Source organism: Solenopsis invicta, chromosome 3 (assembly GCF_016802725.1).
Source record: "Solenopsis invicta isolate M01_SB chromosome 3, UNIL_Sinv_3.0, whole genome shotgun sequence".
Classification (NCBI taxonomy): domain Eukaryota; kingdom Metazoa; phylum Arthropoda; class Insecta; order Hymenoptera; family Formicidae; genus Solenopsis; species Solenopsis invicta.
The window spans coordinates 31,246,819-32,208,455 of record NC_052666.1 but is presented as its reverse complement, the minus strand read 5'-3'; the positions used below and the strand labels follow the sequence as shown (position 1 = coordinate 32,208,455).

The 961,637-nt window shown below is 35.1% G+C and overlaps 40 protein-coding genes, 2 non-coding genes and 1 pseudogene across 90 annotated transcripts; 16 read left to right on the top strand and 27 right to left on the bottom strand.

Moving 5' to 3' along the window:
* Window positions 1-20,055: 20,055 nt before the first annotated feature.
* On the bottom strand, window positions 20,056-28,142 carry LOC105204613. Its single transcript, XM_026132110.2, has 6 exons — window positions 26,692-28,142; window positions 26,074-26,180; window positions 25,908-26,000; window positions 25,448-25,591; window positions 24,319-24,442; window positions 20,056-24,151 (listed from the first exon to the last, which is right to left on the bottom strand). The coding sequence occupies exons 1-6, from the start codon at window positions 26,803-26,805 to the stop codon at window positions 23,684-23,686; spliced, it is 1,050 nt and encodes a 349-aa protein (XP_025987895.2). The 5' UTR covers window positions 26,806-28,142; the 3' UTR covers window positions 20,056-23,683.
* A 9,930-nt stretch (window positions 28,143-38,072) lies between these two features.
* LOC120357434 lies at window positions 38,073-46,790 on the bottom strand (annotated as a pseudogene).
* Window positions 46,791-73,994: 27,204 nt separating this feature from the next.
* On the top strand, window positions 73,995-140,277 carry LOC105204612 (LHFPL tetraspan subfamily member 6 protein). Of its 5 annotated transcripts, XM_039446789.1 has the most exons (6): window positions 73,999-75,580; window positions 79,997-80,115; window positions 84,488-84,663; window positions 85,419-85,517; window positions 86,516-86,532; window positions 87,317-95,496. In XM_039446789.1, exons 1-6 carry the CDS (start codon window positions 75,491-75,493, stop codon window positions 87,371-87,373), a joined length of 558 nt encoding a protein of 185 aa, XP_039302723.1. In that variant the 5' UTR covers window positions 73,999-75,490; the 3' UTR covers window positions 87,374-95,496. The 5 variants fall into 5 exon arrangements, with proteins under 5 accessions (XP_025987898.1, XP_025987897.1, XP_025987899.1 ...); XM_026132113.2 differs by lacking the exons at window positions 86,516-86,532; window positions 87,317-95,496 and adding an exon at window positions 140,052-140,277 and having other exon boundaries at window positions 73,995-75,580; XM_026132112.2 differs by lacking the exon at window positions 86,516-86,532 and having other exon boundaries at window positions 73,995-75,580; window positions 85,422-85,517.
* A 69,649-nt stretch (window positions 140,278-209,926) lies between these two features.
* Window positions 209,927-212,164, top strand: LOC105204610. The gene is made up of 2 exons (XM_011173755.2): window positions 209,927-211,095; window positions 211,284-212,164. The coding sequence occupies exons 1-2, from the start codon at window positions 210,921-210,923 to the stop codon at window positions 211,574-211,576; spliced, it is 468 nt and encodes a 155-aa protein (XP_011172057.1). The 5' UTR covers window positions 209,927-210,920; the 3' UTR covers window positions 211,577-212,164.
* A 2,705-nt stretch (window positions 212,165-214,869) lies between these two features.
* On the bottom strand, window positions 214,870-224,080 carry LOC105204611. Of its 2 annotated transcripts, none has more exons than XM_039446788.1 (4): window positions 223,613-224,080; window positions 222,491-222,582; window positions 222,263-222,354; window positions 214,870-216,623 (listed from the first exon to the last, which is right to left on the bottom strand). In XM_039446788.1, the coding sequence occupies exons 1-4, from the start codon at window positions 224,039-224,041 to the stop codon at window positions 216,562-216,564; spliced, it is 675 nt and encodes a 224-aa protein (XP_039302722.1). In that variant the 5' UTR covers window positions 224,042-224,080; the 3' UTR covers window positions 214,870-216,561. The 2 variants fall into 2 exon arrangements, with proteins under 2 accessions (XP_039302722.1, XP_025987896.1); XM_026132111.2 differs by lacking the exon at window positions 214,870-216,623 and adding an exon at window positions 219,645-221,041.
* LOC105204609 (GTPase HRas) lies at window positions 223,791-228,299 on the top strand. Its single transcript, XM_011173754.3, has 5 exons — window positions 223,791-224,113; window positions 225,925-226,114; window positions 226,296-226,439; window positions 226,506-226,712; window positions 226,884-228,299. Exons 2-5 carry the CDS (start codon window positions 225,986-225,988, stop codon window positions 226,968-226,970), a joined length of 567 nt encoding a protein of 188 aa, XP_011172056.1. The 5' UTR covers window positions 223,791-224,113; window positions 225,925-225,985; the 3' UTR covers window positions 226,971-228,299.
* A 773-nt stretch (window positions 228,300-229,072) lies between these two features.
* LOC105193626 (ras GTPase-activating protein 1) lies at window positions 229,073-235,828 on the bottom strand. Its single transcript, XM_026132108.2, has 15 exons — window positions 235,555-235,828; window positions 234,204-234,385; window positions 233,884-234,065; window positions 233,120-233,517; window positions 232,808-232,953; window positions 232,408-232,741; window positions 231,874-232,217; window positions 231,608-231,799; window positions 231,320-231,469; window positions 231,201-231,249; window positions 230,902-231,120; window positions 230,589-230,821; window positions 230,243-230,384; window positions 229,968-230,108; window positions 229,073-229,893 (listed from the first exon to the last, which is right to left on the bottom strand). Exons 1-15 carry the CDS (start codon window positions 235,600-235,602, stop codon window positions 229,816-229,818), a joined length of 2,838 nt encoding a protein of 945 aa, XP_025987893.1. The 5' UTR covers window positions 235,603-235,828; the 3' UTR covers window positions 229,073-229,815.
* A 1,809-nt stretch (window positions 235,829-237,637) lies between these two features.
* LOC105204608 (serine hydrolase-like protein) lies at window positions 237,638-239,835 on the top strand. 3 transcript variants are annotated; one of them, XM_039446439.1, is made up of 4 exons: window positions 237,673-237,796; window positions 238,042-238,068; window positions 238,162-238,298; window positions 238,579-239,835. In XM_039446439.1, the coding sequence occupies exon 4, from the start codon at window positions 238,611-238,613 to the stop codon at window positions 239,523-239,525; it is 915 nt and encodes a 304-aa protein (XP_039302373.1). In that variant the 5' UTR covers window positions 237,673-237,796; window positions 238,042-238,068; window positions 238,162-238,298; window positions 238,579-238,610; the 3' UTR covers window positions 239,526-239,835. The 3 variants fall into 3 exon arrangements, with proteins under 3 accessions (XP_011172055.1, XP_039302374.1, XP_039302373.1); XM_011173753.3 differs by lacking the exon at window positions 238,042-238,068 and having other exon boundaries at window positions 237,638-237,796; XM_039446440.1 differs by lacking the exon at window positions 238,042-238,068 and having other exon boundaries at window positions 237,638-237,796; window positions 238,552-239,835.
* A 120-nt stretch (window positions 239,836-239,955) lies between these two features.
* On the top strand, window positions 239,956-243,289 carry LOC105206026 (serine hydrolase-like protein). Its single transcript, XM_039446441.1, has 2 exons — window positions 239,956-241,969; window positions 242,234-243,289. The coding sequence occupies exon 2, from the start codon at window positions 242,266-242,268 to the stop codon at window positions 243,169-243,171; it is 906 nt and encodes a 301-aa protein (XP_039302375.1). The 5' UTR covers window positions 239,956-241,969; window positions 242,234-242,265; the 3' UTR covers window positions 243,172-243,289.
* A 467-nt stretch (window positions 243,290-243,756) lies between these two features.
* Window positions 243,757-246,645, top strand: LOC105206497 (serine hydrolase-like protein). The gene is made up of 2 exons (XM_011175990.3): window positions 243,757-245,047; window positions 245,312-246,645. The coding sequence occupies exon 2, from the start codon at window positions 245,344-245,346 to the stop codon at window positions 246,244-246,246; it is 903 nt and encodes a 300-aa protein (XP_011174292.2). The 5' UTR covers window positions 243,757-245,047; window positions 245,312-245,343; the 3' UTR covers window positions 246,247-246,645.
* A 22-nt stretch (window positions 246,646-246,667) lies between these two features.
* On the bottom strand, window positions 246,668-250,057 carry LOC105204607 (protein arginine N-methyltransferase 9). 4 transcript variants are annotated; one of them, XM_011173748.3, is made up of 7 exons: window positions 249,639-250,057; window positions 249,445-249,571; window positions 248,931-249,332; window positions 247,815-248,810; window positions 247,545-247,692; window positions 247,179-247,283; window positions 246,668-247,101 (listed from the first exon to the last, which is right to left on the bottom strand). In XM_011173748.3, the coding sequence occupies exons 1-7, from the start codon at window positions 249,796-249,798 to the stop codon at window positions 246,754-246,756; spliced, it is 2,286 nt and encodes a 761-aa protein (XP_011172050.1). In that variant the 5' UTR covers window positions 249,799-250,057; the 3' UTR covers window positions 246,668-246,753. The 4 variants fall into 4 exon arrangements, with proteins under 4 accessions (XP_011172050.1, XP_011172051.1, XP_011172052.1 ...); XM_011173749.3 differs by having other exon boundaries at window positions 248,931-249,363; window positions 249,639-249,747; XM_011173750.3 differs by lacking the exon at window positions 249,639-250,057 and having other exon boundaries at window positions 248,931-249,258.
* A 1,927-nt stretch (window positions 250,058-251,984) lies between these two features.
* Window positions 251,985-254,320, top strand: LOC105204606 (tubulin alpha-1 chain). The gene is made up of 3 exons (XM_011173747.3): window positions 251,985-252,188; window positions 252,786-253,008; window positions 253,099-254,320. Exons 1-3 carry the CDS (start codon window positions 252,186-252,188, stop codon window positions 254,226-254,228), a joined length of 1,356 nt encoding a protein of 451 aa, XP_011172049.1. The 5' UTR covers window positions 251,985-252,185; the 3' UTR covers window positions 254,229-254,320.
* A 335-nt stretch (window positions 254,321-254,655) lies between these two features.
* On the bottom strand, window positions 254,656-257,478 carry LOC105204604 (E3 ubiquitin-protein ligase RNF14). The gene is made up of 5 exons (XM_011173746.3): window positions 257,082-257,478; window positions 256,150-257,001; window positions 255,834-256,062; window positions 255,508-255,680; window positions 254,656-255,427 (listed from the first exon to the last, which is right to left on the bottom strand). The coding sequence occupies exons 2-5, from the start codon at window positions 256,996-256,998 to the stop codon at window positions 255,161-255,163; spliced, it is 1,518 nt and encodes a 505-aa protein (XP_011172048.1). The 5' UTR covers window positions 256,999-257,001; window positions 257,082-257,478; the 3' UTR covers window positions 254,656-255,160.
* Window positions 257,479-257,875: 397 nt separating this feature from the next.
* LOC105204602 (UDP-N-acetylglucosamine--dolichyl-phosphate N-acetylglucosaminephosphotransferase) lies at window positions 257,876-263,413 on the top strand. Its single transcript, XM_011173743.3, has 7 exons — window positions 257,876-258,336; window positions 258,591-258,705; window positions 258,911-259,356; window positions 262,656-262,844; window positions 262,935-263,005; window positions 263,078-263,241; window positions 263,307-263,413. The coding sequence occupies exons 1-7, from the start codon at window positions 258,167-258,169 to the stop codon at window positions 263,370-263,372; spliced, it is 1,221 nt and encodes a 406-aa protein (XP_011172045.1). The 5' UTR covers window positions 257,876-258,166; the 3' UTR covers window positions 263,373-263,413.
* Window positions 259,492-262,459, bottom strand: LOC105204601 (beta-1,4-mannosyl-glycoprotein 4-beta-N-acetylglucosaminyltransferase). Of its 2 annotated transcripts, XM_011173741.3 has the most exons (3): window positions 261,655-262,459; window positions 260,840-261,111; window positions 259,492-260,760 (listed from the first exon to the last, which is right to left on the bottom strand). In XM_011173741.3, the coding sequence occupies exons 2-3, from the start codon at window positions 260,996-260,998 to the stop codon at window positions 259,630-259,632; spliced, it is 1,290 nt and encodes a 429-aa protein (XP_011172043.1). In that variant the 5' UTR covers window positions 260,999-261,111; window positions 261,655-262,459; the 3' UTR covers window positions 259,492-259,629. The 2 variants fall into 2 exon arrangements, with proteins under 2 accessions (XP_011172043.1, XP_039302372.1); XM_039446438.1 differs by lacking the exon at window positions 261,655-262,459 and having other exon boundaries at window positions 260,840-261,129.
* LOC105204603 (mitochondrial import receptor subunit TOM70) lies at window positions 262,690-267,419 on the bottom strand. 2 transcript variants are annotated; one of them, XM_011173745.3, is made up of 9 exons: window positions 266,809-267,419; window positions 266,181-266,354; window positions 265,872-266,079; window positions 265,615-265,750; window positions 265,185-265,539; window positions 264,842-265,075; window positions 264,497-264,717; window positions 264,227-264,357; window positions 262,690-262,825 (listed from the first exon to the last, which is right to left on the bottom strand). In XM_011173745.3, the coding sequence occupies exons 1-9, from the start codon at window positions 267,055-267,057 to the stop codon at window positions 262,809-262,811; spliced, it is 1,725 nt and encodes a 574-aa protein (XP_011172047.1). In that variant the 5' UTR covers window positions 267,058-267,419; the 3' UTR covers window positions 262,690-262,808. The 2 variants fall into 2 exon arrangements, with proteins under 2 accessions (XP_011172047.1, XP_011172046.1); XM_011173744.3 differs by lacking the exon at window positions 262,690-262,825 and having other exon boundaries at window positions 263,533-264,357; window positions 266,809-267,418.
* A 571-nt stretch (window positions 267,420-267,990) lies between these two features.
* On the bottom strand, window positions 267,991-287,269 carry LOC105204600. 4 transcript variants are annotated; one of them, XM_039446824.1, is made up of 9 exons: window positions 286,606-287,269; window positions 273,717-273,847; window positions 272,878-273,035; window positions 272,190-272,421; window positions 270,637-270,850; window positions 269,699-269,934; window positions 269,404-269,500; window positions 268,609-268,842; window positions 267,991-268,182 (listed from the first exon to the last, which is right to left on the bottom strand). In XM_039446824.1, the coding sequence occupies exons 2-9, from the start codon at window positions 273,825-273,827 to the stop codon at window positions 268,124-268,126; spliced, it is 1,341 nt and encodes a 446-aa protein (XP_039302758.1). In that variant the 5' UTR covers window positions 273,828-273,847; window positions 286,606-287,269; the 3' UTR covers window positions 267,991-268,123. The 4 variants fall into 4 exon arrangements, with proteins under 4 accessions (XP_039302758.1, XP_039302756.1, XP_011172041.1 ...); XM_039446822.1 differs by having other exon boundaries at window positions 267,991-268,195; window positions 286,606-287,266; XM_011173739.3 differs by having other exon boundaries at window positions 267,991-268,195; window positions 270,652-270,850; window positions 286,606-287,264.
* A 2,693-nt stretch (window positions 287,270-289,962) lies between these two features.
* On the bottom strand, window positions 289,963-292,557 carry LOC105204599 (40S ribosomal protein S13). The gene is made up of 3 exons (XM_011173737.3): window positions 292,395-292,557; window positions 291,345-291,472; window positions 289,963-290,316 (listed from the first exon to the last, which is right to left on the bottom strand). Exons 1-3 carry the CDS (start codon window positions 292,415-292,417, stop codon window positions 290,012-290,014), a joined length of 456 nt encoding a protein of 151 aa, XP_011172039.1. The 5' UTR covers window positions 292,418-292,557; the 3' UTR covers window positions 289,963-290,011.
* An 887-nt stretch (window positions 292,558-293,444) lies between these two features.
* LOC105204697 (serine/arginine repetitive matrix protein 2) lies at window positions 293,445-309,665 on the top strand. The gene is made up of 14 exons (XM_039447366.1): window positions 293,445-294,133; window positions 294,374-294,551; window positions 294,851-294,925; window positions 295,009-295,075; window positions 295,151-295,515; window positions 295,682-295,909; window positions 296,434-296,943; window positions 298,142-298,386; window positions 298,791-304,302; window positions 304,950-305,400; window positions 306,198-306,295; window positions 306,375-306,503; window positions 306,633-306,754; window positions 306,923-309,665. The coding sequence occupies exons 2-14, from the start codon at window positions 294,420-294,422 to the stop codon at window positions 306,939-306,941; spliced, it is 7,953 nt and encodes a 2,650-aa protein (XP_039303300.1). The 5' UTR covers window positions 293,445-294,133; window positions 294,374-294,419; the 3' UTR covers window positions 306,942-309,665.
* A 2,090-nt stretch (window positions 309,666-311,755) lies between these two features.
* Window positions 311,756-316,827, top strand: LOC105204598 (CCA tRNA nucleotidyltransferase 1, mitochondrial). Its single transcript, XM_011173736.3, has 3 exons — window positions 311,756-312,001; window positions 312,151-312,764; window positions 314,156-316,827. Exons 1-3 carry the CDS (start codon window positions 311,945-311,947, stop codon window positions 314,928-314,930), a joined length of 1,446 nt encoding a protein of 481 aa, XP_011172038.2. The 5' UTR covers window positions 311,756-311,944; the 3' UTR covers window positions 314,931-316,827.
* A 1,766-nt stretch (window positions 316,828-318,593) lies between these two features.
* On the bottom strand, window positions 318,594-326,675 carry LOC105204596 (synaptogyrin). The gene is given in 8 exon segments (XM_039447365.1): window positions 318,594-319,838; window positions 320,122-320,464; window positions 320,595-320,742; window positions 321,295-321,521; window positions 323,155-323,283; window positions 324,997-325,225; window positions 325,298-325,394; window positions 326,414-326,675. Coding segments are annotated over 7 exon segments (1,194 nt in total). The 5' UTR covers window positions 326,568-326,675; the 3' UTR covers window positions 318,594-319,838; window positions 320,122-320,254.
* A 1,580-nt stretch (window positions 326,676-328,255) lies between these two features.
* On the top strand, window positions 328,256-330,200 carry LOC105204595 (thioredoxin, mitochondrial). Its single transcript, XM_011173732.3, has 2 exons — window positions 328,256-328,401; window positions 328,545-330,200. The coding sequence occupies exon 2, from the start codon at window positions 328,694-328,696 to the stop codon at window positions 329,120-329,122; it is 429 nt and encodes a 142-aa protein (XP_011172034.1). The 5' UTR covers window positions 328,256-328,401; window positions 328,545-328,693; the 3' UTR covers window positions 329,123-330,200.
* On the bottom strand, window positions 330,111-346,525 carry LOC105204594 (pecanex-like protein 1). 4 transcript variants are annotated; one of them, XM_026132099.2, is made up of 16 exons: window positions 345,899-346,525; window positions 345,263-345,512; window positions 344,310-344,588; window positions 343,867-344,219; window positions 341,252-341,395; window positions 340,905-341,152; window positions 340,545-340,810; window positions 340,355-340,423; window positions 336,774-340,087; window positions 336,239-336,700; window positions 335,026-335,170; window positions 334,666-334,924; window positions 334,239-334,592; window positions 334,007-334,119; window positions 333,271-333,545; window positions 330,111-332,714 (listed from the first exon to the last, which is right to left on the bottom strand). In XM_026132099.2, exons 1-16 carry the CDS (start codon window positions 346,049-346,051, stop codon window positions 332,433-332,435), a joined length of 6,966 nt encoding a protein of 2,321 aa, XP_025987884.1. In that variant the 5' UTR covers window positions 346,052-346,525; the 3' UTR covers window positions 330,111-332,432. The 4 variants fall into 4 exon arrangements, with proteins under 4 accessions (XP_025987884.1, XP_025987885.1, XP_025987886.1 ...); XM_026132100.2 differs by having other exon boundaries at window positions 340,551-340,810; XM_026132101.2 differs by lacking the exon at window positions 340,355-340,423 and having other exon boundaries at window positions 340,551-340,810; window positions 345,899-346,524.
* Window positions 346,526-353,481: 6,956 nt separating this feature from the next.
* On the bottom strand, window positions 353,482-363,002 carry LOC120357047 (TAR DNA-binding protein 43-like). The gene is made up of 2 exons (XM_039446396.1): window positions 362,782-363,002; window positions 353,482-360,319 (listed from the first exon to the last, which is right to left on the bottom strand). Exon 2 carries the CDS (start codon window positions 360,311-360,313, stop codon window positions 359,459-359,461), a length of 855 nt encoding a protein of 284 aa, XP_039302330.1. The 5' UTR covers window positions 360,314-360,319; window positions 362,782-363,002; the 3' UTR covers window positions 353,482-359,458.
* Window positions 362,369-372,339, bottom strand: LOC105204593 (TAR DNA-binding protein 43). Its single transcript, XM_011173728.3, has 4 exons — window positions 371,614-372,339; window positions 367,528-367,697; window positions 366,914-367,054; window positions 362,369-363,737 (listed from the first exon to the last, which is right to left on the bottom strand). Exons 1-4 carry the CDS (start codon window positions 371,849-371,851, stop codon window positions 362,793-362,795), a joined length of 1,494 nt encoding a protein of 497 aa, XP_011172030.1. The 5' UTR covers window positions 371,852-372,339; the 3' UTR covers window positions 362,369-362,792.
* Window positions 372,340-378,642: 6,303 nt separating this feature from the next.
* Window positions 378,643-406,151, top strand: LOC105204592. Its single transcript, XM_011173727.3, has 5 exons — window positions 378,643-378,848; window positions 398,599-398,699; window positions 399,590-399,784; window positions 403,851-404,056; window positions 405,673-406,151. The coding sequence occupies exons 2-5, from the start codon at window positions 398,609-398,611 to the stop codon at window positions 405,829-405,831; spliced, it is 651 nt and encodes a 216-aa protein (XP_011172029.1). The 5' UTR covers window positions 378,643-378,848; window positions 398,599-398,608; the 3' UTR covers window positions 405,832-406,151.
* Window positions 406,152-406,460: 309 nt separating this feature from the next.
* On the top strand, window positions 406,461-419,863 carry LOC105204591 (putative ATP-dependent RNA helicase TDRD12). 8 transcript variants are annotated; one of them, XM_026132077.2, is made up of 20 exons: window positions 406,461-407,143; window positions 409,625-409,785; window positions 409,885-410,586; window positions 410,674-410,870; window positions 411,371-411,642; window positions 411,719-411,921; window positions 412,007-412,151; window positions 412,628-412,712; window positions 413,120-413,284; window positions 413,436-413,591; window positions 414,244-414,396; window positions 414,603-414,846; window positions 414,962-415,105; window positions 415,200-415,381; window positions 416,909-417,034; window positions 417,121-417,269; window positions 417,549-417,722; window positions 417,812-417,983; window positions 418,144-418,323; window positions 418,393-419,863. In XM_026132077.2, the coding sequence occupies exons 3-20, from the start codon at window positions 410,565-410,567 to the stop codon at window positions 418,615-418,617; spliced, it is 2,994 nt and encodes a 997-aa protein (XP_025987862.2). In that variant the 5' UTR covers window positions 406,461-407,143; window positions 409,625-409,785; window positions 409,885-410,564; the 3' UTR covers window positions 418,618-419,863. The 8 variants fall into 8 exon arrangements, with proteins under 8 accessions (XP_025987862.2, XP_039303145.1, XP_039303146.1 ...); XM_026132075.2 differs by lacking the exon at window positions 406,461-407,143 and adding an exon at window positions 408,865-409,041; XM_026132076.2 differs by lacking the exon at window positions 406,461-407,143 and adding an exon at window positions 408,865-409,323.
* LOC105204589 (transcription termination factor, mitochondrial) lies at window positions 419,704-423,606 on the bottom strand. Its single transcript, XM_011173721.3, has 5 exons — window positions 422,157-423,606; window positions 421,462-421,558; window positions 421,241-421,394; window positions 420,628-420,957; window positions 419,704-420,530 (listed from the first exon to the last, which is right to left on the bottom strand). The coding sequence occupies exons 1-5, from the start codon at window positions 422,805-422,807 to the stop codon at window positions 420,161-420,163; spliced, it is 1,602 nt and encodes a 533-aa protein (XP_011172023.2). The 5' UTR covers window positions 422,808-423,606; the 3' UTR covers window positions 419,704-420,160.
* Window positions 423,607-428,890: 5,284 nt separating this feature from the next.
* Window positions 428,891-957,414, top strand: LOC120356820 (dipeptidyl aminopeptidase-like protein 6). Of its 15 annotated transcripts, none has more exons than XM_039447189.1 (11): window positions 428,891-429,200; window positions 429,912-430,292; window positions 601,005-601,061; window positions 728,994-729,213; window positions 757,577-757,671; window positions 762,734-762,808; window positions 804,704-804,756; window positions 814,243-814,442; window positions 943,270-943,439; window positions 948,318-948,557; window positions 950,058-957,414. In XM_039447189.1, the coding sequence occupies exons 2-11, from the start codon at window positions 430,071-430,073 to the stop codon at window positions 950,295-950,297; spliced, it is 1,572 nt and encodes a 523-aa protein (XP_039303123.1). In that variant the 5' UTR covers window positions 428,891-429,200; window positions 429,912-430,070; the 3' UTR covers window positions 950,298-957,414. The 15 variants fall into 15 exon arrangements, with proteins under 15 accessions (XP_039303123.1, XP_039303124.1, XP_039303131.1 ...); XM_039447197.1 differs by lacking the exons at window positions 428,891-429,200; window positions 429,912-430,292 and adding exons at window positions 465,302-465,549; window positions 479,794-480,063; XM_039447195.1 differs by lacking the exons at window positions 428,891-429,200; window positions 429,912-430,292 and adding exons at window positions 465,302-465,549; window positions 479,794-480,069.
* On the top strand, window positions 488,442-488,562 carry LOC113003288. The gene has a single exon (XR_003268379.1). It is a non-coding gene; the product is annotated as a U5 spliceosomal RNA (small nuclear RNA).
* LOC113003287 lies at window positions 498,656-498,776 on the top strand. The gene has a single exon (XR_003268378.1). It is a non-coding gene; the product is annotated as a U5 spliceosomal RNA (small nuclear RNA).
* On the bottom strand, window positions 819,485-823,244 carry LOC105204584 (transient receptor potential channel pyrexia). Its single transcript, XM_026132093.2, is given in 11 exon segments — window positions 819,485-819,825; window positions 819,918-820,204; window positions 820,294-820,574; window positions 821,024-821,289; window positions 821,367-821,408; window positions 821,410-821,687; window positions 821,802-822,029; window positions 822,123-822,174; window positions 822,176-822,323; window positions 822,501-822,753; window positions 822,849-823,244. Coding segments are annotated over 11 exon segments (2,307 nt in total). The 3' UTR covers window positions 819,485-819,749.
* On the bottom strand, window positions 823,402-837,450 carry LOC105204585 (transient receptor potential channel pyrexia-like). 5 transcript variants are annotated; one of them, XM_039447175.1, is made up of 10 exons: window positions 836,969-837,450; window positions 834,152-834,652; window positions 827,651-827,936; window positions 827,254-827,456; window positions 826,933-827,160; window positions 826,490-826,818; window positions 826,157-826,412; window positions 825,403-825,684; window positions 825,048-825,313; window positions 823,402-824,950 (listed from the first exon to the last, which is right to left on the bottom strand). In XM_039447175.1, exons 1-10 carry the CDS (start codon window positions 837,362-837,364, stop codon window positions 824,791-824,793), a joined length of 2,907 nt encoding a protein of 968 aa, XP_039303109.1. In that variant the 5' UTR covers window positions 837,365-837,450; the 3' UTR covers window positions 823,402-824,790. The 5 variants fall into 5 exon arrangements, with proteins under 5 accessions (XP_039303109.1, XP_039303110.1, XP_025987876.2 ...); XM_039447176.1 differs by having other exon boundaries at window positions 824,644-824,950; window positions 827,684-827,936; XM_039447177.1 differs by lacking the exons at window positions 823,402-824,950; window positions 825,048-825,313; window positions 825,403-825,684; ... (3 more) ...; window positions 827,254-827,456; window positions 827,651-827,936 and adding exons at window positions 829,484-830,212; window positions 830,310-830,554; window positions 830,645-830,935; ... (3 more) ...; window positions 833,424-833,617; window positions 833,813-834,065.
* LOC120356795 (transient receptor potential channel pyrexia-like) lies at window positions 841,512-847,454 on the bottom strand. Its single transcript, XM_039447184.1, has 12 exons — window positions 846,549-847,454; window positions 845,835-846,294; window positions 845,496-845,751; window positions 845,120-845,313; window positions 844,457-844,712; window positions 844,063-844,259; window positions 843,739-843,966; window positions 843,300-843,631; window positions 842,967-843,222; window positions 842,162-842,440; window positions 841,754-842,019; window positions 841,512-841,656 (listed from the first exon to the last, which is right to left on the bottom strand). The coding sequence occupies exons 2-12, from the start codon at window positions 846,228-846,230 to the stop codon at window positions 841,596-841,598; spliced, it is 2,721 nt and encodes a 906-aa protein (XP_039303118.1). The 5' UTR covers window positions 846,231-846,294; window positions 846,549-847,454; the 3' UTR covers window positions 841,512-841,595.
* LOC120357211 (transient receptor potential channel pyrexia-like) lies at window positions 851,733-857,235 on the bottom strand. Of its 2 annotated transcripts, XM_039447186.1 has the most exons (10): window positions 856,774-857,235; window positions 856,429-856,681; window positions 856,046-856,233; window positions 855,776-855,976; window positions 855,332-855,660; window positions 854,999-855,254; window positions 854,018-854,236; window positions 852,552-852,851; window positions 852,206-852,462; window positions 851,734-852,108 (listed from the first exon to the last, which is right to left on the bottom strand). In XM_039447186.1, exons 1-10 carry the CDS (start codon window positions 857,170-857,172, stop codon window positions 852,075-852,077), a joined length of 2,436 nt encoding a protein of 811 aa, XP_039303120.1. In that variant the 5' UTR covers window positions 857,173-857,235; the 3' UTR covers window positions 851,734-852,074. The 2 variants fall into 2 exon arrangements, with proteins under 2 accessions (XP_039303119.1, XP_039303120.1); XM_039447185.1 differs by having other exon boundaries at window positions 851,733-852,462.
* Window positions 861,291-885,836, bottom strand: LOC113006086 (transient receptor potential channel pyrexia-like). 2 transcript variants are annotated; one of them, XM_039447182.1, is made up of 12 exons: window positions 885,706-885,836; window positions 865,635-866,993; window positions 865,296-865,551; window positions 864,920-865,113; window positions 864,257-864,512; window positions 863,863-864,059; window positions 863,539-863,766; window positions 863,100-863,431; window positions 862,767-863,022; window positions 861,962-862,240; window positions 861,553-861,818; window positions 861,291-861,455 (listed from the first exon to the last, which is right to left on the bottom strand). In XM_039447182.1, exons 2-12 carry the CDS (start codon window positions 866,028-866,030, stop codon window positions 861,395-861,397), a joined length of 2,721 nt encoding a protein of 906 aa, XP_039303116.1. In that variant the 5' UTR covers window positions 866,031-866,993; window positions 885,706-885,836; the 3' UTR covers window positions 861,291-861,394. The 2 variants fall into 2 exon arrangements, with proteins under 2 accessions (XP_039303116.1, XP_039303117.1); XM_039447183.1 differs by lacking the exons at window positions 861,291-861,455; window positions 885,706-885,836 and having other exon boundaries at window positions 861,553-861,738; window positions 865,635-866,320.
* Window positions 871,519-877,021, bottom strand: LOC105204211 (transient receptor potential channel pyrexia-like). Of its 2 annotated transcripts, XM_039447188.1 has the most exons (10): window positions 876,560-877,021; window positions 876,215-876,467; window positions 875,832-876,019; window positions 875,562-875,762; window positions 875,118-875,446; window positions 874,785-875,040; window positions 873,804-874,022; window positions 872,338-872,637; window positions 871,992-872,248; window positions 871,520-871,894 (listed from the first exon to the last, which is right to left on the bottom strand). In XM_039447188.1, exons 1-10 carry the CDS (start codon window positions 876,956-876,958, stop codon window positions 871,861-871,863), a joined length of 2,436 nt encoding a protein of 811 aa, XP_039303122.1. In that variant the 5' UTR covers window positions 876,959-877,021; the 3' UTR covers window positions 871,520-871,860. The 2 variants fall into 2 exon arrangements, with proteins under 2 accessions (XP_039303121.1, XP_039303122.1); XM_039447187.1 differs by having other exon boundaries at window positions 871,519-872,248.
* LOC120357209 (serine/threonine-protein phosphatase 6 regulatory ankyrin repeat subunit B-like) lies at window positions 881,045-885,856 on the bottom strand. Of its 2 annotated transcripts, XM_039447178.1 has the most exons (11): window positions 885,428-885,856; window positions 885,089-885,344; window positions 884,716-884,906; window positions 884,051-884,306; window positions 883,653-883,849; window positions 883,329-883,556; window positions 882,893-883,221; window positions 882,551-882,815; window positions 881,743-882,021; window positions 881,335-881,600; window positions 881,045-881,237 (listed from the first exon to the last, which is right to left on the bottom strand). In XM_039447178.1, the coding sequence occupies exons 1-11, from the start codon at window positions 885,821-885,823 to the stop codon at window positions 881,171-881,173; spliced, it is 2,730 nt and encodes a 909-aa protein (XP_039303112.1). In that variant the 5' UTR covers window positions 885,824-885,856; the 3' UTR covers window positions 881,045-881,170. The 2 variants fall into 2 exon arrangements, with proteins under 2 accessions (XP_039303112.1, XP_039303113.1); XM_039447179.1 differs by lacking the exon at window positions 881,045-881,237 and having other exon boundaries at window positions 881,335-881,520.
* On the bottom strand, window positions 891,831-893,019 carry LOC120357214 (transient receptor potential channel pyrexia-like). Its single transcript, XM_039447206.1, has 2 exons — window positions 892,732-893,019; window positions 891,831-892,643 (listed from the first exon to the last, which is right to left on the bottom strand). The coding sequence occupies exons 1-2, from the start codon at window positions 892,889-892,891 to the stop codon at window positions 892,483-892,485; spliced, it is 321 nt and encodes a 106-aa protein (XP_039303140.1). The 5' UTR covers window positions 892,892-893,019; the 3' UTR covers window positions 891,831-892,482.
* LOC120357215 (serine/threonine-protein phosphatase 6 regulatory ankyrin repeat subunit C-like) lies at window positions 893,572-896,001 on the bottom strand. The gene is made up of 6 exons (XM_039447207.1): window positions 895,540-896,001; window positions 895,195-895,447; window positions 894,812-894,999; window positions 894,542-894,742; window positions 894,098-894,426; window positions 893,572-894,020 (listed from the first exon to the last, which is right to left on the bottom strand). Exons 1-6 carry the CDS (start codon window positions 895,936-895,938, stop codon window positions 893,747-893,749), a joined length of 1,644 nt encoding a protein of 547 aa, XP_039303141.1. The 5' UTR covers window positions 895,939-896,001; the 3' UTR covers window positions 893,572-893,746.
* On the bottom strand, window positions 900,158-905,953 carry LOC120357210 (transient receptor potential channel pyrexia-like). 2 transcript variants are annotated; one of them, XM_039447180.1, is made up of 12 exons: window positions 905,147-905,953; window positions 904,456-904,915; window positions 904,117-904,372; window positions 903,743-903,936; window positions 903,079-903,334; window positions 902,681-902,877; window positions 902,357-902,584; window positions 901,918-902,249; window positions 901,579-901,840; window positions 900,773-901,051; window positions 900,364-900,629; window positions 900,158-900,266 (listed from the first exon to the last, which is right to left on the bottom strand). In XM_039447180.1, the coding sequence occupies exons 2-12, from the start codon at window positions 904,849-904,851 to the stop codon at window positions 900,206-900,208; spliced, it is 2,727 nt and encodes a 908-aa protein (XP_039303114.1). In that variant the 5' UTR covers window positions 904,852-904,915; window positions 905,147-905,953; the 3' UTR covers window positions 900,158-900,205. The 2 variants fall into 2 exon arrangements, with proteins under 2 accessions (XP_039303114.1, XP_039303115.1); XM_039447181.1 differs by lacking the exon at window positions 905,147-905,953 and having other exon boundaries at window positions 904,456-904,961.
* LOC120357213 (putative ankyrin repeat protein RF_0381) lies at window positions 921,730-923,338 on the bottom strand. Its single transcript, XM_039447205.1, has one exon. The coding sequence runs from the start codon at window positions 922,785-922,787 to the stop codon at window positions 922,272-922,274; it is 516 nt and encodes a 171-aa protein (XP_039303139.1). The 5' UTR covers window positions 922,788-923,338; the 3' UTR covers window positions 921,730-922,271.
* LOC105204587 (transient receptor potential channel pyrexia) lies at window positions 923,996-929,992 on the bottom strand. The gene is made up of 9 exons (XM_011173715.3): window positions 929,324-929,992; window positions 928,981-929,233; window positions 928,597-928,796; window positions 928,271-928,501; window positions 927,821-928,149; window positions 927,485-927,743; window positions 925,070-925,360; window positions 924,750-924,991; window positions 923,996-924,652 (listed from the first exon to the last, which is right to left on the bottom strand). The coding sequence occupies exons 1-9, from the start codon at window positions 929,783-929,785 to the stop codon at window positions 924,532-924,534; spliced, it is 2,388 nt and encodes a 795-aa protein (XP_011172017.2). The 5' UTR covers window positions 929,786-929,992; the 3' UTR covers window positions 923,996-924,531.
* Window positions 957,415-961,637: the final 4,223 nt, after the last annotated feature.

Sequence of the window (961,637 nt, the reverse complement as noted above, 5' to 3'; positions counted from 1 at the left end):
AACAATATTATCCGGATGTAAAATAAAAATTTACGATTTCCAAAATTGCAGCACGTTTACGTCGATACCACCATAAAAATAAAAACAAAATAACCGCAGCGGCGAGTTTTCGTGTTCTCTCGCTGCACTGTTAACGACGCTGTGTCAACTCATCATTTAACAATGCATTTAGCGTTTCCCTTCGGCGAGAATCAAAATAATAAAATTATTCGACCGGAGATACCGGAGATACCGGTACACGCGCGTGTACGCCTCGCGGGCATGGAGGCTTGCGGGACGCAAGCTCGCTCGTGTTCTCTGCCAATGCCCGGTTGGAAATTACAGGGAAAATGTGTGGCGATTCTCCCTCTCTTTCGCTGCCCCGTTAAATTAATGGCGCAATTTCGATGTTCTGCCACGTGACACCGCGGTGTTGCGCGCAAAGTATGTTGCCGTCGGCGAATCGAAGACCGAAACAGGAACCGAAAACATTTGCGAGACTCGCCTTCTCGTAAAACAGTTTATGACCAAAATTCTGCGGTGTCCGCCTTACTTGCATTTTCCGGACTAACGCTCTGTAACCCGTATTTGCCATTGCGCTATTCATCCGATTAGCTACAACCTCGACCGAGGTAATGAAATGGGGGATTTCAAAGGCGCACTCACTCGGAAAAAATACACGATTTCTTTGATTTTACGTTAAAAAAAATTCAAGATGATTACAGCGAAATGAACAAAAACAGATATCGATAGCTCTCGGCAAATTGTGACATTTTTTTTAACATCCCAACTTGTAATTTTTTACATACCTCTAGAAAACTTGTGGACAGCTGCTTCTCGTAGCTTTCTTACGCCAGAAAGAAATTGAGAAATTAGTGAGTACGAGACAGTGGGCACAAGTGCTCTTCTCAAACAGTGCGAGCGACGTTGGTAATAGATACTCATTTAGCAGCAAACCCCGAAATGGACGAGACATGTTTTTCCTCGGACTCGTCTGTTACAAGTATAGCGTTAATGTAATCCGCACTGTTTAAAGAGATTATGCGTGTTCCCTCTGGGATTTGTAAAATTACACTTTATAGAACGACTATGTACATGACTGTGTGTACGCGCGATAGCGGATACTTTGTTCATTTTAACAAGCTATGCTGAGAGATCTCGCCTTCGAAGTTATAATTAAATTTTCCTCGTTAAAAGCAATCCGCGGATAGCGAAGGAGGGAGTCGTGGATCGAATATTGTTTTTGACGATTCGTTTATTTTATTCAACTTTTAACGAACCGAATTTTAAATGTCATCGTCTAATGTGATAGAATACTCCGCGGTGATTTTCGAATATCCTCGATATCGAGAATAATACAGATCCATAGCTTGGCGGCTCTCGTAGAAAATTCAATTATGTTATATTGCCTTTACCGGGAGATGCTTCTTGCCCACGCTCGCAGCCATTGTTCAAATGTAACAATTACTTGATTGCGAATTAATGCGAGTTATTCATTTAAGTAATTGAATCTCTTTAACTTTTTAAGTGTACTTAAAATTTAGTTCTTGCGACGTAAACATTTATAATTTTTAAGACGTCTCTTTCAATTTCCATGTCGTCCGCGATCTCTGACACTTTTCAAGTTAACGTGTAAAAAATTGTAAAATAACTTTTTAGCCTGTAGATTATAATCTTTCGATCGCAACGTTTACATTTATCGTTTACATTTTGTTTCGGCGATTTGAGAATTACAGAGTATGTATTTTATAATGCAATTGGTTACTTTGAAAAGCACGAAAAATCCCTTGGAATTTGCAATAGTTAATCCTCATGTTACGCGTCCACTCACTCGTCCGCATACTCGTCCACACACTCACACAGAAGCACGAATGCATTTTATGTACAGATTCTACATGAAACGCACTAGTCACAGGAAATTCCGCAGAGCAATAAACTATGCATGACTGCACACGAGGAGCGGAGTTCAAGATATTGCGTTCAGATATTGTCGATTTACGGATTTGTACAATGGTAATGATTATTCTCCGTATAAATCCTACGCTTTCTTTACCTTTCTCTTCCTTCTTACCGTATTCGTTTCTTTCTTCATTTTTTTTCTTAATTCTTATTACCATACCGAGAAACTCTTTCTCTTGTGCTTGATCATTTATCACTTCTTTGAAAAACTGCACGGCAGATGTGAGAGAGGCAAATGTAAAAGCTCGTTAAATATCCATTTTCTGTCATATTTGACCGTTTATTACTCCCTTTGTTGCTCAGTCTTCCCTTAATCCTTGTAAAGCCTATTACTATTTCAAGAAGTATTCTCTTTCCATCGAACATTCTATTTGATTATTTATTATCTTTTTGAAAAATGTTACAACAAATAAAAGAGGAGTTATACACATTTTTCTAGGATTTATGTTGTATATCAATTTATAACTTATTATTTATTTTCGTATATTTTTTTTCGTAAGAATTTATTTATTTTAGTAAAATGTATTTTTTTATACATTCGTTTATAAATTTCTCATATTTATTTTTGTATAAAAAGTAATAAAATTACGTTAGTTTCAGTATATCTTTCTAATGTATGCGGTGCATATATACATATGTAAGTGCGCGCGCAAGCTCAGTATAAAATTTAAATAATATTTCAAAAAATATTTTCAAGTAGTGTATTTTACGAAAAAAAAAAGTATAACATACTATAGTATGACACTAAAATAGGTGTATACAAAGAAAAATAAAGTACGAATAATAATTTTACTGAAAACGCCCAACGTTTACACTGTGTTGATCTTTTTTACTCGCAATATGTTTTTAAACGTACGACGCTTACTATATACGATGGGACGCTATCGTTGACACATATCACATATCCGTATATTTGAATGTTAAACTTTAAACAGTTTCTTCAGTCTACTCTGAGATCACATTTTGGGCGCGTGTATCAGACATATCGAGATATATCGTCAGTGGCTCCGGTCCTATCGAAAGTTATGCGACAGTAGAATGAATAAATGATGAAGTGCATGCTCTCTGACTTAAACAAGCTGAAAAGTATTTGTAAAATAATTCAATTTTCAACTTTAAACAGTTTCTCGAGTCTCCAATCATATTTTAAGTGTACCAGACACATCTCGAGAAATATATATATATATATATATATATATATAATTTATATGTTTTAATATATATAAATATATACTTTTATTATACACTTTTTTAAAAGATATTTACGATATACCTTGTTACATTTTCATTCGAAGAAATTTGCAGAAGTATAATAGCTCATGCTACAACGGAAATAGTATCCATTCTCCATTCTGGGATGCTGCAGACAAAAATAGTTTTATATCTATACGTATATCGGCAGAATTTTCTTATTAGTTTCTTATTCTAGTTTAATTAACGTCTTCGAAACTGTAATTATTTTTATCTTATACCGTAAAATCAGGAATAAATTTTGCTTCGTTGCAAGAGATTGTTTTAATATTTAATCGCAAAATATAATTTTAGCTACGAACATTCCAAATGCAAAATCACGTTAGCAATTCACGATTTAACTGATCTACGGGACTACGAGATACGGAAGATGGCGCGTAGCTTCGTGCAAGAGCGACAGACGTAACTGATGGGTTTCGAGTTCGATTCTACTATGCGACATGATTTTAATTCGTAAAATTCACGATCCTCCAAAATATGACCGTAATGTATATTCAGTAAATGCGGAAGATTTCATCCAGCCGTTTACATACCCTCAGCTTCTTCCTCGACAAAAGTCATTAACATGTGCCTTGTTTGAGTTAATGATTCCGCATGCATTGACAGAGTCTCGTATGGCACGTATTCTTCCTCGTAGTATTCTATCACGAGCAAAAGTAAATCCACTATGTTTTCGTATTGATTCAAGAGATCCTTCATTTTTCCGTAGTTTTTAATCAAATGCAATTTGGAGTTAATATTTCGTTGGAATGCTTCTATGACCATTTTCGATTCTCTGGCGTGTTCTCAGTGATTGCTGATTGTAAGTGAACTTGAGTAAATTTTGTGTAGTTTAAGACTGACTGATTAACTGACTAACTAACGGACCGACCCCAAGAAACTCAACTTATATAGTTCATCTTTTACAAAAATGTATGTTTTCATCCTTGTGAATGGCTAGAAATACAATTGGTCACTAAAGGCCCTGTAGGGTCTAGAAAATTTAAAGATGGTGGGGATACAATGGACGAAAGACAGATGGATTCTAGACAGAAGACATTTGATTTACACCGAGCTCGAAGATATTTCATGTTTCTTTATAAAGAGGACAATTTTATTATTCGTAAAATATTGAGAAGTGCGCAAAGACTTCGATAAAGAAATCGTTCAAGTTGCGCAAAGAGAATAATTATGTTACTGCACGTTTGTCAGACGTCGATTTGACTATTATTATATTTTTGAATAAATTGTCAGCTAAATCTCGAAGATTTTAATTCATATTGGAACCTATAAAATTGTGAGATTGCACAAACAAGCAATAATTTGTCTTCTCGGCGAATCTTTCTCTCGCATTTATACTGAAATATTAGTTTACACGATACCAATGCCGTATAATCGTAATATATGTGTGTTGTATCGTATTCCGTTCCATCGGCTCGATTTTCCGCGACACGTCTCGCGACATACATGCCTGTTATACACGTGGGACAACTTGGTCGCAACGTAACGCGGAAGTATTCGTTACAAGCACCTGGCACGTCGCTTGACGAGTATCAAGAACGCGTCGCCTTCATGTCGCCACGGGCTGACGGAACGTACGCTGCATTATCATGTCAAGTACGCGATGGGGAAACGAGTTACACCTTTTGAACGTTGACTCTGTCGCGATATAATTACGATATAACTCTGATGCGCCTCTCGCGAGCGGCGAGATTAAGGGTGAATTTTCTACACGTGACGCTGACACCCGCGTTATATCGAGAGATATTTTTGCTTATCAGGATGCGCGTTGCACGTGCGAGAGACACACGGAAGTTGCATAAGCGATATACGCGAATCGATACGGTTTCGCTAAAATTACGTAATAACAGATTTCAATTTTTCCACGTAAAAATAAAATTAAAGAAACTTGAAGCTTGATTTTGTCGGACATGTCACCGTGACATGTTTTTTGTACTGTTATCAGCACAGAGACTGAATTAATCTTTGCATTTAGATTATCCATCCGTTATATCCGGATTCACGAATATTATCTCGGTTATTTCAGAGATTAACGAATGGAACTTGAAATTTCTGTCTCTTTCTCTCTCCCTTTCTCTTTCTCTAATGTTATTCTTATAATAAAATCTAGATAAATTCGGTCTCCACAGAGGTATAAACTGCGACTTCGCCGTTCGGTCATTTATCTTTTTGCATTATCGTACGAATAACATGTAATAGATACTTGTATATATGAAATTACGTATCGCGTATTAAATTACCAGATATTTACTCGTACAATCGATATCCATCATTTAAAATGTAACGTATGTATATGTACATACGTAAAAGAAAATTGCGTATCGGTCACCTAAATCGTACCTCATCAATATTTTATTGATGATTTTTTTGTTTTTATTTAATGTAAGCAACATTCAGTGACAAAAATATAAAATAAATAATGTAGATCAAAATTTAACAAATTTGACAGATTTCTCTTGTTTTCTGCGTGCTAATACTTAAAAAATCCGAAAACAACTAATTAATTTTTGATTAATTTATGTAGCTAATAATAATGTAATCGTGAAATTTTATACTGAATTTGTGTATATGTGTGTATATTTACATAAAAGAAGGTTTATTATGTGGAACATTTACATTTACCGTATACATATTTGCAATTATTATGAAAATTAAATTAATATTTTTTATAAAATCTATAATAAACAAAGGATTTAAAAAGATATTTGGGAATATAAATTTATTTCACTAAAAGTCTATATCTATATTTAAATATGGAAAAATAGAAATTTTATTTTTTAACAAATAAAGCAATCAATAAGGAAAATAAGATATCAAACACAAAGTTAGCAAGCCTATGTCAGTCATGGCGATACTTAGTAAATAATAATTTTTACAATTTTCAACTTATTCGAATTGCTACACATTCGGGCTTGAAACATAATCATAAAGCAAGAATTTATAATATTAATGCTTAGAAGCATCTCTAAGATTCTTTTCCGGAAAAGTTGTATTAAAAACGAGATATATATATATAACAAGAAATGTATTTATATTTCGTCATTATAATCAAATTATTTTATAACTAAAAATATCAAAGAAAACATCACAAATGACGTTTGATTGCTAATATTTTGACCGTTTTCTCAGTTTGTCGCAAAAATAACTTAAACGATACGCATATAGCCACTCTCTCCTACCATAACGTGAATAAAGAGGATTCTTTTCATTCCGTTACTTTTATTACCAATTTCCTGCTTCGACTAGATGATATAAGAGTGTAAATTTACTTTAGTACAAAATGAAAAAGAAGAACGGAGAAGAATATAATTACTTTTGTTACTGATTTTCCGCTTCGATCCGTAGATATAAAAGCGAAGGTTTATCTTAGGTGCAAAACGTGGAACAAAAACAGAGAAGAATATTGGGCAATATTGGATATTGTACTACGGTCACTAAAAAGTTCGAATAGATTAACCATAACGCAAAACTTACGATCGATGTAAGTTTTATTGCGAACCCATTAAGCTGGTCAATATATAAAAGGTATTAAATAAATCGCTTGTAAATTGATAAAAATTAAAAGAAAAATTAATTATAGAACGTAATAGCCGTAGCAATGGGAAATATTATAAAATAATAATTTTAATAAATTAAATAAATCAAATAAAGATATCAAAACTAGATAATTAAACATCAAACACAAACATTATTTCAAATAATTAAATATTTTTAAATATAATGTAATTCTCGCAATTCAATTATAACTATATAATTGTTTTTTAAATTTAATAATTCATTAATTTTATAGTTACATAAAACAATCAGGTATTTCACGTGGACTATAAGAATTGATTAGAAAGATGTAAATACAAGTATATTTTCGTTAATCCGTATTTTTCGAGTAAAAAATAGATGAGACGAAATTCATCTTACATTCCCTGAAATCACAGGGACATCCACGATCTTGTTCCCGTCAGTATCAGAGTCGGTTCGCATGAGGTGCGCTCGCGCTTTATCGGTTTCGCGTTTACGTCCGCCCCCATCTGTAGCTTGATTTATAGCGCGAGGAAAGGTCCTCTCGCGTTCTGTTTCGCGTATACGCTACTTACGCAGTTCATAAACTCCCGTCCCCGGTAAGTCGTCGGGGGTGAGTTAGACCTGGGGACGAGGAGGAGGGTGCGGGGGCGAGGCAGAAGGAGCATTATCGTCGTATCACGTGCGCGCGCGTACGCTGACATATTGCTTCGCGTAACGTAATGGGGGTCGTGCTCCGGCGCCGCGATCTTGTACCCCATACGGTGCCCCATATGGACCGGAAGGAACGCGCGCTATTGTCGCGTCGTGCGCCACCACGGCGGCTGTTAAGTCACGTCCCGGGCACACACGCACGCGATCCACCGCTTTCCGCGACGTCTCACTCGCAAAATCTACCTATGTGAAGCACGCGCGCCGTCGAGAGAAATTGGGGGAGATTTCTCTCCTCGCCCTCTCTGGAGAGACGTGCACCTTGACGCGTATACCCTCCGCGCGTACACGTGGCGAGACGTTTGACGGATGTGCGTGGAATCACATTTCAGACACCCTCAAATCGCTCGCATAATTTTCCACGGGATTAGCTTCGTGTTTTCGCGCTGGGCAAAAATGCTTGGAATGCTCTTATAGGATCGACGTATATCTAAAGACTGTGGAATTAAAAAGAAAAGAAAAAAGAAAGCGGAGTACAAACAAGCAGAGTAAAAGAATATCGGAAGAAATGTTCCGGTATTTTTATATGGAACGCGCGCGCACGCAATTTAACATCGGGTCGCGGAGAATTTATCACAATTTACCACTCGTAAACTCGCAACTGATATGGCAATTTTCCCGTTGCAACTGCAATATCCAGATATTTCCCACTCGCCAGAACGTTACTGGCGGATCCGAGGAGAGGGAATGTCCCGAATTTTTACCGTCGGCTGCACCTTGGCGCCGGCAAATCCGTCCGCTTCTCCGCGTGAAAGACTCATAAATTCGTGCTGCATCCGTAAATGAGCGTTTCTCGCGCGTCGACGCTGTCGAGGAGGGCAGTGAGGTAAGGGGGAGGTTTTTACGTGAAACTCTAAAACGACGCGACGCGACGCGACGCGACGCGACGCGCGACAAATTGTTTTCGTAGCCGCGGGATGAAAATTATCGGAGCTCCGAAATGCGACAAGGAACGAATTCGGTTTTGCGAGAAAATAACGCGAATTTCAGAGATACGATACATTTCAGTCGACGACGATCGTTCACGCTTACGGGGTGGGCGGTGGCGTTCCACCGCGTGCCGACCATTCGTCTTTGTCAGATTTCGGACTTGCACCGTCGCGTTTCTTCTCGCGTATTTATGATGACGGGACGACAGTTTCGGCACCACGGCATAGACGTTGTCGGAGCAAAGGTAAATAAGCGGACAAAATCGGAAATTCATATGTGCGAAACAAACTCGACAGACAGTGCATTTAGTCGTATTGTGCGGCACGTAGCTTGTTGCAGATGCCGCGCGGACATTAATCATTCCCTTTGTCAGCTAGTAGAAAATTATGCGACAACGAACGGCAACGGTAGGCGCATTAGCGAGTGATTAGTTAATACACCTTGATTTCTTTGAAATTAATTTTAGTAAATCAGCTTACATTTCCCGAATGCCGTGATTTTGAGAGAGAAAGTGACAAATGTTTAATATTAAAAATTAAAAAGAGGACGGAGCAGAATTGTTTACGGTATAATGCGCATAATTACATGTGGAATCAATGTGTACGCAGTATAATTATATAAAATTAAAATATAACTGTCGCAATGCACAACATCGTTAGTCTGAACTCATCAAATAACCGCTTTAAATAATATAATTTAATGATTCATTTATAATCGTTTATTAAATATCATATTATTTATAAATTCAATTATTGATTTATAATTAATAATTCAAAACCAATCTTTTACGCGTCTTTTTACAATGTTTAATTACATTTTACGTTCGTGATTGCAGAGATAAGCGATAACAATAAATTCAGTAATCGTTGACGCTGCCACGCGGTCGCTTTTGTGATACAGATGTACCTGAAATATATCCCATGTGGAAAAATAGTTCAGAGATACATGTATGATCAAAAATATCACTGCGCGTGTTGCCCGTACTCATGGCGAACCAACCGTTTTTACTTCTAAATAAAGGTTAATAAATTCTCTTTGAAACAAAATGCCATTGTCGCATTTTTGCGCTGTGTCGCTCGCGCGTACGAAGATTAAAAGGAAATCCTTCCAGCGGAGCAGTGTCGACGGCGGTGTTTAATCCGCGCAACCGGTCGACCGGCCGAACGGAAAAAACTTTGACAAAAAGAACTGAGGGAGAAAGAGAGAAATACGAAATAATTAACATCCCATTTTATCGTGAATCCATAGCAGGGGGAAAAAAAAGCGGCGCGCGCAAATCGTTAACACTCGCGAGCGTTTAGCGCCGGGATAAAAATCCCCGACCGAGTCGAGAGGGGAAGAGGAGAAGAGGGGGTGTGAAGAGGCAAATACTCTGGGATTTCAAGCGTTGTCCGGCTGCTCGAAAGAGTACTCGAAAGTTCTGGGGAAAGGGAGGGGGGGGACTGCAACGATTGCACGCGCGTGAAACTTGGAGCCTGGGCTGCTATATTAGATTATTATCCATTATCCCCTTTTACGTACCGCCCGCGCGCGCTTGTTGCAATTTCCTCGTTTCGCACGACACGGATCCGGGAATGCAAGCAACTTTTTCTCTTCTTTCTTTCTCATTCCCCTCTATTTCTTCCTTTTGCTCTTTATAATCGCGCCAGTTTTACACCCCCTTGACCGACACGCCGATCAATTCCGCACGGCTTCACGGCGCAGCGCAGCGCGGCGGCGTGTATGAATAACCGCGCGGATAGGGGCGATAAGTCACGGCGAGAATTATTCGCGAGGCGTTACGCGTGCGCGCCCGCCCTCTCTGCTCCCCTTTTTTTTTTCTAAACCTATTGAGAATTATTTGCCCGATTCGTACACGTTCCCCTCCCCCCCCCCTGAGCGATCGATCGTCTCTCGTTCGTACAAGCAGGCTCGTTAATTTTGATATTATTCGTTTAGTTAGCGTATTGTTTATTCGTAAAGTTGTACACCGCGGCATCGCGGAGGGCTCAGCGAATGAATAGTTGTCGGGGAAATTTTCGGGAAAGCAACAACAATAGCCGTGACGAGAACAATTGCGAAACGCGCTATTACGTTGTTGCTGTTATTATTATTCTTGCTATTGTTAATATATATTGTCCTGTAATTTCCTTTTTTGTAACAATTGAACAACTATGGAGAAAAAACCAAGTAACGCGGAAATGTAAATTCCTCGGGAATGGCGAGAGAAAAACAAAATATCGTACTCCTCGTTACTACGTATTCGTCATTCATTGCGGTATAAATCAGCTGAAACGAGATACAGACGGATCCCGTGCGATGGATTTTCTCTCCTTTTAAAGAACCGCAAATGTGAGACCGCGATAAAGTAGAGGCGTTACAATTTTACGTTAATGAGTTTGGCTAAAATTTCCTTTTGTCTCACAAAATAAGGTGAAATCTGTGAGTTAGCGCGCGTTGTTCTATTCGCACGGGTCATATGTCCCGGTTATGCAAATTGTTAAAATCCAACGTATACCGTATACGCTCGTATTCAAAGCGCGTCGTCCATTATCAGCCACGGTGCACGATTTCCCATTGTAGCCGTCCTCGAGTGGAGTTTCGAGCACAATGGGATGTCGAAATAAGAGATACACCTAATAAATCACACTATTGCCCGATGCCAACAAGGTGAGCTTAAGTCTTTCTGCTCGTAAAATTTCACTTCGATTATAATATAGCTACCTGGAAGGCAGGTTCTTTGTCAAACGATCAACACTTTCTCTATTTTACTTGGAGAAAATTGAAAACTTCTGTCCGTTTTTGTTTCTAATCGTTTCTTTTCGACCCTTATTTCTTTTGGAAACAACTTCTGAAAGACGAGTCTTGCAGTCAAAGTCTTAATGAAGCAGCAACTTAGTAATTTCAAGACAATATCTTAAACTCAATAGCCGTATAGTAAAGTACCGCTGTCTTTTTTTGTGTACATATTACAAAAGGCATCGCGTAAAAATAAATAATATTGTCTTGAAATTATATACAAGCCAGCGGTCCTTTAGAACATATAGTCCGAGTGAAATTTAAAGAACAATACGTAGATTGATTGTGTGACACAGAAGATGTTGACTGATGATTTCTTTTGACGTATTTGACTTATTTTGAATTCATTAAGCTATTCATTAGAATTCAATAGATTTATTTACTGCATTTCTTTTAGTAAATTTAAACTTATTTGATGTAATTCATAGTATTTCAAGAGAGTTTAGAAAGCTAGTGTTAAAAGCGCCGGAAGCGACTGTTCAACAGCGGAGGCCGAGAATCGCCTTGGGCTTGACAACCGTGAAACGCCAAAAGTGTGTTTCCCGTCTTTCGCGAATGATCGCGAGGGATAGCATTAGAAGTGGATAGAGCTCAGAACTCAGAGCTCAAGCGGGGGGTCAGGGAGATCGTTTCGTGAGATTGAATCCACGCGGAACGGCGGGCGGGTAACGCTCTCCTCGGAGGAAACCGGCCTCGCGTGCCGCGGCCGATAACGATAAGTCCGTGGCTTAGCTTAAGGAAAATAAAGATAAATGGCGGTATTTCGTGAGGGACAAATTGAAAACGGGTGAACGGGCGGGCGGGCGGGCGGTCTCGTCGACGCGGCCGCACCATATATATTGGTATTAGTGCTTAGCGCATCGCCAGTAAACCGATCGTCCTCCTTCCCTCCCCCTCCCTCCCTCCCTTCGACAAGCCTTCGAGGATTTCTCCTGCTTAATTGCAACAGGCACGGCTCTCAATCAGAGCAGAGTAACGGAACCGGGAGACTGCCAATATCTCGGCGGATTGGCACTGCGGCGGCACATTGTAGATTCGCAGCAAGCGATTATGGCAAGCGGGTTATGACTATGCAACGGCATCGTTCCATTAAATAGGAAATACTTATTAGTATGCGAGATAGATATCATTGACAAGATTATTCTCTCTATATATACAGGTATACATATATATTTAACGGATACGTGTTATTAATTTAAATTACTCGATATAAAATATACGATGAAAATATCGCTATACATTTGTTATTCCGGAACAATCTGACATTATGACAAAAATTGTGATATTTTTCTTTAAAAATGTGAATATTTTATATTTTGTAAAATATACTGCAGAGTTGTAGAATAATTATTCGAATATTTTAAATGGTACAGATTTTACGTAATTTAAATTACTCGATCTGAAGTGCACTTGAAGGAAAATATCGTAGTAAATTTGTTATCTTGAAATATACTGACGTGATAGAAGGAAATTACAACATTTTTAGCGAAAAATGTTATGTACATTTTACAAAAGAATTACTGTAATCACTCGAATATTTGAATGTACAATTAAAAACAACCACATTTCACTAAAGTGAAAAAAATCCGGCGACTGAAATCCTGCAAATACATTCTGTTAGGTTTTATTGTAAAAACTATAATATTAACTATAATATAGAATTGACCAATTACAACGTATAAGCATTGCTAAAAATGCACTGTAGATTAAGAATACTCTATAAATTTTTATATGAATATATAATATTTAGTAGGTAATTACAATGCTCTCATGTGATTTCTTACAATTTATAATTTTTACTAATAAAGGTATGCATTATGAATTTAATTAACAAATATTATGTTATCCTAGCCTTATATTAAAACCTTTTGTTGAAAAGAATATATTATTTTATGTAATTCATCCTACAATGTTTTTTTCACGCAACTGTTGAAAACGTATAAAACGTTTCTTTTGTACATTTCTGATGTAATCTCGCACTTTTTAGAATGGTGAAAATTGCATAAAGAAGCAATATCCCCACCTCTGGCTTTCTCTCTCGCTCTCTCTCATCTTTGTTTTATCATTATTATACTTTTATCGTATAATCCTTGTGTACTGTATCTAGTATAGTTTGACGATGTCCACGTATGATCGACGGAGTGTTATCGGCAAATGTGGAGGCTTGTCTCGCTCTTGGGAAACAGAGTGAGAGATATGATTGAATGGATAATTGGTGCGTGATGATTAACGTTTTAGTCGAATCTCCGGTATTCCCCTAATGCATTACGCAGATATCGGACGGCTGCCATAGCTCGCCATGCTTTCTCCCTCTCTGTTTTCCTTTCCCCCTTCTCTCTCTCTCTCTCTCTCTCTCCCTCTCAATCTCTGGCGGTAATGAGCGGGACGTGTGCGAGAAAATTCTGGAATTAAAAATCGCATACATGATAACACGAGACCGCGAGGTAAAATCAAGTGAATCACGCACGAATTAACAGAATCCTCTCGACTCGATAAGTTTAATCGGTAACACGCGGCTATTTAATCCGCGCTTCTGTATCCGCGTACAGAGACAATTTTTCCGCCGCGCCGCGCCGCCGCGTAATCGGATTTTCTTCGGCTTGCGACCTTAATTAAAACTTTTGCCGTAACGTATGAAATTTCGCATTAAAGTCATTAGAGTTGATCGGGCAATTACGCGAAGCTGTCAACGAACGTGCGACAGTGGAGCACGTTCACTCCGGCCCGGCGCGCGACGCGGCGACAGGCAGGTAACGTGTAATATTTTCGGCGCGAAATGGCGTGCCGTTAATCCCCCATCTCGCGATTCTCTCTTACGCGATCTCATTGCAGGCGATTAAAGCGTAACAAGCGCGCATGATATTATTGAGCGCTTCTAATGAAGTATGGAAACAATTAATGACGCATCATCGCTTCTATCATATTAATTGCGATCGTGTGACGAGAAATTCGGCTCTCTCTCTCTCTCGGACATCAGCAATCTCATCAATTCGTGAAATACGAGGCTGCGGTTGAACAAATATCTTCTACTTAATTGCAAAAATATTAAAATACTTTTTCTCAAAAAATCAAACAAGAGAAAAGTTTCAAACTCTTGTAAGAATCAATTTAAAAAGATTTAAAGAGTTACAATTTTTTTTTCCAAACTGCCAGAAACAATTACTTATGCGTCATTTCTTAAATCTAATTTTCTTAGATCTGATTATCTTGGAGGCTCTGGGAACTTCTTAAATTAAAAATCTGATTTATATTTCTGTCTCGTTGAGATGATACTTGAAACGTTGCTTGACCGCGCAAGAAAGAGGATGTAATCGAGTAAATTTCCTCGACTTACAGGAAAACTGACGAGTTTCTTCTCTATAAAAAACATGCAGAATTTAAAGTTTTTAATTTTACTTGAGGGCCGTATTAAAAAAAAAATTTTAAACGTTATTACTACTATGTTCTTTTCAGAATCCAATCGCAGCGTATGTATGTATACATGTGTGTTTTTAATTTTCCAAATTGAAAATCACTTATTTTAATTACACGATATCCAAAATGTCATTTGATTGTGTAGCAAGGTGGATGCAATCGGGTAAATATCTCACGGTTCAATAGGAAAAGTATCGAGTTTCTTCCCTTAAAAAAAAGAAAAAAAGAGAAAGGAAAGCTACGAAACTTTTAAACGGAAAGATTTTGCGAGGTTTTCTAATAAAATTCTTCGTAGAAACGAGTACATTATTGTCGGGACGCTTAAAAAAAAAAATCTCACCTTTTCGACTGCGTTGTGTTAATTCCTCAAATTATCTTCCGTATTTCAGTCGCGTTGCGACCGAGACACTCCGGCTTACTCAATCGCGCAAAAAAGAGAGGCTGCAATCGAGTAAATATCCTCCGGCTTAACCGGAAAACTAGCGGGTGTCACGAGCAGCGCACTTACGTTCACCATCCCGGAGGTAAGTTATGTAATTACCCGGCTCGCTCTCTCGCCTCCTTCCCACTCTCTCTCTCTCTCTCTCTCTCTCTCTCTCGCTCTCTCTCTTTCAAACCGTTCGCCCTCTCACCCAGTTTTCGCGCGGAGCATTAACAGCTCCGAGATCGAAATTTGTGCGGGTCTCAACCGCAATTCGCGTGATCGTACGTTCCCTGGGCACGAGTTTATCGTGGAAGCGCGTCAACCGCGTTTTAGCGAGCGTCGTTCAAGTAGCGATCGAGAGCGAATGACATGAACTCGTCGAACGAGCTCGACCGACCGACGCGGCCTCGCGATAATTATACACCGGGCTCTTAACTTTGAAACGTGTTAATTCGACTCGGGATTAATTTCGGCTATGGCAAATGACACAAACGTATTTATATAATACACACGTAACATACATTAATCAAATTGGAGCATACTCGGATTAGGACTCGTAATAACAGTATCTGTAGGATTTCCTCACTCAATCGAATGGAATTAATCGTTACCATAGAGACTAGGATGAAGCGCAAAATGAACGATAATAAGTTTATTCATCGAAATTAATATTTGATATTCAAAGAAGTATGCATCGTTTTTATATTCCGCGGAGAATATTAAATATTACATCGCGCCATCGCCACGTACGTATCGTCGTTAATATCTTTCGAAAGTCAGTTATTCCCTATAATTGCTACAATTAGCACTACGTGATTAATTAACTCTCGAGTTTAATGATTCGTAAACGTATCGAGGCGATTGTTAGATTTCACATGATTTATTCATTTCAAGTACTTAGGAATCAAAACGATAATGGTAGATTCGGAATTATAAATTATTTTATCACGATTTACAAAGGATAATTGTTTCTTTAACAACGCGTAACATATATTCTATAATACTCTTTAAAATTATTGCCGATTTGAGTGTAATTTAAGCTTATCATTTTCAGTTTAAATCTCCGAATCGAATTCGTTATACTGATTAATATAATATTATATTTGCAGAATTGCAGAGTATTTATTTGTAAATACGTGGTACATACGTATCATGCTAAATTTCGATTATTTTCTTTCAATCAGTTGTCTTAATTATTAATTAATTAATTAACGAAATGTCGCTTATGGATCGACCAATTCCAAGTTGGTCAGCGTCGCGATGCGTTTAATTAATGAGTATCGTAATAATTAATCTCGTATTTTAATATTTATCAATCGCGTAGCGTAATTTCGGTGTTTATGTGTCAATATATGTTTACAGGTTTATATGATTTATTAAAAAGATAAATTTCGATAGATATTTATTTATTCAATATAGAGAATATAATTTATTCCGCGATTAATTGACAAAGCAACATGTTATTGTGTTCCAGATATTATAATCCACGGATATCAAATTCTAATTTTAACTCGTATGTTTAGTTACGTATCACGTTACGGTATCATAATGCGCGAAATAAGTCTCTTAAAAATACGCGAGTGCACATTACCCGTTATTCAATATGTATAGGGTTCGTTAAAAGTGTCATTTCCGTGAGAATATTCATTTTTAAGACCTCTCGCAGATACTCGAGTACATTCTATTACTTTTTCCAACGAAAACTTGGTCTTTTCCATTTACGAAATCATACAGACATCTCATTTTCTCGCTTTGGAGAAAATTTAACGTTCATAAAAATGTCACAACTTGAAAATCATATTTATTATGTTTCATCGTATTAGCTTACATCATAATTTACATCTCGTGAGCTAAAATTTATAGTTTAGGCGCATCCCTTTAGAGCCAATCATACATAATTTCAAAGTTAAGTTCGCGTACGTACCTACGTAAAAGTTTCTCACAGTTGAGTAAATTTATCGAGAGTCGTTTTCAGAGAGGAGAACTCTCAACTCTCAGTTACCTCTTACACATTTATCATACGCTACATCATAATGATTCACTGGATGGAATAAGAGATTTAGAAGACTGGGTAGATGAAACAAACGAAACGTATAATCCCAGTTATAAAAATATTCGGAGAGTACATAAATTCCGACCTCAACGTGCATCGTATTTGTCATTCGAGCGATTTACGTCAGTGTTGCTCAAACTTTGCGAGAATGCCATTGTTTATTCTTCTCTCCGAGCATCAATAATAAAAGTTAATCGCGTCGAGTCAGTTAATTAAAGTCGACTGCAAATGCAGCAATGAAAAGAGATTACACGTGACGGCGATAAAATTAAAAGAATTAATATCCCGCTCCGAGAGACAATGGCGCGAGGGCAAATAAAATGAATTGTGTCAGTGGGTCCTTGATATCAAAATTCTGCAACTTCTGCGAGCGTTTAAATCTATCGACTGTGGGAAAATTAATGGACTCTGAATTTATTCTGGCGCAACCCAATTTGAGAAGCACTGAATTAGGTGACCGCGAGTAGCTGCCGCGCATAGTTTCGGCTTGCCGAACGCACACTCGCCGACCGATAAGGGGGATGCAGATTCGAGGGGTAGGGCGGGAGGGATCAAACGCGGAGGGGTCGCCGCGCGATTCCGGTCGTACACGGTGACAGCCGGGGCGTAGGAGTGTCGGGACGTGAATGGAATTGCGAGCGGATCGGCCGCATATTCCCGCCGTTTACATTTATATTCCGCACGAGCCCCGTGCGGCGACCGTGGGGTCGATCCGTCGTAAGCCGACCGCGGAGTGTATTTGCGAAGCTTCTTCCGTGTCCGTCCTTCGTCTCTCCCCAGCCGCCAGCCGCTACCCGCCAGCTCCCCAGCTCCCCAGCTCCCAGCCCCTTTACCGACACTGAATGCTCCTGTCTCCCGTGTGTCTTGTCGCAAATCGGCCACCGACAAAATCGTCGCGTCTGACGCGCCGCTCGAATCGCTTTAACTCCACTCGGATCCATTTTTCATACTCCCGTTTCGCTGTCTCTATTGACTGACGCGGTCCGGATTTTGCCGGATCAAACGGCGCGGCGGCGGCGGCGGCGGCGGCGGCGGCGACGGCGGAGAAGGGAGGGTGGGAGGCGGAGGCGGGAGCGAGAGGTGGCGAAGGGAGGTGGTGGAGGAGGATATCGGTTGCCCTTTGAAACAAAATTTGCTTCCGGACAAAGTTAGAATTTTTAGTGCGAGGTCTATACCCGTGCATTAAAGCTGGCCTTTCGATCCTTTGATTCCCTTTTCCCGCGATAGGGTTTGTTATCAATCGCTTTTCGCGTGATGAAAGGGACTGTCAAGAAAGTATATGTGTGTGCGCGTGTGAGAGCGCGCCTGTGTACTTTTTCGGGATATAACGAATTTGCCAGACTAGTCAATTTATATTAGAATCTATAGACCGGTGTCTCTTTTCACCGCAGTAAATTTCAATGCTGGATTCTCTGATAGATTCGATGAAATTTATAGTCTCGATTTAACGAGAATTTCGCGCTGCGTCGTTATCCGTTGCAGCTTTCTAATTTTCGTCATTAAATATATCCGTGACTCGATTGTGCAAACGAATTTGTCGACCGATTGAAGAACGTAACGTGAAAACTTAATGCCTCGATATACAATAACAATAGCGAGCCCGTGTATATGTATTAACAATTAGGTAAATGTCAATGGCGTTCAATTAATCATCTTTGCTAGATGGGTGCATGATCGTTCGCTATTAAAGCATGCTCGATTGTACTCGCACGATATGCGATATCGTGCAGTTTCCTATAAACTGGGATATAAATGCTGGATGGGAAAGGGTCGGAGGGCGGGGAGGGAGGGGGTTGGAGAAAACAACGTGCGTGTGCAATAACGGTATGCAAAACCGGCTGGTTTTAGCGTAGCTTATCATGAACGAGTGCTTGTATTTGTATATCGGCGATCAAAATTCGCTTATCGTTGCGTTCATGCGAATTCGCGTGAAATACACGACGAGGAGAGAGAGAGAGAGAGAGTATCGATCATCGGCGGGCGGGCAGAGGTCGACTCGAGTGCGTTCTTTACTTACGTACCGTGACCATTCGCTTCTTACACCGACATTAGCTGGAAAACGAGACCTTAATTAGGAAAGTGTCGGGCGTAACGGTGAAGAAAAATGTTCGCGACTAGGAATTCAAAGACCATCCGTACCCCTTTAACTTCTCGACGAAGGTAAAAGCGCGTACGACGTGCCTTTAATTAAGCAATTTCGCAACGTCGAATGTTAATGTCTCTATCATTTAGGGCGGTGAAAGAGCGCGGGTATCGCTGGGCAAAACGGGAATGACGGCGAGTGAAATAAAGTAAAATGCTGAATCGAAAGAGGGAGGGAGGGAGGGAGGGAGGAAGAGGGAGGTACGAAGCTCGAGCTCTCGGGCGAATTACGAATAATTCGATGCCATTAATTAGGCAGGTTTATAATTACGTGGGTTGCTACTATTTTTGTTTGAATAACTGATCAAGAATCAGTAGGAACCACACGGCAATAAACCATGCGTACATATCGTCCAAATAATTCAACGTCAATTTGAATACAACTAATTATTACGGATCATTAAATGGATATTACGGATTACGTCATGGTCGATTTATTATTCATCTTTTTTAGTCATCATTTAATGCGCCGGTCGGGAGAATCGCGAGCATCTCTCCGGATACGCTTTATCGCCATATAAACGTCCCTTTAATATCCCCGGGCGTTAAGGGCGCGTGTGTCGTATTTCTCGCGCATTCCTTCCGCGAAATAAGAAAATACCGAGATGCGAGTTGAAAGTCCATGGCGCGGCGCGCGCGTTACTCCGTTCTCGTCTTTCCTTGTACGAAGGCTCTCTCTCTCTCTTTTCTTATTGCGCACAGAGCGCGGAATGTCTTTACCAAGTTATACGCGACAGCGCAAAACGGTCGTTACAATATTACGAAACGCTAATCCGTAGCGAGCGCGAGCAGATTGCGAGCGGCTGGCCTAATTTACGATACCGACGGACGCGGTTGCGCCTCGCATCTCGCGTCTCGCGTCTCGCGTCTCGCGTCTCGCGGCTCGCGCGCCCTTTTACCGCCAACGCTCGCATAATGCAACGCGACAGGCCCGCATCTGCTTTTTGATATATTGCATCGTGCGCGCTGAATCGTACGATGAATCGTAGCGTACGCTACGAAATAACACGCGTGTTATACCTCGCGTATCCCGCGAATACATCGAACCGAGCAAAAGCGTGCTAATAACGAGGCGCGTACTCCGATTATCTCGCGCCCAGGATTATCATTCTGGTAATATTCGACACGACCTCACAACACGACCATACAACCGGAATTCCATTAAACGAAAACGCACAGGTATTCAGGTTACCCCGGTATTCAAGTTATTAGATTTCTCTACTATACGAATGATCGTCGTGCTTTTTGTTTTCTAAACGCTGCCATTTATTACAGTTAACGGTATATACAATTTAACAATGGACAATTACGAATTCGCGTCGTCACTCGCTGTCACTTGCAAATTTAAGTACGGAAAGTGCGACAAATAGCGTGAATTTTTAATGAGCGCACTATGTACACGGGCGACACAAGTCCCGCGAGGATTAAGGCTGATGCACACGTACACACACCCAGCTCTCTCTCTCTCTCTCTCTCTCTCTCACACACACTTTTGGCCGTTTCAACGTTTGAGGGCGGTTCTCAATCTCTTGAACTTGGGCATCGGATAGGTCTTCGGCTTGGCGAGACTTTTGAGACGTTTGGTGCATCTCGCCTTTAACGCCGCCGGCGACACGGTGAAAGCATCCTCTCGGAGATCCGTTTCTCTGCCCGCCGGACGCTGGGCTGGCTTCGCCAGAGCGATTATTCTCTTGGAAGCTACGGCATTAAACGTTATACCCTACTACCGTCTCCAATCCTATCCATTAACATCGGTTTTCCGCCGGCTTATTCTTATCAACGGGCTTAAGTGCGCGAGAGGCAAGACTAACTGCGCCGCGTTATGAAACAAATTATTTCGCGCGCTCCTCTCTCGCGGCAACCATAATCTCGCTCGAATTTCATTTTGTACACAAACCACAGCCGTATGATATTTGTTTGATTAGTTGGTTGCGCTAGCTTTATTACACGGCTGTGTGCGTAACGGCAATATGGATTAAATTTCTAAACATACATCATGTTTATGCCAGCGTCAATTAACTCAATCGCGATTATGGTCATTCGTAAATAAATAAAATTCAAATGAAGCAAAGGCTGTGAGGAGAGACAAAGAGAAAGAAGAGAGAAAACTCATTAATTCACGCGTAAATTATCTCTGAAAATATTTTACAAAATGCTTTACAACATTTCATAATATATTCCACTTTTTTTTTTTCAAAAAAAGTCATCTCTTTCAAAATGGCGACAAACATGAGCGCGCGTGAAAAATTCTTTCAAAAATATTAACCGCGGCTAAAAATTTGTTTATTTAATATTTTAATCTTCTTTCGCCTCTCAACGCGAAAAGTAAAATGTATATTTTGATTTACGTCTTTTACTTCATAAAACGGCGCACAGCGCGTGTGAGATATATCGTGAAAGTTGCGCGCGATCGTTCCGCTACGCTCTCCCATATCTCGTATTTTATTACAGACGGATTTCAATGGGGAAACGTTGTGCGCCGGCTGACTCGTCGTCGTCGCGCGCGCGATTATACGCGAAAATTAAAACCGGCCGTCTCTTCGGAAGAGGCTTGTATACCGCGCACCTTTCCATTATCACCGAAGGACTCGATGCACTTGCACGTTTTGTATCAAGCAACGTCTCGCGCGCGAAATTAAATTCCACGTCGGCGACGAGGGACGTTGGTTACGCTCGACGACAGCCCAAAGAGAAACTGAGAAGGCACCACCTCCTTAGGAATATGTCGCAGAGAAAGTTGGATGCGACGGAGGCACGCCAAGCGATGGTCGAGTAATTCAAACTTAAGTTAAAGAGAGAGAGAGAGAGAGAGAGAGAGAGAGAGAGAGATCTTCAATTGCCCTTGATACACATTCACTCGACTTTTGAATCACTTAAGACTTAAGACTGGGTTTGTTTACATTTCTGCCGCGTCCCTTTGCCGTGACGACGGTTCAAAGGAAAATTAATCTACTGTCGCACGGCCGACCGTCGATCGATAGGGTGGAAGAAGACGTCGTTTAATCAGAAGCGGTCGAGTAACCGTGCGGCAGCAGGACGCGATATATGTAGAAGGCAAAGTGAAAACTAAAATGGCTGAATTGTGCGAAAGATTGACGGATAAATGTAATTTATTTCGTGCCTTGGGATTCGAGTGCTCTCTTATGCTCTTGGGACACGATACGACTGGAGTAGCAAAAGATGAACGTGAACGAAAGAAAATGAATAAAACGGTAATAAAACGTAACGAATATCTAATGTAAAAAAAAAAAGGAAAAAATTGCAAGTGGAAGGTCCAATCGGAAAACGATTAATAAAACAAAATATTAATAAAAATAAAAGCTGTAAAGAAAATATGTAATAAAATACACTCGTGTATCTCTACACGGAAACAGGTTGCGTCGAGATAAAAAATGCGTGAGGGAACGTAACCGTAAGGAGAACGATCGAGTGAGAAATAGCATCGGAATACAAACGGCGATGTCACGGTGAGCGACGTCCTCATTAAATAATTACAATAGCGGGGAGAGAGTGACCCGCTAACATTACGGTTCGAAATAGCGCTGCGGGCTGGATAGTCTGCATCGAGCAGCACAGTAAGCATAGCGCGGCATTGCTGGCAGATCGGCAACAAAACACGTTTCGTGTGCCGCGGGCTTAATGTGTAGATCGTGTCCCGTTTATCTCTCCTGTGTCCATATCAAACGCTACAAAATCGTTACCTCGCAGTTATGGTTGAACGGAAAGATAACGCGAATTCTGCATTATATCACGAGTGATATCCGAAACTAATAGCGGAATATTCGATGTCGATCGATTACCGGAGGTACACACCGTACGTGAGAAATTCTATTAATTCCGTGCATTTTTTTTGCCGAATCTCTGTCCAATTAACGTGCCCGTATAAAATAACATTTTCGCCCCATCGACGTTACCGAAATCGTAATTTGGCCGCGATTTATTTTTCATCGATGCTCGATGGTTGCTGAAACTGCTGAAAGGCGCGCACGCGAGCGAGCGAGCTTGTTACGATTGTTAAAAAATATAGAGCAATTTTATTTTTATTCCGCAACATGTGAAATATTCTTTGCGGAATCCCGATGTTACACAAGCTATTGAACAGTCGCAACCACCGACGAGCAAATCCGTCGTCTTTCTTGGCGTAGCGGCGGGAGGGGGTGTGGGGGGTCGACGGAAATCACGGATCTGCTACGTAGGGTGTCCCAGAATCACCGCGAGATACGATACGCAATCTTCCATTGTATAACATAGGGATCACACGTAAAGGAAAATAACAGCTATTTTAATAATGAAATTTTCTACCCTATAGATGATATTAAGAAATGCGATCGTTTTTTCACATCATAAATGCAAACTGCTCTCCTCGCAGTTAATCTCAACGGGACATAAATATAACGGTATTTTAATTCAACGCTCGATTCTCGGCACAAGTATTCCGGTTAAAATTTATATTTAAAAATTCCTAACGAGATATAAAACGTGACTTCTCTCACGAAACGTTCGTCAAGGAAAAATCCAGCGAGAGTTCACGTTGAATCTCGACGGGAAGATGTCCGCTGGGACACCCCGCGTATGAGCTTACTTACGACATCCAATAGTATTGGTAACAGTATTGGTGCGGGGAGCCGATATACGAGTATAGGCGACGAGGAAAATGTTGCTGCCTCCGCCGGCGATCGATGACGACGATTCCTTCGCGCATCGAGCGGAGAAATCGAAGCGGAAGGATCGCGATGATAACGTTCGTAATGCGTGTGCTCTATACTACCGATGGCTTTCGTCGCGGCCGGCGAAACGGCGCCTGGTATTCGCAACGGCATCTCCGGAAGTTTCCTTCGAACCGCGAGGCTCTCTATTCGCTTGGTGATGCGATAGGTGAGCGCGCGCGACATCATCTCTAACGGGTCCTTTGCCTTGGGCGCATGCCGGATCTGTGGTAACGCTAGGAAGTACAGTCGTTCCCAGTCGAGCGGTCTCTTCTTCCTTCTCTTAGTCTGAAAATATCGGAGCGGACGATCGATCGATCGATCGAATGAACGAACGAACGAGCGGCGAGCAAAAGCGGCCTCGTCGCCGCTCGCCGGAATCCGCGACGCGTCCAACACTTTTATCTACATCGATTAATATTGATTTATGAGAGAGCGAGAGCGACGTCGCTTACGGGCTTCCTCCTTTTGGGTTTCGCGGCGACTTTGGGCGCAGCCAGTCTTTCCAGAACCCGCATGTGCCTTTGCCAGTCTTCCGGTTTTGTGAAAGCTCTGCGCAGTTTCGCCATTCGTTTTCTCCTGGATACAAAAGTACGACATTTTATCACGAAAATTTGGATGACGCTTCACCGAAGAAAAATCAACCGGAGATTGATTAACGTTCCGCCAGTGGCTTGAAAAGACTTACGCTATCAATTCGTGTCAATTACACGAATTATGGAAATGGAAATGATAGAAATGTTAATCGCAAACACATGACACCTACTGCTTGCAATCGTAAAAAAGAAAAATTTTCTCTTACATTTTCTCTTGCAGTTGAATACTTTCAGAGGCTTTGAAAGTAATAGAGATGTTTCTGATAAAATTTTAGAGAGAGAGGGAGGGAAAGGGAGAAATTGTTAGCCACTGACGGAAAATTAAAAAAACTAGTAATGATGAAAAGTGTGGTGGTAATTGCGGCACATTGTGACGGAATGGCCCATGTGTGTCACGGTCCATTTTGGGCAACTATTAAATTGATGTTTCCGATTGTGGCCTGATGAATGATTGTAACCATCGGAATAAATGCCCAGGGTAAACGCAACCTCTCGAAATTCATTGTGCACTATTAATAATTACTTCCGGTGCAATATCAGATGACCTTTCGTTAATTAAACGTGGAATTTACATCCAGTTGCAGCACGATCAATACAAAAGGGTTTATAAGCTTACGTTTTGTTCTTGCTCACCTGCATTGTTGCGGCTTTATAAAATTAAGCTAATTATTTAATAGATAATTAATAGCTATTTGTCAACAGTTCACGTACAGGTTTCATTTCCCTAAGGTTTACTACTGAACGAGTAATAGAAAAAAAGGGGGAAAAAATAAAAAATGAAAAAACTACTATATCACAATTCGGCTGTTTAATCCCGCAATTTTTACGGCAATTAAAATAGTAATGATTTTTCTTCCCGTGTTCCTTTCGTTCACCGTTGGAGATGGATTATTTGGGCGAATATGGTGAAGATATTGTATGCCTAGAGGATGCGCGTGTCGTTCGGAGGAAAAAAGTGACACGACGGTGGGAAATGTATCGGCCTTACTTTTTCCTGGCTTCTCGTTCCTGACGAGCGTTGCAGAATACGCGATACCGCTGGTACCGCGACCTTCGAACCTTCAGCAGCAGATCACTCACGGTTGCCTTCATGTTTTTGGTAGCTGCCAATTTCATCGTCTCCAGCAGAAGTCTAACGTTTAAGGGTATCGCTTTTAAGTCACCATACATATATCATCGATCAAGCGTTAGCTATCAATTTTCCAAGGCTAAAAGTGCGAATAACGTTAAAATGACGATGATAAAAATAATGCATTGACTTTTAAATGAACCTCCAACTTTACTTGAAAATGAAAATAATATCCAAGTAAGATAAAATTGATGAGATAAAAAATATTTGGTAACCTTTTTGGCTCTCCGCAACATCAATCTAATTGTAAGATATATATTTTTAAGTAAAGTTTCTTATCGAAAGAGCGTCGTTCAGCATCGAGGAAATAGATGTGCACCTTCTCTTGGGCAATGCCAGATCGACGATACGCTTGGTGCTCCTCGCTGCGAGCGTCTTGGGGTGGATGCGCGGGTAAGGGGGCGGCGCCGCTCTGCGCGATAATAAATTTTCTAGAGGACTCGCGATAACCTGACGAGTACAAGAGCGGACGACTGTGCACTTACGCGGGATCGTATTTCTTGGTTACGAATTTCGGTTGCGCCATAACCCGGATGCGCTTCGAGGCGCGGCCCCTGCGAATCGCCGCGCGCCGAACTGCAAAAGGACGCGCCTGAAAATACATATATACGTCGATATAAGTACCCGAGAGTACGAGAAAAGAGAAAAGACACAAAGGCGCCCTTTTAGTGCGCGCGAACGCTACTCGAGCATCTGCTCCATCGATCGTTTTCAACTGAACGTTTTTCCGCGGCGGAACGTTCTGTCTCTCATAACGACTGTTTGATTTCGCGGAGGATATCTCAACTTGTACTTAACGTCCTTAAATATTCGGAGCAGATGACGTCTCATTCGATTTTCTTATTTCGTGCAATCTCAATTGCGAAATTCCAAGTTTGCTTGGAAGGAAGGATCGAGTCCTGGCATTAAAGACGCGATCTCGGTTTCGTTAATCAAATCCTAGGACTGCGCGCGCGACGGATACAAATACTATTGGAAAACGTATTCCAATCTCTTCCGATAAGTATTACAGCGAAATAATAAAATTTCCCCTTTATTTTCTTTATTTCGAATAAATATGAATAAAGAAATATTATCATGTAATGAAAATAGAATGCGTATACCAGGACATTTGGATCGGTTCTGCGAAGTCTTCTCCAGTTAGGACGCGCCAGCAGCGCGATGTGTTCCTTGCGCGATAAATGAGCCAAAGCGTATTTAATTCTTTGCAAAGGCATCTTATCACCGCCGCTATTTTTTGCTCCCCGTTTCCGTCAGACTTTCCCGGCGCTCGGCACAATGATGAGCAAGCGTTTCCGGTATGCTTAATTATTAAATTATACTAGCTTTAACGATCCTCGAGCGGAAAAACAGTGCGTTTAAGAGAAACCCGCGGGAGAAATGTACCGAAAATTAGCTCGACACACTTTCGCGGCTAACGCCGTAATTTTTTTCGCCACCGTTGAGGCGCGCGAACGTTTTACGTGGAAATTTTGTGAGATTTGGACAGCGCGTGTGACAGAAAGATTGAGGATGAACAAAATACGAGCGGGTCGAACGAGCTCGAATTGAATTTCACATCGCTGACGATGTTTTAAGGACATTGCACAGTTGCACACAGAAAAACTCAATGCAGTAAGGATATTATGATCTTGTATTCTCGACCCTCTGTCATTGGCTAATTCTCTTCCTGCCCAAGTTTCTTCGTGTGCCATGGACCTTAATGCGAATTCCGCGTGGGATGTGGGTACGCGTATTCTTCTATAAGCGCTCTACGACGAATATTCCACCATTTGAAGTCAAAGACTGCGGGGGGTCGCATCATCGCGGATAACGTGTATAACTACGTGACAATGTTCTAACTCTGCATGACAACGCAGTAAAATTCGCCGCGCACAAACACGCCCGCGCATTTGCATTCGCCGAATACCTGACAAACTCCAAATCACCCGAGAAATCTGCCGTAATAAAGTTCCGCCGGTGTGTATGACAAATTAACTGACACGTCAGTGATTTCGCGCGTGAAATATAGAGAGTTTACGTGAAAATATACGCGCTTTCCCGGCGCGCAATTGAATGAAAAACCCATTCCCCTCGGTCACCGCTTAAAAATGCATACGAGAAGATTGAGGGAACAGAGATGGGAAAACAAGGCCAGCTAGGCGAATACTATTACGCACTCTCTTAATGCACGACGGAAAGAGTTGAGAGACTCGTAATTCACGTAGCGGACGGCCGAAGGAGGACGAAGGGAAGATGTGTAATTCTCCGACCCGTGCGAATCGAGGTCTCGACTCGTAATGCGAATAAAAGTTTATCCAATGGAGATCTTTTAGGGGTCTTATTGCTTTTATTCGTATCGAATCGTCCATGAGAACGCACGGGCCATTCAAGGACCTCTGCTGTCCTTTTCTTCCCTATCCTACCTCTCTCTCTCTCTTTCTCTGCTTCCTGCTTTTCGGTTGCACTTTCGCCTCTGGCATCTTCCCTTATAGCTATCCTCCTCGAGTTTCGACTCGTTCCACCGTTTCCGTTTCCCTCCGGCTTCGAAACTGACCTCTCTCTCTCTCTCTCTCTCTCTCTCTCTCTCTCTCTCTCTCTCTCTCTTCCTGCCGCCCCCTTCCCCTCTCTCTCTCTGTCAACCCCGCATGGGAAATCTCAAATACGAGTCTGTTTACCTGGCACTTGAAATCCCGGTGGATATCGATGATAAGATTTCACCCCCGTTGCCCTCGCCCCGTACTACTCCGCCGCATCACGTTTCCTGCGACCCTTCCCCTTTCCATACCCTTCTGGCACAATTCTCCGTTTAGATTATGCAATTTGTATCGCGCGTGTTAACTACCTTTGCGGTCCGACCATTGCGAGCGCAATAATAGCTCTCGTCGTTATATCAGGTCGCTGGAACTTCCCCCGAGAACACAACGAATTCATTCTGGAAACGTATGACGCGCATGATTGCGGCATGATTGATCTCACGATGCATACATTATGCGTTATGCAAAATTATTGGGAACAATTAAGGTTTTGAGCATGCGGAATCTTGGATCCCCTTCATCTGTGTTAGACAGTAATGAATCGAGTCAGACCTATCTACGTTGTTCTCTGTTTCAACGAATTCCGTCAGTCATGGTTTCAATCGTTACTACAAGCGCCAAATGAAATATCCAAGTTACGTCTTTAATTCGTCTCGCGAGCGTTATTTATTTATTCTATTAATAATCACGTATTCTTATCACTTACTTTCAAGTCCCATGTAATTAAAAATAAATTTTTCAGAATTATATGGGACAATGTAAAATTTAAAATGAAAATGATAAATAAATAATAAAACACAAATCATCCAGAAACTTTTAAACAAATGCTCGTATCACTCATTTTCGATTGTATTTTAAAATAAATCATATAAAACGCAGATTTTTCTCTGAATAAATCAAGTCTCTGTGGACTAAAGCGATACACAATTCTTTTAGGAATAAATCGTAATGTTTTATGGCTGATGCGTTTTAACCATGGTTTGCGCACAAATTAATTTAACGGAGTGCAAGCAAAGTGAAAAACCCAGGATCAGAGACTACCTTGCAACTGTTTTTATCGCAACGTCCGCGTACGAAATGCAATAAGTACATGTGTGTGTTATTCTCTTTAGTAGTTAATTTCTCTTATACTATTTTTTTCATATATTTTTTTTTTTTACAAAGGCGCCAGATGTAATGAATTCTTCTCTTTCTCTATCTTTTTCAAAGTTAGCCCGATTAGATGTTACAGGCGATGCGATAAGCGGGCTGCGTCAATCCTAGGCGGAAATGTTGTTTTACAAAATCCAGTAGAGCTGAAATTTCGACTCCGGGAATATTCTCGTCCATGATGCGGATGAAATTGGGATTTGTCGGATTTGCGGATGCCTCGCATTGCGCTACGGCGTTACGGATATCCGGATTTTTCAATATAACAGGTAATCTCAATCACGTTCTCCCTCTCTCTCTTTTTCTCTCCCCATCTTTCTCTCTCTCTTTCCCTCTTTTTTTGTAACATATTGCGACGCGCACGTCGCAAACAGTATTAATTTGCTCTGGAATATTTGCCATCACTGCCGTTCGAAATTTTATAATGGAACGTGTACCAATCTGGATACACGCAATGCTTTATTTTTCTTGATTTGCCAGTCCGCGATTTTTTCTCTTTACTTTGTTCGCACTAATACAGAGATAATGTGTTCAATGGAAATTCTGCAATTAACGCTAATAAGAATCTCATTTGTTTGATTGGCGAAAAATATATTAAAACAGTCAAAGCGAGAAATCACTACGATAATTCGTGCAACATCGATTCGTTCGCGATATCCTCTCATAATCCAGGTAAAAGATGAACGATTTACTAGAAGAAATTATTCGGAGGGAGAAAGAGTAAATCTTTGTTGACGCGACGATTAATTTTCCTATCTATTGAGATTATCCATTCATCTCGACGGGGACAATTATCGAGTTGCTGTATACATTGAAAGAAGGACGTAATACCGATTCGTACGGAATACCGTGAAATTCTCTCTCTCTCTCTCTCTCTCTCTCTCTCTCTCTTACTGTGCAAGCTCGATGGTCGAACTCGAAAAACTTAGAGGATGACCCCATTCGTCGTTGGGATCAGCGTGGAAGATACGACCGAGCGGAGAAAAGTTATCTCGCATCTGCGATCGCGGGAATGGAGCGCAGAACGCGCGTTTTTCTTCCTCCTTCATTCCGGGATGTCGAATGGCATAATTTAGTCGCAATTGCCGTAGTTCATAGGATGGCTGAAATCGTCCGACTCCGTTCGCGCGAAATCATATCTGCGCCCGGCGCGCTACGAGAGTAGAGCTATTTTTATACGTACGTATTCAACGAGCGTAGCGCAAACCTGCCCTCCCTCCCTCCCTCCCCCTCCTCAACCCCGCTCTAAGCAAAGTCATTTGTGTTTCCGGTTTCGTTAGTGATGAATAATTCCCTCGCATTCAATCAATTTAACAAAAATTCTATTCTTTTGACGGCTACGTACTTTTTCTGCACTTTTTTTCATAATTTGCAGACTAAAGAAATTGATGTATGTATTATACTGTTTCCCTAAATCACATTTTTTCAAGCATATTGCAAAAAAAAATTTCTAAAAAGTTAATTTGTTATTGGCAAAAGTTTGCAGTAACCAGTACGTAAAAGCATTTTCAGCGCGTTTATTTGCGTATAAATCAGTATCAAATGGGAAATTTAATAAAAGATAACTTGAGTAATACGAGTTTAGCAACTCTTCCCTATAAATTGCCACATATACGAGCATGTAATATTTAAAACTTGAAACACTGCGGATTTAAGTAAACAAATTTCCAATGCAAGATATTAATTAATTTCTTGTTTGAAACAAAACTGTTGATCGAATAATGCATTTTCCCGTATTTTTCTAACCGATAGCACGAGAAGAGGAAGCCATAAATTTATCTACGGATTAGTTACAACGCTTAGCGGTTGTATGGTATCTGTAAGAGTACTCCATAAACATTTCAGTTTAGCTCATCGTTTTAAAAATTCTGTTACCGAAAGGCATCAAATTTTTACGTTCATTCCGGCAAATCAAATATTTTAGCCAAGCGCATCCCGCGATACAAAGTTACGCATTTAAAATGAATAAATTTTCCCCTGATAAGCAGATAAAATTTTTTACTCGTTTATATTGATTAAATTTTTAAATAATTCGCTACGTTTAATTTAATATTGTAATATTGTAATAAAATGTGATTCACGATATTGTGATTCATAAATCTCTGTATTATCCTGAAAAATTAATGAATGCATTTATCTTTTACATGGTACCTTTACATCGTACCTTATACGCTACGCCCTTGCACGTGCTCCACGGCTACCATGCCGTAAATCGCGAAAACGTTCCACAGTTGTCGACTTGCGTTTCGCAGGTCACTTTCGTTAATTAACGTCGATAGATACAGAAAGTATCGATAATACCCTGTAGGCTAGCGCGGCGTGGCGTGGCGCGGCGCGGCGCGGCGCGGTGCGGCGGGCCAGCAATTCTCAGGATAGTTCACGTAGAACTTTAACGGTTATTGTCTCGAGCGTACCTTCTTACGGTACTCTGGATTGTCCTGAAACCCTCTACGGTACCGTCGATGCGCCTAACGACCATCGAGTTTGAAGCGACGTGAAAGCTTGTTGCCCCGTAATACGATTTGATATCGCGTTCTTTTTACTCCAGCGCGCGTTCTTCGCTCGGCGCTCGATAAAAATGGATGCAACGGGGACATGTAATTCGAAGGCAGCTGTGCAGAAATTTGCCAGTTTAATGCCAGCCCGTTGACATAATAATAAAAAACAGTATCAGGCACAGACCGGCTAGCCAACTAATAGCTTTGCGATCGCGTCACGCGATACGCGATACGAGACGCGATTCGCAGTTAACATCGATCGTAGGGAATATGCAAATTTTCTTCGTTTTAACGATCGGAACATCCGTTTCGTCGTTAACGCGAGCGATATCAAACTCGCTGCCGCGCCGGCAAGTAGCATTTTACGTCTACGTCTACGTGCGATGCAACGTGCGATGCAACGTGCCGCGGCGCGGGCGCGGGCGCGAGCGTAACTGGCGTAAGGCAACGTGCATCGTATCGCGATTATTCCACGCATTAGTTTCTACCGTACGCTCTATTCACAGCTGCTACGTGATGCTCCCTCATCGCGTAATATATTAAACTCGCGTGACGTCGGGCGATTATCATTGTCAGACGCGGACGTTATCCGACAATGAACAAAACTCGGCGAAACCGCGGCTGCATTAAAGTCAGGGACGTTACAGATCGCGGAAGCGAAATGATGGAGAGGATAAAGAAGAGAGAGAGAGAGAGAGAGAAATATAGATAGATAGAGGCGTGAATGGTTTCGCAACAAACTCACTTAGGATTTGCGGAAACGCGAGGAAACGAACGGAGATAGTTGCGCCGCTGTCTCTCGCAAAAGTTGTCGCGAAAATTTTCAGGCGTTCCGTTTGCGTTGTTGTTTCTCGTTGTCACACGGATTTCGAAAAGATAACGCTGCGGGCGCGCGCGTATGTGTGTGTGTGTGCGTGTGTGTGCGTGCGGAAACAGCGGTGCTACACGATACGGGACGCTGGGACGTACCAATGCATCGCGATAGTGTGACATCGTATACGTATACACGCGTGTATGTATACGTATATTACACGGGGTGCAACGTGACGCATTGTGAGGGGTCGAGATGGACTTCGCGCCGGCGAAGTTTGTTTTAATCCCACGGTCGCTTTCCTGAGCTCTCGTCTCGGGGGTCTCATCGTAACGGACACCTGCCGTTTCCCTTCGGCGTGGCAGCCGACGGGAAATGCCCGTGGCCACGGGCAACGCGGAACGGGGAACAAAATCCGTAAGAAAATTATCGTACCGTGAATAAAGAAAAAAGATGGCACGATAAACAATGCGCATCGCGGTGTAATGGATCGATCCGGGCGGTGTTATCGCGCAAAAATACGCTCGCATTGTGTTAGCCGTGGAAAATGAGTTCGCCGCGCGGCGAACCCGCCGGCCAATAATTCCGATTCATGAGGCATTACGGTATTGCACGGAAGTTAATCGTCCTGTCGCGCGAGGCTTTATGGCTTATATCACGTATGTGCGTTCATTGTCGAGGCGTATCATACGAGAGGGCGAGCGCGTGCTCATGATTTTTTAAGGATTTATGGACGGACGTGCTCATTCTCTTCCACTAATTAAAAGCCTCTCGCGTAGGGCTTGGCAAACAAAAAAAGAAAAAAAAAAAATAAAATAAAGAATTGAAGAATCGCCGTCCGATCGATACCAGAAATAGAGTGTTCGCCACACGCGATAATCCGGCGTTTAATGCGAATTATCGGCGACACTAATGGTACGACGGTAATAAATGAATTACGTATTTATAATTGTTCGGTAACACGATATAACGCCACTGGTTTCGGCCAGCCAGTTTCATCCGGCTCTTTCTCTCCCTTTCTCGCATATTGCGCCGCGCAAAATTTCGATGCCGTCGTTATTGTTACCGTACGGAAATCGACATAGGCTTTCCGGAAAGCGAAAAAGCGCATTTCTGCGACGCCGATGAATAGTATTGTAACTGTAAAACTGTAGTTTTTCACGGTGCGCAGCCTTGTACTCTAGATTTCTTTGTTTCTTCGGTTACAATGGAAATAAAATATTAAATATAACAATGTAACGATATTAAATAACATAAACTATCGAGGTTGCGGTATTGTTTTTGAACATACTATTGATGAAAAAAAAAACAATTATTACAAAAACAATTATTACTCTATAATTGAGACATTTGATAGAGAACTGATGTACATTGTATGCATTTTATGTAATAAATAATCGTCTCGTGGAAGAGAAACAAAACAGTATTTTTTAATATTCTTTTTTGAAGAAAGAAATAAAAAAAGATCGTCTCGTTCGCCGTTAATCGCACGTGCAGTCGTTAATTATACTTGATAGGTAATCTGAGATTCTTTTGTAAATCACAGTGATGAAGGGCGATTACATCCGCTCTAGGTAGAAAATTTGGTGGAGATTGCCGGCTTTTGTTGCACGTTCATAGACGGTACATAAACGGTAAGTCTTTCGCCGCATTAAATGGAGAGAGTTATAACCCTGTCGGGCAATAAATAATGCATCGTGGATGCGTACGCGGCATACTCAGCGCATTGTGCTACGGGTAACACGCTCCGGACTGAGCATGTTTAACGACCGAATAAAATTTTGATTTCGCGGCATTTTGCTGCACCAACATTCATTAAAGCTTTATAATCTAACCGCTTTGTCGTGATTTTTAGTTCGTTAAGCCGTGCACGATGCATAGCAAAAATCAGTCGCGTCACGGAAAAGCACGTTCGCAAACAACTTCTATAATGTAAATATAAAAATATTATTCATACAGGTCGCAATAGTAAATTTCGCTCCGCTCATAAATTTTTAAAAGGAACGTTTCGAGAATTGCGTTGCTCGTGTCGCGATTCGATAAAGCAGTATTTATTTCAATCGAATCCTTCATTTACTGGCGATCATTATTAATGCAACGTGTAATGACGACCGTATGGTAAATCAATTATTAATTTAGCTATTTTTAAAAGCAAAAATAAAACTTCAATATACCTAATAAATAATGCTGACATTAATTATATAATTGCAACTTTGTATCAATAGTTACAAAAATAATTAAAAAGTAATAATGTAGAGTGTCAATTAAGACAGCTCGTTGGTTCTAAATATAGCTTCTAATGCCATCCTTCGGTACAAATAATAATCAAATCGATATTGCTCTCCTCTCGAAAATGTAGTTCTCGGATTGCAACATTTCACACATTATCTAACAATTGGCAAATTTTCTAGTGACCATGATGAGGCAACGAAAACTTACCAGCTGCTGCATGCCGAGGTAACATTGGAAGGTAATACCTTCTCAATAAAATGGTTCCTATCCTATGAGTAATATTATAATTTTTGGATTGATAAAATTTAATAAAGATTTAAAAAATTTTAATTAGTATTTATCAATTTGTACATTGTAATGTTTAAAAAATATTAATTTAAGAAAATAATATTCTTAAATTCAGTTAAATTTTGCGACAAAATGCGATATGCTTTGACAGATACGCTCGGAATAGAAAAATAAATATCAATATATATTAATTGATATTTGATAATTAAATTATACTTTAAGGATTGCTAGAATCCTTTTTAAAATATCGCGTTCAGGTGCTGGAAACATAGTTCTCTTCATCCCGACAAGCGGTACAAAACCAGTTCTGTTCGTGCAGTGTTTCCGAGTTATCGATTTTACATTATCATTCTTGAACTATCGACATAACAAGAAAATAATTTACGAATATTCATTATCAAAAAGATACAATAAATTTAACGAGATTTAAGATAGCTTTCAAGATTAAAACTTTTTTGTTTTTCTACGTAACGCAGGTATATAAAAGAAATTGAAAATAATAATTCTGAACAAAGTTCCGAACAAAGCAGAATTTCTTGTTGAAGATCCAAAACTTCAGAGTTCTGTCCCGTATCGATCCGTGCCCGAACCAAAGCGTGATCAGTAATTATTCCTGCATTGTACAAACTTCACACTATTCTCCGTTATAAACAGATTAATTATTTACATCCCCAGCTTCGCGAAACGCCCCCGCGCCAAGAACTTCCCGCACGATCTCAGTCGCGACTAACACTATTCGAAAGCGGCATTAACGGTCGCTAACGATCACAATGGGAACCGAAGCAAGCCCCTTTTGTAAATTAGATAGCTCCGTCCCTTCGGTGTTTCCGTCACAACCGAATGATTTCAAGCTCAATCGCGACGAACGTCCCGAAACTTTCGTCCGAGTGTCGGGGGAGTTGGAGGAAAACGTAAAACAGGACACACGTCAGGCGGTCGGCTATTTTCATTCATTGGACTCTCTCCTGCGAGCTGCGAAATAAATTACAGTCTACTGGAGAGTCATATGTAGATATAGTAAGGTGCGCCAAGCTATTTCGGACAGTCGTAACTCATATTTACGACCAATGGGAGTTACGCCAACTTTAAGAGGCTGCATAATGAAATCCAGTAGCGGTAGGTTCTCTCGTACCCGTCCCTCATCCGCTTTTCCTGTAGCTTTGCCTCCTTCATGCGCTTTTCCACCTCTAGCCTCATTTTTACTCCTGTTACGTCCGCTCTGCTTTGACGCCTGCGAGCCTCCATCCGCCTAATATTCGCACTCTCGCTTCGCCAGAGAAAGCAGGGGTAAGGCGAATATATCATTCGTACCCTCACCAATGGCCGGCGTCTGAAGCTCCGTGGAAAGCTCAGGCTCGAGAGAGATATGGCCTATGGAGATACCTGAGACGGCGTCGTTGTCCTCGAGAATACCCTTGGCGGTCGCAAATTTTTATTCCGAGTGCATGATATCCACTTTCTTGTCTATCCACTTCCTCGTTATTCAAACGTCAAATAGATAAATTGGCAGATTAGCAAGTTATCGTGTCGAATAACTAATACATTCGTCGAATAAAAATATTGCTTTTTGTCGCGCCATTATCTCACGCAGATGTCAATCATTTTTTGCAAAAAATATATAGTTTAAAATTAATGACGAAAAAGATCGTAGCGATCAATGAGATAAACGATTGGCGCACTTTCCACAATATATATCAGAAAAGTTGTGATCAGAAAGTTAGATTTCTTTATATTAATTGAGTGCCGCTAAGGTTAAACATTACAACTACTCATTGTCTACGCGTACAGGCAGTCCATCCATTTTATTCCAATGTAGTTTCGTAGCTTTAACTGGTACGGTGTCGGTTCACTCTGTAATTGCTTCCTGCTCTTTAAAGCCGTGTGCACATCGGCAAGCGATAAAACTGATGGAAAAGTTTATTTATTAAATGCAATCGAGACGCTCGTGGTTCAATTTTGAATTTATGTTCCAGCCATAATTCACAAATGCCAATTTTTATGTCGACAGCAAACTCGTTTGTCGGTCATATCTCAAAAGACTGGACGATTAAAAAATTAATCTTTTAATAGATAACTTTGCAAAAGAGATAGCCAACTCTGTACTCTGGTGGAAAAGTTTTGTTCTGCTCGTCTGCTTCGTCCCTCCGCAGATCTCGCCGATGTGCACGCGGTCTAACGATCGCAACGACCCAACGTCGCGGAACGAGATCCATCTTCCGGGAGAGACGCTTTGGTTCCCGTAAACAAATAACGAACGCTCGATTATGGTCAGACCGTGAAGTTCCCCTCGTCCTCGTCCTCGTCCTCGTCCTCGTCCTCGTCCTCGTCCTCGTCCTCGTCCTCGTCCTCGTCCTCGTCGTCGTCGTCGTCGTCGTCGCAGAAGGTATATCGTCGTGTATTTGCTCTCGGTGACGGGTGCAGCACGTGGGTGCTGCCAGGCAGCAGGATGGCCGGCGTCTCGAGGTCGGTCACGACGCCGTCGTTTGTTCGCGTTCCATACGAAGCCCCGGTCACGTTTCTTCCGCGCTTTATGCCGCCCAAGAAGTTCGAAACCGTGGGCCCGGACGGCGGAAACATAAAACTCCAGACAACATAACTCACCCATTTCCAGACTATCCCTTCGAGAAATTATTTTGCAGGTGGGTGGCTCTTTGTCTCTCTCTCTCTTTCTCTCTCTCCTTTTATCTCTTTCTTATATCCCCCGCGCCGTAGAGAAGCGTTTTCTCTACACGTAAGAAGGATACGCCAAGAGAAAGATTGTTGCGCGATTCTCGGCGCGCGAGAAGCCGGAAAGCTCCTTTCTTCCCATCTCTCTCTCTCTCAATCCTCTGAAACATTTATCATATCCTCTCTCTCTCTCTCTCTCTCTCTCTCTCTCTCTTTCTCTCAGCGCACCCCACAGACGCATCGACGATTTATCCAAAGTGTCTGCGGTTAATTAGGCGATTAGGCAGCCACCGTGCCGCTCCGCGCCGCTCCGCGCCTTCGCTAGCGAAATTCCGGTTCCGCATTCTTACGTCCGATTGTAACATTGTAATAGTCGGCGTGATCGATCGATCCGTTAGCTATATGTTTGCGAATACAGAGAGAAGCAGGATGAGACTAATAGTGTTACACGTGGAAGGCGCTACTTTATGATGGTTCCCGAAGAGAATTATAGCACGGAATTAATCTGGGATAAAACTGCGTATTTTTAGTCGACATTAATTTGAGAATCGCGAGTGTTCTGATAAAAAAGGAGCTCTTTATCTTATATAAATTCTCTCCTCTTTCTTTCACGTTCTCGGGTTTGAGTTAACGAAAGATGTAACTCGGTACGAGGTAATTACGGATCCGAGCAGTGATTAGTGATCTAATGATGGCGAGGTTACTGAATATTGCGTCACGGTAATCGCGCATTATTTCACTGGTCACGTTTCCAGGGAGATTTTAAACTGTGACGGTTGAACCGGAGAGGATGAACGTGATCATCCCTTAATTATAACAACTCACGTATCTTAGCTATCGCGCGCGAGATTATTCTCGGGCTTGCGTTAATTCAATTTTCGCGTATACGTATTGACACAGACTCCGCTCGGAATCCCGCGACGCTGGGTTACGGGAGGAACGTAATAACGTGTTACACGAGATGCGTTTAATCATTTCGCAGGCAGGACGATAATCCACGAAGGCGCTACGCAGCCCCAAGTTTTCATGCCCGCGTGTAATCGGATGTAACGCAAATCGTATAATTCGTTTAAAGTCGCGTAAACTTGTGCAACTTTACTTGGGGTCGTACCTGAAGTACAATGTATCGACTTAACGGTACTTACTTGACGAAGTATCGCGACGCTCGACGCGGCGTACTGGAAACTCGAAACGGCCTTACGAAAACTGAATGAAATTTAATGCTCGCGTTAAGACGCGCGAGAGAGAGATTAGGATTGCGAGATCCAAAATGCATTTTCGCCGCCTCCGATTTCAGAGATGGACTATTATCACGAAAGTTATCCGCCCGGCAAGCGCGTTCTACATTCTTGCGAAGTGCATGCTCTTAGCTATCCGAGCTACCGTCGTCGCCTCGCCTCGCCTCGCCCGGCTTGGCAAGCAGCGGCGGCGCGTCGAGAAACATCGCTGTGTCTGTAATGCGCCCGCTATTGCGCCACTCGACTATTCGCTATTCCACTTCTTCCCCTTTCTCATCGTTTTCGATCCACTTCTCGGTAATCTCTATCCTCCCATCCGCGAGAACCCATTCCCGCTTCTGCCGTTTAAACACACGCGAAATCTGATGTATGGAGAGTCGCGCTGTTCTCGATCGTTAGATTCGCAGATACATAAACGTGAAGAATACTATTTGCGTCACGACGTTAATAATGACATTCATATTACAATTAATTCAAAAATTGGAGAATAAATCCTTACAAATCCGCAGGAATGCAAGTTTGTGATGAAACTTTGTTTTTTAATTTCATGTAAATTTTCATTTAATTTTGTTAGTTAATAGAATCAAAGGTTATACATTTAAATCGTACAAAAAAGAATAATTTAATAAGATCTCTAATAAACGAGTTTGATTCAAGTCTATCAACGTATATTCTTTATATTTTTTAGATGATATGTAAAAGGATCATAATTATGCACAAAAATTCTCACGAGCACAAAAGTTTCTAAAATCTCGTAAAGGAAAGAAAGGAGCAGAGAACAACGACTTCATCCCTTTAATTATCTCGATCCTTACGAACCTACATTAATAATAATAACGGGAGAGGCGGTATCTCTAGAACGTCGGCGTGGGAAATGAGATCTGCTTCTGGGGTGATAATCATTTTAAGAAAAAGGAATAAACTGAGACTTACACAAAAAAGCGTGCTTTACGAGTACATTCGGCGTAGATGCGCGTGTACGACAATGGTATTTGCAGGTTTCATTGTTCTTTTAATTGGTTGGTATTCCTCATAGGTCCGGGAGAGCTAGCCGGGTAAAAGGGCCTCGGCCGGTCGGCATGTCGTTGTGTAAGGCAGGTCGGCTAGGAACAAAGTTATCGCGTTTGTTGAATACTCGTCTCCCCATTGAACGTAACTCGGGAGGGAAGAGCGGAATTCGCCGCCGTTCTCCTTAGGATGAATATGCCCGAATGGTCGAACGCAAGGGCGAAGGAGAGAATAAGAGAGAAAGGGGGGGGGAAGGCTTTTCTTTATACGACACTATTGCCTTTTTGCATGGGCGAGCCATTCGTTTTGCCAAACACTTATCGTTAGCATAATGCAAAGCTCCCTTTTCTCATCTCTTTCGCGTGATTATAGGAGATTCTCGCCTGCGGCTGCGACTCGCGCGAATTCGGAGCACACGCGACCGCGCACGTGGAATCGAATCTATCCGAACGCATTGTTCTATCGCGATTAAATGGAAATGCATCGAAACGTTTCGGAAATTACGGTACGCGCGGGAATTTATGAAGTAGGCCACGTTCGCAGCTCGCACGCACCAATGGACCGCAATTAATCTATATCTGGTTTTGGCGTATTCACGAAACGATTATGGCAATGTGACATCTCTGTCTTTCTCCTTCTCTCTTTAATGCTTTACAATTAAGAATAAATTAAAAATAAAAATGTTAATTACGATAATTAATTGAACTAGAAAAGAGAAAGAGAGAAAAAGAGAGAGAGAAGTGAAGAATGGTATCTGTGCAAAGTGAAAAAAACGAAGAATATTTCTCTCCACTTTTAAGCGCTTCGCTTCTTGCAATCGAATTTTGTGCGTTTGGCGAATAATGGCATTCCCCTTTACGAGCATAATCGAATGCATGTCGGACAAAACCGCGCTCGCTGAGAGCTTCCTCCTACTGCGTTACTGCGCGTAAAAAGATCCGCGGCGCTCGTCGATTTTGTGCACCGTCATATCCTTCGAATTTATACGCTCTGCTGTAACTTGAAAAAAAAAGACAAAGAGAAAAAGAGAGACGAAGGTTTGACATCACGCGGTTTTCCCCGGGAAATAAACGTCGGTGAATCGCGTCACGAAGGATCTTGAAAAAGTTCGCGCACTCGGGCGAATAAAAACCACTGTGCCCCGAATATCCGGAACGAAATGGGATAATAAAACTATGACCAACTAATACGTTCAACCTTTGGTATGCTGTGTACCGTGGATGATGCATTGCGTTTCCAGGTTTTGACAGACCGAGGGGACAATTTATCTTGGAGACTTCGATTATACAACAAAGTTCGTGTGCCTGGTGTCATCGATGAATTCGAGTCTGGCTTTTGATCAGCGGAGACACAATATTTACATGTTATTAAATTTATATTTAGAAATTATAGCTATTAAAAAATTCAATCAAATCTAAACTCACTGAGAACTCTTTTAATGAAATATTAATATTTACATTGCAACGTAACTTTACGTTGTTACTTGATTTAATTAAAATGTAAAAGCTTTTTCCAAGTTTTAACTGGTTCTTTTTAATCAGAGATTCAGAGCCTCGGAGAAAATGCAATAATCTTAAAAAAAAAACCTGCGCAGACAAGCAGAAAAGCACAGACTGTTCAGAGTGTCCATTGGCAAAACGAAAGATAATAAAATAGCGATCGACAAATGTAAAAGAGTTGAAGCGAACACTCCGTGGCATTTAGTAACGCTAAATGTGAAAGGAGGGACGCGATAGTAGACGAACCGTATGCAAATCACGATGGCGGCGATCGTAAACTCCCTCGCCGGTCGGCCGACCGGCCAACCAGACTATTTCCCCAATGTGGGAAAATACGTATACGATATCTGATGCGGAATCGTTTGCACGAGCCAGGATTTGGATTTAGTTAAACGAAGGCATACTTCGGAAGCGATCTTATCGGAGCACGTGTTTATCGAATCTCCATCTGACTCGACCATCTCCGGCGAATTGGATCAGTGGCTTTACGTAATTAATTTACTTTAGCTGGTAAATCGTCAGACGCAAACAGTATTATTCGATTCCGGAAAAACGATCGTATTGACAGGACATAACGGACGCCTGATTACTTAATCGATTTTCAATCTTACGCCATATTTGTTCTGTAAGATGTCCAAGTTATTTTATTCAAGATTGAAGATAAATATATTATAATAAGATAATATAGAAAATTATAATCTCTATATAATTCTTTGTTTATGTATTCTATTATCTTTCTCTCTTGCTATTTCTCTCTGTATATTTTTTTAGATTATTTTCTTCAAGTTACTTTCAACCAACATCGTATTTTTTCCCGTTGCAATAATAACTGTCGTGTAAATTACTGGAAGAAAGGATCATTATTTTTAATATTTATCCTCCACCTTATGCGAGAATCCTCTACCTGTGCAGTTTTCTGATGAACACTAAGGGTGAATAAAGACTCTAGGAATTCAACCGGCAGCGGAAATATGACCGTCGAATTTCTCTCGCCACATACGTTGTTCACGGTCCGCGGGTATCGCAGCTGCCAGCAAAGCAGAAAGAGTAGAAAATATGATGAATTTTTTCCTCCCTCGTATTATCTCTAATTATGACACCCGATCCACGGGTGAGGAATTTTGTTTAATTGCATCATGTGCGCCGTGTTGCAAAATAAGAAACGAATAGTAAAATAAATCCTCTCATTTCATTCAATCCGTAAAAATTACATAAAAAAATTGTAATATCTTTAAGAAAGAAACGTACGCGTGTGAGAAATCAGTGAGATAATTAAACTCACTCCTCTTGTCCCATTTTATATCGCATTCGCATATATTCCTTTCAATAATTAAAAATGTATTATTTCTTTTTGCTGCTCAAGTTACTTAGCGCTGTCTTTTGTTCGAATAATTTTCAATGTATGTATAGTAACGCGTTAAGTTATTTATAGTATAAAGTGTTACAAATGGAACAAGATTCAGCAGAAATAAAGTAATGTACGATAGTAGATAATTAGCGGCATTTAATAATTAGCGTCGGCGTCTGGTCGCGAGAGACAAAATACCAACGAGTATATGTATATGCTTACCTGCAGTGCGGCGGGACTCGTGGAAATGACGTCGCTGGCCTCTTTCAGGGAATGGGAAGCTCGCATTTATCCTTCCGCCGCAATCACTTTGGTCCTCGCCTCCCTCGTAGCTTCCGCCTCCGTGGCTATGGCTCGTTGGAGCTGTACCGGAAGTCGGACGTCCTTTCTGAAGCAGAGGTATCCGTTAGGTATCCGTTTCAGGCAGCCGCGGGAAAATTCATGGACGAACATGCGATCGTAAACGACGTTAAATTGTTATCGCGAATTTTACACTAAACATTGTAACCGGATTGATGTTATCTCTTTACGTTGTAAAATCATTTTCGGAAATCCTCGATATTCGGCATTTCATTGATTAAATAAAATAACATTTTTTCCTAAAAAATTTTTATACCGTCGCAATTGCATTTTCCTGGTGCAATCACAGACTTTTCTTACGCGTATTATTTTATCAAGAATCGATACATATTATTTACAGATTGCATAATAATTATTTTTCAATGAGTGGAGAAATATAGTATGTGAAAACATTGTTTACAACGAGAGCATCTTGATTACGAGCGTAAAGAGTTAATATCGAAACGGTAATATCGCTGTGCTGTTACGCGCGGTGCAATATGCAGCTGTAATCTAATTACTCCTTAATAACAATTCGTCGATGTAAATATAAGCGTATCGATTCATTCCGTCCGCCTGCGAAATTTTATCGGTCGCGTGGTGACCAAATAAACGACCATCGACTTGTTTTACGTGAACGCGGATTCAACGAACACATTTAAATTTTAAATCACGCCTCGTTCTCTACCCCTTTTTTTTTTATCTCCGCCGGCCGAAATACATTTTCGTTAGCGCATTATTTTTATCGGCTCACCCTCGCGCAGCTGCGCGACGTCGGCATTATTTGCCGATCAAGCGATTTCGCATTGATTTGCATTGGTCGCTCGTTCGCGACAATCTCTTTTTTTTCGCTCTCCCTCGTATGACCGCTGTCAGTGCGAGCGAAGCAGAGGTTTCAGAGAAAACCAAGCGCATTTAGTTCTAATTATTTGTTATCGCTGAATTGTTTCAAGTGATAATTGACACCGAGACTTAAAATCGCGCGTATAAAAATCTCGTTGAGGTCAGAAGATCGCGAGAGAGATTATTAGATTAATTTGCAAAATAACGAAAATCTCTCAATCTCCTTGTTGCTATTCTAAGTAATGAACAAATTAATTACGCAAATGAGTAAGCTGGACAAAACAACGTTCCTCGATCGTGCGCGGCCGCGATTCATTAAAATATCGAGATAAAATGTTCACATCTTCCCGATGTATCACCCTCTCGACTTGAACTCCCCAGGGAACTTCATGGAACTTCATCCTTGCCTCGTTCACAAGAGTACGACGCGAGAGCGCGCGAGGTGAGGGATGGTTAGGTCTCTCAGCAAGACTCTCGCAGCGTGCTCGCGGTCAGTAAGCGCGTCGAATGGTTGGAAAAGTAAGTGAAAGGGATGACGACTCGTCGCCACGGCCGTCGCCGTCGAAAGCGGCAAACCGTGAACGAGTCCCGCTGTTGGTAGTCGTTAAACCCCCATGGAACGCCGTCGGAATGTCGACACGCTGCGTCGACCGTTCCTCGTAATTTTTAACGGACCAGAAACCAAGCTACATGCTACTCTTTGGACGTGACTCTAAAAGCATTATCGGGACAACGTGGTGATACGCGGTCGCGTCGCACTGACACGCGTCGCACTGACACCTTTATAGCGGTTTACAACGGCACGTAAAGTGTTGTAAAAGAATAAAGCGAAATTGAATTCTGCAGATTGTGGAAAAATTAAATAAGATATTGTTTCTGTTTACACTTCATCTTGCACGCGTTACTTGCACGTACCGCTCTAATTATTAATTTAACAAATGCTATGCATCCACGGAAAATAAACCAAAAATTATCGCACAACAAACTCTATGAGCGGCGCAAACCTCGTTAAGCAGTTCATCACTGTTAACCCGGAAAAGCTTTTAACATGCGCAATTAGCTTATTTTCATTATATCGCCGCGCACGTCCCGTCTCTGATTCTCGCAATGACCAAAAATAAAGATAGAGATTACAGCGAGTATCGTGAGCGCGAAGGAGTAGGAAGGAAGGGAGGGAGGCCAGGAAAAAGGCGCACGCAATCAAGTATTTAAATGCCGTGCCAGCAGCACGGAGGAGACGTGTAACCAAAGGAAAAACTGTACGGAGCGCTTTCATTTGGCTGGTAGAAATAAACTCGGGAGTAAAACTGTCAGGATAAAGTGAAAACTGTCGGCCAGAAATGTAGAATAATAGCACCATCCACAATGATAAGATAATATCGTAAACCAGTTCTGGCCTTACGCACCGCCAACTAAATTAAAAATTTTATGTTCTATTATCTTTTGTTCGGACGCTTCTCTTTGCGTTTGGTTTCAGGCCAAGGATAAATAATGTTTGGTATTGCCTTCCGTACCTATAGCTCGCGATTTTTATAATGGCACTCGAGAGCTCCTTTATGCGGTAGTAGACGACTGCGGCGACGCTCACGGTGACGAAGTCTGTCTCTGGTGAGTACCTCCCGCGGCGGTACGTCACAAAAGGACACTGCCTTCAGATCCACGCGTACGCAATAGTCAATAGCGTGACAAAGAAGTTTATGAGTAAGGGAATAAAAAGAGATATCCACGAAACATCGTAATATCGTAAAAAAGTTTATACCGAATTTATCAGGGCCTCGAGCTCCACCATTCGAATGACCTATTTTGAAAACAACGACTCTCTCGATGGATGACTCTAAATAAACAGTAGAACGAAAATGACAATGTGATTGTTACCAAAAGTGGCTGTACTATCATTACTAGAAATTCGACAATATTTGCCTCAATCGTACGATGGCTAGTGCTCATAATTCTGGTCACTCGGTAAAAAAAAAAAAATTTTAAAGTGTGTTTCTATAAAATGTCGATTTTTTTTATCACTAGTGATAATTTTTTATTTATCTTGCATCGCTCGGAATTGATTATATGTACGTCGATTTGACGATTATAATTGATTGCAAAGGCGCTTAAGAATATTCCCCGCGCGGATTCTCAATTTCTTGCAAAGACGACGCAGTTGGTTCCAACATTTTCGATTTAAGCAACAGTTCAGATTTCCTCGGAAAGATTAATCGAGCCATCACAAAAGTGATTAGGTAAAAGCGGGGTGATGCGCTTGCCTGATCCCGTTCCCTGCTGTTGATCGTTTTCTTTTCAACTATATTGCAAGCAAAGCAATCATGCAAACGCCTTTTACGAAGATCGCGCGGTTAAATTGTGCGTGAAATGGAACGTCTGCCAGAAAAGTAATTTGTCCCTTTCCGTCCATACCCTCTCTCATTAATTTCATTGCGCAGTTCCGTTTTCCGTCAGTCTTTTTTTTTCGTGAATTTCGCTTTTTACGAGAGAGAATTTAAAACCAGGGAAAGAAAATATTTGATGCGCAGAAACTCTCCGCTGGTTATGATACTACGTTTAAATATTAGCACAATTTTAGTTTTATCATTGATATAATTTCCGTAATTTACGCGTTAGCGGAGAAGCAAGGGAAGTGAATTATTTTTCGTTTCACTGAGAAAGGCGGGCGATTTATTTCCTCATTGCAAGCTCTTGTACATAATGTACCGTACCGTGTACCGTAGCGGATTTTCCTTCCGTTAGTCTCTGCTTGGTTTGATCACCCTCCATGTGGTTTCACCAAAACGACGTCCTCCACTTAAGCAGGACACGCAGGATCGATCAGCGCGGAACACCTGCCTGTTTGTCAGATTTCTATCGCTCGTAATTCTCAATCCGTTGATACGTTACGTTATTGTAAAAATATATACGATTAGTCTGATAAATTTTATTTTACAAAAAAAAACTCGGCGATTGAATAAAAAGAAAGAGTACTCTAAAAAAAAACTTCAATACCTTTGTTATGCTATTGTTAAACCATATTGTTTTTCTTGATTAATGTAATGCTTTTGAAAAAATAAAATACTGAATGTTTTCGCGATATAAGTACCAAGTGAAAAATCGTTTATTTACGAATCATCGTATTTCTAGTACAACCTTTATAACCAGAAAAATAACTTTTTAAAACACATTTTTATATATAATTTATATACCGTCGTTTTTCAACGTTCATTTTATGCTAAACTCTGATTCTAATTCTAATTGAAACGATGACAATGTTGACGATTGGCTCGTCGATCGTTTCCCGGATAGAGTTTCCGGGGAGTTTAGCTTCTGTGAACGCGGCACAAACGGCACTAAAAATTCAAGCGCTGAAATAACGTGGAACACGATCGGCCGTAGTCGATCCTACGCACGTATTCACGCACGCATGCACGCACGCACGCACGCACGTACCTATGCACGTACTCACGGAACGTCGCATCGTGAACCTGTCCTAAATTAACAGCCACGTGTGCACCAGCTCCGTTCCCCTGTTTACGAGCTGTGAAATTCTGTGTGAAAAGGCAGTATAACTAGCTTGGACGCGACATACGCGAAGCTGTTGAAAAAGTAAATTATTCCCCTTGGCGCGCGTTATAACAGCAACGGGTGAGCAAAATCTACATTTCAGATTTCGTTTTATTCGCCGAGCTTGCGTGCGCGCGCGCACAGAGCTTAATTAACGAAAACGGTAAAATATGTAAAAGGCGATTGCGGTTGACGTTAGCGTCACCGGTACGCAATTAAATTCTAAATTATGTGGTTAATAAAAACCAATATACAATATATGTGCATACATACATTCATATGTGCGAGGTGCCAACGTAAATAAAAACGTTGAGGGCATTCATATGAATTTTTATGTAATATTCATCAGGCAATATGTTTAAAGTCGCACATTCACTTAATTTACAATACGCGTCGTATGGATTGGACATTTCGAGAGAGCGTTCGACAGTTCCAATATTCTCAGACGATTAATTGAAAGATAAAAGAATCAAAACGTCCTCTTTTCTCCTTCGAACTCGCGAGTTTGCTCGCTCGTACAAGACGCCGTGCCAAGAGAACTCGTCGTAGTCCGCGGGTCTATTGTGATAGAGTAATTGCGTTGTTCCTGAATTGTCCGGATTCCGTCGTTGTTTCCGCCATTCGCGGTGCTCTTCCTTTCCCCCGCCCCTTTTTTTCTTCTTGTTTTTCTCCGCGTTCACGCGGAGTCCGAGTCGATTTTTAAAGTTGTCGGATCGTCCCGCGAGCGCGAGTCTTCTCCCGCACGTTAAATTCCCTTTCATTACTTCAAAGCCATAAATTATCCAATTTTCCGTGCCGCGGCACGCAAAAAATAGCGGATTACAGTCTCGAGCATCGAAATCCATTAGACTAATGAGATTGCATTCGCGAGATCGAGTGCAGGGTACTTCCAAAGTACCGATGAGAAAATCTCGCTTGTACTTTCGGATTGACGCGGCGAAAACGCGTTGGCCCGCTGCGAACGCGGAACGGGGCGGTTCTTAATGCCCGACGGTGGTAATGATGAAGTCAATTAACATGCACACTCCGGCAAACTCCGCTACTAGGCTGTAAAACAATCGAGAAATTTCATTATAAATGACTTATGCGGCCGTTTACGCCGATGACGAAAATCGCGGTGCACCGTTGTTACTTCATTATGTTTACGCATAAATGCCGACCAAACATGCACGCCCCCGCTGCGCAAACGTATTATACGCGCTACAAATACTTGTACGTTCTATAAATGATATTGACGTCAATGTTGCATTATGTTGCGTGCAGAGCGGGTAATCACTTTCGAATTTTGCGAGAATAAAAATTTAGAGAGAATGAGAGGCATGCGAGAGAGAGAGAGAGAGAGAGAGAACACAAAGTGGATAATTGATATATTGTAGTACGTTGATGGACACTAAATACGATGCCTAACGCTAAAGCGGACGAATCGTTTACGCAATCAAGCTTTCAGAAATAATAATCGTAGACTTGATGCACGGAGTGGCAGCTGACAAGATTTAACAGTTAACGGCTCATAATGTCAATATACGCGTGATTTAATAATGTCAGAAAATTGCGAGATAATCCTCGTGCGAAATATCGCACAGCAGAAGCGAATATATATTTCCATCTCCCCGGACAAACGATTCGTTAATCTCCTATCAAATACTGCGATATCTTAATTAAGGCGCGCGATTAACGCGATCAGATGGTCGCGTCGGCCATTCATCGTGACGGGACGATCGTTATTACGCGTAGCGGAAATCGAAGCAAGAATAGCGATATTTCGAGTGAAAAAAAATGACAGGGCGTAAAGTGGAGAGAAAAAATGAAATAGGAAAAAAAGGAACATCACGCGAAAAATACGATTCGCGAAACAGGTAGAGAGCCGTCATTTTTCCAAACGCGCGCGTTTCCGCGAGATGTTTCGCCTGTGTGTTGCGCGAGGCTGTTAATCGACGACCGGCGATCTGCACATGGCAGGTTCGCACGTGCATATAAGCGCGTCGCGCATGCATCGATGAAAACGATCGCGGGGAAAGAGGGAGGTCTATCTTGACAGACCACGACGAGAGAGTGTATCCCGAAAAGCGCCTGACGCAGCCGACAGGGGGAGAGAGAGAGAGAGAAAGAGAAAGATAGCGCACAAGGGTTGTTCCGTGGCGAAGGGGATGAGGGACGACAAAATACCGGATGGAGAAGAGGCTGGATGGAGGATGGTGAGAAAGGGTGGGTCGGCCAGCTGATGTGGCGATCCTGCGGGAGTGCTTGAACCGTGATCACGTTGTTAACCCATCCCATACCTCATCCCGTCCTTTCCTCTATCGTCCTCCTTCATCCCCTACACGGTGCTGTGCTCTTTCCGGACAAGTCGTGTGCACATTCGCAGGTGTACGTGTGCACTTATTTACATGGTCCGCCATCGCTTTCCGGGTGCATCACTTTTCACCGAGGACAGTTTATCGTCGATCGGCGTTATGACACCGCTTATGCGTAGAATCAACCAAAGTTTAAAAGAAGAAAAAAAAGAGTGCAGAACTCGTGACCGATCGTTCTGCATTCTTATACCCCATCGTCGTCGCGTCGGGGTATAAGAAGATATCCCTACGCAGTGGGCGAACGTATGTATCATCGACAGTGATATATTCATTAGATGTATATGACCTCGCGCAAACGCGAGGCAAGGATTATCATGTTGGGATCTTCCGATGCGAACAACGATATTACGATTTCAGCGCGAGCTTCCTTGTCGGAGGCCGCAGCCGAATCCGAGCGTTCACGTCATCTTCCATCTACGAATAGCACACGTATCAAGAGTGATACGGTACCAGAGATGTTAATTAGTTACATTTCAACGTTAGCGTGACGTGTACGAACCGTTATGCGATTCCGCCGCCGATGGTGGCACAGTGTCAATAGATAGATATCTGCTCGTAGGCAGGAAATGATATAATCAAGTTTACGTTATGCAAATTGCGGAGCATACGAGTCAATAAGTCACGGAGTAACCTATTTATAAAATATTATCCACGGCCGTTTTACTGGGCTAAAAATAATTTTATAATTTTTAACAAAAAATTTCCGAAATAATTATGCGTTACAACACGTAATGGCGTAGGAAATGATTTATTGAAATTTATTATGATTCGTGGTTTACCGCAGTTTACCTTTATATGCAAATGAACGGCGCAACATTTTCGCCGGTCTAGTAGGCGAAAATTTTGAATGCGCAAATGAATTAATTATAAGCTACATTAAGATAAATTTGTATGTTGTTCATAATACACATACAAATTGCGAACTGTAATTGCTTGCAAACTCGAATATGATTCGCCATTTAGTACGTTAACCTGTAATATGCTAAAGGCTTGTAAACGATCGCAATCCTGCTTACGGCGTGTACTACTATATTGCCGGTGTATCGTGTTCTGGTTTGGCTATATTACGGCGTTGTTACGCGATAAAGACAATGTCAAGTGTTAATTTCGTCTTGATATTATCGAAACGATTACGCGATAATCACGAAATATTTTTAATATTAGATCCCCCATTAATACATGTGGTAGAAAATGGTCATTAATTTTCCTTGAATAATCAACATGTACAATAGTTAAAAATATTATTGTATTGATTAATTTTAATATTTGAAAATCTATTGCGAATTGATCGGAATATTGTTAAAAGTTGAACATACGGAATAAGATATTTTACAGAGTAATTAGTATATTATTACAAAAAGTATATTATTACAAAAATTATTTCGTAATTTCAGTACGTAGGTAGTCGCACCACATTCGTCATTTTTTTATTAGTGAGGAGGTAACAATAAAATGCGTTAAGACTAGAGAATGCAATTTCTCAATTTCTTCGCAATGAGAAATCCCAAATCCTTGGCTGTGCATAATCTTATACGTGACGTTGTGCAACGATGGAATTTACACACCAACCGTTATCGCGAACGAGGTCCACCAGCTCGTTAAGGTTGACTCACGATAATATCAGCGTCGTTGACCATTTTGGCAAACGTTTACACGTAGCGAACATCGAAGGTCTCAGCTCGCTCTCGTGTCTGCTTCTCTTAACGGCAGGATGCACGTTTCTCCATGTTCCTGCTGTGCATATTTGTGCGCAGATACGGGGATTGCGACGGGAGAGAATAGGGAGAGGGCGTCGAGAGTGAGACGTACGGTTTGGCACCATCCTAATGCGTATTATCATGTTAACGGAGAGCCGGGTGATGATAATGGGGAGTCAATCAGTGCTATTCAAATCGCCAGGCTATGGCGCCGTTCCGCCGAAACGAGATCGAGGAGAATAAGGGAGAACGAAAGAGAGAGAGAGAGAGAGAGAGACAGAGAAAGGGGGGCAACTTTTCTCTCGCGACCATAATAGAGCGTGACGAGAAGCTCATCTCAAAGCGCGATTTAATATTGATAACTAGTAGGGTGATAGCCATCGCCGCCGAATCGCTGGGGCATCATGAAAACTTTATTCGAGAAAACATTCATCCGTTATTCGGGAACAACTGACACGTAACAGAATAAACGGTGCAGAGTAAACGGGGTGCATCGGGTTCCGCTTTCCGTCACCGAGCGGAACTGTCGGATGGAATTTGTGCAGCTGCGAAAAAAATATGCATGCGCGTATATGCGTGTGCGAACGCGGTTATCGAGGCTTTTTAGCGGAAACACAACGAATCGCGAGCGGTTTTACGTGGCAGACGGACCGCGCGCCTGCAGGACGCATTAGAGCATTAGAGCGATATTTAGGCAGCCGTCCTATCGCCATCTGATTTTAATCTCGAACATTTCTACGCATTTTTCGCGGCACAATCGGCAGCGAGGGCAATTCCGATTTATATTTCGGTGATATTGCTCGACATAGCGTTTAATAAAACGCGCACGTAGAGAGCGATGGTTCAGCGGCGTTAGCACAGGGGCCGTTCACGCAGGGCGAATTTTACGTGAGCGCGACGTCTGCAATCTGCGCGTACAATTTGTACTCGTTGGCCGTTTGCAGGGCCCGAATCGTTTAATAATACTAACCTGACGATGCGGTCGCGTCGACGTTGTCAGTCGTCGGCCGCAGGATGGCGAATCGACGGTGCGTGCTGCACGCAAACGCGACTGGAATGCGATTTATGCACGTCCGTAAGCAGAGGGTTTATAGATATCTCTGATCGATCCGCACAGAGCCGAATGGAGCAATAGACAACTGCGCAATACGGGACTTGATGCGACGTCATGCAGATAGTACGCACAAAGTACCTGCAAGTTTGGAATCGACGTGATTTCGCATTATTATTCTAGTCGGCGCCGCGCGCGTCATTGTCGACCGTTGAATGACGCGGAATAAACGAATACGCCTGTTTGGATCATAGTAGCACGTTTACGATACGCATCGCGGCACGACGGATCGGGAAGGACGCGAATAATCCGCTTAATTTGACATAATTTAATTATATAATTACAAATTAATAACAACCTCGTACAGTTTCATTACTTTATCTACATTTTCTAAAAAAAAAAGTACAGAGAAACGTGTTACTATTCGATATTATCATCTGCGTGTCTAGGAAACTCTGTTGGATATTGAAAGGCTCTTTTTTGGATGCTTCGTTCTAGATCTTTAACTCTCGAGGATACCGGATCCTCGCAGCACAACGCACCTAACGCAAGATATAGAATAAATTATGTTTTGACACTCTGACAATAGTTTTGAACGCGTAGGGCGAATGTCGATGTATCTCGCGCACGTGCGCTCCCGTCATCCGTGCGACTGCACGACCGTGGTTGCGCGCGTTACGTATGAGTAAGATAAATTAAGGAAAAGTAGATTATCCGGTGCATGCCTGAATATATGGTGCGTTCGTGCATCGTATATCTATCATTCGCAAGCGTTTCCCAACGACTTGGCGTCGTGATATTTCAGAGGTCGACGCTACAGAGGACGTATCGCACGCGGAATAGCCAACTAGTCGTCCAACCTAGTCAGAGGCGCATTAAGTGGACGAGACAAGTATGCCCGTCTTAATCGGATTACAAAGTTAGGCTTTGAACGTATCCGTTTCAAAGACGCTTCCAATTTATGTGGATAATTTATTATTGACAAAAAAAAACGACACTTTGAGACATCGCGCTGGCGGGTTTCTCTCACATGGAATAGACCGTGCGCGAATAATAATTACCTCAGATTTATCGGCAATATATATACTCAAAAATTTAATGCTCCGCTTATTACACTTCTGCGTACGATATGTCGAACCCACTGATTATATTAATCCCTGGGGAATCCGAATGACGCGCAGCCGTCATAATGTCGAGTCTACATCGTAATTAATGTCAATGCTATATAAAAGCTATGTCAATCGCGCTACATAAAACGCTAAAGTCTACTGGGAAAATTAAGGTTTGCAGACTGAATAAATCAGGTGGAGAGTATTTAGTGATTTATGGAACTCAATTACGAGTAAAATGGGAAGGGGAAAGGCCGCAAAAATGTAAATGTTTATCCTCTTAATCATGGAAATTGTTCCTCCTTCTCTCCAGGACCGTTTACTGTCGCGTTTCCACCGCGAGCTGAAATTACCGGTGGCCGTATTTAAAACCGTTAATGAAATCAGGACGCGCGCCCGGATAGTTCTCCTACGCGATCGTTAAAGCTGACGGCTCGTCGCGGGCAAAAACCGCGACCACCCCTTCCGTGTCTCCTTTCGCGTTGCGTTTATTTTAGCGACGCGGTTATATATAACAGTAGCCGTGAGCGTTAGCGGCGACTAGATCATATCGTAGATATATACAGATGTAAGAGATTTATCCGTACGATAGCGAGCGCAAAGGATAGCTTTTATCCCGGCAATAGCGAACATTCCGTTACGCGTGTCAGTAATCATTTCTCTGACGATATACCGCTTGCGCAAGCCGTGGATCGTATCGCGTGCGGAATATAGAAACTTATTCTCTCGTGAGAAAGCAACTCCTCCTATGCTCTATACGTAATGGTATTTATACAAAGCGACGAAAGCGTATTTGATATCGTATCGGATAAAAGCACCGTTGTGCTGCTGCGCGAGTTCTTCTTTGCTTCTGCGCGACCGACAGCGAACAATAACGCGTTACTATTGGATTAAAAATTTCAAGATTCTATTGAGAATATATTGGAGTGATCGGAACGTAACATCGTTTTATAGATATAATGTAAATAGTATATGTAATTCTGTTAATATTATTTATTCAATAATAGCCATTATTTTCTCCATTACATGGTCATCCATTTATTTATTGATTTTTTTTAATCCCTCTCTCGAAGAAACTAACTAGTTTTGATTGGAAAAATGTGGATAAGGCAATTCGAACATTACTTGCTCTTCAAAGTTTTTTCATCGTGAGAAGTACATCGATGTGATATCGGAAAATAATTCGACGAGATAAATACGGATGAGGAAGCACTTCCCATCCTAATTCGCCAATTTTGTGTTACGTCTGTTTTGTTGTATCGCTGTTTTGCGGTCGAGCATTGTTATAATTCACAATCAAAATTGATTAACTAATTGTAAATTAACTTCTCCGCAATTAAAACAATTATAAAGTCATTAAACAAATAAATCATAAAAAATGATGACAACTATATTATTGAATAAATAATAAATTATAATAACAAAACTACATATTGTTTATATTATATTTATTTATAAAAAAAACGACATTACTTGTCAGTACCCCCAATACTAATAACTTTCTTATAATTTATAATATTGCTACTCGTTCTTACGAAAGGCGGATAATTAAAAATTAAAAAATAACGATTACTAATTTTTTTCTCTTCTCCTTTCTCTCTCACTCGTTGCATCTAGTTTATTGCAAGTGACATACTAATTTTCCCAAAGTATTAACTTTTAGACGTGACGCTTTCGTGCCTTCCTCACCCCTCTCTCCAGTTGTAATTCTCCTCTTCGTGTCGACTGCGTTTCTTTTCGTTCCAGCTGTCTCGTCTCTCCGCGCGATTCCGGACTCCTCTATTAAGCCGAGAAATTAAATTACCGAAATTACACCCTAGGGACGCGCGGGGGCTGCCAGGTGGAAAATCTGCGAGATGGCCATCTGCTGTCCCTGTCAAGTCTTCGTCGGGCAAGCTGCCTCTCGCTTCTTCTTTTTATCGGCAAAGAGAGAGCGCGGTGGGACCAACGAGATTAAGATTCCGTTACCTTGCGTTAGCCAGTGTAATTTTCCTGGCTTCTCCCGCGCACCGGCTGCTCTCGATATCTTCTCTCGAGGCGGGATTAATACTTCTCAAGTTTCGCTCTGACGCTCGGCACGTTAAGAACCACCTGGACGATGTTTGGATATGCCTAGTTATATCGAGAAATCGATCCTTGAAAAGATTCCCAAGCCACGATAGCTATAATTGGCTCGCCTTCGGATTGCACGAAACGAGAAAGGATAATTACCGTAACTAATGTGAAAACGATACAAACGGCCTTTCATAACGCGAAATTGTTATTGCAGATGCTCTTCAAGGTAGAAAGCTCCGGGCGAATGTTTATTTCGGCGTAACGCAAACTATTCCAAGTGTATAGAGTGTAACACATATAGATACGTGGATAGACATTGCGTCGTAGACAGTAAAACTGAATCTTTTATGACAAGTGTTAAATATTTGATACTGTTCTTCCTTTAGATCCCGAGCTTCGAAAAGAATAGAAACGCGGTCAAATCAATTGAACGATAGTTCGATATCGCACATTGATATTTGATCCTCCTTTTATTCACTCTTGACGTTATTTCTAACTTTAGTTATTACTTTTGACTGCGTTTTGCATATCTCATTCATTCTCGAATTCAACTATCGTGACTAACGTAATTAGAAGAATCTCACTGAGAAAATGGTGTCTTTTCGGTAGGAGTGTATAGTGAAAGTATATGAGAGTCGAGAAACGTGCATTTGCATTAAAATGCTCGTAGCCGTTGAGCCACGTAGCTGTTCTCCACGTCGGTTGGATTTTCACACGTACGCTTTCAAAGGACTTGACACAATTGTAAGAGACCGACCCACTGTTTTAAAATAGCTAAGTCCACTGCGACGTTGGCGGCATTCAGAGTTTCTGTCGTGGCCAAAAATACGTATTATGATAGGTATATCTTTGATAAATTATGCATGCTAAGTTACGATCATAATAGATAGAAGCTATTGTAATATAAGTCGAAGAGAAATCTGAAAATACTAAATGGTCATATAAAATATTCCATATAAAATTATACGAATCGATTTCATGTATGAGCAAATTATATAAAATTTTACACAATTCCTTTATCACGTTTCTAAAAGAACTGTCAATCAAATTGATTTTTAATTTGCTAATTTTATATTGTCATAAACTATTGATAAAATCGAGAATATAAAATTATTCAATAATTTTAATTTAGAAATGATCATTATTGTTGGTTGCAGTGAACAACTCTGTGGAATCGTTTTTTTTTTTTTGTACGTAATGTTCGCCATTTGTTCGTCATTCATGTGTATCTATCGAATTTTATTTGTACAGACTGCAGGAACGTCAAACGTTTCTTTCGCGATTGTGGAACTTTAGTTGGTAATTTTATCGGACCGTCGAATTTCAATTAAACGTTACCAAAAGGCGAATGCACGTACGTCGCGTAACGGCGCGGCGCCTTTCAGTTTTTCACTCGATCGAAACTCGAATCTCATTGAAGCGCAAGGAGGAAACATGGCGTTTATTCGTGGGCGTTCCTTATCAAGGACGGGATACACGAGTGACTTCATTTTTCAGCGCCGGCGCCCGACCTCGGTTTCGTTGTAACGCGGAAGATGCTGGGCGAGGCGCCGCGCCGTTATCAAAAGCCACCGGATAGGAAATCCACGTTAAAACGACAGCGGCGAGAACGTCGGGCCGGATAGAACGAGGGACCGAGAGGGTTCGTCGTACGGATGGCAGCGAGTGAGGGAGGTGGAAAAGGCAAAAGACGTTTAATGCCCGCCATCGATAATGTCGTCTGAGCCCGGGCACCAGGGAGTACGCAGTTAAGGAGCGAACGAGGTAGGAAGAGCCCGACCGGCGAAGCGAGAGAGAAAAGATGGGTCGCGGAAGAAGCGACAAGTGAGTGACAAAGAGGCAACAGTGGGGAACAAGAGGGTGGATCGAATCGAGGGAGAAAATGGGAGGTCGGTAAGAGGAAGCGAGGAGGGAGAGGGGGGGGGCAGGGGTAGAATGACACGAACTAATAGCAGTCGAACGATTAAAACTAACGATCCCGTTGCGTCGACTAGTTCATCCCCGAGCTTGTCCCTCGACCAGGATTAACTGCCGGTTGACGAGCGATCCGGCCAAATGAAAATACGGAGCTCTGCCTTCCGGCCACCGCCTTCTATCTTCGTTCGCCACTCTAATTGGCGTCTTGACCTCATCGTTTCTTCACAAATCGATTATAGAATCTATCTCCTGTGTGAAGTTGACGCCCCGTTTCTAGAATATCGATATAATCGTTAAAGCCGCGATCCTTTCCGAGAGTTCTCGATACGTTTCAAAAATAAACCTGACTATTAAACGTAGAAAATACAAGTATAGGTCGTCGTATTTTATGTCTTCGTCAGGAGAAAACTGCTACAAAATTTGTATATCAATAATGATCGATTTGTATCGCAGTATTTCTAATAAAGCTCTTGAGTTATTCGATACTTTCAAGGAAACGTTAAATTTCGGAATAAAAAAGTTTTAACAAACTGAAACTTAGAGACTTTTTCCGGAAAATTGCCGGAACTCTTTCACTTTTATCGCCCGGTGATTGTAGATTCTCGGAGTTTTTACGCGCACATTGCTTACTTTTACTACTTGCGACAGTCGTGCACGTCCTTGGTTATACTACTGGCTGACTTGAGAATGCTACTACTACTTTAACACAAGACTGAATCGTCATTTGTGGCGCGCACGTAATCGTTTATAAATTATTGCGCAAATCAAACTTGTGACAATGACTATCGTAAGTGATTTTTTTCTATTTACAATATTAATTTTTTGCAAGACTAGCGACGAGATTGTGTCTGTACCCAAGATGCAGTAAAGAAAATTTTAAGATAAATATAATCTGATTTCTGAAATTCGCACGAACATCCTTTCAATACTTGTAAGATTTCAGCTCACGAAAATTCTTTCCGCTTCAAGTGGTGCACGTGTTTGACCTGTGGCTACTTTTCAGAACGATAAAGATAGCGAACGGATCATCTATCGAGATGAGATTGCGCACTATATTATCCCCGTACTAACTTTTCAAATCATACACTCTCTTTTGATCTTTCCTTTTTCCTCCTTTCATATCGAGAATGCTTTTGTTGCTGAAATCGAGCGTGAGTTCGACGTACTTTACGAAAATCGCGATACGGTACAGTCGGCTTTTGTAATGTTTCCGATACCTTCTTTCTACTTACTAAAAATAGAAATTTTCAGTGAAAACAAGAGAATAGATTGGTTAAGTGACATTAAACGTCAAGTTTTTTGTTTCAACTTTTTTTCGACAGATCTATGTGGGGCTTTTTTACGCGAAGGATTCTTAGGTAAAGGGATCCGTCAATATAAAGATTTATGGAACGTTTGTGAGGATAGATGCTGGTAATTCAAGGCGGAAGCGTATTTCGTCCGTCGGCAGCGCTATGAATGCACGTTTCCGGGACCAATTCCGTACGGCGATAGAAGTGCGCGAAATAGGTAATCCATCAGGAAACGACGTCTCGTAAGATTCCTACGCAGTGCACATGTTGTATATCGCGCGCGTTTCTTGCGCTTTTCCTTTCGTCCTCTTTTCAGAGGGGGAAAAAAGGGACGGGAAGAAAGGGAAAACAGAAACGCGAGACGAGGAAAGGGAGCGGGAGGATGCCAGGACAATACCTCCGAGTTCCATCGTGACCAGCATTTTCGATTTCTCGCATAATTCATTTTTTCCTTTCCAGCGTCACGGCCGCCACCACGCTACCATCCCTGTCGACTTTTTCGTTATCGGTACTACTTTTTTTCCTGTCACGGCCTTCGAGGACACGCTTCTACTGGTTTTCAAAGTATTGATCGATCGTGCGTTTTGCGAACGAGACAGGGGCGCCTGTTCACCCCGGCTAAAATGGGACAGATAGTCGGTTAGCAATTTAAAGGAGGTCGCCCGTGAAAGGGCACCGCTATGAAAATAGAAACTATAACACGTGTGTCAATCATATTCTTGGAACCGTGAAATTTGATCAAAAGTACTTGCGTGGAAACAAAAGCTTCCAAAATAACGCGATGAATTATCACCTCGTAATAAATGCATATTTATTTTTCTAATAATTTAATAATAGTTTCTTCGTATTCATTACTATTTTTATCGCTTTCATAAAGTGAATTGACATTTAATGTAAAAGAGAACACGTGATGTTTCACACGTATCCTTTTAATAAATTAAGAGTTCAAAATGATGTGTTATAATACAACGATATTACAGCACCATGTTATTCAACTAAGTGCATTACTTGCTAATTCATTACGTTGTTCGCGAAAAGCTCGTACGGCTAATAAAATCTCTCTCGGAAATTACGGCGAGCACCTTCCACAACGGGCATTCCCCTATTGCGCGTTCCTACTTCAAAGTTGATCTGGCGATGTGTGTAGGTGTATAGTGTGGTATGTATGGCGCGTGCGCGCGTGTGTGTGTCTATGGCAAATTCCAGGCCTCTGCCTCTGTAAAGTTGCCTGGAGAAGCACTTGAAGACGAAGAACGATCTCGACGAGACCCCGCGCATGCCATTTGCCATCCTGCGCGTTATCCACGTAATAGGGTTCGCACATGCGATCTTGTGTCACGAGATTCCACAGAGTTCGCAAGTTATGATGAAAATTGGAGAACCGCGCACGTCGTATCTTGATCGTAACAGTTATTCCAGTCTCGCCCGTGACGCAAAGTCACCATGGGAATAAACAATTCGATATTATCCCAAGTAGAATTTAATTCTACTTCCCCCCTTCGATATCCACGCATTCTCTACAAATTGAAATCGTACGCAAGTTATAGGCCCAATGTTCACACGTAGTGTATCATGATTTATAGAAATAAAATAACTTTATAATACATGTAATGAAAGATTTAAACTCATTTCATTTCCTTTTCCTATTTTGTTCCCGATGTGACCTTAATTTGTCATTCTAACGCGGGGAATAGACATTTCGGGATAATACACTCCGTTAATTTCATCGCGCATGGCCATTCTACGTAGTTATCGAATATGTCTCTATCGCGAATTACTGCGAGAAACTCGATTTGAGTTTGCCGGATAAGGGAATGATTAAATACTACGGTAGCGCAGCGTTGTAGAGCCGTTTACGCATATCTGCTCGTTTATGTAATCGTATCGTTTGCGCATACATCCGTATCCGTGAATTACTACGCGGAACTCGATTCGCGTTTACCGAATTAAGGGGTTATTAAATAGTATTACATCGATACACGACACGCTTTGTTTATTAACAATATTGTGAGACCGCCTCTATGCAGCCTCGCCAAGATAATCACGTGATACATGATCGTTACTGTTATCGGATGTTTTGGATGTGACGGATCCTCCATTTTGAATAATAATGGCACGTATGTGCTTGGGCGAAATCGATTGATGCGCAATTTGTATGCCAATAAACCACCAAATATTATCGCCAACTCCAATTCCATTCTCAGCCGTAATAACTGAGAAAGAACGCACGTTTAATAACATACGATGCAAAATTTTCAAAATGGTAATGTTATTACGATCGCTTTCCTTTTCAAGAGAGCAGCACATTTACGAAATTACACGCGGACACGGAACTTGACGGAACAACCGACTATTGTACGAAACGTTAATCGATTTGCCAATTAAGCATACGTATAGGCTTTCCGTTCAAAGTCCAGTTCCAGTTTCTAACGCAAAAGTTTTCAATTAACTCTCTCATTCTCGCGGAACGCATTGTTCTTCGAAACTTTCTAAGGCCCATAATTTATGGCATCCGACAGAGGAGGATCTTTAGAAAACTCGCGTATTCTATTTCCAAAGTGCCTAGAAGGAACTCGACTGTCTGCCAGGGACACCGATGGGTGACGAGTGATGGTGGAACAGGCGGGCGGTGGAGAGCGGACGATAGCGAAATGCCATTAATAATTATCGCGCTTAAACAAAGGATCGTGAAGTGGTTCGGTCGAACGACTTGCATAAAAGACTTGACAGGATCGGCCGCTCTCGTTGCCTCATGAATATTCCGTCCTTCATTGCGGAAGCTAAGAGCGCGAGTGGTGCGCGAAATCATTTCAGGGTTGATAATTGGACGTTAAAAGCGGCGAGGTCGCGTTCCGGTGACACGCGCGAGACAATATTATGACGCTGATCACGATCTCTCTCTTTCTCTCTTTCTAGTGGCCGGCGGCGACGACGACGACGACGACGACGACGATGGGATTTTATCCAAGATTCTACAGCGGATAAAGGGCGCTGTGCTGACGCGAATCGAAATCTCTCCAAAGAAAAAAAATTCGGATGTTTTAGTATATTCGAATGTGGCATACAAATGCCATGTATAAAATAATTTTCAAAAATATAACACCAACGTGAAATTAAAAATACTATTATACAATTGTCAGAACGTTGCGTCGAGCTCGTATGGTGCAGATATTTTATTACATTTATTTACGCGCTCTCTATCTGCTTTTGTCGCGCGATAGCTCGCGCAAAGTCCCCGCACTATATTTTTGTAAATATTTGATATAGATTTCGATACGTTGTATAATAAAATTTATGCGTTGCATAATAAAATATGCATGCGTGTGCACGCGTTTAGATGTATGGGCCCCTTTTTTCGACAAATTTGGGATTATTGATTTAACGTACGTTTGCGCAAAATATTGGGTAAGCTGAATAAACATGCAGCGTAATATTTATCAGCATAACGTTAAGTATTACGTGACGTTAAGTATTCGGGATGCACGAGTGCACGATATTGTCAATCGCCGACGACTTTGTCGCATTATACTATCTAATCTCAAAGAACAATAAAATTAGAAGTTCATGTCGGAGTTACAAAGAAATTCCAATAGCCTGGCATATTCGATAGCGAGATGCGATACTTCGATCCCGATAGCGTTAGCTGAATAGCAAAAGTTCGCCTCACAAAGTCCAGCTCGTACACGTAAAAATCGCTACTTACGGTTTTGTCGACGCGTAGAACTAGATTTTAACTTTGTTTCTTTAAAGCGATAGGGAAGCACAAAAATGATATTAGCAATGATCGTTCACATTTGACGTCACGCGCTTCGATATTACCCAATTATTATTTTGACGGAAATAATGCCAATTTCACGATTTTATCTCCATTATTTTATTTTGTTTAATTATCAATTATCAGGGAGTAACCTTAGCTCCTCATATACTCATATTTCTGACTCGTAAAAGTTCGTTATATAGACGTGTAATAAATTTTTTCTTCTTTACGACGCGAGTTCAGTCTTTACGCGTCTTATTCCATTTATCTTTCTCGACAAATTTTATTGGTGTTAAAAATGAGTCATACCGACCGCGAACTTTCACACAGGAAATTCTTTCTCGGTTAATTTTTATGACTTATCGATTATCAAAGATCGCGATGCAACGCTATCAACTGTACTTGTGTGAAATATCGATGAAATGTAACCAATAAAAAGTAAATGTGTACACATGGAGGGTTAACGCCACTTAAGAAACAATTGAATTTTTCGATTTATTAGAATTAATATATTTTGTATAATATACCTATCGACTAAGTCTCATTTGTTATATTATCAAATGTAAAAACCTATTAAAGTGATGATAACAAAAAAATATGTTAAAACTTTCACGAGATTATTAATAAATTCTCACTCTAATTTTTAATACAAGCACGCAATAATTCTGAAAAGAAATAATAATACGCCCTGACTATCAAAAAAAAAAAATAATTTTAGTGTACATGTACGCAAAGAAAAATACAAGCATTTGACGTTTACGTTTCATTTTTCAAGCATGGAAATTCCTACGCGCAACGATATAATAATATTAAAGCGTTCCCGCGTCGGGTGTTTCGATGAAATTTCACGACACCGAATGGGGTGACTGGAGGACGGATTTGCGACGGATTTTCGTATATCTACTGGAACAGCGTTGGTCGCCGTTGCAGTAAAAACGGCACACCGCGAGACGCAGCCGACCATTCGGTCGTATATTTGACTGAGGCGTGAAATTAATGCTCCTCGAAAGTTGGACGCAGCCAAGAGCGCGGGTTGTGACGTGGAGCGAAGTTTTATCGCGAAATAGGTAATGTGGAAATCCCGGCGCGGTCCAGCGCGGTGGCAGCGCCCGTGAATATTCTAATGTCATTAAACATTCATAAAGCGCTCGCGTAATGCCGCGTCCCCTCGCGCGAACTTTATATACCTTCACACATTTCCGATCTAATTTAACATCAAATATTTTCGCGATGAATTCGAGGAGAACCGTGTGTGGTATTGGTCGCTCGCAGGTAGGCTAATCGATTCACACCGTCGTGAAGAAAATTGCCGAAAGAACAGTTGCGAAAAGTGATTTAATTGTTAATGAAGCGCTAGTGTTGGTGTTGCTCGAGATAGAATCGCGTTGTAAGCGCACTAAGAAAGAGCTCCGCTACACTTGATACTCTTCTCTCTCTCTCTGTCTCTTATACCATTGTGCCCAAATTTATGAGGAATTCAAGAGAATGGTATATATCTCTATAATCTTTGGCGTGCTGCATGGTGCGCATGACATTTGCGCGGAATCCGCAATTTTACTGCCAATTCCGTCGATTCGACCTCATAACGCATTTTATACGTATAAATTCAGAATCCACAGGCGACATTTCCATTAGAATCCTTAAAATAATGCATAAACGCGCACTTATGTCATTAATGTTACTAATGCATAATCCGGTGTATGATTCTTTTATGAGTAAAGGACACCACGCGTTTTCACATTTTCTCAACGGTACGTTACGCGTACGCGGAGCGGACGGCGCATGCAAATTATTTACTGCAAACGCATCCCTCGTTATTTTCAGTACCAGACGGCCGCGCAATATCTTTTAACTCCCCGGCGAACTTTGCAGGAAAAAGTCGACGAGCAAGGCGTGGCAGCGAGTACGCGGCGTGGCGCATCGCGATCATGCCGGGGTAGACAAGAGGAAATCGTACATATATCCGGTGTTATATATTCACGCCGTCGTGCGATTGCATTTCGTCGAAATTTTTCGTTTTCTCTCACCGCGGAACTGCCAGCGCAAAAACAGCGATCCGGGCTACCGGCACCGTTCGCGTACTCTGACACGCGGGTGTAAAATTAACGCGCCTCGAAAGTCGATAGTTTTATCGCAGAATAAGCAATAGTCGAAACTCCCGCTCTCTTCCTCTTCCTCCTACTCCGCCTCCAAATATTATCGGTGTTTCGTTAAACATTCATGACCTTTTAGTGTTCCGAGTTATTGCCACGTTATCAATAATTCCTATTCGTATCCTTCTGTATCGTGTTTCCACGTGGATCGCGTTATCCACTCGCGTATATCCGTATATCTAGTCCAGAAACTTCCAATCTGAACTAATGGCACTTTCAATAGTCTACTCTGGATCTAATCTGGGTCGATAGTACCCTCGCATGTATTTTCAACTCGAAATTCCAATGAAGAACCATATGAAGTTGTGTAATTGATCTCAATATTCTTTTGACGCATTGATGATTTGTTAATACTCTCCTAATACAGTGAAGTCTCCCATATCCGAAGTTCCACTATCCGAGCACTCTAATATCCAAACATCCTACTATTCAAATGTTCCATTATCCGAACAGCGTTTTGTATTAATATTTACAAACTGTTGAAATGTACAATACAAAATTTAAATTTCTGTTCGAATACTTACATGGAATTTAATATAAAAATGTGTTTAGTCTATTATCCAAAAATTCCCTTATCCGAACAATTTGTCTCCCTATTATTTCGGATATAGGAAGCTCCACTGTACTTTCTTTATCTAATACTTACGTAAGTACGCAAAAAGAACGGCGTGAAAGACTTTAAGAAAAACTTGGGAGATCGGATATATTCATAAATTTCATCCGAATTAACAGCAATATATTTTTGACGTGACGAGTAAACGTGATCGTCGCTCCCAGCGCGCATTATGAGAGCATGCATTGCCGCGTGTCGTATCACCGTCCCACAAATTTCGCCCACGTTTCATCTCATCTCGTTCGCCCCGCTAACTTCGTCGCTCCCGTTTCATTTCGTTTCATTTCATCTCGTTTCGTTCTATCTCATCTCCGTCTCATCTCATTTCATTTCATTTCATTCTATACCGCGCGCGCGGCCGTCCGCGTTACGATGCGCGAAAACGCGCACGGTAAGCGACGTTTTCTCGTACCTATGTATTTTTTTCCTCCTAGTTGGCGTTTTTTATTCGGCGCGGTTCGCTCGGTGGAGTGCGGAGCGGCGACGGGAAGAAGAGGAAAGCGAGGTGTTAGGTTTTATTCCTGTCGTAAACAATATTTTTATTGCCGCCTCATCTGAAGAGAAGCACGGGGTGCGAAGTGCAATTCCGGGGGATGTTTGCCGTTCCCGTGCGCGTCGTCGGCACGGCACGATCGAGCTGCTTCGAGGCATAACTCGTTCATCTCCGAGACGTCCCGATCTTCGCGAGACGAAACAAGCCTATGATTTACATTGTTTGCTACAAATTTGCATTTCAATTTTTCACATTTTTTGCAGAAAATGTACAATTGAGATAAGCTACAATTTAGTAACTAAAAGTACACGAGAAAAAAAAGTCACGTTGTCTTTCATAAACTTTCTAAATACACGTCGCTTAACTGGGACGAAGTAATCGTTTAACAAGACGCTTTACGAGAACGTAAAATGACGATAATAAAAATGCGGATAATGAGGAGTAATTTCCACAACAAAATACGCTTATAGCGAGAAGAGATGTAATAAAACTCCGTGGAAGTTCTCTCGATAGTGTGTGAATGTGTGTGTGTGTGTGTGTGGGCTAAAATTTAGCTCAAAACTCTCAACCTACGCAAACCTAATCCGCGAGAAAATAGATGTCTCAAAAGCGACCAAGTTTAAAGTTGATCTTCTATATGTATCTTCACGACCATCTTAATGCGATATTACATCAATTTCTAGATGTATTCAAAATTATTACATCGTTAAATTGATTTAGTCAACCAAGTAGTATCAAAGTGTCTAACACAATTTGACAATTTTACATTCAGCTGTTAATAAGATTGAACAAGCAATAAATATTGATTGTATAATTAATAACAAGTAAATAAGTTACTCACTTCCCGCCGCTCCCCATGGTCGCTCGACACTACCCAGACCGGCTCCTCTTTTCAGAATCCTATGTGGCTGCTTGAACTACTTCCACACGTGACATCCACACACATGCGCGAGAATGCGATACGAACGCGCGCGCGCGCGCGCGCTAATTGCCGAAACGCAACGAATACAAGACTAATTACGCGGACCGATGTTTCCAGATTAAATGTATTGCGATTCAGGTCTACGCATCGCTCTCGACGTGTCTGCGTGACGTTTCGTTGTTCATCGTCGAAAATTTAGATGGGGACAACATTCCGGTTCACCGCGCGCCGCACGCTAAGGTTAGGAACGCCGAATCGAGGAATGCCGGTCGACCCTTGCTCTCCGTGCATGTGCTATTTAGCATAAACGCGCGTCTTTATGGATTATTCCAATTAAATGCGTGTTTTGTTAAAACGCGCCCTTGTAAACAGATCAGAGATTAAGATTCGCGCGCGTTAAACGCGTGGCAACGCGTGCGTGAAAAGCAGGGTTAGGTGTACGACGCGACGCGACGTGACGCGACGATTTGTTCGGATAAACAGAGGCGGAGAAAAGTGCTTCACGATTCAGTATTCAGCACAATAATAGCACAATTTCCCATCGCACGAATTCTGGGGAAACACATTTTTACTAACAAAAAATAGCTCGCGACTTGCCGTTACCCGAGTACGCGACTCGCAACTCCCGACTTGCTCCGTGCGCTTTTCAACGATCTGAAGTTGGCTAACGACGAACTGCGAGCACTTCAATCGGTACGCGTCGTGCGCGGTAAAAAATTCAAATCGTTCAACGCAAAGTATTTTACGTACGTACAAAACACATAATAATTATCTGCTTTACAATAAAATTCGGTTACATTTATAATTGCCTAAATTTATAAAATCTTTAAGAGACTTGAAATAACAATGTTTTATGAGGCAGAGAAAATATATATCATTTTTAATTGTTATATGGGAGTGGAATGCCCGTGTATCCATATAAATCCCAAATGCACGAGAGAGAGTAAAAACCTTACAAAGGGTAATAAAACTGGACAGAGTAATTGTGACATATTAATAGAAGCGCAGCATTACGTTAAAACGAGAACCGGGAAATTTGCTTTAATTGCGGCAAATATATGTAGAACGTATATTTGAAAAGTAACATAAAGTTATGAAATATTCGTTTGCTGCATATTACTTTAAATCATATACTATTACATTACTTTAATTTTATATTTTACTCAACATAGGTACTTTAAATTAATTTTCGATAAAAGAATACCGATCATTGATATGGCCAATATTATAATCGATAATCGATTTCCAACGTCGCAAATTTAAACAAGTGCGTTTAAATAAATGATATTCATCCGATATGGCACTCGTGCAGGTACGTAAACTTTAATTCGGATTTGACCAACGAATAGAAAATCAGTTTACGGCATGGATACGAGAGTTAACGGCGGCGACTTCACGCACCGGGGCTAAAACGCGTCAATCTCGAGAAAGTTTCGGGTCGTTACAGCTCGAAATTTCGCTCACGTATTCGCCAACTTCGTCTGGCCATCGAGAATCGAACACAATCAAACCGCGACGCGTATAAATACGCGCGCGTATAAACGTACATGTATGCGATGTGTCCCTCCATTGCTGTACGGCGATTAGTTTGATATATTCAAATTGTCACGCAAGTTTCATGCAGCTTTGCGTTTATCTCTATGCCTCGTCCGTCCTCCCACGTTCCATCTTCCTCTTTGTTGTTCATATAATCAATAACGCCGAGATGAAGACACAATCGCTAATCATGTCACAACCAACTCGTTTTAATTTTAATCGTGTTAAACGTCACCCTGCGAATCCAATCATTCAGCGACATAAAGATAAAAGAAGGCAGCAAATCTTGCGATATAATATGGCTGCTAACAAGTAAATATGCAAGATTTGAACACAAACTTTATGATTTTATAAAGAGAAAAATCGCAAGTTTTGTCTCGTCGAACTTTATGATTGTATTACAAATATCGGCGTACATACGTCGTGATTCTATTTTCGCTACTACATACCATTTTGTTCCGCCTAACAAAATATTCTGTGACCCATCATTCGATATCAACAAATATTTTCTTAGAAATTCACGTGAATATTCGTTTGATGAATATTTATTTTCTTTCGACTGTAATCTTTTTACGCTAAAAGCGAATCGAGGTAAGAAGACCAGATGAGAGATGCCAGGAATGATTGTAATTGCCCGTTGCTCTTTGATTAAAGTGCCCTTAGCAAACTGCTATAAGTTCCGCGCTAGTAAGCGAGTTCATTAGCATGCTACCCGCCTAACGTCTACGTCGTCTACGTCGGTACTGACGGCGAAGCCGACGTCGACGCCGGCGCCGACGTCGAGTCTGACCCCGACGTCAGCTCACCTTGGATTCCCGTCACTTAAGTACTCAATATAGTAGTGCTATAGACTCCACCCAACTATCTGCTACTCTTATTAACTGGCAAACATTCTATCTTTGTTACAGTCTGTAAGAGACTAAACTGTCAAACTTCTCGACACCTGGATGTACACGCGAACAGTTATTTAATTAAGATATTCGCATGGTTCTAAATACAATTTGATCATAGTTTCGTTATGACTTGTATCTGAAGAATTTCCTGAACAGCTTATTCTGGATTCAGTAAAGCTTTAGAAACTGTAGAAAAAAAAAGAAAGATTTTATCCTAAAACAAGCGCGTCATGCCGGGGCCATGTGGCGACCATTATTTCGAGGCTACGTTAGAAAAACTCGTCGACATATCTAAGCACTACCAAGCTGTACTCGACAGTGATGAAGATTGGACAGGCAACAACATGCGGTAACACTGATTCGCAGGGATATTTATTCCGGCTTTTCTCAATTTTTCGATTAAAAAATTAAGATACATCTACTTAAAGATAGTAATTTTTTTAGCTATCGCTCTCGATCAGAGATGCTTTTCAGCAAGTTGTTTTTTTTCCCGTGCAACGTTACGTTCGCTTCGCCAGTGAGTAGCGATGTCAATTGGTCCTCATCGAGAGACGCGTCTCTTTCTTCCTTGTCAGATGGCGATAGATAAATCGGACGATGCGTAAAATGATAGAGAAAAAAGTACGTAATTAGACGCCTACGGGGGAATAAATTCCTTCTGGTGGAACGATTAATTCGACCAAATGAGAAGGGAGTGATTCGCTCGTTTTCTCATGTGTGTGCAAGAGGACGATGTGGGTTTTCCATGTAATGTACGCGATTCCGTAAACCGCTGCTGCCTTTTTGCGGAGCCCTCGCTATTACACCAATCCGTCACATAAAATGCGAACTATTTGTATAATACTATGTGAAATATGAGCGCGAGTTTGCCGTCATATCGTATGAATGTTATGTAACAAGAGCGACGAGTTCTTGCTGGCATACGCTGCAATATTCGTAAATTTGAAATGTATATTCCTGAGTCGCATTGCTTTTCTACAAATACTTTTACATTGAATTTAATACCGCAGAACTGGTCATTTCTCGCGATATTTTCACGCTCCTTCTCACCTTTTCTTCTTTCATCGTTCTCCAATCCGTGTCTTCATATTTTACGAGTCTTTCAAGTCCAAGCCGAACGAATCGCAAAGTTCATCGATGGCAGATCGAATCAACCGTATTTATATTCAGCAGTCAGCATCGCGGTCGCGCGCGCACCAAGATAAGGCTCCTTTCTCGATCCAGCGAAGACCGGGAAGACCGGTGCGGCGCGGCGGCGGCGAGGCTATATATTCTCAATTCGATCTTTCCTTTTGTAAAATCTCTCTCATCGAAGAAGATAGAGAAAGAAAGGGGAAAGAAAGATTCTCGTGCGCAATTTGCCTGCAGCACTTCGTTTGACGCATCGTAACAGCCGGAAGCGAGGTCGCTATCCGATAAATCATCTTTATTAAGCCTGTCTTTGATCCCAGCGATACATAATTTACCTGGAACGTAATGTATTCAGTCCCGTGATAGTGCGGGCCGCCGATAACCGCCGTTATTTTTCATGTACACGAAATTTCCACGGACAGAGAAATATCCGTGGAGTTGGCACACTCGACGGTAACGTTAGCGGTGACGATACAGCGGCGGGAAGCTCATTACCCCGGCAAATAGAGGGAGAGATAAGAACGCGGATGGAGGAAGGAAGAGAACGGTCTCGCGCGTCTCACGTTACCGTCTGTATCTCAATTTCCTAGGTAATCAACCGCGGTTTACGATACACGCGAAAACATGCATTAAACCAATTCCCGCGTCATGCATCGGACGAAGCCGGTGCAGCGACGCACCGGTCTTGCCTGTGAAGAAAAGGGTCCTTCTTCCCCTCCACGATCGTTGGACGTTCGACGATGATTATTTTCGCTCGAGTTGCTTTCTATAAAAAGCACTGCTATATATTTTACGGTGTCGTGATCCGAAGCAGCGCCATCGAATCAAGCGGCAGCCGGTATCAGTTCCTCGCCTTCTGCTGTTCCTTCTCCTCCTCCTTCTTCATCTCGATGTAGAGGAGACGAGTGCGCTGGGATCTGGCCGGTCGTAAAAATAAATCCGAGACTCATAATCTGTTTGAGGAAATAGCGCTTTTCTCCTCCGGCGATGGGGGATCCGCGCGATGATGTCGCAGGGAAGGAGTGTGCTTTCCGTTATCAAAGAATTTCGTTTCATTCTCTGCTCCTTTCCCTCCTTTTTTTTTGTTTTTTTCCTTCGGCCATCTCCCTCACGAATGCTCGTCGATTTCAGTTTCGAAATGTACGAAGGTGTTACTGAATCTCAACCATCATTGGATAGTGGATTAAAATTATTGTTGCGACGGTATTATAGCCGGCGTAATGCGGTGTAACCGGACGGATGAAGCAGCGCATAAAACTGTGCTTACGCAAACGATATTTCGCGGCAGCGCGCGCGTTAAACCGTCGACCATAAAACTCGATGAAATTTACACCGAAATGAGACTTTACCGTACTCGAACCCATCTACTTGTTCCAGTAGCGTGTCGGATCGTCTAATTTAAACACATGCGCACACGTGCATGCAGAGGCGATGGGCGAAGGGATTGCTCTCTAGAGTTTGCGCTATAATAAGATATGGATCTACTAATTTCCGTTTTTCTTTTGTTTTTTTTTTAAATCATGTTTTGTCCTCAGCCCACCTTTTGTTCTTATTTTCTAATTTTGTCGTCTTTTTTTTTTGTATTTGTCGCTGTGCCGCGCTCATAAAGAAAAATCGATGGTTTATTTTCCTAATGCGACTGATAACCGATGCCAAACGGGACCGTCCGCGTTCGATGGTCGGTGGGAACGACCGAGAGCATCTCTATGTCGATGATGGATGATGGAAATGTTAGCGAGGTTCCCCACAATGGACGTGAAGCAGATCTGGTCGAAATAACAATGCGGTGGTGGATTTAAAACGAGCGATCTATACATAAGACAAATATAAATACATAATGAAAATATAAATACATAATGAAAATATGTCAAAGAGACATATTTTCATTGTTATCTCGCGTGCAGATTGATTTACATTACATGGGAAAATAATTAAATAATCTCATGCGAGGTGAAACACGTTTTTTTAATTTCAAATGATGCTTTTATTGATCGGGGTATTATGACTTTACCAACCACACGCCAACCCGTCACCGCTGAACCAATGTGATTTCTCGAATTTCTAAAGGCTCGATGCATGGAGCAGATCACACGCATTGTCGATTCCGACCCAGGAGGCTTTGTGGCGGAAGGGGTGCATTAACGCCTCATATCAATACACATAGAATTTCATTAGCAATTATCAACTAATTCCATGTTTCAAGCACAGAGGATTTTTGTGATAAAAGCAAGTGTTTCAGATTTGCCAACAAACCATTTCGTTTAGAACTATAATTTCTGGATCCATGCCAAGTTTGCATTATCAAGAATTGTCTTATTGTCCCGTCCATTCATTTTCGTGTGCTATACTATTGTTTCTACCTAAGCTAATAGGACTGATGATAAATTGTGGTAATAAATTGGCATAACATGTATAGGACGTTTGAAAATCATCGATTGTAGTGTTGTAACAAATGTTTTGATTTTATCTTTTTAGAAAAAAATAGTATCGTATACTATTTTTAATTATTTTCACAATCATTGCAAATAAAAGTAAAGAGCACTCAAAATTAAATAGAATAATTATTCCCAATATATTTGGCTCTCCAAAATTTTATTGATAAAAAAAATTTTTTCTCAGTCACTTATAATAATTCTTGATAATTAATGATGTCTCAATACGCGTTTAAATTGATTAGAAAAGAACATATCATTAAAAAAATTGTTTGGTAACTTTGACAAACTATATACAATATTATACCAACCTACAATAATTGAAGAGTCTGTTACATTAAACAATACGTCGCAATATGAATAATGGTAGTGTATATGGACATTATAAGCCCTGAATTATTTTGGCCTAGCCATGACAATCGAAGCGTCGAGTCCTTCATCCCTAAACCGATACATCAGGGACACCGTTAAAGTCCGTCCGTCATTGTATCGATCGTGTCGATTCATGTTGAAAAAAAAGAGAAAGATTAATGTTGAAATATTAGTGGAAGGGTGAACAATGAGGTTTTCCAATTGTCGCTATCAACGTGTAAAAAACAGGTGACGAGATGATCTCTAACCATAACCTACATCGTTCTTCACACCGTTATATCACCTATCATCGCCGGGAACTTTAGACAACGACGATTAACGGGTGACGACGGAGGGTGGAGAATGAGGTAAGAACGTGTACCGCGATTATTTGATATCCTATTAACATAGGGGGTACGCGGGCAGCGAGAATCGTACACGTGTTACGTTGCGCACGCATTGCACACGTCCGTCGCGCCGTGTAACGCTTGTATCCGCGGTCGCCGTCCTCCTCCACGCGTGCACGGCGTGTGCTCGCCAGATGTCCAAGAGCGGGATGCTGGTGCGTCGCTGGGCGCCTCGGTCCTCCCACACGGTACGGTCGCGGCACGGCGCGGCGCGGCACGAACAGGCGCGGATGGGTAGGAGAGAAGTGAGAAGAGAGGAGGAGGTACGCCGCCGAGTGTGGAGAACGGTACCGTTCAGTCGCAGCCACGAAGCGGCGCCGCGCGCGGCGACGACGACGACGGAAGACGGCTAACATTCGCGCACGTTATATTCTTTCGTCGTCGGTCGTCTAGTCTCTCTAGTTCGTTCGAGAAAGAGCTGTCATCGAGATCCAGGCTAAAATTTCATTTTAACCGGAGGAACGTCATTGACCTGGACATCAGCTACCCGCCTCGTCATTTCCTCGACATCTTTCGTACCGCGGATGTGAGAGTGGCGCCCGGTTTCGAAATGAAACGTCTCGGATGATAAGAATACTTCACTCTAAGCGAGTGCTTCGCTTATCGGGAGCGTGGTGGAGAACGAGCACCGCAGTGAAGCTGCGACAGTGGTCGGATCTATAATTAACTGTGGAGGAAGCGTCTGGCAGCGGGACAAAGTATCATCTCTGCAAGAACCTAAGTCTATGGATTCTTGCTGGAAAATTCTCTGGTGGACTCTCAATAAATTAGCAACGCAATATTGGAAAAACGAAGGATGCGACTTGCACATCACGAATCTCTTCTGTCAGGCGTTTTCTAATAAGCGTTGCGTCTTAAATAATTTAAGAGATTCAATGATCGTAAATATAATGTAGTAACTTTGAAAAAAAAATCTTTGAAACTTGGGAAAGGGTATCATCAACAAGCGGTGTTGATAAGTCCAATGGAATAAACTTCTTGAAGGTGAATAGCAGTTGTGACGTGAAAACGAAGTGGATTGGCCACGAAACTCAAAGCAGTGAATGAACTGTGCGATCGTTTGAAACTTTTTTTTTATTGGTTTCCCCGCGCGTTAATAAGAAATCGCGTTCCCGCTTCATCGTCACTCGGCGTGAATTTTGCGGCGTGAGGCACGTTGCAGAGCGGGAATCGGAATTACTCGCGTGATTCATTTCGGAGAAGTGATATTCTGAGCGACACCTCGGTCACGTTTTACAAGCGCAGTAATTCCTCGCGGAAGCTGAGTTAACGACTCCGCGTGCGGCGAGACTACATCGAAAAACGACGACGACGACGGCGACCGGATGATCAAGAGGGGATGATTAAAGCACTCGAATGCTCAAACCTGAGAGAGAGCGCGTCGCTGGGCACGTCCTGATCCGCGAGGAGGTCGATCGATCCCAAAATTAACGCGCCGCGAGTGTCAAACGAGCCGCGACAGGAACATCAATACCCTAATAAATGTCACTCGCACGATCGATCGGCGCCTTTTGCCAGCCATGACGTAAAGAGAGAGCGATTTAACAGCGACGAGGGTCAACGCTGTCGAGAGCGAGCTGCTGTCGGGATCGGCTGTCCACGATCGTATGCAGGTACGGGATCTCCTGTGCGGGTGCGCCCAAGTTCGTGATCCTGACACCGCTTAGGGGGAGGTGGTGGTCCCCGGCAGTTATGCACGGATGGTGGATGAACTGCGATGCGTGAGGGAGAGAGGCGGACGCTCCTAAACCGATGAGATGACAGTGCTGTGCGTGTTGTGGGCTACTCTGTCCACTGTGGCCTCGATCTTGGCGTGCTCTGGTTTTTACCTGCCTTATTGGATTCAGGTGAGCGCTACGTGCTTTTAATTGAGTTATATCGTTACAAAGACGCCGGAATCTTTTTTAAAAGTTCTTCAATTTCTTAGTGTTGAAGCACTTTTTCAAGATTATAGCAATAATTCGTGAATCACGAGAGTTCCGTTCTTTCTTCTTCCCATCTTTTTAGATTTGCACAAATCAGCTGAATATATTTTCTTTAAAATTAAATCAATGTCGCTTTCTCTCTTCCTTCCTCGCAATACATTAGCATTTCGATGTTTGACGGTCGTTAGCGGGTGACGTTAATGTTGCGATAAAGCAGCACATCGATAAATACAAAAGCAACACGTTCAATCGGATACGATAAAATAGCATTATTACCGATCACAACTGAATTAGTTCTGCGATGATATAGGGGTTGATAGCCCGATACGCTGTGCACCGCACGACCGGCGTACGGGCGTATAAAATGATCGATAACTTTTAGCTGATGACTGGCAACTTTTAGAATTATGCTTATCGAGTGCGTGGAAGTTCGCCGTAACTACGCTACTTCTCGTTCCATCACTGTAAAACTGTACGACATCGTTTTTCACGTGTTTGCGACATCGCTGAGGAGTCATTCGGAATTTCGTACGATCTTAGTTCGCGCATTTTCAGGACTTTCATTCGTATCTCCGCGTATACGAGTATATACGAGGAACTCGCATTTCCGTGAACATGATGACGTGTAGATATGGGAGAAAATCGTTTTCGCCTTTTCGCTTATCGTCGAAGGGTCTCGTATCAACGATTTTGATGACTGCGACAATTTCTCTAGCACGATCATAAAGCGATTTAATAGGCGTCGTGATAAAACCAACGAAATTTGCGTGTTGCAGTAAACTACGTTAATAATTTCGTGAGCTAATAAAAACGTGTATCATATTTCAAAACATTACAAAGGATATAAAAATATCATAGATTGTTTTATTTATTACGTTTGAACATCTGTATAAAATTTGAGCTCAATTTTCCAGCTTTTTTAAAAGTTATTTAATTTTTTTCTTTGTTCTTATACAAGTAACGTTTTGTAATGCTTATTTAGAAATTTGATAAAAAAGTAATATTACAAAATAAATTAAATTTTTTGACACATATTAATAAAACTCTATTAAATATTTGTGCAAAAGTTTATTTGGATCCATTTGTTCGTTTAAATATTATTTAGCTAAAACTGCGACAAAGCACTGTTATTTTACACTGCACAAGCTATTATAAATCAATTTATTCGTTGTTTTATTCTTTGCAATTAATTCGGAGCCAAAATTCGAGCTTTCAGGACTAAAATTTTTTGTCAATGATCAAGGAAAGAAAAGAATAAGCTTATAAAGCAATTTTCCATATTCAATAACTTTTAGCTAGTATTATTTAACCGAAACATTCTTAAATGATGTGAACATTTCACGATTTCAATAAAGCAAGTGTGTCGAATAATGAAGGATCGCAGCAGGTTACGCAGCGAGATACTTTTTTATACGCGTTGAAGTTATAATTCACGAGAGAACGGAATTTGTATGTTTTTCTTACGTTGCTTCTTACGTGTACGAGTATTCAAGTGGCAGTCCATTTATCACTCTCGAACTATTCACTGGGTGATCAAACGGTTAAAACTCGCGAATTCGAATTTCAGGACTCGCCGAGATCGAATTGCGAGCCACGAGAGCGGCGAGCGGCGAGCAGCGCGCGGCGCGGTGCAACGACTGCTCTCCAATTCGCCCGTTCCCATTAATTCTTGATTCCTGCCGCGTAGTTAAGTGTAATCCGATTATACGTGTATCGATTATACGTGTATCGATGTATTTCTCAATAAATTAGCTGGGAGCCGGGAATGTGAGCGAGGGGCCTGCGTCAGAACGCGGATTAAAGGATATTAAAAGAGTATTAAAGCGCCTTTGCACCTTCGCGAGTTTTAATGTTAAGATAGGATTGCAGCATTTCATTTTCGCATCCGTCCATTCGGACGATGCGAAAAATTAGACGAGACGAATAGTGGCGAAGTTTGCGACAAAGAAGCGAAATACAGAAGCAAAGAATGGTGAGGAAAGAGCAACTTGGAAATAAGAAAAGCAGTGAAGCTAGAGAAATAAGAGGTGGAAGGAGGGCAAAGAAAACGTGAGAAATCGAACGAGCTCGAGTCGTCCGACAAGATGGATCGTAGAGCGGCGATAGTAATCGGATTCTTCGTTCTAAACCACGAGAGCGAACCAACGAAACTGAAACATTAATTCTACTGTGCAAACGTCTTAATACACGGATATTCGTTACGTATTATTACGAAATTGCTATAGTTTGGAAAAGTTAAGAAAGTAAATTGAAGAAAAATTTATATCGCGATAAAAAAGCCACGCAGGCAGAAGTTTATGCTAACGAAAATAAGGATTCAAACTTACATTCTTCCTCAAAATATCATTCTAGAACTAGAGTTCTCGATAAAAGAAAGGCCTTTAACAAAAATGATTGTTAAAAAGTATATTATAATTACGTAATAAAATAGCAATGTGGTATATTGTAGCGCGTAGCTTAATTCAATTGAATGATTTCATTCCAACTGCTCTCCGGCATTGTCAACAAGTGCAATAAAGTCCTGGCTGTGACGCGAGGCAAAATTTCGGTCCTTGAAACTCACCGAGACGTTCGTTACGCGTACAAGATTCTTGAGCGAGACAAGAACGCTCTGGGTACCGGCAACTTGGTAGAGAGAGGTTGATGAGGCGAATATCGTCGAGTAGGATAACTTTGTACTTCGTGTGACTACTATTTGCCTTTACCTGACCTGGCCGATGTTATCGCAGATTCAGGGTAGTTTGCAAACCAAGTCCCACTCGTGGTCAAATTGTTCGTATTCTACGTGTCGCGTCGCAAACCAAGTCGTCAAAAGATAGAGTCCGGCTTATCAATTTTATGGTCAGACAACCACGACTTTTTTCTACCCCGAATCTATTTTGTATTTTCCGGAGAAACCCGGAGGTTGACTTTGTACACAGACTTTGCAACAAACTCTTTTACTTTAGGTACGTGGATAGTGAGAGAAGTTACAGTTTGCTTCTCCGAGATCTCGTTGATCGTAGCCGTTTCGTTTCGCGGAACTTGTTTTGCACTGTTTAAGATTAATGACGTATCGGTTCGCGGTACTGCGAATCACCGGAAGAATCTCGAGTTATAAGGAAAGGCTTGTTGATTCCTCTCTCGGAGAATCTTCTTATCCAAGGCGTTTCATCAGTTTAATTAACGAATGACGCTTCTCTTTAAAACCCATTAATTTCTTTATCTGATTTTTATTCCTTTTCATTTTCTTTATACTTGTATAGATTTATGAGCGCAAATTATGTGCAGCATTTTATGAAATCACTTTTATGCAAATAAATAAATATTATTAATAAATTTAATTTAAATAAATATTTCATATATTGCATAAACATAATTTTTTTATAAATGATGTATCGTTTGTCTGTGTTTAACACATGATCTTTTTCAGATCTTTGTTTAATAGTTAAAATTAAATTGCTCTTTAAATTTAATTGTGTTCAAATCTATTTTTTTATATTGGAAAATAAACTTTTGAAAAATTCAATTTCAAATAAAAAATGTAATAATTCTTTTTTAAATTAATTAGATATATGTTTAAAATCATATATATTCATTTATAGACATAAAGTAAAAAGTTTTAAATAAGAAAGAAGAAGTTGTAAAATCACGCAATTTCAAGTTTAGTCGAAGACTTTTATTACAATTTATTAATGGAAACAAACGCGAAAAAAGAAACGTGCTCTAAGGAAACGGCATTTGGCAAACGACAAGCGAGCTTATTACGACCACCTCCTCCGGCAGAGTCGCGCTATATTTTTTCCATATTAAGAGAAGCAATCAAAAGCATTCAAACAGAACGGCGAGACATTTTCCGTTTCTTTGGCGCCGTGTAAAATCTGTTGGAAAGGGGAGAAAATTTTCCTTGCTATGCCATCGCCTTCGCATATAAATGAATAGAATGCGTAAGTCTCTTGCCTCGGATGCTGTTGCATGTTCGTGCGACGGCGACACGAAGATTTTCGTGTCACGAATCAGCAGGCCCCAAATGACGTTAAATTGACGTCAACGTTTCTACTTTACGCTTATTCAAATATTCTTCATCTTATTCCTGCAATTACTTTCCATTCTACAAACAACTTGGGGAAAATTACGTTAGAAGGGGGATGAAATTAAGTCTAGAAATTTCTTCAATATTTATGAGCTCTACTGTATCTTCATTGACTTTTTTTATCAGAGCGTAATTTTAAGTTCGCTGTCTAGATTTCACCAAAGTTAGCGAGCTTTGGCGACTCTGTACAGTTTCATTATAGAATCCGACGTTAAAGAAGGCAATATAGCGTAACCGCTGCATTTCTGTACTTTTGTATTTTTCAGGGACGATTGCTGGGTAAGGCGGACGCGTACTTCAGTTCCTTTCGACGTTGCAACTATCCGCGAATCAGGGCGCCCAACGCCACGCCTGAGATAGTTTACGAGTGTGCGAGGTACTCCAGGTACGTATTCTCACATCACTATATTCCCATATCAAAGCGAGCGGGCGCGAGCACGTAGCGACGATTACGATCCTCGAAGGAGCAAGAGGAAATGAAGCTCGCACAGAGTTCAAGATTCTGTAGAACAGTTGAATCGTGAATCTGCTCGAATCGCGCTCTCGTGAATTACCGCGTCGATTGCGTAAAAGAAGAATTCCGATTTCGTCATCGGACGCCGCTTTCGATCGAGTTTAATTATCTCGATTTGATTCAGGAAAGAGATCTCTCGTAATTCAAGAAAATATAATTCTGATGATCAAGACTGCAGCACACGGAATTATTATATTACCAGAATAAAGTTATATATTCGTAGCTGTGACAGCGGCATGGAGGAAAATTTATGAATGAATGTTTTATATATCTTTTATTAATTTATGTATACATATATATGTAACTTGTATAACGTAATTAATATAAATGAGAATTAAAAGCTTGCTGAAAATGAACATTAATTGTAAATTGCGTGGAATTTGAATTATACAAATTATGATATGCTCGAGGTGAAAAAAAAGATTGCACGCATTTGTGAGCCGCACGCGAGGGGGTAATATTCCAAGTTTCGACGAGAGAGACGGACGGGTTAATTTGAGTTCGGGACGCGAATCTGAATAAATTCAGCCGGGCTCAAGTGGCCCGTGCAATTCGTCGAATAATTCCTCGCGGAATACTTGGCGCGAATGTCGCGTTCGCGCGAGAAAAAACATCGCGCTATAAAAACTTTCTTCGCGAACTAGCGTCATTTCTGCCGCGCGCGCGGTCGTAAAAATCGCGGTCGCCCCGCGGCATTGAAACTGAAGCATTGTTATTAACAAAGGGAATTATAAAGAGCTGGGAGGCACAAGTAAAAGAAACGGACACGGTCTTTTCTCTTTTATGCGCACAAAATTCAGAATTTACCTGGCGTATCATAAGTTCACTTCAAAAAATGAATATTTCCTGTTTGTTTTATTAAATAATCATTTTCACCTGCTAATACGGGAATTAATTTGCGGTCAATCCTCTTGAGCTTCTGAGCGTGTAAAAATAATTAAGTTAAATGTTAAGTAATGCGTGATCGTTCGATTTCGTATTTTCGAAATTTATATTGGAAACGATAAACAACAAGAACTCTAAACAATACTGTATAATTGAAAATGTATGTAAATTACGCGTAACTTGCATTAAAACAAATTTTCGCGCATTAAATATGCATGTGAAAATAAATTTTCATAATATTATTAATTTTAATTATCAATATCAAAGTAGCAAATTAATCGGTATACATATGTTAGCGAAATAGCACCGATAATAATCATAATAATCGACATAGAGCAATAGTTGCGATAACAATGTGCAAACACGTGATTAATCAGATTTGATTGCGTTTCAACCGCAAAATATAATAAAGGTGTTTGCGCGAATCATATGTGCTTTTTTTCACCGAGTATCAAGTTATCCCGTTCACGACTAAACGACCGAATCCACGTATTTGTTTCGTAGGCTTGATTGAAAACGCCGAAAACAGAAATTGGGCTCTATTCCACGAATCCGAATTACGGTCCACGGTCGGCGTTTCCGACTATACGGTGAGGACTCGCAATCAAAAATACGCACAGGGTTTACAAGCGTATGCGGTAAAAGAGACGCAACAACCCGTGACAAATTATGAAAGTTTCGCTTGTACTTTTTTTATCCGCGTACTCGTTAATCGATCTAACACTCCGCACTCGCGCATCGCTGATGGACTCATGCACGTACAATCTGCAATGTATTTCGCAGATGGTCGCGGAAATAGTAATTCATCTCAAGTTTAATTTGACGCCGCTTGAATCGAGTTTTGCCTGTCAGCTATCTTTCGCGAACGCACCCAAAGAGAATTACAATTTTGCTCCATACGTGAGTTGTAACGGACAATATGATCGATTTAGCCATACATATTGATGACGTCAACAGTCATATGGAATTGTATGGAGATTGTTTTGACGATTGTTCTTACTTTACGGGAGTACGTACAATAGTGGAAAAGACAGAAAATAAAGTTGACACGCGTGTGTGTCACTATTATGTTTTTTTTTTCCTCTTTTTTCAAAATGCTCGTCAACAGACAGAACTTTATTCTCTAACATGCTTTATTCTCGAATCAGTTTTAAAACGAGTGGATTTCAACGTTAATATCGTGTTAATTAAGGTATATGACTATTACCATAATGTAGTGGAAATGAGATTATAGCATTGCCTTAATACTTCTGTCTGCAGAAGGTTTCTCTGTAAAAAAGCGTGTACTCCTCATCGAGAATACCGTGTGGCAAATACAAGCGACGACAATGAGTCATTCGCAGATTTAATTCCGCTTATATTCTTTCCAACGAGGTCTCGCTACGGAAGAGAATATAAAAATGTGTATCTCGCGTATGTACCTCTGATTTAATTTCCGTAAATTCGTATGTAGGTCGGATGGTGTCAGTACCATCCGACGAAGCTGCTCTACGTTTTCATTCCTTTTTCATTTGCGATACATGCTCGGCTGAATAAAGTTTCTCATTCATTCGTCGAATCTTTATTGTCAATTAGAAACTTTTTCAGGCATATTTTCAAACGAAACAATTTTAATCTTAACGACAAATTTTTACGAAACTCGCTGACCACATTTTTAACGTTACAAAATGCACTTTGCGTCAACTGCTGCGTATTAACGCCTATGTTTTTTTTTCTATCCACTGCATCACAATTTGGATTCACCCAGTTTGCATTATAGATATTTCAATATCTGATTTTCGAAAGTGTCGATTGTCCCATATGCAATTTCTCGATTGGCCAAACATTCCCAATAATCGTACGCGCAAATATGTTTCTCTCTTCTCGCCCTCTAATGCACAGGCACGATAAGTGCTAATAATCGGTCTCTAAATCGGGACAACTCGATAGTTCCATAAACGTTACCTATCATGAAATTAATTCAGCAATTTATCGATACAAACGATTCATTCTGTGGTAAACTTTATAAAATAATTTCTTAAACTGTTTATAAATTTAATTTGTATTATTATTAAATTATTACATATTTTTCATTGTTCCAATTACTGCAATGGTATTTCAACAGTGCATTATATGTGTAGAAAATATGTCGAGAATTGGATTTATTTAAAGTTAGCTGACACAGAAAAGCTATATCAGTTAGCACCGCCCGAAATAAATAGTAGGTCGAAAGGATAGCTGCGAAAATGTACGAGAAACGAAAGATTTGCTTCACTGCGCTCACTAGAATTATTAATAATATATTTTTTTTGCGTAACAAAAGAACAAATAATATTTACGTCAGAATTCATACCACGAAAAATATTGTGTTTAGTCGTGGTTAACGAATCAAAACTTTGGAAAGCTAAAAACAGATAATACGATATTATAAGCGACGATCTCTCGCAAATAATATTTGCATAGAGTAAAAAATATTCCACAGTTCCGGTCGCTTTCACAGTCTCTCGCATCACCCTTTCGTTTTTGAACATGCAGTTTCACCGAAAAACCGATTTTTTATTTGGAATATATATTCATGATGTTATATTTTTTTTTTAATTTTTATTGAGTGCAACGTAATTGTTTGCAAGAACTGCATTATTTTATATTTTCCATCGGTGAATTATAGAATACAGTTTTCTGCGTTTAAGACATTCAAGACGCGATGTTCACACAGATAGCAACTGAGAAATCGTGTTACAAATTTCATTGATAGCACTGAATTACTAATTTTTATTCAAAATAGAAAAAATTTTTGCAAAACAATAATTTAACTTAGCTCTTTGTTTAATTTTACCGTGAAAATTTTAATCGTACATTGAAATCCAATAAGTGATTTCACGTTTGAGTTAGTTCCCGTAATATTATTGCATCAGTATATAATTACATGAAAATATATTTGCTCCCTCGTTTTGCTTGAGGCACTGGCTCGATAAATCCGCGCTAATTTTGTCATGTAAACTGCGTACGTTATTATTGATTAATATAGCAAGACAAATATAAATAATGAATGAAGTTTATTTCGTCAAATTCATGATGAACATGTCCGTTAATCGAGGCCTCGATGTTACTCGAATCGTCCCATTACAATTAATAAATAAAACGTTATTTTTGCATCAATAAACATTTAATATAAATCTCTTAATTGCTATATAATGTTGAATCCATACAAGGAAATATATAGAATCGCGAGATATCGCGAGAAATATTCAAGAACCTTTTGATTAATCTACATTAACATTATTTGATGAATGAAATCATATATTCTTCAAATGAGGCACGAAATAGATTCTCAATTTCTCGTAAAACTGTTTATCATGGATTGCAATTTTCGTTGCAGTTTTTGGGATATACCGAGTGCTTGGTGGCAAGCGAGCACAGTCACGATGGGAATTGGCGTCGCAATCGCAGTAATCGGTGCTCTGACGCTTCTGGCAGCGGCGTCGTCATTCCTCCCGCATATTCTCAGGACGCCAAAGCACACGAGAATCCTTGGCTCCTTACAATTGCTCGCTGGTGAGTCTATTATAAATATATTTCTCGATAATCGTAACTAAATATTGCGATACAATGACATGCCATTGCCATCAATACGCAATCACCATTTGCGGAAGAAAAATATTTTTCGCATTCAGTTAGATAAAATGGGCTTCAAACTCATTTTTTATCGAGCGCGTGAGAGAGAAAAAATTAATACACCTTAAAAAATGACAGCCCGTCCGCTTGTCAAATTGATGCGAAAGCCAACGGAGCTGCGAGAGACATTTTGCAGCGAAATAATCAACTGTCCCCAAATAAACTAGATATCATAGCGACGTCATTCTTCTTCCAGCATTGACGTATTCCATTTACGCGCTTCAAGTTCGTTGTTCCTCATTTGTTCCTTTTCTGCGTTTAAAGTCCGCTTTCGAAAAATAGCATAGTCCCCAGACTCTGTGCGACATGATTGATACGGGGTAAAGTCGGGGGAATGTTGTAATATCGATTTCTCAAGAGAAAAATGCATTTAAAATTACGAAATTCGCGTCAACAGTCATCTATTTTGTTAAACTGTATTCGTGTTTTCCAAGCAAAATAGTTTTGCAATCCAAATTAGTTTTCATTTTTATAAGTAATAGTTTCAAGGGGGAGGATGTCTATTATTCCTCAACAATATTATCACTGCCACTGGAGAGTGAACAAATAGAATTAACCGATGCTTTTTAACGGCAGTTGAAATTCAGTGAGGCGATTAAAAATTGATAGGCCACTTTCTCATTTGCCTGTTACAGCAGCGATGATATGCGGCGGTCTGGTCATGTATCCGATAGGCTGGGATAATGGGGAGGTACGCGAATCCTGCGGGAAAGGGGCCAACGTTTACAATCTCGGTGAGTACCCTCGGTCTCGGAATATCATTTTCGAAGCTGCGGGAAGCTGCGCGCTATGCAGACGGTACTGCGAGATGCGAGCCGAATGGAATAGTGCCGGAACTTAATTCCGGCGGAATGCGGCGCGCGAGTTATCGATTTAATTTGATAACTAATTAACGTGCTCGATGGACTCGCACGCGCGTGAAGAGAGTTGCGCCTTGGTTGCTCGTTTCCTAGTTTAACGACGTCTTCAATGAAATTGCCGTTCCGATGCGGCACGGAGAAAGCTGTGGACGTGTGCGTCTGTACGTAGTTACTCTTTAAGACGTAATTACCACGACGGCGACAACGACGATAACGACGACGATGGACTAGAATCGGTAATGGAACTTTCCGCATTTCCGTCGATGAGTTCCCGGAACGTTTTCGTCGACCATTCAACGATCTACACTCATTCCTTGGAACTTTACGTAAACCGATCGAGACTTATGGCTTTTGTAACTTTGCTACGTACAAATTTATGTCTCGCTGTCCTCGGGCGTAGTTTCTGATTTTCCCATAATTTTCCGACACGTAACGATGCGATTCGACATCGATTCGACATCGACGATCCGATGATTTGCCTTTCAATACCCGGAGGATAATTCGTTATTGATTCGCCGTAACTGCAGATGCATACGTTGTATCTCGCATGCAGGATTATCTCCGATAAATCCGCATTCGGTTTAACCACGCGATAGAATCCAAAGAAAATATCCGATGCCGCGTTGAAATAGAAATCGCGTTAGAATAATCTTAAATTAGATTTTGCACTTGGAAACTATTGAGATGTCTCAACATTTTTTTGAGTTGCGCGAGAAGGTGACTTTGCATAAACAATGAAATTGCCAATAAAATAAACAGCAGAAAGACGTTTTGGACGCGAGCGCGATTGTAGACGATCATTTTTCGACAGGATTTTAGAGGGTTATCGAATATCCAGCCAAAACGCATAATCCGTGTCATTCGGTGCACAGGTGACAAGCAATCCCAGGTGAGTGCTACAGGAATAGACCAGAGGCTGGTGGGTCAAACCGACGTCAAAACCAACATAACAGCGATGACGGCCGAATCGCATGTATTTCAATAGGGTGTACCGGTAGTTAAGCGATATCTCTTGCGGCTTGAAAATTAAACTTATTCATAAATTCTGACAGAAGCAGGAACGTGCTTCGGTGGAATTGCCGCGTGGCTCGAATTATCTAAAGTTGTTCGAACCGATCACTGCCATTTCGATACCATATTAATTATTGCGTAATCGAAATTAACATTTCCATTATTTTAACGCTAAATTAGATCTAAAGGTACGTTCCATTTGTATCATGACAATATCGCTTACGTATTATTACATTAATTTGTAGCATTATCATTCAGTTTATGAACACTTCTCTCCGTTTCTCTCTGCCTAGTTCTATTATTGCAAAAATATTGATAGCAACAAGCAAAATTATTATCCAAGTTATTAGGTGTATTGTTTTGAAAAAACAGCTCCTAATAATTGTCCTTTCCGCGGCACATAGCGACGCGCGGAATGTAGCGCGGGACAAATCTGGCCGTGTAAATTTATTAGCCTAGTTGGGTGCACTGATTAAGCCATTACAAGCGACGATTATATTCAAGCTCGGCACGACGATTAGGCCGACCGAGCTATTCCCCAGGGGAGAATTCCCGTGGGTAGTTACGGATCGCTGACGCCGCACGCCGCCGTCGAGGTTTCGCCAAGGGGGATGATCTCGCGTCTGGTCGAGTCGATGACGGACGGATGCCATCTGTTTCAGGGAAATGCTCGGTGTCCTGGTCGAGTCACTTGCTGGTCGGCTCGGTGGCCTTACTGATGCTGTGCTTCGGCCTGAGCTTCTGCGCGGCGCGACACAAGCCCGACGCGAACCCGCATACGGATCCCCTGCGCATTTGACAATCGAGGTACTCCCAGTCGATACATGCCTACGCCTCGCCGAAGACGACCACGCTCTCCATCGTCACGGTCTGTTGATCACGCGCGCCTGTTGCGTGCACGCGCCATGCGTACGTGAGTACGCGACACACGCGGTCCGCGAAACCGGACCTGGCATACATGTGTCATCGCGTCCCCGAATTCCGCGCATTGTGGAATCTCGCGCGCGTTACGGCATGCACGAATCGTCCTGTCATCGCGCGTGCACCACGACGTATGTTACGTGCAGTATTTTTTCAAGTTGGCGAGCGAGCATGTTTGCGACGCAATTTTTAACGTACCACGAATCTTCGTGTAATATTTTATAATATGAGCATTGCGACTTAAAATAGCATTCGACACACGAAACGATCGACGATTGAAATTAACGGGATAGGTACGAAAGGATATTAATCTTTGGCTCGTCCTCCTCGTCGTAACGACTACTATCTAAACTCTATGAACAGGCGTGTCCCTCCGGAGATGCGTAAAGTTTAAGATACTCTCCGCTATCTCTCGAGCAACACACTTGATACATCGAGATTTCGGAATCACGTCCAAGAGATCTGCGGATCTCGGGGAGATTGATTAAACTTTTGACAGGTTAACGCGCGCGTACCTACCACCCTTTTTATCCTCGAAAGTAAATCCCGCGTATCTGTACATAGCCCGCAACCTGCATATGTACGTATGTATATACACGCTAGAATGAATCCTATAGTCCTGTCTCGCGTGGCAGACGGTTCGAGAGAGCCGCGCCACGGTATTTCCAATTCCGTGCCGTAGTAAGCCCCTGGCTGGGAGCGACGAAGCAATTGGCAATTCGCCTCGACGGGACTTTCAGCACTTTCAATTCGCACAGGGAGCTCGCTTGCCGGGCGAATACACAGGGTGACTGCTGGAAAGGAGCGGGAGAGACGGACATACCTTTCCTCATCCTCCTCCCGGTATCGAGAGGGTCCGCATTCAGATGCGCCGTAACGATCACGACGTGGCGCGGCGCGGCCCATCCAAAGCGGGCTGCTGCTGCTGCTGCTCCACGCTCCTCTCGAGGACCGGGGAATCACTGTGTTTCCCACGGTCCGAAAACCTTTCGGATATATCGATCGCGTGAAGGCGTGCAGAACGCTTCAGCTCTCCAGAGATTTGCACGTTCCTCTTATTTATCCTCGTCTCTCGGATTCTCCCCTCAAGACGCTATTTCCTTGGTCGAAGTAATGCGCTGGCTCAAGCGTGAGTGTCGGTTTAGCGTTTCTCTTAAAATTTATTTGGATCTACGATTCCAGATTTTATTTCTGGCTATTTTCCCTATGTTATTTTCCGTATTCTGCTTTTCCTCCTGTCGATCCCTTTACGAAAAATCTTCTCCTTGATAATTTTCTCTTAAATAACGAAAAACTTGTATTGCGCGCAAAAGAAAGACTATTCGTCGACACTATTTACACTTTATCGGACGGCGAGCGATTGTCCATATTGAATTGCGCGAGCGTTGAGAAAATTGGGTTTAAGTTGGGAAAGCGGGCGGAGAATTTAAGCGAGTGGCGAAATCCGCGTAATTAAAAGATAAAAGGATCAGAGAGAAAGTCCGAGTTCTGGGGTAGCTGCGGGTAGTAGTTTATTTGTATCGCGGCTCCTATCTAAACTGTCCACGAACCTTCCACTTTGTTCTCTTTTTCAAACCAAGAGATCAGAAAATTAAATTGACTAGTTGAATCGAGAGAAATATTTTCATTTAATATTTGATATTCTTGTTTATCTCGCGAGCGTAGCGTGACGTTTATGTGCAGAATAATAAGCGAGAAGCTGCTTTTATTCGTATTTCTCGTCACTTTGGAAAATTCGCGAGCAAATTAATCCGTAGTTTCATTAAGCAAAAACATCTGGCAATTCGGTCGCGAATCACGCTGCAACTCGCGTGCGCATACTTGCGTGAATATCGAGCCATTCTGTAGAGTTGCCAGGTAAAAAATAGCCCGCGGTTATACCTGTGCGATATAAAAAAACGTAATATTCGGAGAGCGTATGTAAGCAAGATGTGTATGTGTTAGCCCCGGTGAAATTCGCAATTGCGGGCGCGGTTGAATTTCACGTGCTGACGGAACGGCGCGCACAAACGATGGCCGCGCGTTATTCGGTGAAGGCACCGCTATTGGCCGGATAAAAATCCAAGCTGAACAAACACGCCGGAGCACGCTCCGCTCGCGCGAGTTCTCCACGCACCGCTTACTTCTTGCATCGGATTAATCGGGGCTTTTTTCGGGCCGCGCACCCACGCACACACACTTGCGTGCGTGCGTATTGTACCGCATGAAATAAACGGACTCACTCTGCTTCCTCCACTGTCGCGCCGCGTCTGATAAAAATCGTTTCATCGTGAATAAAAGAACCCGCAGTGATATGGTTACCATTCTCTCCTTCTCCCTCTCTCTCTCTCTTTCTCTCTTCCATTAGTGCGTTCGAAATATTCTGACCATGGAAATCGTAGAGAATTCCAAAAATACGTCGGTTACTCGTTATTGACGCGAAACCAAGCCACGCCACGGCTTTCCCCGATCACGAGAATTGCGCGACACTCCACCGAAGGTGTCAGAAAACTACTGAAAGCTTTTTGCGTTATCTACTTCGCGTACTTCAATCTGGATTTAGTACTCGTCGAAGCGCGCACATCCTCATAGCTTTACTGAAATCTACAAATTCTGATGGAAGCCGCCTTCTCAAAATACGAGTAAAAGCTTCCGATTCAAATATCATATCACGCATTATCAATGACAAATTTTAATTGTACGAGTATTAATATAATTGAAAGCTGGTTTAGTTAACCTCTTTTGAAACTTTTTTTTCGGCGCCCGTCTGACACGCGTCTTTATTCTCTTATTTTCCAAAAAGACTGTAAGACTTTCAGCAACTTCCGCATCTCTCGAGCCTCTAACTCAATTCACTCGTTAACTCGTGATTCGCTCACGGTACTCTACTAGATCCACTACACCGTGTTCTTCTCTCGAGCTGCAACTTTAGGCTTCCACCGAAGAGAAGTACAGTCCCCCGAGCGGAACTTAGCGGGAAAGAAGAGAGAGAGAGAGAGAGAGAGAGAGAGAGAAAGAAGGTGAAGGAAACGAACCACCGGTTCCGGATCTATCGATCGATGGGGTTGGTTTGCGCGCTAGTAGAGCGGACGTTCTGTTCGTTCCCTCGAGAAACTTTCGCGGTAAAACCTCTCCCGTTCGCGTGCGCGCATTCTCTAACATTCGTTCCGTTCTTTTTCCTCGCTCGTTCTCCTCCCCACACACGCGATCCTTCCCTCTTCCATCTTTCGCTTACGCGCTTCCACAACGCCGCTTTCCCGATTCCACTTTGCCTCTTATCGACTTCCGCCCTTCCTTCCTAAACCTAAGGACTCGCCCCGGCCATTTCTCTCGCGACCGGCCGACACCACCGACCGCCGAAGGTGGGGAAAAGAGATAGCCGGAAAAGCGAGTTCGTTCTCGTGACTAATTGAGCTATCGGTTCGCCAGCGAGAGAGATACGAGGGGTACGGAGGAAAACGATTCGGGAACACGAGGAACGTCTCGGCGAGCCAACTGTTGTTGCCCTCTCTCTCTCCTTATAGTCCTTATGTGTTTTCGTTCGCACGACTCCACGAGCACTTACCGTGCGGCCGAACAGAGCCATTTCGTTGTCTCTATAAACGTACCGTTTCTGCAACCAGTTACTTGGCTGTCCTTAGGGAGGGCACGAGGGCCGCGCGAGAGCAAATTCCTGCGCCAGTTTATTCTCTCTCCGATCTTCTGCTTAATCTTAATTTCACCGCGACTTTTACCACCCTCCATAATTCGGTTTCTTGGGCAAGAGGCAAGAAGTGAGAACGATAGACTACACTTCACTTAAGATATTAGCAAGAACTTTATGCCCAATATACATTTATTCGTTTTTACGACGGTGGAAATACAGACGATAACCAGATCAGATAAAGAGACATATCCGAGTCATTCCCTTCGTTTAATCTCGATGAGCCTCAGTTTTATTGTATGTGGACAATGGATAAAAATAAAAAAAATATTTTTTTATAAATACTCAATCGCACGTTAAGATGAAAAATCACTTTAAAACAAAATCGATTATCGTTGCGAGTAAATACTGTCAAATGATAAAAGATATGAAAATTATTTCAGATAATATTTCGAATGTTCGGCCTCAATTTTCACATTTTTTTTAAAACAATTTTTTAAATGATTAAATGTTTTCTAAAAATAGCTTAGAAAATAGTTTAGAAAAATAAATTAAAAACATACAAATCTTATACATATTTTATGTTGTTCGCTACACGATAATTTTCCTTTGTAATAAATCATATAATGCAAAATAGTATGAAAGCAAATATGACTGTTAAATGATTTCTGTGAAATAATAATCTGTTTGTTAAAATACTAAGGTAAATTATTTTTGATGAGATATAAAAAATTGCAAAAACAGATGCAGAAAGTTAAATAGATATACTGACGCAGTGGCAAAGTTATATTTGCAACTGCATGCATTGTACATAAGCATTGTAACGAGACCGTCGTATCAATTTTCCAATAAAATTTATTTTCAGAGTAAAATAACAAAGTTATATTTTAGTATAAAATATAATCACGTACAAAAGAGAGAGAGAAAGAAAACTGTAGAAGAAATAAAAGAAAAAAGTTAAGATTTGATTAATGCGATTACAAGTAATTCACAAGACAATATACCGGGAAATGTCAATTTTTGTCGTGAAAAAGAAACTTTGCCAACTTGAACGATTTCGATGTCTCTACTGTTCCCAAAGTTTCCGTTATGAGTCTCGTGGTTGCGAAACAACAGTTTAGAGCGGTTTCCTGGAGCAATCTAGACGTCTTTTATCGTGACGATTACGGGGTTTTCCGCGATTCCTTTTTCGTCGCGTTCTTTAGAAAAAGCCTTCTAACGTTATAAATCAAATCGAAAGATATTTGAAGATTATCAATTAAATTATAATACTAACTTTGGAAAACGTGTTCTTTTCAAAGAAACCTTATAAATTCATGTAATGTTAATTAATAAAATAAATACAATGTATTTATATATATATCTTAAAAATTTAAAGTTCTCGAAGCAACACTCAACGTTCGTAGTAAAAGAATCTATTTATATGTGTTTAAATATTTTATTTTGCGTTTCCGTTTCTATTTTAATCGAATCTACACTCGTATCCTATTACCTTTGGCATCTTACCAAAGCATCCGTCTCTTTAATTTTTTCTGTTCACATGATAAAATATATATAAAATAGTAATATAACAAAACTGAATGTCTATATAAATATATAACAAACAAAATTATACAAAATGTAACAAGATCTCCAAAATTTATAAAATGCAAAACAATGCAAATAAATAGAATTAATTAGATTGAAACTGCTACATATCTTGTAAAAAAATATAGCAAAGAGATTGCAAATATATTCATCTTTGGTTTATTTCTTAGGACTTATTAGGTTTTGAGAAAAAGTGCAAAATTGTAAAATTTACGTGTAGCAACATTATCTTGATTAAGCTGCTCATTTTAAAAAACAGACGGAAGTGGAGAAGAAGTTAGTTTCGAAGAATTAAAATTCCTACGATATACGATTGAGTACTTAAAAAAATATTTTGATTATTTTAGATCACGATTGCATGTTCCATTTAACGTTGCTTGCTAATCAGAATTCTATTCTTCAATTATAATGGTCACAACTCGAACTGTTTGGCTACAGGATCGCGAGAGTCGCATGTTAATTCATCTTTGTGAAGAGCAATGTGCCCTTTGATTAGCTCCTGCCTGTGATCGAACAGCGTAAAGCTTTCCCGTTAATTTGACACTTTCGATGCGCGATCCAATAATGAGGAATACTGTTTGACGGTATTTCCCAGGCATTGGGTAATCAGCACGAGATTGTGATTAATCCTGTTGAATTGCCGTCGGCTTCGTAAAACGATTATCATTGTCGGCAATAAGGCGACGATTAATCGATCGGTACTTATCCACCGTATCCTTAATCCTTTATTCATTTTCCTCGTGGTGGCCAGAAAGGCAATTGTCAGTCTGTGTTATATTACGGCCGTAATAATTTCGACAGCTCGGGAGCGGTGAAAAATATGAGATATTGGACGCGTCGGGGAGCTATTGAACGAGCGGAGAATATCCGAGGACGAGGATAAGATTTCTCTAGGGTCATTTTTCTCTGTTTCCCTCTGTCTACTAAATCTGCTAAGTGACGATCGATATATCTGGGCAACGGACGTACACGTGAAATCAATGGTTATGCAAATTATGACAGCATAATCTATCGTGCTTCCCAAATGTCGTTGTATATACATTTTTCATTCTCGACCATATTTTACCAGAATCGGTGTACCGAATATTAATTATATTGACGTATCATCATCTATCGCGCGCGCGACTTTGTATCGGAATTACCATAGGACCATACTAATCCACTCGGTACATCGTAAAAATGTTAATGTAAATACGAACTTTCTCGAGGAGACCATCGTTGTTACCATCCATCGTTTTGTATAAAAAAAAAAAAATGTACGTTAGGATGTAAACAAGCATTATAGCATCGTAAAGTGTTTTACGATATTCACGTAGAAGCACGTTGCACAAAATAATATGTGATGTCGATATCATCGTGCCATTCGATTAACCAGTAGTTTGGTAAACAAAGGGATTATATATGCATATATGTGGGTATATAAATTTTCCATTTAGAATAATAAACATCATGTTTACTTTAAGTTCAATATTAAATAATGAATATGGGATACGTAATGTTCGTGCATCAAATGTATATACATCTTTCTTCTAATATGACATGTATTAATTTCCTATACAAATCCATCATTATTTTGTATAGCGTGCTTCACACTTCGGGCTCCTATTGTTACAATCAATACGCGCCAGCGTCACAATGGTTAAAATAGTCATTTCCTTAATGTATATTAAATGCGCGTGTACTAGCTGCTGAAATGTAATAACATACGCTGTTAGCAGTGAATTAAATGAAAAGAGGATCTTCCGGTTAACGATATTCATTCAGAAAGATGCGTTTTCTGATATAATTATTAAATACTGATTAGAGTATCAAAACGTTTTATTTCTTTCAACTCCAGTTTTTCCCCCCTTAGAACGAAAAGAATGGAATCTATTCGTTCGAGCTTTAGAATGCATAATGCTTTCACTGGAGAGGACAGAAGGAACATGAGAAAATTCTCTTGGATTTATTGAATCTCACAAGAAAATCCACGAAAGTGTCCCCCTGCTATTTTGATGAGCTTTTAACAGTCTGAATCAAAATAAGGGACATGTATTTTTTTTATACGTGCCCTAACGCACTTTTAGGGGATGAAACACCCCTTTAAAGAAAAACAATTTTTTTTCTAGAAGAGATTTATACATCCCTAATGTTAGAGTTTTATAATTTAGACTTTATCAAATAAAGTTTGTGTGTAACTTTTGTAATATGTCGCAACATCAAACGCACAATTTATTCATTTAACAGAAATACATAATTGGACTTCATCGATTAAATCGCAGCGAATTGATTGTATAAAATATTTTAAAATCTGTGACTCGTATGTGTGTATGTGTTTCCGCGTGTCCACGTGTGTGTACATATGCGTGAAAGGCAAAGAAGCGTGACGAGCGTACATTTAGTTAAAGCTCGGCTAAAAAAAGTATGCACATATGTATTCAACGTAAAAATAAATAAATGATGTTTGATATGAAATATCCGACACACAATTAACGAAGTCATTCGAACGTTTTCATTTTCGTAACTAATTACGAAAACCTGCGTGAGGCTGCAGTATGTAATTTTACAATATAGAATATATTATCGCAGAACTGGCCCTCTCTCGTACTGTCATCCATGACCGTTTCCTCATGTAAACGACAATTGTGTACATACCATTATATGTATTCATCTAATGTAAATGTTACGTATATTAATATATTTTATAATAAAAAGGAAGTAAATAAAAAAAAACAAACTGTTTTTGATTTTTTCGCTCATTGTTTTCGCTCATTTCCCAAATTAATTACATATCCGTAATTATATTTGTTTGGCATCACAAAATTGCAATTATTTTAACACACTCATCATTTCGCATTTGTTCTGCCGCAACGTGTGTCTTTGTGAGCAATCGTCCAATTACAGCGTGCATAACGACCTAATTGCGGACTTACATAGTCCTCACTCGTTTGCATCATTTTCTCTCAAGGAGGATGGATAAGACGAGAGAGGATTTATGGGAAAGATCGCTTTCGAGGGCAAATGCTCTTACGTGGCACGAAGTAGTTTCCTATAAGCGGACTAGTGTAACGGAGAAGACAGGAGGTGGAGGAGGATAATGACATTGAGGTAGAGAGGTTATAGGAGAAGAGAGGAATGCGGTAACGCGGCGATGCGGCGAATCAGCGACACGATAAAAACAGATGACGAGATAAGCGAGGACGGAGTCGACGTTGCATGCCGCGCCGGTGAATGAATTGGATCAATACCGATCGCAGAGAGAAAAGCGCACTTCTACCTCATTAGTTCGATAATATATGACAAAAGGGACTCACGAATTGGGGAAAGAATAAACGTTTACGGCGATGAATAACATTACGATGTAAAGGGACGTGGATAAAATGCCCGAGAAAAAATCTCACGTTGTCTTTCATACACTTTCTAAATACACGTCGCTCGACTGGAACGAACCGTTTAACGAGACACTTTACGAGAACGTAAAACGACGATAATAAAAATGCGGATAATGAGGAGTAATTTCCACGTCGAATGCGCTTATAGCGAGAAGAGATGTAATAAAACCCCTTGGAAACTCTCGATAGTGTGGCATCAAATTTAGTTCAAAATTCTCAACCTACGAAACTAATCTGTGAGAAAATAGAGATCCCAAAAGCGACTAACTAAGGCATTTAAAGTTGATCTTCTATGTGTACCTTCACGACCGTCTTAATCGATGAAATTACGTCAATTTCTAGATGTAAATTGGTTTAGTTAAGTAAATAGTATCAAAGTATCTAACACAATTTGACAATTTGATATTCAGCTGTTCATATGATTGAACAATAAGTAATAAATACTGATTGTATAATTAATAACAAGTAAATGATTGGTTACTCACTTCCCGTCGTCTCCCATGATCACCCGACATCATCCAAGCCGGCTTCTCCTCTATGGAAATCCTACGTGGCTACTTGAGCTGCTTCCCCATGGTACTCACACATACGCGCGAGAATGCGATTTCACGAGCGCGCGCGCGCGCGCTAATTACCGAAACGAATACAGGAGTAATTACGCGGACGGATATTTCCTGATTAAAGTGTGGCGATTCAGAATCGCCATGTTCTCATCGCGTCTCCGTGGCGTTCCGTTGGCCATCGTCGAAAATTTCGATGGGGACAACACTCCGGTTTATCGCGCGCCGCACGCTAAGATTAGGAACGCCGAGTCGAGGAATGCCGGTAGACCCTTGTTTTCCGTGCATGCGTTATTTGGCACAAACGCGCGTCTTCATGGATTACTCCAATCAAATACGTCTTTAAAACAAAGATTGACACTTCGTTTCGCGAGCGTTAAACGCGTGGAAAGCAGAGTTAACTGTACAATGCGATGCGACGCGACGTGACGATTCGTCCGAAAATACAGAGAGGTGGAAGAAAATGATACAGGATTCAGTATTCACTGTAATAGCACACCTTTCGATCGCGTGAATTCCGCGAAACGCACGTTTTACTAAGAAAAAATAGCTTGCAACTTGCCGTTACCCGAGTACGACTCGCGACACTCGGCGCCTTTCAACGATCTGAAGTTAGCCGACGAACTGCGGGCGCTTCAATCGGTACGCGCCGTGCGAGGTAAAAAGTTCAAATCGTTTAATGCTATATATATTTTACGTACGTACGAAATTATACGCTTTAAACGAAATTTGATTAATAAGAGGTCTAGCAACAAATTGATGCCAACGTTTCTGCCAACCAAAGGTTGGCAGCAGTCGGTCGTAATAAAAAATGTATTATATAAATTTAATTTAATTTAACATTAAACACATTATATAATTCTAGATTTAAATTTAATTTAATGCCTTTATTTATGCACTGTGCAAATTACTTCATGTATAAAATCATATCGAGAGCAGTAATTGCATTTATTTTTCAGACTGTAAAAAATGAGGTAAAAGGGTAAATACAATTCGCTTCATCAACGGATCGTAGAAGTTACGCGATGAAACCTGATAGACGCGCATCAGGTTATCGATGGGATACGAGTATCCCACTTTATGCAAAACATCACTGGCTTCTGAATGCCGAAGGTTGCACTCCTAATTCTAACTCTATCATGGGCTCCACTTTCAATATCGGATCATGAATGTGGAAAATAATTCGACCAGCTTCAACTCATGTAGAGAAAACAGGAAAATTGTATGATTAAACTGTGATAATATTAATTCAACATATGTATAAATAAATATGAGAAAAACGGAACAAAAATATAAATGTGCGATAATATGCAAATACAGATTTTACAAGAATGAAAATGTTTAGAGTGAGATTAAAGATGTAAAACACAGTTTTTTTCTAACAGAAAAAAAAAAACATTGGAAAACAATTTTTTTTTATGATTGAAAAAATACAATTTGATTTTTTTATAAGAACGGTAGCACAATGGCACGAGTTACGAATAGATCGTAAACAACATTCAATTGTTTTGAATTGGGAACTGACGTCTACAGCCTACAGCATGAATAGAGCTATCTAATCTTCTATTTTTTTTTATACTTTTGAATTTGTTAAGAAGTGTATTTTAATTCAGTTTTTACATAAAATAACAACATTGCATTTGCATATACTGCGATTAATTTGTCGATAAATTAAAAACTTCGCTTTGTAAAAGCGTCGCACTCAAAATGTTGTAGATGTAAGCTCGCATAAATTATTTGTTTACTCAAAGATATTCAAAGTACTGCAAAAATATCTCGGATTAAATATATTTTTTTTAAATAAAGAACTTGCAAACAATAGTTCGCAGTATGATCATATAAAAATATATTTAATGCTAATAAAATTTATTCAAATACTTTTCTCAAAGAATTTACTTAATTAAAAATAGTAATTACATAATAATCCTCAAGAAAATCTACATTTAAATTAATGGTAGTTTAATGTGAGTAAAAGTTGAAGTAATTCTATAAAAAATCAATTTGAATCTAATCCTTAGTAATTTTGAAGGATTTAATAAATAATATAAAAGATACGAAGCACTTACTCGTTTCCACAAATAGTCACAACGTATTATCAAATGCGATGTCTAGACAGGAACGCTGCAAATACGTTGAAAATTGATGCAAATTTAAGCGTTAAAACATTCATGACGGCAAGTATACATACGATTTGATTCCTAATTTGGAAGAAAGCCGAGCCACTCACGAAAGTTGGTGCGCTGTAATAAGAAGACTTCTCGCGGTTGTAGACCGGTGTTAGGAGTCGGAGGTAAGGTAATCCGTGACTACGGCAAGATCCTGGCGGTTCGTGTTCAGAACTCCTCGGCAAGAACGCTAACGCTTATTAGAGTTTGCTCGTTAGAACAATCGCGGAGAGCATACGGCAGAATTAGCCGGCGTGCCATTTAGTGATAGCTACGCGCTTCTTGAGCAAATTGTAATTAACAACGGAAAACTGTCATTCACGCGAATACTATGCTATTAGATTGTCGGAATGTTTCACGTCAAATTGATTTATAGCTTGATAAATGGCGTTTCGATGAATACTCTTTCAATTTCCTGTTTCCTCTTTTCGAATTTCTTTCACTCGGAGAAAGATGAACAAGATTTTCATAATGATATATTACACTGTGTAATGGAAAAAGAAATCGATGTTTATAGCCGGCAAGAAAAATAACAAAAATTTAAAGAATGCGATTCACTCTTTAATAGACTCTGGATTCATTTACGGACATGATTGCATTCTAAACGTCTCAACGAACGGAGAGGTCAACCTTTTCAGCGCTTCTTATTCGTCTCAAGCGCTCGATAAACTCCATTTAGGAGGCAAGCGCGCAAAGGTGCGCCTTTGCGAAGTAATGCAAAGCATCAGCCTCGCAGCGTCGCGTCGCGTCGCGTCGGAACGCAAAGTCCTGATAATGCAAAGCGGAATAAGGCAGTCCGTCGGGGGCTCGCGAGCCGAGATACCGCATTGCTAAAAGGGGATTGGAAACTGGAATCTACGTGCGAAGTAGCACTTGTCGCCACATTCCCTCGCTCTGCGATCTACGTCGAAGATCCCTTCCCTTTAGACTTTTCTCGCTCGCACCTATGTCCTGCACGGAATCCTCTGCAGCCTGTAAGGGGGAGGGAAACCGCGAAAAATCGCGGTGCGCGCGGTATCGAATTACTTTAAGGAAGGTAAAACCTGAGAAACTAGATCGCTAACCTGAGAAACTAGATCGCTCTCGAATTTTATGGCCTCGGCTTTCGCCACGCTTAGCTTTCTTACAGTACTTTTCCAGCCATGGGAGATGTTGTAATCACTTAAAGCACTCGTTTCCTCGCTATAACTATATTGAATTATAATGTCGGAAGAATTATTATGCGAATTCTTTTCTCGCGCTACACGTCGGAATTAAATTTTTTATACGCTACCACTCACATTTTTTAAATATAGATTAATATAATATACTCTAAAAATTTTCGCTTTAATTGCTCCGCATTAAAGATGCGTGCAGAATTCAGTCTTCATGTGGTTCACAGTTATTTATTAATCCTTCAATCGAAAAAAGAAGAAATTTCCAGATGTACTCGTACTTTAGTAATCGATACTACATATGTATAAATTGCATGTTGCCGTATGAAATAAAATTATTCGTTTCAAAGTATATTCGCGAGAAAATAATGTATTTAGAGTACTAAAAAATAAAAGTAATATTTTAACATAAATAAAATAGCTGATCTTCGTACGAAGATGGAGAAAGTTACCATGAAAAAATTCGCTGTTACTCGTTTCGTGTTATTTGACAGAAATGCATATAGATCGTATCCTTTGTTCTTTGCACAATCTTCATAGCAGAGGATACAACGTAAAGGGACTATATATGTTGCAGTTATGAAGCTACCACGGTTATCTTGCCCCTGTCAACTTGCCCGAAACGGCTTAATGTAACGGCACGGCTTCTAGTTTGTAAGTTATGAATTCCTTCGGTAATCCGATATGCAAAATATGTATGTTATAGCTGAGTCTTCTCAAGCAAAATATCGCTTATTTTCTAGAATACATCTGAATCCGCAAATCTTCGTTTCCCAGAAATGGAAAATCCTGCCAGTCAAAAAGTCAGACGTTTGAAATTAGATTCCGTTTCATTTAAACGATTTAATCTGCGTCCACCTCGTATACCAGACGAAAGCTCTTTATCTAATAGCAATCAAGCCGTGTGTAGCAATCGGTTGCCGTTCGTAAAAAATGTCAAGGCATTCCAACGTATTCCAACGTATTTCAGGATCTATTGAATTATGCACGCGCCTCCTTAAATTTTCACACGCTGGGTCTCACGTAAAGTGTTACGTTCGTTTATTCGAAGATTTATTCTTAGTTCGCGAGAAAGTGGAAGAGAGTGCAGCTAGTGCTCCGTCCTGATGTGTGTATACAATACGTACATTCGCACGGCGCGTCACGTACAACGTGAAAAGTGCCGCTTAACTCGCAAAGTGATTCGAGTGGATGGAGAGGCTGGCTGGCCCATAGCCTCTCTCGAAAAACGAAAGTTCCTACCAATTCCTATCCTCTCCTTTCATGTCGAGTACCTCGTGCGACTCTCGAAATCAAAGAACGGAAAGGCAGCTTTAACCGCCGATACTGAAAGCTCCAGACTCGTTCCGCCGAGTACATATTATAAGAATAGAAAGACTCGCTTCTAATATGATAACAATGTCAAACGCGAGAAAGATTCGGAATCGTTGAAATCGATTTTAGGTAAAATTTCATCGTCCAATCTTCCTTAGAATTTTTAAACTTATGTAGAATAATTTAAATCGATTTTCCTTCGGCAAACAAGGATCGTTTACAAAAGTGAGATTAAACCTACACGAGAGATTAAAATTTATATGAGTCAATCGAGCGCGAGACCATTTCTATTCAGCTGTCTAATATTTACTCGCGTTCGTTAAGGTAACCGATTTTCAGGCGGTGCAATTTGCACTAGCACTCTCTCTCTGTCTCTCTCTCGCCCACTGACGAGACACTGCTCCGCGGCCGCAACCGCGGCCGCGCCGTGCATTTTTCGCAGAAAAGCCTCGGCTATCTCTCCGTCAGCGTCTCTCGCAGTCGCCTATGCACGTGGACTCTATGTGAACTTTTTAAGCTGTTTACGGAGTATCGTGTCTACTGCAAGCAGCTTTATCGCAGCTTATGAACTTGGTTCGAGTTCGATGATCGAACGAGCGTCGTGCGGGGGGAGGAAAGGCAAGTTATAAATTCGTTACAACTCGTATACGAAATATTGACGGGGGAGAGAGAGAGGGGGGGAGGGGTACGAAGACGATGGCATCTCTAAAGTAAACAGACGGAGGATCTACGCGCGTGTTTCCACGGCAGCGGCGACGGCGGCGGCGGCGCCTGCATCCATTACAACGACGGAAGCTCTTAAAGGCAACTGTTTTCGATGGCAACCGCAGAGATGGCTCCGCAGCGATCCCTAAACGCTCCCCCGACATTGCGAATCATTATTTTCGTCACGGCAACGAGGAGTACTCTCGGGAGACGCCTTTTATTACCCTCGGCGAGTATCGCTTTTGCCCGCCCTTCTCGCGTCTCGGACGACCGCGAGTAGCAAAACACTCGGTCCCGACGATTTAAATTCACCGCGCCTGCAGCCGTCTGCGACGTTTCTCTTTACTTCATTTGGCACGGAACTTTTGCCCGGCGCGGCGAGTAAAACTTGCTCGGGATCCAGCACGTAGCTAAATGAATTAAACGTTTTGAAGCGACGAACGATACCAGGCGGTGTTCCAGCGTCAGCGCCGCGCGAGACGACCGTTCGCGCGCTCGCTCTCCTGCTCTTCTTTCCTCGCGCTTCGGCTTTAAATCCGCCTTACCTGTCCGCCGATATTGTTTCGCCCACGCCCGTGGAAAGTTTGTTTTTAATTACTTTACTTTCGGCATAAATTGCTCGCAACGTTTACCGCCGGTCGCCGTGTGCAATAACCTCCCTTATACGCGCCAACGCAAATCTTCGAAAGTGCGCTACCGCCGCGCCATGTACGACCACATCCATGGCTTTACTACTTGCCGTGTAATGGCATTTACGCGGAAGTATATCGACGTACCACGCCATTATAAGCATCTTCCCATTTTCGCAAAGTAAATATTTTTCTTTTCCCTTTCTTTTTTTCGAAAACACAAGTACGGTGCATGCAGCCTCGTACTTTTCAATTATTTTAAAATTATAAATTAAAAAACTGCGCTGAGATGGCGCAGAAAGTGCTCGTGATGAATAATTTTAATCTTTCACTTCTTTTTCCTTAATAACGCAACTTCTGAGAGCGGTCGACGTTAAAAATCGAGATTTTGATCGACAGCTTGGAAATAAGGGGCGCGATGAAAGTAAAGTAATGTCGCAAGAGCTTCCGTCGGATAATCCTCTCCCGCTCTGCCACAGAATCCTCCAGCGGTGATCCCCGGGACGGTGCGTTATCGAAGATGCAGTCGCGAAGACGCAGTCTTCCGCTTGCGTAGCGACACTCGCGCGACACTTGGCCGGCGCAAGAGAAACGATTAATGTTTTGAGAGCTGAATGCATATTCGCTCGACTTCTCCCCTTCGGGATAGGTCGCGCACGAACGCTACCCGTTGTCCCGTTACGATGGCTATAAATACTGCTTTGTATGCATGCCGAGTGAGGCGGGTCCGCCAAGCACGGATAATAGGGAAGGAAGGAAGGACCCGGAGAAGCTACTTTGTCCCTTCGTCCTTAGCGCCAACGGTTTCCCGTCTTCCCATCTTCCCATCGCATCGGGTGCGCGCGTATGCTTCGATAACGTCGTAACGTAATAACGCAAAGCTGCTCTCGCGACAACGAAGACGACGAGGATGACGAGGACGACGGCGTCGCGCGTCGGCTTGTATCCGCCCACCACACCTCTAATTATAATTATCAAAGGATTCACGCTGGCGGCGTCTCCATCGGTCTCATACCTTGCGGACATTATTTTGATCCTTGCACTACGACGCTCGTTAATGGAGCGATTACCTAGCGAGTACGCGCGCTCGTTACTCGTTACTCATAGCTATTTTCAGAGAGTATCTATGACAGGCTTTCATTTAACGTCCGCGTTGAAAAAAGAATATTGTAGTAAAAATTATAAGAAAATTTCTCCTTTCTTCGGGTACACTGGCATTACGATATTTACAAAAGCATTACGAACGTTGTGTATTTTATAAAAGAATTATTCTAAATACACGAATATCGAATTGATAGAATCAAAAGCAATATTCATTATTACGCATAATTTAGGAAGCTTTACTAATCAATAATTAATATTTTTCCATCATAATTAAATCTTTCCCTACTTTTCACACTAATGTAATAAAATAATAATAATACTCTTTTTTATCCTCTCACTTTCATTCCATGTATTCAAAACTTTCTCGGAATTAATTTCCTGCAAATGATAATTGTATGTGTAAAAGAGAGAGACAGAGGGAGTGAGAGAGGGGGGAGGGGATAGGAATATAAAACAAAACTCTTCGCGCGTTAAAGCAATATTTTAACGCGGATGACGGTGCATTAACTTATCCAAGTAACGTCAATCACGGGATGCCCGAGTTTTCTCGACGATATGGTCCACATTAATTTCATTTTAACATCGTTCGCATTAAGCAGCACGTATCACGAATCGCGCGTACGTGACCGCGTGTGTGTAGCATATATCACAAACTGCCTACGTGACTAACAAATCCGTGAGCAAGGTATGCGAAGGCGTACACAATTTACACGGATAGATTTCGCCAAACTACGCGACTCTGTTCCGAAATTGGACATTTTGTGGGGGATAATAACCCGCCCGGAACGGAAATGGGTCCATTTCGAGGGGGTCCATTTCGAATCCGCTTCCTTTTTGGCGCAGCATCGAACTGAAACTTTTATCAGGCTGTATAACGAGGGTCCATCGCTAATTATTACTATCTTTATGCACCACCTAGATACATCCATTAAGCCGTAGGAATTACCATTCCCTTTTAGTCGGATCAAGTCTCCTTTTCACGGCAAGAATCCGATTTTGGACTATCCAATTCTCTTTTTAAACGCACATCCTCTTTCTCCTCGATAATGATAAAGAATTAGTAAATATAAGTCTCTTAAATACGTAAAAAATGTGAGCTTTTAACGTTATTTCAAACACTTAATTATGTTTGCATAAAATTCGTTATGGATCGATTTCGTTGAGAAAGACGTATAACATTGCTCAATATCGTGACGTGAATCTTGATAAAATCTCTTATATAGCGCGTTTAGAGATTTGCACAGCTTATCAGGTAATATATGTAGGTAAGAAAGCTTGAGATAGTAGAGTGCAGAAACACTGGACAAAAGTTTCTTGCGGTTTCTGTAAAAAGAATAAGGAAAGCCAAAGAGGATAAGTAAAATTTTTATAAAACGCATCAAAAATATTAATGTAAATAAAAGCTGCAAACAGCTGTTCATCAATGCTGTGACTAGCTCAAATATCATAAAAAAATATCGTTTTGTAATATCGCCCAACATTGCTTTTATCAAGTTTATATCCAATTTTATGCAATTAAAATGCCAAACAAAAGAGTGTTTGTATGTATCAGTGAAAGATATGACGGTCACACCTCCATTAAGATTTGCATGCCTTTTAGAAATTATAAAAGAAGGAGCAAAAGAAATCTTTGAAATAAATTTGCGAATTAAATTTGCAAATTTTGTCCCCCTAACTATAAAATAATTGTAAAACAGTTGCAAAATCGTGAGGTAAGATCTCATTCCGCTGAAATCATCAAACATTGCTTGCCACATTATTTACGACTCTCTGCAAATAGACGATGAATGCATGATGATTCGAGGTGGAACAATGTAAAAACGTAATATTTCCTATCCCACCGGTTGCGATATCGGAAGTGTAATGAATATCAACCATCGGAAGTACAAATGTAAAAAAAAAGAATAAATAAAATACTACGCGAAAACTTCGTATTTCATTCTGTGTCACGTCCCGTCCACACCGGGCGCGGCGTTTTAGTATAATAGAAACGTCGGCACAATGCCCGTTACTCGGCATGACGGTTTTTTTTCCTGTTTTTTTTATTCTTTCTTTTTTTTATTTCCTCGCCGACCTTTTCCGACAACCCGTCAAAGCAATCACCCATCGGCCGCGCGCACGTGTCCGGCGCGAGCAGCACGTAAATTCACCGAAAAATCCAATTAATCTTAATCAAGAACCGATTGCACAAAAGTCGCGTACGAATTCCGCGCGACTCGGAGGGGAGACGACAATCCTCGGATCACCGGCCGGTGCATCCCGATCGTACGAAATTGATATTACGCGCGATAGAAACGCGTGGTGAAGAACACCGACACACCTAAATGCCGTTATCCAGCGAGCGGGACACATCTCATCGGCGCGCCGCACCACTAAATACGCGGGACATAATAATAATAACATTATCGCTCGAACGAACGATGGTCCGGTGCATTATCGGAAAGCGCTTGCACTCTCGCGGAGAGATATGGGTCCGGTTGTTAAATAAACGCACAGATTGGATTTTTAATGAATGTTCCGCGCGTTATGAAAGTCTCCTGATATTTCGTAGAATTGCATGAAATTCGGCGGCTTTGTGCTGCAGCAGCAGCAGCGAGCGCTGCCGGCGAAAACATCGATGGAGCGACAGTCGCGAATATCTGCTCCCGACGCGATCGTATATCCCATAACGAAGCGATAAGAAAGAGAACAAAGGGGGAAAAGTGTAAGTGAAATACGATGTAAAGGGACCAGCGAAGACAGCGGAGATATAAGACGGCGGCGGCGGCGATGCCGGGGGCTCAGGTTGCCGGCACAGATGGAGTGGAAAGAAACGTAATTACAAATAGTTCTACCTTTCGTCCGCAGTCCACATCGTTTCCTGCCCACTAACTTTCGCCGACCATTCGTTCTTTCCGGACTTTTCGCTTGAGACCGGACCGAGAGGTACAGACTGAATTTGATAAATGGCGACGCCGATCGACGGAGTTTCCGGTACAACAGGTAATTTCTGGAAACGTTCGGTTCGCTATCCCACGTTTATTAGATCGAATCGTGTTCTTGACAACGAAGACTGATTTGCGTTACCGTGGAAACATATACTCGTCGTTCGTGTCCGTGACTCTAAAGAACTCGCTCAATTTTCCATTAGATGACTCAATTAGCTTTGAGAAAGAAACGTTGTTTCGCGTCTTCGCATGTTAAACTTGTTGGAAAAAATATATAACATATGTCTTGTAAAACCGCATTTCGAGAGAAAGCAGATTTATTGGCAATTCGACATTAAACTATATCGAATTTAAGCGAATACCTGTGTATGATTTGAGTAAGCGCGTTTTAATATAATAATGGCCCTCTATTTAATTAGTAAATAACGACTGATACAGTTCCGCTATCATAAATTAACATTACCCATTCTAGTTATTGCGTTAATTTAATGAGCGAGGAGTTTGATTATTCGAGCGGCAACAGTTTCGTTTTCAGCACAGTGCGTTTTAAGCAAATTACATTTTACGAAAATTCGATGTGTTTCAAAAGGCAGCGAATTAACGTAACGTGTTTACGGACCGTTATTTTAAATACAGGATCGTAATAAAAAGACAATAATCAACAAAAATATCTGACGCAGAAACGATGACGAGACATGGTCACGGCAGACATTACTTTTTTGTAAATTGATTTATCGACTACAACCGTTCGTTGCATATTTATTAAAACAGCTCTTAATTAGCAGATATGCGATTATCTTTCTGCGAAACATGATGAAATTGCAAACAATTGGACATTCTTTCGGGAAATTTGATTAACCTTAATATTTAATTAAGGAGTTAATACTACGAATGAAATATTCGACGTGTCTGCGAGTGAGCGTTCCTATCTGGTTACTCTGATTATTATTATTTTTTTTTTTTTCAATGGATATTATGCTAAATAACTAAATAACTTTGTTTATTTAACAAAACCAAATGCATTCTATGTGTAGCGATGAAACAAAGCGGAGAGGAAGCGTTGTGTTTTCAATTTTTACCAGTGTTTGCTTTAATTCATACTAAATGCGCGGTTGGCAGCGAAAAATGTTTAAGTATTTATATAATTATTTCGTAACTGTATAACACAAATTTGCAATTTGCATTCGCGCATTTTCACGTTTACTTGCGCTTGTGTCCGCTCTAATTCAATTATATTTTTCAAATTGGCTCATCGCTATCGTTCGTGATATATTCAAGCAATCAGCGAGAGATCAACAGAACGGAAAGTGTTTCATTCAGTTACGGTCATTAAATCTTCAACTAGCACGAAATCGCGTAATCATGATTTATCCGTGTTCCCGAGTTCGCTTAATCCCGCGATTGAAGTCAACGTCAAATCGTCATCTTTGAAAATGCGATATTTTGACAAGCGCGTCGGCGATATTTTCGGCGAAAATGTCGCAGTAATGGAAAAGCGGAAATGGTGTAATAATGCCGTCCTGCCGCCCGACTGTCCGACAATAATCACAGTTACCGAATTCACCATTTTGGATTTAAATCATCATCAAATAGCTTCATGGCATACGGTTGACGTCGCATTTCCGCTTCACGTCTGGACAATTGTGATTAAGCTTCAGATATATCTCAATGTCACATTTAGCAAATGGAAATTTTGTAAGAGCGCGCGACACTTGTCTAGATATGAGTGAGTTGAGTGCACCAAACGATATTTTTCTATATATTTTTCAAGTCTTAAAAAATATTTATTAAAAATTAAAAAATTAATTGGATTAATTTGATTAGATCGATAACAAACACGCGTTTCATCAATTTCTCTCGCCAAGATATCTTATCTCCGCAGCTTTCGTGTCACGAAAATTACGTAAACAGCGGTGAGAGTGCACTGACGCGCAAAGAGCTCTCGATCCACTCTCATGCCGACGCAAATGAAATCTCATTAAAGAGCGCGCCACTCTCCTAAACGGCCAGTCCAAACCCGACGAGGTCGACGTCCTGCGGGATTTTGGTCGCGCAAGACCAGTCTGGGAAGCTCGACATTCAGAGAAATTCGTCGCGTGGGATTTGTGTCGTTGACGACGGTGCAAGTATTTGCTGATTGCGCCGAGGGCGACTGATCGAGTTAGATGCAAACCGACCTTGCAAAATCGGACCACTCTATATCCACACGGAATCTTCTATTCCTATCACCAAGTTACTGCAATTTCGGTTCAGGCAGGCAGGAAGGCAGGCAAACAGGCAGGCAAGCCGACCACCAGCCTTGCCTACTCGGTATACGCAGAATTAACGGTAGCGGCATTCCTCTCTCTAGTCGGCCGAGAGAGTGCCGAGTGCTTCGTTAACTCGTGGAGATCCGCTGAAAGACGTGCCGAGGGTGCGAACAGAGAGGCGAGGTTCCGATCTGGAGCAGCTGCTCCACGAGAGACGGGGTACCTCACTACAACGGAAAGCCATTGCTCGACCACGAGTGTTCTTCTTCGGCGAGATGTAGCGTCGGCGCACTCGTGAAAAAGAAACGTGCGAACTGCATTCGTAAATAATAAATAAAATTTTACGTTGAAGCGCGTTCCTCGTTAAAAATAAAGTTACTGTAAAAAGAGACGAGAGTCAACAAACTTCTGAGAAAATCTATATTGGCAAGAAAGTGCTCTCGACCTTTGATGCATTCAAACCATAATTTTCTGACGAGTGTATTAGATTATATGTTATTCGTGCCGTATTTCAAATAAAAAAATATATTTTACGAAAAATATGTGTAGTTTTAAATTGTTCTCAAGTTGACCAACAATGCGTCCCCATTGCTCCATTATTATCCAGCAATATTGTAAAAAAGAGCTCAAAATAAATTGACATTATTAATGGTGTTCAAAACGTTTTTTTGCGACTGGTTAATTCTTCGATTGGTATTATAGTATTTATAAAATTCGCGAAATCAGATAGTTGGTAAGAAATAAAACTTTCCAGGCGAAGAACAACAAAGCGAAACACACAAACGAAGGAAGGTAAGAGAGTTGGTCGAGTCTCAAGGGGATGAGTAACGATTACTGAGTTTGAGTATCCACTTTGCCAGGTTGAGGAGAGAGAGCAAGAAGGGACGAGAGTTAGACGAAGACGCTCGTAGATTCCGTTAATTGTACTCGACCCTCGATCGAATCAAGTTTCTTCATTGCTTGATTCTTGCGCATCCGTGAAAATGAGTGTGACGAGCAATTAAACGACAACTGTCCTTTGTTCTCTAATTAACAAAATTAAAAAATTGGTAGTAGAGTAGCGAATAATTGAAAATTGCGGATTTTTAAGTGAAAATATGAATTTTACCGAGTATATACTTACACACCGCACAGTATTCCGCTATTAAAATTCCATTCCACTCTCGTTTACCTAAAAGAACCTAACCCGTCCGAGAACAGCGCGCTATTTCCGCTCGGCGCAATGTATCGTTGCCAACGTAATTAGCCGTCGAACGCGTCGCATACGAGAGTACGATGGTGAATGCAACCACGTATTTCGGGTATCGCGCAGCTTCGTTGCAATTCGATTGCCGTTAGAGCGTGGATGGGATGGGAACGAAGGAAAAGCGGCGGTTTCCTTCGCTCGCGGAAGGAAAACGGCGCGGCGGCGACTGCCCAAGATTTATCTCGTCGCGCCGTTGTTCTCCTCGGCGACAGAGTCACGAAGGCGTGTAGAGGGCGAGGGTATAAAATATCCCGGAATTCCTGGTGCATATCGAGCGGAAAATTACAAATAGTTCGCGACCAAAGCCGCGACCTCCACGCAGGTCGCGTCCAGTGGCGGAAATGTAACGGAATGTCGCGTAAAAGCGTCCGGAAGGAATGAAAAACACTCGTCATAAACCTGCGTGTGAGTGACATGAAACAGAGGACACATGTCGATGCCGTACGACACGTTCGCGGTTTCATTTCTCTTTTCGACAAACACCGATGTTGGATGTGTATCGAACGACTTGTTTGATATCACGTTACTTTAATCGAAAATATTTGCGACGGCATGCGGCATGCGGCATGCGGCATGCGGCATGCGGTACAGTGCGGTGCGCACCACGCGCGCCATGTAAAATTCAGAGGATCGGTAGACGAATTCGGTAGAGATAACGGTATAAAATATTCGATGGACATCGACGGCCACGCGGGAGCGCGGGACTTCTCTCTCTTGTTTCCGTACACTGCGAAAATGACGCGCGCTCATCCGCGAAGAAGCGTGCTTTGAACCAAACTTTTCGCAGAGCAATACTTGCTGTGAACAAAGGAAACTCGCGGCACGCGGCGTGGCGCGGCGGCAATTTCAATACATTGTACTAAACGCACACACGTCGCACATCCTTCCCTTCGCACCCCAACTTTCGTCTTTACAGCCGCAATTTTGTGCGTTCGTCGTGGAGCGTGTTGCATAAATATATAACATGGCAATAATGCAACGTTAAGCCGTAATCTTCGATCAAGCGCGGCAATATATGTTCGAGACTCGATCGTCGACAAAGATAGTTATGTAGCGAAGAGGATGAAAAGAAAACGGTAAATTTCTCTTTAATACTAAATATCTTTATAATTCTCTTAAATACGTACATTTAAATTCGAGTAAAAAATATTTCATTAAGCTGCTAGTTGGTACTCGTACAAGCTTTCTTCATTCTTAAATAATTTATATCGAATAAATTATTAATATCTTGATATTTTAGTTTAAGAGAGCTCGTTAAAGACATATTTAGCTTTCACCGTTATATAAACCATGTAAAACCACTACACTTTATAATGCTCATGCTTGAAATATTAAAAGCAATTAAGGGGAATTTAAATCAAAAGGAATCTGTCCTCAAAACTGTAATATTCTTTGAAAATTTTATAGAAATCATCTTAGCAGTCTTGCAATAGCCTTAACTGCTACTTTGCTCTACTTTTAATTTTTAATTCCGACTAGTAAAAAAATCAAAATTGTTAACGCAAATGTAATTCCCACGGAAAGTGCATATCCATTTGCCGTGAGCTTTTACAAAAAGTACGTAATCTTTCCCTAGAAAATCTCAAAAAATTCCAGACTTTTTTTACGATGGGCAAACTTCTAATTCCCGTCGTAAAACAAGAAAACGAACGTTGCGCTTGTTTGAGAGAGACGTATACGTACGCTACGTATCGACTAAACGAAAACGAACGTGTGTCGACTGGCAGCTGTTCGCGGGACGAGCGTATCGTAATGAGTTTCGACGGGACTCGTGCGTGTTTTTGGGCCGCAACTCGCTCAGTATTTCAATAAACCGACAATACTACACGTGTACGTATGGATGGGGAGCAACGGTTACACGTTTGAAAATGGGAACCGCAGCATTCCAGTTCGAGCGAGACACGCTTCCAACGTCGGGGGTGCTCCTCTCGCTTCCGGAAGGGGGAGGGGGATGGAACTTGGGTAGGAGGGAAAAGTTGTGCGAGAGAGCGCGTGCTTTCAATAAAGTTTTACGGTTCTTCACTCGCGGCAAGCTCGCGCACGGTTCGTCGGGAATGTCTAACGGCTGCCGCGAAATCGCATGCCGGTTTACACACCAAGCTAACTTTCCCGCCTACCGCGATGCAATCTTTCTACCCCTTCCTCGCCCTTCCGCTGGAAGAAGCAGCGCGCTGCTCTTATTTCATCCTTCGCGAATTCTTCATCCCGTTCGTTTCCCATCGCACCACCACCACCACCACCACCATCACCTTCTCTCGGCTGGATGAAAGCGCCCTTTCTTGCGCGCGGCTCTGCGCGAGTTCGGTTGTCTGATGTATAGTTACATGGTTATTGGTTTCCGCCGTAAGGCACGCTCCTCGACGCTCTTTTTACGCGCGTTTCGAATAAATTTTCAGGAATATTCCTCGTCGGAGACGCGCCAACATGTGAATTCTCGTAAAACGTCGCAATTTAGAATACTCATCAAGTATTCCCGTATATTTGCGGGAGGTCGTAATTAATTTCGTTTATATGTGCTTAGAGACGTGAAAAATGTGAGCGGTTGTACGGACGCGTTAGCTGTAGCGGAGAAAAGAAAAGATAATAAGGGTGAGAAATGTAGAGGAAGCGTATCCCGTGGGATTAAAGCAAAGCTCCGCGAAATTGCTCGAAAGCCACGGAGTTTCAATAAACCTAGACGCCATCGCTAAGTCCGCCCCGTGATGGATATCGATTTTAATTTAAAACAAATCCAGCCTCTTTCGCGCGATGTTTAACGCTAGAACTAGAGTCTCGTAAGTGACGACGATCGAGATGCGAAGGCGATAAAAACACGAGTAATTCCTTTAGAAGTAGAGATCGCAATGTAGCACTTGTGAATATCTGCGCGATAAAGTGAAAGATATTTTCAAAGAAATTGAAAAAAACTCGTTATGCGGCAGACGGGAAAAACAATTGAGACGATGCAATATGTATAATACGTAAGTAAAAATTGTTCCGAGCACACGAATATAAGAGAGCGCGCCATCTCTTTCCGTATTCCAGCAATTTGCGCGTCGAAGCTTGCTAAAAACGGCGGGAGCCTCGCCGCATTTGCACGTTGATTGGCTTTGTGCAGCCATCAACCAAACATAATGCAAATCCTACGCCGTATAGCCAGGCTCGAGCTGCAAAACCGGCTCGCAAGGGCCTGTGAAAACGATTTGAATAAAGGTCTCGTATGAATAGTAAAACGAGTACGGACAAGAGGATGCCATTAAAGATATTCCTATGAATCCGCGCGAGTGGAGAAAGATTATCAACATATTGCAGGGTAAAAATTGTTGTCGAGTGTGCCCTGCCCGATTAGTTAATTCTTTGTGTAAAATGAGATTTGCGACACGAATCGTTAGTTCGATCGTCAGAAATTTGAAATAACTTGACAATTTCCTACGATAAAATTACGCATGATTAAATGTCAATCCTTTAACTGCAATTGTATTTTGTGTGACTTGAACAATTTATCGGACCATCACTTGTAAATGATTATTCCCGTTAGGAGGAAGTTTAAACTCACGTGTCACATTAATCATCTCGCAAACAAATTATAGACACCCAATACCGTCAGGAATGCAGAGAATTGTCGAGTCAAAATACGACGCGACGCATTGCCAGAACCAATGTGTTCACTACTTTGAGGTCAATCCTATCCCCGTGCAGTTTCTGTTCTTGAACTTAGTTTTCAGCGTGTCCGTTGTTATAGCTACTAATTATTCTTGGAACGTCCACGCCAGAAAGCAGTAACTACAGACGGAACTAGTTTGAAACCAGTCCTGTAAAGTTACGTTAAGTCCTTTCTATGTACCGACCAACATGCTCGACATAAATCTACCGGCTATCGCTTTCAGGACGCAGCCGTTTAATTGAATATACAAGCGAAGTTGCAAAAAAGTAATTGGTCGTACCATGTACCGCGATACATTAATTGCTATTTCCAAAAAAGAGACGCACGTAATTTTAAGATATTTAAAAAAATCTGTATAAAAAAATAATATAAACTCGCAAAATTGGTGAACAAATTGTTTTGCTTGTCGCGAAAAGTTTTGCGTTCTAAAAGTTTTAATGAAGATCAAGCTGGACGCAAACGAGACGCGCAACGCTTAATAAACTGTTGAGAGTTGCTATATGGCAAAAATTCGATAGATGGGAAAACATTTTGAAATATCGTTGACGGATTTAAATTAACCGTACTTTGACTGCGAACTATAGCTGGCGCAATTCGAGTCTGAGTAAGTCGAACGGATTTACGCATAATTGAGCGACACGTGCGCACGTCCGAGGAAACAGCGCCGTTCGTCAACCACGCACCGTATAATTACTTCGATGCAAACTGCTGGGAGCTACTTTCTGAAACCGCGACGCGAAAGCTACGGGAAAGCCGCTTTCGAACGATCGGCTTTGTCATTACGGGCGAAAACTTAGCGCGCGAGTTATTACTCGGAAAGTTACGTTATTGTACCGGTTGCATTCGCGAGCTTCGCATCCGGGCCGTAAATGTTGCACACAAAGGGGGGTTTCCTCGTAATGCACGATGCAAACGATATTATGCACATTGCATCTATTATATCCGCCAGTGTACGCAGTTCACGTCCGCGCCAAAACACATAGCTATTCAATGAACATGACTGATCACATATATCTGCATAGAATATTCAAAAAGTTATTATGACAAGTAAGTAAAGTAACAAATCTAATATTGAGAGAGAGAGAGAGAGGCCGATGTAAATATCTTGTCCAAATTTTTTTAGACATACCAAATTATATTTATTTTGCATATCGTTTGTTACGATAATATTTGTTATGCGTAGTAAAATGGTGAAATTACGTATGCGGCAATTCGCAAAGTTTATTTGAAAAATAAAGTATCGGGAACGAAAGCTACAAAATCATTCTTGCATATAAAATCGTTTGTTCTGATAAGCTATCGCAATTGCACTTGTAAACGGAGAGATGAAATGGAATTTCACGTGATTGCAATTTACGTTTGATACTCGTGCAGAGGACAGATAGACGATAAAAAGAAGAGCGAAATATCGCGGCAATAAAAGGAACCTGAAATATGAAATGCCAAAGTTATATCGGTCGAGTTTGGCATCTAAAAAAAAAGAGAGAACGCTGCCTCACGTGTATCACAAAGGCAAAGATAAATAGAGATTAAAGTTATAAAGATTAAGATAATAAGGATTAAAATCTCCCACGCAAATCTGGCTGTTTAATGGAATTCCATTGTGCAAACTCCTACGAAACAAAGGATGGTACGCGACTTTAAGGAAGTTTAAACCGTATTAATTCGTCACTCGGCGAAGTAAGCAAAAGAGAACTTCGAAATTGCTGCATTTAATAAGCAGCACTTGAACCCAGCAGGCGAGTTCCATGTTTAATCTTTTGATCTTGACGAAGGCAGTAAAACTTCTTCTCCAGATAATTCTACGCGCCTCGAAGTTTCGCTGTACAAAAAAAGGAAATTGCAATGTTATGTATCGATGCAACCCTATATATATGCCGATACCAATAATCGAAAATAGCCGTGATAAACAAACACTTAAAAAAAATATATTATCGTATTATCAACGAATGACGTTCATTAATTTGAAATTCATTGAAACAATAAACTTTTAATTAAGTTAGTCTAAACAAGAGACTCTGCATTACGTGCACGCTGTCTCTGTTAAAGCCCTACTCGGATCGTTGACCGCACGCGGTACCACGTGAGACAGGCGCACGTGCTTGCCGTCTGGGCCGCCTCCCCACTCTCTTCAACCGATGGAGAATGGGGAGACGACCCAGACGGCAAGCACGTGCGCTTGTCTGACGCGAGACCGGTGTGCGGTCAATGACCCGAGTGGGGCCTTAATAGAGACCACGTGCACGCGCATCTTGGGTGAACCGAGTCTCTCTCGCTGCGAGAGACTACCGCAAAGACTTTTAGGAAGATTTTGCATTGCACCACGTTACAAACTCTTGTAATTCCTTATGTTAGTTAATTTTAAATAATTTAATTTTTAACTTTAACTAGTTATGTTCAAAACACGTCAACTTTAATTTATTAACTTTTTAACAAAGTTAAAAATTTATTTGTATAAAAAAAGATTATAAAAAGGTTACAAAATTTTAAAAGAAAAAACAAAGAAAAGAAAAAGTTTAAAATGAAGAATTAAAAAAAGCAAATAAGAGAGCGAATATACACAAAAAAATACACATTTATAAGAATATGTATACATTTTTAATAATCGCTGGATTAGGTGTAGTATTTTTAAATTTTGATAAAAAAAATAAAAATTTATTTAATAAAATATTATTTTCTTTTTTGTCTTTCAAGAAAAATCACATGTAATAAACGGATAGATATTATATAACGTTGGATACAAAAAAGAAAAAAAATAAAATAATGAAAAATTTATAGAAATGTAAACTTGATTTCTCTTTCTTTCTTTGTCCCTGCATGATTTGAATTTATTTATTCTTATAATTATCATATCAAAATAAAAAATGACACTTGTCTACGCATTTTATTTTAACATTTATAATTTTTATATAAATATCAATTTTCGTTATGAACTTGATCAATAACGATTACATCCGCTTCATTTATCAGGAGTGATTAGACATCATCGACGGCAGATTGTAAGACATCTCGAGACGCGGAAGGATGTAGAACGGAGATTTAATTTTCTCACTTGAAAAGCTTGAAAGGCTTAAATAGCATATTCCTCTTCTTCCTCGCGCGGAGACTTTCCTGAAAAGTATAGATAGCGTTTTGATGCGGCGGCAAAGGCGACTCACACCCGCAAGTTTCTCACAGAGGCGACAGCGGTTCTAATCGGCTTCGAAACGAGCTCGTCTTCTCAGGTTCAATTAAGCAATCGACGTCGGTACGCAAGTAAATTAGCACGGACGATCAAAGTTATCGTTCCCCACTGTGTAAAAGGCTCCAATTTGATCTTTACGTACTTTTCAATTTCTCTTCTTCTCTTTTCTTAGAAATTATAGACTTTTAAGTAGTAAAATTTCATTTTGTTTAAAGAAATGCAATTTATCGTAATTCTATTTTTATATTTTAAAGATAGAAAAAGAAGACATTTATAATTTGTAATTTAAAAACAGCGAATGTGTAAATACGTATTCGTACTTTATATCGAGAACAAAGATCGAAAGAGAACGTTCTGTATAGAATAGACAAACGTGTTCGAGAGAAATGAAGAAAGTTTGATAGCATGTGTCATGATTTAGATGGTAGAGTTGTTTCTGAATACCCCAGATGTATATCCACAAAAGTTCTTTCCAACAGGAAAGTCAAAAGTGCCTACCTTCAGCCATTGAATAAGTAAAACTTCTGTATAGTTAATATATGTTATTACTAGTTAAATGTATTTTACGTTACAAGGAGAGAGAGAGAGAGAGAGAGAGAAGAAAAGAGAAGAGAAAAGAAGAGAAGAGAGAAAGAAAGAGAGAGAGAGCTTTCTCATTTGATGTAAATCCCGATCGATGTTTACCAAGCTCTGAAAAATAGTCTTTCCTCTGAGATAAGGTTTGATTCTACCTCCATCCTATTTCGTCTACTCTCTTGAAAATAGGATTGTTGAAATAGAAAAACGGTTTTATCCTCCTTGCCGCTCGTCATCCTGTCGTGTCGGAGGCGATTGATACCGCTCGACAAGTGTCTCGAGTTCCGCCAACTTTGCCTTTATCCGTCTTAGCGTTTCCTCCTTCGAGTTCGAACAGCACGAGGATATTACCGAGGTATTATGGCAAAGTGGAGAGTCGCTATTCCATGTCGCTAGGATAAGACGATTCTGTTTATCCTGCCAGGGATACGTTTCTCTCTCCGATGAGAGAATCAGCCGTTTTCTCTTTCAGTCCGCTCGACGGCAACGCGGCGACAGCTCGCTTGCCGATTTTCGTACGCTCTCTCATTTCGTATTCCTTTCCTCGCCTCTCGCTTGTTTGCGTCGAAGCTCATTGTCACTACGAGACGCTTTTAATTAGATGCTACTTTGCGGTTTTCTTTGTGCTCGAATGATCGTCTTTCGACAGTGATATTGTATTTATTAAGGTAACTGTTCACGAGACGAGATCTCACAAAAGACGACGACGCGTGCTTCACAACTAACATAAGACGCGTTACGCGTATCGCTAAATAAATTATACTTTCAAAACACGACTGGATATCCCCCGGTATTTCAGAAACATTATGCATGCTATACTTGCACAGAGTATATAGTAAGACGTCAGCTAGTAGGCGAGCGTTTTCTTTGAACAACGTGGAGACAGTTTTGCCGCGACGAAAATTTGGTTGGACGCCATACTGTGTTTCACAAGTTCCAAACTCTCCGCATTAAAGAACTCGGTAACTTAGTTCTCAATTAACTTTAGTTAAACAGGACTTTTTAGTTCTGCTTAACTTAATGTTAAACTAAAGTCTACTTGACATCAACCGAAGACTAAGCTTTCGCTATTCATTTGTTTTCCCGGGAAGTTTAATTTGTCAAAGTTCTTCTCAAATCCTGAGAAAAGCAGCTCCCATAATTATGTCTTGGTATAAATTTTTTTAGAAAAGTTCACGGCTGTTGAAAGTAAAATAAGAAGAGCAAAAATGAGCAAGTTACACGTTTGTTATTAATATCACACATATTTTAATATGATAATTACTGGGGCATTAAACATGTTTAATTTGTTTAATTAACTCGCTTGATTAAATAAAATTTAGCAGATGTTTTGATTTAGATTAAAAAAAAATACAAGTACTGGTCCTCAATTTTCGCGTATCTAAAATTTATAGCCTACAACGTAATTTATCTCTTAAATCCTGCGCTCTTGACTTTCCACGAGCATGGCAGGATAACGAATTTCATCGAGCGCAGTCGGTTTTGCATGTAGCTGAGCGCGTGCGAGTTAATCGTTCTTCCAGCGCGATCGCGAGGAACACGCTCGGGAGAGACAATTCCGCTCTTCTCGGCCGAACAATTTTCCGCGGGAGGTGGCCGACAAGATTTTACAGCCGGTCGTTTCGCGAAAATCCTCCGAGGACGAATTTCATTAGAATCACCGAGGTTAATCCAGCTTTTCCGCCGATCGCGGGCGTGCTCGCTTCACGGGATTATATCGCCAGTGAGAACGATGAGCTGAGAGAGAGGGAGAGAGAAAGAGAGCTCTCTACCTCTCCCTCTCTCTGTCCCCAACCCCGGAGGGGGTTGCCGAAGGACGAGACAGAAGCGGCGGGTTAGGTTTGATTATATGCGGTTGATTATACCCGCTTAGAGGATCCGTGCCCTCCGGACTAGTCAGTCCCGACGCGATCTTTTGTGAGACCGTGGAATTGCCAATCAAATATTCAAGCGAGCTTGTTTAACTGCCGCAATAAAGAACAGACGGCTCGAGGTAGGCGCGCGAGCAAGCTACCATCGCCACCGCGGCACATTCGCACCCTCTCGTTGCTTCCACGGGAGCTTTTCAGCCGACGCGGGCGGGCGGTGCTCGAATGCCCGTAAGGCCGTAAGGTGGTGGCGCGCCGCTCTGTGTCGGGGCACGAGTGTTTACACGAAACCAACGCCGGATGTTCCATTGTTAATGCGAGAAGAGATGGAGGAGAGTGAGGTAGCCCGACCGTACCCTGTGTTGATTGAAGTCGGACTTTCCGCGACCTCGCGGAAACGAACAATTCGAGAGACAACTTCCGCAAAGGCTTCTGCTTCTACTTCTGCTTACGATTCTCCGTGAATTTTGTACGTGGTACTTTTTAACAACGAGTTTTACTCTACTTTTTAACAAAGGATTCTCAAGAAATTTTATAAAACAATACTAATTTCGTATAAAAGTATTTTCAAATTCAACTTATAATTTCATTTTCTATAGATAAGATGAATCGAAAATATCGTTAATTATCTTAACGAACGAATTACATTTTCTCTTAATTGTCTCATGAAATTGTAGAAAACGTTAAGGTCTTGTACTTATTGCACTGCGTAGTAAAATGCTTGCTAACGGAAACATTACATGAAGACGGGCAGGGTGAGAGACAAAATTAGGAGAGACAAAATTAGCAAAAAAAGAAAAAGAGAGAGAAATTCTTTAGTAAAACGGGTACAAAAATGTAGTAAGATAAAAAATAATTGAGGATGGGATTAAGTTCTTTTCGTAATCAGAATTACTTCTTTGCGCGCGCGGGACAGGTTTAAAGTCGTCTTCCTGCGTCGCACTGCGCACCATCGGATGATCTCATTTGATGAGGATTAACGAGCTACCTTGTTAGTATGAATTGCACTTGTATATATACGTTTGTACATCAAACTTTCTCGAGACAAGGAGGCATTCTCTCATTTGCGATTTGCGCTTGTATTAAGAAACAAGACAAGTAGCTTTCAACTCTCAGACAACGCTAATTTTCTGATTGCTGAGAGTCGGAAAATTAAACGTGAAAGCACAGATGAGCTTTTGTTTAGCTCTCATTAGAGAATGAGACAAAGGCGCTCCGTCTCTCGCTGTATTTTTCCACGTTGTGCAATGTCGTGGAACTAGGTATTTGTCCCGATATCGTTCAAAGTTAGATTAAATCTTACGAGATTGTATAATCCTATTCCGACGTAAATAATTTTATGCAATAAAATTTCATCCATCTTATTAATTAACAAAATACGTGTGTGAATTGCACGGAATAATAGTTTAACCATACTATATATCTAAACGTACAACAGTGCCGAGGAAAAATTGCTTTTGACGCACCTCCCTCATTCTTCGCGAGATCATTTAAAAAGCAATTAGCCCATTGAACGTAAACAATGAGGAAATGAAGTACCGGAATAATGGCGAGGCGCAGCACCGGGCAGTACTCTCATTATACATTGCTTTAATTGCCTTCGAGATAAGGACACACATATGTATTTAGACGAGAACGAATCACGGTACCAGACTCTTTCAAAGGTGCTTCTCGTCGTCCGATCTTTTTTGCCGCTTCGTAATTACCGACTCCTTATCATTTGCATGTCTTTGTGCGACGCGACATGGCGCGGCGCGCGGCGGAGCGAATCTCGCGAATCGTTGATTTCAATTCTCCGTCGTGAGTTAAATAACTCGATTCAAGTGTCGCGCGGACCAACCTGACCTGCGCTGTCTGTTTTAATTATAATTTTCGTACGTTGTCTGGCTCGTTCGAATACTGTGCTGAAATTACCGCTCGAAAATCGTCGCCGTTTGTCAGACTGTCTCATTTTGCAATCAGATCATATTTCAAACGGGCAATAACAGCGAGCATAATATCGAGACTGTTTTTAGTCTGCGCGCAGCGGTGAACGTTCACACTCGCTTTCTCGTCGGTGTCGTTAAAATTTCATAAAACTCATACGCCATGCCGTTCTCATCGCGTGGCACGTCGTTCGGTTCTGTAGAAACTTCTCTTACAACGCGATACGCCGTGTGTATTTCGCCCGTGCTGCGTTCCTACATTTCTTGTTTCCGTTTTAAAAAATTCCTCCTTTATACGCTCCAAGTGTCAGTTACTACAGGTGTGCAGTCGAGGACCGTTATCACGCGAGAAATAATAAACGCGGTTGGCGTTATGCGTTGCCCGTTAGCAAAAATGTAAATTTTTTTAAAAGCGTATAAGGACAGAATATTTTCAGTGTCTTGCATATTCACGTACGAATCCTTCAACTTGTTTATATTTGCCTTTTTTTAATGCATTTCTATATCGCGTCTCTCTAAGGTTACTTATTAATCATCTTAATAATGCAACGTCTGCAGTTAGGGTTAAGTTTAATTTGAAAAGCACGTGGCAGTTATCTCTCTCTCTCTCTCTCACTCTTTCTCTCCGTCCGTCCTAATCTCTTACTCCACTGTTAGATCGGCAATCTCTCTATTCATCGACAGCCAGCACGAACTGCACACTAACTACGTAGCTGCGGTGCCGAGGGTGGAACTTTCGCAATTTATACTTTTGGATTGACAAAGTAGCAGCGGAGAAGGAACGGAGGAAGGGAAACGATCGGAGCGAGACGGTCGCTCTCTCGAGCACTCGAATCGCTTCGTCGTCGAGGTCGCGCCGAGGTTTCGCGTTTCAATTTTCTGCCTTGATGAAATTCGGCGAAAATTAAAGTCACGTAAAACTCGAGTCGCTCGCCGAGTCGCCTCTTGACGAAACGTCGCGCGTCGGCCGTTCGCCAACTCGCGTATTCAACTGAACTATCCCCCTCCCCAACTTCCCACCCTCCAGAGTCCAGAGAGATCGCACGGCTAAACGCACGTCGTATTTTCCTTCCCTTCGTTCGAATAATCGCAATCAGCTCTGCAGAGAACCAACTCTAGGGACAACGTGACATTTGCGCGTTTGTTTGCCCATTACTCGGACTCGGCGACCCATTGATATCCAAAGTTAGATACGAAAATTAGATTCATTCAAAATGAAATGCACTCTATGGAAATTGTTGTCTTTTTCTGTCGCAATTAAATGCACGGCTTATAATAATGTACGTTTGAGCACATTTATCGTGCTAATTTTAATAGTTGCGCGCATACAGAAAATTTGATCCCTTGTTGAATTTACCTTTATCGCGTGTATCGTGGACACCATCATTATTATCGTATAATTGTAATGGTAATTATTGATTAGCGTGCTCGTTTTCGAAAAACAACAGACCGTAATTGGGAATTATACAGCGAACCGCGTGCGAAAACTGCGAGCCCGCGGCGATATCGGTCGGTATCGGACTGCGCATTACGATCGATACTTTGGATGTTACATCTGGACCTCCTCCCCGACGGAACGAGAGGATTCGCCGGATATTAAAATTTCAGAAGGCCGGATTTATAATTGGCATCGATTAATTGCCTCGGCAAGGCAAAACTTCTCGCGCAAAATGTCACTGTTCGCGGATCAGCGAATAAACGACCAAGATTTCCGCGGCAGACGGCGCGACGTGATCCGGCTGTCTGTTAATTATTCAACATCGCCGAACGCGAGATTGATCCATGATGGAAATTGTTCATTCATACAAACTCGCACATGCATACTTCTTCGACAGGTCGAAGCGATTATAATCTGTTCATCGTAATATAAGTTGAGGATTTTCACATCAAAATTTTCATCCGTTGTTATCTAGACAAATCTGATACTGATAGATAAGTCTCTTCCAATGGACATTTCCCAATGTCCCGATACATTTGCGTTACCTTTTGTCTCAATATACTCGCAATGATATTGTAGAAACAACGAATGTCTACATACCGACTATTATGAATGTGTTTACTCACTCTAGACATTTTAAATGGATATTTTGCAAACATATGCGTCAAACTCAATCAAACGAACATTACTCGTGTATCATGATTGTACGTAATTCTCAAAACATTACTGCGACAGCTCGTATAATAATGCAGCATCGATAAATAATAACTGTATGACGTAATTAATAATTTGTTTATGTCATAATTAAAACAGGAGTATTTCGTTTTGATCAGTTAATACGTCGAGATTAAAATGCAAATGTATTTTTACTGGTGCATGTAAAATGCCGAAACTGTCAATTTTGTTAAACAAAATGCTCCATAGTTATTTTCTTCAAAAATTGAAAATTATAATTAGTCGTAACTTGAGAATATTCAAATATATTTATTAAGAAGAATTTACTTAGAGACGGTAAAGACATTTATATAACGTCGTGTGTACCGCAAATTACACAAGCTTTTAAATAATAGTATATTGCAGGTGGCAGATGATAGATAGAGGCGCAAGCAGTTTAACTCATGCTGTAGGAACTGCTGTTTCGAATTTTAAGTCTATCATCATAATACGGCAACTTGCCCAGTGTGCATACCATCGCCTCGGGCTACGTGGCATCAAGCCCTGTGGATTACGAATTTTCCTTCATCGGGCTACATCCAATATCTCGTCACTTAAAGACCGATAACCGCGTTCAGCCGCCTGGATTATCATCCTCGGTTCTCTTACAATCAAACATAAACCTGTCTGTACACTGCAATGACACGTCGTACAAGCTTCGGTAAAGCATTTTCTAATACCTTATTCGTGTCTCCAATCATTAATGTAGCTCGATAGATTTTCAATCGATAGAAATTGTTTTCTAAGCATACAGATTCTCTCGATGCATTCTTTTATCTAAATAGCTTTCTAAATATTGAAAAAAAAGTAAAATATAGAAAATAAAATTTCGATGAAAATGACTCATGATCGTTCCAATTTATAGTCAATTTTTCAGAGAAAGAGTTCGCAATTACATTTCCATAAAATCCAGAGACGACGGAAGAAAAAATTAATAAATATTCCGAATTTTTCGAGAAAAATTGCTGGAATTTATCAAGCATCTCCGTCAAATTTGTTCGATTAATACCGCATCCCACGAATAAATCCACAACTTTGCCGGCAATGAAATAACGGAGAGACTAATTTTTTAGCAAGTTTACGATTTATCTCGCTTGTGCTCGTGTATGTGTATTCTCCTACGCGTTCGCCATGAAAAACAGCCGGCTATGATGGGGCATTACGTCAGTTATTTAATCGCTTAAGGTCCACGTGCACTCCTTTAACGAGCTATCATTAAATTGATGTTAACATGGCTCAACTGCGCCAGCATCGTCCCACGTGGCAATAGAGTTGTTTCAGAGGTAAAGGTAGAGAGAGAGAGAGAGAGAGAGAGAGAGCAGCAAAAGAGGATGGTCGGATCGTAAGAATCAGAAGGAAGAGAGAAAGGAAGTTAGATGTTCCGGAGGACAGTGCAACGGTCGACGAAGCGAATGGTAGCTTCATCGATCTCGTTAAAGCTTGCTTCCCTTTACTTTAGGCATTTTCTTTTCTTCGCTTCATCCAGATCTCTTTCTCTCCCCTTCTCTCTCCTTCTTCCATTTGCCTCGCTTCCTCACCTACGTACGAGGCCCATCTCCTCTCTCCACTAACTCTCTTTCCACTACTATCGCTCGGCTGACTCCTGACGCCTTTCCACCCCATCCATCGCCTTTGCCAACCTCGAAACCGACCGGCCGACCGGCCGACCGACCAGTCAGCCAACCAACCAACCAACCAACCGACCGACCAACCGCCCCATACCCAACCGTCGACTTTGCAGCCAGATTACACCCGCGGGGAAAATTTTACCTTCCCCATTCTGCTTCTCCGTTGCTCCGTTTAAGTGCCGCAGACGAGATCTTCCGCGAGATCCTATTCCGCGAGATGCACGTTCGAACTAATGCGTATGCCATTGCACGCTTGTTACACAGGTATACAGATCCTATTCGTAAACGAGCGTAAAGTGACCATTTAACAAAAGAATGACAAATGAACAAATATAATTGTGAAATATGTAATGAAACAATAATTAATTAGCGCGAGTATAATTAAAATAAATGTTTCACAAGTACCTTTCAAAAGAAATATAAAAAGAGTCTCACTCTCTCATATCATAAAATCTTCCTAAAAAAATTCTTGATATAATTTGTTATCTATGAAAATACATCTCAGAGATCTAATTATTTAGATATAAATCATGCTTAAATATAACTCTCTCAGTATTTAATTACGCGAAACATTTATAAAAAAATATTCCAGGTAAAAGTTTCTTCATAACGTTAAAAGTATCTAAAAAGCTACATAAAAATAGTTTTCAGCTCTTTTATAAAAATAATATATAAGCACAATATATAAATGTAATAACTTTTTAATTCAATTGAAATTTTATTAAATAACGTCGGTAACGATGGTGTAACAACTTTCTCTTTTTCTAGTCTAAAAGATAAGAAAAAATTAACTTTTATCTAGAATTTACAGCTGTTTTGTTTCGTTAATCAAATATTTATCCTTGACTGATAACTGTCGTGGAATGATCACGGAACGATGCACAGTATGCTACATCCACCGAATAAGGAAATTGATTTCCTTTGTTGTATTCACGAACTTCGGTCCGAAAGCGATTAGCAGTTACTCAAAGTTAAACACGGGGATCGGCGAAAGTAACTTTCCAACGTAAGCGAAGTAAAGTCAATACCCATGACAATAGCGAGAGCATTTCATTGATTTCCTCCATTTGATGCGAATAATAGAGCGGAAGAGGACACGGTATGTAGAGCGGACGAATGAGGAACAGAAGAGAAGGACAGAAGGACGAAATGAAGAGCAAGAAGGGAATCCTAATAGACCTGTAAAACGACGCTGCATCCTTCGCGAAATAAAGTTTCGGGTCGTGGCGTGGCGAACGGCTGTAAAAAACGTGGCATGAATATTCAGAGATGTCGAGGAAGTTTCAACTTTACGGCGATCTATTAATCTTTCTGCGCCATTCAACATCCACGTGATGACGTCCGCTCGTCCGCTCGTCCGCTCATCCGCTCGTCCGCTCGTCCGTCGATGGCATGACGTCAATGACATGGACGATGTGTATCGCGCTAACGGGTTGCTGCCAAGAGGACTCGCGACGCGGTATCCCCATCGCGAGAGAGAAAATAGGGACCGAGAATGAAAAGCGATATATTCGCCTCCGAACGAGAAAACCCTTTCCCCGCGCACTTCCGTCATCGATACTTTTTTTTTCCGCTTGACTTCACTCGTGCAAATCGACCCGTGTTAGTATTTCCACATTTTGTCCGCGGGATACCGGATGCCGCCGCGGCCGGGAAAAAAAGCGCCAATTTTTACGATACAAAAGCTCTAGGCCGGATTGAGCTGACAGCCGGAATTAACCGGGCCCGGGCTTACAAGTCCCGCGTTTTCACGATGCGCCTTTCTGTATTACAGTTCCACCTGTAACGTAAACGAGAGAAGACGTCGTGAATCGACGTTGCGATCACGCCTTTACGTCCGCGTGTATAATTCAATAAGCGGATCTCGCGACGAGCTAAGTGATTGCCTACCATAAAACGCAAGACGGCGATAAGCTAGTTTGACGACAGTTTAACCTAGTCGAACTACGAGCTGATAGCCAGAATATTTATCACGGTATAGCTGCGTCGCCGCGCGTAGAACGGAGAGGAAAATACAGGGGGTATATATCGTAACGTTTCGTGATGACTGAATTTTTTTTTACGTTCTCCTCGTATCGTAAAGTTTTGCCAACTTTGTGGAGTAAAGGCTTTCCGACGGGCGCTCCACGAAACTCCACTCCGAGGGATTTCACTCCGAGGGATTTGAACGTCATCCTCGAATCTCCCGGCGAACTCTGATTGTACCTCGGTGCGGGTCTATGAGCTTTAAGTCGTTCCCGACTACTTTCAAAAGGATGTTTCCTCCAAGTATAAAAATATACTTCACCGAGAACCGAGTAGGGAGGAACGTATTGTCGGCCTTAATGTCCTGTTAATTCTCTTTATATCCTCGCCGTTTATAACTTATCGTTCTTTCTTACGCTCTATTAGTTACTCACGTCACTTTATTATATTTACGACAGAGCAGAAATAAGCTCGCGATACGTGCAAACTTTTTATTTTGGGTGAGAAAAATATTTTGTATATAAATATCATTGAGTGATTCTTAAGCCCGTTAATTATTTCTCCTAATATCGAGCTAATTATTTTGTACGAGAATCTCGATTGATGACGAAATGCTTTTAACGAGACAGAGTTGATTTATTTTATTCGATATTATCTTCCAGCACTCTCTTAGAATTTGCACTTTGAAGCCATAGCGCGATAATGATAAATCAAATGTTACGAGTGCCGTAAAAATACCTCAGGAGTGGCCAAACACGTAAATAACAGTAAGCCCCCGCACATTATAACGCAACCGCCGGAAAGATATTCCTCTTAAAAGCGGATAATCGCGCGCCGGACGCGTATTCGGGATGGAAAACTGCCATCGTGGAGTCTGATGGCGGCCACGAAGAACACCCTCACGGTCCCCTAGGGGGTTGAAGACAATATATCACGTCGTAATTACTCGGGATGCCGAAGATACGTTGAAATATAACGCGAAGGTGAAGCAGGCGCCGTTTTCTCGCGGATGGAATATATAACGGGCGCCTTTATCACCCGATATTCCGACCCGCGACGATAATACGCACGTATAACGGACGAAATGCCGCAATAACGAAACGCCATAATCAGCCGGCGGTGGCGGCGTCGGCGGCATCGGTGGCGTCGGCGGCGTTGCGTATCCCTGGGAAGCAGGAGGTACCGAGAATAAGTGACGCGTATAGTATCGAGCTTCCTCCGCTCCACCATTTGTTTAACGCTTTTCCGCCGAATGTAAAAGCGGATAGTTAAACCTGGATTATCCGACTTTCATTTAATTGCTCTGTCGCGCCGTGGTTTAGCTCGTCGTGGTTTAGCTCGTATCCACTCACGCCTGACTTTAATCCCCGCTGTTTTTAATTAGCTCGTGCGCGAATAAAACTGCGAAGGATTGCTCGAACGTAAAGGAAGAGAGCGCCGCGCGGTTTTTGAAATCTTATTTCGGGAACGCAAGGTTCCCGACGATCGATTAATTAGAAGGAAACCTCAAATAAAGATTTACATGCCTATTTCTCGTGAATTTTTTACAAAAGCAATTGGCTGAAAGCTCTGAAAGGTACGTTGCTTAGATCCAAGTAGGATTGCATTCATCTTCACTTGGCGCGAAATGCATCGCGTCTAGACGAGATATACGGGGAAATAAATGGCGTACGCGGCGCGCGGCGCGCGGCGCTCGTAGGAAGAGGAACGGACAATACGGACGGGAAAAGTTTTATTCGCTCGTTATCCACGGTTGTCCGAGAATAACCGGCAGCCTCCTTTGCACCGATCCGGCCAAGTTCGGCCGAGAGAATGCACTGTGACGAGAAGAGAAAAGATCTTAGTTATAGGCGCGGTGAGTTTCCAAGTTTCGGGCGCTTTTCCTACCTCGCGGCATCTCAGGGTCCTTCCCTTCGCTCTTGCCTCCAAACAACCTTCCTACCCTTTCGCTTCCTTTTGTCCGCGCTGTCCGCCGCGCCGTTGTTTCCGATCCCTCCTCCTTCTCGCTTCCATGTCGCGTACACGACCAACTTTTGTTTGCGGGAGCAATGGCCGAACGAACCCGGAATTAACTCGCATCCCAAAGTTTTGCGTTACGTAGCAACGTGTACTAATGGTTATGTGCCGCGATCTCCCTTATCAGCCGCATTGCATCTCGAATGATGGAAATATGTCAATATTAATAAAAATATTATATAATGTACATTTATATAATATGAAAATATTAATGTAGGTACGTCATTTAGTTTTTTCCCGCGGGAAAAAGGCAATTTATAAAAGCAATTTAAAACATGTATCATTGTGAAAAATTCTCTTCTCTGTATCAATATGATATATCAATTTAATAATTTCTATTCTATTTAAAGAGAGGATTCAAAAGATTTAATCTTCTTACGCAAATCACTAGATTTTTATATGGTTATCGAGAGATCGAGACACGCAAAAGGTGTTAAGAGAGTAACAAGATTATTCTATGTTTGCGCAATCTGACAATTATTTTTCAGATTTAATTTTCAAGACAAACTGGAATTACAGTTCGAGTAAATCGCTAGTGATTTTGCTATTGTAATACCATCGTAAATCTTATACTCGTTGTGACTCCAACGTTTATCCGAGTTTCCAAGTTTTCTACATAGTTGCGCGCGCGCGCGCGCGCACGGGCGCACCGCGAGAGGAGGAGAAGGAGGAGGAGGAAGAAGAAGAAGAAGAAGAAGCCATTATTTACTGCGTCTTCTTTAAGGAGAACTTATCTGGCTGGTAGATTACATAACAGCGGGCGTTCCTCGCGAAGTTTACACCTGTTGCAAGTTCTACGGTGAAAAATGGTAGCGCCGCAGGCCGTACGCGAGACCTCAGCAAAAACGATGACGCCGTCGTCGTTGTCGACGTCGACGTTATCTACGACGGCATGTAATTCCGTTGTGCACGGAACGACAGTTCCCGAAGATTCGTCGCCCTTTTTGCCGATCGACATAAACTGCCGTGCCATGCCGTGCCCTGCCCTGCCCCGGCCTCTGCCCGACGAACGCAGATCCGATTGATTTACGGTCCAAGTTCTACGATATATCCGTTATATAGTTACACGACGCTTCCACGAGATGAGTTTCGCGATGGAATTAAGCTCCCATCCTTGCGATATAGACATTACCAACTTCCTGCTGGTCTTTATAGCTGATTTCCGGCGAACGCCGGAGATCGTAGACTTGTTCGCGTAAAGGGAGCGATATTCGATTTGAAAAGGGTCTAATATACGTCGGTGTACAAGAAAAATATTTCAGTCGTGAAACTTTAAGATCAATTCGGAAGTAATCAAGAAATAATATTAAAAAAAAAAAACTGACTAAAATGCAATTAATGTGTACGTAAAGAAAAGAGATTTATAATTTCTCTAAACGTCAATTTAAATGCAAAAGTATTCTCTTTGATAGTATTTCAGAGGACATGAAAATATATTTTCAGTAATAAACTGTTCTGTGGACACGTTATGCAAAATAAACTGTACTATTTTCTTATGTTGTTTAATGCACCGACAATGCATCCTATGTTTTTACACGAATTAAAATTTATAAATAATACTATAAAAATACCATTTCATATAAACCATAACTTGCATATCCATCGTATTCAGTACAAAAACATATGGACCTATTGCTTTCGTTATCATAGTGCACAAATAACAATCATATTTTTCAACGAGCACTCGGGTGCTCTTTTCAAGCCGGTAAAAAACAAAAGATCTTATATATTCGTTATCGACTGCTACCGTGACCACCGTTAAGGGCCATTTGAAATAAAATATGACGATATTATACATTGAAATATGAAAAATCGCTAGAGGGATTTGCACGAAGTGCAGAGAGAAAATGTAGTCTCTGCGATCGTCTTTTCATACGCGTCACTTATTTCTATTCGATCGTGGAAAGTAGCAAATTCTGTTCATTACCATATATTTATGCATTATGTATGTAAAACATTTGTATTATGTGTAAGAAATATTTTTACTTATTAAAATATTTACAAATAAAACAATTTTTATTACAAATATGTTATTGGACCGATAGTGTAACAACATAATGATAGTAAAAAAGCCTTCTTCGGTCGTAGCTAGGTCTTAGTGCTTATATTTATTTATGTGATTTTATATACTTCTCCGAATTCAACCAGAATGTGCGCCGAATTAATTTTCGGTCATAACACAGCATGTCGAATAAGAATTAGTAATATCACTATTTATATTTAATTAATTAATTTAATATAATAATTGATGCTGATTTGCATCTATATACCCATTCCCCCCTGAAAAAACTGTAAGAAATTTATTGCGAAAAATAACACCCCACCCAGGAGTAGAAAAACAATGTTTCTTCAAAGTTTTGAAAAATTTATTAATAATTTAATAATTTTTACTAAAAAAGCGAAATAACTTTTTATGCGAGCTTTAAAATGCTGAAAGAAAAATCCAACTTCTCACAAGTTTTACAATTATTATAAAAATACTGTGAAAATCAACAAAAGTACGTGATTCAACATATTTTCACATTCTACTGCATCGCTTGTAGTTTGAGAGTGTATAAGAGACGATTTATAATTTACATAGCACGACAGAATACTTTCTTTTCCTTTTTTTTTCTCCTCTCGCACAAAAAATCATAATAACACGCGATAGATAAGAAATCAGAGCTTTTACACTCGAGAAAGGCGCGCTTTCGTTTGAAAAATATTTCTTTGCGGGCTGCAGCGTGTTATCAGAATAGCGTGCTCCTCTTCTTTACCTCTCAAAAGTCGACGAGCTTTTTACGACGAATACAAACATGCATATGTGGCGCATACATGGAACAGTAAGCTGGTTCTTTCATCAAATCCCTTTATATTTTAAAAAGAATTTGCCGCACGTCTAAAACGCGCGATTGTCCCGTACTTTTTAAAATCTTTCGTAAAGTTTCGCAATAAAATTTATCAGATATAACTCTAATGAAATATTGGATTACAAAGAAACTTATTTCAAGAAAAAATTTATGTCAGTGAAATTTATTATTATATCATTATAACGTTTTTAATTACGTGCTAAATTAATTATAAGATATTTCTCAGTGAGTTTCACAGAGATATCCAATTTCATAATATAAAAGAACTCTCCTGACAGAATAACATTTATTTTTAAAAAGAAGAAAGATATCTTCTGTGTTATCAGAGTTATCAGATTTATACGGAGAGATTTCAAATTATTGAAATTGTTAAAAGTTAAAAAAAAATCATTAAAATTGGAGATAGTAAAAAGACGTTGAAAACATAAATCTCTTTTCCTTTTCTTTTTGCCCGACAATAGTCGTATTACGAGACTATTATTGTAGACAGTTGGTCGCGATCGCTACCGAATTATAGTCGTCGTTCTCGTAAAGATATGAAAAACATATTACAATCCGCCGACGGGGGTTGCAGACATCCAACCGGAGAGCATCCGACGTTCCGTTTCCGCGGAAACGAGTATTCCACGCATCGAATATGGAACCGATGGCGAACATCAAAGGCAATACGACCGCGGATATCCGTCGTCGTGGTTCGAAGCCGCCTCCGCCGCGGCGGAAATCGCAAAGATGACGCAGCCGGATAAGGAAAAGTATTATGCAAGATAGACGGCATAACGGGACATATCCGCTCTATGGATTCCGTATGTGACAGCGGACGGAGATACGCGTTCCGGAAACACCACCGCTTTCCGACGCGACGTCGCCGCGTGCAGAAGGAGAATCCGCCTATTCGCGACTTGTTCGAAAATACATAAAATAAGAATGACATTTCCTGCGTTGAAATAGCATTTTCTCGAAGCATCATTTAAATAATCAAGAGCCGCATGTAAAAGTTTCACGCGTTATTACATTTTGTATTTCGTCCGTCTCCCACGCTAAGAGAATAATAATTAAAATTATAAGAGACGCAAATCTACATTTTGGCCATACGTTTAACATTAATTGCATCTGATATCTACGTTATATTTATCACGTATATTTGTGACTGGTGACTATAAATTTTAACACACACAAAGATAACTGTACATTTTTAATTTTTAATTTTCTCTCTCTCTCTCTCTCTCTCTCTCTCCCTCTCTTCCAGAGCTAATATTTAGTTTTCTGCTACACCTTTCGTACCGCGATATTGCTCGTTGAATTATATATACTTGAACCTAGCAAAACGAAGATAAATTGCAATCGTTCTCTACATAAACAATAATTTTATTATTAGTTCAAAGTATAAAAGGTGCATCTTCCATTCTCTTTTGAATTTCGATACCCTCGCCCACGTATGTATGTATGTATGTATTTGTGCAAGGTATAACGTACACAACGTCTTCGGTAATCAAGTTTCTTTGGTACGAAAACCAGTAGGAATCGGACTCTGCGAACACACCGGGGACATTTCCCTGGAGGCTGGATTCAATTTCGCCGACTGAGACGCAGAATTTTGCAATGCCGGCACTAAGCTGCCTGTAAACTAGCATACGATCGAAACTTGCGCAATAAGTCCTTTGACTATCTGCCTCGTACGTAAAGTATAGGGAAACTAAAAAGTAACGGAGAAATCAGAAAGAGATTCAAACAGGCAAACAGATCGACGGAAATAGATGTTCTTCTGACTTTTGTAATGCCAGTATACGCCGCTGTGCTATACGAGAGGAAAAAACTCGATCTACGCTACTTCCAGCCAAAAAAAATAATTATAATTATTGTAATTATTGGATTACGAATTAGATAAAAACAAATATAATTCGAAAACAAATCAAATTTAAATTACAAATTCTTATTGTAATATTTGTTTATTCAATAAATATTGTTATAATATATTGATATGGAGCAAATATTAATTTACCAATAGGTCTGAATCCAATAAGCAAGAAATATTGATTAATATTTAGAAATGTTGATTTTATTCCGTATTTATTGAATGTTTAATAATATTGTATAAACATTTTAAAAAGATTACTAAAAACATGTTTGTAAAGACTGTTTCAAAATATTATCTCCAAAGCACGGTGACAATTTTTCATGTGATATTATATACAACGTGAAATATAACATTTATGAAAATGTTACCCATTATTGAATATCGTTGTAATAACATGGTAATGACTTTATGCTTGCCGGAAATATCGCATGCCGCATTTTGTTAGAGTTATTGCTTCGGAAATTGTCAAATTATCTTAGTGGAAATGTCGCACTATAAAACTATGCTTAAAATGCATAGAAATACCTCGATACATCGTGCTCGTGTATAGGTAGTGTAATCGACCTTCTTTTCTATCCCACGAGAGTTTCTTGGGTCACGTTCAAACCGGACAAAAACTTATTGGCACTGTACCGTAAGTCTCGTTGAAATGGATCTGCGATATAAATTAAATGGAGAGCAAAAAGAGATACTGCGAAATGAAAATGGCTTTGTATTGCCGTTCGATCTTTGTTAATTCTCACTTGAATTCTATCTGGGTTTTATCCGTTTGATCGTACGTCTCTTACACGAGAAAATCTTTATCAAGATTAATTAAACTCGAAAAATATTTTACTGAGGTTCTCAGTAAAATATTAAATACGCATAAATCCACGATAATATCTGTAATATTTAATTACTTCAAGTATGTATAATTAAATAAATAATATAATTATATTTAATTATATATTTATGTCATATGCAGTACTGCCTGCGACGCGTGCGAGTAAAGCTCCTTTTAGAGAATCACAATTTGAAACGCGGGCGTAAATTTCCGTCCGTATCAAAGAGACGAGTTGAAGCGCATCCCACGAGAATGATTTCATTGTCGCGTCAAGGATTATCACTTCAAGAACACAACGACATATTGTATACAATAAATAAATGTCTTTTCCAAAACGAATATTGGAAAACTCCGACAGAAGTAATCTTCATCAGAAATTTTGTACCAAGTCGTTTGTATATATTTGCGCAAAGGAAAACGAAAGAAGCTTTCGAAAGAAAAGTACAGGCTGTGGATATTTCACGCATCATTGAAAAAACGTCACGAAAATGCGACTTTAAACATTGGTCCAAAGAGCTCTGCACACAAGACTGACTTGATAGAAAGTACATATATTACTCTATGACCCAATCTCTAAGAAGTGCCCATCGAAACGTATTAGAGATAGAGAAAGCCATCGTAAATATAAAAAAAAGTTGTAAGCTATGGCAAAAATAATACGTACCAAAAAAAGAATTAAAAAATAAGTGTCTTGTTTTTATATCCTCCATTTTTAATTAAATATTAAAAAAGTATCTATGTTGCACCGTATGTATTTGAAACCTCTCTCTCAGTTTGATAGATAAAATATTTGTAGTTTTTATTGAGAAAAATTGGCAAAGGTTTCAAAGATTAGTTAGTAAATGTCGCAAATAATTGGCTAAAGCGGATTAGAATGCGCTGAGCGAGTAATTGGCAGGGCTTACAGAAAGACGAGAAATACGATCATCAAGCGACACGGGGTGAAAATGACAAACCAACACGTTAGTTTCGCAAATTTCTTGCACGCGTCCGACAACAACCATCGAACATTCCCAGCCGTTGGCGTTGCAGCAACTACAATGGTATGCAACGCTAGCAAACGCGCATTTGTATAATTTCTCGGTGATGTTAGCAAAGTTGAAACGAGCAAATACATTTGCTGATTGTAGCGCTTGTTGAATATTTAAATTTTAACATCCGAGGTATTTAGATAATTACAAGGAATGAACAGTTTGTCCGCACGCATTACTTATTAGATTAATTAACTCTCGCGATTAATTATAAAAGTATAAAATAATGTAACATTTTATAGAAAATTATATTACTTTTATATTAGATAGTTTTAGATAAATATAAAAATTGATATGACCTTTAATACTTTTTTTACTTGCTTGTGTGATTCGTTAATATCCGCTAATCTCGCAAATTAGCGCAATAAAAGCTATTATATTGCTCACGTATGAATGCCCACAATAAAGCAATAACCTACATAATTTCTATCTCCAATCGTTTCAATTTGAACTGAATAAATTGAGCGAAATATATCGATAAATAGACTGTATTATAATCGTTAATCATGGTAGTTAATTAATGTAATAATTAATACGTGCAGACTAATTGTTCATAGGAAATAATTGCGTCCGATATCTTCTAGTACTTGGCACAATTGCATTTTTAATGACTAATGTGCAATGACGTGCGAAATCGCGCGCATTGTATTGTTTTATACATGCTCGAGTTCTCGTTTTACGAATAACAATCTGACATACGGTGTTTTCGTATATCAAAATTATACCAAGATCATAGATAAGTTGATAAAGCCTTTAAAATATTTAATGGTATTATTATAAAATAACTGCACATTGAAAATTTCATTTCAAGATAAATTAATTCGTAATCGATATAACATGGCTTCTCAAAACCGAATATTAGCGCGATTATCATCTCGAAATAATTAAGGCCTTATAAAATAAAATCACACTAAATATATTCTGTTCTTTATATCTCAATAAATGAGCTATTATACATTTTGCATGTCGTTTTATAGATTGATTAGCGTCGCTTGAAATTACGATTAATTCCGTTCGAATGAGCGTTTTGAAATGGAAATATTGTTACTTAAATTCTAATGACGAAAGAATTTGTATTGATCTGATTCATATATATATTTAAATATATACTATTAATTGCAAACTATTTAACTATTACACGTAAATTATTTCCTTTAATGCTAATTTAAATAGTTGATTAATTTTACCATTTACAAAATTATTAAATCTATTATTAAAAAAAAAAGTTTATTTTCCTTTCATTTGAAAAACAATATTGAAGTTTTAACAATCTATTAGACTTTGAGTCAAATTTTCAGTAATTAATTTCGTCTCAAATTTCCAAAAAAAATATCCCGTATTTTAAACGTATTGAACTTTTGATTTAAATGTAATTTGCTTTTATACTTCTGTCGACTGATAAAGCGAAATAACATATGAATCAAGTAACGAGAAGCTGTGTTATATCAATGATAATTAATTTGCAACGTTTCAAATTATTTCACATATACATACATATATACATACATATACGAGCTTCTCGCAAAAATCAAATACAGCGAAAAATAAAATTGTAAAATTCGCAAACTTTATCCGAGTTCTTCAATTGCGTTTATAAATATAATGTAAAAAATATATTGACTCTCATTTAATTATTTATTAAACTATTATATCGTAAGATTAGTTTCAGCGGAGTTTTTTAGAAGAAACGTGACTATAAATGCAGGCTTCAGTATATATATAGTAACAATTTAAACCATTTTTTAAATTGTTTATCTTTTGATACAATAGTTTTATGTTTAAATTTACATATAAATTTAACTTTTAACATTATTCGATGTAACAGAAATCGAGAAGACATTTCGCAGCAAACATCCACTGAATCTTTTACTATCTATTATTCGGATAGTATGTGTAAAGAGAGAGGAGAAAAAAGTCTAATATTGCCTGACATCGCTGCAATATCTGCACGATGCAATGTCTGAAATAATGCATACGCTACTTTAAAGAAATAGACAGAAACTTTATCACCCTGCATTAAAAGTTCTTGAAGTACGAACTGAGATGCGTCTGCGAATAAAGTTTAAAACTTGCAAATAAAGTTGGCTTATAAAAATGTTGCTATTATCCTCTGTTCGCAACGCTGTCTCGCGATATTCCCGATGATTATTTCCTGTAGAATTCCGCACGAATAGCCGGAGCTTTGGGAATTCTTTAGATACAAAATAACGGTAAGCCTTACATTCGCCAAGATATACGGAACACAGCGGCTGTATTTCGAAACAAATATAGAAAATGTGAGTACATATATACATACATGCACACGCACACATGCATTTCGGATGTGTATTGCGTCGGACACATTGGGCACCGCCTCTTACCGGAAATCTCTCACTTCGTATACACTATATTTCGTGCACGTGGGGACACCTATGGAATCGTAAAATATTAAATAGCCCTCACGGCGAGCAAAATACTCATGTCGAGGTGTACGGAAAAATGTATGTGCGCTACTAAAAGCAGACGACTCGGAAGGAAAGGCCGTTCGTTGTTCCAAATTGACATATGAAAATATTTTGCTATTCGCGGTATCGTCCCTCCTTCTCGGAAATGTGTCGTAAAGTGTCGATAAACCATCGTGACCGATGCGAAGATCGAAATCCCTGTACGGTCTTTCAGCACAAAGTCCCAATCCCACCCTCAAAAGATTCAATTTGATTATTATCATCGTGAAATATTGCACGTAAACTAATTCATCGTCATCGCTCAGACATTTAATTATATTCATCTGCAATAAATTGAAAGTCTCTCTCTATATATTTTTACTGGAAAAAATATTCATATGGACCAACGCGTTTGCTAATAATTTTTCCAATCTACAGTATTCAATATATCGTGCAACACACGTTAATACATACATTTACACACGTATATACAAATTTTTTAATTATAAATCTATCGATATAAAATCTGCTATTGAAATTAATCGAGAATATAGTTGAAACTGTGCGTATGTTTTTTTTATAATCCAATTTTGGATAAAATAATCGAATGTTTCTTCCGAATCAATCTAGTTCGCCGCTATGTGTCTCTGAGAGAAAAATTTAGAAAAGAGAAAAAACAGAACGTGCATGAGAAACGTGGCAATAGTTTTCGGTTCGTATCGACCGCGATCGCGTACTAGATCCTGGTTCGAGGCGAACATTACGTCGCGAATGCTCGTAAAATGTCGAGCGTTTGCTTCTGTTACTGCCGCGGTAGGCAATAAAATAACGGTACTACAGGCTGGGACGTTGCGCGTTATTACGACGGGCGTTTCTCCGTGTATTTATTTCGAATTCGTGGTAGTCCCGCTCTCTCTGTACGTGTGCAGCCGAATCGAGAGGGAAATCAAGTCGCGACCGCAAATATGACCACGATTACAGTTCTATCGAGAGATGTGAACCAACACAATACTTTTTACTTAGATTAATCTACGTTACTAGTAACTTGAATACGAGATAGAAATACGAGAGAAAAATATCATTTAATAAAAAAAAAAAAAATTATTTAAAGGCAGAAAAAAATAACATTTTATAATTCCTGAGGGTGTAAACGCGAAACCTCTTTTATATCGGAAAATGTCGATAATGAGGTTGAAACAAATTTATAGGCAGAACAAATTTATACGATCGTGTTCGATTGAGCCGGTTCTTGATATCTCGAATATTTCGAACGCGGAGCGTAAAAAAAATCGCACATTCGTATCCCACCTGGAATAAATAAAACCCAACCGGCGAAATATGTGCACCGACGCGATGTAGCGGCTTTGTCCGTTCCGGTACGCCGTGCACGGATCTTGTTTATGTCATGTACGCTTTCGCTTCTGATATCACCTATATTTGTCAGGAGTGCCGGCCAGAATGGTGAAGCACGGCACGTACTTACATGGACGCGCCAAGGGCCACTTGGTGTGCCACGCCGGCCCTTCGCTTTAGCTCCCAAGATCAATCCGCTTCTTCCTCGTACATATTTATGCACGAGTGGCGGCGATGCAGAGATTTAATGTAGCAATGTGTGTTCGAATGGATACCCTCAAGATCCGCGATAAATCGACCACGCGCTCTTATCGATGAAAATCAGAACACGCTTCCGAGGAAGGGTCAGATGATTTTACCGAAGATTACGGGACTTGCAAAATTTAGATTTAAGCGAGAAGAAAAAGATTGCTCAACTTTTGACCTGAACCTTTTAGTTTAGATTAAAAAAGATTCATTTTTTATGTAAAACTCGTGCGTAAGATTTTTTAAGTCTTCCCCGGGGAGGCAACCACTCAGAAAATAGGTATACACCTGACTTTTCATTTCAAGATCTCATCGGATTCCATGGACCATTCATTGCACTACAGTGGAATTCATTGGACTACGCTAAACTTCACCGGACTTTGAGAAATTCAACGGACTTCTACACCAGAATTCAAGAGTGGTTACCTCATTTAGTCTAATTTCAATTCTCTATCCTTTCTCTCTCATAAAAAAACTGACTCACCATTACCGATGCGCAGCAGCGGAATTACAAACAGCATCGTAGACTGCGTTGATCTGTAAAATTCAAAAATATATCCATTATATCAAATATTACGTCTCATTACATATTTAAATGTACATGCATTCATCCTTTTACACGGAGTAATTTTTTCTACGCGGTTAAAAATTAAAGCTTGCCAGTATGAATAAGAATACGTAAGAGAAAAACCCACGTATGTTGTAAAAATAATTATTTCACATTATACTCGCACAAAAAATACAAATTAAAATTTTATTCGTTGTAGTAGTCAGTACTGTACTCAAATCGACCGAAAAAAAGTTGGAATATTGTAACAAGTACAATAGATTAAAAACATTTGATTCACTAATCGAATAGTTTCAATAAGTATCATAGAAATATATATATTTTCCAGCCACGTAAAATGAGACCGCGTACAAAAAATACCGTGTAAACGGAGGCATTATTTATCTGCGTACCAAAAAATGCCGCGTAAATCGTGGGATGAAATATTCTGAAGTAACGAATAACGAAAAGATTAGGTTAGGTTAGATTAAATCTACTTCTCACTTACCCCATGGTTGTTCCGCTGTCGCCTGATGCCTCCCAGGCCTCCTCCTCCTCTCAGATGCACTGGGGTCCTTCGTTGAACACTCGCACAACACTTCCGAACTCCGAATTAGTCTAAAAATAATTGACACGACCGACGATGCACCGCCATTTTCGATTACCCCGACGCCGCGCCGCCCCGCGTCTTAAGACTACCCCGACGCTCGCTCGTCGCACACGCACATCGCAAATCACACGCAAATCGACCCGAGGAACGCCAGTCATCACGCATCCCACGGATTGATCAACGTGATTATCATCGCGATTAACGCGAGAGACCAACGAATCGCCACCTGATTCGATCACTCTCGACACCTAAAAAACACGCTCCAAAGTTTTCAGTTGTCAATCACCGTAGACGCACACCGTAAATCACACGCAAAACGGCCCGAAAAACACTCACTCATCCCGCGGATTTATCAACGCGACGCGATCACACGAAGAGACACTCGAGGTCACGGCCACAATTTCCTTCGTCCAACACACTCGCGACTTTCGATTACGTAGAGCGATGCGTACGAAACGAAGCAGCAGCTTCACGCGTCGATCCACCCGACTCTGATTACGACGCACATCGCGATTAACGCGAGAGACCAACGGATCGCCACTTGATTCAATCACTTCCGACATCCGGAAGTAGGCTCCAAAGTTCCCAGTTGTCGAAGTGTAAACAGCGTAGACACGGCAAACACCCCCTCCACGTACACCCGCTGTCCCGCTGTCCGCCATTGTTCATGCCGGCCGGCCGGCCGTCTCTGACTAATGGCGACGGTCACGCCGTAGGCGAGTGTGGGGGAGATGCGCGCGCAGCGCCTTGGGCCCACGCAGCTCGGAGTGCGTGAGGGCGTGAGTATCCTTTCCTTTCGTCTCGCATTACTCGCATACGGTGGCATACGGTCCTCGTAGCTCGTAGACCACGTGTACAGCCCATTGATGGTGAGTGATTTACGCCGCCGCTGTTCGCCGAGTGACCTTGCGTAAACACGCACATTCCGTGCGTCGCAAACAACACGCAGCGAGCGCCGCATGCCAAACAACTTTCCGCCCTGTAAAATGTTTAACGCACAGTAAATTTACATTTAATTCTTTACGTTTCAAATTAATTATGTTAATTCATAATGGATATATGTGACTATTCGGTATACCATGTCGCCTCAGTCATTTGCATTACATTTTATACGAGTGATTGTATCCAAAGTGAACGATTTCACTTTGAAATTACGAATTACATTTTAAGCAAAGAAAACGTGCAAGAGATACGCGACATATTCGAGTATCAGTATTGTTAGAGAAGCGATTACGATTTCGACGAATGTGTGTATGCTATAAATATCGTGGATTTTATTTCTCGTGTTCTGTGGACTAAAAATATATTTCTTTCATTTAAAAAAAGATTTGCATTGCACAATCAAACTATTTCTTTATTTTTGATAAAAAAAATAAAAAAAAACTTTAACCGGATAGCAATATACAAATTTTTTTAAATTCAAATAAATATTTTTTTACCTGAAAAAACTTTTTTGGATATATAATAAACGATATACATGACAGCACAAAAAAATTCTAAACACTTCTAAATTTTGATACTGTAGCAACTTTGATTATTATTAATTCTAGAATTATTGTAACTCCCATATATCTATTTTTTCATTCTATAAATTAAATACTCGTTTTTAATTAATCATAAAATTTACTGTTAATTAATCATAAAACATACTGTTAAGAAATCAAGAATTATAAATATAAAAATTTTATGTTTTTAATAAATCTTCTTATCATGCTTTTAATAAAAACCGTAGAATATAAAAAGATTTGTGCTTAATATTTCGTAATAGTGCGTCGATACATTACATTATTATGGTTTCAATACCAAATCCCACAACGTACTATAATATTATACATACATATTATGCTATTATTTTATTTTATTTCTTAAAAATACAATTGGATGACAAATTCATAATTTATATCATATAATATCTGATTACAACAGATTAAAAGTTTTATATCATATTATATGAAGCAGAAGTAATTAACGCATTCAATAACAAGAGAGCATATTAAATTACCATTAATTAATATTTATAAAGTAACAATATACTATTGGATTTTGTATCACTAGGCCGATTAATTCTATACAATACAAGAGATAATATGAATAATAAAGAATTTATTTTCACGAGTTTTATTTTTCAAGATTCTGAAATATTTCGTTAATTTATACCTCTGCATACGTGTGTAGACTCTGCGATTATAAATTGGCCAAGTAAAATATGATTGTTACCACATATATATCCTACTCTTCAAACGAAAGAAATTTCACGCAATGGTGAATTTAAGCGCAGTTCATATCCGACGATAATGCAAACCAATAAAAGAGAGAAGTAGGGGAGAAAACGTTTGCGGAGGTTTGCCGCTGCCATCCATCGATTTCTTTATTGCCTTCTACATTTCCTTCCCGTTTCTGATCGTGGCATTGGAAATTGCAAGTTCGTCTATTGTCGCCGACGGCGCGTGTCTAGAAAAAAAGGGACAAGTCGGGGAAAGGATTGGAATCGCAATAAACCCGGAGGAGAGACACGAATGGTCGTCGCGCCGCGCCGCATTCTCTTTCGCGATCAAGTCGAGCGAAAGGAGTTTCTCGTTAGAGTTTTTCTCCGGGTTTTGTTTCTACGGCCGAAAGACAAGAAACTTTTACTACCGAGGTACGGGAGGATGATCTTTAATGAACTAAGAGAGTATTTGCTCCGATTTGAAGCTCCGACTTGCGCGCGAGACGTTTTTCGTCGAAAAAATACCATTTCCATGGCTTTAGAAATTGTCAGCGAATTGAAAACGCGACAGCGAGATGAGATGCAATCTTCAGTCGCTTTCGCGCCCTATTCGGTATTTCGATTTGATATTTTTCGTATGCACCATATACAACGGCGAATTTTGCTTTGTAAAAATCCTCAATGCGCACTATTTCGTGTACAATAGAGAATAATTTCGAAAATATAGTCCTTCGGAACAGCTGCGTAGTGGAAAGAAACACACAAAGAGTACTGCATGAATTGCATTTCTTCGCAAGTTTATATCGTAGATGAAACCGTGCTTTCATATTATTGTATCAAAAAAATTACTTCTCAAATCAAAATCCTTTATTCGATCTTTATATTTCTAAGCGATTTTGTTCTTTTTGAGAAATAGTCGCGTTGAAAAATAAATGTTGATAAATTCGGACGAGTAGTAACTCGTAAAACTTGCAGTTTTTCAAGGTGAATAATTGTGAAATTAAATAAGAAACAGGAGTCCGCGGAAGCTCAACGGTGCCATTGGGATTGCATGGTTTTGATAAAAATTTCAGGCTGCGCAGTTTCGGGGCAACCAAAACCTGCTTAGCTCGCATATACGTGTGTGATTTTTATTCGCTACAACGTATATCACAGCGCTACGCTTGGTTGTTCCAGTCTCTCGCGAGAAGGGCAATGTTTCGAGCCAGAGGCGCGGCAGGAAGGTTCGTGTTTCTACACATCCCTGGGGTGTGTTTCCGCCGTACGAGGGTGCAGATACGTTTAGACACGGATGGGAGGAAACGCCGCACCTCCCTCTCTCACTCTCTCTCTCTCTCTCTCTCTCTCTCTCTCTCTCTCTCCTTCTCTCTTGCGGAATGCACTGCCGCAGCATCCCGGTGGAAACTTTCTCGTATCCTTGATGCGCGTTATTGTAAAGATCCGTGCAGGTGCAGCCGAGTTCTCATTAATCATCTCTGAGCGACTTGATCCTCGCATCAGATTACTCGTTGTCATACAGTTTACTCGGCGCAAGGCAATAATAAGCGGAGAATTAATTTTATTTAGACTGAGACTAAAAGCGGCTGTGTTATCTCTGTTGCTCACGCAACCTAACTTATTGAATGAGCGAAAAGAGGTTGTAGTAAACTTGATTTAAAAATTTTAATAATTTAATTTACCAAAAATGAATGCTACTTCTGCCGATATGTGTACGTATGTGTACACACACGTACTATTTTTTACATGACAGTTGAAACGCATGTATAATGTGCGACACGGGAGAGATTATTTAGTACTTTGTATGCTGAATGTCGCGCAAAGTCCGCTTAAGCTACGTGAACTTTGTCATCAAACGAGCGTAGAGGAAAAGATTAAACTTGCAAAAGCACCTTTAATTATAATCGTTAGTTTGACGCGTTGTACGAGTGTCAGCGAGATACGCGGATAGGAAGAACCGGCTCAGAAAGAACACTCGTTACTAGAAGCGAGTTTATTTTCATACGTAGCGTTCAGATTCAGAGGTACAACCTTTCATTTCAATTTATCTTTAGAAGGTAGAAACGGTAAGATCTCTCGACTAAGTGACGGAAAACGGAGAAAAAAAGAAAGAACAGAACGAACTCTTGCGAACGAACTGAGATCTTGAAGCAAGGAAGGAAATGTACGTTTTATATATATATATATATATATATATATATATATATATATATATATATATATATGTATGTATATGTATATACAAGGCTGGCGTTCGTTCTTGATGCAGTTGAGAAAGGGCGCGAAGGGCGGCGAAGCGAATAGATAGAGGGACGGGGAAGAAGAGAAGGAAGAGAGGAGGATAGTGCTCGGTCGGGCGATGCACCGAGGTTAGAGTCGGCTATTATGTAAATTTTAATGCAATACTGCCTCGGCTGCTCTGCACTCCCTGTAACTGCCTTACATCCGCCACCATTCTGCGGGTCGCTCTTCGTGAAACACTTATAAAATTATACCAGCCGGCTTGTTTTCTCTCGGTCTTTTAGGGGCATCATTCGGGGCTACACGCAATTCACGCGTCGCGCGTCGTCGCTACAATTAGCCGCGAAAGATGATGACAATGATGGCGCTGTTAATGCCACGTTAACGCGCTGAAATACTCATATCTTTCTCCTATTAATTATTTTTAAGCGAAAGTATGTGAGAATGAGATTTAGCTCAATTGCAAGATTAATTTCGCAATCTGTATTATTTTAGGATTCGCGCAAAAGATACTTTCTGCTAACGCGGAGCAATGTAGCAGCATCGAATGAAAAGTATGGGCTGAAAGAAATGTCGTGTACCATTCACGAAAAACATTGGCGTGATAAAACTGCGAAACAGCGAAAACGTTCAAAGTTTACCAAAAATAGTTTGCTTTTTAACGACGCAGTTCTGACGTTGCACATCAATTTCGAGAATAGTAGCTTTCTGTTTGCAGATTCCTAACTTCGCAACCTCTCGCGAATTTACCGAAAATACAGTCCTACAGTCTCCATCGTTGCGTCAACGGCGCGATATATACAGATCATTTCTCCTTCCGATTCATCGGTTGTTCTAGCTCCAAGATGTTGAAATATTGGACATGATTCGCTTTACGATTGTGAATTACGAGCGCAGTGATGACAGCTTGATCGCGAGTACGAGCGAAACCCCAATTTAACAATTCCGCCAACACGTGGTAGATATCCTATGCGATACGTCAGTCGGTGATACGCGACGTGTATATGGCTATTGTATAAATGCATACGGGCGTACATTGACAAAATCGTTGATTGGAAATACGCTGTATTTCGAAAAATCGCGTTAAAATACCGAGTTGCGTCCATTAAAACTCTCTTTCTCGCTTTACGAATAACGTTCAAGATTATACGTTTCCTCTTTTTTTTATCTTTTTCGCCATCTATTGCGACCTAGTGATATAACCGCTCTCTGGGATATTAAAGAGAATCGACTTCCACTTCTCTGGAAAGTGCATCGCCGTTGAAGCGGTATAATCTTTCTTCTAACCGCAACTCATTGTTGCTGATCGATTGCCTCCGTGTGAGCTTCCTTAACCTTTTTCTCTCCGTTGTTTTTGGTATAGCAGTTAGCTACGTAAACTAAATTTAAAAGTCATATATTTAAAGCGTATTTCTTTCTTCGAGATGTAGGAAGTCGGTTGATATAATTAACATCGAATAAATAAAGAAATTAATTTTTTTGAAAATTATAAGATTACTCTTCGAGGATTCCTCAAATGAGTCAAAAGAAAGCCAAACACAGTTAAACAGTTAAACTCGACAAAGTTGATAATGAGGCTACCAATAAAATGACTAAACTTGTTACAAAGGCATTGGCGAAAAGAGCTACGCGTTGCAAAATTCATTTTCACGTGAGTCGAAGGGGTTTTTCCGTAATTATCATATTCTTACGAAGCCTGTATCCCTTCTCGTTTCGCGCGGGTCCGTAATACGGGTTGAAGTCGTTATGTTAAAAACTCGTTAAGCTAGTACAGTTGCGTTAAAAACCTCGTCGCAATACCTGTGAGAAAAGTTTCAACGATAAAAACTTCACTGGTACCCCTCTATCTTCCTTTCAGCTACGAAGTTGCGTTCCCCTCGCGGTCTCTTTTCCCGCAATTACACGCGATGCGCCAAGTCTCGAGACCCCATCTCGCTTTACTTTTCTGTCGACTTTAGATAAGATACCTTGCGGCTTTATTATCGTTACGGACTTGGTCGGCGTCTTAGAGGGTGTATCACTTAGGGCCACCGCGCGCAAGTTCGCAAGAATAGCAGTATGGCACGAAAGCATGTGTATTCACCATCAATGGCGATACATGCGGCTTTGTTTGCGGCGCATTGCGTTTATAAAGGAAAAAGCTCATTTCGAGTTTAAAACAAATGTATAATTATTCAGTATCATATTTTTATACTTTCCATTTAATTTTTTTGTAATTTTGAAATAATACTTCAATTAAATTAATTTTTTATATCATATACATATATATATATATATATATATATATATATATATATATATATATATTTCCAATCAAATAAAATGTAATTACTGAAGTAAATTTAGTTATGATATATAGATGTAAAATTAATTTTACTTGAATGGAAAAAAATACCACCAATTAAGTAAAACGCAACGCGACATTTTATGCCAAATTACATATAAATAAAGTTTGCCATGGAACGTTGTATATTATATTAACTAGAAATGACGGTTTTTTAAAGTGTCTACGTCACGCATATCATACTTCAACTCCTATTTAAATGTACATGTAATGCGATATAAAATATGCAATAAGTTTTACAGTCGTTTCACCATTCCAGACTCATCATTGATGAAATGAGAGCTACGTGTGACGATGATAATTTTAACAATTTCGTCGTTATGTTAGCAAAACCGTTCTAACTTAAAATTATTGGGAAAATACGATTCCATAAAATATCCATGTTTCTCGATATTTATTGGCGAAACATCAAACTTCCATCATTAAAACTTGCTTACTTGATGCAGTCACACAGGGTGACATGGAAAAGTAAGAATTTTTATCGGAAGTCGTTCTCTTTGATTAAAATGAAATAGAATAAAATCATAAGATATGTGAAATTATTATAATATATTAACTTGATGATCGAGACGTTTGTAAAGTAATATTATTCAATAATTATATAATGATAATAAATAAATAAAAATTTCCTAGATGACAATGTAAAATAAAACGACACGTAAATACTCCTTTTTGCAGCGATATTTCAGATGTAACAGTATCACACGAGAAAATAGTAACCACCCAATATAATCGTGCTTTCAATACCATGCTATGCGATGCCCGAATATTGATTGATTCTTCCGCGAGAGGCAACCCAATACACCAAATAGTTGACTCCTGATGCGAATTCCATTCGAGTGCCTTAACGTCATTGGTTTTGCGTGCGGGTATCCATTTCCATTTTGGTACGTTTGTTCAATGGAGTATCGAGCACAAGAATGGCAGCACGCAAAAACAAAACCGTTTTATTATTGCAAACGTACGTTTAGTGCGAATTTTAATGCAATCATGGAGAAACATCGTTTCACTGATGTTGTTACAACTCTTGTTAATTCCATTTTTATACCGCACACTTTTTGAGAACATAACTTTTCCTCGCCGAATATTTTAATCTTATTTATTTTTTAAACAATTTTACAGTATTATATTTTAACAGAAATGTAAATACGCGTAATCTTTCACGAAATTTTGAGCTTGAATCATTGAATTTCACGCATCTACGATTTTCACGGATGATGATAATCGTTAAGTACGGTGTAACGGATTATAGAATTATTATCTGACGGCGTGTTGTAAGCGAGGGAAATTAAATCAGTGTACGTGGCGTGTCTGGTTTTGAAGATAGCCATCGAGCATCGATGTCCAGCTCACGGCATAGGAAAATCGAAGATTATCGACGTTTAAATGAGGCGTTTTAATGCATACGTTATCGCAGTCAATTAATTTATAGCCGTTATGGTACAATATATAAAATAAATTGTAAGCAACATTCATGTCACGTCCAACAAAATTGTACTTGAGTGAACATAAAATACGCAAAACATATTTTTTTCTTGATAATTTTTTCGTTAATTTTAATTTACGTGTTTTTTTTTTTTTTTTATAAATTTCACGGCTCTAATTCCGCGCAGTTTCCACCGAGAAAATACCAATTGGAAAAGGCAGTCTAAAGTTAATTAAAAAACAATATTTCCGCAATTCTTTCTATATCGCAGATACACCGTGAGCCTGTCCCTCCGGCAAACAATCGCGACGTGACTAAGTACGATAATACTTAGGGCGCGTGTAATAATACTCGCTACCGCGTCGAACGATCCCGCAATTACGCGAGATAAGCTTGCAGATGGCAATGGGGATTTTAGAAGATATCTCCATTTGCTCTCGCGACTGATCTTGTCACGGAAATGCAAGCTTATTTTCTTTCACGGAAGTAGTCTCTGCCTTCCCTCCCGAGTCTATCCACGCACGTTGTGACCGTATACACAGGAACGGTTTCACCGTTCGATACGGTGAGGAGGGATGACGCAGGACGAAACTCAATTTATCAGAGATTGGTAAATAGGTTGGCCCATGTATCCGGTGACGGCCAAGGGTGCTCGAGGGTGAAGGGGAGTAATGCCGGGAGCGAGAGAGAAAGAGAAAGAGAGAGAGGTCGCAATGGCCATCGGGGACGTGACGTTGACGACCGCAAAACGAAAATCAGAAACTCCAATTTATCGCGGGAACAGCTAATTTCCCGGACTTCACCTCCCTCCGTCGTCTCCGCGACCGCGTTCCCCGCTACTCTCGGTTGGTGGAACACCCCTCAACCACCTCGCTGCTCCGAGATGGTGGCGCAAACCACCCTGTCGTCGTCGTCGTCGGCTACACACGAACGCCGCGCGTCTCACGTTCCTTCGTCCTGAGATTCCTACGGTAATTGGCAGGCAGACCGTACGTTTAACCGTCGCAACAGAATGGCGAAATTAGAACGCCGTCTTTCAGGAGAACGGCATCCCTTTCCTGCTCGTTCTCGGACTATGTTTCCTTCTTCCGAGACGCCTCTGCCAGCTGGCGGAAGTACGTAGCCTATTTAAATTACATAATAGACTCTTTCCCTCCCCCTTCCCGTTCCTCCTCAATTGACTCGACGCTAATCCAGGGTATATATACCACGAGGCATCGCGCCACAAAAAGGAAAGAAAAGTGCAAAATGAAAAGTGTGCGCCGTTTCACGGACCGCCGCCGTTCGTCTCTCTCTCTCGAAGCAAAAGTATTATATATAAAAATTTTCGCGAAACGCACTTGGCAAAATGTTCTCACCGTAAACTAATGGTAATTACAAATTGAAGAAACAGCTCGAATCCTAAGCTCTATATTGCAGCCGATTAATTATTACGTAATCCTAATTAAAGTAACTCTTACAATGCTATTACCATGCTTATTTCATATTCACGCAATGACAATGTCGATATTAGCCATATCAATCTTCATATCAAAGGCTTCTGTGATCATTGTATGCCACAGATACTATTGCAGTAGATTACTATTGTTGCGTTAATCCGTTTGATTATCTAAGATACGTAATTGATAGCGACACGCATCACGCTTAATGATTATTACACTGTATTCTCTGGACTTGAAATATTCCTAGTAGCAGGCACTAAAGGTTTTTCGAAAATAAAATAGATAGTCGACTGTAACTTTAAAACATATATAAATACGAAGAAATCACGAAATTTACAATTGTTTAACAGTATCGATAGTCTTCTGACCGCGATTTGCGATTTTTTACCGACCATTTGCAAGGGAAATATGCTTTCGCGGATAAACTAAAACGAAGCAGGTGGAAACGGGAGTTTATCGAAAATTAGCGATAGCGATTCACAATACGCGCGCTTACCTACATTTACCGGCATGGCCGCGGGCAAGGTAATGTGACCCACTAAATTAATTAAGCGCGGCAAGCGTGTGTTAGCTGTGCACATCCACACTCACATATAGTCCTCTCTCGCACCGAACGCGCGCGCTTTCGATGCTGCCTTTGTTTCCCTGCGTGCCGAGAAACACGATAGTACTACGGTCATTGGGAAAGCGATGGCCGCCGTTATTCACCCCGCTCCCCGACCTATAGGTGTATATTATCCATGTACGATGGCAAGTGAGCATGCATGCGCATCCACGTAGGATCGTGATCGAGAATTTCATTACCTGAAAAAACATTATTCTACGCTTGTTCCTAATTTTACAAGTTTTTAATCATTAGCATGGATATCGTCTGTATATTGTCCATTTTTGGGCCGCGTTATCTTCTCATATTTTATAAATCTTTCGCTATTAACAGTCATTTTTAAAAATCCTGTATTTTGGAGTACACTCTAATTTCAAAATTGCTGATACCTCGGTATTTTAATTATGGAAAAATCAATTTCAAATTTGTCGAAGACAGACTCTGTCCGCTGATCTTTTTGAAAGCACACACGTAAAGCGTTTCATCTAAAAGAATTTCTCCTTCGTTCGAAATAGTATTGTATAATACATCAAAGAAATTCTTCGCTACTCTTTTGTATTTTTCTCTTTTCTCTTTCACATTCTGCACATGGAATACGCGTTATTCAGAAATCCAAAGACACTCTTCTCGAAAATTAATTATAGTTAATAGATTCACATACCTAACTCGCATAAAAGTCTCTCGGGAAGCATTAAACTCGGCGGTTCTGAAGTCTCTCGTGTATAGACGATTTACTCGCTACTGAAATTCAATGAACCTAAAATTCACCATCTGATATCTAGTCGCGGCCCTAAGCTCGCATAATACCTATGTACGCATCCCGCAAAACGCTTCCTGGAGCGTCAGGGCCGACGTGAAAGCGCGAACGTCTGTTTTATGCATGATCGCGGCGCGAAATGCGGCCAGGAGCCGAGAAGACGAACCGGCGAAGATGAAGGGAGAGAGAGAGAGAGAGAGAGAGGATGTTCCGCGAGCAAGCAGTTGAGGAGAAGAGCAGCGTGTATGCGAAAATGGGTGGAAGCTATTTCGGTTGGGAGTACAAGACAGAGGGACGGCGGCAATGCATCGCGCACCGTAATACATACATGCGAGTGACAGAACTCTCCCTAGAGCTCGCAAACAAGGACGAAAGAGCCTTTCTGTCGTCGCTGCGCGACGCCGTTCTCTCCAGACTTTCCTTTGACCGTATCGACGTGGCGATACGACGGCGGCGTTTCCCTTCGTTTCCGGCCGACGAAGGCGACGACGAGGAGAAGCTCGACGAAAGCTCTGTACCGAAGCCCGGGGCCCAGAGTCCTGCACCTTGAGCATTGATTTCGTTACGAGAAAGACGCGATGCGTCCTCCTTCGTTCGCGCGCTCGAGCGAGAGAGCGACCTCGAACGCATCAAAGACGCTGCACTTAATGGATGGAATAATAATTTCAACATTGAGTGGTGGGCTGGTGTGTTTCCTCGCAAACTGGTACGTGTCACTTTGTGTAATAGAGAAATAGGTTTGTCGCGCAAAGGAGACACGACCCTCAATAGACAGAAAATTCAATTTTCGATCGTACAATGCATAATATGGTGTACGTGGTTGATACAAAATATAATTCATGTTTGAATTAATATTTATAATCAATTTTATTCAATATCGTAAGTCTCGATTCTTTCTCCTTGTTCGTTAATCTTTTTCAAATATTTAAGTATGGTTCGTTTTATGTTACAACAGATTTGTTGATTTTTATAAAACATCTTATATCCCATGTTTCACAGAACTTCTTTCAAGTTTTATCTGAGACATAACATGCTTAAAGGATCAAATTCGTTTTTTGTGTTAATGCTCTCGAGAAAGCGCACCACAATTTCATATTCCTCAGGGCGTAACATCCGATATTTGAATGTATTTGCGGATCAACGTATATGCGTTATAAGATCCACTTTAACGTATCCCGGTAAGTCCGTTTCACGACGGAAGTTCAAAGGGACGAGAGAAAGAGCGACTCGATCGATCGATATACCCCTCCGAAAGCGCGATTTCCATCAAACTTGCCTCGCGACGTGCTATAACTAAACCGATTTCTCGTTACTGTCCAGAGTTATCGCGCGATGAGATATCGCTAGCATTTCATGACACTTGGCATTGTCTCGTTATTTTCAACGTCGATCTTTCTCTTTGCTCTCTTTCTCTCTCTCTCTCTCTCTCTCTCGATCCATTCTACAAAGGATCTCGATGAAGCGTGGTCAGAAGTGGAAGGAGAGTATCCCTGATTTAGTCAGACGGCGTCTGCCAATTTACCACACTATTCCTGTCGTGCATTCATATTCGACAATCCAACAGTTCGCGAAATGATTCCTGTGCAGAATGCTCAATTTGCAAACGCTGCAATGCTACAATGCTACAATGCCCTAAATATGTTCGGTTGTTGTCTTGACAAAAAATGTGTAATGTTCACGAGATATATTTTTTAAGAGAAAATATTGAAGAGTTATATATTTTATATTCTATTCGCACGACACACCCCCATCGATAAAAAAGTTCACAATTATTACGTAACTGAATCTATGCGTTTTTGTTGTTGAATTCCTTCCGCACTTCTGTAACGCCCCAGGCGTCAGGAATGCAATCGACTCCGAAACGCTGGAACAACTGAAATCCGAGTGATGTATATTTGAAGTGATGGCAGTTATATGTATATGTACATATATGTATATGTTGTATGTGTACGCGCGGGTGCGTGAGCGTGTGTAAGAGTGCGTGAATGGCTACGTATGCAGGCGCGAATATTCGAAACACGTATTTGTTACACGAGCTAGTAACTTTGTTGAACACGCCAGCAGCGGTCCTGTACCGTTCGCCGAAGCCATAAACCTTTAAAAAGAGCATAGAGCACGCTACCGCGTACAAAGAATATACTTTGCAGTGCCAAATACCAGACGCGTTAATTTCGGGGGAAAAAAAAGCGTGCACATTCGAAATGTGTCTCGGCTGACCAGAATGCTTTTGTCACTAGTTAACTCACAGGATGTAATTAACGTTTCTATTGGGAGACCGGTAGTAAATTAGCTTCTTAACTCTCGCGAAGAATGTTGATTGATCTCGGCTTCCCTAATAATCACGGAAAAATCATTGATCAATGTGGGAACGCGATCGACATTTAATTAATATCCACATATAAAGAAGAAATTCAAAAGTAAAATCCCATGTAATTTATGCGTAATTCATTGCAGAGGGGAACTCAATTATATCCTTTAGAATTTCGTTATGGCATTTTACTTTGAATCTTTAATGTTTTCTTTTTATAGTAAATTTATCGAGTTCACGGTTGCATTAATTAGCTCATTGGAAAGTAGAATTTTCGCGATTTATTTACAGTGCATTTGATACGTCCAAGTAAACATAAACGTTTATTTCGATTTACTATTTACTCGGTGATGTATTCGATTAATGCCGAGATGTATCGCCGAGATCACGTTACAAATATTCGATCACGATCCATTAGCGCTAATAATATACAATAATAGCGATACGAGAACACGCGCATTTCGCGCAACCATCAATATTCATGCCCGGCGTATGCCGAAGAGATAAAGTAAAGTTTCCCCATCAATTTACTATAGCCCAACACGTGCGCGTAGTATGCCGCAACCGGTTCGCGGCTTAGATTAGCGTAGCGGCTGTCGAGCGCGACGCCAATCGGGCATTTCGCGAGCGAGGCTCAATTAACTTTTTCATTATCCCCAACGTGATTAGTACCGTGGCCGGGTTTCGTTCCGTCCCCGTGTTCCGCGTCGAACAGCATTCCAAATTAACGAGCCACGCCATTTGGCATTCTCCGGACTTTGCTGCGTTAGACGCGATCAATCGATTTAACGCGGCCATCGTATCGGCTCAGTGACGTATCTCGTGAGGATCGCTCGCATTTTAGCGAAATAGCCAGACGAGAACCGTGTCCTCTTTGCCAAATGTCGCGCAAACGGAGAGGATGAAAACGAACCCGAATACCAACATCGCCTTTAATTAAATCATTCTTAATAACATGTCTTTTAAATCAACTGACAATGATGTGTTATCAATACGGAATTAAAGTAAACTGCAAAAATAATTCTGTGATACTCTTCCTCTCTTTTATGCAGGTAAAGCAATTTAGTGAAATGATTGATAACAACATTGCTAGTCTTTGGATTTTTATTGATAGTAACTGTCGCGCTTTCGTTTATCTTGCGTTGATCTACAAATACAGATTTACAACGACGGATCTAAAGTCTGGAAATGTAGAAGTAACTCGCAGAGAGAAAATAAGAGAACTTTACAGAAACGAAGTGACAGAGTGAAACTAACGAAAAGAGAAAAGAGTGAGCAGTGGAGGCTGAAAAGTGACATGAAGAACTGGGAGAGTCCTGAGAAGAGAAGAACCGAGGAAAGTTTGAGTTTATGAGAGCTTGCTTACAGAGAAGGCAAAATAAGAGATCCCCGCTAACTACCCAAGTGCCATCTCGTATCTTTTTCATTTACGCGTTGTTTACAACAAGCCGAGCATTATTTTTATCGCCCCGTCTCCTCCTCGTGAATTATTCCAAGACGTTGTTCCGGATCGAAGAATGGAGAGACGCGAACATTCACATCAGCGTTTCCACTCTGCGAAAAATATCTTTAAATCGTACGCAATTTCCACTAAGTTCTGAAAGAGGAAAAACCCTAACAAATTTTATTCCTCCTCGTTTTGATTTGCTATTTCACGCGACCACCTATCCTTTCTCTTATAGGAAACTCGAAGCGTTTCCACAATTACAGCAGCAATAACCCGTGAACGGATTCCACGATGTCCCGACTACTATCTCCATTGGCAGACAATATCCCATTGTGAAATGGCAATATCAATTCAAGATCATTGATGGACCATTGGAGAAATGTCGAAATAATCTCCAACGAGTAGCAGAGCTTGTTGAAAATTTAAGTATACAATTTTGCAAAGTCATGTAAATACTTCAGTTACGTATTTGAAAATTCTCAATACCCGATTTTATTTTTGTAAAGAAAAAGTCTCATTTGATTTAACAAAAAAGAAAAAGAAAAAAAGAAACGCGCGTGGATAAGGAAAAGGAAAGAACAAAAAGAATCTGGGACAACCTGTATGTCGGAAGCGCATAAACGAGCGTTTCTCGCAAGCTGTTTCCCCTCTAACCGTGGAGACAGCGCGAATGTCGGCTCTTTCCCAATAACATGTTATCAGCACAATCTGTCCGGCACAAGAATACCTATAGTTCAATGGTATTCCTGTGTCGGCGCTTATTGGGTCGGTCGCATCGCGTTGTGTCAATTTACCGGAAGTTACGACAACGTCAGATATACGACGATCCACCGGCACCGTCGTCGTCTCTCGCGTTCCGTCAACGCGCAGAGGTATTGCCGTGAGCATAGAAGCAATGGGATTCGGAGGTAGTAGGTTGCGGCGCGGTACCGATACGTCTCGCGCCGGAGGATTCCCACTGATCCTCGAAGAGACCCTAACAACGTCTCCGACAAACGACCTTACCGTCCAGCCGCCCGCTTGATCAATTAATCGCCCCGACATCGAGCAGAGCGGATAAGGGATCGATTGAGGTGCTTGCGAGCTCTATTCAAGCGAGTTGACGGTCGCCATTTTCGGACATGTCCACGGAAAGGGAAGAGGACAATTATAGCTGAAACCCGGGCGAGATTTGCTCGGGAGCAGTCGGGCGATGCAATCGGAGGGATTGCTCTTCGACGGCGCGGCGATGCGACGACTATTATGTGTCGATGTAATTTATTTGCATGAATGAACAGTGAAATCTCTACTGTAACGAGCAGCTTTCGCGAATACGATGCCAAATGTCATCTTTGAAATTGTTCGCCATTAGGCGAACGTCATTCGATGGAAAATAAATTACTAGTAAAATATATATTATGTGAAATTCAAATCGAAAGATCGCCAACGTTGAATCACAATAAATTTGAAGAGAAAGGAAATTGCGAGTGAGCGCGGATACTTGGAATGGTAAACAGCGAGAACAGAAGTGAAGGCGAATAAAATTCCATTAGACCGTCATCCGATTTGCTCCGCCGCTCTCATTGAGAGTGGCATCACTCTTACATTCATACATTTTCATACCCGTCAGAGAAAAAGATTATCTCTTGAGAGAATGAAAAAGAATTCGGAAGAATACACTTTCGTGTATTGTTAATCTTTGTTACTTTTTTCAGATAAACGTTGGTTATTCGTAGTTGAAAATTGCTCGTTTTCCCGTATTTCTAGTCGTACTTTTTAATAAAAACTCTCTAAAAAGCTCGTTGTTAGAATTAAAAATCTGAGATACATCGTGTAAATAAAACTGTTTCAAATATCCTTGTGGTCCGATCAAACGTTCAATCAGAAGGTAAATTACGATGTATGTTTTTTATCAAAACAAGCCACCGTTGTTTCGTACAAACGTTCACTTCTGTATTCGCCGTTATATCCACCAGCTTCGCTAAACGGAACTGCTCACTGTTCTATAACTAGCATTTATCGATTCTCCGTGAAAAACGGGTCCGGCAAAGTAAAGAGCGGCGCTGCGAAGTGATTAACACGAAATGAAAATCGCTCCGGGCTAGGAAAACGATGTTTCGTCGATGTATAACCTCCGACACTCGTTTCGACTGGCCCAGTAATTAAATCGCGCAAATTACGTCGACGCAAACGCGACTAAGATAAAGCACATTTTTCGTTCCAGGGGAAGAGAAAATTATAAATGCGAGCAAATACACGCGCTGATGTATGTATATTATAATACGCGGCACTTTCGCTGCTACACTCTTTACTCTTTATGGCTCTTCATTTCCAGATAACGATTAAAATCGCAAACAGCTCTTTGTATTTTTTTAAGGTATAAAGGTTTTAAAAGGGAGCTCGCCACAGCTCGCCACCGCTATATGTTATTCTAGCTGTTCATTATCAGGTATATATTACTAACTGCCTTGCGAGCTCAATATCCATTAAAATTTCGTGTTTCTCTGCAAATTGGCTGTATCAAAATTCCGCAACTCTCCACGTGATAAATAAACTAATCCCAGGGGTTTTGCTGTAACCTGTTACAGCCCACAATATGTAGCGCGGGACCAGGCTAATATATTCCAGGAAAGTTCGTCGACGTCGAGCACGCGGTTTACCGGCGTGCTAAGTTAAGATATCAGTTTTGCGACGATTAGAGAGACTAAACACTTACCTCTTACGCGGATACAATTTCGAGGTGTACGTGACTGAATTTTAAGTGTGTTATTTACACATATATCCTCCATGGCACATTATCGCGGTAACACGATAAAATACACCTCGGCTTGAATTTAATTTAATGAACAATCTCGCAAGGGGCAAATATGAGAGTGCTCGCTGTGAATTATCGCCCGCGAGGAGGCACGAATCGATTGTAAAGGGAATAGATCGAATAGAGAGAATGGATAATCGAATAAAGGGAATTTCATAAATTTATGCCTGTCCCGCGAAGAAAATTCCTTCCGCGTGCGAGGAGCGCGCCGCCGCGCCGCTATTCTTATCGATACCCCCGTTTCTCTACGGTCGACGACGAGGAAATGCGGTAGCACGGGGTTAAGAAGCTAAAGGAAGACGCAGATTTACGGTGTTTGTAGATCCTTGTAGCCGCTTCCTCGAAAAATACGAGCGGTCAGACGTCGGTAACAGATTAGGCGATTTTACGTGGCGCGGCGATGCCAAGACTCCTCGCGCGTATTTTAGCGGGTCGTATTAATGGCACTTAATCTCTCCTACCTATCACCAAGCACAACGCTTTCATTGTGCAAGAGTGGAAAATACGGACTTTCTTATCCTTATCCTCGCTTATCTTCGCGAAACTTCCATTCGCCCTGGTATTTGTGTGTCGAAAAAGATGGAGGAAAAGAAAAAGTTAAAGAGAAAGAAAAGGAGAGACCGAGACCGTAAGATATTAAAGACAAAAATGCACCAACGAATAATTTTTCTATTTATTTCTGTGTTTACTTGTTTCTGTAATCTAAATATATAATTCTAATTGTAATCATAATCATATTATATAATTCAATCATTTGTACATATTTAAATATAATATATATAAAGAATAATTAATAGTAAGCATGCAGGAATAATTCGTTTAGCGCGAGCAAATAGAATTATCCAATAGTTATTATAAACTATAGTACAGCATAAATCTTGTAAATATACCGCAGCTTTTATCGAGTCGCGAAAGATACAAAGTAGAGATGAGCTTCATGCACGTGTGATGAATCGATTTGTTGCCGCGAGAAATCGCGGAACGGGATAATGGCTCGTCTCTGAATAGCGGCTTACATAAGCGAATTTGCGCGTCGATGATATTAACAGAAGAGATGTGCAGAACTCTTCTGTAAACTGTGCGAAGCACTCTCGCGCGCTCAGCGATGTACGATGCGAGCGAAACATTCGCTCCACCTGGTTAGATATTTTTCATTTGCCGTCGCACGTTTAATATATCGCGTCGGGGCACTCGCGTTTCACAGAATATTTTTCGCGATTGCGATAGCGACTTTAAACGGAGATCGATGTTCTGCGGTTTCGCAGCCCCGTCCTCGCCCAAAGGTTTAAACGAACGTTCCCACCGTTATTTAACATTCTCACGCTTATAAATCCCGTTTACTCTCTTTCTCCCCATCACCCCCGATATTCCGAAATCCATATTTCAAGCATGTCGTTTTGCGGTAACACACCTCTATAAATGATTGCGATAATTGAATCGAGCTCTAGCAACATCTGGGAGAAGAGATTGTTTTGAGAGCGCGTTGGAAGGGTCTTCGACTTGTCCAATTTTTCCTACCTCTCGCGCTTTCCCAAAACTTGTGGGTGGAAGATATTTTACATGCGCATTATACGCCCATATAATTCGGCTCTTTAAAACGGTGTGTCCTAAATCCCGATGTGTAAGCGCTTTTATACAACGGCGGAAAAGTGGATACGCGTGCCGACACCTGAAACGCTTCGTGTTCGCGCCGTAACCACGGTTGAGTGATGTTTTATGGGGTAATGAAATCGTGCACAACGAATAAACGAGCAACGGGTCTGCCGTTACATAGACTCATTATACGAAAGTTACACCGGTTCGTCGACACACAGTTACCGATCTACCATGTCGCTCACTGGCAAATTGCGGGTGTCAAGTACAATCCTACTAAAGTTGAAAATATCGAATAAACGATCAAGACCATCGCCGTTAAAATGCTAATCGAGAAGTCTAGAAGAAAAAGGATATCCGTGATATATTAATAATATTAATTCTGGTAGGGTGTCAAGATTTAAATAAAATGACTAATCATTAAATGCGCATACTTAATCTGCGTGAAAATAATAATAAAGACGATTATCGTAAAATTATAATAATGGTCTGCGGCAAGGAAGTATTTGTGCAGTCTCGTCGATGGCCGTGATTGAATTAACGTTAATAATACGCGCCGATGCGTGAGCTGAATAATTATTTATCGCTGAGCTGCGCGTAATTCCTTCTCGTCTATATTTCATGCAATTAAGCGAGGCTACGACGCGCGGGACTGTGAAACTATAATAGAGCTACGGGGTTAATTCCATTAAGATTATACTGAAGGAACGTTTGAGCTGATTTACGCCAATGTAGTTCCTTGCGCTCAAGCGATTATATACGGAAGGATTGCGACATTTGAAATTTCGCGATAGAATAATTGCATTAAGATGAAATGCACGACGAAATACGGTAAAATAGAAAAAGAGTTGAAAGCTGCCCAATATTGTACTAGAAAAACAATCGAGTATTATTTTGCAAAACTTTTAAACGAGTAGTACGAAATGTCACGAGAGTGAGGCTGGGAATTATTGTCCCAAAATATCATCCCAAAATGCATCATTTGTTAAATTTCACGAGTGAAAATCGAGCAAACGTGCGGTCAAATGCGGACAAATAACTTTAAATAGACGCAACGTCGATGCACGATATCCCGCTCCGAGATTACCTGTATATTGACCGGCTTGAATGCGATTGCACTTGGTAACAAATATGATTACCGGTAATAAACCACTGTGGCGACGATTCGGGTGCACACAATTCGACCAAGAATTAATGTCAGCCGAGAGTGCGCCGCAGTTAGTAATGATAACACGCACGTGTACGCACGTACGTATAGAAATACGCACGCACACCGTAATCCACGTCCCACGCAGATTTATTTTACCTCACGCGGTGCCCCGTACCCCCTTGGGATTTACAGGCCGTCCATCCATCAATTTATTTAATCCGATTATACGTATCCTGTGCGTTCGTCATCGATCGCGCATCGGTGACGGAGATCGAGAGCCGCAGCGACTCTCTGTGATGATCGACGCCGCAAACTTTGAGGAAGGTACACTTTGGGACCTGGCCGGATTGCAGAACCGCGTTCGCGTCAACCCCTCGATCACTTACGTCGAAGGGAACGTGACAAGGACGATTACGCAGGAATATGCATTATTTGGATAGCAAGAGAGAGAAAGAGAGAGAATAAAAGTTGAAAAAAAAAAACGGACGGAACCGGAATGGACTAAATTCTTCATTCGTAAGATCTGCTTGAAATAAGTTCTATCTGAAAGGACTTGGCAAATTATGGAAATGCTTTCCTTCTCCGAGTGCTTTATCCGTTAAATCATTTCAAACAAACTGTCTTTTTGAGTTACGTCTATCTCGGGGAGGGAGAAAAAAATTAAAAATTAGAGATTAGAGAAATAAATTGGCGTTACAAGACGCATTTATCGCGGTGTCGTGCCGAAGACGATCAAATGAAAGGGAAGATAGTAAGAGATAGATTCGTCTGTAAAATTCGTTATCTTCACGACGGCACTCGTGACTCTTGTTTCATATTTATGAGAGGAGTTTTAGCATATTCAAAACATAAATTACTTGCAGCGGGGTAAGTCACCCAGCCAATAAAATACTGTCCGGAGTTTATCTCCCGTTCCGCACGGTTTTTCAGACGGGAGCCGCGGAATCGGTAGCGGAAGAGCGAGTTCAAGGCGAGCGGGGATGGAAACCTGAATTATGCACGATTGGAAGCCCACTCTCGCAATCGTATGGGAGGTTTTCATGCAAAATCGCGCAACCGCTTTCCTTTTACAATGCAAATTCGATGGTAAACACCCGCCACGCTTTTCTATACCCGATATCGCTGCCATGCCGCTCTCGTGATACATCGATGGATCTAAATGAGTTTCGCGCACCATATCTCGACCAATGTGAAATTGCCAAGTCCAAAATATTCTATGGCGATCGCGCCGTAAAGCAGTCACGAGTCTGTTGAAAAATTCTCAAAATTCTTCGGAAACATCTGTACATCTCATGTGGAATTCAATTACAAAATCTCTAATATTTCTTTTCACAAGAGGACACTTCCACTTCTCCTGTATCAAAAGTTTGCTTCTTTCAATAATATATTGTTAAAAACAAACGTGATTTTTTTAGTATTATTTTAATAGTGAAACGGTCCTACCAGTTAACACGACATATTTGATTCTGGGCGAATCAAATATAAAAACTTGTAAAATATATATAAAAAAAGTTCCAATTTTAAAAATTTTATGACGAAAGTTTCATGCATTTTATAACTGTATATATAGATTTTAACTGTAATAATTGAAAATTCTAAAAACTAAAAAATTTTTTAAAAATTTAGATAAAACATTTATATGCTATCAATGATATTCACTCAGAGTGATGAATTAACTTGGAAAATTTGAATACAAAAATAGTATGTATGAAATAAGATATACCTCTTATTATTGGATTCGTTTCTCTTCGATTTCACAGAGATTGAATAAAGTTGTCTTTAGAGACTAGGCATGTTTTTCTTATTAGAAAACAGAAATATCGATATTTTAATAGCCAAATGTTCTTCCATTCTGTTATGTTATCATTGTAGTACGTAACATAGAAAGTAAGGATCCGCTGTGCTTTAACAAAGGGCGTACTATGCGGAGTATTACAAGTTTCTTGTCCGAGAATTCTTTGGTTCCTCCATACTGTTTTCGCTTCCGTCCGCGCGACGCTCCCCTTCTCCTTCACGACAAAATGAAATATCTTCTGCCGGGCTTCGGCAAATAGCTGAAAGTACTCTGAATCATGCCAGCAAGCTTATGCTACATCGAGCGGAAAATTACAAATGGTCGAACCGGACGCACTGCAACTGGCAACCCCTTCGTCGAACCACCTTGTGTAACTGAACTCTGAGGAGTAAACTTCTTAAGTTCACGATGATTGCGAACTAACACATGTCTTCTGCTAATTCTGTAAGACAAGTTCTTTAAGAAGTTTCAAAATAACATCCGCTCGAGGAACCGTTTTTCTCCGATACGCGAGCGCGTCGAGTTGTTGAGTGATCGATCGAGTGGAACGATTTCTTAAAAGAAATGCCTGGTGTATGAAGCGTACAACTGATAAATTATGTATTAGAATAAATGCGAAATAACGCGCGTTAAATTTTCTACATTACAAACATTCGAGATTATCTGTTTGAATTGTTAAATAAAAAAATATGTGGAGGAGAACAGTCGGAATAAATAAAGCACATGCCGTTGCGAAAAGAAAAAAAAATGCATGTGTTGATATATAAAATGCGTAAAATATGCGTTTAGAGGGTCTCGCCTATTCGATCAATGCGATCGTCGCCACGTATGCTCGTCATTTTATATCAATATTCTGAGAATAGTGTGAGATTTCAATGTAAACACTATCCACGTCAGATGCATAGCTCTTGAGGAATCTCGTTTCGTGCGGTAAACCGCGAGAGACCGCACGTCCGACACTTATATGCGAATTCTCGCCGAAGAATTTACATAGCCATCCACGGTCTGCAAGCCACTGGCAAAATGCTTTCGCGACGCTAGTCTGGAATTAAGGGAGCTTAAGATTTAACGCGTTTCGACCCCGAGGATCCTGTTTCGCGGCTCGATAATTCAACCCCACGCCTGACGACGACGACGACGACGACGACGACGGCGAAGGGTGGCGTCAGAGTTTCGCGCCGAATAACCCATCGTGCAAAAACAACTCCCGACGTCTGTCCCGTTCCTCCACCCAGTTTCCCTCTCGTTCACTCTCGCGCAATCTTGCGCCGTTTGCCCCCCACCCTTTGTTCAGCGACCAGTCGCGTCAAACCCTGCGAGTACTTTGCATAATTTCTCACTTTTGCATAACTGAGTTGCTTCTTTTTTCAGTCCCCGCTCGAAGAAGAAACTAAGGTCGTCGCCCAGAGACTTAACGAATCTACCTTGTCTTTCTTAGCAACGGACCTTGGTCTCTATCTCTGACAAATCAATAACACCTAACGATTTTTTTTTTAATATTACTTTATAACGCAAACAGCACGTCTTTATTAAAAAGAAATTAATAGCGAAAATAAAATGACAAAGGCGACACGTAATCTGTAATTCCAATGAGTCAATAAAGTACATAAAACTTGTAACTATTTCATGTACGTGTGTCTGTGTATATACGTTCACTGAATTATATTATATGTATACATTTGTCTTATACATGTATCGATAAATTTAGCTCCGAGATATGGCAAGTCCCAATGAACCATAGAGAATTTGCAAATTGAATTTAAAGTTTACACCGTGTTGGTATATGATACAAATGTTGACTGGGAATTCAATCAAATTTTGCTAGTTTCGGTATATTCGTTAACTAAGCGCTTCGCCATGTATTATATTTACATACGCGATCGCGTATGTGCAACTGTGGAATTTGTTTTCGGAGAGTATCAGATATATTCATGATTTTTTTCAGACGAAACCAAAAACTGCGCTAACGCAATAATATTTGTTGTACATTGGTGATTGATAGTTCACAAATTGTATAGATGTTTTATTTCACCGAACATTTTTACGCCGCATTTTCCGTTTAATAATATTTAAAAATTTGATGTTTTTTAACAAATTCAAAGTTTTAACTCAAATCGAATTTTGTCTCTGACTACATTATTTGGCTGAATGTATATTTTTCCAACAGATAAAATACTGACTGCGATATTATACCAAACGATGCATCGCAATAATGTTAGCATCGCGTAACATGTGGCGCATTTGATATTGAGCAAAGGATTGGGCAAAAATTCATCTGTCGAACAACCGCGTATTTGTAACTGTATCATACACGAGTGAAGTGACATTTATACGATCCCGATAAACCATTCGATTATCAAGGTTCACGATTCGCAAGTTAGCTGATCCTCACGCATCAATGATATCCGTGTGTCGACTAACAGCCTTTACCCATTCGATTTTTAAATGGAGTTTGTTACGGATTATCGCAATGCGTATCTCGTCAATTAAAAACTCGAAAGTTACAAACTGCTCTATAGACATAGATTACAGACAGGTAATTGAGTTAATTGACAGAGCATTCCATATATTTCTTTAGTTTATATATACATCCCTGTTTTATTCTTTATCATTTTATCATTTATAATTGATGATAGGTGGGGTCATCATAATTTATATATTAAGAATACATCGTGTTTTATTTTTTATACCATTTCTATTGTGCCAGTTCTTATTATACGAATATTTTATTGTAAAACAAACTAAACGTATTGAAATGGTGTTTTATAAAATTGCTATTAATAAAAAAAAAAAAAAAAACAAGTCGAGGAAAAAAAATGTTTTAATCGAGTCCGAAAAAGCATTTTCACGTTATACGTAAACGGTCAAACAATCTAGAAACACAATACACCTTTGTCTACGTTGGTTTATTGCCTGGCAATTTTGTTATGCTTTCCTCGAATACGATCGATTTGCAATACTATCGACAAATGAATAACAGTTTTAGGCGATATCCGATATTAATATCGTTCTGCGGCGCCTGCCGCCTGCCGCCTGCCGCTCTGGTCTCTGTTGAATTTAGCGGTCCCAGATGAGCCGCTGCAATTGCGGTTACCGGTTTACCTACACGCACGCTAGCAGTCCAGATTAATTTACAGGGGATAAAGCGCGCGCGTCCGACGAAACAAAGCGCCGCGGCGCCCGCGGGAAGGAAACTTCATTTTCTTACATCCGGGGCGCAGATTAACGGCCTCGTTTATCACCGGCTGACCTTTCGACCGCGATATCTAGCACCCGTGTAGCGACATAGTGCAAACGATTCGTCCGGCTGTCTGTGCCAGCCTTACGCGAATTACCGGCTTTTCCCTCTCGTCCACTACATCGCTACGCGGACGTGTTTCATGCTGTTCCATTTGTAGACGGAAGACATTCGTATATTATAACGGACGTCCCATGATTTATTAGAAAGTATCTCAAGAATATTAAACGAGTATAAGATGTTTCCTCAACGAAAGTCGTTATGTTTGCGAAAGAGATGCGAAATGTACGCATCAAATAAACGTAACAATTATCGTTAGATATAAAGACACTGAAAATTAAATAGTAAATTAAATCAGAGACGTAATAATCCAATATTTTGCACCGATTCTCGTATAACTTGTTACACAATTCAAATTTAAAGCATTTATTTTTGTCTGCTGTATCTGTTGTATTTAATTGCCATGCGTTCGCACGGAGAGCATCTTGTTTCACGAGGCACATGCCGCTTGCGAAACAAGATTAAATTTGAGGTCAGAAAATGCAACAATAGTCCTGGGCAATGGTCAAAAGAAAGAAAGAGAGAGAGAGAGAGAGAGAAAAACATGCGTATTTGCTGGCGACGATTCCTCTCGCGCCACTTTGCACCACCGACTTGGCACCATCCGTCCAGTGAGCCTTTGTACCGCCTTCCGGCGAAACCCGGTTGGAGAATCTCTTCCCGTTGGACTAACGCGGAGGAAACGAGAGAAAACCGTCACCACAATGCCTGACGCTGTGGAATCAGGATGTTCGCGCTCATGGGCGCACGAACCGCTCTTCCTTCACTGGCTACTCTCTCTCTCTCTCTCTCTCTCTATAAATGTACCTAGGGAATATATACAGGCCGCCTCCTCTCATACCACCTTTCGACGTCCAAGGAATTCCTCAGTTAATCTAGAACCGATTTTTCCTCAGTGAAAATCTGGATGGAGCGCAAACCTTGTCTCGCATAGTCCAAGTGTCTTTGTAATTCTTTAAGGTTTTGTGTCGTTTTTAACAAAATTTACATTTACGCACAATGTTTTATGAAAAAATATCTTCATGCATTTTATTTATGTGTGTACATACGTATAACTTTTTTTGCGCAGACTTTGTTGTAAAAATACTTCTTTTCTAGTATTCTCGTGCACGTTTAAAAAAAATTTAACTGGAGATTACGTATACTATTATATTTCTCGCTTGAAAACGCCATATAATACATGTATAATGTAATAATGATATAATAGAAATTGCGATATATTATTTGATTATACTTAAATTATACATAAATAATTTCGCTCTCTCGAATGGATTAGATGGACTTCATTTGCGGCGAGATAATACTCTCGGTAAATGAATAATTTTATAATGCAAATGAAATAATGGTACAAAAATGGCAACGTAAAAACATTTGTCGACGCGTTTTAATCCCGTCTGGGATATAAAGCGCATTTTATTTGGTCCGCTTTGCGCCGCTAAATAATCCAAAACGTCAATTTCCCGTAGCCAAGAGTACTTTTTCGCTCGGTTGCTCGGACGCTTTTGTGTCGACTTCAAGTTACTTCCGCACCGCGGAAACTGAGTTTTCCTGCGCGGCCTGTCGGATCCATACCTACCCGAAAGGGATAGAGAGAACAGCGACGATAATATCGCCGCGATGAAGTCTGGACGTACATCAGCCGTCGTAAACGACCTGCACACTGCAACGCGCTTTTAAGAAAATTGCGACATAAATACTTATAAATCACGATTGTTGCTAGCACAAAAAAGGCAATGCGCGTGTACTAAACGCTCAATAGTTAATTGACTAGTATTATTTAACGCGCGCAATGACAAAAAAATGTTGAGAAATAAAATAAATTTTAATTCCCTCGAGAAAAAATACATTACTTAAAAAGATGATAAAATGAACTTTTAACGTAGCAATTCGATTTATGTTCATAACACAGAGTTGAATCGATCGATATTTAAGAAACTCCGCTGAATCTATTTTTCGTTCAGAAACAATTGTGATTAACAGGTTTCTCTGGCAGAATGGCTGTCTAGTAACGAGAAGACATCTATGACAGCGAGCGCACATGTTTCGAATAACGTCCTTAACTATTTCGCCGGTCGTTCGCCCGGCAAGTACGCGCGCGCGTATCATTCAATTTGTACACGCACATCACGTACATCACGTACACGTGTTCCCACAATAGGCGCTTGTTACAACGTGTTAATATCCTTGCAACGCGCGCGACGTGTGAGGGAAGATCGCAGACGGGAAGATCGCAGACGGCGTTACGAATTTACGGTGGTAGACACTGTGATGCGTATGGAAGGTGCGTCTTTAGAGTGCATTATGCATGCGCGACTCCCCGCGCGTTCGCGCGTTTTCTGCTATGAGAGAAATATAATCTCGCTATTTGGGACGTTGCCACCATTTCTATCTCCATAATATTCCGAAGCGACATCCGCACCGTTCGCGACGTCGCGCCCCGCGCCCGCGCCCGCGCCCGTACAACGCGCGCGCGGTTCCATAACATTGCCGAAACGTTTGTTTTAAGAACGATATCTTTATATCTTTACGGTGACACGTGATATTTTAAGAGAAAAGTCGGAATTTTATATAATGCATTTCAACAAATCGATCACAATTACCAATGCGTACTTTCTGATGCATCTTTTTTCAGCTCTGTCTAAAATAATGTATAAGAACACGCGACGAAGAGTGGAGGTATGCTGCTTCTAAAAATGTATCATACAGATCCACAAATTATCCACCAAAATATTAAATAGTCTGTTGTCATTTAAAGAGCGAGATAAATGAAAACTTGTTTCATCCGCTCAAAAAAACCAAATGACTAAGAATCGTACGGTTCACTGAACTGACACGGCTCGTATTTACCGCTTGCAAAATGAGAGAATGACTACGGTCGACGTGCTTGACAGTAAAGTAGAAAAATAGCATCATTTAAAACACGGTAGCAGCGAAAACATAGGTAAAAACATAGAATCATTTCTCTGACTTAATTTACATCGCTATGAATTTGCATCGACACGAGCATGCATCGACTCTGGCATCGCATTTATCATGCTGACGTGTAGTTTGTTTATCCTTCAGCGGCTAGTTTGCGGCGAGGAACCTGACCGTAACACGCAAAAATTGAAATTATTTTCTCGCGGAATAGTGTGGATAACCTGTTTCACTTTCGCCTCTAACACTTTTTCATATTATGTCAAATGAAAATTCGTGCAGTTTTTTTTACAATTTTATTTCTGTTTCAACAATAAACATGTAGTGTCGCTATTATAATCGCCATAATTATTATTCGTCTGTTTGATACGACAAATTATAATGTCATGAGGACGAGAATATAATCATATAAAAGCACGTGATGTACATGCAAGTATGAACTGCATTATAAACAAAAAATTTTCCTGCGATCGTATTCAAATCCTACTTCAGCGATATGTAGCAACGTACTAAAATCTACATTTTTCTGCATGGTTTTTCACTTCGTATCGTTTCAGGCAAGCTAACGAGTTCAAGACCGGCCCGGCATATTAACCTCTCTCGCGTGGTTTTGCGTTTCTGATTTGGTTAAAATTTTGCGTGTTATCTCTACATCATGCGCTTCGTAATGACGTCGCTGTTTTCATTTTCATGAGAATATAATTCGTCGTATCAAACAAGACGATAACCATGGCGAGTATAATACATGTTTATTGTTGAAACAAAAATAAAACTGTAAAAAACATGCAAATATATATGATAGTATGCAGAAGAAGGTGTAGTAATTGAAACGTAACGCGAGACATTCCTGCAAAGAATGGCGTTATGCCCGCTCGCTCAAAGCGGATTACTACAATGCGAAAACGTACGCAATTACGGGAAATGTGAAGCGTCAACTTTGTCCGACTCCAAGCGCGATGCTCAGTGCATACGAGTCCCATGTTTAGCGAGTAATACGAACTCTCTTTCTCTCTTTCTCCGCATCGTTTCCATTCGAAAGAACGACCAGAGTTCTTGTATTCACCAACGTAATATAATATTCGCGCAGTGCTTTCGCGATAACAACGGTATTGCATATTACTCGCCCTATTTTACATGGACACCGGAACATAGTCATCGCCAGCCGCGTCCTTATCTCATGTGGATAATAGGGAATTATTAAGCCGTCGCCAATGGTGTCTTTGAGCAATGGCGAATTAATTAAACGGCAACTAATCGAATTGCGCTAATTCATGAAATTGCGGATGCAACGTGACGCGGAATGATTAAAAGTTATTTCTCTCCGTCGATCGGTGCGCGATTGGCGAATTCTCTTTGATGTACATTTATTCACTTTTGAATGCTATGCGTGGTTCATGAAAGTTTTCATAATTTTGCCAAGCTATTATCGTTCGATACACCTTTGAATAATATAATGCGATTAATACGCGCATGAATGAAAAACAGCTTCCTCTGCTAGGTGCATTGGATTGCGCGCAACCAGTTCCTCTTCCTCCTCCTCCCTTCCTTTCCCACTCGCACTTAAGCATCATCATTCATTGTATCGTGTAACTAGCACAATTATACCCCTTCTTGAACACGCGTTGAATGGTACACGCGGCGACCCTTTCGAGCGTAATTTCCAATGGTGGGATTACGCCAATTATGTGAATACCGCATGTTAATGCGGTTGATAAATCTCATTCTGCGGATGATATCTCTGTGATAACGGGTCTAACGGCGCTAATGTGTAGTGTGAAATTGAGTCAACGTGTTTTAATATGTACGAAAACACAAGTCAGAAAATAAGTAATTTAGGTGATCAAAATAAAAAATATTCATAATTATTTTAATCATGCCATGTAAAAATTTGGCAAACGACGTCGCTTATATGCATTTCACTGCTACACAGTTTTCAGCATTGATACAATGCGCCATCACCGTTGCATTTAATTACTTTACCTTCCTTACTCGATTCCGTAAAAACTGAAAGCGCCATTCATCAACATTAACGAGGAAAAGTCTGTCGTCGTTTTACGATCGCGTTGCATTCAAATCGGTACTCGAACAATATGCGAACATAAGCGATCGTTCACCATACTCATCCTCTGCCCCTCCAAACAACAACATCTTTAGAAAGAGATTTCATAAGAGGATCCTTGTAACCGGCAGTGAAATGTGATACGAGGGCAAATCTGTTTCGTATTCAAAAGCGTTTCCCTGTCTCGTCTGCGGTTGCCCGCTCCGATCCCACCGGGACACTTAAATTCGATTCAAGAGGCAGTGCAAAAATTGATTTACAAGGTGCTAGGAGGCACACGCTAATGTATAAAATATTAGCTAGAAGGACACGAGGGAAGAGGAAAAGAGGAAGAGAGAGAGAGAGAGAGAGAGAGAGCACAAACGGCGCAAACACGAAGACACGTGGATTCTTTATAGGATTTCGATAAAATCGTACTCGGAAGCAGCTCGAGGCGATTAGGCATCGAACGATCGAAGAGGAATTGGCTTCCAGGATCGATTTATTGCCTGGTAGCCTTGCCGCTGTCCACAATCGCGGACGCAAATAATAGGGAACGGTACGGGGCAAATCTGCTCGCACGAACGGCTCGTTGCGGGATCGCGATTGTGATCCATGTCTCCTTCGTATAGGCACCAGCCTCCAAATAGGCGAACAATCGTCGTTTAATGATCGATAGCTCCAAGTTTGCGTGTTTGAGATCGATTTATGTCCTACGAGGTGATTTGTATAATTATGCAATGATAGTTCGACCAAGGTTCATTTATCTTCTGGTTCTTTGATCAGTTCGGACTTGATTTTACCTCCGTGAACGGGAGATTTGTCAATACGATTTGTCCCGTTTATCGAGAAGCTCTACATGCATCCTTGTTGGCATTTCCACGAGTAATCCTCATAAAATCATCTCGGCTTCGCCTCTCGTCCGTTCAATCGTCCGACGCTACGCGCGTAGGAATAATGCGGCTTAATCTGGCTTACGCTAACCAGTAGCATAAACACTCGGTTTTTGTCGAGCACATTAAAATGCACATTATTTGCGCCCGCGGTATTTGCGCAACTAACGATAAACATGCATTAGCCTGGGTTTACCCGTAACTGGTTCGCAACTACGTGTAATCCGAATGCCAAATTGATCCTTAATCAGTATAAAATCACTACGAAATAACGATTGAAAAAAGCTTAGCAAAGTGAAATAACTCAATATACGTATCCATCTGTCTCCGTCCTTTTCCGTACACACGGTATACGAGTACGCATCAGTTTCACAATAAAAATTGCTGTTGATCAATCTTCGGGCATAAAAACTGCAATTTCTTTTGTTTCAATTACTCGCAATTATTCGCAATAACGCATTTCGATGAAAGCTACGATGCCCTAATTATAATGCTTCCATTAAATGCAGCTGATAAAGCGTGCTGATTAGTGCATATTACCGACGCAACAGCAATAATCCCTCTAATTGCTAATGCTCTGAAGAGATGACATTGTTACTCTAATGAAATTGATATGCCGGCAACCTACTAATGGGCCATAAAGCGTATCAAGCTGCAACGAGGCTCATGTCTCGTCCTTTGAACATTTTCGTGATGGAATTGTAAAGCTTAATTCCGAGAACGAACGAACACGTTCGCTCACCTCCTCGGACTTTTCCGAAAATCCGGCCGCATGCGTTTTTGGAGCAACGCTGACGCCGACGCCGACGTCGCGACGCGGCGACGAGACGACACGGTATCGATAATCGAGGGTTTTCGTATTGCGCGAGTGTACTTGTGTGTACGTTGAGACTTGAGCGGGTAAATAAAGAAAAAAGAAGAGAAAGAACGAAAGGCGAGAAAGAGAGTGAAAAGAAAATACCCTATTCTAAAGCATCTCCAATCGTATTTTCATTTCCTCCGCGGTCTCGTCTCACCCGCTTCTCTCTTCCATTAGCCGATTGTATCCCGAGGTAGATGAGTCTCGTCGAAAATCCTCGATTGTATTCTAAATAAGCGCGGCTACGAGCCGATAATCTCGTCGTTACGAGAATCTTAACACCCGAATGATCCGGAAACAATTGGAAGGAACGGGTTAAGAAACGTCAAGATAAACGGCTACTCCATTTTACTTAAATTTGCATAAGCACGATATAACATTGAATTCAAGTGCAATTCTTTCGAGGAAAAAAAATAAATGTAGCAAATGTCACGTATTGTAAAGTTTTACATAATCAAATGTATAATTTTTATTATATACGTGCATCGTATTATATATCTTGCTGTAATATATTTTTTAATAAAAGATTTTGGTTTGAATTCAGATCAGATAGAAAGTACTAAGGAATCATGTTTTTCTCTAACTAGCACAATTATCATACTATTCGAACTGATATGTCATTCCCAAAGACGTAATAAATAATCGCGTTCGAATTTTCTGGAATGTAACGTCAGCTTCGCGCTACTCGTGTAATACGTTTCGAAATTGAAATCGCATTCGAGAAAGAGACTGGCACGACCGTGAGCGCGTGTTTGCCGCTACCAACCCCATTGCAGAAACGAGCAACGAGCAAATAAACGGAGGTCAGCAGCAGGCGGGAGGGGGTGAGCTGCTGCCTCCCATTGCCTTCCGCTTGCCGAGAGAAGGACGGATGTATGCAAGTTCTATTTTGTTTAATTTCACCCAGGGCTCATCCCGCACGACGACGTTGGCAGCCGACTGTATCGACCGACTGTCTAGCAGAGTGAAGTCCCAAGTCCATCATCCTCGGAGGGGATTAGCCGCGAGCATTGACATAATAAGCTTCTTTTATCTCACGATATAACACTTGGTTAATTATTACGTGCACCAACTTTCATAATTACTAAATGACTACTTTACCTAAATTAGCTTCAGCAAAGTTCCGCTTTTCCCAGGAATAAGAAATTTTAGAAACGAGATTGAAGATAAAATTAATGGATTAAACGTCATTTCTTTCAAACGAGAAAACTTCATCATTTTTTTGCAAACTTTATCACTTATTTCATTTCCATCATATTATAAATTTCATGAATATTTCTATATTTTAAAATGTAAAATATGATCCGTCGAAAAAAATATTTTTCACTATTACTCGTGCAGAGATAGAGACGCGTCAAAGACACTATCAAAAAACCATAGCTGTCGATCAAATCTCCTCTCGCAGATAAAAAGTAAAACTTTTCTAACGAAAAAAAATTTTATTTAAATGCAGGAATAAAATACGCGATACGCCCTTTAATATCTCTAATTATCCATCACCAAAATGGAAATTACTATATTACGAAAGGACATCCATCGCAACGTCACTGCGTATTTCATTAATGGAGTAGACTATTTTGTTAATTAGACTGACCACAGCTGAGAGGGGGGAAAACCCGATACCCGGAAGGACAGATGGATTGTGCGAGAGAGAAAGAGAGAAGTGGACGGAAAGAGAGCGAAAAGGGTTAAAAGCAAAAGAGAAGAGTGTGGTAGTGACGTTTCTAGTTGCAGCCAGACGCTTCGCGGCTATGCAAAGGAGGGCGAGGGTTGCACAAGATTCCAATGCCCGATTAGGAGTTCGATTTAAAGCCAGCGGATGAAAGTTTGCGTTCGACGTCCGGGCGAAATGAAAGTTGGGACACGCCGCACCGTTGTGCCATATTTGATCACAAATCGGGATTTCCGCAATATATAATAGTTGGAGACTTGTGCGTTGGTGGTTGTACACGCATATACGTCTAGACCTATGTGTACGGAGCGGATTGCGACGGGATGGGCGAGGATTGGCATATTTAAATTGGCTCGATCTCGACGAGATCGACTCGTCGGGCTCGTGGCAGGTTCGAACCACTTCTGCCGAATTGCTGAATCGCCGTATAATACGCGCTTCGTGATTTCGTTCAACGTAACAGCCCGAGATCGGATATATATTCACGTGACAGATGTTATTCCAACTACTGAGAACTACTCCTCTTATCGTAACCAGTTAACTGTTTGTCAAATTATTTTTTAACCATTTCTACACACACTGAGAACAAAAATTAACTTTATTATGTATTTAAATTAAATATATAAATGTTTAAATTAAAGTTCAAATATTTTATGTATTTGAATTAAACACAAACATATTTAAAATTTAATCAAATCAAAACATTTATTCAAGTTAACAACTTTTGTTTCTCAACGAGAAAACAAACTCAGCGTTTTCTATTAATATTTCTCGATGTTGCGTACACGCACAATATAACAGCTAGAGATTAACAGAAAGCATTTCACGAATACAAGTTTCGAGGTCTGAATATCCGTTTAACTTGCGACGACACAATGCGACACATATAAAACGATATAGTTGTTTAAATCCGCGATAGGAGTCAAAGGATACGTACGGTTTGCGAAACTCGCTGCAAGCTCGCGGGATGTGGCACAGAATGGGCGGGATTAAATCCACAGCAGTTATAAACATCACCGACCAGCTTACGGTAATTCCGTGCCCCGTGTAATAGCATGAGCAGCGCGTCTCCCCGCAAACACGAGACCGCAAAGTCAAGAGGCATCTTACTGCGGTGCTTACGGTATGCGGTGTTTTAATGCCCGGCCTAGAATCTCTCAGTCGCGAAATCTCAGTTGTCTTTCCCACGAATTGGAAGTCAAAGGGCCGCCAGATTGCAATCTGTTCCTCGCGGAAAAATACACCGACTGCTGTCAGCGTAAAATAAAGCGCGCAATTTATCAACGCAATTTATCAACCATTAAATTTCACTTTGTGTTCGTATATCTTTTCTTTTTAATATGGAATTAAATATGAAAAAGATGAAACGCAATTTGGAAAATTAAAACTTAAAGTATAAATATTTAAATAATAATTATAAACTTTGACAAAGTTCTTTTAAAAAACAGTAAGATTTTTGAAAAAAATGTAATTTAGAAAATATAATCACGGATTTTTCATTAACCGCAAAAACTACAAGTCCACTTGAAATCGTTAAAAATTCATAACATAAAAATATCAGCATAACTTTTTTTTATGTATGCATTGTTATGATAATTAGCATATTTAGAAATCTCTGCATTTCCAAATGGAAATCCAGCAACTTTCGCAGAAATAAACGTACCTCGATCGAGGTATAAGGTCAAAGGAGTTCGCGTACCGTAATCCCGCAATTTCCTTCGCCGAGGCCAACTGACGCCCTTTGCGGGATTAGGAAATGTATACCTCACGAAGTAGAATAATTCCCGTACTCCCTTTGATCGTTCTCACGACTATTTACGCATCTTCTACCTCAAGAAACAACGAGCTTTACGACAACCACGAATAATATTGCATTACCATGACACTAACTCCCAACAATTTACAACGTGTACGTATGTGTGTGCGTTGAAAGTCTTTAAACAATTAAATTATCTTGTCTCTTATTTTAATTTTATGTTTATATATATATATATTATATATATATACTGCACTACAATCTCTAACGACTCTATAAATAAGAAATTAAACATTAATAAAAAAAATTTTTATGAAATTGTAAAACTGTAAGTTTCTAATCTAAAAAAAAAACCACAAAATTTCGTAAATGAATTACTCACGCAGTAAATTTTCTTCCATGTTTCGAACATCAATTGAAGCGTTTATAACAACGTGAGAATTTAGAACGGGAATGGATTGCTAAACCGACATTAATCCGTATCAACGAACGCCTACAAAGCAGCGTTCGCTGACCTTAGTTGGATCGCGTTTGCATTACGAACTCGAGCGGAATGTCACTGCCGAATGGTTACGCTGCCACAATTTACAGTTCACACATCGTGAGCTGCCGACGAATGACCGATTCGTGTGAATCCCATGACTTCCCTTGTACGCGGGGAACGCAAAGTGATTTTGTCATTGGCGAGAACTCTAAAGGGAAAAGAATCGCATTTGCGTATTAAACTAAATTTAGTTTTAATCGTTCGAAATATCGATCACGTTGAGAGTACGTGAGAAATTAACGAAAAATGCATGTGTAAGTACAAAAAAAAAAAAAAAAAAAAATTATTCTACGATTTCGTAGCGAACTAGAAATACAAGTGGGTTATTTTAAAAAGGCGTTTCTTCGTTAACTTTCGAAATATTCGGAGCGCATGGCCGTGTAAAATTTCTGGGATACTCTTTCTCTGCGCGAGTAATAACATGACGTATAATCACTTTATCGATCAATTACAATATATATCCCATAAATGACGTTGGCATTAATAGAAATGGAGCTGTGCGTGCCTTCCACGCGCAGCTCACACGTTGCTCTCGAGAGAAAAGCACTCGCGAGTGCTTCATCAGAAATAAATTATTTTTATCAACGCACGCATGCATCAATCACGGAAACATCAAGCTGCTTGACATTTCATCAACGTCGCGCGCGTAGAGAATCGCGGAAAGCATGCGGCAGGAGATAAAACAAGACGGATGGAGGTTGCGCGTACTTTTGAAGACACCCGAAGAGAAAAATGTTGGCCGACACCTCGCGCTCACTTGTATGAGAATTTGATTATGAAGATCGAGCGAGTCAGCCGATATATCGCGCGTCGAGACAAAACAAGATAGATCGCGCGCGCCAAGCAACGACCGACCGGTCGCCCGGTCGGCGCGGCGGATGGACGGATCGTATCTCGGACGTGCGCAAACTGCATTCTCCTCTTCTTATCTCTTCATTTCGCTCGACCGTCGTAGGATCACGTTTATCGGAAACTATCGTGGCAACGGATCCATTCGTTAGAAAGATTTGCTGAGATCCGCGGCGCAAGTTCGCCCGCTGGTGGCCGCGAGAGTTACAAGAAGGCCGGGTCGGACGTAACGAGGATTTATCGCGGCCTTGCCGGAAAGAAAATACATCACGACACGTTTGACCTCGACCAACTGAGGCAAAAACGATAGATTAACAACCGCGGTGGCAATTTGTCATCTCGCGGTGCTGCGCTGCCAACGCCACGTATCCCTAAAACGATGTTTTATGTCTCTCCTCTCTTTCTCTCTCCTCCGCCCCGCGCGCGTGTCGATCTTTCTCCCGCGGACGTATATTAGTTCGCGTTCAAACAGGGCTCCGCAAGTAAAATTATCAAGCGCAATATAGATGGCAGCTTAGAAGGTATGGTTATTACGTAGAAATACCTCCACGTATAGCGCTGGTATAGTGCTTGAAACCAGACGCGGTAATATCGTTTCACGGAATTCGCCTTTAGCCTCCTTTCCCGACCAAGAATTACGGCGCCGCGTTTACGACGGATATCAGAAGATATCCGCGAGCTCCTTCGACTACCGACTGCTCTATATCTCTCGAAAATGTACAGCGGATAGTTGTCGTAACGGGAACGTTATCGCACCGCGTTGTGATTTATGCTCACTTTCGATACCTGTGCCCCGCTATCGATCGCGTCCCCGCTATCGAGGCGTCGCGTCGAGGCGGCGCGCGGCGCGCGGCGCGGAAATGCGACAAGGAAACCCCCGATGGTCGTAATAATTTCACCTCGGTAGAATCAATCGAGCGAGCGCATTGACAATAAGCCGTGATCAATGTCGTGTCTATAATTTTAACCACGTATCAATTTGTTCGATAAACTGAAAACGTAGAAAACAAGCGTCGAGAACAAACGACTAATTTAAACGCGTTAAAAGCGCATTTTTATATAGATTCCTAAATAACGTTTATTACAACGTTACACCCCCCCCCCTCTCCACTCCCTTCCGCCTACTTCCTCTTCCGCCACTTGATTACAAATCCGCGAGTCAATTCAATTGCGTGAAAAAGATGTTGCCGCGAGTTAAATAATTAGAGCCGCTCGACGCAATATAATTATTTAAGTTACATGCAAATGTGCTCATTGTAGCCTATTGTAACTGAACACTTCATTGTCGAGTACACAAAATATTACGTCGGTACTGATAGGACAATCTGTGCAGTTAGCAAAATGCACGATACACGTCCCACCGTGTTAACTTGTTGACAATTGGACCGTAATTACCGCGGACTTGGCATTGCGCCGTCCGCAATTTCGCTAGCCGCACCCTGATATTGCGTGCGTCCACCACAGACGATCGGTTAGTTGCACTTTAAACGCGCGTAATATGCTGGGTATCGGGTGACAAATGACATCCCAACTGGTAATGAATATGAACAAGAATTAGCCGGGTGAATGAGCAATTTATCAATGTTTAAACCGACATTTTCATCGAGCGCCAATAATTATCGCAACAACGATATAATATATCACACTACGATCATACGCTTGTTTTCTACAGATAATACATTGCATTAACATTGATGTACGATACGTTACATTAGGCATTCTAGCGATTAATAATGCATCGATTTCTCAATTTGAAATTTTCATAGATTACCCAATAATTATCATAATAATGTAACCTTTATACGTAATGATCATCAATTTTATGTATTATCTCGAAGCTATCGAAACTGCAAAATCACACGTCAACAGAAATTGCTGCCGCATTCGATATACAGAGAGGCGGCAGCATCGTAAACTCGATTACACGACAAATATTTGCAATGACTAACAAGCTCGTAACGAGATAACCCAGAGCGAGACAGGTTCTTAACAAAAAAAAAAAAAAGAAAAAAATGTAACTCTGACGGCAGAGCCGAGGAAAGACGGTTTCGTTTACTTTAAGGTTGACCTATCTCGCGGTATAAGGAAAAGGACACGTCCGCGCCGTACGACGATACACCGCAAGCTGGGTACGTGCAATCCGACACGTAGTTTGCGATAGCGTGGCGCTGGATTTACCGTCAAAGAATAGTTTACAGTCACGCGCCCTGGCCAAAGATGGGCACGGCATACGTGGGCACGTAAGCGTCGCTGTACGGTTTTCACGGGCGTTGCAGTAGCAGCGGCACCAAAGGCGAGCGAAAGGGGCACGAAGAATTCCTTACACTCGGGGCATCCATGCAGGGAATTCCGGGCACGTAAATCTTGGCAAATCTTACGAACAGCGCTCTCTCTCTCTCTCTCTCTCTCTCTCTCTCTCTCTCTCTCTCTCTCTCTCTCTCTCTCTCTCTCTCTCTCAATCTAAACCACCCCCGTACCCCTTCTGCGTTCTCTACTCTTTCGGAACTGCTACATTCGTATCATCGCTTTGATTCACTCCGCTGTCTTTTATTCTGTATTTTTGACAAGGTCGGTAACAGAGGTCGGGAGGATGAGCGCGTTTTCACGGGTACCCTGTCCGAAAAACCAACGGGATATTTCCTTTTAACTACATTTCAAAGTCCCTTAGGCAAAATACAGACTCTGTGTATACAGATTCCTGACTGCATATATGCGTGGTCTGATCTCTCTTTCAATTTCAATCCTCGGGGTAAACACGAGAAAAAACCTCGTGAACTTTAATATCCGCGCCTGCTCCCCTATGTTAAATAAAATACAAATTTTCTGGACGCACGAATGCAGATATTGGCTGGTACTTTACGCAAACAGTTGTGTGTTTCAGTCGAGCAATTCTATTTTACTCGAATAAATCTTATGCATTTTGCAAGACACGTTTCGACGCTTTCTCTTTATCACGATCATCTTATAAAACTTGTATTAGCTAGTGCTTATACAAATTATTCTGCAACAGTCACTAAAAGCATTTAAAGTTAAAAACATAATCATTCAATCTTTAATCGATATACGGTTAATGAATCATTTTGTGTAATTCGAAATATAAAATTTCATTTTTTCATACAAGATGACAGTCACGATTTAAAATTGTTCTAAAACGAGGGCAAATTACGTTTCGATGGATCTTTTATGCCATGGATGGATGCGCGTACGTACACTAATGATGTTTGCAAGCAACTTTCTAGTTGGAACCAAAGTAAACACGTGAGATATTTTTCGTAAAACGACTATTAAAACGATAAACTTTTTGCGAGCATACGAGAGAGAGAGAGAAAGAGAGAGAAATCCGCATCGTTCGCATCGTTCGTTAAGATGTCGTAAGATATTAAAAGTAATATCTCAATGGAGGGGGAGGAGGGCAAGAGGAGCTCCCGCGGAGAGGCGATAAAGGGACGGCGGAACAATATTACGCGAATATTACGCGAATAATAGGGAAAGGGAGGAGAGGGGCGCGTTATTTAGCGAGATAAAGCACGACTAATACCTACTGTACGTCGATGATTTAACGCGTCCGTGCGGGCGCGAGGTAACACTCCCGTAATAGTCGACGGCCGCGTATTTAGCGAGACATAAACGACGAATTGCAGTGCGAAACACCGAAGGTTCAACGGCGAAGAGGCGAGCGAGCGAGTTTAGCGACGCGAGACACAAGATGCACGGAGCACAACTATCGATCTTGGTGTGTCTAGGCCGTAGGGATGCGGCACGTAAGGGATCCGTGACACCCGCCGGTGAGCAAGTTATTATTTGATAATGCTCGTTGCCACTAATGAAACTGCACCGTAAGGTGAATACGCTCGCTCGCGCGTGGACGTGCTCCCGTCTTCAGTGTGCACGGTGTATGTACTACACGGTGTTGTACGTCGCGTTATCGTGGCGTAACGTCGACGAGACAGAGTGCAAAGGGAGAGAGAGAGAGAGAGAGAAAGTCCTCGGTAAGTCATAAACTCAGCTAACTTTGGCACACGGTATCTTAGCCCGCAAATTGACCAAGAAGCTCCGACTAATTTTCATGCGGAACGGGAGCGGAAGCGGGAGCGGGAGCGAGAACGGGAGCGGAGCCGCGCGACGGCTCCTTCACATGGACGAACGGCCCGTGTAATCTCAGGCATAGTCCGGCGAGTAAGTTAACGAATCGAGTCACTATGCGCTATTAATATCCCAACGTAAACCGTAGAACTAATTGCTTTCGCCGAGGCGAAATGGAATAGCGCGGCTATATACCGCACTGCTCGGCCGCCGGCCGGTCGGCAGATTGGACATTGTGCCCTGTTAAATTTAGACGCGTAGAACCTACACGCCGGGCTAATTTTAATATAATATTCTCTATAGCGGGGGATTTTAGCAGCTTCCACCCGATTGTTCAATCGCCGATGGTTAATGGAGCGTCAACGCTCACCCGGGTTTTACCCTCTATACCGGGAACTCCGTTAATAGTTCATACTGCGTAATTTATGCGCATACTGCACGACCATAATTTATATAGCGCATCACACACATTTGCAAATGCCTATTATCAGCCAATAATCACCGTCTCTGCATTTTGTTGCGTTAACTGTTACGCGCCTGCGCCTGCGCCACACCGCGCCGCGTCGAGCGCGCGTTATCCATTTTCCCTTTTTTTCCATTCGTTATATTATTTTTTTATAAAAGAGGAATTCACTCGGAATAATATGCTGACACCGACGAATACGACTGATGAACACGTAACGCCAATGTAGCACGTTTTAGCCCTTTCCGCCGTCTACAAAGTTCGGTTAATAACTTTGAACTTTTGCTGTTTCACGCTAGCGTGATTTTCTATCTCGAGTGGCGCGACATAAAATTCAACGTATGAGCCTGCGTGCGTCCATCCAATTCGCGTGATATAGGTATATTGATATTATATCTTACGGATTTTATGTTTCATACGGACGATATAAATTTAATTTACTTTCTACTAAAATTTCAAATCTATCTCTCTTTTTATATATTATCATAGCAGAGGAGAATGATATGTAGCCGTATATCATATATATGATATATAGCTACATATCATTTCCCTCTGTTATGATTTTATCCATCTCCCTTCAGATCACCTTTTCATTACATTAAAGTTGGTAAATAGTGAATGCAATTTATTTAAGAAATTCTAACAGACTGCTTGTGGCTCACAGTAATTACACAGATGCATTTGTCAGACGCGGCTAGGCCACTCTTGTAGATCTAACTATTTCAACAGCTGCAATAGAGTATTCTTGGTAAACATCAGCTACAAAGTAATTACAATTGTAATCTATCAAGTCGTTATAAAGCGTTACAATCGATGAAAAAATTATATTAAAAAACTTATCTAACGAGGGAATACAACCCAAGCGTCCGCCTTCGATTTTAGCGAGCTTTGGATATGTTAAAATATAGACAAAAATAAGAGAGACACGTATTTCTGTCTATATTTTAACACATCTATTTGATCGTGTTCCCTTGTATAAATTCAGTATAAATTCATGCTTGCATAATTTGTACATATAGATAATTTTTATTAAACAATAAACGCAACTTGAAAATTTAACAAAAAAATTCTTGGACTAACAGCGCAAATAATACTGTTGTACGTAGTATTGCAAAGTGCAAATCGAGTGTAATTTGTTTGTGTTAAAAAAGCATTTCTCGATACGAGTTAACAAACGTTTACCGTAAAAGCGAGTTAATAGCTTTAATATGTTTGCGAAATAAATCGCGGCGAAAAGACACCGCCGCGAGGTAAAAGGCTGACGAAACTAAATACTCCCATTTAAAACAGTACTCGAGGGCCGCTTGCTCTCACGAATTACCGTAGCTAAAGAAACTCCGCGGAGAGAAAGATACAAGCATTATTCTCTCTGGAAACTGCATTTTCCGCGATTCAAGCATCATGAATGAAAAGCAGAAAGAATGGATCCGCTTCCATTCCAACGAAGGAAATGCGAGGGCGGCGGCACGTTACGGTCTTAAAGGGATAGAAGCGCGGTGAAGTAAGAGGGCCGCCGGGAGGAAAGAGGGCAGCGAAAACAGGCGAGAGGCCGACGCCGAGTGTAGAGGTGCACCGACGACGACGCCGCAAAAATGGGCAAAGTTCTGAAGGAAGGTCGGAAGCGAGAAAGCGGAAATGGCGACGCGCGACGATGCCGGTCGCGGCTCGTTTCGTCCTTTTTTCACTCTTTCTTTTTTCCTTTCTACGCTTGCTCCTTTTCTCTCGTTTCTCACCAACTCCACGATCGAAGATTAAAGTCTCGTCGCGCGATTCCGAACGTAATTACTTTGCTCCTCTTTCATCTTCGCTCCATCTGTCACTTGGAACAAACTCACGTTAACACCTCCCCGCACGCGGTCAGCCGATAGGTCAACCTGTTCACCAAAGGTGCCTAAGTGCGACGGTTTATTTGCCGAAGCTGCGGTTTCGCGTTGAAGGAGATTACGAGGGGGTCCTACCCTTCCAGGCTGAGGTAAACCGGCATGGCCAAGATCGCGTTTCACATGCCCATTCCTCCTTATGTATTCCTTAATGAAATCGGAATCTCTAACATGACTCTCGTGAATCGCCTATGTTAACGATGCTTGGGCGTTCTCATTATGAAACTTCGCTTGTTACGTGCGTGTTTCAAAAGCTCTCGTTGCGCTTCGTTATTCGCTTACGCGTACGCGGCGTACGCTTCGCGCGCCGGATAAAACAATGGTAACGATATGGCGGAGCTTTCTCATTAATTCGTCGGAGCTCGGTGCATAATGGACAAGTTAGCTCGAGGTGATTATGATACCGCACTATTTTTCTATATAGTTATAATATCGCTGTCAAATTTCAATTTTACATATGCGCACATATAATATTTTACATGTACACATAATTTTTATAATTATATATTTCACTACTTTATTTATCGAGGGTGAAAAATCTCATCGCATTTACGCCAACTCTGAGCATCCGCGTCCTTGCGAGTGAACCACCCAGTGCCTCCCACTAAAAGCACATTGATTTCATTCTGCAAACACCTTCTGAAAGTCTCGTATAAGGGCATCGTTATATTTCTTCGGCGCGGCGGCGGGGCTACGAATAAAAGACAGTTTGCGGTAGGTAGGGTGGCGGCGCGGCGGTGCGGTGTGCTGAACGAATATACCCGTTTCCTACCACGGGCACAGTCGTTACAGAAACGGGAGTGCCACTTAAATCGTGTCTTCCCTTTCTTACCTTACTCCAGCACGTCTATTTTCCACAGGCGCGGCGCGTCGCGGTGGTATCCTTTTCCCATTCGATGCACCGCTTTTCCCATTCGACGTGTTACATCGACGTTGCACACACGCTAGGGGAAAATCCCGAGGAACATAGAGAGGCACGCTCGCTTCTCAACTGCCGCGGAAAAATACAATGAGAAAATCCGCTTCCGATTTCGCGCGCGATATCGAGACGACGGCGCGGCGACGCAACAGCGGGAGACGGGAAAGACTTGAAATTGGCAATTGCTCTCGACGGTTCCCCTTTAAAGAAATGCCACCGGAATAGGTATCGTACCGATGCAGGACGGTATGCCGCTGCTAACCGCGAATCGAAAAAGATTTATCAATTGCCCCGAGTCCGCTTAGTATCATTGCAATCGACAGCGCAATCACGAGCACGTTTTCGCGGACGTTTATAGCGATTTCCATTAGACTGCATTCCGTATGCCGTTTCTCTGATGGAATTTTATCTGTATTTGACCATGGGGCAAAACGTAGGGAAACATCTAGCTCCCGAGGGAAATGTGGATAAAAAAAAGTGCATCGAAAGCGTATCGAATGTAGCGACTGTTGCGAACCGCGAAATTGTATCGCTCATGCTCACGCCTCTACGGAAATCGGTGTGCGAGATACGTCTCGCTTAAAATTTCATTTCGTGTAAATTAACCATTTATTTTTAATTAAAAATATTGTGACGCACGATTTCCCAGCAGCGACCTAATTCCGCCGCGGTGAGCTGCGGCAGCAAACAAATTTCATGCAAATTGTGCCGTAAGCTACGTCAGTGCCTAAATACATTGTAACGCTAAACGCATTGCGTTCAATTAACAATCTCTATTTTTGTCTGATTTTAATACGTAATTATGTAAAACAATCGTAGCGCCGTTATCGTTGCGGTAATGAGACGTAATCGTTTCAATGTCTAATAATGTTGTTAAACAAAACCGAAAAATGACGTAAAAAATAATTCGTTTTATTCGTATTAGACGAATTCTCTCCAAAATTGCGTTTTCTGATAAAAATAACAAAGTTTCCTTCGTAACGTTTTTTTCGTTGCAAGCGGACGATATGCAAAACGAATCTGAAATTCAACGCGGAATCGCGCATCGACGCCGCAAGGAACAGAGACGAATTTACGTAGTAGTGCCTCGTAACTTTCGTTCAGCGGCACTGCGTTTCGGGAGATATATATTCGAGAGATCATATCGTTTCAATTAGTGTAACAACGTGGAAGCAACCGGTTCAGTCGCGATACACTGAAACGACAGCCGGGCCCGTTCTCTCGATTAAATCCAGTATCAAACGACGCGATTCGACGCGTCGCGCCGTCGACACGCGCGGTTCGACAAGAGGAACAGAGAAAAACCGCAGAGGGCAATTGCGCCTCGTTGCGTCTAATGAAAACACCCTCCTCCCTTCCGACACGTGCGCGAGAGACGGGAAAACGCAAATGGAGCGGGACGAAGGACACGTGTCCGGAATGTATACGTGATACCGATATCGTCCCTCGTGTCGAGACCTGGGGAAAGAGAGAGCGAGTTCCATCCATCACACGAAACGCGACAACTCATACGAGATGGAGGAAAAGAGGGAAGAGGAAGGGGAAGGGGAAGGGAAAGGAAGAGCGATCTCCGCGGTGTCGTCGTCGTCGTCGTGGGGCAACCCCTTTTCGACGTTTTGCTCCAGATCCTCCGGAGCGAAGTTGGAGGTACGACGACGGCACGGCGACACGGAGAACGGAAACTGAGGGGGAAAGCGACCAACCCCAGCATCCCGGCTTTCGATGCATCCCATTATGGAAATGCGATCTCGCGCGCGTCTCTTGAAAATTATGTTGATGTTATGCCGCATCTTTTAGCGCCGTCACCACTGCCGTCGTACCGTCATCCTTATTCCTTATTTCCGCCTAACCTTCTGCCCCCTGACTCGTTGTGACGAAGGAACAAAAGTGATCGCCTAATAATTCTTCCTCTCTCTCTCTCTCTCTCTCTCTCTCTCTTTCTCTCTCTGCGATTTAGCCCGAATTCATAAAATACAATTATCTTTTTTATAGAGGTCACTCAATATTTCCATTTATTTTTCCATCTCTTTTCTGCAATTTTCCTTCCGGTTCTCCTTCTTATCAAAAACCACTCGACGGAAACCAAGACTCTCTAGTCGTGCTACCTGGACTAGTCGTCGTCTTTTCTCCACCATCCTCGCATCATTCCTCAAGCGTGATACTCGCGCCACTTGAAAGCATCTCTTAAACGGAATTATAACCAGAAACGTGGCATCACGACACGCGTTTGCACACACGCGAGTCCGAGGAATGAAATACGACGGCCGCCGCAGTCGCCGCCATCGAGGAAGCGGAGACAGGAAGGTCGAAGTGTAGCTCCACCTTCCATTCCACCTCGAGAATTCCCTGTCAGGGATAACCGGAGGAAGATCCACGAAGGAGCAATGGTGGCCGTGCATCATCCATACGAAAGGACCCGGGACGTTATTCGTCTGGCCGACATTCTCAAAGTGGTTTTGTCAAGGTACGTCGATGAGAACGAATGGCGCTTTTCGCCGGTTTCACTCAGTCTTCCGCGCGAGTGGGATTTTTCCATTTTTCAACGGCTAAGAATTCCCCACCGCTGCCAATTTCGAAATCTTAGCCGCGACAAATAGTCTCCTACTCTCAGAATTTAATATATCATGATTTCGGAAAGTTCCTGCGCGAAATATCCCGTGGTTGCTACACGCCGCTAACGAACATTGCTTTTATTTCGCTTACACGCCTCGACGGTTAAAAAGTTATTATAACGTAGAAATATCAGTTTGAAAAATAAAGTTCTTGTTTTCTTTTGTGCATACTTCCTTTAGGCGGATTTCTCATTCTCTTAAAGAATGTAATAAAATGTATTATAACTTGAACGCAACGTAAACGACGTAAATCTTCTTTGTGCAAGATTGTTCTACGTATATAAAAATGATAGCGACAAGCATGCAATATTTAATAACAGTTTCGAGTCTAGCAAAGAGGATGCAAGGAGATGCGTGCGGCGCGGGCGTGTGTGTTTTGCGTTCGTCCTTAAGTATGGTCTTACACAATCAGCTAAGATTCTATTCGGCCGTAACTCTTCTGCTTCAACGAATCATTGATAATATATAGCTCCATTTGTGAAAGAGGGTGTCTACCGCGGTTTATTAACGCTTCTTCGAGACCGTTAGCTATGTAATCGATAAGGTATATTACACGGAAACACCACACTCAAATTTATCGGCATTAACGTACATGGCGACGTTATATATTCATTTGCACCCGCGCAGATAAATAATATTTCTTTTTTGGCCCGACCCAGAAGAAAAATGTAGAAGATAAATTTTCAACTACGAACAAGAATATCGACGCGTCTCACGGATGCCGGAAAATATGTGTCCGAAAAATCGTCCGATTTTTACATTCATGATGGAAGATATATATTTCAATATGTAACTTTATAATATTAATTTGTTCGTATATTTCCACAGTATTTACTGGAACACATCATTTATTGAATGAAACACATTGATTACGAGTATAGACACAAATATTCTTCTAATATTTATATCCGTACTTTTGAAAGCACTTCTATTCAACAAAAATAATAAAAAACATTTTGTGCCACTTTTGTTTGTATGGCCCAATTCTATGTAGTTATTGAAACAAACGGGTAACGAGAACGCTGCATTCGCGTCGAGCGCATTCATATTTATTAATTGAAAGTCATTTCTACTCGCCAATAAAGCGCGGATAAATAACTGTACGCTATTAAAAAAAAAAATGGAAAGAGGTGGGACGTTTCGTTGCCAATAAACGCGCGCAATTGAGCTTCAAAAGCTGTTGTGAAAGCTGGACACTCTTCGTTTCGCTTATCGAGTGTCGCTTTTTATTATAAACGTGATGGATCTTCGCCCGGAGCTTATTCAAACGCGACGAAACACATGACGAATATAAACTAACGCCGTGATTATTGAAATATTAATCTGCATAACGCGGATCGTTTACGTAATCAATACACGTACTTAATAACGTGTATAGTGATGAACAAGCGCAGCAAAGTAAGATTTATCGGAGCGATTCGTCCGCCGAATGAATCATGTATAAATACTGGAGGTTCCATTGTACGTGCAATGAGGTCGGAAAGAGTTCAGGCCACGTTATATTTTAAGGAGAATTTACATGCAATTGCAAAATCTGCCGTACAGAACGAAACTTTCATACTCCTCCGGGATGAAAATCTTAACACATTTTAAAGGGAAAGATCGAGTACGTGTCTGAGAATTTATTCGGGGCTTAGATCGAGTTTTCCTTTTCTAGGCACATCGGATACTGTTTCGCACCCGGCGACGGCGGCGGCGGCTTCCCTAAGATTTCGCGGGGGAAAAATTTTCCCGCACGAGCGTATTTTTACGCGCTGAGCAAAAATACATGTGCAACGTCACGAGCATGGATAAACTTGCGTTTCTTGTAAACTGCGCCAGATACGAACGCGAATTTTCGTCGATCGACCAAGTCTACGATCGTGATATTCCAGTTATATGAGCTATAAAAATCGATATGATACAAGAAATTGCGATATTGTACGATATTCACGAAAAGGGTTACCACGCAGGTAGTATACTCCAACTGCGAAATAGTATCTCGACATAGCGTAGAGAGAAGAAAAAGAGACTCTGAATATTGTGGTGCATGTAACTCTAGTAAAACGATGCGTGAAAACAAAACGTGTGCAGAATAAGAATAAACATCTATATCGTGAAAAACTTTTTCATGCACGTTGAGGTAAATTATACCTCTAAAGAGAAAATTTATAAGAATCGCCATAAAACAAACACAATTCTTTTTAAATTAAAAATGTTCAATTAAGAAAAAATCAAATTATCTTTAAGAAATATAAATTAACAAAATTTTAAAAATATGAGATAAATTACGTTTAATCTGAAAAAAAAGAGTGACTAATGGCAAAGCTATGGCTAATTTTGAGTATAAAAATTTGACCAAGTCGTTCTTGTTGTTTACATGCCACAAACGTGAATAAACGTATCACGAGGCGACGACTACATGGTTTTCGAGCAAGGTTTACTACGCGAGACGAATCCTTGGCATGAAACGAGCGAAAAGTTGCTATGAGGCCTTCGTCGCCGCTTTCAGGGCAATGTAGAACCAGCAGCACGTAGCTGCGTCCAGTAGAGGGGGCAAGAGAAATGCAGCGGAGAGGTACATAATTTTTCCCTCGACGATGCTAAAATGAAATAGGGAAAGGGAACGAGCGGGAAGGTGGCGGTAACGGAACGCGCACGGAAACGGGAGAAACGACACGAAAGAAAATCGAGAGAAACGTAGCAAACGGCGAAAAATTTAGGAGAAAGGAAACAAAAGAGAGATAGTAGCAGGGGCAAAAGACCACGAGATGCGAGAGAAAAAAATAGGACGAGGCGACGGGAGGAGCGAGAAAAGAAACGTAATGAATAAAATTAAAATCAGTGCCAGCTGTGCTTCTTTCATGAAGTTGACGATATTGAAAATCAGTGAAAGCGCAGTTATTAAATCCGGTAGCATCTTCTGCCAGATGCGGAAATACACATCAAAAACTCGAAGCCGATTTAGTTACAGAGGCAAACAGAGAGGAAAGAGAGGAAATACGCGGTGGTGTGTGCGGGCGAGTCAAAAATCGTTGGACTCGTGTATGATGGCCATACTACAATGCGGTAGAACATTGATTGATATCCGGGCTTATCGCGCCGAATGTTCTGCTCATCATACAATTTGAAGCCGGAATACCGTAACAGGTAACAGACATTGCCCGGCGGCCCGTAAATATTTCAATATAGAATTCCGTGCAATTCGCAATATCAATCCACGAAGCCTTGTATCGTTCGCGTAATTAACATGTAAACTGAATAATTATGGAAAGTATAACTTTATATAAAATAAGATATAATGTAACGCGATATTTTCCGTAATAACGTAGTTTACGTTATTGGAGCGGAAATAATTTTCTCGACAAAATAATGCACGGAATGATATTCGCAAATTAGCGAGATGCGGCGGCTCTGGATGTTTTTCCAACGAACGCGAACGTTTCAATCTCCGGACAATGGTGCGGCACAGCATACAGAGAATGATAAATAAAACTTTAAGCGATTTAAACGTGACGTGAACGGATCGGGCTCGCGGCAACTGCTACTAACGAATGCACAGAAACGCCCGGGCCGACCTGGCTGCGCTTGCATATAATTAAAACATGCTTAGCCGCGGTTACATCTGCATGTGCGCCGAGCGAAACGGCCCGCTCGTCCTGACCGGAGAGTTTTCCTGACGCGGGCACAGCCGTGTCTCGCCTCTCTCCCGCCCCTCTGCCTCACTTGCGGGACATAAGGATGGAAGGAGAGAAGGGTGGATAAAAATAGACGAGAAAATTATGCTGTGGCGCGTACCGCGCACAGTGCATAAATAATAACATCGCGGGAGGAGAGGATGTCGGAAGCGAACGAAAGAAGGGGTGGGATGAAGTGGAGGCCGTTCGCCGCTACCGCCCCATCGTCGTCGTCGTCGTCGTCGTCGTCGTCGTCGTCGTCGTTGTCGTCGTCGTCGATTTATCCGTGGACCGCGAGTAAAAAAAGAAAAAAAAAGAAAAGAAACGCAAAGTTACGTCGCGGGGGAGGAGGGAGGGGGGCAAACGGGTTAGCCGGGACGTGAATCACGCGAGTAACGCTGAATAACGACTGGGGTTGGGCAACGTTAGGTGCATTTTTTAGCATTTGCATGCATTAAGCAGATACGAAGATTAAATGCCGAGGAATTCGCTTGTTTGTTTGTGGTGTATAATAATGCGAACGGTCTTGCTTCTCACAAGAGCGTGCAATCTGCTCTCTCTTTAATTATGAGGTATTGTTTATACATGTGTGTGTATAGCTTGGTTTTTATCCACTACATTACACTCTCTCTCTCTCTCTCTCTCTCTCTCTCTCTCTCTCTCTCTCTCTCTCTCTCTCTCTCTCTCTCTCTCTCTCTCTCTTCATTCTGTGTACCTGCTCTTAAACATTTTCGTGAATTACGTTTTGCAAAATTAATTGCGTGGTACTGTACAACCCACGGTATGAAATTAGAATTATTGGATTGTATTACTTAGCCCGTCGCTACTATACAGTACGAGTTTGCGTATTCATGTTTAAATACAACGTACGGTAGTTTCTCTACGACTAAGCACTCCAGTTTCTTTCGTTATCTACATAAGCTGAATCGCTTTAAAACTTAATGCAAGTTTTGTAACACGGGAGTAATTATGAAAAAAAAAAGATATCTCTTAACGGCAGAGATAACAACTGTATTTGAATCCTTCCGAGAACGTGATAACGTTAACAAAAAATATAATTACGCGGAAAATTGTAGAAATTTAATTATATACAATTACATATAACGACAAATGTAAATCATGTCAATGATTCTCTAGATCTTTTATCTTGATTAAATTCCAATAATAAATATCAACGGATAACAACTGCAAGAAAAGACCTTGGATTAAATTGCGGCGCGTTTTACGCATAAGAACCCGCAATGTCTATTTGAATAGCAGACTGCTTATATGCTCGGCAATCCTCGGCATATACCGCAGCATTTTATGATTCACTTGCGACAGGAGAAGTGCATTTAGGATGTTTGTGAATAAGAGAGGGACGCTGTGTTACTTGGCGCCGATAGATTCCGGCGGAATCGAGAGGAGGAAAAAGTATCGATATTTAAATTCGCCTTTGAACAGAAGAAATTTAATCGATGCGAGTATTAAGTAGATGCCAGATGGAAATCGTTTTATCGGATTCCTAATTACTTTCGGCCGGACACACTAAAAATCGAATACGCGTTACCGTTGGTTGCACGGCTAATAATCCGCTGCATACGATAGCGATGCAGGGAGAAACGTATGCATGTTTCGCGCAAGATCATAGCAGAAGTGCACTTGAACGTAGACTCCTGCAGAACGGGATTATCTTCCTCGTAAATACCGATAACAAGTTCGCCTCCGGAACACTCCAAGTCTCGTCTCGGATATCCGATTACACGTGCCATTAAACAACAAGTACCACGACTTAAGAAAGTTTAATTTTAACGACTCGGAAAGGAGTTTTTGAACTAATCCACGGGAGCCATAATTATAGTGACGCAACGACAGAACGCAGTTCTTTCCGATCCTCCTACCGCGACTACCGCGCTGCAGAATTGCGCAAAAAGCAGCTAGAGTCTCATCTCGCGGCTCGGCACGGCATAAATCGTAATTATAAACGGATAAATTCCGACCGCCGTGTTTGCTCACTAATTGCGGTCATGGAAGTTTAATCGTCCGATAAAATTTACATTTTTACGAGCGTCGCCGCAAAACCGGCTCCCAAATAAAAGGGCGAAACCCTGACGCTGCTCACGTTTACCGCAACCCCAGTCAGTTCGTTTGCTCCGCTGCCGCGACCGCGGCCGCTTTATCAAGCAAGTAACGAGTGAACAATTACGCGCGTGCTACTCATACAGTCCGGAAATCAGCCGCCGAAACGGACACGCGGAGATAAAATGAAGCACGGAATTACGTTATTTCCTCTCCGCCCACGGGATAAAGTACAAGGGCGGAGGAGACGGCAGACGACGGGGACAAAAAATGCCGGAGCTATATTGAAGCGCGCGCGCATTCCAGAATCAACCGAACTAACGCCGTAACGAAGTTAAGATCCGAATGCATCCTCGTCACAGAAATGAAATAGTGCGCAGTTGGATGTAAAGCGGGTTTACCGGATCAAACCGTGTAACTGGAAACTCGCCGTGTACCCGCGGCATTCATTATTTGTCCGACACACGATATTCCATCGCGTATCATCCTCCACGGACTAATCCTCGGAACAGCAACCAATATGAAATTCCGAAGAACTTACGGTACAACATGGCACAAATTGGATTTGGAGGAAAAACGAGAAACGGGCGTCTCCGCGATTTCCTCTACACGCGCGGTCGAGCGATCTATGGCGAAACTCCGTCATATTGGCCCGTTGTTCTAATCCTCGCGCTCTGTGTTGATCGTGAAATTAACGCAGGTCGCACTTAATCCGTTTACGTTCCGGTTTAGTTGACGCTCGTCGTAACTTGGCTACGCGTTCCGTATCGTACCTTTGCACGTAGCTTTACTACGTGTTTTTCAGAGATTGGTAAATCTTAAACGCGTGCACCAACGGTCGACGAATGCCACTGCCACTGCGGTGTCTCTTTCGGTCACGGTCGTCGATAGCGCGCGCGACATCCGCTTTAGGTCTTCAAGTAATTGGAACACGGTCTTAAGACGAATGTTTCTGTCTCATCAACCACAACCGGGTAACCCACAAAAACTAATCGCCCTTCCGTGGCGGTCCCGTGAAGACGACGTGCTCCCGCAAGAAACTCTCACCGCGACAATACCGTCATCACCACCTCCGCCATCGTAAAACGCCATCGTGGCTCCGGTGTAAGCGTCTCTCGCGACATCGAGATAGATAAACAGAGAACGAGAGGGGGATGGAAAGGGTTGAAGTAGACTCCCGTTATTGCGGGAGAGAGGTCACGAAGCACACCCTACGGCAATGAGGGAGCGAGAGAGAGAGAGAGAGAGAGAAAGAGAGAGAGAAACGACCGTCGCAAACGTGCTCGTAACTAAGCGCACTATTTCGAGCAATCCCGTTAGTTAGTAGGAGCATCACGTCGAGGGATTTATCTTGGACTGTGGACTGTGGACGGCTTAAGTGGGCGAGGCTTCGCGTCCTACTACCCCTACGTTCTCGATCTTCCTCGCCCCATCCCTCTCGGCCCGGTCTTAATCACACGTACCGAGGCATTCACCGCGAAGAAGATGTGGTCGAAAGACGGGCTTTCGTTCACAATGTTTGTACGCTCGTGACCGTATATGTGTTGAATAGTATATCTACAGTCACCAGCTTTCACCTAAACTCTCCGTTGCGCGCTCTCTCTCTCTCTCTCTCTCTCTCTCCCTCTTCCGCAGTACATATGTATTTTCGAGGGTTGGCAACGTCATTTCGAGAACACGTAGAGGATTCCGTCTTGTAAATCTGTTATTTTGACGGATGTAAAAGGAGATTTCAGCGACGATACTCGCGGCGCATAAATGGATATAGGCACGACCTTACGGGAGCTTTCCGCTATTGCGCCAAATGCCAGTGCGAGCAATTTTATTTCAATCGTTTGTTACGAATAATCGCGAGAAACGACGGCTATCCGATTTGAAATGTTAATATGATACCGCGCTTCGTGCAAGCACCGTAGAAATACGCGCATAGTTATTATGGAGAATATCTTGATGTAACTCCATAAATGGCTCGGAGAATGGGCGATGTAACTACGAATAAATCTGTCGCTTAACGCTATTCTCGCATGGTTTATGCAAAGAGTGGCTGAAGCTACGGTAACATTTCACGGGCTTACAGATGAACAAAGCGACTTGTTTCGCACCCCCGCGAAATATGCATATCGTCTACGTGTGAACGCCAAATGAGCATTAGAAATTTCAATTTACATCTAAATATTACACAATCAACGAGTTCGCCTATATTGATATACCGTTCTCTTTTTTAAAACTATTGAGCATTTCTAAACAATGTTTTTATAGAAACATATTCATCTTCTCTTTGCTATGCAATTGCAATATTAATGGAACTCTAGCGGGAGTTTTTAACGTACGGGAAATCAACAAAGATAAGAACTGATCGTCGCTGTCGATTCGCAAAAATAAACCCGATGCCCTCGTAATCGGTTCTTTTCCCACAGAGAGAAAGAGAGAGAGAGTGGATCGTGGTAAATTGCCGATGCGATACCGGGAGGGTAAGGGGGAGGCGGTTGAACGGTCCGAGGCTCTGCTTGGAAATAAATCTGTCTCTTCCCGTGGGACTAAACTGGATTTATTTCCGTAGCTGTAACTTTAGCTGCGAACCGCGAGGTTCATATAGATCAGGCTCGTAAGTCTCCATAGTTTGGACATCGTTTAAATCGTCGTGTCGCACAACTTCCGACACCAGTCAGTTTCATCGCACCGATAGAGCGACAATTACACGATGGATATTCGTACTCTACATCAATGTCGTAGCATGTCGTATTTCATACAAAAATAGAGAAAAATGAACAATAAAAAGGCATTGAAACGAATGAGCGTGATGTTACAGCAGAATGGATAATATTTTACAATATAATGTTATGAAAATCAACGATGTAATAAAAAAAAATCAATATTCTTTCGCATTTAATCTCATTTATTTGCAGAGATACGAGTTCCGCGATCTTTGAATCGCTCAATCGTGACATTTTCTACGTGTGTGCAAATGCAAGAACGCGTAGATCAAATTCCGTAAAAATGCTAGCAAGTTTCGCGATCGAACGATCAGCAAAAGCGAGCGCGGAAGCGCGAATGAAATGCGGAGGAAACTAGCAAAAGAGCAAAGAGAGAGAGAGAGAGAGAGAGAGAGACGAGTCGCGCAGGAGGGCGAAAGGAATGAAACCGCCGCTCGTCGGGGAGACATTCGTCTTAGAAAGCAAGGATTATGTTTGCGAGTGATCTCATGCAAGAATGCCATAAATTTTCTCAATCCTCCCCCGGTGGCGAAAGGGGTTGCCAACAAACGAGCGTATGAGGACGAGGGGGGAACCGTGACGCGCTAGGAAATGTCGGCAATTTGGGTAATGCGCCGCAGTAATGAGTCCGCGGACCACAAGTCTGACGAATAAATAAATGTAAGAGCCACCATGTCCGTCCGACGCGTTAATATTTCGTACCATGGCCAAGCTGTGTGCGCGTGACATATCGATACCGCATAACTCGCGGTTTAATTTGCAATAATGTCACCCGTGGGAAGTAAATGGCCGATAGTGTGGTCTGCCGAGACAGAATGTCATTAATTTTCCTGGTACGTCGACTTCAACACATACTTTCGTCTAATTCTCGAGTAGACTGACAATCGCACTAATGTATGAATACATTCTTTCAATGAGTTATTCTCAAACTTTCTCGTTAAATAGAAATTATTTAAATTATTATAACGTAATTATATAACGTTTCAGAAATATTGATAAAAAATTGAATTTTTTTTAAACTGCTGATTTAATTAGATTGATAAGCGCGCAAGTAAAATTTGTAACAATAAGATATTAATTATGAAAAATTATTTATTTTTTTAATAATTCCGTGCTAGAGATTATCATGTTGATAATATTATCGTTTAATCAACCAATCCAACTAAACTCAATTAAATTTAAGCTTCTGTCGTAGTTCGTCAGTCTTTGTTAACCCGGATTAGATTGTTAGTCTACATCAGTGATATTAAATCTGCTGATTTTCCTGCAAACTGCGATCGTTTAAACGTTTAATAGTACTTCGTTACGAGCTGTGGAAATGAGAAAACCAGAGCACGTTTACAACACACTAAAACTGCACTAATTAGATTGTGGAAACACCATTATACATGTATAAAGGGAAGGAAGCTTGGCAAACTAGGAATAAAAGCAAAAGATCTCCCGTAAGATAGTTATCTTGCATCGGGAAATGTCGTACCAATTTAAATATTTCCATTATATATGGCTACGCCGCCATTACAATAGGGGAAAAGACATTTCTATCACGAGCAATATTTCAGAGCATAATACAGAGTCAGTGCAGTACTAAGAACAACACGTCGAAATCTTGCCAGTTTATATATATATATATGAAAGATCGGAAGAGGGACAGCGCGTTGGTAAATACAATAAAGTATTCTCCATAAATAATGTCCAACTGTCAGCACTTGCTGTATCCAATATTATTTCGTTCCTCGGGGATTTATCGCGCGCGGAGCACAATGTGTTCTTACATGTGCAAAAGAATTTAATACTGTGGAATGCACCAAAGAAATATTACGTACAATAACGTTCTTCGTGTTACTTGGAGTGAAATTCTTCTTAACCGCGCGCGGGTTCTTTCATACATACCGCTGTACCTAATAGTTTAGCGCGTTTTTCGCGAAGAATACATTTGCGCGGCGCGCGCAATTTTTGCACGTCAAAGAAAATGAAATATCGCGCGCGCCGTGTCATCGTTATAGCTTGAAATATCGCGTCGTTACGTTTCGGCGAACGTTACAAATGTATTTTGCCGCGTATCTTTCGCGCGCAGATTAATTAAGGCGTATGCCAGAGAGATATATCAGAGTTCCCTTTAATTAAGACGACACGTTACGGAAATTATATTTTCCCTTTCTTCTTTCCAAGAGTGAATTTGCCGCTTTATTGTCGAGTATCTCGTTTCTGATCGCGAAATATCAAAGACATAGTAAAGATATATTTTTTTAAATAAGAGAAATGCAATTATTTCAATAGTACGCACAGTGTAGAGCAGCCAATAAAGACGCTTGTTTCGTACATTTTCATGACAAAGACGTTTTAATAACAGCAGTATTTGGAATCAGCGTTACGCTCGTTAAAAAGAACGTTACACAACGTCGACAATTTTTTTTTCTGCAGACGAAAGTATTCATAACATTTCTCTTTGCGGACAGCGGAAGCCATGCTTACGGTACGAGCGGTGATACAAACAACATTTTACAAAGATCCGTGGATCGTGCAAACTTTGGAGCAACTCCAAAAGCATGTCGATCAATGTATTTGACATGAAAGAGCAAACAATTAATATTTATCTTGCTGCGTGTATTACTGTCAAAGACCGGAGCCTCGCAATGCAAATAAGCGTATCGATAAACAACGTTTAGACGCGTTACGGTTGTACATCGCTGTGACGATGCTACCGCGAATGCATCAAAGTGAATCGTCATAATAGCACACATCAAAGTTATTGACGATAATTAAGGGCCTCTACTTAACAATCGATAATCGATTGGTCTCGGATACGCCTATGCCCGCGGGGTCAACGATCTCTTCCTTCTGTATCGGATATGATCGATGACGGATGTCATCAGGGAACGGACGGCGAATGATTTATCGAACTTTGATCATCCACCACGACGTGCGATTCTCTCCTGTGCGCTCTTTAAGTTAACTATTTCGAGCGCACCGTCCGTACAATTACTTTCGGTGCACCAACTGGCAAAATGTTTGACGGCGGAGGAACATCGGAAATAGCGACGATGCGAGATAATAGAATTATGCTGTATGATTAAATTAAACTCCTTGCTGACGCGACCTCGAATTACGCGACTCGGTGGTACATAGTTTCGTAGTACACTGCTATGCGCGGAACGTTTCATTAATTGCCACATGAAACGTTCGTCGAATAACCTCAATTAAGTGTTTGCTCACTTTATCACCGCGGTTATACTTTGTTAACTCATAATACTTCTCCTTTGTACCTACGTCCAATTTGTACCGATGCGATATTACAGTCGTTATATTTCATGGCGAACTACTGCATTGTCCGAGTAATTAATTTTATAACTGAGTAAATAATTTCTTTCTAACACATATTAGTTTTCGAGTATTATCTCAAGATGTGTGGTTGAAAAATACATGTTAGCACTCGGCAGTGATGGTTATCATTTTGTAGCAGAGTTGTGTTATTTTCAAGACTACGTCTACATGGATTATGTACATTATAAAATATATTATAATTATACGTATCTTTTTCATATAGATTAAATAAATAATATAATTTATTTTAACAAACATTTAATTATTTTTAAATTATAAAAGTAATCTAACGGTATTTTCTAGAACTGCAAAAAAATACTTGATTAAAATTATTTTTTTCATTTCATTTACAGAAATATTTCAATTAAAAAATTTTTAACTTAACTGCAAGTAAATAAGCTATCAGAACTGAGTAAATAATTTTTTTGTTCAATCAAATCTTTTGTTTTAATATATTCTTTCAGCGTATAAAGGAGCGCGATCGAAACCATAACATAAACGAAAAAAGATGATAATCTCATGTACGAAACAAAAAGAAAACAAGAAATTGTCTTTGCTCCCTTTTTCCGTGATCCTGATCGTATGTATTATAAACTCAAATTAAAGGTCTTAAATCTAAGAATAAAATAATAGTGATAGTCGAAAAGGTTAAATTATTTGAGAAAAAAGCAAAATAAAGAAAAACAATAATCGATTGAGTGAATGGACTAAAATGGTCGACTATCGTAACGTATGGCGCGATATCGCAATCGAAAGTATCTACAAATAAATCGAAAGAGGTACTTTGATTGTCTTTTTTTCGACCCCTTTGTCCAAAGCCTGAAACAGATAAGGAGATGGACTCCGATAACAACATCCGGAACTTTACAATACCTTAAGTAAGTGCTCCATTTCTATCCAATACGCTTTTTCGCTCATCTTTTGTCTTCGCTTTCAGCCTTTTCCGTTAAATCTTTTGTGATTCCTTCAACGTGATTTTTTTTTTATCAGTTGCATTTTATTATCTTGAAATCTAACACTAACTTCAAAAGTAATATATTTTGTATTTATAATCAACTGATTGTTTCAAATTTATAAAATAAATTAAAACTTAAAAAATTCACTAAAACTAAAATTACATTTATTATATTATTATCATAATGTAATTAATGCAAATCAAAATTAAATCTATTTAATAAAAAAAGTGAAATATTTGTCGCAATTGCGCATATTTGTGAGTCCAAATATAAAAATTGATCTTAACTAATCCTAAGAATATTGAGTTGTGAAAGTAATGCAATTTCGCGGGAAAGAATTTTTATCGCCGAAGACAGATTTCTACTTGATGTCGTGCACGTAATTTTGTGAGAATATTAAACTCTTGGCGCTGCTTTAAAAGATTAATGACATCTTCATCGATTAAATACGGTTCGTGAGAAATTGTACGATATCATAGTTAAATTCAAAGTATTTAATTACCATCACTGCCGAACACTGCATGTATTTTTCGCAACACAATCTCGAGATAATAATCGATAAAATCCTTTGGAAGCTCTCGATAGTGGGATCCAATTTCGCTCAAAACTCTCAACCTACGTGAAACTAATCTGTGAGAAAATAGAGATCCCAAAAGCAACTAAAACATTTAAAATTTATCTTTTATATGTGCCTTTACGACCGTTTTAGTATATAATATTACATCAATTACTAGATGTATTCAAAATTATTACATCATTAAATTAGTTTAGTTAACCAAATAATATCAAAGTGTCTAACACACATTTAACAATTTTGCATTCAGCTGTTAATAAAATTGAACAATAAGCAATAAATACTGATCGCATAATTAATAACAAGTAAATGATAGATTACTCACTCCCCACCATCCTCCATGGTCGTCCGGCACCACCCAAGCCAGCTCCTCCTCTCAGAATCATACGTGGCTGCTTGACCTGCTTTCGCATGGCACACACACACACACACACACACACACACACACACGCGAGAACGCAATTTGACGAGCGCGCGCGCGCGCTAATTACTGAAACGCAAAGAATACAGAATTAATTATGCGGATCGATATTTCTCGATTAAACGCGATTCAGGACCGCATCGCTATCGTCGCGTCTCCGTGGCGTTTCGCTGGCCATCGTCGAAAATTTCGATGGGGGGACTCCGGTTTACCGCCCGTTGGGGGGTTAGAAACACCGAATCGAGGAATGCCGGTCGACTCTTGCTCTTCGTGCACGCGCTATTTATACCTATAGCACGAACGCGCGTCTTTATGGATTACTCCAATCAAATCCGTGTTTCGTTCAAACGGGCCCAGGTAAACAGACCAGAGATTGAGATTCCTTTTCGCGCGCGTCAAACGCACAGCAACGCATGGAAAGCGGGGTTAACTGTACGACGCGACGCGACGCGACGATTCGTTCGGAAATACAAAGAGGCCGGAGGAGAGTGATGCAAGATTCATTATTCAGCACACTAGCACACTTTTCAATCGCGCGAATTCCGCGATCGATCTTTTGTTTTACTAACAAAAGATCGATCGCGACTCGCCGTTACTCGAGTATGCGACTCGCGACTTGCGACACGCTCCGCGCGCTTTTCAACGATCTGAAGTTGGCGGACGAACCGCGGGCGCTTCAATCGGTGCGCGCCGTGCGCGGTAAAAGTTGAAATCGTTCGATGCGATGCATCTTACGTATGTACAAGTACGTAATAATTATATGTTTTAAACCGAGCTTGGTTAATAGGAAGTCTGTAGGCAAAAGTTATGATAAGGATATATATCGTAGTTACGGAGATCTTTAGTCACACAAAAAAACCGATTCATTTCGGTGAAACGCATACTCCCTTCGGCAGCAGTCGGTCGTAAAAACTAATATGTCTTAGAAAAAATGTATTTACCCAGTTATTGAATGAATTATAAAAAAGAAGTTGTCTGTATAATTGATACAATTAGATAAAGCATGCATTGAGCAACGTGATTATTAAAAGAACGGGGTTCTAAGAAGCCCGTCGTTCTCGATATTGGTGACGATGGGATAACGTATAAATTATCGTCGTGTCAAGAGAAGCCCACGGCGGCAGAATTTATTCGCGGATTATCGCGCTGCCTCCCGCACGGCCGTCTCTCCTATACCTTCAAATCCTGCCGTTCTATCGCGAGAGCTGTCGCATCGGTACGTATATTAAAATTCACCGGACCACTAGAGAGTAGGGGACGATAAAAAAGATTCGAATTTAAAGGACGCTCGAATGTCAGGCCACCGTCCATGCGTCCATTCAATTTGCCGTCGATTACAGGGCCCTCCTCTCTTTCCCTCTCCTTCTCTCTCGATCTTTCTCTCTTTCTCTCATGATCCCGTATCCATCGTCCACATGATCGACGAGCATTAACCGCTTCCGTCACGTGGGCTCTTTGTGAAAAAATTTTGTACAAAAAAAATTGAATCTCGTTATTCTTTCCCGACCATGTGAACGAGTGACCCACAAAGAAAAAATTACTACAGATATTTCGTGAGTACCTTATTCGAATATAGTCTGAAAGCCGTCATTTAATTCTCTATCTCGTTTTAATAACGTAATATTTTGATTCGGAAATGTATAAAATAATATCAAGTGACAAAAGCGATATTACGGATTTAAATGAAAAATCTCACTTTTTATTTTATTTTTAAAGATATTCAGTTGTCATTAATCGAAATGTGATAATAAAATTTTATTATCAATTCAGTTTTAATAAATGAAATTTAAGAATGGGAAATAAAAACTTGACGTCCGTTACTCGACTAGTAATGAAAAGAGTGAGATATAGGAAGAACGTCCAACCCGATGTCTTTCTTGACACAGGAATGTCATATTCCTCGAAAGCACTTACATGCACGAAAGTAACGAGCATTCCATCCCACAAGTTGCGCGCGGTAAGTCAACCCTTCGCTAATCACCAAATAGACCGTCTTGTCGCTAATTACCGCGTCAATTAGACGCGCCGGCAGACTCGCGAATTAAGGGGCGGCGGCCGATGTATTTTAAGTACGCAATTTTCGTCGTCTATTTGAGAAGACGTACGAGCGTGTCGGGTAGAGTGAAAAGGGTAGAGCGAAAAGGGCGAGGCTCAACGAGGGACGAGAAAGAGCTGAGTACCCCCCATGGAAAGATTCGAAGCGGCTCGTTATCCATGTGTAGGAGGCTCAGACAAACAGCCTCGTTTGTCACGCGCGCTGACCTCCCCGGCAACCCTACCCCTACCTATTCATTCTCTCCTACTCTCTCATTCACCTTCGGCAACTCAGAATTCTGACATTCACGAAGAATGACGATCTCTCCCTCCCAACCGAATGCACCTATCGCTACTTTTCTACGAGTGAAAATAATTTCCATTGTAAAATCAATGTATCGCTTTGTTCTTGCCTATTATTCGGGTTAATCATTAATGGTAAAAGCCAATCTCTGGAAAATTTTCCTCTCACAATATTGAACTATAACGGAGATGTAATATTTATTTTTCAATATATTTTTTACTGTGTGCTTAAAACTATAAAACTTGTATAGGGCAATTTTTTTTAATCTCCAATGGCTCTCGATATGACCATGAGTGGTTACAGCTTTGAAAGGTTGTAAAACGCACGTTCGAATTATTTTCACCCTACTTTCATTCTAGTTTCAAACGGATTTTATAAAAATCGGGAAATTCACGAATACTCCTTGTGCTGGAGAAACGAGCTCGACTAACCTCATAAAACATCACGAACGAAATACTTGCACGTACCTCGAAAAACAGTCGATTCATGCTCCCTTTGTCGCCTTGCCAGCTTTAATAAGGAAAAACGGAAAAAAGGGGGAATGCCCCGAGATTAATTACGGGCGACCGACTTTTTACTTCCGTAATTGGCGCGGCCGCGCCCGCTGTTTTAACGGCGCCGCGTGCAAAATCACAAGTCTTCGAAATTAATTAAAGTAGAAGTAAACTGTTCGCATGAGCTGCAGTTGATAATAAATAAGGTTTTGCGATTCTCCTTCAGACTCTTTTTTTTTATACTAAAAACGATCAAGATGTCAATGTAATTTTATTGCTATTCATATTATAATATATAAAAGCTTAATTTTTTTATTTTAATTTTTAGCATTGTGATATACTTTTTAATACGTATACATCTTTTATTAATAGAATCAAGAGTAACTTTTACAATTCCCAGCGGGTAAAAAATTATAAAAAATTGTTTGGTATATGTAAAATTTGCATCACCTTTATTAAAGTGGAACACATTCTTTGCATTCCGGTGTTCTTTTATGTTCCATAATAATAGGACGTTAACGTTAAATGTGGCAGGGCGAGTAGAGTGACCTCGGCGACCACGAGTCTAGACGTTCATTATTGATGAACTCGCCAGGTGGAAAATGGCTACTAATGCAGTAACCTAAATTTACGCGGTATCTTTACTATGTTAATTGTATAAACCAGGAAATTATGAAATTGGATAATTATTATACGAATCACTGGCGCGGAATATAAGAATTATCTGCGCGAGGTAATTTAAGTTGATAACGAATGGAAATGCAGTTCGTTACTTCATTATTGGCGATGAATAATTTTTAATCCAATAAGTGGCTCGCTTCCATCGAATTGTCAATAAATTGTTCCCATTCTTCCGCAATAAACAGCGTCGAACGAGAAACGATTCCTACCTTCGTCATAATGAATAAGCCGTAACGAACAATTACGTGAAAGTAATTTCTTTAAACTACGAGGAAAATTCCAATTAGACGGAAGTCTCGCGGCAGTTCAATAAAGATACTGCGCATTAAGTGCAATAATTGATTAACACTGTCTTTGGATCCCTAAACTTTGTATTCATTGAGCTGAGAGGTAGCTTGTGAAAGCCACCCTCACATTGATTAAAACAGGAGCCAAATTTATTGGCGACATCATAAATCCAATAGTCGGCATTTCGGTACCGCGAATACGAATTCGCAATAGTTTTCGAAGCACGTATCAATTCATATCTAAACTACATTGATATGTTAATTATATCAGTGTTTAGTTATAAAGAGAACGCATCGCAATTTTCAAACTTTTTAAACGAAATATGATTTTGGGGTTTCTCTCTCTTTTTTTTCATCTCCCTTTTCATATCGCAGGTACTAACTATCCAATTTCATTTCAGTAATGCAAAAGCTCACACAATTACAGTTTTGAAACACTGGTTTGCTCCGTTTCCGCTTTTTTTTCTCTCCTTTTTCCCCTCCCCGCTTCTGTTTCGCCGGATCACATTTACATTGTAACTACGCCAACGTCGCGCGAAATCATGAGAGTACGGACTTGCGAACTATTTGCGGAAGTTATGATGCCCCAGATATACGGAAAACACGGGAGAAACATAACAAGCAGAGTAGTTTTGTCGACGCGGTGAAAAAAGGCTGCGAGACTGCAGTGGCGTGGGACTACTGAACTTTCCGAAGTAGCTACTGTCTACGTGCTGCAACGACGACAAATGTTACCTCGGGGCTACGCGAGTCCGGGACAAAAATGTATTTTTCACGGATCCCCTTTTCCTATGCAAAGCGATGAACCTATTATGTTGAGCGATAGTACGTTTTTCAGATATCGCGACGCGGCCCCTTCTATTTACTCGCAAAGTAACGTATCGATGGATTTTTGAGACAATTTTCCGATACAAATCTAACCGAACGATAAGTCACAGAGAGATAAAAACGTCACAGTTTAATTTCCCTTCATTCTTCATTTTCAGAAATATCCTTGCAATGAAATTGTAGAAAAACGAACGGCCGCATGCAATTAATATTCGTGTACGGATCGATATTCCGTTAGATATTTTTTACGCTATATGTATTTTTGAAAATTGTCTATGCGCGGAAGGCGTATTTCTACCGAAGAAGAAAACGTAAGAAGAAAGTGAAGGCTCTTCTCTCCGTATTCCAAGTTAAACATAGCATCATAAGATGTTCGGTGTTTATATAAAAGTTCCCGGGGACTTAATTCCGTGACGTTTTATTTCTTGAAATGGTCTCGAGCGTGCATCGGATACTCGGCAAGAGACACAAAGTTCCACGGACAAAAGTAGAAAGGAAGTGCCATCATCCGCACGAAATAGAAACCGTCGCTGGAAGTATATTAGATTCCCTCGAAAATAAACGATCGTTGATACGAGAGAGATATTGAGAAAGCGAGTATTACGAAATCGTGATTGAAATTGTCGCGACTGTCGCGAGACGTCAAAACGTAAATTGAAATTCGTTTTTAAATATTACATATCGCGTTGTGTCGATATCGAAAAGTCCGATAAATTTTGCAACGTTATTTATTCGATGCAGCAAACGGTGCGCGCGTAGCACATATATGTACAGCGTGTACACGTATCGCGGTAAGAACAGTCGATCATAATTTGTATCTCGCTGGTTTCGTTCGACCCACTTTAGAAGAATAAATTTTTCACACCTAAATTGACTCGCGGCGCTTGTCACTCGCGATTAACGATTACATTTGTAACAGGGCGCATTGACAATGCAATTTTATTGCAAACCAGGGACGATAATCTGTTTTATGTTTGTATTAATTCGTACAGAAAGCTCGGTTAGGTACTATAAATCGACGAATATATCGCGCCATAGCGCGCGCAACCCCCTCGTATTTTTCATATTTTCGATCAAACACATTATTTCGAAATTATACCTTTGTAACGTAATTGGTATGACGTTCGTTAATAAATCATGCGTGTAATGTTTGATCGAAATAAGTTAAACGAAGCATTAAGCCAGCAACACGGCTTGACGGTACAAGTAATTATTAATGTCCCATAATTATTAGCACACGATTATTCAAAAGAGTGAATCGGTGCTCGGCGCTCGGTGCTTCCCGGATTTGCATAGTCATGTTCAACATTACTCTCGTAAATGCCAGTATTTCCGATTGCTCGCTTCGCAGACGCGATTTTAGTATTATCTACAATCCACATAATTATTCACACAAGATTTTAATATTACTCTTGGCAATGGTCATGCACATTGTTTTAACAGACGTTAAGAGTATAAACATTGATAAAGCCAACAATCGGCAAGTCAACGATATGAACCATCGTACATGCAATGTACATTAGCCATCGAACCATGATGTATTTAGCCTGCAGCGGTAAGTTTGTAAACCTGGTCTGGCCTGACCTGCCCTTTCCTGCCCAACTACCAGCTACGCAACGTTAACTGCTTTCCCATAATTCAAAATTCAGAATTTACGTATTCAGATTCAGTGCTGGGTAGGTAGTAAACAACACGTAAAATTTTGATAGCATTTCTTCTTACGAAATATGACTGTGTAAAAAAATAAAAACTCATAAAGTATGCATAGAATTTATAAAGGTGTTAAAAATAAATAACACCATTACCGAGACTAGAAATTGCAAGCTTCTATCGAAAGAATTAAAACAGTATTACTCTCAATTTGCTATATGAACTGCGTCAACGCGCGAATTCGAGAAGCGCGGTATTTACGTCGAGCCGGTACTTAATGGCGAGAAGAAGTTCGGAAGTTAAAGGGCTAAACTTGCTGCTGCATTCCAACCTGTGTGCGAGAGACTTCCCGCCGGATTACCGATTAAAAGTTTAACAGCCCGAACTTTTCAGCAACTTTGCACAAAGCGACATGCCCGAGTCGACTCGGGGCACCAATCGCGCCGTCCTGAAGGGAGATGTTTTAAAAGCTGATTATGCTTCGGTAACAATCGTCGATTCATTTCAATGGATTCCCGAGGAGTTATTGGGCCGCGCGCGCGCCCGCGCAGTACGGTTAAAAAAAATTTTCCTCTACTTTCCTCCTGCCGAAAGTAACATTAACCGGACCAAGTACTTCATGAAAGTAAAACATGCGCTTGGCCCGACGCGCGTTATGAAAACGCCGCATAATATTAGCATACCCCTTCGGCCGCATGAAGCGTATCTCCATGATAGAGCACGTCGAATATCGCGCGACCGAGAATGAACGGGGAGATTGATGGAATTTTTGAGTTTGTCCAAATATTCGTCCCCCTCTTCCATTCTTTCTATCCATCGCGTAAACCGACGTGACAAACCATTCCTCCACACATACACATATAAATGTATGTACGCTTAAAGTATACGTGCAGTAGCGTACGCGTTTTTTTTTTTCATGAAAAATATTTTATTTCGCCAGATGTTTCCAGGAGTATATATAAACTATCTATTTAATAAATTTTCGTAAAAAAAGCCTTGTTTTGAGAAAAACAATCAACATCGCGTAAAAAGCGATTGTATTGCGAGAGAGAGAGAGAGAGAGAGAGAGAGAGAGAGAGAGAGAATATCATTGGGAAAAAAACTGAAATATTATCTTTTAAAAGCGCGGACATTAAGAGCGTTATGAAGTTACGTAACAAAGGAGAAGTTTAGGTGCCAAGAATATTAAGTTCTCCTAGCGGCGCGCGCTCGAAAAGAAAAAACCGAGTGAAAAAGGGAAGGAAAAAGAAAATGAAAGTGTCGGGGATATACCAAGGAGGGAAAAATTAAAGCGCTGTTGAGGCGGCAGAGAAGAAACGGTGCGTGATATATACGCGCGCGTGTGTGTGTGTGTGTGTGTGCGTGTGTGTGTGTATATGTATATATATATATGTATATGTATATGTATACATATATATATATATATATATATATATATATATATATATATATATGTATATGTATATGTATACATATATATATATATATATATATATACACATACATACATACATACAGAGTGATTATTAATGAATGTCCCCACTTTTTAATAGGAGCATAATTTACCAACAAATACGTATTTCTAACATATTATTATATGAGAAATTACAAATGCGTGCTCCTATGATAAAAAGTGTGGACATTCATTAATAATCACCCTGTGTATATATATATATATATATATATATATATATATATATACACACGTACATACAGAGTGTCCCAGACCACCCGTCTCACCCGATTTTTTTGTAAACGCGAATATTTTAAAGAAAAATGTTTCAGACAAAAGTTGCATGGTTTCGAGGGAAACATAAGATGGTGTCATTAATTGAACCTTGAATAGTTGTTTGAAGGTCACCTAAAGGACACCTTCAATTTTTTAAATGGGACTGCCAACTTTTTATTACATATTCTTGTAGCTTATCTCGAGACCTTTCCAAAACACTACAAGAAAGTTTATTTTTGTTAAGTACTTTTCGAGTTGTGTCGCTTGAAAGTTACAGTACACCATAGCTTTCAAGCCTCACAACTCGGAAAGTACTCAACAAAAATAAACTTTCTTGTAGTGTTTTGGAAAGGTCTCGAGATAAGCTACAAGAATATGTAATAAAAAGTTTGCAGTCCCATTTAAAAAATTGAAGGTGTCCTTCACGTGACCTTCAAGCAACTGTTCAAGGTTAAATTAATGACACCATCTTATGTTTCCCTCATAACCGTGCAACTTTTGTCTGAAACATTTTTCTTTAAAATGTCGCGTTTACAAAAAAATCGGGTGAGACGGGTGGTCTGAGATACCCTGTGTATAGGTATATATATATAGCCATCGGAGGTGCAGCGCGATGCCTAGCGAACCAAAGCGAGACAATATTTGCATATCTATTTGTGAAGTACGATTCCACGCACTCTGTGGAATGATGCACGGACTCCTTTCGCCACAATACCAGTAAAAGTCGGCGAGCGAACGAAACAATGAGAGCTCTCGAAACAGACGAGGAGGTTTCGTCGGAGCTTTCATCGGCATCGTCTCGTGTCCAGAAGAAATTTCCGAGTGAAAACAGTGAAGCTCGGCGACCAACCACCCTGCTGCTTCTTCCAGTCCCGCAGTTCTTCGGGGGAAAGAGGACTAGCGGAGTCGTCCCCGTTACAGCCTTTCCTCATCTGCATTTCGCTTTTATATACTTCGCTTTCTTTCTCCTTATTTCCGCGCCGCGCCACGCCGTCTTTATGTAGCGAGGCGAGGCAGAAGGAAGAAAAGCACTTCGCTCGCGCAGATATTTCACTTTATGTATACTTGACATATAAAAATTTCAACTCTGAGAATAATTCGTGCCGTTTGTTAAACACAGCTTCAGAGGGTAGCATTACTGTTATGTTTTCGAGTATAACCAACTTAAGGGCAGTGAGACCGAATTGTAAAATGATCTTCCGGAAACCATGAAAATCAATTCAAGTTCTCGTTGACAGATCAGGCTAACATGAGAGACGAGAAGTTCAACGTATAACATAAAAAAAAATAAAATAAAAGTCAAGATGAGATACGTGAATTTGTCTTAAACGCCTGAATTATTTTTAATAACCTTAAACGACAAAATTTCGAGATATATATCGTTAATATTTATAACGATAAAGCTAAACAATTTTTGATCGTATCATGAATCGTTATACTGTGTGTCCAACTAACGCACAATCTATATACGACGAAGTATCGCATGAGATTGACAAGAACATCTTAACCGTTAAATTGCCTAAAGATAAACATCGCGTTCAAGCTGTGAACGAAGCTGTTGCCGAACCTATCATTGACGTTAGCTGTTTGGATAAAGATGGTAAAATATTACTACAAATAGCAAAATTAATACAAAAATACTAAAGTAAAATCCACTCTTAATATTTATGAATATTATTTTTGCTATTATTATTATTATTTACAGTAAAAATTTTGACAATAATATTATTTGCAAAACCGAAATATGTTGAATTAAATTTATTACAAAATACGTATCTTTCTTGCAAGGTAAGAAATGCAAGAGAGGTTGTCCAAAAATCAACGTCATGCACAATCAGACACCTACTCCGAAAAAACCAGAGGAAGAAATGTTATTTCTAAAAACAACGAGACAAATCACTCTCACCAACGATATGAAGCACAGTCTTGAAGTGGAATTCAAGTCACCGCGAAATTATATCCCCTTACCGGAACCAGGATCTCCCCCGCCCATAATTATTCCGAAAGAACTTGTTATCGCGAAGAAACTTGAGAATAAAAGCAAAAAAAGAAGTAAAACAATAAAGCAAAAAAAGAAGTAAAACATCAAGCGAGACCTTTAAATACCATTTGTGAAAAATATCTTACTTTGTAAGTAAAGTCTGAAAAGAAACCCTAATTTACAATGTGCAAAGCCAACGACAGATACTTGGAAAAGTAAACTCGTGAATCCAATAAAACTTTTTTACAGAATAGATCTAGAATTTTTTGATAATACATTAAAAATTATTTAAATGAATATCATAAATGATAAAAATGGATCGCGTTGTCTAGAAATTGTCATCGTTACGAATTTTGTCTCGTACAGATAAAACGATAATCAAAGATACCGTGCAGCATAGATCGAACGATTTCGACGCTACGATCGAGCGTCTTACAGATTTACGAGTTGCGAAACTAAAGTGTTCGCCACTTTGTCGAAAACACGGAGGCATGCGCGAGATCGAATAACGGAGCGATAAATCACCGGTGTGGTATTATATTCTTGCCCGTCTTGGGAAACAATAGATCATATCGCGTATATACGGATACGCTGGTATTAAACCGTTTTTGGGCCCATTGTCGTCCACCGTCGCCGTGACGGCGGCGACCTTTTTAAGCCGCGCGCTTTAAGTTTCGCCCTCTCTCGCTCCCCTTTGCCGATAAATCACCACAATTTTACCTACTGGTAAGAGAAACGCGAACGCGAACGCGAGCGCGCTCAAAGGGATCTCCGATAAAGGGTTTGAAAAAGGAAGGATCTCCGCAAATATTCCATTAGGACGTGCTCGCTAAGAGCCGGTGTAAAGTATCACTCGAGGCTCTCGTATTGCCTCGAATGAGGGAAACCAGAAAGCCAAGGAACGTGTGGTAACTGAAAGAAATGCGAGATCAACGAAGAGATGCGGAAGAATCGATACGGATAAAGTGACAAAGAGATCTATTTTACCGGAAGCGTAAAATATTCATTGTCGAGTAGCAGTGCGAGAGCGATCTTTACTTCAATCTTCGATATAACGCGCTTCTAGAGTTTTTCACTTTTTATACGGTTTATCGAGCTTCTTTCTTTCTTTCTTCTTTCTTTGTCTTTCTTCCTTTTTCCCAAGCCTGCGCGCGAATATATAATTAATCGATATTCGAATGAGATTCTAATTAAAAAAGTTTTTGTGTCTCCTGTTTTAGATTTCTTTCCACACTCGCTTTTTCCGCTTAAACTTGGTTTACTTTTGTTACATCGTGTCTACAATCCCGTGGATCTTTGCGACTTAAGCTTAGAGTTTCGTCCCCTCTCTCATGAATCAGACGTACTTATACGAGTGCCATGATTTGCGGCGCATGATTTGCGAGCGAGGAAAAGTGAGGAGGAAAAGGGCCAGCGAGAGGTAACGCGACGTGAGCCGATAAAAGATCGTGCGCGTGACGTTTTTCGCGCGGTGATGTAACGAGTGACGGATCGTTGTCGGAAAAAGGTGCTGTAGTTACACTCGAAAATTGGAGAGGGATTACCACTACTACCACTACCACTTGGCACTTGGACGAGCGAAGGGTCGACGCGAAAGGTACATCCGGCAATCGAGAGGGGCGGGATGATGAAACGCGTCATTTGTCTCCGCGGACCCAAAATACTCACGGTACTCAACACGAAGAACATCGGGTGCGGTTACGAAGCTGTAAAAGCCTGGCAACGACAAATGCATCCGCTTGTTGCGAAGGCGCACGAGTGCATGCGCAAGTGTTGGCCCGTGCACTGGATGGCTGTAATTGGGCGCTGGTTACAGAATTCATTGCCGCGTTTAGGGCCTTAAACGGCCGGGAGATAAATCACGATTAAACGCGACCATCAATCTAAACTCCAACGTCGTGCAACGCCATGTAAAACTGAATGCTGCATTGAGGTTCAGAAAAAAAAGGGAGTAAACGTATATGATCCTCGAAAATTCGATACGTAATTTTACGAGTAATTAAACATTCAATTAAAGTTGCGTACATTCTCTCAATGTCTGTTGCACTCGTAACGTCGCTGAATATTTGACGCTTTTACGCTTTTAAATTGATTTTTACGATCAATTTCCCTTGCGAGATGAAACATTGTCATGTATCAAAGTATTTGCCGCATAAACGTGCGTTGTATCTGCGTAACATCGCTGCGTAATATCAGTAATCTGGCGCAACCAGGGGCAGAAATTTCGTTGCCACATTTAAGACCAGCCTAACCATAACACGAACCGGGCTGAGTATCGAATCCGACGTTGAGCAAAGCTGGTGGAACCGCAATTTACATGCGCAACGTACTGCCCTTAACGCAGCATGGGTATAGTCGGGCTAATGGAGGATCTTAGTACAAACAGAATTGATGATCGCATAACAAACGCCTAAATTTATTTCCAACAGTAATGTCGCGTATATTTCAGAAGACTGTCGCGCGTATTTTTTTCTTTTTTAATAAATTCTTTCGATATAAAATCCGTATACAGGAATCTGGAGAGTCATAAACTGTTGACGTCCTGATATTTTCGTCGATTAAAAATTGGCACGTAATTGATCAAAGGGTTTAATCATTAAAGTTTAATGCGGGAGCAAAATAGAGGGGAGTAAAATATTCTGCATAATAAACGCTATTATAGAGATATTTTAACGCGGCAGGTAAATATGCGAAATTTGCCGTAACCATCCGCGGCTGCCATTTTCACCGCGCAAAAAAATGCGCTAGTAATGATATTATTTAAAAGAATAGAAAATAACGAGTAATTTGAAAAATACCTTTGTTATGCAAAATAAAAAGCTTGTTGCATATAATCAAATTATACTTGACGAGCTCGTAAATATCAAAGTATCTTTATAATATCTCTGTACGGGAATGTTACATCCACGTATTCCGAGTAAGCCGCTTACGCGTTAACGAATGCCAAAGACAGCGCGCGTAGTCGAAAATCTGATAGTAACACCAATGCGAAATCGGCGCGCAAAATTATTCACACGATTCACTGGTCATATACGCTTGAATAATGAATGTGAATTCGTGCATGTATCTACGCCTGATAGAAATGCGCTGTATTCCCCACGTTCGTACATTACAGACAAATATAATGAGAAATTAATTGAAAGAATAATTAAATCTGAATAATTAAAACATTGCCGCAATTAAACTCGAGATAGATAATATCTGTTCAAATGCGTATCGCGTAAAAGGCTCTGTAAGAGCATTAAAATTATTTAAATTGATGTAGATAGAATAATTACTCGAAATAATATGCCTGACTTTTAAACAATTGAAATATAAATCTTACCTTTATAAACTTTGAAAAATTAGATGTAACTGTAGTCTCGATTGAAATTCAAAGATACACTTTTACGATATAAATATTCACACCTAATTGCAATAAATGAAAAATTTCTTATCAAGTTTGATTATTTTAAAATCGCAGCCCAAGAGTCCGTATATATAGAATCGACCGCCTAACAACACCGCGGAATTCAATGCTGCCCGATCGTGAAAGCGTTCGCGTGTAGTTTAAACGATCTTCCTGGCTCCTATTGTATAATTCAATAAAATTTGAATTTATTGCCATGCTCGCGATGCGAATGGCGATTGCTCAAAAACGATTCATTGGGGAATTCTCCGCGTACGGAAGTCTCACGTCACGTGTATATCTTTCTATTCTTTTCTGTTTATTTCTACTTAAGAACAAGTCCCGTTTTACGGTCATATACACATTAAATCATTGTTGATTTTTACATTTTCACTTGAAATCTCTACGGAGGAAGATTCGTTTCTTCGAATTGGAAGCAAACGTCACCGGTACGGCGCGGCGCGTATCCTATATCGCGTTTTCTTACATATCTTGTTGCCGGAGGCGGTGCCCGAAGCGCGCGAGCTTACCGTCGTATGCAACGAATGCACATTTATACAGTGTATATTCTCGACACGGGAGGCGAGAAGCGGGGCAGCTTCCGATCTTTCTCTCCGTACTCGAGGCATTGTATTCAGCGTGCCGCGCGATAACCGGCATTATCCGGACACGTTGTGATTTTCCGCGGAAAATAAACCCACCGCTGTTTCCGCGGCGTGCTGGGAATACGCGACACGGAGTCGACAAGAGCGAAAAGTCTCGACGGTTGACCGAGCCGCCGCCGCCGACGACGACGACGACGACGACGACGACGACGACAACGACGCGACGTGAGAAAGAGCGGCTCAGGTGTACATGATCAGTGAACGCACAACGAAATTGATCTTATTTTCCGCTCTCACGCATCCTTCCGCCATTTTCCTTTCACCTTCAACGCGTCTCGATGGTATTTGCGCACCGAGTGTATCGCCGATAAGGCTGGAATAATCGCTTCGCGACTATCGCATTATACAGTCGAGAGATCTCGAAATGATTCTTCATCATGCTATAGATTCAATTGAAGACGGTATAACTGTGATTTAGAGTTAGACATTTATCATGTAACAGACAGAATTAAAGTCCTTGAATATCACTCAACTGTGTGCACGTAAAAAAAAAAAAACACCATAAATATATCACAGAAAAAAATATTAATATTTCATAAATTTAAAAAAATAACAAAAAAATACGGAATCGTTGCTCGTTCACCGTTCTAGCAAACGGTGCACGTTCTCGACGGCGCGGCGCGCAGCGCGACGCATCGTGGAAAATGAAGAGTTCGCTTTGCGATATCCGTTGTTTTATCTCCTCATGTATGTACGTTATCGCGCAGCAAACGCGTTATCATCGGCTTTGCGACGAGTCGGACACAATTCGGCGAAATCGAGCGAATTAAGCGTGCAAACGTCGATGTGCTATGCCGAATGTGCGCACGGCCGTTCGCACTCTCGCGCGCACGCGATAACACCGTCGGCGAGCAATCGGTAAACAGATTAAAGCGCATTCGGCGAGTCACGCAGGTGAGCGCCAATTGCGTTCATTATTAACGTAATCAGGTGCAGCTGAGCCACGCATGAATACTCTTCGCAACGCGAGCGGTTAACGTTAACGATCGCGCTCGTTGGCGACGCGACGGTTGCGCTACCAGTCCGTGGTTGTTACACGTTGCCCGATCGGATGGTTTCCGATTGCCGCATCCGATAATGAGCCCCAAATCCGTCTAAAAAAAAAATGAATTATGCAGATTGGTATCGTGTTGCGCGAACAAATTCGGAAATTTCAAACGGCGGGATAACTCGTGATTTTTTTGTAGAAAAAAACGCAAACATCTTCCGATAATGAGAATAGTGAACGAAGTGTAAGTGAACGAATACGGAATTGTAGAATATCCATAAATATAAAATATAGGATATTTTCTAAAACGGATTAATTATATCAAACACACTGACAGTGAGAGAAAAATATCTTAAAATAAAAAATTTTACTTAATACAAAACAATTGTTTACTCTGTGAGTACTAATAGCTTATTTACTTGTAGTCAAGTTAAAAACTTTTAAATTAAAATATTTATGTAAATACAACGAAGAAATAATTTTTAATCAAGTAGTTTTTTTTGCAGTTCTAGAAAATATTTACTGTTACTTTAATTCAAGATAATCAGATTTTTTGAATCTAAAAAAACAATTTAATATTATTAGCTTATATATAAAATCATTATTTAAATGTAAAAAGTGTAAAAGTACAAAATTATATATACAAAGTAATACGTCTATTTACTTAAATAGTAAATATTTTTACTTAAACGGAACAAACAAATGTTTGCATCAAAATACGGTAAATGTACTTTAAGAAAATGTACTTTCTTCATTTAAAAACATTTTTCTCTCAGTGCACAAATGCTAGAAATGATTTAAATTTATATTTATCAAAATAAATGATATATTACACATTCGTAATTATTATAACATCTCTAAAGAAGAAGTAAATTATTTAACTTATAATATCTACAAAGTATATAATTTTGTCTTTGCGTGCAATTATTCATGTACCATCCCTTCGCGTTCACTTACATTTATGCAGCAAAACAAAACGACTACGAGCGACGAGTAATTCCGCGGTAGAACATTTCAAAATTCCTGTAGCTCGCTCTCAACACGCATCGAGTGGTCGGATGTTGCGAGTAGAAGCGACGACACTTCCAATAGCGAACGTATAAGCGAAGGGGAGCTGCAGGGTTCTCTAAATGGAGGATTCTCTTTGCTTTTGAGGCTGAGGATGTTAGCAGGATTTTGGTTCCGTTTGGCGGAGACGAGATGGGCGAAAAGGAGACAGTTTCTCGTGTCTTATGCTGGTATAGCGAGATATAACCACTAAACTTGTATGCCGTGCTCCTTCTGACACGCGCAGCAAGAGAGAAAGAAGATAGAAAAGCAGAGAGAGAGAGAGAGAGAGAGCCCTAAAGACGAAGCTACATTTGCATTTCTCGACACTTAGATGCGGGCGGCAGGGTCGGCGCGTTATGCAAATCTTAATTTGCCTCACTGGAAAACTCGTAAAATATCCATGCTTTCCCGCAATAAACCCTCAAATTACTTACAAGCTCTCCTTCGTTTTAGCCTCTCCCCTCCTCCTTTCCTTCCTATCCATACGTTTTGCGTAGAGAGATTCACGTGATCCGGGAGCTTTTCTCGCTGCGTGAGATTAACGACGACCACGTCGAGAGAAAAGGGGGGGAAAAAAAACCATCGAAATAATGCTATCGCGCGCATCGCCGACCTGGGATCGGGAGGACGTAAACACCCCCGCGGGTACTATTCGCGACACGCCTCGAGGGAGTTGGATCTTGATTTTCCCACGCGCCACTATATCATTAGCGCGTTATCGTCCGGCGAGTACAGAGAGAACGATCAATTAGCAGCGGCCGTGCTATGAACGTGCGCGTTTCGGCAACGGTCGTAGTCGATGGTTATTAGATACATGTACACGTAATTCGATTCGCTCAATTATCGTAACAGCGCGGTCACCGTGGTCGATTAAAAAAAAATCGTCTGGTAGACCGGTATGCATTCGCGCGCTCCATTTCCTCGCGCGTTTAACAACCCCCCTGCGTCCCGAAAACGTGAATGCGTCGCTATTTATAGCGATGATTACTCATTCACTCGATAAATCATAATTTGCCCGTCAGCCTGCGATACACCGCGATGCACGGCGCGAATGACAGCCCGGGGTGCCCCGAAACCCCCTGCGCCGCACTTCTCTCACGGACAGGGAGAATACCCGCTATATAATTTAGGTGATTTAAAGCGAGCGATAATACGGCATCACATACCCGAATTGATTCAATGGCGATACCCCCGTAATTGCACGGAGAGCAACCGCGATTCCGACAGGGGGGACAGAGACGAGAGAAAGAGAGAGAGGGGGGTGCCTGTCCTCGTTATTTAGCTAAACCATCTTCAGAAAGCCACATATGCAAATGATCACACGGCTGTTCCCACCACAGCTGGCTTAAAAAATGTGTTTATTTTTAAATTTACATATAAACTATGTAATTAACAGCTATAGTAAAATTTGTAGATATATATTAAATATATTAAATATATTAAATATAAATAGACATGTAAAAGGGTAGAAAAATATTTTTTTTAATTCCTAAAAATAAACAAATTTTTTGCACTCTTAACTAGCATACCCACTTAATTATTTTATTGTTATCAATGTAAATACATGCATACAAAAATATTGAAAGTGTCACAGGAGGAGCTGTCTCTCGATGACATAACAGGCAGTATTTGAGTGCAAATTAAAATTATTGTGTGAGATAAATGCATGGTTTTATTACGTTATACAGTGATTTTATTTTACACTGTTATCAAAAGAAAATAAATGCAAAAAAAACTGATATATTACTAATTGCATATCATAGAGAAATATTAAAATAAATTATTGCATTCTTTTCACATACATATACAGATTAATAACAACTTACAATGTTGCAGTGAAATTTGTGATCTCGGAATTTTTGTATGTTATTCGCTGTAACATATATATGTATAATAGTGCGCGCCTGTTTTGTCTAGTAACGAATAAATTATTCGTTATTCGCCTTGTTCAAATAACGAATAAATAAATTTATTCGAAAGTTATTTTATTAGTAATTTTTTATTCGTTTTTCAGAATAAATTTTGCCCCACTGTCCTACAATAAAATTCCGCAAATTCCAATAATAAAACGGTTCAATCGATATACTAAATAATAAATTTATTTCTGTCTTTCTCTCTAACTTAAGTGTAATCTTATGTTAATTTTTCACTCTAAAAATTACTTTGAAATAATTCCATTATTTTTCCCAATAACTAAAAAATTCACAAAAACTTATTATTTGCAAGCTTTCAATTTTAAATACCAATTATTAAAAACCTGATAGACAAAGTGTTTTTTATTCGGTGGTACTTTGAAAATCTCTCTCTCTTTCTCTGTTCATAAAAAAGTGAAAGACACTAATATGTCTTACTAAATTAATCAAACTAGATTAAGTCTTTTTAAAACTTGTACTAAAATCATAATTAAAAAGAGACTTTATCACTGAAGTTTGAACGAGTGTGAAACGCCCTGTACATAAATATATAAAAAAATATCTTGCAAATTTATAAACACATTTAAAATTACTAAAATCGCAGCGTTACAAAATCATTGTCCATAATCTAATAAAATTTCTAAAATTAATTAATTTATTATCACGGATAGTCGAAAAAAATGCGCAATAGCCTTATCGGTTTTTATTGCGTAGATAAGGGAAATTTGTACGAGCGTCGTCCCACCGAAACGAAATGCGAGATATCTCGGACAAAAATCAGCTCCGCTTGTTGCAGATAACGTCGCGACTTTACATCGCGCTTCAGAAAACGAGGGGCGATGTGTTTCTCCGAAATAGGAACGAACGCATCGACGATCGCGATCTGATAATGCATGTCGCGATACATGATTCGTCTGTCCGCCAAACTTCAGTCAGAAAGAGAGAGAAAGAGAAAGAGATTCCAAAAAACATCGCCAAGTCAATAAAACGCGTGTTTACAAAAACAGATGAATCTCTGAAAATCAATATTTTCAAGCGAAACGCAGTCTTTAGCGAGTGAACATCACATCAAAAACTGATAAATATCGAATAATTAAACAACAAAAATGGATATAATAAGAGCAAACTGCGATTATTTTATTTTCCTTTAGTAATATTAAATTATTGCACATTTGTTAAGCAAAAAATGAAAAAGAGGAAAGGGTAGAACTAAATCTATGTAACTTCAATTCAGGCTGCAGTCTAAAATTCGCACTATTTGCAATGTGCAAATATTAATTTAGAAAAAAATTCTCTTAAAGAAACTAAAGTTTGGAAAGTGTTAGACAAAATAAAATATGAAAAACCTTTACATAGTAAATTTAAAATTAAATAATGCAAGCGTCATAAGTATATCGTAGGAAGAAGAATAGCGACACGCGCTAGTCGTCATAAGAACGTCGCCCAAACACCATCTCGACTACACATATTTAAATTACCTATATATGTAATTAAAGTGAAATATGTAACCAAAGCACCATCGCGCCTATAATTTATGAACGTTGCCCAAGCACCATCTTTCCTACAACAAAATGGAAAATATAAAGCCAAACTTGTTATAAAAGGATGTGAACAGAAAAAAAGATATCGAGATTACCAAGAAATGTACAGTCTTGTGATAGGACAAAGTACATTAAGAAGCAGCTTTGCAATAGCTACTACAAAATATTTTAAAATAGTGACATTTCATATCAAGACAGCTTTTCTGTATAAAGACTCGACTGAAGAAATTTATATGTATCCATCCAAAGGATATAATTATAAAAATAAAATTTTGAAACTAAAGAAAGCTCTATATGGACTTAAACAGGCGCTTTTGAGATAATGGAAAATTGTTGGATTTTCAAATTTTCTGACAAAGATGGGTTTTAAGTCTTTATGCAGTGAGCAATGATTGTTCAAGAAATAAAAGCTATATAATATTTGGAATTTATGTCGACAATTGATTGCTGATTGGAAGTAATAAAAAGAAATTAACAAGATTTTGAAAGAATTGGCAAAGAAATTCAAAATTAAAATTTCAAAAAATACAAAAACTTATGTAGGACATGAAATTGAAATTAATGAAGATTATTTGATTTTAACTTAAAGAGATTATATCAAGAGAATTTTGCTACAAAGTAAAACAAAAAATACAAAGACTGTAAAAGTGCCTCTATTACAAGAAGATAAAAGTAAAATACCATAGAAGACAAAGAATTATCCATATAAAGAAATGATAGGTAACTTACTCTACACTTTATCTAAAACAAGACCAGATATCGCTTATGGAATGAATTTTATAGATTTGTAGAAGAGCCAACTCAAGAATGAATAAACAACCTCAAACATATATTAAAATATGTAGATGGAAAGAAACACCAGAATAAAATACAAGAAGAATGAAAATATATACTTTTTGGAAGCATATTGTGATGCTGACCATGCTGATGATACAGAAACAAAAAGTACAAGAAGGATTACAGGTTACATCATTTTCTATGAAGGTAGCTGAGTTAAATGGATGCTTGTTACTATTGAAAGATAATTTTGCTAATTAAATGTTCAAAGATTTATTATATTGATACAAGATCTTTAAATTTGCTTTATAATTTGTAACGGTAAGTTAAATAAATCAGCTGTTAAAATTTTATCAGAAAATAAGATCTTAATCTGTATCATAACTGTTACTGCACATGTATACAATAAGTTTCCTCACATTAAAAACTCCATGTTCATGTAAGCAATAAATGAATCTACTCACCATTCGCGACCGATGTGTCTGCGTCCCCGTCGTAATCGTCTACGCGCTGCTTTATTATGACTGTTACAACATTTGCATTCCACGATGTACCACTGGAAAAATGCGACTAATTAGAATCACGCGCACGCACTCCGCGACGCACTTTATATTCCCGACGCATATATACAATAAGTTTCCACACATTGAAAACTCTCCATGTTCATGTAACCAAAAAATGAGTTTACTCACCATTCGCGGCCGATGTGCGTGTGTCCCCGCCGTAATCGTCTACGCGCTGCTTTATTATGACTGATACAACACCTGGATTCCACGAAGTACCACTAGAAAAATGCGACTAATTAGAATCACTCGCACGCACTCCGCGACGCATTTTATATTCCCGACGCGTGTTATACGCAGCACGCACTACACACGCATATATGTATGTGCGACACACGACGCAGGACAAACAAGACGAAAAGTAACGCGCGCCATTATTCCTCACTCACCCCCGCGGTAAAGTGAATTGGATAAAAAAAAAATCAAGATGGCGCGTCTATTGGCGCTAATCGCAAGAACGTATGCACGTTCCGTCTCTCGCGTGCAACTCGCACGCTATTTTGACTTTGCGGTGCGAATTATCACCGCGGGGTGACTTCCACCGTTTATCCCGACATTAATTCCACCTTGCCACACGACTGCGTCTATCGATAGCTCCATTACGCCCTCACGCGTATCCTCAATTGAAGATAGAGAAACCATAATCGCCCGAATCCATTTCGACGCTACCGATATATTAAATGGGCCGAGACAGCGCGTACGAAGTCGGAACGTATAAGACGTGTCTGAAAGATTACTTCCATCCCCATCTCAAATGTCTTACCTTTTCCAAGTGATCTAATTGTAAATCAATCTAACAAGTGTGCGCCGAAAAAGGTCGACGCAGCTAATCACAGCTAATCACGAATCAAACAGATCGACCGCAATGCCCTCTCCACGACCGCGGCCGAGCGAATAAAAATCCAATATGGCGATTTTACAATACGCTATTCGCACGGATTCACACGTCACACGCCGTTCACGTGGCCGTGATTTAAGAACACAAGCGCGCCAACCGTCGATACGGTATTTCGCGATGCGAATTAACACAGCGCATCACTTGCGTTATTCAGCCCCCGATATTAACCCTCGCCGTCGATACGATAAGTCTATCGATAAATTATTACGCACGCGTGCACATCCTCCTAATTAAGGATAGCGAAACGACGATCATCCCGGTCCATTCGACATTAATTAACTGATTATTCGCGGAACGTGCGCTTGAGTAATCCAACAACACACTCGGGTACAGCAAATATAAATGACACGAACATCATTGCGGTTTCCTCTCATTGAATGATAGTGATATCGGGTGAAATGTACTTCCATTTTTCCCGCGTATTGCACGATAATCGTGATACTTGCGTCATCTCTCGGAACATTTCGGAACGACCGTACGTTCTGCGAGCGATAATTGTGGCACTCGCGCGATCTGTGGGTACAATCCGCTATCGGCGTAAGGATCGCGAGACGGCGCGGCGGCGTGGCGTTCAACCACGTCCAACATCCTTTCCGACGCTCTCGCGATAGTCGCGATTCCTGGCATTCCGGGTGCGTCGTGGTACTTGTGCTCGTCGTCGTCGTCGTCGTTGTTGTCGAGGCTGTTCGGGGCAGAGGCCGTGGAGGAGGGACATTGGCAGCACTGACGATGCTCCTTTCCAGATGGTATCTCCGGTGACTAATCGCGACTAGCGTGTGCATACCACGAAGAGGAGTAGTGTTTTAAACGGCCCGTTTCGTGGAACGTGTGAAATGAGCATTCCTTGAGTCGCGGTAAGTAAGGCGAAATGCACGAACGCATCTTCGTTCCTTTCTCATTTTCTCGCGCTCTCTTTCCGTCTCAATTTGCCCCTGGCGTCGTCGTCTCTCGTCGATTGTTTACCGCGACGGGCAACGCCGATTCTCGTCGTCGATCACCCTCTTTCTCTCGACTCGAGCATACCCTCGTCCTCGAGGAGAACACCTTCCGAACCGACGATCTAGTCGGAGCCGCCGCGCGATCGATCACCGTGTGTCTCGCCGTCCACACGCGTTTCTTGCCACGGCCACGCGATCGTTAGAACGACTCGCCCCTTATTTATATCGCTTCCTTTTTTTTCTCTCTTATCCAAAACTCGTCCAGGAGACGAAACTCCTAACTGGAGAATGATCCAAGAGTAAGATGAACATGACGCGCGCGCCTGACTCCGTTAAGTACATGCGGTAATTGAGAGTGACTAATACCCAGCGATTATATGATTGCGTTGAGCAGGAGACGACACTAGGCTATCGCTTAATAAGCTAAACAACTTGAAGACTATTATTGCTGAATGCTCTTCTCTCATTAAGTCGTGTTGGCTCGTACGTTTCACGATGTGTTTTTGCTTGTTAAATTTGCCTTAATGTGTGCGTTAAACACTGGAATTTTCTAGAACACAAAAGGAAGTTTGACAAGAAATCGCACAATGACTAAAAAGTTGCTTTCTTTGCAGAATACAAATTGTCAATTAAAACTTTTTTCAAACTTTCACTATCTATTTGATAAGATATGTTTTGAAAATAAGTGGAGTTAATAATAATAATAAAGATAAATAATAAAGGACTTGTATACAAAAGATAAGATAAAGTAAGATAAAAGGGCTTGTACATTAAAATCTATCTGAATAAATTTTAATTGCTTACTCCATCTATCTTTGTACTTATAATTTTTTCATCTTTTAATTAAATTTTATATTTCATACTTATACTACAATATATATCCAAACAAGTTTAGTTTTTGTTTTTTCAAAGTACCTAAAATTTGATAAAATAAATCATTTAATCTGTATGAGGAATGTAAACCTTTTTTTATCATCTTTCATGTCATGCGACATGGAATTTGTGGCATTCATGGGAATAAGAGAAAAATATACCTGCGAGTGAGAGAGAGGATAAAGATTCTCTAATCAGAGATTGGCTACAAAATAGCCTCTCTCATTCACATTTGATGAAATCTCATGGTCAATCTCTGATTCTTTCAGATAATACGTATATTTTTGTTTTTATTATAAATAATTTCTATTTAATTATAAAATTGTTATAAATTATAAGATAATTTCTAATTTTGTGAGTATATAATTCTGATGTATGATGCAACATTGGCACAGGATTTCTTTATTAGGCCTTTTTTAATAATAATTTTTATCATTTTTAATCATAATGAATACATTTTAATTTAACAATAATACAAGATAATAAATACAAAAAATGCTATTGATTCACGTAGATCCATATGATGTAAATAACAAGTTATCTAAAATTGGATGTAATACATATTAATGATTGAATATAAATGAAAGAATTGAAAGAATTGGTTATAGATTAAACATATCTTTATTTTAACATGAATCATACATGTGACAAACATTAATATAATTTCTTACATACATTTATAATTTACACTACTTTATCTTATCTTCCTGATAAGATTTTCTACGAAAACATTAATTTTTTGGATAAGATTTCTTAATATTAATTTTTGATAAATTTTTTTCAAAGAAATTTAATTAATATGAAAAAAATATGAATGAATAATTATATCACAGTCCTGCATTTATTATTGACAGACAATCCAAGAAGTGATCAGAAAGAAATAATACGAAGTAGAACTTGTCTTAAGAAACTACTATGACAGAATACAAGCTCGTGGTAGTTGGAGCTGGAGGTGTTGGAAAATCAGCGCTCACCATCCAGCTAATACAGAATCATTTTGTCGACGAATATGACCCTACCATCGAGGACTCATATCGAAAACAAGTAAATATACACAAGCTTAATTTCTCTCGTAATTTTGTAATAATTTTCAACAAATCGTTGTTGAAAACATTGAATTATTAGATTCAATCATATATTTTAATAATATAGAAGTGTAGAAGATTTAAAGAATTATATGGTTTTGTGTTTTTTTTATTTTATTAACTTTCAATGTGTTAAATAGGTGGTGATCGATGGTGAAACGTGCCTTCTAGATATATTAGACACAGCTGGACAAGAGGAATATAGTGCAATGAGAGATCAGTATATGAGAACAGGAGAAGGTTTCTTATTAGTGTTTGCCGTGAACTCTGCTAAAAGTTTTGAGGTGAGCACATCAAATAGACAATTCGTTTGATTTACAGTTCTAAAATGATTGTATATTATGCTACAGGATATTGGAACGTATAGGGAACAAATAAAACGAGTAAAAGATGCGGAAGAAGTGCCAATGGTGTTAGTGGGAAATAAGTGTGATCTTCAGCAGGCTTGGGCAGTAAATATGACTCAAGCGAGAGAAGTCGCGCGACAATATGGAGTGCCATTTGTAGAAACATCTGCGAAAACGAGAATGGGTGTAGACGATGCATTTTATACCTTGGTGAGCAAACACCTCTACTTTTTTGTAGCTTTAAAATTTTGTAAATTTTAATTAGTCATAATATTCACAATATCCCTTATATTGACAATTGTAATATTAAGCTTTCTCAACTACGTTTGAAATAATTTCGCGAAAACTTGCAAGTATTTAAAGTTTTGACGCGCATTTCAGGTCAGAGAAATACGGAAAGATAAAGAACGTACAGGTAAACCACCTGGAAGTAGTGGGCACAAGAAACGTCGATGCTGTGTTTTATAAGTCTTTGGATAACACCAATATACTTTTACTTGACTACTACAACGCTGAAATAGGATATGAAAAGCCTTACATTATGTTCACAGTGCACAAACATTTACAGCTTATTCTGTAGAATATTGTAATGAATTGCAAGCACAATTTTTTCTATACATTGAGAGAGAACAAATTACCTAATAGTACATTTTTACTAATGGGCTTATGTTGCATATGAGAAACGTTTACTTGGCAGCTTGCCATGCAATTCCATTACTGAAGCGTCTAACCCTTGATTGAATGAAAAAAATGATGCTGCTTTTTTTAATTACATATATTTAATGTTGGCACAAAAAGACATTGAATTTTATATATGTATATGCTTTTATAATTGCCAAATTACAATTAATTTGCAATGTTGCATATAATTTTACTCTTATTTTTGCATTGACATTAGGTCCTGTCGTCTCTATAATGCAAAAAAATAATTACAAAATAAACTAAATAACACAATTTATATAACATGTGGCATAAAATGTGACATGTATATATTGCAAGTGTTTTTATTTTATAGATATTTAATTGACATATATCAATCACGTGTCGCACTAATGGATTTTAGTTAAACAGCAATATTTTAATATATTAATAAAATAAAATCTAATCGATGTACGAATTATTTTATACTTGAATTAAGTTTTGTATTATTGCCATTTTATATATAAAATACTTGCCAAATAACTAAAATTATCATTCTAAAGGAAAAACTTTGAATCACAGAAATGATATCACAAACTTAATTCATTATGTGCTGTGATTAGATATTCTTAAGTGCATCAAGTTAATTAAGTGTACTGTGATTAAGTCTGCAATTTAAAAAAAAATAGGACTTTATTTGATAATTATATATAGGGTTTGGCACAGGAGGGGAGGAAGGAGAGTACGGCATAACTGTATTCTCTAGCTAAGCAATTAAATTTTTTTTGTACAATTTGGAAATAGACATGAATCAAATAATGAGTATTGTAATTATACCAAAATAAACTTGCATGCCGACTAAATTTGGATAGGAAAAACATCGTTTTCCTGTATTAACTACACTTTTCATGCTACTAACAGATTATTAACCAAAGGCTTAATATTTAACTATACATTTATTATATAAGAATAGTGAATTTATTACAAGAAAGCTATATTTCTGCTAATATATGTTTATAAATTTATCTTTCTCTACAGTTTGTATAAGGATTTATGAAGTATACTTAAAACTGTTATCTCTTCTCTCCTAAACTTTAAGAAGAAGCGTAAACTAGATACTGTTATTATAAGCATTATAAAGAATTAAAATAGTAACAATCTTAGGTTTCTACTTTACTGATAATTTGCTAATTCATTATAATATAGCATACGTTCGCACAAATATAATAGAATAAATGTATATATATTCATATGTATATATTCATTCTATTATACTTTTATACTTATCACATATATATATATATATATATATATATAAATATATAATAAAAATCATGATTTACCACGATATACTCATAGTTCAGTAAAATTATTATGAACGACGAATAGCACAGTACTCAAGTTAATTGAGTATTTTTTTCTGACAATAAAATAATTTCGATACAATGAATTTATTCTTCAATCAACATACAACGTAAATATATTGACGACTATAGATTCTATAATATGTTCAAGGAGCAATCAAGGGTTAAATCCTTCATTGAACAATGCAAACAATACAACTTCCGTAATTTCGAATGCGCGTACATGTAGTATTTTCTAACATTACTGTTTTCAGCTAAAGTAAAAATGTGTGTGTGTGTATGTGTGTGTGTGTGTGTGTGTGTGTGTATATATATGTATATATATATATATATATATATATATATATATATATATATATATACATGTATACACACACGCACACACACACATATAAATATACACAGGATAGATATCATTTTTTTACATAATTCAATTTCATAATAAAACTTTATATAAAACCTGTTTGTTACATGCATTCTCTTGTCGAATGCTTGCCTATGAGATCGTTATAGTTCATCCATATGCTATTTACTTTTTTAATAACTATAAAAGTCTTTATATATTCGTTTTTTTTTTAACAGTAATTTGTCATCAATACGAGTCTTTAGATAGAAATAAATCATTCATTAATATCATTCAACAATATTCGTGTTTCAGCTATTACAATTCGAAATTTGTAGGTGAAAAAATGTTACGTAAAATTCAATTATGTCAATATATGTCAATTTTGTCTGTATTCGTTCAAGTTCTTCAAATATATTAAGGTACATATATAAACTTGTATTTAATATATTTCATCTTATCCAATATATACGATATCAAAATGTTCACAAAATTATATCTGTTTTTGAAATATACCAATATAAGTAATATATAAACTTATTTTTTTTATTGACCTTAATTGCATATCACATTCGATTGCAATTACTCTGTCTAGAAATTTAATTCATAACCCTCCAATACTTTTGGGGTAATGGACTTAGAATTACTAAAAACATCGAAATATTTCGATTAAAGTTGCATTTATTTTCGAGCACCTAAGTAAATATAAAATTGTTATACGTCTATATAATTCTGTATGTATCTATATCACTGTCATGTTTACTGTCACTATAATATAAACTAACTTCTAATTACATATGAAATAGTAAATGTAGGCTTGAGTGTATACAGTAATATATATGGCACGTCAGTCTGTACGTTTAATTACTTAATCGCAATTATTAAATACTATTATATGTTATCCGTCATTGAATTTTATAAATCATTTTATTGTGTTTGGCATTGTTCATGGCTGATGGCTCTAGCACTACCGTATCATTTCCATATACTTCTGCTTATGTTTGCTCAACATTTCAGTCACCGTTACCAGCTGTTTAATTGTCGGCTGTAAGCAACAAATGTAATTTTTTTTTACGCATAAGCATCCTATTATCTTTATAACTATAGATAGAAACATACCTGTGTTTTCGACAAAACTTGAAGTTCCTTCAAATGCGAAACGCAGATATGATGCAATGTTGCTAAGTCTCTTGCAGTGTCAGACACAGTTTTTGTCCTTGGATCTGTAGCTTCTGATGGTTCTGGTTTCTCAGCAACATTCTGTGTATTTAATTGTATAAAATAATGAATTAAATACAATTATTATTTCTTATTATTTTGAAATTAATATTAAATGATATAAGAAATCGACAAGTGTGATATATATAAAATTAAAATAAACGTGTAATACTTACAGACAGCTGGTCAAGGAACACTACCATTCGTTCTTTATTTTTGAGTATGAATGGGTTTACAACTTCCATGTATGGTTCTTTTCCGCCAAATTCAACTAAATTAGCCAGATTTTGCAGACATTTTGCCACCATGACTAATGATCTGTGAATAATTTAAACAATATAGCAAACACCACAAATCGAAAATATTCAAAACGACACGTTATGCATGTACAAATTGCACATTTATTTGATTTTAATTCACATATTTTAAAAAATATAAAAATAAACTTATAGATAACTAGGAACATTACTATTCATTCTTTATTTTTGAGTGTGAATGGATTATATTTAATTTATGTCATACCTTGCAGCAGATGGAGGTGGTGGTTCTGCTATTAAATTAAACGATCTAGGATTTAATATGGCAGGGCAGAGAAGGCGTAGGAATATAAATCCACTGACAACCCGAGTTCTGACTAGTCTTTCATGTGGCCACTTAGCAACAACTGCTCGTTGCAAGCATCCGCAAATGTATCTGAGAGTTCTCGGACAAGCGTCGGGACTTGTAAAGATACTTAATGTAACTTCGTCCAATACCTAAAACGAGAAAATATTACAATCTTTTTTACTAACTTTGCTGATCGCATTAATGCGTACGTGATAAGAAACAAATATACTTGTAATAAAAATTCCGCATTATTGCACGCATCTTCCGGAGAATCCATTTTCGTCGGATTCAATTCGCAGCTCTGTTTACTTTCAATTAATTTCACGATCGTGTCACGCAAAGCAGCTTTTAAAAACGAAGTACAAACAGATTTCATATATAAATCCATCAAAGTGGTAGTAAGACTGGCAGCTCTGAATAGAGTTGGTGTTTCATCTTCTTTCTCAACCTAATTAAAATACATTTTATAATTATAATTTTATATATGTTTAATATTTTTGTGCTTACATACACCAAATTGTAACTCACTTCAGCCTGATTCAATGATCGTAGAAGTTCCGCCTCTTTTCTCTCATATCTGAAAAATTAATAATATCAAAATTGACTTGCATTTATAATTAATGATATTATACAATAATTGTTTGTACCTAAAGATTCGAAGAAGACTATTTGCCAAAGGTACTCTATCTAAGTGACATACATCCGCTAACGCCTTAACGACATGTAATTCTGGATCTAATAGTAATTGTTGGAGAGGACTATACTCCTCAGGAGGCATTGCTAAATCGTGTCTGTATCTATAATGTAATGTTTTTATTAATACAAGTATAAGATTTTTATAGTGAGAAATAGACAGTTATAATTAAAATATTTATATACATATATGTATATTCTATATTATACTATCTTATATTAGCAATAATCTTAATCTTTACCGTATGCGTAAACGTAATGCGCCCCATTCTCCGATTGGTGTTACTCCCGATAATGGATACCATTCATCCATTTCTTCTCCGTTAGTCAAACTCGCCAATTCAACTGTTAAATCTGCAACCTCTGTATCCTTGCTGCGTTTGCCCTTATTGTAGAGAGTGAGCGAGAAAGACATAACATCTGGCGGTACATCCCTGACAGGCAAATTAATAAACATAGTAGAATTTGTATATTAAAAGACTAGTTTGCATAAGATACATATACATACTCTAAAATAAATTCTTCATCCCAGAGCGGATGTAATCCTGTTTTAACTTTCGTGCGAGCGACTTTAACGTTATTTAAAGCCATTATAATAAACGGATTCGGAACTAGTTTATACGGAAGCCTATGTGCGTCTAAGATATGCAGATGCAATGAACGTAATTCACGGAGGCGGGCGACTTTTGGAGCACGGGTGAGTTGTGATACACATAATGGTTTCAAGGCATTAATCCAGTCTAATGCGTTCTCGGAACTCGGGGCAGCCAGATAAGTTATGGTGGCCAGACACGGTAAAGCACGTTCAACTAATTGGAAACAATGAGGCCTATCAAACACACTTTCGTGGACCTAAAAAAACACTTTGGTAACTTATTTCACGCTTACTCTAAAATATTATTTTCTTTATTTGCTAATAAGACATGTAAATCATACGTGCTCTTAATTGTACATTGTTAAATTTTTCATAAAGACCTTGGGGGTTTTGCTATGTTAATATTCACATATATCGTTTAATTTTTCAGTGTACAACATTCCTCACCTGGTATAAGTAAGCACAGCTTAAGTCAATGAGACCTTTTGGTTTGGTTCTCTTGGGATTATCATATAGATAGAGATGCGTATCGGTAGCATCCACCAATAAAACAAAATACAATGCTTTCCACTTTTTATTTTTCTCCGATTTCTTTTCTAAATATCCCTGCATTTTAATTCCTTTATTTTTTTTCGCTCCTGATTGTTCTCTACATTCCCTCAAAGTTGCATATATTTTCTCCGCATGTTGAACCTCTCTATTTACTCTGACGCTACCATCAGGCTCGGTTACCATTGCTTGAACCAAAGTATGCCCCTCCACAATTTGTTCCTTTCGGTATCTGTAATATAATAATAAGGCAAGATAAAATAAAAATATCTATTTTTTGTGGAAAATTAAAATATACCTGTTAATCACAGCATCAAGGCATTCGAACGTTCTACCTCCCATGAGATAGCGCACCCCTTTCTTTTCGATCCTAAATCTTTGTATTTGGTTGTTTATATGAAAGAAAAGTGAGTAATCACCCGGACTGTTGTCCGATGGCCTGACCTGTGGAGCAAAAATTTATAAACATATTGAAATTAAAAAATAAATAAATAAAATCAAAGAACAAAGTACATATAAAAAGACAAAATTAAAATTAAAAAATAAAATAACAAAAAAATATATAACAAAACAATATCACTAAAATATGAAAGAATCGTTATTTTCTTACTAGGAAACTTCCAGGTCCTGCCTTTACCAGCATGTCCACTGCCTCGCTTTTAGTGACATTAGGATGAAACCAAGAAAACACTGTATTAGGATCTATGGAATCATCAAGATCTTCTACTAATTCCCGAAATATTAAACCCTGTTCGCCAGTTCTGTGGGCAGTAACCCATAACCATCCATCGCCCATGTCATTGTGCACAAAAAATATATCTCCCTTTTGAAAGCTCAGCTCGTCGGTATCTGGCATTTTCGTATATGGCAGTATAGCGACAATTCGTTTTTTATCGTTCACTGGCTCTGGAGGTGGCGTTGGATGCATAAGTCTTTCTCTCTTCAGCAAATCCGAACAATGAGTATAATATGCAACCAGATCTGAGAGACTGTTAAATTGACGGCCGCCTACAACAATCGTTTCAAATTTGTTGTTTTATATATATATATATATATATATATATATATATATATATATATACATACATACATACATACATACATACATACATACATACATACATACATACATAAAACAAATATATATATATATATAACAAAATTTTTTGCAAAGCAATACAAATAGAAAATTTTACATATATCACTTAATTTGTGAATCACAAAATATCTTTTACAAATGTGCTAATTGAAAGTTTTATCTTAAAATTTAGTTTGTATCATTTTCAAAATAATATATTAAAAAGTAACGTTAAAATATTTTTAAAATAATATATGACAATTATAATATTATATATAGTATATCTCAGTCCATACCAATGTAATAATCTCCACAGACAGCTGTAATTCGAAAATGATTTATTCCAGTCCTTCCCAAATAAGACAAAACATAACTTCCAGGTTTCCTATCGCTTTCGCGAACCAGATAACTACCCATTTTACTCGCATCCCACAGTCTTTCTTCTGCTGTAAATCTATCTAATCGACCGTGATACCACCTGCAAAAGGTCATCTATTTTTAATCTTAATTCTCTAGTTAAACAGTGGCTCGCATTTTTGCATTCAACCCTATCTTAGAGGTATTACACGTTTGTTTAAAATTAATTTATAATATAGAAAGTATATTAAAATCTCACTGATTTTCTGGCGGTGCCGTTAACAGAGTAGCGTTTGCGCCGTCGGGTTCTTCCGCATCTTGGATATCATCTGGTAAATTCTCAAGAAAAGGGTCAAATTCATTTTCTACGTTCAATGATTCATTTTGACCACCATCCTCACTTCCTGTACTAGGAGATCCACCTTTGCTGCTATGCTCTATCTAAAAGAGCAATGAAAAAAACTTTCTCTTTACCTACTGTTTGATTCTTTTGCATATTTAGAAGATAATAAAATGCGATTATAAATACTTTTCAATCTTTAATAACTTTTTAAAATATTAAGGATTTGTAAGTTTTTATGAATATTATTCTAATGGAATTTTAACAATTGCTTAGGCCAGGAATGAAAAGCCTCATTGATCAATTATTGAGGAAATTCTCCCCCAGGTTTATTTTAAAAAGTGTTGAGACCTATCGTATCTAAAACTTTTTCTCTCTATAACTTCCATTTTACCAGACAAAATACTAATACTAGACATAATAATAAACAGAATTTTGTCAAAATATATAAAAAGTTTCGAAAATATTGTTTATTTACTACAGTGACATAACAAAAGTGTCATTTAAAAAAATCATCTGTAAAAAAACAAAAAAATCTCTGATACACTGAATAAAGAACTAATAATATTTTTATTCTTCTTACCATCAATAAATCAAATCAAAAACTTTAAACAGAAAATTTTAAAACAAAACAGATATCAATAACAGATATAACTGCACACAGTTCTTTAAGAAGTATTATCACATGTATCACAAACTAGAATCTGGGGTTCATGTGGGACAAAATTAAATTTATTTTAAAGGAATAGATTCCAAGATCTCTTCAAATGCAGCCTTTCAATCAAGGTGATTGAAAGAGGATATCTTTAATTTGAAAATTAGATATCAATTACTTTGAATAATTTATTACTAGTGTGTTTATAATCGCGTTCTATACATCGTTATCTACTAAAATTACTGAAATCAGCATCATATCTTTATCTATGTATCATACTAACATTCCAAAGGAGAACAATCTGAAATTAATGTGTATGGTATACGTCAAGTTGTTTTCGTTTAAATGCGGCGTGCGCGGTTAATCGAGGAGTCGAAAGCCTCGTCAAGGAGATAACGGTGGACACGGGAGATAAAGAAGCCCGGTGTGTGCCTCTCACTACATTGTCGCGCGAGAACAACATAAGGGAATCGAAATATTGAATAAGAGGCGTGAGAAAGTTGGAGTCGCGTGCCTCCCGCCGTTCGTGACACTGTACATCAGGAAGGAGACGGCGTCGAACAACGAGTGTAAGTGGTTTTTCGACGCGTCGAACGAATACGGGCGAGCTCGTACCTTGGCATTGTTGGATACGCTGGGCCCGCCGCGCACGAACTCCGCCATCCCGTCGGCACCGCACGCACGACTCACGCGTGCACGCGACTACGAAGCACTCGGGCCACCGGTCAGTTGAGCAGCATGCGTTGGTCTCGCTGCGACGTTCCTCCGCGTTGAGATCGTATTTATAAATACAATTACAAAGGCAAGACTCGTATCAGTATAAAATGTATTGACGTTTCCCAGCAGCCATTTTACTATGTTTTATTATCCGCACGCGCGAAGCAAGAAGCGCCGTCGATAGCGCGAGATACTCGCGATGGCGGCTCTCTAGTGAAGTTTCTACCGATGATCCAAGAACGTCGATAAGACTGAGAGTGATATTATCGACAAAATAAATTTACTTGCACAAACATCCATATATATATATAAAAGTTTAGTCGGTTTCAAAGTTGTGTGTTTCAAAGTTGCAAAAAAATAAATTAAACCTGGGAATTAAAATGTTGATTTTTATTTAAAGTTATTTTAAATAATTTAAATTATAAAGTTGTGACCGTTCTTGTAAATTTGAAAATAGATATTATTTAGAGAAAAATTAATAAAAATGAATTATACACTAACCTGTATAACAAACAATGCGATATTTTTTTACTAAATTGCGATCTAATGAATGTTAGAAATGCATCAAATAGCCAAAATAGCTTGTCATAGAATTTTTCTGATAAATACATATACAAATTACTATAGTAATATAGTCTCTAATTGTTTTGTTTGACACAGCTTGGAATAAATTTAAGGATAATTTATATTGCAAAATATTACTATTATAGTTAAGATAGTAGATTTCTTTTTAACTATAATGGCTTAAATTCTCATGCTTTAATCTTTTTTTTTATTATCAGCAAAAGATTTTGATCGTGAATACCCAAAATTTGCCTCTGAAGTCAAATGCAAGGAAAACAATGAACAATTTGAATTATATAATGATTTATACAACAAAAAGGATTTTATTTTGCTGTAATTTTAAATAACTTTTAAATAAGTTCAGCTATAATAGAACACAAAATCATAAGAACATATAATATATCATAATATGATAATTATGAATTTGTTGCTTATAAGTCCAATAAATGTTATCCTTATATGATGTCAAGCAACAAATGAGTGACTTATGACTTCTGTGTTCTACACATTTTTTCATGAATATATATTATTACCTATATATGTATATGTAAAATATTTAATGCAATTCAAATCATAAAATGCTAGTGCTTCCACATCAAATTTGCAAATATAAGTACCATAAAATTACCAGCATGACATTTCAATTTTACATAAGAATAAAAAATAACTTTTAAATCAATATATAAGAGAATTATGTTTAAATTTTATATTTATACCTAAATGTGTAATAATAGGACAATTTATAAAATTAAAAAATTTTTTTGTAAATACTTTGAGATATATGACATACAGACCTTAAGACAATTTTTAATCTTGTTATTTTCTTAGAATTTATGTATCATAAATTTATAAATAAATAAATTGAATTGTCATGCTGATAATTTACAATAATATATATAAATAGGATTAATACTTTTATTCTGCTGCAATCTTGATGAAAAAATAGCATATACTAATAACTGAAATAGTATTACTAAATGTGTATATAAAGATTACTGAAACTTAAGCAAGACATAAAGGCATTATTATGAGATATATTAGAAAACATCAAAATTATTATTAAGTCATGTTTCACAGTTTAAAGTCATTTTGATTACAAACTGTTGTTTTTGCTTGGGAATAAATTCTTTCTTGTTTCTGTTTTATAGGTATTTCGCTTTTTTTATACATTAATTGATTCATTTGAAGAATTTATCGTTTTTCTTTCTTTTCTATTTATGTATTTTTGGCTAATTATTTAATTAATATTTATTGTTTCTAACATGATTATTTATTGCTAATATTCATTTCTGCATAGTCATATATACTATTTCTAGTATCGTGAATTATTTATTCGCGTGGTGAGGTAAACCATAAGAAACATTAACACAGCAAAATGCAAATAGAATATATAAAATTTTATTTTATTAGACCCTGACCAGCTTATATATAAGGTAAATATACAAAATTATGTCACTGGTTCGCATGACGCCGCCGTGATTTGTTTTGTGTCCACAATAAAATACAGTTGATTAAAAATATTTAAACATTATCAGAAAGCAGTTATCAGCACAAAGTGTATCAAAACTCCATCCAAGTAAGTAAACGCATATAATATGTGATTTTTTTGTGAAAAGCAATTTCTAAAAATCCGTGTCAAGAATCTATCATTTTTAATAGTCCATGGAGTAATTCAGTACATTTATACCTTACCTGATATTAATCAAACTAAGAAATAAAGCGCTGTTTTTAAAAAAACTTTATCAGAGTAATTGCATTTGTTTGCTTACCAGCAGTATGACTGTACGTCTTTTTTAGACTAAAAGAGATAAATCTTCGTAGGTGGAGTAGGATAACCGTGAAAAAAAAGTAAAAAGACAAGCCTGATTCGAGTTCAAAGCGCAACACATATATACGTTTACGAGAATATCTCTCTTTTTAAATTATTTTCTTCCCTTGCAGTCTCAAGTATTAACGCTTCGCCTAGTAACGTTTGATCTGCGGAGAAGAAACGTTTCTTCATCAATTTTTATCAGTCTATTTAATTATTTAGCGACGTAAATATTTTAAATTAATCCAGATTACGTACCAGATAAGAGGTAAGCTCGATTTTATCTTTCCTGTAATTCTTATATGTATCTTTTCTCATTAAATTAAAATTATAAATTAAAAAATGTTATGAAGAATATAGAAAAGTTTTATGATGAATATGAATAAATTAACTTGAAAAAATATTTCTAGTAAAAAGATTTGTATTTGAGATATTAGTTATATATGTATATTTTAATAGTATTAAAATCTTAAAAACAATTATTTGCAAGTATGCAATGTGAATTTTAAGAAACGTTTTAGTGAATAACATTTCTGTACGTTGTTCAGTGAGACGAACATTGTAAGAGCAAGCAGCAAGAATGGCAGAACAAGAGTTTAAGGAAATAAAATTATCTGTACCATGGGGTCACGTTGCCGCCAGAACTTACGGTTCATCAACAGGAAAGCGAGTCTTAATGATACACGGTCGTCTAGATAATGCTGGAGTGTTTACTAGATTGATGAAATATTTACCAAAAGAATCATTTTATTACGTATGCTTAGATTTACCTGGCCATGGCTGGTCATCAGCCTTTCCATCTTGGATGATGATTGACTTTCTGGATTATGTACACGCATTATATTTTATCTTAGAAGCGCTACAGTGGAAAACGTTTATTCTTTTAGGACATAGTATGGGAGGGCAAATAGGTTTAGTGTTCAGTGTTCTCTACCCAAACAGAATTGAGAAATTAATTGCTATTGATGCAATTAATATGCTTCCTCCCAGTTTTCGAAAAAATACGGCAACATATCTTCATGATGCATCTATCAGTTCAGTAAAAAGTTATTATAAGGAACATAATAAGGAACCATCGTCTTTTACCAAAGAAGAAGTATTACGCAATTTTATGACTATGAGGATGTCACCTTTAAATTACGAAGCTGCTGACGCGATATTTGAGCGTGCAATTACAGAAGTAAATGGAAAATATGTATATAATAGAGATAATCGATTAACAAATCATCCTTTTACATTTTCCACACTGGAACAATGTGAGGAGGTCAATAAAAAGCTTCCAATGATACCGATATACGTCATTGTTCCATCACATGGTATTATTGCTTCAACTAAAAAATATCATGAATTAGCATTCAAAATAATGAAAGATAAATGCATGTTAGAGATAATTTATGTAGATGGAAATCATGACATTCATAACAATGAGCCTGAAAAACTTGCGCCATTTATATGTAAAATATTGAACAGCTACAGTAATTCCAATAAACTATAGACAGATGTGTGCGTGTACATACATATATTTATACATTTTTATATGTATATATAATTTGTACATGTATATTTTTTACAACGGAAAAAATTGATTACATAGATAATCCTTAATTAAGTGCTTGGGTTATTATAATGGCTACATTAGATTTGATAGAGGTGTAACTTTCTTTTATAATAAGTTTGTGTTTACATAAACGTGCGATTTTTATGATAGTTAACTTTTTTCAGATTTATAATGTATACCCAAAGGTACATGACATTGTATGTATCATATAAACAAATAATTATAGAATGTATTGCAGTAAGAAAGATATTGCATTGTAAAAATTAATTTTCCATAAGAAATTATACAAAATTGTAAAATTTTGTTTTTTTTATTTTTATAAATTTTTATAAGTATTTAATAAATTTTTATAAATTTAGTATTTTAATTTTTTCATTAAACCTTTTATTTAATGAATTTTTATCTTCGTTTTCCTCGGAATAACGTTTCGTAATTCATCTTCGAGAACAATTGCAATATGATTCACGAAACAGTCAGTCGTTCTTCTTTGTATCATGTACACGACATGGATCAAGATGAATCTTTCTCTTTATTATTAATTTCTCCAGAAGATGTCTTTAAGTCATTAAATACGTGGGCATTGACGCGGTCCATTTTATTTACGGATTCATATTTAGCAAAAACTATAGAAAGCTCTTCTTATTTTCCAAATAACAAAACCGCACAGACTTGTACCATATTTGTGTTAAATTATTTGTAATACAATCAACCTAATTCTTTGCATAAGCAGTAACATGTACGGAGAAGCATGCTCTTTAATCGGAATCTATCGTGATTATATAATGTTTTCTATTAAAGCAGATTATTAGCGAATAGTCGAAACTATTCGCTTGGACTGCAAGAAACATGTATGTATATTCGATGCTTAACTTTGTTTTTTTTTTATACATCGTGTAATCAAAGTTTTTAGAAATGCAAAAGATAGACAAAATAATGCGAACACTTTGGAAATACAGACATTGTTATCTGTTATCATGAATTATTTATTCGTGTAACAAAGGAAACAATGAGAAACAACAAACTACAGATTAAATAATTTTACATTATTAGAGACCGACAAATTTATATTTTATACTGGGCATCAGACTAACAAAGTTAATTTTTTAAAAAAACTTTATTATACTTAAATTGCGTGGCATTTGTTTGTTTTAGCATGACTGACCCTATTTAGCTAAAAGAGATAAACTTTCCCAGCAAATGATAAATAATTGGAAAATATTGAAAATTATACTTTGAATCAAGCTTTCGAATTTTTTTAATCAGTTTTCAACCTGTAATCCGTTGAATCCGTAATTGTGGATCGACCATTTGCTATTATTAGTATCACACCCAAAATGTAAAATTATATTGAAAATTATTCATTGAGCGATGTCAAGTTTAAAATTTTTCTAGACATTTGTTCAGTCAACAGGTATGACTAATTAGTATTGCCAAATAATTGCAGAGGGCCACTTACGTTCCTAGATCCTGGGGTGGGGGCTGGAAGAATTGGGAGAAGAGGACAACTAAAACTATTCAGAATACTATAATTAAAGAAAGAAAAAAGAAAAAAAAAGCAAAATAAAAATAAGAAAGAGTATACACATTAACTCATAAGTAACGGAAACTAAATGAAGATACAATCTAAAAATCAAATGGAAACCCAAGATAAAGTAACTATAATCCAAAAATTATCCCGACACACAAAGGAAATTATATATACACAATCAGATCTTTGGGCCAATAGATCTGGTTGAGATTGAATTGTACGTTGTGGTACTGTGATCTTCAATAGAAGTCAGATATCCAAAGGCCAATAGAAGAAGAAGAAGAAACGAGGACCTCGAGACTGATTCGCTCCGAAACTATCGCGCAGTAAACGCGATTCTCTTCAACCGTTACGACGAACTTGTATTCCGACGCCGCTCTCGCGGTTACATCATTTCGTTGTAAAAGTGTTATGTATCAGTGAGTGGTCATTCATATAAAACTTGAAGTTGTTTAAGTATAACGGTACTTGTGTCTCTCCCCTCGAGCCTCTCCTCACCATCCCGGTTCCTAAGCGTAACGCCAATTCGTCGTGAGGCGTCGATGATTTTTCAGACACAGCACGGAGAAGAGAAATGTTTTACGGAATCCCTGGCCTGACGTTACCCGCCCGCACAGTCAATTTTAAAAGTACGCCCTTACAGGAGGGTTCTTACACAAGTTTAAATAGCACATATACACGTTCACGAGAATATATTGAATTTTTTTTCCTTGTAGTCCACTTTAGTGCTAACGCCTCGCTATAATAATAGTGTTTGGTCTTCAGAGAAGTGTTTCCAATTTTCATCAAACTGTTTACATTATTTGTTGACGTAAATTTCATAAATTAATCCAGACCACATACCAGATAAGAGGTAAGCTCTATTTTATCTATTCTATAATTTTTTTACGTGCCTTCTTCAATTAGATAAAAAATATAAATTGAAAAAATAAAGTTATGAAGAATATAAGAAAATTAACTTAAAATGATTTCTGGTAAATAAATTTGTATTTGCGATATTAATTACATAAATTAATAGTAATATTAAATTAAAATCTTGAAAATTCATTTGCAAGTATGCAGTGTAAACTTTTAAAAAACATTGGTTTAATAAATAAAATTTCTGTACGTTATTCAGTGAGACAAACATTGTAAGAGCAACCAGCAAAAATGGCAGAAGTAGAACAAGAATTTAAGGAGATAAAATTGTCCGTACCATGGGGTCACGTTGCCGCCAGAACTTACGGTTCTCCCACGGAAAAGCGAGTCTTACTGATACACGGTCTTCTGGATAACGTTGGAACATTTACTAGATTGATGAAATATTTACCAAAAAAATCATTTTATTACGTATGCATAGATTTACCTGGCCATGGTTGGTCATCAGTCTTTCCATCTTGGATGGTGATTGACTTTGTGGATTATGTACACTCACTATATTTTATCTTAGAAGCGCTACAGTGGGATACATGTATTATTTTAGGACATTGTTTCGGAGCGCAAATAGCTTTAGGGTTCAGTATTTTTTACTCGAACAGAATTGAGAAGATAATCTCTATTGACGGAATTTTTGGGGTTTCTCCTTATGAAAAAGATTTTATAACATATTTTCAAGCTGCATCTGAACTTTCAGTAAAAGATTATTATCAAAAACATAATAAATTGTCTTTCACCAAAGAAGAAATATTACGCGCTCTTAGGACTATGAGGCCAACACCTTTGAATTACGAAGCTGCTGACGCAATGTTTGAGCGTGCAGTTACAGAAGTAAATGGAAAATACATATATAATAGAAATATAAGATTAAAAAATGTTCCTTTATCATTTTTTAACATAGATCAGTGTCTACAACTCTGTCATAGACTTCCAATGATACCAATATATATCTTTGTTTCATTGTCTCACGGTATTATTGTTTCATGTAAAAATTATAAATTAATATTTGAAATAATGAGAGCTAAATCCATATTAGAAGTAATTTATGTAGACGGAAATCATGACGTTCATAATAATGAGCCTGAAAAAGTTGCGCCATTTATATGTAAAATATTGAACAGCAACAATTCCAAACTATAGACAGATATGTACATGTACATGTACATATACATATACTCTTATTATAGATATTGTTTAATATATAAATATATTAAATATAATAAATTATAATAAATATATTTTAAAGTTTATAATATAATTGTAATGAAAATAAAGATACATGTTAATTATTAGAAAATTAGATGTAAAATGAGTTGCTATATAATCTATCATATGCTAAACGTGATAAGTGTATTTTGTAGAAATAAAAGTAAACAATTATATTTGTAACTTTCACCGCAATTTGCAATATTTTAGTGTTATCATTTATTTTAATACAGATGCAACTTTCTTTTATAATAGTTATTTACAAGAACCTATTCTTTCTATGCACTTAAATTTTTTCAGATTTATAATGTATACCCAAAGGTACATGACATTGTAGGTATCATATAAACAAATAATTATAGAATGTATTGCAGTAAGAAAGATGTTGTATTGTAAAAATTAATTTTCCGTAAGAAATTATACAAAATTGTAAAATTTTGTTCTTTTTTGTTTTTATAAATTCTTATAAGAATAAATTTTTATAAATTTAGTATTTTAATTTTTTCACTAAATCTTTTATTTGATGAATTTTTATCTTCGTTTTCCTCGGAATAACGTTTCGTAGTTCATCTTCGAGAACAATTGCAATATAATTCACGAAACAGTCGGTCGTTCTTCTTTGTATCATGTACAACACGACATGGATCAAGCTGAATCTTTCTCTTTATTATTAATTTCTCCAGAAGATGTCTTTAAGTCATTAAATACGTGGGCATTGACGCGGTCCATTTTATTTACGGATTCATATTTAGCAAAAACTATAGAAAGCTCTTCTTATTTTCCAAATAACAAAACCGCACAGACTTGTACCATATTTGTGTTAAATTATTTGTAATACAATCAACCTAATTCTTTGCATAAGCAGTAACATGTACGGAGAAGCATGCTCTTTAATCGGAATCTATCGTGATTATATAATGTTTTCTATTAAAGCAGATTATTAGCGAATAGTCGAAACTATTCGCTTGGACTGCAAGAAACATGTATGTATATTCGATGCTTAACTTTGTTTTTTTTTTATACATCGTGTAATCAAAGTTTTTAGAAATGCAAAAGATAGACAAAATAATGCGAACACTTTGGAAATACAGACATTGTTATCTGTTATCATGAATTATTTATTCGTGTAACAAAGGAAACAATGAGAAACAACAAACTACAGATTAAATAATTTTACATTATTAGAGACCGACAAATTTATATTTTATACTGGGCATCAGACTAACAAAGTTAATTTTTTAAAAAAACTTTATTATACTTAAATTGCGTGGCATTTGTTTGTTTTAGCATGACTGACCCTATTTAGCTAAAAGAGATAAACTTTCCCAGCAAATGATAAATAATTGGAAAATATTGAAAATTATACTTTGAATCAAGCTTTCGAATTTTTTTAATCAGTTTTCAACCTGTAATCCGTTGAATCCGTAATTGTGGATCGACCATTTGCTATTATTAGTATCACACCCAAAATGTAAAATTATATTGAAAATTATTCATTGAGCGATGTCAAGTTTTAAATTTTTCCAGACATTTGTTCAGTCAACAGATATGACTATGACACAATAGGATGACTATGACAAACCGATAACGTAACACAAAAAACGTAAAAACAAGTTTACCATAAATAGCACATACACGTTCACGAGAATATATTGAATTTTTTTTCCTTGTAGTCCACTTTAGTGCTAACGCCTCGCTATAATAATAACGTTTGATCTTCAGAGAAGTGTTTCCAATTTTCATCAAACTGTTTACATTATTTAGCGACGTAAATTTCATAAATTAATCCAAATCACATACCAGATAAGAGGTAAGCTCTATTTTATCTATTCTATAATTCTTTTACGTGCCTTCTTCAATTAAATAAAAAATATGAATTGAAAAAATAAAGTTATGAAGAATATAAGAAAATTAAGTTAAAATGATTTTTGGTAAATAAATTTGTATTTGCGATATTAATTACATAAATTAATAGTAATATTAAATTAAAATCTTGAAAATTCATTTGCAAGTATGCAGTGTAAACTTTTAAAAAACATTGGTTTAATAAATAAAATTTCTGTACGTTATTCAGTGAGACAAACATTGTAAGAGCAACCAGCAAGAATGGCAGAAGTAGAACAAGAATTTAAGGAGATAAAATTGTCCGTACCATGGGGTCACGTTGCCGCCAGAACTTACGGTTCTCCCACGGAAAAGCGAGTCTTACTGATACACGGTCTTCTGGATAACGTTGGAACATTTACTAGATTGATGAAATATTTACCAAAAAAATCATTTTATTACGTATGCATAGATTTACCTGGCCATGGTTGGTCATCAGCCTTTCCATCTTGGATGGTGATTGACTTTGTGGATTATGTACACTCACTATATTTTATCTTAGAAGCGCTACAGTGGGATACATGTATTATTTTAGGACATTGTTTCGGAGCGCAAATAGCTTTAGGGTTCAGTATTTTTTACTCGAACAGAATTGAGAAGATAATCTCTATTGACGGAATTTTTGGGCTTTCTTCTTATGAAAAAGATTTTATAACATATTTTCAAGCTGCATCTGAACTTTCAGTAAAAGATTATTATCAAAAACATAATAAATTGTCTTTCACCAAAGAAGAAATATTACGCGCTTTTATGACTATGAGGACAACACCTTTGAATTACGAAGCTGCTGACGCAATGTTTGAACGTGCAGTTACAGAAGTAAATGGAAAATACATATATAATAGAAATATACGATTAAAAAATGTTCCTTTATCATCTTTTAACATAGATCAGTGTCTAAAACTCTGTCATAGACTTCCAATGATACCAATATACATTTTTGTTTCATCTCACGGTTTTATTGTTTCATATAAAGATCATAAATTAGTATTTGAAATAATGAGAGCTAAATCCATATTAGAAGTAATTTATGTAGACGGAAATCATGACGTTCATAATAATGAGCCTGAAAAAATTGCGCCATTTATATGTAAAATATTGAACAGCAACAATTCCAAACTATAGACAGATGTGTACATGTACATATACATATATTCTTATTATAGATATTGTTTCATATATGAATATATTAAATTATAATAAATATATTTTAAAGTTTATAATATAACTGTAATGAGAGTAAATATACATGTTAATTATTAGAAAATTAGATGTAAAATGAGTTGCTATATAATCTATCATATGCTAAACGTGATAAGTGTATTTTGTAGAAATAAAAGTAAACAATTATATTTGTAACTTTTACAGCAATTTGCAATATTTTAGTGTTAACTATTATTTTAATATAGATGCAACTTTCTTTTATAATAGTTATTTACAAGAACCTATCCTTTCTATGCACTTAAATTTTTTCAGATTTATAATGTATATCCAAAGGTATGAGGTGTTGTAAGGTATTTTATAAAATAAATAATTATAGAATGTATTGTAGTAAAAAAGATATTACATTGTAAAAATTGTATTTTCCATAAGAAATTGTACAAAATTGTAAAATTTTACTCTTATAAATTTTTATAAATTTAGTACTGTAATTTTCACTAAACCTTTCATTTGGTGGATTTTTATTTTTACTTCCCCGTCTCTCAGAATAACGTCTCGTAGTTCATCTTCGAGAACGATTGCAGTATGATTCATGAAAGAATCATTCTTTTTTGTATCGTGTACATGATATGGACCAAGCTGAATCTTGTACCAACATATTAAGGCATTTGGTAAAGTTTCCCCTTCTTTATTATTTATTTCTCCAAAATTCACAATTGTTTCGGTAGTCTCTGTTTCATTTATTTCTACCAATTTTTGTGCCTCAGACATAATTTCACATGAATATAAACTCGAATTCAAATCAAATATTTGATTGATCTGTTGTAAAATAAACAAATGAAAATAAAAACCAATAAATTTTTCAATTTAAAGTAGACTTTTAAACATGGACTTACCTTAAATTTATTAATATATTCAGCAATTATATAATTTCTACTTTTATTCATTTTATTAGCTATATCATGCCACATATGTAGATCATCTTTGCTATCTTTCAGACTCTGAAGAGAAAAATATATTAATTTTATTGACTTTAGCAAATAAATTCTATATAATTTTATTTTTAAGCTACATTCTAAAACATCCTCTTCAAAGAAAATTTTACTTGATATAATGTAGTATGTTACATATACTATATATTTCAAGAAAAATTTTCCTCAAAAAAGAACATTTTGGAACCTTAATAATCTAGCTTTCTCATAAAATTATATAAATATTATTTTTTAATTATGTACATAGCTAAAAATTTTACATCGTTATACCGTAATAGAAGTACTGAATGAACAAGGTAATTTCTGGAGATTTGCATCTTTTACATAAACCATATTTGGCAAATCTTCGGAGTATACTAATTGTCCCATAAGGAAAATCTTTTCCGGCAACAACACACCATTTGTTTTAAGTAAATTCCTAAAATAATGGATAACAAATATTAATGCTACATAAACACGTCATTTGTTTTAAGCAAATTCTTGAGGCAATGGCTGACAGATTTTAGTACTACATGAAGCAATAAATAAATATTACAATACCTAGAAATTTCATAACAGCTATCTTGATCATCTTTCAATTCACCTTTAATATCAAAATTATGAATAAATATAGAATCTAGAGAAAATAGAATTTCCTCATAATTAGATATCATATGCACTTTCCCTTGTAGCCCACTATCACGTGCTATTTGTTCAATCAGAACACGTAGCGCTGGATTATCAGTTTTGTAATATAAAATTTCGCTATATTTGCATTCTTTTAAAAGAGTTAACCCGTAGATCGGAAAAGGCGAAGTATCCAAAATATACTTTATTTTTCTATTCTCTTGAGTTCTACCAATTTCCATGAGCAATTTAACATAATCGAAGTCATTTAGAAAAGTAATGACTTCTTTTGACAAATGATGTAAAGTTGTATGATTTTCGCTGTATCGTGCATTACTCGCACTATAAGAACATTTCAGTTTGCCCTTCAAGGTTTCTGCTTTTATCGTCAATACATCATCTTTGCTACATTCCGTCGGTATCGTCGGAAAAATAGCGAATTGCCAACAAGACTTTCCATCTGAGGAATCCAGCGTAATCTTCTCATCAAGATGCAACTTGAACCAAGTGACTAAACCATCTATAATACCATTGTATTTACATTTTGCTTGTAACGTTTGCTTTATCCCATCCTTGCAGAATTCGTATAATTCTAATAAAACGTTAAAATTCACATTAAAGAGCACTTGCGGCTCTGTGATATAATTAATTTGAACTTTCTCCAGGTTTTCTGTATCATAATATTCGTCATCTGACAATATAGACACATTGTCAAAGTTTAAGGGACAGTAATTTTTTATTTTATCAAAAACCACTGATGATCTATATCTGATATATTCACATTCAATGGCTGCTGTGTAAACCGTTGCTGCCATAGGTATTATCATGCCATTTAAATCTAAAATGTTCATGTGCACATTAATCATAGATGGTATTACAAGCTCTCCAAACAAGCCAGCGTCAAATGTTTCAGTCACTATTAACTTTACTCTAGAATTGCAGGTATATAATTTTAGTATTAATAAATGCATAATATTGTAATAATTAATGAAAATAAATAATAATTAAAATTCTATATACTGTATTGTGTACATATATATACATACAAACCTTTCTGGAATATCTGCAGGTACTTTAAGATCAAATGACAGTTTTGGTATTAATTTTATGTCAGTCGCATTGTTAGATTCAAATACTTCTTTTGCAATCAGTGTCATTGCTTCAGAACATTCACATGCGTATACTTTTGTGGCTCCAGCATCTTTTGCATACAGACTCAAAAGACCTGTACCAGTCCCAACATCCAACACTGTATCGTAACCCTGATTGATTCTCTTACGTATGGCTTGTTCAAAAGCATTGTTTCTCCGTTTGTCATTGAGCATTGTAAAATGCCACCTATCCACCGCCATACTATACGCATTTTGCAAGTTTCGCTCTGCTGGTAGAAAGTTAACATCAACTTTCAAAGCTCTTTTTAAATATTCTATTGCCCTTATGGGATCGTTATTCCTTTAACAAGTATATGTGGCATTCTATGAGTCTTTTCAATCAAGAATAATAATTATAAAGAATTTATTGTGAGGCAATTGAGAAATAAACATGTTTATAGTATAAAGATTACCTTAACAAGTGTGCTGCAAAATTATTCAGCATACGAGGATTGTTTGGATAGATACCCAAAGAAAATTTGTAGCAATTTACAATATCTGAAAGTTTGTTGTCTTTTGCTAACTGCATTCCATATTCGCCTGAAAATTATTATTTCTATATAAAAAATATCTGCTATAAATATAAATATAAACAGCTATATCTTACACAGCACGTCTGTAAATGTTTCTTCAATTTCAGATCTCCTTGCAGATAGTCCCGCGAAAATAATATAATATCCAAAGGCTTGTCCAACATTTCCAATCCTATCGTATTCTCTGGCTTTTTGCAACGACTCTTCCAGTATCCTATTTACTTCTGCTTGCATTTTGCATCGATTAAATTTTCTCTTTACCTTTTTCGCGCTAATTTTATCGCAATCACTTTGACTTTGAAAAACTTTCAATTGAGTGATATCACATAGGGAGAACAATCGTGTGGATAATTTTAATTATCAGTATTACATATACAACACATGTACTACACATCAAATACGAAATTAACTTAACAATTGTTTACTTCGATTTGTATCACGAGGAAAAAGTCGTCAACTTTCTAAAAAATATGTCGCACCGAGAAGAAGAGAGGGCGCTACCAAATTTTTACCATAAAATGGTAAAAAGGAGAGCGCACGTTCCTAAAAGTATTCACTACAGTGAGGGCGTTGTTAAGTTTTGTCCAATTTTGAAATGTGTTCAACGTGTTGAAATCCGTTACAGAAAATTGAGAATTGCAAATTCTAAATTATAAAATTAAAGTTATGAAAATTTAATTTAATTTTTATTCACAATCTTCAGTCACTAATAAATCTAATTGTGATGTTTTATTACAATTTAATTCTTCAATGAATGGTATTTTACTCTCGATGCGTTCCAAAATTTATCAGAAAATGTTTTGTAACGGCTTCTGCTTGCAAGCATGTGTGAGTGTGCATGTATACTTTAAAATACTAATGGGAAAACCATCTGCCACTAGTACATACTACCACATCGTCGTATAATCGAACCATTCCATATACAGCCAATACAATAAACGTCCAAACATTGATTTGTGACTTTCTTTTTATCAATATCGTAAAAAGGAGCAACATCAGGTTATATGTTAAAAAATCTGAACAGTTATTATTGGCACGCAAATTTATGTTTAATTCGTAGCATATTTGTTATGTAAAACTTCTAGTAAAAAATAAATTTCTTGAACTCTGTTATATATGTTTCCAACTTGCTTTCTCGAATGCGTCTCAATTATCTTTAGTCTACTTTCTTGTTGCAACTTTATAAATATCCAATTAAAAGGAGAAGAAATTAGTTAAATTAGGGATATTTTGCGAATCGTATAGCACATGTTTTAAAAACGGGATTTATTGCTAAAAGTCTAAATCTTTTTTTAATTTTGAAAAAACATGGATCGATCGTAATTTAAGATTCAAATTAACATTCTAAAAGAAATCAATCATTGCAGACTATTTTGTTTTTCAGCTTAGTCAAACTACTTAATTAATTGGATTACTGGTGAACGATATGACATTTTCCAAAAAGTTTTCGAGGTTTAAGAAATCTAAAAAAAAATTCTAATGTACTCTTGTAACATTTAGGAATATATTCGTTCAGTTATATAATCCAAAACGATTTTTAATTTTTTGATGTATATGAATTCGAAACAGAATCGGCAAAATGGGAAAAATCATCTGGGTCAATATGACAGAGGGTTAATAATTATTTAGTATGACGATAAAATTTTATCGATTTTTTCGTCTCGTGTACAATTTATTATACTTCAGCGTAATTTAAAGCCATGACGACGTTAATTTCAATCGAGGACGTGGCTTCCAGCTATCTCGCCAATTCTCTGACGAGCCAGGATATCCTGGCACGCAAGCAACATATATACAATGTATATAACTGTACTCAAATCATCAGACACGGCGCCGAATGCATTCGAGTGAAACTCGAGATGTAATCAGATCATGAAACGTCTGATGTGTTTGCTAGATATAAAGACAACGAATTGTCCAGCGTGAGCACGAGAAATCGTGAAATTATGCGACAAAAAAATCGATCTGCTTGACGAGGCGGCCAAACATCGTTTTCCCTTCGTCGTGGGCGGATTCCCGTTCTGCCAAAAAAAGAAATGATCGGGAAGAAACGATTCGGCCGTGCCTCGGGAAAGACACGGCCCATATATGGTGTAATCGTGCAATTGAGTCACGAAACGTGCACGTTTGTACTCCTTTGCTTGGCGACAGCGAAACGAGATTTCGCCCAAGTTCTATGAGAGCCCATCTCGTTGTTCCCGATTATCTCGCCATCAGGAGATTCCTTAAAGCATCATCGTGGGAAGAAGGCGATAATCGTTTTCTCCACCGAGGAAAAGTAATTTAAGCGTCGCCGGAGATGGCACTACATCGTCTCGCGCGTAGAGAAACTACCGATTAAGCGTGATGAGTGCTGCGGTTCAGCTACCGACCAATCGTCGCGCGGCACAACGTCACCTTTGGCCAATCGGCGCGCGCTGGAACGGTCGATTCCAGCGGGTATAAATTGCGCGGAGTAGGCGCCGCCCGGCCAACAGTCGCTGCTCGCCGATCCGACGTTGCACGTCGTATAGTTGTTAGCAAAAGCTCCATTACTTGCTTTCGCCAACTATCGATCGCCCCGTGGTGGCTATTTCCTAGCTCCGTTTTATAAGAGGACCACGAACGACCCGTAATACAAAATGGTAAGTCGCTTAATTCGCGCGAATCGGCCGATCCTCTCTACGTGTCGGCGTCGCCCGTCTTTCCAGAGACGACGGCCATTTTGTAACTGTTAAACGCCGGCCGGCCGTTACGGCGTTGGCTAAATTTAGATCGCGTTGCCACGCCTTTGTCCGTTATCGCGAAGATTCGTATCGCGTGTCTGATTAATTCTTATTCATTTTTACGCTTATTCGGAGGAAATTGCTGTTCCGTTACGTACTCGAATTTTCCATTCCACGACCTTAATTACGAGCCATTGACCTCGATGTCTTGGCCGTTCTAAAAAATCAATATGCCGCTTAGTCACAGTTGCGTTCATCGATATTAGTCACAGCTCAGTAAAAATCAAGCATGACGTGGTTAAGCCACTTACAATAACGTAGAGTTACAATTGTAAAATATATGGCATAGTTAATTGACTATTTCTATCAACATATATATTAACTTTATTGTTTTTCTTTATTTTTTAAATGAAAAAAAAAAAGAAGTTTAAACTGAAATCAAAGCTAATTATAACATTTATAGTATTGTACAACAGCCTCTAGGTACAATATTAATGTTTGCTTGATTCATTTTAGCGTGAGTGCATCTCAATCCACGTTGGACAGGCCGGTGTACAGATCGGTAATGCCTGCTGGGAGTTGTATTGCCTGGAACATGGCATCCAACCGGACGGTCAGATGCCGTCCGACAAGACTATTGGAGGTGGAGACGACAGTTTCAATACCTTCTTCAGCGAGACTGGTGCTGGCAAGCACGTACCCAGAGCTGTCTTTATCGATTTGGAACCTACTGTAGTCGGTATGTTTATATTCGACATAATTTTCCTTATGAGATTCTTTAATGTTGTTACCCAACACATTTTGCTTATTTGAAATTTTGTACCTACAGATGAGGTTCGCACTGGAACTTACCGTCAGCTCTTCCATCCGGAACAATTGATCACTGGCAAAGAGGATGCTGCAAACAACTATGCTCGTGGTCACTACACGATCGGTAAGGAGATCGTTGATCTCGTGCTGGACCGTATTCGCAAGCTCGCGGACCAATGCACTGGCCTACAGGGATTCCTCATCTTCCACTCGTTCGGCGGTGGCACCGGTTCAGGATTTACGTCCCTCTTGATGGAGCGTTTATCAGTCGACTATGGCAAAAAGTCGAAACTCGAATTCGCCATTTATCCCGCTCCACAGGTCTCCACCGCCGTGGTCGAGCCGTACAACTCCATCCTGACAACGCACACCACGCTTGAGCATTCCGATTGTGCATTTATGGTCGACAATGAGGCTATCTACGACATTTGTCGTCGCAACTTGGACATCGAGAGGCCAACCTATACGAATCTGAATCGCCTGATCGGTCAGATCGTATCGTCGATCACAGCATCTCTGCGATTCGATGGTGCTCTGAACGTCGATCTGACGGAATTCCAGACCAACTTGGTGCCCTACCCAAGAATCCACTTCCCCCTGGTAACATACGCGCCTGTTATCTCGGCTGAGAAGGCTTATCACGAGCAGCTTTCCGTCTCTGAGATTACAAACGCTTGCTTCGAACCGGCTAATCAGATGGTCAAGTGCGACCCGCGTCATGGCAAGTATATGGCGTGCTGCATGCTCTACCGTGGAGACGTTGTACCCAAAGACGTCAACGCGGCCATTGCTACCATCAAGACTAAGCGCACCATTCAGTTCGTCGATTGGTGTCCCACCGGTTTCAAAGTCGGCATCAATTATCAGCCACCGACTGTCGTACCTGGCGGTGACCTCGCCAAGGTCCAGCGCGCCGTCTGCATGCTTTCGAACACCACTGCCATCGCGGAGGCCTGGGCCCGACTAGATCATAAGTTTGATCTGATGTACGCTAAGCGTGCATTCGTTCACTGGTACGTCGGCGAGGGTATGGAAGAAGGAGAGTTCTCCGAGGCGCGTGAAGATCTTGCCGCACTCGAAAAGGATTACGAGGAGGTCGGAATGGATTCCGCAGAAGGCGAGGGCGAAGAGGGCGCCGAGGAGTACTAAGATACAAATATTACTTGCCCTTCTGTCACACGGCTTTGAAATATCTTCATGTGTTTTGAAATAAAATAACTGAATCCCATTTGCAACACAAATTTACGTCTAATCAATACATCTACCTTTTCCTGCTGAAATATGATTAAGTAAATTTTTAATTTCGACTTCGTTTTTTGAATTTCGACTGCGCTAAAAATATCAATTCGTTACTTGCAACACAATATACGAAATATTTTCACGTAACGACTATTTATGATTCTATATTGTAATTAATATAATTGCATAAATTTACCTAGTTTGATTTTTCTAGTAAAATTCATACAAGTTCAAAGGTATGCTTATTACTAGTTATCTCGGTTCGAAATGTGCTACACCCTTCACAAATTAAGATACCTCTTTATATGTATATGAGAAAATGGTAATGAGCATGATACTATTGAAAAAATAATTTGTATATTTTGCAATATTCAGTTTTACAATTTTGCAATTAGACTCATACGTTCATATACAAATATTCACATGATCCTTCAAATTTAATTAAAATTTAACTACATTTGTAAATTTGAATACATTTTTGTAAAAAGATGAATTCTATCTAATTTATATTTATCCATGATCAACTATTTTTCACTATAATCTACTTGACCTTTCAAACACTTTGAAGCATTTTTTGATCAATTCATAAAATTTTTTTGTTTGCATTGGTCAATTAAACGCTTCAAAGCATCGATTTGTAGCATCAAGAACGCAACCTTTAATTCAGTTAAAATCATTTGATGATAAATTTGAAAATCAAATCAAATTTATAATTTAGCAACATTGATTCAATCGTCTTATTCCAATACGAAATTTTCATCACGATAAATGTTTAAAAAGTTATTCAATGATATACATAATGTAAATTTGAAAATCAAATATATAATTTAAGCAACATTGATTTAATCGTCATATTCTAAGACGAAATCTTCATCGTGTATGTATTCTTCATCCTCTGAATAATAATCCAGGTATTCGGCGTGAAAATCGAAATCGTCGTCGTCGTCCAGCTCGTCGGGTATAACTCCGCGATACAACATGTTGAAACACTTGGAGTCTGGATGTCGATAGTGCAAATAAGGCGCTTCGGGATTTAGCTGCGTCCCGCATAGCCAACAGAAGTACGTGCCGCAATGCGAACACGTCATCTTGTTACAGCCATCCGATTTCTAAAACAATTCGCCAAAATATGTGTTAATCACTCGACAAGCATAATTTTATATTTGTGAGATAAGTTTGATTTTTGTACCTCGATTGCAAATTTGCAGTGAGGACAATTGTGACTATTATCGTTAATCCAATTTTCAGACATTGTGGTCTCTATTATCGTTTGAAGCTGTTTCTTGCCGTAATGTTTTTCCATTTCGGCCTTCTTCTCATTGCTGGCTGATTGATATTCGTTCAATAATCGTTGTTTCTCAGCTATTAAGGAACCAATAAAGTATATTAGTACATTATGTAATAAAATTAATTATAACAAAAATTCTAACAATTTTTTTGTTCAGAACAGTAAAAAAAATAATAGCATTGTTATATACAAAATGCCAATATTATTGATAGAATTTAGGTGCATACCTGAACTAATTTTGCAGGGTTCTATCCCATGATAAACCATTTTGCAACGAACGCAGAATGCATATTGACAAACGGGACATCTTGCCATGTTGTCATCAGGATCGCGAGTAACTGGATATTGACAGTGTCGTCTCGGACAGTAAACTATGTCCTTCATAGTATCTAACGTAGTACTTAACAATAAGGAATCATACTTTGAGAACAACTCCGAACTTACCAACTCTTTTACCTACAACAAAGCCAACAGTCAGAAAAGTATTATACAATCAGCATTATACTCAATATAAATTATTGTAATGCGGTGCGAAATAATTACCTGGCCAGGCGTAGCCTCATACTTGCACTTCTCTTCGGGACAGCAAATATTTTGTACATTACCATCTTTGATTTTCACTTCAAAGTAACCTCTGATGCAATCTTTACAGAAAGTGTGAGCGCAAGGCAGAAACTGTGTGCAATGCTCCCCTGATTTGTCGGTGAAGCAGATATTACAAGTGTAAAAATTCTTTTTGAATTCAATTTGCTTTCGTTTCTCATTGTAATCGATCAACATCTGAATGGGATTCCTACCGATCGGGCAGTCTAGAATGGCTCTTTTGTCAATGACACTGGTTTTTTTCGATACGCTTTCTTTGCTGACTTCGCTGTTACATTGCTTGTTACTAGGCTCGTTCGCTTCCTTGTTCGCCGAACCTTGCAATTTCTCTAGCGTTCTCTTATAAGACGTGTACATAGAATCCATGTCTACACGATCTTTTATCTTTAAAAAACTAAGCGTTTTATCCTGGAGGAACTCCATCCATGTGAACAAGATCTCCTGCTTGTTGCTCTCCCACAACGAGTCAAGCTTTCTGCATAACTTAGACAGCACTATCGGGTTTAGCCAAGTGGAGCATAACATAAACATAGGAGCGGACGTGGATGGATAATCCTCCGGCAGCGTGACGTGCAATGTTAAAGGTGGCAGATACGATATCTGCACCTCCTGCGCCAAGTCCGCCTCGTACCTCAAATCCTTGTACGACAAGCGACATTTCGCAGGGAGATTTACAAATATTTTGAAGGTGCATTCGAACCGGCCATTCTCCTCGTGATACGAAAATTCTTCTTCGGTGTAGATGCTTTCCAACGCGGTAACCTCGTCTTTTTGTTTCTCGTAGTCCATCGACTGAAAAACAAAGCCGATTATCCGGTTGTCAAGGGGATAAATTTCTTCTTCTCGAGTAATTAAAAGAATCTCTCGCTTACCAAATCTGGAAGTTTGAGATGTGTTAAACGTGCGTTAGATCTCACGATTAATCGTGATGCACTTTGCGATCTGGCTGTCAAAAACGATACATGTGGACTGTTGCGGATGTTCGAGGGGAGAGGGTTATGCCATTGATTCTCAGAGTAATTTTAGGTTTGTGAAACGGTTGTGTAGAAAATACGAGGATGTCACGCGGACTGTCCAATTTCGACGATCCAACCAAGTGTTAGCGAGATAAAAGCAAAGATCTCGCGTACTTTACCTCGTATAACGTTACGTATAAACACGTAACAAGATTCACGTACCCACGATGACGCTGCGCGTAGCGCTGCACGGGCACTTTAATCTCTAGCTAACTCGAGTGTTGATAATTTTTGCATTCACGATATGATTAAAGGTCAACATGTGACAAGTTATTCGGAAACATTAAATAATATTATTATATTTTATTTAAAAACTAATTTCAAACAATAATAAAATGTTAAATAAATATTATATTAATATTACGACACACGGTATCAAATTAAAATAATATAAACTGTTGAAAAAAATATATATGTATAATATATATATAACATATATATAATATATATATATATATATATTGTATAAAATATATAATATATAATATATATAATAATTGCAATAAAAAAAGAAACAACATCAAATTCCAAGACAAAAAGCAGATTTTTGTAAGAGGTTGTATTTATATTAAATTTTTTATTTTTAGAAAATTTATTGTCTAATTTTTTGGGTATTTTTTTCTCTCGATCGATTGTTGATCTCGTTGATTGTCGAAATTAGTCGAGATATCGATACAGCGTATATGGCGGCGTCCAAGTGGTAAATATTCACATATGCGTTTAACCATGATGTCACATGACATTTTTATTTAACTGCTACAACAACGATGCATAATGTTACAATCGCACTGCCTGTATAATATTGACAAATCAAAGTCGACACGAAAAGGCCGCCGGTTTTCTCGGTTATCGGTCATCGTGATCGCTTATCATTCTCGCGCTCTGCTGACTTTCGAGTGCGCGAGAACCGAAACCGGTGTTCAAACGTGTGTGTTTCGACAATGAACACCGAGGACAAGACGTGGAAAACACTGCTTCCAATATGCGTTAATATGCTAATGTCCGTGTGTGCGTACAGCTTGACGGTTCGCTTAATCCCGAGGATAAAATCCATGTTCGTTAAAGCTAACCTCTACGGCATCGACATGAGCAAGAGGAGCAGTGGACAAATGTGAGTAAAATATCTAAATCCTCGAGCCTCCCGGAAACTGAACCAGTCAGACTCCACGTTTTATACGTTTCTCGATCTTGGTATTGGAGCACATAACTGTAACTTAAATCTCTATTTTTATCTCTCCAAATTGAACAGTTTTTTGAAAGGCTCGTTTGAGTATGAACCTTTCACTATTTTTATAAGTTTCTCTGTCAATTGCTTTATACACGATACTGGTCAGTTTTGGCACACTACCGAGTTTATTTTTGCAGACCGGAGGCGATAGGCGTTGTCACTGGATGCGTGTTTCTCATAACAATGTTTTTATTTATTCCCATGCCGTTTACAGATTGTATATTTAGGAATGTAAACTTTCCACATGACAAGGTACGAAGCTAAGCGTAGCCAATTTTTTTCTCTAATTCTCTGGTTTTATAAAATTAAATTAAGATTAACTAATAACTCTGGAAATAATTTACATCTAAAAATACAAGTTTTAATTGTATTACAATATATTATCTATTATTACATGTAATTTTTAAAATACGTATGTAGATTTATAACAATGTAAAGCGCGAGCTTTCTATTACAGTTTGTTGAGTTTTTGGCTGCGTTACTATCCATATGTTGCATGCTGCTTCTGGGCTTTGCCGACGACGTTTTGGATCTTCGTTGGCGGCACAAACTACTTCTGCCTACTGTAGCATCTTTGCCATTACTGATGGTTTACTATGTTAACTTTAACTCTACAATTATTATTGTACCAAAGCCATTAAGATCGTGGTTTGGTTTCTCGCTGGATCTATGGATCTTCTACTATGTATATATGGGAATGCTGGCAGTGTTTTGTACAAACGCTATAAATATATTAGCCGGGATAAACGGTTTGGAGGTTGGGCAGAGTTTAATCATCGCCACAAGCATTATCATCTTCAACATTGTCGAGTTATTTGGCAGTCAATGGAAGGCACATCAGTTTTCAATATACTTCATGCTGCCCTACACAGCAACTTCTCTCGCATTATTCAAATTTAATTGGTAAGTATATTGAAGAGGAGGATCTTATATAAAATATTACTAATAATGATTATTTGTATTGTAATAATATATAATAATGTACGCACGGAAGGAATTATTTTTTGGATAGGAGTTTTGAATTTTCAAACATGTAAGTTGTATGTATAAACCATTTAACATTTATATTTCGTCAACATAATATTTTAGTGTATAAATTCAGTATAATATTACATTAGTGTATATACAATGAATATTGAGTATGAATTAATATCACAGTCGGGTGCGACCAGTACGTCAGTAGTAATCTAGTTTAGCGTAAAAATTCTCTACCAGCCAGTCGTACTTCCATGTATTATTGAGAATTGTTTCTGGCGCGAAATAGGAATCGCTGGACTTAGAGACTCTTAGAAGACCGGTTTTACCATCTAACCACAGTCCGCTACCTATTAGGTCCTCGACGAACGGCACGTCGATAGTCTTCTCGATATAAATCTCCTTAGACTGGACTTTATTGCGAAGACCGATAATAATGTTTGCGGGCGCCTGGCACAGATTACAGTACCACCCGCCGTAGTGATTCAAATCCCCTATGACTAATCCTAAAATATCTCTCTCGCTGGTGTCTCCGTCCAATTGTTGTCGCAGGACAAGGGAATTGGACTGATAGGCGTTGCGCATCAAACCGACGGTGTAAGCGCCGAGCATGATCGTTGTCTTGAGTGGATGTTGCCAGAAGAAGCCGTATACCGACCATCTTAATCTAAATCCGATGGGCTGAGGCCAACCGTCGTATACCTTGAGGAACATTAATGCTCTGGAATTTAGTATCTGCTCCGGCTCCGTCGTCACGTAGATGTCGTCGTCCCTTAAATTCTGCACCACAGCCCTGATCTTATCCCAGACGTATTTCGATACTGTCCTAGATGGTTTACGAGACTTGGTTGTCACATTGATGTACAAGATCTTTTTTTGCTCCCGCTGCAGCAACCCCTTGGATAGCTTGTGCCGGAAATTATCTTCGGCGTTGTTGAAATCACATATTACAAAAAGGTCTACCACATTGTAGAGTTCCTCCACTATCACCTCGGCGATCGCAGAGTTGTAGTCGCTCAAAAAAAAGGTGTGAATAACGTGCCTAGCGGTTTTGCGACGTTTCAGACTAACGTTCTGCTTCGACGCCATAATCGCCCTCCACACGACTTCTGGTTGTCCACAGTCCAAGCCATGCCAACCTTGATTGCAGATGCATCTTTCCAGATGCTCATTGCTCTTCATCTTACGCTGGTTCACTCCATACTTCCAGCATACGGTATGATTGTATACCTCAAACAGCTTAAACGTCTTGACATCCTTCAGCGTTATCTCTCCATTGATTGTCTGATAAATTGGTGATTTTTTGCGATTGCCCTGATTCACGTGCAGCTCCTTTAATAAGAGAAAATAATTAGTTTTTAAGTATTTCGAACAAAATTGTTTTACATCGTTAATCGCAAATTCGCAGCACCTGCGACGCCTCGAACTTGACGAAACTGACGGATGCGCGAGTCGTTGACGCAGCTAATTCGGCCGGCGGGGTTGTGGCGACATAGATCATAACAATCAGAACTTGCAAGACCAATAGAGTATACAGCAACGCCAGCTTTCCATCCAGACGGACCTGCATGGCATCGATCCCTACGCCTCAGATTGTTCAATTTTTCATCTTACGTTCCTGAAGAGAAGTCTTGCTAGTTGTCTGAGACATCTTCGTTGAAATTACAGTCTCATGAGTATCATCTGAGAATATAATCAGTAACTTAAATTACATTTTTAAATTTTCAATTTTTTTCTAGGATCTATAATACTCTCTATATTCTTGCGCGCATTTCTGAAGCCCACTCTATACGATTTATAATAATTTAGAATACAGGATTTGAAATTCTATTTATAACTTTTCCTGCCGTGTAAGCCAGAGAACAAATAATCGAAGTATAAAATATTAAAGTACATACATTCTACATACATATAAAAAAAAAGAAATTTATCCTGAAAACCGACGGGGATTATAGATCGTCTCAAGTGGACTTTAACATGAAAGATTCGTTGACCTCATTTCTCGACACGACGTTTCTCATATTTCTCATATATATCTGTGATACGTCATTCACGTGATATTTTTTTTTTAGTCATGCGAGCTGAACAGAATCGTTGCCGATCCGCTGCATTGCAGGAAACGTGTATCGCTCGCCAATCGGATTCCGCGCGAGTTGAACGTCCCGGCAATCTCCACCCCGCACGCGTGTTATTACCCACAATATTACGTAATAAAGCGTCGCTCACAATGTGGTTCAACGATGACGACGATGCCTTCGATGATGATCTCACCCCGTGACGTTCGTATGGTGACGTCACCGCGGTGCAACGTGCCATTTAACTCGTGGTATCCGTTGATCGCCAAATGCGCCGATTCTTCGTCGGCTTTCACAGTGACTACAGGATCGGCGACCGGCGATGCGCGACACCGCGCATATACCTCTAGTCTCGTCGATAGTCGCTGCCTGACTCAGGCTGACTGGCTGTAGCGGGGGAATGGGGAGGAAGGACGCCCCCCTCGAGATCCAGGTGCACCTTCTGTCTCCCTCCCCTCCTCCCTACCCCTCTGGCCGGGCAACGGCGCGTACCGCGACGACGTGAAAAACCACGCCCGAGCACCGCAGCAGCCGGCGATTCCGCCCGCGTCGTGCTCGTCGACGAACACACTCTCGCCGATCGCGACTATTCGCCGGGCGCACGCGTCTTACGGCGTCTCGTCAAACTGTATCTATGCGCCACTCCTCCGGCCCATGTTGAAATGCATGAGTAATCCTTCCTGCGGATGGACCCGCCCATGAGTCAGAAAGTGGATCATTAATCCGAGAATTAGTTAGATTCAAGAAGCAGTGGTTCTCTTCGTAGTCGAGAAACGGTCTATAGGCTCACGCGTTTGTAGTCATTATGATGGCCCCTGGGTCCTTGCTCACAGTCGCGAGGAAATAGCGCTCGATTCCCCTTCCAAGCGATGCTCTACACATGTTTTGCACATGTTTATGATGTCCTATATTTGTACTGAAAAAAAATTTAAAACAAGGTAAAGCAAAAGAAATATAATGCACAAATAGAGGGTGTTTAAATGACATAATAATCCTTTCTGTAATTTGTATATGTGTAAATATTATATATAATTTGTAATTTATTAATGTATTTTATTATATACATGCATATATTTAATTTATAATACATATTAATTTATTATTATTACATGTTACGGGATTATGTCGAGATAAAGGAATACTTTGTTTAAGGTATCCATCGCAGGTTTTCGTGGGCGACACGTTTTGCTACTTGTCGGGAATGACTTTCGCCGTCGTCGGTATCCTAGGCCACTTTAGCAAGACGACCCTGTTATTTTTTATCCCGCAGATACTGAATTTCATATACAGCGTGCCGCAATTATTTCATCTTGTGCCATGTCCTAGGCATAGATTACCAAAGTAAGTTTCAAAAATGAAACAATTTTTCGTCAGAAGAGTATCGCACATTGCAAGATTTTCAATCATAATATAAGTGCATTTTATCTACAGGTATAATGAAAAAACGGATGAATTGGAGCCGAGTATAACTGCATTTCGCAGATCTGAACTTAATATACTTGGTATAGTAATATAGTTTATTTTATAAGAAACAAATTACTCATATTGTTTAGAATGATATTTTACTTCATTAGGAAGGTTACTGATATGGATACTGAAAACGTTAAAATTGATAAAATGGCAAGAAGACAAGGAAGGCATCATGATTTGCAATAATCTAACTTTGATTAATTTTGTACTGATCAAGGCCGGTTCATTGAGAGAACCAACATTGACGTCAATTTTACTAATAATTCAGGTAGCTTTTTTAAAAATGCATTTTAATGATATAAAATATAAAATATAAAAATTAATATTTTTCAGGTTATCTGCAGTATAATGGCTTTTGTTATAAGATATCCTCTGGCTTCCATCTTTTATGATGTTTAAGTAAATGCAAGAATATAGAAATATATCACAATTGTAAGGAATTATCTGCAACTTATTACTTATTATCAGTACGATATCGTAATTCCTTTTCTTCCCTCTCATAGAATTTTAAAACTACATTATAAATTTTAAAGGGCATCAAATTTTTATAATTTTATCATAAAGTATATTACAAATATTTATTTGATTAATACATGATTTTCTGCACATGATCAAATAAGGAATAACCATAAAATAGCTTCTGTACAAGTTTTATACAAACTTTGTATACAATTCGAAAATAATTATCTAAAAAGATAATTTTGTCAATCATTGATAATAGGCTGTTTTTAACATGTAAAATATTCCCTAAAGAATTCTAAATAAAATTGATAAATATTTTCTCCTTTAGAAGGTAAAACATTGGTGATTATAATCACAAAATTACTTAAAGGACATAACAAATTTTAACATTTACGCAAACAAAGTTACAAAATAAAACTTGAGCAATTCTAAATAGTAATTTATAAACTTAAGCTGCTAACAAATACTTTAAAGCTTTGATAACTATCTATGATAACTACTATATATCACTAACATTTTTTGTGTAAATCATCAAATGCAGTTGGAAACAAAGTTATAAACTTAACTTTCAATAATGCAAACATGATATAATAATGCAAACTGGTATAATATTGCTTCAATTTTTGGGATATCTTATATGATATCATGTTGCGTGAAGATTGATGTGCTAACATGAAATTTGATTGACTTGTAGTTTAGTAACAGTGGTCTTTTATTTTTAATTTTTTAGTAATTTAGAACATGGTCAGCATGATTCGACATGAATCGAGAAGGCCGAATAACATCCATACCTAATCGATTCTTTATATTAAGTTGTGTTTTTGCAGCATCTCTTAAGCTGTATATATGTGTCAGTTCCATAAACGTACGACATAACATTAGAGCCTTGTCAAATAATTTTATTGCTTCTTCTATGTTTCCTCTAGAAGAAAAAAAAAGATTCAGAATATTTTCATTAAAATATCTTCATATTCTTTATGCAAGTCGCGTACGTGATTGCGGTTGACTATTAAGTTTTCAACTTATGGTAATTATTAAAAATAATTACATTGGAAGCATACCTTTGCACTTCGATACTACCTAACGATTCATAAGCAAGCTCGCACTTTTCATCCAGTTCTATCGCTTTATTAATGTATTCCACAGTTTTGTCGACATTACCGTTCCACTGCAATTGCAATAAACCTCTGTGCACATAGACAGTTGCGTTCTCTGGATCTTTCTCTATTGCTTTGGCAAAATAAGCATCAGCCTTTTGATATTCTTGAGTTTCGCACATCATCTATAGTGATTATTGAAAATTTTATCAATAAAAATGTGTACAACACAATAATTTTTCATTTATTTCTTTTTTAATTTAAATCACTTTCTAAAAAAGAAAAAAAATTATAAGTCACTGTACATACCTGAGCATACATTATATAAGAATATGTACATTCAGGGGGATCTGGATACTTTTCGAAAGCTCTTTCAAAGTCTCTCACAGCCGCTTCGGCTAATCCATGTTCCCTATTGAACATCGCAAAATGATAATCCGTGTAACATTTTTGCACGTATGCTATGCCAAAGTTTGGATTGTATTCAACAGCCTTTTCAAAATCGCGTTTAGCTTCGTCTATTCTGTTCATGAGCAAATTTACCTGAATTGATAAAGTAGTATCGTTATCTATTATTATGTAGTTTTATACAAGTATACCTTTTGTTATATATGGAATAGGAAAAATATACTTCATTTAATAAGTATAATACCTGTCCTCTATGATGGTAGATATCGCTATAACTTGGATTCATCTTAATAGCCAATTCAAAGTCCTTGAAAGTCATTTCCGTATCCTCGAGTTGCATGTGTAAGGCTGCTCTCTTTATCAGAGAGTTTATCTTAACATCATCGGACGTATCTTCACTGTTCAATATACTTTCGAAATCTTCCAATGCGACAGTGTGTTTGCCCAACAATAAATAAAATGTAGCTCGTAATAACAACACCTCAATTCTAGACGAAGGTAACATATTGAATTCAGGTCTTTTAATAATTTCTGTGCACAGTGGTATTATATCATCATACTCCGTGTCTTTTAACGCTTGTAATGGTTTCTTGAAAAATCTGATAATGAAATCATAAATATTACATTAAACACTAAACATCATAATTACAAAAAAATTTAAGCTCTATACTTACTCTGGAATATTTTCTGGATGTTGAAGCCTAGTGAACACTGGATCATTAGGAAAAGATATAATGTAAGTTTTAATAAAATGTTTACTTGGCATTATAAAGTCTTTGTTTGCCAAATTTTCCTGGGCATGTTGTTTCCCTGAAAATAATTTTTACTTTGAGTTACTAAATTTTTCTATTTTTCTCATAATTTTTGTTCTTGTTTGAATAGCATTTTATTTAGTGCTGTTTCAACCAAATACTTTTGACATACAACTCACCAAGCTTTTCCAAGATTTTATCTGCCATTGTGAGAGAAGTCTGATTAGAAAAATTTTCAAGAATACATGCAATAGTCACATCCTCCAAAGCAGCTTCCAACTCTCCTATTTCCTTCAGAGCACGTGCTCGACGTAGCAAAGCTTTTGCATATTTTGGGTTTAATTCTAATGCTTTTGTACAGTCTGCCTTTACAGCACTATATTTTTTCTGAAAGTCACAATTGTGTAAACAGTGATATTTATATCAGTTAACAATCAACAGGTGCCAAATTGTTATCATTAAATCAGTGTTATCAATTTTATTATTACCAATTGCTCATATGCAGCCGCTCTATTTTGATAAAAAGTTGCTAGGTCCTCCACTTTCTCTTTTGGACAAATGTCAATTGCTTTATTATATCTAGCAATAGCTTCATCATATTTTCCTGCTTTGAAATGTACATTTCCTTCATTCTTATACTTTTGCGCCTTTTGTAAAGGAGTCTAAAATGAAAGAGTTTAGGTTAGTCATAAAAATACTATCTTCTTGCAATCTACAATAATTTAAAAGTATAAATGCCACTATGGAATAAACACTATAAATTATTTCATTGAAGTTTTAAAAAAGATAAATATATATACTAAAGAAGTCTCAATCAAAGAAAATCCATTTATCATGTGTAAATTACAAAGTTACTCATAAAGTTTGGCATTGTATACTGGCAATATTATTCACTAAATATTATGTGATAACAGCTTATCAAAAGTACAATTATGGCTACAGATGATAACAGGGGAAGTATATAAGTTTATCAGCCATAATGTTCCTTAGTTAACTAAAAGGCATAAACATGACGTTGAGATAAGCATAAGATATCTTCTTTTTTTTTTCTTAATTGTGGACAAATGGATTTTCGCAATCTGTTAGGCACTTTTAGACAAGGCAGGCGATCTCAACCTCCGATTCGGCTGCAGGAGAAGGCACTTTGCAATCGCCGTCGATGGAGATCTGCTTGTCGGCGGGCGCGCCGTTCTCCCTGGCCGCCGCGCCGCTCCTAAACCTGTCGCGTTCCGGCTTGTCTACCTTACTACTGCTGCTACTGTTTTTGTTCCTGTAGTACATGTAGCCGAGGCCGAGGGCAACCGGCGCTCCAACCACTAGGGCAAGCTGCCATTTCGGTATCGGGCTGCTGCCACTCGAGGTCATTCCTACGACCGGGGGAATCGTTAACCGCACGCGGACGGCTCCACCGGAATCGCGACGAGGAGGCTAGAGCGAGGTTGGCGTGAGATCGTGAGGCTGCGATGGCACGAGGTAACACGTGGTTCAGACGATGATCATGCAGACTACTCCTGCGATCCCGTTGCGTTGCGAATGATTTTCCTCAACCGTCCTCGAGTCCTCGAACTCCTCTGAACTCCTCGGTATCGACGATCAATCACGATCAATCACGATACGCGCCTGGATACGCCGGATACGCGGCTATGGCTATCGCGTGAACTTGAAAGATTCGATGTTCAGCAGCGCCCTCTTGACAAATATAGAAAGAAGACAAATTGGTGATTTCGATCAGAGACTAGAGAGGAACCTGAAGGCGCCATGCCGGCTTTTTACATATAACGCTTCTTCGAAACTCCCGTACATTAGCGACGCACTCCATTCTGGCCGGAATGTAAACTAAAAGTCACATCCATTTTGCGACCCGCCGTTAAAAACAGTGGCTCGTGAAATGGATGTGGGTTGTTGTCCGTGCTAACATCCATTTTGCTTCGATAAAATCTGATGCGTGTCGCGCGTGCTGCATCCACAACAGGGGTTCGAGAATATGCATAAATGTTTAATTACGCCTACGTTCACGTAATTTTTCATTTATCATAGTCTGAATTGTTTTGATTAACATTGGCATTATGATACGTACGTTTATGCCCATTACATATTCAATTTTTATTTAAAAAAGATATTTAATAACGAAAAAGTTTGGTTCTTTAATAAAGTAATCGTTATTTAAAGAAACATTTTATTTTACGCAGTATTTTAAAAATAATTGTAATGGTGCATCATATAATTATTATATGTCAGCTAAGTTTGGGTAATCGTGATTTTTATTTATAAAGGAGTAAAACAAAATAAAAGTACAACTGCTAGCATAAAAATATGAGTATTTATGTGGTATATTAACAATATACAGAGAGAGTTTATAAGTACAAACGCCGAAATAATTCTTACATCTAATCCCACTCTCCAATATACATAGCACGCGGGGTCGGAGGTATTACGCCTCTCGTCGGGATTGGTAACCTTCCGTATATGTGATTATACGGTGACTCGTTCCTGTTATCCGAATCTGGAAGCATAGCAGCAATTATTACTAATAAACATGATTATAAAGTAGCTGCCTGTGGAGGCAGCTATCTCCATAATTACTTTCGTACATAAAAAATCTATTTATTTAAAAATAGACCTTATTTAATTACTAATATTTTTATTACTGTAGATTATTTTTTTAAATAGATTAATTTTTTTTAAATAAATCTATTTATTAAAAAAAATATATCTATTTAAAAAAAAATAATCTAGAGTAATAAAAAGTAACAAAAAATATTAATTTAAAATAATAAGTCAGATAGAGAATTTATGAGCATGGTTTATGAGGCTGCTAAGTAGGTGTTAAATTAATTTATATAATAGTTTTTTACTCTATAATCAGTTTTACATTTTAAACAAATGAAAAATAATAATCATTTAATTGTTTCTTACCTAGGCCACTTTCGAAGCTTCTGGCGTGATACATAATAGGTGGTCGATGGGCCGGTAAATGCCCGTATATCTGGGAGGATTGACTACTAGCATAAGCGGCGCCCGCGTAAGACGGCGCCGGCTGTGTCCTGGGATGTCCTCGAGGAGGAGGAGGACCCAACTTGCTGTGACCGTTTCTTGCCATTTTGACGAAATTAGGCACTCGTGCCCGTAAACCGCAATAATATGGATCGTCTAAAACAAATCGTCATAATTTATGGGATATATTTAATAAATAATATACAATTCATTTTTCTTATTTTCCTAAAATATATAAAAATGTTTTTTTCTAAGGAAATCTTTAAGTTCTATATAAAAATACAAAGTATGATTTTTTTAACACAACATTGATAAAAAAATATCTTTAAAATTTTTCCATATTTAAATTTAAGATTAAAAAAAAATACTTTGAATTTCTTTAGATTTTATAAATTTTTTTTGAAATTATAAATTAAAAAATTTTTTTTAATTTAGCATATTTCAGAAATTTATTACATATATAAAGAATTTTAGAATATATGTAGACTATTTCTGGAAAAATAGTCCAATTCAAAGAAAAAGTTGCAGAAATTTTTTAAAAAGTTGTAAAATTGTACAGAAATTCTGAAAAATTATATGAAGAATTTTAAGAAAAATGTTAATCATCAAGAAAATTATTAGAAAAGATTTAATGTAATATTTGGCATAATTTAATACGCAATTCTAGAAATGGTAACATTAATTTTTACAGAAACAAGTTGCTATGAGATTTCTTACCATATTTCTTTCTATCGTCGTGTTTACTTCGCTTCTCCTCCATCATATGGTGTTTCATCGCTCTACCATAATCATCTTCTATATCGTCATAATCAGGCTGGAACATAGACATCAAAGTGGCATATTTTCTTTAACTTAATATGACCGCAATAAGAAATAATAATCAAATCAATATAAAATTGATATCAAAATGTTGTCAAAATCGTAATAATTTCAATGTTGATTTGATAATTTGGTTATCATTTCTCACTGGAACCTAATTCTAGTATATTATTTTTAATATTCACTTATTTACCTTGGGGATGCCGTGGCCGTAGAGATTTTCTCTAGGTGGCAATTTTGGCGGTCTCTCTGCGCGCCGATGTTGGTAACTCGTCGACTGCATGTAGATTTGCTCCCGCGAGTCCCTGTCCGCCATTATTTCGCTAGGACCTACGGACGATGACACGCCAGCAACGCTGTAGGGATCCTCATCGGGAATTGGTATTCTAGGCCTATTCTTTATATCCACCGGTCTCTGTAATGCTAAAACTAAAAGAATACAACATATGTGATATAATACAAATTACTCGAAAGATTTATCGTGAGTATCTGTATTATTTTTATTTCTAATTCAACAAAAAGACATCTAATCGAATAGCCAATTTTATTCAAAGATAGATCAAGAAAAACATCAGAATTATATATTATAGATATCAATTTATAGAATTGTGAAGAAATTCAAAAAATATATAAACGTCTCTCTTAACTTTGACGCAATTTATAATTTGAAAAGCCTCAATCAAATTTCAAGTATAATTGCTCATAAACAATGTTCTCTGATGAAAATTTTTCTTAGAACTTTTTATACAATTTTTCAGAAGTGATTCAAAAAATCCTAAATAAATTTTGGAATTTTTTAGGATTTTTGTAATTTTATAACTTTTTAGAAAAGTTCTTAGACTTTTTATACAAATTGAAATATTTTTCAAAATGTTAAGGAAATCTAGATCTTTTTTAAAATTCTTTATACATATATATATGAATTTTAAAATATTCAAAGATTTTTAAAATTATTTATTTTATAATTTCCTAAGAATTATACAATTTATAAAGTCTGAAAGAGTTTTAGGTATTTTTTTCAGAAATCTTCATAAATTTAAAATATGAAAAATTCTTTAAAAAATGAGATATGAGAAACTTTTCCACAACGGCAGAAAATTTTATCTATAGCGTTTAATGTATGTCACCCACTTTTCTCCTGCATACCTGGTGGGAGCTTCGACTTGAGCATATCCAATCCTACCACGTTGACGATGAGCACCCATACGGGGCACTGAAGCAAGTCGGCTTCCGTTCTCACGAATATGATCGCACTTAGGCACTGCATCTCCAATCGCCGTCTATCCGGGTAGGCCCTGCGCGTTTCTCGCGACAGATTTGTTTGGAATTTATTCATGTCGAATAGCTGAAACGAAAAGCCAGTAACGTTCAACGGTTGCGTTCAGCGTTCCGCGATATTAAGGAGAAAGTTGGCAGTTGCGTCACCCAGCTATGGCATCAATCGGCTTCTCGACAGGGAGGGATAGACTCAATAAAAACGCATTATCGACGAAAGAGTAAACTAACAAACGAACGGGAGATCCTTAGTCCGACAGGAAAGAACTACCGCATGTCTCACGGATTGCGTTTAGGATATATATATATGTGTGTGTGTGTGTGTGTGTGTGTGTGTGTCTCAAAGCATTATCAAAAATATAAGTTTTAATAGATTGTTCTATTATATTTTACTTTTAAATATCTGTAAAATTTTAGCTCAATTGATATTGATTGAATTGATTTAACTTTTATTGATATAAAAATTATTTAATGTTTTGTTTATTCTATTATTTCTATATAAAACTATAAATATAAAGTTGCGTTTTGTATAACTTTTTAAAAAAGTCTCAGTTTTAAATTGTAACTTTGGAACTGTTGAGAAAATCTACATCATTTTTTTAATTTTTTATATGTGTGAATTCCAAGATATTCTAAAATTTCTAAAATTACTTTATAATCATTTACAAATTATTTTATAATAAAATTTTTTATCATAAAAAATTACAATAAAAAATTTTATCATAAAATAATCTTAGAAATTTTAAAATATTTCCGAATTGATTATAAAATTTTATTACTAAATAATTATTATTAAACTTTTTATATACGTACACTAATAAAAGTCTAGTAAATATTTGTGCAAAAATTTATTTGAATCTGTGTATTTAAGAGTTATGTATTTAAAATAGGGTTATTTTGGTGCAAAAATCAATTTTTTCGTTGTTTTGTTCTTTGCAATTGATTTTAGGGCTTAAATTCGAGATCAAAATTTTTTGTCATTGATTAAAAAAAAAAGACTAAACCTAAGCGGTAGAACTTTTCGCTCTCCTTTCGTACTGCATGTGCGGCGTATGATTTCCTGAACGATAAAGAGATTTAAACGTCTGTTATTATACGGTTCGGTTGCTCGTGGTTTTAATTAGAAAGGCGAGATGCGGTTTCTCTATCAATATGCACTCATACACGAGCATCGTGATAAAGCGGACGTGCGATCCTCTCGCGTGCATATGAACTACGGCGGGGGGGAAAACTGGCGCTTTTTATTGTTGTTATTTTTTTAATTGGGAGAAGTAGACGAGAGTAGCTGAAGACCCCACCCTTCGCGAGCGATTGACCCATTTTGATGGCTTTCGCCGATAAATATTTCACGAAAGAAATCCGACTCGCGGACGATTAAGAAACCGCGAAACACATTAACGCGAACCCACCTTTCCGGGTTTCTCGTGCTCGAGTGCACCCTGCGAATTACGTATGATCTCCGGACCGATCGCGTTGTCCTCCTGATTCGTTGATTTCACGTACACGTTATTTTTACATAATCTCTTGATGAGAATGTTGCCCTGCTCATCCATCTTTATTTTAACGCCCTGGTTTATGTGACGCTTTGCCTCCTCCGTTTTCGAATCTCGCATGGGATTATCGAATCCGCAAAGCCCTATCCTGTAAATCACAATTTATCGAGATATGTAATAACCCGTATAATATTAAATATTATTTTACGTGATATATTTTTATAAATTACAATACGTCATTTTTTGAAGAATACATTTTGAAAAATATTTATATTTATGTAACTAAGTTAATTTGTTCTCCAAGATAATTAATAATAAATAAGAGAGTAAGCATACGAGTATTAGGTACATGTCTTTCCATATAAAAAATTGTCAGCATTTTTTTTCAAATCCTTTTCAACGAGGGATAGTGCAAAAAAAAATTAATGAACAATCTATATTTATATAAAAACTTTTTCTTAGCTTAAATTTTAGATTTTTATTACCAGACACTGTCTGATGTACAATTAAAAATGTATATTTTACAAAATTATGAAAATCTTAGAAGAATGAGCTGGAATATAAACAAAAATTAAAAAAATAAGTATATCTTAAATAAATGTACCTGAATCCATCGAATCCGTCATTCGAGCCGTTTATCGTGAGGACGGGAGCCCTGGCATATGCTTTTGCGACTCGTCTATTTCTCTCGAAGACGATAACTTTCGCCCAAATTTCATCGTCTATTTGATTCCATTTATCTAAGACCTCTTGTATATGATCCTACAAGTGTAAACAGATAATAGATGAGTTAATGCAGACTGCACGAATCAATTATTAGCACATCAGAATGCTAGATATTATTAAAAGCACTGGGTGTTATTTTGTTGTAAACAAGAAACTGTTCGTATATAATTCTGAATTATGTAGAATAAATAAGTATATATGCATATATACATATAATTATGATATACATATATTATTTTATACAATAATAATCAATAATTATTATTATATATAATAATTAATAATTATTATATATATATACATACATTATTAATATAGTATTATTAATTAATAATTATTATTTATTTGTTTATTTATATTAATTAATATATTATAATATATACACAGGGTAACAAAAAAATTTGACCACAAAGTTTTGTACGTATTAAATTATTAGTTATAACTTATATTTGATATAAATAAGTTTTGAAATGTTATTTACATTTTAATAAATCAGATCAATAATAATTAATTAATTCAAAATAGCCACCTGTAGCTTTGTAAGCCTAAAGTTTACAAGTTTGAAGGCCTCTTGGAAACATAATTTTATGGCCAAAGTTTTTGTCATCTTGTATGTACTTTTTTATTTATTGTGTACATATATGTATATATACATATAAATAAAGATTATGCGCATAAATAAAATTAATAAGTGTGAGACTAATAAATAAAGATTACCTTGTACAATTTATCCAAGTTATACCATACGTCTTCCTCATCCTGATCCTCGTATTGCGACTCCACGAGATTATCTCGCGAACGCGAAAGTATCTTCCGCCTCGATACCATTTTGCGTCCCGATAGTCAATCTGAAAGCAGAGAAAGGAAAAAAACGATACCGTGTAATCTCTCTTCGCGTCGAGCAGCCTCGCGGAATTTTCTCTTTCGTGAAAAAAAGAAACTTTTTTATTTTCATTTAGATTAAAGAATTTTCACTGGAAAATTCGTAGATTTAAAAGTCGTCAGTTATACACTTATCGAAATTCTCGCTTCTCGCTTCTGTGAAGAAGTATGAAGAAATAATTCTCTTATTTGCGCAGAGAAAGAAATATCCTTATCATTTTTGCACCTAATCTCCCCGTGCTATTAATTTCTAAGTCGTTTACGGTTCAAAAGTCAAAGGGATAATCGGAAACTTTTGCATCAGTCTGTATACTTCCAAAGTACGGAGTAAAATACGAAAGAAACAGAGAGAGAGAGAGAGAGAGAGAGAGAGAGAGAGAAAGATTGTTCAATAAATGTATATACAGAGTGTCTCAAAATTCACGAATTAAAATATTATAATAAGAAAGTACTCAAAAAATTAAGTAAAATAGTAATTTTTAATTCAAACAATAATTCTTGTAATATAGAGATGTAAAGATATAAATTTGAGATATAAAGAGTAAAGAGATATATTTAAAACTAGGTTATTAGGTAATTACACAAACATTTAGTAATTTAGTATTAATGACCGCAGGTGATTATTGAAATGTAATCTCGACTATAGCGTGGATGCTAGCCCGTAATAATTTTTTTTTACTTTTTCTTGTTTTTGACCAAAAAAGGGACCGGAATCATGTACGTTTTGCGTGTGTACTTTATCTCCTGTAAGAGAAATTATCCAAGCAGAACGAGTTACAGTAATGTCAAAGTGACATCAAAGTGAATCGTGATTGATGAAAAAAATGACTTTTAATGATCATTTTGCAAGCACCTTGACATCATTTTGATGTAGCGATGACTCCCTGTACTGCTTGGGTATATTTTTGTAAAACCAATATGAAGTATAATTTGTTTAATAAAATAATATTTTTGTGAATAATATAGACGATTTCAGCATCGCCTTAAGTTCTTACATTTCACGCACACAAACTACTGTTAAAAATACAAATTTACAAACTACTTTATTTAATTTTTTAAGAACTTTCTATAGTATTTTGATACGCGCGAATTTCAGGACACCCTGTATATATCTTATCCTCTCTCTTTCTCTCGTTATTCGCGTCGGCATTTTCCTATTTTGTTTTGATTTTTTTTTTTTACGAATACAAACGCTATGAGCTTTAGTGCAAAAGCACAGTGCATTCACGGCTGCTGCATACGGATGTCGATATCAGATATTGACCTATCAGTCGCCGCTGCACGTTTCTCGCGGCGCGATGCGAATAACGCTTCAGGTGGCGAGGGCGACACAAAAAAATGTGAAAAAAAATCGCCGTCGCGATTTACGGGGCATGTTCCGCGGGACATGTGTACGTGAGAACCCGCACAACGAAGCTTATATCCGGCTTCGTGACATGACGTCATTTCAGCTGATCCTCGACACTCAGTATCGCGCTGCGCGTTTCGTTATGTTCTCTCCCCAGCGTTAAAATTTCCTTCGCTCTCTGGCAAATGACAGACATTTTTTCATTGCGGTTTATGTGGTACGCGTCAACGAGAAGAGGGAGATGCAGCGCTCAAGTACACGCGGAAGGGTTAAATCTTCCCACGTTCATCTCATCGTAATCTAGAGATTACGATCGTCAAAAATTAATTTATGTCTCATAAATAACTGCCGTCATGATTTAATAACTGCTCTCGTGAGAAGAAACCTTTATTAACAATATTTCTAAGTTGCAAAATTTTAAATAACTTTAATTTTCAAAAGCACGAAAAAGAGCAATGTTGATAAAGTGTCTAGAAGTTCAGCTAGATCTGAAAATAATTTTGTTAAGTTAAGCTATCAAAATAATTATGGGGGGCGCGCGCTGCTCGAAGTGACTGCTAGAATGCCAAATTTTTTTGCAGCATTGCTCATCATGGTTGTGCGTCCTACGTAATTATTTTAATGGTCCAACAAAATTTTTTTCAGATCTGTATCTAGCTAATTATAGATTCTTGAGGAAAAAAATCGTTCTTTCCTTCTATCGCGATTTTTTTATCGCAAAGTGACAGTACTTCAACTCGTAAATTAGCCGAGATATTCAGTACTAGAAATGAACAAGTTGATTAGGCGAGAGGAAATGAAAAACGCAATCAGGATGCCTCTAAACAAAAAAGAACCGCATCGTCGGGAGAGTCGAAAGATCGCGTGCGACTTACGAAGCACCGTGTATATTCGATCTGGCCTGATTAATTTCGAAGATCATATCGCCGCGTGGATCTGCTAAAAAGAGAAAAAAAGAATGTAAAAGTCAGGAAATGGGTTAAGGAAATTGCCCCGCCCTAGAATGCAAAAAACTATGCGAAAGTGCGGACGAATCAGATACAACTGAGCGATAGCGCAGGTGGAATACGGTTGATTTACGATGAGCTCCGAGCATCATGAAAGTGTTGTTATTAAACGTATCGCCTGGCTACGACCGGTGTCCGAATTGGCTTTCACGACTACTCTTTCGCGCAAGATCTTTTATTTATAGCCGCGTATTAATGAGGAAAAAATAGGCGGCGATTCTCTCCCGAGAAATTGGTCAGCGTAACACTTACGCGCGAAAACGCTCCGCAATTTACTTTTACATTTTATTACGCAAGATGTCTTCTATATGTATATGTATATAATACACATATTAAAATATTAATATATTCGAATTCAATATTAATAGTTTATTTTATTATTTTGGACTATATTTTTATTATATTTTTTATTATATCTGAACTATTTAAAAAATTTATTTTTTTGACATTTTTTTCAACTAATTATTACTTTATCGTATTTATTATTTATAGTTAAAGGTAATAAGCAATTTTGTAACGTTCTAGTACATATTAAAATTTGAATTAAAATGAGAAGATACTTTTGTGTATGTATAAAGATAGTTTTGTAAAATTTTATACAATTATAGATATTTTATATAATTTATTATTAAAAAAAAGTTTGTGAACAATAATCTCTATTCTTTAAATATAAAAATTTAAGTGTTTTTTAATCAAATAAGTTCCTCAATCTTGAATTTTATTTTACTTAAAGAGATCTTACAGCTAATTACCAACATTTTCTTTATTAAAAAATATCTTTAAATTGGCTCTATAGAGTTCCAAATTCCTTTATACAATTAAAATATACATAAAAATGAAGAGGACAAACGGCGATTTCTTCCTAATAACTAGATCGGATTTTTTATGCAAATATTTATTGTAAATACGCACAAAATGTGCAAACCTGCACAATAAGCATAAAAATATGCATTTTTAAATTTTTCAATAAGACAAATTTTTATTTATGTTACTTTTTAATATGCTTTTAAAAAATGTACAATTTGCATAAAAATCCGATGTGTACCAATAATGAAAAAAGTTTTTTAAAAACATTAATATATATATTACAAAGTTTAAAGTATTTTATCCATTAGCATGAAATCGCTTAATGTTCTTGTGCGTACTTTAATTGTGTAAAAAAATTTAGAACTCTATACTGTGAAGCTAATTCAAAGATAACTTTTAATGAAAGAATGTCGGTAATTTGCTATAAAATGTCCTTAAAACTTTGCTCTCTCTCTCTCTTTTTGCATAAATAGTAATGACAAACTTAACTATGAATGCTTAAATACCACGGATTATTCCGACGATATTCGCACCTCTGACTCGCCTCGCACCGTTCGACGCTACTCCTCCCGATGTAAGTCAATACTGTACCGCTATATACTTAATCGTAGCACTCGACGCGTAGCGAAACGGAGCTTTGTATGGCTCGAAGTACCGTAATGTCGATTAGGTAGTTGCAGCACGCAACGCGCCCGGGTCGACCGCCGGATTAAATCCCCAAAAAGAGTCGCCGCGCCGCGTCGCGTCGTGTGTCGCGCCCGGGAGGCTTAAATTCCGATCACCTGGCTCAAACCTGTGGAATTTTGCGCGTCAAGGTGATGATCAGTCGAGATGTCTCATCGGAAAGACGCGTGACGGAAAACCGACGAAAAAAAGGAAGAGGAAAGAAAGGAAGAAACTATGCGACGCGAACGCTCGGCTCCGCGGCGTCGTGATAAAATGGCGAGGCTCGCTGGAGAGAAGAGATCTCGCCAAGACGCAGACGAGGACTTCCCGCGGCTCCCGAATGCATTTCGAATGTTAAGCCTGCGGCATACGATGCTAGAACTTCTAGTAATTTACTAATAGCGTTTCGAGTGCAGTTCAAAACCAATCCGAGTTGGGTTAATGATGCCATATGCTAGAACCGTCCAATTAGAACTTAAAATAGAGCATGTGACATCATTAACTCGCCTCGAATTGGATTCAAACCCACTGCAATCAAAAACGCTATAAATCGCAAGCAAATCAAGCAATCCAGCAGGAAAGAGTATTCTACACTGAAAAAAAGTTGTTAATTAAATTTTTTTAACTTAATTAAATTTCTTCAGTATTATGTATTTAAGTTAAATATATAAATGCTTAAATTGAAATTCAAATATTTAAGTTAAATATTTGAACGGAAGAAATGTAAGTTAAGTTGAAAAATTTAGTCACGCAAACATCTCATTGTTAGTATACGTGTGCCACAGGTTTTAATCGAATGCGCTGCGACTGCCTAAGTGCGAAAGAAAGTTCAATGATTTCCGTTGGCAATTCTGATTTTAGGAATCAGAATAACTAATTAAAACTTACTGATAAATTAAACGACACAACTTCTAATGTCTGTATGTCACATTAGGCACTAGAGATTAAAAATTGCAAATTAAAGATTGGGATTTGGCTAATTGGATTATTTTAATTTTAAGCCGTTTTACATTCTGACTAAAAGATCTAATGTACAATTTGTACACAAAAAGAAATGACTTACAAATAAACTTCAAGTGTTACACTCCGATTTTGGTAAGCTTTGAATATGTTGTAATCTAGGTCAAAATAAGAGAGACTTTTATTTTTTTATATGTGCCCATTAAAATGAAAAACGCTCTTGAAATTTAGAGGGAAAGAAGGGGATTTTGAAAAAAATAAAATTTCCAAAAAATCTGAGTAAAATGTTATAAAGTACATAGAAAACCATAAAACTTATTCGAAATTTTTAAAAATATCTTTTACCGTTTTAACGGTATTGGCTCAGAAATAAAAACCAATTTTTTTCAAGAGAGTGTTTCACCCCCTTAACGTTCGTATGGACACGTACAAAAAAATATGTGTCTCTTATTTTAATCCAGATTACAACCTATTCAAAGCTTATCAAAATCGGAGTGTAACGCTTTAAATAAATTTACCTAAAAATATCAGCTAACTATCAGTAGCAAGTTCAAACTTTCCTGTCTTTGCTAAAAGTTTGCTACTAAAGATTAAACATATTTGCCGTGAGATGTGTTATTAGTTATTAACTAAAATTAAAAGCGGGCTTTAACACAAATAGTTAAAAAAGTGGTAGTTAATCCTCGATATCTTTCGTGCATAAAACTGCGCATTCGTATCGCAATTGTTTGTGGAACGCTGCCACGTATAATTTGATTGGCAAATATTTTTTTCTATAACTGCTATATTTCAATAATTAATAAATTGAGCTTTAGCAACAATTACCTAATCGACACAATTTGTAACTGCAATAATTTGGGAATAATACTTTATATAACAAATTTAGTGATATTTATATCATAATTACTTGTACCTAACTATTGCTTCCTTTTATGTAATATAAATATGCAAATGCTACGTTTTATTTATATAACAAATAATGCTTTAATATATAGCGTTTAAATGTTGAAGCTATGTAAATGTTATACAAACAAGTAGTTAATTGTATAAATATACTATCATCGTTTTTTTTTAAAAAGGCGAAATTATAATATAACTGCAACATTACTGCAACTTTCACGTTATATAAAATGTGATACTGAAACCTGTAGCTATTATATAGTGAATACATAACAGTCGACTGGATAACTATTTAAGGGATACATCTCAGCCGCCATGACTACATTTTAGCTTCGTTGGCTAATCCTTTCTCTGCGCATAACACTCAATCTTCAATACGTAGTTTAATACAGGCTCAAAGACATCTCTCTCCGAAGAATCTAGATTATTATAACGTCTTCCAGATATTGACGCCAGCTAGATTTCCAACGGAATATGTCGAAAATTGCCCGCTATATTCGCTTGAAGAGAATTATTTTTTCGTACTTCTTCAGTTTTTCATATTTCTTCAAATCATGGCCTACTCAAGTATTATTTCTGACGGATCACCGTACATACGTGCTCCAGTACATACATGTACAACTTTAATTGCCGGACAGATAATCGTTTTTCGCGGGAGAGTGCCCGACTTCTAAGGTAGACGTTTCTTGCGGCAATATCGAAGATAAGAAGAAATAATTGACGTAATGATGCAACATTTACGTAACGAAACCGAACAGTCGTCGCGGCGACGGTGACGGCGATGGCGGCGGTGGCGGCGGTGGCAGTGGGCCCCTTACGAAGAGGCACGTTCTCCCTTATACTCTCAAGGAAGAGAATCCGCGACGTTTTTCCCGACGCGACGGATAGAACAGAACCTACGAAATCTGACTCACTAGTGGCGCTCTTCTATTCCCCTTCGACGACGATTTCGCAACGTTCTCCACGTAGTAGGTGCCTCATGGCGTTTGTCCATTATCTCACCGCGGGGCACGGGATTGCGTCCGCGAGCTCGCCATCTGTTTCGCGCGCGTGCACATAAGTACACATACGCGTCTCCCTAGGGCGAGATTACGAGCGCCGCTTTCGTAATGAGCGCGATCTCGTGTACCGATAATGAAGAAAAGGGATCCGGCCTGAGATCGCAGGTCGCGGATCTGTTCGCGAGAGCCTCTGCGGAGGTGAAAGAAACGTCACACGGTCGACAACACTGCCTTTGGCGAACGAACGAACGAACGAACGAACGAACGCCCGGCCGCCACCAGAATTTCCCTGAAACTGCTTTCACTTCTCCGAAGAATGCGAAGGCTGTTGTACCACGACCAGCGGCAACGTCTAGCACAGGCCGTGCTGGAGTACAGCGCGCACTCCGAGCAGGGACCCCCACCTTCCCTTGAGAGATCGGCGGTGTGGCTCACTATCGTTCGCCGTGGTTGCGCCGTGCAGATACTCGTACACAAACGCACGGACACACATACATACACGCGCGCGCGCACGTACACATGTACGAAGCATACACGACCGTTCGCACGCTCTTTCTTTCCTTTTTGCCTCTCTCCACCTCTTTCCTTGACGGGTATTTTACCGTGTCCCTCTCGTTTCTCCGCGATTTTCTTCACTCTTCAGCTTCTGTCGTCACGTGCCTCTCCGTCTTTGTTGCGAACGATCGTCATGAGTATATCTCCTCTCGAGAGTATATCCCTCTCTCGCCGATCCCTCTCGTTTCTTCTCGGTTTCTCTTCGCTCTCCCGAAACCGTCGCCTTCGCATATCTCTTCATCTCTATTACAAATTTCCATAAATATGTTTTTTCCCCTTTTTCAATTTCGCCGCCTTTCCCTATTCCCTTTCCTTTTCGGTTTTCTTTGCTCTTCGGTGCTGTCTTCGTAATCTCCTCGTCTTTGTCGAAGAGTACACGAGTAACTCTTCCCTTCTCTCTCCCTCACCTTCGCCCTCTCGTTTCTTCAACTTCGTGAGCGGCATTCTGTCCCCGCGATTTGATATCCAACTACATCGAAATCCAATTCTTTTAATTGTTTCTTTCATAGCTTCACCATTATTTTAACCAATGTCCTATCTCGGTATCTCTTCGTCCCCTAATATAGCACAAGATACCGTATGAATATTCTGGAATATTCTAGTTATCGTACGAATATTTGTACAATATCATGATATCGTATGCATATTTGTACGATATCACAATATTCCTTCAATATTATATGCTATTAGGGCCGCTAATTCACATCTCTTTTGTCATTTCCTCCGATCATTCCCGTCCACATTTCTTCTTTCTCCCGCCCGCCCCTCGCGCTTCGAATCTTCGTCTCCCTTTCATCCGCCATTCCACCAGGCACCACCTACTCCTCGCTCGCGTACATTCGCTCATTCTTTCTCTCTGTCTCTCTCACTCACATATACTCGCGGTCCCCTTGTCTTTCTTTCGCTCTCTGTCTCTCTCCCACCTTCTTTCGCCCAGTCAACTCGCCAAGTGACTTCGATGAGTGCAACAGCGAGATTTCGAAGCGGTGGAAGGAAACTGGTTATACTCTGGCCGCGCTGTTGCGCGCGGCCAGGCATTTTACGCACACACCCTTTCGCGGAGACAACCCCGGCGGGATCTCTTCGAGGTACACCTACGCGAGGTCGAGGCGCGCAACGAAAGCGAATCGCGCGGGGCTGCAATTAAACGAGAGCGGGAATTAAGCGAGGACTGTACGCGGGGACGCGTAAATCGCAATTACCCATCGCGACGCCAAACGCGCGCGACGATTATCCCTCTTTACGATTATCGCGCGCCGTAAATCCGCGGGACTTACGAGCGTAACCGTCGATAGGATGCCGATATATCGCCGATTTAATTTGCGTGGAGCGATAAACTCTACGAAATTACCGACGAAGAGGAAGATGGGGGAGGAGGGGAGAGGTATCTACTTCCCCGCGTTGCGCGCTGTCGCGCGATGGAAAGTAGCAACGACCGACCGTCCGTGACTACTTTCCTATAGTCCTCGAGACTCCCTCGGGGAAAACCCATGAACCGCTCGCAGCTAGTCTCACGATATTTATGCCTATTAATAGCCGATACGACGAGCGATGACACGAGTCATTTGTAATAATTCCATATTCGGCCACAAGTTAAATTCCTCAAATTTTTCAACTTTTTGCTCGATCATCGGTAATTCCAATGAGACAATAAGATAATCTTTCGTAAAATTCAATCCCTTCCTGTTAAAAATTTTTCCTGTTAGGAATTTTTCATATAAATTTTCAGAATGTTTATGTAAATTTCAAAGCTTAATAAATTTTAGAAAATTTCTTAAAATTTTTTTATACAAACTAGAATACTTTTAAAAAATGTTGAGAAAGCCTACGTCTTCTCTAGAATTATTCACATACATTAATTTTAAAATATCCTAAAAGTTTTTTCTAGAATCTTAGCGACTTCGGCTGGTCTGCACCGATGTGCCCCTTGTGTAGAGTTGATGCAAATGTGTATAATGCGTACACTCACGCAATGTTGTACTGTGACGGTTTAACTGACGAATTACTGACGTTACCGGTTACATCAACTGGCTCCGATTATTTTGTCAGAACCACTTTGTGTACACCCAATATGCACTTGTGCGGTGTACCGAGCTCAGACGAACACGCGGCACCGGTGAGGAACTGCACTATTTGATCAACCAAACACAAAAGTTGCACCAAAATCACTATAAATTTCTTATAAAATCTTATATATAAAATTGGAAAATAAAATTTAAAATATTTTTCAGAAATTACAGAATGAGAAATTGTAGAAATCCTAGAATATTTCAGAATTTATATACATATATATATGAAAAATTCTAAAAAAAGTTAATTTTTTAATATTTTTGAAAAATGTTGCAATTTATAAAAAGTTTTGTTTCTAAAAAAAATTGTCAGAAAATCATGATTTTCTGATATGTACTTGGTACCTGTCGTCAAACTCTTTTTCTTAGTTTATGAACTCAATAGTTTGTCTCTATATCTTTTTTTTTTAAATATGTCTATATTAGGAAAACGAATTAAGGATTTCTGTTTTAAACAGGCACTAGATTGATTGCAGTGTTTTCGAGCGGAAATATACACCTGTATGATAGTTGGAACCCCAGGGCAGAGAAAATACGTGTCATTAACTAGATTTCGGGACCATTCTTTTCTAGTCGCGAACGCTGCCAAATCAACCTTCTAACGCGCATTTACTCCGAATGAGAACACGCGATGGAAACGAGCGGCTGCTCCGAATCGACGTCGAACGCACGCAACGTTCGCCGCGCTCTTTCCTTGGCCTATATAGTTAGCCGAAGCCTAACGAGAAAAGAAATTGCGGATATGGTCCGCCGTGAGTGCCGTCGGACGGGATAAACATCCCGCAGAGGGACATGCGAGCGTGAAACAAACGTTTCCAACGCGTTTGGGACAGGCGTGTGCTCCGTTGGCGTTCGATAGAAAGCGAGGAATCCGCTTGCCGCGGAAGCGAGCGAGCGAGCGAGCGAATGCAGCTTGCGAGCCGCTTGCGGCTTTCACGATTATGCTTGCCGCTTGTGCGAAAGTCAATCTCGCAATCATCGACTCGCGCGGCGCAACCGCGAGCTCGGGACATGGTATGACGTCGACAAGATTAATTTCCGATAATTTCGCGATGAGTTTACAGCTTCCGACCCCGATCCGATTTTCGCGCGTGAGAGATGCATCTCTGAACGCGCGATTAGGATGGATCTTGTATGAATTCTCGTGCGAGATATAATTAGCGAATGTCCAAATTATTCATGTATATTAATTTGGAAATATTTTTTAAGATATTTTTTTAATAATAAATTTCTGATAAAATCTCTTATATAATATAAAATCTGAAAATAAAGTTTAAAATACTTTTTAGAAATCGAAAAATGAGAAATTTTAGAAATCTTAAAATATTTCAAAATTTATAAATATAAAAAATTCTAAAACAATGTAAACGTTTTCAATATTTTTAAAGTGTTCTAATCTATATAAAAATTCTAAAAAAAATTTCCATCAGGATTCTTTTGAAATGTTGTGCATGAACTCAGCGAAATTTATACCGGTTTTCAAGGTTGAGTAAACTAATGCATTTTTTTTTAATTAAAGTATAAGTTAACAGCTTATAAAATTTAGTTAAAAGTTATATTAAAATTAAATTAAGTTAAATTAAAAATTAAATTTGAAATTATTTATATTAAATTAGAAATTCGTAAGTTTTTAAAGTTCGATACAACAATTATAATATTGATCAAACAAATTTGATGTTTTATTTAATGCAAATTAAGTTTTTATGAAATAACAAAGAAATATTGTTTCTTATATGGGATTGTATTTTTTCTAAGTTTGTCTTCTTTTACACACGCAGAAAAGAATTATTAACTTGGCTAAATTTTTCAACTCAATTAAATTTTTTTAGTTCAGGTCATTTTATTTCAGTCAAATGCATAAATACTTGGACAGAAAAAATTTAATCAAGATGAAAAATTTAGTCAAGTTAACAACTTTTTTCTCTATAAATAAATTTGTAATTTAAAAAAAAACTTAATAAATGAAAACTCACGTGTTTCAAAAATGAAGTTAAAGTTAAATGCTAAATCATTAAAAATTAACTAAGTTAAAAGTTATTAACTTTTTAATATTATAATTTAACTTTTTACTTTTTAAATATAGTTACTACCCAACCCTGTCGGTTTCGTTTCTTTGCCGATACCCGTTTTCGCGGGATTCCCCGGATGGACCGGATCTTTCCGAACGCGCGGCACCTTACCGAAATGTTAAAAACGCATTCCACGATCCAACCAATTTTCTCCCCGTCCGTTTTCGGCGAGAAAGTCGGAGATTGGGGAATTAGTTGCGCATCAACTAATTGACTTTAATTACGTGTTTACGGACACGCATCGCATGAGCTAAACAAGCTATCACATTTCGTCATCTGTAGAAAAGATGCGTTTCCAACGTCCATTGTTATTTGGCGGGAGAGCGTTCGATCGCGATTCTCGAGGGGGGCCGCTGTGGCGACTTCTAAAAAAAAAAATGCGCCTCTGGATCTCCCTCGGGGCGATCGCCCTCAGGGTTTCCCCTCTCGCGCGGAGCGGAATTGCCAAAGAATAATGGGGGCAGGGGGGAGCGAGGGGGTGGGACGTTACGACACCGCCATCGGTCGCGGGCCGCGAAACGCCACGCTCTCGTACGATACGATACACGATACATGGCGCGATACGTGCAACGCGAGCGGCAGAAATTCCGGCTCGCGAAAAGTCTGCTGCCGACTTTCCCGAGCTCGCGGCGCTCGTAACGAATCGTCGCGACCTCCTCTGTCGCGCTCTTACAACAGCGATGTCTGATATAAGGAAAATTATAGATTGCCAGTGCAGAAAGAAAAATTAGGGGACGCGTTTGGTCGTTCCTTAACAGAACAAGATCGTATGAATAGTCTAAAATATTTGTAACATTCTACGATATTAGTACAATATCATATTTGTAATATTCGTACGATATCGCTTGTTGTTGGAACTCCATTAAATTCGCGACTCGTTCACAGTTGACTTCGCGAATCGCTTCGTCGTTCGAGCGAGCAGAACTCACTTTCACGTCGCTCGCTCGCCCGAACGTTCTCCTTCCTTACGCCTTCCAGCGAGAATGTAAGTAAATGTCGCGCTCGCTCAATTCAACGACGGCGACGACGACGACGATGACGATGATTAAGATGATGAAGATGACGACGATTTTGTCTACTCGAATCGACATTTTTCTCAATCATAAGAATCACGCGTTGCATCCGCATCTGTTTAAAACGCACGTGCACGCCTTTACGCATCCGTGCATTCCTATTTAATTAGTATTTTAAACGTCGGTGAATCGCGTATCTCGCTGGTACCCCACCGTCCCAGCCTCGCGTCGTCGCGATCTCGCCGCGGGGACCTCCTTTCTCGCCGCGAATGTTCTCCATATGTCGCAGGACGTTTCCCGCGGGACGTCTCCTCTGTGTACGTACGTACCTCTACCTGGAGTGACAGCTCCTGGTGAGCACGTCGCCCCCCGCGACTGTGTCCGCCGTTCTCCACCGCCTACAATATGGTTCACAGACTGCAGATTCGCAGAGATGGGCACTGCTTGCGCTGCTCGTCACCACGCTCTCTCCTATCCATAATCGGCGAAAGTCGCGCTGGCACGCGGGGCGCGACGACGACGCGTCTTCTCGCGATTACCGGAGATCGTCGCGGCGACGAATTGCCGTCCGCCAATCGTGCGAAAAGAAAAAAAATACACCGGTGACACGGCCAGCGAGCACTATCATCGGGAGAGGCTCGGGATCGGCGCAACGGTCCTCCTCCGTAGAGCGGCGCGGACCGGACTCTCTCTTTTTCTCCTCACGACGATCGCGGCTGACGACTGCTACTCGCGGATGCTCGCGGAGCACCAGCAAGCGCGAGCGTGCGAAATGAACGCGCGAGCGGGGGAGAAAGGGGAGAACGCGAGCGCACGCGCGCGCGCGCGCGAACGAAGGGTGTCCTGTTAAGTAAGCCGCGTGCGCCTTTATTCGGCTGAGAGTCTCCTCGAGTCTCCTTCGACCACCTTCGACCGTGGCGTATTGCCGTTCACTGCTCCGCCGCTGTCAGAGCAGCAGGCCTTGCGCCGCGACCGATCGCCGTGAGTGAGAGTCACCCAGGACGTTCACCATGTTGGTGAACATTCGTTCGCGCATGCGCCCGCGCCACCCCCTTACTTGCTGCTGTCTACCTTCACCGCCGATGACGTCAAAAATAGGACAAGGAGCTGGTGGCCTTTGCTACAAGGCGCGGCGCGAAGGGGGTGGAGCGGTGGCCGGGGAGAGGGAGAGGAGGGCCACTGAACTGTCCCTCGATGTCTTCTATCTCGACCTCGCCTCTCTATCTCTCCGACTCCCTCCTCCTCCTCCTTCTCGTCCTCTTCTTCTCGCCGCCCCCGTCGTCGGCGGCGGAGGCCCCGGTTCCCTGCGGCAGGGCCGCAGGCGGTTCACCGATGAGGGAGGAAAAGGGTACGCGCGATTTGTAGAAAGGATCGCGAGGAATGTAATAGGCGATCGCAGCGAAGGAATAATTCATAAATTTACTCCGTCCTAAACGAAGACATTTTTTTATCCTAAAAATAAATTTGCTTTCATCTTAAAGACAAATTTCCAGGAGGATCTTCATGAAAATTATACAAAATATTACTAAAAATTAAAATAATATTAAAATAATATTCTGAGATTATTCAATATTTTTAATATTATGGGAATATTGTATTAATATGTCCGTTTTTATATAATATTCGTGATACATTACTTTAATATTCATGGAATATTATGAAAATATTCTACGAATATTATTATTCTATAAAAATTATATAAGTTATTATGCACAAAATATTCATGAATTTGTAATTATTACACTTAAAAATTATAACATTTCCCAATTATTCCCAATAATTTAAATAATAAAGTAAATAATTATTTACTTCTCATATAATACTTATATAATATACTCATATATTATCGGGAGTAGACATATAATTACTTTTCATTAAATATTTCAGGAATATTATTTAGTATTAAATAATATTGTAGCGCTTATAGGACTATTGTTTAGCACACGTGGCACATCTCATTCTCGAAAGAGGTGGAGGGTAGGATCCATAGGATCAACGACAACGATGCTCCTCGCGAACTCGCAATCTGTCCCACTCCCCTGCCTTTTCTCTATCCTTCTCTTTCTGATTCACGAGGAGCCAACCACTCTTTATCCCGTTGTCTTACCACCTCATATGTCACGTATGTACAAGCTTGCATCTGCACGTACGCGTCGTCCGTCCGCATTACAAATTTTTGGTACCGTACGTGGTGTGCGCGAGCAAGTACCCGCGGTAGCAGTGGTAGACAAATTCGATTCCGGAATCGCGAGAGAGGCATCGGGACCATCAAGACCTAACGAATCACTCTCGCTCTTTGTCAAACGATTCTCGGGATCTGTGGAATGCGGGGAACAATGTACCATGTTCGCGTCGCGTTGATTAAGAACATGCGCCTACTTCTGCTACTTTGCCAAATGGAATATCTGATGGCATCGGATGAATATTAATTCAAAACTCAACGTTCTTATCGTGATACCGTTAGCCTTTAAACAACCAGTAAAATTGGGATGAATAAAAAGAAATTTAATTGATCTCTTATGCAAAAATTTAAAAAAAGTATAAACTAATTCGATAAACGTAAAGTCAATCTCAAAGAATCTGGAGATTTCTTTACTTGGCAAAATCTGTTAATTTTTTATAACTTGCAATATTTTGCAAGGTCATTATGTTAACAAAATACTATTTTGAATTATTTTCGGATCGGATCAAAAAATGTTGGCTGATTTGCAGATCATTATTATTATCATTAATTATTTGCAAATAATTAATGAAAATGGCAAAAATAGAGGACTTTTTATTCGGTTCGAAAGTTCTCTATTATATATAAACGATATTTAACATGACCGGGAAGTGTATCAACACATTTAAGTAATGAAAAGGTTGTACACGATAGAAAGCAAATCTTCGTACTATTAATAATATTTTTAAGTAAATTTACAAACATTTTTACAAGATTCCCTAAATTGCATGCCGCATACTTGTCGGATTTAAAATATATTTTTTTTAGGAAAAAAGAAATGTAATATCACGAAAAATAAAATTACCAATCAATTTTAATAATTTTTAATGCTTACAAATATCTTTACTTTATCCCAAAAAACTGTAAAAAATTATTGCGAAAAAAATTACCTCGATTAGGATATTAATATTTTTCGTATTAAATTCTGTAGTGTTTTGCGATAAGGGGGGATGATAGTAAATATTCCTAAAAAAGCTGTTTTAAAAGTGTGACAAGTATGCGGCGCACAGTTTAGAGAATCTCGTAAAAATGTAAATTTACCTAGAAAATTATTGAGCATCTACTTTCGACTGCGTATAGTCCTCCATTTAGGTGTATGTATATATACATATACATACATACATGTATATATATATATATATATATATATATATATATGCGTGTGTGTGTGTGTGTGTGTATATATATATATGCATACACGAGTAATGTTATCAACCTTCACTCACCACAAGAAGATATGATATACTAGGAGCGTTTGAAAATCGTGCATCTTTTATAAAAATCGGGAAGTGAGGGGGATAAGATGTGAGAAAGGGAAAAAATTAATGTTCAACATATATTTTCCCCTAGCGTCATCAATTTTTGTGAAAAAATCATAACGATCGTTCGCAAAGATTGAGTAGTGAAAATACGTGCGGTAATTAAGGTTCAATTCATAGTGTTGATAGTATTATAAAAAAGAAAATTTATATCTCCGGAATTTATTAAAGCATATGTAAATACAATAAGCAAAATTAGGCTACGAGAGCACTAGCCGTCGAACTCTCATATTTCCAGTTCGGCGGCAGAGATCCCTTTGCCTTATAATAACGCGCCAACCTGTGAATTCTCGACTCGACCAGAATCAAGCGGAATTTGCTGTCTTTATCCTTGCGATTTCGCTCAAGATGTTTGCGCACGGCAACGGCCTTTTTGATCAAGTAGTACAGATCTTCCGGTAGATCAGGGGCCAAGCCCATGCTCTTTACGATGCGCAGAATTTTGTTTCCTGTACGGAATCGCACTTGCGCCACTCCATGAGAATCACGAAGTATGACACCTAGGGAAATACAACAAATGTTGTCTTACATTATATCTTCCTTTTTTGTCATTTTAATGATTCTTAAATTTGATAATAATTTTCTATAAATGTCAATGATGAAACATTTGCAAGATTAATAATATTTAATAGTGATCATATTCACTATTAAGTATTACTTATTAATCTTGCAAACGTTTTTTGGGATTAAATTAAAGATTCTAATGAGAAGAATCTGGCAGTTACCAATTTCAATAAAGTTTCGTGAGTGTGTAATATTCACTCACACTTATGCACTTATACTTAAAATTTTGGTAAAAATTATAGAACTCAATATTTGGGTATTTTCAAGAAAAAAAAGCTTTCCTAGCAAATCCTAATGTTGCTTTGCAAACCCTAATAGCTGCTTTCCAAACAACATTAATCTATTAGCTCCAGTCTATAAGTGCCGTAAACTAATTACAGTCAAATATGAAAAGAATAATTAGATATGATTCATCAATTTTTTATGGCCTAAGACTTATTACATCTATTGTATATTGAAACATAAGGCCAATGACTTGATTAGCAAGACAAAAAAAAACATTAAAAATATGATCAGAACATAAAAACACATTTTTTATATGAAAACACATTACAAAATTTAAATTGTTGTAAACAAATTATAAAAACATTTATTGTACAGGAAAACTGATTATGTAGATTGATTCTATAAGAAAATTATTAAAAGAACATGTATAATTTCTTTTTAAATCGCTCTTTGTTTATGTAAAACAAAAATAATGAATTATATTGATAGAAAAATTTTTATTGCCATTTTCTCAAGCATGTCAGAATTTTGAACATCCTTTCCTATCTGGCTTTAACATAGTATAATTAAATAATATACCTAAATAAAATTTCATTGAAATCAATAATAATCAGTAATGACAGACTGTTGAGTTTCCCTTGTAAAATCCCCTTTATCAGTTATTCTAAATTAACAATTAATAAAGCTTACAAATTTTATTAATAAAAACGTAAATGCAAAAAAAATAAAATAAAATTACCAATTTGAGATGGTGTGTGTCCTTTCTTTGCTAGCTTGTAGATAAGCTCTTTGCAATCTTCCGGCGTCAGTTTTAACCAAGTTGGCACACTTCGCCGGTAAGGAAGCGCCGATTGGGATATACCCTTTCTACATTAAAAAGAAAATTCTGTTAAAAAATATTATTTTAAAGTTACTTTAAAATTCTTTTAAAATATTTTTCATCATAAAATTAATAAATCATATTTTTCATTTATAAAATATAGATAATATCAGTGATGCCCTATTGTGAAATGACAATTACTCATATTCACATCAAAACATCACTTATTTTAATTTTGCAAACGTGTTTTATTAAGAAGATCCAATTAAAGATTCTTAGATCTCCCACGAATAGTTTGCTATATCGTATCTTTCAAATGAACAGTACACAGTAAGGTTAATTACTAATTTTAAGATCCGCTTTGACCATTTGATCATTTCTTGATTAACGTTTAAAAACATTTTAAAAATGATTTCTCAGAAATGTTATATATATTTTACAAAAATAAACAAAAGATTAAGCTCGTCATTATCAAATGAATTTCTATTATAACTAAAGATTGATAAAACATTACATCAGTTTGATTAAAGAAAATAAATGCTGTATATAATCAATGTAAACATAAATTTTGAAATTTACCGTAAGTAAATGCACTATTATCTATAGGAGCTCGTAGTACGCCTGCCTTCGTAATTGCACTACGCATGGCGCGCATGCACGCGCTAGGTTATGTACTCGGAGAAGCAGTGTATTCGATTCGAACGAAGATCCGTGCGCATTATTAAAACTCAGTAGAGAACCGATTGATTAAAACGCTTGACAATTGTAAACTATAGACTTGATAGATTGAAAGATAATCGTTCAAGCAGGAAGAACGAATTAGTCACAGACACATGGCCACCGGACGTGCAAGATCCTCGGCGTTGAGACCTTTCGACGACGAAGATCTCGGTGCCGCGAAAATCGCATACCGCACAAAAAAAAAGACGGGAAATTGTGTGGATGATGCGATAAACATGATTACGTTACCCATGTGAGTGCATACGACCCATCTTGACGGATTTTCTTCAGCAAGAACGACGTCCGCGAACGAAGAAAAATGAAAAGGAGCGACCAGAGATGGTGGCGCCTTCCGCGAGTTCCGCGGCCGACGAAGAGATTAGGCTTCCTAAAGACCCGTTTGCAATGGCTGCGTTCAGAAAAAGCAGCTTATGCTCATTTCTACTGTAGATTTCTCGCTTTAACTAGAGGGTCCGTAAGAAATTAACCAATCATAATCGATTTATAGAAGAATATTCAATTATGATTGGTCAATTTCTTACGGTTACGGCCTGCATAAACCAAGCTTTATTACTTTCATCTTTTTCCAATTCTTACAACTAAAAAAAAGATAAAGAGTTAAGCTGAGATCAAAATTAATCTGCGTTGGTGAAAATAAGCTTTAATGATTCTTTATCAGGATTAATTTTTTTTTATCCAGCAAGAAATTAAAGACAGAAATCGAGCATATTAAAGAATTATTAAGATTTATTAAAAAATGAATGAGCTGCTTTTTCTACCTTCGCTCTGGTGAAAAATTTCCTTCATCACGTTCTACGCGAACCATGTTCGCTCGCGTTTCTTTTCGTAAGTATCTGCGCGTCCAATTATCAGACTATTTTGAGCTTGTATTAGAATCAAAAAGAAAATCAGAAAAAACGCGGATTCACACGCGCAAATAGAGTACTAGAGGTACTCTAACGCAAACAGACGCGAGCCCCCGGAAAATTTGCACCCCGTCGGTCGAGATCTCGAGGAACTCGCACTCGCTCGTTCGAATCTCCCGACACTTCCGGTCGGTCGGACTACTACGTGCGACATTTTCGCATCTTTCCGCGATCGCGGCCGCGTTGCTGCATCGCCGCTGATCTCGATCGGTCGTCCGTCCGATCGTGAAATCGCGGCTCTCGCGCACGCGGACAGTCTGCCAACGCGACGATGTCGCGGTCGTTCTGTCCAGCCGTCGCTGATCGCACCGTTGCGCGCGAGGCCGGAAGTGACGTCGCAACGTCATCACACACATACAACCACGTTAGTACGTACCTATACCACAGCGTCCGCGAGCCAAGATGTCCGCAGTCTCGCGATAGAACGCGTACCTTTTCGGCGTGTTGTCACAGGCGCGAGAAAGAGAGATCCGTGGGAATAATTCCGGGACGAACGGCACGAGGCCGTTCCGTCCGTCGAGGGCCGTGGGATCGCCGCCGCGCGCGCGCCCATGATCCACCTCGGCCTGTAACGCAAGATCGTGAGAGTACAGAGGATCGGGAGCGACACCGAGAGAGCGAGAGAGCGCGCGAGTGGGACGGCGCGAGGGAGTGAGTGAGCGAAGCGGGACGGAAGTCGGGGAAGCGTCAACCGCGGGTGCGTCGATACGGTCGTCCGCGTCGATTCGCGTTTGCTGGCTACGGGAACTTCCGCGCGGGCCCGCCGCCTCCTTCCCCGCAAGAACGGTATCGAGAGTGCCACCCGGGTGCTGCGATCATCAACCCCCCTCCCCCTCCCCAACTCCATTGAGGACCTCGCGTACCATCGTCGCCGACGCCGAGAATTGCGCGCGCGGAAAATCGTCCCGCAGTCTATGACGGTTGAGCGATCGAATTTCGACGGCGACGACGACGCTCCTCGATGTTGAGCGCTAGCGCGCGGCACGGCTCGGCCGTGATCCACGTCTGAGGAAACGTATCGGAACAATCGCGCCAAGCGCCGCGCAGCAGCATCGTCATCAAGTAATTACCCATTCCGTTTTCTTGATAATTTTCTCAGGGGTCAGGATAACACGCGATTCACGAGCAAAATGAGCGAGGATCCAGTAGTTGGTGTTGTTGGATCCTCGCTGTGTGTTTGTACCGAGCGATACTTTCGGTATTGCAATCGAAATAAATTTATTTAAATTTTCGAGCAGTGTCGCCGAAGAAACGACATGTTGAAGGTAAACTGTGATAACGTTGACGTATTCTCGGTTACAGATTTTTGAAAGAGGCTCAGTGGGTATGAATTTTAGCGATAGTCAAGATGTCAAGCGACAGCGATAATACGTTTTGGATACGTCATCATACTCATAAGCGCAAAAAGGTTGTCATAAGCGACAGTGATAGCAGCGATGAATCTGTTATTGTACAAACTCGAAGGAAGAAGAAAATACTTGTATGTGTGGAGAAGTGTTTGTTCTAATTATCACCATACTTTTTGCAATGAGATAAAGTTTTAACCTAAATGTATTTAGATTTCATTAATTCTTATTTGCATAGCCTATTATTTTACAAATAATGAAGTGAATATTTTAAATATAGTAAAAACGTAAAAATTATATATATAGATATATTTATAAATCAATAATTTTATATATACATATATATACATTTGTACATACATTTATATATATATATTGTATTTCATATTTTAGCCAGCAAAAAAATTATTAAAATTTTAAATTATTGTTTCAGAGAGTTGTTAGCGAAGGTGAAAGTAGCAGCGACGATAGTGATGTACCTAAGCCTGTGATTAGACGACAAAACCATGTAAGCTTTGACACAACTGTGTTTGTCAAGATACTTATCTAAGTTAACAGTCACATGTTTTCACAAATATTATTTTGTTGCAGAGAGTTATTAGTGAGGATGAATCTAATTACAATAGTAGCGCTGAAGGAAGCAAGTTCATTGAGAGCGGTTAGTATATTTGTTATCGATATCTTGTAGTATGCAAAACTTTTTACAAGATACCAAATGCCATGTGTATTACAGATAGCAGTAGCACATCGTCCGAGTGGCAAAGTGACTGGACTAGTTCTGACGAATCAGAGGAGGATACCAAGAAATATACCACTAAGCGTAAAGTCTTATCTAAAATCAAGAGTGAGAATGCCGAAAAGCCTGGTTCTTCCTCGTCGACCAACGCCAACGTCAATTCGGACAGTAGCGATGATCAGTCGGAAAAGTGTCCTATATGTTTGCTACCATTTAGAAAACAGCAAGTCGGTACTCCATCCGCGTGCGATCATTACTTCTGTCTAGAATGTTTAGTAGAATGGAGTAAGAATATTAACACTTGTCCCGTGGATCGCATACCCTTCACTTTGATCGATGTTAGGGAGCATTTTGATGGCAAGGTAATACGGTTGTTTCTTATGCTAAATTTTTATTTGTTTATCCAATACTACATGTTGATTCGAAGAGCACAAATAACACAAACTTTTGAAGATACCTTATTTTGGTATAGTGAAATAAGTTAATTTAAAAGTTTATTTGCAATTTTAATAAATGCTTTTATCCTAGGTTATAAATCAATTACCGGTAGAAACCGTGCCGCGTATTGAAAATCAAGTGGTGGACGATCCAACATTTTGCGAAATATGTCATCAAAGTGACAGGGAAGATCGAATGTTACTTTGCGACAACTGCGATCGCGGCTATCATATGGAATGTTTGACACCTCCCATGACTACAGTTCCCATTGAGGAATGGTTCTGTCCTGGGTGTACTCGAAACAACTCGACTAGATCGGTAACGACTCTTATATTTAAAGAAGACAAGTTGTACATTATGTTTAGTAGAATGGAATAGTTATTACGTTAAAATTACTGATAATTATTATATAAAAGATTTCTTTTAACAAATACGTTAATTACAGATCAAGTTAATTTTTTACATTAAATATTGATTTTTCAAATTTAACATATATTATCTCTCTCTCTCACATTATATAATCACATTTAATTTTAATGCAATTTTTTAAACTTTAATTTTATTAATGTTATTAGATAATATAAATTTAGATATATTTATTCATATAACTTCCACAATATATATCTTTTTAGTTAGAAATGTATAAGAAACTAATTTTTAAAAATTGGTATTTAAATTATTTAAAATAAAAAATTAATTTAATTTATGTCATATTTTCTTGGGAGCTTATTATTTTTGTACATGCTATATATTTTAATATATGAGGTAGAGATACTATCTCATATGAAAACCATGTGAAAACGAAAGTAGCAGAAGTATAAATTTCTTCTTTTACTTTACAGTACTTGTCGAGTTTTGTGCCAAGTCTTATAACAAGCGGGAGAAATCCTAGTCTGCTCCTCCGTGACATAAGAAGGAACTTTAATATATTCCGTAACATACTTCCTCACGTTAATGATCGTACGCACGTATCTGCCAGACGCACTAGCAGAATGCGCGATCGCGAACCGACGGACGGTATCGAGCAATTTATCGATCCGAATCAACCGTCTACTTCATCTGGCCTCGATTCGATCGGTGACAATAGTCGAAGTCGGTCTCCGAACACTAGCTTAGAAGGTAACGTCTCTTCTACGCGGTCGAAAACAAAATCCAAGAGTAAAACGACAAAGAGGAAAAAGAAAAAACTCACGAAAAACTCGAAGAAGAGTGGCAATGGTAATATACTTCGTCAAGTACGAATCAAAGAATTAAACAACGATGGCGAAGAGGAAGAGATAGTGACGTATGTCAAAGTCGCATCATCCACGTCGAGGAGGAAGTGTAAGAAAAGAACAAAGAAAACGCGCAAGGTATAACGCCAATTTCTCCTCAAATGTAGCATAATGTAGCTTAACACGTAACATTGCTTGTCGCATTGCCAGATATGTATATGAAATTATTTTAAACGTTGACATACCTTAATGGTTTCTTCAGTGTTACTTTTGACACGAGATGAGATGATCATTTCTTAATTGATTAATAAGTAACAATTCTGGTGTGATTTTTCCTTGTATTCTTATGTTACGTTTATCAAAATTGTATATAATTTTTCATTTAAATTATATTGTACGATCTGGTAATGCCAGCGTGTCTCATTTAAGTATTCGTCATCTTGGAGTTCCAATCCAGATCTATCCGGTCACATTGCTGTATCCCTCATATTTATGCCACCTTCGTAAAACAATCCAATTGAATTAGACTTTTTGATTGTAACTCATTGTTCTTAATTTATATAAATAAAACGATTTTCTCACACTAGATGCACTTGGTTTTTTTTTCTTAATTTTGCTTAAATGACTTTATTATATTTGTATATTAAATCTCGGAAACTTCAACAGTGTCAACCGTTTAAACTTTAAGATTAAAATTATATGATTGATTTCTTAATCATGTGATTTTTATTTACTTATACTAAATTGTATTACGCTATAACCCATGACATAAAAAGTATAAGATGTATATATATATATATATATATATATATATATATATATATAATAAATTAGTTAATAAAATAAGACTATACACTTTTATAGCTATACATATTATAAAATAATTAAATGTTAAATTGAAAGAGAAACATTATCCATAAGAGCATTGCCATCAAGAGCGATGCATCTATTTAAATTGAGAGTAAAATAAGCCAAATCTTAAAGAACAATGAATTTACAAATTAATTTAATGTACCTATTTCAATGAGATTTTTAACTGTCTTGCTTTTAGTAATTATAACTTATATACTAATTAAACTGATGTATCCTTTTCTAAAAATTTACATTTTACTCAATAAAATCTATTTAATATTGCTTACTGTACTAACTCTCACTCTAATTTATATTTTTAGTTTAAAGATTTGTCAAATTTTACAAATTTTAAAGAGAATTTTTTTTGGCAACGCCTTTTTCTTGCTGCTTTACAGCATTTTATTTGTAACTTTTTAAATATATGCATTGTCCTTCGTATTTTTTACCATTGCTATAAAAGCATATGAGATTACTATTTCTCCAGAGGAGAAAACACGAACGACGTGCGCGCACCGAAGCGTCTGTGCTGACTAGCACACGAACGGTAAAAAGGAGACTGGCCTCTGCACTCGGTATGGAGAAGCCGAAGGTGCCACTGCTCGTACCTACCATGAAAAATAGCATCTCCGTTCCTGAGAAAAGCATTCTCGTGAATGCCAGATACAACGCTGGTATACCTCAAGTCAGTCTCTTTGGAAATAATCTGGGATTAGATTACAGCCCACCTGGGTGAGCGATTGATTCTATTTATTCACTCTTATGTGCATTATCTTTAATTAATTTATTAGTTATTCTGCGTAATTTTTTATTGTACGCATAGGTGAAGATAAGACTTTTGCTTGCATTTTTTGCACTTAGAATCTTTGCAGTCTCTTCAACACTCGAATGTACATGTATATTTATTTTGTTTTAACTGCAAATATTTTTAGAGGTTTCAAGTAACACGAATAAATTTTATTTCTATTGGATTGCACACTTTTATTTCTATGCAAGATATATCTATATGAGATACTGCATTCTGTATTGTTAAATGATTTTTAATAAATTGTAAAGAAACTTAAAATATAACGAAAATAACAATACATGAGAATATTTTAGTAAAATATTTTAGTAGAAAATTCTTTTCCACTTAGATCGGACGATGATGGTGAATACTCTATTGGAACCGGAAGTCCTCTGATAAGCATACGACAACGACGATCAGCAGTACTGTCACACAGACGCCGCGCAATTCTAAAATCTATCGTCGATCCGGTTAACGAAGTGGACAATACTGGCATAACAGATCTGTTGAGCAGCATAATGAACAATCAAGAGCTGTGGCACTCGACCAAGAAGAAAGGCGACGTGATCTTGAAGGCCGACGGCACGCTGATGGTGAATAATCCTGAAAAGGAAAACAAGCATAGTATCAATAATAACGAAAGTCCGAAGAAGGAGAAGCAGGATCAAGAGGAAGTCACGCGACGCGAGGAAACAATCTTGGAGGAGGTCGACACGCCGTTAGATCTGTCCAACATTAATTCCAATGACATCACGCAGGCGCCAATGTACAACAATCCCTGCGGCGGAAGCGGAGGCAGTGGTGGTGGTAGTGGCAATCGGGGCAATTTCCGGGGCCGACATGGTGGTCACGGAGGACAGACCTACGGGCGAGACTCTTTGCCACCAGGTGGGAGACACAATTATAGCGGTGGGACCAGCGGCGGCGGTCCGCGGGATAACTTCGGGAATCGTGACTTTGGTCCGCCGCCATTCTTTAATCCGAATTTTGAGCATTGTGGCGGACCGCCTATGTTCACTGCCCACGCGCCACCGCCACCGTTCCGCAGCCGCAATCCTCAGCATTTCCGCAACGAGCGATTGCGTTTTCCACCGCCACCCCCATCCACCGAACGACCGTTTAATTATATGGATAATAGCGGTGGCTTCGAGCAGAGACCGCCGTTTCCGCACGTGGCGGATCGATTTCCTAGGCCTAGGCCACCACCCTTAGGCATACCGCCTCCCGGTGGTTCGTCCGTTGCCCCACCAAATGCCCCACCGGATTCCATGAACATGCAGCAGTCGGTGCACATACACAACAGTCTACCTTCGGTCAATCTACCAGAGGATGTGACGCGGAGCTATCAACCGCCTCCTGAGCAGAATGATCGCATTGTGATACCGGATCCTGTGGCCGTGTCACCCATAATTGCGTCACCTGCAGCTGCATCGCCTGCAGCTGCGTCGCCTGCTACGCGCCAGGACAATGATGACTGCGATATCTATTGTGACATCGAACCACCGTTAAAGCCCGATTGCGATGCACAGGAGGAACTTCACAGTAATGGATCGATGATTCTGTTGCCGCCGCCGGAGCCGCCATCCGGTTTGTTGGACTTTGAGGAGAATTCCAGAAGTGACAAGGACGATAGTGAGCAGGAATTGGTGATCGATGACAGCCATAAAGAGGACACGCTGAGAGATCTGCCAGTAAGTGGTGACAAGTACGATCCGTTTACGGCTGACAGCGATAGCAACGATGATGCCGCCACTTCAGCGTTGAAAACAGCAGTGGAGAAAGCGGAAGTGCCGCGGAACAGCTTGGACAGTCGTAATATACCTATGCCGATTGCGCTGCCGTTAGTTTCCGCAACTTATCCTTTGATGCCAACGACTGCCGCGACAACGATCCAAAGCACAGAGCGCTCGCAGGAGCCTATTCGACTGACCGCATATGACGATGATGATGACAACGACTCGCAGTCAGACTGTCCGAATTTTTCCATTTACTCCTCGCAGACCATGGACGTAGCTAGGCATACGGAACAGGAATTATCGCAGCAACTCGGACCGTTACAGCCGCCACCAATACCGCCCAGCATCCCCGATGATGACGACATCATCGTAGGAGACGTTCAAGCCTGCGATCTACCGGACGTGCCCCCCGAGCCGGCCGATCCCTATATTGAGGCGTTACAAAAGGAACGACAAACTTTGAGTAAAATACCGCCGAAAAAGATCTCGCACGATTCGCATCGTGGCAAAATTACCTTTAAAATTGGCAGCAAGCTGAGGCTTAACAATCGACTGAGCGGTTTGGACGATCATTCGCAAAACACGGGTTTTCTTCAGAAAAAAACAGTGACGACACCACCAATCGATAAACAGCAAGAGCGAGACGGCGACAAGAGTGTCAGCCCGTCGAAATCGGCGATTGAATCCACAGTACGATCGTCGATAGCATTGACTCAGTTGACGAAAATAGGCCCACGCTTTGCTGAAGAAGAAGAAGAAGAAGAGGAAGAAGCAGAAGCAGAAAAGAAAAACATCGAGTCCGTTACAGCAAGCCCGAAGATAAAAGAATCGTTTAAGCCCGTTGGTCGACGCGAAAGTAAAGAGTTCCATTCGGACAGCTCATCAGACGAGGAAGCTGAGAAGGTGGACGAAATACCGATACCTGCCGACACTTTATCCAAGGAAGAGGAAAATGACGGACGGGAGATGTTACAATCAACGGCGGCAGATGCGACACTGCACGAGAACGTTACGGAAAGCGCAGTGTTGTCCGTTCTCGACATTTCCCGGCTATCGCCGAGAAAATTGGACAGTAGCGAGTTGAGCATAGAATGCAGCTCGGAGGACTTCGACGGCAATGAGACGGTGAGCAAGACAGTGTTGTCGCGCTCAAAGACTGAATTGCTAGATGAGATTAGAGCGCGAGAGTGGGAATCGAGTAGTGACAATGACGAACGTTCGTCGAACAGTCATAAACTCGCTAAGACGGACGGCGATGATAAGGACGACGATAAAGCATCGAGCGACAATGAAGATCCAAATCTATCAGACCAGCGGCACGAGAAGGAGAGTTTCTCGACGGTAGATGACGACGTGGAGCAATTCCCGATTGAGAAGGACAAACTGGATGAACCACCTGTGCCTACTACTTCTATCGATAATAATTGGGAGTCGGACGGCGCTTATACACCCTGCAAAGATGAATTGCCTGTAAGGGATGAAACTGTGCAGGCGGAGCGGCGCACAGCGTTGTTTGAAGCCGGTTTGGAGCCCATCACGCCGACGAAGGACAAGACGAATGATGATCTGGACGACTGCAGATCACCAGCTGGTTATGCCGAACTGGGCACCGAAGCTATCTCCGAAACTGACGAAGCGATAAATTTCGAGGAGGAACTGATCGCTTTGGCGCTACGAAAAGAAAAAGAAATGGAGGACGGCGAGATACTGGATGAGAGCAAACTGGACGCGAAGGAGCGTGAAAAGTTGAAGGAGGATAAAGAAGACGATAACAAGAGGAAGAGGAAGAAAGACAGGAAGGAAAAGAACAAGGAGAGCACGGAGAAGAACAAAGAGAACATCTCGTCGGATAATCTGGTCTCATGGAAGAAACTTTCAAAGAGTACAAAGGACAGATCATACCGCGATAAACGGTCTAGGTCAAAGGACAAGGAAAGAGAAAAAGATAAATCTTCTAAGAAAAGGGCAAAGGAAATTGGTAAGAAGAAGGAGAAAAGGAAAGAGTTACCGCGATATGACGTAAGAAAACTTGTGGCTGACAAACCGAGGAAGGACGAGTATGGCAGGGACATCAGGGAGAAGTCACGAAGCAGATCGAGAAGTCGTTCGTCGAATAAGATTCAGGGGGTCTCGAAAGATCGACGGAGCCGATCGTACTCGAAGGGACGGTCGCAGAGCAGATCCCGCCTTCGGTTGTCCTGGTCGAGAGATCGTGGCCAATCATATTCCAAATCGTGTCGTTCTAATTCGCGCAAGAGGTCGTCGTCCCGTATCAGGCGCAAATCGAGAAGGCGATCCATGTCGCGCAGACGATCTCTATCGAGGCGAAATTCTATCTCTCGTAGACGATCGCGATCACTGTCACGTAAGCGGCGGTCGCTATCACCCAGACGACGCACCAGACGATCAATGTCGAGATCTCACGATAAGCGGAAGGACAAGATAAAAAAATACAAGTCGCGCAGTCGCTCGAGGAACCGTAAGAGATCACGCAGCAAATCGCCGAAAAGAACGTCGTCCAAGACACGCGAAAAGAAGCATAGTAAAAGGAAGGCGCACAGTCGATCGCGGTCGAAAGGCAGGTCGATTTCGCGAGAACGGGATCGTAACAGGAACTGGGAGCAGCTGAACGAGAAGACTATAGAGCAGGAACAACAGCAGCAACAACAATTCCCGCGCGAACGCGAACAGCGTTCGTGGAGCGCGCAATGGACACCATCCTGGTCGCGTTCGAGATCGAAGACCCCACCACATATTCAGCCGGAGCCGATTGGCTCGCGAAATTGGTCACCGCCATCCGTGTTGGACAGTGTGTCGCCAAAGAATCTGACTGTCATACTGACAAACAAAGAAGCGATAAAGAAGAAGAAGAAGAGTCGAAAAGAGAGTCGGAAATCCAAGGAAGCGGAGAAACGGCGGAAGAGTAAACGCAACAGAACTCCACCGCCGTCAAAGGAGGTGTTCGCCAGTGGTGATAACATATTGGTCAGTGTTTGTTTCAACAAAGACAATGAAACAAATCTGGTTACACCGGAGTTACCACCGACCATTCCGTTGTCACCACCGATAAAACGTCGGCGAAGAGAGTCCGTTCAGACGGAACCAACGGCATCTGCAAAGCGATCGAAGAAAGAGAAAACGAAGGACAAACGATCGAAGTCACCGAAGGTGAAGAAAGACAAAAAGAAGAAATCTAAGGCAGCAGAGATCGCGGCGACAAAGAAGCCCGTGGCTGTGATCGATCTAGATCAGTCGCCATTCCGCGAACAAACGCCTTCACCCCGTGATGTTATAGTGCTCAGTGATGATGATGACAAGCAGGCGCAAGAAACGCTCGCCGCGTCACCGGAACAATGTCCGCCGTCACAGGCGTCGCCGCCACGCGAGCAGTTCGTCTCACAGGGCCCGAAGACTCCGCCGGAACCACAGATCAAGTTCTCGATAAACAAGCAGCCCAGCAATCTCAGACCATCTTTGATAAATCCACTGTTGGAGGAGGAAGAGGAGGAGGAGGAGGAAGAGGAGGAAGAGGAGGAGGAGGAGATGATGGACGAGCGGGCAGAAGAGGAGCTAGAGATGCGGGCTCAGGAAGAGCTGGAGTTGCGTCTCAAGATTGGTCCCAACACACCTCCCGAGCCACCGACATCCCCGCCAACTTCGCCGGACGCTTACGATCCTTTCGATCCCACTAAGTCTCGTTCGCCTACTCCGGATGCGAGCCAGGAAGCTACGCCAAATGACGAGCGTGATCGAGCGCAGCGCAATTCACCCAGGAAGCTCGACGGAGCTACGGACACCCCGTTGCCGTTAGACGAGCCCAGTCAGCAGCAGGAACAACCCAGTCAGGAGAAGCCTATAGAAAAGCCAAAGATAATATCAATAGTGACCATCAAGAGACCATCACCGCAAAGAGATGTCTCCGCGTCTCCTGTGCAGGAAAGCCAGACCGACGTAACTCAGTCGTGCAGCAGCAGTCCACCCAAGACCCAACAAAATCCGCAGAACGTGCAATCGACCGCCAATCCGTTTAGCACTATTAATCCCGTGCTGGCAACAGTGGCGGCCGCGGTACAGAGAAGTTTCAATGCCAGCACGCCTAACACTACACAAAGAACGTTGTTACAGGTTTGTCATTTTAATTTCGATTAGTTTAATCAATTCATTCTAACGAATTGTCTGGTGATATCTCTGTTCTATCCTGGGGTTCATTCCGTTTCAGGTATCGAGTGCATAGATAGCACTTATAATATTAAAAAATATTATATTCTCGAAATAATGTTCTTGGAATATTATTTTAATATTATTTTAATTTTTAATATTTGCATAATCTAAAAATATTGTAGTGCTTATAGGGTATTGACGGACCAGGATTGTGTGCCATTAATAATGCTCTTTGAAATAGAAAGTCAATATCAGATGAGAAGTGATTGCTTATCTGCTATTTGATTTATTATTTAACATTACTCTGGAAACAAGCTAACGCTAGAGAAGTATCTTTGCTAACGGTAAACGTGTAATATATTATTTATGAATTTTAAAATTTATTGCATATGCGCAAGCGCACAAGTTTTACTTCGAGTAACTGATATGCTCTTCATGCACTAGTAGTGAAGGAGAATCGAGAAAATTCCATGCGCTATCAATGCGCACCTTAGATGAAACAAAACGGCTGCCTGTGCAGTCTATGCGCATTTTGCAAGAAACGGAATGGAACCTTGATCTATCTTATTCTATCTCTGTTTTATCCTGTTTGATACTTGATTTTTTTGCAGCCTAATCGCATCTCGCCGAACAATCAGACAAAGCAACGTACAAATGATAGACCACAGCTTCCAAATATATTTGCGAATTCCGCGAAATCATCCACCATACCACGATCTTCCAAATCCACCCAGAGTAAAAACAGTTCAACGGCAGGACAGAATGGTAATGATGCGACCATAGACATGACAAACGAGAACGTCGTCGACATGTCATCCCCTTATTCACCGGGTTCGACTCTGAGCGACGGCCTGTTCGATCCTCCTAGCCCCACAAATTTCAATAACTCGCCCGTTGCAAACGCACCACCGCCCGCCGCTGCTAAAGCTGGCACGCCAAAAATTAACAAAAGCACGGAGAAGAAAGACCCGTTCGACGCGTTATTGAGTGGAATACTGCCACCTATGAAGACTGCAACCAAAAATCGTAGTAAAAAAGTCTCCAAAGAAAAGACGAAGAAGTGTACGTATTTTTGTTTTTTAAATTGAGATTATACAGAAAAACCTGAATTTTATTTGTAGTTAATTATTATATGTATACATACAAAAAAATGTAGCAGATGTTAAAAGTTTAAAAATCTGATCTTTTTTACAAACTTTATTATCAGGGTATTTACTGTGTGGAAGAATTGAAATTCCAGAAAATCTGGAATTTTCAGAAAATTCTTTTTTGCTTCTGAAAATCATGAATTTTTATGAGATTTTTATTGATACTCAGGAAAATTTTACTTTTAAATTTAAATTTTTCTGTCAGTTTTTGACAAAATTGTTTCTGTGATTATTTTTTTCTTGGCAATGTAAAATATCGACAATCGATTGGCAATAAACATGACATATACATTTATGTATATTCTCGAATAACTCTCGAAATTTTATTTAAAAAAACAGTGACAATAGGAAACGATAAAGTTTCTAAATTGTTGTGTATTTAATAATGTTTCGAATTCTGTACTTTGGTGAACTAGAGTCATATATTGTGGACAAATCATATATCAGATTAAACATTTAGTTTATTTTACTTCTTTTAATACTTTCTCAAATTTAATATTCAAAACTTAAGTGGCTTTTCTTTGTGATTATATGATTAAGGAACAATGAAAAGCGCAATAAAGTGTACTGCAAAGCTGCATTAAAAAATCCTGTTATCTTTCCTAGAAAATTAGGGAATTTTTTTTACAAATTTGAATAAAAATACTGTGTTCATAATTTTTTAAATAATGTTAGTGGATATATTTCTTATATAAATGATATACTTGACAGCTACCAATCCTAAAGTTGGTGTACGCATGGACGAAAATCAACTTCAAATTCTGGATGATCTTCCTAGTTCTGCCGTAGAAATGCAAGTTAAAGATAAGGTAAATCAAAAGCATTAATGTGTAATTTATATTGTTAAATATATACATATAAAATCTATCTTTATCTATGCTGTTGCAGTTTCTTAAGAAATTAAATCGACAAGAGAGAGTTGTGGAGGAAGTGAAATTAGTTCTCAAACCCCATTATACCAAAAAGCACATCACGAAAGAGGAATATAAAGACATCATGCGCAAAGCAGTACCTAAGGTGAATATTAAACTATATTATGGTTTTAATTGAAAGTACTATCAAATTAAATATACAGAATCTGATAATATAAACAAAATATCTTGTAATCAACAAAATCATCTTGTAATCTCAATTATGTTATTACAGATATGCCATAATAAGACAGGCGAGATTAATCCTAAAAAGATAGCTCATTTAATAGAAGCATACGTAAAGAAGTGTCGAAATAACAAGAAGAAGACCTCGGCCACCAAGATAACGAAACCTGCGTAAGTGAAGTATGAAAATGCAATCGCTCTAGATGATTTTTCATGAGATAAATTGAAGTCTAGGGCGCGCTTAACCATCAATATATATCGCGCACATCTGTCCGATCTTGCGAACGGAATCAACATTATATCTTTATCCTTTACAACTTCATTTAATGAAACTTGCAGGAAGACTCTGTGGAGTTGATCACGTGTTGGCAATCCTAGCGCATTAGAAACTCCTTCAACATTAGGCCTCTCCTTAGACCACGCGTAAAACACATTCTATCTCCTGGATGGTAAGTGAATTAGAAGTATGCATATATTAATGTACATATATGCATATATCTATACATATAAATCTATTGATGAGAGAAACACGTGTGTACATATATAATTCATTAATCGTATAAGCGTAATCTTTTTATTTATCTAATTGTTCGAATACAAGAGAATAAGCATTTGTGATTTTATTATTCACAAATATTAACATCTAGACAAGTTCGCGCGCGTACATTTATGCATATATTTGCAAAGGCGTTCAATGATGTACAGCCTCTGTCCGAAATATAATGGTTGTACATTATTATGATGTTTCTTGAAATGGGTTTGGATCACGATTAACGATCCTTCGCTAAACTAATTAGAAAATATATTGTATGCGTTAAGTTCATATTGTAGAGTGTGTATAATTAAAAAAAAAAACGGTTAACAAAAGACCGCTCAAGTGAGTTGAATCGCTATTTATGAAAGAGTGGGCAGATTGCTAAGTGTATTTTCCCAGCATAACTTGCGCTGTAAAATTAGATCTTCAAATCTTAGATTAGTAGATTCTTAAACCTTTATAAAAGTGCGAGAATGGCCTGTGGAAATCCTTTTACACATACATTTCCATTGAGCAGGATACGCGGAATACTTTGTTTTGCTATATTCATATACTCTGTAAACATACAAAAGACGAAAAACGGCACACAACGTAAAACATTTCCGACCCTTTAAATGTAAATAAATCATGTATAAAGAATTGCCAGCCGTTACGTCTTTGTACGTGAAATTAATTTAAGTGTTTGTGTTTTAATTGCGTTCTACGTAGAGATGAAAATGACTGAAAAAACCTAGAAACTTTAAGTAAAAAACTCAGTAAAAAAACAGTTTTTTTTACTCTGGCCTTGAAAAGGGTATATATATTTTTACTCGGAGATATATATATATATATATTTTTTTTCCCCGATATTTAACGCTGTATTATTGTTCTAGAATTCAGTTTTTGCATTCATCCAAAAGTTTTCTGTATATTTAAAGATAAATGTAAACAATCAAAATGTAGTAAATGACAATGGATACCTACCGACAATGGAGATCATTATCAGTAAGAAGTAGAAAATGAATTCGAAGTTATGTTGTTTGAACAAACACATCTCTTTTTTATTTATTTAATCATTAGAGACATAAAAATGTTAAATAAAATCGAAATAATGTATCAAACGTATAGGAAACATTTTAACAATAAATATCAAGAACAAATAAGTTTTATGTCTCTGCTTTTGAGTATTTTGACAAAAAAATATTAGTTTTTTTTAACATAAAAAAACTAGTTTTTTTACTCGGTTTCTTACTCCGAATTAAAAAATACCCGTTTTTTTGTCTAGTTTTGTGACTTCTACGTCTCATATACAAAAGAGAGATTTACATGTAAATTTTGTTGTTACATTTTGATGGTGTGAAAGTAAGTCAATTTTTGTTCATGATCTATTTCCGTTTATGCGCGTTTTTCAGAAAAAAAGAACACTTACTGTTTTACGGATCTGTATTCATGTCTCGCCTTTAGCAAGTGCGACTCATAATACACATGATATGTCTCTGTTATGTACATGTATATACATATATGATCACATTACACATTGCGATCTTGATGAATTTACTTGACTATTTATGTAATTATTATATTACTAATAATTAATAGTCAAGAATAATTATTGCGATATTAATAAGATACAGAATTAGATCACCTCGACGAAGACAAGTGAGACGTGAATCTACTACGTACGTTATTTGTAAGAAGTCGGGAGATGAAACGTGCAAACAGCGTTTTCATTTTTCAAAAAGGTACTCGATGTTCCAAAGTGCAGAATGTATAACGTGTACCGAGAGCACAGCAGTGTATAATCAATTTTACGCAGTGTAATCAAGAGCAAGTGTCGTCTGTAATAAAGTAACGTAACATAACTAACACAACTTTTGTATACCTTACATAGGATATAAAGCGTCGTATTCTCGTTTTAAGTGTCAACACAGGTATTTTTTCAACCGATAAGAACATAAAAAAAGAAAGAAAAAATAATGCTGAAACTATATCCTGAAAAGATAACGTTTATCTATTTCATATGTCTAATGGCACGCTGTGGAAATCCTAATTTTGGGAATTGTTATATAAATACACGTATGTATTATTCGTAATTACAATAAATGCATACTGTATTAGCTGCCACATAAAATTCTGTTGTACATTTTACGATCGGATGGTCATATCTTACACAAATACACTACGTGTGAATAGGTTTTATATTTTTTACGCGTGATAGCGGAAATTACATCCCCTTTGGAACGTATACAGGTACTTTTATATATATATATATATATATATATATATATATATATATATATATATATATATGTATCAAAAACGTACAACATTAAGAGGTGAATTTAAGCGAAACGTGTGACGATTCGTATCATAGAGATATATCATCAGCGATTACATCGACATTCATAATGTAACGATTATGTCAATAATCGTTACATCAATAAAATGATGATAAAACCATCGTTAATTAAACCGTCGTTAATTCTTGTGTGTATGAACTCTCTTTTGTACTAAATAGCAATGTACATATATAAACCGAAGGAGAATAAAGAGTTTAATATTATCGAATTTGCTCATTCAATTCATATTAGCAGATCGAAGCTCTGCGAGATTGACATACACTTATTAGCTTATTACCCAGGCAGCACACTATAAAAGATTTACTAAATATAATAATTATTTGAATATTTTAATTTATAAATATTATCAAAATATTTCAGAAATATTTTTGTGTTCTTAGATTGAACAGATCGTAAAGATTTATTATAAATATCAAAAATATTTACAATATGATCAATAAACTCGTAATAAGACCGTGAAGTAATTATACATTCAAATCAAGAAATGGACTTTACCGATCAATGCTCAAATAATAATTTACTAATTGTAAGTGATTTTGTAGACATTTTCTAGTTTTTTGAACTGCGCGCAGCATAATCTAATTTTAATATAAATTATTTTAATTTTATACATACATACATAATAGGAGAAAGTGGGATAAGTCGGACCTATTTGCAATTATTGCTCTATAAGGCGCAAATAAAACGAAGATGCGTTGGATAAATAATTTAATTCCCTTTATTTTTTATTGAAACCATTTTTACGTATCTTTCACATGTATTGAACTATAATGGAAAATGTAAAAATGCTTTTTCCAATCCGATTTGCAACTAACTGATTCCAAATTGGACACTTACATTTTTGTCGGTTTTTAAATAAAATTTTAAAAGATTTTAATGTATTTTTCTTAGTATTGAATAAAAACGAGTAATTTGATAGTAAAAACTAAAAACAAATTTTATTAAGAAAAAAAATTAGTGACAGTTTATATAATTAGACGTTTTCCAGTCATGTTATGATATTGTTATTATTTATTATATAATTGGAGTTAAAATTAATAAAATTCAATTATTCCGAATCCGATGATTCATAATATTTTACTGATTTAACATTTCTAGTAGCAAATTTGCCCGAGCAGGTTGCAATTCCGATTTAAAAGTCTGATTTGAACTCAAGTTCTTCTGAACTTTGGAACAAATTTTACAATAAACCGCAAAAGTTTATCACAAAATGTTTGATATTTTTGAATTCTACACTCTTTAATTATTTTAAATCAATTATCTTTCAAAATTTTAATATCTTTTAAAATTTTAAATAATGATTACAAGGATTTTCCTTTAACTTTAGCACGATGGCTAAAAATACATATTTGCGTTTATTCTATGAATGTTATGACAGAGAACTGTCAAACTGCTGTCACGTGTTCGGTATTAAGGACTTTACCTATTTGGAACATGGTCTGATTTAGCCCACTCTTCCCTGCATATTCTTTTTAAACGCAGTTCTTAAAACCAAAAAAGTAATATCACAATATAAATTGCTAATCAATTTAATAATTTTTACGCTAACAAGCGTCTGTACAATTCCGAAAACTGTAAGATTTATAAAATATTTATAAAATATGTATAAAATATTACTATAAATATTTATTTTTTTAATTATATACAATATATCATGATTAATATTGTATAAAATATTTTGTTTGTATATTTTGTCCATATTTTAATATGAATACAAATTGTATGACTTTTCTTCAAATACAAATATAAATATATGTATAAGATATGTGCAAATTTAAAAAAATAAATAGTAATAAATATGAATGTTTATCATAAATATCATGTGTTGCTTAGGATAGACATTGCAATAATATAATATTATTATAAATCGATCTTTCTAAACTCAATTCTTTTATTATTAATTATAGTAATTTAATTTTAAAAAATTGACTAATTGTTATTACTAATAATTATTCTAATTTAATATAATATAAATGTTCTTTACATTTATATATTATATATTACTTTATACTATTTATATATTACTTTAATTTTTAATTTAATTAAATTTAATCTTAATGTAACTTTTAACATAATTAAATATAATTATATAAATTATTTTCATTAAGTTATTTTAACTTAATTTAATTTTTAAAAAGGAATATCAATTAACTTATGCATTCTTACACATTTTACATGCACACACGTATGTGTGCACAAAAGAATTAAAAAGCAACACGGAAACAAAGATTCGATATTCACACTTTAAAGAGAATATATAAAAATCTGAAGAAAAATATTAGTTGTAAAAAGAAGATATTTATATATTTTCTATATTGGATACCGGTAGAGAATCATCGAATGTGTTCCAGATGACTGAAGAGTGAGGTGACAAACCAAACAAACTGCCGCATAAGATGAAGAGGGACGGACGAGGTGGTTGCGTATTTATCGTAACACGTGTGTCTTACATGTGGAAATAACAAAGCTGACGCATATGTAAGAGCGATGTTAAATGCATTGGCACGGCGAACGACAAGTTTCCTTCGTCGCGAGATTATTAGCGTAAGTAGAACTATCGCACGAGTCCTCGAATGGGGACTTAGAAGTAAGGTTATGTTACATTGATGCCGCTTTCCTAGCTGATGAGCACTAGGACGTGACACACGTGCGGAACGTAACGGTAGATAACAGTTATTTTCGTTGTCGTGCAGATAAAGAAGTTCGAGGTTACGAGAACGGTGCACGAAAGGATCTGGATAAGGACCAGGATGGACAGTGACGCGTTGTCGTCGAGGGCCGACCCAGTCGTCACGAAATTGGACAGCCCGGAGTTTCGCTCTGTCTTTACTCCGGAACTGCAGGCTCTCGCGGATCTGTTTAAGAAGTACAACTATGAGCTGAGGATCGCTGGCGGCGCAGTGCGTGACATCCTGATGGGCAAGCGGCCCAAGGATCTTGACTTCGCAACCAACGCCACGCCGCAGCAGATGAAGGAGATGTTTACGCAGGAGCAAATCAGGATGATCAATGCGAAGGGTGAGAAGCATGGAACGATTACGGCCAGAATAAATGATGCGGAGAACTTCGAAATCACCACTCTGAGGATTGATGTGCTGACGGACGGCCGGCATGCGCAGGTGGAATTTACGAAGGACTGGAAGCTGGATGCTAATAGGAGGGATCTGACCATTAATTCCATGTTTCTGGATCTTGATGGCAGAGTGTACGATTATTTCTATGGTTACGATGACCTGAAGAATAGGAAAATAGTTTTTGTAGGCAACGCTAGTTCTAGGATATGTGAAGATTATCTTCGAATTTTAAGGTATATCTATATAAGGTATATGGATGATTTTTCACATAAACCAAACAAATCCAAAACAAGTTAAGTTTTAAAGAAACAAAGAAAACTTTTTATCTTTAAAACATTATATAAATATGTAATTTTTCTCTGGATATGTATCAAACCAATTGTCCAAACATAGAATATTAATTTATTTTATGCCAAATTTATACTAAATATTATTTTTTTAAAGGAAATTTGATTAAAAGTGGAAATCTAAAAGTGAAAATCTAACAGATACATTTTTATAAAAAATAAAAATGTGTTCAAAATGAAAAAATTCACTGATCTGTCACTAACAAAATCAGATTGAAAGATATATTTAAATAAAATAGTAATAAATTATTGATCTTTTTTACTCATTTTTATATTTATCTACTTTTACTTACGTTTTAAAATATATGTAAAAGGTCATAAAATTATGGCAAAATATTAAATAAATAAGATAATTTTATATGTAGTCATGAAACTAATTGCCTAAACACACAGAACACGGAGACTTTATTTTACTACAAATTAAAAGTATACTTTTGATTTGTAACATAAAATAAACTTCTATACATCCTGTGTTTGGACAACTATTTTAGTGATTGTATAGTAAGTAGGTTATATGTATACATAAGAATACAGTTTTAGGCTTTATTATTTTGAAAATCCATTAAAAAAAATAATGAATTTTGGTTTTGTTTGGTTCTTGCGGAAATTATACTTACTACCTATTTATGGTATAATATAATTTTAAAATTACCAATATTTATAACATTTTTATAACATTAATCATGATAAAGATGAAGAAGAAAATATTATTTAAAATAATAATTTTTTTTGTATAGATCAGTTTCAATCTTGTAAAAATGTTAAGTTTTTATATTTCCTATTTTATTCTTACTGGAATAAAATTATATACGATGTGATGTTATTGATAAAGAACGAGTGCCATAAATCAGATTTGCTTTTAATTTGTCTTGTAAGAAAATTCATGTGCATTACGTATATTATATTATACAATATGTGTATATTTTTCAGATTTTTCATTGATTATAATAATATTCACAAGAAATAAGAAGTTGACATTTTTCAGTCGAAGCAGATCTTGATGTTTATTATCTTCATATCAATTAAACACTTTTTCAGTTCTCTAAACTGAAAATATTATTAAGCATCAAAATCCTCTTCGACATTTTTTTCTATTTCTTGTGTTATTCATATATCAATTTAATACTCGACTTATATTATATCAACTTTATTATTATTATTATTATTATAATTATTATTGTACTATAATAATATTCCAATATAATGTTGTGCGCTACATACTGATATTTATACTGAACCTTTGAGACATCAGATTTGCATTATATAATTGCCGCCAGGTATTTTCGTTTCTATGGGAGAATAATGGACAGTCCGGATCAGCACGATGAGGCTACGATAAAAGCGCTGAAAGAGAACATCGACGGCTTGCAACAGATATCCGGCGAGAGGATCTGGAGTGAATGGAGCAAGATACTAACAGGCAATTTCAGCCTGGAACTGACTCTGAAGCTGCTCGAGTGCGGCGCTAGCAAACACATTGGTTTACCTGAACAACCCGACATCGAGAACTTCCGAAACGTTTATCAGCGTGCGCAGTCTAATAACGTGACCTTGAAGCCTATATCATTGATTGTGTCAATGCTGAAGGACGAATACGAAATGATAAAGTTACACGAGAGACTAAAACTGTCCAATTCTGATAGAGATTTGGCGCTTTTCCTGGTTCAGCATAGGGAGTATAAGCCATGCGAGAAGCCATTGAAACCTTATCAGAAACTGGTACTTTTGCAAACGATGAAGAGGTACGAGATCCTTCAAGAATACGTAAAGGAGCTGTTTAGGTACAATGGTGCAATGCAGCTTTTAGACGAATTCGAGCGATGGACAATACCGAAATTTCCTGTCAACGGCAGTATGTTGGTGAAACACGTGCCGATACAAAAGATGACTGGCAAAGTTTTAATTGAATTGAAAAGAATATGGATTGATGCAGACTTTAATCTTACCAGCGAGCAACTTATGGAACATGTACCGAATATAGTTGATGAATTAGAAGAAAAACATCAGATGTTAATTGAAGAGCGAAAAAAGAAATTAAAAAAAATAAAATAAACATCTTTGATAAAACACAAGAGTAGTTTTGTACAGTAAATATTATTCATCACTCTGGAAATAGAAGTTTACTAAATGTTTAATTATTTTTAAATCAAATAGTTTAGGTAGTTAGTAATTTATTATTACAAAGTGTTTATTATCGGAAAAACTTAGAATTTTCAAGAAATTTTTTTATCCTTAAAAATCATGGATTTTCATGGAATTTTATTAAGATACTCGGAGAAATTTTTGAAATTTCACTTTTAAATTTAAATTTTATATCTCCTTTTTTGACAAAATTATTTCTTTGATATTTTTTTTAACAATACAAAATTAATAGCAATAAATATGCCATACAAGTTCATATGCACTTTCTTGTAACTTGCGAGCTTAAAAAAAAAGAGTGACAATAGAATACATTATTTTAAAGATTTGTTCACGTCGCATGCTCCAACATACTGAAAAAGATGAAATAATTTTCGTACAATTTTTGATAAGTTATTTCTATTGCGAGATACAAATAAATAGAAAATTTTTGTATAGGAAGATACGGAGATATAATTGAAGGATATCGGTCAAATGTAAACGTAATTATGTTAATGTTCTATGTGGTATCTGAACACATATTTTCCTAACAAATACGAAAAGAAACGTATTATATGTTAGGCACTGAAAGATTTATTAAGAAATAAAATCCTGCATTTTTCTCTTGCGAATATAAACTCAACAAGACGTGCTGTTGTATATACAATAGTAGCAGGTGTACAAAATGAAATTTGTAAACTACCATAAAACATTTCTAAAATAAAGAGATTCTTGTTCTTGTGTAACAAGTCACTCTAATACATGCAATAAGTGACTGCGCACGGTAAGTAAACAAATTGTTACATATTTTGCATATGTTTAAGAGAAATGCATGTTGAAATAAAATTACTAGATATAACGTTTACAATGAATGTAAACGCATGTTTCTGTTTTTAGAAAGATTTTCCTTATTGTGGCTCGCATGTCTATCGACAGCCGCACGGAGCATACATTCTGTGTGATAAATATAAATAAAAGGGAAAATCATTTATATGTATCGTGTCGTACGTTAAATTCGGAATGAATAGTCGCAAACTGCGATCGCACATAAGACAAACGTAATTTGTCACTTAACTGTCATACAATCATGTGGACTTGCATAAAAATAATCACTTATATGTATTTTGGCTATTTCAAGTTACATTATATAGATCGTCCCTAAACACTCAAATCTTTACAGACGCATACGCATTGCTACTGCATTAAATGCAATGTGATAGGTGTATATATATGTATGTATGTATGTATGTATGCACACACATGATATATATACATCTACATATATATTTGTATTTATATATAAGTACAATAATACAACAGCTATTTAGTTATCGATACCCACATCTTAATACACGTTTTATTCCTTTACAGATTTGTAGTAGACACTTTTTGATAGCGTTACATTTTGCCGAGTATGATTATCCCGCTTCCTTTGATTTCACAGGCGAAATCAAAAACACAATCGCGTTCTTTATGTTTTATCTCTCATATGGTAAAGATCGATATTTTAGACTGTGTTTATTATTGCCTTAACCCTTCTTGGTGGACATGAGCTGTGCGTCATTAGATGCTACTAGTCAACAATGTTATTAGCTATGTACTTAAGCTGTTTTCCGATATACGCTGTCAGGACTAAAAATCTATAGTTAACGTTATGTATATTATAGATTTTCAATACTGGAATATCGGAGTAGCCTTAGAAGGGCTAAGATTTGAAAGAAGTGAGAGATCAATTTTGAGAAGAGTAAACTCTAAAAATTCAACCCCTCGAATGTGCAGTTCAGCGAATGAATCACAATGGGAAAGAAAATGTAAAATAGTGTAACTAAAAGTCGAAAAAAAATTATTTTTTTATCGCAATTAATCCTACACATTCAAGGAGATATTTTCAGAACTATCAGGAATACATATAATGATTATTATTGCATTTCACGTAATATTTTACACAAACTATATCTTTCAAATTATCGGGATACCTTATTATAGGTGTATTCTCTTCGAGAGAAAGCTACGCAAACCTAGATATATCGAAGAGATCGGCGGAAACGCAAATATTTATAAAAATCAAAGTTACACAAATGTAAATCAAAAAATTTCTTACACTCAACTGTACAATTCATAATGCACTAGGCAACAAAATTATCGTAACACTCATTTACACCAAAATTTTGCACAACTTCAAATAATCATAACTTCGTTAAAAATTATCGTACTTGAAAGTTTTTTTTTTTACTTTAAAACTGAAAGTCTCTATTTTATGGTGCATTTGGTCAATTTTTAATTTTTGCTCCCCTCTTTCCGCTGTTTCTTTAAAAGTAAGGACGTGTTTTGTTTTCAAACATTTGCATAGTTTGACGCACTTCACGAGGTAGGATGAATTTTTTATCGCAAATGTCACGATAGCCATCGTAAAATTTGGAGTTTTCCCTGCAAATTGAAAAAAAATCAGATTTGTACGATTTTTTTCGAGGAGCTAGGATGTATGCATTTTTGTCAGTTACCGTCATTATTTCCCAGATTTTGATTTGTCTCATTAATGATGAAGCGATCTTCTCTAGCTGACGTTATTCGTCTTCGACCTTGTTCTTTTCTTCGACGAAATCCGCCTGTTTCTTGATAACTAGTTCAAACTCGAGAGATAGAGGATCGATGAACCTATTCTCCTTGCATAACTTTGATTCAATCTTTCCAAAAGAGCAATGATTTGCCCACATTGAATTTAGTTCAAACTAGGCCTTGTCACGACTTTATCGTTTGCTTCTTGAGTGATATAAAGAATAAATCATTGTTCTTTTGGAAGGATTGAATCAAAGTTATGTTGCAAGGAGAATAGGTGTTCATCGATCCTCTATCTCTCAAGTTTGAGCTCGTTATCAAGAAACAGGCGGATTTCGTCGAAGACGAATAACGTCAGCTAGAGAAAATCGTTTAATCATTAATGAGACAAATCAAAATCTGGGAAATAATGACGGTAACTGACAAAAATGCAGACATAACTTTGATACATCCTAGCTCCTCGAAAAAAAATCGTACGAACCTGATTTTTTTTTCAATTTGCAGAAAAAACCCCAAATTTTACGATGGCTATCGTGATATTTGCGAAAAAAATTTATCCTACCTCGAGGAGTGCGTCAAACTATGCAAATGTTTGGAAACAAAACACGTCCTTACTTTTAAAGAAACAGCGGAAAGAGGAAAGCAGAAATTCAAAATTGACCAAATGCACCTTAAAATAGAGACTTTAAGCTTTAAAAAAAAAAAAACTTTTGAGTACGATAATTTTTAACAAAGTTATGATTATTTAAAGTTGTGCAAAATTTTGGTATAAATGAATATTGCGATAATTTTGTTGCCTAGTGTATATCTAGGATGTATAATTCTCTCAAATATTTTCAGACTACTAAATTATCGCATAAATTTCTAACAATGTTCATTGCTTAATACAGTATACGACGAAAGAATACTTAAATAAGTGCTTTCAATTATGAATTTAAAACGATATATCATATAAGTACATATATAATATTTTTATTTTGCTCTCTAAACGAAAAATTACTTCAATTTATATTAATTCAAGATTGCTATTTTCTATTATTCGATGTAACGCGTGGCTCCAGGATTATCAAACATAAAATTGTCATATATATATATTTTTTCTGTTAACGCTCATGTTCGTTATCAATCAAAGTTATTTCACATTTCCAGTAAGGTGCAGGATTTTTAATATACATATTGAGATTTACATATTCCTTGTATAATAAATAATTAATCACAAATAATTAAATAAATAATCTGAATAATTAAAAATATATTCCCAAGATTCCATAAATACTTATAAAAAGAATCACAAATTAATATATTTTATATTTCCAGTAATGCATGATTTTTATCATGTATATCGAGATTTACATTTGTGTAATAAATAACAATGTATAAATAAATAAATAAATAAATAAATAATTTAAATAACTGAAAACATTCCCCTGAGATTCCATAAATACTTATGAAAATAAAGAAACAATCATTAAATACAAAAATTCAATAACAATTTTTTTTCCTCGTGATGTGTTCACTTATAAATCTCTTCCCTTCATATTAATAAACTGTTAACACATAAAGCGACTCAAATACAAAAATTTAATGTAGCAACACGAGCAATTTATATGTAAGTTATGCCTTTTATAATTTTAAATATATATATACGAATTTATATTAATAAAAACTTTGGTTTTGCTATTCATCGCAGTTACGAGTGTGCAGTTACATTTGCTAATGCTATTCGTTTCAAGGAATATCCAATTACTTTGCAACTGATACGACATAATTAACTTAAGTAACTTAGATATTGTCTCACTAATATATTAAAACGTGTGTCGACTTATTCGCGAAACTTACGCATTTTCAATCCTAGACTTCGTGTACATCGTTTTAATACTAATTGCACGATAATGCAATGCATTTTATATTACTGTTATATTTAAATCGCGTTTACCATAAACACGTTACAACGTTTAAAATATACATAGCTTGTGTGCATGTACTAGTTCTTACTTATTTATGGAGTTTTGCTATAGTGTTACTCATTATAAGATAATATTTACTTCCCACATAAATGGTCAGTAGCCACCGTCGTAACGCATGTCCAGGCGTATATGACGTTCAAACACCTAACGCTTTTTTTTTCTTGTGACATTGGGCGTATGGATAAGTGTAACTTACAAGTGGTCAACAATAAGAAGCACAGTTTAACAAATAACTTCCTTCTACGTCTTGCCATGAAAACTTACTCTATGACCAACGCGTTGCCCAGCGACCTATCAGCGAATGAAGTTCCTCTTTAGTCTGTAAAGAAAAATACAATTCAACGTAATTATCGTATAAATATTTTATTAAAGTTTATCAAATAAAGGAATGTTGTGCATTGACGATTTTTGAATACATCGTTAAATGACAATTGTCTTTTACATACATACTTTGGCACTTTACATTTACTGGATTCAGATAAACATTTATCTGAATACATCTCTCATATTTTTTCTTAAATTAATATCAATGCATAAAACAATCATACGCGAAAAATTATGAGAGTAATAAAATTAATTTCTCATAATAAGATTGAGATTACCTTTAAGCAAAACACAGGTGGTGGAAAACAATATATCTTGTTCTCTGAAAAATTATCCTAAATCATCTTCTTTCGTAAGTAGCTCGCTGTGCATCCAATGGAAATACATTTTGGTATAGACTATGGATGACTTTTAGTAAGCTGGGGCTTGAAAGTCACCCATACCCCGTTGCTGCTGCTGCTGCTGCTGCTGACCGAACGGCGGTTCTTGGTAAGCGGTATCGGTGGCGTCGGGGTAACTTGTGTATCCTGTACCGCCGACGGGATCCGCTTCGTAACTCGGAGCGAACGCTGCATCGGTACCCTGCTTAAATCTTTTAAACGCGAACCAAGCGCAACCGGCCTGTATCGAACAAAACCCAATTATGATGAAAATTTATAAAACATAAATTGTTTATCTATGTAAGCCAAGGAGAACTAAAAATAGATGTTAAGATTGAATAAAGTTTGCCATGAACAAATTTCAAACGTACCCAAGTAAAGATAGAGAAGAATGAGAATGTGATAGCCGTTTGCACATTATTCACACCATATCCATCCTTTGGTGCTACTGAGTTGTTCCATGCGTTTGTTAGGTAACAGAATCCCACGAAATAGAGGAAAGACCAAAAACCCGAGAAACTGTAATTGTATAATATATCAAGTTATAAATAGCATACCAAATTGCATTAAAAGATGTTTGAGAAGCAATTTTGACTTCATATTTTAATTTTTTGATGCATTAGATGCACTGTTAATTATAAATCTTGAATTACTGTTAGGATCACAGTAGTTAATGAACAAATAAACAATTGAATTAGTTAATGAATAAAAGTATTTAATAACATTTTCAAATAAAATAATATTTTAATCAAATCTGTATGAAAATTAGATCTAAAAAATATCAATTTGCAATTTATTATTCTAAAATCTCATTATTTTAATATTGTTTTTAAACATTTACTAATAATTAGTGTAGTAATCCTTTTAAAATAAACTAGTATTCATTCTTTTTTATGAGTTATATTAATTTAAAATTTTTTGAAATTAATTAGTGCCTTTAATTAACATAAATTAAATAGATCTGAACATTAGCAACAGTGTTACAGATGTTGACATCAGCTTTAGAAAGTTGACGCACAATTATAAGAATTTTATCACGTCTATACTATGAAAGGCATGCACGATACTTACCCCAAATCAATGAGAACAAAATGTTTTCTAGTCTTGACAGACGACATCTGTTCAAACAGGTATTCACCTACAAGGAATCCGATACTGGCCAGAAACGCCAGCACTCCGATACCAACCCCGTAATTGCATGCATTATTGTCCGCGTTATAAAGACAAACTTCCTTCCCATCTTCTTTTGTAATGTAGCCCTTGCTGCTTATACACCCAAAGACGATTATTGCAAAAAGCTGAAAGATAAAAATTTTTTTGTAAGATAATAGAAATTCAAAATAAAGAAAAGTACACTTCGTCGCATAGCAAGGTATAAGATATTTATACATGAAAATTAAAACACATTGGCAAATACCTAAATAACTAAAAAAAGAATACATATTTTTTTATATAGTCCCTTTACATTATACAATTATAGATTTATTATACACATTTAAAAAATAATCATGATTGGATAAAATCAGAAATATTGGATGTATGTCTTGATTAAGAGGCAAATTAAAGTTTAAAATTATATACTAAATTTAATTTTCGAAATTAAATTCAGTATAGACTTACTATTTTTATATTCTGTTACAATACATATGACAGCATGAAAAGTAACATTGAATGGACAAGAAAATGAGAAATATTGGATATATATGGAGAAGTATTGGATATATCTTGATCAAGAAAGACATTTTAGGATTTAAAATCTTGGATTTATAGAAATCTTAATAAAAATCTTTGAAATTAGATTTCCTTATTACTTTTATATTACAACATATTTGACAAGTAATATAAAAAATAATAATGAATGGACAAGGAAACAAAAAAATATTGCATTTATTATATTGGAAAGAATATTGGATTATCTTAAAAGATACATCAAGGTAATCAATAAAAATCTTTGAAATTAAATTTAATATAAATAGACTTATTACTTTTATATTCTATTACACGACATTTGATAACATGAAAAATAACAGTGAACATAAAAATAAAAAAATATTGGACATATATCTTGGTCAAGACACGTCAGAGTTTAAACCAATAAAAATCTTTGGAATTAAATTTAATAAATAGACTTACTTATATTACTTCTATATTCTATTAGAATTCACTGAATACATTTAATAGCAAAAAAAAAATAGTAATGAAGGTATCAATATGTATCAAGAAAATGATACATATTGAATGTCTTGACTAAAATTTAAAATAAATAAAAAGTTTATTCAAAAAAATCATAAATATACTAATGTAAAATCGTTAGTATTTATCTCGCACGAACATAATTCTAGCTCTAAAATATCTTCGATCTCGAGCTGGCCTGCTGTGACTTCAGGCGCTTTTGCATATTTAACCATCGCGCTTCCTTTACTCATAGATATAAAATACGGAAAAGTGTTCGAGGAAAGAAAGAAGGAGGCAAGAGAGAACGAACAGGAGATGATCCATTCGTTAGCTAACGATTGTCAAAGAGCCAGAATGCGGGGAAGAGATCCGCAATCCGAGCCTTTGAGCCCCGCGCATCTCATCAGCGTTATATCCGGCAGGAAGGTCAAGTAGAGGATTCGCTCCGTTGAATCGAATCGCGACAGACCCTGACTGAACGTCGAACGCCATGGTGGAGTCCCATAGAATACGGGTGCGTATCGCTGGAATTCGCGAAAAATCAATAGAACCCCATCGCGGGGGCGGTAGTGGGGCGGAGAGGCTCTTTTAAAATCAATGGCCATCCGCGTCAAGGGATCTCGCTCGTTCGCCCCTCCTCTCTCTCTTTCTCACACACCCACGGCACCGCCGTCGCCGCCGCTGTCGTCGCGATCGCACTCCACGAATCGAGGCCCGGAAACGATCCCGCCTTCGGGACTCGCGATGACGACTTACCAGGCATATCGCTCTCAGAATGACCTGCGGCCGCTGGACGAATGCGATCGGATCGAAAGGGGCTCCGGCCTTGCCACCGCCGTATGCTCCGCCGTCCATCTTAGTGCGACTGAAGCGGAGATTTCAAAGCTCATGCAGCGACCGGGCGCATGCGTCCGCCGCCTCCTCGACGACGGCTCCCGGGGGTGTGGGTGATCCCAAAATCCTCCACGGCCGCCCTTGCGCCCTCTCGACCTTCCCCGTATCACAGCGGGATGGGATGAATTGTAAATCTAGTTGAAGGAAACTTAAAAAAAAATCAATATTTTTAAATAACATCATAGCAAAAGATTGCTTACCTAAAAGATACTTCCCAGACAGTACACACAATATTTATAAAAGATTTATAAATTATTTATAATAATTATTTGAATTTTGTACAAATATATTTATCGAAATATTTTAAAAATAATATTTTCGTGACTTTAAATTGAACAAATCATAACAATTTATTATAAATATAAAAATATTTGTAAAATGTGTATAAAATGTTACGGTAAATATTTACTTTTTTTCCTTAATTAAATATGCATGTAAGATATTTAGTCTATACTTAAATAACATGTTAAATATAAAGATTTTATGATTTTTCCTTCATGTATATAAAATATTTCGGCATTTTTGCAAAATAAATAATAAATGAATATATATCAATTAAAAATATATTGCATGCTAGGTTGTATAACATAGGTAATCCAATATATCTACTGTAAGGTCGATAAAACATGTTAATGTTACCGTCCCAATGACCAAAAATACAAAGGAATTTAAATAAATTGAAAATTATAATTTAATTCATTTTATTTTATTAGAGTTTGCGCCTTAGAATCCCGGAGTATTTTTAGATTTAAATAAATTCAAATAACGCTATTAATTATTTTGACACTAGGAAAAAAGACAATGCGTTTAATCTAATTATACAAGCTTTTAAATATTAATTTTTAATTTATATCGTATAAATGATACTGTGAGTTTTCTGCGAAATCAAATTTTCCTATAATTTTGCGATATTGCAAAATGGAGTCGATTGAAGGAAACTCTGAAATATTTTTCTGATGCATGTATTATTAGAAATATTCATGATACACTTTTATAAAGTATGTTCTAAAAAATGTAACAAAAGAAGTATATACACATATTAAATGTATCTTATGTATCTTAACAATCTATAAAGTCTTCATCTCCAAAGTCTGTTCAGTAATATACACGTTGCGATGCACAATCCACCAAATGAAACGCTGTATAAAATATGGACATGCTTTCGGCTTTTATTGGGCTGCAAGAGAGAAATTTAGTTTAGGTTTAGGCATTTTGAAAAATGGATGCAAAAGTTGTCAGATAAAATAACATATAGCTTATTTGTTGTAACAAGAACGTAAAAAAGGTTTTCTAGAAAATCTCAGTTTCCCAGAAAATGAATATTTTGAATTATTACAATTTTACAGTATAATTCTAGTATTTCGTTATAATTCTAGTATTTTATGAAATAATTATATATTATATTTTGAATCTGATTTTGATAACAAATTTGGTAATAAATTATTGCAGAGAAATAGAAGTATTATATTTTCATTGAATGAAGGACCTGTATTATTCTTTTCTTGCAAAGAATGACAATTTTTTAAATATGTTGTAGTTGCAGCAAAAGAATGATACGTTTAATTATCAATTCATATTAAAAAAGAAATCCATTATTTATGTATATATATAAATAATAGATTTCTCTTTCCTCAACCTAATATATATATATATATATATATATATATATGCATGTGTATATAATTGTAATATATTTGTTAGTACCAAAATTACAGCTTTCAGTTCTTTTAGTTTCAACTCAGCGTCATTGACTTCTTTAAGAGCAGCGTCAGCAGCCATACACAGAATTTGAGAGGCACTCAAAGCTTTATCCACTTCGACAAAAAAGTTGATTCTTTCTTTTTTCAGTTTCATTCTGCAGTATTTCACATAATCTTGAATTATGCGGAATTGTCTCTCACCTGACTGCAGTATTTCCACTTTTTCAGATATACTTGAAAAAAATAAAGAATTTTTCAGTTTTAATATTACATAAAAAATGGAAACTTTAATAATGAATCAATACCTATGATAAGGTTTCACAACAGATTTTTTCTGTTGTGTTTTCACCTTGGAGATACATAGAGCATTAAATATATTTTCAGCTTGATCTTTCTCAGCACCTATAAACAATTCTTTATTGTTATTTCTTATAAATACAGCATACATATATATTCATATGTTGCAAAGAACAAATATAAAAATAATTTTGCACTTAATTTTATTATATAACTTTTTAAATAATTGTTCATAGTGTAATATATGCAATCAAAATAGAAACTTTCAATAAACTGTATTTAATCCTAATTGGCTGATGATGGCTTGATTACTCAAGACTCAATCAATATTTGTTAGTTTTTGAAGATTATACATCTTTGCTTTACATTGTAAGGTTGAAAAAAATTAAATGACTATTTTTTATTACTATTTATATACTATTTATATACTTTATACTATTTTATTACTAAATACAAAGTACAGATCAAGAATAATTAATCCTAATGGAAAAATTATATTTTCCAAGAACTAACATTATAAACAATTAGCCCCTTGTAAACTATGCATTGCAGATTAAGAATTGCAAATTGAAGATTAGAATTCTACTAATTAGATAATATTATTTTATTTTGGTTGACTAATCTCTAATTCACAGGCTTCTATCTTCAGTGTGTAATCTGATATGAATTTGAAACCTCATAACTTTTTTTATCACAAAAGAATGAATTCCATGGCTACAAATAGTTTTCAAAATTTCTCAAAAATTAAGAGATATGATAATGTCAAGTGAATACACAGTGCAAGACCACCTGTGTGTATCTATAATAAACATGAGCTGGCGAGAACCCAAGATGATCAGATTTTGCTAATTGTTGAATCGATTAAATTCTGAATAGGTTCAAGTAATAGCTTTAGTTTGTTATATTATAAAATTATATTATAGAATTATATTCTACACAGTTATATATGTATATTCACTTTGAGGCCTGTAGGTATCACGTAAATCCTAATATTTAGCTCTTTTTATGTAATTTTTATAGAAATGTATAATGTGATTGCAGAGTAGAGAAATTCAAATCCCTACAAATAAAAGGTACTATCATGAAACAACGAAACGCAATTATTGGAATGAAAAACTATTTACCGAGTTGCACGAAATCTTCCTTGGTTAACTTGCACAACGCCTCAGTTGATATATTTCTCCTTTTGCATTCCTTTAGCAAATTCTGTGCTCCCACGCCGTACAGTATCGTTTCGGTCTGTTTGGTAAATCCTAAAAGATTATGATCCGTACTCATCTTTCTGTAAAGTGGAAAAATTTTTTATTCGAGAAAAGCTGTGGAAAATCTTTTTAAATTTTGCGTCCACTGTATGTACTGCACTGTATTTTTGTAAACAAACGTTAAGATTAGAGACGTTTTATTAGCGAATGTCAGAGGGCGCTTCGGTCTACAGGAATCTTACCGACGCCTTACCGACGGCGCGTCAGTAGTGCAAAACTCTGTAATGCGCGCTCGCGCAAGATGCGTCAGCTGTGATGCTATACGTTAGCTACGATCCTGTAGCACGTAAAACGCACGCTATAGCTATAAGTATACGTCCCCGTTTTCTGACAGTACTCCACAGTACTCTCGCCCGAAGGTATGACCACCCTGATACTCGGTGTCGGCGTGGGATTATTCATCATCCTCAGTCTGTGGGTGCTGGCCGCGTTGATATTCGTGATATCGCTGCGCGTCGAAAGGAAGATCGGCGCGATCGCGATATTATTCGTGAGCGCGCTCACGATTATCTTGATCAGTGTGCCGCGTGCGTCAGAGAAGCCCGCTCCTGCGAACAACAAGGTATGGTCAGAGAAATTTTTCTTGAAGAATTACATCATCGCGCGATGTATTTTTGCCGTGGATTGCATCCCTTTTTCGACTAATCCGTTTGTCGATCATGCCAGATGCACCGACGACTCCATGTTCGAATTAAACCCCGATTAACTTGATTGACTCGTCGATAATATCTATTTTCTATGAATATTTTCTTAGCATGAATGAAATTATTTATTTTTTACTTGAAAATGGTGATTAGGAAGGATGAATAATGTAGAGAATCTTACTCGGAGAATTTTACTGTTGAATTATCGTCAATTTAACATTTAATTTAATCGAAATTTGACAGAACTCTGAATTGTTTTATTAAATGTAAATTGTTTTCATTAATTTTTTGTTTATAAAAGATAAATAGAAAGGATGAATAATGTATTCAGGGATCTTGGGAGCAATTGTTGAATTAGTTAGTTTAATTGTAATTTACTTGAAATCACCCAAATTGCTTTATTAAATATTAATATATATTATTTTTATTAATAATAATAATAAATTATTGTTTTCATTAATTTTTTGTTTATAAAGAGTAAAGAAAAGATGAATAATGCAATCAGGAATTTTGGGAAATTGGCAACTATCGAATTAGTCGTTTTAGTAATTTTATTTATTTGGAGTTTAGTGGAATTAGCCCATTTGCTTTATTAAGTATTAACATAAATTATTTTTATTTATTTTTTTGTTTCAAAAAGAAGATTAGAAAGAATAAATAATGTAATATAGAATCTTATTGAGAGCAACTGTCAAATTACTGTTATCGTTAAAGTTAATTAGTCAGAGTTTGGTGGTACTCGTAAATTGCTTCATTAATTATTAACATAAATTGCTTCATTAATTATTAACATAAATTGCTTATTAATTAAAATAATTTCTCACAAAAGACATTTTGAAATATAGATATTTTTAAAGTTTTTATTCTTTTACAGTTAATTTTAAAGCTAGATTAAATTATTAAATAAATTGAATTGATTTATTGAATGTTATCGATTATAATTAAAATAGTTAAGATAAAAATAGAACACATGTTGAAGAGGGTCATTTGTATCTTGAAAAAATTATGCAATTGAATATCTAAACATATATCTATTTAAATCTTGTTTTGTAGGTGTACGATCGACTTTTCATTTGGCGCGTAATACTCCTAATTTTTTTACTCATCTCGTCCATAATTTCCTTCGTGGGCTACATCAAGTTCGAATTAGTAGAAGCTGTCAGACCAACCAGGATAGTCAACTGGGTTCTCTAGACATCCTTTTCAGTATGTTCAAAATTAATACTACGTGTGTTATTATCATGATGAAATTGAAATTTATACATAATAATTAAATGTAGTAATAGAGAATATTTCTAACAGATTAAAAAATAAATATAATTGACTATTGTAATAATTTTCTTTTTTAGATACTTTTGCTTGCCAATAAGCATGAAGACGTTCACCATACACAGGATTTAATTTATAGATTTAAAGTTTATCTTTATGTAATACGTAGCCATTGACTATCTTTCATAACTAATACATTAAAAAGAAAGAAAGAAAGAAAAGGAAAACGATGTTGTGTAGTATAAGAAATTGCATGCCGTTTGTGGTGAGACGTATCTCGTTATTTCGCCAGAATAACAAGCGATACGAGATAAATAATAACAGCGAGTTCGTGAACAAGGTGATGAACGGCACTGTGCCAGTTATAGTCAATTTTCATGCGGACTGGTGCGATCCGTGTAAAATACTGACGCCTAAGTTGATAGAACTTATAGAGCCTATGGACAAACTGGACCTAGCTATAGTCGATGTGGAAGAGAATCCCGAACTGGTGCACGTCTTTGAGGTGAAGGCCGTACCTGCGGTGATAGCGATCTCGAACGGCTTGGTCGTAGACAAGTTTATCGGTTTGGTAAATAACGAGATGATAGAGAACCTAATACAAAAGCTGACGCACGATGGACCAATAACTACGGAAAGTAACGATACTAAGTCGTAGTCTCGACAACATAGCGAATCATGTAATACACACTTTATGCTTCCATTTCTCTCTATCAACTAAATGTATTTTCATACTTGTAGAGAGAATGTAACATTTCAAAGCTATTTCGTCCAAGAATTATGGCCTTTTTTTATCTAATCATACTCAAATAAGCATTGTATAGGTAAAAATTTTAGATATACATACATACATATATATATATATATATATATATATATATATATTTATGTTGTAAAATGGCAATATAACGGTAATTTAACGATGAAGCTAATGTATATGTATTAATACTCGTGAATCTGTTGATGTCTAGATTATATATATTAAAATATTTATACTTCTATATAGATATTCTATGATACAGAGCTTGTTCGCGATAGCCTATATTCTTGAATCGACCAAAAAGATGTTAGAGATTCTGCTCGAGATATTTAAAAATATACGAAAGAGGATTCCTATATATATATATATATATCATAGAAGAAATTATTATAGAATCTATTGCAAAACCTGTATGAAACACTTGTGATATATATCTTTTTAGACACGACTTTTCAATATATATTCTCGAGATATAGCTGTGTTCGTATTATCACTTAACGTTTACATAAGTGGCGTGTAAATCTAATAAAATATCACTTGTGACGAGTCGAACCGATAAGGAATTACGTGCAATGATGATGATCAATTTCCAAAGTGATACGAGTTGCGTTACTTTGGACGTATACATATTTTTAAAATACGCTTTATACACATATACATATATATATTTTTCTGATGTGGCTTAATTTCATTTAATAATATAATTAATAATAATAATAATAATGTTCAATAGATAATTTTTGTACGCTAATCTCTTATATTGTACAAAATGTATATATTAATTTCGGTAAGTTATTCGAGAGAGGCTAAAGGACAGTTACTTTAACAACTGAATCGCGCGAAGTGTATCATCGTGGCAGTGCAGCCGAGATAAATCATTATCTAATCAGATTTCAATTTCTCATTTATTGTTGATCATTGTGTACAATCAGTGTGTACGAAAGTACTGTCCATTAAAGATATAGTAGGCCAGAGATATAATAGATTATTCCATGTGACTGGTGAAAGAGCACCTTTTTCTTCCTCTCCCCTCCCCCCTTGCGTCTTTCGGCAGCAAGCGATACGTAAATGTGTTTACCAACAATTAAAGACTAGCTATAATTTTTTTCATCATCAGTCAGGTGTTTTTCAAGACACCATGATAAGGCAATGTTGTGATTTTGTGGTCACTTGCAAAAAATTCTGTTTTTCTTCCTCTTTTTTCTAATTTTTGCCAAATATATGTGTATGTATACGTACACACATACGCACATGCACACGCGCGCGCGCGCGCGCGCACACACACACACACACACACACACACATATACACACACACACATTTTTTTTCTTCTATGCAGCAATGAATGAACGAACGTGCTTCGGATTTATGCAATTTTTGCAAGCAACCCTGCGTTTCTTATTATTTAAATAACCAGTATCTACGTCTCCAACTCGTTTATAACATTTATAGTGTAAACAAATAAAGCAGGAATTGATTTACAGAGATTATATACAAAATTAGAAGAAAAAGAAAAAAACGCGGAAACGATTCGTATAATAATCTTTTAAGGATAATTAACATTACAGACGCTTCGATCATTGCCCGATGGCGTTATATCAATGCATTCACATTTGATACGTAATTTAACGAGACATCGCCATCAAACGTAAATGCACTGTCGACTAACAATCCGGCAATTGCAATTAAGTAATACCAAGCGCAAGTTTTTGAACGGGCACAACGCGTGGGAATTGAACAAGATGACACCGCTGTTTTAACGCACGCGGATATGTCCTGCCAGAGCGCGACTTGTGGCCCCGCAAAAAATTATACGCTCAAATAGAATAGATTCTGGACGCTTCGAGGACGTCTGCGATAATATGCGTGTGTATATCGCGCGACGTATATGTATATTTACAATTTATCTACACTGCTTACCTTTAAAAAAGAGAATCGTAACAAAATCGTAGAAAAACACGAATGATATTTTTATGTACAATTAATTAATCCTATCGATGCCACTTGTTGTTGTACCCGCTGTGTACAATCTATATAACAACACAGCACAGTTTAAAGAGACTTCCACCTCGTTAATATGATACATTATTACATATTTGTAAATAGTATACACTTCTCTACTCTGTAATTCGTTTTTTTCTCTTTTCATCAACCGCCAAAAATATATGTCGCATTTACATTATATAGATCGGCAATTATCGCACTTACATTATAGATTAGTGGAAGAGGAACGCACGCACCCGGACTGCTACCTTCTCTATAGTAACCAATAGTAAATAATCTAGATATATTGGGCAACAAGTAACAACTGCTCCGCGTTCCATAAATGAACTAATATATCATTATAATATACAGTATATATGGTACAACATGATACAATTCAGTTTTTTGCATTGAATAACTTGGCGATTGGCGTTTTTTACCTTCTTATGCAACTCTCACGGGAAATAACAATATATGTATCTGTGACTTACAAGGTGACAAAATATTCTCATATATTTCTTTCTCTCCATTTCTCCTCTCTTTCTGTACAGTCTCTATAATTCTTGCAATATATCTGCCTTTCGCGTCCGAAATGTTCAAGAAGCAGAAACTTTAGCGATTCAATGGCGGTCAAAGATGGAAAAACGGGACGTTAAATCTGAGGGAGGAATATCATCGAATCGTATCTGCAAAACTTGCTATAAGTACAATATCATTAAAAATGAAACGTAATCGGAAGGGTATACGGCGACAACATGCTAAGACACGGACAAAGTAGGAGCAATGCTTCTGTGAAGCAAATGAAAAATATTGCGCGGACTCTCTCTGATAAAAAAAAGAAGAAAAAGAAGAAAAAATATTAAGCGTTGTGACTTGTGATCACATAATAAAACTTGTTAATCGAGATAAGTTAAGGGTCTCACGTGATTGAGCATGTCGTTGATCCGAGTCCCTTCGAGTTACGATCTAATGGCGAGTATTGACTTCGTGGAAGTAGGTAACTAGCATTCGATATTGTTAATATGATACATTTGTTCGTTTGTTAGAGATTAATATCCAGACTTTCGCGTCTCGTCGGTACCGCGCATCTTCGAGCGAGAGCCAGACCACTGCTGTTGGGCTGTAGTTGACGTACATGTGATACCGCAAGTCTGCAGGTCGGCAGAGCAAGCGTACAAAAACGATGACCGTACGGTATCGCTTCTTCCGTTTCGGAGACGTTGTGCTAAACCTCCGCGCCTAGATCTCGCACACCTTGCTCGGCTATCGGCACGTACTTATCCTCGATTTTCACCAACAAGATAACTTTGTCGACGTGCGATCGTCGATTAGGATCGCGATGGTTCGGTGACCAGCGATGAACCACGCAACCCTCCATACCTCTTTCCGGCACCCAATGCTGCCAGCCGGAACGACCACCCTGCTGTCGCATTCTCTCGTCCGGCCATATCACATCTATACGTCGGCCCAGATTGATGGCATCGTATACTTGATTAGGGTCCATAATCTGTTCAAAGAAAACTATTTAATGATTCATGTACATATTAAAAGTATTTTTAATTTCTTTTGTAAATCAATCATAATATTAAATCAGATAACAATTAACGGTTTTTCATTATCTGGTTAATTTATGGTTAGGCTTAATCTGATGTTTTATTCAATAAGCTTCACCTTTGACGTTATTATGGGTGAAGCTCGTAACCATAAGTTAAACAGATAATGAAAAACTAGGCCTAAGAGTATCAAATAATGAAGTTACAACATTTGAATTTTATTAAAACGAGTAAAATAAAATAAAAAAAAGTATCAATAATTCATATTTTTCTTTAAATTCTACATCTAATCGAATTGATATAGATGAGAATAACGTTTCAAACATTGTATATTTAAACAATATTAATTGCAAATCAACTGATGAAAATATAATATAAGCGAAATAAAGGTTCAAATCTTGGTTAAAGTGATATTTTTCGTACTAAATTCTTTACAATTTCTTTATGTTTAATTTACGAAAAAATTAATTTAAAATCGTTGATGATGTATATGATGCATGCAATACTTACACGAACTCTTTGGAAAACTTCCTCTTTTTCCAGTTTACTGGAAAAGCTCGTCTCGCTCTTGGTCTCCATTTTGATATCATTACTACTGAGCAGTCCGGCCAAACTGGCGAGTGTCGAGCTGGTTGGCTTCCCAACGGAAGCTAGTGAACCTCTGTTACCACTGAGAGAGCCCGTATTCGCACGACCGAGAGAACCTCGACCGGTCGAACCACCGATCTGACAACCAGATTCCATTGACTGAGAGCCGGAAGTGTTGTGACCCGATTGAGCATAGCCTATAGATTCAGAAAATTTTATATAAAAACAATATTATACATAAATATGTTGAGATTAACGGTGTATTGCAATAGCATTGATGATCATTAAAAAATATTTATATTATAACAAAAAAAGGATTAAAAGTGTAGAAAGAAATAAAGACTAACTCTTAATCTAAATTATTCTGCAGATACACTTTGCAGAATGATTATTTAATTATACCAAAGTTTTTTTAAAAAACCATTGGCTAAGATATCTTTATTCCATATTTAATATTTAAAAAAATATTACTGCAAGGAATATAAAGATCTGATTATATAATTTTCTATTCCAATTTATTCTAAATTTATCTAAATATTTTAAATTCTTTATCCTGCATTTTATAGACATAGTCTAATTAAATAAGATAGTAATAGAATGGTTCTTCAGAAAATTAATTGAGCATATCATTATAAAAGCAAATAACATTTGTAAATACCAGAATGTATGTTGTACGTAGTCATCGCGTATACCCCATCATTTCCAAAGCCTCCGTCGTCTTGGGGGCCAGTGCCGCCCGAGGAACAACCTTGACCACATCTTCTTCTTATTCTAAAAATAAACAAAGTTGAATTATCAAATTCAGATATAATATTTATTGTGCTATCTAAACCCGAGTTCACGCCATAGATGGTCCGAAGATAAAAAGCACCTTCGCTCGAAATACGCACCTTCTCCATAGTTTTAACACAGTGCTCTTTATGGTGCCAAAAGTCAGTGGTCCTCCGATTATCGAGCATAACTGTTCGTTAGTCTCGCCGTAGCTGGTCGTCAAAGGGGAGACGTAAATCGGATATCCGATTGGCTGATCGCAGGAACTATTAATTATATTCCTCAATGCTTGCTTGGCGTTCTGTATCGAGCCGCGCTCCGGATTTCTATTTCTCAAGTATACCAACTCCTGCTGCTGGCCGGCCCAGAGTCCGCGAACACATTCGCGATTCATTTTGATAACTCGGAAGCTCAGAAAACGTTTGTTAAGCATTATCACTTTGTACTCGTCTATGCCGTCATCGAGTACGTGTCTGAAAATATCGAATATTCATCTTAATTGTTATGCATAACACTTCCGCAATTTCTATTTTGCAAGATACAAACCTGAGCGCCAGTAAACTGGGCGCACCGCTCAGTACAGCATTTCTCCAAAGTGGATCCGCTTCGTGACTGATGACGATGTTCTGATCGTGATTGTCGATAGCCTCGAAAAGCGCTGCCGATTCAACGTACTGTTCCGGACTCATAAAGTGGTCTTGATGCAATTTCAAGGCCATTCGTATTCCCTTCGCGACTACACTGCGTAACAGATCGACATCGTGCAGCACCCATTCATCGCGAACTGATGTTATTCGAAAATCACCTATCACATTGAATATAAATATATATATAATTACTATTCTAAAAAAAAAAGATATTGAATGATACATTGATAATTTCTACAAAGTATAAGTCATATCATACCTTTAAATAACGCGTGCAATCCGTAGAGAAAAAATTCCACGTTTGATAACGTGTTATGAGATGCAGCGCCTAACACGCGTCTTCCCAGCAGACTTAATGAGAGGCACAATGACACGAGATATGAATCGCGTGTTCTATCTAGTGACTAAAAAACAAAATAAATTATGAAATTATTTTCAAAGGAATTACGAATTATACAAACAGATCGCGTTAATGTTACAACCTATCATCTTTTAGTACTTTAATTATTTTAAAATTTATGTCTCTTTCAATATAAATTAACTTCAATTTAGATTTAACTTACTTTTTATTTTTTTTTCTAAAAATTAGAAAAAATATAAAGAGTAAATTAAACCGAGATTAAAGTTAACCTACATCGATAGAAATAGATATTAATATTTTTCAGAGTGGTTTACTTAAATTTTGTAAAAGAATTCCTTGAGAATTCTCGAATTTTCCAGGAATTTTATTTCAGGTAAGATTACAGAATTTTTTAATGTAGCTTGAAATAAATTTATTTTATTATAATGTCTCTTAATCGAACAATCATCAAAAAAAGCTACTTAAATTTTGAATATTAAATTTAGACAAAAAAAAGTAAAAACAAGTAATATAAACTAAATATGACATATAACAATCTGCCCATGTATCTAACTCACCAAAAATATAGTATTCAAAAAGTAATTAAATACGCAATGTGAATTTAGAATGGTGTAGTGTCTCCTATTGTTATTAATTTTTTTTTTAATAAAAATTCGCAAGTCACATGAAAATATATGTATATAGTATACCATACTGAGAATCGATTTTGCATCAGAAAAAATGCAAAAAATGATTAAAGAAATAATTTTATCAGAAAAAGGGATAAAATTTAAATTTAAAAATAAAATTCCATAAATTTTCCTAAGTAATAAAATCTTAAAAAAATTCATTTTAATTAAAAAAATTTTTTGCAAATACAGGTTTTTCAGTTTTTTACATAGTAAACACCCTAATTTTTTCCTTGCAACTAAATAAGATGACTACATCAAGAAATTTAAACTTTTCACGTATCTACTAATAATACTGAAAGTGTAATTATACTTGACGTAATTTATAAAATTATCTTTCGATTTAACTTTAAGTGCTGATACACATAGATAATGCCAAAATTGTAAACTGCAAGTTGTAATTTTAAAGCGACGAAATAATGCAAAGATCACCAATGTATCACCTTATCTTGTTTACCAGCGCAATATTGTATCCAATCAAGGTAAACATTGCAAAAGTTGCTCCGCGTGATACCGCTCGCACGGAAATCAAAGTCCTCGTCGATCTTTACGTTGAAGACGGGATCGAGATCGACGAAGTTCTTGTCGAGTGTCGGTTTCAGTGCGTCGATGATATCCGGATTTTCCAGCCACTGCTTCAACTTGGGCGATTTGACGGCATAGAAGACAATACTTTTGACATAGTAAGTAACCAGTACTTTTCGAAACTCAAAAACCTGCAACATAGAACCCGCCGAGTTGTCGGAGATCGAGTAACCCTCGAGCACGTATTTAGCGCTTGCGACTTCCCAGGCAAGCCAACGTTGGCTGAAGGCCGCGTTCACGCTAAGCACGTTCGACAGATGACCCATTTCGCAGCAACAGCAATTGTCGTTGTCTTCGATACCTTCCGAAATTGCTTCCACCTCAAAGAAAAGAAAAGTTATTGGCATTGAAGTAAAGGAAAAAGAAATTATGCTGAAAATAGCTTCCATATACCTCTCTTTGCTGGCAATATGTTCCTCGGAATTCGAGACCTCTTAACTGGAACGTCACTAGCCCATTACCTAATTGAACTATGTGCACTAAGCAGTTTAGGTAATCCGACGCGAGCAAGAAGCAATCGCCCTGCTCTACGTTTCCCCATCGGCCGAGCGCAAGATCGCCACATAGACTATGTTGGAGGGAGCGCGTGAGTTGCTCGTAAAATATCGAGTTGAGATTGTTGTCGTCGGCGCCCAGATTACGCTCCAAATGCGAAGACATACGCGTGTTCGAGTGATCGACCCTTCTGGTCTTGTAGTCCCTCTCCCAGAACTTGACTGGCCGCACGTAGGACGAGATGAAGATCGCGCTACCCAGCAGCGGATTCAGGGGCGTGCTAAGCATTGCCGAGATACCGGCTTGAAGGAAGAGCATCGCGGAATGTGGCACGGAGAAGGGCTGGGCGAACGCATGGAACGCGCTACCCCAGGTGATTTGCCAGGGCGCGATGTACGTGACGACGAAACGGATTTTGAGCAGCAGCTCGTAGATCTTCGCGAATGCGATCCCCGTGACGAAGTAATCCACCAGGAAGGTCTCGCTCAAGTTGCTGAAATCAAGTTGGAAGAAGAGCACTGCGAAAACGAGAACGAGGTAGCGGGTGGACGGGTCCGAGTACGCTGATCTGAGCGACTTGAGGCCACACACGACGACGATGAGCGCGCCTACGTTCTCGCCAAACTTGTCGGCAATCTTTGACGAACATTCCGTGAGTGCGCCCAGGAAGACGACCGGATAGAGCACGTTTCGTTCCAGAAAACACAGGCACACGTAGGCCTTCTCGAACCACATTATCCTCACTGGTTCGCGTACTTCGAATTGCGCGTGCTCGTGACTGCGCAGTACCGGTCGCGAAAGGCACAGCCACGGTAGCTGCTTGCGCAGCTGCGGCACGATGTAGTGTAGCAAAAAGCCCAAGCAGCTCACAATACTCCAGAGTACCGGATTGAGCTCCGGTTGTAAGGCGGTAAACACTGTCGTACGATGAATCCCGAAAGACAAGGTGCCGATTACCGCGCACACAATCAGATCGTTCTTTAATCTGGAGTTCACCGTCGAACGTAACTTCTCTGGCAGAGGGTCCACCAGCTCGGTGTCCGACATCTGCTCGCCCACCTTGATCTTCACGTCTTTCTTCCTGCCGGACGTTTTGCTCTTGGTCTCTTTGTAAGTCGTGGCCATATTGTCGGGCTGTGAGGACGATGTATTTTCAATAATTTTTGCTTCTTTCTCCTCCGTGTATCTGTCACCTATCTCCGGCGGCCATAAATTCGCTTTGAGGATGTCCCATATTACGGAGGGATCCGAGGATGATCGGCTCAGATGATAAGATATTGCGACGAGCAGACCGACAAATATGGAGAATAAGATGTGCTGCGAGGACTTGGGTTCGAGAAGAGCGCCGTAGGCGAATCCATAGAGGATGAGAACCGCGATCACGCTGCGGCACAAACAATACACTGATGACACCAGACTTGTGGTCGCGTTGCCGCCAAACAGATGAATGTCCAGGTGTTCGCAGACGTACATCAGAAATGTATTGATTTGCGGAAATAGTCCTAACGAGAATACGATCGGAAAACACAGCAGAAATATCAGTAGAACGTTTCGAACTTGCAGTATGAGATCGTAATCGGCGACGCGCAATCCGTATACCCGAAAGTCGGACGACTTGAAGTTTCTAAGCGTCTCGTTGAGAATCAAAATCAGACTCGAGCACAAGATATAATACGCGGGCCTGGAGAACACTATAACGCGATTGAAGCCGTGTGTGGGTGACGCGGCATCGGGCTGGACCGACTTGAGCAGCGAGTACTGGCATCCGGCTGTCACGAAGCAGAATATGAACGCGAAGATGTCCCGGTAGAAACCCTGTTGAAGCAGTAGAAGACCCAGGCCTGCAACTGCGCCCGCTAGAAATGTGGAAACGATGGTTTCAAGTACGGTCAGATTGCGATCGAGTAAAGCTAATAGGGCGAGACGGTCAAAACGTATTTTAATGTGTGGCAGTCTGCCGATCTTGCACTTATAATAGTGTCTAGTTTGCTTGGGCTTAGAATCAGAGCCGTCTAAACCATCGACGAAGCGATTCCACGACAGACTGGTGTTTATGTCGGGTTCTTGATGCGTTGGCAATGTCAATACTGGCATGCGTCCATTGAGATCCGATTGATACTGATTCAGATGCAGATTGCCCAGGAGATTCTGCAGCCTGCGATTCCGGTCCGCCATCGAGTCTGAGCGTGCGATCAGCGTATGATGGAACGGCTCGCGCTCCGAATTTTCGCCGAGGGTGCACTGATTCGAGCTACCCGTGTTCGAAGAGATCAAATTCGAAGGCGGTGAACTTTGCGTCTTGGTCTGATTGCTCGCTGGGCTTGACAGCACCGGTGGCGTGTCGATTATTACCGTCAGTCCAGCGGAATTAAGCGACAAGCTACTATAACTGTTACTGAGCGAGTCTGCAAGCTCCCAATTCGCGTCGTAATGTATACTCTGGTTGATTTGCTGGCGCAGCAACGTATTCAATAACTTTTCGTTGTGCGGATTGGTGGGTATCTGTGCTGCCGTCGCCGCGGCTGCGGCGGCCATGTCCAAACCTTTTTCATCGAACGTGTAAGCCAACCAGTGGCCGTTATCGTCACGAAAGTAGTGTACCGCTCCTTCCGAGGTGTCATTCTGATTGGTAGCTAAGTGACACTCGCCACTCGAAATTAAGCCGAACAGCGCGGTTAACGGCACAACATTATCGTCACGATTAGCGATGTTGCGTGACCGAACGCGGTGAGTTCGGTTGGACCGTTTTAGTCGACCGTACCTGGTCCGAAAGTGTCGCTTCTCGGAATTGCGACTGAGTCGCAAGTCGGACGATGCGGTACTCGACTGACCGGGCAGATCTCGACCAGAGTTGTTTAGTAACGCGGCCAGCAACGGAGACGCCGGATTCGGCAGCAACGTGCTTAATTCGTGATTTGAACCGCTTGTTTGCTCAAATTTGGTACTATCCCGCCTCCTAGTCCTCTCCCGTCGTACTTCGATGTAACGTTTAAGATTCTCTCGCGGCTGCTGCTCAACGCTCGACACAATACTGTCGTCCGCGACGTCCGACGACGTGGGTTTTGGACGGCTCTGCTTGGGAATCGCTCCCTGGTGACGCTTAGTGGTGTTGTCCACCTCGAGCTGCGGCAGCAAATTCCGTTTCACCTCGTTCTCGATGCTGAGGGTCGTTGTACTGGACGATCCCGAATCGGGCTCTTTAGAATGAAGATCTACACAAATTAGCATATATGATCGTAATTATTGCCTTCGTTGATTTTACAATTTACGATCGACGTTAGAGGATCGATCGTCTCTGAATTCTATTCGTGAAGATCGCATTGTGAGAATTGAGAATCATGCGCGAAGCTGCGTGAAGCGTTAAATGTGCGATATGCTCATCTGCCAAACATATGTCGTGTATTAAAGTGTTCCTTGACTCGACAGTGATCTCCCCAACGCGATTGTAGAACCCTAACTTTATAGTGCGTCCAACTTACAATCTGTACTAGCCGTCTGTAGGCTTTCTGACGTATCCGTATCATCGGAGCGAGTGAAAGTCCAAAATACTGGCAGCACGAATTAGAAAAAAACGTAACAATATAAGCTTGCAAATAGCGAAAAATAATTCCAAACCACAGATCACTTTTTACCTAAAAAAAAAATCAATACGTTTCTTGCTAAACTTACTCTTACTTGTCCATGGTTCCACAGAGCAATCCCCGCTCTCGAACAGCCAATCTATTCCAACTATGCTCCCCGAATTGAGTGGATCGTCTTGAACGTTTTTAGATTTATCTCGTCGTTTCTCCTTACTTTTCTCACCGTCCGAAAACTCATGGTTGTTCTGATTAGCGTTGCTGTATCTTCTTTTTACTCCTCTAGACTTTGACTCTTCTATTAAAGCATCTCGAGAATTAGCTGAATTGTTATCTATTCCATTATCGTCGTTAAACCTGGAAGATAACATAATAATATAAATAAGATTATATTGAGATATTTAATGAGAGAGAACATTAAAACATTATATTTAATAGTATATATTAATACCTCGAAAATCTATCTTCAAATCTGCCAGCGCTGAGACTTCTGTCTCGATTAGATGTAGCGCTCGCATCGTTTATGTTTTTCCGCGTCAGCAATGGACTGTAGGAATCGCACAAGCTAAACTCTTCTGAACTCTCATTGGCGAATTGCTCATCGCTCTGTTCCGCTATCGGATAAACTATTTCGGATCCGAAACTAAGATACGGTAAGAGCTGTAGCTGGTTTCTCTTCAATGTGTTTTGCGGTAAAACCTTCAACATTTATTTTTATTCAGAAATTGTAAATATGCAACTTTCGTGGAAAAATATTTGTCAGAAAATACATATTTCGTGGAATAATTTTGCTCGTACCTTTTTGGTATTAATCGTCTCGAGGCTTTGAGGATGAAGAGGCAGGTTATTGTCATCGGTGCTGCTTATATTTTTACTAGTAGCGCCAATTATTTCAAGACTTTGCGGATGTATCAGTTGCTGGTGCGGTTTCTTGGTAATAACCTTAGAATTAAAAATATAATGTTTTTTTTTAAATATAATGCTTACTAAAAATAAGGCGATTAAAAGGGGAAGGTCATGTAAAAATCGATTTTTTTTTATTGCATATATATGTACTAAAACATTTCAAGAATTCAAATTTCAAGTCCTCATATTGAAAATCGACATATTAATCCTGCAGACAAGTTCATACGTGCGCGTCCAATAGATAGTCACGCGCGTTTCAAACTTTAAACGCGTTTTTTTCGAAACTACGTTTTTCGAAATGGCATGCAATATAACTGAAAAAATATTCGATCAATAACTGAAACAATGCATGTTTATTTTTCACTAAATTCTCCACCGCAAGTACCTATAAAACTTCTAAAAATAACTATCCGAACTATTTTTTTCACATAATAAAAATGAAAATTTTATGTGAAAATTCGACAAAACTGCATTGAATTTTTATTTTACTATTGGACTTAGGTTCTTTCGATATTTGTGCAATTTTATTAAAAAGACAAATTCGTTTGATTTTTTTATTTCAGAATGAAATAAAAAATGCTACATTGCACACCATTTGACCCCCTCGAAAACCAGGACTTGGAGAGCGAGCGTCATTACGCCGCTATATTTGAACTAATTTGGTTTAACAAATTTTTTTCTACATCTACAAATTATAAGAAATATGTGAGAAAAGTTATGGACAGTTCATTAAAAGTCTTGTGCCGCAAAAAAAATTCATGAAAATCAGCTTTTTTTCGGCCGATTACGTGACCTTCCCCCCCTTAAGACTATAAAAATATTATTTACATTCAGTTATTAAGATGATAACACCGCTATCATCCCAATAGTCGCTGAACATTGCCATCAATTATTTAAAAAAAAGTATTAAAATAAAAAGATTTCAAAATAAATTGCAAATTAATATTTTTTTAATCTATTTTTTATATAGAATTGATATTAAATATTTTATTAGTTAAAAATGTAATTATATTAAAAATATAATTAGTGTAGTATGATATTAATTACTATATTCAATTCAGTTTACATAGAATAAAAACGTCCAAACGTTTCAACTCATTTTTTAGCCATTTTCAACGTTAAGAGGTCAAGGAAACGGTCACGCATAACTTCATATGATGATGACTATTCTTTTAAGTATTTGTGCCTAGAATGCATCGTTCATACAATGGTTGTATAGTTGCGTGCAATCACGTGACAGCAAGTCGATAATGACCACAAGAAATTAAAAAAGTACATATAACATAAATAACAGTTTATTTTAGTAGTAATTGTCCGGTAAAGGCGGTAAATTAATTAGTCAAATAGAAATAAATAAGTTAATTAAAAAGCAAAAAGTTATTTGATTCAAATTTAAAACTGTAACGGTATTAATATATAAAATATTAATTTTACATATAATGCTTATTTAACTTAAACCGTGAATGTCTATTAATTGATTAATTTTTATTCAAAGGGTTATTTTTGATTAAACATCATTATTAAATTTACCGAACAGCTACTATTAAAATACGCGGCCATTTATTTTACATGCATTTCTCCAATTTCTTGTGGTTTTTGTTATCGACTTGTTATCACGCGACTATGCATTGTGCGAATGACGCATCTCAGATATAAATATTTGAAGATGGTCATCACTATAAGAAGTTATGTGTAAACGTTTGCTTTCTTGACTTTTAAAATGACAAAAATAATTTAGATGTTTTTATTTAATGTAAATTTGAACTAAATATAAGAATTAATATTACACTGTATTAATTAATTTATACATTATAGCAATTTTATTTGCCCTTAAGGTTTGTTATTTTTTTTATCAAGTGTTGTTCGATTGCTTTATTTTAATTATATCAAGTTCTTTTTATGTGAAATGTAGGGAGGTCTAAATTGTGATATTTTTTGTAATAAAGTTCCTTGTGATAAGTTCTTTTAAGATATTTATTAGTATCATTAATAAATAGAGATGTTTATTAGTATAAGTGTTATTAAATCAATTATCAATTTTTAATATTGTAATGTTACTATTCTGATTCAATTTAAGAACCATGTTTCAAGATCAAAAGTAACGGAGCGTAGTTTCAAAAACTAAAAAATATGTAAAAAAAACCTTATAAGAAATATTATTGAGCACTAAGATTCTGTTATAATTGTTCATTAACCTTTTCTTGATTTTAATTGTGCTATATATAGCATAATCTCATATTAAGCTGATTCTTAAAGCAAATTACCAAATTTTTTTTTATAAAAAAATAATTTTGACTTTACAGAATTTTCAAATTCTTTTACATAATTAAAGAACGCTAAAAAATAAAGAAGGCAAAGGACAATTTATGCTAATAACGAAAACATTCTTTTCTAATTAAAGCATTTTTTAAGTTGTTTCTGTTTGCTCATTAATTGGTTCATTCAATTTCTTATTTATTAATTGACTAATGCAGTGGCCCTATAAAATTTATAATTATGAGATCTACCTCTAATGATTGCGGATGAGACGAGATCTTATTGTTGTCCGTATCCCCCTTCTTCGATATGATTTCTAAGCTCTGTGGATGATCGTTCGTCAAGCGTGCCTTTGATACGGAATTGGAATTGAGTCTGCGAACGCTTCGATTGAGCATCCAGTATGGATAATCATCGCCGATGTGACGATGATTCGTCAATTCTAACGAGCTAGTCTGTTTTATCTGACTCTCGGATCCTGTTTTACCAAGATTGCTCTGTTTCGAATGTCGATTTCTAGATTCCTCGGACGAATGCCGGCACAGTTTACGCGGTCGATCTTCCTCCGCTATCACCACACACTTTTGCCGTTTCAATTTCCATTCTACATATAGAAACATTAACATTACTAGTTATTTTTCTATTTTAATTTCTCTTGATACAATATTAGATATAGTTGAGAATATTTAATTACCATTTATAATATTCTTAGAACGTGGCTCGTGGTATTGTGCAGAAACTAATTCAGCTTCATGCACGTTAATGCTGGTTATCATTGGTTTACTAAGCTGCTGCGCTTCTTCTGAACTTTCCGAACTGTTTTTCCTGTGTATTTCCACCTTCAAATCTATAGTCGAGCTAGCTTTATCCCGAGTGTATTCAGACGTTATGCTATCCGCGTCGGAATTCTGTATATTTGGTTCAATAAACGAGTTACGTGAAGAACATTCTACAGGTGGTGTGTCCGTTTTACCTAGAGACAGATTATGAAAAATATATAGCAAAAAGTTGAAACAAAATGATATATAAACACTGTAAATTATATAATAATAAGAAGTGCAAACTTATACAAAAAATATTAATGTTTAAAAATTAGATGTGAGAATTTTTATATTAAATGGAATAAAATATTGTCCTCTCATAATAATTCTATTAGTAATATTGAATTTATATTAAAGTCAATTACTTGATAGAAAAAATATATAAATTAACATAATTAATATAATTATGTATATAGATATAAATAAATTAAAGAAGTTATTCTTTACAAATTTTCTTAAGTAGAATTTATTGATTATTTTATAAGGTGTCACATGGTTTTGTATAATAGGTGTTAATTCATAATCCATGATCTCAATTCTTAGCTTACATATATTCAAATTTAATACAAAGTTGAACAGCTTGCAAGCAAAAAAAATTATAAAATAAATGATATTTCATTTAAAGAATCCATATTTCAAAGAACTCCAGAATATAAAAATTTCAAGAACACAAAGTAGACTTTCAAGAAAATTTAATTACATTAGTCTCTTTGATTATTTCAAGAAATTAATAAGCTTATTTAATAAGCTTATAATAGATGTATTACTTTTTTATAATCAAATTATGACATTGAGTCAATTTGTTATTAAATTGAATGCAACATACCATTCAAAACCTGCAACTCTATGCCATGACCAGTCTGATCTTGCGACTGTTCCCTAGATTTGTTGTGTGTGCCCGCCCATTTCTTTTCGCCCTCCGACTTCTGCTGGCTGATGGTTTGATTGGGCTCCTCCAGGCATTCCGTGGTATCATATACGCAGTGCAGAGCATGATTCACACATTTTATCGTTCCGAAAACGGCGATGAATGACGAACAGTACGCCAACCAGACGTACAACGTAGGAGGAAAATACTGAAACATGAAACTCTCCTTGAAACAGACCTGCCGGAGAGTCCCCTCTTTCGCGACTGCTGTGAAAGGAAAAGCGACGGGGTTTCTCGTTAACGGAAGGAAGTGGAAAATTTGCGTAAACATTAGAGAAGTGTCTTAAATAACTGCGGGTTGATAATCGACCGTTTACTTTCGAAAGCAGCACGGATTCAACGAGTCTCGCGAGTACAACAAAACACGACGAATTTCCATTAGAAGTCAACGTGGTCAAGGATGTCGATTTTTTAATAGGGTTCCACGGGAACAGGTCAACTCCAGGCGGCTTTCAAAATAAATGCTGAACGCGTGATGTGCGTGGAGAGGAGAGGAACGTTTGCTTTCTCTTCTTTTTTTTTTCTTTTTGTTACCAGGTAGATCGTGAACGGCAGGCAGAGCAGGAACAGCCAGACGTAGAGGTGAAACGTGTTGGAGAAAACGTCGAGATGCGGATCGTAAAACCAGCCGCCCGTCAGGCTCGCCCAGACGCCCTGTCTCAGGATCTCCAGCGTTTGCGAACCCATGCTCCCAGTGGCCGAGGTAACCGAACTGCCTCACCATCTTCCCATAACGTCCTTAGCGCCCGACAATCCTGTCCGCAATCGCGCACGATGCCGTCAGCTGCTCCACGACACGGCCGGACGCGCGACGTACGGCGAGACGACGTAGCATCTTATTTTGTGTTCCCGTTAAATCGATGGATCTGGCGCACACACGACTCGGTCGAGGGCCACCGCACCACCACAGATGCACCTGGCCGTCGGAGCTCGGACTGCTCGGAGCCTGGAGCGAAGGAAGGAACGTGGAACGGACGAGACGTCACAGCGACGTCTTCGACGACTCACTTATGCGAGGTATCACTTGTGCACTCACTCTAGGCAACTACTGTTTATCTGCGAATGGTCGTGGATGATAAAACAAATTTTTATGCATTACCGACGTAGAGATCTGGCAAATGTTTTTAGCGGCTGTCGGTAAAACAACATAGACATTCTTATGTATGAGATTGACGTATATAGGGGAAAGTAGGTAAATTGCACGCACCTAATGGAAATTTATCGCAGTGAAGTGATTTTTAAAGTTGAAATTGATACGAGTACAGAAATAGAAACTTTAAACATTTTTTTATCATTATGTATTGTCATATTGAACAATTTTTTATTTGATAATGCTATATTCAGCAAAAAGAAGCAAGTGGTTAAACGAAAAAATTTCTCGGGCCTTGGGTAATTGTACGTGCGGTTGGATAAATGGACGCGGAGGAAAAATGAGGTTATAGCCCATTCTTTTAACTACACTACACTGCACTACACTGTACTAGTGGCACTATAGTTGATCTCACGTGGTCTCACGCCTTTCAAGATGGATGCGTAAAATTGTCGACGGCGGACTTGATTTGATAAATAAACAATTACTGGATGACTATTTAATTAAATTTAATAAACAATAGCTCAAAGAACGCAGGAAAAAACGTACTTTTGTTAGGTATAACAAAATTAAACGAATAAAGTAAAAATACAGACTTATTGCCTTATTTTCTGAACGCCAAAATCGCAAGAAAAATCATGATTTTACTTTTTCTTATTTTTTAAATTAACTACGTTTTTAAATGATATAACGTATATATGGTTATATATTTAAAAAATGCCTTCAGCCTACAAATATCGTCGTGATATAAGTTTTATTCATCGGGAAGGTGCCAAACCACGAAGCGTACAATTACCCAGTGCGTACAATAACCCTACTTTCCCCTACACACCTTATTAATTATTAATTTCTGATCTATCAACATCAAAAATCCTAGTATAAACATGTTCCGTAACTGAATACTTACATGAGAAATTATTATTAATCTTAAATATTTTCTTTATAACTTTAAAATTGTAATTAAATATTCAAAGATACCTATTTATAAAGTAGGTTTATTTTAAATATTATATAATTTAACATTAAAAAAAGAAATTTGTTACACAACCAGGTTGGAATTTATTTTTGTAACATTTTGTAATGTATTTGTTAAGATATTTTTTATATTTATTTTATAAACATAATATATGAACAAATATATTAAGAATAAACTTTAGGACATTAAAGACAAGCATTTTATATTACCTGTATATCAATTTATTTAAATATTTTACAAATTTTTATTATTTTCGGAGTAATTAAAAAATTGTTCATTTTTTAATATATATTAAGGTAAATGTCCCAATGTTTGACAAGTTCTTATACCACTTACATGGAAACTCATTTTTTTTATAATATTAAAATTTAATTGTAATTTTTAAATAATTTAAGATATAAGGTATAAGTTATAATAAAAATTAATGTTAAGAAAATTTTGTTGTACAAGTAGATTAAAGTTTACATTTTAATAACGTTTATAAATTTTTTTAAGAATTATTATGTATTTGTCCAAATGTTGTTAAATTGGGTATTGGTTTATTCAGATAATGTATAAGTTTTTATTATTCAAAAACGAAATAAAGTATCAGAAGAATATAATTGAATAAGAAGTGGCACTTACTAAACTTTTAAAAATTAACAGAAGTATATAATTAAATAAGTTATTAATTAAAATCACAATGCTGTAACAATTTTTGCAATATTAATTATAAAATTTTTAATCAAAATAATTTAAATTTTTAATAATTGACGCGCGTACGAAGTATCATGGGAATATGATTAAATAAGAAATAGCATAAATTGAAATTTTAAGAATTATTTTAAAAATTCTCAAAATTTTATACACACACAGACACAAAACATACATAAAAAAATTAGAATATTTCTAATATAATAGTATATAATATGTAGTTTTATTTATGGATAAACTTTCTTGCGACGGTTTCAATGTTCGTCATACACTTCGTATTATACTGAAAGTCCTCTCACATGCGATGTTCAATAGATAATCGAATCTGAAACAAGAATAATAAAAATTTATTTCTATGTGCAAATAAAAGTTATTGACATTAATTTCTGAGAAACAAACTTTTATGCATTATTAAAATTCTATTTAATAATATAGTAAAATACTGTAAAAAATTAACAAAAATATAATTATTAAAAGATCCTAAAATACTACTTATATTTTTCTTATATTAACATTACTCTCAGTGAAAATTCACTCGTATAATTAAGAATTTTTACAAAAAATACACTAAAAGAAAAATTTTGTAACTGTAATTGCATGATAAAATAATTATGATTAGGAACTCCATTTTTACAATTATTACTTCTATAATGTTAGTAATAAAACAATCTTATATATGTTTATAGTTTATTAACTATAAACTATAAACTTTACTATGCAAAAGTTTACTATAAATTATAATAATTTCAAATATTAATATAGCAATAGATTAAGATATGAACGGGGGATAAAAATAAAATTAACATTTTTATGTAGTAAACGTAATCATAATTATAGTAAATATAACTATTTTTTTGTTTGCTTATTATTTACGTAGTATTAACTAATAACTATAATTTGCATAATTAAAATAATTATAAATATATAGTTAACATTAAAAATAATTATTAATTAAATTATGGTAATTGTGTAACCATTTTTTTTCCTTTTATTAATAATTTAAATAAGTTAAAAAAATGTTTCTATTTTTTAATGTCTATTTTTTTATAGGTTACAAAATTAGAATAACTAAACTTTATTTTAATGTAAAAAATCTTATTAAATGTTACTATAAGCTATCAAAATTTTAATAACAAAAAACTGTACTAAATTTGAATTAGTGTTTGAGCGAAAATTCACTTACATTCGAAAATTCGAAGTAACATTCTAAGACGAATATAAATCAAAGAATAATAAATCTTTTTTAGTAAATAATGGCATTTCGATCAAAATTATTGCCAATAAGTCGAGTTAAAGATTTAATCTATTAAATTTAACTCAGAGTAAAATTACTCAAGTAGCAAAATATCGTCTATTTGACGTTCATTTATGACGAATCTAACAAATCTTAGTATTAAACATGACATTCAAACAAAATATAGATTTATAATATAAATTCGTCAAAATACAGATTTATAAACGTAACGTCATATTCTGTTTTGTTTGATCTAATGCTAACTCTAATTACGTTCGTGCTACTTAGTCGCTCAGTGAGCAGTTGTACTGAATACTTATTAGCAGAGTTAGTATGCGTTTATGCGCAAAATATATAATCTGTATAAATATAAATAATCATTACATGTATACTATGATTTACATGTCATTTATATAAACAATAATCCATCATAGATTCAGATTTTATTAAAAATACTGAAAATTAAATTGAGTTTTTTATTTTTTATTTATATTATATAATATTATATAATCTAATTTTTATTTTATCAACACCGTTAAAGTCAGATATATTAACTCTCTGTGGCCTAACCGGGATTTAAAGATCCAGACATATTTTCAATTTTTAATTATTCTGTTCCTGGTGCGAAAAAAGTGAAAAACGTTTCAGGTTTCAGATTAAATAATTGTGAAATCGTATTTTGGAAAATTGGAAGAATGTACCAAATTTTTCAAATTTTTTAGAACTCAAAAATCCTGTCAAAAACAGTACCCGGTTAAACTAGGAAAGCAGCAAAAAAAAAAGTTAGATTACAGAGTTAACAATCTTATAACTTACTTTTTTTCTGTATTGTTATTCAACTTACAATAATGTATATTGCTTGTAATTGTCTACATGAAAAAGATTCGTGTAAATATAATAGTGTAAACAACGCGTAAATAATCCATGTAAACATAATCTTGAAATTTATAGTACAACCCTGCTTATTAGTGATCAAATTGGTCACTAATGTTATTAATATGTTGTCGATTGGAGTAAATCATCTCTGAAATTATTAATTAGTAAAAGGTGTAATGTAAATACGTCTTAGGATGGATAAATAAAGGATGTCATAGAGTAAAAAAAATGACGTCATTATTACATTTTGAATAGGTAACACGACGTCAATAATCTAAGATGAACTATAACGTCAAAAGGACGACAGCTACCTGTAGTAAGTGGTATAGCACTATAATAATAATTACTTTAATCGTGGGCGTATTGTCCCGCCGCAGCTTGTCAATTAACATCTCTTCAGGCCAGTAGACCTCTCTGCAAAACCTAAGTAGACTTTTCCAAACGTAAGTTTACGTCCGCGTCTGCCTCAGGAGTAATCTGTTTCCTTCTTCCGCGAGAGCAGAAGCGCGGAATTAATCGCGATCAACCGCCGCCGCAGATCGCGACGTATGCTCTCGCAATCTGAAAGCAAAACCGCGTTAAGAGACATTAAACCGTTCAGCGGGTCTCCACGGGAACGTTTCATTTATGTTGTGTGCTTCGCAGTCACGCTTACGAAAAAAACTCCCCCACGCTTTCAAAAAAGCACTCGCTCCACACTTGTCTCTAGCAACTTCTCTCGGCCCAGTGCATCATCATCATCATCATCATCATCATCATCATAATCATCATCATCACCATCATCATCATCATCATCATTATCATCATCACCATCATCATCCCATCAAATTCTATTAGCCTGCAAAAATATATACTCCTCTCTCTCTCTCTCTCCCCTTTTACTCTCTCATTTCTAGATCCTTTCACCTTTCTTTCTTTCTCTCTCGCTCGCTCGCTCTTTCGCGTCCTTCCATCACTTGCATCTCAAAAACTTGCCAACCACTTGCTCGTTCGTATTTTTTTTTGTTCCATCCAAGAGGTACGTTCACGGACATCAACCATCCACATATATATTCACCCAGGCTGTTGAACAGAATCGTACAGGATTAGTGTCCGGTGTTCACCGGGGTATTCGGGGAGAAAGGTTGTCGAGCTAACTAAGAGTACTAACATTCCAATTTGTAACTCTGGTGTCTCTCAGCTGGTCCTACTGTACTCCAGGACAGGCCAGGAGAAAACGAAGACCGGCAGTGTACGTGTGCGATTATTCTTTTTCTTTTCAGAGAAACAGACTCACTCATTTCCCGAGATCGTTGGTAGCTCAGCTCCATGGCTCTCGTTTCGTGACTTGTAACTAAGATAGCGAACGCGCGAAAAGTATATGCCTGCAATCTCATCTCTCGCCGTTGGTGATATCTGTGAGGATTGTTAACTGGCCGCGAGCCGTACGCGTGTCATGGCAAAAAAAAAAAAAAAATGTGCGCTCTCAAATCTCAAATGGTAAAGAAAGCATGAACCACGTGTGTAAAGCCCCAGACATAATGAACGGAACAGGAAGTAGGGAATAGGAAATGAGAAACAGTTCAATATGATGAAAAAGAACGCTTTTTACGTTTTCCTTATTTAACATACTGAATAGTTCCTTGTTCCCTGTTTCTATTGTCTGTGCTTTTCATCATGCGTAAAGCCTAACTTGTAAAGCGCGAGAGACAAAAACTCCGTTCAGCGAAGCGACAGCGCTAAATTAAACTCACAACTCGTGGGATGCAACCTCGTCGGATCTTCGTTCTTCTGAAGAACGAGAAGAATCGAGGACGACGACAACGTCGAAGCCACCAAGCCAAATTATATCAAAGCCTTGCCACGTCGTAGACAAAGTTTGGTAAGCGAAATGTGTGAGGAACAAATAGCGCGTATATTGCAAGAAAAATAATTTGATAGATACACTCATTAGAAGAGGCGTTTAATATTGTAAGAAATTAAAATATTTTAGTTCCGTCTCCATTTTTTTTTTATAAATAAAGATGTTTTATTTTTAACGGTTTTAATTTTCAAATTTGAAACACTATAAATGTCCATTTTCATCAATGTATATTAATTTCACTCTTAAATTTAACTTTTTTTTTCTAATTTTAAGAATTAGAAAACGATAAAAGTGAAATCAAAATAAAAATTGATCTATATTAGTAAAAATGGACATAAAACGTTTAAAATAGGTTGTGCCGTACATCTCGAGATTTACTACATGAATTACTTTTACGTATTATTTACGTTATGTTTACACAAATCTTTTTCGTGTAGATAATACAAGCAATGTAAATTATTATAAGTTGGATAACACAATATAGAAAAAAATATGTTTAAATAAGTTGTAAATTTAATATATGCGGCTTATAGTATATTAATAAAAATATACGAGCTCGTAAAACATAGATAATGTAATGTATATGTAATGTAGATTATTTGTATTTGACGTATAAATCCTGATTTTAGTGCCTAAACAGTTGAAAAACCAGTTAAAAAGACATTTTTAAGTACTCAAAAATGGACGCAAGAAATACACATTTTAACATCTTAAAATTAAACGCTTCTTTTATGAGTGTATCAGTCAATCGGCATTTACCGCATTATTTTTTTATTTATTTTTTAATAAAATGAATAAAATGACATTTGAATAAAAATCAGGGAAGAACATTCGAGAGGAGGGTTCCAAAAGATGTAATGCAACTGGCATGGGAAGTCTCTCTTTTGCTTTAAGAAGAAAATGTGGCAAACGCAGATGATGATGATTTAGGAAAGAAAATATAAAAAAAGGAAATATCGGCGGATGAAAATTAACTTTTCGAAAATTGCGGAAAGCCAGAGTGTCGATGAGGGTGATTTATTCTACTTGATCGTTGATGATGGTGAGGCGTTTATGAAAGAAAAATAATGTCAGATCGTAATCACCTGTGTTTTGAGGATCAGCGGACGTTTCCGTAGCCTTACGTTTACTTCAGTCATCGTCTTCATTTCCAGCCATCGCCGGAAGGCCCGGCTACCGGCGCGGCGGTTCTGTCTATGTTACCTTTTAAATTCATCCACTCGCTCTTTAGTTCTATAATTATAAATTGTCACCCTAGGACCGTCCCCTTGTCGCTTCTAATCAAACGCGCGACGTTTGCTCCCTCACGAAATCGATAAAGTGAACAAGATCGTAAAAGAATTAGGATTTTATACGTACAAATCTCTCGAAGACACCTTCATTACGAATTATGCACCAGATTGTGTAGGATAAATTAAAATGTTTTTTTTTTTTTATGTCCAAATACATAATAGTATTAAAACACTAGTTCTATAGGCGCAATAATTTTGGACTAACTGGATGTCCTGGCTGTCCCAAAATTGATGAGAAAAAAATTGAAGAGCATTAATCTTGTCAAATAAAACAAGAGTCGAGATTTCAGTTTCAAAATCTTCAATTCTGTTGTAGCAAAACCCATTCAAAATTGAACTAATGACATTTCATCATTCATTCTTCTCTTAAATTTTATTATTTAATAGAAGAACGAATTAGTCGCGTTCAATATACTATTTTGAATTTTTAAATGACTGCGTTCAATAGATTATTTTGTAACTATAGGAAGTTTTTCTTTTGCGCCGATTGAATTATACTTTTAGATCTAGAAGAATAATCCTATCTCAAAGAAAACTTTTTCAACAGTTGCAAAATAAAGATTCTATTAAATGCGATCAATTTGAAAAAATTTATTTTTACTAGTGTAGTTCATGAAATATAATACTGTCCTAATGTTAAAAATGATTGGCAAACAAGCAGCTGGAGATTGAAAGTTGTAAGAGACAATTACACATCCGTCTCTTGCTAATCCTGGGACAGCCAGCAGATGTGTAACTGTGCATCGCTGATTCGCATTTAAAGGAATCTGTGATACCCCCACGATGCTTGGGTCTTTTATTCTCGGCATAATTTAACATACACTACAATCAACGGAGAACGTTACGGAGAGCATTGAGTATTCTCGCATCAACTCGGCGAACTCGGGAAACGTTTTACAATTTTACATGGCAGAATCGTCGGCATGAATTGGGGAAACGTATGCCGTTCACGCGATCGTCCAGTATTCACGATTCTACGAGATTTCACGCAGCACAATATCGCTGTGGACAAGAAGACTGCGACACCTTTCTTTCGCTTGATGGGTTGCGGCACGCGAAAAAATCGTGAGATCGTTCTCACACACGGTAAAAAATCCACGGTAATCTCAATTCACATTTGACTTGTTTGTATACAGCTTGGAGTATCTCAAAAGTGTAAAAGAATGCCGATTTTCGCGCCGGTTTCCTCGCCGCGCGCTCTTCCACGATACGCGCGGCTCGAAATCCTCCCTAACAGCCGCGAGATCGACGGATCGGAATTCAACATTCTCACACGACAACGTTACGTTCACGACACACTATAGTCTCAGGGACTTCGTCTCGCAGCCTCATCTTCATTTCCTCTCTCTCCCTCTCTTGGGACACAACAATTATCGAGCGATTTACAGAGCGCAGCTAACTCTACAATAAAATTCGTTTACATTTTGTGAGCAATATTAAAATTGCTTTATATCAATCCATATTTACACACTTCGTAGATCACTTCCAAATCGTTTTGCAAGGCATCCTTTGAGCAGTGGGCACTCTCATCCCTTGCGAAAAAACTCACTGATTCAGGGATCACGAGAGGATGCCGATAACGTCGTAGGCATCGCTATTTCAAACGATTTGAAATACGTGGCCTGACAACTAAATCCATAGGCAATATTTGTTTTAAATTCGAATATAGTTAGTTTGTCTGAACGAAATTGCGTATTATCTTTCTTGATGTAGGATCTTATTTTGTGGCATTTATAATTTATCAATAAAATTTTTATAAAAAATTATAATTGATAAATAATTAAAAAAAGATCTTGAGATGTATGTGTGCGTGCGTGCGTATGTGTGTATATATAACTTTTACTGCTCAATTATACGTGATTTTAATATACATTTCAAGTTCTTCAAACTGTACAACATTAATTTCGGTCTTAAAACAATTCTTAAATTGAATCAAAAGTAATATCACAATATTAAATTGATAATCAATTTAATAATATTAATGCTGATAAGCATCTATTATGATAATGATGTCAGTAAGATCTCTCTTCAAAATTTGAACTGAAAAATGTATATAAAATTACATAAGAAATTTTATTAAGCATTAAGATCCTGTTTATCTCGATTTTAATTGTGAAACATTGATTCTTCTTGCTAAATAAACGTTGTACAACGATTATTCAGCATATTGCTCGTAATAAATTTCGTTATCAAAACAAAACTTATACAAAACATAGCAAAGAGATAAAACATGGCATTAATGTTCTAGTATTTAATGTTCTAGTATTGTCTACACAGAAAAAAATTAGTATCAAATCAACAATTCACTGTCTCATATATAAACAAGAATATAAAATTTTGGAAGAATTTATAATCTTAAACAGACATAATTTGCTTACACAAAGAGAAAAATTTTCTCCATGTAAGCAAATTGTTTAAGAATATAAATTCTTCCAAGATTTTTTATTCTTGTTTATATGCGAAACAATAAAGTGTTGATTTAATACTAATTTTTTTGTGTTTGTAAAGGCTAGCAAAAAAGAGGTACGTCTGTAAACTTAATTGTCAGATCACGTAGATCTATATAATCGCGACAGCTCATGCACGAATGTCCGAGTTGATCAATCAACTATTATCTCTTACAGTCATCCATCAGTGATTTTATTTCACCTCTTGTATAAGTTATTTTATTTTACTCTATTTTTTTTTACTTCTCATGTCGTAAGGAACTACATTCTCCCTGAACATATTTTCAAATGTCAAGAGGATCAAAGCGTAAACATTCGTGCCTCAGCGAACATTCGTGCGAACAAGCTTGGTATGGTTCCAATGTCTGTTAAAAGTCTTAAACCACAGCTTTTATGTAGATCGATTTAACAATTTATAGACTTAATAGCGTGGCAGAATGCGCAATCAACCAACTCCACATCGTCTATCTCTCCTCATTGAAATCTGTGTGTGTGTATATATATACGTATATATACGTACGTGTGTACACCTGTGTGTATAATTTAGCCTTTTTACATACACTACGTATATAAACAACCTCCTCTCGATCTAAATATGTACCAGACATACACTGGACGACTTTTGCTCATTCTCATCTAATACCGCAGTGTTCCCCCGCTCGCCTTATGCATTACTCAATCACCTCAGTTCTTCACCACGCTCCACGAAGTACACGCGTTCTCAGTGTTCTAAACAAACGACATCATCACTTTTGCTAGTAGTAAAAACTCACACCTGTGCAATTCTGAGACCATTAACAAATACATTCAACCGACATGCACACACGCGTGCGTCGAGCAATCCGAGAGTCTGACATTCCCAAAGTTTAGAGGAAATTTTTTTTCTGTCTGTACACGCGGCACACGTATATTGATGAGAATTCACGCTAGTGAGAGAGAAAGAGTGAGAGAATATTATCATTAGAATTGTAATCGTTAAATAGTGTTTCGCGTTTATAAGAAGAAAGTTCATGAGAAATCACTGTACAAGAAAATGAAAAAGCACAACAGTACATACATCTCTTATATAGAAGGATTATTTTATTCTCTCAATTAATGTACTCATAAGAGATAATTAGTGTACTCTGAAATAGTCGATCTAAATAATCCCTTTAACGTGGTATACAGTGATGTTCGCGGTGATGAATGTGGTTTTTAAGTTTTAATTGCTTGAACTATTTTGTATGTTAAAGTTATTGACTATAATTGTGACATGTGAATTGCATTCCTTCTCTTCATGCTACGCGATTCTTTCTTTTTCTTTCTTTCTTTCTTTGAAAAATAAATACTCTCGACCAGTAAAGCTATTTTTTTCATTATCGTTCAATCAGGAAACAGTTCAAAAGTCTTATCGTATTTCATTCAGAACTTATGACACATTATACACAGACATATAAGACATCTAAACAGAGAGTTTGTTCTTCCCGCTTTCTTTCAAATCACTCAATTAAAATAGAAAAATCTGACCAATCCAAACGATTTTCTTTCACACACAATCGATCAATAATTTTGACACACCTTCACACTAGTGTAAAATTCTCACATAATAAGCTATATATGTGTTACATTTAAGATATTTGAAACAGAAGTTCAAAAATCAATAATATATAATACAATACGGATAGCTGCGATCAGTCTCTAGGTGTGTTGTAAGCCATACCAACACATTCATACATTTTCAGACAGTCACGTTAATCGCATTTTATACCTCCTTCCCAAAATCTTGTTAATATTTTAGAAAATGTTAATCTTTCATGAAGCACAGATAAAGAGTACTGTAAGATAGAATAAGATTGTTTCAACGGCGGTAACTTTACACCAAAAAAAATTGCCGGTTTACTTAATGCCTAAAATGATAAATATAAAATTTTGATTTTAACGTTAATCATCTCTCTAAATGAAAATGTATCTTTTTCTTTGTAATTCTTACTATCTCAATCCACGTAATACTCTACATTTAGCCAGTGTTTTGAAATTGATCCGTTTAAAAAATAATGTGATAATATTGTGCTCATATAACAATGGCATTATAAATAATTATGAAATAAAATCCGTTATCTCCATCGAGAAAACATTTTGCTAAAGGATGTTATAACCAAAGATGAAAATATTTCAGAAACAAGCTTCAAATAAAGTATGAAAGCTGTTCATCCGGCAGAAAGTTTGCAATTTTAGATCTCTTTCTAGATCTCCAAAAAATAAGAAAAAATTATGAAATATAAAATTATGATATCTAAAATAATTCAGAAATCTGTCATTAAGATATAACGCGCAAAAAATAGAATATTTTTGTGTAGCTTGGAAATGACAAGTTACATATTGTATATAAACAAATAACGCATTCTTACAAACATTTGGCAATTAGGTGCAGCTCTCTCGAGTCAATACAACATTAATTGGCTTTGGTTTCATAATAGCGTCTATTACCACATTGCACCTGTTTAGATCCATCGCTTTAGTTACTAATTTGATTTGTACAACTAAAGCGATCGACCTAGTCTTCTCCTACATCAAAATTTTTGACGTAGACGAGAAAAAAAATTTAATTAATTGTAGATAAACCAAAGATGTGGAGAGATAAAACCAATTTTTCAACAAATGTTATTAAATAAATATAGGGGCCCTATAATAAGAATCTGGCCATAAGACAGCCAGTGTTGATTGGTCCGCCATGTTTCTTCAAATTCCGAGAGAGAGAAAAACAGAAAGAGAAAAAAGATAGAAAAGAGAAAGACTAGTAAATATCCTTCTCTCTCGCAGGATTTTGACAAAATCGTCTTATGTACAGATTCTTATTGTAGGACCTCTAAATAAATATTCACTAAAGCCCCCTTTATCACCGAGATTTGCGACGAAGGAAGACTCGAGCTATTTCTAACTTTTTCAATAATTTAATGATGGGAAAATTATTTATATTTAGATAGAATAAAGAAACAATGCAGATGCAATTGTAAATATAATTTTCTATGTGACTGTGTGGCAGTAAGTTTCTTTTTGGGTAAGAATATTCCGAGTAAGAATATTCTACGTTTCACTGGGTTTGATAAATGCTGAAGTAGCTTAAGTCTTCTTGAGACTCAGATCTCGTCAGGTATTCTAGTCATGTAATACACGTTTACCAATTATGCTAAACAGTAAATTTATTTGATTACACAATCTCACTCTTACCGTGCAACTATAAGCTGCTCACACATCAATTTCATTCTATCTTATTCACTATTCTTAGATGGTCACACCAGAGAGATCACGCAAAAAACCGGGCACACATATATTTCGACACAGATCGGAGCTATCCGCCTTTACTTATCGTAAACCTAAACCTCTTTCGAACGAACGGAATTGTGCTAATCTGTCAAACCAGTAAGAGAGTTGGGGAGGGATCTCGAAATATGATATAATACACGCAGTGGCGATTAGTGCAAAACATTAGAAAAAACGATATATAGGCTCTGGCTCTTGGTTTTTTCTATCGACGGGGCCGACGTGCTTTTGAAAAAAACCGTCGGCCCCGTCAGTTACCACCGTTCGTTATGGTTGTTTCGTCGGGACCCGTGGATAGAGGATCCGTTTGGTTTTACGAGTAGACCCACGGCCCCGATTGAATTTACTCGTACTTAAGAAAGGTATTCGATTTCTGATCGCGCTGACCCGGGTGATTCTGCCAGGCGCCCTGGGACGCGTTCGGGTTATTCGGCCCGGGGCCGCCGGTGCCGGGATTGCCAGTATTGCCGTCGCCACCGCCTTGATTCATCCAGCTGAGGAAGCCGGAATTGCCGCTGTTGCCAATGCTGTTGTTACCGGAGGGCGGCTGGCCCGGTGGACCCGGCTGGTTCGAATAACCCTGGTCGTTTCCCTGGTTCTGCAGGTTGCCGATCAGACCCCAGGACGCCTGGTTCAAAGCGGCGGCCACCAATGCCGGATTGACCGGCAGCGCGGACAGATTCAGACCACCCATCGCCAGCGGATTCGACATCCCGCCACCACCGCCACCGCCGTTGTTTTGACCGGTGATACCAAGAGCCTGCAGATTCGGCATATCGAGATTACCGCGATTCCCGGGGTTATTCCAGCCATTCGGGCCCATATTGTTACCCGAATGGCCCATATAACGGTTACCCTGATAATTGCCCTGCACATTATTATCGACGGGCCCCGGCGCGCCCCTGCCGCCCCTCATGTTCGAGTTCACTTGATTATTGAAATTTTTATTGTTGCCCTCGGACTTGGGCGCGGCATTCGAGACGTGTACCGAGACGCCTTTGATAATATGATCTTCGCCGCAGAGCGACTGGGCGACCTCGGGATCTAGGAAAGTGACAAACGAGAACGCGCGGAAGGGTTTCGGGATGAATACGTCCGTGACCTCGCCGAATTTGGAGAAATAATCTCGTAGATCGTCCGCGGTTAGGTCTTCTGTACAGCGTCCGACGAATACCTTGCAGGGTACTTGCTGAATCATTCCTTCCTATACACAAACGCACAATCAATCAATCATATACAACAGATTATACACGTAAAACTTGCGTACAGTGCACATTACTCACAATATCGGCGGCGGTAGAATCGCTGCGAGACATGTAGCGGTTCGTCAAGAGAACGGCAAAAACGTACATTTAACGATTTACATCAAGTGTGTATCACATGCATATAACGCACAATCGAAGTTTCCATAGACACGCAGAGTACAACCTCTCGCTTCTCGGCTTAAGACTCTAACGTTCCGTCGATTGCAATTAATCTGCACTAAACGTCAAGTTTTATATAGAAAATTCTTGTATATTTTATGTTTGTCGGTTCAAGAAAAAACGCCGGTTGGCTCGATTTACATGTAAATTCATATATATTATATAATGAACACTTAAGCACTATGACCACTTGAAATCCATGCATCAATCTGTACAATGTTTTTTTCTGTCTTTTTTTCTTTATGTTCACAATGTAGTAAATACCTCATGCTATATTACACTGTCTTGATTTGAATAATAAGCACATATCTAATCAAATGTAAACAATTATTCCAGATTAATTATTTTTACTATTAAACAACATATCTGTTATATTTAACAAACACCATGAATTAATGGGAATATATATATATATATATATATATATATATATATATATATATATATATATAAATACTTTTATTAAGTTAACTCAATCATATGAGATAAATTTTTATAGTCTAACCTTGATCTCTTTAATCTAAATTATCTCTATTATGAGTACAATTATCGACTAATGTTTCCAACAAAAGTTTCATAGTTTAAGAGGGAAAATGATATGACAAATTTTTATACTATTTTATGTGTTTTTGTGAAACTTTTTTTAAAATGGAATTGTATGATTTTTCTCATATAATACTAATTTTTTAATAATTCTGCATATAAAAGTATTGAAGTTATCAAAAATTCATGATAAAAAAACATTTGATATTTTGTTTCAGGGTGTTTACTCAAATTTTGTAAAAAAATTCTCGAAGAATTCCTTGATTTTTCAAGAATTTTATTCAGGCAAAATTAGAGAATTTTTAAATAAAGCGCTGAAATAAATTTATTTTATTATACCTTTTAATGTTTCTTAATAGTGCAAAAAAGCTCCTTGAAATTTAAATATTAAAAGTAATCATGAAAAGGAATAATATAAACTACATATGATATATAATGATTTATTTTCAATAACACGAATCTAACTTCTCAGAAATATAGAATTTGAAAGCTGATTAAACACGTATCGTCAATTTATTAAAACGCTGTTGTCACTATTTTTTAAATAAAAATTCGAGTCACAAGAGAATGTACATAGACGTGTTATACTTATTTTTAATCGATTTTACAAAAAAAAAAACCAAATAAAAAAATTTAAATTTAAAACAAAATTTTCAAAATTTCCGTATAAATAAAATCCCATGAAAATCAGTTTTCAAGAATATAATAGAAATCCTTTGAAAAATTCAGATTTTCGTGGTTTACACGGTAGCAAACACCCTGCATTTTAATTACATTAAGATCTAACATAAAATGCAACATCTTATTCATTTCTTAATTTGATACTTTTATGTACACAATACTAAAATTAATTAAGTAATGCAAGGAAAATATACAATTACATTAAAAAGAATTTCCAAGACTTTACAAGAAGTCGTTCAAAAATTTCTAACAGTATAATTTGCTATTACATATATATACTCTTATGTTAAATGTTTAAACTTTTAAATTAAGAGCAGTAAAAAGATAATTTAGGTCAAAATTAAATACGCACGTATACTCGATATATTACAGAATAAAAACATATGAAAAAGACGAGTAGTGTAAATTCAAGTGAAATCTTCAAAGCAGTTGTAATAAAATTTTCTCCAATTTTTCTAACATTATACCACGCATCTTTTTCGTTATTTTCGACATTTCTAATAAATAAGATAATTCATGATTTACTTAATGTTTTATATAAATAATAAAATTAATAAAATCCAAATAGTAAGTAAAACATTCATCAAAAATTTTGTCTCTTGTCTCTTTGTATAAGAGATATCGATTGCGTTTTGTGCGAGACAAAAACGCAGCAATAAAAAGCGTTTAATAGGTTACACGTCAAACATTAGTAAACATTTGTTGAAAAAACCTATAAGTATTTAACATAAATTATGTTTATAAAATAAATATTTCCGATTTCAAAAAACCGCATACTAAATACTTTCAAACATTCATTCATACAAATTTTCAATGCATTTTGTACGATCCTTCGAAGAAATCCGCCAGATTGATGCATCGCAAATAACACATGATAACAATATAAACATTCGCTCGTAGATGCGTGGTATAATACGTTGAGGAATGTACAATAAATCCTGGGAGAAAAGAATATCATCGTCGTCGCGTGTCGTACACAACTTAGTATTCCCATTAAAACATGATTGATTGTAATTACGAATTTTCTCTTCAGTATCTTGATGTATCCGCGACGTGGTGATCCCTCGACGGCCGGTGCTTGTAATAGCGATCGTAGTAGTTCTCCTTCGTCGGGTATCTCGCTGGATCCGCGTATCTACCATCGACTGGGTCACGGCCGTCAGATGTGGCGATGTAACGGCCGTCGACCTCGCGGTTGTCCATCGCGTACCTGCCGTCAATGGGTTCCCTACCGTCGACGACGTACCTCCTGTCCATCTCGCGGCTATCCACGTATCGGCAGTCCGCCTCCCGGCCGGGATCGACCGGTAAATGTCGGCCGTCCGGGTGCCTCGCGTCCGAATAGCGCATCTCGTACCTGCCATCAGTCGTTGCGACGGCGTAACGGCCATCGGCCTGGTCATAGTAGCACCGTTGCTCGTACCCGTAATTGCTGTACCTGCCCTTGTCGTACTGTTCCGGACAATTGTCGGCTGGATAAGCGGCGGCACGTCCCTCGCCGTAGTACCGCGACCCGTATTCGGCGTCCGATGGTGGATACGCAGGATTAGCGGGTACCGCGGCGGCGTTCGCATGCGGTGGCGGCATGTAACCGCGAGAATCGTAGGCGGCGGACTCCTCGTAGGCAGCATAGCTCGGCTTCTCGTTGTAGGCGTTGTAGGCGACCTGCTGCTGACCACCGCCGCCACCGCCGCCGCCGCCCTCGTACTTGTACTTGTTATCATCGTAAGGATAATTCGGGGGATACGACGGGTAGTGCGTGGTTTTGTAATCGTACTCCGAGTCGTATCTCGGGGGTGGCGCGTTCGAGGGCGGAGCAGTGGCCTCGGACGATGACGAGTTTACGCTGGCTATGTACGGCTTCGACGCCGGCACTCGGCGACTACTCGGCGTATGCACCGGTATAGGTCGGTAGCACTCGTTACCGTGCTTACCCGTATCATACTGACGTGCCATCATTAATCCATCTATATTCTGGAACCAGATTACACCAGCCCTCGACAATCACATACAGACTTGATCGAAATGTTGAAGCACACATACGCATTCGCTCCGCTCAACGCTCCGTGGCAACGCGTCTCAAACTACGTACTCGAATTCGGTTTTCGATACCACCCGCCGACGACGGTGAAACGCGCGAATGTGAAAAACGATTTCGCAGCGCAGAATCTATTTCGCGAAACGTGACACGATGGTTAACGAGTTATTGTGCCATTCATTCGCGAGTTTTTCATTCCTGATTACGCACTCTATCCAGCATAGAGCCTCGCAAGATCTCTTTTCTACGCGACCTCACTCGTTTTGAACTCTAGAGTGTTACTTGAGTATCGTATGACGCATCGCGAGTTTTACAAAAGCTACAAAGTCTTGCGTCCGTGATAAGAGACTAGAAATTGCTCTGAAATCTTGAGTGAAGAAAGAATTGCCAAATCTAGAATTGAATGGTAAGTAACTGAAAAGCTAAATAATAAAATTAAAAAGTTAATAACTTTTAATTTAGTTAATTTTAAATAAGTTAGTTTTTTTACTTTAACTAGTAAAATGCATAAACTATAAAATTAATAACTTTTTCCCTAAATTAGGTAAATTAAAAAATTTACTTAAGTAGAACACTGTAAAAAAAATACATTCCCATAAAAAAATCAATTCTTTCAATTAATTCTTTGTTATTGTTATAACAAAAAAATTATAAATTATAAATAATTTACAAATAAAAATTTTAAATTTATTTGACGATTTATATAATTGTTTTATTATTTACAGTCATCTAATAAAAAAAACACATTTTAATTTAATGAAAAAAAAGATGCTTTTAATTTAATTTAAATTTAATATAATACTTTTCAAAATTAACTTTTAATTTAAGTTAATCTTTATAATTTTTAAGTAAATTAATTTTATAAACCATTTTAACTTTAGCTAAATTAATTTAAAAAATATTAACTTTTTCTAGCTCTGAGTAAATTGCGTTTAAACCATTCGGCCAATGTGATTAGTGAATCCGAGATCTCAGAGTGATTTCTAATCTCTCTATTGTGGATACAAAGCCTTAGAAGCAGTTGTCAGATTAGGAAAATTTTCCCAAATTTGGGTTTTGTTATTATCGTGGAGATTTTTTGAAAGGATAAAATCTAGGGAAATTTTTAGGGAAAGAAAGTATAAAGACTTATAGTATTTTTATTATTCCAAAAAATCCTTCCTGATAATTACAAAACTCAAATTTGGGGAAAAATTCACTCATCTAGTAACTCTGTTTAGAAGAATCATTCCCGTATCACGAAAGTTCGCGCGAATTCTCGGATCTAAGAAATTGATTCAACTGCTGTTTACGAGACATACTTCATGCGCGACTGCGAGATCCTGTATTTACATACTCCAGCATACAAAATCATACCCGTTACAATATTTGATGTATTCAGCAAGATACGCGCGCTCATGAAAACGTGAAAAATCGATCTTTTCAGTTACGCTCTCTCAACGTGCGATACACTCCTCATAATATTCTCATTCACGCGTATACTCGTAAACTCGGGACGTTACGCAATTTAATATCGAGTACTCTTTAGTTTTTATCAGCGTAAAGATTTTATCGTCTGTAAGAATTAATGTTTTTTCTCATTTGCCATGATCGAGGCTTACGAAAGCTTCGGCCACTTTTAAGAAATCTCGAGAAAGATAACACACGATTGTTAAGTCTGCCGTTAAGCTGGATTTACGTTTTATTGACTTATTTCTCTCTCTTGCAATCATTGACACAGAATCTATTAATCACTCTCCAAAAAATGATCTCATACCGGTTTTTTTTTTAGAGACACAAACATACTATTATTATTTACATGTTCACGCAAGCACACCATTAACCGTCGCTCTCTCCATTCGGCTCACACACCACACTCGTATAAACATACATTCGTACATACAGACACTTTGCATTCTTTCTCGATATAATTCCACCACTCTTATAGCCTTTCGCACATTCATCTATTTATACCACAGCGAAATATACGTCTCATATACATAAAAATAACATATTCAAGGAATGTGAGAAATTATTGATATTCGCTTAAAGCATTATATGATAAATGGAGATAGACAAAAAGCTCATACGATAAGGTATTATCCGTATCCACAGTTGTAAGCTCTTATCAGTTTTAGCCGATTATCTCTCACACGACATTCCATCCTCTACTTGAAATATTACACGTGTATTCACATCTGTACACATTTTAAAATGTAAAGATGTACAAAGACATTAACAAGTTGATACATAACAATTAAAATTTAAAATTCTTTGTCTTGTAAATTGAAAAATTAGATAATATTTTGTATTGTTTGTATTTCAAGTTTCTTGATTTAAAAAATTTTTTCTCTTATTGCTAATATTAAAGTGAAAAAAAATCAGCATTTATCAATTAATACAATAAAGACAAAATTCGTGTAGATTGTCTTTACATGTTCAATTACATGTAACGTAATAGAGGCAGCGATGTTGCAAAATCTTAATTAATTCTATTATAACAAATTTTATCAAGTAAATATTTAAATTATTAGATAAGAGAAAAGTAACCTCACTGAAACCATAAATTATTTTGATAACTTAAATATGAATCTTACTATAATTTTTATTTTGAATAATATGTACAGATTGAAGGCACGTACACTTGAAAGAGAGAGAATATATCATTTCAAAAACAATACAAAAATAGTTTCTAACAGAACCCATTAAGTGTAAATCTGAATTCTTGTATCATTTAATATTTAGTTATATAATTTACGCCATTATTATTATTTTAAAAATTAGTATCTGGCAAGACACAACTAATGACTGATTGTTGTAGCATAATTGGTATATATTTTATTATTCCATAACAACATATCCTCAATAATATGTGAAAACTTCATTGATAAATAATTGAATGAAAATGTTAAAAGTGTACAAAACATTGTAACACTTTCGTTATTTCTGAGCAAAAATATAAGCTCTTCTTCAGATATTTCCAGTTGATTTCAAAATGATTTATTTGCTCTCTTGTGCTTTAAATGTGCATCACCGATTTAACGCTTTTCAAGACTTTCTTATATATTCGAGAAAGCAGTAAAAAAAAAAATAGTAGAAAGAATTAGGATCTGCAAGTGAATTATGTTCTTACCTTACTGTTAGGAACCTTGACATCGCACCATCTGCCATCTATCATATGACGTTGAGCGAGGCATCTCAACTGCGATTCATAACTTCCAAATCGAATAAAACCAAATCCTTTGCTTTGACCGGATTTTGCATCTTTCTTTACCTACGACAGGATTTTGACATAATCTTTTACAACCAGAGCATAGCTATATTTACATACAAATAAAATATTTCGCTTTTTTATGATTCGTTTAAAGAGCTCTTTTGCTTTTTTTAAAAATTCTCTGCTTTTTTATAAGTGCGATAATATACTAATGGGAATACATTATTAATACGCATCACATATGTTATAATTATTTATCTAATTAAAATTGTTTATTACGAGTTTAACAATTATTATCGTTATTTTGGAAAAATTTTTTATCATGCTTAATGAATTAGCGCGACACTCTCTTACTTATCTAATAGAATCAGTAAGTTTAAAGAATTATATTAGGTTGAAGAAAAAGAAATCCATTATTTATACATATTATGTATAAATAATGAATTTCTTTTTCCTCAACCTAATATTAAATGCAAGACTTCTCCGTTAATTTCCAAGCTTAAGCGTAAACTTTGGTAAACGCGAAGACTCACCTGTGCCATAAGAACTTCACCAAAGGTTTCGAAATACTCGCGCAAGTTCTGTTCAGTGGTTTTCCACGGCAAACCGAGTACAATCAAGTCAGTGCAACGTAATTTCGTTTCCATTCTTTTAGTCTTAGCTGTGGAATTTTCCAAATTGTCATCAGATTTACGTTTGTTCTCTGAAAAAACATAATTAACATTCACGTCTAACCGACTTGTGACTATTTGCTGTAAAAAAGTAAAAAAAAAAGTAAAGGAAAACAGAAAAACGTAGTTGAAAATAAAATGGGAAGAAGGAAAAAAGTATTTTAGAAAAAAAGTATATCTTCAATTGCCCATTATATTCTAATATTCGTCAACAAAAAAACCGATTTTTTTAAGTAATTAATAATAGTACTTTTAGGCAGGAATTTAAATCAACAAAAATTGGAATTTACTCCCTACTTCATCTCATTGCAAAACAGTGTTAAAAAAATTAAAGTTATCGCCTCTTTCCTTTTTTAGAGCATATCTTCGTTGGCTTTATTCGCGATCGATGTTTGGGGTTTTTCCACCGGGTCAACCAATGAGAAAATTTTATTTTAAATTGGGGACGTGGACAATCATCGGGTGCCACTCGTTCTCGTTATTAGTTCAACTGTGTCGAATTTTGAGCATGCCTTCGCTAATATAACTATTTTGTTGAAAATCGATAAAGAAGAAATAAATACTAGTTAGCTTTTCTTCGCTCGTATAAAATTGCACTTTTATAAATCATGAAAATGTTATTCTATTTGTCTGATATTCGTTATAAAATAGAGAACTTAAAGTAACTTATTAACACTAAAATATCAACGTTTTTTAGCCACTAAAAGGCGATTAAATTAGGAAATTATGAAAATAAAGAATATCAAATCAAAAAATTCAAAATCAAATTTTATTAGCATAAGGAATATAATTATTGAAAAATCATAGAGAATTTTGGAGTCTTATCTTTTAAATATATTAATTTAAAAAATAAAAATGATCAATAATAATTATTAATCTAGTGTGGGTGATATTACATTTGTCATACAACTTAAAATAGATAAATACATAGAAGAATATGTTTCTGAAATGATTTAGCGCCCCATCAAACGCGGCAAATTTAATTAGTGAAACGGTACGTATTAAAATTAAATTAATCTAATTGATCATATAATCATATAATATTATAATCATTATTTTGCAATCCTCAATTTTCATAATTTGATATAGGTTTCAGGGCGACTTGAGCCGACTTTGATCAACTTCTCTGACGTTTAATTCAACTGATTCGGAGTTAGAAAAGTTTATAATTGCAATTTTTTCTCGCTGATCTCTGATTTTTCTTTTCAGGTATCAAACGAGAAGATAATTCTGGATTCTTCTATATTCTGGATAATTCTATATTCTTCTTTTTTGTTCTATTTAATTCTATTCATTGTTATAAATAATGTTATTTGTTCTGTTCTGGATAATTTTATATTAATTTTAGGTATATACACTGGTTTTCCCAGATCACAACAAAATTTAAAAACTCTTGTTAATAGAATTAATAAATAGATGGGTTACACAGTCGTAAACAAGTTAGAAGTTTCTTTAAACAGAAACAATTAACTATCGCTAGGCTGTGTAATAGTGTCTGTAAAATTTGGTCGATGTTTCTTAAATCCCAGTGTATTTTCTATGAAATTTTTTTTGCAAAAAAATCTTTTTAGTTATTTTATTTTAAATTAATAATGTAAATGCATGCTTAAAACAATGCTTAATTAAATTTTTGATATTCTTAAAAAATTGATTGCTAGTAAATAGTAATGAGTAGTGTTCTCTTATAACAGAGAAATCTTTTTCATAATGTTATTTATTATTGGGTTTACCAGACTTGATTTTGAGACAGTTGAAATACAGGGTGTTTCAAAAATACGTGAAAAATTTGGGGGGCATATTTCTCGTGTCAGAACAAGACAAAAAGTTCCCATAACCATGTGTCCGCAAATGCGCTATTTTCGAGATACAGAGCGTCAAAGATGAAACATAAGAACGGCTAAAAAAAGAGCCACTCAAACAATAACAACATGTTCGCTCACCGTGGGATAATTTCATTCACTGTGAGGATCTCTTATTTAGTTTATGTTAGTCTGTCTGGCTGTCCATTCGTATTTGTTGGAACGTTACACTAGCGAAGAGATGAATGATATGTACATAATGTATGCACGTGCATTCAGAAACTGCTTACAAGCCCGGATATGGTATCAGAAAACTTTTCCATATCGTCGTCTGTGAAATAATTACCGTGAAATATTTATTGTGAAATAATTAAATAATTTTTTGTACTAATTAATGATATATATTATATCACATTTTGTGGATTTTATCTTCGACGCCCTGTATCTCGAAAATGGTGCATTTGCAGACACATTGTTATGGGAATTTTTTGTCTTGTTTTGACGCGAGAAACATGCTCTCGAAAATTTTTCATGTATTTTTGGAACATCCTGTGTAAAGTATACCACTAATTTATGCTTGTTTATTGTTTATAATGTTTATTGTAGATAATATATTTATTTATTGTTTACTGTGGATAATATACACTCCTAGCTGTGAAAAAGTAGGAAAGTTCTTAACTTAAATAGAGTACTATGATTCATTCATTTTTTAAAAGACAATTTTTTAAAAGATTCATTTCTGAAGATGATCCACATTTGTGTGTACGCGCGTGTATTGGGGAGAACATTTATTTATGAAAAAAGAAGAAAAAAGTCTGTGCGCACAATAGGAAATTTGAGTCTCGTTGACTATCATTGAGTAAAAAAAAAATAAAGAAAATTTATAGATATATAAATGCAAACATTTTTTCCTTATATTTCATATCAATAAATATTTATGAACAAACATGCATTATAAGACATTGAGTTTACATTTTTTTTAAGAACAAATTCTAATTTCTGTACCAATTTGTCAAATCAGAAAACAAATCTAAAAATTTGTTACTCCGAATCTTACACATTTGTTGATAATAATAGAAATTTTAATCATTAAATTGTTTTGGTACCTTGAAATATGGTCTTTTAAAATAAGATTTTTTCATTTATATATATTAGTAAAAAATGGTCAACTTTTTAAATAATTATAGTAAAATTATGTTTTTCTTGGCTCAAGAAACAGTAGTATTTTTTCAGAGTTTTTTTAATACTCATGATTCTAGACTACTTCTGAGTAAATAGATGTAATTTTTAGCTTATTTGCAAACAATTGGAAAAATAATTACAATTTTCTTTAATACTATGATGAAAAGCTAGATGGAAGTACTTCAGACTACAATGTGGTAATACGCTTGTTCTTTTTAATTGGATTACTTCAAAGAGTTTATCTTTCTTCTTCCATGAAAGGAAAAGAATAACTGTGAAGTAATGTCGCTACTTCAGCTAAAAAGAACAGGCGTAACTACCATGTTGAAATCTGAGGACTTCGCGGGCAGTCTTTCCATCAGAAGAGAAAATTATAATTATTTTTTCAATTATTCATAAATCAACTAAAAATATATCTATTTATTTAGAAATAGTCTAGGTCTAGAATCATATGTAGCTTATGTGTAAGAAAAATATGTGTTCCCTGGAGTGTTACTTCTATTCTAGATAATTCTATCAATTCTCTATTCTGAATAATTCTATTTATTTCATTATAAATAAAAAGGGAGTCTTTTGAACATGTTGCGATTCACCACCAGCCAGTCACAGTGGAAATATTCTAGGCCACCGACCACTGTGAGTGGCTGTAATCAATCGCAACGTAATCGAAGGGGATACTTCCGAATAATTCTATTAATTTGATTCTAATTCTGTTCACAAGATAAACAAGAAGGTTCGGCCAAAGTCGTCTTCGGAGCACCGCACGTTATCTGCTCCAGGAGTTAGAGCCGCGTCATCGTCGGCTCCGACGCCGCGAGCGCAGCGCCACCATGTTTTATTATAAATACCACGGGTGTGGGAAAGAGGGACACTTACACACATACACACACACGTACCCATGTACATGCGCGCGGGCGCGCGCGCGTGTATATATGTGTGCGTTCATTCGCACGCGTAATTTGTATACCTTTGGGAAATACGCAGAAGTAGATTGCTTTGCCCCAGCCGTTCTCGGGCGGATGAAGTCGACCGTCGACCAACCGAACGCCGCGCATCGTCCGGGATTCCGGGTTGCGGTACTTGAGGCCGCAAGTGCCGGGGAACTGGGCGGACAGGGTGGTGAGTAGGAGCGTGGTGTCGTCCTCGGTCGGCAGTTCGATCGGTTCTTCGCCCTCGTCCTCGGCGACCTGGATGTAGGACGACATATTCGTGGCCTCCTGTCTAGTTCGTCACGGGCTCTGATTCCCTTGCCAATCGGACGGCGGCACTGCTAGTAGCTGTTTTTTCTCCCCCGCTGGGCCTCTTTCTCACTCCTTGCGTACGCGTGCTCCCCTCTCGCTCGCTCCCACTCTTTCACTCTTCCTTTCTCTCTCTCTCTCTCGTTCTTGTTCTCTCGCTCACTCTCGTTCTTCCTCTCGTTTCTCCCGATTATTCCGCGGCCGGTTGATTTTTTTCCCTCCGCCGGTGTTCGCGTATCACCCGAAAAGGCGGAGGACACGGGAAACGTCGTTAAAACTCGCTTACGCTTAACAACACAACAAACACACACGCGCCACGGTCGCTCGCACCCAGTCACGCAACACCGCACCTCTTTCTCTCTGCTCTCTGGAGTGGAGTCTCTGGCGACACGGCGGACGCGCCGCTAGCGCCACAGGAAGTGACTCTTACGGATGCGCATTCTGGCTGCGCACGGTCGCGCCGCGATGTCTGGAAAGTTTCATCTCGGCGACGCGAACTACGCCGACTTGCGAGATTCGCAACGAGCAAAACACGTCGCACGTCCGCGAGCAACGGTGGAACGAGTCGACGGATTCGCGATCATCTCGCACGTGCGATCGTCCGGTCGAGTCAAGATCCTCGGCGCGGATGAGCATCGTGCCGCGGCCGGCTGACGGCGTAGGAATACCACCGTCGAGCGCGGCGCCGCGCGCAATGGCGCCGGTCAACCGAGCCGCCGCGCGCCATCGATTTTCCGGCGGACGCGACATGCCGCTTTTCCGGCTACGCGAAAGCCGCGTAGCTGCGCGTAGCCGACACTATCACTGACAAAACAACTAGACTCCTTTTTGTCATCCGCGTCGTCTCAGTAGGGTTGAACGACAAAATCCAAAACGATAATTCTACGCCTGGTTTTATGGTAAAATATGCATTTTGTGCGAAAAATAATGTTGAATTCTTTTTTCTTTTCAGTTAATGATTATGTCATTGATGCAAGGAAAATTTTTGGAAACTGCTGTATTATTAATTGGTTACGAGGGTGGGAGTTGGAAAATTTTATTATTGACTGCGGGATTTGCAGATTTCTACGGCACTCTGAACAATATCTGATTGAGGGTTTCGATTACAATTTTAAGAGGGTAGGGGAAAGTAGGTAAATTGCACGCACCTAAGGGAAATTTATCGCAGTGAAGTGATTTTTAAAGTTGAAATCGATACGAGTACAGAAATAGAAACTTTAAACATTTTTTTATCATTATGTATTGTCATATTGAACAATTTTTTATTTGGTAATGCTATATTCAGCAAAAAGAAGCAAGTGGTTAAACGAAAAAATTTCTCGGGCCTTGGGTAATTGTACGTGCGGTTGGATAAATGGACGCGGAGGAAAAATGAGGTTATAGCCCATTCTTTTAACTACACTACACTGCACTACACTGTACTAGTGGCACTATAGTTGATCTCACGTGGTCTCACGCCTTTCAAGATGGATGCGTAAAATTGTCGACGGCGAACTTGATTTGATAAAAAAACAATTACTTGATGACTATTTAATTAAATTTAATAAACAATAGCTCAAAGAACGCAGGAAAAAACGTACTTTTGTTAGGTATAACAAAATTAAATGACTAAAGTAAAAATACGGACTTATTGCCTTATTTTCTGAACGCCAAAATCGCAAGAAAAATCATGATTTTACTTTTTCTTATTTTTTCAATTAACTACGTTTTTAAATGATATAACGTATGGTTATATATTTAAAAAATGCCTTCAGCCTACAAATATCGTCGTGATATAATTTCTATTCATCGGGAAGGTGCCAAACCACGAAGCGTACAATTACCCAGTGCGTACAATAACCCTACTTTCCCCTACCATTGTATGTATACATACATATCCCAGGTCAGAGAGGAACCTTCTCTGATAATACTTACCCCGTTTTATTCACTTTCTACTTTACCGATTCTCGATGCCGGCGCCGTAGATAATCATATATATAATGCATGCAGAAAATTTTAAAAAGCCCAATATGAAAATTTATTGCATGTAATAGATTTCAATAGAAATAAACATTTCTATTGTAATATTTTATAGCACAAAATTTTAGAAACATTTCTGTTGCAACATTTCACACGACATTTCGCATTCTTTTAGAAGTATTGTACGTAAAATGTGAATGGTAGAAACCATTCTGAAGATTTCTGCAACAATCGGTAAGGGGATGTTTTTAAAATTTTATTTTTTTAAAAACTTTATTTTTACAAATAAACATTAATTAACAATTTATTTATACATGTATAATAACAATCTTATAAAATCATATTTAAAGTAACTTTATATTATATAAATTATATTATATAATAAAAAAATAATTTTTATACAAGTAATTTTTTTTGCAATTCCAGAAAATATTTACTATCAGATTATTTTTATATTCAAGTTAATCAGAATTTTTAATCTAAGCAAATTTAATCAAGTTTAATAATATTATTAGTATCTTTATAAAATAATTAATTAAATGTAGAATGTAAAAATTCAAATTTATACTTAAGGTAATATGTCTATTTATTTAAAAGTAAATATTTTTACTTAAACAGTACAAACAAATGCTTGCAAGATATATGGTTTTAAGAAAATATTCAACTTAATAATAATTACGTTAATAATATATTAACTAATAATATTTAATAATAATTATATAAAAGTAATAATAATTGTATTGTTAATTATAGCAAAGTATTAACAGTTTTAATTCGATTTAATTCAATTCGATTTGAGTAAAATTTTATCCATTTGATTCGATTCAAATTCGAGCAAAGAAATATTTGATTCGATTTGGTGTAAAATCTTGATTCGCAGATTCTAATCTCTTTTATTGCATTACTTTATCACGTTATTGTTATATGTTTAATTGTTATATGTTTAAATTGTTTCATATAATTTTTCATTTATTCTATTTTTATTAAGAAGTATTCTATTTTTATTGAAATGTTTTTTTATTTTTTCTTCCAATTTAATTCTTTTTTTATCTGTAGATATATCTTATACATTATTTTAGTCATTTGCTTGGAGCAATTGGGACATCAGCATAAAAACGTCCTGTTAATACGGCGTTAATAAATCAAAGTGTGGATGATGTGGCAATTCAAATTAAATGGAACTTAATTATTGGTATTTCACGCAAGTTAAGCGTGATTCTTGAGAACTGCCTGTTCAATTAATTATATGTCGCGATGTGTCAATTGCAAGACTTTTGCTATTCGTGTAATTAAACACACGCTGACATACATCTCTTCCTGTAAAGTAGCAGGTGCGTAATGAGTAGCATTTAAATCTTTGATTCATTTGTATACTCTTACGCATCAGAGGATGGACAGTATGTTGAAAAATATATCCATTAAATAACTACCTCAAAAATAGTATTGCAATAAACTTGAGAAAATATTAATTATTCTCGAGTAATAAATGTAATAAAATATTACTATTAAATTAATTAAAAATATATTTCTAAATAATAAAAGTACGATAAGTACAGCAATCAAATACGGTCTTTTTTATACATGAAAACGTTGATCATACGTGAAGACTCGAGAGGGAATCTTTCGTGCAAGAAGAATTTTGCAATCCAATAAATTCTGAGTGTGAAAGCGATATTGTCTAACCGTGCAACGATGATTAATTAAACTAGAGTCGAGGTTAATTGACGTTGATGAAATTGATCCATATCATTGGACTTTAATGAGCCTCGCAGTTTCAATCGGAGAAAACTGATGCTCAGCGCTCGCTAAATAAATCGTCCGACGACGTTATTATCGTTTGGTCTTGCATTGCATTAATTATTAATTAGCGCATAGACCATATCTTCGTTTGAAGTAAAAATTAAATAACATGCATGTTACTTCGAAGTAATGTAACATCGTGTGACTTAACTATTCGTATTCTTGCCTAGAATAAAAATTGAATAACACGCTGCTTTGAGATGTAATATTTGAAGCATGATGAAGACATGAAATTTATAATAAATATTAATAAATATTTATTATTATTTATTTTTTGAAAGCATTTCATAAATATTTAACACATGAAAGAAGAAAGTTATAAAATTTTGTTCAACGTTTTAATAAAATACGGACTAAATATTTTATAAATATTTTTATGTATATTTTATTATTCAATCTATAAGATTGCAAAAATACTTATAAAATATTTTAGTAAGTATTTATAAAATATTTAAATAATTATTATAAATCTTTTGTAAATTTTTTATAAATATTATATTCTGTCTGGGAATTAAAAAAAACTTGAAACAAGGTCTATATAGAAAGAAGTTTTGTAAAAATTTTGAAAAATTGATGTAGATGCAGATCTAAAAATAATTTTGTTAGACCGAAATAATAGAGAAAAATGTTTAAGCATAATACTGCAAAAAATTTTGACATTCTAGCAATCAGCTTCAGCGTTTTATATAATTATTTTGAATTATTTTCAGATCTGTATCCAACCAAATTTTTGAATACTTTAACAGAACCATTTTTTTCGTGCACATTTGTAAAAACCATCTCTAAAAAAATAAACTCTAAAGTTAAAGTGATTAAATTTATTTGGAATTTATTTTTTCTTCGTTTTTTTTTTAATGTACACGAAAAGAACAGTTAAAATATCTAAAAGTTTTATTAAAGTATCTAAAAATTTAACTAGATACAGATTTAAAAATAATTTTGTTAAACCATTAAAATTATGTTGGACTCTCAAAGTGAATTGTTACTATAGAATGTTAAAATTTTTTGCAGCATTGCTCATCATGCTTGAACATCCGTCACAATTATTTTGATGATTCAATAAAATTATTTTCAGATCAGTATCCAGCTAAATATTTAGATACTTCAATAAAATCTTTTTGTGGATTAGCTCATTGTTGCAGCGAGTCCTTCAATTGCATTGTTTTTCTGTCACAGGTATTATAACTGACTTATAAGTCGTGTTTGATGAACAATAAAATGCTATTTCGTCACAAGAAGAAAGAATGAAGAATTGCAGTAAATGTCGTCGGATACGGTAAGCGTGTCTTTAAAAGCCGACTCCACCCCATGATCGCGGGAAGAGATCTTGAAAAAAAAAGAACAAGAGGACGTCGCAGCCGTTTCTGGCCAAGCAGCGACCGATCGAATGCGCGATTGAAGCGATTGTCGGGGAATTGTCATTGACTGCTGAATACTTGCGCAGTCACCACGCCGCTTTATAGTCCCGGCTATGTAAGTAGTTTTGGTGTCACGAGGCACGGCCTTTCGAATTACCCGTCGGCGAGATAACAGTCGTTCCCGCGGACGGCTACTCAAGATAGAAATCCGTCATGATAAAACGAAAGGCGGCGACTACCGAATAGAGGAGTCCGAATGTTTGTTCTTTTTCCATATCCTAAGACTGAACTTCTCGCGAGATTTATTTTTTCTCTCCAATGTGAAAAGGAAAGGAGGAAAGATGAAGTTTATTACGATGTGGAATAAGAATAAGTCTCGAGGTTAATCCCGAAAAATCGAAAATCCTTCGAAATATTCTCGAAATGCCCTTTAATGACTACGTCGCTTTGAGATACTCGCTCTTTCCCGACTGTCCGTAATGTAACTGGCATCGGCGAAATAAATCGGCTCTGCGTTTTTTAATAACGCGTTGCGCGTTTCGCGTCACGTCTTCTTCGACGTTCCGGTCTGAATTTCGGACGGTTGCGTAATAGATACTCGATCAAATATGTCGGGTGTCCAAATGTCTCATGATATCGAGATTTCGAAACCTTGATATCGACGTAAGCTGCTGATTGGAACCTGTTCTAATGGGCGAGACCGTGGGTCGTTCCTCGTACAGCGCAGCATAGCCAAAACATTGCAAAACGTTGCTACAATGTTTCAGCAATATTGCAGCAACGCGATATAATGTATACTTCAGAAATATTGATACGTAATGTTGCAGCAATGTTAATACAATATTATATCCCTAATAACACGATATATTCGCACAATATCATGATATTATTGTACGAATATTCGTACAATACTCTTATGAATATTCTAAATATCTTGTGCTGTTAGGGATATGTTGTTGCACTTTTGGTGTAACATATTACGTATTAATATTTCTGAAGCGGACATTTTACCATTGCTGAAATATTGCTGAAAAATTGCAGCAATATTTTGCGAGGTTTTTGTTACGCTGTGCTCTACGGGTCACGTTCAAACGTACGCCACGTTAATTTAGCACGTTGCCCAATTACAACGCAATAAATAAATGAATTTGGCCGATCACTGACGCGGCTGCATCGACGAAACGTACGGTTGCATAACTTGACATTTACAACGCGAACCAGGGCGATCGTCCATTCAACGAGGTTTTTTTCCTTCCCTCGCTGCGGGATACAACGGATTGCGCTCTCGAGGAACGTACCGTCGCCGCGTCGCCGGAACGAGAAGAGGAGTTTTCGAAACGACGACGACGAGTCGGTCGGTCGGCTGGCTGGTCTCGCTCGACCTGGGGCGGGAGGGGGCAAAGACGTAGGGGACGAAGGGGACGAAGGGGACGAAGGTGGACGATAATACCACCGCCATGCGAACCGGTGTGTGTACGGGTACGAGCATGTATACCGTGCACGTTGACGACGGGGCACGTACAGGTGGGGCTGTACATCCCACCTGCGGAGGACCCAGCGTCTACCCGATGAGGATGATGCCCCGTTCTGGTGGGAGGAATTTAGGTTACTCGTACCACTAGGGAATGTGGGCCGACTATATACCGGCTCATCGCGACCGTCCGCCAGTTCATTCCTTCCCCGTATTTTCGATTCGTCGGATCCAGCATCACGACACGGGATTCTTCCTCTTCATCGTCATCGTCCAATCGAGGGCCCTTCTCGTACCTCGTCCCTAGGTAAGTCCTGAGCAGCGGAAGAGGAGGATCGTCCGTTTCGTCGTATCTTCGAGGAACGCTGCTTCTTCAGTAAGTACGACCAAGTATTTTTAACTCGAGGATCGTTTACACGAGTTCACGTTTCGACGTGATTGCGTGATATCGCCGTGTCAATATTAACTTGGAAACATTTCGATAGAGAAGCGCGAAAATATCCTTCGCGTGTTAAACAATTTCTGTTTGAGGATTGCGGTGTGAAAATGAAATAGAAGAAACATCCATCATTCATAATTACAATACATAATTACTCTGTGTTGTTGGTTTTATAAATTATACATTTTCTTTTTTCTTCTCAACGTTTCATTTGTAATTAGAGGAAGTTTATATCTCATTTCTCTAAGATGTCAGAAATTGCTCACAAATGTTTCTAAATTGACGATCGATGTTGTATGTATCCCAATCTTTCCCATTGACGATGGAAACGCATGGTGTGAAGTGCATCTTTCTGCGACATCGAGCATTGAACTCTCCGAGATTGTACCGGTTTAAAATCCTGATTTTATCAATGCGCGCATGTACGTTCTCGCAATTAAGATTTCAGAACATCGTAGATGGGAAAATTTGAGCTTCGACATACAAATGAGGGTCGCTAGCTCGTCGAAGATGTGACATAATCATTAACGCGAGTTCGGGAAATTCCTGCCTTTGTTAGAATCTCCTCCATTTCGCGATTGCACGTCGAGAAAAAAATAGACGTTACGCCACCGTTTACGAGCTTTTGTTACTTAATGTGGTTGGAAGTTATCTTAACTCCGACGTGTATTATTCAATTCTTGATTTACGGAGATAATATGAGGCGTTGTATCTTGATTTCGAAAGTCGTACAGACATAAAGTAGATTAAAGTTAATAGATTCCTTCATTTTCGCGCTAGAAAATTAAACCTAAATGCTCTAATTGTAAATTTTTGGCTGTTCTGGATCTGATGCTAGCCTCAAAAAGAAATTTTCCGATGAATTGGATGTCGATGGTCTCTCGGAAAAAATTTTGAGAAAGATATTAAACGTTGCAGTTTTTCAATTTCCGATGTAACATATCTAAATTTCAAGATGATAGTTTCAAAAAGTGCGGTGCACTGTTTTCTCGAAACCGAAAGTTGTATACCGTTTGTTATTAATTTTCAGATAGTGAAAACGTCTTTGATGACTTATAATTAAGTTAATAATGGATTGAAAGATGGACAATATTATTATTTTTATGACAGATGACGAGGTCTGTTAATGAAGAAAGTGCGTAATTAGAAACGTGTGAAGAGCGCGAACTAGACAAGTCCCAGTTACTCTTCAGCTTAATTTGAAAATATTTCAAACGTAATTTTAAAATGCTAATTATTTGGCGATGAATCTGCTCTGAACTCTTTTCGCGCAACTTTCTTAATCCCTCGCCGTTTCACTGTTATTAATTTATAATATCCGCGTTGGAGATAAACAAATAACAGCTCGCATCAAGATATTATACGAGATAAATATTCTCGTGTTATCCTACATCTGGCACGACATCTTCGCCGCACGATTCATCAGAAGCACGAGATAAGTAAAGGGTCGCTCGTGAAAGTTTATAGGTGCAAGGTGCCGTATTCTGGGAGCTGTTGCTAACGGATCCGCTCAATTTCGCGTTTGATAGCAGGATAATTTTTACGATGCTTACAACCTCGTACAAAAAACTTCTGAGTTTACATGTAGGATAATTGTTGATGAGCTATTACAATCTGTCGAATTAAATTTTGTATATATATGGAGCCTTACTTAAAAAAAAAAAAAAAAGGTCTTGTTATTATTGTCATAATTTTTGACTGCGAAAAATTATGGCAAAAAAATTAACTAAGACAAATAAATGATTGACATATATTATAATGACATCGCATACGTTCGGTACTTAACTAATTTAAATAACAGAGGCAAAATTTATATTTAAACTATTTGTGAAATTTAAAAAAAAAGATTTTTATAATTGATAATGAAACTTGAATTTTCTAGAAAATATTGTTAAATGTTATTGCTATGAATTCTATATGTGATAAACAATATTTTGATAGAAACAAAAAATAGCAATAAATTTTTATTGTAATTTTTCTATCAGCAAAAAATTTTTTTGAATGATAAGAGTTTCTCATCTGAATTTTAATATTTCTTTTTTGACAAAATCTGTCATCTGTCTTTTTTCATCAAAATTTTTAGACGCTCTTTACAAAGGTGCGCCCAATTTATAAACGGCGAGCAGACAAAAGCAATTCGTTGAATCTGCGCAAGATAATTGTGCGAGCAATCCGGATCATACCAGCGTACCGTTGACCCTGAACGATCTTTTTCTTCATCATCTTGATACGGCCGCGTTTCGAAAGCATCTTCGAAACTGCCAGACAGCTCATCATCGCTAGTTAAGTGTCCCTATTTCGATCGCTTTCGTCCTGTTCCGCAAGTTTCCTCGTTAATCTCGAACGTTGAAAAGGCACTCGAGTAGAACGATGCTTATCAATCGTGTAAACAAGAGATGAAATTCTTTCACGTGTTAAAAAGAATTAAGAGGCATCTAAATAAATACGGATAATAATAAGGCACAGAGAAAAAATGCTGTTGAATCAACAGCATCAGTGTAATTGGAAATATTTCGTTACTTTATGACAGTGTTAAGAAACAAGACATTTAAAAGCAAAAGCAATACCAAATATAGCTAAATAAATAAAATTTAGTTGAACCAACTACATATATCTATTAACGACAGTTCGTGATTTATCGTTTAATTGAATCAAACTACGTTTGAATTCATACTACAGCTTTTTTCAGTATAGCAATGCACCTTGATTGATTTGAGAGATCAAACTCATAGAAAAAAAATAATTTTAATAAACTTTAATAATTTTATTTTGGTAAAAATAAATTTATATTTGAAAAAAAAAATTTAGTAAGAAGAAAAAATTAATTTAACAAAATTAAAAATTTATTGCACTGAGAAGAAAATTTGTTAAAATCTAAAATATTTAATCCAATACGATTAACTAAACATTGGGCTGGTCCAACAATTATTTAGTTGCGCAGAAAAAGGTACAGTTCATTCATATCATGCAAATTTTTAAACCAAGAATTTATTAAATCAACTTAATGTTTAATTGTTTGTATGGGACTAAATATTAAATTTGTTTTCTAAGTGGTGAAACATTTCTATACCTGTAAATATATAATAGAAAGAAAATTCTATATTTGAGCAATGGCGAATGAATGAGAAGAGCCATTTCCAGAAAATTTTGAAAAATTTCGAACAATCTATCTATTTTAATTTTCGATGAAGTTTTAATAACAAATTACACTATCGCAGAGTCAACAAAATCTTTTTACATGTTGTAACTACAATAACTACGCCGCAAAATTGTTTTCACCACCTATGATTTTCAAATTAATATTCGGTCATTAACTGATCTTATTTTATGAGCTAATATATCGAATAGTAAGATTCCTCGAATTAATAAAATGTTTCGCCCGGAACACGTAAAAATCGATGTTAGAATATTTATGCTAATCGTTTACGTTGCTTAGAACTATGAAAAAAAAATTTATGTATACGTTACCTCTCACCGAGGGAGATTTGACTCTTAATGATTATTTCGCAATATACGTGCTTTATTTCGTACGAATAAAAGTTTCTTGACATTTTACCCTTTTTCAACGGCATGTTTGAGTAAGACACGATTATATAAATAACCGCGCGGATTACACACGCGTCTACATTTTTCAAATGGCTTTTAAATTATTAATTTATTTCGTTATACGCATACTACGCGGGACGCCAAGTTATTTACGCGAGGTAAATACTTTTTCGAGTGATCATCTAATGGTCCACATCACCTTTGAATTTCCCTTTCACTTATTCGCGTTCTTCGCGTCTCTGTGCTTTTCTGTGCTTTCATAAACGATAGAGAGATTTAAGATCCTCTCTTTCTCTTTCTCGCCACATTGTTAATATGCTATACAATTCGAGATAAGAAATATTAGTCTATCGTTCTACAATTGAGCCGATCGAAATCAACGGGATACTTTTTCTCGTGAAATCATCGAGTTTCCCTATGAGATAAAACTTCGCGCTTTTGAGATAACCATGATAATTGCAACGATCTTGCACAAAGCGACCGACGAGCGACGCATGGAAAGTGTGTACACGATTGTACACTTTGCACTATCACGGGATTTCGACACTCTATGTGGGTAATGAGTTAACGTTGACATGTCAACGGGAGCCCATTGTGCGAGACAAAATAGAAGGATGAAGATTAATATTGTTATTGTGAAGTCAGTAGTTAACGCGAGAGTGAAATTGTCGCCGAAGGATCTCGGGTCTGTAAACGCTTTCTTAAGCAGCGTATCCTTCGATTTTTGTCGACGGAATGTTAACACCTCAAGAAGTAATGCTATTCATTCTCTAACATGTTCGCCGTTTTATTGGTTTTCATTATTCCTGAATTAAATAATTTTATTGCTCAATTATTATTAATATAATAATTGATTAATATAATAATATTTAGTATTATAAAATCAATTTTTAATTTGGTTTAATAAGTGCTGGTTAATAAGTGCTTAGTCAGTTTTGTTGAAATTTACTAATTCATTTAATCAATAAATTACCGGTCGTAAGTCCGAAAATTCGTAAGTTGAAGTAGCCGTTAGAGAAATACCTGTATAAGTATAGATTATCAAGGTACATACGAGAGAGTGTAAATATAGAAAGTCAAGAGTTTTGATACCAATACACAGTAGTGTTCCACATATGGCGCATGCTAAAGAACGGTACTCCGTACCTCACTACCGTACGATGCCTATATCTGAATATGTATATATACGTATACACACAATATATATAATTGACACGAAAGTAAAATACAGCATATTGTAAAGGTAACGGTGACAGCCGTTTAAACGAGGATTAATAATGATCGTAATAAAAAAAAACTGTGTCAAATACGAATGATCGTAACATGATGGAAGAGCAATTTCGCGCGACATCTGTCATTACGGTGGTAGTCAAGCGGAGATCGGCCAGCTGAGACTCGGCGTAATTAAAGGCCGAAACTCGAGATTGCTATCTCCGCTTTTTCAGGTCCCGAATATGAGTCACGAGCGCATTTCTATTTGAGCATCGTGCAAATGTCCCCCTCTTCTCTTCCCGGCGACGAGAGTCCTCAGCGAAGTGGAACAAAATCGCGATTATCCATTATTCTTCCGAATAGGCCGCCGTCAGTCGAACTCGACGAAGACGGATAATAATCGACAGACCAGAGCGACCCTGGCGCGGCTCCTCCAGCGAGCTCTTTCCTCGGCGCGGACTCGATTCTCCGCGGCCGTCTCGTTTTTTTGTCGCGGTCGGATTCCCCAGAATTCAGACGCGGCCCGCAGCAGTAATGCGGGATACGTTGACGGACGAAATGTTTTGCCGTTAACAAAAGTCCACTTCTCGGACAAACTGTAAGAGACTCCTGGAAGAGAGGTCGGCTGGACGTAAAGCCGGCCAGCTAACGGTCACTACGCGATGTGGTCCGCGCGAACACACGCGCGCGCGCACACACACGCGCGCACACACACAACACACACACACACACACACACACACACACACACACACACACACACACACTCTCTCTCTCTCTCTCTCTCTCGTGATCCCACACCTACGGTTCTCATTCTCATACTCATTCTCATTCTCGTTTCTCATTCGCGTGAATGGCAGCGGCTCGCGTCTGCCGCGTCGCGCGAATACCGGGAAAGCTCGATGCCAGGTCGGACAGGTGTACTTGGACTCGATCGACAGTTTTGATTTTGTTCGCGACCGTCCGTGACGAAGTAGAAGAGATCGTTATGGCTGAGACCGCGCGATGAACACGCCTCGGCAAATTAGCGGGCGGCTTCTTGAGGTCCGAGAATTTAACAATTAAAAATTCGATTCCGTATACTTATTATCTTTTCCAAAGTAATTGAGACTAACTCCTGACCAAAAAATAATAAGAATCAGTTTTCGTGTTTTTTATATGGAAGAACAATTTTGTTGAAGTATTTAAATATTTAGCTAAATACAGATCTGAAAATAATTTTATTGGACCATCAAAATAATTGTGACGGATGTTCAAACATAATGAGCAGTGTTGCAAAAAATTTTGACATTCTAGCAATTCAGTTTGAGAGCCCAACATAATTATTTTAATGTGGTCTAATAAAATTATTTTCAGATTTGTAGACAACTAAATTTTTAGATATTTTAGCAAAACCGTTTTTTCCATATAGATATTTATGTCAGAATGTTCACACATATAAGAAAACTAATAAACAAATTCTTCTCTAAATATACGAAATACCCACTTTTTATATTTACTACATTCTTTTCTCAATTATCAATTATTAGCTTTATATAAAACTGTTCTAGTTAGTTTATGTTCCATTTCTGCTTACTTCAATATTCAATATTTTCTAATATAATTCAATATTTAATATTTTGTTTTATCTTTTCCTTGATTTGTAAGAGGAAAGTGGGAGCTTCTGCCTTTTCTCTGCAATTATATTTTGTACTTCCGGTCACAGCGAAGGATTCTGTGTCATACCGCAAATATCGTGTGTCGTCTGGAACACAAACGTTTCTCCATAATTCAACGATCATTGTGATTATTTTAACGACTGCGCGCAAGCAGCATATGTATCAAGTAAATTGTTACGTCGCAGCTTGTTACAACGTAACTAGTATGTGCGAAACAAATTGCTGAAATGCTGCGTACGTTTAAATTATAGGTACGGCCTGTTAAGGTACCGATACTTTTACTAGAGTGGCAAGGTAAACGGCTAGAGCATCTGCTTTCAACCGCGAATATTATTAATCTTCGTCATTCGATGGAGCGTGCCTTCACTGCAATTCACCACAAACCGCAAGTGTTAGCCAAACACGCCGGGCATGCATTGTCTTCTTGACAATTATTCGAAAAGAAAAACGAAGAAAAGAAAACAGCTTGCGAAAAGTACGCTTACTGAATTTTTCCTTTTCGCAACAGCGTGCCGTAAGAAGCACTCTGTAATAAATTAGTCAAACAATGTTAATATTATACGCTAGGGAAACATAAAGTAAAAGTAAAAGTGTTAATGTTGTGAAACATAGAGAATTTTCATATATATAAGTTATAAAATTAAAAATCGATTATGTAATTAATTCAGGACTCTCGAAATTTAAAACAATAAGTAATTGGAAGTTAGGCTAATGAGAGTCAGCGCGTTGAAGATGACTCCAAAACAAATCAAAACGTTTGTAATTTAAATTACAAACGTTTGTAATTTAAAATAAATAAATAATTCGTATATTATTAATACTTGTGATTGCGCACTTTTACCCGCGTTGTGTAATTCTCATTAGCCTAATTTCCAATTATTAATTGTTTTATAAAATTAAATTAAATTGACAATAATAAATGAATATTGACAGATGTATAAATGCACGAGTAATTGCGAGTAGAAATAAGCCTTTGGTCTAACCTGGGTTTTAAGCCTAGTACACGCATTATGCATATAAGATTGCAGATTATAAATTAAAGATTAGAATTCAACTACTCATAACGAAATAGATTAGGATTATTCGAAATAGATTAAGATTATTTGATTTTCTGGTTGATTTTCTAATTTTTACTTCTCATAATCTCAAGTCACATAATTCATACAGCACAACATAGAAAAAGCATTGCAAAATTTGCAATGTTTTAGCAGCAGTGGTGAAACGTTTTTTTCATAAATATTGATACATAATTTTGCAACAATATATATAATATTGTATCAACGTTGCTGCAACGTATCAATATTTCTGAAGTGAACATTTTATCATTGTTGCAATATTGCTAAAACAATATTTTGCAATGTTTTTGCTATTCTGTGATGTACGAAAAGTCTTATAGAGAGTTACTTAACTCCTACTAGCTAACGTAATTTTTTGTTCTTCACTAGCCAACGTGGGGTCACTTGCGTTTACGCTTCTATTAAACACCGTATTGAGATAGTTTTCAACCATAATTTTATTTAGTTTCAACGTTCTAGTATACGATTAAAAAGTGAAATGGCAATAACAATTAATAAAACTATATAATTTTGGCAAATATGTGAACAAAGTTACGATAAATGCTGGGTAATTTTTGAAAAATCATAACTTTCTTAAAAATCATCATAGAGAACTAATTCAAAAAATGGATTATAACTAAAGGATCATATTTTTATAAAAAAAAATATTCCATTATAACTATTGAAATAACAGCAGTTAAAAATCATTAGCGCCATTTTCCCCTATCAACGAAGTTTTTTTAGGCAGAGTATAGGCGGGTGTAGCATGTATCGTAGCACGTACTGTACGCAATGCGAGTGAAAACCTATGTTACCTATTAAGGGTTAATAATGTTTCCGTGTGACAATTGAATAAAAATTAAATTAAATTTATTTCCAGAAAATAATGCGCGACTTATATCGATACAATCTCTCAGAAGTCACATTAATCCGAAAGTCCATAAATAAAAAGTAGAGAGAGAGAGAGAGTTGATACTAAAATTAAGCAATTTATAAAAAGTGGAGTTAATGGAGTTATTAGTTGTATAAGTTCCAGGAAAGAAGAGATATAAAATGTAACTTCGTATAATGTTCATATTATTTGTAAGAATAGATTTATGATTATATAAATCATGTCCGTCGAGACGATATTACTTGTGGTTACGTCGAGACACAGTCTTGACCAATACGCTGTTAATGTCGAGAAATAGTTTTCGTATGCATTCTGATTCCTTTTACATCATAAAGCGCATCGTACGCGTCTAACGTTCACGTACATGCGCAAGATCTGGTATTTGAGTGCTATAAGTAACGTTCAGTGAGCAAAGAATTAGTTCCTTAATGGATAAGATCAGATAATTTTAAACTTTTAATTAAGTTTGTGCATACAAGCAAGCTCATATTAGATGCATGCAATATGCATGTAGATGTCGAAAGTTTTCATTTAAGAATTATTTAAATAACTTAAGACTGACATTTCGATCAAGCTAAATTTTTGTCTTTTATATAATATATTTAAAATATATGCATTAAATTTATGAATAATTAAATATGCCGCCAATTCAGCGATAAAATCGCAAAAATGAGTTAACAAAATAACGTAATTCGAAAAAACAAGTGAAAAAGCGTGCGCCTTAATTGACCGTAAAAATAACGATTTCGCGCTATTTTCCATCGCGATAAATAAAGAGCATATTCTCGGTAGCTCAAACTTAAACATCGTAGCTTCAGCGAAGCACGACTCTTCTTCGCGTATGTACGGCAACCCTCAGGCGATGCACGTGTCTTCCCAATCTCTATTGGACGAAGATAACCGGACTAATGAGTCGATTCTGGAACAACTTTCCTTTCGATTAATGTACCGTATCGATCGGCCGACGAGAACAAAGCCACGACTTTTGCTCCTCGAATCCTATTCATCAAAAGTCCATCGTACTTTCAGCGTACTTTCATCGCCACAATATCTCTCGGTTCAGTTTCTTCAAAGTAAGAAAGTACAATTCTGCGGTTATAATGTTGATATCTTTTTTAATTGCCGTTTCATTATGATTTTATTATGATATGATGTGGAACGTTGCATGTAGATTTAATGGCTCCTTATATTATCGTGATATAACTTTGGAGCTTCTCTTATATCGCGTGTATAATATACAATCTTGCACTATATTATTCATTCGTACGTAATCGATTATATAATGCCTCGATTGCACTGGTTAATTTACATGCGTGTTTAAATTTAGCACTAATGTGCCACCTAAAGGAGTAGCCGATACATTTGTAATTCCGGAATTCTCCATTTCGATGGCTATAAAATATCACTCATTTGCATCGTCTGAATAAAAACATTTCTATCGATTCTCAGAGAGCCTGGATTTACTAATGAGGTCTATAAATCTGAACGGGCAAGATATCATAAATACTTGTATTAAGACTTAATCTTTCGGTTGCAGACTGCTAATAAAAATGTAGTGTTATTATTTTTGCTTCAATAATTTTATTTCATTCTAAAAATAGTTGTAGTACTAAATAACATCAGGAATGTTTCACACAAATATTTCACAAATATTTAGTCTTTTTTAAAATAGACAAAGATTGTTGCATCGAGAGATATGCATAAGAAAGTTTGAAGTAACTCTTTTGCTTATTCATTTTTAAAACAATTAATAATTTGACAAAATGTAAATAACGTATATTTTCATATAATTTTTTCAACAAAGAAGATTTTGTACAATAAATAACAAAAGTTATCTTTTACAGCTTTTAGAAATATGAATTTCTAAAAGGAGGAAATAAAAGATGAAAATTGTCTTTTTAATGTTTAATACTGTTTTCAAATCCTACGATATTAATACAGATGCATATTACAGATGATAAGGCATTATTAATTTTGTTGACATTCTGATTCACTATTTCTACATCGATCAGCATGTCTTGATTTTTGAACATTGTTTTGAATAGGTGAGATTTGATGTGATCTTACAAAACAATGCGTCTCTTTTACTTAATTTTTATTGGATGATTGATTCTTCTGAAACTGCTATTATAATATTTTCAGAGATGCCTGGTTTAATTATAACGCTATTGTACGACACACTGTATGAATTCGAAAGAGGCCTAACGTGAATATATTGGCGATGCTCATCCGCTACATCGTGACGCGAGTGTCACGAACGGTTTAGAAAGTCGCAGCCCCCCTCGTCGAGACTGGCAATCGTGATACGAGGAAAGTCTTAACTGTTCGATAAAAATTAGATAAAAAAAGGACGCGTTGCAAAATCACATCAAGTTTCACTGGCCGTGAACGATTCAGACCGTTTTCTAAAGTCATCGCGACCGTCGAATCATGCTCTCTAAGCCGCTAATCCTGAACGGCGCGCACCGCCATTGTCTCTCAATCACTTTTGTGCTCATTTAAACAGACTATGTATATTATTTGTTATATTTATTGTACTTGCGATGTATTAACATTTTATGTTTTTATATGTGCTTCGTTTAAAATTGTAGTCTTACATTTTAATTAGATTTACTCTTAAAACAACAGAGGCTCAAATTAATAGCTTCGTAATTTGACATAAGCTTTAGCTGGGACTTTGAAAGGCAGAGTTGCTGAAGAATGCGTATTGATCGTCTAAATCGCATTTCATCAATATTTTACATTTTTGCTTAATATATCTCTAAATTTTTTAGAGTGAGAATTTCACTCTGAAGAGTGACAACTCATTCTAAAAGAGTGAAAATTCAGCCTCTCTTTTTCAAGACTGACTGAATTTTCACTCGTTTAAAGTGAGATTCCACTTCAAAGAATTTAGAGAGTACAAAAGTAATAATACAAATAACATTTAGTGATAAAAAATTAAAATAAATGTTGATAGCATTTAAAGAAAATCAGATGCAATTGATCTCAATTTTTAATAATAATAATCTTAATTGCAATATACAAGAATTTGAGAGCTGAAGTTAACTGCAATAATAGAATTATGTGGGAAAATACATGTAATTGATAGAGCACCAGCAAGTTATTATGCCTACCAGTAATAAAAATTAAGTGCATGATTGACAAAATCAAATAAAAAAAAGATACATAGGATCATACAAAATTTGTTTATAATATTTGATAATAATACAATTTGCAATTTTATAAAAGAAAGGTTTTGCTAAAGTATCCAAAAATTTAGCTAGATAGAAATCTGAAAATAATTTTGTCAGACTATCAAAATAATTATAAACAACACTGAAGCTATTTGCTAGAATAAAATATTTTACAGCATTACTTATTATGCTTCTCCAATAAAATTATTTTCAGATCTCTAGCCAGCTAAATTTTTAGATACTTTAGCAAAATCGTTATTTCCGCGTACTAAATTAAAAAATAACTTAAGTGGTATGCATTTGGCAATTCTTCCTTACTTTTCTCTACCTAATTCTCGATAAAGAAAGATGCTCGATAAAAAAGATGTAATTTTGTTCTCCAAAGTTATGCCTTCCTAAAATGACATAACGCAATAATATTAAGTAACTTTCAGCGATCACGCTAAATCTAGAGTTCCCTCCTGCCCAGTCATTACACATAAAGGCAATGACGATTTAATTGCTTTTATGTAATATCCTTTGTTTATTAAAAAAAAAAAAAAAAACGACAAAATGTCATGTCTCGCAATTTGAGAAAAGCAACATAATGGCGCGCCACAATGAATTAGCGGCTTACCTTAAAATTACATTAATTAGTTGCCGCTGCTTTACATAATAGCGATACATTGTAACGGCGGCTCTTCCGCGTTTATATGTAATGAGAGACGATAGTGTACGTGAGAACAGTCTCAGTTAGAAGCTGCTAACAGCGACCGATGATTAGATCTGTAAAAACATCAAGGAACTGTAATTCCTATTCTGAGCTCTGCGTAACTTTTAGGAAGATATAAATTTGATCGGGAACTATTCCTAACTGCGGAAGAGCAACGCTGTAATTTTCTTAACGAGCGAACCGATCGACGCGTAAAGAATGCAACAGTCTATGTGGTCACGGGGTCACTGGACCCCGGCTGGACCCCGGCTGGCAACGACCGATCTTTTTTCCTTTTTCCAGCTGTGCCCCGCGTCAAGTCAGCCGCAAGTTACTTAATACGATCGTGCACGGATTATGCATGCCGCGTATTGCGGTTCGCGCGTACATACACATGAATTCGCGAAAAATACAAAAGCATCTTGATGACGATGTTTTCTCATACTTTTGTACGAGTGTTGATTCGGCTTGATTTTGATTTTTTATGTTGAAGATAAAATTTGCACGATTTTCTCTTGCAAATTGCACGGTTGAAACAATACTGTTTGTGAGTAGAGGAAAAGGGGGTATTATGGCTCTGTGAACGTTACGGCTACCCCTATTATCTTCGTTATTACGTAACGAATTCTAACGATTGCTCGTGGAATTATTCGTTTAGTAGCCGTTTTTTAGTGATGCTAATATGTTAAAATACAATAGCTGACAATTGTTTCAAGATACATTTTAGTACTTAATTACACATACTTCCTCGTTGTTTTTAAATGTGAACATATTATTACATGAATATTATTATTACACTGAATGTACACTGAGTGTTTTTTTTTGTTATTTAACTTTTATTCGACTGTACTCATTTCGAGTTGCAAAGTTAAACAATAACGTGGGAGTTTGTTAATATGCCTTTTTAAAAGAGTTGTGTTCAGAAATATTAGAGATATTATATTTAATGTTAAACAAGGATAAAATAATAATTCTAACGTTTGTAAATTCACGAAAATTCTAAATTAGGAAAATTTTAAACAAAGAAAATTAAAAATTTATATAGTATTGTAATAAAATACGATGTGTTTTTTAAACTATACTAATTCTTAACATTTATTTTTATATTGTTAAAGTTTTATTCTTATTTTTAGATTTTGTTTAAAAAATATTATTTAAAAACAAAATGGGATGCCAGTATTGACGACTTTCCTCTGTGCATTTATATGTATATAATTTTAATTTAATATATATTTTGGTAAATGATAAATCAATCGATTTTTCAGTTCTTCATTTTATGGTTCGAATCGAACTGCGTATAGGCGTATATAACGTAAAGTAAAACGCTTTGTAAATATACTCTTTGATCAGAAAATAGTTGCGTCAAAGCTGCATTGTGCGTAAGATAAAAAGGAAAATGGTTGCATCTGAAAGGAGGTGCGTTTCAGAGAGGAAAAATTGCGTAGGTGAGCATATAATAGTGAGGACACATTAATGAGGTGCTCGCGCATAGAAAAGCTCTTTCGCAAGGAATTTTGCACAATCAGAGTAGATAACGACTAAATCTATGGCATCTGTTCGTCGTGTCAAGAATATATGCTCTCTCTCTCTCTTTTTTTCGTGCCTCTCATCGGAAAATTATGATACTCTATTATCGTTTATACGTTGCCTCGGTGAAGTATCGGGAAAGCCGAGAACATGAACCCGTTGATGTAAGATCGCCAGGTGACGAGAGTTCGAGTGATGCAACGACCGAGGGGTGTTTTGTAACGCCGATGCAAAAAAAAAGGATTACTCGCCGGGATCACTAGGCGATTGTTGATTATGTTAATATTATGACACTTGGAGAAGATTGAATTGACAACTAGAGAGAAGAGATTTAATAATCTTTTATTAAGACATCGTTAATCCCTTCATGTGATGCGTTAGATCCCGCGACAAAGGTACACACTGATGAGTATTTAATAGCATTGCTCGTAAGTATGTTTGTAAAGGTATATAAAAGATAGATGCGATCAATTAACTTGCTAAAGAAGCGTGGCATAAGAAGATTAAGTTAACAAGAGTAGATATTTTTTGTTCTTTAAATCGTGACGTTCATACATTTACATCTTTTTAGTATCTAATAAACATTTTCAATTATTGCCAATTATACATACAATAATTATAAAAAATAAAGATAGCATGTTTTTTTTTAATTATTAAACAGGTATATTCGTTTAGAGCCTGTTTTGAGGAATTTTTTATAGAGAAGAAAATTGCTGCACATATTCTATACTTTTACACATTTGCTTACATATATTTAACAAATATCTAAAAAATATTTTGGTACGAATAAATGATATTAGTAAATAATATTGATTTTTATAATACAAAAATATAAAAAACACATTTTTTAATTGAGCTGACACTATTTCTCAAAAACTCAGAAGCTATCGATTTCAATTTTTGCGTATATGTAAAATATATATTTATCGTTCGAATTAGAATTAATGAAAAATATTGCAAATTATTAAAATGGTTTGGCTGCAAAAAAACAAGTATTGATTTTTAAACAAAATTTAATGAATTTCATTTGTATAAAGAAAAATAGATAATTTATATAATAAATATCGCAGTAATCTTGATCGGGCAAAAAAACAGACATGTATTTTATATATACGCAAAAGTTGAAATAGGAGGCTTCAGTAGTTTTTGAAAAATCATGTTAAATATCTTGATAAATGTGTTTGTCTTTAAATTTACACAATATAAAATCTAATAGTGGAACAGCCGTGAGGTGATGGCAATCAAAGTGATAAGTGTGGGAACGTAAGATCCCGAGTTTGAATCTTCATCGTTTAATTTCTCTGCCGCTGACAGTTTTCGGAAGTGTGAAAGGAGAGTTTCGTCTCTCCTTAATAGTTCCTTCCATACAAGGAAGCTAAAGGTGGTTGAGTCTGAGTTTTTCTTTATATAAGGTGTTCCAGCTTTTCCTTTAGTGCATATTGACTAAAGTTAACATAAAAACTAATAAACTAATTTAGCCATATTACAATTTGTAGATGAATACGTACAAATAGATGTGTAAAAATGTAGAAGAATATGTGCATAATAATTACCTTTAAAACAATTCCCAAAATAGACAAACTCCTTTGCGATCTTCTAGACTAGAGGATCCATTTAATTCAATTCTGTATAAAAAAAGAAAAGCTTTTTGGTTTAAGATATACCTTAAAAGTGAAATTACGCAGCGAAAGTAACGTAATAGCAGATATAAAATTAAGATAGCTATGTGAAAAAGATGTTAACAATGTTATCTTCAATATATTTGATGCATTCGTTACTCCACTTTGTATCCTTTCTCCTGTCTCATCTGACAGAATTGACTATTATATTCAACGTAGTGTTTTATCTAGTTAAATGTTGCCCGCGGCTCTCATAACCCATCAACCTCTATTTCTAGCGAGCTATTAACTTTCAATCTGGACACTCCATTTCACGCGGTATACATCTAATGCATGTATCTCCGCGTCACATGGCACAGTACGTTAATTACGGCGGCAGGATAATTCCTACACTTACATTCCTAATTAGCGGCTATGCGCGAAGAACACAGTATGGGGTTGTCGGAAAATCACTCTACTGTGGAAGATAAATAAGAAAGAGGAGACAATGCTTCTTCCCATTTTAGACGGATTTAAAGACGTTTTAGCTCTACAATATTTGAAAGTTATTGAAATTTAAAAAAATATAGATTTCTTAGGTTTATTCTCTTTTCTCCTAATCAACGAAAAATAATTTGGTCGTCGAATTGTGGCCTAGAAACCAGCTGTAAAGAATAAAACAACGACAAATTTGTCTTATAATAGTTTCTGCAACAAAAATGACTATATTTTGTATTAGTTTTAGATAAATAACTGTTAAACGAGTTCAATTTTTGTAAGAATATTTATTAAAATTTTATTAATATTTTTATAAAAAATTGGATTCAATTTGTAATGCTACTTCTTCATCAAATTTGCAAATGAATGTTACAAAACGCGATTTTACATTAGAATCAACGGCAAATAAAACATTAAACTTTTAAACCATTAAGAGAAATTGTGTTCAATTTATACACAGATAAAATGTAATAATAGAACAATCTATGAAATTTGTAAATTTTTGATTATGCTTTAAGATACGATACGTACAGTCTTAACACATTCCGAGAGATTTGTATGCGTCGTTCGAGCTATTATTCCCTTGCGTTATTAAACGAGATATTCGCGTTATGTTCGCGTTTCGTCATCAACGTTACGTGAATATTAACGATTATTATGCGAAAATGCTATTCATCTTCACGCCATATATCTCAACATAAATGTGAAAAACCATTCATTGTCTCCGTAATGTATTGGCAGACGTAAAAGAAGGAGCCGCGTGTCTTTGATGTATGATGACTGATGAATATGAATGCTGTTGAATTATACATTTAGCAGGTTCAAGTCACCGTACACTATTCGTGTTTACTTAGAAATACGAGTCTGTTAAACTAGGTAATAAATAATAAATAATTCATTATTTAACTTTTGTTAATATCCTTTACTTTCATGTGACTTATGACCCGATAATCTTTACTTTCTATTGACAATTGTTTGAAAATTTATCTCCTGGAAACTAATACTTCTTCACTTTAAATAAAATAAATCAGTCATCCTTGCATTTATCTTTTAAAAATTAAAAAAAATTGCCCGTAGTAATTTTACTAGAATCAAATTATTGAAACAGTCTAGTTTGATAATGTATTTAAGAAATTAATCACGTTTTTTAATTTTGTTAGTTCAATTCTAGTATATCTACTGCACAAAAGAAGTTATACTATCAAATATTAGTATAACAAATAAAATTAAAACTAATACATATTTCCTGCTTATATATAATTTAATCTTTAAAGAAATTGATTATCTTAATCTTTTAGCAAAATCTTTTATACTTTTATTTTAAATATTTATTATTCAATTATTTTAATTATTTATTGTAATAATCATTCAAAGAGCACAATGTGATTGTTCTGATAATTGTATTAAAAAATTCTAATTCTTGATTTGAAGATATTGTTATTTTCTACATGAATTAATTTTCTCTCATGAAAATGATTGAATGATGGGAATACATTTTTCTTAATGAAATTATACTTTTATTCATGTAAGTAAATTATGCCTGTCTAATGCTATATAATCTTATTTTAATATTTAATATTAAAAAAATAAAAACTTTCTTCAAAACAAGAAAGTTCTTTTTTTCTGTTTGCGCATTGTTCTTTGAAGGATTCCAAGGAAGATTGAAAATACATTTATTTATTGGTTCGTGAATTTAGGTTACAGACAAAAAGAAATCTAAAAAAAGAAACAGCTGGTTTTTCTTCGATAGCTTTTAGATCTGAGTGAAGAGTTACTTTCCGAATCGAAGAACGGCAATTGGAACAATGATTAGGGAAACTATAGAACGATTTTATTCGCTTTATGAGCGCGTTTTACTAACGGCTTTGTCGCTTACTCTCCTAGAAAGTGGTTCACTTCGTCATTTGTCCTGGCGATGAATGACAGTCATTAGTAAAACCATCACAAAGCGTCGACATTTACGTGTCGCACGAGATCAATCCGGAAGTCATAATTCGATCCGCTGGTTGCTTGCTTCGCTTTGTTTTAAAATCGAATCAAGCTAGAATATGAAAGTTGTTCTATTGTTTTAATAATGATGTAGATTTGAGAATAAATACCATTTTTTAAATGGATATATCGTCATTCACAAAATAATTATTGTTTTCAGAAAATTTTATATATATTTTTTAGGTACAAATATATATTAAATAAAATTTAAAAAAATTAGAAGCATAACAAGAATTATTCTTAACAAACTTTATAAAGAATATGCATATAAATATTAAAAAAATATATATATGTTATAAATATATATATGTCAAGATCTTAAATTTAATTCACTGTTTAATTATAAATTTAGTTCTTCTTTTGTACAATTTGTGCGGAAATTGCATATCTGGCTTAATTGAAGAAGATATGAAACCATGTAACCCATTTGTAAAAGTTATAAGAAAAGTTACAGGAAAGATTCGCAGGAATTAAATAAAAAAATTTAATAATTAGGATTTGCAGTATGCGTTGCAAATTCAGTACATGCGAGCATCATAAAAGCCTTGTAACCCCGTAACCTCGAACTGCTGAACACACTCAATGGCGTTGGCAAATGTTCAGTGTTCCCGTTTCAAAGAATTGTCGACTTTCTTAAAGATTCCATAATACTACCTTGGTGTATACGACACGTGGCTTGGTATTTCTGTCAAGTGCCCTGAATTGTACGTAATCAGCATCCGCATAAAAGCACGTATGTTAGAACTGTTATTGTCAAGGCTTTCCAACGGGCTTAAATTTCTAATTATGTCTTTGATACATTTTCCAACAAGCGAAACTAAACGTTGCAATGAGTGAGAAGCTAATTTTCTCGTGATTAGAAACAAGAGCGAAACTTCATAAAGTTGAAGAAGTTTAATACTCGCATAATTACACCGCAGGTAAAAAGTAGTACGAAGCCTTATTATTATCCAGGTGTGGGAGCTCTTTTGTTCCCCTTGAATTTGGAGCACGAAGCGTTCTTCTTTCTAGCAACAGAATTTTCTTCGAAATAGTTTTTTAGAAAAATTAATTTATAAATATTTTAATACATATAATGTGTGTAAATAATATTTAATAAATCAATTATTATACTAAATAAATCGTTAAGCAGTTAATAAAGTATTATACAACTCTATTATATCATTCACGTTAACAACTTTTGCGAAACTTTGCATTTTTAAACTGAATCGAGTAAACTGATTTTTAGATACTTCGTTTTATTTTCGTAATGTATCAGAAATGCAAGTATTTTTCGAGATTTTTTTCATAGCTTTTCATAATGATCGTGTCTTCGCGGCCTGTCGTGATGATTCTCACTCATGTTGCGTTAAGAATATGCACAAAGACATGTTGCTCTCAGACATGTTACATCGCGGATGTAACGCGCGTTACACGAAATTGCGGCACCGCGATGATTGACGATTACATTTGTCTAGGGGCGACGGATTTAGAATTCAAAGCTCGTATTTAGGAATTCTATATGTATTTATAAAGCAATGTTTTACCTGATCAAAATAATCTCTTTCCAATTACGTCGCGACATTTAAAGTCTTCTTTAACATTGACAATATTAATAGAAAAAATGTCTTCAATCTAAGATTTATTGGCTCACTTCGTAAAGTTTTAATTTCGTGAAGTATAACAATTGCAATATTTTACGATATAAATAGTTATATATATTCACAGAATGATTTGGAAACCTTTTAGCACCCAAGGTGAAACCCTAAACGACTAATTACATCGATAAATTCTTCTATAAATCGAAGATTCGACGCTGACACATCTTGCGTAATTCGCTTATTAACGAACTCTTCTTCTGTTCAAGGTCCAGGAATATGAGGGCCATTTACTTGCTTCTCCTCGGCGTTGTCGCCGTGAGTGCCCAGCGTCGTTTATCCTTGCCCGACCCGCGAAGTTGCGCGAACCGTAAGTATTTCCAGCGACATTTCGTAATCACGCTCTAACTTAACGGCTCTACGGCTAACTAGGTAGAAAATCAATAGAAATCATAGTTGGAAAATAAAGAGAAAGACAGAGACAGAACGGGACGATTATTGTAAGGATGCTCTTCATTCATTAAAATGCATTCGTTGTGTCGTAATTTCCTTCATGTAAATTGGCTCATGTCCAATGATTTACGATGAAATGATTGCGTGTAGGATTTGCTTCATTTATGATCTCTTATAATCTCTATAAGCGCTACAATATATTTCTAGAATGTATAATACGAATATTATTAAAAATTAAAATAATATTAAAATAATATTCCATTTATATTATTTAATATTAAATAATATTCCTGATATATTATTAATAAAACATAGTTATATAACCACTCCTGATAATATTATATGAATATAATATATTGAAGTAAATAATATTATTTACTTCAATATATTAAATTATCAAAAATATTATAACTTTAAAATGTAATAATTATAAAGTTTCTAAATATTTTATGCGCAATAATTTACATTAATTTTTGAACAAAAATAATTGTAGCGCTTATAGGAATTAAGTGCAATCTTTGCAATTACAAATTAAAATCGTTTAATAGTTTTATCTGGCAAGTTTTTAAATTCTTTGAAATATTTATATGAACACGAATAATATTCTTCAGTGAGATATGTTAAATGCTCTTCGACAACAGACGAGAGATTTTCACATCTCTCTTTCTGCTGTAATAGATTTCTATGAATTAATGACAACAAACCTATCGTCATGCCCAGCAAAACCAATTATCAACCAGTGATGAGATACGATCACGACTTAACGATATTAATTATTAATGATTTATTAACGCATTCATTCTTCAGGCGTTCGTCACTCAACGTACAGGGATGGCAGGGGGGTCGTACACTCATACTTCTTCAGCTGGGAACATGGTCCGACCAGGAATCTAGAAGTGGACTGGCTGGACGCTCGCAACATCTGCCGTCGTCATTGCATGGACGCCGTGTCCCTGGAGACTCCTCAGGAGAATGAATTTGTCAAGCAGAGACTAGCGAGAGGTGAGGCGATGACAAACTCAAGATCTGTCGGCTCTTCGTCAGACTGCACTTCGATTCCTTATGAAGATTTGCAGCCTTGTGTAATTCTCTCTTCGCGAATAAAATTTCCGTTCGAGAAAGGACCGATTCACGAACCGCTGGTTTCGACAATCAGAGAATTGATAAATGGTAGATTTAATCGTTGGTTATATTCGAGTGATGCAACTTAACAGATAACTAATTTCTGTCGCGTCAAGCTTTAATGATAAATTCTCCCCGATTGCTTTCGACGCTTCCTTAAAAAGCATTATCGAGGCGCTGATTTTCACATAAATAATGAGAAACGATCTTACACGAATTAAATTTTTGTGAAAATAATTAATAAAACCCTTATGACCTTGTGTTTAATTTATTCAAATTACTGATCAAGTGCTTTTCCATTATAATTACGTTCAAACGCTTCTAGCGTTTAAACTCAATTAAAATAAAAAGTAATTAGTCTCATACAATCAGATGAAATGTATTCTATTCTATAATATCAAGAAAATTTAATTCATCGACGGTTTGTTAAGTATCTTTGTAATTATCTCTCAATTAAAGAGGAAAATAATACGCGATTGTCCTCGGCTATTAATATTGCTGCAAAAGGTAACTGTTTCATCACCACTCTGATCTATCCTTTTACATCCGCGAGCTTCAAGAACAATCAGCCGATAAGTCGTAAAGATTAAGGAATAATTAATTGATTATGCTCGACTCGATTGAAGATTTCGTAATCCGAAGTATGTCAATGTCATATTAATGAAATGTTTGCACACTTCTCGTGAACTCTGTACTCTGTGAAAATACAAAGTACAGCATCGCTGATTATGTCAGCTTTGGATGCCTCAATTTGTCATCCGCAGGAAAAAAGAAACGAGGATACCGGAAAACTATCATAATTCTTCGCACAGACAATTAGTTTTGCAAAACGCGGTAAATTACTCAGAAATTCAAATTACTATTAAAATTATGTACCGTTACCGTGTAATTTGCACAAAGTCCACGTGTGAGACAAACGCGAGACAATCATTTTTAATTACGCGATCCGATATAATCGATATCTTCCGTGTTTCGCAACATTTCGAAGAACATACAAACGGACTTCAGTAGTTTGTATGTTTCATTCGCAGTGAAACTCGCTGGATGCAATCCCGCCATTCTTTTCATGATCCGCGTCAGAAATTCGAGAGGCGCGAGTGTGACATGGAATCTCATTAACGCCGCTAATTTCGCGCCTCGTCCGCGAGGGAAATTTTCGCGCCGCAATCCCTAGACAAGTCTCCTGCGAATCTGACAAAGTAGCGAGCGCGTGAGAAGTAAAAGCGGATCCTCTTCGGTCAATTTAAGACCCCGATTGCACAACATCGCCGAGCGATTAAGTCTCGGCGGGTTGGGTAGTCCGATTAGGCGCGTCCGCGAATTCTGTGGCGCAATAATAGTGACTATTCGTCATGTCTCTCCATCATTTCTTTGCGAACCTGTCTGATCCTATTGCTGCCGGCAGCTCGACGAGGAATTCGAGGAGATGCAACTTAGATTCGCGGATGACTAGACGCTTCGCGTGTGTGCCCCTATACTCAGCGAAGCGGGTCACTTTCACTTGACCGTTGATGCCCCGTTCAGAAAAAAGAACTGACGTGAAAGGGACTTTATGTAGGTATCTGTAATTCAACGATTTGTCTTCCGAGACTGGATTCTCGCGAGTCGTCGACGATAACGAGATGCTTGTTGCCATTGAAACGGCTATCGTGCCGCTCGAACGTCGATTCGAGTAAGCGATATCGAAATGTATTAGAGATGTAAAAACTATTCGTGAATACGAATCGAATCGATTCTTATCGGATTCGGATTTGAATTTATATGATTCGAATCCAAATTATTCGAAAATTTTGAATCTAAGACGCTCAAATATGAATCACGTATGTCGACAATTAACCTTATAAAATCATATTTAAAATGAATAAACTTTATATCATGTTATCAATATTATTTTTCTTACAATATAAAAATCTTGTTATTATATCCACATATTAATATTCAAGTTAACATTATAGATATTAACATTCAACTTAATAATTATTATGTTATTAATTAGGAGTTATATTTAAATGATTCGATTTGATTTAATTCGATTCGGCATCAAAAAACTTTAATTTGCATATTCCTAAAATATACGAAGTGGATTGCTTTTCAATATATATTGCTAATATTAAAAATTTTTAGTTTACGTTACGTATACTATACATTTTCAGTATTGGCAGAGAATTTCAAAGCGCAGTCATGGAAAGCTTCGATTTTTCTGACGAGTCAGCACAAAAAATCAATTCTAGCAGCAATTTAAGCATTAATAAGTATCATTATAGAAATGTAATACTGACAGTAATAAATTGGTGAGTAATTTAAGTAATATATTACTTATTGTAAGTAATTTAAAAGTACTGTTGTTAGTATTTTTAATACTCAAAATAATCTATTACTTAAATTACTCGTCAATTTAATACTGTCAGTATTACATTTCTGTAAAAGTAGTGTAGTGTAATTTATTACCTTGAAATTTCATTAATTTCAAAAGTATAATATTCCGTGTAATATCATACTTTACAAAAAGCTTCATCAAAATTGCTAATTCTTGTAACTGTTTGTTTACAATTCATTAATCAAGATCTTATATTTTTATTTTGACTACGTAACTTTCATATGATAATTCTTTAATTGAGGTTCTATACACGTTTTCCCTCTATTGTTGTTCTCACTCGCTTTCTTTTCTCTTTAACTTTCAAGTGATGGCTTTTAATTAATTTCTTATTTAATTAATAATTCTTATACATTTATGTGAACTCTCACTTTAGATAAATATTATACAAACACTATTCAAGCAAAAAAAAACTCTCACTATTTTAACTTTTTTTAGAAACAAAGTATGAGTTGTTAAATTCCTTTTCTTTGGTACATAATAATATAATGTAAAAATAATTTGGAGAAAGGAATAAAATAATAACTACCAGTAAATTAATTCAGATGATTAATCAAGTTAATAACTAGTAATATAAATTATGCGACTTGTACTAATTACTTGATAAATCAAAAGCGTTTTCACAGGAAACCGCAGATAAATTTATCAAGTTGCAATAAGGAAATGATGAGTGAGAAGTGTAATTCATGTAATTCGTGTCTAACAGACCAATGATGAAACGCGGATATCTCCGAAGAGTTTTAGTGTTCGTATTGTTGAGTTTTATCTTAATTAATTCGCGTGAAACTCTGCGGGTTCAAATATGCATAAACTTCGAAAAGCAATCGCGTTACTTAGTTGCTTCGAATTCACTGTTTATCGAAATAATTTGTAGTTAAAATAAAATGCTTACGCTCGTCCACAAGAATGCCGAACGCAGATTTTCAAGGTTTTGGTAGAATTGTTTCAAAAATATTTTGCGTATAAAATTACGATAAAGAGCAGTCTCTGCATCGCAAACAAATTATATCATGTACTATTATGCAAATTGTAGGTACGTAAATCTGTATTTTTTCTTAATAATAATAATATCCAGCTGAACGTGACATTTTTATACGAGGTTGTTCAAACTATTATTCGGATAATAAGACACTATTTGATTAGAAAACATCCGGCCCTATTAAGAAAATGATAGCTATTTGCCCACGCTTCCTCGATTCTCATTTAAATTTTACTATCACATTTCGGATAATCTTATAGTTAGGGAACGAAGTTCCTATTGCGGTCGCAGTGATGCGGACGTCCGGGTAAAAATAATCATTGCATCGCGAGCTATCATTTAAAGATCGAAAGGTCGTCAACTTTACGATTTAACTTAAACACGTAAAGGAAATTACTCTCGTGAAGGATATTTAATTATTTCCTCCACGAGTCTAAAGAAATCTCTTGCATCCAGAAAATTCGCAGAATTTTCTCATTTAATCCTACCAGATGCTTCATTAGCTTACGCTAAGTTTAATTAACGTTAATTGAATAAAAGTATGAGTTTTTAATTTTATCACGCAAATCACGTCAATGCTATCGTTTGATTAGGAAACGTGAGGTACATTTGGACGTCGGGCCGCAAATGCAACTTTAACGGCTGCGACCGACCAGATCTTCAGCCTCAGAACATCAACGGATGGTTCTGGTCTGGTTCTGGCGCCAAGATTGGACCAACGACCCAGCGTAACTCCGGAGACTGGAGCAATACTGGAGGATACGGTCAACCGCAACCAGACAACCGCGAAGCTGCACAGGTAGACTTTTACTTCTCTGTAAAAGATTTTACTTCGAAATATTCAAATATGATTCTAGTGCAATAAACATTCTTTTTTAACGGACAAAAATTTAATACTGGTATTTGAGAATTTTTTTAAAGAAAATTGTTACACATATTTTTCTACACTTTTACACATACATATATATATATATATAATAAATATCAACAAATTTTTATATAACTGTTTTATATAAATGTTTATGTTACGTAAGCTTTAAAATAAACCAATTTTTCAAGTCGATAGAAAATACTGAAGCTATCCACTTCAACTTTTGCACATGTATGTGAAATACATGTTTACCGTATGAACAAGGTTCGTGTTACAATATCTATAAATTAAACTACTTTTTTATACACTTCAATACAATTAGTTTTCATACACTATTCAATCAATTTAGTTAAAAAGTTGATACTAGTTTTTAAAGCCATTTTAATAATTTGCAATAATTTTCATTTATCAGAGTTTAAATAGACAGTATATTTTACATGTACAAAATCAAAATTGAAGTGGATATCTTCAGTTTCTGAAAAATCGCGTCAGCTATCGTTAAAAAGTGTATTTGTTTTTAAATTTACATAATATAAACATTTATAAACATTTAGCTACGCTAAAGTTTATAGATATTTACTAAACATGTAAAAATAGATGTGTAAACGCATAGAAGAATATGTGCAGTAGTTTTCTTTAAAAAAAATTCTTAAAAATAGGCCATTTTTTCAGACTCTAGACTAAAATATCCTTTTAAAAGCATTAACAGCAGTACTTACTTTTAATATTGTTATTAGTGCTTTTAAAAGTTTTTTATATTAACAATAAATAATCATTAGCTGATTTAATATTGCCAATATTAATTTTTTGTAAGAGATAACTCGTGCAAACAGACACTCTCATATCATTTGCAAAATATTTTAGCAATTACTTTAAATAGGTTTCAAATATGGACTTGAGATAGATTCGCGAATGTAAAAGAGACCTCGCGTTGTGACTTCGCTGAGCGAGACACCCGATTTCAACGCGCTTTCCTTCGACGCCGACCCCGTGAAACTCTGATTTATATTCTCGTAGGGTAAAGTGAAAGTGCTTTGGGATCTCCGGATTTATCGCCGCTGTCATATATGTGACCTTTAGTAATTTTTATCAGCGTCTCGCTTTCGTAACTGCGCGCTATCAATTAAATATAAACACTGCCTGAGATTGTGCGTTTGGTATTTGAAAATTTTATGGAAATTAATTTAAACACCTTGAAAACTGAGATACATTGTTGAGGTACTTTGTTTTAAAGTTTTATATTTTTGTGCTATTTTTTAAAAGCTTTCTTTGCTTTTTAATATTATATAACGTAAACTTTAATTTTATTAAGATATCTTTTATTTATGAATAAAAAGAATTATATTCGCAATCACACATAAGGCTTTATCTTTATTTAAAAATTATGAATTACTATTATTTCCAATAAAATAAATAAAAAAAATATTTTTCATAATCTTTTAATTCAATGTATAAGAGATGCTAAGTTCCACGAGTGCAAATTTTGAGAAAAAGTTTTCTTTTTTAAGACGAAGCCGCAATTTGATTATTTTGTTCATTTGCAGGGTAACGACGAGTCCTGCTTGTCCATATTGAACAACTTTTACAACGACGGCATCAAGTGGCACGACGTGGCCTGCCATCACATAAAGCCCTTCGTGTGCGAGGACAGCGACGAGCTCCTCAACTTCGTCGCGTCCCGAAATCCAGGAATCCGTCTATGAAAGACTACTGCGGACGGACCCGGGCGAGCGGACCATCATCGTACATTAAGTGCGATAACTTAAACGCGACGGTATTTCACGCGCACCCACGCGTATTCTCCCCTTCGTCATACGTTTATTATTTATAATTTACACTAACCGATAATCTCTCTCTAACGGATTGCGACTGTAGTGCTGCGTAATTCACCAAGCGAAAAAAAAAAACCGATTGGTAGTTCGAAGTAGGCGGTAAATGCATTTAGTATTATATACGCGTAAATTTTTTGTAATTTTCTTTTGTACCCTTTTCGTACGTAAATAAATGCATTTTCTCATTTGTATTCAAGATCTTATTGTTTATCCTACACCTATTAAGTACCATTTTTCACAATGCATCGAGAAGAAACAATATAATATTGTATAATAATATAATATACGTGGCATGATAACAAAGAGAGAGAACTGTTATAAAAGCGCGCCAACCAGTGTACGAAACGTATTCCAATAAGTGGTATTGGCTATAAACGACAATTTTCACAAGCACAATGCCGTTTGGTACTATCATTGTTAGTATTCAAGTTGGGGTAAACACATGTACTAACTTCTCGTTGGATTTTTAACAAAAGTGAAATAAAAGTCTTTATAAAAGTATCACCGAGTTTGAAGAAAAAATTCAATACAAACACGTTGTCGTTGAAGAGCACCGTGTTGGTGTTCAATTTTGCTTAAAACGCGGTAAAATTTTTACAGAAACTTTTAACAAAGCAAAGAAAAAAAAACGTCTCTGTAAACGGTGAAAAGTTTTTTCACATTTTCCAGAATTTTTCATATAATTTTTCAGAATTTTTAAAAATTTCGATCGTTATCTTTCGTGCACTAATCGCTTAGAAGTTTATATGACAGATTTAAGAATTCCGATTATATGTTGAATTTAAGAAATAAGTATATGGTATAGCGGATAAACCATTAGAAATTTGCTTTACTATTAATCCACTTAATAAGAACAAAGAAAGATCTTATCAGAGTGCGATAAGCTGCACGGCGCGTCTCTTTGCTCTTGCCTCACGCTGAGCTGCGTTGGCAAAAATATCAGCGGTACCATTTTATTTTTGTTGCTTATCGAATGCTGAATAAAGATAACACCTAGAAGGACGGATGATGTCTCTGAACGTAGCTCTGCACGGCAGAAAGTAATACATCGCTCTTATACGCCTTTATAGGCGCGCGTGTGTTTTCTTTTCAGTCAGTCTTCAGTCGTCTTTCATCTTTCATCACGACCCACTTGATTCTAAAGATATTCCAAACTAACAAAGGCGATCCCATAGTTATTCTAGTAAGTAGAATTTTTTCAAAAAAATCTATAAAATCTTTAAATTGTGCTAATAGCCCTAGCAAAAATAAAATGTAAAGTGAGCGTTAATAAAACGTTATTCAGAGCGTAAATCGAGTGTAAATACGGACGCTCCGTACAAGTTTTACGGAGAGTTAATGAAATGTAAACCAAGAGTATAAAAAGTAACACGTGTTGGAATGTAGACGAAGTGTCAATCGATGAAACGTTCATGAAGCTTTTCGGGATGCTCTGTAAATTCTTTGTGAAGCGTTTGGGAAGCGTAGACAAAGTATATGAATAATGAAGTGTTCACGAAACATTTCCAACAGCTTTGTACATGTTTCGTGAAATCCCAGCAAACGAAAATGAATTTAAAAAATAAAAAAAATGTAAAAAATGAATTTAAAAAATCAACAATTTGGAATTGGCAGTGACTACACAAATCCATTTCTATTTAAAGTTTAAGAATTCCTCGAATCCATTTTAATTCATAAAGTGAGATTGAAATTACGGGATTTCTATTTTTTTTTAATTAAAAAAAAATTATGCGGGTCATATAATCGATTTTAATCCATAAAACGGGATTGAAAAATGAAGTGATTTCTATTCTTTTAATCTAAAAGGAGTTTTCGCGGATTATCCAATCCATTTAAATATATGCATATGACATATAGGATTGAAATAACTTAATTGCTATCTTTTAATTCAAAATGTATTCGAATAAATTAAAATAGATTACAAATTTTTAATCCTTTTCCGTTTTTACTAGAGTGTTCAGAGAACGTAAATAGATGTTGAAAATCATAAAGAGTCAATGAAATGTCAATGGAATGTCAAGGAAACGTTAAAACCCTTCATTTACATTTTTGATGGTTCAAGGAGCATTCAATTTTCACCACGAAAGAGAATATATTAATTGCTTTTTAAAATAACTGCTTTTAACAAATAAAATCCAAGTAGTAGTATCTTTATTTTTTAAATAAGTATTTAAAAAAGTTTTAATAGAATATTAAACATTTAATCTTAAAGAATTAAAGAGGAAATAGTACAAAATGAGAAAATTTTATTGAAATAAAAAATATTCAATTTATAAAAATTTTTCTGTATCCGCAATTCAGACAAAAAAAGACAAACAGATGGCGAGTCCGATTCATTTCAGAAAATATACACAATAAAAGTTATTAATCCAGAAAATGAATTGGTTAGAAATGAATTCATTTCGATATTTTCAAATTCACGCTTCAGACTTTTTGAATCCATTTGAAATAAAAAATAATACGAATATATCCATATTCAAAATGAATAGCACATTTCGTATTTCAATCTATTCGAATCCATTTGAATTCAAAAATACTCTGGAATTTCAAAGCGAGAAATTAGATAAATTAAAATAAAAGTTGCATCTCCAATTCATTTGAATTTATTTTCATTTCCTAAAAAATCAATATAATGTGTTATTATAACTGAAGTCAGAAATAGCTGTGTGTTTTGGCGCACAAGAAATACGTAAACGTACTAGGTTTGTTCGCGTCGCATGCTCCAACATACTTCTACTCACTCCAACGTGCTCCAATACGTTGGAATGTTATGATTGTTGATAAAAGTGATGCAAGTGATTCGAGTGGAAGCATGCTCTTGAGCATGCGACGCGAACAAATCTACTGTGGAATGTGGAAGCGCTAGTCACTGGGTGGGGGATTCGAATCGTTGCCATTTCTTAAACATCACCCGACCTAACTGTAACTGTACCCAACAACCACGTGCGTTGACCTGCGCGTCGCACGACGTATTTTTGTGATTTGTTGAGAAAGTCGCCAGTGAAGATTGGCTCTTACTGTTAGTCCTTACAAGGACTGAAATCTAGGGCCTTATTTAGGAAGGGTCGCCGGTGGTCGTCGGTAGGTAATCAAGAGATACAGTAGTGATACTGGTAGTGACTGTATGGACTGGTATGATCTGTATACTGAGTACTGAGTAGCGACTAGACTCACTCCAAGTGTAATAAAGTGATGATACTTTAGTCGTTTTTTACTTTATAAAGATTTGAGGCATGACTGCCCCATTAAATCTTTTTAAACCGTGATGTTGCAATTTAACGTTAATCGTAAATTTGAAGGCTAAAGAAGAAGTTTGAACGAAACGAAAGCTCAAAGATTGACTAAAAGAAACTCGTGTCGAAGGTACGGTTTCAGAGCAGTGTAAAGAAACGAAAAGATCCATTGAAAAATCCGAGTTCAGAATTTTTTTATGTGTACGAAAAAAAGTATTTTCCATTTATGGCGATAATCGAGGATTGTACGTTTCATAGCAATTTACAAATATAGCGAATTTTGTTTGAGGTTATTTTTTCTCTATTCTTGATATCCTTGATTATCCTGATACATGGGAGCATCAAAGCATGCGCAATAATATGTTTAATAACTTTCCTGAAGCCGTGTTTGTGTGTTCCAATAATCATTGCATGTTTCTACATTTTGCCAGTGTGACAGATTTCCTAACCTCAATAGTCATCAACTTTATTTCGGTTCATGGGACAGAGCGATACTTTTTTCTGCTAGATTCGTTCGTGTTGAATGGGATATTTTGTCAAAATTAGAGGTGGTAGGAGTTTTCTGGATAATTACCACAAAATTGTACTACAAGTATGAAAGACGGTTCATAATTATATTAATTATATACTTTAATATAAGTTTTCAATTTCCTATGCGAAATAAAATTCATAATTGTACATTTTTCTGTAGGTCTTCAGTTTTCTATTTAAAGTGAGATTTTACATGGGTTCTCAACTTTCCATACAAAGCAAAGATTGGAGACTACCAAAAATTTTAAAAGATAATTATTGAAAATTTACTTTATTTTTTATGAATTATATGATGCCTGTTCCTATTGATAAAGGAATTGTACATATCAACCAGGTAAAATAAAGTGTGACAGACACACACATACTCTCTCTAATCTTTAGCTTTTGTCAAAGTATGGTGACCCTTCAACATATTTCTGTGGATTGCGTTACAATATACACAGACATATAAGACCTACAGTTTAAACGCCGATTCCAAACGGCTTAATTTAGAATGGCAAGATACTCTTGGTTGTTTACCAATGCCTCCTGAGAGATAGTAATCAAATAAAATCAGATGTTTCTGATCAGTGGGATTTTAACCCAGATCTTTAACACAGAGAGCAGATGTATGTGACTGCACCACAATCATTACTGTGACAGATACACAGAATAACAGAATAGAAGCATGAATTTTGTATAAAATACAAAAAGTTCATGTAATATAATAATAAATTAAATAGTGATCTAAATTGAAATTAAAGAAAGACAACTAGATCTAAATTAAGTAAATAAAAATTTTGTAAAAAAAATTGCAAAATATTACAAATCTGTTCATTTCAGTACAATAATAATCAAAAAATGAACAAGTTTTCTAATCAAGGTAATGTTTACAAACTGAACTTATTTATAGCAATAACACATTAGATAAATCATTCAATTATTACGTTTCTATTTTATTTAATTCCAGCTACAGCCAAAAAAATAGATGGGATTCCTCCTACAGCCAAAAAAATAGAAATAAGAAATGTATCAACTCCATATGTTATGAGAGCACATGAAATTGAACAAAAACATACACTTTATACAATACAAGAAAAATTGTTAAAATTTATGAAAACAAATAATTTTCAAAGAAACAATAATATGGATATTAAAATTGGTGATGTAAGTTTAACTGTTGCATTTAAATTGTAGTTGATTGTCGATATTAGATTAGTATTCATAGTCCGATTTTATTTTAAAGTCTTTTATTTTAATGTCTAAAAATGACAGCTAAATATGACAGCTTTATAATTGATTTATGATGTTTTTAGTTAACGATTTCATTTAATGCCCAATTTCTTTACCTTTAAATAACTTTATCCACGATGTCTTTTAGGGATATGATAATTCCTCATAAAATTCTAATACATTTTATGTGTTGAAAGTTAGTATGACGAATAACTATCCCGTTAGATACATAAAGATACATAAGTTTTAATGAAGAAAACGAATTTTTAGTTATTTGATAGATATCATTGTCTGAAAGATATCGAAAGGTGTAGTAGAAATCGGACATAAGGCGAATATAAAAACTATGAAGATAAACCGATTATAAATATCGTCGATAATGTATATAACACAAATTTCTCGTAATATAATTACGATTTATATTTATTTTGCAGATGGTTTTTGTACAACGGAACGATGCTGCTGGAATTAAATTACCATCATATGTTTGTCGAGGTTTGGTAAATTATATTAAAAAAGAGACTAATACATATGGTATCCTTTTAGTGGATCATGGTACTGTCTTTGAATTACCGAGGGATAAATTTTACATACTTCCACGAGATTTTATCCCTGATAAGTATTTAACGAAAACTGTTGGGGTATATGGTATTTTGCCAATCTGCATAAATGGCTCCAACATAATTGGTTATAATACTAAGGCAGTGTACGTTTTGTCAGTTATTTTTTTTTTATTTGTTCCTTTACAAAAAGAATGTTCAAAATATCGCAACTACTCATAGTGTTGTAGAAAAATGGACCGAAAAAGCTGTTCAATTTACAAAATGTCTTCTCAGCGCATCTGAAGTTATATACTTTGACCGTTTAGAGATGGACAAGAGTAATGGAAGAGAATACGGAGAATTTTATCTCATCATTAACAACGATGTCGTGTCATTAAGTGAAGCTTTATTCATGAATTATTATGGAATCTATATAGAAGGAAGTATGTAAATATCTTATTAAAATTTTTGTCTAATAAATTTATTAAAATGTGATTAATAAATATAATGTTATAATTTGAAATTTAGAATTATTAAAATTTGTTGAAACGTACACCGAACTTAAGGAAAAACAATGGTACCTTTTACATATAAAGTATTCAAGAAATAAAGAAAAAGGGAACGTAATACAAATTAATGGAAATTGTAATTCTCGCATGAAATTCTCTCTCAGGTAAAGTATTTATAAAAATATATATCTTTATATTCAATAAGTAAACATAGCCTGATAAATAAACAATTAATAGGTAACGCCACTTTGTCCCCCAAAAAAGCCAGTCGTTCATAGCAAGATCTTCGCTCTGAAATAATATATGTTTTTATTTATTTTGAACTGCGTGCCGTTACTTTTGGATTCAAACATTTCTCAAAAATGAAACAATTAAATTGAAAATGTAGCAAATTAGCATCAGTATTATTAAATTGATTGTCAATTTAATTGTGTTTTATTTTCAGGAACTGTATTTGAATCCGAAAGTAAATATATATTATTTCAGCGCGAAGATCTTGTTATAACCGATTCGGCCTTTCTTATATTAAATTTGTTGTATATAATTACGCGGTCTGGTATCTATATGATTATACTAACTTAATTATATTAATAAGCATCTTTTAAAAAGATGTTCTTATATTTCTGCTTTTTGTTAACAGTGAGAAGATTTTAGTACAGAGCTCAATAGATTGTGATGTCTTAAGTGATATTACGGATCTTAGATATTATAAAGAAATACATCAGGTATATAATCTAATAAATGTATTTGTAGAATTGGGAATTAAATTACTTGTAACGTTATTACATCAGATCTGTCCAAACATGTTTTTTTCGGTTTTTTAATATGAGATTACTCACAAAAAAGTTACACTTACATACTATATGGGTCCTATTGACTTCAACAAAATTGCTGCCGTTCTAACTTTTTTTACAACTTGGTCCAAACCTCCTATCTCATTCCGTCTTTACACAGCAAGCAATTGAAATTGCATAAGAGGTTTCCTAGACCCACTACTGTGTTTAAAGCTTAAATAACGCTAACGATAATAAATTACTTTTACAAAGTAACTTTACTAATTCTACGTATTTGGTAATTGATTGATTAAGAGCGTCATAGGAATATATTTAAAGTGTGTCTTTTTATTCTCTAGGGTTGGAACGAATGCATTAAATCTTCCAGACCAAGAAAACTTCAGTCTTACATGTGGCCAGCTATAAACAATGGTTTAAACGTTGTCGCTATTGGATCATCGCAATGCGGTAAAACGAGTGGATGCGTAATGGCTGTTTCTGGTCTGATAGCTATGCACAAAAATGTAAAATATTTTTATTTATACGAGTATTATGAAGAACTTAAATTTTATCAATCTTTTTAAGTACAGCATAAGCAAAATATTTGTTAAAAGTTTATCGCTAACGTGATATATGCGTAAAAAATCTTAATAATTAATTTAATATCTATTTTAGGAAACACTCAAAAATACTTGCCCATTAGCATTAATCTTATGTGCTTCATCTTACGATGTAATTCGTGTTCATTCTATGTGCCAGTCATTTCTGCGGACTACTAATAATATAAGATCCGTCGCAGCATTTAATGGCAAATCGAACGTATCAGTAGCGGTAAATTTATTTATATTTATATATTGAAATGTGTTTACTATCTTTTTAATCTTTTCGGTATGATCGTAGATTTGAATCGACAATCGCTAAGTGTTCACGTATAGCCGTAGCATCGATAGTTTGATTTGAAACATACATTTTTTGACATTGCTATTGATTTTTATTTTATATCTATCAAAAGATACTTGCTATTACGAATAATTCCTTTCATCTTAAAAAAATACTTCGCATCTGTATAACAATGATGAAACTGAGAAGAGAAAACATGATGAAAGGCATTATATACAAAAGAAAATATAATGTCAGTTCAAGTGCAGTATCATGATTTGAAATTTCTCATACAAGATTTTTCTAACTTGAATTTTACTTATTTGTTTTTTACTAATAAAATAATTTATATTTTATAACTTTAAATTTTTTATCTAAATATGTTTTAATTACCTTTGCTATTATTATTAATAAATAAAACTTTTTATACAAATCAATAACTTTATCAAAAAATTTACGAAAGAATATATGAAAATATCCTTAATAATATTTTGTATAATTACTATCGCATCTCGTTGGCTATTTGATAATGCTAAGCGACAAGTATATCTGCTCTACTGAAAAGGTAAAGAAGATATAAAAAATTTACTTTTGCTTCTTTCAGGCAATGATATATAACGGCTGTCAAATCTTGGTGACCACTCCGCAGTATTTGGTGCGATTCTTGAAGGAAAATAAAGGCCTTCTGTCATTCGATAGGCTTTCTCTCTTAGTGTTTGATGATGCCGATATAATTTTGGATAAATATTACAAGTCGGTCAGTGAAATTTTAATACTATTGTAGAAAGAAATGTGGAATGAAAACTTTTGAAGATCGATTCTGAGACTACCAGATACGACCTCCAAAAACAGCAAATATGAGTTTGCTATTTTTTGCACGCATTCATTTATTATTCTAGTGAAACTAATATACTTAATGGAAAATGTACAAAAATTCCTAAAATTTTTAAATTTTGTTAATAGATAGCAGAACTTTTCAGGAAGTATAAAATAATTGAGAATCGCGATCCACAAGGAAACGGTAGACCGATATTGCAAATAATTATATCAGCAACAAACTGGACGGTCAATATAAAAAACTTTGTACAGTTGGCGATGTCTAATCCATATATATGCATCTCGTCATTTACAGAAGCTGTTGTTTTTAAGTCTGTGCGTGCAACAATTCACTTACTGCAGACTACATGTAAAAATGAGAAAATATTAGGTACTTATAAAAATCTACAAATAAAATATAAATATTACTATATTAATGATATAATATTGATTAATTATACATTAAATATTGCATTTTTAATGTCTCTGTATTGTTTTAATATTAGCTCTATTGAAAGATAACTACATCACACAGAGAACAGCAATAGTATGTATAAACGCCAAAGAAGCCGAAGAATTAAACTCTTTATTAATTTTGACCAAAAAAACTCTACTAATTCATGAAAACATGAAATCGTTTGACATACGAGGTACAATAACATTTTAATTAAAATGTTTTATATCTTAATTCATGACTGATTTAATTAACGTCTTTTTTTATCTTTTTAATTATATATTTTGCAGCTTTACAGGAAAGTTGGATGGCATGTGTATGCGGTTTTTATCCAGTACTGATATGTACTGATCCAGTTCTATCTGATCTTAATTTTACTAATGTCCAATGGCTGATACATCATTCCGTACTTTCAAAATTTAGAACTCAATTTAGTTATAGATTTTCTCTACTTTTAGATAATTTGGCACAGGTAATTAAATTGCACTTAAAATTTTATTTTAAATAGAGTTTAGGGCTCATGATAAATTAGATAAAATAAAATAAATAAAATGAAATAAAGAGCATTGGAAGTTGACGCGGTACTAAAAGCATAATTAATAACATAAGAACAAATTAATGATTACAGCTATTCACATTACATTGTTACATACTGATGTGTAACATGATATTTGTAATCATTAATTGCGCTTTTAGTACTTCGCCGATTTCAAATATTTTTTATTTTATATAATTGTTTTTTATAAGCGTCGCGAGAGTTACGCGAGCCAGCAACTTGCGAGTAGGTTTATATTATAAGCGTCGTGAGACCGATTTTATTATCAAGAGTCCTAATCTCTCACAAGTAAATCTACCTTTTGGTCACTCATTGATTTTAGTAAAACTTGGTGTACTTGTAGAGTAGCAAAGAAATAATAGACATGTATTTTTTTATATCGGCAATGGTACAGGTTTAAGGGTGGAAACAATTCCTAGTAGTGTTAAGCAGGAATACTTTTTTTTTGCATTCCCACAATATTAGAGCTATCGCAAAATTTTGGAGATGATAAAAGGCTATCATGTTTTTGGAAAGCAAATTTAATAGAATTTAAAACGGTGGATCCAATATGATGATCTGATAAATTAATCGGCGAGAGTGTATTCCCATTTTGATTTTGTTTTTGTCTTTTATTATTATTTGTTTTTATTATTTTTTATGTTTTTATATTTTTTACATATTTTCAGGAGTACCCTTTTTTTTGTTTTTTTTAACAAAATTACTTCTCATGCTTTGCTTATGTCTTTTAAAATATTTATTATATATATTTTACAGAAATAATATTAAAAAAAAATTTCTTTATACAAAAAATTTGCACACCAAGTACACTTTATGCACACTGCTATATTATTGCATAATATATAGGTAGCTTTAAAATTTTAGAACAATAATCTATATATCAAACTCAAGTGATTTCTTTTGTAAATATTCACTTTTATACTACAAATTTTGACTACTCTCTCACCATAAATCTTCCAGTTTATAAATCCGATTGTTTAAGAATTTGTGGTATAAAAGGGGATATTTACTTGTGGATTATTCCTGGGTTCGATAAAGAGCGAGATATAATTGTTTGAATTCATCAGATTGCTATATTGGATCCGTCATTTACATTAAATTTGCTTTCCAAAAACATGATGATTTCTTATTTTCCAAATTCCGAAATAACTTTAATATCATGAGCTGAAATACCAGAAATTAAGTATCCGTGTTTTTCACTGCGAGGGGTTGTTTCTATCCTTAATGGTTGTTGCATCATTGCCGATATAAAAAAAATACGTGTCTATTGTTTTTTATATTCTATTCTAACAAATTTCATTAAAATCGGTGAGTGACCGAAAGGGAGATAGGTTTACTTGTCACTGCCTTTTATTATATCTAATTAATTTTTTTTATTTTACTGAGCAGACTATTATACTCATATTTAAAATTCTGAAACTAATACTGCTTTATAAATTTAAGGATGCTGCCAACTGTAAGTTTAATATAATTTTGGACGAAGAGACTAATGTACAATTTCCTAGTCTAATAAAATTAATTCAGCGAATGAACGCTAAAATATCGCCAGAAATGTTAGATAATATTAAGGTGAGTTAGCATTGCCGAACGTTACTTCTTGAAATATTAATTTATCACGCTTTTTAATTATTAATATATATGAATTATAATTCTAGCGAATAGTAAATACATTAGAAAGGGAGAAGAAGGAATATGACATCTGTGACAATGTAAAATCATTTGGCTTCTGTGAAGAGAAAAATAGTTGCGAATTCAGACATTGTATTCTTTCTGACATCGATGCGCCAATGACACAAATACAAATGTGAGTAATTTCTTATTTACTTAATATAATAGTAAGAAATGAAATTTGAATATTATTTATTTCAAATTCTTACTATCCTCAACTGTTCATCTCTTAAACTTGAGGCAATATACATATAGGCATCGGAATCGAACCCGAAATCTAACAACTACAATTGTCAGTTGTTTTTATAATTGGAGCCATCCGTCATCCTATTTACTAATCATATTATTATTGTACATTATTATTATACTCATTATATTATTAAATGTCAATATTTAAAAAAAATTGTTTATGTAGAAATGACAAGGTGAAGTTAAATGTATTGTACATTCACGATACAACACATTTTTCTGCGAGAATTATTGAGCACATTCCACATTCCAACGATTCGAAAAAAATAACGTACTGCAACGCTGAATACATGAAAATCTCGACAAAAATACAAAGTTATTATGGAAATATCGAAAACAGGTACGTACTTAGCAATTTCATGATTTTTTTTTATTACTATTTGTCCCTCTACATGCCCTGAATTTCTATATCTTAAAAACCAATTATAGAAAAATGTGTATCTCGACAAATGTTGGAGATATCTGCGTTTTGGAAGAAACTATCGACACATTTCAACGAGTACAAATCCGACGTATCAGAAATGACAGAGATTGTTCCGAAAATGTAAAACTTGTAGATGTTAGATGTATTGACACTGGTATTATACATGAATGCATTGATGTAAGATTATTATTCCATTATTTTTACATTGTGTTCGAATTAAACATTTTCTTTTGACAACATAATTAAAAATAAATTACATTTTCTATCATTACATATGATATGTGAATTTGTTATTTATAATTAATCTTCTTGCGTGCTTGATTGTTTGGCATTTTAGGTACGTAAATTAATGCATATTCCAGAGGAATTAATAAATCTTCCAACGCATGTTGTCGAAATATTTTTAGCCAATTTAATGCCACAGGATGAGGAATATAGGTGGAATCATTATACTAATGAACATGTGCACAAGTGGTTCTCAGATAATAACGATGACAGATCCTATATTTTCGGAAAGGTAAGAGTCTATCAGATTATGAGAGAAAAATATGTAAGAAAGAAGGAAAATATACGAATTAATTCACAGGTTTGCCTTCATCTTGGAAATACAATATGGATAGACGATTTGAGAATTGGGACAAAGTTAATTGGTCACCCCGATCTGAAAGGATCCTCTTTAAAGCAGTATTCGATCAATGATGGACAGTTTGCAGTTATAAACCTCAATCATTTATCGAAACTGTTCCAACTTTGTAAAGACAGTGGGTTGACAGAAGTCAATGGTTGGGACATAAGTGTTGCAGAGAAATAAAAGAGCCTTTTAGTATCATTTGTATTTTTACAAGATGGATCAATTATTTTTTAATATACATTTATAAGAGAAGATTGTACAATATTTTCTTTTCTCTATTTTGTATTTAATTATGAAATATTGCACACTAGTGGATATAAAAAATTCTAAGGATTTCTACTTTTAATCCTAGTTCTTCACACGTGGGTACATACTCTATATGATTTTTTACACTGCTGTAACTTTTTTATAACATAATTTGAAGACTAGTAGCGAGGTTAAAAAAAAACTTTAACTATCCAAAGTATTCATTTTGTGAATTTTTGTAACAAATTTTTTAAAAAATTATAATTATTTGAGAATAAAATAGTTTTGATTCGAATTTTGTTTATTGTCTTTATCAGACTCCGAAGTATAATTATATTATGAACTAAAAAATATGGTTTCTATTCAAAGATATAGCATGTTAAAGTTACAGAGTTCTACAAACTCATAAATGAGAAAGTAATAAAAAATAAGCGTGAGAGCTGGAAGTTAGACTTAAATATGAGAAATAAAAATAATTAAAAAAAATTATTCTCTACTTTGTATTTATTATTAAAAATGAATATATAGTTACATTATGTAATAGTGTCAATGTTCAATAAAATGAAATATATTATTCCACTCTCTCCGCGTTCAAGTAAAATGTGCATTTGCCATTATCTTGTTTACATATTTACCAAAACTACATAGTTTCACCAATTGTTATTGCCATTTCACTTTTCGTATGCTAGAAAGTTAAAACTAAGTAAAATTACGGTTGAAAATCAATTCATTACGGTGTAATTTAATAGAACCGTAAAACGCGAATGATTCGACGATAGGGAGTGAGGAACAAAAATTACAATAGGAAATAAGGGTTATAAATCTTAATTTTACTATACAACAAACCCAAAAAACAAAGTTTTCTAATTTAAATATTTTAAATCATTAAAAGTTCGTAATATTGTTTTTAAATGTGACTTCGATGTAATCATTTGGTCTATTGATTGTGGCAGAATAAAAATATTAGCTCTTTTCATTCTCTCAGTATTAAATTCTAATCAGAATTCTCTCTTCTTTTATATACAATATATATATAAAATTTTTGATTAATTATTTATAACTATATAATTCATTAAACTAAATAAAAAGCGTCCCAGAAATTTTATATCCACAGTTGAGAGTAAATTAGACTGCTATGTATTAATTATAATTTAACTATGTGAATAAAAAGTGTCAACTAGCAAAATTACTTGTTTTAATTTTTAAATAAAAAAATCGAAAAATAAATGAACCTGATACTATCTATTTATAGTATAGTTAGAGTGCAAAGATATTAAATTATTTATATAAACAATGATCTCCCTTTTTTAATTAAATAACATAAGTTAATCAAATACGTTTGTTCATTCGTTTTATTTCACATTTTTTCCTGTATTTAAAAATAAATATATATTTTTTTAATTTTCACAACAAATTTGTATATTACAAAAATAATTGCATTGAAAAATGTTAAAAAAAAATTTAATAAACATTGTAATCATGTATTTTTGGATTTGTACAATCTGAGTTTTACACGCCGTTCTAAGGTTCTTTGATTATGCATTATTAAACTAATTCTTAATGGTATATCGTTTTTTTTTAATATTTCAATTCGTTTACCCAATGTTTTGATATTAAAATAAAAAATTTTTGGATGATTTATTATGTCATCACTCGTTATGCCATTTTGTTGCAGCATATCGATCAATTCAATCAACTTTTTTAAATTTATCCGTAAAATAGATGGATATTTCGTAATTGTATTGTTGAAGAGTTTTTCGTCTATATTTAATTTCTTAAGTAAGTAATTCTTAACACTTCCATGTTCTTGCAACAATTTTTGCCGTGCGCTGTTCATATCCATTTGCCTGTATGAAAAAACAAAGTAAAAAAAAACAATTAGATTATTTCTAATATTACATTATTCAAGTTTTTTATATATTTAAGTTTTTAGCTTTTACATACTGATCAAAGACTCGTTCAGCTTGTGTTAGCATAGTAAGGTTTGGAATGAGACCTTCCTTTCTTAAAATTTTAATTCGATTCTGTATAGTGTCTATATTGAAGTAAAAGATTCGTGCATGTCGTAATATTTCGTCGCTAGTAATTCCATTTTGGTGTAGCAGATCGATTAATTGATCCAATTTCACTATATTCACTCGTAAAATACCTGGCATTTTCTGGACTGCTAAATTAAGCATTTCTTCGTTGACCTTCAATTTATTTTGTAAATATTGGCTAATATTTTCACATTGTTGCATTAAGTTACGTTCCACCTTATTCTTTTGAATAGCCCTGTATGTGAATAAACATTATATATTTTCTATTTTGAAATACTCTTTTCATTATTTTACTTGACAATATATTTATGCAAATATTTTTTTTCATTTTGTATGGATTAAAAAATAACTGAATTAATGAAAATTGCAGAATGTTAATAAGAATTATGGAGCTATTTTAAGTATAATTTTAATAAAGAAAATATAATTTGATATTATAGTATATAGAATTTTATAAATACAATGGAAAATTAGAAATAAGATATTCTTTTAAGATATCCGATCTTATTAGAGTCTACCTTGATATAACTTTAAGCGGACATCGTATAGCCCATGTTTTTATTTTTAATTTTCCTGTATCTTTATATAACTCGCATCTGTGACGTATATGATTTTCGCTATATCGAAGTACCCATACATCTTTCAGTATATCCTTATTACTTACATTATATTCTGCAAAAACAATGAGATTACTTAAAATTAATTTTTATTATAAATTAATTATTATACATTAACTTACCATACAATATGTTCAATTTCTTATCTATAGAAGAAACTGGAATCTTCATTAAGAATGAATTTAGTACTGTTATTTCACATAACTTTTGTATACTGCACTGAAATAGGATACAATTTCATGACATATGTTACAACATGTAACATAATACATTATTAGTTTATAAATTTCATTTCTATTCTGTTCAAGCTTTTATTCTATAAACAACCAAATTTCTACCTTCCAATATTTTACAAGAAAAAAATATTTTCTATAAATTTCAAAAACAATTTGCAACATGTTAACTTATTAAGAATATTATATAATTTCATATAATTACATAATTTAATAATTTGATTAAAATAATAAGGATTTCTGCACAATAGAGTAATATTAGGAATAGGAATTAATATTTTAGAATCAGTTTTCTTAATGAATATTAAACGTATAATAGATACAAATAAAACGTGTCATAAATATGTCATACAAGATACTATATAACTTATTATTTATCTACAGTGTTCATTGAGGAAATTGATTCTAAAATTTTAATTCCTATTCCTAATATCTATTGTTTCTCTATTGTGTACAGGGCCTAAGAAATAATTTGCAGTATTTGCAAGTCAATATAAGAAATGAATAAACCAAAACTTTCGTTCCTTTTATATTTAATTATTCGATATCTCTTATATTAGTTCTACTATTAGTTCTACTTGTACCTCGAATTTATGAGAAAGATATTCTATTCTGTTGTATGTATAAGATTCCATATCCTGTTGAGTATAGAGTACATAATTTGCTAATTCCTCCTGGGTCAGGAACAGCCATGGTACAAGCTGATTGTTGTCCATATTAAGAACCTTGATGCACTCAAGCTTATCTATCAGTTTATTTTTTTCATGTGTCAATAACCAGACATTTTTTATGATGGTATCCTTTTGAACACCAGCCTCTATTAGAGTGTAATAATTGTTCAGAATATTCACCCTGGATCTCTTTTTCAACTGTGGATGATCCTCGATAATCTTATTAATCTCCATTTTTGATACACCCAATATTTCATGAAGAGTGTTCTTCAAGACCCGTTGGATCGGCCTGTAGTTCATGAGATAGTCGTCATAATTCGATACCTTGCAAGTGTGATCTACTATGTCCACACGCTTGCACAGCATTCTACTTTGCAAAACGGATTCAATGTAGAGCGAATATCCGTTCAAGTACAACGGTAAAACCGGCTTCAATGCCTGTGACTGATGAAACCGAGGTTTCCGCAGAAGACTCATGACCATTTGTCGCGCCAGTTGGCTAGCCATAGTCCGTTTTAAACACCTTGTATGTCTCGTTTTTACTATCATGAAACGTATCTTCATCGAATATTTTCCGCAGGATACGATTACGGGTAATACGGATTAGTTTTCTAGGTTAGCCCTCATAACCTATACATATCGAAGACAAGAAACATCTTTTTTTAGAAATATTACAGCGTATCCCATCTAACGTATTTATTAGATAATTTCGGCAATCACAAGTTAACCAGTTTAATTTGTAATTAACAACCAATTTAATTTGTGCGTATTACATGCAACAATCAGCTGTTATATCTCAGAATTTTTCAGATTCAAGCACAGAACATACAAGTTGCGATTTTTCGAGACGCCATCTCTATAACGTGGACACATACTACGATGCCAATGTATAGGTTCGACTTCAGCCATCCGCGACCGTTGGCATACCCGGCGAAAGGAGCGCCGAATCGAACGCGAGTACACAAACTTCAAATCGTTCCTGTCCCAAACGCTTTTGCGTGACTGACTGATTCGTCGCACTGTACCGACGATAATTTACGCGAATACAATGAGAACGAGGTGAAAATACCAAATTGTAGGGACGAATAAACAGTAGATACGAGTACAAATTGACTCACCGTTCGCCGCTGGTCGCTCCGTTTAGGCTCTCGAACATTCGAGATCCATACAACAGCATCCTCACGACGATCCTTCTCCACTTGATTTACACCAATTCACACTTGGCACGAACGCGCGACCCTCTGTTTTCGGCACCCTCGGTACTCACGTGCGTCGAAAACTCAGGATACGAGGCCACGGAGAAGATGCGAAACACGATTGAACGCGACACGACTTCGCACCGTGCATCCGACACGACGAATGTTGCCACGAACGCCGACACGACGAATGTTGCCACGAACGCCGACACTTCGCTTTCGACACTCCACGACACTCTCGAAACACTCGCTCGCGTCAAAAATTCGTACGGGACGACGAAGATGCGAGTTGAAATACGCCGCGACTGACCGCGACGCACCGCGACCTTCCGCCGTCTTCCCTAACCGATCGACCGCTGGCACTGCGTAGCGCGTGATCGCGTGACTGGCGCGTGGTCGCGCCTGCGCGCCGCTGCGTCGCTACCGTCGCCGCTACGCAGTAGCAGCAGTCGGTCGGCTAGGGCGAACACGGCGGAAGTTCGCGGCGCGTCGTGGCGCATTTCAACTCGCGTCTTCGTCGTCCCGTACGAGTTTTTGATGCGATCGAGTGTTTTGAGAGTGCCGTGAAGCGTCGAAAGTGAAGTGTGAAGCGTCGAGTGTCGGGCGTTCGTGCCAGCATTCGCCGTGTCGGATACGATGCGTGATCAGCATGATGCGAAGTCGTGTCGCGTTCAACCGTGTTTCGCGTCTTTTCCTTTGCCTCGTATCCCAAGTTTCCAACGCGTGGGAATATCAGGAATGTTTCGAGAGTGCCGAAAACGAAGTATTGCGCGTTGTTAAGTGTAAATCAAGACGAATCATCGTGAGGATCTAGGACAGACTCGAATGTTCGAGAGCTGCGGCCGAGGAGCGCCGAGACCACGAGACGGAGCGGCCAACGGTGAGTCAATTTCTTTGTCTATTGTTTATTTGCCCCTCCCCCTCCTCATATTTCAGTGTTCGCGTCCCGATTGCGCTCGCATAAATTGCGACAAGACGATTCGATGAATCGCGGGAAAGCCGTAGGGATAGTTGAAGTTTGTGTACGCACACTTGGCGCTCTTTTCGCCAGGTGTATCAACAGTCGCGGGTGACGTGCTTTTCGAGATCTAACCTGTCTGTATGTACATATTGGCATCGTAGTGTACATCGTGTTATAAAGATGGCGTCTCGAAAAATCGTATCGGATAAAATCATGGGCACTTATTCTTTTCTCTGATATTATAATATATTTGCATCTCTCCCTCAATCTAAAATACAACACAGGATTATAAAAATCTTCATTAAAAAATAGCGCTGTTTTTGATCTTATTTCTTAATACTGAATCATTTTTTGATTAATTAATATACAAGTTTTGTATTTGTTTTAAGTTGTTTGAAGCTTTCATTATGAATTTTATAACGAGAAAACTAATACAAATAAATTAAAGATACATAATATAAATATAATATAAAAATGATATACATTTAATAATATATATATTAAATTTGTAATCTTTACTACAAATTGCAAATTTATTTTTGTACTTTTATATATGTAGGTGCTTAATTATGACGTTTTTATAATCTGAAAATAAATAAGTATTTAAGAGAGAGGTGCATAAAGGCGAAAGAAAGAGAAAAGAAAAATGTATGTCACATCAAATGTTTTGGAGTCATTCTTTAACATTCTTTATTTATAAGACATACATTGTGACATACTTAATATGTAAATTTTGCCGAACAATTCAGATATCTTTGAATTTTTTTTCAAATTGTTAAATTATGAGTTAAATTTTTTTTTATTAATTTTTCTCTTTAATTTTATTAATTCTATTCTATTCTATTTTATGACTAGTGGTGAATGCCAACATTCTGGAGAGAATTATTCAAAGATAATTACATTGACACGCTGATTGCGACGTATCATCCTTATACAAATAACATTATTAAAATCTTATTGAAAAACTCTCAAAGAAAACCGTTTGACACATTTTTGGCATTTTTTTTATATAATTGATATCTTTTACCATAAGACATCATTGAACTCGATTGGTGCTTTTTATAAAATGTCATGTTATTCGCGTATATTTGGATGGCGCTTTCAGAAATAAAGAATTCAATCCTTAACAACACTATAAATAATAATATACATGTGTAACATCCCTGATAAAAAAACCGATAGAAAACGATAGAGTTCAGGTACAGAATTCTATCGTTTTGAATCAGGCTTCTGTACCTGAACTCTATCGTTTTTTATCGGTTTTTTTTTATCAGGGAAATGTGTTCTAATAATATATAGCAGAAAATTAGTTACTGCGACAAAAGTGGATAAATCACATTGTTTCTACATATATATACATTGAATAAAGTAATTAAGTAATAAATTAAGTTTATTGTACCTTAAGATAAATATCTTGGAAGAAATCTGAATGTAATCTATAATTTTCTATAGTTATCACGTTCCTGAGATGGATCGGGTTTTTTAAATCAAGAAAATGATTTGAATAGAAGAAACTTTATTCAGTGTACTTATAAATATATAAACAAGTTAAATCGCGAAATCTTCGATGTATCTCATTGTGCTATTTGGTAAATTATATATTTTATCATTTGATGCATTTTATTTTTACACTTAGATTAGATCCGCTTGTATAATGGCTTTAATGTGCATCAGTGCGCACTAGTGCAGTTCAATCGAATTTGCTAATGTGTTGAATGTTCTAGTTTAATGTAGTTTCACTGAAATTTGCAGAAATCGCAAAAACGACAAAAATACAAAAATGTACAAAAATTTATAAAAATGTTTTCCATTAGGATTTCTTTGTGTAATTTAAGATTGATCCTCTATCAATTATCAATTAATAATTCAATTAATTAATCAATCAATTAATAATAATATAATAAATATAAATTTTTTTCGTCTTAAAAATATTTGAAATAGAATATTTAACTATATAAGATTGCGCGTCTCTTTACAATATAACATATAGTTATTGTGAAGCGAAAAACGAATTCTTAATGAGCATTCCAGTTTCCTCTGTGGATAAAAGATTAGTCAGTTGCAAATTTCTACAAAAATTATATACTGCCGGTACGACAGTGGCAGTAATGCCGGTAAACCGATGTCAAATAGCATGTCATGGCCGCGTGCACAGGCGTTTCAACGCGGATCCTTTCTCCTTCGTCTATCAGTAGGAAAACGGCGGTGTCGTGTGCCGCTCCAAAGGTTTCGCGAACCAGTGCCGAGAACACGCGCACGCGGGAAAACCCACGACGGAGACTCGTTAATCTCGACCAAACCGACGCGATTTTCGTATCGCAATCCCGTATTTGGAAAAGAAGATAAACAACGTATAAAATCGATCGCCGATTATATTTAAAAAATAATTTAAAAAGCTAACGCCGTTCGCGAAGAATTAAATAAAAAATAATTGATAAAGACTCGATTCTGCTTCTGATAAAAATCAATGTAGAATTTCTCAAAGATTCTATCCTTAAAAGCACATGATATCGCACGGATATCATATGATACGAATATTCGTTAGATTATAAATATTTGCGAATGTTCATACGATATCTCGTGCTGTTAGAGTATCACTGGAATTTAAGATCGGAAGTTCCAACGCGTCCTGCACGTTAGATCGCTAATTCGCGAATCGCGTTACGAAACCATGCGGTCGTAAATATAATTACCGTAACAGTTACGTTACCTTGCAAAAGTACTATTGTTCGCGTACGAGTAGACAATGGTTCTAAATTAGCATGTCGACACACATTCTAGTGTTACTTCTAGTGAAGTTGGTACAAATATTGCATTCTTCATGACAATTTCAATGCTATTCGAGAATGTCGAATGTATTTTCAAGTATATTCTGAAGTTAATCTGAAATTTACGTATCCGACAATCGAATGGAATCGACAATCTTCACTTGTTGTCAATAAGTCTTTCCGCTAACTTTTTTGTATGCATAATACACTGTCTGGCCGAAATACTGAATGCGCGCGATTCAAGATACCGAAAACGTATGTTAACGTAATCTCGCGTCTCTGAACTGAACGTTCCTCTCGACGCGGCGCTCGCGAATTCTATTCCGTCCTCGCGATGCCGACTATCGCGCGAACTGTAGAAAGATTGTGCTTTCACTGAATCGCGAAAGCAGCCACGTGAATACTGCATATACGCGAGATGCGCGCGGATGCGTGTTGCCTCGCGAAAGTTCGCGGCTCGACGGACCTTGTCGGCATTTCGCACGAGAATGAAAATTAAAAGATTCTAATGCGTGGTAATACTGAGCGTCTTACGAAAGTCAGTTTTACGGATTTTGCAGCATGACATTCTTCAAAATTGAATTAATTTTTTTCCCTCGTCTTTCCTTCTTTCATCTTCTGTTGCGCGTTTGCTTTACTGATTAGAATGCGTTTAAATGAATATATTTGTACGGATAAAAATTCGTAAAATAATGCAAAATGAGAGATTAACGATTTCAACGCGTATTTTCGGTAAAGAGTGGATATCGAATATCTGTTTAATTATTAAAAGAAGGCAACGGCGGCTAATTAATATTTATTAAAATCTGTCAAGATTACATTATTTGTATTATTATAATATAATTCTCTCTATTTCTTGGCCGTGGATGGACCTACTTTCTCATAGAAACAAGTAGCAAAGGAGGATAGATACTATTTATGCAGAATGCGTAATGACTGATAAGATAGTTCGTTTGCTTGCAATTGTTAAACTTATCTCGGGAAACAGGACGTGTTATTTAAATGTATGTAAATACGTGATTATATAATACAATGTTTAACGCACTTTCTGTTGATAAGTCAATATATTTAATTCAGATGTACGCTGTGAATTTATCATAGGCGATGTAAATTTATCTTTTATATTAAAATTCATAGTTTATATTTAAAAGAAATATAATTAATAGTTGAAAAATTTTCAAAAACCAAACTAGTCCATTTTTCTTAAAATCTGGATAGATAGCGTCAAATTTTTTATTTTCTATTAGTAGCGTCACATCATGAACAATTTTGTTGTAACAAGAACAGAAAATGCAAGTATAATTAGGCAGTGCAGTATAAATATAATATAAAATTTCCAGCAAGAATTTAAAAAAAGTTGAGAGCAGTTGATGTTATAAAAAAACTAAATGTAAAATATATTATAGAATAAGTAAGTAATAAATATCTAAAATTCCCGCAAGAAATAAACAAGTCTAAATGTTTTTTATTATTTTTTTCTTTTAAATAAATTTTTAAAATATTATTCGAAGCCTACAACTCTGTTCTCTATTATGGAGAAAAATTATTATATTTATGCAGTGAAAATGAACTTTCTTTTGTTTCCTGAAAATTTCTAATTGGATTTATTTGATTTTTGTAGAAAACTTTTCAATTATATACATTATATGTATATCATTATATTAAATGTCATTTTTTCATGCTTTGAATATAATTATTTTCCAGATAAATATTTTCACGTTATTTATAATTTAATAAAAAAGTTAAGCAATAAGTTTCAAACTATTAGAATTTTAAAATTGGGTTTCTGGGTTATAGCGATGTAATGCAAAATAGAATGAAATCACAAAAATTAAATTGTTTATAGTTAGGTCCTGTCACTTATTTTCAAAATATGTATCCGGATATTCTGACTGCAATTTAGTCGTAATGAACGTGTTTGTGTTTGGGATTACGTTGAATTTCCGGTGACGTTGAGTCTATTAGAATCTTGCTTGACAGGTTATTGTATTCACTAGTCATTTGCAATGTGCGAAGGAATTGCGTATAAAAGGTAACGTCAAACTATGTCAAAATTGTAAAGACTGCAATATATTCTAACTAGATATGTCACATAAGAAGACAATTTTCCAGTCATGCTTAATAATTAGACAAAAAAAATTATTCTGAAAGCAATGATTTCTTGAATAATAATCTAGCAGCATGTAAAAATCGTTAAAAGCAACCAATGCATCAATCATAAATATAGTCAATATTATATATATATTATATATAAATGACTAATAAATTTAATATTATGTTATTATTAGCATTACCAATCTTATTGTCAATTTGGATTTTATATTATTTGTTGTTACACTAGAAAAAATGTTTCGCAGTAGTATCGAATAATTTACTTAATATAAATTATTATAATAATTATTTAGTTGATATAAACAAATATTTTTTTATTTGCATGTATTTTGCAGAAGCAACTAAATTTTTTAATATTATATATTATATAAAACAAAAAAGTGCCTTCAGCAAAAGTTATTTAACATTTTTTAACAGCAACCAAATATTATGTTTCATATACCTAACAAAAGATTTAGCTGAAAAATACAAATAAATTAAAAATATACAATTAACAAAAATATATACTAACGTATGTACAATTAATTTATATTAATTCACATTAATTAGTATTGTAACATTCCAGAAAATATTGGTTAAATTGAAAGTGTGAAATATATTTCTGTTACTTAATATCTTTTCCGTGTGTTAGATTTCTGTGCGTCGTCTATATCCATATGCGTTAACGTTTGATCGGCATCCGCGGAAACGTCGCGGATCCCACGCTTTACGGCGCGGTGCGCGAATAACGGCGTCACTTCTCGCAAATGTGAGCGACTAGCGGACGTCGTGCGCGATTAAATATCAGTGAATGTTACCGAGAGTGAGTGATTCCACGAGAAGAATGGCGGTGAGACATTACGCGCATCAGTACACGATGCGGTTAACGGACGAGAAAATCGCCGATGGAAATGTCAGCAGTGAGAATAGCGACGCGGAAGATTACTATCCGCTGATCCACCACAGTACAAACGGCGCGATGGTTAATGCGAATGCACGTAGGCGAGCGAAAGAAGTTGGTTGGGATGAGATGGTAAGATTACTTCCTTCCTTCCTAACATATTTTCGTTTTTTATACCGTGAACATTTTTAGGTCCGAAAAATCTCTATTATCCTGCGAAAGATTCTTGAGTTTACTTATTATATTTGCGATCGAATTTGAGACTGATGACAAAATCATTTTTTAAATATTTTGTCTGGTTTACAGCATAGTTATACAGAGATATACAGTTAGGTATTAAAGAATTAATTTTTAACCAATTCCTTGATATAAATAACATTATTTTTCATATGTATATCGAAATCTATTATTTTTATCCAAAACATATAAGAACGATTTTATTTAACCAATTTTGATTGAATTGCTTAGTTTTGTTAGTCAAGTGCTTGTCAAAATATGCAGCGCCATATTAACATATTCAGTAAATAATAAATTAAACTTCAAGAGTTAAATTTTAATATTTTTTAAAATCAAGTTAAATTATTTTAGTTAAATTAACGACATATTGAGTAGGAACAACGGCGGCGACTTATAGAAATGATTAAGAGTAACTCGAATTGGGTATTCAATAATTTGATACTACGATTTTAACAGTGTATAATTACAAATGATAAGTCATATCATTTCATATAATACATAGTATAAATTATTTTCTTACACATTTTTTAATTATACATAGAGCAAAGACTATAATCTGGTATTAACTAGAAATATGGCAAAGCTAAGGAAAATGCCAAAATCATCAGAATAGCAATAATCTTCATTAATATTTCATTAAATGTAAACGATGAAAAATCTATTTTAATGTCGCACTTTTGACCCTTGGAGTGCTGTAATCGACATTTACAGCACTGGAAAATTACGTTTCGCGTTATCGCGAGAATTGCAGATTTAAGAAAACATTTTCTTGCGACACTTAAAAATACGTTTTAATTACTTCCGTAATCCTCTTTCCAGCTTTTCTACTTTCCTTCGCAATTTCTTCTATAATTCTTTGTTAATTATTCCATAGACATAATACCGTACTTTATCACACGTAACTCGAAAGTGTCTTTCTTACGCAAGTTCATTATAAAAACAATTAAAAATTTTGGTATCACTTAACTTCCATATAATTAATAGTAAGATAATTGTATCTAATATGTCCTACCTAAGCTTTGCGATTTTTTCTAGTTTTTTGCTAAATCTGAAATTGAAAATTGATAGCCAGATTTAAAGTAGAATTTCTAAACATTAACTTAAAATGTGAGACAATTTAAAATATTTATTTAAGTACAGTGAAGATTTTTAGAAGAAGTACCATTTAGGTCATATTGGATATATATATGCATTTAAATATGTCTAATTACATATGTTTTTCTTTTTTTTTTTTACAAAAAATATTAGAACAATGGATAATAAAGTGTGGTCCAATGCTACATTTATAAGTTTATATAACCTATCCCCTAATTAATATATTGGCATGTTTATTGACACATTGACATATAAAAGTATACAAAAAAACATTTTTGTCAATAATTCATTAAGTAAACAATGATTTATCTTAAGTTTTTCTCCTTAAAATAATGGCTTATGAAGTAAAAGTTAGATTTGAAGTAATAAAAGTACCGATAAAACATTAGAATTGATGCGTGTGTATTATTTTCTTTATTGATCTAGGTTATATTGGTTCTATCTTACAAAGAATTTTTTCTCTTTGATTTTAAGTAGAACATTATGACGAAAAAATAAGTTAAATGCAGCGTTGTAAGTATAAATATAGAGCTGCAATAATAGGAACTGCGAACATTAATAACCATTATTTGATAGTTATAAAATGTAATAACTTTTCTACGAAATATTAAAGCATGGAAAACACAATCGAGAAAATTCTATCTTTGACTTCACGTCAGCAATAGAATACATAAACTGAGCAGTCAACTATTACAAACAAGTCACGTTGACAGCCAGTATGTATATACTATCATTATTTGTTCAATTCATCATGTAACTACTTGGAAACAGCAAATAAATCATATTGTGTGCTAGGCCACATAGTAAAGTACAATTACTTTACTTTTTCATAAATTGCAAGATATTACAAGAAAGAAGAAAACGTGTATTTACAAAAAGACATATAGATAGATCACGATGGTCTTTCGAGATTTATACTTTCGCGATACGAAAATTTCCCCCTGTCTGGTTCATTGCAGTTTATATAATGGGGGACCACATGATGCCGTTTGAAATCTGCTTAAGAGCTTATTTGCGGGTGGCTGATTAAAGCATGGTATCAAAAGATTAACCACGTTCACACGTTATGAGGCGATTAAAACATCGTGGGCGATTTGGAAACCTCATTAAACGCGCCGAATCTCGTGCCGTTCGGTAGGATCCGTCACCGCGCGTATTTCATTAAGAAGATAAATGACGTGTATTCATATCCACGACGTGCGTTCCTCCGCATTAGCATCGCGCAATGTGCCCGTTTATCGCGACACCATTAGTACGCGTTATAACGTCCTACGTTTTTCTTGCAAATAAGAAATGCAAGAGACAAAAACACGAGAAGCTAGCTTAAAAAATCGATCTAACTATTGAAGATATTTAATTTTTTTCACGTTACAATATATCGTATATATGACTTACCAATCGTAATTTTATTATAATAAAAGCATTTACATCACAAGCTGTTCATTAAAAACAAACGTAATAATCTGTCTTAGTTTTTTGGGGGGTTGTGTCATAAGTGTATGAAGGAAAAAGTTTTTATACAAAATACTATATGTATCTATATTTACATTTAAATAAAGACTTATCTGCTACAGACAAATAAATCATACTTTAAATTTTCTGTTTGCTTTTTACGTGGTTTTTATTTCAGCTTTGGTATTTAAGATAAAATTAATTCAATTTTTCAGTATATTTTGATATATCTTCTCATTCATTATTTATATTTGGTCGGTTTGAAGTCTATTGGAGAGGGAGAGGGGAGAGAGAGAGAGAGAGAGAATGGGGGGGAAACAGAAGGGAGAGGGAGAGCACATCTGTGCAAATATCATGGCAGCGAAGGTTCGCCATAACTTATTTGGATGGTGCTGCATGAATAGCTTGTCCAGTTATTAAAGTTCCGTAATGCAGCTAGTGTTATATGTGTGCATGACAAGAACGATAAAAAATGATAAGCTAGTTTCCATTATTAAAAAGTGTCAACGTTACTTTTCATAAGGAGATGAATAATTTGCTTCTGGGTAACTTGGTAAAACACATGTATCTTTATTCTTTTTAAGGAGAAACGATCTTTTATTACATAAGCGCCCTAATATGTTGGCAGAAATGAGAATATAACGTCATCTTTTTTTTAAATAACCAACGCAAGATTGTTTGGCACGCATACAAAAATTGCTTAACAAAATATCCATCAAGTTAAGTATCAGATGTCGCGTGTTTTATAAACGAGACACGCGATTCTGCAAATTTGCATTAAATTCTGAGACCCGAGGCTAGAAATTTAAGAATGCGTCGCGTACCTTCTTTTATTTGAAAAAAGATATATTCTTTTTTTATGGTATAATAATAAAAGATATAACTTTTTAAAAGAGCTTTACAAAAATTGGCACCAGCATTTATTTAATAAAATAATTTTATAATATTTATGAAGCAACGTTTAATTAACGAATCAGTCAATTTAGAAAACATAATTTTTAATTAGACATTATTAGACAATAAATTAGACATTAAATTACTGTGTCTTAACAGTTTTTAATTCTTATAAAATAAGACAATCCATTCAGAGTTATTCCCAGGTCTATAATATCAGCGTTGCAATGTAATGAGGCAAACTATTAAATCCACGGTTGTACCACAGTTGAATGGATATGAGGATTTTGGGAAATGCCAAGTATATTTTGTTTTTTAGGCTTCGCTCTATTGATTATACTTAAAAAATAAAAATATAAATACAATTAACAAAATGCCGTTCAGAAAACAAAAAATTTGGTAAAATTCAAGTTATTTGTTATGATAAAATTGTAATAATAGTATTTTAAAATTTGTTTCAAGTATAATTTATGCGTTATAATGTTTTACAACTTCTGTATAAATTTCAAGTTGATCTCTTTCGCGGTTCTCGAAATCGTGGTAAAATCACCAAAATGTAGTTTCGAGAAAATCGCATTCAAAGACATAATATTTAGAACACTCGTACTTATACAGTTCAAAAAATTTCCTGCATTGTAGAAGACAGTCTTCAAAGTGCATTCAGCTTGAGCAGCAACCGTATAACTTCTTTTTTTTCTTGTCAAGCCTTCTTTGTACGACTAAGCTTCTTTTTATGCCAAGCGTGTCAGGCATCTGCGTTCGGTCGGCCGCGCGCCACACTATGTTTTATGCTCTCTTAACTTCAATTTTGCGAATTTTTCAAAAAGACAAACGAGAAAATATTTTTAAACATTATAGTATTGGAATATACATTAAATCGAAAATTAATTTTTTAAAAATTTTATACCTCTCTAGTCCTTTTAATATAACAAACGTGTAATATTATATTTTGGATATACATAGAGAAAATGATTTCTTTGGACTTAATAAATTTGATTATAACCGAACAAATTTATTTGGAATATTTCAAACAAATCAAAGTTTGAATCAATAAGTACGACTAATGATAGTGTTATTTTTGTTAAGTAATAGATGTTTTTTGAATAAAACAACATTTTTATTCAAACAAATGATATTTTGTATAATTATGATTATACCCTTATGAAAAAGTATTAGTGTCAAAAAAATTACACACAAAAAATTACACACAGAATTTGCTATTTTCTGCGATTTCTTTAGATTGGCAATAATACGGCAGTAATCGTATTACTGTGAATCTAAGGAAATCACAGAAAATGGCAGATTCTATGTGCGATTTTTTATGTGTAATTTTTTTCGGCAGTAATACTTTTTCATAAGGGTATATACGTTGTTTCAATGAAATAACTTTTAATCAAATAAATGGGATTATTAATTCCAATGAAATCTTTATCTCTGTGTACAAGGCCTCGATATTATTTTTAGAAACAAACCCAATATTTCAAATACTATTCCCAATAAAGTTGAAAAGATTTAACACAGAATTAAAATATAAATAAAAAACTAATTACTTTCTCAAATCTTTTTTTATTAAGAAAATTCTTTTTTCTAATTAAACAATCTATCAACGCACTAAAAATTCTTATGTTCAGTTTTAAAATAATGGTTCTCACGAATAGCTGTTTGCGCTGCGCTAATACTTCTCTTAATTTTCCCGCTACTATTATGAGCGTGGTATGCAAAGGTTTATATTCTCACGCCAATTATGAAATACGATCGATTCGCGGCATTATTCAAACGATCTAACGCCACAGTGAGTTGGAACATTGAATAAATTCTATTTGTTCGACAATATCCGCATTTGATTAGATGGACGCACGGAACGCACTAGGCAAAGAGGATATAAATCAGAAACACCCTGTCGCACGATTTGGTAACGTTGGCTCTATGTGCGATTAATTAATACAGAGTGTCGGTCGAAATTTACGTTCGAATCGCATCCCCGACGTAGACAATGGGATATTGCAATGAAACAAAGCTCAATATGGGAACTGAAACTGTCTTTGAATGAGAAAAAATTGCGCTAAAACTTTTTGCAAAATTTTTAAACATTGTTTATTTTACGAAAATGGAATTTAACGACTTAGTTTTATAATACTTTGATACAAGATTGTCAGAAAAATAAATTCAATGCTTACAAAGAAACCTTTTTTCTAACAATATAATAAAAGAAAGAGAAAAGCTATGGAGATACGCGAAAGTTAATAAAATAAAGTATGAACAACAAAATTGTCCTGTATTTTGCAAAATTAACAAGATAAAGAGTCTTTTGTCATATTATCGTATGTTTTGTCAGGCATTCGAAGTATGTGCCTTTCTCAGAAGATGGCGCCACAATAATCATAATGCATTAAATTATTAAAAATATTTTTAATCTTTTATTTTTTGTTATATTTTTTATGTAACTATTTTTAAATCATAAACTTTTTCATATAGCTATTTTGTAAAAAATTTCGAGATTGAAATGTTTTTATTCACGCATATTTGAAGCAAAATATGATTTTTAAAAATTCTATACAAAGTTTAACTATATTTTTCAATAAGTTTGAGTTTGAAATTTTATGTAAATAAATAAATAGTTGTATAGAAAATTATTTATAATTAGGTACTGATAACTAGACCTTCAATTATTGGCTAACATTATTTAACAAAGTAAGAAAAAAAATTTTATGCACTGTTTAAGCTTTATCCGTATTATAATATATCATAAAAAATATATCATAAAAATAAGCATTTTTTATGTTGCAAAATTAACATTAAATTATAGATCTAAACCAAAATGAAACATTAAAAAAAAATAAAATTATGATCCTTTAGCTTTAATTGCTTTCTTGAATCAGTTTTCTATGATTATTTTTAAGAAAGTTATGATTTTTCAAAAATTACCCTGCAATTATCGTTACTTTGTTCACATATTTGCCAAAATTATAATATATAGTTTCATCAATAATTGTTACCGTTCCACTTCTTTACTAGAAGGTTGAAATTAAATACAATTACGATTGAAAACCATCTCATTATTGTGTATTCTTTAATAGAAGCGTAAAACGCGAGTGATGATGTTCTCACTAGCCACGTTGGCTAGTGAGGAATAAAAAATTACGTTGGCTAGTAAGGGTTAATACATTTTAAAAAATACTTTTATGAAAATGTCAATAGTCAACAAAACGAGCAAATAAGGATGTCGTATAAATATGTTAAAATATACGATTTAGTCTCGGATAATTAAGATGACTGAACGTTTCGACTGTATTGCTTTTATCAGCCTAGAAAAAAGTTAATCAACAATTAATAAAAAACAAAAGGCCGCTATAATTATAAAGAATTTAAATAATATAAACACAAGTGAGAAAAACATAAATTAAATAATTTGACTATAGTTATGCAAGAGACGTTTAATCCATAAAATTATAATTTTGTAATTATTGTAATCAGTGGATAGTATATTTTTCTATATTAAACAAGAAAAGATCCAAGCCTAATATACGCCTATAATTAATAAAAATCAGTTTTTACTTACATTTGAAAATCACATTAAATATTATTTGCATTTTTTCTTGAAATGAATTTCATTTGAGTTGGGTGTTTCTCGCATAACTACGGCCAAATTTCATAACCAGAAACACAAGAAGATCGATATAAGAGGCAAAAACCTGAAAACATTGTTATTTAAATTCTTCACAGTTGGTACTTTTTTTATTCTGACCGTTAAAACAACATTTTTATTATTCTTAATTAGCTCTTTGCTTTAAAGAATAATTATACGATACGTGCGATCATGTGCAACGCTCGTCGTCACGTGCAACGTTTGGAGAAAGACATCACATCGTCTCGTTACGTATACTTTATATTCAAACGACTCCGAGTCGCCGGCAATGTCATTCCGCGTTGAAGCGATGCAAAGTTAGCGGTCTACGTTCATCATCCTTACCAAATGAGATCCGCGGCACGTGGAATTCGATATCGGTGCCCCTGGAGTGAGCGGATGACCTGGGCGACCTCGTTAGCTCCGGAAGATCTATGGGGGATATTGGAATATCCGCACAATGCGCCAACTGATACCTGCCATGGAGATCGTGTGGGATGAATATTTTCTCTTCCGTAAAAAAAAGGGGCGAGAACTCTCTTTCTTTCGTCTATGAATGGTTTTATATGCAAACAAATGTGATATGTCTAAACTTTAATTATCAGAGAACGTCACAGAATACTGTTCTTTAAGAATATTTTCTACGTTAACTTTCGAATTAGATATACATAGTAAAACAAATTTTTATCACTTGTATCTAATTGCAAAAAAAACTTTTAGTTGTTATCGGGTAGAATGGTACAGGATAATTGCCTCTTTTAATATCTTTTAGCTTGATTACCGTTTTCAAAGAATTTAAAAAATTATAAGTCGTTAATTATCCCGTATCATCCGCTTTGATTTCTTTTTTACACGCAAGATATTTCATTGAAATTTTAATAAAAGAGATATCAAAGTTACATTAATGGGCTTAGTGAAACGAGGGTGAGTTATAAAAGTAATTGTCAAGCATTCATTCTAGGAAAATAAAATTTTAATGCTTCTTATTAGAGATCGATTTCAAATTTACGAACTTTTTTTTTAGTTTTTGTAATAAGAGATAATCTATCTACTTTTTCTTAAGAATATCGAAGATTAGTAAAACTAACTTTTTAATGTCGTGTGTATCAGTTTAAATTTAACAAAGGATACTTGTGAAATGTGAAATTTTTTATTTTTTTGAAATTATTTTTAGGTTCTTTACTTGAATTTTAAATTTTAACTTGTCTCTTCTCCTTTAAGAAACCTATTTGATCATCAAAAATTGAATTGAAAGGGGAATACGAAACCATCGATAACTGCAATCTTCAACTCATTCCTCGCGAATATCACCGCAAATCTTGCGAGCAAATTTCATTTCGAGCAATACAGCCGCATAGGAATTTTCAGAAAATCACGCGGTAACAACGTCTAGTAGAGTCGGAGTCGGGGATAATCGATAAAAGCATGCATGCACACAAGGAGGCATGTCAATCCGACGTCGGCGTCGCATAAACTGCAAGGTTTGCGGCTAGACGAGAAAGATGCAGTATGCCTAAGGGAACTATAAATCTAGCCCCTATTGTCGTCGACGGCTCCCAGTCACGTGCTGCGGAGAGCTGCATCCCCTTGAGTTCGCCACCCCTTTCGTCTCTTTTTCCATCTTACCGTCGCCGATCGTCACTGTGCGCAGCGCAAGCACACACGTGCCAACGGCTTTTCTTTGGACTTGTTGCGTTGCGGCGACCATCGCACCTGCAATTTATACAACCTGCTCCCTGTGCCTTCTTTATTTCCTTCCTTTCGCAGCTCGATACAGACGAGAATACTGCATAACTAATGGGCGCCTGTATATGAGAGACAAAGTAGCGAGATCTTTCGTATATTGCTCGTCAGAACACGCGGAGATCTGACATACAAAAGTGAAAATTACACGAAGAAAAAGATAGTACAAATTTATTTGTGTATATAAATTAAAATTTGGCAAAATAATATTTTATTTATAAATCCTAGCAAATAAACCAATTAAGAAAAATAAAATATATGTTTCATTATCACAATCAAATTTTTTTATAATCAATAAATATCGAATAAGAAAACAAGTCACAAATTTTGTCTTTTGATATTTCTTGTGAGAGAAATATTTCTTTTATAACTTTAATTCAAACATTATCTCTCATAGTTGCAATTAATTTCATAGACATTACAAAATTGGACAAAATGAGTTATTACATTATTTTTAATTAACACATTTTAAGTTTCTTTTAGTACAAAGAAGAAATTTTTATTTTTTTTAATTTTGTAATAGAGAATGTTATTTTCCTTTCAATAATTTCTATAATTCTTTTACATTTATTTCTTCGGTAAATTCAAATTTTGCAAAGAATGAAATTTTTTTCGTATTCCATTGTAAATAAAATTTTATCTTGGTAGATCGATATCATTATAATTTTACAGGACGCTAAGAAATACGACTAAATAGAAATGGTTTGATTGTTTAAGGCGTCTTACATATTAATTGCGTTATCTCAACTATAACACGTATTTCATTTACGTCGTACTTGTACACGTATCTGTTGCATGCTGTCTTGAGACCATTAATTTATGGCGACTGCAAACGTAGCTGTGCTAACGGTCGAAACATAGTTTGGGTAAGATGTAACGCTGGCACATTTGCAGCACGTAAACCATTACACCCGTTTTGCAACAATAGATCACTGTGACTTTGTTGTTGTTCCATAAGGATAATACTGCGCTATCCCAGTGGTACTTTAGAACATAGAAACAACTTAGAATTTGCATACTAAGAAGATTTCACGAAATCGCAGTCATTGCTCTCTCTTCATTTTTTTGCATTTCATATTAAGACAACAATACATTATTTTCAAAACAAATCCTTTGTTATTTATTAGAACATATTATTAATTAGTTATATACTATTATTAAATATTTATAAAATTACATTATTATTTTATTTCTAATGTCTTTTTGTAGATGCATGTAATATAATGAAAATAATGATTTTACATTAATAAAGTTATCCTACTTTTAGAATTGTAAAATAATTAACGAGTCGTATTTTTTCTTAAAAGATGTTTAGAGTTCTTCGTACGTTTGAAAAAAAAATTATTACTGGAAATAACAAAAGTAGGAAAATAAGAAAATTGTAAGAAGTTCTTATGATGCGCGTTAATTAAAATAAAATTTTTCGCGTATTTATATAAAGTTAAAGGGAATTATATATCGAAACATTTGAAAAGTTAATGGATATATTTTTTGAATAAATATTAAAATATTATTTTTTTTACGGATTTTTATTTTATAAAATAAATTTGTATGAAAACAATCAAAAGTTAGCTTTTAACCATCAATTTAAAAGTTTTGAAAATAAAAGCAATATTGACAATATTGACAATTAATCCGGAAAATTTATAAATTGATCACAATGCGAGAGTACGAGTAGGTATATTAGAAATTTTGCGAAATTGAGGAACAAATTGAATTAATAATATAAAAAATTTAAATTTGACGTTTTTCGATTTTAATCAATAGCAATAAAAAATACGATATTTAGGATCTTTACGCTTGCTTGTTAAACACTCGAAAATTATTTGGATTATGTATAAATAATATATAATATATTGTTTACAGAAAAATTTAGAACTGTTTCCGCTTCGGCAAAGCAAATTGCTTCAACCGCATAATTTAATACTATAGAAGTACAATATATCTTATAAATCTTCTAATATCTTTATAAATGTGATGTAACATCTGTGCAACGAAACGTAACCAATTTCACAACTTGTCATTTCCAGAGACGATATGAAGGCTGTTCAAGCGTGATGAGCAGTGTTGCAAGAAGTTTTGATACTCTAGCAATTAGTTTTAGCATGTAACATAATCATTTTGATGATCCAACAAAATTATTTTCAAATCTGCATCTAGCTCACTTTTTAAATACTCCAGCAAAACCGTTCTTACTTTCTATACATAAAAGAAATAGAAACAAGTTTGAAATTATTTCTACATTACAGTACATTAGAAGAGCGGGGTTTTTAAATTAAAATTGGAGATGTCATTTTACTACTTCTAAATTTATTACTTCTAGATTTCTAGATTTACTACATAGATATTTTTTCATAATGCTTTCAAAGGACTGTCCATTCCGTCCAAATGACAGAAGAGAGACATTTATTCTCACGAAAGTACAAGACAATACCGGTCTCAACGAGGTGGTGCGACGCGCTTTACGCACGAAATTATTAATATGTTCAATGCGGAGTAATTCGAATTTATGATAGCGCGCCAATAATGGTGTCGCTGAATTATTACTCCGACGCTGCAGCAAACGATATACACGCAGGCCACGATCCCGAGGTTAGTGCAAGGGAACGTCGAGGTATACGCAACTTTGACGGCCCTATAAACATTCGACGATTTATCGCACGCGCCGTGCCGCGCCGCGCCTCGCCTCCCGCGTACGGTTACCTCTCATCGTCGAGAGCCGGTCAGGCTCCTTATTATTAGCCGCCAACGCTATTGTTTCGGTGGTGTGCGACAGGCAGCTTAACGGCCGCTTTTTACGTGTCGCGGCGTGGAATTAAGCGCAGTCCCCAATTTACCCTGGCGTACTTTCGAGAGCGCGCGAGAGAGCGGTGGCTGTTTTGCAGAGCGCGAGAGCTGTAAACAGAGTTTCGCCCTCCGCTAGCATAAATTGCAGTCGCTTTTACGCTCCCGTTACCACGTACGCAATATCTTCTCGGTGGCAGAGCGTTGCAAGTCGAAAAAAAGTTCATCTTTCCAAGGATTTTTTCAAATAAACCGAAAACAAATGTTCTTCAGACGAGACAAAAATCTTAAACTTTGCAAATAATTCCTTTGGGAAGTTAAATTAAATAGATAAACCCAAGTCGTAGTTTGAAAATCATATATATAGCTAACATAGATTATTAGTATCTAATTTTATAATTTTTGTACTTTTTAAAGCGCGTAAATTTTTTATATAAAATTATATTGCGTATCTTCGCTTTTTTTGTGCCGTTTTCAAACAATCATAGTAAGAAACTCGAAATTAAATTATTTCACTTTGTAATTTATAAAGTTTAATTTTACTGAATGTTGTACTGAACATTGTACGTGCTGGTTAATATTTATTATGTCATTGTGAGAAATAATTTTTCATAAAAACACTAAGCTGCAATAAGAAATATATTAAAATGAGAAATGTCATATTCTTTAAATTTGATTTTTATGCTTATTTTGTACGATTATTACTACTATATAGTAATAGTTTTCCAATTAATTTTTAAAAATAAAGATATTGAGAAAATAATATTTTCTAAATTATAAAGTAAATTCTCATGATCAAATATGTAACTTTGGACACTTACATAAAAATCTATTACTAATTTCAAATGCTTTTTTTATTATAATATTAACATTTAACTGTAATTTTTTATATTTAAGATTACAAATAAATTTTAATATTATAATAAAGAAACATTTGAGTTTAATAATAAGTTTTTGTGTAAGTGGTGGAAAAATAAGTACGAGGTCACTAAGACGTTTATCTTAAGCATTTGAAAAAGAAACTGGTTTAAAGAACTTCAGAGATACAATGTTATTTTTTAACTCTTAGAGAATTTTACGTTAACAAATTTGTAATTTGAAGATTATAAAGGAAATAATATTGACAATTGAAAATGTATAAATGATATTAAAAAAAATAATATTCTTAAATATTTCTCGTAAAAACAAGTCAATGTTAATCAAAGAAATGGGTGAAAGAATAGATGCGAGATATCATCATAAAATCTAAACTTGTATAATAATAAAATTAATTGTAAATATAAAATTAATAGTCCATTATTTAACAAAAACTTCATTTTTAAGATACAATTCTTCAGCAAGAAGATACATGCACTTGTGAAAATTATGTATATATTTATAGCTTTGTATTAATGAATACATTTCAATAGGCTCATTAGCATATATCAATAGTGAATTACCATAGTCATAAGCCGATAACCAGTTGCCGACAACGTACGATAGTATTATAATATATTTAGTGGCGTTAATGCTACGAAAAATAGAGCAAGTACTATATATATTGATAGATTTCTTATGCAAAATTTACAGAAAGTAGATAACCTTAAAGCATTTTGATATATACTTTAATTGCAATTTTGTTGCGCATATAATGATACAACAAATAAAAATTTTAGCATAATCATTTTAATATATTTATAGAAGCGTAATAAAGTCCTTACTTTTGAGTTTTTAATATTTAATATTTTTTAATAATCAAACTAAATAAAAAATACAAGTTTTATAAGACAGTACTTTCAATATCACGTTTTATAGAGCAGGGCTCGGCAAAAAATGCACATTTCGGCCGATTTTCAGTTTGTGCTATTTCCGTTACGTCACCAACCTGCATGCAGTTCAAATGTCAATCAGCATTTGGATTCTGCGGAAATTAGTAAAGTAAAGGCCTAAAGGGAAAGTTTTAAGCTGAAAATCGAAATAAAACATTTTTTGCCGAGTACTGTTTTAGAGAATGAGAATTTTTGAAACTAATACATATAAGATAATAAATTTTTGGTGTTTATTTCAACCGTTTTAATCTCAAAAAAGAAGAATGTTATTCATGTAGAAAATTTCAGTGAATTTTAAACCGTTTATTCGGCAGAGTGTTCTCGAATTATAATGTCGGGACACTAATGTTTTAAGAGCTATCGAAAATGAGGGGCCCTTCACAAATAAAGCTTTCGAGCAAAAAAAATAATGAATCAATTAATCCAATTTGAAATTGTACTTCAATTCGAGACTCGGCTACTACGACATAAAATGTTGGCACCTGAAAAATTGTAAAAGCATGATACAACTTCTCTCCGTATTTTCGGTAAATATAAAAGGATTTCAAATTTCACAAACAAATACAAAACCATGTGTTCACTACTCGTTCGACATTTGAGATATTTTATTATAAACTTATAAAGTTTTTTTATCTGATATTACAAAAATGTCGTTTTAACTTCGGATTTACTTTCCATCGCTTCTGAAAATATGTAATGTGTATCGAATATATCTACGGAGAATGAAACGGGATAGTGCGACGCATGAATTTTCGGCGCGTTTTGACGCCCCGGAAGAGTCAATAAAAGCCGAGCAGGAAATCCGGAGCAAAAGTGCCGTGAGGCGTCAGCAAGGATACATCAAAAGATTTTCGCGCGCAAGTCAGGCGGTAAATGAGCTAAACGGCCTTGGGCCAAAAGCTGGCGTCAAAGAGGAATTCAGGAGCCGTGCGCTAGGTGAAATTCTTGACTCTGCCCTCAGGACAGTGAATTACTACCTAGCACGCCACCCCTAGATTGCTATTCGCGCTGCCCCACTGCGTGCAAGGGGGCTCTTCCCATGTTGCAATGTTGAGAGATGACACTGCTGCGCGACAGGAAGACATCCCTGTCGCTCCGGAGATGCCACGTCCGTCTATATTAACATCTTTGTCTATTTGTCATGTTTACGAATGTGGAAGACACCGGAAATACGCGAAACATTTCGTTATTCAATGTAAATTGCCAAGTCGGGTAAAATTTTTCTCCAAATTAGGATTTTCTTGTTATCATAGGGGATTTTTTTGGAGGATAAAAAGTTTAGAACAATTTTTGGGAGAGAAAAATATAAAGATTTATCTAGTAGATTATTTTTTAAAGAAATCTCCCTGTACGACAATAACAAAACGTAGAATATTGGGCAAAAATTCTCCAACCTGGCAACACTGTGTTATACGTCGAAAGATTGTATTCCGGAAAATTATGAGTTTGTAAAAAGTTATTTCAAGTAAAACGCTTAAAGGTTTCAATCAATATACAGGGTGTTTCTTAAAACGCGTCCATCAATTATGTAGTTATTCTTGTCTAAAAACTGAGTCAAAAGGTCTTGAACTATTTTTTTCTACAATGCTTAATAAAGCGGTAATTATTGAGTAAGACTTGGTGAAGTTGCAGAAGCAACTAACACTGTACATTACCAGACGCGCGGTTTACCGATGTACGTATGTCTCTTTAAAGGACGGCGCTGATTCGATTAGCTTTATTCAAAAATTATTGTTTTATTAAGTATTATAAAAAAAAATTATTCAAGACTTTTTGACTCAGTTTTTAGCAAGGAATAACACTTAATAATTGGTGGGGGTTTTTTAAGAAACACCCTGTATATATACAACGGTTGGTATAATTTCGTGATATATCCGAAAGCTTTATTTGTACAGTAGTTTTCACTGCACTTGTTTTTAATAAAAAGATATTCAGTTGTACATTCAATTTCAAATGCGCTTTTGTTTTATACGTAATTATTTTATGTAGGTTATAATACATGTGATTACACTAATTGTTACATCGATAAATCGATTCAACTCACTATTATATTAATAGTAAAAACCTGATATCACAATACTGATATGACATAAAAGTACATAACGGGGTGATTGCGTGTAAATTACCCTCACTTTTATCTCATTTCTATTTTTTCCGACTTCTGCGGCTAATATGTAAACACTTAAATTTTATATGTAAGTTTATTAAGTCTATTAGATTTTCTTCGTTGGCATTTATTTCAGAATTGTTTTTCAAGTACGTTTATTCTGATAAGAAATTAAATGCGTCGCAATCATAGCGTGATAAAAGATGATTATTTAATATTTACATAACTGTAACTAACGTATTTTACTAAATTACAGAGAACTTTGAAACGTTAGTTTCCGACGTTTCTACACAGAATTTCGCGTAACGATTAAACGTTTTTCCACATTTCTGTACTGTTGTTGCAGTGCTTTTGAAAAATTCGGTCGCTTCTGCACTTTTATTAAAAAATAATTGAATGTCAACCCCGTTATTTCTGTTCGGTAAGCTCGCATGTGAATGGATCTGGCATCACAGAAATGCTTGATGGAATAAACACACTGGAACGCGAGGATATAAAATTAAAAAGGCACCTTGATAGAGTGGCCACTTGTCGTCGGTAGTCTAACAGTAAGTATTATCGAGTCTCATCGTCGCGTCGTTCGCAGTAGTACATTATTGAAAAAATTTGCTGGACGAAGAAATAGGAAATGACATACACATAGTTAATTAAATTCGTGATTTTATATTCCAAAAATTCGCAAAAAATTACATATCGCCGTTTATAAAAAGAAACTACATTGCGTGATGAAGTCAACGTTTCTATCGCATTGACGATACTGATATTACACTTGTATGTGTATAATATGCAAATTGTTTATTGTGCGTCAATAAACAATTAAGTTTTGTCAAGTCAAAAATATTTGATTAAAATTTAGAAGAAGCCAACGAACAGTTATAGGATCTTAGTTTAACAATATTTCTTATAATTTTATATATATTTTCTTTAATTTGTTGAATTCTTTAATTGAAATTGCACGTCGTTACTTTTGTTTCTTAAACGCATTTCTTAAGTTGAATCAGAATAGTATAAATAAAATATTGTAATATTAAATTGAAAAATAATTTAATGATACCGATGCTAACAAGCATCTAGTACGGTAATGATGCTAATAAAGTTCCAAAATACTGTAAATTTCTTGCGATAAATATTGGAAACGTTATAAAATATTTATTATCAATTTAACGTTGTAATATTATTATTCTGATTCAACTTAAGAATTGCGTTTCAAAATCGAAAGTAAGGCGCGCAGTTTGAACTAGAAAAAATAAAATCACATAACAAATATAAGTTTGACTTTGCTATGACTGTTCGTTAACTGAGAGATTTTTAATTATGTTATACATATCACGTCTTATCTCATTTATCGAAAAAATTTTATGATTCTAAAAATATGAAAAAGTATTAGTTAAATATTATAGTTTGAAACAGTATTGTTTAATAAATTGCGCGCGCGCATGCGAATTTAGAGAAAAAAGTGAAAAATATGTATTGAGGTAATCCATTATACATATATAGTACAATCCCATTAATCGCTTTGATTTGTTGAGTGTGCCGTTCCGTTTAACATGTCCACTTCGCTCGAGTTCACATTTCAAGCAAATTTTGATAGACACTGATATCGCCAATTTTCTGAAACGCGCGAAATGGCTCTTCCATATTGATGCGATAATGGTCCGATCGAAATACCAATCTTATATTTTCTCTTTGGTTGCCAAATTGTCTATGTACAATCCAGTGAGTTTAACCGCATGGAACAAAATATAGTCGATTAAATTTACCAAGCGCTATGGCGGATAATTGGAAACCACTGTGGCTCAAGCTTCGAAAAAGAATGGCGGAAAGCGATTTGCCTTGAAGCAAATTTAAATGTATACGTAAGGTATCGTTTTAACAAAATTTGCGGATACTATAGCTATTTATTTATTTTACGTATAAAAAAGTTACTCCCGTATTTTAGAAACAAAAACGTTAATCGAAATAATGCAAGGAGCCCAAACAGATAAATAAAAAAACTTTATAACCGACATAATTTTTTCTCAACATACATATTTAAATTGAGGTATAAAATTCAGGTTTATTGCACCAACGTATTTAGTATCATTAATTATTAAATACAAGATTATTTTAACGTACGCGCGGTTAATTCTCTTTTTATTATTTTGTCTAATAGATTTAAGTTTGGCATACGTCTCAGAAACAAAAGTTTTCCAATATTTGATATAATTTATATACTTTCCTTATAATTGCTTTTTGTATCACATTATGTATTATTATTTTCTGTAATCAATATAAAATTTAATCAAGATAAAATTTTTAATGCTTTAAATATTAGCTTACAAATAGTTCATATTGATTTTATAATTCTTTAGTATTAATGTTAAATAGTGACAAAGTAATTATATCCATTTCTACCTAATGTACTCATGTACTTTCGCTGCATGTTACATGTCAACGTACATGAAATATGCATATGCACAAATGCACGGGAATATATCTATGTTCTATCACACACCTTCGCAGATACTGTCGTGCAACTAAATCTCGATATTCGAAGCACGAGCGACAGCTTATTGCGAACCATTTTATATTGAGATCGTAGAACACGTGGGAATCAAGCCTTATGGAAAATCGCATATGATATTCATGTTAACTATTGAATACAACGTATCGAATTTATCCAAATGCTAGAGATCTCGCATCGCTGTACAACGTCATGGATAAATTTCTCATAGTTGTATCACAGAATTATGATATTATCGCGTATCTCGCAGCAGTAATCTCGTTTAAAAAAATGTGACTTTTGGAGTTAATACTCATTCCAGATATTCGAGAACATTATTTTACTTATTTATTATCAAACGATTATTATCACGGGCGAGATTTTTTAACAATATATTTTTGTTTAAGAAGAGGATGTAAGTTTAAATGTGTTTTTTGAAAATAATTTGCGGAATTATGAAAATATTTATTTTTAAGTTTTTTTAAATAATTCTGAATAAATTTAGTTATTTTAAATGACTTGTTATATACATATATGTATATAAATAATAGTATAAAAGAATGGTTTTTTTATAAATAATTTTATTTTAAAAGAATTCAAATTGTTTGTGCAGGAAGTTTATCGCAATACGCCTAATTAAAATTTATAGATTTTTATTCTGCGCTAATTTGTTTTGTTTTCGATCAATCATATTTTATGTCAATTGGATGCAAGTTCTTGCATTCAATTGACGTAAAATATGATTGATCCTTTCTCTAACTTGCAGAATGTTTCGATAACGACAACATAAAAATATCATAACCAAATTTGGATACATTTTTTCTTTTGTTTCCTAACATTATAAAAAATAAAAAGTTTGATCCAAAAGTTTTAATATCTTAAATGAGCATCTTTATACACTTTGCGTTGCAACGCTTTTTAATTTAAGTAGCACACGTGGGAAAAGTAAAAAATATTTGAGATAAGAGGAGAGAGAGATATAGGCCGCGGCGAAACGGAAGAGAAACGAATATCGTCTCGGTATTTCGCGATGGTGAAAAAGGCGAGAATGCCTCTCTTTTCACGTAGCTTTCATTGGCCCCGTCGCGTCGTTACTTCCACTCGTTCCTTCCCGCTCGTCACTTCCGATTCGATTGTTTACCACGGTAGTACGGCCGATGTGAGATTGGGGGTAAGTATCGATTTGGTGCGCGGGTAACTTCCACTGCTGAAGCACAATGCCACGGTCCAGGATCGCCAGGTTAACCGCTGGAAAATCGTGCACCTGTTTCTAAAAGCTGGCACAAGGATGCCAGCCGATCAGGCGACAAGCATTTTCTAAGCGGGTTATTGTCGAGCGCGACATTATTTATTGCCGTAACGTCATAGCGTTTTCATTGCTATTTCGATCAACCTACCTCACAGCTTCGGCATTGCCCTACTTGTACGAGAGTTACCCCTCGAACGAGTATTGCTATGCGGGGGTACTTGGAGGATTTCGATAAAAGCCGAGGATAAAAGCACACTCTGACGAGACTTCTAAACGCAACACACCTATACGTATAAGCGAAATTACGTTTCCCTCGGAACCCGCGTTAATTATTTGTGTTATAAATCAGAGAAATCAACAAAAATAAAATATAGGAATTAATTAATAACGAATCAACGTAAAAATAGGTTATAATTTTTAGCTTCTAAATTCTATGCACGTTATAACTGCTCTCGTAACTGCTACAGTTATAACTGCTACAGAGATATCAGATTTTGTTTTATAATTTAAAGTAGCCTTTATAATTTTACTTTGCTAAATAAATAATAACTAAGTATTAAATTTTACTGTGTAATTCTGTTTCATTATGAAAATGATATTTTAATTTTTGATATTATATAATATATTAGTTATTTAATTTGCATGTTTCTGCAAAAAAAGATATAAAATATAATTTATCGTAAAGTTTGGTTTCAGGGGGATAGAACAGTTTGTAATGATGAGAAACTCGGTAAATTTTGATTTATTAATGTAAGATTGAATTAAATACAAAATCATTTAATTTATAATATACTATATTTCAACAATAAATTTATGTTTAAAGTTACAAACGTATTATAAAGTTGCTGCGCAGTCTAACTCATAACGCTGTAAATCTGTAGTTTTGCCACTTAGATTTTACTTTAGAGAAGCATACTGTCGATTAAATATTGCTAGTGAATTAAATAATATCTCTGAAATGGATAATAAATGTAAACCATTCATGAAACATTACTTGCAAAATAAATAGAAAAACAGGATTTTAATGTACAGCATAAAATGTGATTTTAAAAAATAATTGAATTTTGTGACAAAATTTTCAATAAAAATTTTTAGAGAAATAATTTCGTAGTTGCATGATGTTGGTTATGATATTCTCTAGTTCAACATATTTAAGTATCTGTGAAAGATAACTCGAGAATGGACAAAGATCTCGAGATACTATTTTCTTAAAATTAAAGCGCATTAAATATTCTAGAACTAACAAAACTACAATTAACTTTATAGTGTTATTTAATTGCATTTTATAGTGTTATTTAATTGCATTTTATAGTGTTATTTAATTGCATTTATTCAATAAAAAACACTTTATTTGTTTGATTTTTGTATTTTTTTGTTAATCCTTACTGGATTCTTTTTATTCTAATTCATTTTATAGTGAAAACCTTTCGAACCATAATTTTTGAAAATAAATGTTTATCATTATTATATAGTATAAACAGTCTATAAAAGTATTTCGTATTCAATTCATTCGTATATCTATAATAATGAGTCAAAGTTTACCGAGTTACAAACGTTTCTATCCCTCTTTATCCTTTTTTTAAAAGGAAGTATTTAAAATAAAGAGTATTTTGGAAGAATATATGATGAAATCTGTTTTATGCAAAAAGAAATAAATTGAATAATATTTATTCATATCATAAGTGCTTATGTAATAATTACTTTTATATTATTAACATGTTCATCATTATAAGTAATACGTTCTTATATGATTTCTATATTTGTATATGTTGCATTATGGAAATTCTGTCGCAACAACAATGAACGCCATTTAGATCGTTTTACATTTATCAAAATACAGTGTTGCTCGAAGGAGCTTGACTTTGATTGAATCGCAACGTTTGCGATGTTGCGATCTGACTAATATAAAACGATCTTTAAAGTAGTAAAAAGGACGATTCAACGGAAATGAGATGCGGACGCTGCACTGTCTTATATTATCGCGCATGCAGTTTTATCGTCGATCGTAATCTCGCGTTTCATAACAGATTTCGAAACAAACCGAATTAACCCATCTCGGTCACTCGCGGCCATACGCCTGTTTAACTTTCGTAGCGCTACATAGCGGCGGCGACGACGCTCGCAAGCGCAGCGGAGGACCCGCTCGCATCCGACTATTATTTTTTAACGGCCCAATTTATCTAACTGCGCCGTAAAAGCTTAACAAGAATGCCGGGTTATTAAAAGCGCGCCCTTGCAAAATGACAGACGGCGCCGTCGATCCGCGGAAAGGGCCGAAGCGACGGATCGGAAACGAAAGAAGGCTTCATCGACGCGATGACCGGAACTTCACATGCTCTCGTCGCTGCATCACGATGCGCAGGGACGGACTTGATGCATTCGGCGTCTGTTTTTCTTCAGAATTTTGAAAAAAGATGCCAAATTGTGCAGCAGCTACTGCCACATAGAAGAATCAATTTCGACCATAGACATGTATTTTTATGATACAAATTGTCGAAATAATTAATTTAGATTTTGTTTTAGAGAAATATACTATCGACTAAATATTGTTAGTAAATTAAGTGTAAACAGTATCTCTGAAATGAATAATAAATGTAAATCGTTCAAGACGTTATTTGCGAAATACATAAAATAAATAAAAGAACAGGATTTTAATATACAGTATATAAAATGCGATTTGAAGAAACAATTGGATTTTACAACAAAATTTACGATAAAAATTAAAAAAAAAATAATTTTATGATTTTTTAGTAACATTAGAGTCGTGACATTCTTCAGTATTCAACATATTTAAATATCTAAAGCATGAAATATTTAAGAAATAAATTTCTTTTATATAGAAGCGAGAGAAAGTAATAAAAATGTCTTCTTTGTCAGAAGCAAAGTCTTTTTTATTAGACGACAAATACTTAGAAAGTCCTTTATTTTCAATTGCTTATAATTTGATATGTATTAGATTATCCAGAGAAAAGTTTCTTCTAGCCAAAAAAAGTTTGTTTGGATCAAAGAAATTTGCATTGTTATACGGTTAAAGAAAAGTTTCTTTTGAAGAAATTTTTTTGGTTGTTTATTTTAATAGAATTTTTATAGAATTTAATAGAATTTTACTATTTTATAAATAGTTTGGTTTTGGTTTTAAATCTTTTTTTAAATAAAAGAAACATTTTTAAAACCAAAACAACTAAATAATTTCACACATTTCTATCAGTACCTTTTTTTGAAGTAAAAAAATTATTCCAGTCAAACAAATAATTTATTTACTTTAGAAAAAGCTAATAACTTCATTTTTTGAAAGTAAATAAAGTTTTATTTTTAGAGTATTTTCTCTTCAATTTAAGAAAATTATATTAAAGAAACAATTTCATCATTTTAAACATAACGTTTCGTACGTTTAAATTCTTTAAGAAAATTTGAAGACATTTGCTTGTTATAGGTACGCTTGTTTGTATTAAAATCACGTAAAATTTTAGTACGGCCCTGTGAGTGCACCCTCAAGCGCATCGAGGGTTCAGCGATTTTACGCGATCCGACTAGATTGGCGCGATACGAGGCGAATGGGCTTCTACGGTGTATTCTCAATGCACCATACTTCTCGTACTTTGAGAAGAACATAAAACAGTAAGCTCGTGAAAATCCTGAGGTTTCGAAATGGTTCTCGTTATTACCAGAAATGTCCGTGTTTTTAATATTAATTTAGTCACAAGGAATTCGCAATCACGTATAATATCAAACTTGTGCCAATAAAAGTTTTGAAGAAAATCAGTTAAGAATTAATACACATATATTTATAAAAATTATTATAAATGAGTAAACATAAACATATTTATAAATTAAGTGAAAATTTGAATCATGGAAAAAACAAATGTAAATAAAAAACTTTAGAAAACGTTACAATTACATTTGTTACGACTACAAATATTAACTTATTTTTAATAATTGAATTAATCTTTTTTTTATATTATGCTAACATAAATAGATATTTAATTTAGAGCGATTTTATTGCGTTTCATTTAATGAAACTTACGCAGAACACTTTGATTTAATAAAACTCATACGGACCGCTTCATTATTAAAGAAGAATATAATAAAACCTCATTCACAGAATTTCTGATAAATTAGGAGATAATTTTTCTTCGAAAATGCCAACATAAAAATTATTGTTTTATCACTTATCACATTTGAATTAATAATGTTAAATACTTTTAATACAACCTATTTAATATTTTGTCGAAGTAAAGCCGTTTGTAATTTAATTAAAAATAAAATTTTTGTTCTTATTTGGCCTTTCGAAGCTTAGTTTGCTAAAAGACTTTCATCTTATAAGACAGACACTATAATATGTCTCGACATCTTATTGTTAGGGTCTTTGTTTTCAATTTACTTAATTAAGGAATCTCAAATCTTAACGGCTGTTACCATAGAAACGGGAAGCTTCGTATTCGCAGAGCACGAAGAAGACAACTTTGCTTTCCGCAAAAACATACTGACGGTATTCATAAAGCATCTTACATATACTCGTCACGAAAGAGACTTGCACAGCAACATTCGCGTGTTCATTGCAGCAAACACCTCGACTCGCGAGGTCAAAGGAAAAAAGGAGTTGTCTAACCCGCGACACACAAATGCGCAACTGCAAAAGCGTTCGCAACATGCGAACGCGCGAAGAGCGGTATTCAAGTGCCAATCATCTCCAAACTTTCGCGCAAGAAGTATTCCGAGTGAGCACAACAATGCCGGCCAATCTTTCCAAGGTAGAACGGCGTCTATACAGAGGCCACGTATTCACGCTCGCGCGAGATCCGGGTTTAGCCCGTTTCAGAGCAAGTCGCCTTCTAAATACAAAATTGAAAAGTACTCGGCGACCCCGGGATTCTGATTCCCCTTTCAATTTGTAGAGCGAAAATTTGATCGGTCAGTAGTCGGTCGGTCGGTAGTCGGTCGGTCCAGCGCTGCAGCGGTGTAAACGTTTTGTCGGAACTTGCTGCGCGCAGATTTAAATCACGACGCGCAATTTCTCGCGATATGTTATCCCATGGGAAAGTTGAGCCATGCCGTTGAATGAAGCATGGCTATATATGTGTTTCTATATATATATGTTTATACATATATGTATATATATATATATATACATTATACATATAAAGGGAGGACTGAACCGCAATATTTCCCGGTGCGCCGATCGCTTGCTCGTGCGGAGCGTCATGCTGCGAGGAAATACAAAAACGACCGGTCGACTTGATTTTTCTATCATCGTAAATCACACTCGGGACGGCTGGCACGTGTTATAATTTATCGTGCCGACCGGAAAAAATACCGCTACATCGACTGTCGAGTTTAAGTGACAATCAAAATATCGAACGCGTTATTTAGGAAGACAACGTGCACGTGAATTGTATTTAGAACGAAGCACACAAAAAATCATAAATCTGTTTAACCCTCTGGCGATCGGTTCTGCATATTTGCAACGTTCACTTTCTACGCATTTTATATATATATAAGACTGTTTCAATAAATTTGCAAACTATGCAGTTACATCTAAAAACTGAAAATAAAAGTGTCTGTAACATTGATCATCAAGATATAGTTCATTATTATTAAGAAGGCTAGGAATTGAAAAAAATAATAAGATATCGATTCTTTACTTACAAGATATTTTTGAATGAAAATAATCACAAACTTTTTAATGACAATGAGACGATACAACCTCTAGAGGGTTAAAAGAATATAAAAATTTCACGTTATTTATTTTTAATATATGTATTTTTAATATATGTAAGACTACATGTAATCTTAAAAATAAGTTTTTTTAAAAATATTCTATGTTTTATTAGATACATAATAAGAATATTTTTATTTAGTAAAAGGCGTTACGTTTTCTCAAAATGACGGATTTAAAGTAAGTGAGTTGTTTTTTAATTATGAAGCTAGAATATTTTTTTAGTTTTAATTCTAAAGGATAAAAGGTATATTTCAATTGTCATATGATACGTCGCAAACAGTATTTCACTTATTATTTTTTTCTGCTAATTAGAATCGAGATCTTCATGATGCGAGTTTATAATAACGTTACTTTTTTATGTATATAGATTTATATCTCGATTTATATGTAGTTTCAAGGAAGAGAAAGAACATATATAATCAGGCAATTTAATCAGGCCGTTCTTATAGGAGGCTGAAGATTCTTTGAAAATGACGTTATTCTATAAACGTGCCTCATTAAAAATAACGAGGTAGTAGGCATGTCAAAGCAAACGCACTGAGTGAAGGATGGAAACTATTCGACGACATTTCCACCGCTTATTTGAGACATGTTGCGTCCACTGTCTATCAGTCATAAAGTTAGATAACTTAATTAAAAAACATTAAGATAGAGAAAAAGTATAATAAATCTATATTAATTGAGAGATTGTTCAGAGAGGGTTGAATTCACTTCATTAATGATGAATCGATCCGTCTGAAAAATATCGTTTTTTTTTTAGTACGAATAGATGAAGGTCATAGGATGCAGATGCAATTTGATTTTAATCAGTTTCAAAGGTATTGATAGAATGAAAACGTATAAATTTGACTAAAATTGGATCGTCTATTTCATCCCCGTTTCTCTCTCTAGCAATTTCAAGTATTTCCCAATTCTAAATGTATATTGTAATTAATTTAACGAAATAGATTAGCTAAAAGTTAAATTTTTTGGAATAATAAAAAGATTGCATTTTATTCAAAAAGAGCCATTATTCATGCGTTATTATTAATTAATGTTGATAACGTGTGATGTATCATAGAATAATGTTAAGAGTATTATATTAATAGTTTGATGTTATCATTTTGTTTTATATGAAAACAAATATTCACGCAAGCATTAAATTTATATTTTATAAAAATTGTTAACGTGGAACATTAATCATTACTGATTATATCTCATTTCTTACGCGAACATTTTTCATGTCAATTTATTGATGAAACTATATTGCTATGTAATTGAAAAAGTTTATGATAAAATGTTCGTGACGCAAAAATTCATACATATTTTAAATGGTAGGTAATATAAGAAACATAATGTAAATAAATTAAAAAGAACCCCACTTAAAATTGAAAATGTATTATAATCTTAAAAAGATAAAAATTAATATATGTTTGAATTATTCATAATGTTCCTACTAAATAAAAAAAACATTCACACACACACAAACATTATAAAAAAAAGTTCTTTATTTTGCTACTCACGGACGAATTTTAAACAATGATTTATCTACGTGTCAAGGGAATTATTTTAATCACCGGCAAAGGATAAATAAAAATTAATCTAAATTTTATCCGAGAATCTTTTGTCAAATTTTTATCAAATAAATGTTTCTAATACTTTCGCGAGACTCTATCAACATCGAATAGATAAAATATCCCACAGCTGCATCACATTGTAATCCACATGTCACGAAAAATAGCTGTAGCGAAAGCCCTTAAGGGAGCCATCCCTCAGGGATTCATTGTCCGCCAAGTCACCGAGAACGGTGATGAATTTATATTCCGGCTGTGCTACCCTCAGTCTTTTTTTATTTGATTCACGCGAATTCCAATCGGGTACTGTTCCTCTCGACTGAGAATGATTTCTGTTGACATTACCAATGAATCTGTCAAGATAACGCAGCTTTACGGTCGAATAAATGTTGCGGCTTAATTTAACAAAATTCGATAAATTAATTATTTTCCACCTTCACTTTTAAAAGAATTTGATATATACTGAAAATTATTATTTGACCAAAATTTTGAATATAATTAATAATTTTTCGTCTTTAGAATATGATAAAATCAAAATAAATGGTAATGTCTACATAATTAAATTAAATTGAAGAATCTAATTGCTACGTATGGATCTTTCTTTGCTAATAAATTTGATTTAACAATTTACGTTAGAGTTTTTTAAAATAAAAGGCAATAAAAGCAATAAAAAGCAACGAAAAGTAATGAAAGGCGATAATTTCTTCTCAATTTTATGCAACAAGCATTTGTTAATGTAAACTTCTTGCTGTGCTTTATATGTATTTGTCAAAATTTATAAGTTAGAATTACGGAAGCAGTCGATCCTTCAATGTAAAGCTAGAATACGTACGACTGATGACTACTTCCTTTTCCTGACGGAGTATGCTCGGAAAGCAAAATCGTGTATCAAATGTAGCTTTGCGTTTTTATTCACTTTGCTTTTAAAATAATGTTTGCAACAAGATTTGTTACCTTATAAGTTTTGTCTATCGTATTACAATATGTTATATAGTATTCAAATGGTGCTTTCCATTCTTTAGAGGCGAAATTTATTAATAAATATTATAGTAATATTTGATAAGAAATCTTTAAAAGCGAAGATTAGTTAGTTCTTTCGATATCATTTATAAAATTCAAACTTTTCTATTATAAAATTCAGAATAAATTTAGTATTAATATTATGCATTTTGTAAATATTTTTTGAGTCAGTGAGCAAGAAAGCGATTTAATGCAAACTGAAAGAGCGGGACGGGATAAAAGATCATTAATTTGAGATCAGTGCATTTGTCATAAAGTTCCGTTGAGGTGCCGCAATCGGATTTAGATCATCTCGCGTTAAAATCGCGGCATAAAAGCGGTATGTGTTCGCGGCTGGAACAATTCCAAAGGTCTCAGGCCAGGTATAGGTACATCGGTGACGACGACGGCAACCTCGGCTGACATTGGCTTCGCCATTGCCATGGACACCGAACTCTCGGAGTCTGCAAATAATTTATGCCTCGAATTATAGGACGTCGGAGAGAGAGTGCGAGCAACAATAGCGGATATCCGACCGTGCATGCATGCCGTGGGAATTGGCGAGGTGTCAAGTGCGGAAGAAACCGACTGGCCAATCGATAATTCTCGTTGTCGTACATATACACGCGTTGTGACTACGCATCATCGATTCGCCGAGGTGACGCCGAAGTAACGGCTAGACATGTGGCGTAAACATAGAAAGTAGGAAAAAGAAAAAAAAAGGAAGGCGAGAAAAGAGATACCTTTTATTTAACGTATTCCTAGAATTTTTTATTGGAACGGATATACTTAGAAAGATAACAAGAGGAAAAAAGGGATTTGTGAATACTTTATAAATGTGTGACGAACAGATATAAGTGCTGAAGGATCACAGATCAAAAGGAAATAAATGTAACAGCGACACGATAGAGCGACAGAAAATATTTCCTTTAATCGCTCATAGTTATAGTTTGTTCGAAAATGGGTTTGGTTATTAGTAAAAATAATGTAGTTGGCAGAAATGAAAATTATGTTCGTTTCTTTCACCAGTAAAACCAATAGACGATTCCAAAACGTCATAAAGATTTTCAGGTTAAAAATTGCGGACATTTCAATGTTACTGCAAGCTTATACTAACATTGCAGAAATCTTTTGTAACTTCCATATCGGCGCATTACATCAGCCGAGACAGCGACGAGAGTCGTCCAAATGCACACGTAGATATGATGCGTAGAAACATTCTCGACTGAAAATTTTGTATTTAACACGATCGCACGACGACTAGAGGCGTTTTATTTGGCATTCGCGATATTCCACTGCACGAATGAAGTATCCGAGAGAGCGAACACGCGCGTGCGAAATCTTGACAAAGCCACGCGACAATCCCTTGATGCCTGCGCTTCACAAGCGAATATGATCACTTCTACGTACGACGCTGTGTATCGAAGTAATCGTTATCACATCGGCACTATTCGCACACAATCAAAACTTGGGACGTATGTACATACGAGAAGCACGGAACCGATACGTCGTACATCAACAATGTAGAGCGATAGCGGCGAACGCCAAGCGGCCGAGTCGTCGGCGTCGTCGCGGCCCCTATTTACGAAAAGAGTGGGGAGGTCGAGCTCAGCGTGCACGTGCTCGAGGGTCGGGGGCCTCGCGTAAGGTGAATGACTCAGGGGCCGGCGGAGTGGGGAGGTCGAGACAGCGCGCACGTGCTCGGGGGCCTCGCGTAAGGTGAATGACTCAGCGGCTGGTGGAGTGGGGAGGTCGAGACAGCGCGCACATGCTCGGGGGCCTCGCGTAAGGTGAATGACTCAGCGGCTGGTGGAGTGGGAAGGCCGAGACAGCGCGCGGCGTGGTGTCTAACTTACGGGACGTTGACCTTGCGCGGTGGGACTTTAAACGACGGCGTGCATGTGCGCCTCGGCTAACGCGGAGTCTCTCTAGCTACGCGTTTATTACAGAGACTTCATTGATGTATGTGTTAAATAATTACCAAAGTTAAATAATAAAATTGATAACTTTTAACTTAGTCAATTTTAAATGATTTAATTTTTAACTTTAACTAGTTATTTTTGAAATACATGAACTTTAATTTATTAACTTTTTATTTTTAAAGTTAAAAATTTATTTATATAAAAAAGAGTATAAAAGAAAAAATTTTAAAAGAAAAAACGAAGAAAAGAAAGAAAGAATTTAAAATGAAGAATAAAAGAAGACATTAAATAACTTTAATTGGACATAGTATTAAATCAACGATTTTATGGTTACTAAAGTAACAACAAACATGATAACAAATAATCGTAATAATCAGGTTCAGCCACGTCTTATAATAACTATAGTATAACCATGCTAGTAATAACCATAACTATACAATACTTATTTTTAATTTTAGAAACTGATATCTTTGCTAATCTTACAATTATTAACATATTAAACTAAAATTTCAACTTGAATTGATTTATTTATAATATTTGTGTCGTTAAAATCAGCAGTTCTCGAAATCTTTTCTATTTTTTTTAATTTAAAAAGTTTATAATTTAAAAAGTATTATAATATTTGCTCAATATTTTTGTCACGGAAAAATTTCAGATTGCTAAAAAGAAAATAAACCCATACTGTGTGTTATTAAACTTTATGTGATGTTGCTTTATATGTATAACATATTTTTATAGGGCAATGTTATTATAACTTAACTAATTTATCTAATCTCAAAATTACAATATTCAAACAGAAATTTATCATATGTACGCGTATATGCACGATTATTTACAGAAACTTATCGGATGTAACTACGTTTTATTCTTATTTTCGATTTCCGCCTTTTTTCGAAAGTCTGCGCGTAGGAGAGAAGGATTAGGTTGAGATTATATCGAACGCACGTAAGCTGTTTATTTCCGTTTTGTTATCATGAGCAGTTGCAAATCAAAATAGTCAATTGACTTGCTTGAAGTCATTGCTATGAGATGCCTGCGCGCATGAGAAAGAAAAAGATTACGTATATAATGGTTGTAATAGATTATAATTACAGTTTCATTCCTGACCTGTCGCGGCACGAGATTGCAAATAAAGAATTTATCAAAAAGATTGGACTATTATATTTCAAATTTAAAATCTTTTGGAACTCTTTGAATATCGTTGCTTTTGTGAAATTTTCTATGGGTGCGGAATGGCTTCCTTTAAATATTTATCTGATATTATTGTTGAATTCTACTCAAGGTTCTGTAGAACAGAAACTTCTGGCAAGAAGAACATTTTACATTTTAATATAATATAATTATAAATACATTACATGCGTCAATATAAATTTTTGCAAAATATAAGATTTATGCTCCAGTGCGAAGCAATTTGTAATTCATTAAAAATAAATTACTTATAAATAAATTTACATATAATTATTTTATTTTTAATATGTCAAATAATATTACTTTTTATTTAATTTAATTATAAAAGCTCTTTGTTTCTTAACAAAAGTAATTGCTGATTAATAATCATTGATTATTAATTATTTAACTATTATTATCACGATAAAAGTGTTGTGTTTTAAACTGTTGCTTTAATATAATATGTTCAATAGAATTCTATGTAGACATATACGTGTTTGTATATGTATCTATATAATGAAAGACAACATTAGGTATGGTTGTAAATCATATTTATAATTACTTATAGCAAATGTCTCAAAGATTTCACGGAAAAAACGGCTTTGCTAAAGTACCTATAAATTAAGCTAAATATAGATGTGAAATAATTTTATTGAATTATCAAAAATATAGATGTGAAATAATTTTATTGAATTATCAAAATAATTAAGAAGAATGCTTAAGCATGAGATATGCTGCAAAAAAATTGGATGTTTTTCAGTCAGTTTAAGCGTTTTACATTATTTTGATGATTTAATAAAATTGTTTTCAGATCTGTATCAAACTAAATTTTTGGGTACTTCAGCAATGTCGTTTTTTTCGAATGCATAATTCAACAAGGAGTATAAATCAGAAGAAGTGGTTTTGCTGCGACTCAGATTATTGGTTAAGTACGCAGACGGGCAAGCAAGATAATGGCTGTATTCAGTTGTGCAAATCACTGTTTAACAATGCCGTCTTTTATAAAATTAATGCTCCTTACCGTTACTACGTCAATTACTGTAGACGTCGCACGCGCACCCGGAAAGTGGTCGATGCGGAGCGTAATTTTGAAAATTTCAGCGGAACTAGCTGCCATCGTCCTTACTTCGCACTTCCGCTGATCTTATCGTATAATTTTGCCGCCGTTCCGATGACTCTGCGAGACGAGAGGACGCGGTAATTTTCTCGTCAAGCACTGCACTATGCGTTCAAAATTCAAAATATGTAGGATATTGTGAATTCTAGCTCTTAGAAATGAATTTTTATCTCTTACCACGCGGAAGTTATTTGTATTTAATAACGTTATTAACGATAAGTAATTATTTTTGTTTTTATTCGTTAATACAACGAAGAATTCTGCAAGAGAGAAAATTTGACAAAGAAAAACGAAGATCATAAATCATGTTAAAAAAGTCTTTAAAAAATGCGAAAGCAAAGCAATTATTTTTTAACTTTATCACAAATTTTTTCTAATTAGAGTTAATTAATGTATCGTATGAATAATGTGAAAATTGAAGTGCAGAATTTTGAAACATATGTATTGTATGTTCAATCTGTTTAAATAGTTTAAAGTAAAAAAAAAAAAATGAGCATCTTACACTACATAGATCGCCATCTTAACGAGTACTGAAAGGCATTATAGTTTTTATAAAAAAAGACAAAAAATGAATTTGATTTACAAAAAGTCCGTATCTATATAATTCGTAATACTAAAAGTACTTTTGAAACCACATGGATACCGCTAATAATCATGATCTTCGTACTTTATTACGTTGCATTAATGTTGAGCAAAAGAAACAGCTTTCGAAATGTTAGCGCAACAAGAAACCTTTCCGAATTGACAAAGCGGAAGCCACACGAAAGAATTTAATGTGTCCAGTACGAGTATCGACCCTTCCGAATCCGTACCTTGTCCGAGGTATGTGATACCGAAATGCGGTCACCTCGCTAGCGGAATCACGCGTTCTCGTGTAACAAGCGCGCGATAAAGTTACACCGAAATTACGCTGTTAGATACGCGTCGACAATCCGGATTCCTAACGTTCCGGTCGACTGGATTCCCGGACGACGTGACCGTCAACTTTGATTACTTACGGACGGAAAACTTCCACGCCCGTTGAATCGCGGCTTGGCAATTTAGTTACTTCTCGTCGGGGACGAGAGCGAATTCACAAATCCGAATCCGTCCGCATCCTGCGACGTTAACTCTCTTTTTCAGTTACTCGTCATGTCTTGCGGGAGAACCGGTCTTAATCACAAGTCTCTATTCCACGCGTAACTTCTTATTCCTGACGAATGTAATTTCGAGGGTTTTAACCGTTTCCTGGGGGCGGCCTCTTCTTGAAACGCGAGTTCAAGTGAGAGTGACGTTAAATCGAAGCGGTTTTGAATCTCGTCGTTGACAGCTGCGACAGTTTTGTATTAATTTCCTAAAACTCCGAGATTGACCCGTGAAAAATTTTTCGATTTACATCAAATTGAATGATATCTCTAATGTTCCTGAACGCAGGAAAATTCTAAATCGGGAAATTTTAAGCGATGGAAAATTTAAAGTATATATAATAATTTTGTAACATAATACTATGCATTTTTAAACAAAATCAATTTTTATAATTTATTTTTGGAGTGGCCACATTACCACTTTGTTTTCTCTTGCACTCGTTATGAAGTTACGTTTTTATAAATCACGTCTTAAAAGTAATAAATATTTCATACCTTTGAGTCTAGAATTTGTTAAACAACACTTTGACAAATATACTCGTCAAAGTTTTAATATAAAATATCCATTATTAACAAAGTTATTGAATAAAATGTAAATGGGTGTCATATCACTACTTTTTCCTCTATGTAAATTTTTCAAATTATATTAACTAAATAATAAAATATTAAATTATAGACTAGAGGTATGGTTTATTTAATATCTCCCGATTATGTTTTGGATATTTTTTATAAGTTCAATATAAATCCAATATTTTTGAAAACGGGTTATAACATTTTTACGATTATTTTGAATTTTGAGTTTTATTGAACACGGATTAATATTTATTAATTGATTTCCAAGTCAAAGGAATTGCTATTTATAATATATATAAAGAAACTAATTGAGGAGATCTTGCAAATATGTCAAATTCGAAAATAAGGATCATTCTTTAATCTTTACGTTGCGCGTGTATATATTAAATTTAAGATTGTGATTTAAGAGAATGTGTAGTGAATGTATACATACACTACTTTCTTTTAAAAATATTTTAAAACTAATAATCGGGATCATTTCCACGTTTTTTTCGTATCCCAGTAAATATAATCGAAAATATAGTTAATTGAATTGAAAATTGTAATTTATTTTAATTTATCGGAGTTTGCGCTTAAAAATTTCAAAGTATTTTTAGATTCAAATAAACTCAAATGAATTGAAATACAAAATGCGCTATTCATCATTTTAAATTCGGAAGAACTCATCTTATAATATTATTTTTAGATTCAAATAAGTTGAAATACGAAATAAGCTATTCATTATGTTGAATTTGAATGTATTCATATCCATATTATATTATTTTTGGTTTTAAATGAATTTGAAAAAAGCGCGAATTCGAAAATGTCAAAATAAATTTATTTCTATTCATTTTAATTTATTTCTATTTGCTGAGGCTTTTTTAACTATTTGAATAACGTAAATGCATAATGCGATCAAGCAGCAATCGTACATCAAGTCATCCATGATAAACGTGAACTATAGTAGCTCGATTCTTCTCGATTTGTTGGCTTTATAAATCGAGCGGAAAGATAATATTTCCGCAATTGGCCACGGAGTTTCCTGCTCGCTTGTCATTCACTACGTTTCGTTGGGCGAGTTACAGGCCACGAAGAACTGAAACTTCGCAAGCAAATCCAGCTGAGAGAGTGCGGGAAGGGTTTTCGAATCTCCGGTCGACCGTGACCGTTTGTTTCGAGGATCCTTTCGCCGGTTCGATGCAGCGGTAGCAGCGGCGGCGACGACGCCGGTGCGTTTCTCCGACCTGTCGCGGCAGCAGCACTTCCTCCCACCCTGGGCAAGTACATTCAACAGGTATCTACACAACCGATGAGTTTGTGCTATGCTGCCCTGTCTTTCCTCTCTCTCTCTCTCTCTCTCCCTCCCTCTTTCTACTCGCTCCTCTTGCTTCTCTTCGGGGGTTCCCTGCTATCTGGCGGGCACACTGATCCGCGCCCGTCTGATCCCCCCAGCTCGTTGCACCAGGGACGCCTGCGTCGGTAAGGTAGACGAGCTTCCAACCTGAAGCGGCTCGCTGCTCCTCGCCAGTACGCCGTCGACCGTCGAAGGTTGCTGGTCTCTGCTCCGGTGTTTCCGCTCGTCGGCTCCGCTCGCGGAAATCCGCCACTTTGGTCCAGCCGGTGTGACACGGAAGGAGTGTGCGAAGTAATCGCGAGGATTCTCCGATCCTCGCTCGAGATCGGTGAGGTGTTTTTCTCTTGTGCGAGCAGAGGTTGCTTCTTCACGTCTAAGGACCGTCTATCGTCCGGCTTCGCCGCTGGTAGGGAATCTCTCTTCCTGGGTGTTTCCTTCCCCGTTTTCACGACGGCGAGAAAAATCTGTGGGTCCGGTGTCGGCGAAAAAAAACGATCGGCCGACCTTTTTTAACGGGAATGCCATTAATCGATAATTCGTAGCCCGTAGCGGGTTCTCGTCTCTTTCCTGCTCCGCGAAAGTCTTTGCAACGAGAATGGAATGGGCGGGGAATCCCCGGCGTCTGCAGGATCGAGGATTCTGCCGCCGGTCGTTCGCGTATTCAGATGTAGCCGAAAGGCCGAGGTGTCTTCATCTCGACGACTTAGAGATTGTATCAGTGCGTTTTCGGGAGTTGTGATCAGAATGGGCAAGGTGGTTTTCAACGTGGCATCTGGCGACATCCTGGTAATGTCTTTTTGTTGAATATTCTAATAGGAGGATGACAGATGTGACAGCTGTTCTTAACTATTAGACATTATTTTTATTATTCTACAACACGTCCGAGAGAAACGATTTACATTTTTGTATCGTAAAACTGACATCATATCTTCGAAATTAATAATTTACAATCGTGTAGAGGTACTTCTAAATAAGAGCGATTTATGTCGTGTTTGTGTTATTATTTCTATTACAATTGTAATAGAAATGATTTCTGTGATTATATTTTTACCTATTTTAGTAGTTTATTACATTACAGGTTGCAAACATGACATTAAAAAAATTCTTAACAGAAATAAATTCTTAAAAATGTCATTGATTTAAGATATCCTGCGTTAAATAACGTTTAAGATGTAACAAAAAAATACAATTGTAATAAAAAGGATAACACTCATTTTTTAAACAGAATCTCAAGTACGAGTGCATTAAGATTTTAAAACGACAATTAGGAGAGGCATTACGAGCTAAGCTGGATGTAAATGCTTAAAACAATAAAATATCTTTATCCATATCGTAATATCAACTTAAACAATCGTTTATGTTAAAACGTAGTGTTGCAGTATGAGAATGTGAATATTATATTACAAATTCAGTCAGTGGATTTTGCATTACAAACGTTTCGGTCATATATCAGGCCATCTTCAGTGATGATTGTGCAGAAATAAGGAAATCAGATCGGTGTATTAATTACAGTTATACGAAATTGACACACATGTAGATGATACACTGTTAAAAATGTCATAAAATTTAATTTACTTTTAAAATACGCAAGTACATTAAAGTTAATGTATATATTATTAAAGAGTATATGCATGAAATTTAGTGCAACTCTGACAACAATAAACTTTTTTAACGTACTTGCTTGAAATTTGCTTTCTTTGCGTTACGTTAAATTTTACTGCGTATTTTTAACAATGTACTGAGAATAAAAATAATTAACTTGACTAAATTTTTCAACTCGATTACAAATTTTTTTTAGTTTAGGTATTTATATATTTGACTTAAATAAAGTACTTAAACATAAATAAAAGTACTTAAACTGAAGAAGTTCAATCAAATTGAAAAATTTAATCAAGTTAACAACTTTTCTTTTTCATTGTCACTGTAATAATGTGTACGTCTTTACACAAAGGTTCGTAAAATTTTTTTTCTGGCGCAGGTTAAGTAAGTGAAAGTTTGTTTAAAAAAAAAAAACGGTACGTCGATCGAGATGTCATACTATTATATCGATTCGAATTCCAAGTTAAAAGAGACCCTCGTAATTCTTGCAGGAGTAGAAGAAGAAAACAAAAATAGAGTGTTGAAAGAAATTGTACTGCCAAGGAGCAGATTAAATGATTGATTAAGATTTTATTCTTATATTACGCGATACTACGTTTACATAATAAGTAATTTAACCTTTAACGGCCGGCATTGGACCTATTATAATTCCCTTAGAAAATTCCCGAAATATTGTACTTATATCTTCGATACAACCTATATAATAGGGAGTCCTCCGTAGCGTCTATATTTAGACTTTCCGGCCGTCTAAAGGTTAATGTGCTATTAATTGTGCAAATAAAACCATCAATTTGATTGTTTATAAACATTTCTTATTGCTGACTACTTTGATTAGTTTGCCATGAATTTAAGTGAAAAAATAATTGAGCATTCGACAATTTAATTGACATTTAACTTTACTTGATCGAGGAGTCTACAATTTATGAAATCTCCTATCAAAATTCTCTTGAAAAAGTCTGACAACTAAATTTCGAGCGCTGTTTCTTATAGAATCTTGTTACAGATCCGCGAGAGCGTTAATGTTTTATTGGATAAAAATTTACGTTATATTTAGCAAAATCTATAATGCGCTAATTACGTGGCAAGAGTGAAATGCAAGATTATAGTTTACATCATACAACAGAGCATTTATCACTCAACGCAGTTTGATTTAAGAGCAGCCATTCCCGTAACGCGATTACGAAACTGCAATAATAACAGGACAGAGTTATCTTCGCGTAAAACGTGCTCTTGTGTAAAACATGTAAGTCGTCCCTGAATGAGAAATTCCTCTTTTATCTCTGCACGACGCATTTATAATTATCTTAACCTCCATTACTGTTTTTATTCAACAATGAGAAAACTCAACAGATATAAAACACAACTGGAATTCCATTAAAGCTATTTTATCACAAGGCTCCTCTTGGACCATTTTTGGAGCGCATTTGCGTCGTTTTTATCTCTTAAATAGAAATTTCTTTCTCTCACACGAATGTATATTTTATTATCTCAAGCTTCATTACCGAGTTATGTGACAAGGCAGATACATGTGTATTTCGAATTAAATGTTCTTACGGATAGAGCAATCTCCTTTAAAAATATTTTTCTTAGAACATCTTTTGGAGCTCATTTCTTCTTTTTGTTATAAAGAAGTCTACGCTCGTGTGCTGAATAGAAATTTTCTTTTCATAGATACTCTTCACCATCTTAAACTTCATTAGCGAGTTATTTAACAATAGAAATTTAAATGCAAATAATTTTAGTTAAAGCGATTAACCTAAAATCGCTTTTTGAAACGGAGCACGTCCATGTCGTTTATTACAGAGATATACATTTATTTGCTAACTGCAGATTTGCTTTCTTTCGTGCAAATAAGCGTTTTATCATCTCGAGCTTCATTGCCGAGTTATTCAACGTGGTAAATTTCAGAACGGAGAGAAGGTGACCAAATTAAATTTTTGTTAAAGCTGCTTAGAATTTCTTCCTATTCTTCTTTTTATTTTCGATGCTTTGATAAGACTCATTCTCAAAAAACGTACATGGTCTTGTCAGAGCAGCCACAATTTTTTGGCTGCTCAAAATTAAGTAAGGTTAGGTTAGATATAATTAATTATCAAACATACTAATAATAATAGCTTTATCGAGTGCTCTGGCTTACATAATTAAAGTAGAAATAATAATAATAATATTGTAATGTATGCTTGGTACTTAACCAATCTTAATAACAAACACAGAATTTATATCTGAAAAATTTTCTTCTTAAATTTTATAAACAAATTTATATTTTAAAGAGTGAAAGCCTGTAAAAACATACATTGAGAGAAAAGTGTTTAATGTTTGTGACTATAATTGCATGATGAATGAAATAATTATGGAGCTTTCTTTTATAGTTATCACTGCTAGAATGTTAGTAATAATAATGTTTATAGTTTTACAATTTATGAAAAAAATTTATTATAAATTTTATATTTAAATTTTTCTGTGGCGCTTACTCATATTAAGATCAATCATACTTGTTATAAAATTTGACTGTATAATTGGCAATAAGATCTAAATTTTCTAAAAGATTTGTTAAACTGTTGCTGCTGTGAATTCTATACATGACAAATAATACTTTAGCAGATACCAAAAAAAATAACGATAAATATTTGTTGTGACACTATCTGGTTCGAGAAACACTTTTTTTTAAGTGTTCAATAAGTATTTCATCACGAGAATACACGACGAGTGCACACGGAAATGACGCGACACTACTGAATTTAGCGGTATTAGCATAACCGCTTCTTCATCATATTCGCTACGAGTAAATTTAACTTCGTAACAGGCAAGTTACAGCACGCGCTCGTCCACCGATAAATGGGTTAAAGAGAGTGGCAACAAAATTTTGCCCGAGATCGCGTCCCGCGAAATGTTTGCGTGAACTCATCGCGGGCGTCGCGCGAATATCGCGTTTGTAAAACGGTTGAGACATAAATAAATAAAGAGCCACTATCGTTAAACACGGGAAGGCAAATCCATGCCGGTAAATTCATTTTGATTCGCGTTCAAGCGCGCGGGGGATATGTTATTTCGATTGAAGCACGAAATACTATTGCTACAATCGCCAGGGGGAATCCTAGTGGACCGTACCAATTTACAAAATTTCGCCGAGCTTTGTCGAGTCAGTTTCAATCTATGTATCAAATTACGGGCGTAATAGAGCAGCGGGAGACTGCAAAAGTGCATTAAATATGCAAGCTGAATATTAGATTAATGGTTTTGAGACGGGATATTGAGAAATAGTCGCGAAATGAAGTTAAGCTCATTGAACCGATGTTAAATATTGAGTTAAAGGAAGCGTTAATTCTTCGCGAAGCGTCATAATTTGCATCGTAATTCTTTTCAAGTCGCCTAGTAATGAATCTGCATCTGTCTTACATCGATAATCAAAATGCAAAATCTAAATGACGAATTTTAAATTCACATTTTTTTTTCTCAACGTTGAAGTTAAGTTTTACTTTTTTGTATTCCTATAAAAACTCATAACGAGCATTTTGCGCGAGCGTTTAAACATGTTTCTGAAAAAAAAAACACTGCAAACATGGTAGCAATTTTTGCAGCAATCACGGTCAGTGTACACAAAGTTACAACAATAATATAAGATGTGTCACACGTATTACAACGCGGTAGACATATTTTTTTTGTATAAAATATAAAATATCACCGATGCAGTTACAGTACAGAAAATCGTTCAGTATGCGTAGCGATATTTTAAGTAGTCGGAATAAATAATCAGCCGCTCAATAATGTACTTTCAATAATAATTTTATTATAAATTCTACAAAAATTATTAATTATTTATATTTCATCTTTCTGTTAAATCACGATAATACAATAATACATTTCGATTTAATATAATTTGATCCAATTACATGCAAAGATAAATTTATAGATTATATCGAAAGTACATTTGATGCAGCAAATTAAAATTTATTTCGGGAGAGACAAATCTGAGATATTATAAAAACAGAAGTTGAAAAAATAGAAAATTGTTTAAAAAATCGTTTGAATGAACGTTATTTATGAGATTATTAGAATTAATTCAATTATTACAACATATATTGCGAGAATGAAAAATTTGAAACTATTCGATTTTTATTTTTTTATTTGCAAAATTCAATTAACGCGTATATTTTACATTCGTGATTATCATTACGTTCGAAAGTACCGTTATTTCAATTTACACATTGGTGTTGTGTTATTCACAAAAAGATCATTTCATAATGAAATTTGTTAAAAGATTTACGTAAATGAAGCTAGATTTGTATATACTCTATTTTTAGAAGTTGAGATAGGCCAAGTTACAATTCGACAGAACTTCTAAAAATAAGGTATATACAAATCTATATATTTAGTGAGCTGCAGTGAATGCATAGCGATTCTTACGGTGAGACTGCGATATCCTTAAAACGATGCCTGACGACGATGTGAAAACAAGTCACGTACGCGTATTCACGTGGCTCCGAATAATTAGACGCGGTGAAATCGATTACAGATTTTCGTTCTTGTCCTTTCTCTTTCCGACATGCTTCGAGAATCGCTTTTTGGGCCAATTCCTCATCTAGATTAATCGCAGAAAAAGTGTATATTGTAATATATTATTATTGAGTAAATTAAATTGAAGCTAATGTACAAGTTAATGTACAAGTTCTGTGACATTGACACAGAATACATTTAATGAAATATAATTACCGAATTATGAGTAATTTATTGGCTTTTGGCAATTTGACGGTTTCATTAAATATCATTAAGATATTCTATGATGACTTGCATCTAATATTGTATAATAGAATATTATATATAAGCAAGTAATAATTGTATGTATTTTTATCATATTTATTTATTTTGAATAATATAATTATTCAAAAAAAAAAATAATAATTTTTATAATAAATCATATATATATGTATATATATATGTATATATATATATATATATATATATATATATATATATATATATATATAATTTATAATAAAAATTATTACTTTTATATATGTATATGTACATACTCTGAAATATGTTATGAAATTCAATGTATTTTAAAGTGACACAAATACATTAAATTTAATGTATCTATTATTGAAAAGTATGTGTATGAAATTTAGCGCACTTTTAACAAATTTTTTTAATGTACTTGTTTGAAATTTGTTTCTGTTACATTACATTAAATTTTACTGTGTATTTTTAAGTATATATATAAAAATAATAATAATAAGAATTATAATTTTAAAGTTATTATTCTTTTATATGTAAGAATAATAATAATTTTATTTTAATTACGAGATTAGCATATATATATATATGTGTGTGTGTTAATCTTGTAATTAAGATAGCTCAATTTTAGAAGCTGATTAAAACATGAATGAATTTTGACCAAAAAATCTGATATTGTTTAAATTAGTGAACGCGATGATAGTAGTTACCAATAGTAAGTAAAGTAAAAAAAAGAATAAGAAATTTTTTTTTAAATCTTCAATTTTTCAAAGTTTTCTTAACTAATTTTTTATTTTAATCTGTATATTTATACAACTCTCTATTTGTCATATCATTTATTCATTTCGTCACGTTCTCGGTCAAGTATCAATTACTGGCTTCCATTAATTTTTTTCTTTTAAAAGAGGAAAAAGCCTCACTTTATCGCCACTGAATATTTTATATATAAACGTATACATTTACACACGAGAAGGCCAACCGGTTCCGACTGTAAGACTGCCGTGAAAGGATTTTTATACAGGCCGATACGATGAACGGACACGAAGGTGGGAGTATTACACGATACTCGAGAAAAGGTCGAACTTTCGATACCTCTGTGTTACTTGTCTCCTCGACACGTCTACACGGATAAATCGTTTCTCTTTTTCGCAGCCAGTACACATTAATGCCACGGAATTATATGTTCTTGAAAATCTAGGACATACCAAGATAAGCCAAGGCAACACCATGAAAACTGAATGCCGTCGAAGAATTAATAAACGGTTGCTCCATTTTAATAGCGCGTACACTTTGATGTATTTGCCAATTCTGATTGCGAAAGCACAATTGGCGTTGTTCCATTATGTTAAGACCCGAGATGAAATAGTAGAATTCAAATATCAGGAAAGATATTGCTAAAATTACAGATAAAATATCACAGATTTTGAACAATTCCCAAGTCATTAATTATTAATAAGTCACACATATATTTGGTATTATATATGTATGTTGTTATTGTAAGCACTGATTCTTTTTAATTCAATGATAAATTATCTTTTTTGCTTCTTCCATTCAATACTAATTATTTATTAAGTCAATGAAATCGTTGAACAAATTTTTATACTTTTTAATTTTATTTTATATGTTACATTTTAGATTAGATATGATATTGACTGTATAATAGGATACTGACGTAAAATAATTTGTAATAATTATTATAGCATACACCCGTCATATTATCATTTATTTTGTTACAATTATTATTGCGATTATAATAATAATTGTAGCAGTATTGTGGAGATTGCTCGTTAAACGTGAACTAGGTATGCTATCCGAATAGACCACCACTCATCGATATTATGTGTTTCTTGGCACATTTCAGTGGAAGTTATATTTATCATAAACTGATCTCGGTTGTTATTGTATTGCCTGGATATGCATTCGTGACTAATAAAGAAACAATTAAGCGAACAAGATAAACAATATATTTTGATTAATGTATAGACACAAAATAGGAATAACCTGCGAATTAAAAAGAAAAAAATAAAGTGTAAAAAATTAATTAAAAGATTAATTATATCGCGCTAATAATTTTGGGAACAATAAAAAGCAGAATAGGAATTAGACTAAATTAAGTTAAATGGCTATATTTTGTCTCTTTTAATATTTTTATTCACATTTTATTTCATGTATTATTTAGCAAAATAAGCAATTTTTTATTAAGAATTGTTTTACAAACTAATTGTACTTTATTTTAGTTTAGAACTGTGCAAAATTGTAATTACATTTATCATTGAAATCTATTTATTAAACGTATGTTGCAACTAGTCCATAATTAGTGCTCTTTATTTGTAATTGTAAACGATTTAATAATGAAATGTTATTCATTGAAAGCGGAAAACAATGGCTTGTTATACCATAAGAGCTTAAACATTCTGCGGATTACGTTATACATGAATCTATTTGTAAATCAGTATTATTTTGAATTGAACCAGATTGTATCATTTTGTTAATAGAGGATATCACTTTACAACTTTATCTAATATATCGCTATTTGTCAGGATATTATTTGACTATGTCACATCGTTAAAATGACGCATAATATATGGTTCCTATTATTAGTTCCTATAATCAATTTGACTTCCGACATCTGCGTATGATATATGTAATTAAAATAAATTCATAGATTGTGTAAATGATGTTAATACACAGGATGTGAGCGTTTCAATATCGCTTTTAACTGTAGCAAAGGCTAATAAATTCAACTTTGTATTGCAATGATCGATTATGTTCACTTATTAATAATAATTACATCATTTATCTCTCAAACTGTTGTAATTTCATTATAATGCTTCACATCTATATCCATTCATTTATTTATCTATTCCTTTACAATTATATTAAAATTTGGTATTTAAATTTGCATGTTTAGAATTGTTTAATTTTTACAATTAATATTTAATAGTTATTTTTGTAAATAAAATTGTAATTTAAACTAAAATATAATAATTAAACGATAAAAGATAGTTATTTGCTTAATGATGATTTTATTTTATTTTATTAAAAATTATAACTACTACGATTATTAAAAATATGATATAATCTAAATGAAAAAAAATGTTTAAACTAAACAATTTCAGAAGTTAGTAGAGCAGTTATTAAATATTTAATAGATAGTAACGTATTAAATAAATATCTCGCCAAGCCAATCGGAATATTTGTTCGAGTTTTATCCGAAGCCGATTGAAAAATAGAAATTCTCTTTCCTTGATTGCAATGCAAATCGCATTGCCAATTTGCCGATCAATGTTTATTTTTAATTGCTCTGACGTTTACTTTCATCGTGTATCTCCTAATGAATTGTGTGAAAATGCACGGAGATGTCATTTTAAACACTTTCAACATGAATATTCTGTAGTCGGAAGCACAGTATGTAATACATGTTTATGGATATCTTAACCAGAGGTGATCGTGTTGAGACCGTGTTCCAATCGACACAATTTGTAACTGCTATATAAGTTAGGAATAATATCTTATATAACAAATATTTCATGAACAAATATTTATATCATAATCTTGTATTTATTGCTTTCTTTTATATATTATAAATGTGCAAATGCTACATGTTATTTAAATAATGAGTAACGTGATGTTTCAATATTTAAAATTTAACTGTTTACAAAAAAGTAGTTAATTATAATAAGACGATATAATCATCATCATCGTTACTTTTGAAAAAGGGCAAAATTACAATACAACTACAACGTTGTCGTTATGTAAACAACTTTCACGTTATGTAAAATGTGATACTGAAACTTACAGCTATTATATAGTGAACACATAACTGTGTCGATAACTGGGATTATTGCAAAATTGTCCATCATCAAGCGATACGAAGGATGGGGACATTCGGGCGTTCAGTCAATGTAACTTTCACTTGCACCGAAACGTTCGCGGTCGATTCAGCGTTAAACGCCGCTACCTAATCTAAAATGTGTAACACGCATTACAACACGTGGCGTGTTGACGACACGCGTGTGCGCGCGCGCCACGTGAGCGAAAGTTCGCCCGTGGAACCGCATGCGAGAGAGGAGGAGCAGATTTCTCACCGTGGCACGTATGTGCAACGGGACTTTGTATATTTGTCATTCGGCCGTAATGGACGGCGAAGCGCGTACGTCGACGGCGATTTACTTCCACGCGAACAATGCGCGGGTTAACCGCCGAGGACCCGGGCGAGAACACGCGCGCTCTCGACCCTACCCTTACGTAACACCTCACTCTGGAGTGGACAACGGAGGGGCAGCGACCGTCGTGGTGGACCGCGAATGAAATATTTCAGGACCGCCGAAGAGAAACGAGTCGTGAAGGGAACACCCGTGGTTCGAAGGGGCGCAAGGGCGAGATAGGGCTGGCGAAGGAAGGTCGGATTCCTTCTCCAAATGTGATTTATGTTCTCCTGCGTTATCGGTCGCGTATTGTAATAACGATATCATGAAGAGCAAAACGCGTGTAATTAATGTTAGCTGAGAGACAATTACTAGAGGGATTTTTTTCGGAAATTTGCAATTATTTACACTTATTTTGTAAGCATTATTAAATAAATTACCGTTTTACGCTTTCGATACAACTATAGATTTGTAAAAGATACATGGCGGTATTACATCCTGGGAATTTAAGCTTTTCAATTATCAAAGTGCATAATTAAATTTTTCTGCTGAGGAAAAGCTCGATTCTAGATTGGAAAGGTCCAAGCCAAACGCTGCAATATCTTGTACTATCAGGCATTCCGTCGGAAAAAATTAATATCAGAAAAAAATGTTCATCTATCTTATTTTCTGATTGATAGAAATTTCGCGGAATCGGACAATGAGAAAATGTCGCGTGACCAACGGACGTTGAGTCCTCGAATTGATCTGGAGGTGGAATTAATCACTAGACTGTCACGCTTACATCCGCGGAAACGCGGAAGGTTGGACGCAATATAGATGAAACTGGAGCAGGATTTCAATTTGAATAGTCCAGGCCGGCCTTTCTGCCCGCCCTTTTTTGTCGCGCATGCTGCAGGTGCAACGAATATATGTCACGTGGCCGATCATCGGTGATTGAAATACGCCTTCATCGGGAGCGCACACTCTCGGCGGGAAATTACATTGCAGCCTCTGTCGAAGGACTATTCATCGAATTACGAGTGTACGATAATTTTTGTGCTAAAATCGAGAAAGAGACTCGCAATTAAGTTTACCTAAAATTCTTTACTCGTAACGAAATCTGTATTAGAAATCCGTACGTTATAAATTTGTCGGTTTCAATCAGAGTTATGCGTTTACGTGTAAAATATAAATAAGTATAAATACTTATTACGCGTAAATAATGGAAACTGTGTATAAAATGTTATCTACGTAAAGTATAATCTGTGGATCATAGAAGATTTAAACCTGGTGTGCAATATAATGAAAATTTGGTATATTATTTTATTTAACTTTTTAATTTTTTATATCAGATACATTTAATATTATATATTTTTATTATTAATAGATTAAAATCAAATATATTAACAGTTGTAAAACTCAATTTACTTTTTTTGTGATGTGCTCTGTATATTTTGATATCATTTTCTTTAATTTTTTAATTTTTAATATCATATATTTTCATTATTAATACATTAAAATCAGATATATTAACAATCTTAAAACTTAATTTATTTTTTCCTGCATTGTGCTCTGTAAAATTTGATATTAGTTTTTTTATCTTTTTAATTTTTAATACTTATGACATTATCATATAAATTTTTATTATTAATACATTAAAACCAGATATGTCAACAATTTTTTAATTTAATTACTTTTTTCTGTATTGTGGTCTGTATCATCTAAAGTATAATAGTTTACATATTTTACACGTTTATTTTGTCTACATGAAAAAGATTCGTGTAAACATCACGTATTGTTTACGTTAAAAACTTGTGTAGACGTAATCTTAAAATATACGGCATAATCTGGTTTTAATAAACATTGACCAGTATAATTTTACGACTATTATTTGCGTAAACTTGAAGACCATAAACTCATTTCTTTTTATATCCGAACATTTTATTATACACACTCGTGATACTCGCGCAAAAATTGAATTAATAATGAAATTCTATTTTTGTCGTGGAATTTCCCACGTTTCACAGGCCAGATCACTTCTCATAAGAAATTATTACGTAAGAAAAAGTTGCCATGGTTACCTATCTCGCCTTTACCTTTCACATATAAAAAAAGACTATTCAGAGAACACGTATTCACGTTCAAAGTCGGAATATAAGCTCTTTATGATATCTTCAATTTCTTATGTGCCAATTTTGCGTGTTTTTACTCGTAGATAATAATAAAGAAAATTTCAACAAATACCTTTCACTTAAAAATTTTGCAAAGACCGAGGCATTATGTATGTATACATCATATGCAATATACACATATAGAGCGGTTTATTCAATTCCACTGTCGTACGGATAAAAAGTCTGCGTGTTGCACGTATGCGAAATACAATTTCAGGATGTGGAAAGGCATCGCGTCGAAATGCCGCGCTGCGTCGCGGTGATTTGAATAGCACGGTTGTATAGGATGTTTCTCACCTTTCTCTGCTTCTTTTTTAGTTTCAAAACAGTTCGTCACGTCAATATCGAATGCACGGGCGGGGCGCGTTCGTAAGCGGAATATATCTTCGTCAAAGTCGCGGAGTTAAAAAAAAACGAGCCCAAAGAGTAACGCGGTTTCGAGACTTTCGTACCTCTCTCGCCCTCTCTTCAGCCACGGTGGCTTTCATCACTGGCAATGGCGCGGATATCGAATTAATTCATTATCCAGATTGAATTATGATGTCCCTACTAATGATGCGTGTGCGAAAATGTAGGTTCTAAATGCGATACGAAAGCGTAACAAAGCATTTATTATGGAAAATAATTCTCGACTCTTGAATATTATCTACGGTTCGTTTGACCGATTTGTATTATGCAAATTTATTATTTCCTTTTAAGTAATAAAAAAATATAGCTCTATAATCACTGTTCTATTTTTAATGAGACTAATATCGCTGATTATAATAACGATCGTTCGCAAGAGCAATTTTCGTCTACATTACGCTGCATTAAAAATATTTAGTTAATGAGAGAATTATTAATTTATTATTAGGCTCGAACTCAAACACTCTTGATAGCAAATAGAATAAAATATTATATGCGATATTTATTAAGCTTTTGATATATAAGTCTGTGTCAACATTACAAATGAGATGTGTTCATAAAATTTGTAATGTGAACGAAATCAATAAATTGCTCGATATATCGGATGGTATCTGGACCACATTGATATTTTTATATTTTATAATTTAATACAGATTTCACCGTGATTATTTTTTTTGTTCCAACTCTCTGTGTATCACATGTAAAGCACGATTTTCAGCCGTTAAATTATTTGTCTTTGTTCTTAAGTCTAGTCAATATTGATGAAAATTAAATTTTCACGGAAAAAAAACACAATGGTTAGCGCAAGTTAAGAGAGTCAAATTTTAAAATAATCATTATAAAAGTATTAATTTACTGGCGAGCAAATGATCGCTGAAAAGCGTAATTTGCTAATTTTACGTATATCTTTGCTTCACTGATAATTAATTTTTGAGCAACTGAAAATTAAACAACTTTTTCTACGGAGAAAATATTCATAAAAATTTAAATAATCGTTTGAAATAATTTTTCAGTCAGGATAAAATGATTGAGTTATTATATAAACTAAAAACATCTAATACGAAAAGTCGATAGATGCCAATTATTTTTTCGTTAAAAAAATATTTACCGATTAATGACATATAAAACTTGTCGAATTGTATTTATTAAAAATAGAGCACACAGATTTTCTCGCAGCCGATACATCCAATGTCCCGGACCTTTCAGTATTTAATGTAGATTGCGAGCAAAGAAGATAAAAAGAAACAGCAGTTATCGTTTTCATCAGGCAGTATGTTCTTGTCAACAATACGTGTGGATATACACATATACACATACACACACACATGTGTACATATATTGTTGGCAAGAATGAAATCTATTTGCCTGATAAGCACGAAACAATATCAAGGATAAATACAACTATATTCATATATATAAAGTCATATTCATCCTTGATATTGTTTCGTGCTACGTGAAATAATACTCTGACCCAGCTTCAGTCGCTGACCACCTTCTGTCCTATCTCCCTTTATTCTCCTATATTCCGGCGCCACCTTCCCACCCCGAGTCCGACTTCGTATCCGGTTCCATTTGAATACAAAGCGACATTGCGTGAAAAATTAAATACAGGTTTCGCTCCGTGCTGGCCGCTAAGCAGTGATTAATGGACTGGAGCCATTGAATTCGGGCAGGCCGACGGAAAATCGGCCGGTAGTGAAAATTGGGACTGTAGAGAAAGAAAGAAAGAGAAAGAGAGAGAGAGAGCGAAAGAGAGAGAGCACGCGAAAAGAGGGAGGGAAGAAAAAGTGGTGCAGAGGGAGAAAAGTGATTTTATTCCTGTGAGTGCAGACGCCCGTTCGTGACGGAAACTCGAGGACCATGACGGAGGGCGAGCCCAACGTGAGTGTAAGTCAGATATCTTTCTTATACCTTATTCACCTTTGCGTCATTTTTGGCCAAAGGGTTCGACTCGTATCATAAAACAGCGCTTACAAAATTGATATTATGTGGCGATAGAAAACACAGGGTATTTACATATGTAATAATTCTATACTGAGAAAAAATCTAATAATAATAATCAGATCTACATGATAATTGCTAAGTCTTGATCAAATAGTTTCAATTAAATATTTAGTTAATATAATTAAATATTTAGTAATATTTAATAACTGTTTGATCATATTGCTTAGATTCTTTAGAAACTAAAATACGTTTGAGTCCTATATATACGATTATAACCTTGGTGAATTTAATTTTCAATGTTTTAAAACACTGAAAAATATATCGCGAAATTCTCTCTAGTTTCGTGAATGAAAATAAAAAGGATTTTTAAACATTTTCGCTAAAGTGAATAGATTAAAAACTGGAAATGGATTAAAAACTAACAATTTTGTTATTAATCGATGTATTCATATATAAACACGAATACGTGATAAAATACGGAGATCATTACGCAGCTTTAAAAAAATTTCATTTTTTACTGGAAAAACGCTGTATTTTAATTACAGTAAAAGCACACTTATTGCAATGCGATTTCTTTGCTGGAAATAAAAATCAGGATTGAATGTCAAGAAATATGAATTTTAAAGTAATTAATATTTGAAATGTAACATTTGAAATATCTGAAACGTTTCGATAGACATGCAACATACATATTTTCATTTTAAAAGGGCAGACATATCGCCATTTTATTACGAATTATAAAGTTTCAGTGTTTTCGCAGCAATTTCCTTTGTTATATCGATTGTGTGCCGCACGAAGTTTACAAAGAACCGCATGTATTAAAACGTAATTACAAACGAACAGTAAAATGAGATTCGTTTTTCTAGCACGATGCAAATGTATGCCCTTGTCATTCTCGCGCAATTTTAATTAAAAGTGTGATTTTACCGGAGCGGCACGATGAAAATTTACAAAACCTTGTCTTATAACGGTAGACACGGTGCAATTGCAACGTCGATCTCGGCCGCGCCGCCGCGCCGGTCGAGTTTTAACTGCCATCCGCAGTTTTAATATTCATCAAACGCGCGCGCAAAGCACCTTCACGTCGCCTTTGAGTTAATACGTAGCGTTGATACGTAGCGTTTCAACTTCATCCTGGGACTACCGGCGGGGAAGCCGAGAGACGTGACATACAGTCGCAATTTTCGACGGAGGCAATATTGCGAGATGCGGACGGTGGTGCGCGAGAGGATCGACGCTACATTCCAAAACGCATGCTGCAGTTTCCATGCTACGAGACGCGGTGATGATATTTCGCGAGCGCGACGGCGCGCAAAATTAGCGCGATCGATGAACCCTGTGCGCGCGCGAATCGGGATTCCCCGTCAAATGCGATCGATTGAATCACAATTGAGTTCCAATTCCCAATCCCGGAGCAAACACATCCGTCAAATGGAATAAGAAGAATCGCGCGATGCGAGTAGCAGGTGGCCCCTCAATTTTTATTCATAATTCGACATAACGAGATTCTCTAGGAATATTTTTATTCCTCGTTTGTATGACGACCACGTCATCGATTTGCAGGGGATACCTCTATTTTTTATTATCATAGAATAATCAGTTCTATTAATTTATTAAGATAATGTAATCAAATAATTTCTCAATAAATTAAAAATTCTTTTTCTTTATTATTAATATAATTATAATTAATTTCTTTCTCAAAATCAGATTATAATTTTATTAATTTTTACTGTTATTAGTGTAATAGTAATGCAATGATTTCTTAACTAAAATGTAGAATTTTGGAAACTTAGATTATCACTAATGATATAATTAGGAGAATATCTTTTTATTATCATAGAAAATTAGTTCTATTAATTTATTTATTAAGATGATGTAATAAAACTTCTTCGCAATAAACTAGAAATTTTTTTTCTATTATTAATATAATTACAATTAATTTCTTAGTAAAAATTAAATAACAGTGTTATTAATATTTACCGTTATTAATGTAATAATAATGCAAATGATTTTTTAAATCAAAGGTAAAATTTTAGAAACTTTTATAATCATTAATCATATTTTTTTATTATTATAAAATAATTATTTTTATTAACTTATTAAGACGCAGTAGCAAAATATTTTTTCAATAAATTAAAAATATTTTTGTTGTTATTAATACAATTTTAATTAATTTCTTACTAATAATTAAATTAAAATTTTATTTTTTATCGTTATTAATGTAATAATAATGTAAATAATTTTTTAACTAAAACGTAGAATTATTAATAATATAATTAACTTTTTCAACTGAAACATAGAATGTCAGTAGCTTTCATCATTACCTTCATAATACAATAAAGTTAATTATTCTAAAATGGCATGCTAGCAGAGGATATTATTTCAATCAATTCCCTCTATTCAATTAATTTTATTTAAATACAATTTATTCGTGCGATCCATTCATTTTAATTATTCAATTTCAATCGTCACCGATTAATAGTCGCGCATCGAAAGCGGCATATATTATAAAAGCGAGTGCCAAAACGCGTCGGCATTAAGTCACTGCAAACGTGGAACAAATTAATCGCGCGAATATGTAACAATTGATTTTACTCACCGAATAACGCCGCCGTTACCGTCTTACCGAGCTGCTTTCTTTATTCCGCCGCTTTTCTCATTGATTTTATATCTCTTGTTCATTCACCTAAACGCGAATTTGTCGAAACACTTCGCCAGGGTCGCAATTTTTCCCACGATTGCTGTACGCAAAAAAAGATGGTCAAGTTATCGCGATTTATTATCATTTAATAAATATTTAGTAATAAAATAAACTAATATGCATATATAAATTATAAAATACATGTAAATTATGAGTTGTACTATAAATACTAATAAAAGTAACATAAACACTAACAGTAAGAATTAAGAATCATCAAATATTGCTTGATTATTTAAAAAATTTTAAATTTAGAATATCTCTTTTGTTAGAAAAACAAAAAAAAATATTCTCTGATTTTTTTCGGTTTTTTCGATCACTTTTGAAACAATTTCTTGACTGAAGTCAAAAAGAAATGCTTAATAAAAACAGTAAAAATATTAATACTTTTTATTAATTACATACAAAATTTTATAAAATATATGAAAAAGAATAATATAAAACAAAGTTGTGATTATATTTTTAACGTATTTTTTGTTAAGCATTTATAAGATAAAAATTTTATTTTTTGAAAGCACCACTTATGTTTTCTATTTGCATGCAAAACAATGATAAAACGTTTCTCGCAATAAAACTCTGTCACGTTCAAAAAATGCAGGATTAGTAGCATTTTGTAAATATTTTGTATAATTTTTTTATAATCTTACTGTGAATGATTTGTGAAACATTTTTAACATATATAAAACTATATTTTTGCAAAAGTCAAGCTATTATAGTCTTTTTTAACTATGTATGTCTGTTAATGGCTTTTTCTCATTCACTACAAAATTGAAAAATCATTAAAAATATTGACAATACTTATCAAATATCGTTTACTTAAATAATTTTATAAATTATATTTAATAATTAAAAAAAATAAAATTTAATAATTTAGATTTAGTTTACGGTAATTTAATTTAATATTAAGATAATACATTTTTTTATTCTCTGAGTCTTTGCTCACTGATTTCGCGATTTTTTTTGTCCTGTGTCTGAATTCTAATTTATGATGTTTCCTTTATATAATAATTTATTATTTTTTTAAATAAATTTTTTAAACTACATTATAATTTTTTTGCAATTAGGCACAATATTTGATATATTTTTAATATTTTCCTAATAAAATTTCTACATGTTTGTTATTTTTAGTATTTATATTTGATACAATTTAAATGTATTTTGTGATTTGTATGTATTTTAATTTTTTTTATTATTAAATAATTATAATTATTAAATAGTAATACATTGCAATATTAGTTTTGATATGTTTTTGTTTCTTATTTCTTATTACGTCTATGTAGCGTAAATAAACTTATGTGCAGCTCGACACATTCCTGATGATTAAATGACATACTAAAGGTTAACTTGCATTTAAAGCACGACAGATTCGAACTTCGCGGAGACAACTTTAAGCCGTATGCAACGTCGTTTTATGATGCGTCAGAACATCTGTTCCCTTTGCCCGTGCTCTTGTACTTTCTGCACTTAACCGACTTATGTAACTTTTGGATTACGATTTTCGGTTTTCTTATTTGTCTTGTTTGTCTCTTTTGATTCTGTATTAGCATTTTATCATTGCGGTAGGAAAAATTATCTCTAGATTTTGTCCTTAAAAGCGTATATGGACTTTGTATAATTTTGTGCAGCGAAACAGAATCAAGATGAAACAGATATGAGATTTGTTGAGAAAAAGAATATAAAAATTATAAATGCGTAAGGTGCAAAACGCGCGGAGAAACGTAAAAATAAATCCCTATCTCCCAAGAGCTCAAGTTGAGAATGAAGGCTAAAATTATACCGTCGGATATTCCGAGTTGAGATCTTTAATGCTCGTGCACGACGCGATTCAGACGAACGAGAATGGATGGGACGAGATGGATATTCTTGCCGACGTCATACAGTTCGCGTGATAAGTTCATGCGACAGAATGCGCGGCAATTGCAAATATGTCGAAGAGACCTGTTAATTCTTAATTGTCTTTCACTTAAATTACGGCACTTGACTCCCGACACTCGATCGCGTGAGCTAGCGTGAACACTCTCTTTCAAAGAATAATGTTTTTTGCTCTCTTTCTCGGAAAAATACGAAGTGAATGCCGACACAGAGTGAAGTAACGCGTGGTTAATGTCGATGCAACCGCGCTGATCAAAACAAATCCACGGCACGCGTTAAATTAATCGCGATTTTTTTCTTGAATCGCAACGCAATGTATAATTAAATTTTTAATCGCGAAATTGTAAGTACAGCTTAAAATCAAATATGTATTCATTAAATATTTAAGTAAGAAAGTAGCACAACAAAAATTATTTTTATCTTACATGATATAAATGTTATAAATGCATCTTTGGTTCCAATTGTTAAATGCTTATTTTTAAACTAGGTATGGTTTAATTAATCTGTTTAAATTCTACCAGATATATTCCATAACCACCGTCTTTCTTCTACTATTAATTATTGCGTGTAGTTATCAAACAGGAACACATTTCCTCGCATTATTTTAATTTTTAATAATGAGAATGTAAAGAGAATGTATAAATATTTGAATGATTATCTGATAATGATTTAAATAATTTACCTTATCGTTGCTTTTCTCTGATTCCCGGTGCCCCCCACGTCTCTTTCTCCCCCTCTTATGTTTCGTTAGCGTTATATTCAAACGTGGGTCTGCGTAAACACAGTAAATTAATTATATTCGCAAGCGTATTAATTACCAGAAAACAACAATCGCGCTTTGTGTAACACCCTTCCCTTACGCGAGGTTCTAAATTATACGAAATATTATTAATAAATAACATTCCGTGTTCCAATAGTTGACTCACTCAATCGATCATGGATTCCGCGTTCACGATAGAGACATTAAATCTAGAGACATTAAATCTAACAATAAGTACAAGAAATCGCGGCGAGAAAATCAAAGCGCAAGATTGTTTCAATATTAGCATTGTTATAATAAAAGAAAATCATTACGAGGAGAGCAAACATTATCGAACAGTAATTCGGGAAGTCTCGTATTCTATCGTCTCAATTTTCACAAAGAGATACGTGCAACGCACGAAGTAATGTCGTTTCTGTAAACGACCTTCGCGTATCGATGCTCGCATATCATTAAGCGAAGGAGTCTGCTAAACGCGTGGGTTGTTAATTGATCGGAATGATCGAATTACGAGGATTGATAACGCGATGGTACGTGGAGCAGATCGCGCCGCTGCTCACCTGCTCGAATGGTAGCGTGTGTTGTGTCAACTAATTGAGACCAGTCGAGTTGTGTTTATATCCCGGTCTATCGAAGTTAACGGATTAATTTACAAGCCCCGAATATCATTTTCTTTGTTTCCGAATCCATTTTTATGAACGTTAACCATGTAGATCGATACAGAGAATTTTTGAAAACCGTGACGAAGAGATATCTAAATTCTAATTCAACGATTTTCCGCGACTTGATTATTATGTAAGTACTTTAAATTTTAATCTCACCAATTATCTCGATTGTTACACGTAAAATGAATCGTACGTAAAAATAAATAGAATTAGGATCGAATATGTGTGCGATGGTAGCGCAGTATTGTGCGGGGTCTTCTCACTGTACCGAAGACCCGAGTTCGAATCCAAGCAGAAACTTCGGATTTTATTCGATCGCTATCTCTTGGAAGACAATAGCGAACTACTGAGAGTATCTTGCGCAACATAAAAGCTCTTCTAAATAGGTCGTTCTGAACCGGAGTTAAAACAGCAGGTGCCGTATTTCTGTATAAACTGTTAAAAAGCTCATATTACAGACATACGCCGAGGGGTCATCACGCTTCTGGCAAGAGGCGGTCATGGTAATGATGTCATGGTGTGCCATAATATTCTTCTGGAATGATGATACAATTATACATGTTATACATACTGAACTCACTTGTTTCAGTTAAAATAATGATGCCAGCATGTATAGCCTGTTTCTTCCGATAAATGTGATAACCGTGCACGACTAAACTCATTAATTTTTTTTTAGGGGTTTGATTAGAAACCTATAACTCTCTCTACTAAGAGTAATTTATATATATTACTTTTTCTTGGGGGATTTTGACAAACTTACTCATGACTGAACTCCGTTATAGGTCTTTCTATGTATTATTTACTAAACTTTATATTTACTCTACAAGGATCGTTTTACAATAGCATAATTATAGCAGCATATGATTGTAATGCGCAAGGCTGTACGCTGTTTTTATCAATGCAGATCGATTAACTTGAATGTTGGATTAAGTTCTTTTACCATTTTTTTTAGTTCCTTTATTGCAAACGTAATCGCAGCATTTCGCGATTTACCGATATAATTCAATCCCACGATTCGAAGATATTTTTACCTTGCCTTGTTTCTATCTGCCTGTATTCCTATCGCGTTTACAAGTATGTAATTACATAGAAAAAAATACTTAAGAATTTATTTGTAAGTTATAATTTTTATTTTACTGAAATAAATTCTTATTTGAATAAAGTTTTATTTTTAGCATATAAACCAATTAATAAGAAAAATGAGACATATTTGATAGAAATGCATATTTCGTCATCACAGTTGAATTTTTTTATAACCAATAAATATCGAAAAAGAAAAATCACAAGTAACTTTTTGTTCATTTTGACATTTTTTAAAGTGCATCTTATATAATTGAGTTAAATAATTTTAATGATATTGTGTAAAGACATTTTTGTTTATTTTTACTGAATTTTTTACTGAAATTCTCTCGCGTGCAGATAGGAATACGCAAATAAGTAACAAGCGATTAAGCATTGAAAATATTGAATGGATTTTTGCATTAATTAAGATACGGATTTACAAAAGAGTATCTCGAATGCAGTAATATTATCGAAATACATATCACATTTTTTGTATATTGGATTTAATTTTGATTGTTAAAAATTATTTTGCGTTATCAGAATTAGCTGCCGTGTATGTTTATATTAATTCATTGTTTCGATGACCATCATGTTAAAAAATTTTGTAGAATTTGCTATTTTTTGCCAAATTTTGCATACGAATATCAGGAATATCCAAATCGCGCTCTAAGCAATTGAGCATCCGAAATATCGAGTGGATAATTGGATTAATTATGATACTTGTTACGGCGTTTATTAGTCTTCTGCGATATACTGTTTTACGACAAGAGAGAATACCTTGCGTCGTGAGCATAGTGAACTTGCTGCCGTATATAAATCCATTTTGAATTAAACTTTAATTTTTTTTTTTTAATTATTACATCTATTTTAATTAAATTTAAAATAAGAATTTTGAAATTATTAATACATTTTTGTTATGATATTTAGTCGCGATAATGACTGGCATTTATTTTCTCGAAAGCATTAGGTAAAGAATGCTGCATTGATCGGAATAAATAATAATGCGGATGTGTCAATTAAAAGTCAGGTTAGGTGAATACGTTACGTGCGAAAGAACCTCTCAAGTTAAAAATCTTTTGTTGAGTACAAGGAGCAATATGCGGCCTGCCGTTGCTACAAAGCAAAATGTCTTTCCAGTCTGGGACTTTAATAAAGTACGAACTTAGATAATACTCTCAGTGACCACTAGATGGCACGAATCTTCGTAAACAAGATTCACCACTATATGCTATAAAAGGCACGTATCAGGGGTACTTCGGCACTCTGGTTTCCCTTCAATACACGCATAAATCTTTCGCCTTTTACTAAAGATTTCCGTGGAGGGGAACAACTGATGAGTCTATAGACTAATTTTTTGCGTACCCAACGTAAGTTGGGTCATAAATCAAATACAAACAAAAATTTTTCAGGTTTTATTCTGAAGGCAAATACTTCTCTCTCTATGAGAAGTAGTCTCTTAAAACCTTTTCTATTCTACCTTCAGAAATTATAATTATAATTTTGTTTGAGGGAATCCTAAAGCAAATCATCAAAAATTTTTTAATAAAAAATATTTTTTTAATTAACTTTACTAAATACTTTTTTTATACAATTAAAGTATGCACAAAAATAAAAAGGTCCAATGTAGAAGTACGCGTTATTAATCTACAAACCGATCTATTATATGTAATGTCAGATGTCGATGACATCGCGACATATCCGCAAGGCGCATTTTTCTTTTTACAATAATCACTTTTTTGTTTTTGTTATTATGAAAAAAGTCATTCTGCGTGATGATGTAATTAATTTCCATCCTTCTTGTTATAATAAATGTAATACAAAAGGATACACGGTCTAATTCTTCTTCGTAAATCTAACAGCTAAAGAACTTTTAGATTTCACACTAATAATGAAAAATTTTTTAATAAATTAAAAATGTTGCAAAATAAAAATTTTCATTATTAACATAAAATCTTAGTCTTTATCAATTTTATATGTATTTTAATTATGTAAAAGAATTTGGAATTTCATGAAAGTTCAAAGATATTTTCGAATAAAAAGATGTCGATAATTTGCATTACACTTCTCATTATAATAAACTCATATTTTTTGTAAGAAATACGATACAAATAATACGACCACAATACATTTACACAGCAACAATTTCATAATGCTTTTGACGCCAGATATCTTACTCGATGCAAACCCGTATACTGAGAATGAACAGCAAACAAAATCCTATCATATCATAATTATCGTATCTTAATTAATCCATAAAGTTCTTATTGTTCGATTGCTTGACAATTTGATCCTCTTAATACTCGTCTATATTTTAAATCCATCGAATAATGCAAAACACGATTTTAACTGTCGACTTTCGAGATGACGGCAAGACTTTTGACGATGTTTGTCAAAACTAGTGCTCGGAAATTAGATATTTGAATAGTCTCGACAGTCTGAACTTCAAGATCAAACGTCAAATGGTTTGAATCTTTTTAACGTCTTTTCAAATTCGAAATTATTATAATTTAAACTTAAATTTGATTAAATATTAATAATATTGTATTATACATTCAAAACCACTATACAATTGATATAGAAATAATTTATAAATAAAATAAATAAAAATGTTTAAAAAAATATTGTAATGAAAATATATATAAAATGTATTTAAGAATTTAAAATTTTATAACGTATTGTTTGAAGCTTTAGAAGTTTGTACATATAAAATTTGTATTAGTAATTATTATATTTTTTGTCTATTTTTTTGTAAAGTGAAAAGACAAAACACGAATTAACAAATTTATAGAATCAGTATTTATACTAACATTGAGATTACTTTACAGCCTTAATTTTGTCAAAAATGTGAATATTTATTGTTCTAAATCTAATATAAATATTGTATATATTATTCAAGTATTACTTTTACATTTATTCGCAGTAGTAATTCGCAGAGATACGTTATAGAATGATTACATTTACATAACAAAATTTAAATAATAGTTTATATTAAAATATTTATTAAGTACATTTAATAAGTGTTATAATTTTAAAAAGTCAATGTTTAGAGTTCATTAAATCGCTTTACATACACAATAGTGACAAACAAAAGCGAGAAAGTAGCCGTTAAGAGCGCTAGTTTAATTTATAAAAATAACATGTTTCATATCTTAGAGTTGCTTCTGTTATTGATCCTTGATACGTTCATGGTGCTCCGTTGTTTTAAAATTTAAAAATTAGAATCTATGTCTCTGATGTCTTTGTTGTTTCTCTTGTATTATAATTATAACAAGTTAACGTTAGCTCATCGTTTTATATGTCCAATTACACAATAAAGCGAGCAGATAGACGTCAAGAGCGCTAGTCCCACAATTTATAAATATAACACATTTTACAAGGAGACGTAGATGCCTCTCCTAAAAATATACATTTTTTTTTATTAATGGTCTGAAAACTTGAATTCTAATTATTGAAGTCTCAGTTAAATTTATTATCTAGTGTCAAATACTATTTGAATTAGTACTCGATCAAATATGGAATTTCTCAATCATGAATATTTACACAAGACAACAGAGAAGTGATAATAAATTAGAACTATAATTTTGATATAAATATTACTAACAAGGATTATTTAATCTTAATAAATATATGTTTTTGCAAACATACATTTAATTTATCAAATATAGCACAATATCTAAATAAACTTTTGTAACTTTTTTAATAAACAAGCATTGAATATTTAGTTTTTGATATTTTGCAATTTTTGATGATGATTTTATATTTAATTGTATCTAAGCGACTTACAAGATGATATATTTGCAATATTTATCGAAATTACTATTTTTACTTTCTACTCTGTGTAAACATTCACCAGGCAATCGACAATTGTCAACGTTCGTATTTGTGTTGCCCTCTTCAGTTACGGGTTATTGCATCATTACATCTGTGCCGTTTCTTTGTACATGTTGAGAAACTCTTGTGTCTATATTTATATTAGTATGACAGATGCGCAAATAATCTCGTAAGCGATTTATTCCATCAAATATATTGATAAAATATATTGATTGCAGCTTTTATTATTAGCAATACATTTTGCCCGATGCGATATTTTTTTCACGTTAAATGTGAAATATGGGTCTAATTTATTACCTTCAATTTCTTTTTTTATTGCTTTTATTGTTTCTCTACGATCATTTATAAGGTGCTTTTGCAAATTGTACACGAGTGGATCGTAATGATTTTCACACTTATTACATTTTGCATAGCCCTTTGTATTTGATGTAAAATATCGCCGTACCAAGTTAGAAAGATGACGTGAAAACTTTTGCATATTCCGTGACTCATGAACTTGGATCCGACTGTTAACAATCAACGCTTGCACTTGCGGTATCTTCTGTAGCCATTGATTGCTGTCCCATTACGTCTACATTTTTTTTGTGTATTTTCTATCACCGATTGAAGCTATATTTATATTATGCACTCGCAAGTGTCCTTGTAATACTGTTCACGAATCGAGTTCCGTAGACTCCAGTTCGGATGAATGCACAGCTAAACCTGCTCCGTGAGAGCGCGGGGTGTTAATACGGAAGAAAGGCACGTATACTTAATGTGGTTGAGAGAAATGAGTATTCTGAGTGAGCAGCAGTAAGCGTGGGAGAGAAAGAGAAAGCGAAAGAAAGAATGAGAGATTGAGACGGGAGAGCGTTAGAGGCTCAGAAACTGCACAGATTGTTGAATTGCACGCGCACTGATGGTCTCGATTTATTTAAAAAATCTTGGTTTTGTCCGCGAGATGCAAGTCTTTGATGTGAGCAACGCGTGGAACTTCGGAGCGCATTCGCGCACGCCACGCGGTTGGAACGTGATCCGGCTGTCGAACACCAAACGACAGCGCTTGATTTTCCCCGTGTTACATCGGAGCAACGTAGCGGATTTATTACTATTTGGCGCGATCGGATAGCTTTAATCAGACTGGTTGCGTAAGTTCGCTTACAATATGCACGCTCACTTGAGATCTCCAAAATTCAGGCTAAATCTGCCTGTCAGAGAAGTGGCAATCGTTAAACTTGATATGTTCTTTTGAGAACCGCCTCAACACGATTAGCTTGCAAAAACAGAATTTAACGAGGAAATTTTTAACACGATATGTATCCGAAACCTTGTAATAATTTCAAATAGAATTTTGACGAGAGAATTATGCGAACGCAAATTTTTTATTTATTATATATGTTAAAAAAATTAATCTTTTTTTCTTTTCGTGTTCTGGTATTCGATCTGATTCCATTATTCGATAATATTTTATTTTTATCTTTGCTTTCTCTGCCTGTATTCCTGTCGAATTTATGTAATAATACTTTAAGTAAAAATACTTAAAGATTATTTGTCAATAAATCATCATTTAACTAATGGTAAAATAACATTTTTTTTACTTCTTGCAAATAAACCAATTAATAAGAAAAATAAGATATATTTTACAAAAATATATATTTTGTCATCATAGTCAAATTGTTTTATAGCCAGTAAATATAAAAAATGAAACATCACAAGTAACTTTTGCTTCTGACTGTTTGACATTTATTCAGATTATTTGACGTTCAATCTTGAAGTTTGGACTGTCCGAACTACACAAACACCTGATTTCCGAATATTAGTTTTGACTAACATTATTGGAAGTCTCGCCGTTGCGTCATCTTGAAAGATGAAATCGTGTTTTATTTTTTAATGAGTATTGACAGAGTTGAATCGTTGAGGTAATAAAATCGAGCAATAAGAATAAATACTGAATAAATTTATGGATTAATTAAGATACGATAATTATGATAGGATTTCACTTGCTGTTCATTTTCTTTACACAGGTATTGAAATTCGCATTGGGTTTTTACCCAATCATCATAATCTTAAATTTCGCATTGAAACCACTATGAAATCGTTGGGGAAGGATACTTCGCGACACGAACTATTCACGTAATTGCATACATTTACTTATATTATCTTTTTTATGAGAAGAATATATATTATATATTTGAGAGAGAAATTTCACATTTACATTAATTACTAGTCATTAATTATAAATAAAGTAATTTTAAGCTGATATTCACAGAAATAAATAATTTTCAATCTCTAATTGAAAGAAAAATATGAATAAATGTATGAATGGATCTATAATTAATTACGCTTTTAATCAAAGATTGAAAATTTTTTAGGACTACCTATATAAATACCGGCCATCTCTCTTTGACTTACTTTTTATTTTTTTCTAATTTAAGGAAAAGTTTCACTATTTCCGAGTAGATTAAATCTATAAATAGCTAATTATAATTTAATTGTATAAAATATAATGTTTTCAATCAATAATTAAGTAATTTCTTAATTAAAATAATTTAATTTTTATCAAACTTCAATTTAAAAATTAGGTTAAAAATTTGTATTAAATTTTGTAATTAACAATTCATAAATTTAATTAGTCGGTTAAGCTAATTGAAATACGTGAGATTCTAAGAATTAAAAAAAAGTAAACAATTAGTTAAACCTGAATTAAAGTTAATCAACATTTGTAGAAATGAATATTAATTTGAACTGATCAGTTAATTGATAAAATATCATATTTAATTTATTGAAACATTTTATCAATTCTCTTTTTAAAGGTTCTACGCACCAAAGAAATATATTATTATACATAATTGATAAAAGATGTTTTTTAATAAAAGTGTCATAAAAGTTTTTGATAACCTTCTTTTAAAAGACAACATGAAAAATTGATAACAAAAGCCAAAAGCTTTTGTGATGACTGATTTTATCCAATTTTATAATAGTCATACATGATTTTATCATATATAAGAATTTCATAAAGATTTCGTGAATGATTTCGGAGACACTGTCCCACGATTACATTAGTCACCCCATCGTAAATAAATGATAGGTTATTCACCTCTCTCCCCGGTCGAGCTGCCCGATGCCAACTAAGCCTCTGCTGCTCCTCCACAGTTCTTACGCACGATCTCACACGCGCGCGTTTATTACCGAAACGCAACGAATAGAGGATCAATTGCGCAAGCCGCAAGTGATTCCCGATTAAACGCGATTCGAGAGCGCTCCGCTGCGCTGCGTCTCCGTGGCGTTCCGTTAGCGGGAAAGAGCTTCGATAGCGGACGACGTTGACAACTTCACTCCGATTTACCGCCGCGACACGACGCGAGTCAAGATGCCGCTAGAGTTAAGATGCCGAATCGACGCGATTGATCTTTACTTTCTATATGTATATGCATGCATTAGCGAGCGTTAAGGCCGCGACACAGGCTTTTGCATAGCTGCATAACCGTATGCATAAAGAAATTGATCCATTTCCTTATGCATGTGCTAACGGACCAATCAACTTTCTTATGCATACAGTTATGCAGCTATGCAAAAGCCTGTGCTGCAACCTTTACAGCGCCCGTAAACACCTTGCGCGCGTACATACACTGCACGGAAGCCATCTCGATTAGTCGTCTCGATTTCGGTTTCTTAACCCTCGCTCGACTCGCGCGATAAATCGAAGTTGCGATAGTGACGATGACGTCATCAGCTACCGGCGCTCTTTCCCGCCAGCGGAACGCCACGGAGACGCAGCGCAGCGAAACGCTCTCGAATCGGTCTTTAACTGAGAATCACGTACGGCCTACGCGATTGATCCGCTATTCGTTGCGTTTTGGCAATAAACGCGCGCGTGTGAGATCATGTGTGAAGCAGCGTTGCGAAGGATTCCGAGGGAAGGAGCAGCGGAGGTTTGCTCAGCGTCGCAGCGTCGCCGTCGGTCGGCTACGGGCAAGGCGGCCGCGGAGGAGGGTGAGTAACCTATATTATTTACTTGTTATTTACTCGCGCGGTATTGTCTCGTAGACTCGGTCTCACTTCAGTTCGAAGAATCTCAATGTGACCGCCTCTCCGTATTTTTCGACGATCCTCGCGCGTGAACGGGTGTCGCGGGAGTGTCGGATCGAGCATTGTGCAATCGAGTATTGGCTACGTCGAATAGATTTTCGAATCAATCGAAGTACGGAGTGATCATTCGCTGCTCCTCTTTTCGAGCGTTCGCGATGGGAAAGAACTTTAAGGGACGCGTCACTCTCGTCAGTCTCGTTCCGCGGGCGGTGAAACTGCCGCTGCGGACAAGCGACGTTTATTCCTCTTATCTTACGGCGGTTCTCTAACCGGAGCTTGAAATTATGACTGGGAAAAAGATAGCGCGCGTGTCATCGTTGTTGATGCTCGGCCGCGGTGGTAGGGGTCACGCGGTGGTGGTGTAGTTTGTTTTGACTGACACGCGGTCGCGTTTCATTGCCAGTCGCAACACGCAACGTGTCGTGGTGTCTCCGCAGGGGAAGTCGCTCCGTTTGTTTCTCGAACTATATATATATATCGCGTGGATCGGGTGTCGAATTGTGCAAGAGGTGACTGTAGCTTGCTTATTCCGCGATAGTCGTCAGACAAGGTCGTAAGCCGCAGTTGTACGTTTATTTCTATTATACTAATTAGCTTTTACCTTGAAAGCGCATTAATGGCTTATGGCTTTACGTTACGGCTATGTAGAATAGGCTTTCGACGCAGAGCATCGAACGGACTTTCGGATTAATCAAGATCAAAGCGGTTCTCGATGCACAACCGGCACAGCTATATATTGCTTCTTGAGATATCATTTCTCATTTCCGCGATCGAGACGAACATCGCCTCGCGTCGCCTCGCGTCGCATTGCGAGCGCCGCGAGGGCAGTGAAGTTGCCACTTCATGAAAATAGTTCCTTGGTGTAGAATCGTAAAATTGTCCTCCCTTTTTAATAGGTTAGGCCTTTACGCGTAAAATAATAATGTAATATAAATGATCTACATTACAAATATGCTGAAAAAAGCTGATAATTTGATTAAATGTTTTGATTCGATTAAATATGTACTTGAACTAAAGAAATTTAATTAAATTTAAGAATTTAGTTGAGTTAACAACTTTTTTTTCTCAATGTATATATCAAACACAGTGTAAACTACGTAAACTGTGTTTTCTATATCATCTATGTAAATATTATTCTATGGATCATAGAAGATTTAGATTTCATTGGAAATAGTGAAAATTATATTTTTGTTTTATATTTTTTATATATATTTTCATTTTATTAATATTAAAATCAAATGTATTAAAATTTTATTATTTAAATTACTTTTTTCTGTATTATGTTAGCCAATTTATAATAATTTTCATTGAATGCAATCTTTATATAAAAACGATTCGCGTAAATATAACGTAAATCATATAATAAGAGAAAAAATATCTTACAACAAAAAAATTGTACTTAACATAAAAAAATTATTTATTTGATTGCTCCTAATTGCTTATTTACTTGTAGTCAAGTTAAAAACTTCTTGATTAAAATATTTATCTGATTAAAATAAAATAATTTTTATTCAAGTAATTTTTTCATGCAATTCTAGAAAAATATTTGCTATTAGACTATTTTTAAATTTAAGATAATCGGGCGCTTTAATCTAAGAAAACAATTTAATCTGTTTAATTATATTATTAGTTTATTTGTAAAATCATTATTTAAATGTAAAAAAATGTAAAAATACAAAATTATTTACTTAAAAGTAAATACTTTTACTTAAACAGAACAAATAAACGCTTTCATCAAAATACATAATTTTAAAAAAATGTATAATTTTCATTAAAAACGATTTTTTCTGTTAGTGTATGTAAATAATCCATGTATATTAAAATGTACTATTAATCCTGGTTTTATCATTTTAATTGAACTCTTTTTAAAATCGAGTACTCAAGAACTTTTCGAAGGGCAATCAAAATTGTGCTTATTTTTTCTAAATTTTTAAAAAGTGAGGCCAATTTTACAGAGATGTTCCTCGTGTGTATCGAATTTTATTTATCCGGAATTAGAAATTACGATTTATTTGTTCAGTTGCCACAACAATGACACAGCTTAAAGTACAAAGTTTCCTAGAAAAAAATTCCAATTAAAATATTTTTAATTATTAGAATTTTGTAACAATACTTTTAAAAACTATTTTAATTTAATAACGATTGCAGAACAGAACAGGATGAAGGTCATTAATTCTCACTGTCTCTCTTCATTTATTGAAATCCTGAAACAAATTATTGGCATTTTATTATTAGAAAGTATTATAGTTTTATTTTAACTTGACTTTACAGAATTACAAATTCTGTACGCATTCTTGTACGCAATTAAAGTACGCACAAAAATAAAGAAGTCAAAGGACGATTTCACGCTAATATTAACTTTTTTAATCTTTAAAAATTGGTAATGTGTTTAAATAATTTTTTTGCTATTGGCATGAAATCGCTTTTTTTCTATTTATTTTTGTGTGTATAACCATCATATAAAAGAATTTGGAATTTTGTAGAGCCAACTCAAAAATATTTTTTCTAATAAAAAAAATGTCGGAATTTACTTTAGAGAGAGGATTCTTCTTATATTTTTACAAAAAATTCTCTTTTCAATTAAGAGTTATTAAAACCTTATGCCATTCTATCAGTAATAAAAATTCCGTTTCTTTTTTCGTAAAAAAACTAAAAAAATTTTTTAGTTTATTTTGTTTTTCTAGTAACTGAACGATTTATTGTACGAACGTTTTCGTGCGATGCGTCATTTTTTGTTTTGATGCCTCTGTCGCGGTATTTCGCGTCGATTCGAGTATCGATTCGCGGTTTTTGACGAATCCAGCGGATCGTAGTGTTGAATTTCTCGATCGAAACACGTATCTGCGTGAGTGATAGTATGTTCGGTATTTAGCGGCATGGATTTAACGGCATCCGGAGCAATCGGCGAGGGAGCAACGAGGGCGCATCAACTGGTGAATAGATTTTTCGTTATTTGAGCCCGGTAATTTAGCATATAAATTGCGTGTTGTCTTTCATTCGTACGATCCCAAACGCGATTAACATGAGTTTTTTAATCGATCTAACTTATGTACTTAATCTTTGGTAATTAAATTATACTATTTATTTTTTCTAAAATGAAGTACAGACATTTGTTCTATACTTGGAAGTATAATCATAAATTTTTGGAGATTTTTTTTAACCATTCTAAATAGATGAAAAAATGGTCAGACTTTAGATACTCGTGTTTATAGAGATAAAGGAGGTGCTACTTCTCACATAAGAGTTAAGTTTTGAATGAAAAATTGTTACTTTGATAATAATAATAATAATAATATACATATGTGTATATATATATATATATATATATACATATATATATATATATATATATATATATATATATATATATATATATATATTGGTGTATTTTTCTAAAGAACAGAATGGATGATTTAAATTCTATAATAAAAGAATATCTCAACGTGCTGCATTCTGCTGGAACTTTAAAGTGCGAACTTAGATAACACTTGCAGTGACCACTAGATGGCTCGATTCCTTGTAAACAAGATTCATCACTATATACTATAAGAGGCACGTATCAAGCAGGTTTCAGTACTCTGGTTTCCCTTCAAATCACGCATAAATCTTTCGCCTTTTACTAAAGATTTCCGTGGAGGGGAACAACTGATGAGTCTATAGACTAATTTTTTGCGTACCCAACTTACGTTGGGTTATAAATTAACTATAAACAAAAATTTTTTAGGTCTTATTGTGAGGACAAATATTTCTCTATCTATGAGGAGTAGTCTCCTTTTCTATTCCTACCTTTAGAAATTATAATTACAATTCTGTTAAATTAAAATGAATTGCAATTTTTTATTTATTTTAATTTATCAATGTTTTAAATTGAGTAAAATTGTATAACTCTAAATGGTTTTTGCAATATAAAATAAAATCAAAATGCGATATACATATATCGCAATTACAGATCGCGATAAACAGTTTTGTAAATCACACGTCTACAGTAGCGATTAAAATGATATGAGCGTAACAGTCAAGATATAAATAATAGGATCTACCTTGGCCCGCCCCACTCATTGCGACCGAGTAACCAACAATGTTTCTAATAATTCTTTCCTGAATTATAACTTTAAACTTTACTTTAAAAAATCCTAAAGCAAATACGCTAAATATAAAAAAAAAATAAAAAAAAAAATATATATATATAATATATAAATAAATACATATATTTGTGTGTGTATGTGTACACACAAATACATATATTTGTGTGTGTATGTGTACACACGCACGCACGCACGCACGCACGCACGCACGCACGCACACATACACGTACACTTTTCTAATGTTAATTACATAATGATAAAGTACGAGAAATATGTGCAACACCCAGCGTGATAATTTAACTAATAAGTTTGCTGAAACTTTCTGTTGTTCATGCGACTTCTGCTCCGTTGGCACAGAATAGTCGCGAGTTCTTTTTTTTGTTTGAGATATCGTTATCAATGCTCTCAACTGCTTGCTCTATCTCTTTGTTTAGACTCCTCCGACGCGCTAACGAGCTCGTTAACGAGTGTTCTTACTTAAAAGCATAGTTTTCGTCCCCGCAATGCGCATCGCGTTTACGCGCATTAGTACGCTATTATCAAATAAACAATAAGCAGTTCCTGATGGGTTTGTATACTTTTTGTTATCTACGTGTTAATAATTAACGTTTCGTGGATAAATTTGATTTATTAAGTTGCGTTTGTATTATTATCCTTACATTTAACACTTATGCACACTTCAAGATATTTATGTCCTCCGTATTTCTTTTCTTTAAAATATATTTTTAGCCATAATTTTAACATTTGTATACAATTTTTAAATCTTTTGTGGTTACACCTCTTGAAAGTTCCGTAATGGATCACATTAGGACAGAGTCAAAATGACTCCAGTGTATTAAACCGGTTGCGGTATTCACGTACTGAAAGAAAAAGTTTCTGAATTTTAATAAATATTTATTCGAATAAAGTACTAATGAAATATTTACTTAGGCACATATTTATTCTATAAGAAAAAATGATATTTAAATTGAATTAGTGTTCTTGTATTAAATAAGTATATATTTACATTTAATAAAAATTTTTTATTAGTACTATTTAAATAAATATATTTATTATAATTTAGTAACTTTTCTCTCAGTGCAGTTTTTGTTTTTTAAAATGAAAAAAATTAAACATAGTTTAAACATAGTAGAACATAGAAATACAACGGTTTTACAAAGATTTTATTTGTAAAATATCAAAAAGAATATCACAAAGTTAAACATTAAAAAAAAAAAATTTTACTTGAACAAAATTATAATTTTCTTTTTTGATAAAAAATTAAACTTGGAGAGCCTCAAACTGTTTTAGGAGTTAAATTGATTCTGCGCGATCACAAAGGGTTAATTAACAATTATAAATATTTTTAAAGATATTAAAGTCATATAAAAGTCACTTTTAATAATTTTTATATATTTAAAGGAGTGATAAAAATTTATGTGACAGAACATGAAATGGCCCGTACCGTAAGGAATCGGAAAATGAAAAAAACATATGCATTAAGAATAAATATGTCTTTTAAAACTATTTTTTTATTTTTAAATGTGTTTATTAAGAGAAGAACATTCCGTTTAATCCAGTTTTTTGCACATTTTCAAAGCAGTCTTTTATATTAATTGCATAATGTATCCACATGCTGAATGTATTTGCTGTGTGATATTTTTTAAGTAAATTCGAACTAACAAGTACTAAACAAACTTGATTAACTGTCGAATTAATTCATTGCATATCGGAAGAAGACGCAATTGCGCTACATCGGGAAAACGTTTCTTGACGCTTCCTGTCGCTTTTAACAGGAATTTCCATTCGCGACGCGCGTTACGTACCGATAATGCGAATTAATCTTCCGTGCATTTCGCGTGGCGCTTTTTACGGCATGGCACGGTAAGACGAGCAGCGTAAATGTTATTGGCGTGAAATATCTCGTGGATGGAATCTCCATTATGCGAGAGCGTAGAGAAATGCCGACACGATCAATTGCCCCGCGAGTCGATTTGTGCGCGGATCACCAGTGAATCAAAATTCAACTTGTAGTTCGGCAATGCGTTAACCACTTATACGTGTATATTAGAATACATTCGGAGTATAGGGCCCTGCTGCGCCATTAAGGTATCGCTGTAACCGAATTCCACGTATCGGCCCCGCCTTGCAGGAACTCGAAGCATTCAAGCAATTCGCTCATGAGAACTATCGCGCTACCTATGCATCGGCAATAGCGTCTGTTTCACCGCCATATATTTCGCTTAATCCATAAGCAATATAGATATAGCACGTGATGTACGCGGGCACACGCAAATATTTGGGATTATTGCGTTAACGTAATTGTCACTTGTTTTCTGAAAACCGTTTGGAGCTTTGCGAAATTCACGAGAGACTCAAATTATTTAACGCGTGGAATAGCTTTTATTTTAATTGTGAAATGTTTAAAAGAGATTATTAATTACAATAAACATATTTTTTGTTTACGCAATATTTTAATAATTATTGTACATATAATTCTTATTCGAATAATGATGTTGCATCATGCATTTTTCTCTCTAGAAGTTAATAGACTTTACGCTTCATACAGAATTCTTTAGATGTAAACAGATTCGATAATATTAATTTGATTTAAAAATAATTGCAAAAAAATATCAATTGCTAAGAAAAGCGTTTACTCAAATTTTTTCTTCTTCTCGTAAGTAACGATTATCTTTAAAAATATTTTCTTGATAATTATTTTAAAGTATACTTACCACGAATTTTAGGGAAATTTATCATCGTAAATCTGAAAAAATAAATTTATATTTTTTCGAAGAATATTATAAAATTACATCGAAGAAAAGTCAGAATAATAAGCAAATTAAATTTTGTTTTAACTTAAACTTTTTAATTAAAGCAATAAATTTCTAGGGTGCAGAATGTATTTTGAATGAATTTGATGCTTATGAAAAATTTATGATAGATTTACGGATATATGAAATTATGAAAAATTTGAAATGAGTTGAATATTTACTTAATTTAAATGTACATTTTCTTTATATACAGAAGTTTATTTTAAGTAAATATTACTTATTTAAATAAAAAAGTGATAGTTGAATTAAATTAAAGATTTTTGTACTAAATATATATTTATTTACATTTAGCAAATATTTCATTGCAACTATTTAAACAAATATTTATTAAAATTTAGTAATATTTTCCCTCAGTGCATTAATGATAGTGGCATTTCTGATTTATACTATTCAATCATACTCTACATTATGCTCATTTAAATCACGTATGAATAAGTAATCGTCCGGCGATGTATCAATGCGCTGCAACGTTCGCCGTACATTATGATCAAGGTTTAAGCAATGCCATTTACTATAGAATCTGTAACGCCGTGGTCATAAATATATATCTTGGCGCGAAGGAGGGTCGACAGTTTTAGGTGGCTACGAATAAAGACGTCGATGGCATCGGTTTATTCTAATCTAGCAAAGTGCTCCGGAGTCACCGTGGAAGGACCGGATGCGGATCCGAAGTTCCGTTCCGCGAACAAACGGTTCGGAGAATGGCACATTTCATTGATGAACTGCACAACAGCACAGAGATCTAACCTCACGTACGCCCTAATACCCGCGATTAATTAAGATTAAGTACAGGATACAATTGCGCATTGGGATGTTGTAATGGCAGATCACGCAAATGTGCCTGGCACAAATTGTTGTCTAAATTGCTATTTGCATGCCGAATTGTTATAATTTTGTATGAATTATTAATTGCCACAAGATGCATACGGAATCTTCTCTTATTGAAAAAAATAGAAGTTATATTTACTCCGTTTTCTCATTATTGATTCCTTTAATATATAAAAATACGAAAGCTTAATTATTCCAAAGTACAAATATTTATTATAATTTAAGCATTTTTACATTTTTATGTAACAAACATTTTTATGTAACGTATCGATGTTTTTTTTTAAAGAATTATTTTAAAAAATCAATATTTTAATCTTTAAATTAATTAAAAAAAATAAAAATAATAGCCTAATAACTGACTCTTGAAAACTTCAATCATTAATTAAATTCAATAACAAAAACAGAGCTTGTGGATTTCTTGCAATCGGGCAATTGGTAATAGTCACCGAACAAGGAACTAAATTAAAGCGAATAAAATAACGATGTATATTGAGAGATTGATTTGATTTTACTGAAGATGGTCTGAAGAAGGTTGAAATGTATGCACAAATGTATTTTTAATAATAATTAAAAAATATAAAATTTACGTAAAAAATAAAAATTTACATAAAGATTTACGTAAAAATATTGGCATTTATGATTCTCGTTTGACATTAAATTTAATTAATTTGTAAAAATAATTTTTTTTTAAACATCATTACATTATGTGATTGTAAAAATGTTTAAATTATGTAGTTTTGGGATAATTAGTTTTTCATATTTTTGTATAATAATCTTACTTTTTAACGACATACACACACACACACACACACACACACACACATACAGCGAAGTATATTTAAGATATATTATTTTCATTGTATTAATGGTGAAATTTTATTACGTGCAGTAAATGCAAAACATAAAGTACTCGATCTTTCTCAACTAATTTCTCTATATTTTTCATTTCGTCACAAGCCATTTTCGTAATAATTAGAAATTATGGCGTGGTATAGATATCGTTAGTTCCATACTAGATATTAATAGACTCGTGCTAGCACAGATGACGTGTATATACATTATCTTTATTTCATCCCATTTAATTTTATTAAATCGTGCTGATAGAGAAAGAGAGAGAGAGAGAGGGGGGGGGAGAAAGAAATAAGTGCAATATTATGCTGCACTTTTATGACCCTGATTTTATTAGCAGCAATTCCCGAGAATCATTAGCGTGACTTAATTTGCTTACGCATTAGCACTATTACATTTGACGCATGAAAAGTGATTTTATTCACTAATCTTATCAAACTGGTTAAGATATCGCGTAGACTGACGCATGCAATATCCTTTTCAATTATTTTTATAGCGATAGGAAATTAATTTTTCATTTATCATTCATTTATTTCGCGGTTGTACGTTACACAAATGTGTATATAAATGAAACGTATATAAAATAAAATGTTTAAAAAATAATTGAAATTGAAATTTAATGTTATAATATTATTAGAAAATTACAGAAAATTACACAAAAATTCTAAATTTTTAAAATAAAGGACTTATTCGACCGATAATGTGATAACACAATATAAACGTAGGGCTTTAAAGATAATAATTAGATCTTAATGTTGATATTTGTTCGTGTAATTTTATATACCTTTTTAAATTCACTAAACTGCACGCCGAATAGATTTTCAGTTATAGCACAGCTCTAAATTGAATACAAATTAGTGATATTACGTTTATTAAATTGAAAATTAATTTAATAGTAAATGACGCTAACTCGCATCTGAATGTGAAAACTTTTCCCTCCCTAAATTTTTAAGATAATTGATCATTTATATTATTAATTGTATTATATTTGTCTTTTTTATTAATTTGTTTTTTATTAAAATAAATTATACAAATTTAATTTAAATTATTTACAACACGTTATTGTAAAATCTACATGTATATGATACAGATATAATGAGTCTTTTTGTATCATTCGTATCTATTTTTTATGAAATCAGAGCGCGTTATTAATACTAATGCATCACGCGTTGACGTAAAAAAAGAATCACCATTTATCTATTTATATGGAAATTCCTAGTTTGACAACTCGAAGAGATATTAATATCCATTCGCGTTAGTAGTAAATGATTAACTTTGGCTTTCGGTATAATATTGATCTTTCATGTGTGCGAACTGTGACGATCGATGTCTTACGTTTGTTTACATATACAGGAGACGAGATAACGAATTACCATCCGCTTTCGCACCGGCATTACAATTAACGCCGTTACATACGTCGCTCCTTAATGACATTTCGTTGCCAAATTGGCTTGTACGGCGAAGTTATACTGCCGTATTTATCTTCCGTTACGTGTACACGGTAAACTCACACCGAGTAACCATCATCTCGCTGGAAATGAGTGGAACCAATTGTATAGCGAGATCCGCGTAATCGCACCTGTAATCGTTACGGCGGCGCTATACGTTTTAACCGCACTAGTTTCAACGAATAAATCCACGACGATTGTGCTGAGCGAGAGAATTATTTTATTGTATAGGAGAGCTGCTCGAAATCTGGGTACCGTTTGACATGCGCATCGGGTCACTTTGCTCCTCGGAGTGTGTAATCCAAATTATCCAAGTTTTCACAAATGACGGATTTAAACATTTTACGATTAAATACAAAAAAATTTACTTTCTTTGCAGAGTAATGCATTCCAATTAATATCAATTAACATTTATTGCATGAAATATTTATTATGATTTTGTTTGCCTAAAAATGATAAGTTACATTTAGTGGTGAATATTAACGCTATATTTGCCACATAAATTGTGTAATCTATAAATAAATACACAAATATCACAAGTAATACACAAGTAGAGACAAAATAAGATCAAAATCACTCCATATTCATCCTGTAGTTATACTTCTCTTTTATTTATTTTGCATCTAGGTAGAACATAATTCCAGACATAAATCCAATTTCAATATATTGCTCTTTGCCAGAATTCGTTATTATTTGCGGATTATTTATCATTTTGTTATCTCGTTAAATATGACGTCCGTTACTGCGGACAGAGCGGACCGATATTGATTCCGTGGCTGAGCGTAAATAAAAACGCATTTCATACCTGACAAGCTAAATGAAAGCGCATGCACCAATACTGCAAAGGATATTATCGTTTATGCGTGCACAATGATGGCTTGCCGGGCGAAAAGGGTTCAATTTTGCTAGCGCGAAGGGAAGGTATGAAACGTGAATAATGGATGCAACGTGGGATTCGATGTAACACTCGAAATTGCAAGTTATGGCGATCTGTTGGCAGTTGTCCCGATTTTGCCCGTGATTGAAAATAAAGATGCAATTTCGGTGAGGGAAATGTAAATTTACCGATTCGTTTTCGGGGTTGCATTTGATACATGGCCGGCGTATATCGACGGTTTGGACAAGCAGATTGTAACAGAATGAAAATTATTGTTTCTCTGTTCGTAATACGAAATGCAACTGACTTTATTTTTGCTGCTAAAAATATTACTCAATAAGCAACTTGTTAGTTTTCTACTTGCACTAAAAACTATTATTCAATTTTAATTGCTTAAAATATTCCATTTTTAAATTAATGAATTTTCAATCCATAGTATTTTCTTAATAAATACCGGATATCGGATTAAGTTTTACTTAGGAAATTGATTCATCTCATTATTCTTCGTTATTCTGTGTGCAAAAGTATTAAGATAGGATTATTGTCAAAAAATTAAGAGTATATGAGATAACTTATTGTATTATGTCGAAATTGCCAGATTAAAGTATAAAATGTCTTGCAAATTCTTTTTCTTTTGATAACTCTAATACTTTTATACGCAGAATAAGTCGAAGAATCAACGTCTATTAAACCGGCACAGTCGTTTCAGCGCAATCATATGCGACTCATACTCAAAATTATTTGTTCGTATCATTATCAGCGTGCTCAACAATAATTGTTGGAACGAACTATAACACGTTTATTTTTCTGAGCATTGCCATTATCTGCTTTTTATATTCGCGATATTTTGAGCGTACATAAGTAGCCACTATTAAAATGTGCACGAACTTTCTCATGCAATGTCGTCATTTCTCGTGAAATGTATCTTTTCTCGAAACACTTTATGAAGCGACGGAGCATTTACACAAGACGTCGTAAAAGTTTGTAATTCTGTAATAAAAATTAAATAATGTTTTTCAAAGTGAATATGTGTTTTCTTCATAAGAAATGATTCATTTTATTATTCTTTGCTTAAAAGTATTAAGAAATAATCGTCAAACAATTAATAGTTTAATGATATACTTTATATTTTATGTTGAAATGTATCAAAAAAGTATCCCTATATAAAATGTCTTGTAAATAAATTGTTTTTGATATTTTTATTTTAATATTTTTACGTTCAAAATAACTAAAATAATTGTATTAAAAAAATCATGTTATTTTATTTTTTTAAATATTGATGAAGTACATTTAACTTTGCAAAACCGATTTTTTTGAAAATTGATTTTGCTTTATGCTTAATTAATTTTCAATCAATGTGTTTTTTTATAACTTTTCTTTTGAAAATAACACAGATTTAATGTACATAGCCACATATATACTGATATTTATCTTTTAACCATTTATTTACGTTAAGCGAGATATAATTGTTCTGTGAATTTTTCCAATGAATAAACTTATTCTCGCTTTTGTTCCATTCTTGTAGGAACACTATGCTACAGAAGAAAAAAAAAGACACGAATGGAATAGCGTAAGCGTTTGTAGCGTAGTACGTTTTTCTTTGAGACAACGTCAAAAAGTCTCGCAGAAATAAGGGAAGGAAGTTCGATTGAAGTTCGATTCGTTAACTTCGCACGACCAAAGTAACGGACGTGGGCTATGCAAACAGTAAAAATTCAGTCGACGAAACGGCGAATACATTCGACGGATAGCAGGTACGTCGAACAAACCGATGCTCTCCCGTGCCCGCACACTCAAAGGGCTGAAGCGCTGGCGGGCATATACAAAGTGATTCTCGGACGCGAAAAGTTCGCTGGTGGAACTTCGCCGCCGGTAAGTTACAAAGTTTCACCGTTCCGTGGACGTAGTTAACGATGAACCCGGTGAACTTTGTACTTCAATGCCGCCTCGAGGTGCACTTTCTCCGCACGCCCGAACGGTACCGTGAACTCGTGCGCTCGGAATATTAAGACGCATTCACACCTGTGCGCTCTTGACCGTGAGTAATCGCTCTATGAGTGTCGTTGAATGAAAAGTTATTTTTCTCTTACATAATAATTATTTTGTCTATGAAATATAAAAAAATCTTTGAAACATTAGGAATATATTCACCCGCAGAAAAATAATTAAAAAGCGATTAATCAATTTTTACTTTTTTTCTTTCAAGTAATGTTTATCATTGCAATGAATATTTTCTTGATAACAGACTTAAAATACACTTTACCATTTACTTGAAAAATAATTAATATTTGAACTTTTGTGTACATCGAAAAGTTGTACATATTATGAGAGTTACTTGAATCAAATAAATATTATTTATTTAACACAAAAATATTTTACAAGTTTATTTATTCGCAAATCTATGGTAAGTTTATTGTAAGCATCAAATTTATTCGAAATATATTCTGAGTAATTTAATATTTCAATCAAGAATGTGTAGTTAAAAGAAAAATTTGATTGCTTATTATTCTGACTTTTTTAAATACAATTTTATAGTATGTGTGATAATGAGTTTTTCGAAAATTTGTGGTAAGTACATTTTATGAATATATTTTAAAACTATTATCAAGAAAATACTTTTTGTTAAACATAAATGTTATTTACTAGAAGAAAAAACTAAATTGAGTGATCGCTTTTCTTAGTAGTGGAATTGACATTTTTCTGTGTGCGGGATATTGAATATAAAAAATATATTATCAGCATATTGCGTGTGCTCTTTATTTCTCATTATGATAAATAGATGCGTAGGAAGTTTTACGATTAAAAAGATTATGGATAAGATCTAGAAAAAAATGGGACGTAAGATATAATATTTTATATATGTTTAATAATAGCATATAAAAATAGAATATTTGTTCTATCTAAAAGTTACAACACGACTTTTAACTTGCAATTGTAGATTTGTGAAATATTTTCCGTGATGCAGCACATTTATGGAATCACCTTTACTTTCTTAAAGTCTTGAGAAAGTAGGGCTGGAATTACTAGTTTCTTCTCAAGTTTAACGGTTGTTCTTAATAGCTCAGGCTCATTGTTTCTGTCAAAGCATTAATACCTATTGAATAAAAAGCCATTTAGATTGAAAATTGATATATTTTGACGACTTAGAAATTCAGAAAGGTAATTGAAGTTTTCGTTTAATCTCAAGTGGGCTATCTTAACAGAATTGCAATTTAAACGTCAATTATTAGGTGGTTAATATTAAAAATGGAAGAGCGTGTACGTAAAGGTCGTCGTTCAAAGAAATTTTTGCTAAGGAAAAATTTACTCGAAATTTGTCGAGGTATCTGCGGGGCAAAGGAAAGTACACGACCCTCGAGGCACTTTGTACGAAATGCCTTAGAGCGTTCATCTTTTCTTTGCATTTTACATGATCTCGAACAACTTGCGTTTACAACAATTTGTTCATTTTTGTCAAGATCACGTGAGAGAATTACAGTATATGTAGTATCGTAATTACATTAGTAGAATATTTGATGGAAAACTATTCATGCAATAATTGTATTACATTTATTATGTTTATTTTACTTCTTACTTTGGATGTTAAGTTTAATCGTTCGATCGCGATAGAGAGATTGGGCGTATTGATTTAACAGCTCCGATTACATGCAACGTCTGTTCTAGTTCAACGGAACAATTTTCATTATTCGACTGCGGGTCAATTATCGAGCGGTAAACTATCTCTTTGTTTATAATGTTTTAACGATATATACGGGCTAATAATTAAAGAGATATGAACTATTAATAGGTCACCTGTTGGTAGTAAATTATTGACTGCGTAATAGAATTACAGCAAACGATATATTTTGCAAATTCCCAACGGGAGAGAACAGCCAATTTGTTTATAAATTACTACAAAATGTGTTATTTTAAATGACAAAGAGAAACGATAGTCTATTTCATTATTGAGCGATAGTTGGCATTTTCTAACATTCTGGTTGAATATTTCTTAATGTAACGCATCGCGAATTGTATGACTGTACTAAATTATAAATTACAATTTTGAGTTTCTATATGTTGACATATGATAATTTAGAATAAATGTATTCGTTAATTTATGAAAAAAATCTTTCATCAAATACCATGTCACGTGTAATTCAATTCTTTTTTATGATATTTTTCTGCATTAGCTTAGCAATTTTAACCGCTTTTTATTTTCAAAGGGTTTAATTTAAATTTTAATTGCCACGTTTTTTAATGTGTAGAGGATCAAATATTTGGATTGAATAATAATTTAATTTAAAATAATTTTTTTCAAAGTTGTTGTCAAAGGAAGTTTGTTTATTCGGCAGATTGATTTAAATACATTTAATTATTTTCAATATTCTATGTTAACTCGCCGTTAATTGAAATGTTCTGAGTTTTAATATTTTAATAGAGAAATTATGATCAAAGCACATTTGGAGGTTTTACGTATTGCGTTTGTGATATAGAAATTTTTGAAATTATTTTGATATTACGAAAATTATATAATTGCCTGATAATATCTGATAAATAAATGCAACTATTTGAAGCAAATTATTATTTAGTTTTTTAAAGGAAACGGTTTCTCATTAGTGTCATCGCTACATTTAAATGTTTTTGTTAGCATCAATTATTGTTAAATTGATTTTTAATTTTTTAACATGATATTACTAATGTATTTCAAGACCAAAAATTTATTTTGGCACTCAGTATTCGCAGTATTCAGTTTCGAGAACTTGAAAAGATAAAATTACACAATAAACATTAGCACTAAGAGTTAGTTATGACCAATTGTTTATATTAAATTATTATTACTTCAATACATTTGTAAATTTGTAATTTACAAGAAAGTAAATTGCACAAGTTATAAAATAAATTAAGTTTTCACACATGATTAGTTCAAGATTAATAGAAAAACGTTCGATATGTATGTCGCGACAAAAATTGGAATTTTATATATAAGAATTTTGTTCATGTGTTTTGACATAAAAATTTTAAATACATATCGTGCTTACGCCTTTGCATTTGCATGCTTCTCGGTTCAAGAATACACGCACTTTCGCCGTGTCGCATTATAGTTATGATTACCGTAACATCAGGCGGAAGCGGTCCGCTATCTTTTTTATCCGCTTTTTTTGCCGAGTTTCTTCGTCGTGACCATCGTCGGTGGCGTTTCCTTCTGAAAAGCACGCGGCCGAGAAGCGCGGGCGGAAATTGTACTGTTCCTGGTGCGCTTTATGTTCCTGAAGTTTCACAGGACCTCAGCTTCTCGCTCGTGATGCGAGAAGCCCCGAGCGACGACGATGTCGGGGGGGGCTTTCACCGTTGCGGCTGCCGCTCGTTTATCACGTCACGCGTTGATGAGACGGCGAGGCTACGGCAGCGGCCTTTACAAAGTTCTAATAAACGGAGTCTACGCGCTCTCCTCTCATTGCGCGACCCGAGAAGCAGTATTCACGGGGGGGGGGGGTGTCCTGTGCACGCGCGACTATGAAAACCGATGAAAAGCGGGTCATCTAGCGTACCCGGACGGTCGAATCGCTCTGATCGCGTCAGAGATATCTTAGAATCGTGTTGAAAACGGGAGAGCGCAATCGCACTGCGGAAAGATGCGATAATTTTTTATTAATGCTTTTCGATTGCTTAATTTGTTTTATCGATTTGATTGCTAGAGTTGGTTTACGCATGATTTATAAGAAAAGCAAAAACAGTGACAATCAAAGTATATGAATTATATATTTTTCATTGTATATAAATATTAAAGTAATAAATAAATTAATAAGATAATATCTTTTGGGAAAATACGCCAAACAGTTTTTTTATGTTTAATAATTAAACATTTTTTAAAGTATTACAGATTATTAAATATCTCAAAATATAAAAGTGTATATTTTATATAAAATAATTTTGTAGATGCACGTCTTATTTGTAGTTAATTACCTAAATATTAATAACGAATTAATTTAATTTGTTAAATTAATCTTATCGTTACTCTTATCTTTTTAAATTTTTTGACAAAATGGCATTTACCTATTTTTTTTTTCTTAAATTACGTCTAAGTTGATTATTGATAGTTGTGCACATCAATTGCAAATATCATCATTATGATCGGTGTGCAATTATATCGTCGATTACATTCGTACTCCGTGGTCACGCGCGAAGGCAATTCTCAGTTGCTGCGGTTTCCTGAAACTGCATATATCCATATGGAATACGCCGAGAGATTCCTGTATACGTTGCAATGTAGATTTGATAGTCAATTAGTTTGGGTAGTTATAGTTATATGTTAACCCCTTCGTCATTAGCGCAGATGTTTGTTACTATGGGAACTGCGCAGCATCTATGTAACAGTTCACAAAACAATGGACAATCTAATATGTTACAAATGTCCATGGGAATCGTAGGTGGAAGCGTACATACACGTCGCTCGTGAGCGCCGTTTAATAGCCCATAAAGGTTCCGTGTAATTAGCCGTCTATTAAGTAGCGTGTTACCTAGAAGCTTCTGATCTTAAATAAGGGTTTAGGAACTCAATTTGACCTTGTACGAAGCATTCGTCGAAATTATAAAATAGCAATTTTGTTTAGTTATACGAGATATTGTACCATTATGTCTTGTCCACGATTAATGACAAGTTTCTGACCAACCTGAAGTTGATCTTTATCCGACAAAAACGCTGAGAAGAATTATTATTTAATTTAACTTTCCGATATTTTACATTTCGCATTTCTTAAAACTTTAAATTAAAATTCTATTGAAGTTTTAATTTGTGAAATTAAGACTATGATTTTGTAATTATCGAATTTATTCTTCTAAAGCTTAGTTTATAAAGAGCTGTTTTACATCTCTAATTGTTAATAATTTCAATGTTATTGTTATCGGAACATTTTCATTAAGAATAAAGATATTAAGAAAAAGAATATGCTACTAGATTGTTGATGCGACAATAGTGAATTACTTTATAATTAAATAACAAGTACAAATTGTCTAATGCGTGATACATAGAATATAAATTGTACGAATTGCTTATGCATTAACTTACAGTTAAGAATATTCAAACGATATTAGAGACGTAAAAATATTTTTGATAATAACAATTTTGGTGTACGAAAGTCGTAGCTATTAAATTAAAGATTACATGCGGAATGCAATCTTTGAGAATAGATTTGGAATGGAATGGAAAAAGAAACTAGGATAATGGGGAATGCTGGAGGTGTTACGGGGGTTGCTCGTAGCGCCACGGTCCAGAATAAATAGAGCGAGGCCTAGTATCATGTCTGGTATTTGTATTTGCGAAAGCCTTGGGCGTGAGGCTATTCTTATGAATAGCAAATGAAACGAGATGGGGCACATTGTGCACGCAGATGTGTTCGTGATTCCAGAAGCCTAGCTTTCGCAATTGGCTACGCTACAGTTTCAGTTGTGTTCAGTTTCCACGATTTTACTATGATTTTTTTTTGGATTTCTGTTGCATTAATGATAACAAAACTTATCAAATACAATTTTTAATTACTGGATAGTTATTGCACGCTTGTGATAACCTTTCACCAATAATTGAGGTGTATCGAAATTAATTTTTGAGGTAGTTGAATCACATAAATCGACTCTCAAAATCTAAAACTATGCACTGTACTTGAAATTAGACTGGATGTATTATAGCTTTAGATTAGTGCACACCAGAGTGTCTCGAACTATTTGTGAACTATTCGGTCAGAAATGCGGATTCGTCACCCTTGCTGTATCCACGAAATTCGATTACCGGTTTGGCAATGGTCGCGCAAGTTTTATTTTCGCAATAGTGGATAACGTTTCTCTTGAGGGGATTTTCTTCTTGAGACAATGCCCGCCATTTATTTTTCTTCGAAAATCCAGGCGCCGTTTTACACTTGAGCTCCACATGGTATTTGTTGCGCTTTGGATTTATTGTTTTCAGATTTATAGCGTTGACGTGGGGCATCCGTTACGATAAAATGCGGAATTAAATAATACAAGATATATAGTTCAAATAAAGTGAAATTTTATCAATGTCGTTTATTAATGTTTGTTTCTTTTTATTTACAGGTAAGTGTCCATTCTAAATCGATTATGGCAATGAAACGAGGTGGTGAGTTAATTTATTTATTTTAAGACAATGTAACACGAGCGTAACGAAGAATTTTTTTTACAAGAACGGAGCAGAAATTGTTTTAAACGTTTATTAACCACAGATATTTTTGAGATATTTGTGAATATTTTTTGAAGGAATTTATTAATTAGACACGGAATTATTAGCAGAAATTTTTAACGGATAGAGATGACATTTATTTTAAAATAACATATATACGATTTTCTTTGTAATATTTTACACGCGCTATTAGTCCGATACGGATGGTCTAAATTTCCGTACGCGATTGATCTTTTGCAATTACGCACGCAATAATTGCGTAACATTAGCGGCGCATATGTGCCTTATATGTATGTGTAACAATCGATGCCTCATTTCCTGTTAGCTCGTTGATTTAATGCTACGTTCTTTTGAGCGCGTCGATCAATTAGCCGATTGTAAATCGACGCACGATGTTACGGCAAATATTCACGGCAAGATGTTTTTGTTACTAATTTATCCGCGGACAGGTGAAATTCACCCGCTACGTTAAATTATCGCTGAACTACTGATCATTCCGACACCGCAATAATTGATGTTTCGATAATGACGGAAATGTTAACGACCCTGAATTACCAATTAATCGGCCCATACGTGGTTTATTTCGTTGAAGATTACGAATGCATTGTTGCTATTGTTTTTCAGGGATAATAACAGTATAGAAGAACATTTATAACGAATTAAATTTTGTCTCTGAAAAATCTTTGCCGTCGTTGATAAGAAAGCGGAGTAAATAAAAATATTTTGCGCGATTTATTTATTATGTAACTTTTTAAAATGTTTCAAATAGTTTTTCACGTCTTTTTTAATTTTATTTATACTTGATATTATACTGTTGTGAGAAAAACAGTTGTTAACTTGACTAAATTTTTCAATTTGATTAAATTTTTCCAATTCAAGCACTTGTGTATTTAATTTAAATACATCAGTACTTGAATTGAAAAAAGTGAGTTGAAAAATTAAGTCAAGTCAATAAACTTTATATTCAGAGTAAAAGATACGATTTTGTGCTTATTTAAAATTAACTTATATAAAGCATTACTAATAAACGTTGTGCAAAGAAACCTAGAATTTAATAAGTTGCCACAATAGTCATGCACTTCTATGTATAAGCTAAATACTTTTATTTTTTTATTTGTAATTTACATAAATATTATGTTGTATATTATTCATGTGAACGCATTTCAAAGAAGAAAAATCGAATTAAAGACACAAAAACCATGTGTAAAGGCAACGAAATATTATCATTATTTGTTGTTGATATATTATCTATTGCACTGTATTATAACCGATTTGCATTATCGTGTGACTATATCCGAACGAAATAAAATGACGAAAGTATCTTTTCTCAGAAGAGTGTCGAAATACGAGTATGTGTCATTGAGCAATTCACAAATACTGTTGTTTTAAAATTGATTGCTTATCCGAAAGCAAACTACAAAATAGATAACCTCCAATCAATAACACGACGAGAAAGGATACTCGAAACATTGTTTTTTAAAGAGTGATTCGAGTTCTCTTATTCTCGTGAGCTTAAATAATTGAACTTTCTTAGTGTGTTATTTTTGAGCATCTTCTATTTCGAACATATGCGCTATCTATAATAGCAATTTTCGTAGTGAAAGATCTTCATCCTTTCTCGGCTCATAAACCTTCCCCATAAGTCTTTGGGATTGGATATCGCAGTGGATATAGTATCTATAAATGGAACGTAATCTGAATGATTGACGTTTGCGACAGATAACAAAAACGAAACGACTTCGTCATCTCTTTCTCTGTAAGCTACATAGAGAGATAAAAAGCTATGTGTACACGAACACACACACTCACGTTTGACAAAAAAAAAAAAAAAAAGAGATGAGACCAGGTCAGTTTCAAGCCAGTTTTATTTTTGCTATCTGTTGCGTATCTTTTAATCATTCAGATGTACGTTTTGTAGAATTCTAAAAGAAGACATCTTAAAAAATATATTGAGGCAATAAGATTGAAGAAAAGTGAATTCTTGTGTATTATATGAGAATTTATACATATGTATATATTGTATACATACACATATATTCCATAAAAGTTAATTTTTATTATCTTTTTTGTCTTCTTTGAATGATAGAATATTGTATCATTGCTTGCTTGAAAGCAAACTGCAAAATAGATATAATCCCCAATCAATAACGCGATTGTTGTATTTTAAAGAAAGAGTATATCAAGTACCTCTTCTCCTTGGACCAACATTTCTTCAACGAATTTGTTTGTATTGAAATTGGACCTGGTGAGATGGCACATAAATGCTTTATGAAGGTTTATTTAATATTTATGAATATAGTTTTAAATTTTCTAGTATTATATAAGATATAACAGCATTTCACACACAATGCCTTGATTGCTTTTTTTATATCTGTTCATTTCGTATTTTTTTTAAATAGAAATTTGTATTAGGAAAGGTTCTGAAGAAATAAATCAAATTAAGAATTCATGCCGATAGAGCCAACACAAGCTGTTCGTGCATAAATTAATGTAATTAGCAAACAAATATTATTACATAGCGTACAATTATTATTACAGACGTTTTGATCCTAGCTTTGGATCATCTTCAGTGTAAAATTAATATTCTATTTTACATACGATGGTTGATAGCAACGTAGCTACAAATTGGCAAGTTCAGATCCAAAATTGATGCAATTGTGTAAGCCCTAATAAGTACCATAATAACACACATAACCTACACAATTACTGCGTAAATTTTGGATCTGGACTTGCTAATTTGTACCGGCGTTACTATTAACCATTATATGTGGAATATTACACTGAACATGATTTAAAACTAAGATCGAAATGTCTGCAATAATAAGTGTACGTTATGTAATAATATTTGTTTGCTAATTATATTAATTTACACACAAACAGCTTGTGTTGGCTCTATCGGTATGAATTTTTAATTTAATTTTTAAATAAAGTTGTTTATGTTCATTATTGATACTATGGATAAAGGTTATCTTGAAATAAACATTGTGCATTGTGTAACTAACGTTCAACAATGATGTACTTCGTCTGTCTGCAATGCGTCTACGTACTGTGTCGATTTAACCCCTTCTTGTCAATCCCTTCTGGGTGCTCCTGCCGCACTTTGAGCCGTTGCCAATTCAATTCTCACTCGCGGCGGGGCGTTCACGGGGAAAGGATAGAACCGCGAGTAGAGTCGCAGAGGGTTCTTCGATTGGAAAGGAAGAAATGGACGGATTGCAGCCCGCGGTCGTTTTCAGTGATGGATGTAGGAATGAGGAGACAGCGGGGTATGCACCTCCCGCCGATTCTTTCGTTTGTCCGTCGGCGTGTAATTATCTCAAGACGAACAAAGAACACGCATTATCGTGATATAAATTCTACTCTTGTCCCTTTGAGTTTGCGGCCCTTCTATCAGATCTTACCATAGTGTTTGTGCGCGAAGGCAGAAAAAGTTAAAATGAGGGTGGAAAATGATTTACGTCGAAAACGTCGTGGAAGTGAAATATCACGTTTTACTCTGTTAGTTTGAACTTTTTCAGGAAATGGATAGGACGTTTTTATGCTTTCAGAATACAAATAAATTTCTTTATAATTCCACTCAAGCACCGATATCTTTATATGATTATTTTTTATAAATGCAGTATTCAATTTTCGTCTTTTATTTTTATCTCTCTTGTCTCTACTTTCTTACATAGCTCTTATTTCTTTCTTAATCCTTTCTGAAAATCAATCAAATTTGTAGCGAAACGTTTCGTGATGTTAGGGAACAATTAAAGCTATTAGAACCTATGAAACGTTTGAAAAGTCCATTTCTGTCAGTGAAAATTTAATTTCAAATTTTTCCAAATTTAATTTGATTTTTATTTATAACGACAATAATATTTCACTTTTGAATCTAAAAAGTTTGTAAAGTAAACAGAGATAAATATAAATTTTTATATGCGTATAAGTGGACGTAGAACGTGTGACAAATTGAAACAGTATTTGTTGGTGTCGTGCCACCCTGTCATATCTTTCCGTATCCGCTACTGCTGTTCGTAGATGAGATAACCTGGAAGAAATACTTCCCTAGAGAGTGGCGAACGCGTCAAAAATGCGAGGAGGTATTACCGAATCCCGGAATATAAGTGGATCGATGAATTTTCAACATTATTTCCTCTCTTTCCGCCCGACGCGGTCTTTTTCCTCCACGATGGAATTCCGGGTCTTTCGTGAAATATTCGTTTGAACCGAATCGATGCGGCATCGAACCATCGATTCCGGTAAAGCTCGCGAGATTCGAGTGACCCGCTTCTCATCGGATTATGGAAATATTACGATAAGAATATTGTCGAGCGAGTGCTCGTTGACTTTTTTCATTTTTATTGACAAAAATTTACTGGCTGTACTTTCAAACCTTCTTCAGATTCCGGCTATCTTATTTGTTTCCCTATTACTATTGAGAACTGTTTTGTTATAAACTAGCGCCACTTATTTTTATAGATATATTAAACCTATAGAAATATATAGGAAAAATGTATCAAGTGAATTATAAATATTTTCGTTTATATATTTTTGATAGATCGTGTATCTTTTTGAAAAAAGATAATTGCCAAAGAAAGTTGCTATATGAACTAATCCTAATTGGCATGTGTCAGTTTTTGTGAATGAATGAAAATTGCAGCAAAATGCACAGTGAATAGATACACTGGCAAAATATTTTACTTGTCGTACCTATTATTATCGCATAGAGTTGAAAGACGCTAGCAAATAAATTGCACTGTCATCATGGATAATATATTATGCGCTTCTTGAATTACAGCCAAATATGACATGAATGCTATTATAGGCCCCCTGGGAAAAGTACGCACGTATGTCACTGTGAATCTGTCGCGTACGAATAGTATATACTACATACATATAACTCTTTTGATATACAGCTAGATATATATTTGAAAATTTGGCGTTAAATCAAAATTTTAAAAAATAACAAGCGCGTGACGCATCATAAATTTTGTGCGCCTTTATTTTTATTTGAAATTTGAATCTTTTTGATGCAATAGTGAAAAAATTAATGTTGAGAAAACATGATTACAGTTTAATTTTCACAAACTCAGAAAAAATATAAGTCAGTGCTATACTGAATCCTTCACTCTTGCGTTTCCTTCCTATTTTATTATAATTTTGGAGTATATTACGCTACACCACGAGCATTTTCGCGTAATTACACTTTAGACAATTGCAGAGTGAATTATGCAGCAATGCATTTGTTAACCCTTCAATGCCGGAGGAGAATACTTAATATTTAATCGCTTCATTTGCTAGGCATTCGAGGAATAAATTTACACTCTGCGCTTATATCACTAAGAATAATTCGTAACAAATTTTTAAAGTGAAGATTTACCGTCCTTCAAATTTTGTTAAGATTTAATACATGATTTTATTGTGATAAGTTTGAAACTCTCACTGTTTTCATGACTCTCGTTGCTCTCTTTCAACGTTAAAGGTTCAACTCTCGATTCGATTTATGGAAAATTTTCTTGATTTCTCAATTTTTTTATCACTGCTTGAGATTACGCGAATCCGTGAGTAGTTAGCTTTATTACAGATATTATTTTTCGTGTGTTTTGATATACTGGGCTCGGAAATAAGATAAAAGAATATATACGAAAATAAGATAAAACATTTTATCCGTCCTATACTTTGCAGTTTAAGCGATATGGCATTTGTACGAGTAGATTTTGTTGTGGGTCGCTTTTAGTCGTACACTAACTCATTCCAGCTACAGTCCTCTTTATTTCGTCTTGATGGATACTCAGGATGACGGACCGGACATGTCTTTTGTTCTTTTGTCAAAGAAATCTTGTACGTTGATAGCCAAGAGTACGTGAATCGTTTCCAGACTGAAATAGAGTTTAGTACGACTCTTTTTCTTGTCAATGATAGAGCATAAAAATAATTCGTTAAAATAAAAAAATAAATTCTTGATTGATCAAGAAATTTCAAATATTTCAAGAATAATTAAAATTTACTTAGTCCATGTCTCACAATCAGAATATAATTTTAGTTGGAATGTTGGATTAGAAATTAATTTTTTTAGAAAAAATTGTTATTTACTAGTAAATCGGTTTCCAATTTGCAAGCGGGTACTCTAGTCCAGAACATGATCTATTTTGGGGAATTTTTTATAAAGAAAACTGTTGCGCATGTGTTTCTGTGCTTTTATACATTTACTTGTACATATTTAGTAAACATCTACAAATTTTTGTATGACTAAATGTTTATTAGTTTTTTATTATATAAATTATTAAATAAATTATTATATAAATTTAAAAATAAGGACATTTTTTAAGTCAGCTGATACGATTTCTTAATAAATAGTCTAGTAGCACTATATTGGCAAATTCATTTGAACAATATTAGTTCAATGAATTCTCAATGTACAGATATTGACCCAATATTTGTCCAATATTGCGCCAATAAATTGTGCTATAGGATACTGAAACTATTGCTTCAATTTTCGCGTCTATGTATAAAGTATATGTCTGTTTGTCGTATGAATTAAGGTAAATGAAAAAGATTACAAATTATTAAAATGGCGCAGTTTTAAGAAATAAGTTCTTTTTTTAACAAAATCAATTGAATTTAACATGTATGAAAAAATTGTTAATTTATATAGATATCTTAGTTCAAGATACAAGGCGAACAGATATGTATTTTGCATGTGCAAAAGCTGAAGTCAACAACTTCAGTGGTTTGTGAGATTGGAAAATGTATTTAGTTTTAAATTTACGTAACATAAAGGAACTAATAAACATTTAGCTATATCAAAGTTTGTAGATATTTACTAAAAACGTATTTTCTAAACATGTATAAACATGTAAGCAGCTGTGTGAAAGCGTAGAAAAATATGTGCAGTAATTTTCTTGAAAAAGATTCTCAAAAATAAGTAACTTTTTTACGCTCTGAACAAGAACATCCCCTTAAACTTTTTGCGAAAAGTAGTTTACATCGTTAACGTTGAATATAATAAATGATATTTTGAGTAGTCGAATTCTGAAAGGAGAGCAGGCATGTGTGCTACCTAAATTATAGTTATACTCGCCATCAAAGTTCTATCGTACACATAGCGAATGATAGCGTTACTATTATAAGTACTTTATTACGAAGTCAATGATGACCGTTGCGATACCACTTGCGGTCTTTGAAAGAATAAAACGTATCGTCGCGGGTTAAAGAAGGATGAATGGAGGATCCATAAAGAAACTAACGATCTTCTTACTCTCAATTAAATGTTCAACGGCGTTTGGCGATAACGGGGTCGAGTACCATGTAGCAACTATTGGCTTTTATTGCCGTGCGCGAAATCGTGGCATGCCCCTACAAAAGTCGCATCTTTATGGATTGCGGAATATCTCACATTCAGCACATTACGCGTATCAATGGGATTGCGAGAATGAGGACACGTTCTTTGGTGATTCCGCGACGTGCTGCGCTTTTGGACGAAGCACATGGCGGCAATCGGTGTAAAAGTCTCTCCAATTCGATCAGGACAGTCAACTAAAGTGTCTTGTGATACGTATACGTTTCAGAATTCGGAGTATCGAGTCGTATTTGTGCATTCGCGACGCGACGCGTGCAAGTTGCGATGTTAATTTGGAGCATTGAAGCAAACTCATTACTGTTTATGACATATGAAAATAAATCGTTATTTATCTTTTTGAAAAGCGTAGAGAAGGACAATAAAATCACAATTATAACGTGCGAATTAGCATTCTTAAATAATTTAAGAGTTTGATGCAATAACAGCGTAAATCGAGTGCTTTAAAAATACTTCAAAATTTTGAAAGCAAACAATTTAAAAAAAAATATATATATATATATAAATGAAAATGTAAAGTATAAAATTTAAATTCAAATGTGTATGAACAAATAATTCAATATTGGCAATTTATATTAACTGTAACAACGTGTTTGATTAAATTGGCAATTTTACGCTGTTGTTCTAGCTGTTAACGCAGTTCCTCGAGTTTTGCAGGAAGCGTGAGATTAAACGTCAAAGAAAAAGGTTCGAACACCAATTCGATAAGCAAGCGCGCTCGCTTGTAGACAACAATAGGTTATACGAAGGAAGTTGTTGCTAGAAGTAATGACGCTACAATTTTCCCGCGGTGCCAATTTTCCCACACCGCCCGAGGAAGAAAATACCCGTTCTTGCCAACCAACCATGGGTGTCTCGCTCGCTACAGCAATACGATCCGCAACCATGGCCGTGTTATTGACGAGTTCGTCCGTAACACGAGAACGACGAATAGATGCGCTTACATCCCCGTCGTTCTCGATTTCCTATAGAAATGCTAACCGGTTCGTTACTGAGCTGCACGTGTACAAAGGCGGGGGGTGGAAGAACCGCGAACCCTGGCAGAACAGGGTGGTGGGATCTCTTTACGCGATGAAAAAAAAGCGGTAGCTCTGGTCACGGGGTAAGCTAAGCGACAGGATTTGTGTAAGCTCGGGGGAAGAGGCGGGAGAGAGTGTGGCGTAGAGGGTAGCGGTGGAGAGATCCGGATGTCGTCGGTTTGTAAAGGACGTGTTTTGGCTTTTTGCAGATCTTTGTATCAACAGCGGATTTGCTAAAGCACTGATAAGTCGCTTTTCGCACCGACTCTTGCAGTTTCTCATAGCTTTGAGTATTGTAAATAAATTACAGAACAGAGAGAAGGAAAGGAACTCAAACTTTGGACCTGCGTTGGGTATTTCAAAGCTAGGAGGAATCTTATAAGATAGATTCGTTTGCAGTTATAACATTAAGGATGAAACGAGATTGCGGGAGAATAAAGAAAATAAATAAAATTAAAATTATTTAACTTATAAATGCAATTTTTTTTATGTTTGAAGAATTTTAATTTGGCATAGTTACTAAAAGAAATTTAGCAATAAAACTTGATAAGTTATGTCCAGAATTGTAATTAGTTTATTACTAGCTTTTATCAGTTTAAGCTGATGAAGACTTGTAAGTCAAGTTGTAACGTTCCTAATTTAAACATTAATGATAAAAATTACGTTCTTAAATAGCTCGTCTATGATTTCTTCTTTGTGATTATTTTTTGACAAACGAGGGTTTTTTAATTGTTTCTTAACTTATTACTATTTTTATTACTAGTAATAACTTTGCTAGTAGGTTTGCGTTAATTTTTCACAACACGCAATAAAAATTTCATGAAAATCGTTGGGTTTTTTTATATTCCAACAAATCATCGTAGCAATGAATGTGAATGGCTTGAAATGCATCTCTTCGGTGACGTTTTGTTGTGATCGTTCGAGACGAATGAGCTCGTCTCATTCACGATCGATAGCATTGGAAGAGCACGACCAGATCGTTTCCTCGGGAAAAACAACGACGGCCCGGACGAGTGAAACGCACACTGGCGGCATGGCACTCCGATTTTCCTCCCATTGCATTCAAGTCGCGACTCCACCTATCTATCCGCCCCATTGTTTGACGAGGATCCAGGCAACAATGGCAACGAGCGCCGCCGACGGTATTTATTACCGCCGATTTTCCGGATGGTAGAAAATCGTTTCGCACGTGCTCGAGGAATAGGTGTGAGAAAGAAGAAAAGAGAAAGAAGAAAAGGGAAAGAGAGAGAGAACGCGAAGGGAAGAAGAGGACAGAAAGGGTCCTGCGGAGCGAAGGAAGGAGGGAGGGAGCGAGATAGAGAGAAGTGCTGCGAGCGTGCTGCTTCTGTGTGGTCCTTTATAAACCGTCGACGACGGTCAGATTACCTCTTCTCTGTCGGGAGCTTATAACAAATCCCATCGCTCGCCCGCCTTCGTACTTAGACCCAACGCGCCTTACGTTTTCCACGCTCTCTCTCCTCGATTCTCCTTCGGCTTCCAATCGGCTACTTATCTGCACGCTCGATCGGCCAAGATTCCTTCTTAATTCCCATTTACGCTACTGCGACTCAGATTAGGATGGAAGTGGCCGGCCTTTATGAGCTCCGGAGTTACCTTTTATCTGTAATTCGCGAGTTGAACGAGCTCGTTTACAACACACGTACTTATACGTGTACACACGCACACACAAGTGAGCGCAAAGTGTCAGATTGTATTTTGTACTTTGCGATGGAAAGGATTTAAACTAAAGAAGAAGGATTTTATCTTACACTTTTTGTTGTTTCCAAAGAAAAAAGAAATGAAGATTAACTCTTTTCTATTAGGAAGTAATAAAATTACAACGGAATTAATAATTGTAATTAAAATGTATTTGTACCAATTTTGGATATTTTCATATTGATTTATATTCCTTTGGATATGTAATAATTAATTAAAAAGACAATTGTTCTTTTTGAAATACTTGAACCACTAGTTAAATTAAACTTTGTACTTATTTCTTTGGATAAAAGTTTTACATGAAAATTGTGGAATATTTTTTTTTTTTATTATTAATGGTTGCCTGTGAACAAGTTGGTAGCAAGAAGGTAAAAGTTGATAGTAAAAGTTAAATGTTTCTTGATTGAAGTAAAACGCGCTACAGATTAGTTATGAAAGTATTACATACAAACTCCAAAACTTTCCAAGATATCGAAAGTTAAGTATATTCGAAATTTTCTGCAGACATGTTGGCTGATCTGCCGAACTCAGATTTGCAAATATAAAGAGATTGAACGAAAATTGTTTCGAAATAAGTCGCACAAGGTAAACCACTTGGTTAACCTTTGCAATAGATACTGGATTGAATACTCTGATGCGAGCATGTTTATCGTATGGAAAATCTCCGCGAGATTTCTTTTTAAGCGTCAACGATATCTGAGGAGAAGATAGATAACTGCACGAAGAAAAAAACATTTCAAAGTATCACAACATTCTCAAAATTACAGACTTCAATCTTGTGAAGTTTAATACAGTGCATCGAAAGAACAATGAAAAATTGTGATTATAAATAATTAACTCTTGCTCTGCGATTCAGAGTTTCGACATGCCACAATCAATAGCAAGGTCGGTCATTATATAAGGGTTTTTTTTCTAATATTTTAAAGAAAATTTGAATATATTTGAACATGCGAACGTGGCCAAGAATAACACGTAACTGAGACAGAAAAACATCGGCGACAATTAACCACTAGCCTGACTCGTGTTGCTTATGTTTGGTTCAATCGACGTACCACGATTTTTTTACCACGAGTCTCACACGATATTGTAGATAAAGGGGTTAAAATTGCGAATCAAAAATAAATTTCGAAATTGATTAACCAGTTGAGGTTTGGATGACAATCTGTATCACAATTCAAGATAGAATTCCATTTATGATTTTATTTATTTATAATTCTATAATTACGCATATATGTATCTGTGCGTACCAAAACGGAGACTATATACAATTTTAAATAAAATTCTGTTCTAAAATCTGATGCAAATTATAGATCATTGAAGCAATCATTGTTTGTAGAATTGATTTTAATTCCGGTTCGCGAGAAATAAGGTAATGACGGGATGTATAGATAACGCTGGAATTGTAGTACGTGTCAGATGCACAGCACGTAAGTGCTAGCATCATTATGTATGACATTAGCTGTACCGTCCGTGGCATTAATGAATTAATCTAGATAGTATCATCAGTATGGGCTCATCGCGTATGATTTAATTAGCCTACTACATTATCAATAAACAGTAATAGTTACATCGAGCTTAATGATTTTATAATATTAAATAGATGCTCTAATTTATACCAAAGGTTACACGTTTCTCGACAAGAGACGTGATTTAAAATCTTGATCTTGACTTTAGAAACAATTTTACCTTAATTTCTTGAAATTAATCTTATGTAGATTTAGAATAATTACACTTATTCGATAATCAAATTTAAAATATATTGTCAGCATCAATTGTTACTTGTTTGGATTTTGTTGCGTAGAATTTAATCAATTAAATATTATGAGAATAATATATAAATAGTGGATCGTATTACAAGAAATTTAGTATTCAGGTTTCGTACAAGGTTGTTAACTCGCAATGAGTTTCCTTTAACAATCATGTAGTACCGACACTCAACAGCTGTTGGGGTCGAATAGATGTACCATTTTAGAACAATTCACGAACAATTTACATGCCTCATATTGTCTCGGCAAGAAACTACTGTTGCGTAAGAGAATAGTCGGAGAATAGTGTATGTAGGATTTTAACACTGAAAAGCACCGTCGTCTCTCTGTGGTAATAATATTACAAGCTATTTTCGCAAGTATTTTATCTTTTTATCTATTTTATTTATTTTTAGTTTGAAACCGTTTGGAATTGGAAATTATTATATCATACAGAAGTGTAGAAATTTATATTGTTTTTAACGAAAAATAAATTTTTTTTTACTTAAATAATTGTATTAAATTTGGAGATTACTTTAAAATGTTTCAAAATAATTTCACAATGAGTTAATCCGAGCATTTTAATTTTGGACGTTTGAAATACATTATCGAAATAAAAATAAATGTTTTAATAAATTTACTAATTGCAGTACGCACAATTGCATAATTAGTATAATTATTATAAAAATCTATTTGTGTGCTTTTTACATTGTAGATTTAAATAATAACTCAACGCTGTTTTAATATTGTATGGATAGCTCATTCTTTCCTTTAATTTATAATTTTTCTCTATCTTCGCGATGCTTGACGTGTAATTTCTTCAAAGCAATTTTGCGTTAAGGGATGCACAGCATCCGCGGAAGGACTAATCTTCGAAATTGAGTTTTTCACCGCTTTTCATAAAGCTCTTTTCCGCGGAACATTTTTTTTATTCTTTGTGCTTATCTGTTCATTGTACTTTGTGTTTTTGTGAAAAGAGATCTTAGCTCTTCGTAAGTTCTTTATACGAACAATTACGATTTCTTGTAATTATCTTTTCCAAAGGAAGACTTATTATTATTGTCAGATTCCTAATGAGTTCTTTTTATGATTAACTGAAAAGATTACATTATCATAATTTGCATAAAATCTAATGCCAGGTACATTGCATTTTGTTTATTTCAATATGTCAGTCCTATCGAATAGATCTTTCAGAAGTCAAAGAAAAAAAGTTACGTTTTTTTTAGTTATTATTCTCCCTTTAAATAAAATAGTATAATCAAAATATTTATTGTTTACCTCCAACAATTTACTTCCAATTGATCCGTGTTTTAAACCTAAAGCTGAAGCTACTTCGCATTTGGTTTAAGTTTCAAAACCATAATTACACGAGGTTTCTGCAACAATGCGCGTGTAAATAAATGCTCGTAGACAGCAAACTATTTGCTTAAACTCGAAATTCCAGCAACGGTTCGTAATGCTGAGTTCTTGAATGTATAACGTAGCGGGTTAAATACGGATTTGCAGTAAAAGGTAATTCTTTCTTACGCCGATAACATATCACGTCAAAGCCACACAGTCGATCCATTTAATTAATTTATTCGCATTTGTTTTGTCGCAGTGCGGTTGCTAGTTCTTTAATTTTTTCACGAGTTCGAGGAAGTCAATTAAAACGAGCAAATAAACGAATAAAGAACGACTTTAAAAATGGAAATCAAATAATGAATTTTAAAAAATTATGAGGATCAAACTAATTTATTACTTCGAGCAATTACTGCAAATTTTTTTTTGTTTTGATCAAAGAAAAATGAATGCTTAATATGTGTTGTTCTGATTTATCAATTGTTCGACAGATAATCAGAATTAAAGAAATTTATACGTTTATAAAAAAAGTATTAAATGGAATTGGTTTTTGTGCTGTAACACAAGTGTCTTTAAAATGAAAAATATCTCGTTATAGTTTAAAAACAATATATAAAAATAATAAATGTAATAATTTTAAAAGTAATGTATAATTATTATTATTTATTATTAAAATATGAAATAGTTTAGACTTATCTGTAATCTGCGATTATCTTTATTTTGTGAACACTGTTTATGTAATCGTAGTTTAGTTATCGTGGATTTACATTTTGTAGCATTTTAATATTTTTTTTGAAGAAAGCAGTTTACAAACTTTTGGATGTATTTGTGAAATTTCTATGCAATTATTCATGGAACCTTTGTTGAGCTTTCGCTAAGCTTTCGTCTCGAGCGTATTAATCATTTTAAAAATTTCTTACGCGGAAAGCACCCATCCGGACTTTCTTAAGCTTTTTTTCGCATCTACTTCGACGCTATCTGAATTTCGATCTCCTTTACAAAAGATAAAGTGTAAATAATAAAAACATTCAAGATTAATTTGATCAAAAATAAGTAATTGTACGTACACAATGAGAGATGCAAATGCCTTTCCATCTGAAATTAGCTGCGTTCTGAGCTTTCTATAAAGTATTTAATTTATAATTCTTATAAAGAATATAAAACACATTTGTTTTTAGATGAGAAGATATTTGTATCTTTATGTACATCAACAGTTCACGGTATTTTAAAGAATAAATTGTGAGGATTAAATTAATAATTACTGCAATGTTTTACGTTTTGTTTCAAGGAAAATAAATGCTTAATAGTATTCTAAAAGAGCTTAAATACTGTCTTTAAAATATTTATTTGTCATTGGAGTAATTTATACTTGAAGTTTATTGGTTAATATATTGATTAGTTATTAATTAACTAATGTATTATCTAAATATTAATTAATTAGAAATAATAATTCAGTAAACGTTTATTTCTGAAAAAAATGTTTAGGTGATGCTCCATCACGGAACAAATGTTCTGAATATAATCTGAAGCGAGATTGTTGAAATTCTGTTCATATCTCGACACCGTAACAGTTATAAGCGTTCTGACAGCATCTCCGACCACGCTGGAAACTGCCAGCTTTAAATTTTAATGAATTATGGATGCCGAGAGTGCCGGAGGCAGATAAAGTAAATTTTATTATTGAGTAACCGATTTAATATCGTATAAATTTTCTATAAACAAAAGTTAAATTGGAGCGAAGCCTGATAATTGTCAACGTTATTTTTATGCACACACACAATTGTATTAATATCGGAATTGAATAAATAATTATAGCAAAATATAAAGACTATTCTCATAATATTATTATATTTTATTGATTTTTTTTAAACAACATTATTTTATTTTATTTTCACAATGTGCATTAACGTAAGTGAATGTAAAAAGAGATAAACTTTTTATATTATTTCTTGTCATTTCAAAATTTTAAAATTTATTAGAAAACATTTAACGTTAAAGGTACATGATAAAATGGAGAATATATATATAAAATCTTAGAGGAAAACTTTACTTTAATGTTTATGAGAATCTGTAATATTTTTAAAAATGGACTATTTCATCAAACAGTTCGTTATCGGCGATTGCGGATGCTAAACATTCACGCGTCACGCAAATACGCACGCATATATGCTCATGTCGCAATCAGTGCTTACTGTTTTGCGCTGAATAAATTCAACCTCGCGGTTATCCGAGCTTCATCGATTTGTTCGCGTCGGCGTTAATTAGGAACGTAAGCGAAAGTTTGAAATGTTAAGGACGTGTCGTGATGAGGGCTTCGCTTTGAAACTACGAATTTCATATAATGAAGATATTGCTTGAGAGCTAAATATGAAAATTAATTTAATATTTTAAGAAGAGAAATGTATTACATTTATTTATAAAAAAATATTTGCATATTTTTGATAATAAATTACACGACAAATTACATCCGTAACATTACGAATTTCATTGCATATCAGACGAGATAAACTTATGTGAAATATTTTTGGGATAAATGAAGATGGAATAACGACGCACTATGGATGTAATTTTATAATTAAATTGTCATTAAGATTACAAAATAAGAAATATAGAAATAGATGCATAATTGCAACAATATCAAGAGGCGCGGTCGCGTCTCGTGCCAAGTACATGCGAAGCGAAGAGAGACCCAGCCTCTTTTCTAAGCATACGAGATTATCAGATCTTACGAGTAACGGCTGATCCGATCAAGTTTTGAGTAGTCTCAAATGATAGCTTGAGGAAAATTACATAATAAAAGTATTTTTATTTTTTCTCTCCGTGCTCTACGAGCGGAGATATCACGATACAAAATCTAGATCTCAAAATTTTCGTCATCGCTCTTTTTAGTGATGTCCATTTCATATTTTTGACACAGAATGGCACTTACATTATCAAGAGGCGCCTTTATGCGATTATGTAATGCATTATGGCCGTACTTATGATTGCCGACATGACAATGAGTGTCCTAATAGTCGTCAATAATAATATTTCTGTTCGCGGGGCAGACGACACTTTTTTTCTGCCGAATTCGTTGATTTCGTGCAAAAACGGGTCGTCTGAGCCTAATAAATTCATTAATATCGAAGGTGAGGCTTCTAAAGTGAATAATTATTCTATATTGTAATGGTATTTGTGTCACAGAACCGCATACGTGCAGTTTGCACAGTTGCAAAGATGATATGTAAGTACAAAACATGTTTTTTTATTTTGTTATGTAGGACGTTATGTAGGAACGAATGTTTAAATTGAACCAATGTCCTGCATTGAGAAAAGATTCCAAAAAATATCGTATTTTTCCTAATCTGAACATAGATATATTTAGATATATTTGCATTTAATGAGTTTTTACTTCCTGCGAAGCTTATCGTAACAGATTTGACACCTGAATAACTCATAAAATAATACACACACACACACACACACACACACACGCGCGCTTGGCATCTTTTTTTACCTTTTTTTAATTATACTAATAGCGTTAAATTACAATTATATTATGTTAGATTCGCTACAAAAAGTATAGTTTGATTAGTACTAGAACACAGTTATGGTATTAGTGCAAACTGCACTGCGCAACAGTTCATTAACTTTTGGTTCTAGCTCGAAGTTGAAGCTGAAATTAAATTAGGGTCGGAGTATCTGCCTTAATGCAATCGCGCATAAGTGCATAATGTCGTTAGTAAATTAAGTAGTCATACAAAATTACGGAATACGCGCTAATACATTCGTTTCATCCGAGTGTGCGATTACCAAGTTCGCCAGATTTGCGTATCTGACCAAGATTGCAGTGATTTTAGGGCGATAATACGTATGTCGTGCGACGAAATAATTAATGCGAGCTAATGAGAGCCGCGTGGCTGCGATGGTCGTCGTGAGACAAGGACTGTGCGAGGCTTCCACTGGTAAATCGATGGCGTCGTCGATTATCCACGAGGGTATTAGATTGCGTGAGGTAACGCGAAAATCATCGGGACGATAGACGCGGCCATTCGAAGAGGCGTAATTAATTCGCTCATTAATCTGAGTCACGTACTCAATTAGTATTCGCCGGGGTAAATCGCTGTTAAAGAATGATTACTTCTTCAAATCAATCGTGATGAAAATTCACGGAAAGTATCTTCTTTTCTGACACACGCGCAGATCCCCGAAAAAATTCAGTTTTGTTGTATAAATTTTATTTTAAAGACTAACAATTTTTTTTCGAAGGAAATCATTACGTTTTCTTAATATTGAACAAAGTACATTTATACATGTATCATATGTACAAATATGTTTGATATTTATTTAATTCACTCATTAGGCATATCCATATACCATATGCATCATTTTGATCTTGAATAACATTTTCGTAATAAATATTTCCAAATTGATATACATTTATCGCGTAATTACGATTCCATAATAATATTCAATAATAATATTGCGGCTGAAACATAAATTATATGTTGCACCGTTTTATTCTCATAATGGAAATTCCAATAATGTTATTTGCGACGTGTCGTATCGTTTATCCAAACAAAAAGTTTAATGATACCAATCAACATCGCATTCAGCGTATAATCATATTTTCGTCCGCTTTGATTGCCGAGTGACAGAAGACGAACGGCACGATGAATAAAAATTCACCTCTATAATCAGTTGTTCGAATATGCCCGAGATTTTGCTCTGCCGGCTAATTATGTCTTAATATCTAATTAATGTTTATTAAGCGTCTTGGGAACGAATGCCAGGGGATTTAATTGCTCCTGGGGATAGTGCCACTGTGACTTATGAAAGAACGACCGTGATTACGCTCGTTTGTTTCGGGATGTACTAGTTTTGCACGCGCGAAACACAAAACCGACAGATTAACGCGGAACAATTAATCTAACCTCACAGGACATCACTCTTCGAAATTAAGCAGGCGATTTTTCCTGAGTTTTCTGAATCGAGTGCGTTCCTGTTGGTTTTCAATCGTCAAAGTTTTCTTACGGCGGTTTTCTTAATTGTCTTTATGTATGTGCTCTTAGCCGCGTCGTGGTGTACGTTCTCGGTGAAGATTATCTAAGGAATGCCCGTAATTCTTTCCTCTGTTGCCAGGGCGTATAAATCATTTCGAAGCCAAGAACTGCTCTTTTGGACACTTGGTGCGGCGACACTCTCACGGGCGGTAAGAAACGGCGAGAGCGATAAGAAAAGTGGTCATTACGCTCCGTAAAGTTCTGTCCTCTGCAATTATGGCGGTCGATAAGCTAGCCTAGTACACATAATTACAATTGCGCAATTGTTATTTTACTTTGACAGTAATTATTGCTTGGTCAAAAATCATTTAAATGAAGAGACTTTGTGACACAGCATTAGAACATTTTAGTACAATTGCACAATTGTTAAAAATAAATAAGCTGAGAAAATGATCAATGAGCAATACCTGAGAATAATAAATAATAATTAAATTGGATTTTAATTGGGTGACAAACACGAATATTTAATTAATATGTTTTAGGTGTTAATTAATATGATATTTCAAATTTTATTTGTCCTTTTCTAGCTTAATTAAATTTCACAAAATAAATAAATGGTTAATAATAGCAAAAACAAATAAATAACAATTAGTTTACATATGAAAACAAATTGATAAATAAATAACAATTAGTTTGTTCATATTTATCTTACTAATAATTAAAATTATTAGTAAGATAAATATACTGACATTAAGACGATAAGTTATCTTACCTTGACAGTTAACAATTATTGCTTCTACAACATTGAATAAAAAATTTAATTGATGGAGAGGCCTTGTGTCACAACATTAAACGTTCTTGTAATGTAAAACAGAATTTAGAAATAAGAACCAAAAAAATAAACATAAGAAATTAAAAATACAGAAATATATGTAGAAGATAGAGATATTAGAGGTGCTAGGTATGAATTTGTTTTCTACCAAAACAATTAATTAATTATGAAAAATTTTTTGGATTATTTGGATCATATCTTGTTGTATTATAATATTCATGTTTATATTAATATTATAATAATATAATATTCTTATCGCCTACATGTAAAAGGATTATTTAGAATAAAGTATATAAAATATTTTTTTAATATTAATTTATATTCACGTTTTCTTTGAGTCTTGTTCAGATGAAATAATAGATATCTTATATCATTAGTTGAAATGTTTTCTAAAAATTAAAATGTTTAATATTTTTTAAATATAAAAATGAAATAAATTATATATTAATCTAATAAAAATAAAATTATTAATAACCTCCAAATATGAATAATTTATACAATATTTAATTTGAAATTGACGCACACATATTTTTGCATTAAAATGCGATCTAAATTTTTTGTTTTATTTATCTCTTGTCTATCGAGATATTGCATGTCTCGTACAATCGTTGTTTGTAAACACAAATTGGGTTATCATTAGCACATTGGGTTACACGCAATCTTTGGTTAAAATTCAATTCTCTTTAATATAGTTACTAATTTAATAAATGATTATATCGGAGAACAACTCTTGTCACGCATCAAGTAACGTAATACGCGGCCGTAATAAATTCTAACGCGACGAAATTAGTACGTCCTTGATTTAAATTCACGCGAATTTATGATATTCGTTGAATTCGTAGCTGCATGAGTTCATACCGGGCGCAGCGGGTGTTCTCTTTTATTTGTCCGCGAATGGACAATCACATTCGAACGCGAAATCGTTCGCGTCGGGATTACTCGCGTCCGATAAAAATCACGATATAACTGCGAAAAAGCATGGCTGTCATCGGACGATTCCTTCATTATCTCTCCGGAATCGGAGAGAATGCCGAACTATCAAATGTCGGCCCCGAATATGTCGGCCACCGAATTACGCTGGACCGCGGCCAGATGAAACGCGCAGGTGGGATATTTCACCCGTCCCCGCACTCTTCCCCTACCCCCGAAATCGAGCTGTCGATAACCTTTGTGGTGCTCGTGCACCAGGTACACCGCGGCTGGCCCGTTATAGTTGCACGTGCACACCATATAGTTGCCGAATAGTCGTCCTTGCCGAGTGTTCGTGTTGTTACAAGGCTACGTTCGCATTTCACTAGGCGACCAATAGGCCACTTCGTCCTCTCCTCCTCTATGTCTCTTTTACTCCCCCCGACATTCCGGTCGTTCTTTTCCGGTGTACACGTGAAAGGACTTTTGACCCCATCGTGTTTATTGGTCGGATTGATGCGGTTGACCAACGCCGAGTCTGCGCGTTTTCGCGCGTTGAATAGTTTTTCCGCAGGTATTAAAGCGAATATTACAGAATCCGTCGAATTTACGTTTCTGCGAAAGACACGCGACGATAATTCTCAAGTTTATGAGAAATATCGTTATGAGAAATCATGGCAATTAGAAAAAGCAGAGACCATGAAATTATATTTTTTTTCGAAAACGATAAAAGTTTCTTTTTTATTTTATGGATCATTATTGCAACATATTGATTTATTGCACATTTCATGAATATCAAGTTACAATATTGATATCAAGATTTTGATCATAACGTTTCTGTATTTTTGGAAGAATATAAGCAAACTTTGATATCTCAAGTTTTTTTCTCTATCTGATATTTCATTCCTTAGTGCGAGAAGTAGATTTTCCACATCTACAGCATGAAAAATTGAATTCATATCGAAAATTGAACTATATCGTTTTCAATCTCAGCTTTTTCGAGACGAAAAAGATATTCTGTTTCAGGATAAAAGAATCTATTCTCTCTCTCTCTTTCTCTCTCTTGTTTTGCGCGGTATTACTTTCGCTAAGGCGATTATTATTGTAACACAGGTATTATGATTAAAATATAGCATTTTGTAGCTGAATATATTTTAGAAAGGGAAGAACTGCCAGAAGAGACTCAGGATGGGGATTGTGGGTCGCTCTTTCTGCTTTCCGTACTACAGTGTAACTTAATTGAGAGGTACACACGTACATATGAATAACATAAGCTACATGTAAACATGCATACTTCTAGTGTAAGCCAGTTATATAATTAAACGTTCTAGTTGGATTTTACAGCGGATTAGAGGCATTTCGAAACCTAGGATAAAGCTTGTATTCCTAAGTTAATTGCGTGATATACAGCCACGGCGGCGGAAAAGCTGCTTATGGAATGTATATTTGAGCAGCGTAATAATTCAAACCGACAAGAGTAAGACGGAAGAAAGAAATATTTTATGCCGTAACTATCTCTCTCTCTCTATCTCTTTTATATATTAGCGATTAATGCTGAATTTTAACTAGTGTAAATTAAATATAAATAGTCTAACGCCTAAACTCTGAATCGTGTTCATAACGGAAGTGTCAAATCGAAATTTAATTTTTGCCAAGATCTCATGTGATCGTATTTTAATAAAAAAATATTGTAAATTTTTGTACAAAAATTCTTTATATTGCATTTGCTATTTTAGTCTCGATTTAATCAACGCAAATAAATTTTGGAAGAGAAATATACCTATTTGAAAAAAATTATATCTGCGGTGAAATTTAAAAAATGTGAGTTATTTGATATATAAAAGAGTGATTGACGATATTCACGCTTGTATATCGTTACGTTTCTCGTTCACGGTTGTAGATTTTTATTACATTTTGTTACAAATCAGATTTTATTGCAGACCTTGGTTTTCATATATTTCTAGCGTTTAAATGTAAAGTTTTAAATGTGAAATATAAAATGGTCCATTAGTGCACTTGATTGTTGATCAATTTGCTTATAGATTGAATTGTTAAATTGAATTGTTAATTGAAGCGCGATTTTAATTTTTTTTTGGTAGTATCTCTTAAATTGACTATAAGTTTATTTTTTTATAATATTTTATATTTATAATTAATTAATAGTGATATATTGTCACTTCTAATACTTTTACATACGAGATATTTGTTTTATTTTACGACAAAGAAGAATTTAATCAATAATCAAGCGTGCTATTTCATCAATAAAACATTTTTATGGACAATATTTTATGAAACATTTTTTGTAATTGATTCAAACGTTAATAATGGATAAAAATGCAATGACATTTATAGTTCTTCTATGGAGATTCAAGTGACTAACTTTACAAAAGCTCCATTAATTACACTGTTCAACAAATTTAAACTTTATCTTACACCATTAACCGAACCAGATGATTCTTATAGATTTTTGTTGCTAAAAAGGAATTCATAAGTGAAATTGCTTTATCACATTTTGTTTTTAAGAAAATTGAAAAGCCGAAAAAGGTAATTTTGTTCTGAAATAACTTAAAAATGTAACATGTTAGAGCAATTTTATTTTCAAATTCACGTTTAGTGATAAAAAATTTACAAGAATTACATCTTTGTATTGATTGCTTTAGGCAAATGTTAAAGCTATAGGTAAATTAAAAGAAAGAATGAGGTAATGGTGTACTTATCCAACTTAAATCATACTAGTCATTTAGTCATTTTCAATTTATTTTTGCTACTGAGTACGAATCCGTTGTCTAAATTTGGCTATCACGTCACAATTTTGAGAAAAATGATGTCAAAGAGACTAAAAAACAATAAACTCTTAAAATCGTCATTTTTCTAAGTTGGTGACGTGATAATACTAAATTTGGACAACAAATTTGTTGCAAAATGTTTTCATTTTGAAGAGTATGATTATTCAATTTGCATAAGTGGACTATTAATACACATTCTCCTTTCTTATAATTTATCTATAATTGTAACATTTTTGCGAGCAACAAGAATTGATTCTTATAGATTTTTATCGCTGAAGATATATCCGCAAACGAAAATACTTTATCACGTCACATTTGGGCTATTTTAGCTCAAAAGATACCAAAAATATGATTTTCGGCGCTTTCTTCCACTTGAGTCCAATTTTCTCAAATACATCACGTAGAGCAATTTCGTTTACGGATTCGTTTTCAGCGCCGAAACTCTATATGAAACACCTGGTTCGGTTCGTGGTCTAAAATCCGTGTCGGACAGTGCTATTTATTGTCGTTGTGAACACGGTTAGTATCGCCGTCATATATATTGAAATCTTGTCGAAGTTGTCGAAATATTCTCTCGTGGTCTTCGAAGACGATGTCACTTTATTCCGTAACATTCGAGCGCGATTCGCGTGCAAAATCGCTTGAAGCTGGTCGATGTAACGTCGGCTTGCGCAATGTCCGTCACGTGTCAAAGTTGGTTCTCCTTGCGTAATAGCAAGATGTTAATTACATCGACAACAATATCCTCGCCGCAGTTGTATAGGTTTTTCCCTTCCGCATGCTGACGACCCGATCGCTCTCTCGCGGTTTTGTGAAACGTGACTGATCGCTCGTTACAACACGCATAATCGCGGTTGTAGATCCCGTCATTTTGCCATCGGCGATCATTAGCGAGGGAGTTATTGTCTGCTTCTCAACAAAGAGAGAGCGACACGTCCGAAGAGATTGACTTGTCATAGATAACTTCATGTTATCATCATCACTGTCGAATGGAATTTGTTGATATCGTACGAATTCGAACATGTGATTGTGATTATTTTGGACAGCTTTGTAGGATGTATGCAGTTTATAGAGGTCGTTTAACATATTTCGCGGCGAATGAAAATGTAAACATCAGTGACATCGAAATTAATATTGATGCAAATGTTTTAGTTATGAAAGATTAATTATTAGAAAATGAACAGCCCGGATAAAGTGACCCAATTATTAATCATTAATTCGCAAATATAAACATGAAGCATGGATCATGGATATTTCAGGTTTGTATTATGCAAAATAGAGATGCTTTTAATGGGTCTCTTTGTGTCGCGAATGCTTACGCTAGTGGTGCTTACGCTCCACGTTTAGTTAGTTTCGCTATCCTGCAGTTTAAAAAGTACGCGGTGAAGATATTCGTGAAATAAATTCTTACGTCTGGTGACCATTAATGGGGCGACATCGTGCCGCGTCGAGTAACTACTCTCTATGCAGTCAAGCATTCGCAGCTCTCCACTCACTCTTCGTTGAGTTTTCCTTTTTTATTCACTTTCGTGAACCAGCCCCACCATTTCTTCCTCCTGTCTCTCGGTCTGGCTTTGTGTTTTTTTCGCCCACGCCCGCGCTCACCTTCGTTTTTCCCCCATTCTTCTCCATTTTTGCTCTCAACTATTTGTTTTTCTCCCGTTCGTGATTTTCTCTCGTACGGTTTGGCTTCTTTCTCTTTATTTCTCGTCTCTTCCTTCTTTTCGCTTGAGATTTACCGTCTTCCATTGCCGCGACCACCTTTTCGCTTGATATTCGCCACTATCGGGCACGTTCTTATCGCGGCGAACAACGATTAGCGTAAATTTTTGCTTGAGAAAAAGAACAACCGCCTGTCAGATAACGTAACCATTTGGCTTCCGTAGTATATCGGAACAATGAATTTTTCCAAGCTACTACGAAGGAATGTTTACCTAATGTTGACCCAATTTCTATTTTGCACTTTCGCTACTTTCACTTTTCCCAACAATTTTGTCTCTACAGCGTAATCAATGTGTCCCTGAGTTTTCTGAATAATCTCTCCAGTATGAATAGTGTAATTTATATTCGTTATTATTCTAACATGAATAAACTAACGTTATTATTTTAATGTCTATCTCGCTGGTGTCCACTGTGCTGTTGGAATGGAATGCACATCGTATCAATGTGGAATATATCCGTTCACTTTGAAATCCTAACTCTACTAGCAGTAGTTTAGGTAGACCTGCGAATCCAAGAATGGAGGATAATACTAATCTCGAACATGATTCGATCTACTTGTAGACTGCCTGTCGATTGAATTAAGTCGAGCTTAACGAAATCCGATTCTACATCGAAACGAATTAGATTTCGGCACTCGCACCGTCGCGCTTACATCTGCAAATGCATTTTATACAAATATCCAAACAAGAAACGGAGTTTGCACGTAGAGCCGGTACGTAGAGTGCCGTTTGCGGCTGGCGCAACCGCGCACGCATCGTGTGCTACCACAACAAAACGAAAATCGAAGTCACGAGCAGCGAAATCGTTCATACGAGCTCTCCTCGGTTGCACCGCGCGCGACAATGCGACGTCGTCTTGCAGAAACGAACAGTAACTTTCTGATAAACGAGGCGGAGACACGACGCGGCGGCGACGGCCGGGATTCCGCGTTTCGGGAACAACGTAATGGGCGGAGAAAACGCGCTGTTCTCTCCTCAGACAGTTTATCGTCGCTCTTCCAGCGCGCCAGATAGTTGTAAGTTATGCGCGCTCACGGATTCTCATGGTAATGAAATAAAATCGGTGAGCAAAACGCGAATATCCTGCGAATTTTGTGGAGAGCAAGGTTATATACGCGAGTGAGAGAGTTTCTCAATTAACTATTGATAAAATCTTTAAGTTACACATGTTTTTAAAGTTGAATATCTCGCACGTAATTATGTAAAATAGACATAACACAGCAATTCTAAACTGATGTTCTAAAATACAATTTGAGATTCATGGGATAATGAGAGATTGAAATTGTGTATATAAACCAGCAGTTTGATAAATAATTTTTACGTTATATAAAGTCGGATTGAAGGATTAATATTCTAACCGGTGAATGCTAAAAAAAAAAAAAAAAAAAAAAACAGAGACTGTTAATTATATTCAAGCATTAAGAATTTATTTTAATATCTATGTACATTATTTTATACAGTAGTTATCAGTTTGTGAGTTCAATATAATTTTTGTGTATCTGTATTTATAATGTAGAAAGTTGCCAAATGTATTACTTGAGTTATTTTTTATATTTTTTTCATTTAGTATAATGTGTACTGATATGTAAATAAGTATTGGAAATTAATATTTCATGTTTTAGGTTTGTATTACTATATTTAACCTTTTACAAATAATAAAATAATTTAATGTAAGCGTTTTATCAACGTGCTGCCAAAATACAATATTTAAGCCTAAATTGTATCACCTTTGAAAGTCAAATTTATGATTAAAAATATAATCAATCTTTAACTTATTTTAATACTTAATTTGTCGAAAAACGATCAAACATTTAATAATTAATAAATAACAATAAGAAAAAAAAGAACGTCGAGCCTAATTTAATTTTGTAATGTTTATTTAGATTAATTTTTACTATTCGTTTTACTATTTTAACTTATCAATCTGACAATAATATCATATTTATTGTAATAAAATTTGTAGTGATACGATTTAAAAGGAAATTTAGATAAATTTTATAAAAATATTGATTTAATCTTTATAATCTTTGCTCGTACGTACATACAATGAATATAAAATATTCTACACTAAATTTTTATGACAATATAAAAATTCAATATAAAATTGAATTTTTATTGGCTAAATAAGTGGATAAAAAATTAATGTCAGTTGTATCTGATTTTTTAAAGATGTTAACGTAAAACATAAAACATAATTTATTAAATTTTTGTCTACATTATTCATTTCTTATTTATATTATTTTTGTTACTAAATATTGTTTACATTAAAAATATTGATGAGGTATGATTTAGTAGTTACACATTCAGCAACTTTCCCCTACATTGAAATTTTTATAGCATTTAATTTAAGCAATGAGTGCACATTCGCTATGCTTAACGATATTGTAGAGTATTTAAGAATTATAATTGAGTTGTACAATTCTTTTTTTATCATTTGTTCAATTATGATTTGTTTGAAAGTTAAATTCGTCAAAATGCAAATTTCTCTGTCAAAATGCAAATTTATATAATGCTTATTTTCATAAATGTGTAATTTATTCAAGGAGTATTCTACTGGAAGATACAAGAACGTAAAAATTAGCATCGGGCCTTCTGGAACCGGTGTTTTTCTGTAAATTTATTAGAGGCGAGCATTTTATATCATATTCTAGCGCAGTTGAAGCGAAAGCACGGAAACTGTGACTCGATTCACCAAAGAGAAAGATAGCATATTTAAATGAAAACACGCAGGTAATTTTACTTGTGATGTCTAAACAAAAGCAGTAATACTTATAAAGCAAATTGGACGATATAAATGCTCGAAATTTGCACCAAGAAATTCTTAACAGAAATTTCCTAAAACATTCTGCACTCCTCTCAGTGCATACACTTGAATCTTAATGGATTCCTCGATGAAACAATTTCTATTCAATTTCCGTCGTTGTGTATTCTAAGAAATTAAATAGTAATATGTATATGATAGTATTGACATATTCATGTAATTTTACGAACAATGCTTTGATAAACATAAATTATAACAGAGCTCCATGCTACCGCAGTTTGTTCAACCTCTTCTTTTTATAAGCTTTTTATAAGTAAAGAAGTTGTTTAATTTTGAACTATTTAATTAATTACGAATCGTTTAATTAAAATTGAATTGATTAAAATTGTAAGAAGATGTTATAAATAATTTAAGGATCGATGTATCGTATGAGATGACAGATCCTGCAAAATGAATTTTACCGAGGGAAGTTGGGAGCCAGTAACGGAAATCGAAAGAAAAAAGTATGACCGTAGGAATGGGATTTCAGTGAGTGTAGCAAGTAATAGGAGGTGAGTCGAAGAAAAGTATTAAATGTAGTAGAGAGAAACAAGAAAGTTATCAAACCGCATTGAAATATGTAGATAAAAAAGTTTTCTACAACCTAAAACAATGGGTATATTTAAAAATTGTGCGTATTTATTTTTTATGTAAACGATGGTAAATGCACCGTACATAATGCCTGCAAGTACCTACAATAACTAACAAAAAAAGAGGTATTGAACTTTTTTCGAATTTTCTAATATAAAGTTAACTTCTTGAAATTTTTTTATAGTATTATATAAAAATTTATTCATAGCTTGTTTTCCAGTTAATTTAATTCAGTATGAAGTATTAGTATTTAATTTAACAAAAAGTATATTAATTAATGTAATTTAATTAATATTTTAATTTTAACTGACAACTAAAGAGGACGACAATTTAAAATATCTTTATATATTCCTGTTTTTAGAGTATTTTTCCAACTTTATAGAGCATATAATTTTAGGCGTTTAAAATGAAATTTTTACGCCATAATTTTGGTTGATCTAGTAACCAGGTTTCATAAATCTCGAAGTTTTAAATCTAATGAAAACATAAATTGCACTTTTAATCACAGGTAAAAACAATGCTCATAGATCTAATATCAAAAATCTTGTTTTCGCACAAGATTCCGCATTTCTCTTACACGCTCGTGAGATACGCAAGCTGACCGATCATTGTCTTCATCTTCAGCTATCAGCCAGCCTAATCTAGTTTATGCCCCGAGTCTTGATCCCTTTAAGAGGATGATAGACGAGAGCGAGCTGATGCATCCTTCATCTCGTCTCTTTGAGTGGAGTATACGCGGTTGATCGTGAAGGATAATCGACTGTTCGGAAAGCGGATCGGTCCAAGAGAGAGAGAGGTTCCGGAATACAAGTGGTGTTCCTACGGCTGTTGCGGTATTGCCCGTACAATATCCGACCTGTCCTACCGGAACGATGTTCTCTAGCTGCGTATTTAGGGTGTGTTTGCGGTGTCCCGGGTCGCACAGCGCGGATACGCGCACCGGCACCGGTGCAGCCGTTACGACACCACGACGACGGCAGCGGAAGCCGACGCAGAACAATCGATAGCGGCATGCCAGACGAGGATGTCCGAAGATGCTTCGCTCGTTAGTTAGCCGGCTAAAAAGCGTCTCTCGCGCGATCGATCCGTCATCACGATTGCGATATAGTTAACGTTGCCGCTTGCCTTTTTTATTTTCAGCCGAGGTTTTACGACCGAGACAATTATCGAATGCGAATTCATTATCGCGCGGGCTCTTTCTGCGGGAATTAAAGATAAACGCAAGAGTTATCGATAGTTAAATATTCGAGTCAGTTTTAAACAATTTTGTTAAATGTATTTGTGTGAGAAAAGTTAATAAGTATTTAGATATTTATAAAATAATACACACTGTTAAACCTAGACTAGTTTATTATTTTGTAAATACGAGCAATATATTTTTATTATTATTACATTTAGAATTTGTCTATTATAATTATATCTGTTTTATTATACGCACAACATTATTTTTTTATTTTTTGATCAAACCTACAATTACAATGTTTTAATTATTAAATGCATTTTTTCAGTTCTATATTAATTGTGTGTCGATTTTTTGTAATAAGTTCTTTACAGTTTTCTAAGTTGCTTATTAGCATCATTAATAAAAAATTGATAATTAAATTAATTAATTATTATTAATTTATTTCAGTTTAAATCCGACAACACCATATCGATGTGCAATTAATAAAAATAATAAAAAATAAATTTAATTGATGTTAATTGATAATATTAAGCATTAAGATCCATTTTGACCGAAAAATGACATGTTTTATTTCTTGTGTTATTTATCAATCATAGTATTCAACTTATTTTTCTCTATATTATTCTCTATATTTTTTAATATGTACATAACATACATAAATGAGTTTTTGAATTCCATTTGACGTGGCTCTTTATTAAATTCCACAGACAGTATAACATTGAACATACATATATGTCTCGCATTACTGTTAGAATATGTGATTTTATTAAACGCAATGGTTGCATTGTCATGATGCGAGATTATTGTAATCCTTTTAATGATGCAATGGAATTTTTTTATTACGATGCATACCACACGTACGCCGCCTGGTTTGATTGCGAGTACATTTTAACCTATTGTCTCTCGAATGTTGCTAGATGAGAAATATCTTTGGCTACAGCATAGACAAAAAACTGGTTCGCATACTGATTTTTTTCATTGGAAAAATATCTGAGAAATCTGGTTCCGCGTGCACAAAAATCATTTCCACGAAGCGCTGATTCATTTAATTGAAGTGTGTGTATGCATAAATGTTTCATTTAACATGGAAACGAAGTCTTGGAATATCTCTTTCGCAAAGATAATATTCGATCTTTTGTGCATGAAGAATATTTTTAAGTCAATGTTTCAAATTAAAAAAATTATTGTTCTCACATCACGTGGATAAAATCTCGATGGATTCAGATATTAAAGGCGATGTTAGCGAAAAGTAATTCTGCGAATTCTCATTAAAACTGTCTATTCCAATCTGAGTTATTTAATTATATAACTTTGTACTGTTGGTTGCTTACCAGGGTTGAATGAATGTTGGATGCGCAAATACTGAACAGGACTGCAACAGAATGTTGCAAAATTCATTAAATTTGTCACTGTTCTGCTATAAAAGTTTGTTTAACAAGTTGGTCAAATGGTCTTGACATTTCCAGGCTGTTGCTTGAGTTTATCTACGATCTCGGGTGGCCACCTTAAATAGCTTTTATTATATTTGTAAACACATTAATTATTTTTCGGAAGATGCGAAAAATGCAATCCATTTAATCATGAATGCAAATAGTTTTTAATTTAAAGATTTCACTAAAATATATCAGGCTACATCCTGGTGAAAATTTTTATCATAATTTTGATATGAATTTTAATATTTTTTTAGAAATACTCAGAAAATCTACATTTTTCGCATAAAAAAATCTGAGAAAATTATGAAATTATAGAAATTAAAAAAAAATTTTTTTAATTATATTAAAAGCTGTCAGAAAATTTCCACCGGTATATTTAAAATTTTAAAATTATAATCATTTTATAATTTCTTCTTTTAAATACAAAATTAATAAATACAAGATTTAAGTTTATAAAAAATACATATTAGCTGTGTATTTTCTGTTATTATTTTTTGAAATTAATTTGTTGTTACGTAGAATACAATTAAATATTGGTAGGATTGTAAAAATTTAATTATGTACGTATGGCAAAGCTAAAGCGTTTCGCAATTATAATTTCTAAATACTCTCGGGGCTTATTCGCAGATATGCTCATTATCAACTATCTCGGCTCGTGGCGTATTATGGTAATAATTCCGTTCTATCATGATAAACAATGTACTAACAAGTCAATATTTGCCGTGTTCGCCTTCTGCCGATACAACATGCATAACTTCGTTTTACGCTACATTTGCCAGTAATAGTTCGGCAATCTGAATCTCCGCGAACTCCTGTAATAATATCCGAGATAATGCGTTAATAAAGAGTTCACCGTGGATGTATCGGCCTAGTCGACTGCTCGCTGTAATCTCCACGGTTTCCCCGGATGTAAGCTCGTCCGAAACTAGATCGTAACGTTCCTTTACAGGAGTTTCGGCCAACTTTCGGCGATACTGCAAGAACCCGGCGGCAACGTAAAGTCTCGTAAACAATGAGCTAACAAAAGGGAGGGGGGAGGCGGGGTGAGCGCAACGTCTCTTCCGCGTGGCATGATTCCACGCAGCCGCTGGAAATATGGACGGCAACGGACGGTAATCTTTACAGCCAATTTAAGCCGGATGAGGCGTCCGTTCGCCGAAAGTTGGCTCGCGCGATAATATTTCTTGTCGGGAAATTAAAGTCGCGCTCGCGCGCGACCGGAAGGGTGAGTGGGTGGGTGCCTGCGCGAAAACGCAACGCTGGAGCAACGTGGAGCAACTGGGAATTCCCTTTCGCCTCACGTCGCTTGGTGACGTATGAACATAGTCCATTAGAGTAGAAAGAAAGTCGCCGCACGACAGGGGCGCATCCGGAAAATTTTCCGGAATAATCTCGTCGAGATTAGCAGTTGGGTCTCGTATTAGATTGGACAAATTTACACTTGTGAGATTAATCTGTGAGATAAAAATTAGCCCACCGTCTGTTTCTCCATCCGCCTGTTTCGCACGCATCATACGAGAAAAGTTATCTTGCCTAAGTGTTCAAAGGGAAGAGCTTCGTAGCCTCCTTCACTGGTGTCCATCCCTGGAGGACGGAATATAGCGCTGTCAAAGCGACATCACGAAGAGACGACTGGTATAGTCGCAAGCGGCGTTTCAGAGACGTGCGCTCCCCTGGATATTAAGCCTGTCTAATTTTCGCAATTTGTTGTAGCAGACTATCATGGGGCCCTCGTAACGAGGAGCTTTTCTTCGCAAGAATTCCGGCCACGCCTACGTGCTCGCGACGGGTTGCATATAAGAAAGCCTTTTCCGGTGAAGAACGCATGTAATCCCCCTTTCTCGCGAGGCATGGGTGGTAGAAGGGGAGAGGGGGCGAAAGGGAGCGAAGGGTACGAGCCACCCCACGAGCCCAAAGTTCGGCCCGTTTAATCTCCCGGGCGATAAATTTGCGAAATTAAATCATGGAATATTATATGGTCGGAACATAATGGGCACTTTGCCGGTAATGTACGACCGGATTATTAGCATAATGCAAGATCCCCGTCGTCCACCTGCGCGAACGGATATGTATAGGTGTATATAGCTTGCGGTACGATATTGGTGATTGCAGGTAGTTGCAACCGAGTTGCACAGGCTACTATATTATATTGTCGATTATGTTATCCAGTATCTATATATATCGCAAAAGCTACAACGATAGCTTTTGTCTTTCACGTATGTCGTTGAAAACACGGTTGTAAATTGCCCCTCGCGAGTAAACTTTTAACTTTCCTTGATAATTTCAAACGATTCAGACGGCTCCTCGATTTATAGAAAAAATAAAGTCAACGCGATTTTGGTTACGTGTGAGATGTAGTGTTGTTTATTAGACACAATAAAGAAACGTAATTTTATGAAATTTTGAAGCGTGATAGCGACACTACTCATTTTTATGCATATAATCGTGCAAGGTATGATGTATTGTACGCGATGTAGCCCTTGTATGCAAAGGTAATTTTGGAAAATATTGGAACGCACGAGGTTTTGAGAGGGGACGATTTCGACATGTGTACATGTCAATTTTTATTAAAGTGGGTAGATACGGGGGTGTAGAAAAATTTGCATCCGGAAAATTTGACATTCTACCATGAATAGATTCATTCAAATTTACATATTAAGTACAATCTTTCAGCAGGAGCTACAAAATAGCGCGCAATTATTCTGTAACAAAATTTTGTCAAAATTATTTGGAGAACGATAGTTCCAAACTAAAAAAAAGCTTTATTATTATTCAAGCATATAGGGCAAGGTTGCCGAAATTGCACCACTTTTGACATAAAAGTTTATAACTAATAAAAATTATGAGAAAGATTTTTAATTTTCTTACGTCATAATAAAATACAACATTTTTCTGTTTATATTTATTTTTTTCAGAATTTTATGTATTATTATAATGATAATGTTATGCAGTGTATGTTATGTTTCCAAATAATTTCACAAAAAGTGTACAAGTACTGCGGTTGAATTTATGCGCAAGGTAATGCGATTTAGGAGCCGGTGCGATATCGGCAACCTTATCGTACATGCATTATTATTACAGACAACATCGCGCATTTGAAAATATCGAATTTATAAATTAAAATAATTAAAAATATAAGAAATCGTGAATTAATACTTATTTTATTAATTATCGAAAGAGGAATCAAACATTTAATAATCAATAATATACATGTATGTGTGTGTCATTAATCCTGTCATTCATGATAGCAAATGCTCACTCTTATTCGTTGAACTTTGCACTTGAAGCAACTAAAGAATAAAAAACTTTTATCACCGTCAGCTTCAATTTTCTTCGAAAGCTTTTCCGTCTCTTTCTTTCTCTTTCTCTCGCTTGCTCGCTCGCTATTCATCTATCTATCTTTTGCGAGCGCTTCGTTGCCACCAATATAATGATGGGCCCGTTACCCGTTTTTCTTCAGCATTATTAAACGTTTTTACGAGCAATTAGCGGTTTTACTCGCTGCCCCGCGCGTCCTATAAAATTTCCACCCCTAGTCTCGTCCCAGGCCCGATTCATTAATTCCCATCTTGAGAGGCTGTCTTTATATCTCTTTCTCCCTGTAGAAAGTTACGCCGTTCCCTTCATCCCCGTAGACGAGAGATCGTCTCTTCCCGGTCCGCAATATCATAATGTATCCGCAAACTCGTTCCCGCGGCCGCGTTATACCGTGCACTGTTGTAACGCGCTTCATAATTACTTCATTAATTACTCTGCTAATTACTCGACTGATTATTCCATTGCTCGCGAGTACTTGATTATTCCAGTATCGAACTATCCTGGTACCGACTTTGCCGGTATACCGGACGGCTTTTCCATAGATAATCGCTCTTTATTCCTAGCAAAGATAAGCTCGTAATATGGTTTTACATTTCGACGAGGATTATATATTTTTAGATATGGCTTTACAATTTGGTAATTCTTGATGGCGCAGTAGGAAATCCGTGGTTTTTTTATAGGAATATTTAATTTCTGTTTGATCAACGACTAATAGTAGAATCTCTTATTAAATCATTTAGGAAAGTCACTTTTCTTCAAACTTTTATATATTTTAAGTTACAATCGTTTAACTCTTTAAGAAAACAAATCGAAATTTGCTGTGTCAGTTAAAATTAAATGGACACTGAAATTTTGCTTGACAATTTAAAGTTTAGTTCGTAAAAAATTCGCTACCACTTGCAATCGAAAAGTTGTCAATATCTGAATATTGAAATGTCACATATAGAAAATCCATAATGTTTTATTGTTAATCCTTAAAACTTTTTATCGAAAGGCATGTAAAACTGCACATAGTCGCCCTACGATCCTCTTATTTTATCCTCTTGTTATATTTTATCGAGAGTAATAAGAGAAGGGTAGAATTAGGACGCGCGCGGTGCCTATTTCGGAAGCGTCACCATCGGATGTCGGTCCACCGTCAGATCAATCCATTGTATCGTTCTGAATGGATTCCATATCGAGTTACCGGGCCATTGCCGTTTCTACTAATTTCCGGCCGATCTCAATCTGTGTGCCGAGTAAGAATGACATGTGCGTAAATCTATCTCGCGCGTATGCGTTCTCGAGGGAGAGCATGAACTTTCTGCACCGAATGCAATCACGGAGTGGTCGACCGCGAGTGGTAAACATTCGCCGGCGGCGTTTTGTTTCCCCGTTTGCGAAGCAGCCCGCGGTGTTCGATCTTGCCTGGACATTTAATAGCCAGCCTCGGCTGTAATTGATATAATCCGTGGGTCATCGCGTTCCCTAGCTGTCAGTAGCGCGAGAATCGGTAACGCAAATGCGTGAATCCGGATAATTTGCGCTCGGTGTGCAACATGAGCGTTCGAAACATTTCAAAATAGGAGAATAACACGGAGAAAATATTTGACTATTTCTCTAACAAATTAAAATAATTGAAGAGTTGACAATAAGATTGACATTGAAATAAGAACCGACACAAGATATTGTTCGTTTAAACGTACAAATTTATTATTAAACGATCAAAAAGATTTGTTTTCAATGTTTATCACGCATATTACAACGTTAACGCAGACGTTTCCACTCACATTTTAAGTCCTCTTCTATGCAAAAACTAGACGGACTTAATAAATATACAGTGTGCAGCAGAAATAGTTGAAATTAAATATAGATGAAGTAGATTCCAGTAAATTCATAATTATTTTAATAAGAGCTTAATAAGCTTATTTTAATGAGTGCTTTTTCGATATCTTTGAGTTCGCGCCACTTATAAAGAAACACAGTTTACTACTAAAGTTACGTATATACGTGGCTGTCGAGAAAATGTAATCTTAAATTTATTCTCAAGAGAATTTAAGAAACACGAGTGCAAAAGAGAATTCGTTGAAGATCGTATCGACAGCTTGTTAAGATTAAACGATGGTTACCACGATTGAATGTCGATTTTCACGGATACTCCAAGTGTATATGATATCCCTCTGTCATTTAATAACTTTCATATTATGAAGTTCTAGTAGTATACTTGGTTTCGCGCGATCGTCTGATGATGAGATCCTAAAGCGGTTTTAAAGCGGTTTTAACTACTCGCGTTAAAATCCTTTAACAAGTTAAGGGATTTTTTTCCGAAGCTTTATAGTATATCCTCTTAGCGTCAAGTATTCAAGACTTCCGTGGATTATCGAACTATGATTCGCTTCTGTCCTGCAGCAAATCGGATTACTATCATATGCGTCGCGTTTTCGAATATATACATATGTATATATAATATTCTATTGTGGATCGTAAGCTACATATTGTACGTCATATTCTACGTATAATCAATAAGTTACGGATAACATAATTAAAATGAGGAAATAATAATAAATTTTTTTAATCTTATACAATGTAACAGCGTTTTAATTATGAATAATTTTAAAATTAAAAGTTCATATACCTCAATTTACAAAAATATCGTGTCTTAATAAATATATAATTTGCACATTTGCAACTTTTTGTACATATAGTGCGATCACATAAATTTATTTACAATTTAATTTAAGCGCGTAAAACGTTTAAACATTAATTCTGAACGATTTGGAGTTAAGCCATCCTCTTTTGTATTTTCTTGTAAATAACAAAAAGCAAGTTTACTCCCTTCTTTATCCTAGAAATTGGAAATTGGACTTCTCATTCACGTTTCTCAACTTTTTCGATCTGTCCTAAGTTCTCCCGATCTTATTGTTGTTCCATCTAGTATTTCTCACGCGTTGAATCCGAGACAACTGCACCTGGCGTTCAATAGCGACAACGATGTTTTATAAGTTTAGTAAAGTGATCCCATCTCGCAATATCGAAAGTTTCATGAATCAGAAATGTAAAAAAGATCATGTAACATAAGATATATGATCTGTGTTTCGCGCTTGTTATCTCGCTTTTATAACAATACTTCGTAAGCTGAAAGTACAATATTTACGTTCTAACATAATATAATTGCAGAAATTTTTAATATAATTTATTTATTATAATTTATTACTAATTCTCTGCTTAAGTTTTGTCTTAAGTTATAAATAATACGCAATTATATGCTTCTCGATATAACGATAAAATTCCACGTATTTGTACTTTTTTTTATTTATGAAATTTTATATAAAAAGCTTTATGACAATAATAATGTGCATACGGCAGACTTTTTCCGTTAAATACGTGTAATATGCATCATTTACAGTCACGCTGAACTGATTCTGGAAATGGAAATAATTAACGCACAGAAATGTAGTAATTGGTGTTCACCATAATGGTCTGATTAATCGTGTGTGTTGAAACTAACACCTAATTAAACGCGTTTGATTCGTTTTCATTAAAGCGTGATAATATATTCAGGATGACAAAAGGGTTTCTTTTTCTGCTTTTGTTGGAAAATAAGAAAAAGGATAATTCTTTTCCTCAAGGTAAATAAAAATAATGAAAAAAATTTAGATTTTGCAATAAGAGATAAAAATACTAAAAAAAATATTACGTAATGTTATCCTTCTCAAAATTTCTGCTACACATTTTAAAAGAAATAAAAATAAAAAGTAGAGATTCTAAATATTTTTAGCTTTTTTTAAAAGAACTACAGTTTTGTACATCTCTGCATTCTGAAAGTTTCTACTTCTGATCGTAGTAGTAAATCAAAGTACGTTAATCCAAGGACAGTATACCGTGACGTTTCATTCTAAGTTCAACAATCGATCAGCGGAATACATCGAGCAGCTTGCCGACAGCAATCGAATGTGGAACGAAAGTATCGATGCTAAAAGTTCGGAAAGCGAGCCGTGTACCGAATTCGCTTGGATGCGCTTCTTATGATGCGCCCGGTGCAGCTTTGAGCGGTTTAAGCTGGCGCGCTTGGACGAGCCGCGGTCGTACTTGTTTGAAATCCGTTGTTCTTAGTTCGCAAACCGTCCCTAGCAGGCTGCATGTTCGAAATCTGGCGGGTCTCTCTGGAGGTGCCACGGACGGCCCTTGTGGTTTCGCCAAGCGGCCGCCCCGCGAGCCGCAAAACCGACTGTACGTGGCACAGGTCGAACGAATTTTGCACTAGTTTGTTCAGGAAAGCTGTTTTTCCTGCCGAGCGGCTTAGGGGATCCGGTCCACTTTGCGGGCGCGAGAGGAGGTCTGTTCTGCATAATCAGACTTTGGTAAACTTGCATATCGAAGCATCCTTGCGAAGTTACGCAACGTTTCAGAATCATTGTTAGTCGAGCAAATATCCAAACGTGTAGTCTGTTAATTATGGAAGTGAAAAGCGGAAGATATCTTGTTTCACGAAGATTTCGCGAGTTCTGAGAACTTTTATTTGAAAGAATTAAAAGATGAAGAAAAATTTAGCTGCTGGAAATAAATTGAGAGACCTGAAACATCTGAAGGTATGAACTTTAAACGTGCATAAAGGTTCAAGATAATTTGAAAGCTTATAATATGTGTTTGGTAGATCTGTACGACGATGCAACTGCACGTATCCACAAATTTTACAGAGAACTATTAGATATATTTGGAGACGATGGAGTTGGTAAAATTATGGAAATTCATGTCTGCTGCAAAATGTAAATCTTGTGAGCGTGAACGTTGAGTGATAAGGAAGCGGATATGATGGTTGTTGGAGAGTTCTGGGTGGGTTTAGGTTTGCGTTATTACAGCATGAGATGCCAAATCCAGTTGTTCCGAGTTCTACAGCAACTGTCGAATAGGATAATCGCTAGATGGGTATATATTTATCTGAAGTGAATATTACTGAAGTGAATTAACTCAGGTGTAGTATTACAGATTGACCTTACATCTCATTTATTAAAAAGATTTCGGCGTCTTTTACGATTTAACATCTCATTTTTTTGTATTAATTGTTTTTTTTCTTGCAAATTGGGAAGCATAGATATTGCAACTTGTATACCCCAACGTGCATTTAGTTTTTTTAAGTTTCTAATTTAAATTTTTCGCAATGTTTATATTACATTTTCTTTTCCATCGTGTGCTCTTTTTATTATATCTTTTAATAGTCAGCTTTATTTTGCGACATATTTTTTGCTCCTTTGTGCATACATTTTAGAAGATTTTCTCTCTGAAGTACTGGAGTATAGTGGATTTCTTTTTATTTTCTTTCCAAGTAATTTTATTCTTGCAACATGAACTGATACTGTTAAATGTTTCAACGTGTATGATTATTAATAAACGAAGACCGTAGCTTTTGGTTTCATTATTTTTTTGAAATTTTTGAAGAATAATTAGTGACTAAGAAGTAAGCCAATCTGTAATCCTGAATTTACTGTTTCAAAGTTTGAAGATTTTTATTACACGCCTGCAATATTATATAATATGTTATAATATTTTCATCGTGATAGGCAGTAATATTTTTATCTTGGATCATTGCTATTAATAACGCGTAAGAAGTACCGCTATTATAAACTTGAATTGTTTTTAAAATCTCTAAAAACTTTCATTTATAAATTAAGATAGAATAATATGTAAATTGTATGCAATTTATTGTGCTCAAGTGAAATTCATAAACCCAAGTTGTGCTGAGAGAATATGCTATATTTCATATTTTGTCATTTTATTTATACAATAATTATCACAGTATAATACTCCATTATAATTGTAGCACATGGTGAGCAATATATATATATGTATCTCTATTGTTTTCGTTTGTATTGTAATTCCATAATTTATTCCGTAGAAATTGCAATGTTACAAATTTTAACGTCATGAGTGCGATGTACTTGTTTAATATAGATGAATATTCACTCGTAAATATTCATTAATTGATCAATGGCTTCGTAACTGCAAAATGCGTTCTACAAATTTTTAATTATTATTAATCTTTATTATCCCTCCGAAGTCTTTAATATCTCTGCCACTGACTCTATGTCTGCGAGCTCCAAATGTAAACGTTGACTAAACAGCACTAATGTAATTTTAAAGAATCAAAATAATTTGCACGAAAAAATTTAGAATAAGTTTATTTTAATAATAATCGACAGAAATATTTATAATTGAATACTTAAAAAAGAGAGACAAATGTCAACGCGGTTGTTGGCGCGTGTCCATAATTCTTCCGTGTTTATTAAACACAAAGCATTAGACGTGTACGAACGTTTCGGTCCAAGTTTGGATCGAAACGTTTGTACATATCTAATGTTTTCTGTTTAATAAACAAGAAGGAATTACACGCACCAGCAACCGCGTTGACTCTCATTTGCTTTTCTTTTTCAAGAATTAAATTTCGTGAGTCTTTCTGATAACTTTATTTAATAATTGAGTATTTCCTCTACAGTTCTATTGTACGATCCGGAAGGTTACATTTGCATTATTGAACTTTGTTGGTGAATAACATGTAGGATTAATAAATGTGAGCGTGCAGCCCGAAGGAATTATAGAGTAGATGTACAAATCCGCCGTGAGCGGTCGACATACATATAACAGACCTACCGTATGTAGGTTGTAAACCGATTATTTGATTTCCGTATCATAATTTAGTCGTTCGTGCAAGCGGCGGAGCTGTTAACTCGCAGAGCTTCACGCATGAATTACTAAAGCCTGTTGAAGCGAACTTAGCGTGCAAATGTCCGCGGCAGGTCTGACCGGGAATTGGTAACTCAGTCTGCAAACAAGTGTTGAACCACTATTATCCATTGATCGATCATGCTACACGTCAAGCGGGATATTGCGGCTGCTTCGCCAAAGTATTGCGCTCAAGGAGAGCAAGTAAGATTTTTGTGTAAGACGTGCATCTGACGTCTTTACATTTCATTAAACTCTTTTGTAAAATAGAATAATGCTTTCTTAGTTATTTTTTGCTGGAAGTTATAATGGGATATTACATACTATTACAATTATCAAACAGAATAAAAGTTAGAAAATTTGACAGTACAGCGTAATTTCTGAAAATGTAATTCTGTAAATGTAAATCTTGTGTCTAAATATAAATATAATTGAAGCAAGTTATCTTTAATGTAATTTTCACGATTTTATCTCGATACGTGTAGAAGTTGTACTTTTGGATATTTTATTATAGTTTCTTAATAACGGCATATACGTTAAGTACTCTGAAAGATTTTTAAGAAGTGATTTTTTACGTTAATTTATGACGAAAAATTTCACGTTAATTTATGACGAAAAATTCTTGGGTCTGAAATGATTGTTCTGTTGTTTAAAGATGTCAGAGTTTTGAAGAAAAAATTTTATTTTTTCCAAAAGTTTTGAAAACGGTTCGTGTTATTTGAATGAAATTTTGTATATGTTTGAAGGACATGAAAGCTCATACATTTTTTCTTTATCTCATACGATCGTATAAAGGAATGAATTGGTGTAATAAATTATCCATCAAATCTTTTAGTATATTTACCGACCACCCTATATATTTAGATGTATAGTTTATTGTAATATCAATCATGTTTAATGTCACGCAGATCTGTGTTTGCATGATGATTATGACATATAATATTTAAATCAATTCTGATTTTCTCGTGGGAAATTATTTTGCATGCTATGTTATGTATTGGATCCCTTATAATTATGCTTTGCTCATTTGCGCCTACCTGACACGCGTACATTTATACATTTTGTTTATGAACATTTAATTATGTGTTAAATTTTACAACGGGTTTGAAACGCAGTATCATGATTTTTTTACCGTGCATCCCTGATTCGTAACTATGTTCTGCTGATTGCAATTATGCTATCCAACATCGTATATTTCGATAATAACGTTTTTGTTCTAGAAAATTTTAAATTAAACTAATTTATAATTTTAATTATAATTTCATTATTAAAAAGATAACGCAACGTATTGAAATTTCTGTTTTTAATGCAATATTATTATATTTTTATAATTTTTTGTAAGTATGTCAAATAAAATTATTTATATCGAATAATTAATAATTTTATATAACGTATATTGTTAAAGTTTATATTTAAATTACATTTTAACAAAAAATCAAAAACAGAAGCCGGAATTCTCTTTGAGATGAGCATATATCACGATACAAATCGCACAATTTCCGAATTTTACTATTGACAGGAGTCATTTTATCAGAAATCTTCAACTTTGTATCTTTTTCTTCTGAGACAAGAAAGAAATACTTTGTTCAAGGACAACACAATCAGCATTGCGATCAGGAAATAATGTTACTGTGTGATTTCTGAGGTACTTTTGGATGAATTACATTAGGTTACAAAAAATTCTTAAAAAGTAATAGGAACCAGAGTAATTTTTTTTCTCTTATAAATGCGTGCTTAATCCGATCCATAAATGAAAAATTTCTATCGTGTCATGTTTTTGAGATAATTGAGTTGAATTTTCCAAAAAAATATGTTTCTGATTATTTTTTTAAAAATTTGCAAATAAATCCGATGTGCTAGAGAAAAAATAACATAAGACGTAAAAAAAATTTTTGAGGATTCAGACCAGAATCAGAATATTTCTAACAGGTTTTGAATCACTTGTCCTGTGTTTTCCTTTTTCAGCGCCAAAAGAGCGTATTCTAGTTATAAAGTGAAATTTCTTGTAATCCATATTGTAAGTGAAAACAGAAAGAGTATTCCTCTTCCAATAAAGTGGACTATTCATGAAAAATGTATTAGATATTATTCTAACGATTTTCCTCTTGTATTAAGAGGACTATGTTTACTTCAAGCAGTCTACATTTTTACATATGAGTAACAGTGAAAAACAGTGTGTGTCATTGTATTCTGCTGTGTAATTATTTACTAATTTACACTGAGCATTTGGATTCTTGTTTATATCAAGCATATCAAGCTACTTGTGTTATTTATTGTAATAGATATTACAAGAAATAACACCGTTTGCATAAAAATTTTTCACTTTTTTTCTTTTTTTGTATTGCTATTAAGTTATAATTGATATTAAGACCAAGATTTGTTCTTCAGATGCAACGTGAAATTCTAACTGTAAAAATATTGTGCTCAGGCTATTTTTTTCTTAGTTTCAAAGGATTTTTCTTGAGGTCATATAAGAATAAAAAATGCTCCATGATTTAAAGGATTCAGCTAATAGAAAGATTATTTTGGGGGTTGGATGAGACTTTTGTTTGAAGTATTTTTTTTAAAACGCTTTTTTCTCAAGATATTTAAGTGTCTCAATTTGAATGCTTTATTTTGTATATGAATCATCTTTCGCTACCCTTAAAATAGATCTACCTTTAAAATAAATCTACCCTTAAAATAAAGCATGCTAAAAGCTCGATACAGTAAAAGATTCAATATTTTTATTTTACAAAAACAATGTGTAGAACACGTGTGTATGTTCAAACTTTAATTTGGGCTATTTTTTCATAATCCCTAGCGTATCATATTTATCAGTTACGAATTTTTAAAACTTGGTTAAAAGTTTTTTAAAGATTAATCTTAAATATTATATATTTTAAAACGTGACGCGATGGAATATTTTTACTTGTGGATTTAGCTTATCAATATAATACACTGTTTTGGTTCTAGTTGATTAAAAAAAAACTTTTTTGTTGTCTTGTGTTAATATTTATGTGTGCAAATTGTTGGTCACAGTCTTTTCTTGATCAATTCTATCTAAAGTGCGTATATCGATATTACCCGTAATTGATGATAGTTGAACACGTGTAGGCGACGTGGAAAAAAAATTGCACGGCCTTATCATTGCGCTACGCGCATCCTTACTAGTCCATTATACTTGTAGAGTGTGCACTTGTGAAGTGTGTACTTTGCATACAAAACATTCGTAATGCTCAAGGCTGTGGTTTGCCATGCCTTACGAACCACCCCATGGTCCCAGGTGTCGCGTTTCAGTAGACCTTTATGCATGATACACTTGCTTTCAACTAACTCTTCAGAATACCGTCCCTGTAACTGCGAAGTTAGCGTATTCATATATTTTTAGGCTGGTGTGGAGAACCGACCGTTGTCACAGCTGTTCTTCTCGCCGCAATTTTACCGTGATGAATGGTACCATACGTCATAACTACAAAATTTCTTATAGACGGAGAAAAATTGAAATCTGTGAAGTTTAAATATTAAAAAAAAAATTTTTTTTATATAAATTGTATTACAATTAGATATTACAAGTATACCACAATTGGATATTGCAATTAGGTATTATTACACATTACCCCTATAAGCACATAATATTCCTAAAATATTATACGAATATTATTAAATATTATTATTAAAATAATATTAAAATAATATATTCTTTAATATTATGGGAATATTGTATTAATGTTATAAGTCTGCTTTATATAACATTTGTGGTACATTATTTTAATATCTGTGGAATATTATGAAAATGTTTTATAAATATTATTTTTGTTAAAAAATCAACGTGAATTATTATGCATTAAATATTCATAAACTTTATAATTTTTACATTTAAAAGCTACAATATTCCCGATAATTAAAAATATTGAAATAAATAATATTATTTACTTTTAATATAATATTCATATAATATTATAAGAAATGGACGTGTAACCAGTTTTATTAATATTAAATAATATTTTAGGAACATTATTTAATATTTAGATAATATTATGCTATTATTAGGGATTATTAATGAATTTGGAAATAAAATCATGTGAGATATTAATAAGAATCAATATGTATATCTATTTTCATGTAGGTTTGAAGAACTTGGTGCACGGCACTTTGAAAATAAATGATCCACAAGAGTTTAAATCTGATCTTCCTCTTGTCAATCTCAAGTTTTCTCCGCGTTAGAGACTGTAACACTTTTGCTTCAATTTCGTCTGTTATACGTCGCGTTCGTGTATCTTCTTCAGTACTTAAATCATCAATATCGAAGCAATCAGCGGGCGCGAAGCAACGAAGTCTGTGCTTCATGCAGGGCAAACACTGTTGTCTAATCTTCGCTTGATAGATGTGGGACGCGGTCTCGAGGAAAAAGGGCTCTTAAGTGGGCACGGAAACTTCCAAATGTACTGCCTTAGAAGGGAGAAAATAATGGCAGCCGCATACGTTAACGTTGGCGACGAAACAAAGGATAAATCCGCGTTAGAGCATTAGACGCTGCTAGCCAGTTTGGCTTACGGGCACACACTTTTATCACTGTGCTTTAGCAAGCTATCGTGTTGCACGCGCGCGCGAAACGCAGCGCGTTTCGCGTCGGCTTGTAGTAACTCGCGCGACACATCCTCCCGTTAATTTTCTGGGCGACTTTACACCGGCGCCGGCGGTAGAATCAGCATGCGCCGGACTATGCATATACCAAGGAGGCAAATTTTCCGCTTTTAGGACTCTACTGGTCAGGGTGAGTTATTCAGTAAGACCGCACGGTAAAAGAGCATTCGCATACATATTCGCTGTACACACGTACTCGCCGACGCCGCAAGTATAGCGGAATTAATGCTCGGTTCTTTTGCCACGGTTTAAACCTTGAAGTACATTCGACTAAAAACACATTTAATTGCACTAAAATTTTCATAAATGTCCGATTTAATGAAAAAAAAATTGATACAAATAGTATCAGTTTTATTGCCAAAGAAAAAACAAAAAATAAATACAAGAAATGAATAAAAATTATTTAAAGAAATATTATTCTTGGAATTTTTTTTTTAATTTAAAAGAAATATATGTACATATATGTTATAATATAACTTATATAAAATTTTATATAACATAATTGGTAATTTTAAAATATTATATGATTTAATAATTTCATTTTATTCTATATGTATGAATGTACGCTGGAAAAAAGTTTAGTAATAATAATGAAATAAAAATTTTAATTAAATATTTAGTAATATTTAGTAATCGTTTGCTAACCGTTTAATGACCGATTGGTTACTATTGTTATATCTAGTTACTATTAACGTAGTTACTAAGTATTACTACACTTGATTATTTTAATCAAATATTTAATTGAAACTATTTTACTAATGCTAGATTATTATTACTAAATTTTTTTTAGTGTATGTATATATACGTATATGTTTCACATACACATAATTCGTCACATACAGCTATTTGTTATAAGATTTTAATTTGAATAATGATTTAACTAATACTATTCCAGTGAAATCTATTGAGGTCATTTTTATCTTTCATTCGTTATTTTTATAATCAAAAAGTTTTAACGAGTATACGAAAGAAGTATAAATTTTTTTTTCGAAAAATAAATTTTAACATGATCGAGAATAATCAAAAGAATAAAAAAAATGTTTATGATGCAAAATTACATTTCTGTTGTAAAAATTAATATTAATTAAAAAAACATAATTTTATTATGCATTTCGGTGCATAATAAAATCATCTCTTTTTAACTGCTCGAGAATTTCCATTTATTGCTGCCGACAGTCGAAAGGCGGAAAAGCTGCATTCTTTATATTTGTAGCCTTATGACCGACCAAGATTCAAGCCATTGCGAACGTGACTTTCGCCGCTTAAATCGCGAGGCTCCGCTTTGTTTTCACGAAGCTCTTTGTTTCGATCGCACGAGAACGAACCCATAAATTCTCGGAATTTAATCAATGAGGCGCACAACGAGAGCAATTCGCGTACGAAAAATTTGAGAGCCGGTTCGCTTTATGGATTTTTACTTCGTTTATTGTTAGAAATGCGCAAATAGTTTGGAGTCTGTATAAACTTACAAATAACAATGGAATTTTAAGACAAAATTTTAAAGAAATTTTAAGTTAAAGTTATAATAAAATTTTTAATTGATACGGAATTCTAAAATATATTTAAAAATTAATATTGATACAAGCTTGTAATCTCGTATAGATTATTCTCTTACGTTAAATGACATATCAGCAATAAGCAATTGCAGTATTTATCTACAAGTTTAGTTAACAATAAGTCAGATACGGTTTACCTACTTTTCTGAGTTTTACGATTTCTTTGTTCATATCTTATTCCTCGTTTCTTTTATCACCCACGTTTCCGGTGCTCATGTTTAAATATATTCACGCTTATCGTATCTGCGCTGTATCTGCCTAACTCGCGACGGTATTACGATTCTTCGTATCTCCAGAGGGAGAAGAAGAAATAAAGTCGCGGATTAAACTGTTTTTCGTCGCGGAAGATAGAAGACTTCGTGACGACACGTACTCTCGTCAAAAATCGAGCAACTCGAGTACAAACTCTGTGAGGCGTTCCATATAGTTTAATTATGTACTTGTTTTCTGGATGGCGTATTGATCTATCCTGTGGCATTAGATTAACGTTGTAATCAATTTAACTTGGATCTAAAGCACTAACTCACAACGCGTTGAAGTTTTCCCGTGAAATATTGTTACACTATAATTACGCATTTTATAATAATTATACGCGATTATCCTTGCAACTTATAATTTTGCAGAAAATTCGTCAGAAGAATTATAATGCTATTGCATACATGTTTCTATTCATAAAAACGAAAAAAGACGTAGTTAAAGAATATTTATATTATTTATTACATTTGCAACTTTATAATTTTCTATTTTATAAATTTGAAAATTTATCAATTCGCTCGAACAAAGTTTTTAAATCTGTTGTCACGTTGAATTAAAAATTTTTATAACAAATTCACGCTTTTATTAAATTTAACAGAAATGCTAAAAATTAGAAATAATTGTCGAGTAGCAAATTGATTGATCATTCGAATCAATCGCTTGCTTTTATATTTTATATTTTTATATTAAATTTAATAGCTTTTAAAATTTCAAAAAATTGTTTGTTGATTATTTTTTATTGAGGCGCGCTGCGTTCTGTTTTAAACGCAACTTGTGTTTGAACTTTTGTGTCTAAGTGCTTATCTAGCGTGTTTTACAAAGTAGCTTACACGACAAGCATTTCTCGTAAGCAGCGTGACATTTTGCGTAACATTTTCGATTACTCGTGACATTATGTCACGGCACGGCGCGCTGCGTCTTGTAATCCCCAGTAATTTGCGACTTCACCTTTCGACGGACAGACATGCGGTTCTCGCACTCTGCGACACGGCGACGTGACATCATATGCTTAATTAATTTTGACTGTGCGGTGCGAAGATGGTAATAATTCGACCGTGTCGTCGGAGAGCGAGTTTGGCTGACGCTCGCACGTATCCGGCTAGATTATGCGGGATTATACAGGCGAAATGTACGCCGTAAATCACGGGTTGGCTCGCCGACGAGTCGAAATAACTGTAAAAGAACACATGAAAGACCGCTGGCAAATGGACACTCCGTGTGAACACAATAGAGGAAAAAAATAGCGGCGAAAGGACGAGTTTACCATTTTTCTCGGATACATTTGGCGATATAAAGTTCCCTTGCGCGCATAATGACATTAAGAGACGGGCGATATGAGAGAATGCTTTGTTTTATAACTGTAAAAGTTGAGATTTTTTATTTGTTAAATATTAAAATTATACAATTACAACATATCAAAGATCGAAAAATTGCTTCAAGTTTAAAGTTATAATTGCTACTGATTCAAGTTAAAATGCTATAAAATATTTATAAAATTTAGGGTTTGTACTGTTAAAAGAAAACCGAAAAAATCTGGAATTTTCAAGGAATTTCTTTTATCTTTAAAAATTATGGATTTTTGTGGAATTTGATTGAAACTCAGGGATATTTTTGGAATTTACTTTTAAATTTAAATTCCATCTCTCTCTCTCTCTCTCTGTCTGTCTCTTTCTGACAAAATTATTAATTTTATTGTTTTTTTCTAATTCTTAATAATACATAATATTGACAATAAATTAACAATAAATATGGTATACATTTATACACTCATGTAATTCGCATGTAACTTGTGAGTTTTTATCAGAAACAGTGACAATGAAAAAACACACTGAAAAAAATGATTTTATTATATCGATACGATTGAATGCATTTTGATGAAATCACACACTGAAAGAAGATATTTAAAAATTTAATTATAAAATAGCAATTTATTTTACTGAAATAAATTGTTATTTAAATATGGCGAAATAAGATTTTGTTTCAAACAAATAAATCAATTAATAAGAAAAATGATCTGTATTTCATTGAAATATATATTTTGTTGTCATTATTAAATTTATCAATCATTTTTTTATAACCAGTAAATATTAAAATATTAAAATATAAATAATTTGTTTACTAATATTTCGATTTTTTCTCAGTGCAAACAGAATTTCTAATTACTATAATAAAACTCGAGATTTTATAATTAAAACAGACTTTATTATAATTCAATAATTCCTACAAGATTTCTGAGGGAATCGTTAGATTTTAAACAGACATACTGATTGAATCTATCAAATTTCTAAATAATGCATCAGTACTTTTATTTTAACGTTCGATGCGTATTCTGTACTTTTAACTGTACTTTAAATTACTGACAAATAAATCGATATATATCATTTTTAATACATATTGTTTTTTTTTAAATATTTTTTCAAGTTTGACATTTAAAACTAATAAGTCTTGTGTCAACAGGAAATGAATGTTCGCATCTCTTTTACTGTCTCATATTTTCCCTTTTTTTTGTGCGCCCTTTTTGGTGTGTCGCGCCGTCCGACCGTCGCCTACTCTTGTGATGCATATGTTGCATCCGCATGTATTTACGCGGTGCGAATTTCGCGTCGTTACAAGCACCGTTTGTGCCTATTATTATATAATGGTTACGATTACGCTTGGGTCAAGTCAAACAATAATCATGCACGCAAAACGAAGCGAAGTACGCATTTGTCACCTGCGCTCATTATGCGGAACAAAAACCAATTATTACGTTTGATGTACGCGGGACGTAATTAGCTCCCCGTGAAAATGTCCGTCGATGCATAACGCGTTCGCGCCGTCGCGTCGCGTCGCCGCGCGCTTCGTCCGCGACGATTCGCCGTATAAATATATATATCGACGTTGCTGAATAATTCATTGAATTTGCATTTTGATTCGATCAGTTTCTCGGCGATAAGCGCATTATGCGGCAAGGGTAATTTGGAGCCCGCGGGCGCATACGGCTCCGTCAAACGAACGAAAAGCGTTATCATCGATTTATTCGGGACGCGCGCGAGGGGAGGTTTGACCGACAACGACGCCGGGCAATTTGCAATACGGCGGGCATCACGTACCAAAATTACGAGACGGGAATTCGGCCGTCGCGCGTATATGAAACGCGAAGAGTGAATACGCATGTAACGAATGCGCTTTTATTTCATTTCGCGGATATGTAATTGCACGGAGTATCGTCACACGTGTTACAACTTGATTAAAATTCCTGCTATTAACTTCGCGCTCTGAACTGTTGAAACAACTGACTTCATAAACAGATTTGTTCTTGCGGGCGAAAGCGAGTTAAGCATATGCGAAAACGTTGATCAAGGTTCTGTATTTCTAAAAGAAGGTGTACTCAATGTAGAAAAAAAAACTGAGAGAAAAATTACTCAATTTTAATGGATTTATTCGAGGAATACTAATGAAATATTTAGTGCAATAAATGTAAACGTATAATATTTATGTAGTGCAAGAACCATTAATTTAATTTAAGTATTAGTTTTTGTTATAGAATAAATATTTATGTATCTTAAGTAAGTATTTTATTAGTACTATTTGAATAAATGTTTATTAAAATTTAGAAACTTTTCTCCTAGTGTATTACAGGAATATTTTTACATTTTATTTTGTTACTTTACAGTTTAATAAACTTTGCGACGTGTCAAAATTAAAATTTAATTATACAACCTTGGTCCAAAGTATTAAACATTTTTATTTTTTTTTTATTTACTTGGAATCTTTTTATTTGTATTATTTTCCATATCAATATTATACATACATTTAAAGTGTTTAAAAAGTCCTGTTTTTTTAAACAGAATAATTATCTATTAATAGAAAATAATACAGAAATTACAGATAAATTTAAAACAATTTTAGCTTCTAATATTTTTTGCCAAGGCGGTATACAGAAAGATTAAAATATAAAAAGAAAAAATATAAATTTAAGGAAAAGGCTTATTTATATCTTGATCTTAATCTTGTCTCTTAACCTTAATCTCTCTTTGTCTTAATAAGACATTTTACAAATATTTATTTAACTCTGGAACCACACTGGGTCTTTTCTTACCCAGATGGAATTTTACTCTGAAATTTCTCTGAAAAAATTTAAATTTTTACTAAATAATGGTTTAAACATTTGAATTAAGTAACTATTTCAGTACTGTAGAACAGATATTTAAAAGTAACCTTGAATTTTTTTACATTTTTTTTTAAATCGAGAACGGTAAAAAAAGTTGGGCTGGAAAAATGACCCAGTATATCTATGAAATAAGTAAAAATACGTGTGCCTACGAAGGGTTAATATTGTTTCTCATAAATGTTCTCATAACTGCCAGTTCAATTACACATACATCAATGAACATTAACAAAGCAACGTCCGTGCGAGGTATTAACAAATATCGACTGAACGCACGGATTTCCTTGTTGATACAGCTCAACTGGTACCGCGTCGTATACTCGCTAGTATACTGCTTAAGGCGCGTATACAATGTAAACACGTAGACTATATGTACACCTGATACATAATACGAGCAATGCAGATACGCGCTATGATGGGTTCGGTTGTTTACGTGTACGTTCGAGAGGATAAAAGCCGCGATATCTTTTCATGGAGGGCCTTCTTCTCGGAGTGCACTTCTAGAGTGATTTAAAGTAAGCGACATCTAGTCACTATAAGGATATCCGTCTATTGAACACATTCACAATGGTTCTGTGCTGGCTCTCGCGTTGAGCACTGTCTCTTTTATTGTAGCTGCCTTTTCCACTTGTTTGCCTAAATTCCTTGAAAATCGCTGATAGTTTTGTAGTTGTTTCAAACGTGATATTTTTAATATATATTTTTTTAAACACATTAAAACGTTACAGATATTTTAATAGTAAATCTGAAGAAATTTGTTGGAGGCGTAATTTCAGATATAATAAAAAAAGGATAATTCTTTCTTTTTAAATCAGTTAGGGGGTTTATACTTTTTCGATGAATAATTACTAATATTTAGGAATTTTTTTGGAAAGGATAATAAATAAATTTGATATTTACAAAAAGGACATGTTTTATTTATTATCAATGTGTAAAAATATAATTTTTTAAAATCATTTTGTCTTATTTAAATTGACTTTTACTTGAGCTGTTCTCGGGTCTACTTCTTCACTAGCACGATCATTTTAATAATTTTTTGGTAAAACAAATTTTTATTTATGTAAAATGTAATTTTCTACTACCCGTCGAACCATTTTTTCAAATTTTTTATTGTAACAATTTTTATAAATATTTCAAGGTTGAAAATTTGTCAATAAAATCGAACTTCTTTTTTTAATGCTAAATTTCTCGATTTTTACAAAATTTTAAAATCGTTAGGCCTTAATGACACAATGATTCTAGAAACTCGTTATTTTTCTTATTTTCGTTTGTTTTACAGAATTCTAGAGCGCTAAACTGAAGGAGTAAGTGCGAGAGCAGCTCCAGTAAAAGTTAATTCATACAAGTTAAAACAGTTTAAAAAAAATTACTATTTTTGCTCATCGGTAATCAATAAAACATGCCATTTTTGTAAATATCAAATTTATTTATTATTTATTCTACAAAATTTTCCAAAATTAATAACTTTTAGCGAGTATGTAACCCTTTAAAGGAAAATATTATCTAAAAATTTAAACGACACTTTCCTGTTTTGAACTGTAGGTACAATTTAAAAGAATGCCATTTAAAAGGACCTGTAATATCTATAATAATTTGAGTCGAAGTAGTATTGTTTTAACTGCGATAGATCGCGGTATCGGCGAAGGAAGTGTTACGTCTATGAAAGAAATATTACTGCCTGTAATATATCTAACAGGATAAATTTGGTTGTACATTTGCCGATACGTCGCCGTCGTAAGATTTAGAGACTTCCTTCTCGTGGTTCGATTCTCGTGTTGTCCTGGAGCACTCGCGGTAACGCATGCCAGTACGCCGCCGGGTCCTGCAGATAATACGCATTACGAAATTGGCATGCACGTCCATTGGGCCGTGGCCAGTGGGTATATCACTCGTGTGTTTGTTCGGTCTCTCCACAGAGATTCCTGGCGTGCTGGTATAAATAATAGACGTAACTCCTTCGCTGCATCGTTTTGCTCCCGCGTCTATGCAAACGAAACACAAAGACCAGCCTCAGTACTTTGCGAGAGACAAACGGGCGTGCTTAGAGTACACAGCGCTTCTGTGAAAAGAATTGGCGTCGAAATACATCGTGAACGTTACGTCGATTCTATTTTCGGGAACGTAATGAAAAACGAACGCGCATTCGTGGTACTTCAATTTACGTCCTTAATTAAACACAAGCATTCTATTCGGAAAGGTTAGACGCAACGTTTAAGAGGTGTTTCATGAAAAGCTTTCTGTATTTAGAAATGTATTAATTTTTAATGAGAAATTTATATTTTATATATATATATATATATATATATATATTATATGAGAAATTTATATTTTATATATATATATATAATGCTTGCGTGGGGAAAATTAATTACACTGCGAAGTTAATGTTAACATTTCTTTCCTATTAAAACTTAAATATAAAAATTTTTTTTCTTTACAATTTATACTTTACGCAATTAGATTTATTACCAGTTAACGAATTCTTATTGATTAGATACAAATAAAATTTTACGCAATTAAAAAAGTATTTTTTTTCGCCTACAAAATTCAAAGTATTATTATAAGGAAATTATCTTTCATCCGATTTCTTTTTACCGTTGTTAACAACTGCATCTTCTCTATAAGTGCATATTCCGACATGTCATAAATATTTAACGATTGATCATAAAGCGGCAAGCGTAACGTCTGATTTTTTTCACGACGCGTCAAATGACAAGGAAACTGCAGGCGTATGTGAAATCTAGTTTTGCTTACGACGCACTTATTGGCTTATAGCCATCTGCTTATAGTTATTTACGTCATAGAAACCGACTTACGAAGGCTCAGCAAGTACGCGATCAGCATACAATAAGATCTTATGGGATAAGGAAAAAAATTATCTTAACGCGAATATTTTCCATAAAGATATTTTTATTCTACAATACCACGTAAAATTTATTGAAATTAAAAAATTGCAAATTTCTTGCGTTTATTCTTTCTTTCTTAATTAACAATAAAAGCTTTTGATTTAAAACAAATTGCAAAGAAGAAGACAAAAAAAGATTAAACTGTTTTATGCAACAAAAGTAATTCTATTTTCAGCAGTTTTAAATAAATAACCTTTAAAACAAATAAATACACTTTTGTTTGAATATTTATTACAATTTTTTTAGTATATGTAAAAAAATTGATTTAGTTTATAATGCTGCTTTCTCATCTTTGCAAATAAGTAGTACAAAACAATGCAATGTTACAGAAAAATCAAGAGCAAAGAATTATAAGTAACTTTTAAATTAATTAGAGAATGCTCAAATTTTACACAGATATTTAAACGTCAACATAGGACAATCAATGAAATTAAAAATTTTTGTAATAATATTTTGAGATGCGATATATGCATCGTTGAAGAATGTCTTCCCTGAATTTGCAACAATGTTTTATATTCTTTATTATTCAAACATGAGTTTTTGTTGAACATAAGTAAATATTAGCGAACTTAAATCGTGGAAACAAAATTACAGACAGAAAAATAGCGGATATGATAGAAATTTCTTATATAATTGCAGCAAGAACAATTAATGTCAGATCGGCACTTTGATAATTAATTTATATTTTCAGATATAATGATGAAATTATAGACACTTCAGTCTCTCTGTTATGTCTCGAAATATAAAAGTGACTGGCCTTTATTATGAAAGGAGGATCAATACGTTTTTCTAAAGGAGTTTTCCATATTTCTTCCCGTGTCGATAACTGCGACGATGTACACCGTGACTATATCGTTTGTCTTGCGCGTTATAAAACGTTCGACGGTTTTTATCGACCTCCTTCTTATTCCGATCGTATCGCATACCGTGGCAGGCAAGAAAAACTTTGAGCGTAAACGGGATTCTGGTGATGAGGACGGGTGAAGAGGGTGACGTTGCTGCGTGCGAACTTCGGAGAAATAAATACAAGATTCACGAGGGTTCGATACGTTGTAAAGTAGTTTCCACTTTTTCTCGGTTGCGATACCTATGCCCGTGAAGTGATGTTATAGGAGCACTCGTTTCAGATACAGGAACTTACAAGAATCGACAAAAATTCATTTAAGATTCATTTAACTCTTGGAAAACGTATCCTTCGGAGAACTGTGGCCGAATTATTCTTCGTACTTCAATGAATAGTCGAAAAGTTTTGCCTAGTCACATTTATTTCATAACGTATCTTTAAATGAAACATGTTTGATCTAGTTTTATATCTACATGATTGCATTAACTGTAACTACATTGTTAAATATTAATTAAAGAATCCAATTTAAACTAATGAGTTACTTGAGTTAAATAACATTTTGTTCCTTTTAACTTTTATGTACGTCGAAATTTATTATTTTAACAAAATATGTGTTAAAATGACAACTTAATTTAATCAACCCATTCCTGTAATTAAATTGCGTAGTAAGTTTCAAAGTAAGTAGTGTCTGTATTAACGTAAGCATCTAGTAAATAATAAATTAAATTTGAGTTAAATTTAACATTTTTATAGTTAACTTGTTTAACTTCATATTTTAGTTTAAACTGACGGTATATCAAGTAGGAGCAATGATGACTTATAAGAATGATTAAGAATAACTTAAATTGAGTGAATTCGACATTACAAATTTAACAGTACATCCGTACTATTTAGCAGAAGAAACTTAAAACAATTTGTATTTAATAAAATAATATTTTTGTGGAATAAAGCCAAACAAATAGCAATACTGAATGTAAAGAAATGTAAAGAGGTTTTTCTCCGTGTGCAAACATTTCTAATTATGCTCAAGCGACTTATGGATCGCTGAATGAAATTATTGGACGATTAAAATACTTGTGTTAACAATTATTTAAGCTTTTTCTTCGTTCGTGTAGTGTTTTCTGAAGCTTGCGGTCTAGAGCGGTACATGTGCAACTCGTCCTACTCTAACGAAGTAAGAACAATGCTGGCAGTTTATACCTCTTTTTACGGCGCGTAAGAAGCAGCACGCCGCAACAAGGAGTACGTTTTACGCGTAACGAACTATTCACTCTCTAGTGCATACACGATGAAGCAGCACGAGAATAGCAAAGATTCCCCTCTTCCTTTCTCTTTCTTTTCCCAAGCCTTTATTTTTCCGTCAGTTTTCTTTCTTTGTACTTACACGAACGCGCGAATTAAAGTTGCCACTCTAGACCTCTGCTTCGCCGCCTTTTGCCAAACGTTGCGCGTTTAATGCCTCTCACTTTAATTAAAGACAAATGAGTCTCTTAGCTGAGTGTTTCGTTATATTTAAATATTGCTTATATTGCAAACATTACATATATTCACGAATGTTACGAAACGCAATAATAACGAGAATTTTACATAATTTTTGTAAAAACTGCTCGTGAATTGTTCATAGTTATTTTTAATATTCATTAATAGTATTACTGCAGTTATTTTTTAAGATAAAAAGGAGGAAAAATTTTATCTTGCAATGTGAAGTGCACCTCAAGATTTATTTATCGTTGCAATATCCGAACCACTCTCATTAATCATCGCATTTTACTCCTTTCTCATGCCAGCTATAAACAACTTTATTTTAAGCGTGAACTGTTTATATTCCGCGAATAATGGCCACAAGTGTAATTGTGAGTACGTAGCAATTTCGGCTCGCTCGCGAAGAGAAACGTTTTTCGCGCCCGACGTATCTTTTATCCCGCGATGTGCACGCATTCCCTTCTTTTTTTTTTTATAACGAAACGATATAACCGAGATACGAGTTGTTAGATGCAGTTGCGTTATTTCGTTACGTAAGATGAGCCATTCGGTTAATTTTTACTGCAAATTACTTCTCGTGATTATGTGACAGTGGGATGATGGAGCGGTGTGTGAAACGTCACATCATTTCGGTGTTGCGAAGTGTGTTAACCGATCTATCACTCTGAGAGGCGGTACTACAACATGCGTCTCAGCATGCTAGTAAGGTAAACCGTTTACGTATTCCTTGCGCGTTGGGAGACTGACTGCGTAATCTTACAATCAGGTGTATCGGATTACGGCGGGGCTTACATGTTGCGAGGGGCTTTAAGGGAAGAGGGTCAAGCTTTGTTAGGAATTCCAAAATAAAATTTTAAGCATTCGATTTATACGTATTATTTCGTTAATAGTTTATAGAATTAATATGGGATTTTGAATTTTTTATTTAGAACACGTAAGTCGTTAGGAAGGATTATATATATCTGTAACTTTACGTTTTTTTTTCCTTTACGAATATTTCAGAATAATATTTCGCTAAAATTCTATATTTGGAGAAAATATTTTAAGAAAACATACAGTATTTGATATATTGAATATCATTTTTAATAATACTTTTTTTAGTCTCTGCCTTGCAAAAAATACTGGTTTTTTTTACGTTAACCATTGTTATCATCGTTGGAAGCGGATAAAATCGGTGAAATAAAAGTGCGCGCTGCCTGCACCGCGAAAATTCCGAGTTGGACAAATCCACGTCCGTACAGTGGCGGAGTTGTAAGAGTTTCCGGTACGCCTACTGGACTGTTTAAGCGCGGTAAATGAATTATTCGCGCGGAGCTTTTAATGGGAAGTCATTACGCGCGAATGTGTCGCGTTTCACGTGCTTTGTTTTATTTCGTCATATCCGCAATTATGCAGTAATAATAATTAATTGAAAACAATTGTTTCACCCGCGGACGATTTTGCGCAGTGAATGAGCGAGTAAAATAACTACCTTGAATTGCTAACGTTAATTGAGATCTCAATTTATCATGACAGACTGAGGTATGAATAGCAAGGGTTGATGAAAAACATAATAATAAATTCTTTTGAATTAATATATTAAATTTAGAATACCGAAATGCATTATTTTGACAATACAAATGACGTAATCTGATTCGTTTGGCTTGAAAGTTTGTAAGTAGAAAACGTTTTTGTATGCTTAATGTTTTATATTCGCGTTTTATATCCGTAATGATAAAAGGGGGCATAAAATATTCGATTTCGCAGACATAAAATGCATTCCGAAATTTCATTTTGCTAAAAGTTTATAATAAAATAATTTAAAACATTGACATTATGAATAAGCATTAGATCTCTTCTGAACGAACAGTTTTCACGAGCCTTTGAACCGTAAATTGTATTAACCGTGTATTCCATCAATTCAATGCGGATCGAATACTGCCGATTGAACGTTGCCTCTCGAGCAATAAAACCGCACATCGCAATGATACATCTCATCAAGAGATTATTTTAATTTTATGCAAGCGCTTTAAAGGCTGTAATAATTTTTACGAAGCACTAATTGTGTAGAAATTATTGTTACATTAATAGAAGGGGGAAAATTAGATGAACCTGTTATCATTAATTTTCATAAAATTAGATGTTTAATTTTAAGTACTGTGTTATTATTTCTAAAGTTTAGTCTGATAAAAGAAAAGCAAAAAATTATATTTGTAGACGGAAACAAATGCAAAAAGCTCTTACATTTAATTAAATTCAGTACAAAAATGTATTGATAAAGAAGAAAATTATATTCAATTATAAGAAATTAAATTTAAATTTTGAATTTATCTTTGTTATTACACGTAACATTGTATAAAAAATATAATATATAGTGAATATACACATTACGTACTCGTATAAATGTATAAAACAATAAAGAGGATTTCCTAAATTCGATGTTGTTTCTCCCATATATGAATATATGAATAGCCATATTCTATATGAATAGCCATTCTTTTATTGCGTTACGTATGCAACGATATAATATAGAAAATTGCATTATATCCAGTAGAGCAATTGTGTTCAGTAAGTGGCCACAATAGTATCAACCTCCGCTTGCATTGCATTTCCATAAATTGGAAAGCCATAACATCATGTCCGCGCGAGTTAAAGAAAAATGCTAGAAAAGTACAATATAACCACCGCGTCGCGCTGGCTCGCCATTGCTTACGACTAACTGCACTTTTATGTCCGTCGGATTTGGTTGTTGGCCGCGAGAAAGTTATTCGGGGACTCTCATTCCTACAAATCGAAAAATTTGAACTTTTTTCAGTCTTGAACGCCCGTTTATCGCAATGAATATTACTTCATTTAGAGATATCGTGCTAAATAATAAAAAATTTTAAATATGTAAGCTTGACAAATGCACATAAAAGAGTTTCGCATTTTTCAACTGTGTTTCTTACTATAATTTTTATATCATCTGCGAAAATTAAATAATTTTAAACGAAAACTAATCTTTCTAATCAATTTGTCAAGGTAGGCCAAGCAACAATTTTATTTGTAATATTTTTAGTTACCTATATATATTTTTAGTTAACATCCATCAGTTTAAATTAAAGAGCAAGACTATACTTATCTAGATAATTTTTATTTCTTTTTATGTAATTGTACTTAAATTTCTTTCCTCTTTTCTTTGTTATGAATGTATTTTGATGTAATTTCTACATGATAGTATTTCTGTACATGCGCGAATTTTTTCTTTAAATTAATGGATTCATCGAAACGAAAGTATAACAAAGCATTACATATTATCGGGACGCTGAGAACACGGACGACAGTACTGTCAGAAACAATACGTTCCCATAATATCGCGAATAAACAATAGATATGTCCATTGTAATGGACGTCAGGACTGAAGGGGTTAAGATCCGCATTGTACTGTTTTGCGTTTCCCATTGCCTCATATCTCGCACCGGTAGATAATAACCAGTGTCCCTTCAGGATTTACAATCGCTTCTCGCAAAAATGTGTTCGTCTGCGAGGATCCATAGTACGATGTAGCAACGTTCGTTACACGGGTGACGCAATAACGGAAGGAAACTGAGGTGCGTCGCGCAATATTGCACGCTCGGCGGACATTGCAATTGCTAAACTGTAATGGGGAATTGCAACCGGCAATAACGATCTCCTTCTCTCTCTCTCTCTCTCTCTCTCTCTCTCTCTCTCTCCCCGGCATCCTTTGGTCATGTAAATCCACCTATCTAGTAATACCAGGAATATAGATACCGTGATATCGTCGTGTTGCATTGTTCGAGAATAGGGAGGAATCGCATTCGGTTTCTCTTTGCGAAACTTGGCGTCGCGAATCGCGATTACTGTCGCAGTTCCTGCCGTCTTTGTGTTTGAAAGTTTGTTTGGTATTTGCTGTATCCGATTGACTGATCGATCGCGAGAGACTCAAAATTGATTAATTTTTTTTAACTAACGCCCGTTTGCACCAATGTTATTTTGACTTTAAACGAGACTTGAACATGTATTTGTTTTCATTTTCCTTTCTAAATAAATAAAAACAAACACATATTTAAAGCTAAAATAATATTGGTGCATTCGGACCCAAGAGATGTATGTTGAGAAATAATGAATAAATATCCATTAATTATATTAATCAAGGATTGTGGTATTGATAAATATTATACGAGAAATAATTGTAATGGATTTGATATTTTCTGGCATAATGTTTGCCGTGTATTTATATAACAATGTCTGTATGCTTAACAAAATATAATATTGCAGTTATATTTTATGTTTATATCAGTTATAATGAACACATGAATTAAACAAAATTGAAGAAAGCTTAAAGTGAAATTTTCAAGCAAGACAAGACGCCGTCATTTCAAAGGATGCTGCGAAAAAGCAGGATGTTTTGAAAAATATTTCCGTATTACGAGGAAGTTTCCGCACAGACGTCGAGGATGCCTTTGGCAATCGACTGAATTGTAACAGATCGGTGACTCTTCTCAGTAGCAAGTTTTTCAATTTGTAGAACACTGATCGATTGAAGTAGGTCGTAGCTTTTGGCTGGTATGCTTATGGTTTGCTCGGGTCGCTCGAAAATATTTTCTCGAGGAAATTGCATCTCTTCGAGGCGTCTTCACTTGCTACTGCACACTATTCATAATTTACGGGGCCCTACTTTCGCCGATACTTTCAGCCATCTGTAATCCATCGAGATCTTGCTATCTCTTATCATGTTTTACACATTTAATTTTTCACTTCGCAATGTTTACCACCCAGTGTATCTTTCATATGTATCTTTCATATAGTCGCTATAAAAGATAATGACTAATATTGTTATAATGATAATTTTTACTGTAGTGAATATTTCTTTATGATATATTATGTATTAAAAGTATTTTTTACACAATTTTTGTTAAATAACTGCAGATTTTGAATAATGGAATAAAGATTGTTAAAAGAAAGAAATGAAAACATCATCGATCTTCTTGTACAGAGGGCTTAAAAAGCTAGAATTTTGCCGCCTCACTGATGTTCGATAAACCACGCAAAAATCCGACTAAAAACAGAGAAAAAAGCCAACTGCCAAAAAAACCAGTTTTGCGCTACGTATAGTCGTTTTGATCGAAATCTGACATGATTGTTTTTTTTTAGATATGTAACACTTTCTTGGTTATTTAGCCATTTTATGTGGCGAAAATGGTGAAAAATCTGACAAAAAGCATTACTTTTTACGAACAATATGAGTTTAGGATATAGATTTATACAATACGATAGTAAATAGTGCTCTATTATAGAAAACTTTGAGGAAACCCCAGTTTGCGATAATACTTGAAAAGTCTGATTACGGTATCCTTATACAATGTAAAAAAATTACATGTAATTTTAGTACCCACTATTAAAATATACTTATACACATAAGAATAAATGTTACAACTTATAAATAAAATTATTTTTTTTATAGTAATTAAACAATTTGCAAAAGAAAATTTATAAAAACTTTGTAAATGAAGTTCATTCGTAAAAATGTTTTAACAATTTTTAATCATAATTGCAAAATGTTTATGCAATAATTGTTGAAACGCTTTACGACAAATTATATGAACAATGTTTCTTATAAAGTTATATTATTAAAAAAATGTTATAAAATACAAATTTAATATGTGTGATATTATTATGTTATATAATGTATACATTTGCATAAATACTGTAAAAGTTAATATTGTTATTATAATTTTCCTTCTAATTTAAAGGTATATCTACACATTTAAAATAAAAACACAAAAATTTTATATATTTCATATAAATTTTACACAATGTTACACAATTTTACATACTTTTCTCACAGTTTTCTGTCTCTTGTAGTTTTATAAAAAAATTCTAAATTTTTATCGTATCAATCTCAAAGTTTTTGAAACTACACTTTAAAACTTTACGTATATTGGATTATTTTATCTTCAACGTGAATATTACATTTTATTAAAAATTCCATTTGACGTAGATTTCTGACATATAAATGTAAGGATTTAATGAATCTCGAAATAATTATTACGGTATAATAATACCGTGCATTTTTAGATCTTGTCAGTTAAGGAATATTAAAAAGCTTACAAAATAGTTTGCGTATTACAATCTTATAAGTATAAAATCTTTCTTGTAACGATTAAGGTATCATTTTAAATATAATAAATTTTGCATTGAGAACTTGATAAATTGAAAATCCATAAATTGAAAATTAAAATTTCTAAAAATAACTTTAATAAATATTCTTTTTTTAAACAAATACAACACTTTTCTTCAAAGAACCATTAACACAGTGCAATTACATTTATGCGTGATTGTTTTGCGTAATGTTACTTCGACATAACGTTATTTGCCACCTCTTTTTTTCTTAGTTTTTTCATTGTATTCGTACAGTTCGAGTTCTCGATAGTTTTAGTACCGGATTCATTTAACTTAAACTATTGATACTGACTGTAGCTGATCTTTTCTTCTAAATCTGTCCTTCCGATTCGTCCCCGCTGAATTTCCCATCGAGTTTAAATGTATCGATAACGCGATGTCACACACCATTGGCGCGATATTGTCACGTTCGGTAGGTTTCTCGTAATTGTTGGTAATGTATTACCTCAAAAGCGACCGGTCATTTTGATAATATCATTTTGATAATAATATGAACACGTTATGCGAATACCCGAGAATTTCACCGAGCTTCCAATTTGCCTTTCGGCTTTAGTGTGCTCTATTTACAAAACGGGCTCGGGTTATCTTCTCATTCCAGCTTTTTATCTCCCCCATCGCTCTTTTTTTATAGACTAAACTGTCCTCTAATTTCCTGTTGATCGTAAGTTAATACTGTTTTGAAACCGTATATCTGACAATCCATGCAAAACCGGCCGTTCTGAGTGCTACAACAATTTTTCGTTCGTGGAAATGTTTGCTTTGAGTATCGTACTTCGATAATTTGTTGCAAACAGAAAATTTCTGAATACATATGCGTATATGTATACATATCTTGCTGATATTTTAAGCGCAATTCTCTTCAATTAGGTTTTTCCATTAGAAAAAGAAACATTCTATTGCTCTATATTAAAAAAGAAATTACACAATTATTATATATTTACGTGACAATTTGCATTATTGTAAATTGTAGCTGTTTTGTGACGGAATGAGTAGCTTTGTAATATGACATATTTATTTTGCATACACGCGTTGTTAGCATTTATCGATGATGGAAACAGAATTTTCAAATAAACGGATAAAACAAGATCGTAAAATTTACGATACAGCCATACCACTGGGATGAAATTATTCATTACGTAGTATTGTTACAGAAATCCTTGTTACAGAAATCCTATTACATATTTTTCTTGTATCGATATTTTTTTCTTTCCTCTCCTTTTTTTCTTTTATTCTGAAAACAGTGATACAATATCTGATAATGAATCGGAATTTAAATTTATATTTCTGACTGTATGCGGTGCATGCTTTTGAATTTATAACGTGTTTGGTAAAATGTTTGAATGAAACTTTACGTTTTTTGATTGCATAGAGAAAATTTTATGGTAATTATGATAATTATACAAAACGTGACATAATAGAACATGAATGGTATAAAAAATATAGAAGATGTACAATTTTTATTGTAAAAGTTTTTAAATTATATTTAACACTAAATTACTTTGAGAATAATGCTCAAACACATTTTTAAAATTTTTTAAATATTTGTACGTTATATATCACGACATAATTATTCTAATTGTAATCACGATAATAACTCATATAAAATGCATAATAAATGTGCGAAAGTTACGTAGAGCAATGTAACAAAAATTTTACAATAAAAGTCCACGTGATTTATGAATCTATTTCATCGGCGAATTACTTATTGCAATAATTAATAAGTCGACGTTGAAAGCTTTAAGCGCGCGTAGATTACGCTTTACCTCGTCTTCGACGAAGTTATTCGCCGAAGTCAAAAGCTGATAAATAACTCTGCCTATCTGGGACGTCTCGGTGAGTGATGGGAGAACTTAGTGGCGGATGGAATCAAGGAGAATCGGCGCGGAAATCTACGGGCCAATGGAGAACCCTTGGAAGGTGGCTGGCTGCTCGGTTCCAGTCATGAAGGACCGTCGCACTGGAAAACTCGGTCCTCTCTTCGAAGTTGCGCGACTATGAGAGGCATCGGCTGAAATCCAGGGATCCCTGGCATCCGTTCTACCACTTTGGCCGGTAACGGGAGCACACGTTCTTCCGTGAGAACGTGCTATTCCCGTGAACTAAACTATTGGTCGTATATCGACGCGTCCCATTGGTCTTCCTCGAAAGTCCCTAATCTCGTGAATCACGCGATGGAATTCCTGCTCTTCGAAAACTTCGGAGACCTATCGGCAACTGTCCCTCTACCTCTATCGCGCACCATTCTCCTTTTTCATAGTTATCTGTGCCGATGATGCGACGTAACGTATCGCCTAAAATCAGAGTTTCAGCACAAGATGTCGTACAATTTTGCGCTCCAAGAATTTAATATAGAGATAATTTATGTACCCTTAAAGTTTTCAATGAGCTCTAAACAATCGATAAGCTAGCAGAACGGTTTGAATTAATCTGGTCATAACATTTTATTATATTGCGTAATTTATGGTACGCATTAAACTTAGAATATTGCATCATTATAATGCAAATATGCAAATATTGTATTTGAGCAAGTTTTCATGGATCATTAAAATAAACGTTTCAAATAATCGGATGTAGTAATGCCAGAGCCAAGATTGTTGAATTTTTGTAAGGATTTACAATATAAGATTATCTAATTATATAATTAATTGAAATAACAAATTTAAAACGTTATAATCATACAAAGATACGAAAAATTATTTTGAAAATACGAAAAAGTTGTAGAACATTTGAATGAATTAATATCTGGATAATTTAAACCGCGTAATTTCTTAAATATTTATTCTTAATATATTTATAAAATAAATAGAAAAAATATCTTAACAGATACACAATAGTTTTTAAAAAGTTTTGAGAAACTTATCAAAATATAAATTCTAGTCTAGTTGTGTAACAAATCTATTTCTTCAGCTTTAACTTTTTAAAATTTTTATTTTTAAAATTTTTATAATATATTTAAAATAAACTATATTATAAATATCTTAAAGTATTTAAAGGTCGCAATTAAATTTCAATATTATAAAAGAAACATTTAAAATTAATATTAAATTTTCGTCTTGGAAGTGTCCGAGACATGTTCATTAAGAAATTTATCTTGCTGTTACAGAATTAAATAACTGGCAAGAACATTACTTAAAGGGGAAAATATATTTTTTGAACTTTTTATATTCTTTATTGTTTGATCTGTATAAAATTACAAGAATGAGTTTTAATTGCAACAAATATAAAGTGAATTATATTATTAATATTATCCAAAATAATCCAAAATAAATTTGGCACGTTATCGCACGTCATCAGTTGTAACAATTTAGCGGGATTGAATTTTTGCGTTTATAGATATGCTCTATAATAAAATACACAAAATACATGAACCGCGGATAAGCAGATTGACCTTGTTTACAAAAGGAACACTTGTCAAATACAATATCCGATTTCGACAGCGATGGAAAATGCATTCATCAGCAACTGCATTTTGTATCTTTGAATGCGCTTTTGGTGCACGGATTGGCGCCAGAAATCGGCTGTCGTAGATTTTATATTCGTGACACGACTGAAAAAAAACCCTTTTTTTTTATTTTACGAGCTATGCCAGGTGATGCTATCGCGAGGGTATGTATGTATAACCCTATTCTTCTCTTGTATTCATTCTTGCGTGTATGAATTATAAATGGGATGCGTTGTTTCGTTTGTCGAGCGTATTACACCTTGCGCGGTTTCATCGACACTTCGATTCTCTTCGGTGAATGAAGTGACTTTTCTTGTTTTCTTTTTATTTTTTTTAAGTATCTAGAATATCCTTTTCGAATATGATTTACGTAGTTTATATTGTTCGATTCTATTCCGACGAATGCAGAGGGATGACAAAAATTTATTTCATGATGATTAAATTGGTTAGATGCGTTACATTAATTCTTGTAATTTTTTAAAGATATTTATTTCTACCCGCAAGTATATGAAAATACATGTTTACATGTTAATGTCAGCTTATAAGTAACAACTAGTATCATTATGATGAAAAGTTTTCTTGTGACGTAAACAGTTGTGTTACCTTTTCTAAGGGAGATCTGAGAAAGTTTCTACCTGATTGTAAAATACATACATCTAGTTTGTTTCATGCAAATTCATTTAGCTAACATTTCCAACATTAATATATAATACATGCTGAATAAAAAAAGGCGCAAAATAAATAAATAAAATAGTAGTTTGATTTAAAACGTAGCTTTAGCTCTTTGCACAATATCATGATGCGACAGAGTTACAAATTATCTTTATTTGCATGTTATGCAAAAATGTCGAAAATAATCCGCGACATTATGAATTTAAATATTCCCATTATTGTGATAATGGTTTGGGAGATATAAAATCAGCTCAACATAAATTAAACAAATATACATGTTACATGGCGGTCGATAAATCAGCAAACTCCAAAATTTTGCTCCGAAATTTTTGATAAATAATAACCAGCCATATATTTAAAGAATATCGTGTCGGTGAAGTTGTAGTTATATGACAGTACTGCGGGGATCGTGAATTTACGTGACGGCTCGGTTAGCCTCCGCGCAACAAATTATCTTCGCAATTAATTCGAATCGGAACGCTCGTAACGTTCGTCGATTTACGCGTTCCGTTAAAGTGCGATGGAGTGCGTTACGAGCGCGTAAAAAGCAGCCTTCGGAGCGGTCGTATATCTAACGTCTGAATCATCCGCTTAGAATCTCCAATTCCGTGACGTGGCGTTAATCCTTCCTCAGAAATCGTGAGAAAATCCTTGAATAAATCCGACGGGAGAAAGGGTGGGGTAAAAAGGTGCGAGGGGAAAAATGTTTGTGCAAAATATCTGGAATCAAGCATCCTGTTTAAAACAAAATGCGCTCTTGATGCTTGCAACTCAGAAGAAGATATCCTAACGATTATTGAGTTACACGGGAATTTATATATATATGTTGCGATAATACCCAGACAACACGGCGTCTAAAAACGAAACGTAAGACGTCTTAATGACGTCATTAAGACGCCTTAAAGACGTCTATAGACACAAAGTCTAAGAGATTAAGTCTAAAGGGGATGTTGGCGACTAAGAAGATGTAGTCTTACCGAATTGACTTGCGTATGCGTGCGAAATTGATGTAGTAGTAAACATCAGTGTATCTCTACGAACTACTACGTTGATAATGCACGCACACATGTGCACAAATTTTCAGACAAAGTTTTCTCTTACACTAAAACTCCTAGCTCATTTCTAAAAACACAATATTGTTCTTTCATGTTATTCTGAGTTGGAAACATGTTTGTTTTATACGTGCAAAGTATAAAACTTTTATATAAAGCAAATGGGTGCTGTGTGTTTGTATGTTTGTTTATGTGTGTGTACGTTGTTACGAATTGACGCCGGACGTCGATAACAAAGCTGTAATTTTTCATTTTTTTTTTGTTTTTTATGCGAAATTGTTACCTTCCATCTACTATTCAACTACTGTAATTGTTGCAAAAAATTTATAATTTTTTGTAATTAACAAAAAATTGGCGTGAAAATATCACGTTTAATCGGTAAGACCTGTCGCCAGCGCTCCCATAATGACGTCTTTAATTCTAACGATTTCGGACCTGTTATCTGGGTAAGTACCGTTCAAGTGATATAGCTCAATGGTTGTAAAAAACGTGACGAATGCTGATATGAATTAATTTATCTTCCCGGAAAGGATTTTCAATAACATTTCAACTTGATTCAATTCGAATAGTTCACACTATTTCAATTATCGATCGTTGTAAGACTCGCGACTGTTTCAAAGATGGCCAAACGTATGAATCGTTTTAGATACGGGAGGACACTTGGCATAAATTCGGCAATTCGCTGGTGGAAGTAAATGTGCTCGATCGACATTTGTCGGTAAATTTATCGGCCTGATAAGGAGAAGGAACATATTGCAGACTCGACTCGATTCGAGCACCTCGAGTAGAGATACCGCATGCGTGCGTCTGCTTGACCGCCATCAAAGCTTGATGCTGCTAGCGATGCAGGTGCATGCATCAGCATCTGTCAGCGCTCAGTAGTTTGCCGATAAAGTATCTCTCACTATCTCAGTACACGAGTGCCTGGCATCCGCCAGCACGTTACTTCGTGGCACGTGGCGATGCATGATAATCAAGCTATGGATTTTGTGAGCTAAAATTCATCAAAAAATGTTATGTAAAACGACTTGGTATTTTTAGGAAAATGGATACATAAGTTATTACAGAGTAACACGCGGGGCAACTCTGATATGACACACTTATTTAAAACTTTATCAAGTATTATTTGTTATATTTAAGAAAAATGAACTGTGCGAATAAAAATTTTATATTGTTTACTACTATTAAAAAATTGAAAATGAGAAATATTTTTTTAGCATTTTTGCATTATTTATAAATGTATTATGTGATAGTATCAGTAAAACATCACCAGTATGACATAAAAGTACAGAGTGGTTGCATTACGGTAAATTACCGTCTATTATTCCTATTTTTTTTAACTTCTGCGACGTAAATTTTTGCGCGGCGTAAATACTGAAGTTACTCTAAGTGCAATCTGTAATTTTTTATAATTTACGTTAAGATTAGAATAAAAATCTACATTATACATAAATTTTACGAATACTGATGAAGAGAACGTAGCCAGTATTTACAACGGCAATAAGTCGATTAACGTCTGATCGAAATGTCAGCTTGTCTGTGAAGGACTCTTGTATCTATCGGAGATATAAAAAAGTCTGTAAAAAGTACGCTGCAGTAACGAAGAATTATTGAAGGCCGCGAGCGTGCTTTCGCGAATAAGTAACGATGATACTTTGTCACACTTCGCGTCTCTCGTTATCGACACGGGTCCCAAGTTTATGACTGCGAGCGTAATCTTCAAATTTGAGAACCGTGTTTCTTAGATCCCAAAGAGGACATAATTTTGTAGGCCTGCGCAGCCATAACGGACGTAACGAGGCCACATACGAGGGAGCACCATACATGTTATTACATTGTAACTTCTCTGTCTCTAAGGAATCCCTAGGATATTTTAGTTTTAAAATTTTATTTATCTAAAAAGAGCGTTTATAATTTTTTTCACAATATTTTCTTATATAATTATGGACAATATGATAATTTGAACTGTAATATAATCAATAATAGGATAATTGATTTTCTTTTTCATTAATGTAACTGAATTTTTGGTCACTGTTACTTTGAAAATATAGATTTTTTAATTATCGATACTCTCTAAATCTGAATCACTGGAATTTTATTGATTCGCATATACTTATAACTGTGTCATCCAGTGACTATTTACTATTTTTCAGTGATTCTGATTAAGGAAGGGGTATTTTCACTGATCGAATCAGCGTTTTGTCACCGAAAAATAGTGCCTGTATCATTAAATGAAATAGTTACAAGTATATCTCTGAGAACAGACTATTCACTGTCTTTCAGTGATTTCAATTTAGTTTAGAGAGTAAATATTAGACAAATTCTAGATGCATTATTTAGTCAGAAAGATTGATATGTGTAAGAAGCACAGGTAATGAGAATGTCGATATTTCGGTCAGATGTTAAGCGATTGCTGCTGTCTGAAATACTGAGCGCCTCGGGCTTTGAAAGTTTTAAATCTATCATTGTTGGACGTCCTCTTCGTAGAGAGGACTCGTAACATGCCCAGTCACCATGAGATTCCACACTCGGACAGCTCCTTGTCCTCGCGTACGCCATTAATTTCCCTGGCCGAAGCTTTCGCCGATCTCTGCGATCGGAGAGAGCCCGAAGTTTCTCTCCTACCTCTCCGGAACCGTGAAATATGCAGCTCGGGGCAAGTACGTGCCAAAACTCCTTTGTTTTGCGCTAGTTAAAAGTTGGTGCGGGTCCAGAGATAAGAGGATAAAAAGGGGTCGCGCAGCTGAGCGGTGGATGGAATTCGCGGAGCGAGAGGGGGCGGGGGAGGGGGGGGGGAAACACGACAAGAGGAATTCAGACTTCTGGATACCCGGGATACGATACGGTTGAAGACGAAGGAATGGAGAGAAGAAGGAGGAGGGGGGAGGGAGAGTATTATTTTTATCTCCTGAGGGACCGTCACCTCTTTTCCCGTTACCTATTTCCGGGAGAGCCAGAAGCCGTCGCGAGCCAGCCAAGTGTCATCCCCCGCGAGAGCGAGCCGCCCGCGCCGCGGAGAGAATCGATAGGTTTAAGACGCGAGAGTTATGTGTCGCGGTAATTCCCCGGTGCGATGACTTAAGCATAACGAGCAACCGCGCCGCCCTTTACGCCCTCGTGATTTTATCTAGCCGCTTCCGCAGTTCTCGAGGGTGTACCGGGGTTGGTTTGCGGCGCGGTTCGTCGTTGCGCATCGCTTGTTCGCGATTCGAGCACGCGAGCTTGCTTCAGTGAAAACTCATCGGTATATACCTGTCCGCTGTAATAGCGTTATTATATTACGTATCCGTCAGCATTACAATTTACTTGCTCGGCTATGCGTTACATTTCGTCTTCCTTACGCTCTCTTGTTCATGAGCTCTATACATTAGATTATACCGAAAGAATTATATTCTCAACTTAAGGAATTTCTCTTATTTTTAAAATGGTCTTCTAAAATTCTCTTCTAAAAAAAAGTAGACACCTGCGGGATTCTCCTAACTTTAGAGAGAATTCTTTTAAAAGATAGATAATTAACATTTAAATTTTTATATAAGAATGTATAAGTAGTGCGAGATTTTTTATAGGATTTATTGCAGAACTAATTTGTCATGAAGGAAAATGTAACTTTAAAATATTCAACCTTACATTAAAAAAATTTTTACTCAAATTATACTCAACTCAAAAATTTCTTTCTTATTTTTATAATAGCCTTTTTTAAAATAAACACCAAAAGGGTTTTTTTAACTTCAGATGGACTTCTATTAAACGATAGATTATTAGCAGTTTAAAAAAAATTTTATATTATAAATAAGATGAAATGTTTTTATAAGATTTTCAACGAATATGAATAAAAATCTAATTTTTAAATATTGAATTTTATTGAAACACGCACTGTTTTGTTAAGCATAAAAATTAAATATAAAAACAAATTAATCCAAATTATAAATACTGATCTTTTAAACATCCATCTTAGACGATAAGTTAGCTTTTTGGGCCACTTTTTATGTAATCGCTATATTTATTATTTAAACTGTGTCTTAGTGTTGAAGCTTATTTGAGCACTAAACACTACACTGGCTATGTCAAATTATAAAAATATAATTATTGCAAATATCAAAGAAAACAAAAAAGTCATTATTTAGAAGTGCATTATTAGAAAACGTGTATTTTTAGTTTCAAAGGATATTCTAGAAACGAATATGTTCTCACATCCATTACGAATATGTATTAAGAGGTCTTGTAAAGTATGCAGTCTTTTTTATTTTAGGAAAACAATTTTTTTTTGGTGTATAGAAATGTAGATTATACGAAGCATAATAAAAAGAATGCACAGATGGAATATAAATATCGTCGAATTTGCAAAAGTTCCTCTAAAATTGTGACTTAATAGAAATGTATTTCGTTATTCGTAGCTATTGTATTTTTGCCCGGAGCGCCTTCGATTTTGTTGATTCGATTGAAGCATGTAAATGCTTTCGATTGTATATATTCTGTAACGCTATACAGTTTGGCGTTGGTAACATTTTGCGAGGAGTTTGCACACCACAATCCTTGAGCTCTTAATTTCCGAGCTAGACGTCACGTCATAAGGGATATACTGAAAGGGTGCAATCGCGGGAAGCACATTCTTCATAATGGAAAGTTACCGTCGTTATCATCGTACGATCGTTGATGCGCTTAACATTTTTCTGGAATCCTGCGACCATGAAACACTAAGTCAAGACGACGAAACTTTGTTACCGAGTCGCTTTCTCGTGCAAAGGAGCTTGTGGCGAAAAATTTGCTCGACGGAACGTGTCGTGCGCCACTTGTCGCATAGCGGACGCCACGTGCTTAACATTTCGCAGCGAATAGCTTGCCCCTTAATCCTTTCACGCTCGGTCTGAACCGAGAAACGCTTGCAGTGGTCGGGATATAATTTTTGCTTTTTTTTTGCGGATGTAAAAGAAAGTTGAAAAAGCTTTTGCGTTATGCAGGTGTTGGAGAAAAGAGAGATACATTTAAAATATGCTTTATTATTGTATCAAATATTGTATTTATATTTACATGTAATATAACAGTAATATGCGTATTGTAAAACTTTCTACCTGATCTGTTTACTTGTGCATAATTTTATATTTATTTTGTATCTTCGATTGTCTGATTTTAATACAATAAACATACATTTGTTTAATTTATTTCAAATTATCTGTATGGATTTAAGAATTGTTTACGTTATTACGCTGTATAACATCGATAACTTGTGTTTTCCATATCTGCTTTCTGAATTTAAAATTGTTTACAGTATGAGATATTATCTCGATATGCGGGTGCGTCGTATAAGCTGTCGTTCAACTTCTAAATAATAAATTGTGGAAAAGTGGTACCAGTATCCGGTATGCAAGTGCGTCTTTGAAACTTTTACGAGGCATGAAAAATATTTGGACCGGAAAGGCGCAGGACGTAAACATGCCCCGTTATCTGTCACATTGATCATGTCTAACGAATGATAAAGTGTCCTATAATCGTGATAAAAGTGACCGTGATCTTTTTCCATTCGTAACTATAGTTCGACTTGTGCATCCATATATACAGCTCTTTATTTTTTTACCTAACTTTAATAAGGGCTGTATAATTGTAGAGTTTGGTGATATATAATTTATACAGATGTTATTTGAGATTTCTTGTGAGTGAAAATGTGAATTTTTATATCTATATTTTCATAAAATATTGTTAGGAACTTTGCACGTAATTGCAGTAAAATGAATGAATATCGGGAACAATAACTCGCTGATTATAAACTTACACAAAATACATTTTGCGAAATGAAATAAAGAGATGTAAAACACACATTATGTAATTATAACAGAAAGCTGCTTTGTTTCTTTTTCATTTGCATTATTTTATTTCAAAGCTATCTTGATAAAAGTATTGAGGAAAATAACGGAAAATATTCACTGGAATTATCACGTTGATCCAATTTTATTGGCAGCAGGATTTAGAAATAATGTTATTTTTTTCAGAGATTTAAATACATTTTAAATGAATTTCATATTTCTCTCTCCGATAATTTGACATGCCGTTACACCGAGCTTACATTATGTATTCCGTTAAAATTTTAGTGTAGAAATAAGTAATGAAGGATGTTGTGAATTCTTGTGAGAAGCTAACGCTTTTTCAGAAGTTCTTTAACAATGGATCTTGCCGGCAGAAAAGGTCGGTCGATAACTTTCACAGTGGATTTGTCTCTGCACAGCCGATTTCCCGACCGCATCCTTTACCTCGTTCGCGAAGCGTCCAACCGTGACAACCTTGCATTATACCGCCGATTTCCATGACTATAATGTCTCTTAAAGAAAGACCGCCAATCTTCCGCAAGAGCGACGCCCGCGCGCGTTGTTACTTTCCATATTTCAGGCACGACGTCTCGCGGTCGCGGTGTATCGCGTGCCATCGATTTCACGTTACCGAATATACGGCGCATTATAAATTTTTCATCCACTAGACCAGCTCTTTCTCCGACGAAATCTGCCAGCATACTAGTATGAATATTTTACGAGCAAATATTCACGCATTTGCGCGCCATTGAGGATCGAACACCGCGCCTTTGATTTAATCATTATCTGTATCTCCTCTCCTCAATTTCTTTTGTAAAGATGAAAGCGAAAAAATTAATTAACGTTAAAAAGTAAAAAAATTCTCATGTTAAAGAAGAAAATTAAATTAATGATATGGACACAATATACATAATTATTTTATTTTACAAAATATTATAAAAAATGTCGTCATTAATAACGCACGAAAATTCGAATGTTTATCAATTTTTAAATATATGTCATATATTTTCTTTCTTTCATTCATTTATTTAAGTAAAAAGAAAATACATGTTTCCAAAAAAGGTTTCCGAAAAAACGCGGTTGCTCAAGTAAATTTTTACGGTATACATTCATCACCGTGAAGTATACAACTTGTACATACATGTAGATGCGCATGTATGTGCGTGTGATTGATAGGGGAGATCGGAGCTCGTTCTCGTTAGTGCAAGAGGCAAATTGGCATTGCGTTTCGTTTATGTATTTATTGCGAAAAAAAAATATGAAGAAATTATCACCAAGTATCTCTTTTACAATACAAGTATTATTCTCAAAGTTTTAAGTTCAAATCAAATAATGAAAAAAAGAGGGAAAAATATGATTCAAAAAAGAGCGAATAAATTTTCAAGCGTTTAAAATTTCGTAATAACGTTCTTCAGTTAAAGAGAATATTATTTAAACCAAAGTATACGTTAGTATACATGTTATTTTCCACAATAACAGTAATTATAACGAAACGATTGAAATCAAACATACGTAGAAATGAAATGTGTTGATTCATGTTTAAAGCAAACTTACGAGCGAGTGAGAAGCGTGCGAACATTCATTTATAATTTCAATCTGACAATAAGCTTTACATTTAATATTTCTATATTAAAGCAAGCTACATTTAAAATATTTATTTTTCTGTAATATTTTACTTGTATTTCGATCATTACGAAGTAAAAATATACAGTCTTTATTGAGAAATACGTATTTGCGATTCGTTTTGTTTCTGTTACGTGTTCATCAATTTAGTATGAAGTTTGTCATGTAGGCAACTTACATCGTAATATGTGTCAATTTACACTAGCAAGGCTAGCTAGTTGCAATGCAGCATGTTTGTATTTCATTTATGGCAGAGAGACTATACCGTATATCGTTCCTAGCATGAAAATGTAGAGAAAGGGACTCTCTATCAAATTTATACAGTTTAATCATAATTAGTTGTTTAAAGTATCGAGTGCGAAATCATGTTAATTACGGCCAGCAAGCCCTTCACTGAGAGAAATATCAGCGAAACGTTTAGTTGAGTAGTGATCAAATGAATTTTATTTGTATCAAAAACTTAATTACACTTAACGAACCATTTGGTTATAGTTATATGAAAACAATTGTTTGATTAAGGCTACAGCTTGTTGGTCAAAACAGCTACACATTTAGTAATTATAACTACAAAATTTATTTAATCACTATTTAATTAAACGTTTGGTTTATCTCGCCAAATATTTCGCTCACCGCAGGGCATGGTTTGTAGCTGCAGAAGAGGCACAAACGTTTAAATCGTTAACATAGAAGGTAAATCGTTCAACACGGATGCACACATGGTCTTTTATCTGTCGTCGACATGGTCTGCTCAATACCCGATATTCTGGACACCGCATTATCGCTTAGTATAAGTTGTTGATGTGTTTAACGACACCGCGCCGCGGTTTATTCGTTTATCAGAGAATCGTTGAGTTGAAATTGCTTTCGAAAATGCGCTTAACAATTTCCGAAATAGAACCGCGCGCCCTTTCTCATTTTTACGCAGTATGCCAATTTTCTCCGTTTGAACTTTAGGTGAAATTCGATGGTTGAAAATTACACTTTTAAAAAGTTACATGAAAACGAATAATAAAGGATGGAAAAAAACAGTTATATCTACAAACATTTGAAATATAATACAATTTGTTTGAGCGAAAAATTGTTTGGATTCTTTGATCGATTCGAGCATTCTTTGACAAAAGTATCGAGATATTAATTGCTTTTTAATTTGCGAGCGATTGAAAATGTAGAATGATCTTCGTCAATTTATTTTCACAGATGCAGATGAATGGAATCACTGCAAACGAGATACAAACACAAACGGGGCTTATGTAAATTTGGTCACGCAATTTGACACTGCATCTGTTAACAGGGTCGACGGTATTGCAAACAGGAATGCAATCAACTTGCGCCGCAAAATCTTTATTATCATAAACTTTCCTTGCACGCCCACGCCTTTTGCGCGTAAAACTATTTTGCCCAACTTTCCTACGTTGAGATTTCTCGTTTACAATGCCGCGAAAAATACTATCCGCGCTCGCCGATCGAAACTGCAAATTCATCGCGGCCTGTTTTTCTTTGACGTTTTCGTCTGAAAAAGAGCTACGGTCGAGCAGCGCCGTGGCAACCGATCCGCCGCCGGTTTGATTTTGCTTTATGCTGCATAAAACGAATTGTCCGATATTACCCCTGCGGTGAACTAACGATATTTTTTTTCTGAACTCTGGACAAGGGAACGTTGTATTCGTGAAGGTTGTTTGCAAAAATTGCCAAATCCGCAATGAACTATTTTTTTTTACAAAATATCAATCATATCTCCCGAACAAAAGATACAAAAGATGCGCTATAGTATTGTTATTCATTAGAATTTTAGGCGCTCTGTGCGCTTGCTCCCTTGGCTTTTACGTACGTTTTTATTTAATCGTATTTTACATTGTCGTTTTATTGAGAACAAAGTTATTTATACGAATGTATTTTTCTATAAAATTGAGTTCACTGCATAATAAATAATGACACAAATGTATTCAAAAATTTATAATTTATAGTTTTTGGATAATTTTAAATACTGTCATGCTTCTTATATTTTTAACATTTTTTAAATTATAATTAGTTTAAAATTTTTATTTAATTACATTAGTTAATATTGTCTTGGTTATTAATCCAACAAAAAAAAAATCATCAATTCTTTCTGAGGTACTTGTAGGAAAACAAACGGCTTCTCGTATTCTATGCTTAGCGCGCTAATATACTATTCGATTCATGTGTCTTTTTATTAGACCAGAACGTAACAATGCGTACGCTTTCTTTTTCCACAGCGGTTTTTTATGAATTTAATAAATATTTTTAATTAATTAATTATGCAATTATTATATTTGTATTAATTGAATAATTAAACAATTATTAAATTAACAAATTTACGACGAATCAGAAACGGGCGGAAGACAGGCTTCAAATTAGATAATAGGATAAGTTTATAGTTTTCTTAAATTATCATTATTCTTAAATTATTACATATTTAATTACGTCATAGTTAATATTATCATTGTCTTTGTTATTAACCCGAGAAAAAAATTGTCGATTTTCTCTGGGATGCAGGTAGGAAAACAAAACGGCTTCTCATGTCCTATGCTTCGCGCGCTGATATACATTTCGATTCATGCGTCTTTTTAGAATATAAATATTACGGACGAATAATGCAAATTGCCTTTTCCGAAATCGCATCGGTGTTGTTCGAAGAATGACGCTTTCATAACTAGAATGTAAAATGTCGCGGCGTTGTCAACTCACGCCGCTTTTCTCTCCGTGATGTAATGCATTATGTATACATGCATACATATATATATGTATTTATATTTTATGCAGTTCATAGTAAATCATGAGCCCCAACTGCGAAGGGGTATGCTAATACCGAGGGACAAAAAAGTGCTGACTAAGGCCGCGGGGCCAAAGACTTTTACGAGAAATAGCAGCGAGAAGTTATGTCGCTCGACAAAAGCCAGCCATATTCTTTATTCTGACGTGTCTCGTCTTGGGTTAACTGGATATTTGTAACACTGTGCTTCTCACAAGGATACGCTCGCTAACGTGAGATTTATGTAAACCATCTGACAAAAACAACCTTCATCACGTCTAATCCTCTCTTTTGTTTAAACGTGATGGAAAAATTTTTAATTTGAAACTTAATATGTGAAACAGGAAACGTAGTTGCATTAACCCGTAAATACTCACGTGACTCTTTTCACGTGTTTTTAATTTTCTTCATGAATAATTATAAACTGAGACATGTTTTAAGGATAAAATGTGATAATGTTTAAGCATTAGAAATTTATTGAAAAAATCCATATTAAAAAAAAAATACTTTATTACGTGATATTTAATTGATAAATTTACAGCACGTGTCCGGGTCAGTTTGACTCTCACGCGAGAGCTTACGGGGGTTAAGGAACATTTCGTTGGAAAAATTTATGTAAAAAGGTCAGTAACGTCGGAAAAAGCTGCGCTTTTGCTGCTTGAGGAAAGCGATGCCAGGAGTGTCCTCGTAGCAAATAAGTGATTTATTATTCACGAAGGTGGATTTTTGCGCATAATTCCCCTCCCGTTGAAGTATCTTCGATCCGAGCGTGCCATATTTAAGGTCCCGGCAAAAATGTGTGATGCTCCCGTTTACCCTCCCGTTACTATCCACCCTCTCAGGCTGCGCACATTCCTGCGGAACCCGGCCGCGCTAGCCTGGTGTCCTCCTCACCAGGGGTGAGAGCACGGCAAGTCGATGGTCGGATAAACGGTGGGGAGCCGTCGAGACTGCACGCCGCTTAAAATTACGGACAGCGGAAGTTGGGCGAAAGTTGGCCGAAGTTGGCTCATTCTGCGCATGACTAACCGCCCGCTGGAGTATCCGAGCTTCTCCGTAAACTCAGGGGATACCTGGTGCACACCGCTGCGCCGTTCTTCTCCGGAACAGCCGCTCGGCACACTTTCCGAGGAATCGGCGACGTGGCAGGTCCACCTCGCGTTGCACCTCACCTCGCTTCACATTTCCACGCGTCAACGCCAATTTTCCGTCGTTCGTGTTCAGCGTAGAAGCGCGCGTTTATTTGCCGGCTGTTTTTAAACAATGTTAGCTGGATATTTTTCTTTTTCGAAAATCCATTTCTTCCGCAATATTTTTTGGCCTTGATATATTTTTCATTCGACAGAATAAACTTATGTCTAATATAGAAGGAATACATTGCAACGATATTTCCGATATTTTGTATCAAAATATGTCAGCCCAGTATCGATATTCATACGCGTAAACAATTTCGAAGCTCTCAAGAAGGCTTTATTACAGTTTCAAGCGCTACTATCGATCCGCATTCTGCATTTCGAGCCAAATTCTCAGTCTCGATATTTCATCTCGCTGTTTCCGCGCCCTTCTCGTTCAATATTTCGCGCAAGCATAATGGATACACTGCATACATCGTCGGAGAATTTAGATAAAAATGACAAATACGTGAAATGATATGCAAATCCTGGTAAGAAAGACGAATCCCGTCGCTCTCAACGTCATATGTGTCGCTCTCGTTTGGTCGTCGTCGTCGTCGTCATCGCGCACCTTTCGCACATTTCTCAACCGAGTCACGGAAAGATCGTCGTGGCGTCTCTCTCACCTATGGCTTTTCCATTAAAGCTGCATCATCAAAACCGGCGTTGACGACGTCTGCGCTTTCATTGTTCAGCCGGCACTCCACTTGGACAAGTGAGAAAATCAGCTTATCCAATTTTCCGCGGCGGAAACGCGCCGAGAGAAAAATCTTGTAATCGCGCCGCGTCTCGCACCGTATACGTCCGGCGGGTTTCGCTTTCGGGTAAAAACGGTGCGCGATGTAGGTATCACTCACGTTGAAAGCGCGGAAAGCGCCCGGGATACGGTACGAGTGTGAGCGCTGAAAGTAACGCTTTTCTTACCGGGACTTTTTTTTAATGGAGTCTAACCAATTTCGCTTGTAAGACGTCTGCAAACGCAGATGGTACCCGCAGAGACGAAATTGGTTTAATATTTTTACAGTATATTGGTAGATACCTGTATACCTTTGCGATATGAAAAATAGATGAAAGGTACAGGGGGGTAGGGCGCAGCTTTGCTTCCCTCGGTGTTTACTTTTTCATTTTGAAAACACACATCCCTTTAACGTTTTCGTAAAAACGTAATGCACGAGGAGAACGAGGAGAGACTTCATTAATGTGATGCGACGCGGCGCGGCTTCTCAAACATAAATGATGATTTTTAAACAAGATCTTTGTATGACAATTTATTATTGAAACTAATTTGAAATTAAAATTATTGAAAGTAAATATAAAGGTACAAGGTAGCTTCTTGCCTATGTGCATGGTTTTGCTCAGAGGGAAAAGGATATGGGAAGAATCTCAATTAAATTGTAAGATAAAATAGGACAAAATAGGACGCAATGAAATAAAAAAGAAAGAGGAGAAAAAAACTGATATGCAAAGATATTATTATCATGAATGTTTTTATTAAATGAAGAAGATTGTAACGAGACATCGATATTATTCAGAAATGATGAAACGTAAACGCGTTATAAACGCATTGATTAATTAAGATAATTTCACGTTTGTTGCACCGTGAAATTATAATTTTTAACCTTTAATTAAGCACAGGAAGTAAAATATCTCTCGTAATGAATAAGTCTTACAGCGGGATTACACTTCGTTATCAAAGTAAAAACACGGTCAACGACGTAGTGAGCGGAAACACGCAAGCATATTTACGTACACGGGATTAATTAAAATGGAATTATGATATGGACGACACGAAGTTTTCCTTAAAACCGCTTTCGAGGAAGCTGTTTCTCGAGGTAAATCCCTATTAATGTTGTTGGTATATGTGTGTTATATATGCAACGTTACTTCATAGATTTATACTTGTGCATAACCTGCTATTATGAGATAACGAATCACCATGATTTTTCACAAATAATGCACTTGTCACATAGATATACTTCGCTTTTTAATAAACATAAACGTAAGTAAATATTCAAAGGTATCAAATACTATTTCTAAATTTTGCACTTCTTTTCAATATTTATTTCAAGATTGCAGCTAATAGTGATTGTTATTTAACACATACAAAAGATTTACAAAATATTTTTCCCAATCGCTATATCTTATGCGATTAGAAGAAATATTTTGTAAATCATGATATCCGTTAAATTACTTTATTATTCCTGTAAGCATTTCATTAAAATTTAGATCTGGTATTTGACGCGAATATGAAAAGTTAAGATTATTTTAAAATTGGACAAGAAACGTCCGAACGATAAATCTGGAAATGTAATCCTATTTAAAAATTGGCAAGTGTGTGTTATCTAAACTTTAAAGTTTCTAATTTAAAGATTTCCGTGTTTCCGATTGGTTGTAAATTTGTTGATTAGTAATTGTTTAATTATTTCGTTAATATAAATATAATGATTCATAATTGATTCATAATTATAATTATAAAATTAAAAAATTGTATAATTGATTACTAGTTATAAATATTTATTAAGTCCTATGTAAAAATTTGTTATCTAATTTAAAGCTTCTAATTTGAAATCTGTTTTCAAATTAGAAACTTCAAATGTGTTTCCAATTGGTTGTAAATTTGTTAATTTAATAATTATTTAATAATATAAATATAATTTCATAATTGGTTCATAATTATAATTGTAACATTAAAAATTTGTATAATTGGTTGCTCGTTATAAATACTTATTAAATCCTATTTAAAAATTGGCATGTATCTAATTTAAAGCCTGCTTTCTGTGTTTCTAGTTGCTCGTTAATTTAATAATTATTTAATAAGATAAATATAATTGCATAATTGGTTTATAATTATAATTACAAGATTAAAAAATTTTATAATTAATTAATTATTATAAATATTTATTAAACTTGTAAAAGAACCGCTGTTACTACAAATGTACGTTATAATTCAACAAATTGTGTGTGTGTTAATGGCAATCAATTAGTACGCTTAGGCAAATTAATGGCCGTAAATGTCAACTAGGTAAATTGCAAAGAGCTTTCACTCGCATAATTACGAGCCCTGCGGGCTTAAGAATGCCGCGAGCGTTATCCGCTATCCTCGATGGTGATATTAAGATGTGATTTCTCTGTTGATCCTGTTTGAAGTTGCAGGGCGCAATTAATTCGCGGCTAGCTCACAGCCGTAGAATGACCCTTTGTGTTCCTCAGTAATTAAAGTGCCATCGGCTTTATTACGTAATGTGTGGCGCAATTAAGTCATGCGGTGCCGGCGCGCGAATGGAGCGTGATGATTCGTCGGGGCACAATGGCAATGTGACCTGATTCCGCGAAAATTTCTCTCTCTCTTGAAAATGTAGACCATGTAATAAAATAATACGGGAAACGTTACGTGGATTACGTTGCCCGCCCGGTTTAATTGACTGTTTAATAGAAGGAATGTGGCACACGCATTACAGAATGCGCGCATTCGCGCGTGTGCGGGCACGTGCAGAGGTGATCCGAGGCATAAGCAAGCCACCTTTCACTGAATCTTCGAATCAGCGTGAACTCTGCTATCCGCGATCGAGATGACTTAAGGTATTATTATTGAAATAAGATATATTATCGCATAAAATATGTAAATGACGATCGGAGGAGGACGTTGCAAGAAGTTGCATAAAATTCGAAGATCGATGAGTTCTAATCTAACGCAGATACAGATAATGCCGTGGTAATGCGCGCCTGCAAAAAAGGTCTCGTAAAATCTCGGAGTACGCCGTAATCTTCGCGCGGCTGGCTACCGCAAAATTGATGGCACCGGCCGCTGCCGCGACCAGCGATTGTTATTAAAAAAAAAAAAAAGAGGAAAAAAAAGAAAAGAAAAAAAAGGACTCGCGGACGTTTACGTAATCACGTACATCACACCGTCGCGCCATAAAGCGCGCTCACGGGTGCCCGCGCGATTCCCGGCAGTGATTAAGGCCTGATTTATATCTGTCGTCGACGTAGCCGTGCAATTAATACCGGAAAACAGAAACGGAGACACCGGACGACAATTGCGGGGCTCGTTCATCACGCGAGACTCGTTTCACCAAAACGCAATAATTAGTAGAACGTACGTCAGGAGTTCTTACCGGCCGTGGGGCGATACATCTCGTCGTATTCTTCGTTAACGGTTCCGACGTAGATTTAATTAATTTCCGGCTTTCTAGAGAGAGAGAGAGAGAGAGAGAGAGAGAGAGAGAGAGAGAGAGAGAGAGAGAGAGAGTACTCGGGAAAGGAGGTATAAATAAAAAAAAGGTTTAGTTGGATAGAAAGAGAGACACTAATAGTTGAATTATGGCTGGTATGGCTATGCGCTTTTCCCAAATAGAATGCACCTCTTTGATGGGTTAACACGCAGCTATTTCTACTCACGCATAAATTTGCAAATGTGAATTTACGCGCGGTGAACGCAGGCATGTTAGATATGACGCATTTATTGATTGTAAAATTGCAAGCGTAATTGGAGCCTAATTACAATCACGTAATTACAGGTGGTTATTTAAACAAATGCCACTTATCAGGTCAATTGTTACATCGATTTTTTTTTATTGGGGAGGACCGTTTACTCGAGAGTTAATCAAGGGAGTCCTTTACCGTAGTAACACGCGTATCTCCGCGGACCGAAAAAAAGAGCCGAGAGATTCGAGTTAAGAAGGATAGGTCAGCGAAGAAATCACCTTGCTACACGTTGCCGAATCGGGAGATCAGGAACCAATCAGTCGCGATTGGTTGTATGGTCGGCCGCGGGCGGTATTCCCGGGTGATCGGAACCACGTGCCAAATTGCAAATCGATATCTCAATTTGCCTCGGCGTCAGACGCAGGTAGACAAATACCCTCCTAGGATCCTTTCCCCCGGAGAGCGTCTCAGTATGCAGCTTGCGTCGCTGTCAAAGTTTCGTTATGTCAGGGATGCGCGTTCGCTGTTTTTTTTTACCGTCTGCCTCCTGCCGATTTCCATTTCTTTCAGACGGAGACAAAGAAAACATCGTATGTTGTCTACGCGCGTTACTACGATAATATGGGAGAATGAGGTATCGTTGGATATCTCCTTGCATAGCAAGCAAATGTTCCTCAGGCCAATACATACATTACGTTTCAGAATGTGTGTCAAATGCTAGAATCTTATTGCATTTTAAGAATAATTTAACTAATAAGAAATAAATTTGCTTATTTTATAAAGCAATTAAGGAATTAATATGCCAGAAAATGAATTAAGATATAATTTTTAATAAATTTATTTCTCAACTCAATAAATGAACGTTTTGATTTATTTTGTCTTCCTCGGTGTTATTAATAAAGAATGTTAAAAATAAATGAATAAAGATATGCACATTCAAGTATAAAAACGACAACAAGGATATCAGAGGCAGAGATTTCATTTCAAAAGTTCAAAACAACGACGTATGTACCATCAAGAATCAATAAGAGAAAAAACTATGTTTGCGATCAGTCGAACTGTTATACGTGGAGTTTGTAAATCGGCGCTTTTTTGATGACTATTTGTTTGCTTTGTACTATTGCGCATTTATTTTACGAGTTAAACATAGAACTGTTGTAATTATAATATTTATTATTTATTTATTTAATGGTATTATGGTTAATAATTATCTCGGTATTAATATTTGAATTTTTTTATATTGACATATCTGGTCTTTTACGTTGCCTTATATATTTTTATAGCTACAAATGTTTAATACATACAATGTTCGTATTAGATTTAGAATAATCTCTCTAAATTTGAATCAGTAAAATCTTACTGATTTATAGTGTTATTCTTATAACTGTGATCATTAGTGATTATTCACTTTCTGATTTCGCATAAAAGGGCAGTACTCTTATCGATATCAATGCATTATCAATCATATCAATAATTAGAATCTATGTATTATTATTGAATGGCAGCGTGTATCACTGAATATTATTATTTTAAGTATATAACTGAAATCAGACTGTTCACTAATATTCACAGTGTGAATAATACACTGATTTCGATTTAGAGAGATTAACATTTATACATTTGATCAAGGCAGGGCTTTAAATTATTTGAGGTATTAATTTGAATTTTACTATTTAAAAACAGATTCTATAAATTTGTTAATTTGTGTTTTGCCTATCCATCCATTTTACAAAAAAATAGATAACTAAAGCGTGATACGACCAACTTTTATAAATGATAAAGAGTACTTAATTGAATAAATTAATATGATTTTGAATTCAGATATTGTAATATTGATTTCAAGGAATCATGTTTACTAACGTAATTTGTATTATTTTTTTCAGAAAAAAATAGTTATTTTATTGGTGTAGAAATAATTTTTAAATATATTTAAGACTGCACGTTATTGAAATGTATTATATATTTGATTTCTTAGCTATATATGTATATATATATATTTTTTTAATTACTATAATTAAATAATCGTGGAAAAATAATTTTACCGTAAAAAATTACATCTTAATTAATTTGTTTGTTAGTATATTAATTCCTTAAGCAGTATATATGTGTAACTTTTACATAGTGTATTTACTTATTAAGCTATGGAATTTGATCAAATTATTATAATTTGATGAGCACACAAAATTAACATTTTTCGAAAGATTTAAATTGTTACTTATATATCAAATATCCTTTCAAACAATCCCTTTTGAAAATTTCTTTGAAATTAAATTAAAAATAAGATTTTATTTTTCACTCTGTAACTTAACGCGAGTAAATTTTTTAATTGTTTATAACTCGAAATGATTAGTTTTCCGATATTTGTTGAGGAAAAATCTATTTCAAGAGGTCAAGGTTTCTGTAAATAAATACGATTTGTTTATGAAAATTAAAATTTTTGATTGCCATTAAAAATTAATTAATAGATCTGTGATAAAGTGGCTTCGAGAAACGTTCTATTTATATTTATATAATTCAAAGCTGATTTTTTAATAAAAAAAATAAGATCTTGTGTTGTTAGCGTTGGTCACGTTTCAGGAGTTGATTTCGAGAAAATTCGAAACGTAGGTACGTAGCGAAGCGTGGAAAGCCGATATCCCCCATCGATGTTCGAGAACGTTTCACGGCTTCGCGACGCGCGGCGGGCGTCGAAGGGACGGGAGAAGGGATCGCGCAAATACAAAACCATCTCTACGAATTCTATTCAGTGCATCTGAGGCGGAGACAAAAGCTGCAGGTGTGCGAATCGCGACCGCTTCCCTCGAATATGGATCTTCCCAACGAATTGGTTCACCGCAACCGCCACTTCGTCCTCGCGGTTCGTGAGCTAGAACGCCTGAAAGCGTCTTCATAGTAATCGATCGGGATGATTGGATCGCAATCGCATTCGATTTTAATGAGACGTTTGAGTAAAAGAAGAAAGAACAGAATACTATTGTAGTATATCTGCAATGATCGTTTACACACGTTGAAACAATCCTTTTTGAAAATTTCTTTGAATTTAAATTAAAAATAAGATTTTATTTTTCACTTTGTAACTTAACGCGAGTAAATTTTTTAATTGTTTATAACTTGAAATGATTAGTTTTCCGTATATATTTCATTTATATATTCCTTTCTTTTAAAAATTACCTTAATAGATGGTTTAATATTGAATGCATTTAATATTTGTTAATTATTGTTAAATAAAAATTTGTTAATATTCTGCTCCATTTTTATCATGCAGGAACGTTTGCGTTACTCCAAGTTTACATTTCATTTCTCGAATGTAAAAAGCGCCTTATTTAATGTTATATTTAATATTCTATGTACGTAGAAAATGTCTAACAAAATGCCATTATATTTATGCATAATGCATAATATTAACATTAACGATTATATTATATTTTGTAATTGTTACGATTATAACTTAAGTCACTAATCAAATTTTTTAAAATTTATGTTAATAATATTTCTTACTTATTTTACAGGTAAGTGTCCATACTGTAACAAATCCAGACATCAGACATCAAAGCGGTACACTATTGGTGAGTTGTTCGATTGATACAACCGGCGAAAATTAGATTACATATGGTAGACCAGCGTCGCACAATGCGGTTATGAGAAATAATAATTTGAAAGGGATAAGAGATAAATACGCGCGGGACTTGAAATGGAAAATAAATCCCATTGTTTTGATGAAATACTCCTGAGACGGGAATCTTCAATTATTGATTATCCAGCAAATGTTGCTTTTCAACTGAGAGATCTAATTTTCGCATTCAGTCAATTCCTCAGCCGATAGATAACATAGTTTTCGAGAATTAAATTTGCGGGACTCTCTTCGGAAACGACAATAGACGCAAGACTCATTTCTAAAGTTGCTGTTACGTGAAATTAATTGAATCTGGCCGAGTTGATCGTGTGGAATTAACTATTCTCTTCGCAAACTTACGATAATTACAATTCACCTTCAGTTTTCTGACTTACTTTTTTTATGACTATTCACTGAAACTGTTCTCGCTGCTTAACGTACTTATTAACGAACTTTTTCTTTACCTTTTTGTAGAACGATCTCTCTGATAAATGTGTTTTATATAATTTTTCGCTAGCAAACGTATAAATACGAGTTTTATTCAATCACAAATATTTTGATGATGACTCTAATATTTTTATTATACATTAAATATTCCTGGCTGCAGGAAAAAAATATCTTGTAGTTGTATTAAAATCAGCTCTTGTTCAAATTTTTGCGTTGCACTTTTAATATATCCTAATGTTAATTTAACATTATGGGACTGTTTTATTTCAGTATTTTGTCTTAAAATTATTTTTAATACTTCTTAGTGTTAAAATGGAACAATTTACGAATATATGAACAGATATAAAAATAATGTATTGTAATTTTAAAACGTAAATTCTAAGACAAAAAATGTTCGTGATGACATATTATAAATGTTAGGATAAATTTTACTGAAAAAATAAATTTTCATAATTTATTTTCAAATTGTATCAGTGTTATATTTTCTTTGCATTAATTTTTAACATTTGTGTTACATATTCATCTTGTGTTAATAGAAAAATTTGGGTGAGCTCTATTGGGTGGGCTATTTGGGACATGTTAGAATATGATTTTAACAGAAAATTGTTTATTGTGCGAGTGTATGAGCATAACAACAATAATTCCATGCAAAATCTCAGAAGGCTTACGTTTACATTTATGTTAAGTATAGATAATGTAAATTTTATTTCGGCGAAATTTCTTTATCTGCTTGATAAGACTAACGCAAGGATCACGATGAGAAACGATAAGATCGTACAGGTACGAAAATTTTACATAAAAATACCACGAAACTAGAAATCGTTCTGATGGAAATCCACCTAATTCCATTCTTCCGCGAATCCTACCGCAACGAAGTTCTATAAAGATCTTCCGTACATGATATTGTACTGAAACGAGACAAAAAAAGAAGAAGCCAATTTTCTTTTCCGAATCCTTTGGATGGTGTACCGAAACGAGGGCTCGTTTCCTTTCCTCGTCTGCCTACCACGCGCTCCAAGAATACCGTTTTATTTCCGTTACAACGACTTGGTAGGTCCAAATTACTTCGACAGTCATCTCTCTTCCGTGCAAACGGAAACCTAATTTGTACCCTAATGATAAACAGCCTAGTACACATCGGTGCTCGGCGGTGAGCGACGCGAGAGCGCACAAAGAGAGAAAGGAGAGTTGAAAGTACTCGGCCGAAAGACATGGTACGAAGCCAGACACCGTGATAATCGCCCGTTTTACGCCGTACAATTAATTATGATTGAGGCCATCTTTACTTTTAGTTTCTTTTGTCATTCGGACCCCTCGCAGAGACTCATTTCATTATCCTCTGGCTCTTTCATCAAACGAGACTTTATCTCGTTTGTGTCAGTCAACTTCAGCGCGACATTGCGCTATAGAATTTGTAGATTAATAATTACTGCGGAGATAGATGAGTAAGAGATTACAACGGTTGTGCGAAAATAGCAAACATTTTGTGGAAAAGCAGAATTGTAAGAAAAGAGGGAAGAGAAACAAGTAATTTCGTAATAAAATTTATCCGGGGATAAATCTTAAACAATACTCTGGTTTATGACAATTTTCAAAAATTTTTAAGTGAAAATAATTGGGCAACGCCGAGTGTAGTTATTGGTATGCATAAAACCTTATTAAATTAAAAATACATGAATTTATATAAATAATAAATAAATAAGTTTATTATACATATAATAAACAATAAATAACAGTGTGTAAATCACTAATAAATTCATGTATTTTTTATGTAATGATACTTTATTTCAACCACAATAACTGTCCTAATAGAAATTTGGTCTAGCTGTATTTAACCTAGACCAAGCTTAAATACAGATCTTAATGGGATATACCGGATTTATGCCTATTTCCACCAACGCAGATTAACTTTGATCTCAGTTTAACTTACTCTTTATCTTTCTTTAGTTTAAGAATTGGAAAAAGATAAGGAGTAAGTTGAACTGAGATCAAAGTTAATCTATATTGGTGGAAATGGGCATTAATGTATCAAATTCGATAATCATAAAAATAAAATAATTTTTTATAAAAAATTTAAAAAATTAAATTTTATGTAAGATTGTATTTAAAAATTAATATAAACGTACGTATAAATATATACATTTTTATATTTTATTAAGAAATTACATACATTAATTCTTTTTTTTATGTCCGGCACATAGAGAAGGTTCAAATCATTATTGAATTTGGCCTACCAAATCTGACAGGATTTAGTGTCTTAGGCATAATATTAAAATTTTAATTTAATTAACAACAATAATATAATTTTATAAAATTTAAATTTATATATAATAGTATTTAATTATTATTAGTTATGCCAGATACAGTAGCTACATACATATATTCAGTTTTCTTTGTGTACCGAACAAAACTTATTTCTAGTATAGAAATTAGAACTAATTGGATATGCCGGATTTGACGTTCGGCTCTGATTTATACTATATAATTTCTTGGGCTACGTTGGGATATATCGGAGTGTATGGTGTTTTGTGTAACAAAGAGAAAATGGAAGAGAATAGTGGGGATGAGACTAACAATAAGTGGCAATGCGTATAGATGAGTAAGGGTTTATTGGGTTATGTTTGAAAGTGGTGGGGATATCTATTGAGATCGTCATAATGCGTGAAGAAAAGGTAAGAGTGGTATTGATGGCGTGGGTGGAAACATTTAATGACGCGTAGGGTATTGGAAGTGTGTATAGGCTTATAAATTTAGTGTAAAAGAAAAAAAAGATTTAGTTAAGATCTATTTATGGGAGAAGATATAGACCATAAATGAACAATATTTCTTAACGTAAAATTTTCAAGGTTCGAACTTTGTGTCATCATATCTTCACTCGTAAAGCATGGAGAGAAAAAATAAAGACATTTCTATTATTATGTCGTCCAAGCTATAGATTAAGTTTATTCAGAATTTGATCGATTTAGCCATTTTAGAGATATAATAACCTCGAGCACTCACAAGTCACTGGTTCAAGTAGATGATCGCTTCCCTCACGGTAGCGTCTAACGATGCGTTGTGTATTTACATTTTGGTAGTACCAAAAGGTTTTAATATAAATAAAAAATTTTCAAGTTATTTTTGTTTATTGTAATGTTATTTTGATAATATTTTTATTTATTGTAATGACATTATGTTATTTTTTTTTAATAAAAAGTAAAAAAAATTTTAATTTTAATGAATTGTAAGCCGGTTAATAAGAATTAACGCAATAATAATTGAAATTTTTGAGGAACCCCAAAAATTTTTATCTTTTATAACTTTAATTTGTAGAATTAAATTAACCTTTTTGATTTACTAATTAGTTAAATATTTTTATTGAGCTTGTGTAATTCGCAAAGCATGTGTTTAAACGGTATTTTTATGAATAATTAGAATATGACTCTAAACAGAACAAATAAATAAATTTATTTTATACATCAATATTTAGTTAAAATGTCTCTCTTCGATTATTACCGAACACGTGCTGGTATGATACGTTTAATAATAAACATTCTACGATACAGTGTGGAATTAACAACATAATTGTGCAGCATAACAATATAACTATAATTAATCATGACAATATTACAGAATTAAATACGACTAAGAGGATAATTCTAATAAAATTTATCGTGACTAGCAGTCGTCAAGAATAAAAGCGTTCATAAAATAATTAATACAAAATGGCAAGTATTAAAGTAATTTCTATAGCTTGGTATGGCAATATTTCATACCGGAAAGTCCTTTGCTATGTATGAAGAGCAATATGTGGCCTGGCGTTGTTATGCAGCAAAATGATCTTCCTAGTAAATTCTCTTTGATTTCGTCGGTTAAATTATACAACGATTAACTCCTAACTGCTCCGCAAATTCTCCTAGCGTCTATGACGGATTTTCATCTGATAATCCTTGCAAATTATCGACCTCTATTTTCACTATGTTCCGTAGCGTGATAAGTCACTAACATCAAGATAGAGCAAAATAAATAATTTACAAATTATTTTTTATTTTAGTCTGACAATTTTGATACAAAATATAAATTATCTCATAAACTATTAATTTTTTTATAATTCTACCTTAATACTTTTGTACATAGAATAATGAAGAATAATGAGAGGAATCAATTTCCGAAGTAAAAATTTGATCCGATATCCAATATTTAGCTAACGTCCTAAATTCAGATTTTGGCAGGATATATTGGATTTGGCATACCAAATTTAGTAATTATTTAAACTTTTTCTATGTGAATAAGATAAAAAAAAAATAATAAAATTTTTATAAAATTAAAAAAAGTTGTATCTTATAAAAAATATAAACATTAATATAAATACATATATTTTTATAGTTTATTAGAAATTATATAATTTTTTGATTAAAGCTTAAATAATTACTAAATTTTGCCACCAAATCTGACAAGCGCATTACGGATTTAGTGTTGGATAGAAACTATGTACGGAAATCAGTGTCGAATTAGGCATGCTGTATTTGACACTCGGCCCTGATCAGGTACTGATAAAGGATGTATCGCATTCATTATTTGGTACTAATGTGACGCACATGTTCTCAAATTTTTACAATGTGTTACATTTTTATTAGCTGGTTCAGGACAGAATGTCAAATCCGCCATGTCCAAGTCGGCCATGATTTCTACCGGACATAATATTTATCCAGATGTGTTGACTTTCATTTTCTCAATTATTTTAATTTTTAACAAACTGTAGATTACAGAAAAATAAATTTTTTAAAAAGTTTAAAATATATGAATACATAAAAAATCAATATATGAATTAATATGGAATAGAAAAGTGTACGTTTATAAGCTCATTATAATTAAAAAGTCTGCACAGCTACGTAAGCTGTTTAATAAAAATGTTACGTGACGAGGAATTGAATTTCTTTCTTTCTGGAATAGAAAAAGCTCAAAGGGAGAATCAGTTTGCGTGGAGTACTGAGCAAGTAAGTTTGGTGATCGAAGTTTGACAATTGGAAAAAGTGGATTAGAATTCTTGATACAGAGTAAAACGCGCAGCTAGATCAGAGGAAAGCGAGAACTTCTGTAAAAAGAAAAAAAGAAAACGAGTTAAGAGTGACACTGCACTTCCATATAGGACGATCGATCGATAAAAAGACTGACTGATAGATTTACTACTTTAGACAGTGTTTGCTACGACGCACCAGACAGTAGAAATGCACAGAGTGTGACTGAAATAAAAGTCAACGTCGAAAAACTGAATATCAGATCGCAGGTGGAGTCAAAAAATTTCGAACGAAAAGTAGAACTGAGCCAACACAAAAATAACATTTCCCTTTTCTTCTTCTTTCTCTCTTCCTCTCTCTAAATACATTAATTTCGAGTTTTATATACACATACATATAGATTAACAAAATTACGAGTTATTATCTTTTACAAATTTTTCATTTCTTTTGTTATAATTTTGTTATGATATAATAAATTTTTTCAATAAAATTTTAGTGTAACATTATTAAATTATATTTATTATATTATGCTAAATATAAGACATCATATTAATGCCAAAGCAAGTTAAATATAAATGTGACAAGTAATTTTACGAATTTTTATATTCACAAAGTTGGAAATTTTTTTACAATTGCGAAAAAATAATGGAGTTATAAATATTATGAAAGCTTTGCTCTTTTGCATTGCTTCGCAATGAATAACAGAAGGGTTTGCGGGATGAAGACGCGTTTAGCCTTATTATATTTAGATTTCAGAAGAAATTCAAGTTCTAGAAATGCGAGCTTATTGAGATTCACATTTGCTGTTCATCCTTTGTTCGTTGACTTAGTGCGCACGAACCTTGAGGCAGTTCACTTCAACAAAGAGAAAACCCTCGTTTTAGTAGCGACTACAGGTCACTTAGCCTACTAAGCGAGTTTATGCATACGAGTTTCGCGCGTCTCGCTAGAATAGCTTTCGACGACGCAATTTGCAAGAGAAATTGCCGAAGGCTATGAAAATCGGTATACATGATGCAAGATTAATAGCCATCTGAGAGAGAAAGAAAAAGTATTCAATTCCATATATTTTGAGTATGGAACACAAGAACGCGTCAGAAGTAATAATTATATGTTATCTAAACTGTTTTCATAAAATTATTAATTATTTTTTAAATATTTATTTTAAATATTATTCTTTGTACATAACTGTCCGAAATAAATCTCATTATATTAAAATAAGTTTACAATGTCAGTATATAAAAAAATAGTATCTACGAAACTGCTTGAAGCAATCCTTTTTTATTTTAAACAGTTATAAAAGATTTTCATTACGATAAAATGTTAGTTATTACTAAGAGAAAATTATATTAATAGAATTTATTATTAAATTGTGAATTAATATTTTTTTATTAATTTTAATTATTAATTAATTAATTAATGATTAAATTTGTAATAAAAAGTTTTTTCTAATTTTCAAATTTTAATATAATAAAAGATAATATCTGGATATTTAATTGAAATATATTATATATGAAAAGTGCATGTATTTGCGTTATATTCGAAATATAACCGTTTGAAAGATAACTGAATTTAACCGTGAATTTTCACCTGTCAGTGCATCTATCATTACAGATCAAAGGTATGATATCAGGAAGAGAGGGTATTATTCTGTGAAATTTATTTGCTAAATTAAATTAACCATATATTTCTGTTAAATTATTTGTACATAGAATGCTATATTTTTTAAACTGTTTGAGAAATTTCACGAATTTGTTCGATATATTCTTGTGATGAATGGATATAGCGACACATAAATTGTGATTGTAAAATACTTTTCTGGAGATACGTAAAATTTTTGTTATCGGATTATAATTTTGGGTTAAATTATATCCATATGAGAATATATGACTTGCATTTTACATATAAGAATGAAATATACAAAGAATAAATCATTATTTTATATACATTATATATATATTCGTTTATTCATATTTGCAATTATAGTGATAAAAAATTGACTTGTTTTTCACGTGAATTTCATCATAATTACAACAAATTAAACTTATTTAATTTTAAAATTGTTTGCGCATAAATTGAAATATTGGTGCGTGTAAAGAAATTATTTTCATCAGTTTAACTTTTATTTGTCATTTTTTCGTAAAATAATACAGATGAAATAGATGCAACTTACATTTGATGATAGTAAAATACATATCGATCTTGCTTTTAAACACATCGAAAATTTATAATGAGCCCGACATAGCCCACGAAGTCACCGCAGGCGAAATTTGCGCACGTAACGAATGTACATTGGTAAAAGCGTTTAACGAACGTATCGAATGGTTCCGTAACTTTGTCAACTCGTGGGAGCAGCAAATATTATCGAATCAGCTTCCCGTTGCGCCGCGTCGCGCCGAAAAGCCGTGAGGGAAGCGATCATCTCTCGGAAATTTCGAAGGGTGTCGCTATAATTGGTAATCTGTAGTTACACCCTGTCCGGGGAATAGCTGCCAATTAATTAAGCCGCGTATTCATGCCGTAAACTAATGTCACGACTAATAACTCGTCCCGTCGGAACCACACGCTACGCGTTCATCGGCTTAATTACGCAATCGCGCGATTTATCTTTGCGTGGCAGATTTTGTAATTTTTTCCTTTTTCCCTTTTTTTTAAATTTCTTTTTAAATAATTTTTTAAAATAACATTATGTTCCAATTTCAGTGCGAACATTGAGAAAATTATCAAGCTAAATGTAAAATTTGTTTATAACAAAGAATTTTATGTATATTATAATAAAATTCGTTTACTGAGAATAAAGCGAATTTAGTCTCTGTATAAAATAATAAATATTAATATAACATTTACAAATATGGCAAAAGATTAAAGAAATTTAAGATCCATTGTTGTAATAAATTTAAGTTTAATCTATTATTAACACAATTAACGTTATTTTCAGAAAAGACATTTATTATGTAGCTGGCAACTACCAAGGATTATAAATAATACTTAATTTAAATGAAAATTTTCATTATTATTATTCTTGCAATCAGATTATATTAAATTAACCGGCGCGGAAAATAGTCATTTAAATATTCAATTAAAATTTACAGCACAATGGCAACGTCATAATATGTAATATCGATATTCATGAAATGTTCTATATAGATCGCTAACTAAAATGAAAATTTTATTATTGGAGAAAGAATGTGGCTCCAGAAACGTGAAATCTATCATTTAGAATAAATATATTAAAATAAATGATAGATGTATCTTACATACATCCTCGTTGACAATCTCTTGCGAAATTCGGTAATAAAACTCGTGGTATCGCGCGCGGCCATCCAATCGATTTGTCCACCGGGGATGACTGATCCGCACAGTCATTTGGGCTTAGCGAGCCCGAGCTCCACACACTGCGGATGCGCGCACACATTTGCACACGCAACCCTCGCACGTTTTTTTTTTGTGCGATCGGTAGACGCGGAGTTGATGGTTGTGCCAGATACGGTAATAACAAACATATTTTCACGGCAACAGCTGTATTTGTATCCTTAATAACTAGTAGTTTTTTTTTTAATTCCCGAGTGCGCGCAAAGATCGTGTAAATCAACCCCCGTCCCGAGTGCCGAATTGAAAAGTGCGCCGCGTTTATAACCGTCAGTTAAGCGAATCGCGTAAAATTTGTATACGGCACCGCCGCGATTATTTACCACGTCGCAGAGCCCGACACTTTACGACTCCATTGATTAATCGCGTTACGCAGGTCAAGCTCGTTTAGGTCACGGACGTATGTACCGTTTTCATCGCGTTGATGTCGTAAAAAAAGTATCAGCGCCTGAAAAAGATCGCTTTGCCACCTTTTTACATCGGTAACGATGTTTTGCGCGAGCGCACCCGCCCCGTGTCATTTTACGTATTTACCTCAGTTGATTGCAGTGTTGGACCGGCCGAACTGAACTTTCCGAACGTTTTCAAACTGCAGCGATGGCGCAGCAGCGCGGGCGATGCACAACAGCGCGCGAAATGAAACAATTTAGCAAGGCGTTTAATTCGTTCGGTGTCGAGTTTATATAAATATCGCAGTAAATAATTGTTGGATGCGAAAGAATTAACGATTATTTCGAGCCCGGCGTGCATCTTGCTGAATCGATGTTTTTGCACACTGCGACTGAACTATTCAAACGCGTCGCGAATGTTTGCGTCATTTCCGTTCCCTGACACGTGTATTGTGCAATTACGCACGTGAAATGGGACAATGAATACGTTCTCACGTTTCGTTCCGACTGATAAAATTGCGGGATATCCTACACTTGAAAGTTTACTCCATTATCTTGTTTACTCTCTTTACATTTATTCGATGGATTGCATAGATAAACGCGGAATTGCCAGCTAAAGGCATTATCTCGTCGAAAAAGCCCGAGAACGCGATCAGATGGATATTCGAGAAGGACTATCAGTTTTATTAACGAATTTGGGTTTTGGATGAACAACATTGAGACACGGCTAGGATTGCAGAGCATCAAAAGAGGATTAAAAATTCCATTGGCACAGCCTTATAAAATGAATCTCCCGAGTGCTGTCATAACATGTATCCAACACCAACGTATACACCGCAATACCATATTCCATATGCCCAACACGAATGTTTTGATGAAAACATTGATGTACCAGCAAGATCAACGATGCATGTATATGGCTAGTTTTACTATCTCCGGTTAACTTAATCGGCTAATTTTTCTACTAGAATTGACCGTGTAGATGAATTGGTTAACTTGGTGAAAGAGGCCCAGAGATACGAATATTATGAACAAAATACGAGTATATGGTAAGAATGATCAACAGTATTGCCAAAAGCTATTAAATCTCGCTGTTGGTCACACTGTTGATTCCGATTAAAATTAATTGGGGTTGATTGAAGTGGTCTTTAGAGAACTTGAAAAAGATGAAGCTGAAGATGGATAAGGTCCGTACGCTCGCCAGGTTTCAATATGGCAATTAAATTCTCTTGTTTCGTACTTTTTAAGTATTCCCCTATCAATTAATATATTATATGATTCATGCCTGTTTACTCTAGGTTCAAATTAAACATAATTCTTTGTAACTTCGATGTGGAGGAGGGGACAGGGGTGAGGTGCACGGCTTTTGTATTTGATATGAGTGACGGCGCACGGCTTGAGATACGAAGTTGATACTTTTCGTAACATTCTCTTCGCGGCTCGCGGGGATTTACGGCCGGTCGGAAGGAAGCGGACAGGCGAATTGTTCCTCCGGGAAAAAGAGGAACGAGAGAGACCGAGGTTGTTTGTACATTTACCTCCGGCTCTTTGCTCCCTCCGGCTGGAGAATTACTGCCGTAATTTCGATCGGACCCCAGTCTTTAGCGCCCTTTCGTCGAAGTGGCGTGTTTGCCGCGGTACTTTACATACGTCCTCTCTCTCTCTCTCTCTCTCTCTCTCTCTCTCTCTCTCTCTCTCTCTCTTTCTCTCTCGGTTGCAAAAGGTCTTTTGAAGAAAATCCAAATTTCATATTTATTTCTCTGGAGAAATTAGAGGCTTGGAGTTTAAACTCAAATTTACTCGAAGATCTAATTATTTGATAAAATTCTGACGTTATTAGCAGCGGAAATTTTATGCGTAATAATCGCTGATGACCACGAGTGACGTCAAAAGGACGGAAAATAATGAATGCCAAATATCGAAATGCTGAAAGAAAAAGAGTAATGAGTGTAATTATCATAATTTAACTGTTATATATAATAATTTATTTGCGATGCTAATTATATAATGTATTTGTTTTATTCATGTAAATTGTAGTTATTAATTATTATTATTATTACATAAATATACAGAGTTAATAAATATTAAAAAATAATTATATTCACTATACTATTGTAATAACATTTACTACATAAAAGTATTTGTTTTATTTTATTTTTATCATCTTGATATTTGATTATATTATTATTTAAAATTATAATAATTCATAGTAAAATTTTTTCATAGATGTTTTTACTGTCAACATAAGCTTACTATTACTAACGTTATAGCAGTAATAACTACAAAAAAAGAAAAATGAAGAAAACGGGCAAATAAGAGACTTTGTTTCTGCCCTCTTGACTTTTGAATTTCAAGAGTTTTTATCTTTTGATTATAAAAATAGAGTTCTTAATCATAATTATTTTATCATGTAATTATAGTCACACTGTTTTCTCAGAGGATATATATGGTCTCAGAGACCAAGTTCGCATCAAAATCTCTTCCCTCTTCTCGAAATCCACGTCGTTGCGTTCTGAACGAGTCGCACGATTACGATACGCCTAGGAAGCAGGGAAGTTTCGAGCAAAGTTCACACGCAAACGCGATCGTTCATCTTGTGCTCCGGCGTAAGAAGTCCGTGCCGTGCTGTTACTGCAAGCTGTATATGTATACCCGAGGACGCGCCTGCAAACTGTCTCCTAAGTAATCGCAAGCGCGCGAAAGCAGGCCCGTACATTATATTTACATCATCCGCCATCGAATTTAACTCGAGACAAGCGCACGTTGTTTGATCTACGGGATAGCTTCGATAGTGGCTGGGAGATATAAACCCCTCCGTATATTTCTTGCACCGTGAAAGTCGCGGTATGCGTCACAAAGTAATATATGGCAGCAAGAGAAGAGACACGACAGCGAACTCGGAAATGCATCGTCAGCTTGTACGATATAGTCCGTATTGTTTTTTTTTTTTACATCGATACGTGTATAACGCATCGATATGTTCATAGTATCTACTGCTTTAGTGACGAACGTAAAAAAAGTGACTGCAATTTAATGTCTTTTTAATCACTTTGGGAATTAACTTTTTCCAAACTAAAGCTCTCGAGAAAATAACATTTTTTAGAATAAAATTTCTTTAAAAATTTTGAGTTGATTTTATATTGCTACATCGAAAAAAATTCATCTTCAAGTAAATATGTTTACTTTACCATCTTAGAAAAATTAACAACTTAGGAAATGTGTTTTTAAATCAAGGAAATAATGTTAAAATAAATAAATATATTTATCTGAACATAAATTTTTTGCAAAATATTTATTTAAATTTAATATCTTGAAATTATAATAAGTGTTGTTATGCTTGAAATTTTTGTAAGAAAAGGTTGACTCGGAATTGACGTAAAAACTCGTTAACTTAACACTTAATGCACATCTTAGACCGTTCATGTTCTATACATTTCTTTTTCTGTTTAAATATTAAGCATATTTGGATAAATAATGATTCCTTGTCTAAAATAAGTTTGGCCAGTTAAGAGTCGAGCTTAGTTTATTGCCGGCCTCGATTTTCATGCATATCTTAGGACACAAAAATTCGAAAGTGACCCTAAGTGTCTCTTATCTGCAGAGTAAATGTTTTTTTGGGGCTAAAACATTTTTTAATTTCTCAATTTTAATTAGTTTTTGTTTATATTGCAAGGATTTTTTTATAAACTGTTAAAAATAATTAAAATTTAAGCTTAATTTTGAACTAAAATGCAAGAAACACCGCTAGTATATTTGCGTTGTATGTTATAAATAATACTGAAAAATGCTTTTTGCAATTAGTTTCCAGTTTTTGTAATCCATACGTTATTAAAAGAGGCATTGTTTAAAATGGTATTGTTTTTGTAATCCTATATATTAAAAACGCATTGTTTAAAATGTAAATATACTATACGTTTAATTATATCCATTTGTGCATACTAAAAAACGTTATTTTAGGTTACTGAATAACTTAACTTGATTTTTAGACAACTAAACTGTTTTTGGAAGTATTTTTGTTTTTATAGTTTAGAATGTCAGCTAACGTATGAAAGTATTTTTCTTTTAGTCACTTTTGTTTCAAAATTATGAATTTTTATATGAAAATGTGCATTTCTCTGATTTCGGTTATAATTAGTTATAATGCTTATATACAATTTTTTAAAATGCAAATACTCTCTAAAGATGTTAAAGCGTACGTAATAAGAACTACTTAATAATTTTAATATATGTAAAAAGTTTTTAATTCTGTAAAACCTTCTGTAATTCGAAGAAAATTCGAACTTTTACAATGTCGGTAATTCCGTCGTTTTGGCATCTCCCAATTGTAAAAAAAAAACAGATCTCGCTTAAAGAAAGCTATGGCAGCAGAAAGGTAACGGAGTAGGTGCATTAGTTAGTGAATAAATTTGATCCGATTGAGAGTGGGATGTTCATCAATCACTCATCCATCACTGTTAAGATTCGCGCGCACTTAGGAATATATCGATTCGCCCTGATTCGCCCTTCCCGCAAGTGCAGCCTCCTCACCGACGTTTTTTATCGAAAGCAAAGCCGGAATTCGATATTCGCATCTGCATCGTGTGTATAATGTCTCGACGTTTTATGCTGGTGGCGTGTATCGTGTTCTCAAAGATGCGGTTACGTTCTAAGACGATGTCTCATGTCGCAACCCAAATACTGCACCGTCGTTGTTCGCCTCGAGCGGCAAACTGTGTTCGAGATCGACCCCGGCAATGTTGAGGAACTTCGACGAGATTTCAAGAGGAGATCGTATGCCAGGCATACAAGATGTTTACTATACAGGGTGTTTACTCAGTGACATATATTACAACAATGTTTCAAAGATTGAAACAAAAATTTTTTAACGTGTATCGTAAAATAAAATAAATCATCTTAGAAATAGATTTGAGCTACATAAACGATCATAAAAGCGAGTCTTGGAAAATGCATGATATTCATAATACAAAAGTTTATTCTTTATTTGAATTTCAAGTGGATCCTGTGTGTTTCTAGAAAATTTCATTGTAGGGCATATTTTTCGAAAATATTTTGTTAGAAAATTTTGATAATAAATATAGCGATAAGAAAATCGCTCGGGAAATATTAAAATAATTTGTATAAAATTTTTTTTATAAAACTCTGACGACATTTTTATAGATTAACTTTTATTATCGATTGCGAACAATAAATATGTTTCAAAGTAAAATTTGGAAAAACAATCTTTACTCAACGTGAAAGAAAAAAATAAAATCAAACTTAATTAATCCTTTGTAGTTTGAAGATAAAACCTTTTTACAGGGAAGCCAAAATTTACAGGGAAGCCAAAACAATTTTTTTTTTCTTATTTTTGAATTTACAATGCATTTTTCAAATTTTGATCCTTTCATTCTGTTGCACTCTGTATAACGCGGCACTCATCGCTGCTTCACTAGCCGATCGGCGTATAACACGAGGTCGATGAAGCAGAAAAAGGATTTGAACGAGTATGATCGGGTTCGATAGCGAGCGGATGACAGGGCTCTTGAGCACATCCGGCACTCGGCTTGTTTTCCTACATCCGTGACTCTGAGTTGCCGGCCGATATAAAACATTTCATTGCGGCTGCTTTCCGTGGTATAGAATCGAAGGCGAAAAACTTTCCTTCACTCCCTCACAATTCCTTGATGTTCGTTCTCGAATCGGCAACGACGGTGTACCTGCGAGATTTACCTCGTACTTCGTCTTGCTTAAGCTTTCCCGTGTGTTTTCAGTAAATTAAAAGGCTTTATCGTTTACACTGCGCGGGCGTTCCATTTGGCGAGTAACATGCCTCTTCGCGATAAAATACGATAATAACTGAGAAAACGGTCCGATGTGTGCTGCGCTAAATTCGTTAGTTTTCACTTTCAGAGAATTAAAAGGAGTATTCCCCACTTAACTGCACACAGAAAATTATCAATTATAGTGTTAAGAAAACCAATTATTATACTTAATTTACTTTGTTTCTTTTAGTAATTTTTAACAAGAATTCTTTTAACAAAGAATACTTTTTTTTATAATTGTCATTATAAAATTTAGAAAAATTTCTTGTCATATAATTCTTAAAAATTGAAAGAGGAATATTATTCAATTATCAGAAAAAAAATGAAAACAATAAGCAAATCAAATTTTTGTTTTAATTTAATATTCTTGATTGAAGTGTTAAATTACTAGGATTTGGAATATATTTTGAATAAATTTGCTACTAATAATGAATTTATGAAATATCTAAAATAGGTAATATAATTAAATATAATAAATAAATATAAGGAATATCATAAATAAATGTAATTCAACTAATTCACAGTATATATTTTTCTGTGTACTCACACAGCAGTTTAATTTAAATAATTACTTGTTTCAAGTAAATGATGAGTATATGTTAAGATTTACCAAGAAAATATTCTTTGTAATCATAGCTATTATTTAAAACAAGAAAATTAAAATTGAGTAATTATTTTTCTTAGCGCAAGAATACTATCTTTCTGCGTGTTCGATAAAATTAAGAAAATTGCATTTTTATGAAATCAATTGTATCGAAAACTTTAAAATATATTCTGTATTGCATTATTCAAACGGAGAGGTTGTTGTAATTCAAAATCAATTAGATATTAGCATTTTAAAATATAAATGTTAATGCTACAACGTGGCACAAGCAATGTGTCTATAATTTGAATTTTTAATTTAATCGCGCGTGTGTTATTTATTAGCACAAAATTTATATAACATGATATTCAAGTAATTAGAGAACTTGCTACTCATACATTACGCACAGAATTATAGTATATAGAGAACATAAATCTGTGTCACGTTAGAGTGTCTTAACTTTAATGCTTTAACGATTAAGATATAAAGTTCTTCCGCAAAGTCAACAACAACTGAGTTTAAATTACGGTGTTAGAGATGCGAATCTCGTGCTTGTTGTCGGGAACATAAAGCACGATGCATTTTATATTCAAGCGCTGGAGCAGAACGGAAATCGATAATACTTACTGTAAATTAGTAAGTTTATAATAACAAAGCTTGGGTCCGGTATTATTATAATTCAATATCATGCAATTCAAGTCGATATCAATTCACTTTTGCATCGATTATAATTGAGGTCTACAAAAAGTTTTTTTTTCTCTCGTACAGCTAAATAAAATTACCGTTCTGTTTAATTTTGAGAATTAAGTCTCTTAAGTTTGCAGTTAAGAAATTGAAGGCAATAATTTTGCTTGATCTCCGATGCGATTTTACAGTCATCGCAATCGATTTGAAATATCGATTCGAAGAGTATCCTTTAGGGCACAGGATGCGCCATAATGGCAGGCAATCACTCACACAAATCTTCCACGAGACGAATCCTCATGCCTTTGTCCATTGGACAATCCCCGACAGCTGTGCGCGACGGGTAATCAACTTGCATAAACACGCGTGCATAGCTTATGCACGTAGACGAGGAGCGGAGTGTCATGAGGGATGCTCACCGTTGCAACTGATGTGGATCGGCCGAACTGGTTGTGGATCGGCGATGTGCATTCAATTGCAGGAGTTATGATTCGATCGTCGAAATATAATGCACATGTCGAGGTTGTTTTAGGAACTGGTTTTCTGCAGCGAAATAGTCATGAAATAATGCAGTATTGAGAATAAAGAGACTTGACAAATCAAATATTAACGCAGATGATTTTTCAAATGTTAGTTCTGTGTCAATTATTTTTACTTTAATCTTATTTATTAAGGGGGAAAAAAGTATAAGTTTAAAATTTTATTTAAATAATAATAAATTATGTGATTGCGCCGGCGCGCCTTTAATGATATTTTTAAAAGAAGAGAGTTAATTCTAATTGATATAAATTAATTTTATTTTACTGGTTTGCATTAATTTATATTTGAATCTAAATTTGACTAATTAGACTAATTCCGAAATAGATAGACGTATGAATAGACACGGTTATCCATTGTAGTTTCACTAGTTATCACTGGAACACAATGTTGAGTGAACTGCAAAGTCTTTCAGCAGTCAATTGAACTGTATATCATATTGCATATTGTATTTAAATGCATGTTGCTTCGGTACAGATCAAATTTTAAAAAAACTTTTAAAAATGATGATTTTCCATATTTTTGCTAAGGAAATTTGTGTGTGTGTGTGTGTGTGTGTGTGTGTGTGTTTGCCTGACTTCAAATTTCACAATTGTGTATTTTATTGTTATTAATTTAACGAGAATTTTTAGTAATTTTATTATATACTGCTTAACAAATAATTTCCAGGTTATTAATTAGGAGTCAATTAATGATTTTCCTGAGGCAACGAAAATTTTGTAGATTTTTAATTGCAAATATTCAAATTGGACTAGCTGCTTCCAGAGAGATCTGTTTTATATTGAACAATAGTGTACATGTAGCTGCGTGTATACTGGTGAGCAATCTCATCAATTTCTCACTTTCTATAGTCTCATCGCTTTCTATGGTCCAATCTGTTTGCAGCAAACCTTGAAATACAATACTTGTATGATGAATCCGCGCGATGTGTGATCGACGTATATGATAAGTTTCAATTGGCGAAATTAACAACTGCACTACAGCGAGTGGTGGAAATTAATCTGTCACGTAGCTACAGCGAATTTCTACTGCGACGTGTCGATAAAATAATATACACCTTGCGCGATGCCAAGTTTGCATTCTGTGATTGCTGCCGCTGCATCACAATAAACGTAATTAAACTTTAATTGCGTAGCATTGCGGATTAAGCAGTCACAAAGATGCCGCAGGCGGATTAGTGGAGGTGATTTAGATCAGATTATTGCTCGCAATTAGTTTCTTGATTGACGTTACATTGATCTTACCGGGATGCGATAATCTTTCAAATGATAAATGCTTTCGACGACTGATTATTTACTAAGTGCGAAATTATTATTTATCTACGAATTTTCTTGAAATCTTTTTCTTAGCAAAAAAACGCCATTTTTTTACATTTTTAAAAATTTTTATTTTTAAATATCATGACATTTTAACATTATAAAAACATTTTGTTTATATAAAGTTTTTTTGCAGCTACAGATGCTTCGATAAAATTGTACCATGTTTTTCAGAGTTGATTTTTATATATAATTTTTATTATTTCTTAAATATCTTAAAGTACCCGTGGAAACCTCAAAAGCATAATTTTTTAAATATTTTTTCTTAATGTTTCGTTTAATTATGAATTACTTATTTTGTTTTGAAATACGATCCGATTTAAACATTTATAAATAGTATATCTCTGCATTGAAGCAGCGAACATTGATACGTACATATGCACTATTATATAAAGCGCTCCGTTATCATGTATCTGCAGGATGCAAAAATAGCGTCAGCGCAACGATTTGAGTTGGACATGCTGTTACACAGAGTTATGCACGACATTGTCGATATTGACTATGTTGCATGTATTTGTCGCTTGCAAAATATGACGCGAATGATATTTAAATGGATATTATGTACAACGGAACCATGTCATGAAGGAAATATATGATAACTGTGATGGTTGTATACTATAATATTATTTGATACAAATATATGCAAGCATACAAATTTTATATTCAATTATAGATGCGACTTTGAAGCTTTGCTCTTTCTTTTCTAATAAAAGATGATGTAGATTTATTTAAATATTAAAAGTTAGGAGCTTAACAGTTTTTGCGAATTACGATAGAACTCGTAAGCAGTAAACTCGTATTTGTTTTCTCAGAATTTTAATTGGATATTTTAAATTAAGTCGTTGACTTCGTGTCGCGACCACTTTGTCTTTATTGATGTTTCCAAGATATTCGGCGTTGTGTACTTATAAATAATTATATAATCGCCATTTGAATATCTTGAAAACTGCAGGTGTGCAAGGTGTCGAAGACGGCAACTTTATTGTTTGAGAAATCTCTCGTAGCGAATTCCGCAATTGAGCGAAAGCGGAATTTACATTCTCTCAGTGACCAGCTTCGTCTGTCAGTAACAATCTGCATAAGCGTAATCTCGTAATCACGCGCGACGGTTGGGACGAGAAAATAATGCAAGGACTACCACGCGCCTTGAACGCTCGCGGGGGCTGACCCCGTTTGTTCCAACAAACGGAATTAACCCCCCAAAAGGGAATCTGCATATTTCTGCATCCGAGAGCTTCAGACGCGGGAAATTTGTTGGCGAAATCACTCGCCGGCATGTCTCACCGGTTCTTGCACGGATGCTCGACTCCAGAAATCTAGAGTCTGATTTAATGCAAAGATAGGAAGGGAGAGGTGGTGAATGGTGGATGGTGGAACATGCCGGACTTTTGTATGCCAAGTGTAGTACAAAGCCGTACAAAGCGGAATAATTGCTTTCACAAGCGAGAGTAAAAATAAAACGTCTAATTATTTATTCGGCTGATTGTGAGTTACGTGAGATTGTATAAGCGTGTTAAGTATAGCGCTTCTCTGCATGCGGCTTGTGCATTATTCCATGCTTTCGTTTTCCAATATTCCTTAAAAGTATGGCTTTCAGTCTTGAAGTTTGAATAAATGTATATTACACATTTTGATGTAAAACTTTGAATTTTTGGAAAAGTAAATACTTAGTTGCAAGTTTATCGAGTACAAAGTTATTTTGAAAGAATGAAAAATTGCACCGTGCGCAATATCGTATGACTTGTAATCCTTAAGCTAGCAATATTTTTTGTTAAATAAGCTAAACTGCTAAATCATCAAGAAAGTCATACACAATTTAATAACTGATACGTAAAATTTAAGCGCTGCGTATATTCCGATAAATCAGAGAAAGGAAATAAGCAGAGTGTAACGAAGAGGTAAATTCCCATAAAGAGCATTGATTCAGTTTGTGGCGTACTATATTTCCCGGTGGAATATAGATGGTGATTTCAGGAATGTCAGTCGCGCGCGTAGTGCAGTTGCAGTAAAACGTTCCGCCGAGTCGGAAACGCATAAAAATGTTAATAAAGCCGAGCATAAAATATCTTAATATTCCGTGCACCCGAGAAACTGGGGTAAGTATGTGTGTGTGTGTGTGTGTGTGTGTGTGTGTGTGTGCGCGCGTGTGTGTGTGTGTGCGCGCGCGCGCGCGCGTGTGTGTCGTGTGTGTGTGTGCGCGCGCGCGCGCGTGTGTGTGTGTCAGAGAGAGAGAGAGAGAGAGAGAAAGAAATTATTAAAGTCATCGGACGCGCGCGTTGTTGGGATAAACAAATGAAGCGACGCGGCGTATTTTTATTCGTTCTTGCACATCGAAATATCGATGAAAACCGCAGATCCTCCAATTCGACCAGCTGTGAATCTGCATATTCGGGGAGCGTCCAATCATATTTGATGCTGATTTCGTAGAATTTACAATTTTTGTATTTTGGAGTAGAATGTAAAACTCGATTCTGGAATAGAACCCAGGAGAATCTTGTATTTCTTTCTGATTTTAGAATTTTCAGTTCCATTTCTTTGATTCTTTATTAGCAGATCTTTTTTATTTAAATTTTCTTAGATGAAAGAAGTAGCACATAAAATGCATACTGAAACAAGAGTTTGTAATAACTAAATGTTGAGTGAAATAATACAAATAAAACTAAACGACTGATTACATTATTATATTTAATAATACTTGTTATAAATAGTTGAAAAACTAAAATTATTTTTGGTTATGTTAATTGAATACTTCATTGACATTATTTCACTCAATATTTGCCGGCTACTATCAGACTTTTCAGTATACACATTTAGTTTTATCGTTTAAAATTTATATCGATGTTTTATTCTCTCTTGTCACGTAAATATCACGTTAATGTTATAACTATTTATTTTGATGGCAGAGTGGCAAAGCGAGCTTATTCGCGAAAAAGAGGATTTCTTCTGATTTTTCAATGTGCATGCACACAGCATGCATTTTCCCCCGCAGAGATTTAATTAATACGAGATAAAAAAATACTACCGCGCAAAAGAGAAAAATTGGTCGTTACGTGTTGAACAAACTAAAGCTTAACCGCTATAAAGCGTAATTAAAAGTTTGTCGTTTACAGACGATTTACTATTAATTAGTCACAGCATTACTCCTTTGCGTCGCAAAAGTGTTGCTTACGACTCTTTCAGAGCTGTTAGCATCAAAAATAAGAAGAGAACTTGGAGAAGCAGATGTCCGTAAACTCTCCCTTTTGGTAGGCACTTAAAAGTTACTTTGGACTTTGGCGGTCGGCACTTTGAATACGCGAGTGCAAGAAAAAGAGTACGAGGATTCGCGCAATTTCTTATAACTCTCTTAACCGTCTGAGAACTACGCGCAATGGAATGTTGCATAGCAAAATTCTTACCATTCATACAGCGTGTTTTCTTGTGTACACACATTTTGTTGGTGATGACAAATACACTAGATATTTTATAAAATCTTTTTACAGAAAATTATTGTCAAATTTTGTTTAGAAAACACTTATTCTGATTTTACGCAGCAAGAAGAAGAGTTGAAAATAAGTACCTGTCGCCCAAATCGTGCGTTGTTAAAATTTCATAATTTTGCTTAATATAAATTTCATTCAAGTGACAAAAATATATTAAATAAATAAAAGAGTAATGTAAAAATTTGTCACATTACACTTTGTTACGCTAACAACAATGTGAAAAATCAGGTTCAACTGATTTAATTAATTTTGACTTAACTTTTTATCAATTTATGTAGCTGACAATAATGTAATTATGCAAGTTTATATTTAATTTTTATGTTTTTATAAAAGAAGGTTTATTATAAAATATTCATATATGTGTTTATTTTAATTCATACATTTGATATTTTTAAAAGCGTTACGATTTAAGCATAAATCGTATCTTTCGCAGCAGGTTACAAAAAAAAACTTATAATAAATTTATTCGTTATTGGTGACAGGTAAAATTGTAGCAGTAGGAATATTATTTTTCATCAGGTTAAAAGTTCCAACGTTTATTTGCGTACACAAAAAAGTCAGTATCAAATAAAAAAAAATAATAAAAAATAATTTAGATATACGCATTTGGCAATTCTCCCCTAAAATTAAAAAAGACTGAACGATATTTGCGATTATGCTCTTATTCCTTAAGAACAATTTCAAATTCCACGAAGAGTAACGTTATACGTTCTACATTTCGCTAATTCCGAGACAATAAATCAACGGCAATTACTACTACATATGCATTTTTAACGTGAAATCATTTGAATGGGTTATGTTCACTGAACTACATTTCTTAATGTAGTTCCGTACTTTGTGGAATCGGCAGAGTTATATCTGCGAATTGCAGAAATAACGCACTCCTGTCGTTTCAGTTTTAAAGGGCGGAAAGAGAAGATGGAGATGGGTTTTTCGATCGATTTCTATATCGCCTTTATTACTTTTATCATTCTCGTCTCTCCCGTGCCCCATTGCGGCAACGGCAGACGGAGGCACCTTGTAATCATACGGATGCAAGTTAATCGAGCCTTGAGGCAAATATTTGTCCCTACTGAATTAGACCACTTACAGGAAATGCCGATTATGACTTAACGATAATCATGATTTCCCACGAGGTCGAACTAGTGCGATCCGGTCATTTATACTGATACGTCCAATAACGGCAACAATGATATGCGCCACCAGGAGAAAGTTATTTTATAAAAATTTATTATAAAAATGTCGCGTAATTATTTGAGAATAAGAAATCGAAAATAGACTTTATACAAGAAACTATGAAGTCGATTTATTAATGACGTTCGCTCGATTTGTCCTAGTTTCCTGGTTGTTATCTGAAGAAGACCGTGCTGGATGAGTTTTTTGACTTTTCTTCTTCTTACTTTTAACTCGGAAGCGAAAAATTTTAACAAGATTAACTTCAATAGTAATTGAGACTTACGCTTAAAAAATAAAATATATAATTCGTATCCTTTATTTTCTGCTGAAAATGAATTTGGATACCATGTTCGCATCATTAAGAGTTAATCTTTTCATCAGCGGCACATGCAACGTGTTATTTACAGATGTGATTAATTAACATGTAGTTTGCATGTACGCGCATGAGAAATTGAGGCCGCAAATGACGATGCGTATTTTGTGGTGAATTATTTTGCGTATTATTTAAAATAAGGAAGGCAATGCATTATAACGCGAATAATAATTAATAGCAAAAATCGATGATGTGCTAATAAAATGAATGACGCACAGGAGCAAGCGTATTAATTGTATTGTCCGTAACAGAGTTACCATTAATTTATGATATTATGCATCATTGTGTAGACATATATGAAGAATATTAATATTAAAAGATAAAATAAATGAATAAATTGAAAAAAATATTTTGTTGTATTAAAAAAGTTTTTCACAATTTATAATAATTTAATAACTTTTTACCAAAAAAATATTATTTTTGTTATATATTTGTTATTTATATTAGTAATAAAATTTAAATGTTTTAATTGTGCTAATTTTTTATGAGAAATATAACTAATGACGTTAGTAAACAAGAAAATTTATTTTAATTAATGAAACATTAATTTTTGCACAATTTTAAGATTTTATTTTAATAGAAAATACATAAAAATAGTTTGCTTAAATTTTAATGAAACGAAATTTAGAGAAGCAAATTCTTAAACACAAACATTAGTTAATTAATAATTTGAGAAATTGTTACAAATATATTTAAGAGATCAATAATTAAGTAATTAAAATAAAATTTAATTTTTTAAAAATTTTAACGGACATATATATTATACATATATATTATATGTAATAAAATTTATACTAATAATAATATATAAATATATATATATATATATATATATATATATATATATAATTATATAAATTTATAAATTTTATTACATAATGTGTTACATAGTACATTCAAACATAATTTACACAATTACATCATCTTTTTTTTAAGGTAGAAAATATATAGAATATCAGACAGAAATAAACATTTAACGGTTGTGTATTTACTGTATTGATTCAAATATAATATTATCTTACATTGTTTAAAGTATTCATATGATTATGTAGATCTGGACGCAGGTGGTTAGATAGGATCGATAGCTATTTAAGTTTCATTATTCTCTCCGCGACAAACCCCTCCTTAAGGGAGGTATTCAGCAAGTATGCACAAATGGGATGTAGTAAGGCGTAGGTGTACATTCGCAGCGGAATGAGAACGAAATAACCATGACGACGTATACATTTCTGCTTAGAAGGAAATACCGTCGCGTTCTAGATAACTAAGCAGATAGAGAACGATGAAATATTCTATAATAGATGCTCGATTCAAGTATATTTCGGAACTGGATAGTATGACTTGTTTTGCATAATAAATACTATTTAGCCATGTTTGTTATTATAAAACAACGGTATCAAAGAAAACATAATGAGATATATTAATGAATATAATATAGAAAATAAATACATATTAAATTTTATTTGATATTTTTATAATTTAAGCTCATAGAATATTTTCTATTTAACAAATAAATTGTATCTATTTAATAAATTTGTTTATAAGATGTATCTCAATTGCACTGACAATTAAGTTAAATTACATGCACATGTATTACATAAAATCACATAAATTAAAACTATTTATAATTTAATTTTGATTAAATCCTATGGATTATCATTAATGGAGAGAATATTGTCGCCTTACATTTAAATTTCCTAATAATTTAATAGCCATATGTTTATTTATACACACATTTCTGTAATAATTATTTCGTAGGATTATACAATTTATTAATTAATGGATATGGTGAAAATTACCAAATGGCTGGAGATGTATATTAATTATTATTATAAATTGTAAAATTTGTTGAATAATATAGGAAGTATATACTGGCGAAGAAGATTTGTTTAAGTGCAGCTTTGCCGATTTTAATTTTTAAATTAAAAAAATTGCATGTTTTCTGTGGATTGCACACGCAGCTGAAGTCAAATAAACAAGCACGTTTTAACGAAGTTTCTGTTAGCATTGACAACAAAACCACTGCGTATATTTAAACCCTAGAAATCCTCTTTTATATTTTTTCCATCATAAACTAACTTTATGTAAAAATTCGCAGTCCAAATGAGATATATTGCGATAATTTCGGGCGTCCAATGAAAGAAGTGCATTACGGGAATTAATTTAATGAATTCATAGAAAAATCAAATTTTACTCATTTTTGACGTTGAGACTAAAATAATCTGCAAGTACATCTTTTGCAAAAGATTTTGAAACGGGAATTGTATACAGATTGACGATTCGAATGATTTTTTTGTATATAGTTAACAATTCTTTTTTGTATATAGTTAACAAAAAGTTGTTATATTAAATTTTCTATTATCTAAAAAGAATAGATGTTTAATTAAATTGTGTTGGTGTCTTAATAGCACATTATCGCTAAATAGTAATAGTACATTATTGCTAAACAGTAAATGAAGCAATGGTATTCAAACGATTGTTCGAACTGGAATTTATTATTTTATTTATACAATTTACAATACACTCTTTGGAAATTTGGATTTTACAGGTATGTAATATATTTATTGAAATCTCGGAGAAAGCTTTCGATATTAATATTACGCGCAAGATTCTTACTTGCGCAAATGTTACAGTAATTAATAAAGCCTTACAACTTCCTCCAATAAATCGATATCCGAGCAATAACCTACAGCTGGCTTTATTGAAGCTTTCGATATGTTGTCGTGGTTGTGCAGAAAATTGATATATTCGTGTATATCAATTTGATCGCATATTAATATTCTCTTTAGTTTGTACATGATAGTTCCAAATATTCATTTCTCGTATACTATTACCAGTTCCACGCTGACAACATCGAGGGCTGCATTTGATGGATTCAACTAGGCGCACCGTATTTTACGGCGATGAGCAAGCGCGATATTTATGTATTAGACGATTGTTAAACACACACCGCACTTAGTAAGATTTACTGTACTACGTAAACTTTTTCCTCCTCACTCTCCTTCCCTATCTCACTTTCCGAGCCGTGCTTTACAAGATTTAGGTCAAAATGGAATAACTTCGATTACATGTATTACTCGCACGTCTGCACATACACGTGAAATATGCAGGACAACTCGTATTGCAAATAGCAACGAAATTTCGGTCGCAGACGGATTACCGCAAATTGAAAATACCGGTAAAAGTTGAAAAAAAAAAACGATCTATTATTGCGTTTGCGTTTTACCCAGCATTGTTTTCTCTTTTTTTTAATAGTACGAAAAGGGTATCAATTTTTATGTTTTTCATACGAATAAAATATCTTCATGTCATTATTATTATTAAATAAAATGTTGCGTGTAAAATAACATGTAATATCTATGTAAAACATATCAGATTTATATAAATTTTTATTTATGTATTCATTATGCAGCATTTGTCATCCATTCACTCCGTTTCATACAGAAATTGAATTAAAAATAAATAAAAAACTGTCAACGTAAGGTAGCAGTTAATTGTCAAAAGGAACATATTGATTCGATGATGAAATTTACATTTTATTTACTGAAATTACATTAGAATACGAATAGTTTAGAAACTGATCTCATCCTTCAGCCTTGAAATTTACTGCAGTTTCTTTTCTATTCCACTCGCATTTCTTATTCCTTTATTCTTTTTGCACCATTAAAGGCGTTCGTATTGCACATGTCATAGAGTGCATGCTTTATCGGATAAACTACAAACCGTTACAAGCTGCCGCGGAGAATTTAACCCGCGGACAACATCTCAAAGGCTTCCGCAAACTTTTTCAAGTGCAGTTCTTTCTTTCATTTCGTGAAAGCTGATTCCCGATACGCTCGTACGAGTGAGGTACAACCGCTTTGCGAAACAACTGAGAGGACGAAAACAGGCATGTGGAACGCAAGCTCGTGTAAGCTGCGCTACACCCGTGTACATACCCGGGCGAAGTTGTGCAAGGAAGTTCCGGTCACCTTCTTGCTTAGGAGTTGCGCGGAATCAGTACTAGGTACAATCTGGAGTTGCGCAAAGACATCTTGGCTGCAACTGGACACTTGGTAGCATTCCAAGTTGTACGTCAACTGGAATTACGTGGTTTCCGGAATTTTTTTCTATCAGTTTTCTATCGTGCGCGATTTCTTAGTTCGCGTATATTAATGAACGTTCGTTCGCGAGCTTCCCTCACTCGTCGCTGAGATTGCATTTAAAACTGAGATCTCACAATAAGCTTCTGTTGAGTAATGTTGTGATGAGCGTTATGAGCAAATGCATAATAACTTTCACGAGCAATTCCAATTCGTTATGCAATAAAGGGAAGTTACGATTGACTGCAATCATGCCAGTGTGTTACAATCAATTCTCACTAATAATTTGAAATCACGAGGGTGTATAATTTGTTTTGATGTAACAACTGTTTAAAGAGGTGCATTTAATGTTGCTCGTTGTTTGATTAAGCTTGAATATTTTTATTAAAACAGATGTTTCTAAGAGAAGCGATGCATTATACAAACTCGTTTCCATTTACTAAAAACGTTTATTAAAAATCACATGCGATTTTAAATTTCAATATCTGTCGAGAATCTCAGTTTATTTAATTTCATATAATTTGTTGATTTGCGTCGAATTTGTATAATATACTCGTAATATTGTTACCGTTGGTTACGTTCCATCGCGATTTCGATGCATTGAGCTTCCTGGAGCGTACGCGTGACGCACGTATCGATATGCGATAGTCAGTCGACCAACGTAATGTGTATTACGATGTGATGACCCACTCGCACTAAACTATTACGTATGATCGATTGTACCAAAGATAATACAAATTCTATACCAACTAAGAATCAGAAGAAAAGGTTTTATCTATCTCTATTCAAGATATAAGACATAATGTGGAAAAAATTGCTATGATTGTTACATTCAAAAGACGTTTATACACCTTACTCTCTAAATTGGAATCAGTGTATTATTCACTGAATGACAGTGAAGAGTCTGTTTTTGGTGATATACTTATAACCAATTCATTCAGTGATATATGCATTGTTTTTCAGTGACAATATACCGATTCGGTCAATGAGAAAACCCCCTTCTTAATCAGAATCTCTTAAAAATAGTGGTGAATAGTCACTGATGACGTAGTTATAAGTATAGCACTGAAAATCAGTAAAATTCCACTGATTCAGATTTAGAAAGTAATGATAAAGTACACTATGCGGATATTCCGTACGTTTGGAAAAGAAATGTACCTCAATTCAAGTTATATTAATAGTATATTAAATATGGCTCCGTTAACTTATCAATTTACAATCGTAGTGTCTCTTAAGTAACATTCAGTTAGTCCGAGACGAATTGGATAATTTTTTCTTTAAAGGTAAAAATAATAATAAAAAGCTAATTTTGTTATTAAGTTTTATTATAAATTCTTAATCTTTGGCTTTAGTTTTGTATAATAAAATAATGGTATTTTTTTATTGCACAACGAAAAAACAAGAAAAGGAAATTGTTTGATTGTCTCAATATTGAGGGATGAAACGAATCACCAGTTTAAAAGAAATAAAATAAAAATGAATAAACTCTTGGAAGGGCCTATTACGCTTTTTCACTACAAACTCACAAAATTGGAATCGTGATTTTATATGAGAGACAAAATTTCACGATCTCTGCGCTTGTATCATTAACTGAATCACACGCAATACAAAATTGTTGTCTATTGTTTCCATTGCAAAGCGCGCGGCGTAACTAACATAAAACAGATCGTATGAAATAAAAAAACTAATGATAACTGTTTCAAAACTTATATTTATCCGATTTGCCTCGACCTATAATCTCAACGAAAGGATTTGCTATCTTTCTAATATAATCTGTAGAACAAACAGTATGATTGAGAGGATAGGATGTAGTTGCACGTAACTGAAAGTTCAGTTACATTGCAGTAATAGAACAGACAGCAGCAGTATTACTACCAATTCGCGAAGAATTTTCACATAAAATAAAGTGTGCATTACGATCTTTCTTGCGCATATTATTTATAGTCCAATCAGCAAAATGTTTGTAGTAGTCTGTGCCAGCAGATTGGCAGTAGTTGCATCCGTATTAAACTCGTATTCCACTGGCAGATTCTGCCGATATAACCTAAGTTAATCTAATGATAGGTTGGCGACAGATTCCGCTCGATTTCTGATGCCAGTCTACCTCAAGCTGTTAAATTGCGTGTAGAGCTGCTCCGTTTCTGCCGCCAATTTGCTGCTAAGTGTTGCATGTGAACAGATTCTATTATATTTCTGATGGCGTCCTGTCGTCATCTGATAATACAGTTATATTACGGTCAGTAATATCGTACCTTTGCTAAAGGTCAATTACACAGGTCATTTCCAAAGTGTTAGTTCTCATCTTTCGAATAAATTTGCGAAAAATAACATTATTATTCTGTTGTGGCAACTTTAATTTTTTTCCGCGTTATACGAATGTTCTATAAGTGCGTATTAATGAATATTTGCAATTCTATGAGGGAAATGTTTCGTCACAGAATGGCGCATTGGTTTAAATTAATACTTTTTCGCATTTTGCATAGAAAGAAGCTTTATTTGAAACTCGGTACTTAACTTTTACATTCAATTGGGACTTTATATGTATGCAACCATTGCGACAGTTTCTCCGAATCTGTTAAATTTGGAAATGTAAAATATTATTTTAAGGAAGAAATTTCAGTAACTGCTGCAATTGCGAATATCGTGGCAGTTCCGTTTATCGCTAATCACGAACGCTGTGTTCCCCACGAGTTGCAAAGTACAAACAATTGTAAAAAGACGCCATCCTATGCTAAAATATTCATGAACAGGCGTGCTCGGTCTCGTCCGCGGCAAAAGTACAAGATCTGCCGCGGGTGTACGCCACAAAGGCTTTTAAAAGGTTCTCTTGTAAAACGATGCATAAAGCCTTGCGCACAGCGCGGCGGCGCGCGGCGACTCGATACTTATTTGCCTTACAAATGAAATTGATATGATTTTCATGTAAATTTTACATTGTTCCAATATTTTTCATGATGTTTACGAAAAACCGGAAAAAAGAAGATGCACAAATTTCAAAAGCTGCGAGATCAAGGATGAATAATATTAGCTAAATGTATTTTGTTGCGTGACAAAGTTAATTCTTGTCGATATTATCTTTAGAAGAATTTCCCTTCCCACATCGCTCTTATTCGAATCATGAAATTATAATTCTTTTTTGTCTACGTTAACTAACATTCATATCATTAATATTTAAAACATTAATATTTGGGGAATTTTTTAAATATCATAATAATGGAAAGTGTGTGACGTTGAGACAACGATTTTGAATTAAAGAGGTCATACACATTAATGAAATGTTACTAAAAATATTTTTAAGCACTTTGTCAATCCTGTGGTTAGTAATTCGGGAAATATTACGCTTGTGCATATTAATTAATTAGTAAAACATTTTCAAGTTATTTAATCAAGTGTATTTGGTTGTAATGCGATTAATATTGAATGTTCATCGTTTCGATGAGAAACATATCAATTCACATATTAATGACTCGTTAAATACAAATATGTGTAAAGTTGCATTTAATTTGTACAGTAGAAATATCTCCAATTATACGAATTTGCACGAATTGCGAAAGCAGAAGTAAAGGGCGTAGTTTTAAGTGCACGTTTTGGGATTGATGACTACAGGATTAGCGGAGAAAAATTTTAATATTGAAACTCGATTGTTTCGTTCCAATAGATTTGCATAGACGTTCACCGTGGATGTCCGTCATTTGCCATAACTGAAGAAAGATAGACAGAAAAGATTAGCGATGTAATAGGAAAATGGCAAAATAGAAGTGTAGGTGGTTTGTACCTTAGGAAGAATGACTATTATGGCCGGCAATCTGATGGGGCGAGAAAGTAGGCGTCGATTCTTCGGAAAATCCAATCGTCACTGAGAGTGAATACGGGGAGGTCTTTTATTACTACCGATCTTGCAAAGGCAGCTCTGGATTTATTCACTCGTAGGCTATTCTCACAATCAGTAAGTGCCTTTCTGGCTTGTTTACTGAACTTTCAGGGAGGCATCTAAAATTTTTTTATTGGAAAAACGCGTTTTTTATAACGTGAAATAACGCATTGGATAATTAATAATTAAATACATTTAAAAGGATTTGCTAAATTAATTAAATTTTAAATGTATAAGTTAATAATTTCCAGTAATTTGATAACAGGTGCACATGTAATAATAGGTGTGTTGTTATACACTTTGAGTGTTAACTCTATTAATTATTAATGCACTTATTGGTTTAATTAAATTAATTCGGTGTAATAGACACAATTTTCGAAGCAAATCCATTCCACGTGCAAGAGCATATTTCCAGTTTTTATGATTTATAGAAATTTATTGTTGGTTTAAACTTTATTTATCAATCATTCTCAGTGTCACTGTTTCACGAGATTTTTAAATATATAATTTAACATTTTTAAAAAATTGTATATAAATCAATTAAAAGTTTTATAAGTAGTTAGAGGCTTATAAGATTAAAAATTAATGATAATATTGATAATAATAATTTGATTAATGAACCAAGCTAATTGTACGTGCTAATTTTGTATATTACTATTCGATAAATACAAACGATATTATAATGAAGTCACGTACGTTACGTTTTAACCATAAATTTGATCAACTTTGGTGTGATGTTGTATTTGACTAAACATAAATCTAAAAAGTTAATAACATTTTTAAAAAAAGGTTTGTAACGGATTATATAAATAATATTGCACGCATATTTTGATAATGATTTTTTTCATTACAGTCAAAGAATTAAATTTTTTTTTATATTAACTATTATGTCTTATTTTTAAATTAATTAAATTAACGACGTGTTTTGCGGCATTTGGTTTTACGCAACGACGATTCGAGGGTGAAATCTTTGCGAAGGCACGCGATGCGCAGCACACATACCATGCGATCTTATCGAACCTTTGCACAAGTCTTCGCGCCTCTAGCGAGGCAGGTGTGGCTGATTAGACACTCACGGGCAGTAATGCAGCGCGACGGAAACTTAACGAGGAACAATATTGTATTTATCGGCGCGACGGGGAGAAACGGCGGTAACTCGACGGCACGCGGACGGGGGATGGGGAATTTAACAACTGTCGAACGTGCTCCACGCTAACCGGCTAAGATTCTGGAAACCGCGTTCACGTCGGTTGCGGCGGTGGCAGTGCTCCGTGAAGCGCCCGAGGAATCAATTAGTCGACTGGAGTCGGCTGACGCTCGGCGCACCAAACATTGACTTTATTTGCATACTATGGCGGAATTGCAAATTCATACTTATTGCGGAGTTATCAGTTAACCGTGCTTCTTGACTACGAGCAGTCTCTGACCGATGCAAGAACTTGCAAGAGCATACCTAATATCCGAGCGAAAACGCGCGGCTTTGATTTGAATCTTTCGTCATGGTTGATTCTAATTCCAATGCCTTTCGATGCATCTGTATTTATTTCTTTTTACGTAATAACAATTTTTTTTGTAGATATACGTATTATATATTATTTGATTTTACATAAGATGGCAGTATTTGTTTTTGTGATTTATTTTGGGGAAACTTTTGAAGCGGAATTTTAATTAGTCATTAATTATTATTCCTAAAATATTGGTGTTATTAGATATTAGATGTTGTATAATACAAATATATTGCATTTTAGTATCTCAGGTAAAGCAATAGATTAAAACGCGAAAGAACGTCGACGAACTTGGTCTTTGACGAAGAACGTACGAAGACGATATTATTATACGGAGAGTATAAACTTGGATGCGCTTATTACAGTCGAAGCAATTTATATAGGTATGACGTGCGAAATAACGTGGATGCCCGTTTTCACGGCTCTCGGATTATAGAACATGCCGGCATGAAATCCTGAAATCCTGACACGCGACTGAATCTTCCGACGTTCTTCGTCGTTAAGCCACAGCAGCTTCAATCTTACGCGACGACAAACAGCGAAAAGTTACGAGGACTCTTAGAGCCAAATCGAAAACTTTATTTACCTCAGATACTTTTGAAAGTTGGAATATTACTTTTTGAGCTTTAGGATAAAGTTTAGAATAAGAGTGAATTTTATCCCCTTGAGCGCAGAAGCCACTATTTAAGTGAAATAAGTGTTTCTCTTTGTTAAAATTATTTTTTTTTTGTAGAATTTATTTTGACCGACATTTTGAGAGAAATTTTGATGTGATTTTAAATAATTATTATATAAATTATTATTTCTTAAATATTAGTATTAAGTATTATATTTGTTCTATTCTCTTTTGAATTCTTACTTCTAATAAATCTTGATTAAATGTATTAAATCAGTTAATTAATCGAGATCGATTGTTAGATATTTTAAAGTGTTCAATTACATGTGATTGTAAGTTTTGTAAAAAAAAAGGAAGAAAAATCGCAATTTGCTTTGCAGTATAATTATGTTTTTTATAATTAATTTATCACGTTTTGAGTTAAATTGTATCAATTGATCGTTTCCATGGATCCTAGCGAGGAGAGAATAAACTTCTACTCAAATACCTGTAAAATCGATTAACGAAGATTACGAACATTATCCTTAATGACGAGCAACTCGTTAACTGTCGTTACTTGCTCAGTTACTTTCGTCCAGGAAACTTAGTCGCCTCGTTATGCAAAATAATTAAGGGACGTATTCTGTGCCCTGGAAAACGTTGAAAATGCATTTTGAGAAACGACCGCCCGCCGATGTCAAATTAGGAGATTAAATAACGTTCGCAATTAGTTCCGCTTAGAACGGAGTTCTTCCCTTGTGTCTTTTTCGCTCTCGTCGTGACTTTTCGTTGTAAACTAACGATCTTTTTAAGGTACACGTGTCACGAAGCAACATTTCCGCGATTCTTTTCCCAAGTTTAACTGTAATTTTCTATTTTCTTTTTGTTTTAAAGAATAAGTGAAAACTTATATTATAATAGGATTAGGTGCACGCAAGTACTTTCAGGTCATAAAGGAGGAATTTCCCAGTAGCGTCTTTAATTATATGCTTTTTCAATCAATAAAGAAATATTGATTTTAAAATGTTTATTTAGTCTTCTATATGTATATACGTTTCAGAATTAGATAACGTGAAAGAGACATAAGTGAACACAGTTAGAAGCAAAGAAATTAAATTAAAGAAGGGAAATACGGAAAATTATAATTATATTACAGCTCGTACATTTCTTTCGCGTTATGACGTTAAATAATGAAATTTTCCTTTTTATATATTAATTATTAGAATATGTAAATAATGCTTAATGATTTATTCGTTCAACTATTAATGTTATTATATAATGTTAACATCGTATCTCGCTGTCATCATTATCTCATAAATCGATAGCAAAAATATTTATTTTGTGCATGCTGATTATGCTCAAGCTTGTAAAGAGACTATTATTTTATTGATCTCAAATTATTATTCCATTTGAATATACAGATAAGCTATATATTCGAGAAAAATCATCATGGGTAATCTTATACGTATTATCTTACTATCGTATTATTATTTTTAATGTTGTTATTTTTTTCATAATAATGACGATGAATTTATCGGGATTAAATAAATATTCTGAATATATTTTATTAAATAAAAGTTATAATTAATGGCAGCTTTGAGACTAGGGATAAAGCAAGAATCTGAACAGCTCTTCCTTCAAACTACCGTCTACCTTTCTTCTCGACAAAACGCAGACAAAAAGTATTCGTTACAGTTATGTTAAGTCTCTTACATATCACGGTGCACTCGGCAGGATGGGGCGACGTAGCCAATATACAGGAATTTTTGTTGCTTCTCGACTCTAGAGTGAAGAGGTTTTGCGAGAATAAAACTCTCGATGTGACTAGTTCCATCGTACAAAGCGCGCTGCAAACATAGTTGCCTTTTCCGTTAGAGCACCTATCTCATTTACAATGAAACATTGTGCAATATGGTTTTTGGAGAGGAATGATTGTTTCTCCGAATGTAGAGAAAAAGTTACTTCAGAAGCTTATTTTGAGGAAAAGATTTTTAATATGATATTAACATACGTTGAGTCTTTTATCATCAAAAAGTATTAAGAAATATAAATGTATATAATATTAAACTGAATTATAAAATTATTAAAGTTCCAACAAAAAAAAAACGCTAACAAATTTTTAAATTTTATGATTTAACTTTAATTATATAGTTATGTTATTTTACGAAAATATTTGTATCAATGGAACTAATACTTTTTGACAGTTTATTTTTATTATAAATAAAGATACTAAAAAAGAAATACATATGCTAAAATTAATACAGATGAATTATTTATTTTTTAAACTCTCTAGTTGCTTAATATATCTCTTACAAATATACAAAAATTTTGTATATTGATGCAGCTTTCGATCCATTCGTATAATAAATGTCGTAATTTTTTGCTTTTGATCGCGAACTGTCTGATATCGCGGAATGCACGCCATACGTTATACCGTCCATCCGTACCTCCATGTTGTAAAAATCGCACCAATATTTTTTCTCTCTTCGCGCGCTGTTCGCTTCGAGTAATGAATTCCATCTGCCGCGGAAACGAAAATCCCCTTTCCGTTCCAACAATTACACAGTCTCGAGAAAACGCGTGTCGATTCCGCGCCAAAAATTTTTTTTTTCTCAGCACGTATTTACGCGGAAATGAGTGTAAATTCCATACGGCACATTTGCTGTAAATTCTCCATACGATCCCCGTATGCGGAAGTCGGACACCCGGTGCCTCGCGCATCGCCCCTTCGGGGACGATATATATGGTAATTCGAAGTGCTGCGGAGAAACATCTAGGTCGTTTTGGAGGTCAAGGGAGATGATTTTTAGGGGTGGCGGGAAAGGAATTCCTCGAGTGGCTCGTGCCACTTGCCGAGCGGGGAAAATGACGAGGGAGATTGCTGCGTACAGATGAACAGCAAAATCGTTTAGGGTAACTGTCCCACTTACTGCCATTTTTTTCAATTGTAGTATTAGAATAAAAAATATGAGAACGTTATGTATTAAAAATGTTTTAAGATTAAACTAAGATTATTATATAAACATAAGCACAACGATATAAAATATTCGATAAGTTTTATATTTATACAATAATTAAAGAAGTTAGGAATGAACGCAAGAATACAGGCGCTATCATTTTCTACATGGAAATATAATAAAACAGACCTGCATGCTTTGAGGGTATAAGGAAACGTAAATTATGACAACGATTAAATGACATTTAAGTAAACTAAACATACATTCATGGTACGTTACTTTTATAATTTAATTTATTGAGATGGCAGTATTAGGGACAATCATTTAAGACTTGTCTGCATTACAGTCAGCAATAAACGAGTCCCGTGTCCCGTTATGCATGAATATACGTGTGACGGTAATCAGAACAGTATTCATGCCACTGGCTGGCAGTAATAGATTCAATAGGATACATTTTTATTTCTCTCATTATATTTAATCTTTCAATTTTTGAGCTTGTTGCTTTTAATTGGTATATATTAAAGTTATTATTTGAACAATATTGAAAAAAGAGAATGTTTATTATATACTTCAAAAATTAGCATGTCAACTGCAACGACGTGGTTTACAGCGACAGTAATTGGGATAATCACCTTATTATACTTTACGTTATATTTCTCATTTGCTACAGCAACGTTATAATTTAAAACACGAAATTTTTTAGTTGGAATATGTGATTAAAATTTTATAATAAAGAAAAAGATATATTATTGCCGCTTGTTTACGTCTTACAAAATACCTTTGTTAATAACCAACATTTAAAAATTTAATAATTACATTTGTCAATATATTATTCTAGATTCAAAGTTATGAAATATTTATTACTTACGGTATTATTTATAAAAATGTGATACCGCATAATCAGAGATACAAGAGAAACAAGGATGATGATGTGGCATCCAAAACCCAAAGAAAAGCAGATTTAAAAAGTTGGTTTTATTTAAAAAAACAGTATTTTGTTATAAAATTATATATTTATTAAAAATAATGAAAAAAATATTGCAGGATATATGAAAATGTATGTATGCATGTAACACATCTTCTATATATTGATTGCAGTATCGAAAATCTATAATACATGTAATGTTAACAGTAGAACTACTATCAATTTCCCGAATAACTATTTCGAAATAAAAACTTCGAAAAAGATCGTATTAATTCTTGTTGAGACGTTAACACGTCCAAGGGACTACATTAACAACATTTCATGCTATAGTTTAACTTTACGTAACTCGAAATGTATAGCCGAATAAAATGTTAGTTAAAAAAGAAGCTCAACTATAACCTTAAAAAAAAAAAACTTATGAAGTGTTTCAATAAACTGATAAAATGTTTCAATTAACTGATGAAATATCATCACTTTATTGATATTGTTATCAGCTTATTGAAACACTTTATCAGATTTTTTTTTTAAGACATTTTTATGTGATATATTGAAGTTTAAAAAGAATGAAATTTTTGTAATTAAGTGCTAAAATATATCTCAAAAAAGTTTTATAATATCCAAAATACTTTTAAAACTAAAAATTCTTATAACAAATGTCGGCTTTAGTATATTGGCATATTAGTACCACTGTTTGTCATCTAACGACAAGGATATTACAAGTAGCCATAATACATAAGTCACAATATCATCTCTTTATCTATTACTTTTAAATATGATTTTGGCGTAATTTTTGACTGCTGACAATAGAAGATTAAAAGTATCGGCAGTTCTTTATTCAATTATTGAATTCTCATAAAAATTCTTTTTTTGCAAAGAAGTAAAAAATTTATAATTTTTGAGTTATGTCATAGCAAATGAACGATGCATGTACAAGACACATTTATTATGTACACAATACGCATTTTTCATTATTCTTACAAAATCCGTCGTTATCCTAACGGGAACAGATATTAAAATAAGCGGCAATATGACGCTACTGCTTTTATCATTCAGATTACTATGGAAAGTTTCTCTGGGGTGTACGGATTGTTCCTAATCGGCTTACTTTGCGCACACACGGCTTAATAAAAATCTATAGACCTTAAAAGAAGTAAATCGATTTCGTTCAAAAAGGTCTTCGCGGGTAGGAAAGCCGCTTTGCCGAAGATACCCATATTTTATTGGAGCGCTACATCGCGAAGTAATTCCCTTGTACGCGCTGTGCTGCAATTAATACAGATTTATGGATGAATGAAGATGATTGTATTTTCAATTTTGTTGCTGTTCAGCATCGAGAGCGGCATATCAGTCATCTTTTCTACCGTAATTTCTGTTCGCTACGTGTACGCTAGATATGGAGTCGTAAAACCCTTTTGATTATCCTGCTAGAAATAGAATCACTGGAATTAGTAGAATATTTACTAGAATTTTTCTCGCTAAAATCTCTCTGCTGCTATTTTCGTACGCCCCACGATTGCCATATCAAATAGTGCTTGTTTTATTGATTAAAATCTTTTTATTATCACTATATTACCCTTATTGCTTTATACAGCGAAATTTCGCGTTTTTTTCTCTTTTTCTCTTTCTCTCTTTCTTCGTATTTATCTCAGATGAAACTCATTACATAAGGTAAATGTCTCTATAACGATGCAGAGCCAAGATTATTGAATTTTTGTAAGAACTTACGATATAAAATAATCTAATAATTATATAATTAATTGAAATATTATTATTATTATTAACGTAGAAAGATGGGAAAAAATTTTAAATTATTACGAAAATAATAAAAACTTGTGAAACATCTAACTAAATAAACCATTACTTAAATATAAAACGTTTGTTTTTAATGTAAATTTTTTTAGTACTTATAAAATAGATACAAAAAATATTATTTTGGCAAATAATTTCTTTCAAAAATTTAAAAACATCATACAAATATATAATCTGACCTACTTGTATAATAAATTAATTTTTTTATACATTAATTTTTATGTAATATTGAAAATAATCTACCTTAAAAATAAAATACTTTAAAATTACAACTAATATTATAACACATTTTATATTATAATAATTTATCTTAACGAGATATTTGCATTTGCTGCGAGTAAAGAACGACAGAAGTGAACTTCATCGCGTTTATTATTTTATAAACGTTCGATCATCAACTCTATCGAATTGCGGTAAAAGAAAGTGTGTAATTTCAGACATCTCTTCCTGACCAATGATCCAATCGCCCATTTATATTCGATACTCAAAGTATCGCGATGGGCAATAAGAAACAGACGAAACTTCCGCGCAATTTTGCTATTCCGTGCAACGTTAAAACGACTGCTCGTTCGATCGTCATTGATTCCATGAATAATTTAGCAAATTTACCTGCGTATGCGGGTATTTTAAATGTGCACGTGAATTTTTAGGAGGACAAGAATTAACCTCCGACGTTAAGTATACCTGATTATCCATTAGGCAAGTAACAGGGATTTTTGCAATAATTTTTTCATAATCTTTATTTTTTAGTAAATGCACAATACGTACAGCGTTTGAAAATATTTGATGTTGATTTCATTTTGATGCAATTTAAAGTTAGTTTCTTTTTTTTAATCCTACCGCATGCGAACGGTCAACGACAAAAAATTCATAGCACGTACAGGCGGAGTTCCTGAACTGGTGAACGTGTTCTAATGACGTTATGTACGCACCCGTTACGTAAACGTGTTGGAAAAATGGGAGTCTCGCTATTGCAGAAATTGCGGCGGTCAGGATTGCCGCAGGTAGGAGTAGCCATATGGGACATTTCCTGGGATATTCTGTAAACGCAGCGATGAATAATGGTTTCTTGGGGATCGTTGATAAAATTCGTTAATTTCCCAAAATGTACACTTTAATCATAGTTCGCTTTTGTTCGCAAAAATGTATACTATTGATTATTTTGTCAACGGTACTTTATTATCTACAGTAACGGCAAAAATTGGTTAATTTTCGTCTCATCTGCAGAAAAGCTGCTTCAATGAATAAAAGTTGAGAAAAGGGAATAAAATGTTATCAATATAAAAAAGAATAAATAATTTATTTTGGATTTATTATTGGATTACGCAATTCGTGAAATATGTAGATTATAGTATCATCATATAATAATTTAATACACGGAAAGAACGATTTTGCTGAAGTATCTGAAAGTTTAGCTACTGAAAGGATTTGAAGAGAATTTGTTTCAACCGTCAAAGTAATTACGATGTTCAAGCATAATTAGTAATACCACAGACAGTTTTGACATTCCACCAACCAGTTTGAGTGGTTTGACATAATTATTTATTTATTTGAAGACTTAACAAATTCATTTTAAGACCTACATCTAGCTAAATTTTTAAATACTTCAGCAAAATCATTCTTTCCGTGTATCAAATATTTTGTTGAATACAAATATAACATAAAATAATATAAAATTGATTTTTCGCCGCTTTTATTTCCTGATAACAATGGTAACTCAATTATCTACTGTCTGTTCTCAAAATCAGTGACAAAAGGTTCTAAAAAAAGAAATAGTACCTTTGTTTGATCACGTTTGATTACGGACGAAATTTTTCACGTCCTACTGCACGAGAGCTTTCGGAAAAGTGAAGGTTTACTAGAAAACGTGCGCGACATAAAGGGTATTTGTTTGCCGCGAGTGAGCGGTATATTGTAGCTATAGATTTTTAGTGGCGGGTTCTCTTGAAAGGCGGCACATGTTGCGAAGGGTTCCTTTTTCTTCTTCAATTTTCCCCGCTCTCACATCGAAACGGCATGATTTTTTATCACGAGTTGCTGAGATGACTACACGCTGCCCATTCGATTCCGCGAAAAAGAGATTTCTTCTGAGAAAATCAAGAAGGAAACTGCTTCCTTCGTTCATCGCGTTTTCCACCGCGAATACGATATCTGGTATTTTTTATATTGCATAAGATCTGTCGAAAGTATATTGAATGCTATAAGGAATTGTTTGCGTCTTAATCAGTCGTGAACGAAATGTTTAAGATTACATACTAGTTCAAGATTGTACTATTTAAGATTTAATTGTATGATTTAATTGTACGATTGTAAGATTTAAAGCCAACGTATAAAGTCAGAAGATTTCTCTACTTGCTTTATTCACTTTTGTTTTTCAGCCATGTGTTTCTTTTTCATACGAGCTATCGCGTTTATGTATTACACGTGCTTTGAATTATGATATAATAAATCTTGAAAAATATAAGATTCGGAAACGCCCGCAGAATACCGTTTAGATCGGTTTAGTTATAATTTATTTTATAGAGACAAGACATTAAGGATAGGCACTGTATCCTTTTTTTATCCGCTTCTACATATTTCATGAAATAACTATATTTGCGTGGAGATTCTGATAGCAACAGCGTTGCAGCATTTATGTCAGTTGATTTGTATTATTTTTTTGTTCTCGTTACGCTAATGTAGTTATAATTTAATAGCAGATGATTTTTAAAATTAAAAATTTTATATTTTGACGTTTTTGGTGACAAAAACGTTAATTATTTTTCGAATAAATAAAAAAATGTCTACAATTTGTTAAAAATTATTGTTAATAACAAAGTGTGAAAAATTTGCGTTATTAAAAAAGTGAAAGGATAAAATAATTATGCAACTGTTATACACGGAAAAATTATTAATAATCTGATTATTATATCAATATTGTATTCTGTCACGTATTTTACATATTTTAGTTCTCTTTACTAGAAAATATAACATAAACTATTTAACTATTATTTAAACGTCTATTTGTTAAAGTTAGGAGATAATCGATTGCATATTTCGTTAGAACAAAAAGATAATCTACCTTGCGCGAGGCAAGTTGATACTTTTTCGCGAACAGGATTTATCACCGGAAAGCAAAATGTAGCGTTGATAACGGTATCATTATTTACACATTTCGGTAGAATTTTCGCTAGAATTCCGCTACGGAAAAACCTACTACGGCACACACATACTCCCGTGGGCGGTAAATATTCTTTGCTGTCTCCGTCGAAGGCACTTTTTCACTTGTTCAACAACCTCGTCGGCCTCGGTGAATTTTTAAACGTGAATGGGATTTCTTAAGGCCGGCTTCCGCTTTTTGTACCCTGCGGAAAAATTCCATCCGCGCTCGGAAAATTCTCGGCGTTCCGCCGCGCTCGACAAAAATCCAACAAATAATTCACGATGCATACGCGCTCGGTAAATAAGTTTTCCTGCTCACTGCGTATGCATATATCGTTATTATACACCTATACCTTGGTTGCGCGTGCTGATTTTTGGTATAGATACGAAATGTGTGTAATACGTGAGAGATTGTCCTGATAAATATGTTATTTTACATATTAAAATATAGTTCACACTCTTTTTTTTTAAATTATAATAATTTTTTCATTGTCATTAACATTTTAAAAGGACGGAAATGAATGCGTTCCCTCATTAATAAAAATTTCTCGCTTTGGAATGTTCCATACTTTTGACAATTTTTTGTGTTATACATTTTTGAATACAGGCACAATTTTGTAAAATTTGCTGTTTTACTAAAGCCTGAAAAAATTTAAATCCCGAAATGAAATACTTGTGAAAGGCGGATCATATTTTTGAGTAACAAAGTCTTTTCTTTTTAAATCATAGTCTTATATATCATACATTTGTTTAAAACAAATTAAACTTAGATTTTAAAATATTTAGGTATAATCAAAATATTTTTAGAAAAATTATTAAATTAATTATAAATTACGAAATTGATAATATTAATTGAACCATAATTCATATTACTAATTACGAATTAATTATATGAACGTAATTTGCTTAATTACTTAAATTACATAGTCGAAGCGTAAATTACTTAATTACTTTATCTTAGTAAACAGTTTTATTTTTCATAATTTATGTTTTTGTATTTGTATGTATTTTCTCTGTGTTGTGTACAATGGAGATAATAGTAAAATGAGAGTGCATAATGCATGTAGCTGCATTTATCCTTTATTTTTCACGTTTTATTTGAAGTGGAAGTGTTTTTACACAAGACATCGGCATTGTTTCATGGCTCCAGGCATTTAAGTAATATCATCGTTAACGCGAAACTTTATTCAGTTAATTCGCCTCGCTACGGGTTAGTGCAAAATAATTTTCATCCATGTTTTAACGCAAGCGTCATTGGATTTTTGGCTTGCGTAGTTTCGCACGCCTACGCACATCGGATATATTAATCATAGTCTTAATAACACGAGCAATCTCACGAAATTTACGACCCCATCACCGACGCACAAGTGCATACTGTTGCCAGCAGGCAAGCGCGACGCGTTATCATGATACGGAGCATGAAGTAGCTGCGTGTCCCCAAGCAAATTTTGTTCAGCAACTCTTCGAGTGCATCTCGTCACGAGATATCTATGCGATATTTATCGGCGCCAAAAAAATTTAGTAAGAATGTAGAAAATTGTGCTCGTCACTCCGGCTGTGCGAGAGAAAGAGGCAGGTGGCGTTTATGCGAGTTTCCGCGCGTGCGTATGTGTGTGTGTGTGTGTGTATGCGCGCGCGCGCTTGTGTGTGTATGTGTATGTGTGTGCGCATCAATTTCGTGAAAGCTTTTAAGGACATCGTCTCCAGCGTATTCCCTGTATTCCCCGCGCGGCACTTTCGTGGATCGACGCGCACTTTTCGATATTCACGATAAAACGGGCTTGTCATCGTGGCTTCGATGCAAAAGAGCGCAATTACATGGATCACTTTGACGGTGAAAAAAGAGAAGAAAAGAGAATGTAAAGAGAGGAAGGAAAACGCAGTCCGGACCGGATGACCGGGAAACGCGCAATGGGTGCTCGCCCGTGGACGAGGATTTTCCACCGAGAGAGAGAGAGAGAGAGAGAGAGAGAGAGAGAGAGAGAGAGAGAGAGAGAGAGAGAGAGAGAGAGAGAGAGAGAGAGCGACGATTAAATAAATTGCGCCGCAGTTCATTAGCAATTTTTTTCCCCCATTTTCTCCGTTGAATTACGTACAAACGAATACCGATTGGTAAGCCTGTCGATTCGCAAGTTTCCGGCTGGAAAATGTTCCCCGTGCACTTTTGTATCACCTCATTTTACGAGAGTAAAAGCCTACTTTGTTTTACACGAAGAAGTTTTGTGACAGTGCGGTGTTTATGACACGATTAAATTACAATATATTATCGTAATAATTATCGTGGTATTTCTAATATTGCCATTAAAACTTTTTAAGCGCACTATTACTGGTGAGCTGGGAATTATTGCACGGACTTATTTAGTTCGTGAACAGTAATTCGTATCGAAAATTGATATACTTTAAATCGTTTATGTAGAAAGCGCTATAAGGTCCCAGTGAGATTAAATGTGTCTCAATATCCCGTTCATTTACACGGAAACTTATTATTAATAACGTGTTTTTTTGTAGCATCAAAATTAAGGTTGCTTTTTTTGAAATATTATAAAATTTTGCATTATTATACATTTTGATAAATTTTTTGAATTTTTAAAATAAATATTAAGTTTGTTAAATATTAAATATTGTTAAGATCATATTTTTAGTATTTATTTGATAAACAATACGAGCATGAGCGTTTTAGATTACCCGTATATTGGTTCGTTCAATTTTTTTACAAGTTTTTGTTACTAATTTTTTGAATAATTAAAAAAAAAAACGTTTTTGTTGTGCGTCTGTTATTTGTATTTTTGTATGTTAATAATGTTTTATATTTCGTATTTCAGTTAATTACATAATTCAATCATTTTATATCATGAATCCTTACAAAAATTCGCTACCGTATTGTTACAAGTCCAATTATTGGGAATATTTGCGATTTACTTTAATTCAAATGTAAAATATCACGAGGAATTAAAACGTTGAGATTTATTTAAAATTATCACGGTACAAGATATCAATACGATATCAATACGATACACAATATCAAAATAATATAATAAAAATAATATAATTGCACGCGAGTTGCAGGAATAAATAAATGATTAATGTAACATTTCAATTATTCAAATTGAGGAGTAGCGAAGCGTTTTATTCTTTTTCTTATCGGGTTTAAAGGTTTTCCTTCTCTCCACGCGGTTTTATCGTACACTTTTATACTTGGCGTTGCCGGTGGTTATCGAAGCGGCAGCCATTTGGCATGAATTTGTGTTATACAAGGAATTTGTGTTATACGAAATTGCGGAACAATTAAATAAACTGCACGGTGCTTTCGGCGCATTCTCCAAGACGCTCGGGATTGCGAAGGGAATATCGCGTCTCGCGACAGCATTAAAAGCCGTGCGTGACGTATTCGACTTCCTTCTATTTCCAAGCTCTCAATCATCCCTTTTCCCTTTCCGTCCTTCCGTTTTCCTCCGCAGCCTCGCGTGCCGACGAATTTCTCGCGTGTACCCACGACGAGTGCAGCTCACGTACCGCACGTGAGTATATACGGCGTAACTGGATTAATAGGCCAAAATCTTGGCATCGTATTTTTCGGCCAATCTGTGCCGTTGATTTTTCTTCAACGATGATTTAATCAATCGTCGTACTTCTTCGCAGTTTCTTTCGGCATTCGATTTACTCAACATTACTTATATATAATCTCAACTTTAAACCCTACCCTAAATTGGAAAGAGCGAACTTTATAATCCAATAAAAAATTAAAATTTTTTTTCTCACATTTATTGATTATTAACTTTATATTTTTTTCATAATTTTTCTTGCCTACGTAAAAAAGAATTTTGTGAGAGAATTCTTTTAACGCAACTTTTCTCCTCGAGAAATTAGACAAGACATTTTTTAGGGGAGCGGTATCTGCGAGAAAAGAAACGCCCGGGTTTATAACGCTGTCGGGTTTCTCGTGAAAACGGCGAACGATGTCGCGATACGCATGAGGAAAATCGTCGCCGATGACTTTCTAGCTATTTGTACGTCAGGTCGGCATCGCTTTGTTCGAAGCGCGAACAGGTTCGATTTTGCGCGACGCGCCTCCAACTAATCCATACAACGTCAACATGCTCATCCGACAGCCTCTGTCGCGCAAATTGTGGAGGATGAAGTATAAACCGCTTTAGGCGAGCTTCCGGGCACTTGCCGAGCAATGCTCCAGCACTCTAGCACGCTCATTCGCATCGAATGGCCGTGAAAGCCGTTTGCATAACGGAATTATCTCCCATTAAATGTTCTGCTTTCTGTTAGTTATATATGCAGAATAACCGCGAGATCCTACTTTCCTTCCTTTAATTATTCGTAGTTATTTAACTTCGTAGCGCGCGACCAATCGCATGCCGTAAGTTGCAAGTTATGACAATACCGTATGTCCGGGGAGATGCAAGAAACAGAAATAAATTTTCAATTTTCCGATGTTAATGAGCAAACTTTTATCGCTGGGAAAAGTGGATTGTCCACTGGAAAAACGAAGCCGCGAAGTGTTATTACTGCTCAGCTAATTATCGCATTGCTCATTTCCTTATTTTCCGTCATATTATCGATCGACAATCTGACCTGTCTCGACGGCCTTCGTTTAAAATTAATTCCGTTGACGTTCGAGATATTCAAATTCAAGAATCGAGTTTAGATTGAAAGATCTTGATTAATTGAATAAATATGTAGGTAGCCTTATATCAAATTAAGTTGTCTAATGTAGTACAAGTAACATTAATTATTTAATTTATAATTATCTACGTGGAAAAAAACGGTTTTGTTAAAGTATCTAAAAATTTAGCGAAATAGAGGAAGATTGTCGAAATCGTACTTTTCACGTAAAGTCTTTTAACTCGGAAATTATGAAAAATATTTTGAAGTTCTTTACGTCATAATAAAGTACAATATTTTCCCTTCCTTACATAATTTTTTCATAATGTTTGCATTATTATAATTTTTCAAAATAAGAAATTTTGATAGGAATTTTTTTGATAAGACTGCAAGTGATGCGATTTAGAAGGTCTATTTTTTAAATCGCACCATAGTCGTTGCCAAAATCGCAGTGGTTCTCTACTGCTCATGAAGTCTACACTAGCTCGTTCCATTTCACATAAAATTTTATTTTAGTAATATCATAAAAAAAAACACTTTTTATGACATTATTGAAATGTCGTATTTCTTTTCAATATTTCATTCAATTTTATTTCACAGTTTCCTTATTCTTTAAGAATATAGATTCTGGTTATTACTTTTCGTTTTTTTTTTGGTCATTTAAAACGTAAATAAAAATACAATCATTTATATCACGGTAACCAAAATCGCATTTAAATGAAGATTAGGACATTTCGTAAAAGTTCGTTTATCTAATCTGCAAACAAGATCGAAAAATCTTTAATATTAATTTAATTCTTACAGTATTGTGAGTAATACAAATGATCAAAATCTAAGCCATTTATTTTACCTTTTTCACAATTTAGCTACAGAATGAGTTTGAAATAAATTTGTTAAATAAATCAAAATGATTATGTGAGACTCTGCCAGAATATCAATATTTTTTGAAGCGTTGTTCATCGTGCTTGAGTCTAATATCGTCTAATAACACTAATATTATTAAAAGAAAATACAATGAAAACGTATGAAGTGAAGTTGAAGCTAAAGTGTTGCCTTGGATTGACTCTCGGCATCAGGGAAGGATCGTCTAAACTTTCTGGCTCGCGTGCACGTGCAAGCACATCATCCGAATTGCAAATCGCGTACAGGCGAGAACGCAGGTGCGTTTTTTTTCCGCATTGCGTGAATTATTATTCCGGCATGCGCTTCGTCAGCCCCGGTAATTCCATCGTCTGGCACACCGTACCGCTGACGCGTCCTGCGTCCACGTTATACATGTATTGCCGCCTATGCATCTCTCCACCTAATAGTCCATGCCGCATGAAATTGTCGCTGCGCCAGCAGGAATTTTGATTCGCCGCGAATCGCCGCCGACCGCTTCCGTCCGTGCCTCGAGCGAAACCACTTCATACGCGGATTAGAAAGTCAATGAAACATGTACATATACCTTCTTTTGCGCCTAACTCGTGACATGATTCTGCTCGTCAAGCGACAAAATAATTAAGTATTAAGCCTTTATTATTAAATCATAAAGGACAAACGTACCAACCAACGTACTAATTGTCAATTTGATGGGACGCTTGAATTGATAAGAGAGTCCGCGAAAATATACCGAGAGAAATTAATCGATCAGCATGCTAATCAAAGTTATGCAGCACGTAAATTGAGCTCACATATATGTGATCTTGTATGTCAATTGAGATTATACACGCTCCGCTGTTTTCATACGCGAAATCGTTGGATTGTAAACAGGATGCGCGCAACGCAATATTCGTTGATTCGAAAAAGTACATCGTATTTACGAGTGGTGTTGTTTTGCAGTATCATATTGTCTGTCAGATCAGGTGACGCAAATTAAAGCATAGCACGAGCATCTCGCGAATGAACAGTTGCAAGGATAATTAATTGGGGTCAATTAGAGTAATTGCAATACGAAGATAAATCGATATGTATTTTTGTATCGTGATAAAAAAAAGACATTTTAGCAAATTATAAAATTATAAAAAACAATAATTGTTGGAAAAGTATCATAAAATTTTCAAGAAATAAATATTATGAAAGTATCTAATAGCGCAACTGCTCAAGATTTCTAATATTTTACGTTTTATATATCTATTTGTTTTTCTATATTTACGCGTATGTACATATAAATTATAAGATATAAAATAAATAATATGTAAGCAAAGGAAATAGAGAAAGGCCGATTAAGTTTTATCTTTACCGGTTATTTATTATTAAGAGAAACCGGGAAAGAATTTCTTCGGAATTAATTTTTTTATTCTTGAAAATCGTGGATTCTTCATAGGATTTTATTTTGTACTTAGAAAAATTTATGGAAAATTTTATTTTTGATTTAAAATTGTTTTTTTTTTTTAAATAAAATTGCTTTCTTCATTTTTTATAATGCAAAATTGATTAACAATAAATATGACGTACATCGGAGACAATACAGCGTTTTAAATTGGCGTTGTGCACTTTATTGCGGACAAATCTTTGTCATATTTAGTTTATATTATTCTTTTTTACTCTTTTTTTAAAGCCTTCCAAAATTTAATGTTTAAAACTCAAGTGGCTTTTCTTTGAAATTGTATGCTTACATTAATTATATATTAAGGTATCATATAATAAATTTATTTTAAAGTTGCATTAAAAAAACTCTTTGACCTTATATATCAGGAATTTTGGATGAAACTCTTGGAAAGTCGAGGAACTCTCAAGAAATTTATTTACAAAATTTGATAAAACATTCGTATATCTTTTATTTTTCTTATTACGTTTGATACTTGTATTTTATTGTTTGACAAAAATGTTTTATTTTTGTTTCAATTTTGAAGCACACAGGAGTCTCGTGAAAGGTTAAAAGTTATACCAAAGTTGATTTATACGACGGTTTATGTAGCGATTAATCTGTTCGCGACACAAGCAAAACGACGACCGTTCGCCACATTGGCTTCTCTCTGTTGCAGAAGAGATGAATACCGCGTGTCAAACGTTATTCTCTTTGTCTTTCACGGGTAACCGATTATTCGAGGTGAACAGAGGCGTGATTTTTCGGGGCAACGGATTGGGCGAAAAATATATTGTTTCAATAACGTTGTTACGGCTGCAGTAACTGTTACATTGCACGACGGATGACAGCACAAATTATGGTTTTTCGTGTTCACCCTTGTAATTGAACGTTCTGTTGGATAACTACTTCAATTTTTCAATCAAACAGTAAAATCTGGTATAACGTAACTTTTGAAATATTTCAGTGCGTTGAACGGCATTGTGTCGTGGTATAAAATATTAAAAAATTACAACAATAATTCTCCACAAATGTTTTTGATTTGAACTGAATTACTGATTCGCTCTATGAAAAAGCGCCATCGATTACAACAGCTAATGCTATTTGTTTTAATTTGTTAAATATTTCTTTGTAGTCCTTTTATGTTAATAGTTTATAGATAATTTGATGAAATTGTTACAGAATATTTATGTAGATGCATATATTATTTGTGAATTAAAGGTTTCGATAAATTACTAAAAACTATTTTTTTTTGTCTTGAAATTAATCCTGAGATTATTATTTTCCTTGTTAGAAACGAGAAACATATTTAATTATACAAATGTTTTAATTTTATTAACTCAACTTTTGTTAGTCAGCTTAATTTAGATAACAAACTTTAAATTACCGGCTGCTTCTTTTTACATACTCTTTATTATTCTCTCATGGTTTTATTACACGCTCCGTTTAATTAATATAGCTTTTACAGTTTCTTTATTATTTTTTAACATCACAATGTTTAATAAAAAATGTCATCTTTTTGTTGTAGGAAAGAGAAGCGCTTACATATTTTTTAAAAGTTTTTGTTCTCACAGAATTTTTGTTATATAAAAGAACTACGATTTAAGTGAGTGAGAGAGAGAGAGAGAGAGAGAGAGAGAGAGAGAGAGAGAGAGAGAGAGAGAGAGAGAGACAGAGAGATAATCTATTCTTGCGCATGCAAGTTTTCAGTAATTCATATAATAAGCTGTAGGAAATCAATTGCGTAAATAATAACTTTATTGGATTTTGCTTTGATACCATTGTTTCGATTGAAACGTAATGCTGAAGCGTACACTGAGAAAAAAAGTTGTTAAATTGACTAAAGGGTATAGCGTAATAAGAAAAGTGATTTGCGCTCCGTGAGTTTTAATTGTTACATAGGAAAAAATATCCTCCCAGATATCAAAGAAAATTTTGTGCCAAGTTTTATTTCAAGAGACCTCCAAAATTTTGAGATATGGCAAAAAATGTAATTTTTCATTAATATTTTTTTTCTCCTCTAAGTTTAAATTAACCTTTACACAAAATCCATGATTATAAAGAAATTATAAATCCACTACATTTTTTTTATAAAGGGCCAATTTTTTAGATAAAGCAAAAATGCAATTTCAAAAATTCTAAATTTTCTTGAAAACAGAATTTTCAGTAAAATACGGCAGAAAAATTAGAGCTTATGTATAAGGATACTCCTTATAATCATGAATTTTTCTGTAAAGGTTAATTCAGATTTAGCGGAGAAAAAAAGTATTAATAAAAAATCATATTTCTTGCGATATCTCGAAAATGTGGGGGTCTTTTAAAATAACTTGGCACAAAATTTTCTTTTATTTAGGTGGATATTTTGTCCTATATAATGATTGATTATGGGCAGGACTCAAAATCACTCTCCTTATTACGCTATATATTCTTTTCCAACTTACTTAAATTTTTTCAGTTCTAAATTTTTATCTATTTAATTCAAATACATAAAATATTTGAAATTGAATTTAAGCATTTATATATTTAATTTAATTACATAAATACTTGAGTTGAAGAAATTTAATCAATTTGAAGATTTTAGTCAAATTAACAATTCTTTTTTTTCACAATACCTTTCTCTGTCAGTGTAAATCCAAGTGTTTGAAAACGATTTTTAATTGCAAGTAGCTGGAAATATCTGGTGTACAATTGGGATGAAATTGAGACGTTGTCGAAATCCGCAACGTCTAGGCCCTTTATTAACCGGTGTTTGAGTGAAACTCAAGTTGGTTCTTAAAAGTTGAAGAGTGCTGAGTTGGCACTGAAGAACAGAGACGGCTTAGTAGACCCTCGAAAGCCGCGTTGCTGCACGAAAGCCGGCTTGACGAAGCTTCAACCGCAACTTGGGTTTCTTCTGGGATGACCAAATTAGCGATATCTCGACGGGGAATCCGTAGTAATAAGTTGCACCTTGGCAGGATGTATTTTTCTTTAAGGGTTTAGCACACAGTTTATTTACCCAACTGAAAAATATTTTTATTAGAGAGATTTTTCATATTTTTATTTTGGATTTATTGCCAAAATATAAATGAAATATTATAGTTATTTACATTTATATTTCTCGTTTCTCAATACTTGTTTAACAATGAATTTTAAGCTGCATGTAGGTGATGTTTATTGATTATACATTGTAAATTTTTTCCTCGAGGCCACATTCTGCTGAATTTGTAATTATTTTTGCATATTTTTACACATTTTAAAATTATTAGAGCTTTTGCCGTATAAAAATAAATTCAAGGAGATCTTGGTCTCCGCATATAACTATGTATCGAAGAAATAAAATGCGAATACATTTCGCGGCAGAAGTTTGTGACGTAGATAATGGCAATGACGTACATCTCGAAACTGGAAGGTGGTAAAGGTGGTATGGCTGAGAGAGAGATAACGCGTTGATCATTTTCCGATTTCCGCCCGTTACAGAGTTCCATTGGTCCGCGTTATATATGACTCTTTGCCGTCTTGCTGATGCACTTCATTACTCTAAGTGTTCTCTCTCAAAGCTATTATCAAGATAGTTGATTAAAATATTTCAAATTGCAACGGTTGCGTTTGTGATCATTTAACCAAAAAAGGATCAGCAATTTCGATTATATCGTCGATCGTTATTAATAGGCAATTCAAAGAAGCAAGTTAATCATATAATGAAATTTAAAAAATTGTATTTATTATTAATTTAATAAACGTTCCAATTTTATTTCGATTTAATAAAGGAAGAATTGCATTAATTAAAATCTAATTGAACCAAGACTTGTGATCATTAAAATTTAACTTAAAAAGTAGCCGAAGGAATCGTTCAATTTACAGGCGGTTCTCGTTTAAATCATTATACCACGCTTACACGTCTGCATGATGAAAATTCTCCTCCCCGTCCTGTTGCTATTTCCATCCTAGACGTCAGTCGTCTTACTAGCGGCGAGACATGCCGTGATTTGTGTTGTAGCGATCGTAATAAATAACCACTGCAAACAAGGTCCGCGATGTCTTGCCTGATAAATTATTCGCTTCCAACTTAACTTTTGCCGTGAGCTTAGTTTGCACGAAATCGGCCATTAGTCAGTGTCCCCCCGGCGCTATTCTCGCGCATCGAGGTAGGCGCGTAAAACGAGACAAACTAAAATCGACCATTTATTATGCAGCAGCTGGACCGAGCTTTACAGCGAATGGGAAGCTCGGCTGGTCTTTTTTTCCATTGCAAATGGCTGGATTGGGTTTCATTATAGCGCGACGGCGAAGCCGCAGTCCTTATTACTCGCTCGCTCGCGCAATTCTTTCATTTCACGAACCAACTAGAGGTTGTGTTGATCAAAGTAACAATAATGAAAATAAGGTACACAGGAAAGAACAATTTCCGTGCACCGGACTGCAGCATTTAAAAATTCAATTAAATACAGATCAGAAAATAATTTTGTGTTGGGCTGCCAAAATAATTTTTTGGAACAAGCATGATAATGATGCTGCAAACAATTTCGACATTCTAGTCCAAATCAAATTAAACATCCAATATGTTAATTTTTTAATTAGTTCAACATAATAATTTGGAGCTTTGTACGTCAACAAAATAGTTTTTTTTTTGTGTAGCTGAAGGTAAATTGAAATCGATGCTAGCATGTCACGTCGCAGAACGCTTTCATAAAATATTAAATTGATACATTTTTGCAGAATATTTTTCAAACGTTTTTTGTTTATAATAAAGCAATAAGAATCGCTGTATGAATATGAGTGTTAAACATGTTACAACGTGTTTATTTCGTGTACTTTAATGTAAATATGTTTTGTAGATAATGCATCATATGCTTCTACTCGTATTACGTTAATAAAACTTTGTCAGAGTGTGATATTAAAAGAAACCTGCATTTATAAATATTTATTACTTACGTCAACACAAAGTAGTACAATTTGAATTTATGTTATTTACCTTGTGTGTCGTACCCCTTTCTAGTTCCCGCGATTCGAAGCACATTTCTGTATTATTCAAAACGCAATCGAATAATTATATTTGTCACGAAAGAACGACAATTATTTTCGGCTAAGATACAATTTATATTCAATCATATTTTTGTCAGAATAGAAATTAAATTCTACTGAGAAGTAAACATCTCTTACATAATATTATTTGAATTATGCAGTCTCACTGTGTTTAAAACTTACGCTAAAACATTTTAATTACTCGATAGTTTAAAATTTATGTTTCTACATTTACAAAGAAATTATTTCATTTTTTTTTAACTTTCTTCACCAGACGCATTGATTTATTAAAAGAGAAGATGGTAACATGGCCTTCTATTATGTACAATAACTTTGTTAAAAGTCAATATTTTAAATTGGAAACTTAAGATTACATTCATCAATGTATTATTCAATCGAGTCTAGATTCAAAATTATGAAATATATACTACTTAGGATGTTATTTATAAAAATGTGACGATACAGTGTAATAGATTCAAATAAAATAAGTGTGCCTCTTATAAAAATAGATAAAAAAAAATTGTTGTTTGGAAAAAAACTGTATTTTATTATAAAATGATATATTTGTTGAAAATAGAGGAAAATATTGCAGAATATATGTAAATGTATGTATGTACACGTAATCCTTCTGCATATAGATTACAATACTGAAAATCTATTACACATGTAATGTGTAAAGTTTAAATTGTAAACTATAGATTAGCAGTAGGACAGTCAACTCATCGAATAACTACTTCAATATGAAAAATTCAAAAAAGAAATCTGTTGAGGTATCGACACACAAGGGACTACATCCCCAAAATTCCATATTTTTGTTTAATTTTGCATAACTCAAAGTATGTATGTACGAATAAAGTGATGAATAATAAAAAAAATTCTCAAGTGTACCTACATATATTTGTGTGACAAAATACCAAATTAAAAAAAAATGAGAAAATATGTGTAATTAAATTTTGAAATATAATGGGAAAAATTTACAAAGTTTTGAAGTGTTCAAAAGTAAAAAAAAAATATTTTATAATAAATGTCGGCTATTATGTATTGACATATTGCATAACAACGGGCTACTGAACAAATGATTCCATAAGTAATTCTTAGAATTTACCACTTAATACCGGAATTATCACGAGTTGCCATTTTATCTAAAATATCGTAATACCACTCTCTCTCTCTCTCTCTCTCTCTAATGTTTACGTATTAGTAAAAAATAGTTTTATTCTTGTCATCTTGATAAAAAAAGCAGAGTAAAATAATTAAAAAAGTATTTTGCTTGATGAGTGTCGCGTCACGTGAGCATTAGAGAAGTTCGTTACTTTCCTTTAATCAGAGTTTTAGTGACGGCGTGCTCTTTAACACACAACCTAGATGGCTGGCGCGCCAACCCAGATTCATAGCGTCGAACTCGCTGTAGCATCGTGCAACTTTGGACCGTGCCCACTTTGAACCATTATCCTCAGCGAACAATCTACAAGCGAATAAGTTTGCGGAGAGCTTTTGCGCGTCACGGCCGGCTGCAAAGCCAAAGAGCAGAAACCTGAGCGTTCGAGTAAAACTTTCGACAATTAATGCCGGCGATCTCTCGCCATGGATAGCAGATTTCAATAAGTCCGACTGAACATTTAATACACGGATTGCTCCGGTTGACTGGAGCCGAAATTCTCCAGTTAACCCGAAAAAGATTGTAACCGCAGGGTTAATTCAAGATTTTTAAGAATAACAAACTTATTATTTTTTTATTATAAAAAATAAATAATGTTTTGAGTAAAGAATTTCTTGCTCTTTGTGCATTGAACGTTTCTGCACTGAGATTTTTAACAGTTAGGACGGATCTGTTTATTCTATTAGAATATTAAATATGTATAGGATGAAGTTTGATTTTTCGACTGCTAGTCCAACTTCAAAAAAGGAAGACAGAGACGCGCTTTTACAGAAAGTCAACAGACACTCTGCATGAAGCGAAAATACGAGAACTCAATATTAGATAGCCAACTTTAAAATCGTTCTTAATTATGCATTATGAGAGTTCTGATTGCCAATAACATTGATTAAAAACAGGCGTCTAAAATAGAAAGTAAAAAATACCTCTTAGGTGTTTGTTATCACCAGAAATTAAAAATATTCTTTCTTTATTTACTCGGAGCGAAAATGAGCGAGAACTCAATATTAGATAGCCAACTTTAAAATTGCTCTTAATTATGCATTATGAGCGTTTTTATCAGATATACAGTACATATGTGTGCTATATATTTTGCATGAACGTGCTGACGTAGCAACACCGAGATAGGCTACTTTTTTAGTGCAGAAGAGATCAAAGACTGCTGACGAGTACTCATTATCCGTACATATTCACAATGGCTATGTACGTATGTACATCATAACTAATTATAATAGAACCGCTCGATAAAACGTATAGCGCAGACTCTGTCTTTGCAAGGATTAGTATTCATCAGCAAAAAAAAGAGAGAGTATCTTATCATGCAAATTATAAAATCGTTTTGGTTCTCGTGAAGCTACGTACAATTAGTGTATTATTACATTAATGACAAGAAAGATGTACAAAGAAAGATATACCGATTATATAAAATTATAATTAAATATATAATTAAATTTTATAATTAATAATTAATAGTTTTATTTATTATTATTATAATATTAATTAAAGATGATTTTATTTTATAGCTGTATTTGAAACAATGATTAATTAGTTATTTTTAATTATACAACTTACGTATAATTTTAAATACATAATTAAACCATGGGGGTTTAATCAAAAATTTATTATTATTATTCTTTTTGGCTTTAATTAAAATACGATTTACATAAAATAGCAGAATGTAAACTATTTTAGTTCATTATACTTGAAGTTTTTAATTTTTGACATAAAATAATTCCGTCATTAAAGCTTCCGTAAGAGTTTTGGTGTAGGAAAAGATAAAAAAATTATTAAAACGTCGGAAATTAAACAGAATGCATAATTTTTACATTCCCGCACATCCATAAAAATTTTTGTTACATTTTTATCTCTTTTTCTCATTTTATTTCTTTTTCGATTTTTATGTTATGGCGTTATCTTTGTCCTCCAAGTCTTATGGTGCACTCTTTTACATTGAAAAGAGAGAAATCTTTCTTTCGAGTGAAATATATCGCGACCGGAGAGATGTCGACGTTGCTTATCGACAGTGTGACGTTTTGAAATTTCTCAAGTGGAAATTTCAGCGTATCGCAAAATATTCTCTACACGTACGGAAAGTCCTGTTTGCGCGTACTGAAAAGATAGGCGAGGAGAAAATTTTGTAAAGCAATCGTTACATGGTACAAAATATTCACGCTAATTTGACATAATTACGTCAATTCATTTTATTTTCGCTTAATTACTTCACTGATTTTTCGTCAAAATCGAAATTTTACTTGATTCTTTTCATTGAATGCAAATGATGTTGATTTTACTAATGTTCAATGCACGCGATAATTACCGTTAATTTTTAAATGGTACCTAAATGACAATTCTTTGCGTTTTGACCCAAAATATTGAGCTAAAAAATCTTTCACGGCAATATGCATAAGTAAAATTTCACAAACAATGTAAAGCGACATGAACAATATCTTTATTAGATAATTTGGAATTGGATGTTCACATTTTCTTGCTTAGAAAGCAAGAAATCAGAATAAATTAGAATAAATAAAAATTTCTTATTAACAAATACTAAAACTTTTTTTTAATAAATGCCATATTTTAATTTCTTACTGTTATCGCATTTATAGATATTTCTGTGGTACTGAAGTCATTAAAAAAATTTTTTAATTTTGCGTTTTAATAATAATTACAAGAAGTTCGTAGTTATATTTTTTCGATTTATTAAACTTTGTATTTTTAAGGAATCTGTGCTAGGATAATTACAAGTTTAGTTATTATAACTTTTTACTATTGTCTTTATAAACGCCGCGGACATGGAAAACGAGTTTAATATTAATTTTAGATTGTAGATTAAGACGAAGTGTACTTTCGGTGAAATACAAATTTATTCGCCACTCGCCGCGCTGTTTCCCAGGTCGTTTCGAAACGCCTGATAGATAGCAAGAATTTCCGTGCGGCTCGTGGGATGGGCAGCACGTGTGTGTGTCTCTTCCTAGTAGAAGGTACAAGTGGAAAGAAGCACGTGAGCACTGAAGTCGAGCTTACGACCCGAAGTGCCCTTAAAATTCAAATTTCACCGGTGAGTCCCCAGCCGAGATGGAAGTTACTGTTCTCAACGTGGATCGGCACGTCTGAATAAATGACGAACAAATTTCGTTGCGAAACGGAATTCATTGGAATTTAAATAAACGCTTCGCCGTAGAGCGGCAGAACTGTTTCTTTTTGCTACAGGATGCTTATCCTGCGGGATATCTTCTCACAGACTCGAATAGTTCCAATCTTGGCGTGTGCAAAAGCCTGTCGAATATTTCTACGCATGCGAAATGTAATTCGTGATTCATAACTTAAAACGACAACGCATGAAATATTAATAGAAAGATTTAAATTAATGAGCATTTCTACGAGAATTTCATAGAAATCATCAAATAACCGTTCACGATATATTATATATATAAAACGAATTTCTCGTTATATTATCGCAAAGTTATACGATCGCACTAGGAAAACAGATCACAAAAACTAGTATTTAAATTAAAAGTAATATATTTTGTTTAAAAATTATTATGTTTTATATATAAGCAAGAAATTAGATTTTTGCTTATACGTGACGTAATAATAATCTTACATATAATTTAATCTTCTTTAAAAAAATTCGATAATTTCCAATTTTTTCAGAATATTATTATTTTAATATTATAATAATATTTTTATTTTAATTTTATAATAGTCATTTAAAAAAACACAATATAATTGTTTTGATAAAAATAATTAATAATAATAAGTATTAAAAAATTTTAATTCCTGGTTTGAAGGTTTTGTCAATTTCTATCCAATATTTTTTTTCTCTTAACTCATGAAAATTATTATTAAATAATGAGAATACATTGTTCTTGAAACTGTACAAAATTTCTTTATGCAAATCATCTTAATCTGCTGTATAATCTTATTTCAATATTTAACATTTTGGAAGTAAAAGTATTTTCGAAACAAGAATGTTTTTTTCTGTGCAGTGAATCGCAAAAATTTATTTATTTACAATATGCATAGTTCATTGTTTAATCCGTCACGATTAAAAAATCTAACACTTTGTACAAGCCTCGTCTGATAATTATTTTTTTATATATTAATAGATTACAGATTATCGCGTATTGGAGAAGAGCGTGAGAAGATTAAAAGCGCGGAGAATTTCTCGTTTTTGTTCTCGTCCGCGTATTACTCTATTTTATTCCTGTTCACGCAGTAGCGTGGATTAAAGCCGACGGCTCAAGATGGAGATTTCCTGCGGGATCCCTACATTCGCCACGTATTTTTTTGCCAGTGTTACAGTACAGCGTGAGCTTATCGTCGTTAGTTCAGTTATGTCTGTGTTGTGGTAATGTTCGCGGATATCATTTGCATTATCTCGCGCTTAGCTCTTCTATCTGCACCAAGTTCACTGCGTTCTTGTTTCACGGATTTTTTAATTGACTCGAATTATTCCATGACATATCACATCGTAATTTTTGGTTTCGATGTCTGAGCGATGATTTATCGAGCAAGGATTCCTTTTCGTGAATTAATTTACGGACATGCAAATTTTCGTAGATAACGAGTAATGCGTTATCCCGTAAAAAACTTTTTCATATCCGAATTTCGTGCAATATCGCATAATTGTAATCGTTGTGAATATTTTGTCACACACAAACTGTTGAATTTCGAGCGAGGCAACCTAGCATTAATCAATTTGGTTTGCAGTGGGAAAACATTTCTTTCCCGGATTTTAATTTATTATAGCGCAAAGAAAAAATTGCGCTATCAGCGTTAAATATTCTCTTATAATTGGATTCAGATTTTATTCCGAGTTGAATATTTTATATTTTTCCTCTGTATAGTTACAGCATCCCAGACGCAAGTTTTCGTTTGATGCGGTCGTTTGATATTGACTGGGGAGTAAAATTAAATTTTTCAGAGTCGCCTCTTCTCCGCGCTGTAAGTAATGTGAAAGGCATGCATTTGGCATACTGCACGTGTGAAAAGTACTTTCGAAATATTTAATATGATTCTTACAAAACTGCGATCAAACAAAGCAAACTTATGGATGATGAAAAATTTCTCGGTGCGCTTCGGCACAAGAGATAAGTATCACTATTTCCTAAAACTTTTTCTATTTTGCTATTTGTATCGTTATCGAATTAATTATCAAGAAAGAAAGCAACGAGAAAGAGAGTACGTTGTAACTTTATTTTAAATTTTATATTTGGCAATTTGTATGATAATTGTGGCTCAAGAATCTTTTTGCGTCTGTTTTTTATGATAAAAGTCCCGGTTTAAATAATCTATTTAGAATAATATTAGATTCTTAATTGATTCCAATCTCTTTGCACGGAAGGTAATGACAAACCTTCGAGAGTCCTTTTGCTAAGACGAGAGTAAGCATGCATCAAATGGAAATAATAATCTTCATGAAAGATCGACGAGAGAGAAATATTTGTTAAAAATATTTATATGTATTTTTTTATTTATTGGAAATTTAGACATTTTTATTGCTTAATTCACACAAATTTAATGATTAAAAATATTCAACAATAAAACATTATAACAAAATACGAAGGTAATATGCTACGAATCTTTGGAACAATTTATCAGTGTCACGTAAATTAAACGAATTTAAATTAACTCAATAAATATATTCAAGATTCGTGCTCTTCGTACACGTTATCTCTCGAATTTGTGGAAGTACACATAGGTCTACATTATATTAATATAGTGGCGAACCGCATGGTTACCGCGTGACATATGAGAAACAGTGGATAAAGACAGATTTTGCGGACATCCCAATCCCGAGTGCGAATTCATGAGCGAGGGATTATCTCATGGGGCAACTCTCAGCTTGACATATCTCTGTGTTAAAACGGATGAGTCTCGATAATAAGTTTGTTTGAAAGAAAATTTCTTTAGTCTGTTAAATATGAATTAAGATTTTATTTAATTTAGAATTTGATTATACATATATATTTACACGTATATTTAATTTATTAATATATTGATATATTGACATTTAATACATGTAAGTATAACGGAGAATTGCCAAATGCGTAATACTTATTAGAATTTTTTTAAATTATATTTTCCATTTGATATAGATTTGTTTGCAAATGAACGTTGAAAATTATAGCTTCATTTTTTAAGTACATACAATGTTTACCTTTTTACCAATAACAAATTAATTTATTATAAGCCTTTTTGCAATATGCTGCAAAAGATTTCGATTTAGATAATCAATCACTTAAACCGTACCCATGTCTTTTAAATTGTATCGCTTTTGAAAATATCAAATTTATAAATTAAAATAATTAAAAGTATTTTTAATTAATATTCATTTTATTATAAAAAATTCAATGAACTTAAAAAAAAAGGATTAAATATTTAATATTTAATTAGTAATATAATAATAATAAAGGACATTAAAATATAAAAATGTTCTAAATTTATTTTTGCAATTAACATTTCTATCTATATGAATTGTTTTAGTTTTATTATCACTTCAGTTTCACATTAATACCATTTATTATTATAAAATTTATGGTAGTACAATTTAGATAAAACTTAATAGGTTTTATAAAAATATCGATTTAATCTATGTAATCATTGCAAATTTGTATACGCAGTGAATGTAAAATATTCTCCAATAAACATTCTTTTATGAAAATATAAAAATTCCTTATAAAATTGCATGATTACATTATCAGTTATATAAATTAATAAAAAATTAACATCAGTTGTACTTGATTTTTTAAAGTGTAATTAGTACGTGCAAAACAAGATGTAATTTATTAAATTTTGGTCTATAATATTCATTTCTTACATATTTTATATTGTTGTCGTTAAAGGTTGTTTATATTAAATAAAAATGTAAAATATTGAAAATAAATACGATTTACAAGACCAGTGCATTCAGCAACTCCCTCCCGTACGTATACATATGTATGTATATCAAATGTATTTTAATATGAATAAACGAATAGATCAAAATAATCACAGTGGCTATGTCATGATCGATATACTTAAATGCATTTATATATAAAATAGAAAGTAACAACTAAAGGTAGACTGGGGCATTAGATAACTTCGCAACAACAACCGAATCCCTCGGCGAATTTCTTCGAGCTACTTTCGAAACTAGTCATGGAATTCTTACACGGAGTTCGCTTTCATGGCCGTGGCCCGCCTTCGTGCGCTTTTTGTATTTCTTCGATGTATGTGTACACCCGCCGTCGTCAAAGACATTTCTACCGACCGCGGGCGATAGCGTTTCTCCCAAAGGAAAATATCAGGCAACTCTCCGATAAATGTTAACATTTCCGCAAAGTCACTTTTTCCTATCCCCGATTCCATGGAAGTCTAAATAATAATGTAAAAGCGTAGGTTTCTAAAAATCTTCAATTGCTGAAACTCAGTTTCGGTGCTTCGAAGCGAAGTGGTTACGATAAAGTGAATTTAAATTTTGTGTGTGTGAGCATACATGAATGTATGGGAATTTCACTTTGTTATCGCTTTGGTGCTCTTTATCAATTTGATAGAAGCTTATTTTCTTTTCATATATTTATTTACATCATGCATTGAAAGCTTTTTCTGATTAATCAATTATATTTACTATTCTCTTATTTTCCGTGATTTAAAGAAATATTTCATTTATTTATAAAAACATTATTTTATAACGCGAGAAGAGAAGGCTTATATCAGTCACAGCGGTCCTTGGTACCGAATAATATTATAATTTTTTTATTTTTACAATTTCCATCTTAAACTGCGCGTCACATATTCGTCGATTTTGAAACACAATCATGAAGTAGTAGTAATATTAATGTTTTAAGAAGCATATATAATATCCCATCTCCTTGGAGAAACTGTAAATTATTTTATTGCAAAACAATAACACATCATTATTATTTACATTATTTTATACTTGCTAATATTTATTTAAATGTAGGGAATAATAAAATAAACACATTTACTTAATAAAGAAGAACAATTTTTTTCAGTGTATAAAAATGTATTGAAAGTTCACATTTTTATAGCATTTATTTATTTCATAATGTTCGGTGATGGGTAGGAGATGGCAAAATTGTATGGTCGTAGAATAATATGATTCATTTAAAAAAATAGACAACCGATTGAAGGATTAAGGGAAGATAGATCTGAAGAGAAGATATATTTGAAGCTATATCGAAAGGGAAAGGGTTTATTACCTGCCTTGAAAGCACATCTTACCGCGATATTAGCGAGCAAGTGATCGAGAAATAAATTCGCCTGGGGAGCGTAAATGATTGTCGTATACGTAAGTTGTTACCGTTCACTTCGTTTCACCCTAATGAACAGAGCAACTTCTACTTCCTCGAGTGAGAATATATAATATAATGGGGAGCGCAAGTCAGAATTTGTAGACCTGTCTTACGTTAATGTTATGTTAATACTCTTAGTCATATGAAACGCGACATTAAGAAACAATTTATTGTAGGATTTATTGACTAATCCTCCTTTGTGAATTTAATTAAAACTTCCTGGAAATCATAATATACATCTGAATTGAATAACTTAATTTAAAAACTTAGAAAGGAAGTATTTAATTTTAAGATATTAAAATGTTTTATCTCTATCTCCATTTTTTAGATACTTATAAATATTTTAGTTTTAAACGGTGCTTGGATTCAAAACGCAGACACCTGTTAAAGATTTCAGTTTTAAATGTTTTAGTGCTTTTAATAAATTTAAATACCATTTTTAATTAAAACATACATTGTTTTTAAGTCTTTGAGAAACGAAAAAACGGAAATAAAATGTTTTAATATCTTAAAATTAAACACTTATTTTGTTAATGCATATTTTGATTGTTTGGATATATTTACTGATACCCAAATGCATGTTACTTTTTGCATAAATAAATTCTGCGTTAATAAGTTCTTTAAATCAGTGTCTGGCAGGTATAAGGAATGCAAGTTTCTACATAAAAGCCACCGGATAATTTAGATATTTTAAGTAGAGACGCGGCTTCCCCGATTATCGTGTTACACCTCGTAACGCGGATAACGCCACAGAACTTTCCAAGTTTGCGCGTATTGTTGCTCAAGTCGTCCTTTCGGTGCACCTGCGAGTCGTTTATCACCTAGTCTAATAAATGCAATATTCACGCCTTAGAAATGCCGCTTTTGCCCGTAATACTTTATAGCCGTCTGTTTGTTTCGAAAATTGTACCGATTCTTCGCGAGAAATAACGGTACAGTCGCTATAAAGGGTTAATCGCATATCTTCCCTTGTCTCCACTCGGGTATTTGCTACCCCTTTTTCTCTTTCTCCTAACCTTCTCCTTTATCTTTACTCCCTTTATTTCGCGTGGCTATTTAAAAATCTCTTTAGTTCCTTCCGCGTTTTGAAATGCTCATCTTCCCTCGTCTCTCTTCAAATAAATCTTTTCCAGAAAATACGTTGCTTGTGTACGCAAGCTTGTATACTTAACTCGTGTTTTTAATTATATTAGTATAACGAAGGTAGTTTTTGAAATTAAAAAAGAAGATAATATTCTCTGCTATTTTTTACTTATCTTTTTCTCATAGTTTTTGGGTTTTTTAAAAGATGTAATGTGTTATTCTGTTAGAAAATAACAATGAATGCAATGCATAATATTAATGCTGAGCCGTTGAGTTTAAGATGTATTATTAAATAATACACAAACAGTTGTGAATTTTATATTCATGAATTCTAATCCTTCCCTTCTTGTTCAATATTATAATATAAATAAATAAATTAAAGGTTTAGTGTTGAGGTTAATGCTTTCTTTTATTATTGTCTTACTTCTCATTAAGCATTTTGCATTGCTTCATCAACATGCATTTCACATGACAGTATACCGGATTGAGAACTTGATCACGTATCGCGTTTCAAAGATTTCTTTCTCCGGTCATTTGCGTCTATCGATAGGCGATTCTAGAGAAGCGTATTGCGAATTTCGCCGAGCTCGGTCACAAACGTACGTAATCCAAATCCAATGTGATTTCCGGGAAGTGGAAAGTTTTTCCTTTGATCCTGTTTACCTGTGCGAATCAGATCTCATACAGATTGCAAGGTCCAGTCTATATCGAGGCTTACAGCACTACACGGACACATATATATATATATATATAAGCGCAAATAACGTTACATACTAGAATCGAGTTATTACGTTAAAATAGTTGAAACTTTCGTAGTAAAAATACAATTTTACCTGCATTCAAAGTTGTTACGCGAGAAGAAATTTATATTACGTTTCGCTTGTTGAGATTGTTACACTCCGAAAGTCTCTTAAAATTTTTATGTCATCGCAAACATGAACAAGTAGTTACTTTAATGATATTTGTCTTGGATAATGAAAATAATGCACTTTAATAATAAGTAAGTAATAACGCCCTTTAATAATAAGCAAAACACTTTAATAATTGAATAAGAATGCCTTTTACAGTCGCAGCTAGGTCTTTGTGCTTGTATTGTTTGTGTGATTTTATATACTTTCCTCAAGTTCAATGAACTGCGTGCCGAATTAATTTGCAGTTATAACACAATTTTAAATTGAACAAGATTAAGTAATATCACGTATTATTAAATATTAACTTTTTTTCTTCTTGAAAAAACTGTAAAGAGATTATTGCAAAAAATATCAGCCAGGGTTCAAACCTGGGATCTTTCAAATTTTAATAATTAATAATAAAAGAATATAGAGTGATATATGAATAGTAATTGAAGATCGGCTTTATCGATTATAGCTGGATCTTATTGTGAGTGCTGATAGTTCTCGGGTGATTTTATACATAATACGTTTTCAAATTCATCAAACTGCGCGTCGAATAAATTTTCGATCTTGAAATTTAACACAATTTCAAGTTAAGAATGGTAATATCATGAGTTAAATGAGAATAGTAACATTGAATTAATAACTTAATAATAATGACGCTAACAAGCGTCTATTATGGCAATGAAGCCAACAAGAACTTCCTTCTTCAAAAGAAAGTTTCATCCCTGGCTGAGGTGTTATTTTTTGCAACAAGCTCTTTACAGTATTTGCGGGAAGTGAGTTTTTATTGGCACAATAGATGCTTGTTAGTATCTTTATTATCAAATTGATTATTAATTTAATATTTGATATTAGTATTCTCGTTTGACTTATAACTGTGTTTCAAGATCGAAAATTTATTCAGAGCGTAGTTTGATGAACTTGAAAATGTATTATATATAAAATTATACAAGAAATATCAGCACTACAATTTAACTATAACCTAAGGCTTAATTTTAATAATTATAGAATTGTTGGGAACAATTAATGATTTACCAAATTATTTGATAGTCATGTGAGTGTTTACAGCAAGACTACGGGGACGCTTTGATTCAAGAAATTCTAAATTAACACTCTCTCATTTCGAAATTCTAACTGTAACTTCGATGGAGAGGAGCGGTTGATAATTCACTATCGAAATGCATCGAGGCGCGGTACGCGATTCCGTTCAGGTAACAAGCATGATAGGATGCGTCAGAGTTAATTAGTTCGTAGCAAAACTCACGGCAATGTGTACATGGTGTACGTCGAAATACGTGGTAGACATGTCGAGGGAAATGTGCGTTTGGTTAAAGCGCACTTAAGGGATCGTAGAAGATGTCTGATAGTGGAACGGTCCTATCACACCCTCAGAATTCGCAACTCGTACTACTACGACGGCTTATTTTCATCTTCTCCTTGAGAAATGTAATAAACAGATCAAAATGTATTTTACAGAGTATTACCGGAAGATATTTATGCAGGAAAAGTGTTGTTTTTCACAAGATATTTATTTACTAAAGTGTTATTTGAACACTATATGCTACTTTTATGGATTCTATTAATATAAATTTCTTTAGAAAATACAGATATTTAAAAAAAAACGGAAATAAAATTTCTCTTTATGAGATAGAAAAATTGAAAGAGTAAAGGTTACCGAAAATCTCGTTTCATTTTTCAGTTGAAATATATATTTATCTCTCCAGTTAATACTGTCCAGGAAAAATTATTCTAATTTGCAGCAAAAAATTACGTAGCTAATGAGTATATTGTGAGAGAGAATATTTTATATTATATTTAGCAGAGAGATGTATGAATCGAGGTTTTTTGACGTCGAATTCAATCGAATTAAATTGAATAAAAAATTGTCAGAACATAACTTTTAATTAACAGCACAATTATTATTAGGTTGAAATTTTTTATATGGATAATAAAAAAGATTTTGATATAAAACTATTGATTATACGATATTAAATCATTTTAAGTAACACTTTTAAATAAGCTTGTCATACATGATTAGTATTCGAACCTTTTAGATTCAACATCTTCAAATAGTTCAGATGCGAATCATAAAGAGATTCAACTCCGAATCGAATCGAATGTTATCTGATTTAAATATTATTTAAATACTATTCTGCATATCTCTAATACCTAGTTATTCGAATGTTGTTTGCATAATTTATTCCGAAATCTCGATGTGCGCGGCATCGAACGCGTATTTACAGTAGATAATGCGATAGCAATCGTTGGATGCTATTCGCGGCCACGACAATCGCATGCATAATCCATATCTCGTTCGCGTTACGACGGCTCAGAAAACATGAGTAACAATCCGAGATCGGTTCACGTCGCCGTCGTATCTCATTCGGCACCCTTCTTTCTCTTTGTCGTCACGCTGTAACATTTCCCATGTAAAAAGCGTGAAATTCTGGCGAGGGAGATCGGAATGATTGAGGTTGGTTATCCATTTGGTTCGGTACGAGCAGCGACACGCGGTTGAGATAGGAAGGCAAAAGCGGTCTGGCGAACAAGTGAGATTTGCAGGATATCCGCGAAAATCAATAACGATAGATATCCGTTGATCATGTTGAAATCGTACAACTTGTGCACGGAGAAAAAAAATCAAAGTTGCCGCAACAGAGTAATAATGTTATTATTCGCCTATCCGTAGAAAAGAGTTATGCACGGAAAAAATAATTTTACTGCAACATTTAAAAACTGAGCTAGATACAGAACAGAAAATAATTTCATGTTAGGCCATCAAAAATAATTATGTTAGAACGCTTAATGTAATGTTGCTGCAAACAGTTTTGACATTCCAGTGACCAAAAATTTTTTTTAATTCAACATAATTATTTTCAGATTTGTATTTCAACCAAATTGTTCTATCCATGTGACAGTCGTAATAGTAATCTTGGAAGCGACTTATATGGTTATTTCAACTTTAGCAAGTGTAATTGCTATATGGACGTTCCTACAGTAATCTAACCGTAATATAAATATCAAACGACGATAGAATGCTATCGAAAATATAATGGAATTTGTTCTCATTCAGCATTAAGCAGTAAATTGATAAGCAGAAACAGAGCAGCTTTTCACATACGGTTTAGATAGTAGCAATAATCTCTCGATTGAGTCACTCATATATGAAAATATTCTAATCGAATGTTACTGTTATTGTAAGGACTACAGTTGTGAGAATTATATTTATATGGGTATATCGTATTTTATAGCTGTGTATTTAATGTAATATCAATATAATTTGAATTTACGCACATTTCTTTCCTAAATACAAAAAATATTTTTGTAACAGCCATAGAAATATTTTTTCCGTGTGCGATAGCGTTATCGTAACTTATGGTGCTTTTTATTGCAAAAACTCATAACAATATAATGAATCCCGTAATGATACTGCGAGCGTGACTTTAACTGTAATTGCAACGTGACTTGCCTCAACGAACATGCGAATTTCTTCTTATAATCGGTTACGTAAAAGCGTCCGTTTGCGCGTCGCGATCGGCTGCTTTGTGTGCACCGCGTGCGCTCGTCTCTCGTTTGCACGTTCGACGCGATGTGCAAATACAAAAAAGAGCACGCCACCATAAAATTTTAACGACGCACTTTTTCACGCACTCGCGGTGCGAATGAAGTTTTCCTGCCAAAAAAATAAAATACAACGGAAAAACAAGTCTTACCCGTCGGAATTGTCGGCAATGTTTGCAATGAATCGCGATCGGTCAGCTTGTCGTGTCCTCCTCTTCATTCTGTCACACGCGATCGAAAACCTCGGCGTGAAAAAAGGGATGAATTGCATTTTCCGCGGGGAAAAAAAATAAACATTTTCACGCTGCGTCTTGCAAAATCACAGCTATAGAAAATAGAAACGTGAATTTTCTCCACATCACAATAATAGGTGTCAATAACGTCAGACAAGTATATAGTTGGATAATTTTAAGAAAAAAATGTATTATTAAGTAAAAGTATTGAATAAGAAAAAAAAATGGATGAAAAATACTGTTCTTGCGAAAAATAAGTGAGCATCTTACACGTGAAATTCTTGGAAAAAACATTATAGCTATCTTACTTCCAAAGTTTTAAGTGAAGTGTACGATGAAGAGTACGTGATATACTGGATATGTAACGTAAAGATGGGAAAAATATTAGACGAGCGAATTCAGTCAAAATTAACTTTCGGCCGTGCGTGGAAAGTTGCGAGCGACGAGTTACGTGATTTTAATTAGCTGAATCGCGAGCGCATAACCCGCGATAACTTGGTGGAGGAATAGAGCGCAATCACGCTGATCGTTCAAGAGGCTGGCCAGTTAGACGACTTCGTCAGACAGTTGATACGCAAGTTCACTTCCGCCGCAGCAGGTTTCATCGCTCGTGCGTTTGCTAATTCATTTAATCAGACTTAATCAAGCGCGACGCTGCCACCACTGTGGCGCAGGTTGTGTAATCACGATGCGCTTATTTTGACGTTGTTCATTGCCGTCAAAGCAGAATTTCGCGGTTACGCGTGTTCATTAGATCGACCGATTGCAAACAATTAGTCCGCTTAAATCGGATATTAATTAAGCCGCAAGCTGAAGTACTCTTATGACAAAATTGTCGCAAATAATTATTTAGTTTAGTCATTATTCTGTAACTGTTCGAGCATTTCCAATCGCGATATATTTACAACGTACACTGCTGCTTAATTTATATTCAGAAAGTATGTACATATTAATATTTAATTAGCTATTATTATATCAATTTTCATGGACATTTAATATATTACCTAATATTTATATTTATTGATCTAATAATTAGATTAAGTATTCATTAATTAAAGATATTTTCGGAACAGATTTTCCCAGAGAATTATGTAGCGTGAAAATTTTAATTAATATTGCAATCCGCTCACTGTAACAGTTATCCATAGAATCACACTCGAGAAGTGCGTAAACTCGAAAGCTTTGTCGTGATATTTGATACGTTCTTTTCCAACGTAGCTCCGTATGCACGTTGCGTTTATTCATATGCATTTACATAACATTGCCATCGCATATATCGGCGAACGACGCCAGTCGTGATTAACTTTACGAATCGACGTTCGTATTCGTCGCGTACAGTTTCCGTTTGTAATTAAATTAGGAACCGGGACGGGGTACTTACACAACTTTTACTCATGCCACGTAGCGTTGTGTAAATTCAAATGTATTCGCGTGGCCCAGATTAGCTTGGAGGTTTAATGCACTCCGAAGTTTACATACATATAACCGGGAAACCGGGAAAGGTTCGAGCCTGGAGGAAATATTATACGTCCGATATGACAGAATTTTGAAGAGAAGTACAGCTATGCACAGGAATTTTTTTTCTTTTCCCTGTTTTTTTTCGTAGCCTCTCTCAAATGTCGCCGGCAGAAAACTAGGACGGCTATGAAACTGTGATCCAGAGTGAAACATAAGCTTTGTTCTTGTCTTCACTTGACAAAAGTATTACATGTCGCTAGGGAATAATGGAGATTATCAACATGATTTATGAATAGCGGATATCACGTCCGCTTTTCAAAACACATTTAGTAATGCGCATAATATATTAGAAAGAACATATTTTAGAATATATGTGCATATCTAACACGAAGACATGGAATGTGCGTCGCAGAGGAAAACGAATCTTGAACTTTTGTTTTATCTTTCTTTCTTTTGGAATAACGTGGTATACATATAAATATTTTGTACGTATATAATACACGAATGCATTCTTTTTGTTTAATTAAATGTTTTACGTAAATTTTACAAGGCTAATAATTTATAAAAAATAATTTTTTTTGTACACAATATTCTGTAAATTTTACACAAAATTAAACTGACTCATGTCATCGATCCGAGATGAGCGTTAATTTTTTAAGCCTCGAGTATTATCCATCGGATATTACGAGCAGCTCTAGTAGAAATTTCATACATTTTTTGAATAGTTACTAGACAGTTTTATTTCTTTTGTAATTGAAAGGTAAAACTACTAAAAATTCTAATCGAGATGTAACGCTTTGCCCGCAGTTACTGCGTATAAAAGCATGCGCAAAATCTGAATTTGTTCATCTGAACAAAAACAGAACAATAAATGGACTATTCAATTGTTTAACAAGCAAGTCTGAAAATCCATCTGTTAATACTAGATACAATAACCGGATAGAAGTTTACACTGCAAATCCAAGTGTGTTTTTTTTATGCATTAAATTAAATTAAATCTGCGTATAATTTTTATACTTTTTACACGCTTAGGCGTGTATCAATATCAATTTACACGTTTAAGCATGTACAAAACTTCGTAAGAAGTAACAACATAATTTCCATACAAAAACACATACTTGGATTTGTAATATATGTAGTGCAACTCTTTGAGACCGAGTCGTGCTAGACTCGGACAATAGTTCATGCTATTCACTTATACTTACGCATTAATAATTATCAATATTTTCAACGTTGAGCTGGGATCATTTGCAGACTAGTCTGAGAATTCGTAGAGTGTCGACGTGTATAAAAACGTATCGTTTAGCTTAGATTACAATTCAAGCGGTTCGAAATGGCACTCGAGGAGGCAAAGACGAGTTCAAGTGGTGCCTCTTGACGTCCTCGCCTCGGCGATCGCGGTCCGCGGTCGTAAATTTTTGAGCGCGGACGGTACTTGCGGTGCTGACTATCGCCTTTTCTCGCGTGCGGGAGCGAAAAGTGCTGTCCGCGGGCAGAAATTTACGGTGGACGATGAGGCTGCGTCGCGCTTTGCCGGCGAAGGCAAAGGAGAAGACCCCCGGTGCTCCTCGCCGTCGTCGATAGCTTCGGGAGAATTATTAGCGAGGAGTCCGGAGGTACGGAGCGGAATCTCGTCTGGAAAGCCGCTCACGTAGCCGATACATAGCGCGTTCGGGCTTATGAGCAATCTTCATTTCGCTTAGCCGTAAATTCGGCAGGAATGATCCAGCAAGAAAAGAGAAAGAGGAATCGATCAAAGAGGGAAACGGAAAGCCGCCTATCACCTTTCATATGCGCGTATTCCGCATTCCAGCATATTCCAGCATAATTTATAAGAGACCGGTCGATGGCCCGGGCCACTCGCCACCGTCGAACCTCCCGTACGATATGCGTCGCGGTATCGATGTCCGATATATCGAAGGTTTGATTAATGCATCGAATTTGTGCTATGTATCGTGCATAGCGCTCGCTCAGTCTCTCAGCAAATGCTGCCCGGGTCGAGATAGATTTAATGACAACAGCTGCCGCCGTTCCCTGCTTTGCTCCGCGCTTTGTTCGTGGATTATTTCGTAGTTAATGAACGTTTATAATTGATAAGTTTATCGTGACGCGACCTGGGAGAGAAGGGATACTGTAAAGAACATTAATTAGCAATTAAGGGAACCCGCGCGATTATTGCTTGTCGACATTGTTGCTCGGTACTCATTTGTATACTACAATAACGTACAGTTCCAACGATAATCTTCGTTTTATATGCACGAGTCTTTTGCATTAAACAGTTTCCTCTAGTTTCCGAAAAACTACTATTTAGTTCTACAAAGTACTAAACAATAAAGTTAGAAAATTTAAAGAAAAAAAGGAACAGAGAAATTTATTAAACGCTACTATGCTGTCTGAAATGTAGAACTTTTTGCTAAATCTATTGATTGATCGTTCATCTTCCTTTTTGATGTTTAATGTAGCATACGATCCAAACGACAGGCCCGAGGAAACTGCAGACGCAATCATTCGACGACCGATTTGTTATAAAAGCCTACGTGATTTTGCCGGATATATAGAATATGTAATTTATTGACAATCTGAAATCACTCGCGAGAAAAAGGCGAATAAACGTGTGCAATCAATGTGCGTATAATACGGTCACGTTACTCTAAAAACCGATTATTTCCAATTTAAACGATTTAAAAAAGCTATTTTCGGACGTGGCGAAAAATTCAATCTAGTTGGCTTTTGAATGGCGCTTAATCAGACGAAGAAAAATAGATTTTTAAATAAAGCCAATACGAAAGATAATATCGATGTTGTATCACGAAGAGATATCAAAAATTAATTGTAAATTAATGAGCTTGATGATCTTTTTTTTAAATAAAGGGCTTGTAAAATCAAGCTTGTAAAATAGAAATAGAGGAAGAACTTGCGTTTTCCAATTTTTATCGATATTGAAGATTTAAGTGCAGTTTCGTATATTGTACTTTATCATAGTACACACAGTTAAGTAATATTTTATTTACATGACGCAGATAAAAAATCATTTACTAAAAATTATTAATAAAATGGTATTTGGCAATGCAATTTAAAACATAGAAGAATTTAGATGACGCGTATGCATATATAAAAATGCATATCACAAATCTCGCAAGAAGTGAAAAATGATGATTCTGTTTCCATCATTACTCATATCGAAATCCATAATATATTTCAACTGCTCGAAGACCTTTTACATTTTTTATCGGGTGGGTGGCAATTCCATTACGTAAGAATATTTCGAAAGAGTCGGCTTCGAAGTTCTTATTCTCGTCTTTACCTTCATTTTTCAGTCGCTGATCGAATTTCTGAACAAAGTTCGCCGGAACAAATCGAGCGCGGACGCGGATTCGCCGTGCTTCATCACGATCCGCGCTCGGTCGCGTAACAATCTTTAAATTCGCATTTACACGTGTCGTCGTTCCAAGTCGTCGAAACGGTGCATCCGAGAATAAAAGCGGTGGCGGAGAGTGCGTTCGCGTTTAGATCTTACACGAAGAGCTCGGCGTCGCCGAGGTGGCGACTCCGCGCCGCGCCGCCGGTTCGTCGCTCGTAATTCTCCGCAAAATGAAATAAAATGCGAGCTGCGAGCTGCGAGTAGCCTGTCTTTTAAATCGCGAACGCGCGAGCGTCTTTGCTTTTGATATTTTTCCCACACGGGGTCAACGAGGATTCGAAAACATTCCCGTTTTAATGAAATCGAACTAGAGAAATCATATCGCGCTGGATACGAAAAGAAAAGAGAATAAAAGAAGATCGAGTGGTCTTTTCGTCTTTTATTTTACAGAAACAACGATGTACAATAATAATAATGGCGCTCTTCGTAATAAAATGTAATATGGATTAGTAAATTTATTATAATTATACGTTTGTTTCATTCTTGGTTACACAATTAAAATAAGTTTTGTTGAAATTAAAATTTTATTTTAGAAAATAAAAAAAATTAATTCTGTTGCGGGAAAAATTAAAAATAGGTTTTTTTTATTTTAATAAAACGCGCAGCTATTATTTCTCGAATATGCGCTATTTTCTTGCATACTTTGCAACGAGGTAAGAATATTTTAATTTTTGCTAAATTGCGTAAGTTTCTATAGACATTAATTATTTCCGTAATGAGTGATAGATAATTACGGAGAATAAACGAAATTGAGGACACAAAAGTACGTTCTCCAGGAAGAGTATTCTGATGGTGATTGACGCTGAGGTAACTTTCTTCCTGGTGAGAGAAAGTTGGAGCAAGTGAAAGGAAATCGTTGAATTTAAAAATACGAGCACGATTCTTCTTTTACATTCGTACATTACTCCATCAGAAAAATCATATTTAAAAATTGCTTATATATTGGAAAACAATTAGATCCTTTGAGGAAGTTGCTCGACTTCAAGATCTTCTTGAGTACAGTAATGAAATGAGGACGGAGTTAGCAAAATCTGTTATGCACACCGAGAAGCAATTTAAAAACTATCACGTATTTGCTGCAACCATTGAGGAGATCGTATTCATTCGTGCACCGTTTTATGAAGTAAGGCAAGTTATTTATTGTCGTATTATCCTGAGCACGTAGACATCCATTAAGACGAATTTACACGTTTTGATCGTGACTGTATTCCGGATCAGGAATTGAACTTATTTTGAAGTATGTTAATCTCAAATATCATAATTTATATATATATGCGACGTTTGATAAGAAATAATTTTAGAAAATAACACAAAAATGATGAAATAGAAAAAGTAATTTATAATACTTAGAAAGCAGAATTGCATTTTTATTAATTTTTTTTATAAAATGTGATTTTTAAGAGAAAAATTTTTAAATTTAGATTATACAGCCACTTTAAATGGCTTGTCCAAATTATGAGTATTAGAAAATATGTTGTTAACCTATTAGATGTAACTTTTTTGTTTACCATTTTTACCGCGTGAAATTTTTTTTTTTACAATTTAATGAGACATTCCGAGAAAAATAAGTATGTTTTGAAAACGAACGGCATGAATTCACCTTTAGCAAATGATACGACGTCAGGAGAACCCGAGCTATCGAACAAGAACGAATTCAGTATAACGGATGACAGACCGTCGCATCCCTTCTTGTGTAAGGCCAAAGTCGTTGAGCACTTCATTTTATCAATCCTCAACCGCTTTCTTTGATTAAACGACGTTTTACTGATCGTAGGTTTTACATAAACAGTTCTCCTAATTGACGAAGCGTTCAAGTAATCTGAAAAGGAATTTTAATGAAAAAATTGTAAATATACATAAAAACTGTATAAAATAGAAATTTAATAACGCTGTTAGAAATGCAAGAAACTTAATTTATATTTTACATTACTTTTATAAGATTTTATTTTATTTATTAGGTTGTTTACTACTGTTCACAAATTATTTTCAGAATTTTCAGAACATTTATTTTTTATCCTTAAAATATCATAGATTTTTATAGAACTTTATTGATACTCATGATTAGTGAAGTTTTTGCAATTTATTTTTGAATTGTATCTTTTTTTTTGACAAAGTTGTTTTTTTTTTATTTTTTCTTGCAAATTGCAAATAATGCAAAATCGATAGCAATAGGTATAGCATACACATCCACATGTATTTTCGTGTGAGTTGCGAGTTTTTATTAGAGATGCAAGCTATTCGAATAGGAATCGGGTATTTGATTCTATTTTTATTTAAATCTTTGTAATAATTTCTTAAAAAGTGTAACGGAATAAATTAATTTTAAAACTGCATTAAAAAAATTCTCTGATCTTACTTTGAATTTTGAATAAAATTTCTGAAAGATTTGGGAACACACATTTCAGAAAATTCTCTCACAAAACTTGAATAAACATTCTAACTTAATATTTAATATTTTACAAAAAGAGAAATATATCTGCATAATTACTATTTTAACTAGCAAGCTGACAATTACCGTCGATTAACATGTGCGCACAATTTAAAATAAAGCGAATGGGCATAGCAACTGCAAACACTGCTATAGTCTCGTGGGAACATTTCCAGAGATACTGTTCCGAGAGGGCAATATCCGTCGGCTAGTGCGGTGATACTTCTGTTCTGTGGGATAAAGTCATCCGGACGTTAACGCGCGGATGCACTTAAGACCAGGTGGCGGCGCCTGGCGTAAAAGGAACATTCGTCTTTACGGGGACGACTGTAATCGCGTTAGCCACTGACAGCTACGTTCTCGTAATTTCCTACGAGCGTCAGAGCGCGGTCAAGCGAGCTCTCTTGTCCGTTCGCGATCGCGTAATGCAGGTCGGTGATCCCTGGCGGCGCGACGCGACGTTTCGCTTTCCCTTGACAATTTCAATCAATTACTCTGTCTATTATCAAGAATAAAAACTGTCAAGTGAAAATAAGCGTGAGATATTAAGAGATTATTTTCCGACTTACGATGAAATAGGATTTTTACTGAATATATTTTCTCTGATACAGCCAGTGTTTACCGTTGCCTGTATAAAGTTATCTAGAAGAAGAAATGATTTTATCTCATCTTTATTCTAAAATATTAAAATATGTATTATTTTTATCTTTATTGTAGATAAAAGAAGTATTCTTTTCAAATTATTTAATGTGAACAAATACGAGTTTGAAATATTGCCTTAGCGCTTTGAGTTACTATGCTTCCTAATGTAATTTCTTGAAGTGGTAACAACAGATTGCACAGGTCGGAAGATAACAGCGCAATGTTCAAATTGCCTCAAAACTATAAATGTTTCGATAACTTTTAAAAGAAACTTTGTCAGTCAGCATAATATTATATTCTTCTATATTTTTCAACTTTGATTTTTATTTGATCCGATTTAAGAGAGAAACACATTTTTGCCAGATTGAATTATTATACTGAAGAACTCTTATTTTTAAGAAATAAAGATTTACAAATAAAAATATGAATATATTGTTTTTATATGTTATGTTGTTTTACTCAACAACGATATTTTATTTTTAAATTATCTAGATAAAACGATATATAAATTTATCTTTATGTTATGTAAAATACATGTAATTTACTTTATCTTTATCTAGATTATCTAATTTGAAGTTACTTAAGCGCGACACTGAATATAAACGAGTATTTCTCGAAACGCACAATGAGTTAAATCGATTTAATCCGCAAATTAATTAATTGTCGCCCAACATTTCGATTGAACGACCGGATTGGAAATCTCTTTCGGAACGATACCTTCTAATGACGGATACAATTGGTAGCAGTTGCGCACTGCTATTGCGATCGAATGGCTTCGTTCTTTCGGATTGTATCCAATCCAGATACGTTAATTGCAGCCTTATTCGAGAAGACTGTATTCTGAGTCAACATGCGATCGAGTTACAGATTGTTCTTCCTTGAACACGCGAATATTCGATTAAAACCGAGCGGTGACTATCTAGAAAGCGCCGTTATTTTAACGAACATCCTGTGGTTGATGAGAGCGTTTCCCAGTTTCGGGAAGCGTACTTAATGAGCTCTTACTCAACTTACCACACAAAAGTGAATAAAGTATGATCTCTATTATGAATTGTGCTATTATGAATTGTGCCGACATTATCTTTTAGACAGCATCACACATCGCTGCGACTTCCAATTCAACGCGACGCCAAGGCACGCGATATCGCAGGAAATATGGATTTTTAATGTTGAAATTAGCATTTTGCGTGTCCGCGATTAACTTCTCGAGAAACTGTAATTGTGCAATTAGTATGTATTTTATACAGAAAATACAACGATTAAAGCGTAGTAACAATAGTTTATTTGTAGGGAAAGAAATTTTTTTTTAAATAAACGACGTTTAAATTCACAAATACACGATAAAAAGATTTTAATAATGTTCAGCTAAGTGTGAATTTTTACGTTACAAAATTACACAAAAGCTAACACGATTTACTGTAAATTATGTTAGATGACCAAAATTAATTGAAGCAAAAATATGATTTAAAATTTACGATTTGTTATTCTTTTTTGATAATTTGATCGAATAAAGTAATTGCAATTATTGAAATACTTTTATGATACAAATAGAGAATAATTACTGAATACGTATCACTTAAATTATTTTTATTATGTTTCTTACTGATTAAATACATACACACACACACACACACACACACACACATGTATTTATTTAATCTGTGTAATAATTGCAAATATATATTTATGCAATAAATGTACAATATTTTACAATAAACTTTTTATGAAAATATAAAAATTCATTACAAAATGATTATATTATCAACTAAAATTAATTAAAAATAAAATAAAATTTAATTAAATCAGTTGAATGATTTTTTAAGGTATTGTTAACACACGTAAAGCAAAACGCAATTTGTTAATTTTGATATTACTCATTTTTCATGTATTTAACGTTTTTGTTATTAAACGTTTCTTATATCAAACAAAAATATAAAATATTGAAGAGATACGATTTTAAAGAACGGTACGCATTCAATAATTCTTCTCTATAGTGATTAATGGATTTATTTCAATTTAATATTACAGTTCAAGAGTTACATCCGAGTTTTCGCAATTGTGTACGTAAATCTTCGCATTTCTCAGTTATCAGATTTGGCTACTGCAGAAGATCCTTGCAACTTAGTTAACAATCCAGTACGTCAGTACGACGCATAAGCGCAATTTCATATCTCATTATAATGCTGTCTCGCGAGAGACGTATTTCGCATTCGGGACAAAATCTTAAGCCGGCGCATCTCGACGGGCGCGTAAAGTGCTACGAAGGGCAACGCATTTGTAATGACTGTCATGCGCGCGAACGCCATTCGGGTGTCATGTAGAACGACGCAATTGCCTGCGGGATAGGCACGCCAACGTGTGCTCGGTGCGCACCGGTCCTCCCATCGGGCTCAGAGAGCATGGGTTATGAGCTACGGAGCTTTTCAGATTATGTCCCGCGAAATCCCACGTCTAAGTCTAGTCTTAGTCTTCGAGGATAGACTACAGCAGATTTAGATCTAGGTCCTGGGTCGCGCGGGTTAGCCAGGGTGATTTCGTCTTAAGCGCAGCCCGGAGTACCGGATTTCTGTTCTGAGTAATTTCGGAGTGGCTGCGTGGAGTTACTGGTTTTCGACGGTAGCGAGATTCACGCGTTCTCAAATGGACAAATAATCGTCGACGTTCATTGAGAAACGTGAAAACAATTAACAAACGTGGCAGAGTGATAATTCTTTTATCGAAAGTTTAAAAACACTTTAAAGGCAAATAAAGTGTAAAATATATATATTGGTTTCCAATATTAAAATTCTTTTATATATATAATATTGAACTTGAAAAAATATATAAAATCGCACAATAAATATCAGCACTAAGATCTAACAACAATGAATAAGACATTTTGTTTAAATTGTGTTTTCTCATATTAATTAAAGTTTTCTAATAAATTTTTTCTATTGTACTTATACATTTTTTATTTAACTGAAAGAAATTAAGTAATTTTATACAAAATGTATAACAATATAGTTAAAGTTATTTAAAAAGTTGCTTAGTCTTTTAAAATAAAAACTAATGCAGCAATATAATTTTATTTGACCTTATCGATTTTATTTTTACACCACTCTTATTAATCTGTTATTACAATAAGATTTTATAATTGTAAAAATGAATAGACGTATAAAACTTGGTGAGTGGATAAACGTGACTTTTTCCTAATACTCGAAGAATGGAATTGAACGTGAATTATTTTTTACGTTCTTATAAAGCTACTTAATTAAATCTCTAGTACGAATCAAACGTTGAAGAGAATTGGCAAGTGTGAGGGCTCTAAAAGACCTTTGGAAATATCATGGCACTCTTAATTCATTCCGGCATAACGTTTTTTTCTCTCGGAATCGTGAACATTCGCGAAATTAGAAGACGGTGCATAAAATACGTTTTGCAGCTTCTTCAAGCGCGGAACGCACGATAAGCGGGGATGCGCTCAAGAAGAGTGAGGGTTACGACGTCGTTGCCACCGTAGAAGAGGGGAAAAAACGGTACTCTCTTCACGGTTGGGAATTCTCGTCTCGGTAAGATCTTAACTGTTGAAAAGCCATTAAGTCGTTGAGCGTTTTACGAAATTGAGATCTCAACGGTAGTGATAACGATAACTGTTCGCGGGGACGTATAAAAACAAACGTTTATGCACCGGAGTGTATTTCTACCGAGACGAAAGAAGACTTAATGAGCTGAGTGAGCTCGTACCTATATTGCAGGAAGTTTGACGAAATGTCTTTTATTTAAACAATTTCTTTACAGAGAGATACTCTGTACGTATTTATCTAAAACTTGGCGGGATGCACAATTTCGCCGTAGTTCATCTTATTTCACCGAGAAATCAATTTTGTTTTACTCCGCGATCGATTGTCTCATTACGCTTTAGAATCTTCGGAATTGACTTGATGCCCCGGAGCGACGAAGTTATGAAGACACAGCGGAAGCCATTGTAGATGATCACCGGTGGTTTTCTCGAGCCTCCGAGACAGTGATTGCCGCTTCGCAAGTGCGCTTCAACACACTCGCGTCAACTTGTGTGGCGTCTTCACAGTCAAGCACGCGCTCCTCTCCAGCAGCACGTGCAGGTGCGAGCGCAGGTACACGGCGAGAGGAGAGGAGCATGGGAGAGGCGGCGGAGAGAAGACGAGTTTAGTTTGCCGGAGTGAAATTTATTGGGTCGGAAATGATTCCATTACCGCGCGCCAAAATGGGTTACGCCACTTCTCGGCGTAGATGAATCCGGCATGAACTGCTTCGCGGATGCAAACGCGTAACCCTCTCGTCTTGTTCACTAAAATATCTCCAGACGAGAACTCAAAGTCCGGACGATTAGAGAAAACGGCGGCGTGTCGGAATTGAAACACGAAGCGAGGGATGCGATAGCAAAGCTCAGATCTTTCGTCTTCCAAGATTGTGAAACTTGATCGATTTTATTTGTCAAAGCGTTGTTTTTAACAAATTTTAGACACATTGCATAATGCGTCAACGAGAAAAAGGGATAGTAATATAGTTATCACAAATATAAATTTAAAAAGTTGATTTTGTTGAAAAAACACAGTATTTTAATTGTTACAAAATGATATATTTTTATTTAAGTTCCCATCGTTTAGAATTTTCCTGCGTTCCAAAACATTAAAGATATTTTTGTTTAACATTAAACAATAAGGCTCAAATGACATCTCTAATGTTTTAATGCAGTTCTTTAAATTGATAATTGATTTATCAAAGAAATATTTTAGTATGAAAATTTCGTTTAAAGAGCCACATTAATAAAATGCTCCGCTATTGAATAATTTTGCATAATTTGAAATGTGTAGCCGAGTAAAAGTTAAATAACAAAAAAGACCTCGAGTGTATACACAATCACGTGACAATATGCTCAAGTTTAAAAACTATGAGAAAATATGTGTAATTAAGTGCTAAAATGTATTTTGAAAAGTTTCGAAGTGCTCAAAAGTAAAAATGCTTTGTAACAATTGGCAGCTATTAGCGCCACTACATAATGACGGGTTAAATAAATGATTTCATAAGTTGCAAAGGAAAAAACAATTGGAGAATGCGAGTTTTGCGGCATATAATAAAATGACGGTGACATGGCGCAGCATAAATTGAGTGTGAAATTTTTGTATGCAAGATTGACGTATCAGTGGGCATATATTGAGAGAGCGGAAAGACGAATATCAGTTAAATCAAGTTTAAACCCGGCACAACCGGCCATCAGTCATTTTCAATTCTGCTCCATCTATCTGCGCTGTGTCTGCGTGACCATAACCTTGGCCAGAATGCTCGTTTGATTGACCGATCGCTCGAGAATCATTCTTAGCTGACACGTACGCGGCAAACGCTTTATTACGCCGCTGTCTACTTTGTTATTATTACCGCTCTTTATTATATTATCGCTATTTATTGTGAGATTCGTTTTACCAGCTTGCCCCAGCAATATTAATACAGTATATTAACAATCTGTTATAGATCTATAAGTGTATTATTGATTTTTGTGTTAACTCTCTTCTTTTTTTCTATTACAGGTAAGTGTCCATCGCATTATAGGATTATATCAATTATATCAGGGTCGGTGAGTGAATAATTTCATGGAAATCATTGTGACAAATTTTTTTTGCGCTTATACTCGTAGAAAAATATCATTCTTGTGCTGAGATAAGATCTTATTTAATTTTTAATTTTTTTTTTTTTAAGTGGCGGTTATCTTTACAAAAAATAGGTTATCTTTACAAAAAATATTTTTTTAATAAGTTTGACATCATTTATTTAAAACAATGTTTCTAATTTATTTAAAACTGTTTCTAAGTTTATATACGATAATGAGCATTTTTGAAATTTGTGAGTGTATTTTAAGACAATTATCAAGGAACTATTCTTTATTAAAGATAACCGTTATTTATTAGAAGGAAAAAAATAAATTGAGTAATCGCTTTACTTAACAGTAAAATTGATATTTTTTCTCTATGTAGATGTATAAATCTTGATATTATTTAACACGATACTAAAACTTTATTTATCGCTTCTATCTATCTAAATCTATAGATTTTATTGGTAACTGGGGCAACAATTTTACTTCTCTCTCAAACTCCCCCAATAAACTTCTTGATGGACCGCAATACCTCAAGCGATTTTACCTCAAGCGATTTTAATGCGGTGTTAATTCACCGTGTTGATATTCATTACGTTCATTATCGAAACGATCGCCGTAACAGGCGTAATCTTGTCAAAAGTTTACGGAATTACTCCGGGCAATACTCCCAAGTATTAGAAAAGCATATCGTGCATAATTTGTATAATTAGCGATTGATGGAATTTAAATAAGAATTCTTCCGAATTTCGCGCGCGGTACGAATAAAATTCCGCAGCACCGAAGCGGGAACGTTAAATCGTTCGTCCTCCCTCCGGGCAGATCGATAATATGTCGTGTCCCGGTATTCGGCCGCATGTGACGACCGACGCAGCGGTAACGAAGAAGTTTAACCAGAGTACTGAATTATGCGGATCGTTGCGCGATCGCGGGAAGTCCCCCGCCACATCGCTCGCGAACGATATTCTTTTTTACAGCGACCGTGGCGAAGGGTCGAAGGACATCGAGAAACGGGGGCGACGTTTCCTGAATTACGTTGAACATCGTCGAAAGGTGGATTTTATTTTTCGCGTCGAGCCTCGTTTCCCGCGAACGTAGAGCCCGGCCCGTCCTGCGGGGCGAGATATACGAGCACGCCGGAAATTCGGCGGGGACGTTGTATTCCCAGGCCGCGTGAAAAGTTATTTCAATTTTTCAAGTAGGCGAAAATGTCATTTATCAACGTCGCCCGTGCCGCTTTTAATAATGTTGCGCCAAGGTGATGAGAAGAAAATGAACTGGTACCTCGCACCTCGCCTCGCGAAAATAAGCATACTAGGTAATCCGTATTGTACCCGAAATGATAAAATCATTAGCGCCGAATTAGGACCTTGGCAGATTCGCTGACTAAGCTGACTTGTATAATTTCAAGACGATCATTTATCATTACTCGATACTATATATTTTTTGTAATATACATAAATAAATATTTCATACATGGAAAGGACAGTTTTGCTAAAATACAGATCTGAAAATAATTATGTCGAATTTAAAAAATTATATTGGACGTTTAACTTTGCTAGAATGTCGAAACAGTTTGCAGCAACATTATCATGCTTGGCCGTCCTACATAATAATTTTCATGGTTTAACACAAGATTATTTTCTAATTTGTTTATAACTAAATTTTTAAATTGTGCATTGAGAAAAAAAATTGGTTAAAAAACTAAAATATTTAATCCGATACGCACAACTAAACATTGGGTTGATTCAATAATTATTTAGTTGCACGAAAAAAGATGTCGTTTATTTATATTAATCATTCCAATTTTTTAACTAAGAATTAATTAAATCAACTCAATATTTAGTCGTGCGTATCGGACTAAATATTTTAGCTTTTCAACCAATATTTTTTCTCAGTGTGCAGTAAAATTGTTCTTTCTGTGTATACGTAATTAAATATGTAATAAAAATAACAGTATTATATTTTTATTATTATACAGTGATTTGTCATCAATCAGAACAAACAGAATGGCTCTTTATGCTCTCACATACAAGATAGTTATTGTACGTTACTACAGATAAGGATTTAAGAAGATATTCTAGATTACGAAAAAGTAACCTATTATTGGGATTTTTTTACAAAAAAAAATAGTTTAATAAATATCTACAAATTTTGATACGATTAAATATTTATTAGTTATGTTATGGGTGCAAATTTAAAAACAAACACAGTTTTCAAGTCTACCGAAACGGTTTTACAGAAAATCACAGAAATTGTTGATTTAAACTTTTTGCATATACGTAAAATACATGTCTGTTTATCGCCCAAACTTGTATTAATAAAAAATATTTCAAATTATTAAAAATAGAACGGTAAAATGTACGGTTGTAGTAAACAAGCATCGATTTTTTAGCAAAATTGAATTTAACTTCTATGAAAAAAGTTTTTTAATTTATAAATATCGGATTCTAATTTAGGCAATAAACAGATATGTATTTTATGTATTCGCAAGAGTTGAAATCGATAGTCTTAGTAATTTCTAAGATATCGTGTCAATCAATTTGAAAAATGTTTTTAAATTTACGTAAAAAGCTAATAAACAGTTAGCCATACAAGATTTACATGTATTTTTTAAATATATATCAGATGGATGCTCAAAAGCGTAAAAAAATATGTGTGTAGCAGTTTTGTTTAAAAAATTTCTAAAAATAGGTAAACTTTCTCGCGCTCTAGACTAGAATATCTTCTTAAAACACAAAACATTGTCTTGAAATTATTAGTCAACCATTTTATTAAGGCCCTAATTTCTCTCGATCTTAGAGTGCAAAGACGATATTTTTGTATTTTGCCATGTGGACAGTAATCGTTTCCAAAATTACCATTTGCAATATGAGTTTGATCCGAGAATTTATTATATCATCAACGTGAGTAGGAAGAAACTTTCTAGAATTAAAACTCAGAAACTTTCTGGAATTAAAACTGAGAAAGAGATCGCTTAAGGTTAAAGTTAACCGCGAGGTTGATAAAAACGGTTCAAGTTCCTATTTTCAATTTTAAATACGTCTGCAGAAAAATAAAATTACTCGAGAGCAATAGTTGTGTTTGCGGATGTAGACTGCAAAAAGATCTATCCGCGTCTCCGTGTTTGCTTGAGCAATTTCAAATGGATGATAGGATAGAAAATAATATTCTTATAAATGAAATTCGCGTAATAATGCGCGAATTCATAAAACCGAAATATAATATTAAACCGTTTTTGCAACGTGACGTCCAATTTCCTTTCCTATATAATCAAAATTAATTTTCTCGCGTGTTTCTTCGAGCATTTTCTCATACATTTTCTCGACTATTTGAGAAGAAACCGCAACAGCGAGCTCGGGCGGTCGATAAATAACGGCGAAGGTGTTAAATGGATGACGTATCAGGGCAATAAACGACGTGACTGCGTTAAGTCTCTCTACCTCGTAATTAAATCTCTGTAGTAAATTGAATTAGCGCGTAACCAGGTCCACGAAGTGGAATATAATGTACCAAAAGTGCGACGAAAATATTCTGCCTTTGACAGACGTCGGCTTCAACTCGATTTGAAATTGGAACTGAATAAATTTAAGCTTTTATAACATTATTTACCTTTATGCACAACTTACGTACAATTTATCATATATAAGTGTTTAGTTTCTGTATTATTAACACTTTTAGCTGCATTATTAATATTTTATCAAATAAAAAAATTTATCATTCACAATACTTTTTGTATAACTGAAACAGTTTTTAGCAGTTTTACAAATTACAGATTATTCTTTGTTTATTCTTGCTTTACATATTATCTGACAATTTTTCTTTGCAATGCTGTAGATTCAATGTAAAATAATCTGTCACTTAATTTTGTTGCAACGCGTATTTTAACACCTTCCGTTAAAAAGAGTTATTAATCGAATTAAAACTAATGGTATCGATAAATTTGATCGATGCCGTGATTTTATAAAGAGAGAACACGAAGAAGCTAGATTATCCTGAGAGTGCGCGCGTCGGTAATTCGATCGGTTGCATCTCGGGTGGGCGATTTATCGTCTCGCCGGCGACCTTGGCTTCTCATTACTCGCCGATCCTGACCGCGGCTTTCATCCGTGAAAAATAGCCGGCGAATGACGTTAAACGGCTAACATATTACGAGGCTAACCGCCGCGGGCGGTCGCTCGGTCGTATCGCCCCGAGGAGCGCCGCTCCTCAATTAAATTCCCCTGGGAGAATTAAATCACGTGCGAGAGGATAGCGGCACTTCTACGGCCGACGGGAAGCCCTCCTCTCCGGGAAGATGGTAGACAGGTGGCAAAACCGGGCGTGGGGTGGAAGGCAGTGAGGTTGGCGGAACTCAGTCGGCGGAGTAGGAAGGCGCTCTGAAAATGATTTAATTAAATCGATATTAAAGGGGGCCGTCGTCCGTGATCCGCTCGAAAGCCGAGAGCTATCCTCGGGTGCGCGCGCGTGAAGCGCCGCGATATTATGCAAAATGATGCAAAACGATTTCGTAATCCCCACGGTCGCGACTGTCGCCTCCTCCGACGAAGTAGTAAAAGTGCGTGTCGTGCCGGCCGCTTTATTGCCGCTCGTTGCCACTTCGGCGTCGAGTTTTGTTGGAATTCTCAAGGAGGGAAGGATCTCGATGAGCTTGACGATGGCACTTATGGATGCTTAGCCTTAATTTAAGATCGCCTTAACAAATAAGGAAAATACACGCGATGGAAATTATTCAGAATTCTTCAGAATAACGCGGTACTTTTAAAGTTAAAATATGAAAAGGACTATATGTGCGCTAAGAAACAAAATTTGCTGAAGAACTAAAATATTTAGTCCGACGCGATCAACTAAACACTTAGTTGATTCAATAACTATGTAATTGCGCACAAAACTTATATAGTTCATTCATGTCAATCATTCAAATTTTGTAATTAAAATTAACTGAACGAACTCAATATTTAATGAAATGTATCGCACTAAATATTTTAGTTTTTTTAATCAATTTTTTTCTCAGTTTAAGTAATACGATAAAAAAATATCAGATCCGTTTTGAAATTGTATATTTTTTTGAAATTCTTGTTCTAAAAAATTGATTAGGCAAATATCTCGTTATCTTCTCAAAAGTTACTATCTACTTCGGAGTTTTTTTTATTATTATCGCTCTAATATTTGTTTAAATTTAACCTTTCGGTTGTTAAAAACCAAGTTTTTCTTTAATTAGGCTCGAGATTAATTGCTTTCCTTCCATCGCGTTTATACCCTCGTCTTTCGTCACAGCGCCGAATTTCGTTAGCTTGGAACGTTTAATATCTCAAGACAATTCTGGTGAGCGCTATCCCGACAATTTAAACGAGGGATTAAGCCTCTCGGACGTGCGCGCGGAACATTCGTCGGTACGGGCGTGCATTTTAATGAACTCCCGCACGGTTATAAAGTCTCTTTTTATAGTTCCACCGGGGGTCGTGCTCTTCGAAATTCACCGTTGGAGATTTGTTGCCCGACCCGACTCGAAAACGAGCTTTTGTTTGCACGCGCAAAGCTCGCCGCACGCCGACGAAAGCACGCATCGCTCTCTGCTTCTCTGCAAATCACAATCGCGTCGGTTTAAGTTCGACTCAGTTGACTCGATGCAGTTCCAACTCGCAACAATGAAGCCGATACTGTTGATGCAGCAAGTCTTTGTTTCTTTAGAACTGCGTCGGGTATTGGGGCAATTCGATGAGCTTCCGATTTGCGAAAGGGAATAATACGTGACACCAATTCTTGTGCGACAAAAATCTCTCATCATTAATAAATAATATTATAGTATTACTAAGGTGCATTTTTGAAATGCAGAAGTATAAGTATTGTTTGAATAATTTGAATAATCTGAGTAACATTTGAATAATAAATAAGGTAAGAATATACGAACATAGAGGAGAGGATGAGATTACCGAATACCATTTTGTTTTTTGACAATAATTACTGAGTAAATATTAATGTGACACAATTCTAATCGATGCCAGTTTATTGACAATAAAACTCTGCCAATCAACCTGTAGGTAAAAATTCATGGAATGTATAGAACAAACGTAATTGATTGAAGAGGGAAAAAAGATAAGAGTGAGTCGTGAAATACTAACAACTAAGACATTTTTAATTATAAAAATTATAAATTAATGATTTTTCGTAAATTTTAAACACTAATAATTTCCACAAAACATTTTATGAACATTTTGTAAAATATATTTTATTTGAAAAAAAATTGTTTTAATAATTCTTTAGCTTAAATAATAACTTTTCAAAATAATTTTTTGCTAGTAGTAAGCATTGCAACGTCCGTTATGAGATTGTAAAATCGCAAAAGCGATTTTACGTTTATAATGCAAACAGCTCACAATTATATCTTACTCGTCTCATTACGTGATGTAACTTCATATGTCGAATTTATACACACATTATGGCACATTAAATTTAATTACATTATTTACAAGCCACACTCAAGCTCCACACATTTCATCAAAATGTTGCAGTTGTGAATATTAGATTAGTTGTAATAACCAGAACTTCTGCTTAGTTCTGCCAATATTTTTTTAACCAGATATATAACGTATGTCATGTTAATCCAGTGTTTTTTTTTAAATAGTCAAAATAATTACTTAAATATTATTATTACCATATTATTAAGCATTAACCAAAGATCACACTTCACAGAATCAGTTCTGTGGAAGTTGATCTCTCGAGAATTAACCAAATTCTAATTAATAATTAAATGTTTTAGTTACATACTAAAATATTTGATTATAATAATCTGTAATTCTGTCACCTACCTACCTAAAATTTGCTTAACCAAATGTAGTTTATTCATTCAAACACGATAGTTTTTTCGTATATGATTTCTTCGGAAAAAAGCTATTATATTTCTATATTTTTACTCTTTGAACTTTTTCTAATAACAGTTAGACAAATTTAAAAAAGTAAAGCAAATAAAAATTTTAATACCAGAAAATTGTTAACTCTGCCCGATTTAACTTTTTTTGTTTTACAACAGTTTTTACAATTTTATAACTTTTATATTTAACAAACCAGAAGCTGCGTACGGACATAGAAGACATGCACGGAAAATAATATTTTAAATAAAAATTTACACGAAACATGACTACGGCAGATTTAGTTACTTTAAAAAATTCGAATAACACGATTTTCTCGAAACTATATTAAAATCGCTAAAATATAGCGAACTTCTGTATATACATATACATGTACATGATGCGTGGTGACCAAGCTGACGTGGCACATATTGATGGATCGCGTTATAATCTATAGTATAAAAGAGGAAACTGTTGAGTGGTTTCGTCTAGAGCTTTCTCTTCTCCTTTCTTCATCGATGTCTGCTCCTTTTGAGAGAGAGTACTTACTGTTTCATCGTAGAAAAGTGCTTGTGCTACAAGAAAGAGATTGATTAATCGGAACGCCTATATTTTTTAGAACCTATCAAAGTTTAAGGTTTTTGTGAACTTTAAATGGAATGATATCAAAATAGCTATGTATTTGAAGTAAACGTTACTGTTTTTTAAACTTAGATTATTATATCGAGATTACTTTTGCTATATATCGCCAAACCGAGATGATAAATTGTATCATCTGTTGAGTGCAGTTATAATATATTTACATAATATATTTATTGCGTAAAATGCTTTCGTGAAATTCTAAACGCATTTAGTTTCATTATATATAGCATGTTTATTAAATTTTTATTAATTACACTTGAAAAAGTGATTATTGCAAGTATAGCATTATTTCTTTTTATAACGTTATTATTTATTATTATCAGATTAAATACACGAGAGAAACTTCTTCTCCACTTCAGACAACGTCTTTTTTATAGAAGAAAAATAACCTTAAATAGACGATGTTTATCGATGTTGATCCTTTATCAAGAAGTTTATTTGCCATCTTTTTAGGAAGAAGTTCCACTATATTTTATTATTGCTTCCTTTCTCTATATAAAACTTGTTCGTCTTACTTTCCAAACATTTAAGGATCTGTACTATGAGTCTCCAATAACGGAGGTAAAAACAAGTCTCGGAGGTCAGCGCGTCAGAAGTTAAAGGCGCACTGGGAGAAGTCACGGCTAGATTTTCCATTGCGCCGTCAGTAACTTTCCTCATACTCGGTTGCATAAACGCTCGCGAACATTTATGGGATAATGTTTGCCAGACAGTGAGGTTCAAAGTTCAAAGCGGCCTGGAAGTTTGCTGAAACTGGAAGAAATCTCTCTCGCATGTTAAGCAGGCGTTTCTTAGTTCGAATGGCATTTACTTTAAGAAGAGGTATTTGTTGAGGTACGTGCTGACGATTGATTTGCGACGTATGTAATGACGAATATGTACGGAACTTCTATGATTTCCTCTCGTTATATGCGAAGTATTCTAGACATGCACTTTTTTGTGCGCTGATCTAAAAGGTAAACGTCTATCGAAATGTCGGAACCTTAGTCTGTACGGAATAAAATTGGAGAAGAGATCTGATGAACTAAACATAAAAAATACAATTAAAATAATCCGCGTATAATTTTATAGGAATTAGGAGATTTAAAATTATTGTGTTGAATGATTTTGTTAATTCTGTTTTTTTTTTAATTTTTTAAAATGTATATATGTATATATATATATTGCATTTGAAAATTGAATATAAAATAATGTGTTGTATTTAAAATTTGAAGATACATTAAAAATTGTTATATTTACATGGAAAAAATAATTTTATTGCAGCATCTAAAAACTTAACCAGATATTGATCAAGAAGTAATTTTCCGTTGGATCATCGAAATAATTAAGAGCATGATAATATTGCTGTAAGAAGTTGTGACATTCTAGCAACTAACTTAAACATCCAATATCATTTTTTAACTCGCTCAATGTAATCAATTTCAGATCTGTATTTTAGCAAAATTTTTTTTTTCGTGTATATGCATTTTTTTCTCAAACGAATGATGTTTTAACGACAAAATACTCGGTATAAGAAATGTGATTCGTACAGTCGATCAATTTTTATATATATTTTTTTTTACGTATTCCTACGAATTTTCTTTTTAGTTTTATTTCCGATGTTATTCGTGACGTTCTCATCGCCGGATTAATGTCACAAATGAGAAACACTTTCGAGAGATGTTTCCACTTTGTATTGGCAGCACGGGATATTGCGAGGGTAACTCAACATCGCCGCTAGTTAAATTGCCTCAGCAATTACTCTTCTTGTGTGAGACACGCTCTGTCCTTCTTGCTGCTTCTACGGATGGATCCAATTTTCCATTCTGTATCAGGTAAAAGGTTTCCGCTCGTAATAAGATACATAAACCTCATTGTGGCTGGAATCAACATTCTGTGATCGACGCGAAAATGCCCCGAGTACATAGCTCGAAGAACATTCACCAAAGATTTAGTACCATGGAAATTCGAATCGTTAGTTAATTAGCGACGCTAATTAACTAACATCGCTTTATCTTAAACAACAGTATATGAATGAAAATGATACATTCGTGAATAAAGTTAAAAGTAATCTAACAAAACACGTTTATTTATTTATCTGTCTAACAAAGTTTCATAATTGGAATAAATTTATGGATGGTTAAACGTTTGCTGAAATGCAGCCTGGTTGAAATTATAAATAATTTCTATTTACTTGTTTTTTTTAATTTAAATTTAAAATCACATGTTTTAAAATTTATTAAATATCCAAGTGTGTTGGGACAAATGCAAATAACGCACACAATGTGTTCGCGCGATAAATTAATTTTTTTAACAACTTTTATTTTAACAACTATTAATGATTAACTATTAATTAATATCAATGTAATTATCTTAACGAAACAGAGATATGTTGCGCGCATTCTTCTTCTATAATGTATTGATTCACAAGATTAGAGATAAAGAGTTTAAATAACTGCTTCGATGACTGCGATATTTATTTTCTTATCGACGATAAAGTGACTTTTTATTAACGCAATTATTCGAGTATATTTTGCGTCGCGTTTCAAACCTCTCTCGGCTTTGAATACACTTTGCTCATCATTGTCAGTTGTGCAATACGTCGAATCATGTATCAAACGATTCACACGACAGGAATACGCGACACGTTGAGCGTTTGTGAACGATTCGTATGTAATAGACGAGGTTACGAGGTAAGAGATGAGCTATAGGTGTGATATTGAAAATTATGCGATTGCAATCTTCCGTAAGAATTGCAGTGACTGTGATATATATCGTATCACGATTTTATCTTATATTTTGAATTGTGCATAATTTTGTAATTAACGTAATTTTAAATCATATTTTATTTATATTATAAACTATCTGAATATTTTATTTTATATTGCAAACAGTTTAAACTATGTGTCATTTTATGAAATAAAAATCAGGTTTTTTATTGCACGTTAGTCAAACTGCTCACGCAGCATTAAGAGAATTGTATTTTATTATTTTTATTATTTTTATTACAAAATATTAAATGATTCTAATAATTATTATATAAGGGGCATTCAAATGAAAACGAGACAGACTGTATAACTCGTTTTTATTTGACTGACCTTTATAATATTCGAAATTATTAGATTATCAGGTTAAATTAGGGGAACTAAATATTAAGCTATTTATAAACATAGATAAACAAAAGTTCATTTATAACATGAAAAAATTGTGTACATTTCTTTCATATTTTGCTGTAATTAAAAAGTTTGTAGCATAACAACTTGTATTTTCTTTGTTCTACATTACTGAATATCACGTTCTAGAAAATTTTCATTAATTTCAGAATTAATTAAAAGAAGGATTGTTTACGAAAAAAAATTTATATTTTTGCTGTACTCGGAGAGAAAAAGTAAAATAATCATCATTTTTTATAGTTTCTGAAACGAGCAATCTGATAGTACCAGTTAAAATTACATAATAGGAATACCAAAAAAGAAAAATAAATTTAAACGAAGAAAACGCGTTGCAGTTATTTATGACAGACGGGTAGCTACGTTATATGTATTAATAGTACGCGGTGTGATACATCATGTTTTGATGTTAAAAATATAAAATATCTTATAAAAATGTTGTAGAGAAAATATCAGATGCAACGTCGTGACGCTTTCCTCGTCCAACGAACTGTCGTACCGTGCAAACACACGAAAACTTTTCCTGGCATCTGATATTTTTACTATTCAATATAGCAGTGTTATAAGATATTCTACATTTGTAATGTCAAAACATGATGTATTACTCTGTGTACCATCAATACATATGGTGACCATCCATTATTATAAAGGACACCTCTTTATTTCAGAAAGTTGTATTTTAGATATATTTCTTCAAAACTAAATTTTGTCTTTTTTTTTAACAATATTATGGAAAATTTTTTCTTAATTAACATTCCAACATTCTGTACTAATAAGCGAATTTTTACGAAAACAACTGAACAATTTAGTTTCATGCAATATGATTTGTTTTGCATTTTAATGTTTTTTTATTTTTTTATTAAAATTATTTAAATTACATTTGTTTTTGTTTTTTATTATTTTAGATTTAAATCAAGAGTTTGTCCCATAACAGTTTCAAATCAATTTTAAACCATTAGAAAACTACTCAGTATTTTATTTTAATATTAAAGAAAATTTTGTAATGTGTAGACTCCTAACAATCACAAACTTGTTTACAAACATGTAGGAACAAAGTCTTAAAATTTTCAGGTTTGTCCTTTATTTTCTTTAAAAAAATGTGGCCATGGTATAATGATTTGTTTTGCGAATAACTACAACGTCACACGTTTTCCTGATTTAAACTCGAATTTTATGTATTTCCGTCATGTGATGTAATTTTAACTAAAACTATTGGATTGCTTGTCACAAAAACTGTAAGAAATGTCAATTTTATTTTCTCCGAGTAGAGAGGCCTTTTCGTAATATTTTTTTTTAAACAGATTTTTATGTTAAATTACGACTAATGTTAAAAATAAGAATTTAATAAATTGGTTATGAATTATTAAATCTTAATATGATACGATTTTTAGAAAAAGTCTTAGATAAAAAAAAGTAGATCATTAAGTAAGGATCTTGATAAATACGTTTAAGATCAAGGCTTATTGATTTATTGGGATAGATTTATCAGAGCTGCTCAATAACACTGTTTATTAAGTAAAATCGCTCAAAAGCAATTTAAGAGTAAAAAAATTTTATGATAGGAACGTGTTGTGGCAAATATGTCGCGACACAGTGATTAAATAAGTCGAAATTTTTTACTAATTCAATATCAATAAATACTATTTTTTGTAAGTATATTTTCTAAAATATTTTACCTAAAAAGGGAATTTTTTCATTTATTTATATGATAGTTATTACATTTTTAATCGATATTATGGTTTTTAAAATTTTTTCTTCTATTTAAATTTATAAAAGTTAGTAAAATACGATATGACTTCTACAGAGATAAAAATTTATTGTTAAAAGTTTGACAAATGTATGAGAATTTTTACAGAATTTTATATAACCCGGAACACAGTAAAAAACTTTATTTTGTCTCTCAAAGACTCCTATTATTGTAGTCTACGAGGTTCTATGTTGCTAATGAAGAGTTAATATTAAAAAAATAGAAAAAAAACAGGAAAGTAAATATTTTGTTTAATCTTGCTTTATCACAAAAAGAGTAATGAAGAAACTATAGCAAGTCGTTTCTTTTTAAGTTTTAATTAGAAACGTGATTTAATGTAGCATTTATCAATACTATTGAATTTTTCGTTGTTTTTGATTTTGACTATCTAAAGGTTCAATCTTGACTCTCAAGGATTTATTAGTTTAATATTGTTAACACTTCTATTATAATATTATAAAATATTATAAAGACATTAATATTAAAAAGTGTTACTTTTTTACATTAAATTTATTTATACGTAAACTATTCTAGAATAATGCAATTTTTTTTTTATTAAATAAAGTGGGTACCCTAGGAACAAAATACAGTATTTTGCAGATTTTTTACAATTTTAAATTTCAACTTTCCTTTACAACACAAAATTGAAAAAGTTTCTACGAATAAATACAATTTTCCAATAATTTGAAAGGGTAATTTATGCATTGCATATTTATATTCAAAGGTTTTTGGTAATTTCAAATTTTCTGTTAAAATATTTTATATTAAAAATGACGGGTTTAATATAATAGATCGAATATGACGAATGCAACAGGGTGGAACATTGTAAAATTATTATTTTACAATAATTAAAATATGAATTTTTTATTAATATTTTTTTGCAATCAGTTCAAAAATTTATTTCTCAAATTTGAACGCATTCATGCAAACAGATTTAATTTTCAAGTATTTTGTTCATTGTGCTGGATCCGCCGTTTTAAATTTTAAAAATCTGACAGCAGATTTGAATTCAGCGATCCCAAAAATCTGTAATAGCATGTGAAGATTCGTTCACTCCGCCCCGAATTGCGAGACTGAAAGAGTTACGAAGTAACTTTTCCAGCCTACTCATTTTGCAAAGAGGGAATGCGAAATACGTACACCCAGCGTGCTTGATTCTGTCCATGGGGAAATTTTTCAAACTGAGAAGTCACCACTTTCTGCATATTCGCAGTTTATGATTAATGTAACGATTAGAGCTTATCGTTACGTTAATCATGAACTGTAAGTACGTAGAAAGATAGCGACTTCTTAGTTTAGAAAATTTCCCCACGGACCGAATCAAACACCCTGGGTGTACATATTTTGCAGTGTCAAATCGGTTGGTGCCAGACCTTGAGCGCGCGGGTGTATTTACACCGCGCGCTGCGCGCCATCATGTTTACTTATGGTCGCCACGCCGCGTCGCGCACTATCATTCTAGTACTGCGAGTCGTGCGGGTCGGTCGCGTCGCGAGCTGCTCCGCGTGTGTCGTCACATTATTCACCCTTCGAAACGCGAACGTAAATGTATAATTGTAAGTACAAGTAAACGATTATCAGTCCGCGCGAAAGATCAAACCTCCAGGAGTAGTACAGCAGTACATACCTGGATCGATTCGCGAGTGCGTCGAGTCTGAAGTGAGCAATTTATCGTGGCGGACGCCTCGCGTGATTTAACCTCTTAACCGCGGCGCAGGGAGGCGTGTAATTTGCGAATCATCGTTTCGGTCGGTGCGATACTCTCGCTGCCAGTAATTATCCTCTCAACAAGGTATTATTTGAATAGGGATATATCTTGCGTCGCGTCTCGAGCTTCTCGCCGGTTCAGGCGAAGCTCTTCTTGTGTCATAACCTGTTCGTCATTTTTGATTTAGAAGCGTCGAGTGATAAAGCGCTACTCGTCGGATCGCGTGGTGCGATGGGTGATCGATCGTTTATCGGTGATCCAGTCAGATTAGTCTGATTATGGAATACGCGGCGGTTGTTTAACGAAGCGCAAGAAGTTTCATTGGCGTGTTTCACTTTGCGAGCATTACTAGTCCTCGTGTAATATTCGATAAACAACGAGGTTGAAGTGATTTCAAGAGCGTGAGCGCGTATTGTTGTCGGTTAACGCGCTGTCCCGGCGTTTGTTTACGCGAGCGACGCGTGCCGGATTGTTGTCACGCCAACGGCGTATATTTTTCGGAGCGCGATCATTTCTTTTGTAAATAGTTGGCGTTGATCGGCTCGCGCTACTAATTAATTCCGCGATTAATGCTCCGCGAGGACAACGAAACGGTGCTTCGCCGAACTGTGTATTCCGATTTCAAATAGGATAAAGAATAAAAATTTAAATGATTAAAAAAAGTTATTGCTTTTGTAATTCTGTTTTATTATATTTAATATTAAATTTAAATCTAAATTGGCACTTTTTGTCAAAGCAATTACAATTTTGTTTTTAAATTTTGCATGTTATTTAATTTGAAACCTTTAATTTGAAGCCTTTGTAAATTTGTTATAAATAGAAACCGATCTGGCTCATACCAATTTAAATTTAAATCATGTAAAAGTTTAAGAATCAAAAGAATCAGACTTAAAAGTATTAGATTTCTCCATTTTTATCGACATTAAGATCGCAAACATTTTAATTAATATAAATTCTCCAAAAATATTACCCTATTATCCCTAGGTAATTCTTTATTAATTTAATAATCATTCTTAGTTTTATTAATCAATGCTTTTATATTTAATTAAAGTTTCTAAAATTCGACAAACTTTTAACTAAATATAAATTTATTATTCATTTTCGAAGTTATAAATTAATTTAACAAAATTACATTAAATTTTTTATTTTTATCTTTCCGTTTCATAATTATACTTAAGATTTTTTTAAAAAGTAATTAATATAACTTAAAATTGAGATAATTTAAGTTTCATTAATTTCTTCATACTAATTTTCATAAAAAAAATCATTGATCACATTTGACTGCAATTGATACACTTCCATTTTGTTGCGAGTGATAATTGTTTTTTTAATAACAATCTAGTTTCGTTGCCGTCACAAACACACCCTCCGTCGCATCTAAAATTTATCGTCGCGATTGTTTTGCCTGATTCGCAGATTACCGTTTCCGAAAGCGGATAGAGTAACACACGAATCGTCGCGATTTATGTATCGCGAATACAACCGTGAGTTATATTGATCGTATAGAAATATTTCGCGCAAATGTGCATCGCGTCCTGTTAACAACCGGGAATGCCGTGTAAAGTCCCGCACGATCCGGTAATTAGTGATTACCCGCGCGACGGTCATTAACCTCGTTTTCGCGAGTGTTGTGTTTTGTGCTGGTTCGACGAAGGAATCTGAGAGGAAGAGGAGGCCTAGGTGGCATCGTGTGACGGCGGAGCAATCATGAGGTGAATTGATTATCATTTATCGTTTTATATTTATTACCAAATGGCAGAATTAATCGTGATGTCTTCACTTCCAATTTTCCTGTAATTTTGGAAATTTGTGTATTTTCGTGCGTAAAATATATTCTAGAAAAGAAAAATCATCCTCCAAGTTCCGTTTTTTTTTCAGTTTCATAATTTTTTGAATATTAGGATGATATTAGAAAATTTGTAATTTATGGTTATAAGATAGTCTGCGCATGCTTATTAATGTTGCAATTTAAGAACCAAGTGGTCTACTTTATAATTATACTTTATAATTATATTCTCCAACATCAATGAATCCTTAAAAATAAAATAAAGATTCTCTGCTTTAATTAATTAAAAATTAAAATTAGTTTCTTAAATAAGAAACAGATAATAGATATATGAAACTGTGAGACCAAAGATAGATTGTTTTATTAAATTACAAATTAAATTTTATTAATTTTTATCAACAATTTAATTAAATTATAAATTTATTAACATTTTTTTTAATTTATAAGAATTTGAACGACAACGATGTAGCCGTATTTACAGTTATAATGAGTATTTTAAAGAAATGTTAGATTTAAACTTCACTTTGCATAAAAGGAATGAAAAAAGTATAAATTTTAAATCATAAACTATTATCTTTCATAAATTAAATTATATAAGAAACTAATTTTTGCTTTTAATTAAAGCTGAGAATCTTTATTATATTTTTAGAAATTTATTGATGATGTGGGAAAATATAATTATAAAGCGTACTACTTAATTGAAAATGAGCATGCGTAAGCATCTTACGGTCATACATTATAAATTTTCTAATTATTGATATCAAAAAATTTTGAAATTAAAAAAAACGAGACTTGAGCGACGATTATCCCCTCTTCTAGTATATGCTATCCCCATAAAAATATATAAATTTATAAAATTATAGGAAAATCGGAAATAAAGGCTACATATTTACTTTAACTATTTATAATTATTATTTTATGCAAATAATTTACTTCTTAAAATATTCAATTTGCTCACGTAAAATAATATAAACGCTTGCTACAATTTCGATGTTTTACAGATAGATGTGATGCCATAACTCTGCCGCTGCTCATCGTATCGGTGAGTCATATATTATCCATTGTATTAATTCGAGATACCGGATCTGTGTAAATTATATCCATCAAGAGTATCTAAATCAAATGTAGATTTATGTAGCGGGATTTAATAAAAATGAACGAGTGAATGTGATACTTTTATTATCTCAAAATGGATGTACCAGATTAGTCAATGTTTAATTCTGTTTCTCTGAAAAATTGACACGTTTTTCAGGGGGCACTATAAAGAATACTTTAAAGATAAGTTGTAACATTATTTGCGTAGTTAATTATTAAATTTAGTAAGTTAATAATGTTATTTGGTCCGCTATTAAATTTTGTATTTGATTAATTAAATTTTTGAATTTAATTAATCTGAATCGTTAAAAGAATTTTTTCTAAATTTTAAAAATCGTTGACTACAGTTTATTTGTCAAAAGTCAAATATGTAATTGAAAAGAGACGGATGTTAAATAACTTTATTATATTGATACTTTATAGGCTTTCTAATTTCTTATAGAATTCATATTTCACTACCAATGAAAATTAGAAAATAATTTATTGTACAGTAAAAATAAACTGTTATTAAATATTAAAATACTGTAAAAAGATATAGTTATTGTTTGAATGTTACTTTATTTTCCACAAAATTGTTCTTCTCAAATGATTTTTAATTTTTTGTGTATTTTCAGAATTAAATATCATAAAAGTTTTATCGATTTGTAAGCGTATGTAAAAAATACGATGATTAATAAATGTATCTTTTTTTATATCAGTGTTTTTGCATCCGAAACTGATAGCATGTCTGTCTATATTTTTTGATATTTTGTTCTGATATTCAATTCAAACCGAGGGGAAATTCACAGCCGGCATTGGTGTACAAAATTTCGGCAGTGGACTGCCGAAAAAAGTAAGCAGTGACCTATAATATTGACGGCATTGTCGTCAGTGGTTGGGGAGTGGTGAGCTCACTTCAGAGTCGATCATGGGGTTGAGCACAAAAATTTTTGAATACTTCGGGAAAGCTTTAGAATTCTTGTGCAGGCATTGGCGTATGATAATGGGCACGCGGTAGTGTTCATAATTGCATGGCATTGCCTTAATTTTAATATAGGATTGACGGCATTGTAGGCATTGACTAACAATAAGCATTGTCGGCAGTGTACAAAAATGTCGGCAGTGTTTTACAGCAATGCCAAAAATCGGCATTGGTGTACAAAATTTTGGGTTGTGAATTCCTGATATTCAATTCAAACAAAGTAAAACAAAATTCAATATCTTTTTTTTAGTTTAAGATTTTTTATTCTAATTAATTTTTGGAAGAGTTTCAAATTATTATTATAAGATTTTATTAAATAAAAAATAGAGTACTTGTCAATATCAACACTTTTATTTAAAAAAATAGATAATACGTGTTTTTATTTTGAAAATATTTTCATCAAAAAAATAAGTCACAAAATAAAATAAAATATAAAAATAAATAAATGATAACGTTTTAATAATAGTGGGAGTCTCCTTTATATAACAATCAGTTTTGATAAAATTAAAAAAGAAGCAATTTTTTCCTTTTACTTGTTATATTCGGTGTTACAAAGGGTGTTTTTTAAATTTTATTTTTTGTGAAACTGCACACGTTTAAATTTAAAAATTGCTTTTTCTTGAAAAATTTTGTTCTTTTTGTTACAACACATGACAAAATTTGAAAATTGGAAAAACCTCCGTAAGCAAATTTCGAATGTTATTACTCTTAATTATTTTAAAATTTTAAACTAATTGGATAAACTATATTTGTGTTATTGTGATTACCGTTTCAAAAATATTTGAGAAATGTTCAAAATTTTATAACATTTTTAACATAATTTTATATTTTGCGTTTTTAAAAAATATTCATTAATTTTTTCTAAACAAAAAATATTATCTATCTCTAAGTAAAAATTTTACACAGTTGAAAAATGTTCTATTTTTTTTTTTAATTTTCTTGTGCTCTAACTTAACTTAAAGATTTTCGTACGAAATTGCGAGACATTTCATGTAGAATGGACGTAGAAAGAAGGTTTTTTTATAACAATGAATGTGAGTCGATTATACATCCTAGATTTAAATGTTATTTTTTTTTTACGAATTTTAAAAATGTATATTAACTTCTCCAACGTGTGCAGACTATATTCGACAAAGTATGCGGCCTGGTTGAACTTCTCGTTTAGTGGCTTTTAAAAAGTTTGCATAGCATATTTTAACGTTTAACATTCTGCGTAGCTTTAGACCAAGTTCTTCATCCCAAGAGATATAACTCCAACACGTAATTTTATATGAATGTATATTCATATTTCCTGAAAATGTAGAGGGTCGACACGAAAAGATATTCAACTGTGAAATAATTTTCCGCATCTGATTAAACCAGCACGGAAAAATACTGTATTTGATTTGTCCTCGTAATAAAAATGGGGGTTCTATTTTGAACTTAACGAGCTCTAAGTTGTTTATATATGATTTTCGTCTGACACAGTGTTTTTGAATAATTTTTCAAATTGCTAAAGAATACTGTTAACATCTCTATAACTTGCTAGGAAAACAATAATAATGACGACGATAGGAAGTACTAGAGACGAACGAGAAAATTTCGAATATAAGAAATTCCCATGCGCTTATTTGAATTCGCAGGCGTGCAATCGTTTTGCATTTCTGTATGCATCTTCGATTCATTCGCGATTGCATATGCGGTAGACGCATGAATCGCAATGTCAGACTTTCATACGCTGTTATCTTTCATACGCTAACATCTAATATCGCGAATTTCGATCTCCAGACGCGCCCGTTGCTCGTACACAGTGCTCTTCTCCCGGAACTTATGAATACTCGTGGCATTTCGTGGCACGCGATAAGATTTTCAATATATGAAGCTTTTAATCCAATATTTCTCCGTACGACGTTGGCGTACATGAAACTGCGGGGGGGGGAGGAGGGGAGAAGGGGAAGATTACTATCATACTCTCGGTCTCGCTTATTATGAACACCATATACTTTTTCATACCGGGAACGAGAAATTGGACTTTTTCATCGTAGATTAAACGCGGTTGACCTTTCAACTCGCTGTTCGATGGACAATCCTTTAGCCGAGACGTAAGCTACAAAATTGCAGACCCCAAATGTGTGTTAAGGGAGGACACTACAGTGATGGATTATAAAATAGAATTGACTTTGGCGTGTAATTGTACTGTTAATAACTTACATTGAACGTGTAATATAATATGAAAAAAAATTGACATTTTATATAAAGTATTTAAAAATTGAGTTGAAAATATTTATTTATCACGAAGATAAAGAACGTTAATAAAAACCTGTTTTAAAAATTCGACATTTAAGGTTGACATAATATCTACGTTTTTAAATATTTGAAACAAATAATCTTGGTGTCATTTTATCTTAAATGATGTGGCTATCGTTTCATCATTGCTCTTTTAAAAATACAATTTTTTAACAAATTGGCAGTCATGTCCAAAATTGACACTTACAAATTTCAGGAAAAATTTTATTTGTTTTTAACATTTTGAAGAAACTATGGTAAACGAACGATAAACAATACATTTTTAAATATACTGTTAAAAATTGAAAGCAATCAGTTCAGCGGTTTTTGAGAAAAACAACACGTTTAAAGTTTTGAGTTTGAATATCTATATAATTAATGAAAAATAATTTTGTTATATACCTTAAAATTTTAGAGATATATTTTTAAAAAATTGTTCTTTCAAATAAAATTAAAAAAAAGTCAATTTGTTTTACGCATCACTGTAGTGTCTCTCGTTAATTTATGCGAAGAAACTTAGGAAGAGTTTGTGAGGTTTCATTTTTCTATATCTATCAAAGTTAGTCAACTATAATTGTGGTTCTACACGGGTCTTGCGCCAGGTTCTTTGTTTTACCTTTGGTGGCTGTATAAACTTTACAGCGCGTTGCGTGCTTAATTGCGCAAAGCTCTACGTCGTCATATCTTACGCTCATTCGTCTCCTCGCATTTTCCCATCTCAAAGTTTTCCCCGCGGTATTCGACACGACCGTCTTTTTAATCTGCTGTCCCTCTATACAGGTCGTGGCGCGCGTTAAAGCGAGAAGAAGAGGTTTAATGCCAGGTCGCGTATATATATCTTCTTGGAAGAAAATTGTCCTCGTACTTTCATCCTGTCGCTTATTATGGGGTCGGGTCCGGAAGGTTGTACCTCCTCGTCGCAAATCATATTTAATATGACGGTGGTAAAATCGTTCCCGCCCCTTTATGCTTTCGATATAATCAGCTTGCACTTCCGCTCTATATTGTTGCGAAAATTAAAAATCGACGCGAAACTTACGTCATTATAAATGCCTGAAACCATTACAGTGTTACGCGTTGAATCGACGATTTAATTATTTTCATTTTATTACAAAAACGGCAAGTTTTAGTATAAATAATAATTAAAAACAGCCAGAAACAAAAATATTGCTACGTAAAATATAATGAGAAAAAAAATTGTTATTTTCTATTATATTTTATTTATTTGGCAAAAATACGAATCTCTGCGAAATGCACATGTTTAATTATAATTTAATTAATTATTTCAATTTAGTTTAAATTAGTTCATTTATCTCGTTCCATCAATCTTTAACGTCTCTCGGTGACGTAATGTACACTGATACATTTTCGACGACAAATCGAATCGAAGCATGTTGACAAGGCGAGAAATGCACGCGGACAAAAGTCTCGTAACAGGGACGAGAAGTTCGAGTGATGCATTTCTCTTTAGCGAAATAAAGGATGAAACGGGATTACACGTGATCCAATTGCTATGAATTCTCATTGTGGATAAACGGAGATCCCGAAGCCATTCATTGGCTGGTAACGAAACCTCAATACCCTGGCTTCCTGTTTCTGATTCGCACTATACGCCCTTCTACATAGTAGCAGACTGAGCGCACAATTAGCCGAGTGCCACTCTAATAAGGATTTGTATTGTGTGCACCACAGCAAACCGAAGCGCGCTGTTTACCGACGAACAAGTGGACACGCGATACATAGCACTCTGACAATTGCGATTAGTATTGCGAGATCTCAGATTTCACCGATCGATATTCGCATGCGGTTTGCTATATAACTTTTGATTGCGGGTTACAAAGGGCTTGTTGTACAGGAATCAAAAATTAAATCAAGAATAAACGTCAGAATTAGAAATGGAAAGTGTTGACATGTATACATGTAAAATTATGCAAATAATGAAATTGTAAAGATGCCGAAACGATAATCAAGGCTATTTAAGGACGACTTAATGCTAGTCCGATTCAAATTCTGTTCCAGATTTAAATTAAATTCTTTCTTTCCCTTGCCAAATTTAATTTTTCGTTTTGTGTGCAATGCGTATTTTAGAGCTGGTTAATCATGTCATATTCACATATGTATAACATTTTTATGCAATGGAATTTTTTGATTAAGATAATATTGTAAATTTTTAGTGAGAAAATGGGTCATCTAGATTTGTGAGTCAGGTATCTTTAGAAGCAATTGTATAACAAAAAAGATTTGCAAGGTTACATTTTTTTATATAATACAATAATTTTATAAATTTGTTACAAGAAAAAAATTTTTTTATTAAACGATTAAGAAAACACGTTTTATTATATGAAAAATTACACTTAAATAAATTTCCCCTTTCACTAAAAAAAGTTACTTCTAAAAATATTTAATTTTTATATCTGAACAATCTGTTGTTTAAAATGAAAATCTACGGCATTGAAATTTATTTCAATTCATTTTGAATTATATTTGCAGTCCTTCAAAATACAATGAAAACTTAGACGTATGAATTATTCTATATAACGAACGATTTTCAGTCAAAACGTTTTCTTTATACTACGCAAGTTTGAACGCTATATCTTTTACCTGCCAACAAATACGCCTTGCACGCAGCGCGAGTAACACAAACTCGTGACATTTGATGTTGCATCATGTCACACGCAGCCTGTAAACTTTCATTCTGTCACAGCAGCACGAACAAACTACCGAAGAGATTAGAAGTTTGTCGTGTACCTGCGCGCCTCTAGGAATACGTGAGATATTCAGTCAAAGACTAATGAGGGGGATGTTTGCCGCCTAGAGATAACTTTGCGCGACTAACGGACCAAACTATATTAAAATAAACTTTATTTGAAATTACATTTTTGTAAGTAATAGGATCTCGTATAATAGAAAAATGGGCATTGAAATAAAAAAAAAAAAAAAAATAATAGAATGTAATGTCTGCTTTTATCTTTATATAATTTTCCTTTACATTTTTCTGCGCTACAAATTCTAAGAGAATTTATAGTTCTATGTTTAATATAGTAATTTATCTGGCGATTGTAAAATAAAACTACGCAAACTGTTGTTTGTTATTTTTTTTTGTCGAGTAAAAAACTTTGATAAGAAAAACGTATTTGGAAATCGTGTTTTCTCTGATAAACGAAAATCGTATATCGACGTTTTCCAACACTGTGAGGAAAACCTTCAGGTGTAAAGCTCTCGTTTCCGATAAAATTTGATCGGAAAAAAGTAAATGAACGTACGTCATTGATAGGAGAAAAGCATTTCAGTGGAGAAGATGGAAGGAAAAGGGAGAGATTGAAAAGGAAAGAGAGAAAATGGGTATAAAAGTAAAATTTGAGGGATAAGATTAATAAGAATTTTTTCAAATCTCGTATCAAACATATTGCATACTCATTTTACGATGAAAGAATTAACGAGCTTGAGAAGATAATTCTGTCAGGATCATGAATATTTCCTAGTTTTGGTACCGCAAAATGAAGCGATCGATTTATTTTTATTGATTGACTTGCGGAGTCTGCTACTTTCGTCTCAGATGATATCCACGAAAGAGAAAATTGCATTCGGATCTCCTTTAGGAGGCCAAATCCCATTCAAAGCTAGATTGATAGTTGAATCCGACGTAAGTCGAAAAATCTCGGATAATTTGATACACGCTAAATTGCAAGTACATGAACTACGTGTTCGTGAAAATTGCGAAAGATTTTGATAATAGTTCGAGAAAACATTTTTGGGTAATTCAATGCAAAAATTAAAACTTTACAAGTATGTATGCGTAAGTTTATGCGTTTGTTATGCTTATACATTGTTCAAACATTGATGACATAAATTCAATATTCTTTTTTATTTTTTTTCGATTAATGGAAATTATTGAGATACAAAATACAAATTGTACATAATAAAAACTTTCCACTTTTTTATATTTGTAATTTAATTTTTGTAATAATTAATTCATTTTAAATTATCAAGTTCTTTCCTTTTTTCTCTCTTAAATTTTTTTCTTGACTCTTCTGCACTCCTGCACTTATTCGAATTAATTTATATTGTTTTTAGTGTTTTATGTTTTTAGTGTTTTATGTTTGTGCAACTTTATACATTCACCATTTATTTTCGATTAAACTTTCGACTAAATTTAGTCAATAAATTAGTGATATCATTATTGTCATTGATATTAAAACGTTATACATAAATATCTATACTCTATACGTTTAGTCCTTTTATATTTATTATTAAAAAATGTACTTGGAGCCAAATTGGCTCTTATAGTTCTTCTAGTGTTAATGGAGCGAATTTATTTTATTCGAATTATTGAATTCTCTCTTTTTCTCTTCCCTCTCTTAAATTTTTCTTCTTGGCCCTTGTACAAAGCACTCTTTATACTACTTTGTACTTATGTCTATATCGTTCCCAATATTTCAATTCATTTATCTCGCATATTGCCTCGCCAGAATGGAGCATTATTCCATAGCGATAACCCTTACACAGCAGCAGCACGCTACTGCAATGGGTTAATATCACGGGCAGATAGGGTATCTTTATTGATCATCAATTACGTCGGCAGCGTCTTTAGCGAGCTAAGGAGTAGTGCAATTAGATAATATGTTATCTCGTTCGTTATCTTGCTCTCACAGTGCAATGGCTTTTAATTCCGAGTAGTTCGAGAATACGATAGCGGATTTATCGGATCGACCTACCCTGTAAGAGAGGAGAAAGGGCACCCGCCTTCCCGTGGATAATATCGCGAAAGTGCACACGATACTCTTTCACGGCGGCTCAGAAATTGGATACCATCACGCCGGTTTCGTATAACAATGAGCGCATGTACACCACGACTCCATTGAATTTTGGGATAGATCCAAATTGGATCTCACGTATTTAACATTGTCTGCCGACACCAACAGGGTTGCGAGCATTTCAGGAACGGACAAAGCAACGTTCCGATTTTGACTGTTCCGTGCGTTTAAGGATGTGTTAATTATATAATATAATAGCAGTTAAAAGTTACCAAAAGTTGAAAACTGTGAAGGCTTCTCTAGGTTTATTGATTTTTTTTTCTATTTAACAATAAAAAGTTTTGGTGGCAAATGTCTGAATTTTTACTCTGAAATTAACTGCAAAGGAAAAAAGAATGAAAAATTTAATTTATAATGGTTTTTTGCAGCAAAAATTATTATATTTTGCTGCAGTTTTAAATATAAATATTTTAAATGAGTAAGTTAATCTACATAAATTTTTGCATTAATATTTATAAGAGTTTTATTAGTATATGTTTTGATTTAATTGCTAATTGTATTTTCCCATCAAATTTGCAAATAAGTACTGCAAAATGCGATTTTACATAAAAATCAAGAGTAAATAAAAAATTAAATAACTTTTAAATGAATAGGTGAATTGTGGCCAAATTTTACATAGATGCGCAAACGTAACACTAGAATATTCTATGAAATTTTTGATAATGTTTTGAGATATGATTCATACATCCTTAAACATTTGGAGACATATCCTCGAAATATTCTAACTTAAGAAAAAAAAGTTCAGTAGACTTACGTTTTAGTTTCGTTAATTCCAATTCCACGTGTTTTACTTTTGCGATGACTTTTCTTTTTAAATCAAAGTTTAATGTTGTTTCTCATTAATCAGATATTAACAATTAATTTGTGCGTTCTAAGTAAAAAAAATCGATAAAACGATAAAAAAAACGAAACATTCCATGTTCTAAGATGCTTCTGTTTTATGCGGGAGAAGTTTGTGCATCAAATTTAAGCAATACGGAGGTCGGCTGCTCATAACTATGTTGTAACGCATTATAGATTTAGTCATACTTTCACTTTATTTCAAAAAGTTTCTGCAGCCATCAAAAAATAGATGTACTTCGGGCTCCGAAAATCCATTATCCGTCACTGACGAACCCGCTGGCATGCACCTGTACTCGTTTAATGACGGCGCATTTCGTCGGAAGTAGCTGCAGCTACGATAATGGCGGATACAAATGACGACCTGGTTGTTTTCCTCCGGTGCAACCCCATTCCTTCGGCCAAGCCACCTACTCTACGACGGTCTTTTCGCTCGGTGACTTCTAGTGGAAATGCGCCGACAACTAATTCGACTAGTTATGCCGACTATAATATTCCGCATGCTTGCGTAAATCACTAGCTTTATCAACGAAGAAATGAAACTTGGTGCGATAAATTTTCTTAATTATTTTTATTTAAAACAGTAATTGGAATAAAACCGCACTTTGTATAAACACCATTCAAATAGAGAAAGGCGGTCATAATAAAATCTAAATGCTGAAGTAATATTTTTTTATGTGATATTTAAATACATTTTTTAATTCTTAGAACCGTGTTACTTTCGATTTTAAACACAGCTCTTAAATTGAATTAGAACATTTTTCAGAATTAAAAAAATGTATTAGAAATCATATAAGAAACATTTCAGTAGTAAAATCTTGCTATGACCATCTATGTGCCTTTCTTGATTTGAATTATTTTTTTATTTTGATTATTTTTGCGGCGCATCAATAATTTGTTTAATATATTTTCTTGGTTTTTGTACTTTCTTCAAAAAATATTGTTTGAATATATACATAATATCCTTCGATATTAAACAAGATTTTTATAGAACAATTAACAATATAGAATATGTAATTAATAACAATTTTCACTGACAATAAGATGTAAAAAGATTCCAGGTGATGGTTTACGCAAAAAAGGACGATTATCTCCTGTTTAATACAATTCTTGTCGACGAGACATTTCAATCGCATGTTTATTTTGCGAGGTGGAGATAATAACAGCTAAAACTTATTTCGACAAGGAATTATGATAGCGTAATTGGAAGATATTTGAGTGTGAGCGCGCAGAGATTGCCGGGCGAACACTATATCTTGGAGGTACATTGGAACTCGAGGGTCTTCGATCTTCTGCACGATCGACTCAATTCTGCCGCTCGCGTTTCACGACGCGCAGAAAACGGAATTGCATACGCGAAAGGCTACTTCCGTTCGTTTATCCGCGATTTGCTCGGATAAGCTTTGACTGTAGACTAGATTTTTTTCTTTCTCTTTTTGCACTTTCAGTAGCGTTCCTGTTCAATCGCGCTAAATTCCCACGACATACACAAAGAGCAATCGCATAATGACCTACGCTGATTAATAGGTCATTAGGTAATGATAGCGTGGATGATGATGGACAAACTTTGCTTAACTCGTGTTCCATCGAAGATTATCCTAGGCGGATGCGTTAAGTGCGTGAATGTCGCGTTTATTTTGAGATTAGCCACTTTTCAGATTCATTACTTTTATCATGCGTTGATAATTTCATGTCTAATTTGTGCTTATTAATATAATATACAAAATTATATATATTATTTTATTATTATTATTAAAATTATTAATATATCTTATTATATATTTACGTTATCTTTTTTAAATATTTTTTTATATCTTTGTGACAAAAATCGAACGTTCATTTTCGATGAAATCCGAAAGTCAGTTTTGTTTAACGCCTATGGCAAGACACAAAAGTTTCGATACTTCGATCGAGATTTTACTTCGAATTTCGCCTCCGGTTTTAGCCGCGCGGAACAATGCGCTGCATACGCGGAAAATTACTCCCGTCGTCAACGTCGTTTGGTGACTCGTCCGATTCGATGCTTTCTGGGCCACAATCAGGTTCCTGTCAGTACGCAGCATCACGTACGTATTTGCAACGCACGCGTATATGTGCCACGGCATACGTAGCGCATGTCGATCGTGTTGTTTCGGCGACCCGTTTCGGGGATTCTCCCGTGTCCTCGTGTATTTCGTTACGGGATTATAGCGTCTGTCAGGTACACTAAATTACTTCTCCGCGAGTCAGCCCCAAAGTATATATAAGCCTTATTTCGCTCGCGGCTCCCCGACACGATCTGAGCAGTTCGATCAGTAATTGAATGTCGTCGAGGGTCACTGGAAATACGAAGTCGCAAACATCTGTTCATAAATCACTCTCATCGACTTTCATGTCGATATTTTATTATACTTTTTGTTACTCATTAACACTTTTTTCTCTTTGCCACTTTTATTAACGATATTCGATAAAATTAAAATTGGATAAAATTAAAGCATAGGGAAGTAAAAGCGCATTAATGATTTTACATGAAAGTCAGATTTAAAGTATATAATAATTAATTATATTTTAGTTTATTTATTAAACGATTCTACGAATCATGGTAATATATTAATTATGTTTATTAACAAAGATATTTCTAAAATATTTTAATTAAAATATAATTAATTATTATATACTTTAAATCTAACTTTTATGTAAAATCATTAATGCGCTTTTACTTCCCTATGTGTGTGTGTGTAGCTGTGTGTATAAGTGTACGTGTAAACAACACAAAATTTTTTAATATAAACATAAGTATGCGGAGATCTCAATTTGTAATTGTTAATAGTACACGTATACAAAGTTCTATTGGAGAACTTTCAAAGATATTTTGATATTTTAGAAAATATTAGATATATACTGTGACGTTGTAAAATTTTTATTATCTTGAAGAACAAATCAAGTGTGCGCAACGCTACTGTATTTAGTTTTCCTTTGGCCTAAGGCGACAGAAAATCTGCGTGGTTTACTCTGGCTGGCTTCCAATTCCAAACGTTTTATCTCGAAACAGAAATAAAATACCATTTTGGCTCAGCGATGGCACCTGGATTAACATATACGAGGTGTGTTCAAAAAGTATCGCGAATTTTGAATTTTCGCGGGTTACGTATATTCGAATTTCGATCTTTTTGTGGCGTTATGTTGGTACTCATGTCTCTCACTTATGCCGACAAGCTCGGCCATTTTGAATGTTCACTTAATTGTTGACAGCTGCTTTGCTTGCACGTGTTTTGGATCGTCTTCGATTTTTACCTATTCAAAAAAATGGATCAAAGAACCTGTATCAAATTTTGTGTGAAAAACGAAATTAAGTGCGCGGATGCATTCCGAATGTTGACTGTGGCATACGGAGAAGCTACCTTGGACCGAAGCAACGTTTATCGGTGGTACAAAATGTTCTCAGAAGGCCGAGAAGATGTGAACGACGAAGAGCGTGCCGGACGCCCGAACACTTCAACAACAGACGAAAAAATTAATGAAGTGGAGAAAATGGTATTGGCCAATCGTCGAATCACCGTTAGAGAAGTTGCTGAGGACCTAAACATATCGATTGGCTCGTGCCATTCGATTTTTATCAATGATTTGGGCATGAGACGGGTCGCCGCGAAATTCGTACCAAAATTGCTCAATTGCGACCAAAAACAGCATCGCATGAACATTGCTAATGAGATGTTGGACTCTGTCCGCGACGACCCAAATTTGCTCCAGAGGGTCATAACTGGTGACGAATCGTGGGTTTATGGTTATGACGTGGAAACCAAAGCTCAATCATCCCAATGGAAGCTGCCGCACGAAGCAAGACCGAAAAAAGCGCGCCAAGTTCGGTCGAATGTGAAAGTTTTGCTGACAGTTTTCTTCGATTGCAGGGGCGTGGTGCATCATGAGTTCTTGCCACAGGGTAGAACGGTCAATAAGGAATATTATCTGCAAGTTATGCGCAATTTGCGCGAAGCAATCCGCCAGAAACGCCCGGATTTGTGGAAGAACAAAAATTGGCTTTTGCACCACGATAACGCCCCTGCTCACACATCGTTGCTTGTGCGCGACTTTTTGGCCAAAAACAACACACTAATGATGCCGCAGCCACCGTATTCCCCAGATCTGGCCCCCTGTGACTTTTTCTTGTTCCCTAAACTGAAGAGGCCCATGAAAGGACGACGTTACGCTACGCTTGACGAGATAAAGACGGCATCGAAGGAGGAGCTGAACAAGATAAAAAAAAATGATTTTTTGAAGTGCTTCGAAGATTGGAAAAACCGTTGGCACAAGTGTATAATATCTCATGGGGATTACTTTGAAGGGGACAAAATAGATATTCATGAATAAATAAATAATTTTTGAAAAAACACAAAATTCGCGATACTTTTTGAACACACCTCGTATGGTTATAAATATAGAGATACTTCGAAAAAGCTATCTACATGTATGAGCAGCTGAATTTGGATTTACATTATGTAAAAAATGAAAATCTCAAAAGTATTCTTCATATTGTTGAAATGTTGTGTGATAAGCTAAAAAATAATAAACAACAGAAATAACAAATAGGATTATTTAATTGTGTTAAGAAATAATATTTCATTATTAACATTTCATTACATATAAAAATATTTTATAGTTATTTTTATATCTTAACTAGATATAATTATATGTATAATTTTTGTTACTTATAATATATTGTTATCTCGCCATCAGAATTATTTGATTTGATTCTTGCTCAATTATTGCTGGCTGATGAGATATGTTACAATTGCAACATTACACATGCAATATTACAACATTCCTGCATAATGCAACATGAAAATTTAGTAATCCGGGACACCGGATCATACATAGAAAATAAATCAACATGGTTGGAAATGCGCTTTTCTCGCCTGATAAGTTCAGACTCCATTAAACATTAATTGAGCGCGTAATCTGCCTCGATAAAAAAACGAGTTACATCGGACGGCTATGTAAATTAGCTCGTATATCTCGTCGCTCTCATCGATTTCCGGGGAGGGGGGAGGAGGAGGGGCGTATCGATAGAGAACGGTCGGATTTATCGGGATTTAGCCGGGGGAACTATAGTGTCCGCGGAATATCCCCGGTCCCGATCGACTTATTGCGGGGAAAGACGGAGCGTGCGAGATTTAACGCGCGCTTATTTATCGTAATGGCGGTCTAATTAACCCGGATTACGTGCTCTTCTTCAGCGCGCGTCCCACCGTTTATCAAAATAAGGTGGCAGTAATGTCGACGAATTCCACTAGTATTCGTCTTTACCCCACGGAATCCCATTTGTAACTCTCCTTTTGCCCGCCTATCCCGCTAGAAGTTTTATTCGTGCGAGCGTCATTCGCGCCCGAGATGCAACGACAAATTATCCTGTCGCTCCGTGATGGCACTTCCACTGGAAATCCCTGTCGAGTCTGGTTCTTAATGCACCGTCGCGAGACCGTCGGAAATAGCAATGACTGTCAAAGACAGGAGCTTCAATCTTTTTCTTACGATCGTGAACTTTCCTTGCTTGAACAAGTAATCTCACTGTAAAGCTATTTAATATTAATTGCGTTACGAAACTTGCAAGTCGCATTACAGGTCCATAACTTTTTACTTATTGGTCGCAGGGCTGTTTTTGTTTTGAGACATATAAAGTAATACAAGTAGAAAGATAAAGGATAAAGGAAACCGCTGAACAGTATTTATTTTTTAAATTATTATATATTCGTCGTATACATATAATTTTTTTTACAAATATTTATCTATTAAATAAAAAGATTTTTGTTACTTTTTTCAGATGCACTATCATTACGAGCGTGATAAAAACATTAATAATTGAATCTCTCCGCCATGAAATTTGTAAAACATTTTTATAAAATATTTTTATCGTAGGACAGCGTTTGTTTTTTTTATTTATTTACACAATAAAAACAATTTTCTTACAATTTTTTGAAGAAATTGGTATTAGCTAGACTAATATCAACTAAAATTGCCTTTTTCTTTAGTATTTTATTTATTGTTAAGAGTAATATACGATTATTTATTGTATTTAGATAATTTAATTTTTTGTGCACGAAAAACAGAAATTAGTTACATTCGATACACGTTTTTTTTTAATTTAGTCGTCATTTATCGCAATATTTTTTATCTTTTTTGCACGTCGTGTGTTAGCTTGTAACATTTTACGTTCATTTTATGAAACCTGCTTTTATTTGTCTTTCGTAAAACATATCGCGTAACAAATTTAAAGAACAAACTATAACTTTTTGACTTGTGTGCTATAAATCATCAAAATTTTCGTTTTTCCGAGACGAATGCTTCAAAAACTTCACAATCAGATAGATACATCTCACAGTTGTAGTTTCTTTCTTTTATTTCACGAAAGTAAAGAGTTTGTCCAAGAACAGAGACGCGAGATCTCCACATTGAAGCTAACGTAGAGAAGTTATTGACTCGTTTTGCACAACCGGCGCGAGATCTCTTGAAAAAGATAAAATTAGATTTGTCTTAAGCTTCTTAAACGTAACGGGTAAATTTTAAAGAAATATCTGCTGGTGCTCAAATCTTGTACTTTATTTCGCGGCTCTTTTCCGCGAGAAAACCGTTTAAGAATTAGGATCATCCAGATAATGACGAAATTTATCTTCCCCGTTTACAAGCCTGGTGTTCCTGGAGTAATAAGCAAGCGCAATACTTTAACTAGCTATGCAAAATTCAGTTATTATCGGACAAAAAAGTTTAAACGTTAAATATTTTATTTGGCAAAATATGAGAGGAGGAACTTCCTGCTGCAATATTTCATTTAACTTTTATTCAAGCGTGTTTGATTCCATTTATAATGATGCGTTTAGACATCGATGTTGCTGGATTTTGCTATAATATTTAAGCATATACAGCGTAAGTCACATCTGTAAAATAAATAGAAGGGAGCACACAATGCGCCGCAAATTGCATTATCGCCGAAACACTCCTCGAACATGACGGATTTCCCATCTGTTGTGTAAGGTGATGCGGAAATTACTTTTCTCGGAACAAGTTGACACTCGCGGGTAAGTTGGGCGTCTCGCGCCTCGCTTGCCGTTTAAACCTCATCCTTTAACGCAAAAGTTGGGCGCACGCACGCGAAGTTCGAAAAGCCCACTCGCCGATAAATGTCGCGGCTTGAATGTAACTCGCGCAGCAACTTTGTTCCGTTCAAGTACATCGTAAATATGCGTAGTTACGCGATCGATTGATGCGGACCGTGCATTTTTTCAAGGGGCACTGTCCTTCCAGCGGCTCGTAAAACGCTCAAGTGCCATTTCGCTTGTAAGTCTCATTAAACTTCTACGCGAGGTAAATGAGCGATTCGAGCGTCATAAAAAAAAGTTGCAAGTTTCGGCGTTAGTAAAGTAAGCTTTCTGGGAAAAGGGGGCAAGAGAAAATGGAAGAGGAAATTGCAGGAGCGGTAGAAAAGATAGTTAAAAGGTAACAGATGGTTGAATAAAGTAGAATTGTGTTTTCTTTCATATCGTAAAACGTAGTTTGATTCCGAAGAGAGTAATAAATGGCAGTAATGAATAATTGTGAACTGTAATCAGTGGAAACGAAGAGATACAAACGCGATAGAGCGATCCGTGGAAAAAAGTAAGAGAAAACTGTAGTTCGTCGAACAGAAATAAATAGGGGAGAGTTGTCAAATGCGTACCGTTTAAGCTATTTTTTGATTATATTTTGTATTTCGTGCGGTTTTAGATGCAAATGAAACTTCGAACTTGTTACACGATGTTTCAGTTATCTATTATTACTTGTTAAACCTTCTAATATAATAACAAATTATTTTGTTATAAGTTTTTTTGTTAACATGCTGCGAAAGGTGTGATTTAGAAAACTGACCATCTAAAGTGCATTTGTGGTTTTAGAGTTTATAAAAATATTGATTTAATTTTTATAAATAAATGTAGAATATTCTACAACAAACCGTCTTTTATGAAAATATATAACAGTTCAAAATAAAATTGCGTATTTACGTTATTATTTGCTATATAAGTTGATGAAAAATTTAATTGAAAATATACCTGATGTTCTAAAATGTCGATAGCATGCACAAAACAAGATGAAACTTGTTCAATTTTTGTCTATTACTGATTTCTTATTTAATTCTCCTTTTTGTCACTAAACATTTCTTATATAAAATAAAAATAAAAAATATTGAATAGGTACGCGTTCAGCAACATTTCCCTATGTACGAAATAGCAACGTTTATAATAAAAATATCCTCTGAATCATAAATATAAAAACAAGAGAATGTGAGAAGAAGCGGGGCAGTGGGACGAAATCGGAGACGAGAGAGAAAAAGAGTGACAGTAAGCGAAGCGTCATCGAGGATTACCGGGGGGAGGGGCGGGTGGATTCAGGTCGTTCATGATCCGCGATGGATGAGGGATAGCGGGAGGTAAAGCGGTCAAGATGTGTCGGCGAGTCCGATCTAACTTCCACCGTTGCGGCGTGGCTGTTTCACCGTTCGCAGTGTTGGAACGCGATAAATTATCCCGCTCGGCTTCACTCCCCGGTCCTTACCTATCGGCCAGCGGCAACAGCGGTTGAGAAGGACGACCCTGCGACCCGTAAGGCGAGGAAGTAACTTAACTCCATGACACACTGCGCGAGCGGGATTGGTCCACCGCTCACGCTCTCCTCGCGAACGATGATACATCCGTTTTGAGAAACGTAACCGTGCGACATTCTCGGCTATCGGATAAGCGGATAAATCCTTTTTGCCCTTCAGAACTCGCCATCGCATCCCGTAGTCATGGGATGAGTTGCTCCGGATAGAGTAGGTACACAAGCGATCCAGTTAGCGCATCTCCAGGGAAGAATTTTCTGGAATATTTACGGGTTATGTGCGGAAGGTAGCTGTTAGCGGGGATCCGGTTAATGTAATTGAACAATCAAGTGGCTACGGTACGTCACGGAAATTAAGTCGCGGGCGTTAAGCGCGCGCGCGCGCGATATTAATTTCATACTTTCATGGAAATCATACTGCTCCGCGCGCTCGTCCACGCATAAATTTTAAACTGGTAGACGTTCTCTCGCTCTTGGCTATATAATTGACCGATTATAGATTTCTTTGACTAGCGTTTTTCACGTGTTAATCTTAAGACGAGATGAAAATCGAGATGAATATTTAGCAAAGTGTGTACCGCGGAAACGTTGACCAAAATATTTCACGCCGCGTGCCATCTCCTTAGATTTCCCTACAGAATTTGAGTAACGAAGAGGAACCTACACGTTTTTGTTTAAAGTTGAAAATAGCGAAAGCTCTCTCGTTTCTAATACAAGTATATAACGTACGAAAATACGGTAAAAAAAAAAGAAACGAATGTCTCACAAATTAAATGATTACTTGTTAATTTTGCTTTTGCGTAATAAATTGTACGTACCTACCAGTATATGAGAGATGATAGTCATACCGTGATGCGTAGCTCGCACAGCGTAATCGACATTATAACGATGTATCTCCTAAATTTTGTACGCGGTATAGCTTATTCCGGCGAATGAGATTCAATGAGATTTACTGTCATTTGCCGGATATCGTTGACGGGCGACGTGCGATTGCAGCAAATACCTTAATTTCCGAGGTACGGGGGCTATATGTACGCAAATCATCGCCGAATATTCGGTATTGCATTGTATATTTATGCGAAGTACAATTGAGGTTAATATCGCGTCGAAGCTAATAGTATTACGCTTTTGTCATGGCTATGTAAGCTGTATAATTCCCTGTAATACACGTGATTTCGCGTACACTTTACATCCCAAACAGTTGTAGTACTTGTGGTAAAAATGAACAATACATAGACAGCTTTAGAAAAGCTATTTCGATTTATTTAGAGATTTATTACACATATTTTCAAATAATAAAGAAATCAGGAAAAAAATTACGGATTGTTCTGTGTTGCAGATTTCTTTTTATATGCTTTAAATATTCAAGATGATTTCTGAAAAGTTTTATTGCGATTCAGAGATTAATTCTGTAAATAAATAAAATTTATTTACTGAAAAACTAAATTTAGAATTACAATGAAACTTTGCACAAATTATCTTGAAATAATTAAATTACTTATACTAGTTACAAATTTGAGATTTTTGTTATTATTTTTAAAAAAAATTTATTTTTATTTAAGTAAATCAATTATAAAAATATGTTATATATAAAAATACAATGTTTTTTATACCACTTTTCTGTGTACATCATTATTTGAAATTAAATATTAGAATTTCTCCAGTTTTAATTTACTTTGCGTAGATGTACATATAACACTTAATTTATTATCTCAAATTTAGATGTTATTTTGTATTTTATTTGTTTTATATATTTTTTTAAGTTCTTATTTAATAGGGCAAATAGTGATAAATGTTTATCGTAGTTTATTTTAATTATATTAAAGTAATTTTTAAATAAACAGGATATTAATTTTCATCATGATTTACCATGTTACGTTTAAATTTTGTAATAAGTTGATGAAACGCACATTTCTTTGTAATTTCTTTTCATTTTTCTTATATACGCACAAACAAGTACGGAAATAAAAATAATTTTTTGAAGACTTTTAAAGTCGCGGATACTTCATCAAACCAATATATCCGCATGCATCAGTGCAACCGCGTATCAAGTTGTGTTGTCGATTCGCCTTGTCAGTCGCAAGGATAGAAAATACTACACCATATATCAAGAGAAATGTATCAGCGTTCTCCGATATGCGTGCTTTTTTTACAGGGAACGGAATTTCGATAGGGAATGCGGGTATTTGGATTCGATTTTGAGCGCCGCCGAAGAAGTACTTTCGATAACAATACGCCATACGTTGACGGCTCAGTTACAAATTATGGATCCTCAAAGCGCGATGCTGTACTTGGCGTCTCGCCAGGCCGGCTTCCATCACATCCGCTAAATTTTTTAGATCCTTTTGCTCGCCCGTCGACCACCGGCGTAGCTCACGCAACGACCACGAAAATCAATATTCTCGAGATAAAGTATGAGCGTGATTCCGCAGTGCCACGTGCCCCGTCATACACCTCCGCGAAGACAGTAAATTTCGCAGTAGTGCTCACACTCCGCGACAGAGAAAAATATTTATTAATATAATTGCCGACGACAGACATTACAGTCATATAGTCATTTATTATTAACAAGTAACAACTCATTAATTTTTTTTTATTTTTTTGTAATCACATCGAAAAACCTGCTGTTTGAGATAAAATATTTTAGAAAATTATTTTATAAAATTATTCTTATCTGTATACATTTTTGTTTAATAATTGAAAGTACATCTATTATTTTGTTAAATAACAAGTGGCTGTTGTTTTAATTTTTGAATACTTTTTTAAATTATCCCAATGTTACATTTATATTAAATATTTTATGATTTAGGAGAATGTATTTAATATTTTTGCAACACGCAAATTATATTACAAGCTATTTTGAATTATTAATATGAAGTTGCGCGTACGACTTTATTTATATGTTTGACTTTTTAACTATTTCGTTCTTTTAAACTTGGAATGCATCCGTAGAATTTTTAAACTGAACTATCCGTAGTAATTGTCCGATGGAAGGAAAAATTATTCAGAATAATCTCTGTAGCGAAGTTGTGGATCTCTAACTTGAGAAACACTGTTCCGTGGAATGTGCGCCGACTTGGCAAAACGAAAAATTCGCCTCCACTCAAACTAGTTTACGATCTCCATTGCTGATATTGCCGCAGAATTGTGCCAAAGGTAGCGCGGAAATGTTAACCAAAAAGTAGATATTGAAAACACCAACTTTCAACCAGTTTCGACATAACATTTTTCACATAAATCTCAATGTATCGTGTTTTTGTTTTTTATTTATGAATTATCTATTCGTCACTGTCACGACAGTGTCAAAAACTCGCGTTTGTTTATTAATGTATATTCTGCAATAATAATTAAAATTTCGCGGTTAAATGAAAAGCGAGATTTCCGGTAAATGACCATTATCCTGTTTATCTCAATCTTGTTTGCCTCTTCTTCACTGTTACCAAAGAATTAAAATTTGGTTGAATTCGCTTATAAGTTAGCCCGTGCTTAAAGCCTGCCAAGATGTTAGTTTCGTTAACGAGTTTTGGCAAGGAGCACGCGAGAGAATGCTAATCGCAATCCAAGAAAGGCAATTCGAGAAAGATACTCCGAGTCTCTTAACCGGCGATCTGACTTCCCGAAGGAGCGCAGCATACAGAAAGACTCGCGAGGATGATAGCGACTCTGAGGGGGTGGAGGGAAGTCCTCTCTAGAGATCACGCCCGTGGAAGTAAGAGCGAATCCGTTCGATATCGCGGCACTTTGCACGTAATACCATTACCGGTGGCGCGGTGTTTAAACTGCATTCAGACGGCGGAATAGCGACGAATGCGAACAGAGGAGGACGATAATCGACTGTACGGTTACTTTTCGGTTGAACCGAGCGCGCGACTGATAGCAATGACGACGCCGCGTAATTGTAGGAGCCGAAGCAATTGGAATCTCCGGTATTCCTGGCGAAGATCCATTTTAATGATAATGAATATCGCGCGGATGTTGATTGAAAAGAATCGCGGATCCGCAAAATTCACAGAAGTAAACGCGACCGCGACTTTCTTAATGACGTATCTCTTTTGACGCGAGGAAATGTTTTTCGAGAGGAAAGCGTGAAATTAATACCCCAGTGCACGCAAATGAGTGCGAGAAAAGGTCATTAAAGATGAAGGGCGCTTCCGAAAACTTCTTCATTATTGTAAAGTATTGTGCGAGTATATAATTAACACTTTCTGAGAGATGATCTTTGATAGAAATACATTTCGTTATCACAGAATTGTAGAATCTGTGTAAGCTTAAAATTAGTTCCACCAATTAGATAGAAAAATAATTAAATTACTAATTAGATAACTTGCGAATTGGGATATTTATTTAATTTAATAAGAATTATTTATTGAGAAATGTTCTAATAAGATAGGGTAAAGTGGGCCAATTTTTGCCAAGGAGATCTCTAAAAAATTATAATTTGTCGATACTTAAAATATTAAAAACAATATATGAAGCGATTAATAAGAAGCTATTATGAGAACGGTGAAATAAAAGCGTAAAATTATAATATTAATAAAAAATTGACCGATATATGAATAATTCAAATTGATAATAGAAGAGGCCAAAGCGGGTCTTCTTGAAAAATATTCTTTGTGCGAATATTACAATTTTCAGTATAATAAAATACTACAATAAAATACACCAAATACTCTGAGAAAAGTTTTTGAAAAACGTAACAAACAGCAATACTTTTAAGTACCGTAGTCAAGATTTAAAATAATTCTTACCGATAATGCCTTTGTTTTTAGATATGTATTAATAATTTTCTAATACTATATGAAACAGAAGATGAACTATTAAAGATGACAGTATCATCAGTTTTACTAGCAGGAAAATACGTTCATGAAGCTCAACAATAATAATTTACGGTAATATATGTTCAATAGTTTCATAGCTGATTTTAATACTTTTTCAACAAATTAAATTTTCTTGAAGGTCAGTGTCAGATTCAGCAGCTCGAAAACTACAAAAACAAAAACATACGGTTTTTACTTGGCACTCTGGGGACAAAAAATCGACTCATTTTTCGCTCTTTGTGAGAAAATTTGTGGACTATCCTTTGCTGTTTCAATTACTCAATTAATCGTTTTCACGGTTGAGCTCCTACTTACAATGGCACTCCATCGATGAATAGCGAGTGGTAGTCGATAGTAACAGAAGTATATATCTTAAAACTCGGTAAACCGCTGTAACCGCAACTCGACGTCATAAATCATCACGCGTAATGTGGCTATCAATTAATTATTCTCGCACGATTCAATGGCGTATCTAAAGATAAATCGTGGGAATTCGCTGCGGCGCCAATAAAACGTTGCATTGTAAGAACGTTATCGGAAAATCGAATGCTTCTTTCGTATAATAGCGCTTGTAGAGTCATCGGCGAGAGTACCCGGCCGCAACTCCGCATTACACACATACACACACACACGCATGCACATTAATAGTAATCGGTATCGAGAAATCGCTCGTTGTACGGAGATATATTAGAAATTTTATGAGCGCGACTAGAAATGCCGAGCAGCTATAGACTGTGATATTTATTGTGTCCTATTATTGCTGCTTTCGCGCACCGGCCGTGTATGGGTAGTTAGCAGCTGTATAGAACGAAGCACTCCCCGGCCGAAGTATATCCAGCATTTTTCACGCCGTTTAATACGGCGTTATTCCGTGGGGGAGTTAAATGCCTTATCATCTCTGTCAATGTAAGCTTTCCATCGCGTCCTCTCTTTCCCTCCTCTGGTTCTTCAACAGTAGAAGCATTTACAATGGAAAATTTTTGAGACTTCTCAATCTAAGACATTGTTTTAATAGTGAAATTTATTTTTAGAAAAATGTTATTGAAACTCTATTTCCGAAGGTATTTAACCTTTAAGTAAGTAGGTGATTAAACGTTGCGTAAGTAGATACGTGGGATGTTGATAACATCCCAAAGAAATGTTATTATTATTGTCATATTTTTTATTATTCATTGTATTATGTTATATTTAAATTTATATTAGTTAAACTCTTAAAAGATAGAGGCATGTGAAAAAAATGAATCTTAAAGTTTGTGGATGATACTTTCTATTTTTCTTTTTCAAAACAAGATTTCTAATCCTATATTTTTTCGTTGCTTAGGGTGCTGTGGCCACCTATCTACTTAAAAGTTAAGGGGATTGAAGGGCCAGATTGCTGAAAATCTTTGAGTTTTTTGTGATGATTTGAATAAATGTACAAAAGTGAAATTTTGAGGAATATTTATACCGTGTACTAAAAGAAATACTTTTTATTAACAAATACTTATATAACTGACAATGAGATTCTTTCCGTTTTTTTAAAGATTATTTTACAATGATATTTAGACTCTCGCTGGTTTAATTTTGGCGAATTTTAGCTAGAAATTTTTAGGAGGTTTTAATTAGGATAAGTGATACAATTGAATTAAAAGAAAAACATCGTAAAAAGTTACAGATAAAAAAGAATAGTTTTTAAGGATCCAACATAACACTATAAAAAAAATTATATTATTAAATATTTATATTATTTCTGGAGAACTTGAAAGAAATCTGTGATTAACTCTAAGTTAGTTAATTAATCTGTGTTTAATAGTACCTAAATAATTAAATACGTAGAAATTTTCTTCTCCTGAACTGTCTCCTGAATATTTCATACATTTTCGACTTGCATCGTCTTTCTGGCAAGTTTTGCGATATGTATATTTGAGCTTGATAATTAAAAAATTATCTCTATTTTAATTTGGCAATTGGAGGCTACTTAATTCTTGGTTTACGCCGAATAATTAGAATTTGCTCATTATTTAAGTTAGTAATTGGAAAGGCGATTTTCCATTAATTTTCAACACTTTGTTAAGATTCAACCTACGTTTTATACGATTCGTTTTCGTCGATGTTCATCATGTCGCTTCCGACGGGTTTTCGTCGGAGTAGCCGCGTTTCATCGACGCATAATAAATGGAAAGGCCACGTTCTTTAACGCGACAGTGAGTTAAACGCCGAACCGTAAATCGTTTCCCCACGCTGTATAGGAAAAGCATATCCGGTGCCGTCAAGGCGCTCGCTCATAAATCACATTCTGCGCACTTGCGGGAAAGCCTCTGAATTCGAGGAAAAAAAAGGAAAATATCGAATGAAGGAAAAATCGCCTGCGGTGCACCGTTATGCGTTTGCCGATATCGATCATAAAATAGTTCCTACAGGTGCATGTGTTTGTCTAAATTAATGATAGAACTCTCAAATCAATTAGAAGTCTGCTAAAAATGCTGAGAAGCACACTTGTTATCGTGTGAATAATCGTTACAAATTACAAATATCTTTATCACGAGCATGTAATTAATTTATGTTAATTCGATGCATCTTTGTATTATATAATAATTTTGATTTGGGAACTGGCGATATTTTTTTATAAAAAGAAGGAAAAATTTATTTATGTGGAATATAAATTTATTTCACTGAAGAAATACGTGGTTTATTTGCTAGGAAAAAAAATTTTTTTCTCTTAGTAAATAAACCAATTACTAAGAAAAATGAGATTCTTCACGTAAGTGAGATACATTAACAGAAAATGTACATTTCCGTTATCATAATTGATTTATAACCAATAAATATCGAAGGAAATATCACTATTTTCTTGCTAATATTTAGATTTTTCTCAGTGTAGCAGAAATATTTTCAGACGCCGCGTATCGAGAACGATTACATTTGAATCGATCATTTGAAAAACGATAGTCAATTTTTGTCACAATTAAGATATTGAAAGAAAATTGTATATCTATTACTTAAGTATGTGTTTTTTTTTAAATGACCGATTTATTTATACTATTATACTGAAAAAATAATTTTGTTGTACTCAAAGTTTGATAAACCTAATCTAACCAAATAAGTTGGTTAATATAGGCTCAACCAAATGTTTAATTACTACAACCAAAAAATTTGGTTCCTTTTATTTAATTCTTGCTACAAAAATATTTTGTTTTAAAGAAAAATATATTTGTGACAATAATATTTTAGTACATTGAAAAAAGAATTTCGTATTTGTTACCAAATTCAAAAGAACTAAAAAATAACTCATTATTAGTAAACTATATATAACAAGATGTATAACTTACATTTGCAAATTATCTCTATGTACTTACCCGGCGTATGGTTAGCTGAGGCTGGATACTGGTCTCGGCTTTTCTCGCTCCCGAGCAGATAAGCAAACTACCTGCACTGAGGGATCTAGTTCTCTTTTGAAAGAGGACAGGGCAAGGTGAGAGGCGATTAGAGGGTGACACAATGGTCAATAGTTTGAGTGCCGTAGGCAGATCTTCTTCTAATAAAAATTGTCTCCTCTTGCAAATAATAAATAATAGTAAAATAATTTGCAAATTAAAATATATTGTACATATCTAAAAAAAAAAATATTATAGAATGTTTAAAAAAATGTATACTTTTATAATTTCATAAAATAAATTATTCTATTAACATATATATTTATGTAATATTATAAATTAATATAATTGGATCATAATTACAAATTGTATGCAAAATTTAATTATTTAATAATAAAAATTGTTTTATTAATGACGAATTCTAAGTTGATGTTAATGAAAAACATTAAACAAATAATTTGATTGCGCTGATTTTAATAAATTTGTGAATTTTGTTCTGTTTATAATAAATTTGGTTTACACAAGTAAAATGTTGTGTATTGCCAATTATAATGTGTACCAAATTTTGATTGCAATTAAAAAAATAATTTTGTTGTTGTGATATCGATTAGTTTGCGGTCATTCTCTTTAGAGCTGCCGATATCTATTTTCGTCATCGACGGGCCCGAGATAGATGAAGTTCCGTCGCGACGTCGACGCCTTGGCTCGATAACGTTCGACTGCCCGCGCCGATCACATTTAATTTTGATAAAGAAGATTTATAAGTATAGGATCGCGTACGTTGCTGATTGGTGCCGCCGTTTCGCCGACGATGGCGGCTTTTATTTTTCCAGAAATACGAAATCCAATTCTCGATAAGACCGGCTTACGTAGAAACTGCCCCACCTCCTCTTTTTCATTCTTTCCCAGTCTATTCCTCATATTGCGATCGCGGCAACGCTATATCTCTCACCAGCTGCGCTCGAGAATGTTCATTTCAGAAAGAAGCGGGATGGCGGCTTTTCTTCAAATGTACGGAATTCTAATCGGCAGTATATTTGGAACTTAACGCGGATCGTTTACGCGATTATGAGATGCGAAATTACGTCATTCTTACATGAGGGCTGAATCTGGTTTGGAAAATTTGACGAGAATCGAATTCTTGCGAAATGACTAAATTTTTTGTCGTCTTTAATTTTTTTGTAGAATTAATTTTTAAAGTATAATAGGAAAAGTTATCTTATTGATCCAAATTGATATCTCGCGTTATTTAAAATGATTTAAAAAAGTTTCTAAAATTTCATGAACGTACTTTCAAAATTTTAGGACATACGTTTGTACTTTAAAAAAAAAATTAAATGTATAATTTTTAATTAACTTCGAAATTTTGAGAAATTTCCACGAATAGAAAGCGATCGAACACGGAATACTTATGTGTGAGAATGGGCTACTCGTATAAGATTAAAATTATCGTTTTACAATTCTAGGATTAGCACAGAGTCCATCATGCAGATTTTATGCTTTCGAAGAGGAAAAAAAAGTTTTATCGAGTTGGATATGATGGGACGTATAGAAAAAGCAGAATAAATGACAACGCGTTTTATTTGTGCACACGGCTCCGGATTGTATTTATGTACAAACTGGAACTTACATGAATGAACTTGACTGATATCAATATTGAGATATTTTAATTATTTCGATTACACACGGCTGTTGGCAAGTGCACAGTTGCAGGAATATTTCGATGATATTATAAAACTTTTCCAGAATGCACTTCATTCCCCAGTGATACAGCATACATGCAACATTTTAATTAAAATGTTGGACAAACAAATGTTGATATAAATCAAACAACCCGACGTAGTCGGTAACTGGAGTGAAATACATTCGAACATTTTCCACGTTTGCTTGTACACAATGGCCGTGAATATAATAGTTAATAAATATATATAATAAATTTATTTAATTGATAAATCTAAATATTCGCAATACAAATTTTAATTCTCTAAATAATTATAATTGCATTTTTAATTTGTACCTCGATGCCAATTACGTGAGCACACATATATTTTTTAGCATCACGCAACTATTGCAAAATTTCATTTAGTTCATTTTACAGACACGAATTTTAACAGCTTTTTATGAATTTTTGCTATTAAAGTAAAGATACTATTGTAAACATTATCCAACGAATATCAACTAATACTCTTAACTAATCTCTTTGCTGTCCACCTAACAACTACTAGACTTTGTGTGTGCTACGTGGAAAAAACAATTTTGCTGAAATACAAATTTAAAATTTAAACAAGGAAAGAATCAAATAAAAGTTAATGAGAATACAGCGCGGGACAACATTATTTATTGTACAAATCTGAAAATAATTACATTCCACAAGCTTATAATCGATGGCCCAAAATTATTTTCTGATTTGTATCTATCTAAATTTTTACGTGCTGCAATAAAATTGGTTTTTCCGCTTACAGCAAACTAGTTACTTTCTCCATCCCGATATTGTTGATATACGTTCAGCACTCATAATAATGTTCGCAGGATCTCATGACGAAGAACAAGCAGCGATACCGATGGCGTTTGCTGGCCTGCGGCATCGTGGTTATAATCGTGCTGGCTCTGGTGATCGCGGCGGCGATCCTTCTGACCGGTAGCCCCGATTCCACCGCGTCCAGAACGAACGGTGCACCCGGCATTTCCCTGGAGGAATGGCTCTCCGGTTCGTTATCCCCCAAGAGCTTCAACGGCACGTGGATCAGCGGTAAGTACACTGCGCGCTCTGTTCGCCCGCGTGGCGTAAATCCTTCTCGGTTCCGCGTGCATCCCGAGTAGAAAAACCGCTTAGAAAAGAGAGGAAAGCGAGAATAAAGCTGCCCGTCAATTTTATTTCCTGCGAATCCGATTTTCAAAATGAGATCCGCCCCTTTGACACGTTCCAAGCCTAATTACGCGCTACTTATTCAAATGGACTTGAAGCGCGACTAACGCGCGTGACTTAATACACTTTGGACACTGCGAATACGTAGAGGAGCTTTATTTAATGGACTAGTAGGCGAATTCATTTCCCACGTGAAACAAAGTTTACGTTGCAAAAGTGTAAATTAAATGTCAAATTGCGAAATAACATTGTATAAATAAAGGCACACACATTGCTGCCTGCTTTTTAAACTACAGAAGGGATATGCATTAGTTTTTACGGATTATTTGAATCGCGCGCAAATGCTTTTAATGCCACGCATGAAATAGACGATTTTAGCACTATGGGTAAATATTTCCGCGATTGATTCTCCATTCTCTTAAAAAAAAAAAAAAAAGATTTGCGGAAGACTTTAGTTTATATTATTTAATTGTACGTTTTGTGGCCTAAATTTTTGGAAAAATTCGAACGCAGCTCGTTTATTCGCTTTTCAGCAATAGTAACGATTTCTAATCATTAATGGATATAACAGTTTTACGGCGTAAAAACGCCGTTCAAATGAGATACGAACGACGTTAAAACTCGTTTACCGATACGTTAATGTCGGTCATTGTTCGCGTTCATGCCGCGCAAATCTTTCTCCGGGCGCCGCCCGTCCGGTAGGACGTTTTTTGCGCGCGCTTGGTTTCGACATGCGTGCAATTTTCCGGTTTTGCCCGGTGCGATAAAATTATCATATATCATAAATCTCGCGTGAGACAAAAGTCGCCCCGGTCTTTCCGCGGCAGCGGTACGTCAAATTATATCACGTCAAAATTATATTACGGACGTATGTCAGGTCGTCGCGGATTTTCTCCTCCCCCGCCCTCCCTGCGCTCGCATCATCCCCCTTCGCGCTCGGCGAGTCGTATTATGTAACATCAAAAGAGGATAATAAATGATTCACGCGACGCGTGGACGCGTAAAAGCGGATACATCGCGCGTCGACGAATATTTATATCGCTTCTTTTTATTCGCGCGCGTGAATGACGCGCGACCGCCGAGGCATGAAGTTCAAACTAATTTTATATTTGAGGCGGCTGCTGGCCATTCTACTTCATTCGCGGATCCATTTGTCTTTGTTACGGCACGACCGCCGACATCGCTGTCGGCCTATAAATCCTTTCGTCAGGTCGGGAACAAAAGACGGGTTTTAATGGATTTACGCGCGCGGCCAGTATCTTCCCACTATCGTTTAATTCTTTTTTTCTGCCCGAAAACGTCACGGACCTCCCCCGCGGGTGTCGCGTTAACAGCCCTCTTCGCGGACGCGCAGAGTAATTCCGACCGGCATGAAAATCCGGTGTGGATTTTCCAGCAGCGGAGATCGAAATTAAACGCTCGAAAATTGTCGCGCACACGCGTTTTTACTTGAGCTCACGTCGACGCTGCAAAACTACCCGTGAATATTAGGTCGTCCATTAAAGGATACCCGTTCTTCCTCATTTTTCTTGGTGTATATTAGGCTTTTATGGCTTTCAGAACCCATAGATTCATTAGGACCCACGGAGTTTCATTAAAGGAAATAATGCGATTCGGTTGAAATTATGTATATTTCTTGCTTAGACCCCTGATATTGCTGCGGCAATTTTTTTTCCACCTTTAATAGTTATACGCAATCATATACCCATGAAACTCCGTTAATTGAACGGGTTTTTTTTTAATAAAGTAGGATGTGTTTAAAAAATAATTTTGATATCATAATACTTTAAAACGCGAATTTCGTTAATTACATTTTATGTGAAACATTTGTTGAACAGTAATGCTCTGAATAAGCTGAAGAAATCTAACACATCTGCGGATATCCCGTTGCTTTTATTCGTCTAATATTTCTTCTGCGCATTGCACTGTATATCATACTTTCTTTTTGAAACTTTTTATTTTTTACTTTGTTTAACTTTGCTTCAGACTAAAGTGTTGTTCAAATTTAACTTTATTTACCGCATACACGAGAGAAATACACGAGACTCTTTTATTATTCTATTTTATTATATATATAACGATTATTCCGTAACGAGAACCAAATAATTGTCGAACGTTTTAATCGTATCTTTTCACAAGATATGCAAAAGATTTAAAATTTATATTTATTTTCTAAATCTGTTCATGACAACATTTAAACAATTTTCGACACGTGCTACTTTGTATGAATTGTTTGATTTTTTTCTTTTAATTATCTTATAAATGCTACACGTTCGTAATTAGAAATAACGCGTGACAATCGCGAATGTGGGTGAATAGTCCGGTGCTGCTGCATACTAACGGCTGTTGCATTCAAATCGACATGAAAGCATATTACGTAAACCCTTCGTCAATGAAATATTTGGCACAAGTCGTCATATTATTCGGTGAAATTTGGGCAACACGATTGGTTAAAGCCTATACATTACGGTAAAATTTCTACATAACGGTTTTTAATGTATCATTATTCAATGACGCATTTAGCCGAATTCGCAATAAGCTACAGAATTATCTTGCTAACTTAATGCCAACAAAATTAGGAAATATGTGTTTCTACATCTCATATGATTCCGGTTAATATGTATCGTACAACAGTGCGATCTAGTTTCAATTTCAAGTATTCCCGTGGTTATATTACAGATATAGAATTGCTCCGCTCTGCGGTTCGAAGGAACCGCCGCAAGAATTGCTGATACTGCAGCACTGCAAATTGTCTGTTTTGATGTCGCGTTGAGGCTGCCGTATGTTCCTCCTGTTGTCTTCAGTATATGGCTACTTTGGACGGCATATTGCATATGTCGCCGCAATGTACTGAAAACAACATTAGGAACATACAGTCGGAAAACATGTCGAACATCCTGTCTTCAGAATCCTTTCGTGAAAATTGTTGAACTCATATTCTAGTTGTAATAATGATACTGTAAAATTTTATATAGTAAATTATAACTAATTAAATTATGTCAATAACCATTTTAATTACATTAATTAAATTGTATTAATTATTTAATTAAATTATATATTCTGTAATATTATACCTTTAATATTATGAACAAAAATTACTTTGTTCCATTAAAAAAAAATGTACATATAGAAGAGAATTGTTAAATGACTACTCTGGTCGTTTAAATTGTATCATCAATATTTTATATTTTTTATTTAATATCAATAATATAGTGACAAAAATATGAAATAAATGAGAAATTAGTAATGTTGATACAATAATTTAACAAATTTTATTTTTTGTTAATATTTAAGAAATCATGTATAACTTGATAACTTTTGATGAATTTATTTAATCGATAATAACATTTTCGTGCAATTTTATACAAGTTTTATATTTTTGTAAAAGAATATTTATTGTAAAATATTTTACATTTATTGTATATTTAATTGGAAATATTACATATTTCCTGTTACTATAAAGGTTAATTGATATTTTTATAAAACTTGTGAAGTTTCCTAAATTGTATTAGCACAAATTTCATTACAATAAATGATTTTAATATAAAACTAAAATATTTAATTGATACAAATAAAAATCTGTCAACTGTAAAAATGGATTTAATCCAGTTTTATTTTGACGTCCTTACTTTTTTATTATTATTTTTTTCTTTATTAATTATTAAATATTTGATCTTTTTTTTTTCGATAAATTATTAATAAAGCTAGTATTAATTAATAATTTCTTATATTTTTAATTATTTTTTATTTTATAAATTCGGTACTTTTAAAAATGATACGATTTAAAAGACCACTTGGTATGATTTAGGTGATCAGTTACTTAAATTGTATCTCTTGCATGTTGCTAAAAGGTTTAGAAGCTTAATTTGTTGTTTGTGAAAGGTTAAATCGATAGAATACCAAAATTTTACCAGGAGAGATACTTTATAAATATTTCATCTGAAAAGTGAAACATTGTATAGAACTTGCGAAATATGTTTGCAACATTTCTGAGACAATTTTGTAACATTAAACTGTCCTTAATTTTTGCATTTGTAATCTTGTAGAAAAATTGTTGAAAGTTTACTGACAAAATCTGCAATCTTTCTAAAAAATGTTAGCTGTAATTTTCCCAATCTAATACGTTTAAATCTCACTTTTAAAATATGCAATGATACAAAAAGAATGCATTATATATACATAACACCAACAAGATGAAAATGACATAAAAATAAATTGTGATTGATCAAGAAATGACTTTAATAATTATTTTGTAACTACTTTTTGTTCTGCTTAGATAGATTTTCAAATTTACTGTGTGTGATAGATTTTAGAAGTATAATATTCTGTTGCAACATTTCACATGACGGTTTGCAGAATCATCGCAGAATTGTTCCATAAAATGGAAGTTCGAAATCTTTCTGAAAACTTTCCGTAGCATTCAACACTAAAACATTATAATAGATGACCCGCAACATCAAGTTACAATCTCCCATCTTCATTTACGTATAAATCAAATCGGAGATACAATAAAAAAAAAAATAACCGGTTCATATTCATCAATTCTCCCTTGTACGCCTTAATTTAAATGTAGACAGTGTAAATGACTGGGCAAGTTAGTAACAATAGATCTACTGTCGTATCTAAATGGAGATCAGTGTTTCGCCGCACTCTCAGCAATTCTCATAACGATGATATACTTCCGCGCATTCGTAGTGATTACCGCGAGCAGCGAAATATATTTTCACCGATACACACGCCGCGTCGATCAGTATAATTATGACGTCTCGGCGAACACGTGAAAATGATGCTTGATGTAGAGGCAGTTCCGTAATCCGTTTCTTTCTTTCTTCTATGGCGCGCGGCAATGGGGCGCCTCTTAAAAATTAACGAGGTCAAGTCCATTCGGACCGAGACGAAGAATCGGAAAAACACGCGTACAGTAAAGTGTATTAATGGCGTCTTCCGGTAATCTCTTTGCCATCTACAGCTCTGCACTCTCCTTTCTGTCGCATTACTCTCCGCATTCTTTTTTCTCAACGTCCACAGTTTTTTTTTTATAAATAGAATTGAAAACGTATATAACAATCAGTCTAATATGTCTAATATGTTTAATAAATGTAAATAACAAAGTTGTGCGATATTGCCTGAATTTGACGGGCTGCTGCGCTATTTTTTGCGTGGCTGAAATACTTTATGGTTTATCTGTCGAGTTGTTCGGCATATATGTATGAACAAGCGCACAATTTATATCGAAATTTAAATTTTTGGGATTGAGAATTTTCTGACGGCGAGCGTAATATGAAACTGTTATTTTTCACAATATTTGGAACAAAATGTTTCGTCGCGTTTGTTATTATCTTGCCGTGATAAAACACGAAATTGATAAAAATTTACACTAACGTCAAAGTGCTGGTTCATGTTACGGCGGGCAAAGCGTATAATAAAATTGTATGTGATAGATGCGTTTTTTTCACAAAGACAAAACGCTTTGTATTATTCGTATCCATATTCAACTAAAAAGTAACTGAAATACAGATAATACGTTTTCCACGCGGCTGCATTGTTGTGTTAAGAGAAATAGTGGAATTACAGTAAATATAAATTTTTAGTCTCCAATCACTTTTCAATTAATTGAAGAATAATTTGTTATTGTCTCTCTGTTTGTTATTTCTTTTAAAAAGTTTTTTATTTTTAATCTCTTCTCAAAAGTTCTCTCAGCATCTTTATTAGGAAAATATAAATTCTAAATTGATCATAAATCTTTGTAAGTAGTTTAGTTTTTTTATTTTTTGGGACATTCTCTGTAAATGACAAATATTCGAAGCGATGACGTCAAATCAGAATCGAAAACCAGAATTAAAAAGAGCAGCGTTCATTGTTAGCTGTCCGGTTGGCGGTTTGCGGACGGAAGAAAATGAGAAAAGCGTACTCTATGGTGCTAATCATGGTGGTTGATGAGAGTTTCACGCCACGCAGAACCGCACCATCTACTCCACATCAAATTGGGGTAACTCAGGGGTGCGGTTAGTTACCATATGCGTTCAACCATAAACCCGCCCCCGATTTTAGACCTAGCAACGGTGAATGCCCGGATTAAGTCAGCACTTTTTTTGGATCATACGTGTGTAATTTTCTGCTGATATTCCAACGTTTTTGTGAAACACATTGTGCAAAAAACGGCGCGAAAAATAATTAAAAATTGTAATCTTAGCTTATTTTCAGTGATAATTGTTATAAGGCTAAATTATGAGATTCTTCTTGAAGAAGAGGAAATTAATACCTACCATAATTAATGTATATCAAATTTAATTAACATACTACATTCAAATTGTAGAATTTCTTACATAGAAAAAAATGTGCGCGCGCACCTTTGTTAAAATAGATTTTTTAAATGTGTCACATTTCTTCTTTTTCTTGATATGAATTTTTAGATAATCACTAAATTGATAACAATAATTATGGCAAATTTTATAATTTTATTTAATATTAGATTTACGCGCGATCAAAAGATGATTTAATTAACTAATTATGAAGTATGCACATATGTGTCGACCAACGATGTTAATTAGGTGCTGCATAAGTTTTATTAGCCAATATTAATTAATTTGATCATGATTTATTAAATGTAATTAGTACATTTCAACATTTTATCAGTTAACCTCAAACTCAATTAAAATATGCTTGATTTATATAAAAATAAGATATGAAATTTTACTATATTAGAATTAATATTTCTTTACCACCTAATATTTATACTTTTAAATTTTTTTCGCCAAAATTTTTTGTTTCTCCTTTTTTATTTATTAGAAATTTTCAAATAGGCTTTATTTTATCAATCGTTTCACTTACTCTACACAATATATTTAATCGCCAATCTAAACTATAGCTTCGATTGAGCTACGAATTACTTCACTGCATATGCGCATTTTAATTAAATTTAAAGCGATATGGCTAGCATCACAAGTAACAAATACTCAGTTATTTAATTTTAATTACAATTGTTAACAAGTATACGGTCGCAATAATCGATGATTATCCATGTTTGCTTGCCATGATGGGGCATTAAATTAAATCCATACTCTGAAATGAATTACGTGTATGTTAAAATAATCTCTTTGCAATTTGCGCGTATATCACATTACGACATCCACCACTAGTTACCGAACACGAGAATAATATATAATGCCAGTTATGCAATTCTCATTGCGATTGTAGTAAGGTTTTATAACTACAGCTAAATTGGAATCTTGTAACTACGGTGTAGGACACTCTGGAAATTATGCAAATATACATCGCATATATGCAATGTATCTACTCACGTGATAGGAATTTATATCAAATTACTTAAAAATAAACGGCGTTGTTACAATCGCGTCGCTCGACGATCATATCGAGAAATTTTTCCAATCACTTCGTGTGCAAAGCAATCTTTTAAATTTATAATAACACATTTACAAGCTTAGTTTTCTTTTTTTCTTTTTTTATTAATTGTATTAATTTCATATGAATTTTTTTATAATATTAACAGAGATTGTTAAGTTTAAATTTTATGTAATTTAAAAAATAAAAAAATATTAAATAAATGTATATTTGAAAATAATTAAATTCGAAAATTTCTTGTCTGAACCAACGTCGTTGTTTTACTATTAATATATTCTTCATTTATTTCTGTTGATGTGCAATGTGTATTAATTGTTAAATGTCGTGTTGCATTGGTAGAATTTCTAAAAGATGCAACAATATTTATAATAATATAACACGATAATGATATTTAGCGATTGACACACACTTAACGGGAATGGATGGAAGATTTAAGGATCTTTATCAAAGTATGTACTGAGGAAGATCCGAATTAGAGTTGCACATTTAATTTATATGTATGAAGTAATTATATTTAATATACATTTAATAATTCATGCAGAAATGACGTTGACTCAGCCAATTTTTGAATTTATTAAAATAAAAAAATATTTTAATTATAGAAAAAAAAAGATTAACGATGTTTCTTAACCGTGCTTCTATTGGAAATCAGGATAATCAATTTCCAAACGTATCAATTTTGCGAACAGTAAGAACAATTAAATTCTAGCATGATAAATTAACGAAGATGTGGGTAGAAATATGAAGGTATTTTATCGGGTTTCACAGAAATAACGGTTGGCGTCATTTGATCGATAACTCATTGCATTACCCGGATATCTGAATCACCCCCATTAAAGTTATATATCACAAATATGTGGATTATTATTATTAAATTTCCATTTTGTATTTTGATAAAAATTAATTCGGTTTTCTTTAAAAACCATAATTATTCGTTCCGATGTCGTTGTTGCGCTTCAAATTTTTACACTGCATTTTTGCATTTTTGATTATTTCGCAACCTTCGTATTAAATTACATTACAATTTCTTTGTTGTTTCTTTATTCAGCATTATTAATTTTTTTCTAATTAATAAAGAATAAAGAATAAGAAATTCAATGTTTCAATATTAACTTCTATTTTTTATACAAATATGAATTGTAATTTATTACAAAATAATTCATGTTAAACAATTTTTATTAATATCATGTTTCTGTTAGATATATGTAATTTAAATAAATTCGTTTCTAATATCTGAATTTAATGTCTAAAAAGTTATATAATTATACAATTGTACATAATTTATACATATTAATTTTGTTTTAAACGGTATTGAAAAATTATTTTTGTTTACATATGTTTATGCAATTTTATAATAATGTTTGAAAAGAAAAAGACAGATACTGAATTATCAAAGTAACCGTTGAATAATTCTCGAGAAACAAGGCGGATAAAATGTTGGATTTTATCCTGACATTTCCGGTATTATGGGAGACAGGGCGTAAACGCGTTACACCCGAAGGGGAGATTTTCGCTTAAAAGTTTTCGCTAAAGTGGCTGGTCGAAAGGTTTCGCCACCTGTCTTGCTGCAGTTGGAGCAAACAAACATCTGCTTGACGCACAATTCTGTGGGATATGTATACGACTTTGGCATAAGATATTCACGTTTAATCTGCACGAACGAACACCGAAGGTTGTAAAAGAGGCTTGCGTTTTTTTCCAGCTTACAGATTACCTGAGAAGAGGTCTCTTTGACATTGTGTATGACAAAATTTTTTTTATTTTATATATAAAATTGTGAAACACTTCTCGCGTGTGCTTGCGTTGAAATTGAACGAGTGGGCACGTGAAATATAGATAAAGTGAGCATTTCACGCTACACACGTCGCATTTTTTGTCAAATTGTAGTGATAAAAAGTGGAAACGGTATTTATTGGAGCGTGTCGCGTGAGATTAACGATTAAAGTGGACCCGTCAAGATTCCATGTAAATATTACATTCCGTTGTAATTGATATGCATCATTTTTTATTATTTCATATTTTGAATTATTTTTATGATGTAACACGTACATCGTATCACATTTCTTCCTCCAAAAGAAGAAGCTGCAAAAATGTATTTCTCTGGTTTTGACGAAGAGCACTGTTTAATTTCTGTTTTAAATGCAAGTCTTGACTGCCAAGTATCTATCAACAGGGAAAACTTTACGATGAACTAAATTAACAGCATTACTTTTCGTACTTACAGTTAATTGCAAATATTTAACGAAAGTACATTATCGATTATTCGAAATTGCAAGAAACAGATCTAAAATGATTGAAATTTATTGGTTATCGTACGCGAGATAACAAAGATGTGAGAAACGTATTCAAAGTTATAAATTGTTAAACCGCCTAACTCTTCCGAACGACATGACTAGTACGTGACGGTAAGAGATCATCACACCTAGTAGTGGAAACACGTGACTTGCATACCTAATACTACACCTTTACTTACTTGCCACTTGAGTTTCCGAACTGTGACTGTATATGCATAATCTATCTGGATTCTCGTGAATATAGAACCGAATACATGATGAAATCCAGGGAATAAAACATGAACTTTAGCAGGAAAGATTTAAACGAGCAAAGTTACTAAATGCTTAGACATGTGCCATACCCTCGCGATAGAATATTGATCACGAATGGAATACAGGAATTTGTGAAATACTTGATCATTGATTGATATTTGCCGTCCTTTTACCGCAAATAAATTAAACCTTCAATTTTTGTCAATATTTGCATTTTTTAAGAATTAAAAGCGGAAAAATCTATGAGAACTATATAAATATATAGATGTAATTTGATATACAATATATATAATTTTACAATTTTCAATACTTTATAAGAATATATTGCAAACGTTATATGTTCCGGAGGACTAGAAATTAAAAAAAGCTTTTTTAGAAATTAAACGTAGAAGTAGATGGAAGTAAAATTTATTTTGAAAATTTCTGACGAAATGGGGAAATGTAATTTCAACTACAATGAAGAGTTATTTATACCTTCGTATTTTTTAATTGAATTGAAAACACAAGGTTTCAGTTTACCTAACCATTCTCAGCTGGAAATAATGCACGAGGCACAATGACGGAAATGAGTCGGCACCTCAATGTCGAAGAAAATTGGAGAATACGTTTTGCTCTACGTCGTTTCGCTATAACAATTAACTTCGATAAACATTGAGGAGAATATCGCAAATTAAACGCAACTTGTTGCAAAGTTAACGGGACGTGTATCCCTCAGCGAGTGCGAAAGGGTTAAAATTGTGTTTGGCGTACATAACGTCATGACGTAATTGAGTTTTGCTTTACGTCACATAAGGAAATCATGAGCGGTATCGCGCACAGGCTTTGCTCGCGACAATAGCATCTCTTGCACTTGGACGACAAAGCGACGTTTGCTAATTACTGCCTACGTGAAATTCCCTTAATTGCGAACGGCCATCTTCCTCGGGTCTCGCCTATAAACGGCGATTAAGATGTAGGGCGCACGTGGCGATGATGGATCGGGGAATGTTGCTGGATTGATTGCAGAAAGATGGGCGAAATTTTTGTCAAACATTCGCGACAGTGTCACAGTTTGACGAATGGCACTTCGCGATCATGTGTACGTGAGTGTAAACGATAACGTTCCCACGAATCTTCACATTAAAAAGCATTTGGTCAAAACTAGTCTTTGTTAATATTTTTGTATTAAATTTCAATATATCTGACTATTAATTTAATATAGTGTAATTGTATTGTTTGAAGATTTTATATTAAATTGATATGCAATATTTTTTAATGTTAAAATATAATTTATATATTAATGAATAAATAAAATAAGAATAATGATTTTAAAACGTGCGCGTAAACTCTAAAATAAATAAATAAATAAAATGTACATAGTATAAATATTAATTTTGTTTTGAAGTGATAAATTGTGCAAATTTTTTACCAAATATTTTTGTTACTTTTTACCACATTTATTTTCTGTTAAATTAACAAAAAAATTTGGAACATTTGGGATATATATGTATGTGATATAAATTAAATATGTTTATCACAAATTTTTTATTTATATTCTTTTAAATTTCTTAAGAAGAAATTATTTATATTCTTAATCATTTACTTGGACAAAAAATACACATTTTTTAATACGCATTTTTATATATATTTAATAAACATTTTAAATTGTGCAAGAGAATAAAAAAATTGCAGGTAAATTTTTCTCTTCAGAGAGCATCGAAGTAACAATAAGTAATTATAAAAACGTAGAGTTTGTCCAAGAAAATGAAAGAAAAGGCTGCAAGCTGTTGGTTAAGTTGATCAACCTTTAAAAATTCAAAAGGCCTTCAACTTTCATAAATCACCGAGAAATTTGCTTCTTCGAAACTTCCAAACCTTAAATACAGCCAATCAGCAATTCGAAAACCGCGAGGATCCAAAGAAACGTGCTGGAGTTGACCACTCAATTGGCAAGAGAGGAGCAAGGGGAGAGAATAATTGCCGGGTTTGCTGCCGCGAGCGATGGCCATTATATTAGCGGAGCCCTCTAAAAAGTGCCGTTAATTAAGATACAATACGAAGAAACGAGGGGTGAGTTTCGAAGGTGGTAATTGTTAACCAGGCCAGGTTTTTCTTTTCGCTGTTGCGGAAAGTACGGAGAAAACTTCAGTCGCGTAGTGACTGTACCTTTCACAGAGAGCAAAAGAGCGCGCATAATGGCTGCTGATTAAATCTGTTTCTACCCTCTTCGAGATAAAACTCGCGGATTTAAATGGTCAGCCGTTACCGGACGAAAGTTCCTTCTCCGCGGCGTGCATAAACTGTATGGGAGTGAGGACCGGAAGTAAGTAGAAGTCAAAGAGAAATGCCGTTTGTTTTACGTGACACTAATAGTTCACCGAATTAGAAGCGATTAAAACTCTGAGGAATTGTAAGCGCCGTTTCCGAGTCAAATATTCGGGAATGTTAATTAAATATTAAGAGTCTTACAATTAGTCACAGAAGTGTGCGACGAGCTATTTTCTAATTCAGTGAGCTAAAATTAAAATTGAAATTTTCTTTTTTCCGCGATTGTAGGTCGGCATAAAATGTACTTATAAACAAGAGCAATTGCACGTGTCTGTTACTTATCGATATTAAACTGGAAACTGCATTAATATTGAAATTACGTCCTTTGATATCGCTAACTGCAATTATTGAGCCGCCCTCATGTAAAAGTAATATGAAACAATTATGATCGTGAAGCAATTACATTGTTTTAGATCGATCTTCTAATTTCGATAATTAAATGCTAATTTATTAAAAAATAGAAAATACTCATACATTTTGTAATACACACATTAATTATTGCCTTAATCAAATGCGAGAGGAACTGTAATACATTGTATAATATAAAAAAAATTTTTGACGTGCATATGACCCGTCATATTTCTCCGACAATGTCTGACTATATATATGACCGTGACTACTTGGTACTTCGAAAATATTTTATTACAGGAATTCGCAAGTAAATTTTTTTTAATTTTTCCATTCTGAACGTAAAAATAATTGGACTTAAAAGAATTTAAGTCATTTGAGTTTTAAATCGCTGGGATATTCTCGGTGAAGATATTCCGTGTAGATATCGTATAAAATCATTTCCAAAGATATCTCAGTATTGAGTTTTAGCAGTGAAATAACTGACTTGGTGGCGGAGGGTAATAATCTGAAGAATTTTTGTCGCCGCGTCAGCACAACTTCCGGTTCAGTGAACAAAGTCGCGCGAATTTCGCTCTAGCACGAACACGAAAGCGCTGGTTTGCACGACCTCGCGCCGCAACAGGCAAGGCTCGACCTGCTCTCTTGGAGTCGAGCCATTCTCTCTCTCTCTCTCTCTCTCTCTCTCTCTCTCTCTCGGAAGAAACTTTAACGAGACCCGTTAAAGTGGCGAACAAATCAAAAGTGTCCGCCTCCGACGCAGCCGCGTGTGATGTTAGAGAGTCGCTAGGCGATGCGAAGCCAAAAACAAAACTACGTTCTCGAGAAACAAACTGACAATTTATTTTCGGCAATTGAACACGTATGCCCTTTTTCAAGAAACACTGCTAAATCTCAATTAAAATTTTTGTATCTGCTAAAACCAAGTATAAAAATTGTTGAAATAAAAAATAGCTAGTAAAAGAATTGTAACCGGTTAATTAAATAGGATAAAATTATTCGGCTGATTGAAAAATTAAAAATAAACACGCAGCAGTCTACGTTATATATGCTAGTATCCTAAACACTATTTATCTTTGTATCTTGTAACTAAATATAATTAAAGTACATCAAAGTGATTTAGGTCGGATTCATTAATTAAATTAGGAAACTATCTGATCAGTTTTTTTTATTTACAAATTTTTGCAATGATACTGCTTGATCCAAATATATTTTTATATTTTTTTTTTACAATTATAATTATAATTTATCTCTATAAAATTAGTTATAGATTTTGTGAGTTATTTATGAAAATTTTGGTTATTTATTTTTTAACAGAAAAAAGAATGATTTATAGTTTCGTCGCGCTTTTGCGATATTGCAATGTCTGCCTTGACTGTTACTACTTGAAGTTGTCTCGTCACATAACGAGCTATACTACTTTCATATTAATGAATCTTTTCGACACGCAAATAAATCATTTTTTTTAATGTACATAAATTATCACGAACTCGATCTAATGACATCTTTGATTGTTTTCCTTTCTTTAGTCACTTGGACATTTCGACATTGTTGCAACATTACAAGATTAATTCGAATTCATCATTAACTTAAATCAATGTTTACTTTGCGTTAGTTTGTGAAGCGTGATTCAGTTACAACATCTAGTTAAAACAAGACACGAGGACAAGTACTGTTTAGGATATTGGCGTATACCAGCCTATTATCCAAATTATTGCGCGTTTGCTTAATTTTTTAATTAGCCGATCAATTTTCACAGAATTATAAGTTTTATAATTGTACGACGGGACATCTTTATTATTTCTGAAGAGGTGTCCATTCTTTTCTTCGTAGAAGTTTTCAAATTGTTTTACAAAGTTACTTACGTGACGAGAGAGGAAGTTTTCAGTAAATTATGTAAAATTCTCTACAAACAAAGTAAAAGAGTTGGAATGAGTACTTTTGATAAGGTCTGACAAGTCGGATTGGCGATATTCATTTGCGAAACACGGAATTAGCGGAACGCTATCTTCACATTCAAACGCGTCGCATTCGTTTATCCGATCATACCGCCTTTATTCCAAAATCCTCTATAATTTGCATGTTAACATTAATCGGTGGCTGATGAGAGATCGTACGGGAATAAAGCGCGCGGATCGGTGCATTCGATGAAAGGATCCCGAGTTACGCGAACAGATCATTGGACGGGGATTTACATACCATCTGTCTAAAGCCTATAAGAAGATTCTGTACTCGTAGAACGGAGAATACGAGACCTCCGTAAGGGCTCGGCTAGGTGCTATTTTCTCGCAAATGTATTGTAGAAGGCGTGTTTCAGACGGCGTATCTTTCCGGTCGTTTCGAGCTCGCCATCTTTTCGCGACGATTGCAGCGAAAGTAGACATTCTCGAGGAAATGCATTTTTTCTCGCAGATTGTTATTACAGCTACGCAAAACGAACTCGTTTCGAAAAATGTCATTATACGGTAGAAAACATTTTGTATTTATGTTAAAACTGGTTCTTGTTAAAATTTGTATGTTGAATTTTTTATATGTCCGAGTAGTAATTTGACACAATGCGATTGTTGCTTAAATATTTTGTGTTAAATTGATATTTAATATTTCTGGTTAAAGTAACACTGTGAATAAATGAACGAATACAAATAATGTCATTTTGAAAACGTTTATTCTAAACAATACGAATAAAATGCACATGTCAAAATAAATGTTAATTTTACCGAACAAATATGCTTCTAGACTTTGTTTTCAAATTATATCGAGTTGTTACATTTTTTTGTATTAATTTTTCCATATGAGTTATTTTTATCTTATGTTAATTATTAAATGCAAAAATTTGAGAGACATCCTACAGAAATTTAGTACAAATTTTTCAACTGTATGTATCCATATTGTCCATTAGCAAAGGAATTTTTTTTAGAATATTTTTTTTGAGGTTAGAAAAAATTTAGAAATAACTTTATTGCATATTAAATTATAGTAAACGTATTCATGTAGGTAACACTTGGGAAACAATAATTATCAGGAACATCCACATTGAAAGTATTAATTAGATTTTTTCAGTTTTTGCATTTGTTTATTAAAGATTTTTAAAACGCTGGAATTTTAACTAATGTATCAGTGTGTACCGTTGTTTACGTTATTACTATAAATGGAGAATAATTGGATTATTGTGGCAGTGCGCATGTCCGGATAATATCAGAACGAAATTCCAACAACGTGAAGGGAAGAATTTAGGAATTAAGGATCGGTAAAGGTAACGGATGTAATAGAAATTCGATATGCGAGAGAAACCGCAGGCACGGTAGGTAGAAAGAACGCGCGCAACGTAGAGCGGGCGCGGGAATCGATAAAGTAAATTAAAAGTAATTAAAAGCCAGCCAGTAGTTCGCGCGCGAAAAACAGAGCGGATCATTTTTGTCGCACGTGGGCGCGCGCCTGGTTTGCACGTGTGTATTTCTGTACGCGCCAGAGAGTACTGATAAAAGCTGCGCGCAAAAAAGGGGCATGCAAGGTTCACGACGAATGTTACGCTATTAAACGGACGTGATATTGTTAGCCGCGGGTAAAAGCGCAGCGCTTTTCGTAGCGTTGCATTAATTCGATTGAAATAATTGGCGGATCGTTTTGCGGTCCACTCATTATTACATCGACAGCCGACTGTTTATCACGCTCCGCATAAACCTCCGCGCACATCCGGACAGATTCGGGAATTATTAATTTGTTGCGACGAGAAAACATAATGTCGCGCCCTAGCGAGAGATCGGCATATATTTATATATTAAAATACACCGGTGAATTGCGAGAATGCGAGGTGAAGTTCAATCATGATGTATTATATATTGTTAAATCGATTGCACGCGCGTACATGTACGAGTTGCACGATTTTCGTAGGTGCGTGTAAGTAATTATTAATTGCACAACGCACGACAATCAGTTGGGGTAGAACGCGATGCGTTTATTACCATTGAATCGCACAAATGCAGCTGTTAAATGTATTATTTAATGACGATCAAGTCCCGTTAATGGGTACTTAATACAAATTATCATCGTAAAGTAGTATAATATTACAATATTGATTATCGTATTATTAATATTTAATGATCTCTTCCGTAATGCATTGATACATTTGAAATGTCTGAAAAAGAAATATAGCTTTTTACATGCAAAATGCATTTCATTCTAATGTTAAGAGAAACAATTACTTTTAGTTTTCTTTTTTTAACCAACTGTTGTCTTTACAAAGAATATTTTTTTATAACTGTCTTAAAATGCACTCATCATTTATTTCAAACAAATGATATTTACTTAAAATGAACTTTTCTTGTATAAAAAGAAAAACTTATTGTAAATTATTTAAAATAAGTAAATATTACTTATTTTAAATGTTTCATAAGTTCATCATGCATCAAATTTATTAAAAACATATTCTGAATTATAATAATTTGATACTTTAATTAAGTATACTTTAATTAAAACAAAAATTGTTTATAATTCTGACATTTTGATAAAATTTTATAATACTCGTCGAAAGAGTATACATTCTTTTTTAAACACGCAATAGTGAGTTTTTCTAAAATTTGTCAGGAATATATTTTAAGAGAATTGTTAAGAAAATGTTCTTGGTTAAAGATAAGCGTTGCTAAAAGAAAAAAAAAGTAAGTTATAGCTTTCTTCAACAGTAAAATTGATATTTTTTTGTTGAAGAATGCACATATTGAATTTTTATAATGTATCTTTCAAAAGAGGGTTCTAGAGTTAAAAGCGTGTTTCACTTTTGCAAAACTTTTGTCTTGTCCCCTTTTGAGTTTTACTGAATACTCTTACTGAATAAACGCGTAAATATTTCTTGCAGCAAACGTTAGAAGCGTTATAAAATTAGGACGGAATTGCAGTTGAACTTTTCAAAGTCAAACTCTCAGAGTGCCAGTAACTTTCAGTCAAACGCACACCGAGTTGTTATTAACATGAAAGTAACGGAGCTAAGTACTACACGAACTGATCTTATCTCGCTACTCTTCTCGAATTTAGAGATACGTAGACTTAGAAGGATATAAAAAAAAATTGACTATTTTCAAGACGTAAGACGAGTTTGCGATTTCCAACGGAAAGTACGATTTTAAATGCGGATAGCGGTGGAAAGCAAGTTTCCGCAGAGATTCTCGAATGAATTACCCGCCACAATTTCATTAATTCTAAATTTATTTTCCAACAACTTTATCCCGAAATTCTAAAATGGCGAAGTTGTTCCCGGTGGAATCATCTCAAGGCAAATGTAGATTATGGTATAATACGCTACAAGTAGATTATTTAATAGTGGAAAAGCAAAGTCATGTCGTGCGAGATGCTCATTAATGAGCAACGGTTTTCACTTCAGCCTGCTTTTTCACACTTTTTGGCTTGTCATGCGACAACGCTGAAATACGATTTGAAACTTCACTTCGATATTAGCTCGTCAAACGTATATTTAATATTATTTCAGTGCCCGTGCCTTTTAAGCTAATTTGCGATTCTTTTTATTTATTTTCCGGAAGACTGTATTTTCAATATATATTTCGATACCTCGGTTCTCACTTTTGCGATTGAAAGGGTTTTTTTATTAGTCTGAATGCAAAGGCGCGGACATAAATCAGTGAGAAATAAAATAATCAAGTTATCCGGAAATCAGACACGCGGCAAACAAAGTCAAACAAACGAACAGGAGAGCAAAATGCAATTGTGAAACTTGTTCCGGGATGCATACGGCATCACACCCGGTTACTACTTTAAATGTAAATTCTATATCCATTTCGCTTGAATGAATGCGCGGATCAGCGTATTCTTGGCGTGAAACTCTTGTGAGTAACGGGGAAATGTGTAGCAAATAGAAGCTCCGGGAAGAAAGGACAAAGGCCCGCACATACAAATGTATGTAGAACGGATCCTGCATTCCAGTGTTAAAGTTTCGAAGTATTGATCGATCGGGCAGACATACCAGACTCTCCGAGACTGAATTATACTACTCGCGATCGGAATCTTATCCAAGAGAAATACTTGGAATGCATCATTGTAATAACATCCGCGCGCTGAGCTCGTTTTTAATCACGCGGAGGCGTCTAAATAAAATTAAAAGGGTAATCAGGGAAATCACCGTGGGAAGTTTGCGTTGCGTACAAATTGCTCTAGAGCACGAATTTTTTTCTTTCCTCTTTACTCATAGATTCTTTAAATTTTTTAAAAAGTTGAGAAATGATTTTATCTCGGGCAATTTAATTGTATGCATTTTTTAATAGCTTTTAAATGTTTTATTTTAGCTTACGTGCCATTGCTCACTCCAATCTGCATTATCATTTCACCTTTATTGATTTAAACCTTTATCTGTCAATTATAATTAAAATTGTTACTCGCTAATTTCTCCACACACGTTCACTTTGATTTTAAAATATTTTTATTAAAGAAAAAATCCATTATGTAGGGAGATATATTCACTGTGGCATTTTGAATTTTGCGATTTGCGAGCAGTCTTTTACTTTCAAATACGTATTTATGTAAAAAAAAATCAAGTAGGAATGTGTTAAAGTTTAAAAAAGACCTATTAAGAATCTATTAGCTGCGTATATTGGAACAGGCTATCAAAATTTAAATTAATTAATGTAACAGTTTCGCACTGAGGCACTGAGGCTACTAATGCATTCCGAAATTGTTCTTGTTTGTTCTCCATACTCGGGAGTTAAAAAAACGACCTCGCGGCCATCTCATCTCCTATTTATGGTTTTTCTCCGTACGCTCTTGGCGGAGGGGGGAAGGGAGGGGGGTGAAGAGAAATTCGCGACTATCTAATCTTCTATTTATGCTTTCTACGCTTTGCATATTCGTGCTCGGAGAAGCGCGGCGTTATCAACTCCTGATAGCCACTATGCACACCTAATATCGCGTTCATCGCCAATTTTCACGCGCAACTCGTGTGATTCGCCAAGTATGCCGAAAACAATGGATAGATACTGCGGATGCCGCGCACGAGGGCGGCGGATGGAACTTGTCCATGATTTTCGGTGTTGGTGCACCGTGTTGCTGATTGTGGCACCCGCGGGACGACTCCCCGTGTCATACGCGCGCCTGCGATTCGTCGAGATGACCATAACCGTTGGGGAAAGTACCGTCGTCACGCGCGAAACGAGCGGCGAAGCGGCGTGTGCTACGCGGCCTGGATCATTGTTATCTTTCGGTAACAGGTCCCGTTGGGCGAGTCCAACATATGTCAGCCACTCATTGCTTCGATATTCCTCATCCTCTGGTTTTTTTTTACTACCCATTGCTAGATGGCTATTTCGTATCGCGTTTTTTTCCACGTACGAGCTCGTTTCCTCAAGCATTAAGATTTTCTATAGGATCTTTTTACTGACGTAACAACGGTGTCGCTGCTTATTACGATCGCCGTATTTTACAGAGGATGATATCGATAATTATGAAATATTTTAGAAATTTCAGTTGAAAAAGAAAACTTAAAAAGCATTGTGTTCCTTTTTCTTGAATTGTTTTCTATATTTTGAAGCTCCTTTTTTCTCTGTAAATTTTTTATATAAATTCTATCGTAATATTATATAATTAATTAATTTTAATGTAGCTTTAATCTAATTTGAAATATAACTGCAATTTAAACAGAACGTTTAATGCTCTCGTAAATGCGTATCAAGAGTCCTATCTCAACGTGATGACGATAAACCGAGTATTTCACGAGTGTTATTGTTGTTTTCTTACTTTTACATTTTATCACTAGCACGGTGTGTATCTCACTATCAGTGTATCGCGAATTTCACATGTGGATTTTTCTGGATTTAAGTTTTGGTTCTAGTACTCTCGACCGACACGTCGTTCCGTGCTTTTCCAAGATTATGACAACGGTGGGAAATTTTGACATGTGATAGACAGAGGCTAGCTACGAACTAATCGTAAACTTTCCGAACAAAACTTAGGCCACATCCCGCTATGATCTAACTGAGATTTATTGTTGTTCTGAGAAAAGTTTTCGCATTTAATTCTTCCAGTATATTAATTTAATTTTTCCCGTCCAGAATTATTATTGCAAGTAATAATTCTGGATTATTTTCTTGATTATTTCTTTTAAGAACAAAATCGAATGCAATTGATTTATTTTAATTATTTTTTTTTTTTAGCAGCAATGACGTATATCAAGTAAAATCGACTGCTAAAAATTGAAATGTGCCATCTATCTCTCTGGATAATGAGAGATTAATCTGAATTTTTTTTAATAAGAAATCTCATATTTTATAGTTAATAATATTTAATCTATTTAATATTTAATAATATTTAATTTATAATTACAAATAATGAGATAATATTAATCTTTTCAGTAATCATGGATTGCAAAATTAAATTATTAAAAAGAATATGAGTAATTACAGTGATACAAATATTTATAACAAAAGATATTTATAATTTATCACTACTTTCTGTAGCACGGTAATAATGTAAAATTTTAATTAGGCTACCAAGTGTTATAATTATCTTTTATAAGCCGATTTATCTAGATGAGATATCTCTTAGTTTCTCGTCGCGTTCTACTTGAAATAAAATGCATATTCCGTTGTGTGTTTATGAAAGAAGATAGAATCGCGTAAAATACGTTTGCGTCGTCGCGAGATTTACGCCGAAACGCGACTCCGTGTCGCATAACGTTCTCGCGTCTAAAGTTCGGTAGTTCAACTTTCTGTATTTCCTCTTTATTGTCCGGAAACATAACGCGCGACTGTTACAAGAGCGTTACAGGCGGAGCAATACATCCGCGTGACAGAGAAGCGAACTCTGTATTCTTTCTGCGGCGAAGTAGCTGCAACAACTGTGGCCGGCAACTGTCGCGGACAAAGTTGCAACGTGAGATTCCGCAAATGCGGTTCAGAGAATAGCACGGATCGCATTAACGTGAACTTTACGTATCGTTAACACTACTCTTAAGCATATAAAATTAGAGAAACACGTTGAAATAAAAACTACGCAATTGCAAGTGATACAAGTATACTCTTGTACTTGCTAAAAAAAAATACTGTATGTTTCTAAGAGTGATACCTTCGATCGTATTGCTAAATTTATTTTGATTACCCCGTGTATTCCGTATCTCATGGTAATATCTTAGAAGAAAATTTCTCCCATCAGTGTGCAACTCGAAATGTCATTTCCATTTACAAATCAATACGAGTATGTCAAATACATAGTTAAGAACGAGCATCGTGACACGTTATTTCGCATTTAGTAAACATTGTCGTAAAACAATGACGCGCGTGATTACCTTTTTTATTAATAAGAAAATACAGTACACATTCTTCGATGCGGGCTCGTTCGGATGCAAACTCACGTAACTAATTCGATTCGACGTCCTGCGCGCGAATGCTCGCAATTATGATAGGCAAATTTGTTCCCCGTTACGCGGCCGAGCTGTTCCGTGAAAAAGTCGGACGAGCCGATACTTTTAATAATAACTTGCACCAACACGGACGTAATAAAAATTTATATCCGACGAATTCTTGCGCTGAGGAGTGTCGCGAAGTATCGCGAATGCGACGTGGCCCTTTAACGACCGCACGGTTTCTGGAATGGCCGTGTAAATGACGTGTACGTTACAATCCACTTGTGCAACGAACGTGTTGTACATTTCCATGGATATCCATTTTCATCCCGGCCGTGCCAGATTTCACGCGCCAACGGGCCAGATGTACACGCGGTCGTTCGCGCGCGTGCACACGCGTGTCATTACAAAACATATTTCAACAATATATATATACACGTACTCGTAGACGCGGGAAATAGGCCGACGCATATGGGACCGGCAAGCCAGGTGTAAAATTTATTTCCGTCTGTTGTTTAATCGACGCGGGAGTAATACGTGCCATTAATCATCGCGTAATGATGCGACATTAAAAGAAATAATTCGCCTCTGGATATTAATTAAATGAGCATTGTTTCGCGCAAATTTATTTACGACCGCCGGATTTTAATGATGATTTACCGTCTGCTCGAGGGTGAATTCTAATTGCAACCGCCACAAACATTAATTTACATTTGTAGAAATTGCTTATAAATTTAATTTAAAAATGTTTATCTCCTGCAATTGCTGCTTAGTTTAAACGCGGAAGTGCTCACATTTTATGCGAGTGACTTCAACGAGAAATTGGGCTTTGTAAAACATTTTCGTGTGTATACTACGTACAATGTTAGATGAATACATAAGATTAAAATATGCATTTGTGTTAAATTATTAACAAGTACGTTAACTTAATTAATTAATTAAATATTACTTGAATATTAAAATGAATAGCTTCTATTTAATTATTTAATTCTGATCAATTATAATAATTTAATGTGAACCTTTGGATGTAAACATTGCTTATTCTTTGGATGATATTTAAGTATATTTACGGCAAATATCAATCATCGCATTAAACATTCAACGAATTTCAGATAGAATCGCTTACAGTTATTGAATTAATCGTTGTAAACGCCGCGGTGTCCATCACAGAAAAAAAAGAGGTTAAACCGTTCGCGATATATTCGCCTGATGGTCGTCGGGGAAGCCAACCTATAAAATTCACGCTTCGTTTGCATTTTTCGCTTCGGCCTATTTCTTCCGAGATATACGCACTCGGTGGCGGTAAATCGTAAACGTCGTGTCCCTCCCCGCCCGTCGCTATGAAATCCCAGAAGACGACGTTCCAACCATCCGGACGACGTCGCCCCATAATGGCGAATACCTCGTTGTGAGATACAATCCTGCATGAGATACGATGGTGTCTCGTTAACGCATTATTCTCCGTGAGAAATCGGTCGAACCCTCGGTGTTACGTTCACCTAAATGTAAATCACTTTTCGCACACCACTGGTTTGTCCAGGATATGGACAAGTGATGCGGGGACGAAACCAGGAGCGTTCTACCGTTGATTATTGAGCTTAGTTCAATGGAAATTATTTTTTGCAGAATTTTGTGGATAATTTTACATTTTAATTTTAATTATATATAAATAACCCTTTTATCATTAAAGTAGACTGATTTAAATTGATATTAGAAATTATAAAATGACTTATTACGAATCGTGAAGAATATTTTTCGTCAAAGTACTTTTGATAAATGATACAGATATATAATACATTGTTTTTATTTTTGTATTGTATCAAACATAATTTGATAAATCATGCGAATTATAATCATATAAGTTGTGATTACAAAGATTCTAATAGTTTATGAATATATACAGATGTTTTTCCCTTTGAATTAAGAAATAATGACATGGTGAAATTTCGCGAAAATTCTGTATTTTTGTTCGAAATTTATGAAAATCCATCGAGCACTGTTGGTACGACAAAGTAGAATTTATTTATAATTTTAGTACGGTTCTACATAGAATTACGCGTTTAAGATTTATTATTAATTTAATGATCGTTATTAATTTAATTAGGCAATAAAGCGATTTTATTTTATTATACATAAGTACACAAGAAATTGAAAATTACTTTACGCGGTAATAGAATATTTAACTGTACAGTTATCTAAAACAGCCGAATATAATTACGCGTCAAAGCGAAAATCAACGTTTCACGCACATTTAAATTAACAATAAAAAAAGATAAAGTTACTTAAAGTAAATATTATGAATGAAAAACGTGTATAAATCTTATGCATACGTATGTACATATAATTATCGACGATTGTCTAGTGTTTTTTCAATAAAAATCGTTCAGCATGCCATCCATGTTAGAGATACATAAATATTATATGTTATTTTTAAAAATATGAAGTAAAATTATCATATTCTTGATATTCCAGCAATATTCTACAAAATTGCTACAGATATTATTTTTCAATTTAATAAAATTATAGTTTAACTTAGGAGATGACGCGATAAAATCAAGCTCTTTTAACATTTATTTATTTGTATTATTTAATTCAAAACAGCTGACAATAAATGCTGAACAAATAATATGCTAAAGTAACAATTTTTTAAACAAACTGTTATTAAAAAAAGATACAGAAACATTTTTATTTTTTGATTAAGAAATAATTAGTTTACTGTTTTATAATTTATCATTTTGGCGTGATAATTACACAAATATTATTTTCTCAACCTTACTTTTTACTACCTAGATGCCTTTAGTTTTTTGCAGTTGACGACTTTGTTTTTGTGAACGCTTATCCTCGCATCTTCATGAGTAAAATAAAGGCAAGAAAACGGAAGCGGTCGTATTAAAATATCTCTACGGAATATCTAGTAATTATCTGAAACTTTTTGAGAAAAGCTATCCAGCTATTTTTTATACAAGTATCGTTGCGAATATCGATTTTTGAAAATCGATACAGTTGCTGTACGTGAATGTAAAAAGTAATATTAATATGCGTACGTTGCACTGGGGATGATTATGAATGTAATGGAAATTTTCACTGACGTGAAAGAAGCAACGAGTTTTAAACGCACCTATATCTACTACTCGCACCCGTGGAAAACTTTGTTAATTAATCTTCCTCTGATACACAATGTCGTGTTTTAATTTTCACGGCGTCATATTGTCGAACATGTGCTCCTTTTGACATTTTAAATCGATCTTTTGCCGTTTTCGCGCGAGATTAAATTAAATGAGACATTAAAATGAAAAAGTTTTGCAAGAGTAAAAAATAATTTCGCTTAAAGTTTCCTGAGACTGTCGTGTCTACATCTGTACCGGCCATCAAATTCCAACGACTACAAATTTTTATTTCTTCACAATTAATCTCTGAAAACCTATCATGTGCTTTCTTTTCGAATTTATTAATGAAATTTGCTCAATATTAAATAGGTAATTACATGACTATATGATATGTGTGACCGCAACTATTTTTATAGACGTGACGTTTTCTTGCGTAGTATTCACAACACGTCCCGACCTTTTGCGCTCATTAAGGAAATCTGCTGGATGTGAGCTTAAACAAATACAGCAGTTCTGATTCACGATTTATTTCGAAAACGAAAAACGAAATAGACAAAAATTTCTTTCCCAACAAAAGTGCACGATTGTTCGTTCCGTTTGCTTGTCATACAAATTGTCTTAAAAAAAATGTAATCGGTTTTCGTGGCGTTGTACGTAAAGTAAATCTTCTTGAACAAAGTTCGCGGAGTCGGCAGAAAATTTCTGTCATCGAAAAACCAGCTCTTTTGTCGGACCATACGTTGATGTAGCTCACTGTGTTGAATCTGTCAGGACTATTCGTTCCGCGATATACGCCATCCCTTGTTTGTCGGTCGAGCGAACAACCAGCGACTGAGTGGAACGAAGTTTATACTGCTACGTGCAGGCTTGTAACATTAAAGAGATGCGTCCGTTTTAATATTGTAAAAGAACGTTATTTTACTTTTATAATTATCATGGCACATTTAGTTTATAACATTACACAACTACGTTTTGTACTTTTATTTTTGGGTAAACATTGGATTAATTGTGAAAATTGTGGAAATGCAAGATGAAACGCAAAGAGGCTTTCTACGTGTGCGAATGTAATAATAAAATATTTTTAGTCAGAGAAAATGGAGAAAACTGAGCATGTAAACTTTGAAACATGGTCACCTATTATTCATCATATTTGAACTCATTCTTAATTCCATAAAGACATTCTACATTATTTTTTTTGTTCAAATATATATATTATTTACGTAAAAGTTATACACCTCGCAATTTTTGCAGTTTTTTGAAATTTTTTCGGTAAGAGCGTAACTCGTTAAATTCAAGCAGAACTACCCATTACGTATCATCGGAAATTAATTGCACTGATTTTGTATGAAACGTTGATCGCGAACGTTGGACATTGAAGGAAAATTTTCGCGACATGTTATTTTCTCGTGTGTGTGTGTGTTTCTCCGACTCTTACTATGCATTTACCTCCATTTTTCACGTTTCGTTGTCTACTCTTTTCTGTCCCTTTCTCTGCCTCCTACCTTGTTTCTTCCCCTACGTCTTTCCCTGCTCTTCTGCCCCCTCGATAACGATAAAAATATTTCTTACTTATGGTCTATCGTAACCTCACTCAACGCTTCTTATTCCGGGGATTTTTACGCTGCCAGTCTCGCTAAGATTGATGAAATGGCGTACTACTGTCGGTTAGCGAAAAATCGATTTTCGAGAAGGACGAGCACTCGCCTGCGAAATTTACTCGTTCCTTCTCCCCCCCCCCCTTTCTCTCTCTTTCTACATCTCTTCTTTCTGTCATTTTTGAAGGATGCCGTCTATTTCCTCACGGAAAAGGCGTACAAAGGCAGATATGCGATGAAGAAACAATTAATCAGTTCCTAGAAAAGTGTACGGTTTAACAGAAAAGTTAGTACTGCGACCGTTTCCAGAAATCGCAATTAACGAAAAAAAAAAAATGTTCGAAAACATGTTAGAGGCAGAAAGGGATTTTTAGTTCGGTTTACAAAGAAAGAGAAAAAATGAGAAGAGTATCTACAATAATTATTTGTAATAATATTTTCCAACGCTGATGTATCTAGCGCTTATTGCTCATTATTGATTGTTTCTATTTTTGGCGGTGGGCTTTTCGAAACTTTATCCTTGTTTTTTTAGATAAATAACAGGATCGTCACAGAAAATCGGGAAAAATCATGAAAATTGATCAAATGAAAGATAGAAGAAAATATAAAAAAAGTCTGAATTTCAAACTTTGCTCACGATTTCTTTAAATGTTTTTTAAAGAATATTTCCAAATTTTCAAGCACTGTATCTAACATTGTTTTATAGTTAAATCCGTTCAAAACTCATGCACTTTACAAATTATTTCTCATATGTTAGAGCTGTAGCATACAAAAAAATTTAAGGAATAAAACGTAACCAGTAAGAAAAGTAACCATAGTTGATTCCTTGATCGCAAGAAGATATATTAGTTACACGCTTTGAAAATATGATTTAAATAACGACGCCATTGTATATAATTTTTTAATAAAATTAATCTATATCTGTTTCTGTTTTTTTATAAAAAAAATCACAAAGTAGGTCTTGTTTTGACTCGTCTAGATGTATATGTTTCCTTAAGATTACGTATTGATCATGGAAGATTCTGTACTGTCTCGTCTAAAAAATATGAAGAAGTCAGGGAATTCCAAAATTTATTTTCTGTGATAACTCTGCGTATCTATTTCTTATGCAAAAGATAAGATTTTCTGAAATTTTTTATGACTTTTTATCAATTATTTATTTTGACGAAACATTTTTCTTTATTTTTTTTATAATAATTTATTTGCTGGATTCCTTTGTGAGTACAAGAGTTGGTACTCACAGTATTAATATAAATAATCTATTATTACCTAGATCTATTATTGTTATTAATTGGTTGCAATTGCTCATGTTAAAGATACTTTTGGCGTATTCAAAAACGATTGTTTTGCAACCACGACAATTTTATTCCGTCCAAAATCTCTTTAAACCGACGAATCTTGTAACGCACTGTAAGTAAATAATTGATCATTTTTTTTCACCGCGCTGTGGACAAACGCAAGAGTACTTTGTTATAATCCACGACGAAATGAGATTCGGCGCGAAAAAAAGCGCTTAATGCGTGCGTGGGTTTAATCGCGGCGGTGCAACGCGCTCCGCGAAATGGCGAAACGGTAAGGACATTACCATTGCGCGGGTGTATTAATTTAAAATTCAATTCCCCCTAACGTATCCTTTTGTTGCAGGAGACGAGATTCTCTACCGGGACGAGATAGGCAATTTGTTGATCTACAATGTCAGCTCGGCTGCATCCAGGATCGTGTTGGACTTCTCCAATCCCGTAAGTTTTCTTAAACTTGTGCACGTTGTATGAAAGTTCTCGCGGGAGACTCTCCACGAAGTTTGCATGAAATCCGGAAGCGCTCGTTCGCGAAATTCTATCCGTAATGAATCTCAGAATTATCAGTTATTTTACTCGGGTTATTACATTCTCTCTCCCTCCCTTCCTCCCTATCTCCTTCTCTGCTAATAATATTAATATTGACACAAGTTACAAATGAAACAGTAACAGTTTATAACATCAAATTAAGATTTATATTAAATTTATGCTGAAGCACAAACAAGATTGACGTTAATTGGGTATTAATTAAACAAAGAAAACAGTATACGTATAATGTTAATTATATGAGTATCAATATATTATTAGCATTAATAACGTAAAATATGAAATATGTCACAGCGCTATCGGAGGAGGGGGGGAGGAGGGGGGAGGGGGGCGGAAATCAATTATTACAGATATAGAATGTGTACTTCGACACGAATCAGTCCGGAAAGTGTATGTAAATAAAGTTTTGGGCGCACATAACGCGCGCGTTAACGTATGCGCAATTATTGTCGCATTAACGTGCGTGCGATTAAATAGAAACCGCGGTATGAATAGTCGGTACGAATTAATTGTTCGCCACCGCGGCGCGCCGGTGCGCTTCACTTCCGAAATCGCAGATAACGACCGAAATACACCGTGCAATGAGAGCATCATATTTCACATACGCGTCCTCTATCTCGTTCCTCTCTTTCTTTTTCTCTCTGTCTCTCTCTCTGCCACCCTCTCGATTTTCTTTCCCTCCTCTAATTCATATTCGTGCGTGATCAATTAAATCGTCCCGGCGCGAGCGTGCGTGTTTATACATACGTATAAAAGCGTAAGCCGCGCGTGCGGATCGAATGCGAAAACAGCGGAGCGAGCGGAAATCGGAAAGAGGGATTGAAATGATTTCATACGACGCGGAAGGGAACGTTTAATGTAATGCACACGGCCGAGCCGTGCATCGGCAAACGCCCATCGTTGCTCCCGCGACACCGCCCGCGCCGAAGAGATCGCTGGAACGGTAATTGCTTGTTATCTTTCACGTTCTGACGCGTGCAATCTATCGTCGACGATTCTCGTTCGTATACGCGCGTAGATATCCGGCCGGGGCTACCCGTTGTAAAATGATTCATTACGACATCTGTAATACGATGCCTATCTCCGCAAAATTTAACATTACGAGATGTCTCCTCGGAGGAAAGTCTAAATGATGTATTTACGAAATTTATCGTTTTACGCAAAACTATTTGTCATACACACGTGATATATTGCGGTTGTATTACTTCAATTCGAAAGTTTTCACAAAATATTCTTTATTGAACATTTTTTGTCCCATTATTACATTTTTTTTAAACAAAAAAAAATTGAAATTTACTAGACAGTTTTACACAGAAGCGGATGGAAGAAATCGTTGAATAGTCATATCATTTTTTTATTACTTTTTTCTCTTTCGTAATAATACTGTCGTAAAACGTAGCGCTTGTATTTAATATTTTTTTTTATTCTGACAAAGTGAGAGAATCCGCGTTTGAAAAAAAAAAATTTTTTTTTTTCAAACGTTCGCGAATGGCGGATGAACGGTGTCTCCATTTTTTCGAATAAAAATCTCTCGTCAGGGATGCCTCGTCGCTGTAATCAGCAAGCGGGATAAGCTGATTCTTTCAATTAAGCAGACCCAGGGGGAGAGGAGAGGGAAGAAAGCGCTAAAGAGAAATTGCAATGGCTAACCGGCGCGACGCTTCGAAACTTTATTTTTACTGTCGAACTTGCGCCCTTTCTTACATCTCTCGAGTTAAATGAAGTCTTCTGCATTTGCTGCATTACTCGAAATCTTACGGGAGCGTATCTAACGTGCAGCTCGAGTTCTTCTTGCAGCGTCGACCGAGAGCGGCCTTATCGAGGCGTTCTCCTTGTTAGCCTAAAAGCTATTAGAGAGTTTATGACCCGTGTACTTTTACTCGCCTACACACACACACACACACACACACACACACACACACACACACACACACACACACACACATACATATATAATATATATATACATATCGAAGGCAAGGTCTTTGAATGAGAACATTTGGACAATTGCATCTAGCGAGCCTACTCACTGTTTCGATAGAAGCGCATTCCAAGTGAATTATATATAGGAGATTCACCGATGCAATTATCCAAATGCACTCACTCCAAGACTGTCTTTGAGAATCCAAACGCATTTTCTCTTATTGTTAATAAGCAGAATATTAAGACTGCTCAGCCAATGTGCAGAAATTAGTTTTTTACGCCAAAGTAAAAAAATGTATATATTAACGTACATCTGTATTATCTCTCTAATTTAGATTTGTAATGTTCATTATTCGTAAAATGACAACAACAGAACTTTATCTATACGTTAATATTTATACGTTAATATTTTTTTTTCAGTAAAGAACACGAATTCTGAATTACGCGGTAGTTTAAAGTTGCTTTTTATTTCACGACCCTTGTAAAAATTTTACATGTTTAAGAGTAACCAGTTTATTACGTATGTGTCAAGCTGTCCCCGCGGAATACTTTAATATTAGTTTGGAAAGTTGCTAATAGAATCACAACTTTTACCACGTAACATGATGAAACTGTCACTTTGTCTCTGTGTCAATATTATATTCTGTTTTTTTTTTCTATTTTCAAAATTTAGTCAGAAACACATGTACGTGAAATTATCGATGAAGGTAGCAGTTAAAATAATAAAATTTTACAACTGTATTTTATTGCTGATTTATAACACAGTCTATTAATATAACATAGATCCATTAATATAATCCAGAAATACCACGTAAAATCCATTAGTATAACAAATTTTAATATTAAAAAGAAAGTTTAATAAGAGAACTTTTCAATAGGTTTTTTAAATGCATTTTAATAGATTCTTAATAGACTTTTTAATAGATTCCTTTTAACTGTATAGAGGAGAATCGCTGAATACGCATTGGTCGTTTAAATCGCATTAATATCTTATTTTTTTTACTTGAAACAACATTTAATGACAAAATATAAATTAAATGAGAAATGAGTAATACAGAAAAAAATAAATATCTTGTTTTGCGTTAACAATACTTTAAATAATCAAATATGACTAAGGTTAATTTTTGATTAATTTATGCATTTGATGGTAATGTAATCATGCAATTTTATACTGAATTTTTATATATTCATAAAAGAAAGTTTTTTATAAAATATTTTACATTTATTGTATATACAAATTTGCAATTATTATAAAGATTAAATCGATATTTTTATAATCAAGTTTTCTTAAATCATATCATCACAAATTTTATTACAACAAATTATATTATAGTAAAACTAAAGTTATAGTAATAAAACTAATAATTAATATGAATGAAATTATGTTAATTACAGAAATAAATTTAAGTCAGTTTTATTTTGATGTTCTTACCTTTTTATTATTGTTATTTATCGATTATTAAATATTTGATCTTTTTCCGATAAATTATAAATAAAATAAGTGTTATTAGTTAATTCCTTATGTTTGTAATTATTTTAATTAATAAATTTAATACTTTTAAAGACGATACGATTCAGGCAGCCAGTTGCTTAAGTCGTACCTTTTACACTATATTGCAAAAAAACTTATAATAAATTAATTACTATTAAAAAAAGATTAATCATTGTTAATAGGTATCTGAAACATCAAATTGCAATTTCCATGATTTATTTGCATATAAATCAGTATATGAATGAGAAATATGATAAAAAATTACTTGGACAGTGTTTGGCAATTCTTTTTTCTTTTTCTAAATAAAATTAATAACGTTCTAGAATTACAACAACGGATTAACGGAATAATAATTATTATTTGAACATTATCAATTATTGCAGGATTTTAATGAACTAAAGAACGTGAAAAGAACGTGCTTCCTATTCTACAGTTTTGAAGATCAACATACAAATAAGATATTTTCTAAGTAGAATAATCTCTTAAAGCTTCAAGCTTCTACGCGTATTACATGCACGTTACAACAGTAGCAACAGTGAACCGCATGAAAACGCATAAAGGCGCGATCCGTTAGCGCGATCCGTTAGCACTCAATTTATCACGCGAATAAACTTGCCGCATTAAAGTAATAATGGTAGTTGTCGGCCGCCAGTTAGCGTGTTACGATTGCAACGGCTAAGTGGAACGATTGCCAGTCCGATCGTCCGCCGACCAACTCGAAACGATTGTCTCGTTCGAGCTCGCGCGACTTCGCTCGACGATGGTCATCCCATTAGCGTGGCCGTCGTAGCTCATTCAACAACCCCGTGCGTCGCACGCGTGAGCGCAAACGCGCACGTGATCATAATTTACTCGTCGTGATTTCGACAAACCGTTCCGGATCGTCGCGGCAGCACAAAGCCACTTTCGACGGCGACTGTCGTCCCGCGTTCGCAGTCCACTCCGTGTTCATCCCGCTAACGATTCGTTTTATAAGCGGTAATAAGCGATCAGCTGTGTCTGCGATTTGCACCGCGTCGGGCAAGCGCGACCTCGCGTTTCACCGGATTACTACTGCGGCCTGACACGCGAGCGCGAGATTTTCGTACACTCCGTGGCTACGTGGCTCTCCTTATTACTGGAACTAGTTAATGCACCCTCTTTTTATCGTACACGCGCGCGCGCGACGTTGGCCTGCAAAGATAGCTGGGCTAAACTACTGTATCGTACTTTTAATGAGCAACGATCGCGTTTACTCTAACCCTTAATCGCGTCGGTGAGTCTGCGCCAATTTGCACGGTTCGAATTTAACGTTAAACACGGATCGCGTAATTCGCGAGCTAACAACCAGCAAAGTAAATATATCGAATTCGTTAAACCGTGTAATAACATTTATTTCTGCAAGTCCCGCGTCCCCTTCCCCGTTCCCGCGTTCACACTACGTTTTTGGTATTTTTGTTTGTTGCACTTTTGTTTGCTTTACACTTTACCGAATTGAGCTGCGAAATTGTATGGTACTCCGATAACGTTTGTTTACAAATGATTTGGTATTTTGTGTTTCAGTCTCTGCTGTCGAGTTTCGATCACCAGTTATCTGCCGATAGGAAGTATCTGTTACTCGCTCTCAATTACCAGAAGGTAAGTGTTGCCTTTTTTCTTTTAATTATATTCTTGACGAAACAAAATAATGGAAAGTATGCGCGTGCATTATCGTTACGTTCATATCAAGTGAGAAAAAAGTAGTTGAGCGATAAAACGGAACGTCGATTAGCCATGAAATATTACTTAATTAAAATTACCGCCTATCTTTGATGGCGTGATAATTACTGTGCCGACGCGGCTTTCCTCGAAAACATATGCATGCAAATGAGGATTACAGCAGCGCAATGTAATTGTCCCCGACTCCACCTTACGAATAGGCAATTTCTAACTTTGCATGTCTGATGCCTTGGTAATAAACTCTACGATAGACTATGAGCTTTAATATTAACATAAGCGAAAGGACGCTTTTTCGTCGTAATAACAATTTTCTCTTTGCAAGTAAATTGTAAAGTTAATTGATGTCTTTCTCGATTCAACAAGTGTCTGAAGTTCATTGTCCGCGACTACTTCCTTTCTTCGACATTTTCAAATGCGTGTCGAAAATTTCTACGCCGTTTAATCTTTTCTCACGGAATAAGTTCTTAATATTGTCAATTTTATTTGCGTTTGATAAGAAATATTAGATACCTGTTGAGACAACAGATTTAGATAATAATGTTCTAATATCCTGATTGACAATAATACAGTTATCGTTATTATAATTATTATTAAAGCGTTTCCATACCAAACAAGTCAATTTTTTATTAAAAAATCTGATTTATGGTATTATATCATGTTCTATTAGTTGATATAACGCGAACAATTTTGTTTTGATTAGAATCAAATAGAGAAAACAAGGAATATATAAATAGATAATGAATATAATTTCCACAAAAACCAAGCAAGTTTCTTCAGAAGTTTTTTATTTTATTTTTTTTTAATCAATTCTCAAAATATTAATTAAAAACTAAAATATTGTTTTTATACTTATTACTATACATATTTAGAGAAAAATTGCCATATTTATACATAGTATTATACATAAAAAATGTTTTTGTGAAGAGCAATTTATAATATTTTGTAAATAAAAAAAATTATTACTTTATACTTTAAATAATTCTTTACTTTTATCATTGTTTATGTCATAAAAAATCTAAATAAAACATTTTTAAAATTACATGTTTAAAAACATGTAATTTAAAATATTGTAGGATAAATTGGTAGTAAATATAAATTTTTATCAGAATCAACAAAAGTTTTGTTAACATTAAACGAGAATTTTTTTATTTTTATTTTTTTCTGTTAAATGGCTCTTCAAAATATCATTCAAAGCTTACAACTTTTTTTTATTAAACTTAAATGTCTAGAGAAATATTATTGTGTACAATGAACGATTTAAAAATAAAAAATTTTTTGTTTTCCGAAAATTTGCCTTTCTTTATAGGCTGTTCGGTTTTTGTACGCAATTCTTCAATTGTAATAATGAATATCAAATCGTGATAATTTCATGACGATCAAAATTTAATCAAGCGTATCCTTTCTGTAAAATATATAATTTAAAAATATATAAATATACATAATATATAAATGTACATAAATATACATACATATATATATATATATATATATATATATATATATATATATATACATACTATACACAATTTAACTTCTGCTTTATGTTATAAACGTGAATGGAGTTTTCGAGAGAGCGAATGTATAACTGCACAGTGAGGTAATCACGAAAGCAGGGTAGACTATCTGGAAGTTAATCGTATTGCCGAACGGAATGGTTGTGATAAATATTTCGTTCCTCCCTCCTCGTTCCTCCTCCTCCCCCGTTCTTCGTCACTCGGCGAACCGTTCGTCAGGTGGTCTGACTGTACGTCGGTAGGAAACCGCTTAAACTTCCAAAGACCAGTAATTATAAGGACCTAGAGCCCAAGATCTCTGGAACCGTGCGCTCACATTCCGAGCGGATGCATTCGGATAAGCCCGCGAATGAATTAAGGTCAGACTGCAGCGCTAGTCAAAGTGGTGCGAAGTTCGTTTAATCTGACGCAACGCCGGATTCGTTTAAAATAATGTTTCAAACGTTTTGGGACGTATAGACGTATATTCCAATCCTCAGACACACAAAAGCTTTCATATATTTTTTTACGTTGGGTAATTTTTGCACGCACATTCAGATACGCGATAATTATTTTGTAGAATTCGAAAAAAAATGATATATTAATAATATATACTAATTTTTATCGAAAAGTTGAAAGAGATGGAACATTTTTATTGCAAAACACCAAAAAACTAGTATTCTTGCTGTACTAGATTTAAAAATGTTGTCAAATACATTTCTCCGATAAGTTTTATAATACATGTTATGTTATAATTCTAGATATAAAAAGGCGGTGCGCATCGCATGTCTGCATTGTATTTCAAGACTAAGCTGCTAATTTGTTGTCACATTTGATGGTCGCGTAGGATTTATTTATGCATTTTTTTAGAGATTTGCCTTAAAATCTACGCGTTCTGCAGTGACCTAGCAATTTACTACGGTATTCAGGTCGCGTATAAAGTCTGCATGTTTCGTGAGGATCGCAGTTATAATAAAATGCGGGGAATTTATTTTATGGTGAGAAACAATCTCGCCTTTTGTGTAATAAATAACATTAATCTCCACTTGCTCCCTCCCCCTTCCCTTCTATGTAAAATAACGCGAAATCTTCTACTTTCAAGCTCCTTTTAAAACGTTGCTTTAAATGGCCATATCATTTGCGCGTTTCGACTACTCGGAAAATGTCGCGGTTAACGTATAAAAAAGGAGGAAGAACGTACAAAAACGCAAACTCCAACTCTACGCACAAGCAGCGTTCCCGCGGGCAAAATGAGCATTTTAATTTTCATCCATTCACCCGGTCAACTTCATCGCGTGGATTAGGGTCGTCTCGACCGCGTTCAACGCGGCACGGCGAGGTTAATTCGACGTGATCATGCGAGCACGTCGACAGAAGAACGAGAAATAGCAACAGAAATTTTAAACTACGGCACGAGCACTATAGCAAATTAAACACCATATAATAGCCGACGCGGCGCGGCCGGCAGTCGCGCCACGCGGGATTCTACGATTGTACGCGATGACCCTTGTCTCTCTCCTTCTCTCCGTCGCCTCTACTTGAACCACGGGAACCACCGCTGCGTCCAGAACGCCATCGTCCATGACCGACCAACAACCGTCCGTTGTGCGCGCCGGTCGGTCCAATTGCATACATTACCGCTACCATATCTCCCTTTCGCCCTCCCGCTCCCTCGCCACGCCATCCTTTCATCCGCTCCTTTGTATGCGTGTGCGTGGCCTCGCTCTCGCTCTCGGATTCCCGTCCGTTGTGCGCGTCCTACGCCAAGGGTCCACGGTAGCCGCTGTTACCGGCGCACGCGAAATCCTGAGTTATGCCCCGGACGGACCATCTGGATCTCCGAAGAGGGACTATGCGTTACTCGCCAGCGCGCGCGAGTACGGTAATCGCCCCACGAGAAATCGCCAGTTTATCCCGTTACCGATTCACTGATGTCCCCTTGGCGTGGCGTGCTGGAACCTGGCAGATTAGAAACACGTACGGTGGAATTAGAACGAGACGGTCTTTCATGGGTATTAGCTCGATAGAGAAGTAGAATTCAGAAGAATATTTTGCAAATTACATAGGTATAGGAATTACATAGGAATTACATAGGAATAGACAAAATAATAAAATATAAACACGTGGAAAATATACTATTTATTTTATTAATAAGAGGTTAGTCCATCATTCGTTTAAGGATATGTAGCAAAATATTTTCAAAGATTTAAAAATTTTATAGATTATTTTATTATTTTGTTTGAATGCTGTGTAAATATTAAGCATTACTTTCTCATTGGTTTAAAAGTTATTTAATTTTTTATTTCCATTTGATTCTTAAGTAAAATCGCGTTTTATGATATTTACTTGCAAATTTGAGGAAATAGCATTACGAAGTAAATTAAATTTTTTTACTTATAGATAATAATAAAACTCGAATAAATATGCGTGCAAAAGTTTATTTAGATCCGCTTATTTGTTTAAATGTTCTTTACCTGAAACTGCGGCACATAAAAATGAGGTCATTTTCGTTACATAAGCCATTAAAAACTAAATATTTCATTATTTTCTTCGTTGCAGTTTGTTTCAGAACTAAGATCTTTTTTTTTAGGAAGAACCTAAGAAACCTAGCGTTTTTAAATTTTGATAACTTTTAGTTGGTATTGTAGAGCCAAAATTCTGTGATACCAACTAAATACTAATACAAATTGTAGCCTTGATTGAAATAAGGTACAATGCATAAATAATCATTGTTTTTTTAGCAAATTTTCTAGCAAATTATCTTTTAAGAGATATTAAAGAGTGCTTAAGAGATATTGGAGGAAAAAATCTTTTTTTTTATTCTGTTCTTTAAAATTTCTCATAATTACTCGATGATGTTTAAGTCGGGCAGTTACATTGGACGGAAAATGTGGAAGTTTTGAAGAATAGAAAGCAATTTTCCAAGCAAAATAAAGAAACAAATTTCTTGCTCATTACTTGTATAATTAATTTAAGGATGTTCTATTAAAAGAATAATGTTGATGGTTACTATTCAAGCATTGAATTATTTCAAACAAGAATAAAATCTGTATTAAAGAAAAATAATAGATTAATATCTTATTAATAAAAAAAAGAAATACTTTCTAGGTGTTCACACACACATTATTTTTATGATTTTTTTCATGTCTGTTTGCACAGAGTAACATAAAATTAACATATAATTATATTAAATACAAGCATATTCTATATTTTAACAATAAAAGAAGAAAAATATAGTAGGTTAGAAAATGTTTTTCGAGAAGAAACGCTTTTAGTTATTTTATAACGAGTATTTAATGGGTTCATTGTTAGTTACACGCTCTCGTGCGCATGATATACATATAATTTAACGCCGACGCGAGTTAAAAAAAAATAAAACACGATCGTTTACTGCGCGCGCTTTAACTGGTGATAGTTTCACAATAATTTATGACAGTTGAGCGATTAATTTGTAATAATTTAACAATTTTATTTGAAATTTACTGAATTTGCGATATTATGATCATTGATATGTGCGAACTAATTAAATTGATCTAATTGGATTCTCTTCACGTAATTATGTAAACTGTCTCATACGAATTCCCAGTGAAATTCAAAATATAGAAATACACGTCGCTGCGACATGTACCAATTAAACTTACCTAAATAGAGAACATTTAACATACCCAAATACAGGAGAATGCGGGGACAATGGAGATTTTTCTCATTTGAAGTAATTAAAAGTTTTTCGTCCACTGATATCTTTCTTCGTTAAAAATTTCATTTCATGAATTTTTCTCTGCGCGCGGCACCGCCATTCCGGATATTAGGAGCGGCATCTGGCGCGGGCTATATCTCTAATACCTTGTGAAATTATGCACTATTAATGTCGCGGAGTTTCCCCGCGATCTTCTGTCTACTCCATTTTTATAAATTAAGCGCATTACGCCTTACGTGCAAGTGGATGTCGCCGTATTATTTTAGGGGAGCTCGGCAACGTAGTTCCAAGTAACGGCAGATGTAAGGCTACGCCGGTTCGCTCTTTTTCGTCTCTTTACCAAAATAAAGGAATATAACCGAATTAACGTTTACAAACTTTCTTCCGCCCGTAAAATTCGCGAGCTTAAATAACTTAGATGGCTTTTGTACAAAATGCACTGAGCAACTTTTATTAATTCAAATTACGGCGTACACCCGTAAATTTTCTTCTTGGAAAAATGCAACGTTTTATAGGAAGACTAATTAACAGCAATGCAGTTTAACTCTTTATCTTCTTATTTAAAAAAAAAATGCTTGGATTCGTCGAGATTAATAGAGCATCAACTGTAATATATAATTTGTAGAACATAATTGCTCTTGAATTGAATGCTTTTAAAAATAATTTTTATTTAAAATTATCGTCAAGAGGTATTTAAATAAATAAGTTAGATCAGTTTGTTTTGTCGTCCTGTGCCAATGATATATTAACAATTTATTTTCGACGTTGATGGGCGTCTCGGAGCCTTTTACCCGCGCCGTTTCTCTTCACTCGGCCGTTGGTTAAAAATATTACAGTTGATTACTGTCTGCGAAATTAAATGTGGATCTTTTTAAATTAGAGGGAGGAAATTATATCTACAGCCAACCGTGCGCACTTCACATTTTATGCTCCGTCGACGTATCCAATTAATTATTTTTTTTTTAAACCTGCACGCACACGCTCCACCATATGCGCCGATACTGATGCCGTACCGCACGCCGACATCCTCGTCGATCCATCCCGCCTCTACATCTCTTGCGTCAACTTTATAACGTCAAACGCCAGCACCATAATCCCATCGCGCGGCCCACGGCGTATTGACCATTAATTAAACGGCATTTCTGCCGAATCTGCCGGATTTATACCTTCCATGATCGAGGGGATTATCCGCGATAACTGGGTTGATTCTCCTCGATTGTGCGTCCCATGTGCGCAGAATACGCTGTTTCGATTGTTCAGCGTATCCGTGCGCAAAATGGGGGAATACGGTGGGATTATCTTATGTCGCGCTGGTGAAAGGAACTCCTGCGACACACCCTGCATCGCAAAAATTATAGGTGTTGTTTAACAGCATTCTCAATAAATGAAGTATCAATTTTTTGGTTAAGTGTTAATAAAAATTGAGCTTTTTTTCTAAACAATTTTAATAAACGTTACAGAATGGGTTTTACTCTATAACTGTACTGCGGACAAAGTCTGCGGTAGGTTTTTGTTTTTGTTTTTAACACACAGCAGTACACTCAGTAAATGCATTTCAGAAATAGTGTTTTGTTTTTTCGTTAAAAGACAAGTATTTTTAAATAAAAAGATTGCGTAAGATTGTTTCTCCGTGTTATTTTCTTTATCGTGCGGAAAATATTTTGAAAGAAATGTTTGCGACGTGAAAGAATATCTTATGATGCTCTATCTTTAAGGTAACGATACCAGGTGCATCTGCGAACTTCATATACGACCGCATAAAGGATCTTATGTAGACGGGTCCCCGACCGTCGATGACACAAAAGGAATATTACGAAAACAGCTTGCTGTTTCTTGTACCATTAGGGAAACCCTTAGTCGGGTACCAGCAAACTACAATATGTATTACGTACACGCTTTTTGCGTCATTAGTGTTTCAACGAGATAATAATCGTTAGTACGAAAAAAATTTTTCTGTTTCGTTCGACCCGACAAAAACGCATTAGCAAGAATTTCTTTGCGAGAAATTGTTTGGGACAAAAGTAACGATTGCGTTAATTATATCATCTCATTTATATTACGCCGTTTTATTTTTTTATATTTTTGTACTAAGTATTATATAAGTATTATATAATTTTACTTTACTAAGCATTATATAATTTACTTTACTAAGTATTATATAAAGAACGAGCCTATTTTTATTGGAAAGGAGTAAATAAGTTACGACAGTTCGGAGTACGTGTAATGTATATACACTGTGTGTATACACTGCTCTCTCGATTTACGCGGAATATCCGTTCCATACGGTTTTTTTTAAGCGGTTCAGAATCCCGTAAATAGTCCGCCAATACAAAATAAAAAATACATAAAGAAAAATCCATGTATGTTATAAAAATATTTCTTTCACATATATTTGTACAAAACCATAATAATAAAAGTTAAAGCAAATTTAAATTTTATTTGTGTAGCCTAGTACTGCAAAGCACTCATCTAATAATTGCAATTAAGAACTTTTGGCTCAGTGATATAGAGTAATTTTGATAAATATTATAGAACGTATATTTTCTGACCGCGTAAAAAAAATCGCGTAAAACTGAGATTGCGTGTAAAAAGTATCGTGTAAATGGAAGGATTATTTTCCGCGTAAAAAATCTCATAAAATATACTGCATAAATCGAGAAATCAGTGTACTTTTTGCGATATTAAATTAATTGGGATATAATGTGTAATGATTAGCTCGATTTTATATTTTTAAAGCAAATTTTCAGTATCTCGATTTAATCTACATATTGTACAATACTTTTGAATGTAATGTATTCTAAATCTTCAAAATCTTTAAAAAATTTGTACTGATTAAACAAAAAAATTTATAGTTATTATAAAAATAAAATTTTACATATATGTATGTGTATGTATGCAAAACTTTCATTTTTATAATTACTACATAATTTTTTTGTCTAATTAGTACAAATTTTTAGAAGATAATAATATGGTTATCCCATATGACAAAACGCGAAATAAAACTTTCCTCCGCCTGCATTTCCGAGAAAGGTAAGCTCGACGAGAGCTTACTGTCCAAGAATTCTCTTTTTATCCCATTCTTCTTTGTTTTGCGTTGTCCAACTCTTTCGTACTCTTGTATATGTACCGTGAAAAATAGACGGACAAGTAACAAATCAACAACTAAGAGCATGGACAGTATTCTCTCTTTTTTTTTATTTTCTGCAGCGTTTTTCAACGCGCTCGAAATATCTTTGATAACGGTTAAGTCCGTCGATAACATCAAACATAACGCAAACGGGAATTGGAGCTGCATTGTTTTATCTTCAGAGACAAGTATATTGTCAGACAAATATGGGTTTATTGTTGATATTGCGAAACTCTTCGTGATCGGTTCGATTACTGACGATACTTTTTCTATGATAAAATGTCAAATCTTTGAATAGTTAAACTAATGATTGTTCAATGTTTTATATGTTGCAAACAATGTTTGTAAACTTATATTGTAATGACATTTTGGAAATACGTCCGATATAATTTTGTTTTTACCAGTGAAAAAATAACAAAGTAAAAAGTGATAAATAATGTTCTTAGAACCTTGTCATTTTTCTTTTTAAACATTTTAGCGTTTGATATTAAATTGAATTCCTCTCGATTCAACGTCAATGAAAATATTTCATTTAACACGTCAGATGATTAGAATTATGAATTACTTGAATTTCACCGTCGCGACGCTCTTGGCCGACGCCCAAGGAACGCGCTCCGCGATCGAATTTTTCTTTCGCCAACTCTCGTTCGCCTCGACGAAGTCTCCCAAGTTCCTCGATTACTTGCCCGGGCTCTAATCCGGGATTTATACCGCGTTCTCTCCGGCTAATTCAGAATTTATGCCGGCGATACTTAGACATAGTTACCGATGACGTTAGCGTGCTGTAATTCCGGCGCGGTGCGGCACGTCCGATCGAGCGTTGTCGCATTCTTGCGACATTAAGTCCCGTTCAATGGCATCCCAAGCCCCTCCTTATCCTTCTCGGTTGTGTTCCTTAACTTCCTCTTAGATTTGTTTTAATCTCGCTAAGACTAATTAAGACGAAGACTGCTACTTCCGGAGAATTTCTCGCTTCACTTATTCACTGTGTACTTCATTCGTTTTTAGTGCATAAAGGAACCACGAGTTTCTTTTTTTAAACATAAAAGTATTTAAACAAGAGAAGTTTATCTTTATAAAATAATATGCAATTAAGAAAACTATTTTAATAGGATTTGTGACCTATGTTTCTTTAGGTGAGCGTAAAAGTTTTGATGAGTTTTTAATAGAATGTAACCAACGTTTCTTTTTATTGCATAACATGTATATTATACATCATTAAAAAGACAACACTATTAATTGTCATTTAGAAAAGAAATTGATTAAATTCGAGTAAGCTATGATGTTTTTAAATAAAAGTGAAAATGGACATTGAAAGGCTTTAGGTATGTCTGAAAATGATGTATGAATTTTGACAAAGAATAAATATTCGAAATAACGTAAAAAATGTATGTGATATATTCGAAGTCAATTCTGTGTCAATTCTAACCTGCGCCGGTTAGCTAAATTTAAACGAGGCGATTTCAATCTCAAAGACAAATCGCGCTCTGGGTTTTCCGACATTGACGATGACAACGTGCGCAATTTAACGGATACAGACCCACGAATATTGACAGACTTAGTTGCTGATAAATTAAACGTTGATAAATCGTCCGCTTTTCATCATTAAAAAAAATGTTGGTTACAACGTTTATCGAAAACCCATTAAAACTTTTGCACTCACTCAATATTTTATAAAGATACATTTTTCCCTTTTTTTCTATAGCATAGTGTTAACTTGTTTTCATAAAATCGGTTTATAGAATTTTAATTTTGTGGGACAAAACACGGAAAAGTATGGTTTATACACTGCGTATACATATATTGTGCACGAGCATTATATCTGCAGCGCAGATATACTCTCTCGTTTGATGGAGTTTAGATAGTCTGCATATCTGGACTAAAGTGTCCATTATTCCTCGGGCTTTGATACTTCACTTGATACAGAGGAAATTTCTCAAAGAAATTTATAATTCACGTGCACTTCTCGTGATGGAGAAAGGAAGACCTTTGGCAAAGCTCTTTGCCTGTACTAAAGATTCGTTCGAGACAGTCTTAATAAGATCATTCTAGGACCATAAAGAATTTGTTGCGTAGCACACGAGCACTGCAACTGCTTTAAAAAAAGAGCACGTTTTGCTGCATCGAAAGCAATTAAAGTATTAATCACGAAGTATATAAATTGTATTGTTGAAGCGGTTTAATACTATAAAATGCATCTGGCGGTTGCAGATATACAAAATTTCGTATATCAATAAATACGAGATAAAATTGTAGGAGAATGTTTTAATGTAACTTGATAACGATGCGGATAATACAGATTTTGTTCGTAACTATATGTTACGAACAAAATCTGTAAATATAAAAGCACGAAATGTGTGAAAAGAAGGCGTTATGTACAGTTTTGTTCAAAAATATTATAAGCACCTATATTTTTTTATTTATTATTGGAATTCTTTTATCTGTATTGTTTCCTATTGGTTACTGGCATTCTATTGATTAAGTTTAAAGAGTTCTCGTGTGATTCAAAGGATAATTCACATTTTAATTTCTTTACAATTTAAATCTCTTTTAGTTAAAAATATTTAAAGAATGATACCGAGGACTTTTAGCCAAAAATCTTTAATATTTTTTTAATAGCATCTTTTTAACCTTTATAAAATAAGCCGCTATTTATTCAATTCATTTGAAACTGATAAATAAAATGGGTCAATATTGACTTTTGAAGTGACAAGTAAAATTGTACGTTATTCTCTTTTTTTTTGATCTGTTGAATCTACTTTATAACGTATTAATTGTGTTTTTCTTCTAGTAAAACATGATACAGTGCTCTCATCTCTAACAGTTCGTGTTTTGCATGATAAAAAATAAAAAGAATCTATTAATGTCTGAAAACAAGGGCTTTATCGATGGCTTAAACTATTTTAAATCTTGACTACGGGACTTGAGAGCACTGTTGTTCGTTACGTTTTTTAAGGACTTTTTTTCAGAGTATTTCGTGTCTACTATTTTAATATTTTAATACAGGAGATTGCAAGATTTGTACACAGAATATTTTTAAGTGCCAACATCCGCTTTGACTGAATAAGATCTTCATTTATTAATTTATGTTATTCACATTGATTGAATTTTATTTTATATTGTTTTTATTTATGATTTTATTTTTATTAGTAGGTATACTATTCTCATAATTGCTTCTTAAATAATATTTAATAGCTTTACATGTTGATTTTTATGCTTTCCCGACAAATTAAAATTCAAAAAAAATTTCAAAATAACTTTTAGTAACTAAAACGTTACAAAAAAAGACATACTGTTTTTTCTTGCCACTTCGGAAGAACAAATCGGTTTATTTTACATTACCACATTACTCCGTCGTCCTTTGGTGATTCAAATTATTCAGACGTCGGTATCCCGGTACAAATGCACGAGAGAGCAAATACATTCGCTATCTCTGGCTCGACATCTGTAGTCCATGAATAGAGTTTGCTGATTAAGTGATATGAATCACGGTTTGAGCGGAATAATGCGTGAAAATGCCATAGGGCAGATTACGGCGAATGGATTTGTAGATCCCGGTGTAATCGCCTTCATTTATATCTCAATCATAGCGAGCGATCGGATGCGAAAGCTCTTTCTATCGAGCCACAGACGGCCCATTACTGCTGCCGCCGGATGACCGATAACGCACTCTCGCTACTGCGACGTGGCTGGCCCGCGCGCGCACGAAACTACTGCCGGCCAGTAGTAGTGCGGGCTTACGGATCAGACATTGCGCGCGGTGAACGCAGCAGCTGTCGGAAATTTTATGACTAATTCATACCATTACCCCTCGTGCAGACACGTAGCTGCGATACCTGTGAATCTACGCCGATCGTCTAACGCTATCGACCATTGCTGATAAGCCGCTAAACACCACAGGAAACCTGTATGTGGTTTTAATTTGCCATTATTTACTTGGCGACTACATCATTCGACATTTATTAAATTACACGTATTGTCGTACGAATGTACGTTAGTACACATCGCTGTATTTACAATACAGTCGTAGCGGCTGCAATTTTTTGTTCAAAATACCCGTTTATTTTATTTGTTTTATTTCACCGACGTTATTTCGTGTAACGTATTGTACTATTGCTCGGTCTAATCGTATAATTGCGCAAACGCTTTTTAATTTCTCAAACTGAACATATTAAATGTAATGAATCCATAGGGAATATTTGATAATAATGATAAATCTGTTATTATTATTAATTAAATACCTCTCTCGTTTTTATCATAAAATACAAAATTCTCTGCGACTCATCAAACATTTTAAAAACTAAAAATGACGTTTTAAGTTTATTTTTATATAATATTGCCAACCGTTCTCCATTTCTGTTTCAAATTCAGGTCAACGTAAGAATAAATACCGGTGCGGGAAAAAAACTCGGTTTTTTAAATCATTCGGAGTTACTTAAAAAAACAGCCGACGGCTGTTTTGATACGTCCAATGCGTATCCTTTCAGAGGCCCGGGATTTGATGGAACTTTATTCGATGGGCAATCCGGGTCGCGCGTAACGCTCGAGATCTCACGGGGAAATAAAACCATGTTTGGGATCGTAAAGAACTCCGGCGCGACAGCGCCATGTGCTCGTGATTTCGATAAATGACGGGGGCTGCGTACAAGTAGTTACGTACACGTGTTCCGCGTGATCGTAACATCAATCGGGCGTCGACGGTGAGCGGGGGAGGATCCGGCCTGGGCTGGGTTCATCCGCGATTTTAACGAGACACTCGCGCGTTTATGCGATCGCGATCGACATCGATACTCCGTCATATCCGTTATCGTCGCCCTTTCGCGCGACGTCCGCTCGCGAAGATTTAATGCCCGGCGGGGTTGTCATCGCGCCGACGCTCAATGGTCATTCGATCGTTACACTTTATTCTAGCGTTTGACAGCGATGAAACCTTGACGGCACGTCGCATGAGCTTTTGCCAAGCTCGCGTCGGAGAAAGGACGATGGGTAAAATGAGTCGATTTTTGCTCTCGGAGTAGCAAGAAAAACTATGATTTTTTTTTTAATAGTTTTTAAGCTGCTTAATCTGAACTTTGAAATGTTTAATTTCGGAAATACGTAAAATCAGCATATGAAATATTTAATATGTAAGAACGGTATATGAACGGTATATTGATGAAAATGTAATACTGTAATAAAATAAGATATCAAGTGATATGAGTGATATGAGTGAAAATCGACAACTATACAAATAAGTAAAGAATGTCTTATTTCAAAACGGATCTTGGCGCGTAAAAATATGTGTGCGTGAATCTTAACAATTTCCTGTAGTAAACCAGAAATTGCAATACTTTGGGAAGGAATTCTATAAATTCGTAATGAACAACAACGCTCTCAAGTGCCGTAGTCATGATTTAAAATAGTTTCCATCGATTATGCCCTTGTTTTCATACATTAATATAATTTAAAAAGTTTTTTTGTTTATTAAACAAAACACGAATTGTCAGAGTTAAGAGTGTTATTTTACTAGCAGAAAAACACGAAATAATACGTGTTCGTGTAGCTAAACAGTAATTACTGTTACATTAAAAATAAATTTCTTTTTATACAACGACGAAGTGTGCAAGTTTTACGACTCAGTTAAATATCTTCTTTTAATAAACTAATTTTTAATTCACGGGAAGCACCGAAGGACACAATTTACTTTATATGCGGTCTTTTCATTTGCTCGATAAAAGCGTTATCTCTTTCTGGATGTTTTATCGATCATTTATTAATGAAGAACGACTGCATACTTTCTCAAGTGAAAAATTCCTTTTCACAATTCAATTTTATATTCATGTTGCGATAATACGTTGCGATTATAATTATTTTGAAGGGCATTCATGCGGGACTCATGTGCGAAACTGGATAATTTTCGATATTCACCTACGTAATAAATACGAAATTTGTGCGTTCCACCGAGCGGAAGGGTTGCAGTACAATTCGCAGTTGAAATTTCTCTCGTCGTTCGGTCGTTTAATCCGCTGTACTTTGGAATCAAGAACGAAATCAATTTTTCATCGTCATAAGTAAAAGCGCATTAATTTACCACGGTCGTCAATCGTTAATTAATTAAAACCGCTAATGGAAATTGGCCGGCCTTTGAAGTCCCAGGTTGTCTGGTTGGTCTGGTCATAATGACTCTCACCGGAAAATAGACGACCGATCAATTACGATGAGAACCCTTTGGGCGCATTCTCTCGTCGATGAAGAACGCGGAGAGAGAAAGAGAGAGAGGGGTGAAGGGGTGCCCGTTCAAGATCCTCTAGAATCTCCCGCCAAGGAGGATAGCGTGCGAAATTCCAGATCGAAGTGGCCCATTAAAATGTCAACGAGATTCGAGGTAGTATCGATTTTGTCGCTCACCCTCTTACGCCGATTCGCGATCTCGAATTCACGCCCCGTTCCGCATAACACGAGCAATAAGCCGTCGTTGAAACCGCAGCTGTAACCGCCATCAAACTGTACGCGGTGTTCTTTCTCTTTCTCTGTCGCTCCCTCTCTGTTTTTTTCACGCGGTCTCTCTTTTTTTCATGCTGATTTGTTTCCTCCCGCTGAGTCAAAACTTTTATTTTTGATAAACGTAGGTTTGTCGAATAAACGCTTCTCGTGTTCAATGTTTTGCAAGGCTTTATCACTGCGCTTGTTGCTCGCGGGATTCGTTCGGGCGCAGTTATGAGCATTCGATCGTATTTCCGTGACTAGAAGTGCGGAATAAAAGCGATGCAATAAAACAGTATATCAAGAAAAGTTTATGTTCTTTAGCTTTCATTGACTTGTTGACCGGAACAGTGAGTCATACTGCGTTCGTTGAAGGAAAGAAAACGGTTGGTTAAAACGCTTACTGCAAAATGCAAAATTGTTTTACTGTGAGTATTTTTATAATTTTACGTGAAAAAAAAGAAACTAAGGCATCGTGCTCATAATTATTTAATTAATTAAAGTCAGAAATAAATATTGATTTGTCGGCAGGAAACAATGTCCCGGTATTAATAAAATGAAATGTAAGTAGCAACAAATAAAATTTCCCAATTGTTTCCATATTGTTATCTTTTTAGTAGTGATTTATTGAGCAATTTATCGCAATGAAATTGGTCAAATAAAAGGGCCGAGTAAATTGAAGTTCCAAAGTGTTGACGATGATTATATCGTCACATGAATCAATACCCAATGACGTAACGATCATTGCTGTGCTTCTCAATGAGCCCATAACTCATTATCCGGTCACCAATATGCACCCATTATGTCCGTTCACGCGATAGACACGAGATAGACCAATTGCTCAATATTGACATTGATTTGATGCGTGAAATGCGACAAACATTGTTCTCGTAAAATCAACTCCAATAAATTTATCGTGTGCAGCTATTTTTTTGGAAAATAGAATTTAGTGATTTTGAACAAGTAATTTGGCGGAAAAATTTCAATTTTTCGCATTCTGCTAAAGCTGAACGATTAACGAAATTAAATGGTATAACACATTTTTGTGACAATAATTTTTACTTTCGAGAAGTTTTATCTATTCTTTCATTATTTGTTATCTAAATAAGTAAATGATAAATTTTAATTTTGAAAAACAAATTGCATGTACACAAAATATTAATGTTGTGTTACGTGAAGTTACAACGTTACTGTTACATTTATTTCTCTCAATGTAGATTAACTTTCATCTCAAATTAATTTACTCTTTACCTTTTTTTAATTCTTTGGACGAGAAAAAAAAACAAAGAGCGAGTTTCATCAAGCTCAAATTTGATCTTTATTGATGGAAATGAATATTAAAAACCGAAATTTTAATCTTAGATAAAAAGAATAATGGTTTTGCTGAGGTGACTAAAAAAATTTAACCTGATACAGATTTGTGAATTGAAACAATTTTGTCAATTTAAATAATTCAATGGAAACACTCGAATTGATTGTCAGAATTTCAAAATTTTTAATAGTCTTGTTTATCATACGTTGAGCCTCCTACATAATTATTTTGATAGGCTAATAAAATTATTTTTAAATTTATATTTAGCTAAATTTTTAAATGTTTTACACTGAGAGAAAAATGTTTAATTGCAATTACAATTGCATAGTAAAATAATTATGCTCCATTTTTTATTGTTTATTACTGTTACAATGTTAGTAATAATTATAGTTCTACCACACAACTATGAAAAAATTTTATTATTAAATTATGATAATTTCAAAATTATATAATAAAATATTAAAATATGGATGATAAAAATACAATATTTTTATAGTAAATGTAATCACACTTATAATAAATATTACTACTTTTTAAACATTTAAAACTTATTATTAAATAGTAATAATAAGCTAATAGCTGTAATAGTTAAAAAAATATTTTAAATGTATAATTGGCACCGAAAATAACTATAAATTTGATTTAAATTGTGGTAATTGTAATTATTTTTTTCTCAAAGGAAGTCAAATTTTTTACAAGAAAGGAATAGATTTTCTTGCAGACGTTTGTCTCTATTTTTATTATAATTTCAAATGTCGTCAACGTTTCCGCAAATTCGTGTCCATATGCTGGAATCCGAGCACACTGACAGCAATGAACATGATTGATCCTAGCGATGAACGCTTCGATGAACATCAATGATTCCCGCGTCATCTTTCGACGATGGATTTCCCCGATCGACACATCTAGCTCAAAGCAGCAACGAAACCGACCCGCACATTCGCAAGAGCCGCAGTCGAATTGTTCGCCGCGGGATTCGAACAATGTCATTAACGTATCTAAATTCCGGCGGGTCGGTGTGTGTTACCATTGTCGTCGGCGCTTTGTTGCTTGCAATCATGTACCTGCGTGTGGAGCGTACGCTTGTGTGCGGCAAGGATAGTGCGGCTCGCGCTGTCCTGCGGGGAGCCGCACAAGTAGACGTGTATAAACGGACGCAGTAATGGCACAGGATAGTGGGATTCCGCTGCCACGCCTCCTGATCTTGCTGGCTATAAACTTCACTTTGCTCTTGACTGTGATAACAATCACCAAAGCGTCGGAATGCCGAGGTGCGTTAGTGAGGTCAACGTTTTATTGCGCTGACAAGTCAAAATCAATGGAAACTTTATCGATAGCTTACGTGAGATTATTTATAGAGAAATCATCGTTCTTAAGTGAATAATTTATTCCATAATTTATAACTTCTCAAATAAGATTTCTAAAAACGCATTTACGTTTTTTACTTTTTTTTTAAGTCGTGATTTATTTGATATAATGCGAAGAATGATATTCTTTACACTGAAAATATTGAATTTTTATCACTGTTTGAGTTGCAGTAACGCGTATATATTTTTAGATACATTTGATATCGAGTACTAAATAGATATACATTTGATGATAATTGTATTTTTTACATTTATTTTATACCTTAGAGTCTTTCGCAGAGTGTTACTGGAACAGCACTTACCGTCTTTCGCGGTATTACTAGGTTACCAACGTGGTTTCTGAAAATTTTACATCGTGGACTCATTTCACCTCTTTTCGTACCAGTTACGTTCTTTTCGTACTTACGAGACTCTCGGACTACTGCGTGTGTATCGAATGTGATTGCGGGAAAAGATAAAGTAAAGCGGAGCCCATAAAGGACGGAATTCAGGACGGCGGTGACAGCATTCTCGCCAGATGCTATTATTGCACCCCGTTTGAACGTACTTGAGAGCGTAGATTCCCACTAGTCGACAGAAACGAAAACGCGCCGCACGGCTGCACCGGATATTCAGTGGTCGTGTCTTTGGTTAGTCCCTCGGATTTGTTTAGTTCCTCTACTCCGTAAATAGGATTAAGGTTTTGTTGATGTAGTACGGAGAAAGCCGCTGAATGTGTACCTTTGAGAGCAGCTTCATTTCTTATCGGCAGACAGCTTGTGGCATTAGCATTTGAATTAATTAACTTGGAGGATTTATCGCTCATGACATTATTCCATATTAATAGAAATTATTTTCGAACATATTTAATAATATCTCATTGTGGGCATTGTAATTTAATAACTAATGACACAGTGACAATGAGAGAAAAATGTTTGGTATTTCCAAATATAATTGCATGGTAAAGTAATTATAGGAGTTGCATTTTTATGATTATAATTACTGTAATGTTAGTAATAATATTATGTTTGCACTTCTAACAACTGTGGAAAAATTTAATTATAAATTATGATAGATTTATATTAATGCACACGAAAAGAACAATTTTACTACAGCATCTGAAAATTAAGCTAAATACATATCAGAATATAATTTTATTGTTCCATCCAAATAATCACGTATGATAATATTGCTGAAAACGGTTTTGAAGTTCTAGCAACCAAGTTAAATATTTGATGCATTTTTGTAAATGGTTCAACGTAATTAATTTGATCTGTCTTTCAGCAAAATACTCTTTCCTTGTAGTAAAATATCGCAATGTAAATGACAAAAGTACATGTAATCACAATTATAGTTGATATCATTATTTTTTAAACATTCCTTTACTGTTTTCATGATAAAAACTAATGCATCAATAAAAACTCAATTTTATAATTTGCATGGTTAAAATAACTGTAAATGTACAGTTGACATCGAAAATAATTATAAATTATATACAAGTTACATTACGGTAATTCTTTCAGTGCACATGTGAAACTCGATACATTTTAATTTTTTTTTAACATATAATTACAAATTTTTAATATAAATATTTTATTTTAACATATTTTTTATTATAAATACAAAGTTACAGCTTTAAACGAAAATTTTTTAAATACAAATCATGACAAGTCTTTATATTAAACGGTTCTCTCTACGTTTACAAAGTCACATTTTTTACGATTTTTTACGATACCCAGCGATTTTGTTAAAAAAGTGTAATTCTAGAAAAAGAGGTAAAAGAACCTTTTAAGCTAAAAAAATATTCATGCCTATTGATCGCCCGACAAAATCTCAGCCGTTGACTGAAAACTGACGAAAATGGCGCGTAATTTTGGCACCCGCGGGCGCCGCGGCGGGACACACATAGCTATCGGTGCGGGCGTCGCCGGGTGTGACGAGCGTTTGAAAAATTGCCAGTCATCTACGTTCAAAGTTGAACGAAATGCCGAGCCGGCACGGCGTTACGAAAAATTAATTCACGGCTTAACGCACGTCAAAGGATTAGGGACGGTAGGCACAATGCGTCACGTGTGCGAGAGGTCAATCTACCTGATATATTCCATCACGCTGCAACGAGTTTCGGAACGCTCGGTAGCAGCGATTGCAGCGGGCTGCATTTTTCAGCGCGCCACAGCGCGTAAGCGTCAGCTTTATAATTCGGATACAATCTTCCTTTAAACCCTACGTTCCGTCGGGAATACTCTCGCTGCAAAATTGATCGTAAAACCAATTGTCAGATCCTTTTTATGCAAACTGATTTTTTTTCCGCTTTTAAGCAGCCGAAATGAAATGCATTCTTCACGTGCGTCCGTGTATTTTCAGTGTAAAATAATTTTAATTCTTATGAATAACTGATTGCGAATTGCTCGAATAATAATGGAAGTGGACAAATAAACGAGAAGAACGTAGAATTAATATTATAATTTCATCTGTAATTACACGGTATATATTTTTATCTTTTGAAAAACATTTTCAATGCAAGATATCTTGGTTTCGTAACGAACGTTACGTTGAACAATAACTAAAGTGTACCGAGTAATGTAAGTACAAACGTGTAGAAGAGGTTGGCCGCTCAAAATGGAGCAACATAACTATCCTACTCAACAATGTAAAAGTCCCATAGGACATTCAAGGAAGATATTCTCGGACGGTTATTCGGACAAATGCTACCTTGTAACAAGAAAGGGAACAGACACTTTGAGATAACGTTAACCAAGCTGGAAATGCTGTTTCGCGAAAATGAGGTCTTGAAGTTGCTACGCTTCCATGTAGAATACAAGTTACGTGGCACATTAAACTTTATATTTACGGAACGTTATCGTTAACAAGATATCGCCACTATGAGTAACTGTGCGCGAAATTTCAATTCTAAATTAATAAAAATTGCAAGGGATGTTTATTTGTCGTACATATTAAATTTTAAGAGAACTTGTTCTGGTTAGTAAATCTTATAGTGAAATTATTTTGTTTCTATTGCACGCATATATTACGAATAATAACTTTGAAAATTACGGGAAATTACGTAAAATATTTAATTATATAAGAACATTTATTTTGCGTGCAGTTATCTTTTTGTTCGGATTAATTTTATTAATTGACACGTTTTCAAAGAGAAGAAATTCATGTCGAGAAATGGTTTTATTGACTTAAAAGTAAACAAATATGGACTTGGAAAAGCTTGCTTGCTCTAATTTTCGTTAAATTTTTAGAAAGTCTAATAACGTTTATTATTAACGCCACAATATCTTTTCGTAACGTTGTTATATTACAATACATGCAATTAGGATACTTAACTTATGTTTTACAATATCGCTGTTATTGTATGCAACGGAGAGAGAATCGAACGCGAAAGAGGAACGGCCAAAGCTGATTATGATAATTAATTGCCCGGGGTAATTCAGACTATGCATAACAACACATTTGGTATCATTGAACAGATACTTCGTTAACTATAAAGTGGAATGAATAACAATGACAATAACAGCTGCGCGATTGCATAATTCTCTAACTGTTAATCGAGACAACAGTTTATTTGACGTTTGAAATTAATTACGAAACTTTCAGAATTTTTTCGACATTTTGTTTCAGATGATTTCACGCGCATCTCCGTTTTACGCCTATCTTTTGTTCGCGCTGCAAAATATTGAAGCGAATTTTCCTTTTGGCATTGAGAGAATAATTACAATTCTGCGAAAAGGAAAAAGAATTCAAACTAATTAGAAGCAATAGAAACAATTGGCAAATTAATAATTATTATCTACATCGTATCTTTAATCGTCGCTTTTCTTGCCAGCCTTGGAGGCATCTATCGAGCAATCGCCATTAACGAACGTTATCCGGCGAGTTCATCGGATGAATTAATGAGATATAGTATATCTTTCTCTTTGTTTTAAGAGTAATTACAATTGCGATTCTTAACGAAGAAAAGAATTTAAGTTAATTGAAAACAATAGAAACAATTCGCAAATTGATAATGCGTAATTGTTATCTATAATAAGTCATATCATTAATTCGCCCTTGGCTGAAATCGTCGATTTTCTTGTCAGCCTTGAAGGCATCTATCGAGCAATCGCCATTAACGAACGTTACCCGGAAGTTTATCGGTTGGATTAACTAGATACGTATATCTTAAGCGGCTTAATAGCTGTTGCACAATCTGTAGCTCTTTGATGCACTGATCTACTTCGTCGCTATATTCAGCGCATCTCCGTCCAGCGGGAAATGGCCCGCTGGGCTTCATACGGCTGACATATTATCAGTTTTCCTGAAAAGACGTATACACACACACACATGTATATGTACGTACACCAGAAATCCGGAGAGAGGCATCCCGCCGATTCCAGCAGCAGCACACTTATGTGCCGTATATATAAAGGCTTTTATTTTTTTTCTTTGTGAACGTTTTTTGGATCAATGCCTCGCAGGCAAGTTTGCTTTGACCAAAAGAGAGACCTTTTAGAAATGTGGTAGCTGTCTGAGATTTCTTACGGTAATCTCGCGTAATATTTCCCGAACCGCGTCAATTTACAAGGGGATGAAAAAAAAATTGTTCCTGCAATTATTAATCACGAATGTTCATTTTTAAGGCGGACACCTGGTGTCCGAAAAATTTGTTTACGTTTATTTTATATTGCAAGCGCGCGTTTTCACAGAAAACGCCGTACGAAGAATGGGCGTTTATAAAAAAAGAGACCCTTTATACATTGTGGTAAAGAAGGCATAAAAACACCCTTTATATAACGCCCTTCTGAAGAATGCGTTTATAAAAAAAAAAAAAAGAAAAAAATGAAAGCGACGTTGCGGCGCGCTTGGGGACAATAACATCCCGCATTACAAAAGCAGAGAGAAGCGAATGGGAAAGACTATTGGGTTTCGCTTTATTTGCATATTCAGCGTTACGTCATACTCCGGTATCTTATTTATCGAAAAAGATAATTACAACATATACAGGAGAAAAAAAAACGTTTGTACATCTGCGGGAAAGTAATTACGTGATTTTAATTATTGTATCGCTTTGTTTTTATGCACAAATATTTTCCTCGAATGGAAACAGATCTGTACATGTTTTTATTTTCAAGTAAAATACTTTTCTCTCATAGTCCCCGCTGAAGGAGCCGCGTTCGATGCACTGCGGTCAATTAGGTGTTATCATTAAGAACGAGTGGCGGATGGAAGTAAGAGGCTCCTTCGCTCAATAAACTTGATCAGGTCTTAACGGCTTTCAATTACACGGCTATTTTCAAACAATGTCAAATTTAATTCTAATGAGTGTTATCGCTTAAATTATCGTAGAAACTTAATAAAGTTATCGGAATTAGTTTAATCGAAATAAACGGAATAGTGAATCATTACTGAAATTTTAAATATATATCTGATATAAAAAAGAAACACGAAATACAAGATACTAAATACGAGATTTGCGAAGAACGTTGCGCATGTGTTACATAATTGCAAAATTCTATTATTTGCTGTTTATTCTTGTCGTATTTTTTAATATAAAAAAAAAATAGAAATAGAATATGAAATTGTTAGGAAAAATTACTCATCAGTATTATTTAAGAAAAAAACAATTTTATACACGTCTAAAAATACGAACGGGCCATATACTTCAAATGACACAATCAGTTAGCGCGGAATGTACAGTCGAAGTTCTCTAGCGGCTACATTTTATTATTTGCTCGCGCAAGAAAGTTCGCAGTGTTTACAGATGGGCAATATTCTTTATCGCTATACGCCCGCCGCGCAAAGCTTATTCTCGCGGAAAAGAAAGACGCGCCATCGGTGTTTTTACGGATTTCAACCCTTCAGCGCGTTCCATCCCTCAACAAGCTTGTTTACGAGTCGCCGTTAACTTACTGTCCATCACGAGTTTACGCTCCTCCTCACCGCAATGATGTTACACGTTGACGAGAATCGATCCTGTCGAATTCAAAAATATTGTTCTCTCCGATCTTGGTAGGATAATAAAGGTGGGTATGGTTATTAGATGTCTTCCTGTAAATTGACTCGCCGTTCGGTCTAGAAAGTCAATAATCTATTATCTTGATAAAACGCTGAAAGAATGCAATTTTGATAAGGATCCTTTAAGCAGGAAATAGTAAATTTTTTTTTTTTTTTGCGCAAATAATCATTTGGAGTGATTTTTACACTCATGTTAAAAGTCATTGTTATTAACTATTATGTTATTGATTGTTCTATAAATTATTAATGCCTGAGGATCTTTTATACATACATATGTATATATTCAATTGATATTTTTTGAAAGAAGTAAAAAGAAAATATTGAATAAAAGGAAAAAGCACATTAACCTGTCACAGCGCATCATAATATGATACATTTTTTTATCCTCTTTTGTCAATTATTTATTATATAGTATTTATCTAGATTTAATATTATTTATCTTTTTGTTGTTTTCAACTATCTAAAGGAAAATTCGACTATCTTGTCTCTCTAAAGTGGCCATTTGTTCAATATTGTTGACGCATTTATTGTATTAAATAAATTAATACCCAAAAATGCTTTTTAACATTAAATACACTTGTACGTGAATTATTCTTGTTAACACTTTATTTTTTTTAAATAAAGTAGACAACCAAATGTGATTTTTTGCAGATTTTTTTGAAGGTTTAATTTTCACTCCTTTATAACATAAAGTTGAAGAGTGTAAGTTTCTACGAATAAATGCAATTATAATTTTAAAAATTTATGCATTTTGAATTTATGTACAAAGGTTTTCGGGCTACTAATTTTAATTACTAATATTTTATTAAATATTTTAATAAAATTTTATGTTTAAAATGGCGTGTCTAATTTTCAAGTATTTTTCTGCCACATTAAATCCGTCATTTTGAATCTTAGACATCTGACAGCAAATTTGAATTCAGTGATCCCGAAAATCTGTAATAGTACGCATGGTATGAAGATCCGCCTTCTCTACGAATTGCGATTGAAAAAGTTAAGCAGCTTATTACAACAGTATTTTTAAAACATGAAGAAGTCAGTTAATAAAACATTTTTTATGACGGATTTTTGTTAGTAATTAGGCTTTTTCATGGCGGATTTTTGTTAATAATTAGGTTTGATTGTACACTTAATGGATCGTAAAGAATAGTTATTAAAAAACGAAACGTAACATCTATTTTATAACAATTCAAAATGAAGTTAAGTCGCTATAGTTACTTACATTGTTTCCATTTATGCAGAATTATTCCAATATTTATTTTTACTGTATTTTTTTATAACATTAAGAATATAAAAATATAAAAATTATATGAAGTATTTTCAATAAAAATACAAATAAAGAAACTTTTTGTGTTATATAATCACAATGATACTAATAGCTTATAATGTTTTTTACTCTTACCAGACCTCATTTAAAGTTATACTATTATTTCGAATTTTGCAATATAAACTTTTATCATACATGATTGGCTTTATAACATGAACGATTATTCGAGATGTTTTTTACATCCCAACTAGTTTCAACAGATCGATACTGTGAATATATGAGTCATAACTCTTGTTTCTATTGTATAAATTGGATCTCAGGATCTTTGAATGAAAAGTAGATATTTTGGCTAGTCAATAAAAAATTTTGTGACGTGAATTCTATTTTTCCGACGGTGAAGTATAAAAAATACCCCAGATGATCTTAAATCAACGCTGACCATTTTTGTACTCAATAGTACAATACTCTTTAAAAATAGATTCTTTTGAATGAATAAAAATTATGAAAAATGTAATTTGCATTAAAGAACTTTTATTTCTTTGAGCAAAAAAAAATAATTGATCAATGTTTCGTATAAATTGAAAATTACCAGAAAATTTATTTTCCATTGTGTATTTTCTCGAATGCCAGAAAAAAGGGGCTCGTTAACAGATGATTTTAAAAAGGATGCATTTTCATGCTCGTTAAAATGCGCTCGTCACCAGTTTCTGCAGGATAACCGCTTGGATTCGTTATCGATGAATTATAACGACGTCTATAAAGCCGCGCGCGCGTTTGCAGATCGGAAAAATTGTGATCACGGTGGGATGCATTTGACCGATAACGCTGGGGGATATTAACCAATAAAGGGCCGTGTATGCCGATTAGAGCGCAATCGGTGCATGTGCATCGAGCGCGCTTCTTGATTTACATTATGTAGTTCTGTAGCGGCGTGGCGTGTCCACAGTCGAAATTTCCGATAGTCGCAGGAAATCGTGTCGGGCTCGGTAAGTGCCTCTACTATCGGATGTATCGGTGCCTCCGTGCCCTCTCATGCATTCTCGGTGCACGCAGTGGCGGCGGCCGTGAGAAGTGCATTAGAATCAATTCCTAATGCAACGAATTGAAGAGGCTTCGCTGCGGCGCGGCGCGGCGGTCCACTCGCGCGAATTGACCATGTGTATGAAACCAGACACGATTTTTCCGGTGGTTCCACGCGACGCGCTCGTACCATTCTTTTAGTACGAATGAGAAAATGGAGGATGTTTTTCGCTAATTAGCCCGAGGATGAATGGCTCCGGCGTGCGCAAAATTTATACATATTGCTATCTGAATTGGAGACTACGTGGAAATTTTACAAAAAGCGGTATGGCCTTATTGATAAAAAAAACAATTAATGTCGAACAAAGATTGATTCTACTGTAATATCATAATTTAGGGATTTTTATTTGTGAGATTTTACTCTACATCATGCAGAAAGCTGTACCTATGTGTAAAGGTAATCAGATCTGAATGCTGAAAATATTGATTTACATAAAAATACATAAAATGAGTTGAGAAATTTTCAATTATTTCAACGCGATAAATTTGACCCACTTTTCATTTTCAGCTTTATTAATTGCTTTACGGCAGTGTAATTAATATTCTGCGCTGACGAAAAATTGCCAACGTTTATTTGTTACGTCCAACTTTTCATCAAATGTCTGTTAATAACTTGTGCAAATGTTGTCTATTTAGAATCCCCTTTTTTTTATAACTCGTAATACATTTTAATAATATGAAAAACGTCAATGCGCATATCAGCAGCTCTCGTGATGAAAAGTTTGATATATTAAACCTAAATTTCAATATTTTGACTGACCATCCGTTCGTAATAAAAGATTGTATTGAGAGAATGGATATGACGAGCATACATCAAATTTACATTTGATTCGGGAATTATATAACGCGGTTATACGCATGCAGCTCTTTCACAAAGATCTTAACTGCTCTAACTGCGTGCCAAACTGATTAAATGATAATTTTAACCACGTTTCCCAACAGAGTGCCTTCCACTCTGTCGCACAAATCCGCGGATCGCTGCACATTGCAACGTATATCGCTAGTTTCTCTTACCAAAATTTATTAGGGATTTCGCTCTAGCTAAATTGCAGGAAACTAAACCCGCTACTCTTCGTTAATTGTATACAGTTATTGAAATTATTTTAATTATAGGGGAGAGTGGAGTAAATCGGATCTATATTTGCTGTTTTTGCTCTGTATAAGACTCAAATAAAGTTTGATTGTAAAACTAAGGTGCCACGGCCGTTGGAAGGATAATTTAATTCCCTTCATTTTTGCTTTAGACCATTCTAATGTATTACTCACCTGTGTTGAACTATAATGGAAGATATGAAAACGTTTTTTCCAGTCCGATTTGGAACCAGTGGTTCCATTATAAATGGCACGCAAATCTGCTTAACCGTATTCATTTAAATTAAAAAGATCTTATTTGGAACACTGTCCGATTTAGCCCACTCTCTCCTGTATTAAACAGAAAAAACTAAGAAAGTCAGTATAAGTTTACAACGGATCTTGGTGCCTAATAATAATTTTTGTGTGAATTTTTACGATCTCCAGGTCACGTGAACCACTTATTTGTCGGTCTTGAAACGCCAGTAAAGAATTTATTGCGAAAAAAAACGACCAGGATTCGAACTTGGATTCGCCTACATTCCGTGTGGGAATTTCAGCTAAGGCGTTATTTTTTGCAGTAAATTCTTTACGGCTTTTAAGACGCTCATGAGCATCAGAATTATTAACTCACTCGTGAATTTGTGATATTACGTATTTCGACTTCGGTTAAGGACTATGTTTCAAGGCCGACGACTATATGGTGCGCAATTCACATAAGCTGGAAATTGTAAAAATTCAATCAAAAATTATTAGGCACTAACAATAAGATCCGCTGTAATACTAATATTGGCCCTTTTATCTTTATGTTCGATATTTTCATCAATCTTCATCTTATTGTTACTAATATATTAAATTTATAATATATTTAATATATTAAATTTAATGCTTTTATAATCATATTTATTTGAGATCTGCCAATTTTTACGATATTACAAGAATCTCGCGTATATAGGAGAAAATTACTGCTGAATGCACACCGGTCGCCTAAATATATCATCAATATTTTATATTTTTACTTAATAAATACATATAAGCAATATTTTATGAAAAAATATGAAACAAATAGGACAAAAATATGAAATGAATGGGAAATAGAAGTAATAGAAGGCAACATTCATTTACACGCACATATGTTTAATACTTTTTATTTTGTGCATGCTAACAACATTTTAGAAAACTCATTGTCATCTGATGTTAATTTTTGATCAAATTATACAACTGATCATAATGTAATAGCAATTTTGTATTAAGTTATTAAGTTATTATATTTTTATAAAGAATGATTTATTGTAAAATATTTTATACTTATACATTTATTTTACACATATATTTGCAATTATTGTATAGATTAAATTGATGTTTTTATAAAATTTATCAAGTTTCCTAAATCATATTACTACGAATATTACAACATAAATAATATCATATAACATTTTCAATAATATAAATAGTATTTTGACACTGATTTTTTATATTTTTAATTACTTTAATTTATAAATTTAATATTTTCGAAGGTCATACGATTTAAACGATCAATTGCATCATACTTTCAAATCATACTTTTTGCAGTATGTTATAAAAATAATAAATAAATTCGTTATTGCTAAAAAATTAAACGCACACACACACACACACACACACACACACACACGCACACGCACACGCACACGCACACGCACACGCACACGCACACGCACACGCACACGCACACGCACACGCACACACACACACACGACACACACACACACTTATAAGTGATACGTATGCAGGAGCTTTTCCCTGATAAAATCCTCGATTTTTCACACGGTCGATTGAAGTAGCTGCGGTTAATAATAAGCTGAACAAAAAGGCGCTTATCGCAAAGTACTCGGAACGTGAATACACGCCGGTATGCAGTACTATCCGTAGTGTGCATCTCAGCGGAATCGGGGGCGAACGCTTTCGCATCAGCGTCGCACACCCTCGCTCGTGCCCGTTCGTCCGCGAAGGAACCGCTTTTCCGCACCGATAAAGGCGAACCGTTGAGATTTTTCCTGTTGCCGCGAGGACATCATTCGATGCTCCGTAGCGGGTCGCAATGGATAAAGTCGATCCTGATCAGGCGCTCTACTTGCGCACGCTCTCGCCGTCTATCGCGCGCGACGCATTTGGTTTGTGTTATGTTTTCTTGATTTTGCAAGAGCGAATCGACATCGCTCGAGTAGGTGTTCATCGTTCTCTCGATTCAAATCCTGCATTCTTTTCGCGCGATGCGCCATTTGCCGATGCGCCATTTGCCACGTTAACGTAATGCGATGTTAGAGAGGTGGGATAAACATCGGCGATGCTATTAAGAAGCGAGCGGTACCATTAAGAGACATTATCTTCGGCCCGAGTGTTGCAATCTTTCTTCTAAAATAGAAAAAAATTGAAATTTGCTTGCAATCGATAGAATCCGTATTACACTCTACAATATTTGTAAGTATCTTAATTCTTTATATTGTCGCACCTCATACAATTGTCAAAATTAAACATCAGTTTCATTAACACAAAAGAATAGTTTTTCTGAAGTACGTATCAAAAAATTTAGTTAGTTGCGGATCTGAAAATAATTTTGTTGGATCATCAAAATAATTTCGTAGGATGCTTAAATATGATGAGCGATGCTGTACAAATTTTTGACATTTTTGCAACCATGCAGAAAAAGGACAGCGTTAAGTAATTTTAAATTAAAATTGATATATTCTATTTAACAATTATTTACAATTATATACAATAAGTAAAATATTGCATTCTTGCTTAAATATAAAACAATGATAATTTTGTATACTTATATATTATTTAATTCTTTTTAAAGAATTTAATAATTTCAAATTTCAACGAATTATATTTTTACTTTAATATTTTAAATCATTTAAAGAGCACAATACGAATGTTTTGATAATGATAGTATTAAAAAACTTTTAATTTGATTAAAAACATTTTTATTTAAAAATATTGCTATTTGAAAATGTAGTTTTCTATCAGATATTTGTTCCTCTCAGCTCATGAAAATCATTATTGAATAATAAAAATGTTTTTCTTCATAAAATAATAGGTATATTATAAAATTTTTCAAATATTTAGCATTTCGAAAATAAGGATATTTTCAAATCGAAAATGTTCTTTCTTTCTGTGCAGCTTCAAAATCATATATAGTCCTTTATTTATGGTTTAACAAGATTATTTTTCAAATTATAGTTAAATTTTTAGATACTTTAACAAAACTATTTTTTTCGTGAAATCACTTGAATTCTTGTTATTATTATATTTAAATTTAATAAGTTAAGATGTAATATAGAACATCAAACAATTGAGATCCTGTCGCGAGTTACGAAGTTTTATGATAATGCGCTGTATGATAATGTGCGCTCGGCTGAGACTTTTTCCGATATCAAATATGGGTTTTTTGAACTTTCAGACTTATAGCTGCGATTGCATCTCACGTTTAATTCGAGGTTTTATATGCGCGTTAAGACAGATAAGTCACTGCGATTTTTATGTCTTAATGACTGTAGCGCGTAATTAATTAATTCACTCATTGCTCTTAAGTCCGCCTCGTAGTCGGCAATGAATTATTTCATTTGTCGCGATTTATGCAAATTACGCTAATCCTGGCTATAGTGACTGAATGGCGTACAGAAAATCCACGTGAATTATTCTTATTGCACTTTTCGAGATTTGACTTCTTCAAACTGACTCGGCGAGTGCGGATTAAACCAGAATTAACGACTTAAAAATCGCGGCAACTGCATAAATCTCGTATTTTTATTTTGTAAAAGCGTACAAATGTAAAAAACGTATTATTATTATTCATGCGCAGGTTACACATCTCTATAATTTAAATTTTTATTGTTTTTTTAATTTTTAATGTCGCGCTTAATTCGTGTCTCGTTTAATAGCAATTTTAAGAATTATCTCTGAAATTGAAACGCATACACAGCTGGACAGGTTGCGGTTACACAGATACATAATGTCGACAGTGCTATGGATTAAATTGTACAGCAATTTGTCCAAAATCAATATTTGATTCGCTATCAGGTCGACGTTTGACGAAATTCTTGTAAGCCCCTCCTTCCCTCTCTCTCTCTCTCTCTGTTTCTCTTCGTCAATGATCTATCAATTATTACCGTTCAATATAGACTCGCGGTGATGATACAATATCTGATTCCGAGCGGAACTGATCTGATTCGGTGCGTGACCGGCTTTAACGGAACGAAATACACATTTGGTACGAACAAGTTCGATTCGGAAGTCGGTTCACATAGCGGACGAGGGTCGGTGAGAGAGAGACTCTTCCGAATAAATCGCTCGTTTTCGGATAAGGCGAATCACCGGGGCGAAAATCGAAACGTGACCCTCCCTCTCCCCCCTTGCCCCCGCGTCTGTATCGCGAGAGTGCTTCATTCGCTCCCGGTTTTCTAGGACGACGGACAGCCATTCGAGGAGAAATGGCAGGCATAAATATTCGCCTGAGATTGCAACCTGAACTCCGACGGTGAAATTCAAATCTAAAATCATTTCGTCGCGATCACGCGTAGTTTCAATTTTTGTATGACAATTTTTATATGACAATTTCTCACTTCCGTTATGTAAATCGACAAACATGAATTGCGTTTCTTATTTTCTTCTACTACTTTTAATAATAACAAGGTGAATTGAAATTCTAGATTCTACTTAGTGTTTTAAAATAAATAATAAATTTATTTTTAAAAAGTGTACAAGTACTAGTTTGTAACTAGTACAGAAGCAACTTGGTAACTTAGTTTTTTTTCTTTCTTGTCTTTTTAACTGTTGTTCGATTTATTATTTAACGATGTTAGCTTTACTTTTTAAAGATTTCTTTTTTTTTCATAGAAGATTAAACTTTATCACGAAAAAGAAGAATGCTACAGTAAGAAAAAAAATTGTTTACTTACACGAATAATTTACGTTTTCAAGTTTTAGTTTTCAACAAGCTTTTAACGATTTGTTTAATCTATGTTAATATGCGCCGAACAATAATCCGCAGAAATGCCGAGGCGAAACATTTCGTGCGTGATGTTTGTTCTGAAGCAATTCAGACATCCACGTTTCGAAATTTTGCTTGAAAAACGACTAATGGAATCTGTATGACGTCAGAAGTTATTCAGAGTGCCATTAAAATTTGTACCTCGCATGTGTGCGCGGGATCGGCCATTTCATCCGTTTGCGTATTTAAGCGATATAAAATTGAGAAAGTTAACATACGTTTTTATTCTTCTGGGAAATTAACTCGCGTGAGTTATACGTCAAAAATTGCTGCGAAAAACCACCGACCGAACCGTACAGCGGCCTTCTCGTTTTCAAAAGTTTCCTAATTAGCATCTGTCCGTTTAATTGACCGCTAACGCGGGAGACGCTTTTAGTTTTTGGTGACATTAGCGATTTTGTGTTTCAAGATACGGATGATGGTCGCCGTCGTATTGGATCGTGGCCAGCTAACCGAACGCGTGTGGTTCGCCTCTGGGAAATTAAGTGCGCGAGCGGAAAAATGTAACGAAACCAACAACAATCGCAAGGTGCATTACCGAAGCGCGATATTTTTGTATTTGCTATTGACATCCAGGAGTTTTTTTTTGCAAGCACTGGCTACCGCGGCGTTCTATTCTTTTGTTCGTCGTCAAATAAATAATTTATCAAATATTGCATTTTAAAATACCAAAGAATACTGAAGGATGGAAGAATTCTTTTAAATAATTTACTAGGTATTATTATTTATTTGCGTTGTTACAACCCACCGTTGTATGTATGTTATACAAACTGCGTTGCCAATGTGATTATATAAATTTATTTGATTTCGTATTATAGCAGTTCACTATTTGTTACTAATTATTCCTCGACATAAATAGCTCAGGCAATTATCCGTCAGGTGTAATTCCGTTACATAAATTGATGCAACGCAGCGAAAAGCGCATAAGCATCGCTGTCGATAGGAAACTCGATGTTTCCAGATGGTCACTCATTCTAACACAAATTACGATCAAAGCTGCTTAACTTCGGGCCATCAAGCGGACCGTTGTGTTTGTCGTAATACAGTTACGATGTTATCGGCAATAATATTTAGGTTGAATTACCGCAGCTTGAATGCTTCAAGAGAATATACTGAAAAAGCAATTTGGTAGTAGCTATCAAATGTTGAGGAAAATAATGACCAATTAGGTCAATTTAGAATAGGCGATAATTACCTTTAAGCCGTAAAAAATTTAATTGTATTATAGTTAATTATTCTCTTTATATTTGATTGTGATAAGTCAATTTCTTACAGTTTACTATCTGTTAGGTGTATAACTAAATTCACGCTGTTATTCATCAAAACTCTTTTATTCTCTCACTTCACAACTCACTCCAAGGTTTTCTGCAAGCTCTTTTGTATTTGTGCTGAGTTTTGATCTAAAAGTGCTTGCAATTCCTTGTCTTTGAATGTCTCAGCTTATTCAGAGAGTGCGGTCGATCGTTCACGTCGATGTCTCCACACTTAAATTTTGCAATTTCAGCACGTTCTTTCTGCTACAATACGTCGCGTCACCATACGTTTCACAAATAATTTTAGTTTAGTAGCGGTTTTATCGCGATGAAAACAGTAAAGTCTGCAATTACGAATATACATTTTGACATTTATTTTTTATTGAACTGAAAATATAATTAATTGTTAATCAATAAACTGCCATGTTGTTGTTGGTATACATGTTAGCCAACTTTAACATAATTAGCCTTAAAAGTCCTTCTACGCTGCTAGCAGCGTCATCGAAAGTGAACGATGGGAATTTAATTATATATATGCCTAATAGATTGATCCTTAAATTATTTATTAAATATTAACAACCGGTTGGTTATATGATTATGTGTACTTACTAAATATTTTGAAAAATAAAATGATTTTTTATTCTATTAATCGGATATTTAATTTACATTATTACACTCAACGTTTGATAGTTATTGCTTTTTTTTAATATTTTCGATATTTTTAATTAATTAAATGCACTTATACACATTACCTAATTGGAGAAAAATTTCTAAGAGAAAATATGTTGATCAAAATCGAGCAGTTTACTTCATAGGTTTTCACTTCTTGACTAATAAAATATTAAATTAAAAGTATAGCGCAAGGGAATTTGAGAAGAGTCAGAGGACCGCGTTAATCGTTAGAATTTTTCGTCAAAATCACACAAGCCTTTTTTTTTCTTCTCTTCTTTTTTTCTTTGTAGGGAAGTGAAAAGTGAGGCTATGAAAAACTGTCTAGTCAGCGACGTGCAAAATAAACTTCCCTGCGGAGATTACGAACGTACGTACGCACGCACGCTCGCTCGCTCACTCGTACGTGTTTGCGCATATCCGCACAAACAATGCCGCCCTTCTCGCAGCTATTCTTGCCTATCCATGCTTGAATCGCGCGAATCGAAGCGAGCGCCGGTGCTCTTCCGCTAGAACGGTACGCGTGTCCCGCGGCGCAGCAGGAATTAATTCCGCGTTAGGAATTACTTCTACGAGCACGGGAAAACTCCTGTAATCCGTATGCAAGAAACATTAAATCCTGCTTCAAACACTTTCCGCCTCTTGTATTCCCGCCGGTGCCGTACATCCGCGAAATAGCGGCATTCTCAATTTTATGTAACGATACAAATGCCGAGCTAACCGCTGAAAATGAAGCAATCGCTCGCCAAAGCAATCGCGCGAGTATCTTTAATTTTCAACTTCACTCGGCTAGAGAATTCCGCGAACTTTTGTTAGCTCTAATAATTGTACTGTACTGCTTGGAAAATATTTGCGTCTTGTTCACCGAGAGAAAAGTATTCTGTATTTGTGACTAAACTGAACGGTTTTCTATAAAGACTAAACAAGTTCCAAAAATTGAATTTTTAAAAAACATAAAAAAACAACATTTTATGTTCAAATCAGTGTACAAATATGTGATTTTTCTTCGGACATGTAATAAGTATAAGAATAAAGTTGTAGGCTTTAATTAAAATTCTGAGACGATTCTGGAGGACTCATTTGAAAAAAATAAATAAATAAAATTTCTGAACTTGTTGAACTAATGTTAAATTATACCATCTCTGTGAAATCATTTCCAATGATTTTGATCAAGTAAAAATGTATTAATTAGGGACGAAAAAAAACGTAATTGATTAATGAATTATTAAACTGTTCTCTCGTATAATCTTAATTTCGGTATTTTACGTTGAAAAGCGAAAGCAACAAAATCAATGAACTTCTGAACTGTTGGAATTGTAAATTTTCATTATTTCGCTACTCTGTTTCGCATGCGTGCATATTTATAACATGATATGTATGAAGTGGGAAGGAAAAAAATATCGATTATATATGAGGTCCATCGCGTTCTTGCCGCGTATTAACATTCATAAATTTTAATATGATTGGAGTATCCGATGGCCTGTTCGAACCGCGGCATTGCATAACGAACTGAAATTCTCTCCAAAAGTTTTCTGCAAAAACGTTTAAAAAAATATATATCAGCCATCCATCTATAGTATCTATACCATCCCACATTTCAATCGCATCAACAATAGCGGAGGGGTGTGGCTCGTCATTTTTCGATTCATAACGCGAACTTTGATTAATTAATTTCTAACACGATTTTCAACGGAATTCATTTTTCATTTTCCTATCGCGCAGCTTAATTTGCCGGCATACGAACGATGTGTTATAAAAAATACTGACGCAGCGGCTCTCTACAGTGGTGGAATGTAAATGTAACATGGAAAGAGCTTTTGGATGTAAAATCTTTCAAAAATAATGCAATACTTACGCTAGTGATAAATCTTACGACTTAATTATTATAACCATTACCGAATGAAACTTTGAAATTCTAGGTCGCAATTTGTCATAATATTCCGATGTAAGGTTGCATGATTTTTGTATAAAGAATGTATAAAGTAATCTTTTTTTTAACTCTTATATAGACTTTTCTGCTGCAATATATCATTCGTTGCTTCGACGAGTTATCGAGGGACAGTTTAGAAAATGAATGGGTCTTTACTCGATCGTAATCTTTACGATGTAGCAACAAGTTGGTAGTATATCCTAGACAAATCCCAATTTACTGTCACTCTTCAAAAGTCCTTCCACTCCTTATGGAAGCATTCATCTTGTTTACAATCGTTAAAATCGATTACTCAGTTGCGCTATTTGTAAATTTTCCAATTTTATTGCAAATTAATAAAATTATCGAAACTTTTTACAAATTTTTTCCATAGATTATAATTAGTTTTATTTTATTTAAACAGGAATATAAAAAAGTACTACAAAATTTGGAAGAAAGCAAAAATTTGAATGAATAACTTTGCAAAAAGACTTTGCAAAAAAACTTTGCTGTTTTGTTTATCTATTAAAAGAAATGTTGCTAAATGCGTACTGGTCTCCTAAAGCGTACCTATTATATTTTACATTTTTACTTCATACAAGCAACACTTTTGTTAGTGACAAAAATAAAAAGTGAATAAGAAATAAGTAATATTGACAAAACTTTAACAAATTTTATTTTGTTTTGTGTATCAATATTTTACAAAATTAAGTATATTTGATGGAGATTTTTCATTAACTTATATAACTGATAATAATATAATTATGTAATTATATTTTAAATTATTATATTTTCATAAAAGAAGGTTATTATAGAATATTTTACATCCATTGTATATACAAATTTACGATTATTATAAAAATTAAATTGTTATTCTTATAAACTCTATCAAGTTTCTTAATTCATACCACCACAAATTTTATTATAAAAAAATGATACAAATGTAAGATTGATAAGTAATAATAGTAAAACCAGTAACTACTATAGATAAAAATATGTCAATTACAAAAATTAATCCAGTTTTATTTCGGTGTTTTATCTTTTTATTATTGTTATTTATTAATTATTGAATATTTGAATTGCTTTATCGATGAATTATTAAATAAAAAAAATATATAAGTAAATTACTAATAAATACATAAATTAATTATTAATTATTGTATAAATAAATTATAAAATAAATTATTAATAAAATAAATATTAGTTAATAGTTTCTTATGATTTTAAATATTTTAATTCATTAATTTGATATTAGTATAGAATTAGTATACAATTTAAGAGACATACTACAGATACGCTTTAGTTGACCAGTTTTTTAAATCACACCTTTCGTAATATGTTACAGAAAATTTTGTAACGAATTAATTTGTTCTTACTGAAAGGTCTAATATGTAATAATAGATAACTGAGATATCGAGTTACAATTTCGAACTTTGATTCGCATGAAAAACAGCACCAAATGTAATATACATTAAAAAATATCTTTAGCGGCATGCAATGGGTAACTCTCCCCTTACAGTCACGATCTAAATTGTTGATTCAGAGCATATCCACAAGTCGTGCTTAACACATCGAGCGAGCCTGAAATTACGTGGCGGCGTATCGCATATTGCGCGCGAAGAAACAACGTGTTCGCACTTAGGAATATCAGAATATCGAGGGGCGGAGGGGGAGGAAAGGTTAATGCGAGAAGGAGGATGAGGGCGGTGCCCTCTCCGGCGGAGTGTTGAAGGCGGGAATAATGCGATGGAAACGAGCCCCGCGGCCCGATAGCGGACGCGGCCGCAACGCGTGAAAATGGCGTTGCACGACCCTTATCAGACGGTCCATGATTTATAGGCGCGTTGCGAAAGAGTTAATGGAGGCAAAATAGCGCGCGGCGAGCACCATGAATCCTTCCGTATCGCCGGGCACTGTCGATGGTCGGTCCGTTCGACGATCGGCACGGCGCGGCGCGACGCAGCGCGTTCGCTCTCTATCGCTCGCCCGGATCTCTCCGGGTTCCGAAATATTCTCGTGGGAATATCGCCACGACTGGATCGTTTCCAGCCGCAAGCACACACTTGTCGCAAGCACACGCTCGTATCAATTAACACATTAATGATTCGTTCTCAAGCATGTATCGCGAACGTTGGAGGTACATCGTTGAAGTAAAAACCTTACGTAATTAGGAGGAACATAAGTATTCTCTTAAGTATGTATCGCCATTAATTGGATGTGCACGTTGAAATATAAATTTATGTACCTTCAATTTTCGGTGATACGTGGTTAAGAGGGTTCCTCTAATTATCGCAAGTGTATAAGGCAATCTTGTTTTTTTTTTATTTACTGTGAAAAAAGAATTTGATGAAAAACTAAAATATTTAGTTCGATAGGTGCAACTAAATATTGAGTTGATTTAATCAAGTCTTGATTAAAAAATTTGAATGGTTGGCATGAATGAATTATATCTTTTTGTGCAACTAAATAATATTGAACCAACCCAATGTTTAGTTTTTAACGATTTTTTTTTCTCAATGTATATAATGTTAGTTCAATCATTTTAATGGTTTTTTTCCTTGTTTTTGTACCCGGTAACAAGATTTTTTGCAAACTTTTTTTAAATAAAAATGGATTGATTTCTTTATACATTATTTTATATATCTTCAATAATATGTCAATAAAATTTATCAATAAAAATTTTTCAATAAAAATTATCAGAAAACGTTAATTTGTTTAAAAGACAAAGTAATAAAGAAAGTTCTTTTAAAAATAAAAACACGATAGTATTACTCAAATTAATCCGAAATAAAAATTCAAATTACATTTTATTTATTAAAAGTATTAAAATGGTACAGAATAAATGTTAGATCTTACGAAAAAATTATAATTGATAAAATGTCGTTAGTTTAAAGTTAACATTGCGTATTTTCATCAAAAAGTCAGCTTTTGTTACAGCAAAAAGTTTTTAAAATTTGGCAATTTTAAAAGTTTATTTTTTACATTGACACATACTAAAAATGAAGGCCAAAGTAGAAGTCAATCGGTTCAATAGTTTTTGAGGTATTGTGCACGCAGATTTTGAAAATATAGTTTCGAGAAATAATTTAATATAATTACATTTTTAATAAAAAATTGTTGTAATTAAATTTGTATGAAAATTATATCTAAAAACTGTCAATTAATTAGCAGTTTATTTTGAAATCTTATTGTTTCAATATTTTCCTTAACCAATCATTTTACTGATGATCGTTCAACGATTAATGCATGATAAAGTCTGTATAAAAGTGAATTATAAAATAGATTTCGTAGATGGAAAATTACGTTTCTCACAAGGTACCTAGTAGATTATTGCAAAACTCGTTTTCCTGTCTTGTCTATTGTGTCATACAAATTCAATTGACGATAAGTTTCTGTAAAGGAACTTTTATGCGTTTAATTAACGATCGAACACGTACAAATTCAACATGAAAAGAAACAACTGGTTGATAAAATTAGTATCTAAGGTGTAAAAAAAACGCGTTCTGTTTGGAAACTTCACGAGTCACGATTTGCCGAACAATCGCGAAGTTTGACCATTAAACTTCTAAACGTGGTTTAGGGTCTCCGTCGGCGAATTTGCGCGCGCGCACGTTGATATTGGTTTCACTGTTTGCTGGTTAAACTTCAGATGCACGCTCAGTCGTTTATTGCATTTATTACTATGATTATTATTAGTGGCGGAGAGTATGCACGGAAAATAAAGGACGTGAAATACGGTCGAGTTAAACGACTTTCTAAAAGGCGAGCAAGCTCACAGTTATACAGTGCAGCTTCCGGAGTCCGCAAGCTCGACGTCTAATCGAATCATATTCGATAAAAGCGCACCGTCGGAATTTATTGAACCTTTCTTCTCTTTTAGCACGCTCTAACCGAATTTGGATTCAATACGCTATAATGACCAAAAAATGAAGAAAAAGAACGAGGGGCCTGTGCCACGTTTGCATAAGTTTGCATAAATCAAAGTTTGTCTCTAAATTGCCCTGGCAAATTTACGTTAATGGATTACAGATACGTGCAAGATATAAAATGTTTTTGAAATAAAATTTAAATTTTATTTAAATAAAATTTTTTAAAATCGAAAAATGTATATCTCTTGCTATTAATAACAATTTTTGCATTGCGACTTGAACACAATTGTACAAGCGCCGCGAAAATACAGCTCATGTCACAGCAAATTGTTTCACTGATTTAAAATTTATACCTACTGTTCAAGGATTTCGAGGCTCAACTAATAAGGTAGAAACGAATTATTGATATATTCATAATACTGATTTATTGAAACTTGCTAGAATTCGTACCAAGTGATTGTTTAATATAAAAGTTCAAATATGGTGACATTGTATATTATAAATTTCAAATAATAATATAGGTTTTTATAAGGTATGAATTAAAAAGTACAATTTATTAATATTCTTGTTTATGCAATATAAAAAAAGTTTATGTTATGTTCGTATAAATGTTTATTTTTATTGAAAAATACTTTATATAACTTTTATATTGTATTGTATTTATATAATTTAATAAACAAACAATGAAAACAAATCATTTTGTATAATTCTGCAGAAGCGAGCACAATAAAACGCTTTTGTACTACGGATTTTTAATGGGATTGTGTATTTAAAGAATAGTTATCGGAAAAAAAGTACGAAATATATAATATTCATTTTGTAACAATTTAAAACAACTAAGCCGCTATCATATAAATGACTTTATAGCGTGACTTACGATAGCGACTTACCCTTGTTTTAAATTGTTATAAAATGAACATTTATATTTATATTACATGTTTTATTTTTTCTCTAATAACTATACTTTATATACAATCCCACAAATAATATAAACTATAGAAATCTATACATATAATGTCTTTAAATATTTATAAATTTTGGAATAGTAATATAAAACATATAATTAGTATAACAATTAATTTTAACTAAGATGCAAAAATCACCCCACCTGATGATTTCCGCAATAAAGAAGGAAAGAGAATAATTACCCCATCTTTTTTATACGATCATTTAGATAGGCGGATTAAAAAGGGGAGATGCGCTACATAAATTAATCTGAAATTTACAACATGTTTATAGTATGTAACATATATAAATAAATAAATATATTTTTCGATAAATGGCGTTTTTATCTCTGTTATGTATTACTCTGTGCATACGTAACAATATTTGAATTTAAGGAGGTTAATAACTTATTTTTATTATGTTACACTCAGCCAGCGTGTTAATTTTGCCGCGTGTTAACCGTATTGCGCGACGTGCCGCGCTTATCACATTTATCCTATATGCTAATCTCATATATGCGTGCGTAAAGTACAAGCGGAGCCTGGAACTGTATTTTTATCAGCGCTGACTTTATTATATTTTTGCCGCTCTATCTGCGCCATGTGAATGACGCGAGTAACACGGGCGAAAAGTTTTTATAACCACCAACACATGGGCCGGGAAACCGTCGGGGAAACCCAGGGCAAAATGCGGTAACGAAATAGAATCCGGGTGGCATGTTATCGTATTTTATGTCACCCGTATTCTCGGCCGCACTCAGATGCCTTGCACGGAAGCGGATATTTTTAACGCCCGGGCCGCGGATTCAGAAGCAGGAATTTCCATCACTTGAATGTCATTGCCCTCGCAAACGTTTGATCGATTTCCTGCCTATCGGTTTATCGGTAACATACGGCGTGTCTCCAAAATCAATCATCGTACACATGTGTGGTGGTGGCAAAAATTGTTTTGAAGGCCTGAAAACTTGTCCTTTCGAAAAAGAATGGGCGAACTCTTACGGAAATACTCTAGTACGAAACGAAACGGTCGATTCTCTTAAAAATAGAGTAGATGGCGGAAAGAAAAGGTGACGAATAGTCGAATCGATACGTCTCAAGCTCTACGGGATATCTCGGAAATTAACGAAAAGTGAAGACGCAAACGCGCGTCTGCCTCGCGATATTGAAAGCGAAAAGATCGACTTTCGCGCGAAGTAACTTTATACGTTCACCCCTTTTATTAATTCCAATTCACTGACTTCAGCAAGTCGAATAAAATATCGCTCTTGTTTCTGTTTCAGCTGTATCGTCATACGTACCTGGCCCATTACAGGCTCGTGAACCTGGAAACTGGGTAAGTAAACGAGCCGTGTCTCGACGGCGTTTGCCACAATCATATCTCGAATTTATTTCACGATTTCAAGTTCGGATTTGCATTTTAATCTCGACCCCTCCCCGAGAAAGGCGAAGAGGGGAAAAGCCGCACCGCGCCGCGCCGCGCCGCGTGCAAATTACAAACTGCGCACGAATTTAATCCCGCGCCGTCTTACCGTCTCACCACCTTGCCCGCCTCCTCCGACTCCGTCTGAGAAACTTTCCCTCGCGGATTTGATCATTAACTCAGCATTTAGAAGCGGTTATATCGCGATTACCGGGCCCGTTGCGCCCCCGCGCTCCTCGACCGCTCGCCGACGATCTCGCTCTCCCTTCTCGCCCTCGATCCGCGCCGTGCCGGCGAGGAAAAATTTAAAGCTCACTTCCGCAGTCCGAACTTTATTCGCACGGTTGCACTTTTCGCGGTATCGAGGCGGTTGCTGGCCTTGCAAAGGCGGGACAAATCGTGCGCTATTCTTTCCTTAATTTTCCACCGTATTTTCTTCTTATGCTGAGAATTATGCTTCTTGAATTGTTTCGGATAAATATCTTAATAAATGAATACCCCGTGTTGGCGCGTTATCGTCAGTAAAGCATTAATTCCGATTCAAATATTAATTAGCTGTAGGGAAATTAATATCAATCTATTTGCACGCTATTTACTCTCCTGTTAAATTTAGTTGTCCACTTTGCTTGTCCATATTTGACTATGTATACATGTATTTGTTTATTTGTTAACTCGAGACGTATTCATATAAACATTAATATAATATAAACATTAATATAAATATTAATGTAAATATCAGTATAAATACTCTCTATTTGCTATTTATTTATAAAATAAATACGTAAATTCTCTGAATTTTCTGATATTTAATATACACTATAAATAAATAGAAATAAACACACGTGTGTTTTCTAAATATGTTTTAATCGATTTAAAATTGTTGATATTTGTAATTGAGACTTTTAATCTGGCACGATAATCGAAGATAAATTTGCGATGTTATCTTCATATCTTTATGGAGTGGAGGTCGACTCTCTCTATATCAGTCGAACTTCCTCCACAGTTTAAATCATTCGAGGAACTAGGTCGCCTGTAAAACTTGCAAAATTCCGAAGACCAATTTCTCACGATCGCGCGAAACCGCAAAGACTTTCTCGAGTTCCGCGGAAATAACGTCGTTCTTGTCGCGGATCCCTGTCGTTCGCACTCCGCCAAAGGAGCTGACGTACCTTGAGGTTCATCCACGCGGAACTACGAGACTTGCTCGTCTTGCTGCTCAGGGAGCGCGATTCCGCGAAATTTCGTCGCTGTGTGCGAGGTTGCCCACTATTCCAAAGAGCGGGTGATATTTGGACTCTACCTTTGCGCTTGAGATCATCCTCAAATAGTCTTGCAGATCAAACGTCAGTCCGTTTCTAAACGTGATTCGTAGACGTAAAAGCCACTCATCATCTTTGTACATAGAGCGGCTGTTTCACGATTTAACCGCGCAACCGCTGCAACGAACGGACACACATGGTTCTTCATCGTCAAGTTTGAGTTTCGTTGGCTTTCGTCAAAAGCCGAATTGTAAAATGAAAGCCATGGTTGTGAGTAAAAAATCAATTATAGATATTATAAATAATAAGTGTGAGAATATTATACTGATAAATCAGCGTATCATACAAATTGTGTTAACATGTACTGTCGAAGTACGAATAGTATTTTAGTATAATTAATTAGGAAAATATAATAGAGTAATTTCAAATTTTGTTTTAAATTTTGTAAAATTATGATACACATAACACAATTATGATATGTTGGAAAATTTGTGTGCTTTTGTGAAAAAATCTGCTGGTTAAAGTTTTTGTGTTAAGTATTATATAAATGAATATATTTATGTGTAAATTTAATACAAGTTTGCTGTGTTAACTGAACTTAACGGATGATATAAAATGTAGAATTGTGAAAGTGATTTAAAAAAATATTTATTAAATACGTGCAAATTGTGTTACTTTAACATATTTTTTAAAATTATTTTTATAATTTTATATCTGTTAAAATTTACAGAAAAAGAATTTTATGTTACACTATAACAGGAGTGGAGATAACTGTGACATACTTATTTACTATTCTTCTGTTAATTTCTTCATAAAAATTATGTTAATTGTACACACAAGTAACTTCAAATTACGATCAAGATTACATTTCTTTTTGTTGAAATATTAATGCAGTATTAATGTTATTATTTAACACACTTAGATTATGTTAAATTAACACAAAATTTTGAGTAAACCGTTTGAGACATGTGATTTATAATAAATTTAACACAATTCCAACTGTGTATAAATCTACACTGGGAGATAAAAATTCTTAAATTTCAATAAATATTTATTCCGATAGTATTAATGAAGTATTTATTTGCAGTACATAAATATTTACTGTATAAAAAAATAATACTTAAATTAGCGCTTCTTGTATTAAATGAATATATAGTACATATATATTTACATTTAGTAAATATTTTATTAGTATTATTCGACTAAGTATTTATTAAAATTTAGTAAATTTTTTCTTGGTGTATAAATCGAAACAAATTTACAGTTGTCTATCGTGTACACAAATTTTTGAATAGCTTATAGGATTTATATGCGGTAGAAGAGGTTTCGCAAAAAACAATCGGCAAACAATCAGACATGAGAATTGATACGCCCTGACGAGATTAGTCGCACGAGAGATATAAAAGAAACAATCGAAACAGGCTATTTGAAATCGAATCGATGACTCGAAATTCTTGAACTATTCGAATTCTATTTTTTTAGATTTGAAAACGAATCGAATCCACTGTGATTTGCACACCTGTACCTATCGCATATGAGTCTCTTCTATAAATTATTTCACGTGTCTTCGAATATCAACAACAATATATAGGCTATTATTTTGATCGAACGAAATGCCAAATCATTCATTTTATGATGAATCTTACCGACAAGTAAAATCCATTGTGCGATCGCTGCACAGCACCTCTATCTCCGACGATGGTTTTGCGCGCGAGAGTGAAAAGATATACGCGTATTCTCAGAGAAAACGTGAGATATACTCTGCCTCCGACGCATACATCGCGCGCAATAGTACGCGTCGTAATCTTACATCGTACGTTGCGTGCGTTTTGACATGAAGAAGTGATTTTCTTCGCGGAGCGTATGCGCACCAGACGCTTTCCAGAACGTGAAAAATAACTCCGGAACGACAGGCGATGAAATAAATTTCTTACGAAATTTATGCTCATTTGCATTTGTATTTGCGATACGTATCCGTTCATTCGACACAGGAAAATGGACTTGCGCCAAGACGTTACTTCGAGCGCAGATAAAACGTTCCGCTCCGCAGTTTCATTTTCGCGATTGTAATATCGTATGCTTGCGTGTATTTGGAATCTCTCTAGCTATGTCAAACGCGACATTTACAATTTATGTAAAAGACAATTATTTTCGACGTTAATATCTCGATGGTCGATGGTGAAGTCACATTGAAAAAAATTTTCTAAATTTTAATAATATTTATTCGAATAGTAACACTAATAAAATATTTACTTACTGTTCATAAATATTTACTCTATAAAAAAAACGATACTTGAATTAGTGGTTCTTGTATTAAATAAATACATATTTACATTTAATAGCTTGTATTTACATTTATTAGTAAATATTTAATTTAAGTTTTTTTTGGATAAATATCTATTAAAATTTAATAAATTTTTCCTCGCATAGAATCTTCTGTGATATATTGATTTATAAAAAGCTCAGAGGTTTAAAAATAAAAATTTATAACGTGCTTTCTATTATACTTATACATATATTTATTTTTAATATAATGTAATTATATTAAATAATACATTTGTTTTTATTGCAATGTAATATAATGAAAAATTCAATATTCACTTTTTAACAAAAAATGAAAGTAATACATCATTACCATTATTGTTACTTTATTATTATCATAACGATAATGAGAAGGGCGGAGTACTTTTTATCTCTGCTTTTTAATTATAATTTATCTAATTTGTCTTCTACAAGATAACGCACAACAAGATAACGCACAAGTAATATCTGAAAAAGCAATTCTCTAGTTTATGGAAGTGAAGTCACGGCGTGACTAATTTTAACTTTAATATTTACCGGCGTGCTTTTTTTGAAACGTTGAGAGAGCTACTTTTAAAATTGTTTTATTGCGCGATATTGCGCCTGCGAGATCAAAGTAATCCCGTACGATGTCACAAAAAAATACACGTTTCTCATTTCGAGATATTCCCGCGGCGAAATCTTCAAAATCAAAGTGCACCAAGTGCGAAGGATTTTGTTTTTCTTTTTTTTTCCTTTTTTCGAAAACCGCGACGCGTGTGTGCAGCGGTTTGTTCACGCTTGGCGGCAATGACGCGGAGAACGTAGTCGGGGGAGCAGTAAACTTCGCCGTCGTTTTTGGCTTTCGGTGTCGCGATAAAAGGCGCAGAACGGGTCTACACCGGTGTGCCAGAGGCGAAGGCGAAAGGGGAACAAGAGTGCGGGCGGGTAAATAAGCCGTGAGAGTTACCTCGCTCTATATATTCCGCATCAGGCGAAGCGGAGCGAGGTGAGGCCAGGCTAGCTCTGTCCCGCCATAAACCCGGTTTGTACGCCGCATGAATACTGGCGTCTTTATTTATGGCTTTTCGGGAAGAAGTTTGCCGCGACGGGACGCCGAGCCATCCAGCGACGACACGGCAGTCAACGTCGCGCCTTACGCTTTTCATCGATTTTCCGCGGCCGGCTGTGAACGAAAACGCCGCGGGTCATTGCGCGAATCCAACCGGAAAGCTCGACCCCGTCGAGCTTTTTCCACGCGGATGTAGAAGCAGTAGAATGGCTCGATGCAATCGGCACTATGATCCAGTTTTTTTAAGAACTCGTAAACTTTTGTCTCGGAATCCTGATCGTTTAATTCTGATATCCGACGCTCCCAATCTCTCCAACTCCAATAAATATGGAGTAATCTTCATTGCGCTTTTTCGACGTGTACTCCGAAGCATGAATCGTTTGATTGCAGTAATAAAATAATCGAGTATTTCCTACAAGAACCAAACAAGTTCAAAAAGTTAAATCTTCAGGAAACAGAAAAGACTTTTTATCTTCAATCCGTTCATTGTATAACTTTTTTCTGGACATATAAATAGATATAAGAACAAAGTTGTAGGTTTTAATTAATGTTTTGACGATTCACTAAAAAAGAAAAAAAAAGAAAAATCTCTGAACTTGTTTGATCTTTGCGAAAATTTTATATGTATTGCTATTTATATTTACATTTTTCATTTTTTATTTAATTTTTCTGCCAAAACAAAATCAGTTCACGATGTGACACTAGAGAATGATTTGGTGCCTCAATTCAGATTAAAAAAAAAAGAAAAATGGATTTGCTTGATTTTTGAAAGAAACTACGCAAAAATTAGCCTTTAGCTTCAATAATTAAATAAACGAAAGGATGAAAAACATTAGTGATTATAATAAGGATAATAAAATGTAAATATTGCAGATATATAAACATACGTAGAAAAGAATGATGTATTAACAGCGTTAAACCTAATTGGAAATAATTTTGATAATTTAAGGACAATATTAACAAAACAAAAATTGTGTTTCATTAAAACAGGAGTACGAGATTGAATTAACAAGATTAGATCTCGAATTAGCTTAAGGTACATAGTTAATACAACTTTTCCTGTGTACGATAGAAACTTTGATTTTGCGGAATACTCATAAACTTCAAGCGATTTTCATGTACTTTCCTCTCTCACATGTGCACGCGCTGTTACATAATCGTAAACGTGTTTGTTTGCTCCGTCTATAATCTCAGAAGCCGTCACAAAATCAATTTCAGAATGCACGGTGTGCTTTTGGTTTATATCCGAACGGCTCCCGATTTTACTGTCGGTGGAGAAGAGGCTCTCTTCCTTCCTCTCGCGCGCGTTTCTCCCTATCGTTCCGTCCCTCTTAAACATTTCCTTTCTATTCTTTTCCAAGTGTGTACATAAGTCTGCGTATGCAACTGGAAAACGTATCTGAGAACATATGCATTTGTGGGCACATATTGCGGCGACGTAAGATGAAACTCACATGTCTCACGGTATGTTCGAAGTTCTTTTATAGATTGGAATTTCCATGAGAGCAAGTTTTCATAAAAAGCAAACGTAAAGTTCAAAACGCGGAGAGAACGTAGCAAAGATCGTTTACGAATATATAATTCTCATTTAAATTCTAAAGTCTCGAAGATCCATAAAGAAGGTAAGCCGATCGGTGCGCTCGATTAAACGAAAATTTGTGAAGCGTCTGGTCTTTACAGTAGCAATCGACGAATTAAAAGATCGTGAGTTGTAAGTTCGGTGTATTACGAAAAGATTGTTTCCGCGCAATTATTTAATTGATTTATCAGAACCGCTATGAGTGCGGTTCGGCGACTTCATTCGTTTCCTCCCGCGATAACGTATTTGCCGATAGTTCGTGCGCGAATAGATTCCGATAGTTTTCCGTATGCGGAAACGGACGCGGCAGAGTTGGCAATCTGCCATATATCAGAGCCTGATCTCGAGTATCAAACTTTTATTCGAAATGGATAAAACTTTTATCCGAAATGACAGTGAAAAAAGATAACAGTGACAAGGGCACGTGAGAGGAACACGTCGCGCCGTCATTCTCGTTTATTCTCGTTACACGTCGCGGAACATCTTACTGCGAGGCAAACTGTGCATCCTGATGCGATGTTAAAAGACTAAAATTTTATTGTTGAGACCTTTATGGCATGTGAAATAACGTGATTACGTAGACGGAAAGGGCTTCACATGGAACAAAAACTTCTGATAAACATCCATTAGACTTCTGCCACGGAGATTCGGAACCTCCATTAGAAGTTCATTAGACTTTTAATGGACATTCACTAGAAATCCATAGTTTCGCATTTTATAGGTCCATTGGATCTTCATTCGACCTTGATTAGAAGCATTCATAGATGTCTATTAGATATCTATGTTATGTTATTTAATTAGATGTTTCATAGAATTTCGATGAATAATTAATAGACTGAAAATTTAATTCAAGTTTCTTTATAGATGCGTTTTAACTCTAAAAAATATTAAAGTAACATTTTACTTACTCTCGTTTAGGAGCCTAATTTTGGTGGCTTGCTTTCAAAAGGAATTGAAAAATATCATAATGTTATGTCTTTTATTCTATTCTGTCTATCTGACTTTTACCATAGAGATGAAAATTCTATGAAATTATAAAGGATTATATGTTTAATGTGGAATACTTTTGCTGAAATATCTATAAGAAATTTAATTAGATTTGAAAACATTTTTGTTGGATTATCAAAATAAATTATGTAGAACGCTCAAACTAGTTACTAAAATATCAAAACTTATAACAACATTGTTCATCATCCTTGAATTTTTTTTTATAATAATTTTCATGGTTCAACAAGAAATTATTTTCAGCTTTGCATCTAGCTAAAATCTAATTGAGATATTTCAGTAAAATCGCTCTTTCCGTGTTAAAAAAAAAAAAAAACTATTTCCGTGTACACACAACTAAAATTTAAAGGCTCGATTAAAGCTGCACGTAAATTCATAAAATCTACGATTTTGGTACTCAAGTAAACAAGTTTGAATGTTTTCCGTCGATTTACATTGTCTACACGGTGGGATCTACAATGATATTTTTACGAGGCACGAGGGCAAAAATCAACTTCCCTTAATCGGCTTTTCTCAAGCCCTTTGTAAACAGCGTCTATCTAGTCGCGAACGAGCGCGAAGGTCTTTAGTCTTGGCAGAAATTATCCGATCAAGACTTAATTTACGAGAAAATTGTAAAACGCGGACAATAGGAAAAAAATTGAAAATATCTATTTATCATATCTATTTTGTTTTTTTACGGATATTTGAATTTATATCTAATCTATGAAAGTTCTAAACGTAAGAAAGAAACGAAGAAATAGAATTAAATTGAAAAATAATGAGAAATTAAAATTGAATTAAATGAAATGAGAAGTACGGAATTGAAAAAATTATGAACAAATGAACATATTAATTCAAAGGATTTGATAAAATTTTATTATAGCGTAATTAATTATTATAATGTAACAATATATTACACGAATAATATATCAATTAATAGATAATATGTGATGTAACATGATAAGGGACAATTTATTGCCAGCAGTACAATTCTATAATAGTTTCTGTCGTGCTAACCGCATCAATAATATAGTTTCCTAAACTATAGCGTTGCCAAAATGCAGAAACGATACGCCTATTTTGATGTTAATTGCGTCTCTGAATTACAATCGTTATTATTCCCAGAGTAATTACTTATTTGCCGTTTTATTTGATCATTCCCACGTCGGTAATAATACGGCCGCCATTGTTTGTATTTCGGACCTTTGACGAAGAATTTGTGGCCCGTATTACGGTTTCCGTGGCCAAAGCCACCGTGACAATACGGTGGCCGTAGTTATGCGGGACTATGTCTCCGGGTTGTCCGGCTAGTTTCAAACTAGAGCCCCGTCTAAAATCGTACAGAGTTACGGCATTGTTCGAGCGGAGCGCGCTAACACGGTGACGTCATTGTTGGTTACAGTGATCGGTCACGAACGCTAAGCAATAACAACGCGAATGTGATCCGACGACGCTCTCGCATCGTTCTCTGTCCGTTCTCAACTTCATAAATCCGAATTTGGATTTACCGAGCCCGTCGAATGGACCCGATCTATCCGACTGAGATCGATGAGCGAGACAAGCTCTCGCGTAAAGAAACGTAATTATCTCGAGGCAGTTGTACGACAGCTTCGCGGTTTTTGCGGTTTCGTATTTTGCGTCTTGCATTTTATCTCGCGAATAATTGTGGCGGGGGGGAGGAGGAGGGGAAGGGGAAAAAAAGGTTTTCGTAAAAAGTGTGCCACGGCATTACGTCCAACGCGGGCGGTACATTAGCGAAATCAAAAAATACAAAATATATGAGATGTTTATTCCGCCGCGTGTTATTTAACATTATTTCGCAGCATTTTTCATTTTTTTTAAACAAAGACGTGTGCGTGTCCGTACTCTACTTACCTTTCTGGTTTTTACTATTCCTTCTCCCTTCCTCCGTAAGTTTCTTGATAAAGTAATAAAAAAAAGGGTCTTGCATTTGTTACATTTTTACTGTAACTATCCGTCTTTGGGAGCATCGCAACGTCCCTGGGGAGATACTGACTGATGAACTTTTTATTTACAGCGGGGAAACGTGAAATAGAGGGAAGCACGAAAAAGCGGGAAGATTGTCAGTTTTTTTTTCTTTCTTCCGCGAAAAACGTGAAAACCGCGAGCGGTTCATCTTGAAAAACGCAAAGGCACGCGAGAAGCAAGTGCAGGCGGTTGTTTTCGCTGTGTTACGAATCAGGTTATTGTTGTGTTAACAGAACGGAGACGATATTAGCGGCGAACGAATCGACGCCGTTGCAACTCGCGACTTGGGCACCGCACGGTAACGCCCTGATCTACATTTACCAGAACAATATCTACTACAGACCGGAGGCGGAGGTGGTCAACGACTATCAAATAACCACTACCGGAGTGTTTGGAACCATTTACAATGGAGTGCCGGATTGGGTGTACGAAGGTAAGTGGCTCAACAGAAATATATATCGTACATATATTTATTTTTTATTAGAATTATTTAATCCGGGAGTGATTTAGTCACCTGGAATGATTTTGACACTTCAGTGATGATAAAATAAAGCTCAACAATTTTTTTTACTGATCAAAAATATTTATTTTTATTTTTCTTTATTTAAAAAAAAACATTGATTAAAAATTTATATACATAGTAATTTTAAATAAAACTGATAATCACTTATGCAAAAAAAAATTGGATGATTCTGGGGTTAACTGAAGTGCTGCTATAAGTAAATTTTTACTAATTGTTTTCGTTAGTAAAATTTTGATAGCGTAAAATAATAAGATTTATTTACATTAAAATAATGCTGATTATTTTACTATCTTGCAACCTGGAAAGTAAATATTTAACAGGGTACAACAAATTTTTAATTTAATGAGTAAATTTTCACCCAAAGTATTAATGTGAGAAAAATACGAGTGGCACTACAGGATTAACAAGAGTTTTCGCATGAAGAACGTGTTTGTTTAAAAACGTGGTTGTAGCATTTTAAATCATACTCATCTTCGCAATATTACTCCTCTTTATACTTTTATTCGGAAGTATTGTAGGAATTAAAATTGAATGAAAGAGACAGTGAATTGGGTTAAAGGTATAAGTCTATCTAAGCGCAAATCTCATGTAAAGCTGATATATCGGACTACACTTTTTTTTCTGTGGCCAAACTAGGATACGAAAGAGTATTTCAATTCATTGCACACGTATGGCAACAATTCAGCGAGTCACGCAATATTTTTCATTTATCCCCTTTGAGGGATATGTTTCTACAGAACGTACATACAACAACCTCCGCGTAAAAATATTTCATTTATTTTTTATGAAACATCCGTTTAAAGCGGAACTGGCACGCCAACAACACGAGCCGGAATACGAGCGATACGATGCGTTAAATAATTCGGCGGATATTGTCCGCTCTGTAATTTCATTTAACTGAAATGCGCGAGATTAGAGAAGGACGTCTTGTTGCTGCTTATGCCGTTCTCTTCCCGTGCTAAGTAATAAGAAATTAGCTTTATGCTAATGGTTAATTAGAAATGCAAATTAATCTGGCATTTACCGAGGAAGAAAATATTTATAGTTGAATTCTACGCACGTACCGTCTCCCTTCTGTCGACGCTCTTTCGAGTCTAATTCACGCTGGAAATAAATATGTATCTCAAAGAAATTGAAATACGTAAGAAATCAAGTGTCAATCGCGTCATAGGATTATAAAATTAGAATTCTCGTTATTTTTTGTCTAAAATTGAAACCTTTACAGATATTGCGAACTCTTAAAATATTGCTTACTAACCGAATTCGTCAGTTTCCATATTTTGTACGAAACGTTAATATAGCGCGACACGAAAGAGGCTTCGTGTATGTACATTCGACATTGTAATTCGCGCGGCCGATACTCCTGGGGCTCTCATGCGTTTGCATATTGCTGTGCCTTCATCAACCATGCTCTTTTTCCGCCCTTCCCTTGTCCCTTTGGACGTCGTACCTCGTTTTATCGGGGCGACTACAACGGCGAATCAACGGATGAGGCGCATAAAAATTCATCGGTATCAATCAAGAAAGTAAGTCCGCGGACAACGTGAGAGTTTGACGGTTACGCGGTCTCACTTCCAGTAGATTTAGTTCCTATATCCTGAGTGACGCCCGTCGCGATGAATATGTATGCCGCGACGATAATAAATTCGGCATCGATTCCACACGTGTGGAAACACGCGGGGAAGGAGAAAAAGGGAAGAAAGAGAGAAGGGTAGATGGAAACAATAGCTTTTTCCAATTTGTTTCAATCATACGAAGATACCCGCAGCTAATTTGATCAAAATGTTAAAGACCGCGTTATTCGTGAAATATGTCCGCGTCGAGCGTTTGGAAATAATTCTGTACTGTTGACATTAAAAAATTTTATTAATTAAATAGCTCGCTCGGGAAGTCATGCGTCGCGATAAAGCCGACTTTGTCGTCGAACGCCGGCAACAACGAACGGGGGGATAATTGATGATTATTATTGCTGGCGATTGTTATCGCCGTTTCGCTTTTCCGACAGGTCCGCATAAAAACGCTCGCGGCCATGAAAAATCGCGCTTAGTATCGCGAAATCGGGGATAACGAGTGGATCGACGGGGGACGCGCGTATCCCCATATTTAGAGGGATAGCCGCGGCAAATTGACCGGATTCATAGCGCCGATGTCATTATCAGTTGGGCCGGGCCATCTGCCGCCGCTTGAAAAGCGACGGAAAAAGCCGGGGCATATGATTTAAAATGCAGAATCGCGCGCGCACTATGCGCTTTTACACGTGTGTACGTACAATTCCGACCGATTGCCTCGCAAGGCCGACGGTGTTCTCGCCATTGCGAATGCGGGTGATTTCGGCGATGTCACACCATATTCATACGCGCGTTTCCCGAGTTACAACAAACATTTTGTTGAAATGTTGAGAATTTTTTAATTAACAACGTTCCTGGATTTTCGACGTGTCCATCGATAGCGTCAGCGATTCCCCGTTTTAAAGTTTTTTTTACGATTCTTCTTTTCCTTTCTTGTTTATTTTATACTTTTATTGCAGGGTTTTTTAGAGAAATAAAATATGATGAAACATTTGGAGATATAACATCCGAAAAGAAATTCAAATATCGCAGGCTGTATGATCGCTCAAAGTTATAATATAGATTAAATAAATAGTTGAAAAGTGGAGGATCATGTATACTTTTTCTCGAGATTTACATGAAAAGAACGGTTTGCTAAAGTATAGTTTATTTCCCATTCGATAGTTATATTTGTACTTAAATAAACGCTGCAAATGATATATTGATATTTCAGAAACATATTACTATGATTTTTCACCAATTAATTCATTATATAAGCTTTTCTGCAACACGTTGCAAAACGTTTTAAGCAATTAGTATCGCCTTTCAAAGTATTGAATTTATGAAAAATAATTACTAAACATAAATAATTATTAACACTTATTTATTAATAATTAATCAAGAAAAAGAATCAAATATTCAACAATTAATAAATAAAGACTTTGAAATAATTGACTTGATTATAATTTTGTAATCGACATATTTTTATTTATATAAATTATTAATTTTATTATTATCTCTTATTAATTTTACATTAATATTGTTTATTGCAATAAAATTAATAGAATTTAGAAAGTTTGATAGATTTTATAAAAATATCGATTTAATTTTTAAAATAACTGCAAATATGTACATACCATAAATATAAAATATTCTACAATAAATCTTTTATGGAAACGTAAAAATTCAATCATTAATGTATGATTGAATATAAACCGCATGAAAACTTAGCATCCATAAAATTGCATGATTATATTTTTATGAACTATATAATCATATCACTAGTTCCTATTTTAAAGTATTGTTGGCACGCAAAACAAGATGTAATTTGTTAAATTTTTGTCTATATTGCTCATTTCCCATTTTGTATTTTTGTTATTATAATAAATGTTACTTATATTAAATAAAAATATTGATGAGTGGTACGATTTAGGAGGCCAAAAATGTAGCTAGATAGAAATCTGAAAAGAACTTTTTTGTTAGATTAATAAAATAATTATGTGCGCTCGAACTAATTACTAGTCAAAACTTTCTGCCGCCTTGATCATCATGCTTGAGTGTTCTATTATACATAATTATTTTGATATAGTCTAACAAAAAGAAATATTTTTACTATCTAGCTAAATTGTTACTTCAGCACAATTGTTCTTTCCGCGCACGTATTCGAGATCCTCGCAATTGCGATCTTTCGCACAATCGATCGGCGACTAGACCGAATAATTAAATCGTGCCCCCATCGCGCGTCCTATGATTGATCTCTCTCCGCACGTCCCAGCGGGTAGATGATAGAAATTGTTTACGCATCTCTGTTGTTGATTTATTGCGAAAGTTGCGGGTGGATCGCGAGTCGTTTTGCCGGTCGGCGCGACGCCCGGTCCGCGTTTTGTTTTCCACTGCCGGAAGTGGTGCCGCAAATGTGCGAGATCGCGGTGGGATTCTACAGGGAACTGATAACTTCGTGATATATCTACACGCAGATGCGATATCAAGGGGACCGAAACACAACGCCGCTCGTCCATTTTCCAGAGTAGACAGAAATCCTGGCGATCCTATGTACGTACGCGCCGCGGTCAATAATGAGTACGCAGTGAGAGCTGCGTTGCCTGTTTATTTTAAATCACGAGCATTTTAAAACGGCACGGATGAGAATATTTGTTGAATCAAGGTATAATGAACTACGTAAATTTTAATGAACAGGAACGACCGCGTTATATATTTTCAGGAAAATCTGCTCAGCAATGAGCGTTTTCTTCGCATTCTTAACTAATGATTCGTCCATTGATTCGTCCACTTGCAATTTAAATATAACTGCTAATCTATAAATAAAACGAGATTACTATAATTTCATTAAAAAATTTTATTCATCGAATCTCTAAGAAAAATCATTTCATATACACTGAAGGGAAAAGTTTCTAAACTTTAATAAATATTTATTCAAATAGTATTATAAAATATTGCTATAAAATAATGCTACTAGACTTATCTAATAAGATAAACAATGAAAAAATTAAATTTTTTTGGATTTAAATAACACTGTGAGTCATTACACTTTTTTTATTACTATTTGAATTTTATTTATTAAAATAGTACATCAGTTATTTCATAGAGCAATATGTTCTGTTTATAATTGACACAACTTAATGATTTCGAAAATTTTTTGGAAAAATACATACGTGTCACTTAGGTTGCATTAAATTATACAGTTTTAAGACATCATTACTTTTTTTAAATATATACCACTTGGGTTAAGATTGGAAGATTTTTCAATGAAAATAAAAAATAGTATTATTTGGATTTTGTAGAAAAATTAAAAATTTGATTACTTGGGTTGGAATAGAAAAAATTTTTATTGAAAATACAAAAGTAGTACCACTTGGATTTTGTAGAAAAAAAATAAAAATTTCAAACACACACACACACACACACACACACACACACCTACACACCTTTTTTATCTTTTTTGAAAAAATACAGTTACGAAATTTTTTATAGTACTTTAATGAGTATAATAAATGTTGCTAAAAGATTAATAGTTCAGTACACGGAAAAATGATTGCAATATACTAAATATTTTTAAGACTCTTTTGAAACAGGTTTTCTTTTGAGAGAACCTGCGTCGTTTCTACGATCTTCCAATCGTTAAATTATGATGACAATGTGTTTGTAATTCTCAAATTTCTTCCTCGAATTCGGATAGTATCAAAGTCAGTTTTGAAGCGTTAATTTCCTTGTTTTTGTCTGCTAAACTAAAACATAACAATACGAATTTAGACGTGATTTCAATTTTTGACGAACGGAAAAATACACTTTAAATTATATAATCGTATATAATTCATACTTATCGTTCTTGAAAGATTTCTTGGCTAACGAAAATAAAGCTTCTTTTAGATGCGTTGGAATCTTCGTAGGGATCATAATACGATTCATATAACGAAAACATTTTTCACGGGAGGACACAATAATTGTTGTAGTAATTTTTCGTCTCGAGCGAAATATTTTACCAGAGAAATTTCTTAAGAGACGATGTAGCCAAGTGCCGTAAAAAAAGTGGTGTGACAAGTGGTGTGTCACTTTTTCTAGATGTGCGACAAAATTTGCTTGTTTCATTAATCGACGTATGTGGCCCTAATGGGACAATATTGAAACATAATGAATAGTGAGATATTGAATAGTGAGATTTTGCGGGACTATTTCTAAGTATTTGTATATCGTACCTCTTTCTCAAGACCTTGAATGTCGTTGACCACCAGACCGATCATAAGATTAATCAGAACGATACTGGCGAGCATGACGAAGACCATGAACACGATTCCACTTGTGACTGGTAGAAAATTTTTCTTACCGTCTTTAATTTCAAACAGCTTGTCGTAGTCATACTCGCCCATCATCATTACCACAGTTATCTTTATAGAACTCCAGAAATTGACAAATTGATTGTTTCCGCGAAACAGAACGGCAAAACTTAATGCGAATCCAATCATCAAGGAGCCAAATGCTAAAAAAAAAAATAATAAAAATGTCTTAAAATATAAAAGTTAATTATAATAACAAAAGTCTCAGATAAATTCTTATGTAATATCATTAACGTGATTTTTTAAATCCGAATTTATTTCTCTACTAATTACATATAATTACTTATAATTGTTTATAATCTTATTTTTGGTTAAAGAATTCGTCATATGAAGCCTGAAAAGCATTAGTCTAAACAATAAGTCATGAAATTAATAATTGCTCACAAAGGCAAGCATTATGTTTGAATTACAACTACTCTGCGTCAAGATTTTTTTTTTTATGTATTATATAAATAGCAAACTTTAAGAAAAAAAAAACAGTTTTTTGATAGAAAGTTGAAAAAAACTAATTTTTACATTTTGTAATAAAGTTGTTGTAAGGTGTATAAATCATAGTATAATTTGCTCTAAGAAAAAACGATATATTAATTACTTTGGTTAACCTTTAGAATGTTTGTTAACACCGTGTAAAACATGAGTGCGTAATCTCCCCACATTAGAACTCGGCTAATTAACAACATCATTTGCATCCAACTCAGCAAGATTGCGATGCTGATGGAATGTAGCATCCAATCCATGCAATGCTGAGACTCAATTTCTTCCTTTGAACACTTTGCGAACCCTCCCGCTATCGATATTATCAAGGATAGTATGACGCATATGAATGACAACCACGTTTCTAGTTGTCTCAAATAATACCTGAAATGTTTAGGAATATAAGTCAAGCATCAATTAATCGAAAAATGCAAACTTTTATTATTTGGGTGAGTATTTACTTTGGTTCTAATATAATTTGAATTATATTGTGAAGCAAAAGAACAGGTTGCTACTATTCTTCGAGTCGCCACGTGATCAGCATCATTTTGTGCAAACATTAAAGCATAGTTCGAAAGAGAAATAACAAAGGACAAGTGTGTAAGTATAAGAAGAAAGAAAAATATTCTTAATCTCTCCCATTTTAATCTTAGAAAAGTCTCTACAACTGGATTCTGTAATATTGCCAGTTGCTTCATATCCGAAGTTGCGGCAATAATGGCTGTGACTACTTCCATTTGCGCCTGATCTCTTGGAGCCAATATACCAAAGTCGACAATGATCTTTAACAAAAGTTATTTGTTAGAATTCAGTAAAAAGAACATAGTATAATACTAGAATAGTATCTATATCTGCACATAGGAAGGTTTAACGGAAAACTATGGGGCAATCCTTACATTCTCGTATTTCTTTGTATCAGAATTATCGGTTGCAAGACTTTGTACGCAAGAATTCAAGACGTCTGTTAAAAAGTCGAATGGTTGCGCAATATGATGAAATAACGCATCCACGGCGGTGACTCCCGTGTCTGTTTCTTCAGCTAAATTAGCTCCACATCTGAGCAAAGCTTGTACGCACTCGCGATGACCCTGATAAACTGCTCTATGAAGAGCAGTATGATTGTTCTAAACGAATAAAGTTAATATAAAATTTTGATGTATATAATTTTGACTGAAATTTTAATTTATTTGTAAACTGCTGCATCTAATATGGCTAACCTGATCGTGTATGTCAATGAACGGGCGTGAAATTGTTTTAAGTAGAACCGTGTGTTTCAATATTCCCTGTACTCGCGGCGATGTGAAGAGGTGTACTTCCGGAGTTCTGGCATTTATAGAGTGGGGATGCACCATGTAATAATAATATCTTCGTTGCTTCTGCACTGCCTAGCTCTATCGCACGGTACACAGCAGTGTTACCTAGCAAAGTTGAACATGATTATATTTGTGTTATTTTACAAATGACACGCACACAAATGATATATCTAGCAATGAGTGTTTTCATTGGCAATGACGGATTTGTGGTCAGGTATAAATTTGGACAATGACACAGGATGATTCTATCTAATGCATAACGTTCAATTGATTGACTAATACCCGTTTCCGGATGAACAGCGTTAACAAACGCCCACGCTTCCACTAGGTTTTTAACGATTTCGACGAACTTAGTCATCTCATTGAGATCGTAGCTTTTCACCGTGCTTCCTGCTAAGAGTAACGGAATAATCCCGAGCTCGTCTTCAACATTCACATTTACTACGTCTTCGACTAAAACGCGCACAACGGCTGCGTGATTATTTTCCACCGCATAATGCAAGGGCGTTCGTCCTTTGCAGTCGGGTATTGGCAACTAAAACAAAGTATTTAAGAAAGGAGCGTAATTTCTATTGTTTTACTCAGACTTGTTGTTAGTAGAAATTTACGCCTCATGTTTGATGTACGAACCTGTTTTTCTAACGGGCTATATTTTATGTTCGCGGTGTATAAACTATCAGGGATGTCGATCTTAGATGAGTAGATACAGATTTTGATGTCGACGTCTCCTCCATGCTCAAGAAGCCACTTTGTCACATCAGCATTACCGCTGTACGCTGTGTAATAAAATGCGCACCTACCAATATTATCTATGCTGTTTATATCGGCGCCTCTTTTGTAGAGTTGATTCAACAGATCTATGTTTCCTTGCCACGCAGCCATCTGCAGAGCTGTTATTTGAAGAATTCCTAATGGACGTACGTATTTATTTTCGCGATCGCGCGCCAAAATTTCACTCGCATCGTCGAACTTTCCATTTTTGATCGCTGTTATGAGCGCAATATGGTCCGAATCGTATTCTTCCATTGAGATTTTTTCGTTTTTGTACGTCAACAAAAATTGATTTGTTCACGACTCTCTTGCTCGTGAGAAACTGACGCACAATACGTATGGTTAATGAGAACATTATCAGCTCGTTGTGTGACGCAAAGTATATGATATTTTTTGTTTGATATGATTTTTATTTTAAGACCAGGTTAACTTAGGTCATATTAGTTTTATGTGAATGAACAAAATTATCAATGTAAGTTAACATGATACTACAATAAAATTTTTTAGCTTGTAAATAATTAATTGACATATAATTATATTTTCCGTATTTTTAATGTTTTTTACTCACTTATCTGCTATTACCGGATAAAAACCTCTCGTATTGTATTACAAAATTATCTTTTCTTTTTCAAAAAAAGAAAATACCTTAAGTGTGTACATGCGTTTTACGTGTGTATATGCGCGCGTGCGCGCTTTATATCTTAATTTTTTTTACAGAACCCAAGGGTACTATCTTTGTATTTTCATTGAAAATTTTTTCTGTTCTAATCTAAGTGAATCTACTTAAATTCAAAAAAACTTCAATGGAATATAATGTAATTTCAAAGTATTAAAGCGGAAACAGTACAGAACAAAAAAATTTTATTGAAATAACACTTTTTTATTACCCTAGTCGAGGTAAGACTTTTCACAATAATTTTTTTACAGTTTTTTGTGATTAGGAGTAATAGTAGAGATATGTACAATAATCAAATAAATATTAATTGCAAATATTGATTAGCAATTCAATTTTATGATATTACATTTGGATTCTTCTCTTAAGCTGTGTTTAAGACCGACAATTATGCGGCGCGCTGTTTAGGAGGAATTTTGTAAATGTTTATAAAATTTATTTAAAAGATAATTGAGTACTAACAATTGCTTTTGAACGGTTATGCCGTATTTATTATTTTAATAGTAAACTGAGTTACAATCTTAGCCACCTAGGTTAAGATTGTATCACCGCTTGTTTTGTTTAAAAATCATTAAAGATTGATAGAGGAAAGGAAGACTCTTAGATAGAATAAAAATACATAGATACTACACTTGGATTTTATTTATTAAATGTAGTATATCAGTTATTTAAAAAAGCAGTGTATTCTCTATATAATTATTGCAATTTAAAAATTTTATACATTTATTTCAAAAATACACACAACTCACCAAGACTGGAATTGTGCAATTTTAAGACATTATCATTCTTTTGGAAATATTACATACTACTTGGGTTAAGATTGGAAGATTTTTCAATGAAAATAAAAAATAGTATCATTTGAGTTTTGTGGAAAAAGTAAAAATTCTATCACTTGGGTTGGAATAGGAAAAATTTTTATTGCAAATGCAAAGGTAGTACCACTTGGGTTTTGTAGAAAAAAATAAAAATTTTAAATACACATATTTTTTTTATCTTTTTTGAAAATATACAGTTCCGATAACAAAATTTTCTATAGTACTTTAATGAGTATAATAAATGTTGCTAAAAGATTAATAGTTCAGTACAACGAAAAATGATTGCAATATACTAAATATTTTTAAGACTCTTTTAAACAGATTTTCTTTTGAGAGAACCCGCGTCCTTTCTACGATCTTCTAATCTTAAATTATGATGACAATGTGTTTTTAATTCTCGAATTTGTTCCTCTAATTTGGATAGTATCAAAGTCAGTTTTGTATCGTCAATTTCTTTGTTTTTGTCTGCTAAACTAAAACATAACAATACGAATTTACGTTAGACGTGATTTCAATTGTCGACAAATGGAAAAATGTACTTCAAATTGTAAAATCGTATATAATTCATACTCATCGTTCTTGAAAGATTTCCTGGCTAACGGAAATAAAGCTTCTTTTAGATGCGTTGGAATCTTTGGAGGGTTCATAAAAGGATTCATATAACGAAAATATTTTTTATGAGAGGACAGCACAATTGTTGTAGTAATTTTGCGTCTTGAGCGAAATAGCTTTCTTAAGAGATGATGTAGCCATGGCCTGTGAAAGATTCGGTGTGACATCACTTTTTCTAGATGTGCGACAAATTTTGCTTGTTTCATTAATCGACGTATGTGACCCTAATGGAACAATATTGAAACATAATGAATAGTGAGATATTGAATAGTGAGATTTTGTGGGACTATTTCTAAGTATTTGTATATCGTACCTCTTTCTCAAGACCTTGAATGTCGTTAACCACCAGACCGATCATAAGATTAATCAGAACGATACTGGCCAGCATGACGAAGACCATGAACACGATTTCACTTGTGACTGGTAGAAACTTGTCTTTAATTTCAAACAGCTTGTCGTAGTCATACTCGCCCATCATCATTACCACAGTTATCTTTATAGAATTCCAGAAATAGAAAAATTGATTGTTTCCGCGAAACAAAACGGCAAAACTTAATGCAAATCCAATAATCAAGGAGCCAAATACTAAGAGAACCTAAAAAATAATAAAAATGTCTTAATATATAAAAGTTAATTATAATAACAAGAGTGTCTGAGATAAATTTTTATGTAATATTATTGACGTGATTTTTTAAATCGGAATTTATTTCTCTACTAATTACTTATAATTATTTATAATTATTTATAATCTTATTTATGGTTAAAGAATTTGAAGCATGAAAAGCATCAGTTTAAACGAGCATCAGTTTAAACGATAAATCATGAAATTATAGATTGCTCACAAAGGCAAGCATTATATTCGAGTTACAACTACTCTTATGCACTCAAGAATTTTCTTTTATGTATATATAAATAGCGCAACGACTTAAAAAAAAAAAAAAACGGTTTTGTGATAGAAAGTTGAAAAATAATAATTTTTATATTTTGCAATAAAGTTGTTGTAAGATGTATAAGTTATAGTATAATTTGCTTTAAGAAAAAACGATATATTAATTACTTTGCTTAACCTTTAGAATGTTCGTCAACACCGTGTAAAACATGAGTGCGTAATCTCCCCACATTAGAACTCGGCTAATTAACAACATCATTTGCATCCAACTCAGCAAGATTGCGATGCTGATGGAATGTAGCATCCAATCCATGCAATTCTGAGACTCACTTTCTTCTTTTGAGCACTTTGCGAACCCTCCCGCTATCGATATTATCAAGGATAGTATGACGCATATGAATGACAACCACGTTTCTAGTTGTCTCAAATAATACCTGAAATGTTTAGGAATATAAGTCAAGCATCAATTAATCGAAAAATGCAAACTTTTATTATTTGGGTGAGTATTTACTTTGGTTCTAATATAATTTGAATTATATTGTGAAGCAAAAGAATACAAGAACAGGTTGCTACTATTCTTCGAGTCGCCACATGATCAGCATCATTTTGTGCAAACATTAAAGCATAGTTCGAAAGAGAAATAACAAAGGACAAGTGTGTAAGTATAAGAAGAAAGAAAAATATTCTTAATCTTTCCCACTTCAATCTGAGAAAAGTTTCCACAACTGGATGCCGTAATATTTCCAGTTGCTTTATATCCGATGCTGCGGCAATAATGGCTGTGACTACTTTCATTTGCGCCTGATCTCTTGGAGCCAATATACCGAAGTCTATAATGATCTTTAACAAAGGTTATTCGTTAGAATTCAGTAAAGAGAACATAGTATAATAAGAGAATAGTATCTATATCTGCACATAGGAGGGTTTAACGGAAAACGATGGAGCGACCCTTACATTCTCGTATTTCTTTGAAGGAGAATTATCGGTTGCAAGACTTTGTACGCAAGAATTCAAGACGTCTGTTAAAAAGTCGAATGGTTGCGCAATATGATGAAATATAGCATCCACGGCGGTAACTCCCGTGTCTGTTTCGGCAGCTAAATTAGCTCCACGTCTGAGCAATGCTTGAACGCACTCGCGATGACCCTGATAAACTGCTCTATGAAGAGCAGTATGATTGTTCTAAACGAATAAAGTTAATATAAAATTTTGATGTACATAATTTTGACTCAAATTTTAAATTATTTGTAAACTGCTGCATCTAATATGGCTAACCTGATCGTGTATGTCAATGAACGGGCGTGAAATTGTTTCAAGTAGAACCGTTAGTGTTTCAATATTCCCTGTACTCGCGGCGATGTGAAGAGGTGTACTTCCGGAGCTCTGGCATTTATAGATTGGGAATGCACCATGTGATAATAATATCTTCGTTGCTTCTGCACTGCCTAGCATTACCGCATGGTGTAGAGGAATGTTACCTAGCAAAGTTGAGCGTAATTATATTTGCGTTATTTTAGAAGTGATACACACACACACACACACACACACACACACACACACACACACACGAACGCACGCACGTACGCACATAATTGTCATCTAAGAGTTTTCTTTGGCAATGACGGATTTGTGGTCAGGTATAAATCTCGACAATGACATAGGATGATTCTACCTAATGCATAACGTCCAATTGATTGACTAATACCAGTTTCCGGATGAACAGCGTTAACGAACGCCTTCGCCTCCACTAGAATTTTAACGATTTCGACGAACTTAGTCATTTCATTGAGATCGTAGCTTTTCACCGCGCTTCCTGCTAAGAGTAACGGAGTAATCCGGAGCTCGTCTTCAACATCCACATTTGCTACATCTTCGACTAAAACGCGCACAACGTCTGCGTGATTATTTTCCACCGCATAATGCAAGGGCGTTCTTCCTTTGCAGTCGGGTATTGGCAACTAAAACAAAGTATTTAAGAAAGGAGCGTAATTTCTATTTTTTTATTCAGACTTATTATTAGTAGAAATTCACGCTTCATGTTCGATGTACGAACCTGTCTTTCTAACGGGCTATATTTTATGTTTGCGGTGCATAAACCATCAGGGATGTCGGTCTTAAATGTGTATATACCGACTTTGATGTTGACGTTTCCTCCATTTTGAAGAAGCCACTTTGTCACCTCAATATTACCGTTGCACGCCGCGTAATAAAGTGCGCACCTACCAATATTATCTATGCTGTTTATATCGGCGCCTCTCTTCTTGAGTCGATTCAACAGATCTATGTTTCCTTGCCACGCAGCCATCTGCAGAGCTGTTATTTGAAGAATGCCTAATGGACGTACGTATTTATTTTCGCGATCGCGCGCCAAAATTTCACTCGCCTCGTCGAACTTTTCATTTTTGATCGCTGTTATGAGCGCAGTATGATCCGAATCGTATTCTTCCATTGAGATTTTTCCACTTTTGTACGTCAACGACAAAAATTAATTCGTCCACGACTCTCTAATGCTCGTGAGAAACTGACGCACAATACGTGTGGTTAATGAAAACATGTAACCGTTATCAGCTCGATGTGTGACGCAAAGTATATGATATCTTTCTTTTGATATGATTTTTATTTTAAGACTAGGTTAACTTAGGTCACAATAGCTTTATGTGAATGAACAAAGTTATTGATGTAAATTAACATGATACTACAATAAAATTTTTTAGCTTGTAAATAATTAATTGACATATAATTATATTTTCCGTATTTTCAATGTTTTCTACTCACGTAGCTGCTATTACCGGATAAAAACCTTTTGTATTGTATTACAAAGTTATCTTTTTTTTTTAAGAAAAAAGGAAAAAACCTTAATTGTGTACATGCGTTTTACGTGTGTATATGCGCGCGTGCGCGCTTCATATCTTTATTTTTTCTACAGAACTCAAGGGTACTTTGTATTTTCATTGAAAATTTTTTCTGTTTTAATCTAAGTGAATGTATTTAAATTTAAAAAAAAACTTCTATGGAATATAATGTAATTTCAAAATATTAAAGAGGAAACAGTACAAAACGAAAAGATTTTATTGAAATAATAAATTTTTATTACCTTGGTCGAGGTAAAACTTTTCAAAATAATTTCTTTACAATTTTTTGTGATTAGGAGTAGTAGATAGTAGAGATGCGTACAAGTATTAAATAAGCATTAAAATTGATCAGCAATTCAATTTTGTGATATTACATTTGGATTCTTCTCTTGAGCTATGTTTAAGTCCGACACTTATGCAGCGCGCCGTTTGGGAGGAATCTTGTAAATGTTTATAAAATTTACTTAAAAGATTATTGAGTACTAACAATTGCTTTTGAACGGTTATGCCGTATTTATTATTTCAATAGTAAACTAAGTTACAATCTTGGTCGCTTGGGTTAAGATTATTTTACCACTTGTTTTGTTTAAAAAACCATTAAAGATTGGTATAGGAAAGGAAGAATAAGATAGAATAGATAGAATAAAAATACATAGATACTACACTTGGATTTTATTTATTAAATGTAGTATATCAGTTATTTAAAAAAGCAATGTATTCTTTATATAGTTATTGCAATTTAAAGATTTTATACATTTATTTGAGAAATACAATTCACCAAGATTGAATATTAGATTACGCAATTTTAAGACATTATTACTTTTTTTTAAGTACTTAATATTGTAGGATGTTAAAATGTTAGCTAGGGAAAGAGAGTGAGAATGAGAGTATGAGAGTGAGAGAGATGCGAAAACGAGATGCGGCGTTACTTTCGGAGCGATACGCGGTATCCGACAGAGGAAATCGGCAGCGCTTTCGGAGCGCGACTCGGCGTTCGGTAAAAAGGTCCGGCGTCATTAAGTATAGATTATCGGAATAGATTGAAAGAGTGGACAATGTCGTTTGAGTGACACGAAGAGCGAAATTAGCGGTGTTCGGCGCTGCGTGGTAGCGGCGCGGCGCTTTAGAGATTTTTGAAAAGTGTACATGTGTGTGAATGTGTGTGTGTGTGTGTGTAAATGTGTGTGTCCGTGTGAGGGATATACGAAGCTGTGCGAGAGCCTGAGGACCAGAGAAACGATTCTGCGAGTCGAGAGAGCATTCTGTAGACACTCAACGAAATATATTATACTTATTATCTAGAAGCCTTTAATTGATAATCACTCAATATTATTTCATTTAAGAATTCATTGGAAATTCCTGTACTTTTGGTTTCTGCAGAACTAAAACATAATAATACGGTTCAACGTTAGACATATTTTTAATTCTTAAAGCATGTAAAAATATACTTTAAATTGTATAATCCAATATAATTCATACTTATCGTTCTGGAAAGGTTTTTTGACTAACAAAAATAATGCTTCTTTTACATGGACTGGAATCGTAGAATTATAAACATTATTTCCATCAACCAACTCTATAAACGGTACAATTCTGCAATATCTCGAGAACAGTAAACTCTTTAAGCAATCAGGTAGCCAAGTGCTGCGAAAGATTCGTTGGAACATCACTCTTTCTAGATGTGCGATAAATTTCGCTTGTTTCTTTAATCGACGTATGTGACCCTAATGCAACAATATTGAAACATAATGAATAGTGGAGATATTGAAAAGTGAGATTTTGCGGGATTATTTCTAAATATTTGTATATCGTACTTCTTTCTCAAGACCTTGAATGTCGTTGACTGCCAGACCGATCATGAGATTAATCAGAACGATACTAGCGAGCATGACGAAGACGATGAACACGATTCTGCTTGTGGATGATAAAAAAGTACTCTCACTGTTCTTAGTGTCAAACAGTTCCTCGTACTCATACTCGCCCATCATCATTACCACAGTTTTTATGATAGATTTCCAGAAATTTTGAAATCTGTTGTTTCCGTGAAACAAAACGGCAAAGCTTAATGCAAATCCAATAATCAAGGAACCAAATGCTAAAAGTACCTAAAAAATAAGAAGCTCTGAATGTGGAAAAGTTTCTTATAGAAGAGAAGAAGGTATTGTTACTACTGTCAACAATATGGATACCCCTATTATCTTCGTTATTAAGCGACATAGTCTAACAATTGCTTATGGAGTTACTCGTTTAATCTCCCGTCCTTTTTTAGTAATGCTAATATGCCAATACATAATAACTGACAATTGTTATGAGGCATTTTTATTTTTAAGCACTTCTAAACTTTTTCAAGGTACACTTTTTTAACTTTTAATTACACATTCTTTCTCATTATTCTTAAACTTGAATGTATTATCGCATGAATCTACTCCTAGACTCCAGTGTTTTTTTTATTATTTAACTTTTTGTTTGGCTGCATGTATATATTTCGAGTTATACAAAGTTAAAATAATAACATGGAATTTTGTTAATATGATTTTTTAAGCGAAATTTTTATATCGAAATATTTTTTCGATAAGTCGATTATTATTCTAGAGGGCGATGCTTAGAAATATTAGAGACATTATTTTATGTTTGTTATTTAATGGTAAACGGCGATAAAATAATATTTCTAATGAAATTCTTAATGGTATTTCTAAAGTTTCTCGTAAAAAAACTTTAAAATTTCCTCTTTCGATTGATATGATTGATCAACTCTTTTGGTTAACTAGAATTCGAACAGCACGGCAGCAAAGTTTTGTTAGAGTCTGTGGGACTGCTATTGTGTGTGAGTGAAACTTTTTTGTGAATAATCTTATGCAAAAAAACTAAACAAAACATGTTCGAAGTGATACGTTCGTGTATGTTACTTTGTCTAAAGTTAAAATACTACATTACCGTGGAAAAAGGGACTTCTGCGCGGGACCCAAAATATATTATGAAACACATCAATTTGCAATTTTTGACACTTTGAGTTAATCAAACATACCTCATATTTGCCTTGTTATGTAAGTATACTTTTTAATAGAAATGACAATAATTTTTTTTTAAAGTAAGATTCTTTAGCTTTAAAACGCCGTATTGTAAAATCCTTAAAAGTTTTTAGTTTTGGAGATATGATTTTTTAAAGAAAAAGTGGATTTTTGAACAATTCTTTCTTATTTTTGCTTAATGTTTTTTTTTATAATTTCACAATAAATCATTTTTTTGGCAATGCCGATTATGCAGTCACATTTCTGACATTCCAAACTTTCATTAAAAAAATAAATTTTTAAAAATATTGTAATCAAAGTCATAACTTCTCAAAGTTGAAAAAGCCTCCCAGACCCAAAAATGTGTTTTCGTATTTTACAGGATCGGTGTGTTTAAAGATTAAAAAAAAATCGGATTTGTCGTAAAAAGTTAAAAAATGCTAATTTTTATATTTTGTAATTAGATTTTTGATAAATGTATGAAATATAGTATAATTTGCTCTAAGAAAAAACAATATGTTAATTATTTTGGCTAACCTTTAGAATATTCCTCAATACCGTGTAAAACATGAGCGCGTAATCTCCCCACATTAGAACTCGGCTAATTAACAACATCATTTGCATCCAACTCAGCAAGATTGCGATGCTGATGGAATGTAGCATCCAATCCATGCAATGCCGAGACTCGATTTCTTCCTTTGAACATTTTACGAACTCTTCTGCTATCGACGTTATCAAGGATAGTATGACGCATATCAATGACAAACACATTTCTAGTTGTCTGCGATAATACCTGAAATGTTTAGGAATATATGTCAAGCATCAATTAATCGAAAAATGCAAACTTTTATTATTTGGGTGAGTATTTACTTTGGTTCTAATATAATTTGAATTATATTGTGAAGCAAAAGAATACAAGAACAGGTTGCTACTATTCTTCGAGTCACCACGTGATCAGCATCATTTTGTGCAAACATTAAAGCATAGTTTGAGAGAAAAATAATAAAGGACGTGTGTATGAATATATGAAGGAAAAAAAATATTCTTATTTTTTTCCACTTCAATCTGAGAAAGGTCTCCACAACTGGATGCTGTAATATTGCCAGTTGCTTCATATCCGAAGTTGCCGCAATAATGGCTGTGACTACTGCCATTTGCGTCTCAACTCTTGGAGTCAATATATGGAAGTTGACCACGATCTTTAACAAAGATTCCATTTATTAGAATCCAGTAAAGAAAACATAGAATAATAAGAATGTAGTATCTATATCTGCACATAAGAGGGTCTAACAGAAAATGTGGGGCGATCCTTACGCTTTTGTCACATTCTGGTGTTACGCAAGAATTTAAGACGTCTGTTAAAAAGTCTAATGGTTGCGAAATACAATCAAATATAGCATCCACGACGGTAATTCCGATCTTTGTTTTCGCAACTAAATTAGCTTCACGACGGATCAAAGCTTGTGCACACTTGCGATGATTATTAAAAGCAGCTACATGAAGAGCCGTAATGTCCTAAAACGGATAAAAGTACGTAATATACAAGTCTGTCTTATATAATTTTGTATCAAATAAAAAAGCTAACCATATAAGGTGTATCAATATCAAACTCGGGTGATATTGCTTCAAGTAGAATCTCTAGTGTTTCAATATTGCCTAATTCCGCGGCATAATGAAGGAGCATACTTTCGTAGTTCTTTAATGGCCATACACCATTTAACAATATCTTCGTTACTGTTACACTGCGTAGCATTGCCGTAACGTGCAGACGAGTGATATCTACCAAAGTTGAGCGTGATTATATTTATGTTATTCTACAATGATACACAGACATTTGCGCACTTACGTAAATGATGTATTTAATTGTATTAGTTTTCTTTGGCAATGACGGATTTGTAGTTAGGTATGGATCGATGATAACATACTATGATTCTATTTAATTTGTAACGTTTAAATAATTGATTGTAATAATACCTGTACTATCTGGAAAAGCCTTAACAGACGCTTTCGCGGCGACCAGAATCCCAACGATCTCATTGAACTTATTCATTTCATTGGGATCGTTGAGATTTACCAATATTCCTGCTAAGAACAACGGGATAATCGGGTACTCATCTTCAATATTCACATCTGCTCCGCTTTCCACTAAAACGCGCACAATGTCTGCGTAATTTTTCTCCACCGCGAATTGCAAGGACGTTCTTTTCCTGCCGTAAAGTATTGGCAACTAAAACAAAGCATTTAAGAAAGGAGCGTAATTTCTATTTTTTTACTTAGACTTACAAGTAGAAATTTACGGCTTATATTACGAACCTGTCTTTCTAACGAGCTATATTGCATGTTCGCGGTACGTATATCATTAGGGATTTCGGTCATAGATGAGTAGATACCGATTTTGATGTCGACGTCTCCTCCATGTTCAAGAAGCCACTTTGTCACCTCAGTATTACCGTTGTAGACCGCATAATAAAGTGCGCACCTACCAATTTTATCTTTGCTGTTTATATCGGCGCCTTTCTCGTGGAGTTGTTTCAACAGATCTATGTTCCCTTGCCACGCAGCCATCTGCAGGGCTGTCACTTGAAGAACACCTAATGGACCTACTAAGATCCTAACGATCTCTTTGAACTTAGTCATTTCATCAAGATCGTCGCGATTCACTGAGTTTCCTGCTAAGAGCAATGGAGTAATCTTGCTGTCGTCTTCAACATTCACATTTGCATAGTGTTCCACTAAAATGCCTACAACATCTGCGTGATTATTTTCCACCGCATAATGCAACGGTGTTCTTTCCTTGCAGTCGGGTATTGGCAACTAAAACAAAGCATTTAAAAAAGAAGCGTAATTTCTATTTTTACTTACAAGGAAACACAGGGAAGTGTCCGCCTCAGATTAAAACGAGTTTTTAATATGTTGTAGTACAGATAAAAATAAAGGACACGTATTTTTTTATACGTGCCCATACGCACTTTAAGGGGGTAAAACACCCCTTTGAAGAAAATCGGTTTTTTTTCTTTTGAAGCGTATGCTGTCGAAACTATAAGAGATAGAAAAAAATGTTTTAAATGAAAGTTGAATGGCTTCAAGAGTAATTTATAACAGCGGAAAAAAAATTTTTTTTTTTAATTCTTTTTAATACTTTCCCCCACCACTTACCTATTTTTTTCCAAAATTTTTATTTTTTTTATAAGCAAAATAAAGCTTATTTTATTACGAATTCAACGGTATGTGATAAAGTTACGATACAACATTCCCATTTTCCAAAAATAATTAAAAACCTCTCTATACGCACGGTACGCGCACCCGTCCGCGCGTTCATGCGCTACGGAAGTGACTCCCTTCGATTTCGACGTGCCTTTAATATGTTGTACAGATTAAAATAAAAGACACGTATTTTTTACACGTGTCCTAATACACTTTTAAGGATGAAACACCCCTTTGAAGAAAATCGGGTTTTTTCTTTCGAAGCGTGTATCATCGAAACTATAAGAGATAAAGAAAAATGTTCTCAATGTAAGTCGAATGCATGTCTTTTTTCTTGCATAAGATGACAAAAACATTTCGAGGACAGTCTGTGTCTAATATGAAAACGCAGACATTGAGAAAAACATTTACTACAAAATAAAACGACACTACACTAAAGAATAACAACAATTACGGTGTTGTAAGACATTAATTTCTTGTTTAGAAAATAATATGTAATTAATATAAGTTAAACATTTATTTACTGGTCTACATGATTCGACTAGAATAGTTGTTTTCTTCAACATTTTACAGATAAGGAGACTTGGATTACAAAAAATTATTACTTACACATTTCATATCTTTCTATTACTACACATTTCATAACCACACTACTGGCGCGTGCACTTTGGGTCATTTCCTTACATACGTAACTCTTTAATCTATACACGTCAATACTGCCGAGACGTAAACATTCTATTTCAAGATAGGAAATGACCCTAAGTGCACGCACCAGTAATGTGGTTATGAATATTTTTACACTAATGGAATTTAATAAACACTTTAATTGAATTGTATAAATGCAGTATAAAAGATGAAATTTCTAACTAATTTTTTAATTAGTTTTATGTTAGTTCTCTTGTTGTTAGTTGATGAGCTCGCGTTAGATAGTGAAGATATGGAATGTGTAAGTAATAATTTTTTGTAATCCAAGTCTTCTTATCTGTAAAATGTTGAAGAAAACAACTATTCTAGTCGAATCATGTAGACCAGTAAATAAATGTTTAACTTATATTAATTACATATTATTTTCTAAACAAGAAATTAATGTCTTACAACACCGTAATTGTTGTTATTCTTTAGTGTAGTGTTGTTTTATTTTGTAGTAAATGTTTTTCTCTATGTCTGCGTTTTCATGTTGAACACAGACTGTCCTCGAAATGTTTTTGTCATCTTATGCGAGAAAACATGCATTCAACTTTCATTGAGAACATTTTTCTTTATCTCTCATAGTTTCGACGATACACGCTTCGAAAGAAATTTTCTTCAAAGGGGTGTTTCACCCTTAAAAGTGTATTAGGACACGTGTAAAAAATACGTGTCCCTTATTTTAATTTGTACAACATATTAAAGGCACGTCGAAATCGGAGGAAGTCACTTCCGTAGCGCACGAACGCGCGGACGGGTGCGCGTACCATGCGTATAGAGAGGTTTTTAATTATTTTTGGAAAATGGAAATGTTGTATCGTAACTTTATCATATACCGTTGAATTTGTAATAAAATAAGCTTTATTTTGCTTATAAAAAAAATAAAAATTTTGAAAAAAAATAGGTAAGTGGTGGGGGAAAGTATTAAAAAGAATTTAAAAAAAGAAATTTTTTTTCCACTGTTATAAATTACTCTTCAAGCCATTCAACTTTTATTTAAAACATTTTTTTCTATTTCTTATAGTTTTGATGGCATACGCTTCGAAAGAAAAAAACCGATTTTCTTCAAAGGAGTGTTTCATCCCCTTAAAGTGCGTATGGGCACGTATAAAAAAATACGTGTCCCTTATTTTTATCTGTACTATAACATATTAAAAACTTGTTTTAATCTGAGGCGGACACTTCCCTGTGTTTCCTTGTTAGACTTACAAGTAGAAATTTAAGGCTTATATTACGAACCTGTCTTTCTAACGAGCTATATTGCATGTTCGCGGTACGTATATCATTAGGGATTTCGGTCTTAGATGAGTAGATACCGATTTTGATGTCGACGTCTCCTCCATGTTCAAGAAGCCACTTTGTCACATCAGCATTACCGCCGTACGCCGCATAATAAAGTGCGCACCTACCAATTTTATCTTTGCTGTTTATACCGGCGCCTCTCTCGTGGAGTTGATTCAACAGATCTATGTTCCCTTGCCACGCAGCCATCTGCAGGGCTGTCACTTGAAGAACACCTAATGGACCTACGTATTTATTTTTGCGAACGCACGCCAAAATTTCACTTGCGTTGTCGAACTTTCCATTTTTTATCGCTGATATTAGTGCAATATGATCCGGATCGCCGTCTTGCATTGCAATTTTTCCGTTTTTATACGTCAACGACAATGATGTGACAACGAATTGATTCGTCCACGACGCTTGTGAGAAACTGACGCACAATACACTTGGTTAAGAACATCTATCCATTATCAGCTGGATGTGTGACGCAAACTGTATGATATCTTTGTTTTGATACGATTTTTATTTTAAGACCAAGTTAACTCGGGTCACATTAGCTTTGTGTAAATGAACAAAGTTATTGATGTAAGTTAACATGATTATAAAATAAAATTGTTTAGTTTGTAAATAATTAATTGATATATAATTATATAAATTTCTGCATTTTTATTACTTTTTACTTATTTAGCCGTTATTACCGGATAAAAAAATCTTATATTGTATTAAAAAATTAACTTTTTAACAAAAAGGTCCCAAGTGTGCGTGTGCGTGCGTACGTGTCTGTGCGCGCTCGTTTTTAATCTATTTTTTCTGCAAAATACCTATATAAGTGGTACTATTTTTGTATTTTTATTGAAAATTTTTTCTGTTCTACTTTAAGTGAATGCATTTAATTTAAAAAAGTTTCAATGGAATATAATTGAATGTAATTTCATAGTATTAAGGAGGAAACAATACAAAAATTTTATTGAAATAAACAATTTTATTGCAATAAAAAATTTCTATTTCCCCGTGCGAGGTAAGACTTTTTGTAATAATTTCTTTACAGTTCTCCGTGATTAGGGATAATAGTAGAGATGCGTACAAGCGTCTAATAAATAATTAAATTAATTAGCACTATTAGATTCGGATTCTTTTCTGGAGCTGTGTCTTAAATCCGGCAAGTAGGCAGCGCGCAGTTTTGGAGAATCTTGTAAACGTTTTTAAAATTTACTTAAAAAATTATTGAGCACTGTTTTCAACTGATAATGACGTATTTATTATTAGTTTTAAGAGTTCGCAAAAAGATCCTCTTTTTTTTTCAATTTTTCCGCGAAGTTTTTTGTTTTTTTTTCTTAAGGGAAAAAAAATTTATTGGAAAAATTTTAAAATTAAGTATTGTAATATGATGGTACCTCATTAGTATCAAAATTTTACAATAAAATTTTTTAACTGTAACTGGTCTCATTTACTCGTATATTAGGGTTCAAAGTTTGCCATATTTCGATCTGTGATCACTTCAATTTTTCTTGTCACTTTCATTCTAATTAATATTTTAACACTTGTATTGGAAAAATTAAAAAATATATAATCCAAATCTTGTGCTCATGAAATAATAGCAAGTCGAGTGAATAATTTGAAATAATTAAATTTATAATAATATACAGGAAACAGGAAACTATAAAACAAGATTACACTTCAGGAATTAACTGGATCAGGATATGGTGAACTAAAGTTAAAAATCTGTATCAGTGAGAAATAACTAGGAAATGGTTCGAATAAAGTTATAGACTAATGTTAGTTTCTGTCTTCAAGTTTCTGTCCTTAAAGTTTTTTCTTTCTATTTATAATAACATAAGTATGAAAGGAAACAAAAATCAAATAAATAAAAACAGAATTAACGTATTTTTTAAATAAAATAAAATGTATGCTTTTTGATAATTGCTGATATTCAAAATTCTTCACAAAATAATTAACATAAATATTAACTTAAATTTGTCTTTAAATTAGTTGTTAGGATTACATTTATACAACAGTTTGTTTAATAATTAATAATTATTAAAGTTTAGATGATGTAATATTCCAAATATAAGCTGCGACCGCACTCACGAGCGTGGTGCAACTTTGTTGCGTACTCGTGACGCTAGTTATCATAAAAATCCTTATACGAGATTAATTCTCTTAAACACGTGAAATTAAATATGAAAATTGGGCGCCAAGCACGAATGAGCGTGCCACTCTCATATCAATATTATACTATCGAAATCTCTAAGTTAATATTCGTAATCGTCTCGAGCAACAATGGGCTTTCTTAACCGTTAGCTCAGCCACGAAATTGGCAGAAGGGGCGGTTTGGTGTGGGCTATCGGATGGAAGAGAGGGAGCTTAGAGAGAACACATCAATGAATCATAAGATTAACAATTATATTTCTGTATTTTCTGACATTGAATAATAATTCGCAACAAGAATGCATGTTATGTACGCGTACGCGGCTGGAAAAAATGCCATCACGCGGTCGTTGGCACGAGCTTACTTAAAGACAGAAGCAAAGTCCGACTGAAAACGCTAATAATCGACGAACAATACAGGCCGCTCGCACAGCACTCTCTGACACGCGCACACTTATTTTACCCGAAAGATACATACGGACTCAACAGAGAACACGCGATCGAAAATACGCGAACGTTAGACAAAGACAATACGAGACGTGACTAAAAGTAACGCACAAGAATAAGAATTATAACGCGAGACTTAACTGTGGTGTCGACAGGCTCTTTAATAAACGACAAGAAATTATACGCGACGTGATCGGATGGGGCGGCGTTGGCGGAACAAGGCACACGGCACTCCAACACGTGCTCTAATATCGGTGGAAAATCCGCTCGCACAGAACGCGAACTCTACTAACTCTCACCGCGCGCGCGACCCATCCGATCGGTGAAATCGGTAGCTTTACAAGAATACTTTGTCTCACCATGGCACACTGTCTTACCTCAAAAATCCTCGAGGCGTCAATCTTCTTCTCGACTCGGCACGGCTTGTTTCCCTCAGCGAAGTAAGTCGTAACCATGAAGTAAGATTAAGGAGACAAAACTGCAGAGATTGAAAGTGGTCACAAAAAATGTTCCGTGGGCCATAGCGTCGGCATCTTTGACCAAATGTTAGACAAAGATAAAATGCCAACGTGCATCATTTTATTTTTGTTTAACATTTGGTAAACAACAAGAATAAAATCAGTATCCAAGATGGCGACGCTATGGTCTACAGAATATTTTTGGTGACCAACTTTTTTCTTCCCAGCCTATGCAGTTTCGTCTCTTTAATCTTACTTCATGGTCGTAGCGCAAGGATCTTCCGCAGGCGGCACGCAGGATTACTCCACCCTACTCTTATCCCACGCATGGAAATTTATTGTGCCTCGCGATGGGTCCGCTTAATCACTTGACCCTCGCGGTCCTCGCTAATCAGACTATCGCGCTTTAGCGCATAATTTTGAGTCAGGTCGGTGTTTTCGGGCAATCCGCGAATTCGCCCATGGTTTTTCCGATGCCGGACGGCTATCCTTACGGACTTTTCTTTGCGTCCGCAGTCTGCGTGCTCAGGACCAAGTCAGAAATATCTTCTCGCGTCTACATTACTGGGGTTTTCCACGCGATGTTTCGGAGTGTCGACATCTCTTTGTCCGACTTTCCCTCCTGTGATATTCTGCAATATGCAGCGGCCTTAAGGTTGTATATGTGCGCGATGATATAAAATTATTAAATGTGAAAGGAGATTACTTGCAGTGCGCGTTCCTGCAATCCCACGCAATATCTACGCAATTCAATAATTTCCTAATGGTGGCACGTCCTCTTTCTCGTAGTCTTCTCGCCGGGTGAGACATCCGCGATACAGAATTAGCAATAGATAGTCGCCGATCTTAAAATCCGCGCAAAACGTCACTAAAAATTAACGGATAAACACACACACACACACGCACGCACGCACGCACGCACGCACGCACACACACACAAACAAAACGCGAGACTCTATAATTGCACGCGCCAACACGTCTCTGTCTCCGAGCCGAGAGGATGTAAAACCGCAGCGTGCATTTCCGGTCGGGTCTTATGACCCCTGTGACAAACGACCGGTCAAGACGTCACGTCACAAAACATAAAAATTAGCTCAATATTAATTCCGGCGCTTATACGAGTTCTATTTTAATGTCTTATTATATTGTAAAATTAGTAGCATGTCATTTACATAGCAAAAATAGCAATTTTTCAGAAAAAAATGTTTCTGGTTTTCTTTTAGCGATTTGAACAAAGCGGTTCTTTTAAAACTATAGTATTTATTATATAAATGGTATCACTTCTTTTGTTTAAAAAAAATTAAAGTTTGGAATAGAAAAGAAAGACCCTTGAATAGAAATACACATACATATATGGTAGATACTACACTTGGACTTTATTTATTAAAAGTAGCGTATTATTTATTCCAAAAAGCAATACATTATTCTTTTTATAAATTGGTACGACATAAAGATTTCATACATTTTTCTTAAATACATATCATTTAGATTGAATATTAAATCACGCAATTTTAAGACATTATTATATTGTTTTAAGTACGTACCACTTGGGTTAAGATTGTATCGTCAATTTTTATATTTTTGTCTGCTAAACTAAAACATAGTAATACGAATCAACGTTAGACATAATTTCAATTTTCAAAGCGTGAAAAAATGTAATTTAAATTTTATAATCTTATACAATTCATACTTATTGTTCTTGAAAGATTTCTTGGCTAACAAAAATAAAGCTTCTTTTAGATGGTCCGGAATCTTCTGAGGCTTCCAAGGATAAATCCTATGTTGTATATGTTTGTTATTATAAAGCAGCGTAATTTTTGTATCTATTATGCCTTTCGAGCTCAGTAGTTTTCTTAAACGATGATGTAGCCACTTGCTGCGAAAAATTCGATATATCATCACTCTTTCTAGATGTGCAACAAATTCCACTTGTTGCAATAATCGACGCATGTGGCCCTAATGTTACAATATTAATTACGATGTTGATTAATTTGCATATTAATTTATTTTTACATAGTTTTATGTAGCTTTTGGCAATTGAGGTGGCATTGAATAGTAAAATTTTGCGGGTCTGTTTCTAAATATTCGTATATCGTACCTTTTTCTCAAGACCTTGAACGTCGTTGACCACTAGACCGTTGATGAGATTAATCAGAACGATACTGGCGAACATGACGGAGACCATGAACACGATTCCATTTATGACTAATAGCGAAGTACTACCACCGTTTTCAATTTTAAACAACTTCTCGCCCATCATAATTACTACAGGTTTTATGATAGATCTGCAGAAATTGTGAAATTGATCGTTTTCGTGATACAAAACGGCAATACTTAATACAAATCCAATAATCCAGCAGCGAAATGTTGAGAGAACCTAAAAAATAATTAAAAATCTTTTCATGTATAAAATTAATTATAATAACAAAAGTAGTTTTGATATAAATTCTCATTTTATTTCATTGATGTGACTTTTTAAGTCCAGATTTAATTCTTTAATAATTATTTTTAATTTTTCATAATTATTTATAATCTTAGTTATTAAAGAATTTGTCATATGAAAATAAGAAATAAACAAAGGCCAAAAAAACTAAATTGTTTTTTAAATTACAATGATTTATTCTAGTATTCGTCATCTGAAGCATGAAAATCATTAGTCTAAACGGTAAACCCTGTAACCAATATAAATTACGCACAAAGATAACCATTATGTTCGACATACAATTACTCTCGTCTGTCAAGAATTTTCTTTAATGTATTATATAAATAGCGTAACAACCAGAAAAATAAACCTAGTTATGACGGAAAGTTGAGAATAATTTTTCTATTTTGTAAATAGATTTTTGTTAGATGTATAAATCATAATATAATGTGCTCTAAGAAAAAATAACATGTTGATTAACCTTTAGAATGTTCATCAACACCGTGTAAAACATGAGCGGATAATTGTCCCACATTAGAACTTGGGTAACTAACAACATCTTTTGCATCCAACTCAGCAAGATTGCGATGCTGATGAGATGTAGCACGCCGTCTATCCAATGCCCAGACTCGATTTCTTCCTTTGAACACTTTATGAACCTTTCCGGTATTAATATTATCAAGGATAGTATGACGGATTTGAATGACAACCACGTTTCTAGTTGTCTCAAATAATACCTGAAATGTTTAGGCATATAAGTCCAACATTAATTAATCGAAAAATGCAAACTTTTATTATTTGGATGCATATTTACTTTGATTCTGGTATAACTTGAAATATATTTTGAAGCAAAAGAATGCAAAAAAAAATTGCTACGATTCTTCGAGTCATTACGTAATCAGCATCATTATGTGCAAATATTAAGACGTTGTTTGAGAGAAAAATAACAAAGGACAAGAATATGAGTATAAAAAGAAAGAAAAATATTCTTATTTTCTCCCACTTTAATCTGACAAAGGTCTCCACAACAGGATGCTGTAATAATATTGCCGGTTTTTTTCTAACCGGAACTGCGGCAATAATGGCTGTGACTACTGCCATTTGTGTCTCATCTCTTGGAGCCAATATACCGAAGTCGACAATGATCTTTAATAAAGGTTCCATTCATTATAATTCAGTAAAGAGAACATAGTAAAATAAGAAAGTAATATCTATATCAGTACGTCAGAGGGAAAATGTAGAGCAATTCTTACACTCTCGATTTTCTTTGAAGGAGAATTATCGGTTGGAAGACTTTGTACGCAAGAATTCAAGACGTCTGTTAAAAAGTTGAATGGTTGCGCAATATGATGAAATATAGCATCCACGGCGGTAATTCCCGTGTCTATTTCGGCAGCTAAATTAGCTCCGCGTCTGATCAAAGCTTGTATGCACTCGCGATGACACAGATAAATTGCTATATGAAGAGCGGTATGATTGTCCTAAACGGATAAAGATAATATAAAATTTTGATTTATATAATTTTATCTCAAATGAAAAATTATCTGTAATAAACTACAGCATCTAATATGACTAACCTGATTGCGTATATCAATGTACTCTTGTGACATTTCTTCAAGTAGAATCTTATGTATTTCAATATTCTTTGTATTCACGGCGATATGAAGAGGCGTATTCCCGCAATTGTCGTAGTTATCCAATCGTGCATCTTTTAACAATATCTTAGTTGCTTCTGCACTGCCTAGCATTACCGCATGGTGCAGAGCAGTGTTACCTAGCAAAGTTGAGCATGATTATATTTGTTTTATTTTACAAATGACACACACACACACACACGCGCGCGCGCAAATGATATGTATAATAATAAGTGTTTTCTTTGGCAGTGTTGGATTTTAGATCAGACATGAATCTCAATGATGACATAGCGTGATTCTATATTTATTGCGTAACGTTCAATTAATTGATTAATACCTGTAATCGGATCAGAATCGTTAACGGACGCCTTTGCGTCGACTAGAATTTTAACGATCTTGACGAACTTGTTAATCGTCTCAGTGCGACTGGTGCGATACACCGCGCTTCCTGCTAAGAGCAACGGGGTGATCTGATGATTGTCTTTAAAATTCACATCCGCTCTGCTTTCCACTAAAACGCGCACAACGTCTGCGTGATTATTTTCCACTGCATAATGCAAGGGTGTTCTTCCCCTGCAGTCGGGTATTGTTAACTGTAACAAAGCATTTACAAAAGGAGCGTAATTTCTATTTTTTTTTTTTTGACTTACAGTCTGCGACAAAAAAATAGCACACCTAGTTTTTGTTAATTGTTATTTTATAAATTACAAAAATCTAATTTTACGTATACATAGATAAATCTTTATTTTCTTTTATAAAACTCAAATAATATTATCTTTGTATCTTCATTGTTTGAAACTGTAATACTTATAAGAGATTATTAAGAAAGTTGTTATTCATTCAATTTTAGTTATCGTAAGATACATTAAGGTAATCTGCTAGAATAAATAAGAATTAGATTTTGCGAGCTCAGCACGATCTTCAACACGCGGATCCATTCCGTGTTTCTATCATTTTTATATTCGTTTGCCAACGAGAAACAGGATTTAATATAGCTAACCTTATCAGGTTTATCAACATCGGATGATATTGCTTCAAGTAGAATCCTTAGTGTTTCAATATTTCCTCTATTCGCGGCAATATGAACAGGCGTAGCTCCGGAGTTGTTGCATTTATCTGGCCGTGCATCTTTTAACAATATCTTCGTTGCTTCTGCACTGTCTAACTTTACCGCACGGTGCAGAGCAGTGTTACCTAGCAAAGTTGAACGCGTGATAACATTTATATAATTTTGCAAATAATTCGTACACACATATTCGTAAATGATATGTCTAATAATTTCCTTTTACAATGATGGCTATATGATCAGGTATGGACTCGATGATGGCATAGGGTGATTCTATCTATTGCGTAACATTCAATTGATTGACTAATACCCGTTTCCGGATGAATAGCGTTAACAGACGCCTCCGCGTCGACTAAAATTTTAACGATCTTGACGAACTTGTTAATCATCTCAGTGCGATTGGTGCGATTCATCGCGCTTCCTGCTAAGAGCAACGGGGTAATCCGGTCCTCGTCTTCAACATTCACATCTGCTCCTCTTTCTACTAAAATGCGCACAACGTCTGCGTGATTATTTTCCACTGCATAATGCAAGGGTGTTCTTCCCTTGCAGTCGGGTATTGGCAACTGTAACAAAGCATTTAAAAAAGGAGCGTGATTTCTATTTTTTTTACTTCGATTTAGTAGAAATTTACGATCGAAATACGAACCGGTCTTTTTAACGGGCTATATTGTATGTTCGCGGTGTCTACATCATTAGGGATGTTGGTCTCAGACGAGTAGATACCGATTTTGATGTCGACATCTCCTCCATGTTCAAGAAGCCATTTTATCACCTCAGTATTACCGCTGTACGCCGCGTAATAAAGTGCGCACCTACCAATTTTATCTATGCTGTTTATATCGGCGCCTCTTCCGTGAAGGTGGTTCAACAGACCTACGTTTCCTTGCCACGCAGCCATCTGCAGGGCTGTGATTTGAAGAACACCTAATGGACCTACGTATTTATTTTCGTGATCGCGCGCCAAAATTTCACTTGCGTTGTCGAACTTTCCATTTTTTATCACTGATATTAGTGCAATATGATCCGGATCGCCGTCTTGCATTGTAATTTTTCCGTTTTTATACGTCAACGACAAAAGTTTTTTCGTCCACGATGCTAGTGAGAAACTGATACACAATACGCATGGTTAATAAGAACACGTAACATTATCAGCTGGATGTGTGATAAAGTGTATGATATCTTTGTTTTGATACGATTTTTATTTTAAGACCAGGTTAACTTAGGTCACATTAGTTTTGTGTGAATGAACAAAGTTATCGATATAAATTAACATGATAATAAAATAAAATTTTCTAGCTTGTAAATAATTAATGAACGTATATTTATATAAATTTTTGTATTTGCAATGTTTTCTACTCACTTAGCCGTTATTACCGGGTAAAAATCTCTTATATTGTATTACAAAATTGTAGCAAAACTGCCGCTCAGATAGTATTACGGACGATTTCGCTGATGTAGAATAATTTTCGATAGTATCGAGGGCTAATAATCGAACACTCACGCTATTTAACTGGCCGAGAATATAAGAGTTATTTATTAAGAATTAGTTTGACGGCTAATGACTCGCCAGGACGAGACTCTGACCGCACGTACATATGGCGAAAAGAACACTTGCACGGATCACTATTGATCTTGATCTTTTGAGCGCTCGCACGCTTGCCGGTGTCGCCACGCGGGCCCATAGCTATCAGCGCCGCGGTGGTTAAAAATTACAGTCTTTACAGAACGCGCCAGGGCCGTGTTAATTACGGGCCCTACAAAATTACCTTTTCAAGAAAAAGGCGGCAAGTGCGCGTCGCGAGTGTGTGTGTGTGTGTGTGCGTGCGCGCGCTGGCTTTAAATCTATTTTTTCTACAAAATACCCAAGTGAGATTATCTTAGTATTTTCATTAAAAATTTTTTTCTGATTTAACCTAAATGAACGTATTTAATTTAAAAAAGTAATTGGTTTAACAGTTCTACTATATGTTTCCTTGCCTCGCAGCCACCTGTAGGATTAGGACACCTAATGGACCTACGTATTTATATTCGTGATCGCGCGCCAAAATTTCACTTGCATTGTCAAACTCTCCGTTTTTGAATGCTGATATGAGTACAATATGTTCAGGATTACATTTTTGCATTGCAATTTTTTCCTTTTTTTTAACGTCAACGATAAAAAACCACTAGATTCTCTAGCTTCGTGAGAAACTGATGCATAATGTGCGTGATTAACCAGAACATCTAAATATTTATCAGCCGGATAAGAAAAAAAACTGTTTCTTATTTAATTTCAAAGAATTAAATAGGAAACAGTACAAAATGAGAAAATTTTATTGAAAATAAAGCATTTTTATTACCCTAACTCAGGTAAGATTTTTCGCAATAATTTACAGTTTTTTGGGATTACGGAAAATAATAGAGATGTGTACAAGTATCAAATAAATGATAAAATTTATTAGAAATTTAATTTTGCGATATTACATTTGGACTCTTTTTTTAGGGCTGTGTCTTAAATCCGGCAATCATGCGGCGCGCATGACTTCGGAGGAATTTTGGAAATGTTTATAAAATTTACTTAATAAATTATTGGGCATTAATAACTACTTTCGACTGGTAATGCCGTGTTCATTATTTTAATAATACCACTTGTTTTGTTTAAAAAAATTAAAGATTGGAATAAGAAAAGAAAGACCTTCGAATAGTAATACATTTGTAGATACTACACTTAGATTTTATTTATTTTAAGTTTTGACATTTATTCTAAAGAGCAATATATTCTCTTTGCAATTGGTACGACGTAAAGATTTCATACATTTTTTACTATACACTAGAACAAAACAAGCGCCCGCTACGCGAGCGCTATAAAGCTTTTAATAGTGAATGTATATTATATTTAAATAAATATAAAAAAAAATTAAAAAATTAATCAAGTTCAAAAAAATTTTACATAAATTAATAAAAACAATTTTTTTTATTTTTTTATTATTATTGATTTATGTAATATAGTTATAATTAAGTATAACTAAAGGTGTGTGTGTGTATGTGTGTGTGTGTGTGTGTGTGTGTGTGTGTGTGCGTGTGCGTGTGCGTGTGCGTATGCGTGTGCGTGTGCGTGTGCGTGTGCGTGTGCGTGTGCGTGTGCGTGTGCGTGTGTGTGTGTGTGTGTGTGTGTGTGTGTGTGTGTGTGTGTGTGTGTGTCTGTCTGTATGTGCTTCTGCTTCTGAATAATTAAAGGGCATAGTAGTGGAAAGAATGTTCTTAATCCATTACCATAAAAAAAATTCGGCGGTAAACACCGGGAAATTTTTTTGTTTTCTTAAAAAACTGCAGTTTGTCTCAAGGATACTGTCTTGATATATTTGTTATTGCCGCATAGCTGCCGCTCTCATGTTTAGATTGTGTCAGTTTTCTTAAATTTTTTTGTTTTCTTAAAAAATTTGTCTCAAAGATACTGTCTCAAGGATACAATCAATTCAATGTCGCCCACTCAAAGAATGCGGAAAAATTTAAATATATGTATGCTGTGCATCCAGTTCCTCTCTCTCTCTCTCTCTCTCTCTCTCTTTCTTTCTCTCTCTCTCTCTCTCTCTCTCGAAAAAAAAGAGAAAGTAATAAAAGAGAAGGTAGATATAAAAAATATGGCAATGGGAGTAACGAAATTAAAGAAAGGTAGCAAAGGAGTAGTAATTATGGGTTGTGAAACTGGAGAAAAGGTGAAAAAATTGAAAGAGACAGTACAAGCTAAGCTGGGAGAGCATTATAAAGTGCTCGAGTCGACTCAATCGAAACCAAAAGTAAAAATTTTTAACATAAATTTAGAAGAGATAAGCTTTGATGATAATGAACTTATAAATACAATTAAGAAGCAGAATAAAATAGATACAGTAAATATGTGAATTGTGAATGGTTAAAGAAAAGAAGAGAATGATTAAAGAAAAGAGTAACAATCAAAGAAGAGGAAATGACGAAGGATCAATAATAATGGAAGTGATGCGAATGTGATGGAAATGAAGAGACTCACGAGCTGATATTGAAGAAATCAAAACTAAATATAGAATGGAAGAAATGTCCTGTATTTAATCACATCAGTGTCTAAAGATGTTTTAAATGCTGGGGGTACTTCCACATTGCTAAAAATTGTACGAGAGAAGAAACATGCTGCAAATGCGCAGGGAATCATAGTTCGCGTGTTTGCACAGCGACGGAGAGCAAATGTGTGAATTGTATGTTCAAAAATAGAACATACAATCTAAATGACGACCATAAAGCCATCAGTCAAGAATGTCCTACTTTTAAAAGGGCGTTACAAAAAGAGAAAAGGAAAGCAGGTTGGGAGGATACAAAATAGCAACTACAGAAGAAAGAAGAAATAATTATGTATACAATGCGCAGAGCTTACCAGCGTATATAGATGAACTTCAGCATCAGGTTATTAGCCCAGGAATTTTAGGATTTTACTTCGGAAAAAATGCCACCTAGCTAAATTTTTGCACACACCTTTATTTAGACATTATAAACAAGGTGCAAAAAGTCCCCATCGATATCGTGTTAGCTTCAAAAGTTATTCGAGGTCAAAGGTCACAAAAATTGATTTTTTGTGAATATATCGCTTTCTATTAGTCGTACGTCAATTATGGTTATTATAAAAATTGTAGATTGAACTGTTCTCTACAACAAATGTTCTATACATTTTTCATGTACAAACAACCATTTTCACGTTATACGGCCAACAAAGTGTCCGCAGAACACTAATAGCAATACATTTGTTTCCACACCACCTTCGAGGTAGAATATAAAGCGCGTTTTTTTTACATGGTTTTCCCTGTAGGGAAGGGAATTTCTGAGCAAAGAACCTGCATCAAGTTTTGTTTCAAGCTTAAAAAAACTGCTGCAGAAACCCATCGCATACTTATGGAAGTATTAGATAAAATTTTAATTTTAATTGGTTATATGATAAGACTTTTTACTTAATAAAAATTTTACTTTAAATCCAAATGTACTTTTTTACATATATACTTGTAAATTAATTGAAAATATTTTCTACATATTTCTTATTATTTAAAATCAGAGCGTATTTGAAACATATTAATTTAGCACATTTAAATATATTAAAATATATTTAAAATATATTTTAATATATTAAAATAATATATTTAAAATATATTTGTAAATTTGAAAAAATGTTTGATTAAATTAATGAAAATAATACGAACATTTTAAATTTTTAATTAAAATATCTGTATTGAAATAAAGTGGTTCTTATTCTTTCAATTCAAAAGAAGTTTTTATAGGTTACATAATCCATTTTAACTCACAGGATTAAAATAACAATTGTTATCCTTTCTTTTTTCAGAATCAATCATATGTTTAAAATATTAACAATTATAATAAAATACATTTGAAATTAAATATGTTTTATTTATCCTTTATAGTTTTGTTACATTTATATAGAACAGATTTTCTAAGTTGTTGCTTGATTGCAGAATAATAGATTTTTATAAATTTGAGACTTTCCTCTTTTTGTAACCATTCAATACATTAGAAAGATTTGTAAGATAAATGTAATACTGGCCTAATAAAACTACATACAAGTATGTACAGTTAGGAGCTAAAAGATTGCAACACTTCCGTGTCTAAGTTATATCTTGGAATGACGAAATTGACCGGATGGAATCTCACATAAAATCAAATTATGTAGGTGTTTTCATCATGCACTTTATTCTCTTTATATATACATGTATGTATACATACATGTACGACATACGTATATTATAAATGTCGCATAATTAATAAATTATTTTGATCATTTTTTAACAGATTATTTATTTAGACGGTGCACATTCTCGTCCACCAAAAGCAACTCAATTTAATAATGGAAATGTTAATTATGAATTACAAATCTCATTAAGTACCCGAATTTCATGTTTAGGAAAATATAAATTTGAAAACACATTAAATCTGCCAGAACCGGAAGACGTTAATTTTTCGGAAATTTTGAATACAACAACAAGAGTCAGTAAGTTTCTCGGGTTTATCAATTTATTATATAAATAAAGAAAGTCGACAATACTAACAAAAATTAATTATACAATACATCACATTTTTTAATGCATCACATTAACATTTTAATATAAAATAAAATTCTTCTTTAACAATATATAATTATTATAGTGATAGAAGGTTATATCAAAACAAATTTTGTAACATTATATAATAATAAATTAAATAAAAAGATAGGTTGCGGTTCAATAACTGACGGAAGATACAAATTGGAAGTTAACGTATCAAACTTCGATACAGAAGATTATGATGACTAAAATTTAAAAAAGGGAGATAAAATAAAAATAATAGTAATGATATAAACAGGTAAAGTATAAAAGAAATGAGTACAAATTTATATAATATAAAAAATGTGAAAAAATTTATACACTTTTTATAATATTAAAAAATTTTTTTTTATTTGTGTGCACCAATTACCATATCTATTTACCAATTTATTAAAATATTTATACTTTTAACTAAATATATATTTTTTATAATAAATCTACATGATTACATGGACATTTTTTCCCATTTTTAATTTAGTATACTTAGTATTACACACGCACACACGCACGCGCGCACACACACGCACACACACACACACACACACGCGTGCGCGCGCAGCTATAACGTAGTTAAAACTACAACTGTCAAAACGCAATCTCCACGATGACAGCAGCTCACGAAGTAAGCACAACGCGAGAACCAATGAGCATTTTGGAAAAGCGGCAACAATAAACTTCGAGAGACTGCGACTATCGATTTAACACGGATTTTTTCAGAAAGGATAATCACTTAGATTGAATATTAGATCACGCAATTTTAAGACATTCTTAATTTTTTTAAGTTTGTATTACTTGGGTTAAGGCTCGCCAATTCTGTTTCTGTCTGCTAAACTAAAACATAATTATACGAATTTACGTTAGACATAATTTCAATTTTCGAAGCATGGAAAAATATACTTGAAATTTTATGATCTTATACAATTCATACTTATCGTCCTTGAAAGATTTCTTGGCTAACCGAAATAAAGCATCTTTTAGATGAACTGGAATGTTGGAGTTCAAAATATCAAAAAAGTTATCATATTCGTTACGAGACACTGTAATATTTGGAGTAACATCGCAACTCCAGAGCAGTTGTTCTTCTAAGCGAGAAGGTAGCCATTTTTCGGGAAAGATTTTGTGTGACATCAATATTTCTTGTTGTGCAAAAAATTTCACATGATTCAATAATCGATTTTTGTAGCCCTAATATGATAATATTGAGATAATGAGACGGTATTGAATAGTAAAATTTGGGGGGGGGTGGTCTATTTTTAAATATTCGTGCAGCATACCTTTTTTTCAAATCGTTGAATTTTGCTGGTCACCAGACCGATTACGAGATTAATCAGAACAGTACTGGCGATCATGATGAAAATGATAAACAGAAATCTGCTTGGGGCCATTAGAAAAGTACTCTCACCGTTCTGACTGGTGGTAGTGTTAAGCAGCTTGCCGAATTCATACTTGCCCATCATCATTACCACAGTTGTTTTTAAAGGACTCCAGAAATTCTTAAAATCATCGTTTCCGGGAAATAAAACGGCAAAACTTACTTCGAATCCAATAATTAAGGTACCAAATGCTAAGAGAACCTAAAAAAAATATTAAAAAGCTCTAAATGTACAACATGATAATTACTTATAATAACAAAAGTGATATATGATGTAATTTCTGATGTGATATCATTGACACGATTTTTTAAGACCGGATTTATTTTGTTAATAATTATTTATAATTATATATAATTATTTATATTTATTTATAATTTTATTTATGGTTTAAGAATTCGTCATTTGAAGCATGAAAATGATAAGTCTAGACGATAAATCTTGAAATCAATAATTACGTACAAAGATAATCATTATGTTTGAGTTACAATTACTGTCGTGCATTGTCTTTTACGTATTTATATACATAAACACGCACACGCGCGCGCGCACACACACACACACACACACACATCTTTTTTTTTTTAAATATACAGTTCCGATAACGAAATTTTCTATAGTACTTTATGAGTATAAATGTTGCTAAAAGATTAATAGTTCAGTACACCGAAAAATGATTGCAATATACTAAATATTTTTAAGACTTTTTTTAAACAGGTTTTTTTTTTAAAGAATCCGCGTCGTTTCTACGATCTTCCAATCTTAAATTATGATGACAATGTATTTTTAATTCTTGAATTTGTTCCTCTAATTTGGATAGTATCAAAGTCAGTTTTGTATGTCAATTTCTTTGATTTTGTCTGCTAAGCTAATTGTAAAACATAACAATACAAATTTACGTTAGACGTGATTTCAATTATCGACGAATAGAAAAATGTACTTCAAATTGTAAAATTGTATATAATTCATACTTATCGTTCTTGAAAAATTTCCTGGAAATAAAGCTTTTAGATGCGTTGGAATCTTTGGAGGGTTCATAAAAGGATTCATATAACGAAAATATTTTTCATGAGAGGACAACATAATTGTTGTAGTAATTTTGCGTCTCGAGCGAAATAGCTTTCTTAAGAGATGATGTAGCCGAGGCCTGTGAAAGATTCGGTGTGACATCACTTTTTCTAGATGTGCGACAAATTTCGCTTGTTTTATTAATCGACGTATGTGACCCTAATAGAACAATATTGAAACATAATGAATAGTGAGATTTTGCGGGACTATTTCTAAGTATTTGTATATAGTATCTTTTTTTCAAGATCTTGAATGTCGTTGACCACCAGACCGATCATAAGATTAATCAGAACGATACTGACCAGCATGACGAAGACCATGAACACGATTCCACTTGTGACTGGTAGAAAATTTCTCTTATCGTCTTCAATTTCAAACAGCTTGTCGTAGTCATACTCGCCCATCATTACCACAGTTATCTTTATAAAACTCCAGAAATTGACAAATTGATTGTTTCCGCGAAACAGAACGGCTAAACTTAATGCGAATCTAAAAATCAAGAAGCCAAATGCTAAGAGAACCTAAAAAATAATAAAAATGTCCTAATATATAAAAGTTAATTATAATAACAAGAGTAGTGTCTAAGATAAATTTTTATGTAATATTATTGACGTGATTTTTTAGATCCGAATTTATTTCTCTACTAATTACTTATAATTATTTATAATCTTATTTATGGTTAAAGAATTCCTCATATGAAGCATGAAAAGCATCAGTCTAAACGATAAATCATGAAATTAATGATTGCTCACAAAGACAAGCATTATGTTCGAGTTACAACTACTCTTATAGGTCAAGAATTTTCTTTTATGTATATATAAATAGCGCAACGACTTTAAGAAGAAAAAAAAAACGTTTTTGTGCTAGAAAGTTGAAAAATTTTAATTTTTAGAATCACGCAATTAGAATGCGTTGTCACTCATATACCAAATATTGCGAGAAATATCACTGTGTCCCAGTGGTCGAGGTGGTAAGACACCGGGACCGGAGATTCCGGAGGTGCCTTCTGACATTCCAAACTTTCATTAAAAAAATAAATTTTTTAAAATATTGATTGTAATCAAAGTCATAACTTCTCAAAGTTGAAAAAGCCTCCCAGACCCAAAAATGTGTTTTCGTATTTTACAGAATCGGTGTGTTTAAAGATTAAGAAAAAATCGGATTTGTCGTATAAAGTTAAAAAATGCTAATTTTTATATTTTGTAATTAGATTTTTGATAAATGTATGAAACATAGTATAATTTGCTCTAAGAAAAAACAATATGTTAATTATTTTGGCTAACCTTTAGAATATTCCTCAATACCGTGTAAAACATGAGCGCGTAATCTCCCCACATTAGAACTCGGCTAATTAACAACATCATTTGCATCCAACTCAACAAGATTGCGATGCTGATGGAATGTAGCATCCAATCCATGCAATGCCGAGACTCGATTTCTTCCTTTGAACATTTTACGAACTCTTCTGCTATCGACGTTATCAAGGATAGTATGACGCATATCAATGACAACCACATTTCTAGTTGTCTGCGATAATACCTGAAATGTTTAGGAATATATGTCAAGCATCAATTAATCGAAAAATGCAAACTTTTATTATTTGGGTGAGTATTTACTTTGGTTCTAATATAATTTGAATTATATTGTGAAGCAAAAGAATACAAGAACAGGTTGCTACTATTCTTCGAGTCACCACGTGATCAGCATCATTTTGTGCAAACATTAAAGCATAGTTTGAGAGAAAAATAATAAAGGACGTGTGTATGAATATAAGAAGGAAAAAAAATATTCTTATTTTTTTCCACTTCAATCTGAGAAAGATCTCCACAACTGGATGCTGTAATATTGCCAGTTGCTTCATATCCGAAGTTGCTGCAATAATGGCTGTGACTACTGCCATTTGCGTCTCAACTCTTGGAGTCAATATATGGAAGTTGACCACGATCTTTAACAAAGATTCCATTTATTAGAATCCAGCAAAGAAAACATTGAATAATAAGAATGTAGTATCTATATCTGCACATAAGAGGGTCTAACAGAAAATGTGGAGCTATCCTTACGCTTTTGTCACATTCTGGTGTTACGCAAGAATTTAAGACGTCTATTAAAAAGTCTAATGGTTGCGAAATACAACTAAATATAGCATCCACGACGGTAATTCCGGTCTTTGTTTTCGCAACTAAATTAGCTTCATGACGGATCAAAGCTTGTGCACACTTGCGATGATTATTAAAAGCAGCTACATGAAGAGCCGTAATGTCCTAAACGGATAAAAGTACGTAATATACAAGTCTGTCTTATATAATTTTGTATCAAATAAAAAAGCTAACCGTATAAGGTGTATCATTATCAAACTCGGGTGATATTGCTTCAAGTAGAAGTGTTTCAATATTGCCTAATTCCGCGGCATAATGAAGGAGCATACTTTCGTAGTTCTTTAATGGCCATACACCATTTAACAATATCTTCGTTACTGCTACACTGCGTAGCATTGCCGTAACGTGCAGACGAGTGATCTCTACCAAAGTTGAGCGTGATTATATTTATGTTATTTTACAATGATACACAGACATTCGCGCACTTACGTAAATGATGTATTTAATTGTATAAGTTTTCTTTGGCAATGACGGATTTGTGGTTAGGTATGGATCGATGATAACATACTATGATTCTATTTAATTTGTAACGTTCAAATAATTGATTGTAATAATACTTGTATTATCTGGAAAAGCCTTAATGGACGTCTTCGCGGCGACCAGAATCCCAACGATCTCATTGAACTTATTCATTTCATTGGGATCGTTGAGATTTACCAAAATTCTTGCTAAGAACAACGGGATAATCGGGTACTCATCTTCAACATTCACATTTGCTCCGCTTTCCACTAAAACGCGCACAATGTCTGCGTAATTTTTCTCCACCGCGAATTGCAAGGGCGTTCTTTTCCCGCCGTAAAGTATTGGCAACTAAAACAAAATATTTAAGAAAGTAGCGTAATTTCTATTTTTGTTACTTATAGATTTAGTAGGAATTTACGCTTTATGTTTGAGGTACGAACTAGTCCTTTTGACATGCTATAATATTGTCTGTTCGCGATGTATATATAGTCAGGTATGAAGTTCTCTTTTAGGTAGATGCCGATTTTGACGTTGACGTCTCCTCCATGTTCAAGAAGCCACTCTGTCACCTCAGTATTACCGTTGTACACCGCATAATAAAGTGCGCACCTACCAATTTTATCTTTGCTGTTTATATCGGCGCCTCTCTCGTGGAGTTGATTCAACAGATCTATGTTCCCTTGCCACGCAGCCATCTGCAGGGCTGTCACTTGAGGAACACCTAATGGACCTACGTATTTATTTTCGTGATCGTACTCCAAAATTTCACTTGCGTTGTCGAACTTTCCATTTTTTATCGCTGATATTAGTGCAATATGATCCGGATCGCCGTCTTGCATTGCAATTTTTCCGTTTTTATACGTCAACGACAATGATGTGACAACGAATTGATTCGTCCACGATGCTTGTGAGAAACTGACGCACAATACATTTGGTTAAGAACATCTATCCATTATCAGCTGGATGTGTGACGCAAAGTGTATGATATCTTTGTTTTGATACGATTTTTATTCTAAGACCAGGTTAACTCGGGTCACATTAGCTTTGTGTAAATGAACAAAGTTATTGATGTAAGTTAACGTGATTATAAAATAAAATTTTTTAGCTTGTAAATAATTAATTGATGTATAATTATATAAATTTCCGTATTTTTATTATTTTTTTACTTATTTAGCCGTTATTACCGGATAAAAAATCTTATATTGTATTAAAAAATTAACTTTTTAAGAAAAAGGTGCCAAGTGTGCGTGTGCGTGCGTACGTGTCTGTGCGCGCTTGTTTTTAATCTATTTTTTCTACAAAATACCTATATAAGTGGTACTATTTTTGTATTTTTATTTAAAATTTTGTCTGTTCTACTTTAAGTGAATGCATTTAATTTAAAAAAGTTTCAATGGAATATAATGTAATTTTATAGTATTAAGGAGGAAATAATACAAACATTTTATTGAAATAAAAAATTTTATTGCAATAAAAAATTTTTATTTCCCCGTGCGAAGTAAGACTTTTTGTAATAATTTCTTTACAGTTTTCCGTGATTAGGGATAATAGTAGAGATGCGTACAAGCGTCTAATAAATAATTAAATTGATTAGCACTATTAGATTCGGATTCTTTTCTGGAGTTGTGTCTTAAATCCGGCAAGTATGCAGCGCGCAGTTTTGGAGAATCTTGTAAACGTTTTTAAAATTTACTTAAAAAATTATTGAGCACTGTTTTCAACTGAAAATGATGTATTTATTATTAGTTTTAAGAGTTCGCAAAAAAATCCATTTTTTTTCAATTTTTCCGCGAAGTTTTTTGTTTTTTTTTTCTTAAGGGAAAAAAAATTTATTTGAAAAATTTTAAAATTAAGTATTGTATTATGATGGTACCTCATTAATATCAAAATTTTACGATAAAATTTTTTAACTGTAGCTGGTCTCATTTATTCGTATATTAGGGTTCAAAGTTTGCCATATTTCGATCTGTGATCAGTTCAATTTTTCTTGTCACTTTCATTCTAATTAATATTTTAACACTTGTATTGTAAAAATTAAAAAATATATAATCTAAATCTTGTGCTCATGAAATAATAGCAAGTCGAGAGAATAATTTGAAATAATTAAATTTATAATAATATACAGGAAACAGGAAACTATAAAACAAGATTACACTTCAGGAATTAACTAGATCAGGATATGGTGAACTAGAGTTAAAAATCTGTATCATTGAGAAATAACTAGGAAATGGTTCGAATAAAGTTATAGTCTAATGTTAGTTTCTGTCTTCAAGTTTCTGTCCTTAAAGTTTTTTCTTTCTATTTATAATAACACAAGTATGAGGGAAAACAAAAATCAAATAAATAAAAACAGAATTAACGTATTTTTTAAATAGAATAAAATGTATACTTCTTGATAATTGCTAATATTCAAAATTCTTCACGAAATAATTAACATAAATATTAACTTAAATTTGTTTTTAAATTAGTTGTTAGGATTACATTTATACAACAGTTTGTTTAATAATTAATAATTATTAAAGTACAGATGATGTAATATTCCAAATATAAGCTGCGATCGCACTCACGAGCGTGGTGCAACTTTGTTGCGTACCCGTGACGCTAGTTATCATAAAAATCCTTATACGAGATTAATTCTCTTAAACACGTGAAATTAAATATGAAAATTGAGCGCCAAGCACGAATGAGCGTGCCACTCTCATATCAATATTATACTGTCGAAATCTCTAAGTTAATATTCGTAATCGTCTCGAGCAACAATGGGCTTTCTTAACCGTTAGCTCAGCCACGAAATTGGCAGAAGGGGCGGTTTGGTGTGGGCTATCGGATGGAAGAGAGGGAGCTTAGAGAGAACACATCAATGAATCATAAGATTAACAATTATATTTCTGTATTTTCTGACATTGAATAATAATTCGCAACAAGAATGCGTGTTATGTACGCGTACGCGGCTGGAAAACATGCCATCACGCGGTCATTGGCACGAGCTTACTTAAAGACAGAAGCAAAATCCGACTGGAAACGCTAATAATCGACGAACAATACAGGCCGCTCGCACACAGCACTATCTGACACGCGCACACTTATTTTACCCGAAAGATACATACGGACTCAACAAAGAACACGCGATCGAAAATACGCGAACGTTAGACAAAGACAATACGAGACGTGACTAAAAGTAACGCACAAGAATAAGAATTATAACGCGAGACTTAACTGTGGTGTCGACAGGCTCTTTAATAAACGACAAGAAATTATACGCGACGTGATCGGATGGGGCGGCGTTGGCGGAACAAGGCACACGGCACTCCAACACGTGCTCTAATATCGGTGGAAAATCCGCTCGCACAGAACGCGAACTCTACTAACTCTCACCGCGCGCGCGACCCATCCGATCGGTGAAATCGGTAGCTTTACAAGAATACTTTGTCTCACCATGGCACACTGTCTTAACTCAAAAATCCTCGAGGCGTCAATCTTCCTCTCGACTCGGCACGGCTCGTTTCCCACAGCGAAGCAAGTCGTAACCATGAAGTAAGATTAAGGAGACAAAACTGCAGAGATTGAAAGTGGTCACAAAAAATGTTCCGTGGGCCATAGCGTCGGCATCTTTGACCAAATGTTAGACAAAGATAAAATGCCAACGTGCATCATTTTATTTTTGTTTAACATTTGGTAAACAACAATAATAAAATCAGTATCCAAGATGGCGACGCTATGGTCTACAGAATATTTTTGGTGACCAACTTTTTTCTTCCCAGCCTATGCAGTTTCGTCTCTTTAATCTTACTTCATGGTCGTAGCGCAAGGATCTTCCGCAGGCGGCACGCAGGATTACTCCACCCTACTCTTATCCCACGCATGGAAATTTATTGTGCCTCGCGATGGGTCCGCCTAATCACTTGACCCTCGCGGTCCTCGCTAATCAGACTATCGCGCTTTAGCGCATAATTTTGAGTCAGGTCGGTGTTTTCGGGCAATCCGCGAATTCGCCCATGGTTTTTCCGATGCCGGACGGCTATCCTTACGGACTTTTCTTTGCGTCCGCAGTCTGCGTGCTCAGGACCAAGTCAGAAATATCTTCTCGCGTCTTCATTACCGGGGTTTTCCACGCGATGTTTCGGAGTGTCGACATCTCTTTGTCCGACTTTCCCTCCTGTGATATTCTGCAATATGCAGCGGCCTTAAGGTTGTATATGTGCGCGATGATATAAAATTATTAAATGTGAAAGGAGATTACTTGCAGTGCGCGTTCCTGCAATCCCACGTAATATCTACGCAATTCAATAATTTCCTAATGGCGGCACGTCCTCTTCCTCGTAGTCTTCTCGCCGGGTGAGACATCCGCGATACAGAATTAGCAATAGATAGTCGCCGATCTTAAAATTCGCGCAAAACGTCACTAAAAATTAACGGATAAACACACACACACACACACATGCACGCACGCACGCACGCACACACACACAAACAAAACGCGAGACTCTATAATTGCACGCGCCAACACGTCTCTGTCTCCGGGCCGAGAGGATGTAAAACCGCAGCGTGCATTTCCGGTCGGGTCTTATGACCCCTGTGACAAACGACCGGTCAGGACGTCACGTCACAAAACATAAAAATTAGCTCAATATTAATTCTGGCGCTTATACGAGTTCTATTTTAATGTCTTATTATATTGTAAAATTAGTAGCATGTCATTTACATAGCAAAAACAGCAATTTTTCAGAAAAATGTGTTTCTGGTTTTCTTTTAGCGATTTGAACAAAGCGGTTCTTTTAAAACTATAGTATTTATTATATAAATGGTACCACTTCTTTTGTTAAAAAAAAATTAAAGTTTGGAATAGAAAAGAAAAACCCTTGAATAGAAATACACATACATATATGGTAGATACTACACTTGGACTTTATTTATTAAAAGTAGCGTATTATTTTTTCCAAAAAGCAATACATTATTCTTTTTACAATTGGTACGACATAAAGATTTCATACATTTTTCTTAAATACATATCATTTAGATTGAATATTAAATCACGCAATTTTAAAACATTATTATATTGTTTTAAGTACGTACCACTTGGGTTAAGATTGTATCGTCAATTTTTATATTTTTGTCTGCTGAACTAAAACATAGTAATACGAATCAACGTTAGACATAATTTCAATTTTCAAAGCGTGAAAAAATGTAATTTAAATTTTATAATCTTATACAATTCATACTTATTGTTCTTGAAAGATTTCTTGGCTAACAAAAATAAAGCTTCTTTTAGATGGTCCGGAATCTTCTGAGGCTTCCAACGATAAATCGTATGTTGTATATGTTTGTTATTATAAAGCAGCGTAATTTTTGTATCTATTATGCCTTTCGAGCTCAGTAGTTTTCTTAAGCGATGATGTAGCCACTTGCTGCGAAAAATTCGATATATCATCACTCTTTCTAGATGTGCGACAAATTCCGCTTGTTGCAATAATCGACGCATGTGGCCCTAATGTTACAATATTAATTACGATGCTGATTAATTTGCATATTAATTTATTTTATACATAGTTTTATGTAGCTTTTGGCAATTGAGGTGGCATTGAATAGTAAGATTTTGCGGGTCTGTTTCTAAATATTCGTAGTTCGTACCTTTTTCTCAAGATCTTGAACGTCGTTGACCACTAGACCGTTGATGAGATTAATCAGAACGATACTGGCGAACATGACGGAGACCATGAACACGATTCCATTTATGACTGATAGCGAAGTACTACCACCGTTTTCAATTTTAAACAACTTCTCGCCCATCATAATTACTACAGGTTTTATGATAGATCTGCAGAAATTGTGAAATTGATCGTTTTCGTGATACAAAACGGCAATACTTAATACAAATCCAATAATCCAGCAGCGAAATGTTGAGAGAACCTAAAAAATAATTAAAAATCTTTTCATGTATAAAATTAATTATAATAACAAAAGTAGTTTTGATATAAATTCTCATTTTATTTCATTGATGTGACTTTTTAAGTCCAGATTTAATTCTTTAATAATTATTTTTAATTTTTCATAATTATTTATAATCTTAGTTATTAAAGAATTTGTCATATGAAAATAAGAAATAAACAAAGGCCAAAAAAACTAAATTGTTTTTTAAATTACAATGATTTATTCTAGTATTCGTCATCTGAAGCATGAAAATCATTAGTCTAAACGGTAAACCCTGTAACCAATATAAATTACGCACAAAGATAACCATTATGTTCGACATACAATTACTCTCGTCTGTCAAGAATTTTCTTTAATGTATTATATAAATAGCGTAACAACCAGAAAAATAAACCTAGTTATGACGGAAAGTTGAGAATAATTTTTCTATTTTGTAAATAGATTTTTGTTAGATGTATAAATCATAATATAATGTGCTCTAAGAAAAAATAACATGTTGATTAACCTTTAGAATGTTCATCAACACCGTGTAAAACATGAGCGGATAATTGTCCCACATTAGAACTTGGGTAACTAACAACATCTTTTGCATCCAACTCAGCAAGATTGCGATGCTGATGAGATGTAGCACGCCGTCTATCCAATGCCCAGACTCGATTTCTTCCTTTGAACACTTTATGAACCTTTCCGGTATTAATATTATCAAGGATAGTATGACGGATTTGAATGACAACCACGTTTCTAGTTGTCTCAAATAATACCTGAAATGTTTAGGCATATAAGTCCAACATTAATTAATCGAAAAATGCAAACTTTTATTATTTGGATGCATATTTACTTTGATTCTGGTATAACTTGAAATATATTTTGAAGCAAAAGAATGCAAAAAAAAATTGCTACGATTCTTCGAGTCATTACGTAATCAGCATCATTATGTGCAAATATTAAGACGTTGTTTGAGAGAAAAATAACAAAGGACAAGAATATGAGTATAAAAAGAAAGAAAAATATTCTTATTTTCTCCCACTTTAATCTGACAAAGGTCTCCACAACAGGATGCTGTAATAATATTGCCGGTTTTTTTCTAACCGGAACTGCGGCAATAATGGCTGTGACTACTGCCATTTGTGTCTCATCTCTTGGAGCCAATATACCGAAGTCGACAATGATCTTTAATAAAGGTTCCATTCATTATAATTCAGTAAAGAGAACATAGTAAAATAAGAAAGTAATATCTATATCAGTACGTCAGAGGGAAAATGTAGAGCAATTCTTACACTCTCGATTTTCTTTGAAGGAGAATTATCGGTTGGAAGACTTTGTACGCAAGAATTCAAGACGTCTGTTAAAAAGTTGAATGGTTGCGCAATATGATGAAATATAGCATCCACGGCGGTAATTCCCGTGTCTATTTCGGCAGCTAAATTAGCTCCGCGTCTGATCAAAGCTTGTATGCACTCGCGATGACACAGATAAATTGCTATATGAAGAGCGGTATGATTGTCCTAAACGGATAAAGATAATATAAAATTTTGATTTATATAATTTTATCTCAAATGAAAAATTATCTGTAATAAACTACAGCATCTAATATGACTAACCTGATTGCGTATATCAATGTACTCTTGTGACATTTCTTCAAGTAGAATCTTATGTATTTCAATATTCTTTGTATTCACGGCGATATGAAGAGGCGTATTCCCGCAATTGTCGTAGTTATCCAATCGTGCATCTTTTAACAATATCTTAGTTGCTTCTGCACTGCCTAGCATTACCGCATGGTGCAGAGCAGTGTTACCTAGCAAAGTTGAGCATGATTATATTTGTTTTATTTTACAAATGACACACACACACACACACGCGCGCGCGCAAATGATATGTATAATAATAAGTGTTTTCTTTGGCAGTGTTGGATTTTAGATCAGACATGAATCTCAATGATGACATAGCGTGATTCTATATTTATTGCGTAACGTTCAATTAATTGATTAATACCTGTAATCGGATCAGAATCGTTAACGGACGCCTTTGCGTCGACTAGAATTTTAACGATCTTGACGAACTTGTTAATCGTCTCAGTGCGACTGGTGCGATACACCGCGCTTCCTGCTAAGAGCAACGGGGTGATCTGATGATTGTCTTTAAAATTCACATCCGCTCTGCTTTCCACTAAAACGCGCACAACGTCTGCGTGATTATTTTCCACTGCATAATGCAAGGGTGTTCTTCCCCTGCAGTCGGGTATTGTTAACTGTAACAAAGCATTTACAAAAGGAGCGTAATTTCTATTTTTTTTTTTTTGACTTACAGTCTGCGACAAAAAAATAGCACACCTAGTTTTTGTTAATTGTTATTTTATAAATTACAAAAATCTAATTTTACGTATACATAGATAAATCTTTATTTTCTTTTATAAAACTCAAATAATATTATCTTTGTATCTTCATTGTTTGAAACTGTAATACTTATAAGAGATTATTAAGAAAGTTGTTATTCATTCAATTTTAGTTATCGTAAGATACATTAAGGTAATCTGCTAGAATAAATAAGAATTAGATTTTGCGAGCTCAGCACGATCTTCAACACGCGGATCCATTCCGTGTTTCTATCATTTTTATATTCGTTTGCCAACGAGAAACAGGATTTAATATAGCTAACCTTATCAGGTTTATCAACATCGGATGATATTGCTTCAAGTAGAATCCTTAGTGTTTCAATATTTCCTCTATTCGCGGCAATATGAACAGGCGTAGCTCCGGAGTTGTTGCATTTATCTGGCCGTGCATCTTTTAACAATATCTTCGTTGCTTCTGCACTGTCTAACTTTACCGCACGGTGCAGAGCAGTGTTACCTAGCAAAGTTGAACGCGTGATAACATTTATATAATTTTGCAAATAATTCGTACACACATATTCGTAAATGATATGTCTAATAATTTCCTTTTACAATGATGGCTATATGATCAGGTATGGACTCGATGATGGCATAGGGTGATTCTATCTATTGCGTAACATTCAATTGATTGACTAATACCCGTTTCCGGATGAATAGCGTTAACAGACGCCTCCGCGTCGACTAAAATTTTAACGATCTTGACGAACTTGTTAATCATCTCAGTGCGATTGGTGCGATTCATCGCGCTTCCTGCTAAGAGCAACGGGGTAATCCGGTCCTCGTCTTCAACATTCACATCTGCTCCTCTTTCTACTAAAATGCGCACAACGTCTGCGTGATTATTTTCCACTGCATAATGCAAGGGTGTTCTTCCCTTGCAGTCGGGTATTGGCAACTGTAACAAAGCATTTAAAAAAGGAGCGTGATTTCTATTTTTTTTACTTCGATTTAGTAGAAATTTACGATCGAAATACGAACCGGTCTTTTTAACGGGCTATATTGTATGTTCGCGGTGTCTACATCATTAGGGATGTTGGTCTCAGACGAGTAGATACCGATTTTGATGTCGACATCTCCTCCATGTTCAAGAAGCCATTTTATCACCTCAGTATTACCGCTGTACGCCGCGTAATAAAGTGCGCACCTACCAATTTTATCTATGCTGTTTATATCGGCGCCTCTTCCGTGAAGTTGGTTCAACAGATCTACGTTTCCTTGCCACGCAGCCATCTGCAGGGCTGTGATTTGAAGAACACCTAATGGACCTACGTATTTATTTTCGTGATCGCGCGCCAAAATTTCACTTGCGTTGTCGAACTTTCCATTTTTTATCACTGATATTAGTGCAATATGATCCGGATCGCCGTCTTGCATTGTAATTTTTCCGTTTTTATACGTCAACGACAAAAGTTTTTTCGTCCACGATGCTAGCGAGAAACTGATGCACAATATGCATGGTTAATAAGAACATGTAACATTATCAGCTGGATGTGTAATAAAGTGTATGATATCTTTGTTTTGATACGATTTTTATTTTAAGACCAGGTTAACTTAGGTCACATTCGTTTTGTGTGAATGAACAAAGTTGTCGATATGAATTAACATGATAATAAAATAAAATTTTCTAGCTTGTAAATAATTAATGAACGTATATTTATATAAATTTTTGTATTTGCAATGTTTTCTACTCACTTAGCCGTTATTACCGGGTAAAAATCTCTTGTATTGTATTACAAAATTGTAGCAAAACTGCCGCTCAGATAGTATTACGGACGATTTCGCTGATGTAGAATAATTTTCGATAGTATCGAGGGCTAATAATCGAACACTCACGCTATTTAACTGACCGAGAATGTAAGAGTTATTTATTAAGAAATAGTTTGACGGCTAATGACTCGCCAGGACGAGACTCTGACCGCACGTACATATGGCGAAAAGAACACTTGCACGGATCACGATTGATCTTGATCTTTTGAGCGCTCGCACGCTTGCCGGTGTCGCCACGCGGGCCCATAGCTATCAGCGCCGCGGTGGTTAAAAATTACAGTCTTTACAGAACGCGCCAGGGCCGTGTTAATTACGGGCCCTACAAAATTACCTTTTCAAGAAAAAGGCGGCAAGTGCGCGTCGCGAGTGTGTGTGTGTGTGTGTGCGTGCGCGCGCTGGCTTTAAATCTATTTTTTCTACAAAATACCCAAGTGAGATTATCTTAGTATTTTCATTAAAAATTTTTTTCTGATTTAACCTAAATGAACGTATTTAATTTAAAAAAGTAATTGGTTTAACAGTTCTACTATATGTTTCCTTGCCTCGCAGCCACCTGTAGGATTAGGACACCTAATGGACCTACGTATTTATATTCGTGATCGCGCGCCAAAATTTCACTTGCATTGTCAAACTCTCCGTTTTTGAATGCTGATATGAGTACAATATGTTCAGGATTACATTTTTGCATTGCAATTTTTTCCTTTTTTTTAACGTCAACGATAAAAAACCACTAGATTCTCTAGCTTCGTGAGAAACTGATGCATAATGTGCGTGATTAACCAGAACATCTAAATATTTATCAGCCGGATAAGAAAAAAAACTGTTTCTTATTTAATTTCAAAGAATTAAATAGGAAACAGTACAAAATGAGAAAATTTTATTGAAAATAAAGCATTTTTATTACCCTAACTCAGGTAAGATTTTTCGCAATAATTTACAGTTTTTTGGGATTACGGAAAATAATAGAGATGTGTACAAGTATCAAATAAATGATAAAATTTATTAGAAATTTAATTTTGCGATATTACATTTGGACTCTTTTTTTAGGGCTGTGTCTTAAATCCGGCAATCATGCGGCGCGCATGACTTCGGAGGAATTTTGGAAATGTTTATAAAATTTACTTAATAAATTATTGGGCATTAATAACTACTTTCGACTGGTAATGCCGTGTTCATTATTTTAATAATACCACTTGTTTTGTTTAAAAAAATTAAAGATTGGAATAAGAAAAGAAAGACCTTCGAATAGTAATACATTTGTAGATACTACACTTAGATTTTATTTATTTTAAGTTTTGACATTTATTCTAAAGAGCAATATATTCTCTTTGCAATTGGTACGACGTAAAGATTTCATACATTTTTTACTATACACTAGAACAAAACAAGCGCCCGCTACGCGAGCGCTATAAAGCTTTTAATAGTGAATGTATATTATATTTAAATAAATATAAAAAAAAATTAAAAAATTAATCAAGTTCAAAAAAATTTTACATAAATTAATAAAAACAATTTTTTTTATTTTTTTATTATTATTGATTTATGTAATATAGTTATAATTAAGTATAACTAAAGGTGTGTGTGTGTATGTGTGTGTGTGTGTGTGTGTGTGTGTGTGTGTGTGTGTGTGTGTGTGTGCGTGTGCGTATGCGTGTGCGTGTGCGTGTGCGTGTGCGTGTGTGTGTGTGTGTGTGTGTGTGTGTGTGTGTGTGTGTGTGTGTGTGTGTCTGTCTGTATGTGCTTCTGCTTCTGAATAATTAAAGGGCATAGTAGTGGAAAGAATGTTCTTAATCCATTACCATAAAAAAAATTCGGCGGTAAACACCGGGAAATTTTTTTGTTTTCTTAAAAAACTGCAGTTTGTCTCAAGGATACTGTCTTGATATATTTGTTATTGCCGCATAGCTGCCGCTCTCATGTTTAGATTGTGTCAGTTTTCTTAAATTTTTTTGTTTTCTTAAAAAATTTGTCTCAAAGATACTGTCTCAAGGATACAATCAATTCAATGTCGCCCACTCAAAGAATGCGGAAAAATTTAAATATATGTATGCTGTGCATCCAGTTCCTCTCTCTCTCTCTCTCTCTCTCTTTCTTTCTCTCTCTCTCTCTCTCTCTCTCTCTCTCTCTCGAAAAAAGAGAAAGTAATAAAAGAGAAGGTAGATATAAAAAATATGGCAATGGGAGTAACGAAATTAAAGAAAGGTAGCAAAGGAGTAGTAATTATGGGTTGTGAAACTGGAGAAAAGGTGAAAAAATTGAAAGAGACAGTACAAGCTAAGCTGGGAGAGCATTATAAAGTGCTCGAGTCGACTCAATCGAAACCAAAAGTAAAAATTTTTAACATAAATTTAGAAGAGATAAACTTTGATGATAATGAACTTATAAATACAATTAAGAAGCAGAATAAAATAGATACAGTAAATATGCGAATTGTGAATGGTTAAAGAAAGGAAGAGAATTATTAAAGAAAAGAGTAACAATCAAAGAAGAGGAAATGACGAAGGATCAATAATAATGGAAGTGATGCGAATGTGATGGAAATGAAGAGACGCACGAGCTGATATTGAAGAAATCAAAACTAAATATAGAATGGAAGAAATGTCCTGTATTTAATCACATCAGTGTCTAAAGATGTTTTAAATGCTGGGGGTACTTCCACATTGCTAAAAATTGTACGAGAGAAGAAACATGCTGCAAATGCGCAGGGAATCATAGCTCGCGTGTTTGCACAGCGACGGAGAGCAAATGTGTGAATTGTATGTTCAAAAATAGAACATACAATCTAAATGACGACCATAAAGCCATCAGTCAAGAATGTCCTACTTTTAAAAGGGCGTTACAAAAAGAGAAAAGGAAAGCAGGTTGGGAGGATACAAAATAGCAACTACAGAAGAAAGAAGAAATAATTATGTATACAATGCGCAGAGCTTACCAGCGTATATAGATGAACTTCAGCATCAGGTTATTAGCCCAGGAATTTTAGGATTTTACTTCGGAAAAAATGCCACCTAGCTAAATTTTTGCACACACCTTTATTTAGACATTATAAACAAGGTGCAAAAAGTCCCCATCGATATCGTGTTAGCTTCAAAAGTTATTCGAGGTCAAAGGTCACAAAAATTGATTTTTTGTGAATATATCGCTTTCTATTAGTCGTACGTCAATTATGGTTATTATAAAAATTGTAGATTGAACTGTTCTCTACAACAAATGTTCTATACATTTTTCATGTACAAACAACCATTTTCACGTTATACGGCCAACAAAGTGTCCGCAGAACACTAATAGCAATACATTTGTTTCCACACCACCTTCGAGGTAGAATATAAAGCGCGTTTTTTTTACATGGTTTTCCCTGTAGGGAAGGGAATTTCTGAGCAAAGAACCTGCATCAAGTTTTGTTTCAAGCTTAAAAAAACTGCTGCAGAAACCCATCGCATACTTATGGAAGTATTAGATAAAATTTTAATTTTAATTGGTTATATGATAAGACTTTTTACTTAATAAAAATTTTACTTTAAATCCAAATGTACTTTTTTACATATATACTTGTAAATTAATTGAAAATATTTTCTACATATTTCTTATTATTTAAAATCAGAGCGTATTTGAAACATATTAATTTAGCACATTTAAATATATTAAAATATATTTAAAATATATTTTAATATATTAAAATAATATATTTAAAATATATTTGTAAATTTGAAAAAATGTTTGATTAAATTAATGAAAATAATACGAACATTTTAAATTTTTAATTAAAATATCTGTATTGAAATAAAGTGGTTCTTATTCTTTCAATTCAAAAGAAGTTTTTATAGGTTACATAATCCATTTTAACTCACAGGATTAAAATAACAATTGTTATCCTTTCTTTTTTCAGAATCAATCATATGTTTAAAATATTAACAATTATAATAAAATACATTTGAAATTAAATATGTTTTATTTATCCTTTATAGTTTTGTTACATTTATATAGAACAGATTTTCTAAGTTGTTGCTTGATTGCAGAATAATAGATTTTTATAAATTTGAGACTTTCCTCTTTTTGTAACCATTCAATACATTAGAAAGATTTGTAAGATAAATGTAATACTGGCCTAATAAAACTACATACAAGTATGTACAGTTAGGAGCTAAAAGATTGCAACACTTCCGTGTCTAAGTTATATCTTGGAATGACGAAATTGACCGGATGGAATCTCACATAAAATCAAATTATGTAGGTGTTTTCATCATGCACTTTATTCTCTTTATATATACATGTATGTATACATACATGTACGACATACGTATATTATAAATGTCGCATAATTAATAAATTATTTTGATCATTTTTTAACAGATTATTTATTTAGACGGTGCACATTCTCGTCCACCAAAAGCAACTCAATTTAATAATGGAAATGTTAATTATGAATTACAAATCTCATTAAGTACCCGAATTTCATGTTTAGGAAAATATAAATTTGAAAACACATTAAATCTGCCAGAACCGGAAGACGTTAATTTTTCGGAAATTTTGAATACAACAACAAGAGTCAGTAAGTTTCTCGGGTTTATCAATTTATTATATAAATAAAGAAAGTCGACAATACTAACAAAAATTAATTATACAATACATCACATTTTTTAATGCATCACATTAACATTTTAATATAAAATAAAATTCTTCTTTAACAATATATAATTATTATAGTGATAGAAGGTTATATCAAAACAAATTTTGTAACATTATATAATAATAAATTAAATAAAAAGATAGGTTGCGGTTCAATAACTGACGGAAGATACAAATTGGAAGTTAACGTATCAAACTTCGATACAGAAGATTATGATGACTAAAATTTAAAAAAGGGAGATAAAATAAAAATAATAGTAATGATATAAACAGGTAAAGTATAAAAGAAATGAGTACAAATTTATATAATATAAAAAATGTGAAAAAATTTATACACTTTTTATAATATTAAAAAATTTTTTTTTATTTGTGTGCACCAATTACCATATCTATTTACCAATTTATTAAAATATTTATACTTTTAACTAAATATATATTTTTTATAATAAATCTACATGATTACATGGACATTTTTTCCCATTTTTAATTTAGTATACTTAGTATTACACACGCACACACGCACGCGCGCACACACACGCACACACACACACACACACACGCGTGCGCGCGCAGCTATAACGTAGTTAAAACTACAACTGTCAAAACGCAATCTCCACGATGACAGCAGCTCACGAAGTAAGCACAACGCGAGAACCAATGAGCATTTTGGAAAAGCGGCAACAATAAACTTCGAGAGACTGCGACTATCGATTTAACACGGATTTTTTCAGAAAGGATAATCACTTAGATTGAATATTAGATCACGCAATTTTAAGACATTCTTAATTTTTTTAAGTTTGTATTACTTGGGTTAAGGCTCGCCAATTCTGTTTCTGTCTGCTAAACTAAAACATAATTATACGAATTTACGTTAGACATAATTTCAATTTTCGAAGCATGGAAAAATATACTTGAAATTTTATGATCTTATACAATTCATACTTATCGTCCTTGAAAGATTTCTTGGCTAACCGAAATAAAGCATCTTTTAGATGAACTGGAATGTTGGAGTTCAAAATATCAAAAAAGTTATCATATTCGTTACGAGACACTGTAATATTTGGAGTAACATCGCAACTCCAGAGCAGTTGTTCTTCTAAGCGAGAAGGTAGCCATTTTTCGGGAAAGATTTTGTGTGACATCAATATTTCTTGTTGTGCAAAAAATTTCACATGATTCAATAATCGATTTTTGTAGCCCTAATATGATAATATTGAGATAATGAGACGGTATTGAATAGTAAAATTTGGGGGGGGGTGGTCTATTTTTAAATATTCGTGCAGCATACCTTTTTTTCAAATCGTTGAATTTTGCTGGTCACCAGACCGATTACGAGATTAATCAGAACAGTACTGGCGATCATGATGAAAATGATAAACAGAAATCTGCTTGGGGCCATTAGAAAAGTACTCTCACCGTTCTGACTGGTGGTAGTGTTAAGCAGCTTGCCGAATTCATACTTGCCCATCATCATTACCACAGTTGTTTTTAAAGGACTCCAGAAATTCTTAAAATCATCGTTTCCGGGAAATAAAACGGCAAAACTTACTTCGAATCCAATAATTAAGGTACCAAATGCTAAGAGAACCTAAAAAAAATATTAAAAAGCTCTAAATGTACAACATGATAATTACTTATAATAACAAAAGTGATATATGATGTAATTTCTGATGTGATATCATTGACACGATTTTTTAAGACCGGATTTATTTTGTTAATAATTATTTATAATTATATATAATTATTTATATTTATTTATAATTTTATTTATGGTTTAAGAATTCGTCATTTGAAGCATGAAAATGATAAGTCTAGACGATAAATCTTGAAATCAATAATTACGTACAAAGATAATCATTATGTTTGAGTTACAATTACTGTCGTGCATTGTCTTTTACGTATTTATATACATAAACACGCACACGCGCGCGCGCACACACACACACACACACACACATCTTTTTTTTTTTAAATATACAGTTCCGATAACGAAATTTTCTATAGTACTTTATGAGTATAAATGTTGCTAAAAGATTAATAGTTCAGTACACCGAAAAATGATTGCAATATACTAAATATTTTTAAGACTTTTTTTAAACAGGTTTTTTTTTTAAAGAATCCGCGTCGTTTCTACGATCTTCCAATCTTAAATTATGATGACAATGTATTTTTAATTCTTGAATTTGTTCCTCTAATTTGGATAGTATCAAAGTCAGTTTTGTATGTCAATTTCTTTGATTTTGTCTGCTAAGCTAATTGTAAAACATAACAATACAAATTTACGTTAGACGTGATTTCAATTATCGACGAATAGAAAAATGTACTTCAAATTGTAAAATTGTATATAATTCATACTTATCGTTCTTGAAAAATTTCCTGGAAATAAAGCTTTTAGATGCGTTGGAATCTTTGGAGGGTTCATAAAAGGATTCATATAACGAAAATATTTTTCATGAGAGGACAACATAATTGTTGTAGTAATTTTGCGTCTCGAGCGAAATAGCTTTCTTAAGAGATGATGTAGCCGAGGCCTGTGAAAGATTCGGTGTGACATCACTTTTTCTAGATGTGCGACAAATTTCGCTTGTTTTATTAATCGACGTATGTGACCCTAATAGAACAATATTGAAACATAATGAATAGTGAGATTTTGCGGGACTATTTCTAAGTATTTGTATATAGTATCTTTTTTTCAAGATCTTGAATGTCGTTGACCACCAGACCGATCATAAGATTAATCAGAACGATACTGACCAGCATGACGAAGACCATGAACACGATTCCACTTGTGACTGGTAGAAAATTTCTCTTATCGTCTTCAATTTCAAACAGCTTGTCGTAGTCATACTCGCCCATCATTACCACAGTTATCTTTATAAAACTCCAGAAATTGACAAATTGATTGTTTCCGCGAAACAGAACGGCTAAACTTAATGCGAATCTAAAAATCAAGAAGCCAAATGCTAAGAGAACCTAAAAAATAATAAAAATGTCCTAATATATAAAAGTTAATTATAATAACAAGAGTAGTGTCTAAGATAAATTTTTATGTAATATTATTGACGTGATTTTTTAGATCCGAATTTATTTCTCTACTAATTACTTATAATTATTTATAATCTTATTTATGGTTAAAGAATTCCTCATATGAAGCATGAAAAGCATCAGTCTAAACGATAAATCATGAAATTAATGATTGCTCACAAAGACAAGCATTATGTTCGAGTTACAACTACTCTTATAGGTCAAGAATTTTCTTTTATGTATATATAAATAGCGCAACGACTTTAAGAAGAAAAAAAAAACGTTTTTGTGCTAGAAAGTTGAAAAATTTTAATTTTTAGAATCACGCAATTAGAATGCGTTGTCACTCATATACCAAATATTGCGAGAAATATCACTGTGTCCCAGTGGTCGAGGTGGTAAGACACCGGGACCGGAGATTCCGGAGGTGCCTTCTGACATTCCAAACTTTCATTAAAAAAATAAATTTTTTAAAATATTGATTGTAATCAAAGTCATAACTTCTCAAAGTTGAAAAAGCCTCCCAGACCCAAAAATGTGTTTTCGTATTTTACAGAATCGGTGTGTTTAAAGATTAAGAAAAAATCGGATTTGTCGTAAAAAGTTAAAAAATGCTAATTTTTATATTTTGTAATTAGATTTTTGATAAATGTATGAAACATAGTATAATTTGCTCTAAGAAAAAACAATATGTTAATTATTTTGGCTAACCTTTAGAATATTCCTCAATACCGTGTAAAACATGAGCGCGTAATCTCCCCACATTAGAACTCGGCTAATTAACAACATCATTTGCATCCAACTCAACAAGATTGCGATGCTGATGGAATGTAGCATCCAATCCATGCAATGCCGAGACTCGATTTCTTCCTTTGAACATTTTACGAACTCTTCTGCTATCGACGTTATCAAGGATAGTATGACGCATATCAATGACAACCACATTTCTAGTTGTCTGCGATAATACCTGAAATGTTTAGGAATATATGTCAAGCATCAATTAATCGAAAAATGCAAACTTTTATTATTTGGGTGAGTATTTACTTTGGTTCTAATATAATTTGAATTATATTGTGAAGCAAAAGAATACAAGAACAGGTTGCTACTATTCTTCGAGTCACCACGTGATCAGCATCATTTTGTGCAAACATTAAAGCATAGTTTGAGAGAAAAATAATAAAGGACGTGTGTATGAATATAAGAAGGAAAAAAAATATTCTTATTTTTTTCCACTTCAATCTGAGAAAGATCTCCACAACTGGATGCTGTAATATTGCCAGTTGCTTCATATCCGAAGTTGCTGCAATAATGGCTGTGACTACTGCCATTTGCGTCTCAACTCTTGGAGTCAATATATGGAAGTTGACCACGATCTTTAACAAAGATTCCATTTATTAGAATCCAGCAAAGAAAACATTGAATAATAAGAATGTAGTATCTATATCTGCACATAAGAGGGTCTAACAGAAAATGTGGAGCTATCCTTACGCTTTTGTCACATTCTGGTGTTACGCAAGAATTTAAGACGTCTATTAAAAAGTCTAATGGTTGCGAAATACAACTAAATATAGCATCCACGACGGTAATTCCGGTCTTTGTTTTCGCAACTAAATTAGCTTCATGACGGATCAAAGCTTGTGCACACTTGCGATGATTATTAAAAGCAGCTACATGAAGAGCCGTAATGTCCTAAACGGATAAAAGTACGTAATATACAAGTCTGTCTTATATAATTTTGTATCAAATAAAAAAGCTAACCGTATAAGGTGTATCATTATCAAACTCGGGTGATATTGCTTCAAGTAGAAGTGTTTCAATATTGCCTAATTCCGCGGCATAATGAAGGAGCATACTTTCGTAGTTCTTTAATGGCCATACACCATTTAACAATATCTTCGTTACTGCTACACTGCGTAGCATTGCCGTAACGTGCAGACGAGTGATCTCTACCAAAGTTGAGCGTGATTATATTTATGTTATTTTACAATGATACACAGACATTCGCGCACTTACGTAAATGATGTATTTAATTGTATAAGTTTTCTTTGGCAATGACGGATTTGTGGTTAGGTATGGATCGATGATAACATACTATGATTCTATTTAATTTGTAACGTTCAAATAATTGATTGTAATAATACTTGTATTATCTGGAAAAGCCTTAATGGACGTCTTCGCGGCGACCAGAATCCCAACGATCTCATTGAACTTATTCATTTCATTGGGATCGTTGAGATTTACCAAAATTCTTGCTAAGAACAACGGGATAATCGGGTACTCATCTTCAACATTCACATTTGCTCCGCTTTCCACTAAAACGCGCACAATGTCTGCGTAATTTTTCTCCACCGCGAATTGCAAGGGCGTTCTTTTCCCGCCGTAAAGTATTGGCAACTAAAACAAAATATTTAAGAAAGTAGCGTAATTTCTATTTTTGTTACTTATAGATTTAGTAGGAATTTACGCTTTATGTTTGAGGTACGAACTAGTCCTTTTGACATGCTATAATATTGTCTGTTCGCGATGTATATATAGTCAGGTATGAAGTTCTCTTTTAGGTAGATGCCGATTTTGACGTTGACGTCTCCTCCATGTTCAAGAAGCCACTCTGTCACCTCAGTATTACCGTTGTACACCGCATAATAAAGTGCGCACCTACCAATTTTATCTTTGCTGTTTATATCGGCGCCTCTCTCGTGGAGTTGATTCAACAGATCTATGTTCCCTTGCCACGCAGCCATCTGCAGGGCTGTCACTTGAGGAACACCTAATGGACCTACGTATTTATTTTCGTGATCGTACTCCAAAATTTCACTTGCGTTGTCGAACTTTCCATTTTTTATCGCTGATATTAGTGCAATATGATCCGGATCGCCGTCTTGCATTGCAATTTTTCCGTTTTTATACGTCAACGACAATGATGTGACAACGAATTGATTCGTCCACGATGCTTGTGAGAAACTGACGCACAATACATTTGGTTAAGAACATCTATCCATTATCAGCTGGATGTGTGACGCAAAGTGTATGATATCTTTGTTTTGATACGATTTTTATTTTAAGACCAGGTTAACTCGGGTCACATTAGCTTTGTGTAAATGAACAAAGTTATTGATGTAAGTTAACGTGATTATAAAATAAAATTTTTTAGCTTGTAAATAATTAATTGATGTATAATTATATAAATTTCCGTATTTTTATTATTTTTTTACTTATTTAGCCGTTATTACCGGATAAAAAATCTTATATTGTATTAAAAAATTAACTTTTTAAGAAAAAGGTGCCAAGTGTGCGTGTGCGTGCGTACGTGTCTGTGCGCGCTTGTTTTTAATCTATTTTTTCTACAAAATACCTATATAAGTGGTACTATTTTTGTATTTTTATTTAAAATTTTGTCTGTTCTACTTTAAGTGAATGCATTTAATTTAAAAAAGTTTCAATGGAATATAATGTAATTTTATAGTATTAAGGAGGAAATAATACAAACATTTTATTGAAATAAAAAATTTTATTGCAATAAAAAATTTTTATTTCCCCGTGCGAAGTAAGACTTTTTGTAATAATTTCTTTACAGTTTTCCGTGATTAGGGATAATAGTAGAGATGCGTACAAGCGTCTAATAAATAATTAAATTGATTAGCACTATTAGATTCGGATTCTTTTCTGGAGTTGTGTCTTAAATCCGGCAAGTATGCAGCGCGCAGTTTTGGAGAATCTTGTAAACGTTTTTAAAATTTACTTAAAAAATTATTGAGCACTGTTTTCAACTGAAAATGATGTATTTATTATTAGTTTTAAGAGTTCGCAAAAAAATCCATTTTTTTTCAATTTTTCCGCGAAGTTTTTTGTTTTTTTTTTCTTAAGGGAAAAAAAATTTATTTGAAAAATTTTAAAATTAAGTATTGTATTATGATGGTACCTCATTAATATCAAAATTTTACGATAAAATTTTTTAACTGTAGCTGGTCTCATTTATTCGTATATTAGGGTTCAAAGTTTGCCATATTTCGATCTGTGATCAGTTCAATTTTTCTTGTCACTTTCATTCTAATTAATATTTTAACACTTGTATTGTAAAAATTAAAAAATATATAATCTAAATCTTGTGCTCATGAAATAATAGCAAGTCGAGAGAATAATTTGAAATAATTAAATTTATAATAATATACAGGAAACAGGAAACTATAAAACAAGATTACACTTCAGGAATTAACTAGATCAGGATATGGTGAACTAGAGTTAAAAATCTGTATCATTGAGAAATAACTAGGAAATGGTTCGAATAAAGTTATAGTCTAATGTTAGTTTCTGTCTTCAAGTTTCTGTCCTTAAAGTTTTTTCTTTCTATTTATAATAACACAAGTATGAGGGAAAACAAAAATCAAATAAATAAAAACAGAATTAACGTATTTTTTAAATAGAATAAAATGTATACTTCTTGATAATTGCTAATATTCAAAATTCTTCACGAAATAATTAACATAAATATTAACTTAAATTTGTTTTTAAATTAGTTGTTAGGATTACATTTATACAACAGTTTGTTTAATAATTAATAATTATTAAAGTACAGATGATGTAATATTCCAAATATAAGCTGCGATCGCACTCACGAGCGTGGTGCAACTTTGTTGCGTACCCGTGACGCTAGTTATCATAAAAATCCTTATACGAGATTAATTCTCTTAAACACGTGAAATTAAATATGAAAATTGAGCGCCAAGCACGAATGAGCGTGCCACTCTCATATCAATATTATACTGTCGAAATCTCTAAGTTAATATTCGTAATCGTCTCGAGCAACAATGGGCTTTCTTAACCGTTAGCTCAGCCACGAAATTGGCAGAAGGGGCGGTTTGGTGTGGGCTATCGGATGGAAGAGAGGGAGCTTAGAGAGAACACATCAATGAATCATAAGATTAACAATTATATTTCTGTATTTTCTGACATTGAATAATAATTCGCAACAAGAATGCGTGTTATGTACGCGTACGCGGCTGGAAAACATGCCATCACGCGGTCATTGGCACGAGCTTACTTAAAGACAGAAGCAAAATCCGACTGGAAACGCTAATAATCGACGAACAATACAGGCCGCTCGCACACAGCACTATCTGACACGCGCACACTTATTTTACCCGAAAGATACATACGGACTCAACAGAGAACACGCGATCGAAAATACGCGAACGTTAGACAAAGACAATACGAGACGTGACTAAAAGTAACGCACAAGAATAAGAATTATAACGCGAGACTTAACTGTGGTGTCGACAGGCTCTTTAATAAACGACAAGAAATTATACGCGACGTGATCGGATGGGGCGGCGTTGGCGGAACAAGGCACACGGCACTCCAACACGTGCTCTAATATCGGTGGAAAATCCGCTCGCACAGAACGCGAACTCTACTAACTCTCACCGCGCGCGCGACCCATCCGATCGGTGAAATCGGTAGCTTTACAAGAATACTTTGTCTCACCATGACACACTGTCTTAACTCAAAAATCCTCGAGGCGTCAATCTTCCTCTCGACTCGGCACGGCTCGTTTCCGACAGCGAAGCAAGTCGTAACCATGAAGTAAGATTAAGGAGACAAAACTGCAGAGATTGAAAGTGGTCACAAAAAATGTTCCGTGGGCCATAGCGTCGGCATCTTTGACCAAATGTTAGACAAAGATAAAATGCCAACGTGCATCATTTTATTTTTGTTTAACATTTGGTAAACAACAAGAATAAAATCAGTATCCAAGATGGCGACGCTATGGTCTACAGAATATTTTTGGTGACCAACTTTTTTCTTCCCAGCCTATGCAGTTTCGTCTCTTTAATCTTACTTCATGGTCGTAGCGCAAGGATCTTCCGCAGGCGGCACGCAGGATTACTCCACCCTACTCTTATCCCACGCATGGAAATTTATTGTGCCTCGCGATGGGTCCGCCTAATCACTTGACCCTCGCGGTCCTCGCTAATCAGACTATCGCGCTTTAGCGCATAATTTTGAGTCAGGTCGGTATTTTCGGGCAATCCGCGAATTCGCCCATGGTTTTTCCGATGCCGGACGGCTAAGCTTACGGACTTTTCTTTGCGTCCGCAGTCTGCGTGCTCAGGACCAATTCAGAAATGTCTTCTCGCGTCTTCATTACCGGGGTTTTCCACGCGATGTTTCGGAGTGTCGACATCTCTTTGTCCGACTTTCCCTCCTGTGATATTCTGCAATATGCAGCGGCCTTAAGGTTGTATATGTGCGCGATGATATAAAATTCTTAAATGTGAAAGGAGATTACTTGCAGTGCGCGTTCCTGCAATCCCACGTAATATCTACGCAATTCAATAATTTCCTAATGGCGGCACGTCCTCTTCCTCGTAGTCTTCTCGCCGGGTGAGACATCCGCGATACAGAATTAGCAATAGATAGTCGCCGATCTTAAAATCCGCGCAAAACGTCACTAAAAATTAACGGATAAACACACACACACACACACATGCACGCACGCACGCACGCACACACACACAAACAAAACGCGAGACTCTATAATTGCACGCGCCAACACGTCTCTGTCTCCGAGCCGAGAGGATGTAAAACCGCAGCGTGCATTTCCGGTCGGGTCTTATGACCCCTGTGACAAACGACCGGTCAGGATGTCACGTCACAAAACATAAAAATTAGCTCAATATTAATTCCGGCGCTTATACGAGTTCTATTTTAATGTCTTATTATATTGTAAAATTAGTAGCATGTCATTTACATAGCAAAAACAGCAATTTTTCAGAAAAATATGTTTCTGGTTTTCTTTTAGCGATTTGAACAAAGCGGTTCTTTTAAAACTATATTATTTATTATATAAATGGTATCACTTCCTTTGTTTAAAAAAAATTAAAGTTTGGAATAGAAAAGAAAGACCCTTGAATAGAAATACACATACATATATGGTAGATACTACACTTGGACTTTATTTATTAAAAGTAGCGTATTATTTATTCCATAAAGCAATACATTATTCTTTTTACAATTGGTACGACATAAAGATTTCATACATTTTTCTTAAATACATATCATTTAGATTGAAAATTAAATCACGCAATTTTAAGACATTATTATATTGTTTTACGTACCACTTGGGTTAAGATTGTATCGTCAATTTTTATATTTTTGTCTGCTGAACTAAAACATAGTAATACGAATCAACGTTAGACATAATTTCAATTTTCAAAGCGTGAAAAAATGTAATTTAAATTTTATAATCTTATACAATTCATACTTATTGTTCTTGAAAGATTTCTTGGCTAACAAAAATAAAGCTTCTTTTAGATGATCCGGAATCTTCTGAGGCTTCCAACGATAAATCCTATGTTGTATATGTTTGTTATTATAAAGCAGCGTAATTTTTGTATCTATTATGCCTTTCGAGCTCAGTAGATTTCTTAAGCGATGATGTAGCCACTTGCTGCGAAAAATTCGATATTTCATCACTCTTTCTAGATGTGCGACAAATTCCACTTGTTGCAATAATCGACGCATGTGGCCCTAATGTTACAATATTAATTACGATGTTGATTAATTTGCATATTAATTTATTTTTACATAGTTTTATGTAGCTTTTGGCAATTGAGGTGGCATTGAATAGTAAAATTTTGCGGGTCTGTTTCTAAATATTCGTATATCGTACCTTTTTCTCAAGACCTTGAACGTCGTTGACCACCAGACCGTTGATGAGATTAATCAGAACGATACTGGCGAACATGACGGAGACCATGAACACGATTCCATTTATGACTGATAGCGAAGTACTACCACCGTTTTCAATTTTAAACAACTTCTCGCCCATCATAATTACTACAGGTTTTATGATAGATCTGCAGAAATTGTGAAATTGATCGTTTCCGTGATACAAAACGGCAATACTTAATACAAATCCAATAATCCAGCAGCGAAATGTTGAGAGAACCTAAAAAATAATTAAAAATCTTTTCATGCATAAAATTAATTATAATAACAAAAGTCGTTTTGATATAAATTCTCATTTTATTTCATTGATGTGACTTTTTAAGTCCAGATTTAATTCTTTAATAATTATTTTTAATTTTTCATAATTATTTATAATCTTAGTTATGGTTAAAGAATTTGTCATATGAAAATAAGAAATAAACAAAGGCCAAAAAAACTAAATTGTTTTTTAAATTACAATGATTTATTCTAGTATTCGTCATCTGAAGCATGAAAATCATTAGTCTAAACGGTAAACCCTGCAACCAATATAAATTACGCACAAAGATAATCATTATGTTCGACATACAATTACTCTCATCTGTCAAGAATTTTCTTTAATGTATTATATAAATAGCGTAACAACCAGAAAAAGAAACGTAGTTATGACGGAAAGTTGAGAATAATTTTTCTATTTTGTAAATAGATTTTTGTTAGATGTATAAATCATAATATAATGTGCTCTAAGAAAAAATAACATGTTGATTAACCTTTAGAATGTTCATCAACACCGTGTAAAACATGAGCGGATAATTGTCCCACATTAGAACTTGGGTAACTAACAACATCTTTTGCATCCAACTCAGCAAGACTGCGATGCTGATGAAATGTAGCACCGAGTCTATCCAATGCCCAGACTCGGTTTCTTCCTTTGAACAGTTTATGAACCTTCCCGCTATCAAGAATAGTTGTCTCGTTGTCAAGGATAGTATGGTGCATATAAATGACAACAATGTTTCTAATTTTAAATAATTCCTGAAATGTTTAGGCATATAAGTCCAACATTAATTAATCGAAAAATGCAAACTTTTATTATTTGGATGCATATTTACTTTGATTCTGGTATAACTTGAAATATATTTTGAAGCAAAAGAATGCAAGAATAGATTGCTACGATTCTTCGAGTCACTACGTAATCAGCATCATTATGTGCAAATATTAAGACGTTGTTTGAGAGAAAAATAACAAAGGACAAGAATATGAGTATAAAAAGAAACAAAAATATTCTTGTTTTCTCCCACTTTAATCTGACAAAGGTCTCCACAACAGGATGCTGTAATATTGCCAGTTGTTCTTTATACAAAACTGCGTCAATAATGGCTGCGACTACTGCCATTTGCGTCTCTTCTCTTGGAGCCAATATACCGAAGTCGACAATGATCTTTAATAAAGGTTCCATTCATTATAATTCAGTAAAGAGAACATAGTAAAATAAGAAAGTAATATCTATATCAGTACGTAAGAGGGAAAACGTAGAGCAATTCTTACACTCTCGATTTTCTTTGAAGGAGAATTATCGGTTGCAAGACTTTGTACGCAAGAATTCAAGACGTCTGTTAAAAAGTCGATTGGTTCCGCAAAATGACTAAATATATCATTCACGCCGGTAAATCCCGTGACTATTTCGGCAGCTAAATTAGCTCCACCTCTGATCAAAGCTTTTATGCACTCGTGATGACCGTGATAAATTGCTCTATGAAGAGCGGTATGATTGTCCTAAACGGATAAAGATAATATAAAATTTTGATTTATATAATTTTATCTCAAATGAATAATTATCTGTAATAAACTACAGCATCTAATATGACTAACCTGATTGCGTATATCAATGTACTCGTGTGACATTTCTTCAAGTAGAATGTTAAGTATTTCAATATTCTTTGTATTCGCGGCGATATGAAGAGGCGTATTCCCGCAATTGTCGTAGTTATCCAACCGTGTATCTTTTAACAATATCTTAGTTGCTTCTGCACTGCCTAGCATTACCGCATGGTGCAGAGCAGTGTTACCTAGCAAAGTTGAGCATGATTATATTTGTTTTATTTTACAAATGACACACACACACACACGCGCGCGCGCGCGCGCAAATGATATGTATAACAATAAGTATTTTCTTTGGCAGTGTTGGATTTTAGATCAGATATGAATCTCAATGATGACATAGCGTGATTCTATATTTATTGCGTAACGTTCAATTAATTGATTAATACCTGTAATCGGATCAGAATCGTTGACGGACGCCTTTGCGTCGACTAGAATTTTAACGATTTTGACGAACTTGTTAATCGTCTCAGTGCGACTGGTGCGATGCACCGCGCTTCCTGCTAAGAGCAACGGGGTGATCTGATGATTGTCTTTAAAATTCACATCCGCTCTGCTTTCCACTAAAACGCGCACAACGTCTGCGTGATTATTTTCCACTGCATAATGCAAGGGTGTTCTTCCCCAGCAGTCGGGTATTGTTAACTGTAACAAAGCATTTACAAAAGGAGCGTAATTTCTATTTTTTTTTTATTTTGACTTATAGTCTGCGACAAAAAAATAGCACACCTAATTTTTGTTAATTGTTATTTTATAAATTACAAAAATCTAATTTTACGTATACATAGATAAATCTTTATTTTCTTTTACAAAACTCAAATAATATTATCTTTGTATCTTCATTGTTTGAAACTGTAATTCTTATTAGAGATTATTAAGAAAGTTGTTATTCATTCAATTTTAGTTATCGTAAGATACATTAAGGTAATCTGCTAGAATAAATAAGAATTAGATTTTGCGAGCTCAGCACGATCTTCAACACGCGGATCCATTCCGTGTTTCTATCATTTTTATATTCGTTTGCCAACGAGAAACAGGATCTAATATAGCTAACCTTATCAGGTTTATCAACATCGGATGATATTGCTTCAAGTAGAATCCTTAGTGTTTCAATATTTCCTCTATTCGCGGCAATATGAACAGGCGTAGCTCCGGAGTTGTTGCATTTATCCGGCCGTGCATCTTTTAACAATATCGTTGCTTCTGCACTGTCTAACTTTACCGCACGGTGCAGAGCAGTGTTACCTAGCAAAGTTGAACGCGTGATAACATTTATATAATTTTACAAATAATTCGTACACACATATTCGTAAATGATATATCTAATAATTTCCTTTTACAATGATGGCTATATGATCAGGTATGGACTCGATGATGGCATAGGGTGATTCTATCTATTGCGTAACGTTCAATTGATTGACTAATACCCGTTTCCGGATGAATAGCGTTAACAGACGCCTCTGCGTCGACTAAAATTTTAACGATCTTGACGAACTTGTTAATCATCTCAGTGCGATTGGTGCGATTCATCGCGCTTCCTGCTAAGAGCAACGGGGTAATCCGGTCCTCGTCTTCAACATTCACATCTGCTCCTCTTTCTACTAAAATGCGCACAACGTCTGCGTGATTATTTTCCACTGCATAATGCAAGGGTGTTCTTCCCTTGCAGTCGGGTATTGGCAACTGTAACAAAGCATTTAAAAAAGGAGCGTGATTTCTATTTTTTTTACTTCGATTTAGTAGAAATTTACGATCGAAATACGAACCGGTCTTTTTAACGGGCTATATTGTATGTTCGCGGTGTCTACATCATTAGGGATGTTGGTCTCAGACGAGTAGATACCGATTTTGATGTCGACATCTCCTCCATGTTCAAGAAGCCATTTTATCACCTCAGTATTACCGCTGTACGCCGCGTAATAAAGTGCGCACCTACCAATTTTATCTATGCTGTTTATATCGGCGCCTCTTCCGTGAAGTTGGTTCAACAGATCTACGTTTCCTTGCCACGCAGCCATCTGCAGGGCTGTGATTTGAAGGACACCTAATGGACCTACGTATTTATTTTCGTGATCGCGCGCCAAAATTTCACTTGCATTGTCAAACTCTCCGTTTTTGAATGCTGATATGAGTACAATATGTTCAGGATTACATTTTTGCATTGCAATTTTTTCCTTTTTTTTAACGTCAACGATAAAAACCACTAGATTCTCTAGTGCTCGTGAGAAACTGACGCATATTGTGCGTGATTAACCTGAACATCTAAATATTTATCAGCCGGATAAGGCAAGCAAAGGATATGTTAATGTTTTTTATTTTGTTACGATTTTATTTTAATACCTGGTTTATGTCATATTTACGTCAGACGCTTTGTGTGTATGACAAAATTTATACACACAATAAATTAACATGGTATTAAAATAAAGTTTTATAGCTCGTAAATATAATAATTAATGTATAATTATAGTGATTTTTGTGTTTTCAATATTTTTTACTCACCTATTACCGAATAGAAAATCTTTCATATTCTATTACAAAGTTGCTTTTTACAAAAGACGCCAAGTGTATGTGTGCATACGTGCGCGCGCGTTTTAAATCCTTATTTTTTTTTACAAAACCCATGTGGTTCTATCTTTGTATTTTCATTGAAAAATTTTTCTGTTTTATCCTAAATAAATGTATTTAATGTAAAAAAGAATTAATGGAATATAAGATGTAATTTCAAAGAATTAAATAGGAAACAGTACAAAATGAGAAAATTTTATTGAAAATAAAGCATTTTTATTACCCTAACTCAGGTAAGATTTTTCGCAATAATTTCTTTACAGTTTTTTTGGGATTACGGAAAATAATAGAGATGTGTACAAGTATCAAATAAATGATAAAATTTATTAGAATTTCAATTTTGCGATATTACATTTGGACTCTTTTTTAGAGCTGTGTCTTAAATCCGGCAATCATGCGGCGCGCATGACTTCGGAGGAATTTTGGAAATGTTTATAAAATTTACTTAATAAATTATTGGGCATTAATAACTACTTTCGACTGGTAATGCCGTGTTCATTATTTTAATAATACCACTTGTTTTGTTTAAAAAAATTAAAGATTGGAATAAGAAAAGAAAGACCTTCGAATAGTAATACATTTGTAGATACTACACTTAGATTTTATTTATTTTAAGTTTTGACATTTATTCTAAAGAGCAATATATTCTCTTTGCAATTGGTACGACGTAAAGATTTCATACATTTTTTAATATACACTAGAACAAAACAAGCGCCCGCTACACGAGCGCTATAAAGCTTTTAATAGTGAATGTATATTATATTTAAATAAATATAAAAAAATTAAAAAATTAATCAAGTTCAAAAAAATTTTACATAAATTAATAAAAACAATTTTTTTTATTTTTTTATTATTATTGATTTATGTAATACAGTTATAATTAAGTATAACTAAAGGTGTGTGTGTGTGTGTGTGTGTCTGTATGTGCTTCTGCTTCTGAATAATTAAAGGGCATAGTAGTGGAAAGAATGTTCTTAATCCATTACCATAAAAAAAATTCGGCGGTAAACACCGGGAAATTTTTTGTTTTCTTAAAAAACTGCATTTTGTCTGAAGGATACTGCCTTGATATATTTGTTATTGCCGCATAGCTGCCGCTCTCATGTTTAGATTGTGTCATCGACAGGAATCAGTTTTCTTAAAAAATTTATCTCAAGGATACTGTCTCAAGGATACAATCAATTCAATGTCGCCCACTCAAAGAATGCGGAAAGATTTAAATATATGTATGCTGTGCATCCAGTTCCTCTCTCTCTCTCTCTCTCTCTCTCTCTCTCTCTCTCTCTCTCTCGTAAAAAGAGAAAGTAATAAAAGAGAAGGTAGATATAAAAAATATGGCAATGGGAGTAACGAAATTAAAGAAAGGTAGCAAAGGAGTAGTAATTATGGGTTGTGAAACTGGAGAAAAGGTGAAAAAATTGAAAGAGACAGTACAAGCTAAGCTGGGAGAGCATTATAAAGTGCTCGAGTCGTCTCAATCGAAACCAAAAGTAAAAATTGTTAACATAAATTTAGAAGAGATGAACTTAGATGATAATGAACTTATAAATACAATTAAGAAGCAGAATAAAATAGATACAGTAAATATGCGAATTGTGAATGGTTAAAGAAAGGAAGAGAATGATTAAAGAAAAGAGTAACAATCAAAGAAGAGGAAATGACGAAGGATCAATAATAATGGAAGTAGATGAAGAGACGCACGAGCTGATATTGAAGAAATCAAAACTAAATATAGAATGGAAGAAATGTCCTGTATTTAATCACATCAGTGTCTAAAGATGTTTAAATGCTGGGGGTACTTCCACATTGCTAAAAATTGTACGAGAGAAGAAACATGCTGCAAATGCGCAGGGAATCATAGCTCGCGTGTTTGCACAGCGACGGAGAGTAAATGTGTGAATTGTATGTTCAAAAATAGAACATACAATCTAAATGACGACCATAAAGCCATCAGTCAAGAATGTCCTACTTTTAAAAGGGCGTTACAAAAAGAGAAAAGGAAAGCAGGTTGGGAGGATACAAAATAGCAACTACAGAAGAAAGAAGAAATAATTATGTATACAATGCGCAGAGCTTACCAGCGTATATAGATGAACTTCAGCATCAGGTTATTAGCCCAGGAATTTTAGGATTTTACTTCGGAAAAAATGCCACCTAGCTAAATTTTTGCACACACCTTTATTTAGACATTATAAACAAGGTGCAAAAAGTCCCCATCGATATCGTGTTAGCTTCAAAAAGTTATTCGTGGTCAAAGGTCACAAAAATTGATGTTTTGTGAATATATCGCTTTCTATTAGTCGTACGTCAATTATGGTTATTATAAAAATTGTAGATTGAACTGTTCTCTACAACAAATGCTCTATACATTTTTCATGTACAAACAACCATTTTCACGTTATACGGCCAACAAAGTGTCCGCAGAACACTAATAGCAATACATTTGTTTCCACACCACCTTCGAGGTAGAATATAAGGCGTGTTTTTTTGACATGGTTTTCCCTGTAAGGAAGGGAATTTCTGAGCAAAGAACCTGCATCAAGTTTTGTTTCAAGCTTAAAAAAACTGCTGCAGAAACCCATCGCATACTTATGGAAGTATTAGATAAAATTTTAATTTTAATTGGTTATATGATAAGACTTTTTACTCAATAAAAATTTTACTTTAAATCCAAATGTACTTTTTCACATATATACTTGTAAATTAATTGAAAATATTTTCTACATATTTCTTATTATTTAAAATCAGAGCGTATTTGAAACATATTAATTTAGCACATTTAAATATATTAAAATATATTTAAAATATATTTTAATATATTAAAATAATATATTTAAAATATATTTGTAAATTTGAAAAAATGTTTGATTAAATTAATGAAAATAATACGAACATTTTAAATTTTTAATTAAAATATCTGGATTGAAATAAAGTGGTTCTTATTCTTTCAATTCAAAAGAAGTTTTTATAGGTTACATAATCCATTTTAACTCACAGGATTAAAATAACAATTGTTATCCTTTCTTTTTTCAGAATCAATCATATGTTTAAAATATTAACAATTATAATAAAATACATTTGAAATTAATTATGTTTTATTTATCCTTTATAGTTTTGTTACATTTATATAGAACAGATTTTCTAAGTTTTTGCTTGATTGCAGAATAATAGATTTTTATAAATTTGAGACTTTCCTCTTTTTGTAACCATTCAATACATTAGAAAGATTTGTAAGACAAATGTAATACTGGCCTAATAAAACTACATACAAGTATGTACAGTTAGGAGCTAAAAGATTGCAACACTTCCGTGTCTAAGTTATATCTTGGAATGACGAAATTGACCAGATGGAATCTCACATAAAATCAAATTATGTAGGTGTTTTCATCATGCACTTTATTCTCTTTATATATACATGTATGTATACATACATGTACGACATACGTATATTATAAATGTCGCATAATTAATAAATTATTTTGATCATTTTTTAACAGATTATTTATTTAGACGGTGCACATTCTCGTCCACCAAAAGCAACTCAATTTAATAATGGAAATGTTAATTATGAATTACAAATCTCATTAAGTACCCGAATTTCATGTTTAGGAAAATATAAATTTGAAAACACATTAAATCTGCCAGAACCGGAAGACGTTAATTTTTCGGAAATTTTGAATACAACAACAAGAGTCAGTAAGTTTCTCAGGTTTATCAATTTATTATATAAATAAAGAAAGTCGACAATACTAACAAAAATTAATTATACAATACATCACATTTTTGCAACACATTAACATTTTAATATAAAATAAATTCTTCTTTAACAATAAATAATTATTATAGTGATAGAAGGTTATATCAAAACAAATTTTGTAACATTATATAATAATAAATTAAATAAAAAGATAGGTTGCGGTTCAATAACTGACGGAAGATACAAATTGGAAGTTAACGTATCAAACTTCGATACAGAAGATTATGATGACTAAAATTTAAAAAAGGGAGATAAAATAAAAATAATAGTAATGATATAAACAGGTAAAGTATAAAAGAAATGAGTACAAATTTATATAATATAAAAAATGTGAAAAAATTTATACACTTTTTATAATATTAAAAAATTTTTTTTTATTTGTATGCACCAATTACCATATCTATTTTCCAATTTATTAAAATATTTATACTTTTAACTAAATATATATTTTTTATAATAAATCTACATGATTACATGGACATTTTTTCCCATTTTTAATTTAGTATATACACATTTATAATTTAGTATTACACACGCACACACGCACGCGCGCACACACACGCACACACACACACACACACGCACACACACACACGCACACACACACACACACATACACGCGCGCGCAGCTATAACGTAGTTAAAACTACAACTGTCAAAACGCAATCTCCACGATGACAGCAGCTCACAAAGTAAGCCCAACGCGAGAACCAATGAGCATTTTGGAAAAGTGGCAACAATAAACTTCGAGAGACTGCGACTATCGATTTAACACGGATTTTTTCAGAAAGGATAATCACTTAGATTGAATATTAGATCACGCAATTTTAAGACATTCTTAATTTTTTTAAGTTCGTACTACTTGGGTTAAGGCTCGCCAATTCTGTTTCTGTCTGCTAAATTAAAACATAATTATACGGATTTACATTAGACATAATTTCAATTTCCGAAGCATGGAAAAATGTACTTTAAATTTAATAATCTTATACAATTCATACTTATCGTCCTTGAAAGATTTCTTGGCTAACCGAGATAAAGCATCTTTTAGATGAACTGGAATGTTGGACTTCAAAATATCAAAAAAGTTATCGTATTCGTTACGAGACACTGTAATATTTGGAGTAACATCGCAACTCCAGAGCAGTTGTTCTTCTAAGCGAGAAGGCAGCCATTTTTTAGGAAAGATTTTGTGTGACATCAATATTTCTTGTTGTGCAAAAAATTCCACATGATTCAATAATCGGCCTATGTAGCCCTAATGTGATAATATTGAGATAATGAGACGGTATTGAATAGTAAGATTTGGGGGGGGGGGCTGGTCTATTTTTAAATATTCGTACAGCATACCTTTTTTTCAAATCTTTGAATTTCGCTGGTCACCAGACCGATTACGAGATTAATCAGAACAGTACTGGCGATCATGATGAAGATGATAAACAGAAATCTGCTTGGGGCCATTAGAAAAGTACTCTCACCGTTCTCACTGGTGATAGTGTTAAGCAGGTTGTCATATTCATACTTATCCATCATCATTACCACAGTTGTCTTTAAAAGACTCCAGAAATTCTTAAAATCATCGTTTCCGGGAAACAAAACGGCAAAACTTACTGCGAATCCAATAATTAAGGTACCAAATGCTAAGAGAACCTAAAAAAGATATTAAAAAGCTCTAAATGTATAACATGATAATTACTTATAATAACAAAAGTGATATATGATGTAATTTCTGATGTGATATCATTGACACGATTTTTTAAGACCGGATTTATTTTGTTAATAATTATTTATAATTATATATAATTATTTATAATCTTATTTATGGTTTAAGAATTCGTCATTCGAAGCATGAAAATGATAAGTCTAGACGATAAATCTTGAAATCAATAATTACGTACAAAGATAATCATTATGTTTGAGTTACAATTACTGTCGTGCATTGTCTTTTACGTATTTATATACATAAACACGCACACGCGCGCGCGCATACACACACACACACACACACATCTTTTTTTTTTTAAATATACAGTTCCGATAACGAAATTTTCTATAGTACTTTATGAGTATAAATGTTGCTAAAAGATTAATAGTTCAGTACACCGAAAAATGATTGCAATATACTAAATATTTTTAAGACTTTTTTTAAACAGGTTTTTTTTTGAAAGAATCCGCGTCGTTTCTACGATCTTCCAATCTTAAATTATGATGACAATGTGTTTTTAATTCTTGAATTTGTTCCTCTAATTTGGATAGTATCAAAGTCAGTTTTGTATGTCAATTTCTTTGATTTTGTCTGCTAAGCTAATTGTAAAACATAACAATACAAATTTACGTTAGACGTGATTTCAATTATCGACGAATAGAAAAATGTACTTCAAATTGTAAAATCGTATATAATTCATACTTATCGTTCTTGAAAGATTTCCTGGAAATAAAGCTTTTAGATGCGTTGGAATCTTTGGAGGGTTCATAAAAGGATTCATATAACGAAAATATTTTTCATGAGAGGACAACATAATTGTTGTAGTAATTTTGCGTCTCGAGCGAAATAGCTTTCTTAAGAGATGATGTAGCCGAGGCCTGTGAAAGATTCGGTGTGACATCACTTTTTCTAGATGTGCGACAAATTTCGCTTGTTTTATTAATCGACGTATGTGACCCTAATGGAACAATTTTGAAACATAATGAATAGTGAGATTTTGCGGGACTATTTCTAAGTATTTGTATATAGTATCTCTTTTTCAAGACCTTGAATGTCGTTGACCACCAGACCGATCATAAGATTAATCAGAACGATGCTGGCCAGCATGACGAAGACCATGAACACGATTCCACTTGTGACTGGTAGAAAATTTCTCTTATCGTCTTCAATTTCAAACAGCTTGTCGTAGTCATACTCACCCATCATTACCACAGTTATCTTTATAAAACTCCAGAAATTGACAAATTGATTGTTTCCGCGAAACAGAACGGCTAAACTTAATGCGAATCTAAAAATCAAGAAGCCAAATGCTAAGAGAACCTAAAAAATAATAAAAATGTTCTAATATATAAAAGTTAATTATAATAACAAGAGTAGTGTCTAAGATAAATTTTTATGTAATATTATTGACGTGATTTTTTAGATCCGAATTTATTTCTCTACTAATTACTTATAATTATTTATAATCTTATTTATGGTTAAATAGTTCGTCATATGAAGCATGAAAAGCATCAGTCTAAACGATAAATTATGAAATTAATGATTGCTCACAAAGACAAGCATTATGTTCGTTACAACTACTCTTATACGTCAAGAATTTTCTTTTATGTATATATAAATAGCGCAACGACTTTAAGAAGAAAAAAAAACGTTTTTGTGCTAGAAAGATGAAAAATTTTAATTTTTAGAATCACGCAATTAGAATGCGTTGTCACTCATATACCAAATATTGCGAGAAATATCACTGTGCCCCAGTGGTCGAGGTGGTAAGACACCGGGACCGGAGATTCCGGAGGTGCCTTCTGACATTCCAAACTTTCATTAAAAAAATAAATTTTTTAAAATATTTATTGTAATCAAAGTCATAACTTCTCAAAGTTGAAAAAGCCTCCCAGACCCAAAAATGTGTTTTCGTATTTTACAGAATCGGTGTGTTTAAAGATTAAGAAAAAATCGGATTTGTCGTAAAAAGTTAAAAAATGCTAATTTTTATATTTTGTAATTAGATTTTTGATAAATGTATGAAACATAGTATAATTTGCTCTAAGAAAAAACAATATGTTAATTATTTTGGCTAACCTTTAGTATATTCCTCAATACCGTGTAAAACATGAGCGCGTAATCTCCCCACATTAGAACTCGGCTAATTAACAACATCATTTGCATCCAACTCAGCAAGATTGCGATGCTGATGGAATGTAGCATCCAATCCATGCAATGCCGAGACTCGATTTCTTCCTTTGAACATTTTACGAACTCTTCTGCTATCGACGTTATCAAGGATAGTATGACGCATATCAATGACAACCACATTTCTAGTTGTCTGCGATAATACCTGAAATGTTTAGGAATATATGTCAAGCATCAATTAATCGAAAAATGCAAACTTTTATTATTTGGGTGAGTATTTACTTTGGTTCTAATATAATTTGAATTATATTGTGAAGCAAAAGAATACAAGAACAGGTTGCTACTATTCTTCGAGTCACCACGTGATCAGCATCATTTTGTGCAAACATTAAAGCATAGTTTGAGAGAAAAATAATAAAGGACGTGTGTATGAATATAAGAAGGAAAAAAAATATTCTTATTTTTTTCCACTTCAATCTGAGAAAGGTCTCCACAACTGGATGCTGTAATATTGCCAGTTGCTTCATATCCGAAGTTGCTGCAATAATGGCTGTGACTACTGCCATTTGCGTCTCAACTCTTGGAATCAATATATGGAAGTTGACCACGATCTTTAACAAAGATTCCATTTATTAGAATCCAGCAAAGAAAACATTGAATAATAAGAATGTAGTATCTATATCTGCACATAAGAGGGTCTAACAGAAAATGTGGGGCGAGCCTTACGCTTTTGTCACATTCTGGTGTTACGCAAGAATTTAAGACGTCTGTTAAAAAGTCTAATGGTTGCGAAATACAACTAAATATAGCATCCACGACGGTAATTCCGGTCTTTGTTTTCGCAACTAAATTAGCTTCACGACGGATCAAAGCTTGTGCACACTTGCGATGATTATTAAAAGCAGCTACATGAAGAGCCGTAATGTTCTAAACGGATAAAAGTACGTAATATACAAGTCTGTCTTATATAATTTTGTATCAAATAAAAAAGCTAACCGTATAAGGTGTATCATTATCAAACTCGGGTGATATTGCTTCAAGTAGATGTGTTTCAATATTGCCTAATTCCGCGGCATAATGAAGGAGCATACTTTCATAGTTCTTTAATGGCCATACACCATTTAACAATATCTTCGTTACTGCTACACTGCGTAGCATTGCCGTAACGTGCAGACGAGTGATCTCTACCAAAGTTGAGCGTGATTATATTTATGTTATTTTACAATGATACACAGACATTCGCGCACTTACGTAAATGATGTATTTAATTGTATAAGTTTTCTTTGGCAATGACGGATTTGTGGTTAGGTATGGATCGATGATAACATACTATGATTCTATTTAATTTGTAACGTTCAAATAATTGATTGTAATAATACCTGTACTATCTGGAAAAGCCTTAATGGACGCCTTCGCGGCGACCAGAATCCCAACGATCTCATTGAACTCATTCATTTCATTGGGATCGTTGAGATTTACCAATATTCCTGCTAAGAACAACGGGATAATCGGGTACTCATCTTCAACATTCACATTTGCTCCGCTTTCCACTAAAACGCGCACAATGTCTGCGTAATTTTTCTCCACCGCGAATTGCAAGGGCGTTCTTTTCCCGCCGTAAAGTATTGGCAACTAAAACAAAATATTTAAGAAAGTAGCGTAATTTCTATTTTTGTTACTTATAGATTTAGTAGGAATTTACGCTTTATGTTTGAGGTACGAACTAGTCCTTTTGACATGCTATAATATTGTCTGTTCGCGATGTATATATAGTCAGGTATGAAGTTCTCTTTTAGGTAGATGCCGATTTTGACGTTGACGTCTCCTCCATGTTCAAGAAGCCACTCTGTTACCTCAGTATTACCGTTGTACACCGCATAATAAAGTGCGCACCTACCAATTTTATCTTTGCTGTTTATATCGGCGCCTCTCTCGTGGAGTTGATTCAACAGATCTATGTTCCCTTGCCAAGCAGCCATCTGCAGGGCTGTCACTTGAAGGACACCTAATGGACCTACGTATTTATTTTCGTGATCGTACTCCAAAATTTCACTTGCGTTGTCGAACTTTCCATTTTTTATCGCTGATATTAGTGCAATATGATCCGGATCGCCGTCTTGCATTGCAATTTTTCCGTTTTTATACGTCAACGACAATGATGTGACAACGAATTGATTCGTCCACGATGCTTGTGAGAAACTGACGCACAATACATTTGGTTAAGAACATCTATCCATTATCAGCTGGATGTGTGACGCAAAGTGTATGATATCTTTGTTTTGATACGATTTTTATTTTAAGACCAGGTTAACTCGGGTCACATTAGCTTTGTGTAAATGAACAAAGTTATTGATGTAAGTTAACATGATTATAAAATAAAATCTTTTAGCTTGTAAATAATTAATTGATATATAATTATATAAATTTCCGTATTTTTATTATTTTTTTATTTAGCCGTTATTACCGGATAAAAAATCTTATATTGTATTAAAAAATTAACTCTTTAAGAAAAAGGTGCCAAGTGTGCGTGTGCGTGCGTACGTGTCTGTGCGCGCTCGTTTTTAATCTATTTTTTCTGCAAAATACCTATATAAGTGGTACTATTTTTGTATTTTTATTGAAAATTTTGTCTGTTCTACTTTAAGTGAATGCATTTAATTTAAAAAAGTTTCAATGGAATATAATGTAATTTTATAGTATTAAGGAGGAAATAATACAAAAATTTTATTGAAATAAAAAATTTTATTGCAATAAAAAATTTTTATTTTCCCGTGCGAGGTAAGACTTTTTGTAATAATTTCTTTACAGTTTTCCGTGATTAGGGATAATAGTAGAGATGCGTACAAGCGTCTAATAAATAATTAAATTGATTAGCACTATTAGATTCGGATTCTTTTCTGGAATTGTGTCTTAAATCCGGCAAGTATGCAGCGCGCAGTTTTGGAGAATCTTGTAAACGTTTTTAAAATTCACTTAAAAAATTATTGAGCACTGTTTTCAACTGATAATGATTTGTATGTATTTATTATTAGTTTTAATTAGATGTATTTATTATTAGTTTTAAGAGTTCGCAAAAAAATCCATTTTTTTTTCAATTTTTCCGCGAAGTTTTTTGTTTTTTTTTCTTAAGGGAAAAAAAATGTATTGGAAAAATTTTAAAATTGAGTATTGTATTATGATGGTACCTCATTAGTATCAAAATTTTACGATAAAATTTTTTAACTGTAGCTAGTCTCATTTATTCGTATATTAGGGTTCAAAGTTTGCCATATTTCGATCTGTGATCAGTTCAATTTTTCTTGTCACTTTCATTCTAATTAATATTTTAACACTTGTATTGTAAAAATTAAAAAATATATAATCTAAATCTTGTGCTCATGAAATAATAGCAAGTCGAGAGAATAATTTGAAATAATTAAATTTATAATAATATACAGGAAACAGGAAACTATAAAACAAGATTACACTTCAGGAATTAACTAGATCAGCATATGGTGAACTAGAGTTAAAAATCTGTATCAATGAGAAATAACTAGGAAATGGTTCGAATAAAGTTATAGACTAATGTTAGTTTCTGTCTTCAAGTTTCTGTCCTTAAAGTTTTTTCTTTCTATTTATAATAACATAAGTATGAGGGGAAACAAAAATCAAATAAATAAAAACAGAATTAACGTATTTTTTAAATAGAATAAAATGCATGCTTCTTGATAATTGCTGATATTCAAAATTCTTCATGAAATAATTAACATAAATATTAACTTAAATTTGTCTTTAAATTAGTTGTTAGGATTACATTTATACAACAGTTTGTTTAATAATTAATAATTATTAAAGTACAGATGATGTAATATTCCAAATATAAGCTGCGACCGCACTCACGAGCGTGGTGCAACTTTGTTGCGTACCCGTGACGCTAGTTATCATAAAAATCTTTATACAAGATTAATTCTCTTAATCACGTGAAATTAAATATGAAAATTGGGCGCCAAGCACGAATGAGCGTGCCACTCTCATATCAATAGTATACTGTCGAAATCTCTAAGTTAATATTCGTAATCGTCTCGAGCAACAATGGGCTTTCTTAACCGTTAGCTCAGCCACGAAATTGGCAGAAGAGGCGGTTTGGTGTGGGCTATCGGATGGAAGAGAGGGAGCTTAGAGAGAACACATCAATGAATCATAAGAATAACAATTATATTTCTGTATTTTCTGACATTGAATAATAATTCGCAACAAGAATGCATGTTATGTACGCGTACGCGGCTGGAAAACATGCCATCACGCGGTCGTTGGCACGAGCTTACTTAAAGACAGAAGCGAAGTCCGACTGAAAACGCTAATAATCGACGAACAATACAGGCTGCTCGCACACAGCACTCTCTGACACGCGCACACTTATTTTACCCGAAAGATACATACGGACTCAACAGAGAACACGCAATCGGAAATAGCAAACGTTAGACAAAGACAATACGAGAGTGAAAGTAACGCACAAGAATAAGAATTATAACGCGAGACTTAACTGTGGTGTCGATAGGCTCTTTAATAAACGACAAGAAATTATACGCGACGTGATCGGATGGGACGGCGTTGGCGGAACAAGGCACACGGCACTCCAACACGTGCTCTAATATCGGTGGAAAATCCACTCGCACAGAACGCGAACTCTACTAACTCTCACCGCGCGCGCGACCCATCCGATCGGTGAAATCGATAGCTTTACAAGAATACTTTGTCACACCATGGCACACTGTCTAACTCAAAAATCCTCGAGGCGTCAATCTTCCTCTCGACTCGGCACGGCTCGTTTCCGACAGCGAAGCAAGTCGTAACCATGAAGTAAGATTAAGGAGACAAAACTGCAGAGATTGAAAGTGGTCACAAAAAATGTTCCGTGGGCCATAGCGTCGGCATCTTTGACCAAATGTTAGACAAAGATAAAATGCCAACGTGCATCATTTTATTTTTGTTTAACATTTGGTAAACAACAAGAATAAAATCAGTATCCAAGATGGCGACGCTATGGTCTACAGAATATTTTTGGTGACCAACTTTTTTCTTCCCAGCCTATGCAGTTTCGTCTCTTTAATCTTACTTCATGGTCGTAGCGCAAGGATCTTCCGCAGGCGGCACGCAGGATTACTCCACCCTACTCTTATCCCACGTATGGAAATTTATTGTGCCTCGCGATGGGTCCCCCTAATCACTTGGCCCTCGCGGTCCTCGCTAATCAGACTATCGCGCTTTAGCGCATAGTTTTGAGTCAGGTCGGTGTTTTCGGGTAATCCGCGAATTCGCCCATGGTTTTTCCGATGCCGGACGGCTATCCTTACGGACTTTTCTTTGCGTCCACAGTCTGCGTGCTCAGGACCAAGTCAGAAATATCTTCTCGCGTCTTCATTACCGGGGTTTTCCACACGATGTTTCGGAGTGTCGACATCTCTTTGTCCGACTTTCCCTCCTGTGGTATTCTGCAATATGCATCGGCCTTAAGGTTGTATATGTGCGCGGTGATATAAAATTATTAAATGTGAAAGGAGATTACTTGCAGTGCACGTTCCTGCAATCCCACGCAATATCTACGCAATTCAATAATTTCCTAATGGCGGCACGTCCTCTTCCTCGTAGTCTTCTCGCCTGGTGAGACATCCGCGATACAGAATTAGCAACAGATAGTCGCCGATCTTAAAATCCGCGCAAAACGTCACTAAAAATTAACGGATAAACACACACACACACACCACCACCACCACCACGCACGCACCACACACGCACGCACGCACGCACGCACACACACACAAACAAAACGCGAGACTCTATAATTGCACGCACCAACACGTCTGTCTCCGAGCCGAGAGGATGTAAAACCGCAGCGTGCATTTCCGGTCGGGTCTTATGACCCCTGTGACAAACGACCGGTCAGGACGTCACGTCACAAAACATAAAAATTAGCTCAATATTAATTCCTGCGCTTATACGAGTTCTATTTTAATGTCTTATTATATTGTAAAATTAGTAGCATGTCATTTACATAGCAAAAACAGCAATTTTTCAGAAAAAAATGTTTCTGGTTTTCTTTTAGAGATTTGAACAAAGCGGTTCTTTTAAAACTATAGTATTTATTATATAAATGGTACCACTTCTTTTGTTTAAAAAAAATTAAAGTTTGGAATAGAAAAGAAAGACCCTTGAATAGAAATACATATACATATATGGTAGTTACTACATTTGGACTTTATTTATTAAAAGTAGCATATTATTTATTCCAAAAAGCAATACATTATTCTTTTTACAATTGGTGCGACATAAAGATTTCATACATTTTTCTTAAATACATATCATTTAGATTGAATATTAAATCACGCAATTTTAAGACATTATTATATTGTTTTAAGTACGTACCACTTGGGTTAAGATTGTATCGTCAATTTTTATATTTTTGTCTGCTAAACTAAAACATAGTAATACGAATCAACGTTAGACATAATTTCAATTTTCAAAGCGTGAAAAAATGTAATTTAAATTTTATAATCTTATACAGTTCATACTTATTGTTCTTGAAAGATTTCTTGGCTAACAAAAATAAAGCTTCTTTTAGATGATCCGGAATCTTCTGAGGCTTCCAACGATAAATCCAATGTTGTATATGTTTGTTATTAGAAAGCAGCGTAATTTTTGTATCTATTATGCCTTTCGAGCTCAGTAGTTTTCTTAAGCGATGATGTAGCCACTTGCTGCGAAAGATTCGATATATCATCACTCTTTCTAGATGTGCGACAAATTCCGCTTGTTGCAATAATCGACGCTTGTGGCCCTAATGTTACAATATTAATTACGATGCTGATTAATTTGCATATTAATTTATTTGATACATAGTTTTATGTAGCTTTTGGCAATTGAGGTGGCATTGAATAGTAAGATTTTGCGGGTCTGTTTCTAAATATTCGTAGTTCGTACCTTTTTCTCAAGACCTTGAACATCGTTGACCACCAGACCGTTGATGAGATTAATCAGAACGATACTGGCGAAAATGACGGAGACCATGAACACGATTCCATTTATGACTGATAGCGAAGTACTACCACCGTTTTCAATTTTAAACAACTTCTCGCCCATCATAATTACTACAGGTTTTATGATAGATCTGCAGAAATTGTGAAATTGATCGTTTCCGTGATACAAAACGGCAATACTTAATACAAATCCAATAATCCAGCAGCGAAATGTTGAGAGAACCTAAAAAATAATTAAAAATCTTTTCATGTATAAAATTAATTACAATAACAAAAGTAGTTTTGATATAAATTCTCACTTTCATTGATGTGACTTTTTAAGTCCAGATTTAATTCTTTAATAATTATTTTTAACTTTTCATAATTATTTATAATCTTAGTTATGGTTAAAGAATTTGTCATATGAAAATAAGAAATAAACAAAGGCCAAAAAAACTAAATTGTTTTTTAAATTACAATGATTTATTCTAGTATTCGTCATCTGAAGCATGAAAATCATTAGTCTAAACGGTAAACCTTGTAACCAATATAAATTACGCACAAAGATAACCATTATGTTCGACATACAATTACTCTCGTCTGTCAAGAATCATCTTTAATGTATTATATAAATAGCGTAACAACCTTAAGAAAAAAAATCGTAGTTATGACGGAAAGTTGAGAATAATTTTTCTATTTTGTAAATAGATTTTTGTTAGGTGTATAAATCATAATATAATGTGCTCTAAGAAAAATAACATGTTGATTAACCTTTAGAATGTTCATCAACACCGTGTAAAACATGAGCGGATAATTGTCCCACATTAGAACTTGGGTAACTAACAACATCTTTTGCATCCAACTCAGCAAGATTGCGATGCTGATGAAATATAGCACCGAGTCTATCAAATGCCCAGACTCGGTTTCTTCCTTTGAATACTTTATCAACCTTTCCGCTATTGATATTATCCAGGATAGTATGACAACCACGTATTTGAATAACAACCACGTTTCTAATTGTCTCAAATAATACCTGAAATGTTTAGGCATATAAGTCCAACATTAATTAATCGAAAAATGCAAACTTTTATTATTTGGATGCATATTTACTTTGATTCTGGTATATCTTGAAATATATTTTGAAGCAAAAGAATGCAAGAATAGATTGCTAAGATTCTTCGAGTCACTACGTAATCAGCATCATTATGTGCAAATATTAAGACGTTGTTTGAGAGAAACATAACAAAGGACAAGAATATGAGTATAAAAAAAAAGAAAAATATTCTTGTTTTCTCCCACTTTAATCTGACAAAGGTCTCCACAACAGGATGCTGTAATAATATTGCCATTTGTTTTTTATACAAAACTGCGGCAATAATGGCTGTGACTACTGCCATTTGCGTCTCATCTTTTGGAGCCAATATACCGAAGTCGACAATGATCTTTAATAAAGGTTCCATTCATTATAATTCAGTAAAGAGAACATAGTAAAATAAGAAAGTAATATCTATATCAGTACGTCAGAGGGAATACGTAGAGCAATTCTTACACTCTCGATTTTCTTTGAAGGAGAATTATCGGTTGCAAGACTTTCTACGCAAGAATTCAAGATGTCTGTTAAAAAGTCGAATGGTTGCGCAATATGATGAAATATAGCATCCACGGCGGTATCTCCCGTGACTGTTTCGGCAGCTAAATTAGCTCCACGTCTGATCAAAACTTTTATGCACTCGCGATTTCCGTGATAAATTGCTCTATGAAGAGCGGTATGATTGTCCTAAACGGATAAAGATAATATAAAATTTTGATTTATATAATTTTATCTCAAATGAAAAATAATCTGCAATAAACTACAGCATCTAATATGACTAACCTGATTGCGTATATCAATGTACTCGTGTGACATTTCTTCAAGTAGAATGTTAAGTATTTCAATATTCTTTGTGTTCGCGGCGATATGAAGAGGCGTATTCCCGTAATTGTCGTAGTTATCCAACCGTGCATCTTTTAACAATATCTTAGTTGCTTCTGCACTGCCTAGCATTACCGCATGGTGCAGAGCAGTGTTACCTAGCAAAGTTGAGCATGATTATATTTGTTTTATTTTACAAATGACACACACACACACACGCGCGCGCGCGCGCGCAAATGATATGTATAACAATAAGTATTTTCTTTGGCAGTGTTGGATTTTAGATAAGATATGAATCTCAATGATGACATAGCGTGATTCTATATTTATTGCGTAACGTTCAATTAATTGATTAATACCTGTAATCGGATCAGAATCGTTAACGGACGCCTTTGCGTCGACTAGAATTTTAACGATTTTGACGAACTTGTTAATCGTCTCAGTATGACTGATGCGATGCACCGCGCTTCCTGCTAAGAGCAACGGGGTGATCTGATGATTGTCTTTAAAATTCACATCCGCTCTGCTTTCCACTAAAACGCGCACAACGTCTGCGTGATTATTTTCCACTGCATAATGCAAGGGTGTTCTTCCCCAGCAGTCGGGTATTGTTAACTGTAACAAAGCATTTACAAAAGGAGCGTAATTTCTATTTTTTTTTATTTTGACTTATAGTCTGCGACAAAAAAATAGCACACCTAATTTTTGTTAATTGTTATTTTATAAATTACAAAAATCTAATTTTACGTATACATAGATAAATCTTTATTTTCTTTTACAAAACTCAAATAATATTATCTTTGTATCTTCATTGTTTGAAACTGTAATACTTATAAGAGATTATTAAGAAAGTTGTTATTCATTTAATTTTAGTTATCGTAAGATACATTAAGGTAATCTGCTAGAATAAATTAGAATTAGATTTTGCGAGCTCAGCACGATCTTCAACACGCGGATCCATTCCGTGTTTCTATCATTTTTATATTTGTTTGCCAACGAGAAACAGGATCTAATATAGCTAACCTTATCAGGTTTATCAACATCGGATGATGTTGCTTCAAGTAGAATCCTTAGTGTTTCAATATTTCCTCTATTCGCGGCAATATGAACAGGCGTAGCTCCGGAGTTGTTGCATTTATCCGGCCGTGCATCTTTTAACAATATCTTCGTTGCTTCTGCACTGTCTAACTTTACCGCACGATGCAGAGCAGTGTTACCTAGCAAAGTTGAACGCGTGATAACATTTATATAATTTTACAAATAATTCGTACACATATTCGTAAATGATATATCTAATAATTTCCTTTTACAATGATGGCTATATGATCAGGTATGGACTCGATGATGGCATAGCGTGATTCTATCTATTGCGTAACGTTCAATTGATTGACTAATACCCGTTTCCGGATGAATAGCGTTAACAGACGCCTCCGCGTCGACTAAAATTTTAACGATCTTGACGAACTTGTTAATCATCTCAGTGCGATTGGTGCGATTCATCGCGCTTCCTGCTAAGAGCAACGGGGTAATCCGGTCCTCGTCTTCAACATTCACATCTGCTCCTCTTTCCACTAAAATGCGCACAACGTCTGCGTGATTATTTTCCACTGCATAATGCAAGGGTGTTCTTCCCTTGCAGTCGGGTATTGGCAACTGTAACAAAGCATTTAAAAAAGGAGCGTGATTTCTATTTTTTTTACTTCGATTTAGTAGGAATTTACGATCGAAATACGAACCGGTCTTTTTAACGGGCTATATTGTATGTTCGCGGTGTCTACATCATTAGGGATGTTGGTCTCAGACGAGTAGATACCGATTTTGATGTCGACATCTCCTCCATGTTCAAGAAGCCATTTTATCACCTCAGTATTACCGCTGTACGCCGCGTAATAAAGTGCGCACCTACCAATTTTATCTATGCTGTTTATATCGGCGCCTCTTCCGTGAAGTTGGTTCAACAGATCTACGTTTCCTTGCCACGCAGCCATCTGCAAGGCTGTGATTTGAAGGACACCTAATGGACCTACGTATTTATTTTCGTGATCGCACTCCAAAATTTCACTTGCGTTGTCGAACTTTCCATTTTTTATCACTGATATTAGTGCAATATGATCCGGATCGCCGTCTTGCATTGCAATTTTTCCGTTTTTATACGTCAACGACAAAAGTTTTTTCGTCCACGATGCTAGCGAGAAACTGATGCACAATATGCATGGTTAATAAGAACACGTAACATTATCAGCTGGATGTTTGATAAAGTGTATGATATCTTTGTTTTGATACGATTTTTATTTTAAGATCTTTGTGTGAATGAACAAAGTTGTCGATATAAATTAACATGATAATAAAATAAAATTTTCTAGCTTGTAAATAATTAATGAACGTATATTTATATAAATTTTTGTATTTGCAATGTTTTTTACTCACTTAGCCGTTATTACCGGGTAAAAAATCTCTTGTATTGTATTACAAAATTGTAGCGAAACTGCCGCTCAGATAGTATTACGGACGATTTCGCTGATGTAGAATAATTTTCGATAGTATCGAGGGCTAATAATCGAACACTCACGCTATTTAACTGACCGAGAATGTAAGAGTTATTTATTAAGAAATAGTTTGACGGCTAATGACTCGCCAGGACGAGACTCTGACCGCACGTACATATGGCGAAAAGAACACTTGCACGGATCACGATTGATCTTGATCTTTTGAGCGCTCGCACGCTTGCCGGTGTCGCCACGCGGGCCCATAGCCATCAGCGCCGCGGTGGTTAAAAATTACAGTCTTTACAGAACGCGCCAGGGCCGTGTTAATTACGGGCCCTACAAAATTACCTTTTCAAGAAAAAGGCGGCAAGTGCGCGTTCGCGAGTGTGTGTGTGTGTGTGCGTGCGCGCGCTGGCTTTAAATCTATTTTTTCTACAAAATACCCAAGTGATATTATCTTAGTATTTTCATTAAAAATTGTTTTCTGATTTAACCTAAATGAACGTATTTAATTTAAAAAAGTAATTGGTTTAACAGATCTACTATATGTTTCCTTGCCTCGCAGCCACCTGTAGGATTAGGACACCTAATGGACCTACGTATTTATTTTCGTGATCGCGCGCCAAAATTTCACTTGCATTGTCAAACTCTCCGTTTTTGAATGCTGATATGAGTACAATATGTTCAGGATTACATTTTTGCATTGCAATTTTTTCCTTTTTTTTAACGTCAACGATAAAAAACCACTAGATTCTCTAGTGCTCGTGAGAAACTGATGCGCAATGTGCGTGATTAACCAGAACATCTAAATATTTATCAGCCGGATAAGGCAAGCAAAGGATATGTTAATGTTTTTTATTTTGATACGATTTTATTTTAATACCTGGTTTACGTCATATTTACGTCAGACGCTTTGTGTGTATGACAAAATTTATACACACAATAAATTAACATGGTATTAAAATAAAGTTTTATAGCTCGTAAATATAATAATTAATGTATAATTATAGTGATTTTTGTATTTTCAATATTTTTTACTCATCTATTACCGAACAGAAAATCTTTCATATTCTATTACAAAGTTGCTTTTTACAAAAGACGCCAAGTGTATGTGTGCATACATGCGCGCGCGTTTTAAATCCTTATTTTTTTTTACAAAACCCATGTGGTTCCATCTTTGTATTTTCGTTGAAAAATTTTTTTGTTTTATCCTAAATAAATGTATTTAATTTAAAAAAGGATTAATGGAATATAAGATGTAATTTCAAAGAATTAAATAGGAAACAGTACAAAATGAGAAAATTTTATTGAAAATAAAGCATTTTTATTACCCTAACTCAGGTAAGATTTTTTGCAATAATTTCTTTACAGTTTTTTGGGATTACGGAACATAATAGAGATGTGTACAAGTATCAAATAAATGATAAAATTTATTAGAAATTTAATTTTGCGATATTACATTTGGACTCTTTTTTAGGGCTGTGTCTTAAATCCGGCAATCATGCGGCGCGCATGACTTCGGAGGAATTTTGGAAATGTTTATAAAATTTACTTAATAAATTATTGGGCATTAATAACTACTTTCGACTGGTAATGCCGTGTTCATTATTTTAATAATACCACTTGTTTTGTTTAAAAAAATTAAAGATTGGAATAAGAAAAGAAAGACCTTCGAATAGTAATACATTTGTAGATACTACTGTTACGTCCAGAATTCTCGAAATAAGTCTCTCGGGTCGGTTGGCAGGTAGAGACTTAGAGAAAAAATTCGAGCGAGGTAGGAAGGACGGAACAGGCCTAATCTCTCGCACACATGTCTCCGGGCGAGTGCGACGAGTCGAATGCGTCAGGTGAGTCAGAATGTAGGTCAGGTATCGAGAATGACGACCTATGACTCTCATTCAGACTCTTGCATTCGTGTAGTCCTTATTTTGCGTAAACGAATTGAATCGCTTTTACGCGGGATCGGACTAAGTGCAATTTTATCGGAGCGGGAATTAGAGGTGATTGAAGTAAAGAAAAATGATTGAAATTAAGAATTATAATTTATTTTAACATAATAAAAGAAATAACCAATTACAATGATAGGTGATGACTATAATGATAATTATTAATTTGCAAATAACATGTTTATTAGTAGGAAACATGTATAATAAAAAGAAGAAAAATCTTATGTTCTTAATATAAAAAACTTAAATTCTAATTGGTTACATTTGTGCTTAACGGGATATAAATGTGCATGTGTAGGTGTATTTTCTGATCAAGGGATTTTTAGTTATCCAGGTAGGGTTTGGAGCGAGTCGAAGATTTCTTCAAATTCATTGAATACTCTTCGATTCGCTTCAATATTTTCATTTACTATATTCTCTACCTGTTCGGGAGTAAATAATGAATCGGAATGCGGGTTTTCTTGGGGAAACTCTAGCGCGGGGGAATATGGATCTTCCGGAGGTCTTCGAACAGGTGAATCGGAATTACGATAAAAAAAATCGGGGGAAGGTGTAGGAGGAAAATCTGTAGGAGAAAAGGTTGAATCCCGAGGAGAGGCTAAGGGCTCTGCAAAAGGATCAAAGGTAGAAGACGGTGACCCTGGTGGTTGTTTAAAATCTGGTTCTACATGAGATCCAGGTGAGTAAGAGGGGGAAGGATAACGACAGGGGGAAAAAGAGTGTGATTCGGGGGACGGATTTGAGACTGGCGGAGCTGAGTCGGTCGGTTCGTCGGAAGTACTCAAATTAATTAGAGCGTTAGGCAACACAGAAATTTTTGCTCGCTGTTGCGTAATTTTCCGCAGAGCGATAACGATGCGCCAACCCTCCGGAGCTTCTTATTTCGGCGATTCCGACAGTTCTTAATGGCTCTTCGAGTTTTATGGTCAGGGACTCGCTTACGCACTAAAATGAATTTGAGAATTAAGGCTACGTTCTCTCTTTCTTATAAAGGGAAATAAAATTTATATTATAACTTCTTGAAAGAAGAAAAAAAAGAAAAGCAAAAGAAAAAAAAGTTTGAATTAATAAAAGGAACGGAATTCTTCGTTTCCGCTGGAAACAAAGAAAACTGCGAATTCAATCGAACGAGAGTTCGATTGTATCCAGCAGGGAATAAGGAGAGTCGCGGACCCAATCGAAAGAGCTCGATTGTATCCTACGAGAAATAAAAAGAGTCGCGGACCCAATCGAAAGAGCTCGACTGTATCCTACGGGAAATAAAAAGAATCGCGGACCCAATCGAAAGAGCTCGATTGTATCCTGCGGGAAATTAAGAGAGTGAGAGTAATAGAGGGAGAAAAGGAAAGGTAGTGCAATAATACTGAATATATGAGTGTTTTGAAAAATATAATAAATATCTTATTAGAGAGAGAAGGTAGTCTTATGAAGAGTAAAAAAAAAAAAAATAATAATAATAATGGACGGCTGAGACTTACTGTTGGGTGAAGTTTTGAAGGTGCGAGCGATTTAGTGGTTGGCGGAGCGGATTCAGCTTACAACGGCGGACGGTTGGTCGACGGTTGGCACTCAGAGTGTTCGGATCTCACAATGCCGCGTCAAATTTCAGTACGATAAATACGAATCCGAACGTCACAAACTCGGACATATAATGTCACGGAATGTGCGCCGGATCGAACTAGAGTGAATCGCGAACAAAAAAAAAAAATGAGCGATTGATCAGAATGAAAAAGGTGCGGTATGTGCTCGTAAGTGACTGTAAATGATTGTAAGAAAGTAAGTAAGTGCTGAGTAAGTGCTCGCGAGCTCCGAAGCTCCTTCCTTTTATACCTGAATCTGCCTATGGTTCCTATGGGATTTTAATCCGCAGGTGTACCGTCTCTTATTATTGCCCACGCCCTATTAATTGCGCGACAAGTGTTTCGAGTCGGTGGGGTCAATCATCCGCGTTTCAACGCTTGCTTCCGCCCAAAATCGGCACGTGTCAAGGGTAGACCAACCGTATTGACTCGACCGGACAATTTTAGCGTATCCGCGCGATTAAGATAGGCCATCTTTTCGCAATTTTTCGGTTGCTTGGCTGCATCGACTTCGAAAGAAAAGAATTGTTACTCCGCAGGACGTAACACTACACTTAGATTTTATTTATTTTAAGTTTTGACATTTATTCTAAAGAGCAATATATTCTCTTTGCAATTGGTACGACGTAAAGGTTTCATACATTTTTTAATATACACTAGAACAAAACAAGCGCCCGCTACGCGAGCGCTATAAAGCTTTTAATAGTGAATGTATATTATATTTAAATAAATATAAAAAAATTAAAAAATTAATCAAGTTCAAAAAAATTTTACATAAATTAATAAAAACAATTTTTTTTATTTTTTTATTATTATTGATTTATCTAATACAGTTATAATTAAGTATAACTAAAGGTGTGTGTGTGTGTGTGTGTGTGTGTGTGTGTGTGTGTGTGTGTGTGTGTGTGTCTGTATGTGCTTCTGCTTCTGAATAATTAAAGGGCATAGTAGTGGAAAGAATGTTCTTAATCCATTACCATAAAAAAAATTCGGCGGTAAACACCGGGAAATTTTTTGTTTTCTTAAAAAACTGCATTTTGTCTGAAGGATACTGCCTTGATATATTTGTTATTTCCGCATAGCTGCCGCTCTCATGTTTAGATTGTGTCATCGACAGGAATCAGTTTCTTAAAAAACTTGTCTCAAGGATACTGTCTCAAGGATACAATCAATTCAATGTCGCCCATTCAAAGAATGCGGAAAGATTTAAATATATGTATGCTGTGCATCCAGTTCCTCTCTCTCTCTCTCTCTCTTTCTTTCTCTCTCTCTCTCTCTCTCGAAAAAAAAGAGAAAGTAATAAAAGAGAAAGTAGATATAAAAAGATATGGCAATGGGAGTAACGAAATTAAAGAAAGGTAGCAAAGGAGTAGTAATTATGGGTTGTGAAACTGGAAAAATGGTGAAAAAATTGAAAGAGACAGTACAAGCTAAGCTGGGAGAGCATTATAAAGTGCTCGAGTCGTCTCAATCGAAACCAAAAGTAAAAATTGTTAACATAAATTTAGAAGAGATAAACTTAGATGATAATGAACTTATAAATACAATTAAGGAGCAGAATAAAATAGATACAGTAAATATGCGAATTGTGAATGGTTAAAGAAAGGAAGAGAATGATTAAAGAAAAGAGTAACAATCAAAGAAGAGGAAATGACGAAGGATCAATAATAATGGAAGTAGATGAAGAGACGCACGAGCTGATATTGAAGAAATCAAAACTAAATATAGAATGGAAGAAATGTCCTGTATTTAATCACATCAGTGTCTAAAGATGTTTTAAATGCTGGGGGTACTTCCACATTGCTAAAAATTGTACGAGAGAAGAAACATGCTGCAAATGCGCAGGGAATCATAGCTCGTGTGTTTGCACAGCGACGGAGAGCAAATGTGTGAATTGTATGTTCAAAAATAGAACATACAATCTAAATGACGACCATAAAGCCATCAGTCAAGAATGTCCTACTTTTAAAAGGGCGTTACAAAAAGAGAAAAGGAGAGCAGGTTGGGAGGATACAAAATAGCAACTACAGAAGAAAGAAGAAATAATTATGTATACAATGCGCAGAGCTTACCAGCGTATATAGATGAACTTCAGCATCAGGTTATTAGCCCAGAAATTTTAGGATTTTACTTCGGAAAAAATGCCACCTAGCTAAATTTTTGCACACACCTTTATTTAGACATTATAAACAAGGTGCAAAAAGTCCCCATCGATATCGTGTTAGCTTCAAAAGTTATTCGAGGTCAAAGGTCACAAAAATTGATTTTTTGTGAATATATCGCTTTCTATTAGTCGTACGTCAATTATGGTTATTATAAAAATTGTAGATTGAACTGTTCTCTACAACAAATGTTGTATACATTTTTCATGTACAAACAACCATTTTCACGTTATACGGCCAACAAAGTGTCCGCAGAACACTAATAGCAATACATTTGTTTCCACACCACCTTCGAGGTAGAATATAAGGCGCGTTTTTTTTACATGGTTTTCCCTGTAGGGAAGGGAATTTCTGAGCAAAGAACCTGCATCAAGTTTTGTTTCAAGCTTAAAAAAACTGCTGCAGAAACCCATCGCATACTTATGGAAGTATTAGATAAAATTTTAATTTTAATTGGTTATATGATAAGACTTTTTACTTAATAAAAATTTTACTTTAAATCCAAATGTACTTTTTTACATATATACTTGTAAATTAATTGAAAATATTTTCTACATATTTCTTATTATTTAAAATCAGAGCGTATTTGAAACATATTAATTTAGCACATTTAAATATATTAAAATATATTTAAAATATATTTTAATATATTAAAATAATATATTTAAAATATATTTGTAAATTTGAAAAAATGTTTGATTAAATTAATGAAAATAATACGAACATTTTAAATTTTTAATTAAAATATCTGGATTGAAATAAAGTGGTTCTTATTCTTTCAATTCAAAAGAAGTTTTTATAGGTTACATAATCCATTTTAACTCACAGGATTAAAATAACAATTGTTATCCTTTCTTTTTTCAGAATCAATCATATGTTTAAAATATTAACAATTATAATAAAATACATTTGAACTTAAATATGTTTCATTTATCCTTTATAGTTTTGTTACATTTATATAGAACAGATTTTCTAAGTTGTTGCTTGATTGCAGAATAATAGATTTTTATAAATTTGAGACTTTCCTCTTTTTGTAACCATTCAATACATTAGAAAGATTTGTAAGATAAATGTAATACTGGCCTAATAAAACTACATACAAGTATGTACAGTTAGGAACTAAAAGATTGCAACACTTCCGTGTCTAAGTTATATCTTGGAATGACGAAATTGACCGGATGGAATCTCACATAAAATCAAATTATGTAGGTGTTTTCATCATGCACTTTATTCTCTTTATATATACATGTATGTATACATACATGTACGACGTACGTATATTATAAATGTCGCATAATTAATAAATTATTTTGATCATTTTTTAACAGATTATTTATTTAGACGGTGCACATTCTCGTCCACCAAAAGCAACTCAATTTAATAATGGAAATGTTAATTATGAATTACAAATCTCATTAAGTACCCGAATTTCATGTTTAGGAAAATATAAATTTGAAAACACATTAAATCTGCCAGAACCGGAAGACGTTAATTTTTCGGAAATTTTGAATACAACAACAAGAGTCAGTAAGTTTCTCGGGTTTATCAATTTATTATATAAATAAAGAAAGTCGACAATACTAACAAAAATTAATTATACAATACATCACATTTTTTAATGCATCACATTAACATTTTAATATAAAATAAAATTCTTCTTTAACAATAAATAATTATTATAGTGATAGAAGGTTATATCAAAACAAATTTTGTAACATTATATAATAATAAATTAAATAAAAAGATAGGTTGCGGTTCAATAACTGACGGAAGATACAAATTGGAAGTTAACGTATCAAACTTCGATACAGAAGATTATGATGACTAAAATTTAAAAAAGGGAGATAAAATAAAAATAATAGTAATGATATAAACAGGTAAAGTATAAAAGAAATGAGTACAAATTTATATAATATAAAAAATGTGAAAAAATTTATACACTTTTTATAATATTAAAAAAATTTTTTTTATTTGTGTGCACCAATTACCATATCTATTTACCAATTTATTAAAATATTTATACTTTTAACTAAATGTATATTTTTTATAATAAATCTACATGATTACATGGACATTTTTTCCCATTTTTAATTTAGTATATTTAGTATTACACACGCACACACGCACGCGCGCACACACACGCACACACACACACACACACGCGTGCGCGCGCAGCTATAACGTAGTTAAAACTACAACTGTCAAAACGCAATCTCCACGATGACAGCAGCTCACGAAGTAAGCACAACGCGAGAACCAATGAGCATTTTGGAAAAGCGACAACAATAAACTTCGAGAGACTGCGACTATCGATTTAACACGGATTTTTTCAGAAAGGATAATCACTTAGATTGAATATTAGATCACGCAATTTTAAGACATTCTTAATTTTTTTAAGTTCGTACTACTTGGGTTAAGACTCGCCAATTCTGTTTCTGTCTGCTAAACTAAAACATAATTATACGGATTTACATTTGACATAATTTCAATTTCCGAAGCATGGAAAAACGTACTTGAAATTTTATGATCTTATACAATTCATACTTATCGTCCTTGAAAGATTTCTTGGCTAACCGAAATAAAGCATCTTTTAGATGAACTGGAATGTTGGACTTCAAAATATCAAAAAAGTTATCGTATTCGTTACGAGACACTGTAATATTTGGAGTAACATCGCAACTCCAGAGCAGTTGTTCTTCTAAGCGAGAAGGTAGCCATTTTTTGGGAAAGATTTTGTGTGACATCAATATTTCTTGTTGTGCAAAAAATTTCACATGATTCAATAATCGATTTTTGTAGCCCTAATGTGATAATATTGAGATAATGAGACGGTATTGAATAGTAAGATTTGGGGGGGGGGTGGTCTATTTTTAAATTTTTGTGCAGCATACCTTTTTTTCAAATTGTTCAATTTCGTTGGTCACCAGACTGATTACGAGATTACTCAGAACAGTACTGGCGATCATGATGAAGATGATAAACAGAAATCTGCTTGGGGCCATTAGAAAAGTACTCTCACCGTTCTCACTGGTGGTAGTGTTAAGCAGGTTGTCATATTCATACTTGTCCATCATCATTACCACAGTTGTCTTTAAAGGACTCCAGAAATTCTTAAAATCATCGTTTCCGGGAAACAAAACGGCAAAACTTACTGCGAATCCAATAATTAAGGAACCAAATGCTAAGAGAACCTAAAAAAAATATTAAAAAGCTCTAAATGTACAATATGATAATTACTTATAATAACAAAAGTGATAAATGATGTGATATCATTGACACGATTTTTTAAGACCGGATTTATTTTGTTAATAATTATTTATAATTATTTATATTTATTTATAATCTTATTTATGGTTTAAGAATTCGTCATTCGAAGCATGAAAATGATAAGTCTAGACGATAAATCTTGAAATCAATAATTACGTACAAAGATAATCATTATGTTTGAGTTACAATTACTGCATTAAGAATTGTCTTTTCCGTATTTATATACATATACACACACGCACGCACGCACGCACGCACGCACGCACACACACACACACACACACACACACACACACACACACACAGACACTTACATATACGTATTTAGCGCAAGGACCTTAAGAAAAAAATGGATTTATGCCGGAAAGTTGAGAAATGCTAATTTTTATGGTAATTATGTCGCTGACAGGAGACAGCCTCGATGACTTTGATCTTGGCACATGTTGTCATAGTCATGGCTCTGACTAACCTCCATAAAATATTAGCCATCTTTCGCCATTCGTTAAAAAATTATCAACAAAGAAATTTTCATAAATAAAACAAAATTTCTACCCATTTTAGTCTCATACACATACTGGATATATATTTTTTGTAATTTAACTTTCCACGTAAAGCAGGTCCACTTCTCCCTCCCCGCCTTGCGAGCGAAATGAGATTTATACATGTATTCTTCGCAAATCCATGTGGAACAATATATCTGTAGACCTTGTTTTGCTTCGCATGTTAGGGGGGTGGAGTGGACGTCGCTTCGGGTAGAAAATCACAAACCCATGTAGAACAGTACTAATAACTTGTAAGCCTCGTTTTACGTGGAAAGTCGAAAGTTCATTTTAATTTTCACACAATTTTTATGATTATGACTTTTTAATGAAAGGCGAACGTTGGCTAAAACTTGTTAAAGGTTACTCAGAGCCATGACCTTGACGATATATGTCAAGATTAGGGTCATCGGGGCTATCTCCCTTTATCGACATATTTACCATTTTTATATTTTGTAATTAGATTTTTGTAAGATGTATTAATTATAGTTTAATTTGCTCTAAGAAAAAATACGTTAATTATTTTGGTTCACCTTTAGAATGATCTTCAACGTCGTGCAAAATATAAACTTGTAATCTACCCACATTATAATTCGGCTAAATAAGAACATAATTTGCACATAACTCAGCAAGATTGTGATGCTGTTGACACATGGTATCCAGTCCATGCAATGCCTTGACTCGATTTCTTCCTTTGAACACTTTACGACGAACTCTCCCGCTATCGACGTTATCAAGGATAGTATGGCGCATATGAATGATAACCATGTTTCTGATTGTTTTAAATAAATACTGAAGTGTTTAGGAATATAAGTCAATTATCAATTAATCGATAAGTGCATATTTTTATTATTTGTATGCATATTTACCATGGTTTTACGTTAACTTGAATCATATGGTAAACAAGAAATAGGAGAGAAGACCCTGCTGTCAATCTTCGAATTATCACGTGATCTGTATCATTTTGTAGAAACGTTAAGGCATAGCTCGAGAGACAAACAGCAAAGGAAATGTTTATGATTATATGAAGAATGAAATATTTTCTTAATCTTTCCCACTTTAATCTGAGAAAGGTCTCCACAACAGGATGCTGTAATAATATTGCCTGTTGTTTTATATCTGAAACTGTGGCATTAATGGCTTCGATTACCGCCAATTGCATTTGATCTTTTGGAGCCAATATACCAAAGTTGACATTGATCTGTAACAAAGATCCCATTCATTAGAATTCAAAGAGAACATAGTAAAATAAGAAAATAGTATTTACATCTGCACGTGTAACGAAAAACGTAGAGCAATCCTTACTTCCTTGAAATTGCTTGAAAGATCAGCATTTACGGGTGTTACGCAAGAATTCAAGGCATCTGTTAAAATGTCTAATGGTTGCGAAATACGATGATTGCGAAATATAGCATCCACAGCGGTAACTCCCTTGTTGTTTGTTTTGGCTAAATTAGCTCCACGACTGATCAAAGCTTGTACGCACTCGCGGTGACCCTCAAAAGCCGCTCTATGAAGAGCCGTTTCACCCTCCTAAACGGATAAAAGTAATATACAATTTTGTCTTATATAATTTTATTTCAAATAAAAAATTATTCATAATCGGCTGCATCTAATATAACTAACCTTATCGCATATATCAATGTACGACGCGCGTTCATCATTTTCCCACATACATGACATTTTTTGAAGTAGAACCGTTAGTATTTCAATACTCCCTGCAGTCGCGGCGATATGAAGAGGCGTACTTCCGGAATTTTCGCATTTTTGTGTCAGACATTCTTTATTTGTTATCTTTGTTATTATCTCTGTTGCGTCTTTACTGCCTAACATTACCGCACGGTGCAGAGCAGTGGTACCTAGCAGAGTCAAGCATGATCACATTTATATAATTTTACAAATAATTCGTGCACACATATACATAAATGATATATCTAAGAATTTTCTTTGGTAATGACTGATTTGTAGTCAAGTATGGATTTCGATGATGGTACAGGGTGATTCTATCTATTGCGTAACGTTCAATTGATTGACTATTATCCGTTTCTGGATGAATAGCGTTAACAGACGCTCCCGCGTTGAATCTTAACAATCTCGACAAACTGACACATCTGATTGAAATTGTCGCGATCCACTGTACTTCCTGCTAAGAGGAACGGGGTAATTCCTTGATTGTCTTTACCATTCACATTCGTTTCGTCTTCATACACTAAAACGCGCACACTATCAGCATTATTTTTTTCCACTGCTTCATGCAAAGGTGTCCTTTCTCCGCAATCGGGTACTGGCGGCTAAAACAAAGCATTTAGAAAAGGAGTGTAATTTCTATTTCTTTTACTCAGGTGGTTTTTTACTTGCCTCATTGGACATTTCATTTTTGTTTATTGATATGAGTGGAATCTGAGTGGAATCCGGATCGCCGTCTTGCATTGTTGTTTTTCCGTTTTTGTACGTCAACGACTAAAATTGATTGGTCCACTCCTTAATTGTTGTGTACACGATGAAAAACACTTCTATTTTTGCTTACTAAAATGTTTATTACAACTCTTTGATTACACTGAACGCGATTATCGCGTCTTTATGTATTGATTTACTCGGTTTATGCAATTTTGCTCGTCTTTCAATGAACAATCACTTGATTGATGTTCTTACCGGATTGTTGTCACGTATGTATTGTGGATTGCTCGTTATTTTGCTGCCAACGTTTGGATTTGTAGTAAACTATCGTCACGGTAGAACTGAGGAATAGGTTTTCGGTCGATGAAGGCTCGATTTAAATAGTTCTCGAGAGATCACAAAATCCCACCACTTCGTCGTCAACGATCTTTAGGGGGCCTCCTATCTGAATGGCTGATGGAAACCGACGAATTTGTGCTAAATCTGGCGATCACATGTGTGAGTCATGTCTAAACATTCTCGAACTTGCGTCTTGCACGAGTTTCTTTATTCTACGCAACGTAACATATCGTATTCTACGCTACATTAATGCTCGTGAGAAACTGACGCTCATTGTACATGATTAACGAGACCATCTAAAAATTATCAGCCGGATGTAGCACGCAAAGGATATGATAGTGTCCTTTATTTGGATACGATTTTATTTTTATACTAGGTTGATTTACGTTATACATTTTGTGTGCATGAATGATCAAAGTTATCGACGTAATTAATGAGTAAGGCCAGTGAGACGAGTAAAAAAATTTAAGTGTTCGTAGAAAGCATAAATTGTATTTATTAATTTATTAATTATATTTATTTCTTTGACGCAAACGTTTTGACTCTACAGATTCTTCTTTAGTATGTACTTTTACGTTACTAACGCAATGTTTTCAACGCAAATAACGCCAAAATTTGAATATAATCTGGTTTACAGTCCATGGTCTACGTTTGCGTTGAAAACATTGCGCTAGTAATGTAAGAGTACACACTGAAGGAGATTCGGTAAAGTCAAAACGTTTGTGTCAAAGATTAATTAATATCATTTATGCTTTATACAAAGACATTTTTTTTACATTTTTTTACATTTTTTTACTCGTCTCACTGGCCTTACTTATTAATTTGTAAATTGTATACGAGTTAATCAAAATATTGTTATCGACGTAAATTAACATGATATTAAAATAAAATTTTATAGCTTTTAACTAATTAATTGATATATGTATAATTATTTAGATTTCCGTATTTTCAACATTTTCTATTCACGTAGCTGTTATCATCCAATAAAAAATCTTTTGTATTCTCTTACAAAATTGTTTAAAAAAAAATGAAAAAAGGTGCCAAGTGTGTGCGTGTGTGTGTACATGCGTGCGTGCGTGCTCGCGCGCGCTTTAAGTTTTAATTTTTTTTACAAAACTTAAGTAGTACTATCTTTGTATTTTTATTGAAAAATCTTATTTTAATCTTAACTCAAGTAGTATGTAAGTAGTATTAATGGATTACATAAATTTAGACGCATCAAAAATCGCCTTATATTCATTTTTCTCCGAACATATTAGAGATAGCAAATCGTGATTTATAATGTTTTAGTATAAATCTCAATTTGCTATCTCTAATATGTTTGGAGAAAAAATTTCATGAATATAAGGCGATTATTTGTTATCAGTACCAGTTGTAGAATCTACACGGTTTATTCGAAACACAAAAATGAATCTTATTTTTAAAATATATAGTTATATCTAGTCTTCGTCGTAGCCGATTTTAAAAATTTCCGTTTATAGCAAAATGGCACTTATCTGAATTTAAGAATCTGAATTATTACCTAAAATTAAATCGATTTTTTGGCTGTTAAAAAAAAATTAATCTGAGAAATAACCCTTTCGACAACGACTGCATATTTTCATTCTGAATAAATAGAAATAAATCTTATCTAATATATTTATTTGTTTTCGAAATATTTTTCATACCGATTTGAAAAACACGATTTCGATAAAAATATGTTAGTTTTCCGTTTAACTCGGCGTACGCTTATCTCTTTAAAACGCAATGACTTTTTTATTTTTGCACATTTTGAGTTGAAACTTTAGAAAAATATTCTTAAGATATTATACTATTAAAAAATGCAAAAATTAAAAAATGGTTTTTTTTTAACTCACCTAGGTACCTATATGTATAACTCCTTAAAAAAAGTAATAATGTCTTAAAATTACGTAATCTAATATTTAATCTAAGTGATATATATTTTTCTAAAAAATGTATAAAATTTTTAAATTGCATTAATTATAAAGAAAATACATTGTTTTTTGAAATAACTAATGTACTACTTGTAATAAATAAAATTCAAATAGTAGTGTATTTGTAATTGCATTCAAAGGTCTTTTTATTTTAATCCAAGTGACGGTAGCTTTAATTTTTTTTTAAACAAAACTCTAATGATAGGGTAAAGTTATATCTATTATAGGATAGATTTCTAATATGAGATATCGAGGTTTCTACTACATTAATAAACGCATGTGGTTGATACTATCATAAACTTATTACGCATGCATGAAATCTATTTACTAGACAATTCATTATTAGATTATGCGTGCTGTCGTTACAAAAAATTTGTAAAATTGGATATTGTCAAGATTAATTGAAATGAGTCTTTAAACCTTGTTTATTATAAAATTAACAAATACTTAATAATAAATCTTGCATACAGCGATATAATAAAGTCGTATTAATAGAAAAATACAGGATGTAATAATTTGCTTAATTATAAATATTAGATGTGGTAATCATGAAACCACAAAGCGTGGAACTCATGTGAGACATTCAAGAATCCATATTTGTTATTGCATATTCTGATTTCAAGATCTTTCCAAAATGCTATAATAAAGTTTTTATTGAGGACTTTCGAATTATGAGATTTGAAAGTGATGGCCCTCAATATTAACATTGAAACTTCAAAATATCTTGCAGAGAATAGATTTTGGAGAAAAATGTTACGTACAAAAGTTTTTGAATATTGATAGAGCCATTTGATTGGTCAACTAGATTTTGGATCTGAAGCCTAATTTAAACCTAGTAAGATCCAAGTCAATAAAACCCATTTTATATAAAAAAAACCTTTGTGTCTCAAAAATTTAGAATTTTTGTAAATTAGCAAAATTGGCAATTTTCATAAAAAATTTTATGTATAACAAACTATAACTATTATCGATTGCTTTTAGCGATGAAACTTAAACATGTTTACTATAATTTTCACATAAAATTAGAAGTTAATGGTATAAATTAAATAAATTATAAGCCTTTAAAGAAAGATATCTCATCATAGGCAACTTTACCTTACTATCTTTGTATTTTCATTGAAAAATTTTTTTATTTTAATTTAAGTGAATGTATATAATTTAGAAAAGTTTCATTAGAATATAATATGTAATTTTAAAGAATTAAAGAGGAAAAAATACGAAATAAACAAAATTTTATTAAAGTAAAGAATTTTTGTTACCTTGTTCGAATTAAGATTTTTTGCAATAATTTCTTTTCGGGATTATGGGAAATAGTAGAAATGCGTACAAGCATCAAATAAATAATAAAATTGATTAGCAATTTAATTTTGTGATATTACATTTGGATTCTTCTCTTGAACTGTATTTTAAGTCCGGCAAGTATTTTAAATGCGGCTCGCAGTTTAAGCGGAATTTTGTAAATGTTTATGTTACGTCTGGGCGTCTAGAACGTCTAGAACATTTCTTCCCCCCCCCCTTCCGCACCCTCCGTCAAAATAATTTTTAACTTTCCAAAAATAGAATGATAAACTGTTGTATGAAGAGCCGTATAATGGTCATATACCATTTAACAATAATATCTCTGTTACTGCTGCACTGCCTAGCACTACCGCATGGTGCTGAACAGTGTTACCTAGCAAAGTTGAGCGTAATTATACTTGTGTTATTTTACAATGATACACAGACACTCGCGCACGCACGTAAATGATATATCTAATTGTAAGAGTTTTCTTTGACAATGACGGACTTGTGATCAGATATGGATCTGAATGATGACATAGCATGATTCTATTTTGTAATGTTCGAATAATAAACTGAAATAATACCCCAATTTGGTAAAGCGTTAACGGACGCTATTCAGTGGGAAGAAACTTAATTCTTTATCATTGTGATTTTGTTTATTGTTTATTGCAAAAAGTTGTCACAATTACAATTAGTTACACCTTCACGCGATATCGTGTGGGTCGAGTTATTCTTTCTTTTGCGCGTGAGAAACAATGCCGCAGAGTATTTGCATCCTGTATCGCCGGAATATTTTAGGAGCATATTTTGCTCTGGGTCCGTATTTTAGGTAGAGATGCTACTTTTTTGCGAATAGGCAAACTTATATTTTCACGACTCACATAGGCACGGCAGAGAGAGAGAATGCTTCAACACTGTCCACGTTGACCGATATTGAAAACGAAACAAGTGCTGAAGAACCTTTCAAACCTTCTATTTATAAATTTCTGAACCGATCAATCTGGATCTTCAGATCCCAAGCGTAGCGAATGAGAGACGAGCGGCCGCGAATGGTCGCCGAGATCCCCGGGCCAACAATGTCGATATTATATATGTGAATGATGGTCGCTTACAATTTAATGTGTTTATACTTTTAATATTGACGCCGCATTGTCCGAATGATGTTTCGTCGTCAAAAAATGTCGTGCGTCAACAGGAAATACTCGAGGCCTTTCCTAATGTCCCAGAGTTTCTCTTTTTCGCTTTTTATTACTCTCTTTCTTGCATCTTATTGTACCGTACTGTTCGACCGTCGTCCATTCTTTATGATGCACGCATTGCATCAGCACGTTCGTATGCGATACGAATTTTGCATTATTACAGACGCCTTCGCGGCGACTAGAATCCTAACGATCTCAACGGACTTAGTCATGTCATTGAGACTGTCGCGATTCACTGCGCTTTCTGTTAAGAGTAACGGAGTAATCCGGAGCTCGTCTTCAACACATCCGCTCCGCTTTTCACCAAAACGCGCTCAACGTCTGCATAATTATTTTTCACCGCATAATGCAAAGGTGTTCTTTCCTTGCAGTCGGGTATTGGCACCTGTAACAAAGTATTTTAAAAAGAAGTGTAATTTCTATTTTTTTACGCAGACTTGGTAGAAATTTACGATTATGATCGAAATACGAACCGGTCTTTTTAACGGGCTATATTGTATGTTCGCGGTGTCTACATCATTAGGGATGTTGGTCTCAGACGAGTAGATACCGATTTTGATGTCGACATCTCCTCCATGTTCAAGAAGCCATTTTGTCACATCAATATTACCGCTGTACGTCGCATAATAAAGTACACACCTACCAATTTTATCTTTGTTGTTTATATCGGCGCCTCTCTCGTGGAGTTGATTCAACAGATCTATGTTCTCTTGCCACGCAGCCATCTGCAGGGCTGTCATTTGAAGGATACCTAATCGACCTACGTATTTATTTTCACAAATGCACGCCAAAATTTCACTTGCGTTGTCGAACTTTCCATTTAGATCGCTGATATGAGTGCAATATGATCCAAATCGCGGTCTTGCATTGGCTATTTTTCCGTTTTTGTACGTCAACGACAAAAATTGATTGATCCACGATTCTCTAATGCTCATTAACGAGACCACTTAAAAATTATCGGCTGGGGGTGACACGCAAAGGATATGATAATATCCTTTGCATACCACACCCGTCCTTTATTTGGATACGATTTTATTTTTATACCAGGTTGATTTTCCTTATACACTTTGTGTGTATGAATGACCAAAAAGTTATCGACATAAATTAACATGATATTAAAATAAAATACTATAACTCATAACTAATTAAAAATTGTAACCTGTTTGAAAATTATGGTTTACTTAGTATTATAACTAAGTCTTTAAAATCCCTCGAAGAGAATAGATTTTGGAAAAAGTGCTACGTACAAAAGTTTTTGATATTGATAGAGCTATTTGATTGGACAACTATATTTTGAGTCTGAAGCTTAATTTAAACCTAGTAAGATCCAAGTATAAAACTCGATAAAACTCATCTCATATAAGAGAACCTTTATGTCTCATATCAGGAACCCTTTCTTTGAATTAGCAAAATCGGCAATTTCGATAACAAAATTTTATGTACAACAAACTATAATTATTATCGATTAGTAATTTTTTGCGATGAAACGTAAATATATTTACTATTATTTGAATATAAAATTAGGAGTTAATTTTATAAATTAAATAAATTATAAAGCAAGGTATCTCATAATAGGCAACTTTATCCTACTATCTTTGTATTTTTATTGAAAAATTTTTCTATTCTAACCTAAATGAATGTATTTAATTTAAAAAAGTTTCATTGGAATATAATATATAATTTCAAAGAATTTAAGATTAAATAGAAGAATTTTCACATGAACAAAATTTTATTAAAGTAAATAATATTTGTTACTTTGGTCAAGGTAATATTTTTCGCAATAATTTCTTTTCGGGATTGTGGCTGATAGTAGGGATGCGTACAAGCATCCAATAAATAATTAAATTGATTAGCAATTTCATTTTGTGATATTTTATTTGGATTCTTCTCTTAAGCTGCATTTTAAATCCGGCAACCATGTGATGCGTAGTTTAAAAAAAGTCTCGTAAATGTTTATAAAATTAGATTATTGAGTACTACTAACAACTGCTTTCGAACGGTTAGGCCGTATTTATTATTTCAATAGTAAACTGAGTTACAATTTTAGCCACCTGGATTAAGATTGTATCACCACTTGTTTTGTTTAAAAAACATTAAAGATTGGTATAGGAAGGGAAGACTCTTAGATAGAATCAAAAATACATAGATACTACACTTGGATTTTATTTATTAAATGTAGTATATCAGTTATTTAAAAAAGCAATGTTCTCTATATAATTATTGCAATTTAAAGATTTTATACATTTACTTAAGAAATACAACTCATCAAGATTGGATTATACAACTTTAAGACATTATTATTCTTTTTTAAGTACATATCATTTGGGTTAAGATGGGAAGATTTTTCAATGAAAATAAAAAATAGTATCATTTGAGTTTTGTAGAAAAATTAAAAATTCTATTACTTGGATTGAAATAAGAAAAATTTTCAATAAAAATACAAAGCTAGTACCACTTGGATCTTGTAGAAAACATAAAGATTTGAAACACACACACACCTTTTTTATCTTTTTTGAAAATATACAATTCCGATAACGAAATTCTCTATGATACTTTAATGAGTATAATAAATGTTGCTACCAGATTAACAGTCCAGCATACCAAAAAATGATTGCAATATACTAAATATTTTTAAGTCTCTTTTAAACAGGTATTCTTTTGAGAGAACACGCGTCGTTTCTATAATCTTTGAATCGTTGAATTATAACAGTGTCTCCTTAATTCCATAACTTGTATCTCTAATTTGTATAGTATCGAAGTCAGTTTCTTATTGTCAATTTCTGTGTTTTTGTCTGCCAAACTAAAATATAATAATATGGATTACGTTAGACATGATTTCAATTTCCGAAGCATGGAAAAATGTAAACTTTAAATTGTATAATCTATATAATTCTTACTAATTGTTCTTGAAAGATTTCTGGGTTAACAAAAATAACGCTTCTTTTACATGGACTGGAATCTTCCAATCATAAAAATGTCTTTCTGGAAACAGTAGTATATACGATGTAATATTGCATCTTAAGAACAGTAGACTTCTTAAGCGATGATGCAGCCAATTGCTGCGAAAGATTCGGTGTGACATCACTCTTTCCAGATGTGCGACAAATTCCGCTTGTTTCTTTAATCGACGTATGTGGCCCTAATGCAACAATATCGAAACATAATGAGACGGTATTGAATAGTGAGATTTTGCGGGTCTATTTCTAAATATTCATACCTCCTTTTCAAGACCTTGAATGTCGTTGACTGCCAGACCGATCATGAGATTAATCAGAACGATATTGGCGAGCATGATGAAGACGATGAACACGATTCTGCTTGTGACTGGTAGAAAAGTACTCTCACTGTTCTTAGTATCAAACAGTTCCTCGTACTCATACTCGCCCATCATCATTACCATAGTTTTTATGATAGATCTCCAGAAATTGTCAAATCTATCGTTTCCGTGAAACGAAACGGCAAAGCTTAATGCGAATCCAATAATCATGGAGCTAAATGCTAAGAGAACCTAAAAAATAGTAAAAAGTTTTGAATGTGTATGAGTTACTTATAGGGAAGAGGTTATTGCAGCTACTATCGACAATATGGATATCCCTATTTTCTTTGTTATTAGGTGACATATTCTAACAATTGCTTATGGAGTTATTTGTTTAGTAGTTGACCGTTTTTTTAATGATGTTAATCTGCTAATACATAATAACTGACAATTGTTTTAAGGCAATTTTACTTTTGAGTACTTCTTTTTCAAGGTACACTTTTAAAATTTAATTACACATACTTCCTCATTATTGTTAAGTGTATTATCGCACGAATGTACATACACTCGAGTGTTTTTTTATTTAACTTTTTGTTTGGCTGTACACATTTCGAGTTATACAAAGTTAAAGTAATAACATGGAATTTTGTTAATATGGTTTATTAAGCGAAATTTTTATATTGAAATATTTCTTTGATAATTCAATTGTCATTCTGGAAGACGGTGTTTAGAAACACTAGAGACGTCATTTGTTGTTTAATGTTAGACAGGGTTAAAATGATATTTTTAATACATTTTCTACTGGTGTTTTTAAAGTTTCTGAACGCAGGAAAACTCTAAGTAATGGAAAATTAAAAATATATAATTTTGTAACAAGGTACTGTATTTCTTTTAAACTAAAATAATTTTTTTTTTAATTGTTTTTATGGATAGCCATATTACAACCACTTTTAACCTTTTTTTCCACCGATTATGCAGTACATTAGATTTTTATAAATCACGTACTAAATAATAAACATTTTATCTCTTTCAGTCTGTCAAACAACATTTTAACGAATATTGTTCAAGTTTCACTAAAAAATATTAATTATAAACAAAGTGATACAATAAAATGAACATGGGTATACCATATTACTCTATTCTCTTCTAATCACAAGAGTTTGTGAGATAAATTTTCATGTGATATCACGATTTACGAACTCTCCCGCTAACGACGTGATTTTTTAAGTATGAATTTATTTCCTAAAAAATTATTTATAATTAGTTTCATTTATTTATAATCTTAGTTATGGTTAAAGAATTTGTCATGTAAACCATGAAAATTATTGGTCTAAACAATAAATCCTGAAATTAATAGTTGCTTACAAAGATAGACATTATGTTCGAGTTACAACTACTCTTATGCGTCAAGAATTTTCTTTTATGTATTATAATATAAATAGCGCAAGGACTTTAACCCTTAAACACATAAGTGGATCTGTGAAGCCCCCTAAAGTTTCGAATGTTTGCTGTGTGAAGACGGAATAAGATAGGAGGTACGGACCAGGACGTGAAAAAAGTTTGAAATCTCTTCTTTCGATTAATATGGTTGATCAACTTTTTTGGTCAACTAGAATTCGAACGGCACGCAGGCAAAATTTTGTTAAGGTTTGTGAGACTGCTATTGTGTGCGAATGAAACTTTTCTGTGAATAATCTTATAAAAAAAACTGGACAAAACACGTTCGAAGTGGTACGTTCGCGTATATTACTCTGTCTAAAGTTAAAATATTATATTACCTTGGAAAAAGGGACTTCTGCGCAGGATCCGAAATATATTATGAAACACATTACTTTGCAATCTTTACACCTTGAGTTAATCAAACATATCTCATATTCGCCTTGTTACATAAGTATATTTTTCAATAGAAATGGCAATGACATAATTTTTTTTTAAAGTATGATTCTTTAACTCTAAAATGCCGTATTGTAAAGTTCTTAAAAGTTTTTTGTTGCCGAGATATAATTTTTTAAAGAAAAAGTAAACAATTTCTCATTTTTCATAATGTTTTTTTCTTTGTAACTTCACAATAAATTATTTTTTGGCAATGCCGATTATGCAGTCACATTTTTGAGATTCTGAACTTTTATTCGAAATTGTAAAACATATTGATTGTAATCAAAGTCATAGCTTCTCAAAGTTGAAAATGTCTCCCAGACACGAAAATATGTTTTCGTACAGGATCGATGTGTTTAAGCATTAAGAAAAAAAACGGATTTGTCATGAAAAGTTGAAAAATGCTAATTTTTATACTTTGTAATTAGATTTTTGATAAATGTATAAATCATAGTATAATTTCCTCTAAGAAAAAACGATGTATTAATTACATTGGCTAACCTTTAGAATGTTCTTCAACACCGTGTAAAACATGAGCGCGTAATCTCCCCACATTAGAACACGGCTAATTAACAACATCATTTGCATCCAATTCAGCAAGATTGCGATGCTGATGAAATGTAGCACCCAGTCCATGCAATGCCGAGACTCGATTTCTTCCTTTGAACACTTTACGACGAACTCTCCCGCTATCGACGTTATTAAGGATAGTATGGCGCATATTAATGACAACCATATTTCTAATTGTCGCAAATAATTCCTGAAACGTTTAGGAATATAAGTCAAGAATTAATTAATCGAAAAATGCAAACTTGTATTATTTGGATGCGTATTTACTTTGGTTCTAATATAACCTGAATCGTATTGTAAAACAAGAATATGCAAGACCAAAATGCTACGATTCTTCGAGTCACCGCGTGATCTGCATCATTTTGTGCAAACATTAAACCATAGAATGAGAGAGAAATAGCAAAGAACAAATGTATGAGTGTAAGAAGAAAGAAAAATATTCTTAATTTCTCCCACTTTAATCTGAGAAAGGTTTCTACAACTGGATGTTGTAATATTGCCAGTTGTTTTATATCCGAAGCTGCGGCAATAATGGCTGTGATTACTGCCATTTGCATTTCATCTTCTGGAACCAATATACTGAAGTCGATCTTGATCTTTAACAAAGATCCCATTCATTAGAATTCAGTAAAGAGAACATAGTAGAATAAGAAAGTTAGTTTTTTATTTATATCTGTACGTAAGTGGGCCTAACGGAAAACGTAGAGCGATCCTTACCTTCATATGTTTCTTTGAAGTATAATGTATGCATGAATTTGCATTTATTACGCAAGAATTTAAGACATCTGTTAAAAAGTCTAATGGTTGCGAAATATAATCAAATATAGCATTAATGACGGTATCTCCAGTCTCCGTTACTGCAGCTAAATTAGCTCCACGAATGATCAAATTTTGTGCGATTTCGCGATGACCGTGATAAACTGCTTTATGAAGAGCCGTTTCACCCTTCTAAACGGATAAAAATAATATATAATTTGTCTTATATAATTTTATCTCTAATGAAAAATTATTCGTAATAAACTGCAACATCTAATATAACTAACCTTATTGCATATATCAATAATTTTGTCTGGTATTTTTTTAGATAGATCCTGAAATATTGTAATATTCCCTCTTTCTGCGGCGATATGAAAAGGTGTATTTCCGGAGTTGTTGCAAATTTTCGGATCTGCATATTCGGACAATAATATCTGCGTTGCTTCTTCACTGTCTTGCATTACTGCATGATGCAGAGCAGTGTTTCCTAGAAAAGTTATATTTGTGTTATTTTACAATGATACACAGACACTCGCACATGCACGTAAATGATATATCTAATTGTAAAAGTTTTCTTTGGCAATGAGGGATTTGTGGTCAGGTGTGGATCTCGATGATGACATAGCGTGATTCTATATTTATTGCGTAACGTTCAATTGATTGACTAATACCCGTATCCGGATGAACAGCGTCAACGAACGCCCCCTTCTTAACTAGAATGTCAACGATTTTGACGAACTTAGTCATCTTATTGAGATTGTCACAATTCACCAAATGTCCTGCTAAGAGCAATGGGGTAATATCGTTTTCGTCTTCAACATTCACATACGCTCCGCTTTCCACTAAAACGTCCACAACGTCTGCGTGATTCATTTCCACCGCATAATGCAAGGGTGTTCTTCCCCTGAAGTACGGTATTGGCAACTATAACAAAGCATTTAGAAAAAGAGCGTAATTTCTATTTCTTTTACTCAGGTTTAGTAAAAATTCAGGCGTTATTTTCGAGATACGAACGTGGGTTCCTACGGGACAGGATCGTGTTAACCGGACACGATAATTTAACGGGTCATATCCGCTCTGGATCTTGATATATTCATCAGACCCAATATCCTCGGTTGATGAACATATTTTGATGTCGATATGTGCTCCATGTTCAAGAAGCCACTTTGTCACATCGGCCTTACCTCTGTACGCCGCGTAATAAAGTGCGCACCTACCAATTTTATCTTTGCTATTTATATTGGCACCTTTCTTCAAGAGTTGATTCAACAGATTTATGTTTCCTTGCCACGCAGCCATCTGCAGGGCTGTTATTTGAAGGACACCTAATGGACCTACGTATTTATTTTCGTCATCGCACTTCAAAATTTCACTTGCGTTGTCGAATTTTCCCTTTTCGATTGCTAATATGAGCGCAGTATGATTTGGATCGCATTCTTGCATTGCGTTTTTTTCGTTTTTGTACATCAACGACATAAATTGATTTGTCTACGGATCTCTTATGAGAGAGAAACTGACACACTTTGAGCATGATTAACGAGACCATCTAAACATTATCAGCCGTATGTGTCACGCGAAGGATAAGATAATATTTTTTATATTGATTTATTTTGATATGATTTTATCGAGAGGCACGGTCGCGTTAATTGAACGCGTAGCGAAAGCGAAGAGAGACTCACAATGAACTTCTTTTACACAAGTCATCAATTTCCATGCATACGAGATTATCAGATTTTACCATCACGTTGATTTATATCACACGCTTTGTCCATCTGAATGACCAAAGTTATCGACGTAAATTAACATGATATTAAAAAAATTCTATTGCTTGTAAATAATTAATTGATGTATAATTAAATACATCCGTGTTTTTAACATTTTACACTCATATAGCTGCTATTACCGGATAGAAAATCTCTCTGTATTTTATTACATAATTATTTAAAAAAAAAAACAAAGCTAAAAATAGGCGTTCGTGTGCGCGCGTGCTTTAAATCTTTATTTTTTCTACAAAATCTATGCGGTACTATCTTTGTATTGTTATTGAAATGTCTTATTCGAATTTTAACCCAAATGGTAATACTTAAAAAAAATAATGATGTCTTAGAATTGCGTTATCTAATATTCAATCTATGTATTTTTCCAAAAAAATGTATAAAATATTTAAATTGTACCAATTATAAGGATAATATATTACTCTTTGAAATAATTAATGTATTATTTTTAATAAATAAAATCCGAGTGGTGGTGTCTTTCATCCCGACGTAATGCTTCCAGGGTAGCCCCCACTATAGGTCTCAGGGTCTTCCGAGGTGGTTTTCAACGGGCAGTGAGTTATGGCCGATTTCTTCCTTGGGCCAGATTAGTTTAGGTTTGGCAGGGTCTGGCTCATAGACATATAAAATAGATCCAGCTATATACATGTGAAGTTGACAAAACGAAGCGAGAGTCAAAATGCAGAGAAGTCTTTCTTTGTCTGATGCTCTTGTTAGTTGTCTTTTATTTCTAAGAATTTCTGTCAATGATGCGCACACATCATTAACAGAAAAGGACAGCATTTCCCACATTTTGCTTCTCACTCTGTTCTATCAACCTCATCTTTAGACGTATCGGAATGGGTGAATGCTGGGTTTATCTTATATGTCTTTGGTCTGGCTTCTTCTTGAGTCCCGCACCGTTCCGGGACATTTTCCTCTTGTTGAAAAAAGAAAACAAAGTGGTGGTATCTTTGTATTTTCATTTAATGTCTTCTTATTTCAATTGGTGGTATCTTGAATTTTTTTTAAACAAAACCCAACTGGTACTATCTTTGTATTTCCATTTAAAAAAATCTTTAATTTTTATTAAAAAATTCTATTTTAACCTAAATGGATGCATATAATTTAAAAAGGTTTTAATGGAATATAACATTTAATCTCCAAAATTACAGAGAAAACAGTAAAGGGAGAAAATTTTATTGAAATAAATTTTTTGTGTACAGAAATTTGGCTCTTCTAAGCGTCTAAATATAATAAGGTTGTAAAATACAATAGTTATAGCAATAAAAAAGAAATTGTAATGGCTTACAGTGTTACTTAAATACCAAAGAAACTTAATCTTTTCATTGTTTTTTTTATTAGATGTATCGATTGAAACTACTTAGAGCTTGATTGATTCAGCCGTTACTGAAATCCGATAATCTCTGGTGCTCTGTGTCGGTATAAAGAGATGTGGATTCTTTTACGCGTTTATTTGCGAGACACTACTTACCGTGTCTCTTGATATCAAATAAGAAATACTTAGCGATTGCTTAAATTTGAATTAATAATTATTAACTCAGATTTAATCAATTGCTAGACCAATAAATTTAATAATTATTAAATCTATTGATTTTTAAAATCCATTCTTGTTAATTTACATATTCTCAAAGTCCTTTTGAAAAGGAAAGGAAGAGAGAATGATCGTATTTAAGAAGATAAAAATTTATATTTAAAATTGTTAGTCCGTTTAATCTCTCTTACAATTACGCGAACGGTTGGAAATTTACTTATTGCCGCGCATAACGTTTTCTTTCTCAAGTAAAGCTTATGTTAGGCTTAGCCTAACAGCATCAGACTTGCGCATTCACAAAGGAATATCCGAATTGCAGCGGCTAAAACCTCGACTTGAAAATTTCGCTGTTCACGAGCAACGCTGCACAGCTCGTCGTTCACCATGCCGTGAAAAAAGCGCAACCAACGGTTGGCTGATGCCCAAATTTTCTATTTTCTTTTTTTAAATATTTTTTATTTTATAAAGCAAAAACCGTAGAACGTGTAGCTTCCAATTTTATGAAGCTTTTGATATTTATATCTCTTCGTAAAGTTTTGACGGATATTTTTTATCTTTCTCGCCAACTCTGTTCTATTCGTTCGCATTTTTCGTGAAGCACACTCGGATTTATGTAAGGTAATACTGCTTCAATATTATAATATGTTGTGAATGTCATTATGACATTATAACGACGCTATTACAAGTACATTGAACTTAGTATTTCTACATTTAATGCATAATTTCTATATATCAAATTATTTTATCCTAGATTAAATTTTACTGTACAGTTGATCGACCTTACTACTTGTCACTGTAAGTTATGTCTTTAATTATTTATTTTATTTTTATTTATTTCTTAATTTAAAAAGAATGTATAGTATTTGATGCTTAGTTCTAACGTTGCATTAATTTATTATTTATTTAACTATTTTTAATTTCTTTATTTTTTTTTAATTTTATAAGCAATTTTAATCCTTGACCTAAGAAAAAAAAATTGGACAATTTATCATTGTTGGACTACGACAGGAAAAGAAAGTAGTATAGGCATTCTGCCTATCTTACTATTCAAAACGTTTTGATCCGTGATGGATACTCTTCAGTGAGGCTTTCGCAGGTAAAATTAAAATTTGGATCAATTTATCATTATTGGACTACAACAGGAAAAGAAAGTAAGATAAAGGCACTCTGTCTATCTTACTTTCTTTTCCTGTCGTAGTGCGATAATGATAAATTGTCCAAATTTTAATTTTATCTGCGGAAGCCTCACTGAAGAGTATCCGCCTCACGAATCGAAACGTTTGGAATATAGTACGAAAAATATTCTAATATTTTTAACCTACCATCTTTTTAGTTATATGGATATTGATAATGAGTTAAATTATTATTATCTCTCTCTTTAAATGTCAATCGCTCAAATAACAGCGTTACGCTCATATTGGCATTTATCCAATTTTTGATTTATTCTTGGAGCCGTTCTTATTTCATTCTTAATTGCTAGATTTTACATTATAGTATACTTTCAAAAAGATACATTTTCAAAGAAATATTGAAGGCACATTTCTCATGATAAATTTTCCGCGTCTAACAAAAGACGGCGATACCATTCTTTACCCATGCATAATCGTGTTTAATATGACTAATTCGCGGGTGTCGCTGGCGTGTACGCCGCTGTTTAAATATTTCGCCGATATCTCCGAGTATTTGTGGACGTCGTAATGTCCTGGAAATGCTATCGCACGTCCATGTTTGTGAATGCGTTCGAATGCACCGTGCGTGTTCGTAGCGCGAGCTAGTGACAAACTGCCGACTACGTTATTGCGCGCTAAATCCATTACGAATGGTGATGATTAATTAATACGAGGATGACGATTAATTAGCGACTCGTTCACATGTGGCGTATATTAAAGGGCGCGTTATGGAAACGGAGTTTCTCGAACGAGAGGAGAGAACAAAGTGTTTTCACGAAATATTTTCTACAGATTGAATAATTATTTTACACATGAATCAATGAATTCGACCGAGGGCCGAAAAAATACGAGGGATCTTGATGTGATTATTTAAAAAATTAATTGTATCACGGTATTTTTTTTTAATAACGTCGCAATGAAAGTATAATGGCGCATCGGGAAGATTTGCGGTTATTACGCCGGTGAGAAATCGATTTCGCAATAACCGCAGGCGATGCGAAATCGTTTCATCTTGTGCATGGCGTGCGCGCCGTCGTTCACGATTTTACACAGTCGAACAGCCGCGAAAGAGTCGTCGATAAAGTGTCAAACCGTCGCTCGAGGCGCGCCAAGAACTTCTCAACAACCTGTATTTTGTTCCCGTCAGCCTTGAGTTTCGCTGATGACATACGTATATCCAGCTCCTGCCGTAGCTCTTCGGGATTTTCTTAGCTTGTACTACGGTACACAGACTGACTTACGCGCGTTGAAGATTTTCACTTGGACAATCGGACGAAAAAATTTATCACGAGCTTGACGTCATGAAAAATTAAGGCTGTTTCATTCTCGAAAACGATGTGATACGCGCTATCAAAGAGAACAATGAAAACTCTTCCATTAATGCAACGTGATTTTTTAATGATAATACTAATTATATGATCATATAAAATTTATTTTTTAATTGGAGCACGAGAGAATTTATCTCTTCCGTATTAGTAATAAAATTTTACATTTATTTTGAAATGCATCACGCATAATAGAGTAACAGTTAAATATTAACTATTATATTAATATTATATGTATCGCGTTGTACTAATATTGCATTAATCTAATGCTACAGATGAATATTAGATAAATGTTATTTAATAATGTTTCACTGCGCGCGGAAATTCCACCTAACGTAAATGTGATAAAGTACACATTGACGTAACATATCGCGCGGAACAAGTTATTCATGCTACGCGGCAGGTACTGATGAAGACGTCGTATCTTACGGTTATGGTGATACCACAGTAAATTACGCGGCAAACGAGTAAAACCCGGATACTATACGGGAAATTTGTGGAAGGTAGACCATGTGTCAAGTGCATTCCGTGCCGGATTAATTATTAAAGGCGTTTTGCTGCGGCGCAACGATCCAGTCTACCTTCACCGCCGCGTTACATTCGATCAATCACAACGCTCGTCTTCCGTCGAGTTATTACATTGTAAAAACAATTAATTAGCGTAATTCTCCGAGTAACTTCATTGCAACGTGTTTCAAATATATCGCAATAATAAGGTTGATATTAAAAAGAATAATTAGTATGTTATTAAAATAATATTTGTAAAAGGAAGAGAATGGTGTGGAATATTATTTTGGTTTTTTTTTTAATACTTCAGTAAATATTAACGCGACACAATTCTTATTAACACCAGTTCATTAGTCATAAAGTTCTACCAATTAGCCTCTAAGTAGTTTATCAGATATATAAAATGAATGTAGTTTATAATTTACTAAAAATGAGAAAAAAGCGTTTATGAAATAGCAGAAAGTTGTAGAATAGTAACAATTAATAAGATACTTTAATTATAAAAATATCAATAATCTTTCGTAAATCTTATATAAAATAAGTGCCACAAAACAAGATTTTGTGAATATTTTATAAAACATATTTTATTTGAAAAAAATAATTTTTAAAAATAATTTCTTTGGCATAAAAAATAACTTTTTAAATTAATTTCTTTGCTGGTAGTAAACAAACGTTCACTATGAGATTGTAAAGTTACAAAAGTGGTCTTATGTTTGTAATGCAAATGACTCACAAATATCTCACGATCCCTCTCATTATATGATATAATTTCGTACACTGACGTTACGGCACACATATATTAAATTCAGTTACATTATTTCAAAACTACATTCAAATCCTCTTCAAGTTAGACTAAAGTAAGAAAAAATTAATATCTAAAATACTTCTCAAAATCACGTAGAAATACTTGTGAAAAAAATCGCTGTTACCTGCAAACTGAAATAGATCTTTTACAAAAAGGAAGTGAACACTAATCATTAATTATCCTACAATACGTGAATAGTCTATAACAAAATAATTTTAACGGTTCTTAGAATTTAACGCGAATTATAATTATCCTGATATCTCCCTGGTATCTTATGACCTCTATTTTCTCTGTTATTATTATAATACACAAATGTTAGTTTTTTAAAACGCGTAAAATATAATTAAAATTTTATTTTACATTATTTTCCACGTATTTTAAAACTTCTTGTTTGTAATTAATAAAAAATTTTTAATATTTTTTCTTTGTTTTTATTAAGTGCTATTTTTGACTTTAATAAGGAAACTTTTCCAAAAAATGACCAGTGAAACCAGGAAATAGTTTTTTTTCTGTTTTGTTAACAACCATGCAGTATCACGATATTTTATTAAACAAAAATATGCTCTTGTATCTGTAATTTCCTCGTTTCTTTAGCTTTATTCCGCGGATTAACGTTGACGTGATCTACAATTGGCGAAGTGAATGAGTAAACCAACGCGGTTATCAGGTATCTGCAGAATCATCATTTGGAGTCGAAGCGAGCGGGCGATCGACCTGACGCTGATACACCCTGTGTAAAATGGAAATCCGCGCTCTCTCTCTACTTCTTTCAACAATGGCGGATGTGACATTAATAGAGCGGCGGGGATTTAGAGAAAATCCTTTTCTCTAAATCCCGGCTGGCTAATGGCACCGTCCCTTCACGGGATTCCGATTTCTGATCGAGATTCTGAAATGTTTTCTCGACCCACCCCGGCAATCGCCTACGGGATGCCGCGCTTGGATGCGGCTTCTCGATGGAAAACGTCGCTGTACGCGCCGTGGATTTATATTCTATGCGCGGAATATGCGTTTCTGTTGTGCAAAACCGTAAACACGACGGCAGAGTGCAAGAAGTGATTTTTACGTTCTCACTCCGTCGTGCCACGTTGGTTTCCTGAGGCGCGCTATCTCGCCCCTCTGCGAGACGTGTTTGACAATCTCCACGGGAATATCTCTCGGAGAAAGATTTGGATCGGTCTCGCCGTTTATCAAAGAATTTGTTTAACCTGCGTCGGTGCACCGAATGCTGTTCACGTATCGCGTAAAAAAAAAAAAAAAAAAAAAAATATTTTTCGATGATGAAGCAGCAACCAAAAGCAATACGCTTTATAATATTTGTTTGCGTGTTTATCACGTTGCTTTCTAAATATTTCGCGTTGGATATTTGCTAGCTGCGCCACTAGTCCTCGCTAGTCTATTTAATAATTTTTAAGTCCGTAAACTTTACATCGCGTATTTATTTCGCTATGTGTTTGTACGCACGTATCTCTCCAAATATTTAGAAAGAGATAAATTATCCTGCTCTGCTTCCCCACCTTCCATTAAATAAATATTTGAGAGGTGGCATGACCTACGTCACGTTTTCGCACAAACGTTCGTTTCCCTGTCGCGTTATCACTCTTTAAAAGAAAAACCGAGCGATCAGGTGGCGAGATTGAAGAATCCAAGTGCGGCCGAACGCATTTTCATTTAATTCGCTTCCCATTCGTGACTTTACCCTTCACGATCTCACCCTCATAAAAATAAAACGGTGAAAATCGCCCGCCAAAAGAATTATTCGAGCTTACGTACGTCGCGCGGCTCAATAAAATCGCGCGCGAGAGGGATCGTAAAAAGTTTATTCACCGAATAGACACTGCCGGACGTAAGTAATTGGCCGACCGGCCAAACCGGATCTATCGGTCGCTCGACGAAACTCCCTTCGTCGGTGTATGTGTGTGTGTGTGTATATATGTGTGTGTGTGTGTGTGTGTGTGTGTGTGCGCGCGCGCGCGCGCGCGTGTGTGAGTGTGTGTTTGGTGTGTTGGTGTGTGCAACGTCGTTTTTCTTCGCGTGCCATTCAGATCCGGCTTGCTTCCTTATCCCGTCCGTCGTTGCAGCTTCGATACATGCACGTACACGCACACACATATACGCGCACGTACGTACACACCCGTCCATCTGGAATTTCACCCTCGGGATATTTTTCTCCCTCGTCACGTCCAGCGAGCTGCGCAACGCAGCGTCGCGTCTTTGTGCAGTTTTCCTTCCTCGCCGCGGCGTTTTCTTCCTCCGCTTCCTCGCCTCGCGCACCGCCCCGCGCGATCTGTTTTCCCATTCTCTTCTCTTCTCGGCTCGTCTCTTTGTTGCTTTCTGCTCCTTCGGGTTTGCCAGCGACAGAGCTTTTTTTGCTCTCTCTCACGTCTCGTTTCCGTCTTGCAACATCGCGAGCTGGATCCAGCGGGAGTGTCTCAAAGGTCTCGACGACGTCCTCAAAATATGCTATCTTCTCTCATTTTTCTGACTTGATTTCTTAGAAGGATTTATACGTGAGGCGTTAACTGGCAACTTTGCAGAATAACAAAAATTGTTTATAACATTGAACCATGTTTTTAATTGTTTTACCGAGAATATGATAAAAGAATTAAAATTTTAATTTTTTATTATTCATATATTTGATTTTTTTAATTTATAATGTTCATTAAGAAATTAGTTTTTATCCTGGGTACACACACTTATTTTTCGTGTTTACAGTTATTAAGCTAGGGTTTGAAGAACCCCCGCCAGTTTTTTCATAATTTCTTAAAACCATTACCGTATTATGATTAATTTTTGCTATCGTAAATGAATTAGAAAATACGTCTACTTACTCAGAAGTAATCTAGAATTATAATAAGTACCGATAAACTTCCCGTAAAAAATATCAATTAGTTATTGATCTAGTTGTAAGAAAAACATAATTTTACTGTAGCTATTTAAAAAATTCATAATTTTTCGGTAATAAAGATAAACATATATTTTTTTTATTTTAAAAGCCAAATTAAAATTTATTTTAGCAAAAACATTTCAAATTTTGATTATCAACAAAACTGCAAGTCTTAAAAAATAACAAATTTTCAAATTTCTGTTTCGGCAATTTGACAAATTGATACAAAAATTAAGATTTGCACTATAGAACTCAATGTCTTGTAATACACATTTATCCAAAAAGAAATATAATTAATATAAAATACAAAAAAAACAAATTTGTTTACGTACATTTTTCTTACATAATTTTTCTGTATATTTCTTACACAATAATGCTCAGTAAAACTTAAAAGGAATTTTACATTGCAAATAAACAGAGTTTTCTTTTCATTTTCATATGGATAAAATCCGCAAACAATTTTTTCTTTGACTTTTTACAGTTAAAAGTTTACATTATGTATCTGCAATAAATAATAAACAAATATGAATTATTGGTATACTGTATGTTTCACTATGGTCTCCAGCTTAAATCTATTAAATTCAATAATAGATAACACTATAAAAAAGATTTCTTTATTTTGATACTATTTACTACTATTTTACGAGCAACATATTTAATAAAAAATAATAAAAATATAATTGAGGTTATTTTAAGTATGAATTCACATTATCAACTCGAAAGAAAATGAATAAGAAGATTTACTTACTTGCACAAATAGTTTTACGTATAATTCACTGAAGTCTGAGAAACCTCTGATTAATTTCGCAGACACATTGTCACACAGCGTAGCGACAATTGATTGTTCCTGCTGCTGCGAGGTATCGAAAAGACTTCTAACTTTTTTTGTAAAAGTCATAACCCTATTTATTAATTCTATCAATAATAAAGTTTTGAAATTTCATTAGGTATATCTGAGTATATCCCTAGGGTTAATCTTGAAATGTATAGAAGAGAATGAGGGTCTTTCTCCGATTTTGAAATAACTGCTCTCTTCTCTTCGCGATTCTCTCTATGCTTTTAATGAAATTTTGTCTTAGTCTCCTGAATGTTCCGAACTTTGTGCAATATATTTGAATTAAGAATATATATATATATATATATATATATATATATATATTGCGATAATTTCTTTTACCTTTTACAAACCTTCATTTCGAGTACATGCACCGTGGGGTTATAATTTGGGTTTAATTCCGTCTTCTTCCCCTTGCGCCTGTTCGTTCTCTCTCACTCACGTGATAACGTTGCGCTCCTCGCAGCTTGAATACTGGATATTTACGTCCTACTGCGTCCGTGAGCCGAAAGGCTTCTCTTCCCTCTTTCGAAAGGAAACGAAATAAAGAGTTTCCGCTCGGTTCCTTCGCAGCTCGTCCGGCTCCTTTCCGACGTTCCTGCACGCTCTATGAACTCGACGCTTATTACATCAGCGATTTTCCCTCGAACCGTCGACAGTGCGGGTCTCCCTTTGTCGGGGATCCTTATTTGCAACATGCGGAAAAAAGACGGTATCGGCGCTAACTAGGAGATCCTTTCCATGCGTTTGCACTTTGTTTATTGAGACGGGAGTTCGATGAACAAAGGGAAATTTACATATAGATGCACCTTCAGCATTCATTGAGTCGGAATCGATGTCAATTGTTTCGTTGTCCTTGTCTTTATCGCGAAATAAAATTGCAAACAAATACAAATGAAATAATTTTTTTTTGTTAATCTTTAAGGCCCAATCGTGAATATTTCGTGATCGATTTTTATCTATAGAAGCTAGGTACCTTCCAAATTTTGAAGGCAATTAAATTATGTTACATTTTATTTTTTCCAACCAGTTATACAGACATTTACTCTAGAAACTTAACAGTTCATAATTTTTTAGAGATTTTTTAAATTATTTTAAACAGATGAAAAAATGATCGGAAGTGAGATATCCATGATAGGGCCAATAAGATACCCTTTTTGTATTGTAAAAGATAATTGTTAAAAGAATTGTGATAATTTCTCATACTTTTCTCATTCTTTAAGATGAATTGCACCGACATTTTTTAACGCAAATTCAGATTAAGTAAATTCCATTTTTTTAAGATAGTGTTGTGCGCCGAGTTGAACTTGTTTGATTGTCTGCATACAAAGGAGAGACAGAAACCAGATTGGTGAAATAAATTAAACTCACGAATTGAAGAAGTAATGCGGATCTCCCAATGGCGCTTTGTTAATGAAAATGGCAAAGATTTCGAGTTCGGTTTACAATCCTTCTACTTGTACATATCAAGAACTTCTTTCATTTTAAAAACATAATTTGCGAGAGGTAAACGCGTATTGAAATGCAGGAATTTAGTCTACTATTCAGTCGAGTCTATTATTCAGATAACGCTTTATTTATCCCACAATAACGGGAAAGGGGAAGCGGAAGTACATCCGCTTGCCTCTGGTCGAGCTTCATAATTATGCAATGCGCCGGATAGTCTCGGACTGAACTTTCTTTTCTTGTGAAGTTTACAAAGAGAGAATCTTGATTACTTCTCGCTTTCCCTCATTGCGAGAAATTGTGCTTTGACGCGCGGCGAGCTCTTTAATCGAGTGCTTATCGCAAAATTAATATAGGAGCAACCGTACTTTCAACGAACCTAGCTGGCAGAGAGCTCGATGAAAGAAAAATCTTGTATTATAATGTAAACAAAGATACATACCAAAGTATAACAAGGCTTATTATAATAATTTTTCGGTTATTTTTTTAATAATGGTGGAATTCTGTAGATTAGACAAGATACTAAAGATTATATACAGAAAAAAATTTTAGTATTAAATCAACAATTCATTGTTTCATATGTATAAGCAAGAATATAAAATCTTCTTGGAAAAATTTATAATTTTAAACTGACATGATTTGCTTACATGAAAAGAAAAATTTTCTTCATGTAAGCAAATTATGTCTGTTTAAGATTGTAAATTTTTCCAAGAAGATTTTATATTCTTGCTTATATGAAACAATGAATTGTTAATTTGACATTAACTTTTTTTCTGGGTAATTATAATTGTACATAGATAATACGCGGAAGCAATTAAAGCCCTTTTTTATTTTTTTATTAGTTCTTACGTAGTTTCACATCATATTAAAATTTGTGCGCTCTACGTATTTCAGCCCTAAAGTTAACATACATATGTGCAAGTTTGATGGGATGGTTATTACGCGACCATGCAGAAAAATGAGGTGAAACTGCCAATATCAGAAGTATCTTCCTCTCTCGTTCACGTTTTATTTAGCAAAATACAAAAAAGGACGCGAGAACGCGGGGTGAGCTCTATAATTATGCCAAGTGGAATGCCCCGCGATGAACTTTGTTCCTGAGCTTTATGAGAACGAAATGATTGTCGCAATTTCTCGCTTTGTCATTAGCGCATGGGACACCGCGCCGAAACGTCGCGAGGTCCAACGGCAGCTCTTGTAGAAAAATACGACGGTACCGTAAAGCCGACAAGATACACGCGTAACATCCACAATCATTTTCTCTGTCAAGTTTTCATGGGTTTCATTTGCGTTAAAGTACAAAAGACGAAGAGCGAAGAAAGCAGAGGATCACTTGAGTCTCTCTGCACTTTATTTAGTGCACGCTAGTGCATCGAGAATGCACTTGGTGACTGGAGTATGGGTTTACGATGAAATGAAAAGCGCACCCCTTCTCCCATAAATTCGCATTTCGTCTAATAATGATATTAAACTTATTACAAGTTATATGCTCATATATTTGCAATAACGTTTACTGCCTCAAATTTATGAAAAAAGTTGTAGAATTGAATTGCATATATTTTACACTAAATATTTACGAAAAAAGCAGCAAAGTTATAACTTACATAAGTTTTAACATTTATAACTAAGCAGATTTGATAGTTGCAAAGAAATTGTGTCTGAAAGCAATTATAATTATTTTGCTATACCATTAAATCATGTTTAACATTTATAACCAATGTAATCAGATTTTATTGATTAACAAAAAAATTACAATTATTTTTAAGTAGCAATTGCTTTCGAACACATAATTCTTTTGTTATATCATCAAATCTACTTTTAATTTTGCGTAGCAAGCTGAGAAAAAAATCGAAAAATTCAGAAGTAAATGTTACTTGTAACATTTTTTTTTACTTTTATTAGTTATAAAAAAAATTTGATTATGATAGAATACATGTATATATTTATGGGACATATCTTATTTTTTTATTACCTAGGTTTATTTTCTAGGAATAAGATTTTATTTTGCTAGTTTTAAATAAGCTTTGTTTCAAAAAAATAAACATAACAAATAAATTTTTAAGTATCTTTTTTTCTATGTATACTAATAAAAAAAATATTATCAAGCAAATGTTACTTGAGACGTTTTCTTCGATATTTATTAGTTATAAAAAAATTTGATTGTAATGACGGAATATACATTTCTGTAAAATATATCTCCTTTTTCTTATTAGATGGTTTATTTCCCAGGAATAAAGTTTTATTTCGCCGTATTTAAATATTCATTTCTGCGAAATAAACCTTTAAGTATCTTTTTCTCTATGTGTACTAAGAAAAAAAGTCAAAGTGTTAGCAAGCAAATGTTACTTGTAATATTTTCTTTGGTATTTATTAGTTATAAAAAAATTTGACTGCCATGGCCGAATATACATTTCTGTGAAGTATATTTTATTTTTCTTATTAGATGGTTTATTTGCTAGGAATAAAATTTTATTTCACCGGATTTAAGTGAAAATTTATTTCATGAAATAAACATTATATCCTACGAGTAAATTATTAAGTATTTTTTTCTCATTATATCCTTGCTGTGTCTACTAATCAAACTAATCTATTTTTCTCTACGTTTTTTTTTATAAATACGAGAATTATGAATTAAATAATGTGTTAACTAATCTTTTATACATCTGTTATGTTACAGAGGAGGTATTCAGCTCAAACAAGGCGCTCTGGTTTTCTCCGAGCGGTACTAAATTGGTCTTCGGCTACTTCGATGATTCGAGCACTCCTATAATGACTATACCATTTTACGGATATCCCGGAAGCTTAACTTTCCAATACACGTCAGCGATACCGATCCACTATCCGAAAGTAAGTACATATGAGCTTTATCCCACTGCTCCATTGTTTTCATTACGTACGATAAAGAAATATTTTCTCTTGCACGTTGCCATATTTTTAATTCATCGACTTTTAATTTATCTTTATTAACATTATTATTTTTATTGAAAAATTTTGCGCCAAAATTTAAAAAAATAACTATTACTAGAGGATTCAATTTAGTTTTCAAATATATTCGAATATGTAAATATAGATCTATGCATTTTTTATTTTGCTATATGCACAAATAAATTGTAAAATAGATTTTATGCATTTTGTTAGTTCTATGTGAAATTTTTAATCGAAAAATTTATTGTAAAATTAAAAAAATAATAGTAGCTCAAAAATTTAGTTTCGATTTTTAGTATAATTGAAAATCTCAACGTAATTTTTTGTTTTGCTACGAATTTGAGCGAATAAATTGTAAAATAGTTTTTACGTGTAATATTTCCTGAATGCGGAAGTTTTATGTATAACACTTCTGCTATCTGATACATTTCACATTTTTAATATCCGTCGTTTTTTAATTAATTGTCTCCCTGTATGAAAAGGCGTTTGCGCATATGAGAAAAATGAAATTTTTCGTGGGGAAAACATAATGTCACTTTAAAGGGCAGCGATTCCGAGCGTCTCTCAGAAACGTCTCTCTCACTTTGTCTCCTCGCGAACCTTCGTGTCGCGCCGCGCCGCCGCGCTACGTCGTCCGAGATATGAAAAGCCATCTAACCGAAGTTTACATCCTGAAAAGGTGAGAGGAGCATGAGCGTGGCACCTTTGCATTTTTCAATGTCTTTTTATGACTCACGATTGACGCTGTCACAAAAAGTCGCGGTGTGGAAAAATATCCGACGTTAGTATAACCTGTGAATGACATCTTTGTCTTCGTATGACAATCCATAAGATGGAAAGTCGCTCGGGTACGTACAGGAAGGAGAAGATAAATAAGTCTCAGGAATGATCTTCAATCGGAGTATTGAGATTTCCATTTATTTAAATACTTTCAATTCTTATTAACAGAGCTATGTATTTTTTTTACAATTAATGTTTCCTGTCATCAAAAACTACTAGAAATTATAATACGAAAAGAAAATTAAATACGCTAACTTTATTACAGGAAAAGAAAAGAAAAGAAAACTGTACATGGAGAGAATTTCTTATAAAATTTTTCAACAGATTTACCCTGAAAATCATGGCAGTTATAGGACATTGTATTTCAAAGAATTTTCAAAAAATTTAAACAGAGTAAAATACAAAACGAATACGTTTAATTATATTTTTACTAAACCGTATAATGAAATTTCAATAATTTTAAAATATGTTGAACAGTTTATAATTAAATTCATTATTGTTTTAAATAGAATTCTACTTTTATTACTGCCTCAGTTTTCAAGCTCATTTTATCAGAGTTTGAATACTTTTTTCGTACAGCAACAAATGTATAAAAGATTAGTTAATACGTTATTTAATTCATATATCTCATACTTATAAAAAAAAACAGAAAAAAATAGATTGGTTGCTACATACAGCAAAGCTACACCGAAAAAAAGATACTTAAAACTTTACTTGTAGAATATTAAGTTTATTTCACTGAAATAAATCTTTATTTAAATTCGACGAAATAAAATTTTATTTCTAAAAATATTATTTCTATACCAACTAATAAAAAATGACATATATTTTACAGAATGTAGGTATATTTTGTCACATTTGTCAATTTTTTTATAACTAATAAATAAATTAAAGAAAACACTTCAAGTAACATTTTTTGTGAATATTTTAATTATTGCAAAAGAAAAGAACAATGTTACATAAAAACTGCTATCATCATCATTTAACAGAAGACACCTAGTTTGTACTTATGTTTTCAAAGTTTTTTATTTTTAGTTTTTGTTTAAGAATTACAATTTAAAAACAAAGTTGTACGTCGATTATTGGCGACCTTCCTCTATATATTTTTAAAAAATTTAAAACTTTTCAAGATTGTAAAATTGATAGAAGCTTTCATGATGGAAAACTTTCATGACAATTTCACGACGATGAAAAAATTAAATAACGAGAATCGCGTTATCTCCCAAAGGCGATTGCAACGGTAATCATATTATTTTTCCGATACACCGAGCGCACAATCGGCGAAATGGAGACCATACCGGTTATGACAAATGCGCCCCCGTGGATTTTTTGCCGATTCGCGTACGCTGGAATAAAGTTCACGGCAAATCGATTTCCCTCTCGGCGAGCGCGATTGAATTCAAAGTTTGACGTGCAGTTTTACTTCGAGTGCCGCCGCGCCGTCACCTTTTAAAGATGCGATTCCATAAGTACATAAACTTGGATTAAAGTCACGGTCTCGTCAGCCGAGTGATTCATTCTACTTGATACGCAAACTGCCATTCTGTCATTTTCCCCGAGTACATTTATCTGGATTTCTTTCGCGACTGCATTGTGCTTCAAAGCTTGCGCTTTAAGCGACATTTTAACAGAAATGCGGTAAATTTTATTTACCTAAGTTCTGTCAATTTTGCTTTATTCGCGCGATGGCCGCAGTAAATGGAATTGTCGTTAATATCTATTTACGCTAAAGAGGAAATATATCGTGAAAAAGACGAGTCTATTTTATAAATATTTACATTTGCGCGAAATTTCAAATTTTCTCGAAATTATAATAAAATGCAAATATGACCGAGCGAATCGAATAATTTTATTTCATGATTTGAAAATGGGTTATTATATGAGTTGAGTCGAAATAGCTCGTGACATAAATTCGTCGTTTGTGCCAGAAAGTACCGTTATTATCGACAAAGGAATTAAAAGCGAGGAATATGCGAAATTTGCATCCATTTCAAAAATCCAGCATTTTATCGAAATGACGTTATAAAATTCTTTTTAATTGCTCAAATAATAGAGAATAAAATTGTGAATTCAATTAGTATACAGAGTTATATATGCATATATACTATATGTATACATAGTTTACAAAAATGACCTATCAACGAATAATGCAGATATTTCGAGTTTAACTAGCAAAATTATTCAATCAGCGTTACAGGTACAAACCAGAATGCTGATGCAACTTGACATAATTTTTGTAACGTAAAATAACTCAATTAAAATTTTTACGAAACTTTATTCCGGAAATTAATAATTATATTAAGTTCGCCTCGTTACCAAGGAACGCTTATCAAATAATGAAGTTTTCACGTCTTTCGTGTCATTAACGTCACTTGCTACTGTCTCGCAGGAAGTTAGGTCCTCGCGGAAAACGAGAAATTTCTAGAATTTACTAAAACGTAATCAAGAGTCATCCTTAAGCTGCGAGCAAACAGCTGAAGCTCGACTCGAGCGGCACTGCGTTACTTTTTGATGAGGCAAGAGAGAACCGACTCTATGTACGTCAGCAAATTAATATTAGTAGAATATCGCGAAGTCGAACAAACGCATACACACTGCGAACAGCAATTACGGCGCTTCGTATCTCGGGATTAAATAAGATTGTCATTAAAACTTTCGGTATTAAGACGACAGGATTTTCAGATGCACTTAAAGTAATCAGTGAAGGAACAGCCATGGTGGACACAGAGAATCGAAGATTTATGTTTCCAATTTCATTAAAACGCTCTCGTGCAAACAGTCTTGCAAACAAGAACTCTGCATTTTACAGGGGAATTATATTCCTTGTAAATATATATCTGATAATCTTTACGTTTTTTGCAAAACTGTTTACTCGATGATCCGAAGTCAAATCGTCATAGAAGCTCATCTTACAGCCAAAAAATCTTAACTTTCACTCTAAATTGATTTAACAAGGGAACTTCAAGTATCAAATTCTGCTTTTAGTGAACTCTTGTATACACATACGTTACTTAAGGATGTTTCGGCTGTATAATACGAGCTAAAAGTTATCGAAATTTACAAGACTGAAGCCTTCTTTAAGTTTCTTCTTTTCTTTTTCCTAATTATTAAAAAAAAAAATTTGGTCGTGGATGCTTCAATTTTGGCCCTGAAACTAGCAGAAAAGAAGAAAACAATGAAAAATTTGATTTATAATAGCTTTTGTAGTAAAAATTACTATATTTTGCTGCAAAAATCACGGCAAACAAAAGCCAAGCGCGGATAACGACTGCGTAAATATATTTATAAATTGTTACATATATTATATATTTTTATGAATTATAAAATTACGTATGTTTCGGCTCACGCTTTGAATCATCTTCATCGCAATAATATGTAAACGAAGAGCCAGAAAAATCCCCAGCATTATATGACATTTCATTTTAGACTGTGATTCACGTTCCTTATTCCACCGAAGCATAAGTCAATGTGATAATATAAGTTAAAATTGTAAAAATTGTATTTTTAAAAAGTTATTACTTTAAAAACTTTAAAAAGTTTCAAAAAAAAGATTTGAAAATTATTTTTTAAAAGTATTATTGGCATGGATAAGTAGAGGTAATTTTAATAAAAAATTTTGTATAAAACATCTTTGATATCTCGAATAGTTTTTGAGATATAACTAAGAAATGCTCTATCTTTGATTTCATCTTAAAACTTTTCCTACCTCAATTGATATTTTGTAAATCCATCTCTGTTTACGCAACCTATGTGTACATAAAGTTTCACTGAAATCAGTGTTTGACATTTTGCAAGATTGCCTTGTTAAATCTTTTATTATACCAAATAAAAAAAAGGAAATGTTTTATATATAAATAATATTTCTGCGCGATGAATCTATCCCGCTTATCGGATCTATTGAACCGTATACTTTCCTATACTGGTACGCGCGCTTTTCTTCGTCCATTATCCCGCAACTTTTCCATTTGTTATATTCAATGTCGATCCATCTTCACGGGGAAATCCGTCTTCTCGTTCTAGAGCGGCACGACGAATCCAACAGTCAAACTATTTTGCGTTGATCTCGACATGGTGGTGTTGGGTAACGTGACTTTGGTGGAGATCGAACATCCGCTGGAGCTGTCTACCTCCGAAAGGATCCTGTCGGCGGTGGACTTCCCCACGGACAGTCTCGTGTACGCGACTTGGATGAACCGGGTGCAGAACAGGGCGTATTTCCAGCTTTGCGACGTCGGCAGTCTGCTGCCAAATTGCACGACAGTAAGTATTTCTTCATTTTCGCGCGCGAGAGACAATTTTACGTTCCTAGATATGGCACAGAGCGTCCGAGCGAGAGACTCGTTTGATAGTACTCTTTATGGAAATTCCGTTCTCTCTTTCTCTACCTCGTTCTCTTTCTCCGAGCTTTCGTGAATCTTAATTTAGGCGAGAGAGGGCTTCCTTTAGTTGGGCAATAGTATTTTAATTAGTGCTCGCTCGCCCGCGGCTCAGCTAATTCGCAGTTTCGCACGAGTCTTTCGCGACTGTTCCCTCTGGGAACTTCGACGTTACAAATTTCAAGTATCGGTAAAGATTTCGCGTTACAAAATTCTACGATAAATTTAATCTAGCGTTACAAGCATGAAATTAACTTGGCAACGCGAGAGATACTTCTCTTGTGAAGCAATTTTTTTTTCCTCACGTCAAACATGCGAATTAAAATGTGTACAGAGGAAAAAAGAAGCAACTCTAAGAAACTGTAATTACGATGTTCAACTATTCGTGTATTTTTTTTACGTTTTTAAAGAGGAAGAGCAAACGAGTTTTTACTGAATCACTTTATTAATGTACTTGTTAAACTTTGACTGTAGATTTTCTCGTGAAGAGTACACTTATCGATTTAATGTTTTAAGAATAGGGAAGACGGTTAGTTAAACGCCCGCGTTTAAATTAAAACGCACTTTACATCTAGAATATGCTAAAAGATATCAGTAAAAAGTATGTAAAGAGGGGCTGAGGAATTAGAACCGACAGCAACGCCTAGTGTAAGAAAAACTTATACAAACCGTTTTTCTAAAAATTTGCTGTAAAGTTTATTGAGTATGCATTATTTTACGGTTTATTATAATAAAATGTTATTCAATTTCTTAACTATAGAAATTAACAAATACACATGTAGATTTTTTTGGAATAAGTATATTTTTTTAGTATGACCCTTGTTACTTGTTTGTTAGACTTACACTAGAGGATAATGGTTTTCAATGCTAACTTTGAGAAGTTAAAATTGAACTCAAATGGCTAAAAATCCATAAATTAAAACATTAGTTAAAACGAAACTAAAGTCTAAATTCTAAAGGATTTTGTTTTTGTGTTTAATAATTATTTTAAAATTGATTTAAAAGATAAGTTTAGTTTCTTTGTTATTTTTAATTTACTTTTGATTTGGGCCTTCATAAATATATAATAATAAGACCCAATGTCTGAAAGTTAAAAATTTTTTTTGTTTGCTTTTCCATGTATACAATATATTTTATTTCTGTGATTTGAATTGAAGTAAAGTTTTTATTCTCACTTAGTTTATTTCAATATCACCAAATAAAATTTAAAAAAATTAAGAAAATTGTGTGGACCTCATTCGGTTTAGATATCTTAACATTTCTCATCGACGCGATGGCAAGATTTTATTGTTAGTAGGGAACCTTTTCTTTACGAACGTCGAAACGACTTAATTAAATTGACACAACGTAATTCGCTGACCGGGGAACATTTGATTTTTCCTAGGCACTCTCGTATGGCGAGGAAAACGGCTGGGTAGAGCAGTTCGAAGCGCCTATATTCAGCGAGGACGGTACGTCGTTCCTTCTAATATTACCGCAGAAACAGAAGAACGGCAGCGATTGGCGACACGTTGTGCTGGTTACGAATGCAACTAGCGGCAGACCGACCACCACCGCCCTCACCTCCGGCTATTTCGTTGTGACGGAGATAGTATCCTGGGATCGGGAGGACTCGTATCTGTGAGTATGAACGCAATCTACACCGCAAATTAAGCAATGTACCTGAATTTCTCGATATTTTTGGAGACCTGATTTTCGCGACAGTTGAATGGCTCGCTATTTCGCAGACTGTCGTGCTCTAGCAAATTCATGTCGATTTAAATTTTACTACTGTCTATTTGGTGATATAATCGCAAATATAAATTGTTGGCCGAGATTAGAAATAAAATGTGCTGCTTTGGGTGCGAGGGAACTTTGCAGAAAACAAGAATCTTGGATTGGATAAAGACGCGCGAGCATTCTAGATCGTTATTAACGAAATGGATATCTGAATAAGCGACACAATTATTCGACAGGAAAGTTCTTTCCGGAAGTCAGATCAGCCCAATTACTTAAAACTTCTATGTCGATAATCTACTATTAGCGATTGGAGAAAATAGATTACATTTGCACTTCTTGGTAAACTTTCTTGCGATCGCAGCTCTTTTTCCGAATGAGGATCGTGAAAATTCAATCAATTTGCTGCCGACGCATAATTTCTTCTAATGAAACGAAAACAATTGTATAATTTTTTTTCTTAAAATTAAATTAAATTTAAAAAGTAAATTGCACTATAATAATTATCGACAACAGTTTAGCCAATAAAAAATAATTAGAATTAGAAAAAATTATAGATTTATGATTAAAAAACACACTACATTGATACTCACAGATGACTGTTACAAATTCAAGAATTACGTGTGAAAGACTACGTATTTTATCCTGGCTGTTATCCATGTTATTTCCATCTGCATTATTTTACATGCAGTCTCTGTAAAATGGATTTATAGTTCAATTTCTTTTTCATTCATAATTCCAGAGACTTTTGCTCTCTAAAAAGAGGTGAGTTTTCGATTTTCTACGTCTCTACTTCTCGAACAAAGAGAACCGTCGTCGCGTATGCGCATATGCACTCTGTTCGTGGCACGAATTCTCAAATGCGAGATACTCGCTCTCATCCCGGGCCGACGTTCAGAAAGATAGCGAGCGTGCGAAATGGCTCGGAAGTAATTTGCGAAGTGAAAGCAGAGTTCCGCGACAGCTCTGGGAAGTTGCGTGATGTCGTCATCGGCTTTGGAATAAGAGAGAAAGACGGGAAGGGCACTCAGGGATAGAGAGTGAGAAGATAGGGCAAGTCCTCTCTCGACGGTTGACCTCGCCTCGCGCAAGAAGCGACTGACTTAATTGCGCGTTCATAAATTAAACGAGGTCTCCGTCGAGGGATCGAACCGACCCACGTTGCCGTCGCGCGAATTCGCTTTTTCCACATCTCGAAATCCGCGCCGGTCGATTAACGCCCGATGAAAGTAGCCGAGGGGAGTCGAGCTACCGTTCGCGTTCAGAAGTTCGAGAACGTTACCGTTGCGTTGGACGACACCTCCCCGGAAAGACCATCGGAAGACCATCCACTTTTCATCTCGCGGAAAAATTGCTTCGGTCGGGCGTTAACGACGTCGTCTAGAGTTTCGTTGCGCCAAGGAATAAAATTCGTAGCAATTTGCGATTGAAGGGGACAGCGATTGATGTAAACGAGTTCCAGTTGCTATAAATAATGCGAAAATCTTTAATTTGATGTTTCTCAAGTAGTTTAAACTTTCTCTTTATTTATGCTTCTTGTTATGAACGATTATTTAAATTATAAGCATTATATTGATATTATATTTGATATTCAAATTATAATTGAAGGGTTTCTTAAAAAAACCAAACAAGTGTCCATTTTTTAAATAAATCTGATTTATAGCGCAGTGTTCTTTGTAATAGATATAGAAATTCTCGCAATCCAAAAAGTTGAATTTTTAGGAAATGAAATATTTCCTAAATTTCTTTGAGTCGTTTATTGTATAAATGTGGTAACTTTCCTCTTTTCATATAATAAATACGAGAGTTATAGACTTTGATCAATAGTAGGAAATTCCATTTAAAAGGAAAAAAATAAAAAACACCTTTGAACTTGTATGGTTTCTGTAGGAAATGCTTCAATTTCATATAATGAAATAATTAAATTATATTTTATAAATAAAAATTAGGTAATATTATTTTTCTAATAATTAGAAAAGTTGAAGCTAATTATATTAAAAAAGTCGCAACAGTTAGTACGAAGATACAAATCTCTCGATGGCGTTCCGGAAATTTCTTCGACGCCCAAAATTCCCGAAATTTTGTTGAAACGCTGAAACATCCAACGCAGAACGGCCTCGATTAAATGATAAGAGATGCGCTCGCTTCCAGTTTCCGCCATTAAGCGCCCACACGCTCAATGAATTTAGCGAAGTCATTCCGCTGCACATCGTCCATACTCGCACATGCAAGAAGTCGGGGCCCTCAACGAACGCGGTCTGCATCCGGGGTAACGCGCATGAATTAATCATTAGGACGGTGTAAACAGAGAACGGCGCGGCGTTCGCGGGAGTTATTCAGTGGCGTGGCGTTTGCGGCCTGCGGGACGACATAACGGCGTAATCAATGCGCGGAATCCGCAATACGATCGCACTGTGCCAGAATGTATCGATATATGTATATATTGCATTGTATATAACATGGCAGCGTGTCAGCCTGATTAGTATCTCGAGCGAACGATGAGCCTCGCGGACAGACATTCGAGTCAATTAAAAGGTACACCGAGAGTACGATGGAAATGGAATTTTCGACCGCGTTTCCGCGGTTTTGGCATCCAAGAAGATGGGAGATGTAGCCAAATTTGCTGCCGGAGCTGTACGTCGACCAAATGCAAATTTTTGTTAACTAGACGCAAACTGCAGCTAATTCGGTTTCAGTTACCAAAAACCTTGTTTCCGCAGTTAGTTTCTGTATCGCATAACTACTCTTGATCGACCGAACCGCGCTGCGTCCGCGGCATGCCCGCGGGGGGAAGGAAGGAGAGAGAGTGCTCTGCGGTTCGTTACCGGCTAAGTAATTGCAGGAACATGCGTTAATCGCCGGAGATGCCGGCGAGGTTGAAATCGTGAGATATTAAGCGCGTTAAACGCGCCGGGGGATCGCCGTCGCGCGTCCGCCGCATCCCCGAACGAGGGTTGCACCCGAATTAGTTCCCCGGGCGGCGCGACGCGGCGTCTATGCCGCGCGCTGCGAACAGTTCGCGTGGACAGGTCTCGCAACCGCAAGGCTGGGAAACGTTCGTGAGCTGCCTCCGAAAACTCCGCCGCCGCCATCGGTCGGGTGGCGGCGAAGCGAAATGGAAACGTCACTGCACCCCGGAGATAAACACCGGGGGCGGCTACGCCCGTTCTATTAAACGCTCTTATTATTCTAGTCGTCGCGTCGTGCACTCGTTAACCCTGAACCCCGGCGATGTATCTCGCAGAATACGTCTCTGCTCCTCGCCATCTACCGTCGCGAGTTGCCCTTTTTCAATTTTCAACTTCAATTTTAAACTTCTACTTTAGGATATACTTTATTTATACAAGAATTTTTTTTTTAATATAAATATTAGGACTTCTCCAATTCTCTTCCATTGCACGAAGAAACGATTTATATTAAGTTTCACATTAATCGAATAGTATTAATTCGTGCCCCATTGCGATGTATCGCAACCGCGCACGTAGTTTACTGCGCGCGGTTATGGTTTACTGCAATTGAGGTTTTTGCGGTTGCGGTTAGCTGAGGTTGCAGTTAGCTGCGGTTGCGGTTTACTGCGGTTGCGGTTTGCTGCGGTTGCGGTTTGCTGCGGTTGCGGTTTGCTGTGGTTGCGTTAAGTGGTTACGTGGTTGCTGTTGCAGTTATCTGCGCCATCGAATGCAACCGCAACAAACTGCAAACCGTAGAAAACCATATCAAAAAGTGTATGCAACAAAAATTGAATTCTATTGTCTTTCTAAATAACTTTACGTTTTGTAAAACTTAAAGTAACTAAAATGACCAATGCAATCTGAGTGAAGCGCGAAGCTAAAAGAGCTTCGCATGTCCGGGTCATATTAATTGATAAAATGTACAAGAAATATATAAAGCGTAGTATAGCTTACTACTTTTTGCGTAGTAATAATAACATATATTTATGAGTTGTTTTGTGATGTACGTACGTGCTGTGTAAATGTAAAATGGAAAATCGTATATTTAGCTACGAATACAAAATATTTGTTTAGTACTCACAAGCACTCACATTCATTAAAGAATAATTAAAATACAAATGCATCAGAAAGATTAGATTGCGCTTGAATTCTTTTACTGTAACTGTCTTGAATATTGTGTTGTGCCAATTACTCATAAACTATTGGAGAATAAGTACTTTACATATTTAAAGTTAAGGGAGTATCTTAACTGATCCCCTTTTTGTGAATAAAAAAGAAACGTATTAACGTTTTGTCACTTATCAGCAGAGAAACGGGTATTGAAAATGCAGGCAATCTACTAAAAAATATTTGTATGTACACTCGCGTATACTCGTCGCGTATCTTGACAATCGATTGCGCGTACTTAAGAGTGTCAGAAACGGGTATAAAAATGATAGAAAATTATTGCGCCAAAAATGATCGATATAAGACATAAAAATGTTGAAATATTTTTGTAAGGATGTAAATTATCCTCAATCCTTCTATAATTTTTTCTGATTTCTGCAACGGAGTTAACTTATCTATAGTGTTTTTCTTTTAATTCCCTGTAGTTGCATATCGCTTTAATTTCATTGTACGCCGTTTATGCAAGGGTCACGATGCTTAACGCGCGGATTATTCGGATACATCGACGGGAGCGTGCTCGGGGAGAGGAAACAAGCACCGCGCGCCGCAATGCTCTCGCACTCGTCGGTATATCCAATTTATTCCACCGCAGCTAGAATCGCAATGGGATAACGCTGAGCGGAAAGGGTGGCTCGTACGCGGCGTTCCGTGTTACCGGGCCGAAGGGGGAAGAGGCTTCCACTGTCGCCGTTTCAATTTCAACTTTTATAAAGCTCTTACACCCTCGCGCTGGCTGTTGCAAAGGCGGCCTGTGCTGTTTAAGATTTAGACTAAACCGCTTGAAAGTTCGAGGGATTGCCTCCTCCCTCGTCGGCGGATCGGACGCCTTCTCACCAGCCACGACGAGATTCCGCTACGCGCAGCAGGATATTTCGGCATTTAATCCCCGAACGCTAACCACCGCGTTTGAGCTTTTCCCTTTCTCTCTGGTAGAAGTTTTTGCCGTTGTTCGAAAGGAATTATATCACGCAGCTGTCACGTCTTAAATTCATCTCCCGAACTTAAGTACAACGAAAACCGATATAATACGATAAACTTTTTAATTTATCGAGGGTAAATTAATCTTCTCCAAAACGGGATCTATTCCACGCTTAAGTAGGCACGTAACTGATAATAAAAGTAACAATAATTTTCGAGGAAATGGCGGGGAAGACGAAATCAATAACCCGAGAGAGACTTACTGTATCTCCCTTTTTTTTAAATCTTGAATCGTGGATTAATTTCCTTTTTCGTCGGGAGAGAAAATTATGTCTTGCGTAATATTTTGGCCCCGCCAAGTACGGAAGAAAATTTTTTTTCTCGACAAAAATGACGCCAAGAGTTCCGAAATTCTCGTCTTCTCACTTTACTTACTCCAGGGCAAAAAGATAACACAACTTTACTCTTAGTTTAATTTCGAGGGAGGGTAAGTATGCATTATAGGGGATGTCGCTCCAATAACCTTGACACATGTCAAGGTCATCACTTTGAGCAACCTTCTAAACATTTGAACCGGCGCTGGCCCTTTGTTAAAAAAATTATTAACAAAAATAGTTGCCAATGTAAATGTATATTTTATCGTAAAGATTCACGTGAAGGATCTGTTGCGTGCTCGATGAGAACAAGTACATAGATTCCACGTTCTATCTACATGTTTTATGTAGAATACGTAGATAGGACTTTATCGACATGATATCCACATGAATTCTACGTGGACACTTCCATGTAGAGTTTTAATACATTTGATCCACGTGGAATTACTGATGAAATTTGAGGAGATTAAAATAGGAGATAGCAATGTGGATTTTATGGGAATAAATTTACATTGACTTTTATCCTATATAATCCACGTAGAGTTATTGATTAAATTAAAAGTAGATAAAAATAGCAATATAGAATTCACGCGAGTAAATATTAATTAATTTTTATTTTTTATAATCTATGTTGAAATTTTGTTGACATAGAAATAGACACATTAAGTTTGCAAAATCGATTTTTTCATCTGCTGGATTATTCCGTTTAGTTATAAATGCTTATGTTTCTGAACAGCATATATTAACTATTAGAAGCTTATGCTTGCGCTTTTTTTATTTTAAAGTCCAAGATTTCTTTCTTGAACACAGTACTGTTGCGATACATAAAATGTTATCGATAAATGAAATAAATTTATGGTTGAAAAAACCTTGGTCTGCACTTCAATGAACAGACAATATTTTTTTAATGTTTTTTTTAATAAAAATTGTTTCAAATATTTATATTAATTATTGTATCATATTGACATTTTTTTAGTTTCATTCTTATTTAAATGAATAATAGAAAAGTTATTTTATATGCTATTTTGCATTTGTGAAAATCAGTTATAGACCTATCTATCATATACAATTAAGGTGTCATATAATAAAAATGATGAAATTTTGAAAATGAGTTTCATGTAAGTATATCTCGAAAACTATACGAGAGCGCCGATTAATTTATAAGGAAAAGTTAATCAGTACTCTTGCCTCTATAACATATGTCAAGATCAAGGTCATCGGCGTGGCATCCCTTATAATGCATAATTACCCAAGGGAGTTTTATTTCAACGAAATGTAGGCTTAACGATCAAGACGTTTAACGTCACGTAGATGGGAAGAAAGATTAAAAAAAAAAGCAGCGTGTCACCAGTGACACTGAATAAGACGTAATGGTCGCGTAATGAATCAGCGTAATGTGTGCGTTTCCGCTTGACGTAACTTGCGATAAAACGCGATCGTCCAGCGTTTACACACGCGACGTGATGTTCGATCAAAACGTTTTTCAATCAATTCAAACTGTTATCGACGAGGGACATCGGCCCAAACGGGCGGCAACAAATCGCAAACGCGACACAGAGCACAAAAGGCGACGCGGAATCCCGGTATTTCGCCGAGACAGGGCTGTCGAATGGACAAATATTATCGGGACTCTCTAGGAAAACCACCCCACCCCCACAACTTATTTCGCGACGAGCGTTTCCGGGGCGCGCTAGGTGCAATTGCGGCTGTATATAACGTGAACGAGCGATCGTTACGTGTACACGTGGGGCCCACCCGGCGAGTGTAATGGTTTCATGAAAAGAATCCGCGAAACGTCCATCAGAAACACGGTGGAGCAGTGGGATGGTGAGACAGAAAGAGAGAGAGAGAGGGAGAGAGAGGTGGAGGGAATAACTCTGAGCTCCCCGCGATCTCCAATACCATCCGAAGCAATAACGATACTCGGTACTTCATCGAAAGAATTTCTGATATCCGTCTATAACGTAGATTGTTCTGACAATACCGCGGTAGCGGTTGCGAAGTCCTGGGAAAAGGCGCGTGCGACCGCGGCCGCGGAGGTTCAATTTTAGAAATTAATGGGGAGGATATAATTTAAAGTAAACGCGTGGCGTATAGAAGTGCGGGAAAACTGGGAAAATGGATCCCATCGATCACCGCTCGCGGTAATATGATAATTACTTTAGGCCTTTGGGCCGCGAGGTGTGCCGCCCTTCTCCGAAAGCCGCGATATCTTGAAATATTCAACGTTAAAGTTGCCGCGGTTTTTAAATTAGAAGTAGAATTAGAATAGTGACTCCCAGGGGAGACTTCCGCGAAATTTTCTGCGTGCATACGTCACAAGAAACTTTTAACTTAACTTAATAAACCCATTTATAACAAAAAGTATTCAATTTCATGTAATTTTTTTTGTGATTAAGACGTGTTAAGACGTACGATATTAGAAAACTTTGTAATAAAAAATTTTATTTTATTTTTTGTTCTATTCTGGCATGTGGATTCACTGTATACTGTATTCTTATATTTTTATATTCGAACTGTCGCGCATTTTGCATGAGAGTGAAAATTATTTTTGATATTTTTGTACCACGAGAATTTCGCAATTAAATCTCTGCGTAAACAGTCGATTAGAGGACTTAATTAATTGGGTTATTAAAGTCGCCGGGTTATCCAATCTTTCGTGAATCTTAGATTTCATTCGGCAGCGCATTCCTAGCTGTCCGAGCGCGTTGAAACTGCTCTCGTGCGAGCGCTTATGCTAAATTTTCATAGTCTTCATTCTCCGACCGGGTCCGTAATCTCGTACGCTAGGCGCTTTTTATTGGCGCTCGAGACTGTGTCGTTCATACATAATTAAACTATATAATGAAACTCGAGATCGAGGCATTAAAGGTGCGGTTACGGGGCTGTAACGTTGTAATGACAGCTGGCACAGGACGGCGGAGGAAAGTTGAAGCTTTTCATACGATACCTCGCTGCAGGACGTGAAAAAAAAAAAGACGCGCATCGTCACGTCGTTTTACATCGTTTTAAATAGGTTTTACGTCCGTTATTTGTATCCTTTACGCTACATTTACCTTCCGCGTAATTAAGGCCGTAACTTTAAGCTTTTTTTTTTTCAATGTTATGATGGACGATGCACATTTAAAATAAAAATTTTAATGAGAAAGATATTGCATTTGCAATTTTTTTTTGTTGTACGAAAAATATGGGAGTTTCTTGCGCGTACACTGTCAAATATATTACAAGATTAAATTGAAAATAGTTATTTGACTTAAATAAGATTTTGTTATTTTAAGCTTCCATTTAAAAATTATGAAATTCTTTATTTAACCTAAAATGTGGTCGAAAAATCTACATCTAACCAACTTATTTCTGTGATTGAATTTTGTTTCAAAGTAAATAGCGTTTATTAACGTATGTACCTCATAGGAGAGAGTTATCGAATGCGTACTACTTACTTTTTTATTGTATCTCAATATTCACTTGGTGATATTGACGCAAATAAAGAATGGAAATTGTAGCTTGGCGTTTCAACTATCTGTTTAACTTTTCAATCGTAATATATTAATTTATGAATCTTTTTGCAATATGCTTCGAAAGATACAATTTATAGGCAATTAATCGTATAAATCGTACCGCCTTATGAACTAAATTAAAAGTATCGAACTTATGAACTAAAATAATTAAAAATATAGCGAATTATTAAGTAATATTTATTTTGTTAATAATTTATTGAATGAATGGAAAATTAAGAATGTGAAAATAAAACTGACTTAAATTTATTTTTGCCAAGTGACATTTTTCTTTATATCAATTGTTAGTTTTACTATTATCAATCTTTTGTTAATACCATTCATTGTAATAAATTTGCAATGGTACGGTTTAGGAACCTTGATAAAGTTTGTAAAAATATTTGACGTTTCTAATAATTACTGTATATGCAGTAAATTTAAAATATTCTACAATAATTTTTTTTTAACAAAAATATAGAAATTAACTCTGAGATTGCATACTTACATTATTATCAGCTGCACAAATTGATTAAAAATTAACATTAGTTGTTTTTCATTTTTTTTTTTTAATGTTAGCATACATAAAATACATTAAATGTAACTTAATGAATTGTTATCTATGTTGCTCATTTTTTATTTACTTCATATTTTTATTACTAAACGTTGTTTAAAAATATTAAGCAAAAATATAAAATATTGAAGAGGCACGATTCAGGAGATTGGTATACATTCAGCAATTCTTCCCTAAATAATAAACTAAATTCAATATATTTCTTGTATTAAATTGTTTAACTTTATTATTTTATTTAAGTTAGCAGTATTCAATAAGTACAGTGGTGACATACAAATGATTAAAAAGCGATTTTAAATTGAGTACAATTCGAAATTTACGAATTTAACAATATGCAAATGATTAATGGCGTGTGTAATAACGTGCTAATGTGTGTAACGTTAGCAGTAACAACGTGCTGAAGAAGTTAGCATTGAATGGATAAACAGCTTGAAATAGATACACTTCGTGTTTGCCGGGATATAAGGGATTCCTCGTGACGCGAAGGGCACAGCTTGTCGCGATAGGCCAACTTTAAATTGCGCCGTTGAAACTTTCATCGCATTTCGCAAGATAGATAACTTAGAGCGGTGCTTTAACCAGCGAGAGAATTCGTGCACGCGTACTCCGCGAAAATTGCCACGTAAAATGGTGCGGCCCGCGCGTTCACATCCGCTTTATGCAAAGAAGTTTCGGCAAAATTATAAGCTGTACTTGAATTGCTGTACGGTACGCGCATAGGTATCGTTATAATATATAACGTTGCGCTTGGAGAATCGTCTGCTGATAAAGCAATGAATCGATTATCAATGAAGCGGGTTCGATGTTTATTGCATCTCCGATATAGATGGATGTTCGTCGCGAAATTATCTGTAAGTTAAAATTGCGCAAACAAAAAATAAAATGAATATCGATGTTTAATGTAAAATTTTTGCAGAACGAAATAAATGTTTTAGTATCTGCAGGAACTTACACGGAAATTTATTATTATTAATCTTAAACGTTTTTTTTTAATGTTGAAAATTAAATGTAAACTTCAAATACTTGAAAATATTTATAAAGTAGATACTTCATTTTAAATATAAAAATTAACGTTAAAAAATGAATTTGTTACTCAATTAGATTAAAGTTTATATCTTAATAATGGTCTTGAATTATTTTTAAGAATTGTATATTTGTCGAAATAATATTTTTTATTACATAAACAATACATTAAGAACTAGTATTTAGGACATTAAAAACAAGCGTTTTAGTTCCGTTTATTAGTTTATTCAGATGCTGTACAAGTTTTTATTATTTTTAAAATAATTTGAAAATCTTTGTATTTTTGTATGTTAATAATAACGATTCTCATATTTTAGTTAATTACATAATTAGATCATTTTATTCAACAGTCTCAATTTTATTGTTGCGCGTTGGATTACCAGGACATTAATGCTCGAAGATGTAGTATTAACGTGGCTGCAGTGCTGGGAAAAATATAAACGTGATAAAAGCGAGGCGATGATCAATCATCATGTGTACACCGCAAATATTGTAAATTAATCATCGCGAAAAATGAAACGAGATGTACGCATTTTGATAAAGATTTCTGGGAAAGCGGATATGTTCGCGTCTTTGACGCTTTGAGATCGAAACACGAAGAAAGCCAATAATCGCCAAACCATTTTGGCATTATTTCGATTCGACGTATCCGGCCGAACCGGGAAAGCTTATCGGCAAGTCACTACCAACTGCAATGCATTACGTGGATATCATAAAAGTTGTATAACAAATGCATTTAATCTGCCGATATTA

Excerpts from the sequence above, each read along its gene's own strand:
- LOC105204613 (XM_026132110.2), bottom strand. The coding sequence starts at position 26,805 with ATGCCTTTGCAAAGAATTAAATACGCTTTGGCTCATTTATCGCGCAAG. Across the intron at positions 25,592-25,907 it reads CTGGCATTGCCCAAGAGAAG|ACTTCTGCTGGAGACGATGA; the intron begins GTGCACATCTAT and ends CTTAAACGTTAG. Across the intron at positions 24,152-24,318 it reads AACCCAAAAGGAGGAAGCCC|ACTAAGAGAAGGAAGAAGAG; the intron begins GTAAGCGACGTC and ends CGATATTTTCAG.
- LOC105204612 (XM_011173756.3), top strand. The coding sequence starts at position 75,491 with ATGACAGTGCTGTGCGTGTTGTGGGCTACTCTGTCCACTGTGGCCTCG. Across the intron at positions 80,116-84,487 it reads GAGTGTGCGAGGTACTCCAG|TTTTTGGGATATACCGAGTG; the intron begins GTACGTATTCTC and ends TTTTCGTTGCAG. Across the intron at positions 84,664-85,418 it reads CTCCTTACAATTGCTCGCTG|CAGCGATGATATGCGGCGGT; the intron begins GTGAGTCTATTA and ends TGCCTGTTACAG.
- LOC105204610 (XM_011173755.2), top strand. The coding sequence starts at position 210,921 with ATGAATCGTTATACTGTGTGTCCAACTAACGCACAATCTATATACGAC. Across the intron at positions 211,096-211,283 it reads TAGCTGTTTGGATAAAGATG|GTAAGAAATGCAAGAGAGGT; the intron begins GTAAAATATTAC and ends CTTTCTTGCAAG.
- LOC105204611 (XM_039446788.1), bottom strand. The coding sequence starts at position 224,041 with ATGCACACGCTAGTCGCGATTAGTCACCGGAGATACCATCTGGAAAGG. Across the intron at positions 222,355-222,490 it reads ACGCACATCGGCCGCGAATG|TGGTACATCGTGGAATGCAA; the intron begins GTGAGTAAACTC and ends GCATTTTTCCAG. Across the intron at positions 216,624-222,262 it reads AGACACATCGGTCGCGAATG|ACGGATTTGGGGCTCATTAT; the intron begins GTGAGTAGATTC and ends TTTTTTTTTTAG.
- LOC105204609 (XM_011173754.3), top strand. The coding sequence starts at position 225,986 with ATGACAGAATACAAGCTCGTGGTAGTTGGAGCTGGAGGTGTTGGAAAA. Across the intron at positions 226,440-226,505 it reads ACTCTGCTAAAAGTTTTGAG|GATATTGGAACGTATAGGGA; the intron begins GTGAGCACATCA and ends ATTATGCTACAG. Across the intron at positions 226,713-226,883 it reads ACGATGCATTTTATACCTTG|GTCAGAGAAATACGGAAAGA; the intron begins GTGAGCAAACAC and ends CGCGCATTTCAG.
- LOC105193626 (XM_026132108.2), bottom strand. The coding sequence starts at position 235,602 with ATGGCGGAGTTCGTGCGCGGCGGGCCCAGCGTATCCAACAATGCCAAG. Across the intron at positions 232,742-232,807 it reads CTTGATGCTGTGATTAACAG|ATACCGAAAGGAACAAATTG; the intron begins GTATATTTTAAT and ends ATTATATTACAG. Across the intron at positions 231,470-231,607 it reads GCATTACGTTTACGCATACG|ATACAGACACGATTTAGCAA; the intron begins GTAAAGATTAAG and ends ATTACATTATAG.
- LOC105204608 (XM_011173753.3), top strand. The coding sequence starts at position 238,611 with ATGGCAGAACAAGAGTTTAAGGAAATAAAATTATCTGTACCATGGGGT.
- LOC105206026 (XM_039446441.1), top strand. The coding sequence starts at position 242,266 with ATGGCAGAAGTAGAACAAGAATTTAAGGAGATAAAATTGTCCGTACCA.
- LOC105206497 (XM_011175990.3), top strand. The coding sequence starts at position 245,344 with ATGGCAGAAGTAGAACAAGAATTTAAGGAGATAAAATTGTCCGTACCA.
- LOC105204607 (XM_011173748.3), bottom strand. The coding sequence starts at position 249,798 with ATGCAAGCAGAAGTAAATAGGATACTGGAAGAGTCGTTGCAAAAAGCC. Across the intron at positions 249,572-249,638 it reads AACATTTACAGACGTGCTGT|GCGAATATGGAATGCAGTTA; the intron begins GTAAGATATAGC and ends AATAATTTTCAG. Across the intron at positions 247,102-247,178 it reads AATATATTAATAAATTTAAG|ATCAATCAAATATTTGATTT; the intron begins GTAAGTCCATGT and ends ATTTTACAACAG.
- LOC105204606 (XM_011173747.3), top strand. Across the intron at positions 253,009-253,098 it reads TTTGGAACCTACTGTAGTCG|ATGAGGTTCGCACTGGAACT; the intron begins GTATGTTTATAT and ends TTGTACCTACAG.
- LOC105204604 (XM_011173746.3), bottom strand. The coding sequence starts at position 256,998 with ATGGACTACGAGAAACAAAAAGACGAGGTTACCGCGTTGGAAAGCATC. Across the intron at positions 256,063-256,149 it reads ATGAGGCTACGCCTGGCCAG|GTAAAAGAGTTGGTAAGTTC; the intron begins GTAATTATTTCG and ends GCTTTGTTGTAG. Across the intron at positions 255,428-255,507 it reads ACTGCAAATTTGCAATCGAG|AAATCGGATGGCTGTAACAA; the intron begins GTACAAAAATCA and ends GAATTGTTTTAG.
- LOC105204602 (XM_011173743.3), top strand. The coding sequence starts at position 258,167 with ATGAACACCGAGGACAAGACGTGGAAAACACTGCTTCCAATATGCGTT. Across the intron at positions 258,706-258,910 it reads TAAACTTTCCACATGACAAG|TTTGTTGAGTTTTTGGCTGC; the intron begins GTACGAAGCTAA and ends TTTCTATTACAG. Across the intron at positions 262,845-262,934 it reads CCTAGGCATAGATTACCAAA|GTATAATGAAAAAACGGATG; the intron begins GTAAGTTTCAAA and ends TTTTATCTACAG.
- LOC105204601 (XM_011173741.3), bottom strand. The coding sequence starts at position 260,998 with ATGCAGGTCCGTCTGGATGGAAAGCTGGCGTTGCTGTATACTCTATTG. Across the intron at positions 260,761-260,839 it reads TCAAGTTCGAGGCGTCGCAG|GAGCTGCACGTGAATCAGGG; the intron begins GTGCTGCGAATT and ends CTCTTATTAAAG.
- LOC105204603 (XM_011173744.3), bottom strand. The coding sequence starts at position 267,057 with ATGACCTCGAGTGGCAGCAGCCCGATACCGAAATGGCAGCTTGCCCTA. Across the intron at positions 265,751-265,871 it reads TAAAATCTTGGAAAAGCTTG|GGAAACAACATGCCCAGGAA; the intron begins GTGAGTTGTATG and ends AATTATTTTCAG. Across the intron at positions 264,718-264,841 it reads CTTATATAATGTATGCTCAG|ATGATGTGCGAAACTCAAGA; the intron begins GTATGTACAGTG and ends TAATCACTATAG.
- LOC105204600 (XM_039446822.1), bottom strand. The coding sequence starts at position 273,827 with ATGGTATCGAGGCGGAAGATACTTTCGCGTTCGCGAGATAATCTCGTG. Across the intron at positions 269,935-270,636 it reads ACCAGGTATGCAGGAGAAAA|TTTTAGCATTACAGAGACCG; the intron begins GTGGGTGACATA and ends GTATTCTTTTAG. Across the intron at positions 268,843-269,403 it reads CGACGATAGAAAGAAATATG|ACGATCCATATTATTGCGGT; the intron begins GTAAGAAATCTC and ends GATTTGTTTTAG.
- LOC105204599 (XM_011173737.3), bottom strand. The coding sequence starts at position 292,417 with ATGGGTCGTATGCACTCACATGG. Across the intron at positions 291,473-292,394 it reads GGTCGTATGCACTCACATGG|AAAGGGTATATCCCAATCGG; the intron begins GTAACGTAATCA and ends TTTTTAATGTAG. Across the intron at positions 290,317-291,344 it reads ACACACACCATCTCAAATTG|GTGTCATACTTCGTGATTCT; the intron begins GTAATTTTATTT and ends GTATTTCCCTAG.
- LOC105204697 (XM_039447366.1), top strand. The coding sequence starts at position 294,420 with ATGTCAAGCGACAGCGATAATACGTTTTGGATACGTCATCATACTCAT. Across the intron at positions 295,076-295,150 it reads AAGCAAGTTCATTGAGAGCG|ATAGCAGTAGCACATCGTCC; the intron begins GTTAGTATATTT and ends TGTGTATTACAG. Across the intron at positions 306,296-306,374 it reads AAATGCAAGTTAAAGATAAG|TTTCTTAAGAAATTAAATCG; the intron begins GTAAATCAAAAG and ends ATGCTGTTGCAG.
- LOC105204598 (XM_011173736.3), top strand. The coding sequence starts at position 311,945 with ATGTTAAATGCATTGGCACGGCGAACGACAAGTTTCCTTCGTCGCGAG. Across the intron at positions 312,002-312,150 it reads TTCGTCGCGAGATTATTAGC|ATAAAGAAGTTCGAGGTTAC; the intron begins GTAAGTAGAACT and ends GTTGTCGTGCAG. Across the intron at positions 312,765-314,155 it reads GATTATCTTCGAATTTTAAG|GTATTTTCGTTTCTATGGGA; the intron begins GTATATCTATAT and ends AATTGCCGCCAG.
- LOC105204595 (XM_011173732.3), top strand. The coding sequence starts at position 328,694 with ATGTTGTGTAGTATAAGAAATTGCATGCCGTTTGTGGTGAGACGTATC.
- LOC105204594 (XM_026132099.2), bottom strand. The coding sequence starts at position 346,051 with ATGGGTTCGCAAACGCTGGAGATCCTGAGACAGGGCGTCTGGGCGAGC. Across the intron at positions 334,925-335,025 it reads ATTGCACGCGTTATTTAAAG|GTGATTTTCGAATAACATCA; the intron begins GTATGATATGAC and ends TCAATGTGATAG. Across the intron at positions 334,593-334,665 it reads CCCAGTTTACTGGCGCTCAG|ACACGTACTCGATGACGGCA; the intron begins GTTTGTATCTTG and ends CGATATTTTCAG.
- LOC120357047 (XM_039446396.1), bottom strand. The coding sequence starts at position 360,313 with ATGATTCAGCAAGTACCCTGCAAGGTATTCGTCGGACGCTGTACAGAA.
- LOC105204593 (XM_011173728.3), bottom strand. The coding sequence starts at position 371,851 with ATGTCGTCCTACATCCAGGTCGCCGAGGACGAGGGCGAAGAACCGATC. Across the intron at positions 367,698-371,613 it reads CTTCTGCGTATTTCCCAAAG|AGAACAAACGTAAATCTGAT; the intron begins GTATACAAATTA and ends ATGTTTTTTCAG. Across the intron at positions 367,055-367,527 it reads GTGAAGTTCTTATGGCACAG|GTAAAGAAAGATGCAAAATC; the intron begins GTGAGTCTTCGC and ends ATCCTGTCGTAG.
- LOC105204592 (XM_011173727.3), top strand. The coding sequence starts at position 398,609 with ATGAGGGCCATTTACTTGCTTCTCCTCGGCGTTGTCGCCGTGAGTGCC. Across the intron at positions 399,785-403,850 it reads CAAGCAGAGACTAGCGAGAG|GAAACGTGAGGTACATTTGG; the intron begins GTGAGGCGATGA and ends TCGTTTGATTAG. Across the intron at positions 404,057-405,672 it reads ACAACCGCGAAGCTGCACAG|GGTAACGACGAGTCCTGCTT; the intron begins GTAGACTTTTAC and ends GTTCATTTGCAG.
- LOC105204591 (XM_039447211.1), top strand. The coding sequence starts at position 410,565 with ATGAACAAGTTTTCTAATCAAG. Across the intron at positions 413,285-413,435 it reads TGATAGCTATGCACAAAAAT|GAAACACTCAAAAATACTTG; the intron begins GTAAAATATTTT and ends TATCTATTTTAG. Across the intron at positions 414,397-414,602 it reads TGGATAAATATTACAAGTCG|ATAGCAGAACTTTTCAGGAA; the intron begins GTCAGTGAAATT and ends TTTTGTTAATAG.
- LOC105204589 (XM_011173721.3), bottom strand. The coding sequence starts at position 422,807 with ATGAAGATACGTTTCATGATAGTAAAAACGAGACATACAAGGTGTTTA. Across the intron at positions 421,559-422,156 it reads ATCTTTCTCATAAATTCGAG|TGCAGTATACAAAAGTTATG; the intron begins GTACAAGTAGAA and ends ATCCTATTTCAG. Across the intron at positions 420,958-421,240 it reads CCGCTTAAAGTTATATCAAG|GGCTATTCAAAAGAATAAGG; the intron begins GTAGACTCTAAT and ends ATTCACATACAG.
- LOC120356820 (XM_039447189.1), top strand. The coding sequence starts at position 430,071 with ATGTTACCGAGAGTGAGTGATTCCACGAGAAGAATGGCGGTGAGACAT. Across the intron at positions 943,440-948,317 it reads TACCGATCCACTATCCGAAA|AGCGGCACGACGAATCCAAC; the intron begins GTAAGTACATAT and ends TTCTCGTTCTAG. Across the intron at positions 948,558-950,057 it reads TGCTGCCAAATTGCACGACA|GCACTCTCGTATGGCGAGGA; the intron begins GTAAGTATTTCT and ends GATTTTTCCTAG.
- LOC105204585 (XM_039447175.1), bottom strand. The coding sequence starts at position 837,364 with ATGCAAGACGGCGATCCGGATCATATTGCACTAATATCAGCGATAAAA. Across the intron at positions 827,457-827,650 it reads AATTGGACGTTATGCATTAG|GTAACATTCCTCTACACCAT; the intron begins GTAGAATCATCC and ends CAACTTTGCTAG. Across the intron at positions 825,685-826,156 it reads TGTTGACGAACATTCTAAAG|GTTCTCTTAGTATTTGGCTC; the intron begins GTTAAGCAAAGT and ends ATTATTTTTTAG.
- LOC120356795 (XM_039447184.1), bottom strand. The coding sequence starts at position 846,230 with ATGCAAGACGGCGATCCGGATCATATTGCACTAATATCAGTGATAAAA. Across the intron at positions 845,752-845,834 it reads ATAGCCCGTTAAAAAGACCG|TTGCCAATACCCGACTGCAA; the intron begins GTTCGTATTTCG and ends GCTTTGTTACAG. Across the intron at positions 844,260-844,456 it reads CGATTCTGATCCGATTACAG|GTAACACTGCTCTGCACCAT; the intron begins GTATTAATCAAT and ends CAACTTTGCTAG.
- LOC120357211 (XM_039447185.1), bottom strand. The coding sequence starts at position 857,172 with ATGCAAGACGGCGATCCGGATCATATTGCACTAATATCAGCGATAAAA. Across the intron at positions 856,234-856,428 it reads GGCTTTTCCAGATAATACAA|AGATCACTCGTCTGCACGTT; the intron begins GTATTATTACAA and ends CAACTTTGGTAG. Across the intron at positions 855,661-855,775 it reads CACCAGAATGTGACAAAAGC|ATCGTGGTCAACTTCCATAT; the intron begins GTAAGGATAGCT and ends TCTTTGTTAAAG.
- LOC113006086 (XM_039447182.1), bottom strand. The coding sequence starts at position 866,030 with ATGCAAGACGGCGATCCGGATCATATTGCACTAATATCAGTGATAAAA. Across the intron at positions 865,114-865,295 it reads CGCTATTCATCCGGAAACGG|GTAACACTGCTCTGCACCGT; the intron begins GTATTAGTCAAT and ends CAACTTTGCTAG. Across the intron at positions 864,060-864,256 it reads CGATTCTGATCCGATTACAG|GTAACACTGCTCTGCACCAT; the intron begins GTATTAATCAAT and ends CAACTTTGCTAG.
- LOC105204211 (XM_039447187.1), bottom strand. The coding sequence starts at position 876,958 with ATGCAAGACGGCGATCCGGATCATATTGCACTAATATCAGCGATAAAA. Across the intron at positions 876,468-876,559 it reads ATAGCATGTCAAAAGGACTA|TTGCCAATACTTTACGGCGG; the intron begins GTTCGTACCTCA and ends ATTTTGTTTTAG. Across the intron at positions 874,023-874,784 it reads TATTGAGGAATATTCTAAAG|GTTCTCTTAGCATTTGGCTT; the intron begins GTTAGCCAAAAT and ends ATTATTTTTTAG.
- LOC120357209 (XM_039447178.1), bottom strand. The coding sequence starts at position 885,823 with ATGCAAAAATGTAATCCTGAACATATTGTACTCATATCAGCATTCAAA. Across the intron at positions 884,907-885,088 it reads CGCTATTCATCCGGAAACGG|GTAACACTGCTCTGCACCGT; the intron begins GTATTAGTCAAT and ends CAACTTTGCTAG. Across the intron at positions 884,307-884,715 it reads ATGTTGATAAACCTGATAAG|TTAACAATACCCGACTGCTG; the intron begins GTTAGCTATATT and ends GCTTTGTTACAG.
- LOC120357214 (XM_039447206.1), bottom strand. The coding sequence starts at position 892,891 with ATGATGGGTGAGTATGACTACGACAAGCTGTTTGAAATTGAAGACGAT. Across the intron at positions 892,644-892,731 it reads GGTGGTCAACGACATTCAAG|GGTCACATACGTCGATTAAT; the intron begins GTCTTGAAAAAG and ends TTGTTCCATTAG.
- LOC120357215 (XM_039447207.1), bottom strand. The coding sequence starts at position 895,938 with ATGCAAGACGGCGATCCGGATCATATTGCACTAATATCAGCGATAAAA. Across the intron at positions 895,448-895,539 it reads ATAGCATGTCAAAAGGACTA|TTGCCAATACTTTACGGCGG; the intron begins GTTCGTACCTCA and ends ATTTTGTTTTAG. Across the intron at positions 894,021-894,097 it reads CAAATTATATTAGAACCAAA|GTATTATCGCAGACAACTAG; the intron begins GTAAATACTCAC and ends TAAACATTTCAG.
- LOC120357210 (XM_039447180.1), bottom strand. The coding sequence starts at position 904,851 with ATGCAAGACGGCGATCCGGATCATATTGCACTAATATCAGTGATAAAA. Across the intron at positions 903,937-904,116 it reads CGCTATTCATCCGGAAACGG|GTAACACTGCTCTGCATCGT; the intron begins GTATTAGTCAAT and ends CAACTTTGCTAG. Across the intron at positions 901,052-901,578 it reads TGTTGATGAACATTCTAAAG|GTTCTCTCAACATTTCGCTG; the intron begins GTTAATCAACAT and ends ATTATTTTTTAG.
- LOC120357213 (XM_039447205.1), bottom strand. The coding sequence starts at position 922,787 with ATGAGCATTAGAGAATCGTGGATCAATCAATTTTTGTCGTTGACGTAC.
- LOC105204587 (XM_011173715.3), bottom strand. The coding sequence starts at position 929,785 with ATGTCGTTGATGTACAAAAACGAAAAAAACGCAATGCAAGAATGCGAT. Across the intron at positions 929,234-929,323 it reads CCTGTCCCGTAGGAACCCAC|TTGCCAATACCGTACTTCAG; the intron begins GTTCGTATCTCG and ends GCTTTGTTATAG. Across the intron at positions 924,653-924,749 it reads AAATCTTTCAAGAACAATTA|TTTGGCAGACAAAAACACAG; the intron begins GTAAGAATTATA and ends ATTATATTTTAG.